This window comes from Miniopterus schreibersii, assembly GCF_964146895.1.
Source record: "Miniopterus schreibersii genome assembly, chromosome: 9".
Lineage (NCBI taxonomy): Eukaryota > Metazoa > Chordata > Mammalia > Chiroptera > Miniopteridae > Miniopterus > Miniopterus schreibersii.
The window spans coordinates 31,705,237-32,607,846 of NC_138118.1; the positions used below are offsets into that span (position 1 = coordinate 31,705,237).

A 902,610-nucleotide genomic window follows, 5' to 3' on the forward strand; every position below is an offset into this window, starting at 1 on the left:
CTGCATCTTTTAATAGGATCATGAATTTGTCTTTCATTTTGTTTATGTGATGTATCATGTTAACTGATTTGCAGATGTTATACCAGCCTTGAATCCCCAGAATAAATGCCACTTGGTTGTGGTGTATGATCTTTTTCATGTATTGCTGGATCTGGTTTGCTAGTATTTTATTGAGGACTTTGGCATTTATGTTCATCAGTGATATTGGCCAGTAATTTTCTTTCTTTGTAGTGTCTTATTCTGGTTTTGGGATTAGGATGATGCTGGCCTCATAAAAACAGTTTGGGAGATTTTCCTCCTCTTGATTTTCTGGAATAGTTTCAATAGGGTAGGTGTTAAATGTTATTTCAATGTTTGGTAGAACTTGCCTGTAAATTTATTTGGTCCAGGACTTTTGTTTGCTGGGAGTTTTTAGATTACTGCTTCAATTTCATTAGTTTTTATCAGCTTATTCAAGTTTTCTGCCTCTTCTTGATTCAGCTTTAAAAGGTTGTATGCTTCTAATAATTTGTCCATTTCACCCATGTTGATCAGTTTGTTGGCACAAAGTTGCTCACAGTATTTTCTTACAATCCTTTGTATTTCCTTGAGTCAGTTGTGATATTGCCTCTTTCATTTCTGATTTTATTTATTTGTGTCCTCTCTCTTTGTGTCTTAGTGAGTCTGGTTAAAGGTGCATCGATCTTATTTACCTTTTCAAAGAACCAGCTCTTGGTTTCATTGGTTTTTTTGTATTGTCTTTGTAGAATTTATGTCATTAATTTTAGCTGTGATCTTTATTATTTCATTCATTCTACTTCCTCGGGGCTTTTCTTGCTGTTCTCATTATAGTTCTTTTAGTTGTGTTAGATGGTTCATTAGATCTTTATCTTATTTCTTGAGATAGGCCTGTAATGCTATGAATTTTCCTCTCAGGACTGCTTTAGCTGTGTCCCATAGGTTTTGGGTTGTTGTGTGTTCATTTTCATTTTTTTCCATGAAGTGTTTGATATCTTCCTTGATCTCATTGGTAACCCATTCATTGATTAATAGCATGCTATTTAGCTTCCATGTGTTTGAATATTTTTGAGTTTTTTTATAGTGGTTTATTTCTAGTTTCATGGCATTTTTATCCAAGACAATGCCTGATATGATTTCAATCTTCTTGTATTTGTAGAGAGTTGCCTTCTGCCCTAACATGTGATCCATTTTTGAGAATGTTCCATGTGTACTTGAGAAGAATGTGTCTTCTACTCCTTTGGAATGAAATGTTCTATAAATGTCAATTAAATCCATTAGTCTAATGAGTCATTTAAGATCTGTGTTTCCCTGTTGATTTCTTGTCTTGATGATCTGTCCAGTGCTGACAGTGGAGTGTTAAAGTCCCCCACTGTGATTGTGTTGCCGTCAATCTCCCCCTTAGTGTCCACAAGTGTTTTTTTTATATATTTAAGTGCTCCTATATTGGGTGCAGAAGTATTTATAAGGGTTATTTCCTCCTGTTTCATTTATCCCTTTAGAATTATATAGTGACCATCTTTGTCTCTTGTTATGGTCTTTATTTTAAAGTATTATGTCAGAGGTAAGAATTGCTATTCCAGCTTTCTTTTCCTTCCATTTGCATGGAATATTTTATTCCATCCCTTCACTTTTAGCCTGTGTGAATCTTTTGCTCTCAGGTAAGTCTCTTTGAGACAGCATATATTTGAGTCCTGTTTTCTTATCCATTCAGCTACCCTATGTCCCTTGATTGGACCGTTTATTCTGTTTACATTTAAGGTTACTATTGATATAAACTTATTTAATGCCATTTTTCCCCTTTATGCTCAGGTACCTTTCTCTCACTATTCTTTCTTTTTCTTAGAGCAGTCTTTTTAGCATTTCTTGCAGTGCTAGTTTGGTGGTATTGAATTCCTTAGGCTTTTTTGTTTGAGAAGATCTTTATTTCACCTTCAATTTTAAATGATAGCCTTGTTGGATAAAGCAATCTTGGTTGCATGTTCTTGCTTTTCATTACTTTGAGAACTTCATGCCACTCCCTTCTGGCCTGAAGAGTTTCTGTTGAGAAATCAGCTGTTAGTCTTATGGGGGTTCCCTTGTAGGTCACTGCTTGTCTCTCTCTTGCAGCCCTTAATATTTTCTCTTTGTCCTTAGCATTTGCCATTTTAATTATGATGTGTCTTGGAGTGGGTCTCTTTGGTTCCCTCTTGTTTGGAACTCTCTGTGCTTCCTGAACTTGTGTGACTTTCTCCCTCGCCAGCATAGGGAAGTTTTCTCTCATTATTTTTTCCACCAAGTTCTCTATCCCTTGCTCTCTTTCCTTCCCCTCTGGCACTCCTATAATGCAAATGTTGTTTCACTTCATGTTGTCCCAAAACTCCCTTAGACTGCCCTCAAGCTTTTTAAGTGTTTTTTCTTTTTGCTGCTCTGATTGAGTGATTTTTTTTCTACCTCGTCTTCTAAGTCACTTATTCTATCCTCTGCTTCACTGAGCCTGGTTTTCATTCCTTCCAGTGCATTCTTGATATCAGATACAGCATTCTTTATCTCTGTCTGAGTTTTGTTTATGTTTTGTATGTCCTTTTCATGTTTTCACTAAGGTCCTCAATCTTATCATCTAGTGTCTTCTTAAGTTCCTTGAACATCTTCATAATCAATACTCTCAACTCTGTTTCTGATAACTTGCTTAAGTCCATCTCATCAAAGTCTTTTTCTGGTGATTTTTCCTTTTCTTTAATTTGGAGGTTGTTTCTTTTTTATTTTGGTAAGTTTTAGTGTTTGTATCTATATATTAGGTATATTTGCTGTCTCCCAGTCTTGTGGGGAGGTATTTTGTATTGTGAGACTAGTGGAGCTCAGAGGTGAGTTTTCCTTATACTTCTCAGCTCTTTGCTCTAGGTGTGTCCCTTTTGTGGATGTCTCTTTTGTTGGTTCTTTGCTTTCTCCTGTTGTGGTTGGGTGTAGAGTGTTTACCAGTCCTTGGGAGGATTCTCCTCTCAGGTTGGCTCACTGTATCTCAGCCCCAACCTCATCGTGTAAGCTGTTGTATGGGTGCTGGCAAGGCAGGACAATGTACAACTATGCTTCCAGGAAACAAAGGGTATCTTACGTAATATCTTGACAGTCACAATGGAGACTACCCAAGTGAAAATAAAACTGGGAGTGTGAAGGGAGAACCCAAGTTCTAGAGAAAAAATAATAGCTTATAAAAAGAGAAAAAAGTTAAGCTTAGAGAGAGAGAGAAGTATATTATTGTTAATAATGACTAAAATTTAGAAAATAATAATAAAAAACTAAAATGTAAAAAATAGAGAAGCTACTGGGAGATAATAGTGGCAGAGAAAAGATTCTGAAAGAAGGGCCAGGAAACAATTAAGGGAGAGAATATGAATGGGATAATAGTTGAAAATGAAAAAATAAAAATAGATTAAAGAGAATAAGAGAAACTAACAACCTAACAAAAAGACAGGAAGACAGAAGGGAGGAAGAGAAAAGTAAGAAGGAAAAGAACAATAAGAAAAGAGAAGAAAGAAAAAAAGTTATGCCAATGGATCAAGAGGCGAGAGTGAGAGATAAAGCCTGGGCTGGGAGGGAGTTTGATAAGAGATTTGGGTGAAACTACAGAGAAAAGCAGTAAACTTGTTGGTTATAATGATAAAGTCCCAGCCTTTAAGCAGGAATATCAAGAAAGTCTTGATATTAGAAGCAAGGATAAAACAAAACAAAGCAAATAAACTAAACAAAACAGAGAAACAAAACAAAAACAAGCTAAGGAAAACAAAATTCTTTAAAAAAAATAAAATAAAATAAGGAAAAGATTAATTAAAAATTTAAAAAATATATTTTTAATTTTATGAAATTTAAAAAGAAAAAAATGATTTTTTCCCCTGTCTCTTCTTCCTAAGGGAAAAAGCGAAGGGAAAAAAAAAAAAAATAAGACAGTCAATCAGGTGGATTTCTTCTGGGCTGCTTGTGTTTTCTTCAGCTTATTGTTTTGTGTGGTGCTTTCCATTCTTCTGGGAGGTACTTGTGCATCAGCCAATGTGAGGAGCTGTCTAGGTTTGGCTCTGGTGTCAATAGGTAGATGGTTGATCTGAGGTTCTCCATGGGCCACTTCCTCTTGTCAGCTATTTTGCAACTTTGTAGTTGCCTGGTGTTACTCGAGGGTCTTATGTAGAGTCTTTAGTGTGCAGGATGGCTAATGTAGCTCACGGTATCACTCCCCTTAGAGGTGTCTCTGTCAGGCGCTCACTCTGCGGGAGTTAGTCTCTGTTCCACAGCCAGCTCCTCAGTCCCTACCCTGTCCTGTGATTCTAGTTCCCCATGCTCTGACCTGCTGCAGTTTCAGATTGATTTCAGCCTGTGTCGTTTTCTATATGGTCTGTTTCAACAGCCTAGGCTCAGTCAGTTCAATTAAGGAATATTCCAGTGAGCTTTTTGCCTGCCCAGCCCCCTGCAGGGGTTTTTGGCATTTCCTCCAGTTCCCAAAGAATAGTCCCTGAGAGTCTTATTCTTGTAATGTCCTCTTGTGAGCTGTTCTCCCTTCCCCCTCAGGACTGTGCCCTGTGGGTGTGTCTGGGGCCTCAGTGAACTGGACCAGCCCATTTCCTTTTGTGGGTGGTGCTCCCAGGCTGCAGGAAAGGCAGGAGAGCTCTGCCCCTCCCTTCCCAGCTCTGATTGGCTGGATGTACCAGGCCTGCCCCTCAAACAGTCTACTGTGCAGACCCCACTCCCAGCTTCCCCTGGTCAGTCGCCCAGTGCATGCCGGGAAGGTGGGAGCCAGTTCTGGGGTCAAAACTCACAAATGCATAAAGCAACACAGAGGCAGAGAGTCCATCCTGCAAGATCCCACTGCCCATGTGCCAAGGCGCCCAGCTGGAGAGGACCCAAAATTAGCTCCAGGAAGCTCCTGGTACCACTGATCTCAGCAAAGCTGTGGCAGCTTCATATGCTACCAATGCAGCCCTCAGGGCTGGTCACAGATCCCCGACTCTCCTCACTGGAAGCTCAGGGCTGGGGGGGGGGGGCTCTCTTCCCCTCCCCCACACCACTCAGATTCAAATGCTTTCTGGGGGTCAACACAATGCCTTACAGGGAGTCAGAGGGTCCCCATGTGCGGCTGCTCAGTACAGTCCTCTGGTTCCTTACTACTCAGGTGCCACACACTTTGGGACAGCCTTTCCTATGGTCAGCACACTAAGCATTAGAGACTGGTCGTGTCCACCACTAGAAGCTTTGTTTCCTAGGAAGGCACCATCTCCTCCTCATGGGCACACTGCTCCCCTAGGTCTCTCTGCCCTCTGTGCAGGGTTCTCCCTCCCCCTCTTGTCCGCTCCGACTGTGAGATCCCCGCTTTTGGGTGCCGGTCCATACTCCCAAGGGGAGGGAGCTTTGTAGCCTCCAAGCCTTGGGGTTTGGAGCCCAGCACAGGCTTCAGCGGGTACTCCCCCTTTCTATGCCCCTCCCTCTTACCGGACTCTATGATGTTTCTTTAGTGCTCCCTACTCGCACTCTGTCCACTCAGGTATGTTTCTCTGGTTTTTCCAAGCTGGCTATGTAGTATTTTAGGAGGAAATCGAGTCTGTGGCTGGGAGCAGGGGCATTCTGTTGCTTCTCACAGTGCCACCATCTTCCCTCTCTTGTCTTTATTGTAGTTTATTTTTTGTTTCATGCCATTGTGATCTGAGAAGATGTTTGATATGATTTTAAACTTTTTGATCTTGTATAGATTTATTTTGTGTCCTAATGTGTTTATCTTTGAGAATGACCTGTGTGCAATTGAGAAGAATGTATATACTGTAGCTTTGGGGTGAAATGTCCTGTAAATGTCAATTAATTCCATTTAATCTTGTGTGTCACTTAGAATCGCTATTTCCTTGTTGACTTTTTGTCTAGAAGTTCCACCAGTGATGTCAGTGGGTGTTAAAGTCACCTACTATGAATGTATTGCTGTCAATCTCTCCCTTAAATTACTCCATAAGGTTTTTTTACATATATTTGTGTGCTCCTATATTGGGTGCATGTATGTTTACCAGGGCTATATCCTCTTATTGTGGCCTCCATAGTTATTATGGTAAATCCAGTAATAATTCTTACTGAGGATCCCTTATATGTGACCAATCACTACTCTCTTCCTTCTTTCTAGATTCCCTTTTTTTGCCTTTTAGAAGTTTGATTGCAATGTGTCTCAGTGTGGCTCTGTTTAAGTTCATCTCACTTGGAATTCATTAAGCTTCTTGGAAACATATTTATGTCTTTCATCAAATTTGGGAAGTCTTCAGCAAGTATTTTTTCATATATTCCCTCTGCTCCTTTGCCTCTCAATTCTTTTACTTGGATTTCCATATTTTATATGTTATTCTGCTTGATAATATCCCACAGTTTCATCAAGCTTTGTGCTTTTCTTCAGTCTGCTTCTTTCAATCAGAAAAAAATCAAGACTTAGATCAATAACATAAAGTGCTTATTACAGTGCCTAGCATATATCAAGCACTTTGTAAGCTTGCTCTATTTTTTGTTATAATTTTTAACTTACAATTGACATTCAATATTACATTAGTTTCAGATATACAGCATAGTTATTAGATACTTATATAATTTATGATGTGATCCCCCAATATTCTAGTACCACTTGGCACCATACACAGTTACAGCAATATTACTGACTGTATCCCGTATGCTGAGCTTTACATCTCATACTAAATAATATCCATTGTTCTATCTTAATATTCACTGATTTTTTTCTTCTGTCTGCTCAAATCTGCTTTTGAATTCCTCTAGTAAAATGTTCATTTCAGTTATTGTACTTGTAAGTTTCACAATTTCTTTTTGATTCTTTTTTAGATTTTATATTTCCACATATTCTTTTAGTCCTTTGAGTATATTTAAAACAGTTTTTTAAAAGATTTGTCCAGTATATCTGCCCCAAGTTCTTTTTCAGGGACAATTTGTGATTATTTTTCCCTTTGAAGGGGCTATACTTTCCTGCTTCTTTGTATGCCTTGTGATTTTTTTGTAGAACACTGATCATTTGAATATAATAATGTAGTAATGCTGGAAATCATATTCTCCTGCTTTTCCTGATTGTTATTGTTTTGGGTTTCTTAGTTTTTTTATTGTGTGTGTGTTGTCTTTGTTGTGAGAATTAGCCTGAGGTGTAAACTTAAGATCTTCTCAAGTCTTCTGTGAGCCTTTCCCTGGGCATGTGTAGTCATTTTCTAATATCCCCCTTATATGCAGGTTTTTAAAAATGTTCTAGTATTTAATGTCTAGTCCTCAAATGGAAAAGAGCAAAAATAGAGTGGGGAATAACCCTTTAAGCCCCCGGAAGTGACTTCAGTTGAAGAGGATATGCTTGCAACAATGAGGGAAGATGCAACAACCGTGGCTGCCCACCTCTTTGACTGTACCTCTGTGATCCTAAGCGGCAATCTGTGATCAGAGCACAGATATTTGGAGGTCAAGGTCCTGGCTCCTTCAAACTGTGTGTAAGCTGCACTATGAACACATGCATAGCTGCCTGCCATATGGCTGGGAATAGGATGAGTAGCTGTTACTGAGCTAAGAGACAAAACTCAGTAAAATTAACCACAATTTACCATCCAGGTCTTCCTCTGGAGGATAAAAGCCTTCAACAGACATCAGAATTCCAAAACAGTTACCTCCTTATGGTTTAATGCTGTTTGAGTGCTATTTGGGATAGATTCTGCCAGTGTAATTGTTGTCAGGGTCAGGGGACATATTTTTGATGCTTCCTATGCTATCATCATCCCAGAATTATGATTCTCATCTGTAAGGTTGACTGGCTTTACACTCAAAAAAGAGTTCTCAGAGATCCAACATAGCAGCAGGCATGACCAGAATGATGGTGTGTGAGTGGGTGAGTGTGAGGGAGAGTGTGCATAGGTGCGAGAGTAGGAAGGTTTTGGCAGGAGCAGGAGCTCCTGGGGCAGTTTGGGTACTCCTGGCAGAGAAGTTGTCAGCCGCTGCGTGCTGCTTGGGTGGGTGCTTCTCTCCACTTGAGATTGGAGATTACACCATTTTGGAGGAGCCACAGAGTTCTCCACAGGAGGAGGATGAGGGAAGCAGCTGCTCCCCAGCGTCCCTAAGCAACAGTCAGGCCTGCACCACACCACAGCTGGGACTCAAAGCACTGGGACACCTGGGACAGACATAGAAACTCCGGACACCTGAACCTTGGGCCTCAGAGGACCAGCACCTGGCTTTGTTGGGTGGTGCATAGGGCCTGTCCTGCCATATTGGTGAGCAGGATTCCTGAACGCTGGCCACACCCACAGCAGAGTGCCCGCCTGCCCTGCCCCCTCTGTGAGCAGAGCTCACTGTCCACCCCGGCCCAGCCAGCAGTGAAGAGCCCAGTCAGCCCTGCCCCATGAGAATGAGCAGAGCTTGCTGTCTGCCCCATACACTCCACCAACGCTAGTCCCTCCATCAACGGGGCCCCCCTACCCCTTCTGGCAGTGGAGCCCCAGAACCGGCCCAGCTCCATGTGGCAGAAGAGCACCAGGCCAACCCATCCTGGCCCAGCCCCTCTGGCACTGGAGCTCCAGGCCCAGCCCAGCACCTCTAACAGCGGATCCCCAGAGGCCCTGCCTCCCAAACCCAACATGTCAGACATGGTGCCCTGAGAAACTGGCCACAGCTTGACTTAAAGTACCCAGGCCTGCCATTGTGACTCAATATTCCCAGAAGCACAGACGAACCACCATGACCCATTGTGCCTGACCTGGCATCCCTGGACAAATGTCCCTGCCATCTGATAACTGCCAGGTAACCATGACCTGATGCCCCAGGACAGAGAGACCTTCTATAGAAACCCAGTATGCCCAATCTGGACCACCAGAAGTTTGAAACCACTGCTGTGACTTGGCATGACCTCTGGACACAGAACTGCCCCTATGAACCCACCCACCTCACCCAGGACCCCAGACTATCAGACTGCTAAAATGGGGAGACAAAGAAACAACCCCCAAAGGAAAGAAAAGGAGGAGCACCAGAAAAGGAACTAAACAAAATGGAGGCAAGCAATTTGTCAGATAAAGAATTCAAAGTAATGGTTATAAGCATGCTCAAACAACTTAGTGAGAACTACAAGAAACTTAATGAGAACTATAAGAAGCTTAGTGAGAACTACACCAGCAGGAAAAAAAGAGATTGAAACAATGAATAAGAATCAATCATAAATGAAGAATGACATAGCTGAAATAAAGAACACACTGGGAGGATTCAATAGTAGACTAGATGAAGCTGAGGACCAAACCAGCAAACTATAAGACAAGGTAGAAAGAAATACCAACTCAGAGCAGCAACTGGAAAAAAAATTAAAAAGCAAGAGTAGCATAAGGGAGCTTTGGGACAACATGAAATGTAACAACATCTGAATCATAGGGGTATCAGAGGGAGAGGAAGCTGAGCAAGGCATAGAGTACTCTTCTGAAGAAAAAATGACAGAAAACTTCCCCAACCTGGTGAAGAAAAAAGTAACACAAGTCCAGGAAACACAGAGTTCCAGTCAAGACGAACACAAAAAGATCTACACCAAGACACATCAAAATTAAAATGGCAAACCTAAAAGACAAAGAATTTTGAAGGAATGCTGCAAGAGAGAGACAGAAAGTGACCTACAAGGGAGCTCCCATTAGATCATCAACTGATTTCTCAATAGAAACACTACAGGCCAGAAGGGAGTGGCATTAAGTATACAAAGTAATGAAAAGCAAGGTCCCTGAAAACAAGACTATCCAGCAAAGCTATCGTTCAGAATTGAAGGTGAAATCAGGAGCTTCACACATTCACACACACACACACACACACACATACACACACACAAATGGCTAAAGGAATTCAGTACCACCAATCAAGTTCTTCAAGAAATGCTGAAGGCACAGTTGAAAGAAGAGGAGATAGAGAGAGAGGGTGGAACATGAAGAATAAAAACAGCAACAAATAAGTCCCTATCAATAATAGCCTTAAATGTAAATGGATTAATTACTCCACTCAAAAGGCACAGGGTGGCTTAATGGATAAGAAAACATGACCCATATATATGCTGTCTACAACAGACCCAACTCAAAATAAAAGACCTACCCAGGATTAAAGGGAAAGGATGGAAAAAAATTTTCCATGGAAATGGAAAAAAGAACTGGGGTAGCAATACTCATATCTGACAAAATAGACTTCAAAATTAAGGCCATAAAAAAAGACAATGAAGGCCACTTTGTAACACTAAAGGGATCAATATAACAAAAGAATAACATATATGCACCCAATTTAGGAGCACCCAAATATATTTAAAAACTTCTGGAGGACTTAAATGAAGAGATAGACAGCAATACAATCATAGTACAGGACTTCAGCACCTCACTGATCTGGCAGGATAGATCTTCTAGACAAAAAATCAACAGGGAAACAGAGACCCAAAATGATACACTAGATCAAAAAGATTGAATTGATATTTAAAGAATATTTCACCCCAAAGCTGTAGAATATACATTCTTCTCAAGGTCACATGAGACATTCTCCAAGATAGACCAAATGTTAGGCTACAAAATAAGTCTCTACAAATAAAAGAGAATTGAAATAATATCAAGCATCTTCTTGGATCACAATGGTATGAAAATAGAGATCAACTACAATAAAAACACCCTAAAACATTCAAACACATGTAGGCTAAATAGCATGTTATTAAACAATGAGTGGGTTATTAATCAAATCAAGGAAGAAATAAAAACCTTCCTGGAAACTAATGAAAATTAACACATGACAAAGCAAAATCTATAGAACACAATGAAAGCACTCCTGAGAGGGAAGTTAATAGAACTACAGGCCTACCTTAAGAAATAAGAAGGATAGTCCAAGATGGCGGTGAATTGAGTGAAATCTACACTGACACACTCCCAGGACCAAACTAGAATTACAACTAAAATATAGAAAAAATGTCCTGAATAATCAACTGAAGACTAGCTGGAGAGAACCCTCATAACCAAGGACCTAAAGCAGAGGCTGCATGGAGAGACTGGTAGGAGGTGTGGAGGTGTGAGAGGGCTGGCAGGGCTCTCAACAGCAGCAGCTCAAGTTCCAGAGGGATCTGTCAGTTGTGAGGGGTTACCACTGAGAACTGTAGGCCCTAAACCCCAAACTGGGCTTCCCAGCCCAGAACACCAGAACAGAGAAAAGTACGCACATAACATCTGACTTTGAAAAGCAGCATGGTTTCTGTCAGCCAAGGAAAGACTGCTGTAAATACAGGTACTCGCTTAAAGGGCCAATGCACAAAGTTTTGTGTGCAGGCACTCACCTTGGGCTCCAGCAGAGGAAGGGCAGAGTGGACTAGAGCCGTATGAGAAGAACCAGGTATTTCAGGCTCTGGAGGTGGAGCTCACAGGGTAGCCATATGGATTCCTATGCTGAATCATTGCCCCATACTGCAGAGGACATCTCAGGCAGACCTTTGCCAAGGAGCTTTTGCTGTGTGTGTGGGGGGGGAGCAATTGCCCCATCCACTGGAAAACCTCTTGCCACAACCTGTGGAGTTTACTCCTTGCTGTGGTCTATAGCCTGAGGCTCATTAAAAGACTAAGATCAATCAGCGTGCAGGCAGAGGAGGACATCTGGGAGCTTTGAGTCTATGCCTGATCTGCTTCTGGACCCTGGCCTTGGAAAATCAGACTCTGGTGTGCACCTTGGTCCTGCCCAAATGAACCCAGCCCTAGCAGAGGGAACACCAAGCTGTGTGTTGTTTATAGATCCAAACACGGTACTCACTCAACACCAGTCACAAACAGCATCTGTAATTGGCCTGCACCAGATACTCCAAAAAGACTGAGAGTCCTAGCAGATCTACCTAATGCATAGAAGCAAACACAAATGGGCAGCCAAAATGGGGAGACAAAAAACACACAAACCAAAAAAACAAGCCCCAAAGGATAGAACCCAAAAAGTGAACAGAAAAAGTGCTAAATGAACTGGAGATAAGCAATCTATCAGGTATAGAGTGCAGAATACTGAATGTAAGGATGCTCAACAGCATGAGAAAAGATATGGGAACTACAAAGGAAGACATAATAGAAATAATACATTGGAAGGAATATACAGCAGATTAAAGAAAGCTGAGGATGGGATCAGTAAATTAGAAGACAGGGTAGAAAAAAATCCCATCAGAAGTCCAAAAAGAAAAAAACAATCAAAAACAGGAAGACAGTTTAAGGGAGCTATGGGACAACATGAAATGTAACAATATTCACATTATATGAGTAGCAGAAGGGGAAGAGAATAAGCAAGTGTTGGAGAATCTGTTTGAAGAAATGATGGCAGAAAAGTTCTCTAACTTGGTGAAGGAAAAGTCACACAATTTCAGGAGGTACAAAGAGTCCCAAGCAAGAAAAATTTGAAGAGGCCCAAGCCCACACACATCATAATTAAAATGCCAAAAATTCAAGACAAAGAGAGAATCTTAAAGGAATCAAGAGAAAGGCAATCTGTTACCTACGAAGGAGCTCCCACAAGGCTCAGCAGATTTCTCATCAGAAACTCTACAGGCCAGAAAGGAATGGCATAAAGTATACAAGGTAATGCAAAACACAAATCTGAAATGAAGATTACTCTATCCAGTAAGGCTATCATTCAAAATAGATGTTGAAATAAAGAGCTTCCCAGACCAAAAAAGGATAAAGGATTTTATCAACACCAAACCAGCATTGCAAGAAATGTTAAAGGTACTGCTGTAATAAGAGAGAAACTTCAGCATAAAGAATTAAAACAACAATAGATAAATACCTATCAATAATCTTAAATGTAAATGGACTAAATGCTCCAATCAAAAGGCATAGTGAACTGAGTGGAAATAAAACATGACCCAAATATATGCTGTTTACAAGAAACCCACGTCAGAACAAAAGACTCACATAGGATAAGAGTAAAGAAAATAGGATAATAGAAAAATATTTTCTATTCAAATGGAAATGAAACAAAAGCTTGGATGGCAATACTCATATCTGACAAAATAGACTTCAAAATGAAGATCAAAATGAAGGACAAGAAAGGGCACTACATAATACTGAAGGGATTGATCCCACAAGAGGATATAACCCTGAAAAAAACATATGGACCCAATATAGGAGCAGCTAAATTTATTTTAAAAATCTGGAGGACTTTAAGGAAGAGATTGACAGCAATATAGTCATTGTAGGACACTTTAACACCCCACTGACTTCCCTGGATAGGCCTTTAAGACAATAAAATCAACAAAGAAACAGTGACCATAAATGATACAATAGATCAAGTGAATTTAATTCACATTTACAAAAATTTCTACACCAAAGCTGCAGAATATACATTCTTCTCAAGTGCACATGAGACATTCTCAAAGACATACCACCTTTTAGGACAAAAAATAAGTCTTTACACGTTCGAGAAGATGGAAATCATATCAAGCATCTTCTCAGACCACAATGGCATGAACTTAGAGATCAACTACTATAAAAATATTTAAAAATATACAAATAGATGGAGGCTAAATAGCATGTTATTAAACAATTAGTGGGTTACCAAAGAGATCAAAGAAAAAATCAAACTTCCTGGAAAAAAAAAAGGAAATGAACACACAACAACCCAAAATATATGGGACAAAATGAAAGTAGTCCTGAGATGGATTTTCATAGCACCAGAGGCCTACCTCAAAAAACAAGAACTTCTAATAAACTTTCTAACCTACAACTTAAAGACCTCGAAAGGAAACAAATACAAAAGCCCAGTGTAAGTAGAAGGAAGGAAATAATAAAGATCAGAGCATAAATGACAAAGAGACTAAAATAAACAATACAAAAGGTCAATGAAACAAATAGCTGGCTCTTGGAAAAGCTACACAAAAGAATGATGAACCTTTAACCAGACTCATCAAGAAGCAAAGAGAGGACCAAATAATCAAAACAAGAAACAAGGGGAAAAGTAACAACTGTCCGAACAGAAAATCAAATTAATGTAAGAAAATACTAAGAACAAATATCCACCAATATGGACAACCTGGACAAAATGAACAAATTCCTAGAAAAATACAACCTTCCAAAACTCAATCAGGAAGAGCCAGAAAGCCTAAATAGGCTAATAAATGCTGATGAAGTTGAAGCAGAAATAAAAATCTCCCAGTACACAAAAGACCTGGTCTGGACAGCTTCACAGGGGAATTTTACCAAGCAGTCAAAAAAGAGTTAACACTTATCCTCCTCAAACTATTTCAAAAAATCCAAGAGGAAGAAAAACTTCCAAACACTTTTTATGAAGCTGGCATTAGCCTAATTCTGAAACCAGATAAAGACACTACAAAAAATGAGAATCACAGGATAATATCCATAATAAACATAAATGATAAAATAGCAAATCAGATCCACCAATCTATTTTTTTAAAAAATATATCTTTATTGATTTCAGAGAGAGGAAGGGAGAGGGAAAGACAGATAGAAACATCCATGATGAGAGAGTCATTGATCGAGCCCGCAACCCGGGCATGGGTCCTGACTGGGAATCAAACCCTGATGGCCTGGATCCTAGGTCAATGCTCAACAGCTGAGCCACGCCCAGCCGGGCCACCAATCTATTAAAAAGATTGTCCAACATGACTAAGTGGGATTTAGTCCAGGGATGCAAGGCTGACAATATTCCCAAATCAATAAATGTGATACATCACATAAACAAATTGAAAGATAAAAATCACATGATTATATCAATAGATGCAGAAAAGCATTTGACAAAATCCAACACCCATTTTTGATTAAAAAAAACCTCTCAGCAAAGTGGGAATACAGGGATCTTACCTCAAGATAATAAGGGCCATATATGACAAACCTACAGCCAACATCATACTCAATGGACAAAAATTAAAAGCATTTCCCTTACGAACCAGAACAAGACAGGGATATCCCTTTCACTACTCTTATTAAACATAGTACTGAAAGTCCAGCCCACAATGATCAGAGGAGAAGAAAGCATAAAAGGCATCCAAAATGGAAAGGAGGAAGTAAACTGTCACTATTCACAGGTGACATGAAATTATTCATAGAAAATCCTAAAGACTCCACCAAAAAACTACTAGATTTAATTAATGAATTTGGCAAGGTAGCAGGATACAAAATTAACACCCAGAAATCAATGGCATTTTTTACACCAATAGTTAACTCTCGGAAAGAGAAATTTAAAAAACAACACCATTTACCATTGCAACAAAAAAATAATGATACTTAGGAATAAACTTAACCAAGGAGGTGAAAGATCTGTATTCAAAAATACAGGCAGTTGCAAAAAGAGATAGAGGAAAATATAAACAAGTGGAAGAATATACCATGCTCATGGATAGGTAGAATTAACATAATTAAAGTGTCCATACAATCTGTAAATTCAATTCAATCCCTGTTCAAATAAAATGCATATTTGACATATTTAGAACAAATATTCCAAAAATTTATATGGAATCAAAAAAGACCCCGAATAGCCACCATGAGCTTGAGAAAAAAGAACAAAGTTGGAGGGATCACTATACAGGATATCAAGTTATACTACAAAGCCACTGTAATCAAAACAGCATAGTACTGGCATAAGAACAGGAATATAGATCATGGGACAGAACAGAGAACTCAGAAATTGACCCAAGCCATTATGCTCAAATAATACTTGACAAAGGAAGCAAGAGCATACAATGGAGTAAAGACAAACTCTTCAATAAATGCTACTGGGAAAATTGGACAGGTACATGCAGCAAAAAAGTGAAATTAGACCCACAACTTACACCATACACAAGAATAAACTCAACTTATATAAGACTTAAATGCAAGCCATGATACCATAAAAATCCTAGAAGAAAACATAGGCAAAAACATCTCAGACATCTCTCATAGGAATATGTTTGCTGATACATCTCCTAGGGCAAGGGAAACAAAGGAGAAAATAAACAAATAGAACTACATCAAAATAAAAAGCTTCTGCACAGCAAAAGAAACCATCAACAAAATGAAAAGGAAGCCCACTGAATGGGAGAACATATTTGCCAATGATACATCTGATAAAGGGTTAATATCCAAAACATATAAGGAACTCATACAATTTAACAAAAGGAAGACAAGCCAATTCAAAAAATGGGCAAAGGACCTAAATAAAACCTCCAAGGTGGACAGACAGATGACCAAGAGACATATGAAAAAATGCTCAGTCACTAATCATCAGAGAAATGCAAATTAAAACCACAATGTGGTATCAATTCACACATGTCAGATTGGCTACCATCAACAAATTAACAAATGACAAGTGCTGGCGAGGATAGGGAGAAAGGGGAAGCCTAGTACACTGCTGATGGGAATGCAGACTGGTACAGCCACTATGATAAACAGTATGCTGTTTTGTCAAAAAATATGGAACTGCCATTTGACCCAGTGATCCAACTTTTAGGACTATATCCTAAGAAACCTGAAACACCAACCATAAAGAACATATGCATCCCTATGTTCATAGCAGCACAATTTACAATAGCTAAGATCTGGAAACAGCCCAAGTGCCCATCAGTAGGTGAGTCAATAAAAAAAGCTGTGGTATATTTACAACATGGAATACTATTCAGCTGTAAAAAAGAAGAATCTATTACCCTTTGAGACAGCATGGATGGACCCAAAGAGTATTATGCTTAGCAAAGTAAGCCAGTCAGAGAAAGACAAGTATCACATGATCTCACTCATATCTGAAATATAATGAAAATAAAGTGATAACCAAAATAGATTCAGAGACATAGAAGCATGGATCAGACTGAGGAATCTCAGAGTGAAGGAGAGCCTGAGGGAGTGGGTTGGGGGAGACAATTAAAGAACTTATATTCATAAATGCATAACCCAAGGACACAGACAGTAGTATGGGGAAGGCCTGGGGAGGTGCAGATGCGTGGTGGAGGGGATCAAAGGGGGGTGTAAGGGGACATCTGTAATAGTTTCAACAAAAAAGATAATTTTTTTAAAAAAGGAAAGAAAAAATATATAATATGGCAATACTTCAAAAAAAACCCACAAAAATTTCTAATAAATTACCTAACCCTATAACCGAAATAATTAGAAAGAGGACAAGGAAAGCCCAAAGTAAAAGGAAGGGAATAATAAAGATCAGAGCAGAAATAATGGCATAGAGACTAAAAAACAAAAGGTCAATGAAACCAACGGCTGATTCTCTGAAAAGATAAACGAGATTGATGAACTTTTAGCCAGAATCACCAAGAAACAGAGGACAGAAATAAATAGAATAAGAAACAAAAGAAATGAAATAACAGACACAACAGAAATACAAGGCATTATAAGTAAATACTATAAGCAGCTATATGCCAACAAGTTGGACATCGTGGATAAAATCAATTAATTCCTGGAAAAATACAAACTTCCAAAACTGAATCAGGAAGAATCAGAAAATGTGAATAGGCTAACGATAAATACAATTAAAGCAGTAATCAAAAACTCCCAGCAAACAAAAGCCCTGGCCCAGATGGCTTCAGTGGAGAGTTTTACCAAACATTCAAAAAAGAACACCTCTTCTCCTCAAATTATTCCAAAAAGTCCAAGAAAAAGGAACACTTCTAAGCTCTTTTTATGAGACCATTTTAATCCTAATTCCAAAACCAGATAAAGACACTACAAAGAAAGAGATTTGTAGCCAGGCCAATATCCCTGATGAATGCATATGGTAAAATCCTCAATAAAATATTAGCAAATGAGATCCAGCAATATATTCAAAAGATCTTACATCATGACCAAGTGAGATCTATTCCAGGGATGCAAAGCTGGTACAATATTTACAAATCTACAAGTGTGATACATCACATTAACAATTTGAAAAACAAAAACCACATGATTATATCAATAGACACTGGAAAAGTTTTTGACAAAATCCAACACCCATTTTTGATAAAAACTCTATGCAAAGTGTGAATAGAAGGATCATACCTAAACACAATTAAGGCCGTATATGACATACCTACCACCAACATCATACTCAATGGGCAAACACTAAAATCATTTCCCCTAAGAACAGGAACAAGACAGGGATATTCCCTTTCCCCATTCTTATTCAACATAGTATTGGAAGTCCTAGTCACAGCAATCATACAAGAAGAAATCATAAAAGGAATCCAAGTTGGAAAGGAGGAAGTAAAACTGTGACTATTCAGTTATGACATGATATTGTACATGGAGAACCCTGAAAACTCCACCAAAAGACTACTAGATTTTATAAATGAATTTGGAAATGTAGTAGGATACAAAATTAATGCCCTGAAATCAATGGCATTTTTATACACCAATAATGAACTCTAAGAAATAGAAAGTAAAAAAACAATCCCATTTACTATTGCAACAAAAATATTAAGATACTTAGAAATAAACTTAAGTTAAAGAACTGTACTCGGAAAACTATATATGCTGAAAAAAGATAGAGGATGATATAAACAAGTGGAAGAATATACCATGCTCATGGATTGGTAGAATCAACATCATTAATATGTCCATACTACCCAAAGCAATCTATAGATTCAATGCAATCCCTATTAAAATACCAATGGCATATTTCACAGATCTAGAACAAATACTCCAAAAATGTATATGAAACCAAAAAAGACCCCAAATAGCCACTGTGAGCATGAGAAACAAGAACAAAGTTGGAAGGATCACAATACCAGATATCAACTTATACTAAAAAGTCACTGTAATCAAAACAGTCTGGTACTGGTACAAGAATGAGCATATAGATCATGGGACAGAACAGAGAACCCAAAGAAATTGACTCAAGACATTATGTTCAATTAATACTTGACAAAGGAAGCAAGAGCATACAATGAAGTAAAGACATTCTCTTCAATAAATGCTATGGGGAAAACTGAACAGGTACATGCAAAAAAATGAATTAGACCCACGACTTATGCTATACAGAAGAATAAACTCAAAATGGATAAAAGACTTAAAATGTAAGTCATGATACCATAAAATCTTAAAACGTAGGTAGCAACATCTCAGACATCTCTCAGGAATGTGTTTTCTTATACATCTCCTAAGGCAAGGGAAACAAAGGAGAAATAAACAAATGGAACTACATCAAAATAAAAAGCTTCCACACAGCAAAAGAAAACAACAAAATGAAAAGGAAGCCCACTGTATGGTAGAACATATTTTCAATGATACACCTGATAAAAGAATATATCCAAAACATATAGGAACTCATACAACTTAACAAAAGAAAGACAAACAATCCAATTCAAAAACAGGCAAAGGACCTAAATAGACACTTCTCTAAGGTGGACATACAGATGGCCAAGAGACATATGAAAAAATGCTCAAAGTCACTAATCATCAGAGAGATGCAAATTTAAATCACAATGAGGTATCAAATCATACCTATCAGAATGGCTACCATCAACAAATTAACAATCAAGAAGTGCTGGCAGCGATGTGGAGAAAAGGAAATACTAGCTGATGGGAACTCTGACTAATGCAGCCTATATGATAAACAGTATGGAGTTTCCTCAAATAATTATAAATGGAACTGCCATTTTATCCAGTGATTCCCACTCCTTGGAATATATCCTAAGAAACCTGAAGCACCAATCAGAAAGAACGTATGTACCCGTGTTCATAGCAGCATAATTTACAAAAGCTACGATCTGGGAACAGCCCAAATGCCCACCAGTACATGAATGGATAAAAAAGCTGTGGTACATTTATACCATGGAATACTATGCAGCTGTGAGAAAAAGGAGTCTCTCGCCCTTTGGGCCAGCACAGATGGACCTGGAGAGTATTATGCTAAACAAATAAGCCAGTCAAGATGATGGCACTCCAACAAGGAGCAGAGTGCCCTTGCTTCCAGTCACACACTGGATTTACAGCTAAAATACTGTGTTGGCAGTTTGGAAAAACTGAAGGACATATTTCAAGTAAGGAGCACTGAAGAAATATCACAGAGTCTGGTAAGGAAGGGGGAGGTGTAGAAATGCAGAGTCCCCCCTGAAGCCTGTGCTTGGCTGCAGGTTCCGAGGGTTAGAGGCTGCTGAGCTCCCTCCACTTAGGAGTGTGGACTAGCATCCAAAAATAGAGCTCTCGAACCCTGAGCTGTGGAGAAGTGAAGGAGAACCCATGCAGGGTGGGCAGAAAGTGGCAGGGGTACAGTATGCCTGCGAGGAGGGGCTGCACCTTCCCAGTGAAACAACATGCCTAATGGTGGCAGCCCAGGCAGGAGATTCAACCCAGGTGCTTATGCAGAAAAGGCTGTTCCACAGTGTGTGACTTCTGAGTAGAAAGGGGCCTGAGGGCTGCACTCAGTAGTGACCCCTCTGATTTCCTGTACAGAGCCCCAGAAAGCATTTGAACTGTGTTGCATGGGGAAGGGGAAGAGAACCTTCCCGCTGCCAGAGAGGGACCAGAGCTGCTGTTGGGGCTGACTGGGACTTCCTCCACCAGAGGGGGGGCCTGGAGGTGCCAGTGGGGCAGAGAGGGACTCCCACCGCCAGAGAGAGATCATACCTGCTGGTGGAGCAGAGACAGGATTTTTGACCGGCTCCATAGAGAGCCGGGATGGCATGCAGAGCTGCCCCAGCTTTGGCGAGATCAGCTTTGCAGGAAACCTGGGTAGGGCTGATTTTGTAACCCCTCCTGCTTGGATCAAAGGTGCAAGGGCACCAGATCCTTGTGATGCATATTTTTGTCTGTTTTTTACTTTATGTTTTTGATTACTGGTCAGCACCACATGACATCCAACTTCCTGGCTTACACTGGGGAGACAGACCACTGAAAGCTGGGTTTTGTGCCTGCATTGTGGAGAGTTTTAACTGAAGGCACTGTGAAATCAACCAACCAGAAATGGGAAAGGAGGGGCAAAGCATAACTACCTCTCCTGCAGGCTAGGAGAACCACTCCCAACAGAAAAGGGGCTGGTTCAGCCCACTGGAGCCCAAGAAACCTCCCACCCCCTCATCCCCACCCCAAGCACAGTTCAGTGGAGGAAGGGAGAACAGCTCACAGGAGGGAAATACATGAGTAAGACTCTCAGGGACTACTATTTAGGAACCAGAGAAAAAGTGTAAAACCCTTCTGGGGCAGGGAAGGCAACATGCACACCAGAGTCTCCTTTGATCATACATATCAAAAACCACCTCTGAAACTGCCCGTACAAAAAAGAGAACAGACTAAATTTAATCTGAACCTGCAGCAGGGTATTTTATAGGGAACTAGAATTGGAGAATACGATAGAAACTGAGGAGTTGGCTTCCAACTTCCCTGCAGTGAGTACCTGACAGTGAAATCTCTAAATGAGGGGCACAATCAACAGTCCTAGCTACACTAGCCAGCCTGCACCCAAAAGACTCTTAGAAAGATGCTGGAGTAAGACCAGACAACCACAAGGGGAGGCGATTTCGCTGACAGGTGGAGGTGGTCCACAGGAAGCCTCAGACCAAACAGCTACATAAGGACACTTGGAGCCAAACCTAGAGAGCTCCTGACATTGGTTGACACAAAAGTACCTCCAAAGGGACCCAAAATCAGCATACAAAATAGTGAGTCTCAACCAACATAATCCGCTCAGACAAGCCTCACTTGGTTCACTTTTTTTTTTTTTTTTTTTAAGAAAAAAGGGGGGTGGTTATAATTTTTTTTTTAATTATTTTTTGGATTTTTTTTTTCTTTCTTTGCTTGTTCCTTTTCTGTTTTGTTTTGTTATTTTGTTGCTGTTCTATTATCAAGGTTTTCTTGATATCCTCTGCTTTATTGCTGGGATATTATTATTATAATCATTAAGTTGATTGCTTTTCTCTATTTTTTCTTCCATAACTCTTAGTGGCCTCCTCCTTTACCCTTGCTTTAACTTTCCCTCTCTTCTTGTTCCATTGGGATAACTATTTTTTATTTTTTCTTCCCCTTTCAATCTCTGTCTTCCTGTCTTTTACTTTTTTCTTTGTCTTTTTCTTTAACCGCTTTCCTATTCCTACTCTCTACCTTTATTTTTTGGCTCACCCTTCTTTCCTTTCAGAATCTTTTCTCTGCCCCTTTTATCTCCCAGTAGCTTCTCTATTTTTTAGCTTTTATTTTATTTATTTACTTCATTTTACTATTAGCAATAATATCCTTTTCTCTCATTCTCTTTGGCCTTAGAATTTGTGTTTCTCACTTAGCTTTCTTATTTCTACTGCCTCTTGGGTTGTTTTCATTGTGATTGTCAGGATATTTTGTAAGTTCCTGTTTGTTTCCTGTCAGGTTGGTGGTGTTTTGTTTTGCCCTGGCAGCACCTGTACAGCAGCTCACTGCAAGGTGGTTTTGGTTGAGCATCTCAGCCAGCTTTAGAGTAGAGTGCTCCCATGAACGAGTCAACAACAATCTAGACCCAATCAAAATAGGAGAACCCAATTAACCCACAAAAGGGACACACCTAGAGCATACAGCTCAGAAGTATAAGGAAAACACCTTTCGGTCCCACTGTACATTCACTACAAAAGCACACTCCCACAAGACTAGGAGAAAGCAAATATTTCTAATATACAGATCCAAACACAAAAAGACACTAAAATGGGGAGACAAAGAAACAACCCTCAAACTAAAGAAAAGAAAAAGTTGTCAGAAAAAGACCTTGATGAGATGGAGGTAACCAAGTTACCAGAAATAGAGTCAGAGTAATGGTTATAAAGATGATCAAGGAATTTAGTGAGAACCAGAAGACAATGGGAACCATTCAGTAATTTAATGGGAATTACAAAGAACTTACTGAAAACTACATCAACATAAAAAAAGACATATATACTCTGAATAAGTACCAGGCAGAAATGAAGAATATTATCTCTGACATCAAGAATGTGCTGGATCGCTCGGCCGGGTGTGGCTCAGCGGTTGAGCATTGACCTAGGATCCAGGCAATCAGGGTTCGATTCCCGGTCAGGGCACATGCCCGGGTTGCGGGCTGCAGTCGATCAATGACTCTCTCATCATTGATGTTTCTAGCTCTCTCTCTCCCTCTCCTTTCCTCTCTCGGAAATCAATAAAGATATATTTAAAAAAAAAAAATGCGCTGGAAGGAATTAAAAGCAGACTCAATGAAGCAGAAGATAGAATAAATGACTTAGAAGATAAGATAGAAAAAAACAATCACAGCAGCAAAAAGAAAAAAATACTTAAAAAGCAGGAGGACAGTTTAAGGGAACTTTGTGAAAACATGAAACAAAACAACATTCACATCATAGAAGTATCAGAGGGGAAGAAAAGTGAGCAAGGGATAGAGAACCTGTTTGAAAAAATAATGAGAGAAAACTTCCCTAAGCTGATGAAGGAGGAAGGCACAAGATTTCAGGAAGCACAGAGAATACTGAACAAGAGGAACACAAAGAGACCCACTCCAAGACACATCATAATTAAAATGGCAAATACCAAGGACAAAGAGAGAATCGTAAGGTCTGCAAGGGAGAAACAATCAGTGACCTACAAGACAGCCCCCATAAGGCTATCAGCAGATTTCTCAACAGAAACACTCCAGGCCAGAAAGGAGTGGCATGAAGTTTATAAAAATGAAAAGCAAGAACCTGAAACCAAGACTGCTCTATCCAGCAAGGCTATCATTAAAAATAGATGGTGAAATGAAGAACTTTCCAGATAAGAGGAGACTAAAAAAGTTCAGTACCACCAAACCAGCATAGCAAGAAATGCTAAAAGGACTACTTTAAGAAAAGGAAGAAATATTGAGAGAAAGGTACATTGGCATAAAGAGAAAAAATGGTATTAAATAAGTATATGTCAATGATAACCTTAAATGTAAACAGAATAAATGCTCCAATCAAGACATAGGGTAGCTGAATGGATAAGAAAACATGACAGATGTATATGCTGTCTACAAGAGACCCACCTCAGAGCAAAAGGTTCACAGAGGCTGAAAGTGAAGGTATGGGAAAAAATATTCCAAGCCAATGGAAATGAAAAAAAAAAAAGAAAAAAAAGCTAGTGTAGCAATACTTATTTCTGACAAAGGAGACTTTAAGATAAAGACCATAGCAAGAGACAAAGAAGTTCACTACATATTACTAAAGGGATCGATCCAACAGGAGGATATAAACTTCATAAACATATATGCACCCAATATAGGAGCACCTGAATATATAAAAATTCCTTGGTGCACCATAGGGGGGAGATTGACAGCAATATAATCATAAGGGGAGATTTTAACACTCCACTGTCATCAATTGCTATATGACCCAGACAAGAAAATCAACAAGAAAAGAGAGACTTTAAATGACAGACTAACTCTAATGGATTTAATTGACACACAACATTTCAACCTAAAGTAGCAGAATATATATTCTTCTCAAGTGCCCATAGAATATCCAAAAATAGACAACATGTTCAGGCACAAAACAAGTCTCTACAAATTCAAGAAGACTGAAATCATGTCAAGCATCTACTCAGACCACAGTGGAATGAAACTAGAAATCAACCACTATAAAAAAATTCAAAAATATTCAAACACATGGAGGCTAAATAGCATGTTATTAAACAATCAATGGGTTACCAATGAGATGAAGGAAGAAATCAAAAACTTCCTGGAAACAAATGAAAATGAACAAACAACAACCCCAAATCTTTGAGACACAATAAAAGCAGTCCTGAGAGGAAAGTTTATAGCATTACAGGCATAACTCAAGAAAAAAGAAAAATCTATAAAACACTATCTAAATTTAAAAGAATTAGAAAGAGAACAATAAGCAAAGCCCCAAGGAAGTAGAAGGAAGGAAATAATAAAGACCAGAGCAGAAATAAAAGTCGTAGAAACTAAAAAAAAAATACAAAAGATCAATGAATCCAAGAGCTGGTTCTCTGAAAAGATAACCACGATTAATGAACCTTTAGCAATACTAAGAAACAAAGCGAGAGGACCCAAATAAATACAATCAGAACTAAAACGGGCAATATAACAACTGACACCACAGAAATACAAAGGATTGTAAGAAAATACAATGAGCAACTATATGCCAACAAACTGGACAACATGGGTGAAATGGACAAATTTCTAGAAACATACAATCTTCTAAAAGTCAATCAGGAAGAATCAGAAACCCTGAATAGGCCAATAACAACTGATGAAGTTGAAGCAGTAATCAAAAAACTCCCAGCAAACAAAAGTCCAGGACTAGATGGATTTTCAGGCAAGTTTTACCAAACATTCAAAAAAGAATTAACATCCTCCTCAAACTATTCCAGAAAATTCAAGAGGAGGAAACACTTCCAAGCTATTTTTTTGAGGCTAATATTATACTAATTCCAAAACCAGATAAAGTCACTACAAAGAAAAGAAAATATCCCTGATGGACATAAATGCTAAAATCTTCAACAAAATATTAGCACATAGGATCCAGCAATAACAAAGATCATACACCATTACCAAGTGGGATTTATTCCAGGGATGCAAGGCTGGTGTAATATTCGCAAATCAATAAATATGATACAACATATAAACAAAATGAAGGACAAAAATCATACATTCATATCAATAGATGCAGAAAATGCATTTGAAGAAATCCAGCACCCATTTTTTATAAGAGCTCTCATAAAAGTGGCATTAGAAAGATCACACCTTGCCTGGCCGGGCGTGGCTCAGTGGTTGAGCGTCGACCTAGGATCCAGGTGATTGGGGTTTGATTCCCAGGCAGGGCACATGCCCGGGTTGCAGGCTAGCCGATCAATGACTCTCTCATCATTGATGTTTCTCTCTCTCTCTCTCCCCCTCTCCTTTCCTCTCTCTGAAATCAATAAAGATATATTTTTTAAAAAAGGAAAGAAAGATCACACCTCAATATAATGAAGGCCATATATGACAAACTTACAGCCAACATCATACTTAATGGGCAAAGACTAAAACCATTACTCTTAAAACAGGAACAAGACAGGGTTGTTCACTTTCACCACTCTCATTCAACGTAGTACTAGAATTCCTTGCCACAGCCATCAGACAAGAAGAAAAAATTAAAGGCATCCAAATTGGAAAGGAGGAAGTAAAACTGTCACTATTCACAGATGACATAATATTATACATGGAGAACCCTAAACACTCCACCAAAAGACTACTAGATTTAATAAATGAATTTGGCAAGGTAGCAGGATATAAAATTAACATCCAAAAATCGATAGCATTTTTATACACCAATAATGAACTCTCTCAGAAAGAGAAACTGAGCCCAGCCGGGCATGGCTCAGCAGTTGAACTAGGAATTAGGAGATCGCGGTTCAATTCCCGGTCAGTGCACATGCCTGGGTTGCAGGCTCAATCCCCAGTTGGGGGCATGCAAGAGGCAGCCCATCAATGATTACCCTCTCATCACTGATGTTTCAACTCTCTCCTTTGCCCTTTTTCTCTCTTAAATTAATAAAGATATATTTTTTTTAAAAAAAGAAAAAAAGAGAAACTGAAAAAACAATACTATTTACCATTGCAACTAAAAAAAAATAAGATACCTAAGAATAAATTCAACCAAAGATGGAAAAAATCTGTACTCGGAAAACTGCAGGACACTGAAAAAAAAAAAAAAAATAGAGAGAGATATAAACAAATGGAAAAATATACTGTTTATGGATTGGAAGAATTAACATCATTAAAATGTCCACACTACCCAAAGCAACCTACAGATTCAATGTAATTCCTATTAAAATACCAACAACATATTTCAAAGAACTAAAACAAATATTCCAAAAGTGTAAATGGAACCAAAAAAGACTCCAAACTGCTGCAGCAATTTTGATAAAGGAGAACACAATTGGAGGGATCATGTTACCAGATATTAAACGATACTACAAAGCCACTGTAATCAAAACAGCCTGGTATTGGTATAACAACAGAAATATCGATCAATGGAACAGAACTGAGACCACAGATATTGACCCACACCATTATGGTAAATTAATTTTTGACAAAGGAGGCAATAGCATACAATGGAGTAAAGACACTCTCTTCAATAAGTGGTGTTGGGAAAATTGGATAGCTACATGCAAAAAAATTAAACTAGATTACCAACTTACTCCATACATAAGAATAAATTCAAAATGGATAGAAGAATTAAATGTAAGTCATAAAACCATAAAAATCCTGGAAGAAAATATAAGTGGTAAAATCATAGATATCTCACATAGTGGAACTGGAATTTTCACTGATATACATCTAGGGCAAGAGAAACAAAGAAAAAATAAACAAATGTGACTACATCAAACTAAAAAGCTTTTGCACAGCAAAAGAAATCAGCCTCAAAATACAAAGGAACCCTACGGTATGGGAGAAAATATTTGCCAAGGATACATCTAATAAGGGGCTAATTTGCAAAATATACAAAGAACTCATACAACTCAACAAGAGGAAGACAAAGAATCCAATTTAAAAAAGGACTAATGACCTGAATAGACACTTCTCCAAAGAGGTCATGCAGATGGTCAGGGGACATATGAAAAAATGCTCATTGTCGCTAATCATCAGAGAGAAGCAAATTAAAACCACAATGAGTTATCACTTCACACCTGTCAGAATCGCTACCATCAACAGACCAACAAATGATAAGTGCTAGTGAGGAAGTGGAGAAAGGAGAACCCTAGTACACTGCTGGTGGGAATGCAGACTGGTGCAGCCACTGTGGAAAACAGTATGGAGGTTCCTCAAAAAATTAAAAATGGAATTGCCTTTTGATCTAGTGATTCTACTCCTAGGAATGTATCCTAAGAATCCTGAAACACTAATCAGAAAGAACTTATTCACCCCTATGTTCATAGCAGCGCAATTTACAATAGCTAAGATCTGGAAACAGCCCAAGAGCCCATCAGTAGATGAGTAGATAAAAAAGCTGTGGGACATTTACGCCATGAAATACTATGCAGCTGTAAAGAAGAAGGATCTCTTACCCTTTGGAACAGCTTGGATGGATCTAGAGAAAATTATGCTAAGCAAAATAAGCCAGGTATAGAAAGAAATATCACATTATATCACTTATATGCGAAATATAAAGAACAAAATAAACTGATGAACAAAATAGATCCACTGACACAGAAGCATGGATCAGAATGAGGGGTTTCAGAGGGAAGGGGTCGGTTCACGGTTGGGGGGAGAAATTAATCAAATAATTTATATGCATCAATGCATAACCTATGGACACAGACAATAGTGTGGTGAAGGCGTGACGTTGGGGGTGGGTGCAGGGTCGGAGGGGTGAGTGTGGAAGAAAAGGGGCTATCTGTACTTCTTTCAACAATAAAGATAAATTTTTTAAAAAAGCAAAGAAAAGAAATAAACCAGTCAGAAAAAGACAAGTATCACATGATCTCACTAATATGGGGAATCTAATATACAAATAAACTGATGAGCAAAACAGATCCAGAGACAGTGAAACATGCAACAGATAGACGTATCTGAGAGGGAAGTGCAGGGGGGCTGGAAGAGATTTATCAAAGAACTTACATGCATATATGCATAGCCCATAGCCCATGGACAAACAATCGTGTAGGGAAGGCCTGTTGTGGGAACAGGAGTGGTATGAAGGGGGCCACCGGGGGTGGAAATAGGGGAACATCTGTAATACTTTCCACAATAAAGATAAAACATTTTTTTTAAAACTGAGATATAATTCACATACCATAAAAAAAATAAAAGAGTTCTCATCCTTTATTTTATGACCTGACAAACCTGCTTAACTAAGTTAAGCTAAGGTAAGTTGAGGTTTTATTTTGTGTGAAGAAAGGAGGCACATCTTTTTATCTTGCCCTTAAATTTTTATCTCTAGTGCATGCTTGTGTCCTGAGGTCAGCTTATTCAGCTTATTCAATACCTTCTTTTTGATATCTAAAATATATCTCAATCTTAGCATGTCAAATTTGTGCCACTGAATTTTTCCCCCAAAATTTACACTTCCTATATTATTACCAACTCCATTTTTATAGTTGTTCAGGCCAAAAACTTTGGTATTATCATTAACATCTTTCTCTCACATCCTAAATTGATAGGTCAGGAAATTCTGCTGACTAGATGTTCCTAGCAAATCCAGAGTCTGATTTGTTCTTACCCATACTTTCTTCCTCTCCCACCTGAGTCATTGAAATGGTCTCCTTCTTTATATTCTTGCAGCTTATCCCCATGCAGCAGCCATATAAGCCATGTAAAAATTAAAGATCATATCCCTTCTCTGAGTAAATCTTCCAATGATTACCCATTTAATCCAGATTAAAAGCCAAAACCCTTAACAAGATTCTACAAGGCCCTACATGATCTGCCTCCTCCATTACTCCTGCTACCTCATTTACTACTACCTTCTGCTGGCTCACTCTGGCTCAGTCACTGTGTCCATCTTGCTATTCCTTAAGTGAGTCAGGCAGGCTCCTGCTTTAGGGCTTTTGCACTGGCAGGTCTCTTTCTGGAATGTATGGCTTATACCAACCCTGCCTTATCTTTGCTTAAATTCCACTTCAATGAGAACTACCCTCACACATTCTATTCAAAATTACCACCTGCATTGCTCTTGACTTCCTTAGTTTGCTTTATTTCTTCTCATAGCACGTGTTATCATATATATATTTAACATATATAATATATAATATATAATATATATAATATCATATATATATAATTTACTTATTTATTTTGCTTATTTTTTATTATCTATTTCATCAACTTACTCCTACTCCTGCCTCTTCGGCCATGATATGCCTTTTTTGAAAAATAACTGTCACTAGAGAAATGCCATAGTTTCACTAGAAAGGCCTAAATCATAAGTCAAACTCTAGAACCTAAATGTAATATCACTTTAAAAAAACTAAAGGGAGAAGTGGTGGTTCCCCAAAATGCTGGAGTCTGTTACTGGGGGAAGAGATGCTGGTTAGGCAGAATTCACAGATGTTTACTTGCTGAGTCAGACTAGCACATCCAGAAGAAATTTAGAAAAACCTGTGAGTTGGGCCACATATGTTCTCAAGTGTACAGTATAAAGATGGGATTGAAAACCCCCTAACTTTCTTGTAATGATGTTATGATTTATCTTAACCATACAACAACGAACTCTCAGAAAAAGGAACTTAAAAACAATACTATTTACTATTGCCAAAAAAAAAAAAGCTACCTAGGAATAAACTTAACCAAGAATGTAAAAGACCTATACTCAGAAAACTGCAGGACGTTGAAAAAAGAAATAGAAGAAGATATAAAGAAGTGGAAGAATATATCATGTTCATGGATTGGAAGAATTAATATCATTGAAATGGCCACACTACCCAAAGCAATCTATAGATTTAATGCAATTCCATTAAAACACCAACAGCATATTTCACAGAGCAAAAACAAATATTCCAAAAATTTGTATAGAACCAAAATGACCCCGAATAGCTTCAGCCATCTTGAGAAAAAAGAGTAGAGTGGGAGAGATCTCTTTACCAGATATCAAAGTGTACCACAAAGCCATTGTAATCAAACAGCCTGGTATTTGTATAACAACAGACATATAGATAAATGGAACAGAAGAGAGACCCCAGAAATAGACCCATGACATTATGGCCAGTTAATATTTGACAAAGGAAGCAAGAGCATATAATGTGTCTTCAATAAATGGTGCTGGGAAAATTGTACAGGTAGATGCAAAAACATTAAACTAGATCTCCAACTTACTCCATACACAAGAATAAACTTAAATGGATAAAAGACTTAAATATAAGTCATGAAACCATAAAAATCCTGAAGAAGTCATAGGCAGTAAAGTCACAGACATCCCATGTAGTGGAATTTTCACTGATACATCTTATAGGGCAAGAGAAACAAACAAACAAAATTAAATAAATGGGACTACATCAAACTAAATGGTTTCTGCACAGCAAAAGTAATCAGCCTCAAAATACAAAGGAACCCCATGGTATGGGAGAAAATATTTGCCAAGGATGCATCTGATAAGGGCCTAATTTCCAAAGTGTACAAAGAACTCATACAACTCAACAAGAGGAAGACCAACAATCAAATTTAAAAATTGTAAAAGGACCTGAATAGACACTTCTTCAAAGAAGACATACAGATGGCCAAGAGACATATGAAAAAATGCTCAAGGTTGCTAATCATCAGAGAGATGCAAATTAAAACCACAATGAGGTATCACTTCACACCTGTAAGAATGGCTACCTTCAACAAATTCAGAAATGACACGTGCTGGCGAGGATGTGGAGAAAGGGGAACCCTGGTACACTACTGGTGGGAATGCAGACTCGTACAGCCACTATGGAAAACAGTATGGAGGTTCCTCAAAAAATTAAAAATGGAACTACCTTTTGACCCTGTGATCCCACTTCTAGGAATATATCCTAAGAATCCTGAAACACTAATCAGAAAGAATATATGCACCCCTATGTTCATAGCAGTGCAATTTATAATAACTTAGATCTGGAAACAACTCAAGTGCCCATCAGTAGCTTAGTGGGTAAAAAAAGCTGTGGAACATTTATACCATAGGATACTATGCAGCTATAAAGAAGAAGGATCTCCTGCCTTTTGGAAGAGTATGGATGGACCTGGAGAATATTTTGCTAAGCGAAATAAGCCAGACAGAGAAATACAAACATCACATCATCTCACTTATATGTGAATCTAAAGAACTTAATAAACTGATGAACAAAATAAATTCAGTGTCATGGAAGCATGGATCATATTGACGAATCTTAGATGGAGTGAGTGGTGGTGGTAGGGGTGGGAGTGATTAAGCAAAGAATTTATATGCATAACCCATGGACACAGACAATGGTGTGGTGAGAGTCTGGGGAAGGGGTTGGGTGCGGGGTAGAAGGGGTCAATGGGGAGAAAAGGGGAAATCTGTAATATTTTGAACAATAAAAAAAAGAGAAGAAAAAAATTAAAGAGAACACAAATAAATAGAAAAAAACAAACTATAAGTTCATATGCCTTTATTGCAACCATAATCTCAAGAATAATATATCATCTTTGCATTTACTGGTTTCCTTACCTGGAATCTATATATGAATCTTTGCCTATAAGTTCAGAGTACCTAAACCAATTTACAATGTTTATTGTGTTTAAATAAGCAAATAAGATGTATATTAACAGTCTTTTATTTTATACTTAATTGCAGATTACATTCAATATTATTTCATATAATTTCAGCTATAGAGCATATTATTAAAAATTTACATATCTTTTACATAAAAAAATAGTCTACCTAGAAAAATGATTCAACTATCTGCCTCATCCTTTACCTTTCCACCCCCTTCAGCTTCCTCCATAATTGTGCTTTTTTAATTGACTTTTTTACTGACCCATATTTTCTTTTCTCTCTGCAAAATGCACTGGCCAATGCTAAATACTTGCAGTTATAGTGTGGCTACCCACTTTTGTTTCCACACCTGTGCAATAAATTTACCAAGCATCAGTGTAGTCAGTGGACTGTTATGGATTGGATTGTGTCCCCCTAATAAAGATCTGCTGAAGTCCAGTACCTCAGAATATGACCTTATTTGGAAATAGAATCTTCACAGAGGTATTCAAGTTAAAATGAGTTCATTATATTATTGGAAAAAAGCACACATGGTCTTTCTCAGTTGCTAGTGGGGGTGGGGTTCCTGGGGTACTGTTGGAATAAGCATTTCCAGAGGCCCCCACAGGAAGATAAGATATGGTAGAAAGCTTTATTTTCACGAAATGACATTCCTGAGTTTCCAAAGTCCCATTTCCCTTCTTCCAGTCATAGAAGTGTAGCTGGGTTTTCAGTAGAGCTAGAAGCAAAGCCAGTGTCCAGAGTTTTCTTTTCCTGTTGAAGCAAGGTCCAGTTCAGCATCAGGCTAGCAGCAGTCTATTAGTCCATTGTGCATGGGGTCCACATGGCCATGGGCCATGTGAGCAAATACAGGAGAGATCACCTGGAGCAATAAGGGTCCCAAGAACATAAGAGGAACTGAGAGTGAACTCCTTTGTTTAGGGGATTAAATATCCCAAATTTCATGCCCTTGCAGTGGCCACACCTATTCTGGCTAATGACCTGTTCCCAGGTGTGGCTGAAAGGCAAGTACCTTCCTGACATCACTCAAACTTTACTGGGCATGCATCTATTCTCCTTCCTGTCCAGTCTCTTCTCCCAGTGATCTGTAGGTAATAGGCTAGTGGCTCCATAGGGAGTGCAAAGCTATAGCTTTCTGGTGAAGCTGCCCAAATGACATGCCTATAACATTTGGTCTTTCCGTTGCTTCTTTCCTTTTATTAATAGCTAGTTTAATTGTAACGGTATCAACTAGAGTAGGCTCTAGTAGGTGTTCTTATGAAAAAAAAAAAAAATTGAACAGATACAGAGAGAAAACAGACATGTAAAGACAGAGAATTAAAGTGCTGCAGCTACAAGACAAGGAACACTGAAGATTTCTGGCAAACCGTATGAAGCTAGGAGGAGACAAGGAAAATACTTCCTCTAAAGTTTTATGGGGAACATGGCCTTGATGATACCTTGATTTTAGACTTCTAGACATAACTGTGAGATAACAAATTTCTGTTTTTCCAAGCCACCCAGTTTGTGGTACTTTGTTATGGCAGCCACACAAAACTAGCAGAGTCTGTGTATGCCAATGCCAATTATATTAGTTTTTGTAATTAATTTAATATACAAACCAAATAATTAATGCAAAAAGCAGTTACTGCTTCTAACATTTAAGATGATTGCTTTGGAAAGACTTGATAGAAGTGAGTCACTGAAAAACTTGCTATTGAATTAAATGTGGGCAAGGAACTGTAAACTATTGAAAGAAAAAAATATTGGGTTCTGCATTCAAATTGCTTTAAAGAAAAAAAACACCCTAAACACTTTTCATGAAGCCTGGCATGGTTTATGCAAGAAAGATGATATGAAACTGTAATCATTAGTCACATATTCAACTTAAACCTACAGAAAAGACTGGCAAATAAACATGTGTGTTTTAAGTTAAAATATGAGATACATGGATATCATTTTAAATTAATTATCCACTTTGACTTTTTTTGTTGATTATTTACATGCAGATTACATAACTAAAAGGACTTTTACTACATTGTTGTGGGGTGTTTGTAACTATATATGACCTTAAAACTTGGTTCAGTGAGCTGTGCATCTTATGCAAGGTATTGAATTTTTCAGTTTTAGTTACCTCATTTAAAAAAAGTGTAATAATACCTATGACACGTGTGTCTTGAAATTAAATGATATAATGTATTTAAAGTGTTTAGCAGTGTTAAGTATTTTTCTGTTGAAAGTGGTAGAAAATTCAATCTACCATGGTTTAAATGAAAAGAACATGTATTGGTTTGTGACATTAACAAAATTCTAAGGGTAGTGTGGCTTCAGGCACAGCTGGACTCAATTCTGCAAGTAAAGTCCCAGAACCTGGTTTCTCTATCTATATATATCAACTACTTCTTGTTGGCTCAATCCTTGAACAGATTATGTTTGATGGCCACAACAGGCATTTTTTCATATCCTCCCAAGTTCAAAACCAGTGGCAAAGAGTACCTGCTTTACACTCAAAGCCTTGTAAAGTCCTTGAATCTGTGTAGATTATGTACCTCTCTCTGGGTTAATCATTATTCCAGAGGAATGCAGTAATTTGATTTGGGAGGACTAGATATAACACATGTAGAATGAGCAGAAGGAGGGATTTCTTTTGAGACAAAATGGTACAATATCAAAAGCAGGAATGAATTTGGGGTAGGTAGAAACACTAAATGTTCATATACAAGCTTTAAGGATGCTTTCTAAACAATCAGTATTAGCTACCACATTTCAGTGTTTTGACCCCCAACCCTTAACACAGACTTCCTTTTTGGCTCTAGTGTGAGTACTGACTTCATTAGGGCAAATGCTCCTGGCTTGCCTCAGCTCTGCTCTTCCTTCTGCTTTCAAATTCTTGGCTGTGACAAAGTATGGCAAAATCTCCCCTGGCCCAGTTCTGCTTTCCAACAGTCTGGAAATGTGCTTAGTCATTAAGACCATTATCAGCCAACCACGCTCACCACTCCAGTTTAGGGCTCTTTCAAGTTTTAAGGTTGCCCTTCAAAGATATTAGGGTGTGGTAAAGTATTGATCTTTCCATAATTTTCATGACTTTGACTTTGACTTGCCAACTCAGATCTTAATTTTTATTTAAGTCACATATGGAAATGTATTCATTTCCTATCACTTGCATTGGAAAACAGGTAATTGTCTACTTTTCCTTTGTAGTGTTTGGAGTAGGTATGTTCAGTCAGTAATCACAATAGGCTATAAACAGAATGCTGAGGTAGGATCAACTAATCAATTCCAATATCCATTCTCCTGCTTTTAGTACCCCAAGTTTTAGCTGGGCACATACTGTCCAGAATAGAGTGCATACCTAGCCATCTTGCCAGCAAGGTGTGGTCATGAGATTAAGTCCAAATTGAAAGTATGTGAAGTGATATGTACAATTTCCAAGTAATGTCCTTAGAGGACAAAGGTGTTCCCTCAACTGCTCATTTTCCCTTCCCTTTTGGCTGAAATGTAGATCCAGTGCACACAGTGACATGCCCCTTTGACTAGGAAGAAAGCAACATCTTTGGTCAGCAGACAACATACTTTTTCTGTAAAGGGCCAGATATTAAATATTTCCAGCTTTATGGGCCGTGTGAGCTCTGTCACAACAGATCAGCTCTATGTTGTAGGGTGAAAGTAACCATTGGAAAAATGTAAATGAATGCATATAGTTATGTTCCAATTAAACTTTTTTTATAAAAACAGATGGTGGGCCAAATTCAGCTACAAGCTCCATTTTGCTTACTTCTGACCTAGAACAAAATGAGGCAACATTAAAAAATTGTCACCAACACTACCAAGGTTTGAGCATAGAGTAGGGTTGACTGGACTTCCACAAAGAGAGCTTTGTTTGGTTTAAGCCATTACATTTTGGGGAATTACTGTTTCAGCAACAATACCTTAATATTTTTCAAAACCACCAAGCCTGCTTCAGTTTATCTTTTTTTATGGTGATGTCTTTGTATTTATTTTTAAAATTTATCTCTATTATTGAAAGTATTATAGATGTTCCCCTTTTTACCCCTATAGACCCCCTACATCCTAATCCTACCCCTCTCTGGGCCTTCACCAAACTGTAGTCTGTCCATGGGTTATGCATAGATGCATATAAGTTCTTTGGTTAATCTCTTTCCTCCACTCCTGTTCACCCCCTCCCTCTGAAAATACATCAGTCTGTTGCATGCATCAATGTCTCTGGATCTATTTTGCTTGTCAGTTTATTTTGCTCATTAGATTCCACATATAAGTGAGATCATGTGAGACTTATCTTTCTCTGACTGCTTTTTTCACTTGGCATAATACTATCCAGGTTCCTCCATGCTGTCTCAAAGGGTACTAGGTTCTTCTTTTTACAGCTGCATAGTATTCCATTGTGTAAATGTACCAGAGGTTTTTAAAATCCATTTATCTACTGATGGGCACTTAGGCTAGTTCCAGATCTTACCTATTGTAAAGAACACTGCTATGAACGTACGGGTGCATATATTCTGTCTCATTTGTGTATCAGACTTCTTAGGATATATTCCCAGGAGCGGGATCACTGGATCAAATGACGGTTCCATTTTTAATTTCTTGAGGAAACTCTATACTGTTTTCCAAGTGGTGGTACCAGTCTGCATTCCCACCAGCGGTATACTAGGATTCCTTTTTCTATACATTCTCAGAACTTGCTTGTTGGTAGCCATTCTGGTAGGTGTGAGGTGGTAACTCTTTGTTATTTTAATTTGCATCTCTCTGATAATTAGGGATGTTGAGCATTTTTTCGTATGTCTCTTGGCCATTTGTATGGTCTCTTTGGACAAGTGTCTATTCAGGTCCTCTGTCCATTGTTTAATTAGATTGTCTTCCTTCTGTTGAGCTGTATGAGTATGTTATATGTTTTGGTTATAAACCACTTATCAGATGTATCATTGGCAAATATGTTCTGGCAATAGTGGGTTCCCTTTTCATTTTGATGCTGGTTGCCTTTGCTGTGCAGAAGCTTTTTAGTTTGATGTAGTACCATTTGTTTATTTTTTCCTTTGTTTCTCTTGCCCTAGGAGATGTATCAGTGAAAATTCTGCTATGTGCTATGCCTGATATTTTACTACGTTCTCCTCTAGGATTTTTATGATTTCATGACTTCTATTTAAGTCTTTTATCCATTTTGAGTTTATTCTGTGTATGGTGTAAGTTGGTGGACTAGTTTCACTTTTTTGCATGTACCTGTCCAATTTGCCCAGCATCATTTATTGAAGAGAAGGTCTTTACTCCATTGCATGCTCTTGCCTCCTTGGTCAAATATTAAATGAGCAGCATGGCTTGGGTCAATTTCTGGGTTCTCTGTTCTGTTCCAATGATCTATATGACAGTTCTTGTGCCAGTGCCAGGCTGTTTTGATTACAGTGGCTTTGTAGTATAATTTGATATCCTGTATTGTGATCCCTCCAACTTTGTTCTTCTTTCTCAAAATTCCTGCAGTTATCGGAGTCTTTTTTGGAATATTTATTCTAGATCTGTGAAATATGCTGTTGGTATTTTAATATGGATTGCATTTAATCTATAGATTTCTTTGGGTATTATGAACATTTTAATGATGTTAATTCTACTAATCCATGAACATGGTATATTCTTCCAGTTGTTTGTACCTTCCTCTATTTCTTTTTTCAGTGTCCTATAGTTTTCCAAGTACAGGTCTTTCACCTCCTTGGTAAATTTATTCCAAGGTACCTTTTTGTTATTGCCTTTCTGAAAGTTCATTATTGGTATATAAAAATGCCATCAATTTCTGGGTGTTAATTTTGTATCTTGCTACATTGCAGAAATTAAACCTAGTAGTTTTTTTGGTGAAATCTTTAGAGTTTTATATGTACAATATCGTGTCATCTGTGAATAATGACAGTTTTACTTCTTCCTTTCCAATTTGAATGCCTTTTACTTTTTCCTCTTGTCTGATCACTGTAGCTAAGACTTCCAGTACTATTGTTAGTGAGAAACCCTTGTTGGGTTTGGGCTGCTGTGTACAATTCAATGGAGGCAGGGCTGAATCACGTTTATTGAGAAGGCCATCTAACCAAGAAGATAGGGAGCATACCAGCATCCAAAACCTGTCTTACAGCATGGTGCAAGGGATGGGATTATAAAGGGGAATAGGGTAAGTTGAGGCTGGGAATGGAATGCAGGTACATGCAGCCCTGGAGGTCTGCAGACATCAGCTATCATTTTTGAACAATATGGTGATGCACAGACAAAACAGTGTCTGAGTCTTGTGGTCAGCACATATCTCTAACTGTTCTGTGCCTCTAGATTTACGACTTTGTTCTTATCACCCTGTAGGTTTACATCCAACTATAAAACAGTCTGCTGAATTCAAAGGGAACACAATGGGTATGGAAAGGAAAAACTTGTAACAATATATCATACATCATACTATGAAATAAGCACAAGTAGTTATACAAACTATAAATTATAATATGTTAACACACCCCATCACTATGTTGAATAAGAACGCTGAAAGTGGACATCCCTATCTTATTCCTGTTCTTAGAGGGGGAATGATTTTAGTTTTGGCCCATTAAGTATAATGTCGGCTGTAGGTTAGTCATATATGACCTTTATTATGTTGAGGAATGATTCCTCTATTCCCACTTTGCTGAGAGTTCTTATAGATGGGTGCTGGATTTTATCAAATGCTTTTTCTGCATCTATTGTTATGATCATATGATTTTTCTTTCAATTTGTTTATTGATGTATCACATTTATCAATTTGCGAATATTATACCAGCCTCATGTCCTGGTAATAAATGCCACTTGGTCATGGTGTATGATCTTTTTAATATATTGATGGATCTGATTTGCTATATTTTGTAGAGGATTTTAGCATTAATGTTGATTAGGGATATTGGCCTATACTTCTCTTTCTTTGTAGTGTCTTTATCTGGTTTTAGGATTAGGATAATGTTGGCATCATAAAAAGAGTTTTGAAGTCTTCATTCCTCTTGGATTTTTTGGAATAGTTTGAGGAGATTAGGTGTTAATTCTTCTTTGAGTGTTTGTTAAAACTCCCCTTTGAAGCCATCTCAGCCAGGGCTTTTGTTTGCAGGGAGTTTTTTGATTACTGTTTCAATTTCATCAGTTGTTACCAGTCTATTCAAAAATTCTGATTGTTCCTGATTGAATTTTGGAAGATTGTATATTTCTAGGAATTTGTTCATTACTTCCCTGTTGTCAAGCTTGTTGGCATATAGTTGTTCATTGTATTTTCTTACAATCCTTTGTATTTCTGTAATGTCAGTTGTCACTTCACCTCTTTCATTTGATTTTATTTGGATCCTCTCTCTGTTTCTTGATGAGTCTGGCTAGTGGTTTATCAATCTTTTCTTTATCTTTTCAAAGAACCAGCTCTTCGTTTCATTGATCTTTTGTATTGCTTTATTTTAGTCTTTATGTCATTTATTTATGCTCTGATCTTTTCCTTCCTTCTGATTACTCTGAGTTTCTTCTTATTCTCTTTCTAATTCTTTTCGTTTTAGTGTTAGATAGTTTATTAGACAATTTTCTTGTATCTTGAGGTAGGCCTGTAATGCTATGAACTTCCCTCTTAGGACTGCTTTTGCTGTGTCCCATTGATTTTGGGTTGTTGTATGTTCATTTTCATTGGTTTCCAGAAAGTTTTTTATTTCCAACTTGATCTCATTGTTTAATAACATGTTATTTAGCCTCTGTGTGTTTGAATGTTTTTGAGTGTTTTTACTGTAGTTGATTTCTAGTTTCATACCATTGTGATCTGAGAAGGTGTTTCATATAATTTCGATCCTTTAGAACTTTTAGAGACTTATTTTGTATCCTAACATGTGGTCTTTCTTTGAGAATGTGCCATGTGCATTTGAGAAGAATGTATATTCTGCCGCTTTAGGTTATAATGTTCCATAAATGTCAATTAAATCCAACTGATCTAGTGTATCCTTAAAGGTCTGTTTCCTCGTTCATTTTTTCTCTGGAAGATCTATCCAGTGATGTCAGTGGGGTGTTAAAGTCCCCTACTATCACGGTATTACTGTTGATCTTTCCTTTAAAGTCCTCCAATAGCTTTTTTATGTATTTGGGTGCTCCTATTTTGAGTGCATATATGTTAACCAGGGTTATATCCTCTTGTTGTACCAATTCCTTTTGTATTATGCAGTAGTGGCCTTCTTTGTCTCTTGTTATAGTCTTTGCCTTGACGTCTGTTTTGTCAGATACAAGTATAGCTACTTCTCCTTTTTTTAAAAATTTCCATTTGCATAGAAAATTCTTTTTCCATCCCTTCAATTTCAGTCTGTGTGAATTGTTTGTTCTGAGGTGGGTCTCTTGTAGACAGCATATATATATATGGATCATGATTTCTTATCCATTCAGCTGCCCAATGTCTTTTGATTGAAGCATTTAATCCATTTACATTTATGGTTAGTATTGAGAGGTACTTATTTACTGCCACTTTTTTCTTTATACCTATGTTCCTCTCTCTCTCAATTTCTTCTTCTTCTTAAAGCACTCCCTCTAACATTTTCTGCAATGCTGTGTTGGTGGCAATGTATTTTTTTAGCCTTTTTTTTTGTCTAAGAAACTCTTTATTTCCCCTTTAATTTTAAATGATAGCCTTGCTGGCTAGAGTAGTCTTGGGTCCTTGCTTTTCATTACTTTGAATACTTCATGCTAATCCTTTCTAGCCTTAAGTGTTTCTGCTGAGAAATCAGCTAACATTCTAATGGTTACTCCCTTGTAGGTAACTTTCTGTCTCTGTCCTGCTGCCTTTAAGATTCTTTCTTTTTCTTTAATGTTTGTGATTTGTATTATGATGTGTCTTGGATTGGGTCTCTTTGGCTTCATCTTGACTGGGACTGTCTGTGCTTCCTGAACTTATGTGACTTTTCCCTTAACCAGGTTAGAGAAGTTTTCTGGCATTATTGCTTTATGCAGGTTCTCATTCCTTGCTCACTTTCTTCTCCTTCTGGTATCCTTGTGATGCAGATGTTGTTACATTTCATGTTGTCCCAGTTTTGTTAAACTATCCTTGTGCTTTTTAATTCTTTTTATTTTTCCATCTGTAATTGGGTGTTTTATTCTACCTTGTCTTCCAAGTGACTGATTTGATTCTGCCTCATTTAATCTAGTTTTGATTCCTGCCAGAATGGATTTCCAACTGATTCTTATTTATGGTTTCTAGTTCTTGTTTCATGCTGATGTATTTCTATGTTTCTTGAAATTATCACTAAGAATCCTTATAACCATTACTTTAACTCTATATCTGATAAATTGCTTACCTCCATTTTGTTTAGCTCTTTTTCTGAAGTTTCCTCCTTTTCTTTTATTTGGGGGTTGTTTCTCTGTCTCCTCATTTTTGCTTTCCCTTTGTATTTGTTTCTATGATCTAAAAATCAAACTGCTATGCCTCCTAGTCTTCATGGGTTGGCCTTGTGTAGTGTTTTTTGGGACCCAGTTTTGCAGACTCTTAGATCTTATGATATTGGTGCTATGGGAATGTCATTTGTGTGAGTTATTTGTGCCCTCCTGTTTTAATTGGGTCTTGAATGTTGTCCAATTTGTGGGTGGAATCTCCTTTCAGGCTGACTGTGAAGCTCACTCCTGACCACATTGCGTGAGCTGTTGTACAGGTGCTGACAGAACAAAATTAAACACAATTAAAAGAAACAAAACAAAAACATACACAAGGCCCCTACAATAAAAACAACAAAAGCAACCACAAATGAAGAGAGAATATGAATACGAAAAGAGAACAATAACACAAGAAAAGAAAAAATATGAGGGGAAGAAAAAGGAATATGAAAGGACAGAGATGAAATAAAGAAAATAAGAATAAAAAATAGGGGAAGGAAAACAGTATAAAAGAGGAAGAAAATAATTATCAAATGGAAAATAGAGGAGAAAGCAGATTGACAAAATTAAGAGAAGGAAAAATGAAGAGGAAGCAGGAGTAAGAAAAAAAAATTGGGTAAGAAAAGGGAAGGGGAAATTAGATATGTGAAAGAAAAAAGAGAGACTGATATAATAACAAATCAATAAAGAAGACAAAGAAAAATAAAGTGGCATTCATCTCTACAGAGTTTAGTGTCTCCTGGGAGCTCCCTTTGGATCCTGCTCTTCTAATGACTGAGGCTTTCTGTTTTGTCTGCCAATTCTGGACTTCCTGGGAGGTACTTAGAGGCTAACCACTGTCAGAAACCGTCCTCCTTTGGCCCTCAGCAATCTTTTTGAAGATTCAAGCGATCCACAGTTTGTATCTTTCTCCACAGGACTTGGCTGTGTGCGGGAGGGGCCAAGTTTCACTCTACAGGTGGTTTATTAGTAGCACGGGGCCCAAGGATGGGTCAGCAAACTTCCCCAGGTTCCCCAGGCTCCACCTCCACCTGTCTTTGCCTGCTAGCTAGCTAGCTCAATATTATCACTCAGTGAGTATTAGGTGTGTTTCTCCATCCCAGAGGTACTCCTATGAGAGTGTCCAAGAATATTTCCCTGTCCTCAGCTGTGCAGAGATCTTCATATGCAGTCCAGTGGGATCAGCTGGAACCCAGAAGTTTCTATCAGCTCTCCTGTGACAGGAAAGCACCAGTCAGGTTCCTGGGATAGTAGGGCAGATGGCCCCACCTGCAAGGCAGTCACTGACACTCCCTGAGACTTAAAATCCATAGGCTTGGTCTGCTGCTAGCTCCTTTGCAAAGGTCATGATGCAGGGTGTGGCTGGCAGGGCTCCAGATGGTGGGGTGCACTGTATCACCTATGGCAGGGTTTTTTTCCTTTTCCTGGGCTGTGGCTTCTGGGAGGGACCAGTGCCTCTCAAGAAAAATGGCTGTTTTGATTTGGGGGGATAAGACCAAATGTAGGTCTTTCAGCCATTGCTTTTCCATGTCTCTCCCCAGTGCTTCCCACCCCAGCCTCCCCTCAGGCTTCTTCAGTCTGAACTACCATCCCTCCACTGAAGCCTTGGGTGAGTGGCAGGAAATGAAAATCCTGTACTCTGGGTTTTTTAAAAAAACACACAAAAAACCCTGAGGCTTTATATCCCACCAAATCTGGTCTTCCTGTCAGCCAAAAGCCCTGCCACCTTTCATGGCTGGATGCCACATGGGTTGCTGGTCTCAGCTCTGATGCTCTAGGCTGTGGAGCCCAGACTGGGTTCCAGGCATTATATTCTCAGGGAAAAACCCCTTTCATAGCCAAGAGGTGCCTCTTCACTCTTGGCCTGCCACCCCTGGAAGGTGGGTCAGCCCCTCTCTCAACCTCACCCTTCCTACCAGTCTCCAGGTGTTTTCTGTCCTTCCTTGATATGTCTCCACCTCAGCTGGACTTCAGTTGGTAATTCCAGGTTGATGTTCACCAATTTAGTTTTATTTCCATTCTGGCCCTGGGAGGAGGTACAAGAAAGGTCTGCCTATTTGGCCACCATCTTCTCCCTCCTCTGTTTATCTTTTAATCCCACAAATGTTCCCTCATTTCTCCTCTTTAATTCTCTCCTCACAGTTCTCTTTCTCTGGTTATAAATTTGCTTGATTCCAATAAATTCTCTTATGAATCCTAGATAACTCTGAGACCACTCTTTTATTTCTTACCAACAATTTTTTTCTTACTTACATGTGTTTTATACTGTACTAAAGTTTGGCTTCTGTTGTCACTGCATATCCCATAACCATTACGGTCTTCTCAGGCTTTACCCTATTGAACCTCTTCACTTTATTACCATCATGATCATCCTCTGCAACTCTTACTCCAAAGTTCTTCCCTTTTTCAAGGTTTCATGAAACTTTTCCCTTGGCTTCTGTACCTCTAAACTACCCTTGTATATTTCTCTTCCTTCACCTCTGACCAATTCAGTTCAGCTGCTTTCACTAGTTATACTTCCTCTGTGTACCCCTTCATGTAAATAATACAGCCAGTTGCACCTGTTGTAGAACCGGAGATGCTCACCTTACGGAATGACCAAGTGGCACTCAGAGGTTTGGGGTTCAGGGGATTTATTTTACCTCGGCGGACCCAGAGGAGTCCAACTCCAAAGTCTGAGCCCCGAGCACAATCGGGCAAGGAGTTATATACCGTACATGCTTCCGTCTACTTGGCAGCTATACCTTGCTTAGGGCAGGGACAAGCTCTTTCTGGTTTGGCGAGCGGGGGAACATAGCAGGACGGCAATAGGGGAAGCCCCGGGGGGGGGGGGGAATGACTGTCAGCCATTTTAGACCTAGTTTTTCCTTATCACACCCTTGGCGCTCTTTTAGTTCATCCTGATTTCTACAAATTCCCAAGGCTTTTTTCATTAGCCACATTTTAATGACTTCCAAACATGTACCTCCTGTCTTGATTTTCTCTGAAATTCCAAACCCTCTATGTCCAACAGTCTATCTTGTTCCAGGTGATTTTCTAAATCTATCAGTCTTCTTGTATTTATTAGTTGGAATTCATCTACTTAGAAGAATTTTCCTTCATCAGCAATTTGGTTACCCTGAAATACAGTATGTATAGAAAAGACAGGTGATGGCTTATTTATTTCTACTCTATTTTCAGAATACTCTATCGGTGTGCTTAACAAGCACCAAAAGTGATCAATTAATTTGTTTTCTAAAGTATCACTATGCACAGCAAAATAAACAATCAATCAATAAAAAGACAACCTATGGAATGAAAGTGTTACTGAGGAGATGGTGAGGGGACATGGGTTCCTGTCTTCTTGAGGGAAAGATTTCAATCAAGAGACAAAGTATAGAAAAGAAAGTATTTATTGGACACAGAAGAAATATACTTAGGAGGGTGAAACAAGGAAGGTGCATAGGAGAAGTAACAGGAGAGCCTAGGCTGGGATGATTTGGCTCAGTGGGAAGTAAGAAAGAGAAAAGGGGACAGGTTCAGGGACCTTGAAGACAGGTCCAGGGATGAGCTGCTGCTGCCCATTGCTCCCCTGGTTGCAAGTCTTGTGGGGTCCCCTAAGAGGGGAGAAGGAAATGGTGCTGGTGTGCTCCTGGCCAGGGCGGGGGGGGGGGGGGGGGGCTGGGATGTTCATTATCAGGGGTTTTAAAGGCTGGGCATTTAGGGGAGGTCTTAGGGGAGGATCAATAGAATAGTCATGTGCTTTATGCTATGTACCAAAATGAGGTTTATTCTCTTAACTTCATTTGTGCTTGGGTGTTATTGGCAAAAGGCACTAATTGGATTTGTTATCTGTCTTCCTGAGTAGGGTGATTTAAGCTATCTACCCTCTGGCTGGGGAGGAGAAATGCAAACCATTTATCCTTAAGTGTCCTTGGTTTAAGGAAGATAGGATTTACTAGATGGCCACAAAACTGCTGTTTATCTCTTAGTTTCCCTCTTCAGCTTGTCCTGGAATTTTCCTAGCTTCATACTATACTATAGCAAAAGAAAATATTTGTAAACCATATATCTGATAAGAGGTTAATATCAAAAATATGCAAGTAACTCATATAACCTAATAGAAAAAAATCAAAAGTTATCGAAAGAGCCTGGCCGGGCGTGGCTCAGCGGTTGAGCATCGACCTAGGATCCAGGTGATCGGGGTTCGATTCCCGGTCAGGGCACATGCCCGGGTTGGGGGCTCAATCAATGACTGTCTCATCATTGATGTTTCTGTCTCTCTCTCCCCCTCTCTGAAATCAATAAAGATACGTTTTTTAAAAAGTTATGGAAAGAAAAAGTTGGGAAGCAAGGTGGCTACAGAATAACTGGAGCCTATGTGCCCTAGCTCCCAGCCAGGGACTGGATTTACAGCTAAAATACTGAGCAATGTACTTGAAAAAACAAGAGAAATATAGCTGATTGGACATATTATATCTAAGGAGCATTGAGGAAACAATGTAGAGACTGGTAAGAGGAGGGGAGATGAAGAAAGGAGTGCCCTCCTGAAGCAGGTGCTCAGCTGAGAGGCCCAGTGATATCAGCTGCAAAGCTCTCTCCCCTTGGGGGTGTGGAAGTCTCAACCCCACACAGGGATCCCAAACCCAGAGCAGCAGAGCCTGGAAGAAGAGCCTGTGTACCATCAGGTAGAGGGAACCAGGAGAATTCTGTCTGCCTGGGAGACTGGGATCGCACCTTCCCAGTGAAAGAGCACTCCTATTGTTAGCAGTTCCAGCCTCAGAAGTTCACTCCGGGTGCTGACTGCAGGAAAGGGGGCACCACGGTGTTTGGGTTCAGCAGAGGGCCTGCAGGCTGCAACCAGCAGTGACCCTGAGGGATCCTCTACTTTCTGGAAAGGCATTGTACAGAGCCACAGTTAATGATACAACTGTTTGCCTTGGGGAAAGAGGAAAGTATTCTCCTACCTTGAGTGCAGGGTGGAACACCTCCCTCCACCTGTGGAGACTTCTAGACTACTCATCCTGTGGGATTAGCTGCATGGAGGAGCAGGGAAGGTCAGTAATTTTTGGCCATCACTGCTGAGAGTTGCAAGCACAAGTGGAGCTGGGAATCTCGCTTACCCCCCCACCCCCCACTTTGCTGAGACCAGTGGGCAGATAGATCTGAGTCCTATATGGGGCTGATTTCATAACCTCTCCTGCTTGGACCTGTGGCATTAGGGTGCCAATTCTGCAGAGAGCTGTAATTTTTGAACTGTATCCCCCTGAAAGGCTTCTATTGGGAAGACAGGTGAATGAAGGCTGGGCTTTGTGACTGCATTGTGTGAAGGCTGATCTGATCTCCCTGTGAATTTAACCAAACAGTCCCAGGAAGGAGTAGAACCTGTCTCCCCTCCTGCAGCCTAGGAACAGCACCCCAAACAGGAGACTGTTTGGTTTAGCTCCATGAAGTCCTGAATAACCCTGCTGAGCACATTTCTGTGGGTAATGGGAGAGTGCTCATAGCAGAACATTCCAAATGTGAGATCCTCAAAGTCTATTGTCTGGGACCAGGAGGGAGTATTTAGCACCCTCTGTGAGCTGAGCAGGCAAAATTCTCAACCAGAGATACTTGATCAATCCCACAGAGCACAGGGCAGCTTAAACTTCTCCTGCAGAGAAGGGTGCAGGCTGGAACCAACCTGAACTTGAAGCAGGCCACCTTAGGAGGAACTGGAGTTGGACACTCTTGTAGAACTGAGTTTGCTTTGAAGCAGAGACTAATTTTCCCTCACTGAGTGCCTCACTGTATGATGTCTAAGCAGGGGCCCACTAGCGCAAGCTAGGCTACCCTGGGGCCACCCTAAAGACTCTTCAGAAGGCACTAGAGGAAGACAAGGCAACCTCAGGGGGAGGCAAAGTAGCTGACAGGTGAAGGTGAACCACAGGGAGCCTCAGACCAACCACATATCTGCCCACAGGTCTAAGCTAAAAGAAGCTGACCCATTTGCACAGATTGGTCTCCCTCCCATGAAAACACAGGTCTAGGAGATGCAGACACAAACAGTGAACAGAGTGGTAATTACACAAGACAGCCCCAGGACACTTACACACAATTCTGACAGTGATCTACATCTGAAACTCACCCAAAAGGACGCAAAATGACCCAGAGCCATCACAAGGGGTGGGCGTGAGACCACATCAGAGCTCAACCAAACTAGACAAGTAAATGGCTTACCCAAAGTTGGATCTCAGTGGGCCTTAGACCCTGCTTGGAACAACCCTGCCTCTGGGGGAAACTGCTGCACAGCATCTCATACATAGTGATAAAGGTTTACCTCTATAGACACTCAGCCTGAAGGGTTAATGAGTGTGCCCCTGAGCCCATCAAGACACCTTGAGACTGCACCTGTACAGAAGATTGCACAACATGGTTGGGGTTAAGCCTCATTGTCAACCAACCTGAGGGTCAATCCCAACCACAACAGGGCCATCAGCAATCCAATTACAACAGGAGGGTCTAAACAACCCACACCAGACACATTCCTAGAGTACTCAGGTCAGGAGATCAAGGAGACTGCACTACTGGGAGCATCAGAAGGTCACCTCACCAAGACTGGTAGTCATAGCAATCTAAAACATAGAAACAAACACAAAGGGACAGCCAAAATGGGGGGACAGAGAAACAGGCCCCAAATGAAATAACAAGAAACTCCAGAAAATGAGCTTAATAAAATGGAGTCAAGCAATTTATCAGATAGAGAATTCAAAGTAATAGTTATAAGTATGCTCAAGGAACTCAGTGAGAGCAACAGCACTATGAAGTATATATAGAAACCATGAAAACTTATCAGGTGGAAAGGAATAATGCCATATCTGAAATATAGAATACACTGAAAGAAATTGCCAGTTGACTGGACGAGGCAGAGGACTGAATCAGTGAGTTAGAACACAAAACAGAAAAAATTAATCATAACCAAAAAAAAGACAAAATAATTAAAAAGCAGGATGGTTTAAGGGAACTTTGGGACAACATGAAACATAACAACATCTGCATCATAGGGGTGTCAGAAAGAGATGAAAGCGAGCAAGGGATAGATAGCCTGTCTGAAAAAATAATGGAAAAAAAAAACAACTTCCATAGCCTGGTAAAGGAAAATGTCACACAAGTTCAGGAAGAACAGAGTTCCAAACAAGATAGACACAAAGAGACCCACACCAAGAAACAATAATTAAAATGGTCAAGATCAGAACCAAAGAGAGAATCTTAAAGGCAGCAAGAGAGAAACAGTCAGTTACCTACATGGGAGTTTTTCATATAAGATTGTCACCTGATCCCTGCACAGAAACACTTCAGGCCAGAAGTGTTTGGCATGAAGTTTTCAAAGTAATGAAAAGCAAGAACCTGCAAATAAAATTGCTCTATCCAGCAAGACTATCATTTAAAATCCAGGGTGAAATAAATAACTTCCCAGACAAAGGAACACGAAATGAGTTTATTACCACCAACCAACATTGCAAGAAATGTTAAAGGCACGGCTTTAAGAAAAAGAGGAGAAAGAGAGAGAGAGAGAGAGAAACACAGAATAAAAATGGCAATAAATAAGTACCTATCAATAATAACCTTCAATATAAATGGATTAAATGTTCAAAACAAAAAAAAACCTAGGGTAGCCAAATGGATAAGAAAACACAATCCATATATATGCTATCTACAAGAGACCCACCTCAGAACAAAACATACACATAGGCTGAAAGTGAAAGGATGGAAAAATTTTTCCATGCAAGACAACCACCAAAGGCTGAGGTAGTAACACTTATATCTGACAAAATAGACTTCAGAACAAAGGCCATAACAAGAGACAAAGAAGGTCACTACATAATAATAAAGGAATCCATCCAACAAAAGGGTATAATCTTTATAAATATATATGCACCCAATATAGGAGCACTTAAATATATGAAACATTTTTGATGGACTTTAAGGAAGACATCAACAGTGATACAGTGATAGTAGGGTACTCTAACATCCCACTGTCATCAATGGGTAGATCTTCCAGACAAAATATCAACAAGGAAACAGTGAACTTAAATGACATACTAGATCACACTAGATTTGATAGATGTCTACAGAACACTGTATCTCAAAGAAGAAGAATATACATTCTCCCCAAGTGCATGTGGAACATTCTCAAAGATGGACCACATGTTAGGACCCGAAAGAAGTCTCAATAAATTTGAGGAAATTGAAATCATAACCAGCATATCTTCTCTGACCACAGAAGCTTGAAACTAGAAATCAACCATGACAAAAATCTCAAAAATATTCAAGCGCATGGAGGCTAAATAACATGTTACTGAGCAATGAACGGAGAGTCAATGAGATCAAGGAAGAAATAAAAAATTACCTGAAAACAAACGAAAATTAAGACACAAACACTCCAAATCTTTGAGACAGAGCAAAAGCAGTCCTGAGAAGGAAGTTCATAGAATTACAGGCCTACCTCAAGGAGAAAAATATCTAGTAAACAATATAACCCTATACTTAAAAGAACTGGATAAAGAACCTCAGGAAAAGTCCAGAGTAAGCAGAAGGAAGAAAATAATAAAGATCAGAGCAGAAATAAATGACATAGAAACTAAAAAATAACATAAAAGATCAATGAACCCAAAAGCTGGTTCTTTGAAAGGATATATAAGATTGATGAACATTTAATGAGATTCATCAAGAAACAAAGAGACTGGACCCAAATAAATATAATCAGAAATGAAAAAGGAGAGGTAACAATAGACATCACAGGAATACAAATGACTGTAAGAAAATATCATGAACAACAATATGTCAATAAAATAGACAAGCTGGGAAAAATGGACAAATTCCTAGAAACTAAAATCTTCCAAAATTGTATCATGAAGAAGCTGAACACCTGAATAGGCTGATAACAACTAATGAAATCTGAAATCTAAGGACTATAAACACCCAGGAAACAAAAACTCTGGACCGAAAAGCTTCATAGGAAAATTTTATCAATATTCAAAGAAGAACTAACACCAATTCTCCTCAAGCTATTTCAAAAAATTCAAGAGGAGGGAAGACTTTGAATCTTTTTTTATGAGGCCAACATTATCCTTATACCAAAACCAGATAAAAATACAACAAAGAAAGAAAATTATAGGCCAATACGTCTGATGAATATAGATCCCTCAAAAAATATTAGCAAATCAGATCCAGCAATACATTAAAAAAATCATACACCATGATCTAGTGGGATTTATTCTGGGGCTGGAAGGTTGGTACAATATCCACAAATCAAGTGTGATATATTACATAAACAAAATAAGAAACAAAAATCACATGATCATATCAATAGATACAGAAAAAGCATTCAATAAAATCTGGCACCCATTTTTGGTAAAAAATCTCAGCAAAGTGGAAATACAGGGATCATACTTCAACATAATAATGGCCATATATGAAAACCTACAGCCAACATCATACTCAGTAGGCAAACACTAAAATTGTTTCCCTTAAGATCAGGAACAAGACAGGGTTGTCCACTTTCACTACTCTTATTCAACATAGTACTGAAAGTCCTAGCCATAGAACTCAGACAAGGAGAAGAAATAAAATTGGAAAGGAGGAAGTAAAACTGTTATTATTTGGATGACAAGATATTGTATATAGAAAACCCTGATGACTCCACCAAAAATCTACTGGATCTAATAAATGAATTCAGCAAAGTTGCAGGACACAAAATCAACATCCAGAAATCAATGGCACTTTTATACACCAATAAATAACTATTAGAAATAGAAACTAAGAAAACAATGCCATTTAATATTGCAACAACAAAATATAAGGTACCTAGGAATAAATTTAACCCAGGGATAAAAGACCTGTACTTGGAGAGCTATATGACACTGGGTGAAAAAAATTAAGAAAGAAACACATAAGGTGAAGCATAGACCACGTTCACGGTTTGGAAGAATTAATATTGTTAAAATGTCCATACTACCTAAAGCAATCAATAGATTCAATGCAATTCTTATTAAAATACCAATGGCATATTTCACAAAATGAGAAAAAATAGTCCAAAAATTTATATGAAATCAAAAAAGATCCTGAGTAGCCTCAACACCTTGAAAAAGAATTACGAATTTGGAGTTATCACAATATGAGATATCAAATAATACTACAAGGTCATTTTAATCAATACAGCCTGGTACTGGCATAAGTACAGGCATAGACCAATTGAACAGAACAAAGAACCTAGAAATCGACCCAATGGTCAATTAATATTTGACAATGGATGCAAAAGCATACAATGGGATAAAGACAGTATCTTCAATGAATGAAGTTACGAAAATTGGACAGGCACATGTAAAAAAAATGAAACGTCCATCAAGTTACACCATACCTAAGAATGAACTCAAAATGGATAAAAGACTTAAATGTAAGTTGCAAAACCATAAAAATCCTAGAAGAAAACATAGGCAGTACAATCTCAGACATCCCTTGCAGCAATATTTTTGCTTATATGTCTCTGAGGTCAAGGGAAACTCAGGCAAAGATAAACAAATGGAACTACATCAAACTAAAAATCTTCTGCACAGCAAAAGAAACCATCAACAAAATGAAAAAAGAACCACTGTATGGGAGAACATATTTGCCAATGATAAGTCTGATAAGGGGTCAATTTCCAAAATATATAAAATAACTTATACAACTCAAGACCAGGAAGAAAACTAATCCAATTAAAAGAAAAATAGATATAGTACCTGAATAGAGACTTCTTGAGACATAGAAGACATACAGCTGGCCAATAGACATATGAGAAAATGCTCACAGTCACTAATCATCAGAGAGATGCAAGTAAAAACTACAATTAGGTATCACCTCAACACCTGTCAGTGATTTATTGCATTACTATATACTAACAATGAAATTTCAGGAAAAATTAAATAACAATTCTATTTTCAATTGTAACAAAAAGAATAAAATACCTAGGAATAAACTTAACAAAGGATCTGAAGAAACTATACACTGAAAACTACAAAGCATTGTTCAGAGACACTAAAAAAGACACACACAAAAAAGAAAAATATTTCATGTTCATAGACTGGAAGAATCAACATAGCTAAAAAGGCCAAATCACACAAAGCAATATGCACATTTTATGCAATCCCCATCAAAATCCGTATGGTTGTTTTTTTTTAAATAAATAGGTCAAAAAAATAATCAGATATGTATGGAACCACAAAGGACCCCAAACAGCCAAAGTAATCCTGAGAAAAATGAACAAAGCCACTGATAACACATTTCGTGACTTTAAATTATACTACAGTCCTAGCTGGGTGGATCAGTTGGTTGGAGCGTCTCCCCATACACCAAAATGTTATGGGTTTGATTCCTGGTCAGAGCACACACCTGAGGTGCTGGTTCAATCCCTGGTTGGGGAGATTAGGGGAAGCAACAGATCAATCGATATTGCTCTCTCACATCAATGCTTCTCTGCTTCTCTCTCTCTCAAATCAATAGAAACATGTCCTTGGGTGGTACTGACACAAGAACAGGCATAGATCAATGGAACAGTACAGAGAACCCAGAAATCGAACCAAGACTTTACACTCAATATTTGACAAAGGAGGCAAGAGCATACAATGGAGTAAAGACAGTCTCTTCAATAAATGGTGTTGGGAAAATTGTACAGGTACATGCAAAAAAAAGAAGCCAGATCACTGCCTCACACCATACACAAGAATAAATTCAAAGATGATAAAAGACTTAAATGTAAATTGTGAAACCGTAAAAATCCTAGAAGAAAACATAGGCAGCAACATCTCAGGCATCTCTCATAGCAATATGTTTGCCAATACACCTCCTAGAGCAAGGGAAACAAAGGAGAAAATAAACAAATGAGATTACATAAAAATAAAAAGGTGTTAATATTGAAACTATATAGAGCCCTGGCCAGGTGACTCAGTTGGAGCATTGCATAAACCAAAAAGGTTGCAGGTTCGATTACTGGTCAGGACACATAACTATGTTGCTGGTTCAATCCCCAGGGGGAGGGCAAACGATGGATGTCTCTCTCTCACACCAATCCCTCTCTCTCTTTTTCTTTCTCCCCCCTTCCTTTCTCTAAAAAATTAATAAACATACCTATCCTTGGTTGATGATAAAAAATATATATATATAAAGAACTCAGACAACTCAACACCAAACAAACAATCCAATTAAAAGTGGGCAGAGGACCTGAACAGTCACTTCTCCCAAGACAACATACAAATGGCCAACAGATACAGGAAAAGATGCTCAACTTTACTAGTTATTAGGGAAATGCAAATCAAGGCTACAATGAGATACCACCTCACACCTGTTAGAATGCTATTATCAACAAGTAATAAGTGCTTTAGAGGTTGTGGAGAAAAAGGAACCCTCATTCATCCACTGCTGGTGGGAATGTAAAATGGTACAGCCAAAATGAAAAACAGTATAGAGGTTTCTCAGAAAATTAAGAATAGAGCTACCATATTACTGAGCAACCCCTATTCCAGATATCTAGCAGAATACAACACACATTTATTTGCAAAGATACATGCACCCCTATTTCTATTATTTATTTATGCTTTTATCTTGATTATTTCCTTTCTTCTACCTTCTTGGACTTTATTTGCTTTATTTTTTTTCTAGCTTCATAAGGTGTAAACTTACATCATGATTTATACCTTTCTTCTTTTTTAATACACACATTTAAAGATCTAAATTACCACCTAAATATCTCCACTCAGGTTTTTTTCCAGATTATTTTTCTGTTATTTATGTCTAATTTAATTCTATTATTTTTAGAGACATATTATGCATAATTTCAATCTTTTAAAATTTATTGAGATTTGTTTCATAGCTTGGTATATGGTCTATCTTGGTGAATAAATCATGTAATCACCATACTGTTGTCTGATACTATTGTCTGTGTCTATGAGGTCTTTTTTTCTTTGCTTAATCTCTTCACCTTTCCATTCAACCCCCCCAGCCCTCCTCCCGTCTGACAGCTGTCAGTCTGTTTTCTGTATCTCTGAGTCTGTTTCTATTTTGTTTGTTAGTTTATTTATTTTATTATTTATTAAAATATATCTTTATTGATTTGAGAGAGAGGAAAGGAGAGGGAGAGAGAGAAACATCAATGATGAGAGAGTCATTGATCGACTGCCTCCTGCACGCCCCCGATTGGGGATTGAGCCGGCAACCCGAGCATGTGCCCTGACCAGGAACTGAACCCTGATCGCCTGGATCCTAGGTCAACGCTCAACTGCTGAGCCATGCCCAGCAGGGCTGTTAGTTTATTTTGTTCATTAGATTCCACATATAAGTGCAATCATATGGTACGTGTCTTTCTCTGACTGGAATATCTTTATCACTTCATTTAGTTGTCCTCAGAAGCCACTTTATTTCCTTGTGGTTGGCAAGATGGTTTCCAGTAGCAGTGTGGGCTAGATGTTTCAATGTCAAGAGGATAATCTGTTAGAAACTTTCTCCTAAGCATGAAATGGAAGTTCCTTTAGACTGACTGAGCCAATTTATATCACTTGCTTATCCCTTGACCAATAATCATTCCTAGATGAATTCTGCATGATGAATGGTTTAGAGATCAGTATTATTTCTGATACTGGGAATAGTGTGTCTAACTGGACAAAAATGGGTTTTGTTAAAAAGGGGTACGAGGGGAATAAATATTGGGTAGATACATTATTCACTATGGAGTATTTTTAAAACCATATTAAAAATTTAGATCAAACTTTAGCAGATTTAAGTCCAGTGATAGAAATGTAAATTATGAGTTATCAAGCAAATGGTCAGAAAAACCTTTTTTATGCTTTCTTATTTACAAAGTAAATATGTTTCTATTTCTGGTATAGTACCAGAGTTAATTGATCTGGGGTTCATTTTCATAAATATTATGTAAAGTACATCTATACAAAACCTCATAGCTTTTTGTTAGTTTATTTATTCTGTAAAATATTAAGTTAGGTGTAAGGCATTGCAATCTTAATCTCTTTCCTTGGAAATTTAAGAAATCAATCATCAATGTTGGATCAATTAAGATTACTCAATGTATGCCTATTTTATTTCTTCATTTCCTCTGATGTAAGACACCATATAGATAGTCCTTATATTAAAGCATCTCAAATATGATTGATTTATATTATTTCTTTGTAAAAGAGCTATTCTGGGGATTCATTATTTAATGATAGGCCCTTGTGATAATGTACTTAGCCATTAGATTCCAAAGTGATGGAATATATGGATGACAACCTATTTGTCGCATGGAAAGAAAATAACAGAACTTCTATTCATAGTTTTATCTCATCTTTTAAAATTTTGATATCTTAGGACAGTTTTATAGTATGTGTAATATATCAATACCATCCAGAGTACATGTATATAACCTAATTTTTTTCCTGGTAGAGATGTGTGATTAACAGTTTGAAGAGTGAACTTGATTAGCCTGGTTTTGGAATAAAATTTAGGTGACTCACCAATCCTGAGACTTGTTGCTTCATGGAGGAAAGGTATTTGGACTTCAAGTTTGACACTAAAAAAGTAAGTAGTGATAATGATGATGACAGTGATGACAACGGAATTGTAACTGGAACCAACATTTGGCTGCCTGCACCAGGAAAACCGAACTTGTGAGACAGATGCTGGTGAAAAAGGAAAGAGGCTTACTCAAGTACTGGTCATCTGAGAAGATGAGGGACTCTTGTTGCATAGCCATTCTTATCATCTCAGTGCAGAAAGGAGTTTTTATAGGGAGGAAGAGGGAAAGTAGAACAAGAGATCAGGAGGAGGGGCTGTGGACATGCAGGCAACGTCCTTGCTGGTCCCAACATGGATCTTTAGTATCAGCATACTGGAACTGGTCAGTGCTAGCCAAATTCCTGCAGTTGGGTGAGTTGTGTCAACTGAAGTCTCGGTCATGGCCCTTTCTTGTACAAGCAGAAACTGGAACTGCTGATGCCTGCAGTATGCTTATAAGGAAACTGTGAGTATGTGAGTTCCTTTTATCAGTTCATTAGTACATTTTATTCTAATTCCATTTCATGATTAGTCAGAGTAGTATAAAGTTTTTATTCCCTGTTACAGAATGATCAAGATGAAAATAATAATACCTAATGTTTACTGAGCTCTTACAAAATGCCAGATACTATTCTAGGTACTTTACATCCTGACAACAAATCTCTGAGGTAAATACTATTACTATTTTACTACTAAACTCCAAGAACAAAGACCATTCTAGTATTTTCTTTTTTTCTAATTTTTCAAAATTTCTTTCTAATTTATTTATTGATTGGGGGAGGGGGGAGGAGAGAAAGATGCATTCATTGGTTAATTTTTGTGCCCTGACTGGAAACCAAACCCACAATCTTGGCATATGGGATAAAGCTCTAACCAACTGAGCCACCCCGCCAGGGCCGTGGTGCATTACCTGGAGCACAGTGGGCATTTAGTACATATTTGGTGAATAAAAGAAATTTTATTGTTGCCAACTTTCTCAGCTGAAAGGAGCACCATGGACTTTAGTGCCAGAGTGCGGGGCTCAGCTGCCAGGCTTTTATGTCCTTGGAGATGAGCCAAGCGCAAGATCCCGGAAAGGAGCAATATGAGCCTGTAGTTCAAATTTCCTAGGCAAGAGCCGCGGGACTGAATGTTTGTTGTGGGCTACCGGGACCCAGAAAACAAAAAGCAGGATTTTGAGGAGGCGAACCCCTACCTGATGTGAGCCCAAACATCTAGAAAGCTGAAGCCAGGCAGCCCGGGAGATATGAATACAGGGTCTGCAGCGGGGTCGCCGCTAAGTCCACACTGGGCAAGCAAATCCCGGATCCCAACGCTCTAGCCTAGCGAGGAGGAGACGCAGGAAGTCTCGACTGCTCCCCCTCCCCCAGGCGTGCCGCCTGCCGGCTTTTTCCGTCCACTCGTCACATCCGACAGGAGCCCTCAAGACTTTTGCTGCGTGGTACTTATATTCTTGAGAAGTTAGATTCACCCCGGGGAGAAATTCCTGGTCTCTTGTAGGCCCAGAAAGGTTTGTTTCAGCTGTCGGGTGGCTGCGTTTCCGTGCGGGGTGGGCTTCCGTAAAGGGAGGCCCCTGCGGGGTCACGGTTGGTTGGCTCCCGCGGCCGGGTCGCTTCCTCCCTCCTCTTCAAGTGGCGCCTGGAAACAGGCGGTAGGCTCCGCGCCTCTGGATGCTATTAGGGGCCCCCTCACCCCCGAGTTGTGAAACCGTGAGTAGCTAACCTTGTCCTTGTCCTTCAGTCCTTGCTAAGATGTCTCAAGATTACATTTATGAAGATTTGGGGTCCTCTGAAGAGGTGTGACTGGGCACTTTGTTGGTGTTCCTAAGTTACTACACTGTGAGAAGCACCCTGTCCAGATGATGGTAGAATTTTCTGGCTCAGTGGTCATAATTCTTTTTGTCCCGACCACACTTGAGCTCCATACTGGGCTGACTGTACAAATGATTTTCCATGTAGGGGATGGTGCACGTATATGTGCATGTATGAGTGTCAGTCTTTTATGTGTGTGTGTGTGTGTGTGTGTGTGTGTGCGCGCGCGCGCACGCTGTATACTGAGTGTAATTATTAAAACCTATTAAGATTCTTATATTTTGATACTTGCTTCTCCTTTGTCTTCCCCTATCTTCTCCCCATTCTCACCTGAGGGGTTTTGCTCTACTTCAAGGTATTCTATTGGTCTATTTCAACTTTGGATAGAAATAGCAACTCTCTATTTAAACCGCACATTTAAAAAGCAGCCTCTGTTCCTCCTCTGCTCAAAATCTACTGGCATTTCCATTGATTCAGGTAAATAAAAGGTCCTTAGCCTGGCCGAAGACCCTTCAAGGTCGTGGTTCTGCTGAATTTCTCAGTCTCATCTCCTTTCACGGAAAACACACGTAAACATACACACAACTTCATGCCAACCTGCAGTAATTTCATCACTTTGGGTATGACAGATTTATAATGGTTTACCCATGCTTTGAAATTTACATTTTCATTTAGTCAAAATTTATTGAATGCCTAATATTGCCAAACACTGTTTTAGGAGGTGAGGATATCATGGGGAGAAAATACAGTTTATACTCCTTTAAAAAAATAAATAACAGCTTAATTGTGATATAGTTCACATACTCTAGAACTAACCCATTTTAAGTGTACATTGATTTTTTTAGTGCATTCACAGGATGTACAGGCATCAACAGTTAACCTAAAAATAAAATGTCCTTCAAAGTGAGAGGCAAGAAGCATTTATTTGTGACCAAAGGGTAGCTAATAGGGAAGCATTTATTCAGGCAGAAGCCCAGAGGTATTTATGAGAAAGGGAAGGGGAACAATTACATCAACAGAAGGAAGGCATTTCTGTTGGAGCAGATAAATTAAGATAGTGATGCTAATTCTAAACAATATTTTTAATTTTCAGTTCAGATGTCATCAATCCAGTAGTCATAATATATGCTTTCTTGTTATCTTTGTAAAGAGTTCTTTGGAGCACAATGTTGTTTTCCATCCATTCTAAAGATTATTTTGCTCTGTTTTACCACTCCAAGATCTGAGGCATAAGACACACAAGGCAGTTCTTCTGGGATGGCAACTCCGGCTGCATTTTAATGGGGCTCCATTTATATATGTACATTTTTTTTACACCATGATCAAATTTAAAACATTTTCATCACCCCCAAAAGAAACCCTGAACCCATTAGCAGTGTCTTCTGATTTCCTCCCCAATCCCACTGTACTCCTAGCCCTAAGGAACTACTGATCTGTCTATATATTTGCCTACTCTGGATAATTTATATAAATGAAATCGTACAGTGTGTAGTCTTTTTTGTCTTCTTTCACTTAACATTCATGTCATCCATGTTGTAGCAGGTATCAGTACTTCATTTTTTTTATTGCTAGGTAATATTTCATTTTATGGATATACCACCACTTATTTATCCATGGGTCAGTTGATGGATGTTAGGATTGTTTTGGCTAATATGAATAATGCTGCTATAAACATTCATGTATAAGTTTTTATGCAAACATCATGTTTTCATTTCTCTTGGGTATATACCTAGGAGTAGAACTGCTGGGTCTTACGGTAACATTATGTTTAACATTTTGAGGAACTGCCAGACTGTTTTCTAGAGCCACTGTACCATTTTATACTCCCATCAGCAGTATATGATGGTTCTGATTTCTCCACATCCTGATCAATATTGTCAATATTTGTCTTTTTTATTCTAGCCATCATAGTGGGTATGAAGTGTGTCTCATGGTTTTGATTTGCATTTTTCTGATGGCTAGTGATGCTCAACATCTTTTCATATGCTTATTGGCCATTTGTATATCTTCTTTAGAGAAATGTCTGTTCATATCCCTTGTTCATTTTTAATCAGGTTATTATTCTTTTCATCATTGAGTTGTAAGAATTCTTTATATATTCTAGATATAAATCCCTTATCAGATATATGAAAGTCTTGTAGATTATGCTATAGTTCCTTTAAATGAAAAACACATGAGGTTAATATTTACTCTCTCTGAAGACCGTGTTTAAGGTCTGCAGGGGTAATTCAGTGAGTAAGTTGAGCAACAAGTGCTGTATGTGGAAGACCAGGCCCAGGAAAAAAAGCTGTAAAGAATGTGTGAACAGCATTTTGAGATTAGAAAAAACGAAGCAGGAAGATATAGTTTATATAATTTGTTCATTCCCTATTGAATTTTGTGTTTTCCTTATTGACTTGTAACAGTTCTCTGAATAGGGATATTATCCTACTGATTGTTGGATTTATGGCAGATATTTTCAGTCTATTTGCCTGCTGAATTTTGTTTTTTATCTTTTACTATAATGATGTTTCACATTTTTTGTATTCAGGGCTGTCAGTGTTTTCCTTTTTTTTAAAATTAAGTTTATTGGGGTGACATTGGTTAATATGATCATATAGGTTTCAGGTGTGGGTTTCTGTGTTACTAGATCTGTATATTGTACTGTGTGCCCACCACCCAAAGTCAAATCTTCTCCCGCCACTATATATTAGGACCTCCTTCACTACCCACCCTTTCCCTCTGTCAACCACCACACTGCTGTTTGTGTCCATGAGTTTGAGTTTTATATCCCACTTAGGAGTGAAATCACATGGTTTTTAGCTTTTTCTGACTGATTATTTCACTTAGCATAATATTCTCAAGGTCCATCCATGTTGTAGCAAATGGCAGTATTTCATCCTTTCTTATGGCTGAGTAGTACCATTGTGTACATGTACCACATCTTCTTTATCCAGTCCTCTATCACAGAGCACTTAGGTTGTTTCCATGTCTTGGCCACTGTGAATAATGCTGCAGTGAACATAGACAACCAAGTGTTTGCTTTTAAAAGGCTTGTGGGTGGTAGTTTGGAATACTGCTGTTAAATTATATGAGTTACAGAAACTGATTTAGGAGTTCCCTGGGTTAGTGTGACAATTGAGTTCCTAGTACATATTTAACTTAGAGTGTTTATTATTTTAGACATTGCCTCCTTATCTCCCTGCCATTGAAGAATATTCTGTAATCTGCTTTAGCTTTATTGTTTCATTTAATTTTTTATTTCAAACAGACTTGTAGAAGTTATTCCTTTATTCTTTCATTCATATTTAATACACTGTATTAAATTTGTAAAAACTATACTGGACAGTTGGTCATCAAATAGTGGTACTTATTTTATGCTAACGGAAGTTTATTTGAGGATTTAATATGTACAGAGCTTGAATGTAACTATGTTGGTTCTATATTGATAGGGACATGTTGGGAATAACAGTTTTATAAAATCTTATTAACATTATTTTGATATTTTTCTCATTTCATGGGTTTAAAGGTCATGGTAATTCAAATATTTTTAAGGCTGCTGAACATTTTGAGAAACTGAGGAAAGCTATATTACCATAGCCCTCTAAAAAAGTTCCATCTCTTTATTTTACATACAATTTCGAGGTTTCATTATCTTCCTATGGCCTGATTTGTTAGGAGGATTTTATTTTTCTTGCTCTGTTGTTTAAGTTGTGGTAAAATATACATAACATGAAGTTTAGCATCTTAACCATTTAAAAAAAAATATATGTCTTTATTGATTTCAGAGAGAGAGAAGGAGAAGGAGAGAGAAAAAAAAAAAATCAATGATGAGTCATTGATTGGCTGCCTCCTGTACGCCCCCTCCTGGGGATTGAGCCCACAACCTGGGCTTGTGCCCTGACTGGTAATCGAACCTCAATCTCCTGGATCAAAAGTCGATGCTCAACCACTGAGCCACTCTGGCCAGGCTTTTAATCATTTTTAGGTATATAATTCAGTAATGTTAAATACATTCATATTGTTGTGCAACTATCCCAGCCATTCTCTCCACATCTTTATCTTCCCAAACTAAAACTCTCTATCCATTCAATAACTCCTCATCTTCTCCCCACCACCCAGCCCCTGGCAACCACCATTCTGCTTTTTGTCTCTATGAGTTTGACTATTCTACGTATCGCGTATAAGGTGCTCTTGGCACCTTATAGCATTTGGCATCTACAATGCACTGGAAAGTTCCCCAGATGGATTTGGGTGCTATAGACCCTTGGAACTTGAACATAGCTTAGATTTTTATGTGACTTGCTTAGTATCCCATAAATACCAAGATTACACAGATGCTAAGCACCCAGCTCAGCCTGTTTATACTCCAGCTTTTTGAGAGAGGCAAAACACAATAAAATAAAAATGCCTTTATAAGACTTCTTTTCCAGTTACCAGAATCTAAGGTAAATACTGATTCCTAGTTTCCAGTAATAGATGGTTACCTGTCATCAGACCTGTCTATGCTAGGGTCAGAGTAAGGTAGTGAGAGCACCATTATTATTGAGATGAGGTGTATCCTGATTATAGTAGTGGTTACACAAATCTGTACATGAGTTAAAGTTCATAGAATTGTAAACCAAAATGCAAAATAGTCAATTTTACTGTGTACTAATTTTTAAAAAGATACAGAATAAGAGGATAAAAAGGAAAATCATAAAACATTAGAACACAAAAGTATTGACAGAAAATTGAACAGTTTTGCCATTTTTAGCCCAAAGGCCTAAAGCCCAAACAAAATTAGACAGGTCCTAATCTGACACAGTATGTTGAAATTTTTAAATATAGATCTAGAAGTGTTTCTTAAAGCTACCAATATGTACTAGAAGTATTTAAATATGTTTCCATATTTCATATTTCAAAAACATATTAAATTGGCAAAACCTGAATTTTCTGGGAATACTTCACATTCTAACCTCTTATGATTTTTCCCTGTTTTAAAAAAATATATGGTACTGTTTTTATTCTTATTCAGTGTATTTTTAAAAATATTATCATAAAGTAAAATTGACAATTTTGCCTTTCGGTTTACAGTTCTATGAATTTTATAGATTTGTGGATACACCTCATTTCAAAATCTCTCATGCTATCTTTTCATGGTTACATCTTTCCCTCGCCCAAGTAACCAAAACCAAAAAGTAAATATCATTGTTTGCTTTTTAATTGTGGAAATCAGTGAAGTTGAATTTTTTTCTTTTCCATTTACTAATGGTTTTATCCAAGTGTAATGGGCAAGAAAGGACAAAATCAACTTAGTTTCTTTCTTTTTAAAAACTTTTTTCAATTGCACCTTATATTCAATATTATTTTATATTAGTTTCAGGTGTACAACATAGTGATTAGACAATCACATATTTTACAAAATGTTCCCTCTGATATTTCCAGTACCCAGCTGGCACTGTGCAGGTACATAGTTATTACAATATTATTGACTATATTCCCTGTGCTGTACTTTATATCCCCATAACTGTTGTGTAACTACCAAGCTGAATCCCTTCACCTTTTTCATCTAGTCCCTTAATCCTCCCCTTCTGCAACCATTAGTCTGCTCTCTTTTTTTCTTTCAGAAACTTAAAACTTGATTAGAAATAAAACCATTTTTCTAGTGATATCTTCCAGCAGGTGGCAGTGTTATGCAATAATAGGACATTAATAAAGATTATGAGGCTTGTCAGCTGAAAAATAATTGCTTTAAGTTTTCACTTCAGAAAACCAGGACAGTTAATTAAAAGTTAACATTTATCTCTTGAATCTATTTACTTGGATTCATTCCAAAATCTGTCCTACTCTTGTAATATTCCTAGCAAAACAAGCTGTGGATAAAAGTACCCTTAATACTTATATATTTATTTTCAAATGGTTTTAAATGTTTGCAGAGTTATTGGTTAACTCTTCACTTAAGGTTAACCTTTGTGGCATGAATAACTCCACTGTTAAGATGAATCTGTGAGTCATAGAACCTTACCAGTGAGACTTACGGTATTTTATGTTCCAGCTTTTTCTGTCACATGTAGGAACCCCATCTATGACATTCCTCACAATTGGTAGCATTAATTAATCAGCAAATGGAGCAGATGCAGAAGAAAAATACAGATTTCGATGGTCAGCATCCTGAGTTTGAAGCTTTAATGGAGATATGCAGTGGGAAATGATGACGTGGAACTTGTGAGACATTCACACTGAGATGACTCATAGGCTTTCAAACGTAACCCACCCAAATAGGGATTCCCTTTTTCCTTACACTTCCAGCAAGTTACATCTGGCAGTATATTACTTCTCTGGAACTGGAACCACCATTTATCCAGATGCTCATGGAAGATGTCTCTGACCATCTTTAAAATCTCTCAACATATTCTTTATTCTACCTCTTAAGAAGAGTTTCTCAAATGTCATTTCATTTCTTCCTCTATAATCCTAGTTCAAACTATTGTCTCTCTGGATACTGCTTCCTAATTGATCTGCTAAAAAGTATTATTACCTCCATTTTATTTTTCATAGAAAAGCTATTTAATTTTTTTCTCTTTATTTTTTTCATCACCATTTATCCCCCATACCCTCTTCCACCTCCACCCACCCCCCTCTACCCTGTGATCACCACACTGTTATCCATGAGTTCTTTCTCTTTTTTTCTAAATCTTTCTACCTCCCCAACATCCCCCACCCCCACCCTCACAACAGAGCTATCTGCCTATTGAGTCCGTCTCTGTTTTGCTTGTTAGTTCAGTTTGTTCATTAAATTCCACATATGAGTGAAATCATATGGTATTTGTCTTTCTCTGACTGGCTTATTTATTTCACTGAGCATAATGTTCTCCAGGTCCATCTTTTTTACAGCCGAGTAGCCCTAGTCCATTGTGTAAATGTACCATAGCTATTAAATTTATCCACTCATCTACTGATGGACACTTGGACTGCTTCCATATCTTGGCTATTGTAAATAACACCACAATGAACATTAGGGGTGCATATATTCTTTCTGATTGGTGTTTCAGGATTCTTAGGATATATTCCCATAAGTGGAATTACTGGGTCATAAGGCAGTTCCATTTTTAATTTTTTTTTAATTACTGTTGTTTTTGTTTTTTAAAAATATATCTTTACTGATTTCAGAGAGAGGAAGGGAGAGGGAGAGAGAGAGTTGAAACATAAAGGATGAGAGAGTTGTCATTGATCAGCTGCCTCCTGCACTCCCCGACTGGGAATCGAGCCCGCAACCTGGGCATGTGCCCTGACTGGGAATCGAACCTCGATCTCCTGGATCTTAGGTTGCTGCTCAACCACTGAGCCACTCCTGGCCAGGCCCATTTTTAATTTTTTGAGGTAACTCCATACTCCTTTCCACAGTGGTTGTACCAATCTGCATTCTCACCAACAGTGCACAAGGGTTCCCTTTTAAAAGCTATTTCAAAAGATATAAAGTCTAATCATGTCAATCTGCTACTTGAAACTCTTATTATTTACCATTATACTTAAAGTAAACCTGAAGTATTTAACTTCACCCAGCACGTTTCTCTCTTCTCCCAACCCTGTGATACGGCTTCTCTGCTTTCTGCTAAAGCCTTATATCATGTCTCTTTTCCCTTGTTCACTGTGTTCCATCCTATCTGGTGTCCTCTTTGTTCCTTGATTGGGGGAGGTGAGGAGAATAGATGCCAGGTGACATGTTTTTAAGCCAACATGCATTTCAGGTAAGGAAAATATGCTTAATAATTAGGTTTATGACTTGGATATTTTAATAGCAATGAGGAACTCATCACTTCATCACTCATAATAAATAAAGGGACAAATGAACATCTGAGTGCAGAGTCTGTGTGGAAAAAAATTACATTCCACCTGACAAAATGATATTTAGGACCAGGCAGTTTTTACCCATAATATTCCTTTATATTTAGTAGTTTCTACTCAGTATGCCTAAAATGACTTTATTTTTATAATTTCATCCTTCTAGCATTTAATTATGTGTTAACTTTATTTTTCATGTGTTAACCTTGCCTAAGCAACCAGTTGGACTGCAAAACTATGTAGGGCTTAGATGCTGTTAGCATCATCCCAAAAATGTGATGGTTGTGCAGCCTGTTCTTGAGTCTGTTTTTTGCCAAGGCAGTTAATTCCTTCCTTCTTGGGATAATTTTGTGTGCTAAGAAATTCTTCTCAATCCTGTACCTAGTCTCTGGCCTGCAGTTTCACATACTGGTTCTAGTTTTCCACAGAGGCATAGAGAACAAGCCTAACTTCTCTTACCCCATTTGCCTTTTAGCTGTTGAAGTAGCTGTTGTAGCTCCTAGAATTTTCTTTTAGATAAACATCTTCAGCTTCTTTTACTATTTCTAGCTGTATTTACTATTCTGGGCACTCCCTAGAGATTATCCTCTAGTTCAGTGTTTGAAGGTGTAATTTTGGGCCTGCTTGCATCTGAATCACTTAAGATACTTGTTTTAACAACTCCTGTGGGATTAAGATGGTAGATTGACTGGGGGAGGGAGGGAATAAATGGTGACGGGAGACTGGGTGGTGAACACACAATACAATTTAGAGATACGGTATTACAGAATTGTACACTTGAAACTTATATAATTTTATTAACTAGTGTCACCCCAATAAATTCAGTAAAAATTGTGATGCTTCTTGTCAGTTGGAAAACAATTGCTTTAAGTTTTCACTTCAGAAAATCAGGACAGTTAATTAAGAGTTAATATTTAACTCTTTTTTTTTTAATATATCCTTATTGATTTCAGAGAGAGGAAAGGAGAGGGAGAGAGAGAGAGATAGAAACATCAATGATGAGAGAGTCATTGATCGAGCCCACAATTCCCAGGCATGGGAATCGAACCCCGATCGCCTGAATCCCAGGTCAACGCTCAACCGCTGAGCCACGCCCGACCGGGCTATTTAACTCTTTAATCTATTTAAAAAGATGATGGATTGAATTTTCAAATCTTACTCCCTATTGAAACCCTCCTAAAGCTACAGTAAAACCCCAAAAGGACAACAGCATCAAGAAAGGAGACAATAGCAATACAATTTAGAAAACTGAATAGCCCAAGAATGAGTGCAAATAAACTTAGATGCCCAGGACTCATAGGCAACCTAAGTTGGCAGAGGGAAAAATCAAAACCAATCATATTTGCCTTGTAAATCCTCAAAAAACTCAAGAACTGCAATACCAGTTATTTCTTGAAATTGGGATACAGGGAGATAAAATAAGGAAGATTGGGTGAATATTGCTGAGAAGTAACTCTCCCAATGGATGCTGTTCACCTTGGGACACGTTTTGAAAGTTCAAAGCAGATAATTTCTGGATAAAGTAGCATTTCCATAAGGGAAGGCATTCCTAGCATTTCTCAGGATATTTGTGTTTATTTGAATCCCAAATCCTGAAGAAAGTCATTTATATAAAGTAAAGAAACAAAAAATAAACTCTACTGGAGTATTAAACCTCAACAGTCAGTATTTTGGGATACCATTCGTTCTAAGAGCTCCACTGACATTCAGGGGAAAGCAAAAGCAAGCCATGCAGACACACTGTGTAGAATGTAAAGGTGTACATTTCTGGGAACTGGGACAGGAGCACCTAGGAAAAAATCATGATCTAAGCATCAGACTTACTTGTAGCTGTTGCTATGTTATATATATATATATATATGTTTATGTGTCCGCCCTGCTGCTAACAGTGAGTTATAAATAGAATAAATATTAGGGTTATATGCATATTATATTTCATATAGATCCTATGAGCAGACATAACAAGTTTGGGAGTTAAGTAAATCTGTAAATTAGGAGTTACAACGCGTTATTCTGTTTAGTACTGTTAATCTTGCTATGAGATTTCAAGTCATTATGTAAATACTACCCAATAATATTTGTTGGTGTTTTTGAGTTCAGAATATTCACTGTAGACTACAGTTTTTTATAAATACTTTACAAAGGAAATGCAAAGAAGGTATGAATGTTTTTGTGAATAATCCCACATTTATGAACTTAATCTAAAAGCTGAATTAGTAAAAGCAATATTAATTTCAAAGGCAAAACCAAAGTCAGTAAGCAGACAAAATAGTTTATCATTAAGTAAAGAAGCTTACGTGAAGCAACTTGTAACATAACACTCAATGTGAAAATGCCTTTTAATGCATTCTGAATTTGACCAATGTCACCACAAAAGGAATGAACTTTTTTCACATCTGGAATATTTGTCAAGAAAGACTATTGAACAGGGCAAGTAATACATGGCATATTTAAAATTTTTATTTTAAGAATGATCACTTCAAAATATTTATAGTATTTTTTGGTTTTTACAAGGATTTTTGACATTTATTTTATATTAATGTTCCTATTAAGATCTTTTGTCAGATTTTTGGAGATATAATTAACATATAACATTGTGTAATATTAAGGTATACAAAATGATGATTTGATACATTTATATATTTTGTAAGAATTACTTATAAGAGGGTTTGTTACTTGTGCTTCTGGTGTCATATTTTTAAAAAACATTGCCAAGACTGCTATCAAGGAGCTTTTTTCCTATGTTATTTGATAGAAGTTTTATGGTTTAAGGCCTTACATTTAAGTCTTTAATCCATTTCTGAGTTAATTTTTATGAGTGGTGTAAGATAGGGTTTTGCTTTCACTCATTTGCATGTAACTATCCAGTTTTCCCAATGACATTTATTGAGTAAACAATTTTTTTTGAAAGATTTATTTAAAACTTTATTTTTACTGTTGACACTGTTACAGAAGTCCCCATTTTACCCCCTTTGTCCACCTTCACCCAGCCCCTGCTAATCCTTTCCCTCTGGCCACCATCTCACTGTTGTCTGTGTCTGTAGGTTATACTTCTATATTCTTTGGCTAATCTCTTCACCTTCTTTCATCCAGTCGCTCCTCCCCCCCCCCCACACACACACACAAACTGCCCTCCACTCTGTCAGTCTGTTCCATGTATCAATGCCTCTGGTTCTATTTTGTCAGTTTCTTTTGTTCATTAGATTTCACATATAAGTGAGATCATACGGTATTTGTCTTTCTCAGACTGGCTTATTTCACTTAGCATAATACTCTCCAGGTCCATTTTTGCTGTTGCAAAAGGTTAAGAGTTCCTACTTTTTTATAGTTGCATGATTTCCATTGTGTAAATGTACCACAGCTTTTGGTTTGTTTCCATGTCTTGGCTATTTAAATAACGCTGCTATGGACATAGGAGGTGCATATATTCTTTCTGAATGGTGTTTCAGGGTTCTTTGGATATATTCCCAAAAGTAGGATCACAGGGTCAAAAGGCAGTTTCATTTTTAATTTTTTGAGGACACTCCATACTGTTTTCCACAGAAACTGCACCAATCTGCATTCCCACCAGCAGTGCACTAGAGTTCCCTTTTCTCCACATCTTCTCCAGCACTTGTGGTTTGTTGATAAATTGATGGTAGCCATTCTGACAGGTATGTGGAAATATCTTATTGTGGTTTTAATTTGCATCTCTCTGTGGTTAGTGACATTTGAGCATTTTTTGATATGTCTATTGGCCATCTTTGGAGAAGTATCTATTTAGGTCCTTTGCCCATTTTTTATATTGGATTGTTTGTCTTCTCAGTTTTGAGTTGTATAAGTTCTTTATATATTTTGGAAATCAAGCTTTTATAAGATGTTCTTCAATCCAGTAAGTTCACTTTTCATTTTGTTGATAGTCTCTTTTGCTGTGCAGAAGCTTTGTTATTTGTTGTTGTCCCATTTGTTTTTTTCCTTTGTCTCCTTTGCCCCAGGAGATATATCAGCAAAAATATTGCTACAAGAGATGTCTGAGATTTTACTGCCTATGTTTTCTTCTAGTATTTTTATGATTTTGTGACTGACATTTAGTACTTCTATCCATTTTGAGTTTATTCTTGTGTATGGTGTAAGTTGGTGATCTAGTTTGGTGATCTAGTTTTTTGTTGTTGCATGAACTTGTACAATTTTTGAAGAGACTGTCTTGCCTCCTTTGTTAAATATTAATTGACCATAAAGATGTTGGTCTATTTCTAGGCTCTCTGTTCTGTTGCATACATATATAAGACTGTTCTTAGGCCAATACCAGGCCGTTTTGATTAAAGAGCCTTGTAGTATAGTTTGATATATGGTATTGCAATCCCTCCAACTTTGTTCTTCTTTCTCAATATTAGTGAGGCTATTTGGGGCCTTTTTTGGTTCCATATAAATTTTTGGAATTTTTGTTCTAGATCTGAAATAAGCCATAGGAATAATGTTGAATCTATAGGTTGTTTTGATAGGTAGTATGGACATTTTAATGATGTTAATTCTTCCAATCCATGAATATGCTTCCACTTATTTGGATCTTCCTCAGTTTTTTCTTCAATGACCTATAGTTTTCCGAATACAGGTCTTTTACCACCTTGATTAAATTTATTCCTAAGTACCTTATTTTATTTGTTGCAATAGTATCTGGGATTGTTTTCTTAGTTTCTCTTTCTGATAATTCATTATTGGTGTATAAAAATGCCATCGATTTTTGGATATTAATTTTGTATCCTGCTGGAGTCTTTAGGGTTTTTTATGTACAATATCATGTCATCTGTGAAGAATGACTGTTTTACTTCCTCTTTTCCAATTTTGATGCCCTTTATTTATTATTCTTGTCTATTTGCTGTGGCTAGGACTTCAACTACTATGTTGAATAAGAATCGTGAAAGCGGACATCCCTGTCTTGTTCCTGATCTTAAGGGAAATGCTTTTAGTTTTTGCCCATTGAGTATGATATTCACGCTAGGTTTTTCATATATGGACTTTATTAGGTTGAGATATCCCTCCATTTCTACTTTGCTGAAAGTTTTTATCATGAATGGGTGCTGGATTTTATTGAATGCTTTTCTGCATCTATTGATATGATCATGTGATTTTTATATTTCATTTTGTTTATGTGAGGTATCACATTTATTAATTTGCAAGTATTATACCAACCTTGCATCCCAGGAATAAATCCCTCTTGATCATGGTGTATACTTTTTTTAATGTATTGCTGAATCCGGTTTGCTAATATTTTTTTGAGGATTTTAGCATTTATGTTCATCAGGGATATTGGTCTATAATTTTCTTTCTTTGTAGTATCTTTATCTGGTTTTGATACTAGGATAATGCTGGCCTCGTAAATAAAACAACTTAGAAGTATTCCCTCCTCTTGATTTTTTTTGTATAGTTTGAGGAGGATAGGTATTAATTCTTCCTTGAATGTTTGGTAAAATTTGCCTGTAAAGCCATCTGGTCCAGGACTTGTTTTCTGGGTGTTTTTGTTGCTGTTGTTTTTTATATTAGTGCTTCAATTTCATTACTTGTTATCAATCTATTCAGGTTTTCTTATTCTTCCTGATTGAGTTTTTGAAGATTGTATGTATGTTTGTCCTAATTTGTCCATTTTGCCCAGATTGTCCAATTTGTTGGCAGATAGTTTTTCATAGTATTTTGTTAAAATCCTTTGTATTTCTGTTATGTCAGTTGTTACTTCTCTTTCATGTCTGAATTTATTTGTTTTGGTCCCCCCCCCCCCCCCCCATGAGTCTCGTTAATCTTGTATATCTGTTCAAAGAATCAGCTCTTGGTTTCATTGATCTGTTTAATTATTTTTTGTGTTTTTTTGTGGGGTTTTTTAGTCTCTGTCATTGATTTCTGCTCTGATCTTTATTATGTCCTTCCTTCTAGTTACTCTGGGCTTGCTTTGTTGATCTTTTTCTAGTTCTTCAGGTGTAGGGTTAGGTTGTTTATTTGAGATATTTCTTGCTTCTTGAGGTAGGTCTGTAATGCTGTGTATGAACTTTCTCTGGACTGCTTTCCTTTGTCCCATAGATTTGGGGTTGTTGTGTGTTCAGTTTCATTTGTTTCCAGGTAATTTTTTATTTTCTTGATTTCATTGGTAACCCATTCATGGCTTAATAACATGTTATTTAGCCTCAATTTATATGAATGTTTTTGGGATTTTTGTTTTTTTTATTGTTGTTTTCTAGTTCCATTCTATTCTGATCTGAGAAGATGCTTGATATGATTTCAATCTTCTTGAATATGTTAAGGTTGATTTTATGTTCTAACATGTTGCCTATTTTTGAGAATGTTCCATCTGCCCTTGAAAAGAATGTGTATAATGCTGCTTTGAAATGAAATGTTTTGTAAATATCAATTTATCTAATATAGTGTGTTATTTAAGGTTGCTGTTTCCTTGTAGATTTTTTTTCTCTGAGAGATCTATCCATTGATGACAGTGAGGTATTAAAATCCCTTGCTCTGACCATATTGCTGTTGATCTCAACCTTAAAGTCCAGAAAGATATTCTTTGTATATTTAGTTGCTCCTATATTGGGTGTATATGTGATTACAAAGGCAATATCCTCTTGTTCTACCAGTCCCTTTAGTAGGGACTCTAAAGTCTCTTTGTCTCTTGTTATGGCCTTTGTTTTGAAGTCTGTTTTGTCATATGTAAGTATTGCTTCCCCAGCTTTTTCTTTTTATTTCCATTTGCATGGAATATTTTTTTTCCATCACTTCTCCTTCATCCTGTGTGAATCTTTTGTTTTGAGCTGGGTCTCTTGTAGACAGCATATATATGGGTCATATTCTCTTATTTGTTCAGCTACCATATGCATTTGGATTGGAGCATTTAATTAAGATACATTTATCTTTATTGATAGGTACTTATTTATTGCCATTTTTTTCTTTTTAACATTTCCTGCAGTACTGTTTTGGTGGTAATGAGTATCTTTAGCGCAGCCCCTCTTTTTTTTCTGACAAAGAAGCTCTTTGCATTGCCTTCAATTTTAAATGATAGCCTTGCTGCATAGAGTAGTGTTGTTTGCAGTTCTTCCTTACTTCATGCCAATCCCTTCTGGCATGAAGTGTTTCTGTTGAGATATCAGCTGACAGCCTTACGGGAACTCCCTTGTAAGTAACTAACTGTCTCTCTTGCACCTTTAAGATTCTCTCTTTGTCTTTAACCTTTGCCATTTTAATTATGATGTGTCTTGGTTTGAATCTCTTTGGGTTCATCTTCATTGGGACTGTCTGTGCATCCTGAACTTAAGTGATTTTTTTCCTTTTACCAGGTTAGGAAAGTTTTCTGCTGTAATTTCTCCAAACAGTTTATCCCTTGCTCACTTTCTTCTCCTCCTGGAACCCCTATCATACAGGTGTTGTTATATTTCATGTTATTCCGAAGTTCCCTTTAACTATCGTCATTCTTTCAAATTCTTTTTTCCTTTTGCTGTTCTAATTGGGTGTGTTTTTACCTTCCTTGTCTTCCAAGTCACTGATTTGATCATTTGCTTCATCCAACTTATTTTTTATTCCTTCTAGTGCATTCTTTTTTTAATCATCAACTAAGGATATTTTTTCCATTGCTTTTCAGAGAGAGAGAGATGTGAGAGAGACACGTTGATTGGTTGCCCCCTGCACGCACCTCAACTGGTGCCAGGGGTCACTAAGTTTCTTGATCACTCTTATAACCATTACTTTGAACTCTATATCTGATAAATTGCTTGCTTCCATTTCTTTTAGGTCTTTTTCTGGAGATTCTTCATGTTCTTTCATTTGGGGCATGTTTCTTTGGCTTTCAGTTTTTGCTGTCTCTTTGTTTGTTTCTATGTAATAGATAGAGCTGCTATGCTTACCAGACTTCATGGGGTGGCTATATGTAGTAGGTGTCCTGTGGGACCCAGTGATGCAATATCCTTGACCTCTGGTCCGGGTGCTCTAGCAGTGTCCCTCTGTGGGTTATGTTGGCCCTCCTGTTTTAATTGGATCTTGATTGCTGTTAGCCTGTACATGGGTCGGATCAACTGTCAGGCTGGCAGACTGTGAGGCTTAACCCCAACCACAGTGTGCAAGCTGCTGTGCTGGTGCAGTCTTGAGGTGTCATGTGGGGCTCAGTGGCACAGTCTTTCAAATAACCTGAGCTCAGTTCTCCAGGAATGTTTCTTGTGGGTTATATGCACCCCCTGTTGTAATCAAGGATTAAATGCTGTTAGCCCCTTCGTGGATGGAGTTAACCCTTCAGGCTGGGTGAGTAAAGGGGTAAATCTGTATCACTATGTATGAAACACTGTGCAGGGGCTGTCCCCGAAACAGGGTTGTTCCCAGTAGGGTCCGGTACCTGCCAGAATCACTCTTTTCATTGTGCCACTTGTGTGGCTAGTTGGGTAGAATTGTTGTGTTCTGATACCCACCTCTGGTTGTGTTAGTTCTGGGTCCACTTGGATAGGCTTTAGAAACGGGTCTCTCTCAGACGTTGTGTGTAACTTGCCTTGGCCTACCTGTCTGTAGTTATCACTCTGTTCCCTGTTTGTGTCTGTATCTACTGGACCTGAGTGTATGTGGGAGGGGCCAGTCTGTGTAAAAGGGTCAGTTTCTTCCAGCTCATAACTGGGGGTAGATCTATGAAAGGACCAAGGCTTCCTGAGGTCTGCCTCCACCTGTCAGCTACTCTGCTTCCCCTGAGGTTACCTGGTCTTCCTACCGAGCCAGAGAGAGACTATTGGGTGAGCCTGGGTAGCCGAGATAAAGCTAGGGGCTCCCCTACTTGGGGATCACAGTCAGGCACTCAATGAGGGGAAGTTAGTTCCTGGTTCAAAGCCAAACCCCTCGGTGTCTGCCAGAGTCTCAAACTGTAGTTCCCCCTAGGGCTCCTCACTGCAGGTTCAGGTTGGGTACATCCAGCCATCTCCTCTGAGGAACAAGCTCAGCATCCCTGGGCTCAGGGGAATAGATCAGAGGAGTCTCCCATTGAGGATGATGCTGGCACAGCCCACAGGAGGGGCTAAGCCCTTTGTCCCATTCCTAAACAATAGCCTCCAAGGGTCTCACTCTGAATGACCTTGCTCTGAGCTGCTCTCCTTTCCCCCCACGGAACTACACCCAGTGGAGTATCAAGGACTTGGCAGGTTGATATAGTCTCCCACTGAGGATGATGCCTGCAACCTGTAGGATGGGGGCAGGCACTTCTTTTCCTTCCTGGGGTACCACAGACTGAACTCACAGGAGAGCCAGAATTTGCCTCCCTGCAATGCAGCCACACAGCCCATATTCACATGTCTGGCTCCTGGACACAAACCTCCCCAGGAGACATAGTCTGAAAATTCTAGCTCTGTACATCTACCCCTCACCCCCTGTACATATACCACTGAGCCAAGCAGGACTGGCTGAAGGTCTGCCATGCATGGCACTCCAATCTCTTCGAGTGGCTTGTCTCTGTAGGGTGGGGCTGTAAAATTCCTGCTCTGCTGGTGCTTTGAACCCTGCAGGATGGGGCCAAAAGTCCAGCTCTCCTGCATGCCAGACCCAGCAGGACAGGGTCGAAATTCCCAGTCCTGTTCAGCTCCCCTACAGTGCCAAACCCAGTAGGACCTTGAGTAAACTGTCTTTTTCCAATGACTATTCTTGGCTCTCTTGTCAAATATTAGTTTACCATATTTGTATGGATTTAGTTCTGGGCTCTTTATTCTGTCTGTTCTATTGGCCTATGTATCTGCTTTTATGCCAATACCATAGTGTTTTGATTATTACTGCTTTATAATATAGTTAGAAATCAGGAAGTGTGATGCCTCCAGGTTAGCTCTTCTTTCTCAGGATTTCTCTGGCTATTCGTGGTCTTTTGTGATCCTATACAAATTTTATGATCTATGCCTGTGAAAAACGCCATTGGAATTTTCATAAGGATTGCATTAAAACTAGAGGTGGCTTTGGGTAGTATGACAATTTTAACAATGTTGAGTCTTCCAGTTCATAAACACGATACATTTTCATTTATTTGTGTCGTCTTCAATTTCTTTCGTCAGTGTCATAGATTTTAGAGTACAGATCTTTTACCTCCTTGGCGAAATTTATTCTTAAGTATTTATTGTTATGGTGCTATTACAAAGGGGATTATTTTCTTTATTTCTTTGTCAGGTATTTCATTGTGAATATATAGAAATACATTGATTTCTTTATGTTGATTTTGTATCTTGTAACTTTGCTGAATTAGTTTTAACTCTGTGTGTGTGTGTGTGTGTGTGTGTGTGTGGTCTTCAGGATTTACTATATGTAAGATCATGTCCTCTGCAAACAGAATTTTCTTCTTGCTTTTTTTATTTGGATACATTTTATTTATTTTTCTTGATTAATTGCTCTAACTAGGACTTCAGTACTGTGTGGAATAGGAATGGTGAGCGTGGGCATCTTTGTCTTATTCCTGCTGTTAGAAGAAAAGCTTTCTGCATTTCACTGTCGAGTATGATATTAGCTGTTGTCTTGTCATATATGCTTTTTCTTATGTTGATGTATGTTCCTTACATACCATATTTGTTGACAAATTTTAATCATGAAAGTATGTGCAATTTTTGTCAATGCTTTTTCTGCAGCTATGGAGGGTGATCATACAACTTTTATTCCTTATTCAGTTAAATCACATTCATTGATTTGTGGATGTTGAACAAGTACTTGTATCCCAGGGATAAATTGCACTTGATTACGGCCTATGACCTTTTAACGGGCTGTTTAGTATTGGGTTTGCTAATATTTTGTTGAAAAATTTTTCATCCATATTCATCAGCTATACTGGCCTATAGTTTTCTTTTCTTATAGTTTCCTTATCTGGGTTTGATATTGGTTAATGCATGCCTCATAAAATAAGTTTATGAGTGCTTCCTCCTCTTCAGTTATTTGCAAAAGTTTAGGAAGGATTGGCATTAATTCTTTGTCAAATGTTTAGTAGAATTAGCCTGGTCCTAGTTTTTTTGTTTGTTTTATTTTGTTTTGTCCCTTAGGGGTTTTTTGATTACTGATTCTATCTTACTTGTTATTGGTCTTCTCAGATTTTCTATATTTTTATGATTCAGTGTTGGTAGGTTGTATGTTCTAGGAATTTGTTTATTTCATCTAGATTATACAATTTGTGGTTTATAGTAGTCTCTTCTGATCCTTTGTATTTTTGTGGTATCAGATGTAATGTTTCCTCTTTCATTTCTGATTTTGAGTCTTCTCTCCTTTTTTTTCAGTCTAAATAAAGTATTGTAAGTTTTGTTTATTTTATTAAAAAAGTCAGCTCTTAGTTTTGTTGACTTATTGTTTTCTGGTACAAATTTTATTTATTCTGTTTTAATTTTTATTTTTTTCCTTCTGCTAACTTTGTGCTTAGTTTGGTCTTTTTAGTTCCTTTAGTCTGGTCTTTAGTTCCAAATTATTGTATTGTATAAGGTTAGGCTGATTTTTGAGATCTTTCTTTTTTCTTTCCTTTTTTTCTTTGTAATCCTCATTTGAGGATTCTTTTTTTATTGATATGAGAGAGAGAGAAAGGGGGAGGGAGAGAGAAACCTAGATATGAGAGGCGAATGTTAATAAGTTGCCTCCTGTATGTGCCCTGACCTGGGATTGAACCCGCAACCTAGGTATGTGCCCTGACTGGGAATCGAACCCACAATGTTTTGTTTTGTTTTGTTTTTTTTAATATATCTTTATTGATTTCAGAAAGAGGAAGGGAGAGGGAGAGAGAGAAAAACATTAATGATGAGAGAGTCATTAATCAGCTGCCTCCTGCACACCCCTGACTGGGGATTGAGCCCACAACCTGGGCATATACCCTGACCGGGAATTGAACCTCGATCTCCTGGATCCTAGGTCGATGCTCAACTGCTGAGCCACACCGGCTGAGCTACAACGTTTTTGGTGTATGGGGCCACACTCCAACCAACTGAGCTACTCAGTCAGGGCGAGATCTTTCTTTTTTCTTAATGTAGGTGTTTATCACTATAAATTTCTCTTTTAAAACTGCTTGTGTTGCATCTATATATTTTGGTTTCCTGTGTTTGTTTTTTCATTTGTTTCAAGATATTTAAAAAATTTTTTTTTGAATTTTTCTTTGACCCTTTGGTCGTTCACAAATGTGTTGTTTAACTTCTATACATTTGTGACCTTTTCCTTTTTCTTCCTGTTACTGATTTCTATAGTTCCATACCGTTTTGGTCAGAAAAAATACCTAGTATAATTTCAGTTTTCTTAAGTTTGTTGAGACTTGTATTTTTTGTTTTGTTTTGTTTTTTAAATTGATTTTAGAGAGAAGGAGGGAGGAAGAGAGAGACAGACACACAGTCAGAGATCTGTTGGTTGCCTCCCACACATGCCTCAACCAGGAATCAAGCCCACAACCTAGGTATGTGCCCTGACCTTGAATTGAAATGTAGTTCCATATGACTGCATTTTGTCATGGTACTACGCTCCAACCTACTGAGCCACACCAGTTAGGGCCCTGAGACTTGTTTTGCAACTGGACATATGATCTATCTTGGAGTATGCTTTGTGTATACTTGATACGAGCGTATATTCTGCTGCTTTTGGATTGAATGTTCTGTATATGTCTGGTAGGTCTATTTGGTTTAATATATACTTAAATATTAATACATTGATTCCTTATTGGTTTGGTTTTTTGTGTCCTCGATCTAATCATTGTTGCAAGTGAAATATTGAAGTCCCCTATTATATTTGTATTTCCTGTTTCTCCCTTTATATCTGTTATTGTTTGTTTAATATATATTGTTTGTTTAATATATTGTTTTAATATATATGTAGGTGCCCCATTTGTTGGGTTCATATATGTGGTTGATATATCCTCTTGATGAATTGACTCCTTTATCATTATATAAAAACTTATTTGTCTCTGTTTCAGCTTTTGACTTAAAAGTCTTTCTTCTCTGAAATAAATGTAGAAACTGCTGCTCTTTTTTTAGTGTTCATATGCATGGAATATTTTTTTCATCCCTTCATTTTGAGCCTCTGTGTATACCTAAAGCAGAAGTTTGTCTTTATGCCTCACATAGTTGTGTTTTGATGTTTACCCACGCAGCCACTCTATGCCTTTTGATTAGAGAATTAACATTTTCACTTAAATCCATTTCATTTAAAACCATTATTGATAAGTAAAAATAGATTAATACCATGTTATTGTTTTCTGGCTGTTATGTAGTTCTTGCTGTTTTCCTTTGTGAATTGATTATCTCCATAGCTTTGATTCTCTACGAATTATCTTTAGTGTACGTACTGCAGGTTTTTGCTTCTTGTTTACTGTTAGACTTACATAAAGCATCTTATAGATACAAGTATTTTACACCAATAACAACTTAAATTTGATTGCATACAAAAACTACCGTTTTATTCCCCCCTTACCTTTTATATTTTCGATGTCACAGTTTGTAAGTCATTTACAAATTATTGTGGCTGTAGTTATTTTTAAACTTTTCTCCTTTAACCTTTATGCTAGAGTTAAGTATTACAGTATTAGAATATTGTGAATTTGACCATGAACAGTCAGGTGCTGCTTAATGACAAGGATACTTTCTGAGAAATGTGTCATTAGGTGATTTTGTCATTGTGCAAGCGTCATAAAGTGTACTTACACAAACCTAGGTGGTATAGCCTACTACACACTTAGGCTATATGGCATAGCCTATTGCTCCTACCATACAAGCCTGTACAGCGTGTATACAAAACAACAGGAGATTAAATCAAGTATAAGGGAAAATGACACAATCCAGAGACACTGTAAACAGATGTATGAGGCTGCTGCTGGAGTAACATGGCATATTGTTTTACAGAAAACTTTTATTTGATAAGTAGAAAGATTACACAAAAATGATGATTAAATGTATAGCATAGTGCCTGACCGGTGTGACTCAGCAGTTGAGCGTTGACCTAAGATCCAGGAGATCGAGGTTCTATTCCTGGTCAGGGCACATACCTGGGTTTCGAGCTCGATCCCCAGTTGGGGGGTGCAGGAGGCAGCTGATTAATGACTACTCTCTCATCATTGATGTTTCTATCTATCTTTCTCTCCCTTTCTCTGAATTCAATAAAGATGTATTTAAATATATATATATATAGTATAGTAAATACATAAACCAGTAACATAGTCATTATCATTATCAAGTATGCACTGCCCATAATTGTATGTGCTATATTTTTTATAAAACTGGCAACTTAGTAGGCTTGTTTACACCATCATCACCACAAATACATGATTATTTATTTGCGCTAGGATCTTCAAATGGCTACAGAGTCACTAGGTGATAGGAATTTTTCAGCTCCATTATAATCTTATGAGACCAGTTGTATATGCAGTCTGTAGTTGACTGAAATGTCATTATGAGACACATGAGTGTATTTACATTTACCAGTGTGTTGTATATGTTTTCATATTAGTAATTAGTGTCCTTTTATTTTAGCTTGTAGAGCTCCTTTCATCATTTCTTATAAGCCACATATGGTGGTTAGAACTCTCAGCTTTTTTTGTTTGGGACTATCATTCTCACTTCTGAAGGACAACTTTGCCAGGTTCTCTGCCCCTTTTTCCTCTCTTCTCCTCTGGGACTACTATCGCTTATTTCTCTACATGGTATTCCATAGTTCACATAGGCATTCTCCCGTCTTTTTCATTCTCTGACTGGATAGTTTCAAAAATCATGTATTCTACTTTACAGATTCTTTCTTCTGCTTGATCCATTATCCTGTTGATATTCCTTATTGCTTTTTTCATTTTATACATTGTATTCTTCACCTCCAGAATTTTTTTGTCCCTTTTTTATGATTTCTATGTTAAATTTCTTTCTTTGTTCTATTTACTTATGCTTCCTCTGCCCCCTTTATTAAAAGCTATTGGAAGATGAGAAACAAAAGATACACAGTAGCCTGCTCTCTCACCTATATTCCTGTTGTACATTGAAAAATGATACTAGCCTAAGCTACCCTACTAGAAGCCCTGATTGTTGTTAACCTATGATTTCTAGGATTCATGTCTTTACCTTCTAACTTTCAGAGAAGAATTTTGTTAACTTTCTGGAAAGCTCAGACTGAACAGTGATGCCAGACTGGAGTTTATCTTTCCCTATCCTTCCTTACCTACCTTCATTTATAAGGGAACACTGCCTTTGTGTTTCTAGGTTGTGATTTCTGTTCAGATTTTCAATTTTAAAAACATTCTTCAGCCGTGGCTGGTGTTGCCCAGTGCTTAGAGCTTTGGCCTGTGCAGTGAAGGGGCACAGCTTCGATTCCCAGTCAAGAGGACCTACCTGGGTTGCAGGTTTGATCCCTGGCCCTGGTCAGGGGGCATGTGGGAGGCAACCAATACATGTGTGTCTCTCATATGGATGTTTTTCTCTCTGCCTCTCTCTCTCTCTCTGCCTCTCTCCCCTTCCCTCATTCCCTCCTTCCCTTCCAGTCTCTTAAAATAAATGGGAAAATAGCCTTAGGTGAGAATTAACAACAACAACAACAAAACCCATATTTTTCAGAGATACATTTATTGTTATGTATTACAGGTAAAACTAATCAGAAAACTAAGGGAATGATTAATACAGAAGTCAGAATAATGATTATCTCAGGAGAGGAAAGGGGTTTGGAATCAGGTCCTTTAAGGGCCTGGTAATGATCTGTGTTTGAAATAGGTAGTGAATATAGGGGATTTTATTGCATTCATTTCTTTTCATATGCACACATAGATATTTTGTATATTCTTATATATGTTGGATACACATGAAAATAAACATAAAAGATATTTTGAGGTATAATTGTCCTATAGCATTATTAGTTTCAAGTGTTAATGTAATGATTTAATATTTATATATATTATGAAATGATCACCACAATAAGTTTAAACATTTGTCACCATAGTTACCGAGATTTACTCTCTTAGAAACTTTCAAATATGCAATACAGTATTACCATAGTCACCAATGCCGTACATTTTATCACCATGACTTATTTATTTTACAACTTGAAACTTGTACTTTTTGACCACCTTTATTCTTTCACCCTGTCAGTATGAGGTGGAATCTCACTGTAGTGTTGATTTGCATTCCTTTAATAGCTAGTGAAGCTGAGTATCTTTTCACGTATCTGTTGGCCATTTGTATGTCTTTTGGGGGGGAAGTGTCTGTTTAGATCCTCTGTCCATTTTTAATTGGATTGTTTGTTTACTGTTGAGTTGTATGAGTTCCTTATACATATTGGATATTAACCCTTTGTCAGAACTGTTGTTTGCAGATATCATCACCCATTCAGTTGCTTGCCTTTTTGTTTCTGTTGTCAGTGTCTTTTGCTGTGCAGAAGGTTTTTAGTTTGATATAGTCCCATTCATTTACATTTGCCTTTACTTCCCTTGCTTTGGGATTAAATTCATAAATGTTCTCTATGACCAAGGTCCATAAGTTTAAGTACCTGTTTTCTTCTGTATAATTTATTGTTTCAGATGTCATGTTTGGGTCTTTGACCCACTTTAAATTAATTTTTGTAGATGGAGACAAACTGTAATCTAGTTTCATTCTTTAGCATGTGCCTTTCAATTTTCCTAGCACCACTTATTGAAGAGGCTTTCTTTTATCGATTGTATGTTTTTGGATCCTTTGTCAAAAATTATTTGCCCATATACATGTAGTTTTTTTTCTGGGTTTTCAGTTCTGTTCCATTGGTCTGTGTTTCTCTTCTTTGCCAATACCATTCTGTTTTGATTACTGTTGCTTTGTGGTATAATTGGAAGCCAGGTAGTGTGATACCTCTGGCTTTGTTCTGTTTTCTCATTGCTTTGGCTGTTCAGCGTCTTTTGTTGTTCTGTACAATCTAATGTTTTGTATTTTTAAAAAAACACATTGTGATTTTGATGAGGATTGCATAAATCTGTGTATTGCTTTGGTTAATATAGCCATTTTAACTATGTTAATTTTATGTTGATTCTTTCAATCCATGAACATGAAATATCTTTCCATTTCATTGTGGCTTTTTCAGTCTCTCTTAATAATCCGTTATAGTTTTCAGTTTATAGGTCTTATTGTAGGGAGAGGAAAAAACGGCCTTTCTTTTTCTTTGCTGTGACCTTCCACAATTTATGAGAAGCCCCTCTTAATTAAACCCCAAGATTGTTGGCTCCTCTGATTCAGTCAGCTCCTCTGTTCAAACTGCAGACAAGATAAGCTACTCTTAAGGCTACATTCTTGCATTCCCCTCCTCCCTGCTGTTTTCACAGCCCAGGGTTAATTCACACTAAGGAGTCTCTCTCTAGTTAGCAGAACATTCCCTTCTCATTCCTCTTCAAACAAGCCTCTTTTGAACTCTTCATAACTTTTGCTCTAAGTATGTTTTATGGGCTTGGGAAAAATACTGATAAGACGCCTCCCTAGGACATCTGCTGGACTGTCTCCTGGAAAGCAAACAAAGTATAACTTTTTATGACAACCTTTGTGGTATCTGCTCAACTTCAAGACAACCCAAACCCTCCCTTCTTTGTCGCCTAGCAACATTCCCTGCCTGAGAGCAGGCTGGCTCTTTCTTGTTTTGTTTTTTTGTTAAGTGTATCTTTATTGATTTCAAAGAGAGGAAGGGAGAGGGAGAGAAACATCAATGATGAGTCATTGATCGGCTGCTTCCTGCATGCCCCCAACTGGGGATCGAACCTCAATCTCCTGGATCCTAGGTTGATGTTCAACCTCTGAGTTACACCCTGCTGGCCAGGCTGGCTCTTTTGTTTCTTGCCCTCGTACTGATTAGCATGCATTGGTCCTTTCCCTTCTGGGGGAACATAAAATAAACTTTCTCTCTGTACCTCTTCTTTTAGTTGTGAAATCTTCTAACTGAAAACCCTAACATACATCCTTTGTTAAGTTTATTCCTAGATATTTTATTCTTTTGGTTGCAATTGCAAAAGGAATTGTTGGGTTTTAATTTTTTTCCATTTCTTTTTCTGAAATATCATTGTTAGTATGCAGGGAAACAGTGTTTTGTACATTGATTTTGTATCTGCAACTTTATTGGTGTATAGTCTCTAAGAGTTTTTTAGTGGGGTTTTTAGTTTTTTTCTGTATACAGAATTATGTCATCTGAAAAAAGAGACACTTTTACTTCTCCATTCCCAATTTGGATGCCTTTTATTTCTTTCTCTTGCCTGATTGCTCTGGTTAGGACTTTCAGAACTATGTTGAATTAGAGTGGTGAGAGGGCATCTTTGTTTTAATCCTGATTTTAGATGAAAAGCTTTCAGTTTTTCACCATCGAGTATGCTTTTAGCTCAGGGTTTGTCATATTGTGATAGCATAACAGCGAGAACGACAAAGAACACCACACTCAGAGTCAAATGTAGGAGCAAAGTTTATTGCGCTAGTGGACAACGGGCACCGCACTCAAATATGCCGTCCCCTACACTAGCAGTATTTAAAGCAAAAATCACTCATATCCTCCTTGGCTGGAGGGGGATGAGCTGTTTTAATGGTCTTGCAAAAGTGGTTGGTACAGAAGCTGAAACAAGCATTAGTCAGTTTATCTTAGGCACCATCTTAAGTTTCCATTCCTGAAACCAGGTGCAATTTCAAAAAACATTCCCTTGTGTAAAGGTCAGAGTTTAATCACAGTTTCAGTTGATTTCTTTTCCCAAGCTTGTGAGTCCAGGTGGGGCCTTGCGCCATAAGCCCAGATTACTATGAGCCCAGATCAATATACGGCCTTTATTATGTTAAGGTACTTTTCCTTCTGTACCCATTTTATTGACTTTTTAAATCATAAATGGGTGTTGTATGTTATCAAATGCACCTATTGATAAGATCATATGATTTTTATCCCTTGTTTTGTTAATGTGGTTTATTACATTGATCAATTTGCATGTGTTGAACCATCCTTGTGTCCCTGGAATTAACCTCAGTTGATGGTGATATATTATTTTTTTAATATATTGTTTTATTTTATTTGCTAGTATTTTATTTAGGATTTTTGTATTTATATCCATCAGAGAGATTGGTCTGTAGGTTTCTTTTTTTGTGTTATCCTTGCCAGGTTTTGGTATTGTGAGGACCCACCAAGACAGAGGCAGGCCCCTAGGCCCCGGGGCAGGACAAAAGGCATACATCAGTGACTCAGTAAACTGTAGAGGGTGGAGGCAGTTCCAGGAATTAACTTAAATCGGTGGGCTTGACAAATACCAGGTGCACTCAAGCTTCAGGCGCCTGTGGTTGAGAAACATCCTGAGCCCACCCTTCCTAAAGAATTACTTGCTCACTATAGCCCTATATAAGTTTGTTGTAAATTTAGATCAGGGTTCGAGTCAGAATTCCACTGCGTTGGATACGACGGAACCCCAGGTAGCTGGAATAAAAGTCCCTTTTGCTGTTACATTATCAGCTCTGGAGTGATTGTCTTTCCGCCGCATAGGGGATCTGATTCCCGGACATAACAGTATCAGGCTTTGGTTGGCCTCATAAAGTGTGTGAGGAAGTATTGCCTGTTTTTCAGTTTTTTTGGAAGAGTTTGAGAAGGATAGCTTTTAAATCTTCTTTGAATGTTTGGTAAAATTCACTAGTGAAGCCATCTAGTACTGGACTTTTTTGCAGGGAGAGATTTTAGATGGTGGTTTCAATTTTCTCACTTTTGATTGGTCTATTTAGATTTCCTTATTCTTGTTTCAGTCTAGGAAGGTTTTATAATTCTAGGAATGTATCCATTTTTTCAAGGTTATTGAATTTGGCAGCATATAGTCTTTCATAGTATTCTAGTATGATACTTTGTGTTTCTGTGGTACCTATTATGCAGTACAACTTTTTTTTAAAGGTAACAGAAATATAATGAAACTCTTATACCACATTTTTTTGTTTCTTTTAATTTTCACTGTAGAAAAGTCTTAATTGTAGTTGAAGCTATCAGTTTTTTTGGTACTTTTTCCTATTTTTCCAAACCTTATTTTTATGCCAAGAGTTATGTGGTTTTATAATAATTTCATATATTTCCTGTTAAATTTGAAACCGACAACAAATGGGTCTGGGCTGCCTGTCACTACTTGAGCCAATTAAGCAGAGACAGGATTAAATCATATATAAGCATTTATTTCCAGTAATGCCAGCAGTAATGGGAGAGCAGCAGGTCATCCAAGTCTGCTCTACACCCCACACCCCATCCCACCCTCCCCATAAGCCAGCTGCTTATATTGGATAGAAGGACAAAGATTATATGGGGAAGTAGGCAAAAGGAATAAGAATGGGTGTAATGGTTACAGGTTACAGGAAATATGGGCTGGGGAGTTTGCAAAAGGGTGGGGCACCTCCAGTACCCCTTTGTTTCAGCAGCAAGGTTGATAATCTTTCCATGATAACAGACAGTTAAGGAGAATGGACTGCTTTCCAGATTCCCTGAGGCGTACAACTCCAGCCAGGTTAGGATGTGCTTTCTCTAATCAGAACAGAACAATCACAATTAACAGAGCATGATTAGTATTTCTGCCCCTAACATTCCCCACTGCTATTTCTATCACCTCATATTTATGAGATTAGTTTTAGGTGAAAAGTTTCATCCTCCCAGACTGCATTTGCTTCTGCCTCGAGAGCAGTTTGTAGGGATGGAATACAGCTAATGCAGGATCTAAAAAGAGGAAGACATTGAATACAGCAGCAAGCAATCAGATTACAAAAAATAAACAGAAAAATTATAAAGAATTCCCACAACCCAGGTAGGTTGGGTAGCCAGGAGGTTAACTTGGATAAGTCAAATCCCAAAAATCTCATTTTACCTTGGAGATGGTTTCCCTAATTTGTTGAATGTTGTTTTCTATCAATTGAGAATTGTCAGAAAGATTAAAACAGCACATTCCTTTGAATTCCTCACAACAGTAGTTATGCCACAACAGCAAATAATCTTCTGCTGCCTGATTCTCCAGAACTGCCTCCTTGACTTGGTTCAGCTCTTGATTTATCCCATGTATAGCCCTGGAAGTGGCATTCAGGGCTTTTGCCACGCTACAAGCCAGCCTGGCCACTTCTACACTAAGGAAGCTTACCATTACCAGCATAACAAAAATGGTTAAAGCAGTATAGTCATCAGGGCTCCACAGGTGAAGATCGTTGTTGCAGTCTGGTGCCACAGGTGTGAGTCTTTTTTGGTTCGGACCTTGTGATATTTCTGGGGCATAAAGATGGTCAGTTGCATCCTAAAGAACAAGGACCCCTCTTGCTATTCGCCAGGATATATGAATAAACAGTTACCCCACATACCAGAAACCAACCAGCCAGCAGCTTAGTATGTCCATTACTATAAGGGAGGGTGAAATTATCAGAACAATTCATATTTAGTTATTAAATACTGAAAGACAATAACTAGAACACCTAGTAAAAGTCAGGCATTCACCACAGGAAGCTACTGCAGCAGCCTTTAGAGAAAACATCCCTGCGTCCTTTTCCCGGATAGTGGGTCCTGTCCGTTTCTCTTCCAGTTGATCATCTGGCAATCCAGTTTTCTCCATTTGAGTAGAATTCTGTCTCCTGATTTGAAGGAATGTAGTGGAACCTGTGACAGAAAAATCCCTGGGGGCAAGGTCCCACCCTATCCTATAATTCTCCCTTGCTAGGCACCTGGGGCTTTCCACCCTGGTGACCTTCCGTACCTCTCCCACTGTCCTTGCTCTGCTCATGTATGTCTAACTGCCTGTTACATTACCCCTCAAGGATCTTGGCTGTGAACTCTTTCAGAGCAAAGGGGTTCAGGGTCTCTTCTGTAGCTGCTTCAGAGACAGGAGATCCTTGCTCTCTGTCAGGACGGTGAGGCCTGGATACAGAGGGAGGTGGTAATGGTACCTATAGGTAGTATTCCCTGAGTATGGGTAAGTATTGTAACTTGGTGAAGACAAACTGTGTTACAAATTTTAGTATTATCGGGGCAAAGCTAGAACAAGAATTATGACAAATGGTCCAGTGGAAGGAAAAGCCATTTCAGTTCTAATAATTTCCTTTTGAAATACAATTTTCCCCCCTAAAATCACCCTCATTTTGTTAAAGAGCCAAATTAAGACCAATTTATTTACTGTATTGTCTAGTTTCAATTTGGCCTGATTGATTGTATGAACATAATAAGAATAGCAATTGATCATATAGGCTTTTTAAAATCTGCTTTGCAGGAATCTCATGATTGAGCTTTGATCAGCTCCTCAGGGCAAAGAAGCTGAGCCACCTAGTTGCCATCAAGTTTGCCTGCAATACCTATAGACCTGGGTGAATTCCTCAAGTTCTTGAGGTCCTCAGTGTCTTGAGGTTCCTTCCTTGCCATTTCCCAGGAAAACAACCTTCATTCCTTACGTGGAAAGACTGCCATGAACCATGTGATCAAACAAGGTACCAGGCTTTCTCTAAGGGGCTCTTATTGGCTTCTGGCTTTCTGGCGACATCCAGAGCTAGGCATCTCTCTCTCTTAGACCTGACATTCCAGTCAAAGTCTTGGTTAATAAAACCACAATTGGAAACTGGTCTTACTAAATTCAAATATGCAAAGAAACGTATTGTCATGACTCACTCATTAAGAATTGCCAAATTCTAGAGGAATCAGATAGGGAGAAAAATATATAATTTATTAAATTTCTTTAAAAATGTTTTCTTATATCTGAAAATCAAAAAGACTAAAAATAAGCAATACTTTTAACAAAAGATTACAAAAACTATAATTATTTTCAGTTTATTCAGTCCCATAGTCAAGTTTTGTTTCTTGTGATTTTTCTTGCCAGTACTTCTATAACTCTAGATACTCTATAGAGTTCTTTCATCCAGTTTGAAGGGGATGATCTGAAATTTTATTCTCAGAGATATGTAATTTAAAATAAGCCAGAGTCCTTTCTGTGGACCCCTTAGAAGATGTAATATTTTTGCAAATGCATTATAACAAAACAGTGACTGCCTCTAAATGACAGGAAGAAATTTAAAATGACACAGTTATAGGTTTGATTATAATGCAATTGACATGGAATCCTGTCCTTTCTGCAAAACACAATTTTCTAGAATAACAATTGGGGTTCTAAATGAAAGAATATCAGAATTTATAGACCCCTGGAGATTTTTATGTAATCTCCAGAACATCTATTTTAATAATATGCATATATAAATAGTACACAGTTATTCTTTATGTGACAAAATTTCTCATGTACCTTAAGTATAAAGTTTTCCTTTATAAGGAGAGAAAACAAAGTCCTAGAGGCATTCCAGGGCATAGTGGCATGACCTAAGCCAATTCTAGGTCAAGAAAAGTTTCTTAAAATTCAAACCCTGGGAAGGTTGTCAGACTTATTTGACCAAAAGATCATATATCATTATTATTACGAAACAGTATTAAATTATTCATTCAAAGTGACAACAAAAGATATTAAACACAAACATAGGCTAGCACAACTTCAGTTCCCATGATTAAGAAGATGGCTTTTTTTTTAAGTAATCAAGTACTTGATTAATATAACGTACTATATAACCATTTCAATAATATGCAGAACCTTTGCTTTCTAGGCAAATACAGGAAAAACTTCTACCCTTTTAACAGACTGAAAAGGACCAAATAAATTCTGTATTAGTTTACTTTAGATCCATTTATCTGATTTAATGTAGTATTCAGTTTACCTATGTGTTTCTTTTTGCTTCTTCCCTCCATATAATTTTTTTCTCTTAACTCATTGAGAAATAAACCAACTTTAGAACCACGTATTTTCAATTTTATATTTCCAAAACCATATAATTTTTCTCCAATTTAATTAGAATTCTTAGTTCTTAGAAACTTTGACCTTTTTGGTGACAGGTAAGTAATTAGCATTCCTCAGATTAGCAATACATTCACATTTTTAAGAGGTATATTTCAAATAAAATTCAAGACATATTCATTAACAGATTAAAATTCATTCTCTAGATCCTCTGTAATAAGAAGCCAAAAGTAGGCAATCTCAGGTTAATTAGGTGAGATGACGGCGATTGCTGAAACTGTGTCTGGGATTCAAAACAGAAAAATTCCTAGCAGCACTGTTATTAAAAGAGTCTAGGCCTCAGCCCTAGGAACCCCCAGGATAGGCAGCAGTGGGACCCCAGTACTCACCCCAGAGGAGTCCCCCACTTGGGTCGCCAGAATATGAAACTGGACAACAAATGGATCTGGGCTGCCTGTGACTACTTGAGCCAATTAAGCAGAGACAGGGTTGAATCATATATGAGCGTTTAGTCCAATAATGTCAGCAATAGGAGAGCAGCACGTCATCCAAGTGTGCTCTCCACTTCCTCCCCACCCATAAGCCAGCTGTTTATATTGGGAAGAAGGACAAAGATTACATGGGGAAGTAGGCAAAAGGAATAAGAATGGGTATAATGGTTACAGATTACAGGAAATGTGGCTGGGGGGGTTGCAGAAGGGTGGGGTGCCTCTAGGACCCCTTTGTTTCAGCAGTAAGGTTGTTAATCATTCCAGGAGAATGGACTGCATTCCAAATGTACAGAGTGTACAACTCTCAGCCAGGTTAGATGTGCTTTCTCTGATCAGAACAGAACAATCATGGTTCACAGAGCATGATTAATATTTCTGCCACTAACAAATTGATAATTTGTAATATATATTTTTAATTGCAAATGGAATAGTTTTGAAATTTATATTTTCTCTTGTGAATATTTATAAGAACATGGTTGATTTTTATGATTATCATTTACACCACACTTGATTAAACTCATTGATTCTATAGTAATAGTTTTCAGTAATAATTTAGTACTGTCTTCCTATACAGTTATATCATTTATATAAACTGATATTAATGAGCATTTTAAAAATATGATTTTCCCTTTTAAAAAAATGTCTTATTGCACACTAATATTCCTAATACTCATAATGAAATGGTGATTGAAGTAATCCTTATTTGGTCCTACTCCCCTTATTTATTTATTTATTTTTTAATTATTTTTTATTTTTAAATATATCTTTATTGATTTCAGAGAGAGGAAAGGAGAGGGGGAGAAAGAGATAGAAACATCAATGATGAGAGAGCCATTGATCGAGCCCACAACCCGGGCATGTGCCCTGACCAGAAATCGAACCCCAATCGCCTGGATCCTAGGTCTACGCTCAACCGCTGAGCCACGCCTGGCCGGGCACTCCCCTTATTTATATAAGTAAACTTTTTCTTTATTTTCTCCAGTAAATTTAAGTGACATTTTTTTCTAGATTATGCATTAACCTCTAGTTACTTAGGAAGTTTTATAGAGTAAGTAAAGAGCTAAACCAGAATGTAAACGGTTTCAAGGCATAAACCAGAAAGGAGAATCACTGAAGATTCTAATATTAGTGCATATATTTTTAGCTTTTGAATCAAAATACTTTAAGCATTAATATAAAAGAAATGTCTTTTAAGTAATATAAAACAATGAAATTTTGTCTCTAATTCATTAGTTACTAAAAGATTTTATAATTTATACTTTAAAAATAATTTAGTGATAAAGAAGTATATTAACTTATGAAAAGGATTCTTCAAATTAATACATTGCTCTTAGTCTACATAATATTTTTGGTTTTGTTTGTAGCTTTTTTTTGGTAGGTATGAAGATAGGTAAAATAGGCAGGATATATTGACATAAACTCATAACTCAGTTGACAAAATGATATGTTAGTCCATATTATACTGTGAGACATGGAACCCATTTTGAGCTTCCAATTGCCAGAGAAGTACTTACTTCCTTACAGAGTACCTAGTAGAGAGGTGTGTGTTCTAGATGCTGAGGCCAGCATTGTTATGCCTTCATTTTCTTAACTCGCTATATTTGTAAACTATAAATGTTAGGCATGACCAGAGCAAGGACAATGGGCCAGATACAGAAACTCACCAGGGCAGAAAGCAAGGGGCAAAACTGGGAAAACAAGAACTTTGTCCCCGGGGTAACCTATGCTCCCCTAGCATATCACTGGTCTTGTGGTTTAAACCCCCCCCCCTCCCGTTTCCTCCCTAAAGATAACATCTAGGCCTCAGCTGTATTTCAGCTTCAGGCCCAGAAAAGCAGCAAAACCGGACAAGTAATTCTGTGGCTGCCTTAGGACCAGCTACATTGACTAATAACCCCTTGCCATGGCACCAACCAATCACTGGAGAGCAGGACCCTGAAAGAGCACACCTGGAAAGCTGATGAAAATTCTATTAAGACACTCACCTGAGACCTCCCCTAAGATTTTTCACTTGCAAGAAAGAGATAAATACCCTTAGGACAAAGGACCCAGCTAGTCTTCCCCATTAGAGGAGCACACCAGCGCCATTTTCTTCCACCTTCTTCCCTCTGAGGAGACCCCATGAGACTTGCAGCCAGGGGAGCAATGGGTAGTGGCAGTGGCAGCTCGTTCTGGGCTAACGCCCTGAAACTGTCTTCAAGGCCCCCTTCTCTCTCTGACTTCTCAGCTAAAGCAACCCAGCCTTGGCACTCCTGTTATTTTTTCTATGCATCTTCCTTGTTTTACCTTCCTAAGTATACTTTTGCTGCCATCATGGACCCAATACCCCTTGACTCAGTGCTGTGTAGCCCTTCCTTTTTGATATCCCCATCCCTCATCCCCTTTTCCTTAAATAAATTCAATTTTTCACCAACTTTTACCTTTCAGTAAAGAAAGAGCATTTGCCATCTCATGGTTTGTATGTTTTTAATGGAACTTTTGTAATGTAGTATGGTCAGTATGAGCATTGAGTATTAAACTATACATTTAAGGTTTCTTTTTCCCCCCTCATGTATATTCTTCATTAAAAAAACAAAAAATAAAAACTGATCAGGGTTTTTCTGCCATTTTTTTCCTATGACGTTACCAGAAATTATATTTGAAATCTGAGGTCAAAAGGATGTAGAATTGTTCTGTGAGACAAATCAGACTGCTTTCAAAAGAGGCTTATTCTTTTTGTTTTCTTATTATGGTGTTGCGGAACCGAAGATGTTCACCTTACGGAAAGACCAAGCGGCACTCAGAGATTCGGGGTTCAGGAAGTTGGTTTATTTCACGCCCGTGGGCCCAGAGGAGTCCAAGTCCAAAGTCTGAGCCCCGAACACAATCGGGCAAGGAGTTATATACCGTACATGCTTCTGCCTATGTTGCGGTAGGAGGGTGGGAAAAAGCCCTTTCTGGTTTGGTATACATGGAAACGTAGCAGGATGACAGTAGGTGAAGCCCCGGGGCGGGGCGGGGGGGGACTTTTGGCCGTATTAGACCGAGTTTTCCCTTATCGTTCCCCCCTTTGATGCCCCAGAGGCAATGAGCCTTAGAGGGCATCATTAAAGTCAAATAGCGGCCAATACCCCTCGTAAAGCTCAGACCTTGGCTTTGGTTAGGCGGGAGACTGAATTTTTAGTGAACCTCATTAGTAGGTTGAGGAGGCAAGGACCTATTGTGACAAGGAGGGCAGTGGTGATAAGTGGCCCTGCGAGGGGGAGTAACCAGGAGGGCCATTGCCCTTGTCCCCACCATCCCCGGAAGTTTCTTGCTCTCTCCGTTGTTTGATTCTCTCCCTGAGTTCCTTTACTTTTGGTAACTACTATTCCTGACTGACTTGTGAAGTAGCAGCATTCCTCTCCTAAGAAAATGCATGATGCCAGGGTACAGTAAATAGTAAACAATACAACTCTAGCAAGCAAAGTCCACTCAGGAGGGGCTGTCACAGCAAGTCCAAGTCCAAGGATCAGGGTAATGAATACAGCTGCAACTAGGAATCAGAGTTCTTCTGTGCTCATCAGGTAGCTGTCCACCTTAGCTGGATCTTGAGGGGGTCACCTGGATCCGGGCTGGCTCTCCAATCATCTCGCTCCTCCTCAGGAATATCGTGGGCTTTCTTGACTCTGGAATGATGGACCCACAGGGTGATACCTGTAACTAAGAGCAGTGGGGGTGGTTAAAACTACAGTGTGGGATCCTGTCCAGCGTGGCCTGAGGGGTTCCTTTTTCCAATTCTTGACCCATACTAAGTCTCCAGCCCGGAATGGATGGACTGGGGTCCCTAGAGGGATGGGGGCCCTTCCAACTGTGTACTGCTGTAGTTCTGACAGGGTAGTTCCCAGGGCCTGGAGTTGTTCTGTCAGGCTCCGGTCCCCTACTTGATGTAGGTCTCCCGGGATGCTTCCTAAACTTTGGAGAGGCCTTCCATACACTAACTTAAAAAAGGAAAAGCCTAACTTTCGAGGGGTGCAACGAGTACGCAGCAGGGCCAAGGGCAGTAGATCTACCCAGGAAAGACTAGTTTCTTGGCTGTATTTGGCTAATGTTTCCTTAGGGGTACTGTTCATGCGCTCTACTTTCCCTGAGCTCTGAGGCCGATATGCCCTGTGGAGTTTCCATGATATGCCGAGGGCCTTCAACAGGGTCTGGATAATTTCAGCTACGAAGGCCGGTCCATTGTCACTGTGGATGCTCAGTGGTAGGCTGAACCTAGGGATGATCTCCCGTAGGAGGACCTTCACGACTTCTCTGCTTCTTTCACTCCTGGTGGGAAATGCTTCGGCTCATTCTGAGTATGTGCAAACTGAAACCAGGAAATACTTGTACCCGCAACTGGGCAGGACCTCTGTGAAATCTATCTCTAGGTCCTCAAAAGGAGTGTTTTCTGGACTCCAGGAGAGGTCCGAGGCATGGAATGCGCGTTTTTCCTGGCACAGGTAGCACACCGTTCCCCTACTGTTCGGCACAGCGCCGGCAGGTGGCTGATGTAATACTGTTTTTTCAGAAGGTTTTCCAGGGCAGTTTTTCGAAGATGAGTGAGCTGATGGCACTCAGATACCAAGTGAGGCCCGAGGGTCGCCGGGACTATAATGTGGCTGTCTGGCATCTGCCACCAGCCCCGTGCCGTGAGGGTGGCTCCTTCCTCTTTGGCCCTTTTAGTCTCTTCAGGGGTGTACTTATGCCGGAGGAATTCTTTTACTGGGGCTAGGACCAGGGTCGGGCCTGGATGGGGCGGCTCCTTCTGGGCAACTGTTTTCGCCGCCTCATCCGCTAAGCGGTTTCTCTTCGCAATGAGATCAATTCCTTTCTGGTGTCCTTTGCAGTGGGGAATGGCTACTTCCTTTGGGAGCCAAAGAGCTTCTAGTAGTTTTAAGATTTCTGCTTTATTCTTAATAGTTTTTCCCACTGTTGTGAGGAGGCCTCTTTCCTTGTAGATGGCCCCATGTATGTGGACCGTGGCAAATGCATAGCAGGAGTCAGTGTAGATGTTAACCTGCCTGCCCTTGCCAAGGGTTAGGGCCTGGATCAGAGCTTGCAGTTCAGCCCTCTGTGCTGACCACCCAGCGGGCAAGGCCTTCTAAGATCTCTTCACATGTGGTTACTGCATACCTGGCCTTGCGGACGCCTTCCTGGAGATAGCTGCTGCCATCACAAAACAGTGTTAGCTCCGGGTTTTGGATGGCCTGGTCCCACAGGTCCAGGAGACGCTCATAGACATCAGTTACCTCCGCGCAGTCATGATCCAGTTCACCTTCCTCTGTGGGGAGGAACGTGGCAGGGTTTAAGATCTCCGGGGTGATGTGGGGGTTCTCGCAGAGTCACCCCTGATATTGAGCTAGGCCAAAGTTTGAGAGTGAAGTATAGCACTCCCATTTCAGCCTTCACAACCGCTACTTTAAGATAAATAAGAGCAACAAAATTTATTATGTAGAAACAATGACCTCTTCTTTCCTGGCACTGTGTAAAAGATTGGAGCCCACAGAATTCCGGAGAATAGCTAACCGGAGAAGGTTGATTAATGCTTATCTTAGCTTCTGTGTGCCGCTTCGCTAGCTCACACCTGCATACCCTCTCCCAACCAAGAATGTGGTTTTTGCCTTTATATTTTCCCTGCAAAGACTGTTTGGGGCTGCGAGTCTGTTTAGGGCAGGAGCCCTCTCATAGCCTCTGGCTAATAAAAAAAACCCTCCAAACCATTCGATCTCTGTGTGAATTAGTCTCGCGTAACCTGGGTATAACAAGAACCAGTGCCCTTGGCTGTTCATGAGTGACACAGTTGAGTGTGGTACCTTGATATTTGATAGGTTTCTGATGTTTTCCTTTATTGGGACACTCATTTTTCCAGTGCCCAGTCTCCTTGCAATAGACATATTAAGTCTGCCGCCAGTGAGGTCCGTTGATTTCTCCTCTTTGGCGGGCGAGTCTTCTTTTGCCCTCTTGATCCCTCCTCTTTGAGGGCCGCTGCTAGGAGGCTTTCTTCTTCATCTTCTTGTCAGCTTCCCACTCGGTGGCAACTTCTCTGTTAGTGGGACTTTGTTGGCTATTTCTATCAATTGAGTGATATTTATGCCGGCGAAACCCTTCTGTTTCTGAAGTTTCCTCTGGATGTCAGGGGTGGCCTGTGCCACGAAGGCAGTGTTGACCATTTGCTGGGTCTCTGGTGCCTCGGGATCAAAGGGCGTGTAGATCCGGTATGCCTTGCTGAGTTTCTCATAATAGTTCCCAGGGGTTTCCCCCAGCTGCTGTGTCACTGAGGAGATTTTGGCCATATTCATTGGCTTTTTCATCCCCCTTCGAATTCCACAGAGGATTGCCTCCTGGTAGTGCTGGATGTGGCCCTAGTTTTCCTCAGTGGTGAAGTCCCAGCTGGGGCACTTCTCGGAGGCCGCCCTTAGGGCCCAGCCTGCTGGATCATTCACCTCTGTGGGGGTGTTATCTTTTAGCCATTGATGGGTCTCCCTGATAATCCAACTCCTCTCCTCTGTGTTGAACAGGGTATGGAGGAGCTGCTGGCAATCTTCCCAGGTTGGCTGGTGTGTCTGGAAAAGGGATTCCATGAGGTCTGTCATGGCCTGCAGCTTCTCGGAATATGGCGGGATATTATGCTTCCAATTGAGGAGGCCAGTGGTGGAGAAGGGCTGGTGGTGCATCATGGAGCGGCCAGGTTGAACTGTACCATCGTCATTCAGCCTCTCAGGTTCTCGAGACTCTCTGACTGGCATCTGGAGGGCTCCTTGGCATTGGCCAAGTCTCCCAGCTGATCTGGGTGTGGGAGGGCCTTCTCCTTCTTGGGATGGAGGTGACACCAACGGTGGTGGAGTATTAACATCTGGCACCAGAGAGGCAATAGGTTCTCCTCTGGGATAGGGGGGTGGCCTGATGGAGGCTCATCTTCTTGGTCTCCCACAAAAACTCAATGGTTCTGTTTTCCTTCAGGCTGAGCAACGGAGACCTTAGCCTCTTCCGGCCTATTGGTACAGAACCGTACCCAAGGGGGGAGAGTCTGTGCTATTTCTAACCAGGAATCTATGTAAGGAAACTGGTCTGGGTGGCCAGGGTTTCCAGTGACAACTTGCCAGATGCGGCATATTGTGGGGACATCCAGGGTCCCCCCCCACCCCCCGGCCAACCGACCGAGAAGGTCTTCCATTCAAGTTTGCACAAAGTGCGAAGAGTGCCAGGAGTAATTTTGATGCCAGAGTCCCCAGAAAAGCCTTCTCGAAATTTTTCAGCATATAGTCTAGGATGGTGGGCTTTTTCTGATCTCCTCCCATGTTCCTGTGTATGGTGTCGAATACAGACAAAGGGTGGGGGAGTCCTTGGAGGGACCTTTCAGATGCCCGTCTGTCTGATGCCTCGTAGCGACTTGAGCCTGCCTTGACTAAGGTGCACTTGTAGAGTCCACGGGCCTGATCAGCCAAAGCTGAGTCACTGGTATGTCGCTACGGCCGACTACAGATACAGATTAGGGCCCACTCAAATCCCATGGCTAGCGCTGTGGGATCACAGACACATTCACTTTCACAGTCATTCTCACAGTCATTCAGAGGTTATTACATTCCCTTCCTGGTTAACCCTACCTGGGGACCACTAGAGGTCCTTGGGGGGTGATCAGGCTCCCCTTCCGCCCATCGGGGCAGGCCTAACTCAATGGGGGCCCCAGGGCCTGACCGTATATGATGCCCTGGTCCTTGTCCTGTCCCACTTCACCTTCTCGAGTCCGGTGGGGACTGCGGTGCGGGGCCTTGTGGAGGCACCCCGATGGGAGACTGCAAAATCATTGCAAAGCGCGCCTTCTCCTCTGCGATTCCTCCTTGTCGTCCGCTGCCCCGCGCTTCCACCCAAACCAGTGGCTGCAGGGGGCCAGTGCAGTTGGGCTTCCCAGTCAGGGAACCAAAATGTTGTGGAACCGGAGATGTTCACTTTACAGAAAGACCAAGCGGCACTCGGAGGCTTGGGGTTCAGGAGGTTTATTTTACGCCAGCGGGCCCAGAGGAGTCCAAGTCCAAAGTCTGAGCCCCGAACACAATCGGGCAAGGAGTTATATACCGTACATGCTTCCGCCCACATGGAGGTAGGACGGCGGGGAAAAGCCCTTTCTGGTTTGGCGTGTGGGAACATAGCAGGATGGTAATAGGGGAAGTGGGCGGGGGGGAAGGGGGGCACTTTTGGCCATTTTAGACTGTTTTCCCTTACCAATGGAAATTTTTATACATGCACAAAATTAAAGAGCATAGGATGACACTCATATATTTATGATTTCAATTCAACAATTACCAAAAGCTTTAATTTGCACTGATATTGGGATGCTATTAGTGATTTGAGGTTTTACTTACTACTTATTGTGGACCACATTTTTTTCTTCAATTGAAAGAATAAATTTGCCACTAGGTGTTGCTAAATATGTAGAGCATAATTTGTACAAAATCTACCAAAAATCATTCAGCATCCTAGATTTATAGTCTTGATTTTTGTTTAGCAGGGGTACACTAATGAGTTAGAAGTTAAGTCTTCGGTTGCCCTTAAAGTACTTACAAAGTGAGTTAACTATATAAATATAATTGCATAGACAGTCATACCTCTGTTCTCAAACATCTCCCATCTCAAACAATTTGGTTCTAGACCAAGTTAGAGAAAAAATGTCTTCATTTTCTAACAGAACTTTAGTTCTAGACCTGACAACCCTTTCATGCTGATATATCAGCATGACAAAAAGCATCTTTTGGGGCCACAAGTGAAGGAGAAACTGCCAGTCAGTTACTGCTCAGGAAATTGTGCTGTGAATGTTTTTCCTTTTTTTGCTTTTGTTGTTGGTGAAATGGACAGTTATCACTATTTTAAAACATAAAGAGGCTATCAAATGTGCTGATATTGCTGGGTGTGAGAGTGCTTACAATACAATCGCAGGCGATTGAAGAGGTAGAAAAACTTGTTGATTTGGATAAACTAAAAGCAGTTAGTTGGTGACAGCATTTTGGAGGCAGCGATATGTGAAAAAGAGAAGATGCTGCATCCCTGGAAAGAGTGTTAAAAGTGATTCATTTAAGGCTAGTAGGGGGTGGTCCAATAAGAAAGGAAGTGTTTGTTTATAGAGTAAACAGTACATTAGACATGTACCGTATATAAGAAAGGTTAAAATGGAATCATTTAGGGGTCTGGAACAAATGAATTCAATTCACATTATCTCTAATGAAAAAATGATTCCGTTTTGAACAAATCACTTCTTGAACAGCCTTCCTGAACAAATTAAGTTTGAGAACCAAGGTTCCACTGTAATTACATACCTAACAGAGATCTCCCTGTGGATGAAAAGGACCACGTGTTAATCTGACTAGCTCAGGAAAGACCTGCATGAAGGCCTTGGAAACTCAGAGACCTAAAGTAACCACAAAGGGTGATCTGAAATGAAAACTTTTTTGACTTAAAGCAGTTTATGGTGGGTAGTCATGTCCTAGGCTGTATCTTCCCTGACAGAGGTCAATCTTTACCTTAACTGAGCCTGTTTATTGTCTTTTTGAATCTATGATAATATAGCATTGAAATGTCAAAGTAAATTTTCTTTTTCCGGACCCCTCAAAGCACAGGCACCACTTTGCAGAGACCACAGATCCCCTCACTGAGTTCATTGTTGACTTAACTATCCTACATCCACCTATATAAAAGAAGTATGTGTTTATCATTTTGCTTTTTATCCAATCCCAGAGGTTTTCCTGCTTTGCTTTCTCCTTTCTCCCTAATCTATCACCAGTGGATTTCATGTAACCCACATAGGTCTCCTCTTTTGATTGTAATATGTAAAATAGGTGCAAAACTGCCATTCTCAGGAAAAAATGATTCAGTTTTGAACAAATCACTTCTTGAACAGCCTTCCAGAATGAATTAAGTTCGAGAACCGAGGTTCCGCTGTAATTACATACCTAACAAAATCCCTTGAGATTTTGCTTCCCAGAAATTGTCAACAGTTTTGACTCAAATAAACTCACAAAAATTGTTCACAGGTTTGAATGTTTCTTATGTTGACATACCAAATGAAAAGTAAAAAGGACAGACTAAAAATGAACCTAAAATACTCCCAGGCCCTAGCTGACTCTAATTGAAACCAGACAACAATGGGTCCAGTCTGCCTGTCACCACTTGAGCCAGTTAAGCAGAGACAGGGTTGAATCATATAAGAACATTTATTCCAATATTACCAGCAAATTGGGAGAGCAGCAGGATTTGTCCACATAAAATCTGCTGTGCCGCCCCGCATAGGCCAGCTGCTTATATTGGGTAGAAGGACAAAGATTACATGGGAAAGTAGGAATTACAGGCATAGGGAAGTAGGCAAGGTGGGCTGGGGGGAATCACAAAGGGCAGGTGCCTCAGGGATTCCATTGTTTCGGGAACAATGTTAATCTTTCCATGATGATAAGAAAAGGAGAATGGATAATTTTCCAAGGATAATTCCCATGCCCCAGGGCATACAACTCCCAGCCAGGTTAGAAAATGCTTTTTCTAATTAGAACAATCACAGTTAACAGAACATGATTAATGTTTCTTATAACTATAACAATCATGGTCAACTGAGCATGATCAACATCTCTGCCCCTAACATATTCATACCCCAAGAATTCTCCACTTCTGGCCTAATGTCTCTCTCACCACATTTCTCAAATGCCTCTGGCCTTAACTTCTAAGATAGCTCTCATTCTGAAATGATAGTGTCTATGGTATGCTAATTAGGTGTTGGGATATTAATAGCATTCCGGTGTGTGTGGACATCAATTAAGCATCTAGGATACATAGAATCAATTAAAACATTATCCAACAGAATTGTTTAAGATTTCTTTTTTGTGCCTATGTGACAGTGGTGCTGTCAAGTGGAAATCTAAGCAGTTGTTGCAGGGAAGTCCCAAAAGTCTAAATTCAGAATTGAGTCCAAATACCTGACTTGTAACCTTATTCAAATTCATAACAGCTTTAATGGGAGAAGCTTACATACCTGGGCAAAGAAACTGCTTGCTCCGAGTGGTGGCTGGCTGAGAAAAAAATCCGTGCCCCTCCCAGGACAGAGTCTCTTTTTATAGGGGGTTAATAGTAAAACCATATGGTGGGTAGTCATGTAGACCACCAGAAAGAACAATGCATTTCTACATTAACAGGTAACACCAGGCAGTCATCCACACTCTGTACATTCATTAACCTCCTCCTGGGGCCTGATGTTTATTTTTGGGTGGCATTCTAGCTAAACCTGAGGCTTACAGAGAATTAAATAGTTACAGAAGATTAAACACAGAGTTCAACATTTCCCTGATACCTTTACTGCTGGAGCCATATTAAATCTCTAAAGTGAATTCCTCTACACTTCACCCTACCTGTAATATGAGTCCTTCCATTCTGCATCCCAGTCTTTTACAAATTCCCTTGGACCCTTTGCACCATCATGGTTTAGAGTTGGAGGGCACAGCAACAGTATACTCGACAGATGCACAGAGTCCCCTTCCAAGGTAGTGATAAAGACTGAAACCAAATGGGCAGAGGATTAATTCCTCTTGTTCCCTTAAAGAGAGAAAAAAGGAGCAGTGGCTGCTTTACAGGACAGAGGGAAATCACTGCAGGTCTTCAGCTAGCAAGCCTGCACACCAGGCAGTAAGGTTGGTGGGATGGATCTTCCATGGGAGTTTGTTGGCTGCAGAAGAGGGAATTTTTCTGCAGACCCTGCAGTTGCTGTTATTTTGGAGTGTTGCCAGGGTATGAGCCCAGGTGGTGAATAAGCTACCCTGAACGCTGTGGCAGGAAAAACAAAGAAGTTACAAGTATAAGCAATGATAAATCATAAGCTTCAGGCAAAATACAGGCTACTTTGTCATCTGTACTAAGAACCATGCCTGGTAGCAGTTTCTGCCCTGGTTTACAATTCTACACCAAATTCCCCGCAGGAGTTGGGGGCACTAACATAAGGGGAGGAATGATAATACTCCAAATCACTGCAAAGGGTGTACCCTTAATCAGTGTTTAGTGTTGTGCTTGTTCTGATGGGTTCTGCACCACCAGCCGAAAACGGGGTGTTAGAAGCCACCAAGGAGATACCTGCAAGTTAAGATTTTGTCCCTCCCCCGAGGTTTCTATAGTTACTGGAAAGAGGAGACCTGACTCTGAACAGGTCTGCCTAGAGCCAGCCAGTATAGGACTTTGTATAGGAATAATTTCACAAAACGAGTCCAAGTGAATTTTAGAGGACATTTATTAAAGCTGGGGACAATAAAACAAGGAAGGGATGGGGAAATGAGCCTGGACTGGTCTGCTTTGGCTCACTAAGAAGTCAGAGAAAAGGGAGCCTTGGGGAAAAGTTCAGGGGATTTGTCTGGGACAAACTGCTACTGCCCATTGCTGCCCTGGTTGCAAGCTTTGTGGGGGTCCCTTGGAGTTTAGGAGATGCATTCCTGTGGGGGAAGAAGAGGGGGAGGCACTGGTGTCCTCCTGGGAAGGAGAGCCTATGCACTGGTTCCTTTGTCCTGAGGCTTTTATCTCTCACAGGCCAGAATATTAGGGGAAGTTTCAGGGGAGGGTTTTGACTGAATATTCATCAATTTTCTAGGTGTGCTCCCTCAGGGTCGTGGTCTTCACTGGTCAGAGTAGGGGTTCGTTAGTCATTGCAGCTGGTCCTGGTGTCACCCGCCTGGTTTTGCTGCTTTTCTGGGTCTGAAGCTGAAATACGATTGAGGCCTAGATGTCATTTCTAGGGAGGTGACCTTCTATATCTGTAGTAAATTGCTCTGTCAGTTTGTTCAGCTATCTGTCTCAGTTTCTGAAAGGTTAACAGTCAGAGGTGGTGCGAGGGCAGGCTAAGTAGCCATCTCAGACAGGTGGATAAAGAAAAATTTATTAAAAGGGGATGGGGATATCCAAAGGAAAGAGCTATACAGCACTGCGCCAAAGGGTAGTGGGCCCATGCTGGCAGCAAAAATATACTTGGGATAGTGAAACAAGAAGGAGGATAGAAGAAGCAGCAGGAGAACCTAGGCTGGGTTACTTTGGCTCACTGAGAATTTGGAGAGCGAGAAGGGGGCCTTGGAGACAGGTTTGGGGGCCTGGAGCTGAAATACAGCTGAGGCCTAGATGTTATCTTAAGGGAGGAATTCTCAAAGGGTCTAAGCCACATGATCAGCGATATGCTAGGGGAGGATAGATTACCCTGGGGACAAGGTTCTTGTTTTCCCAGTTTTTTCCCTTGCTAGGCATTCAGGGCTTCCCACCCTGGTGAATCTCTGTACCCTAGTGTCTGTACCTGTCTCATCTAACAGTTCCCCTATTCTACTTGTCCTGGCTTATTGTCCTGTCTCACAATGAGTGCAGACCATCTGGGGGGAACCTGCCACACCCAAGATACTCGTAAGTGACTGGTCCCTGGCCCTAGGTCTTGTGGAGCCATCAACAATGTGGCATATTGTGGCTCCAACTGTGGAGTCCATTCAGCAGTTGAGGTCTCCAGCTAAATCTTCATTGCTGTCATTGGTCCACTGATTAAGAGATGATATGCACTAGGACGTGCTTTTCTGGCATAGCTGTTGAGTTCCACCTACGTGTCTACCCCTTTAGAGTGGGTTTCTCTTTGCAGAGCCTGTTTCAATAGTCCATTCATCCTCTCAGTCAAACGAGAGGCTTTAGGATTATAAGGTAGATTGATTGTTCTGGTTGGCCTATTCCTTCATCTGGTGACCAGTGAACTGAGTCCCTTGGTCACTGCGGATGTCTATGGGCTGTCCAGTTGCCTATGTCCCTGTAGGTTCATGCTCATCTGTGTGTCAATTTTCCAAAAAGTATGTGCCCCACTGTGTCCAGTTTTTCTATGTAGCCAACAGGCAACTTCTTGGGGGTCACTGCTTTTCTCTATGTATCGGACCTGGGCCAGGTGATCCACCTCCTGATTTCCTGGAAGGGAGGTAACACTGTGGGCTATTACATGTTACACTGTGACCTCCAAGCCTCTTGTCCTTCCCAGATCTCATTCCCCATTTCATCTCCCCAACTTTCCAGGTGTCCTTTTTACATTGTCCTATCCATAAAGTGAGGCCTTTATAGATAGCCCAACTGTCAGTCACCATAGTGATAGGGCTCAGTTTATGCATCAGTGCTATCCAAGCTTCTTGCAGCTCTGCCCATTGACTGCTTTGCTGGCTTCCTCCATCCAGCCATATAGTGTCTGTACTTGGCTATATGGCCACTGCAGTCCAGTGGGGCAGGTTGCCTTTAGCGAACCCATCGGTGTGCCACAGTTTCAGGGATTGGTGCTTAGCCTTCTTTAATACATGACTAACAGTTGGTGTGTCCACAAACCCATGTCAGTGTCCATAGGCATTTCACCAATATATGTGACTGAGCCCAAAATGGCACGCAGCTCAGCACTAACTGGACTAGTCAATAGATCACATTGTTGCAGGTACGCAAACCATTTTTGCAGGGTAGTGGACTAAGCAAATTCCTAGATCCATCCAGCAGTGGGATATTGTGTCCTTAGTGTCACTGGCAAGGCTGTGATGATGCTCTCTACATGCTGTAGACTAAGGTACACTGCCACAGCTGCTTCTCCACAAGACTATACCTCTGTTCAGCTGCCTTCCATAACTGAGGCCAGAAACCTAGGGCCACCTTCCTCCCATCCTGCTTTTGCTATCAGCCCCACCCAAAGCCCTTTGGATAGACGAAACATCTAATTCACAAGTGTTGGTTGCATCCACTACTCCCAATTCCTCAGTTTGTTTTACTGCCACCTTTGCACTTGTAAAGGCATCAGTGTGCTCTTGTCTCCAATCCCAAATTGCTCCTTTCTTTACTAATCTATACAAGGGATGTTAGAGTTGAGCTAAGTGGAAATAAAACACCTCCAATATCTAAGCATTCCCAAGAATGTTTGCAATTGTTTTCACTAATTCTGGCATAGGATAATTTTGAATCTTAACACAGCAGCTTGAGTGACTTTTGTGTAACAACCCCCAAGAATTTGACAAAGGACCCAGGCCCTTGCACCTTGTTGCAGCTTATAACCCATCCCTGTCGTCCTAAATGTTTCAGTATATTCTCCGACGCTATGTAAAATAGCAAGGTCATTACCATTTAGCATAATGTTATCAATAATGATGTAATGCCACCCCCTCCCCACTTTTCCACATAGATATGTCTTTTGCTACTAAACCATGGCAGAGGTGGGGCTATGCAGGTAGCCTTGTGGTAACACCTGAAACATTCTCTGTTCTAGCTGAAGGCAAACTGGTCTTGGCTTTGTGGTTCTGTGGGAATACTGAAGAAGGCATTAGCAAGATACAATACTAAATGATATGTTCCCGGAGACTTAATGACTTCATTCAATAATTGGGTAGTATTAGGAACTGCAGCATGGATTTGGAGAACTACTTACTAAGTTTCCGTCTGGTTTACAGACTGGCCAAACAGAGCTGTTAAAGGGACTGTGGGTGGGATGAATTATGCCCACTTCATATAGCTTTTTCCCACCATATTGGTGATTGCTGCATGCCCCCAGGCAAGTGATAATGTTTTACGGATATAACCGGCCTCAGTGCAGGGAGCTTTACAGGTGTCCATTTCACCTTTCCCCTAAGAATATCTAAGATGGTTGGCATAGAAGAGAGATGGCTTTGCCATCTACGTTAGTTTCTGGGTTAGTTAGTTGCTTAGTTGTCATAACAAAGAACCATAAACAGGATGGCTTAGAACAACAGAAATATATTGTCTTATAGTTCCGGAGGCTAACAAGTCTGAAATCATACTTCCTTTGAAACCTTTTTGGGCTTAATTGCTGGTATCCACAAACGGAACTCTCCTATTGTAGGTATTTGACCTAAACTGCGCTAAGATGTTGATACCCAATATATATATTCAGGTAGGAGTGAAATAAACACCTGATAGGACCTCGGGGGCAACTTACCAATCTGCATACAGAGCAAAACTTGCTTCACCTTTATGGAACTACTCCCATAGCCATCTATAGCAATAACATGGCCCGTAAACTTATGGATATTACCATGATCAGTGTGCATTCTGCTCCAGTGTCTACTAGAGCCGAGACCCACTGTTTATTTTGTGGTGTCCAATGGGTAGTTAGCTCTACATGGGGCCTCTGGTTTCCCTCCACCATCCTTACCGAGGGACATTGGCTCGTTTCCTAGTCCAGCTGTTCTGGCTCCTCCCATAAAGGGAAGTGGAGGGAGGAGTGGAAGGTGCTGCCTGGCTCCTGTCCATGAATGACACCTGTCCATGAATAGCCCCTTCTTAGGTGGCAGCTTCTGAAGTTACTGTTCAGGCTTGAGTTTCTGCCACAGTTGTACCAAAACAGCATTCACCTGTTTGCCAATTCTTTCTAATAGCTTACCTGCTTTCATTAAATCAAACCACAGTTGTTGGCTAGATACCCTGATCAGGCCCTTCTCTCTGCACTTCCCACTCTTCTTGCCTGTTCCTTGAATATTAGCCCGTCTTCTGGCTCTCTCAGTTTCTCCTAAATCTGCAATAGCCTGGGCCACTTGATTTGCCGGCAGTTTAACCATGGGGTTCAGGATCGGCACCAGGGTTCCATACCACTGACTAGGGGAATACTGTTGTGGACAAAAAGAGGCTAACCAGACTAGCTCAGGGAAGGCCTGCATGGAGGCATTGCAAACTCAGAGGAATACTGTTGTGGACAAAAAGAGGCTAACCAGACTAGCTCAGGGAAGGCCTCCATGGAGGCATTGCAAACTCAGAGACATAATATAACCACAAAGGATGGTCTGAAATGAAAACTTTTTTGGCTTAAAGCAGTTTATGGTGGGTAGTCATGTCCTAGGCTGGTATCTTCCCTGACAAAGATCAATCTTTACCTTAACTAAGCTTGTCTATTGTCCTTTGTAATGTCAGGGTAACTTCTCCTTTTTCAGACCCCACTGGGCACAACCAGTGCACCTGGGTGGAGACCATAAATCCTCTCATTGTTTTATCATGTTAATTGTTGACTGTTAACTATCCTGTACCTACCTATGTAAAAGATGTATGTATATGTCTGTCATTTTACTTTTCATCCAATCCCAGAGGTTCCCCCCTCCTTTGCTTTCTCCTAACTCCCTAATCTATCACTAATGGATTTCATGTAACTTACTTGCATCATCCCTTTTGATTGTAATGTATAAAGGTGCAAAACTGCCATTCTCTGGAGCATTATCTCAATCCCTTGAGATTTTGCTTCCCAGTAATTGTCTACAGTTTAGCTCCAGTAAACTCACTGAAATTCTTCACAGGTTTAAATGTTTCTTACCTTGGCACTATAGCCAGAGGTAAAGAACTGATTATTAGGCCCTGGGAAATGCTGCGCATAAATAGCATTTTTCATTCTTAGCTCTCTAATTCTGGAAGTCTTCTGTGGTCTGCGGGGGTGGGGGCGCAGATCGCCCACATTCGGCCAAGCTCCCTGGCATGCCCCCTGTATCAATGCCAGCAAGGAGTCCCACTCTTCATTCACAGCTCCATAAAAGTGCTGTTTGAGTTAGTTGTGTGTTTACGGAGGCTAAGTTCAACATTTCTCCCCATGTCCGGAGGATGCCTTTGGCACGGGAGTCCTACAGATGCAGCATCCAGCCTGCTAAAATTCCTTCCCTTTCTGCCTATACCTGTTTCTTAAAGGTCCTAACTCAGTTGAGATATATTCCCTCATGGAAGCGAACTTATACCTTTCTGGTGCAGGACAATCTGCCACATTCACTCCCTGTAGCCACAGCTGCTCTGTCTTAATCTTTGTGTTCACCACCAATCATGCTTGTAAGTCTGGTATGTCTATCATGCCCCCTCTCTTCCTCCTCTAATGAGGGGAAGGATAGGGATAAATCCTCCATGGGGTCCCAAGTGTTGGGATCCCAGTTTGCCCTAACCATGACTGCCTGGACCTGGTGGTATGGCACTCACCTTTTTCCCCGTTTTGCTACCTGCAGACTTAAGGTTTCCACCTCCTCAGTACTATCCCATAGACGTCGTGAGAGCCTTTCAGTAGTGTCTGCCTGTGCCAGGAAGGATTAGCTTTCTAACTGGAGATCCTCTTCCAAATGTGATTCCTAGGGGCTAGGCTACCATGGCCACTGGGTCCTTCACATCTTCTTTTTCCTTATTTACCTTCATCCTCTCCCATAACTCTGCTACTCCAGAAGGTGTTTTCAGGGTGTCCCCATACTCACGCACCGGTACCCAAGCTTTCAATGCTTGTGCCAACTGGCCCAAAGCATGAGTACTTGGTTACCCTGGGATTTCCTCCTCAGAGCCCACTTTCCCCCTGGCTTTCGTGGGTTCTTCGGAATCCTGCTCACATTGCCAATTGTTGGAGGAAAAACCCCAGAAATCTAAACTTAGGATCGATTCCAAAGAACTGACAGGTAGACTTATTCAAATTCATAAGCGCTTTGCCCGGCCAGTATGGCTCAGTGGTGGTTGAGCATTGACCCATGAAGCAGGAGGTCACTGTTCGATTCCCAGTCAGGTCATATGCCTAGGTTGTGGGCTGGATCTATGTTTCTCTCTCTCTCTCTCTTCCTCTTCCTCTCTCTGAAATTAATAAAAACATATGTTTAAAAAATTCACAATCACTTTAATAGGAGACACTTACTTACATAGGCAGAGCAGCTGCTTGCTCCCAGTGGTGGCTGGCCCAGAAAAAGTCCATGCCCCTCCCAGGACAGGGTCTCTTTTTATAGGGATGTTGTAGTCAATTAGACAGACATGAGCAGAGCAAGAACGATGGACTAGGTATAGAAGGTCATCAGGGTGGAAAGCGCCAGGTGCCTAGCAATTGTAGGGTAGGACCTTGCCCCCAGGGTGGCCTGTCCTCCCCTAGCATATTACTGGTCAAGTCATTTGGATCTCCTGACCTTTCTTCCCTGGAGATAACATCTACACCTCAGTTCTATTTCAGCTCCAGGCCTAGAAAAGCAATAAAACCAACCACAACTGACCTCAGAACCAGCTGCATTGGGTAATCACTCCCTCCCCTGGTGCAGACCAGTCAATCAGTGGAGAATCCATCCTGAAAGGACGTACCTGGGAAGCTGCTGAATATTATAAGATCTTCGTTTGGGACCTCCCCTCAGATCTCCAGCTTAAAACCCATAGGAGGGAGGATCTAGTGCGCTCTCCCTCCTGGGAGCAGGCCTATACCTTTCCCTCTCCCTTTCCCTTCCACATCCCCTCTCCCTCCCCCTCCTCCTCCTCCTCCCTCCCTAGGCAAGTTACCATTAGCTTCCTCACTCCCGAGTTCCAAGGGCCCTTCCTTTGTCTCTATAACTTGTTTCCTCAGCCCATTTCTTCTAGGAATTACTTTTCTGCCTCTGTGATTTTCCAAATAAATGTTCTCATAGTTGGAGTCTTGTGTCCGAATTCTTTCCTAGCCAGAACTCAAGTACGGAGGTTGCTGAACCCAGGTCCTGTCTGACCCCATGAGTCCCACACCTAGCCGGTCCTGCTGCCTACAGCAGGGGGTTAATAGTGAAACCATATGCTGTGTAGCCATGTAGACCACCAGAAAGAACAATGCATTTCTGAGTTAACAGATAACATCAGGCAGTCATCCACACTCTATACATTCATTAACCTCCTATGGGCCTAATGTTTATTTTTGAGTGGCATTCTGGCGTTCTGGGTAGTCAGCTAAACATGAGGCTTACAGAGAGTTAAACAGTCACAGAAAGTTAAACACAGAGAGTTCAACATTTTCCAGATGCCTTTATTGCTGGAGCCATATTAAATCTCTAAAGTGAGTTCCCCTATTGCAGCAGTCTTTCAGGGGGAAAAAGTCTGTCGTCCCCCCCCCCCCCCCAAATAATAAGTTGACTGAAAATCCCATGGTTCATTTTAAATAGACAGTTAACTCCAAAAATAATAAAGTGAATAAGAACTTTTAATGAAATCATAATTGCCTTGTTACAGACAGAAAGCCCCATGGATTTCTCTTCTCACGATGTATAAACTATGTACTTCTCATTGTGCTTCCTGTAAAATTCACCAAATAAGGAGTATATGTGACTTTTTTCAGAATTTTATTCTATTGTGTCAGAGTGCTGGATTCACCTTTAAGGGTGTGTTATTTTATGAGTTTCTCACTTGATGAATTTATCTCCCACTCCTATAACTTGATGAAGGTAGTCAAGATATAATTGTAATTTATCTAATCCGCCCTGTTCTGAGTTTTCCTAAGCACTAGATGTTTCTTCAGTGCTAAAATAAAACCCTGGGGAATTTAAAACATTTTGGTTGACAATTGTAAAAGCGTTTATGCTAATATATGGTGGTGATGGTGAGTGCTTATAACTTTCAAATGTCCAGATGGATCATTTGTGTGGTAGAAAAGTGGGTGCTTGTGTGCCTTCCAAGTAATGTCTAATTGTAAAGTGACTTATTTAATCAGTTAACAACTGATAATAGGCACATTCTAGTTTAGATTAAATGTGCTTGGAAACTAAATACCCAGGATCGTGGGCAAATATGGCAAGCCACTGATGATTCACCCGCAGGACCACTAACACAATTTCTACAAGTCATTATCGTAATAGAATTGTCCTCATGCTAGTTGGCTGTCATCATTTTTGGCCATTGGCTGCCTTGTGCATCAACTCTTTAACTATGGTTATAAAGCAGGTTTTGCTTTGCCTTTTGTCCTGATTCGCAAAGGTTCTGTATAAATATTAGTGGATGGCAAGTATTCAGTATCTTTACAGTGTATTACAACAAGGAAACCACAGTATTGAGAGGTTTTTAATTTATACCAGTCAGCCTCTGCATCTGTGAATAGTGTATCAGTTTTCACGTTTGAGATTTTTAAAAACAATCTTGCTTATAAGAGCAAGTTGGTTGTATTGATGTCACTGAAATTTATCTAAATGTCTGATTTATCTATGAGCTAAACATTCATTTTTGTATGTGAATATTTTCTAGAGATAAATCAGAAGTTTGATTTTGAACAAGTTCTAAATGCCTCCTCAGTATTGAGGTTAAGGTGTTGAGTGTACAGGTAAATACGTAAGTCTGGAATATATAAAGAGATCTGAACTAGATGTACAGATGTCAACCTACACTAGCGGTTTAAAGCCTTCAGATTGGATGAAGAAATGAGTGTAGAGATAGAAAAGAAGTTCAAGAGGAGCCTTGGGCCAATCCAGTGTTTAGAGGTCAGGAGGATGAGGCTTACCAACAAGGGAAACTGAAAAGGAGCGTTCAGTAAGAACCAAGAGTGAGTAAATATCCTAAGTGTAGAAACGGTTTCAAAGGAGGATGGGTCAGTGATATCAAATATGCTCTGATAGATCAAGTAAGATGAGTGCTGAGACTTGACCTTTGATTTTAACAATATGGAAGTCATTAGAGACTTTAAAGGAGCTGTTTCCATGGAGTAGTGAGAAGATAAAGGCTATGTCCTTGTGCCCTCAAGAGAGAATGGGAGGACAGGAATTGGAGAGAGCAAAAATATCTATTTTGAGGAATTTCTTTCCAAAGGGGAGTAGAGAAATGGGAATGTTGCTGGAAGTAGATACAGGATTAAGAGTTTTTTCAAAGATAGGAGCTATTTTAGTGTGTTTGATGCTGATGTGAATAATATAGTAAAGAGGGGGGAATTGATGCATAGGAGAGAGGAGAGAATTGCTGAAATGAGGTTGCGTAAATGAAAGGAGATGGGATCTAGCATGCCATGAAAGGACTGATTTTTTCCACTTTCATCTGTAGTGGCAAAGAGAAGGCAATAGTACTTTGGCACAAATGTAGGTAAACTGATAAATTCTGATTGCTTTTATTTTTCTCAGTTAATTGGGAAGCAAGGCCATCTTCAGCCTGAGGAGAGGGAAGGATTTATAGAAGTGAGAAGAGAGGAAAAGCTGTGACCTAATTATCTAGGAGACTAGAGATATGGTCTGATTATACAAGGCTGCACCAAGGCCCACTCAGAGTCAGTGGTCATAGATGTATAATGAGGTTAGTCAGCAAAGTTTTGTTTTTCTTTTTTTCCTCCAACTAAATTCACCTGTGCAAATAAGGTAGAAAGTAGGATTTATCTAGGATTGAGTTTGCCTGGTGATAATGATAGAGGAAGAGGGGGCAAGATAGTTAAGGAATTGTTCAAAGGAGGGGGGTTATAGTGATGGATGAGCATGGGCTCTAAGCTGGGAAATGACAGGAAAATGTGGTATAATCAATGGATTGTAGAAGCGAGGGTTAAAAATACTGGAACAAAGATATTTGAGGAGGTGATTTGAAAAGATAGGGGGTGGCTGGAGAGTGAGATGCTAGAAATTGAGATTGTGGAGGGGGTCAAGTTATTTGTAATGACAAATTTAGAATATAACTTTGGGGATGAGTGTCATATTCAAGTGAAGGACTGGATTCTGAAAGGAGAGGAGGATGCCAGGATTATCTATGCAGATATTTAAATCATCATGCATTTTGTTTCTAGAAATTTATCCATTTCTTCTTGGTCATCCAATTTGTTAGCATATAATTGCTCATAGGAGTCTCTAATGATCTTTTGTGTTTCTGTGGTATCAGTTGTAATAATTCTTATTTCTGATTTTTATTTGAATCCTCTTTCTCTTGGTTAATCTAGCTAAAGGTTTGTCAATTTTGTGTATATTTTCAAAGGAGCAGCTCTTAGTTTCATTGATTATTTATTTTATTAAAAAAATAAGTTTTATTAAATTTATTGGGGTGACATTGGCTAATAAGATTATATAGGTTTCAGCCCTGACCAGGTAGCTCAGTTGGTTAGAACATTGTCCCAATACGCTGAGGTTGTGTGTTCATTATTATTATTTTTTTTATATATCTTTATTGATTTCAGAGAGAGGAAAGAAGAGTGAGAGAGAGAGATAGAAACATCAATGATGAGAGAGTCATTGATCGAGCCCATAACAGAGCATGTGCCCTGACCGGGAATCGAACCCCGATCACCTGGATCCTAGGTCGACGCTCAACTGCTGAGCCATGCCCGGCCGGGCAAGGTTGTGTGTTCAATATCCAGTCAAGGCACATATGAAAAGCAACAATGAGTGCATAAGTAAGTGGAACAACAAATCGATCCTTCTCTGTCTGTTTCTCTCTCTCAAATCAATAAATAAGAATAAATTATGTAGGTTTCAAGTGTGAAATTCTATATGTCATCTGTATATTGCATTGTGTGTTGATCACCCAAAGTTAAGTCACCATATATTTGATCCCCTTTACTTTTTTCTATCTCCCCCAACCCCCTTTCCCTCCAGTCTATACTGTTGTCTTTGTGAGTTTTTGTTTGTTTATTTGGCTTATTTGTTCATTTGTTTTCACTTTTATATCCCACATATGAGTTAGATGATATGGCTCTTGACTTTTTCCATCTTTTTCCATATGCTAATTCGCTTAGCATATTCTCAAGATCCATTTATGTTGTTGTAAATGGTAATATTTCATCTTTTCTTGTGACTAAGTAGTATTCCATTGTATATATATACCACATCTTTTTTATCCAATGATCTATTGAAGGACACTTTGGTTGTTTCCATTTCTTTGTTCACCATAAATAGTGCTGCGGTGAACACAAGGGTACGTACATCTTTACAAATAAATGTTTACAAATTTTGGGATAGGTACCCAGAAGAGGGATTATTGGGTCATATGGTAACTCTATTCTTAATTTTTTAAGGAACCTCCATACTGATTTCCATAGTAGCTGTGCCAGTTTACATTCTCACCAGCAGTGAATGAGGATTCTTTTTTCTCCATAACCTGTTACTTGTTGATGATAGCCACTGCAACAGATGTGAGGTGGTATTGTTTTCAGTGGGGAGCTTTCAGTGTCCCCACCTGTTGCTAATGGAAATAGGCTTCTTGCAATGTCATGAGAAAAGGAATTTTCTGAGACTTGCATGGGAGAAAGAGTGGCATTTATTTGTGTGGAATTAAAACCCTGAGTTTCCAAGGTCTCCTCTCCTTCCGCCCCACCTTGGAAGAAGTGTAGCTGTGTCCTTAGCAAAGCTAGGATTAAAGCCATTGCCCACAGTTTTCATTCTATGTTGGAGCACAGTCCAGTCCAGTATTAGGCTAGCTTAGTTTGTGTTCCCAGCTATAGTCCATCAATCCATTATGTATGGGGCCATGTACCTCTAGGAACATGGGCAAATGCAAGGAAGCAGGAGCAAAACCAGAGGAACAAGAGAGATCAAGAATTCCTTTGGAAAAAATCCATCCTGATTGTTCAACTGAAGACTAGCTAGAAAGAGCCCTTAAACCCAAGGATGTAAAGTGGAGACTTCATGAAGACTGGTAGGAAGTGAGGAGACACAAGAGGGTAGGCTAGGCTCCCACAGGCAGCCCCTGAAGTTTCGGAGGAATATCTCAGCTGTGAGGGTTCCCACTGAGAACTCTGGGGTCTAAACCCCAAGCTGGGCTCCTCAGCCAACAGCACCAGAACTGAGAAAGGTACCCACATAACAACTAGCTGTGAAAAGCAACAGGGTTTCTGTCTGCCAGGGAGAGACAGCTGGTAATGCAAGCACCCTCTTAAAGGGCTAGTGCACAAAGTTTTGTGTCCAGCCACTCACCTTGGGCTCTGGCAGAGGGAGGGCAAAGTGGACTAGAGCTGTGTGGAGAAGCTAGGGGTGCTGGCTTTGGGGATATAGCTCAGAGGGCGGCCATCTGGATTCCTGCGCTAAGTCATTCCCCCATACTACAGAGGACATATTTCTCAGGCAAACCTTTACCATTCAGGCAGTTTTTGCCTGGATGGGGGAAGCAAGTGCCCCACCCACTGGAAAACTTCTTGCCCCACCCTGTGGAGTTTACTCCTTGCTGTGGTCTATAGCCTGAGGCTCATTAAGAGACTGAGAATTACAGTCAGCCTACAGGCAGAGGCAGAGCTTTCGGTGTTTTGAGTATTTGCCTGATCTGCTTCTGGACCCAGGGCTTGTAAAAGCAGACCTTGGAGTGCATCTTGGTCCTTTCCAAATGCACTCAGCCCCAGCAGAGGAAGGCACAAGCTGTGGATTGCTAATAGTTCCAAACAGCATCTGACATTGGCCTGCATCAGAGATCCTCCAAAAAGACTGGGTGTCCTAGCAGATGTACCTGATACATAGAAACAAACCCAAACAGGGAGCCAAAACGGAAACAAAACAAAACAAAAAATCCTCAAATGAAAGAACAAGAAAATTCTCCAGAAGAAGAGCTAAATGAAATGGAGATAAGCAATCTATCAGATACAGAGTTCAGAATAATAATTTTAAGGATGCTCAACAGCATGAGAAAAGATATGGAAAATATGAAAGGAATTAAGAATGACATCGCAGAAATAAAGAATACATTGGAAGGGATAAATAGCAGATTAGTGGAAGCTGAGGATTGGATCAGTGAATTAGAAGAAAGGATAGAAAAAAGTCCTCAATCAGAGATCCAAAAAGAAAAATCAATTAAAAAATCAGGAGGACATTTAAAGGGAGCTGTGGGACAACATGAAACATAACAATATTCACATCATAGTACCAGAAGGTGAAGAAAGTGACCAAAGGGCAGAGAACTTGTTTGAAGAAATAATGGCAGGAAACTTCTCTAACCTGGTCAAGATAAAAATCATACAAGTTCAGGAGGTACAGAGAGTCCCAAGCAAGAAGAACCCAAAGAGGCCCACACCTAGACACATCATAATTAAAATGCCAAAAATTCAAGACAAGGAGAGAATCTTAAAGGCAGCAAGAGAAAAGCAATCTGTTACCTACAAAGGAGCTCCCATAGGCTGTCAGCTGATTTCTCATCAGAAACTCTATAGGCCAGAAGGGAATGGCATGAAGTATTCAAGGTAATGCAAAACAAGGATCTGAAACCAAGACTACTCTATTCAGCAAGGCTATCATTCAAAATAGATGGTGAAATAAAGAGCTTTCCAGACATAAAAAGGCTAAAGGAGTTTATCTCTACCAAACCCGCATTGCAAGAAATGTTAAAGGGACTGCTGTAGTAAGAAGTATAATTCTTGGTGGAGCTCCCCTGTGGGTCCATCCAGACCAGGGTTTTTGTTTGCTGGGAGTTTTTTGATTGCTGCCTCGATTTCATTGGTTGTTTGTTGTTGGCCTATTCAGGTTTTCTGGTTCTTCCTTATTCAGTTTTACATGATTTCATTCATATTTGAAATCTAATGAACAAAATAAACTGATGAACAAAATAGATCCAGAGACATAGAAACATGGAACAAAGTGACGAATCCCAGAGGGAAGGTAGTGGGGTGGAGAGGTTGTGCATATGTACATAAACCATGGACACAGACAATAGTGTCGTGAAGTTTGGGGGGTGGGGATGCAGGTTGGAAGGGATCAATGGGGAAAGAAGGGGAACTTCAGTAAAACTTTCTTCTGTAATATTTTAAACAATAACCATAAATTAAAAATAAAAGAACTCCTTTGTCTGGGATGTTAACCTTCTAAGATTTTGCAAGCTTTCAGTGGCCCCATGCTCTCTGGCCAATGATCTCTGTTCCAGGTTAGACTGACAGGCATCTTCCCTATGTACCCCCTACTTCACTGCACATGTGCCGATCTCCCCTTTGTTCGACCCCTTCACCCAGTGGTCTGGTAGGAATGGATCAGTGATTCTCTGGGAAGTGTCCTGATGAAGCTGCCCAGGTGGCCATGCTTATAATGTCTGACCTCCCTTTTCTATTATTATTATTACCTAGCTAAATACAACAGTAACAGTATCTCATTTTGAGTTTTGATTGGCCAGTCCCTAATGCTAATGAAGTTGAGCACCTTTTCATAATCTGTTATCCATTTATATGTCTTCTTGGGAGAAGTGTATGTTCAGGCCCTCTGCCCATTTTTTAATTGAATTTTGTTGTTATTGTTTAGTTGTATCACTTCTTTATAGATTTTGGATACTAACCTCTTATTGGAGGTGTTGTTTGCCAATATCTTCTCCCATAAGGTTTGTTGCCCCTTTTTTTCTTATATTTATTTAGAAATTATTTTCTTTTTTTCCTGATTTGTGGCCTTTTTTTTTTTTAATATTTTTTTTTTGTTGACACAGTTACAGATGTTCTTCCCCATTGTTTCTTCTTTTGCCTCCTTCCCCTCCAAATGCCCCCTCCCCCTGACCTTCACCACATTGTTGTCTGTGTCTATGAGCTATGCATATATGTTCTTTGGCTCATGAACAAAATAAACTAACAAACAAAATAGGACCAGAGACATGGATACATGGAACAGACCAACAGATCTGAGTTGTGGGGGGGGGGGCATTGAGGGGACTGGAAGGGATTTGTCTTCGTTGATTGTTTATTTTGCTTTTCAGAAGCTTTTTAGTTTGATATAGTCCATTGATTTATTTTTGCTTTTGCTTCTTTTACCTTTGAGGTCAAGTTAATAAAATCCTCTCTAAGATCCATGTCCATAAGTATGGTACGTATTTTTTCTTTAATGCAATTCATTGTTTCAGGTCTTATATTTAGGTCTTTGAACCATCTTGAGTTAATTTTTATGTAAGGTGACCAATAGCCTAGTTTCATTCTTTTGATCTATTCTATTGTGTTTTTTGTCACAGTTTTATTTATTTCTGCTCTAATCTTTTGTTATTTCCTTTCTTCTAACTTTTGGATTCATTTGTTCTTTTTCTAGTTCCTTGAGGTATAATGTTAACTTGTTTATTTGAGATTTTTCTTGTTTCTAATGTAGGGCATTTATTGTTATGTGCTGCTTTTATAAACTCTTAGAACTGCTTTTACTGCATCCTATAAGTTTTGATGTATTGTACAGTCAAACCTTGGTTTTCAAACAGTTCGGTTCTCAACCAAATTGTTCATGGAAACAAAACTTCGGTTCTCAACCTGACAACCCTGTCATGTTAATATTTGTATGATCAGTCACAGATCTCTCAGGTGACAAACAAAGGAGAGAATGCATGAGTATGAGTCAGTTTACCACTAAACCTCGAATTATTAACATCTCAGGAAATTGTGCTGTGAATATTTATTGAGAGAAAGCATTTATACAAAGAAGTAGCAAAGAGTGCGATAAATTTGTTCAGTGATGGTGCGGTGTTTCACTTCAGGCAAGTGTTAAAACACAGGCAAAAACAAACATCATTGGATAGGTTTTTAGTGAGACAGAGGCCCAGTGAGCCTGAAGCAAGTTCTAGTGGAGCAAAGAGATGAAGAGAAAAAGAATTACAGAAGATCAGCTACCTGATGTCTTATGGAAGGGGACTCCCCTTCTAAACAGGAACATCCCTCCATCCCTCCTCTCCATATTGTGTCAGCAGTAGCTCTCAACGTTAAAGGTAAGCGCTAGCCCAGCCAGACGTGGCTCAGTGGTTGAGCGTCGACCTAGGATACAGGCGATCGTGGTTCGATTCCCGGTCAGGGCACATGCCCAGGTTGCGGGCTCGATCCCCGGTCAGGGGCATGCAGGAGGCAGCCGATCAATGGCTCTGTCATCATTGATGTTTCTCTCTCTCTCCCCCTCTCCTTTCCTCTCTTTGAAATCAATAAAGATATATTTGGAAAAAAAAAAAAAGGTAAGCGCTAATATGTTTGTAAATTTTTTTTACTATACATTTCATTTCCTTTTTGTTAAATTTTCATTTACATTTCATGACTCTTTTTTATTTAAAATGTTTATAGGTTAAACAGTACATTAGACTTGTAATATATATAAAACAGGTTAAAACGGAATCATTTGGGGGTCTGGAATGGATTAATTCAATTTATATTACTTCTAATGAGGAAAGTGATTCCTCATTAGAGGTAAATGGTTTTCGAACAAATCGCTTCTCGAACAGCCTTCCAGAACAAATTAAGCTTGAAAACCAAGGTTCTACTGTATTTGCATTTCATTTGTCTCACTGTATTTTTTTTTATGTATCTTACCATCACACATTTTGATAAGAATATTGTCGGGTTGAGTATCATGGCCAGGAGCTAAAATCTTTAAGGAGTAGGATTGGGATTTGTCAATGACTGCAAGAAGAAATAAGGATGCTGTGGTCTGATAATGTGCAGTTGAAAGCTGGAATTTTAAGGAAGCAGGTAAGACAGTAGTTTGAAAGTAGTGCCTGGCCAGGCGTGGCTCAGCAGTTGAACATCAACCTAGAATCCAGGTAGATTGTGGTTCGATTCCCAGTCAGGGCACATGCCCAGGTTATGGGCTTGATCCCCAGTCTGGGGCATGCAGGAGGCAGCTGATCAATAACAACTCTGTCATCATTGATGTTTCTATCTCGCTCCCCCTCTCTCTTCCTCTCTCTGAAATCAACAAAGACATACTTTTAAAAAAAGAAAAGAAAGTGGTGACAAGAAATAGGAACCGCTACCCCATCTCCAGGCCTAATGAGAAAAAGGGTGTGAGAATGAAGGCTGCTAGTATTGAAGTGGGCTTCGGAAAGAGCCAGGTTTCAGTTAGCATTGGCTTTCAGCTCTGGCTGCACATTAGTCACCAGGGAGGGATTGTAAATATACCATTTTCTGGGTCTCAGCCCCCAGAGATTTGCACTCAGAATATCTGGGGTGAAGCTCAGGCTTAGGTAGTTTTTTTTTTTCAATATATCTTTATTGATTTCAGAGAGAGGAAGGGAGAGGGGGGGAGAGAGAGAAACATCAATGATGAGAGAATCATCGATTGGCTGCTTGCTGCATGCCCCCGACTGGGGATTGACCTGCAACTCGGGCATGTGCCCGATTGCGGAATCGAACCTCAATCTCCTGGATCCTAGGTTGATGTTCAACTGCTGAGCCACACCCGGCTGGGCTAGGTAATTTTTTTTTATTGCAAAGTGATTATATGTGCATCCAAGGTTGTGTCCTACTCTGGAACGTTCTGAGGTACGGTTGAGTAATTGGGAATGATAGACGTGTTTCTGAGGGCATAGAGAAAGAGTTTGAGAGGGGAAGGGCATGTTTTCAAAGTTTATAGGTTCTTTGAATTTTTGTGAAATGGCCTATTCATATCCATCACTTTTTTTTTCTTTTGCTTAGTGTTTGATTTTTGTTTGGGTTTGAGCTTTTTTGTTGAAGTATCATGAATACTGATAAAAAGTACAATACTGCAAATGGCAGTATTTGATCTCAGCCATAAGAAAAGATGAAATACTGCCATTTGCGACGTGAATGTATCTTGAGTATCATACTAAGTAAAATAGGTCAGATGGAAAAAGATAAGAATCATATTATTTCACTCATATGTGGGATATAAAATGGAAAGCACCAAAGGAACGAACAAAACAAACAAAAATTCATTGACACAGACAAGAGTAGGAAAGGAGGTGGAGGAAGGCTGAAGAGGGTAAAAGGGGTCAAATACATGGCGATGGAAGGAAACTAAACTTGGGTGATGAGCACACAATGAAATATACAGATGATGTATTATAATATTGTACACCTAAAACTTATACTATAATCTTATTAACCAATGTCACCCCAATAAACTTTGTTTAAAAACATATTTTAAAAAAAGGAAAAGTACATACCTTCGCATTCAATTTAATGACCACCCAAATCAAGAAGCAGAATGTTTCACATCCAGAAGCTGCACTTGCACCCCTCTTCAATTCACTTAGCTCCTCTACTGGGGAAGATTTGATTTTTTTAAAAGTGGTCTTATGCTGCCTACCTTAAACAACAAGAAATATTTTTATATCAAAATGTACTGGCCTTAGGTTATAGAGTAAACTAAATAGTCCAAGTCATGATGTATTTCTCTCCTGAGGTATGTAAGGATACATAGAAGAAGGCTTGAAAAATCCAAGATAATTTTTTTTAAAATCTGAAAACTGGTCTCCTGGAAGTGCATTGCAGTTGAAGACAGTGATTATGGTCTTTTCTACCTCCTCTATCAGCTCTACCCCTGCCTGACTGGAAATGAGCTGTTTTGGCCAGTGGAAACATGCTCTAAATCACAGGGCCTCGCCCAGTTACCCAGGACAGTTTGGGTTATCCATACCTGCACAGCTACAGGTCAGGTCTGAGTCAGGGAAGAACTCTGAGAAATGGTAACCATGCTTTTCTTAACTGTAAAACATACTGAATAAATTGGCAGATTCTGCTTTTGGCTTTGACAGCTATTAATTTCTAATATTCTGACCACTGCTTGCTTGCTTAAATAAATAAATAAATGTTTGGTTGTTTTTAAATTTATCTTTATTGTTGAAAGTATTACACATGCCCCCTTTTCCCCCCCATTAATCCCCTCCCCCCTTATCCCTCCCCCCAGGCCTTCACCCCACTATTATCTGTGTCCATGGGTTATGCATATATGTATATAAATTCTTATGTTAATCTCTTCCCACCCACACCTACCTTCCCTCTGAGATTTGTCAGTCTGTTCCATGCCTCTGGATCTATTTTGTTCATTAGATTCCACATATGAGTAAGGTCATGTGATACATGTCTTTCTCTGACTGGCTTATTTTGCTTAGCATAATACTCTCCAGATCCCACCATGCTATCACAAAGGGTAAGGGATCCTTCGTTTTTACACCTGCATAGTATTGCATGGTGTAAATGTCTGAGAGGATGCTTGATATGATTTCAGCCTTCTTGAACTTGTAGAGACTTGTTTTGTGTCCTAACATGTTGTCTGTCTTTGAGAATGTCCCATGTGCTATTGAGGGTAATGTATATTCTGCAACTTTGAGGTGGAATGTTCTGTAAATGTCAAGTAAATCCATCTGATCTAGTGTGTCATTTAGAGTCACTGTTTCCTTGTTGATTTTTTGTCTGGGAGATCTATTCAGTAAAGTCAGTGGGGTGTTAAAGTCCTTTCCATGACTGTATTGCTGTCCATCTCTCCTTTAAAGTCCTTCAGAAGTTTTTGTTTGTTTCTTTGTTTTTCCCAGCCTGTGTGAGTCTTTTGTTCTGAGGTGGGTCTCTTGTAGACAGCATATATTTGGGTCTTGTTTTCCTATCCATTCAGATATCCTATGTCTTTTGATTGGACATTTAATCCATTTATGTTTAAGGTTATTATTGATAGATACTTATCTATTGCCATTTTATTTCTTTACGCCTATGTTTTTCATTCTAGTTCAACTTTTTATTACAGTAATCTCTTTAACATTTCTTGCAATGCTGGTTTGTGATTAAATCCTTTAGCCTTTTTTTGCCAGGGAAGCTCTTTATTTCACCATCTATCTTGATTGATAATCTTGCTGGATAGAGTAGTTTTGGTTTCAGATCCTTGTTTTGCATTACCTTGAATACTTCATGCCATTCCCTTCTGGCCTGTAGAGTTTCTGATGAGAAATCAGCTGACAGCCTATGGGAGCTCCTTTGTAAGTAACAGAATGCTTTTCTCTTGCTGCCTTTAAGATTCTCTCCTTGTCTTGAATTTTTGGCATTTTAATTATGATGTATCTGGGTGTGGGCCTCTTTGGGTTCTTGCGTAGGACTCTCTGTGCCTCCTGAACTTGAGTGACTATTTCCTTAACCAGGTGAGGGAGGTTTTCTGCCTTTATTTCTTCAAACAGGTACTCTAACCCTTGCTTACTTTCTACCTCTTCTGTCAGTCCTATGATGTGAATATTGTTATGTTTCATGTTGTCCCACAGCTCCCTTAAACTGTCCTCTTGGGGTTTTTTTGTTTGTTTGTTTTTTAAATATATCTTTATTGACATCAGAGCGAGGAAGGGAGAGGGAGAGAGAGAGATGGAAACATCAGTGATCAGCTGCCTCCTCCACCCCCCCACTGGAGATTGAGCCCTCAACCTGGGCATGTGCCCCAATTAGGAATCAAACCACAATCTTCTGGATCTTAGGTCGATGCTCAACCACTGAGCCATGCCCATCCTGGCTGTCCTCCTGTTTTTAATTGTTTTTTCTTTTTGCTTCTCTGATTAATTTTTTTTTCTGTCTTCTAATTTGCTGATTCAGTCCTGAGCTTCCACTAATCTGCTGTTTATTTCTTTTAAATTTTTTTAATTTCTGCTATGTCATTCTTAATTTCCTTCATAGTGTCTGTATCTTTTTTCATGCTGTTTAGCATCCTTATGATCAGTATTCGGAACTCTATATCTTAGAGATTGCTTATCTCCATTTCATTTAGCTCTCATTCTGGAGAATTCTTTTGTTCTTTCATTTGGGGGTTATTTTTTTGTCTCCCCTTTTTGGCTGCCTGTTTGGATTTGTTTCTTTGTATTAGGTAGAGCTGCTAGGACTCCTAGTCTTTTGGGTGGTCTCTGGTGCAGGCCAATGTCAGACGCTGTTTGTGACTGGCTTTGAGTACCCTGTTTTGTTTTCCACACTCTATAGCTTCTGGTTTCCTCTGCTGGGGCTGGGTGTGTTTGGACAGGACCAAGATGTGCACCAAGGTCGGCTTTTCCAAGCCCTGGGCCCAGAGTCAGATCAGGCAAAGACAAAAGCACCCAGAGGCTGTTATTCATTCTCTTAATGAGCGTCAGGCTGTAGAGATTCCACTGGGTTGGGCAAAAGATTGTTATCAATCTCTTAAGGAGCCTCAGCTGTAGAAACTCCACAGGATGGGGCCAGAGGTTTTCCAGCAAGGTGGGGCAATTGCTTCCTTCCAGGCAAAAGCTGCTTGGAAGGAAAATGTCTGCCTGAGAAAGATGTCCTCTGCTGTAATGGGAAATGACTCAGCACTGTGGTCCAGATGGGTGCCCTCTGAGATCTCTTCCCCCAGCCAGCACCCCTGGATGCTCCTCACACTGTTCAAGTCCACTCTGCCTTCCCTCTGCTGGAGCTAAGATGAGTGGCTGCACACAAAACTTTGTGTGCTGTCTCTTTAAGAGTATGCCTGCATTTCCAGTCACCTCTGCCTGGCAGACAGAAACCCAGTTGCTTTTCACAGCCTGACATTATGTGGGCACCTTTCTCAGTTCTGGTACTCTGGGCTTGGGAGCCCAGCTTGGGGTTAGACGCCATAGTCCTCATTGGGAACCCCCTACAGCTGAGATATCCCTCCATACCTTCAGCTGCTGCCTATGGGAGTCTGGGCAGCCCTCTCGTGCCTCCACACTTTCTAGGAGTCTCTATTCAGTCTCCACTTTTTGTCCTTTGTTATGAGGTTGCTCTCCAGCTAGTCTTCAGTTGCAGTTGATTATTCAGGGTGGGTTTTATATATTTTAGTTGTAATTCCAGTTTGGTCCTGGGAGAGTGTCAGTGTAGCTTCTATTCAATCTGCTTCTATCTTGGATCTCTCCAGTGCTTGTTTTTTTATCTATAGAATAAGCAACACAATGAACTTCATTTATCATTTTTTGACAGAAACCTGGGGAGCAAAAAGTTGGTAAGACATTATGATGAAGACTTTTTATTACTATCAGGAGCAGAAAACACCAGTTTCTTTCATTTTAGCTATACCTTTACCATCTGTTGAAGAATAAAGCTAATTGAAAATAACATCATAAATATTAACGATCATTGGGGAAAGTGGCAATTGCAAAAGTACTGCCTGCTTTCTTTCAGATAGTCACATTGTACCACATTCTCTAAAACCTTCAAAGTTTAGGTGAGTACATTATCATAATAGTGATATAAATAAACACATCAGTAACTTACTAATATTAAATTTCTTAAGTAAAATGTTTTTATCATGTTAGTTTTCTTATACTGAGCAGTGTCATAATAGTGATACAGATCAGGTGCTCTGTGATGTTGTATGACAGTGAATAAAGACAGCTTAGGATTTTGAATGTTCATATAACAAATCTTCCCAACTCTGTGCTGCTTTGTTCTAGGTAAGCCCTTGCCCTTTAAAAAAAAGTAATTTGAGTAAAATGATCAGTTGCTATCAAGGGTTAGCAGAGGGAGGGATGAGTGGAGGGATGAATAGCCATAGCCCAGAGTATTTTTAGGGCAGTAAAACTATTCGGTGGGATACTATAATTATAGATAAATATCATTATAATTTGTCAAAACCCATAGAATGTGTAGCAAAGAGTAAACCCTAATGTAAAGTATGGACTTACGATGATTATTGCTGTATCACTGTAGTTGATTAAGAAATGTCCCACTCTGGTGCAGGATGTTGATAGTGGGAGAGGCTGTGCACCTGAGGGGCAGGGCACATATAGGGATTCTCTACTTTCTGCTTAATTTTTCTGTGAAGCTAAAACTCCTTTAAAAATAAAGTTTACTATTAAACAAAAAATTATTTGCAGGCTCCTTTGATGGTATGTTGCAATATTTAACGGTAATTTCTAACACAAAATTATTCCTTTGTTCATCATAAGGCTTTCATTTGATAATGTATATATACACAACAGTTTATTAATATTTGAATGTGAATGTGAAAAATAAGTCATCCTTTCAATTATTAGAATCTTATTACTTTACTTTAGAGATTGTGGGAACTAGGGCTCAGGTTTCCAAACTTTCAATTGTCACCAGAATCATAACTTTCATTCCATGATCCCTCTGTAAATATTCTATTCATAAATTCAGCTATGAAGTCCTTAAAATGTTGGCTGCATATAGTTTTCTTTTACACATTCACTATTTAGAGCAGGCAATCACTTATAAAGTAACAAAACAAAACCTGTAGCTTTCTTGTTACTGTTTAAATTACCCAGATAAATTTATTTCTGAATTCTTAAAGCCTACCTTACTAATATTTGTATAAATGTTAATTCAGGCCAAAAAGTGGACATCTAGATTATTATTTTAGAGGGAATTTTTTTGTACTTTTAGGTTGACTGTAATTCCTTATAATTTTCAGTGTTCCTCTGGTAAATTTGTGTAGGATGTTAATAATTATAATCAATGTTTTTTTTTCTGGGGGAAAAAAGCTAGGTACTGATTTTAGGGATTTAGTTATATTCAATACCTGGGATTAATTATAATCAGTATGTATTCACTTATCATAGACAGTATTCTTGTGTATTAAGAATTAACTACATAATATATTTAAGTATTTTATCTTTTTAAAATTAGTATATTGAGATCATGTAGACTGGCCGTTCACTTAATTTTTTTTTTAAGGTGTATTCTATACTGTTTATTAATCAGTTGGTTTCCAGTTTCGTAACTCCTAAAAAATTTATCCTGAATGATATTTTCTACTTCCTAGGAACTGATTCCTCCACTTTTCCCAATCCTTCCTCCCTGACACCAAAAATTGGTTAACTTTCTAAAAATCTTTTTCTTTTTCTAATGGTATATTATTATTTTATGTGTTTTAATTGGAATCATCAAAATATATCATCTGTTGGCTTTTTACTTAAACAGATTAAGTTAAATTTCATTGATGAAAATAGAGAGTCAGATTTTTCAATATACTTACTGTTTTCAAGGTATCATTTATTTGGCCTCAAAATAAAAAAGTCTACTTTTTTATTCTCCATTCCCATTGGAAGAAGAAATGCTAAGTCTTGGTTTCAAATTTAAGGAAAGTAAACTTCTGGTATCTTTTTTCTCTCTCCCCTATTACATCACAGCTTTTTTACTTGGAAGAGGCTTTAGAAGATAGAGTAGTTCTCCCTCTTTTTGTGGTTTTGCTTCTTGCCATTTCAGTTACCCACTGTCAAGATTATTAATTGGAAAACTGCAGAAATAAAAAAATTCATGTTTAAAATTATATGCCATTCTGAGTAGCATGACGAAATCTCATGCAGTCCTGCTCTCTCCCACCTGGGATGTGAATCAGCCCTTCATTTATCGTATCCACGCTGTATATATTACCCACCCCTTAGTCACTTAGTAGCCATCTAGGTTATCAAGATCAACAGTTACGGTACTGCAGTGCTTGTATTTAAGTAACCCTTATAGTAGCCTAACTCAGGTCACAATGCCTATGTCGTTCACCTTATTTCATCTCATCACGTAGGCATTATATCATTACAAGAAGGGTGGGTATAGTACAGTAAGATCTTTTGAAAGAGACCACATTCACATAACTTCTATTACAGTATATTGTTATAATTGTTCTATTTGATTGTTTTTCTCTTACTGTGCCTAATTTATAAAATGAACTTTATCATAGGTATGTGAAAGGTTAATGGTCAGTGGTGGTGCACAGGTAGGCTAAATAGCCATCTCAGATGGGTGAATGAAGAAAAATTAAATTTATTAAAAGGGAATGGAGATATCCAAGGGGAAGGGCTACATAGTGCTAAGCCAATCGTTATTGGGTTTATGATTGCAGGAATATATACTTGGGACAGTGAAACAAGAACGAGCTTAGAAGAAGCAACAGGAGATCCTAGGCTGGGCTGCTTTGGCTCACTGAAAAGTCAGAGAGAGAGAAGGAGCCCTTGGAGACAGGTTGCAGGACCTTGGAGACAGATTCAGGGGGTAAGCCTGAGATGAGCTGCTGCTGCCCATTGCTCATCTGCTTGCAAGTCTTGTGAGGTCTCCTTGGAGGGATGGAGATGGCACTGGTATGCTCCCCTGGTGAGGAGTGTGCGCTGGACCCTTTGTCTTGAGCGTATTTATCTCTTTCTTAAAGGCCGGAATCTTAGGGGAGGTCTCAGGAGAGGGTCTTAATAGAATATTCATCAGCATTCCATGTGTGCTCTTTCAGGGACGAGGTCTCCACTGATTGGTGGGTGCCAGGACAGGGAGTCATTAATAAATGTATCTGGTCCTGAGTCAGCCACTGTGCCACTTTTCTGGTTTTGCTGCTTATCTGGGCCTGGAGCTGAAATACAGCTGAGGCCTAAACCACATGACCTGCAATATGCTAGCAGAGAATAGATTACCTTGGGGACAAGGTTCTTGTTTTCCCAGTTTTGCCCCTTGCTAAGCACCCCAGGGCTTCCTTCCCTGGTGAATCTCTGTACCCTAGTTTCTGTACCTGGCCCATATAACAGTATGTATCAGCAAAAGTTTTGCATATGTAGGGTTGGTATTCTCTATGGTTTCAGGCATCCACTGGGGGTCTTGGAACATGTTCTTCATTGATAAGTGGGAACTACTGTAATTTAGATCAACATTTTCATTTTACAGATGAGGAAAGTAAGACACAGAAATTAAATGACTTGCCTTAGTAGGATCATACAGATTTAGTGCCAGATCTTGGACTCTGGTATCAAACCCTGACTATCCCCCCCACCCCCTTGCCTTTTCTGTCTCTTTGTGTTTCTCATAGTTGGCACTAATCTTTCAGCCACTCTATTCTGAGCCAGTCCAGTTTGTTGTACTGTTGATGTTTCTTTGGCAGCCTTTTCTGGACCCCCTCCAAAAGATCATAGACTTGGAACCACAATGGTTACCCATACTTTTTCCCCAATCTGTGCTATCTCTTCGCTGGTTTTCTTTATCCATGCATACCAGTGGAGAATCCCCATGCAAAGCTGTTAGGGGCACTCTGATAAGCAGAATAATGCTTTTGCTGCCCCCATAGATGTTTTCATCCTAATCCTTGGAACCTCTAAATATTAGATTACATGGCAGTGGGGAATTAAGATTGCTAGTCAGCTCATAGTAAAATATAGAGATTATCCTGGATTAACTCAGTGATCCCAGTGTGATCACAGGGTTCCCTAAAAGTGGAAGAGGGAATTTGAAGAGAGAACCAGAGAGACTAGCACAAGAAGGACTTGGCCTGCTGTTGCTAGCTTCGAAGATGGAGGGAAGGGGTCATGAGTCAAGGAAAATGGATGACCACAAGATGGAAAAGGCAAAGAAACAAATTCATAGAGCCCCTGAAAGAATGCTTACTACTGACACCTTGATCTTAGCCCAGTGACATTTATGTTAGACTCCTGATTAACAGAACTGTAAAATAATAAATTTGTGCTGTTTTAAGCTACTGAGTTTGTAGCAATTTGTTACAGTAGCCATAGGAAACTAATACAAATACTTATACTGCTCCTCAGAAAGTCACCCATTTTGGCTTTCTCTTTTCCCTCATCATCTGATTATTTCATTGGCTACCTAATTTTCCTTACATGCTCTGACTCTAATTTTCTCATGTAGATCCTTGAATAATACAACCCACTATAAGACTGTCTACTCTCAGTCAGCTATGACTGCCCATAGGACATACCTTCTTAGTATTTGCTCATTGGCTTTACAGAATACAACCAATGTTAAGAGACTACATAAAATTTTGAAACTCTTCCACTCTTGGCTGACACTGGCCAAGAATTCAAGGGCAGATACTGATACAGTACTCCTAAACACCATGTACTGATTCTCAAGAAATTATTTTTGTCAACTTACGATGTTTATTAAGGAAGCTACCTGCATGGTTTCAAATGCAGCTGCTCATGGCTTTGTTATTTATGAAAGCAACTGGGTAAGACACATATCTTGTTTCTTAGTTGACAGAAGGAAGATGCTAGACCATTCGCTGGTTACCTATTTATTGGGCTGACTTGCTCACAGGCTACAGTGAATGTTTGACAGCCTGACTAGCCAAGATGTGGCCAACACATCTATAATAATGTAATGCTTGACTTGATCCAGTACTAAGTTTTCTCTCATTACCCAGTGGCTGTTGTAGAATTAATTGATATTGTAGAATTAATGATGGGCTCACTTTTCTTTTTTACTTTAAATATTTTTTGATTTTTCAATTACAGTTTACATACAATATTATATTAATTTCAGATGTACAACCCAGTGATATAACTTACTAAGTGATCACCCCAATGAATCTAGTCCCCATTTGATACCATATATAGTTATTAAAATATTATCGACTATATTCCCTATGCTATACTTTACATCCCCATGACTATTCTGTAACTACCAATCTGTACTTCTTAATCCCTTCACCTTTTTCACTGTTACCCCAAAACCCTTCCCATCAGGCAACTGTGAAAATGTTCTCTGTATCTGTGTATCTGTTTCTGATCAACTTATTGGTTTATTTTGTTTTTTAGATTCTACATATAAGTGAAATCATCTGGCATTTGTCTTTCTTTGACTTATTTTACTCAGCACAATATCCTCTAGATTCATCCATGTTGTTAAAGATGGTAAGATTTTATTCTTTTTTATGGCTGAAACATATTCCATTGTATATATATACCACTTCTTTATCCATTCATCTTTTGATGGACACTTAGGTTGCTTCCATATCTTGGCTATTGTAAATAATGCTGCAATGAACATATTATGGCTGTATATGTCTTTTCGATTTAGTATTTTGGGTTTCTTCAGATAAATGCCCACAAGTGGAATTGCTGGGTCATTTTTTGTCTCTTGTTATATAGCTTTATTTTTAAAGTCTATTTTGCCTGGTATAAATATTGCTACCCCAGCTTTTTGTTTGTTTCCATTTTCATAAAAGATCTATTTCCCTCTTTTTACTTTCAGTCTGCATATGTCTTTCAAACTGAAGTACGTCTCTTATAGACAGCATGTGTAAGGGTCTTGTTTTGTTATCCATTCAGCCTACATTTGTCTTTTTTATTGAATTTATTGGGGTGATATTGGTTAATAAAGTCCTACAGGTTTCAATTGTACAACTTCATTACATATCATGTGCATACTACATCATGGGCTCACCACCCAAAGTAAAGTCTCTTTCCATTACCATTGATCCCTCCTTTGCCTTCTTCCACCTCCCCCCACCACCCTTTCCCTGCAGCAATCACCATATTGTTGTCTGTGTCTGTGTGTTTTTTTTACTTAATCCCTTCACCCTTTTTCACCCAGTTCCCAACCCCTCTCCCTTCTGACAGCTGTCAGATTGTTTTATGTATCTATGATTCTATTTAGTTTGTTAGTTTATTTTGTTCATTAAAGTCCACATGTAAGTGAAATCATATGGTATTTGTCTTTATCTGACTGGCTTATTTCACTTAGCATAATAATCTCCAGGTCCATCCATCCTCTCTCAAAAAGGTAAAATTTCCTTTTTTACTGCTGACTAGTATTCCATTGTGTACCATGGCTTTTTATCCACTCATCTGCTGATGGGAACTTGGGCTGATTCCAGATCTTGGCCATTGTAAGTAACGTTGCAATGAACATAAGGGTGCATATGTTTTTTTAATTAGTGTTTTGGGTTCCCTTTTCTCCATATCCTCACCAACACTTGTTTGTTGATTTATGGATGATAGCCATTCTGACAGGTGTGAGGTGATATCTCACTGTAGTTTTAATTTGCATTTTTCTGATGATTAATGATGTTCAGCATCTTTTCATGTCTTTTAATTGGAATATTTAATCCATTTGCATTTAAAGTAATAGTTGAGAGGTATGTATCTATTGCCATTTTGTTGATATTTTTTATCTTTTTTTTTTTTCTTCTTCTTAAAGAAGACCCTTTAACATTTCTTGTAATATTGGTTTGGTGGTGATGAGTTCCTTTAGCTTTTTCTTGTCTGGGAAGCTCTTTATCTGTCCTTCCATTCTAAGTGATAGCTTTGCTGACTAGAGTAATCTTGGTTGTAGGTCCTTGCTTTTCATCACTTTGAATATTTCTTACCAATCCCTTCTGGCCAGCAAAGTTTCTGTTGAGAAGTCAGCTGACAGTCTTATGGGAGATCTCTTGTAAGTCACTGTTTTTCTCTTGTTGCTTTTAAGATTCTCTCTTTGTCTTTAGCCTTTTGCATTTTGATTAAGGTGTTCCTGGTGTGGGTCTCTTTGAGTTCATCGTGTTTGGGCCTCTCTGCATTCCCTGGATTTGTATGTGTATTTCCTTTTCCAGGTTTTCAATTCCTTGCTCTCTCTTCTTCTTCTGTAACACCCATGATGCAAATGTTGGTACTCTTGAAGTTTCCCAGAGGTTTCTTATACTATCCCCATTTTGGAGGATTCTTTTTCCTTTTTGCTGTTCTGATTGGGTGTTTTCTGCTTCCTTATATTTCATATCTCTGATTTGAGCCTTTGCTTCATCTACTCCACTGTTGATTCTATGTAATGTATTTTTCATTTTAGTTAATGTATTCTTCATTTCTGATTGGCTCTTTTTTACATTTTCTGTCTCTGTTTTTATGTTTCTTAACTCTTTTGTGAAGATCTTACTGAGTTCATCTACTCTTCCCTAAGTTCATTGATCATCCTTATAACCAGTGTTTTGAATTCTGCATCTGGTAGATTGCTTGTCTCCATTTTATTTAGGTCTTTTTTGGAGTTTTGTTTTGTTCTTTCATTTGGGACATGTTTCTTTTTCCCCTAATTTGGCTGCCTCCCTGTGTTTGTTTCTATGTATTAGTAGAGCTGCTATGTCTCCCAGGCTTGGTAGAGTGTCCTTATGTATTAGGTATCCTGTAGGATCCAGTGGCAAAATCTCCTCAATCACCCGAGCTGGGCACTGTGGTGGGCTCAATTTTTCTGAAGCCTCAGTAGTTCAGTGAGATACAAATAGTTAGGACAACTGAGTTTTCTAGCCCTTTCAAATTAATGTAATTCTTTATGTGGTTGGGAGGCTTGAATTCACACAAAGTTTCTATCTGCTCAGCAGATTCTGTTAGAACTACCAGAAAGGCAGAATCCATAAATCTGACTTTCTGCATTTACTCATTCCCTGGTAGGGAAATATTTTATTGATGAAAAATCTTGACCCATTATGAAGTGAGGACCTTACTGGGCCCTCTTTCCTGCACTACCCAGTTATTTCCCAGGTAGAGGGAAGAGGATATTCCATATCTTTGTAGAGCTGAGGGACATTAGTCAGTGACATGGACCAATCACTGACTCTTGCTTCTTTTCTTCATTATGATAATCTCTGTTTTTTAATCATAGTGTTCAGACAGTTTACATTTAATCAGCAATATGATGAAGTTTAAATCTACCATTTTTCTTTTTGTTTTCTGTCTCAGCTGTCTTTGTTCTCCATTTTTCATCCTCTCCTGCTTTTTTGGATTAATAGTGTATTTTTGTGATTCCATTTTATCTTTGTTATTGGCTTATTAGCTATACCTTCTGTTTTATTTTTTTAGCAGTTATTCTTCACAGGCCATACAAAATTACCAACTTAAAAATTATCTATGAAAAAAGTCCCTAGATTTATTGAATTTCGAGTTCTGCCTATGGGTTCCTTGGCAGGGCCAGACCAAACAGCCTACGGGCTAGACATTCCCCACCCCTGCTCTGTATGTTATAGTCAGCATGCTGTAGTTAGAGCCTCTAACTTACTCATCTTATAAATGAAAATGTTTGCCCTTTGACCAGTCTTTCCCTGTTTTCATACCTCTGGCCCCTGGCATCCACCATTCTACTCTGTTTCTGTGAGTTTGACTTTCTCCTCCTCCTCCTCCCCCCTCCCCCCACTCCTCTAATTATGTATATAAGTGAGATCATACAGTATTTATATTTCTCTAACTTATTTAACTTAGCATAATATTCTCCAGGTTCATTCATATTGTTGCAAATTGCAGGATTTCTTTGTTTTTTTATGATTCAATAATATTCCATTAGGTATACATATATGTGCATCTCTTTAAACAATTTTATTTGCATATAAAATGTTGAACACATCCATTCTCTGTGGGGCATGGGTTGGGGACACATGCACAGAGAGCTGGCCCACTGGATGGGGAGTATATGTGAATGAGGTATGCAGAGAGTTGGAGGTGCTGATTTGGGGGAATCCCAGGCGAGGCATCCCCAGCAGCTCAAGGGTGGGCTTACTGATGAAGTCTGGGAAATGGTTAATAGGATCCTTATTCCTGTGCTATGTTCCCAACCCTGACTGCTGTTCTTTCAGCCCTTCTCTGTCTATCAATAGTGGGGTTCAACTCAGTATTCTGGATGGGGCAAGAAAGAAGTAGACCTCTTTGGCAGCATCAGCTGGGGAGGGTAGGCGCTCATATACTCTCACTTTCCCTCTTGGGAGAAATTGCTGGCAAGAGGGTCTTATGGCACTGAACTTGGCCATCTTGGGGGAGAGGTGACTGGGGTAAAGTCACCCTCTTAAATGGGCCTACTCTTGGTGGGTTTTTTTTCTTTTGCTCTAGTAGTGTGCTGGTATTTCTGTGCTGGACTCCTGGACTTCCACAGAGGAACTTTCCTCCTCTGTGGAGTACTGGAATTACAGTAAACCCTGGATTTTGCAGACCTCAGTTTAAAAGACAAAATTTCTGGTCCATATGTAATATGTGAAAATTAACACCATGTTAATTTTAAAATGCTTTTAACCAAGATTTGCTTATTAAACTAAAACGTTACTTTTTTGTTATTAATTCACTATTATTTTTAACAAATTTTAGTGAATAGGCCATATGTTGGAAAAACACTGTAGTGATTTCTCTCACATAAACAAATATTACATGTATACAACTATAGTCTACGTATTTAAATCCAAGAGTCACTGCTCATAAGCAGTGTCTGAAGAATGATTCGCACGTGATCACAGGGCATCAAGCTGGATAATTGGTTCTGTTGGGTGTCCTGACTTTCTGCAGCACTTTAACTCATGCCAGCTGCTGTACCAACTGCACTAAGCCACGCCTCAGCCATGCTCATTTGTTTACTGGTGGTGACTGGTGAATGCACACATTTACTAGATCTATTCAGTATAAATTTAAAATTACAGTAATACATAGAGAAAACTTTACTGTGAAGTAAACTTTTCTTACTTAATTTTAATTACATAAACATCTCTACATAAGTAAAAACAGATACTAATTTGTCAATTTTACTTTATAGTTGAATTTTTATTACTTTTATTTTTAATTTTTTTAATTTCTTAAAGGATATTAATATTTATTGCATTAAAACTTATTAATTAATCTCTTCCCACCCATTTCCCACTCCTCACCTTCCCTCTAAGATCTCTCAGTCTGTTCCATGCTTTTGTGTCTCTAGATCCATTTTCTTCATCAGTTTATTTTGTTTATTATATTCCACATATAAGTGCGATCATGTGGTACTTGTCTTTGTCTGGCTTATTTCACTTAGTATAATACTTTCTACTTCCCTCCATCCTATGCCAAAGGATAAAAGATCCTTTTTTACAGCTGCATAGTATTCCATGGTGTAAATGTGCCACAGCTTTTTTATCCACTCATTTGCTGATGGGCACTTGGGCTCTTTCCAGATCTTAGCTATTGTAAATTGCTCTGATACGAACATAGGGGTGCATAAGTTCTTTGTGATTGGTATTTCGGGTTTCTTAGGATATATTCCTAGAAGTGGGATCACTGGGTCAAATGGCAGGTCAATTTTTAATCTTTTGAGGAAATTCCGTACTACTTTCCATAGTGGCTGCACCAGTCTGCATTCTTTGCCAGCAAGAATACGGTGCCCTTTTCTCCACACCCTTGGCAGCACTTGTAGTTCATTGATTTGTTGCTGGTAGCCATTCTGACAGGTGCGAAGTGATACCTCATTGTGGTTTTAATTTGCATCTCTCTGATAATTAGCGATGTTGAACATTTTTTCATATGTCTCTTAGCCATCTGTATGTCCTCTTTGGAGAAGTGTCTATTTAGGTTCTTTGCCCATTTTTTAATTGGATTGTTTGTCTTCCTTTTGTTAAGTTGTATGAGTTCCTTATATGTTCTGGATATTAACCCTTTATCAGATGTGTCATTGGCAAATATGTTATCCCATACAGTTGGTCTCCCTTTTCGTTTTGTTGTTGGTTTCTTTTGCTGTGCACCAGCTTTTTATTTTGATTCAGTCCCATTTGTTTATTTTCTCCGTAGTTTCTCTTGTCCTAGGAGATGTATCAGCAAACATTTTTATGAGAGATGCCTGAGATTTTGCTGCCTATATTTTCCTCTAGGATTTTTATGGTTTCATGTCTTACATTTAAGTCTTTTACCCATTTTGAGTTTACTTTTGTGTATGGTGTAAGTTGGTGGTCTAGTTTCATTTTTTTGCATGTACCTGTCCAATTTTCCCAACACCATTTATCGAAGAGACTGTTTTTACAGGAAATGGTTTTAGTTTTTGCCCATTATTATGATGTTGGCTGTAGGTTTGTCATATAGGGCCTTTATTATGTTGAGGTATGATCTCTCTATTCCCACTTTGCTGAGAGTTTTTGTCAGAAATGGGTGCTGGATTTTACCAAATGCTTTTTCTGCATCTATTGATATGATCCTGTGATCTTTGTCTTTCAGTTGGTTTATGTGATGTATCACATTTGTTGATTTGTGAATATTGTACCAGTTTTGCATCCCTGGAATAAATCCCACTTGGTCATGGTGTATGATCTTTTTCATATATTGCTGGATCCTATTTGCTAATATTTTGTTGAGGATTTTAGCATCTGTATTCATCAGGGATATTGGCCCGTAATTCTCTTTCTTTGTAGTGTCTTTATCTGGTTTTGAAAGTAGGCTAATGCTGGCCTTGTAAAATGAGTTTGGAAGTGTTCCTTCCTCTTGGATTTTTTGAAATAGTTTGGGGAGGATACCTATTAATTCTTCTTTGAAAGTTTGGTAAAACTCCCCTGTGAAGCCATCCGGGCCAGGGCTTTTGTGTGCTGAGAGCTCTTTGATTACTGCTTCAACTTCATCAGCAGTTATTGGCCTATTTAGACTTTCTGACTCTTCCTGATTGAGTTTTGAAGGTTGTATTTTTCTAGGAATTTATCCATTTCATCAAGGTTGTCCAGCTTGGTGGCGTGTAGTTGTTCATAGTATTTTCTTACAGCCCATTGTATTTTTGTTGGGTCAGTTGTTATTTCACCTCTTGTTTCTGATTTTGTTTATTTGGGTCCTCTCTCTCCATTTCTTGAGGAATCTGGCTAAAGGTTCATCAATCTTGTTTATCTTTTCAGATCTTGTTTATGGTTTCATTGATGTTTTGTATTGTATTTTTAGTCTCTATGTCATTTATTTCTGCTCTGATCTTTATCATTTCTTTCCTTCTACTTAGTCTGGGCTTTTCTTGTTCTTCGTGTTAGATAGTTCATTAGAAATTTTTCTGTTTCTTGAGGCAGGCCTGTAATGCTTTGAACTTCTCTCTTAGGACTGCTTTCGCTGTGTCCCATAGATTTTGGGTTGTTGTGTGTTCATTTTCATTTGTTTCCAGGAAGTTTTTGACTTCTTTCTTGATCTCTTTGGTAACCCATTCATTCTTTAAAAACATGCTTTTTAGCCTCCATGCGTTTCAGTGTTTTTTAGTTTTTATTGTAGTTGATTTCTAATTTCATGCCACTGTGGTCGAAGAAGATGCTTGATATGATTTAAATCTTCTTGAACTTGTAGAGACTTGTTTTGTGTCCTAACATGTGGTCTATCTCTGAGAATGTCCCATGTGCACTTGAGAAGCATGTATATTCTGCAGCTTTGGGTTAGAATGTTCTGTAAATGTCAATTAAATCCATCTGATCTACTGTGTCATTTAGGGTCACTGTTTCCTTGTTGATTTTTTGTCTGGAAGACCTATCCATTGAAGTCAGTGGGGGTGTTAAATTCCCCTAGTATGACTGTATTGCTGTCGATCTCTCCCTTAAAGTCCTCTTGAAGTTTTTTTATAAATTTAGGTGCTCCTATACTGGATGCATATATTTTTATCAGGGTTATATTCTCTTGTTGGATTGATCCCTTTCGTAGTATGTAATGACCTTTCTTGTCTCTCATTATGGTCTTCACTTTGAAGTCTGTTTTGTCCGATATGAATATTGCTACCCCAGCTTTTTTTTTTTATTTCCATTTGCATGGAAAATTTTTCCATCTCTTCACTCTCATCCCATGTGAGTCTTTGTCCTGAGGTGGGTGTCTTGTAGACATCATATATATGGGTCATGTTTTCTTATCCATTCAACCACCCTATATCTTTTTATTGGGGCATTTAATCCATTTATATTTAAGGTTATTATTGAAAGATACTTACCTACTGCCATTTTGTTTCTTTATGCCTATGTTTCCATTGTCTTTATTTCTACTTCTAATTATAGCAGTCCCTTTAATGTTTCCTGTAATGCTGGTTTTGTAATGATAAAGTCCTTTAGCTTTTTTTTGTCTGGGAAGCTCTTTATTTTACCATCTCTCTTGATTGATAATCTTGCTGGATAGAGTAGTCTTGGTTTCAGATCCTTGTTTTGCGTTACCTTGAATACTTCATGCCATTCCCTTCTGGCCTGTAGAGTTTCTGATGAGAAGTCAGATGACAGCCTTATGGGGGCTCCTTTGTGGGTAACAGATTGCTTCTCTCTAGCTTCCTTTAAGATTCTCTGCCTTGAATTTTTGGCACTTTAATTATGATGTGTCTGGGCGTGTGCCTCTTTGGATTGTTCTTGCTTGGGACTCTCTGTGCCTCCTGAACTTGTGTGACTTTTTTCTTGACCATGTTAGGGAAGTTTTCTGCCATTATTTCATCAAACAGTTTCTCTAACCCCTCCTTACTTTCCACCTCCTCTGGCACTCCTATAATACGAATATTGTTTTGTTTCAGCTGTCCCACAGCTCCCTTAAACTGTCCTCCTATTTTTTAATTGCTTTTTCTTTTTGGGTCTCTCATTGAGCGATTTTTTTACCCTGTCTTCTAATTCACTGGTGCGATCCTCAGCTTCTTCTAATCTGCTGTTTATTCCTTCCAGTGTATTCTTTATTTCTACTATGTTTTTCTTCATTTCTGACTGGGCATTTTTCATAGTTTTCATATCTTCTTTCATGCTGGTGAGCATCTTTACAATCAATATTCTGTACTCTATATCTGAGAGATTGTTTATCTCCGTTTCATTTAGCTCTTTTTCTGGAGACTTCTCTTGTTTCATTTGGGGCTTGTTTTTTCGTTTCCTCATGTTGGCTACTTTTTTGGTGTTTTTTTTTAAGTATTAGGTAGATATGCTAGGACTGTCAGTCTTTTTGGAGGGTCTCTGGTACAGGCCAACGTCAGGTGCAGTTTGTAACTGGCCCTGAGTACACTGGAGCCATCAACAACCCTAGGCTTGAAGTGTCCTCTGCTGGGGCTGGGTGCGTTTGGATAGGACCAAGGTGCACATCAAAGTCTGCTTTTCTAAGGCCTGGGTCCCGAAGCAGATCAGGCAAAGACTCAAAGCACCCTGAGGACTGCCTTTGCCTGCAGACTGAATAATCTGATTCTCTTAATGAGCCTCAGGCTGTAGAGCACCACCAGGTGGGGCGGCTGATTGTTATCAGTGTCTTAACAAGCCTCAGGCTGTAGAAACTCCTCTGGGCTGGTTGAGAGGCTTTCCAGCAGGGTGGAGCAATTGCTTACCCTCTCAGGCAAAAGCTGAAAGTTCACCACCAGAGAAAGATATCCTCTACAGTCAGGGGAAATGACTGGGCAGAGGAATCCAGGTGGGTGTCCCCTGATCTTACTGTCCAGAACCCACAATCCCAGACTCTCCCCACACAGCTCCAGTCTAATCCACTCCCCCTCCGCTGGAGCCCAAGGTGAGTGGCTGCACACGAAACGTTGTGGGTTGGCTCTTTATGAGGCTGCCTGCAGTTCCAGCTGCTTTTCACAGCCAGATGTTATGTGAGCACCCTTCTCAGTTCTGGTGCTCTTGGCTGGGAAGCCCAGCCTGGGGTTTAGGCCCCAGAATCCTCAGTGGGAGCCCCCCACAGCTGAGATATCCCTCTGGACCTTCAGCTGCTGCCTGTGGGAGCCCAACCAGCCCTCTCGCGTCTGCACTTCCTACCAGTCTCTATGGGGTCTCCACTTTTCCTCTTTGGTTATGAGGGTGCTCTCCAGCTAGTCTTCAGTTGTTTTTCAGGAGGGTGTTCAGGAATTTTTTTCTATGTTTTAGTTGTAAATCCAGATTGGTCTCAGGAGAGTGTCAGTGTAGCTTCCACTCAGTCTGCCGCCATCTTGGATCCAATTTGTCAAATTTTTATCATGCATTCAGGAAACTTACTTTATTTATTACATAACAGACTTTCGGCTTTAACTGATACCCCCTTGCCCGAATTAGTTACATCAAGGGTTTTCGGTATTGTCATAATCAGTGTTCTTTATAGGGAAGGTGATAGAAAATGTCTGTTCTGCCCTCTTGCCGATGTTACTTCAATTAACTTTTAAAGAGGTTAGAAATGAGAAAATATGTCTTTAACATTTGGTCACATGTTTTCCATTGTAGGCTTCTTTATTTTTGTTGTTCCAGATTTTCATTTGCTATTTTCCTTCTGTTGGAAGAACTAACATTTCTTTTGAGATAAGTCAGAAAATGATACATACTGTATGATATTACTTATATGTCGATTATAAAAAAGCCAAACTTACAAAAACATAAAGTGTTGGTTACCAGAGGATAGGACAGATGTTGTTTAAGGGTACAAACTTGCAATGAGTCATAAATAAGTCCTAGAGATCTAATGCACAGTACTGTGAATAGAGATAAATAATATTGTATTATAATCGTCAAACTTGCTAAGAAACTAGAACTTAATTATTCTAAAGAAAATAATGATGATGTAAGTGATAGAGCTGCTAATTATCACTACATTGGCAATCATATTACAATGTATAAGTGTATCAAATTAGTATGTTGTGCATCTTAAACTTACACAATGTTATATGTCAAATATATTTCAGTTAAGAAAAACATTTCTCTGGGCGGGAGCCAGCAAGGTGTGTGTGGGGGTAGGGGGCAGGTAGATGGAGACATCTGTAATAGTGTCAACAATAAAAACAAAGTTAAAAATAAAGAAAAACATTTCCTGTATTGCACGTCTGCTTTTAGTGGATTCTCTCAGCTTTTAGTTGTCTAGAAAAATATTTATTTTGCCTTTATTTATGAAATATATTTGTGGTGAGTACAGAATTCTAGGATGACAATTTTTTTATTCTGGCCCAACATTCTGCCCACTGGGAAGTATTTTCTGACACATAGACTGATTCTCTGCCTTGTGAAGACCATCATCTCTGACCACTAAACTCCAGCAAGATTCCCCACAAACAGGCACAAGATTGCAGTCAGTCTCTCTGCCTTTCCTCTGAGGGCCTTAATACATTTGCATAGAAGAGTGGAGAGTTCCTCCTTTGCCAGGATGGCCTGTATGAGCCTGAAGGAAAAGGCATGGTGCCTCCCACTCAGATGATTCTTTCCATGTTTTTATACCAATAGCTATTGTTTTTAATTTCTGTATCCAAATGGAATAGCTAATTTCTCATGGGTCAAGGAGATAAGTTACAGTCCAAGCAAAGGTGATGATGAGGTGAATTACAACCATGCTTATATTAGCTGAATAATGATAAAAAACTGAGAGGACTTCCATGTGTAGGTAAGAAGGAAGTATCACAGAGCCTGTACTTTGCCAATCCCAGCATCCACATTCTTCCTTTGTATAATAGAAACCTAATTTTTAACTGGACATATTGTTGCTCAGTGAAAATATTATATTTTCAAGTTCTTTTTGTAGCTTAATGTGATTGTATCACTAAATTCAGACTAGTGAGATGAAAGCAGAAGCATTGTATGCAACCTGTAGAAAGTGTTATTAAAAGGATTGAGGCCCTAGCCAGTTTGGCTAAGTGATTAGATGTCAGCCCATGGACTTAAGAATCTTGGGTTCAGTTCCCATCAAGGGCACGTGCCTTGGTTGCAGGCTCAATCCCTGGCCCTGGGTCGGGACCGTGTGGGAGCCAACCAATCATTGTATCTCTCACATTGATGTTTCTCTCCCTCCCCCCCTTCCTTCTCTCCCACTTTTCCTCCCTCCCTCTCTCCCTTCTACTCTCTCTGAAAAGCAAGGAAAAAATATCCTCCAGTGAGCATTAAAAAAAAAAAAAGAATTGAGCCCTGCTTCCCCTCTTTCTTATTGGGTTTTTATTATGTGCATGTGATAGCTGGAGCTCAAACAGCCATCTTGGACCTTGAACGCTCATATTGAAAATGGCACATCATCAAGAGGGAAAGAGCCCCTGACAATATGAACTACTATAAGTTAGACTGACTGCATCTGGGCTTCTTTCGTGTGTGTGAGCATGTAATCAGTTCCTATCTTATGTAAACCATTGGTTGTGTCTGTTTATGTGTTTTTGTTCTTGTTGTATGTGGCTATATGCAGTTTAACCTAATTCTGACTAATGAAAGCAGAGTGAAGAAGATACCCAGATATTTATCTTGAATGAATGAACAAATGGTGATGCATTTGATAAAGAACAGAAAGGTTAAGGGCTACTGGAGGTAGATAATTCTACACTTGATCTTAACTAAAAGACTGAGAACTTTAGGAATTTGATGACTTAGTCTTACATCATAGTGGAGTTATGAAATGAAGTCTTTCTCAGCCTCATTTTCCTGTTTGTGGAGGTACAGATCTTAATCGCATTCTTGAATTGTAAAGAGATTTTTAGGTTTGGGGATTCTCAAAAGATAAATTGAAATAAAATATGGAGAAATGAATGACATGTTGAAACTGTCTATGAAGTGCTATTTTCTTTTTGGATTTGGTCTTTACCCTTAGTTACTAACTATTAAAGAACCTTTATCACATGTTTTGAACTTTCATGTCAAAATTATTATTGAGTACACTTTGGGAAAATTCAGTGTACATTTTTGGCTTTATTATCATAAACTCTTATGACAAATTTGGAGTGTAGATTTCATTTTGCTTTTTTAAAAAAAAAAAAATCTTTATTGATTTCAGAGAGAGGAAAGGAGAGGGAGAGAGAGAGAAACATCAATGATGAGAGAGTCATTGATTGGCTGCCTCCTGCACGCCCCTGACTGGGGATGGAGCCCACAACCTGGGCATGTGCCCTGACTGGGAATTGAACCCCGATCACCTGGATCCCAGGTCAACGCTCAACCGCTGAGCCACATCTGGCGGGCTCATTTTGCTTTTTTATTGTTCAAGCTAGTCAAAGAATTTTTAGGATGCATGTATATTTTTTGTTTCCCCCACCTCCCCATCTTTCTCCCTAGGACAGTGATGGATTTGTCATGGTAGTTTTAAGCTTCAAGCCAGCAAGGAAGCACTTAAAATGTCTGTAGGCAAGCTTGTTTTCCCTGTCTTATTATCTGATAGTGATGAAAGCTAAATGTCTCTTTTTACACCTTTTAAAAAATATATCTTATATAGAAGCTTAAAACAAGTTGGAATTAGAAGGATCTGTGAAATCTTTCATGGCAATGACTATATGTGGGAAAAGGTAACTGGAGGGCAGATTTTGAGCTAGAGTTAATATAATGCATGCCAGGGAAGCAGTACTTGGCACTTAGGTAACTTTGAGCAGGTAATTTAAGAGCAGGAAATATTTGACAGATTTGCATGTATAAAAGAAGAAAATAATGGAAACAGTAAGACCCATTGATAACAAAATACAGGAAGAAGGATTTAGGGTCTCTGGAAAACTAGAGGCCAAAGGGTCCAAAAGCCAACATTGCTTCATTTTTCTTCTGATGTAGCAGTCATTAAAAAATAATAAAGCTCAGGCCAGTATTATCATAGAAACTCACCTATGTTGTATAAATGTTGTTTTTTATACTTGTATTATAGCACAGGGTAGTGTCATATACGCAAAAGGTCTTTTTCTCCAAAACTGTGCATACATTGAAAACAAAGGCAGGCATACTTAGAACTGAGTGGACAGCTTTGTAGCTGTAAAGATAAATATAGCACTTTAAAAAAAAAAAAAATCTTTATTGATTTCAGAGAGAGGAAAGGAGAGGGGAAAAGAGAGATAGAAACATCAATGATGAGAGAGTTATTGATCGGCTGCCTCCTGCACACCCCCAACTGGGGATCAAGCCTGCATCTTGGGCATGTGCCCTGACCGAGAATTGAACCCCGATCACCTGGATCCTAGGTTGATGCTCAACCGCTGAGCCACTCCCAGCCGGGCTAGCACTTTTTTTAGGTATTGTGAATTCATGAGTAATCAGTGAACCAGCAAAGGACAAAAAGTGACATGGCAGCCTGATGTAGATTGTGATTGTTAAAGTCCCCTCTCCACCTTTTTCTTGTCTATAATTTATTGAGAGAAAGAAAGCCATGGTTATGTAGCTAGAACACAGTACCTCTGGAATAATTTACTTAGGCAAAGTGTTAACAGGGGAGTTTATTCATTAAATGTCTCCTCTACTGTTTGGTTGTTTTAATAGTCCAGCCCAAGTTGTTTGTGATAATTGAAATTTTATTCAAAATGAAAATTTAGCTCCGCCAGGCGTGGCTCAGCAGTTGAGCGTCGATTTAGGATTCAGGCCATCGGGGTTTGATTCCCGGTCAGGGCACATGCCCGAGTTGCAGACTCGATCAATGACTCTCTCATCATTGATATCTCTCTCTCTCTCTCTCCCTCTCCTTTCCTCTCTCTGAAATCAATAAAGATATATTTTTTTTAAAAATGAAAATTTAACTTGAATTCTTGAAATAAAGTTAAACTTGTTAAGCAGTTGGGTTTTTTTTATTACTACTGCACTGATATTTCCAAATTAGTAATACTTAACCAGTTATGCTAATTTTGCCAGGATGTTTTTTCTTTTTATATCAACTAACACTTTATTGAAGATGCTGACTTTATTATTAAAAAAACAAACAAACCAGGTTTAATGAAAATTCTTTGGTAATGCCAAGGTTTTTAGAATAGTATTCTGAGGAACTGTTAATGGGAAGGTGTGTGTTTACAACCCAAATAATAACTGTACCAATTTAAAATATTAGTCTTTGTTAGGGTTTTTGGGTGGTAACATGGGGCAGTGAAAGATTTCACAACTGAGAAGAGGGATAGATGCAAAGAGAGAGTTTGTTTAACTTTCCCCACAGAAGGGAAAGGGCGGATGCATGCTGACGAATACTAGGGCAAGAAACAAAGGGCAGCCTGGGGTTTTAAGCAGGTATCATTGCTAGGCGACTAGGAAGGAAGGGTTTGGGTTGTCTTGAAGTTGACCAGATACCAGAGAGGTTATCTTGAAAAGTTTTACGTTGTTTGCTTTCCAGGAGACAGTCCAGCAGATGTCCTAGGGTTTATCAGTATTTTTCCCAAGCCCATAAAACATACTTAGAGCAAAAGTTGTGAGAAGTTCAAAAGAGGCTTGTTTGAAGGGGAGGAGGAAGGGAACTTTGTACTAGAGATTCCTTGGTGTGAGTTATCCCTGAGTTGTGAAAATAGCAGGGAGTGATAAGGAAAAATTGGGTCTAAGACGGCCAACAGTCCTGTCCCATCCACCCCCTCTCCCCTCCCCACCCCCCGTGCCAAACTAGATAGGTTAGCCCAGCCCTCCTACCTCAGCGTAGGCAGAAGCATGTACAGTATATAACTCCTTGCCCGATTGTGTTTGGGGCTCAGGCTTTGGACTTGGACTCCTGGGCCCTCCGGCGTAAAATAAACCTCCTGAACCCCAAGCCTCTGAATGCTGCTTGGTCTTTCCGTGGGTGAACATCTCCGGTTCCACAACAGGAGGAGGGGTATGCAAGAATGTAGCCTTGAGAGTAGCTTATTTTGTCTTGCAGTTTGAACAGAGAAGCTGTTTGAAACAGGAGACAACAGTCTTGAGGTTTAATTACCAGGTGCTTCTCATAAATTGTGGAAGGCCACAGCAAAGAAAAAGAAAGGCCTTTTTCTGTCAGTACAGTCTTCCCTGGCAGCTAATGAAGGGTGAAGTATTTAGTCTAGTCCAGTCAGTTTGCTTCTTGTGTTTGCCTGGCATTGTGCCAAGGACCTGAATCCGAAAGCTTTAATATTGGATAGTGTCTAAATATGTTGAGGAACCGGGGACGTTCACCTTACGGAAAGACCAAGTGGCACTCAGAGGCTCCGGGTTCAGGAGGTTTATTTTACGCTGGCGGGCCCAGAGGAGTCCAACTCCAAAGTCTGAGCCCAGAGCACAGTGGGACAAAGAGTCCTGTACCGTCCATGCTTCCGCCTACATGGTAGCTATACCTTGCTTAGGGCGAGGAAAAGCCCTTTCTGGTTTGGCGCCTGGGAACATAGCAGGATGGCAATAGGGGAAGCCCTGAGGTGGGGGGGCTGTTGGCCATTTTAGACCAAACTTCCCTTATCAAATAGACTGATTCTCCGGTTCTCTCAATTCTGCTTTAGCCTTTCTAAACCCTTTGAAGTTGGCAGAAAAATTTGTAGTAAATTTTGGTTAAATATATTGATTTAAAGAATTACCATTTGCTTTGAATGGCTCCTTCAATTCCTCCACACACCAAAAAAGTTGTTCTTAGAATTCCAGATTCTGATCTGAATATAAAATATTTGGTTATTTATTTATAAATAATGTAGATCTTGTGTTGTGGAGGTTTAATGAGACCTCAGAAATCAAGGTCTGATTTGGTTATGTCTGTAATATTGGGCACCAGATGATGGTGAGCAGACCGAAAGTTAACTCTGAGAAAGTAGGATATCCATGAGGCATCCCATTTGCTCTTTCACAAGCACTTAAAATGATTTCTGTGATGGAATTGGCCACCTCTGGGAGCTACCATGATGGAGAGTGTATAAGAATCCTCTGTCTTCACTGATGACTTCCGGAGGAAGATGAATGTGAAAGAAATATAGCCTAAAGAAGTTTCTTCAGAATTCATTCTCTCCTTGGTCCCTTTGCCCATTCCAGATTCTGAATGGTATTATAGGCTACACTAAAGCTTTTGGATTAGGTGAAGAGCATGGTTGGTAATACTCTGAAGTGTGCCACTTTTTGAGCTAGCGGTCAAGTATGGTAGTTAAGAACATGCACTGTGAACCTCTGCTATAAATGGTGGCATGTTATATTTTCCAAAGATGGTTGTACTTCCAACTTCTTGCTTTCTATAGTCTATGATCATGACATTTTTCCATTGAGTGGAGGAGTCTCTCTGTCTCCTTCTCTTGAATCTGCATAGGCTTGTGATTTGCTTATGACTAATAGTGTGGCAAAAGTGCTGTGTGATGCCAAAGGCTATGTCAGAAAAGGCAGTTCAGTCTCCACCTTGTGTTTTGGGGCACTTGCATTTAGATTCCGGTGCTGCCATGTAAGATGTCTTGCTATTGTGAAGTTGCCATGCTGTGAAGAAAGCCCAGGTCACAAGAAAGGCCACATGTAGGTACTCCATATGACAACTCCCGCTGAGATTATAGCTGATAGCAGCATTAACAGTCATACATTTAAGTGAAGATTTCCCCAGATGACTCCAACCCCCAGCCATTGAGTCATTCCTGGTTGTTGCATCATCTCAGTTGTAACCTCAGATATCATACATAGCCTTTGTGCCTTGTCCAAATTTCCAAATTCTTGACCCATGGAATTTATATATAATAAAATTGTTTTTCAAGCCGCTACATTTTGGTATAACTTTTTTATATATAAAATTTTTTTAATTGATTTCAGAGAGAAGAATGGAGAGGGAGGGATGTTTCTCATCAATAATGAGAGAGTCATTGATCGGCTCCCTCCTGCATGCCCCCTACTAGGGATCAAGCCCGACACCCAAGCATGTGCCCTGACCTGGAATCGAACTGTGACCTGGTTCATAGGTCGATGCTCAACCACTGAGTCACACTGGCTGGGCTTGGTTGGTATAACTTTTTATGCAGTAGTAGTAACTAGAATAAAAGCCTGGGGCAAATTTCTTGGCTTTTGAGTCCTTAGTTTCCTATCTCTATTATTTTTTTTTTTAATTTTATTATTGTTTAAAATATTACAGATGTCCCTTTTTCTCCCCAGTGACCCGTTCCACCCCGTTCCTTCCCCCTCCCCAGTCCCTCTCCCCACCATTGTCCATGGCCTTGGGTTGTGTATATATGCATATAAATTCTTTGGTTACTCTCTCCCCCTCCACCCACCCGCCCTCCTCCATCCCTCTGACATTCATCATTCTCTTCTGTGCTTCCATGTCATTGAATCTATTCTGTTCATCAGTTTATTAAGTTCTTTAGATTCCACGTATAAAGTTCCCTATCTCTAAAATGGTGATAATAATAGTATTCCTTTGGAGAAGTGAATTAATGTAAAGTACTTGGAAAGGTAACTGGCACATTGTAAAGGTTCATTTAATGTTAGCTATTAACTAAAGGAAACTCTCTAGACTACAAAATACTTTTGGGAATATACTCCTGTTAGAAATCGTGAGCTCATCTTGAAATGTTTATTATGATATATAAAAAGAAAAAAGTGATAAAATTTTCCTTAATTTGAAATCTTGGGGGGAGGGGTACATCAGATTCTGGTAATTGTTCTGGTAATTTGAGGGCATGGAATTCTAGTAATTGTTCTCAAGAATATCAGCAAGTGTGGTTAGGACATATACTTAAAGTAACCCTTGCTTTCCTTACTTGTCTATTTAGAACTATCATCTGTAAATTAAACTAATTGTTTTTGAAACTTGTTTCTGTCATTGACTTTGATCACATTCTGGAATAAATTCTCTGTTTACTGAGTAGTGGTTAAGAGTAGAACTTTTAAAAATCATTCTTTCATACTTTTAAGTGGTATGGAAAAGAAATCAGTGTTTATATCATCATGTATAAAATCATTACTATAGGCTTTTTAAAATGTGTACATTCATTATAAGTCTTGGTGTTCATCACTTTGTTGTGAAATAATTGTAATTATTTCACTCTTTCTATTAGTCAGTGCCTGTCACCATAACACTTTAGTCAAGTATCTGTTCAAATATAGAGATTAAAATATATTTATTTTTTTAAAAATATATAATTATTTAAAAATATTTGTTTTAGGTTAAGTATGTGTAATATATCTTCTTCCAGCTTCCCATTAAAATACTCATATAGTCTCAAAACAGCACCACAAAGTAGCAGTCAAACACTTCTCAGTTATAAAGGTATTTCCACTAACTACTTGCTGCACTGAAGTTGGAGTAGACAGAAAGCCTTAGTGGTCTGTTTATACTTTGACTTTGAAATGGGAGAATAAAATTAGATGGGAAGTAGTTAGAAAGAGGCTTTGATCTAGTCCCATTGTTTATTCATACCTCAAGATACAGGTTATAATGAATGACTATTGCAAATGTGTACTATTTCCCTCATATTATGTATTGCATTATATATTACAGTGCTATTAATCTGACTAGATATTCCTGTATCTCCCCTTAGCACTCACCCCCTCCAAACCTACCTTCAACACTATTCTTTATGTATCCATTAAATAGACTAAATTTTTAAATATGCATTAAGGAAGGGAATGAAAGGAAACTGTTAGGATATTGCATTTCATGGATGTGATTCAGCAGTAGAGGTGGTGTTAAGAGGAACCCTGAAAGAGTTATGCTCTGAGAGTTTTAGATTGTCAAAAGACAAAGTATAGCATGTTCCTGATAATATAGGAGTAAATTCATCTCACAGTGTAAGAAGAGGGAATGATAGGCAATCCCAATTCAGTCTAGCATGGTTATATTGCCCACTGAGTACTATAAATTAAGTCATAGCCTGTGTACATCAGTCTGTACACAGAAAACTTGACTAAATTAAGATGTGGGCAAAATTTCACCATCTAGTAGATACTGACAGGAATCAAAGATGATCTGTATTTTCTGCCATTTTAAAACCTGTACAATGTCTTCCTGCAAAGATAATAATCATGGAGACTATGAAAGAAATCTGTAGCATAAAATAAGGGAATCATTTACCTAAAGTTGAGGAGAAAAGACTTTAAAATAACTCTGGAGACTCCAGTCCAGAAGGCAGAGTAGATAAATGCTGTATTCATCTCCTCCCATGACCATATCAGAATTACAACTGAATTATAAAACAGTCACCCTTGAGAACCACCTGAAGACTAGCTAAACAGAACTCCTATAATTAGGATATAAAGAAGAAGCCAAGTAGAGATTGGTCAGAGGAGTGGAGATGGAAAACAGGCTGGTCCCACACCCACCTGTGGCAGTTATGAATCAGGAGGGATATCTTGGCTACAGAGGTCCCTACTAAGGAGCAAGGGGTCCCAGCGTCACATCGGGCTCCCCAGCCCTGAGCACCAATGCCAGGAAAAGGAGTCCTCACAACAGCTGGTCCTGAAAATCAGTAGGGACTCAGTCTGGGTGAGACAGAAGGCTGCTGCTATAGACCGAGACATCCTCTTAAAGGGCCCAACCATAGATTCACTCATTTACAAACATTCATTTTCAGTTTCAGCCAAGGGACAGCAGCACAAAAAGCACTGAGTTGAATTGTCTGGAATCAGGGCAAGGTCTAGAGGGGCACCTCTCTTCAGGACTGAAGTGCTAGCAGGTGCCATTGTTCCTTTGTTTACCCCTTTCCCCATACAGCCTGCAGGTACAAGTGGAGGTTAAATCTGAGTGTCCATTTACCTGGCTAACACCACACTCTCACCCTATCCTGGAGATTCTCTGAGATCCCAACCCAACCAATTTATAGACCTCGCCCAAATCTCTTTCAGAGGCTAATCCACATAGGTGGCCTGTGTCTGCCCATGCTATGGACTAAAATCTCTCAGACGTCCAGAAACACCAAACAAGCAGTTGCTGGCCCAACATGCCCTGTATCTCTTGCTAAGCTGTCCCATGCCTCACACTAGTGGCAGCCAGCCTTGGTTCACAGCATAGCTTCTCCCAGGTGCCTAATATACCCTTCACTTATATAGACCTAGCACCAAAAGCTACCTACCACAGCTCACTTTGTAGCTCCTACCAGCTGACCTTGGCCTTTACTGGAGCTCCACCCAAGAGGTCCCAGAACCAACGCATCCAATGGCTGGCTTCAGACCATACCAGAGCACCACCCAATTAGTGCCACAAATGATACACCCAACAGGTGGACTCAGCAAGCACCAAAGCCCCGCTAAAGCATATCCTGTTTTGTGGGGTCATCTTCCACACAATAGCTTGTCCTCTGTAGTCATGGTCATTCCTCACAGCCAGTCAGCCTCAGAGTCAGTCCCACCTACTGACATGCCAACAGCAATCAAGGCTCAACTATAATAGGAGGGTGCACACAACCCACACAAAGGATACCCCCTGGAGCACCTGGCTCAGGTGTCCAGGGGGACTTTGCAACCGGGGCTCACAAAACACCTACTACATAAGGCCACTTTGTCAAGACAGGGAGACATAGCAAAGTTACCTAATACACAGAAAAAAAACAAACACAAGGAAGCAGCCAAAGTGAGACAAACATGTCCCAAATGAAAGACCAGAACAAAGCTAGAAAAAGCTAAACAAAATGGAGGCGATTGATCTATCAGATACAGAGTTCAAAACACTGGTTATAAAAATGCTCAGTGAACTTAGGGGAAGAGTAGAGGAACTTACAACTTCAACAGAGAGAAAATAAACATTAAAAAGGAGGTGGAGCCCTGGCCGGTGTTGCTTAGTAGTTAGAGCGTCAGACTGTGCACCGAAGGGTTGCGGGTTCTATTCCTTGTCAAGTGCACATACCTGGATTGTGGTTCACTTCCCGCCCCTGGTCAGGCGTGTGTGGGAGGCAACCAGTCGATGAGTCTCTCTCACATCAATGTTTTTCTCTCTCTCTCTTTCTCTCTCTTCCCCTCCCCCCCAACTGTCTCTGAAAAGCAATGGAAAGAATATCCTCTGGTGAAGATTAACAAAAAAAAAGGAGATAGAAAACAAAAAAAAGAACCAGTCAGAAATGAAGAATACAGTAAACTGAAATGAAGGGTATATTAGGTGAAATCAGTAGCAGATTAGATGAAGCAGAAGATCAAGTCAGTGATTTAGAAGACAAAGTGGCAAAAAACACCAAATCAGAACAGCAAAAAGAAAAGAGAATTTTTAAAAATGAGGATATTTTAAGGGACCTTTGGGACAACATCAAGCGTATCCCCAGCCCCGGTCAGCACACGAGCAGGAGACAACCAGTCGATGTGTCTCTCTTACATCGATGTTTCTCTCTCTCTCTTCCCCCTTCTTCCACTCTCTCTGAAAAGCAATGGAAAAAATTTCCTTGGGTAAGGATAAAAAAAAAAGAAAACCTATTTGAAGAAATAAATATATTTATTTATTTAAAAAAAAAAGAAAAGAAATAGTGACTGAAAACTTCTCTAGCTTCCCTAGTGAAGGAAATAGACACACAAGTCCAGGCAGTGCAGACAATCTGAAAGATGAACAAGAAGTCCACAATGCCAAGACACATCATAATTAAAATGCCAAAGGGTAAAGACAAAGAGAGAATCTTAAAAGCAGCAAGAGAAAGGAAGTTAGTTACCTATAAGGGAGCTTCCATAAGATTGTCAGCTGATGTGGCACATATACACAGTGGAATCTTACCTTTTGCAACAACATGGACGGACCTAGACGGTATATGCTAAGTGAAAGAAGTCAAACAGAGAAAGACAAATACCATATGATTTCACTTAAATGTGGAAGCTAAAGAGCAAAATAAACAAAATGGAAACAGACTGATACAGAGAGCAGACTGACAGTTGTCAGAGGGGAAGAGGGTAGGAGGCTTGGTGGAAAAGGTGGAAGGATTAAGAAGTACAAATTGGCCCAGCCGGGCATGGCTTAGTGGTTGAGCATCGACCTAGGATCCAGGAGATCGAGGTTTGATTGCCAGTCAAGGCACATGCCCAGGTTGTAGGCTCGATCCCCAGTACGGGGGGTGCAGGAGGCAGCCGATCAGTGACGACGTTCTCATCATTGATGTTTCTCTCTCTTTCCCCCCTTCCTCTCTGAAATCAATAAAAGATTTTTTTTTTTTTTAAGTACAAATTGGTAGTTAAAGAATAGTCATAGAGATGTGGATTACAGCATAGGGAATATAGCCAATAATATATTACAATAGTTATGTATGGGGCCAGGTGGATGCTTGAAGCATCAGGAGGGACCACTCTGTAAAGTACATGATTTTCTGTCCACTATGCTGTACATATAAAACTAATGTAGAATGAGATTGAATGTAGGTAGACCAATTGAAAAAAATAATTTAGAAATAAAAAAAGATTGTCAGTTGATTTCCCAACAGAAACTTTGCAGGCCAAAAGTGATTGACACAAAATATTCAAAGTGATAAAAAGCAAAGATCTACAACCAAAATTACTCAACAAAGCTACCATTTAGAATAGGAGAGATAGTTTCCCAGAGAAGAAAAAATGGAGTTCATCATCACCAATCCAGTGTTACAAAGAGTATTAAAGGGACTTAAGAAGAAAAAGTAAGAACATTTCACAAAGAAAAAATATTATCACTGACAAAGGCAAACATAATAAAAGCAGTGAATCAACCAACACTAAAGCTCGTACAAAGGTTAAAAGGAAAAAGTAGGAAAATCATGTGTAATTGCAACAATAAGTTAAGGGATACACACACAAAAAAAAGAAGTACAAAATAATGACAAAAACAAACAGCTGGAGTAAAAATGGTAGGTAGTGATTTTAGAATGTGTTTGAACTTAAGTGACCAGCGACTTAAAATAGACTGCTATAAACATAGCTTGGTATATATAAAGCACATGGTAGCCACAAACCAAAAATCTACAAGATATATACAAGAAATAAAGAGAAAGGAATCAAAACAACAATGTAGGGAAGGGAAAAAAACCTATTTGGCAAGCCTTTTCCTTCTACACTTCCCTCTTTGTCCACTAGATGACAGCAGAGCTACTCTACAACCTGGAGCCTCCTCCACCTAGGAACTGGTGACTTTACTCAGCAATACCCACTCAGCTCAGCTCAGCAGGTTTTGTCTTTCCTCAGCATCAGTCAGTTCACAGTCCTCCTCCTTCTCCAAGCTCACCACACTGGATTCTTGTCACCTTCTTCTTCCACCCAGGTGTCTGCCCAGCTGAAGTGTGGTTTCTCTGCTGGCAGCTCTTCCTTTGACACCCTCTGTCCTTCCAGGGTCGAATGTCCACTCATGCTTCAGGTCTTAGGCAAAAAGTCACTTTCTCAGAAGGGCTCTCTGTGGTTCCCCAGACCAGCTTGGACTTCATAGATGCTTTGGGCACACCAGACACTTCCCCTTCATGGTCCTTCTCTCAATTATAATTAACTCCTTAGTTCCATTTTTTTTAAATCTGAAAATGATTTATTGTCATATACAGAAGACATTCCAGGAAAATGTATTTCAGGAAAATGTCAGACTTTATTCTTAGCAAGAGAGCAAATAATGTGACCTCTAAAAAAAGTCATAAGAAAAAGTCTGGAATGAAGACGACTGAAACAAAATAAAACAAAAATACTGAAAATGCCGCAAGATAGAAGTCTTAAATGGCAGTTGTAAATTGCAGAGTTGATATTTCAGAAAACAAAATTAATCCTTTAGAGAGTGTTTGAAGTTGTCCAGAATGAGAAGAAAATTATGAGAGGAAAGGGAAAGTAAGGTGATGTTGGTGAAAATGACAGATACTGAGGACAGAGAGAGGAGAAACTATTTATAAATAATAAGATGTTCCTAAAAGAGAAATCAGAATAAATCTAGTGGAAGCAAAAAATAAAAGCAGAAGAAACCTTTCTTGAGCTGAACATGTTCTAAATCTGTAGGTCTAAGGTGTAGCCTTCATTGTGTTTTAGGCAAAATTAATGTAAATAAATCCCTGTCTAGCTGGTAACACTTATAATTTTTAAAGATAAAGACCCATAGTCATAGATTGAAAAATATAGGTTACTCTAATGGTGTGGCAGTCAGCCTTACTTCAATGCAGATTTCTTTTTATTTATCCTGTAATGTATTCATTGGGCCTCCTAAATCTATGATTTGGTGATTATCATTAGTTCTGGAAAAACTTTAGCCATTATCTCATCAAATGTTTCTTCTATCATTCTGTCATTCTTCAATGTCTTTGCTTCCTTTGAAACTCCAATTAAATAATATATTGAACTTTCTCGCATACTTTTTACATTTCTTACTCTCTCTTCTGCAGTATCATCTTTTTGTTTCCCTGTCCTGAATTCTGTATGGTTACTTCCAGTGATATGCTGGTAAACTGGCTCTCCATGGAGAAAAAGCCCTGATTTGTAACATTTGTTGATTTCCATAGTGTAAATATTGTCAAGGGCAGTTTCAGGCAACAAACATAACTGATGCAGAGTTCGAAGTTGCTGCACATAATTGGCTCTCACAAACTGATTCAAGCCAGCTCTTGCATACCTCTAGGCTTTTCTCATCTTCCCATTTATTAAACATCTCTTAAGCTGTGTCTTATCTTTTTTTAAATCTCTTCATTCAGTTCTTAATTTTTGTAATTATATTTTATTTTTAGTTCTAGATTTCTAATTTTTTTCTTTTTTCAAACCTATGTCACTCTGTATGGTTTTCAGTTCTTTGCTAAAAATTCCAGCTTGTCTTTTATTTATTGTATCACAGAAAACACGGTTGTTTTGTAGTCTGCATCTGATAATTCCAACTCCTAAGGTTATTTTCTGTCTCTTTTATGTCTGTTGTTCCTGCTTATTCTTATTCTTGCTTAGTTTCCCTGTGTACTACGTTATCCTTCACTGGACCCCAGATATTACATTTGAAAAATTATTTAAGAATATTTTTAGGACCACAGGGTAGGTACTTAAACAACTTGCATTTGCTCTGATGATACTTGGAAATATTCCAGTCTGGGACAGATTATAAACCAAGTATAAAGTTTGAGAAAAGCAGTTCGATCCTAGGTTGTAATCTACTTCAGATTATTCTCATCCTAAAAATATAGCCCTTTGGGAGTCCAGCTTATTATCAGGAGGATCTTAGGTTAAGTGCCCTCAGTTTTATTTCTGTATTGATCTCCCTGGGAATCCATTAAAACAAAGGTTCTAATTTTTAAGATCAGCAAAAGACTCTTTAGAGTAAATGTGGCTTCATAACTTGCTTTCCATGCTAAATTTTCATTTTGTCTGCATCAGCACCTCTCCCAGGCCATAACTGCTCAGTGCCAAGTGGAAACTCCCCAGTGGGTTTTTCTAATTGTAGTTGTTTTCTAGTTTCATTCCTTTTTCAAAAAAATTATCTTTATTGAAAGTATTACTAATGTACCCCCCCCTTTTCCCCCCATTGATCCCCTCCACCTGTTGCCCCCCCCCCCCCGCCTTCACTGCACTATTGTCTGTGTCTATGGGCTATGCATATAAATCCTTTGGTTAATCTGTTCCATGCTTCTATGTCTCTGGATCTGTTTTGTTCGCCAGTTTATTTTTTTCATGAGATTCAACATATAATGGAAATCTTGTGATTCTTGTCTTTCTCTGACTGGCTTATTTCTCTTAGCATAATACCGTTTGGGTCAGAGAAAGTGCTTGATATGATTTCAGTCCTCTTGAGTTTGTTAAGACTTATTTTGTGTCCTAACGTGGTATATCTTCAAGGATTTCCTACTTACATTCTTACTCTTTCTAGAGAAATTTTTAAAAGAAAAGCCGGCCAGACTATGTCATCCCTTGTTTGAAACCTTCAGCAGCTTCTCATTATGCTTGGAATAAAAACCATACTCTCTTATATACTCTACTGTGAAGACCCTTCCTACCAGCCCTCCCTCTTTTACCACACTAGCTGCTTTCTGCTTCTGGAATATACCAAGCTGGTGGCTGCCTCAAGGCCTTAGCCTGCTTTACTTTGCTTTCCCCTGGTTTTCAAATTAGTCCTTGAGTCTCAAGTCAGTTGTCACCTTGGCAGAGAGGCCTTTCTTCACTTAACAGCTAAAATTGCTCTTTTACACTTTCTTATTCTTACATATCATATGTATTTATATATATTGCTTTTGTAAGCAACTGCCAAACTGTCTTTCAAAATGGATATACCACTTTGCATTTCCATCAACAGTGCTTTCTCCACTTTCAGCATTTGGTGTTGTCAGTGTTTTGGATTTTAGCAGTTCTAACAGGTCCATAACTGTGCCTCATTGTTGTTCTAATTTACAGTTCCCTAATGACATATGACATTGAGTATCTTTTTATATGCTTATATGCCATCTGTATGTCTTCTTTGGTGAGATGTTTCTTCAGATTTTTTGCCCATTTTTTAATTAGGTTGTTCATTTCCTTATTGATTAGTTTTATGTGTTCTTTGTACATTTTGGATAACAGTCCTTTATCAGATATATCCTTTGCAAGATATATTCTTCTAGTCTGTGGCTTGCTTATTCTCTTTACACTCTATTTATTCCAAAGTATTTTTCACTAAACTAATCTCATTGGTTGGTTGTGTGTGTGTGTGTTTGTGTCCTCCTACTACAATATAAAGTCCATAAACAGCCTGTTTTGTTGTCTGCTGTATTTCCAGCGCATAGCATGGTGCCTAGTATTTTGGACACATTTGACAATAAGTTGTTGATAAATGAATAGATAAAAACCTTTAACATTTTTGGTTTATTTTATTCTTATTGAAAATGATAATAAGCTGATTTAAGTTTTTTCTTCTTATTTAAAACTTAGTTTCAAATTTTAGTCTTCAAAATTAAGGATAATAGTTTGCCATTTGCAATCCTGTGAGATGAATTTCCACTATGGTTCACATGAATTGGTTTAAATACATAATTGCTGATCTACTCTTGCTTTCTCTTCTCAAGAGTTGTACAGATTTATTCTCCAGGAAGTAGTCACAGGACTGGACAATGGGAATAGGAGAACATTTATGTCATTCTCACAAGCCTTATGGGATGAATTCCACCTGCTACATACAGGAATGTCTCAGTAAGTTCAAATATGTATCCACAGATACATACACACACATACATGCATACACATGTTGAACTTTGCAAGGTTAAAAATATATGCAAATTTACTGTTCTTGACTGCTTTTCTTTTAAATTTATCTTTATTGTTGAAAGTATTACAGATGTCCCCTTTTTTTCCCCATTGACCCCTTCTACCTAGCCCTGCCCCCGTCCCAGGCCTTCACCACACTATTGTCTTTGTCTAGGGGGTATACATATATGCATATAAATTCTTTGGTTAATCTCTTCCCACCCACCCCACCACCTACCCCTGCTTTCATTCTGAGATTCTTCAGTCTGTTCCATACTTCTATGTCAGTATTAGATTTGTTAAAGATGGAAAATGACATGTTGGTTCCTACTATTGTTTTTAATTTTTTTTCTTATATCTTTAGTAGTTTTTGGCTTTCTATATTTTAGTGTTATGTTGTTTGCTACTAATGTTTATATCTATTACATTTTTGTCTGTCTTTTTTTAATTAAATGTATTTTGCCTTTAATTCTACTCTTTGAATATTTCCACTCTGCTTTGTTTTTGTTTGAATATCACAGATCTTCTATTTTTATGTCTGTCTTTTCCCCAATTAAATGCATTTTGCCTTAAAGTACATGATAGGAAATGTAGTCAATAATACTGTAATAATAATGAGGGGTCGAATATCAAGGTGAACATTTTGTAAAGTATATTATTGTCTGACCGATATACTGTACAAATGAAACTAATTCAAAATAATATTGAATGTAAAGTGTAATTGAAAAATAAAATTTTTTAAAAGAGTAAAATAAATGCATTTTGCCTTGAATTTTAGTTTTTTAATATTACTCTGCTTTGTTTTTGTTTGAATATGCCAGATCTTCTATTTTGAAGCCTTTCATTGCTTTTTAAATTGTTGCTCTAAAAGTAACATACATTTGAAATAGTTTTTTTAATCCTTTCAAAAGAGCTTTTTAAGATTTTTGGTTTTCTTTTGCTGAATAACAAACCATCTCTATAGTTAGTTGCATCAAACTAGAACCATTTTTAAGAATATGTATTTTTATTGATTTATTTATTGAGAGAGGAAGGGGGAGGGGGAGAGAGAGAAAAACAGCAGTGATGAAAGAGATTCATTGGCCAGCTGCCTCCTGCACGTGCCCTGCTGGGTATTGAGCCCGAAACCCGGGAATGTGCCCTGACTGGGAATTGAACCATAATCTCCTGGACCATAGGTCAATCAATGTTCAACTGCTGAGCCATGCTGGCCAGGCAAACTAGAACCATTTTATTATCTCTCATGATTCATGGTTGGAACAGCTGGGTAGTTCTGCTCCATGAACTCTGCTAATATTGTGGTCATCTGATGGCTCACATAGACTAGAATGTCCATGATAGCTCATTCATGTGGCTTGTAGGGATGGCTGGGCTCAATTGGAATGTTGGGAGAGTGGGGTATCAGTATCTATCTATCTTCTGTCTAGTCTCAGACCAGGTGGCCTCTTCACATGGTATTTGCAATATGTTCTTTCTGACAGGGTAACCATACTTTTTATAGGGCATTTTAGGGCTCACCAGAGTGCTGAAGTGGAAGCTGCAAGCCTCTTTGAAGCTTCCAAGCTTCCTGAAAACTGCCGCAGCGTCAATTCTGCCTCATTGATTGCAATGAGTCACAGAGCAATCCCAGATTCATGTAAGAGGGTTGAAATACCAGGCGGTGTGGTTCACTGAAGGCCATCTTTGGAGCCTACTGTCAGCTAACCATCCTTGGTGCCATTTCAACACCGACAGGAACCCCCAATTTGAGGTGCAGTGAAGAAGGAAACTTTAGTGCAAACAGCTCAGTTGTGATACAGTAGGACTGTAGAACTGCTCAATAGTGTTACAGATCAATTATGAAACAGCAGGACTACTAGTTGGTCCTGGGCAAGGAGGCTCTGGGATGAGGCCTGTCTCCAGCTAGACAGCTCTACTTTGACATTCCTAACATAATATGATTATCTAAACCTTTTACATTTATTATTTTAATTAGTATGATATTGTTCCTATGGCTAAGGCTTGTTTGCTTTAGTGAATTTGCATCATACTATTAATTTTATTAATTTCTCAACATCAAGACAAAAAATACAATATTTTTACCTCAATTACAATGAATAAGGCCTTCAGCATGATTTTACTCACATTTTATATTTAGTTATCTGAAATTTTAGACTATAGCGTAAATGTAAGTACTATATATAATCTTTTTTAAAAAGTACTAGATGTTTTTATTTATTTTGTAACCATACTATCAATAATTACTTAGATCTAACTAATTTAATTGTCCTCAGTTGTCAGTCCTAATATACCATTATTTCTAAGGAATTTGGATGTTTTTTATAAGATGTAATATATCTTCAACTAATGTTTCAGGAAGGCTCTGTAGATTATATAATATCTGAGTTATTTCCAAATGTATAATGCCTTCCTTTTGTCGTCATAGTTTGGTTGGTTATAGAGTTCTTGGATCACACTTTTTACTTCTCAGGAATTTATTGTTATTATTTCATTGTCTCTGGGAGGGAATTCCTATCCTTTATATGTATATTTTTAGGAACTGATTTCTTTCTTTTTTTGCCTGTAATATAAAAATTTTGCCAGTATTGGTGAATAGAACAGGAACGTGGTGCATTGTTGTCTTTTTCAGCTCTGGTTTTTTGTTTTGTTTTGGTTTTTTGTAGTACAATTTTTGTTTTATCTCATTTTTCATTTAACAGTAATTACAATGATTTGTTTGGTTAACTCTTGGTTCTAAAATCTGCATTTGTCATTTTTCTCACTTTGTATTTTCATATATTTGTCCTTTTAATCTACATTATGGGAAAAGTTCTTGAATATAACTTTTCTTCGTTATGAATTCAGCTTTATTGCCATGTTAATTCTGCTTTTCTTCTCCTGTGCTTATGTCAGTTCTGCTGTTGCATTTTCTAGTTTCCTTGAAATCTCTCCTCTGAGTTTCTCCCATTTCCTTCTTGGCATAGCACCTCTTTATTCCCATTCCACTTGGTTATTACAGACAGTCTTTTTGTATACCAATTAAGTGTCCAAATCAATGCTTTTCTCCATATTGTTTTATTTCCTAGAGTAAATTGTTGCCATGGCCAGTCCTGACTCTATTTACTGTGGGGTTGTACTTACTACGATTATAGTCTCAGAATGGATATAGAAAAAGAGCTGCTGGATGGGCAGGGGAGAGTGGCTGTCAGGACTCACCCAGTGTGGGGCTGGCCCACCTGTTTTCTGATAGCAACAAACCCATAAATTTTGGCTTAGGGATAGAGAGAGGTGAAGAGTTTAGCTATCTTCCCACATACTTTCTGGGTGCTGTGCCATTCCCCTTCAAAGGCAAGGGTGCATTTGATCCATTGGTGTGTTTCTCTGTCTCTATCCATGTTTCTCCCAGACTCTAGCAAATTGTTATTGTTCAAATCAGGTTCTACTTTTTTTTCTGTCTTTTCTTGTGTGTGTTTTTATAGGTGTTTTTAATATGTGATTTGTAAATTCATGTCGGGAGGTGGTAGCCTGGTGCCCTCTTAAAGTAGGTGTTGTCTTTTTTATCTTACATTTTATTAGTCCTTAAAAAAATGTTAATCCTTTTCATTGACACTGGAACCCTCTCTCCAGGTAGTCACAGTCTATCTGGAATCACTAACATACTTTTGATAGAAAGAATGTTGGACAGTCTTTTATTAACATTCTCAATTCAGCTTAACTAAAGGGGGAAGGTCACTCATGCCAGGGTGCTTTCTTCGTGATTAGCCTTTTAAAAAGAAAACGTTAATACAAAACTTTTTCTAGAAGCATTCAGTAATTCTAAGACTCCAGGGGCAAAACTAGGGTTGAAAGCTGGCATTTAACATTTGTATGCTTAATTTTTTGAATGTTTAACTTCTTAGTCTTTTAATTTGGGGTGGGTATGGGGTTTAATCAACAGAAATTTATTTTCTTACAGTTCTGAGACTGGAAGTTCAATGTCACGGTATTCACAGGTTTGCTTTCTCTGTGGCCCTTTTCCTTGGCTTGTAGATGGCCTTCCTCTTGCTGCCTCTTCACTTTGATTTCTCTGTGTGTTTGCATTCCTGGTATAGCTTCTTTTTATAAAGACACCAGTCATATTAACGTATCACCTCTTTTTATTTTTTATTGAGATATAATTGGCACATATAATTGTAAAGTGTTGAAAGTGTACATTGTGATTATTTGATATGCTTGTACATTGTGAAAGGATTCTCCCAGTCTGGTTAATTAACAAATCCATCACCTTGCATATTTATCTGTTTATTGTTTTTGTTTCTGGGGGTGAGAACATTTAAGTTCTTTTAATTTTTTAAACTCTTTTATCATATTTGCTTGCATGCTTTTATCTTTTTGTTTTTGGTATTAGCCTTTTTGTCTCCTTTATCTCAAATATTATACATTTCAGTATTTTAAAGTTTATCCTTCTTTTATTTCTGTATTTTGCTAATCATACTTTTTTTCTTAATTTCTAACTTTTTTCTCTAGTTTTGGTCTTTTTGGTTTTATTTGTTTCTTATTCTTTCATACTAATTTTAATTTTTACTCCCTTAATTTTGTCATCTTTACTTTTCTTTTAATTTTAAATTTATCTTTATTATTGAAAATAATAAAAATGTCTCCTTTTTTCCCCATTGATCTCCACCCTGCACCCCTTCTCCCAGGCCTTCACCACACTATTGTGTGTGTCCGTGGGTTATGCATATATGCATATAAGTTCTTAGGTTAATCTCTTCCCAGCCACCCACCCACCCCTGCCTTCCCTCTGAGATTCGTCAGTCCCAAGCTTCTGTGCCTCTGGATCTATTTTGTTCATTAGATTCCACATATGAGTAAGATCATGTGATACATGTCTTTCTCTGACTGGCTTATTTCGCTTAGCATAATACTTGTCCAGGTACCACCATGCTGTCTCAAAGAGTAAGGGATCCTTCGTTTTTACACCTGCATAGTATTGCATGGTGTAAATGTCTGAGAGGATGCTTGATATGATTTCAGTCTTGAACTTGTAGAGACTTGTTTTGTGTTCTAATATGTGGTCTGTCTTTGAGAATGCCCCACGGGCACTTGAGCAAAATGCATATTCTGAATCTTTGAGTGAAATGTTCTGTAAATGTCAATTAAATCCGTCTGATCCAGTGTGTCATTTAGAATCACTGTTTCCTTATTGATTTTTTTGTCTGGAAGATCTATCCAGTGAAGCCCCCTACTGTGACTGTACTGCTATCAATTTCTCCTTTAAAGTCCTCCAAAAGTTGGGTTTTTTTCTTCAGCCTGTGTGAGTCTTTGATTCTGAGGTGGGTCTTTTGTAGACAGCATATATTTGGGTCTTGTTTTCCTATCCATTCAGCTACCTTATGGCCTTTGATTGGAGCATTTAATCCATTTATATTTAAGGTTATTATTGATAGGTACTTATCTATTGTCATTTTATTTCTTTATGCCTATGTGTCTCGTTTTCTCTATTTCAACTTCTATTACAGCAGTCCTTTTAACATTTCTTGCAATGCTGGTTTGGTGGTGATAAACTCCTTTAGCCTTTTATTGTCTGGGAAGCTCTTTATTTCACCATCTATTTTGAATGATAGCCTTACTGGATAGTGTAGTCTTGGTTTCAGATCCTTGTTTTACATTACCTTGAATACTTCATGCCATTCCCTTCTGGCCTATAGAGTTTCTGATGAGAAATCAGCTGACAGCCTATGGGAGGTCCTTTGTAAGTAACAGATTGTTTTTCTCTTGCTGCCTTTAAGATTCTCTCTTTTTCTTGAATTTTTGGCATTTTAACTATGTGTGTGGGCGTGGCTCTGGATTCTTCTTGCTTAGGACTCTGTGCCTCCTGAATTTGTATGACTTTTTCCTTGACCAGGTTAGGGAAATTTCCTGCCATTATTTCTTCAAACAGGTTCTCTAACCCTTGCTTACATTCGACCTCCTCTCGCACTCCTATGATGCGAATATTGTTATGTTTCATGTTGTCCCACAGCTTCTTAAACTGTCCTCCTATTTTTTAATTGTTTTCTCTTTTTGGATCTCTGATTGAGTTATTTTTTTCTACCCTGTCTTATAATTCGTTGATCCAGTCCTCAGCTTCCACTAATCTGCTGCTTATTCCTTCTGATTTTTTTTATTTTTACTATGTCATCCTTTTTTTAATATATATATATCTCTATTGATTTCAGAGAGAGAAAGGAAGAGGGAGGGAGAGGAAGGGAGAGAAAGAGTTAGAAACATCAATGATAAGAGAGTCATTGATCAGCTGCTTCCTGCATTTCCCCTACTGGGGATTGAGCCCACAACCTGGGCATGGGACCTGACTGAGAACTGGGATCTCCTAGATCCTAGGTCTTTGCTCAACTGCCAGGCTCTACTACGTCATTCTTAATTTGCTTCATAGTTTCCATTTCTCATTTCTTTTCTTATGTTGTTGAGCTTCCTTATGATCAGTATTCTGAACTCTATTACCTGATAGGTTGCTTATCTCCATTTCATTTAGCTCTTTTTCTGGAGAATTCTTTTGTTCTTTCATTTGGGGTTTGTGTTTTTTTCCTCCCCTTTTTGGCTGCCTCTTTGGATTTGTTTCTATGGATTAGGTATATCTGCTAGGATTCTCAGTCTTTTTGGAAGGTCTCTGGTGCAGGCCAATGTCAGACACTGTTTGTGACTGGCCTTGAGTACCCTTTTTGAAGTTTTTCACACTCCACAGCTTGTGGTTCCCTCTACTGGGGCTAGGTGTGTTTGGACAGGACCCAGAGGAGAACCAGGTTCAGCTTTCCCAAGCCCTGGGTCCAGAAGCAAATCAGGCAGACTCAAAGCACCCAAAGGCTGTTATTCAGTCTCCTAATGAGACTCAGGCTGTAAAAACTCCACAGGATGGGTGAGAGTTTTCCAGAAGGGTGGGCCAATTGCTCCCCGCCCCCACAAAAGCTGCTTGGAAAGTAAATGTCTGTCTGAGAAAGATGTCCTCTGCCATATGGGGGAATCACTCAGCGTAGGATTCCAGATGGCTGCCTTCTGAGCACTATTTCCCTGCCAGCACCCCTGGATTCTCCCCACACAGCTCTAGTCCACTCTGCCCTCTTTCTGCCAGAGCCCAAGGGGAGTGGTTTGCACATGAAATATTGTGCACTGGCCCTTTAAGAAGGTGCCTGCATTTCCAGCCATCTCTCCCTGGCAGGCAGAAACCCCGTTGCTCCTCACAACCAGATGTTATGTGGGCATCTTTCTCAGTTCTGGTACTGTGGGCTGGGGAGCCCAGCTTGGGGTTTAGATTCCAGAGTCCTCAGTGGAAACCTCCACAGCTGAGATATCCCTCTGGACCTTCAGCTGCTGCTTGTGGGATCCCAGCCAGCCCTCTTGTGCCTCCACACTTCCCAGCAGTCTCTATGCAGTCTCCACTTTAGGTCCTTGGTTATGAGGGTGCTCTCCAGCTCGTCTTCAGTTGCAGTTGATTATTCAGGATGGTTTTTCTATAATTTAGTTGTAATTCCAGTTTGGTTCTGGGAGAGTGTCAGTGTAGCTTCCATGCAGTCCTCTGCCATCTTATAATCTCTCATCTTTGTTTTCTTAAGCATAGTTCCCTCCCCTCCTTTCCCCTTCACAGTTTGTTTTTGTAAAGGCTGGGTGGTGGTAGCAGTGGTCAGTGTCATTCAACAAATAGAAATAGGGAAGATCTGTCTCTCCTTCACCTCCCAGTATGCTCTAAGTAGATCTTATATCTCTTTGTCTTGTCTTGACCCCTAAAATTACAACTTGGGGATACATTGATTAAAACTATTTCAAAGAGTAGTAGTGATTTTCCTCAGATGGAACATGTGAATTTTTGGAGCAGCTTTTGGACAGCACATGCCACGTGTATAAGAAGCTTATTGTTCTAAAATTCATGGTCTGTAACATGGATTTTATCATGCAGTAGAGAGACCATGGCCTCTGGGGTCAGACAGTGCAGTGTAAAAGCTCTGCTTTGGAATACCTACGTGACCATGAGCAAGTTTCAGAACCTTTTTTGAGACTTTTTTCCTATGTCAAAAATATCTGACCTTTCTTAGTTATTATAAAAAATAGTATTAGTGGATATAAAATATCCTGCATTGTGCCTGGCCCAAATTGTCCCTCAGGTGCCGGGGAAGCCAGGCCAGCCATATGTCACCCAAAGAAAATGAAGTTCGTGGGTAGATTATGCCTGGAGTGGGTCTACTTAGCAAAGCCCAGAGTTAGAAAAGAAAGCACCACAGGGTATTAATATATTATAAGCCTGCTGGGAAGGTCATATGGCCTCTGGATTCATGAACAGGCTTGTGGCCTTCCTCCTGTTGGTGGAAGTAGGGTTCTTGTGGTATTGTGAGGAAAAGCATTTCCCGGGACCCACAAGGGAAATGAGGTCTGGCAGTAATATTTATTTGTGATGCAAAATCAAAATGATGCACCTTCAGTGGCCAACCTCCGTCTGCCCTGCCATGGAAAATTAGGGCCAGAAATAGAGTCAATGTTCAGAGATTCTGTGCCATATTAAACCTTAGTCCCATTCCAGCATTTGGTGAGTTTAGCTTGTGTTCCTGGCTGCATCGTTGCTTGGCTGCTGTACCCAGGCCCCTACCTCGAGCCTGCTTGTGGCTCTGCGTGGCCAACAGCCCTGTGGCAAATGCACAGGGTGAGCATGGGTCATAAATAAAAGAATGAGAGCTTTGTTCTCCTGGGTTTTAACCAGGAGCTTTTTCAGAATAACCAAATGACTTCCTAAGATTTGGCATCCATCCTCTAGCCAATGATCTTTTTCCCAGGTTAGACTGACAGACTTCCACGGTCGAGCACCTCACCCTGCACCCTTTTGACTTATTGCTTATCCTTATCTCCCCCTGTTCCTCCCTCCCACACACACAATCTGGTACAGGAGGGGGGAAGGGAGGGGTGTTAAATCCCCTTGGAGGAACAATTTTGTAATTTCTTGGGGTGTGAAGCTGTAGCTTCCCAGTGAAGCAGATAGGCCTCCACTTCCCTGCTGAGTATGCTTAACAATGTCTGACTTCCTTTTTTCCTCTTTCCTTTAATAATTGGCTAACAATGGAAACACTTCTACTTCAACTGTCTATATGCCTGCTTCTAGCATATTAAGATGAACCCTGGTTTTAACAATTTGGGGTGGTAGTGTAGAGAAAAGAATCACTTTGATAGACTCAGCTTGTAAGACATAGCCCAATGCCAGAAATAATACAATGTGAGAAAAAAATGCCTCTTAAAAAATCAAGGATTTTTATCTGTAGTTTGATCCATCTTTCTTAGCTAGATTTGGTGATTGTCTTTCTGAGATAGTCTCTGACCTCACCTCTTAATAAACTCAGGGAGTTTATATCAGGGGCTGAAAAATCTCTACTTGAGGCTCCTACCATTTGACCTGGCCCGTTGGGGTGGTTTGCCTCTAGTCCAGTGTCAGAATCTCTGGGAAGGCGCCTGTTCCATTTATTGCCACAGGCTCTAAATTTTTCAAGATAGGATGAGGGTAAGTGATGTGTGTGGCATAGATAGAAGAATAATTATTTCTGTTCTTTAACTTCCCAGGACCCCTAAGGGATCACCAGACCAGCCTTTGAAACTCAGGCCATTTGCTGACTTTCTGTGCTTTGTTCATATAGACCACTGGTTTCTAAGCGTGGCTTCATATTAGGATCACCTACGGAGGCTAAAAAACACCAATGCCTAATTACTACCCACCTAGATTTTATTTTAATAAGTCTGGAGTGTGGCTTTGATACCAGATACAAGGGGTCCAAGGCCACCTGTCACTATTTGCTCCAAATTAAGCAGAGACAGGGTTGAATCATATGTAAGCGTTTATTTGAATAGTGCCGGCAAAATGGGAGAGCAGTTGGTCACCCTGGATATTCTGCTCTGACTTCCCTTGCTAATTGGCTGATTATATACCAGTGAGGGAGATGATAACTGCATGCTGCGGCGGGCTGCAAGTATAACAGGGAAAGGGGAGAGGAGGGTCTGCAGTCAGTCTTCAGGAGTTCAAAGTCCGATAACCAGCTTTCCTGAGGCAAACTCCTGGAAGGGATCAGGGTCCAGGCACAGCAACCGTATCAAAGTGTATCCTATCCTTGTTCTGTCCTCAAAATGTATTTCTTTTCTGAGTAATAGACCCACTGAGGCATCTTATCTTTTTATAGCCTTGTTTCATCCTCCAGTTTCCCAGGGTCTGTAAGAAAACTTCTTATCTATAGTTAGTAAGGTGAATGATTATTAAACATCTGTGACTCTATTATTACATGCACTTCCCCACTATCAGCCTGAACATTTATTTTTGTTTTTTAAGCTTTTCTGGTGATTCTGATGTGTGGCCGAGGTTGAGATTGCACCACCCACTGCTTCCACCCTGCCTGGTCCAATTGTGCCTGTGGTTCAAACCCTCTGGTTGCTTCTCTTCATCCCCCTAATGATATTTTCTGCAACTCCTTCATCTGGTTAGGGCTCCAGGGAAGACAAATGTGAGAGGCCTCCACCCTGTGCTAGCTTGAGGAGTTGCGCTTGCATCTGTTTGCACATTGGCTCTAGAAAGGGATCTAGTACTTTGAAATGAAATTTTCAACCATTGGCCTTTGGGGGGCCTAAGTTACCCTTTGTGTGTCAGAACAGAGCTGTTTTTTAAAATGGATTGCAATACTTTCCTCTTGGTTAACTGTAAATCAAAAAAATCTTTCCTTAATTGGCTACATAGTTGTACTATAGGAGGAGCTCCAACCCATGGAGCACCACGCTGTTCTTTGCTAGTTCGAATAAAAACATGCAGGGGACCAGAGGGAAGAGATATAGCCTTTATTACTTACATTTATGTTGGGGTGAGTTTCGGGCTTCTGCTTATCTAGCAGAGGGGAGAGGGAGAGGAAGAGAGTTGTGTTGGGAAAGCCTACAAGCAGACCAAGACCAAACAGAGAGTCTGGTGAGGCTTGTTAGCCGTCAAGGACCTGGGAAACACTTGGGTCTGAGCTTCTCTGCTCATCGTGGCTGCTAGCCAAGTGGCCACCATTCCACTAACTGGGCAGGGGAATTGGGCTATATCCTCATTGACCCTCCAGTAGTAGACTAATTGAATATAAGCTTCTTGCAGATTTTGACATCAAATTAAAATTTTTCAATACTTATCAAAAGCTTAGTTCTAAAATGTAGCCTTCCTGGAGATAGTCTAAAAATCTATCTCTAGTTCTCTACTGTACCTTTTTGAATTTTTTTTGATGAGTTTGGGGGCTACTGAAGACTCTTCAAGATTGCTGATGGGGCAAGTAAACTGAAGCAGGTTATAAAAAGGCAGGGGCAGAGCCCCTTTTCTTGCCCCCCTTATCCCAGACCCATCACCCCACTTTTTGACACATGGAACAGTTCCCATGAGACCAGTGGATCATGACTGCCTCATCTCTCCATTGAATCCATTTTTAATAAATAAATAATAAATACAATTTAGAGCTTTCTCTAAGCCTCTACTGTAAAATTCTGTTTATTGTTTTTTTTGGGTTGTATTGTGCCTTTCATTATGGGATGTTATATTAAAAAAAAAAAAAAAGTCATTTGAAAATTGTGAACTTAAAAGAAAATACTGGGGATATTTGCAACACCAGCCACTTCAGAGAATTCTTTTCTAAGCATGCATGAAAAAGATCCTTCTCAGGCTTGGTGTATTGCTAGAAAATGTCATATTCCTCCTCAGCCGCTGATTTGGACACTGTGGACCTCACAGCTATTTCAGTTTTCCCTTTCTGCTGAGCAGGTATGAAGCTCCGTGTAAAATCTATGGCCACCTTGAAGAAATATATAGTGCTTGAGAGTGTTTAATTTTGTATACTAACTTTATTTACCCCAACTGTATTTCTCTTCTTAAAATTATTTTCCATTTGTCTTCTTTTCCTCATCCATTTATTTTTTCTCTTCTAATGCATATGTCCGTGTTAGCCCCATCATTCTTTTTGGAATAAGCTTGTGTGCAAATTAGCAAGTAAATAACCATCCTAAATATTTTAAGGAACTTTCATTTTGATCCACTCTTAATACCTAGGTCTTAGCCCTTGCTAATATGTCACAAAAGTTTCCTAGCTGGTCCTACTGTGTCATTTGCCTTCCTCTCTGAATCCCCTTACCTGCACAGAAGAATCCAGCAGGGTAAATGGCCATTCATAGCAGTGACAACCTCCCTTTGCAGACCCATTTCCTGTGGCTCCCCACCAGCTCTCCATAGTGCTACAGCTGTTGTTTCTGCCGCTCAGCCTTTGCTTGCTGTGTGTACTGATCTGAACCCCTTCTCCTACTCCTTCACTTTTCTCCACTCAGAGTCAGTTTCCATTGCTGATTCCCTCCAGGCAGGGCTGTCCACTTCCTTGGTGTTGCTTCATCTCCTGGTACACTCCTCTGGTCACACTAACCAGGCTGCTGCTTGCCTATAGGCACCTTTGTGCAAATTAGAAAAAGGCACGCACCACTTCTTCAAGATACTTGAGAGGACTTCCAACTGTTAGAAAACCATTTTAATAAATACAGGTGGGGCAAAAGTAGGTTTACAGTTGTTGATATGGGAAATAATACAAGAGTAAACTCCGTGTTTCATTACTCACACCCCATCCTGTATATGAGTCTAAGTTGTTTACCCTGTTGGTGGCATCCTGTTAGGGTTGTGGCATGCACAGTTGCACAGTTGTTCTTGGTGGTCCTATCTGTGTTGTAATTACTGTGATTTATCTGGATTCCCCGCAGTATTTGTTTGACCAGAAACGGCCCTCAACAACCAAAAGCAAAAGAAAGAATTAAGGTACATATACATGCCATGTTCTTGTCTGGAAAAATAGCGGGGAGGGCATACCTGACAAGGCCTTTTGCACTGAATATTACAAATATATTGTAATTCAGAGACACATGATTTGTTGACATTTCAGTATTTCCAAAATCAGTGGGTATTTTAAAGTCAGTATATCATGGTGGTTGAAAGCACAGACCCTGGAGATAGATTGCCTGTGTCTGAATCCCATTTACACGCTTATTTGTGTGATGTGAGGTACGTTACTTAACCTTTCTGTGCCTCACTCATCTGTAAAATGGAGATGATAACAACAGTTCCTACTTCTAGGGTTGTTGTGAGAATTAAATGAAGTATGATATGTACAGTGCTTAGAAAATACCAGGCACCTAATAGTAAGAGATACAAATATTCACTATTATTATCAATATTATTAAAGGCTATGTATGCATTTATTTCTTTTTAACTCCAAAAAGCTGTTTTTAATCCATGGTGTAAAGCTTATATTGATAGTGTCTTGTTTCTGTGGGCTGCTCACTGGGCCTATGATTGTGTGCACTGTGGTCACATACCCACTGCTATTGCAGTGCGCCCTCCTTTGCCCACACCAGTTTTCTGGTTGGGGCAACAAAAGATACATAGTACACAGACAGGAAAACAGCAGGCTTTGCATTTTCCCCCCTAAGGGCAGAAGAGAAGGGGGAAAACTAGCGCCCTTTATAGACAAGGCTTGTTTTTTAGGTTAAACTTAACTTGTTCATGTTCTACAGCTTGGATTGGTAATAAATCTTGGCTCTATAAAATTAAACACCAGAGAGAATTGGGTTCAAAAAAGTGATTTTAATGTAAAATCATTATCTAACTGCAGGACAAATTTCATTTGATGATTTTCAAGAAAGCTGTGCTACAGAGTGTCAAAAGGTAATGAATGTTCCTGTCCAGGTTCCCCATTAGAACCCTCTAGGGTACCCTGAAGTTAAACAATAGGTGAAAGTTGCTGCCTGGATTTCTCCTGATCATTAGTTTTCACTTATGTCTGTAACTATACATGAAGGATGAGGTGGCTGTTCTCTGTTTGTTTCAGTATGTCTTTTATCTCCTGCCTCCTGCTAATTTTAGAAACTGCAATCTTGTGAGAAACTCTGCAGAGCTCTTGCTCCATTATCCCACCCTGTTGAGGGCTCTTTCAAATTAATCAAGATCTAACTAATGCATTCTTTGGAGATGTTCTGACCATTTTCATTATTAGATTAAATGTTTTTTTCCAGATTGCATTATTTTAATTGACTTTATACTCAACTTTGGTAAATATTGTTGCATACTATACTGCACCAGCTGAAACTCTTACAGAAGTTGCAGTACATTTATTTGGGGTTTCAGCTGCCTTTTCTTAGTTGAACAAAACTATAAATAAATAATATGAGGATAAGCTAAAACTTTACCTTGCTTAATTTTATAATTTGATCAAAATTTATTATATGCATAAACCTGGATTCAAGGTTATTTCTGTATGAAATTAGTCAACTTTAGCACTATTTAAGGGTTTGTTTAATTGCCGGTTTCCAGGAAGAATAGCCACATGAACTTTTTCCAACAGACCTTCTTATGGATTCATTTACTTGCACATTTCTGGAAATAATAGGTAGACAGTTGTTATTACTCTTCATGTTCTAGAAGGCAGAGAAGCAGACGGTAAGAATGTGTTTACCTTGACTCACAGATTTAGCATTATACCCAGTTCTACACTGTATTGCCTCACACCCCATTAGGTAACACCAAAGGCTTTGTTTTCTAAAGAAGCTCATAAAATCTAAGGTTAAATGTTCAGGACATAAACACTATGGTCATTTTTTGCTTTACCTAAACTTGGAATTTCCATATCAGCTCAAAAATCTTTTTTTTTTTTTTTTTTTTTGAGAAATGTCAGCAAGGACAGACAGAGAGAAATTTTTCTCACCTAGGATAAGGATATCCTGATGCAGCTTGAGTAGTCACAGCGAACTAGAAGCCTACAGAAAGAATCTGACTCACAGATGTATTTTGTTAGTTTTTGTTTGTTTGTTTGTTTTTAAATTGGTTGTCAAATTTTAGAATTTAGGCAATTTCTCATTAAAGACCTTTTGAAAAATTGGAAGACTCATCCAGACTTGGCCCATATATCTGCTCCCATTTATGTGACTTTTCTAGCCCTGCGGGCTTTTCAATTATAAACCCTGATGTAAGCCAGTATCCTACTGTTTTATGGTTGGGTACTTTACAGCTTTCCAGAAAGACCCAGACCCAGGTTTGAGCATGGGTAAATGTTCTCCAAAAAGAGGATAATTGGCCACATCAAGGCCTACTGGTTGCTCCTAGCTCCACCCAAATCTTCCGGGGACAAGGGTTGGGTGTGTTGTTCTGAATAGGCTGAGCTGGCTCCTCTCTAACTGTTCATTCAGCCTGAAAGTCAAGACCACAGTTCCGTCATCCCAAGCAGCCAGTGATCACTCAGGTCCATTCAAAGGCTCACAAGATCAGCTATTACCACAGAAGGAATAAGCTTCCAGTTTACCAGCCAGCATGACACAAAGTAGCTGTGCTTTTTGGCCATGTAGCACTTGCAGGGCTGCATGTTTGCTCTGTGCTCAGCCACTACCCCCACAGCATGGGTCCCAGATTTAGGCCACCCTCAGAAGGGCACTTCTGCTTTGGCTCCAGAACCAGCCCTGGCATTCTGAAAGGAGGCAAAGAAGGAAAGATGCCTCCTTGCTGACTTCCTCCTTACTCTTCTTTACCTTTGGGGCCCAATCCAGACAAAATCCCTTCATATGAACCTGAATCTAACAATAAATTTTAATCTTTTGTTTAAGTCTCTAGGAAGCAAGATGTCAGTGCCTCTGGGAAAACTGTTCCTTTTTACCAGTGTGATGGCTAGTGGGGGCTGTGCCCTTGTGTATTACCTTATACAAAGTAAGTATTTCGCAAACTGCCTGAGGCATGGCCTCTTCCTAGCTGTCTTATTCCCTATTCCTCCATCATAGGAAATACTTCACATGCTTTCTGCAGATTAGAAAGGAGGAGGGGGCCATTTTTAGAACCAGTACACCATTCCATTCCTGTGGCCTCCTACTTATCCTATAATCCCAGTTTTTCAGGAGCCACAAGTACAACTAAAAGTGTTACCTGTGGAAATGGGTCCTTGCATTGTCACACAAGAAAAGCATTTCCAGGGACCCACATGGGAGGATGAGGTCTGGTGGTAAGATTTATATGGGCCCTGCTGGGCGTGGCTCAGCGGTTGAGCATCAACCTGGGATCTAGGCGATCAGGGTTCGATTCCCAGTCAGGGCACATGCCCGGTTGTGGGCTTGATCAATGACTCTCTCATCATTGATGTTTCTGTCTCTCTCTCCCTCTCCTTTCCTCTCTCTGAAATCAATAAAGATATATTTAAAAAAAAAAAAAAAAAGATTTATTTGGGTGGAAATAGCAGCCCCTGGGTTCCCAGTGTCTCATCTCCATCCTTCCTGCCATGAAAATGTTTAGCCTTGTCTTCATTAAGCCTAGTACATAAGGCCTGTGTCCAAAAGTTCTGCCCCATGCCAAAGCTTAGTACATCTCTATCTTCATCCGGCTAATGTGTTCTGTTCCCACTGCCCTCTGGCTAATCTTACCAGTGCTTGGAGTCTGCACAACTGCTGGCTGCTGCAGAGAGAGAACACCCAACGAATGGGGTGAGCGTATGTGTTACCGAGCAAGAGAGATTTGTTAAATAAGCTTAGGTTATATTATCTTGGGCTTGGGAAGGACAAGTACCCTTTCAAAATAACCAATCAATTTCCCAATCTTTCGCAGGCTTCTGCTGGTTTCATCCTCCTAACCAATCCATTTTCTAGATCCTCTTCCCAGGCTAGACAGGCAGGTCTTTATGGTTGCAATCTTAGTTCCTACTGTGCATGCCTCATAGTAGAAGCATCTCACCCTGTACCATCTTGGCTTCTAGTGGGTGTGCACCCAGCAGAATTTCTCCTTTATTCTTCTGTCCCTCCCCCCTGTAATCTGTGGGGAACAGATCACTTGTTCCCTGGAGAGTGTGTGAAGCTGTAGTTTTCTAGTAAAGCAGGCCCAATATTGGATTCAACTTCCCAGTTTATTTACTTCTTAATGTCTGATTCCCTTTGTTTCCTTCCTTTATTAATATCTTGCTACCTACACTAACATATTTACCCCCTGAAGAACCTTGGGCCTTGTAATCTTAAAAGGGTAAATGGATGGAGGTCTGATCTTCTGTAACTTCCTCTTGCTGTCAAAAAGCATAGACCTGCCTATCCCCAGTCCCAGAGATTCTTTCTATGTGCTAAAAAAGGAGTGAAAAGGAGGAGACTTCAAGGAGGGAAAAAGGGGTTGTTGTAAAGTCCAGGTTAGTCTTGCTGTCCTTGGGAGGTGGCACATGCGATGTCTAGAGGATGGCACTGCTGGATAGGCTGGCATTCTTGTTATATTCTAAAGGTGACAAATTTGACGAAAAGGTTAAAAAGGCTTAGTCCAAAAATGAAGAGAATTATAGCAACTGAAGGTCTGGTGAGAGGTAAGAACCAGGCGATAGAAGAAGGGACTAACTTTTCTATGTTCCAGATTGGAAGATGGGCTTCCCTGGAGGAAGGTGTGTCGCACCTGTTTGAATCCCTCTTGTTTACCATACTTAAATTCAAATTAGGCTAAAGGGAACATTCTGAGATTTCCCTTCTGAAGCAGGCCTTTTCTGTGTGAACCATTTGGGCAGAAAAGGGAAAGCAGTTTCACGTGAATCCAAGAGACCACTTTATACTTCACCAACTCAACCATCTAGTCCTGACAATAAGTCAGTCAGTCCAGTCAAACTGCTGAGTCTCAATTTCGGAGGCAGTGATGCAGATGGGCTTTCAAAACAGAAGAAAGAAAAAAAATACACAGGTTAATGACACTGCAAATCATAAACCAGTTTCTGAGTCTGTAAGACTGTCAGTAGAAAAGACTTCCAGCCCTGGCCACATGGCTCAGTTGGTTGGAGCATCTTCCCATACACCAAAAAGTTGTGGGTTCAATTCCCTGTCAGGGCACATACCTAAGTTGCAGATTTGATCCCCCGTCAAAACACATATGGGAGGCAACCAATCGATGTTTTTCTCTCACATCAGTGTTTCTCTTTCCCTTCCTCTCTCTCTAAAATCAATAAATATATCCTTGGGCGAGGATTAAAGAAAAAGGAAAGACTTCTAGTTGCTAGAATGAAAACGAGCACTGACATTTTGATAGATCCTTCATCTGCAGTTTAAACATCTTTGGTGATGTCATTAGGTGTTTAAGTACATTTTGTGTGGCATACCCAAACACAGCCTTAGAAAAAAAGCTTTTGTTCTCAATAATTCCTATTCAGAGGATAAGAGAAAAAAATAAAATCTTAGTTTGGAGGGTCGAAGATAACTAGAAAATTCAGGAACCGGTTTTTTTCACAAGTGAAAAACAAAACTTTAAAGGCAATTAACGGGGGAGTTTTAAGAAGAGAAATTGAAACACACTTTCTCTTCCTAAAATCACCCTTATTTTTATCAAAGAGAATGAGTTAAGTCTAGTTTTAATTTGGCCTGATTATGTGCATAAACACAAGAATAGCAATTGATCATATAAACTCTTTTAAATCTGGTTTGCTGGAATCATACAAGGAATAAGCAAGGTACCAGGCTATTTCTCCAATGGGCTTTTATTAGCTTTGAATGTCAATCTTAATTCCTTAAGGCTTTCTGGTGACATCCAGAGTCCAGGCATGTCTCTCTCAGACATGACATTCCAGGCAAAGTCTTGGTTAGGTAGAAAAATATAAAGCAAAAGGAAATTCTTGTCCTATTTAACAGAGTGAAAATGACCGAACTTCAACTTTGCATTAGGTAGCTAAAAGGTAAGCTTTGTTTAGATTAGCAAACACATTTCATAACTTCTAGAAACATAGGCTCTTCTATTGGCAAACATACTTTTAAGAGACATACTGCTCTAGAAAGGAACAGCTGAAATAAGTTAAATTGATTTGCTCAGATGACTAAGGTTTTTCTCTTTTGATAAGATTTACCTTCCAGAAATTTGCATTTCAAAAGAGATGGAGCAGATTAGAGTTCTTGGAGACTACATATTTGTATCTAAAAGGTACAGACTTTGGTTTCAAAAAGCCAATTATATATAAGCCCTTTTCTTGAGGGACCCAAAGTTAAATTTCTGCTACTTGGCAAGTACGTGCCCCAAAAGGGGTCTCTTGAGGCACTGTGGATGGAGGCAGTATTGCCAAAAACTTTCTTCCTTGTAAAAGAGAAAGAACTTGAGTAGCTGAGGGGAGCATGAACGTTCTTAGTGCTCTCTAGCCCTGTGTCATAGGACAAAATCCCAGGATGGCATGTGACCCCTTCTTTGCCAGCCTTTTCCTGCCCTTGATGGCTGTGGTGTCGGTCTCACAGCCTGTGCCTCAACCCTCCCCCAGCAGGAGAGGAGACCTCCCTGAAGAAGATTGCAATACAGTTATATCCAGGTATGGAGCCTTACCAAAAGTCAGGCACTGTTAGTTGGGTTATTTAACTCGACATGGGCCATTTTGATGGCCTCTGGCCTTAACTAGCCTTACCGGAGGTCCTCACCTTCATGTCTGTCTGTATGAGGGGTGTCTAGCACCTCTGCTGCCTTGGGTGGAAAATCTTGTGCTATAACTCGGGCCTTTTTTAAGAAAATTATAAATTGCTAGGCATGAGAGGATGCAAAAGTTGTGGGAAAATTAACAGTCAGTCTCCAGATTAGTTTCTTGTGGAGGTTTTTTTTTAATCATTACTTTCCAGTTAGTTTAATATAAACCTTCCCATTTCTGTGAGTGCTTGCATCTCAGGCTTGGGGATTGGGAAGTTTTCAGCCTTGGAGGCAGATTTACCATGTATACTGCATAGCTAAGGGAACTCAGTGTCCTATGGAAGCAGCTGCATTTGCAGCAGGGGCCAGAAGCACTGGGGGTGGGCTACTGCCCTCCCCCCAGTGCTCCTGGGACACAGGCACACTAGGGTGGGGAGAGGAGCAAAAGGGGAAGGTGCAGTTCATTCACGCCCATGTGGCTGCAGTTCGGTTTGGCTTGGTCCCTGGGCTGGTCTCCTGAGCACTTGCAGCTACAGAGGGGGAAGGCACTTAGGGGGCCTCACATGCCAGGAGCAGAAGTCACCACAGCAGTAGGTATGTGCACACTTCCCACATTCTATGTTCCCTGGTGCCCATCAGCCCATTGCCCTGCAGGGAACCCCAGCACCAAATGGAGGGAAGGGAAATACCCAGCCTGTGGGTCTGTGGGGCAGTGCTAAGAACAAAGGGACCTGGGGCTGCCAGAGGGGAAATGGGTCCCACACTCACAGGAGTGCTGTGTTCCTACGGGGGAAGTCTGAGGTGGTTGCATGGCAATGAAGCAAGGCCGCTTGGCCCACACCCACGAAGTTGGGGCAAAGGGTATTCTGGATTTGAATCTGAAATGGCAGTGAGGGAGGAGAAAAGAAACCAGAAAATGCACAGAGGCAGCAGTAGAGGGGGGAGGGGGAGGGGGGGGAAAAGGGAGGAAGGAGATGAGGTAAGTGAAGAAAAGACCTTCCAACATAGGATGTGAGGTCTTAGCTTTCTTACCAAAAGCCAATATTTCTACCAGGCCCCACCTTGCGCACCAGTGGAAATGGGGTCCTTGTGGTATCACAAGTAAAGCATTTCCAGGGACCCACAAGGGAGGATGAGGTCTCGTGGTAAGATTTATTGGGTGGAAATAGAAGACAGCCCCCAGATTCCCAATGTCTCATCTCTGTGTCCCATAGTGGAAAAAGTCCAGCCTTGTGTTCTTCAGGCCCAGTACAAAGGGCAGGTGTCCAAGCTTAGTCCAGTTTGGTCCATGTCTCTTCTCATTCACTAGTGTAGTCTGTTGCAGGCTGCACTCTGGTGCTGCTAGGCCCACATGGCTGTTACCTAGAGAGAGTGCAAATGAACAGGGTGAGCTTATGTCACCTAGTGAGAGACAGCTCAAGAGCTTTGTTAAGGTTGGGTTATATTATTGTTATACCCAGTTTTCACGAAATTAATTCACAGAGACCAAATTGAGCGTTTGGAAGTTTATTAAGCCAGCGGCTACAAGGGGCTCATGCCCTAAACAGACTCGCAGCCCCAGTCTTCACAGGGAGAATTTAAAGGCAAAACTGCATCCTGGTTGGCATGGAGAGGGGGTGGGAACCTAGCAAAACAATATACAGAAGCCGAAACAAGCATTGTTCAACTGTTACAGTTGGCTATTTCCTTGCACTAGCTTGTAACTGTGTGTTCCTAGCTTGTAACTGTTTGTTCAGGGCTATAGAACAGGGTTGACAGATTACAAATGAAGGTTACATGCTTCATGATTGAAAAATGAGGGTTACATACTTCATTATCTTGGGCTTGGGAAGGACCAGGTCCCCTTTCAAAATAACCAATCAACTTCCCAGTCTTTCACAGGCTTCTCCTGGTTCTTCCCACTAACCAGTCCACTTCCTATATTTTGGGGGGCTCTATGTCCTTTATCTAATCCAATCTTTTTTCAGGCTAGACAAGACACATTCCTCATAGTAGACGCACCTCCCCCTGCACCATCTTGGCTTCTACTGGGCTTGCACCCAGCAGAGGAATTTCTCCTTTATTGTTCTATCCCTATACCCAGTTATCTGCCAGGAATGGACCGGTGGTTCCCTGGGGAGTTTGTGTAGCTGTAGCTTTCCAATTAAGCAGGCCCAATATTGAATTCAGCTTCCCAGTTTTTTAGGTTTCTTAATGTCTGATTCCCTTTGCTCTCGTCTCTTATTAATGTCTAGCTACCTGTGCTAACAAAAGGATCAGGATTTGTTTGCAAACGCAAGATGGGCATTCATTTCAGTGCACACACTGGACATCCAAGATTGTTGAGATTATATGAAGAACAGAGGGCCCTGGCCAGTGTGGCTCAGTAGTTAGAGTATCATGTTCAATTCACAGTCAAGGGTAGGTACCTGGGCTTGGAGTTCACTCCCCACCCCCAGCCAGGGCTTGTGCGGAAGGCAAATGGTTGATGTGTGTCTCTCACATCTCTGTTTCTCCCTCTCTCTCCCCTGCCTCCCTCTCTTCCACTCTCTCTGGAAAGCAATGGAAAAAATATCCTCAGGTGAGGATTAACAAACAAAACAAAGAACAGAGGGAAGGGGGAATACCAGATGGTTCACAGGTGGGGAAAATTGGCTCTATTTCTCAAGTATGCTCAGCCTGTTTGTCTGCCATTCTTTAATGTTTAGTGGAGGAGGGGACCTTGAGCAAGGGACTCTCTGGTGAGAGCAGAAAGTAAAAATAGTCCAGATGGCAAAAACCTTGACAGATGTGGCTTCCAGCCCCACTCCATTCAAATTTGAATTTGTAAAGACAAGCCACGGTTGTGAGTAACCAGGACATTTAAGGTCATTTAATTGCTACTGTTGTGAAGCAATAGCATTTGTTTGTTTGTTTTTAAGAAGAATTTTTTTTTTTAATATATCTTTATTGATTTCAGAGAGAGGAAAGGAGAAGGAGAGAGAGAGAAACATCAATGATGAGAGAGTCATTGATAGGCCGCAGCCCGCAACTCAGGCATGTGCCCTGACCGAGAATCAAACCCCAGTCGCCTGGATCCTAGGTCGATGCTCAACCACTGAGCCATGCCCTACCGGGCAAGAATAATTTTTTTTGAAGCTCCTCCATGGCTTCTCAGCTTGGCTTTTCACCCTCACTCAACAGCATTTTCACTTTTTGCCAGGATGTTAGAATCACCAACAGTCAAACAAAGCACGGTGTCCTCTCCACTCATTCTTTCTGACCTTCTTTCAGTTGACCCAGAGGCCTTTGAGTCTGGCAATGACCCAAAATGAGCATTCCCAGGGATAATTCGGACTAGAATAGCTCAGCCTCCTCTCCCTTTTACCAAAGGGATAGAGGCAGAACATGACAGGAATGGATGCATTTTACTGGTTGGGGGACTGATAGCCTTTCCCCCTTAGGAAGCTGGAGTCAGCCAATTAGACAGCCCAGCTGAGCTCTGCCGCCAAGTCATTGAATCCCACCTCCAGCTCTTGACTAGCTGTGTGGCTTCTGAAGGAGTTCATCACCTTCCTGGGCCTCAGTTATCTGTGTGATGAGGGATAATACTAGTACTTATGCATGAGGTTGTAAAAATTAAATCTCATAACCTGTGAGATGGTGAGAATTGTAAGATATATGTAATACTGAGAACAGCATCTAGGCATGGAAATCTACAATAAAGTTTAACTGTCTGGACCTAGCATCTGCTACTGCTTTTCTTGTCATGGCTGGCACCTTGCTCAGTCCCACAGCATCCCCTGTAGTCCCATTCCTGGGAAGCAGGACAGGAGGGGCCTTCTCCTTGGCCTCATCAGGCTCAAGGTGATTCTCCCTTTTATTACTGTGGTCGGGTGTATAGGAGGGAAATATTTTCTGGTTGTCAAACTAAAAACCTTCCTTGGGAAGCCTACCTTTGCTCTCTCCCTAGTACCTTACAATTTTAGGGAGGTACTTCCTGGAGTTCCAAGTATACTTTGGGCCAAGAAGGGTACTAAAGACAGAGCAGGTTATATCTTTTATCCACATGAAATGTCAGCATAAAACTGTTAACTTGAAAAAAATAGCATTTTAATGTCCTATATCTTGGCCTGAGGGTTTTGTTGTTATTGATGTTATGGTCTATTTTATGCTGTTTTATCATCACCTTCATCTTAGTGGAAGAAGCAATGTTTAGAAGTTCACTCATAGATTCCAGCCTCAACTCTGCCTTGAACCAACTGTGTCACTTTGAGCAAATCATGGTATCCTAGGACTTTAGAACCAAAAGGAGCTTTAGAGAAGATCTGATCTAGCCCCTTAGATGAAGAAATGAGGTGTAGTAAATGAGGTGAGGAAATGAAAGGTGGAGAAGTTGAGGCACAGAAAGGTCAAGTACTTTTCCCAGCATCATCTGCAAGATTCCCACAGATCCTGACTTTGTAGACTTTGGTTTTGGAGTCTCAAAAATGGGCAGTTTAGAGTAGATTGTACCTAATTCTTTCATCCATAAATTTCATATTTGTATCTGTTCCATGTTGTACATGAATTGTGTCATTTAACTTTCTAAAGAGTCTCCTTGACCAAATTTGATAAAGAAAATAAAAATGTAACAACTATCTTTCCCACTTAGAAACTTTTTCCAGGGCTTCCTATTACCAGTTGGCACTGGAGCAGCTGCATAGCCACCCCAAGGCCCTGGAAGCTCTGGGCACTCCTCTCAACATTCACTATCTCCAACTCACCGACAAGTACAACTTCGTGGACATTGCTGATGCCCAGGTAACATGCTCCCCCAGCAAACTGTAGGCTAGGTGCCTACTGAAGGAGAGGAAGGGGCTACCCTAATCCCGAGAGAGTCTGAGAGGAAGCTGGAGTAAGGATTTGGGATAGGAAAAGCTACCATGTAAAACTGCCACTGGGGATTACTTGGGACTTTTGTTAAAAATTTGTGGATTAATTTATTCCAAGTATTTTTCTTCTTTTCTGGACAATTGATGTGGCAGGGAATGCGGTGTTTGTGCTCAAGCACCATTTTGAACTGATAGAGAAATGACCAGTGGTAGTTTTAGTTTTGAAACTTACTTATTTACATTGGTTGCGTGTAATGCTAGTCTATTTTTTCCAGCAATATTTTATCTTCTTTCATAGTTTAGCTGTTAAAACTCGGCTGAATGTAAGATGCCTTTTTTCTTCTGTTTAATAAGTATGTGTTGAGTACATTCTGAGACAGAAAAGTGATTCTAAGTTGTGTGGGGAATACAGAAATGCAGAAGGCTTTCAGGGAGTTTATTGTTTAAAACTCCAGAATAAGACAGGATGGAGCAAATTCTATAGTAGAGGCCTTGAATGGAGCGGTTAGTGGACTGGGAGATTGTTTTGAAGAAAAGAAATGCCAGGCTGAGGAACAGCATACCTAGGAAGGTACCTCACTATGTTCCCTGCCAGTGTGACCTCAGTAGAGGTTCGGGTTGCTGAGGGGGGAGTGTGGTTAGATAGGGTGGGCAGGGCAACTAGAGGGCTACAGCCTAATCATGTGAGATGTACACACTTGATTCTGTGGCCAGAGGAAGCTCTGAAGTATTTTGAAAATAAGAGTGTGATGCTTTGACCTAGTTTATTTTTTTGTTGTTATTTTTATTTTTTCATGGAAATAGTTTTGTTTTTCTAATGTCAAAAGCTATTTATGTTCAAGTATTCTGATAAATATTTGATCTGGTTTTGTGTGTGTGTGTGTGTGTGTGTGTGTGTGTGTGTGTGTGTGTGTGTTTTCCTGGTTTAACATTCCTGGTTTTATTAGGTGATAAGGTAAATTAATTCAGATTGGGAATAGCTGGGGACTGGAAGCCTTTAGGAGAACAATGTGGCCACATGGGCATACAGTGGTGAGAGCATAAACCAGAGCTGTGGCCTAGAGAAATGAGAGATGGATATGAAGGCTGTTGTGGTTGCCAGGTGATAGGATTTGGTAACAGTTTTATAGCAGGAGAGGGGTGCGTCAAAGGTGATGCTCTAATGTCCATCATGGAACATTGGAACACTGAGTGGAAAGAGAGTGGTGCCATTCAGTAAGAGGGGGAACCCTGAGGAGAAAAGGGAAGAGAGTGAACATGTATTGAGTGCCTGCTCTGTGCCTAATGGCCTTATTTCCATTGTCTTCAAATCCCTCACTCTGTGTGATGTGGCTCCTCTATGTTTCACCATCTCTGTTCACTTGGCTAGATTTCCATAAGGGTAAGGATTCTGAACAGCCAGGGATTGGGTCTAGCTATTCACAGTGTCTCCCTGCACAGAGTATAGGGCCTGGCAAGCACCTTTGCGGCATCAGTTCTCTCATCCGTTGATCCAGTGACTGGTTGACGCCAAGGTAGTTTTAGTGAGGAACCTCCTCTGGTCAGGCCTAGCTTTTACTTTAGCCCAGTCTTCTAGCACATCTCAGATGCTGCTGAGAGGGCTTCTTCCCCCCTGCAGCCCAGCACCCTCGGTAGCGCTGTGTGACAATGTTGACTGTGGTGCTGGGCACTGGCTTCTGCTACTGCTGAACAGTGTGACAGCACAGTGACAGGAATTCAAGACCTGATGCCCTGGCCTTTTTTGCTCTTCTGATTTGTGAAGTATGTTTGACATTCTGTCAGGGTTCTTCACTTCCTTTACAATCAGCTATTTATAAAGATGCCTCTATATAACAGGCCATCTTATCCCAAAATCCCTATTTGTAGTTCCTTTATTTTGTTCAGAGGTGAGAAGTTTCAGTTTTTCATAAGGTAGTTGTCATAAGGTAGTATTTTTTCCCAAATATATGTGTGAAAATAGTCTCTAACTACCAACACTTTGGTTTACCAAACACTCCTGCTTTACTCTTTGGCAAACCCTGGACAGTGAAGAAACCAGTCTGTAAAGCACCTCATCCACCCATAGAGGCACAACTGCCGGAAGTTCAGACATTGATCCCTCTGTGTCTGCTGTTCCTCAAAATCCTACTTCTGCCCGTTTATCACACACACACCCTTTATGGTTTTCTTTTAGCATGCAGAGATGCTCAATGTATGCTCTGTTGCTTAATTTTTTAATGCCCTGAGAAGAGCTATAGCTTGATTTCAAAAGTAAAACTCTGAAGAATCACTTTAGTGTGACTCGGGGTGTGGAGCCACCATCCCATAGCGTGTGTCTTTAAAGTGTGTTTAAATAGAGAATTTTGGAAAACAAAAGTAGTTCTTTCTCTTGGTGGAAGTTTGCTATGGATAAGATACACCATCTCAGACTAGGAAAGTACCTTTGCCTCTCTCCTGGGGCACTGGAAGGCGCCATGGGCAGTACCTTATGATGAGCTTCCTTGTTACAACATTGTTTCTCTTTCACTTGCCTCAAATTGTCTTTAGTTTTCACTGAGAAACCAAAAATATTGCATTCAGTATTTTTTTAAATAGGAGCATATTAGCAAACACCTATCAGCTCACTCTGAGGTTCCCAGGCTGATTGCCCAGACTCAGGACATGGCAGCATCCAGGCAGCACCTGTCCATGTGGGATGAGCCCAGACTGTGGTGGGTGACTGGTGAGGACGAACTAACCAGGATTCCCTTGTCTTTCTCAAACAAGCCTTTACATATTTAAGGCCTGTTCTTTGTGGTCCAGGTTAAAATGTGTGCCAATTTGCTGGTAATAGTTTCCCTTTTTAAACAGTGGACATTGTCCTTTTTTTTCTTCTAATGTTTTGTGAAAAGTTTTAAACATATAGAAGAAAAAAAAAAGAATGTATGCTCTAGAACACATATAGTAACTACCTGGATTCTACAAATAGTATTTTGCTCTACTTGCTTTATCCCACACCTGTTCATATAGTCATATCTCAGTTTGGTTAGATGAACACATTATTTTCAAACATCCATATATCTTTAAACACATATGCATGTATATCATTAACTAGAGTTTAATATTTGTTTATGGCTCCTTTTTTTGAGCTAAAATTTATGTTCTGTGAAAGGTACAAATCTAAGTGTCTTATTTGATGAATTTTAACAAGTACACTTCAAGCCCTTATCTAGATGTAGACTGTTCCCATCACCCAATAGTTCACTTCATGTTACCAGTTTGTCCCGTCTCACATCCCCCAGCCCCAGCAGAGGCGATCACTTTTCTGATATTTTGCCCCCAGTGTACAGGAAAAGAACCTTCTGAAGGAAACAATCCTGATTCCCATTTTCATTTGTAGTTATATAATTGTGGCAATAAGAATGACTTATTCAAAGCTTGAGAAGTTTCACATCCTGGACAGCAAGCCAGTGCTTTGGCTCTTAGCTTAGTCCAGACATTTTATTCAATACAATCCACCAAATTGTTCACTCTTTATTCTGCTAAATTTGAAGAACTTTACAGTTATAGTGTAGGTCTACAATAATTTTTAGCCTGATATTTTTAGCCTGTTTTAGAACATGGAATCATGCATTATATACTGTTGGGTAAGGCTCTTTCACTCAGCATGTTTTTTATATTCATCCATGTTGTCACATGTATAAGTAGTTTTTTCTATTTTAACTGGATTTTAAGTAATCATTGCAAGTACTCAGAGTATTGAGTTTGGCACATAAGGTCTCCTTGCCAAATAAGAGGGCTGCCTTTGACCTCACCAAACCATCCGAAGAGGGGCAGGACATTTGGAGGGAGCCAGATAGAAAACCAGGTGACTTCTCCAGCTAGACTTAAGTTAGAAAATAGCCAGGTTCTGTAGATAATCACTGGTTTTTATAGGGTTAGCTCTAGAAAGTATCATTTTGTCATCTCTTGAGAGGACAGCAACATATCCAATTATCTATCCCATTTTACACTGCCAGTTGAAGATTCCTGTCTCTGGATCCAAGTCAGCAGGCCATCTCTTTGTCAGCTCATCCAGAGATGCCCCCTTTAACAGGTATTATGGGAAAGTGGGTGGGTATGGAGGAACAGGAAAAGAACCTTCTGAAGGAAACAATCCTGATTCCCATTTTCATTTGTAGTTATATAATTGTGGCAATAAGAATTACTTACTCAAAGCTTGAGAAGTTTCACATTCTGGACAGCAAGCCAGTGCTTTGGCTCTTAGCTTAGTCCAGACATTTTATTCAATACAATCCACCAGATTGTTCACTCTTTATTCTGCTGAATTTGAAGAACTTTACAGTTATAGTGTAGGTCTACAATAATTTTACAAGTGCTAACACTACTGCCTCAATCTTTACAAATAAATAAAGACATGGATTTCTATTCCAGAATTATTCAACGCATTCTTTATGTAATAGGTTTTTCTTGTCTGATTGCCAATAGCTGCATTCACTCATTTCCCCGGGAAAGCTTCTCTCAGAGATGTTTGCTTTTTAGTCAGGATGTGTTTTAATTCCCCAAGAAAAAAGGAGCAGACAGCCCTTAGGTGCCTCCCCCTGGGCTCATTGACTACAAGGCCTGGGATTAGTGGAGGAAATGGCCAGGTTCTAGCCAAGAATTGAAGGCCCTAGTGAATTAGGAAATGGGGAATAAGCTACTCCTCTTTCCTGATGACCCTTCAATTTACCCATCAGTCATTCGTTGTTAAACTTGCCTTGACAATGATGCTGATTAAATAATGAGAGCCCTATAATGAAATGTTAAGCCCTAGCCAGTGTGACTCGGTGGGTTGGGCATCATCCCTTGCGCCAGGAGGTTGCTAGTACGATTTCTAGTCAAGGGCACATGCTCGGGTTGCTGCTCAATCCCCAGGTGTGGGGCATGCAGGAGGCAGCCGATTGATGTGCTCTCAAATAAATGTCTCTCTCTCTCTCTCCCTTCCTCTCTCTTGAAAAATCAATAAACTGTTCTTTTAAAAAATTTTAAAAATAAAAACAAATAATGTGAAAACATTATGTTAACCTACTTATAACATAAAATAGTATTTAAAAAATTTAAGACAATATTCCAGACTGTTTTTTTTCCCTTTTAATTATGTCATTTGCCAATGTTTTCTGGATTACTTTTGGTTTCTGTCAGGTGGTACCTTCAGGAGGTCTGCTTAGAGCTCAAGGATGGTCAGCAGATTCCTGTGTTCAAGCTCAGGCGGGAGAGTGGTGATGAAGTAAAAATGGAATAAAGGTGATCAAAAAGACCCAGCTTTCTCCAAGCATGGCCTTCCCTCATCAACATGTACCCTCTATGTCTTTGAGCCAGTTTTCCAACCACCAGAGGGATGATTGTATGTGCTGGCATATGATAATTCTGGTTTAATTCTGATTTGACCACAATGAATGCTATTCAAGTTTTATTTAATCAGACAGAAATGTTTATTGTAAGTTTATAATTATTTGAAAGTTCTCTGTACAAAGCACAGAATAAAAGGCATCAGTATTAATAAGATGTTTGTTGACTTTTGCTGGTTCTCACCTCTTCTCACCAGCGCTCCTCTTAGTTCAGCTCCATCAATGAAAAGAACTGGAACCGAACAATGAATGGGTCCGGGTGCCTGTTACTACTTGAGCCAATTAAGCAGAGACAGGGTTGAATCATATATGAATTTTTTTATTTTCCAATATTACTAGCAGCATGGGAGAGCAGCAGGTCATCAGAATGCTCAGGAAGAACAGCCTTTTGTTTTGGTCACTCTACCCTAAATTCATATTGTTAAGTAGCTTGTGGACATTCTCATTTTGTAATTTTTTGCTTCATTGTTGTTGTTTTATTTTCTTATTTCTGTTTTAGTTACCAATTGTCTGCCCAATTAAAGATTTGCAAAATAGTTGCTTTATTCCAAATTTTGGAAAGCTTAAAAAATTTGTATGTGCACATAAAGTTAGAACTAACAGGTGCTTATCCTCAGCGTTCCAAACTTAACCACATATTAGAGAACCATATCTTTAGGTTTTTATTAGTTTTATAAGGAGGCCATGTTACAAAGCCAAAGATCTTCCTTCCCTCTGAGCACCAGAGCCTACAAAAAACAGAAATCTGGTAACTTTGTTTTGAAGAACTTACATGGATATTTGCATAACCCATAGACACAGACAATAGTGCAGTGAAGGCCTGGGGAAGTGGCAGGAGTGGGGTTGAGGGAGTGGGGGGAAGGGGACATCTGTAATACTTTCAACAATAAAGATAAATTTTTTTAAAAAGGCCAATTTTATCCTCTTAGTATTACAGGCTTAATGCAATTATAATTGCCTACAATAATGAACATTCTTGAGCTCTTTTCCTACATTATTAATTTTATTGAAGACAAGCATCTTTAAAAAAAATTAAATTTAGCCCGGCCGGGCATGGCTCAGTGGTTGAGCATCCGCCTAGGATCCAGGAGATCATTATTCGATTCCCGGTCAGCGCACATACCCGGGTTGCAGGTTCCATCCCCAGTTGGGGGCATGCAGGAGGCAGCCGATCAGTGACTCTCTCATCATTGATGTTTCTCTCTCTCCCTCTCCTTTCCTCTCTCTGAAATCAATAAAGATATATATATGTATATATATATATATATATATATATATATATATATAAAAGTTTAAACATGCTAGTAGAGTATAAGACTTTTTAATTGTTGAAAATCATTCTATTATGGAGCTTCTTGAAAAATATGTTCTTTGTGTCATGCCTGTATGAATTTCCTATGTGTGTGTATTAGACTTTGATTTTTTTCCTGTTAAAAAATAGATAAAAATATGTTCCTTGAATAGATTACCCAATGAAAATTCTATTTCCCTGAGAGTACTTTTGCTAGTGTTCATTGATAAATATTACAATAGGTACAGTCTTTTAAAATAAACAGAACTCTGTACAGTTTTGTGGCGCTTTATTCTTTTAACAATTGTATACTATTCTATTGTCTATATGTCAGTTTATGTATTGCTTCATGTATGACTGTTCTCTAACAACTTCCACTTCCTTTTAGTGTTTGCTAGTTCTTTTCTTGCTATGGCCAAATCATAGAAAATTATTTGTGTGGACCATCTGTTCTGAAATAAAAGCAGTTGGCAGTTTTGTTTATTTAGAATTTAAATCAAAAGGCTTTCTTAACCCAACTAACAGGAAATAGTATTATGTAGGGGAAAACTCCCTGATTTGTATTTGAAAGCCACCATCTTAGGTATTTTTTCCAGTTAAGTCACTACCATGTATTTACTTATTAATACCTTCATGGGTGATTGTGAACAGGCTGGAACCTGGTCATTGCAATAGACATTGTCTCCCCTCTTCTTTAAGCATAGCATTGATGTGTATTTGCAACTCACTACTTCCTATATATCCAGTAATCACTGTGGGTTCAGCCTTTGACTCCTATTAACTACCTTGAAAACACTTTGGATAATGCACATTGTTATCAGAGGAAGATGGGACTTTTTACCATGAGCAGAATTTGAGCAAATGCCCCCAGCACACCCCATAAAGAGACAGGAGAAACCCAGTGACTGGTAAAAGGACTTTACTAGAATTTTTAAGATTTATAGATTTATAAAGACTGCAGAAGAGAGAGCACAACCAACAAATCAGAGGTCACAGCCAACAAATGGTAGCATGATTCCCATGTGCCATAACTATAAAAAATGCAGCGTGGGCTAATTTATAAGTTGCTTACTAGCCAGTATGCTGAGTGGGTAGAAAGGGTCTGGAGAGTTAGAGTATTATAATACTGTGCCAACAGTTTCACACAGTGGTGCTAAAATGATATAGAAGAAAGATACCAATTAGGAATCCAAGAGACACATGGAAGGAGTGGTGTCCCAGTAGGTCTTAAAGTCTAAGATTCTGATAAGCAGACATCATGCATGGAGAGTGCCTTGCAAGCAGGAAGAACAACATGAAAAAGGCCTCAGCAGGGGGAAATGTGAGCTATACCCCAAAAATAAGATAACCAAGTTTGACCACTGTATAGGTTAGCTGAAGATAACAGTAAAACAAAGCCCTGTTAAGGTAAGTTGGCTGTGGTATGAATGCCAGCATTAGCATTTTGCATGGAGTTTGTAGTCATCATAGATTTGGCAGTAAGTATGATTCTACTGTTAATAAAAGTTTAAGAGACTATGCTGAGTCTGTACTGTTTGGCTTTCATATAAATCACAAATTTTACTGTCACTTGTTCCATTTTTCTATAATTGGCTTCCTCCTGCCATTCATGTGTCCCACCATTCTCCATTCACCAATTCAGGGATTTAATAATACCTGATAAGACAAGGTTTTATTGCTTTCAGTTTTGGTACAGTTGCATACCAGAAAGATGAACTGAAATAAACTTGACAAATAGTGGCCTCTCTCGTGTGGCATAGTGAAAAGTAAGGGAATTGCTCAATAGACAGCAGCTCTAGAGGGTTTTCTGAAGGTAAATAGCCTTAGGCCACTTGACTATTTGGTGTTTTCAATTAGTCCATATGAAAAATATGAGTAAATATTTAGCAGTTGCCTGTCTTACAGGTGAGGTAATGGTTATGCTCTTTGTTGGGACTCCTAGGCAAAAGATGCTATATATACAGGAGGCCTGATGGAGAAGAGAGGGTAGGGGGTGGTGTAAAGAAAGAAGCTAGAAGGTGACAGGAAAACCTCCAGTCTCCACCCACAAGATTATCATTTCCTTAGTAATCTGTTAACATTGTTTGCGGGTAGTTTTTATCGCTCACTCTACTACCAGCCAACGTAAAACGTATAAATATGTTTCCCGCATACAATGTGTTAAGGCTTGAATTCAACAGAGTTGCTCAGCTGAAAGCACTGTCAGGAATGTGTACAGAAAATGCATTTTAACATACAAGGCAGAAAAGGAGATGATAGTATTAAAAACATGCCTCATATACAAGTGCCTTTTGTTAGTATAAAGGCTTCATGTCAGACATTTGTCCCTCCACCACCACATAACACTTATCTTTTAAAGTTAGATAACTACCCTATTAGTGTCAGCCACCTTACAGTAATAAGTAAATTTTTACTTTCAGATTATTTTTATAAGGTGAGAAACTATAGACCAGCCTGCCTCATGAAGGTTGTTGCAAAATTCATAATGTGAGGTATATTGCATTATTTTTCACAATATTTTGATGCATCTCCCCTCTCTATGGAAAGATAATACATCCCTGCCTTGTTGAACTTAGATGTGACCATGTGATTTGTTTTGGCCAATGAGTTGAGTAGAAGTGACATGCAAAACTTCTGAGTAAAAGTTTTAAATGCCAGCCTTTGGTTCACCAAGTCCTCTTTTCTGTCTTCCCTAAGATCAGTAATGTTCAAAATGGTGGTGTAACCAAAATCCAGATTCTGCCTCCTGCCACAATGAAAACCAAACTCGTGAGACCAGTGCTGGTAAAAGGAAAGAGGTTTATTCAAGTGCTAGCATCTCAAGAAGATGGAGGACTTTTCCCAGTCCTCAAAAACCCATATTAAGATCTCAGTGCAGGCGGCGGTTTTTATAAAGAGGGAGAGGGAAAGCAGGACAAAGACCAGGGGGAGGGCTTGTGGACATGCAGACAGTGTCCTTGTTGGTCAGCGTCCTTGAGTTGGCAATCTGTTTTTTTTATCAGTGAATTCCTGTGCCTGGGCCAGAGCCTTGAAGGTCAAGCTGCTCCTTAGGTTCCCACAGGAACTGAAACTGTTGGATTGTGAAGTATACTTAAAAAAAAAAAATCTTTTAACATGTAAGATCTAGTTTTGAGAGAGAAATCAGTAACAATCTGGGTTTAACACTAAATATGGGTAGCTTTATATAAGTATAGCATATTTATTCCCTGTTACAATTCCCCACTGTCAAGTTTTTTCTCCATATCAGTGGAGCTTTTGAATTTTCTGGGGGAATGAATAATTTGAGTCTGTTGTAAAGCAGAATCTCGTGAGTTAAAAGTAGATACATTCCTTAGGGGCACTCATTGGGTGCGGGAACAATAAGCCCTAAAAAGCTTCAAAACAAAGATAAGCATTATAAAGAAAAGAATGTTTAAACTTAAATTAAAATTTCTCTTAATATGGACCTGAGCCCTTGTGGTATTCATAAATATAGACTCACAAACCAATCTCCAGTTCCCTCAAAGAGGGGTGTGGTGGTCTAATGTTTGTTGAAGCCAGATAGCCCATTGCTTGGTTTTGGTGATGTTTGTACCTGAGCTGAGATCTTAATGTAAGTACAGGAGGGAAACACCTCCTTGTTAGGATAGTAAGTAACTTAAAGCAATTTGATTATTTAGAACCTTAGCCAGAGAGTTTAGAGACCTATGGAGATTAACGAGTAAAGTGGCAGTTTCATTGGCTCATGTGATTAAAGTCTTAGATTCCAAAGTACATGCTGATATGTAAGCTACTCTCCACCAGGGTAACAGAGTAATTTAAAGAAATATTTATCACCATCTGGAATTTCTCTAGGGAGATCTTGGACCACTTGGGTGAATATTGACTGCTCACCCTGGGGTCTCATCTGCCCAAACAGTTTTACTTATCTTGCTTATAGATATCAGGAGGGAATACTTCTTTTCCAGGTCCCCCTGAACAGATTAAAAGCATCTGGAGTTGGAGTGTATGTTCTGGTGGAACCTGCAAGTTAAACTCCTGCCTTTCCAAAGAAAAAAATCTCAAGCATGTAATTTGCAAAATACTGTCCCAGTAGGGTCAGTCAGGCACATAAAGAAAGCTGTGTTGTCAGTCTAAGGTCTCCCAGTTGACACTCTTAATGGCTGGAGGAAAGCTTGCAGCTGCAGTTTTTCTGAGACCCCCATCACTGCAACTGAGGCAAAGATTTGCTGAATTAGTTTGGTATTTAATACCAAACAGGTTGCTCCAGTATTAACAAGAAAGCCTTCCAGTTTGTTCCCCACTCTCAGTTGTACCTGGGGCTCCTGTGGGGAGATAACAATGGGCCTCTTTTTATTTATTTTTCCCCTATGCATGCTGTTTAGGCACCCAAGGCTTCCCACCTTGGTGACCTTTTGTACCTGGACTATCCTTGCTCTGGTCTTGTCTAACTGCCTGCTACTATATTTCCTGCTCATAGAACTTGGCTCTGAATCCTTTCAGGCAAAGGGTCTTTTGGTGGGTCTTTGCTGTAACTGCTTCCTGCTGAAGGGGGCTGCATCATTGTCCTTCACCCAAGAGATCCTTGCTCTCTGTTAGAGGGGCAGTGAGGCCTGGACATGGGAGGTGGTTGGTGATAGTGCCTAGAGGTGGTAATTCCTGAGGATTATAACCTGGTGGAAACAAACTGTGTTACAAACCTCAATGTTATTAGGGTAGAAGCTAGAAAAATTCAGGATCTAGTTCTGTTTGTAAGTAAAAAATAAAATTTTGAAGATAATTAAGTGAACTACAGTCTAATGTCCATAACTGTATTGAGTCTATTGAAACACAATTTATCTCCCCTGAAAATTATCCTCATTTTTATTAAGGGACTAAATTAAGACCAATTTATTTATTGTATTAAGTCTAGCTTCAGTTCGGCCTGGTTATTTGCATAAACACAACAGGAACAGCAATTGATTATATAGGGTTTCTTAAATCTGCTTTGCTGGAATTTTACAAGGAATTTCTAGACTGAACTTTAATTAGCCTTTCCAGACAAAGAAGACAAGCCACCCAGTTGCCATCAGGCTTTGCCTATAATACGTATAAATTTAGGTGAGTTCCTCAAGTTACCAAGGTTCATTATTCAGCTTATCTATATAATTGTTTTTCAAAATTTTTTTTCACAAGCCCTCTTAACCAGTTTTAGAGCAAATTATTTTTCTTTTATCTTTCAACAAGTATTTTCATATTTTACACCTTTTATTCCCAAAATATATTATTTTTTTCAAACTTAAAATTCTTAACTCTTAGAAATTTTAATTTTCTTAGTGACCCTTAAAAGTAAGTAATTGACATTCTTTAGATTGATACTTTTGTGAACACATTTCATAACTTAGAAACAGGATTTTTCATTGGTAAACATATTTTCAAGAAATATACTTCAAGTAAAATACAAGATATATTCATTAACAGATTCAAATCCATCCTCCAGCTTCTCTGCAATAAGAAGCAAAAAGTAGGTAAACAGATCAATTAATATTGTAATATCCTGTTTTTTCAAAATATCCAGATATTTAATAATTTTTACTATTTAACCGAACAAAACTCTATAAAGTTCCAAGTCACCAAAGACTGAAAACTGTGTTTAGGTATATATAATTATTATTGAAAAGTTTCATTTTAGTTATGTCTATTTATTAGTTCTTAACATTATGAGATCTTAAAGCCAATTATTACCCAAGCCATTTTCCTGACATTTGTAACAGAGATAAATTACATGAATTTATTCCTGCAAATCCAGGCAAAACAAACATTTTATGTTAATAAACATTTTATGTTATGTTAAGGACATCAATTAAACTTAAATCACCCATTTTGATTCCTGGTGGTTGCATTCCTTTACTGTGTTTAAAGTGAGCTGTTTAACTATCTAGCGTCTTAGGCAACATTTAAGGAGGCTAGAAAAGATGTGGGGGAAGATAACAGGCCTCCTTTTGAACTTAAAAGCACCACTCCTTACACTGAGAGTAGGGGGAAGTGCTCTCCCCTCCCTCCCTCCCCTTGCCTTCAGCTTCTACAGCCTCCCCTCCCTCCCTCCCCTTGCCTTCAGCTTCTACAGCCTGCACAGTGGGTGGTATAAATTCTCATATTGTTTCTGGGACTGCCACAGGTCCAAGAGGATTTATTTCCTAATATTTTTCTTTCTGAGTATTGCTGTCTGTAAGGGGATATTTCAGAGTGCTTTCCCTCTGAATTATTAATTTAGATCCTTTCTGAGTAGAACCTTATGTAGTAACAACAAGCTTGCACATAAGAGATCTTATCCTATTTACCAGACCTTTGACAAAACAATTTTAATTAGTCGTTGACTTAAATGGATCAGTGGACCTAATGGGCTTTATGATAAAACCGAGAACAAGCTGCTTGTTTCAAAACAGAAACATAAAATCTAAGCAAAAACAAGATCAAATCAAATGAGTTACAGAATAGCAATTATCAAAGCAAGTCCCCAGAACATAAAACAAAAAGGTATCCAAATTGGAAAGGAGGAAGTAAAACTGTCATTAGTTGCAGATGACATGATATTTTACATAGAAAACCCTAAAGACTCCATCAAAGTACTACTAGATTTCATAAACGAATTTGGCAAGGTAGCTGGATACAAAATCAACATCCAGAAATCAATGGCATTATTAAACACCAAAAATGAACTTTCAGAGAGAGAAAATAAAAAACAATACCATTTACCACTGCAACTAAAAAAATAAGATACTTAAGCATAAACTTAACCAAGGATGTAAAGACCTGTACCTGGAAAACTACAGGACACTGAAAAAAGAAATAGAGGAAGATATAAACAAGTGGAAGAATATACCATGTTCATGGATTGGAAGAATTAATATCATTAAAATGTCCACACTACCCAAAGCAATTTATAGATTTGATGCAATTCCTATTAAAATACCAACAGCATATTTCACAGACCTAGAACAAACATTTCAAAATTTATATGGAACCAAAAAAGACCCCAAGTAGCTGCAGCCATCTTGAGAAAAAAGAACAGTCAGAATGATTACATTACCAGACTTCAAACTGTACTACAAAGCCATTGTAATCAAAACAACAGACATATAGATTAATGGAACAGAACAGAGTCCACAGAAATAGACCCACGCCATTATGGTCAGTTAATATTTGACAAAGGAGACAAGAGCATACAATGGAGTAAAGACAGTCTCTTCAACAAGTGGTGCTGGGAAAATTGGACAGCTACTAGAAAAAAAAAATGAAACTAGACCACCAACTTTCACCATACACAAAAATAAACTCAAAATGGATAAAAGTCTTAAACATAAGTCATGAAACCATAAAAATCCTGGAAGAAAACATAGGCAGTAAAGCCACAGACATCCCTTGTAGTGGAATTTTCACTGATACATCTCCTAGGGCAAGAGAAACAAAAGAAAAAATAAACATATGGGACTACATCAAACTAAAAGCTCCTGCACGGCAAAAGAAAGCCTCAAAATACAAAGGAACCCCATGGTCTGGGAAAACATCTTTGCCAAGGATGTATCTGATAAGGGGCTAATTTCCAAAGTGTACAAATAATTCATACTACTCAGCAAGAGGAAGACAAACAATCCAATTAAGAAATGAGCAAAGGACCTGAACAGACACTTCTCCAAAGAGGAAATACAGATGGCCAAGAGGCATATGAGAAAGTGCTCAACATCACTAATCACGAGAGAGATGCAAATTAAAACCACAATGAGGTATCACTTCACACCTGTAAGAATGGCTACCATCAACAAATCAACAAACGACTTGTGCTGGCAAGGATGTGGAGACAGAAGAACCCTAGTACACTGCTGGTGGGAATGCAGACTGGTGCAACCGCTATGGAAAACAGTGTGGAGGTTCCTCAAAAAATTAAAAATGAAGCAGCCTTTTGACCCAGTGATCCCACTTCCAGGAATATATCCTAAGAATCCTGAAACACTAATCAGAAAGAATATATGCACCTTTATGTTTATAGCAGCTTAATTTACAATAGCTAAGATCTGGAAACAGCCCAAGTGCCAATCAGTAGATGAGTGGATAAAAAATCGGTGGGACATATACACACATGGAATACTATGCAGCTGTAAAGAAGAAGGATCTTGTACCCTTTGGGACAGTATGGATGGACCTGGAGAAAATTATGCGAAGTGAAATAAACCAGGCAGAGAAAGACAAACATCACATGATCTCACTTGTATATGGAATCTAAAGAACTTAATAAGCTGATGAACAGAATAGATTCAATGACATAGAAGCATAGATCAGGCTGACCAATGTCAGAGGGAGGGAGGAGGGTGGGTGGGTGGAGGGGGAGAAAGTAACCAAAGAATTTATATGTATATATGCACAACTCAAGGACACGAAAAATGGTGGGGAGAGGGACTGAGGAGGGGGATGGGACAGGGTGGAACGGGTCATTGGGGAGAAAAAGGGACATCTGTAATATTTTAAACAAAAAAAATAATAAAAAAAATTAAAAAAATAAAGTAAAATAAAATAAAAAGTAAAGATCTGCCCTAAACAAATTTGGCAGCCCCAAACAGTCTTTGCAGGGAGAATATAAATGCAGGGAGAAGATAAATTGTTACCAGTTTCATTTCAGACAGGGAAGGGCTCTCAGAGAGCACTCAAACAGAACAGAGAGACCAGAGCGCTCAGACAGAAACTGATTCCCTCCTACAGAGGAACTGGGATTCAAGTCAGGGTCCTATCCCCTGCCAAAGTGGTACCACAGATGACTCATTGCTCTGTCCCAGATGGCTAAAAAGCCCAGACAGCAGTGATAGAGGACTCCAAGTATGCACCCTAGTTTGACTTACCCAGTCACACTTGGAGTCCGTGACTCCCCAGAGACCTATTTCCTTTCACCAGCTAAGCATTTCAGGTGGTTGATACCTTGAGAGGGAGAGCAGGGAGAGTCTGTGAGATAAAGAACTTGTTATACCTGGCTGTCGCGAGACTAATTTACACTGAGACCAAATTGACGGTTTGAAGATTTATTAGCCAGCGACTGCGAGTGGGCTTCTGCCCTAAACAAATTCGGCAGCCCCAAACAGACTTTGCAGGGAGAATATACAGGCAAAAACCACATCCTAGTTGGCTAGGGAGAGCAGGTGGGGGACTAGTAAAGCGGTATACAGAAGCTAAGCATTAACTGACCTACGGTTAGCTACTTCCTGGAATGTGTGGGTGGAAATCTTTTACAAAGTGCTAGGAAAGGGGAGGAGGTCACTGTTTCTACATGATAAATTTTGCTCTAGCTTATCTACAGGATGGTGATTGTAAGGGTAGAAAGATGAGAGTGCTATACTTCAATGGATAGAAGGATGGGAGTGCTACACTTCAATGAGTAGAAGGATGGGAGTATTATACTTCAAACTCTCGGCAGTTGCTGGGAAATCTCTGTAGTCTGTCATGGAGTCAGCCTGCCACAAGCAACTGGGACCCCCAGCTGGGGTCCTCCTGGCCTTAAGAGGCCCACGTAGCCCTGGCAGATCACCAAAAATTTTAACTGAAATCCGAATACTGCTGCCTGCGGTAACAAAACACAAACTTGTGAGACTGATGCTGATAAAAAGAAAGAGGTTTATTCAACTGCCAGCATCTTGAGAAGATGGGGCTTTTCCCAGTCCTCAAAATACCCATACTGAGATCTCAGTGCAGGTGAGGGTTTTTATAAGAAGAGGGAAAACAAGACAAAGAGATCAGGGGGAGGGGCTAGGGACAAGAAGGCAGTGTCCCTGCTGGTCCTGATATGGATTTTCATCGTAAGGGTCCTTGAGTCAGCCATCTGGTTTTGTTTGTTTATCAGTGAATCCCTGTGCCTGGGTGGTCAGTGTTAGCCAGAGCCTTGAATGTCAGATTGCTCCTTAGGTTCACACAGGAACTGAAACTCCTGGATTGTGAAGTATACTTAAAAAAACATGTTTAACATGTAAGCTCTAGTTTTGAGAGAAAAATCAGGTTTGAGTAACAAGCTGGGATTAGCATTTACTAACATTAATATGAGCAGCTTTATATAAGTATAGTGTATTTATTCCCCATTATAGTGGCTACTCCAAGGACTGTGGATCTGGAATGAAGATGTATAGCAGAGATATAGTAGACCCATAATGAGACATGTAGTATGAGTGAAAAATTACCCTTATTAGGCCCTAAATTTGAGGGCCATTTGTTACTCCAACTTAAACTAGCCTACTGTGGATGAAAAGGGGCTACATACTAAACCTGACAAGCTCAAGGGAGGCCTGCATGATGGCCTTGCAAGCTCAGAGACATAAAAGTAACCACAAAAGGTGGTCTGAAATTAAAATTTTTTAACTAAAATCAATCTATGGTGGGTAGTCACAACTTAAGGCAGTATTTTCCTTCACAAAGGTTAATTTTCATCTTAACTAAGCCTGTAGTTTGTCTTTTACATCTGAAATAGCATACCTTATTAACATGCCTTTGCAAAACAATTTCCCCTTTTTCCAGACCCTCAATACACTAGGACAGAAACCATGAATCCTCTCATTGTTATTGTAATCTTATTAATTGTTGACTGTTAACTATCCTGTACCTACCTATGTAAAAGAAATGTCTGTCATTTAACTTTTATCCAATCCCAGAGGTTTCCCTGCTTTGCTTTCTCCCACCTCCCTAATCTATCACCAGTAGATTTCATGTAACCCACTTACACTTCCTCCTTTGATTGTAATTTATAAAGCAAGGTGCAAAAACACCATTCTCCAGATCATTATCTCAATCTGTTGAGATTTTGCTTCCTGGAATATGCCAACAGTTTGGCTCAAACTCACAAAAATTCTTCACAGGTTTGAATGTCTCCTATGTTAACACTACCCTATTAAGAGGTACTAAGCAAGGTTTATTTCAGAAATGCAAGGGTGGTTCAATGTTGGGAACTCTATTAATATAATTAATTATAAAGCTAAGGAGTAAAATATGTAATTTTTAAATACTGAAAGGCATTTGGCAAAAATATATTAAGTTCATGTTAAAAACAAAGAGAATGGATAATTTGTAAGGGGTGTGTGTGTGTGTGTGTGCGCGCACGCATGTGTGCACATTTATTCCCAAAGCCAGCATCTTACTTAATTGGGAAACTAGTAGAGGTTTTGCCATTCAAGTGAGAAACAAGATAAGGATGCACTGTAGCCACTATTGTTTTAACATTGTATTCAAAACAATTAGCAAAAAGTAAAAAAGGCAACAGGCCTAACTTAGAAAAGAAGAGTAAAGCAATTACTATTTATGTAGATGCTATGATTGAATAACTGAAAACCACAAAAGAATCTGTTGGAAACTTCAGATAATTTAGTAAAGTAGAGGATACATGAGTAATATGTAGACATTATTCTTCACATGTATAATTAATAACCAGTTAGAAGAAATAATCAAGAGCAGATCTTATTTGTAATAACAAAATCAAAGCAAACAAAAACTACTTAGGAAAACACTTAGCAAGAAATCCGCAAAACTTATGTGAGAAGCGATAAAACACAATACTGAAAGATAAGAAAGTATAAGTGGACAAATGGAGGAAAATAACATGTTCATGGAGAGCAAAAATTTTCATTATAAAGATGTTAGTCTTGGATTGACGGCGGCAGACTGAGTGGAAGCTACACTGAGACTCTCCCGAGACCAATCTGGATTTACAACTAAAACATAGAAAAAACATCCTGAACACCCTCCTGAAAAACAACTGAAGATGAGCTGGAGAGCACCCTCATAACCAAAGAGGAAAAGTGGAGATCCCATAGAGACTGGTAGGAAGTGCAAACATGAGAGGGCTGGCTGGGCTCCCACAGGCAGCAGCTGAAGGTCCAGAGGGAGATCTCAGCTGTGGGGGGCTCCCACTGAGGACTCTGGGGCCTAAACCCCAGGCTGGGCTTCCCAGCTAAGAGCACCAGAACTGAGAAGGGTGCCCACATAACAACTGACTGTGAAGAGAAGCAGGATTTCTGTCTGCCAAGTAGAGAGAGCTGGAAAGGCAGGCACCCTCTTAAAGGGCCAACCCGCAAAGTTTCGCGTGTAGCCACTCACCTTGGACTCCCGCGGAGGGGGTAGTGGAGTGGACTGGCGCTGTGTGGGGAGAGTCTGGGGTTGTGGGCTCTGGAGAGTGAGGTCAGGGCCTGTCTGGATTCCTGTGCTGAGTAATTCCCCCAGACTGTGGGGGACTTCATTCTCTGGCAGAAAATTTTCCGCTTTTGCCTGAAGGGGGAAGCAATTGCCACACCCTGCTGGAAAGCCTCTCATCCTGCCCCAAAGAGTTTCTACAGCCTGAGGCTTGTTAAGAGACTGATAACAATAAGCTGCCCCACCCTGAGGCAGAAGTCAGGGTGCTTTGAGTTTCTGCCTGATCTGTTTTGGGACCCCGGCCTCAGAAAAGCAGACTTTGGTGTCCATCTCAGTCCTGTCCAAATGCATCCAGCCCCAGCAGTGGAGACTTCAAGCCTAGGGTAGTCGATAGCCCCAAACGGGGTACTCAGGGTCAGTTACAAACTGTGTCCTGACATTGGCCTGTACTAGAGACCCACCAAAAAGACTGAGAATCCTAGCAGATCTACCTAACATTTAGCCAAAATGGGAAGACCAAGAAAAAAAGGTCCAAATGAAAGAACAAGAGAAGTCTCCAGAAAAAGAGCCAAATGAAACAGAGATAAGCAACCTCTCAGATATAGAGTTTAGAATACTGATTGTAAGGATGCTCAACAGCATGAAAAAAGATTTGGAAATTATGAAAAATGACCAGTCAGAAATGAAGAATGACATAGCAGAAATAAAGACTACAGTAGAAGGAATAAACAGCAGATTAGAAAAAGCTGAGGATCAGATCGGTGACTTAGAAGACAGGGTAGAAAAATATCACTCAATTAGAGACCCCCAAACAAAAAACAATTAAAAAACAGGAGGAGAGTCTAAGAGAGCTGTGGGACAGCATAAAATGTAACAATATTCATATTATAGGAGTGCCAGAGGAGATTGAAAGTAAGCAGGGGTTAGAGAACCTGTTTGATGAAATAATGGCAGAAAACTTCCCTTAGTCAAGGAAAAAGGCACACAGGTTCTGGAGGCACAGAAAGCCCCAAGCAAGAAGAATCCAAAGAGGCCCACGACCAGACACATCATAATTAAACTCTCAAAAATCCAAGACAAAGAGAGAATCTTAAAGGAAGTTAGAGAAAAGCAAACTGTTACCTACAAAGGAGCTCCCATAAGGCTGTCATCTGACTTCTCATCAGAAACTCTACCAGCCAGAAGGAAATGGCATGAAGTATTCAAGGTAATGCAAAACAAGGGTCTGAAACCAAGACTATTCTATCCAGCAAGATTATCAATCAATCTGGATGGTGAAATAAAGAGCTTCCAAGACAAAAAAAAGGTTAAAAGACTTTATCATTACAAAACCAGCATTACAGGAAATGTTAAAGGGACTACTATAATTAGACGTAGAAATAAAGAGAATGAGAAACAGCTATAAAGAAACAAAATGTCAGTAGATACGTATCCTTTAATTATAACCTTAAATGTAAATGGATTAAATCCCCCAATAAAGAGATGTAGGGTGGTTGAATGGATAAGAAAACATGACCCAACTATAGCTGTCTACAAGAGACCCACCTCAGAACAAAAGAACCATACAGGATGAGAGTGGAGGGATGGAAAAAATTTCCCATGCAAATGGAAATGAAAAAAAAGCTGGGGTAGACAAAATAGACTTCAAAATGAAAACCATAATGAGAGACAAGAAAGGTCATTACATAATACTAAAGAAATCAATCCAGCAAGAAGATATAACCCTGATAAACATATGCACCCAATATAGAAGCTCCTAAATTTATAAAAAAACTTTTAGAGGACTTTAAGGGAGAGATCGACAGCAATACAGTCATACTTGAGGACTTTAACACCCCATTAACTTTACTGGTATGTCTTCCAAACAAAAAAACAACAAGGAAACAGTGACCCTAAGTGACACACTAGATAAGATGGATTTAATTGACATTTACAGAACATTCTACCCCAAAGCTTCAGAACAGGCATTCTTCTCAAATGCACATGGGACAGTCTCAAAGATAGACCACATGCTAGGACAATAAAAGTCTCTATAAGTTCAAGAAGATTTAAATCATATCAAGCATCTTCTCAGACAGATCACGATGGCATTAAATTAGAAATCAACTACAATAAAAACACTAAAAGACATTTAAACACATAGAGACTGAAAAGCATGTTTTTAAACAATGAATGGGTTACCAAAGAGATGAAGAAAGAAATAAAAACTTCCTGGAAACAAATGAAAATGAACATACAACAACTGCAAATCTATGAGACACAATGAAAGAAGTCCTGAGAGGGAAGTTTATAGCACTACAAGCCTACCTCAAAAGATAAGAAAAACTTCTAATAGACTCTTTAACCCTACAACTCAAAAACTTAGAAAGGGAACAACAAGAAAAGCCTATAGTAAGTAGAGGGGAAGAAATAATAAAGATCAGAGCAGAAACAAATGACATAGAGACTTAAAAAACAATACAAAAGATCAATGAAACCAAGAGCTGGTTCTTTGAAAAGATAAAGATTGATGAACCTTTAGGCAGACTCCTCAAGAAACAAAGAGAGAGGACAAAAATAAACAAAATCAGAGATGAAAGAGGTGAAATAACAACTCACCCAACAGAAACACAAAGAATTGTAAGAAAATACTATGAACAACTATATGCCATCAAGCTGGACAACCTGGATGAAATGGATGAATTCTTAGAAAAAGACAACCTTTCAAAACTCAATCAGGAAGAGTCAGAAAGTTTAAATAGGCTGATAACTGCTGATGAAGTTGAAGTAGTAATCCAAGGGCTCCGAGCACACAAAAGCCCTGCCTGAATGGTTTCACAAGAGAGTTTTACCAAACACTCAAAGAAAAATTAACACCTATCCTCCTCAAACTATTTCAAAAAACCCAAGAGGAAGGAACACTTCCAAACTCTTTTTACGAGGCCAGCTTTAACCTAATTCCAAAACCAGATAAAGACACTACAAAGAAAGAGAATTAAGGGCCAGTATCCCTGATGAACATAAATGCTAAAATACTCAACAAAATATTAGCAAATAGGATCCAGCAATATATGAAAAAGATCATACACCATGACCAAGTGGGATTCATTCCAAGGATATAAGGCTGGTACAATATTTGCAAATCAATAAACGTGATACATTACATAAACAAATTGAAAGGTAAAAATCACATGATCTTATCAATAGATGCAGAAAAAGCATTCAATAAAACCCAACACCCATTTCTGATAAAAACTCTTAGCAAAGTGGGAATAGAGGGATTGTACCTCAACACAATAAAGGCCATATATGAAAAAGTTATAGCCAACATCATACTCAATGAGCAAAAGCTAAAAACATTTTCCCTAAGAACAGAAACAATACAGTGGTGTCCACATTCACCACTCTTATTCAACATAGTACTAGAAGTCTTAGCCACAGCAATTAGACAAGAAGAAAACATAAAAGGCATCCAAATTGGAAAGAAGGAAACAAAACTGTCATTCTTTGCAGATGACATGATATTGTACATAGAAAATCCTAAAGATTCTACCAGAAAACTACTAGATTAAATAAATGAATTCAGCAAGGCAACAGGATATAAAATTAACACCCAGAAATTGCTGGCATTTTTATACACCAATAATGAACTCTCAGAAACAGAAACTACAAAAACAATCCAATTTACCATTGCAACTAAAAAAATAAGATACCTAGGAATAAACTTAACCAAAGATGTAAAAGACCTATAGTCAGAAAAGGACAGGTCACTGTAAAAAGAAATAGAGGAAAATATAAACAAATGGAAAGATATACCATGTTCATGGATTGGAAGAATTAACATTAAAATGTACATATTACCCAAAGCAATCTATAAATTCAAAGCAATTCTTATTAAAATACCAACAGCATATTTCACAATTCTAGCAAAAACACTTCAAAAATGTATCTGGAACCAAAAAACACCCTGAATAGCCACGGCAATCTTGAGAAAGAACAAAGTTGGAGGGATCACAGTACCAGATATCAAGTTATACTACAAAGCCACTATAATCAAAACAGCCTGACATTGGCACAAGAACAGACATATTGATCAGTGGAACAGACAGAAAATCCAGAAACTGACCCATGACATTATGGTCAATTAATATTTCACAAAGGAGGCAACAACATACAATGGAGTAAAGACAGTCTTTTTAATAAATGGTGTTGAAAAAATTGGACAGATACATGCAAAAAAAAATGAAACTGAACCACCAACTTATACCATACATAAAAGTAAATTCAAAATGGATAAAAGATTTAAATGTAAGGCATGAAACCATAAAAATCTTAGAGGAAAACATAGGCAGTAAAATCTCAGACATCTCTCATAGCAATATGTTTGCTGATACATCTAGGGCAAGAGAAACTAAGGAGAAAATAAACAAATGGGATCGCATCAAAATAAAAAGCTTCTGCACAGCAAAACAAACCATCAACAAAATGAAAAGGGAGCCCACCATATGAGAGAACATATTTGCCAATGACACATCTGATAAAGAGTTAATATCCAAAATATATAAGAAACTTATACAACTTAATAAAAGGAAGACAAACAATCCAATTAAAAAATGGGCAATGGACCTAAATAGACACTTCTCCAAATCGGACATACAAATGGCTTAGAGACATATAAAAAAATGCTCAATGTTGCTAATCATCAGAGAGATGCAAATTAAAACCACAATGAGGTATCACTTCACACCTGTCAGAATGGCTACCATCAACAAGTCAATGAACTACAAGTACTGGCGAGGTTGTGGAGAAAAGGGCACTCTAGTACACTGCTGGTGGAAATGCAGACTGGTGCAGCCACTATGGAAAGCAGTACGGAGTTTCCTCAAAAGATTAAAAATTGACCTGCCATTTGACCCAGTGATCCCACTTCTAAGAATATATCCTAAGGAACCCTAAACACCAGTCGCAAAGAATTTATGCACCCCTATGTTCACAGCAGTGCAATTCACTTTAACTTAGATTTGGAAACAGCCCAAGTGCCCATCAGTAGATGAGTGGATAAAAAAGCTGTGGCACATTTACACCATGGAGTACTATGTGGCTATGAAGAGGAAGGACCTTTTGGCCTTTGGCACAGCATGTAGGGAACTAGAGAGTATTATGCTAAGTTAAATGAGCCAGTCTGAAAAGGACAAATACCAAATGATCTCGCTTATATGTGGAATATAATAAACAAAATAAACTGATGAACAAAGTAGATCCAGTAACATAGAGGTTTGGAACAAAGTGATGGATCTCAGAGGGAAGGCGGGGAAGGGGGTTTGGGTGGGGAGAGATTAATCATGGCACTTGTATGTTTATGGGCATGGCCCATGGACATGGAGATTGGTGTGGGGAGGGCCTGGGGGTGGGATGGATGTGGGGTGTAGGGGATCAGTAGGGTTAAAAGGGGGGCATCATAATGGTCTCAGCAATAAAGATAAAGTAAAAAAAAAAAAAGATGTCAGTCTAAAGAGATTAAAGATGTCAACAGACTGAGTGGAAGCTACACTGACTCTTCTGGTTCCAAACAAGAATTACAACTAAAATATAGAAAAAACATCCTGAATAATCAACTGCAACTGAAGATGAGCTGGAGACCACCCTCATAACAAAGGACATAAAATGGAGACCACATAGAGACTGGTAGGAAGTGTGGAGGGATGAGAGGGCTGGCTGGGCTCCCACAGGCAGCAGCTGAAGGTCCAGAGGGATATCTCAGCTGTGGGGGATTCCCATTGAGGACTCTGGGGCCTAAACCCCAGGCTGGGCTTTCCAGCCAAGAGCACCAGAACTGAGAAAGTTGCCCACATAATACCTGGTTGTGAAAAGCAGCCAGGTTTCTGTCTGCCCGGGAGAGACTGCTGGAAGTGCAGGCACCCTTTTAAAGAGCCAAAGCATAAAATTTTATGTGAAGGCACTCACCTTGGGTTCCAGCAGAGGGAGAGCAGAGTGGACTGAAACTGTGTGAGGAAAACTTAGGGTTGTGGGCTCTGGAGACACCCATCTGGATTTCTGTGCCAAGTCATTCCCTCATACTGCAGAGGACATCTTTCTCAGGCAGACATTTTTATGCTTTTGCTTGGGGGAGAGCAATTGCCCCACCCTCCTGAAAATACTCTCACAGTACTGAAAGGAGTTTCTACAGCCTGAAGCTCATTAAGAGCCTTTTAACAATCAGCTGCCCCACCCCGTGGCGTTTCTACAGGTTGAGGTTCATTAAAAGAATCAAATTATTCAGCCTTCAGGCAGAGACAGGCCTCAGAGTGCTTTGAGGGTTTTTTTTTGCCTCATTTGCTTCTGGTCCCAGGCCTTGGAAAGCAGACTTTGGTGTGCATCTTGATCCTGTTGAACTGCACCCAGCTGCAGCAGAGGAGACCTCAAGCTGTGAGTTGTCGATAGCTCCAAACAGGGTACTCGAGGCCAGTCACAAAGAGCATCTGTCATTGGCCAGCACCAGAGACCTTCCAAAAAGACTGAGAGTCCTAGCAGACCTACTTAATACATAGAAAGAAACCCAAATAGACAGCCAAAATGGGGAGACAAAAATACAAGCTACAAATAAAAGAATAAGAGAAGTCTCCAGAAAAAGAGCTACATGAAATAGAGTTAAGCAATCTACCAGATACAGAGTACAGAATACTGATTTTAAAGATGCTCACCAGCATGAAAAAAGATATGGAAACTATGAAAGAAGACTATTCAGAAGTGAAAAATGACATAGCAGAAATAAAGAATACATTGAAAGAAATAAACAGCAGATTAGAGGAAGCTGAGGATTAGATCAGCAAATTAGAAGACAGGGTAGAAAAAATCACTCAGTGATCCAAAAAGTAAAAACAATTAGAAAACAGGAGAACAGTCTAAGGGAGCTGTGGGACAACATGAAACATAACAATATTCACATCATAGGAATGCCAGAGGAGGTCGAATGTAAGCAGGGATTAGAGAACTTGTTTGAGGAAATAATGGCAGGAAACTTCCCTAACCTGGTCAAGGAAATAGTCACACAAGTTCAGGAGGCACAAAGAGTCCCAAGCTAGAAGATTCCATAGAGGCCCAAGCCCAGATACATCATAATTAAAATGCCAAAAATTCAAGACAAAAAAAAATATTAAAGGCAGCAAAAGAAAAGCAATCCATTACCTACGAAGGAGCTCCCATAGGCTGTCAGTTGATTTCTCATCAGAAACTCTACAGGCCAGAGGGAATGGCATGAAGTGTTCAAGGTAATGCAAAACAAGGATCTGAAACCAAGACTACTCTATCCAGCAAGCCTATCATTCAAAATAGATGGTGAAATAAAGAGTTTTCCAGACAAAAAAAAAGGCTAAAGGAGTTTATCACCACCAAACCAGCATTGCAGGAAATGTTAAAGGGACTGCTTTAAAAATAAGAAGAAATAGAGAGAGAAACTTAGGCATAAAGAATTAAAATGGCAATAAATAAAGACCTATCAATAATAACCTTAAGGACTTTAAGGGAGAGTTCAGCATCAATACAGTCATAGTCGTGGACTTTAATACCCCACTGACTTCACTGGTTAGATCATCCAGACAAAAAGTCAACACAGAAACAGAGACTCTAAATGGATTTAATTGATATTTACAGAAAATTTCACCCCAAAGCTGCAGAATATACATTCCTCTCAAGTGCACATGGATTGTTCTCAAAGACAGACCCCATGTTAGGACAGAAAACCAGTCTCCACAAGTTCAAGAAGACTGAAATTATATTAAGCATCTCGGATCACAAAGGCATGAAATTAGAAATCAACTACAGTAAAACCTTCAAAAACATTCAACCACATGGAAGCTAAATAGCACGTTACTAATGAATGGGTTACTAATAAGATCAAGAAAGAAATAAAAAACTTCCTGGAAACAAATGAAAATGAACACACAATCACCCCAAATCTATGGGACATAGTGAAAGCAGTCCTAAGAAGGAATTTCATAGCACTACAGGCCTACCTCAAAAATCAAGAAAAATTTTTAGAAAACTATCTAACCCTACAACTTAAAGAGTTAGAAAACTCCCCTGTGAAGCCATCTGGACCAGGGCCTTTGTTTGCTGGGAGGTTTTTTAGTTTTTTTTTGTTTTTTTTTTTTTATTGCTGCTTCGATTTCATCAGTTGTTATTAGCCTATTCAGGTTTCTGAATCTTCCTGATTCAATTTTACACGATCTCACTCATATGGGGAATCTAATAAACAAAATCAACTGAGGAACAAAATAGATCCAGAGACATAGATGCATGGAACAGACTGATTCTCAATGGGAAAGTGGAGGTGGGGGGGTTGGGTGGGGACAGATTAATCAAAGAAGTTATATGCATATATACATAATCCATGAACACAGACAATAGTGTGGTGAAGGCCTAGGGGTGAGGGTGGGGGTGGGGTGGAGAGAATCAATGGGGGGAAAAAAGGGGGTATCTATAATACTTTCAACAATAAAGATAATTTTAAAAAATCTCCCCCCCAAAATAAAAATAGAATTTAAATTAAATTTTTAAAATTAAAATAGAAATTAAAACTTCCCTGACCAAAAAAAAAAGCAAAAGAAGTTCAATAACACCAAACCACTATTACAAGAATTCTTGAAGGGTCTTTATTAAGAAGATCTAAAAGAAGAAGAAAAGGAGGTAGAAGAAGAGGAAGAAGAGGAAGAGGAGGAAGAAGAAGAAAACAAAGGAACATAGTTATAAAAATAAAATTGCAATAAATATTTACCTATCAATAATCTCTTTAAACATAAATGTCTTAAATGTTCCAATCAAAAGACATAGGTTAGCTGAATGGATAAAAAAACAACAAGGCCCATATATATGCAGTCTAGAAGAGACCCACTTCACAATGATAGATATCCACAGACTAAATGTAAAGAGATGGAAAAGATATTTCATGCAAATGGAAATGGGAAAAAAAAGTTGGGGTAACAATAATTATATCTAACAAAATAGACTTTAAAACAAAGGATATAAAAAATATATAAATTCACAAACAAGATAGGACCACAGACACGGACACATGAAAGAGACTTAAAGATCTCAGAGGGAAGGCAGGAAAGAAGGAGGGAAGAGATTAACCGAAGAACTTATAAGCATATATGAACAGCCCATGGACACAGACAATAGACAGGTGAAGGCCTCGAGTAGGGTGGAGGGGGCAAAGGGGGGGAATTGGGGGACATCTATAATACTATCAACAGTAAAATGAATTATAAAACAAAACAAAAAAACAAAGGCTATAATAAAGCAAAATAGAAAAAATGATGAAGCAATGTAACAAGAGGATATAATGCTTTTAAACATTTACACATCCATCATAGGAGCACCTAAATATATAAAGCAAATATTAATAAACATACAGAAAGAGTTTTACAGTAATACAGGCATAGTAAAAGATTTGAATACCCCATTGATATTAATGGATAGATTTTCCAGATAGAAAATCAATGAGGAAACAGTGATCTTAAATGACACACTGAAATAGATTTAATTGATATAGTCAGAGCATTTTATTCCAAAGCAGTAGAATAAACATTCTTTTTGAGTGCACATGGAACATTTTCAAGCATAGACTACAGCTGAGAGATTCCAAGATGGTGACTGATTAAGAGGAAGCTACATTGACACTCTCCCAGGACCAAGCTGGAATTACAACTAAAATATAGAAAATCATCCTGAATAATCAATTGGAGACTACCTGGAGAGAACCCTTATAACCATAACTATAAAGTGGAGACTACAAAGAGACTGGTAGAAAGTGTGGAGGTGGGAGAGGGTTGGCTGGAATCCTATGGGCAGCAGCTGAAGTTCTGGAAGAATATCTCAGCTGCGGTGGGGGGTTTTCCCACTGAGAACTCTGGGGTCTAAACCCTAAGTTAGGCTCCCCAGCCCAGAGCACCAGAACTGAGAAAGATGCACACAGAACATCAGGCTGCAAAAATCAGCAGAGTTTCTGTCTGCCTGGGAGAGTTGGCTAGAAATGCAGGCACCTTCTTAAAGGGTCAACACACAGTTTTATGTGCAGCCACTCACTGTGGGTCCCAGCAGTAGGAGGGTAGAGTGGACTAAAGCTTTTTGAGGGGAATCCAGGTTTGCAGACCCTGGAGATAGAGATTGGAGGGAAGCCATTTGTATTTCTGTGCTGAGTCATTCCCCCATATTGCAGAGGACATCTTTCTCTGGCAGACATTTACTATCCAGGCAGCTTTTGCTTGGGGGGAAAGCAATTTCCCCACCTGTTGAAAACTTCTCACACCACCATGTGGAGTTTACACCATGTGTAGTCTACAGCCTGAGGCTCATTAAGAGTCTGAGAATATCAATCAGCCTTCAGGCATAGGTGGGACATTGACCTTTACTAGACACCATCCAAAAAGATTGGGAGTTATAACAGGTCTACATAATACATAGAAACAAAAACAAAGAGGCAGCCAAAATAGGGAGACAAGAAAGTACCAAATGAAAGAACAAGAGATTTCTCCAGATGAAGAGTTAAGTGAAATGGAGATAAATAATGACGCTGAGAATTAGAAGATAGGGTAGAAAAAAGCCCTCAACCTGAGAACCAAAAAGAAAAACAATGAAAAAAACCCAGAGAACAGTTTAAGGGAGCTGTGGGACAACATGAAATGTAACAATATTCAAATCATAGGAGTGCCACAAGGTGAAGAAAATGACCAAGGGATAGAGAACCTGTTTGAAGAAATAATGGCAGGAAACTTTCCTAACCTGGTCAACGAAAAACTCACACAAGTTCAGGAGGTACAGAGAGTCCCAAGCAAGAAGACTCCAAAGAGGCCCGAACCCAGACACATCATAATTAAAAACCCAAAAATTCAAGACAAAGAAAATCTTAAAGGCAATAATAGAAAAGCAATTTGTTAAGCTACAAAAAAGTTCCCATAGGCTGTCAGTTGATTTCTCATCAGAAACTCTACAGGCCAGAAAGGAGTGGCATGAAGTATTACAGGTAATGTCAGACAAAAATCTGAAACCAAGACTACACTATCCAGGAAGGCTATCATTCAAAATAGATGGTAAAATAAAAAGCTTCCCAGACAAAAAAAGGTTAAAGGTGTTTATCACCATCCAACCAGCATTACCAGAAATGTTAAAAGGACTGCTGTAATAGGAAGTAGGAATATATATAGAGAGAGAAACACAAGATAAAAAAATAAAATATCAATAGATAAGCACCTATCAATAATAACCTTACATATAAATGGATTAAATTTTCCAATCAAAAGACATAGGGTAGCTGAATGAATAAAAATTCATGACCCAAATATATGGTGTCTACAAGAGACTGACCTCAGAACAGAAGACTCACCCAGGAAGAGAGCAAAGAGATGAAAAAAAATTTTTTCCATGCAAATGGAAATAAAAAAAAAGCTGAGGTAGCAATACTCAGATCTGACAAAAACTTCAAAATGAAGCCCTAAAAGGAGACAGCAAAGGTCACAGCATAATACTTAAGGGATCGATACAACAAGAGCATATATTCCTGGTAGACATGTAGACACACAATATAGGAGCAGCTAAATATACGAAAAATCTTCTGGAGGACTTCAAGGGAGATAACAACAGCAATACAGTCACAGTACAGGACTTTAACACTCCACTGACTTTACTGGATAGATATTACAGACAAAAAATATCAACAAAGAAACTGACTCTGAATGACACACTAAATCAGATGGATTTCATTGATATTTACAGAACATTTCACCCCAAAGTTGCAGAACATATATTCTCTCAAGTGCACATGGGACATTCTCAACGATTGACCACATGTTAGGACACAAAACAAGTCTTTACAAGTTCAAAAAGATTGAAATCATATCAAGAATGTTATCGGACATTTACACCATTGAACACTATGCAGCTGTAAAAAAGAATATCTTACCCTTTGAGACAGCACGGTAGTACCTGGAGAATATTATGCTAAACAAAATTAGCCAGTCATGGAAAGACAAGTATCACATGATCTCACTCATATAAGGAATTTAATGGACAAAATAAACCAAGGAACAAAATAGATCCAGAGACAGGAGCATAGAACAGACAGACAAATCTCGGAGTGAAGGAGGGGGTGGGTGGTAGGTGGGGAGAGATTAACATAACTTATATGCATATATACATAACCCATGGAAACAAACAATAGTGTGATGAAAGTCTGGGGTGGGGGTGTACATGGCAAAGGGGATCAATGGGGAAAAATGGGGACATCTGTAATACTTTCAACCATAAACATAAATTAAAACATTGTAAAATAAAATAGACTACATGTTAGGATACAAAACAAGTCTTAACACATTTAAGAAGATTGAAATCTTATCAAGAATCATCTTGGAAACTATAAATCAATCACAAGAAAAAACCTAGGAAACACAAAAGGCATGGAGGCTAAATAACATTTACTAAACAATAAATGGGTTAACAGTGAGATGAAAGAAAAAATTAAAAGATTCGTTGAACCAAATAAAAATGAGAACACAACAACCTAAGATCTATGGGACTCAGGGAAAGCAGTTGGAAGAGGAAATTCATAGCATTACAGGTTTCCTTGAAGAAACAAGAAAAATCTCAAATAAACAATCTGACTTTACACTTAAAGGAACTAGAAAAAGAAAACAAATAAAGCCCAATGTGAGTAGAAGGAAGTAAATATTAAAAATCAGAGCAGAAATTAACAAAATGGAGTCTGAAAAACAATATAAAAAATCAATGACACCTAAAGCTGGTTCTTTGAATAGATAGGCAAAATTGGCAAAACTTTAACCAGACTCATCAAGCAAAAGAGAGAGAAAGAAAAAGCAAATAAATAAAATCAGAAATGAAGAGGGGAATTAACAAGTGACACCACAGAAATACAAAGAAATGTAAGATAATGTTATGAGCAATGATATGCCAACAAATTGGACAATCTGGAAGAAATGGATAAATTCCTGGAAACACACAGTCTTCCAAAACCAAATCAGGAAGAATCAGAGAATCTGAATAGACGGATTACAACTAGTGAAATTAAAGCAATAATCAAACAACTCCCAACAAATAAAAGTCCTAGAGAAGATGGCCTCACAGATGAATTTTACCAAGCATTCAAAAAAGAAATAATACCTATCCTTCTCAAACTATTCAAATAAATTCAAAAGGAGACAAGACTCTCAAGCTCATTTTATGAGGCTAGCATTTTCCTAATCCCAAAAACTGATGACACTTGAAAAAAAGAAAATTATAGGCGAATATCCCCTATGAACATATATGCAAAATCCCTCAACAAAATATTAGCAAACTGGATCCAGCAATATATTACAAAGATCATACCACATGATCAAGTGGAATTTATTCCAGGAATGCAAAGTTGGTACAATATTTGCAAATCAATAAATATGATCCACCACAAAAACAATATGAAAGACAAAAAGCACATGATTTTATCTATAGATGCAGAAAAAGCTTTTGATAAATTACATTCATTTATTATAAAAACTCTCAGAAAAGGAGGAATAAAGGGAACAAACCTCAATGTGATATAGCCATACATGAAATCCTACAGCCAACATATTACTAATGGGCAAAAACTAAAAGCATATTTTTAAGATCAAGAATAAGATAGGGATGTCCAGTTTTGCCACTCCTATTCAATATATTACTGGAATTCCTAGCCAGAGAAATCAGACAAAAAGAAATAAAAAGGCATTTAAATGAAAAAAGAAGAATTAAAACTGTCATTATTTCAGATTACATGATACTGTATATAGAGAACCCTAAAAATTCCAACAAAAAACTACTAGAACTTATAAATAAATTAAGTAAATAAGCAGGATACAAAATAAATATTCAGAAAATAGTTGCATTTTTGTACAGCAATAATGAACTATCAGAAAGGAAAACTAAGAAAATAATCCCATTCACAATTGCTTAAAAAAGAATGAAGCACCTAGAAATAAATTTACCCAAGGATGTATAAGAGTAGTATTCAGAAAATTATGACACTAAAGAAAGAAATTGAAGAAGACACAAATAACTGGAAGCATATACCATGTTCATGGATTAAAAGAATTAACATTATTAAAACATCCTTACACCAAAGCAAGCTATAAAATCAATGAAATTCCTAATACCAATGACATATTTCACAGAACTAGAAAAAGTTTTGCAAAAATGTATATGGAACCACAAAAGATCCTAAATAGCCACAACAACATTGAGAATGAAGAACAAAGTTGGAACAATCACATTACCTGATATCATACTACAGTAATAAAAACAGGCCATAGTAATAAAAACAGCATGGTACTGGCATGAAAACAGACCTATAGATCAATGGAACAAATAGAGAGTCCAGAAATAAATCTATGCTTTTATGGTCAATTAATATTTGACAAAGGAGGCAAAAAAATACAAAAGGTTAAAGATAGTCTACCCAATAAATGGTGTTGAGGAAATGGGATGGTTACATGCAAGAAAATTAAAACTAGACCACCCTTTTACACTATAACAAGAATAAACTCAAATGGACTAAATACTTAAATGTTAGACCTAAAGCCATAAAATCCTAGAAGAAAACACAGACATTTCTCTTAGCGCTGTTTTTTTCTGATATATTTTCTCAGGCAATGGAAACAAGAAAAAAATAAACAAATAGGACTACATCAAACTAAAAAGTATTTGCACAGGAAAGGAAACTATCAACAAAATGAAAAGACAATCCACTGAATGGGAGAATGTATTCGCCAAAGATAAATTGATAAAGAGTTAAGATCAAAAGTTTATAAAGAACTTATAAAACTCAACACCAAATAAACAAACAATCCAATTAAAAAAATGGGCAAAGGACCTGAGTAGATCCTTGTCTAAAGAGGACATACAAATGGCCAATAGACATATGAAAAGAGCTCAATGTCACTAATCATCAAAAAAATGCAAATTGAAACCACAATGAGATATCACTTCATACTTGTCAAAATGGCTATCATCAGTGAATTAACAAATAATAAGTATTACTGAAGATGTGGAGAAAAGAAAACACTCAAACACTGTTGGTGGGAATGAAATTGGTGCAGCCACTGATAACAGTGAACAGACTGACAGCTGTAGAGGGGTGGCAGGTGTGGGGCTGGGTGATGAAGATGAAGGAATTGAATAAAAAATCTCATAGACATAGAAAACAGTATTTTGATTACCAGAGGGAAAGGGAGGTGGGGACAGGAAGAAGAGTGTAAAGGGGGTATAAATGGTGATGGAAGGAGACTTGAATTTGTGTGGTGAACACAATAATATATACATAAGATGTATTATATCATTGTATACTTGAAACATAGATAATTTTATTAACCAATGTCACCCCAATACAGTCAATAAAATAACATTAAAATTAAAAATAAATAAGATACAGAATTTTATAAGATAAAACCATATGTCCATTATGCAATAGAAAGTCACATTTTCATACAAAGAACCAGGAAATTCTCAACTTCAGGGAGAAAAGACAATAAACAAATACCAATATGGAGATGACACACATGCTGGAACTATCTGACAAATTTTAAAGCAGCCGTCATTAAAAAAAAGCTTCAATGAACAATTGTGAACATACTTGAAAAAATAAAAATACAGTCTTAGCAAAGAAATAAAATAATAAAGTATCAAATAGAAATTTTAGGACTAAAAATATTATAAATGAAATAAAAATCTCATGATATAAGCTCACAGCAGTGTGGAGAGGACAAAGTAAAATACCAGCAAGTTGAAGATAAAATAAAAATTACCAACCTGAACACAGAGAAAATAGACCAAAAATAGTCCTTGTGGGTCTGTAACAAAAAGATGTAACACGTATCATCAGAGTCCAGAAAGAGAAGAAACAGGAGGGGTTGAAAAAGTATTTAAAAATAATAATGGCTTAAAGTTTCCAAATTTTGCAAAAGATATAAACCTATATATTCAAGAAGCTGAGTAAACCCCAAAAAGCATAAACCAAAAAAAATTTATACAACAAAATTCTAAAAAGTAAAGACAAAGAAAACAGCTTAAGTGAAGCAAGACATAAAGACCTCACCTATATAAGGGAAAGACCATTCAGCTTATAGATTTCTCACTGAAAACTATGAAGGCCAGAGAAGTGGAACAAAATTTTCTAAGCGCTGAAAGAACTGTGAACTCTGAATTCTATATCTGGTGAGAATATTCATCAGAATTAGGAGATAAAGACATTCTGACATGACGAAAAATTAAAATATTGTTGTTTGAATAAACCTACCCTAAAAGAGTGACTAAGAGATCTTCAGGGGGACAAAGGGAGGAAAATGAGGGTCATCTGTAATATTCTTAACAATAAAATAAAATAAAATAAAATAAAATAAAATAAAATAAAATAAAATAAAATAAAATAAAATAAAATGTTCTTGAAACAGAAGAGATTTTTTCTTTTTATTATTATTATTTTACTTTTCTTTTTATTTTTGTTTAAAATAAACAGATGTCCCCTTTTCTCCCCAATGACCCATTCCACCCTGTCCCATCCCCTTCCTGAGTCCCTTTCCCCACCATTGTTCGTGTCTTTGGGTTGTGCATATATGCATATAAATTCTTTGGTTACTCTCTCCCTTTCCACCCACACACCCTCCTCCATCCCTCTGACATTTGTCAGTCTGATCTATGCTTCCATGTCATTGAATCTATTCTGTTCATCAGTTTATTAAGTTCTTTAGATTCCACATATAAGGAAGATCATGTGATGTTTGTCTTTCACTGCCTGGCTTATTTCACTTAGCAAAATATTCTCCAGGTCCATCCATAACGTCCCAAAGGGTACGAGATCCTTCCTATTTACAGCTGTGTAGTATTTCATGGTGTATATGTCTCAGTTTTTTATCCACTTATCTACTGATGGGCACTAGGGCTGTTTCCAGATCTTAGCTATTATAAATTGTGCTGCTATGAACACAGGGGTGCATATATTCTTTCTAATTAGTGTTCCAAGATTTTTAGGATATATTCCTAGAAGTGGGATCACTGGGTCAAAAGACTGCTCTATTTTTTATTTTTTGAGGAACCTTCATACTGGTTTTCCATAGTGGCTGCACCAGTCTGCATTCCCATCAGCAGTGTACCAGGATTCCTCTTTCTCCACATCCTCCTCAGCACCAGTCATTTGTTGATTTGTTGATGGTAGCTATTCTTACAGGTGTGAAGTGATATCTAACTGTGGTTTTAATTTGCATCTATGATGATTAGCGACTTTGAGCATTTTCTCATATGTCTCTTGACCATCTGTATGTCCTCTTTGGAGAAGTGTCTATTTGGGTCCTTTGGCTATTTTTAAATTAGGTTGTTTGTCTTCCTCTTGCTGAGTAGTATGAGTTCTTTGTACACTTTGGAAATTAGCCCCTTATCAGATACATCCTTGGGAAATATACTTTCCCAGACCTTGGGGTTCCTTTGTATGTTGAGGCTGTTTTCTTTTGCTGTGCAGAAGCTTTTAGTTTGATGTAGTCCCATATGTTTATTTTTTCTTTTGTTTCTCTTGCCCTAGGAGATGTATCAGTGAAAATTCCACTATGAGGAATGTCTGTGACTTTACTGCCTATTTTTTCTTACAGGATTTTTATGGTTTCATGACTTACATTTAAGTCTTTTATCCATTTTGAGTTTATTTTTGTGTATGGTGAAAGTTGGTGGTCTAGTTTCATTTTTTTGCTAGTAGCTGTCCAATTTTTCCAGCACCACTTATTGAAGACACTGTCCTTAATTCATTGTATGCTCTTGCCTCCATTGTCAAATATTAACTGACCATAATGGCGTGGGTCTATTTCTGGGGACTCTGTTCTGTTCCATTAATCTATATGTCTGCTGTTGTACCAATACCAGGCCGTTTTGATTACAATGGCTTTGTAGTACAGTTTGAAGTCTGGTAATGTAATCACTCTGACTGTTCTTTTTTCTCAAGATGGCTGCAGCTATTCGGGGTCTTTTTTGGTTCCATATAAATTTTCGAAATGTTTGTTCTAGGTCTGTGAAATATGCTGTTGGTATTTTAATAGGAATTGCATTGAATTTATAAATTTCTTTGGGTAGTGTGGACATTTTAATGATATTAATTCTTCCAGTCCATGAGCATTGTATATACTTCCACTTGTTTAAATCTTCCTCTATTTCTTTTTTCAGTGTCCTGTAGTTTTCTGAGTACAGGTCTTTTACATCCTTGGTTAAGTTTATGCCTAAGTATCTTATTTTTTTAGTTGCAGTGGTAAATGGTATTGTTTTTTTATTTTCTCTCTCTGAAAGTTCATTGTGGGTGTTTAAGAATGCCATTGATTTCTGGATGTTGATGTTGTATCCAGCTACCTTGCCAAATTCATTTATCAAATCTAGTAGTACTTTGATGGAGTTTTTAGGGTTTTCTATGTACTATACCATCTCATCTTCAAATAATGACAGTTTACTTCCTCCTTTTCAATTTGGATAACTTTCAAATTTTCTTCCTGTCTGATGGCTATCACAAGGACTTTAGTACTTTGTTGAATAAAAGTAATGAAAATGTATATCCCAGTCTTGTTCTTGTTTTTAATGGAAATGGTTTTAGGTTTTGTCCCTTGAGATTAAAGTTGGTGGTAGGTTTGTCATAAATGGCCTTTATTATGTTGAGGTATGATCACTATATTCCCACTTTGCTGAGAGTTTTTATCAGAAATGGGTGCTGGATTTTGTTGAATGCATTTTCTGCGTCTACTGATATGATCATATGATTTTTGTACTTCATTTTGTTTAAATGATATATCACATTTATTGATTAGTGGATGTTGTACCAGTCTTGCATCCCCAGAATAAATCTCACTTGGTAGTGGTGTATGATCTTTTTAATGTATTCCTGGATCCAGTTTGCTAGTATTTTAGTGAGGATTTTAGCATCTATGTTCATTAGGGATATTGGCCTGTAATTTTCTTTCTTGTAGTGCCTTTATCTGATTTTGGGATTAGGACGATGTTGGCCTCATAAAAAGAATTTGGGAGTTTTTCCTCCTCTTGAATTTTCTGGAATAGTTTGAATAGAATAGGTGTTAATTCTTCTTTGAATATTTGGTAAAAATAGCCTATAAATCCATCTGGTCTGGGACTTTTGTGTGTGGAGACTTTTTTGATTACTACTTCAATTTCATTAGTTGTTTTCAGCCTAATTAGGTTTTCTACCTCTTCTTTATTCAGCTCTAAGAGGTTGTATGCTTCTAGAAATTTGTTCATTTCACCTATGTTGTCCAATTTGTTGGCATATATAGTTGCTCATAATATTTTCTTACAGTCTTTCGTATTTCTGCTGCGTCAGTTGTTATATTGCCTCCTTCATTTCTGATTTTATTTATTTTGGTCCTCTCTCTGTTTCTTAGTGAGTCTGCTTAAAGGTGCATCAATCTTATTTATCTTTTCAAAGAACCAGCTCTTGGTTTCATTGATATTTTGTATTTTTTTAAAATCTCTATATCTTTAATTTCTGCTCTGATTTTTATTATTTTCTTTCTTCTACTTCCTGGGGGATTTTCTTGCTGTTCTCGTTTTAGTTCTTGAAGTTGTTGTGTTAGATGGTTCATTAGAACTTTTTCTTGTTTCTTAAGATAGGCAGTAATCCTATGAATTTGCCTCTCAGGACTGTTTTCCCTGTGTCCCTTAGATTTTTGTGTTCTTTTCTGTTTATTTTCATTTCTTTCCATGAAGTGTTTGATTTCTTTCTTGATCTGATTGGTAACCCACTCGTTGTTTAATAGCATGCTATTTAACCTCCACGTGTTAGAATATTTTTGAATTTTTTTATGGTGGTTGATTTCTACTTTCTTGGCATTGTGATCTGAGATGATGCTTGATATAATTTCAATCTTCTTGTATTTGTAGAGACTTCCCTTTTGCCACAACATGTGATCTATTTTTGAAAATGTTCCATGTGCACTTGAGAAGAATGTGTATTCTGCTGCCTTGGGATGAAATTGTCTGTAAATGTCAATTAAATACATTAGGTCTAGTGAGTCATTTAAAGAACATTTTCCCCTGTTGATTTTTTGTCTTGACAATCAATCCAGTGATGACAGTTGGGTGTTAAAGTCCCCCACTATGATTGTATTGCTTTCAACCTCCCCCTTAAAGTCCACCAATAAATTTTTTATATATTTAGCTGCTCCTATATTGGGTGCATAAATGTTTGTAAGGGTTATTTCCTCCTGTTGGATTGATCCCTTTAGTATTATGTAGTGACCAGCTTTGTCTCTTGTTATGGTCTTTATTTTGAAGTCTATTTTGTCAGAAATAAGAATTGCTACTCCAGCTTTCTTTTCCTTTCCATTTGCATGGAATATTTTATTCCATCCTTTCACTTTTTACTGGTGTGAGTCTTTTGCTCTCAGGTGGGTTTCTTGTAACAACATATATTTGGGTCTTGTTTTCTTATCCATTCAGCGACTCTGTGTCTCTTGATTGGACCATTTATTCCGTTTAGATTTAAGGTTGCTATTGATATAAACTTCTTTACTACCATTTTCCCTCTTTATGCTGATGTACCTTTCTCACAGTATCTTTCTTTTTCTTAGAGGAGACCTTTTAGCGTTTTTAGCAATGCTGATTTGGTGGTACTGAACTCCTTTAGGCTTTTTTTGTCTGGGAAGCTTTTCATTTCACCTTCAATTTAAAATAGCCTTGCTGGATAAAGCAATCTTCTTTGCATGTTCTTGTTACTTTGAGAACTTCACAAGACTCCCTTCTGGCCTGAAGAGTTTCAGTGGATAAATCAGCTGTTAGCCTAATGGGGTTTCCCTTGTAGGTCAGTACTTGTCTCTCTCTTGCAGCCCTTAATATTTTCTCTTTGTCCTTGACATTTGCCATTTTAATTATGATGTGTCTTGCAGTGGGTCTCTTTGGGTCCCTCTTGTTTGGAACCCTCTGTGCTTCCTGAACTTGTGTGGTTTTCTCCTTCACCAGAATAGGGAAGTTTTTGGTCATTATTTCTTCCACCAAGTTCTCTATCTTTTGCTCTCTGTCTTCCTCCTCTGTCTCTCTATAATGTGAATGTTTTTCGCTTCATGTTGTCCCAATGCTCTCTTAGACTGTCTTCATGCTTTTTAAGTGTTTTTTCTTTTTGTTGCTCTGATTGATTTTTTTACCTTGTCTTTTAAGACATTTATTCTGTCCTCTGCTTCATTGAGTCTGCTTTTAATTCCTTCCAGTGTATTCTTGATATCTGATACAGCATTCTTTATTTCTCTCTGATTTTTGTTTATGGTATGTATCTCTTTTTCATGTTTTCACTAAGATCCTCGATCTTATCATCTAATGCCTTGTTTTTCTCATGAAATACCTTGAACTTCTTCATAATCAATACTCTTAACTCTGTTTCTGATAGCTTGCTTAACTCCATCTCATCAAAGTCTTTTTCTGGCAATTATTTCTTTTCTTTAATTTTAGGGTTGTTTCCTTGTCTCCCCATTTTGGTAGGTCTTAGTGTTTGTATTTATATATTAGATTATTTGCTGTCTCCCAGTCTTGGGAGTGGGATTTTGTCTTGTGTATCCAGTGGAGCCCAGAGCTGTGTTTTTCTTATACTTCTGAGCTCTTTGCTCAAGGCATGTCCCTTTTGTGGGTGTCACTTTTTTGGGTTCTTTGCATTCTCCTTTTGTGGTTGGGTCTAAATTGTTGTTGACCAGTGCTTGGGAGAACTCTACTCTCAGGTTGGCTTACTGTGTGTCTCAGCCTCAACCTTGTCATGTAAGCTGTTGTACAGGTCCTGGCAAGGTAGGACAATACACAGCTAAACTTCCAGAAAACAAGGGATATCTTACATGATATCTTGACAGTCACAACGAAAACAACCCAAGTGAAAATAGAACTGAGAGAGTGAATGGTGAACAGACACACACACACACACACACACATACACACAAATCTTAAAAGAAGGAAAGAGAGAAAGAAAAGTAATGCTTAGAGAGAAAGAAGTATATTGTTGTTAATAGTGAAGAACATTTAGAAAATAATAATAATAAACTAAAATATAAAAAATAGAGAACTACTGGGAGGTAATAGAGGCAGAGAAAAAATTCTGAAATGGCAGCAAAAATTAAGGGAGAGAATAGGAATAAGATAATAGTTGAAAATGAGAAAATAAAAATACAATAAAGAGAATAAGAGAAACTAACAATCGAACAAAAAGACAGGAAGACAGAAGTGAGGATAACAGAAGAAAGAAAAGCAGAAGAATAAAAAAAAAGTTATGTCAATGGATCGATATGAGAGAGAGATATAAAACCTGGACAGGAAGGGAGTCCAATAAGAGATCTGGAGGAAACAATAGAGGAAAGCAGTAACTTGTTGGTTATAATGATAAAGTCCAAGTAATTCAGCAGGGAATATCAAGAAAGTCTTGATAGTAGGAGCAAGTATAAAAGAAAACAAAGCAAATAAACAAAACAAAACAGAGAAAGAAAACAAAAAACAAGCCAAGCAATACAAAATCTTTTATTAAAAAAAGGAAAAAATTTAGTTAAAAACTTAAAAAAAAAATTATTGTAAAATTTAAAAAGAAGAATAAACAAATATTTTTTCCCTTTCTCTTCTTGCTGAGGGAAAAGAGGAAAAACATACAGACAAACAAACAAACAAACAAACAAAAACAGAAAAAAAATTAAAAAGATAGGTGAGTTTCTTCTGGGAAGCTTATGTTGTTTGCAGCTCACTGTTTTGTATGCTGATTTCCATTCTCCTGGGAGGTACTTGTGTATCAGCCAACGTGAGGAGTTGTCTATGCTTAGCTCTGGTGTCCTTAGGTAAATGGTTGATCTGAGGCTCTTGGTGGTCCACCTCCTCTTTTCAGCTACTTTATAACTTTGTAGTTGCCTGATCTTACTCCATAGCCTTCTGCAGAGTCTTTAGGGTGCCAGATGTCTAGTGTAGCTCAAGGTATCACTCCTATTACTTAGAGGTTTTGCTGTCAGGCACTCAATGTGAGGGTGTTAGTCTCTGCTTCACAGCCAGCTCCTCAGTCTCTACCCTATCCTCTGATTCTAGTTCCCCATGCAATGGCCTGCTTCAGTTTCAGATTGATTTCACCCTGTTGCCTTTTCAGCAGCCTGGGCTCCTTGGGTTTGATTAAATAACATTACAATTATCCCTTTGCTTGCCTAGCACCCAGCAGTGGTTTACAGCTTTTCTTCCAGTTCCCAAACAACAGTCCCTGAGAGTCTTATTCTAGTAATGTCCTCCTGTGAGCTGTTCTCCCTTCCCCCTGAGGACTGTTCCCTGAGGGGTGTCTGGGGCCTCAGTGAGCTGGACCAGCCCCTTTCCTGATGGGGGTGGTTCTCCCAGGCTGCAGGATAGACAGGCATGCTCCACCCCTCCTTTCCTAGGTCTGGTTGGCTGGTCATACCAGGCCTGTCCCTCCAACAGTTTACTTTACAGACACCAATCCCAGCTTCCACTGGTCTGTCTGTCTATTGCATGCCAGGAGGGTGTGAGCCAGTTCAGCAATTGGAACTCAAAAACGCACAAAGCAACACACAAGCAGAGTCCACCCTGCAAGATCTGGCCACCCCTGTGCCAGACACCCAGTGGGAGAGGACCCAAAGTCAGTTCCACACAGCTCCCTGCACTGCTGATCTCAGCAAAGCTTGGGCTACTCCACTCACCACCACGGCGTCCCTCAGGGCTGGTCGCAAATCACACTCTCCTCACCCAGAGATCAGGGTGAAAGGGCTCTCCTCCCCTTACCTGTGCCATACAGATTCAGTGCTTTCTGGGGCTCAACACAATGCCTTACAAGGAGGCAGAGGGTCCCTGTGTGTGGCTGCTCAGTGCAGACCTCTGGTCCCTTACTACTCGGGTGCCACACGTTTTGGGAGAACCTTTCCTATAGTCAGTGTTTCTGAGCATTAGATGCCAGTCGCATCCACCATTAGAAGCTTTGTTTTGCTAGGAAGGCCCCATCCCCTTCTCATGGACTCACTGTTCCTCTGGGTTTCTCTGCTCTGTACTTAGAGCACTCCTTCCCCTCTCCTCCACTCTGGTGTGAGATCCCCACTTTTGGATGCTGGTCCACACTTCCGAGGGGAGGGAACTTTGCAGCCTCCAAGTCCCTGGGTTCAGAGCCCAGCACAGGCTTCAGGGGGAACTCCTTCTTTCTGTGTACCCCCTCTCTTACTAGACTCTATGATGTTTCTTCAGTGCTCCCTGCTTACACTATGTCCACTCAGGTATGTTTCTCTGTTTTTTCCAAGCTGGCTATGAAGTATTTTAGGAGTAAATAGAGTCTGTGGCTGAGAGCGGAGGTGCTCTACTGCTTCTCACAGTGCTGCCATCTTCCCTCCTCAGGATTTTTTTTCCTTCCTTTTTCTGAAGTTTTATTGTTTTTATACAGAAAGGCAATGGAATTTATACATTGATTTTGTACACTGCAACTTTACTATATTTTTAAATAATTTTTAATAGTTTTTCGGTGGATTCTTTAGGGTTTTCTATGTACAGAATCATCATCTGCAAAAAGTCACACTTTTACCTATTCCATCCTGATTTGGATTCCTTTTGTTCTTTCTGTTGCCTTTTTGCTTTGTCTATGACTTCCAGAGATACGTTGATTAAGTGTTGACAGTGAGCATCCTTATATTGTTCCCCATTTTAGAACATAAGCTTTCAGCTTTTCACCATTCAGTATAATATTGGCTGAGGGTTTGTCATATATGGCCTTTATTATGTTGAGTTACTTTCCTTCTATTCCCCTTTTACTGAACATTTTAATCATAAGTGGATGTTGTATCTTATCAAATGCATTCTGCATCTATTGATAAGATCCTATGATTTTTATCCTCTCTTTTGTAAATGTGGTGTATTACATTGATTGATTTACAAATGTGGAAATATCCTTGTGTCCTGGAATGAACTCCACTGATCGTGATGTATTATTTTTTTTATGTACTTCTGTATTTTATTTGCTAGTATTTTGCTTATGACTTTTGCATATGTATTCATCAGAGATATTGGTCTGTAGATTTCTTTTTTTGTGTTATCCTTGCCAGGTTTTGGTATCAGGTTTATATTGGCTTCATAAAATGTCTTAGGAAGTATGATCACTTCTTAAATTTTTTGGAAGAGTTTGAAGAGAATAGGTTTTAACTCTTGTTTCTCTGGTAGAATTCACTGGTGTAGCCCTCTGGTCCTGGACTTTCATTTTTTGATTGTTGTTTCAATTTCCTCCCTGCTGATCGGTCTATTTAGATTTTCCAATTTTTAATGATTTAGTCTAGGAAGGTTATATATTTCTGGGAACATATCCATTTCTTCTAGGTTATTGAATTTGGTGGAATATAGTCTTTCATAATATTCTAGTATGATCCTTTGTATATCTGTAATATCTGTGGTGACTTCTCCTCTCTCATTTCTGATATTGTTTATATGGGTCATTTCCCTTTTTTCCTTAGTAAACCTAGCCAATGGTTTGTCAATTTTATTAATTTTTTCAAGAACCAGCTCTTTGTTTTATTAATTTTTTTGTATAGTATTTTTGTTCTCTATTTCATTCAATTCTTTAATTTTTATGATTTCCTTTCTTCTGCTGATTTTGGGTTGCTTTTGTTCTTTTTCTAGTTCTTTATGGTGTGTTGTTAGCTTGTTTACTTGGGATTTCTTTTGCTTCTTGAGATGGACCTGTAATGATATATATTTTCTTCTTATTACTGCTTTTGCTGTACCCCAGAGGTTTGATATGTTCTATTTTGATTGTGATTTGATCAGATTGTGTTTTGATCTGTTTATCATTCTATGAGTAGTTTCTTTATATATTTTGGTGTTGTCATTCTCATTTGCCTCTATATATCTGTTTTTTTGAGAGATAAAAATTATTTATGTATTTTTAAAAATTTTATTCTTTTCTATTGTTCGAAATATTACAGATGTCCCTTTTTCTTCCCACTGACCCCTTCCACCCCCACCCCCCTCTTTAATCCAGCACCACACCATTGTCTGTGTCCTTGGGTTAAGCATATATGCATATAAATTCTTTGGTTAATCTCTCCCACCCCACCCACCCACACACCCTCCTCCTTCCTTCTGAGATTGGTCAGTCAGATCCATGCTTCCATGTCATTGAATCTATTCTGTCCATCAATTTATGAAGTTGTTTAGATTCCACATATAAGTGAGGTCATGTGATGTTTGTCTTTGTCTGACTTATTTCACTTAGCATAATATTCTCCAGGTCCATCCATAGTGTCCCAAAGGGACACTTCTTTTCCATAATGGCTGCACCAGTCTGCATTTCCACCAGCAGTGTACTAGGATTTTTTTTTCTTCACAACCTAGCCAGTACCTGTCATTAGTTGATTTGTTGATAGTAGCCATTCTGATATGTGTCAAGTGATACCTCATTGCGGTTTTAATTTGCATCTCTCTGATGACTGGTGATTTTGAGCATTTTTTTTCATATATCTCTTAGCCATCTGTATGTCCTATTTGGAGAAGTGTCTATTTAGGTCCTTTGCCCATTTTTATATTGGATTGTTTGTGTCTTTCTTTTGTTAAGTTGTATGAGTTCCTTATATATTTTGGATATTAATCCTTTATCAGATGTGTCATTGGCAAATATGTTCTCCTATACAGTGAGCTCCCTTTTCATTTTGTTGATGGTTTCTTTTGCTGTGCAGAAGCTTTTTATTTTGATGCAGTCCCATTTGCGCATTTTCTCCTTCATTTCTCTTGCCCTAGGGAATGTATCAGCAAACATATTTCTATGAGAGATGTCTGAGATTTTGCTGCCTATGTTTTCCTCTAGGATTTTTATGGTTTCACATCTTACATTTAAGTCTTTTATCCATTTGAGTTTACTTTTGTGTATGTTGTAAGTTGGTGGTCTAGTTTCATTTTTTTTGCATGTACTTGTCCAATTTTCCCAACACCACTTATTGAAGAAACTCTCTTTACTCCGTTGTATGTTCTTGCTTCCTTTGCCAAATATTAATTTACCATAATGGCGTGTGTCAATTTCTGGGTTCTCTGTTCTGTTCCACTGATCTCTCTGTCTGCCCTTGTGCCAGTACAAGGTTGTTTTGATTATAGTGGCTTTGTAGTATAACTTGACATCTGGTATTGTGATCCCTCCAACTTTGTTATTCTTTCTCAAGATTGCCATGGCTATTCAAGGTCTTTTTTGGTTCCATATACATTTTTTCAAAGTGTTTGTTCTAGATCTGTGAAATATGTTGTTGGTATTTTAATAGGGATTGCATCTGAGAAAATGGACAGGGATTTATAGAGGAATAGATTCAAGAGGAAATATAAATATGATCTATAGTGCCAAATTCTACAGTAATCACTTCATAAAAAATAGTGCTGAAAGTCATCCATTGGATTTGGCGTTTTTTTTTTTGTTTTTTTTTTTTTAAATTTTAGTGATGGTAGTGAGAGCAGATTGAGTAGAGGAAGCCAAATTCAGATTACACTGGAATTAGAAGTGATAAGTGTACATGTCTATGTTTTTAAGAAGCTGAGCTTTGACGGAATAGCAGCATTATGGGGAATATTTTTATAAGTGGTTTTGTTATGTTTTCAAGATAGAAGTAGATATATATTAATGTGCTGAGGAGAACCAAGTATAAGATAAATGAATGTATAATTCTGCTGCCTTACACAGAATATACTGCTAAAATATTTGCATAGTAAATGACAATGTAATATTAAAGTCCTCATTATCAATTTCACATGTGAAACACAGGTTTTATGGGCTACATGCCTTTATACTCAGTCATGGTTTTATTAATTTTGAGGAGTTTTATATTTTAGCCTCAGAATATTCTGCTGACAAGTGAATCTTCAGTGGGTGACATTAAGAGAGTTGATTTTTGTCTTTCAAGAATAATGAAGAGCAGTGAAGAGCTCTGAGAAATTATAGGCACACCTGAATATGTAGGTAAGTATTCAGAAGAGTGGGATGCATAATTAATAGTGGGACCAGCTATGTTGAAATTCTACCATCAGAAATTCCTTCCTTCATGTTAAATTAAAAAGTGGGAAACTTTAAAGAGTAAAGTACCAAATTGAAGATCCCTTCCCTGGAAGGGTAAGATAATTGGAAGGGACTGCTTGTAAAAGAAATAAGAGAGTGTTTTTTTAAGTGTAGAATATAGATTTATATGAGGGTGAGAGAATATTTAACAAGTGAGGGCTTTTCTGGAACTTCATGTTGGCAATAAACATTGTTAAATGTAACTGCAAGGCCTGTGAGCCCACATGTGTAAAACAGAGAGGGCATTCTTTTGGATTGATGCAAGGTTGAGAGCTTCTGACAGAAAGAAATAGCTTAAAATGTAAAGATGTGACTGAAGCGTTTGGGTCCTTGTCTCCTGAAATAAAAGCATTTAGACCAGGGACACTGATAAAAGCAAAGGCATATTTATTGAGGCTCTGTGGAATATGAAAACACTGAGATAGTGTCCCAGTTTCTGCACACCAGATGTAGGACTCAGGGGGTTTTATGACTTGTGGACACAGAAGTTGCTGGGGTTGACTAATCAAGGAGTATGTTAGCAGGTTTCTCCTTTTTTGGGACACAGATGTCCAGATATATGTCAGCAAAGCAAAGCATTCTAAGAAGGAACAGCACTTATGAGATGCAGGAAGGGACCTTTTTCTTTTCTTTTTTTTTAAATATATCTTTATTGATTTCAGAGAGAGGAAATGAGAAGGAGAGATAGAAACATATGATGAAAGAGTCATTGATTGGCTACCTCCTGCACCCCTCTGACTGGGGATTGAGCCTGCAACCTGGGCATGCGCCCTGACTGGGAATCGAACCCTATGGCCTGGATCCTAGGTCAATGCTCAACCACTGAGCCATGCCCGGCTGGGCAAGTGACTTTTCCAATGACATATTGAGTTTGTCTGTGTGGCTGGGCTTTAGATCTGAAAAACAAACTTTAAAAAGTCAGGATATTTCTTGGACCATTGTTTTATAGCTACTTATTGATAACTGCCATAGTACTAGCTGGGCTTGACTCAACAGAGTAATTTTGGGGAAATTTTTATTCTACCTGTTTTATATTCCCCCTGAGAGGTTTTATACTCATAATTTTTTAAGGGTTAGTAGACAAAAGTCTCTTCTTCTGGAGCTACTTCTGGCTGTACATTGGCCTTCTTAAGTGAGTAAAAATCTCTCTCCTTATTATCTAAGCTTATATGAGATTCTATTCCTGTGATTAGTCTCCATTCTTGTATTACCATTAATTTGTTTTGTAATTGTTGTAAAATAGGAGAAATGAACTTAACTAGATATTGGTTCTTTCCATTTTTCCTTTAATTGAGCATAAAGCCTGTCTTCTTGCTAATATTTTATTGAAACCTGTTCTCTGGAGTTAATTGAGAGGGGGCTATCCTAACACGGAGTACGGAGATTCTTTTCTCCCCATTCTCTCAGGGCTTGTTTGAATTTTCCTAGATTAATGGTATACTTTTATTGCTGTTGGATATAAAAATCAAACAAAAGATTAGAGGTTAGGAAGGGTTTTTTATATGTCATTTCAAAAGGGCTAATTTGTAGAGAAGACCTAGGTGCAGCCCTAACTTGCATTAAAGCTATAGGTAACAGGTTGAGGTATTTAGAGTTTGATTCTTGGCAAAGTTCAGAAAAAGTTCACTATTCTTTCTGTTTTTCCAGAAGATTGTGGTTGCAAATAGGAACTGAGCTTGTGTTTAATTCTTAGAGAAATAACTAGGTTTTGAGTAATTTGAGCTATAAAAGAAGGCCTGTTGTCACTCTGGAAGGACTTTGGTAGTTTAAATCTAGGGATGACTTCCTTTAGTAAAGTTTTGAAGACCTCAGTAGCTTTTTCAATTTTGGTTGAGTAGGCTTCTACCTATCCAGTAAAACTATTTATAAAAACTAAAAGATATCAGTATCCATGCCAGAGAGGCATGGCTGTAAAATCATTTTCCAATCCTCTCCCAGATATGTTCCCTGGTGTTGCACAGGAGGAATGTGTGGTGGACAGTGATTCTTTTTATTTTATTTTATGGTAATAGGTAACATTTATTGAGAGTTTATTATGTGCTAGGCATTTCATAGCACTTTACAGATATTAACTAACTTAATATGAACTATCACCCTTTGGATAAGTATGTTTTTATACCCAAATTACAGATGAGAAAACTGAGGTGTAGATAATTGTCAGTTTTATAGTATTCCATATCTAGCAAGTGGGGGAACTTGGGTTTGGACCAGATTCTGTGTGACTAAAGACCTCCTCTTCAGCCCTAGATGATGCAGGGATTTTGGTTCTGGTCATTCCCTCGTTTAGTATCTAAACAGGTTCTGAATTTGTGCCATATTTTGGATGTGGACAATGATTCTTGGGGTTGTTTCTAATACAAACTTTGTAGATTCTGATAACTTGCCTTATGGTTAGAAATAATCAGGTTTGTGCCCTGGCTGGTTTGACTCAGTTGGTTGTCCCATGCACCAAAAGGTCTCTGGTTTGATTCTCGGTCAGGTCACATACCCAGAATGCAGGTTTAGTCCCTCCAACTTTGTTCTTCTTTCTCAAGATTACCATGGCTATTCAGGGTCTTTTTTGTTCCATATAAATTTTTGAAATGTTTGTTCTAGATCTGTGAAATGTGCCATTGGTATTTTTTTTTTTTTTAAATATTTTTATTGATTTCAGAGAGAAGAATGGAGAGGGAGAGAGAGAAAAACATCAGTGATAAGAGAGTTGTCATTGATCAGCTGCCTCCTGCACACTCCCAGCTGGGGATTGAGCCCACAACCCAAGCATGTGCCCTGACCATGAATTGAACTGAGATCTCCTGGATTCTAGGTCAATGCTCAACCACTGAGCCACACCCAGCTGGGCACCATTGGTATTTTAATAAGGATTGCATTGAATTTATAGATTATTTTGTGTAATATGGACATTTTAATGGTGTTAATTCCTCCAATCCATGAAAATATTATATTCTTCCACTTATTTATATCTTCCTCTTTCTCTTTTTGCAACATCTTGTAGTTTTCCAAATACATGTCTTTACCTCCCTAGTTAAGTTTATTTCTAAATTTCATAATCTGTTTGTCTCAATGGTAAATGGGAGTGTTTTTTTAGTTTCTCTTCCTGAGAGTATATTACTGGTGTATAAAAACGCCATTGATTTCTAGGTGTTAATTTTGTGTCCTGCTACCTCGCCGAATGAGTTTATTAAATCTAGTAGATTTTTGGTGGAGTCTTTAGAATTTTCTATGTACAATATAATGTCATCAGCAAATAATGACAGTTTTCCTTCTTCCTTTCCAATCTGGATGCCTTTTATGCTTTCTTCTTGTAAGATCACTGTGGCTAGGACTTCCAGTACTATGTTGAATAAGAGTGGTGGGAGTGGACACTCTTGTCTTGTTCTTGTTCTTAGGGGGAATGGTTTTAGTTTTTCCCCTTTAAGTATGATGTTGGCTATAGGTTTGTTATATATGAGCCTTATTATGTTGAGGTATAATCCCTCTATTCCCACTATGCTGAGAGTTTTTATCAAAAAACGGTGTTGGATTTTATCAAATGTTTTTTCTGCATCTATTGATATGCTCATGTGATTTTTGTCTTTCAATTTGTTTATGTGGTGTATCACATTTATTGATTTGGGAATATAAAAATAAATCCCACTTGGTTAGGATGTACGACCTTTTTAATATATATTTCTGGATCTGGTTTACTAATATTTTGTTGAGGATTTTAGCATCTGTGCTCATCAGGGATATTGGCCTGTAATTCTCTTTCTTTTTAGTGTCTTTATCTGATTTTGGAATTAGGCTAATGCTGGCCTCATAAAAGGAGTTTGGAAGTGTTCTTTCCTCTTGGATTTTTTGAAATAGTTTGAGAAATATAGGTGTTAGTTCTTCTTTGAATGTTTGGTAAAATTCCCCTGTGTAGCAGTCCAGACCAGGGCTTTTGTGTGCTGGGAGTTTTTTGATTGCTGCTTCAACTTCATCAGCAGTTATCCACTCATTCAGGTTTTCTGGCTCTTCCTGATTGAGTTTTGGAAGGCTGTATTTTTCTAAGAATTTGTCCATTTCATCCAGTTTGCCCAGCTTGGTGGCGTATAGTTTTTCATAGTATTTTCTTACAATCCTTTGTATTTCTGTTGGGTCAACTGTTGCTTCACCTCTTTCATTTCTGATTTTGTTTGTTTGAGTCCTCTGTTTCCTGATGAGTCTGGCTAACAGTTCATAAATCTTGTTTATCTTTTCAAAGAACCAGCTCTTGGTTTCATTGATCTTTTGTACTGTTTTTTAGTCTCTATGTCATTTACTTATGCTCTGATCCTTATTATTTCCTTACAATCAGTATTCTGAACTTTATATCTGATAGATTGCTTATCTCCATTTCATTTAGGTTTTTTTTCTGGAGATTTCTCTTGTTCTTTCATTTGGGACTTGTTTTTTTGTCTCCCCATTTTGGTTTCCTGTTTGGGTTTGTTTCTATGTATTAGGTAGGCCTACTAGGACTCCCAGTCTTTTTGGAAAGTCTCTGGTGCAGGCCAATATCAGACACTGTTTGTGAGTGGCCTTGAGTACCCTGTTTGGCACTATCAACAACCAATGGCTTGAAGTCCACTCTGTTGAGGCTGGGTGCATTTGGACAGAACTAAGATGCACACCAAAGTCTGCTTTTCTAAGGTCCAGATCCAGAAGCAGATCAGGCAAAGACTTAAGGCACTCTGAAATCTGCCTCTGCCTGCAGGCTGATTAATCTGATTCTCTTAATGAGCCTCAGGCTGTAGAAACTCCTCTGGGTAGGGTGAGAGGTTTTCCAGAAGGGTGGGGCAATTGCTTCCCCCTCGGGCAAAAGCTACTTGGAAGGTAAATGTCTGCCTCTGCAGTATGGGGGAATAGTATAGGAATTCAGAGGGATGCCCTCTGAGCTCTTTCTTCAGAGTAAACAACCCCAGAGTATTCTCACACAGCTCCAGTCCACTCTGCCTGCCCTCTGCTGGAGCCCAAGGTCAGTTTCTGCACATGAAATTTTGTGTGTTGGCTCTTTATGAGGGTGACTGCATTTCCAGCCATCTCTTCCTGGCAGACAGAAACTCTGATGCTTTTCACAGCCTGTTGTTATGTGAGCACCTTTCTCAGTTCTTGTGCTCTTGGCTGGGAAGTGCAGCTTGGGGTTTAGATCCCAGAGTCCTCAGTGGGAATCCCCACAGCTGAGATATCCTTCTGGATATTCAGCTGCTGCCTGTGGGCTCCTGGCCAGCCCTCTCGAGCTTCCACACTTCCCACCAGTCTCTATGCTGCCTTCACTTTATGTCCTTGGTTATGAGAGTGCTCTCCAGCTCGTCTTCAGTTGCAGTTGATTATTCAGGATAGTTTTTCTATAATTTAAGTGTGATTCCAGTTTGGTCCTGGGAGAGTATCAGTGTAGCTTCCACTCAGTCTGCTGCTATTTTGTTCATTGATTTGTTTTCTGAGTGCACTTAATTGCTTGTCTGTATTTTTTTTTTTTCTTGTTGATTTTTTTCAGAACCGCAATCTTGAAATCTCTGTCATTTATATTACATATTTCCATTTATTCCAGCTTGCTTTCTGGGGATTTTTAATTTTTTTTCTGATCATCCTCATTACTGTGTTTTTTCATGGTATTTACTCTTATCCTTTGTCTAGGCATAAATGTCTCCTTCATTTAGGCATAAGTGTTCTTGGAAGAGTTCTTTCTCTTCTTTTCCAGTAGATGGCACTGAATCGCAAGATTTTTTTTTACCTCTATGATTTCCCAGTCTTGACCTCCATGGGCTTCCTTAAGACAGAACAGTCATGCTGCTACAGGTTGGGGTTTATTTTGCCCTCACCAAAATGGTGGCTCTGACCTTCATGGGATCCTAAGCACCAAACCTGGGGATCCCTAACTGAGGTTCCCTAACAGTGGTTACACTGCAGTAGTTCCTCTACTCAACACTGAGTGCAATGGGAGGTGAGTTTTGGGAGTCTAAGTGATGGTAAGACTCTGTGGTTCTGTTTCTTTGTCAGAAACAGCCCTGCTTAACAGTGGATAGCTGCAGGGCAGAACCCTGTACTCTGTCAAGAGTCTGCTGTCTCAGTCACTGTTCTCCCTGCTTACCCTCCTGGACTGGCCCCAGAAGCTCTCTGTTCCTTCCAACCAGCTGAAGGAAGCACCTGATACTGCTGGCTTCCTCCCTTCTCCCCACTAGGCTAAGAGCTCCTGGCTCCAGGGCTGGATCTGTGGGCTGTCTGAACTTTTCTCCCTTCTTGCCTCCCCTCTTATTCCTGGTTGCCCACCTTTAGATGTTTCAGTGTGTGGGTTTCTCAGACATTCCTCCGTGTTCAGTAGGGAATTCTTTGTTGAATTATAGTTGGTTAATTTGTTGAAATTTCAGGGAGAGAGTCCAAGGGTATCTCTCATGTCACCATTGCTCTGACATCACTCTTATCTTTTTTCTTTCTGTTTTTAGAATCAGGGTAATGCTGGCCTTATAAAGTGACCCTGGGAGCCTTCCATTTCCTTCAACCTTTTGGAATAATTTCAGAAGGATAGGTGTTAATTCTTTGAATATTTAGTAAAATTTACCTGTGAAGCCATGAGGTCCAGAACTTTTGTTTTTTAGGAGTTTTTATTTTTATTTTTGTAATATATCTTTATTGATTTCAGAGAGAGGAAGGGAGAGGGAGAGAGAGAGAGACATCAATGATGAGTCATTGATCGGCTGCAGCCCACAACCCGGGCATGTGGCCTTACTGGGAATCAAACCCTGATCTCCTGGATCCTAGGTAAACACTCAACCGCTGAGCCACGCCCGGCTGGGCTAGGAGGTTTTTGATTAGTGATTTTAATTTGTTAGTAGTTATCAGTTAGTTCAGAGTTTCTGTTTCTTCTTGACTCAGTCTTGGAAGATTGTATGTTCCTAGGAATTTATCCATTTCATTCTGATTGTCCAATTTTGTGGGATATAATTGTTCATAGAATTTTCTAAAAATCTGTTGTATTTCTGTGACAGCAGTTGTCACTTTGCTTTTTCCATTTCTGATTTTATTCATTCCTTTCTCTTTTTTCTTGATGAGTATGGTTAAAGGTTTATCAATTTTGTTTACCTTTTCAAAGACTCAACTTTTGGTTTCATGATTTTTTTGTATTGTGGTTTTAGACTCTATTTTGTTTATTTGCACTCTGATCTTACTTTTTCTTTCCTTCTACCCATTTTGGCCTTGTTTGTTGTTGTACTTTTTCTAATTCCTTCAGATGTAAGGTTAGATTGTTTGACATTTTTCATGTTCTTGAATGAGTCCTGTACTGCTATGAATTTCCCTTACAACTGCTTTTACTGTGTCCCATATATTTGGGGTTGTTTTGTGTTCAGTTTCATTTGGCTCAAGGTATCTTTTGATTTCTTCCTTGGTTTTGTTAACCCATCCATTGTTTACTAACATATTATTTAGTCTCCATGTGTTTGTGTGTTTTTCAGTTTTCTTCTAGTAATTGATTTCTAGTTTCATATCATTGTGGTCAAAGAATATACTTAGTATGATTTCTATCTTCTTGAATTCATTGAGGCTTATTTTGATGCCTAATATGTGGTCTATTCTGAAAAATATTCCATAAGCATTTGAAAGAATGTATATTCTGCTGCTATGGTATGAAGTGCTCTAAAAATATCACATGTATGTGGTCTAATGTGTCATTCAAAGCCACTGTTTTCTTGTTGATTTTAGGTCTAAATTATCTATGCGTTGATGTCAATGGGGTGTTAAAATCCCCATACCACTACTGCATTAACTTTTATCTGTACCTTTATGTCCGTGAATATTTGTTTTAAAAATGTATATGTTCCTATGTTGGGGTCATAAATATTTACAAGAGTTAAATGCCCTTGTTAGATTGATCCTTTTACCATTATGTAGTGTCCTTATCTGTCTCTATTATAGCCTTTGTTTTAAAGTTTATTTTGTCTAAGTAGTGCTACCTCAACTTTTTTTGTTTTTATTTCCATGAAATATCTCTTCCCATATCTTTATTTTCAGTTTTTGCATTTCTTTCAATCTAAAATTGATCTCTTTTAGCCTAGATGGCATGGCTCAGGAGTTGAGCATTGACCTATGATCCAGGAGATTGAGGTTTTATTCCTGGTCAGGGCACATGTCCCGGTTTCCGGCTTGATCCCCAGCAGGGGGAGTACAGGAGGCAGCCAATCAGTGACTCTCTCTCATCATTGATGTTTCTATCTCTCTCTCTCCCTCTCCCTTTCTTTCTCTGAAATCAATAAAAATATATTTAAAAAATAAAAATAAATGAAATGACTCTCTTTTAGGCAGCATATATGAGTCTTGTTTTCTTATCCATTCTGTCATACTATGTCTTGTGATTAGAACATTTAATCCACTTATATTTAAAGTGATTATTGATAGGCATACAGTTATTGTAATTTTATTATTTATATTTATGTTCTTTTATTTTCCTTCTTTATGAAGAATCCCTTTACCATTTTTTGTAATACTGTTTGGTGATGATGAAATCATTTAGTGCTTTTTTTTTTTTTTTGGCTTGGAAACTCTTTATCTTGCTTTTGATTTTAAATGATAGCCTTGCTAGGTAAAGTAGTCTTGGTTGTAGGTCTTTGGTTTTCATCATTTTGATTATTTCATGCTAGTTCTTTTTGGCCTGCAAAGTTTCTATTGAGAAATCAGCTGATAATCTTTCAAAAATCTTCCTTGATTTTTGTCTTGCTGCTTTGAGCTAATGGTGGAGGGGGAGTTGAGTGGAACAAGGTTTCAAGGAGTCACCAGGATTGGGTAAGCGGTATTTACTGGGTTAATGCAGTTCAGATTTTGCATCCACCTGAACCTACAGCCTGCGGGGGGGGGGGGGGTGTTAACAAAAGCACAATGACAGCTGTGACTGTATTTCTTACCTGAAGCCACACACTAAGGTTCTCCCTATATGTCTCTGGTGGTTTTTGAGCTGCTGTCCCTTTGCTAGAGCTAGGGTGTGTGTTTGTGAGTGAGTCTGTGGGTGGACCCTTTAAGAGAACTCTTAGATTTTCAGCAGCCCTCTATCTCACTGGGCCAGAATTCCAACTGATTTTCACAACCAGCTGTTGTGGGGACTCTTCTTCCCAGTATTAGAGACATTGGCTAAGGACTTTTGTGTGAGGCTGGGATCCCTAGCTACTTGGGGGAACCTCTACAGCCAAGATATCCCTCCTGATTCTCAACCACCAAATGTGGGTGTGAGACCAGCCCATTTAATATCTCTGCCCCTCTTACCAGTCTCAATGTGGTTTATTCTATATAACCTTAGTTATATAGAACTATATAACTATTCCATTCAGCTAGACTTCCGATGGTTCTCCAGGTTGTTTTACCTATGATTTATTTTTAACTTTGCTGTGGTCATGGGAAGGGTAAGCACAGAATTTACCTATCTCACCACCTTGACTGAAACTCTTTCATTATTTCTTACCTGAACCACTACCTGTCTGTCTCTAATTTTCCCACCTTCAAATGATCTTCTCTTGTACAATAATCTTCTCATAATGGAAGTCTGAGCATTATACTCTCTCTTTGGTTGTATGGTTGTTAATCATCACTAACAGATACACCGTCAAATAGGGGTGGGGGTTAGGTGGGGTGAATGTATATGAAGATGAGCAAGAGCTAGCCCAAACCACCAAATCAAAAAGGTTCATATTCCTGGAGTCATTTTTACCCAATTAAAAATAATCTAACACTAGAATGTAAAATTCAAAAGAATTTTAAAATATAAGATTTGAAAGAAAAGTTTATGTTTCTTCTGAGAGGGTCTGTACTTACTGTCTTCTGCCATTAAGAATATTTCTAAAGATAAATTGAGATTTATTGGTACCAATAAAGTGTAGATACCACACTTGAAGATCTAGAAGTATTTTTTTAAAAAAATATATCTTTATTGATTTCAGAGAGGGAAAAGGAGAGGGAGAGAGAAACAGACAGAAACATCCATGACAAGAGAGTCATTGGGGATTGAGCCCGCAGCCCGGGCATGTGCCCTGAACGGGAATTGAACTTCGATCTCCTGGGTCCTAGGTCAATGCTCAACCACTGAACCATGCCCAGCTGGGCTAGAAGTATTTTATGATGTGACCCCTGACTCATCAAGACTAATCTCCTGTCATTGTTTAGCAGGCAATCTGTGTTCCAAATCAAACAAGATGTAATCCCTAATCAAGACTCCCACATCTCATGTCTTTGCATATGTATTTCCTTTGCTCAGGAAGCCCTCTTGCCTTCTCTGCCTGACAAATTTATTTTTATGATTCACTTCATGCATAACACAGATTCCTGTATAAAATCTATTTAACTTCTTCCTTCTTTCAGGGATGGTTCAATGTGTGCCTGTTCTCTACCCCCCCATAGCATCTTTTACATGACAAATTTATCCCATTGTTTTGCTAATATTTTTCTGTCTTTCCAGTCACACTGTGGTTCTTCAGAGGTTTATAATGAATGCTTACATTTCCTTTCCTCTTATTAGTAGTCAACCAATGCATCTGACTTCTGTCTCCTCATTCCACTACAACAAGCCTCTAAAATCCAAGGATACTTTTCTGTGATCTGAACCACCATCTTAGCAGTGCTTTACATTGTTGACACTCTTTGTGTTTACAAACTCATTTTCTCTTGGCTTTCAGGACAAAACATTGCCCTGGTTTTCCTCTGCAATATTGCAGTTTATGAGAAATATATTTTGGTCGTGAAACCATGTGATTTGCTGGGAGGGGAGAAGGGCAGAAAGTTATTAAACCCAATGGTCAGTAATTTAATACCTATGTAATGAAGAGTCCATAAAAACCCCAAAGGACTGAGTTTGGAGAGCTTCCAGGTTAGTGAACACATGGAAGTGTGGGAAGAGTGACAACTTGGAGAAGGCATAGAAACTCTACACTTGCTCCCACATATCTTGCTCAATGCATCTCTTCCATCTGACTGTTCCTGTTATATCCTTTTATAGTAAACTGATGATCTAGTAAGTAAAATGTTTTTGAATTCTGTGAGTTGCTCTGGCAAATTAATCAAACCCTAGGATGCGGTCCTGGGAACCTCTGATTTATAGCCAGTTGGTGAGAAGTTCAGGTAACAACCTGGACTTGTCACTGGAGTCCAAAATCCAAAAATGGGGGTGCTGGAAACTCTAATCTCTAGTAGGTTGGTCAGAAACATTTAACAGCCTGGGCTTGTGGCTGGATTTGAAGTATATGTGTGGGGGAGGTGGCAGTTTTGTAGAACTGAACTCATAACATGTGGAATCTGATGCTACTTCTGGGTAGACAGTGTCAGAATTAAATTGAAGTTTTAGACACCCTGTTAGTGTCTGAGAATTGTTTGTTGGTTTGGGGAACCATCCCCATGTTTTAAACTGAGTTTCACAACACCAAAAAGATCTTCCTAACCCTTTGGCTGCTGCTTCTGTCTACTTTGTTGTTTCAACTTCTTTTACCTGGCCCATTAAATGATGGATTTCTCACAGCTTGATCTTGAGGCTCTTGCCTCTTGTCTTCTTACTCCACTCTCTTCCCGTGAATAATCTATTTGCACCCAAGGCTTAATTTTCACCTATACTTTATGAGTCATAAATTTTTATCACCTATAACTTATGTGTCATAATTTTTTTTTATCTCTGGCTCTTCTCAAGGCTCTTAGATATCTTTAACCAACTGCTTACCTAATTTCTCCCCTTTGATGTCTCAAAGACAGCTTGAATTCAACATATCCAAACTGGACTCATATTTTTACCATCAAAATCATATTCTCCTTATGCCAATGACAGGCATCTTAATGAATGCTATCGTCATCCAACAGGATAGGGGAGAACACAAAGAATCATCTTTGTGAGTCTTCTCTCCCGCTCTTCCTCCATTTAGCTAATGTGCCACTATAACAGGATTTTAATTTGTAAATTTAAGTATTTCCAGACTTTATGTACTTCTCTCAGAACACTAATTCAATCTACCATCATTTTTTTTTGCTCAAATGCAACAGTTTCAAAATTGTTTGCCAAAATCCGTTCTGCCCATACTGCAGCCAGAAAGATGTTCTGTACTATATAAATCTGATCTGTTATTCTCCTGCTAAAACCCTTAAGTAGTTTCCCATTGGTCTTATGATAATCTCCAAACTGCTTAATGTGATATTCAAAACTGCCATGGTGGAGCTCCAGTGTCATCATATATCTGTTCGTTTGCCTTGGCTTAGTGAAGTTGAGTCTCACTGAATATTGCTCAGTCCCAAATACTTGCCATGTTCTCTTTCACAACAGCGTCTTTGTGTTTGGTAGTCTCTACAACTAGGATGCTTTGTTTCTGTTCTTCTCTGCCTAGTGTCAACTTGGTGAGAAGACCTAAGATGGCAGTGAACCATCTTATAACAATTTTCAACAATGTGAAGGGCTGCACTATGAAAAAAGAAATTATAGATTGTCCCTCTCTTTTAAAAAGGTCTTATTCTTAACCCAACCATCCACCCTACCATTTTCTATTGTGAAAATACTTATAGGTTTACAAAATTTGGATTCAGGAATAGAGAATGGGAAGAATCTAAATTCCATGAGAACAGGAGCCACAGTAGTGGTCACTGTGATATCACCAAGATCAGTGCCTGGCATGCAGTAGGCATACATTATTTGCTGAGTGAATGAAAGGAAGAAATGTAACTTTTTAAAAAAAATGTAAAGGTGACTATTTTGTGTCAGGAACAGGTGGTACTATAAATACAAGTAATAATGAGTCCCTACTGTCAAAAAGTTCATAATCAGAAGAGAAAACAGATGGACCTGTGCTGCGATAGACAAAGTGCTCAGGCAATAAATAAATAAGAGAGAATAATTCTGCTGTGGAATTATTATAGAAAAGATGAGTGAGCAGACTCTAAAGTAGAAAAAAGGATTTCATCATTTATAAAAAATTTGTAATAACTGTCTACTGAGCTATGACTTGGGGAAATAACAAAAAACAAGACATGAGTCCTCTGTTGTTTAGAGCTTTATATTCAAACAAGGATGAAAAGTACAAATAAATTATAATATAATATAATATATTACAGTATAATATATAATATAATCTAACCTCAGGTATTTTTAAAAAATTCTCATCCAAGGATATGTTTTTATTGATTCTAGAGAGACAGGGAGAGAGAGAAAGAAAGAAACATCAATGTGACAAACAATGACCAGTTGCTTTCCATATGCACCCTGACCTTGCAGCCTCGGTATGTGCCCTGAAGGAGAATTAAACCCAGAACCTTTTTGGTATACTGGATGACTCTCCAACCAACTGAGCCACCTGGCTGGAGCTAACTTCAGGTAGTGTTAAGCACTTTGGGGAACTCCAAGTAAGATAATAACATAACAATGCCTGCTGAATATGTGTGCAGGGAGATGCTCTTTTTGGGTTAGTCAGGGAAAGCGTCTCTGAGAAGGCAATATTTGAGAAGAGAACAATGTTAAGAAGGAGCCAGTCATAACAGAATATCTTGGAGGTTAGTTAAGTAGGAGACATTCCAGGCAGAGCAAAGAGCAAGGACATGCTTCCAGTGGAGAAACTGCAAAGTGGAAAGCAGTACAAAGGTGAAAAGAATGGGTGTCATGGTAGGCATGAGACTGGAAAGCAAATGAGGGTGCAGGGTCAGGAATTGAAGGGCTTTGTAGGCCATTCTTGAGTAAATGGCAGCAGGCTGACTTCAGAGGAGGGAAAGAGGACATTCCGGGGAAAGAAGGGGCCATATGCCAGAGAACACAGGTGAGCCAGTTTATAGAATTATGTGTGCAAGTTATTATTGAATATAAGAATGTGGCTAAAAAATATGCCTTAATTCTGTTTTTAAAAGTTGAGAGAGAGAGAGAGAGAGAGACAAAGTGAGGAAGATATGATAAATCATGGAATGGTAAAAAAAAAAAAACAACAACAAAAAAAACAGAAGAAATTTTACTGGTTATAGTGTTGTTGTTGTTGTTTTTAATTATATCTTTATTGATTTCAGAGAGAGGAAAGGAGAGGAAGAAAGAGGGATAGAAACATCAATGATGAGAGAGTCATTGGTCAGCTGCCTCCTGCATGCCCCTGACTGAGGATTGAGCTCACAACCCAGGCATGTGCCCTGACTGGGAACGCGAACCCCGATCGCCTGGATCCTAGGTCGACGCTCACCGCTGAGCCACACCCAGCTGGGCCAGTGTTTCTTTCTTCAATGTCTTATAATGTTCCAAGTACAGGTCTTATACCTTTTTGGTTAAATTTATTCCTGGAAATTTTTTTAGGCAATTGTAAAGGGGATTGTTTTCTTAGTTTCCCTTTCTGATAGTTCATGATTGGTGTATAAAAATGGAACTGATTTCTGAATTTTTATTTTGTATCTTGCAACTTTACTAAATTCATTTATCAGTTATTATAGTTTTTTTGGTGAAATTTTTAGTGTTCTCTACACACAGTATCATGTCATCTGCAAATAATGACAGTTTTACTTCTTTTCCAGTTTGGATGACTTTTATTTCTTCTTCTTGTCTTATCACTATGGCTAGGACTTCTAGTACTATGTTGAATAATAGTGGTGAAAGTAGACATCCCTGTGTTTTTCCTTATCTTAAGAGTAACATTTTTAGTTTTTCTCCATTGGGTATGATGTTAGTTGTGGGTTTGTCATATATGTCCTTTATTACGTTAAGGTTCTTCCCTCTATTCCCACTTTGTTGAGAGTTTTTATCATAAATGGTTGCTGGATTTTGTCAAATGCTTTTTCTGCTTCTATTGGTATGATCACAAAATGCCATTTTGGTTAAATTTATTCCAAACTATGTGGTAGTTTACATTAATTGATTAGCAAATATAGCATCAACTTTGTATCCCAGGAATAAATCCCTCTTGATCATAGTGTATGATCTTTTTAATGTATTGCTGAATTCAGTTTGTCAGTATTTTGTTGAGGATTTTTGCATCTATATTCATCTGGGGTATTGGCCTATAATTTCATTTTTTTTTTTAGTATCTTTTTCTGGGTTTAGAAGTAGGATAATGCTTGCTTTGTAAAATGAAATTAGAAGTCTTCCCTTCTCTTGAATTTTTTTGGATTAATTTTATCAGAATATGTCTTAGTTCTTCTTTGAACATTTGGTAAAATTCACTTGTGAAGCCATCTAGTCCAAGACTTTTGTTTGTTTGGAAATTTCTTAATTTTATTGTTACTGCTTTGATTTTGTTAGTTGTAATCAGTCAGTTCAAATTTTCTGTTTGATCTTAATTCAGTTTTGGAAGATTGTATGTTTCTAGGAATTTATCCATTTCTTCCAGGTTGTCCAATTTATTGGCATATAGTTGTTTCTAGTATTTTTTAATAATCCTTTTTATTTTTGTGCTGTCAGTAGTTACTTCTCCTTTTTCATTTCTGATTTCCTTATTTGAGTCCTCTCTCTTTTTTTCTTGATGAATCTGGTTAGAGGTCTATCAATCTTGTTTATCTTTTCATAGAACCAACTCTTGGTTTCTTTTGAACTTTTGTATTTTTTTTTGGACTCTATTAAATTTATTTCCACTCTGTTTATTATTTTCTTCCTTCTACTCACTTTGGGCTTTGTCTGTTGTTTATTTCTAGTTCTTTTATGTATAATATTAGATAATTTATTTGAGATTTTTCTTGTTTCTTGAGGTAGACCTGTAATACTATGATTTTTTCCCCTTAGGACTGTTTTTGCTGTGTCTCATAGATTTTGGGCTGTTGTGTCTTCATTTTCATTTGTCTTAAGGTGTCTTTTGATTTATTCCTTGATCTCACTGTTCACCTATTCATTGTTTAGTAGTAGCATGTTAAATAGCCTCCATGTGTTTGGGGGGTTTTCCATTTTTTTTCTTGTAATTGATTTCTAGTGGTCAGAGAAGATGCTTGATGTAATTTCAATTTTCTTCAATTTATTAAGACTTGTTTTGTGTTCTGACATGTGGGCTATCCTAGAAAAGGTTTCATGTGCTTTTGAAAAGAATGTGTATTCTGTTGCTTTGGGGTGAAATGTTCTGAAAACATCTATTAAATCCATTTGGTCTGGTGTGTCAGTTAAGGATATAGTTTCCTTGTTGATTTTCCATCTGGAAGACCTATTTATTGATATCAATGAGGTGTTAAAATCCCCTACTATGATTGTATTACTGTCAAGGCCCTCCGATATGTCCACCAATATTTGCTTTATATATTTGGGTACTCCAGTGTTGAGTGCATAAACGATTACAAGAATTATATCCTCTTGTTGGATTGATTCTATTATTATCATGTGATAACCTTCTTTGTCCCTTATTTTAACCTTTGTTTTAAAGTCTGCTTTGTCTGCCTGGCCCATCTGCACACCTGGAGGGAGCTGTCCTCCTGCAGCCCTTCTCCTTAGTGCTTTCTTGGGCCAAGTTTATGCCTGGTCCAATGCCTTCCCTGGAGGGAGGATGAGCACATCCACTGTCTGCTGTAGGATTGGATGATGCTCCAGGGCGTGCCGAGGCTGGCACATTGGGATCCAAAGTCCTCATCCTCCTCTGCTCAGGCCACTCTCTCTCTGAGGGCCCAGGGCAGTGAAAGGAACATGCCCTAGGGTAGCCACAAGATAGAAACCTGGTTCCTTCCCCAGTATTGCCATCAGTGACCGTATTTTGTTAATTCCACTTCGTTGGTGCCTCCCATTTGAGTCTTCGTTCATTTTGTTGTGGTTCAGACCCTGATCCCTGAGATGGTATTCTTTCCTTCCAAATGTTCTCCTGCCCCCTAGATTTACATTCATACAGTTCAGCCACAGCATTGCTGCAGTGCGATCTTCCTAAAACTGTTACCCTGCTGAAAAGCCTCCAGTGACTTCCTGTTCTCTGCTCCATAGCCCAGGAGTCCTGAGGATAACACACAGACTGTGGCCCACCTCATCTCTCACTGCACTCCTCACAGTGTGCTGATTCTCATTCTCCTCTTGTCCTTGGCTTCCCTCAGCCTGAAGTGACTTAGAGAAGCCAGAGGGTTCCCAGCAGCTCCAGCACCACCTGACTAGGGAGCCTCTAATGTGCACCAGTGTTCTCCTTTTGGCTGATACCTTGACCTCCAAATACTTTCTCTCACACACCATTTTCCTACACCTTTATTCATCTATCACACAGTCACTTGTGTGGAGCAGGAACCTTGCATTATTTCCCTTACATTCCTTGCACAGAGCAGAGAAGCTGAAACTCAGTATTCATGTAGTAAATGTCTGTGCAGCTGGACTGAATTAAATCCAGGAAGGAGGAGACCTAGGCAGGTTGGACAATTTGGGAACAGTGCATTGTGGAGGTGGCCCTTGGTCAGAGAACTCAAGAGTTCCTTAGGGTGCCCAGGGTTTGAGGAGCTTGTATTTAATCCTCCTTGTGGGTCTTTGGAGTCAGTGATATGGTACTGTTGGTCAGATCAAGGTAGCACCTCTGTTACCAATAGAGGTTTGAAGAATGATACTTGGGTGACTCACCCCAGATTTAGTCATTTACCCATCCAGTCACAGGCTTCCTGGAATGACTGCAGGTCTCCTATACAGGGTGCAAATGAGCAGAGAAGGGGAGGGAGCTACCAAAAGAAAAAGCTGGTGTGGCAGGGGCAATCTGGGGACTAAATCTGACTTCCCATTTCCACTGACTTCATGACCTCTGCTCAGATGTCACCCCAATGTTTTCCCTTTGCTACGGTGGAAATGTGGAACACCACTCTTTCCCCAGGTTCCCAGATATCGCACATGATTGTGCTCACTTTGAGGCTAAAGAGGTTGCTTTACAACACAGCTCCATCAACAACAGCAAATTTACTGTAAATGGGGGTGGAACCACATCAGCCTGCCGCCATTTTGTACAGCCTGTGAACTAAGAAGGGCTTTTACATTTTTAAAAGGTTGAAGAAATCAAAAGAATAATGTTTCATAGCCACATATGAAAGTTAAATGAAATTCCAATTTCATTGTTCACAAAGTTTTATGGGAATGCACATCACTTATGTCTTGTCCAAGCACCTTTTACTCTGTAAGTGTCTGAGATACTGTAGTCTGCTGAGCCTAAAGTATCCACTATTTGGCTCTTCTCTATGAAATCCTAATTCCTTTACTTCCCAGCCACTGTCTTTGCTTTCCCCAAGGCCTTACCCCGTCCCAGCTCTGTGACCCATTTTCTCTCCTCCTGGCATGTCCATGACCCCTCTTACCTTCCTCTGAAGCCCCTTCATACCTCCACAATTCCCCCCTTACAGCCTATGATAAAATCAGAGTACATTTCTTAATAAAATAAGGAATTCTGCTACCAGCTTTTGATATACCATGTTTCTTCCTTCAGCTTGTAATACCACAGTCCACTCACCTTCCTTCATGCAAACCCCTCCCAAAGATTTCAGGAGTATCCAGTTAATTAGTTACCTCCACAATTTTCAACAAAACAACACAACTTTTTTTTCCTTTGGGCTTTATTTATCTAGAAGTACTTGGAGAACATGAATGACACACACGTCTGATGCCAGGATGAGAAATCAAAATTGAAAGTAAGTAAAAAGCAAATCAAGTGGGAGCGGAATGGGGGTGTAAGGGGCCTAATATTTGGTGATGGAAGATGATTTGACTTTGGGTGGTGGGCATACAGATCTTGTAACATAGAAACCTACACCTGTAACCTATATGATCCCATTAACCAATGTCACCACAATACATTTAATAAAAAAAGAGAAAAAAACTCCAAATCCACTGTCTTACAAGCATAGACAGAGATGGTGATTCTGAAAAAAAAAGAAAAAGAAAAAAAGGCTGATTATAGAGGCTCAGCATCCATGAGTAATACAAAATTTAATTAAAATGGCAAGAAAAATCAAAATGCGTATCACAAGAAAAACAGATAACTCAATTTGAGAAATCATCTAGTTTTTGACTCTGAGGAACACCTTGGAAGCTCAATGACTCCTGGTCTCCTACATGTCTCACTTTTGCTTTTCAACATGTGCTTGCACCTAGGCCAGGTAGCTCCTGTGCTCTTCTCTGCCCCCTGTGGATTATCTGTGCATCAAAAAAGAGGTCGTTTGTGTAGAAGGCGCCCTCATGCTACCTCTCTAGGCTCTCAACCACAGCCATGAGCTCCTCCAGCTGCTCCCTCTGCTCTTCCCTGGTGGCCTGGTTGTTGAAAGCACAGTACCTCCTCCTGCACTCTGACCAGGCTCCGTAGGCTGTGGTTGTCCATGTTGACTACTTACTCACACAAGGACTTGTCTCCTAAGTCCGCCTTGTGGGTAAAGAGGACTACCACGTGTCTCATGGCTCTTGCCCTAAAGACTTCCTTTACCCTCCTCACAGCCACCATGTCCTAGGCAGTGAAGTGCCCCAGCTGTGTCACCAGCAGCAGCACATGGAGCCCTGGGGCCAAGAGTAGGTAGCAGTCCTCAATGTCCTTGTACATCTCTTGGTCCTGGGCCTTTGCAGAGGATGCTGTTCCCAGCAGCACTTTTCCCACAGCCAGGTTTGTCGACCAGGATGAGCCTCAGTGAGAATGATGATGCTAACCAATTATTTTCTGCCTGGAAAAAAAATTATGTCTTACTAAGCTAGTGTTGCTTAAGATTTTTTGATTATGGAGCCTCACGGTATCTCATGAAAGCCATGGACCTCCCTCCCAGGAACCAGTCATATCTGAATACATACAAAAGTGTGCCAATAACTTTAGGAGGTTCTTGGGTTACAGGAAGCCCACTTTGGAGCCATAGGCAAGAGTAAGAACTGCTACACTGAGGAAGATGCTCTAAGCCCTTCATCTAGACCAGGAAAGATACAGTTTTCTGAAAGAAAAGTGGTCCTTGTGTGTTTCCAGTTTTATGCTAAATAAATATGAGATAGAAGGAGGCAGAGGATGAGAAGTTACAAATGGGAAAATATTACCACCTTTTTTTCACCGACAAATTCCCAGGCACACTTGTATAGAAGTGCCCAACATATTCATCTAAACCTTGAGAGGAAAGGAAGTCTCAGCTGTGACCTCCCACCAAAGGCCAGCTGAGGGTCCCTAGGTCTCTGCTCTTTGGGTGGGGAGTTGGATGCTTGAAACTGAGACAACAGAAAGGTCATAGCTAATGTCAAAGGCAAAGTCTGGGAGAAGAGCCTGGATGGTGGCTGAAGAAGACTGGAATAGAAGTACCTGTGTTGGAAAGATCACCTACTTGGCTGATTGAATTACAGGAAGTTAACAAAAGTGGTGTTGTAGAGGGTGACACTGAGCTAAGAGCTAGAATCTTTAAAGGATGAGGGAGGGTGAGAAGCCGAGGTGTTCTAGAGTTCTTATGAGCCCAAATGGATTCCAAGTTCATTGTAGGCTCTTAAAATCTATTTATTTATTTTTTTTACTTCTACTCTGTGTTGGATCTTCCTTTCTGCAGTGTGTTCTGGGATGTTTTGTAGCAAACACAATTACTAAATTTCTCTGGGAATTACTAAATCTCTCCATTTTTTCAGCTCATAGTGGAAAAGGAAAGAGAAAATTTATTCACAATTCAGTTCAAAATCCTCCAACTTCTGACTTGAAGTTTCATTTCCACATTTCCCACACATCATGTGCACAGAGAGCATTGTACTGTGGGGGTTGGGTGTGGTGTGTGATGATGGAAGGGAAGGTAAAGAACAAGTGAACATTGTCTTTTTCTTCTTAATTAGTTTACACTTGCATTTTACAAATTAGCACTGAATTAAAACATGGTTTTCATAGTTAGTTTGATATCCAGGTTGCTTCTGTTATATAGAAATAATGTTTGCACATTTTTCTATTCATTTAGTGAATTTTTTGGCCCTCCTTAGGAAAACCATTTTCACATTATCAGAATTTAAAAGAGAACTTTCTTCCTTCTTTCTTTTTCCTTCCCTCCACTTCCCACCCTCCCTCCTTTCTTTCCTTAAGCCCAAAGAAGAGCATTTCCTCACCACCTTCTCCCATACACTGTCCTGGACTCTGAGAAATTATACTTTGGCTCTGCTAAACTTGCTCAAATTCTCTGACACCTTTTCTATTTTAGATGACCTTTTTTGAGGTTTGGAAACCTCAGACAATATGTTGAAATCAACCTATCAATGTGGTAAAGAAGATAATGACAGTGGTGACAATGTTGATGGTGAACGTCATCGTTGTAATAATCCCCTGTACTTTATAACTTCCTACGTTCTTTCATGTTCATTATTTTAACTGTTCTCTTAAATTAATATAGGTCTTAAATTTTTGATTAAAATATTAGGAAATGAGCAAAAATGACCCGCCCAAGGTCACATAATTGCCATGGAGCTAAGACTGAAAAGCAATTTCTTTTGCCTGTGTATTCTTTTGCCTTGATTCCACAGGAAGAAAGAAGATTATTCTAAATAAGTCCACAGCCTCTTGGACTCCCACATACAATATGGCCATCCCATGGACAGGACATAAACTGAGGCTGACAGGCTGCCCTGAAATGAACACAGACAATTGTATTACAAAATCTTGAGTCCATGTTTTTCCAAGAAAAGATTTTTCAAAGAGAAAACTGCAGGGGACAGAAATTGCTCTGAATTAAAGCATTTCATTGTAAAACAATCTAGTGTTTTACTGATTATCAGTGTGATCCAAATGGAGCAAGGTGCCTGTCACAGAAAGTCAATTAAACACAGGTTACATTGGCTGAGATGCAGTGTGGTACTTCTCCTGGACCACCTTCTGAATGTGTCAGGTAGCAGCAGAAGACAGGTGTCCCACAGAGGAATGGGCTTTTATGCAGATATTAACAAATAACAAGGTGTTCCAGGAGAATCAGAAAGGATATTGATGGAGATGCTAAAAGGAGTCACAGACAAAATAGTAACAAGACTGTAACGCCTAAGAAAAGACCAAGGGAAGCATTGCAGACCTGCAGGAATGTGGTGCATGTCAAAGGTGGTCAGAGTAGGCAAAAGTGGGAGGATTGAGAATGAAGGCAGATTTCTTCTCTAAAAGGAGAATTCTAATCTCCAAAATGGGGCCAGGTATCGCGAGAGAGAGGCAGACAGTGTGCAAGCAGAGATTATAACAGTGTGTGGATGGGGACAGTAAGAGAGTCTTGTTCAGGTAGGGGGTTGAAGGAAACGAACATAATGTACCTTCTGATTTTAAAATTATATGAGCCTGATTTCATCATGATGATACCTTATTATATCAAACCACTAGAAAGCAGTCTCTCTCCTGCTGTTTTAGGAAAATCAAACTATTTCTTGTCTGCCTTGTTCATAAGTGACCCTTTACTCATCTGCCACAGTCCCCATATTTCCTGGTATTAGAGTCCCTTGTTTTGTAGTTTAGTTATTGTGATTTCTGGATAGGTCTCTCACATAAGGTTTAGCAGACAGAAGGATTGTCTTGTGTGCCCTGAACATGAGTCTGTTTGCCATATAGCCAACTCCTACATGTGTCAGAGGAAAGGTGTGGGATATTTTTGGGAGAATGGTGTGGTTTCCAGACGGTCAAGGACATAAGACAATGTGTACTCAGGGGTCTCCTGTGGAACACCTGGCTCACTGGGGGCAGGGTTAAGAAGTTAAGAGGGTAAACTGAGAAGCATTCCCCCACCTAACCTGACACATGGGGAAGTACAGTTTTCTCATATGTTAAGACAGATGAGACTATTCCTACAGCTTCATGAAACTTTGTGAGGCTCCAAGAAGATCCAAAGGGTTTAGCAGTAGGCAATTAGCTGGAAAGTGAGGAGTGCTGTGTAATGTGCTGGGCTGTGAGCACAGGGTGAGTGGTTCCCAAGCCTGTTTCTCCAATTATAAACTTGCTGTAGCCCCTAGCGCCACCATCATAGTCTCGTTTCACTGATGGGTGAGCCCAGAAGCAGAGTAACCTGTGTGACATCACACCTGCAATGAGTGGCTCTGACTAGGCCTTGGGCTCTCAGACACCCAGGCCCCAGGCCCCTCCCCCTCATCCCCTTACCCTGCGAGGCCTTGTGGGTGTGGTGCTCCGTGGTCTGGGGAAGGGGGGGCGGGGCTCTGGAAATATGCCTTCTCTCATGGGCAAGCACTGGAAACCAGGCAGATGTAGTTAAACAGGAGCCACCTGGAGACTGTTGCAGGACAACGCTGACGCTGACAGAGAAGAAAGGGGGATGCCTAGTGAGCCCCGCCCTTTGCAGATTTGGGGACATCCTGGGGGTGGGAGGGAAAACTGCTACAAACAAGACCAGCAGCACCCCAAGACTAGCCAGCACGGGGTGTGTGGTCGGTCCCCTTAAAGATGGTTCCTTTCAGAGCCTGCAAACTACCATGCCCCCTCATCACCATTTCTTTTTTATGACTAGTCAAAATAAGCAATATTTCCAAAAAGAGGCTATTAAGGCATTGATGGACCAGCCCAGGCTCACAAAAAGCCCCTCCCAGGCTTGGAGACCCTGTGTGAACCCAGCAGAGCTGCTGAAGATGTTGAAAGCCCATCTTATGCATGGCTGTTATAAGGATAATGACTTTCTTTAAAGTGTTCAGTCACATTCAGAAATAGAAATAAGGAAATCCTTATTAATTAATTTATTGCTAATGCAACCTAAAGATGTCATCTGGTTTTCTAATGGCCTAGCCTCTAAGAACTTTCGTGGGCTGGCCCATCCCCTATGAAACCTGATGGTAAAGGCCACACCAACCTTACTTCAGTGCTCTGCAGCTTCAGCTTTTTTTCTTTTTTTGGCATAAGAACCCAGATGGAAGACACTACATGTGATTTTCACAAAATCCTACTTTATTTTGGAAAGACATGAGCCATAATGCATGCCAAAACGTTGAAAACTGTGTTACTTTCAATATCGTTTCATTTATCTTTTGGTAGTAAATCATTGTAGTAGTAAATAAACTGATGTATCAGAAGGCAACATTGACATGTATGACCCTGACATCTTTATCATGGAGTATAATAAAAATCTGATACAGAACCCAAGTTGGGATGCCTGCTGCTTTGAAAGTCAATACTCGAGACATAGGGTACTGGTGTAAGGAAAAATGGTTTATTCAAGAGCCGGCAGCCTGAGGTGATGAGGGACTGTCTTCCCAAAGACCATCTTACCAACTGGACATGGGCAGGGGGTTTTGTAAGAAGGGAAAAGGAAGAAAAAAATACAAAACAAAAACAGAACAAAGGAATGAAAAGGAGGGTGTTGAGAGTTCTCCTTTGAGGGGACTAAGTGCAAGCCAACTTAGTCTGTTCAGATATTTGGTTGAAGGTCAGCAAATCTCCAGAAGCTGGACTGTCTGAAGGTCAGAGTCTGCCTCTGAAGTTGGCTCCTAGAATTCTTAACCAAACAGGCTGTTTATCTGCAGTCACGTGCTGGTTAACAGGTCACTATTTACAGAAATAATGTTAAAACAATGGTGGTGGTGTGTGTGTGTGGGGGGGGGTGGGTGGGTTATGAATCTACAAGGATCACAAAGGGAGATAGCTACTCTTTGTGAGAACTAGAGAAGTATTAAGGTGGGTCAGTGTCTGCTGTGGTCTGAATGTTTTTGTCCATCCAGTATTCAAATGATGAAAATTTAATGCCCAAGTGGGTGTTATTAGGAGGTGCACCATTGGGAGCTTCCTCGTGATTGAAATGAGCACCCCTTTAAAAAGGCTCCAGAAAGCTGGCTGGTCCCTTCCACCACTGAGGACACACCCGGAAGTTGTCAGTCTGCAACCTCAGGAGAGCCCTCACCAGATCTTAACTATGTGGCAACCTGATCTTGGACTTCCAACCTCCAGAATGTGAAAAACAAATTTCTGTTGTTTATAAGCCACCTCCTCTGTGGTATTATTTTTAGAAGTTCTAACGGACTAAGACAGTGTCTATTTTTTTTTTTAAATGCTCAAAATAAAAATGGTTGTTTTCCTTTTGCCATGAATCCATTTTCTACTAAAAACTACCAACAGTTTCATTATTTTTCAAGAGAGAAAAGATGCATGGAGACTTCTAAAATGTTTTAAGCATGTTTTAAAGTTACACATGTTTATTTTAAAACTGTACCTATAGTCAAAAGGGAGACTTGAAAACTTAAAAAGTGAATTTTGGGCCTTTGCAAAGCTGATAGCGTTCAGTTTTCTGTCATTAAAACTCTGTCTGAAGGGACAGGTTTCCTGTGGAATGAAGTTTTAGTTTCTGCTCAGCTCCAGGGTTCCTTTCTTGCCAGGTCGCCTGCATTTTTAGACCTGCACAGTGGCCTCAGCAGGAGCCTGGCAAGAAGCAGGCAGAATAGGACCAGGGAGCCCAGCAATTTGGCCCAGGGCAGCCTCCTGGACACCATCCCGTTACCCAGCCGACCCAGCACCCTGGGCCCCAGTTGCCCAATGTTCAACTTGCCAGAATCCTGGCAATCTGGCTCCACACCTCCTGGGTCAGTGCCCACCAGTGCCAGCACCAGCACCTTGCAGTACAGGGGGCCCGCGTGGTGCTGCACCAGGTGCTCCACCAGCGCCAGCAGCTTCTTCACGTGGGCCTCCCTATTGAAGCCTGCAGCCCTGTTGTCCAAGGCTGGCACACAGCCCCCACACTCGGTGACTCGTGCCTTCAGGGGCAGTTGTCCCTGTCCTGCAGGAACTCCTGCAGTGAGCGCCTAACCCCCAGTCCTTCTTGCACATAAACAGTACCATGGTGCATGCCACCACACCATCCTGGTACAGGCACTTGAGCCTGCTCATGGCCTGCTGGTCCTGCTCTGTGAAGTGGCCCAGCTGAGTCACCAGCAGCACCGTGTGGGGCTCAGCACCAACAGCAGGCAGCAGCAGGTGGCTCTTCCCAGCCAGGGTCTGTCTTGGGGACTTGGGAGCTAAAAAACCTTGGGGTGTCTGTGACTTCCACATGCCATCTATCCCACCTGCAGCACTCCACCTCACAGGTTCTGGTCATGGAGGTGGCTTGGAGCCTGGAGAGGAAGTGCCTCTGGCCCAGGATGCTGCTGGCCTAGGTGGAGCTTTTCCTAGGGCCTGTCTTCCCTGCCACGATGAGCCTCAGACTGGGCTCCTGCAGAGCCTGCCTGGCGTCTTCCCAACCTGGAGGACAAGTGATCTGTGAGCCTCCAAACCTTATAGCAATGTATCCTGGCTACCTGGATGCCCGGGGCACTTTGAATAAAGGAGAAAACAGTGCCTCCACTCTGTTTTTTCAACCAAAACCTTACTGAGGCCGTTGGTCAGAGTTTTCTGAACTCCGGGGGATCTTTACCATCTATTCCTGTCATCTCTGGCTTAACCATGTGTACCTGTAGATGCTCAACACCTGGTGGGCATTTCTCTAGAGGATGCCCCTTTATAATTCTAAGCCTGACCTCATCTGGATTATCCCTGATCATCCACAGGGTGCAGAGCTCTCCCTGTTTGGTGTTGTGTATGGCCTCTGCCATACTTCTCCCAAATTCCAGCCCACTGGAAGTACAGCAAGAGGGGGCAGTAGACCTGGTGGTGAAGGGCTGTTTGGAGTCCCAGACATGCTGGGCTTGACTTACAGCCCCACCATTGGTCAGCTCTGCCACCTTGGAAATTGCTTGTCTAAGTGTTAAACCTTTGTGCAAAAATGAGAATAATAGTATAGAGTTGTTTCTCCTGGGGTTGTTGAGAGGATTAGACGAGATCACCTCTTTCCTTCTTCCTTCTCTTCCTCTCTCCCTCTTCTTCCTTCCCCTCTCTTTTAAACCTGCTGCCTACTAATAAGACACCTGTTTAACCCTCTACCCTGGTTCTCTAACATTCCTCCTGGTGAATCACACTCTCTCTTGTGCATGATCTAATAATACCCTCTACATCCTCTTCTGTGGAGATCAGAGGAGGTTTATTATTCTCATTTACACTTTGGTAATGGAGACACAGACTAGTCAAAGAAGTTAATATCTCCCAGGTGGGCAGAGGCAGAGATCCAGCTAAAACGCACATCTCAGGGCTCTTGCTGTTTCACTCCCGACACCTCAGATGCCCCTTTGGGGCTTGTCTGTTCAGTTCAGAGTTCACCCATTCCCCTCATTACCCAGAGCTCATAGCTGTGAGCAAGTGCGCAGTACACATTTTCTTACCATAGGCTATCTTCTGTTCTCCCATGCTTATCTGAAAGAGTCCTAAACACAATTAATTAATTAATTAATCAAATAGGTATAATTACTTATAATTTTCCCAGGTAATTCTACGTGTCAGGTGAAATCCAAAGAGCTGGCGACACCACAGTGACAAAGTCGTGGTTCCTGTTTCCCCTGGACACAGGAAATAAGAGAAGAACTTTAGAAGGTCCTGGACTGGGGTTGGAATGATGTGAGAGGGTTTAGTGAGCTTGGTTTTGTGTTTTCAGGGACTCTGTGTCGGTGAGAAAGCTATAAAAATTAAATTTTCCTAGGTAATTCTATGTCTGTGACCAAAGTTGTAAATATTAAGTTTTCCTAGGATGTTCAGCACCTGGGGTAGACTTTGGAAAACTGTGAGAACTAGGAAATTTGCTCAGTGACTGAGAGAACCACTTCGGGTGGCTGGCCTGGTAGACAAACAAGAAGAGAATTGGAATTTTGGTTTTGGAAATTGGAGAAGAAACATATATCCCAGGTGGTCTGGACTCTCTGACTCTGCTCTCGGGAAGCCAAATCAGGGTCCTGTCTCAGTGTGTCTAAATATGATTGGTGTCCTGGAGAGACTGAGACACTCCCCTCCAACTCCTAATGTCCTGCCCCCAAGTTGAGACTTTTCAAAGGAAAGTGGCTCCAGCCAATCATTCATTATTTAGCACAATCGAACATTCTGTGCTCACTGAGTCCCTGAGTACAGTGCAGTCTGTCCTCAGCCTGCTTCCCCAGACTCGGGACAATGACCCCCTGACTCAGATGCTCCCCAGAGAGCAGATTTTGGGTATTTTACAGCTGCCGTGTGCTCTCAGGCCTGTGACCGTTCAGCCTCCCCGCACTCTGTCTGAATCCTGTCTGCTTCACCATCCATTTCTAATTCCATCTCTTCATGTCATACACCTGGTTACCACAGGTGACTACATTCTCTCCTGTTGGCACTACACAAGGAGAAACCAAGGGAAAGGCAGGCTGAATACCTTGTCTCTAGTCAAAGGACTTAAATGATGGGCTGGCCTGGTCTTCAGCACAAAGGTGCTCATGTTTCTGCAGGACTCCCCCAAAGCCTTCAGTAATGTTCACCCCCACTCCTCCATTATGTGATTAATTGTTTTGTGTGTAGAAATCAACACATTTGCATGACTGACACCAGAGCAGAAATGGAGAGAGAGCCACAGTTGCAGAACAAAGACCAGGAATTTAACCAAAGCAAGGGGAGTACTGGGCAAGTGGAGATGAGAAGGTACAGGGAGCTCACAGTACCAGTGGGTAATCCATTTAGAACTTTCCACAGAGTTTGGAGTGGAATTTAGAGTTCTTGTACAGGTCCAGAGAGCTGAAATCTGGGGTTACACATACATACTGTCACTGAGGAATGGGAAACATGTAGGATCCTATATGTTAAACCTCCAAGGGACTGAGTCTATTCACCTAGTCCAGGGCTTCCTGAACCTCCTGTCTTTGGGAATTGTCTAGGGGATTCTGTAAAATGTATATTTCTTAGAGATTTTAGTTCACATATCTATACTTTTAGAACATAAGCATCCCCGCCCACCTGTGATTCTGATGCACTCAGTTTGCAATCTGAGTTTCTGGATCAGTTTTCTTAGTCCAACCCCTTCATCATGAAGAGGAGGGGAGGGACTTCAGAGGGCTCAGCCATACACACAGTCTTGGACAGCTAGGGTTGGGGAACAGATGTTTAAGGGCACAGGTAGGGCAACGGTTTGAAGACCTTAGTTGTCTCCTGGAAGATGCTTTGTGGACCCCTGGAGGAGAGTAGAATGTTTTAAGTGGTTCAGCCCAGATACACACAGAATTTTCACTTTATAACTTGTTCTGAGGTTAGACTACCTTATATGTCCTCAGAAATCTCTTTGCCTGTGCTGAATATGCACATGGGGAGTGTTTGCTGCCTTCTAAAGTATGTTTTGGCCCCTGCAGACGAGTAAGCAGACACCTTCTTCCCTTGTTAAGAGAGTAGGTTAGGAGAGGGGCTTAGGCTCAAGTAAGAGCTAAGGGTGTGGACATCCAGGCCGGGGGAGATGCGTACCGCTGCTCCTGAACTTACTGTGTGTAAAATTCTGAGCACCCTTAAATACCTGGGAGTGTGGAGTTACTCTTTCTAGATCCTGCTCCCCTTCCTGGTACCTACTAGAATGGAGGTGCTCACTCAGCAAGCTTTTTATAGGCACTGAATTCTTCCTGGTCCTCACAGCTCCTGCTCCCGGGATGGCTCCCTTCACATGCTTAGGCTCACCTTTTCTGCAAAATTGGTGATAGGCTCTGACACTGGCCCCAGAAGTCCCTGACCTACTGTTGCCTTCCAGTTGTGAGTACAGCAAGCTGTTCCTCCCAATACATGGGGGAGAGTCCAGCCTCTCAGACCTCAGAGGGCAGGAAGCCCAGGGAGGGGAGGGCCCCAAGAGTGACAACTTAAAGAGACAGGCTCACCACTGAGGCAGTGGGGATGTGAAGCTTCCACTGCAAAACCTTGCTTTGGAGGACTGTGATGTCCTCAAAAGTTACCCGTGATGCCTACAGCTTGTGCCCCACAGGGCTATAACCTCAGAGGAGAAGAGCATTTTAGGTTTCTGATGCCTATTTTCACTTCTTGCCTCGATCACTAATCTTAAATCCTTTCGCCTTTTAGGTATTTTCCTATAAAATGGACTCTTTAGATCCTCCTTCCCTGGGGCAGTGCCACCAAGGAGGTGACAATGCCAGGACATCACATATAAAGTCTCATTGTTTTCAAAGGAAAGAAAAGCTTTCCCAACTATTAAAAATGGGACAGCAGGGAGAGGATGAAAACTTTCCTTCAGGGTTTACTCTAACCATCTTTGTAGGTATCTCCCACCAGAGGGTCATGAGAAAGGTGATAAAATAGCCAGTTACTATGTGGAGGGAGGGAGGCTACAACAGGATTACGGTGACATAGGGCCTGACCTGGTTAGGTTATTAACAAGAGTGTGACCATGCCTAACTCTCTCATATTCTCTGGAGTTGACTTTGCCCATATGTAGTTAGGGGTTTAACTTAATCTGAAGCTAATTGATTGGGGTCTGATTTTTACCCATTCTTGCCAGCTCATTATCTCTAGTGAAGAACCCAACTCCCATTGAACTCCACCTAGTTTTTTCACCCCCATCAGCTTTATTGAGCTTTAATTGACATGTAACATTGTGTAAGTTTAAAGTATACACTGTGTTGAGCTGGCACATTTATATATTTGAAAAATGATCGCCACCATAAGTAACACCTGCATCACATCCCATAATTACTATATCTTTTCTGTGGTGAGAATATTTAAGATTCACTCTCTTAGCAACTTTCAAATACATAATACAGAATTATTAACTATAATCACTATGCTGTACGTTAGACCCCCAGAACTTATTTATCTCTAACTGAAAGTTTGTACTATTTGACTAACACTCTCAATTTCCCCCATCCACCAGCCCCTGATAACCACCATTCTACTCTCAATTTCTATGATTTTGGATTTTAAAAATTCTACATAAAAAATTGATATCATATAGTTTTTATTATCCCTTGTAAGACTAATTTTACTTAGCAAATGCCCTCAAGGTCCATCTGCAAATGGAAAGATGTCCTAGTTTTCATGGCAGAACACACACACACACACACACACACACACACACACACACACACACACACACGTGGGCAAAAGTAAGTTTACTGTTGAGTACTTGAAACACAGTTTATTCTTGTAATATTATTTATTAATTATTATATTATTTGTTTCATATGCTCACAACTGTAAACCTACTTTTGCCAACCCTGTATATATATCTCACATTATCTTAATCTATTCATCCGTAGACAGACCCTCAGGTTATTTCCATATGTTGGCTATTGTGAATAATGCTGCAATGAACATGGGAGTGCAAATGGCTCTTTGAGATACTGTTTTCATTTCCTTTGGATAGATTTCCATATGGGTCATTTGGTGGTGCTATTTTTGATTTTTTGATGACTGTTTATACTGTTTTCCATAGTGGCTGCATCAATTTACATTCCCACTTACAGTGCACAAGAGTTCCCTTCTTTCCACATCCTCACCAACATTTGTTATATCTTGTCTTTTTGATAATAGGCATTCTAACAGATGTGAGTGAGCTGATATCTCATTGAAGTTTTGATTTTCATCTCCCTGACAATTAGTGATGCTGGGCACCTTTTTTTGTTGACAATTTATATATCTTCTTTGGAAAAATGTCTATCCAATTTCTCTGCCCATTTAAAAAAATTAATTGCTAGTTTGTTTGTTTTTTGCTACTGAGTTATATGAGTTCCCTATATATTTTGGATATTAACCCCTTATCAGATGCATGACTTGCAAATATCTTCTCCCATTGTATAGATTGACCTTTCATTTTGTTGATAGTTTCCTTTGCTGGGTGGAAGCTTTTTAATTTGACATAGTCCCACTTATTTATTTTTGCTTTTGTTTCCTTGCTTTTGTTGTCAAGTTCAAACAATCATTGCCAACATGGATGTCAAGGAGCTTACCCTCTTTGTTTTCTTCTAGGAGTTTTATGGTTTCAGGTCATATATTCAAGTCTTAATCCATTTGGAGTTCATTTTTGTGTATGGTGTCACAATGGAGTCCACTTTTATTCTTTTGCATGTGGTTATCCAGTTTTCTGAACACCAGTTTTGAAGAGACTATCCTTTTCCCATTGTATATTCTTGACTCATTTGTTGTAAATTAATTGACCATTTATTCCTGGGCTCTCTGTTTTGTTCCATTGATCTATGTGTCTGTTTTTATGCCAATACCACACTGTTTTGATTAGTATAGCTTTGTAATATAGTGTGATGCCTCCAACTTTGTTATTTTTTCTTAAGACTGCTTTGGCTGTTCAGGATCTTTTGTATTCCTATAAGAAATTTTGGATGTTTTTTTCCAATTTCTGTGAAAAATGCCATTGCAATTTTGGTAGAAATTGTGTTGAATCTTTAGGCCACTTTGAATAGTATGGACATTTGAAAATAATTAATTTTTCCAATCCATAAGCACAAAATATCTTTCCATTTATTTGTATTTTCTTCCATTTCTTTCATCAGTATCTTATAGTTTTTAATATACATCTCTTTCAACTCTTTGGTTAAATTTACTCCTAGGTATTTTATGTTTTTTGATGTTATTGTAAATGGGATTATTTTCTTTCTTTTTTTTTTTTAAATATATCTTTATTGATTTCAGAGAGAGGAAAGGAGAGGGAGAGAGAGACAGAAACATCAATGATGAGAGAGTCATTGATTGGCTGCCTCCTGCACGCCCCAGACTGGGGATCGAGCCTGCAACTTGGACATGTGCCCTGACTGGGAATCGAACCCGGATTGCCTGGATCCTAGGTTGATGCTCAACAGCTGAGCCACGCCCTGCTGGGTGAGATTATTTTCTTAATTTTTCTTTCTGAGAAATCATTTTTAGTGTATAAAAATGCAACTGTTTTTTTAATATTAATTTTGTGCCCTGCAAATTTACTGAATTTTCTTATTATTTCTCACAGTTTTGGGCTTTTTTGATGGCATCTTTAAGATTTTCTGTATGTAAGATCATGTCATTTGCAAAAAGAGACACATTTTACTTTTTCATTTCTGATATGGATGTCTTTTATTTTTTATTTTTATGACTAATTGCTTTGGCTAGGACTTCTAGTACTATATCGAATAAAAGTGGTAAGAGTGGGCAATCCTTGTATTTTCCTGATCTTAGAGGAAAAGTTTTTAGCTTTTTACTGTTGAGTATAATCTTAGTTGTGGCTTTGTCATATATGGCCTTTATTATGTTGAGGTACATTTCTTTGTACACAGCCAGTTTGTTAAGAGTTTTTATCATGAAAAGGTGCTGGATTTTGTCAAATGCTTTTTCTTTATATATTGACATAATGAAATAATTATTATCTTTTATATTGTTAATGTGGTGCATTACGTGGACCGACTTATGGATGTTGATCCATTCTCGTTTTTGAGCAATGTCTTTTCTTGACTAATTGCCCTAGTTAGAACCTCCTGTACAAAGGTGAATTGAAGTGACAAGAGCTGATAACTTTGTCTTATTCCTGATCTTAGCAGGAAAGCTTTCAGTCTGTCATCATTAAATATGGTACTAGCTGTGGGATTTTCATAGATGCATTTAAGCAGGTTGTGGAAGTTTCTTTCTCTTCCTAGATTGTTGAGTGTTTTTATTATGAAAGGGTGTTCAATTTAGTCAAGTGCTTTTCTAAATCTAGTGAGATTATCATTTATTTTTTTTCTTTATTCTATTGATATGGTTTATTATACCAAGTGATTTCTGAATGTTAAACCAATATTGCATTCCTGGAATAAATTCCACTTGGTCCTGGTGTGTACTCCTTTTTATATATTGCTGGATTCTTTTTCTTACTATTTTGTTGAGGATTTTTGTGTCCGTATTCATAGGAGCTATTGATCTGTAGTTTTATTTTCTTGTGATGTCTTTTTCTGGTTTGGTATGAGGACAAAATTGGCATCATAGAATGAGTTGGAAAGTGTTCTTCCTCTTCCTTTTTTTGGGAAGAGTTTTTGAAGAATTGTTATTAATTCTTCTGAAATGTTTGGTAGACTTCACAAGTGAAGCCATCTGGGCCTGAGTTTTTCATTGTAGGTAATATTTTTATTAGTGATTTAATTTCTTTATGTATTAAATGCTCCATTTTTTTTTCTTGAGTCAATTTTGGTAGTTTATGAATTTTTCCATTTCATCTATGCTATCTAATTCAGAGGACATAAAATTATTTATAATATTTCTTTATAATTGTTTTATTTTCATAAACTCAGTAATAATGTCCCCTCTTTGATTCCTGATTTTAGTAATTCTCCATATGTTTTTGGTCAAACTAGCTAAAAATTTGTCAATTTTTTGATATTTTCAAAGAATCAAGCGTTGGTTTTGTTGGTTTTCTGTATTGTTTTTTTATTCTCTAGTTCATTAATTTCCACTCTACTGTTTATTAGATTTTTATTGTTATTGCTTTAGGTTTAATTTGCTGCCTTAAACACTGACTTAATGTGGAATATTAAATTATTGGTTTGAGATCTTTCTTCTTTGTTTAATATAGCTACGTGTAAATTTCCAGCTATAAATTTTCCTCTAAGCATTGCTTTAGTTACACCCCGTAAGTTTTGTTATGCTGTTTTTTTGTTTTATTCACCTCAAAGTATTTATAATTTTCCTTTTGATATATTTTTGATTCATTGGTTATTTAGAATTGTGTTGTTTAATATTGGATTTCCCCAATTTTTTTCTGTAACTGATTGCTAATTTTACTTCATTTTGGCTGGAGAACATACTCCTTATGATTTCAAGCCTCTTAAATTTATTGAGGCTTATTTTTCACCTCACATATGGTCTATTTAAGAGAATGTTCCTTGTGTACTTGAAAAGAATGTGTATTCTGCTGTTGTTGGGTGGTGTTTTAGTGTTGCACCTAGCTGGTCACATCTTCTCATCTTCGTTGACCTTCTGATTAGTTGCTCTATGTATTATTCAAAGTGGAATGTTGAAATCTATAACAATTATTGTTGAATTGTCTATTTCCCCTTGACTTCTGTTATTTTTGTTGTTGTTATTTGTTGATTCTTTCTTTTGCTGGTTCAAACCTACTGTTGAGTCCTTCTAGTAAAATTTTCATTTAAGTTATACTTTTCAGCTCCAGAATTTCCATTTTATTCTTGAAAGAAAACATCCATCTCTTTATTGACATTCTCTTTTTGATGAGATAATGGCATGATAGCTTCCTTTATTTTTTTAAAGAGTGATTTTCTTCAGTTCTTGAAACATATTTATAATTGCCACTTTGAAGCTCTGTCTTTAAACTACTATCTGGGCCTTCTCACAAATAGTTACTGTTGCCTGAATATTTTTCATTATATGGGTCACACTTTCCTGTTTCTTTGTAAGTTTTGTAGTTTTCATTAAAAGCTGGGTATTTTAAGTAATGCAGTGCAGTAACTCTGGATAGTGATTTACCTTCTGCTTTTCTAGGACTCAATTTGCTGTTGTTTGCATCTTTGTTTAGTGACTTGGCTGGACTCTTCTGGTGAAAGCTACTTCCCTTGCAGTGTAAAACCTCTGATGTTGCTCCTCAGAAGGTATAGCCTTGGAATGTAATCTGGGATGACAATTGTTTTAGCAGTGCTCTCTATGACTGTCTCCCTGTGTGTCTCCATTGGTATTATACCCAGCTATTAGACCTACTAATCACCAGCTGATTGCTCTCTTGTTCTTCACAATGTCTTTGGGCATAAATTACCTTACAGTCTGACATAATTAAATTTGTTTCCCTTTACAGAGGTGATTTTTGTGGCCAGCCTCTCAGGTTTTTTCTGACCCTAGAAGGACCCTTTGTACCTGTTTCTTTTCCTGGTATTCTGGAGTAAAATTGCTGGCCTGTGGTTTCTCTTATAGCTGTTATAGGGCTATTAGTCTCCTCTAAATTACCATTAAAACTGTCACTGTTTTCAAGAGTACCCTTTGAACTTTCCACACTCTGCTTCAAATAGTCATTTCCTTTAAGGAGAGCTTTGGAGTTCTCTGTAATTATAGACTTCTTTTCTTCCTGAACAAAATCTCTGAGCCACAGCTCTGGGACCTGAGCAGAGGATGGTAGCTTCTGGCTTTCTCAACCTGCCTCTTCTAGCATGGAATCTCCATCATACAAGGGAGCTGAAGTGTGGGCAGCTGGGCTCCCAGTATTCTTAGCCTGTTGTGTCCGGGATAGAGTCTCTGCACTGTGAATAGAGAAGAAGTAGGGTGATGTTGGCTACACTTACCAGTTTAGTTCTGCAACTCTGAGTTGGAGACATGAGAAATGATGCCAACTTTTTTCTTTTGGTAAGGTAGCATACTCTTGATGGGTAACCAAGGGAAGAGGGAGCCCCATCATTTTTACCACACCTCCTCAGAATGAGTTTCCTTCAGGCTGAGCTTAAGGTGAGTAGGGAGGGAGGAAGTAATTCATAGCTCAAGTACCACACAGACTCTCACTCTTATTACTAAGATTTAGTAGATTTAAAAAGAAATGAACATTTCTTCATTTTCTATATGACTTTAGGGCAACTTTTAGAGACTTTAATTAAAAAAAAAAAGTTACCAGTTATGGTTGTCCCACCAGTAATAATTTTGGAGGGTTACTCACGATGCTGTCTGGAAATGAAAACTCTGCCAATAGTTTTAGATTAAATGTTGGCTACCATGCTAGCTACCCTCAACTTCCATCCTGCTGAGTGTATGAATTTTGTATAGTTTAGCTTTCCCTTTTTGTTGTTCTTTAGTGGAGTTGAGTGAAATATTGCTACACAGGGGACTAGGTGACAGCTGCCAATGCCTTCTAGGCTGCTATCTTTATCTGGAGTCCTTGACTTTCTACTCAATGCAGATATGCTATACTTGCAGAGGACAGGAGAAATGCTGGTGTCTCCTTATATTTCCAGAGTCACTTATGGTTTTTCACAGCCTTAGAATTCTCCCAGCATTTGTGCATTACCCAATTCCACAACCACTTCCACATTTTAAGTATTTTTTTTTACAGCAGGATCCCACTTCCTGGTACCAATACTCACCCTATGAAGTCAATATTCCATTTTAAAGATTAGAAAAGAGAGGTTACCTTATCCACAGGTGGTAGGCTGCATGATGCCTTCCCCCAAGATAGCCATGTCCTAATCTCCAGAAACCTATAAATGTTACCTTTTTACAGATGTGATGAAGTTAATGATTTTGAAGTAGAGAGATTGTCCTGGATTATCTGAGTGGTCCTACATGTAATCACAAATTCCCTTAGAAGAGGGAGGCAAGAAGATCAAAGGAGGAAGAATGCAACGTGATGATGGCAACAGAGATTAGAGTGTTGAGGTCACAAGCTAAGGAATTCTGGCATTTTCTGGAAGCAGGTACAGGCAAGAGATGGATTCTCTCCTGGAGCCTCCAGAAAGACAAGCCCTGATGATACCTTCATTTTATCTCCATAAGATGAATTTCAGGCTCCTGACCTCCAGAACTCTAAGGTAATTAATTTGTATTGTCTTAGGCCACTAAGTTTTTGGTAATTTGTTATGACAGCAAGAAGCTACTGATATACAAAGGTTAATTGTTCATTTATGGAAGAGACAGGACTGTGTGAGGAACCATTCCTTTCACCTCCTGTTGTTATTTCTGCAATATTGTAATATGTTTAAGCTTTGAATTTATCTAGATCCTAGCAGCAGAAAAAGTCCTGAGCTCCACAAGGCATACTCCAATAAAAGTTAAAGAAATGGTTTTTAATAACCCCCAACCTTTTGAAAAATTCATATATATCCATATTGCCATGTATAGGTATGATGTAAAAAAATAAAAGGAAAATGTGAAAAGGGAAGCCATAGCTTTCTCCACATTCTTCTCTTTGCTTCTGACTATGTGGAAGGAGCAGTGTCTTGGGTGGGGGCAGAGCAACTTCATGGAGTTGCAAGTGGGGACCAGCAGCAGAGAGACTGGTAGCTCACAACAGAGCTGGAAGTGGAAAGAAGTTCCTAATGATTAGGAGCATGGCCAAGTGAACAGTACAGGAGAGCTATGAGGCAATCCTCTTCTTATCACAAATCTTCTAGAGGGGGGTCACTCCTAAGTTAAGGTTTAGGGATGAGCTGTGTTCTAGATGCTCCCCTGTGGCCAATGGCCTCAAGGCTGTTACCATTCAAGACTTGCATCTTATTCCCTGTAGCTTCTATGGATTCTATCTCAACCACTTCCCTCTTCCCTTTAGGGAACTAAACAGTGTACCTGAGCTTAATACCTGAAGAAACAATTAGTTGACCAGGAAAACATCCAAGGCAGCTTCTGGCAGGACAGGTTACATTCAAGGAATATGGAGAATGAAATGAGCCTGGGCAAAGGTGAAGATATTTGAACAGGAGATGTGGTTCTGGCTCTGCTCTCAACTCATATATATGCAGCCTATCAAGGTGAGCTTCCTGGGTGTGTGACCTGTAAGGTTTTCTAGGGCATTGTGCTTAGAGGGACCCTTCATGTGGTTTAATGCTCTGTAATGTTATCTTGAAGTTCTTCATGATTTTTGAACAAAGGGCCTGGTATTTTCCTTTTGTGTCAGATCTTGCAAATTACATAGCTGGTCCTGATCTGTGTCTTTCTTAGAAGTAGAAAAACTGTTACTTGGAGCCCTTCAAGGTGATGCAAGTCATTAACACCAGTAATTGTTCCAATAATATGGAACATGACCGTGACCATCAATTGCAAATCTAGCTGTTTCCCTCCATGGGTGGCTACCCTGTTGTCCACTACTTCCTGCCACATCTGGTCCTCGTAGTACCTACCCTCAAGCTTAAGCATTGAGTAATCCAATTTCTCAATCTAGTGAACCAAAACGTGTATTAAAAAAACTCAGTATTTTTATGATGATGCAACAGACAACTAGAACATCTTGTCAACTGTGAGAGCTTTGACAACCTGCCTTTCACCTGGAAACAATTTCTAGAACCTGTTGAATCCATTCACTGATAAATCTAGGATAAGTTGCCTCTGTCTGTGCCTGGGGTAGGGAAGGTAGGAAGGTTGGGAAGAAAAGTTGCATCTATACCCCAGGTGCATGTTTACTTGTCAGGTAATGCAGAATTTCAAGCTTTCAAGAACCACATATAAAAAACCAGGAAGGTTGTTTGTTCATTGGAAGACTTTTTCCAGGCCTCCACTTCCTCTTTTCCCCTTGGCCCCCCGTGGTTTAGACCTCTTTGGCTTTTTACCTTAATCTTAGATCACCAATAAAAAGAGGATGTCCAGGAGCATTATCAGCAACAAGCAAAATTTTGAAAGGTATGTTATTTCCCCAAATGGTACTCCATTTCACTGGCATAGAAATTCAGAAGAGTATCTTAGAAAAGGAGCTGGGACATACATGACTTCTTATTGCTCCTATAGTACACTGGTAATGTGTGCTTATTAATATGCTTGCAGGCCCTCAGGTTCTCACTGTGCTAGATCACAGAGGGTTTCAATTTGTTGCCTGCAACATTACCCCCAAGGAAGAATGCTATCCTGTCTTTAAAAGCTTTGAAACCTTGCATGGACATGGCTTCCTTATTGATAAAGTTCTTTTTAGGCATCCTTTTCCAAAATATGGGGGTTTCATTGATATTAAATATTTGCTCTGGCAAGTAATTTTCTTCCACAATCAACTTATCTAGAATTTCATATATTATTCAGTTGCTTTCACATCAGCACTCACAGACTCAACCCTTGTTTTCACATTCTTTAATTAATAATTCTTGAATTGTTTAAACTGCCTAGAGCTAGCAGTAAATTCAACATCATAGTTGAGTCCAGACTTTTTTCAACACCAGAAACAAACTTTTTGCTTTAGCCATGATTGTCATAGTATTGAGAGAGCTGCACTACTGTATTTGGTCTTCAATTCAGGTTATTAGAAGTTTCTCCATGTCTGATATAGGGCCTGTCCAAATTTTGGTTAGTCTTGTTGCCTTTAGTGAAGCAGATCCTTAACAGTTTTTGTCACTTTGTTCTTGTTCTTCAAGATTATAGCTATGATAGAATGGGTACATGCCTTACTGGAGAGCAATACCATCATTGATTTTCCACTTTTGTAATCCTTAATCACTTTTAATTTTGTTTCCAGATAATAACTCAATGTGCTCTCTCACTGGTGACATTAGCAGATAATTTTGTATTCTTAGGGGTCATGAAAAACAAAACAACATGATATTAAATCAAGCACAAGAGAAAATGATGCAGTCAGAAGCCACAGTAAACAAGATATATGAAGCTGCTTTTGGCATAACATGGCATGCTGTTTAAAAGCAAAATTTTTAAGTAAATAGTAAGAATACTCTATAAATAGTATGGTATTGTAAATACATAAGCCAGTAACATAATAATTTATTATCATTACCAAGTATTATACACTGTACATAATTGTACATACTATACTTTTATGTGACTGGCAGTGTTATAGATTTGTTTAAACTAGCATAATCAGAAACATATGAGTAATGCATTGCACTACAATGCTAGGGTGGTTACAACAAGGATTTTTCACCTTCATTATAATCTACAAGCCCATTGTTGTATATGTGGTTCTTTGTTGACAAAATATTGTTAGGCAGTGCATGGCTGTATCAACATGGGCTCTGAAAAATAAAATTAACCCAATAATAAACTTTACAATTAGTTTTTACTATTTATAATGCCAAGGTCTGAAAACACAAGACTAAAATGGGTATGCTTACAGAATCATTTCTGATGATTTCCTCTTGGAAAATTGGAAAATGAGAAAATGATAAAGGTCACCCATTTTATATTCTGTAAATACTATAAAGACACTGAAATAATCATCTTGTATTAGACTTTAGTATCCTCACACAAAAATGCCTTTAATTCTTTTGTTTTCCTTTTTATTGAATGATACTGGTTAATAATAACATGAAGGTTTCAGGTGCAAAATTTCACAAAACATCATCTATACACTATATTGTGTGTTCACCACTTCAAGTCAAGTCTTTGTCCATCACCATTTATTGACCTATACCCTTGTCCGTCCTCCCTCACCCCCGACAGTTACCATAGTTTTCCATATATCTATGTTTTCCCTTTCTTTTCCTTTTTTGCTAAATCCCTCCATGCCCCAACCAGGCCCCCAGCCTCAGCCCTGACAACTGTCAGCTGCTCTCTATCTATCTATGAGACTGTTTATTTCTCCTTTAATTTTAAATGACAGCTTAACTTGATAAAGTAGTCTTGCTTGTAGGTCCTTGCTTTTTATCATTTTGATAATTTTATGCCAATTCCTTCTGGCCTGAAATGTTTCTGTTGAGAAATTAGCTGAAAGTCTTATAGGCATTCCCCATGTAGGTAACTTTCTCTTGTGGTTTTTAAGATTCTCTCTTAGTAATTAACCTTCGCTATTTTAATTATGGTGTGTCTTGGTGTGGGCCTCTTTGGGTTTTCTTGTTTAAAACTCTGTGCTTCCTTGACTTGTGTGTCTTTTTCTTTCATCTGGTTAGGAGAGTTTCAGTCATTTTTTCTTCAGATAGGCTCTTGATCCCTTGCTCTCTCTCTCCTCCTTCTGGTACCCATATGATGCAGATGTTGTTACACATCATGTTGTCCCAAAGGTCCCTTAAACTATTTTCATTTAAATAATTTTTTTCTGCTTTGATTTAATGTTTTTTTATACCTAGTATTTCAAATCGCTGAATCAGTCTTCTGCTTCATCCAGCTTACTGTTAATTTCTTCCAGTGTTTCTTCATTTCAAATATTATATTCTTTATTTCTGATTGGTCCTTTTTTATGGTTTCTATGTCCTTTTTTATGCTTTGAGCATCATTATAACCATTACTTTGACTTCTAGTACTGATAAGTTGCTTGTCTCTGTTTCATTTAGCACGTTTTCCGGAGATTTCTCCTGTTATTTCATTTGGGGCCTATTTCTTTGTCTCCCCATTGTGGCTGCCTCTTTATGTGTGTTTCTATGTATTAGATAGATCTGCTATGAGTTCCAGTCTTTTTAGGGTGGCCTTCTGTACTAGGTGTGCTTTAGGGTCCAGTGGTGTAATCTTTTTGATCACTTGAGCTGGGTGCTCCAGAAATGTCCTTTGTGTGGGTTATGTGAGTTCCCCTGTTGTAATTGAGACTTGATTGCTATTGGCCAGTTCATTTATGGTGTTGACCCCCAGTCTGTCTTACTGTGAGGCTCAACCCTGGCCATAGCATGGAAGCTGTTGTGCATGTGCTAACCACATGAAGCAAAATTTGCTTCAGCAGTTAATGCTTTTTGAAATTTCCCTCTGAATATGCCTCTTGTGGAGCTATTTGGACCCTGCTCTGTTGTTGTCTGAAGCTGGCCACTGGAGTTGTTGGTTCTGGGGCCTTTAAGGGTGGGATTCTGGTGCAGGTCAATGTCAGACATCACCTGTGACAGGCTTTTGGTACCCTGTTTGAAGTACAAACTGATCCACAGTTTGTGGCTGCCTCTGCTGTCCTGGTTGTGCATGGGAAGGACCAAGCTGTGCACCAAGGCTGGCTTTTGCCAGCACTGAGTCAAGGGGCAGGTAAGCAAAAGTCTTAAAGCACCCCAAGATCTGCCTCTGACTGCCTCTACTTGCCAGATGCATGTTAGGCTCAGTTATTGAAAGAGCCTCTGACTGTACTTGAGTTCCCTTACGTAGGTTCTCAATGAGTCACCAGGTAGAGGCAAATGGTGTTCACCAGACTGATACAGGTTCAAACTGTGTCAGTGCTGGGTCTGAGGCCACTCCACAAATGTCCCTGGATATACCAAGTCTAGCTGCCACCCCTGGGTGTTCACACATATTTGTTTTATGACAGGGTATCAGGAAATCATCAGAATACACCTAGCAGAGTTTATCAGGCCCAAACAGACCAGGATATGGTCGTGTGGATGGAAAACTCTGTTCCAGTCAGACATGTGAGGAAAAAAATGACCCCTGTTCTTTTGTTTTCTTTTTTTAAAAAATATATCTTTATTGATTTCAGAGAGAGGAAAGGAGAGGGAGAGAGAGATAGAAACATCACTCATGAGAGAGTCATTGATTGACCCACAACCTGGGCATGTGCCCTGACCGGGAATCAAACCCCGATCTCCTGGATCCCAGGTCAACGCTCAACCGCTGAGCCACGTCCAGCTGGGCGGTCCTTGTTCTTGAACCAAACAATTCAGTCTGTCCCAGACTCTTCTGGGAGCAGAGGAGCTCAGCAGAATGTGGCTGCTGAGAGTCAGGAAGACAAGGCTAGTGAATATTCCGTGAAGGGGAAGTACCAGCAAGGCTTTGAAAAAAGTGGGGGGTGTTTCCCCCACCCTAGAGACACACCACTCAGTTTGTGTTGGATTTTGCCCTGATCTCAGAGAGGCAAAGCCACTAAGAATCTGGCAGGTAGGGCCTCTGAAGTGAAGCCAGAGTTGGAGAGTGGGTCTGTCAAAAATCCAGAGTGTTGTTCTAGTGGATCTCTAGTGAGGGGAAAGTGCCAATAAGGTTCACGGAAAATTGGGGGAAATAGGTCCTGCTACAAAACCATTCAGCTGTCATTGACATTCCTAAAATCTGCCCAGACCTCTACACCCTAGCTGAGGCAGCTGACTACAAACAAGGTGTAAGCTTTGCTGGGTGGGATGAGCAGGAGTTCAGAGGGTAGGGCTATTTCTTTCCCCTAGGCTGATGCTGCACAGAGAGTTGTGCTCCACCCAAAAAAGATGGCATCTATGGTACGGGATATGGCATCTGTGGTATGGGATAATGACTCAGCATAGGATTCCTGAAGACTTTCCCTTCAGTTCTCTCCCCAGAGCCACAAACCCCAGACTCTCCTCCCACAACTCCAGAGTGAGTAGCTGCTAGCAGAATTTTGTGCTATAGTTATTTTATTTTAGCTACTACAAATTTATTCCCAAGTAGACAAATATTAAACAAAAAAGTTCTAAATTCCTCCCTAAAATACTGTTTCTTTTTTATCACTAATTTCTTTTGTTTTCCATAGCTACAATTTTGTTTTGTGATGAGAACTTTATAGATCCATTCACAGCAACTTTCAAATATGCAATACAGTATTATTAACTATATTAACCATGCTTTACATTACATCCCCAAACCCTGAAGACTCCATCAAAGTACTACTAGATTTGATAAACAAATTTGGCAAGGTAGCTGGATACAAAAATCAACATCCAGAAATCAATGGCATTCTTATACACCAACAATGAACTTTCAGAGAGAGAAACTAAAAAAGCAATACCATTTACCATTGCAACTAAAAAAATAAGATACCTAGGAATAAACTTAACCAAGGATGTAAAAGACCTGTACTCGGAAAACTACCTGACACTGAAAAAAGAAATAGAGGAAGATTTAAACAAGTGGAAGAATATACCATGCTCATGCATTGGAAGAATTAATATCATTAAAATGTCCATACTACTCAAAGCAATTTATAAATTCAATGCAATTCCTGTTAAAATACCAACAGCATATTTCACAGACCTCCATTATATACCCATGCCTTATTTAAAACAGGATGTTTGTAATTTTTGACCCACTTCATCCATTTTTACAACCCCATCCAAAATACTGTGTGTTATTTTTATTGTTGACACTATTACAGATGACCCCTTTTTCTCCACCTTTGCCCACCTCCACCCAGCTCCCTCCTCCACTCCCTCTGGCCATCACCATACTGTTGCCTGTGTCCATAGGCTATGCATATATGTTCTTTGGCTCATCTCTTCACCTTATTTCATCCAGTCCCCCCCAACCCCAGCCTCTCTGACCTCTGTCAGTCTGTCCCACTTATCCATGCCTGTGGCTCTATTTTGTTTGTCAGCTTATTTTGTTCATTAGATTCCACATAAAAGTGATCTCATATGGTACTTGTCTTTCCCTATCTGGCTTATTTTGCTTAGCATAATAATCTCCAGGTCCATCCATGCTATCACAAAAGGTAAGAGTGCCTTCTTTTTAACAGCTGCTTAGTGTTCCCTTGTGTAAATGTACTATGCTTTTTTATTTACTCATCTACTGGTGGGCACTTGGGCTGTTTCCAGATATAGCTATTGTAAATAATGCTGCTATGAATATAAGAGTGCATATATTCTTTTTGATTGGTGTTTTGAGATTCTTAGGATATATTTCCAGAAGTGGGATTGATGGGTCAAAAGGCAGTTCTATTTTTAATTTTTTGAAGAGACTCCATTCTCTTTTCCACAGTGGCTGCACCAGTCTGTATTCCCATCAACAATGCACAAGGGTTCTCTTCTCTTCACATTCTTGCCAACACTTGCTGTTTGTTGATTTATTGATGATAGCCATTCTGAGAGGTGTGAGGTGATATCTCATTGTGGTTTTAATTTGTATCTCTCTGATGACTGGTGACGTTGAGCATTTTTTCATATGTGTATTGGTCATCTTTATTTCACATTGGAAGAAATGCTTATTCAGGATTTTTCTCATTTTTTTAAATTTATTTATTGGATTGTTTATCTTCCTGGAGTTGAGTTGTATATGTTATTCATATATTTTGAAAATTAACCCCAATCAGATATATCATTGGCAAATATGTTCTTCCACAGAGTGGATTTCCATTTTTGTTGTTGTTGATAGTTTCCTTTCCTGTAAAGAAAGCTTTTTAATTTGATGTAGTCCCATTTGTTTATATTTTCCTTTGTTTTCTGTTTCCCTTGCCTTAGGAGATATCTGATATTTTTCTGCTAATATTTCTTCTAGTATTTTTGTGGTTTCATAACTTATATTTGTCTTTCATTCATTTTGAGTTTACTCTTGTATATTGTGTAAACTGGTGCTCTAATTTCATTTTTTTTTTTTTTTGCATGTACCTGTTCAATTTTCCCATCACCATTTATTGAAGAGACTGTCTTTACTACATCATATGCTCTTGACTCCTTTGTTATATATTAATTGACCATAGAGACATTGGCTGATTCTGGGCTCTCTATTCTGTTCCAATGCTCTATATGCCCATTCTTATGCCAGTACCACACTATTTTGATTACAGTGGCCTTGTAGTATACTTAGATACCAGTTATTGTGATACCTCCAACTTTGTTCTTCTTTCTCAAGATTGATGAAGTTACCTGGGTTCTTTAATGGTTCCATATAAATTTTTGAAATGTTTTTTCTAGATCTGTGAAATATACTAGTGATATTTTAGTAGGAATTGCATTGAATCTATAGATTGCTTTGGGCACTATGGACATTTTAATGATGTTAAGTTTTCCAATCCATGAACATGGCATATACTTCCACTTATTTGATTCTTCTTCAATTTCTTTCTTCAATGTCCTATAGTTTTCCAAGAACAAGTCTTTTGCCATCTTGGTTAACTATTTCTAGCTATACTTTTTAGTTGTTGTTACAATGGTAAATGGGGTTGTTTTTTGTTTTGTTTTGTTTCTCTTTCTGAGAGCTCATTATTGGTGTATAAAAATGCCATCAATTTCTGAATATTTGGTCTTGATACTTTGCCAAATTCATTTATTGAATCTAATAGTTTTTTGGAGAAATCTTTAGGGTTTCCTATGTACAATATCATGCCATCTGTGAATAATGACAGTTTTACTTCCTCCTTTCCAATTTGAATGTGTTTGATTTTTTATTTTTGTCTGATCACTGTCGCTAGGAATTCTAGTACTATGTTGAATGAGTGAGGAAAGCGCACAACCTTGTCTTGTTTCTGACCTTAAGAGAAATGCTTTTGGTTTTTGCCCAATGAGTGTGTTATTGGCTGTAGGTTTATCATATATGGCCTTTACTATGTTGAGGTATGGTCACTCTATTTCCCCTTTGCTGAGAGTTTTTATCAAAAATGGGTGCTGAATTTTGTCAAATGCCTTTTCTGGATCTATTGATATGACCATGTGACTTTTATCCTTTATTTTGTTCATATGATGTATCATATTTATTGATTTGTGAATATTGTAGCAACCTTGCAAATCTGGAATAAGTCCCACTTGGTCACAGATCTATTTAAAGTGTTGCTGGATCCAACTTGCTATTATTTGTTGAGGATTTTAACATCTATGTTCATCAGGGATACTGGCTTGTAATTTTCTTTCTTTGTAGTGTCTTTATCTGGTTTTGGAATTAGGATAAAAACTACAATGAGATACCCCCTTACACCTGTTAAAATGACTATTATCAACAACAAAAAAAAGTAATAACAAATGTTGGAAAAGTCTTGAAGAAAAAGGAACCCTCATTCATGGCAGGTGAGAATGTAAACTGGTACAGCCACTATGGCCAACAAGAAGATGGAAAGGTGGTTCCTCAAGAAACTAAGGATTGAATTACCATATAACCCAGCAACTTCTGTTTTGGGTATCTATGCTTAAAACTTGAAAACATTTATTTGCAAAAATATGTGCACCAATATGTTCTTTGCAGCATTATTCATGGTTTCGAAGATATGAAAATAACCTGGAGTGTCCTTCAAAGGATAATTGGATAAAGAAGATGTGGTGCATATATAGAGTAGAATACTACTCAGCCATAAGAAAAGATAAAATACTGCCATTTGCAACAACATGATGGATCTTGAGAATATCATGTTAAGTAAAATAAATCAGACAGAAAAAGGTAAGAACCATATGATTTCACTCATATAGAGGATATAAAACTTAAACTCATAGACACAGACAGGCAACAGCATGGTGGTTTACCAGAGGAAAAAGGGTGGGGAAGATAATAAAGAGACCAAATATATGGTGATGGAAGATGATTTGACTTTAGGCATGGGCAGACAGTGCAATATACAGACTATGTATCATAGAAATGTACACCTGAAATCTATATGACCCTATAAACAAATATCTCCTCAATAAGTTTAATAAAAAAATAAAAGTAAAACTGATCAAGGCAACGTTTCACTGGTGGTGGCACTGGATCTGGGACTTGAGTGAGCTGCTTATCTCCCTCTAAGTTTCCAGTCATGCCATCAGATACCTTGATGGAAGGCTCTGAGGGAGCTTTGTTGAAGTTCACAGCTCTGAACTGCTCTCCCTTCTCCCACAGAACTGAGCTCAGCAGAATTAGGCCAGCTGAACTTGAGAAAGAGATCAAGGCAGCCCTCCATTAAGGGTGGCATTACCTTGCAGGAGGGGAGCATGCTGCATGCTTCCCCTTAGCTCCACAGCCATGCCACCAGAGACCCCAACAAGGGAGTCTTTCATTGGCACCATGCCTGCTTAACCTGCAGGAGGAGGAAAAGACTGGCCTCCATTCCAATGCCACACAATTCAGTGACTGTCTGCTTTTAGTTTCTCCAGTAAAAGTGCACTGAACAGGCCCTGCTGGGTGAAACCAATAGCCTTTTCTTCCAGACTTGAGCTTGGCAGGGTGGTATCTCCGGTATTTGGAAGACTGAATTAATGTATTCCCCCAGCTGGTGCTGTAAGAAAAGGAGTGCTTGACTCTGGGATGTGGCACCTGAAGGTAGTGTGCGATGTTGATTCAGGATCAGGACCTCAGTAGCCAACACTCCATATCTCTCTCTGGAGCCATGCCTCCCAGATGTTCTCTTTATGGCTTCCACATGCCCTGAGTCACCTTCCTTCTACCAGAACCCTGCGTGAGTGTCCAAGAGAAAGTTCTTCTGTGTTGGCCCGTTAGGAGAGCACCTGGGATTTTAGCAGACTCCCTCCTCTTCTTAGCCTACAGAGTTCTTGCTGATTTTCACTGCCAGATGCTAAGCAGGCTCCTCTTCTTGGCCCTTGTGCTCTAGCTTGGGGATCCTTGCATGGGCTTGAGACTCCATGCTCCTCATGGGAAACTTTTGCAGCCAATATATCCCTCTGTTTCTTTGACACCATACCAGGTTGCAGAGACAAGCTCTCTCTGTATCTTTGTCCTTCTTACCAGTCTCTGTGTATATTCTATAAATCCTTGGATATAATACTCTGGTTTAGCTGTCCTTCAGTTGATCACTCAGGCTGATTGCTCTATAATTTTGCTGTAAATTTGGTTTGGTGCAGGGAAGAGGTGTGTGTAGCTTCTACCTACTCCACAGCCATCTTAAATCCCTCAAAATTGTCACTTTTTGCAGACAAAATAATTCTTTATACAGAGAACCCTAAGGACTCTACCAAAAACCTATTAGAAACAATAAACAAGTACAGTACAGATGCAGAATAACACATCAATGTAAAATATTTATTGTATTTCTGTAAACTAACAGAAACTTCAGGAAAAAAAATAAAAAAGAAACAATTTCTTTTGCAATTGCAACAAAAGAATAAAGTACCTAGGAAAAAAGCTTAACAAAGGATGTGAAGGGCCTATACACTGAAAACTGTAAGACATTATTAAGAGATATTGAAGAAGACACAAAGAAATGAAAATATATTCCATGTTCATGGATTGGAAGATGCTACGTGAAATAAGACATACAGAAAAAGACAAATACCATATGATCTCACTTATATGTGGAATTTAAACTGGCAAACAAAATGGAACTAGAGGTATTGATACATGGAACAGACTGAGAGTTCAGAGGGGAGGGGGATGGGAGGACTAGATGAAAGAAGGTGAAGAGATTAGCAAAAGTATAGATATGTATAGCCCATGGACATAGACAACAGTGTGGGGATGGGGGGCCAAGGGCTGGGTGGAGGTGGGTAAATGGGGTGGTGGGGGATTTTGTAATAGTGGCAACAATAAATAAACATAAATAAAATTGCCATATTACCCAAAGCAATATACATATTTAATGTAATATCAATTAAAATTTCAATGGCATTTTAAAAAGCACTAGAACAAAAAAAAAATCATTAGGTTTGTACAGAGCCACAAAAGACCCTGAATAGCCAAAGCAATCCTGAGAAAAAGATCAAAACTGGAGGTAAAATCCCAGACTTCAAATTATACTACAATAATAAAGAGACACAGTACTGGAAGAAAAAAAGACACACGGACCAATTGGAAAGAATTGAGAGCCCATAAATAAATAAATTAGCAAATAATTTTTTATAAAGGAGCCAAAAATATACAATGGAGAAAAGAAAGCCTCTTTAATAAATGGTGGTAGGAAAATTGGAATGTGACATGTGAAAGAGAGAAACTATACTGCTTTTTATCACCTTACACAAAATTAACTTAAAATGAATCAAAGAACTAAGAAACATAATACCCGAAAAAATAAATTACATAGAATAACACATAGGTACTAAACTTATGGACCCTGGTCTTATAGAGGATTTTGTGAATTTGGCCCCAAAGTCAAAGAAAGTAAAAGTAAAAATAAGTGAATGGAACTACATCAAACTAAAAAGACAAAAAAGTTTTTGCACAGCAAACAAAAACACCAACTGAATGAGAGGGCAACCAACTGAATGAGAGGACATATTTGCAAACAACAACTCCTACAAGGAATTAATATCCAAAATATATAAAGAACTCATACAACTCAAGACAAAACAAACAATCCAATTAAAAAATAAACGACCTGAACAGACACTTCTCCCAAGAAGACAGAAAAATAACCAACAGATATAAGACATGATGCTCAACTTCACATGCTATAAGGGAAATCAGCAAAATTTCCCATGCAAAACTCCCATGCAATACCATCTCAAACTTCTTAAAATGGTTATCATCAACAAGTCAAGAAACAATAAATGTCGGGGAGATTGTGGAGAAAAAGGAACTCTTATTCACTGCTGGTGGGAATATAAACTGGTATAGCCACATAAGGAAAACAGCATGGTGGTTTCTCAAAAAATTAAGAATAAATTTTATTCTTTGTGTAGTGGGCACACAATTCAATATACAGATAATATAATCATAGAATTGTACACTTGAAACCTATATAATTTTATTTTCTAGTATCTTTTTAATAAATTTAACTAAAAAACAAATAAAAAAGTTTAAGAATAGAGTTACCATATGATCCTCCAATTCCTCTTTTTGGTATCTACCCCCCAAATTGAAAGGATTTATTAACAAAAACATATGTACCCCTATGTTCATTGCAGCATTATTTAAGGTGGCCAAGACATGGAAGAAACCTCAGTATTTTTCAAGAGATGAGGATAAAGAAGATGTAGCACATATGTACAATAAAATATTACTCAGCCATAAGAAAAGATGAAATACTGCTGTTTGCAACATTATAGACAGATCTTGAGAATATCATGCTAACCAAAATAATCAGATGGAAAAACTCAAAAACTATAAGATTTGACTCATATTTGGGATATAAAACTGAAAACAACAAATGAACAAACAAGATGAACAAACAAAACTCATAGATACAGACAACAGTATGGTGGTTACCAGAGGGGAAGTGGGGTGGAAGAAAAGTAGCAAAGGGTAAATGGTGTCAAATATATGGTGACAGAAGGAGGTTTGATTTTGGGTGGTAAACACACAATGCAATATACAGATAATGTATTATAGAATTGTACACTGGAGAACTATATAATTTTATTAACCAATGTTACCCCAATAAATTAAAAAAAAAAAAAGAATATTACATCAAACTAAAGTAATGTTGGGCCCAGAAATCAGCAATTCTTTATAAGAGGCTAATCTGCTGACATAACAATGCTAAGTATGATGAGAGTGCAGGAGCATCTCAACTGAATGTGGGACAGATAATTAAGGGAGTTCCCATGACAATTTCTTCAGTAGACTTGGATAATAGTGTCACTGAAGACAGAGTCCTCATGAATGGGGGAAGCCCTTTTGATACTGAATCTAGCTATTGACTAAAATACCATATAGGTTGATGGTAATCACCATGTTTTTGGGCAATCACTCCTAAAGTGCTTCCTTTATCTTCATGTACAAAAAGAAAGAAAGGCAAATCATAGGGTCCACAAAAACTGGAGCTTGAGTTAAACTGGCTTTTAAAGTACTTACAGCTTTTTCACCTTTTGGAATCCATTCAGTTGGGTCAGGTTGATCTGATTTGAGTAAAGCATATAAAGTTTGAGCAATTACGTGAAAAAATTGGTACCAAGTTCTGCAATAAACTTTTAGTTCTAAAAATCCTTTTGTTTCTTTGTTTTTGTAAGAGCAAAAACTAAACTTTTTTTGATTCATGCAGGATTAATTAAAAGTCCATTCTTTGGTATTAAATGTCCAAAATATTTTTCTTTAGGTAGGCAAACTTGGAGTTTCTCTTTACTCACCTTATGCCTCTTTGAGGCCAATTGTTGCTGTAAGTAAACAGTATCTTCTTGAGAGTATGACAGAGTTTCAGAAAGTAGTAGCAGATCATCTACATATTGAGTCAATGTAGACTCTCTTAGAAATTAAGGAAATTTAAGTCCATTTTTAATATTTGAGAAAAGTCTAAGAGACTTTCAGTATACTCCTGGGGCATGACATTCCATGTATATTGGTAATCTTCCCAGGTAAAAGCAAAAATATATTGACTGTCTTTGTCTACTAGAATACTGAAAAAATGTACAACATAAGTGTACTACTGGGAAATAATTACTATTTATTGAGATAGTAAAAAGTAAGGTGTGCAAAATAGGTGCTACCAGATGTCAGAGGACTACAATATTATTTATAGTCCTTAAATCTTGTTACAAATTTTTACCCCTTTCCATTAGACATTTTTACAAGAAGGATAGTACATTGAAGGACTAGTGCAAGGGATTGTTAATCCTTTCTTAAGGTAGTCATGGATAATGGGTCTAATTCCAGTTAATTCTTCTGGTCTTAATGGGGTTTGCTGTATACTAGGCAAATATTTGATCACATCAATAGTTACCTTGATAGGAGAAGTTGTTTTGAGTTTTCCTATATCTGAGTTAAAGAATGCTTGTATTCATCAGCACACTTTGTAATATTTGTTAATTTTCCAGCCTTTTCTTTTCTTTGATTGTTTTATAATCATTGTTCTTTTATTTGTCTGATTTTTAACTCCTTAATTCTAAAAACTTTACCTTTTTTTTGTAAAGAAGAAATACTGGCATCATAAGTTTCCAAAACATTTTCGCTTAGTGTGTGTGCTACAGTACTTTTGACTTAGGAGGGAGAGATGTTCTCTGGTAAGAGTTCCTCATTGGAAAGCGATTGCTTCTGACTTAAAAATTGACATTGGAAATTTGATACCCCTAAAATTTGTACTGTATTTATATGCTGAGGGAGAGGACAGCAAAAAAGTGTATAGAGTTAAGGATAGATAGCCTGGCCCTGGTGTTGATGAGAACCATGGTAGTTTCCTCTTTTATAGTTATTTGTATTTCATCCAAGGCATTAGTAGGAAGAAGGGGAAATGCCCTCTCATGGTCCAGAACACTTGGTGACCACTGTTTACGTGTGTTCACTAGATAAGCCTTTCTTTTTCTTTTTGTTTTTCTTTCTTTTTCTTTTTATCTTTTTAAAATATATTTTTATTGATTTCAGAAAGAGGGAGAGGGAGAAAGAGATAGAAACATCAATGAAGAGAGAGAGTCCTGATTGGCTGCCTCTTGCATGGCCCTGCTGGGGATTAAGCTTGCAACTTGGGCATGTGCCCTTACAGGGAATAGAATTGCAATCTCCTGGATCATAGGTCAATGCTCAACCACTGAGTCATGCCAGTCAGACAAGCTTTTCTTTATTTAAAATGGTCTCCAGGGGATTCCCTATGGGACCTCTTAATATCATGGGAGAGATTCCCTGACACTTCCACTAGGTCCCAGTCATTTGGGAATGCCTGGAAGCTGGAAGATTCAAGTATCTCTTTGGAGATGAACATATAACTTCAGTCTCCCATTGTTATAGGTGTTGTTTAGATGCACACACAATTTTAATTTTCAGACCAAATAAACAGGTAGTGTGTCCCTTTACTCTTGTTTCATCCCTGACTTTATTCCATTGGAGCCACTTTTACCCCTAACTCTAGGGGGGTCTAAAAGGCATAATAAAGATCAGGACCTACAACCAATTTCCAGCACACCTGATGGAAATTTTGCAGCTGGTTCCAAGTGCCAGGCCCAGACAAACTTCAGCTGGTCTGGGTGGGTTAACTCTGGATCCTTCCAACTATGCCAAATAAATGTCAATGAATGTCTAAAAAAAATATGGAAAACAATTTTATTTGGGCCTTGCTCAAGACTAGCCTGAGAGTAGAGCTTCAAGAAGCTTTGAAACAGTGTTTTAATTTCAGGAAATGAAAGGCACTTACATAGGTAGAGTGCTAGGGTCCAGCCCCAGTGGTCCAGGGGTCCCCAAAGGTGGGGACAACATCAGAGAAGAATGACGGAAGGACACAGAGACAGTGTTCAGAGCATCAGGACAATCAGCTTCTCTCTATATTGCCTTGTTACAACTGTATTTATACTATTTGATTTTATCACTGGTTAAACAACATGACATCATGCTTTGTTCCGGTTTCTGTTTTGGCCTTTCACAGTTAATGATTATACCTTCTTATCTGACCTTTGCTAAAGAATTTACATCTGTTTAGGTATGTTAATTTTAGTCTTATCTATTATTTATATTTCTATAGGCTATTCTACAGGTTAATCTCTAGTTTGTTATTTATATTCTGAAGTTACTATTTTATTGCTCTACCATATAGCTAAAAGGAGAATAACTAAGCCAGCTTTTCTTATATAAAGGTTATGCAAGTCCTAAGTAAGGGTGATGTAGCTTGCACGTGATTGTTTTTAGCTGTGGTGATTGACCGCCTGTCTGGCACCTAGCCTTAGTCTCTCCATTTATATTCCCTGCAGCAGTCTGTCCTCATTGTAATATCCTGTGTATGATGAGGGTTCAGGTGTAGATTGAAATAATCTCTTTCCTAGACTGCTCTTTCCTTGTGGGGATTCCCAGAGTTTTCCATTGATATAAACATTCCCCCAGTAATACATTCCTTAGTGGGAAATCACTGGTGAACTCCCTGTGGATTGCCCTGCACTGCTGAGTCAGCAGGGGCCTTAACCCAGCCTCTTCCCTGGTGGGAAGGTCCCTGGGATAGTGGGCCTCACAAATCCTAACTCTTCTGCTGACATTCTGAGTCTAAGTTCCTTATAGGTGCCACACATATCTTTGTAATACTTGGGGCTTTTACCGAATCATTGTCTTTTCCAGTTCTGTCCAACTCCCCTGCTAGGGAAAAGTTTCCAGCTAGGGAAAAACCCTTTTCTGGTGAAGTGACTTGGATAAGGAGACAGAGCATCAAGAGTGTCATTGAATATGTCATAAACCAGAATACAAGAGCAGTTTAAAAGGTCTCACATATTTATTAGGGAACCAACATACTAATGCAGAAAAATATTAACAAAAAGAAAAATCATCTTTCAATAATTTCTCAATAAAACATGCTCAACTGTACAGATAATAGTGATCTTTTCAGTGATATGGTAAGATGCAAGCAAGCTGGAGACAGCATGAATATGTGAGCCATCTCATGTTGGATTTCTTATAGACCCAGCTTGGTTCTTTTCCAATGTCTCTTCCTGAAATTGTATTTGATTTGATTTTATTACCAGTTTTTATCAGAATCCATTGAGGAATGGGCATTTCTGCTTTTGTTTCTTGGCCAGGACCCTCTTGATCCTGAGAGTCTTGTGAGAAGACATGGAAAGAAAGAATCAACTGCATGCGTGGTGCCATTGTGGTAATGGCAGAGAAAAAGAGAGCCTATTTGTCTCATATTATAAGCCTTTGTTTTAAAGTCTACTTTTTCTGATATAAGTATTTCTACCCAGAATTTTTGATTTCCATGTGCATGTAATATCTTTTTACATTTCATGTTTAGTCTGTGTGTGTCTTTTGATCTAAAGTGGATAACTTGTACGAAGAATATGTATGAGTCTTGTTTTCTTATCCATTTATCTACCCTATGTCTTTTGATTAAAATGTTTAAGTCATTTACATTTAATGTAATTTTTTATAAGTATGTAGTTATTACAATTCTATTATTCAGATTTTTCATCGTTTTCTTCTTGAAAAAGTCTCTTTAACAGTTCTTGTAATACTTGTTTGGTGGTGATGAACTCCTTTAGCTTTTTCTGTCTTGGAAATTCTTTGTCTGTTCTTCAATTCTAAATGATAGTTTTGCTAGGTAGAATAATCTTGGTTGTTGGTCCTTGCTTTTCATCATTTTGAATATTCTTGCCATTCCCTTCTGGCCTGTAAAATTTCTGTTGAGAAATCAGCTGACAATCACCTTCAATTTTCAATGATAGCATTGCTGGGCAGAGTAGACTTGGTTGTAGGTCCTTGCTTATTGTCACTTTAAATATTTCATGTCAGTCTCTTCTGGCCTGACATGTTTCTATTGAGAAATTAGCTGACAGTCTTATAGGAGCTCCCATGTAGTAATTGGCATTCTGTTGCTGTTTTTAAGATTTTCTCTTTGTCATTTTAATTATGATGTGTCTTGGTGTGGGACTTTTTGAGTTAATTTTTTCAGGACTCTCTGATCTTCCTAGACATGTATGTCTGTTTCTTTCACCAGGAAAGTTTTCTGTCATTATTTTTTCAAATAGGTTCTTGATCCCTCGCTTTCTCTCTTCTCTTTCTGTTACCCCTATGATGTGGATTTCCTATGCTTCATGTTGTCCCAGATGTCCCTTAGACTATCTTACTTTTAAAAATTTCTTTTTTCTTTTTGCTGCTTTGATTGGGTGTGTTCTGTTACCTTGTCTTCCAAATTGCAGATTTGATTTTCTCCTTCATCTAAGCTGCTGTTGATTCCTTCTAGTGTATTCAATATTTCAGATATTGATTGTTTTATTTGATATTGATTTGTTTGTATGGTTTCTAAGTCCATTGTTATGCTTGCTATTTCTTTGTTGAAGTCCTTACTAAGTTTCTTGAGTGTCCTCAAAACAATTGTTTTAAACTTTTTATCAGGTAGCATGCTTGCTTCCATTTCATTTAGTTCTTTTTGTGGGGATTTCTTCTGTTCTTTCATTTGGTGCATATTTCTTTGTCTACCAATTTTGGCTTCCTCTCTGTATTTATTTTTGTGCATTAGGCAGATCTTTTATGCCTCCCAGTCTTGGTATGGTGGCCCTATGTAGTACTTATCTTGAGTGGCTCAGTGGTGCAGTCTCCCTGATCACCTGAGCCCAGTGTTCAAAGTGTTCAAGGTGTGTCACTTATGTGGATTGTGTGTGTCTTCCTTTTGTAGTTGAGGCTTCATTGCTGTTGGCCTTTTCATGGATGGGGTTGCCCCTCCAGCTGGCTATGAGGATCGACCCCAGGTTTAATGTATGAGCTGCTGTGTGGGGGCTGATCTCACAAAGCAAAATTTGCCCTAACAGTGTCTGGTGCTTTTTGAGATCTTCCTTTGGGTTTGCTGCTTGTGGAACTATTTCAGTCATGTACTTGTGTGGTCTGAAGTCTTCCACAGGGTCGGTTGGTTCTGGGGCCACTTGAGAGGAATTCCAGTGCAGGACAATGTCAGGGACTGCCTGTGAATGGTCCTGGGCTACTGGTTTAGAGCTACCAAGTGATCCACAGTTTGTGGCTGCCTCTCCTGGACCTGGGTGTGCATGAAAGGGGCCAAGCTGAATGCCAAGGCCAGCTTCCACCATCACCAACATTGGGAGGGAGATCAGTAAAATAGTCAAGGCTCCTGAACATCCACTTCTGCCTGCCATCTGCCTGTTAGGCTCAATCACTTGAAAAGCCTTTAGTGGTATGTGAGTTGCATGATGGAAGTTCTCAGTGAGTCACCAGGTAGGTGCAAGTGGTGTTCACCAGATTGATACAGATTCAAACTCAGGACCAGTGCTGGGTTTGAGGCCACTTGACAACAGATTCAGTGTACACCAAGGCCAGCTGCCACCTGCTGGGTGTCCTTAGATCTTTGTGGTGATGCAAAGTCTCAAGGAGTTGTTAGATTGAGGCCAGCAGTGTTCATTAGGCAGATACAGACTAATATTGACCATGTGAATGAGGGCTCTGCACAGGAATGGTGGAACTAGTCAGGTGTTCAAGGAAAAAATGTGCCTCAAAACCCCAAGAGCCACACAACTCAGTTTTCCCCAGCGTCTGACTGGGCATCCTGGTGAATCTTCTGCACTGCTGGACCAGGCTGGCCACAGCCATTTGATGATATTGCAAAGCAATAGCTCAGCAGGGTGGAGCCACCAGGTGTCTGGAAGGTGGAGCTAGTGGTTTTCCTATAGTGTGGTTAGTGAATCTTTGTTGGGGGGGGCAAGGTACAGCTTCTCTGGCCAGAGGAAGACCTCTGCTCAAGTCAGAGAGGAACCACTGCTCTGTCACCCAGGGGGTAAAGTGCCACTGCCTTGGCATGTTGTGGGCAGGGCACTCCTGCTCTGGTTTGCAGAGAACATTGCCCTGCTGCTCTGGTGAGCAGTGGGGTGAGGAGAAATGGCCCTCACCCCATAACCACATAACTCAGTCTGTCACTTCCCCTAAGTTCACCCTCAAGATTACTTCAAGAAAGTCTACACTACAAGCTAAGGCAGAAGATTCCTTAGCAGGGTGTGAGCTCAGTGGGGCAGAGTGTCAGAGAGTTGGGAGGATGGGGCTAGTGTATTTCTCCAGGCTGATGTGGTATGGAAGTTAGTGCTCAACCTAAGAAGGATGACATCTGTAGGTGGTGTGGAAGAGTGACTCAGCACAGAAATACTGGAGGCTTTCTCTTCAGGTCTCTTCCTAGAGCCATACAACCCTGTCTGTCTTAGCACAACTCCAGCTCTCTCCAATCTGCCCTCCTTCTGCTTAATCCTAGAGTGAATGGCTGCAAATGAGATTTTGTGCACTGTTTTTTTAAGAAGACATCAGTGTTTCTAGCAGACTTCTGTCTCTCTTGTCTCACAAAATGCTCACTGATATTCACACACAGAAGTTATGTGGACTCTTCTTTCTGGCTCTGGGGTTCAGGGCTGGGGAACCCAGCATGGGGTGGAAATTCTATATTTTTCAGTAGGGGCCTTTACAGCTAAGATATTTTTCCAAATTTCTAGCCAGTGCATGTGGGCATAGGGCCAGCCTTTTTCATTCCTTTGCCCTTTCTACCAGTCTTTACATGGCTTCTTCTGTAAATCCTTTGTTGTAAGACTTCTGTTCAGTTAGTCTTCAGATAATTATTCAATTTGATAATTCTACAATTTAGTTGTAACTCCAGTTTGGACCTGTTGGACCTGGGAGGAAGTGAATGCATCTTCCACTTATTTCTCCACCACTTTCTTTATTCAAACTAGTCTCATTTTAAAAATTCTATTTTTTCCTTTTTTTTTTTTTTGCAGTTCTGATCGCAAATCTACCTACTTTGCTGTTCTGATTGAAAATCTACATATTCTTCCAGATTGCTAATTTGATTCTTGGCTTCTTCTAATCTACTGTTGATTCCCTCTAATGTATTCTATATTTGTTATTATATTATTCATTTCTGACTGGTTCTTTTATTGTTTTCTGTTTCCATTACTATCTCTTTGTTAAAGTTCTCACTGAGTTCATCTATTCCTTCTTTAAGTTCATTGAGCATTTTTATAACCAGTGGTTTGAACTTCACATCTGGTAGATTGCTTGTCTCTATTTTGTTTAGTTCTTTTTCTGATGGTTTGTTCTGTTATTTTATTTGGGATATGTTTCATTGTTTTCTCATTTTGATTGCCTCTTTGTGTTTGGTTTTTACATATCAGTTAGAGCTGCTACATCTCCCTATCTTGGTAGGGAGTGGCCTAATGTAGTAAGTGTCCTGTGAACCTCAGTGGTACAGGCTCCCTGATCACCTGAGCCCAGTGCTCAAGGTGTGTCACTTACGTGGATTGTGTGTGCCCTCTTGTTGTAGTTGAGTCTTGAGTGCTGTTGGTATGTCAGTGGGTGGGATTGACCCAAAATGCTGACAGGCTGTGAAGACTGGTCATGGATACAGTAAATAAATTGTGCAGGGGCTGATATCACAGAGTGAGATTCTCTTTAGTGGGGTTTTGTAGAGGTAGTTGGGTGGTGCACTGGTGTGGTCTAAAGCTGGTCACCAAGTGTGCTGGTTATGCAGCCTCTTGAGGGGAGCTCTGGTGCAGGCTAATATCATTTGCTTCCTATGCTCTGTACAGGACTACCTGGTATGAGCTACAAGGTTATCTGCAGATAGTTGCCATTTGTGCTGGGCTTGGAGGTTCCTGGGAGAGGCTAAGCTTCAAACCAAGACTGGCTGCCACTAGTGTTGGGCTTGGGGCTACTTAGCAAGATGTACGAAGTACACTGAAGCCAGACACTGTTTGTTTGGCATTTGTGAATCTTTTTGAGAAATTTAAGGAAAGTCTACAGTATGGAAAAGCCATTGGGATGTCTGGCTGGTGTAGCTCAGTGAATTGAGCATCATCCTATGCACCAAGAGGTCATTGGTTCAATTTATGGTCAGAGCACATGTCCAGGTTGCCTGCTTGATCCTCAGTAGGGGATGTGCAGGAGGCAGGCAATCAATGTTTCTCTCTCATAGATGTTTCTATCTCTCTTTCCTTTTCCCTTCCTCTCTTTCTAAAATCAACAAAAAACATATTAAAGAAAAAGAAAAGAAAAAAAAGCCACTGGGAGCATCCTGGCCAGAAAGTTGTGTGGAGCAGGATCTCAGGGAATCACCAGGGCAAGGTAAACAGTGTTAGTCAGGTTGATGGAGGTTTGGAGTTGGTGTCAGTCTATGCTTATAGGCTGGGTGGGAGAGATCTCAACAATGGAATAATGTGTTCTGCCAACACTTCTGTCTGGGAGAAAGCTGTCCCTCCAGCCCTCACTCTGGAGCCAGACAATTCAGTTTTCCCCCTTATATCTCTGGTGCTTAATGCTTCCCCAGCACTGGAGCTCAGACAGAGTGAGTCTGTTATTGAGTACATCTGTGTGTTAGTCATTTAAGAGGAACATCTGACTCTCCCCCAGCCTTCTGTCTCATTCAGCCACAATTTCTGATGGTTTTTACAGCCAAAAATTATGGGGGCTCCCCATAATGGAACCCTGTACTGGAACCCTGAACTTGGGGGTGGTGCTGCTGTGGGTCTGGGATCCCTTGCTCCTCAGAGTGGATCTCCATAGCTGAGATATATGTCCTGAATTTTAACCACACACGTGGGTATGGGACCAGACCATTCTGCACCTTTGCTCTTCCTACCAGTCTTGATGTGGTGTCTTCTTTATATTTTTAGTTGTAAAGCTGTTGTTTAGATAGTCTTCTGATGGTTTTCTGTAGTTTAGTTGTAATTTTGATATGGTCATGGGAGAAGGTGAGCACAACATTTACAGACTCTGCCATCTTGACTGGAAGGCTATTGTTATTTTTTAATGACACTATATTGTACTTAGGAGCCAGAGCAGGGTGAGATAAGGTTGGGGAACACATATTAAAAACAGAGGTCAAATCTCAAATGAATGAGAAGAATGCATTACTATATTGGTAGGCCATGAGCTCCCTAAGTGTAAAGACTGCCATTTCCCCAGAGCCTAGTGCAGGACCCAGAATGTAATAAATATTTAATAAATGGTTAATTGAATAAAGGAGTATATGGTGATGGTTCAGTGATTGGACTCTGGAGCCAGGTTCCCTATTCAAATCTTGGCTATACAACTTACTTTGGGCAAATCAATCAACTTCTTTATGTTCCAGGTTTTATTCTTTCAGATTAAAACGGGGATGAAAAAGTAGCTATTTCAAAGGGTGATATGGGGAAAACATAATTTTTAAGTAGTAAAACAATTATTGTGATTATAGTCATTTTATTAATCCATTAATTAAACAGAAACCACAATATTAATTATTGATTTACTATATTAAACTATTTTAAATGGCAGTGACTTATAGGCCAGGATACCCTTGAGGGAACCCTCTGATGCCTGCTTCACTACCTTCTTGATGTCATCATATTTGGCATCTTTCTCCAGGTGGCATGCCAGATCCACAACCAACACATTGGGGGTAGGGACACAAAAGACCATGCCAGCGATCTTCCCATTTAGCTCAGGGATGAACTTGCCGACAACCTTGGCAGGACCAGTAGAAGTTCTAGGCAGCTCCTCAGCCATAATGCCAGTTTCCCAGAGGGGTCATCCATGGTCTTCTGGGTGGAAGTAATGGCATGGACTGTGATCATGAGTCCCTCCACAATGTCAAAATTGTCATGGATGACTTTGGCTGGCGGGGGGGTGGGGGGCAAGCAGTTGGTGGTGCAAGGAGGCATCGCTGACAATGTTGAGGGAGTTTTCATACTTGTCATAGTTCACACCCATCACAAACATGGGGATATTCACAGAAGGGGAGAGGTGATGACCCTCTTGCTCCACCATTCAAGTGAGCCCCAGTCTTCTCCATAGTAGTGAAGACATCAGTGGATTCCACAACATTCTCAGCACCAACATCATCCCATTTTATCTTGGTGTGATCTCACTCCTGGAAGGTGGAAATGGACTTTCCATTGATGACAAGCTTCCTGTTCTCAGCCTTGACTGTGACTTTGAGCTTGCCATGAGTAGAATCGTGCTGGAACATGTAAACCACGTCATTGAAGTCAATGAAGGGGTCATTGATAGTGACAATGTCCACTTTGCTAGAGGTGAAAATCAGCCCTGGTGACGAGGTGCCCAATAGGACCAAATCTTTTCACTCTGACTTTTACCATCCTGTCTCAGGGTAGCAGCTGACACTGTGCAGGAAGACACAACTGTCTGACAAACAGGAGGAACAGAAAGCCTATATGTTTGTTTTTATGCCACCACCATGCTGTTTTGATTACTATGATTTGATATAAGGTAGCACGATTCCTCAAACTTTGTTCTTTCTCAAGATTGCTGTTGCTATTCAGAGTCTTTTGTAGTTCCATATAAATTTTTGAAACATTTGTTCTAGTTCTGTGAAATATTCCACTGATATCTTGATAGGAATTGCATTGAATATGTAGATTGCTTTGGGTAGTAAGGGCATTTTAACGATGTTAGTTCTTCCTATCCATGAACATGGTATATGCTTCCACTTATTTTATCTTCCTCAATTTCTTTCTTCAGTGTCTTGTAATTTTCTGAGTACAGGTCTTTTACATACTTGGTTAAATTTATTCCTAGGTATTTTATTCTTTTTGAAGCAATTGAGAATGGGATTGTTTTGTTTGTTTGTTTATTTTCCTTTTCTGATAGTTCATTATTGCTGTATAAAAATTCAACTGATTTCTGGGTATTTATTTTGAATCCTGCTACTTTACTGAATTCATTTATCAGTTCACCTTACACTACTCACAAGAATAAACTCAAAATGGATTAAAGAATTAAATGTTAGACTTGAAGCTATAAAAGTCCTAGAAGAAAACAGGTAACAAAACCTCAGACATTTCTTGTAACAATATTTTTTCTGATATATTTTCTTGGGCAAGGGGAACAAAAGAAAAAATAAACAAATGGGAGAGGAAACCATCAACAAAATGAAAAGGCAACCCACTGAAAGGGAGAACATATTCACCAATGATACATCTGATAAGGGGTTAGTATCCACAATTTATAAAGAACTTATAAAACTCTGCAGCAAATAATCCAATTGAAAAATGGGTAAAAGACCTGAGTAGACACTTCTCCAAAGAAGACACTCAGATGGCCAATAAGCCCATGAAAAGATGCTGAACATCACTAATCATCACAGAAATGCAAATTAAAACCACAATGAGACATCACCTCACACCTCTCAAAATGACTATCATCAATAAATCAACAAACAGTTGTTGGAGAGGATGTAGAGAAAAAAGAACCCTTCTGTACTGTTGGTGGGAATGCATACTGGTGCAGCCACTGTGGAAAGCAGTATGGAGTTACCTCAAAAAATTAAAAATGGAACTGCCTTATGATCCAGCTATTCTACTTCTGGGAATTTATCCAAAGGAATTTGAAACACTAATTCGAAAGAACATATGTATCCTTATGTTCATTGCAGTGTTATTTACAATAGTCAAGATTTGGAAGCATCCCAAGTATCCATTAGTAGATGAGTGGATAAAAAAGCCGTGGTACATTTACACAATGGAATACTACTCTGTGGTAAAAAAGGAATAAAATTTTACCCTTTGCAACAGCATGGATGGACCTGTAGAATATTATGCTAAGTGAAGTAAGCTCGTCAGAGAACATCAAGTAACATGTGATTTCACTCATATGTGGAATTTAATGAACAAACTGAACTACCAAACAAAATAGAGACAGACTCATAGATAAAGAGCAGGCAGACAGCTCTGGTGGGGAGGGAGTGTGTTGGGGGTGTGCAAGGATTGAGCAAAAAAGAAAAAAATAGAGAGAACTCATGGACATGAACAAGAGTACGGTGATTGTGTGTGAGGGAAGAGGGTGGGTGGAGGTGAAAGAGGGCATAGAGGGGATAAATGATGATGGAAAAAATAAAATAATATAAAAATTAAATTAAAAATTAAAATAAAATAAAAAATAAAGAGATCTACAAGTCAAGGAATACCAAAGATTGCCAGCAAACCACTGTGAGGTAGTAGAGAGGAATAGAACAAATTCTCTCTCACAGCCCTTGGAAGGAACCAAGTGTACCATCACCTGGATCTTGGTCTTCTAACCTTCTTTGAGTCACCCAGTTTGTGGTCACAACAGATCCAGCAAACTCATACAGAAGGGCTATAGTAGTAAGCAGTCCACATCCTTCTTTGATTAGTACACACTGGCGGTGGATTCATGACATTTCTTGCGATATGCCAAGTCCATCTTGGCCTCCATTTCTTCTACCTTCCTGGAAAATTTCTTAATGGTTATGCCAGGTCCAGGAGCCCAGGATGCTAAAGAATATTTTGTGAGAGGGCACACCTTTGGCACCCAAAGTTAAGCTTAGAGGCTTTGAATAAATCATGTTTACTGGCCTGTGATTCCTCATATGCAAGATAAATTAGTCAGACAAATGTAAGTATCTCTAGCTATAAATGTGATGATTACTGAAGCACTGATAAAAATTAGCCTGACCTTTTATAACTCCCTTCATTTGTAACCATCTTTTGTAAACATATTTAAACCACATCTTGAATATAAGATTTATCTCTCATTTTTAAAAATTTATCTTTATTGCTGAAAGTATTGCATATGTCCTCTTTGTTTCCCATTGACCCCCTCCACCCTGCCCCCACCCCACCCCCAGGCCTTCACTGCACTATGGTCTGTGTTCATGGGTTATGCATATATGCATATAAGTTATATGTCATTTTTTAACAGTATATGACTAATGAGTTGTCAGCACAGTGTATTGGAAAAGTATGGCCATATATATCAGAAAATCTGAAATCTAATCTTGATTTCAGAATAATGCTCAAATTAAAACACAAAGTAATATCATTTATTCCTTTCTGCAAATGATGGTCTAGACTCATTTTTTCCTTATATCCCAAAAGAAGAATTCTCTTCTTTTTTTTTCTTTTCTGTTTTTTTGTTTTTGTTTTTTGTTCTCAAGCAAGAATATGCTTTTGTTGATTTTTAGAGAGAGAGGAAGGGCGAAAGAGAGAAAGAGAAACATTGGTGTGAGAGAGAAATATCGATCAGTTGCCTCCCATATGTGACCTGACTGGGGATCAAACTCACAACCTGGGTATGTGTTCGGATCAGGAATTGAACCCACAACTTTTTGGTGTATGGGATGATGCTACAACCAGCTGAGCCATCTGGCCGGGGCAAGAAAAGAGTTATTTTCAGTTATAATGAGTCTAAAGTAAACCCAGTAGTGTATAAAAATGCATTACCAAGACTTCCCAGGCTTTTCCTTTTTTCAATCCTACCCACAGATTTTTTTCTAATATTTTTTTCCCCAAAAAATAAATCAGCTTCTGACCATGGTGAGAGCCACATAGTTTGCCTTTTCAAGGCTTGGAAGGAAGTAATAACGTTGTAATACTGAAAGTTAGCATATGTGACATTGGACATAACATTTTTGCCTAGTGTTAACCCTTGTCCAAGAGTCACACAGGGTGCTAGGCTGTGGCCTGAAGCCATCTCAACAGGTATAAATTCAAAAATCCATGTATATGTGGCTCAACATAAAGGAAACTCACAAAATGAAACCTGTGTGGTTTATGTGCAGTTCTGATAGGCATACAGAAGTAATTTATTATGAAAGCTGTTCCTTTATTCAAGGATTTGTGAGCACATATTTTTTTTTTGGTAATTTTTCCATTGATTGCTTATAATAGCAACTGGTAGCATTCTGTGTTGTGTTGTTTTATTGCTTATATCCAACAAGAGAATAGGCATAATACAAATTGTTACGCATTATCCGAGACTTCCATTTGCAATAAGGAGCACAGACAATGCCATACTAAAGTGAGTTTATTGACATTCCTTGAAGGTGGTATAAGGGAAGAGAAAGCTTGGCCTGAGTATCATACATTTCTCTTGTCAATGTAAGCAAAATCAGCCCAATAATGTGGACTTCTCTGGCTATTGACTAGAACAAAGACTTAACAAAATTGTTGTAGGTATTTCCTTAGATAATTTGGAAGCTACAGGAAGTAGGCTAATGGACTGACATTTGCTCTCTATATTACCTGTTAGTATCTATATTTTTCTACTGGAACAAAGGGACTAATATGTCACTAATAGGAAAATAATACTTTCTTTTTTTTATCTTATCTGGGCTGGAATATCTATCCTAGATTTTTATGTTATAGAATTGAAGCCGTTTTAGTGAACACTAAAGTAAATAATAATAATAATAATAATGATAATAATAATAAAACAATAAAAATAATAAAGCACCACATTTGTTATGTGAAAGTCTGACTAGTTTCATTTGAAAGTATTTAATTTTGACTTGAGAAACATTTGTGGCAATTTAGAAATTTTCTGAACCCAAAATTTGGACACATGGTTAGACACATGTACTGACAATGTCATAAATGTAACATTTAACTGTCTTGGAAAGCCCAGTTCATTGACTTGCACAAAAATACACTTATTTTTAAAGGACATATAGTTATATATTAAAAGAGAAAACCTTTAGATATTTTTCATATTTAGAGCCTGCCAAAAATATATATTTTTCTTAATTTTTCATTGCCATCCAAGAAATTGTGCTACAATAGTGACAGTTAAATTTTTTTTGTCAACTTATATATACAGGAAGTTACAAAGAACTCAGTTATTTAGAACACTCCTTCTGATCCTACAGAGCCAATTTTTATTTTTAGGATTATTATCTTAATATGACAGAATAAAATGTGATATCCACAAAATTATTAATACTTTATAGCATTTCAAAAGCATTTTTCCAATTCTAACATGTTTTCTCATTTATTGTTCTTGTTTATCCTTCAGTTAAGGATAATACACTCTTACTAAAACTAGCTCTAAAAGATCTTGTTTTAGAGAAATTGTTGCTTATAAGTGATTAATTTTATAATATGTAATGGAGAAAACCCGTACTTTAAATTAAAAACACACACAAGTGGTAACAAATCTGCATTGCCCATTGAATTATATAATTTGGATGGTTTACATCTCTACCTGGTAAAATTAATAGCATAATTTAGTCTTATAGCTGTTTTATTGTATATAATGATGAATTATATATAATTTAAAAGTCAGCTTCATATACGAGGGAATATTAACTAAGGAAATATCTTTCGGAACATAAAAAAAGGAAAAGGATCTTTTTGTAACAACTGTCTATATTCCTTTGCTCTTTGTTTTCCTTCCTTAAGGAGTCTATCAAAGGCTTTAATGGAATCTGGGACGCTATTAAGCAGCTATACATTCTTTCAGCTTACTTTTACACCAGAGTTTCTTTTTGAAACTTTATACTTTCATGAAACACTGTTCCTAAGATGTTTTGTGGTATACGCCTAGAGTCATCCCATCAGGGGCAGAGGTAGGTAAGAAAAATTAGTTGAAAAATCATTTATGACCAAATTATCTATCTATATATAATTTCTAGAATATCTTGTTCCTTCTGCATATGGGTAAAATAGATATTAATTAATCTAGTTGATAGATTAATTATATATTTGCATAAATTATAAAGCAGTTTCCTTTTTTTAACAGCTTTCTTCCTTGTCAATGCCTAGCAAATAATATAAGTACTAAAAAAGAATCAATTGCTTGAATTAATGAGTATTTACATATATGTAACACCAAGTTCTAAAAATAATAGATGCCTCCTATACTAGAAGGTCCAGCTCATTGGTTTGCACAAAAATAATTAACTGTTAAAGGACATATGGTTATGTATTAAAAGAAAATTGCAGCAGTAATTTTATACTGTCACGTATTAAAGAGTTAGAATTGTGAAATGATCTATATAATCTTTATGTTCTGATTTTATCAATAAGTAATAATAGCTTAATCTGAATACACAATTTTTTCAGATATTGAAATATATGCTGAATTTTACAGGTCCCCAAATTCCATATTATGTAACTTACACATTCAATTATATCTTGGTAAATATTCTTTTTAGATGACAACTGAAAGCTAAATTTCTATAACATATATATTCCCCGATTGACAAAATGTGCACTGCAGCAAGGAGTGCTGAGCATTGCAAATAATTCCTACTAAAAGAATGTTTCATATTGAAGTACAAGAAACACAATGCACTGTCCAGACACAGACTGCATATGAAATTAACTTTGTCTTATGTTTCTCACCATTTCTTCTTTGTTTACTATATTAAAAACAAAAATGTGACATTTCAATAGTGGGGCCCTTTTATTTCTTCTTTTTTCAGTGAAGAAAAACACTTTTATTTATGACATATTTCAGACAACATGGATAACATTAGAAAAATAGCAAAGGACCAAAACTTGGGTTTATTCCAAATGTATTTGAGACACTAGAATGTATTTGGAGCTTACAATTGTTTTTCTGAAAACACTAAGTTTTCTGGGAAAGCTCTTTACTGAATGCTAACAAAAGCTAGATTTCTATTTTGACACAAATCAATGTACATTGGAGGTGTTAGGGCTCTGCTCTTGGAGGATTGCTATGAATGAAAAAGTACTATACTGCCCTTGATCCCTAACAAGCACCATCCCTATCTGCAGCTTCTTATTTAGTGTGGTCCCTTTGGACCATCAGATATGAAGGGATTTGAACACCATAATAAAGAAAACAGCATGAAAAATAAATATTCAAGTTAAAATAAAAATTTGTTTGCCATGCAAGTAATTACCTAGCTTTAACAGAAGTCATGAGATTAAACACAATGGGGACAGAAGCCTTGTCATTTATATAAACTACATAACGAGATGTTCTTCTTGGACATGTGCATGAGTTTGTGCTTCTTTTGTGGTGAATGTTCATGAAGGGTGCGTCCCTCTTAGATTTTTCTAAGCTGAAGTTGAGCCACAATCCCCATAACCATTAGGATGTACAACATTGCATCAGCAGAAGGTGTTCATCTTGCTGTTATTATTTGTTGGAAAGTGTAATATTTGCACCATATATTTGGCCTAGTTCCAGCTGATGGGACTGTTGCCCATATAAAGTATGAGTTGAATGTATAAAAATTTTGGGTTTTCTACTGCTGTTTTTGTATGGATAATATGCACAGGGAAAAGTAGAGTGGGAGGGAAAGAGGTGGTCGTCTAGTTCTAGAGTTGGTTGTTAGAAATTATAAAAAAATGGTGGCTCTGCTCAGAAAACATAGGCATATAAAAGCTTGGAATGATTAATACTTATAACTTTTCCTTAAATTATATAAATGGAAGTAAACATTTATTACTTTTTGGTCAAGTGTAGCATAACTAGCATTCATATTTCACTGTTAGTAATGGAGGTATGTGGAGATATAAACAGATCTTGAGACAGCTCTTTTGTTTTGTTTTTTTAATATTGCATACAGGCTAGCAGTTAGTTGAAATAGAGGAGATAGGCCTGAAGGTTATATCTTAGTAGAAGGTGGTTCTTCATGCACAGTTTTTATCAATTCTGATTTGGTTTGAAAATAAAAATAATGAAATAACGAAATGAAAGGAGAGCTGATTCAGGGAAAGAGAAAGGGGGATTTTTTTCCAGAAAGGGTGGTATCACTGTCCAGGAAAATGTCAGACGAGTTTCCATTTCTTTATTCAAGTCCAAAGGTGCTAGTTTCTTCTACTGCTGTTAACAGCTTTTCATACAACATGGAGTACGAGGGATAAGGTGGAAGATCCAATCGATTGAAGCACGTGTGCGCCCTGAATGGGGGAGAAAATATCAGTGAAGGTGTTTGCTTCAATGATACAACTGGTTTGGATATATCTATGGTTAGTCTGAAGCTGTGAAAAGTGAATTAAAAGTTAGCAGAATGATGATTTAAGACCACCATAAAACACTGCAAACTAAGAACCATAGCCTTCTAGACTTGAATAGACCAGTTGAAGTAGTGGAATAGCTAGAAATGGGTGGTTTGCATTTGTAAGCAAATCACATTGAACTAGAACTACACGAGCAAACCAATGATAAACTCTACGGCATCAGCTTTATTTTGCAATTAAGGTGTGAAAATGGAAGTGGTTAGTGAAGGAAGCAGAAATATAATTAGTATTAGAGGGTCATATTCCCAAGCCTCCTTGCCCAGCTCTGACTTCTGAGTCTTAGTAAACCATGTACATAGACTTAGAGATGCCAACAGATGCCTTGAAATTCTGAGATACAATGCTCTGTCAGGGCAGGTGTGCCCTGGAGACAGTCTGGCTCCTCTACAGTTCCCAGTGGTACAGATTTAACCTGAAGCAGATATTCTGCATTTCTAAGAACAGCTGAGCTTGTGATATAGTCCTCCCTGGTTGCCTAGAGCATCCCTGTGCCACCTTTCCTGGTTTCTGCTTTTCTTGTCATGTGCTTTATCTTGCAGCACATGCGGGTCTAGGCAAGAAATGGTTTCCTATGCTATGTGCTGACCCATGAACCAGGACCAGACCCCATGTCACCTTTGCAGGGCTTAGAAGCCCTGAATCCTCCTATGGAACTTCAAATGGGCCTGACTAGCTGTGCCCTGTTAGAGATTCTTTGTTGATGCCACATCCTGTGCCAAAGTAGAGAGAAAGGTAGATGGGTGGAGCTGAAGGTTAATTTAATGTCTTTTCCTCCCTAGAAGGAGTGGTGGTTTGAAATGGTGTTTTGAGAAGCCAACCAGCGCAGAAAAGGACACTATAAAATAAAATAATAACATAAAATAACAATAAAATAAAATAATTTTAAATAATACAAAACAAACATACATATAAATAAAACTAAACAAAATCCTAACTAAAAAATAACATTTTTTTCTTCATTAGAATTTTATTTGGTATATTAAACTCTTCTTTTAAATGACAAACTCCCCAGGGAAGTTGTGTATTATTTATAAGTTTGTTTTCAGAGTCCCAGAGATCAGGTTGATGCAGTGCTCAGGGAATGGGGAAGATTGTTTGGAGGATAGGGAAAATGGGAAGAGGGGAGAGGGAAGGTGGTTTTCCTGAACAAGGAGAATTCAGGGAGAATGCTGTTGTTTTTGCCTCCCAGCATTCATTTTTTCTTTTCTTGATAACAGCTCCTTCATTGTCCTTGAGAAACTCCCCCACCAAGGGTGGGCACCGGATAATAGAGTATATGACCTTAGGACTTAAGGATTTAACTGGGAAGAAACATAAAAATAAGCCAAGATTAGCAGAGGTCTCATATTATTAACTAAGATTCAAATAGGCTTAAATTGACTTCAAAAGAAAATAAAATAATTGAAATATTTTACCTAAGCTTATGTGTCTGAGTAGAAGTGGAAGAGTACTCAGTAAATTGAGTAGGATGACACTTACAGTGGTTCTTCTCTATGTTTACAAAGATTGAAACTAAGACATACTCTGGGCTATGGCTAACTAAATTAAGTGGGGCAGAAACATCCCAAGTGTGCCTTTGGAACTGGCTGAATTAGCCAGGAGCAAGATATGAGCAGACATTATCTTCTTGATTTTCTTTCTCTGATTATTTTAGCTATCACTCATGAGTGAAAATATTACAGACAAAATAAAAAATCTCATATTTACAAAATACATTAATTCTGAAAAACATAATTTCTGGGAGTAAACTGAAAGTAGTAGCCAATGGCATCTCTTCAAGACCTGGTCCGAACACCCAGAATTTCTTCAAGAGTTACTTTTATTGCATTTATCTACAGTCTTGGTTAATTCTCTTAAATAAATTTCAGTTTGTAACCTAAATACCTATGAACAAAATCTGGCCATTTCCTACCTTCAGGTGTTGCTCATGCTGCTGTTTCAGCCTGGAATCCCTTCCACCCATTCATTGCCCCTCAATGCTCACCTAAATGCCAGATTTTTGTGTAGCATTTTCTCCTGTAGACTCAATCAGGGTTAGGTCTTTGTTTTACTTGCTTTTACTTTTCTTTCTTAGTGTTCCTCTAATTCTACCTTGTGTTATAATGTATTACTCTCAGGCTGTTTTCCTCCTTAGACTGTAAGCCCCTCTGGGCAGGTACCTTGTTGTATCTCAGCCCTCCTAAAGGTGCATTATGGGGGTAAGCTATCTACAAATGGTGACTCAATCTCATTTCTCTAAAATCATAGCAGAATGTTTCCAAATTAGTGGATCCTCCAAATCTAATTCTAAAATAGACAAATGAAAATCTTGCCTTTTTAAGCTTATTTTCTTGCCAGACTTAGTTCAGTAGGTTCCGCTGTCAGCAGAACCACACAAATGAACAGTGAAGGTCTGCTGAACTATGTGGGTAAAGCCAGGGCTGGAAACTGCACCAAAGCTTTAAGCTGTTATTAATCAGCTAAGCAAAAACTCTGTTTCCTGTACCTCCTAATACCACAGACATCGTGGAACTGTCTTCAGGACATTCTGGGAATGTCAAGTCTAAGAAAGCTATGAAAATTATAGTTTAGTAAATCCTTCCATAAAAGAAACTCAGCAAAGGTACCTGAGAGGCCATGTAGAAATAAAGCTGAATTTAATGTGAATCTTCTTTTATGATTAGAAAATATCAAAGTACAAGAAAATAATATGAATCAATCCTCTCTCTTCTGTTTGTTTAGCAGTATTTATTACAATAGTACCTATGCAGAAGTATCTTTTTACTGCTTCTTATTTCACTGATCAGGAATATGCTACCTAATGTGGCATAGAAAGGACCCAGGAAGTGTTGGGATTAAAGCTCATGTTAAAATAAATTTGTTCTGTTAAATTACCTGGATCCCTAGAGCTTCCATTTTTGCATTTATCTCACAATAAGTTCCTTAATATCTTTTTAAAATTCTTACCTGAAGATATGTTTTTATTTATTTTAGAGAGAAAGGGAGAGAGAGAAAGAGTTGCCTCCCATAAAAGCCCCTCCTAGGGGTCAAACTTGCAACTTAGGTATATGCCCTGACTGAGAATCAAACCGGCAACCTTTTGGTGTACAGTAAAGTGCTCCAATCATCTTTGAGCTACCTGGCCAGGGCCCTCAATATCTTACTATATAGAAGTCACTGTAGAGACCTGAGACATATGTGGTCTTATCCTCACATGTTTTAAAGCATAATAAAAAAATGCAGCATGTACACATGAATAACTGTCTTACAGAGTATCAAGTAATATGTTGTAGAAGTACAGATACAGAAGTGGGAAGAGTTATTTTGGGCTTCCAACCTCTTCTTCCCTACCCCCCTTGCCAACCAGGTGAAACATTCCTCTCTCTCTCTCTTTTTTAAAAAATGTTTTTATTGATTTTAGAGAGGAAGGGAGAGGGTGAGAGACAGAAACATCAATGGATTGCCTTCTGCACACCTCCTACTGGGGATCTAGCCTGCCAGGGTGAGACATTCCTCTTTAGATTAGATTGGGCTACACACAGATTGAAAAGCTTCCCATGACTGACACATGGACCATCATACTATATAGCCCAAATACCATCAATCATAAAAAAATCACTAAAAATATGGTCTAAATTCACCTTCCAGAGACTTCTTTCCTGCACCTTTCACTAATAATTCATATAACAATACTTAAGTACCAGAAAAAAATTCTATGTCAAAGGATGGTCACCCAAGCTCAAGTAACAAAGTATACTTTGCTCTCTTCAGTGGGTTTCCTGAGGTTGGCAAAAGCTTCATACCTGGGTAGAGATGTAATTTTCCCCCATTTCTCTATGCAGAAACGCCTAAGCCCGTTGCTTCCTCGAAGGGCAGCAAAGCCTTCATAGGGCACACTTGATGTTCCTGTGACAAACTGAAGCAATCTTAATCTCTGCTCATTGTTGAAATGCTCCACTGCAGCCCAGAACCAACGGATCACAAGATGCCCATCATGGTAACCTGAATGGAGCAAGAAGAGAATGAAAGGAAGTAGATAAAAGAGGAAGGAAGGGAGGAAATAGAGAGATGAAATACACATCAGGTGTGATAGGAACTGAACAGCTGCTTTTGATCTGCTAATTCCTCTAATGATGGCCTATAGGTAAGTCTAAACCAATTTGTGTAACTAGGTCAATTTTAAAAACAAAAGCAGATTTAGAAACTACCTATTTTATAAAAAAGGTGATATGTTCTGAGGGATGTTATTAGAGATGTTTGCTCTCTGTTTAAATAATTGGGACTCCAGTAGTCATTTCCTGGCTCATATAAATGTAGACAAGGGATGACTAGGTTTAGTAGAGATCATTTGGATCCTTAAGAGACAAAACCTTCTATGAATACAATATTTTATTTTACTCCCTTTTTTCCTGATGTCATATCTTGGTAACTACATACTGTGGAAGAGTATAGGACTTAAGAAAGGCTGGAGATAAAGGGTGAGCTTGGTGAATGGGAGATGCTGGGCTCTCCAGCAGCCATTGATAGCCCTGGAGTAGCTGTGCTCATGTTAACCTTTGCCTGAGATAAATTGGGCACATGGAAGAAGTATTGGACCCCTCTCACAGTACAGTTGAGAGACCAAGCTTGAATCAGTTACTTAATGTAAATAATTTGCTTCTGACTTCAAATGCGAGAGACATTCAAAGATGGGAGAAATCAATGTGGGATGGGGTAGAAGCAGAAAAAGCTTCATTAAAAAAGTAAGGTGTGAGTTAAACTTAGGAACAGTTTGTATGAATGGAAGGAAAGAAGAGGACATTTCTGTCAGGGGAAATAAAGAAAAAAACAAGAATGAGGAAGAAATACAGAGGAAATAGCAAGCTGGTTAGCATATAGAGGAATCTGATGAGGACCCAAAGGAAACTAGCTGGGGTCCTTAGAGGCCTTTAACAGCCAGACAGAGACATTTTGACTTTATACCTTCGGTCAGTGGTTTCCCTACCAGACTAAGAAGGGCCTAGAGGCCCCACAAAGGCTTCTCATGGCTGAGCGTATTGGGGAGATGAGGTAGCCTGGGATAGCAGTCCCCTTGCTCTCTCTCTCTATTGTATTGATTGGGGTTTCTCTGTAATATGTTACATGAAGAAAGGGTTTTCAGAGTAAAGCTGTCAAAAACCTCTTCTATAAATAATAAGGAGCTTGTTTTGTGGGTAGGGAAGTGGCAGGATGAAAATAATGTTTCAGGAAGACTAGTTTGGCAGTGTGAAAATGAATAGGAGGGATTAGAAATTGTTTTTGGAGAGATGACAGAACTGTGTTGCAGTAAACAAAGACTGAGGTGAAGAGGGTGCCAATTCTTTTTATTTTTTATTTTTAAATACATCTTTATTGATTTCAGAGAGAGGAAAGGAGAGGGAGAGAGAGATAGAAACATCAATGATGAGAGAGTAATTGATTGAGCCCGCAACCCGGGCGTGTGCCCTGACCGGGAATTGAACCCTGATCGCCTGGATCCCAGGTCCACCCTCAACCGCTGAGCCACGCCCGGCTGGGCGAGGGTGCCAACTCTATAGGAAGTAGGACACATTCCCTGCAAGCAAGAAACCCAGCTCAGGAGCTGGCTCATGGATGATGGTGTTCTCTGATGAATCTGCACTTTTAGCCAGAGACTACCACCAGGAATTACTATCTGCTGAAGCAAAGTTCAGGGTGGAAGTTGGAGGAAGGCATATAGAAGAACTTACTTTACACATGTATTAAAGTAAGAGAAAGTTTTTGTAGTCATCAAAAAGTGATTATATATATATTACTTTTATTTATATTATAAATATATATGGGATATATATAAATGGATTATTATTCAACCATAAAAAGAAATGAGGTACTGAAATATATTACAACATGGAAAAACCTTGAAACAGTATGCTAAGTGAAGGGAGCCAGAAAAAAAGACCTATTTACCAAAATGACTATTTATGTGAAATATTCAGAATAGGTAAATCCATAGATATAGACTGCATATTGATGGTCACCAGGGTCAGTGAAGAATGAGGAACAACTGCTTAATGACTAAAGTTTTCTTTTTGGGATAATGAAAATGTTTTGGAACTAGCTAAAGGTGATGGTTGCACAACATTGTGAACATACAAAATGACATTGCATTGCTTACTTTAAAATGGTGAATTTATCATGTCATTTTCACCTCAAAAATTTTTTAAAGCGATGACTTGTGTCTGTGATAGCTATATTATCACAGGCCCTGCCAGCTCACCTCCCCGGTACTCAGTGTTATTCCGCCAGTCGTTGAGGTCAATTTCTGCTGTTCCAGCTATCACCAGCTCCAGTTCTCTGGCATCGAACACGGAGACAAACCTAGAGTCTATGACCTGAAATACAGATTAGTCTTCATCATACAGATCCATCCACACTGAAAGTTCTATTCATTATTATTATTTCTGTGGCTTAAGCTGGGAAACTGACCATCATTTATAACTTTTTTTTTCTTCAATGTGGTATTATTGTGACTTAAACATTTGGAAACACAAAACATTCATGAGTTGGGAATCAAAAATGGTCCCATGCTTTTCACTACCTCTGATAATGCCCCATCCCAATGATGTTATGAATAAACCTGATTTGACTTTCCTAGTCACATTTAAATTTTTTTATTACTATTTTTGTTTGTTTGTTTAAAATATTACAGATGTCCCTTTTTCTCTCCAGTGACCCATTCTACCGCATCATACTCCCCTCCCCAGTCCCTCTCCACACCATTGTTCCTGTCCTTGGGTTGTGCATATGCATATAAGTTCTTTGGTTAATCTCTCCCCCTCCACCCATTCACCCTCCTCTGACCTTCTGAGATTCTGCAGTCTGATCCATGCTTCCATGTCATCGAATCTATTCTGTTCATCATTTTATTAAGTTCTTTAGATTCTATGTATAAGTGAGATGATGTGATGTTTGTCTTTCTCTGCCTGGTTTATTCTGCTTAGCATAATATTCTGTAGGTCCTTCCATGCTGTCTCAAATGGTAAGATATCCTTCTTCTTTACAGCTGTGTAGTATTCCATGGTGTATATGTCCCACAGCTTTTTTATCCACTCATCTACTGATGGACACTTGGGCTGTTTCCAGATCTTAACTATTGTAAAATGTGCTGCTGTGAACATAGGGGTGCATATATTCCTTCGGATTAATGTTTCAGGATTTTTAGGATATATTCCTAGAAGTGGGATCACTGAGTCAAAAGGCAGCTCCATTTCTAATTTTTTGAGGAATCTCCATACTGTTTTCTATAGTGGTTGCACCAGTCTGCATTCCCACCAGCAGTGTACTAGGGTGCCCCTTTCTCCACATCCTCACCAGCACATGTCCTTTGTTGATGGTAGCCATTCTGACAGGTGTGAAGTGATACCACATTGTGGTTTTAATTTGCATCTCTCTGATGATTATCTACTTTGAGCATTTTCTCATCTGTCTCTTGGCCATGTGTATGCTCTCTTTGGAGAAGTGTCTATTCAGGTCCTTTGCCCATTTTTTAATTGAGTAGTTTGTCTTCCTCTTGCTGAGTAGTAAGAGTTCTTTGTACACTTTGGAAATTAGCCCCTTATCAGATTCATCCTTGGCAAATATGTTTTCCCAGACTGTGGGGTTCCTTTGTATTTTGAGGCTGTTTTCTTTTGCTGTGCAGAAGCTTTTTAGTTTGATGTAGTCCCATACGTTTATTTTTTCTTTTGTTTCTCTTGCCCTAGGAGATGTATCAGTGAAAATTCCACTACACGAGATGTCTGTGATTTACTGCCTATGCTTTCTTCAAGGATTTTTATGGTTTCGCAACTTACATTAAAGTCTTTCATCCATTTTGAGTTTATTTTTGTGTATGGTGAAAGTTGGTGGTCTAGTTTCATTTTTTTGAATGTACCTATCCAATTTTCCCAGCACCACTTATTGAAGAGACTGTCTTTACTCCATTGTATGCTCTTGTCTTCTTTGTCAAATATTAATTGACCATAATGGCATGGGACTATTTCTGTGATCTTGGTTCAGTTCCATTGATGGATATGTCTATTGTACCAATACCAGGCCATTTTGATTACAATAACCTTGTAGTACAGTTTGATGTCAGGTAAAGTGATCGCTCCCACTCTGTTCCTTTTTCTCAAGATGACTGGAGCTATTTAGGGGTTTTTTTTGGTTCCATATAAATTTTTGAAATGTTTGTTCTAGATTTGTGAAATATGCTGTTGGTATTTTAATAGGAATTGCATTGAATTTATAAATTGCTTTGTGTAGTATGAGCATTTTAATGATATTAATTTTTCCATTCCATGAGCATGGTATATTCTTCCACTTGTTTATATCTTCCTCTATTCCTTCTTTCAGTATCCTGTAGTTTTCTGAGTAAAGGTCTTTTACATCCTTGGTTAAGTTTATTCTTAGGTACCTTATTTTTTTAGTTGCAATGGTAAATGGTATTGTTTTTTAGTTTCTTTCTCTGAAAGTTCATTGTTGGTGTATAGGAATGGCACTGATTTCTGGATGTTGCTTTTGTATTCAGCTATACTGCCAAATTCATTTATCAAATCTAGCAGTACTTTGATAGAGTCTTTAGGGTTTTCTGTGTAGAATATCATGTAAATAATGACAGTTTTACTTCCTCCTTTCCAATTTGGATACCTTTTATGTTTTCTTCCTGTCTGATGGCTGTGGCAAGGGCTTCCAGAACTATGTTGAATAAGAGTGGCGAAAGTAGCCATCCCTGTCTGGTTTCTGTTTTTAAGGGAAATAGTTTTAGTTTTTGCCCATTGAGTATGATGTTGGCTGTATGTTTGTCATATATGGCCTTTATTATGTTGAGGTATGATCCCTCTATTCCCACTTTGCTTAGAGTTTTTATCAAAAATGGGTGCTGGATTTTGTCAAATGCTTTTGATATTTCAATATATGATCATATGATTTTTGTCCTTCATTTTATTTATTTGATGTATCACATTTATTGATTTGGGTATGTTATACCAGCCTTGCATCCCTGGAATAAATCCCACTTGGTCATGGTGTATGATCTTTTTAATATATTGTTGGATCCAGTTTGCTAGTATTTTAGTGAAGATTTTAGCATCTATGTTCATCAGGGATATTGGCCTGTAATTTTCTTTCTTTGTAGTGTCTTTATCTGTTTTGGGGATTAGGATGATGCTGGCCTCACAAAAAGAGTTTGAGAATTTTCCATCCTCTTGAATTTTCTGGAATAGTTTGGATAGAATAGGTGTTAATTCTACTTTGAATGTTTGGTTAAAATGACCTGTAAATCCATATGGTCCAGGACTTTTGTTTGCTGGGAATTTTTTGATTACTGCTTCAATTTCATTAGTTGTTATCAGCCTATTCAAATTTTCTGCCTCTTCTTAATTCAGCTTTGGAAGATTGTTTCTTTCTAGGAATTTGTCCATTTCCCCTATATTGTCCAATTTGTTGGCATACAGTTGCTCATAATATTTTCTTACAATGCTTTGTATTTCTGTTGGGTCAGTTGTTATATCGCCTCTTTCATTTCTGATTTTATTTATTTGGGTCCTCTCTCTTTGTTTCTTAGTGAGTCTGGCTAAAGGTGCATCAATCTTATGTATCTTTTAAAAGAACCACCTCTTGGTTTCATTGATTTTTTTGTATTATTTTTTTAGTCTCTATGTCACTAATTTCTGCTCTGATCTTTATTATTTCCTTCCTTCTACTTTCTGGGGGCTTCTCTTGCTGTTCTCGTTCTAGTTCTTTTAGTTGTTATGTTAGATGGTTCATTAGATCTTTTTCTTGTTTCTTGAGATAGGCCTGTAATGCTGTGAGTTTTCCTCTCAGGACTGCTTTTGCTGTGTCCTGTGGATTCTGGGTTGTTGTCTGTTCATTTTTGTTTTTTCCACAAAGTGTTTGATTTCTTCCTTGATCACATCGGTAACCCATTCATTGTTTAATAGCATGCTCTTTAGCTTCCATGTGTTTGAATATTTTTGAGTTTTTTTATAGTGGTTGATTTCTCGTTTCATGGCATTATGATCTAAGAAGATGCTTGATATGATTTCCATCTTCTTGAATTTGTAGAGGCTTGCCCTGTGCCCTAACATGTGATCTATTTTTGGGAATGTTCCATGTGCACTTGAAAAGAATGTGTATTCTGCTGCTTTGGAATGAAATGTTCTATAAATGTCAATTAAATCCATTAGGCCTAGTGAGTCATTTAAGGTCTGTGTTTCCCTGTTGATTTTTTGTCTTGAAGATCTATCCAATGCTGACAGTGGAATAATTATTTGTTTAAAACTAAACAAAGCAAATAAACAAAACAAGCTAAGCAAAACAAAATTCTTTAAAATAAAAATTAATTAAAAATTTTAAAAAATTATAAAATTTTAAAAGAAGAAAAAAAAGTTTTCCTCCTCTTTCTCTTCTTTCCAAGGGTAAAAGAGGGAAAACAACAACAACAACTGCAACAAAACAAAACAAAACAAAAGAAAAACAGGAGAAAAAAAAGTCAATCAGCTAAATTTCTTCTGGGCAGCTTATGTGGCTCTCTGTTTTGTATGCTGTTTTCCGTTCTCCTTGCAGGTACTTGTGTATCAGCCAATGTGAGTTGCTGTCTAGATTTGGCTCTGGTGTCCTTAAGTAGTTGGTTATCTGAGGTTCTCTGTGGACCACCTCCTCTTGTCAGCTTGCAACCTTGCAACCTTGTAGTTGCCTGGTCTTACTCCAGAGTCTTCTGTAGAGTCTTTAGTGTGCAAGGTGGCTAGTGTAGCCCAGGGTATCACTCCTTTTACTTAAAAATTTTGCTCTCAGGTACTCACTGGGGGGAAGTTGGTCTTTGCTTCTCAACCAGTTTCTCTTTCTCTACCCTGTCCTCTGATTCTAGTTCCCCATGCACTGACCTGCTGCAGTTTCAGATTGATTTCAATCTGTTGCCTTTTCTTTATGGGCTGTTTCAGCAGCCTGTGCTCAGTGGGTTTGATTAAAAATCCTTCCAGTGAGCCCTTTGACCACCTAGCCCCAGCAGGGCTCTTTAGCTTTTCCTCTTGTTCCCATACAACAGTCCCTTAGTGTCTTATTCTTGTAATGTCCTCCTGTGAGCTTTTCTCCATTCCCCCTGAGGATTGTGCCCTGTAGGGGATATCCTGGGTCTCAGTGAGCAGAACCGGTCCCTTTCCTGTTGGAGGTGGTGCTCATTGGCTGCAGGAAAGACAAGCATGCTCTGCCTTTCCCTTCCCAGATCTGGTTGGCTGGTAGCATCAGACGTGCCCTTCAAACAGTCTACTATGCAGACACCAACCCTAGCGTCTGCTGATCTGTCAGCCCAATGCAAGCCAGGAAGGTGGGAGCCAGTTCAGTGATTGAAAACTCAAAAATACAAAAGCAATACACAAGCACAGAGTCTGCCCTGCAAAGTCTGGCCACCCACCCACCAAGGCACTTGCAGGAGGGAACCCAAAGTCAGCTCCATGCAACTCCGTACACCGCTGATCTCGGTAAAGCTGGGAAGGCTCCATGCTCACCACCATGGCTTCCCTCAGGGCAAATCAAAAATCCCAAAGCCTCCCCACTGGGAGCTCAGGGCCAGAGGGCTTTCTTCCCTTTCCCCCACCACACAGATTAAATGCTTTCTCAGGCTCAACACAATGCTTTACAGGAAGGCAGAGGGTCCCTGTGTGTGGCTGCTCAGTGCAGACCTCTGGTCTCTTAGTTTTCAGGTGCCACACACTTTGGGACAGCCTTTCCTATGGTCAGCATCCTGAGCATTAGATGCAGGTTGAGGCTGCCATTAAAAGCTTTGTTTTTCTAGGAAGGTGCAGTCCCTTTCTGGTGGGCACACCACTCCCTTGAGTCCCTCTGCCCTCTGCACAGGGCACTCCTTCTCTTCTCCTCCACTCAGGGTTTGAGATCCCCGCCTTTGGATACCAGTCTGCACTCCTGAGGGGTGTAACTTTGCAGCCTCAGAGCCTTGGGCCTTGGAGCCCAGCACAAGGGCTTCCGTTTTAATTCCTCCCCCTCACCAGACTCTATGATGTTTCTTCAGTGTTCCCTACTTGCAATATGTACACTCAGGTATGTTTCTCTGTTTTTTCGAAGCTGGTTACATAGTATTTTAGGAGTAAATTGAGTCCATGGCTGGGAGCAGGAGCTCTCTGCTTCTTCTCACAGTGCCGCCATCTTCCCTCCCCCACTTAAATTTTTAAGTAAATTTGCATTTTAAAGACAAAAATGCCTAAATCATTTTGAAATGACTCAATAGTTATTAGTATTACCTTTCCACTTAAAAAGTAACCTCTCCTCCAAGTCAAACTATGACTTATTTCCTAGGAATGAGCATTAAAAGCATTGTATTTTTCTACCCTTTCCCCATCACTTCCTTTCTCCCTTATTTAAAAACCTGGGAGAAACCTGCTTTGTTAGGGTTCTGAGCTCTGGTATTCCATCTCCTTGTTAAATATATCAGGCACAATTGAACACCTGTAGTGGATACCCTCTTTATTTTTTATTTTTTTATTTTTTGCTATGAGAAGGCTTTTTTTTTTTAATTTTATTATTTAAAATATTACAGATGTCCCTTTTTCTCCCCAATGACCCGTTCCACCCTGCTCCTTCCCCCTCCCCAGTCCCTCTCCCCACCATTGTCCATGTCCTTGGGTTGTGTATATATGCACATAAATTCTTTGGTTACTCTCTCACCCTCCACCCACACACCCTCCTCCATCCTTCTGACATTCATCAGTCTCATCTATGCTTCCATGTCATTGAATCTATTCTGTTCATCAGTTTATTAAGTTCTTTAGATTCCACGTATAAGTGAGATCATGTGATATTTGTCTTTCCCTGCCTGGCTTATTTCACTTAGCATAATATTCTCCAGGACCATCCATACTGTCCCAAAGGGCATGAGATTCTTCTTCTTTACAGGTGCGTAGTATTCCATGGTGTAAATGTCCCACAGCTTTTTTATCCACTCATCTACTGATGGACACTTGGGCTGTTTCCAGATCTTAACTATTGTAAACTGTGCTGCTATGAACATAGGGGTGCATATATTCCTTCGGATTAATGTTTCAGGATTTTTAGGATACATTCCTAGGAGTGGAATCACTGGGTCAAACAGCAGCTCCATTTTTAATTTTTTGAGGAACCTCCATACCGTTTTCCGTAGTGGTTGCACCAGTCTGCATTCCCACCAGCAGTGTACTAGGGTGCCCCTTTCTCCACACCCTGGCCAGCACAGGTTGTTTGTTGGTTTGTTGGTGGCAGCCATTCTGGCAGGTGTGAAGTGATACTTCATTGTAGTTTTAATTTGCATCTCTCTGATGATTAGCGACGTCTAGCATTTTCTCATGTGTCCCTTGGCCATCCCTATGTCTTCTTTGGCGAAGTGTCTATTTAAGTCCTTTGCCCACTTCTTAATTGGGTTGTTTGTATTCCTCTTGCTGAGTGCTATGAGTTCTTTGTACACTTTGGAAATTAGCCCCTTATCAGATTCATCCCTGGCAAATATGTTTTCCCAGACCGTGGGGTTCTTTTGTATTTTGAGGCTGTTTTCTTTGCTGTGCAGAAGCTTTTTAGTTTGATGTAGTCCCACATGTTTATTTTTTCCTTTGTTTCTCTTGCCCTAGGAGATGTATCAGTGAAAAGTCCACTACGTGGGATGTCTGTGACTTTACTGCCTATGTTTTCTTCCAGGATTTTTATGGTTTCGTGACTTACATTTAAGTCTTTTATCCATTTTGAGTTTATTTTTTTGTGTATGGTGAAAGTTGGTGGTCTAGTTCCATTCTTTTGCATGTATCTGTCCAATTTTCCCAGCACCACTTATTGAAGAGATTGTCCTTACTCCATTGGATACTCTTGCCTCCTTTGTCAAATATTAACTGACCATAATGGCGTGGGTCTATTTCTGAGGTATCTCTTCTGTTCCATTGATCTATAAGCCTGTTGTTGTACCAATACCAGGCAGTTTTGATTACAGTGGCTTTGTAATATAGTTTGAAGTCTGGTAATGTGATCCCTCCCACTCTGTTCTTTTTTCTCAAGATGGCTGCAGCTATTCGGGGTCTTTTTTGGTTCCATATGAATTTTCAAAATGTTTGTTCTAGGTCTGTGAAATATGCTGTTGGTATTTTCATAGGAATTGCATTAAATTTATAAATTGCTTTGGGTAGTATAGACATTTTAATGATATTAATTCTCCCAATCCATGAGCATGGTATCTTCTTCCACCTGTTTAAATCTTCCTCTATTTCTTTTTTCAGTGTCACATAGTTTTCTGAGTACAGGTCTTTTACATCCTTGGTTAAGTTTATTCCTATGTATCTTATTTTTTTAGTTGCAATGGTAAATGGTATTGCTTTTTTAGTTTCTCTCTCTGAAAGTTCATTGTTGGTGTATAAGAATGCCATTGATTTCCAGATGTTGATTTTTTATCCAGCTACCTTGACAAATTCGTTTATCAAATCTAGTAGTACTGTGATGGAGTCTTTAGGGTTTTCTATGTACAGTATCATGTCATTTGCAAATAATGACAGTTTTACTTCCTCCTTTCCAATTTGGATACCTTTTATGTTTTCCTCCTGTCTGATGGCTATGGCGAGGACTTCCAGTACTATGTTGAATAAGAGTGGTGAAAGTGGACAGCCTCGTCTTGTTTTGGTTTTTAATGGAAATGGTTTTACTTTTTGCCCATTGAGTATGATGTTGGCTGTAGGTCTGTCGTATATGGCCTTTATTATGTTGAGGTATGATCCCTCTATTCCCACTTTGCTGAGAGTTTTGGTCAGAAATCGGTGCTGGATTTTGTCGAATGTTTTTTCTGTGTCTGTTGATATGATCATATGATTTTTGTCCTTCATTTTGTTTATGTGATATATCACATTTATTGATTTGTGGATGTTATACCAGCCTTGCATCCCCAGAATAAATCCCACTTGGTCATGATGTATGATCTTTTTAATGTATTGCTGGCTCTGGTTTGCTAGTATTTTAGTGAGCATTTTAGCATCTATGTTCATCAGGGATATTGGCCTGTAATTTTCTTTCTTTGTAGTATCTTTATCTGGTTTTGGGATTAGGGTGATGCTGGCCTCATAAAAAGAGTTTAGAAATTTTCCCTTCTCTTGAATTTTCTGTAATAGTTTGAATAGAATAGGTGTTAATTCTTCTTTGAATGTTTGGTAAAACTCGCCTGTTAATCCATCAGGTCCAGGACTTTTGTTTGCTGGGAGTTTTTTGATTACTGCTTCAATTTCATTAGTTGTTATCAGCCTATTCAGGTTTTCTGCCTCTTCTTGATTCAGCCTTGGAAGGTTGTATGCGTCTAGGAATTTGTCCATTTCCCCTATGTTGTCCAATTTGTTGGCATACAGTTGCTCATAATATTTTCTTACAATCCTTTGTATTTGTGTTGGATCAGTTGTTATATCACCTCTTTCATTTCTGATTTTATTTATTTGGGTCCTCTCTCTTTGTTTCTTAGTGAGTCTGGCTAAAGGTGCATCAATCTTATTTACCTTTTCAAAGAACCAGCTCTTGGTTTCATTGATTTTTTTGTATTGTTTCTTTAGTCTCTATGTCATTAATCTCTGCTCTGATTATTATTTCCTTCCTTCTACTTCCTCGGGGCTTTTCTTGCTGTTCTCGTTCTAGTTCTTTTAGTTGTTGTGTTAGATGGTTCATTAGATCTTTTTCTTGTTTCTTGAGATAGGCCTGTAACGATATGAATTTTCCTCTCAAGACTGCTTTCGCAGTGTGTCCCATAGGTTTTCGGTTGTTGTCTGTTCATTTTTGTTACTTTCCATGAAGTGTTTGATTTCTTCCTTGATTTCCTTGGTAACCCATTCATTGTTTAATAGCATGCTATTTAGCCTCTATGTGTTTGAATATTTTTGAGTTTTTTTATAGTGGTTGATTTCTAGTTTCATAGCATTGTGATCCAAGAAGATGCCTGATATGATTTCAATCTTCTTATATTTGTAGACACTTGCCTTGTGCCCTAACCTGTGGTTTATTTTTGAGAATGTTCCATGTGCACTTGAGAAGAATGTGTATTCTACTGCTTTGGGGTGAAATGTTCTATAAATGTCAATTAAATCCATTAGGTCTAGTGATTCATTTAAGGTCTGTGTTTCCCTGTTGATTTTTTGTCTTGATGATGTGTTCAATGCTGACAGTGGGGTGTTAAAGTCCCCCACTATGATTGTGTTGCTGTCAATCTCCCCTTTGAAGTCCCACAAGAGATTTTTTATATATTTGGGTGTTCCTGTATTGGGTGCATAAATGTTCATAAGGGTTATTTCCTCCTGTTGGATTGATCCTTTTAGTAATATGTAGTGACCATCTTTGTCTCTCATTATGGTCTTTATTTTGAAGTCTGTTTTGTCAGAAATAAGAATTGCTACTCCAGCTTTCTTTTCCTTTCCATTTGCATGGAATATTTTACTCCATCCCTTCACTTTTAGCCTATGTGAGTCTTTTGCTCTCAGGTGGGGGATACCCTCTTTAATCAAACCAGTGGTGGATGAGCTAGTGACTCATATTATTCTCCACTATGGCAGGGAAAGAAGATCCAAGCCCTGAAAAAACATTTACAGCCTCTTGTTTATGAACTGGAAAAGTTGAATGATGGCAATTTTTGGTGCACAGGAAGGCTAGCAGCTGTCATTGTCCCCTTGATTTACACCCTTGGCATTAATTATGTGGCACAAAGTGACACTGTAACAAAATAAAAATTTAGTAAGAGTGGACAATGCTTTCCAATGACTTCACTTCCTTGAATGAAAAGAAAGGGCAACATGCACATATCTTGACAGGAAATGTTGTATATTTTCATATCTGGCACACCACCAGCACACAATTTTGTGAGAACATTTTTACTCCTGTGGTAACAAGAGATGAGTTTCCCAGAGAACTCTGACCTCTCATTTATCCACCTCAAGTAGGTACTCTGCATTCTGGTGAGTAGAGCTGAGCCCTTTGCCTGCCTTGGTTCTTTGTCTCCCTTTTCCTCCCTCAAAAGATATGTCTGGTGATAAAGGCCTTGGCCAGAAGCATGCTTTCTCCCATCAAGGCTGGGACTTACCTCATAAAAGCCCCGCACCAGGGCATCTGTCTGCTGCACCACACCACGCTCTACTCTCCACTTCACCATCCTCTCAATGTACTCCTTCTTGTTCTTTTCTGTCACCTGGATGTTGGCTCCTCCAGATTTTAACTCCCTTTCTGTTACCTTGTAGGAAAACAGAAAGATTGTGATGCTTGTTAACTAAGTTATCAGTAAGACATATCGATTTTAGGTACATGACCTATATGCAAAAAGTCCTCTTCACATGAGTTCAGCGTTAATACCTCATGACTTCTTTTCTTTTCCTGGAAGTTACTAAAAAGATTCTGGTTGTTCTAAGCAGATATTAAGTACCTGGAAAGAGCTGCCTTTTTTTTTTTTAATTTTGTATTTTTTTTATAATGAGGAAATATTTCCTTAACTCAAGAGGCATAATAGAAAAACAAAATGTCTCTAGTGGTCTTTAAATGGAGCTGAATGTTCCTATACTACTGTCAGATACTTGATTTTCCAAGTTTTAAAGGAAATTCTTAACAGTCACCAGTTTCCCCACCCACAGCAAATCATTGGAAGCAGAACAGGATAGGGTGAGAAGATGGTTTTTAGAGTTGGGTAAAATAGTGATTGAAGAATGACAGCTGGACTTTAAGAAAAGAAACAGAGAATGACATTGACTTAGTATGATGATGCATGTTTGTTAGGACAAGTTTGAGTCATCAAGAAAAGTTACGGGCAGGAGATCCAAGATGGCAGCAGATTAGGTGAATATTACACTCAACTCCTCCCAGGACAAAAATGGAATTACAGCTAAAATATAGAAATATCAAACTGAATAACCAACTGAAGCCTAGCTGAATAGACATCTTATAGCCAAGGATATGCAGAAAAAGTCACATTAAAACTGCTCCAAAGAAAAAAGCGTAGGTCTGGTCATAAGCAGCATTTGACATTAACCTGAACCAGAGTCCCTCCAAGGATGTTCCAGAGCCAACACTCCTAGTGGCCAGCTTTAGACAATATCAAAGCAGGATCCAATTAACTTCACAAGTGGCATATCCAAAGGGAGATCTTGACAAACACTAGAACATTCACTACAACTCTTACACTGAAGATGGGCTCAATCTTCTCAGTAAGCTGAGGGTCGACTACTCACACAAATGGACTGATAGCAATCAAGACAGACTCACTTATAACAGGAGGGTCCACAAAACCCACACAAGGGATATTCCTGGAGTACCCAGTTCAGGTGATCAAGGAGACTATGTCACTGAGTCCCACAAGACACCTACTACATAAGGACACCTTACCAGGAATGTGAGCAATAGCAGATCCACCTAATACATAAAAACAAACACAAAGAGGCAGCCAAAATGGTGAGATCAAGAATCATGCCCCAAATGACAAAACAGGAGAAATCTCCAGAAAAAGAGCTAAATAAAATGGAGGCAAACAATTTACCAAAAAAATGGTTATAAGAATGCTTAAAAAACTTAGTGAGAACTTCAACAAAAGATAGCATGCATAAAATGGGACATAGAAACCATAAAAAAGAGCCAGTCAGAAATGAAGAGTATACTATCTGAAATGAGGAATACACAAGAAAGAATAAATAGTAGGTTGGATAAAACAGAGAATCAAATCAATGTCTTGAAAGACAAGGTAGAATAAACACCTAATCAGAGCAGAAAAATTAAAAAAGAATCCAAAAAATGAGGATAGTTTAAAGGACCTTTAGGACAACATACAGTATAACAACATCTGCATCATAAAGGTAGCAGAGGAGAAGAGAGAGAACAAGGGATTGAAAACATATTTGAGGAAATGATGACTGAAAACTTTCCTAATGGGGTGAATGGAAAAAACAGAAGTCCAGGAAGTGCAGATAATCCCAAACAAAATGAGCCTCAAAAGACTCACGGCAAGAACCAGCAAAATTAAAATAACAGAGGTTAGAGACCAAAAGAGAATCATAAAAGCAGCAAGAGAAAGACAGTTACCTACAAGGGAGCTCCCAAAACACTGTCATCTGATTTTTCAACAGAAACATTTCAGGTTATAAGTGATTGGCATGAAATATCCAAACAGATGAAAAGAAAGGATCTACAACAAAGACTACTTTACCCAACAAGGTTATCATTTAAAATGAAAGAGAATAGAAAGCTTTCCAGACAAAAAAAAGCTAAAGGAGTTTGTTACCACCAAAACAGTATTACAAGAAACATTACAGAATCTTCTTGGAAGAAAACAAAGAAGAAGAAAAGGAAGAGGAGGCAGAGGCAGAAGAGGAAGATAAAACAAAAAGAGAGGAACATAGTTAAAAGAATAAAATAGCAATAAATATGTACCAATTAATAATCACTTTAAATGTAAATGGATAAGAAAACAAGACATATATATGCTGTCTAGAAGAGACTCACCTCAGAATGAAAGATTCACAGAGACCAAAAGTAAAAGAAAATTGGTATTTTATGCAAATGGAAATCAAATATAAAGCTGGGGTAGAAATACTTATATCTGTCAAAATAGACTTTAAAAGAAAGGCTATAGTAAGAGACAAAGAATCACTACATAATGATAAAGAGATTAATTCAACAAGAGGATATAACCCTTGTAAACATTTATCCACCCAACTAAAAAGAACCTAAATATATAAAGCAACTCTTGATGTATATAAAGGGAGAAATTGACAATAATACAATCACAGTAGGTGATTTTAACACCCCATTGACATCAATGGATAGATAGTCAGACAAAAAATCAGCAAGGTAACAGAGGCCTTAAATGACACACTAGATCAGATGGATTTAATTGATATCTTTAGAGCATTTCACCCCAAAGCAGCAGAATATGCATTCTTTCAAGTGCACATAGACCATTTTCTAAGATAGACCACATGTTAGGACACAAAACAAGTTGCAATAAATTTAAGAAGGCTGAAATCATATCAAGAATTTCCTCTAACCTTAATGGTATGAAACTAGAAATCAGTCACAGGAAAATGCCCCCCAAAACACACAAAAACATGTAAGCCAAATAACATGTTACTAAAAAATGAATGAATGGGCTAACAGTGAGATAAAAAAAGAAATCAGGATACCTTGAAGCAAATAAAAATGAAACCAAACAACCCCAAATTTATGGGTCACAGAAAAGACCACCCTAAGAGGGAAAATCATAGCATTACAGGCCTACTCCAAGAGACAAGAAAAATCTCAAATAAACAATCTAACTTTACACTTAAAGGAACTAGAAAAAGAACAACAAACAAAGCCCAAAGAGAGTAAAAGAAAGGGAAAATAAAGATCAGAGCAGAAACAAATGAAATAGAGTCTAAAAACAAAACAAAACAGTACAAAAGATCAATGAAGCCAAGAACTAGTTCTTTGAAAAGATAAACAAGATAGGCAAGACTTTAACCAGACTAATGAAAAAAAAAAAAAAGAGAGAAGGCCCAAATAAATAAGATCAAAAATTAAAGAAAATAAATGTGATAAAAGATGATTTGACCTTGGGTGACCTTGGGCACACATGCAATATACAAATAATTTATCCAAGTAATAATGCACACTTGAAACCTAGGTGATCTTATTAACCAATATCATCTCAATAAATTTAGTAAAAAATAATTAAGAACTGACTCCACAGAAATGCAAGGGATTTAAGAAAATATTATGAACAACCATAGGATAATAAAACAAACTGTACAAAATGGACAAAATGGATAAATTCCTAGAAACATATAATCCTCCAACACTGAATCAGGAAGAATAAAAAAAATCTGAATAAACTGATTACAACTAATGAAATTGAAGCAGTAATAAAAAAAAAATTCCCCAAAAACAAAAGTCTTGGAGAAGATGGTTTCATAAGTGAGTTTCACCAAACATTCAAAGAAGAACTAACACTTATCCTTCTCAAACTATTCTAAAATGTGCAAGAAGAAGGAAGACTCCAAAACTGATTTTATTAGGCTAGCATTATCTTAATTCCAAAAGCAGATAAGGACACTAGAAAAAAAAATTATAGGCCAATATCCCTGACAAACATACATGCTTAAATCCTCAACAAAATATTAGCCAACAGGATCCAGTAGTACATTAAAAAGTTTACACACTATGAGCAAGTGAGCTTTATTCCAGGGATGAAATGTTGGTACAATATCACCAGATTAATAAACATGACACACCATATAAAAAATGAAGGATAAAAATCACATGATCATATAAATAGATGCACAAAAAGCATTTGATAAAATTGAGCACCCATTTATGATAAAAAGTCTCAGCAATGTGGGAATACAGGGATTATTCCTCAATATAATAAAGGCTATATATGACAAACATACAGCAAACATCATACTCAGTGGACAAACCTAAAAGTGTTTTAAAAACAGAAACAGGACAGGGATGTCTGCTTTCACCATGCTTTTATTTTATTGTTGACATTTATAGATGTCCCAAAATTTCCCTACCCTTTTGATACCATCCACCCAGCCCCCAGCCCACCAGGCCTTCTCTACATTATTGTCTGTGTCCATGGGCTATGCAATATATGCACATAAGTTCTTTGGTTAATCTTTTCCAGTCCCTCCATCCCCTCCCCTCTGAGATCTGTCAGTCTGTTCCATGTATCCACACCTCTGGTCCTATTTTGTTCATAAGTTTGTTTTGTTCATTAGATTCCACACTCTTATTCAATATGGTTCTGGAAGTCCTAGCCACAGCAATCAGACAAGAAGAAGAAATAAAAGGCATGCAAATTGGAAAGGAAGAAGTAACACTCATTATTTGCAGATTAAATCATACTGTATATAAAGAACCCTAAAGATTCCACCAAAATACTACTAGAACTGATAAATGAATTCCGTAAACTAACAGGATACAAAATAAATATCCAGAAATCTGTTGCATTTTTATACACCAATGATTAACTATCAGAAAGGGAAACTAAATAAATTAAAAACACACCTTGGAATAAATTTAATCAAAGATGTAAAAGATCTGTACTCAGAAAATTATAAGACAATGAAAAAGAAATTAAAGATGATACAAAAAAGTGGAAGCACATATTGTCCTCATGGATAGAAAAAATTAACATCATTAAAATATCCATACTATCCAAAGCGATGTATAGATTTGATGCAATATTTATAAAGATACCCATGACATATTTCACAGAACTAGAACAAATATTCCAAAAATATATATGGAACCACAAAAGACTCCAAATAGCCACAGAAATCTTAAAAGAAAAATACAAAGTTGGAAGAATCATGCTACCTGATATCAAACTATATTACAATGCCATAGTAATCAAAATAGCATGGTACTGGAATAAAGTGAAACATGTAGATAAATGGGACAGAATAAGAGCCAAGAAATAAACCTACACCTTTGTGGTCAAGTAATATATGATAAAGGAGACAAGAATGTACAATGGGGCAAACACAGTCCAGTGAATGGTGATGGGGAAATTAGATGCATGCAAAAAAGAAAAGTAGACCACCTTCTTACACCACACACAAAAATAAACTGTAAAGGGATTAAATGATTAAAAAACATAAAAATTCCAGAATACACAGGCAGTAAAATCTAAGACATTTCTCATAGTAATATTTTTTTCTGGTATATCCTTTTGGCCAAGAGAGACAGAAGAAAAAATAAATAAATGGGACTACATCAAGCTAAAAAGTTTTTGCACAGCAAAGTAAACCATCAACACAAAGAAAAGACAACCCACTGAATGGGAGAACATATGGGTCAATGATACATTTGATAAGGGTTTAATATCCAAAATTTATAAAGAACTTACACAACTCAATGCCAACAAAATAAACAATCCCTTTTAAAAATATGCAAAAACCTGAATAGACACTCCTCTAAAGAGGACATACAGATGGCCACTAGACATATGAAAATATTCTCAACATCACCAATCATCAAAGAAATGCAAATTAAAAATACAGTGAAATATCACTTTACACTTGTCAGATTAATTATCACCAATAAATTAACAAAAAACAAGTGCTTGAAAGAATCTGGAGAAAAGGGAATTCTAGTACACTGCTGGTGGGAATGCAGACTGGTACAGCCATTATGGAAAAAAGTATGGAGTTTCCTCAAAAAATTAAAAATGAAACTGAGAATCCTTTTAAAGAAACCTGAAATACTAATTCAAAAACATACATGCACCCCTATGTTCACTGAAGCACTATTTACAATATCCAAGATTTGGAAGCAGGCCAACTGCCCATCAGTAGATGAATAGATTAAAAAAGCAGTGGTACATTTACACAGTGGAATACTACTCAGCCATAAAAAAAGGAGAAATCTTACCTTTTGAGACAGCATGGATGAACCTGGAGTGTATTGAGCTAAGTGAAATAAACCAGTCAGATAAAGACAAATGCCACATGATTTTATTTATATGTGGAATATAATAAGCAAAATAAACTAACAAAACAGAAATAGACTCATAGATACATAGAACATATAGCTGTCAGAGGGGAGGGGGTAGGCAGGCTGGGTGGAAACAGTGAAAAGATTAAGCAAAAAAAAAAAAAAAAAAATACACAACTCATAGACACAGACAACAGTATGATGATTACCAGAGGGAAAGGAGTGCTGGGGGTAGGTAGAAGCAGGTTAAAGTGGGTTAGTTGGGGATGGAAGGACTTAACTTTGGGTAGGGAACACACAATACAATATACAGGTGATGTATTATAGAATTATGCACCTGAAACCAATATAATTTTATTAACTGATTTTGCCCTTGTAAATTCAATAAAAATTTTTAAAAAATGAAATAAAATACAAAAGAAAATATATGATCTGTGCTCTATCTTTCAAAGGCAAGAAGGCAGATAGACATTTTTATCAAAAAGTGTTGATGTTTGATGTGGTAAGCTTCAGTCATATTCAATTCATTTGAGGAATTCACCTCACCATTCAATGTTATAAAACAAATGAGACATCACTGTACATATATATATATATATATATATATATATATATATATATATATATACATATATATATATATATGTGTGTGTGTGTGTGTGTGTGTGTACACACACACACACACACACACACACATATATATAGTGGACACAGGTACCTAAACAAAATAGCCCATGGAAGCATGATGGTTACTTTTTCTTCTATTAGTTACTTTGCTGACTAGTACTAAATATAAAATATTGGTCAGTTATGCCATAAGAGTTGTTACCCATTATCTTTGGAACCTCTGATTTTTAGCTGCTCAGTTAAAAAACTATTTCCCAATCTCTCTAGCATCTAGGTGTGCTGTGTAACTAAATTCTGGCCAATAATGTGTAAGCAGAAGTTTTATATGGCACTTTATGGACCTCCTTAAAGTGAGGGGCTGTTGTTCCTTGGCTTCACTACTTCAAACACAGACATGGTTATGGTGCCATATGCAGTTGGGCAATGAGTGTAGGTTCATATAATAGGAACTGCAGCCTTGGGTTGCCTCTTTGTTTACTTCTACCTACAATGCCATTTTCTCTCCACCAACTCCAAAATAGAATACTGCTAAACTTTTTGATTCTTGATATTCTCATAAGGGAAAATGGTATCTCATAATAAATTTAATTTATACTTAAAAAAATGAATGAGATTATTTCTTCATATTTCCTTTTCTGAGAACTAGTTATTTATATTTTTTGATTTTTTTCTATACTGTTGATTATTTCTTATTGGCCTGTGATATCTCTACTTATATGAAAGGAAATACCATTTTGTCTGTGTTACATATTACAATATATTAAATGCTATGCCATTTTTATTTTGCTTATGCTGTGTTTTTGCCATGGAGAATTTAAGACATAATTTTCACTATGCCAATCTTTTATTTTATGATTTGAAAGTCGGCGTCATATCTACAGCAGCATTTCTTATTATAAAATTAAAAATATATTGTTTCCTTTTATTCTTTTTACATTCAGCTTTCTGATCTAGAGTTTATTTTATTTATTTATTTGTTATCATTTTTTAACCTTTCAATTAGTATTGACATGCATTATTATATTAGTTTCAGGTGTACAGCTGGTGATTAGACATTGCATAACTTACTAAGTGATCATCTGAATAAATCTCACACCCATCTGACACCATCCATATATAATTATTATTCACTCTATTCCCTACCTATTCCCATGACTATTCTGTAACAACCAACTTGTACTTCTTAATCCTTTCACCCTTTTCAACCATCCCCCCAAAGCCCCTCTCACCTGGAAATTCTCAAATTGTTCTCTGAGTCTGTTTCTATTATGCTTGTTCATTTATTTTTTTCAGATTCAGTTGTTGATAGATATGTATTTATCGTCATTTTTTAATCCCCACCAGAGGATGTGTTTATTGATTTTAGAGAGATGGGAAGGGAAAGAGAGAGACAGAGAGAGAAGGAAACATCAATATGAGAGAGAAGCATCAATTGGTTGCCTATAAACATGCCCCAACCAGGGACTGAACCCGCAACCCTTTGGTGTATTGGATGATGCTTCAACAAATTGAGCCACCCAGCCAGGGCTATTTATTGCCATTTTAACTATTTATATTTTTTAAATCATTTTTCTTTCTTCTTCTTCTTAAAGAAGACTCTTTAACATTTCATGTAATACTGGTTTGGTCACCACCAAACCACTCTTTTTGCTTTTTCTTCTCTGGGAAACTTTTTATCTGTCCTTAGATTCTAAATTATACCTTTGCTGGCTAGAGTAATCTTGGTTGTAGATTCTCGCCCTTCATTACTTTGAATATTTCTTGACCATCCCTTGTGGCCTGCTAAGTTTCTATTGAGAAATCAGCTGACAGTCATATGGGAGTTCCCTTGTAGGTAACTGTTTTCTTGCTCCTTTTAAGATTTTCTTTGTCTTTAGCCTTTGCCATTTTAATTATGATGTGTTTTGGTGTGCGCCTCTTTGGGTTCAACTTGTTTGGGACCTTCTGCATGTCTATTTTCTTCACCAAATTAGGGAAGTGTTCTGTCATTATTATTTCAAATATATATTTTTAAATTTAGCTTTATTGTTGAAAGTATTACAGGTGTCCCCCTTTTCCCCCATTGATCCCCTCCACCCCTCATCCACCCCACCCACAGACCTTCCCCATACCAATGTCTATGTCCATGGGTTATGCTTATAAACATATAAGTTCTTTGATTAATCTCTCTTCACCTACTCCCCCAACCTGACCGTCCCTCTGAGATCCCTCAGTCTGCTCCATACTTCTGTCTCTGGATCTATTTTGTTCATCAGTTTATTTTGTTTATTACATTCCACATATGAGTGAGATTATGTGGTACTTGTCCTTCTCTGACTGGCTTATTCTGATAAGCATAATACTCCCCAGTAACCTCCATGCTGTCCCATAGGATAAGAGATCCTTCTTTTTTACACCTGCATAGTATTCCATGGTGTAAAGGTACTACAGCTTTTTTATCCACTCATCTACTGATGTGCACTTGAGAAGAATATATATTCTGCAGCTTTTGGGTGGAATGTTTTGTAAATGTCAATTAAATACAACTGATCTAGTGTGTCATTTAGGGTCACTGTTTCCTTGTTGATTCTTTTTCTGGAAGACCCATCCAGTGAAGACAGTGGGGTGTTAAAATCCCTTAGTATGACTGTATTGCTGTTGATCTCTCCCTTAAAGTCCTCTAGAAGTTCTTTTTATAAATTTAGGTGGTTCTATATTGGGTGCATATATGTTTATCAGGGTTATATCCTCTTGTTGGATCCATCCCTTTAGTATTATGTAGTGACCTTTCCTGTCTTTTGTTATGGTCTTCATTTTCAAGTCTATTTTGTCTGATATGAGTATTGCTACCCCAGCATTTTTTCATTTGGATTTGCATGGAAAATACTTTCCTATCCCTTCACTTTCATCCTGTATGAGTTTTGTTCTGAGGTGTGTCTCTTGTAGACAGCATATATTTGGGTCATGTTTTCTTATTCATCCAGCTACCCTATGTCATTTTATTGTAGCATTTTATCCATTTACATTTAAGATTATTATTGATAGATACATATTACCATTTTAATTCTTTATGCCTATGTTTCTCTCTCTATTTCTACTTCTAATCACAGCAGTTCCTTTTACATTTCCTGCAATGCTGGTTTGGTGGTGATAAACTCTTTTTTTTTTTTTTTTGTCTGGGAAGCTCTTTATCTCACCATCTATTTTGAATGATAGCCTTGCTGGATAGAGTAGTCTTGGTTTCAGATCCTTGTTTTGTATTACCTTGAATATTTCATGCCATTCCCTTCTGGCTTATAGAGTTTCTGATGAAAAGTCAGCTGACAGCCTTATGAGAGCTCCTTTGTAGGTAACAGATTGCTTTTCTCTAGCTGCCTTTAATATTCTCTCTTTGTCTTGAATTCTTGGCAGTTTAATTATGATGTATCTGGGCATGGGCCTCTTTGGATTGTTCTTGTTTGGGACTCTCTGTGCCTCCTGAACTTATGTGAATTTTTCCTTGACCCGGTTAGGGAAGTTTTCTGCCATTATTGCTTCAAACAGGTTCTCTAACCCTTGCTTACTTTCAAACTGTACTGGCACTCCTATAATGCGAATACTGTTGCATTTCATGTTGTCCCACAAGTCTCTTAAACTGACTTCCAGTTTTTTAATTGTTTTTTCTTCTAGGATCTCTGATTGAGTGATTTTTTTTCTACCTTGTCTTCTAATTCACAGATCCAGTCCTCAGCTACCTTTAATGTTATTTATTCCTTCCAATGTATTCTTTATTTCTGCTATGTCATTTTTTTTTTATTATATCTTTATTGATTTCAAAGAGAGGAAGGGAGAGGGAGAGAGATAGAAACATCAATGACGAGAAAGAGTCATTGATCAGCTGCCCCCTGCCCACCCCCAACTGGGGATCAAGCCCATAACTCAAGCATATGCCCTGACTGGGAATTGAACTGCAATCTCCTGGATCCTAGGTCAATGCTTAACCTCTGAGCCACGCCCAGCTGGGCTGCTATGTCATTCTTAATTTCCTTGATAGTTTCTAAATATTTTTTTATGCTGTTGAACATCCTTACAATCAGTATTCTGGACTCTATATCTGATAGAATGCTTATTTCCATTTCATTAGCTCTTTCTTTGGAGACTTCTCTAGTTCTTTAATTTGGGGCTTTTTTTTTTGTTTCCCCATTTTGGCTGCCTGTTTTGTTTTGTTTCTATGTATTAGGTAGATCTGCTAGCACTCAGTCTTCTGGTTCATGCCAATGTCAGACACAATTTGTGACTGGCCCTGAGGACCCTGTTTGGAGCTATCGACAACCATCAGCTTAAGGTCTCCTGTGCTGGGGTTTGGTGCAGCTGGACAGGACCAAGATGCACACCAAAGTCTGTTTTTCTAAGACCCAGGTCCAGAAACAGATTAGGCAAAGACTCAAAGCACTCTGAGGTCTGCTTCTGGCTGCAAGCCGATTAACCTGATTCTTTTAATGAGCGTCAAGCTGTAGAAACTCTGCTCAGCAGAGTGAGAGGTTTTCCAGGAGGGTTGGGCAATTGCTCCCCCGACCCTGAGGCAAAAACAGCAAAATGTCTGCCTGAGAAAGATGTCCTCTGCAGTATGGGGGAATGACTGGGCACAAGAATCCAGACAGGTTCCTTCTGATCTCTATCTCCAGAGCACATGGTCCTAGATTCTCCTCACACAGCTCTAGTCCACACTGCCCTCCCTCTGCTGAAGCCCAAGGTGAGTTGCTGCACATGAAACTTTGTGTGTTGGCTCTTTAAGAGGGTGCTGCATTTCCATTTGTCTCTCCCTGGCTGAAAGATATACTACTGCTTTTCACAGCCAGATGTTAGGTGGGGACCTTTTTCAGTTCTGGTGCTCTTGGCTGGAAAGCCCAACCTCAGGTTTAGGCCCCAGGGTCCTCAGTGGGAATCCCCCACAGCTGAAATACCCCTCCAGACCTTCACCTGCTACCTGTGGGAGCCCAGCCAGCCCTCTCAGGGCTCTGCACATCCTACTAGTCTCTATGCAGTCTCCATTTTAGGTTCTTGGTTATGAGGGTGTTCTCCAGCTTGTCTTCAGTTGCAATTGATTATTCAGGATGCTTTTTCTATATTTTAGTTGTAATTCCAGTTTGGTCCCAGGAGAGTGTCAGTGTAGCTTCCATTCAGTCTACTGCCCTCTTTAATGTCTCCTCAAAGAGAATTTCATTTTTTTTGCTCACTCTCTTTTCCTTCCAGCACCCCTATGATGAGAATATTGGTATTCTTGAATTTATTCTAGAAGCTCCATACATTATCCTCACTTTTTGGATTCTCTTTCCTATTCTGACTGGGTGTTTTTTGCTTCCTTACATTGCAAATCATCAATCTTATCCTCAGTTTCATATATTATTCAGCTGATTTTCTGTAAATTACTTTTCATTTCAGTTAGTGTATCATTCATGTCTCCCTGGTTCTTTTTTATGGTTTCTATATCTATTTTTATGCTCTTGAAGTTCTTACTAAATTCATTGAGCATCCTTATAACCAATATTTTGAATTTTGCATCTAATAGATTGCTTGTCTCCATTTTGTTTTGTTCTTTTTCTGGAATTTTGTTCTGTTCTTTCATTTGGGACATTTTCCCTTGCCCTCTCACTTTGGTAGTCTCTCTTTTTTTGTTTCTATGTGTAAAATAGAGCTGGTATGTCTCCTGGGCTTGGAATAGTGAGTTAATATAGTAGGTGTTCCATAAGACCCAGTGTCATAGCCTCTCCAATCACCCAGGATGGGCACTCAAGGTGTACTCCCTGTCTGGGCTCTGTACACCTTCCTGTTGTAGTTGAGCCATGATTGCTGTTGGCACATCAAACAGAGGGAATTATCCCTAGGCTAGTCACCTGGAAGGACTAGATTTAACCACTGATTACCCACTTCTGACCACTATGGAGGATCAGCTGTGCAAAGGCCCATCCACTGAGCAGGACTTACTTCAGCACTGCTCTGGTGCCCACTGAGTATGCCCTTTGAGTGTGTCACTTGTAGATGTGGTTGGGTGGTGGTGCTTAGGTGTAATCTGAAGTTGTCCACTGGATGTGTTGGCTCTGGGTCACCGAGCCAACCACCACCTGTCATCTCCCCAGGGCTGCCCAACATAAGCTACAAGGCAATCTTCAGATGGCTACTTGTGTTGGGCTTAGAGGTGCCCTATGAGGCCAAGCTGTAAACCAAGGCTGACTGCTGCTAGTGCCAGGCCTGGGGCATTTAACAAGAGGTATGGGGCTCACTGAGCCAAGTAATGTTTGAGAGATTTTAGAGAAATCAGGAGCATGAGCCAAGATAGGGAACTTCTCTTTTCAGCACTGGAAGCCTGGGGTGGGGCTGGGACCCCTTGCTCCTCAAGGAAGACCTCCACAACTGAAAGATATTCCTCCTGATGTTTAAACCACCACATGGGTGTAGGACCAGCTCTTTCAACATCTCTACCCCTCTTACCAGTCTCAGTGTGGCTTCTTATTTAATTCCTGAATCATAGAACTTCCATTCAGCTTGATTTCAGGCAGTTCTGAATAATGGTTGTTCTGTAGTTGTAGTTTGATGTGGTTGTGGGAAGAGGCAAGTACTGTGTTTACTTATGCTGGTATCTTGACTGAAGCCCTGTCTGGAGTTTATTTTAGTGTAATGATTTAGGTCAGATTTCTCACTTAAAAAATGTTATTATTGTTACCCAGTTGTCTTAACACAGTTTTCTAAGAAGTTGTGTTTATTTTACAAATTTACCCTCTCTGTAGAGTATAGAGTATATGTAAAGGATGAGCTAAAAGTAATTATAGCACAAGAAACAGCATATTTTACATGTTCATCTAGTACATGGTAGGACAGGTAAGTGAATCACATATTTTTGAACATAGTTAAATATGCTTTTATAGTTGTAGGAAGAAATAATTTTTTCCTTAAATATGTAAATGAGTATTCTTCAGAGGTGTGTTTATACAAATAAACTAAAACAGAATATTGATGTTTTCCAGGACCTGTTCAAGATTCTTGATTGAGATATGGGTTCTGGGTGGTCTGCAAGGTTCAGTGATTAACTCTCACTCATAGACTCAGCACACAGTCCATATTCATTCAAGGCACTTATAAAGTATTGCCACTTAATTCTCAGAACAACCTTATTACAAATTACCACATGCCATGAACTGTTTGGATCTCTTGTAAATGATATTCTGAAAACCTTAATTGTTAAATGTGCTCAGGCTATGGTTAGCCTGATAAAACTGTAGCCCAAAAGATTCAATGTTACATAAATGCTAGTAGAAAACAAATGGGAAGCTTTATCTTATTAAATATTATTAAAATATATAAATTTTGGAGGAGTGAATATCTAGACTCTAGCTATAAAATGAAGTATTATTGTAGTTGCACAAATAACAGAAATATTTTACACATTATTGCACACTTTATAAAAATGTTTTCTTATCCATTATCACACTTGATTCTCAAAAACTCTATAAAGTAGATCCATGTCATAACAACAGAAAGAAAGAAAAAGATATGGGAAGACCTTTCAAGGATGTACTGCTCAAAGAATTAAATTTTGAATAAATGAGATTTCTTGTTTTCTAGTTTAAAAACAAAATCCCATTACTATATAATCCGGCAATCTCACTTCTAGGTATATATCCAAAAGAATTGAAAGCAGGGACTCAAACAGATATTTGTACACCTATGTTCATAGCAGCATTATTCACAGTAGTCAAAAGGTAGTAGCAACAGATCAATTCCGCGTCCATCAACAGATGAATGAATAAACAAAATATAGTGTGTATATATATATATACATACATATATATATATATATATATATATATATATATATATATATATATATATAGTGGAATGTCATCCAGTCCTACAAAAGAAGAAAATACCTTCATACATATAGCTTGGATGAATCTTGAGGACATTATGCCAAGTTAAATGAGCTAGTAACAAAAACGAAAAATACTTTATGATCCCACTTATATGAGTTATCTAGTATAGCCAAATTTAGAGAACGAGAAAGTAGGATGGTGGTTGCAAGGTGCCAGGAAGAAAGAGAAATGGGGAATTGTTGTTTAATAGGTATGATTTCAGGTTTGCAAGATGAAAAAGTTCTGAGGATAATTGTACAACAATATCAATATTCTTAACAATACTGAACTGTGCATGTAAAAGTAGTTAAAATGGTAAGTTTTATGTTATGCTAATTTTTCACAATAAAAAACAAATCTCTTTTCCAAGCCCCACATCTTACAAACCTGTCCAAAAACCTCTTCATTAACAGTGAAAGTGAGATCCAGGATATCTGTGATGTTGTTGTCCTTCATCCATTGTAAGCTTTGGTGGAATTCCTCATCCAAGTATTCCAGGTCACTTAAATCACAGGGTCTGGGTGCATTCAAAGAGAGGAAGGTTAAACAAATGGTTGTCCAGACCTCACTTCAAAATGTCTTTATGTCACTCCTGGCTAAAACAACACAGACTTGTTCTAACAATTTGATACTTTTGAATATATTGATGTATCTCTTATTCTTTTAAAAACAAAAATATTAAAATACCTACAATAATAAACATGAAATAATTATTGACTCATGAACTTTCCACAGCAATTGGAGAAGAGTATCATTTTAAAACATCTAAGTTTTAGACAGATCGATTCTACTTAGTAATTTAATAAAATGTTTGTAATTATTTATGTAAACTATAATTATTCATGTAAACTAATTCATATCCATTATATAATGTTATGCTTGCATAAAATCTCCAAATGCCTTTTTATTGTACTAAAAGGTTTGTGTGATATCTTAAGGACTCAGAACAGTAAACCACCACAAAGCTAATAGGAATGGCTAGGAAAAATATGGACAGAAAGTCCAGAGGTTTCAGAGAGGCCAGCACCTGTTGTCCTGCAAGTGGGGCTGGGTGGACCCTGGCTTGCAATACACTTACAGTCTCAGGAGTGCCTTATAGAAAGGCCTTGTGAAGAAGGCATCAAGAAGGTATTGGTGTATCAGAGCCAGGCCTAGGATACGACCACTAAACCTGAACCTGGAACACAAACAAGGTGGAGATTTAAGGCAGGTAGAAATTTACATTGTTAAGTATATTAATTTGTATTTTTATTGATGTATTTCTTTATAGTACTCATCTTAAACCATGAAAGAAATCTGTCAATTGATGACACACAGGAGGCACCCATCTTCTTTCTCCTTATTCTTTACAATAAACAATGCCTATGTGCTTGGTATGTACTAATGGAACTCTTCTCTCCCCAAGTACCAAAATAGAGTCATTTTGCCAGGATCTTCTCAGACTTGAGAGTATAAGAAGCCAAGAGAAGAAATGTACTGGTGAAGGGAAATTCTGGATAAACAGTCCACATTAACCTTGAAGAAGACCTGAACCCAAAGACATAAAAAGTTTTCTGGACCATGCATCCTTACCTATTAAAGCATTTCATAGAATCCACCTGAAGATTAATGTGTGTCTAATACATATGGCGGTTGAGCTCAAAGTCAGTGGGAAGAATTACATAGAATCACATTGTGGTAAGCAATAGGCTGAGCCTTCATTAATATTAATATATTAATATTGCCAGGCCAGCCACATATAAAGAACAAGGTCTCTTATTGAAAGAATTGGTCATGTAGACCTGGCCACTTCCAGGTGGCCTTTGTTGGGGCCAATAGCTTCCTGGAATTTTTGCTAGTGATCTTAACTGAATGTAGAGGCTCCATGGAGCTTGATCCCATCATTGCTCTACTCCTAAAGAGCTTCTTGTCTACCTGATCTAGTACACTGGTTTTCCCACCATGTCAGCCTTGCCCATCTCTGGCACCTACCCCATAATTGGTATCTCCCTGATCTCTTTCTATATAACTAGATTTTCACCTAAGTTTAGAATTAGGTTGTGACTTTTCTCATATCCTCCCAGTTGGAATTCCCAACTAACCCATCTCCACTACTTTTCAAAAGGCTTTTTTTAGACTCACAAGATTTCCTACTCTATAGCTGCTATAAATTTGTTAAAATGAATAGACTGATCCTTTAGAATAAACATAATTATAAACAATACTTCAAATTTTCATGTTTGAAGTAGTCGATTCTTTTTGCATGAAATAACATGCAAATATTGAGTCTGAAGAGACTAGAGGTAAATAGAACCTCAGTAAATTTGCTATGGGTCACTGTGGATAGGGAGGCTCATAGATTAATCAAATATCTTAGAGCCCTTGAGGCCAGGGTACTCCCTCAGTGCTCTTTACTGACCACCCCAATAACTGATCTCCAACATGGTAATTACAATGTTATGTATAAAAACACAGTTTACATCAATACAGGCTTACCCACTCTAACTGGACTCTAAGGCTTTATAACTGATGCTCCTAACATGTTGGCGTTGCCATACAGGGAGAGATGGCTGAGACCCCCCAAAGAGGGAAGGGAGCAAAGGTCAACACAAATGTGCCTGGCCAACTACTATCCTCACTTAGAGGTGTCCCTGACAGCCCTAGTAAAGATAAATGATAATATCAGCAGGTGATATGTATCCTCAGATATAAAGTAGATAAAAATGTTCCATGATAATACTATTTTCAGATCAACATTAAAAATTTGACTATTTCAATGAATTGTAAATTTTCTAGCAAAATATAAATTATTCTCATCTATTCACCAAGTAGAAAACATGAATAAACAACCACGGTGTAAACAGAAAACTTTGAGGAAAAAGGACTATATTTACAATTGAGACTTGGACTTGAAATACATATATTAAAGAGATCTTCTTTTAAACCTTCAGTAAACAGAAAGCCATTATACTATTCAAATAGTTTCAAAAATTAGAAAGGGTTAGAAAACTTCTTAATCATTATGAGCTACCATAACCATAAAATGGAATCTGGAAAAGAGCAAAATGGAGAAGACTAAAACATATTATTCATACATAAAAAATTATCAATAAAACACAAGATAATCTAACAATTCATTTCCAAACAATGCAAAATGATTAAAGATGCTTGATTACAGGAAACTAAAGACAGTTTAATATTAGGCATCCTATGATTAAGCTCAAAAGACAAAAAATCATATTACATTTTTTTGTTAGAAGCTGAAAAGTTACTTGATAATACCCACCATCAATTCCTGCAGAAAAAAGTGTTTGTAGTAAGCTAGGAATAGAGGAATGTTTTCTTAACATTATCACATAATAAAGAATAGTTATCTCTGCATCATATGTAACAGTAAAAATATAGAAGTATGCTGGTTATGACCACCCTTCACAATATTTCATCAGTTCTAGTCCTTGAAATTAATAAGTAAAAAATTGGAAACATTTGAAATAACTTAGTGAATGCCCACTGAGTAATGCGTATTACTTACATTATTTCACTGATCCTTGCAACAACCCTATTTTATGATTATGGCTATCTTCATTTCACAAATTAAGAAATCAAGAATCAATAATTAGCCCTGGGCAAGTGGTATATCAGAAAACACCAACCCATATTTGCCTGATGCCAAACCAGGCCTTTGCTTCTGTGTCCATTTTGAGAAGCTGAACAGCAGAGAGATTAATCCATTGGTCTAGGAACCAGGCTGTGTGTGTACCTGGTGTGTAACCTTATGCAAGAGGTCTTAGCCACCTATTATCTGTTTCCTTTACTGGGAAACTGCACTCTTTAAATGATATCTATTATTTTAAATTTTATTTTATTAGATCTGTATATTGCATTGTGTGCCCACCACTCAAAATCAAATCAACTTCCGTCACCATATATATGACTCCTTTTACCCTCTACTACCCATTTATGCCCCTTGCCTCTGGTAACTGTCATAATGTGGTAGATGTCTATGACTTTTTGTTTGTTAGTTTTTCTTGTTTATTCATTTATTGTTTTTGGTTTTATATCCCATATATGAGTGAAATCATATGGTTCTAAACTTTTTCTGACTGACTTATTTTGCTTAACATGATATTCTCAAGGTTGATCCATGTTGTCACAAATGGCAGTATTTTTTTAGTTTTTCTTATGGCTGAGTAGTAGTATTCCATTGCATATATGTACCACATATTCTTCATCCAATCATCTATTGAAGGACACTTCAGTTGTTTCCATGTCGTGGCCAATGTGAATAATGTTGCAATGAATATAGGGGGTGCATATATCTTTGCATATAAATGTTCAAATTTTTTGGAGTAGTTACCAGAAGAGGGGTTGCTGGGTCATATGGTAACGCTATTATCAATTTTTTGAGGAACCTTCATGCTATTTCTCATAGTGGCTGTACCAGTTTACATTCCTACCAGCAGTGAATGAAGGTTCCTTTTTCTTCACAACCTCTCCAACACTTGTTATTACCTGTCTTATTGATAATAGTCATTCTAACAAGTGTGAGTTGTATCTCGTTGTAGTTTTGATTTGCCCTTCACTTAGAACTAGTGAAGTTGAGCATATTTTCATATATCTGTTGGCTGTTCATTTGTCCTCTTGGAAGAAGTGTCTGTTCAGGTCCTCTGTCTATTTTTTAACTAGATTGTTTGTTTGGTGTTGAGTTGTATGAGTTCTTTATGTATTTTGAATATTAACTTCTTGTCAGAGCTGTCGTTTGCAAATATGTTCTCCCATTCGGTTGGTTGCCTTTTTGTTTTTTTGGCGATTTCTTTTCTGTGCAGAAGTTTTTTAGTTTGTTTAGTCCCATTCATTTATATTTGCCTTTACTTGCCTTGCCTTTGGGGTCAGATTCATAAAATCTTCTCTAAGCCCAAGGTCCATAAGTTTAATAACTATGTTTTCTTCTATGTAATTTATTGTTTCATGTCTTACATTTAGGTTTTTGATCAATTTTGAGTTAATTTTTGTATATACAAGCAAACTGTAGTCTAGTTTCATTCTTTTGCATGTGGCTTTCCAATTTTCCCAGCACTATTTATTGAAGAGTCTTTCTTTTCTCCATTGCATGTTTTTGGCTCCTTTGTAAAAAATTATTTGCCATATATATTTTATTTCTTGGCTCTCAATTCTGTTCCATTGATCTGTGTGTCTTTTTTTCAAACAATACCATGCTGTTTTGAATAATGTCTCTTTGTAGTATAATTTGAAATCAGGTAGTGTGATACCTATGGTTTTGTTCTTTTTTCTCAGGATTGCTTTGGCTATTCAGGGTCTTTTGTAGTTCCATATAAATTTGATGATTTTTTGTTCTGTTTCTTAAAGATGTGCCAGCAAGATTTTGATGGGAATTGTATTAAATTTGTATATTGCTTTGGGTAATATGGCCATTTTATGGCCATTTTACTCTCTGCTGATTTTTCCAATCCATGAATATGGAATATCTTGCCCTTTCAATGTGACTTTTTAAATCTCTTTTAATGATGCTTCATAGTTTTCATTATAAAGCCTTTCACATCATTTAAGTTTATTCCTAGATATTTTATTGTTTTTGTTGTAATTGCAAAAGGAATTTTTTTTCATTTCTTTTTCTTAAGTTTTATTGCTAGTATATAGAAATGCAGTAGATTTTTGTGCATTGATTTTGTATCCGGTAACTTTACTGTATATGTTTATTATTTCTAACACTTTTTTAGTGGAGTCTTTAGGTTTTTCTATATAAAGAATCATGTCATCTGCAAAAAGTGACACTTTTATGCCTTCATTCCAAATTTAGATGGTTTTATTTCTTTCTCTTGCCTGATTGCTCTGGCTAGGACTTCCAGTACTATGTTGAATAAGAGTAGTGACAGTGCGCATCCTTATCTTGTTTTTGATCTTAGAGAAAAAGCTTTCAGTTTTTCACCATTGAGTATGATATTAGCTGAGGATTTTTCATTTATGGTCTTTATTATGTTCAGGTACTTTCCTTCAATAACCATTAAATTGAATGTTAAATCATAAATAAATAATAAATGTATCTGATCAAATCTTTTCTGCACATATTGATAAGATCATATGATTTTATCTTTTATTTTGTTAATGTGGTGTATTACATTGATCAAATTGCATAAGTTGAACCATCCTTGTGCTCTTGGGGTGAGTCCCACTTGACATTATGTATTATTTTTTTAATGTATTGTTGAATTCAATTTGCCAGTATTTTTAAAGGAATTTTTGCATTTGTATTCATCGGAGATAATGGTCTGTAGTTTGTGTGTATTATCTGATACCATTTTCATTAACCCAGTTATTAATTAATTAACAGGAAAAGAGCAAAAAGAAGGCCAAATAATATAGGCATGCCATTTGTACAGCTTTGCCAGAAAGCTGCAGTTTAACATTCTCCAGGTCTGTTCCCAGCAGATCCTGGGGGAAGGGTCTGGATGAAGAAAGAATAGACACATGCCTAGTAAAGTCTGGATGATGTAGGAAAGGTGATTACTTGTCAGTCACACCTGGGATCAGGTCATTGTCCAGAATGGGCATGGCCACTAGAAGGGTGCAAAATCTGAAATACATAAGGTCCTGAACAAAGGAACCCCCTCTTCTCTCTTGCTGCTTGTGCCTGACTCATGGCTTTTGGGGCTCTCACTTTCTGCATTCACTCACATGGTCCACAGTTGTGTGTACCTCCCACACCATGGACCTATAGACAAAAATTAGTCTGAGGCTGTACCAGACTCAACTCCACCACGGAGTGGAAACTCTGTAGCTCTACTGAAGCCTTAGCTCCACTTTTGCCATGACTGGTTTAAGGGAAAGGGGTTTTAGAAACCAAGGAATATAACCCCATTCGAATAAAGCTTTCTACTACATCTCATCCTCCCATGGGGCCTACAAAAATTCTTACTACAGAACCCCAAGAACCCCATTTCCACTAGCAATGAAGAAATCCCACCTTCCCAATTCCCTGATAACATTATCCTTGCCAGGTTTTGGTATCAGGGTTATGTTGGCCTCCTAATATGTGTTAGTATTTCCTCTTCAATTTTTTGGGAGTTTTGAGAAGAACTGGTATCAAATCTTTTAATGTTTGGTAGAATTCACTAGTGAAACCATCTTGTTATAAACTTTTACTTTTTGGGAGGTTTTTGACAGTTGCTTGAGTTTCCTAACTGTTGATCAGTATATTTAAATTTTCCAGTTCTTCCTGATTCAATCTAGGAAGGTTATATATTTCTAAAACCTTACACATTTCTTATAGGTTATTACATTTGGTAGCATATAGTTTTTCATAGTATTCTAGTATGATCCTTTGTATTTCTGTGGTGTCTGTGGTAACTTCTCTTTCATTTCCTTTTTTTTCTTTTCTAAAATTTTTATCTTTATTATTGAAAGTATTACAGATGTCCCTCCTTTCCACCTGGTTCCCACCCTGACCCAAGATTTCACTACCATATTGTCTGTGTCCATAAGCAATGCATATATGCATATAAGTTCTTTGGATAAGTTCTTCCCACCTCCTCCCCTTCCCTCTGAGATCCCTGTCTGTTCCAAGATTTTTAAAAATTTTTTTTTTGCCTCTGGTTCTATTTTATTCATCAGTTTATTTTGTTCATTAGATGATTCCTAATTTTGTTTATTTGAGTCCTTTCCCATTTTCCTTAGTGAGTGTAGGCAAAGGTTTGTCAATTTTATTAATCTTTTAAAGGAAACAGATCTTTATTGCCTTAATTTTTGTATAGACTTTTTCTCCTCTATTTCATTCAAGTTTTGCTCTAATTTTTATTGCTTTTTTCCTTCTGCTGACTTTGAGTTGCTTTTGTGCTTGTTTTTCTAGTCCTTTCATATGTAGTTAGGTTGTTTACTTGTAACTTTTCTTGTTTTTCTTTTACTGCATTTGCTGCATTCCCAAAGTTTTGAGTCTATATTTGTCTTTGCATCTTAGTGTGTCTCTTGAAGGCAACATATGGTTAGATTATGATTTTGATCTGAACTACTACTCTGTGCATTTTTATTGGTGAATTCATATTTGTTTACATTTAAGGTAATTAATTATTGATGTATGAGAATTTCCTATAGCCATTTTATCTTTTGTTTTCTGGCAGCTCTATGCCCCTGTTTGTTCTTTTCTTTTGTGTTTCTGTCTTTTGTATGTGTTTTTTGGTATTCCATGATTTTTTACCTCTCTTTCCTCTTTTTTAAGTTATGTGTCTCAGTTTTGTTTTTCTATATGTGTGGTTACAATTAGGTTTATGTTAAAAAATGTTTCACATATGCGGTAGTCTTTTTTTAAATGATCTAAGCTCCATCCTGCTCTGCTAATTCAGATCTTTACTCTCTCCCATCTTATGTTTTTGTTGTTACAAATTATGCCTGTCTATGCTGTGAGTTTTTTGGTGATCTTATCATAATTTGTGACCTTTTGTTCTTTGTTTCAGGTAAAATAGCCCCCTTGAGTATTCTCTGTAATGGAAGCCTTCCAGTGGTAAATTTCCTGTTACTGCATGTGTAGAAGTCTTTATTTCTCTTTTATACCTAAAGAATAACTTTGCTTTATATATTATTCTTGGCTGTTAATGTCTTTCATTAGTTTGAGTATTTGTAGTTTGCAGGGTTTCTGCTAAGAAGTCCAATGAAAGTCTAACTGGGATTCCTTTACAGGTTATTTTCTTCTTTTCCCTAGGTACCTTGAGAATTCTTCCTTTGTTATTAATTTTTGACAATTTTAATACAATTTGCCTTGGAGAAGGCCTAATTGGATTGAGGTAATTAAGTTCTCTATATGCTTCTTGTATACTAAGATCCAGCTCTTTCTATAGGTTTGGTAAGTTTTCCTCAACTATTTGTTTAAATAGACTCTCTTTTCCCTTCTGCCTCTCTTCTTCTCCTGGTATGCCTATTACTCTTAATTTTTATACTTTTTTTCTTTTTAATTTATATTGAATTTATAGGGGTTACAGGTGAAAAAACATATAGGTTTAAAGTTTACAATCTATAATATATCATCAGTATATTGAATTGTGTGTTCATCATCCAAATTCAAGTCTCCTTCCATTACCATTTATTTTCCATTTATCTTCTTGTACCTCTGCCCACCTCTATTTCCCTCTGGTAATCACCATAGTGTTGTCTGCCTCTGTAGAATTTTTCTTTTGCTTAATCCCTTTACCTTTTCTACTCAACTAACAACACCCTTCCCATCTGAGAGCTGTCAGTCTGTTTCCTGTATCTATGAGTCTGTTTTCATTTTGTTTCTTAGTTTATTTTGTTCATTAGATTCCACATATAAGTGAAGTCATATGGTATTTATATTTCTCTGACTGTCTTATTTCACTTAGCATAATACACTCCATGTCCATCCATGCTGTCACAAAAGGTAATGTTTTGTTCTTTTTTAAGGCCAAGTAATGAGTCGTATTTCACTGTGTAAATGTAATCAACTACTGATGGGCACTTGGACTACTTCTAAATCTTGGCTATGATAAATAACTGCAATGTACATTTGGACTCATATATTCTTTCAAATTAGTGTTTCAGGTGTCTTTGCATTTATTCCCCAAAGTGGAATCTCTAGGTCAAAAGGCAGGTCCATTTTTAACTTTTTTGAGGAAACTCCATACTCTTTTCCACAGTGGCTACACCAATCTGCAATCTCACACACAGTGAGTGAGGTTTTCCTTTTCTCCACATTCTCATCAGCACTTGTTGTTTGTTGATTTATTGATGATAGCCATTCTGACAGGTGTGAGGTGATGTCTCATTATTTTAAAATTTGCATTTCTCCAATGAATAGTGATATTGAGCACCTTTTTATATATTGGCCATCTGTATGTCCTCTTTGGAGAAGTGTGAATTCTGGTTATTTGTCCTTTTCTTAATTGAATTGTTTGTTTGGGGTTGAGTTGTATAAATGTTTTATGAATTTGGACATTAACACATTATCTGATGTACCATTGGTAAATATGTTCTTCTATTCAGTGGGTTGTCTTTTCATATTCTTGATGGTTTCCTTTGCTGTGCAAAAACTTTTTAGTTTAGTTTGATGTAGTCCCATGTATTTATTTTTTCTTTTGTTTCCCTTGCCCAAGTAAATATACTCCAAAAGATATTGCTAGGAGTGGTAAGTTTTATTCTAGGACATTTACAGTTTTGAGTTTTACATATAATTTTTAATCCATTTTGAGTTTATTCTTATGTATGTTGTAAGAAGGTGGTGTAGTTTTATTTTTTTGCCTGTATCTGTCCTATTTTTCCAACAGTATTTATTGAATAAATTGTCTTCATGATGTTGTATGTTTTTGCCTCTTATGTCAAATATTAAATAAACATAACAGTGTGAGTTTATTTTGGGCTCTCTGTTCTTTTCCATTGATCTATATATATGTTTTTATGCCAGGACCATGCAGTTTTTATTATTATGGCATTGTTGTGTAGTCTATCAGGTAGTGTGATTCCTCCAACTTAGTTCTTCTTTCTCAAGAATGCTGTGGCTATTTAAGGTCTTTTGTAGATCCATATCAATTTTCAGAATATTTGTTCTCGTTCTGTGAATACTCTATTGGTATCTTGATAGAAATTGCATTGAGTCTATAGATTGCTTTGGGTAGTATGGACATTTTAATGATATTAATTTTTATATCCACAAACTATATATACATTCAGTTATTTCTATCTTTTTCAGTTTCTTTCTTCAATGTCTTATAATTTTTCAAGGACTGGTTTACATTCTTGATTAAATTTATTCCAAGGTATTTTATTTAGTTTATTTTTATTGCGGAAGATATTACAAATTTTTTCAACCCCCTCCCACCTCCCTTTGCCTGGCTCCCACCCCATCCTAGGTCTTCACTGCACTATTGTCTTTGTCCATGGGTTATGCATATGTTAATATCTTTCTGACTTCCCCCGCCTTACCTCTGAGATCTGTCAGTCTGTTCCATGCTTCCATGTCTCTGGACGTATTTGTTTGTCAGTTTATTTTGTTCTATAGACTCAACATTTAATGAGATTATGTGATCTTTGTCTCTCTCTGACTGCCTTATTTTCCTTAGCATAATAATCTCCAGATCCATCCATGCTATCTCAAAGGTTAAGAGATCCTTCTTTTTTTACAGCTGCATAGAATTCCATTGTGTAAATATACCACAACCTTTTTATCCAATCATCTACTGATGGGCACTTGGGTTGTTTCCAGATCTTAGCTATTGTAAATTGTGCTGCTATGATCATAGGGATGCATATATTCTTTCAAATTATTATTTCAAGTTTCTTTGGATATATTCCCAGAAGTGGGATTTCTTGGTCAAATGGAAGTTCCATTTTTAATTTTTGAAGAAACTTCCACAACAATTGGACTGTTCCAGTCTGCATTCCCACAGTAGTATACTAGAGTTCCTTTCCCCCCACATCCTCCCCAGCACTTGTCATTTGTCAACTTGTTGATGGTAGCTATTCTGGCAGGTGTGAGGTTATTTTAATTTGCATCTCTGTGATGATTAGTGACATTGAACATTTTTTTATACGTCTCTTGGCCATTCCTATGTCCTTTTTGGAGACTGTCTATTTAGATCCTTTTCCTGTTTTTAATTGGAATGTTTGTCTTCCTTTTGTGGAATTGTATGAGTTCTTTATATATTTTGGAAGTTATTGCCTTATCAGATGTATCATTGGTAAGTATGTTTTCCTATACAGTGGGCTCCCTTTTTAATTTGTGAATGGTTTTCTTTGTTGTGCAGAAACATTTTAGTCCCATTTGTTTATTTTTTCCTTTGTTTTTCTTGCCCTAGGAGGTGCATAAATAAAACTCCTGCTAAATGAGTTTTTACTGCCTATGTTCTCTTCTAGAATTTTTATTGTTTCCCAACTAACATTTAAATCTTTCATCCATTTTTGAGTTTATTTTTGTGTATGGTGTAAGTTGGTGGTATAGTAACATTTTTTCCATGTACCTGTCAAATTTTCCCAGCACCATTTATTGAAGTCACTGTCTTTACTCCATTGTATGCTTTGCCACCTTTGTCAAATATTAATTGACCATAATGGTGTGGGTCAATTTCTGCGGGGTCTGTTCTTTTTCACTGATCTATATGCCTGTTCTTGTGCCATTACCAGGCTGTGTTGATTACAAATGGCTTTGTAGTATAGTTTGATATCCGGTACTGTAATCCATTCAACTTTGCTCTTCTTTCTCAAGATTGCTGGAGCTATTTGGGGTCGTTTTTGGTTCCATATAAACTTTTGGAATATTTGTTGTAGATCTGTGAAATATGCTGATGGTATTTTAATAGGTATTGCATTGAATCTATAGATTGCTTTGAGGAATATGGACATTTTAATGATGTTTACTCTTCTAATCCATGAACAATGTATTTGCTTCCACTTGTTTGTATCTTCCTGTATTTCTTTTTTTCAGTGTCTTCTAATTTTACAAATACAGGTTTATTACCTCCTTGTTAAGTTTATTCATAGGTTTTCTTGTTGTTGCAATGGTAAAAGGTACTGTTTTGATTATTTTTAGTTTCTCTTTCTGAGAGTTCATTATTGGTACATGAAAATGTCATCAATACTGGATGTTAATTTTATATCTTGCGTCTTTGCTGAATTCATTTATTAAATCTAGTAGTTTTTTGGGGGAATCTTTAGGGTGCTCTGTATACAGTATCTTGTCATCTGCAAATAAGGGAGGTTTTACTTCTCCTACTTCAATTTAGGTGTCATTTATTTTTCCTTATTTTCTGATTGCTCTGGCTATGTTCAATAAGAGTGCTGTAGGTGGACTCTCTGTCACTTTGCTGATATCAAGGGAAATGCTTTTAATTGTTGCCCATTGAATATGACGTTGGCTGTGGGTCTGTCATATATGGCCTTTATTACATTGAGGTATGTTTTCTCTATTCCCACTGTGCTGAGAGTGTTTATCATAAATGAGTGCTGGATTTTCTCAAATGTTTTTTCTGCATCTTTATATATGACCATGTAATTTGTTTCTTTCTAGTTGTTTATGTGGTATATCATATTCTTTGATTTGTGAATATTGTACCAACCTGGCATCCTCAGAATAAATCACACTTTGTCATGGTGTGTAATCTTTTTAGTGTATTGCTTGATCCATTTTGCTAATATTTTGTTGAGAATTTTAGCATCTATGTTCATCAGGGATATTGGCTTATGATGTTCTTTCTTTGTGCTGTCTTTATCTGGTTTCACTATTAGGATAATGCTGGTCTCATAAAATGGGTCTTTTCTACTCTTGAAATTTTTGGAGTAGTTTGAGATGGATAGGTGTTAGATGTTCTTTGAATGTTTGGTAAAATTTACCTGTGACATTACAGTCCAAGACATTGTTTGTTGGGAACTTTCTTTCTTTTTATTAAATTTATTGGGGTGACATTGGTTAATAAAATTATAAAGGTTTCAGGTGTACAATTCTATAATACATCATCTGTATATTGTACTGTGTGTTCACCACCAAATATTTTTAAAAGTGTTTTTATTACTGTTTCAATTCTATTAGTTTTAATTGGTCTATTCAGATTTTTCTGATTCTTACTAATTTAGTTATGGAAGATGGTATGTTTCTCAGAATTTACCCATTACATCCAGATTGTCTAAATTTTTGGCATACAGTTGTTTGTATTATTTTCTGACATTCTCTATAGTTCTGTCATTGCAGTTGTTACTTGTTTTTTGTTTTTTTTTTTCATTTCTGATTTAATTTGTTATAGTCCTTTCTCATTTATGCTTGACGAGTCTGGTTTAAGGTTTGTCAATATTTATTTATTTATTTAATCCTCATCAGAGGAGTGGGAATATTTTTTTCACTGATTTTAGAAAGTGTGGAAAGGAGTGAAAATGGGTAGAGAAAAGGGGATGGGGTGAGATAGAAACATTGATGTGACAGAGATACATCCACTGGTTGCCTCCCACATGCACTTCGATTAGGGGCAGGGATTGAACCTGCAACTCAGGTAAATGCCTTTGACTGGGAATCGAACCCATGACCCTTGTTGGAACTGGTGTTCTAACCACTGAACCACGCTGGCCAAAGCAGGTTTGTCAATTTTATTTATCTTTTTAAAAAACCAGCTTTTTGTTTCATTTATCCTCTCTCTTTCTTTTAAAGATTGTATTTACTTTTGCTCTAATCTTTATTCTTTCCTTTCTTTTACTCTCTTTGGACTGTGTTTGTTGTACTATTTCTAATTTCTTTATGTGTAAAGTTAGATTGTTTATATGAGATTTTTCTTGTTTATTGAGAGAGGCCTGTAGTGTTATAAATTGTCCTGTTAGGACTGCTTTCACTGTTTTCTATAGCTTTTGGGTTGTTGTGTTTTCATTTCATTTGATTGAAGGTATCTCTTTACTTATTCATTGATCTAATTTTTTAACCCATTCATTGTTTGGTAACATGTCATTTAATCTCCATGTCTTTGCGTTTTTTTCCGTGTTTGTGTTTTTTTTTGGTGTGTGTGTGATTAATTTCTCATTTCATACCATCATGGTCAGAGAAGATGCTTGATATGATTTCAGTCTTCTCAAATGTATTAAGGCTTGTTTTGTGTCCTAACATGTGGTGTTTCCTAGAAAATGTTCCATATATATTGAAAAGAATGTATATTCTGCTGCTTTGGGGTGGAATGTTCTGAAGATATAATTTAAATCCATATATTCCAGTGTGTCATTTAAGATTGCTCTTTCCTTGTTGATTTTCTGTTTAAAAGATCTATACATTGATGCCAATGGGGTATTAAAATCCCCAAATATGACTGTATTGTTGTCAATCCCTCCCTTCATGTCCTACAAAATTTGCTTTATATATTTAGGTGCTCCTATGTGGGTGCATATATGTTTATAAGGGTTATATCTTCTTGTTGAATTACTCCATTTATCATTATGTAGTGTCCTTCTTTTTCTCTTTCTATAGCCTTTATTCTAAATTATGTTTCCTTTGATATAATTATTATTGTCCTCACTTTTTTCCACTTCCATTAGCATGAAAAAATTTTTTGTCATCCCTTTACCTTTAGTCTGCTTGTATCATGCATTCTGAAGTGGGTCTTTTATAGACAGCAATATATGGGTATTGTTTTCTTATACATTCAGGTGGGCTATGTCTTTTCATTGGAGTATCTAATTCATTTACATTTAAAGTGATTCTGCCTGGCTTATTTCACTTAGCATAATTTTCTCCAGATCCATCCATACTGTCCCAAAGGGTACAAGACCCTTCTTTACAGCTGCATAGCATTCCATGGTGTAAATCTCCCACAGCTTTTTTATCCATTCATCTACTGATGGGCACTTGGACTGTTTCCAGGTCTTAGCTATTATAAATTGAGTTGCTATGAACATAGGGGTACATATATTCTTTCTGATTAGTGTTTCAGGATTCTTAGGATACATTCCTAGAATTGGGATCACTGGGTCAAAAAGCAGCTCTATTTTTAATTTTTTTGAGGAACCTCCATACTGTTTTCCATAGTGGCTGCACCAGTCTGCATTCTCACCAGCAGTTTACTAGGGTTCCCCTTTCTCCACATCCCTGCCAGCACAAGTCGTTTGTCTGTATTGGTGTCTCTCAAGTCTCAATATCTAGTATAGTTTTTGTCTTGTTAATCAGGGCCATAGTTCCAGTTAAACATTACTATATCAAGCTGCATTTATAACAGAAATTGTAAGCTTTGCCTGTCACAGAGTGAATTCCTCATCTTCTCTAAATATCATCTACTCAGCCTAACTCCAGTCACAGTTAATAGCATCAATTGGCCCAATTGTGTGCCCAGAAACCTTGCACTCATTGTATATTTCTCTCCTCCTCTCACCTTAATCAATGAACCAACTAGTTTAATCTCTTCTCCCTCTGAGATTTCCCTTCCTTTCTTGTATACTGCCTCTGCCTTAGCTTTGAACCTTTATTTCTCCCCCTGACTTAGCAACCACTTCAGAACTGGTCTGGCTCTTTCTAGCCCCACCTTCTCAAAATTTTCTTCACAATATGGAAAGATTTGCTTTGCTTTTCTTTTTAATTTTTAAATTTTATTTTTGTTTAAAGTATTACAAATGTCCCTTTTTCTCCCCAGTGACCCATTCCACCCCGTCCCATCTCCTTCCCCAGTCCCTCCCTCCACCATTGTCTGTGTCCTTGGGTTGTGCATATATGCATGTAAATTCTTTGGTTACTCTCTCCCCCTCCACCCAACTGCCCAAGTGCCCATCAGTACATGAGTGGATAAAAAAACTGTGGGACATATACACCATGGAATACTATGCAGCTGTAAAGAAGAAGAATCTCGTACCCTTTGGGACAGTATGGATGGACCTGGAGAAAATTATGCTAAGTGAAATAAGCCAGCCAGAGAAGACAAACATCACATGATCTCGCTTATACATGGAATCTAAAGAACTTAATAAACTGATAAACAGAATAGATTCAATGACATGGAAGCAAAGATTTACTTTTTTGAAAACACAACTTCAATTATAGCATGCTCCACAGAAGATATGACCACCTGCCTATCTTGTCTCTAGCCTCACTTTCTATAACAACGTCTATGGGCATTCTCCACTCTAATTCAACTACACTGCTTGCTGAAGGCTCCATTTCCTCTCATGCCTTTTAATTATTATTTCCAATTTTGGCTCTGTTACATGTCTTAGCTTCCCTTCTCTGCTAAGCCTCCTATACAACTGTTGTCCCTTAAGACCTGGTACAATCATCCTCTCTTTTTATAAGATCTACTGGCTTTATTCCCCATTTTCCTATACTCTCCATTGGGCTGAGTAAGACATTTTTCCTTGTGATTTAACACAATTCTCTATTATGTATCTCAGTTGTGTCTGTGCATGTGCATGTGCGCGCGCGCGCACACACACACACACACACACACACACACACACACAAGTATTATGTTTGTAAAACCTGGCACTTATGATTTTGTATTGTAATTGTTGGTTCACTGATGTATTCTTCTTACTACACCTCTTTCAAAGAAAAGATCTTATATCATCTTTGTATCCTCCCAGCATATAGTATATGCTTAATTTATAATTGCTAAATTAATAAAGGTATCCCCACAACATCTAGCTTAATCTTATATGGTATATTTGATGAAAAAATACTTCCTTTTTTTTCTATTGATTTCAGAGAGAGGAAAGGAGAGGGAGAGAGAGATAGAAACATCAATGATGAGAGAGTCATTGATTGGTTGCCTTCTGCATACCCCTTATTGGGGATCAAACCCAAAACCTGGGCATATGCCCTGACCAGGAATTGAACTGTGACCTCTTGGTTCATAGGTCAATGCTTAACCACTGAGCCATGCAGGCTGGAAGAAAATATTTCTTTTTTGGTTGCAGATTCCAATGTATGGTCTCTATGATGCCATCTTACATTTCATGCTCACAAATTATGAGGTAATTGAGGGGTTATATTAAGTATAATCTGTGTACATATGTATTCTTATATCATGGGTTATAGCACTTTCTAACCCTATCCCAATGTAACCTAAGTAAGAGCTGGCATTCAATTATCAGGGTCATAAGTCCCCCTGGAAAGGTCTTGCTTGCTCTATCTGCCTGTCTTTGTGTTTCTGCCTCATAGGTTTCTTCACCATTTTTTTGATAGTGACAGAAAAAGAAACTATAGAGGAAAAGGACAACTTTTGTTTTATACTTGTGTCAAATGCTTGATGTAGACTCACTCCTGCCTCAGCTCAAGAACTACAGAGCTGAGACTATTTGAAGAGAGCTGGCATGACAACAGCAACATGTCTTAGTAGAGGAGGGTTATCTGATGCTATAAAACAAAAATACAGGTATTTGGCCTGTAAGTCCAGTAGGCCCAGGTATTGCCTCAGAAACTTTCATCAGGAGCAGAGATTGCAAAACATCATAAATGAAGAATGTTTTAACAACCATATTAGCAATTTCCAGGACACATTTCCTTATTGATGGCAGGAACTCCTGCAGTGAGAGCAGGAGTAATTTTTAAATCAGGTGTTGTGGTGACACAGCAAAAAAATGCATGCATACTATATTTCCCATTCATATTTCTGGAGGCTTCTAATACCTGAAGTATCTCACCTACAGAACAGTATGGAATTGACTAATACTTACCTTCTTACACATATCAGTAAGTGGTAATACATGACTCAACAGGAGAAAACCAAAGAGATAACTGGATTTTTGAGTCAGAAAGATACTTAGAGATCATGTGACCCAACAGCTTTATTTAACAATACAATAAGATACAGAAGCTGATGTCCACAGTGCTAAAGCCATTGGTCCAAAAGTGTATAAGTGTCAAAGAATTTCAGACCCATGTATATCTCCAAGGAGCCTCTACTGGGGACTCATAATTTTAGTAGAATTATCAACATTCAGGACCTATCTATACTCACCCTAGTGTCACCTCAGACGGCAATTACTGTTTCTTACATCAGTTTACAATTGACAATAAATTTGCAGTTTCTTTAGTAATTTATTTTGTTTTCTGGGTGAAGACTAATAGAGAGTCTTCTTTCTAATGCTTTGTTATTCACTCTCATCACCCCTCATTCTATATGGCCCACTGGTCTAAACACAATGGCCCTTGAGAAATGCTGTTGCTCTCAGACTAAAAGAACACTAGAACTTTCAAACATAAGAAAGCAAAAATTCTAGATCTTACCATTCTAGATGGTTTTCCACAAATGCAGACATGGGACTGATTTGCACGGTGTAAGTATCATTTGCAGAATATTCAAAGAGTCCATAGTAAGGGTTAAAGAGCTCCTGAGACAAAAGGAAGAAGAACTCTCTCGAAGGACCGCTGTAATCCAGGCTGCAAAGGAAACAGAGGTCTGGGAATCTATTATGAACAGGAGGTAGGGGACCTACCACTATCTGGGTGCTATTGTGCTCTTTCAGAGTCAGTACTGGGGAATGTCAAGAGCAACCTTGGCTCTTTAGAGTGGATCCCAATGGAAGTATTAATTTGCTATAGAAAATGAGGAGTGGTTATTGGCTTGGGGAAGTTTTTATTCAGATTTCCATGAGTGAACACTTATGGCAATGTTCCTTAATTTTTTTTTATCATATAATACCTGTTGGATAAAACACAAAGCTGTCCCATTAAAAACAAGGACTTAGTTGAAAAAGCACAAGAGAATTTCCTGTGGCAGTGTGTGTATGTGAGCATATGTGCATATGTGTGAATTAAAAAGCTTTCCAAGTTCATTCTGATATGCCCTTCTATGGTTGAGATGATTTTCCATGAAATCACTCAAATTATAAAACAAATTTGGTATGCAGTTGTATATGCGCACTTTAGGAGGAAGAGTTTTTTGATCAGATACTCAGAAGTGTACAGTGCCTGAAAAAGTAAAGATCCAGTAGTTTAGAGCAGTATTTTTGGTTTATACTTTGAACATGTACCTTAGACCCTAGGACTTGGCAATAATCTTAGGCTTTTAAAGAACATGAAATCTAAAGCTTGGTAATACCTGGAGAAAGAGCTCCCAAAAAGACACAATTAAAATCACCTTGGGGCAAACGCTTAGAGCTACTCTTCTTTTTGAGAAAAATCACCCAAGATCCAAGGGATTTGGTCCACCACACTGAGATGTTTGCATAAAATTACTGGTGCCTCACCCTTCTTCTCCAACAAAGGTGATGTAGAGCTTGTTTCGCTGGAGCTCCTTCCGGGAATAGGCCATAACCTGATTGAAAGTTCCTTCCAACAAGTGGTCCCGACGAATGATGAGCCTAGGAAGAAATAGAAATCACATGGGTGTTGAGCAGTGGCTTGAAGCTCTGCTGTTGGAGAATGTTCTAGGTGAGTCATGAGTGCACAGATCTTACTTCCTAGACTCTCCATGAATGTTCAGATTGCATTAGTTAAGCAACGGCCTTTTTAAAAACATTGACAGCACAAGGACAATGTGTATGCTTTTATAATTAGATACATTCCATCCTATTGGACTGCTTTTTGGATTTTTTTAATCAATTGCAAAAAGAATCTCTTCATTTGAATTCCTGAGTTTGAGTTTGGCTTTTCAGGAAAAAATAATAAACCCAGAAGGAGAAAAAAACCAAAACTTTTTAGACTCTTATCGAAAAGTTACATGAAAAGGTCTATCATTGAATTTATTATTTATTTATTTATTTATTTATTTATTTATTTATTTATTACTTTTTATTCAAAATGTTACAGATGACCATTTTCCTCCTCATTGACCAATTCCACCCCACCTCACTCCTATCCTCAGTCCCTCACCACACCATTGTATGTGTCCTTGGGTTATGTATATATGCACATAAATTCTTTCGTTTATCTCCCCTCCCCTACTCCCCCTTTCCCTTGGAGATTCATCTGTCTGATCCATGCTTCCATGTCAGTGAATCTATTCTGTTCATCAGTTTATTAAGTTCTTTAGATTCCACATATAAGGGAGATCATATGTTGTCTTTCTCCACCAGGCTTATTTTGCTTAGCATAATATTCTCCAGGTCCATCCATACTGTCCCAGAGGGTATAAGATCCTTCTTCTTTACGACTGCATAGTATTCCATGGTGTAAATGTCCCACAGCTTTTCTATCCACTCATTTACTGATGGGCACTTGGGCTGTTTCCAGATCTTAACTATTGTAAATTGAGTTGTTATGAACATAGGGGTGCATATATTCTTTCTGATTAGTGTTCAGGATTCTTAGGATATATTCCTACAAGTGGGATCACTAGGTCAAAAGGCAGTTTCAGTTTTAATTTTTTGAGAAAACTCCACACTGTTTTCCATAGTGGCTGCATCAGTCTGCATTCCCACCAGCAGTGTACTAAGGTTTCCATTTCTCCACATCCTCCCAAGCACTTGTTGTTTGTTGATTTGTTGATGGTAACCATTCTGACAGGTGTGAGGTGATAACTTATAATCATTTTAATTCACATCTCGATGATGATTAGTGACGTTGAGCATTTTTTCATGTCTCTTGGCCATCTGTATGTCCTCTTTGGAGAAGTGTCTATTCAAGTCTTTCCCATTTTTTAATTGGACTGTTTGTCTTCCTCTTGCTGAATTGTATGGCTTCTTAGTAGACTTTGGAAATTAACCCCTAATCAGATACATCCTTGGAAAATATGTTCTCCCATACGTTAGGGTTCCTTTGTATTTTGAGGCTGATTTCTGTTGCTGTGCAGATTTTTTTTTTTTAATTTGCAAAGATTTTATTTTATTTTAATTATTTATTTTACTTTCTTTTTAAAAATTTTATTTTTGTTTAAAATATTACAGATGTCCCTTTTTCTCCCCAATGCCCCATTCCACCCCGTTTCATCCCTCTCCCCAGTCCCTCTTTCTACCATTGTTGGTGTCCTAAGGTTGTGCATATGTGCATACTAGTGTTCCCATTTCTCCACATCCTTGCCAGCACAAGTCGTTTGTTGATTTGTTGATGGTAGCCGTTTTTACAGGTGTGCAGTGATACCTCATTGTGGTTTTAGCGATGTTGAGCATTTTCTCATATGTCTCTTGGCCATCTGTATGTCCTCTGTGGAGAAGTGTCTATTCAGGTCTTTTGCCCATTTCTTAATTAGGTTGTTTGTCTTCCTCTTGCTGAGTAGTATGAGTTCTTTGTACACTTTGGAAATTATCAGATACATCCTTGGCAAATATGTTTTCCCAGACTGTGGGGTTCCTTTGTATTTTGAGACTGTTTTGAGGTTTTTTTCTTTTGCTGTGCAGAAGCTTTTTAGTTTGATGTAGTCTCATATGTTTATTTTTTCTTTTGTTTCTCTTGTCCTAGGAGATATATCAGTGAAAATTCCACTACTTGGAATGTCTGTGACTTTACTGCCTATGTTTTCTTCCAGGATTTTTATGGTTTCATGACTTACATTTAACTCTTTTATCCATTTTGAGTTTATTTTTGTGTATGGTGAAAATTGGTGGTCTAGTTTCATTTTTTATATGTATCCAATTTTCCCAGCACCACTAATTGAAGAGACTGTCTTTACTCCATTGTATGCTCTTGCCTCCTTTGTCACTTGTCAGATATTAACTGACCATAATGGCGTGGGTGTATTTCTGGGGTATCTCTTCTGTTCCATTGATCTATAAGCCTGTTGTTGTACCAATACCAGGTGGTTTTGATTACAATGGTTTTGTAGTATAGTTTGATGTCTGGCAAAGTGGTCTCTCCCACTCTGTTCTTTTTTCTCAAGATGGCTGCAGCTATTCGGGGTCTTTTTTGGTTCCATGTAAATTTTTGAAATGTTTGTCCTAGATCTGTGAAATATGCTGTTGGCATTTTAATAAAAATTGCATTGAATTTATAAATTGTTTTAGGGTAGTATGGACATTTCAATGATATTAATTCTTCCAATCCATGAACATGATATATTCTTCCACTTGTTTATATCTTCTTCTATTTCTTTTTTCAGTGTCCTGTAGATTTCCAAGTACAGGTCTTTTACATCTTTGGTTAAGTTTATTTCCAGGTATCTTATTTTTTCAGTTACAATGGTAAATGGTATTGTTTTTGTAGTTTCTCTTTCTGAGAGTTCATTGTTTTTCTATAAAAATGCTACCGATTTCCGGATGTTTTTTTGTATCCAGCTACCTTGTGAAATTCATTTATCAAATCTAATAGTACTTGGTGGAGTCTTCAGGGTTTTCTATGTAGAATGTCATGTCATTTGCAAATAATGACAGTTTTACTTCCTCCTTTACAATTTGGATACCTTTTATGTTTTCTTCCTGTCTGATGGCTGTTGTAAGGACTTCAAATACTATGTTGAATAAGAGTGGTGAAAGTGGACATCCCTGTCTTGTTCTTGTTTTTAAAGGAAATGGTTTTAGTTTTTGCCCATAGAGTATGATGTTGGCTGTAGGTTTGTCATATATGTCCTTCATTATATTGAGGTGTGTTCCCGTTATTCTCACTTTGTTGAGGCTTTTTATCAAAAATGGGAACTCACTTTTTCAAATGCTTTTTCTGCATCTATTGGTATGATCTTATGATTTTTGTACTTCACTTTGTTTATGTGACATATCACATTTATTGATTTGCAGATATTATACCAGCCTTGCAGCCCTTCAATAAATCCCAATTGGTCATGGTTTATGATCTTTTTAATGTATTGCTGGATCTGACTTGCTAGTATTTTAGTGAGGATTTTAGCATCTATATTCATCAGGAATACTGGCCAGTAATTTTCTTTCTTTGTAGTGTCTTTATCTGGTTTTGAGATTTGAAGGATGCTTTCCTCATCAAAAAAGTTTGGAAGGTTTCCCTCCTCTTGAATTTTCTGGAATAGTTTGAGAAGATTAAGTGCTAATTTTTCTTTGACTCTTTGGAAAAACTCACCTGTAAGTCCATCTGGTTAAGGACTTTTGTTTGCTGGGAGTTTTTTGATTACTGCTTCAATTTCATTGGTTGTTATTGGCCTATTCAGGTTTTCTTTCTCTTCTTGATTAATTTTGGGAAGACTGTATGCTTCTTGGAATTTGATCATTTCACCCATGTTGTCCAGTTTGTTGGCAAATATTTGCTCATAGTATTTTCTTACAATCCTTTGTATTTCTGCTGGGTCAGTTGTTATATCGCCTCTTTCATTTCTGATTTTATTTATTTGGGTCTTCTCTCTTTGTTTCTCAAGTGAATCTGGATAAATGTTCATCAATCTTATTTATCTTTTCAAAGAACCAGCTCTTGGTTTCATTGAATTTTTGTATATTTTTTAGTCTCTGTGATATTAATTTTTTCCCTGATCTTTATTATTTCTTTCCTTCTATTTCTTCAGGGCTTTTATTGCTGTTCTTGTTCTACTTTTTTAAAAATAATTTTATTTATTTATTTATTTATTTATTTATTTATTTATTTATTTATTTATTTATTTATTTTTAAAATATATCTTTATTGATTTCAGAGAGAGGAAGGGAGAGGGAGAGAAAGAGAGATATAAACATCAATGATGAGAGAGTCATTGATTGGTTGCAGCCCACAACCCAGGTATGTGCCCTGACCCGGAATCGAACCCCGATCGCCTGGATCCTAGGTCGACACTCAATCGCTGAGCCACGCCCGACTGGGCTTGTTCTACTCTTTTTAGTTGTTGTGTTAGATTGTTTAGTAGAACTTTTTCTTGTTTCTTGAGGTATGCTTGTAATGTTAGGAACTTTCCTCTCAGGGCTGCTTTTGCTGTGTTCCATAGATTTTGAGTTGTTGTCTGTTCATTTTCTTTTTTTCCCAGTAATAGTTTGATTTCTTCCTTGAGCTCATTGGTAACCTATTCACTGTTCAATAACATGCTATTTAGCCTTCATATGTTTGAATATTTTTGAGTTTTTTTTATAGTGGTTAATTTCTAGTTTCATGACATTGGGATCTGAAAAGATGCTTGATATGATTTGAAATTTTATCAACTTGTAGAGACTTGCCTTGTGCCCTATCACATGGTTTATTTTTGAGAATATTCCATGTGCACTTGAGAATAATGTGTATTGTGCATCTTTGGGATGAACTATTCTGTAAATGTCAATTGAATCCATTAGGTCTAGTGAATCATTTAAGGTCTTTGTTTCCCTGTTGATTTTTGTCTTGATGATTTGTGCAATGCTGGCAGTGAGGTGCTAAAGTTCCTCACACTATGATTGTGTTGCCATCAATCTCCTCCTTAAAGTCCACCAAGAAATTTTTATATATTTAAGTGCTCCTATATTAGATGCTTATGTATTGATAAGGGTTATATCCTCTTGTTAGATTTATCCCTTTAGAATTATGTAGTGACCATTTTGTTTTTTGTTATGGTCTTTATTTTGAAGTTTATTTCATCAGAAATAAATATTTCTATTCCAGCTTTTTTGTTGTTTGTTTGTTTCCATTTGCATGGAGTATTTTACTTTATCCCATCACTTTTAACCTGTGTGAATCTTTTGCTCTCGGGTGGGTCTCTTGTAGACAGCATATATTTAGGTTCTGTTTTCTTATCCATTCAGCTACCCTATGTCTTTTGATTGGATCATTTATTCCATTTATATTTAAGGTTACTATTGATATATACTTATTTCATGACATTTTCCACTTTATGTTGATGTACCTTTTTCTCAAAATTTTTCTTTTTCTTAGAGCAGTCCTTTTAGCATTTCTTGCAATGCTGGTGCGATGATACTGAACACCTTTAGCTTTCTTTTGTCTGGGAAATTCTTTATTTCACCTTCAGTTTTAAATGATAACCATTCTGGATAGAGTTCTTGGTTGCATGTTCATGCTTTTCATTATTTTGAGAACTTCATGCCACTTCCTTTGGCCTGAAATGTTTCTGTTAAGAAATCTGCTGTCAGCCTTATGGGGGTTCCTTGTAGGTCACTGCTTGTCTCTCTCTTTCAGCCCATAATATTCTCTCTTTGTTCTTGATATGTGTCTTGCAGTGGGTCTCTGTGAGTCCCACTTGTTTCGAACCCTCTGTGCTTCCTGAACTTGTGTGGCTTTCTCCCTCACCAGTGTAGGGAAGTTTTCTGTCTTTATTTCCTCCACCAAGTTCTGTATCACTTTTTCTCTTGCTACCCCATATTATGTGAATGTTGTTTCCTTTTATGTTGTGCCAAAGTTCCCCTTGACTGTCCTCATGCTTTTTAAGTGCTTTTTCTTTTTGCTGCACTGATAGTGTTTTTTTTTTTCTACTTTATCTTCTAAGTCACTTATTCTATCTTTTACTTCATTGAGCCTGCTTTTAATTCCCTCCAGTGTATTCTTGATATCAGAGAGAGTATTATTCATTTCTCCTTGGTTTTTATTTATGATATTTAGCTATCTTTTCATGTTTTCACTAAGTTCCTGGACCTTTCCATTAAGTGTCTTGTTGTTCTTATTAATTTCCTTGAGCATCTTTATAACTATTACTCTGAACTCTATTTTTGATAACTTGCTTAACTTTATCTCATCAAGGGCTTTTTATTGTGATTTTCCATTTTCTTTAGTTTATGGGTTGTTTCTTTGTCTCTTCCCATTTTGGTGGCTCTTACTGTCTGTCTCTGTATATTAGACATATTTGCTGTCTCCTAGTTTTGAGGGGTGGAATTTTGTAGTGTGAGTCCATTGGAGCCCAGAGGTGTGTTTTCCATATAATTCTCAGCTATTTGATCTGGGTTGTGTCTCTTTTTTTGGGTGTCTCTTTTGTGGGTTCTTTGGGCTCTCTTGTTGTGATTGTGTCTTGATTGTTGTTGACCTGTTCTTGAAAAGACTCTCCTCTGAGTTTGAATAACTGTGTGTCTCAGCCCCAACCACATCATGTGAGCTGTTGTACAGGTGTTGGAAAGCCAAGACAATACACAACCAAACTGCCAGAAAACAAGCAGTATTTTACTGAATATCCTGACAATCACAATGGAAATATCCCAAGTGAAAGTAGAATTGGGAGAGTGAAGAACAGAAGTGCTAAAGAAAGATAGAGACAATAAATAGAGGGAGAGAGAAAGAAAGAGAAAAGAATATTATTGCTTATAGTAATGAAAAATTTAAAAAAATTATAAAATAAAATGAAAAGTAAAAAATAGAGAAGCTTCTGGGAGATAAAAGGGGAAGGGAAAGGATTCTGAAAGAAAGGCAAATAAAAAATTAAGGGTAGAGCATAAGAATAGAAAAATACTTGAAAAATAAAAAATAAAAATACAATACAGAGACAAACAGAAACAAAACAAACAAACCAAAAGACAGGAAGATGGAGAATAAAAGAAAAAAAATACAAAAAAGAAAGTAACATGTTATGCCAATGGAACAAGAAGAGAGAGAGAGGGAGAGAGATAAAGCAAGGGCAGGGAAGGTGTTCAATAAGAGGTATAGGGAAAAAAATGGAGAAAAGCAGTAAACTTATTGATTATAATGATAATGTCCCAGCAATTAAGCAGAGAATATTAATAAAATATTGATAATAGAACAAAAAACAAAACAAAGTAAAAGAAAAAAACAACAAATCAACCAAAGCTAAACAAGAATTTTAAGAAATTAATTTAAAAATTAAAAATAATAAAAAAATTAAAATAATTTTTTTCTTTTTTCTAAAAAAAAAAAGTCAATCAGGTGAGTCTCTTTTGGGCAGCTTATGTTGTCTGAGGCTCACTCTTTGTATCTTCATTTCAGTTCTCCTGGGTGGTACTTGTGTATTAGCTAATGTCAGGAGCTGTCTTGGTTTGGCTCTGGTGTCCTCAGTTGGCTGATATGAGCCTCTATGTGGACTATCTCCACTTGTCAGCTATTTTGCCTCCCCCTTGTGGTTGCCTGGTCTTACTCCAGTGTCTTCTGAAGAACCTTTAGGGTGCAGGCTGGCTAGTGTAGCTCAGGATATTGTCAGGAACTCACTGTGTGGAAGTTAGTGTCTGCTTCAAAGCCAACTCCTACGTCTCTATACTATCTTCTAATTCTACTTCCCCATAAACTGGCCTGCTGCAGTTTCAGAATGACTTCAGTCTGTTGCTTTTTCTATATGGGAAGTTTTAGTAGCCTGGGCTCAGTGGGCTTGATTTCAGTGGGAGTGGTGTTCCTAGCCTGCAGGAGAGGTAGGTGTGCTCCATCCCTCCATTTTCAGATCTGGTTGGCTGATCTCACAGGGTGCTCATTTCAAACTCCCTACACAGCAATCACAAACCCCAGCTTTCGCTGGTCTGTCTCCCCAATGGAAGCCAGGAAGGTGGATACCTGTTCAGCAATCAAAAACTCAAAAACACACAAAACAACACACAAAGAGAGAATCTGCCCTGCCAAGTCCTATTGCCCCCACACCTTGGTACCAAGCAGGGTGTGTCACAGAGTCAACCCCATGCAGCTCCCCTGCATAGCTGGTCTCAGTAAAGCTGAGGCAGTTTTTTTGGCACTGTCCCAGCTCCCCTCAGAATGTGTCAAAAATTTCAGGTTCTCCACACTGGCAGCGTTGGTGGCTGGAGCCTCAACCTTCCCCACTGGAAGCTCTGTTGGCTTGAGTCCTGATTCATCCTTCTGGTGGCTCTGGTCCTTCTCTGGCAGCAGGAGTGTTGTCTTCCCCTTCCCCATGCCACTCAGATCAAATGCTTTCTGGGGTTCTACACAATGCCTTACAGGAAGGCAGAGGGTTCTTATATGTAGCTGCTCAGTGCTTTCCTGTGCCCCTTTCTGTTCAGGAGCCACACACTGTGGGACAGCTTTTCTTATGGTTGGCACTTGGTGTGAAAGATGACTATGGGTTCACCATTACAAGCTTTGTTTTACTGGGAAGGCACGGTCCCCTTTTCACAAGCACACTGTTCCCCTGGCTCCCTCTGCCTGCCCTACACAGGTTCTCCTTCCCATATCCTCTGCTCTGGGTTTGAGATCCTAGCTTTTGGATGCCAGTCCACACTCCCAAGGGGAGGGAGCTTTGCAGCCTCCAGCCTTAGGGCCTCAGAGCCCAGCACAGGCTTCAGGGGGGACTCCTCCTTTATACACTCTCCCCTCTTACCAGACTCTATGATGTTTCTTCAGTGCTCCCTACTCAAAAAATGTCCACTCTGGTTTACTTCTCTGTTTTTTTCCAAGCTGGTTATGCAGTAATAAATTGAGTCTGAGGCTGGAAGCATGAGTGTTCTGCTTCTTTTCATAGCAAAGCCATCTTCTTGGAACCTCATTGACTTTCTATGAAATCTTATGTGTTTTCTTTCTGACCATTCTCTTTCCTTCCCTTTCTGCCTCCTCTTCAATTTCTTAACGTTTTTCTTTTTTCTTCTCAACTTCATAACTTTTTTTCTTCCTCTTTACTATGAGCATACCTGTTACCACACCATGGTATCCAATCTCCAAAATAATATTACAAAGGTATAGAGGAGAAAAAGATTTAAAAAGCAATCATCTGAGTTCAGTGCCAAGTACTGGAGCACTCACTTAATTTTCCCTGGACCCTGACCAAATCCTTTGGCTTCCAGTTTTCGGTAGAAATTACGGAGCTTGGCCTCAAAGTCTCTCCGGTAGGGTGAAGGGGCTCTTGCACTGGCTCTCTGTAAACCTGCAGAGAGAAGTACATGAGCTGAAGGTCAACAGTTTATCAAAGAACAAATACACAGAACCATGGTAGATGAAGGACTGACAAGAAGCACATTCCTGTGTCTTCATATTTTTTCTCCAAGAAGTTTCCTTTAATTTCAATGACTCCTTCAGTTATTTTTATAATAAATAGAAATAATATAATAAAGAAAACAATTCTGATGACCATAAATATTTTTTTCCACTACACTTCAAGTCATATTTCTCTTAAAAGATATTTTGAGCATACTTCTTGGCTCAGTTGCACTTAAATAATCTAAAACAACATAAACTAAACTAGACTAAACTTTTCTTGTAAGTCACTGTATTACAAGAAGTGATTATAACTCTAATTAGGCAACTGTAATATATATGTATGTTGTATTTCTCTAAGTATATTGATATTGATGCTAAAATAAACATACCTGTCCACTAAGGATCAAAGTATTTAAGAGTTTATTTTATATTACCTTGTTCTTGTTAAGCAAAATTAATAATAATTCCTTGATTATATATAGAGGAGAGTTTTTCTTTCACCTAGAGTGCTTTGTAAATGCTTTATCTTTGTACACCTTTCAATGAAAAAATTGAATTGAAAAAGTAACATTCTTCTCCAAGTTTTATAATGGCTAGAATCATTGTTTGCCCCTTCAATAACTATTTATTAATTACTATATTTCAGATATTATATTAATAATCTAGAGAAGACTAACACCAAAAAATCATAGAAATTAGAATGTAATTACAAGTTGAGATGATTCCTATCGATGAATGAAAAGAATTCAGTTCCCTGAGATCTCAGAACACTATGGCCAGGTACAGGAAGTCTTCCCTGGAGAAGATCTAAAGAATAATCAAGCATGAATGAGACAGTGTAAGTCAGGAAAGGCTTCCATTTAACTAGAAGAAGGGATAAGTTGGGAGAAAAAGAACAATTTAGGTCTAGTATCAGTATGTGCAAAGATACTGTGGCAGAATGAAAAATGGTACTCCAGTTTACCTGGAGCACAGGTGCAAACACAAGAATGATGTAAAACAAAGCTTGAGACGTTGACAAGAGATAGATGAAGTCGAATAAGTTATACTGTGATAAGCAGTTTTGTTTAATGCTAAGCACAATAGGAAACCATTGCATGGGGTTGACATGTGACTTGAGTTATAAAAACCATCAATCTCTCTATTGAAGTAGAGAGAAAAATTGAAAAGGATTAAAGTGGATTTAGACAGCCAAAATGGACTAGGAATATATAAGTGGAGAAGAGAAGTGGGTAGACTGAAGAAGAAATTAAGTCAGTGAATTATATAGGTAGTGAGGGAAAGGTGGGTTTAAGATTTTATCACTGATATGAGTCACAGCAAAAGCAGTCCTAAGAAGGAAGTTCATAGCATTACAGGCCCACATCAAGAAAGAAGAAAAATTTCTAATAAACTATCTAACACTACAATTTAAAGAATTAGAAAGAGAACAACAAGAAAAGGCCAGAGTAAGTATTTTCTGCTCAGAGCTGAAATAAATGACATAGAGACTTAAAAGAAAATACAAAAGATCAGCGGAACCAAGAGTTGGTTCTTTGAGAAGATAAACAAGATTTATAAACCTTTAGCCAGAATAATCAAGAAACAAAGGGAGAAGACCCCAAAAAATTAAAGATGAAAGAGGTGAAGTAACAACTTACACCACAGAAATACAAATGATTGTAAGAAAATACTATGAGCAACTATATGCCAACAAGCAGAACAACCTGGGAAAAATGGACAAATTCCTAGAAAAATACAATCTTTCAAAACTGAATCAGGAAGAATCAGAAAACCTGAGTAGGCCAATAACAACTAATGAAATTGAAGCAGTAATAAAAAAACAGAAAAACTCCCAGTAAACAAAAGCACTGGTTCCGACAGCTTTATAGGGGAGTTTTACCAAACATTTAAAGAAGAACTGGATTGTGAAGATGATGGCATTCTGACAAAAAGCAGAGGCTCCTAGCTCCCAGCCCAGACCCAATTTATCATGAAAATACTGCATAACCAGCTTGGTAAAACAAGAGAAATATACCTGAGTGGGCATATTTCGAGGAGGTAGCACTGAAAAAAAATCATAGAGTATGGGAAGAGAGGGGTGTTAAAAGGGGGAGTCTCCCCCAAAGTCAGTGTTGGGCTGCAAGGTTTGAGGGTTAGAGGCTGCGAATTGTGTCTGCTGTGTGGAGGGTTTGAAATGAGCACCCTGTGAGATCAGCCAACCAGATCTGGGAAAGGAGGGGCAGGGAACACCTGCCTCTCCTGCAGGCTAAGAACACCAGTTTCAATAAGAAAGGGAATAGTTCAGCTCACTGAAGCTCCAAATATCACCCCCAGGGCACAGTCCTGAGGGAGAAGGGAGAACAGCTCACAGGACTATAATATAAGAATAAAACTCTAAGGGACTGTTGGTTGGGAGCTAAAGGAAAAGCTTAAAGCCACTTCTGGAGGCTGGGCAGTCAAAGGGCTCACTGGAGTATATTTTTTTAATTGGACCCTCTGAGCCCAAGCTGCTTAAACTGCCCATACAGAAAAGGAAACAGACTGAAGTCAATCTGAAAAAGCAGCAGGCCAGTTTATGGGGAAGTAGAATTAGAGGATAGTGTAGAAACTTAGGAGTTGGCTTTGAAGCAGAGACTAACTTCTCCACAGTGAGTGCCTAACAGTGAAACCTCTAAATAAGGAGAGCAATATCCTGAGCTACACTAGCCAGCCTGCACCCTAAAGACTCTTCAAAAGACTCTGGAGAAAGACCAGACAACCACAAGGGGGAGGCAAAATAACTGACAAGTGGAGGTGGTCCACATAGAGCCTCAGATCAGCTAACTACCTAAGGACATCAGAGCCAAACCTAGACAGCTCCAGACATTGGCTGATACACATGTACCTCCTAGGAGACTGGAAATTAGTATAGAAAATAGTGAGCCTCAGACATCATAAGCTGCCCAGATGAAATTCAGTTGAGTTTATTGTTTTTTTTAGGAAAAAAAGAGAAATGTTTTTTTATTTAAAAAATTTTTTTCTTCATGTTTCTCTCTCTTTTTTACTTGTTCAAAATATTACAGATGTCTCTTTTTATGCCCATTGACCCATTCCACCCCCCTCCCAAGGCCCTCACCACACCATTGTCTGTGTCCTTGGGTTGGAGGCTGGCAGGCAAATAATTTTTTAAATTTGTAATTAATTTTTAAATAATTTGTTTTTCTTAGTTTTTTTCTTTTTCTTTTTTTTAAATATACATTTATTGACTTCAGGGAGAGGAAAGGAGAGGGAGAGAGAGATACAAACATCAATGATGAGAGAGTCATTGATCGGCTGCAGCCCACAACCCTGGCATGTGCCCTGACCGGGAATCGAACCCTGATGGCCTGGATCCTAGGCCGACTCTCAACCACTGAGCCACACCCGGCTGGACAGTTTTGTTTTTTTTGTTCTGTTATCAAGATGTTCTTGATATTCTATGCTTAATTACTGGTATATTATCAATATAAACAATAAGTTTACTGCTTTCTCTATTGTTTCCCCCATATCTCTCATTGGACTCCTTCCTTACCCTTGCCTTTTCTCTCTCTCTCTTCTTGTTCTATTGGCCTAATTTCTTTTTTCTTTTCTTTTCTTTCTCTTCTTTTCTTTTCTTTTCTTTTTTTCTTTTCTTTTCTTTTCTTTTCTTTTCTTTTCTTTTCTTTTCTTTTCTTTTCTTTTCTTTTCTTTTCTTTTTTCTTTTATTCTTTTCTTTTCTTTTCTTTCTTTTCTTTTCTTTTTTCTTTTCTTTTTTCTTTTTTCTTCTCTTTTCTTTTTTTCTTCTCTCTTCTTTTCTTTTCCTTTTTTCCCCTTTTATTCTTTGTCTTCCTGTCTTTTGGTTTATTTGTGTATTTCTGTGTGTCTCTTAATTTTATATTTATTTTTCTTTTAAAAATATTTTCCTTTTCCTATGCTCTACCCTTAATTTTTTACTCACCCTTCTTTCAGAATCTTTTCCCTGCCCCTTTTATCTCCCAAAAGCTTCTCTATTTTTTACTTTTAATATTATTATTTTAAAATTTTTCTTTACTATTAGCAATAACATCATTTTCTCTCTTCCTTTTTGTATTTATTTATTTATTTATTTATTATTATTTTTTTGTTTTAACATTTGTGTTCTCCATTCACTCTTCCAATTCTATTTTCTCTTGGTTTGTTTGCACGTGATTGTCAGGATATTTTGTAAGATACTGCTTGTTTCCCAGGCATTTGGTTGTGTTTTGTTTTGCCTTGCCTGCAGCTATACAACAGCTCACATGATGTGACTGGAGCTCAGCCACATTGTCAACTTGAGAGGAGAGTCCTCCCATGAATGGGTCAACAACAATCTAGACCCAATCACCACAAGAGAGCCTAAAGAACCCACAAAAAAGTATCACCCAGAAAGAGAACACACCTAGAGCAAATAGTTCAGAAGTATAAGGAAAACATACTTCTTGGCCCCACTAGACATAAACTATTAAGTCTCCCACAAGACTGGGAGACAGCAAATATATCTAATATACAGATACAAACAGTAAAAGCCACTAAAATGGGGAGACAGAGAAACAACCCCTAAATTAAAGAAAAGAAAAAATCACCATAAAAAGACCTCGATGAGATGTAGTTAAGCAAGTTATCAGAAATAGAGCTCAGAGTAATGGTTATAAAGATGGACAAGCAAATAAGTGAACACAAAACACTTAAAAGAAAGGTAGAGAAACTTAGTGAAAACAGAAAAGGAGCTAAATACCAGAAATAAAAACCAAGCAGAAATGAATAATACTCTGATATCAAGAATACACTGGAAGGAATTAAAAGCAGGCTCAATGAAACAGAGGATAGAATAAGTGACTTAGAAAAAAAGGTAGGAAAAAACCACTCAATCAGAGCAACAAAAAGAAAAAACACTTAAAAAGCATGGGAGAGTTTAAGGGAGCTTTGGGACAACATGAAGGGAAACAACATTTGAATTACAGGGGTAGCAGAAGGGGAGAAAAGTGAGCAAAGGAGAGAGAGTTGGTGAGGGAAATAATGACAGAAATCTTCCCTACGCTGGTGGGGGAGAAAGCCACACAATTTCAGGAAACACAGTGGGTTTCAAGCAAGAGGAACCCAAAGAAACCAACTCCAGACACATTATAATTAAAATGGCAAATGTCAAGGACAAAGAGAGAATATTAAGGGATGCAAGAGAGAGACAAGCACTGGCCTACAAGGAAACCCCAGAAGGCTGACAGCAGAGTTTTAAACAGAAACACTTCAGGCCAGAAGGGAGGGGCATGAAGTTCTCAAAGTAATGAAAAGCAAGAACATGCAACCAAGACTGCTTTATCCAGCAAGGTTATCATTTAAAATTGAAGGTGAAATAAAGAGCTTCCCAGACAAAAGAAGGCTAATGGAGTTCAGTACCACCAAACTAGCATGCAAGAAAAACTAAAAGGATTGCTTTAAGAAGAAATATTGAGAGAAAGGTACACTGGCATAAAGGGGATAAATTGCATTGAATAAGTATTTATCAATAGTAATGTTAAGTGTAAATGGAATAAATGTTCCAAAAAAAAAGACATAAGATAGCTGAATGGCTAAGAAGAGAGGACCAAAATATATGCTGTCTACAAGAGACCTACCTGAGAGCAAAATTCACACAGGTTAAAAGTGGAGGGATGGAATAAAATTTTCTATGCAAATGGAAACAAACAAACAAAAAAGCTTGAGTGGAAATATTTATGACAAAATAAACTTCAAAATAAAGACCATAACAAGAGACAAGATGGTTACTACATAATTCCAAAGGGATCAATTCAACAGGAGGATATAACTCTTGTAAATATATATGCACCTATTATAGGAGTACCTATATATAAAAAAAATTCTTGGTGGATTTTAAGGGGGAATATTGACAGTAACACAATCACAGTGGGGGACTTTAACACCCCACTGTCAGCATTGGAAAGATCATCAAGGCAAAAAACTCAACAGGGAAACAGAGACCTTAAAGAACACACTAGATCTAATGCATTTAATTGACATTTACAGAACATTTCATCTCAAAGCAGCAGAATATACATTCTTCTCAAGTGCCAATGGAACATTCTCAAAGATAGTCTACATGTTAGGGCACAAAGAAAGTCTCTACAAATTCAAGAAGATTGAAATCATATCAAGCATCTTCTCAGATCCCAATGCCATGAAACTAGAAATCAACCACTATAAAAAAACCCTCAAAAGTATTCAAACACATGGAGGCTAAATAGCATGTTATTAAACAATGAATGGGTTATCAGTGAGATCAAGAAAGAAATCAAACACTTCTTGGAAAAAAAGAAAATGAACAGACAACAACTCAAAATCTAAGGGACACAGCAAAAAGAGTCCTTAGAGGAAAGATCATTGCAATACAGGCATACCTCAAGAAACAAGAAAAATCTCTACTAAACTGTCTAACACAACAACTAACAGAACTAGAATGAGAGCAGCAAGAAAGCCCCAAGGAAGGAAATAATAAAGATCAAAGCAGAAGTTAATGATATAGAGATTAAAAATACAATACAAAAAAAAAAGTCAATGAAAACAAGAGCTGAGTCTTTGAAAAGATAAACAAGATGGATGAACCTTTAGCCAGACTCATCAAAAAACAAAGAGGACTGAAATAAATAAAATTAGAAATGAAAGAGGGGACATAACAACTCACCCAGCAGAAATACAAAGGATTGTAAGAAAATACTATGAACAACTATATGTCAACAAATTGGACAACCTGGGTGAAATGGATGAATTCCTAGCAGCACACAATTTCCCAAGCTTAATCAGGAAGAGTCAGAAACCTGAATAGGACAATAACAACTAATGAAATTGAAGCCGCAATCAAGAAACTCCCAGCAAACAAAAGGCGGGATTTACAGGTTACTTTTACCAAATATTCAAAAAAGAATTAACACCTATTCTCATCAAACTATTCCAGAAAATTCAAGAGGAGAGAAAATTACCAAGCTCTTTTTATGAGGCCAAAATCATGCTAATCACAAAACCAGAAAAAGATACTACAAAGAAAGAAAATTACAGGCTAATATCCCTGATGAACATAGATGCCAAAATCTTCAACAAAATACTAGCAAGCAGATCCCCCAATACATTAAAAAATCATACACCATGAACAAGTGGGATTATTTCCAGGGATGTAAAGCTCCTATAATAGTCACAAATCAATAAATGTGATATACCACATAAACAAAGTGAAGGACAAAAATCATATGATCATATCAATAGATACAGAAAAACATTTGAAAAAATTCAGCACCCGTTTCTGATAAAAACTCTCTGCAAAGTGGGAATAGAGGGATCATACATCAACATAATAAGAGCCATATATGACAAACTTACAACCAACATCATACTCAATGGGCAAAAAGTAAAACCATTTCTCTTAAAAACTGGAACAAGACAGGGATGCTCACTTTCACCACTCTTATTCAACATAGTACTGGAAGTCCTTTCCATAGCCATCAGACAGGAAGAAAACATACTCCAAATTGAAAAAGAGGAGGTAAAACTGTTATTATTCACAGATGACATGATATTATACACAGAAAACCTTAAAGACTCCATCAAAGTATTACTAGGTTTGTTAAATGCATTGAGCAAGGTAGCTGAAGACAAAATTAACATCTGGAAATTGATGGCATTTTTATACACCAATAATGAACTCTCAGAAAGAGAAACTAAAAAAACAATACCATTTACCATTGCAACTAAAAAAAAATAGGCTACCTAGGAATAAACTTAACCAAGGATGTAAAAAACCTGTACTCAGAAAACTACAGGATAGTGATAAAAGAAATAGAGGAAGATATAAACAAGTGGAAGAATATACCATGTTCATGGATTGGAAGGATTAATGTCATTAAAGTGTCCATAGTACCCAAAGCAATCTATATGTTCAATGCAATTCCTATTAAAATACCAACACCGTATTTCACAGACCTAGAACAAATATTCCAAAAATTTATGTGGAACTGAAAAAGATCCAGAATAGCTACAGCCATCTTTAGAAAGAAGAACAAAGCAGGAGGAATCACTTTACTGGATATCAAACTGTAATACAAAGCCTTTGTAATCAGCTTTGGTACAGCAACAGACATATAGATCAATGGAACAGAACAGAGACCACAGAAATAGACCCAGGCCATAATGGTCAGTTAATATTTGACAAAAGAGGCAAGAGCATACAATGGAGTAAAGACAGTCTCTTCAACAAATGGTAATGGGAAAATTGGACAGATACATGCAAAAAAAATGAAACTAGATCCCTAACTTACTCCATACACAAGAATAAATTCAAAATGGAAAAAAATTTAAATGTAAGTTGCAAAACCATAAAAATCCTGGAAGAAAGCATAGGCAGTAAAGTCACAGACATCTCACCTAGTGGTATTTTCACTGATACATCTCCTAGGACAAGGGAAACAAAAGAAAAAATAAACAAATGGGATTATGTCAAACTAAAAATCTTCTGCACAGCAGCAAAACTCAGCCTCAAAATACAAAGGAACCCCAATGTATGAGAGAACATATTTGCCAATGATGTATTAGATACAGGGCTAATTTTCGAAGAGTGCAAAGAACTCAAACTCAAGAAATGGAAAACAAACAATTCAATTAAAAAATGGGCAAAGGACCTGAATAGACAGTTCTCTGAAGAGGACATACAGATGGCCAAAAGACATATGAAAAAATGCTCAACATCATTAATCATCATTGAGATGTGAATTAAAATGATTATAAGTTATCACCTCACACCTGTCAGAATGGTTACCATCAACAAATCTACAAACACGTGCTTGCGAGGATGTGGAGAAAGGGGAATCCTAGTACATTGCTGGTGGGAATGCAGACTGGTGCAACCACTATGGAGAACCATATGGAGGTTCCTCAAAAAATTTAAAATGGAGTTGCCTTTTGACCCAGTGATCTCACTTCTATGAATCTATCATAAGAATCCTGAAACACTAATCAGAAAGAATATATGCACCCCTATGTTCATAGCAGCACAATTTACAATAGCTAAGATCTGGAAACAGCCCAAGTGCCCATCAGTAGATGAGTGGATAGAAAAGCTGTGCGACACATACACCATGGAATATTATCCAGCTGTAAAGAACAAGGATCTCATACCTTTTAGGACAGTATGGATGGACCAGGAGAATATTATGCTAAACAAAATAAGCCAAAGACAAATATCACATGATCTCATTTATATGTGGAATCTAAAGAACATAATAATCTGATGAACAAAATTTATTCAGTGACATAGAAGTTGAAACAGACTGACAAATCTCAGAGGGAAGGTGGGGGTGGGTGTTGGTGGGGAGAGATTAACCAAATAATTTATATGCATATATGCATAACCCATGGACACAGACAGTAGTGTATTGGAGGCCTGGGGCCGGTAGTGGGTTTGGGGTGGAAGGTGTCAATGGGGAAAAGAGGGGAAATCTGTAATATTTTGAACAATAAATAAAACCAAAAAAACAATTAACAAAACCACCCCTAAGAGACAGTTCAAAATGACACAAGTTGGAGGAGCCAAAATAAAAAATATTTTGGTTTTAGAGACCTATGCTAGTATTGAGTGATACTGACACACCCCTTTAGTGTATTTTGCTAAATTCTGTTTCTCTTCTGAATTTTTCCACTGGCTTCAGAAGCCAAACTTGGACTTTGCCTCTTGAGTTTGTGAGATAAAAAGTTACCAGATTTTTCAAACTAACATCCTTTCTTTTAAAGTTATCAAAAAAATCGGGTTACTGCTGAGACCTGCAACAATGTGATAATGCTAACCAATCAAATGGGGGGAAAGTCTCCAATATCTGGTTATGTTTGGGGGTATGGGTTTTAGTTAAGTTAATTGTTTTTATCAACCCAGAAAATAGTATCTTTCTTTATCAATAAACAGTTTAATATATATTTCCTCATTTGGAATGAAAAATATCTACAAAGATTTTTTGTATCACGAGTAAATTCATTCTAATACATAAAGAGAACTTCAGGGGAATCATTTCACATCATGTAAGAAAACTCTTTGGCATCTTCCAGGGACATATGGTGGTCCTTACTAACCATATAACCTAGTAACTTCCTCTTTTTTTTTTAAATCCTTACTTGGGGATTTTTTTCCCATTGCTTTTCAGAGAGAGTAGACAGGAGAGAGAGATACATCAATTTGTTGCCTCCCACACTCGTTCCAACCAGGGCCAAGCTTGCAACTAAGATACATGCCCTTGGCTGGATTCAAACCTGGGACCCTTCAGTCTACAGGCCAACACTTTAACCACTGAATCAAACAGGCTAGGGCTAACCTAGTAACTTCTTCACAACTTAAGAAAAGTTGCCAAAATTGATATCCAATAACATTCTGAGTCATAAGAATGAAAGTGTCAGAAAGGACTCTTCCCTTTTAAATTCTTATAGAATTCATTTGGAATGTAATAGAAATGTAGAGCATTGGTCTGGCAGACAGATAGTAAATATTTTAAGCTTTTGGGGCCAAATGGTCTTTGTCACTACTATTCAAATCTGCTGTTGTAGTGTTAGTTGCCATTAAAAATACTTAAACAAGTATGGCTAGGTTCCACTAAAGTTTTAGTTATAGACATTGAAATTTGAATTTCATATAATTTATACATACCATGAAATGCTGGTGTTGTAAAAAAAATCGCACCATTTGAAAATGTAAAATCCATTCAAGTCTTGGGACATTACAAAAACAGGTGGCAGAGAGACAGGGTAAGCATACAATTGCCCTTCTTTCACTTTCATCTGATAGAAACACAGATGGCCACTTACAGGAGATATACTGCCAGATTCTCAAGTTACCTGGGGAGTTCTGAGGTGAGGAACAGGGTGAACAGCGGGGAGAGAAGCTGTACCCAGGGTGGAAGGCAGCTTGCAGGGGGATGTAGGACATAATCTCTTCTTCAAAGAGACTGTGAAGTAAAAAAATAAAGTTTATTCTCTATCCATAAGAGAGTGGTCATGAATTGGGGTAATAGCAGTTACAGTTCTCACAAAGGAACAAAAACACTTAGATTCAGACATCCTACATAGTATTAAAAAGATAAGCACATCCGGCATGCAAATTCTCAGTGTTATTTTTTCTCAGTGTTATTTTAAACCCTAATTAATCTTACAATAAAGCGTCCATCAAGTACTATATTAAGCTCTTGTTACCTGAACTGTAAATTTAAAGAAGACAGTGGATAGCATGTATAAGATGGGGGGCTCTAGTTCAGTCATGGTCACTAGCAACCTCTAGAACAAATGGTGCTTCAGTCTGGGCTGTAATGAAGAGCTGCCCAGGGCAGCTCTTCCAGAAGCTTTTTCAGAATTACTTCAGGCTTAGCCTCTTACCTCAGCAAAATGACTAGATCTGCATCACAGGACAACTTTTCAAGCCCATTATTACCCTCAGTCCGAATGTAATGGATTTTCTCCCTAAAATATTATGGGAAAGAAAATAAGAGTTACACACCAACACAGAAGCTAAGAAATGAATCCTTTTCTGATCCCTTGTTTTCTCTTCCAATGTTGCTGAATATTGATGTCTTAATTAGTGTCAATTGTATTTTTGGTATTTTAAGTTCGTATTGCAGATTCCCAGGATACTCTACAAGGAATCACCTCTCCTCAGACTCACACAGGGACAGAAGCTAAGGAACTCAATGAAGGTAACTCTTTGAATAGCTATGACAGTCAGGAGTGGAACTGGCAAGGAGAGCAGCTGAACTGTTGTGGGCCCATGACTCCTTGGAAATCATGGAAAGAAAGTGAGAGGATGTCTCTTGAGAAGCCTTGTTCCTGACAAAAAATGTATAAGGCATGCTAAGCACAAAGTCTGACCTCCAGAACACTGAGTCTCTCAGTTGGTCTTAGCACAGGCCTAAATTTCTCTGTTTGATTACAGTTTATGCATTCTGACCCTTTTTTACAATCTCCAGCTCCAACCTGGCAAATTATTCCAATAAGTCTATGGATAAATAGCATTTATTTTGATCAAATGAACTTTGTACTTGGCTTTTCTGACATTCAAATATTTAAATATTATTAGCACCATAGCCAAGATTCATTCCATTGCATGTATGCTTCAAATATTTTTAAAAAATTTTCTTGAAGCAATGCAGCATAAATTTGGGAATATTTAGAGATCAGTTTTTAAAAAAATATTTAACTTTTAAATTTCTTTTGCATGTTGGAATCCTAAAGCCCAATCTAACGGTGTTAGGAGGTGGGGCCTTTAGGATGGGATTAGGTCATGAAGGCAGAGCCTTCCTGTATGAGATTAGTGCCCTTGTCTCTTCTTACATGTGAAGATATAAGAAGTCTGTAACTTGAAAGAAGGCCCTCACTCTGATTATGGTAACACCAGTTCTTGGACTTCTAGTCTCCAGGCTGTGAGTAATAAGTTTCTGATGTTTATAAGCCACCCAGTCTGTGGTATTTTGTTACAGCAAGCCCCCCAAAACTAAGACAGACACCATCATTCATTGATCTTCAGAAGTATCACATCTAGCTATCATTCTTTTCCGTTCCTCACCCACCATGTTCAAGCTGTTATCAGCCTTTATTGTTTTTGCATTCACAATATCACCACAAGCTCTTCCCTTCCCTCCATCTATGCTATATTATTATCCATACAAGTAGATAAATACCACAGTCTCCTAGTAACCCCCTCTCCTCTATCTTATGTCCCACCTTCAGTATAGCTATTCACAGAACAACCCAAGTGGTCATTAAAAACACAAATGTACCTATCTTTCTTTCCTGCTGAAAATTCTTTAATCACTTTTTAAATAAAATTTACTTCAAATAAATTCCCAACTCCTTCCCATTGCTGACGAAGCCTCCTCCAATTTCACCATAGTCCCAATCCACCCTTACGTCATACTGGCCTTTTTTCACTTTTCACTTACATCAGGCCTTTTCTTCCTTGGGCCCTTTGCACTCTGATCCCCACCTTGCATCTTAGGGACAGTTTCTTCTCATCCTCCAGGTTTTAGTTTAGTGTCACCTACCTAGAAAAGCCATCCCTGTATTCTGCTTAGGAGTTATGTCCACTTTCTCTGTACCAGTATATTATCCACTGTCACTGAGTTCTGATAACATCCTTCATGACCCGTAACAAATTTTATAGCTATATATTTGGCTTTAAAAAAAAACCCAAACCATACTTGCCTGTCATCTGTCTCCTTTAATAGATTGCAAGTGCCGTGAGCATAAGACCAATGTCTGTTTGCTTGCTACTACACACATAGCCTTAGCACAGTCATGATTCAGAATAGTTGCACAATAAAAGCACTAGTTGAAGGAAAGAATGAATGAATAAGGACTGCTACTGTGACCCTTAAAGTTAACAGATATCATTAACCTCTGGGTTTTCTGGCTCCATCTTCTTCCTCTATGTGTGGCTTCCTTATGATTCACTACTAAAAACAATTTGCTGAGCACTCATTCTCGACTCTCTAACCCAGCAACTGGCTTTGTGGACCCAAGACAGTGAATTCATGGCTCCCTAAAAATAGCAATGGCTGAAGCAGAATAGGGGTCACTGTCTTCACCTGGGTACCACAGAGGAAGCATTAACTTCTTCCTCTGGACAGGATCATGGGGAGAGGTGCTTTTATTTTCAATTCTTGGACCTTTAAAAATAAAATGGGGTTGACTCACACTCACATCACACCCAGGAGCAAAGGCCCAATCATAGTAAGCAGTGCCCACCTACCTAGTTCCCTTACACCTGACCTCCTAAAGAGCAAGTTCTTACTCTTGTCATTCTACCTTTTCAATTTCATCCCCTCTTAGTTTCTGATGTCACTGTAGGTCAACTATTTTTGATGAAATATTTGGATTCTCAATGTGAAGTCCCCAAGCCTTTTAACTATTTGAAATTATATGCAAAGGTTTATGTTTATATGTGGGGGAAAGTCTATAATGTTTCTCATCAGATTCTCAATGAATTCATTACTTTAAAAAAGGGAGCAGGAAGAGATTAACCAAAGAACTTATATGCATATGTGCATAACCTATGGACACAGACAATAGTGTGGTAAAGGCCTGGGGGGGGGGGGTTGAGTGGAGGAGGTCAATGGGGAAAAAAGGGAGACATCTGTAATGCTTTCAACAATAAAGATAAATTGAAAAAATAAAAGGTTATTAGTTTCCGTACTAAATAAGTTCCATGGTTTTTCTGACTCCTAGTCCTCCATGTGTGGAAAATCATAATTGTACAACTCCACATTGCAACAAAACTTTTAATATATTTTTTTAATTTTTTTAATACTGTGATATTACACAGTAAGACCAGAAAGTTTACTTCTCTTTGAAAATATGTTATACTCTTTTACACATGGAGGTTACTTTGTTTTTACTTTCAAATTATTTAAATGGGACTCTAGTGGCTTTGATGAATTAAAATTCCTCTAAAAAGTGAGCAGTGAACTTAGTGGTAGAAGCAGTAACATAAAAAATATTCAAGACCAGAAATGTGTCAGAAACTTTTCAATTAGTACAACTCCTCTGAAAATTCTTTGGAAATTCTCTTAAATTATTGTGTACTGTGAGAAAATAAAGCAGTCCATGAATCAATTACCTATATGACTGAGTATGGCACTGCCTTTTGTGCCACAGTAATGAAATTTGCGCAGAGCTGAATACAAGTGGAAGTGACAATACTCAAGCTAAAATAAAGCTCAACTAGTTATGCTAAAGACCCTTCCTTCACTCTATAAGTAGTGTTTTCTATCTTTAAATTAAAGGACCAGGTTCTGAGGGATCAGAGTGAGTACAAAAACAAGGTCCTTCACTAAAGAGTTTATAGTGTTGTAGGGAGACATAAGTACATGATGGAATAAAAGAGATAAGGGGAAAATATCTTAGAGGTACAAAAAGAATGTTTAAAGCAAGGCAAAAGAAATACTAAATTCTGACTGAATCATGAAATCTTTGCATTTGATTTGAATCTAAAATAGGATGAGATATCCGTAAGAGAGAAACCATTACAGGAAGGGTGAAGGTAGGAGAGAGAGAATAGCTTAGTCGGTGGAGGTGGAAGATACTAGGAGAAAAATACTAGCACAGGATGGAGAATTAGGTTAGGGCCAGACTTTGTAGACCAAAGAAATTGTGCTTAGAAATCTTTATTTCATATGTAATAAGAGCCATGGAAGCTTTTTAGAGGGGCAGGAGTGACATATTTGGTCTGTTCTATAGGAAGATAATTCTGGTTATAGTAGGGTGATAGGGCATATCTTCTAAGAGACCCCAGCCAAATCCAGGAGAAAAATGATGGGAATCCAAATACTATCCATGATAAAGAGAGAGAATAAAAGGGCTGGAAGAGAAAAAGTAAGGAGGTAAATGTTTAGATGCAGAGATGAAGAAAGAAGACAGAATTGAGATAACAGGCAATCTGGAAGATGGTGGTTCTAATTTACAAAGGTAAAAACACAGGGAAAAAGGTGTCAATGAAGGGGGGTGCTGTAGGGACAAGAATATAATTAATATGTTCTGGGAGGATTAATAAGGATTTGAATAACAAAGGGATTATTTTCCAATGTTAGTGATTTATTGAAGAAGTTATACAAAATAGAATTTTACTGTTGTCAGACAGATTCAAAAGACCACCAAATGGGAGGTAAGGGATTAGCTGCGGTAAATGACTGTATTCTCACCCACTTTGTCTAATCTTTTACACACATCCCCGTTTAAGTATTTCAGTAGTGGCTACATTGTGACCCTATTTCAGTGATGAGGAGACTAAAGGTAGATGATTGAATAACATGACTTGATTGTTAGCCCCATGTGAACAAGAATTCAAACTCTAAGGGGACACTCTTAACATCCATGCATCTCCAGCTTTTGAAATTCTGAATAGTACACTGAAGGAGAGAGGTGTTTGAATATCCTGGTGAAAAAGTGAGACTTAACTTCAGAAGATATTTTCAATTTTTATTACTTTGTGTGACTATTCTTTCCAAATGAAATGATTTAGATTTCCAGATACACTTGTTCAAAATGACCCTAATAAACAACAGAACATATATGATACTTTTTAGAAAAATTGAAACATGTATTATACTTTCTGTTTGCTTCTTTTGAATATGGTCATCTTATATATGGTTTATAAACCACCATGAAATAATTTTATTTCAAAAATTTATATGATGCTTTACATAAATAATTTTTAATTAAACTTATTTTGCTCCCTTTCTGTGCTTCCTCCAAATCAATGGAAATCATTTTAGTATCATATGAGTAATATGTAATCTGACAATATGGCTATTGCTGATTGCTACACTTCTGAGAACATTAAAAACTTCTGGCCCCTTCATTTTGATTATTCAAATTATAATTTAAATGCATGGATAAAAAACATCAAAAGCTTCTGCTATGTTTTTCCACAGAGGTGTTGTCCCATCTGGAAAAAGAGCTGAGATCTAGAGTTATAGGGGTGAGGGACAAGCCCGTACCTGAGTGTGTGGTTTCTTGCCAAGCTTGGCTGACGTTCTTGTAGCATTTCAAAAATGTTTGGCTGGCGAAGAAATGCCACAATCTTGTCATTATATGCTGAAACAGACAAAAGTGCAGAGTTGTGGTTGAGTCTGCAGACCACAGATGATTTCTCTGATGATTGGAAGATGGCTACTTGATACCAGAATTAATTTAGAAGTTTGAAGGGCGGGTAGCATACGCATCAAAAAATGTAGGTGTTTGCTGTGATATAATAGCATTAATAATTTTAAACAATCACACCAAAAGTGAACTAGATCTGAGTTAATCATCCTAATAGTCTAGAAACTTAACTAAGTATTAACTCATTACTATGTGAACAAGTAAAAAATAAAGCACTTCTCCCAAGAGGGAAGTCCTACTCTCTTCTTTACAAATTTTCTTGGTCATTTTGCCAGTTATTACAGCACAAGATTCTTTATGAGTTCAAATAAATCTTTTTCTGAGCACTTGACACTTATGGCCTATGGCCATATGTTGATTTCCCAACAGTAATAATAGAATCCCTTTAGACTCTCACCTCATTTACTCTGATAAAAGTGGCATGTGTTTTGAAAAAAGGGAGCTGAGTGTATAAATAAAGACTGTGTCAACTTATTCCCATACACACAAGGAAAGAGAGATTTAAATTAAAAACTGCATTTAACAGCAACAAAATTCATGGTCTCATTAAATTGTGCTCCCCTGGACTTGGCTAAGAAATCAGTGAATGGAGTTAAGAAGAAGGGAAATGTAGGTCTGGAAAACAGTAGAGAAGAGAGAGTTGAGGGATGAGAGAGGACAAAGTGAGGAGGAAGGGGAAAGGGAAAAGAGGCAAAGGGGAGGTAGGATAGGGGCAAAGGATAAAGGAGGAAACTATACCATAAAAGAGGAGGAAAAAGAACTCCACAGAATCCTCAATATTAAAGGATTTAAATAAGAAAAACAAGGTTAATTATTGGGTATCTAGGGGTTCTAAAAGCATGATACATACCCAGTGGCAACGGCTCATGTTGATGCTGGCTTCGAATAGCAGCTACTAGGCTGTGTCCCGCCCGGGCCATTAAAGAGGTTCCTCTGTTTCTAGAGACATCTGAGGCCTAATTCCAAAATAAAATTATTAGTTTTTGCTCACTGAGTATGACGTTAGCTGTGGGTTTGTCATATATGGTCTTTGTTATGTTGAGGTATGTTTCCTCTATTCCCACTTTGCTGAGAAGTTTTTTTTTTTTTTATCACAAAGAGGTGCTGCATTTTACTGAATGTTTTTGTGCATCTATTGATATGATCATATGGTTTTTGTCCTTCATTTTGTTTAAGTGATGTGTCACATTTATTGCTTTGCTGATATTGTACCAACCATGCATCCCAGGAAAAAATTCCACTTGATCATGGTGTATGATTTTTTTAATGTATTGCTGAATCCAGTTCACTAACATTTTATTGAAGATTTTAGCATCTATGTTCATCAGGAATATTGGCATATGATTTACTTTCTTTGTAGTGTCTTTATCTGGTTTTGGAATTAGGATAATGCTGGCCTCTTAAAATAAGCTCAGGAGTTTTCCTTCCTCTTGAATTTTCTGGAATAGTTTGAGAAGAATAGGAGTTCTTCTTTGAATCTTTGGTAAAAATTTATCTGTGAAGCCATCTGGTCCAGGATTTTTGTTTGTTGGGAGTTGTTTTTTTTTTTACTGCTTCAATTTCACTAGTTGTAATCTGTCTATTCATATTTTCCAATTCTTCCTGAGTCAGTTTTAGAAGATTGTTTGTTTCTAGGAATTTATCCATTTTGTCCAGATTGTCCAATCAGTTGGCATATAGTTGTTCATAATATTTTCTTACAATCCATATTATTTATTTGGTGTCAGTTGTTACTTTTACTCTTTCTCATTTTATTTGGGTCTTCTCTCTTTTTCTTTATGAGTCTGGTTAAAAGTTTATCAATTTTGTTTATCTTTTCAAAGAATGAGCTAAAAGTGTTTCCCCTAATATGGAAAGCCAGACAGGGATGTCCACTTTCACAGCTCTTATTGGACATAGTACTGGAAGTCTTAGCCACAGCAATCACTCAAGAAAAAGAAGTAAAAGGTATCCAAATTAAACAGAAAGAAGCAAAGCTTATTATTTGCAAGTGACATGATGCTGTATGTAAAGAACTCTAAAGATTCCACCAAAAATGACTAAAATCTATAAATGAATTCAGTAATGTAGTAGGATACAAAAGAAATATTTAGAAATTAGTTGCATTTTTATACACCAATAATGAACTATCAAAAAGGGAAACTAAGAAAACAATCCTATTCACTTCCCATTCACAGTTGCTTCAAAAAGAATAAAATACCTAGGAATAAATTTAACCAAGAATGTAAAAGACCAGTACTTGGAAAATTATATAAGACAGTGAAGAAAGAAATTGAAGAAGTCACTAATAAGTAGAAGCATATACTGTGTACATGGATAGGAAGAATTAACATCATTAAAATGTTTATACTACTCAAAGTAATCTATAGATTCAATGTAATTACTATCAAGATACCAATGACGTATTTCACAGGACTAGAACAAATATTCCAAAAATTTATATGGAACCAAAAAAGATCCCGAATAGTAACAGCAATCTTGAAAAAGAAGAACAAAGTTGGAGGTATTACAGTACCTGATATCATACTATACTACAAGGCCATAGTAATCAAAACAGAATGATACTGGCATAAAAACAGACATATGAATCAGTGGAACAGAATAGAGAGCCCAGAAATAAACCCATGCTTTTATGGTCAATTAGTATTTAACAAAGGAGGCAAAAACATACAAAGAGATAAAGATAGTCTATTCAATTAATGGTGTTAGGAAATTTGGACAGATACATGCAAAAAAACAAAACTAGATTGCCTTCTTGCACCATGCACAAGACTAAACTCAAAATGGATTAAAGACTTAAAATGTTAGACTAGAAACCATAAAAGTCCTAGAAGAAAACATAGGCAGTAAAATCTTAGACATTTCTCGTAGCAACATTTTTTCTGACATATCTCCTCAGGGAAGGGAAACCAAAGAAAAAATAAACAAAAGGGACTATATTAATCTAAAAAGCTTTTGTACCACAAAGGAAACCATCAACCAAATGAAAAGACAGTCCACTGAATTGGAGAACATATATGCAAATGATATATCTGATAAAGGGTTAATAAACAAAATTTATGATGAACTTATACAACTCAATATACCCCAAAAATCTAATTAAAAAATGGGGAAAATACCTGAATAGATACTTCTCCAAAGAGGACATGCAAATGGCCAATGGCCATTTAAAAAGACGCTCAACATCACTAATCATCAGAGAAATGCAAATTAAAACCACAATGAGATATCATCTAACAACTGTCAGAATGGCCATCAAAAAAATCAACAAAGAACAAGTGCTGGCAAGGATATGGAGAAAAGGAAACCCTAGTTCACTGTGGGTGAATGCTGATTGGTGCAGCCGCCGTGGAAAGCAGTATGGGGTTACCTTAAAAAATGAAAAGTGGAACTGCCTTACGGCCCAGCTATTCCAATTCTGGGAATATATCCAAAGAAACTTGAAGTAAAAATTTGAAAGAATGTATGCACCCTATGTTAATTGCAGCATTATTTACAGTAGCCAAGATCTGGAAGCATCCCAAACGTCCATTAGTACATGAGTGGATAATAAAGCTGTAGTACATTTACATAAGGGATGCCACTCAGTCATGAAAAGGAACTTCTATCCTTTGTGACAGCATGGATGAACCTGGAGAACATATGCTAAGTAAAATTAGTCAGAGAATGACAAGTACTGTATTATCTCGCTCATGTGTGAAATTTAAAAAAATGAACTAACAAGCAAACTAGAGATAGACTCATAGAGGGCAGGTTGGCAGCTGGTGTGTGGTGGTGAGTTGGATGTGGGAGTGGAGGGATTGAGAAAAAAAGGAAAAAAAAAGAAAAAACTCATGGACAGGAACAACAGTGTGATGATTACCAGGGGTAGGTGGGGGAGGTGGAGGAGGGTTTTGGGGAATAAACGGTGATTGACAGACACTTGACTTAGGTGGTGAATAATACAATGTACAGATGATGTGTTGTAAATTTATACACCTGAAACCCATACAATTTTGTTAAGCAGTGTCACCTCTATAAATTAAAAATAATAAATAAATAAATAAATAAATAAATAAATAAATAAATAAAAATTATTAACACTGGAAGTGTCATCAATTTCAGATGGTCTTTTAATACCAATTTTTCAAAAATGGTGGGTAAAAGACCCTGACATCACCTAAGATATAAAACCAGTAAGGGGTGGGGATAAAAAATGGCTGCAGTCTGAGGAACTGCCCTGCACTTGCTCCCAACACCAGACCAGACTATTCCACAGAACATTCAACTTGAAAAATCAGTTGACAAAAGCTGATCAGAAATACTGTGAGTGGGGAGCATGGAGAAAGGACAGAAGAAGATGCAGAGTGGGTGAGCCAAATAGCTGGAGGGAAGGTGCGGCAGCAAAGCTCCTGCCCCCTGGAAGTGTTTTTGGCACCAGAGATTACCAAACAAGAGCAACAGAGAAGGGAAGGGGAGCCCACATAGCATCAGACAGTGGTAATTCAGTGGTAATTCAGTCAAACAGGGGAGTGGGGGAGGACTCAGATCACCTTATCCCACCCAAAAAGCTAGTGCTTGGTTAGGACATCAGCCTGGTAAACTCACCCAGATCGGTGTCTGTGGGAGGGGCCACTCAGCAGAAATCCAGACCAGTGGAGGGGTCTGAACAGACTAACCAGCGGTGAATCTGAGGGGTTATTTTCTGAAAGAACTATTACTGATACCAAAACCAGGCAAGGATAACACACACAAAAATAGAGGATTACAGATCAATATCTTTGATGAACTTGGGGCCAAAATTCTTAAACAAAATGCCATCAAATCAAATACAAAGTACCTTAAATCAAGGAACTTATATTTTCATAAACATAACCCATGGACACAGGCATTGGTATGGGGAAAGCCTGGGGGTGGGATGGATGCGGGATGGAGGGGATCAATTCAATGGGGATAAAAAGGGGACATCTGTAATATTTTCAACAATAAAGATAAAGAACTTAAAAATAAAAGAATAATACATCACAATCAAATAGTGTTCATTCCAGGGATGCAAGGATGGTTCAATATATGCATTGACCAATGTGATACGACACATTAACAAAATAAAATAGAAAGAATTATATAATCATATTAATAGCAGAAAAAGCATTTGACAAGATACAACATCCATTTCTGATTAAAATAATTCCTAAAATGGGTAAAGAAGAAAAGTACCATAGTAAATACCATCTATGCCAAACCCTCAGATGGTATTATATTGAATGATGAAAAATTGAAGGCTTTTTTGCTAAGATAAGGAACAAGACAAAGATACCCACTCTCACCACTGTTATTTAACATAGTACTGGAAGTCCTAGCCAGAGCAATCAGGCAAGAAAAAAAGGCATCCAAATTTGGAATGAAAAAGTAAAGCTGTCCCTATTTGCAGATGATGTGAAATCCATAAAGACTCCACCAAAAGACAATTAGAAGCAATAAACAAATACAGTAAATTTGAAGGATACAAAAGAAATATACAAAAGGTGTTGAGTTTCTAAATACTGACAACAAATTATCAGAAAGAGAAATAAAGAAAACAATCCCATTTACAATTGCAATGAAAAAATAAAATACCTAGGAATAAAGCTAACAAAGGAGGTAAAGCACTTTTACACTAAAAAGTACAAGCCATTGTTGAAAGAAATTAAAGAAGACACAAAGAAATGGAAAGATATTTCATGTTCATGGATTGAAAGGATTTTATTGAGTTGTAAATTTTCATGGTTTTGCAAACCAATGTCACCCCAATAAATTCAATAAAAATGGAAAAATATATAAAATAAAGGCCACACATATATGGCAACTATTTTTCAACAAAGAAGCCAAAAACATACAATGGAAAAATGAGAGTCTTTTCAATAAATGGTATTGGGAAAACTGGAAAGACACATGCAAAAGATTAAATCTAAACTGCTATATGACACCACACACACAAATGAACTCAAAACGTATTAAAGACTTAAATATTTATACTGGAAACAATAAAATACATTGAAGAAAACATAGGCACTAAATCTATGAACCTTGTTTTCAGAGGGTTTTTTATGTGAACTTGATCCTAAAGACAAGGAAAGTAAAATAAAAAGTAAATGAATGGGACTGCATCAAACTAAAATGCTTCTGTATAGCAAAATAAACCATCAACAAAACAAAAATGCAACCAACTAAATGGGAGAACATATTTGCAAATGATACCTCTGACAAGAAGTGAATATCCAAAATAGTATATAAAGAACTCATGTAAGTCAACAACAAGAAGCAAAATTCAAAAGAAATGACCTGAATGGACATTTTGTCAAGGAAGACATACTGATAGCGAACAGATAAAATGATGCTCAACCTCACTACTTATAAGGGAAATGCAAATAAAAACCAGCATAAAATACCATCTCACACCTGTAACAATGGCTACTATCAACAAGAAAAGAAATAACAAGTGTTGAAGAGTTTGTGGAGAAAGAGAAACCCTCATACATTGCTGGTGGGAATGTAGACTGGTGCACCACTGTGGAAAACAGTATGGAGTTTTTTCAAAAAAATTAATAATAGAACTACCCACCATATGACCCAGCAATCCTTCTTTTGGGTATCTACCTGAAAATTTTGAAAACACTAGTTCATAAAGATATATGTATCCTATGTTCATTGCAGTATTATATACAATAGCCAAGACAGAAAAAACCTTAGTGTCCTTTGATAAATGATTGGATGAAGGGTAGTACACACACACACACACACACACACACACACAGTGGAATACTATACTACTCAGCCATAAAAATGATGCAATATTGCCATTTGCAACAACAATGGATAGACCTACGGGGTATTATGCTAAGTTAAATAAGTCAGATGAAAAAGGACAAGAAATGAAATATTATTTCATTCATATGTGGGATATAAAACAAAAAGCAACAAATGCACAGACATAAATATACAAACAAAAAAACCTAATTCATAGATTACAGAGCACAGAATGGTGGTTAGTAGAGGGGAAGTGGGTTCAAATACATGGTAATAGAATAAGACTGGTCTTCTGGAACACAATAGAGAATACAGCTGTCATATTATAAAGTTCTATAACTGAAATATATATGATGTTATTAACCAGTGCTATTCAATAAATTTAATAAAATTTTAAAAAGAAATTGAATCCCTCCTTTCCCATAAAATAATACACTGAATAGATTAAGAAATATGTCTTCATGCCCTAGTCAGTTTTGCTCAGTGGTTAGAGCATCAGCCCATAGACTGAAGGGTCCTGGGTTTGATTCCAGCCAAGGGCATGTACCTCAGTTGCAGACTTGATCCCTGGCCCCCCTAGGGCAAGTGCAGGAGGCAACCAATCAAAGTGTCTCTCTCATAGATGTTTCTCTCTCTACCTCTCTCCATTCCCTCTCTCTAAAAAAGCAATGGAAATAATATCCTTGGGTGAGAATAAAAAACAAATAAACAAAAAAGGAAATATGTCTTCATTAATATGTTAAAGATATATAAATAAATTCTAGGTAAATATTATCAGTAGAGGTAAGTTTATAACCCTCATATTCAAGTGGTAGTATGGAATGTGAAATATACTTGGTCTTTTAAATAGCATTTATTACACTCAACTAGCCTTTCTTTTTTGATGCCTATTATTCTATTTCCTTTTTAAAAAAAAAAAAAAAACTTAAAAAAAACACACTTTTTAAACGTATTTAAAAAATACGTTTGATTTTAGAGAGAGAGGAAGGGAGAGGAATAGAGAGAGAGACATCGATGAGAGAGAAACATCATAGGTCAGTTGCCTCCTGCACACCCCCTACTAGAGATTAAGCCTGCAACTCAAGCATGTGCCCTCATAGGGAATAGAACTGAGGACTTCTTGGTTCATGGGTCAGTGCTCAACCACTGAACCACACCGGCAAGGCTATTCTATTTTCTATGCTGACTGCTCCTCATATGGTATCTCATATACTCACAAAATTCTGCAAGATAAGCATTATTAACCCCAGTTTGCAAACAGGGAATCTGAGGATCAGAGAAAATTAAGTTTTTCCAAAATTTTCAATATAAGAGATAGAACCAAGGTTCTAAGCAATGCTTAACTGTAACACACATAATTACTGCTCCCATACGATTAACCTACATCCAATATTTTGGTTTCAGTTGGGCATTTTGACAAAACTTCATGGAATAAATAACTTTTTTAACTTAAAACTGGTATTTGTGGTGATTAACTTTAAAAAAATATATATATCTTTATTGATTTCAGAGGGAGGAAAGGAGAGGGAGAGAGAGAGAAACATCAATGATGAGTCACTGATCAAGCCCACAACCCCGGCATGTGCCCTGACCGGGAATCGAACCCGGATCGCCTGGATCCTAGGTCGATGCTCAACCACTGAGCCACACCCAGCTGGGCAGTGTTGATTAACTTTAACTCAATTTAAACATTTAATAAATCCTCTAAGTTCTAGAGCATTACAATGAGTTTTCTATCATGATTTCAGATACACCTTTTTCCTTAGGAGCCCTTACAGAGTAAACTATTTAAACTGAGGCACTATAATTTTCCATATTAGAGCACATTCACCAGATATATGAGATTTGGTGTAGAGTATTACTAATTCTATAATTTTTGGTAAAGTATGCCAAATAAGCTTTAAAAGTATTTAAGAATTTTGAAGATGACGTTATACTTATTTAGAGCTCCAGACAAAAAAAAGAGTAAATTCTCTCTTTCACACCATTATATGATTCACTCACACAGAATTCAGGAGAGGTGATCAGATCCTATGCTACAAAGTCCAGAAATTACAAGTAAGTCCCAAAGTGGTGACCAAGACTAAGCCATATGTGATATTATTGCAGATGACCAAATAGAACTGATTACTTAGCACTTCCTAATTAGATACAGTAATTGCTGGTTTTCCTTTGGTCCTATTTCCACACTCCACAGAGACAAAAATAATGTACTTTGCATGCACAGATGTGCTACCAGTTTACTATCTGTATGCAGCAGACTTTGAACTGCTCTTCTGGAAATAGTAGAGATGCAGATCCATCATTTTCCCTCTCCTGGCCATTCTCTTTGCCCATGGCTTACTTGAAGGACAAGAAAATCAATTCTGTGTCACTTTGGTGGACTTCTCACTTTTAGCACTCAGCTGTGTTCAGCTGGTGTAGCCATACACTAAAATTTAGAAACTGGTACTTTTGCAACAGCAATGTCTAGTCTTATAAAATGGTTATAATGCAAAGTGATGAAAGGTTTGCTAATTTTTAATATAAACAATATTGAGTCTCCATATTTCTCTTTTTTCTTCATGAATTATTAAATATTTATAGTCTTTCTGGGACTGAAAAGATATGCTCTTTTCCTTGGAAGAAATTATGTCAGTCTGTATTAATGCATGTATAAAATATTTTTAATGATGTAAAGACAGAATTCTCAAAGATCACTAAATTGAAGGTTATTTAAGTGATACATTTCAAAGAGAAATGGGGAAACAGATAGATCTGGAAGCAGACCTTGAGAAGGCTTGGTTGTGCATTGAACTCAGGTGATGTCTACTGTCACATCACAAGATAAAATGTATAATTGTCCATGGGTTGCCCCCTCCCCAAATAATAGGACTTTTAAACAGGAAGAGGCTCACTTCTATTCCTGGCTGTCACTGGAAATTCTTGTGTTGGAGATACACTTTAGGGAATAATGTTCCTACCCCTTGAGGTTACCTGCTCACTGGCAAAAGTAAGCCAGATTGAAAACATCAGAAACCAGGTGAAGCCCAGCTACCCTGAAGGTAAATGACTTACTGATGAATATGCTTTAGGCTGACTATGAGTAAGATGCAAGAAACAAAACAGAACAGAGGTAGGGTTTGTGGGTTTCTTGAGCCACAGAAACACCTGCCAAGTGTAAAGGAGTTGATTGCAAAGTGGTACTGGATGCTTTACAGTTTAGAGCCAGAAAATGGAGGGTAAGATAGAAATGTCCTCCAAATAGGCCCTGGGTATTTTCAGTAATGGGGACAATGTCAGGCAGAATTAGAGGAGATTCTGAGATTCTAAGATTGACTTGAATTTATTACATACTAGGGTCCTTTCATTGCTGAAGTGGTACTAAATGGCCTATCCTGAGGGACATGTGATATCAACTGAGTGACTGATTTAGATCTCACTGCAAACATGATGCTAACATTTGCTTTCCTAACTACCATAAATGACTAGAAGAATGAATTTTCCATTTAAACCCAGAAATATACTTCTAATTGAATTCCATGGCATTTGACACTTTTTATCTTAAGTTTCTCAGGTGTGTGTGAGAGAGAAAGATAAAAAAGAGAGACAGAGAGAGGAGAGCCCTAGTGACCTGCCCCTCCCCTGGCATACAATGACTATTCTTCCAGAAATGGCTATTAACAGTGCTCATAGCAGGCCATGCACTTAATCAATGTTTGTTGAGAAAAATCACATCACAGGAAGCACAATTAACATTTTCCATGGCCCCTTCTACGTTTTTATTTTTATTTTAGAATAAGATATAGATGTTTTTACACAAAAAATTATCATATTATTCCCCTCAAATTCATTTAATAGACTCAAAAAAGCTCAAACTTTTCCAAGTGAATTTCAAAGCTTTCCAAAAATCAAAACAAAAAACAAGCCTTGCCCTGGCAGGTGGCTCAGTTGGTTGGGTCATCATCCTCGTACACCAAAAGATTGTGGGTTTGATTCAGGGTGTGTACTTGAAGCAACTGTTCGATGTTTCTCTCTCACATTGATGTTTCTCTCTCCCTTCCTCTCTCTCTAAAATCAATTAAAAAACAAACAAACATATCTTTGGGTGAGGAATAAAAAAAGAAAAAAAACAAGTAGTCTCTCTAAAACCCTCTCTCAATCCTCTCTACAGACTTATCTCAATTCTGTCTCTATACCTTTTCTTATGCTGTGCTCTCTGTTGGATTGTCCTTCCTCTTCCTTTGAACCTAGCTAGATTTTATCATTTTTTCTAATTTTAGGCCAAGTACCTTATTTTGAAAGAAACTTTCCTTGGCTTCTTTTGAAGCTCCATGGCACTTGTCCTAACATCTCTCTTGATACTCATTAAAATTCTAGTCTTTGGTAACTCTCTCCCCCTCCACCCACCCGCCGTCCTGCATATATACACAACCCAAGGACATGGACAATGGTGGAGAGAGGGACTGGGGAGGGGGAAGGAACGGGGTGGAACGGGTCATTGGGGAGAAAAAGGGACATCTGTAATATTTTAAACTAATAAAATTAAAAACAAAACCAAACCAAACCAAAAAAACCAAACAATTTTTAAATACCAAAATAAATAAATAAATAAATAAATAAATAAATAAATAAATAAATAAATTCTAGTCTTGCTTGTTACTTAACCCTGTGTGTATTTTTCTGGCTTTAAAAATAGAATACAAACCTCTCCAGTGCAGGAATCATACCTCTTTGCATTTCACATTGCTCATAGTAGGCCATGCACTTAATCAATGTTTGTTGAGTAAAATCACATCACAGCAAACACAATTAACATTTTCCATTGCCCTCTCTATTTTTTTAGAATAGGACACAGTTATTTTTTATTTTTAAAATAATACTTTATATTATTAATGGAAGTTTTACAGACATTATTAGATTAAAATTACTGTTTTGTGTGCAGCCAAGAGGATAATAAACAAAAATATAAATCTTTAAGAATAATAGTTGAATATTATAGCTTTGTGTAGGAGTCCATTGATTATACCAAGGTCCTCCTATTTTTCATTCCTTAGTCTCTGTGCTCTCTTGCAGTAGGAAAAAACAGATATTTGTTTTCATAGAGGCTGGGTCTTTGTTTTCTCTGATGTTCTGCCTCTGGATCAGATATCCTCTGCTTCCCATCTTCTCTCTCTATTGTTTTTCTTTCTTTCCCCTTGTGTCAGTGTAAAGCTACAAGTAGAGAGAGGATGAGCAGAGGGATGGGTGGGATTTAAAAATCTGTTGAGCAGAGTCAGTTGGATTGTGGATAAATGAATAAGAATATAGATGTCTGACGCACTTTTATGCCTTTTCATCTTTATGTGTTAGTCTCTCTTGGTTGATGCAGGTGGAATTTTGTCATTAATGTTGATATTCAATGTAACTGTGCTTGGGCTATTCAATCATACAAATGTTTTGGAACAGGCACTCATAAGCTTAATCTTGTTCTTTCAATAGAAAGGACATATATTTTCAGCTTAATTTCTTATAAGAGATCTATATCATCAAGGGGTTCATTTTACCTTCAGCAATAAATATTTTTATTTTATTGACAGTGAATCTGTCTGCAATACTCAGTTTCTTCTTATTATATGTAGTTACCTTACAATAATACTGAAATTGTCTTAAAATGTTAAAATGCTTGGACATTTTAAATAAATTAAAATGACATATTTCAAGTTGATGCAGAATTTTGAATTTGTACACTATCATCTCAAGACAAGATGCTTAGTACTTTCTGAAGTATTATAAAAGTGCCACCAAACAGGGAGACAATATATGTTGAGCTGGGAAGTTGAGCTTTCTATAGTCTGTGAACTTGTTTCCTGCTGAATGTCTGGTATCTGGAGGGTCTTGACATCCATATAACACTTGCAGATGTGTAATACTTCCTCTCTGCATGGTCTCATATACATTTTATCTATGTTTTCAATAGTATCCTAAAACAATGATACCTAAGATGACCGCATGAAAGAAAAAATCTTTTATCACACTGGCATTAAAATGTGAGTAACTTTGTTTGGAAATAGTTGTGTCTCCCAGAGTACACAGATGATTCCTCTGAAATGTAGTAAAGCAATTTTTTTGCACATTAGGCTTTCATTAAAACAAGTGCTGATACACCAACAACAAGCTCTTTTGAAATTTGTGTTTGCTATCTGTAGGCTTTTAAGTGAATCATTATTTTCCCAGTTTCTCCTGAGGTGTATGTACATTTCGGTTCTCCTTGGAATGACTCTCTGAGGGGGCCAAATAGATATTTCTTTTCTTTCTACTTTTTTTGTCATTTTTTACTCCACTCTTAAATTCAACTTTAAAAGTTGTTTTATATGAAATTTTTCTGTGTCCTCATCTCCTGAGATCCTGGTGATTTTTATAAAAAGATGGAACAGATATTTTGAAAATGTTAGGGCATAAAAATGGATTTTCTCATAATATTCTCAGAAACTGTATGAAAGTAGAAAAGGACTATATTTTGAATTTTGGTTTGAGAAAAGAGGACAGGAAAGAGTATGGGATATAAAGGCAGTATTTCAGAAAGGCAATGAATGTAATCTTAAGAAAGGTGGCAGCCTTTCATGGTTCAGCAGCAGGTAACCATAGGTAATAAAATATATATAAACTAGAGCAGCATGTGGTAGAATGGGAACAGAGTACTCTTTGTGCCTGGTTAAATTTCTCAGTTTTTATTCCATGTATACACTACAGAAATGTTCTACAGGATCTATGGAGAGGCAGAAGTTTACAGCCAATCATATGCTGCAAAGCAGTTCCATCACCTTTTCAGAATTCACATGTGACCAGTATTTTATGAAGCACTACCCCAGCCAAAAGTGTAAAAATCTCCTGGCACTGCCTTTAAACTGGACAGATTTTTGGTAGAGGCGATTGTGTAGGACAAAATGAAAAGCAGAAATAAGTTCTAGGAAGTTAAGTGGGTGTCCTCGAGTCATCATTCATTCTACAGAGAAGTATAGATATGGCTCAGCTCCTTGAAGAACTGGCAGCCCTAGATCTCGGTCACTTAGAAATAGTTCTGGCTCCACACAAAAAAGGCAGAGCCTGGTGGACCTGTGAACTGTGGGTGGGGAAAATGGATGGTGTTACCTCTCCAGCACTGTAACTTCGGAGCCTCTGGAGGTGTTGACGATGCATCAGATGATTAGGAAGACGACCATTCTGAAGAGGGATTCGGGGGTCAATGAAAGTGGTCGCTCGACTGTTGTGGTCCACAAAAAAAGACTGCAGACAACCAGTAAAAAGAGCACTCAGTAAGAATGAGCCAGAATAAAATGAATAATGTAAGGGAATGCTATGGGGCCCAGATATCATGTTTATTTCTGTCTCTCTTTTATATCTACTCAAAATAAGATGGAAAACTGGGGCACTGTGCATCTGTTAGCTCAGTAGTTGAATGAAGCAAGCAGTCATTAACACTTTACACTGTGAAGTTATACAGAACTACTCATAGCATTTTTTTTTCATATGCAAAATAAGATAGAGCCTTTGATGGATAAATAATACTAGTGATAAATCACTTCTACAGCATTTTACTTTTTAAAAAATGCTCTTTTTTATTATAGAATTAGCACAGTCTCACTTAGAAAAAAATTAAAAGGATAAGATAGTAAAAAGAAAATAATGTAAATTATCACAAATTAAAGGCAATCACCAAAATATTTTGGTAATTTTCTCAGGTTTTTTCTTTTCCTATGCAAGTATACAAATGTACAAATATATACATATTTTCCCACATTAAGAAGAATTCTGTTATAAAATATTTTGCCTATTATATTATGAACACTTCCATAAATTATTAAATTTTCTTTTAACACAGAATTTTAATAAGCACATAGTATTCAGATTGATGGAGTCATAATGATTACTTTCAGTACTCTGAAAATATCAATGGCATATTTCACAGAACTAAAACAAGTAATCCAAAAATTTATGTATAACAACAAAAGATCATGAATAGCCACAGCAACCTTGAGAAAGAAGAACGGAGTTGGAGGCATCATGCTACCTGATATTAAACTATACTTCAAGATTATAGAAATAAAAAAACACACATGGTATTGTCATAAAAACAGACACATAAATCAATGGAACATAATATAGACTCCAGAGATAAACCCACAGTTAAACAGTCAATTAATATATGACAAAAGAGGCAAGAATATACAATGAAACAAAGGCAGTTTCTTTAATAAATGGTGTTGAGAAAATTGGTAAGATACATGAAAAAATAAAACTATATTTGTTATACCATATACCATATATAAGAATAAATTAAAAATGAATTAAAGACTTAAATGTGAGACTAATAACCATAGAACTCTTAGATTAAAACATAAGCAGTAAATCTCTGGCATTTGTTTTAGCAATATTTTTTTATATATACCTCCTTGGGTAAGGTAAACAAACAAACAAAAATAAACAAATGGGACTACATCAAACTAAAAGCTTTTGTAAGTGAAGGAAACCATAAACAAAATGAAGAGAAAACCTATTGAATGAGAGAAGATATTCACCAACAATATATCTGATAAAGAGTTAATGTCCAACATTTATAAAGAACTCATACAGCTGAACACTAAAAAATATCCAATAGAATTAAAAATTGACAGAGGACCTTAGTAGATGTTTCTCAAAGAGGACATACAGACATATGAAAAGATGCTCAACATCACTAATCATATGATTAATGGAAAATAAAACTAAAGTAAAATAAAACCACCTCACACAGAATGGCTATTATCAATAAATCCAAAAACAAGTGTTGGCTTGGATGTGGAGAAAAGGGAAGATTCATGCACTGTTGCTGGGAACCCAGACTGGAAAACAGTATGGAGGTGTCTCAAAAATTAAAAATGGAACTGCTAAGATCCAAGATGATGGCAGTACACTCACTCACCCCCAGGACCAAACTGGAATTACAACTAAAACATAGAAATATCAACCAGAATAACCAACTGAATACTAGCTGAACAAAAATCTTATAACTAAGGATTTACAGAAGAAGGCACAAAGAGACTGGTAAGAAGGGCAGAGATGTGAAAAGGACTTGCACCACTCCCATGAGTGGTAGATAAGGTTTTGGAGAAATATCTCAGCTGCAGGGGTTTCCCCTGAGAAGTGTGGGATCTCAACCCCACATTGGCTCCCCAGCTCAGAGAACCAGAGCCTGGAAGAGGTACCTGTATAACATCTGGTTGTGAAAAGCAGTGAGTATTCTGTCTGCCTGGGAGAGACATAGGTGCCCTCTTAAAGGGCCAGTGCAGAACAGTTCATTCACGGCCACCCACCCTAGACTCTGGCAGAGAGGGGGTGGAGTTGACTAGAGTTGTGTGAGGAGAGTCTGGGGTTTGTGGCTCTGGGGAGAGAGTTGAAGGGGCAGCCACCAGGATCCCTGTGCTGAGTCCATCTCCCACACTGCAGACACCATATTTTTTTAGTGGAGCGCTCCCCTTCTTATGGCATCAGTCTAAGGGAAAGCAATAGCTCCACCCTCTGAACTTCATGTTGCTCCTCCCTGCAGAGCTTATGCCTTGCTAAGAAGTCACCTGTCTGATCCAGGGTGAGGAGTTCTGGGCGGACTCAGAGGGTGTCAGTGGCTAAGTTGTGAGGCTTTGGGGTGGTAGACATTCAACCCTCTTTCTTGTGAACCTGACCAATGTTGTATCCCTTGAATGAGAGATACACTAGCCCTACCCTAAGGGCTACCAGCAGCCCCAAACTCCTGACTCCCAGTGGACCTGTCCTGCTGGGCTCTTGCTCCAAGTAGAATCTGAGACATTGAGTTGTGTGGCTCTAAAACAAGGGCCATTTTTCCTCCTTTGCCATACCAGTGCAGAGCCTTTCCTTCTCATGTAAAATCTCAATCTGTTTGGGCCTGACAAACTCTGCTGGCCCCCCCATGACAACTCCGCACCACAAATGTCTGTGGAGACATGGCCAGTAGCAGCTAGACTAGGTATACCCTAAGAAATTTGCTGAGTGGCCTCAGACCCAGCACTGGCACCAAGTTTGAACATGTATCAATCTGGTGAACACTACTTGTCCTGCCTAACAGGCAGCCAGTAGATGGAGGCAGGTAGAGACCGGTCTCAGGGTGTCTTGGGAACAGCCCCCAAGGTTTGCACAAGTGAAAGCTGGCTTTGGTGCAGGGATTTGTTCTTCCCACACATACCCAGACCCAGCAGAGGAAGCCACAAGCTCTAGATCACTTTGCATCTCTAAACAGTTTGATCAAGGCCAGTTACAGGCAGTGTCTGACATTTATCAGAGTCCCTCTCAAGATGCCCCAGAAAAGACATGCCAAATGGCCAGCATCAGACAACATTAGAGCAGGATCCAATTAGCTTCACAAATGGAACATCTAAAGGAACATCTTGGCAGGCACCAGACCCTGCTTAGGCAAAATTTGCTTCGAGTGGTCAGCACATGCATAGCCGCACAAACACTGTGATTGGGATTCATCTTCAAAGCCAGCCAGTCTAAGGTCTTCCTTACACACAAATGGGCCAGTAACAATTAAGTCTCAATTATAAGAGCAGGGCTCACATAACCCACACAAGACACATTCCTGGAGCACCCAGGGCAAATGGTCACTGAGACTGGGTCACTGGAATCCATAGGACACCTACTACATAAAGCCACCCTAAGAAGACTTGGAAAAAGAGCAGATCTACTTAATACATAGCAACAAACACAGAGAGTCAGCCAAATAGAGAGTGTAAGAAACATGACTGAAGTCAAAGTATAAGGGAAATCTCCTAAAAAGAGCTAAATAAAAGAGAGGCTAACAATTTACTAGATATAGAGTTTAAAAAATGGTCATAAAGATGCTCAATTAACTTAGTGATAACTCAATGAACTTAGTGAAAACTTAAACAGCATGAAAAGGGACATAGAAACCCTGAAAATGAAGCAGTCAGAAGTGAAGAATACAATAGAAATAATAAATTATAAGTTGGGTAAAGCAGAGGATTGAATCAGTAATTAGGAAGACACGGTAGCAGAAAACACACAATTACAGAAGCAAAAAGAAAAAAACAATTTTAAAAAATGAAGATAGCTTAAGGGACCTTTGGGACAACATAAAGCATAAGAACATCAGCATCACAGGGGTACCAAAGGAGAAGAGACAGAGAGAGCAAGGGATCAAGAACCAATATAAAGAAATAATAACTGAAAAGTTCCCAAACCTGGTGAAGGAAAAGGAAGTCCAAGAAGCACAGAGTTCTAAACAAGATTAACCCAAAGAAGCCCACACCAAGACACACCATAATTAATATTTCTAAGGTTAAAGACAAAGATAAAATCCTAAAGTGGCAAGATAAAGAGAGTTATTTACAAGGGAGCTCTCATAAGACTGTTGGCTTATTTCTGAACAGAAAAATTCAGGTCATAGGGATTGGCATAAAATATTCAAAGTGATAAAAAGCAAAGACCTACAACTAAGATTACTTTAACCAGCAAGGCTATCAGTTAAATTTGAAAGGAAAATAAACAACTTCTCATACAAGGAAAAGCTAAAGGAGTTCATTTTCACCAAACCAGTATTAAAATAAATGTTAAAGAGACTTCTCTGGAAGAAAAAGAAAAAAATGTGAGAAACATAGTTATAAAGAATATAAAGACAATAAAAGTGTACCTATCAATAATTACTTTAAATGTAAATGGCCTAAATGCTCCAATCAAAAGACAGAGGGGGAAAAAAAAGACATAGGGTAGCCAAATAGATAAGAAAACAAGACTCATATATATGTTGTTTACAAAAGACCCACCTCAGGATAAAAGATACACACAGACTAAAAGTAAAGTGATGGAAAAATATTTTATGCAAATAGAAATAAAAAAATGCTAAGGGTGGAAATGCTTATATCTGACAAAATAGACTTTAAAAAAGGCTATAGTAAGAGACAAAGAATGACACTACATAATAATTAAGATAACTCAACAAGAGGACATAACCCTTGTAAACATTTATGCACCCAACATAAGAGCACCTAAATATATAAAGCAAATCTTGACAGACAAAAAGAGAGAATGACAGTAATATAGTCATAGTAGGGGATTTTAACACCTCATTGACATCAATGTATAGATCTTCCAGACAGATAATCAACCAGGAAACAATGGCCTTAAGTGACATATTAGTCAGATGGATTTAATTGATATCTTCAAAGCATTTTATGGTAAAGCAATAGAATTTACATGAGGATAGTTTAATGACCTCCTGGAACCTCTTAGAGTGTACCAACATTCACATCATGGGGACACCAGAAGGAGAAGAGATAGAGCAAGGAATTAAAATCCTACTGAAAAAAATAATGATGAAAAATTTTTCTTACCTAATGAAAGAAATAAACATAAGAAAAGTCCAGAAAGCACAGAGTCCCAAACAAGATGAATCTAAAGAGGCCCACATAAGACACATCATAATTAAAATACTGAAAATTAAAAACAAAAGGAAAGTCTTAAAAGCAGCAAGTAAAAAGCAATTAGTTACCTACAAGAGAGTTTCCATAATACTGTTAGCTGATTTCTCAACAGAAACTTGCAGGCCAGTAGGAATTGGCAAAGAATATTCAAAGGGATGGAAAGCAAGGAACCTACAACCAAAATTACTGTATCCAGCAAAGCTATCACTTAGAATCCTAGGACAGATAAAGAGCTTCCCAGAGAAGAAAAAACTAAAGGAGTTCATTGCCCCCAAACCAGTATTTTATGAAATGTTAAAGGGTCTCTTCAAGAAGAAAAAGGAAAAAAGAGAAAAAATATGAATAAAAAAATGAAATAATAAATACATATCTATCCACAAGTACTTTAAATATAAATGGATTAAATGCTCCAATCAAAACACATATTGAGGCTGAATGAATAACAAAACAAGATTCTTATATATGTTGTATACAAAAGACTCACTTCAGATGAAAAGACACACACAAACTGAAAGTAAAGGGATGGAAAAATATTTCATGAAAATGAATAAAACAACAAAAACAACAAAAATCAGGGGAAACAATACTTACACCAGGCAAAATGAACTTTAAACCAAAGGCTATAATGAGAGACAACAAAGTACCCAGAAATTTCATTTCTGGGTATTTATCCAAAGAAACCAAAAGACTAAATCAAAAAGACCTATGAATCCATATGTCCATTCCAGCATTATTTACTATAGACAAGATATGGAAGCAACATAAGTGTCTATCAATAGATGAATGAATAAAAAAGAAGTGATGCTTATATACAATAAAATATGACTCAGGCATAAAAAAAGAATGAACTCTTGCCACCTGAAACAACATGAATGGATCTAGAAGGTACTGTGCTGAGTTAAATAGTCAGAGAGAAAAACAAATGCCATATAATTTCACTTATATTTAGAATCTAAAGAACAAAATAAGCCATCAAGCTGACTGGAAACAGTCTCATAGATACAGAGAACATTTAAAGGGTTGCTAAGTGGGAAGGTGTATAGGAGGATAGGTGAAAGAGGTGAAGGGATTAAAAATATTTTATGTCCAGCCGGGTGTGGCTCAGCGGTTGAGCGTCGACCTAGGATCCAGGTGATTGGGGTTTGATTCCCAGTCAGGGCACATGCCTGGGCTGCAGGCTTGATCCCCAGTCGGGGGGGTGCAGGAGGTAGCCGATCAATGACTCTCTCATCATTGATGTTTCTATCTCTCTATCCCTCTCCCTCCCTCTCTCTGAAATCAATAAAGATATGTTTAAAAATAAATAAATAAATAAATAAATAAATAAATAACAATATTTCATCAAAATGGAACTTCCAAATTTGTAGTTACAGAATATTGACTATGAATGGTGTTAGATGGGTACTAGATTTATCAATGATCACTTCATAAGTTATATATATCTAATCACTTGATTGTATACCTGAAACTAATATACTATTGTACACCAAATGTAATTGAAAAATATATATATTTTTAAAAAGAAAAGGTTTCTCAAGCAAACCAAATAATAATAATAATATTGAATGTCAACTGTAATTGAAAAATTAAAATATAGAAAATGAAAAACTCAGTGTTATTTCAAAATATGTACTTGGATAAAATTATAAAAGTAAAATTGGTCAAAAACATAAATAATTTTTGAGTTTTCAATTTTTATTATTTACAATTACCTATCATGTTTGATCACATTGAAAATTTAAAAATAAGCATTTAGAAATACCTATAGGATATATTAAGAGTTCTGAGTCCCAGGAAATTATGTTATTATAAGCATGAAAATTTAATTATTAAAATTTACACAGTATAGAGCTAAAAAAATATTTACCAGGACAGCATCCCACAGAGATTCAAAAAACTAAAAAATATGTATTCACAAAGATATATGCATCCCTATGTTCATTGCCCCATTATTCACAGTGGCCAAGACATGGCAACAACCAGTGTCCTCCGATAGAGGACTGGATAAAGAAGATATGGTACATGTACACAATGGAATACTACTCAGCCATAAGAAAGGATGAAATACTGCCATTTGCAACAACATGGATGGACCTTGAGAATATTATACTTAAGTGAAATAAGCCATTCAGAAAAAGCTAAGAACCATATGATTTTACACATATGTGGGATATAAAACTAAAACTTGTGGACACAAACAGTAGTGTGATGGTTGCCAGAGGGAAGGGGGTGGGGGGTGAAAGGGTCCTAATATATGATGATGGGAGAAGATATGACTTTGGGTGGTGGGTATACAGAGTAATATACAGATCTTGTAACATAGACACCCACACCTGAAATCTTTATGTTCATATTAATCATTGCTATCCCAATAAATTTAATAAAATAAATAAATAAATAAATTTATTTATTAACAAAAATAGAATTGTATGCCCACCAACTTGGATGGAACTGAAGATGGTGTGCCTTGAAAAAGTGTGAAAAATGGCTTAAAAAGTAATGCTTATGATATCAAAAATATGAATAAAGAATCTGAATAAGAGTAAAATGTGAATGGAAAATCATTAATCAACATATTTAAATAAAAGGAAAATTTAAGCACAGAAGTATAAGCTGAATTAATACACACTAAAGTAGACTTTCACTATTCAACTGTATGCCAAGAAGTTTATAAATTAAAGTTTATATGAGTTCCTTATATTTATTATTATTTTAATTTTTGTTCAAATATTACAGATGTCTCTTTTTCTCCCCAATGACTCAATCCACCCCATCCCACTGCCCTCTCCAGTCCTTATCCACACCACTGTCCATGTCCTTGGGTTGTGCATATATGAATATAAATTCTTTGGTTAATCTCTCCCCCTCCACATACCTGCCCTCCTCCATCCCTCTGATATTCATCCATATGTTCCATGCTTTAATGTCACAATCATTTCAGTTCATCAGTTTATTAAGTTCTTTAGATCCCACAAATAAGTGAGATCATATGATGTTTGTTTATCTCAGCCTGGCTTACATCACTTAGCATAGTATTTTACAGGTCCTTCCATACTGTCCCAAATAGTAAGAGATCCTTCCTCTTTACAGCTGTGTAGTATTCCATGGTGTATATGCCCCACAGATTTTTTAATCCACTCATCTACTGATGAGCACTTGGGCTGTTTCTAGATTTTAGCTATTGTAAATTGTGCTGCTAAGAACATAGGGCTGAATATATTCTTTCTAATTAGTGTTTCAGGATTTTTAGGATATATTCTTAGAAGTGGGATCGCTAGGTCAAAAGGCAGCTCCATTTCTAATTTTTTGAGGAACCTCCATACTGGTTTTCCATAGTAGCTGCACCAGTATGCATTCCCACCAGCAGTGCACTAGGATTCCCCTTTCTCCACATCCCCTCCAGCACAAGTCGTTTGTTGATTTGTTGATGGTAGCCATTCTTATAGGTGTGAAGTGATACCTCATTGTGGGTTTAATTTACATCTCTCTAATAATAAGCGACATCGAGCATTTTCTCATATGTCTTTTGACCATCTGTATGTACTCTTTGGAGAAGTGTCTATTCAGATCCTTTGCACATTTTTTTAATTGTGTAGTTTGTCTTCCTCTTGCTGAATAGTATGAGTTCTCTGTAAACTTTGGAAATTAGTCCCTTATCAGATACATCCTTGGCAAATATGTTTTCCCAGACCATGGGGTTCCTTTGTATTTTGAGACTGTTTTCTTTTGCTGTGCAGAAGCTTTTTAGTTTGATGTAGTCCCATATGTTTATTTTTTCTTTTGTTTCTCTTGCCCTAAGTGTTGTATCATTGGAAATTCCACTGGGTGAGATGTCTGTGAGTTTACTGCTTATGTTTTCTTTCAGGATATTTATGGTTTCGCAACTTACATTTAAGTCTTTTATCCATTTTGAGTTTATTTTTGTGTATGGTGAAAGTTGGTGATCTAGTTTCATTTTTTTGCATATTCCTGTCCAATTTTTTAAGCATCATTTATTGAAGAGGCTGCCATTTCTCCATTGTATGCTCTTGCCTCCCTTGTTAAATATTAACTGCCCATAATGGCATAGGTCTATTTCTGGGGTCTCTGTTCTGTTCCATTGATCTATATGTTTGGTGTTGTACAATGGCCTTGTAGTATAGTTTGATATCAAGTAAAGTGATCACTCTCACTCTTCTTTTTCCTCAAGATGGCTGCAGCTATTCAGGGTTATTTTGGGTTCCATATAAATTATTGAAATATTTGTTCTAGATCTGTGAAATATGCTGTTGGTATTTTAATAGGAATTGCATTGAATCTATAAATTGCTTTGAATAGTATGTACATTTTAATGATATTAATTTTTCCAGTCCATGAACATGGTATCTTCTTCCAGTTGTTTATATCTTCCTCTATTTCTTTTTTCAGTGTCCTATAGTGTTCCAATTACAGGTCTTTTACATCCTTGGTTAAGTTTATTCTTAGGTATCTTATTTTTTTAGTTGCAATGGTAAATGGTATTGTTTTTTAGTTTCTGTTTCTGAGAGTTCACTGTTGGTGTATAAGACTGCCATTGATTTCCGGATGTTGATTTTGTATCCAGTTACCTTGCCAAATTTGTTTATCAAATCTAACAGTACTTTGATAGTCTTTAGGGTTTTCTGTGTACAATATCATGTCATCTGCAAGTAATGACAGTTTTATTTCCTCCTTTCCAATTTGGATACCTTTTATGTTTTCTTCCTGTCTGATGGCTGTGGCAAGGACTTCCAGTACTATGTTGAATAAGAGTGGTGAAAGTGGACATCCCTGTCTTGTTCCGGTTTTTATGGACATGGGTTTAGTTTTTAATCATTGAGTGTGTTGTTGGCTGTAGTTGGTCATATGTAGCCTTTATTATGTTGAGGTATGGTCCCTCTATTTCCACTTTGTTGGGAGTTTTTGTCAGAAATGGGTGCTGGATTTTGTCAAATGATTTTTCTGCCTTTATTGATATGATAAGATGATTTTTGTCCTTCATTTTGTTTATGTGTTGTGTCATATTTATTGATTTGGAGATGTTATACCAGCCTTGCATTCTTGGAGTAAATCCGACTTGGTAATGGTATATAATCTTTTTCATGTATTGCTGGATCTGGTTTGTTAGTATTTTTTGAGGATTTTAGGATCTATGTCCATCAGTGATGTCGGCCTGTAATTCTCTTTCTTTTTAGTGTCTTTATGTTTTTGGGATTAGGATGATGCTTGCCTCATAAAAAGAGTTTGGGAGTTTGCTCTCCTCTTGAATTTTCTGGAATAGTTTGAAGAGAATAGGTGTTAATTCTTCTTTGAATGTTTGATAAAACTCGCCTGTAAATCTATCTGGTTAAGGACTCTTGTGTGCTGGGACTTTTTTGATTACTGCTTCAATTTTATTAATTGTTATCGGCTTATTCAGGTTTTATGCCTTTTCTTGATTCAGTTTTAGAAGATTGCATGTTTCTAGGAATTTTTTCATTTCACCCATGTTGTCCAGTGTTTTGGCATATAGTTGTTCATAGTACCTTCTTACAATCCTATGTATTTCGGTTGGTGCTGTTATCTTGGCTCTTTCATTTCTGATTTTATTTATTTGGGTCCTCTCTTTTTGTTTCTTAATGAGTCTGGCTAAAGGTGCATCAATCTTATGTATCTTTTCAAAGAACCAATTCTTGGTTTCATTGATTTTTTTGGTATTTTTTTTAGCTCCTATGTCATTTATTTCTGCTCTAATCTTTATTTTCTTCCTTATCTTCCTCAGGCTTTTCTTGCTGTTCTCATTCTAGTTCTTTTAGTTGTTGTGTTAGATGATTCATTAGTGCTTTTTCTTGGTTTTTTTGAGATAGGCCTGTAATGCTTTAAACTTTCAGGACTGCTTTCTTTGTGTCCCATAGATTTTGGGTTGTTGTCTGTTTATTTTTGTTTTTTTCCAAGAAGTGTTTGATTTCTTCCTTGATCTCATTGGTAACACATTCATTGTTTAATAAGCTGCTATTTAGCTTCCATGTGTTTAAATATTTTTGAATTTTTTTATAGTGGTTGATTTGTAGTTTCATAGTATTGTAATGTGAGACAAAGCTTGATATGATTTCAATCTTCTTGAATTTGTAGAGACTTGCCTTGTGCCCTAACAGGTGGACTATTTATGATAATGTCCCATTGGCATTTGAGAAGAATGTGTATTCTGCTGCTTTGGGACGAAATGTTCTGTAAATGTCAATTAAATCCATTAGGTCTTGTGAGTCATTTAAGGTCTATGTTTCCTTGTTGATTTTTTCTCTTGATGATCTGTCCAATGCTGACAGTGGGGTGTTAAAATCCCCACTATGATTGTGTTGCTGTCAATCTCCCACTTAAAGTCCCCCAAGAAATTTTTTATATATTTAGGTGCTCTTATATTGGGTGCATAAATGTTTATGTGTTATTTCCTCCTGTTGGATTGATCCCTTTAGCATTATGTAATGACCATCTTTGTATTCTGTTATGGTCTTTATTTTGAATTCTATTTTTTCAGAAATAAGTATTGCTACTCCAGCTTTTTTTTTCTTTCCATTTACATGGAGTATTTTATTTCATCCTTTCACTTTGAGCCTGTGTGAATTTTTTTTCTCAGGTTGGTCTCTTGTAGACAGCATATATTTGGGACCTGTTTCCTTATTCATTCAGTTACCCTATGTCTTTTGATTGTAACATTTATTCCACTTACATTTAAGGTTACTATTGATACATCTTTATTTAATGCCACTTTTTCCCTTTATGGTGACGTACTTTTTTTATCATATCTTGCAATGCTGGTTTCATTGTACTGAACTCCTTTAGCCTTTTTTTTTTTTTTTGTCAGGGAAACTATTTCACCTTCAATTTTAACTGATGGCCTTGCTGGATAAAGCAATCTTGTTTGCATATCCTTGCTTTTCATTATTTTGAGAACTTCATGCCACTCCCTCTGGCCTGAAAAGTTTCTGTTGAGAAATCTACTGTCAACCTTATGGGGGTCCTTTTAGGTCACTGATTGTCTTTCTCTTGCAGCTCTTAATATTTTCTCTTTGTCCCTGACATTTGCCAGTTCCCATTTTAATTATGATGTGTCTTAGAGTGTGTCTCTTTGGGTCCATCTTGTTGGAACCCTTTGTGCTTCCTGAACTTGTGTGGCTTTCTCCCTTGCCAGTGTAGGGAAGTTTTCTGTCATTATTTCCTCTACCAAGTTCTCCATCCCTTACTCTTTTTCCTCCCCTTCTGGCACTCCTCTAATGCAAATGTCGTTTCCCACATGTCCCAAATCTCACTTAGAATCTCCCATACTTTTTAAGTATTTTTTTTATTTTGTTGCTCTGATAGAGTGGTTTTTCCTACCTTATCTTCCAAGTTACTTATTCTATCCTCTGCTTCATTGAGCCTGCTTGTAATTTCTTACCAGCATATTCTTGATATCTGATTTAGTATTCTTCATTTCTGTCTGAATCTTGCTTATGATATGTGGTTTTTTTTCATGTTTTCACTAAGTTCCTTGACCTTACCATCAATTGTTGTATTGTTCTCATTAATTTCCTTGAGCATCTTTATAATCATTCCTCTGAACTTTATTTCTGAGAACTTGCTTAGTTGCATCTCATCGAAGTCTTTTTCCTGGAGATTTTTCTATTCTTTAGTTTGGAGGTTGTTTCTTTGTTTCCCCATTTTGGTGGCTCTTAGTGTATGTATGTATTAGATATGTTTGTTGTCTCCCAGATTTATGGGAAGGGATTTTGTAGCATGAGTCTAGTGGATCCCAGAGGTGTGTTTTCCTTATACGTCTGAGCTCTTTGCTCTAGGCATGTCCCTTTTGTGGGTGTCCCTTTTGTGGGTTGTTTTGGCTCTCCTGCTGTGATTGGGTCTAGAATGTTGTTGACCAGTCCTTGGGAGGACTCTCTTCTCAGGTTGGCTAACTGTGTCTCATCCCCAACCATGTCATGTAAGCTGGGTGCTGGCAAGACATAACAATACACAACTAAACTTGCAGGAAACAAGGGGTATCTTAAAAATATCTTGAAAACCACAATGAAAACAACCCAAGTGAAAATAGAACTGGGAGAATGAAGGGAGAACACAAATTCTAAAGCAAAAAAAAAAAAAAAAAAAAAAAGAGGTAAAAAAAGGAGAGAAAGAAAAGTAAAGCTAGAGAGAGAAAAATATATTGTTGTTAATAGTGATGAAAACATTAAAAGTAATAATAATAAACTAAAGTAAAATGTAAAAAATAGAGAAACTACTGGGAGATAAAAGGGGCAGTGAAAAGATTCTGAAAAAAGGGCAAGCAAAAAATTAAGAGAGGGAATAGGAATAGGATAATAGTTGAAAGTGAAAAAATAAAAATATAATAAAGAAAGTAACAGAAACTAACACTCAAAAAAAAAGACAGTAAGACATAGGGAGAAAAAAAAAAAGAAATAAAAGAGGAAAAATAAGTTATGCCAATGGATTGAGAAGAGAGAGAGAGATAAAGCTAGGTCAGGGAGGGAGTCCAATAAGAGATATGGGGGAAACTAGAGAAAAGCAGTAAACTTATTGGTTATAATTATAAAATCCCAGCAATTAAGCAGGGAATATCAAGAAAATCTTGACAGAAGGAAAGATAAAACAAAACATGGCAAATAAACAAAACAAAATAAAAAACATTCCAAGCAAAATTTTTTTTAAAAATTAATAAAATATTTTTAAAACTTTAATATTATAAAATTTAAAAAGAAGGAAAAAAATTTTTTCCTTTCTCTTTTTCCTCAGGAAAAATAAAAATTAAAATAAGTCGATTAGGTGAGTTTCTTCTGGGCAGCTTATGTTTTCTGATGCTCACTGTTTTGTATGCTGATTTCCATCCTCCTGGGAGGTACATGTGTATAAGCCAATGTGAGGAGCTGTCTAGACTTGGCTCTGGTGTCCTTAGGTAGTTGGTTGATCTGAGGCTCTCTGTGGACCACCTCCTCTTGTCAACTATTTTGCAACCTTGTAGTTGCCTGGTCTTACTCCAGAGTCTTCTGTAGATTCTTTACGGTGCAAGATGGCTAGTGTAGTTTGGGATATAGCTCCCCTTACTTAGAGTTTTCACTGTTAAGCACTCACTGTGAGGAAGTTAGTTTCTGCTTTACAGCCAGATCCTCAGTCTCTACCCTATCCTCCAATTCTTGTTCCCCATACACTGCCTGCTGCAGTTTCAGATTGTTTTCAGTCTGTTGCCTTTTCTGTATAAGCAGTTTCAGCAGCCTGAGTTCAGTGGGTTTGATTAAAAAACATTCCAGTGAACACTTTGCCTGCCCAGTGCCAAGAAGGGGTTTTCAGCTTTTCCTCCAGTTCCCAACCAATAGTTCCTGAGACTCTTATTCTTCTAATGTCATCCTATGAGCTGTTCTCCCTTCCCCCTCAGGACTGTGCCCTCTGGGGGGGTATCTGGGGCTTCAGTGAGCTGCACCAGCTCCTTTCCTGTTGGGAGAGGTGCTCCTTGCCTGCAGAAGAGGTAAGTGTGCTCCGCCCCTCCTTGCTCAGATCTGGTTGGCTGGTCACACCAGGCACATATTTCAAACACTCTACTGTGCTGACACAAATCACAGCTTCCGCTGGTCAGATTCTATGATGTTTTTCAGTGCTTCCTACTTGAAATATGTCCATCAGGTATATTTCTCTGGTTTTTCCAAGCTGGTTATGTAGTGTTTTAGGAGTAAGCCAGGTCCATGGCTGGGAGCAGGGGCACTCTGCTTCTTCTCACAGTGCCACCATCTTCCCTCTCCAATTATTATTTTTTCAGTATAATTTATTTAACTTTAATATAAATTTTTGAAGTTAATTTCTGGGTTAAAAGTTAGAAAAATAGTATGTTTTTTAATCCATATTAACAAACTACCTTCACAAGGGCTGTACAGATTTACTATCTTACCAAAATTATTGGAAAAAACTCTTAGAAATGTTGAATGGTAAATAATAAACTGAACATTTTCCTAGAGGTTTATTGGTCATTTCCTTCACTGGAGTATTTTCTTTTTGTTTATTCTTTATTTTGTTTGTTGGTGCTATGTTAAAGTTTTATTACTTATCTGTAAGTATGCTTAGTTACTCATCTGCTTTCAAATTTCAATTTTTGTTCACTTTGTTTTCTAACACAGATTTTTTTTTTTTATATTCCCATGGATTCAAATCTCTCAATTGTTTCTATCTAGAGTTCAGTTAAATGGTTAATTATATTTTTTTAGTTTTAATTTTGGTGAGTTAATTGTTCTAAGACTTGTTTTGGTATGATGTAAAGTTACAACTTGAGTTCTTTTCTAAAAGCCCATTTTTCCAAATCACTCACTTTTCATTGTTTTATTATATATAAATTCTTATAAACACTATTGTCTGATTCAGTAATATTTTATCTGTTTCACTGATCTATGGGATTTTCACAGCTCCAACTATTAATGTTTGTAGGGCAAGTTTCCTTTCATTATTCAAAATTTCCAAAATTTTCTTATGTATTCTCGCCTGCTTATTTTAATTTTTTCAGATGAACTGGTTTTCATTTTATCAAGTTCCATAATAGTTCTGTTGAGATTTTGTTTAAAATCACCTTAAGACTACATATGATTTTAGAATTTTATTCTTTATGATAGACAATGTAAACATTTCACATATCTGAACATAGAATGACTATTTATTCAAGATTATTTTTTTCTCAGTAAAGTTTTGCAGTTTAACACATATCTGAATAACACATATCTCTGGTTAAGATAGTTTATATTTAATATCGTCTGTTGCTATTCTGAGTGCTTCTTTTCCTGTTATGTTGTGTTACCCTTCATTGCGGTATCTAGGAAAGCTATTACTAGTGTATTTAGTTTCTGTCTGCTCATCATATTAAATGCTTGTATCAAATTAGCTATTCTTTTAAGTGTGTCATTGTTGTTTTTAACTTAAAAATAATAATTTTTTCTCCTTCTTTACAATCGCTCTTTTACCTTTAACCTCCTTTCTTGTAATATTAGTGAGAACTTCTAGAACAAAGTTAAATAGATGTGGCAGTTGCAATTTTGATTTTTATAGGAAAACTAGGGTTGAACTGTAAAATAAGAAGTGGTTAATTTGTCCAAGGAGAGTTTATTGTGTCATAAAACGTTTTTACATTCCAAATTTACTGAGGCTTTTTGGTTTTAAAATATAAATATGTATTTAATTTTATCAAGTACTTTTCTAGCATTTGTTAAAATGACCAACTGAATTGTCTCATATAAATTACTGTTTTATATAATAGAGATAATAGGCTTGCTAATAGTAAATGACTTATATCGCTGAGAAAAAATCTATTTAATTGTGGTTCATAATTCTTTTAATATACTAATTCAACTTTATTTTTTAATATGAGGTTTTTGGACTTTAAGTGACTTTTGTTTAAAGTTTTGTTTTGTTTTTTAATTCAGGTTTTCCTTGTTTATTTGTGTATGTGTCTGTATTGAATTTTACACAATTTAATCACATTTGCAGGTTCATGTATACACTACCACAGTCAAGATACAGACTGTTTTATCACCAAAAGAAGCCTTCATGCTGCCCTTTTATAATCACACTTATCTCCCTCCCTTACTCCTTTATGTCAACTCAGCCTTAACCTCTAGTCAGCCACTTATCTGTTCTTCATTTCTATAATTTTGTCATTTCAAGAATCCTATATAAATGGAATCATACAGTATGTAACCTTTGGAATTGACTTTTTTTACTCAGCCTAATTTTCTTGAGAGTCATTTAAATTGTTGCATGTATCAGTTCATTTTATTTATTTATTATGCAGTAATATTTGGTTGTATGGAGGAACCAGACTTTGTGCCAAAAGCTTTTGAATTTTGTCTAGTTTCTTTAGCAAAGTTATGATGCTTCATGGAATGAACTATGCAGTTTCCATTTTCTCCTATGTTCTGGAGTAGATCATAAAAATATGAGAACTGAGCAAATAATTCATTGATGTTTTTCCAATTTATTTCATGATTATCAGTCTATTTAATTTTTTACATTTACAGAACCATTTTTAAAATTGACATATTTTTAAAGTTATACATGTCTTCTAGATTTTCTAACATGGATTTTAGACATTTATATTACTACATATGCATTTTCTTACTTTAAAAAAGTTCCTCTGAATCTGTTATATCTAATTTCTTGGTTTTATTTGCTATTTTTCCTTGATTGATTTCTGTGCTAAAACAGTTCTTACATTTGTTTCTTATATTGTTTTCTTTTAAATTATATTTTTTGGGCTAACACTGGTTAATAAAATTATTTAAGTTTCAAGTGTACAATTCTATGATACATCATCTATATGTTATATTGTGTGCCCACCACACAAAGTCAAATCTTCTGTCACCATATATTTGACTCCCTTTACCCTTTACTGCTCCTGACCTCCCTTCCCTCTGATAACCACCATACTGTTGTCTATGTCTATGAGTTTTGTTTGTTTTTCTCATTTGTTCATTTATCTCTTTCAGTTTTATATTGTTTCCTAATTCCTACATTTTTGAATTTAGATTTATTATTTTCAGGCAATATTTTTTCCTTTTTATTAAATCTATTGGAGTGACGCTTGTTAACTGGTCAACAATTTTAAAATATGCTTTAGTTACTGTTGCTTTTTTATCTTTTCTCTAAGTAATTGATTTGGAAGCTTATATTTTATAGTTATTTTTCTTGTTTGATAATTAAAATATTCAATGCTGCTAAACCTTTGAGTACAGCCTTTTTATATTCCACTTTTTAAGTACTGCTTACATGTACTTTCAATAATTTCTCAATATCTTTATTTTATTTAAAGCCCAATAGTCAACTAGATTATTGTTTTGAATCTCCAATTGGCAAAATTTTGGTTTTATGGTTGTGTTAATCTCATTATTTAACATTTCCTTTTATTGCTGGTGGCCATAGAATGCAGCCTGAGTTTTTTCTGATTTTTTTTTTTTTGGTATTTTTTGTGTTATAGAACTTTAAACCTTTTTTTTTTTAAGTTCCAAAAAATCTTGAAAAGAAATTGTAAGCTTTGTTGTAGCTGTGTGTTTTTTAATGTATTGATTTTTAAAAATTTCTCTTTATTGTTGAAAGTATTATAGATGTTCCCTTTCTTTCCCCATTGACCCTCTTCTCCCTGCACTCACCTCCCATCCCAGGTCTTCACCACACCATTGTCTGTGTCATGGTTATGTATATATTCATATAAATTTTTTGGTTAATCTCTTTCCACCCACCCACCCCTGCCTTCCCTCTGAGATCCTATTTTGTTCATCAGTTTATTTTGTTCTTTAGAGTCCATATATGAATGAGATCATTGATACTTGTCTTTCTCTGACTGGTTTTGTTTTTTATTGTGGTAAAAATACATAATATAAAATTTGGCATTCTAATAATTTTTAAGTGTACAATTTAGTGGCAGTAAGTACATTCTTATTGTTGTGTAATCATTATTACTATACATTGCCCAAACTTTTTCTTTTTCCACGCCCCTGGTAACCTCTATTCTACTTTCTGTCTCTATGAATTTTACTATTTTAGATCCCTCATGTGAGATGTAATATTTGTTTTTTCATGTCTGACTTATTTCAGTTAACATAATGTTTTCAAGTTTATTCCTTGTAGCATTTTTTAAAATTTTATTCCTTTTAAAAGATGAATAATATTCCCTTGTATATGTTATAACACATTTTGTTTATTCACTCATGTGGGATTTACTTTTTACACCTTTATTGAGGTGGAAATTGAAAAATAAAAGTTGTAGATAATTAAGGTCTAGTAGAGCTCTATTTTAAACAAAATTTTCATAACATAAAATTATATTATTCAAATATGACTTATTTTGTCTATTTAATCTGTTAAACTGATGGATATAAAATACCTTTTCTTAATAAAATGGAATTAATTTTCTATTGTATTTTTCTTTTAGTTTTCTTTATATAATATGTTATGAAGATATTTGGCTCCTGTGATATATGATTATTGCATCTTTACTTCTTTTGCTATAATTTTTTAAATCTCTTAAAAAAAAATTTTTCAATTGTAGTTGACATGAAATATTATTTTGTATTAGTTTTAGGTGTACAGCCTAATGGTTAGGTAATCATATGCTTCACAGAGATTTAAACCTCAATATTTATAGTATCCAGCTGGCACCATACATACTTGTTACAATATTATTTTCTTATTCCCTATACTGTACTTTTAATCTCCATGACTATTTTGTAACTGCCAATGTGTACTTCTCAATTCCTTCACCTTTTTCATCTAGTCCCCTAACCTCTCTCACTTCTGGCAACCATTACTTTGTTTGCTGTGTCTGTGAGTCTGTTTCTATTTTGTTTGTTCACTTATTTTGTTCTTTAGATTCCACATATAAGTGAAATCATATGGTATTTGTGTTTCTGTGACTTTAGCATAATTCTCTCAAGTCCATCCATGCTGTTGCAAATGGTAAGAGTGTATTCTTTTTAATGGCTGAGTAATATTCCATTGCATATATGTACCACAACTTTTTTATCCACTGGTCTATTGATGGGCATGTGGGTTGCTTCCATATCTTGGCTATTGAAAATAACACTGCAATGAATTTAAGGGTGCATATATTCTTTCAAATTAGTGTTTTGGGTTTCTTTAGCTATATACCCAGAAGGGGAATTGTTGGGTCATAAGGTAGTTCCATTTTAAATAATTTTTGAGGAACTTTTGTACATTTTTCAATAGAGGCTGTGCCAATATGGATTCCCAGCAACAGTGCATGAGGCTTCCCTTTTCTTCACCTCCTAGCCAAGACTTGATGTTTATGGATTTATTAACAATAGCCATTCTGACTAGAATGAGGTGATATATAATTGTGTTTTAACATTCATTACTCAGATGATTAGTGATGTTGAGCATATTTTAATAGGCGTATTGACCATCTTTATGTCCTCTTTTAGAAATATCTATTCATGTCCTTTGCCAATTTTTAAAATGGATTGTTTGGGCATTTTCTGGTGTTGAGTTGTATGAGTACTTCATACATTTTGGGTATTAAGGCCCTATCAATTATATCACTAACAAATACCTCCTCACATTGTCAGTAGATTTTCTTTTCATTTTGTTTATGGTTTCCTTTGCTGTGTAAAAACTTTTAGTGTGATGTAGTCCAATTTGTTTATTTTTCTTTTGTTCCTCTTGCTTGGCAGCTGGGTGCAAAGGCTAAAGAGATTAAGCAAGGGAACAAAAAGACTTATGGACACAGCCCAGCCAGGCATGGCTCAGTGGTTGAGCATCGACCTGGGATCCAGGCGATCAGGGTTCGATTCCCGATCAGGGCACATGCCCAGGTTGAGGGCTTGATCAATGACTCTCTCATCATTGATGTTTCTATCTCTCTCTCTCCCTCTCCTTTCTTCTCTCTGAAATCAATAAAGATATATTAAAAAAAAAAAAGAATTATGGACACAAACAACAGTATGGTTATTGCCAAAGGAAAGCAGAGGTGCAAGAGAGTAAAGGGGGGATAAATAGTGATGAAAGGAGAATGACTTGGGGTTATGAACATACAATAAAATATACATATGATATATTGTAGAACTGTACACTTCAAAAGATATACCAGAGAAAATATTGTTAAAACAAATGTCAGAGATTTTCCTGCAAATGTTTTAATCTAAGATTTTTATGTTTATGAGTCTCACATTTAAGTCTTTAATGCATTTTGAGTTTATGCTTGTATATGTTGTAATAAGGTGGTCTAGTTTCTTTTTTTTTTTTGCATGTATTTGTCAAATTTTCTGAAATAATATTGAATAGATTGTCTTTACCATATTGTATGTTCTTGCCTCTTTGTCTTATACTAATTGACTGTATAGATATGGGCTCATTTCTGGGCTCTTTATTCTGTTACATTGATCTATGTGCCTGTTTTTATGTCAATACCATGCTGTCCTGATTACTATAATATTGAAGCATAGTTTGATATCAGGTAGTGTGATACCTCCAACTTTATACTTCTTAAGATTGCTGTGGCTATTTGGGATCTTTATGATTCCATACGAATTTTGGTGTTTTGCCATTGGTATTTTGATAGGATTTGATTAAATTTATAGATTGTTTTGGGTAGTATGAATTTTTTAATGATGTCATTTCTTCCTACACTGGGTCAAAAGGCAGTTTTATTTTTAATTTTTTGAGGAAACTCTATGCTATTTTCCACAGTGGCTGTACCAGTCTTCATTTCCACCAACAGTACATGCACAAGAGTTCTAATTTGCATTTTTCTGATGACTCTCTACGTTGAGCATTTTTTCATATGTTTAATGGCCATTTGTATGTCCTCTCTGGAGAAGTGTTTTCTCAGGTCCTTTGCCCATTTTTTAATTAAATTGTTTGTCTCTCTGGTGTTGAGCTGTATAAGTTCTTTATATATTTTGGAGATTAACCCCTTATCAGAAGCATCATTGGCAACTATGTTCTCCTATACAGTGGGCTCCCTTTTCATTTTGTCTTTTGCTGTGCACAACCTTTTTAGTTTGATTTAGCCTCATTTGTTTATTTTTTTCCTTAGATTATTTTGCACTAGAAGATATATCAGCAAAAATAAGCTATGAGAGATGTCTGTGATTTTATTGCTTATGTTTTATTCTAGGATTTTATGGTTTTGTGACTTATATTTAAGTCTTTTATCCATTTTGAGTTTATTCTTGTGTATGGTGTAAGTTTGTGGTATAGTTTAATTTTTTTTTTTTTTTTTGCATGTACCCGTCCAATTTTCCCAACATCATTTATTGAAGAGACTGTCTTTACTCAATTGTATGCTCTTGCTTTCTTTGTCAAAAATTAGTTGACCATAAAGACACAGGTTTATTTCTAGATTCTTTATTCTGTTCTATTGATCTATATTCTTGTTCTCATACCGGTATCACTGTTCTCATTACAATGGCCTTGTACTATAATATGATATCAGTTATTATCAACTTTGTTCTTTCTCAAAGTTGCAGAGGTTATTTGGGATTTTCTTTGGTTCCACATAAATTTGTGGAATATTTGTTCTAGATCTGTGAAATATGCCATTGGTATATTAATAGGAATTACACTGAATCTATAGAATGCTCTGTGTAGTATGGACATTTTAATGGTGTTAATACTTCCAATCCATGAACATGGTATATGCTTCCACTTATTTCTATCTTCCTCAATTTTGTTCTCCCATATCCTATAGTTTTTAGAGTATAGGGCATTTCCTTCCTTGGTTAAATTTATTTTTTTCTGTTGCAGTAGGAAATGGAATTATTTTCTTAGTTTCTCTTTCTGATAGTTCATTATTTGTTCATAAAAATGCCACCAATTTCTGAATATTAATTTTGTATTGTGCTACTTTCCAAATTAATTCATTAGATCTCATAGTTTTTGTGGCATTTTTAGGATTCTCTATGTACAATATCATGTCATCTATGAAGAATGAGAGTTTTACTTCCTCCTTTCCAATTTGAATGCCTTTTATTTCTCTTGTCTAATTGCTGTGGCTATAATTTCCAGTCTATGTTGAATAAGAGTGGTGAAATCAGACATTCCTGTCTTGTTCCTGATCTTCAGGGAAATGTTTTTATTTTCTGTCCATTCAGTATGATATTGGCCGTAAGTTTGTGATATATGGCCTTTATTATGTTGAGGTGTGATTCTTCTATTCTCACTTTGCCAAGAGTTTTTATCATGAATAAGTGCTGGATTTCATCAAATGCTTTTTCATTTCTGATTTTAATCATTTTGATCATCCTCTATTTTTTTCTTAATGAGTCTAGTTAAACATTTATCAATCTTGTTTATCTTTTAAAGAAACAGCTTTTGGTTTTATTGATCTTTTGTTTTGTTTCTTTAGTCTCTGTGTCATTTATTCCCACTTTGATCTTGGTTATTTTCTTTGTTCTACTTAATCTGGACTTTGTTGTTCTTTTTCTAGTTCTTTTAGGTGTAGGCTTAGATTGTCTGAGATTTTCCTTGCTTCTTGAAATAGGCTGTAATGCTATGAACTTCCCTCTCAGGATGCTTTTTCTGTGTCCCATAGATTTTGAGTTGTTGTGTGTTTGTTTTCATTTTTATCCAGGTAATTTTTTATTTTTCTTTGATTTCATTGTTAACCCACTCATTGTTTAATAACATGCTATTTAACCTCCATGTGTTTAAATGCTTTCCATTTTTTTAATTGTATTTGGTTTCTAGTTTCATTCCATTGTGATCTGAGAAGATGCTTGATATAATTTCAATCTTCTTGAATTTGTGAAGACTTGTTTTATGTCCTAACATGTGCTCTATCTTTGAAAATGTTTTATGTGCACTTCTGAAGAATGTATATTCTGCAGCTTTGGGATGAAATGTATTGTAAATATCAATCAAATCCATCTGATCTAGTGTGTCATTTAAGAGTGGTTTTTCTTTGTTGATTTATTGTCTGGTATATCTATACAGTGAGGACAGCTGGGTGTTAAAGTTCCTACTATTGCTGCCATTGTCTTCCTTAATGTCCACCAAGATATTCTTTATGTATTTAAGTGTTTCCAATATTGGGAGTATATATGTTTAGTATTATGTAGTGACCTCTCTCTTTTACGGTCTTTGTTCTTAATTCTATTTTGTCAGATATAAGTATTGCTACCTCAAATTGTTTTTCATTTACATTGGCATGGAATATTCTTTCCATTCTTTCACTTTTCGCCTGTGTAAATCTTTTGTTCTGAGGTGCGTCTCTTGTAGACAACATATATATGAATCATGTTTTCTTATCCATCAGATATTTTATGTCTTTTAAATGGAGCATTTAATCCATTTGTATTTAAGGTTATTATTGATAGGTACTTATTTATTTCCAATTTTTTTTGTAGCCATTTTTTTCTCTATAATATATCTTTTTCTTAAAGCAGTCCCTTTAACATTTCTTTCAATGCTAGTCTGGTGGTAATGAACTCCTTTAGCTTTTTTTTTTTTTTTTTTGTCTTGGAAGCTTTTTATTTCACCTTCAATTTTAACTGATAGCTTTGCTGGATAGACTAGTCCTTGTTTTTTGTCACTTTAAACACTTCATGTGGAGAATCCTTAAGATGGCCACTGAGGATGCAGATGAGTTTGCCCAGGATCGCTTCCAGGAACCACAGACATTCTTTGCACACAAAGACTCTGTGCTTGCGCTGCAAACAGCGCGAGAGAATGTTCTGGAAGAAGCATGATCAGGGGCAATTCTTGCAGCTCTGATAAGGGGCCATCTGCGTAAAAGGAACAGCTAATCTAATTCTAAGTTTGGTAGATACAAAGTTTTTAGAGAACATTTTGGTATGATTAATGGCAGGAAGGGAATGCACAAGCTTTGCTTTGTTAGGAGCTTCAATAAATATGCGGAGAAAAGGAGTCTTGAGGCTCTTGGTCCTGATGGCCTTGAGCCTTCGAGCTCTCAGTTTGAATACATTCCCCGTGTCCGTGTTTTCTTTAAGTCCACAGATTGATCAGCAACAACTTCATGTTAATCTCTTTCATCTGGAAGTGTTTCTGTTTAGCAATCAGTTGACAGCCTATGGTAATTCCCTTGTAGGGACTGTCAACTATCTCTCGCTTGCTGCTTTTAAGATTCTCTCTTTGTATTTAACTTTTGTTATTTTAATTATAATGTGTATTGTTGTGGGTCTCTCTGTGTTCATCTTGATTGGGACTTTCTTTTCTTGTGTGACTTTTTTCTTCATCAGGTTAGGAAAGTTTTCAGCCACTATTTCTTCAAACAATTTCTCTATCCCTTGCTCACTCTCTTCTCCTTGCTTGATGTTGTCTCAGAGGTCCCTTAGACTTTTCTCATTTCTATTCTCTTTCCTTTTTGATATTCTCCTTGAGTGTTTACTATTTTCTAATTTGCTGATTTGATCCTCTGCTTCATCTAACCTGCTGTTGATTCCTTCTAGTGTACTCTTCATTTTACATATTGTATTGTTCATTTCTGACTTTTAAAAATGGTTTCTATGTCATTCTTAATGCTTACTATCTCTTTGTATAAGTTCTCATTGAGATCATCCATTCTTCCCCTGAGGTCCTTGAGCATCCCTATACCTATTGTTTCAAACTCTGAATCTGGTATTTTGGTTGCTTCCATTATATCTATTTCATTTAATTATTTTTCTGGGGATTTCTCTTATTTCTGTTTGGGGCATTTTTTTTTATCTCCCCATTTTTTCTCTGTGCATTAGATAGTTCTGCTATGTCTCCCAAACTTGTTTGGATGACTTTATGATGAAAGTCTTATGATTGGAATCAGTGGCACAATATTTTAGACCACCTGCGCTTCATGCTCCAGGAATGTTTCTTATGGGTTATATGCACCCACTATTGTAGTTGAGTCTTGAATGCTGTTGGCCCTTTTGTGGGTGGAGTTAACCCTTCAGGCTGGGTGACTATAAATGTAAAATTTGATCACTGTGCTTGAGATGTTGTGTAGGGGCTGCCCCCCAAGTGGAGTTACTCCTAGCAGGGTCTGGTGCCTACTGGAATCACCCTTTATGAGTGCCATTTTTGTGGCTAGTTGGGTCAAATTCTGGTGTGGTCTAAAGCCCATCACTGGCTTTGTTCATTTGGGTCCACTAGGGTGGAATTCAGGTACAGGTCACTATCAGACATTGTGTATAACCAGTCTTGGGCTACCTGTTTGTGTCTACCATGCTGTTCAATGTTTGTGCCTGCATCTACTGGACCTGCATGTGCATGGGAGGGGCTAATATATGTAAAGTGTTGGCTTCTTCTAGCTTAGAGCTGAGGGCAGATATGTAAGAGTACCAAGGCTCCCTGAGCTCTGACTCCACCAGTCAGCTTCTCTGCCTTTCTCTGATGTTGCCTGTTCCTTCTCCAGAGCCTTCCAAAGAGAAACTATAGGATGAGCACAAGCTAACAGAGATCCACAGTCCCTTACACAGGTTGAGCGCTCTGTAGGGCGGGTCAATCTGGGTCAGCAGGATAGGGCTAATGGGTCCCCCACTTGGAGATTCTCAGTGAAGGAAAATAACCCTGATTCAAAGCCAAACTGAACCCCTTAGTCTCTGCTAGAGTCTTCAACTCTAGTTCCCCCTTGGAGGGCATGCTGCAGGTTAAGGTTTGGTACAGTCAGCCAGCCCCTCTGCAGGAGCAAGCTTAACCATCCCCAGTTCAGAGGGATAGATCAAAAGAGTCTCCTTTTGGGGATTATGCAAGCCCAGCCTCCAGGAGCAGGCTAAGCACTTCATCCCAGTCCCAGACAATAGCCTTGCAGGGTCTCACACTTTGAATGTCTCCACTCTGAGCCTCTCTCCCTTGCCCCCTTAGAAATGCACCCAGTGGGGGTATTCATGACTTGGCAGGGCTGATCCAAACAGTCTTCCATTGGAGGTGCTGCCCATAAGCCTGTAGGAGAGGGGCATACACTTCATCTTCCCAGGGCTGGATCACACAGTGAGATTGGATTTGCCTCCCCACAATGTAGTTATACAGCCCAGCACTTGCCTGTCTGGCTCCTATAGAAACCTTCTGAAAATCCCATCTCTCCACACCCACCTTTCCCTCAACAGAACAGGGTTGAAAGTCTCAGCTCCTCTCGGCTTTCTTGCGCTGAATCCAGCAGGACAGGGCCATAAGTCCCAGCTCTGCTCAGTCACCAGACTCAGCTTGACAGGACTGGCAAAGTGGTTCAACAGGTTGGGGGAGGAGCATTGGCTGTGCACTTCAGGTGGGAGAGACCAGTCCTCTTTCCCTAGCTACAGTTTAGTCACTGTCTAGGTCTCTGCCAAAAGGCTGCCTGGAAAATAGAGGGCCCCTTAAAGTCACTGCTGAGTGTAGTCAGCAGAACCCTCTGCAGGATCTGAGTACAGCAGCTTGGCCTTGCCAGCAGCTGGAGTCTGGACTGTGAGCTCCCCAGGCTGGTGCTGTAACAATAGAAGCGTTCTTCCTTGGGAGGGTGAGGTCTGAGTCTCACAGGCAGATTGAATCCCCACTGATTCTCACCGCCAGATGCTACTCAGGCTTTTCTACCATCTCTGTTGCTCTGGGTTGGGGATCTCTGCATGGTGTTGAGACCCCATGTTCCTAGCTAGAAAGACTTCTCTAGGCATGACTTGCATAGCACCTGCATGCAGGGCTGTCTATTTCTGAGTCTCCACCTTTCTTACCAGTCTCTGTGTGGTTTCTTTGGTAATCATTGGTTATAATATTTCAGTTTCACTAGCCTTTATTGGTTGTTCAGGTTGATTGCTCTGTAATTTATCTGTAAATCTGGTTTGGGGCCAAGAGGTGGTGTGCAGCCTTTACCTACTCCACAGTCATCTTTGATTTGAAAGTGTTTTTGTTTTGTTTTGTTTTTAATTTTTGGTATATAAGTTTATCCTGTTTCCATCTATTGTCATAACTTTCATACCTGGCTTTACCTTTGTTGTTTTAATTTTTATTAATTCCATTTTCTTTTGTGTGTGTGTATGTGTGTTGCTATGTAAAGAGTATTATGCTTATTTTTGTAGGAATTTAAAAGAGAAAAAATCTTGCTTTAAATCATACAAACAGTTGCCTTTAAGTTAGCTGAATAACTGTATTTAGCCTTTAATTTTCAAATTATCCAAATTGACTTTCTTACATCCAACTAAGAACTTAGCACAACTTTCTTTGTCCTCCTCACCCACCCTTTTCCTGCTTCCTTATCTTTTTCATTTTAAATTGGGGATATCAATTGATCCAGATTGTTCCTATACAAACTATTTTTTTTTATTATACATATTTTCCTATATTTTATTGAGGTTTTTCCAATATATTGTAAAGCATTTTAACAGCAATTATTTTTATTTATATTTATGTATTTGATTTATTTGAATACTCACCTCCAGTTATTTTATACTCGAATTTTCCCGTTATTGATTTCCATTCTGCTATATTTGTGAGTCATCTGACTTTGGTGTTTTCTTAGGGCAGGTAAAAGAGTAAGGCGAGCTCTTAAATTTTGCACATGAGGTTGTTTTCTTAGTGTATTTATACACTTGAATACCAATTTTATTGGATATGAAATGATTAGGCTATATCTTTTTTCATCAATAACCTGTAGTTGCTTTTCTGTGCATTTCTATAGTTTAGTTTTATAAATGGGAAATATAAAGTTTGTTTGATTTTTATTCTTTTTTAGGTAACTGTCATACCATCATGAGTGTATACTGATAAAACTAAAATCTCTAAAGACATTTCAGAGTATGTGGGTATATAGAATTTATTTTAATTAATTTTATTGTAGTTCAGTAAGCCCAATTAATCTGTCCATCTAAACAATTTGTTTTAGATCACAAATTTTTATTTTCAATAATTAATAATTAAATTAATATTAATATTTAATTATTATTGTTATACTTTTTATTCTGGTTTCTGTCTCAGGAATATTTATGTCTGTCATCCAACAGAAATTTATTGAATGTTAACTATGTGGCAGACACTATTTTATGCTCTTGGGTTTTCAGCAACGAGCAAAACAAAGGTCCCTGCTCTTAGGGAGCCTAAATTCTGCTAGGAGAAACAGACAAAACGGGAAACCTAACAAATATGTAAATTATATAATGAGTGCTTGGATTAGGGATCTTGGGGAAACTTGTGGTATTAAATTGAATAGGTAGGGTAGGCCTTCTTGAGCAGGTAAGGTATATATTTTTCTTTTTCAGTTTTTGTATTTTTTAAAACTTTCCTTTCATGGTTTGTGATTCTGTTCCTTCTCTCCACTTTGGGGCCTGTTTCCATGTTCAGATTTTCTATCAGTGATTTAATTTTATATGCCATCAGCTTTGCTCTGTTTTACCCCTATGCTATTACATTTTGTTTTGTTTTGTTTTTTTGCAATCTTGAAATGTTTATTTTTAGCCCACTTAGCTTTTTTCTTTTGTAATTGTAGTAAGAACACTCGACATGAGATCTACTCTCATAACTCAATTTTAAGTGCACAGTGCAGTATTGTTAATTATAGGCACACTATTGTATAGCTTATTCATTTTTTATAACTGAAACTCTATAAACATTAAACAGAATGGTTTAATTTTCTTCTTCCTCCAGACCCTAGCAACCACCATTCTACTTTGTTTCTATGAGGTTATTTCCTATATTCATAGTAGTGGAATCCTACAGTATTTTTCCTTTTGTGACTAGCTAATTTCACTTAACATAATATCTTTGAAATTTATACATGTGTAAGAATTTCTTTTTTTTAATACATGCTACATTTTCTTCATAAATTCATCCATCAATAGACATTTAAGTTATTTCAATATCTTGGCTATTGTAAATAATTCTGCAAAGAACTTGAGGGGGGGGACAGTGCAGATATCTTTTCAAGATTTTGACTTCAATTCTTTTGGATATATACCCAGAAGTGGGATAGCTAGATCATACACTAGTTTTATTTTTTTATATCTGTTTCCTCTCATCTTGTTTTTGTTTTTGACTTCTTCTTGATCAACAGAAGTCATGTATTCCTGTGCTATTTTATGGGTAAGCAAAAATCTTTTAAAAGTTCATTTCTATTTTCTGAAAAAAACTATACCATGAGATCGTGATTCTGTTTCCTTTACATTGTTATAGGTATTTTTAGGCTCTTTCCCTCTCTCTTTTTTTATATCTTTATTGATTTCAGAGAGAGGAAAGGAGAGGGAGAGAGAGAGAGACAGAAACATCAATGACGAGAAAGTCGTTGATCCAGCCCGCAACCCAGGCATGTGCCCTGACCGAGAATCGAACCCGATCGCCTGAATCCTAGGTCGACTCTCAACCGCTGAGCCACGCCCGTCTGGGCTCATTTTGTTATTTTCATTCTTTAGTAAAATTGCCTCCCTCTTATGCCTGTCCTAGTCAGAATACCTCTCATCCCCTGCCCTGGTCCCACATCCTCAGCCTCACCACTTCTCTGGATGATAACCACCTTCCTCGGCTCAGCCCTGTAACCAATTTGAGGCCCACAGTCAATCTCTACCAAAGTCTGATGGGAGGCTATGTCTTCTTTTCCCAGACTTTCAAAATAAAAGATGTGTCAAATGCCATTTTATTCTTTGTTCCAGTATTTTGTGGGGATGACTATGCATGCAAAGACACCAAACAGCTCAGCACCAGCCTGTCTATTACTACTGCCACAGTGCATACTAAAAGTGAAGGTTGTTATCTCTGAATGTGCCAATAAAGGAAGAAGCAGATTCCCACATTAACTTATTTACTTTTACATCTGGTAATAAAATCATGAAGGCAAGGCAGGCATTATTATTGCTACTTTATGATAAGCAAAATGAGACTCAGATTGGTGAAGTGATTTGCCCAGTGTCAAATGCTTAGAATAGGATGAACTCGTCTCAGTACACATGCCCTCCTGCCCTGTTTTTATCCTCTACCCTCTATTGTTCCTCTCTCTCCAATGGATGGTGATAACACATTTCAAATTTAAAGTTTCTTTCCCTCAGCAATTCAGAAATTTTGCCTAGCAACTATGAGTTTGTGTGTATTCAATAAATAAGGAATCAGTGAGCCTTTTGGTGTGTGTCAGTAGTCACACAACTACTTTGTTTTATAACTGAAAGCAGAACACAAGTCTTCCCATTTCAAATTCAGACTTTTTCTTTTTTGTATATGATACCATCTCACTAAACAGAATTAAAGGAAAAATGTCTTGCCAGAAATTCCCTATTATGCATTTCAAAATGACTAAATCTCTAGGTACATGTCTCGGTTGCTGTGCTTTCTGCTGCAGTGATGACTAGGAGGCAGTGTGTATACCATGAAGGACCAGGACTGATTGCATTTGGGGCCTTTCTGCATTCCACTGGGCCCCCTGCTGTTTGTATCCTGGCATGGGAGCTTCATTCTTGAAAATCCAAGATAAGCAAAAGGCTTGCATTAGTGTGTGCCCTTGCATAACAAATACTGTCTTTCTGTTTATTGATTCATAGTGGTGTCTCTTGGCATCTTGGTTAAACAGTAAATGAAAACAGGGCCACCACCCCAGACCACTGATACTAGGCAGGTGCACTCAAGTACTGATCCTTTACTTTTGCTCTGGCTCAGGCTTTATTTCCCACCCTAACACATCCTAGTAAGTCCTCATAGTATATAAATCACTGTCATTCTCCCAGTGGAGGCCACATCCAGTAAATGAGAAGATCCTTGGGAGCAAATTGTAACTTTGGTGGCTTTTCTGCTACACAAGGAATTCCCCACCCCCATTTAATCCCTGACTACAGAGGAGCTGGTCATAGAGTTTCCTTGTACTAATGGACTTGCATTAGTGGACACAGTCTTTTCTCACACAATCTAGAGAATCCAGGTGCTGATGCACACTAAGTGGTTTGTGGGGGAAGGATTGGTAGTTCCCAGGGGACAGTGACACCTCATCAACTCACTTTGGGGAACTGTGGCTTTGCAGGCTCACAATCACAAAGGAAAAAACCCTATGTAATTCAGTTTCCTCTTGAGAGACATATCTGCTGGTGAAGTTGCCAATTCTTTTGACCCTAAAATAGGGAGGAGTTCTCTCTACCAAAGTTCACAAAAGATTACACAGGGACAATTATTTAGTAAACTTTGGCCTGACTTGTAAATACATTGAGATGAGTGATGAAGATTAAGAAAAAACATTCTCACTTTAGGAAACTCAGCTAGGCTTCTAAAACATTACTGGGAAGAACCAGTTTTGCTTAAGGTCACACAAAGGCAATATGCAAGCCAGTTAACATGGCACACACTCAATATGCCCCATCACTGTTAACCAGGCTGTTTTAATGAGAACTGAAGGCTTACTAAGGAAATCACAATGAGTAATCTAATAATGTCACTCCCATTTAACTAATAATTTCATTCCCTGAGAGTTAGCTAAGGAGACAAAACAATAGAAGATCATTGAACAGAATCTGGTTTCAAGTTCCAAACATAAATTTAAAGAGGTGTAGACAGTAGTTCTCAAATGAGGGTGATTTTATCCCCCGGGGGCCATATATTAAGGTCCAAACTTGGTGGGGGTACTCAGTGGGCAGAGGCTAGAGATGCTGCTAAACATCCTACAACACACAGGACAGAAACCCTGCTGTGGATAGTCCTTCCTTCCTTCCTCTTGTTAGCCAATAGTACATCTCAGACACATAGGCTTTCTTCTCCTCAACCTCCCTCCCCACTTTTACACTGTCTTCTCTTTCCAGGTAAGAGACTCTTTGATGAAAGGACCACTCAGCAGTCATACTCACCTTTCCCTGCTGGTCTGTTTTGATCTCCCAGCCCCGAGGCAATTCCAGACATGTGTCTGCAAACATGTTGATGAAATTCACCAAGTCCCGGTTGTGCTGGTAGCGTTCAAAATTGCGTGCATCCCGCCGGACTTTCAGAATCATGTGCTTTAAGCAGGTGCTACTGGTGAATACTCGGTAAGCATTCTGAAATGGGGTCAGAGACAGTTAGGGTAGGGAGTGGAGAATTAGAAAAAACACAGGTAAGTACACTTTGAGAAACTTAATGTGATGTAATGTGATTTCTACACAGCGATTTATTGTGAGCCTTGAAGAGGTGGCCTCAAAAGCAGAAATTTTGCTAAAAAATTAAATGAAGCACCCATAAACACACATGGACCTGTTTGTTATCCTTAATCTACCTTCTGCTCCACAGCCTTGGACACAGTTGACTTCCCTATGCATCTCAAAGGCTCTCCTCCCTTCTCTTTCCTCCCTCTCTCTCAGCAGCTTGGCTCTCTTGAATCTCTCTTTACCTCTTTGAGCATCTGTCCTCTTTCTCCTCCATGGATTCTCTCTGACTACACAGATCTGCTTCTGCTCCTTTCAGCTGTCTACAACAGAGAGTATTAATTTAGGGTTCTTGTGATTTAAGGCAGGACTTCAGAGGTCCACCACTCCTTTGATTCCTCTGTAGAAATATTTGTGCATGGAGGGGTTAGGGGATGAAAAAAACAAAAAAATTTCAAGAATTTGTAATTGTGCAAATGACAATTATATGGCACACAGGGATGATGTGTGCATGTAATAAAAGAAAGGATTTTTTGCAGCTAGAGCAAGCTGGCACAGTAGCTCCTGCTGGCCCAAGACCCCTGGTGCCCAGTGTTGAGAACATCAATATCTGGCATCCTTGTCCACTTTCAGTACTCATGATTGCACCACAGGGCAGCTGCTCTGGGTCTAACCACTAAGGGTCCCAGCTGCTCCTCAAATATAACCTGTTAAAAACTGATCTCCTCCTTCCATGCCACAATTTTTGCCATCTCATCAAATTACTGGACCTGCCTAATGGAGTCATCACCTAACTCAGGTGCTCAAAGCAAAAAGAACTCAGACTTTCCTGAGTCTTCATCTCCCATCCTCCTCCATCACTGTAGTCCCAAACACTGTTATTGATTCCACCCAGAAATATCTCCTGAAATGAGTCATTACTTTCCATGAGGCTAGCCCCTTATTTAGTAGGGCTTCATCATCTCTCACTTGAATGGTTGAATCAGTCTCTAATCTTAGTCCTTCAGTCTCTCTCCCACAATTCTATCAGAAAAAATGCTTCATCAAACACCCTGACCATATAATTCCAATGTCTAAGACTGCTGTTGGTTCCTGTTACCTATTGAAGTAGATTCAGGCGCCTTTTCATGTCTTACATGTTGTTTCCCTACTTTTTCTCCAGCCCTTCTTCCCACTTCTGCCTGTCACCACATTCCAGCCACACCAGACCCAGTACCAGGCCCCTTCACAGTTGCATCCTTTCTCCCTCTGCCTGGAACTTCTCCACCTGCTTTCAACCTTCAAATCTTAATTCAGAAGTTGTTTCCTTAGGAATGCTCCATGATGTTCCATCTCCTGTGTTTGCAGAGCGTTTCATTCCTCACTAAGGTCAGGCTGTCTCCTGTGAGGTTATACCAGCAGCACACATGCCTTTACTTACATTCTGTTGCTCAAGGAAAAAAATTTAAAAAGGGAAGCTCTTGCTGTTTAGGTGTCACCCTAATCTGTCTTTGTGACTCCAGCACCTAGATCTGTGCCTGAACTACAGAAGATATTTGTCAAATGAAAGCATTAGTAAATATAGTAACATCATGTTATTGCTTTCTTGAAAATATACAAATTTAAAAGAATTGAAAAAACTACATATGTAAAAATCTCATCACATTAAACTTAAGCATGATACTTGACAAAGTATGTTAACAGGAGGCTTAGTTATCTAAGAGAAATCTATTTTAAAATTTTAATAACAAAAGTGGTTTTATAAAGTGATTCAAGCTAAAAAGAATCTGTCAACTTCATATCTTGTCCTTTGGAAATTTTAACTATAATAAAAATGTGTATTTCTTTTTAAAGTACTTTCACTGACACTAACACATTTGAGCTTAACAAAAACCAGAAGAGTAAACAGCACTGCCAAATCCAGCTCTTTTCCTTTTGGGGAGACTCACAGAATGAAAAGAATGGACTAAGCTGTTTTCTTTTTTCTTGCCTGGGTTAAAATGCTACCCTCTTTCATGTATCAAACAATTTGGCAAAGTTGTGTTTTGGGCCTTGATGGAAGACAGGCCAGTTTCACTCTGCATTTTTGTAGCACTCACATAATTGGCATGCAGTACAGTGAAGAATTCAGGATTGGTGATAAACTTGACTGCAGGCGACTGTAGCAGCAAGGTGATTTTTTGTGAATTCACTGGAGAAAGTGACCCTTCTCTCTTCAGATCTGGAAAAAGTGAAGCAAAACTACAGAGTGCATTGGAAGAAAGTAATTTTAAACACAGTACTTTTCTCTGCATACCAGCAACACACACACCTTTGCTTACACAGTTGGAGTGGATTGTTTTTAATAGTAATCTGACCAGGAGTTAGTGATATGACCAGGTATCACAGTGATAAGACGAGGTGTCATAGTAATCTGACCAGGAGTCATATCATTGTGTATCTCAGTTAAGAACCATTATTTCCTAGGAGTGTTTCTGTACAACTTCAGTTAGGCTCAAGTCCTTGAATATCTTGTCCCTTTTATGCCAATTACTTTTTCTTAGTTTCTTTACAAATTGCTAATCATAGGTAAGATAGAATGTTTGCAGAAAGGGCCACAATTTTCCTCCTCCCTGAATCCACGCCCATCTGCATGCGACTTTGCAGCTTCTCCCCTTCTTGAATTGAGCTGGCCATGTGTCGGGTTTTAACCAAGAGAATTTAGCAGAGGTTCAGAGCTAGGATTTCAAGAAGTCTGTGTGTCCCCACTCTCACTCTGAACTCAGCAGCTACCAAGAGAACAAATTTGGGTTACCCTGGTACAAGATGATAAGTCACCGGGAGCAGGATTAAGCTGCCCCAGCTGAGGCCCTCTCAGGGCAGACAGATCATGGCTGATTAGACATCTGACCAAGGACTCATAGCTCAGCCCAGTGTCATCTGAAGAACCACCAACTGAGTTCCGCTCAAATTGCCCACTCGCAGGATCATTGGATAAATGCATGGCTGTGAACTTAAGCTACTAAGCTTTAAGATGGTTTGTAACATAGAAAATGCCAACATATATGATACCAAACCCAGAAATAAATTTTCTACTCCTTTTTCCCTCATGTTTCTAATTACTCAACCACTTTATCACATTTCTCTCAGAAGGCTGAACAAAGAAGTTAATAATAGAAAATCCTAGTCAGTTGAGTTAGTATATCTGGTAAAATGAATAAAATTAAGGTAATTAAAACTGTTGGTAGAACTGCGTACATGTATTCAAAAGGGTGCATAAAAATGTCTACTATTTTGCATTGTCATAGAGAGCTGAGACCTGGAAGGACTGGAAACACATACTTGTTTACTCAGACTATTTTCTGAGCCTTCTTTTTGCAAATAAATTTTTTATCACTTAACTCAATTTTAAAAGGTGGATTATTAGTTTGTCACTGTGATCCTCTTATGTCATTACAAGTATAAAAAGTGAAAGCCAGTCTCTTATGCCTTTTGAATATTCTAATTTGAGTTTCTAGAAATGACAACCAGACCCCTGGTGGACACCTACAATATTTGGTAAAACAGGCTCTTGGGTGGTGTGCATAACCATATGCCTGTTGGAAAATGTCTTTATTCCCAGATTTCTCCCTCAAGGGGAACTATATTTTATTCCTAAAGCAAACAAGTAATTATTCCCATTCACAGTGTGGCTATGTGGCTCTTTTGAAGTGGACCATAACTTTTGATTGTGTGTTTCATTCATAAGTGGAACATTCTCAGACTACAACAAATAAATTAACCTAACTAGAAATGATTAAGACACTGAAAAAACTGACTTGATGCACAAGCAAACCTAGCTCTGAGACCCCAGACTTCATCTGTCTCTTGTCTGCAGACCCCAAACCATGGTGCTGGCGTTCTTTTTATGTGAATCCACTTCTCCTTTAGTTCCTGCTGAGAAACTTCTGTCTGCTTTACTTGTTGCGCTTTGCCTTTTTCTCCTCTGTCCTGACCTTCATCCATCCCACTGCCCTCTTTCCCCAAGGGCATGGCACCATGCCACAGGGGCTCACACATTCTGTCATCCAGCCACTGGATGCCATCCCAGAAGTCTAGGGACCCCTCCTCCCATACCTAAGATCAATTGAGAAGATTCAGTGTCTGAGTCACTCTCACCACCTCCACCGCCGCCTCCTGCTTGGACTTGCTCACAACTTTTACTACCAGAATCTTCTTCAGGCCTCTCTGTTGCAATGGTTCGCTGAATATTTTGATACCTTTGCATGAGAAAATGGAAAGACAAGAGTTAACATTTGTTTGTTGGTTTGTTGGGGGCTGGTGCTTTGAATCAAATAACAGGAAATCTGTAAAAAGTTGTCTTGAATGTCAGGAAAAAATTCTTAAAATTCCCACAAGAGAGCCAAAACAATTAGCAAGACAGTGTCTCTGGATGATTTGACTTCTCTTTGTTTTGTGAGATATGGTCACTTCTAAAAAACCAACATAAATAATAATGAATTAAAAATAGCCTATACCTTGAGTTAAACAAAATCTGGCTAAGTCTAAAATAAAGCGATGGGAAGTAACTTAAAATGTTACAAGTAAAAAATCAAATGACCTCTACCTTATTGTAATAAGTCTGCAAACTAGAATAGTAGTTCTACACATTTATTTTTATTTGACAGGAAACTGACATGACCAGCAAGGGTGTGGAAATAAAATCATGCTGGCAGAAAAATAAATATTTTGTCAGACAAATGTTTTCTGCTTATTTGAAGGCTCATTTTATTTTTCTGCCCAAATTGAAAATTTAGTCTGTTGACCAGCCAGTTAGTCACCTTGCCAGGTACCTACTAAATATTTACTAACTCTTCCAATATGCCCAGGCTTTGTGCTGGATTTTCAGATCAAAGAGAAAACTCGAATATGATATCGCACTTTAAACACACACAGTCAGAGTGGATCTCTAAGTAAACCATAACTCTAGCAATGTGAAAAAGCTGTCCTAGATGTGTAAAAAGTGTGTGAACACAGATGAGAAACACATAAAGTATATCAATTTTGAAATCAGAGTATGAACTTGTTAGGGAGCTTTCAGGGAAAAAACATATTGAGAGTAGGGAAAACTGAAGAAACATCATAGAGTCCAGTAGAAGAAAAGGGTCATAGAAAGGGGAAGTCCCCCCTGAAGCCTATGCTGGGCTCCGAACCCCGAGGTTTGGAGGGTGCAAAGCTCCATCCCCTCGGGAATGTGGACTGGCATCCAAAAGTGGGGATCTCACACCCGGAGTGCAGGATAGAAGGAGTGCTCCGCACAGAGGGCAGAGGAACCCAGGGGAGCGGTGTGCCCATGAGAAGAGGACAATGCCTTTCTAGTGAAACAAAGCTTCTAGTGGTGGATGCAAACTGTGTGGCACTCGAGTAGTAAGGAACCAGAGGTTGGGACTAAGCAGCTGTACACTGGAACCATCTGCCTCCCTGTAAGGCACTGGGTTGAGCCCCAGAAAGCATTGAATCTGTCTGGTGCTGGGAAGGGGAGGAGCCCCTCCTGCTTGAGCTCCCAGTGCAGAGAGCATGGGATCTGTGACCAGCCCTGAGGGGCGCTGTGGTGGTGCACATGGAGCCTCCTCAACTTTGCTTAGATCAGTGGTGCTGGGAGTTGCTTAGAGCTGACTTTGGGTCCCCTCCTGCTGGGTGCCTTGGTGAGCCGGAGGCAGGACATTGCAGGGCGAACTCTCTGCCTGTATGTTGCTTTGTGCATTTTTGAGTTCTGATCCTGGAACTGGCTCCCACTTTCCCAGCAGGCACTGGGAAGGCAGACCAGCAGAGGCTGGGATTGGTGTCTGCACAGTAGACTGTTTGAGGGGTGGGCTTGGTGTGACCAGCCAACCAGAGCTGGGAAGGGAGGGGCAGAGCCCACCTGCTTCTCCTGCAGCCTGGGAGGACCACCCCCAACAGGAAAGGGGTTGGTCCAACTCATTGACACTCCAGATACTCCCACAAGACACAGTCTTGAGGGGGAAGGAAGACCAGCTCACAGGAGGACATTACAAGAATAAGACTCTCAGGGACTGGTTGTTTGGGAACTGGAGAAAAAGCTGAAAATCCCTGCTGGAGGCTGAGAAAGCAAAGAGATCACTGGAATGTTTTTTAATTGAACCCACTGAGCCCAGGCTGCTGAAACGGCCCATACAGAAAAGGCAACAGGTTGAAATCAATCTGAAACTGCAACAGGCCAGTGCATGGGGGAACTAGAATCAGAGGACATGGTAGGGTCTGAGGAGCTGCCTGTGGAGCAGAGACTAACTGCCTCACAGCGAGTGCCTGACAGTGAAACCTCTAAGTAAGGGGAGTGATACCCTGAGCTACACTAGCCATCCTACACCCTAAAGACTCTACAGAAGACTCTGGGGTAAGACCAGGCAACTACAAAGTTGGAAAATAGGTGAAAAGAGGTGGTGGTCCACAGAAAGCCTTAGATCAAGCATCTACCTAAGGACACCAGAGCTAAACCTAGACAGCTCCTCACATTGGCTGATACACAAGGACCTCCCAGGAGATCAGAAATCAGCACACAAAACAGTGAGCCACAGGCAACATAAGCTGCCCAGAAGAAACTCACCTGATTGACTATATTTTTCCTCCTCTCTTTCTCTCTTAGAAAGAAGAGAAAAGGAAAAAGTAATTTGTTCTTTCTTCTTTTTAAATTTTATAATAATTAAAAAAATTATTTTTAATTTTTAATTAATTTTTTCTTATTTTATTTTATTTTTTTAAAGAATTTTGTTTTGCTTAGCTTGTTTTTTTTTTTTTTTTTTTTTTTTTTCTGTTTTGTTTTGTTTCTTTGCTTTGTTTTGTTTTATCCTTGCCTCTAATATCAAAATTTTCCTGATATTCCAGCTTAATGGCTTGGACTTTATCATTATGACCAACAAGTTAACTGCTTTTCTCTATAGGTTCCCCAAATCTCTTATTGCACTCCCTCCTTGCTCTAAGAAAAAGAAAGAATAGTGAGAGAAAGGTACATCAGCAAAAAGGGGGAAAATGACATTAAATAAGTTTATATCAATAGTAACCTTAAATGTAAATGGAATAAAAAGTGCAATCAAGAGACACAGCGTAGCTGAATGGATAAGAAAACAGGACTCAAATATATGCTGTCTACAAGAGACCCACCTGAGAGCAAAAGACTCACACAGGCTAAAAGTGAAGGTATGGACTAAAATATCCCATGCAAATGGAAAGGAAAAGAAAGCTAGGGTAGCAATTCTTATTTCTGACAAAACTGACTTCAAAATAAAGACCATAACAAGGGACAAAGATGGTAACTACATAATAGTAAAGGGGTCAATCCAACAGGAAGAAATAACCCTTATAAACATTTATGCACCTGATATAGGAGCACCTAAATATATTAAAAATTTCTTAGTGGACTTTAAGGGGGAGATTGACAGCAACACAATCATAGGGGGAGCAGTTTAACACCCCACTGTCAGCACTGGACAGATCATCAAGGCAAAAAATCAACAGGGAAACACAGACCTTAAATGACTCACAAGACTTAATGGATTTAATTGACATTTACAGAACATTTCATCCCAAAGGAACAGAATACACATTCTTCTCAAGTGAACATGGAACATTCTCAAAAATAGATCACATGTTAGAGCACAATGCAAGTCTCTACAAATACAAGAAGATTGAAATAATATCAAGCATCTTCTAGGATCAAAATGCTATGAAGCTAGAAATCAATCACTATAAAAAAACTCAAAAATAGTCAAACACAAGGAAGCTAAATAGCATGCTATTAAACACTGAATGGGCTAACAATGAGATCAAGGAAGAAATCAAACACTTCATGGGAAAAAATGAAAATGACTAAACAACAACCCAAAATCTGTGGGACACAGCGAAAGCAGTCCTGATAAGAAAATTCATAGCATTACAGGCCGATCTCAAGAAACAACAAAAGGTCTAATGAACCATCTAATACAACAACTAAAAGAACTGGAACGAGAACACAAGGAAAGCCCCGAGGAAGTAGAAGGAAGGAAATGATAAAGATCAGAGCAGAAATTAATGATATAGAGACTAAAAAAACAATACAAAAAAATCAATGAAACCAAGAGCTGGTTCTTTGAAAAGATACATATGATTGAAGCACCTTTAGCCAGACTCACTAAGAAACAAAGAGAGAGGACCCAAATAAGTAAAATCAGAAATGAAAAAGGTGATATAACAACTAACCCAACAGAAATACAAAGGATTGTAAGAAAATACTATGAACAACTATATGCCAACAAACTGGACAACATGGGTGAAATGGACAAATTCTTAGAAGCATACAACCTTCCAGATATTAATCAAGAAGAGGGAGAAAACCTGAATAGGCCGATAACAACTAATGAAATTGAAGCATTAATCAAAAAACTCTGAGCAAACAAAAGTCCTAGACCAGGTGGATTTAGAGGCGAGTTTTACCAAACATTCAAAGAAGAATTAACACCTATTCTCTTCAAACTATTCCAGAGAATTCCAGAGGAGGGCATACTCCCAAACTCTTTTTATGAGGCCAGCATCATCCTAATCCCAAAACCAGATAAGACACTACAAAGAAAGAAAATTACAGGCCAATATCCTTGATGAATATAGATGCTAAAATCCTCACTAAAATACTAGCAAACTGGATCCAGCAATACATTAAAAAGATCATACACCATGACCAAGTGAAATTTATTACCTGGAATGCAAGGCTGGTACAACATCCGCAAATCAATAAATATGATACATCACATAAAAAAAATGAAGGACAAAAATCATATGATCATATCAATATACGCAGAAAAAGCATTTGACAAAATCCTGCACCAATTTCTGATAAAAAAAACTCTCAGCAAAGTGGCACTAGAGGGATCATACTTCAATATAATAAAGGCCGTGTATGACAAACTTACAGCCAACATAATACCCAATGGGCAAAAACTAAAACCATTTCCCTTAAAAACAGGAAGAACACAGGATGCCCACTTTCACCATTCTTATTCAACATAGTACTGGAAGTCCTTGCCACAGCCATCGGACAAGAAGAAAATATAATAGGTATGCAAACTGGAAAGGAGGAAGTAAAGCTGTCACTATTTGCAGATGACATAATATTGTACATAGAAAACCCTAAAGAATCCACCAAATTACTAGTAGATTTGATAAACGAATTTGGCAACATAGCTGGATACAAAATGAACATGTGGAAATCAATGGCATTCTTATACACCAACAATGAACTTTCAGAAAGAGAAACTAAAAAAAAATACCATTTACCACTGCAACTAAAAAAATAAGATACCTAGGAATAAACTTAACCAAGGATGTAAAAGACCTGTACTCAGAAAACTACGTGACACTGAAAAAAGAAATAGAAGAATATATAAACAAGTGGAAGAAGATACCATGCTCACGAACTGGAAGAATTAATATCATTAAAATGTCCATACTACCCAAAGCAATTTATAAATTCAATGCAATTCCTGTTAAAATACCAATAGCATATTTCACAGATCTAGAACAAACATTTTGAAAACTTATATGGAACCAAAATACCCCAAATAGCTGCAGCCATCTTGAGAGAAAAGAACAGAGTGGGAGAGATCGCTTTGTCAGACATCAAATGTACTACAAAGCCATTGTAATCAAAACGTCCTGGTTTTGGTTCAACAACAGGCATATAGATCAATGGAACAGAACAGAGTTTCCAGAAAAGACCCACAACATTATGGTCAGTTAATATTTGACAAAGGAGGCAAGAGCATGCATTGGAGTAAAGACAGTCTCTTCAATAAATGTTGTTAGGAAAATTATATCGGTATATGCAAAAAATGAAACTAGACCATCAAATTTCACCCTACACAAAAATAAACTCAAAATGATAAAAGACTTAAAAGTAAGTCATGAAACCATAAAAATCCTGGAAGAAAACATAGGCAGTAAAGTCACAGACATCCCAGGTAGTGGAATTTTTACTAATACATCTCCTAGGCCAAGAGAAATAAAAGAAAAAATAAATAAATGGGAGTACATCAAACTAAAAACTTCTGCACAGCAAAAAAAAACAGCCTCAAAATACAAAGGAACCCCAAGGTCTGGGAAAACATATTTGCCAAGGATGAATCTGATAAGGGGCTAATTTCCAAAGTGTACAAAGAACACACACTACTCATCAAGAGGAAGACAAACAACCCAATTAAGAAATGGGCAAAGGACCTGAATAGACTCTTCTCCAAAGAGGACATACAGATGGCCAAGAGACATATGAGAAAATGCTCAATGTCGATAATCATCAGAGAGATGCAAATTAAAATCACAATGAGGTATCACTTCACACATGTAAAAATGGCTACCATTAACAAATGAACAAACGACTTGTGCTGTCAAAGATGTGGAGAAAGGGGAACCCTAGTACACTGCTGGTGGGAATGTAGACTGGTGCAACCACCATGAAAAACAGTATGGAGGTTCCTCAAAAAATTAAAAATGGAGCTGCTTTTTGACCTAGTGTTCTCACTTCTAGGAATATTTCCTAAGAATCCTGAAACACTAATCAGAAAGAATATATGCACCTCAATTTACAATAGCTAAGATCTGGAAACAGCCCATGTGCCCATCAGTAGATGAGTGGATAAAAAAGCTGTGGGACATATACACCATGGAATACTACACAGCTGTAAAGAAGAAAGATCTGGTACCCTTTGGGACAGTATGGGTGGATCTGGAGAATATTATGCTAAGTGAAATAAGCCAGGCAGAGAAAGACAAACATCACATGATCTGGCTTATATGTGGAATCTTAAGAACTTAATAAACTGATGAACAGAATAGATTCAATGATATGGAAGTATAGATGGAGGAGGGCGGGTTGGTAGAGGGGGAGAGATTAACCAAAGGATTTATATGCATATATGCACAACCCAAGGACATGAACAATGGTTGGGAGAGTGGCTGTGGAGGGGGATGAAATGGGTTGGAATGGGTCATTGGGGAGAAAAAGGGACATTTGTAATATTTTAAACAAAAATCAAAACAAAAATAAATAAATTGCTAATAAAATAAAATGAAATAAAATAAAATAAAAATAAAATCTCATCCTTTTTAAAAAAAGAAATGATGATGATGATAAATTATTATTGTTTTATGCCATTAACTTTGGCGTGGTTTGTTACTCAGCAATTGATACCTGGAACAGGGCTTAAACAAGTGTTAGTTGTAACCTCTCTTTTCCTCCCCAAAGTACAGTGACTATATATAAGAAAATTTTTATGATAAAAATGTTAGCAATTTCAACACTTGTTTCATATATCCTCAGTTGGACCTTGGTTATTTCACTCTTTATTGCGTCAACAGCCTCAAACTCCAGGTATGAGACCCCACCCACGAACTTTACTGAAGTTCAGGGGCATATTGGGGAAGCATCATATACAGGGTGTGTGAAGGGGTCACTCAGCAAGGGCAAGACTGCAGGTTTAGAGGCTCTTTCTGCCTTATAAAGGAGAGAGGAAGTCAGAAAGTTGCTTCTCTTCTATTTCATCAAGAATTATCTTTTAATGTCCTTCCTCACTTTTTTTTTTTTCAGTTATAAAAACTGGTGAGAAAGTCAGCTGGAATATCAAATTTGTAAACACACACACACAGTAACATATAAACAAAACAAAATAAAGGAGAAAACAAACTTTTCAAAACCAATCCAAACAAAACAAACAAAGCCAAAAGACAGATAATTCTCACATGAGGAGCTACAATTGGTAAAAGAAAAACTCATGGGAATAAAAGTTGAGCCTTTCTTCAAGAAGTGAAATGTAAGAACCACCAAAATGCCATGAGCACCTCTTATGTCAGCAAAACACAGCAAAAGATGAGGTAGTGAAGCTCTTGTTGTTGGCAGAGTGAATCATAGAACCACTTTAGGAAACATTAGGTATTGATATTAAATACCAAAACCAGGTGGATCTCCCCTGGTCTGCTCTTCTGGGCAAAGAACCCCAAGGAAACACTTTATTACAAGAGAATCCTAATATTTAGCAGTCCCATAGGCCTTATCCAAAATAGTGATAAAAAGCAATAAACATCAAACAATAAGGCAAATTAAGTTAACTAAATTACATTCATTTGTTGGAATACTATACAACTATTTAAATGATAATCTTGAGACTATGTAGCAATATGAGAATGTTTATAATGTAGTAAATAAAAAGTAAATATAAACTAACTCGAAATTGTTCTTATAACTATGTAAGGACTATGCATGCATATGGAAATTGAAGATAGATGAAATTTTAAAAAATTAAACTTTGGAGCAGTAGGATTATAGATCATTTTTTCCTATTTAAAACTTTTTCTCAGTAGTACAATGATTTTATCCAAAAAACTAAAAATCCACTTTAGGTAATTATTTAAAATAATACACATTTATATTATCTTTCTCAATAAATATTTGTAAAAGTAGAGTTAATTAATTCAAGATGTTCTAAACGTGTAGGAATTAACTTGGGAAACAAAGGGTCTTGTACAAAATTCTCTTTAACTCCAGGCACTGAAAGGAGGTACACAGAAGAATAAGGTAAAAAGCTAAGGACTATAACAAAAGCAGGCATGATTGATCATGGGTTGTAAAGGAGGTAGTCACAGGTTGTGTGTGGATGGTTCTGGGAAGTTTTCAAGGACATGACATTTAGGTTGGGCCTTTGCAGGATGGAGATATGTTCCAGATGGAAGGCAGGTGATGAGGGACTTCCCTGTGGTGGGAGCATTTTGTAAAGCCTTTAAAAATTTTTTATTTTATAGTCAGAGAGCAGGCAGACAGTTTTGGTGGAGGGGTGGCTGTCGGGGGGATGGAGGGATTGAGCAACAAAGAAACAAAAAAAGAGAAAACTCATCATGGATATAGACAACAGTACGGTCATTTCAGGGGTGTGTGGAAGTGGAAGAGGGCATAGAGGGGATAAATGGTGATGGAAAAAGAAAGTAAAAGCAAAGTCCTTACAGGCTAGGAAGGGTGTGGTGTGTTTGGGGAGTGAGTGAGTTTGAATGTGGTAACCATACACTGCTTTTGTGCACTTTACATTTCTCAGTGTGTGTCTCCTTGAACAAATACATTTGATTTTCAGTCACCCTCTCAGCAGTCAAGGAAAATTCCTTCTTGCAACACTGAAAAATATTCTGTTTTGCTGTGAGACAGTGATCATTGTAAATTTTTCCCAGTAACTGAAGGTTATCAAAAGGTGACCTCTCTGTATGATCACATAGGTGATGGATAAAAGATTGGCAGTATATTTTCTGTGGCTGCCTTTATCACACCAAATCACTGAAAAACTTTAAATACTTGAAAGCAATAGGTTAAGATAAGTATTGAAGGTGGAAGCAGAAAATATAAATTCCTATTCAGTGAAGTCTGGCTGCCTTTCCCACCTGGGTCAGCCACAAAAATTTACATATCAAAGCCTGCAAAACTTCTTTAGAGGCCTGATTCATATTGAATTTGGCCTAATTTTTATATTATAAAACCTGAACACCATGAATTTTCATGGATTTTTATGTCATAGGCCTTATTTCTGCTTCTGATTTATTGTTTGTTTTAGTGTTCAAACTGCACCTCTTATAGATGTAGCCTAATGATGCTCTCCTTATTTCTTAGCCTGGTAAACAATTTCAGCTTATCTGTTCCGACAAGACAGACCTAAAGGGTATGTCTGCCTATGGATTCTCAATAAGGTCTTTATGTAAAATGAGCTTGCTGTGTCCTCTACATTTTTAGTTATAGGAGTTTTGTTACAATCACCATGAAGGGACTCTCCCATGAACTTTTGCTGCATTCATGTCTAATATAACTGGGTTATCACAAGTTCTCCTTTGTAATATGCTTTCTTTTTGTGGGAATGATAGTGGAGAAATAAGCTGCCAATGAAAATCCTTTCTGGGTCTCATTAATGACTTAAACACTTGGATACTGATGGGGAACAATGGAAAGCAAATGTCTTCCAAATGCTCAAGAAATAAAAGAATACTGTGCTTTTCACTTAAAGCATGCTTCTCTGCGTACAACAATAACCAGAATTTTAATTTTTTGTCTCTGTGTATTTTTAATAGGATTAAACTGTCCCCTTTATTTTTTCTGGCAGATATAGCTAAGTTTCAAAGACATTTTATATCAATAGGGGTGTCCCTCAAATCCAGTTCTTTATTCTTTTTAATCCCTCTCAACCTTTTCTTTATTTCTTACTAACAAGATGACATGTGGATACAACTGAAGTTGAGTCTGCATTTTGTATTCCTGGCTCCTAAAAGTACCCCAAAGCCACCATCCTTAAAGAAGAAAGATGTCTGATATCAGGCTCATACTAGATTAAAGCATGACAGAGATGTTTTCAGGTTAAAAACAAAAGTGACATCTTTATAAGTTCATTAGTATGGGTCTAGTTTTTAGCAAAATAATTCTCAAAAAGTATTTTTAAACATTTATTTTTCTAAGATGAAATATTTTTTAAAATTTCTGAGTATATAGCAATTATGGGATCAGAGTAGACATGGATACAGTCATATATGAAACAGTATTTCACCAGGAAGCTTTTAGTAGTATTCTATGGAACCTATCTTTGTAATGTTTTCAACTGTTGAAATTCCAGACCCCTTTGAGAATCTTACAACAGATATGGATCAGTTTGGCAGAAAATGTGCCTCCATGTATAATTTTGCATACAATTTCTAGAGGGTTCATGGAAAACTGATACCTTCAGTGTGTGGAGGACTCCATGATTCTCCTGATTAAGAACACTTGTTTTCAAGCTTGGGCCATCAAGAAGTTCAGAGGATTCCCCACCTTTAAGTGATACTCAGGCTTAGCTCCTCTCTTGCCATCAAATTCTAAATCTGGCTTTCTAAGTACCTACTATCCATGGGTTTCGTAAGATATAAAATTAATCTCCAGCCTCCTCATACAATCTGAGCAGAAAAGTGTAATGGGGTTTTTCTTTAGCTGCCATTCTCCTTTCTCTCTGGTTTATAGGGGCTCTCTGCATGCTGATCACCAACCGCTTGTTGAGTTGCTCCATCTGCTGGATGGACCCTGATCTTCGCATCCCATCAGGGGTGGCTTCAGCTGTTGGACGCTGCCAGGTGGTTGTGCGGTTCACGTGGTCTACATAGAAGACCCGCCCATGGCTGTCAATGCGAGCTTCCCAGTCTAGCATGAAACAGAAAGACAAAAAGAAAAATAAAGGACGAATTATTGATCCACATGAAACAGATACCACCTCCAGGTCTTCTACAGGTAGAACTCACCGTTGGTTAATTGCTGACGGCCAACCCTGCCCACAGAACATGCCATAACTTCTGAGGCATTGCCATGGCATTAACATTTCAGAACAGAGCCTACTGGATTCATATTCACTGCTGGGCCATTTTAAACAGTAACTGTATTTCCTCAAATATGACCTATGTTAAATTTTAATAATTTCTAAAGGGAATGCCTAATGTTTATTTTATTCATTTCTTTAAATTTTTTCCGCCTGTCAGTCTTGTTGGCTACTCAAATGACAGTCAAAAGATTGTAGTTTAACTACAGTTTTTAAATATTGTACATGCAACTTTAGATGATCTCCATCTAATATTTAGCAACTTTAATTGATTGCCATTCTTCTTGAGAAGGATTTTATACCTAGGGTTTCAAACCATCTTTTTGATAAGTTGTAAATTCACAGTGAATACTCAACCCACTTGTGGCTGCCAAATATCTCTCAACCAAAACCAAACCAAACCAAACCAATAACAACTATTTACTAACATCAATCTTTTAAAATATCTGTTGATAAACAACTTTCCCAAACAGTAGGGGGAGCCCAAGGTAAATATAAGTTCATTTACTTCTCAAATTTAAACAGCCAAATTAAAGGTGAAATCATAGATATACACTACATAATAGATGTAGGGGTTGGGTAGGGTGGGGTGGATGAAAAAGTCCTCAAAGTTGAAAGAGCTGGCAATAAATAACATATACACATCTGACCTTAATGTGGAAAAGCAAAGTCTGCTGTACCAAAATGGGAAGAGCTTTTAGAGTCCACATGTAAAAACGGGATGGAAATAACTTCATAATAAAATTATTCTGAAAATTAGACTAAAGAAGAAAAAGCAAAAATAACTGCAAATGAAAGGAAACCATTCGGCCTTTTAAGTGAGAAAAGCCATAGCTTCTGGGAGTAGATCAGATATTAACAATTCTATTGGAAAATTATCATTCAGGTAATGACATAGCAACTCTTAATTTTTTAAATAAGAAACAATATATTTAGTATATTTATGGTTTTACAGGTGCATGGTATATCTGTTTGTGAATATTAAGGCGTATGTCTTACATTTAACTGAGGAATTGCTAAATATGCCCAAAGAAAAACAAATATCAGAAAACAACAAATTTAACTTATAAGACAAAATGAAGGAAAAATATAGTCAGATTGCATAAATAAAGTCTAGGAGGCTTTGATTAAAATTAATTTTTAGATAATCCAGCTTTCACCTGTTAGTTGTAAATATTAGTGAGCTCACTGATAAAATTGTGTGTATGTGTAACTACTAGGTAATTAATCTTGAACCAAAGTTTTTGAAATTTCAGTGATTCCTAAACTAGTAACAATGGTATACTTTCTTTTTTCTTGAACCCAACATGACTATTATCCAACAAAATATGAATATTAATCTTTAAAGTGTATTGTGCTATTCAATTCAATTGAACAGACTCTTCTTAGCATTCAGTATGAACTAGAAACTATGCCACCTCCTGAGGACACATTGCTTAGTAACACACCCCTGCCCTCCAGGCACTCACAGTAAAGAAAGGATTCCTTCAAAGATAAAACTCCAGTCTCATAAATTCTCTAAGGAAAAACACACACTAGAGAATGGTGCAGCAATGATAATTTCTCTCAGCAAGTTTCAATATTTCCAAATCACTAGTAGAAAATAATAAAGGCCAGATATATTAAATATATTAAATATACAGAATGCATAGTGTTAATAATATACTTCTGTAAAGATTCAGAAAATAATAAAGTAGAATTAGAGATTACGAGCATGTTTTATGGATTACTTTGTTGAGAATTAACTTCCACATATTTTATAAACCATATTTTATAAAGAAACAATTTCCAAATGGAACTTCAGGTCTCAGCATGCCCTGATGGACTTGGCAATGTGATGCTTAAACAACTCCTGAAAATGATACCTTAATGATGCTGGGCAAGTTAGAATAATTCATTTCCATCAATTCATTTGTAACTGAAGTATCTTTCATATACTAAATTATATATTTTTCAAGAAGTCTAAGAACAATGTAGAGCCTAATAAAGTATCATCTTTAGTTATTATAGTAACAAAAGTAAAATTGTACTTTTTTTTCACTTTAACAACTTCAATACCATGTCTGTAGTCTCAATTTTTCTCTTGAACTACAGTCACACATTCGATTGCCTTCTTGACATCACTACCTGGATGACATCTCAAATATAACATGATCAAAACCAAGCTTCAGAGTTTTCCCACCCAAACCTGCTCTATCTGCAGCCTTCCCTTTCCATCTCAGTTAAAGGAAACTGTATTCTTCTAGGTAAAAATTATTGAGGACATTTTTGACTTCTGTCTTTCTCTCACACATCACCTCCAATCTTTCAGCAAACCTACACACAAAATAGATGTCCAGAATCTGACCATTTCTCACCAACTCCATGGCTCCCCACTGGCCCAAGCAACCATTATTTCTTACCTAGGTCACTGCAATAAATTTTTGTTGTGTCTCATGCTTCTATCCTTCCTTCTCACAATTTAAGGCCAACACAATAACCACAGAAAACCTTTTAAACCTATGTCAGACAATGCCTCTTCTCTGTTCAAAACCCTACAATGTTCTCCTTTCATCCTGAGTAAAAGCCAAATTGCTTATGTGATCTAAAGGCCCTATGTGATCTGGGTCCCAATATCTCTTTGATATCATCGCCTACTCAAGACACATTGGTCTTCTTGCTGTTCCTCAAACCCACTAGGCAGGCTGTTATCTTTTTTCAGAAAGCTCTTCCTCCCCAATACTTGCAGGGACTACTTTCTTACCTCCTCTAAGTCTAGCATCAAAGATTGTCTTCTCAATGAAGTTTACCTGACCACCCTATTTAAAATGGCAAACCAGCCACCACCACAAACTCCAGATGTCTTTACCCTGCTCTGCTTTTATTTTTTGGTAGGACTTATCATCATCAAACATTGTTTATTATCTGTTTCTGCCAATCTAGACTATAAACTCCATGAGGGCAAGAACCTTTGTCTATTTTATACTGCACAGAGTAAGGATTCCACGAATATTTATTGAATGAATAAAATCATCCATGTACTATTTGACATTATCTAAGTAAATTCAGTTAGGCTTTACTACAAACTTTTCTATTAGTTTTAAGTGTCACATGGTCAGAAAATAAAAACCTATCTGGAGAATTTTGTTTTCATTATTTAAAGCTGCTAATGCAATTATTAAAATTAGACTTATATATTTAATTTTTTATAACATCTGTATGTATAACTAGTAATTACTCTTGCATGGATTGGAAGTCAATTCATGCACACATGCATTGATAGGTTATATGTTGAGGGAAAAGTGTTCCTTCCCTGGAGAAAACATGTTATAGATATTTATCAGATAAGTGTCACTTAGGAAGTATCTATAGTGACAATGAAATTTTACTATTCATTTATGGGATACTCATAAGTCAATGTACAAATAAATAATCAGGTGTCAATAGTTAAAGAATATAATGTTTGGCTTGGCCCACCCCCCCAAATGGTGTTCTTTTAAATGTCTATAGATTAAAGGTATTCATTGTTTTCTGACAGATAAATTACAACTGACTCAGAGAAAAATGGTATACATGAAAAATATATCACATTAGTAAGAATAGATGAATTAGGGGATAAACATTTTTTTCAAAACTGCTACCACTTAATGTAAGCACAAGCAAAAGAATGTAAAGAAATATTGATTGCTAGCATCCTGGAAAGATCTTGCAGTTATAGAATTTATCAAATCTTAAAGGTTACCTTTGCTTGAAAAACAAGCCTAAACCAAAACAGAGATGTTACAGGACTCATGAACATATGTGATGTTAAGTGGGGTGTCAGTTCCTTCTTATACATTTATTATAATGGATAGAATTTATTATAAGGTTAAGGATAGAATTATATCTAAAGACTACCTGGTCCAAATCTAGCATTTAGTAAGTGAGGAAATTAAAACTTTACTTTATAAATAACAAAACTGAGTCTCTGAGAGAGCAAATGATTTTCCCAAGTTCAAGTGACTAGTTGGATAATTATTACTTACACACTACAGTTACCAGGAGAAAATGATATTGAATGCTATCTCTAAAAATGTTGATATTTTTCTGAAAAACCCTAAGAACTACAGAAGAAATTGGAGGCTGTAACATATTGATGCAAGTTATAGTGAGGGAAATGCAAGTTCATGGGTCCTGATGGGTTGAAATATTTTATTATATGGAGATGCTTGTGACATAACAGGTCCAATGGCAAATAATAGGACCATTCTATCTTGAACTGAGAACTTTTAAATATAAAATAGTAAAATTTGGGACTTAAAGGTTATGTACAGTTTGTAAATACTAGTCAAGTCTTATAAAGAAATGCTCCACATTTCAGAAGTTGAGGAGCACTGAAAATACTGTTATCTTTTCGAGATCACATCCTGAAACCACTAGTTAAAAAACCCGAACAATTTTTATAGTAGGTGCCATATTGTTTTTTTATAACAGTGTAAGGTATGAAGTTGAGGAAGAGTTTGAATGTTTACATACAAGTTCATACTGACCTGTTTATATTTGATAGGAAGAGTTAAAACATAGAGTTTAAAAACTAAAGCTTACTTGGTGGAAGAGGCTCATCGATTGTTGGGTAGTGATGATGTTCAGGCCTCAAGGAAGGAAGCTGGTTTACTGGCTGGGAATTATGTAGTATAGGACATTCACCTATGGACAAGATAGTCAAGATATTCAAGTTCACTCATTGCTATGGCAACATGTTCAAAAAAGCATGACTATAAAACAAACGACTACAGAAAAAGTCCCAAAGAGTGAGCAATCTATTTTGGTGTCAGTTTACTACATTCACAGTCACTCATGAGAGAGGGAACAGAGGTAATTACTTCTTCAACTGCCCCTTCTCACCCCAAAATAGCCAAATACTTCATGACTATGATCTATACCACATAGAGCAATATGTAGGGTCAGGGTCTGATTCTGTAACCACCTGAATTATCTTGATGGAAAGGTGGCATCAGAAAAGATACAGAAGAACATTAGCAGAGCCTGACTGTAGCCCAGCAAAAGGCCTGTTTGAGGAAAGCACAGCATTTCTAAGGTCCCAAGAAAGTTTGGTGGGTCTCTGCAAAGTTATTGCTCCTTGTTTGAATAGGTTTCATCAGAGGGCTGCCAAGAGGCTGTTTTTCAGATTTTGTTTTTGGAATGAAACTCTTAGATGGTGCCTTTCCAAGATTGGGTTAAGGAATTGGTGGGTCAAGAAGGTAAATTCCCTTAGTATAGAAGCTAACAGTTGGGGTTGGGGGCCAAAGAGCTATGGAATTTCATGATTACTCCAGATTATTTTGAGGAAGAATCAGACAAGTCAGGATGTTCTGGAAAGAGAAAAGGACAGGAGACAAAAAAAGTAGGTAAAAGGTAGGAAGACTGAGACAAGAAAACTTGAAACTCAGAAGTGAGATAGAAGGAAAAAGAAAAGTGAACTTGGATAAAATTTGGAAATAAATATATCCACAGAATGCATGCCCCAATTGTTATAGACATATCTAATAATATTGTCAGTCAGACTTATAATGAACTCGACAATGATCTAAAATGATGTTCCTATTTCACGATGTCCTCAGGTTCTGGTAACACTCCCATTCGTGTGGATGGGAGGCCTACAGCACAAGCAATTGCAAAAGTAATTGCAATTGATCTTTGGAGAGCTGGAGGGGCCCAGGCCAAGAGACATCTTCCATTCAGACTGGTATCCCCCCCCCTCACATGACCCTGGCTTTATTGCAATAGTCCCTACTGGCTGGAGGACAAAGGTCAGAGCTTTTACTTCTTTTGCCCTTCATGGCTGATGCAAATAGCAAGTGTTCCATTATCCCTTGGTCAAAAAGGAGAGAAACTATAAAAAACAGCAGTTAAGATCTTTGTGGGATCTCAAGTTTCAAATATTTTCCAGAATGTCCATACATGGACAGGATGATTATTTCTTCTAACACTAGATCCACAGAACTAATAAAAAGTAAAATAAATTAATTAGGAAGTTAGATATTTTTAATTTAGCAGTGTAATTCCTAGAGCTAACTGGAAAACAAAAACAGAGAGGTATATTTAAGAACAAAGTGTCCTTTTAAATTTAAATATATTATACAATTTCTTGTGTAAATTCTGTTACTCAAATCCTTGGGGTCCTCGGAGACTTTAAGGAAATCCAAGGAAGGTGCATGCCCCGCACATCAGTGCACAGCTCCTTGTGAACTGATTTCTGTTTCAAAGATGTGCTCTGTTTTTATTGGATACCACATTCATGTCTGTCTTTACATGCTTAATGTCAGAAACCTAAAACAAAAGTATAATTGTTAGGTCATCAGCTTCTGTGTTTTTAATTTGGTTTCTTGAAAAAGAACAAATTTACCTCTTGTAATTAATTCACCCAATCAGATTAATTACTCCTCCAAGCTACTGGAAACATTATCCCTTGCAGGGATTAATGGAGCTGATCACACCTACTTGTGAACCCCAAGCAAACTCAATCACATGACTGACATAGCTCAGCCAACTGAAAGGATGGAGCACACAGAAGACTCAAAAGATTTTGTTCTGCAGAAGGCTGAAGATTCATACAATTGCCCTTGCCTCAAACGCAAAGCAATTGTTCCAAGAGGGAAATATATTCCACTTGAAAAGTTAGTTTCACTGCTTATTTGCCTGGAAGAATCCTCACTCGAGGAGAGGCTGAGGGCTTTACATGTATCCTCATTTAGTCCTTCCAATACCCTTTTGAGTTAGATTCTACATTTACACCCATTTTACAAATAAGTATGGAGCAGTCAAGTAACTTGGCTAAGATATCATGGCTAGGAAGCGGTGGAACTGAATGTAATAAACCCAGTTTCCAGGGCCTGAGATCACAATCACATTATATTGCTCTTTTAATTTGATCTTAAGAAAGTTTTTAAAATCTATTTTATGTTGAGGTTTAAAAAGGAAGTTTTTATAGAAGGGAAATAAGAAAAAAGATAAAGAATATATCTTCCATAAGTTGCTGTAGACTCATCTACCTGGGCATGTGTGCAAGTCAATTTACCTTGGCTAAGGCAGTGAAAGAATTTGCAATCTTAGAAGTCACATAAGGGGGCAATAGTGATTCTAATGGGAGAACAGGACCCACATGCTTATATTAGGTGGGTTGTGTCAAAGCCCTGCTTTCTTTGAGCAAATGCCAGTTAGGGACAGATCTACAACACTGATACCCTTAGCTCAGGACTCACTACTGATGGAGGGAAGTCAAATGCTAACATATGTGCAGCTTTCATGAGATCAACAGTCCCTCTCAGAAACCCTCGAATTGCCCCTGGTAATCACCATAGGGAAATGTGCAGGTGCTTCATAACCTTTTCTGAGGTTAGTCTGCAGAATTCAGGAATTGAGCTAGAAGTTGCACTGCAAAGACTTCTGCTCTGGTTTGGAAGCACCTTTCTGTCCTTTCTGTTAGGTAGAGCTTTTCCCTGATGGATAAGGGCATGGACAGTTTTTCTTTTTTTTTTTTTTAATTTTTGTAAAACATGTTTTTATATAAATTTATACTGAGCTAATTTTCAGTTCACCCTGTGTGGATTGTCTCCCAACAAAGTGGTCAAAATATACCCCATAGGCTGTAATGGTTGCCTTAGTTTTGTATGGCTCTGAGGTAAGAATTATCACATTTTTATCACATTTTTAAATGTAAAAGTGTTAGAAAAATAGCCTTTGGGTGTGAATAGTTGCTTGATTTTGCCTCGACTCATAAAGCCTAAAATATTTACTATCTGGCCCTTTATAGAAAAAGTTTGCGACCACTGGTCCAAAATATCCTTGCCAGCTCCTAGTTGTGTCCTTTTATGCCTGTATCCCCAAATCTCCTTATATTGTAATTATTTTTAATTGTGTTGTAATTATTGAGTACTTTCCATATGCTATCTGATGTCATTCTATTTTCCTGTACCCAGCATATAGCATTGGGCTCAGAACAAAGAGATTCAAAACATCCTTGCTAAAGAAAGAAACTGATCATCTCATTTTCACTGTCATGGGTTCCTTTCATTTTGTATGCCACTGTGGTATACTGTATATCACTATAGTTTTCCTTCCTGTGTTTCTCTTCCTTTACAATTTTTTTTTGTACTTCTTATCATATGTGCCACTTTTCCTCACTCCTTTTTTCTCTGAAATGTAGAATTGGGCATTGTTGACTACTTAAAATTATGTTTTGTGTGCACACTTTAGTTCCTATAAAAATTTGTAGGTGCCAGGCATTTGTTTAGGTGCTGAGAATTCAAACATAATGAAGGTACAATTCTGGTCCTTCATGAGTTACAATCTAGAGACCATACTACCATATTTTGTTTGGAGGCTAATTTAAACAGCAGAACAGTAAAATAGCAGAATCTATATTTTTCTCTTTTAAAACAATGAAATTTTTTCATATTGTTATGTGACCTTTGAATTATTTCCCTTTATGTCACTGTCACTTGACTGGAAGATGGTTCCCAATTCTAGATAAGGAAATGCAAATTAGTTTCATATATGATCTTAAAGCATGACTAAGAAGGACCTTTTTTAGTTAAAATACTGAATATTTTAAAACTAGAGGTGGCATCTTTTGGATTAGAATCTTACTTGAAACAAATTGATTTACCCATTCATACTTTCCTTCCCCCCCAATTAATTTAAATAGCAAAGAAAGAAAGAAAAGAAAAAACAAAACATAGCCCGGCTGGGCGTGGCTCAGCGGTTGAGCGTTGACCTAGGATCCAGGCTATCAGAGTTCAAATCCTGGTGAGGGCACATGCCTGGGTTTCGGGCTGCAGCCAATCAATGACTCTCTCATCATTGATGTTTCTCTCTCTCTCTCTCCCTCTCCTTTCCTCTCTCTGAAATCAATAAAGATATATTTAAAAAACAAACAAATAAACATATAAACACCAACAAAAAAGAAAAACAACAACAATAAACAGAATTGAACATCAGAAATTTAAAAAAATATATGAAATATATGTAGGCTATACCTATCTATATGTATACAGTTTAATTCTAAAACAGAGGTTAAATCAATGTTCCTTAACTTATATTACATTTATTGCTGATCTTTAATAAATTTGGGGGAGTCATTAGATATTTCCACATTATCCACCATTTCTGCTTGTATCATTTGATACTAGCCTTGATGCTCTGGTTGCTGTCAAGACAGGAAGGGTAACATACGCACTAGCCACAGTGGTGAGTTAAAACACAGAATCGCATGTACAAGTGCACACTCACATGTATGCACTGGTAATTCTTGGTGTATATCTGAGAGGTGGTGGGGTGTAAGCTATTTGTAGTCACAAATACTTAAACACAGTACAAGACAAGCATACACATTGGCAGCAACCCCATTTAGGACTGATCCTTTCACTCTTTTTTTAAACCATGTTGGTTAGACCTATGTCCCCTGGTGGTCTTATTCTCACTCTGGTCAGGTTTGAGTTCTAACCTTCTCTCCGATTGCTTGACCCTGCCATGGGAGATTCCAGACCATCAACAGTCCTTGCCACACTCCCTGTCATACTCCCGGTCGGGCCTGCTAGCTGGTCTTGCCATTGCCCAGCAGAGTTCACAGACTCCAGGTCCGCCTCTGGGCTCTGCACCGAGTCCGGCACCGACTCGAACGCACTGTTCTCATCATCATCCTGCGAGGAGAAGACAGTGCTCTCGGATATCTTGGCACTGTCCATGGAGGAGAAGCGGGTGTGGCTGGTGAACCTGTTGCCATTGTAGCAGGAGCCACTGTAGCAGGAGCTGCTATAGCAAGATGTGCTGTAACAGGAGGAGCTGTAGCAGGAGGGGCTGCAACAGGACCTTTCACAGCCTTCAAAGCTCTGGTCTCCGCCTTGCCTGGGGCTGTAGTCACTCTCACTCCCGGTGCTGGGGTGCATGTCGCCATCCAGGACCGAACTGTTGGCCAAGCCAGAGAGGCCAGGGGGCATCGTACCTGGAGTAGCCCCCTCTGGGTCCTCAAAACCTTCTTGCAGAGCAGACAGGTCAGTAGCTACTGTGTCTCCCTCGCTGAACCCATCTTTCTCCATGGTGTCCTTTAGCGTGGGTTCTTCCTCAGCGTCATCATCTTCCATGGGGCTGCCATCCTGGGCCAAGGGCATGCTGTGCAGCAGGGTGTGGATGTGTATGTAGTGTGTTCGCGGGGTTTCTGGGTCTCTGCAGGCCGAGGCGATCACTGTCTCCAGCTCGGACACAGGCAAGGAACAGGGCCTGTTCTTTCTCTTCACCGTGGCCCGCAGCTGCAAGTTGTTCTCCTGCTGTTTCAGAGCAGACATGTTCCCATCCCCCTCTTTCTCCTCCTCTTCCACCTGTTCCTTTTCTTCCTCCTGCCCCCCAGTCCTGCTCTTTTTCACCGCATCCTCTACCACAGGATCCCCAATGTCCTGGGCTTCACTGTCCTCCAGCAGCTCCAGTGGGGATGCCTCCCCTCCCTGGTCCAGCACCTCTGCCAGCTCTTCTGCACTTAAGGCAAGCTCAGTGTCCTCTCGCCCGGGGACCAGAAGCTCTCCAGCCCCATCAGGTCCCATAGAGACTGTTCCATGGTCGTCTTCTGCCTCATTGGTACTGGACACTTCCTCTACCAGCTTGGCAAGCTCCAGGGTAGCACTCCCTGCAGTGACAATGGTGCTGTCCTCCCTTGGTTTCTCTGACTGGGAGCTTCCAGAGGGCTCTGGTGCATCCTGCAGAGGATCCCCACGATTGCTTGCCACCAGGTTGTTCATAGAGCTGTCCTGAATTTCCACTGAATCAGCTTGGCTATTCGGGGAAATCTCTTCATCATCTGTGGGCAAGAGGAAAATGTTATTCTTTCCACAAGAGAGCATTTTGGTGTTAGTGTACTCTGCCAGACATGTATATGTAAGCCATCCTAAGGGAATTTTATTTTAGGATATTGGATGTAGAGGTTGATAAGGGCTTCTCATTGGCCAGTGCTCAGCTGAAACATTCTGTAAGGATATGTTTTCCTTCAAGAAAAACTAATCCTTCAATTTATATGGAACAACAAAAAAACCCCAGATAGCTAAAATAATCTTGAAAAAGAACAAAGTGAGATGTAACATACCCTGATTTCAAATTAAAGTTATAGAAATAAGAACTGTGTGGTAATGGCACAAAAACAGACACATATCAGTGGAATAGAATAGAATAGAGAGCCCAGATGTAAATCCTCACATACATGGCAATGGAGGCAAGAATAGGCAGTCTCTATAGTAAGTGGTGCTGGATAAACAGGACAGGTACATGAACAAAAATTAAAGTGGACCACTTTCTTATACCATATGCAAAAATAAGCTAAAAATGGATTAAAGACCTGGAAACATAAAACTCCTAGAAGAAAATATAGGCAGTAAACTCTTTGACATTGCTCTTAGCAATATCTTTTGGAATATGTCTACTTGAGCAAGGACAACAAAAGCAAAAATAAACATATGGGACTACATCAAACTAAATAGTTTTTAAACAGTAAAGGAAACCATCAACAAAATGGAAAGACAAGCTACTGAATAGCAGAAGATATTTGCTAATGATATATCTGATAAGGGGTTAATATCCAAAATGTATAAAGATCTCATACAACTTAATATAAAAAAGAAACAATGCCATTAAAAAGGAGGCAGAGGACTTGAATAGACATTTCTCCAAAGAGGACATACAGATGGCCAACAGATGTATGAAAAGATGCTCAACATTAGTAATCACCTGAGTAATGGAAAATAAAACCACAATAAAATATCACTTCACACCTGTCAGAATCACTATCATAAAAAAATCAAGAAATAAGTTTTGACAAGTATGTGGGGCAAAGGAAACCCTCATTCACTGTTGGTGGGATTATAAATTGGTGCAGTCACTATGGGAAATGGTATGGATATTTATCAAATAATTAAAAATAGAACAGCAATACCACTTCTGGGCATTTATCTGAGAAAAACAAAAAGACCCTTATGTTCATTACAACATTATTTACAATTGCCAAGATATGGAAGAAATCCAGGTGTCCATTGATAGATGAATGGATAACAATGTATTATATACACACAATGGAATGTTATTCAGCAATAAAAAAATAAAATCTTGGCAATTATGACAACATGGATGGGCCTGGAGGGTATTATGAACTAAGTGAAATAAGTCAGATGGAAAAAGACAAATACAGTATGATTTCATTTATGTGGAATCTAACATTATGAAACAAATTAATAAACAAAACAAAACCCATAGATATGCAGAACAAGCTGGTAGTTGTCAAATGAGAGGAAGGTAGGGAGACAAGTGAAAATAAATAAATAATAAATAAACAAACAAACAAACAAATAAATAAATAAAGGCAAACTACTTTTCCTCCTACATGCTTGATCTTATTTCCTTTATTGTGATCATATAATTTATTGTCCAAACAGAGACACCATTGAGAGAAAGGGGGAGCATTATTAATAATGAAGCCAAGACTACAGGTAAGTGCCAGGACTGTACTTCAAAAACCTGAAGAAGAAAAAAAGAGTTCTTCTTGTGTTAATGACAGTTTACACATTTAGTCATAATATATTTCTGAATTCTGTTTCAAGGGAATTCACTTTTTGGTTAAAATAACTAAAGCATAGTGCTACCTCAATTTTCAACAATGTTTATTATGTGAAAGACTTCAGAGATGGAGGAGGGGTGTTTACATTTCCTTGCTCATTCCAGGCAAGGTTAATTATACTTGCTCAGAGTTTTTCTTATGGCTGGGTCCCTCATGGTGGCAGAATGGGTAAGTTGGGTTGTTGGCAACTAGAGAACAGAAAAGGGCTAGATGATGGCAGCAACCAGTTATTCCGTAGCTCAGACTGAAAGTCTTCCAACATTTGGAAGTTATTGCAGTGGAAGAATAAACAAGGTCTCCACATGAAGTAACTATTCAAGGAGTAGCAACCTGTACCTTCCCCCACTTGCTTGCTTTATTTGATTCCTGCAAAATATGAACTTCTCATTTCAAACATACTAGTGCGATTCACACATTGAAGGAAAACCACCTCTCTGGTGAGCCATAAGGCTGTCTTTACTGCTACACCAAGGAAAGAGACAGTTTTATTCTTAGAATACAGGAAAGGATAATTTGAAAGGGAAAAAAAACACCAGTCAGATATTTTCTTACATTATATTGAACAAAGAAAGTGCAACTGGAATTTAATGAATGGGCAGTGATAAACTCCAGACTCTGAGTTCTCAAAAGCATCATTAGCTTTAACAGCAACTCATAACTGTGGCCTAGGAGGACCAAACAATTCTCAGCATTAGTTGTAGGTGAAGAGAAAAAGTGGAATTATGAGGCATCTCATCATTCTTATTTGGAAATGTGCTTTGCCTCAAAAAACTGAAGGTTGGATGATTCTGAAATTTTCTGTTTATAGTTTTTGTTTTTCCCTGTGATAGTGTAAAAAAAACCATTGTACAATCATTGTTCTTCAACAATAAGACATGTATCACATTAATTCATACTCAAATTCCTTCATTTATTCACTCATGTATGCAATGATTAAACATCTATTGAGCACCTCCTATGTGGGTGCTGGAAGTAAAATGATAAATTAAACATGGCTCCATACCTACATTGGCTTTATTGTTAATCCCCACTCCACCATCTAACCTTATGACATTAAGCTAGGATGAGACATGAAGTTTATGCTGAAAATACCTGGGTGGATGGAGGAAGTGATCTCAAATCGGAATTGAAGCTGTCCACTGACATGATCTGTTGGGAGCCTGCGCCCGAGTGTGTAGCTGACCACCCTATCCCTAGAAGAAAATAAGCACCATCACAGATCTGATGAATACCTCTTCTTCCAAACACCATACCAGCAGATGAGACAGGCATGCCAGGGCAGCCCTCTTATTAGGAGGTGATAATCTATTCCAGTACCTATAAGGTGGTCCTAAGATAAAGATGGGAATGTATATCTGATCAACAACAATGAAAAACCTCAAGAAATCCTTATCAAATATTCTAAAGTAAAACTCAGCAAACTATATAGCCCATTGCTAAATCTGGCCCATCATCTATATTTGTACAGCCATGAGCTTTTTACATTTTTAATGGTTGAAAAAAAGCAAAAGAAGAGTAATATTTTGTAACAAATTAAAATGATATGAAATTCAAATTTCAGTTTCTACTAATGAAAGTTTTATTTGAATACAGGGATGTTTATTGATTTACTTAATGTTTAGGGCTGCTATCATGCTACAATGGCAGAGTTAAGTAGCTGAGACAGAGACCTTATTACCTACAAAGTCAAAAATGTTTACTAATGGGCACTTTACAGAGAGTTTACCAATCTGTGTTCTAAAGAGAAAAAAATAAAGATATAGATATCCGTTGTTTGCTTTCTCTATGCAAGCAAAGGATAATGTCGACATTTTCCAAATACACCTTTAATAATGGACAGTGACAGCAATAGGTGCAGGTCTTGCAGTAAATATATAATGTCTAAGAAGATACTATCATGGTTACTGAAGATGCTATGGAGTGCTTCAGAAAGGGACCTGCTACAGGGCAGAGTGAAGCAAGACTTGTAGGCTGGGTTCTCTGGCTTGTGACTTCCAATTATATCAAATCCAGGGTCCCACATAGACATTCTGAAACTCTGCCCTGGATTCTGGCACCATCCCCTCTGCACACTAAAGGCAATTTTTTAATTACTAAGAAGAAAATTATCCAGGGAAATCAATCTGACACTTTGCTTTTATAGTTCATCAACAATGAAGCTTCAGCAGAATACACTGCCCCCTAACTTGACCTAAATAAAAAGGGTAACTACCTTGGGATATCCATATGAATTAACAAATCTAGTGAACCCAGTAATAACAAGTACATATTTAAAAACCAATTGTTACTCAGATGATTCTGAATTCATTCTATTTAATCACTTGTGACATTCAAATAAGTGTTTTAATGTCTCTTTCTAGAAAACACCAGCACTACGAGACAAACAACATATAGCCCAATGAGCCAATGACTTAGTATTTTTCTTTGGTAAGCCATGGTTTAGTCTTGAACTTCCATGGAAGTCTATTAAATAAAGCATTATATGCAGGAAAAATAGAATGAGCCACAATATATTGTTTATTTAGAAAGAGCATTGGTTAATATTATGAAGTAGGTTTATGACCATGAGAAAGACATCCTGAACCTAAAACAGTTGAAATCAGAGGAAGCCTAAAGACAATTAGACAGTGAGACACAAAGTTAAATTTATTATGCTTTGCATTTGCTTTTCGAGCTTTTCTTTGTTTTTCACCTAGTTCATCAACAAATATTTTTGAGCTTGTGTCAAGTAAAAAGTGTTGCAGTTGGTACAAAGCATTGTGGACGAAAAGGGGCCACATGCTAACCTGACTAGCTCAGGGAAGGCCTGCATGGGAGCCTTGTAAACTCGGAGACCTAAAGTAACCTCAAAGAATGGTCTGAAATTAGAATTTTTAACTAAAAGCAGTTTATGGTAGGTAGTCATATCCTAGGTCAGTATTTTCCCTGACAAAGGTCAATCTTTACGTTAACTGAGCCTGTCTATTGTCTTTTTATATCTATGATAACATATCATTGGAATGTCAAAGTCATTCCCCTTTTTCTGGTCCCCTCAAAGCACAGACACTGCTCTGCAGAGACCACAAATCACCTCATTGTCATTAAATTAGTTACTGATTGTTAACTATTCTGTACCCACTTAAGTAAAAGAAGATTGAGTCTATCATTTTACTTTTTATCCAATCCCAGAGGTTTCCCCACTTTGCTTTCCCCTACCTCCCTAATCTATCACCAATGGATTTCATGTAACCCACTTATGTCTCCTCTTTTGATTGTAATGTATAAAACAAGGTGAAAAACTGCCATTCTCCAGAATATTATCTCAATCTGTTGAGATTCTGCTTCCTGAAATTTGTTGACAGTTTGGCTCAAATAATCTCACAAAAATTCTCCAAAGGTTTAAATGTTTCTTACTTTGACAGCATGTAAAGCATAGCCCCTGGCTTTAAATAGCTTACATCCACTTGGGGGCATAGGGCAGGACTGCTAAATAGTGGTTCAAGGCTGCAGGTGGTATTTCTAACATGAAGTTGATCTGGTTGGGGTTAGCAGACTCAGGGGAGTCAAGGGGCCAGCTGAGGGCTGGACTATTATAGGAAAAGAATCAAGAAAGCGTTGGAAACAAGAGTGCATGTGTGTCAGGAGAAGATACAGTGAGAGGAAAGTGCCTCTAATGTTTTCTGTTGCTTCATATTAAACAGGGTTGAAACTCAATTATACTCTATATTTGCTTCTCCTTTTTCCTGGGTGGCAAGAACACTGTGGGACATTGTTCTGGTAGGGGAGACCCTTTCCCACCTCCATTGCCTGCTTTCACCACCTGGGATGTATCTTTCCACAGTAGAAGTAGGAGTCCAGGGTGGTGGGACAATTAGGTAAAGAAATGAGGCAGCAGCTTTGGTTTATTAAAGGTACTCAACATGGAAGAACAGATGAGTTCTCTCTATGGCTGTAGAGAGCAAGGGGAGGGAAGTCCAGTTTAACAGACACTAACTGAATATCTGATACACACTAGACAGCAGTGTGCTCAGTGCTGGGGTATACAGAATCCTACCTAGACCCTCCTCATGTCCTCCAGTCCACCCTCTGGCAGAGGTGTTAACAGCTGTGAGAGAAGACAGCAGGGCAGAGAGGGAAATGAAAAGTGTGGCCAATGATAAACTTGAGAATCAATCGTAGGAACCTTTTGAGGTGCCTGTTGCAGGGAGGGCACATGTACATTGAAGAGAGGCAGGTGTGGGTTTGAACTTTCATTGTACCTCTGTCACTCACAAGCCTTTTAAGCAATTATTTACCCTATTTAAGCAGATGATTTGTTATAAGAATGAATGGCTATAATGCCTCAGTCCCAGCACCTGAAGAAGACTAAATGTTAAATAACAGCAATCACAAGGAATATCATTCTCTTCTGAGTTCCTACTATGTGCCAGAAACTACTTTACATTGTTTATGTACATGTTTTTTTGCTTGTTTATTTACATTCATAGCCATGAATATAAAGTGCAAACACTGTGTTTGACACATGGCTATAGCTTCATGTAAGCTCCCCTTGGTTTGAGAGTTAATGGCACACAGCTGAACATGTACTATAACTTTCTAATTAAAGGTCCTTCTGATAACCATTAGCGAGTCCAAAGTTCCTCTGAAAATCCAGAGCTTTAAATTAGGACACTTGGAAATTCTGAATAATTTTTCTCATTCTTTTGATATCGTTCTAAGGGTCACATTGTATTGAAGCATACGTTCATGGCCAGAGAGCTATACCTAGTGTTTTCAAATATAGTTGCTATTATCTAAGGAAATATACATTATGCGTAAGGATTTTATCTGCTCTGAGTTCACTTTAATGAGGACCATGAATGGACATGAGTGTAAAAATTATAAAACACAGAAACATATTTTTATATACAACTAAATTTTGCAAGGAACATAATTGCTATTGTTCCACAAGAATTTATGCTTTTAAAATTTCACACATAGCATCTAAAATTTCCAAAAATACTAGCTTTTTCTAAGGTATTCTAGTAACCCAGCATTTCATCTTGTTATGGAACTGTCACAAATGATTAAATCCTACACACAAAACAAGCATACAAATAAAATATTCTTCATAGTAAAACAAATTTTAATTTCTACTTGTACAAAAAAAATTAAGGCCTTCTTTGTCTTAGGATTTTTTAAATCTCTTGCATCAGTAACCAGTGATACACAAACAAGGGGAAAGGGAAGGGCTTGTTTAATTGAATGTTGTGACTCAAGCAACATAATGAGAGAAGCCAAGGAAATTCAACACCATTATTTTAGTTTCAGTGTCTTTGAGACTATATTGTTGCAGTTTGCAGGCCTACAGGCTGAAGCTTAGTGATACTGAGGTTTCAGTCACATGTTTACCCTATGGCGTATCTTTCCAGGAGTCTCTGAACTGGCATTGAAAGCTTTCCCAAGAAGCGCTTGATGATAGGGCGGCTCTTGGCAAACTTGTCCTTCACCTCAATTTCCAGCACGTCAGTGGGCAATGACACAAAGCTGAATTGCTGCAATGAAATAATATGTCATATCAGTTAAGTGAGTGTTGTGAAGGCTGGCCAATCCCCATTCTATCTGCATTAAATAAAGTCATGGTAAAACATCCCAGTGGCAGTATATATACAGGGTGTCCCCCCAGGATGTATATACCCTTTAACAGCTGATAGCTCAATTCTGAAAGGAAATGTACCTTAATAAACACTGTATTTATAATTATTCAAAGTGTGTGAATACTATTTTTTGGACACACTATATATATCAAGGTCTTAGAATGCTCCAAGCCCTGTTTATTCAGTAAATGAATAACATCAACAATGAGGTAAAAGTAGTGTTACTCTCTGAGATTTAAATAATAAAATCAAGTCACCTTAAAAAGAAAGACTGCTACCCAGGGGTCAACATACTTGACTAAAGGTATTAATATGCTTAAAGTAAGAAAAAGCACAAAATCACCTATAATAAAGAAAATGCACTTTAAATCAATAATTCAATTTTTTTTCATGATTAGAATGGCAGAGCTTTTTTTAAAAATTTTAATTTAATTTAATTTTTATTTTTGCTTACTTTTGTTTAATATATTACAGATGTCCCTTTTTCCCCCCCAATGCCCATTCCAGCCTGTCCCATCCCCTTCACCAGTCCCTCTCCACACCATAGTCCTTGTCCTTCAGTTGTGCATATATGTATATAATTTCTTTGGTTAATTTCTCACCTTACACCCACCCATCCTCCTCAATCCCTCTGAAATTCATCAGTCTAATGTATGCTTCCATGTCACTGAATCTATTCTGTTCATCAGTTTATTAAGTTCTTTAGATTCCACATATAAGGGAGATCATGTGATGTTTGTCTTTCTCTGCCTGGCTTATTTCACTTAGCATAATTTTCTCCAGGTCCATCCATATTGTCCCAAAGAGTACAAGATCATTCTTCTTTACAGTTGCATAATATTCAATGGTGAAATGTCCCAGAGCTTTTTTATCCATTCATCTACTGATCGGCACTTGGGCTGTTTCCAGATCTTAGCAATTATAAATTGTGCTTCTATGAACATAGGGGTGCATATATTCTTTCTGATTAGTGTTTCAAGATTCTTAGGAAATATTCCTAGAAGTGGGGTCACTGGGTCAAAAGGCAGATCCATTTTTAATTTTTTGAGGAACCTCCATATTATTTTCCATAGTGGTTGCACCAGTCTGCATTCCCACCAGCAGTGTGCTAGGGTTCCCCTTTCTCCACACCCTCACCAACACAAGTCATTTGTTGATGGTAGCCATTCTTACAGGTGTGAAGAGATACCTCATTGTGATTTTAATTTGCATCTCTCTGATGACTAGCAACATTGAGCATTTTCTCATATGTCTCTTGGCCATCTATATGTCCTCTTTGGAGAAGTGTCTATTCAGGTCCTTTGCCCATTTTTTAATTGGGTTGTTTGTCTTCCTTTTGCTGAGTAGTATGAGTTCTTTGTACACTTTAAAAATTAGCCCCTTATCAGATACATCCTTGGCAAATATGTTTTCCCAGACTGTGGGGTTCCTTTGTATTTTGAGGCTGTTTTCTTTTGCTGTGCAGAAGCTTTTTAGTTTGATGTAGTTCCATATATTTATTTTTTCTTTTGTTTCCCTTGCCCTAGGAAATGTGTCAGTGAAAATTTCACTACTTGGGATGTCTGTGACTTTATTGCCTGTTTTCTTCTAGGGATTTTATGGTTTAATGACTTCTGTTTAAGTCTTTTATCCATTTTCAATTTATTTTTGTGTATGATGAAAATTGGTGGTCTAGTTTCATTTTTTTGGATGTATCTGTCCATTTTTCCCAGCACCACTTATTGAAGAGATTTTCTTTACTCCATTGTATGCTCCTGCCTCCTTTGTCAAATATTAACTGACCATAATGTCGTGGGTCTATTTCTGGGGTCTCTTTTCTGTTCCACTGATCTATATATCTGGTGTTGTACCAATACCAGGCCGTTTTGATTACAGTGGCTTTGTAGTACAGTTTGATGTTTGACAAAGTGATGCCTCCCACTCTGTTCTTTTTTCTCAAGATGGCTGCAACAATTCAGGGTCTTTTTTGGTTCCATATAAATTTTTGAAATATTTGTTCTAGATATGTGAAATATGCTGTTGTTATTTTAATAGGAATTGCACTGAATTTATAAATTGCTTTGGGTACTATAGAGATTTTAATGATATTAATTCTTCCAATCCATGAGCACGGTATATTCTTCCACCTGCTTATATCTTTCTCTATTTCTTTTTTCAGTGTCCCATAGTTTTCCAAGTACAGGTCTTTTACATTCTTGGTTAAGTTTATTCTTAGGTATCTTATTTTTTTAGTTGCAATGGTTAATGGTATTGTAGTTTTTGTAGTTTCTCTCTCTGAAAGTTCATTGTTGGTGTATAATAATACCATTGATTTCCACATGTTGATTTTGTATCCAGCTACCTTGCCAAATTTGTTTAACAAATCTAGTAGTACTTTGATGGATTCTTTAGGGTTTTCTATGTACAATATTATGTCACTTGCAAATAATGACAGTTTTACTTCCTCCTTTCCAATTTGGATACCTCTTATGTTTTCTTCCTGTCTAATGGTTGTGGCAAGGACTTCCAGTACTATGTTGAATAAGAGTGGTGAAAGTGGACATCTCTGTCTTGTTCTTGTTTTTAAGGGAAATGGTTTTAGTTTTTGCCCACTGAGTATGATGTTGGCTGTAGGTTTGTCATATATAGCCTTTATTATGTTGTGGTATGATCTCTCTATGTCCACTTTCCTGAAAGTTTTTATCAGAAATGAGTGCTGGATTTTGTCAAATGCTTTTTCTGTATCTATTGATGTGATCATATGATTTTTGTCCTTCCTTTTGTTTAATGTGATGTACCACATTTATTGATTTGAGGATGTTGTACCAGCTTTGCATGCCCAGAATATATCCCACTTGGTCGTGCTGTATGATCTTTTTAATGTATTGCTGGCTCTGGTTTGCTAGTATTTTAGTGAGGATTTTAGCATCTATGTTCATCAGGGATATTGGCCTGTAATTTTCTTTCTTTGTAGTGTCTTTATCTGGTTTTGGGATTAGGATGATGCTTGCCTCATAAAAAGAGTTTGGGAGTTTTCCCTTCTCTTGAATTTTCTAGAAGAGTTTGAATAGAATAGGTGTTAATTCTTCTTTGAATGTTTGGTAAAACTCGCCTGTCAATTTATCTGGTCCAGGACTTTTGCTTGCTGGGAGTTTTTTGATTACTGCTTCAATTTCATTAGTTGTTATGGGCCTATTCAGGTTTTCTGCCTCTTCCTGATTCAGGTTTGGAAGGTTGCACGGTTCTAGCAATTTGTCCATTTCACCCATGTTGTCCAATTTGTGGACATATAGTTGTCCATAGTATTTCTGTTGGGTAAGTGGTTATATCTCCTCTTTCATTTCTGATTTTATTTATTTGGGTCCTCTCTCTTCATTTCTTAGTGAGTCTGGCTAAAGGTGCATCAAACTTATGTATCTTTTCAAAGAACCAGCTCTTGGTTTCATTGATTTTGATTTTTTTTGTATTGTTTTTTTAGTCTCTATGTCATTAATTTCTGCTCTGATCTTTATTATTCCCTTCCTTCTACTTCCTTGGGGCTTTTTGTGCTGCTCTTGTTGTAGGCCTTTTAGTTATTGTGTTAGATGGTTCATAAGATCTTTTAATTGTTTCTTGAGATAGGCCTGTAATGCTATGAATTTTCCTCTCAGGACTACTTTCACTGTGTCCCATAGATTTTGGTTTGTTATCTGTTAATTTTCATTTTTTTCCATGAGGTGTTTTATTTATTCCTTGATCTCATTGGTAACCCATTCAGTGTTTAATAGCATGCTACTTAGCCTCCATGTGTTTGACTATTTTTCTGTTTTTTTATAGTGGTTGATTTCTCGTTTCATGGCATTGTGATCCAAGAAGATGCTTGATATGATTTCAATCTTCTTATATTTGTAGAGACTTGCCTTGTGCCCTAAAATGTGATCTGTTTTGGAGAATGTTCCATGTGCACTTGAGAAGAATGTGTATTCTGCTGCTTTGGAATAAAATGTTCTGTAAATGTAAATTAAATCCATTAGGTCTAGTGAGTCATTTAAGGTCTGTGTTTCCCTCTTGATTTTTTGTCTTGATGATCTGTCCAGTGCTGACAGTGGGGTGTTAAATTCCCCCACTATGATTGTGTTGCTGTCAATCTCCCCCTTAAAGTCCACCAAGAAATTTTTTATATATTTAGGTGCTCCTATATTAGGTGCATAATACAGGTTATTTCCTCCTGTTGGATTGATCCCTTTAGTATTACATAGTGATCATCTTTGTCTATTGTTTTGGTCTTTATTTTGAAGTTTATTTTGTCGGAAATAAGAATTGCTACTCCAGCTTTCTTTTCCTTTTCATTTGCTTGAAATATTTTATACCATCCCTTCACTTTTAGCCTGTGTGAATCTTTTGCTCTCAGGTGGGTCTCTTGTGGATAGCATATATTTGGGTCCTGTTTTCTTATCCATTCAGCTACTCTGTGTCTCTTGATTGCCCATTTATTCCATTTACATTTAAGGTTACTATTGATATCAACTTATTTCATGCCACTTCCTCCCTTTATGCGGATGTATCTTTCTCTCACTGTTCTTTCTTTTTCTTAAAGCAGTCCTTTTCACATTTCTTGCAATGCTTGTTTGATGGTACTGAGCTCCTATAGCCTTTTTTTTTTTTTTTTTTGTCTGGGAAGCTCTTTATTTCACTTTCAATTTTAAATGATAGCCTTGCTGGATAAAGCAATCTTGGTTGCATGTTCTTGCTTTTCATTACTTGCAGAATTTCATGCCACTCCCTTCTGGCCTGAAGAGTTTCTGCTGAGAAATAAGCTCTTAGCCTTATGGGTGTTCCCTTGTATATCACTGCTTGTCTCTCTCTTGCAGCCCTTAATATTCTCTCTTTGTCCTTGCCACTTGCCATTTTAATTATGATGTGTCTTGGAGTGGGTCTCTTTGGGTCCCTCTTGTTTGGAACCCTCTGTGCTTCCTGAACTTGTGTGACTTTCTCCCTTGCTAGCATTGGGATGTTTTCTGTCAATATTTCCTCCACCAAGTTGTCTATCCCTTGCTCTCTTGCCTCTCCATATGATGGGAATGTTGTTTCGCTTCATGTTGTCCCAAATTTCCCTTAGACTGCCCTCATGCTTTTTAAGTGTTTTTCTTTTTGCTGCTCTGATTGAGTGATTTTTTTCTACCTTCTCTTCTAAGTCACTTATTCTATCCTCTGCTTCATTAAGCCTGGTTTTAACACCCCCAGTGTATTCTTGATATCAAATATATTATTCTTTATCTCTTTCTGATTTTTGTTTATTTTATGTATCTCTTTTTTCATGTTTTCACTAAGGTCCTTGATCTTATCATCTAGTGTCTTCTTAAGTTCCTTGAACATCTTTACAATCAATACTCTGAACTCTATTTCTGATAACTTGCTTAACTCCATCTCATCAAAGTCTTTTTCTGGCAATTTTTTCTTTTTTTTTAAATTTCAGGGTTGTTTCTTTCTCTTCCTATTTTGGTAGGTCTTAGTGTTTGTATCTATTTATTAGGTATATTTGCTGTCTCCCAGTCTTGTGGGGAGGGATTTTGTATTTTGAGACCAGTGGAGTCCAGAGGTGTGTTTTCCTTATACTTCTGAGCTCTTTGCTCTAGGTATGTCTCTTTTGTGGGTTCTTTGGATTCTCCTGTTGTAGTTGGGTCTAGAGTGTTGTTTACCAGTCCTTGGGAGGACTCTCATCTCAGGTTGGCTAACTGTGTGTCTCAGCCTCAACGTCACCATGTAAGCTGTTGTACGGGTCCTGGCAAGGTAGGACAATACCTAACCAAACTTCCAGGAAACAATGGGTATCTTACAAACTATCTTGACAGTCACAGTGAAAACAACCCAGGTGAAAATAGAACTGGGAGAGTGAAGGGAGAACACAAATTCTAAAGAAAAAAAATGCTTTAAAAAAAGAAAGAGAAAGAAAAGTAAAGCTTAGGGAGAGAGAAGTATATTGTTGTTAATGGTTACTAAAATTTAGAACATAATAACAAACTAAAATGTAAAAAATAGAGAAGCTACTGGGAGATAATAGACGCAGAAAAAAGATTCTGAAAGAAGTGCCAGCAAAAAATTAAGGGAGAGAATAGAAATTTGATAATAGTTAAAAATGAAAAACTAAAAATATTTTAAAGAGAATAAGAGAAATTAACTATTGACCAAAAAGACAAGAAAACAGAAGGGAGGAAAACAAAAGAGAGAAAGAAAAGAAGAAAAAAAAAGTTATGCCAATGGATCGAGAGGAGAGAAAGAGAGATAAAGCCGAGGCAGGGAGAGAGTCCAATAAGAGATTTGGGGGAAACTATAGAAAAAAGCAGTAAACTTGTTAGTTACAATGATAAAGTCCCAGCCATTGAGCAGAAATATCAAGGAAGTCGTGATATTAAAAGAAAGACTAAAACAAAACAAAGCAAATAAACAAAACAAAACAGAGAAACAAAACAAAAAACAAGGTAAGCAAAATAAAATTTAAAAAATAAAATAAAATAAGAAAAAAATTAATGAAAAATTAAAAATTTTTTAAAAAATTATTATAAAATTTGAAGAAGAAAGCCCAGCCAGGAGTGGCTCAGTGGTTGAGCATCAACCTAGGATCCAGGAGATCGGGGTTTGATTTCTGGTCAGGGCACATGCCTGGGTTGCAGGAGGGAGCCAATCAATGACTCTCTCATCACTGATGTTTCTATCTCTCTCTCTTCCTCTCCTTTTCTCTCTCTGAAGTCAATAAAAAAATATTTTTAAAAAAAGAAAAGAAAAAAAGAAAAAACAAATAATTTTTTTCCCTTTCTTCCTTCCTAAGGGAAAAAGAGAACAAACAAACAAAACAAAACAAAATGATAGTCAATCAGGTGAGTTTCTTCTGGATAGCTTATGTTGTCTGAGGCTCACTGTTTTGTATGCCGATTCTCTTCTCCTGGGAGGTACTTGTTGTAACACCCAGTGTGAGGAGCTGTCTAAGTTTGGCTCTGGTGTCCTTAGGTAAATGCTTGATCTGAGGCTCTTTGTGGACCACCTCCTCTTTTCACTTATTTTGCAACTTTGTAGTTGCCTGGTCTTACCCCAGAGCCTTCTGTAGTCTTTAGGGTATAGGTTGGCTAGTATAGCTCAGGGTATCACTCCCCTTACTTAGAGGTTTCGCTGTCAGACACTCACTGTAGGGAAGTTAGTCACTGTTTCACAGCCACCTCCTCAGTCTCTACCCTGTCCTCCAATTCTAGTTCCCCATACAAATGTCTGCTGCAAGTTCAGATTGACTTCAGTCTGTTGCCTTTTCTGTATGGGCAGTTTCAGTGGCCTGGGCTCAATGGGTTTGAATAAAAAAAAAAAAAATTCCGGTGAGTACTCTGCCTGCCCAGCCCCCAGCACGGGTTTTCAGCATTTCTTCCAGTTCCCAAACAACCAGTGCCTGAGAGTCTTATTCTTGTAATGTCCTCCTGTGAGCTGTTCTCCCTTACCCCTCAAGACTGTGCCCTGTGGAGAGTATCTGGGGCTCTGGTCAGCTGGACCAGCCCCTTTCCTGTTGGTGGTGGTGCTCCTGGCTGCAGGAGAGGCAGGTGTGCTCTGCTCCTCCCTTCCCAGCTCTGGTTGGCTGGTCTCACCCGGCCTTTCTCTCAAACAGTCTACTATGCTGACACCAATCCCAGCTTCTGCTGATCTGTCAGCCCAATACAAGCCAGGAAGGTGGGAGCCAGTTCAGTGATGGAAAACTCAAAAACGCACAAAGCAACACACAGGCAGAGAGGCCGCCCTGCAAGGTCCCACTGCCCGTGCGCCAAGGTGCCCCACTGGAGGGGACCCAAAGTCAGCTCCACGCAGCTCCCTGTACTGCTGCTCTCAGTAAAGCTGGGACAGTTCCATGGGCCACCATGGCACCCCTCAGGGCTGGTCAAAATTCCAGACTCTCCCCACCGGGAGCTCAGGGCGGGGTGGGGGTTTGGGGGTGGGACTCTCTTCTTTTTCCCCACGCCATGCTGATTCAGTGCTTTCTGGGGCTCAACACAACGCCTTACAGGGAGGCAGAGGGTCCCTGTGTGAGGCTGCTCAGTGCAGACCTCTGGTCACTTATTACTAGGATGCTACACGCTTTGGGACAGCCTTTTCTATGGTCAGCATCCTGAGCATTAGACACTGGTCATGGCCTCCATTAGAAGTTTTGATTTGCTAGGAAGGCATTGTCCCCTCCTCATGGACTCTCTGCTCCCCTAGGTTCCTCTGACCTCCACATGGGGTGCTTCTTCCCCTCTCCTCCACTCCGGGTGTGAGATTACCGCTTTTGGATGCCGGTCCACACTCCAGAGGGGAGGAAGCTTTGCAGCCTCCAAGCCTCGGGGTTCAGAGCCCAGCATAGATTTCAGGGGGGACTCCCCCATTCTATGATCTCCCTCTCTTACTGGATTCTATGATGTTTCTTCAGTTCTCCCTACTCTCAATATGTCCATTCAGGTATGTTTCTATGGTTTTTCCAAGCTGGCTACCTAGTATTTTAGGAGTAAATCTAGTCGGTGGCTGGGAGCGGGGACACTCTGCTGCTTCTCACAGTGCCATCATCTTCCCTCCTCCTTATTTTTAAAAATTTATTTATCATTAATTTATTTTTGTTTACAATATTACAGATGTCTCTCTTTCCACCCCACCCCACCCCCTCCCCAGTCCCTCTCCACACCATTGTCCATGTCCTTAGGTTGTACATATATGAATATAAATTTTTTGGTTAATCTCTCCCCCTCCACCCACCCACTCTTCTCCAACCCTCTGAGATTTGTCAGTCTGATCCATGCTTCCATGTCATTGAATCTATTCTGTTCATCAGTTTATTAAGTTCTTTAGATTCCACATATACATGAGATTATGTAACATTTGTCTTTCTCTTCCTGGCTTATTTCTCTTAGCATAATATTCTCCAGGTCCTTCTATACTGTCCCAAATTGTATAAGATCATTCTTCTTTACAGCTGCATAGTATTCCACAGTGTAAATGTCCCACAGCTTTGTCCATTCATCTACTGATGGGCACTTGGGCTGTTTCCAGATCTTAGCTATTATAAATTGAATTGCTATGAACATAGGGGTGCATATATTCTTTCTGATTAGTGTTTCAGGATTCTTACGATATATTCCTGGAAGTGGGATCACTGGGTCAAAAGGCAGCTCCATTTTTAATTTTTTGAGGAACGTCCATACTGTTTTTCATAGTGGTTGCACCAGTCTGCATTCCCACCAGCAGTGTACTAGGGCTCCCCTTTCTCCACATCCTTGCCAGCACATATCATCTGTTGAATTGTTGATGGTAGGCTAGAATGGCAGAGCTTTTTAAAAGATTGATAATACCCCATGTTTTTAAGAGTGGGAAAAGACAAAAACTCCCACACTGTACTGATGGGAATGTAAGTCGATTCAACCTTTGGGAAGGGAATTGGCAATATTTACTGGCATTTAAACTGCAAATTCCCTTCAAAGCAAAATTCTACTCTAGGAATTTTCCTTCTACATTAATTTGCACAAGCGTGCAAAATATATATTTTCGTGGTGGGGGGAGGAATTCAACAGAGCATTATTAACAATAGCAAAAGACTGGAAAGACCAAACATATAAATAGGAAACCAGCTAAATGAAGTATGATAAATCTTTGAAACAGGGAATTCTCTGTTGTCATTAAAAGAAACAGGGAAATATGCAGTGACATGAAAAAATACTTGACAAACTAAGTGATATAGCAAGGCATTGAAGAATATAAAGAGTGAGATTCAATTTGTACTCTGATTACAAATAAAATGCCTAGAGTGGTGCATTCCAAACTGAACTCTAAGAAGTGGGCTGCCAGGGGAGGGGAGAAAGCATATCTTTTTCATTAAATTTTAAACTGTTCACTTTAAAAACAGCATACTGTATAACTTTTAAAATAAAGACAACAACAATTAAAGTGTAGAAAATGAAAGGGAGGTAAATGTTGACATTGCCCAGCTCAGACTATCTGAGAAGGAGTCTTAATTAACATTAAGCCTTATAGTACCTTAATCAAGGGTTGTGAAACTGCTTAAAAATATAATTTTCTTTTATTCCTATTAATTCCTTACAAAAAATTTTTAATTAGTTGATTTCTATTTACAGAGATTAAATATATTGGGCGTGCTAATATTAGTGTCTCCTGTATACCAGTCTGGATGGGTTAGGTCACTCTGTAGTAACAACCAAATTCCAAATCTCAGTGACTTAATATAGTCGAGTTTTGTTCCTTGCTCACATTGTCATTGTGGTCTGGCAAAGGGCTCTGCTTATTAGTCACTCAGAGAGCAAGGCTGATGGAGCAGACAGACACCCTCTCAAACATTGCCAGCAACAGTGACAAAGGGAAGGAGAACTCCAGAGGGTCTCTTCCTATAAAAAAGTGTTTGCTTGCAAGCCCAATCCATCAGAACTAAACACATGCCCCAGCCAACCACAGAGAGCAGAAAGTAAGATCCAACAGCGTGTCTGGGAGACAGCAGAAATATTTGGCAAACAGCACTTATGACATCCATACCTTCTAATTTTCATTACAAATTAGTTTTAGTTAACTTTTATATAGTTCCTAAGAGCCAATCATTCTTGGTACTGACAAAACTGAATTTATGGACATGCTAAGCTTAGCAATCAAATCCCCTAAGACCTGTCTGAGTGAGGGTCCAGCCCCCTCTAACTGTCTCAGGTCCTCAAAATCTCTATGTTTGGTCCAGTTATTCCATTGTGAAGAGTATTATAATGGCACTCCCAATAGGCTAGGTACATTGTACTATATGCATATGATTTTTAATTTGTAAATTACAATAGCATATTATGACTATACATATATATTTAATTAAAATATAATAAAACATTTAATAAGAGAAAATGCTTCTTTTACAGTGACAAGCGCAGAAAATGTGTAACTCGTGATCACAATAATATGAATGGTATGAATAGAAAAAAGACTGGAGAGTATGTATTACAAGTGTTTTTTTTTCTTTTTTTCCCACCCCCCCGATCTGCATCAAAACTTGCCTCCTTCTCCTCACAGCTAAGCCTTAGCAGCAGGTGAGGTGATGAAGAGAAAGGTCAATCTCATTCCAACACTTTAAATTAGAAGAGGACTCACAATGGTTGCTGGTTTTCACCAGCTTTTATTAGTTAAAAAATTTTTTAGTCATTATGTAAATTTTCACATAGCTTAAGTCAGTTTCCATTTCCTCATCAAAAATATCCTAAATTGACACATTTGTAGATACAGAAACCACATATTTCAGGTTTTCATCATAACTGTCTTCCAAAGAAATTTAATTATTTTTAGGAAAAGCAGTTCATTAAGTGTCAAATCAAATATGACTTTTTCTAAGACAGTTTATTCAAACCTGTAAAACATTGACATTAAGAATGTACCTGAAGTATTTACCACATTTTTGTATTACAGATCTCAAAATAAATTTAACAACCCAATATTCACTCTACTGTTATGTCATAGCCTCCAATTACTAAAGGAATTTGTTTTGTAGCACTAACAAAAAACTAAAAATCTAAAACATATAATTCTGCTATAAATTGACATGCAGCAATAAAGCAGCATTTAGATTAGTTAGCTATCACTTGTAGCATAAAAATTTTCCCCTATTATTAAACATTTATATTTATTTTTATTGTATTCCCATCCTTCTACCCCCACCCCCTTTGGCAACCATCAGTTTGTTCTCTATCTCTATGGGTGTTTTTCTGTTTTGTTTATTTATTGTTTTGTGTGTGTTTTTTAGAGTCTACATATAAGTAAAATCATATGGCAATTATCTGTCTCTGACTTAATTCATTTAGCATAATAACCTGTAAGTTCCATTCATTATCCGTTCATCTACTGATAGGCATCTAAGTTGTTTCCATATCTTAGCTATTAGTAGTAATGCTGCAAAAAACATATATCTTTTCCAATTAGTGGATTTTTTTCTTCAGATAAATACCCAGAAGTGGATTTGCTGCTCTATTTTTAATTTTTTGAGGAATCTCCATACTATTTTCCATAGTGGCTGCACTAATTTACTATCCCACCAACAGTGCATTAGGGTTTCCTTTTCTTCACATCCTTGCCAAAACTTGTTATTTGTTGATTTATTGAAGGTGGCCATTCTGACAGGTTTGAAATGATATTTAATTGTAGTTTTACTTTGTATTTCCCTGATGATAGTGATGTTGAGCATGTTTTCATGTCTGTTGGCCATCTGTATGTCCTCTTTGAAGAAGTGCCTATTTAGGTCTTCTGCCCACTTTTTAATTGGATTGGTTTTTGAATGTTAAGTTGTATGAGTTCCTTATATATTTTAGTATTAACCCCTTATCAGGTGTATCATTTGTGAATATTTTCTCCCATTCAGTAGGTTGTCTTTCCTTTTTGTTAATGGTTTCCTTTGCTGTGCAAAACCTTGTTAGTTTGATGTAGTCCCATTTGTTTATTTTTTGTTTTATTGCCTTTGCTGGAGAGAACACATCCCAAACTTTGTTGTTAGGAACAATTCCAGGAATTACAACTTTTAATAGTAGTTTGACCAAGTAAGAGGATGTGTTTTTCCATTTATTTTTCTGATGAGCATCTATTATTTTCATAATGAAAAATTTAATCACCTTGATTAAAACAAGAGTATTTCTGGCTACAGCAGTCTTATGGGATGATGAAGTCAGCTTATCAAAATGCACTCTGAGCTCTGGCTCAGTTGTTTGTAGTGTCATACTGTATACCATAAAGTGGTGGGTTCAATTTCCAGTTAGGGCACATGCCTAGGTTGTATCCCCCCTGGTCAGGGTGCGTGTGGAAGGCAGCCCATGAATGTTTCTCTCTCTTTCTCTCTCAAATAAATAAACATATCCTTGGGTAAGGATTTAAAAAAAGAACAAGGGAGCAGCTCTAAAAATGTAAAAGTCTATTTATAAGCAAGTTACTTGTACCAGTGAGCCTAAGGCTACTTCACTTTTACTTCAAGTCTCTGAAAACCTGTGGAGTGTGGTGAACTTGGCTTGTATTCTGACCTCCGAATATCCAAGTTCTTGACTCTGTCAGTCACAACCTCTTTGAACCTCAGCATCTTCAAAGGTAGAATGGGAAATAAGGCCATGTTAGATTAAACTCTATTCTTCCCTCTCCATTCTTGTTCTATCCAAATGCTCTACTATCTCCTTCTCATTTTCACTCTCTAATTATAGAACTTCTTCACATTTACTACCTCATTTCAGTTGGTCCTTATTGACCAATAGTTCTATACTGCTGTTTGTAGTAATTCATTGGGACTGTTTCAAATGACTAGTTCACAGACAAAAGCTATAATTTTTCTACTGTAGATAATCACACTGGCTTTCTTTTCAGAGAATTGTCCTGGTCACTGCTCAAATGAGAAATCTGTGAACTATATCTGCAAAAGATTTTTTTAAAAAAAATATGCTATTGCTCTAAGCCCCCTGCTGTTTTGGATTGTTTATCTTCTTGCATCCTAGTTCACCTGTGAAAGAAACCAATGTGCAAATGAAAGAGCCAGTCCCAGATATTCTTAGGGGTCTGAAGTCTGGCCATTTTCCACATCAGCCTCCTCTTTTTGCATATGAGCATCTAAGAACAACTTTAATACGTGCTTGGACCAACCAATAAATAAATGACTCCTTATCTCTGAATAAGGCACAAAACTATCCCAAACAAAGGAACAAAGGTGTCTTGAGGGTGAGAGAGTCAAGTTTCAAAGGTCATTTTCCCCATTAGAGCATTGTACTATGAATTCTCTTTTTTGGCTGCATTTTAGGCACCAAATGTCACAACACTTACAATTGGGCAGCAGTGGCAGGAAGAAAGCTGTATAAGGCCCAGTGCTGGAGTGTGAGTTGGACTGACAGAAACAGTATTCCTACAGTGTCAAGCCTTCTTTCGGTTAAAAGTAAACTTTTGTCTTTTGTTTTTTTTAAATATACCTTCATTGATTTTAGAGAGGGAGAAAGAGAGAGAGATAGACACTTCAATGATGAAAGAGTCATTAATTGGGATTGAGCCCACAACCTAGGCATGTGCCTTGACCCGGAATCGAACCACGATCTCCTGGATCATAGGTTGATGCTCAACTGCTGAGCCACGTCTGGCCAGACTAAACTTTATTTTGTTTAAGCACAGATTGTTGGGACTCCTACTTTTGCTTTAGGCCTTTGAAACAACACTGACTCTCATTAGAATCATTTGGAGAGTTTTCACAAAAATACCCATTTCTGGGTCCCATCCTTGGCTAATCAAATTAGATTTTCATTTGTGTGGAGGTGGACACTTGTAGTGTTTAAAGCTTCCCAGGTTACTCTATTGTTGCCAAGGTGGACCACCACGGTTCTCTAAATAATAATACATTCTAACATTGAATAATCTCCATATTAGAAAAATATTCCTAGATCAAATCTGTATTTTCTTTTGTGGCCTAAATATTTAGTCCAAAGATTCATAACATATTCTTCAGATCCCAGTTTACTGGTTTGTTTGTTTTTTGGTCTTGGTATTCTTATTAATAGCAATGGATGGTAGTGTGCCTCCACCCAATAGATCCCAATAATAACCCCTACCCCAAGTTGTGACAATCCAAAGTGTCTGCAGACATTGCCCAATGTCCTCTGAGGGATAAAATCATCCATGTTGAGGACTAATTATGTAGGCCTACCATCTTCAATTTTCCAGATTGATGTTGTGATATGTGGGGGTATTTATTTATTTTGGTTTATATTGTTACTCAGTAGTCCATTTAGAAAGAAAATGTTCTATTAATTTATTAGATTCCATCTTGCTTCAGAAAAAATATGAAGTAGATCTACAAACAGAACTTCCATAAATTAAAGTTACTGAAATGAAAACAGAGTAGCTAATTAAAGGAAATGCATAACTGGCAATGATGTAAACCGGCTGCATTTCCATAATGGGTATTTGAAGCAGAGATGAGAAGAGTGTCGGTAATAAAGGATTTGATGACTCAGAAGAAAGGGAACATTATATTGTAATTCACATATACTTGTTGAGAACTGATTTTGAGTTGGGTGTTAGTGACACAGCCACCACCCTTAAGTGCTGGAGTGTTTGATCCATAAATCTCTAACTTTAAGAGCTCACAGTCTTATGCTGCAGACAGACAATGACAAAACAGAAAGTGCTATAGTAAGGGCCTCCAAAGGTTCCACCTGATGAGAGGATGGGTGGCAATGATGGTGGGAAGGATCTTGGTGGACAGGTAGATACAACTTTTCAGAGGATGAGATGCCTTAACTGAGTCTTAACAGATAAGTAAGCATCAGCCAGATGAAGAAGGCATGGGAAGAACATCCCAATGAGAGAGAGAGCCATGAGCAAGGAACTGAAGTTCACAGAGTGTCCAGGGTCCCTTTGGAAACTGTGGGTGGCTCACTATATCTGGGTCATATTGGGAATCATGTTGTAAGATAAAACTGGATGGATAAGTAGTATCCAAATTGTGAACAACCTCCTGGCCAGAGTTTGGACTTATTCTAAAGACAACTGGGAGCAATTGAAGGATCTGAATCATGCAAATGAAATACTCAGATTTGCAATTTAGAGAAGTCACTGTAGTACTGCTGAGGAGGTGACCCATAGAAGGGTCAGGCCTAGAAGCAAGCCAATCAGGTGAAACAAGTGAGAAAAGAGAAGAGAACTTGGCAGGCAAGGAAGAAGGGTGACCAATCTGTGGACTGGAATGTCAGTGAGAGCCCAGTATGTGGGAAAGGAGGAGAACACAAGTTACCAAGATTGAGAGCATGTTGAAGGACTGATGGCTAGGAATTAAGAGAGGGACTGAGAGCCCTAGCCAGTTTTGCTCAGTAGTTAGAGCGTTGGTCCTCAGACTGAAGGGTACCGTGTTGGATTCCAGCCAAGAGCACATACCTCGGTAATAGGCTCTATCCCTGGCCCTGGTCGGGGTGCATGTGGGAGGCAACCAGTCGATATACCTCTCTCACATTGATGTTTTTCTCTCTCCCTTCCACTTTTTCTGAAAAGCAATGGAAAAAATATCATTGGGTGAGGATTTAAAAAAAAAAAAAGTGAGAGAGGGACTGAGTGATTGTCCCAAAGTAATCAGAGAGGTGGAAATAGGGGATTGTGTATGGAATGAGAGAGGTGGAGAGTTTGTGACATTTTAACAAGATCTAGGTAAGCTTTGAAATAAATGGCTGCTGATGAATGGAAGTGAAAGTCAATGAGATTTAGGAGGTCAAGGAAATTAGGATGTATGATAGGTCATTCATGTGGACCCTGATCATCCAGGATAACAGTAGGTCTTTACTGGTCATAGCTGAGTAAATAATGAGACCCATTATTGCCTCAATGTACCTAATACAATAAGGACATCAATGTGAGGGTGATACTATAATAAAATGAGGAAATAGTTGGGAAATATTTGAAAGACATATTTAACATGATTTGAAAAGTATTTTCACTTAGGTTATTTAGGAAGAGATGTGAGAAAAAGTAACAGCCTGAGAAAGCAGAATTATAGTAATTCATTTATGCCACTCATAAACTTATGAAAATCAGGAAGGGTTGATAAATGAAAAATGGTAGGGATAGTTAACTTGGTTTGGGTGATGCTGTGTTTGAAGAGACAGGAGAATAGTTAGGAGTACAGCAGAAATATCAACTACAGGCCAGGATTAGATGCCTGGTGACATGAAGTAAGGGTGGTCCTAATTGTTTCGTGAAATAGGTCATGATATGCAGTTGGAGTAAGCATCTAGTTTTGCCTCTCTTTTTTTACAGTCAGATATAAGGCAAAAAACAAAACATCAACTCTGTTCATAAGAGGCTGCCTGGTGCCATTTAGCTGATACCATTATATATTATTAAAGAAAGTTAAATGGACTAGGTTTGATGCTTCCTATACAAAAGTTCTTCAAGAAGGAGGAAAGCAGGAAAGGAGTAAACTGCATCTGCTCTTCCTTAGAACCTTGCAAGGTACATGACTTTCAGTTCAGGTGGCACTTTTCATTAGTTTAAAAATGGCACTCAAAGTAGCATTGCCTAAAATCAAGAATAGCAATGCTGTACACAGAAAAACAACTCCATTAGTAGACCAATGATTGAATATCAGATATTGATGCCACAAAAGTAGAATAAAATTGAAGGTAGTGGGTAACTTATAATATAATCTATGAATATTAGACTGAAACTTCAGTGCCCAAACCACACTAGTTATTGTTCTGGCAGAAAAATCTAAAGATTATATTACAGTAATGAATTTTTCTGAAATTAAGTAAACCTCTTCATTTGGCAGTGGGATGTGGCCACTCACACAGGCTGGCACTGAAGAATAATATATGTAGTAGGGAGAATTCTGAGACACTCTTCAAGATTCCTACCTCCTAGTGACCACATCCATATACTCCCCTCCTGGAGTGTTGGTGGGGTGAATATGATGGATATCTCATTCATGATTAGGTTACTAATCAATGCACTTTGAGTTAATCAAAAGGATGGTGGGCCTGACCTAATCAGGCAAGTACTTTAAAAGAATTTGGAGCCTTTGAGAAGTCAGAGAGATAAAAAGTGTGAGGGAAATTTAACACAGTGAGATTCTCTATCACTGGCTTTGATGATGGAGAGGGCAATGTGGCAAGGACCAGGGGGTAGCAACTAGGATCTGAGAGTGACGTTTAGCCAACAACCAGTAAGGATCTGAATTCTGCCAACAAACTAAATGATCTTGTAAATTATCTAATTGAGAATATAGCTGAGCCAACACCTTGATTTCAGCCTCTGAGACCTTTAGAAGAGAACCCAGGTAGGCTGTGCCCAGGCTCCTGATCTATAGCACTGAGAGATTATAAATGGCTGTTGTTTTAAGTTGCTAAATTTGTGAAAATTTCTTATGCAGCAATAGAACCCTAACACAATTTAAATTAAGGTAAGTAACAGCAGGATGAGGATACCTTGTGAACAGGTATGCAGTCATTTCTTAAAAGTTAGTGTCTAAATCAGTGTACTGTAGCATCTCCCAAACTGATTTCTATATGATGTGGAGAGTTTTAAGAAAAAAAGAGCTCTTGGTTAAACGAGGGGAAACAGACATTTTTATATTTTATTTTATTTATTATTTTATTTTTATCATCAGGTGACACAAAGGCTTTAATTATACAAATGTATATCTTGAATCTGAGAGACAGTATCTCCCTATTTGACTGTAGCACCTTCCCTGGCATGTGTGGATGTGTGTGTGTGTGGTGGGGGGGTATCGTGTTGTAAATTCTTGTTAGTTAACAGTTTGGGAAATTGGTATATTTGTCCAGTTATACTTTAGAGTGCTGAGAAAAATATTTTTAGTTATTTTTTAGTTTTATGCTTACTAAACTCTCATTGAAGAGTGAAGTAAAAAAAAAAAACAAACATTTTCAAATATGCAAAGACTTGGAAATTTACCATCCACAAACATTCAAGGTCTTTTATCAGGCATAACTAAAAAATTATAATTGTAAGCCAAGGCATCAGATTAATAAGAGATATAGGAGAGATGTTAAAAAATCGTGGTCTATCTATTACCTATCTTTCATCAATTGATCAATTGATCCATTCATCCATCTATCTATCATTCATCTCTCCAGGGATACAAGCTCCGCATTTTGTGAATATTTTCATGAAAATCAATAGAAAAATTATATAATCGGTATTTTCTCAAAAAAAGTTAAAATATGCTTTGGCCGGTATTGCTCAGTGTTTAGAGAGTTGGCCCACACACCAAAGGGTTGTGGGTTTGAATCCTGGTCAAGTGCATGTTCCTGGGTTGCAGGTTTGATCCCTGGCTCCAGTTGGAGTGTGTGCAGGAGGCAACCAATCGATATGTCCCTCTTAAATCAGTGCTTCTCTCTCTTGCCTCCATCCCTTCCACTCTCTCTAAAAGTGAATGAAAAAAATATCCTCTGGTGAATATGAACAAAAAAAAATAGTTAAAATCTATTATAAAAATAAAACCCTGGGATTTAATAAAAAAGACCTTTTGAGACAGCATGGATGGACCTGGAAAATATTATGCTAAGCAAAATAAGCCAGTCAGAGAAAGACAAATATCACATGATCTCACATATGTGAACTCTAAGGAACAAAATAAAAAGACATACAAGATAGTACCACAGACATGGAAGCATGAAACAAACTGACAGATTTTAGAGGGAAGGCGGGAGGGAGGGTGGGAAGAAATTAACCAAAGAATTTATAAGCATATATGCATAACTCTTGTACACACAATAGACAGGTGAAGGCCTGGGGTGGGAAATGGGTGGAAGAGGGCAAAGGGGGAAATTGGGGAACATCTGTAATGCTTTCAACAATAAAATGAATTTAAAAATTATCTATATTGTTGGGAGTATTACAGATGTCCCCCTTTTTTTCCCCTCCTTGCCCCCATTCACACAACTCCCTCCCCACCCCAAGCCTTCACTGAATTATTGTCTGTCTCCATAGGCAATGCATATATACATGTAAGTTATTCGGTTAATCTCTTCCTGTTCCCCCTGCCCTCTCTTTCTTCATCCCCTCTGAGATTCATCAGCTTGTTCCATGCTTCCATGACTCTGGATCTACTTAGTTTGTCAGTTTATTTTGTTCATTAAATTCTACATATAAGTGGTTTCATGTGATATTTGTTTTTCTCCAACTGGCTTATTTCACTTAGCATACTAATCTTCAGGTCCATCCATGCTGTCTCAAAAGTAAGGGATCCTTCTTTTTAAAAGCTACATAGTGTTCCATTGTGTAAATTAACACAGCTTTTTTATCCACTCATCTACTGATGGACACTTGGGCTGTTTCCAAAACTTAGCTGTTGTAACTAACACTGCTTTCAACATAGGGGTGCATATATGCTTTCTGATTGGTGTTTGGGATTCTTAGGATATATTCCAAGAAGTGGGATCACTGGGTCGAATGGCAGCTCCATTTTTAATTTTTTGAGGAAACTACACTGTTTTCCACAGTGGCTACGCTAGTCTGCATTCCCACCAGCTGTGTACTAAGGTTCCCTTTTCTCCACATCCTCACCAGACTTGTCGATTTTAGCAGGTACGATGTGATACATAATTGTAGTTTTAATTTTCATCTCTCTGAAGATTTGTGACTTTGAGCATTTTTTCTTATGTCTCTTGGCCTTCTATATGGCTTTGGAGAAGTGCCTTTTTAGGTCCTTCGCCCATTTTTAATTAGATTTTCTTCCTTTTGTTGAGTTGTATGAGTTATATATTTTGGAAATTAACCCTTTATCTGAGGTATTATTGACAAATATGTTCTCGAATACAGTGGGTTCCCTTTACATTTTGATGCTGGTTTCTTTTGCTGCGCAGAAGCTTTTTAGTCTGATATAATCCCATTTGTTTATTTTCTCCATTGTTTGATTGCCCTAGGAGATGTGTCAGCAAACATTTTACTACGAAAGATGTATGAGATTCTGCTGCCTATATTTTTTCTTCTAGGATTTTTACGACTTCATAACTTACATTTAAGTCTTGTATCCATTTTGAGTTTATTTTTGTGTATGGTGTAAGTTGGTGGTCTAGTTTCATTTTTTTGCATGTACCTGTCCAGTTTTCCCAACACCATTTATTGAAGAGACTCTCTTTACTCCACTGTATGCTCTTGCCTCCTTTGTCAAATATTAATTGAGCATAATGGCTTGAGTCTATTTCAGGGTTCTCTGTTCTGTCCCATTGATCTATATGCCTGTTCTTGTGCCAGTACCAGGCTGTTTTGATTACAGTGTCTTTGTAGTATAATTTGATATACAGTATTGTGATCCCTTTTTGTTCTTCTTTCTCACGATTGCTGCAGTAATTCAGGGTCTTTTGGTTCTATATAATTTTTGGAGTATTTGTTCTAGATCTGTGAAATATGCCATTTGTATTTTAGTAGGGATTGGATTGAATCTATAGATAGTTTTGGGTAGTATGGACATTTTAATGATGTTAATTCTACCAATCCATAAACACGGTATATTCTTCCACTCATTTATATCTTCCTCAAACTCTTTTTTTTAATATCCTGTAGTTTTCTAAGTACAGGTCTTTTACCTCGTTGGTGAAGTTTATTCCTAGTTATCTTAATTTTTTTGTTGCAATGGTAAATGGGATTTTTTTTTTTAGCTTCTCTTTCTGAGAGTTCATTATTGGTGTATAAAAATGCCATCTGGATGTTAATTTTGTATCTTGCTACTTTGCTGAATTCATTTATGAAATCTAGTAGTTTTTTGGTAGATTCTTTAGGGTTTTCTAAATACAAGGTTATGTCATCTGCAAATGATGATAGTTTTATTTCTTGTGTTCTAATTTGGATGCCTTTTATTTTTTCTCCTTGTCTGATCACTGTGGCTAGCACTTCCAGTACTATGTTGAATAAAAGTAGTGAAAGCAGACATCCCTGTTTTGTACCTTTTCTTAAGGGAAATACTTAGTTTTTGTCTGTTAAGTATGAAGTTGGCTGTAAGTTTGTCATATATAGCCTTTATTACATTGACATATGATCCCTCTAATCTGACTTTGCTGACATTTTTATAAAAAATAGATGCTGAATTTTGTCAGATGCTTTTTCTAAGTCTATTGATCTGATCATGTGATTTTTATCTTTCATTTTGCTTATGTGACATATTGTATTTATTGATTTGTGAATACTGTACCAACCTTTCATCCCTGGAATAAATCACACTTGGTCATGGTGTATGACCTTTTTGATATATTGCTGGATCCAATTTGCTAATATTTCATTGAGGATTTTAGCATCCATGTTCATCAGGGATAATGGCCTGTAGTCTTCTTTCTTTGTCGTGTCTTACCTAGTTTTTGAATTAAGATAATAATGCTGGCCTTGTTAAAAGAGCTCAGAAGGTTTCCTTCCTCCTGAATTTTTTGGAATAGTTTGAGGAGGATAGGTGTTAGTTCTTTGAATATTTGGTAAAATTTTTTTGTGATCCATCTGATTCAGGACTTTTGTTTGCTGGGAGTTTTTGTGTGTGTTTTTTTTATTACTGCCTCAACTTCTTTAGTTGCTCTTGGTCTGTTCAGGTTTTTTGATTCTTCCTGATTCAGTTTTGGAAGATTGTATTTTTCTAGGAATATGTCCATTTTGCCCAGATTGTCCAGTTTGTAAGCATATAGTTATTTATAGTATTTTCTTACAATCTTTGTATTTCTGTGGTGTCAGTTGTTACTTCACATTTTTCATTCCTGATTTTATTTATTTGGGTCTTCTCTCTGTTTCTTAGTAAGCGTGGCTAAATGTTCATCAAATTTTGTTGTCTTTTCAAAGAACCACCTCTTGGTTTCATTGATTTTTTTTTGTGGGGTTTTTTTTTGGTGTATTTTTTTTAGTCTGTCATTTATTTCTGCTCTGATCTTTATTATCTCTTTCCTTCTACTTATTCTGGGCTTTTTTTTTTCCCTTTCTAATTCTTTTAGTTGTAGCATTAGATAGTTTATTAGAGATTTTTCCTGTTTCTTGAGGTAGACCTGTAACTCTTGGATTTTAAAGGCTAGTGGAGTAGGTAGTACCTCTACTCACTTACTCCTATGATCACATCAAAATTACAAATTAATTATAGAACAGTCAACCTAGTCAACCATCTGAAGACTAGCTGAACAGAGTTTCTATAAGTAAGGATATACAGAAGAAGCCACACAGAGACTGTAATTAGGGTCTGAGACACAAAATGGGCTGGCTTCACACCCATGTGTGGAAGTTGAGAATACAGAGTTGTATCTCAGTTGCAGAGGTTTCCCCTGAGGAGGAAGTGGTCTCAACCCAAGGCCTGGTTCTCTAGCCTAGAGCACCAGTGTCTGGAATTGGAGCCCACATAGCATCAGGCTGTGAAAATCAGCAGGGATTCATCTGCCTCAGTAAGATGGAAGGGGGCTAGAAACTCAGGCATTTTCTTAAAGGGACATCACACAAAATCTTGCTTGCAGGCACTCACCTTAGGCTCCAGTAGGGGGATGGTGGATCGTAGGGTGTGCCACAGTCATATAGATAGAGACCAAGTTGTGTGGCTTCAGGGAAAGACTGAAAGGACAGCTACTAATGTCTCTATATTGTGTCCCTTTCCCACACTGCCCATAGATGTCATCTTTCTTGGGTCAAGCATTAAATCCATATGGTATTAGCCAGGGGAGCTACACTAACCCAACTCTGATGTGATGACTCCAAGATGAAGTGCCCTACCCAAAGCACACATAGTTGTTAGCTCTGCTAGCAGCAGCCCTTATAGGCACACATTTCAGTCTTTCTTAAAAAAATCTCAAAGAATTTTGGCAAGCTCAGGGATGCCAGGGACACACAGGGAGAAACTGAGTTGTGTGGCTTCAGAGTGAGAGCCATTTTCCCCTATGTCTCTGATAGGTGTCATCATTCTTATGCTAAACTCTCTCTACACAGAGCCAAAACTTAATCTGTGTTAACCTGATTAACTCTATTGACTCCACCCTGATGACTCCATGAGACTCTACCCCACCATAAAGGCTTGCAGGCCCCAGGCAAGTGGCAGCTGGTCTTGGTATATCCTGAGACTTTTGCTGAGTGGCCTTATACCCAGCACTGGCCCTCAGTTTGAATTTGTATTAATCTGGTGAACACTTCACAGCTTTTTCTGGCGACTACCTGAAAACCTGCCCCTTGCAACTCACGTACTGTTTGAGGCTCTTTCAGTGGCTGAGCTGAAGGCTGTGGTAGATCTCAGGGTTCCTTGGGCTTTTTGCTAACCTGCCAAATGCCTGATACAGGTGGCAGCCAGCCTCAGTAGGCATACTGGCCATTCCCATGTGCACATAAAACATTTTCCAGAATAGACTGCACATTAAGCCACAAAACAAGTCACAATAAATTTTAGAGCAATAAAATCATATCAATTGTCCTCTGCCACCACAATGGTATTGAAGTAGAAATCTATTACTAGGAAAAAAACAAAAACAAAGAACACACAAACACATGGAGGCTAAATAACATGTAACTAAGCAACAAATGACTTAACAATGAGATCAAGGAAGATATCAAAAGTTACCATGAGACAAATGAAAATGAAAACAAAGCAACCTAAAATCTTTGGAACATAGCAAAAGCAGTCCTAAGAGAGTAATTTATAGCAATACAGGCCTACTTCAAAAAACAAGAAAAATCTCAAACAATCTAACACCCAAGGGAACCAGAAAAAGAATAACAAATTCCAAAGAGAGCAAAAAGAAGAAAATACAACGATCAGAGTGGAAATAAGCAAAATAGAGTCTAAAATACAGTACAAAAGATCAGTGAAACCAAGAGCTAGTTCTTTGAAAGATAAACATGATTGACAAACCTTTTACCAGGCTTATCAAGAAAAAATGAAAGAGGGATTCAAATAAATAAAAAGAGAAAGAGGAGAAGTGAAAACTGACACCACAGAAATACAGAGGATTATAAGAAAGTATTATATTGGACAATCTGGAACAAATAGATGAATTTTTAGAAACATTTTCTTCCAAGACTGAATCAATATGAAACAGAATTTCTGAACAGACCTATTACAACCAACAAAATCAAAGTAGTAATAAAAAAATTCCCAAAAAAAGAAGTCCTGGACTGGAATGCTTCACAGGTGACTTTTACCAAACATTCAGAGAAGAATTAACACCTGTCCTCAAACTATTCCAAAAAATTCAAGAAGAAAGACTCCCAAGTTCATTTTATGAGGTCAGCCATATCCTGATTCCAAAACCAGATAAAGACATTACAGAGAAAGAAAAGCATAGGCCAATATTCCTGATTAATATAGATGGAAAAAAAATCCTCAACAAAATACTAGCAAATTGAAACCAGCTACACATTAAAAATATACACAATGATCAAGTGGGACTCATTTCTGAGATGAAAAGTTGGTTTTATATTTGCAAAACTATTAACATGATATACCACATAAAGAAAATTAAGGATAAAAATTATATGATCATGTCAATAGATATAGAAAAAGCATTTGACTAAATCCAGCATCCATTTATGATTTAAAAAAAAAAACTCTCAGAAAAGTGGGAATAGAGGGAACATATCTCAATATAATAAAACCATCTATGGCAAACTCACACCTAACATAATCCTCAACAGAGAAAAGCTAAAAACCTTTTCCTTAAGATCAGAAACAAGACAGATGTCTACTTTCACCACTCTGATTCAAAATAGTATTGGAAGTCCTAGATACAGCAATCAGACAAGAAGAAATAAAATACATCCAAACTAAAAAGAAAGATGTACAATTATTATTTGAACATGACATGATACTATATAGAGAGAATCCTAAAGATTCCACCAAAGGAAAAAAACACAACTAGATCTAATAAATTAACACAGCAAAGTAGCAGGATACAAAATATTCAAAACGGGGTTGCATTTTTATACACTAATAACAAACTTTCAGAAAGGAAAACTAAAAAAAATTCTTATTTACAATTGCATCCAAAAATACCTAGAAATAAATTTAACCAAGGAGTTAAAAGGCCTGTACTCAGAATATTATAAGACTTTGAAGAAAGAAATTGAAGAAGATACAAATAAATGGAAGCATATACCAATGCTCATAGATAGGAAGAATTAACATCATTGAAATGTACACAGTACTCAAAGCAATCTATAGATTCAACATGATTCCTATTAAAATACCAATGACATTTTTCACAGAACTAGGACAAATAATTCAAAACTTTATATGTAATATCAAAAGACCTCAAATAGCCACAGCAATCTTGAGACAGAATAAAGTTAGGGGCATCATGCTACCTGATATTAAACTATACTACAAGGCTACAGTATTCAAAAGATAATACTAATGATATAAAACCAGACCCATAGATCCATGGAACAGAATAGAGAGCCGGGAAATAAATCCACACTTATATGATTAATTAATATATGACAAAGGTGGCAAAAACATACAATGAAATAAAGATAGTATATTTAATAAATGGTGTTGAAAAAATTGGACAGATACATGTAAAAAAAATTAAAATTGGATCACCTTCTTACACCATGTACAAAAATAAACTCAAAATATATTAGACTTAAATATAAGGCCCAAATCTATAAAATTCCTAGAAAAAAAAAGGCTGTAAACTCTTTTCTTTTACAATATTTTTTTCTGATATATCTCCTTGGGCAAGTGAAAAAAACAAACAAACAAAAAATGCAAACAGGATACATCAAACTGAAAAGCTTTTGCACAGCAAAGGAAACCATCAACAAAACAAAAAAACAATAACCTACTAAATAGAAGACATTTACCATACATCCAGTAAGAGGTAATATACAAAATTTATAAAGAATTCACACAATGCAACACCAAAACAAGAAACAATCTAACCAAAAAAATGGACAGAGGATCTAAATGGACAGTTCTCCAAAAGGACACAAAGATGGCCAATAAACATGAAAGGATGGTCAGTGTCACTAACCATCGGAAAAAGGCAAATTTAAAAGACAATGAGATATCACCTCACACCTGTCAGTATGGCTATCATCAATAAGTCAATAAACAAGTGTTGGCAAGGATGTGGAGAAAAGGAAACCCTTGTGCATTGTTTGTGGGACTGTAAATTTTTCCAGCACTATGAAAAAGAGCACAGAGGTACCTCAAAAATTAAGAATGGAACTGCCTTATGACTAATTCCATTTTTAGTTATATACCCAAAGAAACTTACAACATTAATTTGAAAAGATATATGCAGCCTTACATGCACTGCAGCATTATTTACAATAGCCAAGATATAGAAGCAACACATTGTCCATCAATAGAGGACTGGATGAAAATGTTGTGGTACATATATACAATGGAATATAACTGGGTCATAAAAAACAGAATGAAATGTTACCATTTGCAACAGCATGGATGGAACTAGATTGTATTATGCAAAGTGAAATAAATCACACAGAGAAAGACAAATACCATATCATTTCACTTATATGTGGAATCTAAATAACAAAATAAAGGAACAAACAAAACTGAAACAGATTCATAGATACAAATTGTTGGTTGCTAGACAGGAGGGCAGTTGAGGGTCTGTGTGAAAAGAGTAAAGGGACTGAGAAGTACAAATTGGCAGTTACAAAATAGTCACGATGTAAAGTACAGCATAGTCAATGGTCAATAATATTGTAATAATTTTATATGGTGCCAGGCTAGTAGTTGAAATATTGGGGGGGGGGATTACTTTGTATATTATGATTGTCTAACCACTATGCTGTACACTTGAAACTAACATAAAATAATATTGAATGTCAACTGTAACTGAAAAATAAAATAAATTAAAAAGAAACCCTCAATAAAATAATAACCATTAAAGAATTGAATTGAGAATCAAACATCTTGTCACCATATAACTAAAACTTCTTGGAATTTCTTAGAATCTCTATCTATATAAGCTATTTAGGAAAATAAAAATAAAAATAGCTGCCTAAATCTTTTTCTGAAGCTAAGACATCTTTGATACAAACTGTACTATAAGAAACAATATTAAATATATTTTATTTATTAACATATGTAGTTGCAAACTTATTCTTAATAAAATTAGCTGCCAATCAAAAACAGCCTGTTTATGAAAAATACCAAAATATGTCTTCCAGGCTGAACACTATCTGTGTGACCCTTCCTCTGAGATAGGGAGCCCCTTCCTTCTTGGTCATTCTTAATGTTCTTTTAGAGTGTGAACAAGACTTCACACATTCATTTTATGTACAAACTACTTCATCTTACTTTTTATCTAAGATTTTTATGGTTTTATTTTTCTCACCTATATTTAAATATGTTTTATCTTGCTGTATTATATGCATTCTGCATCTCTTCACAAACAAGTGATGTGTATATTTGAAAGGTATACAGGATGCTGTGTGGCCTCAGTTTTGGCACTTGTGTGCTCGTAAAAAGACTCAAGTCACTAAGTGCCGTTATCTAAAGAGATGGGCCAACAATTGGAGCCAGAAACTTTCCTCTTCCCTTTACCATTAAGTGGTCCATTAAGTTAGAAAATCTCTGCCTCCCCTTTCTCCTCCTAGCTCCCCAACGAGACCATTATGGTTGCAAAGAAAAATGTGAGGTAATCCCCAGGCCCTTACCATGACTCCATTTCACTCAAAGGTGCTGGAAGGGAAAAAAGAACAGAGTCCATCTTTTTTTAACTCCAACACCCTCAAACCATAATCCTGGTCTGTGGTGGATGGGAGGAAAAGAGATTTAAACTGAATATGAAATTAGACTTGATTAGGTTATTTACAACTAAAAGTGACCAGAAAGTTATAGAATGAGCCCAAGACATCATTAAAAGAAAATTGAGTATGGGTGAATGTAGTGACTGAAAGAAATTACAACTGATTATGATATCACTCCACCAAATTGAGGCAGCTCAATTAAGCAGATTATCTATCATCTATCATCTATCATCTCTCTATCTAAATGTGTGTCTCGGTGTCATGGTTTGGTAGGTATATAAAATACCCATTTCTCAAATATTCTGTTTTATCAGCTTATTGCTAACTCCATTATTATGGATTTATCATTTACTCTTCCATGTTATCTATGGGCTGCATCATTTGCTTGCAAGTCACTAGATTTGTGCTGTGTGTTACTTCTGTCTGAATATTTCTCTCACAATTACACTAATATCCGTTAATATCTATCACATATCCATCAATGGTTTCCTTAAATGTAATGTTCCCTTGGCCAAAGATGGATACAGTTAACAGCCTAAATGTTTACCATGAGAATTTTCAAGGTACATAATATTTCCCCTTTAAAATAAAATTCAGAAAATGTGAGATTGGCTAATTAATCATAGGATTACTATGATAATAATTTTGTAATACATGAAATCAATAACCTAAACACAGTAATTCAGTTTTTAAAAAGCTGTAAATTAAAGCCATTGATAATGTGGCAAGAACTCTATTGATTTTCACTGATACTTTAAACTTTTAAAATACTGTTGTTTAACAGACAAAAAACCAGACTCATAGATACAGACAAAGGTATGGTGGTTACGAGAGGGGACGGAAGTGAGAGGAGGACAAAGAGGATAAGAGGGGTCAAATATAAGGTGATGGAACAAGACTAGATTTTGGGTGGTGAGCACACAATAGAGTATACAGATGTCATAAAGTTGTACACCTGAAATTTCTATAATGCGATTATTAATCAATGTTACCTTAATAAGTTTAATAAAAATACTATTGTTTACATTTGCTATTGTTTATATTTATTATTTTTTTCCAGGTTAGTTACTCAAAACACTAAAAATAGCTGAGAAAGCTAAATAGATTATATAGCATGACATAACTTGAGATTTGTCACAGGGACATATAGCCATTACTTCTTGCAAGACAAGTAAGTAAATATAGACAAAGATGGAAATCTGCTACAAGGTCCCCCAAAAGGATGGGATCATAGTTAGAGATGGGCCTTGCTGCAGTGGAATTTTTGCTGATCGAGTCTACAGAATTTGGCCATTTCTATGGTTTGGTCCCGATTGACTATTTCATTTTCATTCTCTAAAATAGCAATTTTGAACTTGAAGACATGTATTCACAAAGATATATGCACCCCTATGTTCACTGCATCATTATTCACAGTGGCCAAGACATGGAAACAACCAAAGTGTCTTTCAATAGAGGACTGGATAAAGAAGATGGGGTACATGTACACAATGGCATACTACTTAGCCATAAGAAAGGATGAAATACTCCTGTTTGCAACATGGATAGACCTTGAGAATATTATACTAAGTGAAATAAGTCAGTTAGAAAAAGCTAAGAACCATATGGTTTCACTCATATGTGGGATATAAAACTGAAACTCATGGACACAAACAGCAGTGTGGTGGTTGCCAGAGGGAAGGCGGGGGGGGGGGGGGGGTGAAGGCCAAAGAGGGTCTCAATATATGGTGATGGGAGAAAATATGACTTTGGGTGGTGGGCACATAAACCAATATACAGATCTTGTAACAAAGAAACACACACCTGAAACCTATATGTTCATATTTACCATTGTCACCTCAATAAATTTAATAAAGTGTTATAAAAAATTAAAAATTATTAAAATAAAATAACCATTCTGTGTAAATAGGCCAAGGACAATTGCATACCACTTTTGAAACTCCGTGGGTCATCTCCCACCTTCCTGCTCCACCTGATTCCTAGATTCTCCTCTTTGGCTCCATCTGTATTTGGTTTTTGTTCTTCTCAAAACTTCACGCTTGGAAATCCACTTAGATTGGTTGTTCCCAACACTAGGCTCACCTGTGATTTTTGGTATCAGTCCTATAGGATGTCATTAGCTTAACCAATTTCAATAAATGAAAGAGGCATTACCTGGTTCTAGCTCTGATTTGTAATGTTTGCGTTTTCTTGGTATAAATACTTCCACCATGGATGACGTCACTAAATTTGGAGTTGGGAAGAGAGATGCACAGTGCTCTTGTGAGACTACATAAAGTGGCTTCAGTAAACCCTGACCCTATAGATAGATGTGCTAAGCCAACTCCTCACCCAGCTTACTCTATTCCTCTATGAGAAAGTAAGAGGCATTAGGTATCACTGCTGGTCTCAAATGTCTACTTCTATCTGATTTCCTCAGAGGTTGCAAAGTGATGCTAACAGACAAGTACAAGGAATACTTTAGCCAGTGGACATCAAATTGTGTGCCTCTGAGTTCCAGGTTCAGTGGATAAGCCTGGGGCATCACCTGGGAACCAGAGGCAGGATCTCTGAAGAAACGCCCTTTATGTTTTTAAGTTGTTGTTCATTCATGAGTTCTTTTCATAAAACGGTTCAGCAACTGGTTTAACCAATAAAAGAACTGATTTGGTGCTTACATGATGATTTTTATATCAGGGAACTTACAAAGTCATTTTTTAAAACTATTTTCCTGGGTCAGGGCTGTTGGTTAGGGCTTTTCACACCCTTACCATCAGTATCGGCTTTGCATTTTGGAGAATGTTTTTCTTTCATAAATGTGATTCTTGTGTTTATAATCTTTTCACATTATTCAGGTCAAAAGTACAATTCAATTTCTGATAAAATTAGTTCTCAATTTCTAATCAATCAGGATTGAGCTTAACAATTTATTTTAAATTAGAGTTTGGTTTAAAACTCATTAGGGCTGGCTGATTCCAGTAATAATTTACTCTAATAATTACAGTAATAATAATTACCTTGCAGAGATCCTGGGCCTTAGCCAGGCACCTCTATTTCTCTCTAAAGGATGGGGCTTTTAGCCTAATCTGGCCTGCTCATTCTGCTCTGTCAATCAATTTTTGGCAATTTTTCTGCCCAATAAGTCTCATTCTTATCTACTCATGATGTTGTTGCAGTGATTAAATGTGACAATTTTGGTAAACAACCTATTATCACTTGGCACCTAGAAGAATAAGTCTGATTCTTGTGTGTTTATGCCCATATTTGACTCTACAAGTTGTCAAGGAAGTGATTTATTGTTTGGTTACTGTAGGGTAATGTTGAAGTATTGATGTCTGACATGGATTTATAACCAGTCCCAACAGTAGAAGCTCTCTTAAGCTACCTGTACTGTTTGAAGTTCCTCTAACATGTCTGTACCTTATTTTAAGTGCACTGTAGCTGGAGGACATTGAGGGGACCCAGTAGACAAAAGTGAGGCATAATGGTTAATTATATCTACATCCACACTTCTCCATGTTCACTGTCATTATTCCAGTCCAAGTTTCATTGTCTTCCACCTAGCTTTTGCAATTGCCTCCTAACTGATGTCTATTCTCCCTATTCCCCTGCCCCATCCACTGCTTCAGCAGAGTGTGAGAATCTTATTTGTTCCACACCTCACCAGGATTAGATTTATTGATCTTCATTTTAGCCATTCTGGTGGATGTGCTCTTTTAATTTTTAGTTTCGCATGAATCACTTAAGTAAAGCCCCTTTTCATGTTTATTGGCACTTGGACATCCTCCTCTGTGAGGTGCCTTTTCAAGTCGTTGGCCCATTTTTCTATTAGTTTCTGTCATTTTCTTTTGAATTTGTTGGGATAATATGTGCATTCTAGATACTAGTTCTTTGCTATCCAGATGTAGCTCAATATCTTTTCCCACTCTGTGGCTTGCTCTTAATGCAGTGTTTTGATGAACAGAGGTTCTTAATTTGATGGTTTTTGTTGCTATTATAAATAGGATATTTAATATTTTATTTTCATATAGAAATATAATTTATATTTACAGGGGTGGATAAAAGTAGGGTTACAATTGTAATACAAATAAATAATACAATAATTAATTAATAATAATATAAGAATGAACTCTGTTTCGTGTACTCATTACTGTAAACTTACTTTTTCCCGTCCCTGTATATATTTATCTTTTATTTACTTACTAACCTTGCTAAATTCACGTATTGTTTGGATTATTTGTTGATTCTTTTATACTGTTTACTTATACAACCTTTTTTGAGAATAAGCACACTCTTCACTTCCAATTCTGATATATTTTATTTATTTATTTTTACCTTATTGCATGGGCTGTATTGTACTGGGATCTCTAGTACAATATTAAATAGAAGTGGTTAATAGGTACATCCTTGTCATGTTCTAGATTTTGAGGAAAAGTACTTCAATATTTTACCAAGTATAATGTTTACCTTAGGTTTTATTTTTATTATTATTTTATTATTTTAAAAAGTTATCTTTATTGTTGAAAGTATTATAGATGTTCCCTCTTCCCCCCCAGGAGAGACCACATGTTAGGCCACAAAGCTAGTCTCAGCAAATTTAAGGAGATAGAACCCATATCAAGCATCTTCTCTCACCACAATGGTATGAAACTAGAAATCAATTACATTAAAAATGCTGAAAAACACACAAACACATAGAGGCTAAATAACGTTACTAAAAAATGAATGGGTTAACAATGAGATCAGAAAGAAACCATTATCTTGAGAAAAATGAAAAAACAAAACCTAAGTGAACCAAAATCTATGGGACGCAATGAAAACGATCCTAAGAAATGAACACATAAATACATGTGTAGCTCAAGAAACAAAATACTCAAATAAACAAACAAACTTTATTATTAGAAAAAAGCAGAAAACAGAGCCCAAAGTGAGTGAAAGAAAGGAAATAATAAAGATGAGAGTGGAAATACATAAAATAAAGTCTAAAAAAGTTACAGAAGAGAAATGAAACTAAGAGCTGGTTCATTGAAAGATAAACAAAATTGATAAACCTTTAGCCAAACTAAAAAATAAAAGAGAGAGGACCCAGATAAACTACATAAATGAGGAAAGAGAAGTGACAACTAATACCACAGAAATGAGGAGGATTATAAGAAAATGCCATAAAAAATTATATGCCCACAAATTGGACAACCTCCAAGAAATGGATAGTCTCCTAGAAACATGCAGTCTTCCAAGGGTGAATCAAGAAGAAACAGAATATCTGAACAGACTAATTACTACCAACAAGTTTTGGTTTGAGAGCTCTTGTTTGTCTCTTCTGTTCTAAGAGCTTTCTGAGAGCTCTCATCTGTCTGAAATGAAACTTTGGTTACAATTGTTCTTTGCTTGCTTTCTTATCTTTGGGAACATGGTTTGCTTTTTGCTGTTTTGTATACACAAGTATTTTTCTGTCCCAGCCTTTTGGGCTTTGTGCTGTTTAGACTTGGTTAGGTCCTTTGAGCTATCAGTTGGTGTGAGATAAGATTCTATGACTAAAGTCCCAGCCCTTCCTTTTGAGACTACTCACTTGTTTGCTTTAGACATTATTTTTGTTCCTGTTTTGAAATGGGATAAGATCTCTTATATGCAAGCTTTCATGTTGTTACATTATAAGGATGCTACACAGAAAGAAGCTAAATTAATAGTTCAGAGGGAAAGTACTCTAAAACCTCCCCTTACACACAGTAAAACTAAGAAAGAAAAATATGAGAAAATAAATCTTTTAAACTCTCTAAAGCTTCCTTCCTGAGGCCAGGAGCTGTTGCAGTCCTGAGAACAGTGGGGGAATCAGTGCCACCCCCAAGCCCTGTGTGGACTGTGGGAGTAGCATGTGAGAAAAAAAAAAAGAAGGCCTTTTTAACACTGAAGTGCTGGAAAGCAGCCCAAGCCTGATATCTTCCCCTGCCTCTTTTCCAGCCTCCCTGAATGTTGCCAAGAACGCTGGATAATTAAACTCACTTTAAAATTATATAGATATGTGTGTGTGTGTGTGTGTGTGTGTGTGTGTGTGAGTGAGTGAGTGTGATCATTGATTGGCTGCTCCCTGCACATCCCCGACTAGGGATGGAGCCTGCAACCCAGGCATATGCGCTGACCGGGAATCAAACCATGGTCTCCTGGATCCTGGATCCTAGGTCAATGCTCAACCACTGAGCCATGCCCAGCCAGACAAAAACTCACTTTTAAACACACCAAACGAATGAAATAATCACCAAGAATTCAAATGAGTAATTTAAGTAATGTCTTTTAGAAGTTATGAACATAAAAACATAGGTTTGTTTTGCCTAAGGTTTGTGGAAATAGTGTTATTTATCTCTGTTACACAATTTGTCAAGAAAATGGCTTGGGTAATAATCGACTTTAAAATCTCATAGAGTTGTTACAAAATAATAAATAGATATAACTAAAATGTGTTTCGATAATGTTTTTCAGTAATAATTATATGTACCTGAACATGGTGTTCCAAAGTCTTTGGTAACTTAAAACTTTGAAGTTTTGCTGAGTTAAATTATAAAAAATTATTGAATATCTAGATATTTTAAAATATCAGAATGCTGAAATGTTTATTGATCTGAGTTTGCTTACTTTTGGCTTCTTATTGCAGAGATCTAGAGGATGGATTTGGATCTGTTAATAAATATATTTTATATTTTATTAAAATTTGTATCTTGAAAATGTGAGTGTATTTGCTAATGAAAGAGCCTGTTTCTGGAAGTTGTAAAATGTATTTGCCAATCTGAGGAATGTTAATTACTCACTTGGACTAAAAAGATCAAGGTTTCTAAGAGTTAAGAATTAAATTGGAAAGAACCTGTATAGTTTTGGTAATATAGAATTGAAAGTAGGTTGTTCTAAAGTTGGTTACTTCTGAATCAATTAAGAAGAAACAAACCGAAAGGAACTAGGAAAATTGCAGAAGGTTTGTACAAGTCGCAGAAAGTTTGTGCAGGTCTCAGAAGGTCTGTGCAAGTAACAGAAGATTCATGCAAGTTGCAGAGGGTCTGTGCAAGATGAAGAAGGATTGTGTAGAGGGAAGAAGCACACAACAAAAAAAGCAGCATATAGGTAAGATGAATAATGAATTTAATCAGGTAAATTAATCTAAATATCAAAAGTAAGCTATTAGAGAATTTGTTTGTTTTTCTCTAGCCTGTTAAAAAGTTTTTCCTGTACCTGCCTAGAGAACGAAGATTTTTTTGTATTATTAAAATAGTTATATTTCATATTGTGTTAATCAAGTACTTGTGATAAGGGAAAACTACGTCTAAAATGGCCAACAGTTCCACCCCTTCACCCCCCACTCCCCTAGCCCCTTGGACTTCCCTTATTGCCATCCTGCTGTGTTCCTGCGCGCCAAACCAGAAAGGGCTTTTCCCTGCCCTAAGCAAAGTATAGCTGCCACATAGGCGGAAGCATGGACGGTATATAACTCCTTGTCCCATTGTGCTCGGGGATAAGACTTTGGACTTGGACTCTTCTGGGCCCGCTGGTGTAAAATAAACCTCCTGAATCCCTGGCCTCCGAGTGCTACTTGGTCTTTCTGTAAGGTGAACACTGCCGGTTCCACAATACTTGATTACTTAAAATCTTCTTAATCCTAAGAACTAAAGTTTTGCTAGCCTGTATTTATATTTGATACATTTTATTGTCACTTTGGATAAGTAAATAATTTAATACTGTTTCATAATGATATATGATCTTTTGGTCAACTATGTTTGACAAAGTTTCCAGGGTTTAAATTTTAAGAGGACTTTTCTTGACCTAGAATTGGCTTTGAGTCATTCCAGTGAGTGGCTGGAATGCCTTGGGAATTTGTTTTTTTCCCTTGTGAATAAGAAATATTGAGCTGATTAGACACATTTGACATGCTTGGAAAGCTTTGTCAAATAAAGAAATTATAACTATATTCAATTTGTGTACACATATTTTTATTGTAGAAGTGGATGTGTTAGAGATTATATAAAAATCTCCAAGAGTCTACAAAGTTCTGATATACTTTCATTTGAACTTCTAATTGTTATCTTAAAATGTTGTTAACAGAAAAGCAAATTCCTTTGTCAACTGCATTATAATCAGATCTTTATCCATGTCATTTTAAGTTTTTATGTCATTTAAAGATAGTCATTGTTTTGCTCTTATAAATGCATTGTTTTGCATTTATAAATATTTTACATCTTCAGAAAGATTCATGGAAAGGACTCTGACTTATTTTAAGCTACATATTTCTGAGAATAAATTTTCAGATCATTTCTTTGAACTGGATGAAGATTACTAAAACTCTATGGAATAACTGGATTTATGGCAAACATTCAGGATAAACAAAAATTGATTATGAGACTGAATGAGCTGAAGATGATTGTAGTTTTTGAAAATTTTTGTAGAAAATATTGCTTTTTGTTTCCAAACATGAGGAAACACGTTTTGTTTTTTTTCTTAAAGTATTTGGTAAGTTATGCTTTCATAAGCAATACTTTCATAAGCAATATATTTTTCTCCCTACCCGATCCCTCCAGACTTAGAAACTATTATTTGGTGAGTATGATTGTTCTCATGGCAATAATTTTTGTTTGCAAAAGTCCAATGAGAATCTGATTTCTTCATAGCAGGACACATAACGCCGGTTTCCAATTGTGGTTTTATTTACTAAGACTTTGGAATGTCATGTCTAAGAGAAACATGCCTTAACTGTAGATGTCACCAGAAAGCTTTAAGGATGAAGACTGACTTTGAAGCCAATAAAAGCCCTTTGGAGAAATGGCATTGTACCTCATTTATTCATATGGTTCATGGCAGTCTTTCCAGGTAAGGACTGAAGGTTGCTTTCTGGGAGATGGCAAGGAAGAACCTCAAGACATTTTTGGGACCTTGAGGACTTGATGAACTCACCCAAAATTAGAGGTATTGCTGGCAAAGCCTGATGACAACTGGATGGCTTGGTTTTTCCACCCTGTGGGGCTAATTAAAACTTGATCTAGAGATTCCTTATAATTTTCCAGCAAAGCACATTTAAGAAAGCTTATATTATCAACTGCTACTCCTGTTGTGTTTATGCGAATAATCAGGCCAATTTGAAACCAGATTTAATGTAGTAAATAGATGGGTATTGATTTGGCTTTTTAATAAAAATGAGGGTGATTTTAGGGGGATAAATTATGTTTTAATAGACTCTATAATACACATTTATGGATATTAGACTCTAGTTCAGATCACTGTCTTCAAAGTTTTATTTTTCACTTAGGAACAGAACTGGGTCCCAAATTTTTCCAGCTTTTGCCCCAATAATATTGAGATTTTTAACACAGTTTGTCTCCATCAGGTTACAATCCCTCCTAATATTCAGGGAATACCACCCTGGACACTATCACCACCTCCTTCAGTGCCCAGGCATCATTGCCCTTCTTACAGGGAACAAGGATCTCTTGACTCTTTAATAAACTATTAATTAGAAACTAAAGAAAAACATATTCCATCTTCAGCAGGAAGCAGCTACAGAAAAGACTCTGTGCCCCCTTTTCCTGAAAGGATTAAGAGTCAAGACCCATGAGGGCAAAATATAGTAAGCAGTTAGACAAGATCAGAGTAAAGAAGATAGATCATGTACAGAAGGTCACAGTGACAAAAAGCCTTGGGTGCCTAGCAATGGGCATGAGAAAAAAAAAGAAATTAATAAAAAGAGGCCCATAGGCAGATGGGAAATAAAAGAATGATGACTCTGATAATGAATGAAGAAGCCTAGGAGCTCTTTTTTATTTTTTTGAGACCAATTGTTATTTTCCCCCGGGAGCCCAGGTACAATTGACAGTGGGAAACAAATTGACAGATTTTTTCAGTTGACACTGGAGCCACTTACTCAATTTTAAATACAAGAATGACTAAAAGAAGTCAGGAAACCATCTAGGTAGTGGGAATTACTGGACAGATGCAACAAGAGGCCTTTTTCCAACCCCTAGAGTGTTAATTAGGAGATTTTAAATTGTACAAAACCTATCTAAAACATTAATAATTATAGTCAATGAAACTGCTACTTTGCTTGTCAATTTGCAAAAACCTTTAGATTATCTAGCTAAAGTTCTCTTAGAAAATCAAATTGCCTAGACTACATGTTGGTAGAACAAGATGTATGACATCAACAGCTCAGCTAAGGTAGAGACGAGCATCACTAAGATCAGACAACAAGCTACCTGGCTTTAATAAACATTAGACCATCACACACACCCTTTGAAGAAACCTGAGATTTGTTTATGAGTCTGTTCTCATGGATATCTCATGGACTCAAGCCCATATAAAAGGAAATTTTAATTTAGGCTTAATCATTATTTTCTTTATAATTGTTGTCTTTATTGTTTCAAACATCTTCATGACTTGTTTTTCACACACCAGAAAAATTGTATCTGCCCAACAGACACCTCAAGAAATATATCTGCTTTTAAGTCAGGAGATTTTGCTTTACAATAGGCTCAAGTTTTTCATTTCCCCAGAAGATTCAGAAGTCATCAACAGTCCCATAGATATAGAGAAAGAATTGATAGTAGGGAATTGTAACATGGAGTAAAAACTTTATACTACGACTAACCATAAAATGAAATTAGAATAAAATGTACTAACAAACTGATAAAAGGAACTCACATACTGACAGTTTCCTTATAAGCATATTGCAGTCATAAGCAGTTCCAGTTCCTGCTGTACAAGAAACAGCCTTGACCATGACTTTGGTTAATGTAGATCACCCAACTGCAGGAATTTGGCTAGCACTGACCAGATCCAGTATGCCGACATTAACGGTCCATATCAGGACCAGCAAGGACACTGCCTGCACATCCACTGGCCCTCCTCCTGATCTCCTTGTTCTGCTCTCCTTCTCCCCCCCTATAAAAACCCAGCCTGCACTGAGATGCTGAAATGGGCTTTGTGATGAGTCCCCATCTTTTCAGGTTATCAGTACTTAAATGAACCTCTTTCCTGTTTCAGCAGCATCTGTGCCATGAGTTTGGTTTTCTTGGCAGCAGGCAGCCAAACTTGGGTTTCAATTACAGAGGGAAGCTGAAGCCATTGCAGACACTAATAACTGGTTTATTCAACACCCATATTTGACTACACCTTCTCTCCTGCCCTCTCTATCATAGAGTTAGGTAAGTGAAACACTAGATTTTTCCCTTCCAGGTAAGGTCCTGTGTCAGATAATAGCGCTTTTGCCAGGAAGGGCTTTTGCAGAATTAAAATGCAAAGCCTTACAAGGCTTTGGTTTTTTGTTTTCTTTATGCCTGAAATTTAGGTTTGAGGTATTAAGACAGGAAGATGAGAGCCATCTGCTAAGGTATATTGAGAAGACTCAGAGAGATTGGGTCCTTGGTGGCTGCACTCAATAGCTCCATTGCCTAAACCATTTCCCTCCAGACTTACTGCTTATGTGAAATATCAGTTTACCAGGCTTTCTCTACCTTAAAGCCAAATGCATCACCAACTGACATGAGTGGTAAGCAATGCTGGGTCATAGAAGGACTTGAATGCTCTGAATAGAAGCTATGACTTCCACATTTGGTACTGGGCACCTTACTATTATTTAGTGGCTGAAAGAAAAGCTTTGTAGCGTGAGAACCTTGGTTAAAGTCACAGCTGGGTCAGTTCTCTCTGTTTAACTTGAGAAGTATTAGCCTCATCAGGGAGATGTGTGATGAAACTTATTTAGAACACTAACTTTAACTGTAGCAAGCTGGACAGAATGGAGGAGGTCAAAAAACATTCTGATGGTGCAGGATTTTACAGTTGTTCTCTGAGACAAAATAACTTTATAACTAAATACCTTAAAACAAATTGCTCTAAAGGTCTTCATAACAGAAAATACTTTTCCTTTTTATTGATTTATTGGAGTGACACTGGTTAACAAAATTATACAGGTTTCAGGTGCATAATTCTACAACACATCATCTGTATACTGTATTCTATGTTTACCATCCCAAGTAAAGTCTCCATCCATCACCACTTATCCCCCCTATACCCTCCTCCACCTCTCCCCATACTCCCCTTTTCCTGGCAATCACCACACTGTTTCCATGTGCATGATCATTTTTCTTATTTTTTCTTTTTTCAACTCCTTTACCCCCCTCTAGTAGCCCCTCCCCTTGAAGAGAAGCTTTTTGATTTCATGTATTATAAATTCCTATGGCATCTTCCATTATCCCCAGGAATTCAGTGAGAAGTCCAGAAAAAATAACTGGTGAGAATAGCCAGAGCTGAAGGGACAAATCATTTAAGATTCATATTTCATGCTAATATCACTATCTGTGTTTTAGAATCTGTTGATAACCAAAGCAGTAGGAAGTTTAACTCCATTTCCCTTATATATGCTTAAAAGCGCTAATGTTATTCTTCTGGGTCAGGGTTAATTAAGCCTAGGAAGTAGGATATAATTTAAAAGACAATGAAAAATCTTTGTTCCCAAATATCTAATTAAGGATGTCTGAGGGTTCTATATCAGAGATGGTTTACTTTGAAGAATTAAAGAAGGAATCCTGTTCAAAGCAAATGTCTTCAGTAGGAGTAGTACATTTCCATCAGTAACAGGCTAATGAAGATAATCTGAGGCTCAGATTGAGGATAACGGATTTCTCAGTTACATAACTAGTAATTGGCCAATCTGGGATTTGAACCAAGGTTTGTGTGTTGGACAGCTACACTTTCACTACATTAGACTGTGGCCAAGCTCATGTCCTAAACCTCCCTGCTCCCTGACCCACTCAGTTTTCAGGTTATACCCTCAAGCTAAAGCAAGTGACCTAGTTGTGATGATTTTCTGCTAGCTCTCAAGGATAGGACTTAGTCACTGTGAGGCTGAGCCTGACATGTGGTTTCATTGAGAAACATTCTAGTTCCTGAATGGTGGAGGAGACACATTTAGGAGTAGAGAAGTAGAGAAGGGCTTTCATTAGACAAAACAAACTATTCAGTAGTTCACAAATTGCCTTACACTGTGCAAACCAGGAAGATGGAATGAATAATTAAGCTTCCTGTCTATTTAAATCAAGCAATATGTAACCCCAGTGTTATTCTAGGCCTATTGATTTACCTGTCCCAAGAACCTGATGGCTTTAGAATCTCTGGCACTAGTCCAGAGGGACATATTTAAAATTTGTCATACTTGTTTCAGGACCACATTCATGAAAAGAGTGTGAGAATTCTCAGATCACAATGCTTATCTTCCTTCTCCCACACAAAGGCAGAGGAAAACGCTGTCCTATTTTCAGGCACAGGTTGGTACCAAGTCAAGTGACTACTATATGGCTCCTGAGTATAGATAAAATGGTTTCCTGGTACTGCCTTGAGGGACTCTATCAAGAACCCTGAGAATTGCAACTCATAGAGAACATGGCTGCCTTCTAAGACCAAGAGAGCCATGAACTTTGCAGCAAAGTTTAGGGCTCCAAGAAAGGAGGTAATAACACATGAGCTGTTTCATGCTCAGTCATTTCACTTGGTCACTTAGGCTTCTTTTCAGGGCCTACGACACTCACCTCAGACTGCCAGATGGGGTTCACAGTGTTGCCTATGATCTTAGATCTCCTCTCTTGCCCATGGTGAGGGAGGGCAGGGAAAATGCTGTGCTTCCCAGGCTGAATGGAAATCTTCAAGTAAGGGTCTGGGTTGAAAAACATCCCTTTCTTCAACCCCATGGCCTGGAAATCTATAAAATAAATGACATTGTGTTTTAGTGAGGTTGAAGATCATACCAGACATTTCATAAGAAGAAATGTCTATCTAAAACACTGAAAATTTTTTCACTCTTTAGACTGTTTCTACTTCATTAAACATATGGATTGATATGTCTAAAGAACCCACTATGTGAAACATTTAATGGCATGTACAGTGGTACCTCAGTTTTTTAATGTAATCCATTCTGGAAGACCGTTCGAGTTCTGAAATGTTCAAAAACTGAGGGATCAACAGCCGACAGCTAGGCCTCAGGATCTTGCACTCCATGGAAGCTGTGTGGCATGTTCGACTTAAGAGGCATGTTCAAAAACCAAAGCATTTACTTCTGGGTTTATGGCATTGATAAACCGAAATGATCGTCAACAGAGATGTTCGAAAACTGAGGTATCACTGTATTAAATTCATTTTGGTGAGAAATCCCTATAACAAATCAATATAACTGGTATTATGGTCACTATGCTTTTTAAGAGGACCATTGGCCCTTACTGGACTGGACTGGACTTAAGAGTTTTTCAGGCAGTTTAAGATAATGGGGTTGGGTGAGTGTCTAAGGGTCACCTCAGAAAACTTGGGTTGACACTGAGAGAGGAAATCCAACCTTGAAATTCTGCAAAGTGGAGACACACAAAAAAACAAAACAAGGGTTGTAGTCAAATAATAAATATGTTCTTCAATATGGCCTTCACTGAATTAGAATTAGAAGAAATAAAGAGAAAGAGGAGGATTAAAAGAGCAAAGAACATGGACAATGGAAAAATGAAAAAAGAAAACATGGCTTCTATGGAGCCAAGTGCATATCAGTGAGGAGAGTTTTGAATAACCATGCTGTCATAAAAGGCAAGACTTTGAAAACAGAATTGTTTCATTTAATTGGAATCGTCTGATCCTGTACAATTCCATGCTGGGGGGGAGGGTGTGTGTGTAGGGGAGAGAACAAAATCATTTGTAATAATGATTTATAAGTATAATTATTCTGAGATCATTTGAAATCATTTTATATTTATTGGAAATATATTTATGATGTCAAAAACAAAAAGTTTTTTCCATGATTGAAGTGTTTCCCCCTCAAAATTATTCCCATCTACCTATAAATGAATGAAACTGAGGTAAAGGTACATTGAATTGATTCCCAACCATACTATAAATTGTGAGGTGTTTGAGTAATCTGTTACTAATAAAAAAGTACAGATGTTTTCATGTAAATTTACTTATTTTGAGTTGATTTGAGGTTATTTTCATAATGAAATTATTCTTACTCTTTTATGTATTGCCATGAAGGAAAAAAGAGAAAGTTCAACAAGCATCACAGAAATTCACGGGTTGAAGCCATAGGAATATGTGCAGAAAAGAGAGAACACAGTAGCATGAGACTTTTCTCCTTAGAAAGGCCTGTTTATAAGGTTGGCTCTTAACTAGTATCTGGGAACTTGGATCTCTGGAGGGTACCCACACCTCAGAACTGATAAGAGTGGCTCACTGTGCCTAAACTCTGTGTGTAAACTATGTGGTTTATGCTAAAAATCTGCTTTCTTTCTGGGAGTCTGGAAGCTTGGTATGTGATAGGCAAAGATGCCTATGTGACTAGATCCCAATGAAAACCTTGACAATGAGTCTGTAATGAGCTTACCTAACATAAAACACTTCATATGTATTGCTACGACTTGTTGCTGGAGGACATAAGTGAATCTGTGTGACTCCACTAGGAGAGAACCCACTGAATTTCAACATTGATTTCCATCAGATTTCACCCCAGGCACTGTTTCCCTTTGGTTATTTTGCTTTATATCTTTTCAGTGTAATAAATCATAGCCATGAGTATGATTACATGCTGAGTTCTAGTGAATCATCAAATCTGGGGTGTTGTGGGGGTCCCTGATGGAAAGTGTGACATATAGATTTATTCATCATAACATAATATGACTACCGTCACCTCCATCACGTCTACCACTACCACCTACCATTTATTGGCTAGTTACTAAATTCAGGGAACTATTCTATGACCTTCAAATACATGATCTGATTTAATTCTAACATAAACTCTATAAGGTAGATATTATATTACTAATTTGAGTAAGAGAAAATAGAGGCTTATAAATTAAATGACTTGATGAAATTGTCAATATAAAAAATAAAACTGGAACTTTGATTCCCAAATCTGTGCATTTAACCAATATGTTATATTACCTTTCAATAAAAATGCCAATATTGGCATAGGTTAAATTCTCAACTATAAATAGGTCTTTTTTTGTGGTATCTAAGCTTTTGACCTTCATTATTTTCCTTCTCTCTGAATAACCTTTTAAAAACACCTATTTTTCTTGTCTCTTTTAAAAATTAAATTTATTGGGGTGACATTGGATAATAAAATTTTACAAGTTTCAGCTGAATAATTCTATGATACATCATCTGTATATTGCATTTTGTGCCCACCTCTCAAAGTCAAATCACCTTCCATCACCATACATTTGACCTCCTCTAACCTTCACTATCCCAGCACCTGCCTTTTCCTCTGGCAACCACTATATTGTTGTCTGTGTCTGTGAGTTTCTGTTTGTTTATTTGCTGCTTTCAGTTTTATATCACACTTATGAGTGAAATTATATGGTTCTTCACTTTTTGTGTCTGACATTTTTCTTAGCATGATATTCTCTGTGTTGTCATAAATGGCAGTATTTCATCTTTTCTTATGACTGAGTTGTATTCCATATGTACCACATCTTTATCCAGTCATCTGCTGAGGGACCATTTAGTTGTTTCCATATCCATGCCACTGTGAATAATGCTTCAATAAACATAAGGGTGCATATATTTTTGCAAATAAATGTTTTCAAATTTTCAGGTAGATACCCAGAAGAGGGGTCACTGGGTCTTATTTTTAATTTTTTGAGGAAACTGTTTTCCATAGTGGCTATACCAGCCTACATTACTACCAGCTGTGAATGAGGATTCCTTCTTCTTCACAACCTCTCCAACACTTACTTGTCTTGTTTATAAGAGCCACTGTAATAGGTGTGATGTGGTATCTCATTGTAGTTTGTTTTTCTATTTTTTTTTAAAAATATATCTTTATTGATTTCAGAGAGAGGAAAAGAGAGGGAGAGAGAGATAGAAACATCAATGATGAGAGAGTCATTGATCGGCTGCAGCCCGCAACCTGGGCATGTGCCTTGACGGGGAATCAAACCTCGATCGCCTGGATCCTAGGTTGATGCTCAACCGCTGAGCCATGCCCACCTGGGCAATTTTATTTCATCTTTATTGTTGAAAGTATTGCAGATGTCCCCTTTTTTCCCATTGACCCCTCCCACCCCACACCCATTTCTCGCCCCAGGCTTTCACCACACTATTGTCTGTGTCCATGGGTTATGCATATATGCATATAAATTCTTTGGTTAATCTCTCCCCATTTACCCATCCACCCCCACCTCCCTCCAAGATTTGTCAGTCTGTTCCATGCTTCTATGATTTTATCAGTTTATTATGTTATTTAGAGTCCACATATAAGTGAGATCCTGTGATATTTGTCTTTCCTTGCCTGGCTTATTTTGCTTAGTATAATATTCTCCAGGTCCATCCATACTGTCCCAAATCAGAAATAATATATGCACACCTATGTTCATTGTAGTTTTTATTTGCATTTCCCTTAGAGCTAGTGAAGTTGAGCATTTTTTCATATATCTCTTAGCCATTTGTCTGTCTTCTTGGGAGAAGTGTCTGTTCAGGTCTTCTGCCCATTTTTAAATTGGATTGTTTGTTTGTTTGGTGCTGAGTTGCCTGAGTTTTTTATATATTTGGGATATTAACCCCTTGTCAGAGCTGTTGTTTGCAAATATGTTCTCCCACTTGACTGGTTACCTTTTAGTTTTGTTGGTGGTTTCTTTTGCTGTACAGAAGTTTTTAATTTTATATAGTCCCATTCACTTATTTTTGCCTTTACTTTTCTTGCCTTTGGGGTCAAATACATAAAATCTTCTCTAAGACCAAGATCCTTAAGTTTAAAACCTATGTCTTCTTCTATGCAATTTATTGTTCCGGGGCTTATTTTAGGTCTTTGATCCATTTTGAGTAAATTTTTATATGTGGGGACAAGCAGCTGACCAGCTTTATTGTTTTGCATGTGACTTTCCAATTTATCCAGCACCATTTATTGATAAGGTTTTCTTTTCTCCACTGTATATTTTTGGCTTCTTTGTTGAAAATTATTTGCCCATATACACATATTTAATTCTGGGCTCTCCATTGGTCTATGTGTCTGTTTTTTCTGCTAATAGCAATCTGCTTTGATTATTGTCACTTTGTAGTATAATTTGAAGTCAGGGAGTGTGATATCTCCAGCTTTGTTCTTTTTTCTCAGGATTGCTTTGACTATTTTGGATCTACTGTGGTTCCATACAAATCTGATGATTTTTTGGTTTTATTTCTTTAAAAATTGCCAGTGGGATTTTAATGGGAATTGCATCAAAACTGTATATTGCTTTGGGTAAAATGGTCATTTTGACTATGTTGATTCTTTTAATCCATGAACACAAAATATCTTTCCACTTCTTTGTGTCATTCTCAATCTCTCTTAATAATGCCACAGTTTTCAGGATACAGGCCCTTCACATCCTTTAAGTTTATTCCTAAGTATTTTATTCTTTTTGTTGTAATTATAAAATAAATTGTTTTTTCATTTCTTTTTCTGAAATTTATTGTTAGTATATAAGAATGCAATGGAGTTTTGTACATTGATACTGTATCTTGCCACTTTGTTTATTTTTTCTAATAGTTTTTTTTTTTTTGGTGGAGTCTTTAGGGTTTTCTATATAAAGACTCATGTCACCTGCAAAAATGAAAATTTTATCTCTTCATTCCCAATTTGGATGCTTTTTATTTCTTTCTCTTGCCCGATTATTATGGCTAGGACTTCCAGTAATATGTTGAATAACATTGGTGAGAGTGGACATCTTTGTCTTGTTCTTGATCTTAGAGGAGAAACTTTGTTTTTCACCATTAAGTATATTAGCTAAGGGTCTGCCATATATGGCCTTTACTGTGTACTCTATTCTGTTTCATCAAACACCTTGTCTATGTCTGCATTAATATGTCTGTATTGATAGTATGTTTGACAGCTGATAAATTTAGTCACCCTTCATCATTCTTGCTTTTTCCAAAAGAAAATATTTTGCTTTACCACTCACACACTTGTATTTCCAAATTAATCTTATTAATCTAATACCCCCCTTACAAAAAAATTAGGACATTTGATTAGAATTGCATTGAATTTACACATTAATTTTGAGAGAATTCGTACCTTTATAATACTTTTCATTCAAGAATATATGCTTTTTTCATTTTTTCAGGTCTTCTTTCATGTCCTTCAGTAAACTTTTTTTCTTCTTTATAAAGGTTTACAGAGTTAAATTCAATTTGGATCTTATTAAAATATATGTTTCATGGAGTAAAAATGTTTGAAAACTGCTGCAACAAGTATTGAAATTAAAAGTGCATTGGTTTGGGAGTCAGGATACCTACATTTAATTCTGGAACACTCATTATTAAACTTTGTAACTTGAGGAAATAGATTTAAGTATTTTAGGTCTCAATTTTTTCAACTAAAAAATTATTAGAATGTCTATAAGAATACAGAAAGTTTTATGATTTTCCAAAAGTAAATGAAACATTAATGGAAGAATACTTTATCTCCTCTTATTTTGGCCTGTACTAGCTTTTTGTTCTGATGATAAACATAATATACACTTACAATAACATTTTTAAGTACAGAAGAAAAAAACAGAATAAGATTATTTAAAAATGCAAACATTACCAGACTTTTTCCTTATTGCCTTGTAGTATTTTTCTTTGCATAGTTGAGACCACTGTGTGTGTGTGTGTGTGTGTGTGTGTGTGTCCTTAGCGCCTGACAGTCCAATTTAAAGATTTAAAATTATCTTCCACTCAAGAAAGTTTCTCCTATTATTGTTTCCATTCAATTTTCTCTGATCTCTTTCTCAAAAGTATCAATTATCTATGTGATGGCACTGTATGTGTCATCCCTCCATTTTCCTCTTATCCTTTGTATTTTGCCCTTCATTTGTGCATTCTGGGAGAGACTCTCAAGTCAGTCTACTAGATTACTGATTCTAATACTTTAGTGGTGATTATGTTTTTTACTGCTTTTTAAAACTCACTTTTAATTGTATGATTATACCTTTTAGAATTAGTCTAAATCTCACCTTGATTATGATAGAAAAATATCTCTCCCCAAAGATAACCACAACCTAATCCCTGGAACCTGTGTATATGTCACCTTACATGGTAAAAGAGACTTTGCAGAAATGATTAAATTAAGAATCTTGATTGACATGAAGAGATTACTCTGGATTACCTGGGTGGGCCCAGTGTAATTATAAGTGTGCTTATAAAATGGAGGCAAGAGGGGCAAAGTGAGGGGAAACAGATATGACAATAAAGTAGTGATTAGAGTGATGCAGCCAAGAGCCAAAAATGAAGACAGAAGCTAGACCTTCAAAGAGAAAAGAACGGATTCTTCTCTGAAGATCCCAGGAAGGAACTAGTTCTGCTGAACATGATTTTAGTCCCTTAAGATTCATTTTGCACTTCTGACTTCCAGAAGTATACAGATATATTTGTATTAAGTTTGTGGTAGTTTGTTACTTCAGCAATAGGAAACGAGTACATTTGGCTTCCCAAGTTTTTATTTATTATCTTTCTTCATCTTAGATTTAGTTAATGGGTCACACACTTTCCTGTATTTTATTGAGAGTACAAGCAGATGAGTGATTAATGCTTTACTTCTCTTCAGTAGATATCTGTCAATAAACTTTTTTCTTTTTTTCTTGATTTATGTCCTTCAACTATTTTATGAGCCAGCATCTTTCTCCACACATTCTTCAAGTCAAAATGTCTGCTATTTATCCATGAATACATTGTATATTCCTGGTATTTGTTCATCCTTAGTTATTTTGGTCATCCAACTGACTACTGTTGGAATCCTCACTTCTGCTTTTACACTTGGAGATGATCAGCATCTAGTCAAGAGTTTTTATACTTTGTGGGCTTGGTTAGATTTGTTGATCTTTTTATCTTGTCTTTCTTTGAGGCATGGATTCATTATGATACCTCAAAGCAGTATTTACTTTTTTCATAGTTAGACATAGCTAGACATAGACATAATGAATTAAAACCTATACATATTCAACTTGATTATTTAGCTGCTTGCTTTACATTTCCAGTTACATTTAATTGCTGGCAATGTTGCCTCGAAATAAGTGTAAGAAAAATGATATATTGGGGGCTATAGGAGATGAACCCATCCTGATCACTTTATAAAGTACCTTTTGAAACCAAGTTGTGTGGAGTGGTTTTCTTTCCTCTGGTGGATTTAAGAACCCATGTCTGCATGACAGAGCCAAAATAGGAACCAATTAATAGAGATTTCATCTCCTTTCCTGGTTCCATGCTGTACACCCTGCATAGCATCACTCTGAGGCTTTAGGATTTTCACAGAGTAAAAAAATTCCTCCTCGTTTCTGTCATGTAATTGAGAAGTTTTCTTGATTTCTTCAGTTTCTGAAGGTTTGTAAGGGGCATTTCAATAGGAACATAAGAATAGCAATCAGGAGTTTTTAGCTTTTTGCCTTACTATACAAAACTATTGAGTTTCTTTCTTCTTCATTTTTTAACCTAGACAGACACATGTGAATGTCAATGGTTTGTTGTTGTTGTTGTTTTGTAAAATGATTTTTTTTTAGAGCAGTTGTAGATTCACAGCAAAGTTAAGAGGAACTACAGAGAATTTCTCTATATGGCCTGGTCCACATATGCTTAACCTCCCCTATTATCAACATTTCCTACCAGAGTGGTGTATTTGTTACAATTGATGAATCTACTTTGAAACATCATAATCACAGATGAGTGATACTTTACTTCTCTTTCCAAAGTCCATAGTTTATATTAGGGTTAACTCTTGGTGTTGTACATTCTATTAGTTTTCACAAGTGTATAATGACATGTGTCCATCATTAAATTATCGTGTATTTTCACTATCCTAAAATTCCTCTGTGGTCTGCATATTCATCTTTCTTCCCCCAGTTCCAAGCAACCACTGATCTTTTGACTGTCTCCAGAGTTTTACCTTTTCCAGAATGTGATATAGTTGGAATCATATGATATGCATGAGTGCTTTTTTTGCAGATTGGCTTTTTTTTTTCCCACTTAGTAATATGCATTCCATGTCTTTTCATGGCTTGATAGCTCATTTCTTTTTAGCTCTGAATGGTATTTCATTATCTGAATGTACAACAGTTTATCCATTCACCTCCTGAAGGACATCTTGATTGCTTTTGGCAATTATGAATAAAGCTGCTATAAATATCTATATGCATGTTTTGTATGAACTTAAGTTTTCAACCCATTTAGGTACATTTCAAGGAGTGTGATCACCAGATCACATGGTAATGATATCATTGTAATTAGCTAGTTATTAATAATAGGAAGAAGGCAAAAGAGAAACCCAGACATTATAAGCATGGCCATTTCTGGCAGCTTCACCAGGAAGCTGCAATTTCACACACCCCAGGGAACCACCAGCCCACTCCCTGCAAAACACTGGGGGGAGGGGTCCAATAAAGGGGAGATGGGTGTATGTGTAGTAAAGTTGGGGTGATATAGGGAAGGAACTTGCCTGCCAATCTTGCCTAGGGAACTACGGATTGGCTAGGGGAGGCAGAGCCAATGTAAGCCCACAAAAATTTGGGAATACATAATCCCCTAGAGAAAGGAATTCTCTCTCTCACCACTTTTGGTTCTCTTCGTTCTCTTGGCTCTTGGTGCTCTTGTCACTTCCTTGTACTCACCCATGTTCCCTCCACAACCAAGTGGACCTGTGGACCCCACACAAGGGAACTGATGAACTGCAGTGGGAAACAAAAACTAGGCTGGCCTGATGCTGGATTGGACTATGCCTTATCATGGAGCAAAAACTCTGGGCAATGGCTTTAATTCTTGCTCTGCTGAAGTCACAGATACACTTCTTCCATGGAAGGAGGAAAGGAAATGGGACCTTGGAAACTCAGGGGTTTAATTTTGCAGAAATAAAGCTTTCTACAATATCTCATCCTTCCATGTGAATCTCAGAAATTTTTTTTTCTTGGGATTTGGCAAGAAACCCAACTCTCACCAGCAATCAGTGGGGATGAGGAAAGCTCCCCATTGATAATAGTAAGAGTATACTTAGTTTTGTGAGAAACTACAACAATTACTTCCAGGGTGTCTGTACTATTTTGTGTTCCCACCAGCAATGAAGGAGAGTTCCTGCTTCTCTATACCTTCCAGCATTTGGAATTTTTAATTTTCTGGACTTTGGCCATTCTAATAAGTGTGTAGTGATATCCCAGTTTTGTTTTAATTTGCATTTCCTTGATGACATATACTGTGGAGTGTTTTTTCATATAATTATCTGCCACCTGTATATCTTCTTTGGTGAAATGCCTTCTAAGGTATTTTTCAAGTGGATTTTTTTTCATGGTGAGTTTTAAGGTTTTTGTTGTTGTATATTTTGGACACCTGTCCTTTTTTGGGGGGGTATTTTAAAGACTTTTTTTCTTAAAAAATAATATAGTTATAAAAAGTGGCAGCAGCCTGTGGCCCAGATCTGGAGGAGAGGAGGTGCTGGTGGCCCCATTGCAGTGGGCAAACACTTTCTCTTTAGTGGGGTTTTGACTTCAGTGCAGAACACTTTGCCTCAAAAGCCAATGTTGGGCCTGGCTTCTTACAGCTCACAGAGCAGTACACATAAGCAGAAGAGCCAGCCTGTCAGTGTTTGGCCTTCACTGGCCACCAGTAAGTGGTCAGATTTTTCATCTTCTTGGCTACCTCCTCCTCAGAGAGGCAGTTGGTTGGCAGGACCTTGGGTGGGTGTCCAGCTAAGAAGCCTTGACTGGTATGGAGGGCTGATGAAGGGAACACTGATAGTCCAGGGGCCCTGCTTGCATCATGCACCACTCTTGACCCCACCATTCCATTAAGCCCCATGTCCAGGGCTGTTTTATTCTTGGCAGAGAGGCTCAGGAAGCCAGTGGGCTCCAATGGGCTCCAGGATGCAGGTCTGCTTGAAAGTCGGGGCCAAGAGATAACTTGTTTTTGAGAAGGGGCCTCCACCTCACCCATCCTTGCCTTTGAATGACTTGCTGGCCTCTGAAGGTGGGAGCTTGCTGAAGGAGGGGCATGTTGGCAGACAGTGGTGAGGTGATGGCCTGGTTCTTGCCCAGTTGGGGAGCCTGCAGGGTAGCTGGAGACAAGGCTGCCCTTGGAGGGGCAGGGTGGAAGCTAGGCAGGCAGATCTGGGGTGCAGGGGAAGCTGCTGGTAGAGGATGGGCTCAAGGGAAAAGATAAGGAGTAGTTGACAAGGTGAGATGAAGGCTCAGCCACCAGAGGGATCTTCTTCCACATATGTAAGCTAAAATGCCTTTCCAGCATGGAGCTTAGTGCCCAGCAGAACTGGTCCAGCCTGCGGCTAAACACATAGCACCTTGGACTCACCAACCAGTTCCCAAAGGTGAAGAATGCCTGTGGTCTGGGGAGTCAGGTTGCATAATGGAGGTGAAGGTCATCAGATGTCCCCTGCTCTTCATTATCTTCACTGGAGGCCTGGGTCCCACCTTGGGCATGGGAAAGGTGAAGGGACCTGGGTCCCTATCACCACCACAGAGGCCTTCCTCTTTAAACTCACTCACAGAAGAGGCCCTGGACCTGGGAAGCACACAGTATGGGTAGATCTGCTTGGTATGAGCAGATAAAGTGCTGCTGGGAGCAGTTACCACTGCCACAACCTAGGCTGAGGAGGAGTGCTCCTGGAATGGGTACTCCAGAGCTGTCTCCTTGTACCCTGGGCTCTTCTCCTTGGGAAACTCCTCTTTTCCAGAGGTGGCCTTCATCTCTGCCACTAGCATATTAAAATCCTTAGCCCACTCCTGGACCTCTGGGTGCTGGTGCACTGAATGAATCTTGCAGGTTAGCAGGTGGGTACAGATCTTTTTGGTCCCTGGATTTATTACCACACACTGCCTGTTGAGGTTGCTCTTCTTCTGGAGCCATTTTTGGTGGACTTGGGGAGGGGGGCAGCCTAGCCCCACCAAGCTCCTTTTCAGGAGACTACCTTCAGCCCAATGACTGGGGGTTATTTTGATGCTCACTCTAAAGGCCAGGGAGGTCTTTAGAAAGGAGCACCATAGGAGATTTTCCAGGGGAGTCCTTAGTAAGGCTGCACGGCTGGCTGAGGAAAGCAGAGGACAGGACCACCCCGATTCTGTGTCCAATGGCGTTCAGGAGACTGGACATCTCCAGATTCACCACAAGCACGAAAAGGCAGAGGTTGTCCTCTGAGTCTTCTCAGGAGGCTATTGGCCATGGCTCCAGGACCCCTGGCCTTTCTCCCTGAAGGAGGTTTTAGTGGAACCTGGGGCTCTACCACCTTGGCTTTGCCCATTCACTACATGGCATTGCTGAGAACTGGCAGGAACTGGCAGGAGCTGGATCAGAGGGCCTCGGCATGAAGCTTGCTGAGGGGCCCACATCTTTCACAGTGCTTTCGGAAAGCTTGAGGCTTCACCACTTGACTGTAGAGATTACGCACAACAAAAAATAAAAGTTTCAAAGGCAGGGAAGTACCAGAAGATGGACATGTCTCCTCTGATGATGGTCATGCATCCAACCTTTTCCTGCTTTTGTTACTCTCCTCCAGCTCAGCCCCATTGTCAGGGGCAGGTTGGCTTATTCTATGGGAACTCCAGCTCTGTCCACAAAGTCTTGGAGGTTGGCCACCTGCTGCTTCAGATGGGCCATTGCTGCTACCTTGTGTTCATGTACTGCCATCACCTCAGTGGCCATGGTAGATGGGCCCTGCCCTGCTCTGGGGGGTGGGGAGCAGAGGGGGTGCCTTCTGCCTGGATAACTGTCCTTTATTAAATGTGTCTTTTGCTAATATCTTCTCCTAGACTGTGGTGTATCTTCTCATTCTCAGCAAAAATTTTTAATTTTAATGAAGTTCATATTATTTCTTTCATATATCAATTATTTCTTTAATGTATCATATATTTGGTGTTGCAACTAAAAAGGCATCACTGGCTCTGGCTAGATGCTCAGTTGGTTGAAATCTCCTCCTATAAAGGTTGTGGGTTTGGTTCCTGATCAGGTCACATACCTAGGCTGTAGGTTCCATCCCCAGTCAGGGCATGATGGGAGGCAACCAATCAATTTTTCTCACATTGATCTCTCTCTCTCCCCCTTCATATCTCTAAAATCAATAAACCTGTCTTCGGGTGAAGATTAAAAATATAAAAATTAAAAAAAATTAAAAAGGCATCATTCTACCCAAGGTCATCTAGACTTTCTACTGTTATGTTCTAGGAGTTTTACAGTTTTGCATTTTTCATTTAAAAGTCTATGATCCATTTTGAGTAATTTTTTGTGTGTAGGGTATAAGGTCTGTGTCTATAATTTTTTTTTTTTTGCATGTGCATGTCCAGTTGTTCCAGCACCATTTGTTGAAGAGACTATTTTTGTTCCATTATATTGCCTTTGCTCATTTGTCAAAGATCAGTTGACTACAGGATGTCTATTTCTGTATTCACTATTTTGTTCCATTGTTCTATTTTTCTATTCTTTCACCAATATCACATTGTCTTAAGTTTTGAAGCTAGGTAGTGTCAGTCCTCCAACTTTGATCTCTTTCAATATTGTGCTGGCTATTCTGGATCTTTTGCCTTTTCATATAAATTTTAGAATCATGTTTTCAATATCCAAAAAATGGCATGCTGTGGTTTTGACTGTAATTGCATTGATTCTATACACTAAGTTGTGAAGAACTGACATATTTACAATACTCTATCTCCCTATCTGTAAACATGAAATACCTCTCCATTTATTTAGTTCTTTGATTTCATGCATCAGAATTTTGTAGTTTTTCTTTATATGGATCTTGTACATATTTTTTAGATGTATACTTAAGTATTTCATTTTGGGGGTGTTAATATAAATGGTATTGTGTTTTTAATTTCAAATTCCACTTGTTCATTGTTGGTGTATATAAAAATGATTGACTTTTTGTTTATTAACCTTGTATCCTGCAACTTTTCTTTAACTGCTTATCAATAAATCTTTAGAGACACATTTCCTTTACGGGGGCTCACTTAAACATGAATAGCTCCAACTGACTGCCTATCTCCCAAGGACAGTGCATGAGTGTGATCTCAGATCTCTGACATTTATGACCTGCAACGTTTGTTAGTTTGACAACAAGTTAAGGCAATAGTTTCTCAAACTACGCACCAGAATTCTAGAGTTTCATGCCACTGTATGCATATCCTCAAAGACCACTTAAGGTGAAATTGAGTGTGTGGGGCTCTGAGTTTTGTAGAGCATTTTAACCAGAGCATCTCAGGTTTTTTTTCTTTTCTTTCTTTTTTTAAATTCTCCTAGAGGATATTTTTTCCATTGCTTTTTCAGAGATAATGGAAGGGAGAGAGAGAAACGTCAATAAGAGAGACACATCAATTGGATGAGCCTGCAACTGAGGTACGTGACCTTGGCCAAAATCGAACCTGGGACCCTTCAGTCCACAGGCAGACACTCTAACCACTGAGCCAAACTGGCTAGTGGTTAGAGAGTATGACAGTTTCATAAGAGCCAACAGTCTTACAAGAGCCAACACTTTTAAAAATCTGTAGAAAGAAGAAAAATGAGAGACAAGCATTGGAATAGATACATTCCAACACAATCATGCTTTATTACAGTTATTTCTTCAGTTTTTATTTGTACTTTTAATCTTGAGATTATTTTAGATTTACAGAAAGTCGCAAAAGTAGAACAATATCCTTTACCCAGTTCCCCATTGTTAACATATTACAGAACTATAGTACATTATTAAAATGAAAAAAATTAAATAAATTACTCTTAACTAAATACTCTTAACTAAATTAAAGACTTTACATAGCTTACACTGTTTTTTCCATGAATGTACTTCTATGAGCAGCTCAATTGGGCTTGAGATTTTTATTTAGTCAAAGGGTCTGTTAGCTCCTTCTCTCCCCAGGCTTTCCCTTGCCTCCACTTTATTAAAAAACTCGCCAAGTCGGGCATGGCTCAACAGTTGAGCATCAACCTAGGATCCAGGCAATCAGGGTTCAATTCCCAGTCAGGGCACATGCCTCAGTTGCAGGCTCGATCCCCAGTTGGGGGAGTACAGGAGGCAGCCGATCAATGACTCTCTCATCATTGACGTTACTATCTCTCTCCCTCTCCTTTCTTCTCTCTGAAATCAATAAAGATATATTTTTAAAAAACCAAAAAGCTCTCAATCACTGCTATTTGGCAATGGAGGAAAGTAGAATAGCAGTTTCTCTTATCATCTCAAAGTGCTGTTGCATCTATTGCTTATTGAATCCTCCATATCCTCATTAGGTCAGGAGGAGGAAGCAGATGTTTTTAATTTTTGTTTTACAGATGGAGAAATTGAAGCACAAAAATGTGGAATAACTTTTAGGTAAGAGTCAAATTAAAGTGGATCTCCTGATGGTTGACATTTTTGTTCTTTCCACAAGGCCTTCATGTAAGCAAAACATACCTGAAAGAGAAAAGCTGATCAGCCTCCGACTTCTTTGCCCCTGGACAGTCTCATAAGAGCCAACATTTTTAAAAATCTGTAGGAAGAAGAAAAATGTGAGACAAGCAAACCAAGCATTGAAATAGATACATTCCAACACAAACAGGACTTATTACAGTTATTTCTTCAGCTACACTCTATGAAGACAGCAGCACTGAGATTTATTAGGGTATTATTGATGAAAACAAGCTTCTAGCAACCTAATGTCTTTTCCCAGTACTAGAGTGGAAAATGCTAGTGGGGATGAGGTGTACTTTCCAGAGAAATGGAAATAAAAAAATTACTGTAATATTAGAGTCCTTTTGTAACTACTTATGTAAACAATGCCTTTTTATATTCAAATTTGCAAAAAAAAAAAAGTGTTTATTAAAGCAGACCCTAAGGGAGTAGAATGACAGTCAACAAATGTTTACTGTTGTAATTATAATGTGTTTTCATTTAACAAAATATAGTGTTCAACTGCTGTATCTCCATTTCTTCTGATCTGTCTTATTATCTGGAAATTTCCTGGAAATTCTATTTATTAGGGAGAAACCTGAGCATGGCATTAAGAAGCAACTCTAAGGTCTCCTATACTGCTGGTGGGAATGCAGACTGGTGCAACCACTATGGAAAACAGTATGGAGGTTCCTCAAAAAATTAAAAATGGAGCTGCCGTTTGAGCCAGTGATTCCACTCCAGGAATGTATCTTAAGAATCCTGAAACATTCATCAGAAAGGATATATGTACCCCGATGTTCATAGAAGCACATTTTACAATAGCCAAGATCTGGAAACAGCCCAAGTGCCCATCAGTAGATGAGTGGATAAAAAACTGTGAGACATTTACACCATGGAATACTATGCAGCTGTAAAGAAGAATAATCTCGTACCCTTTGGGACAGTATGGCTGGACCTGGAGAATATTATGCTAAGTGAAATAAGCCAGGCAGCGAAAGACAAATATCACATGATCTCGCTTATACGTGGAATCTAAAGAACTTAATAAACTGATGAGCAGAATAGATTCAATGACATGGAAGCATAGATGAGACTGATGAATGTCAAAGGGATGCAGGAGGGCGGGTAGGTGGAGGGTAGAGAATAACCAAAGAATTTATATGCATATATACACAACCCAAGGACATGGGCAATGGTGGGGAGAGGGACTGGGGAGGGGGAAGGAATGGGGTGGAGCAGGTCATTGGGGAGAAAAAGGGACATCTGTAATATTTTAAACAATAATAAAATTTAAATATATATATATATATATCCTTCCTGCAAAATTTCAGAACTCAATTGTTACATGGGTAATCTAAAGTAATTTGCAAACCAAGCTAAAATGCTTTCTTTTCCGTCATTACTCAATACATACCTGTTAATGGGTTAATAAAAACAGCTAGAGTCCTGGTTTTCATGTTCTTTTGGGTACTTTTTACTCAGAAATGATTCTTGAATATTTATTCAAAGGCAGTTACTTTTGCATACATTGTATATTTGCAAAAAATAATTTAAAAAATCTGAGTATTAAGCCAATCCACCCAATATCCACTTTTAGAAGATAATTTGTACTTAAGTAAAGTGGAAACTTGATAACTTGTGGCTCAAGGTCTCTTTGTTTATAGGTTGTGTGGACTTGTTCTCTCTCTTTATCCTGCCTCTCATTACCCTTAATGCTGTAAGAGTTGTGATTGGATGTTACCATCAAACTGCCTTATATAAAACTGGGAGTAATGATGGCATCACTAGAGCTCACTATTTCAACCCAAGAAGTGTACAAAGAGATTATTAGAACACACTGTGGAAGCAGTTGCCTCTGATGGGACTATGCACTTGGCTACAGCTTGTGTGAAAACCTCCTCAGTATGTCTACTCTTAGGCCTAAGTGAGAGCTGAATCTTAGGGATGCTGGGCTGCTCAGCAGAAGGAACCAATGTGGGTGACAAATGGAATAGAGTAAGAGATTGTGAAACTCTTTTTTTTTTTTAAATATATCTTTATTGATTTCAGAGAGAAGAAAGGAGAGGGAGAGAGAGAGATAGAAACATCAGTGATGAATCATTGATCAGCTGCAGCCCGCAATCCGGGCATGTGACCCGACTGGGAATTGAACCCCGATGGCCTGGATCCTAAGTAGATGCTCAACCGCTGAGCCATGCCTGGCCGGGCGAGATTGTGAAACTCTTTAATAGCTCTGTGTCTCTAAGAGTCTCATTTGATAATAAAGAAACAGAGGAAGACAGGGCCAGGATTGATGAGTTGGAGGGCTGGTTGGTCTCAGGCATTAGCCCACTTCACATTGGAGAGCTCTCTTCCTAGTCTGTTCTTCACTCCACCTGGCTGACACAGAGCAATACACTTCAACAAATAGGTCAGAGACTGCATTCTCAGGATGGATCACTCTTCTAACTCTCAAAGTGTCCAATATGCACAAGCATAATCAGGGCTCAAACTTTCCTAATGTTGTGGACTTTTCTTTTTTTCAAATCTATACCTAGGCCTTTGGCAGGCTGACCACAACATTTTACAGTGCTGCATCTGCCTAAGTGAAACAATTACAATTGATTGTTTCTAATTCTAGTTTTAAAATATAAACATCTAGCTTGTTCCTTCTCAGAATTTAACTTCCCAGAGGGTATTTAGAAAAAAGTTCTTCATCTTTATTGCATCAAAAAGATAATGTATATGTCAGATGCTACTAAACTCAGAGGGAGACACATTTAAAGCTTCATAAAATTCTACAAACTCGTGGCTTTTTGCTAACATTATTTACAAAGTCATCTCAGCACCAGAATGATGGTATGAAAGTGGAGGCAACCATAGCTGTGGTTAAACATTTTCCAGGAAGTAAAGTTGTTTACCTGGCTCTGGAAGGTATTGTATCCTGACTTCTTGTTTAAGATGATCTCCAAAGGCATGTTTGAGGTTAAGAAATATGCTACAATTGCAGACAAATGCTCTACCATTTATTGACTGTGAAAATGATATGAAGACTCAGCCAAGATAGATTCAACCTGGAACAACCTGAGATGTTGGGGGCACATTAATGAATTGCTCATCTTCTCAGGTCCGCACATTTCATTTGCTGTGAGCAAGGTTGTTTTAGAACCATTGGACTCTGGGTCCTAATAACCTGCTCTCATATGTTGCCCTGGCACTTTCATTGTTGGTTTTGCACACAAATGTTTCCACAACAAAGCCTACTTGCCAAATGGTTTAATAGAGTCAAAACCAGACCTGTTTGGTGGTGTGCAAAAGATTTGTTAGGTTATTGAGAAGGCTCTTGAAGTTGAAATAAGGGCCTGAGGGTTAATTCACATATATCTCTCCTACTCCTATTTTTATTTTCTCTTTAAATCTACTTTTTGAAACATTATTGAGTATGAATCCATATCACTGTTGCATATCATTTAAATGAAACTCAGCAAAAAATAGAACAAAGATTGACCAAAGAACTTATAAGCATAAATGCATAGCCCATGGACACAGACAATAGACAGGTGAAGACCTGGAGGGGTGGTAGATAAGGGGAGGGGAGTAAAGGGGAGAAAATGGGAGACATCTGTAATACTCTCAACAATAAAATAAAATTTTAAAAATAGAACAAAGATAAGATCAGGACTTTTTACCTTTGTAGGGGAATTTATGTTTTAACAGTATGAAGATGCAAGGCTTAGTTGACTAGACTCCCTCTCCCTTAGCTCTTTACCGTGTTATTCGAATTCTACCTTTCCTTTCACAGTAACACTACATGAAGATGAAGCTGTTTTCCCAAAACACACGTCTCCATCACATGGTCATGTGTGCTGACCTATATATGTGTGCTGACCTATATCTTTCATCTTCCATTCTCCGAGGACATCATGGCTTCTTAGACAGGCACACTGTCATTCCCAGAGGCAAACAGGTATAGTGGGGGCAATCAATTTTATTTAAAATTGTGGGAAAAATGATTTGTTTTAAAGAAAATGAAGAAATTTAAAGTTAAATGCAAAATATGCATGCATTTTGATGGTAAAACAGTTTTCAAAGAACCCTTTTGCATGTGAAGGACACTCAGAGTTGCTTCACTGAATGTTCCAGACCTGGGTTTACTTTTTTGGGTTCAAGCTGGAGAAGTTACCTGTAGTACAAAGGACATTTCATTTGACTCTATTATTTCATACAAGGGTGTGGCCACATTATACTCAATTCTGAACTCTATTTACATACTTATGATTATTCTCAAATAATTATAGAATGACTTCTTTCCCCTAAAATTGCAGACAAAGTTTGTGTTTAGTTACAGAACAATTAAATTAAAAATGATGACAGAGATTGAAATTCATGACTTCACTGAGCCAGATAACTTTAATTTTCTTATAAATAAAAATTTATTTATTTATTTTCTTATAAATAAAAATCCAATCATGGCTGTTAATGGAATCTAAAAATCAGGTGCAAAGTAGCACTGCATTATAAATAATAAAATATCCAAGCTGCGGCATACCAGCAGCCAAGAGCAGGAAACTATGGATTCCATTTTAGATCAGAGATCATTGGTTCCTGTAAAGTTCAATATCTTTTGCATCTAAGATAAAGTCTATTAAGTAATCTGATATGCCTCAAACCAATCCAAGGCCTAAGTTCCCTTTCCACCACCAAATCTCTGCAATGTTTAAGCAAGCAAACAGTAAACAAAGAAACACACCTACAAATGTTAACAAAGCAATGTTAAGTATATTCCCCTCATTGAATTCTCATAATATGACTATTAGGTGGGTAGACAGCTCAGTCCAAGTTCTCCAACAGAGGTGCCTGTAAAGTCAAAGTGGAAAGCCATCTTTAGTGGCTGAAAAAATGAAACACAAAACTTCAGTAGTCAACAGCATCACTGGCCTACCAACAATCTCAGGGATACCTGTGATGGGAGACAGAAGGCCCATAAAAGGGGCAAGAAGACAACATGAATGAATGGTAAGTGTGTGCCAAGCACAGAATCAGTTCTTCTAGACACATTATTTTAATGGTTTGCAAATTCAACATCATTCTCTCACCTCCAGTTTACAAACGTGAAAATGAGCTCAGAACAATTCATAGACTTCCAAAAATTTATCTGGAATGAATTAATCTTTGGTCTAGCAGATTTTATTAGCTCCCCCACCACACACACACTCCCACCTAGAATCTGTTAACCCCCTCAAGACATTTCTAGAGTAAGCCTGCCTGCTCACTCTATTTTGCTAATATTTGGTTCATATTCTCTTCATAGTCTCTTCTCTGCTTTCTGATGCTGCTGTCATCTAGCCAGGTTTATGAGTCTTCACTGCTCTGGCTTTCTTTATTGCTTTGAAGGCAAGGCACAAGCTTCCTAATTACAGGGCTGTTTTGCTAAGCACTATGGGGAAAAGGAGAGGGGTTAGGAAATGAAGCATTTCTCCTAGTATTCATTGTGTGAGTTAGACAAAACATGTTAATTAGGGATGATTTTCTTTACTGAGCTGCTTTTGGTGACATAGGATTCAGGTATTAGCACCAGGAGAAAATCTTTTTGGGGCAAAGGACTGTTGTGTTTGAGAGGCTAGGTATTCAGCCACTAAAAAGAAGAATGTGATGAGAATGTGTAAGAAGCACTGTGTGAGTGAGAATGCTAGCTAGAAATAATCAAATACTGGATTTTCCCTGATAATTCTTAGGCTTTCTAGCTATTCTTTTTAAAATAGTATTTTTGTGTACAAAGATTGTCTGACAAATGTGGACATGACAAACTCGACAAAATTCTAAGAAATAATTGAATTGCTTTGTTTGCTCTACAACAGAAGGTTCTCCAACTTTAGCGTGCATCAGGATCACCTGTACAGTTTTATAAAACACAGACTGCAGGCCCCATTCCCCCTAAAGGTCTGATTTTGTAGGTCTGGGGAAGCCTGAGAATATGCATTTCTACCAAATTTTAAATGAGGTTGATGCTGCTGGAAAGACCACACTGGTAGAAGCACCAGTCTCAAGCATCTACCTCTCTTAAGTGGTAACATAAAGATGTCTTAGTTTTGTCTCTATCACAACCCCTCAAAATTGTCTTGATCATGGTTCCAAGCAACAGAAGCAGGTTCTGTTGATAACTTGGCCCATGGAGTCCCCTGACACCAGCGCTTGAGCTTGTGCCTTCCATCAGGGACAAAGATCAGATTCTCTGCAGAACTTACTTCCTTGTGTGAATGACTATTACACACCTGATCCCTAGGTTTATGAAAGGGCCTTTACTCCACTCTGTGGGGCTGATCATTCTCACCTGGGTAAAACCTGTCATAAGACACCAGTGGGCACAGGTGAGGCTGCAGTATGTATGACCCACTGACATATTTTCTTTGGGCCATAGAGTATTCGAGTTTTTCAAAAACAGTTTCTAACATATTTTTTAAAATCAGGGGATTTACTAAAAATGTGCATTTCAGACATTTTTTTATATAGAATTTTTTTTTTATTATAGAAGAAACATTATCTTTCTGAAATTATGTATACACCCAAATTCAAATGCACATAAATCTACTGTTAGTCTTTTGGTTTCAGGATTTTAGAATATCAAAATATTCAGCAATAAGCAGCTCAAGTTTAGAAATACCTGTCTTCTTGAGAAGCACCACACCTTCCCAGGCCTCCTTTCTGGGGCTGCTTTCATCAGTCTTGACACCCATAGATTAACATTTTAATGCTCTGAAATCAGGGTATGGCTGACCACCAATTTGCCTTGTAATTAGTTTTTTCTAGGTTGTACGAAAATGAATAACCAGTCTTAAAATCTGTGGCATCTTAGATTCTATAAAATGAGATACAAACTGAACCCCTTGCAAGCTTTTGAATGTGCAATCCTTGCTCTGGTATGTGTGTATGTATGTATGTATGAATATGTATGTATTTTCCCTTTTTTCTGTTTTATTTAAAATAATTTATGAGATAAAATTTACATAACATCAGATTGACCATTTTTAAACTGAATAATCCAGTGGTATTTAGCACTATTCACATTGTTGCACAATCACTACCTTTGTCTAGTTCCTAAACATTTTAATCACTCCAAAACAAAACTCTATACCTGGTGGACCCAATATGGAGGCAAAGTAGATGGAAAATACACTCACGCACTCACCTCCTCCCAGGACAAAACTGAAATTACAACTAAATTGTAGAACAACGATCTTGAATAACCGACTATAGACTAGCTGAAGAGATGTCTTATAACCAAGGATTTACAGAAGAAGCCATATTGAGATTGTTAGGAAAGAAGGAGATGCACAAAGTACTGGCCCCACTCACAAGGACAGCTGCTGAGGTTCTGGAAGGATATCTCAGCTTGAAGGGGTGTTCCCACTGAGAATCATGGGTCTCAACACTAATTGGGGCTCCCTAGCCCAGAGCACCAGAGCTGGGAAGAGGTGCCCACATAACATCAAGATGTGAAAAGCAACAGTTTCTGTCTGTCAGAAAGAGAAAAGAGTTCACTAGACACACAGGTGCCCTCTTAAATGGTAAATGCACAAAATTTCATTTGCAGTCACTCACCCTGGGCTTCAGCATAAGAAGTGTGGAATGGACTAGACTAGTATGAAGACAGTCTGGGGTTCGTGGCTCTGAGGAGAGAGCTGAAGGGAAAGCTGCCAGGATCCTTGTGCTGTCATTCTCCCATACAATAGATGCCACCTGTTTTGGGTGGACCACTCCCCTCTGTGCAGCATCAGTCTGTGGGAAAGCACTAGACTCCCTCTTTAACCACTCTGTTTAGCTTATACCCTGCTGAGGAGTCTGCTGCCTTGGCCAGGGTGTAAAGTTCTGGGCAGACTCAGGGAGTGTCAGAGACTGAGTATGTGATTTTGGGGCAGAGGCCATTCCTCACACTTTTCCATGAACCTGACTGGTGCTTCAACCTCACAGGAGATCTGCTAGCCCCATCCCCCAGACTACTAGTGGATTTGCCCTGCCAAGGTCTGTGCAAAATCTGGGACAGACTGAGTTGTGTGGTTCTGGAGTGGGGTTCATACCCCACACTTTCCCCAAAGCCTGATAAGCACCTTTCCCTTATGGGAGATCCATTAGCTCCATCCTCCTGACTCCTGGTAGCCCTATTACCATAGGCAGCCATCAGTTGAAGCATGGGACTAGATGGTCACTTAAGAGGGGCGGGACACATTGGGGCAGTGCAGAGGATGTGGGCACTGAGATCCAGGGGTTCCCCAAGGACTCCAACCAGTTCCCCTGGATGTGTGGGTGCTGTGTCCAGTGTCAAGAGGCAGGCTGAGGGCTGCAGCATCTCCAGGCTTCCTGATGGTGGGTCCTACTTTATGTGAATTGAATATCATCAGATGTTCTTTCAGTATCTGAGCCTAACAGGCAGCCATCAGGTAGAGGCAGGCAAAGGTGGGTATACCTTGGGACTTTTGCTGACCTTCACTTGGTCCTCATGCTGGAAAAAGCCAGCCTTGGTGCACAAGATTTGATTCTTAGAAAAATAAATAAGAATGACAATCCTTTAACCAGACTAATCAAGAAAAAAAGAGCAGACCCAATAAATAAAATTAGAAATGAAAGAAGAGAGGTAACAACTGACACCAAAGAAATATAAAAAAATTGCAAGAAAATATTATGAACAACTATATGTATACCAACAAATTGGACAATCAGGATGAAATGAACACATACCTAGAAATATACAACCTCTGAAAACTGAATCAGGAAGAATCAGAAAATCTGAACAAAGAGATTACAACTAGTGAAATCAAAGTAGTAAACAAAAAACTCCCAGCAAACAAAAGTCCTGGACCACATGGCTTCACAGGTGAGTTATACCAAACATTCAAGGAAGAACTCACACCTATTTTTCTCAAGTTATTCCAAAAGATAAAAGAGAAGGAAAGGCTCCCAAGCTCATTTTATGAGGCCAGCATTATCCTAATTCCAAAACCAAATAAAGACACTACAAAGAGAAAATTAAAAACAATGTCCCTGATGAACATAGAAGCTAAAATCCTTCAAAAAATATTAGCAAAACAAATCTAGCATTACACTAAAGAGATCATACAGCACGATAAAGCGGGTTTCATTCTGGAGATGCATGGTTGGTACTATATTTGCAAATCAATTAGTGTGATATATCACATAAACAAAATGAAGGATAAAACCACATAATCATATCAATAGATACAGAAAAAATATTTGATAAAATACAGTAGCCATTAATAATAAAAACTCTCAGCAAAGTGGGAATAGAGAAAACATACCCCAATGTAATAAAGGTAATATATGACAAAACCAGAGTGAACATCATACTCAGTGGGCAAAAAGTGTTTCCCTTAAGTTCAGGAATAAGACAGGATGTCTGCTTTCACCACTCTTATTCAATTTAGCACTGGAAATTCTAGTCACAGGAATCAAACAAGAAGAAATAAAAGCATCCAAATCAGAAAGGAAGAAGTAAAATTGTCATTATTGGCAGATGACATGATACTGTATATAGAGAACCTTAAAGATTCCACCAAAAAACTACCAGAATTGATAAAAATTCAGTAAAGTAACAGGATACAAAAATAAATATAAAAAATACTTAGGAATAAATTTAACCAAGCATATAAAAGGCCTTGAGTCAGAAAATCATAAGACATTAAAGAAATTGAGGAAGATACAAATAAGTGGAAATATCTACCATATTCATGGATAGAAAAAAGTAGCATCATTAAAATGTACATAATACCCAAAACAATCTATAGATTCAATGCAATTCCTTTCAAGATACTAATGGTGTATTTCCTAGAACTAGAACAAATATTCCAAAAATATATATAGAAATACAGAAGACCCTGAATAGTCACAGCAATCATGAGAAAAAAGAACAAAGTTGGAGGAAACATGCTACCTGATATCAGAATATACCTCAAGGCCATAGTAATCAAAACAGTATGGTACTGCCATAAAAATAGACATATAGATCTGTGGAATAAAATCAAAAGCCCAGAAAGAAACCTATGACTTTATGGCCAATTAATATTTGACAAAGGAGGCAAAAAAGTCTATTCAACAAATGGTGTTAAAAAAACATGCAAGAAAATGACACTAGTCCACCTTCTTATACCATAATCAGGAATAACCTCAAAATAGATTAAAGACTGAAATGTTAGACCTGAAATCATAAAAACCCTAAAGGAAAACATAGGCTGTAAAATCTCAGACATTTTCTATTGTTTTTCTGATCTCCATTTCATTTATCTATGTTTGTATCTTTGTTATTTCCTTCTTTCTGCTAACTTTGGGCTTCATTTATTCTTTCTCTAGTTATTTTAGGTGTAAGTTGAATAAATTATTTTTCTTTCTTAGTATAGGCATTTATCACTATGAACTACCCTCTTAAAACTGCTTTTGCCGAATCCTATAAGTTTTGGTACATTGGGCTTCCATTTTTGTTTGTTTCAAGATTTAACAAAATTTTCTTTTGATTTCTTCTTTGACCTATTGATTGTTTAGAAAATGGAAAGATATTTCATGCCCCTGGATTGGAAGAATGAACAATGTTGAAATGTATTTGTGAATTTTCCACTGTTACTGATTTCTAGTTTCATAACATTGTGGTTGGAAGATATACCGCTTTGATTTCAATCTTAAATTTGCTAAGACTTCTTTTATGATATATCATATGATCTATGTTGTTCAATATGAACTTGAGAAATAATGTGTATTTTGCTGCTGATGGATGGAATGTCTTGCATATGTCTTTTAAGTTCATTTGGTCTAAATTATGGTTTAAGTCCAATGCTTTGTTGTTGATTTTCTGTCAGTATGATCTATCCATTGTTAAATTAGCATGTTGATGTCCTCTAGTATTATTGCATTGTTATTTATTACTCCCCTCTGATATGTTAGTATTCTTAACATATGTAGGTTCTCTGATGTTGGGGGTACATATATTTTTTTCATTATTCTATCTTCTTGATGAGTAGACTTTATCATTACATAATAACCTTCTTTATGCCTTTTTACAGTTTTTAGATTAAGTCTTTTTTTTTTTTCCTGATATAAATATAGCTAACTCTGCTCTCTTTTGGCTTCCACTTGCATGGAAAATATTTTTCCATACATTCACTTTCAGCATATGTGTGTCCTTAAAGCTAAGTGAGTTGCTTGTTGGCTGCATATAGCTGGGTCTTGTTTTTTTTAATCCCTCCAGCCACTCTATATCTTTTGACTGGAGAATTCAATACATCTTCTTTTACAGTAATTATTGATAGGTAAGGACTTACTAATACCATCTTATTAACTGTTTCCTCACCATTTTGTAGTTCTTTTCCTTTCTTTCTCTTTGCTGCCTTCCTTTGTGAATTGATGTTTTTCCATAGTGGTATGCTTTAATTTCTTTCTTTTTATCTTTGTGGATCTATTGTGACTTTTTGCTTTGTGGTTACCATGAGGTTTACATAAAACATCTTGTAGATATAACTGTATATTTTATGCTCATAATTTAACTTCAATTGTATATAAAATTCTATATTTTTCTATCCCCAGTTCTCCAACAAATTTATGTTAAGTTGTTGTTGCAACCATTTTGTAAAAAACAATGTGGCCTTAATGAAATAAAGAAAAAATAAAAGTAGCAGTATGGTAAGCTTATGCTAGCTTCTACATCCATCAATTGACCCAAACAAGTGAGCTGATAAATGCTCCTCCCTTACCTTAGCGCTGATCTTAGAGCCCAAGGATCTGGAATGAAGTATCACAGTTTGAGATTAGGGATTACAGGGCTGAAATAGGGAGGGAGATGGAGGTGGGCATAATTTTTGGATGGCTTTCATCAGAAGATTGGAGAAACGTGCAGGGGTTTAGGAGCATCTACCTGATTAATTTGGGATCAGGATAGATTTAGGGCAAGTACTGGGAAGTTCATGAGGGAGAAACTGCTTGAGCCAGGACCCACTGCTTCTTCAGGGCCTATATGCATCCTTGGGTGTGGGCCTGTAAATGATATGGGTAGTTAGGAACACTTGGCTGAGTCTAAATGACTTGGTTCCTTTCTTTCCTCTTCCATATTCAACCTCCAAATAACAGAAAGACTTAAGGGGGCTTTTCAAGCTTTTGTGGCAGGCACAATTCTAAGATGAATCCCCATATATCCTGTCCCTGGTATATGAGCCCTGCATAATCCCAGGGACTGTGAATTACTCCCATGGTTATGTTATATTATTGGTCACAGTTGACTTTGAGAAAGGGAAATATGGATAATCCTAACCTAATGATATGAGCTCTTTAAATTTGGGCCTAGAGGTTGGGGGAAGAGGGGTATCAGAGAAGGATTTGATTGTGCCATTAATGGATTGAAGATATAGAGGCCTATGGGTAAAGGCATGTGGGCAGCCTGTAGAAGCTGAGGAGCCAGTAAAGAAATGGGAACTTCAATCTTACAATCACAAGGAACTGAATTCTTCCAACAAGATTAGGCTTGAAAGGATTTTCCCTAGAACTTCCAGATGAGAACTCAGCCTGACTGACACCTGGATTTCAGGTATTTACTTTCTAATACGCTGGGCAAAGAATCCAGTTGTTCTATGCTGGATTTCTGACCTACAAAACTATGAACTAATATGTGTCATTTCAAGCTTCTAACTTTGTGGTAATCTGTTATGCAACAATAGGAAATAATACAACCTTCTTCACTGTATTTACTTTATGAGCCAGAGCTCATTTTCAACATTATTTTGCCTTGGGATAAATATATACCTGATCATAGGACCAAGAACAGTTATATTTCTTCTAAGCTACTCTGGCCAGTTTTCATTCTTGGAACCATGAACTATAAACTGGCCTTGCTCTTCTTTTGGTAAGGGACACTTGAACACACAGAGATCAGCCCTACCACAGCCCCTGCAAAATGTATGCCCACCATTGTCGCAGGCATACTCATCTGATCCAGGAGCACCACTTTTTTTTTTTTTTTTTTTTTTACATAATCCACTCTTTTTTTTTTTCCCAATGTAAGTTGTACTATTATTTTTTTTATCCCCTCCACCCCACATCCATCCCACCCCCAGGAGCACCACTCTTCATTGGTTAAAAGAACATTTTCATGTATTCTGCAAATAACCTGTACTCCTTTCTGGAGCAAGGAAGGGCACATGTGTGTGCATGTGCACACACACACACACACACACACACACACACAATTTTTCCTGTGTTTCCAGACTTCTAGTACACTTTGCAGGGGCAAGAAATGGGAAGCTTGTGATTAACAATTGGATTAATTGCTTTAAACTTAAAATACCTGGAAAGGTGTTTTGAAGGTAAATTATATTAACTATACTATTTGGAAATATGACTAACCTATTCTCTAAAAATGAATTTATTGCTCTTCAACATTTAAAAAATACATATGTGTGTATAATACACAACATATAGTATATATAATAATTTGTGTTATATAGTATATGTATAAAACTTACCCCTCTAGTCTCCTTGAATGACAACTTCCCTTTAAGTAACACTCCTCTTATGGCTGCATATTTCTTTTGTACTTGCAACCATTTTGTGAGCTTATGTATTGATAGGTCATACTTGTACTAACATCAAACCTACCAGAACATACTCTGAAAGCAAGTGGTGTGGGGGAGAAGTTGGGGAGGGTACCATAAAAGTACATGAAGGGAGAAGGGCAGTTAGAAAGGCAGGGCCAGGGAACTGCTGTGTGTGTCACAGGGGGGAGACTCCCCTACTCTCACCTCTCCTGAACCTGAGAATGTCATAGGGGACTTGCATCTTCAGGAACTGATGTTTGACAGATGGGATAACTGTTTCTTATGCAGTTGGAAGTACAGCTGAGGTTTGCTCTGGAGACTGAAATTCCTGAATTGGGTATCTCTGCATGAGAAGAAATGAGCCAGGGGAAGGACACTGAAAGTGGAAGGAATCATAGCAGATATGAAAACTAGCTTGGTGTTCTGGGAACCACAAACTTTGTCACATCCAGGGCTGGAATATGGAGTGACCACAAGGCTCACAGGGAACAGGAAAAGGTTGGTCTTTCCATGTCTTGGACATTGAAATTTATATATGTATTATTTTTATTTCTTTTTTTGTGTTTATGAATTTGAACTTTACACGAGAGATCCATTAAAGGTGTTTGTTTGTTTGTTTGTTTTGGGGGTAACATTTTAATTTAAATAATAAAATTTAATGTAAAAAGTGACACATGCTCATTGCAGATGATTGGAGATGCTATGGACAGGGAAGTTCAATGCTTAGATTGTGTGCTGAAGCCTTGCTTCCCTAGGGCACTAGGTCTTTCCAGACCAGGCAAGGCAGACTCTCTGGGAGCAGGGTTGGAATCTATATTTTTTAAATCATCCCAGGTGAGTCTGAGGTGCATCCCAGGCTGAGAACCACAAAGTTATAAAGTACACGATGGAGTCAGGGAGACTAATTTGGAGGCAGCTTCAGTGGTCCAGGTGAACCACAATGAGAGTCCCGACAGTATGGTGGGAGGATGGCAAGGAAAGCAGGGCCTTGTAGCATTAAGTGGCAAATAGGTAGAACCTGGTGACTGGTTGGTAAAGAGTATTGACAAAAATAGTAGTCACTTTGACTGAATCTCTTTCTTTATATTCTCTTTGAATTTAGAATCTTTTTCTTACAGATTATGGAGTTCCTCAAAATCATTGTCATTTCAGACCTGGGGTTTGTCCTTTACCACCAGCAAGTCCAAAAAAGGATGCAGAAGTGACAAGAGTTATCTCTTTGCATCTAAGCATATGAGGTTGGAGGAAAAAAATTGCTCAAGTTTAACTTTTTAGAACAGCTATTAATTTACTACAAAACATTTTGGTAAATAATTAGGAAGTGTGTCAGTTGCTATTCCATCTGGGTCAAACAGAGTGTTTAGTGAAATAATAAAACTGCATTTTGCACAGAGTTCTTTGCAGTTACCCATTCCCTGTGATTGAACAAATGCCACCTGCCCCCCTCCCCAAGAGGGATGAGCATGATTCATTCATTTGCATGTATGGTGAAACTGAGACAATATTTACTCTCCATTAAATGAAAGGTGTTCTTGAAAAGGTGCCTACAAAATGATTTTGCTTTCACATAAACCATTTCTCCCTAACTGATTTGCTTTGAAATTTCTAAGAGATACTTCCATATAAAAATATATTTAAAATCTAGGCAAAAAATGTATATTTCTCTCTAGTGCAATGTCTTTTGTCCCATGCCATGCCATAGGGATACTCATCTCCCAAGAAAATCTAGGAAAAGCTCACTAAGGTATAAGGATGGGCGCTCTGCCAACTCAGGGACCCTGTCCTCCTGCAGGAAAAACAGCATTCCCTCCAGATATGTTGTGGGGGCTCCTGCTCCATACAAATTATGAGTGCTCATCTGATGAGTGGGTACCTCCCTTTCTCTCACATATAGCAGGAGAGTTCTTGCTTGTTCATTAAATACTGGTCAGCATCAAGAGCTTTACACCTATCCCCTTCTGCATTTCCAAGGGCTATGTAAAAGCTGAGGCCCACCCTCTGGTTGCCTAAATTGTGATTTTTAAAGACAAATTCCTTAACCAGACTACCATGCTCTAGAAGTAACCCATAGTACTTCCAATCTAGTTCTTCTCAAATATTTGTTAAAATAAAATCTACAGTCCATCCATCCATCCATCCATCCACCCATTTTACAGGTACTATTCTAAGGACAGTGAATTCTTTTAAAGAAAATATCTTGAATGTAAGAATTAGGGTCTTGCTTATAGTTAGTAACTCATTATTTTTGGCACTTTCAAACTTTTTGTATATTGCTGAATATGCATTTAGCTTCTCTATATTATATTAAAATCTATGTGTTTTGCAACTACACACTTGGAGTCATCCCACAGAGAAAGTTATCGATTCAGCTCAGATGACTCATAATAATAATTAAACTTTTACTGTATACCAATTTCTGCTGGGCAAGTGCTGAGAGCATCACAGGTATTATTTTATCTCATCCTAGACAACCTGTCAACAGTCCTGTGAAGTGGGTCTTATTTTTACTACCTATCTAGAACACCATTGAGATTCAGAAATTGAGCCTTAAAGAAGTTAAATAACTTGTTCAAGGCCACCAAGTGGCTGATCCAGGGCTTTGATCTATGCCCATCAGGTATAAAAGTTTTATGAAGTGCCTGCCATGTGCCATGTACTGTTCTACCCAGTTCTGGGAAACCCTGAATGGGGCACATCCTTGAAACTAGAGGCTACATTTTAATAGTAGCAAAAAACATAAACAAATTACAACACAAGCATAAACAAAAACAAGCATGAGAGATAATGGAGAGTGACTGGAGATATGGGAAGAATATTTTATTTTAATTTATTTTTTATTATTTTTTAAAATTTATCTTTATTGTTGAAAGTATTACAAGTGCCCCCTTTTCCTTCCCAATTGACCCCCTCCACTTCACTCCCACCCCCTCGCCAGGCCTTCACCCCATTATTAACTGTGTCCATGGGTTATGCTTACAGGCATATAACTTCTTTGGTTAATCTCTTCCCACCCTCCACCCGCTTTCCTCTTTCCTCTGAAATAGGATCATCTGTTGCATGCGTCAATATCTCTGGATCTATTTAGTTCATCAGATTCTTTTGTTCATTAGCTTCTTCTTAAAGAAGACCCTTCAACTTTTCCTGTAGCGCTGGTTTGGTGGTGATGAACTCCTTTAGCTTTTTCTTATCTGTGAAGCTCTTTATATGACCTTCAGTTCTAAATGATAACTTTGCTGGGTAGAGCAATCTTGGTTGTAGTTCCATGCTTTTCGTCACTTTAAATATTTCTTCCCATTCCCTTCTGGCCTACAAGGTTCCTGTTGAGAAATCAGCTGACAGTCATATGGGTGCTCCCTTGTAGGTAACTAATTGCTTTTATCTTGCTATTTTTAAGATTCTATCTTTGTCTTTAACCTTTGGCTTTTTAATTATGATGTGTCTTGGTGTGGGCCTCTTTGGGTTCCTCTTGTTTGGGACTCTCAGTGCTTCCCAGACTTGTAAGTCTATTACTTTGCCAGGTAGGGGAAGTTTTCTGTAATTATTTTTTCAAATAGGTTTTTAATTTTTTGCTCTCTTTCTTCTCCTTCTGGGACCCCAATAATATGAATGTTGGGCCACTAGAAGTTGTCCCAGAGACTCCTTATACTATCTTCGTATTTTTGGATTCTTTTTTCTTTTTGCTCTTCTGGTTAGGTGTTTTTTGTTTCCTCATGTTCCAGATTGCTAATTTGATTCTCAGCGTCCTCTACTCTACTGTTGATTCCATGTAAATTATTCTTCATTTTAGTTTGTGTAGCCTTTGTTTCAAATTGGTGCTTTATTATGTTATCGATTTTTTCAGTTGTTTTTGTAACAATATGCTTGAGCATCCTTATTAACAAAATTCTGAACTCTGTATCTGTTAGCTTCTTGGATCTATTTCATTTAGTTCCTCTCCTAGAGATTTCTTCTGTTCTTTCCTTTGTGACATGTTTTTTTGCCTCCACATTTTGGCTGCTTCCAGGTGTTTGTTTCTATATATTAGGTAGAGCTGCTATGTTTCCTGGAATTTGTTGAGTGGCTTTGTGTAGTAGGTATCTTGTAGGAAACAGTGGCTCAGCCTCCCCAGTCACCTGAGCTGGGCCTTCTAGGTGCTCCCGTGTGGCGGCTGTTCACACTGTCCTGTTGTAGTTGAGCCTTGGTTGCTGTTGGCATCATTGGGAGAAATTGACCCCCTGGGCAATCAGCTGTGAGGATCAGCTTCAACTACAGCCAAACAACTGCTATGCTGGAAACACTCTTATGGAGCAGGATTTACTTCAGTGGAGCTTTAGTGTTTAAGTGTGCCTCTTGAGTGTGTCACCGTGGATGTGGTAGGGTTATAATCCAGTGTGATCAAGTCTGACCACCAGGTGCACTGACTCTGGGGCATCCCAGGAGGTGCAGAGTCAATCTCTGCCAGTGCCTTGCCCAGAGCCACCCAGCATGTGATACACAGCAAACCGTAGTTGGCTGCTACTTGTGCTGGGCTTGGCATTGTCCAGGAGAGGTCAAGCTATGAACCAGTGCAGGCTGCCACTAGTGCCAGCCCTGGGGCCACTTATCAAGCAGTATGGGGCACACTGCTGCTTGTTTGAGAAATTTTAGGAAAGTGTTATGCATAAGGCTTGAGAGGCCACTTGCACAGAAAAACCACTGAAAATGGCTTGGATGAGCCTGCAGGTAGGGAGGGGTGGGGTCTCCTGAAATTACCAGGGCAGAGCAAAAAGTGTGAGTCAGGTGCTGGAAATTCAAATATGGCGCTTGCCTGATAGCTTTGTGTGGGGAGGGTTCTCCAAAGGAGCAATGGCCTCTGCCAGCTCTTCTGTCTGGGAGAAAGCTGCCCCTCCACCTCTTGCCTCAATTTCAGGCAGGTTAGTTCCTCCTCAAGTGTTCCAGGTTCCTTTCAAGCTGCTGCCCTTCACTGGAGCTCAGAGGGAGCGCATCTCAATGAGTCCATGCATGGGTCCTTCAAGAGGAGCTGTCTGGGACTCTTGCAGCCTCTGAGTCCCTGATATTTTCACAGCCTGAAGTTGTGGGGACTTCTATTTCTGGTACTGGAGCCCTGGACTGAGAGGTCTGATGTGGGGCTGGGATCCCTCACTCCTCCAGGAAACCTTTACCACCGAGGTATCCCTCCTAGGTTTAAACTGTGGCACTGGGTGTAGGCCTGCAGCTGAGTCTCTGTGATCCAGCCCTGATCTATCTGCATCTCTTCCCCTCCTACCAGTCTCGATGCTTCTTCAGTTCCCTGGTTGTAGGGCTTCTGTTCAGCTAGATTTCAGGAGGTTCTGAATGATGGTTGTTCTGTATTTTAGTTATAATTTTGATGTAGTTGTGGGAGGTGGCGGGTACAGTTGTTACCTATGCCACCATCTTGTTTCTGTCTCTGAGAATATTTTAGATAGGGTGGTAATGGAAGGCTGCCCTGAAGGGGTTATATCTGGGGAAAAGCCTAAATGAAAGGAGATGGTAAATCATTTAAATACCTGGAAAAAATGTTTTAAGCAGAGAAACACCACAAGCTTCAAATACCCTCGAGCCAGAACAAGTTTGATGTACTCAAGAGTCAGAAAGACAACCAGTGAGGTGAGAATTAATTGAAAAATGAGGTGGCAGAGGTAGGCAGGAGCAAACCATCTAGGGCTTAACAGCTATGGAATTAATAGTGTGTAGAAAAGGCAGTTTTGAGAAGAAATGTTACATGATGGGATGGAAAAGTTCAAGTAGAGAGGGGAATCAACTACAGGACAGAGACTAATTCTTAGAGGTAGTATATCTTTAGAATGAGAGATACTAATTCTGATCTCAACATTAAAATTTCTTAGAAAGCAAGAAGAGATAGACCCCTGCATGCAAATGGAGAGGTTTACCTGAAAAAGTAATAACAAGAAGGGAAGCATAACATGTGAGTCCATGTGCAAGCATGCTATGAGATTGGATGGCATAAAGGCAAATTGGTTGTGTTCTAATTGCCTCCACTTTCTCAATGAAAGGAGGAATATATCATCAATTGACAGTAGAGAAGGGAAGGGATGCTGTAGGTCTGAGGAAAAAGAGAAAAGTTTGTTCTTCTGGGGAGTGCTAAGGGCTCTTGAGATCTGTGGTCATAAGACTAAAGGAAGACTATTCCACAGCCTAGAAGCAAGTAAAGGGTAGAAAGAATTGGGTTTAACTTGAGTTGAATTTTGCCAGGTGAGACTGACAGAAGGATAATGGGGCAAGCATATATGATAGAATCTTAGCTAAGGAGGGAGGTGAAAACATGAATCAATAGACTGGGGGTGGAGAAGTGAGATGCAAAGGTAGGAGATGATGGTTCAAAAACGGTATACTTGGAACTGATAATTTGAAAGTGGTGCAGTTATTGGTGTTGTGATACCAATGGGAGTCAATGGTTAAGGTAGGTTGGTGGTAGGTACTGAGAAGTTAGAGTATGGGATAGATCATCTCTTTTATATGAATATGCAAACCACCCAAAATCACAAGATTAACTTTTATCTCATATTATAGTACAATTATGGAAAATAAGATCATTGGTCAATAATTTTTGTCCGTGATCATATATGTGATTATACTTGTAGAGGACAGAACTCAGGACCCATAACTCCCACTTCTGGATCCTAACTCTACATGAATAATCCCAATGATCAGGAGTATAAACCAATTTCAGCTTTTTAGCATTCTTGTTTACTATTTGGGAAATATAGGTCATTGAGGTACTTTCTTCAATATCTAGCAACAAAAGCATGAATAAGAAAAGCATTTAATTTGCATAACCCAAGTAAGAAGAAAAATTACAGCAAATGGTATTATCCAGTTCTTTATTTTATCCTTTCTCTTATTATTCAAAAGATGATTTTAAGATGGGAACAAAGTATGTGAAGTACTAAAGGAAAAATGCCCATATAACTGTTGGCATTGGCTATCCTTGGGGCCTGAAAGAGTGCATTTCCTCCCTTCAAATACACACAGCTAGTAAGTTGGAGAGCAGTGATTTGGATCCAGTTCTGTTTGATTTCAGTATGCTCTTACCTTCTTACTCCTAATAATCCAAAAAGGATTTTTGTGAGCACCTGCACACAAACACACACCGTAAGCAATAGTTACCCTCATATCCTAATTCTGGAATGTTTATTTTTGGTTCAAAATGTTTCAACAATGCATATTTGGGACCTCTGAGAGAAGAATGCAGGATCTTCTTAAGGCAGGTTACCTGGGAGAGCTCAACCCACACATTATGCTATTGCATCAGGTTATAATGACCTCTTTGAAAAGTTAGATTTTCTTAAAAAAAAAAAGTTAGATTTTCTTTCTCTTGAGTACAAACACCTCTGGAAAGTCCATGTCTCTCCTCATCCAATAGTCACTGTGCACCCATAAAAGTAAAATCACCTCATATTCATTCTTCAAGTCCTTAAAAAAAAAAAAAAAAAAAAGGCAAACTAAAGAGCCTTAGAAATTTCTAAAATTGAAGGGCCTAGAAAAAATAATGATTTCAAATAGCTGGAATATAGAAAAATCTTAGTTTAGTGTTGACAACTTTAAGCAAGCAATGTTTTTTAAATCTGAAAGTATAATACACACATATTGTATAGTTGGCCAATAATATTAGATAAGCTTCAATTAAATTGAAGGCACTCTTTAAAACAACTTATTAGTGACTGTGCAAATGCACCTATTTGGATGTATGAATAATCATATCTATAAACTGAAGCATTATTGCTAAGGTTCCACTAACCTCCTCTGAAATGCAGTCATCTTTAGGTTCTGACAAAGCAGCCATCTTTTTAAAAAGATGGTTTCAGTCAAGAAAACAGGCAGAGAAATTACCCATAGCCTTGGAGGAGGTATAAGAAAAATCTCAGGACCAGTCTTCTGCTTTTGATCCCTAGGGCTGCCTGGTAATTTTGATTTCCCTTTGGTATAAGTACAGATAAGGGCATTAACTGGAACACTCTGGCAACATGTCTGAGAACTTTATTAATTAAAGGGCTTCTGCCATTTTTGTTAAAAATAACAGAAAAACTCCAAAAGAGGAAAAAAAATATATCTTTGAGCATTAATATGCAAGAATTTGATCCTGAGTTTTTGGGACTCTTTAACAAAACAACACTGGGGAAGATCCACTGGCCTTGGCTCCCCATCAGCTATAGCACCTTAAATTTAGGGGCCATTCATAGCTCAGTTTAGGGGGTTGAAGAAGTTGGGATCTGCCCTGGCTGGTGTGGCTCAGTTGGTTGAGCATGGTCCCATACACTGAAAGGTCACAAATGTTGCAAAGGTCACCAGTTTGATTCTGGTCAGGGCACATACCCAGGTTGCAGGTTTGATCCCCAGTCAGAATGCCTGCAGGAGGCAACAGATTGATGTTTCTCTCACACATAGATATTTCTATCTTTCTCCCTCTCCCTTCCACTCTCTCTAAAATAAATACACACACACACACACACACACACACACACACACACACACACATATATATATATATATTTAAAGTTGGGGTCTAATGATCTGCCAGAGCCCAAGGTTAATTATTGTAAGGAGGTAAGGCAAGGTTGCAGAGTGAACAACAAACTCTTGAGTAAGTGTATTTCCCATCTTGGGTCAGTCTTCTGTCTTTTGAAGCAAGAAAGTTAAGAGCTTAGAGTTAACCCAACTGTTAATGAACCTGAACTTCACCATCCTCATAGAACAGTAAAGGGAAAGGCACTGATGACAGTTCTCTGTACAATACACCTGCAGAAGTAATTGATTTTTAGTTTCATTATGGTAGGAGAAGATACTTTTAATTATTTCAATCTTCTTAAATTTATTGAGGCTTGTTTTATGGCCTAACACATGCTTTATCATGAAAAGTGTTTTATGTGCACTTGAAAAAATGAATATCCTGCAGTTTTAGGGTGTAATGACCTGAAAATATAAATTAAATCCATATGTTCTAATGTGTCATTTAAGGACTATATTTCCCTGTTGATTTTTTGTCTGGAACATCTATCCATTGGTGTCAAGGGGGTATTAAATTCCCCTACTATGCTTGTATTATTGTTGTTCTTTCCCTTTACATCATCAAATTGGTTTTATATATTTAGGTGTTCCTATGCATAAATGTTTACAAGGTTTACTCCATCTTGTTGGATTGATCCCTTTATCAATATGTAATGACCTTCTTTGTCTTTTTTATGGCATTTGTTTTAAGGTCTATTTTGTCAGATATATGTATTGCTACCCCAGTTTCTTTGTTTCCATTTGCATGAAATATCATTTTCCATCCCTTTACTTTCAATATGTATGTGTCATTCATTCTGAGGTAGGTTTCCTGTAAATAGCATCTATATGACTCAGAAAACAACAGGACACTGAAAAAAGAAATAAAGAAAGATAGAAACAAATGGAAAAATATACCATGTTCATGAATTGGAAGAATTAACATCATTAAAATGTCCATACTACACAAAGCAATCTATAAATTCAATGTAATCCCTATTAAAATACCAACAACATATTTCACAGATCTAGAATAAACACTTTGAAAATTTATATGGAACAAAAAAAGACACTGAATAACCAGGCAATATTGAGAAAGAAGAACAAAGTTGTAGGGATCACAATACCAGATATCAAGTTATACTACAAAGCCACTGTAATCAAAATAGCCTGGGCCTGGCACAAGAACAGGCATATAGATCAGTGGAACAGAAGAGAGAACCCAGAAATTGACCCATGCCATTACGATAAATTAATATTTGACAAAGGAGGTAAGAGTATACAATGGAGTAAAGGCAGTCTCTTCAATAAATAGTGTTGGGAAAATTGGTTGAGTACATGCGAAAAAGGAAACTAGACCACCAACTTAAACCATACATAAAAATAAACTCAAAATGGATAGAAGACTTAAACGTAAGACGTGAAACCATAAAAATCCTAGAAGAAAACATAGGCAGCAAAATCTCAGACATCTCTCATAGGAATATGTTTGCTGATACATCTCCTAGGGCAAGAGAAACAAAGGAGAAAATAAACAAATGGGACTACATCAAAATAAAAAGCCTCTGCACAGCAAAAGAAACCATCAACAGAATGAAAAGGGAGCCCACTGTATTGGAGAACATATTTGCCAATGACACATCTGATAAAGGGTTAATATCCAACATATCTAAGGAACTCATACAACTTAACAAAAGGGAGACAAACAATCCAATTTAAAAATGGGCTAAGGACCCAAAAAAGACACTTCTCCAAAGGACATACAGATGGCCAAGAGACATATGAAAAAATGCTCAAAGTCACTAATCATCAGAGACATGGAAATTAAAACCACAATGAGCTATCACTTCACACTTGTCAGAATGGCTACCATCAACAAATCAACAAATGACAAGTGCTGGTGAGGATGTGGAGAAAAGGGAATCCTAGTACACTGCTGGTGGGAATGTAGACTGGGCAGCCACTATGGAAAGCAGTATGGAGTTTTCTCAAAAAATTAAAAATTGACCTGCCATTTGATGCAGTGATTCCACTTCTAGGAATATATCCTAAGAAACCCAAAACACCAATTACAAAGAACTTATGCACCTCTATGTTCATAGAAGCACAATTTACAATAGCTAAGATCTGGAAACAGTCCGAGTGTCCATAGGTATGTGAGTGGGTAAAAGAGCTGTGGTACATTTATACCATGGAATGCAGATGTGAAAAAGAAAGATCTTTAATCTTTTGGGACAGCATGGAGGGAACTGGAGAGTATTATGTTAAGTGAAATAAGCCAGTCAGAGAAAGACAAGCACCACATAATCTCACTTATATGTGGAATATGATGAACAAAATAAACTGATGAACAAAATAGATCTAGAGACATAGAAGCATGGAACAGACTGAGGGACCTCAGAGGGAAGGTAGGATGGTGGAGGTGGTGGGGAGAGATTAATCAAAGAACTAATATGTTTATAAACATAACCCATGGACACAGACATTTGTATGAGGAAGGCTTGGGGGTGGGGTGGATGTGGGGTGGAGGGGATCAATGGGGATGAAAAGGGGACACCTGTAATATTTTCAACAATAAAGATAAAAAAATAATTAAAAATAAATAAATAAATAAATAAATAAATAAATAAATAAATAAATAAAAATAGCATCTATATGGGTCTTGTTTTCTTATCACTTCAACTATCCTATGTTCTTTGACTGGATCATTTAATCCATTTATCCTTAAAGTGATTATTCATAAGTATGTATTTATTGTCATTTATTCTATATAATTATGCTCCTCACTTTTTTCTTTTTCTTCTTATAGTAGTCCTTTTAACATGTGTGGTAATACTGATTTGTTTGTGATCAACTCCTTTAGGTTTTTCTTGTCTGGGAAGCTTTTTACTTCTCCTTCAATTTTAGATGATAGCCTTGCTGGGTAGAATAATCATGGTTGTAAGTCCTTGCTTTGAAATTTGTGCTAATCCTTTCTGGCCTGAAATGTTTCTGCTGAGAAATTAGCTGATAGTTCCCTTGTATGTAACAAGAGAAATGTAGCTGATTGGACATATTTTGTCTAAAAACACTGAAGAAACTGCATAGAGATTAATAAGAGAGGGAGAGTCATGAAAATAGCGAGCCCCTCCTGGAGCTGGTGCTCTGCTGAGAGGCTCAAGTGATAGTGACTACAAAGTTTTCTCCTCTTGGGAGTGCAGCCTGGCATCTCTGTGCAGGGATCTCAAGCCTTAAATGGCACAGACTGGAAGGGAGCCTGTGCAGCATCTGGCAGAGAAATCCAGGGAACTTTGCTTGCTTGGGAGGCTGGGTCTGTACCTTTCCAGTGAAAGAGTTTGCTTAATGTCAGCAGCCCCAGTAGGAGAGATTCATCCTGGGCTCTGATTGCTGGAAAGGCTGTGCGGAGGTTTGTGGCTCCAGACTAGAAAAGGGCCGGTGGGCTGCACCTAGCAGTAACTTAAAGGGACCCTCTTCTTTCCTTAAAGGCATTGTACAGAGCCCCAGAAAGCATCTAAATTGTGTGGCATGGGGAAGCAGAAGAGGACTCTCCAGCTGCCAGAGAGGGATTGGAGCTGGCAGATTGGGGGGTTTTGACCAACACTGAAGAGAGTTGGGATTCTGAGTGAAGCTGGGATTCCTGGTCCCAGCTTTACTGAGATCAACTGTGCAAAGACACAGGAGTCTCATGTGGGGCTGACTTTGTAACCCTTCCTGATTGGAACTGAGGCAGAAAGCCTCTAGGTCCTTACAAAGTAGGTTTTTTTGTTCATTTCTTTGTTTTTATTTTTGATGGCATCCCACAACATCCTCTGGGAAGGCTTATACTGGGGAGACAGACAAGCAAGAGCTGGGATTTGTGACTGCATTGTGGAGAGGCTGATTTGAGTGCCCTGTGAGTTCAGCCAGCCATTACTGGGAAAGAAAGGGTGGAGTATGTCTACCTTTCCTGCAGGCTTGGAGCAACTTCCCCAACAGGAAAGGGCTTGGATCAGCTCTCTGAAACCCCAGATAGCCCCACTGGGTGCAGTTCAGTGGGGGTAAGGAGTTCACAGGAGGATATTCCATGAGTAAGACCCTCAGGGGCTATTGTTTGGGACAAGAAGGAAATGATTAGCCACCCTCCTTGGGGCTTAGCAGGCAATGTGCTCACCAGAGACTCTTTTGATCAATCCCACTGAGCCCAGAGCAGCTGAAACTGCCTGTACAGAAAAGGCAGTAGGCTTATTGAATCTGAACTTGTATCAGGCCATTTTTGGGAGAACCAGAGTTGGAGGATATTATAGAGACTGAGTAGTTTGGCTTAGAAGCAGAGATTAATTTCCCCTTAGTGAGTGCCTAATGGCAAAATCTCTAAAAAAGGGGCCCACTAGCTCTAGCTACACTAGCCTACCTCCACCCTAAAAACTCTCTTCAAAAGACACTGGAGAAAGACAACACAACCTCAGGTGTGGAGGCAGAGTAACTGACAGGTGGAGGTGGTCCTCAGAGAGCCTCAGACCAGCCAGCTACAACAGGACACCAAGGGCCAAAGTTGGCCAGCCCCCACATTGGCTGACACAAAAATATGTCCCAGAAGGCCTGAAATCAGCATACAAAACAGTGAGCCTCAGACAACATAAGCTACCCAGACTAACTTCACTTGGCTGGCTTTTTAAAAAATTATTTTATTTTGTTTTGTTTTGCTTTGCTTAGTTTTATGTTCTTTTTTAAATATTTTCTTTATTATTTCTTTTTTATTGCTTTGATATTATTATTATTAAAATTTGGGTGTTTTTTTTTTCCCTCTTACTTTTTTCATATCTCTAACTGGCCTACTCCCTTTAATTACTCTTTTTTTCTTCCCCTTTTCCCCCCATTCTTCCCTTTGCTTTACCATTCTCTCTCTTCTTGTTACTTTTGCATAACATGTTCTTTTACATTCTCTGTCTTTTTGTGTTTTTGTTTTGTTTACTGTTTTCTATTTTCTACCCTCTACTCATCTTTTTGCTCTCCCTTCTTTTCTTTCAGAATCTTTTTTCTGCCCACTTTATCCTCTTTATTTTTTATATTACTATTAGTAATATTATCATTTTCTCTCTTCCTTTTGTGCCTTAGTATTCATGCAGTCACTTCTCTTTCCTCATTCTCTTTTCTTTTGCATTGTTTTCATTATTGTTGTCAAGATATTATGTATGTTTTTGTTTAGCTCCTGTTTGGTTTTGTTTTATTTTGCCCTGTCAGCATTTGTAAAACAGCTCACATGATGTGGTAGTGGCTAAACCTCCCAGTTAGCCAGCCTGGAGAAGATGCTCCCACGAATGGGACAACAATGCTCAGGGAACAATTACAACAGGAGAGTCCAAATAACCCACAAAAGGGTAACACCTAGAACATACAGCTTAGTAGTATAATGAAACCTCACCACTGGGTCCCACAGGACATTTACTACAAAAACCCACCCAAATAGCCTGGAAGTATAGCAAGCATATCATTCATACAAGCATAATGAGACAGCTGAAATGAATAGATAAAGAAATAACCCCAAAAAATTAGAGAAAAAGAGAAATCTCCAGGAAAAGACCTAGATGAGATGGAGGTAAGCATGTTATAAGACAGAGAGCAGAGTAACGCTTATAAAGATGCTCAAGGAATGTAGTAAGAACTACAAGAAACTTAGTGGGAACTACCAGGAGCTTAGTGGCAACTACAGGAAACTTAGTGGAACCTACATCAGCATGAAAAAAGATATAGAAATTATGTATAAGAACCTGATGAAAATGAAGAACACTATATCTGACATAAAGAATACATTGGAGCCTGGCCGGGTGTGGCTCAGCAGTTGAGCGTCAACCTAGGATCCAGGCGATCTGGGTTTGATTCCCAGTCAGGGCATATGCCCAGGTTGTGGGCTCAATCAATGGCTCTCTCATCTTTGATGTTTCTGTCTCTCTCTCCCTCTCCTTTCCTCTCTCTGAAATCAATAAAAAAAAAAAAAAACAAAAACATTGGAAAGAATTAAAAGCAGGCTTCATGAAGCAGAGGATCAAATAAGTCAATTAGAAGATAAGGTAGAAAAGAATATCAGAGGAGCAAAAAGAAAAATATTTAAAACCATGAGGACAATTTAAGGGAACTTTGGTAAAACATAAAATGGAACAACATCCACATCATAGGAGTAACAGAGGTAGAAGAAAGTGAGCAATAGATAGAGAACCTGTTAAAATAAATGACAGAAAACTTTCCTAAGCTGATGGAGGAAAAAGCCAAACAAGTTCAAAAAGCACAGAGGGTACCAATCAAGATGAACTCAAAGAGCCAGGCCAGGCATGGCTCAGTGGTTGAACATCAACCTATGATCCAGGAGATCATGGTTCAACTCCTAGTAAGGGCACGTGCCTGGATTGTGGACTCAATCCTAGGTAGGGGATGTGCAGGAGGCAGCCAATCAATGACTCTCATCACTGATGTTTCTATATCTTTCCCTCTCCCTTCCTCTCTCTGAAAGCAAAAAAGATATATTAAAAAGAAGGGGGGGGAGGAGATGAACTCAAAGAGACCGACTCCAGTCACATCACAATTAAAATGGCAAACATTAAGGACAAAGAGAGAACCTTAAGTTCTGCAAGAGAGAAACAGTCAGCGACCTATAAGGGAGCTCCCATAAGGCTGTCAGCTGATTTCTCATGAGAAACTCTACAATCCAGAAGAGAACGGCATGAAGTATTCAAGGTAATGCAAAACAAGGATCTGAAACTAAGACTACTCTATCCAGTAAGGCTATCGATGGTGAAAAAAGAGCTTCCCAGAAAAAAAAGTTAAAGGAGTTTATTACTACCAAAATAGCATTGCAAAAAATGTTAAAGGGACTGCTGTAATAATAATAAGAAATAAAGAGCAAGAAACATAAGTATAAAGAATAAAAATGGCAATAAATAAGTACCTATCAATAATAACCTTAAATGTAAATGGATTAAATGCTCCAATCAAAACACATAGGGTAGCTGAATGAATAAAAAAAATGACCCATATATATGCTGTCTATAAGAGACTCACCTCAGAACAAAAGACTCACACAGGATAAAAGTGAAGGGATGAGAAAAAATTTCCATGAAAATGAAAACAGAAAAAAAAGCAGAGGTTGTAATACTTATATCTAAAAAAATATCCTTCAACACAAAGGCCATAACAAGAGATAAACAAGGCCACTACATAATACTAAAAGAATCAATAAAACAAGAGAATATTACCCTGGTAAACATATATGCACTCAATAGAGGAGCACCTAAATATGTTAAAAGGCTCTTGGAGTTCTTTAAGGGAGAGATCAATAGCAATACAGGAGACTTTAACACACCACTGACTTCACTGGTTAGATCTTCCTGACAAAAAAAAATCAGCAAGAAAAGAGAGACACTAAATGTTACACTTGGTCATATAAACTTAATTGACATTTACAGAACATTCCACACTAAAGCTGCAAAATATACATCTTCTCAAGTGCACATCTGACATTTTGAAGGTACACCATGTGTTAGGACAAAAAATGAGTCTCTACAAGTCCACGAAGGTTAAAATTATATCAAGCAAATTCTCAGATCACAATGGCATGAAACTGGTAACCAACTACAATAAAAATATTCAAAATATTTAAACACATGGAGGCTAAATAGCATGTTATTAAACACTGAATGGGTTATCCATAAAGTCAAGAAAGAAAGAAATAAAAAACTTCCTTGAAACAAACAAAAATGAACACACAACAACCCCAAATCTGTGGGACACAGCAAAAGCAGTTCTGAGAGGGAAGTTAATAGCATTATTGGCCTTCCTCAAGAAACAAGAAAAAAACTCTAATAAACTATGTAAAACTACAACTAAAAGAATTAGAAAAAAGCAAAAAACACCCGGAATAAGGAGACGGAAGGAAATAATAAAGATCTGAGCAGAAATAAATGACTTAGAGACTAAAACAATAATACAGGAGAAACAAGATGGTGGCATAGGTAACAGCTGTACCTGCCACCTCTCACAACCACATCAAAATTACAACTAAAATACAGAACAACTATCACTCAGAACCTCCTGAAATCTAACTGAACAGAAGTCCTACAACCAGAGAACTGAAGAAGCATCGAGACTGGAAAAAGGGGTGGAGATGCAGGCAGATTGGGGTTGAATCTTTGAGACTTGGCCATGGGCCCACATGCTGTGCCACAGTTTAAACCCAGGAGGGATATCTTGGCGGTGAAAGTTTCCAAGAGGAGTAAGTTGTCCCAGCCCCACATAGGGCCCCCAGCCCAGAACTCTAGTGCTGGGAAGAGATGTCCCCACAACTTCGGGGTGTAAAAACCAGTGGGGCCTGTCACTGAGGGACACAGAGTCTACGGGAGCCCCAGGCTTTTCTCTTAAAGGGCATGCAAACAGACTCACTCAGATGCACTCCCTCTAAGCCCCAAGTGCAGGGCAGCAGCTCGAAAGGCACCTGGGACATATGGGAAGGAATTCACTTGCCTAAAATTGAGGTAGGAGGTAGAGGGGCAGCTTTCTTCCAGACAGAAGAGCTGGCAGAAGCCATTGCTCCTTTGGCAAGCCTTCCCTCCACAGAGCTGTCAGGCAGGCACCATATTTGAATCTCCAGCATCTGACTCACACCTTTGACCCTGCCCCGGTGATTCTAGGAGACCCCACCCCTCCCTACCTGCAGGCTCATCCAAGCCATTTTCAGTGGCTTTTCTATGCAAGTGGCCTCTCAAACCTTATGATTAGGATTTTGCTAAAATCTCTCAAACAAGCAGGAGCGTGATCCATAAGGATTGATATGTGGCCCCAGGCCCAGTATTAGTGGCAGCCTACATGGGCTGATAGCCTGGCCTCTCAAGAACACCTCCAGGCCCAGCACAAGTAGCAGCCAACTACAGTTTGCTGTGTATCTCATGCTGGGTGGCCCTGGGAAAGGCACTGGCAGAGGTTGACTGTGAACCGCCCAGAGGCCTCAGAGACAGTGCACCTGGTGGTCAGACTTGACCATGCTGGATTACAACCCTACCACATCCAGTAGTGACACATCCAAGGGGCACACTTGATGAATACCAAAGCTACACTGAAGTAAATCCTGCTCCATAGGGGTGTCTCCAGCACAGCAGCTCTTTGGCTGTAGTCCAAGCTGGTCCTTACAGCTGATTGGCCAGGGGGTCAATTATTCCCAGTGATGCCAACAGCAACCAAGCCTCAACTACAATAGGACAGCGTGCACAGCCCACACAGGGGAGCACTTAGAAGGCCCAGCTCAGGTGACTGAGGAGGCTGAGCCACTGTACCCTATAAGACACCTACTACACAAAGTCACTCTACAAATTCCAGGAGACATAGTAGCTCTACCTAACACATAGAAACAAACACCTGGAAGCAGCCAAAATGTGGAGGCAAAGAAACATGTCACAAAGGATAAAAGAGAAGAAATCTCCAGAAAAGGACACTAAATGAAATAGATCCAAGCAAATTAACAGATACAGAGTTCAGAATTTTGGTTATAAGGCTGCTCAAGGATATTAGTAATACTATTATGAAAACAAGTGAGACCATCTATGACCTAATAAAAGACCTATCAGAAATAAGGCTAGGGGAGGGAAGATGGCAGCACTGTGAGAAGGAGCAGAGTGCCCCCACTCCCAAAATCTTATGTAGCCACCTTGAAAAAAACAGAGAAACATACCTGAGTGGACGGAGTGTGAGTGGGGAGCAGTGAAGAAACATCACGGAGTCCATTAAGAGAGAGGGCGTAGGAAGGGGTAGTCCCCCTTGAAGCCTGTGCTGGGCTCTAAATCCGGAGGCTTGGAGGATGCAAAGCTCCCTCCACCTGGGAGTGTGGGTGGCATCCAAAAGCAGGGGTCTCACACCCAGAGCGATGAGAAGGGAAGGAGCGCCCCGCACACAGGGCAGGCAGAGAGGCCCAGGGGAGCAGTGAGCCCCAGAGGGATCGGCGCCTTCCTAGGAAAAAAGACTCTAATGGCAGACAGTACCTTCCTAGAGAAATAAGCCTTCTTGTGGTGGTTGCGACCGACGTCTAGTACTCCGGTGCCAACCATAGGGAAGGCTTTCCCAAGGTCTGTGGCACCTGAGTGGTAAGGGGCCAGAGGACTGCACCGAGCAGCCGCACATGGGGACCCTCTCCCTCCCTGTGGGGCACTGTGTTGAGCCCCAGAAAGCACTGAATCTGTGTGGTGTGGGGGAGGGGAGGAGCCCTCCAACCCTGAGCTCCCAGTGTGGAGAAGCTGGGATCGGTGACCAGCCCTGAGGGGCTCCGTGGTAGTGCGTGAAGCCGTCCCAGCTTTGCTGAGACCAGAGGTGTGGGGAGCTGCATGGAGTTGACTTTGGGTCCCCGCCTGCTGGGTGCCTTGGTGCACAGGCAGTGGGACCTTGCAGAGCAGACTTTCTGCCTGTGTGTTGCTTTGTGTGTTTGCAAGTTTGATTGCAGAACTGGTTCCCACCTTCCCGGCATGCACTGCACGGACAGACCAGTGGAGGCTGGGATTGGGGTATGCACAGTAGACGGTCTGAGGGGCAGGCCTGGTGTGACCAGCCAACCAGAGCTGAGCAGGGAGGGGCGGAGCCTGCCTGCCTCTCCTGAAGACAGGAGCACTGCCCCCAATAGGAAAGGGGCAGGACCAGCTCACTAAATCCCCACACACACCAGCAGGGCACAGTCCTGAGGGGGAAGGAAGACCAGCTCACAGGAGGACATTACAAGAATAAGATTCTCAGGGACTGGTTGTTTGGGAACTTGAGGAAAAGCTGAAAATCCCTGCTGGGGGCAAGGCAGGCAAAGGGCTCACCAGAATGTGTTTTTAATCAAACCCACTGAGCCCAGGCTGCTGAAACGGCCCATACAGAAAAGGCAACAGGCTGAAATCAATCTGAAACTGCAGCTGGCCAGCGCATGGGGAACTAAAATCAGAAGGCAGGGTAGGGACTGAGGGGCTGGCCATGGAGCAGAGACTAACGCTCACAGAGTGAGCGCCTGACAGTGAAACCTCTAAGGGGAGTGATACCCTGAGCTACACTAGCCACCCTGCACCCTAAAGACTCTACAGAGGACTCTGGGGGAAGACCAGGCAACTACAAGATTGCAAAATAGTTGATAAGAGAAGGGGGTCCACAAAGAGCCTCAGATCAACCATCTACCTAAGGACACCAGAGCCAAACCTAGACGGCTCCTCACATTGGCTAATACACAAGTACCTCCCAAGAGAACTGAAATCAGCACACAAAACAGTGACCCTCAGACAACATAAGTTGCCCAGAAGAAACTCACCTGACTGACATTTTTTTCTTCTGTTTTTTTGTTTTGTTCTTTGGTTTTTTTGGTTTTTGGGTTTTTTTGTTTGTTTGTTTTTTGTGGGTTTGTTTATTTTTTCTCTTTTTTCCTTAGGAAGAGGATAAAGGGGAGAAAATTTGTTTTTTCTTCCTTTTGAAATTTTATAATAATTTCTTAAAAATATATTTTTAAACACTTTTTTAACTAAATTTCCTCCCCTTTTTTTATAAAAGAATTTTGTCTTCCTTAGCTTGTTTTTAGTTTTGTTTTGGTTATTTGCTTTGTTTTGTTTTATCCTTGCTTCTAATATCAAGACTTTCTTGATATCCCTGCTTAACGACCGGGACTTTATCATTACAACCAAGTTTACTGTTTTCCTCTATAGTTTCCCCCATATCTCTTACTGGACTCCTTCCCTGCCTGGGCTTTATCTCTCTCTCTCTTCTTTATCCATTGGCATAACTTTTTTTTCTTTGTCTTTTTTCTTTTTCTACTTTGCTTTCATTCTTTCGTTAACCTCCTTTCTGTCTTCCTGTCTTTTTGTTCAATTGTTAGTTTCTCTTATTCTCTTTATTGTATTTTTGTTTTCTCATTTTCAACTATTATCCTATTCTTATTCTCTCCCTTATTTTTTTTGCTGGCCCTTCTTTCAGAATCTTTTCTCTGCTTTTGTTATCTCCCAGTAGCTTTTATATTTTTTGCATTTTATTTTATTATTATTTTCTAAATTTTCACCAGTATTAACAAAAATATACATCTCTCTCTCTCTCTAAGTGTTACTTTTCTTTCTCTTGTTCTTTTTTTAAAGCATTTGTGTGTGTGTGTGTGTGTTCTCCCTTCACTCTCCTAGTTCTATTTCCATGTGGGTTGTTTTCATTGTGACTATCAAGATATTTTGTAAAATACCTCTTGTTTTCTAGAAGTTTAGATGTGTATTGTCCTGTCTTGTCAACACCCTAAAAACAAATTACATGATGAGGTTGGGGCTGAGACACAGTTAGCCAACCTTAGAGAAGGCTCCACCCAAGGACTGATCAATGACAATCTAGACCCAACCACAACAGGAGAACATAAAGAAACCACAAAAGGGATACTCACAAGAGGGACATGCCTAGAGCAAAGAGGGCAGAAGTATAAGGAAAACACACCTCTGGGCTCTGCTTGACCCACAAGACAAAATCCCATCCCACAAGAGTGGGAGACAGCAAATATATCTAATATATAGATATAAACATTAAGCCCTACCAAAATGGCAAGACAAAGAAACAACCCCCAAATTAAAGAAAAGGAAACATTGCCAGAAAAAGACTTTGATGAGATGGAGTTAAGTAAGTTATCAGAAATGGAGTTCAGAGTATGGATGATGAAGATGTTCAAAGAACTTAAGAAGACACTAGATGATAAGATCAAGGACGTTAGTGAAAACATAAAAAAAGAGGTGCATACTGTAAACAAAACTCAGAGATAAAGAATGCTGTATCTGATATCAAGAATGCAGTGGAAGGAATTAAAAGCAGGCTCAATGAAGCAGAGGATAGAATAAGTGACTTAGAAGATAAGGTAGAAAAAAATCACACAATCTGAGCAGCAAAAAGAGAAAACACTTAAAAAGAATGAGGGCAGTCTAAGGGACCTTTGGGACAACATGAAGCAAAATAACATTTGCATTATAGGAGTCCCAGAGGGGGAGGAAAGAGAGCAAGGGATAGAAAACTTGGTGGAGGAAATAATGATAAAAAACTTCCCTAGGCTGGCGAAGGGGAAAGCCACACAAGTTCAGGAAACACAGAGGGTTCCAAACAAGTGGGACCCAAAGAGACCCACTCCAAGACACATCATAATTAAAATGGCAAGTAGCAAGGACAAAGAGAGAATATTAAAGGCTGCAAGAGAGAGACAAGCAGTGATATACAAGGGAACACCCATAAGGCTAAGAGCTTATTTCTCAGCAGAAACTCTTCAGGCCAGAAGGGAGGGGCATGAAGTTCTGCAAGTAATGAAAAGCAAGAACATGCAACCAAGATTGCTTTATCCAGCAAGGCTATCATTTAAAATTGAAAGTGAAATAAAGAGCTTCCCAGACAAAAAAAAAAAAAAGAAAAGAAAAGAGCTATAGGAGCTCAGTACCACCAAACCAGGACTGCAAGAAATGTGAAAAGGACTGCTTTAAAAAAAAGAAAGAATAGTGAGAGAAAGGTACATTAGCATAAAGGGAGGAAATGGCATGAAATAAGTTGATATCAATAGTAACCTTAAATGTAAATGGAATAAATGGGCAATCAAGAGACACAGAGTAGCTGAATGGATAAGAAAACAGGACCCAAATATATGCTGTCCACAAGAGACCCACCTGAGAGCAAAAGATTCACACAGGCTAAAAGTGAAGGGATGGTATAAAATATTTCAAGCAAATGAAAAGGAAAAGAAAGCTGGAGTAGCAATTCTTATTTCCAACAAAATAAACTTCAAAATAAAGACCAAAACAATAGACAAAGATGATCACTATGTAATACTAAAGGGATCAATCCAACAGGAGAAAATAACCTGTATAAACATTTATGCACCTAATATAGGAGCACCTAAATATATAAAAAATTTCTTGGTGGACTTTAAGGGGGAGATTGACAGCAACACAATCATAGTGGGGGAATTTAACACCCCACTGTCAGCACTGGACAGATCATCAAGGCAAAAAATCAAGAGGGAAACACGGACCTTAAATGACTCATTAGGCCTAATGGATTTAATTTACATTTACAGAACATTTTATTCCAAAGCAGCAGAATACACATTCTTCTCAAGTGCACATGGAACATTCTCCAAAACAGATCACATGTTAGGGCACAAAGCAAGTCTCTAGAAATACAAGAAGACTGAAATCATATCAAGCATCTTCTCGGATCACAATGCCATGAAACAAGAAATCAACCACTATAAAAAAAAACAGAAAAATAGTCAAACACATGGAGGCTAAATAGCATGCTATTAAACACTGAATGGGTTACCAATGAGATCAAGGAATAAATAAAACACCTCATGGAAAAAAATGAAAATAAACAGACGACAAACCAAAATCTATGGGACACAGTGAAAGTAGTCCTGAGAGGAAAATTCATAGCATTACAGGCCTATCTCAAGAAACAATTAAAAGATCTTATGAACCATCCAACACAATAACTAAAAGGCTTACAACAAGAGCAGCACGAAAAGTCCCAAGGAAGTAGAAGGAAGGGAATAATAAAGATCAGAGCAGAAATTAATGACATAGAGACTAAAAAAACAATATAAAAAAAATCAATGAAACCAAGAGCTGATTCTTTGAAAAGATACATAAGATTGATGCACCTTTAGCCAGACTCACTAAGAAATGAAGAGAGAAGACCCAAATAAATAAAATCAGAAATAACCACTGAGCCAACAGAAATACAAATGATTGTAAGAAAATACTATGGACAACTATATGTCCACAAATTGGACAACATGGGTGAAATGGACAAATTCCTAGAACCATGCAACTTTCCAAACCTGAATCAGAAAGAGGAAGAAAATCTAAATAGGCTGATAACAACTAATGAAATTGAAGTAGTAATCAAAAAATTCCCAGCAAACAAGAGTACTGGACCAGATGGATTTACAGGCGAGATTTACCAAATATTCAAAAAAGAATTAACACCTATTCTATTCAAATTATTCCAGAAAATTCAAGAGAAGGGAAAATTTCTAAACTCTTTTTATGAGACCAGCATCATCCCAATCCCAAAATCAGATAAAGGCACTACAAAGAAAGAAAATTACAGGCCAATATCCCTGATGAACATAGATGCTAAAATCCTCATTAAAATACTAGAAAACTGGATCCAGCAATACATTAAAAAGATGATACACCACAACCAAATGGGATATATTCTGGGGGTGCAAAGCTGGTACAATATCCGCTAATCAATAAATGTGCTACATCACATAAACAAAATGAAGGACAAAAATCACATGATCACATCAATAGATACAGGAAAAGCATTTGACAAAATCCGGCACCCATTTCTGATAAAAACTCTCAACAAAGTGGGAATAGAGGGATCATACCTCAACCTAATAAAGGCCATATATGACAGACCTACAGCCAACATCATACTCTATGGGCAAAAACTAAAACCATTTCCATTAAAAACAGGAACAAGACAGGGATGTCCACTTTCTCCACTCTTATTCAACACAGTACTGGAAGTCCTCACCATAGCCATCAGACAGGAAAAAAACATAAAAGGTGTCCAAATTGGAAAGGATGAAGTAAAACTGTCATTATTTGCAGATGATATGGTATTGTACATAAAAAACCCTAGAGACGCCATCAAAGTACTACTAGATTTGATAAACAAATTTGGCAAGGTAGCTGGATACAAAACCAACATCCAGAAATCAATGGCATTCTTATACACCAACAATGAACTTTCAGAGAGAGAAACTAAAAAAGTGATACCATTTACCATTGCAACTAAAAAAATAAGATACCTAGCAATAAATTTAACCAAGGATGTAAAAGACCTGTACTCGGAAAACTACATGACACTGAAAAAAGAAATAGAAAAAGATTTAAACAAGTGGAAGAATATACCGTGCTCATGGATTGGAACAATTAATATCATTAAAATGTCCATACTACTTAAAGCAACTTATAAATTCAATGCAATTTCTATTAAAATACCAACAGCATATTTCACAGATGTAGAACAAACATTTTGGAAATTTATATGGAACCAAAAAGACCCCAAATAGCTGCAATCATCTTGAGAAAAAAGAACAGTGTGGGAGGGATCACATTACCGGACTTCAAACTGTATTACAAAGCCACTGTAATCAAAACACCTGGTATTGGTACAACAACAGGCATATAGATCAATGAAAGAGAACAGAGACCCCAGAAATAGACCCACGCCATTATGGTCAGTTAATATTTGACAAAGGATTCAAGAGTATCCAATGGAGTAAAAGTCTCTTCAGTAAGTGGTGCTGAAAAAATTGGACTGATACATGCAAAAAAATGAAACTAGACCACCAACTTTCACCATACACAAAAATAAACTCAAAATGGATAAAAGACTTAAATGTAAGTCATGAAACCATAAAAATCCTGGAAGAAAACATAGGCAGTAAAGTCACAGACATCCCATGTAATGGACTTTTCACTGATATATCTCCTAGGGCTAGAGAAACAAAAGAAAAAATAAACATATGGGACTACATCAAACTAAAAAGCTTCTGTACAGCAAAAGAAATCAGCCTCAAAATACAAAGGAACCCCACAGTCTGGGAAAACATATTTGCCAAGGATGTATCTGATAAGGGGCTAATTTCCAAAGTGTACAACGAACTCATACACTCATCAAGAGGAAGACAAACAACCCAATCAAGGAATGGGCAAAGGACCTAAATAGACACTTCTCCAAAGAGGACATTCAGATGACAAAGAAACACATGAGAAAATGCTCAACATCTCTAATCATTGAAGAGATGCAAATTAAAACCGAAATGAGGTACCACTTCACACCTGTAAGAATGGCTACCATCAACAAATCAACAAAGGGCATGTGCTGCTGAGGATGTGGAGAAAGGGGAACCCTAGTACACTGCTGGTGGGAATGCAGACTGCTGCAACCATTATGGAAAACTGTATGGAGGTTCTTCAAAAAATTAGAAATGGAGCTGCCTTTTGACCCAGTGATTCCACTCCAGGAATGTATCCTAAGAATCCTGAAACATTAATCAGAAAGAATATATGTACCCCGATGTTCATAGCAGCACAGTTTACAATAGCTAAGATCTGGAAACAACCCAAGTGCCCATCAGTAGATGAGTGGATAAAAAAGTTGTAGGACAATTACACCATGAAATACTATGCAGCTGTAAAGAAGAAGAATCTCTTACCCTTTGGGTCAGTATGGATCGACCTGTAGAAAATTATGCTAAGTGAAATAAGCCAGGTAGTGAAAGACAAACATCACATGATCTCGCTTATACATGGAATCTAAAGAAATTAATAAACTGATGAATAGAATAGATTCTATGACATGGAAGCAGAGATGAGACTGACGAATGTCAGAGGGATGGAGGAGGGCATGTGGGTGGAGGGGGAGAGAATAACTAAAGAATTTATATGCATATATGTACAACCGAAGGACATGGACAATGGTGGAGAGAGGGACTGGGGAGAGGGATGGGACGGGGTGGAATGGGTCATTGAGGAGAAAGAGAGACATCGGTAATATTTTAAACAAAAATAAAAATTTTTAAAAAACTAAAAAACAAAGTAATGAAGGCTACACAAATTTAAATGAAGAATAATTTACCGGGAATCAACAGTAGAGTAGGGGACGTTGAGAATCAAATCAGCAATTTGAAATATGAGGAAACAAAAATACCCAACCAGAATGGCAAAAAGGAAAAAGAATCCAGAAATATGAAGATAGTATAAGGTGTCTCTGGGACAACTTCAAGCAGCCCATCATTCATATTATTGGGGTGCCCGAAAGATAAGAAAGAGAGCAAAAAATTGAAAATCTATTCAAAAAAATAATTACAGAAAACTTAGTCTACCTGGGGAAAGAAATTGACTTACAAGTCCAGGAAGCAAAGAGAGTCCCAACGAAGAGGAACCCAAAGAAGCCCACAGCAAGACATATCATAATTCAAATTCCAAAAGTTAAAGACAAAGAGAAAATCTTAAAAAGAGAAGAGAAAAGCAGTTGGTTACCTACAAGGGGGCACCCATATGACTGTCAGCTGATTTCTCAACAGAACACTTGCAGGCCAGAAGGGAGTGGAAAGAAATATTCAAAGTGATGAAAAGCAAGAACCTACAACCAAGATTGCTCTACCCAGCAAAGCTATTATTTAGAATTGAAGGTTAGATAAAGAGCTTCTCAGTCAAGGAAAAGCTAAAGGAGTTCATCACCACCAGGCCAGTGTTATGCGAAATGTTCAAGGGTCTTTTTAAAGAAGGAGCTAATGAACAAAAGAATCTGACAAACTAAGTGGATCCAGCATATTGATGCGTGCAATAGGCAATCATATTTCAGAGAAAAGAGGGAAGGGGGTGAGGGTTGAAGGAGATTGACCAAAGAAGTTATATGAATGTGCGCATAATCCATGAACAAGGACAATGACAGGGTGAAAGCCTGGAGAGGGGGTGGGAGCGAGGTGGAAGCGGTCAATTGGAGGGAAAAAATGGGATGGGACACCTGTAGTGCTGTCAACAATGAAGATAAATTAAACAAACAAACAAACAGATAAGATATAACACAAAATATCAATGAAACCAAGAACTGGTTCTTTTAGAAGATAAACTAGATTCATGAGCTACTAGCAAGAAACATCAGGAAACATAGAGAGAGGACCCAAAGAAATAAAATCAGAAATGAAAGAAGTGAAGTAACAACTGACACCACAGAAATACAAAGGATTGTAAAAAAATACTATGAACAACTGTATGCCAACAAGCCGGACAACTTGGACACAATTGACAAATTTCTAGAAAAATACAATCTTCCAAAACTGATTCAGGAAGAATCAGGAAATCTGTATAGGCCAATAACAATTGATGAAATTGAAGCAGTAATAAAAAGCTCCCAGCAAACAGAAGCCCTGGTCTGGATGGCTTTCCAGGGGAGTTTTACCAAACACTGAAAGAAGAACTATCACCTATCCTCCTCAAACTATTCCAACAAATCCAAGAGGAAGAAAAACTTCAGAGATCTTTTTACAAGGCCAGCATTATTCTAACTCCAAAACCAGGTGAAGACACAACAAAGAGAATTACAGGCTAATATCCCTGATAAACATAGATGCTAAAATCCTCAACAAAATATTAGCAAATAGGACTCAGCAATATATTAAAAAGATCATATACCATGACCAAATGAGATTTACTCCAGGGATGCAAGGCTGGTACAATATTTGCAAATCAATAAATGTGATACATTGCATGAAAAAACTGAGACAAAAATCACATGATCATATCAATAGACACAGAAAAAGCATTCAACATAATCTAACACCATTTTTGATAAAAACTCTCAGGAAAGTGGAAATAGAGGGATTGTACTGTAACATAATAAAGGCCATATATGACAGATCTACATCAACATCATACTCAATAGGAAAAAACTAAAAGTCCCCTAAGAACAAGACAGGGATGTCTGCTTTCACTGCTTTTATTCAACATAATACTGGAATTCCCAGCTACAGTGATCATACGAGAAGAAAAAATAAAAGGCATCCAAATTGGAAAGGAGGAAATAAAACTTTCATTATTTGCAGATGACATGATATTGTACATAGAAAACCAGAAAGACTCCACCAAAAAACTTCTTGATTTAATAAATGAATTTGCCGATGTAGCAGGATACAAAATTAACTCCCAGAAATTGATGGTATTTTTGTATAAGAATAATGAACACTCAGAAAGAGAAGCTAAAACGCAACCCCATTTACCATTGCAACAAAAAAATTAAAATGCTTAATCAAGTAGGTAAAAGGCTTGTATTTGGAAAACTACAGTACATTGAAAAAAGAGATAGATGAAGATATAAATAAGTGGAAGAACATACCGTGTTCATGGATTGGCAGAATTAACATAATTAAAATAGCCATACTACCCAAAGCAATCTATATATTCAATGCAATCCCTAATAAAATACCAATGGCATATTTCACAATTCTAGAACAAATACTCAGATCGACCTAAACCATTATGCTCAATTAATATTTGACAAAGGAGGCCAGAACATACAATGGTGTAAACATAGTCTCCTCAGTAAATGGTGTTGGGAAAAATGGACAGGTACATGCCAGAAAATGAAACTAGGCGACCAACCTTCACCATATACAATAATTAACTTAGAATGGATAAAATACTTTAATATAAGTCATGAAAACAAAAATCCTAGAAGAAAACTTAGGCAGCAAAATCTCAGGCATCTCTCCTGGCCACTGTGGCTCAGTGGTTGAGCACTGACCTATGAACGAGGAGATCATGGTTCAATTCATGATCAGGGCACATGCCTGGGTTGCATGCTCAGTCCCCAGTAGTGGGAGTGCAGAAGGTAGCCGATTGATGACTCTGTATCATCATTGATGTTTCTCTCTCTCCCTCTCCCTTCCTCTCTCTGAAATCAATATTTTAAAAAGTCTCAGATATCTCATGTAGTGGAAATTTTACTGATACATTACCTAGGACAAGAGAAACAAACAAAAAAATAAACAAATGGAATTACATCAAAAAAAGCTTCTTTACAGCAAAAGAAACCAGTCTCAGAATGAAAAAGGAACCCACTGTATGGAAGAACATATTTGCCAATGACACCTCTGATAAGGGGTAAATTTCCCAAATATATAAACTACTCATACAACTAAACAAAAGGAAGGCAAACAATCCAATTAAAAAATGGGCAGAGGATGCCCGGCCAGGCGTGGCCCAGCGGTTGAGTGTTGACCTAAGATCCAGGCGATCGGGGTTCAATTCCCGGTCAGGGCACATGCTGCTGGTCAATGACTAGGCAGCTGGTCAATGACTCATCATTGATGTTTCTATCTCTCTCTCGCTCCCTCTCCTTTCCTCTCTCTGAAATCAATAAAAATATATTTAAAAAAAAAATGGGCAGAGGACATGAATAGACACTTCTCCAAAGAGGACTTACAAATGGCCAAGAGGCACATGAAAAAATGCTCAACATCATTAATCATCAGAGAAATGAAATTTAAAATGACCATGAGGTACCACCTCACATCTGCCAGAATGGCTACCAGCAATAAATCAGTGAACAACAAGTGCTGGTGAGGAGATTGAGAAAAAGAACACTAGTACACTGCTGGCAGGAGTGCAGACTGGAGCAGACATTATGAAAAACAATGTGGAGTTTCCTTAAAAAATTAAAAATGGAAATTTATTATGACCCAATTATCCCACATCTAGGAATATATCCAAGGAATCCTGAAACAGTAATCAGAAAGAATATTTGCACCTTTAAGTTCATTGCAGCATTATTTACAATAGCTAGGATTTGGAAACAGCCCAAGTTCCCATAAGTAGATGAGTGGATAAGAAAGCTGTAGTACATTTAAACCATGGAATACTTTGCAGCTCTAAAAAAGAAGGGTCTATTACCCTTTGTGACAGCATGGAGGGACCTGGAGATTATTATGCTAAATTAAATAAGCCAGTCAGAGAAAGACAAATATCACATGATCTCACTTATATGTGGAATATAATGAACACAATAAACTGATAAATAAAATAGAATCAGAGGCATGGATACATGGAACAGACTGATGAAGCTCAGAGGGAAATGGGAAGAGATTTATCCAAAGAACTTATATGGATATACGCATTGCCCATGAACACAGACAATAGGGGGATGAAGGCCTGGGGTGGGGCAGGAACCAAGTGGTCAGGAGCAAGGGGAAGGAAAGAAAGGAAGGACATCTGTAGTACTCTCAATAATAAAAATATTTTAAAAATATATAAATAAAAATAAAATTTATTTTTTATGGTAGAAGTATTGCTTATTCAACTTTTATAATTTCTTTTCCATTTTCATGAAATATCTTTTTCCATCTCTTTAATTTCATGAAAGATTTTCTAACCCTTTTTATCTGAAGTGAGTCTCCTGTAGATATCATATGTAAGCAACTTGTTTCTTATCCATTCATCCCCCCATCTTTTAACTGGAGCATTTTATCCATTTACATTTATGCAGTTATTGCCATTTATTATTCATATTTTTAAAATATTTTTTCTTTTTCTTATTAAAGAAGTCCCTTTAACATTTCTTGTAATACTTGTTTGGCAATGATGAACTCCTTCAGATTTTTCTTTTCTGGGAAGCTCTGTATCTGTCCTAGGATTTTAAATGATAGCTTTTCCAGGTAATCTTGCTTAAAGCTTCTTGCTTTTCATCACTATAAATATTTCATGCCAATCCCTTCTTCCTTGCAAAACTTATATTGAGAAATCAGCTGGAAGTCTATCAGCTGGAAGTTCCCTGTGGGTAACTAACTCCTTTTTTCTCGGTGCTTTTAGTATTCTCCTTGTCTTTATCCTTTGACATTTTAATTATGATATGTCTTAGTTTGGGCTTTTTTGGGGTTCATCTTGTGTGAGACTCTCTGCATTTCCTAGACTTTTATGTCTATTTCCTTTGCCAAGTTAAGGAAGTTCTCAGTCATTATTACTTCAGATAGGTTGTCAGTCCCTTGTTCTTTCTCTCTTCTTCTGATAACTCTTAATGCAAATGTTGTTACACTTCATGTTGTACAGAAGTCCCTTAAACTACCCTCATTTTTTTCTTTTTGCTGTTCCAATTGCATGTTTTTCACTAACTTGTTTTCTAAATCAGTGATTCAATCTCTGCTTCATCTACTCTGCTGTGGATTCCTTCTAATGTATTCTTGATTTCAGTTATTGTATTCTTTATTTTTGACTAGTTTTTTATGTGTGTGTTTTCTATCTCCATTTTTATGTTTCCTGTCTGATGAAATTCTCACTGAGACCATTGAACATCCTTATAACCAGTATTTCGAACTCTGCATCTGGTACATTGCTTGTCTCCATTTTGTTTAGTTGTTTTTCTGGGCTTTGTTCTTTTCTTTCATTTGGGATGTTTCTTTGTCTCCTCATTTTCACTGCCTCCCTGTGCTTATTCCTATGTATTAGATAGAGGTGTCTCCCGGTCTTTGTAGGGTGGCCTTATGTAGTAGGTAACCTGTAGGGCCCAGTGGCAAGTCTCCCTGGTCACCTTAACCTTGTGCTTCAGGTGTGTCCCTTGTGTGGGTTGTGTTTGCCCTCTTATTGTTGCTGAACCCTGAATGCTATTGGCACATCAATGGGAAATTTTGATCCTTGGGCTGATTGTTTGTGAAGAATGGCCATGAATGCAGTGGAAGAGCTGTTGTAAAGTGTCTGACCCTAGGAGAAAGACTTGCTTTAACAGATCTCTTTTGCCTGCTAAGTCTGACCTTTGGGTATGTTGTTTGTGGAGGTGGTTTGGTAGTGCTGAAGCAGGCCAAAGGGGGTGTTGGATCTTGAGCCTTTTGAGAGCTGCTACAAAGTGATTTGTAGATGGTTTCTACTCTTGCTGGGAGTGTCTGGGAGAGGCTAAGTTGTGAACTGAGGCCCGCTGCCACTAGTGCTTGAGTTGGGGCTTTTTAGCAAGAGGTACAGGGGATGACAAGTTCAGGTGCTTGTTTGGGGTTTATGAACCTTTGAAAGATTTTAGAAAAGTTAGCAGCATGAGCCAAGACATGCTCTTATATTAAAAACACACTAGAAAAAGTATGGGTTTGCCTAAAAGTTGGGTGGTGTTGGGTCACCAGGGCAGGGTCAACAGTGTTGGTCAAGTTTATGAAGACTCTGCACTGCATGGGGAGTGTTGAGCAAAAAAACAGTGGCTTCTTCCAGCACCTCTCTCTGAGAAAGAGCTGCCACTCTAGCCCTCTCTCTGAAGCCAGATAATTCAGTTCTTCTCCATATATCCTTGGTGGCTTTTGATCTGATGCCTGAGCTCATGAGTTCAGCAAGTAAGCCTGTGAGTAAGTTAGTGCATAGGCCCCTTTGAGAGCAGGAGTAGGACTCCAGGAGCCCCCCATCTCCCTAAACTATAATCTTTGCTGATTTTTACAGCCAAAAGTTATGGGGACTTCCCTTGCCAGTTCTGGAACCCTGGGATGCAAGATCTTTTGTGGGGCTGGACCTCCTTGCTCATAGGGAGGAATTCTGCAGCTGAGAGATCCAAACAAATTTTTAACCACCACATGTGGGAGTGGGACCAGCACATTCCACATCTCTGCCCCACCTACTTGTGTCCACCAGGTTCCTTTTATACATGTAATCATAGGACTTTTCCTAAGCTAAATTTCAGGCAGTTCTCAATGGTGGTGGTTCTGTGGTTTAATTGTCTTTTGATGTGGATGTGGGAAAAGGTGAGCACAGATTTACCTACTCTGCCATCTTGACCAAAAGCCTCAAATTTCAGCCTCTTAATTCATTCACCTTTTTCACCCTGCCTCCAAACCCCCCTTCCAACAGCTTGAGTTTGTTCTATGTATCTATGAGCTGTTTTATTTTGTTTGTTCATTTATTTTACCTTTAGATTCCACATATAAGTGAAATTGTACGGCATTTGTCCTTCTCTCCTTGACTTATTTCACTTAGCATAATATCCTCTAGGTCCATCCATGCTGTCACAAAAGGTAAGATTTCATTCTTTTTTATGGCTAAGTAATATTTCATTGTATATATATCTAGCACCACTTTATTCAATTGTCTATCAATTAATACTGAGGTTGCATCCATATCTTGCCTGCTATAAATAATTCTGCAATAAACATAAGGATGCATATATCTTTTTGAATTAATGTTTTGGATTTCTTTGGATTAATAACCAGAAGTGAAATTGCTGGCTCATATTCTGGTCCTATATTTAATTTTTTGAGGAGCTTCCATACTGTTTTCCATAGTGGCTGCACCATTATGCAATTCCACCAGCAATTAGTGTTTGATTTATTGGTGATAGCCATTCTGACAGGTGTGAGGTGATATCTCATTGTGGTTTTAATTTGCATTTCTCTGATTATTAATGACATTGAGTACCTTTTCATATGTCCTCTTGGGAAAACTGTTTAAGCCCTGTGCCTATATTTTTTTTATTAGATTGTATTTTTGGTGTTTGATTTCTTTATAAAATTTGAATATAAACCCCTTATTAGATGCATATGTTCTCCCATTCAGAGGATTGCCTTTTTATTTTGTTGATGGCTTCCTTTGCTGTGCAAAAATCTTTTTAGTTTGATGTAGTTCCACTTGTTTATTTTGTCTTTTGTTTCTCTTCCCTGAGCAGACATATCCAAAAATTATTACTAAGAGCAGTATCAAAAATTTACTGCTTCTGGTTTCCTCTTGGAGAACTATGATTTAGGACCTTACATTTTAGTCTTTAATCCATTTTATGTTTATTCTTGTATATGTTGTGAAAAAGTGGCGTAGTTTCATTTTTTATATATATCTGTCTAGTTTCCCAGCACCATTTACCAAAGAGATTTCATTTACTCTGTTGTATATTCGTGCCTCCTTAGTTATAGACTAATTGACCATATAGGTGTGGGCTTTTTTCTGGGCTCTCTATTCTGTTCCATTGGTCAGTGTGTCTATTTCTATGTAGTATCATGCTCTTTTGATTACAATAGCCTTGCAGTATAGTTTAATATCAGGTAGTATGATACCTCTTTGTTCTTATTTCCCAAGATTGCTTTGGCTTTTTGGAGTATTTTGTGGTCCCATATAAATTGTTGGATGATGGGTTCTATCTAGTTCTGTGAAAAATGCCATTGGTATTTTGACAGGGATTTCATTGAATCTCTAGATTGCTTTGGGTAATATGGACATTTTCACAATGTTATTTCTTCACAAAAATATATGCTTCCATTTATTTGTATCTTCTTCAATATCTTTCTTCAATGTCTTTTATTTGTTTGAGTACACATCTACCAACTTGGTTCAGTTTATTCCTATGTATTTTTGATATAATTGTAAATGGGGTTATTTTCTTAATTTCACTTTCTGAGATTTCATTGTTGGTGTATAAAAATGCAAATAATTTCTGAATATTTACTTTGTATCCTACTACTTTACTGAAATTACTTATCAGTTCTAGTAGTTTTTGGTGGAATCTTTAGAGTTCTCTTCATGTCATCTGCAAATAATGATACTTCTTCTTTTCCAATTTCAATGCATTTTATTTCTTTTTATTTTTTGATTGCTGTAACTAGGACTTTCAATACTATGTTGAGTAAGAGTGGCGAAAGTGGACAGTCTTGCCTTGTTTCTGATTTTAAGAAAAGGCTTTTAACTGTTCTCTGTTAAGTATGTTGTTAGCCATGTGTTTGTGATAGATGGCCTTTATGATGTTTAGGTATTTTCTTTCTATTTGTTGAGAGTTTTTATCATAAATGGATTCTGAATTTTGTCAAATGCTTTTCCTTCATTTATTTATATGATCATAAGATTTTTATGCATCCTGTTGTTTAAGTGATACATTAATTGACTTGTGAACATTGAATCAACCTTGCATTCCAGGAATAAATCATACTAGATCATAGTATATGATCTTTTTCATGTATTGTTGAATTTGGTTTGCTGATATTTTCTTGAGGATTTTTGTAACTATGTTCATCAGGAATACTGGCCTACAATGTTCTTCCTTTTCTTTTTTTATAATGTCTTTGTCTGGTTTTGGAATCAGGGCATTGGTGGACTCATAACATGAGCTCAGGAGCCTTCAGTTTTCTTCAATGTTTAAAAATAATTTGAAATCTAGGTTTTAAATCTTTTTTGAATGATTGGTGAATTTCATTTGTGAATCCATCCAGTTCAGCACTTTTGTTTCTTAAGATTTTAAAATTACTGATTCAATCCTGTTAATAGTTTTTGTGTGTTTCAATTTTCTGTTTAGTCTTAATTCAGTTTTAGAAGATTATATTTATCTAAAAATGTGTCCATTTTTCCAGGTTGTCCAATTTTAGGCATATAATTTTTCATAGAATTTTCTTATATTCCTTTGTATTTCTTTAGTTTCAGTTGTCACTTCTCTTTCTGATTTCATTAATTAAAATCCTCTCTCTTTTTTTTTTCTTCACAAGTGTGGTTAAGGTTTACAAATTTAGTTTATCTTTTCAAGGAACCAACTCTTGTTTTCAACAGCCTTTTGTATATTTTAGACTCCATTTCACATTTTTCTGCTCTGATCTTTATTACTTACCTCCTTCTACTCATTTTGGGCTTTGTTCTTTTTCTAGTTCCTGGAGGTGTAAGGTTAGATTGCTTATTTGAAATTATTCTTGCTACCTAAGGTAGGCCTGCATTGCTATGAATTTTCCTCTTAGAACTTCTTTGGCTGTGTACCATAGATTTTGTTTTTATGTGTGTTTTCATTTTCATTTGTCTCAAGATATATTTTGTTTTTTTCCTTGATCTCATTGGTAACCTATTCATTATTTAGTAGTGTTATATTTAGCCACCATGTGTTTTTGTGTTTTTCAGTTTACTTTTTTTTTGTAATTGATTTCAAGTTTCATACCATTGTGACAGAGATGTTTGATGTAAGTTATAGTCCTCAAATTTGTTGAGACTAATTTTGTGGCCTAACATGTGTTCTATCCTGAAAAATGTTCCATGTGTCCTTGAAAAGAATGTATATTCTGCTGCTTTGGGGTAAAATGCCCTGAAAATAACAATTGAGTCTATTTGGCATAATGTGTCATTTAAAGCAAATATTTCCTTGTTGCTTTTTGTCTCAATAAACTTTCCATTGATAACAATGGGGAATTAAAGTCTCCTAATATAAATGTATTCATCTTGATCTCTCCCTTTATGTCCATCAGTGTTTGCTTTATATATTTAGGTCCTTCTCCATTAGGTACAGAAATGTTTACAAGGGTTATATCCTCTTGTTGAGTGGATCTTTTATCATTATGAAAACTCCTTGTCCCCTATTATAGCCTTTGTTTTGAAGTCTATTTAATCTGATATAAATATTGCTATACTCCTTTTTTATTTTTCATTTGCATTCTTATGAAATATCATTTTCTACCCCTTTACTTCCAGTCTGTATGTGTCTTTTAATCTAATGTGGGTCCTTTGTAGGTAGCATATGTATGGGTCTTGGTTTCTTATCCATCCATCTACCCTATTTCTTTTTATTGAGCATTTAATCCATTTATATTTAAAGTAATTATTGATAGGATTATACTTATTGCTATTTTATTATTCATATTTTAGAAAGTTTGTTTTTTACTTCTTCTTCTTTACAAGGTCCCTTTAACATTACTTTAATACTGGGTTGGTGGTGGTGCACTCCTTTAGCTTTTTCTTTTCTGGAAATATTATCATCTGTCTTTTGATTCTAATTGATAGCCTTCTAGGTGGTGTAATTTTGATTGTAAGTCCTTGTTTTCCATCACATAAATATTTTATGTCCATCTTGTCTGTCCTGAAAAGTTTCTGCTGAGAGCCAACTAAAATTCTTATGGGAGCTACCTTCTAGGTAACTAACTGCCTTTGTTTTCTTGGTTTTAAGATTCTCTCTTTGTTTGTATCTTTGGCATTTTAATTATGATGTTTGCGACTCTTTTGATTCATCTTTTCTAGGATTCTCTGCACTTTCTGGATTTGTATATCTATTTCCTTCACCAGGTGAGGGAAGTTTTCAGTTATTATTTCTCCAAATAAATAGATTTTCAATTGCTTGCTCTGTCTCTTCTTCTTTTACTCTTATGATGTGAATGTTATGCTTTATGTTGTCACAGAGGTCCCTTAAGCAATTCTAAAAATTATTTTCTCCTTTTTTTCTGCTGTGTGGGTATTTTCCTTTACCTTGTCTTAAAAATTACTGATTCAATCCTCTGCTTCATCTAATTTGTTATTTATTTCATTTAATGTATTATTTATTTCAGTTATTATATTCTTCACTTCTGACTGGGTCTTTTCTGTTTCCTAGCTTCATTTTTATGTTTCCTATCTCTTTGTTAAAGTGTCTAGTGAGTTTATCTACTCTCCCCCCTAAGTTCATTGAGCATCCTAGTAACCACTGTTTGAAATTCTGAATCTGGTAGATTGCTTATCTCCATCTTGTTTAGTCCTATTCTTTCATTTGGGATATGTTTCTTTGTCTTTGTATTTGGCTGCCTTCCTGTGTTTGTTTCTATGCATTGGGTAGATCTGTTACATCTCCCCATATTGGCAACTTTGCCTTATGTAATAAGTGATTATGTGGCCTAGGGGCACAGCCTCCCTGACCACCTGAGATGGGTGCTCCAAGGGTGTCTTTTTCATGGGTCGTATGTGTATTCTTGTTGTAGTTTAGCCTTGAGTGCAGTTGGCATATCAGTGGGTAAGACTGACCCAACATGCTGACTGACTGTGAGAACTGACCATGAGCTGTTGGATGAATTGTTGGGTGGGGGCTGGGCCATGGAATATAACTTGCTTTAGGGGGGCACTGGTGCCTGAAGAGTCCACCCTTTGGGTGTGTCATTTGTGGAGCTAATTGTATGGTCCTCTGGTGTGTTCTGAAGCTGGTCACCAGGTGCATTGGTTTGGGGGCCTCTTGGTAGTGGATCTGGCATAAGTCAAGGTCAGCTCCTTCTTGTGCCCAGCCTAGGGCCACTTCATAGGAACTAAATGTGATCTGTGGTTGGTAGCTGCCTTTGTTTGGTTTAGAGGCACCTGGAAGAGGTTATGCTGTGAACCCAGACCAGCTGTCTCTCATTCTGGGTTTGGGGCCACTTAGAAAGAGGAAAGGCTATGTCAAGGGTAGTTGTTGCTTGTTTGGCATTTGCAGACTTTTGAGACATTTTAGAAAATTTTGCCACATGGGCCGAGACTGGCTGTTTGTGAGAAGCAGCCACTGAACAGGTTTGGGCTGGTGTGCAAGTTTGGTTTAGTGGGCCCTCAGGTAATCACTAGAGTAGAGTGGTGATGAATCTTCTTAGCCAAGTTTATGGAGACTCAGATTTGGCACTTGCTTGTGCCTGCAGGCTAGGTGGGGGCATGGCTGAACAAAGTAACAATGGGACCTGCTAGCATCAAGTATATTATTTTAATTAGAAAATATTTTAATTTTGTTTTTCATTGGTTATTACTTTTCTCTATTTTCTTTTTTTTTTTTTTTTAAAAAAACTCTTATTGTCTGTAGATTTTATCTCAAGGGCTTTTAAAATCTATTTTCATCTCCTATTTCCATTGAGTTTGAAGTGAATTTTCTTATTTTTTCTTCTATTTCAGTGAAGCACTAGAAATGGTTTCATTAAAGTTGATCCAAGACAAAGAAGTCAATCTACCACTATTACTTAACATGATTCTAAAAGTACCAGCAGTGGCATTATTGAAAGAAATGGCAGATGTCCTTTTGTATCTATGAAGAGGATGATGAAATTTTCTAATAGATTATTTTGGTAATATTAGCTTTCTGAATATCAATGCAACATTACAGCCTAGGTATAAGGCTCAGGTAGTGAAATTATTTTAATGTACTTTTGAAATATATTTGCCGATATTTAACTTAAGGTTTCTATATTTATATTCATCAATAAGATTTTTCAGTAGATTTTCAATTTAGTGCTATAATACCAGTTCTGTTTTCAGTGTTATGGGGGCTAATAAAAATTATTTTAGAAGTTTTTTTCCCCTCTAAGATGTTCAAATTGTACCAGGTTTATCTATACTCAATCATTTGAAAAAGTTCACCTATGAATACATCTATTTTGCATTGTTTTATAAAAAAACAAACACTTTTCTCATCAGACATCCTACAGGCCAGAAGGGAATGGCATGAAGTATTCAAGGTATTGCAAAACCAAGACTACTCTATCCAGCAAGATTATCAATCAAGCTGGATGGTGAAATAAAGAGCTTCCCAGACAAAAAAAAAAAAAAAAAAAAGGTTAAAAGACTTTATCACTACAAAACCAGCATTACAGGAAATGTTAAAGGGACTGCTATAATTAGAAGTAGAAATAAAGAGAATGAGAAACATAGCTATAAAGAAACAGAATGTCAGTAGATAAGTATCTTTCAATAATAACCTTAAATGTAAATGGATTAAATGCTCCAACAAAAAATATAGGATGGCTGAATGGATAAGAAAACTTGACCCAAATATATGCTGTCTACAAGAGACCCACCTCAGAACAAAAGACTCATACAGGATGAGAGTGAAGGGATGGAAAAAAATTTTTCCATGCAAATGGAAATGAAAAAAAAAAAAGCTGGGGTAGCAATACTTATATCTGACAAAATGGACTTCAAAATGAAGACCATAACAAGAGACAAGAAAGGTCATTAAATGATACTAAAGGGATCAATCCACAAGAGGATATAACCCTGATAAACCTATATGCACCCAATATAGGAGCACTTAAATTTATAAAAAAAACTTCTAGAGGACTTTAAGGGAAAGATCAACAGCAATACAGTCATACTCAGGGACTTGAATATCCCACTGACTTCACTGGATAGGTCTTCCAGACAAAAAATCAACAAGGAAACAGTGACCCTAAATGACACACTAGATCAGATGGATTTAATCGACATTTACAGAACATTCTACCACAAAGCTGCAGAATATACATTATTCTCAAGTGCACACAGGACATTCTCAAAGATAGACCACATGTTAGGATACAAAACAAGTCTCTACAAGTTCAAGAAGATTGAAATCATATCAAGCATCATCTCGGATCAGGATGGCATGAAATTAGAAATCAACTACAATAAAAACACTAAAAGATATTTAAACACATGGAGACTGAAAAGCATGTTTTTAAACAATGAATGGGTTACAAAAGAGATTAAGAAAGAAATAAAATATTTCCTGGAAACAAATGAAAATGAACACACAACAACTCCAAATCTATGGGACACAATGAAAGCAGTCCTCAGAGGGAAGTTCATAGCACTACAAGCCTACCTCAAAAAACAAGAAAAACTTCTAATAGACTCTTTAACTCTACAACTTATAAACTTAGAACAACAAAAAAATCCCAGAGTAAGTAGAAGGAAAGAAATAGTAAAGATTAGAGCATAAACAAATGACATAGAGACTAAAAAACAATACAGAAGATCAATGAAACGAAGAGCTGGTTCTTTGAAAAGATAAACAAGATTGATGTACCTTTAATCCAACTTATCAAGATACAAAGAGAGAGAACCCAAATAAACAAAATCAGAGACTAAAGAGGTGAAATAACAAATGACCCAACAGAAATACAAAGGGTTGTAAGAGAATACTATGAACAATTATATGTCACCAAGCTCGACAACTTGGGTGAAATGGATAAATTCCTAGAAAAATACAATCTTTCAAAACTCAATCAGGAAAAGTCAGAAAGTCTAAATAGGCCTATAACTACTGATGAAGCTGAAGCAGTAATCAAAGGACTCCAAGCACACAAAAGCCCTGGCCCTGATGGCTTCACAGGGGAGTTTTACCAAACATTCAAAGAAGAATTAACACCTATCCTCCTCAAACTATTTAAAAAAATCCAAGAGGAAGGAATACTTCCAAACTCTTTTTATGAGGCCAGCATTAGCCTAACTCCAAAACCAGATAAAGACACTACAAAGAAAGAGTATTATAGGCCAATATCCCTGATGAACATAGATGCTAAAATCCTCAACAAAATATTAGCAAATCAGATCCAGCAATATATGAAAGAGATCATACACCATGACCAAGTGGGGTTTATTCCAGGGATGCAAGGCTGGTACAATATTTGCAAATCAATAAACATGATATATCACATTAACAAATTGAAAAATAAAAATCACATCATCATATCAATAGATGCAGATAACGCATTCGATAAAATCCAACACCCATTTTTGATAAAAACTCTCAGCAAAGTGGGACTAGAGGGATCATACCTCAACATAATAAAAGGACATAAAAGACCTGTATTTGAAAACTACAGTACACTGAAGAAAAAACTTGAGAAAGATACAAGTAAGTAGAAGCATATACTGTGTTCATGGAATAGTAGAATTAACATCATTAAAATGTTCCTACTTATCCAAAGCAATCTATAGATACAGCACAATAGCATATTTCACAGATGTAGAACAAATATTTGAAAAATTTATACAGAACCAAAAAAGACCCCGAATTGCCTCAGCAATCTTGAGAATAAAAAAGTTGGAGGTATCACACTACTTGAAATCAAATTATGCTACAAGGCCATTGTAACTAAAACAGCCTCATACTGGCTTAAGAACAGGCATATTTATCAGTGGAACTGAACAGAGAGCCCAGAATAAATCCATGGTTTTATGTTAAATTAATATTTGACCAAAAGGCAAGTGCATACAATAGAGTAGAGATGGTCTCTTCTATAAGTATTTGGGAAAATTAGACAGGTAGATGCCAAAAAAATGAAAATAGACCACCAACTTACAACATACATAAGAATAAACTCAAAATAGATAAAACACTTACATGTAAGTTGCAAAACCATAAATATCCTAGAGAAAACATTGGCAGTAAAATCTCATACATCTGTCATAGCAAGATTTTTGCCATTGTATCTCTCTAAGGAAAAGGAAAGAAAGGGAAAAATAAACAAATGGAGCTACATCAAACTAAAACTATTTTGCAAAGCAAAACAATCAACAAAATGACAACAGAACCCACTGAATGGGAAAACATACATATATATATGTATATATATATGTATATATATGTATATTGATTTCAGAGAGAGGAAGGGAGAGGGAGAGAGAGAGAGAAACATCAATGATGAGAGAGTCATTGATGGGCTGCCTGCTGTGTGCCCCCCATTGAGGATCGAGCCCACAACCTGGGCATGTGCCCTGACTGGGAATTGAACTGCAATCTCCTGGATCATAGGTCAATGCTCAACAGCTGAGCCATGTCTGGCCGGGAGGGAAAACATATTTACTAATGATACATCTGATAAAGAGTTAATCTCCAAAGTATATGAAAAATTTTTACAGCTCAACACCAAAAAGACAATCTAATTTAAAAATGGACAAAGGACCTGAATAGACACTTCTCCAAAGAGGACATACAGATAGCCAATAGACATATAAAAAATGCTCAACATTACTAATTATCTGAGGGATGCAAATTAAAACCACAATGAGATATCACCTCAAACCTGCCAAAATGGCTATCACAAATAAATCAACAAACAAGTGTTAGTGAGGATGTGGAGAAAAGGGAATCCTCGTGCATTATCAGTGGGAATGCAGACTGGTGCAGCCACTATGGAAAACAGTATAGAGTTTCCTCAGAAGATTAAAAATGAAACTGTCTTTTGACTCAGCAATATCACTTCTGGAATATAATTGAGCAAAGTTGAAACACTAATTTGAAAGAATATATGCACCCCTATGTTCACTGCAGCATTATTTATAATAGCCAAGATCTGGAAACTGCCCAAATGCCATCAGTAAATGAGTGGATAAGAAAGCAGTGGTACATTTACACAATGGAATACTGCTGGACACTATAAAAGAAAAAGAAAAAACTTACCTTTTCTGAGACCATGGATAGACCTGGAGATTATTATGCTAAGTGAAATAAGCCAGTTAGAGGAATAAAAATGCCATATAATCTCACCTATATGTGGAATGTAATGAACCAAATAAAATGATGACAAAATAGAAACAGAGGCACGGATACATGGAACTGACTGACGGCTGTCAGAGGGAAGGGGTATTGGGGGCCTGGATGAAAGAAGGTGAAGTGATTATGGAAGAAAAAATATATATTTTCACATAGACACAGGCAACAGTGTGGTGATATCCAGAGCAAAAGGGTGGTGGGTGGACATTGTGATGGGAAAAGAGGGGATAAATTGGAAGGAAAAGAGACTTTTCTTTGGGTGATGAACTCATGATGCAGTATGCAGATGGTGTTTTGTTGAGTTGTACACTTGAAACCTGTGTGGTTTTGAGAACCAATGCCACCGCAATAAATTCAACAACAAAAAATTAGTCCCATAAGGGCTGAGGAAAAGAAAATGGTTTTAAAAATCAAAACATGTTTAGGAGAGAAAAAAAGCATTACAGAAAGTTACTGGTAGAGTCAACTTATGGATACCTTAAGACTATGCTCATGGCCCTGAAGGAGGCTTTACCATGTAAACTTTCTCTGCCACAGTCTTACCCAGAACAGGAAAGTGTTTTTTCCCTCTTTCTACTCAAGGGAATGTGGCGGTGTTGGTTGATTAGTGAGATGTAGAAGAAGGAGCAGTTTAACTGGAATGAAGACTATTAGGTCCCATCACACTCTGCCTTGAATTTTATTCATCAATGTGCATGCATCATCTCTCCATTGGACTACAAATTATTTAAAGGCAATTATATTCTACTCATCTTTGCATCCTTCCATGTCTAATAGAGTAATCTGCATATAATAGAGACTTAGTAAAATTTGAAGGAGTACTAAATGAATAGAGTTTGAAAACATGGGCTTAATGGCAAAAGAAAATATGGTCCTTCCTGCCAAGAAATATATGCTTTTGCCTAATACAAGAAGGGATATACGTTAAATGTAGAGTCTGTGGTTTCCTAGAGTATAGTCATAATGAAAGTGAAGAGTCTGCAACCTGAAATTTTTAAAGTACATGACCAACTCCAGCAAAGTATAGCTAATGAAAGGATAACATGGGACAATATCATTCATAGAAGGGTGGTGACAATATTTTCATATATTACAAGTGAAATGAAGAAACTAAATAATCTGATGCTAAAAAAGGTTCAGTGTTTTGTTTGATAAAATAAATATCTGTAATTTTTTTAAAGACTAAAATAAGTAAGAGTCCTGGAAAGATGAGGATAGATGACAATCTCCTTTGATAACAGGGACCTCAATAAATATCAGTAGGAAAAAGGATAAGACAGAATGAGGAAATGAGAAAAAGAACTAATACATATTGATAACCTGCTAAGCTCAAATCATTAAAGTACTGGTTATACTAAGGGAGCATTTGATATCTCATCCCCCCTTTTCAAAAATTACAGTTTTAGTATATTGTCACAAACCTACTCAGTGACTTTTGGGACATAATATAATAGCCATAGACAACCAGCTCTTCATAAGACATTACTGTAGCACCAGCAATCCTCAATTTTAAAACAGAGATCAACCAAATAATTTACATGCATATATGCATAATCCATAGACACAGACAATAGTGTGGTGAAGGCCTGGGGTGGGAAGTAGGTGGAAGGGGTCAATGGGGAAAAAGGGGGACATCTGTAATATTTTGAATTAAAAAAAAAGAAATAAAAAATTAAAAAGAAATAAAAGCAGATACTCAAATGTATTGATAAATTAATTTTTGGACACTTGAATAGCATTTTCCCTTAGAAACAGTGTGTTGAAGTCCCAGATCAAACTGCATAGGTTTATTTAACCCAGAAGGTTGCTAGTATATAGCAGTAACTGAACTGAGTTGCAAAAAATATAATCTAGGTTTGGTTTGGTTCCATTGCCTTCTAGCCAAGTGGTCACTTAACCAAATTGACAGTTCCTGCCTGTCTCACAAATGTGCTGTGAATCAATTAGAATAATGCAAGTAAAACTCCTTTGAAAAGTGAACCATGGTTTAGAACAATAAGGACCACTAAAAGTTTACTGTAAAACCCAACTGCACATTAAAATACTTTCTTGCAGGAAAATTCATGTTCCCTTCTACCACAGGACTCTAAGTGCTCATCTCCAGTGAGGAAATGGGATGACTATTCTGTCACCCCTGGCGTCACATGGGCTTTATGAATTAGCTCTCATATGCATGAGGAGTAATAAGAGAAACAAAAGTAGAAATATCACATGATCTCACTTATATGTGGAATCTAAAGAACAAAATTAACTGATGAACAAAATAGATCCAGAGACACAGAAGCATGGAACAGACTGAAGAATCTCAGAGGGAAGGCGAGGGTGGGGAGTGGGTGGGGAGAGATTAACCAAAGAATTTATATGCATAAATGCATAACCCATGGACACAGACAATAGTGTGGTGAAGGCCTGGGGTGGGGGGTGGGTGCAGGATAGAAAGAGTCAATCAGAGGAAAAAGGGGATATCTGTAATTCTTTCAACAATAAAGATAAATTTATTAAAAAGTGGAATGTACATTAAAGTGTCCACTGAAGTGTCTACTGATTTATGTGAGAAAATCATTGTGAAGATGATAATCAGAACAGCAACATGTCAAATTATTTCAAGATGTCTAAGTTTTAAGTATAAGCAATGGCAGTACACATGGGACACAAAAATGGGGTGGGGTGAGTGCTGACACAGAATCAATGCAATCTCCTGAATAATATGATCAAAGCACCTCATATGGTGTTTCCTCTTCTTAGACATAAGCCATTGTTCCAGGCATCAGCAGCCCCATATCACATGACTTACTTCCATGGCAAAAGCCAGCCAAGCTTGCATCTAGAAAACTTTCTCTAAATTGGCTCAACTCCACTTCTAGACTCCTTCCTTCTCTGTCTGCTTTGTGTTCAATGCCTTTTACCTTATCTCTGGTTTAATTCAGCACCATCTCCAGCCTTGCTGCTTCGGTTTAACTGATCCCCATGCTTTCACAATTGGCTACATGTATCAGGACCTCTTAGGCTTTTCCAGGTACCCTCTTTTGAGGATGGCCTATATGAATGAGCCTAGAAGAATGATTCTGGCAAATTCCCACACACGAGTTTTGTCCCAGCCAGTAAAATGACATTACTTTTCAACCTAAATGGCTAGTGTACAGAAAGTGGTACAGCAATCAAAAGTGCACATGGTCCCTCTTGTTATCCCTGACCCCATGCTGTGTGTCTGCTCAAAGTAAGCCCTGATGCTCCTCCCCATCTCCTGCCCCAAGTCAGTGTCCAGTTCTGCTCTACTCAGGATGGAGGCAAATTGGCTTCGGGCTTGAAGCTACTGTCACCAAGGACTCAACTTGCTCACCTTAGGCACATTGAAGAACTGATTTGTAAGAGAGAAAAATGGTATCTTTTCAAGCCAAAGTACTTTCTGATCATTCATATTTCATTTCAAGTACACTCCCCCTCCCCAATAGGGAAAAAAACATCTTTTTTTAACTTATACTAGCATGACATAGTTTTCACTGTTTTTTATTCAGTCTCCCCCATTAACTAATTTTTAATTCATGCAAAAAGGATAGAAATGACATTTCATCTAAGGTAAAAAGCACTAGACTAACTTAGGAAAAGATGCTATTACTATATTACTGATCAAAGCCACAGAATAAGGAACAAAAGACATAGTTTTAAACCCTAATCTGCAATTAGCTAAGTGTGTGTCCTTAAGTACTTAAGCTCTTTGAACAGTTTCCTAATTTATATAAATAAATAAAAAGAACCAGAGATTTTAGTCTTTTCTAGGCCTACCATTTTATAATTCTGACTAAAATCAGTCATTTAATTATAAGCATAAAAAGAAATTAAAGCATATGAAAATGTAAATATTTGAGACCAAGAAATTTAAAAATATGTTCCAAAGAAAGATTTATTATTCACTGTGATTAAGCATGAGATTATTAGAAACATCTGGCTCTCTACCGAAGCTTCTCTAACATTTCTTTAACAAAAAGTGGTATGCATTTTAATACGATTGTCTTCAGATCTCATTCCTCTTTATTATTTTGAGATGCATGTACATACACACACACATACAAATACAATAGCACATGGAAAAGTAAAGAAGCACAGAGTTAGGTCTGACTAAAGAGAAAGGAATGAGACTTACAGGAGCTGCTGAGTTTTTTACTGTGACACTTGGGGTGGTAGCTCTCAAGGCTCCACTCACTCCATGGTAGTATTTGAAGCAAATCTTAGTTTCACCTGAAAGACAAAAATAAAATGGAACTGAGAAGTAAGGTATAATACAGGAAGAAATAGCCAGGGCCAGAGAGGACACCATCAGAAACTGCAACCTAATTCCTCCATATGACTCTAAGAAAGCGGATACCTGCTAACAAGGGGTCCTGGGGGGCCAACTGGCCTCAAGTTGCTAGCATCAATTTCTATACAGGGACCTCTCACAAAAACTACAGTTCAGGGAGAAACCTGCACTAAGATGCCTTCCTTCTGCACTGAACAGCCTTCCTGCACTAGTAGGACTGAGGCTTTCCCCATCCAGTCAGAGCTGCATAGCTATATCCCACTAGCTTCTTCACTGATCAATCAGAGCAGCTCCACTCCAACCAATCAGGACAGTGCTTTTTGGAGCAATTAAACTGTGAGAATTCAGAGTCCTTGTTTGCATAAGGAGAAATGAATCGGGGACCAGGGAGGACTTCCGTTTATATGTCAGTTCCCCTACTCTGAGAGCATTTTCCCTTTCCACCAAAGACTGAAGACTGTGTTTCCTTGGCTGGAGCTGAAACACCAAAGATGTCACCCCAGAGCACAGGGGAGCAGACCAGTGCAGGTCAGAGCAGAGGTCAGAGAGTAGAGCAGAGAAAATCAGTGAGGAGCAGAGTACTGTTTTCCTGTTGGAGCGAAGCATGGCCCCAGGGCTTCCTTACCTCATGGTTTCCTAACAGCAGTGCTCTTTTCACAGCCATGCTATATCATTAAGCTGTTCCACAGCTGTGCTATATCACAATTCAGCTGTTTGCTGTTTCCTTCTTTAATGCACCTCAAACTGGGGATTCCTGTTGGTGGTGAATATAAGCCAATTACTTTGGTGGACACTCCCATAAGCCAGACAGGTCCAAATTGACAATGATAGTCAACAGGTGGCCTCATGAACAGGTCTGGCTTCTTTCTAAAAATGTGTCATATAAAATTGCTTTGGCCTTAGCATTTTTTACCCAAGTAAAATCTGTTATTTAGACTCCTCTATTAGAGGTTATTTCAAGAGGTTATTTCTTTTAAACTCTTAGTTCTAAGGTTTTAGGTAGTTTGATGCCTACCACCAGTCCGTTTCTTATGTAATTTCCTGTTGTGATTAAAAGCTTGGTAATTGAGGAAGACTTTGAGAAGTTATATAAACACATAGATGGGAGGCATATTTTCTAAACTGTGGCACACATTAATGGTAAGCTCTCTGCATCACAATTTTTTTTTCCTTTTAAAGCTCTGAAGATATAAGCAGCAAAAATATGGCCTTGGGAAATCATGCTGCTTGGGTTTGAATTTCAGCTCCATTATTGAAAATGGGCAAGCCAACCTCCCTGTATACCATTCCTTATGTGTAAAATGGACCAACAATAATATATACCTCCTAAGGTTTTGGATGATAAAAGTGCTTAGAGTTCAACTAGGTGCTCAGTAAATGTTAGTGATGATGATGATGATGATGATGATGATGGAGACTATATGATTATGCTATGACTCCATTATTTTCTAATATTTTGTTCTGTAGAGGAAAATAACTGTGGCCAAGCTGAGTTTAGTTCATTTGAAGGTGACGCACTTTACCCAATTCACTGTTGTAGGACTTTTTCTTTAAATTTGAAAATTTTGCCAGGCTATATCTTAATCCCTTATATAAATTTTTTATTGAATTTATTGTGGTCATATTGGCTAATAAAATTATATAGGTTTCATATGTATAATTCCATAATACAGCATCTGTATATTGTACTGTGTGTTCACAACTCAAAGTCAGTCTCCTTCTGTCACCATTTATCCCCCTTTACCTTTTTCTAAATGATGCCACCCCACTTTCCCTTTGGTAATCACCATGCTCTTTTCTGTTTCTATTTTTGCTTAATCACTTCACCTACTTCATCCAGGCCCCAAAACCTCTCTGCACTAACAGCTGTCAGTCTGGTCTCTGTATCTATCATCCTGTTTCTATTTTCTTCATTTGTTTATTTTGTTCATTACATTCCACATATGAGTGAAATCATATGGCATTTACCTTTCTCTCATGGGCTTATTTCTTTTTTTTTTTTTAAGATTTATTTTATTGAAAGTATTACAGATGTCCCCCATTTTCTCCCCTTTATCCCCCTTCCCCCATCTTCCACCCCTCCCCAGTCCTCCTGTCTATTCTCTGTGTCCATGGACTGTACATATATGCTTAAAAGTTCTTTGGTCAATATCTTCTTGTCCTCCTTCCCATCTTCCCACCCTCCTTTCTGCCTTCCCTCTGAGCTCTGTCACTCTGTTTCATGCTTCCATGTCTGTGCTCCTATCTTGTTTGTCAATTTATTTTGTTCCTTAGATTCCACATATAGGTGAGATCGTGTGATATTTATCTTTCTTGGACTGGCTTATTTTGCTTAGCATAATATTCTCCAGGTCCATTCTTTCTGTCCCAAAGGGTGAGAGATCCTTCTTTTTTACAGCTGCATACTGGCTTAATTCACTTAGCATAATGCCTTCTAGGTACATCCATGCTGTCACAAAAGGTAAAATTACCTTATTTTTTATGACCATGCAGTGTTCCCTTGTGTAAATGTACCAAAGACTGTTATCCACTCATCTAATGATAGACACTTGAGCTGCTTCCAAATCTTGGCTATTGTAAATAGCGCAACAATTAATATATAGGTGCCTATATTTTTTAAATCAGAGTTTCTTGTTTCTTCAAATATATTACCAGAAGTGGAATCGCGAATCAAAAGGCAGTTAAAATTTTAATATTTTGAGAAATCTCTATATTCTTTTCTATAGTGGCTGCAATAATCTGCATTCCCACTAACAGCGAACAATAGTTCCTTTTTCTCCACATTTTCACAAACACTTGTTGTTTATTGACTTACTGATGATAGCCATTATGGCAGGTGTGAGGTGATATCTCATTATGGTTTCAATTTGCATTTCGCTGGTGATTAGTGATGTTAAGCATCTTTCCAAATGTCTATTGGCAATCTTCTTGTGAGAAGCATCTAGTCAGGTCCTTTGCCCATTTTTTAATTGGATTGTTTGGTTCTTCATAAATTTTGGATATTAACTTTTTATCAAATGTATCACTGGTGAATACGTTCTCCCATTCAGTGGGTTGTCTTTTTATTTTGTTTGTGATTTCCTTTCCTTAGTCTGATGTAGTCCCATTTGTTCTAATCGGTCTACTCAAATTTTCTGATTCTTCCTGATTCAGTTTTGGAAGATTATATATTTCTAAGAATTTATCCATTTCATCCAGGTTGTCCAATTTTTGGGCAGATAGTAGTTTGTAATATTTTCATACACTCCTTTGTATTTCTGTGGTGTCAGTTATAACTTTCCCACATTTGTTTCTGATTTTATTTTTTGGGTTTTCTCTTTTTTTCCTTTATGAGTCTGATTAAAGGCTGGTCAATCTTGTTTGCCTTTTCAAAGAATCAGCTCTTGGTTTCATTAATCTTATGTATTGTTTTGTTAGTCTCTATGCCATTTATTTTCACTCTATTCTTTATTATTTCTTTCCTTCTACTTTAGGCTTTGTTTGTTGTTCCTATTCTAGTTATTTTAGGTGTAAGTTTAGATTGTTTATTTGAGATTTTCCTTGCTCCTTGAAGTATGCCTGTATTGCTATGAATTTCCATCTCAGAACTGCTTTTGCTGTGTCCCATAGATTTGGGGTTGTTGTGTGTTCATTTTCATTTGTCTCAAGGTAACATTTCATTTCTTCCTTGATGCCATTGTTGATTCATTCATTGTTTAGTAAGATGTTATTTAGTCTCCATGTGTTTGTGTTTCAGATTTTTTTTTTTTTTTTTTTTTTGGTAACTGATTTCTAGTTTCATAATTTGTGGTCCAAGAAGACATTTGATATGTTTTCAAACTTCTTGAATTTATTAAGACTTGTTTTGTATCTTAAAAAGTAGTCTATCTTAGAGAACATTCCATGTGCACTTGAAAAGAATGTATATTCTGCTGCTTTGCGGAGAAATGCTCTGAAAACATAAATTAAACCCACCTGGTCTAGTGTGTCATTTGAGGCCATGGTTTCCTAGTTGATATTTTGTCTGGAAGGTCTGTCCATTGATGTCAACTGGGTGTTAAAATTCCCTATTCTTACTGTATTGCTCTTGATCTCTTCCTTTATGTCTATCAAAATTTCCTTTACATATTTAGGTTTTCCAATGTGGGGTGCATATATGTTTACAAGGGTTATATTCTCCTATTGAACTGATCCCTAGCATTATGTAAGGTCCCTGCTATGGCCTTTGTTTTGAAGCCTATTTTCTTTGACATACGTATTGCTACACCAGCTTGTATTTTGTTTCTGTTTGCATGGAATATTTTTTTTATCCATTCTTCACTTTCAGTCTGTGTGTATCTTTTTTTCTGAGGTGTGCTCTTATAGACTGCATATGGATCATGGTTTTTTATCCATTAAGCTACCCTATGTCTTTTGATTGGAGCATCTAATATGTTTTTACATTTAAATTGTTGATAGATATGTTTTTATTGCTGTTTTATTCTTTATAGCTATGTTCCTCTCTTTCTCTTTATTTTTTATTTTTTTCTCTTAAAGAAGACCCTTTAACATTTCTTGCAATACTGGTTTGGTGTTAATGAACTCCTTTAGCATTTTTTTTTTTTTTTTTTTTGGTCTGGGAATCTCCTTATTTTGCTTTCAATTTTAAACGATAGCCTTACTGGGTAAAGTAGTGTTGGTTGTAGGGCCTTGCTTTTCATTATTTTGACTACTTCATGCCAATCCATTCTGGCTTGAAATGTTTCTGTTGTGAAATCAGCAGACAGCATTATGGTAGCTCCCTTGTAGGTAACTAATTGTCTTTCTCTTGCTGCCTTCAAGATTCTCTCTTTATCTTTAACCTTTGCCATTTTAATTATGGTGTCTCTTGGTGTAGGCCTCTTGGGGTTCATTTTGATTGGGCTCTATGTGTTTCCTGGACAGGTGTGTCATTCTCATTTAAAAGGTTAGATTATTTTTCAGCCATTATTTCTTCAAACAGGTTCCCAATCCCTTGATTTTTCTGATGTCTTTCTGCCACCCCTATGATGCAAATGTTGTTATGCTTGATGTTTTCCCAGAGGTCCCTTAGACTTCTCTCACATAAATTTTTGTTGTTGTTGTTGTTGCTTTGGTTGGGTGTTTTCTGTTATGTTGTCCTCCATAACACTGATTAAATCCTCTACTTCATCTAACTTAATGTTGATTCTTTCTAGTGCATTCTTTATTTCAGATACTGTATTCTTAATTTCTGACTAGTACATTTCTCTTAATCTTTTTATAAATTTATCTTTATTGTTGAAAATATTACAGATGTCCCGCTTTTTTATTTCCCATTGACCCCCTCCACCTGTTACCCGACCCTCTCACCACCACCCAAGCCTTCACCACACTATTATCTGTGTTCAGGGATTACTTTATCATGACACTATTACAGATGTCCTCCATTTACCAACCTTTTGCCCAACTTCACCCAGCCACTGCCCCTACCAATGGTCTTCATCACAGTTTTTTCCATGTTCATGGAATATGCATGTATTTTCTTTGGATAATCTCTTTACCGTTTTTTATCCAGTCGCCACACCACCCCCATCTCTGAGATCTGTTAATCACTTCTATGTATCCATGCCTCTGTTTCTAGTTTGTTCATCTGCTTATTTTTAAAAATATTTTTTAATTGATTTCAGAAAGAGGAATGGAGAGGGAGAGATATAGAAACATCAATGATGAGAGAGAGTCATTAACCAGCTGCCTCCTGCACACCCCCTACTGGGATCAAGCCTGAAACCTGGGCATGTGCCCTTACTGGGAATCGAACTGTGGTCTCCTGGTTCATGGATTGATACTCAGCCACTGAGCCACATTGGCTAGGCTCATCTGCTTATTTTGTTCATTAGATTCTACATATAAGTGAGATCATATGGTATTTGTCTTTCTCTGACTGACTTATTTTACTTACCGTAATAATCTTCAGGTCCATCTATGCAGTTGCAAAAGGTTCCTTCTTTTTTAAAGCCACATAGTATTCTATTGTGTAAACACACCACAGCTGTTTTATCCACTCATCTACTAATGGGCACTTGGGGGCTGTTTCCAAATCTTAACTATTATAAATAATGTTGCTATGAACATAGGGGTGTATATATTCTTTCTGGTTGGTGTTTTGAGATTCTTGGTTTATATTCTCAGAACTGGAATCACTGGGTGAAAAAGCAGTTCCATTATTAATTTTCAGAGGAAACTCCATACTGTTTACCACAGTGGTTGCACCAATCTGCATACCCACCAACAGTGCACTAGGGTTCCCTTTTCTCCACATTCTCATCAGCACTTGTTTTTTGATTTATTGGTGGTAGCTATTCTGGCAGGAATGAAGTGATGCCTCATTGGAGATTTAATTTGCATCTCTCTGATGATTAGTGACATTGAGCATTTTTTCATATGTCTATTGGCCAGTCTATATTCTCTTTGGGGAAATATCTATTTTGGTTCTTTGTCCATTTTTTTATTTGATTATTTGTCTTTCTGGTGTTGAGTTGCATAAGTTCCTTATATTTTGGGAATTAACTCCTTATCAGATAAGTCATTTTTGAGTATAGAAGATCTATCCAGTGATGACAGTGGAGTTTTAAAGTTCCCTTCTATGACTGTATTGCTGTCAATCTCTTTTTTTAAAAAATATATCTTTATTGATTTCAGAGAGAGGAAAGGAGAGGGAGAGAGAGAGATAGAAACATCAATGATGAGAGAGTCATTGATCGGCTGCAGCCCTCAACCCGGGCATGTGCCCTGACCGGGAATCAAACCCTGATCGCCTGGATCCTAGGTCGATGCTCAACCGCTGAACCATGCCCAGCTGGACTGTCAATCTCTTCTTAAAGTCCACCAAGACTATAGGAGTCTATATATATTTAGGTGCTTCTATATTGGGTGCATATATGTTTGCCAGAGTTAAATCCGATTGTTGGATTGATTCCTTTTGTAATATGTAGTGACCCTCTTTGTCTCTTGTTATGGCCTTTGTTTTGAATCCTATATTGTCAGATATAAGTAGTGTTACACCAGCTTTTTATTTTTTTCCCATTTGCATGGAATATTTTTTCCATCCCTTCACTTTCATCCTGTGTGAATCTTTTGTCCTGATGTGGTTCTCTTGTAGACAGCATATATATTGGTCATGCTTTCTTATCCACTCAGCTACCCTATGTCTTGATTGGAGCATTTAAGCCATTTACATTTGAGATTATTATTGATAGGTACTTACTGCTTTTTTTTCCTCCACCTGTTTCCTCCCACTCCCCTCTATATTTCTTTTTAAAGCAGCCTCTTTAACATTATTTGCAATGCTGAGAAAGTCTTTATTTTGCCCTCAATTTTAAATTATAGACTTGCTGCACACACAGTAAGCTTGGGTTCAGGTCCTTGCTTTTCATTATTTTGACTACTTCATGCCAGTCCATTCTGGCTTGAAATGTTTCTGTTGAGAAATCAGCTGACAACCTTATGGGAACTTCTTTGTAAGTAACTAACTATTTCTCTCTTGTTTCATTTAAGAGTCTCTCTTTGTCTTTAACCTTTGCCATTTTTATCATGATGTGTGGATCTCTTTAGGTTCATTGTGATTGGGACTCTCTGTGATTCCTGAACTCATGTGACATTTTTCTTCACCAGGCTAGGGAAGTTTTCTGTCCTTATTTCTTCAAACAGCTTATCTATATCTTGCTTACTTCCTTCTTCTGACTGGTTCTTTTTTATGGTTTTAATGTTCTCTTTGTTTAAGTTGTCACTGAAATCATCCATGTTTTCCTAAGCTCCTTGAGCATCCTTAAACCCATTGTTTTGAACTCTTCAATCTATATTTTGGTTGCTCCCATTTAGTTTAATTTTTTTCTCTGGGGATTTCTAATGTTCTTTTATTTGGGGCATGTTTCTTTGTTTTCCAATTTTGTTTGCCTTTTTGTGTTTGTCTCTCTATAATAGGTAGATCTGCTATGACCCCTAAAAGTGTTAGGGTGGTTTTATGTTAATAGTGTCTTGTGGGGCTCAGTAGCAAAATCTTCCAGCTCACCTGAGTTAGGTGCTCCAGGAATGTCTCTTATGTGGGTTATGCATGTTCTCCTCTTGTAGTTAAGCCTTGAATGCTGCTGGTTATTTGTGCATGGAGTTAATCCCCTGGCTGGCTGACTATAAGAATCAACTTCAATCAAGGTGTATGGGCCACTGTGCTGAGGCTGCCCCCCAAGGAAAAGTTGTTCCCAGCAGGTTTTGGTCCCTGCCTGGAACTCCATTTGGGTGTGCCATTTGTGTGGATATTTAGATCAAGCTCTAGTGTGGTATGAATCCCACTACTGGTTGTGTTGTTTCCCACTTAGGTGGTATTCCAGTGTAGGTTGATGTCAGACACTGCCTGTAACCAGCCTTAGGCTACCTGTCTGAAGCCACCATGTGATTTGTTGATTATGCCTGCCTGTACTGGGTGTGGATGTGCATAGGATAGGTCAAGTTGTGCACAAGGCTTGGCTTTCTCCAGCTCTGAGCCAGGGGAAGATCAGTAAAAGACCCAAGGCATCCTGAGATCCACCTTCACCTGTCGACCACTCCACACCCTCCTGAGGTTGCCTGGTCTTCCTTGAGAGCCTTCCAAAGAAAAACTGTAGAGTGGGCTCAGGCTGTCTGCAATCTGCTGTCTCTTCCACCAGGTGCAAGCTCTATAGGACAGGGCAACCAGTGTTAGGAGGATGGGGCTAGTGGGTCTCCTGCTTGAGGGAAGCATGGTCAGGCAGGCAATAAAGGAAAGTGGTCCCTACTCCAGAGCCATATCACTCATCCTCTGCCTGAGTCTCTCACCCTAACCTCCCCAGAAAAGTGCGTCACAGGTTCAGGTTGGGTGCAGTCAGCTGTCCTCTCTGCAGGAGCAAACTTAGAAAGCGGGGCCACCAGGAGTCAGAAAAACAGGTCAAGTGAGTGCTCCTTGGGCAGAGGTCTGACTATGCACGTGAGGGGGGAAAATGGCTCCTGTTCCAAAACTACACAGCTGAATATCTGTATGAGTCCTCAATAAGAACTTCTCCAGAAAAAGAGGACACCAAATGTTCCTGTTGAGTGCAGCTGGCAGACCTTTCTGTAGGACTCAAGCTCAGCAGGGTGGAGTCACCAGTAGTTGGAGGACTAGTTTAGTGCACTTCCCAGGCTGGTGCTGTAAGAACAAGAGTGTTCGAACCTGGAAGATGGCATCTGGTGGCAGTATGGAATAAGGATTCAGCACTGGGACCTCAGTGGCTTACACTCCATATCTCTCCTCTTCACTTAGATCTTCTCTGTATGACTCTGGTATGACCTGAGTCATCTTCCCTTTACTGTAGCCCCAGGTGATTGGCTGAGAACAAGATCCTTTGTACTGACTTTTCAAGAGAACACCTGGGCTTCTAGCAGATACCTTCTTCTCCCAATCAGACAAAGTCCCCACTGATTTTCACCACCAGATGCTATGCGGGCTCCTCTTTGCAGCTCTGGTGCTATGTAGGCTTCTCTTCCCAGTCCCCATGCTCCTCAAAGGGGACTTTAGCAGCTGAGATATCCTTCTGGATTCTTAATCACTACATGTGGGTGCGGGTCCAGTACTTTCTTCATCTCCACCCTTCTTACCAAAAAATGCAATATCTTCTAAGCAATATCTTTTAAGAACACACATTTTCTATGGCCTAATATTACAAGATTTTGGAATAGATTCAAGTAGATAAAGGTTAAAATGTTGTTCGTTATTATTTCAGATACTTCATCTAAGGAGACCTACAGTAGTTCTATTTTTCTCTGCATTTCTAGTTCAAATGATAATTTTTAAAAATCTCCTCAAAGACTGAATACTAGACATTTCTGTTTTAATAGTTTTATTGTTTATTCATAGTAATTACGTATGTAGTTACAGAAGTTTGAGAAGGCAAAGTGATCTAAAGAAAAAGGAGGAATGTGGAATTGAATAAATATAAGTCCAATTCTTAACTCACCTCATTAAAAAAGCAAGTTACATAGACTTTCTGAATCTTAATGTAGAATGTTGATACCATTGCCAACTTTGTATATATTGTTTCATATATGATTGTTGTACAGAGCAAATGGAACAACATGTGAAGCCTAATATACATGATGTTCAACATATATGAGTTGCACATATGAGTTATTCTGCCTGTAGGTGACAAAGGGATCAGCATTTTAAAAAATATTTTTGGTTTTTGGAGAGAGAGGAAGAGGGAGAGAGAAAGAAACATCAGTGTGAGAGTAACACATCAATCGGCTGCCTCTTGCATGTACCCTACAGGGGATTGAGCTCACGACTCAGGCATGGCCCTGACCAGCAACCTTTTGGTGCATGGGACAATGTTCAATGAACTGAACCACACTGGCCAGAGCAAGACCAGCATTTATGATAATCAGAACTGTTTTGTTCAGTCATGTCTTACATAAACTTGTTCAACCATGGGTGAATAAGGGGTTGAAATCCAGCCCATGCTCCACTCACCAAAGGGTGTAGTTCTTGCCCTTCTAGAGAAAGAGACTTACATCTTAAGCTCTTATATGTTAATGGTGGCCTTAAAATAGAAGTCACTATAACATTTTGGTTACTTGTGTCTGGAACATGGTTTGTTTTCAAATTTTGTCAGCAAAGACCTTCTTATTCACAAAAGGGGTAAAACTAAAGTTTTTACCTCTACAAATATGTGTGTTTGCAACTATAATTTTCATTTCATGATATGTATTCAGAAATATTTATTGTTTCACTTCATTTAAAGTAACATTTGAGACATCAGTATGCAACAATAGTAGTAGACCTGGTGTAAGTATAATGTACAATTAAATTAAAAAGTTATGACAAATTGGTCTTAATAGTTGTTTAGCAATAACATGTAGCAGACCATTTATACTATTTTCTAATTTAACCCTCATGAAATCTCTATGAAGTGCAGGTAATTATTATTAACCATTTTTATAGTGCTTAGCACAATGATTGGCATATAATAAGGCCTCACCAAATGTCATCCATTATTCCTATTTTACATCTAAAGAAAATAAGGCCAAAATGTAAGGACCTTTATACAGGTCACCCATATTCAAGGCATCTAGGATTTACCAAACATGCTAATTTTTTATTTGGTGATTTGTAATGATGTAGTAGATAATTTAGAAAACACCTATAAAAGCTGGAAAAACATGGAGACAAATCTTTTTGAAGTAGGGTTGTCAAATAAAATATAGGACACTCAATTAAATTTAAGCTTCAGATAAATAAGGAATAAGATTTCAATAAAAGAATATGCCAATTATTACATGGGACAAAAACACTAAAAAATTATCTCAAAATCAAATTTAATTAGAGGTCCTATAATTTCTCCCCCTAAAACTGGAAATCCTAGCCTGAAAGGATCATAGACCCAGCGAGTCAGATCCAGTGAGTCAATAAGAAATATTGAGGACAAGATTCAGAAGAAGAATATTCAGAGATAAGCCCAGAGTGTGAGGTTGCTGTGTTGATTCCAAAAAAAATGCAGCAGAGAGCCTGGGAAGGTGAAAAGAAATTTTGACAGATTTGCAGGGCTAAGGGGACAAAACTTAAAGAGTTCATAACCTGCGAAAGAGGAAGACTCTGGTAAATCCTTGATGATTCAACTTGGAACCCTATAAAGCAGAACAAATATGCTGTTGAGAAATACACCAGCACTAGCCCTTCAAATCATTTCAAGTCTTGTAATTCAATTCAGGCTATTCTAGATTGCTAGACACAGTCCAGAAGGAAAGACAAATCCTCTCAAGAAGAGAATATCATGATTCTAAGTCTCAAATTATTTCTACAAGTTTTTATTTACAATGTCCAGTTCCCAGTTAAAATTGACCAGGCACATGCAGAGACAATGTAATGTAAAAAAATACCAATAGAAAAAGCAGGCAAAGAATAACTATCAACATGGAATTCTGCAACCAGTAAAAATATCCCTTAAGAATAAGGTGATTACTCCTATCGCTGTCCAGATATTGCACAGGTTGTCAACATCATGAATATTTAAAGTTCATTGCAAGTTTTTAAATATATGTATGTTACAATGTCTGCAATGCAGAAATGTCCAAATCTTATGAACCAAAGTGTGATCTGAATTGAATTAGACCATATAAACCAACACAGTAGCAAAATGTCTTCCACTGTGAAATCACTTATTTGTACAGAAAGAACCAAATTATCTATGTAGTAACATTATTTAGCAAGGACAATGAACTGAAAGCTACTGATATTTCATTTACAGAACAATGTGAAACAAACATAAACCACATCCTCAAAAACAATATTAACTTAAGGAAAAGCAATTTTAACTCAAGAAGTCATAATCACTGTGAGTCAGACTCAATAATTATATAAGAGTAATATAAAAAAAATACTTTCATGTGCCCAAAAAGATCAAGAAGAAATGTAATAATATGATATAAATTAAATTTTGAGTCTGAAGATTATTTAGCTTTAGTAAGAGGAAATAACAAACTCAGTACTTTCAAAGCAACAATCAACATTAATGGTACAAAAATCTTAGGTCTTCCCAGCCTATCCCACATGGTAATATATTCATTTGTATTTGTTTTTTGTTTTGTTTTGTTTTTAAATATGAATTAAATAAATTGTAAGAAATAAGCAGCTTAGAGAAATGTCATGTTCATTGGCAAAGCATCTAGTATTGAAGATTGTGCTGTATATGTTCAGATTTAACACTGGAAATGTTATTTAAATTTAAAACTGATATTGCCTGTTAAATCTCATTTAATAAGCATTTTATAGTTTCCTATGTATAACGCTCTGGTTTTGGACCAACACCAAAATGAAGACCTTGGCTTTTATACACACTTGTCCTGTTGCATTTAATTTCATCCAATAACTCATTTTAAAAAAAAGAGAGGAAATTATATAAGTTTAAAAGCCATATTAAGTTGCATCAAAGAAACCACACCCTTTGCTTTACTATAAACAGCCTTGAAAAACATGATGGTTTTACTTAATCCTAAGTGATATTTTTGTAGTAAAATTTTCATTGAAGTAATATATGACTCTAAAGGAAAAAATAATTTTATCATATTATGACAATTATAGTGATTTGTCAAAATTTTGTAATTTGGTAAAGATAGGATCTTACTTGGATTGAAACTTCCTGAGTATATTAACTTTATAATTTTAAAATAATTGAAAAAATAAAGTCAGAAATTTTGAATACACAGGGAAGATGTTCACAGCCTTAATTTAAGCATTTTACATTTGCCTCACTTAGAAAAACTGTCTTGTGATAAAGTCGTGTTTTTCTAATAGTTAAATTATTATTTGAATGAAAAAGGTTAATTGGTTAGTTACAACCTTTTTGAAGTAAGAGTGATGACTGATATCTTTTTTTATATGAAAAAACATATATTATTTGACTTATTTCCTATTTAGAACAGCAGCATAAATCTTACATTAACGCTTTCAAATATAGTACCCAGCAAAAGTGGGAGAATAATTAAAATGAAGCATTATGTGAAATGACCCCAGAACTTCAATTTATAGGAAATACTTATTTCAGGTGCTAGAGGGCCAATCCCAAACTCAAAATCAACCTAATAAATGTATTTTGTTTCTTATTTCAGTGCTGGTTATTATCACCCTCTAGAGAGTGTTTCTGATTTCTAGGATCATTGCCTGTGGAGTATTTGCTAAAAGGCAAATAGAGATTTCCTTTTCCTGCTAGGATAGAGTAATTGTAGCAGATTATTGCTTCTGCTTCTAACTAGATAAAATGATTTTAAAACAAAATGTTTAAGTCACTGCAGAGCAAAGGAAGCAACAAGGACTATAAATTCTAGACAGAAAAGACTGGTAGGATGAGCTGATAACCTACAGCCCTTTTTCCCATGTGGAAGAGAGACCAACAGAGTTGCTGATGGACATATGGGGCAAGAATGCAGGACTGGTTTCCCCTCAGACATTTAAATTCTGAAGCTTTCAAGAAAAAGCCTAAAAATCTAATCATGAAAACATCTGAAAGGTAGAGCCTACATATTCTGTCTCTTGGTACTGAGGAGACCTGGCAGGGAGAGAGGAAAGGGAGGGCCTTTGGTGAAAATCCTGTTCTCTTGTAAAAGCCTTGGAAAGAGGTCCCTAGGGCAAGCTGGAGGGAGACTGGCAATTACCAACACTGAACTGCACTCCATTAAACTCATCCTCGTATTGGACCAAGGCCATCAGCACACCCACTGCCTAGATAAGGAAAGGGGAAACCTTTTCTGGGGGAAAATACCAGTGCCAAATATCCAAAATATTTCACACCCAATTACGGGAATTGATAGAAAATTGCCAATATAGTAAGAGACAAAAGCAAATGACCAAAAGCAAGAAATAAAAATGGAAATAGGGTTCTATATTGAAGTCACTAAGAAAAGACTTCAAAAAACCTATGATTTATATATGTAGAATAGAAAAAGTGCAGACTTTGCCAAAAACTTAGAAACTATAGAAAAGAATCAAATAGGGATTTTATTATTGAAAAACAGAAGAGTTGAAATTAAGAACTCAATACATGGGGTCAACAATAGATCAGATTTAGCAGAAAGAGGGTTAGTAAATAAGAAGATGGGTTGATAGAAAAGAAACAGATTGAAGGAAGAGAGAAAAAAGGATGGAATATACACTGAGCAAAATAAGGAGCACATAGGGCACAATGAAATGATCTTATATACACGTAATTGGAGTTCCAGAGAATGAGGCAAAAGCAATTTCTGAGGAGATAACAGTTTATCAAGCTTTAAGACAAAAGCAAAAATCACTCTTAAGCACATCATAGTTAAGCTGCTATCCAAAGACAATGAGAAGTCTTTAAAGCATCAGAGAAAAAACAACAACCACACAACATATTATCTTCAAAGCAATGATGAACAGACTAAGTTGATATTTGATAAGACTAGAAGGTAGAACAATGACACTTGTAAATGCTGAAGAACATAATTGGTTAACCTAGAATTCTATTTATCTTGTGAAAACAGGCCTCAAAAGTAAAAGTGGTATTTTCAGACAAAGAAAAACTGAGAGGATTTATCACCAGTATGCCTGGACTAAAAACAATACTAAAAGGGAGTTCTTCCTTTTTGAAGGAAAATGATGCCAGATAGAAACAGATGTATGAGAAGGAAGGAAAAGAAACAAAATAGGTTAAAATGCGAGTTAAGCTCTGCTTGTTTATTTGAATACTGTGCTTACTTTCTAAAAATTCATAAGCTCTGCATTTATATTTTCACACTTTTCTATGTGTGTGTTGTGATTCAGTTAGAATTTTACCAAAACAAAGCAAAAGCAGCTTAGAAAAATTTTATGGCCTTAAATGCATGCATAGAGAAGAATAGTTAAAAACCAATGAGCTAATAAGCAGCCATCTCAAGAAATTAGAGCAAAAAGCAACAAATTAAACCTAAGGAAAGTAGAAAGAAGGAAATAATAAAAATAAGAGCAGAAACTAATTAAACAGAAAACAAATATAGAAGATCAGGGAAACCAAAAGTTGGTTCTTTGAAAAGACTATTATAGTGAAAAATCCCTGGTGAAAGATAGGGAAGGCATAAGTAACAAGTATCCAATATAAAAATTAAAAAAAAAAAATAAAGCATCACAGCTACTGACACTCTGTGATCCCCCCTTTTAGGTTGAGGTGGCTGAGCCACCTCTAATGTTTGTAATGTATCCAGGGCACTCAGCCCAGAAATAGGATCCCAACAGATCTCTGATGCCACATACAGGAGTAACAGTGACACCACAAAGACTATTTCCAGGGAATCTTGAGAAAAAAATAAGAGAGAGAGAAAATGACACCTACTAAGAAGGTCTCCTGGTGGCTAACTGTGTTCAAATAAAAAAGCAGAGCCTAGCATCCATTTCTGCACAGAGGCTTCTCATGCAAACTGCACTTCAGGGAGAAGCCTGCCTGTGCTGTATTTCTAGGGTCTGATTTAGCCCTTATAAAGGAGTTCCTGGAATCTCATGTCAACCAATAGGACTGCAACTTTGCCAATCAGAACTGTGCAGATCCAACCGATCAGAGCAGCTTTATTCTGACCAATCAAGAGAGTGCCTTCGGACTAATCAAACTGTGAGCATTCAGAGTCAGTTGGCATACTTTCTGTGCCACAAAATTTTGTCCCTAATCCTGCACTTCAGTCCAAGTGAAGGGTTGGGTCTTGACTGGTCAGATTGCAATAGGGTATAAAAAATTTACATTTAATTAACTAACCAAAAAATAAAATACTAACAAAACTTATAGTCTAAAATATTAATAGTTTCATATTTAAGCATGTTACAAGCAGCAGCAGTTCCTTTTCACCAGCCACAATCACAGGAGTGTAGCAGATGCTGATGGGTGGTCAGGCCTGTAACATCTTGTTCCCAGAAATAAAATCTGCTGAGAGAAAAAATTGCCAGATGTTGACACATGAGAGCATCAAAACCAACTGAGAGCTGGAATGTGAAACTGCATGTTGCCAAATTTTTAGTTCCCCATGGTCCTTCTGTAAAAGCTTTTTGCCTACCTGAGATGTTAAAATGGTTATTAAGTCATGAGCTTGCCACCTTGTCGGGTAGTCATATCTGAATAAATCACTTTCCTTCTATTAGCACCTGTGTTGTGTGTTTAGCTTCAGGGTGGCAGGCAAAAGAACCTGAGGCTCATTTGGGCTGCTATAAATTTTGGTGAGTCAGCCAGGAGAATCAAGCAGGAGCCCCCTCAGTAAGTCCCTGGACTTTGGAGGGGGTGCCCCTGACTGCCTGTGGCTAAGCAGCCCCCTGAGAGACCTTGGGAGTCCCTAGAAGCCATTGAGTGATTTTACTCAGCGACTATCCCTTGCTCTCTCCCGGAGCAGGATGCCTGCTACGCCAGGATGAAGGAAGGAAATAAGTTGTTGGTGGACTTGCAAGTCCAAGCTGGGTGGTTTCTAATGTGCATGACCAGGAGCTTGTTTCTTCACCATTTGGAGGACTTTTCCTTTAGTTGAATGGAACCATTTGGGATTCTGTAGGAATCAATGGGCACCATTCAACAGAAGGCAAGGCTTAGTGACCAAGAAAATTCCTAGCACCACAGGTGGGGTTTGGTCTGACTTGCACACTTCTGAATTTGGTTATGGATTTTTGGATATTGTGTGCTTTTATGATTGTCTATGTTCTGTGGAGTATTGCAAAGGTAGCATTTCTTTTTTGGAAATTTGTAGGCTTGAGACATAGGAATCATACTGTTATATAGTTGCTTGCTTCTCATTTGTTTGTTTATATTTTATCCTTGACTTGTAGACATAGGGACTGCAGCATCTATATCTAAGAGAAGCACCTTGAATCATGTTTTGGGTTACATAGGTGTATGCCTGTGAGCCCATGACTAAGATAAAGGTGATTTTCTATTGTAACAAGGCTTGGCCAATGTATGTTGGCCAATGTATGATGGTCTCTGAATGGTTCTTTGAATTATTATACTATTTTACAACTAGAATTGTTCTGTCAGAGATCTGGAAAATAGGATGAGATCCCATATGTACAAGCCTTTATGTCTTTACATATCAGGATGCAGCTAAGAAAGGAAACAAGTTAATGGTTCAGAGACAAGATTCTCTAAAGCCCCCTCTACCTGATAGTAAAACTCAGGAGGAAAAGGATAATGAAGAGGTGGCATTGATTAAGGCTCTGAACCCTGAAACACTGGGGCAGGCACAGGGAATATATCCACCTCTGCCACCGATTCTGATCACTTAGATAAGGGCATTAGAGGGGCCAGTGCCCCTCCTTTACATGAAAGGGATCTCTCCATTCAAGACCTGACAGGGCTCCCAATTCAGACTAGGAACCATCCAAACCAAGTCAGAGCAATATCCTTTAAGACAGTTCCCTGTAGGAGGAATGAGCCAGCAAGGCCAACCTGCAAGATATTATTAAGCACACACTCCATTTTCTACTTAAGATTTACTTAATTGGAAGAACTCTCATACCACTTATCAAGAGGACCCACAGAAAATGACTGATTTAATGGCATCTATCTTTGCCTCTGACACCCAAATTGGGCATACATACAGGACCTTCTTAATACCCTGTTAACTGCTGAAGAGAAGCAAGTGAGGAGGCCCACTGGCATTATACCAGGAGAACCCCAATGGGACCCCAAACCTGGCTAGGGCCATGCCCCTTGTAGAACCAAATTAGGACTCCCAACAATGGGGAAATGCTGCATTTAGGTTACTGCAAAAGATGTATTTTAGAAGGCCTAAAAAGGGGTGTGTCAAAGCAAAAAAGTTTGAACATGGTACAGGCTGTTCAACCAAAGCCTGATGAGGACCCCTCCACCTTTCAGAAGAGGGTCTACCAAGTCTACCTGCAGTACACTGATATTGAGCCCCATGCAGCAGAAAATGTATGAATGGTCAATATGACTTTCATTACCCCAAGGAAAAATCTCCAACAAACTGAAGGAGTAGTGGGGATGAACCCCTCCCAATTAGTAAACATTACATTCAAAGTCTTCTATAAGAGGGAGATGAAGAAACAAAGACAGGTGACAGTCTTTTTTGAGACATCCTGGGGAAGTCAGAAGGGAAACCAGGGCCCAAGATGGAAAAGAAAATGGAAAAAGCAGTCCAAGGTGCTGGGAACCAACCAATGTGCATACTGTAAGAAAGAAGGGCACTGGAAGAGGGAATGCCTTAAGAATAGTGACAAGAATGTTCTCCAAAAGGACAGAGGCTGTGAACCCAGAAAGATGATGATAGGTAAGGGTGAAGACTCCAGTGAGAATTGATGGGGCCCAGGGGTTTGATTAATCATTGCTTGGCCCATTACCATCTCCTCATGGGAGCCCAGGGTGCAATTGACAGTGGGAACAAACACCAATAGACTTTTTTATAGACACAGGAGCAATGTAATGAGTGCTGAATACCAAATTAGTACTGCACAGTTCCACTTCAATAGCGATGGCAGGAGTCTTGGAGAAGCTTCAGAAACAAGCATTCTTCAAGCCTCTGGAATGCCATTTGGGAGATCTGCCCTATCCCACTGCACCGTCCCACTGCCCTATCCCACTACGTGACTTTTTATGTAAACTGCATGCCCTGGTAACTTTTTCTGCAGAGGAGCACCAGCTTCACCTAAAGGTACCTCCAGAAGATGCATTAATGGTACAGATACTCCTCACTGAGACTGGAGGGCCTGTGGAAGAACTTTTTCCACCAGACGTCTATGAACAAGTAAGACCATATGGGCTGATGGGACTCTGGGACAAGCAGTTAATATTGCTCTAATATCCACTGAACTAAAGGAAAAGGTGACTTTGCCTAGGAAAAAACAATACCCTCTAAAGAGAGAAGCTTTGGCCCAGCCGGGCGTGGTTGAGCAGTTGAACGTCGACCTAGGATCCAGGCAATCAGGGTTCTATTCCTGGTCAGGGCACATGCCTGGGTTGAGGGCTGCAGCCGATCAATGACTCTCTCATCATTGATGTTTCTATTTCTCTCTCTTCCTCTCTTTTCCTCTCTCTGAAATCAATAAAGATGTATTTAAAAATAAATTAATTAAAAAAATAAATAAAGAGAGAGGTTTTGGAAAGCATACAATCAGTATTGCAGAAATTTCTGGAATCTGGATTAATCAGATCTTCTATGTCACCCTATAAGACTCTCATCTTACCTGTTAAGAAGCCAAATTCAGATGAATATTGCTTTGTCCAGGACCTATGGACTATTAATGGAATTACTTAGGACATTCATCCAACTGTCCCAAACAGCACTTGGCTTCCCATATTAGATTTGAAGATTTCTTTCTTTTGCATTCTTATTGACTAACAGTCCCAGCTATGGTTTGCCTTTGAATGGCAAGGTCTAACAAATAAGACTACTACTACTACTACTCAGGGAGGGAGGAAGATGGTGGCACTGTGACAAGAAGCAGAGAGCCCTCACTCCCAGCATTAGCTCCATTTAATGCTAAAATACTGCATAACAAGCTTGAAAAAAATGGAGAAATATACTTGAGTGGACATATTTTGAGTAGGGATCACGGAAGAAACATCATAGAGTCTGGTAAGAGGGGAGAATGTAGAAAGGGGGAGGCCCCCCTGAAGCCTATGCTGGGCTACAAGGCCCTAAGGCTAGAGGCTGCAAAGCTCCCTCCTCTTGGGAGTGTGAACTGGCATCCAAAAGCTGGGATCTAAGACAAGGAGCAGAGAAGATGGGAGATGGGAAAGAGAGCCTGTGTAAAGCAGGCAAAGGGACCCAGGGGAATAGTGTGCCTGTGAAGAGGGGACTGTGCCTCCCCAGTGAAACAAAACTGCTAATGGTGACCATATAAGCATCTTTTGCACTGGGTGCCAACCATAGGAAAGGCTGTCTCACAGTGTGTGGCTCCTGAATAGAAAGGGGCCACAGGACTGCACTGAGCAGGCACATCAAGAACCCTCTGCCTTCCTATAAGGCATTATGTAGAACCCCAGATAGCATTTTATCTGTGTGGTACAAGAAGGGGAAGAGAGCACTCCTGCTTCCAAAGATGGTCCAGAGCCACCAGAAGGGCAGATCAGGGCTCCAGATGCCAGAGCTGCTGGTGGGGAGAACCTGGGATTTTTGATGCACCCTGAGGAGAGCCGGTATAGTGCCCAAGGAGCTCCCCCAGCTTTATTGAGACCAGCTATGCAGGGGCATGGTGTGGGGCTGACTTTGTCACCCACCCTGCTTGGTACCAAGGTGTAGGGGTGATGGGACCTTGCAGGGTGGATTCTCTGCCTGTGTGTTGCTTTGTGTTTTTGAGTTTTTGATTGCTGAACAAGTGCCCACCTTCTTGGCTTGAACTGGGGAGGTAGACCAACAAAAGCTGGGATTTCTGTCTGCATAGTGGAAAGTTTGAAATAAGTGTCCCATGTGATCAACCAGCCATATCTGGGAAAGGAGTGGTGGAGCACACCTACATCTCCTGCAGGTTAGAAACACTACCCCTAATAGGAAAGGGGCTGGTTCAGCTCACTGAAGCTCCATATATCACCCCCAGGGCATGGTCCTGAGGGAGAAGGGAGAACAGCTCACAAGACAACAATACAAAAATAAAAGTCTCAGGGACTATTGGTTGGGAGCTGGAGGAAAAGCTTAAAAACCCCTTCTGAATCCTGGGCAGGCAAAGAGCTCACTGGACTGTTCTTTAATGCAATCCTCTGAGCCCAGGCTGCTGAAACTGCCCATGCAGAAAAGGCAACAGACTGAAGTCAATCTGAAAATGCAGCAGGCCACTGTAAGGAAAACTAGAATAGGAGGATAGGGTAGAGACTGAGGAGTTGGCTTTGTAGGAGAGATTAACTTCCCCACAGTGAGTGCCTCACAGTAAAACCTCTAATTAAAGGGAGCAATATCCCGAGCTACACTAGCCAGCCTGCACCCTAAAGACTCTTCAGAAAACTCTGGAGTAACACCAGGCAACCACAGGGGGAAGGCAAAATAGCTGACAAGTGGAAGTGGTCCACATAGAGCCTCAGATCAACCAACTACCTAAGGACATCAGAGCCAAACCTAGACAGCTCCTGACATTGGCTGATACACAAGTACCTCCCAGGAGAACAGATTAGCATACAAAAGAGTGAGCCTCAGATAACATAAGCTGCCTAGATGAAACTCAACTGATTAACTTTTTTCTTTTTTTAGAAAAAAAAATTTCATTTAAAATTATTTTTTAAATTTTTTAAATTTGTTTAACTTTGATTTTTTGGCTTTGTTTTGTCTTTTGTTCTATTATCAAGATTTTATTAATATACTCTGCTTAATTGCTGGGACATTATCATTATAACCAATAAGTTTACTGCTTTTCTTTATTGTTTCCCCATTTCTCTTATTGGACTCCCTCCCTGCCCTTACTTTATCTCTCTCTCTTCTTGTTCCATTGGGATAATTTTTTATTGTCTTTCTTTTCTTTTTCTCCCTTTTTATTCTCTGTCTTCCTGTCTTTTGGGTTGTTTCTGTTTGTCTCTGTATTATATTTTTATTTTTCAACTATTTTCTTATTCCTATGCTCTACCTTTAATTTTTTTTCTTGCCCTTCTTTAAGAATTTTTTCCCTGCCCCTTTTCTCCCAGTAGCTTCTCTATTTTTTACTTTTTATTTAATTTTATTTATTTTTATTTTTTATTACTGTTAGCAATAATATCATTCTCTCTCTCTCACTCTCTCTCTCTCTGTTTATTGTCCCTTTCTTTCTTTTGTTTTTGCCTTAGCATTTGTGTTTTTCACTATCCCAATTCTACTTTCACTTGGAATATTTTCATTGTGATTGTCAGGATATTTTGTAAGATACTGCTTGTACTGGCAGTATGATTGTGTATTGTCTTGCCTTGCCAGCACCTGTACACAGCTCACAAGATGTGGTTGAGGCTGAGACACACAGTTAGCCAAACTCAGAGAAGAGTTCTCCCAAGAATTGGTAAACAAAAATCTAGACACAATCACAACAGGAGAGCCCAAAGAACCCACAAAAGAGGCACCAACAAAACAGACACACCTAGACCAATAGCTAAGAAGTATAAGGAAAACCCAACTCAGGACTCCACTGGACTCAAACTACAAAATACCACCCCATAAAAATGGAAGACTGCAAATATATCTAATATATATTATACATAAACACTAAGAGCCACTAAAATGGGGAGAGAGAAAGAAACAACCCCCAAACTAAAGAAAAGGAAAATATGCCAGAAAAAGACCTTGTTGAGATGGAGTTAAGCAAGTTATCAGAAATAGAGTTCAGAGTAATAGTTATAAAGATGCTCAAGAAAATTAATGGGAACAACAAGACATAAATGGAAAGGTAGAGGAACTTAGTGAAAGCATAAAAAAAGAGCTAAATATAAAAAATAGGAAACAAGCAGAAATGAATAATACTCTATCTGCCATCAAGAATACACTGGAAGGAATCAAAAGTAGGCTCAATGAAGCAGAGGATAGAATAAGTAACTTAGAAGATAAGGTAGAAAGAAAACATTCAAACAGAGCATCCAAAAGAAAAAACACTTAAAGAGCATGAGGACAGTCTCAGGGAGCTTTGGGACAATATGAAGCAAGCAACATTCACATCATAGGGGTGCCAGAGGAAAAGGAAAGAAAGTAAGGGATAGAAAACTAGATGGAAGAAATAATGACAGAAAACTTCCCTACACTGGAGAAGGAGAAAGCCATACAAGTTCAGGAAGCACAGAGGGTTCCAAAAAGAGGGACGCTAAGAGATCCACTGCAAGACACATCATAATTAAACTGGCAAATGTCAAGGACAAAGGGAAAATATTAAGGGCTGCAATGCAGAGACAAACAGTGACCTGCAAGGGAACCCTCATAAGGCTGATATCAAATCTCTCAACAGAAACTCTTCAGGCCAGAAGGGAGGGGCATGAAGTTCTCAAGTGATAAAAAGCAAGAACATGCAACCAAAATTTCTGTATCCAGCAAGGCTATAATGTAAAACTGAAAGTGAAATAAAGAGCTTTTCAGACAAAAGAAGGCTAAAGGAGCTCAGTACCACCAAACCAGCACTGCAAGAAATGCTAAAATGACTGCTTTAAGAAAAAGAAGAAATATTCAGAGAAAGGTACATCAGCATACAGGGGGAAAATGGCATGAAATAAGTATATATCAATAGAAACATTAAATGTAAATGGAATAAATGCTCCAATCAAAAGACATAAGGTAGCTGAATGGATAAGAAAACAGGACCTAAATATATGCTGTCTACAAGAGATCCACCTGAGAGCAAAAGATTCACACAGGCTAAAAGTGAAGGGATGGAATAAAATATTCCATGAAAATGGAAAGGAAAAGAAAGCTGGAGTAGCAATACTTATTTCTGACAAAATAGACTTAAAAATAAAGATCATAACAAGAGACAAAGATTGTCGCTACATAATAATAAAGGGATCAATCCAACAAGAGGAAATAACCCTTATAAATATATAGTCACCAATTTAGGTGCACCTGAATATATAAAAAATTTCTTGATGGACTTTAAGGGGGAGATCAACAGCAACACAATCATAGTAGGGGAAGTTAACACCCCACTGTCATCATTGAACAGATCATCAAAACAAAAAATCACCAGGGAAACACAGACCTTAAATGACACTCTAGCTCTAATGGATTTAATTGATATTTGCAGAACATTTCATCCTAAAGCAACAGAATACACATTCTTCTCAAGTGCATATGGAACATTCTCAAAAATAGACCACATGTTAGGACACCAGGCAAGTCCCTGCAAATTCAAGAAGATTGAAATCATATCAAGCATCTTCTCGGATCACAATGCCATGAAACGAGAAATCAACCACTATAAAAAACAACAACTCAGAAACATTCAAATGCTAAGAAGCATGTTATTAAACAATGAATGGGTTACCAATGAGATCAAGGAATAAATCAAACACTTCCTGGAAAAAAAGGAAAATGAACAGACAGCAACCCAAAATCACAGTGAAAGTAGTCCTGAGAGGAAGGTTCATAGCAGTACAGGCATATCTCAAAAAACAAGAAAAAGCATTTTTAAACCATCTAACACAACAACTTAAGGAACTAGAATGGAAGACAACAGGATGGCGGCCATCCATAGGTAACCATGGTTCCGCTCGCCTCACACAACCACATCAAAATTACAACTAAAATACAGAGCAACCATCATTCAGAACCTCCTGAAATCTAGCTGAACAGAAGTGAATAAGAACTGAATAAGAAACAAGACAGGTGGGGGGTGTGGAGATGCGAATGCATTACGGCTAAATCATGGAGAGGAGGCTATAGTCCCAAACCTAAGTGCCACGGCTTAAAACCATGATGCATATCTTGGCTGCAGAGGTTTCCTGGAGGAGCAGGTGGTCCCACCCCCAAAACAGGCCCCCCAGCCCATGGTTCCAGGGCTGAGTAGTGTCCACAACTTCAGGCTGTGAAAACCAGTGGGGATTGTGGCTGAGTGACAAAGAGGCTGTGGGAGTCCCAGGCAGCTTCTCTTAAAGGCCTGGAGCACAGATTCACTCAGATGTGCTCTCTCTGAGCTCCAGTGCTGATCAACAACTTTAAAGGAACCTGGGACATTTGGGGAGGAACTAACTTGCCTGAAATTGGGGCAAGAGATAGAGGGACAGCTTTCTCCCAGACAGAAGAGCTGGCAGAGGCCATTGCTCTTTTGGTGAGCCTTTTCCACACAGAGCCAGCAGGCAGGCACTATATTTGAATCTCCAGCACCCGACTCACACCTTTCACCCTGCCCTGGTGATTCCTGGAGACTCCGCCCTTTCCTAATTGCAAGTTCATCCAAGCAATTTCCAGAGGCTTTTCTATGCAAGTGGCCTCTCTAGCTTCATGCTTAAGACTTTCCTAAAATCTCTCAAATAAGCAGCAGCTGGCCTCAGCATGCCCCATCCATCTTGATAAGTGGCCCTAGGCCTGGCAGTAGTGGCAGCCTGCATTTGTTCATAGTTTGGCCCCTCCTGGACACCTCCAAGCCCAGCACAAGTAGCAGCCAACTATGGTTTGCTATGTAGCTCATGCTGGATGGCCCTGGGCAAGGCACAGGGAGAGGATGACTTTCACCTACTGAGAAGCCCCAGAGACAGTGTACCTGGTGGTTAGACTCGACCAGGCTAGATTACAACGCTATTACATACATGAGTGACACACATAAGGGGTGCATTGGTGAACACCAGGGCTCCACTGAAGTAAATCTTGCTCCATAGGGGGGGTCTCCAATATAGCAGCTCTTTGGCTATAGTTGCAGCTAGTCCTCAAAGCAGACTGGCCTAGGGGTCGATTCCTCCCAGTGGTGCCAACAGCAACCAAGGCTTGACTACAACATGACAGTGCACACAGCTCACACAGGGGAGTATCTAGAAGCCCCAGCTAAGGTGACTGGGGAGGCTGAGCCACTGGACCCTACAGGACACCTATTACACAAAGCCTCTCTAAAAATTCCAGGAGACACAGAAGCTCTACCTTATACATAGAAACAAACACTTGGAAGAAGTCAAAATGTGGAGGCAAAGAAACATGTCACAAAGAAAAGAAGAGAAAAAATCTCAAGAAAAGGAATCTAATGAAATAGATCCAAGCAAGCCACTAGATACAGACTTCAGAATAATGGCTATAAGGATGCTTAAGGATCTTAGTAAGACTATTAAGGAAACTAGTGAGATCATCAATGACATAATAAAGTACCAATCAGAAATGAAGGCTACACAAACTGAAATGAAGAATAATTTACAAGGAATCAACAGTAGAGTAGAGGACGCTGAGAATCAAATTAGCAATTTGAAATATGAGGAAACAAAAAACACCAATCAGAAAAGCAACAAGAAAAAAGAACCCAGAAATATGAAGATAATGTAAGGGGTCTTTGGGAGAACTTGAAGCAGCCCATCATTCATAATATTGGGATACCAGAAGGAGAAGAAAGAGAGCAAGAAATTGAAAACCTTTTTGAAAAAATAAAAGAAAACTTCCCCTTCCTGGTGAAAGAAATAGACTTACAAGTCCAGGAAGCACAGAGAATCCCAAACAAAAAGAACCCAAAGAGGTCCACACCAAAACACATCATAATTAAAATGCCAAAGGTTAAAGACAAAAAGAATCTTAAAAGCATCGAGGGAAATGCAGTTAGTTACCTACAAGGGAGCACCCATATGACTGTCAGCTGATTTCTCAATAAAAACCTTGCAGGTCAGAAGGGAGTGGCAAGAAATATTCAAAGTGATGAACAGCAAGAACATAGAACCAATATTACTCTGCCCAACAAAGTTATCATTTAGAAATGAAAGGTAAAGATCCAGAAAGAAAAAGCTAAAGGAGTTCATAACCACCAAACCAGTAATACATGAAATGTCAAAGGATAGTCTTTAAAAGGAAGGTAATGAAGAGAAAAATCTGACAAAGTAAATAGATCCAGAGACATGAAAACATGCAACAGACGGTCATATTTCAGAAAGAAGAGAGAAGGGGGTGGAGGGTAGTAAGAGACTAACCAAAGAAGTCATACGCATATATGCATAATACATAGACACAGGCAATAATGGGGTGAAGACCTGGGGAGGGGTGGGAGCAAGGTGGAGGGGGTTGATTGGGGAAAAAAAAGGGACACCTGTAATACTTTCCACAATAAAGATGAATAATAATAATAAAAAGAACTAGAACAAAAACAGCAAGAAGCCCAGCCAGGCGTGGCTCAGTGGTTGGGCGTTGATCTGGGATCCAGGCGATCGGGGTTCGATTCCCAGTCAGGGCACATGCCCGGGTTGTGGGCTCAATCAATGACTCTCTCATCATTGATGTTTCTATCTCTCGCTCTCCCTCTCCTTTCCTTTCTCTGAAATCAATAAAGATACATTTAAAAACAAACAAACAAAAAAAACAGCAAGAAAATCCCCAAGAAAGTAGAAGAAAGGAAATAATAAAGATCAGAATAGAAATTAATTAATGACATAGAGACTAAAAAAAATACAAAAAATCACTGAATCCGAGAGCTGGTTTTTTGAAAAGATAAATAAGATTGATGCACCTTTAGCCAGACTCACCAAGAAACAAAGAGAGAAGACCCAAATAAATAAAATCAGAAATGAAGCAGGCAATATGAAAACTCACCTAGCAGAAATAAAAAGGATTGTAAGAAAATACTATGAGCAACTATATGCCAACAAACTGGACAACATGGGTGAAATGGACAAATACCTAGAAGAATATAATCTTCCAAAGCTGAATCAGGAAAAGGCAGAAAACCTGAATAGGCTGATAACAACTAATGAAATTGAAGCAATAATAAAAAAACTGCCAGCAAACAAAAGTTAAGGACCAGATGGATTTACAGGTGAGTTTTACCAAACATTCAAAGAAGAACTAACACCTATTCTACTCAAACTATTCCCAAAAATTCAAGAGAAGGGAAACCTCACAAACTATTTTTATGAGTCCAGCATCATCCTACTCCCAAAATGAGATAAAGACACTACAAAGAAAGAAAATTACAGGCCAATATCCCTGATGAACATAGATGCTAAAATCCTCAACAAAATACTAGCAATACATGAAAAAGATCAAACAACAAACCGGGTCCAACAATACATGAAAAGATCATACACCACAACCAAGTGGCATTAATACCGGGGATGCAAGGTTGGTATAAGATCTGCAAATCAATAAATGTGATACACCACATAAACAAAATGAAGGACAAAAATCATATGATCATATCAATAGATGCAGAAAAAGCATTCAACAAAATCCAGCACCCATTTCTGATAAAAGCTTTCAGCCAAGTGGGAATAGAGGGAACATATCTCAACATAATAAAGGCCATATACAGCAAACCTACAGCCAACATCATACTCAATGGTCAAAAACTAAAACCATTTCCCTTAAAACAGGAACAAGACAGGGATGTTCACTTTCACCACGCTTATTCAACATAGTATTGGAAGTCCTTGCCACAGCCATCAGGCAAGAAGAACACATAAAAAGTATCAAAATTGTAAAGGAGGAAGCAAAACACTCGTTATTTGCAGATTGCATGACACAGTACATAGGAAACCTTAAAGACTCCATCGAAGTACTACTAGATTTGACAAATGAGTTTGGCAAGGAAGCTGGATGCAAAATTAACACCTGGAAATCAATGGCATTCTTATACACCAACAATGAACTCTCAAAAAGAGAAACTAAAAAGCAATACCATTTACCATTGTAACTAAAAAAATAAGATACCTAGGAATTATCTTAACCTAGCATGTGAAAGACCTGTATTCAGAAAACTACAGGAGCTAGAAAAAAGAAACAGATGAAGATATAAACAAGTGGAAGAGCACACCATGCTCATGGATTGGAAAGATTAATATCATTAAAATGTCCATACCACCCAAAACAAGTTATAGATTCAATGCAATTCCTGTTAAAATACCAATAACATATTTCATAGAGCTAAAACAAATATTTCAAAAATTTATATGGAACCACAAAAGACCCCAAATAGCCACAGCCATCTTGAGAAAGAAAAACAGAGTGGGAGAGATCACTTTAGCAGACTTCAAACTGTATTACAAAGCCATTGTAATCAAAACAGCCTGGTATTGGTACAACAGCAGGCTTATAGATCAATGGAACAGAACAGAGACCCCAGAAATAGACCCACGCCATTATGGTCAGTTAATATTTGACCAAGGAGGCAAGAGTATCCAATGGATTAAAGACAGTCTCTTCAATAAGTGGTTCTGGGAAAATTGGACAGATAGATGCAAAAAAATGAAACCAGACCACCAAGTTTCACCATACACAAAAATAAACTCAAAATGGATAAAAAACTTAAATGTAAGTCACGAAATCATAAAAATCTTGGAAGAAAACATACGCAGTAAATTCAAAGACATCTCATGTAGTGAAATTTTCACTGATACATCATCTAGGGCAAGAGAAACAAAAGAAAAAATAAACAAATGGGAGTACATCAAGTTAAAAAGCTTCTGCACAGCAGAAGAAATCAACCTTAAAATACAAAGGAAACCCATGGTATGGGAGAACGTATTTACCAAGGATGTGTCTAATAAGGAGCTAATTTCGAAAGTGTACAAAGAACTCATATAACTCAACAAGAGGAAGACAAACAATCCAATTAAAAAAATGAGCAAAGGACTCGAACAGACACCTCTTTAAAGAGGACATACAGATGGCCAAGAGACAGATGAGAAAATGCTCAGTGTTGCTAATCAGAGAGATGCAAATTAAAACCACAATGAGGTATCACTTCACACTGCCAGAATGGCTACCAGCAACAAATCAACAAATGACATGTGCTGGTGAGGATGTGGAGAAGGGGAACCCTGGTACACTGCTGGTGGGAATGCAGACTGGTGCAGCCACTATGGAAAACAGTATGGAGGTTCCTCAAAAAATTAAAAATGGAGCTGCTTTTTTACCCAGTGATCCCACTTCTAGTCATATATCCTAAGAATCCTGAAACACTAATCAGAAAGAATATATGCACCCCTACGTTCATAGCAGTGCAATTACAATAGCTAAGATCTGGAAACAGCCCAAGTACCCATCAGTAGGTGAGTGGATAAAAATGCCATGGGACATTTACACTATGGAATACTATGTAGCTGTAAAGAAGAAGGATCTCATGCCCTTTGGGACAGTATGGGTGTTAAGCAAAATAATCCAGGCAGAGAAATAAAAACATCACATGATCTCACTTATATGTGGAATCTAAAGAACTTAATATACTGATGAACAAAATAGATTCAGTGACATTCAGAATCTCAGAGGAAAGGAGGGGTGGGTGGATGGGTGGGAAGAGATCAAGGTAAGAATTTATATGCATATATGCATAACCCTAGGAGACAATGGTGTGGTGAGGGACTGAGGAGGGGATTTGAGAGAGGTGGAAGGGGTCAGTAGGGAGTAAAAGGGACATCTGTAATATTTGAACAGTTAAAAAAGGATACTACTACTCAATATTGTTGGACTTTGTTGCCACAAGGATTTATGATTTCCCCTACAATTTTGGGGAACTCCTAGCTAAAGGCTTAAGAAACTTACAATTGGACTCTGAAATACTTTTACAATGTATAGATGGCCTGCTTATAACTAGCAATGCTTATGAAAGCTGTTTGAAAAATTCTATGCAGGTTTTTTACCATCTTGCATCCTGTGGGTAAAAAGTGCCTCTTCACAAGGCTCAGATTTGCCAGCAGGAGGTGTCCTATTTAGATTTTAACCTAAAACCAGGAGGAAGATGTCTTATTGCAGTCTGGAAGCAAGCTATTGCTGCCATTAAGACCCCAGAGAACCGGAGTCAACCCTGGGGGATTTTAGGAATGGCGGGATTCTGCCAAATTAGAATTCCTAATGTTGGACTAATAGCTAATCCACTCTATGACTCTTTGAAGGGGCTTGATACAGATCCCCTATAACAGAATGCAGGATGCCTGGAGGTTTTTGAAACTCTAAGGGAAAAACTAATTTCAGCCCCTTCATTTGGCTTACCCCACCATCAGAAGCCATTCATATTGTATATACATACAAAACCGGGAATTGAACTTGAGATACTTATTCAGATGTTGGGAAGCTCCCCACAACCCACAGCATACTTCTCTAAGAAATTGAATCATACTACCAAAAGATGTCCTCCTTGTTTCAGAGCAGTGGCAGCAACCTGTGATGTCCTTCAAGAAGCAGAAAAGTTTACCCTAGGACAATCCTTCCTAGTGTTCGTGCCCCACCAGGTGCTAACCCTCCTAGAAAGTAAAGGGGTTAATTGTTAACAGTTGGTCAAATGGGTAAATATTGGACCATTCTATCAGACAATCCAAACATTGTTTTGCAGACAACCACTGAACTAAACCCAGCCACACTGCTTCCAATCACAGAGACAGTCTCAGACCACCAACATAACTGTTTAGAAATTATTGACCAGGTTTATTCCACCCAGCCGGACCTGTCAGATCAGCCATTAGTAGACTTCGACTGGGAGCTGTACACTGATGGTAGCAGCTTCATGGAGAATGGACAACAAACAGCCAGGTATACAGTGGTGACTACTAACAAGGTAATAAAAGCACCTGCCTTTCTTTCTGGTACCTCAGCATAGAAGGCTGAATTAATTGGCTTTACAAAGGCTTTAGAACTATCTCAGAATAGAAAAGTCAACATATGTACAGGCTCTATGTATGCCTTTATCATAGTACATGCTCATGGGGCAATTTGGAAGGAAGGAGGACTGCTGACTTCAGGAAATAAGCATATCAAGTACCCAACAGAGCTTTTGAATCTGCTTGAGGCAGTAAATTACCAGCCCAAGTTGCCATTATACATTGCCACAGGCATCAGAAAGCAGTTCCCAAACAACTAGAGGAGATCAAGAAGCCTATAAGGCATCCCTGCAAGCAGCCTTGGAGGATTTCTTAGTAGAAGCTCTAATATCTCACCTAGATTTATCAGAATTCAAACCCCATTATATGGAAAGGGATTAAGAACAGGCCAATGAATGGGGATTCACTAATACTGATTCTAACTCCTTATGGAAAATCAATACCCATGGCAAGATTCTGCTCCCTAAAGCCCTGGTATACCCAGTCCAGAAACACCTACATAAACTAACACACTATATGCCAGATGCCCTAGCTGATTTAATTCAGCCTTATTTAAAGGGACCACATTGACAGAAGACTATTCAAATAATAATAAAAGGCTGTCAATTATGTACCAGGAATAACCCTAAAATGGATCAAAGCCCAGCCAAGAAGGGGGTACAATACAAAGGAATATGCCCCTTTGAATATTGGTAAGTTGACTTTACCCAGATGCCCAGGACCACTGGGAATTTCATGTTCTTATTGGTTTTTGTAGAAACCTTCTCAGGATGGATTGAGACATACTTAACTAAGACAGAAAAGGCAATTGAGGTAGTCAAGATTTTACTTAAAGAACTTATTTTTACACTTCTTAACAGCATTCAGAGTGATAACGGGCCCTCACTTATATCTGAGGTCACTCAAAAGGTGGGTCAAATGTTATGAATTTGATGGAGACCATGCATCTTGGAGGCTTCAATTTACAAGGAAGACTGAAAAATGAATCATACTTTGAAAAAGACTTTGGCAAAACTATATTCAGAAACACATCTGAAATGGGATCAATTATTTTCTATTGCTCTCCTCTGGATTCGGGGAGCACCTAGGAGTGGGCTCAAATTGAGCCCTTTTGAAATTACATATGGAGTACCTTTCTGAAATTCTATTTTAGGGAGCCCACTCAATGACCTAGAACAGGAGGCAAAAATCAAACAATATTACCACACTTAGGGCAAGTTTTAATAACATTGCATAAGTTTGCTCTTTCCAGGTCTTCTTTCTCCACGGTGGAGCCCCTAAACACTTTTCAAGAGTCTTACTGAAGAACTGGGAGACTCAGGGGCTGGAGGAATAACTCTCTAAGCTGTGGACTGGTCCTTGGGATGTACTACTTGTTACCCACATGTCTGTGAAATTAACTGGAGTCAAACCTTGGGTACATCATACCTGGATCAAGAGGGCTCCATAAGAAGAGGACCCCAAACCCAACCAGGAGCTTTGGATTTGCACCTCTGAAAGAGATCTTCAATGTCTCTTCAAGAAGTGAGACTTGAGATTAAAGATGGCGGCAGACTGAGTGGAAGCTACACTGACACTCTCCCAGGACCAAACTGGAATTACAATTGAAATATAGAAAAACCATCCAGAATAATCAACTGCAACTGAAAATGAGCTAGAGAGCACTCTCATAATCAAGGAGGAAAAGTGGAGACCACACAGAGATGGGTAGAAAGTGTGGAGGTATGAGAGGGCTGGCTGGGCTCCCAAAGGCAGCAGCTGAAGGTCCAGAGGGATATCTCAGCTGTAGGGGGTTCCCACTGAGGACTCTGGGGTCTAAATCCCAGTGCTTAAAGAGGCAATGCACAAAGTTTCATATGCAGCCACTCACCTTGGGCTCCAGGAGAGGGAGGGCAGAGTGGACTGGAGCTGTGTGTGGAGAATATAGGGTTGTGGGCTCTGGAGATAGAGCTCAGAGGGTACTGCTCTGGATTCCTGTGTCATCATTCCCATATAGTGAGGAGACAGACATTTACTTGATAAGCAGCTTTTGTCAAAGGGAGAAGCAATTGCACTACTCTGCTGGAAAACCTCTTGTCCTACTCTGTGGAATTTCTACATCCTGAGGCTCATTAAGATAATCAGATTAATCAGTCTGCAGGCAGAGGCAGACTTCAGAGTGCTTTAAGTCTGCCTGACCTGATTCTGGACCCAGGACTTGGAGAAGCAGACTTTGGTGTGTATCTTGGTCCTGTCCAAATGCACCCACTCACAACGAGGTGACCTCAAGCTGAGGGTTGTTGTAGCTCCAAACAGGGAGCTCATGGACAGTCACAAACAGCATCTGACATTGGCCTGCACCAGAGACCTTCCCAAAATATTGACAGCCCTAGCAGGTCTACCTAATACATAGAAACAAACCCAAAGAGGGAGCCAAAATGGGGAGACAAAACAAAAAAATAAGCCTCAATGAAAGAACAAGAGAAATCTCGAGAAAGAGAGCTAAATGAAATGGAGATAAGTAATCTATCAGATATAGAGTTCAGAATACTGATTGTAAAGATGCTCAACAGCATGAAAAAAGATATGGAAACTATGAAAAATAACCAGTCAGAATTGAAGAATGACATAGAAGAAATAAAGACTACATTGGAAGGATTCGCTCAGTGACTTAGAAGACAGGGTAGAAAATAAATTACTCAGAGATCCAAAAAGAAAAAACAATTAAAAAACAGGAAAACAGTCTAAGGGAGCTGTGGTACAATGTGAAATGTAGCAATACTTGCATCATAAGAGTGCCAGAGGAAGTCGAAAGTAAGCAAGTGTTAGAGAATCTGTTTGAAGAAATAATGGCAGAAAACTTCCCTAATCTGTTCAAGGAAAATGTCACACAAGTTCAGGAGGCACAGAGAGTCCCAAGCAAGAAGAACCCAAAGAAGCTCATGTCCAAACACATTATAATTAAAGTGCCAAAAATTCATGACAAAGAGAGAATATTAAAGGCAGCAAGACAAAAGCAATCTGTTACTTACAAAGAAGTTCCCATAAGGTTGTCAAGAAACTTCTCATCAGAAACTCTACAGGTCAGAAGGGAATGGCATGAAGTATTCAAGGCAATGCAAAACAAGGATCTGAAACCAAGACTTCTCTATCCAGTAAGGCTATCATTCAAAATAGATGGTGAAATAAAGAGCTTCCTAGACCAAAAAAAGGCTAAAGGAGTTTATCACCACCAAACCATCATTGCAAGAAATGTTAAAGGGACTGATGTAATAATAAGAATAGAGAAAGATAGGCATAAAGAATTAAAATGGCAATAAATAAGGACCTATCAATAATAACCTTAAGGACTTTAAGGGTGAGATCAACAACAGTACAGTCATAGTCTTGGACTTTAGTACTCCACAGACTTCACTTGATAGGCCTTCCAGACAAAAAGTCAGTACAGAAACAGAGACTCTAAATGGCACCTTAGATCAGATGGACTTAATTGATATTTACAAAACATTTCACCCCAAAGCTGCAGAATATACATTTCTCTCAAGTGTACATGGTCAATCCTCAAAGATAGACCACATGTTAGGACACAAAACAAGAAGACTGAAATCATATCAAGCATCTCAGATCACAGTGGCATGAAACTAGAAATCAAATAGAGTAATAACACTCAAAAACATCCAAACACATGGAGGCTAAATAGCATTAATAAAAATGAGGGTTACAAATAAGATCAAGAAAGAAATAAAAAACTTCCTGGAAACAAGTGAAAATGAACACATTACAACCCAAAATCTATGAGACACAGTGAAAGCAGTCCTAAGAGGGAAGTTCACAGCACTACAGGCCTACCTCAAAAGCAAGAAAAATTTTTAGTAAACTATCTAATCCTACAACTTAAAAAATTAGAAAGCTCCCATGTGAAGCCGTCTGGACAAGGGCTTATGTTTGCTGGGAGTTTTTTTTATTACAGCTTCAATTTCATCAGTTGTTATTAGCCTACTCAGGTTTTCTGATTCTTCCTGATTTAGTGCTACATGATCTCACTCATATGTGGAATCTAATGAACAAAATAGATTGAATCTCAGTGGGAAAGCAGTTTAAAACCAGGGGGGATATCTTGGCTGTGGAGGTTTCCCAGTGAAGCGAGGAGTCCCAGCCCCACATCAGGCACCCAAGCCCAGAGTTACAGTGGTGGGAAGAGGTGTCCCCAGAACTTTAAGCTGTAAACACCAGCAGGGCATGTGGCTGAGTGACAAGGAGGCTGCTGGCCCCAGGTAGTTCCTCTTAAAGGGCTGGCACCCTGACTTACTTGGACTCATTCCATGAGCTCCAGCACTGGAACAACAACTTAAAAGGAACCTGGGACATTCGGGGAGGAATTAACCTGCGTGGAATCAGGGTGAGGGCTGGTGAGGCAGCTTTCTTTCAGACAGAAGAGCTGGCAGAGGCCATTATTCCTTTGATGAGCCCTATCCTCATAAAGCCTGCAAGAAGATGCCATATCTGAATCTCCAGCAACCTGGCTCACAAGTTCTGCCCCACCCTGGTGATTCTTAGAAACCCTACCACTCCCTACGTGCCCACTCATCCAATCATTTCCAGTGGCTTTCCAATATAAGTGGTTTCTACTACCTCAGGTTTAGGACTTTCCTAAAATCTCTCAAACAAACAGCATCTGACCTCAGTCTGTTCCATACTTCTCAATAAGTGGCCCCAGGCCTGGCACTGGAAGCAGCCTGCCTTGGTTCATAGCTTGGCCTCTCCTGGGCAACTCCAAGCCCAACACAAGGAGCAGCCATCTACAGATTGCTGTGTAGCTCAGGCTGGGTGGTCCTGGGCAGGGCACAAGCAGAGGTTGACTTTGCACCTCTCAGGAGTCCTCAGATACAGTGAACCCAGTGGTCAGTTTTTGACCATGTCAGATTACAACCCTACCACATCCATGAGTGACATACACAAGGGGTGGATTTGGTGAACACCAAAGCCCTACTAAAGTAAATCCTGTTCCATAGGGGTGTCTCCAGCACAGCAGCTCTTTGGCTGTAGTTACAGATGGTCCTCATAGCTGACTGGGCTGGGGGTCAATTACTCCCAGTGATACCAACAGCAACCAAAGCTCAACTACAACAGGACAGTGCACACAGCAGACACAGGGGAGCACCTAGAAGGCTCAACTCTGGTGACTGGGGAGGCTAAATAACATATTATTAAACAATGAATGGGTTACCAATAAGATCAAGAAAGAAACCAAAAACTTCCTGGAAACATGAAAATGAACACACAACAACCCAAACTCTATGGGACATAGTGAAAGCAGTCCTAAGAGGGAAGTTCATAGCACTACAGACCTACTTCAAAAAGCAAGAAAAATCTTTAATCAACTATCTAACCCTACAACTAACAGAATTAGAAAGCTCCCCTGTGAAGCTGTCCAGGCCAGTGCTTTTGTTTGCTGGGAGTTGTTTTTTATTTTATTTTATTTTATTTTATTACTGCTTTGATTTCATCAGTTGTTATTAGCTTATTCAGGTTTTCTGATTTTTCCTGATTCAGTTTTACATGATTTTACTCATATGTGGAATCTAATAAACAAAATAGACTGAGGAACAAAATAGATCCAGAAGCACAGAAGCATGGAACATACTGATGAATCTCATTGGGAAGGTGGGGGGGGGAGTGTATGGTGAGAGATTAATCAAAGAACTTCTATGCATATATGGGTAAGCCATGGACACAGACAATAGTAAAGGCTTGGCGGGAGGGGGGAGGTGATGCAGGATGGACGGGGTCAATGAGGAAAAAAAGGGGGGATATCTGTAAACTTTCAACAATAAAGATAAATTAGAAAAACAAACAAACAAGACTTGACTAAACCTAAGAGACAATGATTTTCTTGCTCATATTCTATTTTACCTTTTCCCTGACTTGACAGGCAGCTGCAGGGAAAGAAAATGCCTTCTTTAGGATTTCTCAATGAATAGTTTCATCTGCTAATCTCACTCAATGTTGGATTTGCCACCTTAAGCCCCAATTGAGGCTAGACCATAATGATCCATTAGTCCTTCCAGTCTGCAACTTTTCTGCTGTTCCTCCTTGCACAGTAAAACACACTGACTTTGGAAGCCCTTATCATGCATACCCAATGAGTTAGCTACAGAGTAAAGATTGCCAAGATTTCCTCTCACTCGCACATTCCCCCTTGTTTCATCATGCCAGTACATACTGAAATTAACTATCATGAAACTCCTGCTAAAGTAATAATTACCATGTCACTGTCTAAGGAAAGAATGTTACCCCCTTGTGATCCTTCTGAAATCCAATTTCCCCAAGGCCTCAATGTTGAACATCATGAGGTTGTAGTAACCCTTAGGAGCACTGGCACATATCCGAAATGATTAGCAGAAACTGCTTTGGCCATAGCAGGAGCTAACTCCCTTATGCAATGTGCTCCTGAAGGATACTGTTCATCTGCAGATCTCAAGGAACACCTTGGGCCTATCATCATCTGTGAAATAAGCAGACTTTGGGCAATGTTTCCTCAGGACACTTGTTATTCCTCTCTGTTCATCCACAAAACGAAACATAACATTGGACTAGTTATCTCAAATTATTTAAATGGACCAAAGAAACCTCCCAGCAGACATACCAGGTGGAGATTAATACTTCATCAGATATTCTCTTTTACCCTGGTGGGGAGTGGCAGCCCACCAACATGTCCTTGGGAACCTCCCTAAAGAATTAATACCTCTTGCTAATATGATGGCTGCTTTGATCGCCAACTTGCAGAAATCCTTAGACTCTAGTTAAAGTAGTCTTAGGCAACCGTTTTGCATTAGATTATATTTTGGCTGAACAAGGAAGTATATGCATGACTATTAACTCTTCCTGCTGTACTTATATCAATACTTCTTTCCAGGTGAAGGCAAGTGTTGCCAAGATTCATCAGCATGCCACTTGGTTACAACAAATCTTAGACCGTCACACTCCACTACTGGAAGGGATGGGTACAGGGATTATAGATTGGTTCTCTTCCTTATTTTCCTGGATACCAAATGGCATTAAACCTATATTAGGAGGGACTCAAAAATTAGGATTGACTATATACTTGTTATTGTTCTTTTATTATATTGTCTAATCAAAATTACCCTTTGTTGTCTCAGCAAATGTCATAAGAATATATCTAAGCCTTTAGAAATGCATTTATTCAATGCTGAGTGCTTTGCTACTACTCAAAACCTTTTATTGCACAGAAAATTAGAATAATCTACCCTCTAATAGGCTCCATAGAAATGTAGCAATGATTGACAGTGGGGATTGTAATAGAGTATTAAAAAACTCATGTGTAATTAACTAACCAAGAATTAAAAATAAGAATATACTCGCAAAAATTACAGTCTAAAATATTAATAGTTTTGTATTTAAGTGTGTTACAGGCAGCAGCAGTTCCAGTTCCCTTTTTCACCAGCCTCAACCACAAGAGTGTAGTAGATGCTGATGGCTGATCTGGCCTGCAACACCCTGTCCCCAGAAATAAAACCTGCTGAGAGAAAAAATTTCCAGAGGTTGACACATGAAAGAGAGCATCAAAACCACCTGAGAGTTGGAATGTAAAACTGCACATTCTCAGAATTCTTTTTTTTATTTTTTATCCTCACTTGAAGATATTTTTCCCATTACTTTTCAGAGAAAATGGAAGAGAGATAGGGAGAGAAACATCGATGTGAGAGAGACACATCAACTAGTTGCCTCCCACACGTGCCCCTACCTACTGGCACCAGAGATCGAACCTGCAACAGAAGTACATGCCCTTGGCTGAAATCAAACCTGGGATCCTTCAGTCCCAGAGCCTATGCTCCAACCACTGAGCCAAACCAGCTAGGGCCCAGAATTCTTTAGTTCCTCCCTTTCCACAACCCCCCTATAAAAGCTTTTTGAGATGTTAAGATGGTTATTAAGCCATGAACTTGCCATCTTGTCAGGTAGTCACACCTGAATAAATCACTTTCCTTCTATCAGCACTGTGTTGTGTGTTGGCTTCATGGCAGCAGACAAAAGAACCTGAGGGTAGTTTGGGCCAGTTTCAAGATGGTGTAAGGCTGAGGTGCCTGAATTAAAATAAGACGTAAAACAGAAAGCCATGGGCTATCATATTGAAGAGCTCCAGAAGGAAGTATGGCTCCCAGTTTGAAGGGAGAAGGGCCAAATGGAGATTCTTCCCTATATCCTATGCTGATTACAAATGTCATGAACCAGTTCTTGATCTGCTAGAGGGTGTTCCAGACTTCTTTCTGGGAAGTATGTACTTGTTTTAGGTATTAGCCAACATTTTCCAGATTAGTGGTGCCAAGGAGTACAAGGGTACCATTAGGGCAAATATGTGAAAGGCAATGATAAAAGTACAGAAATCCACCTTAGTAAAAAAGGCGGTTGTGTCCCTTGGTTTGCATTTTCCTCTTAGGGTGCCTCCCTTGTACTTCTGCCCAAGTTTCCTTTGGATTCTAGGAGATATCATTAAACTTTCTCACAGTTTGATGCTTAGTCAGGACTAACTGCAGATGAGGTTGAATGACCATAGGTTTCTGTGGGGGAGAATATTGAAGTCTAGAAACACTCAGACCTGCAGTTCCAGGCCCAGGGATGCCCACCCACCATTTTGGCTCTTTGGCACATAGGACATAACTCAAAGCACATATTAAAGTGACAGGCGATGTGACATGCTGCATACTAAAATGGCTGCTGCTTTTCCCAGTTGCATTTGATTCTTTATATTGTTATAATAGTTACCTTTCCCTTTGCTAAAAAGTCAGCCAGGCCTTAAAGGTCTAGTTTTCTCTAGAAACTCATGTTCTGTTATAGAAAACTCATGCTATAAAATACGCCACTTTTTTCAGGGATAACTATTACTGGAGAGAGAAGGAGATTAAGAAGTTTTAAATATAAGGAAATAAGTCCCAATGAAAAGGCTTTGAATATATAGGTTCAATTTTCTGGTATTTGTATATTTTGTGTTATTATCTGGTAAAGGGTTCAGTATTTTTGACAGTATTTCCCCCCAAGGATATGGGAGGTATAACGACACAATTCCTCCCTTAAAAAAATGAGTTTTCTGGCTTGGGTTTTAAGCTCATAGGCCTTGAACAACCTGGGAGAGACTGGTGTTCATTCTGGTGAAGCTGAAACAAAGATAATTTTCTCTTTTTCTTTTGTTTTTGTTTGCCTTCTCCTTTAGGTAACACAGCTCGATAGCAGTGTGCGTCTAAATATAGACCAGATCCTGCAAACTATGGGAAACAGGGTTTAGATTAGAAGCTGCTGCAATGGACAAGGCATTGTCTGAATTTTCTAGATTTCACAGATTTTGGTGGGTACCATACAACTCTGGACTTTTGGGAAAGTGGGATACATGAAACACTGATAACTGGATTGACAAGATTTTTCAAGGAGTTTTGTACATTTTTATATTATTTAGACTCTGAACTCTTTCATGGCTGTCCAAAACTGGCATGGATGACTGAGATGACTGGAGACCTGTTGATCTGTCAGAAACTCCTGGGGGTATATCCAAACAGGCCCAGATAGATGTACAGGAGGAGTGACAAGTACCTGGGAAGGTACACATGGTGTGCAGACAGACTTTCCTGACCTCTGTGGGTCTTTGTTCTCACCACAAAAACTGCAGCTGTGCATGACCACAGATTTGACCAAAGACTCAGTGAGTCAAAATTGAAAAGTGCAAGTTGAGAAAGAAATATCTTATCTTCTCACTACTCTTCTAGCATCTACTTCCCAGCAGCAATAAAAGGAAGAGGAGTTACTAAACTCATTGGTCAGAATCTCAGTGTGGATTGGGCCATGTTGGCTAGAGAGCAGAGTCCTCTGCATTTAAAAGGCGGTACCTCTTTACCACCTCCTTATTCCAAGAAGTTAGATAGGTCATTCTTTCTCTATTGTATCCTCTTGCTCTGTGTCTGACCAGGGACCACTTGGATCCCTCCTGCCACCCATATTGCTCTGTTCTTCCTCTAGATGGCTCAGGTGCCATCTGTGGGTTGTTGCCCTTGAGCATAAGACTCATGCTTCCTGAACAAGAGGTTTGAGCATCAGCTTAATTAATTTATTAATTAATTTAATAAATATTTATTAAGTCCATCTAAGGGAAGATGCTACTAGCAATAAAAATATTTTAAAATGGCCCGGCCGGGCGTGGCTCAGCGGTTGAGCTTTGACCTAGGATCCAGGCAATCGGGGTTCGATTCCCAGTCAGGGCACATGCCCGGGTTGCGGGCTCGATCAGTGACTCTCTCATCATTGATGTTTCTGTCTCTTTCTCTCCCTCTCCTTTCCTCTCTCTTAAATCGGTAAAGATATATATATATATATATATTTTTAAATATTTTAAAATGTTATGTAGTTCTGAAATTATGCATGATTTTTACTTTGATTTTTTCCTCAAATTTTCTGTTGGAGATAAGGAATATTTTTAGAACTGCATACACAGATGGGATTCATACACACATAACAAACACATTAAAATGGAGGAGATTCTGCACGTATGTGTTTGAAATATTGGATAACCTCTGTCTTCTAACTTGACTTTCTCTACAGTTTTTTTATGGTGTAGCCTGACCTATCCATTCAGAATTGTCTGGATGGGAGGAAAGCTATATGTGAATCATCTCAAATTTCCTTCCTCTGGTCAAGGATTTACTAGCCCAGTGATGTCTGAGTTCCCACTTTGATTCCCAAATATTTTCCATGACAATCACTCTGGGAGGTGATCACCTATCACTGATTCCAACTTCAGAGTTTTATCCAGGATATTGCCTCATATCCAAACCTCCAATGGACCAGAACTGTGTACTGAACTTCCACCTTGCACTTGTACTTCCAGTGGTGGGGGGCTTCTGGCCTACTTTGATCTTATCAGGGCATCATGGTGGCTAAAAGACCAGGCTCCAAGATCAGACTGCGTAGATTGAAATCCTGGTTCCACCATTTGTTGCTTTCTGTAAATACTGGATCAGCTGTATTATCTTCTGCACCTCAGGTTGCTTATCAACAAAAGGGGAAATAATAACCTTCCACCTATGGCTTTTATGAAGATCAAATGGGGCAATACATGGGAGCTGCTCAGCATGGTGCCTGATATATCAGGAGAGTGCAGATATGCTTAGTTGCTGCTATTACTATTATCTCTCTACTCAGGTGAAGCCTTACCCCAGATGACAACCCATGGGTAAGATCTTGTAACCCATGCACAGATTCCCAGAGAAAAGCAGAGACCACCCTCTTGGGATGACCACAGTCACCTTCATGTCCATTTGCTGTGTCTGTCTGTATAATTGGATATTGTGGTAACTGCACGGCCTCATCCACTTAGCTGTAAGTCCAGACATGGCATCATCTTAGGTCAGTTTCTTTCATCTGACCCACATATTCTCTTCCCAAATTTGGCCTCTCTCTGCCCTCATCTGTCCAAAAAGATATTACTCAGAATGATTTCAGATGGTTTACTTTTCCTGTTTTCTTCTAGGAGTTTTATGGGTTCAACATCTGCAAAACAATGTGATTCATCACATCAAACAAAACAGTATAAAAAATCATACAATTATCTCAATAGGTGCAGAAAAAGCATTTGACAAAATTCAACATCCATTTATGATAAAGCTTATGAATAAAGTGGGTACAGAAGGATCTTATCATAACTTGATAAAGGCTATATATGACAAGCTAACATCATACTCAATAATAAAAAGCTGAAAGTTTTTCTTCTAAGATCAGGAACAAGGCAAGGACTCCTACTTTCACCACTATTTTTCAACACAGCACTCGAAGTCTTAGTCATAGCAATGACAAGAAAAATAAATATAGGAATCCAAATACAAAAAGAAGAAATATAACTGTCACTATTAACAGATGACATCATACTACATGTGGAAACCCTAAAGAAGCCACCAAAAATTTTAATAGAATTAATTTAAAAATTCAGTAAAGTAACAGAATACAAAATTAACATACAGAAACCTGTCACATTCCTATACACTAATAATAAAAAATCAAGAGAGATGAAAAAAAAACCCCATTCACAATTGCATCAAAAAGGATAAAATGTCCAGGAATAAACAACCAAAAGAGATGAAGGACTTGTACTCTGCAAACTATAAGACACTGAAGAAACAAATTAAAGAGGACACAGTTAAGTGGTAGGATATACTGTGCTCATAGATAGAAAGTATTAATATTGTTCAAATCACCATACTATCCAAAGCAATGTACAGATTCAATGCAGTTTCTATCAAAATACCAATTTCCTTCTTCTCAGAACTAGAACAAATACTAAAATTTGTATGAAACCATAAAAGACCCCGAATAGCCAAAGCAATCTTGAGAAAGAAGAACAAAGTTAGAGGTATCACATTCCCTGATCTCAAACTATACTACAAAGCTGTATTAATAAAAACAGTATCATACTGGCGGGAAACAACAACAACAAAACAGACACATAGATCAATGGAACAGAATAGAAAGCCCAGAAATAAACCCTCCCTTACATGCTAAACTAATCTATGACAAAGGAGGTAAAAATATACACTGGAGTAATAACAGTCTCTTTAATAAATGGTGTTGGGAAAACTGGACAGATACATGCAAAACAAAAAAAAGAAACTGGACCACTCTCTTACACTATACACAAAAATAAACTAAAATGGAGTAAAACCTTTAATGTAATGCCTGCAAGTATTATTTCCCTCTTGTTAAGAGAAGGGGCACTGTAGAGTGGTCAGCACAATACATTTCTTCCTTCCATCTCTCCATCCCCATCCTGCCCCACCCACACTTCCAGTCATCCAGTTTATAGCAGGCTTCTTGGAAAGGCTGGAGTCATTAACTATTTTCTGCATCCTGTTCTTTTTGACTCTTTATGGCCTCAAATCATCAAATGTCCTATGTCCCACATCTCCAACATCTGCATAGGGTCTTCCCTCAGGTTGATGAGCATAAGCAAATAAGACTGGGAAAATCCCAGCTCCATTTTCTACCAGGCAAGCTATCACATCTCTCAGAGACTAAGTTTTTTCCTCAAATACAATTGTGATGTCACCCACCTCATGGTTCTCTTCTCAGCATAAAATAAAAGGCTGTAAGAGTCTTGTCAAGAAGTTGAAGACAAGTAAGTACTAAGTAAATGAGAATTCTAATTTTGATGGCTCATTTCATGCAGTCTGTCCACATGTTCAAGCCCATCTTGATCCAGTTTCTCAAGCTGCCAATTCAAAGCTGCTCTCACAGCCTCTCTGCCTCTTTGCCTCTTCTCTGTCAATGCAGATTTACTAGAAGGCCACCACCATTCTACTGTGCCCAGGCCTGAGAGGTTTGCTGGGACTAGAGACTTTCAAAGCCAAAGCCAAGGTCATTCTGAGCCAGCTGCAGTGAGCTGTTCACCCTGCAGTCTTTCTCATCAGCTTGTTGACTTTTATATTTACAAACATCACCATAATCTACATGTGACAAATCTCTAAGGATACATTTCAGATTGTGTCTTCCCTGATACCTCTGTTGGCACTTATCAGGTCATGTAGATGATGTCTCCTTTTATAGTTTTTTCTCCGTGACTCCCATGGCCCTACTCTTTTGGTTTCCCTGATGTTATAGTAACTATTGCTACATAACAATCAGACCAAAATTGAACAGCTTAAACTAGAACTGTATTATTATCTCTCAAAATTATTTTAAGTGACTGGGCTCAACTGGGCAGCCCTCCCTTGGAGTCTTCCATGCTATTATGGTGGATAGCAACTGGGCTAGAGCTCTGCTGTCCCCTGAGTGGGAATGGCTGTGGGCAGCCGGGCTGACTGCGTGCTCTCTCCATGCAGCCTCTCATGTGGGCTTCTCACAGCACAGCACATTTTGGGCTTCTCAGAGCTGCCTCAGGGCTCTAAGATTGTGTATCCAAAGAGATATGAAGTAGAAGCTACCAGTCTCTTAAGGCCTGGGCCTAGAAGCTGGAAAGACATCAATTCAGCATGAAATCAGCACAGGGTCACAGAGTCTACCCAGGCCCAAGGAGGGGACATGGACTCCACCTCTAATGAGAAGAATGTCAAGGAATTTGTCGCCATCCTAAATCCTTCACACTAGATGATCTCCCTTTTTCTTTACCCTTATCAGATTCCATCCTTGACTCTTTGCAACTGCCTCAGACTACCCCTGCCCTCATGCCCTCCTGCCTTTGCAGGTGTTCTTTTCCTAGAATGACCTCTCTACTACCTTGCCCCCAATACCAGTCTTTGCTTCCCACTGGCCAAGTCTCCCTGCTAGCTCCTCTTATCAGTGGATGGTGATCAATTCCATGCCCCCAAGTCAAACTGAGTGCTCCTCTTCATTGACAGATAACACAATAAGAAGTACATGCTTGTCTCCTGTACTGGAAAGTGAGAGCTTTGGCAGACAAGCACTGAACCTTCGTTTTAAGTCTGAGTCCCTGGAGATGAACACCATCCTCAGCAGTTCTCTAGTACTATAGGGTTAAGAGAGGCATGTGCCTGGCTGGCATGACTCAGCAGTTGAGCATCAACCTATGATCCAGGGGATCAAGGTTCAATTCCTGATCAGGGCATGTGCCCTAGTTGTGGGCTGGTTCCCCAGCAGGGGGCATGCAGGTGGCAGCCAATAAACGAATCTCTCTAATCATTGATGTTTTTTTTCTCTCTCTCCCTCTCCCTTCCTCTCTCTGAAATCAGTAAAAAAATTTTTTTTAAAAAAGAGCCCTGGCCTGTTTGGCTCAGTGGTTAGAGTGTTGGCCTGTGGACTGAAGGGTCCTAGGTTTGATTCTGGCCAAGGGTATGTACTTCTGGTTGCAGGTTTGATCCCCGGCCTTCGTTGGCGCATGTGTGGGAGGCAATCAGTTGATGTGTCTCTCTCACGTTGATATTTCTCTCTCTCTCCGCCTTTCACTTTCTCCACAAGGCAATGGAAAAAATATCCTTGGGTGAGGATTAAAAAAAAGAGAGAGAGAGGCATGTAAATCTGTATGTTCTCTTGCTGATGTGGCAACTCAAGATTAATCCAGAAAAGTCTCAATTTAGGTTAAGTGGGCCTTGATCATTTATTTATGTTGCTTAAATGCTTTCATCTTATTGGGAGAATTTGACATCTATCCTACTAGAATACAGAACTATCTTTCTGTATTGCTGCAAATTTGAATTGAATGATTTGATCATATCTTGTCATTCTTTGTGTGATGTGTTATTTAAAAAGAGATTGACACCTCGGTGGACTGCAGATTGATTTTGATGCCCCCAAGATGTAACTGAATATCTGACATGGTAAAAAGTGACTGTATACAACAGTTTGTCTTCTCATGTTGACTGGACTGAGGAAGAGCCTGCTGTGTCTCCTTCCTCCTATATTGTGTCTCTCACACCAATGTTTCTCTCTCTCTCTCTCCCTCCCTCTCTCCCTTCTACTTTCTCTAAAATTCAATGGAAAAAATGTCTTCAGGTGAGGATTAACTGAGAACACAAGCAACACTGAGATCACTTTGTGATTTATTATAGAATTCCATTTTCACCATGATTTCCCATTAAGATAGTATTAAACTGGATGAGCAATGCTGATAGTCATCATTTCTATGGAATTATGTAATAAAAATAAGATGACATAGTAAAATAAATGCAATTTGGCTTGAAGATATTTATATACAGCCATAATTATTTCTAATGTAAAATCTCTAAATCAATATGATTGTCATAGGTTTATTTTTAGACTCCCCAAGTAGATTTTAGACTTCTCAAGTTCTAGAGCTTATGACTCAAATGTTTACTGTAGTACAAATGGAGACACTTCTTCCTTGAAAGAACAAAACAGTAATTGAAAATGGCAACCCACAGTGTCATTCTTTTTTTTTTTTTTTTAATTTCTAAATCTCTCGTTTTTTTTTTTTTTAATATATCTTTATTGATTTCAGAGAGAGGAAAGGAGAGGGAGAGAGAGATAGAAACATCAATGATGAAAGAGTCATTGATCAATTCCACAACCGGGGCATGTGCCCTGACCAGGAATCGAACCCCGATCGCCTAGATCCTAGATCAATGCTCAACCACTGAGCCAGGCCCAGCCAGGCCACAGTGTCATTCTTAGCTAAACTGGTTCCAAAAACACAGTAGTCCTGCTGAAAATATACCCAGATATAAATAAAGTGCTACTACAATACATTGTCTAAACCATCTGGATTGTTGACCTGATGAGATCCCTGTATCTAACCACAGGTCTGGTAGGCTTCTATCTCCCAAAGCTTGTCCTCCATTTTACTGCATGCTGGAGAGAAGAGAAGCATGTGCCAGAAATGCTGAGGGAAGTCAGCTAGTTCTCCTGGAGCCCAGTTTTCCTTCAGTACCTCTGTCTCCAACTTTGGCTACAAAGCATTTCCCACAGAAAATGCTCAGAAAAAGTTATTCGGTTCACAGTTGTCACCAAGACAATAACATGTACATTTCCAGAGGAGAACGGCAAAGCAGAATTCCTGCTCTAACCCCTTTGGAGTAGAGCATCAATCCTTAATTCAAAGCCTTCTACTTACACTGCAGACCTGGCTGTACCAGACACTTCATCATTTGATCTACATGGGATTGTCTTTTGGGGGACATATGTTAACTTCATTTTATAGATTAAGAAACAATCTCAGAGTCCAAGGGGCCACCCTGGAGTAGACTTTGAGCCTACACACCTCTCACTCGGAAGCTACTGGCTGAAGTGTGTAATAAGTAGGTAAACCCTAACACACCCATGTAAATGACACCTCACCAAGTTCAACAAGTGTTCTTAGATTTATTGTTATGTGTAATCAGGACCACTGTGTTAAATTTGGAAAGACATGATGGAAAGGATTTGAAAATAATGTGCTGAATTCCTTTGCAGTGTAAGAACATTTTAGCTTGATACAGTTACATTTGTTTCTTTATTTTTTCTTTGTTTTTCTTTCCCAAAAAGATATATCAGAAAAAACATTACTATGAGAAATGTTTGAGATTTTACCACCTATTTTTTCTTCTAGGATTTTTTTTTTTTTTTTATGTTTTTGAATCTAGCATTTAAGCCTCTAATCCATTTTGAGTTTATTCTTGTGTATGGTGTAAGGAGGTGTTATAGTTTCATTTTTTTACACATATCTGCCAATTTTCCTAACACCATTTATTGAATAAACAACATTTACCTCATTGTGTGCTCTTGCCTCCTTTGTCAAATATTAATTGATCATAAAGATGTGGGTTTATTTTTGAGTTCTGATGTGTTCAATTGATCTACATAGTTATTTTTATTTTATTTTTGTTCAAAATATTACAGATGTCCCTTTTTCTACCCATTCCACCACCCTCCCAACTCCCTCACCAAATCATTGTCTGTGTTCTAAGACTATGCTTATATGCATATAAATTCCTACCTTAATCTCTCCCCACCCACCCATCTGACCCCTACATCCCTCTGAGATTCATCAGTTTGATCTATGCTTCCAGGTCATTGAATCATTTCTGTCCATCAGTTTATTAAGTTTTTTAGATTCCACATTTAAGTGAGATCATGTGATGTTTGTCTTTCTCTGCCTGGATTATTTCGCTTAGCATAATATTCTCCAGGTCCATCCATATTGTCCTTCTTTATAGCTGCATAGTATTCCATGACGCACAGCTTTTTTATCCAGTCATCCACTGATGGACACTTGGGCTGTTTCCAGATCTTAGCTATTGTAAATTGCGCTGCTATGAACATAGGGGTGCATATATTCTTTCTGATTAGTGTTTCAGGATTCTTAATTTATATTCCTAGATGTGGGATCACTGGGTCAAAAGACAGCTCCATTTTAAATTTTTTGAGGAATTTCCATACTGTTTTCCATAGTGGCTGCACCAGTCTGTATTCCCACCAGCAGTGTACCAGGGTTCCCCTTTCCCCACACCCTCCTCAGCACCAGTCATTTGTTGATTTGTTGATGTTAGCCATTCTTACAGGCATAATTTGCATCTCTCTGATGATTAATGACGTTGAGCATTTTTCATATATCTCTTGGCCATCTGTATGTCCTCTTTGGAGAAGTGTCTATTCAGGCCCTTTGCTCAATTTTTAATTGGATTTTTTGTCTTCCTCTTGTTGAGTTGTATGAGCTCTTTGTACACTTTGAAAATTAGCCCCTTATCAAATACATCCCTGGGAAATATATTCTCTGAAGCTGTGGGGTTCCTAAGTATTTTGAGACTGTTTTCTTTTGCTGTGCAGAAGCCTTTTAGTCTAATGTAGTCCCATATGTTTATTTTTTCTTTTGTTTTTCTTGCCCTAGAAGTATCATTGAAAATTCCACTTCGGGAGATGTCTGTGACTTTACTGCCTATGTTTTCTTTGAGGATTTTTATAGTTTCGTGACTTACATTTAAGTCTTTTATCCATTTTGAGTTTACTTTTCTGTATGGTGAAATTTGGTGGTCTAGGTTTTTTTTCCCCATGAGCATGGTATATTATTCCAATTTTCCCAGCACCACTTATTGAAGAGACTGTCTTTAATCCATTGGATACTCTTGCCTCCTTGGTCAAATATTAACTGACCATAATGGCATGGGTTTATTTTTAGGGTTTCTGTTCTGTGCCATCGATCTATATGTCTGTTGTTGTACCAATACCCAGATATTTTGATTATGATGACTTTGCAGTACAATTTGGTATCCAGTAAAGTGATCTTTTCCACTCTGTTCTTCTTTCTAAAGATGCCTGCAGGTATTTGGGATCTTTATTGGTTCTATATAAATTTTTGGAATATTTGTTTTAGCTCTGTGAAATATGCTGTTGGTATTTTAGTAGGAATTGCATTGAATCTGTAAATTGCTTTGGGTGGTATAGACATTTTAATGATATTAATTCTTCCAATCCATGAGCATGGTATATTATTCCACTTATTTATATCTTCCTCTATTTCTTTTTTCAGTGACTTGTAGTTTTCTGAGGACAGGTCTTTTATATCCTTGGTTAAGTTTATTCCTGGGTAGCCTATTTTTTTAGTTGCAATGGTAAACGGTATTTTTTTTTTAGTTTCTCTCTCTGAAAGTTCATTGTTGGTGTATAAGAATGCCATTGATTTCCAGATGTTGATTTTGTATCCAGCTACCTAGCCGAATTCATTTATCAAATCTAGTAGTGCTTTGATGGAGTCTTTAGGGTTTTCTATGTACAATATCATGTCATCTGCAAATAATGACAGGTTAACTTCTTACTTTATAATTTAGATACTTTTTGTTTTCTTCCTATCTGATGGCTGTGGCAAAGACTTCCAATACTCTCTTGAATAAGAGTGGTGAAAGTGGACATCCCTGTCTTGTTCCTGTTTTTAAGGGAAATGGTTTTAGTGTTTGACCATTGAGTATGATACTGGCTTTAGGTTTGTTGTATATGGCCTTTATTATGCTGAGGTATGTTTCCTTTATTCCCACTTTGCTGAGAGTTTTTTATCAAAATTGAGTGCTAAATTAGGTTGAAAGCTTTTTCTGCATCTATTGATATGATTATATGATTTTTGTTCTTCCTTTTGTACATGTGATGTATCACATTTATTCACTTGCAGATGTTATACCAGCCTTACATCCCCAGAATAAATCTCACTTAGTCGTGTTGTATGATCTTTCAAATGTATTGCTGGATCTGGTTTGCTAGTATTTTGTTGAGGATTTTAGCATCTATGTTCATCAGGGATATTGGCTTGTAATTGTCTTTCTTTGTAGTGTCTTATCCAGTTTTGGGATTAGGATGATGCTGGCCTCATAAAAAGAGTTTAGGAGATTTCCCTCCTATTGAATATTCTGGAATAGTTTGAGAAGGATAGGTGTTAATTCTCCTTTGAATGTTTGGTAAAACCCGTCTGTAAATCCATCTCATCCAGGACTTTTGTTTGGTGGAAGTCTTTTTTATTACTGTTTAAATTTCATTTGTTGTTATTGGCCTATTCAGATTTTCAGCCTCTTTCTGATTCATCTTTGGAAGATTGCATATTTCTAGGCATTTGTCCTTTTCACCCATGTTGTCCAATCTGTTGGCATAGAGTTGCTCATAGTATTTTCTTACGACCTTTTGTATTACTGTTGGATCAGTTGTTGTACCGATTCTTTCATTTCTGATTTTATTTATTTGGGTCCTCTCTCTTTGTTTCTTGGTGAGTCTGGCTAATGGTACATCAATCTTATTTATTTTTTTCAAAGAACCACTTCTTGGTTTCATCAGTTTCTGGGGGGTTTTCTGTGTTTTGTTTGTTTGTTTGTTTGTTTTTAGCCTCTATGTCATTAATTTCTGCTCTGATTTTTATTATTTCCTTCCTCTACTTCCTTTGGGGCTTTTCTTGCTGCTCACATTCTAGTTCTTTTAGTTGTTGTGTAAGATGGTTTATCAGAGCTTTTTCTTGTTTCTTGAGGTATGCCAGTATTGCTCTGAACTTTTCTCCCAGGAATGCTTTCACTGTGTCCCATATATTTTGGTTTGTTGTCTGTTCATTTTCATTTTTCTCCAGGAAGTGTTTGATTTCTTCCATGATCTCATTGGTAACCCATTCATTGTTTAATAACATGCTCTTTAGCCTCCATGACTTTGAATATTTTTGAGGCTTTTTTTAGTGGTTGATTTCTAGTTTCATGGCATTGTGATCTCAGAAGATACTTGATATGATTTTAGTCTTCTTGAATTTGTAGAGACTTGCTTTGTCCCTTAAAGTGTGGTCTATTTTTGGAATGTTCCAGCTTCACTTGAGAAAAATGTGTATTGTGCTGCTTTGGGATGAAATGTTCTGTAAATGTCAATTAAATCCATTAGATCTAGTGTTTCATTTAAAGTCTCTGTTTTCCTGTTGATTTTTTGTCTGATGATCTGTCCAGTGATGACAGCGTAGTGTTAATGTCTCCCACTATGATTGTGTTGCAGCTGATCCCCTCCTTAAAGTCCCCAAGAAATTTTTTATATATTTAGGTGCTCCTATATTGAGTGCATGTATATTTAAAAGGGTTATATACTCCTGTTGGATTGAACCCTTTAATATTATGTAGTGACAATTTTTTTCTCTTGTTATGGTCTTTATTTTAAAGTCTGTTTTGTCAGAAATAAATTTGGCACTCCAGTTCTTTTTCACATTTATTTGCATGGAATATTTTTTGCAACCCTTCACTTTTAGCCTGTGTGAATCTTTTGCTCTCAGGTGGGTCTCTTGTAGACAGCATATATTTGGGAACTGTTTTCTTATCCATTCAGCTACCCTATGTCTTTTGATTGGAGCATTTATCCCATTGATATTTAAAGTTACTATTGATATATACTTATTTCATGCCATTTTTCCCCTATATGCTGATGTACCTTTCTCTCAATATTTTTTCTTTTTCTTAAAGCAGTCCTTTTAGCATTTCTTGCAGCACTGGTTTGGTGGTACTGAACTCTGTTAGCCACTTTTTGTCTGGGAAGCTCTTTATTTCACCTTCAATTCTAAATGATAGCCTTGTTGGATAAAGCGATCTTGGTTGCATGTTCTTGCTTTTCATTACTTTGAGAACTTTATGCCACTCCCTTTTGACCTGAAGAATTTCTGTTGAGAGATCTGATGTCAGCCTAATGGGGGTTCCTTTGTAGGTCTCTGCTTGTCCTCTCTTGCAGCCCTAAATATTCTCTCTTTGTTGTTGATGTATGCCATTTTAATTTTTGGGTGTCTTTGGGTCACTCTTGTGTGGAACCTTCTATGATTCCTCAACTTCTGTGGCTTTCTCCCTCTCCAGTGTAGAGAACTTTTCTGTCATTATTTTCTCCACCAAGTTCTCTATCCCTTACTTTTTTTCCTCCCCCTCTGGCACTCCTATGATGCGAATACTGTTTTGCTTCATGTTGTGCTAAAGCTCCCTTAGACTGTCCTCATGCATTTTAAATTTTTTTTCTGTTTGGTGCTCTGATTAAGTGTTTTTTTTACTTCATTTTCTAAGTCACTTATTCTATCATCTGCTTCATTAAGTCTGCTTTTAATTCCTTCCAGCTCATTCTTGATATCAGATATAGTATTCTTTATTTCTGCCTGATTCTTATTTATGATATTTATCTCTTTTTTCATGATTTTACTAAGTTCCTCTACCTTTCTGTTAAGTGTCTTGTTCTCATCAATTTCCTTGAGCATCTTTATAACCATTACTCTGAACTCTATTTATGATAACTTGCATAACTCCATCTCATCAAGGTCTTTTTCTAGCAAGTTTTCCTTTTCTTTAATTTAGGGGTTGTTTCTTTGTCTTCCCATTTTGGTGACTCTTACTGTTTGTACCTATATATTAGATATACTTGCTATCTCTTAGTCTTGTGGGGTGGTGTTTTGTAGTGTGAGTCCAGTGGAACCCAGAGGTGTGTTTTCTTTATACTTCTGAGCTCTTTGCTCTAGGTATATCCCTTTTGTGGCTGTCCTTTTTGTGAGTTCTTTGGGCACTCCTGTTGTGACTGGGTCTAGATTGTCGATGAATTCTTGGGAGAACTCTCCTCTTAGTTTAGCTGTGTGCCTCAGCCCTAACCATGTCATGTGAGCTGTTGTACAGGTGATGGTAAGGCAAGACAATACACAACTAAACTGCTAGGAAACAAGGGATATCTTACAAAATATCTTGACAATCACAGTGAAAACAACCCAAGTGAAAATAGAATTGGGAGAGTGAAGGGAGAACACAAGTGTTAAAGTAGAAAGAAAGAGAGAAAAAAATAAAGGTAGAGAGAGAAAAGAATATTATTGCTAATAGTAATGAAAATTTAAAAGAAAACAAACTAATATAAAAATAGAGAAGCTACTGAATGATAAAATGGGCAGAGAAAAGATTCTGAAAGAAGGGAAAGCAAAAAATTAAGGGTAGAATATTGGAATTGGATAAAAGTTGAAAATGAAAAAATAAAAATACACTAAATAGACAAACAGAAACTAACAATCAAACAAAAAGACAGGAAGACAGAAGGGAGAAAAAGAAAAGAAAGAAAGAAAAAAGTTATGTCAATGGATGGAGAAGAGAGAGAGGTAAAGCAAGTGCAGGGAAAGAGTCCAGTAAGAAAAATGGGGGAAACTATTGAGAAAAGTAGTAAACTTATTGGTTATAATGATAATGATCCAGCAATTAGGCAAAGAATATCAAGAAAATCTTGATAGTAAAATAAAGGATAAAACAAAACAAAGCAAAAAACCAAAACAAAACAAAACAAAAAACAAGCAAAGCAAAACAAAATCCTTTTTTAAAAAATTAATCAAAAAATTTAAACATTTAAAAAATTGGAAAATTTAAAAAGAAATTTTTTTTCTTTTTTCTTTTTTTTAAGGGAAAAAAAATAAGTCGATCAGGTGAGTTGCTTCTGGGCAGCTTATGTTGTCTGAGGCTCACTCTTTTGTATGTTGATATCAGTTCTCCTGGGAGGCACTTGTGTATCAGCCAATGTCAGGAGCTGTCTAGGTTTGGCTCTGGTGTCCTTAGGTATTTGACTGATCTGAGGGTCTCTGTAGACCACCTTCACTTGCCAGCTATTTTGCCTCCCCCTTGTGGTTGCCTGGTCTTCAGAGTCTTCTGAAGAGTCTTTATGGTGCAGCATGGCTAGTATAGCTTGGGATGTCTCTCCCCTTACTTAGGGGCTTTACTATAAGGCACTCACTATGAGGAAGTTTCTGCTTCACAACCCACTCCTCAGTCTCTACCCTACTCTCCAATTCTAGTTCCCCACACAACAGCCTGCTGCAGTATCAGATTGACTTCAGTCTGTTGCCATATCAGTATGGGGAGTTTCAGCAGCCTGGGCTCAATGGGTTTGATTAAAAATAATTCTGATGAGCATTTTTCCTGCTGAGCCCCCAGCAGGGGTTTTAAGCTTTTCCTCCAGTTTCCAACCAATAGTCCTTGTGAGTCTTATTCTTGTAATGTCTTCCTGTGAGCTTTTCTCTCTTCCCCCTCAGGACTGTGCCCTGAGGGGAATATCTGAGCTTTCCTGTTTGAAGTGGTGGTCCTAGCCTGCAAAAGAGGTAGCTCCACCCCTCCTTTCCCAGATTTGGTTGGCTGGGTGCACAGGGGCGCACAAATTTCAAACTCTCCACAGTGCAGACATAAATCACAGCTTTCACTAGTCTGTGTCTGCCCAATGCAAGCCAGGAAGGTGGGAGCCAGTTCAGTGATCAAAAACTCACAAAGCAACACACAAGCAGGGTCCTGCCACCCAAGCACCAAAGCACCAAGCAGGAAAGGTCACAAAATCAGCCTCACAGAGCTCTCCTACAACTCTGACCTCAGTAAACTGGGGTGGCTCCTTGTACACTATCCCAGCACCCCTCAGGGTGGGGCAAAAATTCCAGAGTCGCCCCTCAGGAGCTCAGGTGGCTGGAGGAAAACTCCGCCCCACAGGTAGCTCCAGTTCCTCTCTGTCAGCAGGAAGGTTCTCTTCCCCTTCCCCACACCACACAAGTTAAATATTTTCTGGGGTTCTACCCAATGCCTTACAGGAAGGCAGAGGGCCCCTGTATGTGGCTGCTCAGTGCAGGCCTCTGGTCCCTTTCTATTCTGGGGACATACAATGTGAGACTGCCTTTCTTACTGTCAACACTCTGTGTATAAGATGCCTGTCACAGACACCTTTAGATGCTTTGTATCTTGAGGAATGCGTGATACCATCCTTGCAGGCACACTGTTCCCCTGGGTCCCTCTGCCCTCTGTGTGGGGCACTCCTTTCCTTCTCCTCCACTCGGGGTATGAGATCCCAGCTTTTGAATGTCAGTACACACTCCCAAAGAAAGGGAGCTTTGCAGCCTCTAAACTTTGGGGCTCAGTGCCCAGCAGAGGTTTCAGGGGGTACTCCTTCTTTCTATGCCCCCCTTTCTTACCAGGCTCTTTGATGTTTATTTAGTGCTCCCTACTTGAAATATGCCCACTCAGGTATATTTCTCTAATTTTTCCAAGCTAGTTATGCAGTGTTTTAGTGGTAAATTGAGTCTGTGGCTAGAAGCAAGGGTACTCTGCTTCTTCCCACAATGCTGCCATCTTCCTCCATTGTATATATCTATTTTGAAGCCAATACCATACTGTTTTGATTACTATAGCCTATACTACAGTTTGATATCATGTAACATGATTCCTCCAACTTTCTTCTTTCTCAAGATTGCTGTAGCTCTTTGGAGTCTTTTGTGATTTCATATAATTTTTTGGAATACTTGTTCTAGTTCTGTGAAATATGCCATTAATACCTTGATAAGAATTGCATTGAATCTATAGATTGTTTTTGGTACTGTGGACATTTTTTTTCTGTCTTCACTTGAGGATATGTTTTTATGGGTTTTAGAAAGAGAGGGATGGAGAAGAAGAGAGAAAGAGGAAGAAACATCAATAAGTTGACTCCCCTACATATCCTGACCACGAATTGAACCTGAAACTTGGGTATTTGCCCTGACCAAGAGTTGAACCTGTGACCGTTCCGGTGTATGGCACTGTACCTCCAACCAACTGAGCCACACTGGCCAGGGCAGTAGTATGGACATTTTAATAATGTTAATTCTTTCTATCCATGTACGTGGTATATGCTTCCACTTATGTTTTTCAGTTTCTGTCTTCAATGTCTTATAATTTTCTGAGCACAGGTTTTTACATACTTGGTTAAATTTGTTCCTAGGTATTTTTTGAAGTGATTGTAAATAAGCTTGTATTCTTAGTTTCCTTTTCTAATAGTTCATTAATGGTGTATAAAAATGCAACTGATTTTTGGATATTTATTTTGTATCCTACTACTTTGTCAAAATCATTTCTTAAATCTAGCAATTTTTTTGTGGAATCTTTAAGGTTCTCTTATATACGTTACCATGTCATCTGCAAATAATGGCAGTTTTATATTTTCTTTCCAGTTTAGATGCCTTTTATTTCTTCTTCTGGCCTGAATTGCTGTGGCTAGGACTTCGAGTATTATGTTGAGTAAGACATTCCTGTATTATTCCCAATCTTAAGGGAAATTATTATTTTTTCTTTTTTTTAAGATTGAAAGGGCAGTATTTCTATTCTTTGTAGGGCTCACATACTGGAATTTTGGCATTTCCTTTGGCACAAATAATTGTTGTTGTTGTGTGTTTAATACATTTAATTTCTACAAATATTTATTTACAAGTCTCTGCTATGTACCCAATATTGTTAATCACTGCATATAAGACACTAATGAAGTTCTTTTCTTTCCCTTTTTTTGCCTCTTTAGTCCTCTTTTGTGTGTGTGTGTGTTTGTGTTTAAAATATTACAGATGGCCCTTTTTCTCCTCAATAACCCATTCCACCCCTCCCCACACCCCTCCCCAGTCACTCTCCACGCCATTATTGGTGTCCTTAGATTGTGCATATATGCATATAAGTTCTTTGGCTAATCTCTCCCCCTCCACCCTCCCACCCTCATCCATACCTCTGAGATTTTTCAGTCTGATTCATGCTTCCCTGTCATAGAATCTACTTTTTTATCAGTTTATTAAGTTATTTATATTCCACATATAAGTGAGATCATGTGATGTTTTTCTCTGCCTGGCTTATTTCGCTTAGCATAATATTCTCCAGGTCCATCCATACTGTCCCAGGGTATGAGGTTTTAATTCTTTACAGCTGCATAGTATTCCATGGTGTATATAACCCACAGCATTTTTGTCCACTCATATACTGATGGGCACTTGGGCTGTTTCCAGATCTTAGCTATTGCAAATTGCACTGTTATGAACAAAGAAGTGCATATTTAATTTCTGGTTAGTGTTTCAGGATTCTTAGGATATATTCCTAGAATTGGGATCACTGGGTCAAAGGGAAGATTCATTTTAAGTTTTTTGAGGAACCTCCATACTGTTTTCTGTAGTGGCTGCAACAGTCGGCATTCACACCAGCAGTGTACTAGGTAGGGTTCCCCTTTCTCCACATACTTGCCAGCACATAGTGTGTGTTGATTTGTTGATGTTAGCCATTCTTATAGGTGTGAAGTGACAACTCATTGTGGTTTTAATTTGCATCTTTCTGATGATTAGCAACGTTGAGCATTTTCTCATATGTCTCTTGGCCATCTTTATGTCCTACTTGGAGAAGTGTCTATTCAGGTCCTTTGCCAATTTTTTAATTAGATTTTTTGTCTTCCTCTTTCTGAGTAGTATGAGTTCTTTGTATTTTGGAAATTAGCCCCTTATGAGATACATCCTTGGCAAATACGTTTTCCCAGACAAGGGGATTCCATTGAATTTTGAGGCTGTTTTCTTTTGCTGTGCAGAAGCTTTTTAGTTTGATGTAGTCTCATATGTTTTCTTTTTCTTTTGTTTCTCTTGTCCTAGGAGATGTATCAGTGAAAATTCCACTACGTGGGAGGTCTGTGAATTTACTGCCTATGTTTTCTTCCACAATTTTTATAGTTTCATGATTTGTATTTAAGTCTTTTATCCATTTTGAGTTTAATTTTGTGTATGGTGAAAGTTGGTGGTCTAGTTTCACTTTTTTGCATGTATCTGTCCAATATTCCCAGCACCACTTATTGAAGAGACTGTCCATACACCATTCTATGGTCTTGCCTCCTTTGTTAAATATTAGCTGACCATAATTGTGTGGGTCTCTTTCGGGGGTCTCTGTTCTGTTCCAATGATCTATATGTCTGTTTTTATACAAATAACAGGCTCTTTTAATTACAATCGCTTTGTAGTACAGTTTGAAATCTGGTAAAAGGATCCTTCCCACTCTACTTTTTTCTCAAGATGGCTGCAGCTATTAGGGGTCTTTTTTTTTTCATATATATTTTGAAATGTTTGTTCTAGATCTGTGAAATATATTCTTGGTATTTTAATAGGGATTGCACTGAATTTATAAATTGCTTTGAGTAGTATGGACATTTCAATGATAATAATTATTCCAATCCATGAGCATGGTATATTCTTTGACTTGATTATATCTTCCTCTATTTCTTTTCTAAGTGTCCCATCGTTTTCTGAGTACAGGTCTTTTACATCCTTGGCAAGTTTATTCCTATGTATCTTAACTTTTAGTTGCAATGGTAAATGGTATTTTTTTTTTTTTTTAGTTTCTCTGTCTGAAAGTTCATTGTTGGTATATAAGAATGCAATTGATTTCTGGATGTTGATTTCGTATACTGCTACTTTGACAAATATATTTATCATATCTAGTACAACTTGCTGGAGTCTTTAGACTTTTCTATGTATAATATGATGTCATCTGTAACTAATGACAGTTTTACTTCCTCTTTTCCAATTTGAATACCTTTGATGTTTTCTTCCTGTCTGATGGCTGTGGCAAGGACTTCCAATACTATGTTGAATAAGAGTGGTGAAAGTGGACATCTCTGTCTTGTCCCTGATTTTAAGGGAAATAGTTTTAGTTTATGAATATTGAACATGATTTTGGCTGTAGGTTTGTCATATATAGCCTTCATTATGTTAAAGTTTGACCCCTCTATGCCCACTTGGCTAAGAGTTTTTATCAGAAATGTGTGTTGGATTTCATTGAATGCTTTTTCTTCATCTATTGAAATGATCATATGATTTTTGCCCTTCATTTTGTTTATGTGGTGTATCACATTTATTCATTTGCAGATGTTATACCATCCTTGCATCCTCAGAATAAATCCCACTTTGTCGTGGTGTATGATCTTTTTAAAGTATTGCTGGATCTGGTTTGCTAGTATTTTAGTGAGGATTTTAGCATCTATGTTCATCAGGGATAATGACCTGTAATTTTCTTTCTTTGTAGTGTTTTATCTCCTTTTGGAACTAGGATGATGCTGGCCTCATAAAAAGAGTTTGGGAGATTTCCTTCCTCTTGAATTTTTTGGAATAGTTTGAATAGAATAGGTGTTAATTCTTCTTTGAATGTTTGGTAAAACTAGCCAGTAAATCCACCTGGACCAGAACTTTTGTTTGCTGGGAGTTTTTGTTTGTTTTTATTGCTGTTTCAATTTCATTAGCTGTTTTCATCCTATTAAGGTTTTCTGCCTCTTATTGATTCAGCTTTGGAAGGTTTTATGCTTCTAGGAATTTGTCCATTTCACCCATGTTTTCTAGTTTGTTGGCATATATTTGCTTGTAGCATTTTCTCACAATCCTTTGTATTTTTGTTAGGCCAATTCTTATATTGCCTCTTTCATTTCTGATTTTATTTATTTGGGTCTTCCCTCTTTGTTTTTTAGTGGTTAAAGGTGCATCAATCTTATTTATTTTTTCAAAGAACTAGCTCTTCATTTCATTGATTTTTTTAAGTCTTTATGTCATTTATTTCTGCTCTGATCTCTATTATTTCCTTCCTTCTACTTCCTTGGGGCTTTTCTTGCTGTTCTCATTCTAGTTCTTTTAGCTGTTGTGTTAGATGGTTGATTAGAGCTTTTTCTTGTTTCTTGAGATAGGCCTGTAATGCTATGAATTTTCCTCTCAGCACCGCTTTTGCTGGGTCCCATAGATTTTGAGTTGTTGTCTGTTCATTTTTCTTTTTTTTCCATGAAGTGTTTGATTTTTTCCTTGATCTCATTGGTAATGTATTCACTGTTTAAGAATGCTATTTATCTTTCATGTGTTTGAATATTTTTTTGAGTTTTTTTATAGTGGTTGATTTCTAGTTTCATTCCATTGTGATCTGAGAAGATGCTTGATATGATTTCAATCTTCTTGAATTGTAAAGCCTTGCCCTGTGCCTTAACATGTGATCTGTTTTTGAGAATGTTCCATATGCACTTGAGAAGAATATGTATTATGCCCCTTTGAAATGAAATGTTCTATAAATGCCAATTAAATCCATTAGGTCTAGTGAGTCATTTAAGGCCTGTGTTTCCCTGCTGATTTTTTGACTTGATGATCTGTCCAATGCTGACAGTGGGGCATTAAATGCCCCCATTATGATTGTGTTGCTGTTGATCTCCCCCTTATAGTCCCCAAAGAATTTTTTTCACTATGCTCCTATATTGGTGCATAAATGTTTATAAGTGTTATTTCCTCCTGCTGTTTGATCCCTTTAGTATTACATAGTGACTGTATTTGTCTTTTGTTTTGGTCTTTAGTTTGAAGTCTATTTCATCAGAAATAAGTATTGCTACTTCAGCTTTCTTTTCCTTTTCATTTGCATATATTATTTTATTCCATCCCTTCACTTTTAGCCTGTGTGAATTTTTTGCTCTCAGGTGGCTCTCTTGAAGACAGCATATATTTGGGTACTGTTTTCTTATTTATTCAGCTAATCTATGTCTTTTGATTTCACCATTTATTCCGTTTACACTTAAGGTTACTATTGACATATACTTATTTAATGCCATTTTCCCCTTTTATGCTAATGTGCCTTTCTTTCACTATTCTTTTTCTTAAAGCAGTTTTTTTAGCATTTCTTGCAATGTTGTTTTGGTAGTACTTAACTCCTTTAGCCTTCTTTTGTCTGCAAGCTCTTTATTTCACCTTCAATTTTAAATGATAGCCTTGCTGGATAAAGCACTCTTGGTTGCATGTTCTTGCTTTTCATTACTTTGAGAAATTCATGACACTCCCTTTTGGCCTGAAGAGTTTTATGATGTGTTTTAGAATGGGTCTCTTTGGGTCCCTCTTGTTTGGAACCCTCTGTGATTTCTGAACTTGTATGGCTTTCTCCCTCGCCAGCATAGGGAAGTTTTCTGTCATTATTTCCTCCACTATGTTTTCTATTCCTTGCTCTCTTTCCTCCCCCTCTGGCAATCCTGTAATGCAAATATTGTTTTGCTTCATGTTGTCACAAAGCTCCCTTAGACTGTCCTTATGTTTTTTAACTTTTTTTTTTTTTTTTTGCTGCTTTGATTGAGCGATTTTTTTCTACCTTGTCTTCTAAGTCATTTATTCTATCTTCTGCTTCATTGAGCCTGCTTTTAATTCCTTCCAGTGTATTCTTGATATCAGATACAGCATTCTTTATTTCTGTCTGAATTTGTTTATGTTATGTATCTCTTTTTTCATGTTTTTACTAAGATCCTCATTCTTCTAATGCAGTGCCTGGTTTTTCTCATTAATTTTCTTAACATTTTTATAATCATTATTCTGAACTCTGTTTCTGATAACTTGCTTAACTCCATCTCACCAAAGTCTTTTTCTGGTGATTTTTCCTTCCTTTAATTTGGGTTTTTTTCTTTGTCTCCCATTTTGGTGACACTTAGTGTTTGTATCTATATACTAAATATATTTGTTGTCTCCCGGTTTTACAGGGAGAAATTTTGTATTGTGAGTCAGTGAGTCCCAGAGGCATGTTTTCCTTATACTTCTGAGCTCTCTGCTCTAAGTGTGACCTTTTTGTGGGTTTTGGGGGGGTCTCCTCTTGTAGTTGGGTCTTGATTGCTGTTGACCAGTCCTTGGGAGGACTCTCCTCTCAGAGTTGCTAACTTTGTGTTTCAGCCTCAACCTCTCCATGTAAGCCGTTGTAAAGGTGTTGGCAAGGCAGGCCAATACACAACTAAACTTTCAGGAAAAAAGGGGTAACTTACAAAATATCTTGACAATCACAATGAAAACAGCACAAGTGAAAATAGTACTGGGAGGGTGAAGGGAGAGCACAAATTCTATACAAAAGAAAAGTTAACAAAAGAAAGAAGGAAAAGTAAAGTTGAGAGAGAGAGACGTATATTGTTGTTAATAGTGACAAAATTTAGAAAATAATAATAAACTAAATTAAAATGTAAAAAATAGATAAGCTAATGGGAGATAAAAGAGACAGAGGAGAGATTCTGAAAGAAAGGCCACCAAAAAATTAAGGGAGAGAATAGGATAATAGTTGAAAATGAGAAAATTAAAATACAATAAAGAGATTAAGAGACACTAACAATTGAACAAAAAGACAGGAAGACAGATGGAAAGAAAACAAAAGAAATAAAGAAAAGAAGAAGAAAAAAAAGTTATGACAATGGATTGAGAGGAGAGAGAGAGAGGTAAAGCACTGGTAGAATGAGAGTCCAATAAGGGATTTGGGGGAAACTACAGAGAAAAGCAGTAAACTTGTTGGTTATAATGATAAAGTCTGAACAATTAAGCAGGGAATATCAAGAATGTCTTGATAGTAGAAGTAAGGATAAAACAAAGCAAGGCAAATAAACAAATCAAAGAAAGAAATAAAACAAAAAACAAGCTAAGTGAAGCAAAATTCTTCAAAAAAATTAATTTAAAAAATTTTTAATTGAGAAAATTTATAAAACTTAAAAAGAAGAAAAAACCATTTTTTCCCCCCTTTCTCTTCTTCCTAAGGGAAAAAGAGAAAAAAGAAGAAAAAAAAAGACAAATAGATGAGTTCCTTTTGTGCAGCTTATGTTGCCTGAGGCTCACTGTTCTGTATGCTGATTTCCATTCTCCTGGGAAGTACTTGTGTATCAGCCAATGTGAGGAGCTGTCTAGGTTTGGCTGTGGTATCCTTAGGTAGATGGTTGATCTGAGGCTTTCTGGGGACGATGTCCACCTGTCAACCATTTTGCAAACTTGTAATTGCCTGGTATTACTCCAGAGTCTTCTGTAGAGTTTTTAGGGTGCAGGATGGCTAGTGTAGCTCAGGATATCACTCCCCTTACTTAGAGGTTTTGCCATCGAGCGCTCACTGTGAGGGAGTTAACCTCTGCTCCAAAGCCAGCTCCTCAGTCTCTATCTTATGCTCCCATTTTAATTCCCCATACATTCGCCTGCTGCAGGTTCAGGTTGATTTCAGTCTGTTGCCTTTTCTGTATGGGCCATTTCAGGAGCCTGGGTTCAGTGGGTTTGATTAAAAAGCATTCCAGCAAGCCCTCTGCTTGTCCAGCCCCCAGCATGGATTTTCAGCTTCTCCTCCAGTTCTAAAACTACAGTCCCTTAGAGTCTTATTTTTGTAATGTCCTGTGAGCTGCTCTCCCTTCCCCCTCAGGACAGTGCCTTGCAGGGGTATCTGGGACTTCAGTGAGCTGAACCAGCCCCTTTCCTATTGAGGGTGGTGCTCTCAGGCTGCAGGAGAGGCAAGTGTGCTTAGCTCCTTCCTTCCCAGATCTGGTTGGCTCGTTGAACCAGGCCTGCCCCTCAAATAGTCTTCTTTGCAGGCAGGAATCTCAGCTTCTGCTGGTCTGTCCTCCCAGTGCAAGCCAGGTAGGTGGGAGTCAGTTCAGTGATCAAAATCTCAAAAACGCACAAAGCAAAACACAAGCAGAGAGTCTACCCTGCAAGGTCCTGCCACCCACTCACCAAGGCACCCAGTGGGTGGAGACCCAAAGTCAGCTCTGTGCCACACCCTTGCACCACTGATCTCAGTAAAGCTGGGGCGGCTCAGCGCCCCACCATGGTGCCCCTCAGTACCTGTCCAAAATCCCAGACTCTCCCCACCAGGAGCTTAGGGTGGGAGGGCTTTCCTTCCCTTCTCACCACACAGATTAAATGCTTTCTGGGGCTTGACACAATGCCTTACAGGAAGGGAAATGGTCCCTGTATGTGGCTGCTCAGTGCAGACCTCTGGTCCCTTACTACTCGTGTGTTGCACACTTTGGGACAGCCTTTCCTATGGTCAGCACCCTGAGCATTAGACTCCAGTCGTGGCTGTCATTAGAAGCTTTGTTTCACTGGGAAAGCACAGTCCCCTCCTCACAGGCACACTGCTCACCCAGGTTCCTCTGATCTCTGTGCTGTGAACTTTCCTCTGTTCCAGGTTTGAGATTCCCTCTTTTAAATGGTGGACCACACTCCCAAGGGAAGAGAACTTTGCAGCCTCCAAGCCTCAGGGCTCAGAGCCCAGCACAGGCTTCAGGGGGTACTCCCCCTTTCTACACCCTGCCTCCTCTTACCAGACTCTATAATGTTTCTTCAGTGCCCTCTACTCAAAATATGTCCATTCAGATAGGTTTCTCTGGTTTTTCCAAGCTGGTTACATAGTACTTTAGTAGTAAATTGAGTCCATGGCTGGCAGCGGAGTAGCTCTGCTGCTTCTCACAGTGCTGCCTTCTTACCTCTCCCCAAAAAGGTTTTAATTTTTTCCCATTGAATATGATGTTGGCTGTAGGTTTTTCATTTATGGCTTTTATTTTGTTGAGGTTTTTTACCTTTATTCCCACTTTGCTTAGAGTTTTTATCATAAATGGGTGCTAGATTTTATCAAATGCCTTTTCTACATCTACTGATATAATCATGTGATTTTTATCTTTCATTTTTTTATGTGGTTTATCACATTTATTAATTTGTGGATATTATACCAAGCTTGCATCCCTGGAATTAATCCCACTTTGTCATGCTGTATGATCTTTGTAATATACTGCTGAACCTGGATTGTGAATATTTTGTTGAAAACTTTAGCATGTATGTTCATGAAGAATATTTCCCTATAAATTTCTTTTTTGTAGTACCTTTATCTGGTTTTGGAATTAGGATAATGCTGACTTTGTAAAATGAGATAGGGAGACTTTCCTCCTATTGAATTTTTGGAAAGATAAGTGTTAGTTTTTCTTTAAATATTTGGTAAATTTCACCTGTGAAGTTGTCTAGTCCAGGACTTTTATTTGTTGGGTGTTTTTTTACTACTTCAGTTTCCCTAGTTGTAGTCAGTCTCTTCATATTTACTGAGTATTGGTGATTCAGTTTTGGAAGATTGTATGTTTTTAAGAATGTATCCATTTCTTCCAGATTATCCAATTTGTTGGCTTATAGTTGTTCATTACATATTCTTAAAATCTTTAGTGTTTCTTTGGTGTCAGGTATTACTTCTCCTCTTGCACTTATGATTTTATTTATTTGGGTCTTCCTCTCTCTTTTTTTAGTTCTCACCCAAGGATATATTTTCCATTGATTATTTTAGATAGAGTGTGAGGGAAGGAATAGGAGAAGAGAGAGAGATTGAAACATTGACATGAGAAAGACACATAGATTGGTTGCCTCGCCTAGACTGGGGCTGGGATCAAACCTGCAACCAAGGTACCTTGCTCTTGATGGGGAATTGAACCCACAAGCCTTCAGTCCATGGGTCAACATTCTAACACTGCCAAACTGGCCAGGGCTCTTTTTTCTTGATGAGTCTAGTTAAAAGTTACTGCAAAGGGAACCATCAACTAAATGAAAAGACAGTTCACTGAATGGGAGAACATATTCACCAATACATCTGCTAAAGGCTTAATATCCAAAATATATCAAAAACTTACAAAAATCAATACCAGAAAAAAAACAAAAAACAAACAATCCAATTAAGAAATGGTCAAATAACCTGAATAGATGCTTCTCCAAATAGAACATACATCTGGCCAGCGTAGTTCAGTGGTTGAGCATCACCCCATGAACCAGAAGATCTCAGTTCTATTCTCAGTCAGTGACATTACCAGTTTTTGGGCTTGATTTTTGGTAGGGGATGTGCCTAAGGCAGCTGATCAATGATTCTCTCATCATTGATGTTTCTATCTCTCTCTCCATCTCTCTTTCCCTTCCTCTCCCTGAAATCAATAAAAACATATTAAGCCTGGCTGGTGTGGCTATGTGGTTGAACATCAACCTATGATCCAAAAGATCGTGGTTTGATTCCCAGTCAGGGCACATGCCTGGGTTGTGAGCTTGATCACCAGCAGGGGCAGGCAGGAGGCAGCTGATAAATGACTCATCATTGATGTCTCTATCTCTCCCTCCCTGTCCCTTCTTCTCTCTCTAAAATCAATAAAAGATATTTTAAGAAAAATTTTAAAAATTAAAAAATAAAGCATTTTTTAAAAGAGGACATACAGATGATCAATACACATATGAAAAAATGCTCAACATCATTAATCATCAGATAAATGCAAATTAAAACCACAATGAGATACCACTTCACACCGTCAGAATGGCTACCATCAATAAATGTGGAGGAAGAGGTGGAAAAAAGGGCACTCTCATGCACTGTTGATGGTTGAGCTACTGTGGAAAGCAGTATGGAGTTACCTCAAAAAATTAAAAATAGAACTGCCTTATGACCCAGTGCTTCCATTTCTGGGAATATATCTTAAGAAACCAGAAACACTGATTTCAAAGCATATATGCATCCCCCTATGTTCATTGCAGCACTATTTAGCATTATTTACAATAGTCAATATTTGCAAGCAGCCTAAGTGTCCATCAGTAGGTGGATGGATAAATAAGCTGTGTTATACATGATTCTGTATTTACAGAACATTTTCTGTCTGAATGCACTGTGAGTTACAGTGCCTGACAAGAAGAAGCAGCCCAATAAATATTTATTTTTCATCTATGGGAAGCTGCCAGCAGTGAGAGAGCTGGCCAGACAACTCTGAAACCAAAAGCACTTAAGCTTCCAACCTAAATGGAAAGAAAGATCTACCACCTTTATCACTAATTGGCCCTTTTCAAGAACATGGAGAATTGTGGAAAGAAGAAGAGCTTTTTGGAGGTTGGTTATTATTGGATTTACTGCTATGTAACTCTCTGGACTCAGAGTTCTTTAGTGAGTGAGAATGACAATCTCCAAGGTTAGAAGTGAAGCTTCCAAAGTGATAGCTGAGCCTGACCCAGTCCTCTTTCCCCATTTTATATGGGAAATAACAGGAGTAAAGGGGACAGGAAAAAAAAAAAAAGCTGTGGTGCAATTACACAATGGAATACTACTCGGCCATAAAAAAGATGGAAATCTTACCTTTTGCTACAGTATGGACAAACCTAAGTAAAATAAGCCAGTCAGAGTAATACAAAGACCGTATGATTTCACTTATATGTGGAACCTAATGAACAAAATAAACTAACAGAAAAAGTGGAGACAGACTCATGGATACAGAGAACAGACTAAGAGTTGTTAGAGGGGAGAAATTTGGAGGCTTAGAAGTGTGAAGGAATTGAGAAGAAATAGAAAGAAAATACTCATGGACACAGACAACATATCATGATAGCCAGAAGGAAGGGGTGGTGGAGAGAAATACAATAAATTAAAGAGGGATGTATGGTGATGAAAAGAGACTTGACTTGGGCTGGTAAACACAAAATACAATACACAGATGATGTATTGTAGAACTGTATACCTGAAACCTGGAAAATTTTATTAACCAATGTCACCCCAATAAATCCAATTTAAAAATAAGATGATTTTTTGAAAACATGCTTGAGAAATGTTCTGACAAATGCAGACAGTGATGAATTCAGAGTAGACAGTAATCAGGGGTGACTCAGGAAGCAAGAGCAGAGAGGAGGAAGTGGCTGATTTTGAGGGACTGACCTGGAAGCCAGGGAGGACCTGGTAGTAGGTGATACTGAGGACAGGGCAGGAAAAGAAGACAAGGCAGAGCAATTAAAGAAATGACTGCAAATTTCTAGTATATGCCTGGACAGATGTGAAAAGGCAGTGATCATGACCATGAAAACAACATGACATGATACAAGTGTGGGTGAAAAAAAAGAAGGTCCCATTAGTAGAAACTCTTTTGGCTATAATGAGTGGTTGTTCCAGGCATACTACTCTATTCTTCTACTGATGGGGAGCTTGAATAAGCAGGCAGCTACACTTAGCAGATCTGCACCAGAGATCAAGACAAAGATGACTTCCTTGCAGAGTTACCACCTCTGGCCCTTGTTTCTGAGCAATACAAGCCTCAATTTTGAAGAATTGATAGAAGCACACAATCTACAAGGACTATGGTAACTACTTCTGAAGGCTTGGTACTGGCCAGCTGAGCCTGACTGCGCATAAAAAATAGTCATTGAGGTACTATAATGATACAGCATTATAAAATTTTATCAAGATGGATAAAGCTAAAATTTTAATAGTGATTTTGTCAGTATTAAAATTTGCATCTTTATAGTTCTCATATTACAACAATTACTACTGTAGTCAAATAGCCAGGTGCCCACTAGAGGAAAATTATGCCAGAGAATAGAAAATGATTCAGGCTTTATTTTATTTTTTATTTTATCATGCATGTAACTCCTTGGGGAGTGCAAAAATATTTGTTTTTGAGTGTTCCTAATTTGGTGTAATTTAAAAGTCTGATTTACTCAAACCTTTAAAAAAATCTATAAATCAATAGCAATTACCTAATTCTAAATTAAATTGTAATGGGTTTTAGAACATTGATGGGTTTTAGAACATTATAGACTCCAGGTAATTAATGATATACTTCCACTCTCATAAAAGGAAATAATTAAAGGGAATAAAAAAATGAAAATGAAATGAAAACCTCACTTATTTTAGTATTTTAATTTAGCCCCCATGTAGAAAGAATGACCTCCTGTTGTAACTCAACATGTAAAATCGGGCAATGTTCAAAATTTATAAAATTATTTTTAATTTTAAGAAAGTATGGCTTACCAATTAGATTAACATATTTTCACTACCTGAAGAATACAGTGTCTTATTTTTGATTCATAACCAAAGCTTCTATAACCTGGATAATGGTCTGTATTCTGCATTTTTATTTTAACAAGAGGATTATTAACTGTTTGATGTGTTAATGAAGGATAGCTATATTGAAACATTTTGTACGTTCAATCTCTTTCTGTTTGTTAATTTGGAACTTTTTCAATCATACTTTTTTTTTTTAATGTATATCTTTATTGATTTCAGAGAGAGGAAGAGAGCAGGAGAGACAAAGATAAAAACATCAATGATGAAAGAGTCCTCATTGATCAGCTGTCCCTTGCACACCCCCTACTAGGGATCAAGCCCACAACCTGAGCATGTGCTCTGACTGGAAATCAAACCATGATCTCATAAATCCTAAGTCGATGCTCAACTGCTGAGCCATGCCTGGCTGGGCTCAATCATATGTTTCTGAAAAAGCAAATTATTTCACATTAAAAAATATACACTCGTATAACATTATATATAGTTTTAATACATTCAGACACCTGAAGCTATGAATTATTATAACATTTTAATTTATTTGATTTATATGTGTGTCCCAAGTTAATATTTTAATTATCTGGAAGCTTAATTACAATTTGTGTTGGTAAATTTTTTGACAAATTATATTCATACAGAATAATACATTCTTAGTATACTGATCACTCATTTGATGTATTTGCGAATATAAATATCCACCCTTTTAATTTCACTCTCTTCTATTTTTCTAAAGCACTGGGCTATTGCTAGTCCAACAGGTATATATATTGAAGAGTGGGAACTTCTTGTTTGCACCAGAACATTTAAAAAAATGTCATTTTTCTAAAGTGCTTTTATTTATCTTGACTATGAATTGGCAAGCCATTTGTTTATTGTAGAACATTGCTGCTTAATCAATTTTAAAAAATAATAAGATACGTGATGACAAGTTTATACATTATGAAATGGCAGTAGATCAGGAACCAAGGAACAGGTTGGCTGTAGTAATATATCATCTCCATTTTTAGGAAAAGTGGAATATTCCCAGCATGCTGGAGCCATGAGCAAGGAGTACTTAAGAGCTGGGTCAAGCAAAGCCAAAACTGGATGAGAGGATACAGAAGAGGCAACTATCACAAAGTTGAAAAGCAGCTGGAGAAACCATGGAGCAAAAATTAAGGGATATGAGCCATAAGATCCTGAGTCCAGAGGCTGATGAATGAACATGAACAAAAATGTTCTTTGAAATTAAAGGAGTGGCCCTCTGGGATGTTTTGGATGGCTGTTATCCAATTGTTGTACACTATTCACTATTTTTAAATATCTCATCAACTCTGTGTCTCTCTTTCACATGGCATTTTTCTAAGTGCAGGCAATACAACAGTATAAAGAACAAAGCAGTTGAATTCTGCTTCATCCCAAAAAACAGGAATGGGAAAAGTACTCACGTTCCACAAAGTAAGAGTTGGCATCAATCTTCCAAATGATCTGGCCTCGATGAGAACCATTGACTCCACGGTTCTTATAGTCCAGAAAGTTTTCTGACAGGACCTCATCTATATTGTTAAGAATGAGAGTAGAGAAACATATCAGCCAACAACTTATATGGGGGGAGGGGGAGAGCAACGGATATTAACACCATCTCCAGATGAATGGAGGAAAAAACATTTAGAATCAAAATCAGGGAGCTCACAGAGAATCATAGAATCAGTATCCTAAGGTACTCTGTGGACCAACCCCATTTTAATGCAAGAATCTCTAACCACTCCACAACACTCTTGGCAAATGATCATTTAGCTTGTTCTTGAACAACTCCAAAAACAGAGCTCTAATTGCTTTTATGGCATCTTATTTTACTTTTAAAAACTCTTACATGTATGAAATCTCAGTGTGAAAATCTCCCTCCTATATGGGAAAAAGATGGTGGTAAAGCAGGTGGAAGTTACAATTATCTCCTTCCAGGTTTGAACTGGAATTACAACTAACTTATGGAATAATTAACCTGAATAACTGAAGACTAGCTGAACATAAGTATTGTAACCAAGGATTTACAAAAGCCAACTCAAAATTAGTAGAAATTGTGGAGATGTTAAAGGCCTGGTCTCCTACCCACTTGAGAACTTAGAAGGATATCTCAGCTGCAAATGTCCTCCCCTTAGGGACATGGGGTCTCAAACCCATGCCTGGCTCCCCAGCCTGGAGCACCATAGCCAGAAATAGGCACACACATAACATCTAGCTGTAAAGGTCACAGAGGATTCTCTCTGCTAGAGAGTGAAAGGAGTCTGCTAGAAAACAATGTGCCCTCTTAAAGGGTCAGCACACAAAATCTCCTTTGTAGCTACTCACCCTAGACTTCAGCAGAGGGAGAATGGATCAGAGCCCACTGGATTCATGTGAGGACAGACTAGGTTGTGTGGGTCCAGGGAGAGAGCTGAAAGGACAACTACCAGGGTGCCTGTACTGTGTCCCTCTCCTGCACTGAACACAGATACCATTTTTCTTGGGTTGAGCACTACTCTTTATACTGCATTGGTCTGGGAGACTGCATAGCCCCACCATCCCAACTCCCTGTCACCTTGTCCTGCCAAGCTCACACCCTGCAGAAGAGTCTGTTACCTAAGCCTGTGGTGTAGACTTTCTTGAAGGAATCAGGGTGAACTAAAAGGGAATCAGAGACTGAGTTGTGTGGCTCTGGGGTGGATGCCATTTCCCCTCCCTTCTGCAGCATGCCAGAGCAGTATTGCCCCATGCTGCGCATGCCAGAGAAGTATTGTCCATGCTGTGAATGCCAGGGCAGTGGCTGGGGTTCCCAGTGCACCAGAGCAGTGAAAGTCTGTAAGCCAGAGCTGTGCACCCTGAGAACCAGAGCAGTGGCACCCCACACCCCATAAACCAAAGCAGCAGTTCCTGTGAGTCAGATTAGTGGTGTCCTGTCCCCTAAGGGGAGATCCACTAGCCCCACCATGAGACAACCACTAACTCTACCCTCCCAGATCCTGGTAAACCAGCCCAGTTGAGTTTGCACTCTGCAATACTGTGCAGAGGGTTCCTCAGGAAATTGGGGCAGACTCTGGGAAAAACTGAGTTGTATCTTGGGGGGTGTCATTCTTCCCTTGCAAGCCTGACTGATGCCAAAGTTCCTATACAGAACCCTCCCATTGCATGGCCAAGTCTGTTTGGGCCTGGAAAACCCTGCTAGCCTCACTCTGATAATTCCCTGAGATCCTGCTCCACTACAAATGTCTGCAGGCACCCAGTGGGTAGTGGCTGACCTTGGTATACCCTGATGCTATAAATGAATGGTTTCAGAACCAGCACTACTGTCAAGTTTGTTTCTGCATCAATCTGGTAAACACCACTTGTCCCTTCCTTGTGACTCATTGAGACCCTATCCCATACAACTCATGTACTACATAGGCTCTTTCAGTGACAGAGCCTAAAAGGCAGGAGAAGACAAAGGGATATCTCAGGGAGCCTGGAGATTTTTGATGACTTTCCCTGGAATTGGAGCTGGTGCTGACCACTCCCATGTACACAGGCTCAGCAGAGACAGCCACAAACTATGGATGGCTTTGTAGCTCCAAACAGGTAGCTGAGGCCCAGTCACAGATGGTGCCTGACACTGACTTGCACTGGATTCTCTTGCAAGTGGCCACTGAACCAACACACCCAGCAGTGAGATTCAGACCACATCAGAGCACAACTCAATTAGCTGCAAAAGTGGCATAGCTAAAAAGAGATCTCAGCAAATACCAGACCCTGTAGAGGAAAATTCAACTTTGTGGAGTCAGCCCTCACATACATTGTCATAGCCAGCCAGAGGGATATCAATCATAAATAAGCAAAATCAATCATATTCAATTACAATAGGAGGACTTACAAAACCCACACCAGGGACATCCTGCAGCAACTAGCTCAGGTGACCATGAAGACAGTGCCATTGAGCCCAAAGAGTCAACAGCTAAATAAAATCACCAAATCAAGAATAGGTGGCATAGCAGATCTATATAATACCCAGAAACAACCACAGAGAAGCAGAAAAAATGGGAAGACAAAAAAATGACCCAAATGAGAGAATAGAAGAATTTCCCAGAAAAAGAACTAAATGAATGAAGGCAAGAAAGGTAGCAGATAGAGAACTCAAAACAATGGTTATAAGGATAATCAAGGAACTTAGTAAAAACTTCAACAGAGATAGCAAGCATTAAAAAAAAAGGCATAGGAAGCATTATAAAGTCAGAAATGAAGAATACTATATCTGAAATGAAGAGTAGGCTAAAAGGAATCAACAGCAGGATAAATGAAGCAGATGATTGAATAAGTAATTTGGTAGACAAAGTAGAAAAAACACCCTATCAGAGCAGCAATAAATAAATAAATAAATAATCAGAAAAAAATGAGAATAATCTAAAGAACCTCTAAAAAAAATTAAGAAAGGAGAAGTGAAGTTAGAGCAATGGACCATGAGAGACATACCCTTGGCTTCTCCCCCTGAAATTTCAACAAGTGAACTAATTATAATTCAACAAAGAAATCCCTACTCAACACCAAGGCATGCCCACACACTGAAACATCTATAGGTGGGCAACTGGGAATATGCAGGAAGGTGAGACGAAAGAAAAGTCCAGATGGCCCGCAGATGCAGCTCTGCAGCTAGGAGCTTGGGGCCTGCCTGGGAAAAAAGAGGAAGCCAGCGGTAGCAGGCGCTTCCTTCAGTCAGCCAGGAAGAAAAGAGAGCTGTTTGGGGCAGCCCAACAGGGTAAGCAAAGTGAACAATGACTGAACCAGCAAATACCTGACAGATCCTGGAGTTATGCCTTGTGGTTGTCCCCCTGTTGGATGAGATTATTCCTGACAATAAAAGAGAACCACAGAGCCCTGCTGCACTTGGATTCCCAAACTCGCCCCCCCATTGCCTTCGGTGTCAGGTTAAGGAACATTTATCTGTAAACCAAGAGCTATTACAGTAGAACCACTGTTTCCCTCTGTGACTGATCCTCTGCTTTGGTGCTTGAAGTGGGACTCAACTGAGGTCCAGGCTGCCATTACGGTGAGGGCAAAACAAACCCCACCCCCAAGCATCAGGACTGTACTGTCCTATGAACGCTCTTGAAGGCCAAGTCTGGGAGATCAGAGTTAAAAAAAAGCTTGTGATTCAGTGCCATCGTCTGAGTACATTGCTATAGAAGGGACATTTATGCTTAAACAAAAGAGAGGAGTAAATACCATGAACAACCACAGTAATGAGGACAATAGAAAGAAAATGAAAAATCCCCAGAAAACAAGCTGGAACACATGGAAATATGTGATATAAGTGACAGAGATTTCAAAATTGTAGTATTGCAAATACTCAATGAGATGAAAGAATATACAGACAAGAAATTCAGTGCACTGAGAAAACAAATCAATGAACAAAACAAATACTTTATCAGATATTGAAACTTTGAAAAGGAACCAATCAGAAATCCTGGAAATGAAGCATGCAATTAAGGAGATTAAGAATGAGCTACTGAGCATAGAAAACAGAGCCAACCAGGTGGAGGAAAGAACTAGTGATATTGAAGAAAGGAATCTAGAAATGACACAGAGGGAAGAAGAGAGAGAGACCTGAGCATAAAGAAAAATGAAAGAACTCTACAAGAACTATCTTACTCTATCAGAAAAAACAATACTAGAATTATAGGCATTCCTTAAGAAGAAGAGAGGGCTAAGGGAACAGAGAGTCTATTGAAACAAATAGTGGATGAGAATATCCCAAACCTATGTAAAGAATTGGATCTTAGAATTCAAAGAGCAAACAGAACACCAAATTATTTCAATCCAAGGAGGCCTTCTCCAAAGCACATTGTATTAAAACTGTCAAAAATGAATGACAAAGAAAAAATTCTCAAAGCAGCCAAGGAAGTAAAGAAGTGACCTACAAAGGAAAACAAGTCAAAATTTCATTCCACTTTTCAGCACAAACTCTACAAGATAGAATAGAATGAAACCAAATCGTCAAACATCTGAAAGAGAAAAGTTACCAGCCACTAATAGTATATCCAGCAAAATTATTCTTTAAATATGAAGGAGAAATAAAGACATTCCCAGACATACAAAAGCTGAAAGAATGTATCACCAGAAAACCTCCAATGCAAGAAATACTTAAGGGAATTATTCTACCTGAAACAAAAAACATAAGGTCACAGCACTACAAGTAAGATCGCCAAAAAATTTACAGCATAATTAAGAATAATTTGTGACAACAAAAACATAAAAGGGAAAGAGGTACAGGCCTGAACTGGCAAAGGAGGATGAACATTACATGCATTCAAAATAAAAAAACACTACTGTATATATGCAACTTTATTTTTTATAAACCTAATGGTAACCACACTCAAAACTCCCCAAGCCAGGACACATAGCTTTAAAAAAGACATAGAGGAAAGAAGTATGAAACACCACCAAACAAAAATGACAGACAGAAGTACAAAAGAAAATAAGCAATAGAGGTACAGAGCTACCAGAAAACAAAAGATGAAAGGGCTACAGGAAATCTTCATACATCAATAATTATCCTAAATGTAAATGGTCTGAATTTACCAATGAAGAGGCACAGAGTAGCAGAGTGGATCAAAAAACAAAATCCAACCATATGCTGCCTACAAGAGACACATCTAATCTACCAATGACAAAGGTAGATTCAAAGCAAAAGGGTGGAAAATGATTCTCCAAGCAATTAATATCCACCAAACAACAGGTGTAGCCATATTTATATCTGACAAAATAGAATTCAAGGTAAAGATAACAAGAGACAAACATGGATACTTTATAATGATAAAGGGGACACTACATCTAAAAAACATAACACTTCTTAATATATATGCACGTAACCCGGGAGCACTGAAATATATAAAGCAACTACTCACAAAACAAAAGGGAGAAACAGATCAAAACACAATCATAGCTGGGGACCTTAATACTCCATTAATGACTCTCAACAGACTAAGTAAAATAGAAAATCAATAAAGAAATATTGACCTTAAATGAAATGCTAGACCTAATGTAAATAATTGACATTTACAGAGCCTTTCACCCCAGAACATCAGATTATACATTTTTCTCCAGTGCACATAGAACTTTCGCAAGGATAGACCATATGTTGGGTCACAGAACTAACATCAACAAATTCAAGAAGATTGAAATTATACCAAGTATATTCTCTGACCACAATGCCTTAAAATTGGCAATCAACTGCAAGAAGGAAGTAAAGAAACCCACAAATATATGGAGATTAAACAGCATATTACCCAAAAGTGACTGGGTCAAAGAAGAAATAAAATATGAGGTCAAAAGATACATAGAGGCAAAAGAGAATGACAATACAACATATCAGAACTTCTGGGATGCAGCAAAAGCAATAATAATAGAAAAGTTTATATCATTACAGGCCTATCTCAAGAAACAAGATAAATCCCAAGTAAATAGCCTAAACCCACATCTTAAAGAACTAGAAAAAGAAGAATAAAAGCAACACAAAGTCAGCAGAAGAAAGGAAATCATAAAAAGTAGAGCAGAATTGTGAAATAGAGAACAAAAAGACTGCAAAAAATTAATAAAACAAACAGTTGGTTCTTTGAAAAGATTAAGAAAATTGACAAACCCCTGGTTAGACCCACTAAAGAAAAAAACAAAAAGACCCATATAAATAAAATTTGAAAGGAGAAAGAAGTCACCACAGACATCACAGATATACAAAGTATCATACTAGGATATTATGAAAAACCATATTCCACCAAAACCAATAACCTAGAAGAAATAGAAAAGTTCCTAGAAATGTATAACCTTCCCAGGCTAAATCATGAAGAACTGGAAAATCAAAATAGACCAATCAGCAGTGAGGATATTGAAACAACCATCAAAAACCTACCAAAAAACAAAAGTCCAGGACTCAATGGCTTCAACAGTGAATTCTACCAAATGTTCAAAGAAGAATTAAAAATTATCTTCCTCAAACTCTTCCAAAAAAATTGAAAAAGAAACAATTCTTTGTAACACATTTTATGAGGCCAATATAACCCTGATACCAAAACCTGGCAAGAATAACAAAAAAAGAAAACTACAAACCAATATCTCTGATGAATACAGATGCAAAAATCCTAAAAAGACTACTAGTAAATTGAATACAGCAGTACATTAAAAGATAATACATCACAATCAAATGAGGTTCATTCCAGGAGCACAAGGCTGGTTCAACATATGTAAACCAATCAATGCAATACACCACATTAACACAAGAAAGGATAAAAATCATATAATCTTATCAATAGATGCAGAAAAACATTTGATAAGATACAGCATCCATTTATGATGAAAACACTCAATAAAATAGAAATAGAATGAAACTATCTCAACATAATAAAGGCCATATATGATAAACCTTCAGTCAATATCATACTCAATGGTGAAAAACTGAAAGCTTTTTCTCTAAGATCAGGAATAAGACAAGGATGCCCACTCTCACCATTCTTATACAATGTAGTTCTGGAAGTCTTAGCCAGAAGCAATAAAGCAAGAGAAAGAAATAAAAAACACCCAGCCCAGCCGGGCGTGGCTCAGCAGTTGAGCATCGACCTAGCATCTAGGAGATTGGGGTTTGATTCCCTGTCAAGGCACATGCCCCTGTTGTGGGCTGCAGCTGATCAATGACTCTCTCATCATTGATGTTTCTATCTTTCTCTCTCCCTCTCCCTTCCTCTCTCTGAAATCAATAAAGATTTTTTTTTTTAAAAAAAAGCATCCAAATGCGAAAGAAAGGAGTAAAACTGTCACTTTTTGCAGACAACATGATCTGTATTTAGAAAACCCTAAAGACTCCACCAGAAAAAAAAATATTAGAAACAATAAACAAATACAGTAAAGTTGCAGGATACAAAATCAATGTACAAAAATCCATTGACTTCCTGTGTACTAACAACAAAACTTTATAAAACAAAATGAAAAAAAAAATTTTCTTTTGTAATTGCAACCAAAATAATAAAATACCTATGAATAAACGTAAAGAATGTGAAAGATCTATATACTGAAAATTACAAAGTATTATTAAAAGAGATTGAAAAAGAAACAAAAAAATGGAAAAATACGCCATGTTCATGTATTGGAAGAATCAACAGAGTTAAAATGGCCATATTACCCAAAGCAATATACAGATATAATGCAACCCCATCAGAATCCCAATATTACTTTTTAAAGAAATAGAACAAAAAAAAAATCAGATTTGTATGAAACCACAAAAGAACCCCCAAAGCCAAAGCAATCCTGAGAAAAAAGAACAAAGCTGGAGGTATCACACTATCTGACTTCAAATTATGCTACAGTTACAAATATCAAAACAGTATCGTAATGGCAGAGAAACAGACACACAGATCAGTGGAACAGAATAGAGAGCCCAGATATAAAACCACATATATATGGGCAGATAATTTTTGAGAAAAGAGTCAGAAACACACAAAGGAGTAAAGATAACCTCTTCAATACATGGTTCTGGGAAAACTGGAAAGCCACATGCTAAAGAATGAAACTGGATTACAGTTTGTTCCCATACACAAAAATTAACTCAAAATGGATCAAAGACCTAAATGTGAGACCTGAAACAATAAGTTACATAGAAGAAAACATAGGTACCAAACTTATGATTGTAGAGAACATTTTATGAACTTGACCCCAGAAGCAAGGAAAATAAAGGCAAAAAAAATGAATGGGACTATATCAAACTAAAAAGCTTCTGCACAGCAAAATATACTGACAACATAATAAAGAGGCTGCCAACCAGGTGGGAGATGATATTTGTAAACAGTACTTCTGACAAAGGTTTAGTTTCCAAAATATATAAAGAACTCATAAAACTCAACACCAAACAACCCCAATTAAAAATTGGGCAGTGGACCTAAACATACATCTCTCTCAAGGACACATATGAACAGTCAACAGATATATGAAAAGATGTTCAACCTCACTAGAAATTCAGGAAATGCAAATCAAAACTAAAATGAGATGCCACCTTGCACCTGTTAGAGTGGCTAGTATCAACAAGTCAGGCAATAAGTGTTGGAGAGGTTGTGGAGAAAAGGGAACCCTCATTCACTGCTGGTTGAATATAGACTGGTGCAACCACTATGGAATACATACAGTCTGGTGATTCCTCAAAAAATTAAGTAAAGAGCAATCCCTCTCCTTGGTATATACCTAAAAACTCAAAAACATTTATTAGCAAAGATATATGCACCCCTATGTTCATTGAAGCATTATTTACAGTAACCAAGATGTGGAAACAACCAAAGTTTTCTGTAATAGAGGACTGGATAAAGAAAATGTGTCACATACACACAATGGAATACTACTCAGCCATAAGAAAGGATGAAATACTGCCATTTGTAACAACATGGATGGACATTGAGAATATTATGCTAAGTGAAATAAGTAAGTCAGAAAAAGCTAAGAACCATATGATTTCATTCATATGTGGGATATAAAACTGAAACTTGTGAACACAAACAACAATGTGGTCGTTGCCAGAAGGAAGGAGGTGGGGAGGTTGAGGGTGGAGGGAGTCTTAATATATAGTCACAGGTGAAGATATGACCTTGGGTGGCACACAGAACAATATACAGATCATATAACATAGAAACCCACACCTGAAACCTGTATGTTTATATTAACCATTGTCACCCCAATAAATTTAATGGTGTTATGAAAAATATTAAAAAATTTAAAAACATTAAGCAAAAAAACAACAACCACATCATAGTAGTACCAGAAGGGGAAGAGAAAGAGCAAGGATTCAAAAACTTCCGTAACTGGTGAAGGAAAAAGACACACATGTTCAGTATGTGCAGAGTGTCAAATCAAGATGAAACCAAAGAGGCCCACCACAAGACACATTATAATTAAAATGGCAAAGGTTAAAGACAAGAGAGAATAACAAAGAGAAGGACAGTTTGTTAGTTACAAGGAAGTTCCCATAGATCACTCAGCTCATTTCTCAATAGAAACATTTCAGGCCAAGGGAATTGGCATGAAATATTTAAAGTGATAAAAAAGAAATACCCACAACCAAGATTATTATACCCAGTAAACCTATCATTTAAAATTGAAGGTGAGGAGATTCTAAGATGGTTGTAGATTAAGTGGAAGCTACACTGACCTTCTTCCAGGACCTAACTGGAATTTCAACTAAAATATAGAAAAATTATCCTGAATAAACAACTGAAGTCTAGCTAGAGAAAACCCTTATAACCAACAACGTAAAGAGGCCACATCAAGACTTGTAAGAAGTGTGGAGGCATGGGAGAGCTGGCAGGCCCCACAGGCAGGAGCTAAAGTTCTGGAGTGATATCTCAGCTGTGGGGGTTCCCCCCTGAGAAATCTGGAGTCTAAACCACAAGCTGAGAAAAATGACAGAACCAGTAAAGGTGCCCACATAACATCTGGCTGTGAAGAGCACTGGGGGTTCTGTTCAGATGGAAGAGATGACTGGAGACACAGGATCCCTCTTAAAGGGCCAACACACTAAATTTTATTTATAGCCACTTACCTTGGGTTTCAGCAGAGGGAAGGCAGAGCTTCATGAGGATAGTCTGGGCTTAGTGACTCTGGAGAAAGAGCTGAGATGACATTGGCCAGAAATCCTGTGCTGAGTGATTGCCCCATGCTGCAGAAGCCATCTTTCTCAGGCAGAGCTTTCACATAAATGCAGCTTTAGCCTGGGAAAAAGCAATTGCCTCACCTGTTGTAAACCCTTTTGCCATACCCTGTAGAGTTTTATGCTTTGCTGAGGACTACAGGCTGAAGCTCATTAAGGGACTGAGAGTAACAGTTTGCCTGCAGGCATAGGCATATCTCTGGGTGCTCTGAGTCTTTACCTGACCAGCTCCTGGGCCCAGGACTAATAAAAGCAGACTTTGGTATGCAACTTGGTCCTGTCCACATGCACCCAGCCCCAGCAGATGAGGTTATAAGCTGTGAATTAGTGACAGCTCCAAACAGGGTACTCAGGGCCAGTCACAAAGAGTGTCTGATATTGGCTTGCAACTAGAGACCTTCTGAAGAGGCCCAAAACCAATAAACCCAGTGGACACTCAGAAAACAATAAGGCAGGATACAATAACCTTCACAACCAGTATATACACAGGTAGATATTGTCAGGCTTTAACCCCTGCCAAGGAGAATTCTGCTTCATCTGATAAGCACCTGCACATCAGCCTGCATCTTGTGTTAGGGACTGAGCATCACTGTCAGCCAGCCTGAGGGTTGAGCCCACATATGAGTGAGTCAATAGCAATCAAGATTCAATTACATGTCTGGTGATCAGGGAGACTGCATCACTGGATTCCACAGGTCACTTACTATATAAGGCCACACCACCAACACTAGGAGTCATAGTAGATCTACATAATATATAGAAGCAAACCAAAACAGGCTGCCAAAATTGGGGGAAAAAGAAACAAGTCCCGAATGAAAAACCAAGAGAATTCTCCAGAAGAAGAGCTAAATAAAATGGAGATAAATAATTTAAAGATATAAAGTTCAGAGTAAACATTATAAGGATGCTCAACAGCATTAAAAAATGACTTAGAAACAATGAAAAACAACCAGTCAGAAATAAAGAAATACATAACAGAAAAAAGAATACACAGGAAGGAATAGACAGCATATTAGAGGAAGCCAAGGATTGGATCTATGAATTAGAAGATGAGGAAAAAACACTCAACTTGAAAACCAAAAAGAAAACAACAACTAAAAAACAGGAGGACAGTTTAAGGGAGCTGTGGGACAACATGAAACAACATCTACATCATAGAAATAAAAAAGATTAAGAAAGTGAGCAAGGAATAGAGAATCTGTTTGAAGAAATAATGGCAGAAAATTCTGTAACTGGGTGGAAGAAAAATTCATACAAGTTCAGGAAGCACAGAGAGGCCCATACAAGAACACAAAGGAACCCATGTCCAGACACATCAAAATGAAAATGAAAAATTAAAGACAAAGAGAGAATTTTAAAGGCAGCAAGAGGAAAATAATTTGTTACCCACTAAGGAGATCCCATATGCCTACTACCTTCTCAATAGAAACACTACAAGCAAGAAGACAATGGCATGCAGTATTTGAGGTAATGAAATGCAATGATCTGACACAAAGACTATTTTATCCAGCAAAACTATTGTTCAAAAATTGAGGGGAAATAAAGAGTTTCCCAGAAAAAAAGGCTAAAGGAGTTTATTAACACTAAACCAGTATTGCAAGAAATGTTAAAGGGATTCCTGCAATAATGAGAAGAAATATATAGAGAGAAACATAGACATAATGAATTAAAATTGAAAAAAACAACCTTAAATGTAAATTGATTAAATACCCCAGTTAAAACACATAGTGTAGTTGAATGGATAAGAAAATATGGTTCATATATATACGTTGTCTACAAAAGACACCTCAGAACAAAAAACTCACACAGGATGAAAGTGAAGTATTGAAAAAAGCCTGGCTGGGCATGGCTCAGCGGTTGAGCGCTGACCTGGGATCCAGGCAATCGGGGTTTGATTCCCTGTCTGGGCACATGTCCAAATTGAGGGCTCCATCAGTGACTCTCTCATCATTGATGTTTCTGTCTCTCTCTCTCCCTCTCCTTTCCTCTCTCTGAAATCAATAAAGATATATTTTTTTAAAAAAAAATTTAAAAAGAAAGAAAAAAAAATGTTCCATGCAAATGGGGAAAAAAACAAAAACAGTAGTAGCAATACTTATATTTGACAAAACAGATTTCAAAGCTAAGGCCATAAAAGTCACAAAAAAGGTCACAACATAATATTAAAGGGATTGATCCAACAACAGAATATAACGCAAGTAAAGATATTTGCACCAAATATAGGATCACCTAAATATATATATATATATATAAAGTCTTGGAGGACTTTAAGGAAAAGAAAGAAAGAAATACAGTCATAGTAGGAGACATTAGTACCCCACTGACATCACTAGATAGATCTTCCAGACAAAAAATCAACAAGGAAATATTGACCCTAAATGACACACTACATAAGATGGATTTATTGATATTTGGTGAACATTTCACTGCAAAGCAGCAGGACATACATTCTTCTCAAGTGCACATGGGACATTCTCAAAATTTGATCATGTTAAGACACAAAATAAGTTTCTACAAGTTCAAGAAAATTGAAATCATATCAAACATCTTTTTGGATCACAATGGCATGAAACTAGAAAAAACTACAAGAAAAACATTCAAAAACATGGAGGCTAAATAACATGTTATTAAACAATGAATGGGTTATCAATGAGATCAAGGAACATATTAAAAACTTCCTGGAAACAAATGAAAATGAACATACATCAACCCCAAATCTATGGGACACAGAGAAAACAGTCCTGAGAAGGAAGTTCATAGAAAAACAAGGCTATCTCAAGTAACAAGAAAAATCTCTAATAAGCTGCCTAATGTTACAACTAAAAGAACTAGAAAGGGAACAAGAGGAAAACCCCAGAATAAATAGAAGGAAGGAAATAATAAAAATCATAGTGGAAATAAATGACATAGAGACTACAGAAAACATTGCAAAACATAAATGAAATCAAGAGCTTGTTCTTTGAAATGATAGACAAGATTGATGAACCTCTAGCCAGATGCATCAAGAGACAAAGTGAGGACCCAAGTAAATAAAATCAGAAACAAAGCAAAGTAACAAATAAAACCACAGAAATACAAAAGTTTGTAAGAAAGTATTACAAACAACTATGCCAACAAATTGGACAACCCAGGCAAAGTGAACAGATTCTAGAAACATGCAATCTTCCAAAACTGAATCAGTAGGAATCAGAATCCTGAATAGACCAATAACAAAAAAATTGAAGCAGTAATAAAAAACAACAACAACCCCAGCAAACAAAAGTCCTGTACCAGAGAGCTTCACAGGGCAGTTTTACTAAAGACTCAAAGAACAACTAACACAAATTCTCCTCAAGCTATTCCAAAAAACTCAAGAGGAGGGAAGACTTTCAAGCTCTTTTTATGAGACCAGCATTATCTCTATGCCAAAACCAGAAAAAGACACCACAAAGAAAGAAAATATAGGTCAATATCCCTGATGAACATCATTGCCAAATCCTCAACACAATATTAGGAAATCAGACCCAGGCATGTATTTGAATTATTATACGCCATGAACAAGTGGGATTTATTCCAGGGATGCAAAGCTAGTACGATATTTGCAAATCAATAAATGTGATACATCACATCAACAAAATGAAAGATAAAAACCATATGATCATATAAATAGATACACAAAAAAGCATTTGAGAACATCCAGCACCAATTTTTGATAAAAAGTTTCAGCAAAGTAGGAATAGAGAGATTATACCTCAACATAATAAAGGCCATATATGATAAACCTACAGCCAACATCATTGTCAATGGGCAAAAACTAAAACCATTTTCCTTAAAGAAAAGTAACAAGACAGGGATGTTCACTTTCACTACTCATATTCAGCATAGTACTAGAAGTCTTAGCCACAGCTATCAGATGAATAGAAAAAATAAAAGGGATCCAAAATGGAAAGGAGAAAGTACAAATGTCATTATTCACAGATGACATGATATTGTACATAGAAAACCCTAGACTCCACTAAAACACTACTAGGCTTAACAAATGAATACAGCAAAGTGGCAAGATACAAAATTAGCATCCTGAAACTAATGGCATTTTTATAAATGAATAGCGAACTCTCAGCATGAGAAACTAAAAAAACAAAAAACAATATCATTTACCACTGAAATAGAAAACTTAAGATACCTTGGAATAAAATTAACAAAGGAGGTAAAAGACATGAACTCAGAAAAGCACAGGACAATGAAAAAAGAAATAGAGGAAGATACAAATAAGTAAAAGTGTGTACCATATTCACGGATTGAAAAAATTAACATCATTTAATTTTCCATACTACTCAAAGCAATCTACATATTCAATGTCATCTCTACTAAAAATCAAGAGCATATTTCACATATCTATAACAAACAGTCTAAAAAATATATTGAACCAAAAAAAGATTGTGAATTGCCACAGAAATGCTGAGAAAGAATAACAAAGTAGGAGGGTTCACAATACCAGATATCAAATTATACTACAAAGTCATTGTAATCAAAACAGCCTGGTACTGGCACAAGAAGAGGCTGATACATCTCCTAGGGCAAGAGAACAAAGGAAATATAAACAAAAGGGACTACATCAAAATAAAAAGCTTCTACACAACAAAAGAAACCATCAACAAAATGAAAAGGGAGGCAACTGTATGGGAGAACATATTTGACAATGGTACATCTGATAAGGTGTTAATTTCAAAATTATGTAAGGAACTTATACTACTTAACAAAAGGAAGAAAAACAATCCAATTAAAAGATGGGCTAAGGACCTAAATAGACACTTCTACATAAAGGACATACAAATGTCCAAGAGACATTTGAAAAAAATGCTCAATGTCACTAATCATGCAAATAAAAACTACCTCACACTGTGGGTGCTTTAGGTCTTTGCCTGATCTAATTCTGGACCCAGGGCTTGAAAAAGTACACTTTGGTGCACATTTTGGTCTTTTCCAAATGCACCCAACAAAGAAGAAGGAGCCATAAGCTGTGAATCTCTGATAGATCCAAACAGAGTACCCAAGGCCAGTCACAAACAGTGTCTGACATTGACTTGCACTAGAGACCATCAAAAAAGACTGGGAGTCCTAGCAGATATGGTTAACACATAGAAACAAAACCAGTTAGGCAGCCAAAATTGGGAGACAAAAATACAAGCTCCAAATGAAATAAGAAGAAAGATCTCCAGGACAAGAGCAAGTGAAAAGGAGATAAGCAATCTATCAGATATAGAGTTCAGAATACTGATCATAAGGATGCTCAACAGCATGAGAAAAGATACAGAAAGTATGAAGAAAATTAAGAATGACATAGCAGAAATAAAGAACACATTGGAATGAATTAAAAGCAGATTAGTGGAAGCTGAGGATCAGATCAGCAAACTAGAAGACAGGGTAGAAAAAAAAATCGGTCATTCAGAGACCCCCTTCCCCCAAAATATCAATTAAAAGGGAGAAAGACAGTTTAAGGGAGCTGTGGGACAACATGAAACATAACAATATTTGCATCATAGGGGTGCCAGAAGGTGAAGAAAGTGAGCAAGGGATAGAGGACCTGTTTGAAGAAATAATGGCAGAAAACTTCCCTAACCTGGTGCAGGAAAAAGTTACACAAGTTCACAAGGCACAGAGAGTCCCAAACAAGAAGAACCCAAAGAGGCCCACACCCAGGCATATCATAATTAAAATGCCAAAAATTCAAGACAAAGGGAAAACCTTAAAGGCAGCAATCTGTTACCTACAAAGGATCTCCCATAAGGCTGTCAGATAATTTCTCATCAGAAGCTCTACAGGCCAGAAGGGAATGGCATGAAGTATTCAAGGAAATGAAAAGCAAGGATTTGAAACCTAGACTACGCTTTCCAGCAAGGCTATCATTCAAAATAGATGGTGAAATAAAGAGCTCTCTAGACCAAAAAAAAAGGACAAACCATTCATCACCACCAAACTAGCATTGCAAGAAATGTTAAAGGGCCTGCTGTAATAAGAAGTAGAAAATTTGGTAAATCTCCCCTGTGTAGCCCAGACCAGGGCTTTTTTTTCCTAGGAGTTGTTTGACTACTGCTTAGATTTCATCAGTTCTTGTTGGCCTTTAGAGGTTTTCTGATTTTTTCCTGACTCAGTTTTACATGATCTCACTCATATGTAGAATACAATGAGCAAAATAAACTGATTAACAAAATAGATCCAAAGAGATAGAAGCATGGAACAGACTCATGAATCTCAGAGGGAAAGTGGGAATGGGGTGTGGGTGGAAGAGATTAATCAAAGAACTTATATGCACATGTGTATAACCCATGGACCCAGACAATAGTGTGGTGAAGGCCGGGGGAGGGCGGGGCGCAAGCAGGGAGGAGGGGATCAATGGGGGGAAAGGATGCATCTTTAATATTTTAAGCAATAAAGATAAGAAAAACAAAACAAAAAACAAAACAAAAAAAGCGACCTCACACCTGCCAGAATAGCTACCATCAACAAGTCAGCAACAAACGACAAATGCTGGCGAGGATATGGAGAAAAGTGAACCATAGTACACCACTTGTGGGAATGCAGACTGGGGAAGCCACTATGGAAAACAGTATAGAGGTTCCTCAAAATTTTTTAAAAATTATGCCATTTGATCCAGTGACCACTTACAAGAATATATCCTAAGAATTCTGAAAAACCAATCAGAAAGACTATATGCACTCTATGTTCATAGCAGTGCTATTTACAATAGCTAAGAACTGGAAACAGCCCAAGTGCCCATCAGTAGATGAGTGGATATAAAAAAGCTGTGGCACATTTTTACAATGGCTGTAAAATAGTAAGATCTCTTACACTTTGAGACAGTATGAATTGTCCTGAAGAGTGTTATGCTAAGTGAAATAAGCCATTCAGAAATCAACATGTATCACATGATCTCACTTATATGTTGAATCTAATGAATAAAATAAACTGATGAACAAATAGGTCCAGAGACATGGAAGCATGGAATAGACTCACAAATCTCAAAGGGAAGTGTGGAGCAGAGAGGGTGGGAAGAGATTAACCAAAGAACTTAAATGTGTATACACATAACTCAAGGACACAGACAATAGTATGAGGGCGTGGTGGGAGTAGTAGCACTGTTGGGGGGGGGGTCAGAGGGGGGAAAAGAGGGGACATCTGTAATACTTTCAATAATAAAGATAAATTTAAAAACTAATTTGAAAGTGAAATAAAGAGCTTCCCAGACAAGAAAAAAAACTAAAGAAATTTGTTACTACCAAACAAGAATGTTAAAGTGTTGTTGTTTTTTAATAAGAAAGAGAAATAAAAGGGAACTAGTTATAAAGATTTCAATGCCTTTCATTGGAGGCTAAATAAAATGTTACTAAACAATGAATGGGTTGACAATAAAATCATAGAAGAAATCAAAAGTAACCTAGAGAAAATTTAAAATTAAGACAAAATCTATGGGAGAGTAAAAGCAGTCCTAAGAGGGAAATTTATAGCAACACAGTCTTACTTGAAGAAACAAACAAAAAAATCTCAAATAACCAATCTAATCTTACACTTAATGAAACTATATCCAGCTACCTTGCCAAATTCATTTATCAAATCTAGCAGTACTTTGATGGTGTCTTTAGGGTTTTTTATGTACGGTATCATGTCATCTGCAAATAATGACAGTTTTACTTGCTCCTTTCCAACCTATAAAAAAAAAAAAACAACAATGTCCAAAGTGAGTGCAAGGAGGAAATTAATAAAGATCAGAGCTAAAATAAACAAATAGAGCCTTAAAAATAATACAAAAGTTCAATGAAACCAAGAGCTGAGTCTTTGAAAAGGTTTGCAGACTGACAAACATTTAACCAGCAAGGTTATAATTTAAAATAGATGGTGAAATAAAGAGCTTCCCAGACAAAAAAAAAAAAAAAAGCTAAAGTAGTTTATCACCAGCATTGCAAGAAATGCTAAAGGGACTACTGTAATAACAAGTTGAAATAGAATGAGAAACATAGGCATAAAAGAAAGAAAGTGGCAATAGATAAGTACCTATCAATAATAACCTTAAATATAAATGGATTTAGTGCTCCAATTAAAGGACATAAGGTAGCTGAATAGATAAGAAAACATGACACAAATATATGCTGCCTACAAGAGACCCACCCTAGAAAAAAGACTTACACATCCTGAAAAAACAACAATAAAAACTTCTGGAGGACTTTAAAGGAGAGATTAACAGCAATATACTCACAGTAGGCACTTAACACCCCACTGACTTTACTGGATAGATGTTACAAAGAAAAATCAACAAGGAAATAGTGATTCTAAACAACACACTTGATCTGATGGATTTAATTGAGATTTACAGAACATTTCACCTTAAAGCTGCAGAATATGCATTCTCAAGTGCATATGGGGCATTTTCAAAGATAGACCACATATTAGGACACAAAACAAGTACCTACAAGTTCAAGAAGATTGAAATCATATCAAGCATCTTCTTGGACATTTATACCTTGGAATACCATACAGCTGTAAAAATGAAGGATCCTTTACCCTTTGAGACAGCATGGTAGGACCTGGAGAATATTATGCTAAGCAAACTAAGCCAGTCAGAGAAAGACAAGTATCACAAGATCTTACTCATATGTGGAATCTAATGAATAAAATAAACTGATGAACAAAATAGAGCCAGAGACATAGAAGTATGAAACAGACTGAGGAGACTCAAAAGGAAGGCAGGGGTGGGTGGGGACAGATTAAACTAAGAACTTATATGCATATATGCATAACCCATGGCCACAGAAAATAATGTGGTAAAGGTCTGGGGGGGTACAGGGTGGAGGGTATCAATGGGGGAAAAAGGAGGACAATTGTAATACTTTCAACAATAAAAACAAATTTAAAATAAATAAGTGTATTGATAAAAATTGTGGTACATACATACAGTGGAATGTTACTCATCCATGAAAAGAATTAAATCTTTCTATTTCCAAGAGCATAGACAGTCCTAGAGAATATTATACAAAATGAAATGTCAGTCAGAGAAGGACAAGTATCATATGATTTCACTTATATGTGGAAACTGAAGAATCAAATAAACAAACAAAACTGAAACATTCATAGATGCAGATAGAGGTAGGTGGTTGTCACAGGGGCAGGTGGTAGGGGTGCCAGGTGAAAAAGGTGAAAGGATTAAGAACACTTTGTAAAGTATAAGATTTTCTAACCACTATACTCTACATCTGAAACCAATACAAAATAATAATGAAAATAAACTGTAATTTTTAAAAATAGCTTCCTCCTGCAGCCACTATGGAAAACAGTATGGAGGTTCCTCAAAAAATTAAAAATGGAGCTGCCTTTTGCCCCAGTGATCTTGCTTCTAGGAATATATCCTAAGAATCCTGAAACACCAATCAGAAAGAATATATGCACCCCTATGTTCATAGCAGAGCAATTTACAATAGCTAAGATCTGGAAACAGCCCAAGTGTCCATCAGTAGATGAGTGAATATAAAAAAAGCTATGGGACATTTACACCATGGATTACTATGCAGTTGTAAAGAAGAAGGATTTTGTACCCTTTGAAGCAGCACGGATGGACCTGGAGAACATTATGTTAAGCAAAATAAGTAAGGCAGAGAAAGACAAGTATCACAGGATCTCACTTATATGTGGAATCTAAAGATCATAATGAGCTGATGAACAAAATAGATTCAGTGACATAAAAGTGTGGAACAGACTAGTGAATCTCCAGAGGGAAGGCAGGGGTGGGTGTGTGGGTAAGGAGTGATTAACCAAAGAATTTTATATATATATATACATAACCCATGGAAACATGGATAATAGTGTAGTGTAGTGTAGTGAAAGCCTGGGGTGAGGGGTGGCTGTGAAATAGAAAGGGTCAATGGGGAAATGGGAGGACATCTGTAATACTTTCAACAATAAAGATACATTTTTTAAAAATAGCTTCCTCCTAAAGCTTTCATTAACTGTTTGTGCCTTTATTAGGAAGTACAGCTTCAGCTCTTTTATATTCTAATAGGGTTCCTGATATAAAGGGAAAACTTTAGTTCTTCAAGAGTTGATATCTGTAGGAAGCATTCTGGGAGTTTCTATGTGAAGGTCTCTAACCAGAGCGGCAATTTTAGCTTTTGCACTTTAAATTTTAAGGCTGTGCACTTTAAATTTTTATTAAGGGCAAGGGTGGAGTTTCTGTACTTTATAATATCCCATAACTCTTAGTATGTGGTTTCTGAAAATGGAACACCTGATGGACAAATATTGGGAAATAAGAATGTGTTTCTTGCTCAAGAAAGTATGGGAAATATATAGGAAATGCTGGGTTAAACAAAGTAAAGTTGCATACTTCAGACTTCTCAAACCTCTAATATATATTGTGAGTTTCTAAGAGTGAGGCAATGTAGACTGGGTTTTCCTTCCTTATTTAACCACAGGAATCTTTCCCCATGGAGTGCTAACTGAAATCCACTGAAACTAATCTGTAGAATGAGTGGTATTCATGTGGCTATAATATTCACCCATAATTTCACCCATCCTACTATATTGTGTGAGTTCTGGTGAAAAGTGGATTAGAAAGCTGGAATATATGATTGAGAAGCCCTCCTAGAAAAAAGACAAAAAATATACAAGAAAGGCTAAGGAATATTAAAGATGAAAGAAAATGTGTCCACATCTGGAAAATGAAAAACCTCCTAAAGGTGTATGAAAGTATGTTGGCTAAACTACCAGTCTGTTGTAAGAAGAGATATCGATAAGGTTAAGAAAATCAATGATGACAAATAAATATAATCATGGGCTAGGACAATGTTTCTCAACCTTGGAACTATTCATATTTGGTGCTAGATAACTGTTGTGGTGAGGCTGTTCTGTAAATTGCAGGATATTTAGTGTGGTACCTGGCCTCTACTAGTAGATGCAAGAAGCTCCCCCTACATATGACATCCAAAAATTTCTTTAGACATTACCAAATATCTACTAGGTGTAAAATTGCCTTTGATTGAATCAGTGGTCTATGAGTAAGGACAATCACAATAAGAACAACAAGCAAATGCATAACTTTTAAAACAGCAGATCTATCTAATGAAAAGCAGACAAGGGGGAAAAAACAGAAAATGCAGTAAATAAAGACTATAAAGAAGGTTAGTTGAAGCAGAGGACTGAATCAGCAACTTGGAATACAAGATAGCAGAAAATACTCAATAGAAAAACAAAAAAAAATTTAAAAATGCAAATACTTTAATGGAATCGGGAGAACAATGTGACAACATTCATATCACAAGGAGAAGAGAGAGAGAGCAAGAGAATGAAAACCTGTTTGAAGCAATGATGACTGAATAATTTTCTAACCTGGTGAAGGAAATGATATACAAGTTGAGGAAATACAGAAAGTCACAAAAAAGATGAACCTAAAAAGGCCCACACCAAAACACAATATAATTAAAATGCCAAAGATTGTTATCCTTTATTTTGTTTAAGTGGTAGATCATATTAATTTGCTAATATTGAACCAATCTGTCATAGCAGTAATAAATCCCACTTGATCATGAAGTATGATCTTTTTAATGTATTAATGAACTTAGTTTGCTAATATTTTGCTGCTGATGTTTTGCATCTATTTTCATCAGGAATATTGGCCTATAATTTTCTTTTTTTGTAATGACTTTTGTCTGGTTTTGGAATCAGAGTAATGGTGGCTTTGTAAAAAGAATGTTTGGGAACCTTCCTTCCTCTTGAATTTTTAGAATAGTTTTAGAAAGACAGGTCTTAATTCTTCTTTAAAAGTTTGGTAAAATTCACCTTCAAAACCATCTGGTCCAAGAATTTTGTTTCTGGGGAATTTTTAAAAAAATCTATCTTTATTGTTGAAAGTATTGCAGATGTCCCCTTTTTAGGCCATATTAACCCCCTTCACTCGACTTTCACGCCTTCCCCAGGCCTTCACCACACTATTGTTTGTCCATGGGTTATGCATATATGCATATAAGTTCTGGGGAGTTGTTTTTTGTTTTTTTTTATTAGATTCAATTTCATTAGTAATAATAGCTCTGTTCAGATTTTGTTTTTTCTTGATTCAGTCTTGAGAGATTGTGTATGTTTCTAGGAACTTTTCCATTGCATACAGGTTGTCCAATTTGTTGGCATATAATTGTCTGTAGTATTTTCTGATAATCTTTTCTATTCTTTGGTGCTAGTTGTCCCTTCTCTTTCCTTTTGGATTTTTTTGGGTCCTCTCTTTTTTTTTTTCTTAATGAGTCTGATTAAAAGTTTATCAATTTTGTTTATCTTTTTGAAGAACCAGCTCTTGGTTTCATTGATCTTTTGTATTATTTCTTTAAACTCCATTTGTTTAATTACCATACTGGTCTTTTTCATTTCCTTCTTTCTGCTCACATTGGCTTTTGTTGTTCTTTTTCCAGTTCCTTTAAGTGTATAATTAGATTGTTTAATTGATTTTTTTTGTTTTTGTTTCTTGAGGAAGGACTGCAATACTATGAATTTTCTTCTTAGGACTTCTTTTGCTGTGACCCATAGTTTTGGGGTTTCTGTGTTCTCATTTTCATTTGTTTCAAGGTATCTTTTGATTTCTTCCTTGATCTTATTGTTAACCCATTTATTGTTTAGTAACATGTTATTTAGCTTCCATGTCTGTGTGGTTTTCAGGTTTTTTTCTTGTGATTGACTTCTAGTTTCATATCCTTGTGGCCAGAGAAGATGCTTGATATGATTTCAATATTCTGAAATATATTAAGACTTGTTTTGAGTCCTAACATGTGATCTACCCTAGAAAATGTTTCATGTGCACTTTTTGAAAAGAACGTATATTCTGCTGCTTTGGGATGAAATGCTCTGAAGATATCAATTAAATCCATCTGATCTAGTGTGCAATTTAAGGTTGCTCTTTCTTTGTTAACTTTCTGTCTGGAAAATCTATCCATTGATGTCAACAGGGTGTTAAAATCACCTAATATGACTGTACTAGTGTCAATCTCTCCCTTTATGTCCATCAAGATTTGTTTTGTATATTTAGGTGCTCCTATGTTGGGTGCATAAATGTTTACAAGGGTTATATCCTCTCATTGGATTGTTCCCTTTATCATTATGCAGTGTATTTCTTCTTCTCTAATTATAGCCTTTGTTTTATTTGTCTGATATAAGTATTGCTATTCCAGCTTTCATTCCTTCCCTTTTGCATGAAATATCTTTTTCCATCCTTTTACTTTTTGTCTGTACACATCTTTTGCTCTGAGGTGGGTCTTGTTTTCTTATCCATTAAGCTACCTTATGTATTTGATTGGAGCATATAAGCCACTTACATTAAAAGTGATTATTGATCAGTATTTATTTATTGCCATTTTATTCTTTATAACTGTTTTCCCCTCCTCCTCTTCCTCCTCCTCCTCCCCCTTCTCCTCCCCTTCTTCTTCTTCTTCTTCTTCTTCTTCTTCTTCTTCTTCTTCTTCTTCTTCTTCTTCTTCTTCTTCAAGAAGACCCTTTAACATTTCTTGTAATATTGGTTTGGTGATAATAAACTCCCTTGGCTTTTTCTTATTTGGGAAGCTCCTTATTTCTCTTTAAATCTTAAATGATGGCCTTGCTGGGAAACATAGTTTTGGTTGTAGGTCCTTGTCTTTCATCACTTTAAATATTTGATGCCAATTCTTTTGACTAAATGTTTCTGTTGAAAAATGAGCTGACAGAGAGAGAGGTGTTTATGAGGTGCTGGGAGTGGAGGAGGAGAATTAGTTCAAGTGGAGCGAGTGAGCTGAGTGGTTGTATGGTCGTGTCTTGGAGACCGGTAGCACTTGCAGCATGGCTGACCAACTGACTGAAGAGCAGATTGCAAAATTCAAAGAAGCTTTTTCACTATTTGACAAGGATGGTGATGGAACTAGAACAACAAAGGAATTAGGAACTGTAATGAGGTCTCTTGGGTAGAATCCCACAGAAGCAGAGTTACAGGACATGATTAATGAAGTGGATGCTGATGTCAATGGCACAGTCGACTTCCCAGAATTTCTGACAATGATGGCAAGGAAAATGAAAGACACGGACAGTGAAGAAGAAATTCAAGAAGCATTCCGTGTGTTTGATAAGGATGGCAATGGCTATATTAGTGTAGCAGAGCTTCGCCATGTGATGACAAACCTTGGAAAGAAGTTAACAGATGAAGAGGTTGATGAAATTATCAGGGAAGCAGGCATTGATGGTGATGGTGAGTTTGTACAAATGATGACAGCAAAGTGAAGATATTGTACAGAATGTGTTAAATTTCTTGTACAAAATTGTTTATTTGCCTTTTCTTTGTTTGTAACTTATCTGTAAAAGGTTCCCCTTACTGTCAAAAAAAAAAAAAATTAGGACTTCATTCCTCCATGTTTTCTTCCCTTATCTTACTGTCATTGTCCTGAAACCTTATTTTAGAAAATTGATCAAATAACATGTTGCATGTGGCGTACCCTGGATATATCTAAGGGCTTCTGCACATCTAAACTTAGATGGAGTTGGTAAAATGAGGGAACATCTGGGTTATGCCTTTTTTTAAGTAGTTTTCTTTAGGAATTGTTGGCATGTTGTTGTTGAAGTGTGGAATTGTAACTCTGCATGGACTATGCACAGTCCAACAATATGAACTTAAAAGTTGCACTATTGCAAAACCAGTGTATTATCCAGGTACTCATACACTATTTTTTTGTACTGCTGGTTCTGTACCAGAAACATTGTTTTTATTGTTACTTGCTTTTTTAAACTTTGTTTAACCACTTAAAGAAAATCTGCTTATGGCACAATTTGCCTCAAATCCATTCCAAGTTGTATATTTGTTTTCTAATTTAAAAAAAATGTTACCCCCACCCCCCCCCAAAAAAAGAAAGAAAAATGAGCTGACAGTGTTATGGGAGCTTCCTTGTAGGTAACTAATTGCTTTTTCTAATGCATCTTTTAAGATTCTCTCTTTGACTCTTACCTTTGGCATTTTAATTATGATATATCTTGATGTGGGCCTCTTTTGGTTCATCTTGTGTGGGGCTTTCTGCACTTCCTGGACTTGTGTGCCATTTTCCTTCACCAGGCTAGGGAAATTTTCAGTCATTATTTCTTCAAATAGGTTCTTGATCCCTATCTCTCTCCTCCTTCTGGTACCCCTATGATGTGATTGTTATGCAAATGTTGCCCCAACAGTTCCTTAAATTATCTTCATTTTTAATTATTTTTTCTTTTTGCTGCTCTGATTCGGTGTTTTCTGCTACCTGTATTCCAAATTGCTGATGCAATTCTCTGCTTCATCCAACCACTTATTCCTTCTGGTATATTCTCCAGTTCAGATATTGTACTCCTCATTTCTGTGTTTTTTTGTTTTTATTTTTTATATGGCTCCTATGTCCTTTTTCATGATGTTATAGTTCCCAGTAAGTTTCTTGAGCATCCTTATAACCATTTTAAAAAATCTATATCTGATAAATTGCTTGCCTTCATTTAATTTAACTATTTTTCTAGAGATTTATCCTGTTTTTTCACTTGGGGCATATATCTTTGTACCCTCATGTTGGCTGCCTCTTTGTATTTGTTTCTATGTAGTAGGTAGATCTGCTATGACTCTCAGTCTTGGTAGAGTGCCATATGTAGTAGGTGTTCTGTGGGAGCCAATAACACTGTCTCTTTGATCACCTGAGCTGGGTGCTCCAGGACTGTCCCTTGTGTGGGTTATGTAAGCCCTCTTATTGTAATTGAGTCTTGATTGCTATTGGCCCATTTGTGCATTGAGTAGGCACTCAGGCTGACTGACTGTGAGGATCGACCTGGACCACAGGGTATGAGCTGCTGTGGAGGCACCACACAAAGCAAAGTTTGCCTCAGCAGGGTCTGGTGCCTGCCAAGATATCCCTTTGGATATGCTGTTTGTGAAGTTTCTTGTATCCTCTGATGCTGTCAGAAGCTGACCACTGGGTGTGTTGATTTGGGGGCCTCTTGGGAGATATTCTGGTGCAGGCCCTTGTCAGGTGCTGCCTGTGACTGGCCCTGGGCAACCTGCCTGAGCTGCAAAGTGATCCAGTTTGTGGCTGCCTGTGCCACAAACTGCATGTGAAGAATCAAACTGTGCAGCAAGACTGGCTTTTACCAGCACCAGGTCTGGTGACAGGCCAGCAAAAGTCCCTAAGCACCTGGAATTCCATGTCCACCTACCTCAACCTGTCAGTTGCCTATTAGACTCAGTCACTGAAAGAGCTTCTGGCAGTACTAGAGTTGTATGGGGTTGGTTTTCTGTGAGTCATCAGGTAGGGGTGAGTAGTATTCTCCAGATTGATATAGGTTCAAACTCAGTGTCAGTGCTGGATCAAGGCCACTCAAGAAATATTCTGGGTAGCCCAAGACTAGCTGCCACCTACTGGGTGTTCACACACCTTCATGGTGGAGCACTGTCTTAGGGAGTTGTCAAGATGAGGCCAGCAGAGTTTATCAGACCCAAACAGACCAAGATTAGGCTGTGTGAAGGGAGGGCTGTGCACCACTCAGGCATGCAAGGCCAAAATGGCCTCCATCTTAGATCCACACAACTAAGTTTGTCCAAGATTCTGCCAGGAACCCAATCTCAGCAGGGTGGGGCCACCAGGAGTTAATAGAATGGGGCTAGTGGATTTCCCATGAAGGGGAGGTGCCAGTCAGACTTCAAAGATAGTGGCATCCACCCCAGAGCCACACAACTCAGTCTGTCCTGGATTCTGCCTAGAACTCAGAAGGGAGGAGCCACCCAGGAGTCAGGAGACTGGCAAGGGTGGATCTCCCTTGAGGAAGAGACATCAGTCAGTTTCACAGGAAAGTGGATGGAATTGCCCCACCCCAAAGCCACTCAACTCAGTCACTTATACTCCCTGAGTCTGCTTAGACCTCTACACACTGGCTCAGACAGCTGACTCTTCAGCAGGATGTGAACTTCACAGGGAGTCCAGAAGGTAGGGCTATTATTTTCCCCCAAGCTTATGTCTATATGGAGAGGAGTGCTCCACCCAAAAATATGCTGTCTCTGGTGTGGTAATGAGGCTCACTACAGCTATCATGGCAGCTGTCCCTTCAGTTCTCTCCTTAGAGGCACAAACCTCAGTCTCTCCTCACCGACTCGTCCACTCTGCCTTACCTCCACCAAAGCCCAGGGTGAGTGACTGTGAACAAGATTTTGTTCATTGGCTCTTTAAGAGTGTGCCTGTATATCTAGCAGACTCCTGTCTTTCCCTGGCAGACACAATCCCAGCTGATTTTCACAGCCAGATGGTTGATGAGCATCTCTTCTCAGCTCTTGTGCTCTAGGCTGGGGAGCCTGGCTTGGGTTTGAGACACCATGCTTCTCAGTGGGAACCCTCTCCCATAGCTGGGATATCCTTCTGGAATCTCAGCTGCTTTCTGTGAGATTGGGCCCAGCCCTTTCCCATTCCACCCTTCCTACCAGTCTTGACATGTTTTTTTCTGTATATCTTTGATTATAAGACTTCTCTTCAGCTAGTCTTCAGTTGGTTATTCAAGTTGCATGCTCTATATTTTAGTTGTAATTCCAGTTTGGCCCTGGGAGGAGATGAGTGTGGCATTCCCTATTCCCCTGCCATCTTGGATCCCCCACCTTGTTAAGTCATTTTTTTAATCCTCACCCGAGGATATGTTCATTTATTTTTTAGATAGAAGAAGGGAGATGGAGAGAAAGAGGTGTGTGTGGAGGGGGGGGTGTGGAGAGAAAGAGAAAAACATAGATTGGGTGCCTCTGATATGCACCCCAACCAGGGACTGAACCTGCCACCTAGGTATGTACCCTGACCAAGAATCAAACCCACAACCTTTCAGTGTATGGGATGACGCTACAATCAACTGGGCCACACTGGCCAGGGCATTAAGTCATTTTAATAAGGGCTTAACAGAGTCAAGGCAATGGCTGTTTTTAAAAATTGATTATCCTGAGGTTTTTTAATATATGAAATATTTTCATATTAGAATGTAAAATCTGGCAGATGAGTTACTAAGGACCTAAAATCGTGAACTTTTAAGATTTATAGATAATTTTGGATTGGGAAATTATTTTTGAAATGTTATGCCGCTGAAAGTGTTGTCATTTAGCATTAAATAACTTCACATTATTTTTCGCGTTCATGTGTTATGCATATATGTTCTTTAGCTATTTCCTTCACCTTCGTTATCCAGTCACCCTTACCCCCCTCCCCTAGGGCGCCAGGCAGTCTGTTCCATGTTTTCATGTTTCTGGTTTCAGAGGTTGGCAAAGGAGTGAGAAAGGGGACTCCTGCAATGTCAACATTAAAAAAACTTTAATAAAAAAAATAACTTCACAATTATCTATATACAGCTACTAGGAAAAAGAACAAACTGTCAAATTAAGATTCTAAGATGATGAGCTGTGATTACTTTTGTCCCAGTAAAATTGTCATATTGATGCCAGATCTTATTCATTCACAGTTTCATGACAGATTAACAGTGCTGACCACCATTTCTTCCTCTCCCTTCTTCTACGTGGGTTCCTAATTTTTGTCTCACCTCTCCAACATCCTCCATCTCTATTTTGTTACTCCTTTGGCTTTCTCTTTGACAGGGTTTTCTGGTGTTCTCTTTTTACACACAATCCACAAGTGACTGTATTTACTTTCAGGGTGTCAATTACATCAAGTCTATACTCCTAGAGCTGAGCTCCAAATCCATCCATTCCCCTCAAGGGCCCCCTCATGCTTGCTTCTCTTCTATTTCCTGACTGAGTAATGAATGGTGTTGACATCCACCACTGCAGGAAGGTACAACTATAAAGAGTTGATTTAAAACTAGATCTCAGGCCAAAAATATAACTGGCTTAAAGTTCTAAACAAGTAAGATTCATAATCAAATTAGGGATTGGTAGAAGGGGAACTATGGCAAAATTGAAGGGTATAGGACTGTCTCTATGGGGAATCTAATACTTAACTCCAGCTGCCTAGAACCACGTGGAACTGGCTCAAGCTGCCTAATTGAGGGCTTTTATGAAGGAAGGTTAGAATTTGGATTTCAGTGGGAAATCTCTGCATTTTTTAAGTGGTAATAACTAATCAAATTTAAAACAAAATGGACTAAACAAAATACGTGTTGTAGGCTATTATTTTACAAGATCTGTTCTAGATCAATGGCATTTGAACACTTTTAATCAATAACTATAGGGGCGAGGTGTGGGGTAGAAGGAGTCAATGGGGAAAAAAGGGGGACATCTGTAATATTTTCAACAACAAAGATAATTTTTTAAAAAAAGAACTATTTTTAAAGCAAATTAAATGTTACCTGTTTGGAAGTTCAACTTAGATAGTAACCACTATTTATGTAAAAATCTCAAAAAATATGTTTCTGAATCATAATATTGTGTGTATTGTAAATACACTAAACAAACTGGTAACAAAACCTTCAAGAGAACCAAAAATATTTCTCTGACAGCTAGTCCAGATTATAAAATACTCATAACAATCATTAGTTTCTGTGATATTTGATGATATTAAATCTGGTGTGTCTGAACGTGTAAACGTTTCATTGCTGAGACTGAATGCAAAAGGCCTGGCACCTGTTGAACCTGCTGACTCTTATGGCCCCCATTCACTTGCTGATTTGCAGTGTAAATGTGTCAATCTTCACCACACCTGATTCTATCATATGAAATATATGAAACATATTTTTCATGAAACTTTATTTTCATAATTTCAAATTTGTGACATTTATGTTCTCCAGCACCACAAACCTGTGCAGTCATTTTCCTTTCAGTCATCATGTTGTTCTTTAGCCCGTGGTGTGTTTGTATTCACTGTCTACATTGAAAGCAGTAATACAAAGCAGAGAGAATGTTGAAAACGCAGGTCAAAGAGGCCTATGATTATATTGAAAACAAAAGTGAAATTAACTCTACATAGATGTGCAAATGGTAACAATGTCTGTGTTCAACCACTCCTCACCCTACTATTTCACGATTTTCTTCTATGAAATAGAGATGGCAAAAGAAGCTAGTGTGTGGTCTTCAGTGTGTTAGAATTTGGTGCATAACACATTTGATTGTGAATTGTTAAGTTTAATTAAATTATAGAGATTACTGAAATATTAAAGCCTAAGTAAGGGTGAAATATGAACAATATACTTGTTGAATGCCCAAATCACATTCCAAGACATTATATCTGCAGCCAGTCTGGCTAATTGCTGTTCTACTCACCAATGAGATACATGCCTATCCAGTCTCCAGCGTCAACTTCCTCCTTTATATCCCAGTGGATCACTAGGTCCTGGGAGTGCCCTATGGAGTAGTAGGAGCTGCTGACCATGAGCGTGGAGCGGCTGTCAGATGTAACCAGGTCAGTGTCGCTGGTGGAGCGGGGGATGGTGATGGTGCCATGGGGACCTGTCCTGATGGCCATGCTGTGGAACTGGCTAGGGCTGTAGCTGTGGCAGAGTGGTTCCTTGCACCGGCGCCTGTTCTGGTTGCTTCTAGATGGAGATGCCATGGCAGCCAGGCTTAAAAATCTGTTCTGGTACAGATTCTGTGGGGACAAGCAGACAATCAGCAGGGGCAGAAGATGCCAGCCACAAGGTCACTGTCTTCACAGGAAATGAAGGATATTCTGGGAGAAAGGAGCTGTGAGTGAGCAGCACCCTAGGAAGGTTTGAAACACGAGAGCATTTTCTCAGGGACAAATGCTGTGGCTCTGGGTTCACAGAGAGAAGGCAGGAATGAAAATGTGAAATCATCAAAGAGCTGTGCATTTCCAACTGGCTGGAGCTTACTTCTCCCAGCTCCCTCCAGCCTTCTTGGTATTAGAAGGCCTGCATATGTGCAGAATGGTCCTGAAGATGTAACTTCTCCCAAAGTACCATCTCTTGAGTTTTCCAGCATCAATTCAACTGGATCCAATTTTATCCTTCTTTAGAATAAAAGATGGTTATTATCACTAAACATTTTAATGATTCCTGCAGCATTGAAGACCCTACATGGAGCCTAGAATCAGAGGTGGACCCTGCTAGGTGAGATGGTCATTCCTCCTCCATTTTCACTCTTTCACTCTACAGAATGTCTCCAGACCATCTGAAATTACCAAAAGGATCCTAGATATCCTAGCAATCTTCAAGCACCATCATTTTCATTTTCAATAAAATCCATTCTCAATCCCTCAGAGTCAATGTTATTGTCAAAAACATTGTCTTTGATGAGAAATAAAAAATGCATGTTGTTATTGTTTACAATATCGAGTACTTAAAATGAACTGAGCTTTTGCAGAGCAATATCTTAATTGTTTTGGATACAGATAGCTTTTAAAACATGGGTAAAGGGCATCATAAAACATTTCTGCAATGGATTCGTTTTTGAAACAAGCAAGGTGATTTTAACTTTACTGAAGTATACTAAAATTAGAATTTAGATGCACATTTTGGAAGTTTCTGGCAATTGAAGTACACGCTATTCTACAACTAATAACACTTTTGGTTTCAAGAAAAGAAGATTAAGACCTAATAATGAGTTGAATCATGCAGTTTAGATCCCAGAGACTGTAACTTGTACACATCAATCACATACAAGTTACTGAATTTTTGTTTTACCAGCCATGAGGACCAGACTCCAGTGCCAGTCTATTCTTTAGATTATATAAGTTTATTTGGCAGAAATTTAAGCTTGTACTTTTTCCATCTTTCAAGACCAGAGCACTTGGAAAAAGTCAATTAACCTGATAGAGCCCAGTGCTTTCATTCTTAGTCTTAGTCCTTACTAGCCCTATAGCCTGCTTTTGTGTTCATTATTTGAGTCTCCTATTAGGAATTCCTCTGGCCTCACTGGTGGTAACCATGGGATTTCTATAGACTGAAAAGCCACATTTCAGAAAGCATCTCATCACATTATTGGTACCATACATTTTATTTTTTATAAAAAATGCTGGTCACTGTGACATTATGAAAACAGATATAACATGGTGTTGCCTGGAAACCAGTCATCCTCTCAGGAACACAAGCAAAGCTGTGAGCCCTGGAAATATAAACAGCCCAGCACCCTATAGTCACTCTGGTCTTCTCAGAAGTTTCGGGCAGACCTCAGTAACGTGATCATCCTCCTGGGTGTTTTGTACGCAGACCTTTGTAAAATCTCCAAAAAAAAAAAAAGGCTGCTGCTGGAGCCCTTTTCTTCACTTTGCACATTGTTTACGAGGACTGACAACATCTTAAAATATTATCATGGAGATTAAAAGTTACTTGGAATGATTGACATAGTCATGTATGTAATTATGAATTAGACCAGCAATTTTCAACCAGTGTGCCACCAGAATTTTTAAAACATGCAATACCTGACTATTTAGTCAGGAGTACTGACCTCTTTTCCCTTAGATTGTCAAATAAAAAATTGACAACATCCAACACAACAAGAGCCATTTGGTATTGTTACATGGCAGTAAGGAGCTAGGAAAGTTCCAGGGCAAGTGGAATAGGGAAACTGAGACCAGAAAGTTAAAACAAGGCCAAACATTGTGGTCAGTTTGCAGCCAGCCTGCAAATAACAAGCCATTATTTTCCCCAGAGAAGGACACTTGAAAGGAAATGGTTAAAAGCTTCCCTAATGAGAGAATGCAGGAAAGGAAGGGGATAAGAGGAAAGGAAAAAAGGGCAGTTTTACTCTCTAAGTAGAGAAGTTTCAAGGATTGGCAAGATAAAATTGCCAGGTGCTTCTCATGAGTCTCAAGGATTGGCGAGATAAAATTGCTAGGCCCTTCTGGGAAGCCACAACAAAGTAAAAAGGGACCATGAGAATTAATGTGTACCAAATATTCAGTGGAGGAATTTTGAGACCTATAGACAGAAAAGTATATAATGCCTTGGACCCCCATCCAACTTTCTCTTCAGATTAGCTTAGAGTTGTCTGCACTTCATAAACCAGATATATAGATTTGCTTGCTTTGCTTTTTTAATAAAGGTGCTTGCTTTAATTGCTTTAATAAAATTGGCTTTTCACAACACAATCAGAGTCTCTCATATAAATTCATTTATATGAGAAGGCAGGGATCAAGGATGGGGACAGGTCTTCTCCCACTGACTCGGGGGGCTGTCTGATAACACCTCTCTGGGGTTTCTGGGCTGCTCCTCTAACAATGTGAATGAATGAAAATTATACTTTTTTTGTCAGATCAGCAAAAATATGATACAGTCTTTGGTGTGCTGCAGAATTTTAGTAATTAGTCTATGTATGCCATGAGATGAAAAGGGTTGAAAATCACTGAATTAGATGAAACCATATTCAAACTTGTGCAGCACTAACCAGCTTCCAAGCTGTGACTCTTTAGACCATTTACTTATTCTTTCTAGATCTCAGTTTCTTAATGTGTAAATGGTTATTGTCAGAATTTAATGAGATAAGGTAGGTCAAGCTCTAAGCATTGTGAGTGCTCAATAAATAAAAACCTAAAATACTACTAGTATGGCTTTAGCAAGGAAGCCTCACTGGAACGGAGGTTCCAGGCCATTGGCCAGGCTTACTCACTGGCCAAGGGTCACCTCATATCATCACCAATGCCCTCACACTTAAGTTTATTCTGAGGTAAATTTACAGATAGTTCTTTGGCCCTCCATGTTTGCTTACAAGATGTAAATTTCAAAGGTTATATAGTCTAGTGCATTTGTAATGGTGCCCTATAAAACTTTTTTTTTTTTGCAGGGTGCTCCCTTTATTTGTAAGGTTTGTGCTTGAATAGGAAATGTTTGCACTGATGTTGAGAAGAACAAGATAGATTTTTATCTATGTGGTGTCAGTCAGAGTCTCAAAGAAGATTATACCTGTAGAGTGTTTTTCTTTTATTGAAGATACTTCCGGTGTGGTATTTTTTTTTAAAGTTTCGTTTTACTTATTTATTTTTTAATTTATCTTTACTCTTGAAAGTATTACAGATGTCCCCTTTTTTCTCCCCCTCACCTGAGAATATTTTTTCCATTGCTTTTCAGAGAGAGTGGAAGTGGGAGGAGAGAGAGAGAGGTTAATGTGAGAGAGAAACACTGATTGGTTGTCTCTCACAAGTGCCCCAAACTGGGATCGATCCTGCAACCGAGATACATGCCCTTGGCTGGAATCAAACACGGGACCCTTCAGTCCAAGGGCTGATGCTCTAACCACTGAGCCAAACAAACTAGGGCTGCTGTGGTATATATTTTTTTAACCAGAATTCTCTGGAAACCATTCAACTCTCCTGAAACTGTCAAATTACACCAGTGATCACTGGCCATATGGTGAGAACAAAGGCATAGAAGGAAACATTAGTCAAGAAAGACATTTGTCAGTAACTTACTAGATTGGAATGATGACATTTGCTGGAATAAGAAGGGCAGCCTCAAAACTGTTCCTTGAAGACCGAATTTCCCCAGCACCCCATCCCATCTTTGCCCACATCCTCCCCAATCATATTTGCTGGCAAGATTTGTATTTCGGAATTATGTGCCACCAACTCTGTTGTGACTTCTCCTTGCATCCTTTCCCATTCCCAAAGAATGGGCCTTTCTGCTCTGTGATTCCACAGGAGTCCTATTGCCCTGAAAGGATTTTTATTTTGTTATTGCTAATTGACCTTTCCATGTTCATCACTGTGAAGACCTAGAGGCCAGTGTTCTCTGTTCTTTATATCGCCCTGGACCTGGCATGACTCCTGAAATTATAAAGGCCCTAAAGACTTTTGTGATAGAATTTATTTTATTCAATTATGTCTCCTCTTTTTCCAAAATGGATTTAAAGTGGGTATTAAAATAGATAAAATACAGAAATACTTGATAAATTAGTAGCAGATGGTGCAGAAGGAAAAGAACATAAAGAGATACAAAGTTATGTAGAAAAAAAGTTAACATAAAACTATATTCATCATGTCTTAAACATGCTACTGTTAAAAACTCACAATAGCTGCTTCTTGAATGCAGCAACTGGAGATGTGATTCCCCGCATGCAGTTCCTTAGTGGCCATGTCTCCCCAAGGCTTACATTATAGATTGTTCTAGCTTACATTATAGATTGGTCTGCTGGAGGAAGCAATTTAATCACTATCCCTTCATATCTGAACCATGGGAGATAGATGAGGAACTGCCCTGTTTTTATTTTCTTATATTAATTTTTATGTATTTGTATGTATGTATGTATGTATGTATGTATATATTGGGGTGACATTGGTTAAATAAGTTATATAGGTTTCAGGTGTACCATTCTAAAATACATCATCTGCATATTGTATTGTGTGTTCACCACCCATGGACCTGTCCTGTTTTTAAATAGCACTGAATGAAGAATCACTTTCTTCTTAGACACTGATTCTAATGTTTTCCAACCTCTCAGTTCTCCCTAATCTCTAAGAAAAATCTTTTCTCACAGAGACCACACTTTACTCTTTCCTCTCTCCAAAGAGGAGTGGCTCCCCCATCCTCTGTTCAAGGAATAAGTTAACTGGTATCACTAAATTGCTCCCAGCATATTTTCCATCCCACCAAGTAATACAAGTACCTTTTATCTTCTCTTACATAGATGATAGCCAATATGACACTGACTAAAAACAAGAACAACATTGTAATTTTCCAATAATTGGTTATAATCAAGGGTCCCTAGTTAGGGTTAGATTAAGCATAGATTTTAATTGACCTGTGAAAAAGTGGGTCCAGTGAGTCAGCCACTGAATACATCTGATCACACTGTGTCCTACCTTCTAGGGAGTAAGATGCATTTGTCTTTGTTTCCTATCTACTGTTGAGGATGCAACAATGATTTGTTTTCTTCTTTTTCTTTAAAATTTAACCAGTAATTGTTGAAATGTTCTGAATAGTCATATATTATTGGATTTTTAAAAATCTTAACCAAGGCCTTGTGGGATTAATATTTTTTAAATTTACCTTTATAGTTGAAAGTATTACAAATGTCCCCTCCCCCCCCACACTGATTCCCTCCATTCTGCACCCCTCCCCCCAGGCCTTCACTGCACTATTATCTGTGCCCATGGGTTATGCATATATGCATATAAATTCTTAGGTTAATCTCTCCCCACTCACCCACCCACCCCTACCTTCTCACCAAAATTCCTCAGTCTGTCCTATGCTCTAATGTATCTGGAGTTATTTGGTTCATCATTTAATTTTGTTCATTAGATCCCACATATGAGTAAGATCATGTGACACTTGTATTTTTCTGACTACCTTATTTCACTTTAGCATAATACCCTCCAGGTCCCACCATGCTGTCTCATAAGGTAAGGGATCCTTTTTTTTCACAGTCGCATAGTATTCCATGGTGTAAATGTCTAAGGAGATGCTTGATATGATTTCAGTCTTCTTGAACTTGTGGAGACTTGTTTTGTGTCCTAGTTAATATGTGGCCTTTGAGAATGTCCCATGTGCACTTGAGAAGAATGCATATTTTGCAGCTTTGGGGTGAAATATTCTGAAAATGTCAATTAAATCCATCCGATCTAGTGTGTCATTTAGAGTCAGTTTTCTTGTTGATTTTTTCTCAGGAAGATCTATCAAGTAAGGTCAGTGGGGTGTTAAAGTCCTGTAAAATGACTGTATTACTATCTCTCCTTTAAAGTCCTCCAGAAGTTTCATTTATATATTTTTCAGGCTGTGTTAGTCCTTTGTCCTGAGGAGGTCTCTTGTAGACAGCATATATTTGGGTTATATTTTCAGGTCCAGTCAGCTACCCTATGTCTTTTTATGTCAGCATTTAATCCATTTATATTTAAGGTTATTATTGATAAGTCGTTATCTACTGCAATTTTATTTCTTTATGCCTATGTTTCTGTCTCTTTTTATTTCTATTTCTTATAGCAGCAGTCCCTTTAAAATTTCTTGCAATGCTGGTTTGATGGTGATAAACTCCTTTAGCTTTTTTTTTGTCTGGGAAACTCTTTATTTCGCCATCTATTTTGAATCATAACCTTGCTGGATAGTCTTGGTTTTATATACTTGCTTTTCATTACATTGAATACTTCATGTCATTCCCTTCTTGCCTGTAGAATTTTTGATAAGAAATCAGCTGACACCCTTATGGGAGCTCCTTCGTGTTTCTCCTGCTACCTTTAATATTCTCTCTTTGTCTTGAATTTTTGGCATTTTAATTATTATGTGTCTGGTTGTGGACCTCTTTGGGTGCTTGTTGCTTGGGACTCTCTGTGCCTCCTGAACTTGTGTGATTTTTTTCTTGATCATGTTAGGGAAGTTTTCTGCTATGATTTCTTCAAACAGTTTTTCTAACCTTGATTACTTTCTACATCTTTTGGCACTCCTATGATGCAAATATTGTTGTTTCTTGTCATCCCACAGTTCTCTTAAACTGTTCTCCTGTTTTTTAATTGTTTCTTCTTTTTGCTTCTCTGATTGAGTGATTTTTTCAACCCTGTCTTCTAATTTGCTGATCCAAACCTCAACTTCCCCTAATCTGCTGTTGATTCTTTCCAATTTAAAAAAAAAATTTCTACTATATCCTTCTTAATTTCTTTCATAGTTTCCATTTATTTTCTCATGCTATTGAGCATCCTTATGATCAGTATTCTGACTCTATATCTGATAGATTGCTCATCTTCATTTCATTTAGCTCTTCTCAAGGAGAGTTTTTTTGTTCTTTTCATTGGGGCTTGTTTTTTTGTCTCCCCATTTTGGCTGCCTGTTTAAATTTGTTTTTATGTATTAAGTAAATCTGCCAAGACTCAGCCTTTTGGATGGTCTCTGGTGCAGGCCAGTGTCAGAGGCTGTTTGTATCTGCTGTTGAGTACTTTGTTCAAAGTTTTCCTCACCCCACAAATTGTGGTTTCCTCTGCTGGGACTGGGGTCTGGGTGTGTTTGGATAGGACCAACATTCAAAGCAGTGTCTGCTTTTCAAAGCCCTGGGTCCAGAAGCAAATTAGGCAAAGACTCAAATCACCAGAGGCTGTTATTTATCAGTCTCAGGCTATAGAAACTCCACAGGCTGTGAGATTTTTTAATGGGTGGGGGCAATTGCTACCCCCAGGCAAAAGCTACTTGGATGGCAAATGTCTGCCTGAGAAAGATGTCCTGTGCAGTATGGGGGAATGAATAGCTCCCCTATGAGCTCTATTCCCCAAGCCAGCAGCCCTAGATTCTCCTCACACAGCTCTAGTCCACTCTGCCCTCCCTCTGCTGGAGCGCAAGCTGAGTGGCTGCACAATAAACTTTGTGTGTTGGCCCTTTAAGAAGGTTACTGCATTTTCAGCCTTCTCTCCCTTGCAGACAGAAATCCTGCTGCTTTTCACAGCCAGATGTTATGGGGGCACCTTTCTCAGTTCTGGTGCTCTGGGTGTGGAAGCCCCATTTGGATCAGACACCATAATTCTCAGTGGGAACCCCCCACAGCTGAGATATCCCTCTAACCCTTCAGCTGCTGCCTGTGGGATCTCAGCCAGCCCTTTCATGTCTCCACACTTCCTACCAGTCTCTATGCAGTCTCTACTGTTCCTCCTTGGTTATAAGGGTGCTCTCCAGCCAGACTTCAGTTGCAGTTGATTATTCAGGATGATTTTTCTATATTTTAGTTGTAATTCCAATTTGGCCCTGGAAGACTGTCAGTGTATCTTCTATTCAATTCACCATAAGAGTATCTTTAAAAAATGTTAAACAGACACAGGAAGGTGGCGGCAGATTGAAGAGTCAATGGAGGGAAAAGGAGACATCTGTAATATTTTGAGCAATAAAAAATAAAAGACTCTCAAGTGGAATTAAAGTTTAAATCTAGCTATATGTTGTTTACTAGGGAGACACTATAGAGTGACACTGAAAGGTTGAAAATAAACTCATAAAGAAAGTTATGCTAGGCAACTATCAAACACAAGAAAGTGGAATTGCTAAGAATAGAATAAATTATAACTAAATGTTATAGTGATTATCTCTGTGGGGAATGATAAGTATTTTTTCTTATGTTCTTTATATCTTCCTGTACCTTCCAAAAATTTAAATGAAAATATATTATTTTTAGAATTTGAAAAAAAAAAAAAAAAGATGCTCTTATTCAGCACAGTATGTTAGCAAACCAAAACCTTCTGTAAGGAGATAAAATCCTAAAAACAAAAAGTCACTTTTAGGGAATATAATTTATTATGCATGATTTTTGTTTTGAAGAACACTAGGAGACAAATGATTCTTCTGTGTCATTTTTTGACTGAAAAAGTTATTAATAGCTTTTCTGCTTTAGAATATAAAGTTGTGAGTGAGTAACATCTCAGAAATGAAAAGAAAGCAAACAAAGGCATATCTACAATAGAAAAAAATGATTCTTAAAAAATTGCCTCTACACTAAGAAATCAAAACCTTTGAGGAGGTTTTTGGAATATGGCAGCAGGACAAGTGTGAATGTGAGAATGTGTGTGTGAGAGCATGAATGAAGGCAAGTGTATGTTAGTGTCTGTCCGTGTGGGGACTCAAGAGCAATGGTTCAGGATTGCTGTCACCACCACCACTGCTTAAACTTGGCACTTTTAGCTCTGAAGGTTTGGAGCACAAGCTATTTTTGGATATTGGCAAAATCCTCCTTGGGAGGAGGCCACCAGGTATGGTTGTGACTTGCCCATCCTCACTGCCACTGCCCTCCATGCAGGGCCAGGCCATGCAGCCACACCACCAGAAACTGGGGTAGTAACTGAATGTTTCCTAGGAAGGGGATTTCACCTTGCCCAGGTGCAGCTGGAACCACAGGATGGATGGAGATTGAGTAAGCTGTGACTAAGCCATGGAGCTAGGAGAGCTAGAGGCAGAAAAAGATAGCAAGGTGGCACTGGCTGTGGAGGCCACATTGGGAGCCAGCAGAGAGATTCCAAGGCTGGGACTTGCTGAAGGGAGTAGATGAGTACCCTGCCATCATCCTGCCTGTGAAGTTAGCCCATCTGTGTCTGCAGAAGAGTCCAAGTAGTAGATCTCAGGAGGCCAGCGGAACTGTCTGACAGGAACACCCAGCAGTGAACCTGAGGAACATTTACTTTCTTAATGAGCTTTTGGCAGATAGTAAAACAAGAACTGGACAATGGTTCCTGCTTACCTCAATAACAGAGGAGACCTCCCTACCCAAAGCTTGTTGGTGATGCCAACAAGCTAGGCAGAGCTGAAGCATTGGAAGGAGAGGTAGTGCCCACCACACATCCTACAGCTAGAGGAACCACCCCCAATGCAAGACTGTTTAACCATCATGGCCAAGACCAGTATTCCCCCACAGAGCTCAGTTCCATGGGGGAGAGAAAGCAGCTCAGAACAGGGGCATTCAAGTTGTGAGACCAGGACTAGACCTTTCCTCTGAGCTAAGGAAGCCTTCACTCACCAAACTATTTGGGGCTCAGCCCTGATGTGCTTCAGTCAAGGTGTTCAGAACCAGGCAGGGAAAATGACTCACAATAACCTGCACCAGAGAACCTCTCAGGAGGCCCTAGACTGATACAACAAAAAGCCAAATTCAACATCAGAGCAAAATCAAGGGAGCTCCAAAATTAGCAAATCCAAATGTTGTTGTTTTTTCTTTCATTTCTCTCTTTCCTGTTATTCTATTCTTTTTTTTTTCTCTTTCTCCCTTTTTCTTATTTTTATTTGTAATTTTTTTATTTTACTCTATTTTTTCTTTCCTCTTTTCTTTTCCCATTTTTCTTTTCACATATTACATTTTTATTTATTCATCATTATTACTTCTTACAATTATTATTTATTTTTATTTTTCCTTTTCTTTTTTATTCTTATTCTTTTCTCCTCTTAATTTTCTTCTATATTTTCTTTCTTGTTTATTTTTCCCCCTTCTAATTCTTTTCGTCTCCTGTTTTTTTTGTTCTTCTTTCTTTTTTTTCCTAGCCATTCTTCTTGTTGTTTTATGGGCTTTTCAGTTTGGTCTTGTTTTGTCTGGTTTTATTCTGTCAGCACCTATATAACAGTTAGCTCAACATGGTCAGGGTTGAACCTCACAGTTAGCAAGCTTGAGGGTTAAGTCCACCCATGAATGGGACAAAAGTAATCAAAACACAAATACAACAATAGGGCACATATAACCAAAAAAGAGATATCCTTAGAGGAACAAGCTCAGAAAGTCAAGAGACTAAACCACAGGGTCTCACAAAGAGGCCACCTCATCAGGCCTGGGAGGCATAGTAGTCTAATACAACACAAAAATAAACAAAACACAAAGAAACAGCAAAAAAGGGGAAACAATGAAAAGGGGCCAAAAATGAAAAACAGGAAGAATCAACTGAAAGAGAGTAAAATTAAATGGAAGAAACCAATTTCTCAAAAGTAATGTATAAAGTAATGGTTTTCAGAATGCTCAACAGCATGAAAAGGGCCACAGAAACCATGAAAAACATCCAGGTGGAAATAAATGAAATAGTTAAAATGAAAAAGATATTGGAAAGAATTAAAAGTAGATTAGAAGAAGGAGAGGTTCAAATAATAGAATTAGAAGACAAAGTAAAAAAAAATTACTCAAGAGCAGCAAAAAGAAAAAAAATTCTTAAAAAGCATGAGGACAGTTTAAGGGAAATTTGGGACAACATGAAAAGGAACAACATATGTATCATAAGAGTAAAAGAGGGAAAAGAAAGTGAACAAGGAATAGAGAAAATGAAGAAATAATGACAGAAAACTTCCATAACCTGGTGAAGGAAAAAGTTACACAAGTTCAGGAAGCACAGAGGGTCCTTATCTAGATGAACACAGAGACCCAAGCCAAAACATATCACAATTGAAAGGTTAAACATCAAAGTCAATGAGAGAATCTTAACAGTAGCAACAGAGAGACAATCAGTTACCTACAAGGGTGCTCCAACAAGGTTGTCAGCTAATTTCTCAACAGAAACACCACAGGCCAGAAGGGAATGTCATGAAGTATTGAAAGTAATGGAAACCAAGACTACTCTATACAGCAAGGCTATCATTCAAAATAGATGGTGAAATAAAGAGCTTTTCACACACACACACAAACACACACACAAAAGGCCAAAGGAGTTTATTACCACAAAATCAGAATTGCAAGAAATGTTAAAGGGGCTGCTGTAAGAACTAGAAGAAATGGAGAAAGGAACACAGGCATAAAGAATTAAAATGGCAATACATAAGTACCTATCAATAATAACCTTAAATGTAAATGGATTATATGCTCCAATCAAAAGATATATGTTAGCTGAATGGATACAAAAACATGATACATATACATGTTGCCTGCAAAAGACTCACATCAGAACAAATGACTTACAGAAGATAAAAGAAAGGCTGGAAAATAATTCTCCATGCAAATGGAAACAAAAAGAACGGGGGTTAGCAATACTTATATCTGTCAAAATAGACTTCTAAACAAGGCCATAATGAGTGACAAAGAAGGTCAATATGTAATAGAAAAGGTATCAATATAAAAAGAGAATATGACCCTAGTAAACATATATGTCTGCACTCAATATAGGAATACCTACATACATAAAAAAGCTTGGGTGGATATTGAGGAAGAGATTGAGAGCAGTAGAGTCATACTGACATCACTGGATGGATATTCCAGACAAAAATCAACAAAGAGTCTGTCCAGCATAGCTCAGTGCTTGAGCATCAACCCATGAACCAGGGGATTCTGGTTTGATTCCCGGTCAGGCACATTCCTGGGTTGTGAGCTGGAGCCCCAGTAAGGAGTGTTCAGGAGACAGCTGATCAAAGGATACTGGAATACCTCAAGAAAAAAGAAAAAAAATATATATAAAACGATCTAACACTACAATAAAAATAATTGGAAAGAGAAAAGAAAGTCCCAGAGGAAGTAAAAGGAAGGAAATAATAAAGATCATAGCAGAAATAAGTGGTCAAGTGGTCATAGAAACAAAATAATAAGAAAAATCAGTAAAAAAGATCAATGAAACCAAGAGCTGGTTCTTTAGAAAGATAAATAAGACTGATGAACGTTTAGCCAGACTCACCAAGAGAAAAAGAGAGACAACCCAAATCAATAATATCAGAAATGAAAGAGAAGATAGAACTGTCACTACAGAAATACAAAGAATTATAAGAAAATACTACGAGCAACCATATGTTAACAAACTGTACAACATGGGTGAAATAGACAAATTCCAAGAAACATACAATCTTCCAAAACTCAATCAGGAAGAATCAGAAAGCCAGAAGGCCAATAACAACTGATGAAATTGAAGGAGTAATCATAAAACTCCCAGCAAACAAAAGTCAACTACCAGATGAATTTACGGAGAGGGGTTACAAAATATTCAAAAAAGAATTAACATCAGTCTCCTCAAACTGTTCCAGAAAATTCAAGAGAAGGGAAGACCGCTAAGCTCTTTTTATGAGACGAGCGTTATCCTAACCCCAGAACCAGATAAAGACACTACAAAGAAAGAAAATTACAGTCCAATATCCCTGATGAACATATATGCTAAAATTCTCAAAAACATATATTAGCAAATCAGATCCAGCAGTATATTAAAAAGGTAACACAACATGACCAAGTGAGATTTATTCAAGGGATACAAGGCTGAAATAATATTCATAAATCAATGAATGTGATACATCACATAAACAAAATGAAGGACAAAAATCATATGATCATATCAATAGGTGCAGAAAAAGCATTTGACAAAATCCAGTACCCATTTTTTATAAAAATTCTCAGAAAAGTGGAAATAGAGGGATCATACCTCAACAAAAAAAGGCCATATAAGACAAACATCATACTCAATGGTCAAAAACTAAAACCATTTCCCTTAAAAACAAGAATAAGACAGAGTTGTCCGCATTCTCCACTTTTATTCAACATAGTACTGGAATTCCTTGCCACAGCCATCAGGAAGGAAGAAAACATAAAAGGTACCCAAATTGGAAAAGAGGAAGTAAAATTGTCATTATTTGCAGATGACATGACACTATACATAAAAAACTAAAGACTCCATCAAAGTACTACTAGATTGGATAAAGGAATTTGGCAAGGTAGCTGGATACCAAATTAACATAAAAACCTACTGCACTTTGATACACCAACAATGAACTCTCAGAAAGAGAAATTAAAAAAATATATTTACCATTGCAACTAAAAACAACATAACTAGGAATAAACTTAACCAAGTATGTAAAAGACCTGTACTCAGAAAAATATAAGACACTGAAAAAAGAAATAGAGGAAGATATAAACAAGTGGAAGAATATACCATAGTCACTGATTGGAAGAATTAATATCATTAAAATGTCCATACTCCCCAGAGCAATCTATAAATTCAATGCAATTCTTATTAAAATACCAACAGTATATTTCACAGAGCTAGAACAAATATTCCAAAAATTTATATGGAACCAAAAGAGACCCCAAATAGCCACGGCCATTTGAGAAAGAGGAACAGAGGTGGAGGGATCGCAATACTGGATATCAAACTATAATACAAAGCCACTGCTATCAAAACAGCCTGGTATTTGTACAACTGACATAAAGATCAATGGGAAAAAAAACAGACCCCAGAAGTAGACACAGGCCATTATGGTCAGTTAATATTTGACAAAGGATGCAAGAACATACTATGGAATAAAGACAATCTCTTCAATAAATAGTGCTGAAAAAACTTGACAGCTACATCCTAAAAAAATGAAACTAGATCACCAATTAACTCAATACACAAGAATAAATTCAAAATGGATAAAAAACTTAAATATAAGTTGTGAAACCATAAAAATCCTGGAAGAAAACATAGGCAGTGAAGTCACAGATATCTCACATAGTGAAATTTTTACTGATACATCTCTTAGGGCAAGAGAAACAAAAGAAAAAATAGACAAATGGGACTACTTTAAACTATAATGCTTCTGCACAGCAAAAGAAAACAGACTCTAAATACAGAGGAACACCACTGGGAGAACATATTTGGCAAGGATGTACCTCATAAGGGGCTAATTTTCAAAGTCTAGAAAGAACTCATACAACTTAACAAAAGTTAGACAAACAATCCAACTCAAAAATGGGCAAAGGACCTGAATAGGCAGTTCTCCAAAGAAGCTATACAGATGGACAAGAGACATATGAAAAAATGCTCAAAATCACCAATTATCAGAGAGATGCAAATTAAAACCACAATGAGGTTTTACTTCACACCTTTCAGAATGGCTACCATAAACAAATCAACAAAGGACATGTGCTGGTGAATGTGGAGAAAGGGGAACCCTGCTACACTGCTGGTGGGAATGCAGACTGGTGTAGCCATTATGGAAAAACAGTGTGGAGTGTCCTCAAAAAATTAAAAATGGAACTGCCTTTTGACCCAGTGATCCCACATTTGGGGAATATATCCTAAGAATCCTGAATCACTAATCAGGTAAAATATATGTACTGCTATGCTCATAACAGCACTATTTGCAATAACTAAGATCTGGAAACAGCCCAAATACCCATCAGTAGATGAGTGGGTAAAGAGGTTGTGGTACATTTAAACCATGGAATACTATGCAGCTATAAAAAAGAATGATCTCATACCCTTTGGGACAGTATGGATGGACCTTGAATATATTATACTAAGAGAAATAAGCCAGGCAGAGAAAGACAAACATCACATGATCTCCCTTATATGTGAAATCTAAAGGCCATAATAAACTGATGAACAAAATAGATTCAGTGACATGGAAGCATGGAACACACTGATGAATCTGAGAGGAAAGGTGGGGATGGGTGGGTGGGAGAGATTAACCAAATAATTTATATGCATGTATACATTACCCATGGACACAGACAGTAGTGTGGTGAAGGCCTGGGGAAGGTTGTGGGGGCAGGGTAGAAGGTGTCAATGGGGAAGATGGGGACCTCCGTAATATTTTGAGCAATAAAATATATATATATTTAAAAATAAATAAAGTAACCACATGTTAAGAAGAAAAAACATATGTGGCAAATCATACTTGATGTTGAAAAGATACAAGCTTCTACTCTAAGATCAGGAAAAAAACAAGGAGGCCCACTCTCATCACTTTTATCCAGCAAAGTATTAGAAGTATAAGAAGCAAATGGCACCCAAATTGGAAAGGAAGAAGTAAAACTGTCAATATTTGCAGATGACATTATAGTATACTACATATAGAAAACCGTAAAGATGCCACCAATACTTATTAAAGCTAATACATGATATCAGTAAAGTTGCAGAATTCAAAACTGATATACAGAAACCAATTGCATTTCTATACACTAATAAGAAACTATCAGAAAGTGAAACTAATTCCATCTACACTTACACACACACACACACACACAAAAAAAAAAAAACCAAAAAAAATCTAGGAATGAATTTAACAAACAAGGTGAAAAACTGTACTTTGAAAACTACAACATATTGATTTTTTAAAAATCAAAGATGACACAAATAAATGGAAAGATATACCATTCTCATGGAATGGAAGAATTAATATTGATAAAATGTCAATACTATTCAAAGCAATCTACAAATTTAGTATAATCTTTATCAAACTACCAATAGCATTTCTCACAGAACTAGAACACATAATACTAAAATTTGTATGGAACTACAAATAGCCCTGGATAGTCAAAGGAATTTTGAGAAAGGTGAAAAATGTTGGAGGTATCACACTCCTGGATTTCAAACAATAATACAAAGCTTCAGTAATCAAACAGTGTGAAATATGCATGAAAATAGACAAAACAGAACGGAATGGAAAGCACCGAAATAAACCCACATTTATGTGGTCAGTTCTTCTATGACAAAAAGGCAAGGATATGCAATAGATAAAAGACAGTCTCTTCAATAAATGGTATTGGGAAAACTATATATATACTTGCAAAAATAAATTGAACCATTTTCTTTCACCATATACAAAAATAAACTAAAAATGGATTAAAGACTTCAATGTAAGGCCACAAACCATAAAATTCTTAGAAGAACACATAGGCAGTAAACATTGAGCTAAGAAATATTTTTTTATATATCTCCCATTCAAGAACAACAAAAACAAAAATAAACAAATGAGATTACTTCACAACATTTTTGCACAGTGAAGGAAATTGTCAACAAAATGAAAAGAGAGAAGGTATTTGCAAATGATATATTTGATAAGGAGTTCATATCCAAAATATATAAAAAATATACAACTAAATATAAAAAAACAATCTGATTAAAAAAGTGAAGATGGCCTAAATAGACATTTTTCTAAAGAAGAGATATAGATGATCAACTGACACATGAAAAGATGAGCAACATCAGTAATATTGAGAAATGCAACTAAAAATCACAATGAAATATTACCTCACACTTGTAAGACTGGCTATTATCAAAAAGGCACAAATAGTGTTTGTGAGGATGTGGAGAAAAGGGAACACTTATGCAATCTTGATGGGATAGCAAATTGGTTTGTATTCTCTTTTTTTGTAGTGTCATCTGTTTTTGGAATTAGAGTAATTCCTACAAAGATCTTAGAAGTGTTCCTTCCTCTTGGATTTTTTGGCATTGTTTGAGGATTGGTGTTCTATGAATGTTTGTTGTAACTCCCTTGTGAAGCCATCTGGACCAGGGCTTTTTTTGCTGTGAATTTTTTTGATTATTGCTTCAACTTAATCAGCATTTGTAGGCCTACTCAGGTTTTCTGAATTTTCCTGATTGAGTTTTGGAAGGTTGTATTTTTCCTAGAATTTGCTCATTTTATCAACGTTGTCCAGATTGGTGCATATATTTATTCATAGTATTTTCTCACAATCCTTGTATTTCTGTTGTTTATTTGGTTCCTCTCTTTTTAAGTTTTTTGATGAATCTGGCTAAGTATTCATCAATCTTGTTTAACATTTCAAAAAAACAGCTCTTGGTTTCACTGATCTTTTGAATTGTTGTTTTAGTTGCTATGTCATTTATTTTCCTTCTGATCATTATTATTTCCTTCTTTCTACTTTGGGCTTTTCTTGCTGTTCTCTTTCTAAGTTTTTAATTTGTAAGGTTAGATAGTTTATTAGAAGTTTTTCTTGTTTATTGATGTAAGCCTGTAGTACTGTTAACATCCCTCTCCAGATGGCTTTCATTGTGCCCCATAGATTTTGGTTGTTGAGTGTTCATTTTTGTTTGTTCCAGGAGGTTTTTTATTTATTTCTTGTTTTCATGGGTAACCCATTCATTGTTTAATAACATGCTAATTAGCCTCCATGTGTTTGAATGTTTTTTAGTGTTTTTATTGTAGTTGATTTCTAATTTCATGCCATTGTGATGATAAGATGTTTGATATTATTTCAATCATCTTGAACTTGTAGAGTCTTGTTTTGTGTCCTAACATGTGGTTTGTCTTTGAGAATGTCCCATAAGTAATTGAGAAGAATGTATATTCTACAGCTTTGTGGTGGAATGTTATGTAAATGTCAATTACATCCATCTGATCTAGTGTGTCATTTAGGGTCACTGTTTCTTTGTATTTTTTGTCTGGAAGACCTATCCTATGAAGTCATTGGGGTGTTAAAGTCCCCTACTATGACGGTATTGCTGTTGATTGGTTTTTTGTTTTTTTTTTAAATAAATTTAGGTATTGTTATATTGGGTGTATATGTTTATCAGGGTTATATCCTCTTGTTGGATCAACCCCTGTAATATCATATAGTGACCTTTGTTACCTCTCATTATAGTCTTCATTTTGAAGTCTCTTTTGTCAGATATGAGTATTGTTATCTCATCTTTTTTTTCATATCCATTTGCTTGAAAATTTATTTTTAATTCTTTCACTCTCATCCTGTGTGAGTTTTTTGTTCTGAGGTAGGTCTCCTATAGACAGCATATATTTGAATCATGTTTTCTTATCCACTCAGGTATCCTATGTCTATTAATTGCTGAATTTAATCAATTTACATTTAAGGTTATTATTGGTAGGTATTTATATATTGTAATTTTATTTATGCCTATGTTTCTCATTCTCTCTATTTCTATTTCATATTATAGCAACCCTTTTAACATTTCTTGCAGTGCTGGTTTGGTGGTGATAAACTCCTTTAGCTTTTTTTGTCTGGAAAGCTCTTTATTTCACCATCTATTTTGAATGATAGCCTTGCTAGATAGAGTAGTCTTGGTTTCAGATCCTTGTTTGGCATTACCTTGTATATATTTTATGACATTCCCTTCTGGCCTGTAGAGTTTCTGATGACAAATCATATGAGAGCTTTACGGAAGCTCCTTTGTAGATAACAGATTGTTTTTCTCTTGCTACATTTAAGATTCTCTTTGTCTTGAATTTTTGGCATTTTAATTATGATGTGTCTGGATGTGTGCCTCTTTGGATTCTTCTTGCTTATGACTCTCTGTGCTTCCTGAGCTTGTGTGACTTTTTTCTATACCAGGTTAATGAAATTTTCTGCCATTATTTCTTCAAACAAATTCTCTACCCCTTGCTTATTCTCTTTCCTTTGTGATGCTCCTATGATATGAATATGGTTATGTTTCATGTTGTCTCACAGCTCCCTTAAACTTTCCTTGAGTTTTTTAATTGCATTTTTGTTTTGGATGTCTAAGTGAGTGTTTTTTCTTTCTTGTATTCTAATTCGCTGATCCAATTCTCAACTTCTTTTAATCTGCCATTTATTCCTTTCAATGTATTTTTTATTTCTTCTATGTCATTCTTAATTTTCTTCATAAATTCTCTCTTATTATCCTTACATTCATAATTCTGAACTCTTTATCTGAGAGATTGCTTATCACCATTTCACATAGCTCTTCTTCTGGAGAATTCTTTTGTTCTTTCATTTGAGGCTTTTTTGTCTCCTCATTTTGGCTGTCTATTTAGATTTGTTTCTATGTATTTGATAGATCTGCTAGGACTCTCAGTCTTTTTGGAGTGTCTCTGGTGCAGGCCACTGTCAGACGCTATTTATGACTGGCCTTAAGTACCCTGTTTGGAGCTATCAACCCACAGCTTGTGGTCCCCTTTGCTGGGGCTTATTGTGTTTGGACAAGACCAAGGTGCACACCTAAGTCTGCTTTTCCATGGCCCTGGTCCAGAAGCAGATTAAGCAAAGACTCAAAGATCTCTAATGTCTGCTTCTGACTGCAGGTTGATTAATCTTATTCTCTTAATAAGCCTCAGGTTGTAGACCACAGCAGGGTATAAACTCTCCAGGGTGGGGCTAGAGGTTTTCCAATGGGGGGAGCAATTTCTTCACCCCAAGGCAAATGCTACCTGGCTGTCAAAGGTCTGCCTGAGAAAGATATCCTCTGCATTATGGGAAATGACTCAGCACAGGAATCCAGATGGTTGACCTCTGAGATCTACCTCCAGAACCAGCAACCCTGAATTCTCCTCACACTGCTCTAGTCCACTCTCTGCCTTCCCTTCACTATAGCCCATGGTGGGTGGCTGCACAGAAACTTTGTGCATTGGTCTTTTAAGAGGGTGCTTGCATTTCCAGGCTTCTTGCCCTGACAGGCAGAAATACAGATGCTTTTCACAGGTAGATGTTATGTTGGCACCTTCCTCAGTTCTGGTGCTCTTGGCTGGGGAGCCCAGTTTGAGGTCTAGGCCCCAGAGTTCTCAGCAGGACCCCCCTCCCCTTATAGCTGAGATATCCCTCTGGACCTTTAGCTGCTTCCTGTGGGAGTCCAGCCAGACCTCTCTTACCTCCACACTTACTACCAGTCTTTTTGTGGTCTCTGCTTACGGCCTTGGTTGTGAGGGTGCTCTCAAGCTCATTTTTAGCTGATTATTCAGGATTTTTAAAAAAATATATATCTTTATTGATTTCAGAGAGAGGGAAGGAGAGGGAGAGAGAGAGATAGAAACATCAATGATGAGAGAGTCACTGATCAAGCCCGCAACCTGGGCATGTGCCCTGACCGGGAATCAAACCCTGATCGCCTGGATCCTAGGTCGACGCTCAACCGCTGAGCCATTCCCTGCTGGGCAGGATTTTTTTAAATATTTTAGTTATAATTCCAGTTTGGTCCTGGGAGAGTGTCAGTGTAACCTCCATTCAATCTACCACCATCTTGGAATCTCCTCTAGGCTTTGTTTGTTCTTCTTTTTCTAGTTCTTTTGTGTGTAAAATTTAGATTGCTTATTTGAAATTTTTCTTGTCTTTTGAAATGATCCTGAATTCAGTAAATTTCCCTATTAGGACTGCATTGGTTGAATAGTTGTGTTTACATTTTTACTTTTCTCAAGGTATCTTTTGATTATTTCCTTGATCTCACTTTTATCCCATTCATTGTTTAAGTAGTATGTTATTCAGTGGCAAAATATATGGTTTTTCAGATTTCTTTTTGTAATCAATTTTTAATTTTGTACTTTCATAATAAGAGAAGTTTCTTAATATGATTTTAATCTTGAATTTATTCAGAGTTGTTGTTTTGCCCAACAACATGTGGTCTAGCCTGGAAAATGTTACATCTGCACTTCAAAAGGATGTATATTTTGCTGCTCTTAAATGTTCTTAAAATGTCAATTAAGTCCATATAGTCTAGTGTGTCATTTAAGGCCACCGTTTTCTTGTTGATTTTCTATCTTGGTGTTCTATCCATTGATATCAATGCTGTATTAAAGGCCCCTACCATTATTGTCTTTTTGTCAATCTCTCATTTTACTCCATCAATGGTTGCTTTACATACTAGGTATTCCTTCATAGGGTGCATAGATTTTACAAAGTTATATCTTCTTGTTGGGATGACCCCTTTACCACTATGAAATGCCCTTCTCCAACTTTCATTAGACCCTTTGTTTTAAAGTTTATTTTGTTTGATATAAGTATTGCTACACCACATTTTTAAAAATTTCCATTTTCATAAAATAACTCTTTTCATTCATTTATGTTCATTCTGTGTGTTTTTTAATCTAAAGTGGGTCTCTTGCTGTGTCTTTTCATTGGAGCATTTAATTCATTTACATGCAAAGTAATTATTGATAGGTATGTAGTTATTGCCATTTCATTAATTGTTTTCTGGTTGTTTTTGTTTTTCTTTTCTGTTCCTTTCTTATTTTCTTGCTCCCTTCTCTTGTGTATTCATGACTTTATAAAGTGTTTTTTTGGATTCCTTTTTCTTTATTTCTCATATATTTCTTATAGACTTTTGGTTTGTGGTTACCATATGCTTCATATATACCAAGCTAATTTTATAACAATCTATTTTAAAGTGATGATCTATTAATTTCCAGCACTTTGTATAATCACTATAGTTTTTACTCACCCTCTCAATATTTGTTTTTGGGATCTTTTATACTCCTTCTGTGTGTGTTTGTGTGTATCCCTTAGTTTATTGTTGTTATTGCACAAGATCTTCTTACTTTTGTCTATTTACCTTTGTACTAGCTTCAGGTTGCTGCATTGCTTTTACTTTATGTTTCTGTCAGTGAGTTTTCTTTTACTATATTTTCTTACTCATATTTTTTATCTTTTCATTTTCTTAATGAAGTATCTTGAATATTTCTTGTAATGCTGATTCAGTGGTGATAAAGTCTAGTATTTTCTTTTCTGACAAACAATTTCTCCATTGACTTAAATGATAGTTCTGCTGGGTAGAGTAATTTTGGTTTTAGGTCCTTGCTTTTCATTACTTGGAATATTTCATGCCAATTCCTTCTGACCTGCAAAATTTCTATTGAGAAATCAGCTGACAGCCTTATATGAGATCCCTTGTATATAGATAACTGTTTTTCTCTTGCACCTTTTAAGACTGTCTCAGAGAGGGAAGATGGCAGCACTGTGAGAAGCAGCAGAGCATGCCCGCTCTCAGCCATGGACTCGATTTATTCTTAAAATCCTATGTAGCTAGCTTGGAAAAACCAGAGAAACATACCCGAGTGGACAAAGTGCAAGTAGGGAGAACTGAAGAAACATCACAGAGTCTGGTAAGAGAGGGGGGTGTAGGAAGGGAGAGTCCCCCTGACGCCTGTGCTGCGGTCCAAGCCTTGAGGCTTGGAGGCTGCAAAGCTCCCTCCCCTCAGGAGTGTGGACTGGCATCCAAAAGTGGGGATCTCACACCTGGAGCGGACGAGAGGGGAAGGAGCACCCCATGTGGAAGGCAGAGGGACCCAAGAAAGGGGTGAATCTGTGAGGAGAGGACCATGCCTTTTTAGGAAACAAAACCTCTAATGGTGGACAGTGCCTTCCTAGAGAAACGAAGCTCCTAGTGGCAACTGTGACAGGTGTCTAGTGCTTGGGGTGCTGACCATAGAAAAGACTGTCCCAAAGTGTGTGGCACCCGAGTGTTAAGGGACCAGAAGACTGCGCTGAGAGGCTGCACATGGGGACTCTCTGCATCCCTGTAAGGCATTGTGTTGAGCCCCAGAAGGCACTGACTCTGCGGGGTGCAGAGGAGGAGAGGAGCCTCCCCACCCTGAGCTCCTGGTATGGAGAGGCTGGGATTGGTGACCAGCCCTAAGGGGCTCCGTGGTGGTGTGTAAAGTTGCCCCAGCTTTGCTGAGAGCAGCCGTGTGGGGAGCTGCTTGGAGCTGGCTTTCGGTCCCCTCCCAGTGGGTGCGTTGGTGCGCAGGCAGCAAGACTTTGAAGGGTGTACTTTCTCCCTGTGTGTTGCTGTGCGAGTTTGTAAGTTTGATCACAAAACTAGCTCCCACATTCCTGCCACGCACTGCACAGACAGACCAGTAGAGGCTGGGATTGGGGTCTGTACAGTACACTGTCTGAGGGGCAGGCCTGGTGTGACCAGCCAACCAGAGCTGGGAAGGGAGGGACAGAGCCTGCCTGCCTCTTCTGCAGCCTGTGAGCACTGCCCCAATAGGAACGGGGCTGGTCGAGCTCACTGAGGCCCCAGACACACCAGCAGGACACAGTCCTGAGGGGGAAGGGAGAGCAGCTCACAGGAGGACTCTGCAAGAATAAGACTCTCAGGGCCTGTTGTATGGGAACTGGAAGAAACGCTGAAAACCCCTGCTGGGGACTGGGCAAGCAAAGAACTCACCAGAATGTTTATTTAAGCAAACCCACTGAGCCCAGGCTGCTGAAACAGTCAATACAGAAAAGGCAGCAAGTGGAAATCAATCTGAAACTGCAGCAGGCCAGTGCATGGGGAACTGGATTCAGAGGACAAGGTAGGAACTGAGGAGCTAGCTGTGGAGCAGAGACTAACTCCTGCAGAGTGAGTGCCTGATAGGGAAACCTCTAAGTAAGGGGAGTGATACTCTGGGCTACACTAGCCATTCTGGACCCAAAAGACTCTACAGAAGACTGTTGAGTAAGACCAGGCAACTACAAGGTTGCAAAATAGTTTATAAGAAGAGGTGGTCCACGGAGAACCTCAGATCAATCATCTACCTAAGGACACAAGAGCCAAACCTAGATGGCTCCTCACATTGGCTGATACACAAGTACCTCCCAGGAGAATTGAAATCAGCATACAAAACAGTGACCCGCAGACAACATAAGCTGCACAGAAGGAACCCACCTGATTGACTGTCTTTTTTTCTTCTCTTTTTTTATTTGGTTTTGGTTGTGTGTGTGTGTGTGTGTGTGTGTGTGTGTGTTTTCTCTTTTTTCCTTAGGAAGAAGAGAAAAGGGAGAAAATTAATTTATTTTTTCTTTTTAAAATTTTATAATATTCTTTTATTTTTCTAAAAAAACATTTTTAACTGATTTTTTTTCTATTTTAAAAATGAATTTTGTCTTGCTTAGCTTGTTTTTAGTTTTGTTTTGTTGATTTGATTTGTTTTGTTTTATCCTTGCTTCTACTATCAAGACTTTCTTGATATACCTGCTTAATGATTGGGACTTTATCATTAAAACCCAGTTTACTACTCTCCTCTATATTTTCCACCAAATCTCTTACCAGACTTCCTCCCTGCCTAGGATATATACGTCTCTCTCCTCTCGATCCACTGGCATAACTTTCTTTTTCTTTTTCCTTTTTCTTTTTCTACTTTACTTTCATTATTTTGTTATTGTCCCATCTGTCTTCTTGTCTTTTTGTTTGATTGTTAGTTTCTCTTAGTCTCATTATTGTATTTTTATTTTCTCATTTACAACAATTATCCCATTCTTATTCTCCCCCTTAATTTTTTGCTTGCCCTTCTTTCAGAATCTTTTCTCTGCTTCTGTTATCTCCCAGTAACGTCTCTACCTTTTAAATTTTAGTTTATTATGATTTTCTAAAGTTTCACCAGTATTAACAACAATATACATCTCTCTCTCTAAGCATTACTTTTCTTTCTCTCTTTTTTTCTTTTTTGTGTATGTGTTCTCCATTCACTCTCCCAGTTCTATTTTCACATGCCCTATTTTCACTGTGACTGTCAAGAGATTTTGTAAGATACCTCTTGTTTCCTGGAAGTTTAGTTGTGTATTCTCCTACCTTGCCAGCATCCATACAACAGGTTACACGACGAGGTTGGGGCTGAGACATAGTTAGCCAACATGAGATGAAGATCCTCCCAAGGACTGATTAATGACAATCAAGACCCAACCACAACACAAGAACATAAAGAAACCACAAAACGGACACCCAGGGACACGTCCAGGGCAAAGAGCTCAGAAGTATAAGGAAAATACACCTCTGGGTTCCACTGGACCCACAAGACAAAATCCCATTCCACAAGACTCGGAGACAACAAATATATCTAATATATAGATACAAACACTAAGACCTACAAAAATGGGGAGACAAAGAAACAACCACCAAATTAAAGACAAGGAAACATTGCCAGAAGAAGTCTTTGATGAGATGGAGTTAAGCAAATTATCAGAAACAGAGTTCAGAGTATTGATGATGGAGATGTTCAAGGAACTTAAAGAGAAAAACAAGGCAATAGAGGATAAGATCAAGAAATTTAGAGAAAACATGCAAAAAGAGATACATAACAAAAACAAAAATCAAAAAGAAATAATGCTGTATCCGATATCAAGAATACACTGGAAGGAATTGAAAGCAGGCTCAATGAAGCAGAGGATAAAATAAGTGACTCAGAAGACAAGGTAGAAAAAAATCACTCAATCAGAGCAGCAAAAAGAAAAAACACTTAAAAAGCATGAGGACAGTCTAAGGGAGCTTTGGGACAACATGAAGCAAAACAATATTTGCATTATAGGAGTCCCAGAGGGGGAAGAAAGAGAGCAATGGATAGAAAGCATAGTGGAGGAAATAATGATAAAAAACTTTCCTAGGAGAGTGAAGGAGAAAGCTACACAAGTACAGGAAGCACAGAGGGTTCCAAACAAGAAGGACCCAAAGAGACCCATTCCAAGACACATCATAATTAAAATGGCAAATGGCAAGGACAAAGAGAAAATATTACGGGCTGCAAAAGAGAGACAAGCAGTGACCTACAAGGAAACCCCTATAAGGCTGACAGTTGATTTCTCAACAGAAACTCTTCAGTCCAGAAGGGAGTGGCATGATATTCTTAAAGTAATGAAAAGCAAGAACATGCAACCAAGATTACTTTATCCAGCAAGGCTATCATTTAAAATTGAAGGTGAAATAAAGAGCTTCCCTGATTAAAAAAAAAAAAAAAAAGGCTAAAGGAGTTCAGAACCATGAAAGCAGCATTGCAAGAAATGTTAAAAGAACTTAAAAAAAAAAAAAAAATGAAATAGTGAGAGAAAGGTACATCAGCATAAACGGAGAAAATGGCATTAATTAACTTTATATCAATAGTTACGTTAAATATAAACAGAATAAATGGTCCAATCAAAAGACATAGGGTAGCTGAATGGATAAGAAAACAGGACCCAAATATATGCTATCTACAAGAGACCCACCTGAGAGCAAAAGATTCACACAGGCTAAAAGTGAAGGGATGGAGTAAAATATTCCAAGCAAATGGAAAGGAAAAGAAAGCTAGAGTAGCAATTCTTATTTCTGACAAAATAGACTTCAAAATAAAAACCATAGGAAGAGACAAAGATGGTCACTACATATTACTAAAGGATCAATCCAACAGGAGGAAATAACCCTCATGAACATTTATGCACCCAATATAAGAGCACCTAAATATATAAAAAATTTCTTGGGGGACTTTAAGGGGAAGATTGACAGGAACACAATTATAGTGGGGGACTTTAACACCCCACTATCAGCACTAACAGATCATCAAGACAAAAAATCAACAGGGAAACATAGACATTAAATGACTCAATAGACCTAATGGATTTAATTAACGTTTACAGAACATTTCAACCCAAAGCAGCAGAGTACACATTCTCAAAAACAGACCAAATGTTAGGGCACAAGGCCATTCTCTACAAATATAAGAAGACTGAAATCATATCAAGCATATTCTCAGATCACAATGCCATGTAACTAGAAATCAACCACTATAAAAAAAACTCAAAAATATTCAAACACATGGAGACTAAATAGCATGCTATTAAACAATGAGTGGATTACCAATGAGATCATGAAAGAAATCAAACACTTCATGGAAACAAAAATGAACAAACAACAACCCCAAATCTATAGGACACAGCAAAAGCAGTCCTGAGAGGAGAATTCATAGCATTACAGGCCTATCTCAAGAAACAAGAAAAAGCAATAATAAACCATCTAACACAACAACTAAAGGAACTAGAACACAGCAAGAAAAGCCCCGAGGAAGTAGAAGGAAGGAAATAATAAAAATCAGAGTAGAAATTAATGACATAGAGACTAAAAAAAAAATACAAAAAAATCAATGAAACCAAGAACTGGTTCTTTGAAAAGCGATATAAAATTGATGCACCTTTAGTGAGACTCACTAAGAAACAAAGAAAGGACCCAAATAAATAAAATCAGAAATGAAAGAGGTGATATAACAACTAATACAACAGAAATACAAAGGACTGTAAGAAAATATTATCAGCAACTATATGCGAACAAATTGGACAACATGGGGGAAATGGACAAATTCCTAGAAGCATACAACCTTCAGAAGTGGAATCAAAAAGAGGCAGAAAACCTGAATAGGCTGATAACAACTAATATAATTGAAGCAGTAATCAAAAAACTCCCAGCAAACAAAAGTCCTGAACCAGATAGATTTACAGGTGAGTTTTACCAAACATTCAAAGAAGAATTAACACCTATTCTCTTCAAACTATTCCAGAAAATTCAAGAAGAGGGAAAACTCCCAAACTCTTTTTATGAGGCCAGCATCATCCTAATCCCAAAAACCAGATAAAGACACTACAAAGAGAGAAAATTACAGGCCAATATCCCTGATGAACATATATGCTAAAATACTCATTAAAATAGTAGCAAACCAGATCCAGAAATACACTACAAATATCATACATCATGGCCAAGTGGGATATATTCTGGGGTTGCAAAGCTGGTACAACATCCACTAATCAATAATTGTGATACATCACATAAACAAATTGAAGGACAAAAAATCATATGATCATACTAATAGACACAGAAAAAGCATTGGACAAAATCCAGCACCCATTTCTGATAAAAACTCTCAGGAAAGTGGGAATAGGGGGATCATACCTCAACATAATAAAGGCCATATGTGACAGACCTACAGCCAACATCATATTCAATGGGCAAAAACTAAAACCATTTCCATTAAAAACAGGAACAAGACAGGGATTTCCACTTTCACCAGTCTTATTCAACATAGTCCTGGAAGTCCTTGCCACAGCCATCAGACAGAAAGAAAACATCAAAAGTATCCAGATTGGAAAGGGGGAAGTAGAACTGTCATTATTTGCAGATGACATGATATTGTACATAGAAAAACCCTAAAGACTCCATCAGAGTACTACTAGATTTGATAAATGAATTTAGCAAGGTAGCTGGATACAAAAACCAACATCCAGAAATCAATGGCTTTCTTAGACACCAACAATCAACTTTCAGAGAGAGAGAAACTAAAAAAACAATACCATTTACCATTGCAACTAAAAAAACAAGAAAGCTAGGAATAAACTTAACCAAGGATGTAAAACTACATGACACTGAAAAAAGAAATACAAGAAGATTTAAACAAGTGAAAGAATATACCATGCTCATGGATTGGAACAATCAATATCATTAAAATGTCCATACTACCCAAAGCAATTTATAAATTCAATGCAATTTCTATTAAAATACCAACAACATATTTCACAGACCTAGAACGAACATTTCAAAAATGTTATATGGAACCAAAAAAGACCCTGAATAGCTGCAGAATTCTTGAGAAAAAAAGAACAGAGTGGGAGGGATCACATCACTGGATTTCAAACTGTATTACAAAGCCATTGTAATCAAAACCACCTGGTGTTGGTAACAACAACAGGCATATAGATCAATGGAACAGAACAGAGACCCCAGAAGTAGACCCATGCCATTATGGTCAGTTTAAATTTGACAAAGGAGGCAAGAGCATACAATGAAGTAAAGACAGTCTCTTCAATAAGTGGTGCTGGGAAAATTGGATGGATGCATCCAAAAAAATGAAACTAGACCACCAAGTTTCACCATACACAAAAATAAACTCAAAATGGATAAAAGACTTAAATGTAAGTCACGAAACCATAAAAATCCTGGAAGAAAACATAGGCAGTAAAGTCACAGACATCCCACATAGTGGAATTTTCACTGATACATATCTTGGGGCAAGAGAAACAAAAGAAAAAATAAACATATGGGACTACACCAAAATAAAAAGCAAAAGAAAACAGTCTCAAAATCCAAAGGAACCCCATGGTCCAGGAAAACGTATTTACCAAGGATGTATCTAATACGGGGCTAATTTCCAAAGTGTACAAAGAACTCATACTACTCAGCAAGAGGAAGACAAACTACCCAATTAAACAATGGGCAAAGGACCTGAATAGACACTTCTCCAAAAAGGACATACAGATGGCCAAGGGCCACATGAGAAAATGCTCAATGTTGCTAATCATCAGAGAGATGCAATTTAAAACCACAATGAGGTATCACTTCACACCTGTAAGAATGGCTACCATCAACAAATCAACAAACGACTGGTGTTGGTGAGGATGTGGAGAAAGGGAACCCCAGTACACTGCTGATTAGAATGCAGACCGGTGTAACCACTATGGAAAAGAGTATGGAGGTTGCTCAAAAAATTAAAAATGGAGCTGCCTTTTGACCCAGTGATTCCACTCCTAGGAATGTATCTTAAGAATCCTAAAACACTAATCAGAAAGAATATATGTACCCCTATGTCAGAGCAGCACAGTTTACAATAGCTAAGATCTGGAAATAGCCCAAGTGCCCATCAGTAGATGAGCAGATAAAAAAGCTGTGGGACATTTACACCATGGAATACTATGCAGCTCTGAAGAAGAAGGATCTCGTACCCTTTGGGACAGTATGAATGAACCTGGAGAAAATTATGCTAAGTGAAATAAGCCAGGAAGAGAAAAATAAACATCACATGTTCTCACTTATACGTGGAATCTAAAGAACTTAATAAACTGATGAACAGAATAGATTCAATGACATGGAAGCATAGATGAGACTGACGAATGTCAGAGGGATGGAGGAGGGTGGGTGGGTGGAGAGGGAGAGAATAACCAAAGAATTTATATGCATATATGCACAACCCAAGGACACGGACAATGGTGGAGAGAGGGACTGGGGAGGGGCATGGGATGGAGTGGAAAGGGTCATTGGGGAGAAAATGGGACATCTGTAATATTTTAAACAAAAATAAAATTTAAAAAAAAAGATTATCTCTTTATCTTTAACCTTTGGCACTTTAATTATAATGTCTCTTGGTGTGAGCCTCTATGGGTTCATCTTTATTAAGACTCTGCACTTCCTAGACTCTTAAGTTTTTTTTCATAGTCAGGGTAAGGAAATATTCAGTCATTACTCTTTCAAATAGGTTTTTAACCTTTACTCTTCTCCTTCTGGTGAAGATGTGAATGTTGGCGCACTGGATGTTGCCCCAGAGGTCCTTTAAATAATCTTCATTTTTTTTAAATTATTTTTTCTTGCTGTTCTAATTGGTTATTTTCCACTTCATTGTCTTCCAGATCACTGATTTGATCCTCTGTTTCATCTAATCTGATGTTGATTGTATCTTATGTTTTCTTTATAGCATTTAATGTATTCTTAATTTCTGACTGGTTCTTTTTTGTGTTTTCTATCTCGTTGTTGAAATTCTCACTGAATTTATCTATTCTTCTCCTAAGTTCATTAAGAATCATTATAATCAGTGTTTTTAACTTTGTATCTGTTAGATAGCTTATCTTCATTTCACTTCTTTTTTTGGAGTTTTGTCCTGTTCTTTCATTTGAGACAGTTTCTTTGTCTTTTCATTTTGGCTGAATCCCTGTGTTTGTTTCTCTTTATTAAGTAGGTCTGCTACATCTCATTTTGACAGAGTCACCTAATGTAGAATGTGTCCTACATTAGTGGCCTAATGTAGAATGGGCTCACTCTGCAGTCTTTCTGGTCACCTGATCTCAGTGCTCCAGGGGTGTCATCTCTGTGTCTGTGTGTTCCTTCCCATTATACTTAAGCCTTGATTACTCTTGGCATGACAATGGTTATACTGACACTAAAGCTGACTGGCTTTATGGGCTTGTTGTTACTCTAGCAGATGAGCAGTTATGCAGGTTTTTACCAGACCGAGTGGGAGTCATTTTACTGGGACTGTGGTGCTAGCCAAGTTCTCCCTTTTGGTGTGTCATTTGTGGAGCTAGTTGGGCATTGCTCTGCTGTGATTTGAAGCCAGCCACTAGTTGTGTTAGTTTTGGAGCATCTAAGGAGGTACTTTGGTGAATACCAAGGTCAGCCACTTCTTATGCCAGCTTAGGGCCTCTTAGTAGTGGCTACAAAGTAATCTGCATTTGGTTGCCACTTGTGATGGGCTTAGAGGCACTTGGGGGAGCCTATTTTGTGAGTTAAAGCTGGCTTCCAATTTTGCCAAACTTGAGCCCTTTGGGTGGGCACCAGAATGTGAGCTGAGGCCAGCCATCACTTGTGCTGGACTTGTGGCCTCTTAGTTGAAGCTACATTCCAGGTCCAGACTGGCCATTCCTTATGTCAGGCTGGGGCCACCAGAAGAGAGTTACAATGTAATTTGAGACCAAGCATCACTTGTACTGGGCTTGGGACCACTTAGCAAGAGATGTAAGGCATGCCAGGTCTGGCTGCTGCTTGTTTGGGGTTTTGGACCTTTCAAAGGTTTTTAGAAAATCCACAGCATGGACTGAGGCAGGCTGCTTGCATGGAAAAGCTGCTGGAAAAGGCTCTGACCATGCAGGTGAGTTGAGTGGGGTGGGGTCTTAGCAAATCACCATGGTTGGGGGAGCACAGTGTTCAACAGGTTAATGGAAAGCATAGATTTGGGACCCACCTCTGCCTGCCTGGCTGGGTAGGAGGGGAACTGCACAAAGGAACAATTACACCTACTAGTGCTTCCTTCCCAGAGAGAGTTGCTCTGACCCCTGTCCCTTCAGCCTTCACCCTGAAGTTAGTCAGTTTAACTCTTTCCTGTATGTCCCTGACATTTTTCAAGCTGCTGCCCTTGCCCTGGAAGTTAGAGTGAATGATTTTGTGAGTCTGTGTGTGGGCCCCTTAAGAGGTTCACCTCAACTCCAGTACTCCACTAGTCCCCTGTCTTTCTTGGACACATACCCCCATTGGTTTTAACAGACAAATAATATGGGGACTGTTCTTCACAGTACTGGGGATCTGGTCTTAAGAACCTGGTCTCTTAAATCACTTACTTTTACACACATCATTTAATTCAATATAGATGAATTGTAAAGTTTTGTTCATTTTAATTATTTTCTGTTCTTAGGATATATTCATATTTATTCTTGTAAGAAGTGTGTAGTTTAAAAAACATATAAACTTCATGTTTTTTCTCAGTTTCTACCAAGCAACTAAAATCCTTGGAATTTTCTGATAAGAGTGCCTTTTATTATTCATAATTAGCCCCTTTCAACCATATAAGAATTTATGCTAATTAGGTGACTCCTGGTGGGCTCTTAGCTATTTTCAGGATGGAGGCTGGTCACCAGAAGAACCAAACATATGATTAGAAGCTTGGAATTTTGAGATCACAGTGAGGTGAGAAGGGCTGGTATTGAATTAAACTGCCAATGGCCTATGATCTTACCTACATAATGAAGCCTCCATAAAAACCTCTAAAGGACAAAGGGGCCTCCAAATTGGTGAATACAATCCACCTGCCAGGAGGGTGGGCATCCAATCTTTATGGAGACAGGCCCCTATGCTTGGGAATTTTCAGAACTTCACCCTATATAATTCTGGCTATTCATTTGTATCCCTATGATAAACTGTAATAGTTAAGTATAGTATTTTCATGAGTTCTATAAGTCTTGCTACCAAATTATTAAACTCCATGGGAAGAAGTCATGGGAACCCTCCTCCAAATTTATACTATTTGGCTGAGCAGAATTTATAATTGGACTCCAGAAGAGTATTCTGGGCACCCCATTTGCAGGTGGGACCTAAAGTGGGAGCAGTGTGGTAGAACTGAGTCCTTACGTTGTAGGGTCTACACTAACTTCTAGAGTTAGTGTCAGAATTGAGTTAAATTTCTGGACACCCAGTTGGTATCAAAGAATTGGAAAATTGGATGAAAAAAGCATACATTTAATGTTAGAATGGTGTCGGGGAGGGGGGGAAGATGTTTTAATCTTATAAATGCTAGCCTTATAAAATTGCCATTTTGTAGGTTAAAATAGAATATTAGCAATTATATACATTTCAACATATACTTATTGTTATCTGATATTAGGGTTTCTGTATTTTATGCTTTTTTTCTGTGATAAAAATGTATAGTCTTCTCCAAACATGTCTGCTCTCAGCTGTCCAGGTACATAGTAAGATGACATTTCCTGGTGCCCTTGTGATTAAGAGGACCATGGGACCAATAATGGCCAAAAAGTTATGTGTGTTATGTACATGGTGAAGTGTTTAAATAGCTCTGCAAAACATTTCAGAACTCTCTCTCCCTCTGACATGGCAACTAACAACAATGGAGACAGTAGTTGTTTGCCACTCAGTACCTAGAGTGACTACAAAGTAAGTACCGTGGTCTAGAAAGTACAGTGAGCAAAACATAATCATTTGTTTAAACTACTGAGATTTGGGTGCTTTTGGGGTTTTTTTTGGTGGTTGTTACCAGAGTACATAACCTATTATATCCTGACCTACTTTCTGTCCACTTTGTTTCACCAACTTTTTACTATATGAACAATATATTTTGCTTCCATGTGCTCAAGTTTTCATGGTAAACACAAAGAAATGGGGGGATAAATTTAATGGACCAAATCATTAATACTAATTATCTTCATACATTTTATGAAGGGAAAGTTGACAGTAGATACATTTATTTCTTAACAATAGTTATTTCTTACTGAAGAGAGATGTCTATTTTTTAAAAAGAAAGTAAAGAGAAAAATTTTTAGATATGTGCTTTGTGAATGGTGGTAAATAATGAAAAAGAAATGTAAAGTGTGGGGAAATAGGAACTTAAATTTAAAAATATATAATGTTAGAAAGAATAAAATAGATCACAGAGCCTCCTCTCCCTTTGCTTCTTTAGTCCTTATCTCCCTTCCTTCTTACCTCCCCCCCTACTTTTTTCTCTTTTCTCTAATATTTCTCCCTATGTTTTCATTACTGCTCAAAGTATTTTAGCAATTAGATTGTTTGCTCTAAAGTGCTATTCATGACAAGAATATTTTAAATTTTCTATAATTCTTTGTGTTCACTAATATACTAATGGAAATCCTCACCTATCTGTCTCTTTGAAGAGGCAGAGGTCTCTTGGATGTTTTTAGGTGATTTGGTAAAATTATTACTTCCTCTCTGAGAAAATAAGCATTTTTTTTTCCTTTTCATAATGTGGAAATTAAATTATATATATTTCTTTTTATTACATATATAAGTAGTATCATGAAATAAAGATGAAAAAAATTATTCAAAGTCCTACCACCCATCAATAACCACTCTTGTGATATTTGGTATCTAGTCTATAAATGCACCTTTTATATTTGCATGCATAACCTGCTGTTCTCAACAAACATATAAAGTGACTGTGGAGGTGACTCCCTCTTATCAAAATCAAACCATTTACAAGGGGTTGCATAAGAGTCCATGGAAGTGAATATATGGCAGGAGGAGCTGGAGACAGAGAAGCAAGAAGGTAGATAAACATATGAACTAATGGTTCCACTTATCTTCCAGGCTGGTGACATGTAGTTATACAATATCTTTGCTCTATTTATAGTAGGTGTTCAGAGGAAACAAAGGAGGAAATGGCATTTTTAACTACAAAGTTATTATTTTTAATAGTTTGTTTCCCCCTAATGCTAACCTTATTACTGAATTGAAGACTCTTTAGAGGAGAAAACTACATCTTATATTTTCGTAGCTCACTTTTAGTGATACAACTGCTTACTAATATAGAATATGGAAAAGTGCTATGACTTATCTGAACCTGTTTCCTCATATGTGAACAAATGATATTGATGCCTTGTAGGTTGCTGTGAATGTCAAATCAAATAAATTTAAATAGCTGAGGGACAATATTCAATAACTAACAGCTATTGCTTTCTTTCTGACTTTCTGATAGCTTCAAATATTTATCAATTTCTTTAGATTTGTAGATTTTACTAGCTAATTTGGTTAGGCAAGCAATAGGAAAATAACACTGAAAAATAAAAATCTTCCAGTTGCTGATTTTTTACAAAACAGAGGCACTACTGATAGGTCCCTATGCATTACAATATAGATATAATTGGTATGGACAAAATTCAGGCAACCCTTAAAATATGAGTGTTAATTCTGTCAACAACCATTGGTTTAAAAAAAAAAAATCACTGGCATGGACTAAAACACTTTCTGGCTTGTCTGCCTACTTCTGTGGGTACCCTTCCAGTTTAACTGAAGGTGCATGTAAGTGTGACAACACCTGTACCCTGTACTACATGTTCCAGAAGCCACAGAGCTGCTGTGTCTTGAAGCCCAGCAATGGCCGTCAGTACACTGCCTTGAATGTGGGACAGAACTTCCGAAGGTCACTAGAGGGTGGCACACAGGTGGGGAATCATAAGTGTGGTGACAAAAAGACATTCAAGTATTGCTCCTCAGGTTAAGGGGGTTCTGCCTCACTCAGGAAACATACTTAGGATGCTACACAGTGCACAGCAACAAATCTGGCACTGTAGACACGTTTTTTAAGGATACAGAGAGGATTTCACCTACATCTAAGACTTAATCTACCTTCTCTATGCCAATAACTTTCAAATACTCATCTCTAATCCAAACCAATCTTCTAAGTTCCAGTTCTCCATATACACACAAATATCTTAGTCTCCTGAACTGATTATTTTTATACTTTTACATAGGCAACTTAGTGTACTGGTCAGGAACACAATTCTTGAAGTCAGATGTCACCTATCTCCATCCTCACTCATACCATCCATGTTCAAGCCACAATAATTTCTCACCTGAACTACTCTTATGGCTTCCAGTTCTCTCCTTAGCTACTTCAGTGTCCCTCTACTTTATCCAGAGTTTTAAGAGTTTTTCAAAACACAATCTGTTTAAATGATCCCGGCTGCTTAGAACTCTTAAAAATCTTCCTATTTTTCTTAAAATGAAACAAAATGTGGCACTGTGGCCTGTAATGGCAAATCTGGCTCCTATCTTTCCCTTGATATCTGTGTTCCACTTACCATGGACCTTTCAGGTTTCCATGTTACATGTTTTCTCTTACCACAAGGGCTTTGCACATAGGTGGATCTTCTCTACATTTTGCCTAGGTTACCTTCTCAACTTTCAGATCTTGACTCAGATAATACTTTCTTTAGCCCTCGACTAGGTCATGCCCTCTGATATTTGTCCCCAAAACATGTTGTAGTCTTCCTCCATACAACCTTTCTCAATTTAAGATACCTTTTTATTGACTTCTGATTTTAATTGTTCCTGATAAGGAGTCTGCCATGATTTTTTGTCATTATTTCCCTTTATGTAATGAGTTCTTTTTCTCCTGTGGCTGCTTTTATAAAATTTTCTTTATTTTTTATTTTAGATGTTTGCTTATGATATGCTTAGGTGTGATTTCACTTTGTATTTCTACTACTTGGAATTCACTGAGATCTCTGATTTGCAGATTAATGTTTTCTTATCATATTTGAAAATTTTCAGATGTTATTTTTCGATATATGTTCTGGCCTATTTTCTTTCTCTTTTCATTCTGGGATTCCGCATACATGTATGTTACGATATTTTTGTCTCTGTGCTTTAGTCTGAACAATATCTATTAACCAGTCTTCAAATTCATTGATCCTTTCTTTCACAGGTCCTATTAGTCTGGTAAGCCCATTGCTATAGACTGAATGTTTGTGTCCCCCCCCCCAAATTTACATGTTGGAACCTAGACCCCAATAGGGTTGTATTAGATAGGGTCTTTTGGAGGAGATTAGGTCATAAGGGTGGAGCCCTCATAAAGAGAATTGGTACCTTTATAAAAGAGGCCCCAGAGAGATGGCCATCTATGAACCAGAAAGCTCATGCCTTTATCTTGGACTTCCCAGCCTCCAAAATCATGAGCAATAAATTTCTGTTGTTTCTAAGACACCCGTTCTAAGCCATTGTGTGATAGCAGCCCAAACTGATTGAGACACCCAACTAATGTATTTGTTTACTTAAGGTGTTTTCTTTTTAATCTAGAATTTCTATTTGGTTTTGTTTTATAGTTTCCAATTCTCTACTGAGATTCTTTATCTATTCTTCCATTCTGGCCATCTTTTTCAGAAAATCTTTGAACATATTTACAATAGATGTTTTAAAATCCTTCTCTGTTAGTTCCAATACCTGGTTCATTTGTGAGCCTCTTCCACTGATAGATTTTTTTTCTGCCTATTCACAAGTTCTTGCTTCTGTGTATGTTTTATAATTCTAAAAATTACATATTGAACATGTTTTACATAAGAACAATAGAGTCTAAGGTATACTCTTGTTTTTGTTTTCCTGTTAGAGTGCCAACTCTTTCCTATATCTGAAGGTTAAGATAAGGAAGTGATCATGAGTATTTTACTAAGAGTTTAGTTGGTTTAAAACTGGACCACATAGAGGTAGGGATTTTTATCGTAGCTTTCACACTATAGAAATCACTCTCCCTCTTCAGAAATTTAATTGCTGCCCCGCTTACAAAATTTGCCACTGCTAGTTATAACATATACAGAATGTTTCTTTTTGCCAACCAGTTTTTCCAGTCCCAACAACACCTCTATGAGCACAGGTAATATAACATGTAAATCTGACATTTCAATCCTATTTGACTCCTATTAGATCCAATGGAATGTCTCTAGCTTTTCTACACGTAGAGGGTCTTAGTCTATTCTGGCTCTCTATATTCCCATTCAACTAGGCTAACTTAATCTAGTTTTGGATCCATTCTTGAACAAGATGTGCCTATTTTTAAAAAAAGTCTGTAATTATTCCCAGAATCCAGTATCTGCATGCCTCTGAGCTTCACATTGGAATGCTATACTAGAAAAAAAAACAGGAGGTTTGGAGTTAAACTAACATGAGTTTAAATGCTAGCTCCACTACCTTTTATATGTGTGATCCTGGTACATTATTAAACTTGCTGAGTCCCAATTTTGCTATTCATAAAATAAGAAAGACAATATCTTCCTCATAGGATTGGTTGGATTAATGAGCTTTTAATAAAAATGACAATTTAATGAAATCTTTCCATATGCTAGATATTGTGCTGTTTCACCCATGTTATTTCATATAAACATCACAATGTTCTTTGTAGTGAGTATTATTGCTATTTGCATATGAAAAATTTGTATTTTAGAGAGGTAACTTGCCTCAGGTCATACAAGTCAGCAGAGATAAAATATGGATATTAACCTAAAAAATATGAAGCAAAGCCTATAGTAGTCTTAATTTACTATGATGGAATTCCTGTTATTTACTGATCCTCAACAGTGTTTTTACTATTAATAATTCATATTGTTAAAATTAATAATGCAAATAAAATAAATCCCCATCAAGTTTGCTTGGTCTATATGACTGTGCTTTGTCTTGGTTTTCCACATCCTTGCCACAAGAAGTTTGCTGCTATCACTCTATCAGAGTTAGAACTCTGACCTGAACCCCATGCCTCTTGCTTAGGGCCATAACCTGCCCTGGTAGTACTAATATCCTTCCCCTAAAAGCAGAATTCTGCTCAATTGCTTAGATGAACAATTCCCAGAGCATATGCAAGAAATCATGAATTAATAGATGACACACTAAAAAAAAAGTTATATAAATGCTGCATTTCTAAATCCTCTTGTCACATATTAAACATTCAGAAAGATCCTGCAGCAAAGCTATCAGACTGTTTGTTTAACCTAGTGTTTCCCAAGCTGACTTGACCACAGAACCCTTTTATGAACAATTACTAACATCTCACTTTGGAATGTACATATACTCTATTTCTGTAAACATCTGTTTGTGTCTTTTTCATTTAAGAGGAGCCACAGCTCTTAATATAGTAATCAGTTAAAGCTCACAGAATGAATAAATAATAAAAACAACCAGCAAATACCTGCCAATTAATAATTATTATAACACAAATTGTTAATTTTTGTTTCCTAATTCCTGTATCAATTATATTGAAATGTTTAGATCTCAGGTTGAAATTAAGCATTAAATAGCAGAAGTGGAATCAAGCAAATTATTTGCAATACAATATCTATGTATATTTCTTTCCTTTTTCTGAGGGAGTGTAGGAGGAGGAAAGCCATATGTGAAGAGGAAAGATAAAAAAAGGAAGGCTCTTTTCTAGGGAATGCTGCTTTTAGAGCAGTAGCTTTTACTTAACTAATCACTCCTCTGGTACACATTAGGCTAATGTATTACTTATTAATTATTCCAGTGTTTCACTGTGGTATTAATCAGGAGAAATGATGTGGGTTCATATTTTACTACATTCTTACTTGGTTCAAACTGTAATTCTTCCTTTTACAGTGCTCAGTAGACCTCTTATGTCACACATAGCTTTATAACCAACATACTAACTCTTCATATTTACTATTTGGAATAGTGTGATAAAGCAAATAGCCAGGCATTATTCTATTCCTTAAATACTCTCAAAATATTTATGATGGCCTACCATGGAACTAGAGTGTACAATAACTTAAAAAAAATTGCCCATAGAAAAGAGTGAAAATTTACCTATCTAATAATAAGAAATGGTTTGCAAGGTAATGAGAAGTACACTTCAAAATTTTTTAAATAGCTCTAGAAAAGACCAAGTATTAACTTCTTTTATTTTTTATACCTGTTCATATAAATAATGATTCTTGAAAGCAGATGACTTCAATTTTTGTAATAAGGAAGAGTAATCTTGCTCTCTTAACTATAATTCATATTTCAGTTCCCAAGTAAGCATCCCTTCCTCAAGGACACTTCCTAAGTCCCAGTCTAGGTAAAGCTCCCTCTTTATAGTGTGCTAACAAACTGCATTCTTTTCCTTCTGAATGCTCACATCAGCTTGAGTGACTTTTCTCCACTAGATTGGAAGCTTGGAAATTCAGGTTTCTCTTTACTCACCATTTTATTTCCTGCACCCAGCGAAGCAGCTGACCCAGTGTAGCCACTCCATAAATATTTATGAATAAATAACATATGTTAAGTAGTTGATATTTGTTGAATAAATCTGTAGGCAATGTTGGCTAAAGTTCTTAAAATAAGGTAATGTAAACATCTCAAATAGTACTTGACTTCTCAACTGTTTTTATTTCAAACTCTTTTGCTTAGAAGTAAATGGGTAAGCAACTTGGATCACATTAGGCACACCTATTGAAGTTTTAGATGCTCTAATTCTTAAATAATATAGAATTAGGCTTCTAATTTTTAATTTATTATATTTATTAACTAGAACATTGTGCTTCCCCTTCTGGACTTATCATTACACTTTTTAATACATAAATGCAATAAATAAAAAAGGAGTGGATTACTAGAGTAAGTATACAGAGATGTTATTGGGCAGCCCAGTGAGAAACGACAAAGTGATTCGAGAGAAAATAATTAAATACCATCACTTCTAGTGACACCAAAGAGTCTTAGAGCTCTAAGTGATCAAGGTGGAGACAAGTTTAGATAACATTTACTTGGTTGTGTAGTTTTCAAGTACAGAGTGGCCATTTCTCTGGGAGGTAGGACCAGTGCTGAAAAAGAAGAGGAGAGAGATAATAATTCAGCAGAGGTGGACTTGAGAAGGTTCTGGCTCTTCACACATTTTCATATATGATGTTCCAAAGGAGCTAGAGAGCTGAACCATTTGTTGAATAAAACAATGGTAGAGGAGGTAAGGAGGGTTTTGTTGAGGTTTCTGTGAGTATGGTGTCAGTAGATTGCATATTGGCTTAATGATTGATATGTGTGCTTTCTTGTACCTTCTGCTGAACTTCTTAACATAACTTTCCAGTAAATACTTGTTGAGTATGTGAGTATTTTCAACAAGGCTGGGCAATCAGAAAATTATTTCCTGCCAGTATTTCATAAAACCTGAGGGAATTCATGAAAATTTGCCAATACAAGCATCACAATATAGGTTCGGTAAACCCTATCATATCTTCTAACAATAACCTAAATTATGTTATTTTTCACTTAAATGGACCTTTGTTAATTTTGCTCTCAGTGATCTTTGATTCTCCATTAAAAAAAGGGAAGGATCTTCTGTGTTTGATCTCCTCAGATTTAAAAAGACATGAAGATAAGACTAAATTGTAGCCTTACCCAGGAAACAGAGATATTTCCTAGGCAATTGTTAATATAACCTGTGGAGATTCATTAGCAGTCAATCAAGATTTGCCTGGAAAATTACCTTTAATATGAGTTTTTGGTAAAAAGACATCAGTCTTTCTATACAGAACCAAAATTCCATTCCAGGTTTTTCAGTGGACAGCTTTAAGCAAGTTCCTTTCTGTGTTTCCTCAGTTATCAAATGAGGTTAAGTTCATGTGATGGCTCTGTGCACCCCAGAAGATTGGAGGGAATATCAAAGGAGATGACGTATATTAAAGCACTTGGAGAATTAAAAATACTGAACAAACATAAAATTGCATTATTAAAATGGTAGATTCAAGACTGGTGCAGAACTACAAACAGCCATAATAAAATAATATTTATCCTGATAATTTATGTAATACAGACCCATACATATATAAAGTAAAGCTCATATTTCAGAAACAAGGATGTAGATTTATGCATGACTAATTGGCATGTAAATACAGCCTGCATCATTATCACTACTACCATTATCGTTATCTTCATTATCATCATCACTACTGATGTTGAGCAACAATTATGTGTCAGGCATGTGACCGGATCTTTCCCTCCATGCTACCATTAATTCTCTCAAATATCCAAATGCCTGCTCTATTATCCTTACTTGAGAAAAGTGGAGTTCATGGCTCCATGTGGTTGCCAGTGTTTTCCAAACTGTGTGTCAAAATGACCTGAATAAAATGCAGATGCCTGGGTCTCAACAGAAAGCTAGTGAACTAGCTTGGATATGCAAATGACTGGGCTAAGTAACTTCCCCAAGGTCACATAACTGGGAGCAAAGCTGGGCCCTAATCTAGTTTGAGCATTGGATTCCCATATCAGCTCTTAACCACTTTTCTGTCTTGCCTGTCGAAAACAATCTATTTAATAACTATTTTTTAGTGACTTTAATTGGTTTCCCTACATTCTACATTCACTGTTAAACTATACTGCAAGCTTTTTCCTTAATGAGGATTTAGATGTTTATAATGAGTGACTTAATTCCCAAGGATATTTTATCCAACTGCTAATGATATGGTGGCATTTACCTATGGCTGAATACAATAACTACCAAAGATTCAGATCATAGAATGTATGGGTCTGTATTTAACTGTAGAAACTCATAACCAATGGTCAGAGAATGTCCATTCAGTGTTGAAAGAGTTTTGCACAAGAGGCTGTGAGATGATATGAAAGGGTGTGGGCCCAGGGCCAGTGGTGGAAGCCTGTGCACAGGTTGGACAATAGTAAAAGGCAGTGCTTTTCCTACTTACAGGTCCATATGAATTTCCTGGGAATCTTATTAAAATGCAGGTATTGATTTAACATTTTCCATGTGAGCCTAAGAGTTTGCATCCCCCCACCTTTTCTTTTGCTTTCTTGTTTATTTTTATTTATTTATTTATTTATTTATTTATTTATTTATTTATTTATTTATTTATTGTTGAGAGTATTAGAGATATCCCCCATTTCCCCCCTTGAACTCCTCCACCCATCTCCCACCACAACCCAAGGCCCCCACATATCCATTGTCTGTGTCCATGGGCTGTTTACATATGGTTAATCTCTTCCTGCCCTCCTTCTCTCTGAGATCTGCAAGGTTGTACCATGCTTCCATGTCTGTGGTCTTACCTTGTTCATCAATCTATTCTATTCCTTAGATTCCACATATAAGTGAGATCATGTGATATTTGCTTTCTCTGACTGGCTTATTTCACTTAGTGCAATATTCCTCAGGTCCATCCATGCTGCCCCAAAGGGTAAGAGATCCTTTTTTTTACAGCTGCATAGTTTCCATGGTGCAAATGTACCACAGCTTTTTTTTCTACTCAGTTATTGATGGGCACTTGGGCTGTTTCGAAATCTTAGCTATTGCAAATAGTGCTGCTATGAACACAGGGGTGCATAGATTCATTCTGATTGGGGTTTCAGGTTTCTTCAGATACATCCCTAGAAGTGGGATCACTAGTTCAAAAGGCAGTTCCATTTTTAATTTTTTGAGGGAACTCCATACTGTTTTCCTTAGTGCTGCACCAGTCTGCATTCCCACCAGCCATGTACGAGGGTTCCCTTTTCCCCACATCCTCAGTAGCACATGTCATTTGTTGATTTGTTGATGGTAGCCATTCTGACAGGTGTGAGGTGATATCTTATGGTCCTTTTAATTTGCATCTCTCAGATGATTAGCAACATTGAGCATTTTGTCATATTTCTCTTGGCCACATGAATGGCCTCTCTGGAGAAGTGTCTCTTCAGGTCCTTTGCCTATTTTCTACTTAAATTGTCTTCCTCTTCTTGAGTTGTATGAGCTTTGTGTATAGTTTAGAAATTAAACCCTTATCAGATGCATTCTTGGCAAATATGTTCTCCTATACCGTGGGGTTCCTTTGCATTTTGAGGATGTTTTATTTTGCTGTAAAGGAGCTTTTTAGTTTGACATAGAGCCATTTGTTTATTTTTCCTTTGCTTCCCTTGCCCTAGGAGATGTATTGGTGAAAATTACACTACATAAGATGTCTGTGATTTTACTACTATGCTTTCTTTCAGATTTTTTATGGTTTCATGATTTACATTTAAGTATTCTATCCATTTTAAATTTATTATTCTATATACAGTAAGTAGGTGATTTAGTTTCATATTTTTACATGTACCTGTCCAATTTTCCCAACACCATTTATTGAAGAGACTGTTTTTGCTCCATTGTATGCTCTTTCCTCCTTTGGAAAACATTAATTGACCATAACGGTGTGGGTTGATATCTGGGGTCTCTGTTCTTTTCCATTGAGCTATATGCCAATTGTTGTAACAGTACCAGGAGGTTTTGAGTACAATGAGTTTATAGTTCGATATTCAGTACTGTGATCCCTCCAAAAATGTTCTTCTTTCTTAAGATTGCTGCAGCTATTTGGGGTCCTTTTTAATTCCATATAAATTTTTGGAATATTTGTTCTAGCTCTGTGAAATATGCTGTTGATATTTTAATAGGAATTATGTAGATTCTATAGATTGCTTTGGGTAGTATGGACATTTTAAAGATATTAACTCTTCCAATCCATGAACATGGTATATTCTTCCACTTGTTTGTATCTTCCTATATTTCTTTTTTCAGTGTCCTGTAAATTTCCTAGTACAGGTGTTTTACATCCTTGGTTAAGTTTATTCCTAGGTATCTTATTTTTTTGGTTGCAATGGTAAATGATATTTTGTTTAGTGTCTCTCTGAGAGCTCATTATTGGTGTAAAAAATACAATAGATTTTCAGATCTTAATTTTGTATCCAGCTAATATGCCAAATTCATTTATCAAATCTAGTAGTACTTTGGTGGAGTCTTGAGTATTTTCTATGTATAATATCATGCCATCTGTGAATAATGACAGTTTTACCTCCTCCTTTCCAATTAGGATACCTTCTTCCAATTAAGATACCTTCTTCTTGTCTGATAGCTGTGGTGAGGACTTCCAGTACTAAGTTGAAAAAGAGTGGTGAAAGCAGACAAACCTTTCTGGCTCCTGTTTTTAAAGGAAATGGTTTTAGTTTTTGCCCATTGGGTATGATGTTGGCTGTAGGTTTGTCATATATGGCCTTTATTATTTTGAGGTATGATCCCTGTATTCCCGCTTTGCTGAGAGTTTTTGTCAAAAATGGGTCCTGGATTTTGTCAAATGCTTTTTCTCCACCTATTGAAACGATCACATGATTTTTGTTCTGCATTTTGTTAATGTGATGTATCACGTTTATTGATTTGCAAATATTACACCAGCTTTGCATCACTGGAATAAATTCCACTTGGTCATGGTATATGATCTTTGTAATGTATTGCTGGATCCAATTTGTTAATATTTTGTTGAGAATTTTAGCATACATGTTCATCAAGGATACTGGTCTCTAATTTTCATTCTTTGTAATGTCTTTATCTGGTTTTGGGATTATGATCATGCTGGCCTTAAAAAGACAATGGGAGTCTTCTTTCTTCTTGATTTTTCTAGAATAGTTTGAAGAGAATAGGTGTCAATTCCTTTTTGAATATTTGGTAATATTCTCTTGTAAATCCATCTGGTCCTGGACTTTTGTTTGCTATTTATTCATTCATTCATTCATTCATTCATTCATTCATTCATTTATTCATTTACTTTTAATTACTGCTTGAATTTCATCAGTTGTTATTGGCTTACTTAGGTTTTCTGACTATTCCTGATTGAATTTTAGAAGATTGTATGTTTATAGGAATTTGTCTTTCTCCCAGGTTGTCCAGTTTGTTGGCATATAGTTGCTGGTGGTATTTTCTTACAATTCTTTGTATTTCTTGTGGTGACAGGTGTTATACCACCTTTTTCATTTCTGATTTTATTTATTTGGGTCTTCTCTGTTTGTTTCTTGGTGAGTCTGGCTAAAGGTTCATCAATCTTATTTATCTTTTAAAAAAAACAGCTCTTGGTTTTATTGATCTTTTATATTGTTTTTTTAATTCTCAATGTCATTTATTTCTATTCTGATCATTATTGTTTCTTTCCTTCAACATTCTTGGGCTTTTCTTGATGCTCTCTTTCTAATTATTTTAGCTGTAATGTTAGATCATTTATTAGAGCTTTTATTTCTTTTAGGAATGCCTGCAATGCTATGAACTTTCATCTCAGGACTACTTTTGCTGTGTCCCATAGATTTGGGTTTGTTGTGCGTTCATTTTTGTGTGGTTCAAGGAAGTTTTTTATTTTTCCTTGATCTTGTTCATAACCTATTCATTGTTTAATATCATGCTATGTAGTCTCCATGTGTTTGAATATTTTTGATTTTTTTATAGTGGTTGATTTCAAGTTTCATGGCATTGTGATCTGAGAAGATGCTTGAAATAATTTCAATCTTCCTGAACTCGTATAGGCTTGTTTTGTGCCCTAACATGCGGTTTATTTTTAGAATGCCCATGTGCAGTTGAGAAAAATGTATATTCTGCTGCTTTGGGATGAAGTGTTCTGTAAATGTAAATTAAATCCATTAGGTCTAGTGATTCATTTAAGGTCTCTGTTGATTTTTGCTTTGATGATCTGTCCAATATGACAATGGGGTGTTAAAGTCCCCCACTATGACTGTGTTGCTGTTGATCTCCCTCTTAAATAAATAAGAAATTATTTATTTATTTAGGTGTTCCTATATTGGGTATATATATATGTTATTTCCTCTTGTTGGATTCATCCCTTTGGTATTATGTAGTGGCCTTCTTTTGTCTCTTATGGTCTTTACTTTGAAGTCTATTTTGTCAGAAACAAGTATTGCTACACCATTTTTATTTTTTCATTTCCATTTCCATAGAATTTTTTTTTCAATCCCTTCACTTTCAGCTGTGTGAATGTCTTGCCCTGAAGTGGGTCTCTTGTAAACTGCATATCTATGGTTGATGTTTTCTTATCCATTCAGCTACCGTATGTCTTTTGATTGGAGAATTTCTTCCATATACATTTAAAGTTATTATTGATATATACTTTTTTAATGCAATTTTCCCCTTTATGCTGATGTACCTTTCTCTCAATATTTCTTCTTCATCTTTTTTTTTTTAATTTAAAATATATCTTTATTGATTTCAGAGAAAGGAAAGGAGAGGGAGAGAGGGAGATAGAAACATCAATGATGAGAGAGTCATTGATCAGCTGCAGCCCACATCACGAGCATGTGCCCTGACCGGGAATCGAACCCTGGTCGCCTGGATCCCAGGTCGACGCTCAACCACTGAGCTACGCCCAAATGGGCTCTTCTTCATCTTAAAGCAGTCCTTTTGGCATTTCTTGAAATGCTGGTTTGGTGGTACTCAACTCCTTTAGCCTTCTTTTATCTGGGGAGCTTTTTATTTCACCTTTAATTTAAAATGATAACCTTGCTGGATACAGCAGTCTTAGTTTCAGGTTTTTGCTTTTCATTACTTTGAGAACTTCATGCCAACCCTTTGTGGCCTGAAGTGTTTCTGTTGAGAAATCTGTCAGCCTTATAGGGGCTCCCTTGTAGGTCACTGTTTGTCTCTCTCTTGCAGCCCTTAATATTCTTTCTTTGTCCTTAACATTTGCAATTCTAATTATGAGGTGTCTTGGAGTGGGTCTCTTTGGGTGCCTCTTGTTTGGTACCCTCTGTGTTTCCTGAACTTGTGTGGCTTCCTCCTTCACCAACTTAGGAATCTGTTATTATTTCTGTGATTATTTCTTCAACTGAGTTTTCTATCCCTTGCTCACTCCCCCCCCCCCTTTGGTACCCATATGATGTGAATGTTTCCTTTCATGTTGTCCCAAAGTTGCCTTAAAGTGTTCTTATGCTTTTTAAGTATTTTTCCTTTTTGCTACTCTGAGTGGTTTTTCTACCTTATCATCTAATTCACTTATTCAATCCTTTGCTTCATTGAGCCTGCTTTTAATTACTTCCAGTGTATTTTTGATGTCAGATATAGTATTCTTCATTACTGTCTGGTTCTTATTCATAATATCTATTTCTTTTTTCATGCTGATGTAGTTTTCACTAAGTTCTTTGTATTTTTCACTAAGTTCCTGGAAGTTCCCATTAAGTGTCTTGTAGTTCTCACTAATTTCTTTGAGAATCTTAATAATCATTGCTCTGAACTCTGTTTCTAATAACTTTCTTACCTCCATCTCATCAAGGTCTTTTTCTGGTGATTTTTTTCTTTTCTTTAGTTTGGCGGTTGTTTCTTTTCCTCCCATTTTAGTCATTTCTTTGTGTTTGTATCTGTATATTAGATATATTTGCTGTCTCCCAGTCTTGTGGGGTGGACTTTTGTAGTGAATGTCCTGTGGGACCCAGAGGTGTGTTTTCCTTATACTTATTTTTTAAAAAATTATATTTTTATTGATTTCAGAGAGAGGAAGGGAGAGGGAGACAGAGTTGAAACATCAATAATGAGAGAGCAGTCATTGATCGTTTGCCTCCTGCACACCTCTGACTGGGGATCTAGCCCACAACCTGGGCATGTGCCCTGACTGGGAATAGAACCACAATCTCCTGGATCCTAAATTGATGCTCAACTGCTGAGCCATGCCCAGCCATGCTTCCTTATACTTCTGAGCTGTATGCTCTTGGCATGTCCCTTTTATGAGTTCTTTGGGATCTCCTGTTGTGATTAGGTCTAGATTGTTATTGTTCTGGTTGTGGGTGACTCTCTTCTCAGGCTGGCTAACTGTGGGCTCAGTCACTACCCTGTCATATGAGCTGTTGTACAGTTGCTGACAGGGACAAAAAAACCCCACAAAAACCACCACAACCAAACCAACAGGAAACAAACAGGAACTTACAAAATATCCTGGCAATATTTCAATAACAATGAAAACAAGTCAAGAGAACATAGAATTGCTAAAGCAAAGAGAAAACACAATTACTAAGGCAAAGAAGAAAGAGAAAGAAGAAAGAAAGAAAGAAAGAAAGAAAGAAAGAAAGAAAGAAAGAAAGAAAGAAAGAAAGAAAGAAAGAAAGAAAGAAAGAAAGAAAGAAAGAAAGAAAGAAAGAAAGAAAGAAAGAAAGAGATATTATTGCTAATAGTAAAAGAGTAAAAAATTGAGAAGCTACTTGGAGATAAAAGGGCAGAGAAAAGATTCTGAAATAAAAGAGGAAGAGCAAAAAATAAGGGTAGAGAGTAGGAATAGGAAAATGGTTTTTAAAAAAACAGGAAGACAGGGAAAGAAAGGGATAAAAAAGTTATGCCAAGGGAACAAGATGAGGGAGTAAGGTAAAACAAGGGTAAGGAAGGAAGCCAATAATAGATATGGAAGAAACAATATAGAAAAGCAATAAACAATAATTATAATAATATCTATGCAATAAAGCAGAGAATATCAAGAAAATCTTGAAATCTTGAAAAACAAACAAACAAACAAAAACAAGCAAAGCAAGACAAAAACAAATAAAATAAAAAGCTAGCCAAGTGAAGTTCATCTGGGCAACTTATGTTGTCTGAGGTTCACTGATTTCAGGCCTCCATGGAGGTACTTTTGTGTCAGTCAATGTCAGGAGCTGTCTAGGTTTGGCTCTCAGTGTCCTTATGCAGCTGATTTGTCTGAGGCTCTCTTTGGACCACTTCCACCTGTAAATTATTTTGCCTCCCCCTGTGGTTACCTGGTCTTACTCCAGGATCTTCCTAAGAGAATCTTTAGGGTGCAGGCTGGCTAGTGTAGCTTGGGCTATTGGGCTCCTTACTTAGAGATTTTGCCATCAGGCACTTGCTGTGGGGAAATGAATCTCTGCTTCAGAGCCAACGCCTCAGTTTCTACCATATCCTCCAACTCTAATTCCCTCTAAAATGGCCTGATGCAAGTCAATATTGAATTCAGTCTGTTGCCTTTTCTGTATGTGCAGTTTCAGCTGGCCTGGGCCCTGTGGGGTTGATCAAAAAAGACTCTGGTGCACATGTTGCCTTCCCAGCCCCCAGAAGGGCTTTGGAGCATATCCTCCAGTTCCTAAACAACAGTGATGCCTTCCTTTGAGCTGTTTTCTCTTACCCGACCATACTGTGCCTGGGGGGAGGGGGAATCTGGGGCTTCAGGGAGCTGAACCAGCCACTTTCCTATTGGGGTGATGTTCCTAGCCTACAAGAGATGTAAATGTACTCCACCCTTCCTTTCCAAGTTCTGGTTGGCTGATCTCACAGGGCGCTCATTTCAGAATCTCCACAATGCAGAAACAAAAACCCAGCTTTTGCTGGTCTGTCTACCCGATATGAGCCAGGAAGGAGGATGCTGTGGGCTACCGACCAATAATCAAAAACATATAAAATAACAAACAGGTAGAAAACCTGCTTTGCAAGGATCTGTTGCCCTTCCTCCTCCAATCCAAGCAGGAGGGGTTACAAAGTCAGCCCCAGGCAGGTCTCCCACACAGCTGTACTCATTAAGGATGGGGCTGAGATTCTCAGCTCCAATCACTATCCTGCTATCCTGGCTTTCTTCAAAGCAAGTCCAAAATCTCCACTCTGCCCTGCTGGCCACTCCAGTATCTCTCTAGCCGTGGGAGACCCCAAGTCCATCTGCTGGCAGCTTCACTCTTTCTCTGGTGGCAGGAAGGCTTTCTTCCCCTTTCTCACACCACATAGTTTAAATGCTTTCTGGGACTCAGTATAATGACTTACAGGAAAGCAGAGGGTCCTTTTAGGTCATTGCTGGGTGAAGCCCACAGGCTCCTTTCTATTCTGGAGCTACACATTGCAGCATAGCCTTTCTTGCAGTCAGCACCCAGGGTGAATCTCTCTTCCCAGGGTTGCCACCATTAAGTGTGTTCTTTCACTGGGAAGGTGCAGACCCCACCTCCAAGGTAGACTGTTCCCCTGGCTCCCTCTGCCCGACATGCATGGACTCTCTTTCCCTTTTCCATCACTCAGTGTTTGAGATCCCTGCTTCTGGATGCCAGTCTACACTCCCAAGGGGAGGGAGCTTTGCAGCCGCTAACCCTTGGGCCTCAAAGCTGAGCACAGTTTTCAGGAAGGATTCCTCTTTCCACACCTCTCCTTCTCTCACCAGTCTCTATGATGTTTCTTAAGTGCCCTTTGGTGAAAATATGTCCAATCAGCTATATTTATCTTATTTTTTCAAGCTGTCAATGCAGCATTTTAACTATAAATCCAGTCCATGGCTGGGAACAAAGGCACTCTGCCTCTTGTTAGAGTGCAACCATCTCTGAAGTCAATAGTCTACATTTCTAAGCTGGCAGCTGATGCTAAAGCTGCTTGTTCCTGGATATAGGTAATTGCAACACTAGGGTGCAGACCCCACCTCTGAAGAGATCCACTCTCAGAATAATGAGCACAATCTTGGTGACCACAATGATACCAATTAGGGCAAAAATTATAGGGAACACTATGGGGTAGGCTTCTGACATGAGGAAAGACATATGCAACAGGAAAGAAGGCATTTCCCAGCAAAGAATCTGCTATCTACTATGGAGTAGGAAAAGGTTATTAGGTTAAGTAAAAGTACACTAAAACAATGATAAAGGGCTTGGAAATATAAGGTTATGAAAGTTATATACATTTAGAAATATTCTGTATGAGCCAAAAGACTGAATTCTAGGCCAACACTGGTTGAATGAGCAGAAACAAAGGGAAGGGCATTCTTGGGAGGTGAACCAAGAATCTCACATCATGTGCCTCAAGGAACATAGAGTCTAGCTCAAAGGACAGTGCCTCTTGCAATTGCTCTGGTCACACCTCTGTCAGGTAATAAATAGCATGGTAACCTGAAAAGCCACAAAGAAATGAAATAAATGATAACTGGAACAAAGTAACATGTTTTGGCTAATTGCAGTTTGGGAAAGTCTGGGGAGGATTTGGTGGGTGTAATTATATAAGGGACAAAAGATGAATAAAAACAGACAATGAGCTTCAGTTTAAACTAGGTAGGAGTGTAATGAACTTATAAATCCAAGAGCATCTTATTTATTTAAACCTGCTACTATCATTAAGTGAAAATATAATAGATGTATAATAGGTGTTGTCAATCACATTGAGTCCCTTCTTCTACCAGGCTATGTGAAAGCAGTCTGGGACTTCAAGGCCTTCTTTGATTAGATGGCTTCTCTGACTTAGCATAGGACTGTGATTGCTTGAAACATACCTTGCAGCCCACAAAGAGTCAAACCTACATAAATTGACTGGAAGACAAGGAAGAAAGAGAAAGCTTCATAGTGCCCACCAAGAAAGGAAAGATCCCCTGATACTGATACTGTTGTAATCAACTAGTTTTATTAATAATTGAAAAGGAGCAAAGGGAAAGCCAGACATTATAAGCATGTCATTTGGGCAGCTTCACCAGGAAACAACAACTTTACACTACCCAGAGATTTGACAAAGAGAAGATAGACTCATGTCCAGTAAATTGAGATGACATAAGGCAGACACTTGCCTGTCAATCACACCTGGGGACAGAGATGGTTGGCTATATTGGGAGTGGCCACTGCGAGCTCATGAAGATTTGGGATTCTTAATCCCCTGAACAAAGAATTTCACTCTCTTGGCTCCTCTTGGCATGCTTGGCTTATGGTTTACACTTGGATTCCTGGCATTCTGCCATTTGGTCCATGGCCATGCAGAGCCCCACACACAATGGACTAATGAACTGCAACTAGCTTGATGTTGTACTGGACCTTGCTCCACAGCGGAAATGGAAACTCTGGACACTGCTCTGATTTTAGCTCTACTGAAATTCTAGCTATACTTCTTCTATGACTAGATGAAGAGAAATGGGACTTTGGAAACCCAAGGGTATAATTCCACAGAAATAAAGCTTTCTACTGTATCACATCCTCCCATGCAATTTTCAGGAAATTCCTTTATTTGGGATATCACAAAGATCTTACTCCCAGTAGCTATGGGGGAAGATGAGACATATTTTTCTCTAATTACAATACTAGACACAACACTGCCTTGGGCATTACAGGACTTACATAAAATAGGTTGAAGTAAGGGCTGCCTTAAGAGGCTACCAAGAGGTGAGCTAAGCTAAAACACTGACATTCTGAAGGTCATATCCCTCTGACCTAACAGAGACCTTCTTAGTCAGCTCCTGCCAATAGCTGCCAGGCAGAAGGTGGGTCCAGGACTATAAGAGCTTTTGATATTTTTCAAGAGAAGCTAGTTTCTGATTTTTTATGTAAAATTATCAGTTTTTCAATAAAGTCATTAACAAAATTATAAAAAAAAAAAACAAAAAAAACCCCACTGTCAGCCAGATAAAACAACTTCATTAGGGAGTGTAGAGGTGGTGACCTCTGGATTATATTTTATACAAGTTCAGCAACAGCATGGGTTTTAAGAAATTGTAATGAGAGGTGGTGTGCAACGTTAGAGCAAGAGAACACAGGGTGCTCCAAGCCCTCTTTTGTCCACCTATCCGTACTCTACTCTCTCTTTCCCGTAGCACTTCCAGTTCCCAACATCATGTTATACACTTATTTGTAATTTTTATTTCCTAACAAACCTCGCTCCCCAACTAGAATAAAATTTCCATGAGAGCAGGTACCTGTCTTTTTGTTCACGACTGTGTTACTAACACTTCAACTGTATCTGGCATGTAAATAGGTGTTCAATAAATAAGTGCCAAGTAAATAATGAATGACCTCTCTGCGCCTCCACTTAAAACATTCAAGTCAGGATGAACTTATGTCATTGGGTTTTTATCCCAGGGTCTGATGTCTAATTCTTAGCAATTCATGATGCTGCTTTGGACCAGAACAACCCAAGATAATTTCTATCCAAAAATTTTAAGGTGAATAAAACACTCCCAAATCCTCCTTGTACTTTGTTAAAAAAACAAAAACCTGCATGATAGAAAGGCAAATACATACCTACTTGTGCTATATATTTAGCTGTGATCATGAAAATGCTGACTTAGTGTTTGAAATCATGTAAAAAAGCAAGAACTTTCATTAAGAAAGCATAGCTAAACCCTAGCCGGTGTGGTTCAGTGGTTAGAGCATCATCCATATATCGAAGGATCACCAGTCCAATTCTCAGTCAAAGGCACATACCTAGGTTGTAGGTTTGATTCCTGGCTCCAGTCAGGGCACATGTGGGAAGCAACCAACTGATGTTTCCCTCTCTCTCTCATCTATCTCTCTCTTCCTCTCCCTCCCTCCCTTCCACTCTCTAAAAATCAATAGAAAAATATCCTCAGATAAAGATTAACCAAAAAGGGGAAAAAAAGAAAGAAAGCATAGCTAAGCAAACAGACCCAGAACCCATATATGCTGGCACACAATGCTGTACTGAGACCACAACAGAACATTAGCAATGCCATGTTCTCTAAGAATTCTGCATAATGCAAATGGGCATGAGAAGAAATAATGCTAAGGGACTTCTATTTCTTGCTGAAAAATAAAATTATGACCAAGGAAAAGAGGCATCTTATCTGTGGCTGCATATAGAACTGGCATTCTTTTGATTGAAAAAAAAATCACTTACTATACACTACTCAAGCAAAGCTCAAAACAGATAACTACAGACACTTTTTACCACCTGCTGTCTGAGGAAAATATCTATGCAATGTGCATGCCCTAGTTTAAACTAATCTTTGAATCCCACTCAAAAGCATCCTTCTTGTACCTGTGTTCCTTTCTAGAGCGGAGGCTACAAAAGGACTAAAATTACATTTCCCTCTAAGTGAGAAAAAATGTGTTTAAAAGACATTCTAGACCTTTTATAAAAGCACTTACTTTGAAAGAACATGACAGATTATATATTCAAACAAAACACCTAAAGAGTGCTCCAGAAATAGGTTGAAAGCAAAGGCCTTTATTGGTGCTTGTAGCACTGGTCCTGCTGAGCATGGTTAACAGAAAGATTAGAGCCTCAGTTGCCTGGTCCTCCAGGCTGCTGTGTCAGGATGACAGTCACATAAATTACTGTGTTATCACTTTCAGTATGGAAGACTTTAACAAGAACACAAAAGTTATAAGGCCACAGATTTCCTTTATCATATAGAGTTTGGGGTCAAGGAAAAGGAACTGACTAGGAATATTCTGTTTTAGGAGGGATATGTGCAACCATGAGCTGACAGAAGTTGGGTGGATCCCCTGAGCCCTCCTGTTTCTCCCTGACAGATCTTGAAAGACACACAGCCTCTCAGGCCTCACTTTCTGCATGAGAAGTTTTAAAGATCCCTCAATCCTTAATGTCCTGCCACCTAACACATGCTCTGATAGAGAAAAAAATCTAATGAGCCATGTTTTTCTCCCTATTTCTTCCATTCCCTTGCCTCCATCCACATAAGGCAGTTAATTCTGGCAAAAGACCACTTCTTACTTCACCTCCCTACTCCAGATGCTTTTGATCAGATTCTGAAAAACCCAGAACTGGTTGGCTAAATTCTTTGGAGAATGTAGAAGACATACAGGTAAACTGTTCAGATGCCTTTTAAGGTGTGGTCATGGTTACAGTGCCTTTATCTAGGTGGGCCTGTCTGCTCCTATCTAACACAGTTGTCTCTGAACAGGGAGGTTTGCTCCTGAGGGCCAATTGCACTGGAAGAAACTCTGTTAGGCTGCAGCTCCTGGCAGAATTCTACTTCCTCCATTTTTTATCACAGGTGTTACTTCTCTCTAGTACAACCAGAATCTAAGTCTGAGGACATAGAAATGCTAATCATTCTAACACAAAAGTCCTAATGTTTGTCTGTTTTTCTAAAAAGGATCTTCGACAAGCTTCAGGAAACCCATCTTTGAGCAAAAAAAAAATACTCATCTTCGTAGCAGAACTATCTAGAGTATAGATTTCTTTTCAAGTTTATTATTTCCAGACACTGTGGATGAAAAAGGAGCCACATACTAAACCTGACAAGCTCAGGGGAGGCCTGCATAGTGGCCTTACAAACTCAGAGACCTAAAGTAACCACATAAGATGATCTGAAATTAAAACTTTAACTAAAAGCAGTTCATGGTTGGTAGATATGTCCTAGGGCAGTATTTTTCCTTAACAAAGGTCAATCTTTACCTTAACTGAGCCTGTCTGTTTACATCTAAGATAACACACCTGATAACATTACCTTTGGAATATCAAAGTAATTTCCTTTTTTCCAGACCCCTCAAAGCACAACCTCCACACCAGAGCAGAAGCCACAAATTCCCTCACAGTTATTATTATCGTGTTAATTATTAACTGTTAACTATCCCATACCTACCTATGTAAAAAAGCATGTCTATTCCAATCCCAGAGCTTTCCCCAATTTGCTTTCTCCTGCCTGCCTAATCTATCACCAATAGATTTCATGTAACCCCCTTACACCTTCTTTTCTATTGTAATGTAGAAATAAAGTGCCAGGTTGCCATTCTCTGGAGCATTTTCTCAATCCATTGAAATTTTGCTTCCTTGCAATTGTCATCATTTTGGCTCAAATAAACTCATAAAAATTTTCACAAGTTTGGACATTTCTTACACACATAAAGGCTTAGATCCCATCAGTTTATCCAGTGGTTCTCAACCAGGGGTGCAGATAAGAATCACCACAGAGAATTTTTCAATATGTGAATGCCCAGCTCCACATATAAAGCTATATTTGTTGGTTTGAGATATACCACTGGTTTTAGCATTAAGTTTTCCTAATTTGGGTCTCTTCCAGAGATGAGCATTCATCCTGCTAAGGATCATTCCAGAAGTTGAAAGATAGTATTCTACACTTAATGGTCAAATAAATGATCCCTAGTTTATCTCCAAATATTTTTATAAGTCCAGCTAGTAATGTTGTAGACTCATTTCAGAGCATGGTGAATCTTCTTAGAAAGTATTATAGAAAGGTGAAGAAAACCTTGGGATCAGTTTCAATTTTGAAGATTTAAGCAAAAAACACAAAAGTTATAGGGCTGTAAAATTTCCTTTATCATGCAGAGTTAGGGTCAAGGAGTTTTGCGTTGACTTTTCATGGAAACTGGAAATAAGTTAGCTATGCTGTGTCCCTTCAAGTTTCCAGTGTTATCATTGTGCAAGTGATAATGTAAATAACCTGGTTATTAATAAAGAACAAGGGGAAGCTGCAATTTAGATGCCTGCCTAGTAAAGTCTGGATGAATTGGGAGTAGTACATGTCTGTCAGTCACACCTGGTAATAGGTCATTGCCAGAGTAGGCATGGCCATTGCAAGTGTGGGAAGTTTTGACATACTTAAGCTCCTAAAAAAGAGTTCCCTCTCTTGCATGCTGGGCTCCTGGCTCTCTTGTTGCAGGTGAGGCACTCCCCTGCATTCACCCACATAGCTCATGGCCATATGGACCCCACACAATGGACTGATGGACTGTGAATAGCCTGATGCTCTGCCAGACCCAGCTCCCCATGGAGTGGAAACTTTGGATGCTGACTTTGCTTTTAACTCTGCTTAATCCCCAGCTGCACCTCTTCCAGGACTAGTTTAAGGGAAATGAGACTTTGCAGACTGAAGGATGTAATTCCATGCAAATAAAGCTTTCTACCACATTTCATCCTCCCATGGGGGCCTCCAGAAATGTTTATTCTAATGGTACCCCAAGAATCTCACTTTCAATGGAGAAATACCACCTGTCCATTTCTTTAATAGCACAAGGAGTTGTGGTTATGCTCCGATTTCACAAACTACATCCTTTGAAAGCATCAGTTGCAATCTGTCTTCTCTCTCCCATTAATCTGGAAGAGATCACTCACATAAATTTCCAGGTATAGTTGGTAGTTAGATAAAATCAGAGCGAGAAGCATAGGCCAGGTACAGAAGGTCACCAAGGTGGAAAACTTCAGGGGCCTAGCAATGGGCAAAGCTCTAAAAACAAAAACATCTTCCCAAGGGTAATCTTTCCTCTCTTAGCATATCACTGGTCATGTGGTTTAGACCCCCAGACCTTTCCTTCTTAGAGATGACATCTAGGCCTCAGTTGTGTGTTATCTCCAGGCCCAGAAAAGCAAGAAAACCAGACAAGCAACCCCATGGCTGTCTCAGGACCAGCTGCATTGAACACTAACCCTCTGTCCTGGTGCCAACCAATCAGTGGAGACCATGACCCTGAAAAGGCCCTGAATATTCTTTTGAGATCCTCCCCTGGGATCTCCCCTAAAATTTCCACCCTTAAAAGTCCTTAGGACAAAAGGACACAGCACTCTCTCTGGGGGGGAGGGAGAACACCCACACCTTTCCCTTCCCCCTCTTCTTGCCCCCAGGCATGTTACTTTTATCTTCTTCTTTCCTAAATTCCAAGGACTCTTCTTTTGCATCTGTAACTTGTTTTTTGACCCATTTTTTCTGCCTCTGTGCCTTTCTAAATAAATATTTTCTTATAGTTTGAGTCTTGGCTCTGAATTCTCTCCTAGCTAGAACTCAGGTACCAAGTTTGCTGAAACAAAATTCCAGTCTGACCCCAAGGGTCTAACACCTGGTGCCATTCTCACTGCCACCAACACAGGGAGAGTATTCAGCCATTGCATTTCCTGCATCACTGAATAAACTCCTTCAAGTGATCTGTATGCACATTTAGCTTTGCTGTTAGATCCCAGGAGTCTTATTTGAGGCAAGGGTTGTATATGAAGACAAACATAACTGAGAATCTCTAGGGCAGGGAAGCTCTAGCTTTCTAAGGATACCAGTCCTAGAAAGAGGAGAGGAGGGACATTCTCCTGGAATGTAAATACACCCAAAAAGAAATACTTGGTTGTTTTAAAGACTTTTCACTGTATCTTCAAAGCCAAAGAGAAAATTCAGAAGTCCCAGGGGAATGTAAACAGATGAGAGTACTGTGTTGGGGAAAATGTTCTCTAACAATAGTCAAGCTTTCTCCAAGTAGAGACTGGGGGGGGGGGGGGAATCAAACCTCTGCTGATGGCACAAAAAACTGGAATACTCAATAAGAAAAAAGGCATTTAAAGTTACTGTATTGTGACTGTCACTGGAATTTAGCAGCAAATGATTAAGTACTAATTTAATGCTTCTTGCGTAAAACACATAAAGTGCTCATTCTCCAAGTTACTGTAAACTTATTGATTAAGAAAGCTCCCATCTGGATGAGTTGGAAGCAGTGCCCTGTGGTGGAAGAAAAGACCTGAGCTTGAGGGTTGCTTATCCTCCTCTGAACTGATGAATGCCAAGACCCTCACTGAACATCTCATGGCTTCCTTTTCCTTACCTAGAGTTATACACATGTGGATGTGCTTAGTAAATCTGCAAAGTCTTATGTGGATGTAAACTTTTATTTATTTTTTAAACAAAAGCGTCATTTAAGGATTGGCTGAGTGCATGTTCCCAGGGCAACACTAAGGCCCTATGGACAGGGATTCCAGCTGAGACAGGCAACTTAATTTGAATCCCTGTTCCTCACTTACACACAAGACACTTTGGAACAGTGACTTAGCCCTCTGGCTCAGTTCCCTCATAGGTAAAGTAGGAACAATGGTCATACCTATGACTTTGGATTGTGGTGAATAGAGAGGAACTCACACAGGAAAAACACAAATCATGATTTATAGTGTCCAATAAATGTGGGGCTATCCCCAGTAGTTGTAAAACTTCTGAAATATGGAAAGGAGTAGACTTGGAGGGATGTCTGAAGGAAGCTGGGAAAGCCCTTCCTGGGAGAGCTACTAACTGCAAGAGGCCCCTCTAATGAACTGGCAGCCTCTCCTGTGGCCTACCTGACTCTGAGTCAACATGAGAGATCACTGCTCTTGTGTCCAGGCATATTTCTGTGTGTCCATATCTACTGTAACGTAATTAACCATGGGCCAGCAAAGCTGGTGGCTGGAATTTGGGAAGGAACTTCATAGAATGTGGATTTTTTTCCAGGTATAAATACACTTGTCACAAATGTGCATTCACATCACACAATGGAGTTGGCATGCAAAGAACTTATCTTAAGATGGAGCACAGCTGAATTTGGGGTGGATGAAGGTGATAAGGAAGGGCAAGCAATGGATCTCAAATGTTGAGACTGCACTTGAAAGAATTTCTGGGCTGGGTAATCACAATAAGCTCTGGACTGAGGCACATTCCATTATGAGGTGGAGAGGGTTTATAATGGAATGACATGGATGGGTTCTTATAATCAGAAAAACACACTGACCTTCACACTACACAGGTGCAGCAGCATAATGACCCACCAGGTGTATGCGCATCAACTCCTGGGGAAAGTCGAATGAGGTTAACTCAGTGTGTATCCCAAGCAAACAAAATCAACGACATTACCCACATGAAGAACTAGGTGCCCCCACATCCCACCAAGATACCTGTCTTGGGCAACCAACATGTAAAAAGAAAAATTGCATGAGGATGATATGTATTTTGATAAAATGGACAAAATGTAGCAAGCAACATATTTTGTGTCATGAATATTTTTTTAATCCCCACAGAGGACACGATTAGAGAGAGAAAAGGAGAGAGAGAGAAAGACATTGATGTGAGAAACATCAATGTGAGAGAGAAACATTGATTGACTGTCCTCCATACATGCTCCAACTGGGAACTGAACCCACAACCCAGGTATGTGCCTTGATCAGGAATCAAACTGGCAATCTTTTGGTGTACCAACTGAGCCACTCTGACTGGGCATGAATAATATAATTTAGATTTCAAAATATAACTTTAAGGAGTAAAAACATGGGCCTACATTTTTTTTTTTCTTTTTAGGAAACCAAGATTTGGTATGGTATCTTTGGGGGGGGGGGGGGGGGAGTTCTGTCTTTGAGAAAACTAAAAAAAAATTCTGATATGCTCCACTCATGAGACCTCTTCAACTTCAATGAAAATGGATCTATAGTTAAACTGCTGAAAATATCACTGATTAATCTTGGTGCCTTTCTCACTTAGGAATGTGAAAGACTGAAGGTGGAGCACCATTCCCTTACATGTAGTCTAGCAGAGTATTACATCAAATGGCAATCACTGGTCACATTATCACCATTTTAGTACACAGAAACTATGTCAAAAATTAGGACATGAACAGAAAGATGTCAGGGACAAGAAAATTGGTGAAGGTATTTTACCAGGGTCTACTTAATCCAAGTATCACTTTAGTTTATAAATCTTTATTCTGATTCAGAGTGATAGGGAGGGCAGGGGATGGATCTCAAATGTTAGGACTGCACTTGAAAGAATTTCTGGGCTGGGTAACCACAATAAGTTAAAGTTGCTATAAAAATAATCAACATGGTCTTATTCCAGAATAAAATGATGTATGATATCAGGTTTTCAAAAACCCAATGAAACCTGAAGTTTTGCTGACAAATGAGTTCAGGTAAGAAATGAGTCACAAGCTTGCATTATGGGTGCATAGATTATGGTCCCAACCCTGGTCTGAGCAAATCTGAATAGTAGAGAGAGAAAATTTGACCTCCATGTACTAAGATTATGCTCTGTGCTATCCTCATGCTGGGCACTGTTTGGATTCTCAGTGGTAAGGAAACTCCCTGGTATTCCCTCTTTAAAGCCCCTTTCCCTGTCATGACCACTGTCCTCCTAACAGCTTCTCAGAATGCCAAGCTCTGCTCCATTTGCAGGCTCTTCCATGCTGAAGCTCCTCAGAACTTCATATGTTCACACTAAGGGCCTGTATTCCTGCCCATGACCTCAATTACTATCTGAACATTGATAACTCTCAAATTCCTGTGACAGCTTAAAGCTCTCATCTGATGTCCAAACACAAAACCTACTGGGGATTCTCACAGTCCCCCAAATGCAGTATAAAAGAAGTTCAAGAAATTTAATCACAAATATGAGCCTATCTTCAGAAGCCCATACTCAATAATGGTTCCTCCACCTACCTGGTCTTCCTGTCAGGAACTCAGAAGTCCACTTCAACTCTTTTTTCTTCCCCAGTGAATCTTCTTCATCCAACCAAGCACCCAGTTCATTGGCCCAAATCTTTTAACAGTTCCAGAATCCATTTGCTTCTCACTATTTCTACCTCCTCAAAATGGCACAAACCTCTCTCTCCTACTCAATCTCAATTGATCCACCTTACACTAGTCCTTAATACATTCTCTACAACAGACAGAATATATTTTGTAAAGGGAATATCTTATTGTGGCACTTCCTTCCTTTAGTGGCTTCACACTTCCTTTAGGTTAAAGTTCAAAATACAAGTTTGAGATTTATTTATTTCATGCAAACATAAAAAATGGATCTGGCCCTGCCTCCTTCTGACCACACTGCCTGATTCCCTTCACTCGACCAAGAACACCTCAGCCACAGGGAGCTTTACAGTCTTTAGAAACATTTACTTCTCTCCTTAGAGACTTTACTATATTGTTCCTTCTGTCTGAAACATGCTTCCCTCAGCCCTTCTTTTTCCACAACTTTCAAGCTTCAGTCCCCTTGTGTCTCCCAGGCAGAGAGATGCCCCTGGAAAAGTACCCTGTACTTATTTTGACAGTTTGGAAGCAAATTCTAAAGAATTGTTAATGTAATTTGTTTAATGTCTGTCTTGCAAAGTCACCCAAGTTTCTCTAGTGGCTGGTCTGTCATCCTCAATACTCAGAGCCTGGTATAAGGGAGTTCTTGCTCTATACAATAACAATGGCATGAATTAATTATTCAATGACCAAGGACCATCTGAGTCCTTGAGCAAATCACAGCCTAGGCTTTAAAAGGTATAAATGAAACCATTTGTTGCACCTGCCCTAAGCCAAATTTTGATCCAGTTAATCAACATACAAACACACATTAAGAGAGTAAGCAATATGGAAAAAAAAAAAGACCATTCAAATGAGATATTGTCGATTTAAAATTTAGCACTGAGGATACTGTACTGTACTGTAAATAATTTTCTTATAATTTTCTAACTGTTTAACTGCAAAACATGATGCTGGCAATGAAAAATAAGAGCAAAAGTGGAGACTATTAAAAAATGAACAGCACTGAAAAGGATTCAGCTCTAAGTGATCCAAGATGGCGGCTCAGTAGGTGGAAGCTACATTCACTTCCTCCAAGCACCAAACTGGAATTACAACTAAATTATAGAAGAATCATCCTACCTAACCACCTGAGGACTAACTGAAGAGAAGTCTTATAACCAAGGATTTACAGAAGAAGCCACATCAATACAGGTAGGAAGGGCAGAGGTGCAAAAAGGAGTGGCTTTGCTCCCATGGGTGGTGGCTAGTGTCCTGAAGGATATATCACTTGAAGGGGGTTACCCCTGAGAAATATGGGGTCTGAAGCTCAAGTAAGGCTCCCCATCCCAGAGTATCAGAGCTGGGAACAGGAAGTCATATCTGGCTGTGAAAAGTAGCGGAGTTTTTCTGCCAGGGAGAGATGGAATCCACTAACAACACAGGCAACAGCTTAAAAGGCAAACACAAAATTTAGTCGGCATCCATTCATTGTGGCCGTGGCAGAGGGGAGGCAGAGTGGAATAGAGTCCTGTAAAGAGAGTCTGGGATTTCTGGCTCTTGGGAGGGAGCTAAAGAGCAAGCCACCATGATCTCTGTGCTAAGCTATTCTCCAATAATGTAGACACAACCTTTCTTCAATGGAGCAATCCCCTCTCTGTGGCATCAACCTGGGAGAAAGCAATAGCCCCAATTTCTGGACACCTTTTCACCCCACCCAGTGGAACTTATACCCTGTTGCAGAGAACAGCCAGAGGCTCTTTCAGTCACTGACCCTAAAAGGCAGGCAGCAGGCAAAGCCAGACTGAGGTGGACCTCAAGGTGCCTTGGGGCTTTTGCTGAACTAATACTGGTTTTGGAGATGGTAAAAGCCAGCTTTAGTGCACAGCTTGGTCATTCTTGCATGACCCAGGTGTAGCAGAGGAAGCTACAAACAGTGGATAGCTTGTAGCTCCAAAGAGATTGCCAAGGTCAGTCACAAGAAGCACCTTGTACTGGTCTACACCAGAGTCCCTCCCAATATGCCCAGGACCAACACACCTACTGGTCCACTTCAGACAACATCAGAGCAGGATCCAATATGGTTATCAAGCAACATATCAAAATATATATATATCACAGCAGGCATCAAACACTGCTGAGGCCAGCACCTGCACAGCAGATCACATGCTGTGGTGAGAGTTGAGCCTTATAGTCAGCCATCCTGAGGGTCAATCCCACACACAAACAGGCCAATAACAAACAAAATTCAATTACAGGATACCAAGATGGCAGAGGATTAAGTGGAAGCTACTCTGAAACTCTCCCAGGACCAAACTGGAATTATAAATAAAATGTAAAGAAATTGTCCTGAATAATCAACTGAAAACTAGATAGAGAGTACCCTCATAACCAAGGACCTAAAGTGAGATCACATTAAGACTGGTAGGAAGTGCAGGGGTGAGAGGGCTGGCTGGGCTCCCAGAGGCAGCAGCCAAAGGTCCAGAGGGATATCTCAGGTGTGAGGATTTCATACCAGAGTATCAGAACTGAGAAAGGTGTCCACATACATTTGGCTGTGAAGAGAAGCAGGGCTTCTGTCTGCCAGGGAGAGATGGCTGGAAATGCAGGCACCTTCTTAAAGAGCCAATGCACAAAGTTTTGTGTACAGGCACTCACACTGTGCTCTGGCAGAGGAAGGGCAGAGTGCACTAGAACACTGTGAGGAGAATTCAGGGTTGCAAGTTCTGGAGATTGAGCTCAGAGGGCAACTGCCTGGATTCCTATGCTGAGTCATTCCCCCATACTGCAGAGGATATATTTTTCAGGCATACTTTTGCCAGCCAAGCAGATTTTGCCTGGGGGTGGGGGGGAGTAATTGGCACACTCAAAGGAAAACCTCTAGCTCCACCCTGTGGAGTTTTCTCCTTGCTGTAAATAGCTTGAGGCCCACTAAGAGATTAAAACCAATCAGTCTGCAGGCAGAGAAAAATATCTGGGTGCTTTGAATCTTTGCTTGATCTTCTTGATGCAGGCCTTGGAAAAATAGACTGTGGTGTGCATCTTGGTCCTGACAAAACACACTCAGTCCCAGCAGAGGGAACAACAACCCAGCCCAATGAAGGGAACCACAAGCTGTGGGTTGTTGATAGCCACAAACAGGGTACTAAAGGCAAGTCAAAAAGAGCATCTGACATTGGTCTGTACCAGACACCCCCTAAAAAGACTGAGAATCCTAGCAAGTCTACCTAATAGAAACACACTCAAATAGGCAGCCAAAAGAGGGAGACAAAAAAAACAAGCCCCAAATGAAAGAACAAAAGAAGTCTCCAGAAAAATAGCTAAATGAAATGGAGATAAGCAATCTGTCAGATATACAGTTCAGAATTATGAGTGTAAGGATATTCAACAGCATGAGAAGAGATATAGAAACTATTAAAGAAATTATGAATGACATAGCAGAAATAAAATATACATTTGAAGGAATAAACAGCACATTACATGAAGCTGAGGGTCAGATAAGTGAATTAGAAGACGGGGTAGAAAAAATCATTCAATCAGAGCTTCAAAAAGAAAACAAAAATCAGGAAGACAGTTTAAGGGTGCTGTGGGACAACATGAAACATAATAATATTCACATTATAGGACAGTCAGAAGCAGAAGAGAATAATCAAGGGATAGAGAATTTGTTTGGAGAAATAATGGCAGAAAACTTCCTTAGCCTGGTAAAGAAAAAAGTCACACAAGTTCAGGAGGCAGAAAAAGTCCCAAGAAAGAAGAAGCCAAAGAGGCCCACACCCAGACACATCATAATTAAAATGCCAAATACTCTAGACAAAGAGAAAATATTAAAGGCAGCAAGAGAAAACCAATCTGTTACTTACAAAGGAGCTCCCAAAGGCAGTCAGCTGATTACTCATCAGAAACTACAGGCCAGAAGAAAATAGCATGAAGTAGTCAAGGTAATGTAAAACAAGGATCTGAAACCAAGATTACTTTATCCAGCAAGGCTATCATTCAAAATAGATGATGAAATAAAGATCTTTTCACACACAATAAAAAGACTAAAGGAGTTTATCACCACCAAACCAGCATTGCAGTAATTGTTAAAGGGAGTGCTGTAATATGAACTAGAAATATATATAGAGAAACATAAGCATAAAGGAAATGGCAATAGGTAAGTACCTATCAATAATAATCTTAAATTTAAATGGTTTAAGTGATCCAATTAAAAGGTGTAGGGTAACTGAGTGGGTAAGAAAACTGAGTGACCAAAGTACATACTGTTTAAAAGAGACCCACCTTAGAAAAAAGACTCACACAAGATAGAGTGAAGGGGCGGAAAAATTTTCCATGCAAATTGAAATGGAAAAAAAGCTATCATAGTAATACACTTAAAATAGCCAAATAGACTTAAAAATGAAGACCATTACAAGAGACAAGAATGGTCACTACATAATATTAAATGGATCAACCCAACAAAAGGATATAACCCTGATAAACATATATGCACCCAAACAGCATCTAAATTTACTAAAAAAACAACAAAAAACTTCTGGAGGACTTTATGGGACAGATCAACAGCAATACAGTCATAATAGAGGACTTAAACACCCCACTGACTTCACTAGATAGGTGTTCCAGATAAAAAATCAATAAGGAAACAGTGAACCTTAAGGACATACTAGATCAGATGGATTTAATTGGCATTTACAGAACATTCCACCCCAACGCTACAAATATACATTCCTCTCAAGTGCATATGGGACATTCTCAAAGAGAGACCACATGTTAGGACACAAAACAAGTCTCTACAAGTTCAAGATGATTGAAATAATATCAAGTATCTTATCATAATAGCATGAAAATAGAAATCAACTACAATAAAAACACTAAAAAACATTCAAACACATGGAGGCTAAATAGCATGTTATTAAACAATGAATGCATTACCCATGAAATAAAGAATTAATAAAAAACTTTCTAAAACAAACAAAAATGAACACACAACGACCCAAAATCTATGGGACACAATGAAAGCAGTCCTGAGAGGGAAATTCATAGCACTACAGGCCTATGCCAATAAACAAAAAAATCTAATAAATTATCTAATCTTACAACTTAAAGGCTTAGAAAGAGAACAACAAGAAAAGTCGAGAGTAAGCAGAAGGAAGAAAATAATAAAGATCAGTGCAGGAATAAATGTCATAGAGACTAAAACAATACAAAATATCAATGAAACCCAGAGTTGGCTCTTTGAAAAGATAAACAAGGTGGATGGACATTTAGCCAGACTCATCAAGAAACAAAAAGAGTAACCAAATAAACAAAATCAAAAAGTAACAACTGACCCAACAGAAATACAAGGATTGTAAAAAAATACTATGAATAACTGTATGTCACCAAGCTGGACAATGAAGATGAAATGGGCAAATTCTAAGAAAAATACAACCTTCCAAAACTCAATCAGGAAGAGTCAGGAAACCTGAATAGGCCAATAACTACTGATGAAGTTGAAGCAGTAATCAAAAAAATTCCCAGCACAAAAAAAACCCACACATGGTCCAGATGGATTCACAGGGAAGTTATAACAAATATTCAAAGAAGAACTAACACCTATCCTCCTCAAACTTTTCAAAAAAATCCAAGAGGAAGGAACACTTCCAAGCTTTTTTAAAGAGGCCAGCATTAGCCTAATTCCAAAACCAGATAATGACACTACAAAGAGAGAATTATAGGCCAGTATCACTGATGAAAAAGATGCTAAAATCCTCAACAAAATATTAGTTAGTCAGATTCAGCAACACATTACAAAGATCATACACCATCTCCACATGAGATTTACTCCAGGAATGAAAGGCTGATACAATATTCACAAATCAATAAATGTGATATATCACATAAACAAATTGAAAAACAAAAATCACATGATCATATCAATAGATGTGGAAAAACAGTTGACAAAATATAACATCATTTTTGTTAAAAACTCTCAGCAAAGTCGGAATAGAGGGATCATACCTCAATATAATAAAAGCCATATATGACAAACCTACAACCAACATCATACTCAAAGGGCAAAAACTAAAGGCATTTCCTCTTAGAACAGGAATAAGACAGAGGTGTCTACTTTTACCACTCTTATTCAAAATAGTACTGAAAGTCCTAGACACAGCAATCAGATAAGAAGAAAACATAAAAGGCATGCAAATTGGAAAAGAGGAAGTAAAACTGTCATTATTTGCAGATAACATGATATTGTAATAGAAAATCCAAAAGATCACCAAAAAACTAGTAGATTTAATAGATGAATTTGTCAATGTAGCAGGATACAAAATTAACACCCAGAAATCTATGGCATTTTTATACACCAATAATAAACTCTCAGAAAGAGAAACTAAAAACACAATCCCATTTACCATTGCAACAAAAAGTTAAGATACTTAGGAATAAACTTAACCAAGAAGTTAAAAAACCTGTACTCAGAAAACTACAGGACATTGCAAAAAGTGATAGAGGGAGATATAAACCACTGGAAGAATGTACTGTGTTCATGGATTGGAAGAATTAACATCATTAAAATGTCGATACCACCCAAAGCAATCTATAAATTCAATGCAATGTAAGGAACTCATACAACCTAACAAAAGGAAGACAAACAATTCTATTTAAAAATTGCAAAGGACCTAAACAGACACTTCAAAGAAGACATACAATGGCCAAGAGACACATGGAAAAAATGCTCAAAGTCACTAATCATCAGAGAGATGCAAATTAAAATGACAATGAGTTATCACTTCACACCAGTTAGAATGGCTACCATCAAGAAAACGACAAGTGTTGGAGAAGATGTGGAGAAAAGGGAACTCTAGTACACTGCTGGTGGGAATGGAGACTGGAGCAGCCACTATGAAAAACAGTATGGAGTTTCCTCAAAAATTAAAGATGAAACTGTCATTTGTCCCAGTGATCCCACTTCTAGAAATATATGCTGGGATACTCAAAACACCAATCAGAAAGAATTTATGTACCCCTATGTTCATAGCAGCACAATTTACAATAACTAAGATCTGGAAACAGCTCAAGTGCCCATCAGTAGATGAGTGAATAAAAAAGATGTGGTATATTTATACAATGGAATACTATGCAGCTGTAAAAAAAGATCTCTTACACTGTGGGACAGCATGGATGGAACTGGAGAGTATTTTGCTAAGTGAAATAAGCCAGTTAGAAAAAGACAAGTATCACATGATCTCACTCATATGAGGAATATAGTGAACAAAATAAACACATCAACAAAACAGATCCAGTGACATAAAGGCATGGAACAGACTAAGGAATCTCAAAGGGAAAGCTGGAGTGTAGAGTGGGTGGGGAGAGGTTAATCAAAGAACTTACATGTTAAAATGCATAACCCTTAGATGCAGACAATAGTACCTGGAAGGCCTGGGGGTAGGTTGGATGTTCGGTGTAAGGTATCAATGGGGGAAAAAAGGGAGGGATCTGTAATGCTTTCAACAATAAAGATAAATTTTAAAATTCTTAATTATGACAGAAGGGCTCACATAACCCACACAAGGGACAGTACTGGAGCACCCAGCTCCTTTGATCAAAGAGACTGCACCACTAGACCCTACAAGACACCTACTACTTAAAGCCACACAACCAAGACTGGGAGTCATAAAAGATCTACCAAATACATAGAAACAAACACAAGGGGGCAGCCAAAAAGGGGAGACAAAGAAATATGCCCCAGATGAAAGAACAAAAGGAAATTCCAGAAAAAAGGATAAATTAAATTGAGGCAAGGAATTAATAAGATATGGTGTTCAAAAAATTTGTTATAAGGATGCTCAACAGCATGAAAAATGACATAAAAACCATCATAAAGGACCAATCAGAAATAATGAATACAATATCTAAAATGAAGAACACACTGGAAGAAATAAACAGCAGGTAAAATGAAGCAGAGGATCAAATCAGCAAATTATGAGACAAGGTAAAAAATAACATCTAATCAGAGCAGCAAAAAGAAAATAAATTAAAATTAATGAAGACAATTTAAGAGGCCTTTAGGACAGTATGAAGAGTAAAACAACATCCACAGCATAAGGTTACCAGAAGGAGAAAAGAAAGAGCAAGAGAATGAAAACTCATTTGAAGAAATAATGACAGAAATCTTCCCTCACCTGGTAAATAGAAGAGACCTACTAATCCAGGAAACACAGAGTACCAAACAAGATGAATTCAAAGAGGACCACACCAAGGTACATTATAATTAAAATAGCAAAGGTTAAAGACAAATAGAGAATATTAAAATCTGCAAGAGAAAAACAATTATCTACAAGGAAGCTCCCCTAAGACTGTCAGCTGATTTCTCAGCAGAAACATTTCAGGCCTGAGGGATTGGCATGACATATTCAAGGTAATGAAAAGTAAGGACCTACAACCAAGACTATTTTACCCAGCAAGGTTATCATTTAAAATTGAAGATGAAATAAAGAGCTTCCCAGAGCAGAAAAAGCTAAAGGAGCTTGTTACCACCAAACCAGTATTATAAGAAATGTTAAAGGCCTACTTTATGGGAAAAAAAGGGGGCAGGGGGTGGCACAAGAAAACAGTTAAAAGAATAAATGGCAATAAATACATACCTGTCAATAATCCCTTTAAATGTTAATAGCTTAAATGTTCCAATCAAAAGACATAGTGTAGCTGAATGGATAAGAAAACAAGAACCATATATGTGCAATCTGCAAGAGACCTGCTTCAGAACAAAAGATACACACAGACTAAAATAAAAGGGAGGGAAAAAGTATTTCATGCAAGCAGAAAGGAAAAAAAGCTTGGGTAGCAATACATATATCTGACAAAATGGACTTTAAAACAAAGGCTATAATAAGGGACAAAGAAGGACACTATATAATAATACAGAAAGCAATCCCACAAGAGGATATAACTTTTGTAAACATTTATGCACCCCAAATATGAGCACTAAATATATAAAGCAAATCTTGATAGACATAAAGGGAGAGATTGACAGTAATAAAGTCATAGTAGAAAATTTTAACTCCCCATTGACATCAATGGATAGATCTTTCATACAGAAAATCAACAAGAAACAGCAGCCTGAGGTGTAATGGATTCAGTTGATACAATTAGAGCATTTTACCCCAAAGCATCAGAATATACATTCTTTTCAAGTACACACAGAACATTTTCTAGGATAGACCACATGTTAGAATAAAAAACAAGTCTCAATAAATTTAAGAAGATTAAAATCATATCAAGCATCTTCTCTAACCATAATGGCATAAAACTGGAAATCAATTATAAGAAAAATACTGAAAAGCACACAAACACATGGAGGCTAAGTAAAATGTTACTAAAAAATGAGTGGGTCAACAATGAGATCAAGAAAAAAAATCAAGTTACCTTGAGACAAATTTAAATAAACATAACCACTAAAAAACCTCCGGGACACAGTAAAAGTAGTCCTAAAAGGGAAATTCATAGCAATACAGATCTGCCTATAAAAGCAATAAAAATCTCAAATAAACAATCTAACTTTACACCTAAAGAAACAAGAAAAAAAAAAGAAACAAAGATCAAATTGAGTAGAAAGAAGTAAATAAAAAAGATTAGAATGGATTAAATGACATAGGGACCAAAAGAAACAATACAAATGATCAATGAAACCAAGAGCTGGCTCCTTGAAAAGATAAACAAGATTGAAAAACCTTTAATCAGACCCATTAAGAAAAAAGAGCATACCCAAGTAAATAAAATCAGAAATGAAAGAGGAGAAGTAAAAACTGACACCACAGAAATACAGAGGATTGTAAGAAAATATTATGAACAATGGTATGTCATCAAATTGGACAATCTGGAATGCCAAAATTCCAGGTAATGCTCAATCTTCCAAGACTTAATAACATTACAACCAACCAAATCAAAGCAGTAATCAAAATACTGCCAATAAACAAAAGTCCTGGATCAGATGGCTTCACAGGTGAATTTTACAAAACATTCAAAGAAGAACTAACACATATCCTTCTCAACTATCACCAAAAAAAAAAAAAAAAGAGTAGGGAAGACTCCCAAGCTCATTTTACGAGCATTATCCTAATTTCAAAACCAGATAAAGACAGTAAAAAAAAAAAAATTTATAGGTTAATATCCCTGATGAAAATAGGTGCAAAAATCATCAACAAAATATTAGCAAACTGGACTGAACAAGACATTAAAAATTCATACACCATGATAAAGTGAAATTTATTCCTGGGATGCAAAGTTGTTACAATATCTCCAAATCAATTAATGTGATAAACCACAAACAAAATGAAGAATAAAAATTACATTATTATATCAATAGATGCAGAAAAAGCATTTTATATAATCCAGCACCCATTTATGATAAAGCCTCGCAGCAAAATGGAAATAAAGGGAACATACTTCAACATAAAAAATGCCATATATGACAAACTCACAGCTAACATTTTACTCAATAAAAAAAACTAAAACCATTTTCCTTAAGATAAGGAACAAGATTGGAATGTTCGTTTTCATCATTCTTATTCAAAATAGTAGTGGAAGTCCTAGCCACAGCAATCAGACAAGAAGAAATAAAAGATATCCAAATTGGAGAGGAAGAAGTAAAACTCTCATTATTTGCAGGCGACATGATACTGTATATAGAGAAGCTTGAAGAAACCACCAAAAACTACTAAACTAATAAATGAATTCAGTAAAGAAGCAGAATACAAAATTAATATTCAGAAATTGGTTGCATCTTTATATACCAATAAAGAACTACTAGAGATGGTAACTAAGAAAGTAATCACATTTACAATTGCATCAAAAAAATACCTAGGAATAAACTTAACCAAGGAGGTAAAACCCCTATACTTGGAAAATTATAGGCACTGAAGAAGCAAATTGAGGAAGATAGAAATAAATGGAAGCATATATCGTGTTCATGGATAGAAAAAATAAACATCATTAAAATATTGATGCTACCCAAAGCAGTTTATAGATTCAGTGCAATTCCTGACAGAATAGCAATGGCCTGTTTCACATAACTGGAAAAAATAATCCAAAAATGTATAAGGAACCACACAAAAAAAACACGTAAAAACTGAATAGCTTCAATGATCTTAAAGTAGAGTAAGGTAGGGAGTATCATGCTACCTGATATCAAACTATATTACAAGGCCATAGTAATCAAAACAGTATGGTACTGGCATAAAAGCAGACATGTAGACAAGTGGAACAGAACAGAGAGCCTAGAAATAAACCCACTTCATTATGATCAATTAATATTTGACAAGGAAGAAAGAACAGACAATGGGGTAAAGACAGCCTATTCAATAAGCAGTGCTGAAAAAGTTGGACAGATACATACAAAAAATGAAACTAGAGTGCTTCCTTACAACATATGCAAAAATAAAGTTAAGATGGACTAAAGACTTAAACCATAAAATTGCTAAAAGAAAACAGTCAGAAAGATCTCTGGCATTTCTCTTGGCAATACTTTCCCTCATGCAAGGAAACAAGAGGAAAAAAAACAAAATGGGATTATATCAAACTAAAAAGTTTTTGCACAGCAAACCAAACAATCAAAAAAAAAAAAAAAAAAAAGACAACCTACTGAATCAGAGGACATATTCAGCAATGATGCACCTGATACAAGGATAATATAAAAAAATTATAAATAATTCATACCACTCAAGACCAGATAAACAGACAATCCAATTAAAAAATGGGCAGATGACCTGAATAGACACTTCTCCAAAGAGGACATACAGATAGCCAATAGACATAAGGAAAGTGCTCAATGTCACTAATCATCAGAGAAATGTAAGTTAAAACCATAATGAGATATCACCTCACACCTGTAAGAATGGCTATCATCAATAAATCCACAAATGAAAACTTGCTGGTGAGGACGTGGAGAAAAGGGTACCCTTGTGCACTGTTGGTAGGAATGCAGACTGATGCAGCCAGTACAGAAAACAGTATGGAGTTTCCTCAAAAAATTAAAAATGGATCTGGCTTATGAAGGTTAAGGCACCTGAAAACCAAATGCTTTTCACGTGAGTCAGTCTTCAGGCACCCCTTTGGCCAGCTCTGGTTTTGGCCCTGCTCTTGGCCTGGAGTCTTGCCATGAGATTAACTCCAGGAAGGGAGCATGTATTACCATCAGTGCTGAGAAGCTGGCTGCCCAGTGCTTACTCTACACTGGAGGATGTTGAAGGCTTAAGTTTATCTCCAAAGATGTGTTCTTTTGGAATAACCTGTAACCTGACATCATACTTGTATTATTGTAAGGCAGGAGATTGAATGAATGACTTACTGTTTGGAACCCAGATGTCTGTGATTTGCATTATGGCAGCATCGTACAAGATAGAGGCAGTTTTACTGGACAAATGATATCAGTCAGCCTAGGTTGATGACACACAGTCATTATATTCAGTTCTAGTATTTTCCAGATGTAGACTTATGACTCGATGTGTAGAAAGTTACCTAAAGTGTTGGTTTAAAAAAGAACACTGCTTTTCTTGATTCCACTTCTGGGGATTTATCCAAAGAAATCCAAAACATAAATTCAAAAGGATATAGGCACTCCTATGTTATTTGAAGCATTATTAACAACAGCCAAATTATGGAAGCAATCCAAGTACCCATCAATGAAAGGTTATATAAAGAAGTGGTGGTAAATATATACAATGGAATATCACTCGGCCATAAAAAAGACTGAAATTTAACTACTTGCAAAAGCATGGATAGACCTTGAAGGCATTATGCTCAGTGAAATAAATCAGTCAGAGAAGGACAAATACCATATAATTTCACTTACATGTAGACTCTAAAGAACAACAATGAAAAAAAACAAAATTGAAACAGACTCATAGACACAAAGAGCACACTGGTGATTGCTAGAGGGGAGGGGTGTTGGGGGTCTGGGTGAAAGAGATGAAAGGCCTAAGAATCACAAAATGGTAGTTACAAAATAGTCACAGGGAAGTAAGTAACACATAGAAAATATAGTCAATAATATTGTTATAACTATGTATGGCACTAGTTGGGGTATTGGAAATATCGAGGGAAAGACTAGGTAAAATATGTGATTAACTAACCACTAAGCTGAACACTGGAAACTAATACAAAACAAAACTGAAAGAAAAACCAAAAAAAAAATGTATGTACAATCTTAACAGTTGAGGAAAGATGACTACTAAAATATTATTTTTAGTACACCAAAATATTGACAGTGATCTTCATAGGGTGGCTGCATTATGGATTTTTTCTTTATAATTTTTTTGAATTTTTCAGTTCCTAAAATGAGCATGTATAACTTATAATTAGGAAATTTAATTATAGAGTTTCTTTAAAAAGAATCATCAATGATGCACCATTTGTTAAAGCAGCAGCAGTTATTGACTAAGCCATCAAAACTCCATTTTTATATTGTCATTTTCCATCAGTCCTCCCATTCTTTTACATAATGTGAATTTGCCATATCAGTTCTGCTAAAAAAGACAAGATATGTAAATAAAATGAATGAAACACATAAACCATGTAAAGCATAGATAGTGAGTTTGCAAGTGACTTCTGAGCCATAGGAGAAACTCATAGTATTTACTAAGTACAAATAATGATTAAGCAAGGGGCTTGTGAAGCCTTGGCAGAATTCATAGTATGTACTAATTACTGACAGATGGTGGCAAAGGGAGGTTCTTACACAGAGTGTCCAAAAGCTAGAAATATGAATGAATGGACAGGACCCCCACTGCCAAAAGCTAGAAAAATGAATGGATGGGGCCCCCAGTGACCAAAAGCTAGCAAAATAATTGAATGAGGGGAAAAAAAGCCCTCCCCTCCCTATCCCTATAAGAACTCAAGGCTTGAGCAGAAAGGGGTGATGTTCTTTGAAATGGAAGAGAGATTGATCTTTGAAATGAGAGTCTGCCATTCTCCCAGGTCGTGTGGCTCCCAAATAAAACCTCTTTCTTTTGCACCAACACCTGCCTCATGAGTTTGGCTTTCATTTTGGCAGGCATCTTAACCTGTTTTTTGTTCTGTTAAAGGATCTTAGGCTCCACCCAAGCCCAAAACATCAAAATTTGCCTTTAACACCATCATTTGGTAGTTTGTATGCACATCAAAATTTAAGTAGCAATAATCTAGTTTATATCTATTTCAGTAGCAATTTTCAAAGAGATGGACCCTATCTTTCTGTTCTCATAATATTATTTGGGAATATTTAACTTAATTACATAATTATAAAAGTAAGCATAACTGGCATACACAAGATAAAGAGAACACCCAGTTGACTCTTTGGAAGCATTCAACTCAAGCAGTGAGAATGGAAGCAAATGAGTATGATTACATGAGTGCTCATCATGCTGTGGGCATCACTCAGGGTGTTTGGCAGAGAAAAGACAGAGCTTCTGTTAATCGGGTGAGTAGTTTAAATGTAGGTTGTTTAAAAGCAATGTACTGACTGAGATTAAAGATGGTGTTGGGCCCAGCCGGGCGTGGCTCAGCAGTTGAGCATCGACCTAGGATCCAGGCAATCGGGGTTTGATTCCCAGTCAGGGCACATGCCCGGGTTTGCGGGCTTGATCAATGACTCTCTCATCATTGATGTTTCTGTCTCTCTCTCCCTGTCCTTTCTCTCTCTGAAATCAATAACAATATATTTAAAAAAAAAAAAAAAGATGGTGGTGGAATGAGTGGAAGCTACACTAACACTCTCTCAGGGCCAAACTGGAATTACAACTAAAATATAGAAAAACCATCCTGAATAATCAACTGAAGATGAGTTGGAGAGCATCCTCCTAACCAAGGACCTAAAGCAGAGACCACATAGAGACTGGTAGAAAGTGCAAAAATGTGAGAGGGTTGGTTGGGCTCCTACAGGCAGGAGTTGAAGGTCTGGAGGGATATCTCAGCTGTGGGGTTTCCCATTGAGGACTCCTGGGCCTAAATCCCAAGTTGGGCTTCACAGCCCAGACACCAGAACTGAAAGGGATGCACACATAACATCTGGCTGTGAAAAGCAGCAGTGTTTCTGTCAGCAAGGGAGAGATGGCTGGAAATGCAGGCACCCTCATAAAGAGTCAATGCACAAAGTTCTGTGTGCAGCCATACAACTTGGGCTCTAGCAGAGGGAGGGCAGAGTAGACTGTAGCTGTGTAAGGAGAAACTAGGGTTTTGGGCTCTGGTGATTGAGATCCGAAGGCACCCATCTGGGTTCCTGTGCCCAGTCATTCCCCCATGTTGGAGGGGATATCTTTCTCAGGCAGACAGTTGGCTGCTTTTGCTTTAGGGGGGAAGTAACTGCCCCACCCTGCTAGAAAACCTCTAACCCTACCCAGAGGAGTTTCTACAGCTTGGGGCTCATTAAGAGAATCAGATTAATTAGCCTGCAGGCAGAGGTAGGCCTCAGAGTGCTTTGAGCCTTTGCCTGATCTGCTTCTGGACCTAGGCTTGGAAAATCAGACTTTGGTGTGCATTTTGTTCCTGTCAAAATGCACCCAGCCCCAGCGAGGAAACCTCAAACTGAGGGTTGTTGATAGATCCAAACAAGATACTCAGGGCCAGTCACAAACTGCATCTGACATCAGCCTTCACCAGAGACCCTCCAAAAAGACTGAGAGTCATCACAAATCTACCTAATGCATAGAAACAAGCCCAAATAGGCAGCCAAAATGGGGAGACAAAAAAACAAGCCAAAATGAAAAAGCAAGAGAAGTCTCCAGAAAAAGACCAAATGAAATGGAGATAAGAAATGTATCAGATACAGATTTCAGAATACTGATTGTAAGGATGCTCAACAACATCAAAAAAGATATGGAAACTATGAAGGAAATTAAGAATGATGTAGCAGAAATAAAAAATACATTGGAAGGAATAAACAGCAGATTAGAGGAAGCTGAGGAATGGATCAGTGAGTTAGAAGACACTCAATCAGAGATCCACAAAGAAAAAAAACAATTAAAAAACAGGAGGATAGTCTAAGGGAACTGTGGGACAACATATAATATAATGACATTCACATTATAGAACTGCCAGAGGAGGTCAAAAGTAAGCAAGGATTAGAGAACCTGTTAAAGAAATAACGGCACAAAACTTTCCTAGCCTGGTCAAGAAAAAATTCACACAAGTTTAGGAGGCACAGAGAGTCCCAAGCAAGAAGAATACAAAAAGGTCTAAACCCACACACATCATAATTAAAATGCCAAAAATTCAAGACAAAGAGAGAATATTAAAGGCAGCAAGACAAAAGCAATCTGTTACATACAAAGAAGCCCCCATAAGGCTGTGAGCTGACTTCTCATCATAAGCACTATAGGCCAGAAGGAAATGGCATAAAGTATTCAAGGTAATGCAAATCAAGGATCTGAAACCAAGACTACTCTATCCAGCAAGGCTATCATTCAAAATAGATGGTGAAATAAAGAGCTTCTCGGACAAAAAAAGGCTAAGGAGTTTATCACCACCAAACCAGCATTTCAGGAAATGTTAAAAAGACTGCTGTAATAAGAAGAAATAGAGAGAGAAGTGTAGGCATAGGGAATTAAAATGGCAATAAATAAGGACCTATCAATAATAACCTTAAGGACTTTAAGGAAGAGATCAATAACAATACAGTCATAGTCGTGGACTTTAACACCCCACTAATTTCACGGGATATATCTTCCAGACAGAAAGTCAACACAGAAACAGAGACTCTAAATGGCACACTAGATCAGATGGATTTAACTGATATTTACCCCAAAGCTGCAAAATGTACATTCCTCTCAAGTGCACATGGGTCATTCTCAAAGACAGACCGTATGTTAGGACACAAAACAAGTGTCTACAATTTCAAGAAGATTGAAATCATGTCAAGCATCTCAGATCACAATGGCGTGAATTTAGAAATCAACTACAGTAAAAACACTAAAAACATTCAAACACATGGAGGCTAAATTTCATGTTATTAAACACTGAATGAGTTATCAATAAAATCAATAAAGAGATCAAAAACTTCCTGGAAACAAATGAAAATGAACATATAACAACCCAAAATCTATGGTACACAGTAAAAGCAGTCTTAAGAGGGAAATTCATAGCACTACAGGCCTACCTCAAAAAGCAAGAGAAATTTTTAGTAAACTATCTAACCTTACAACTTAAATAATTAGAAAGCTCCCCTGTGAAGCTGTCCGGATGGGGTTTTTTGTTTGCTGGGAGTTTTTTTTTATTACTGTTTCGATTTCATCAGTTGTTAGCCTATTCAGGTTTTCTGATTCTTCCTAATTCAGTTTTACATGATCTCCCTCAGATGTGGAATCTAATGAACAAAATAGACTGAGGAACAAAATAGATCCAGAGACATAGAAGCATGGAACAGACTGATGAATCTCAGTGGGAAGGTGGGAGTGGGGGAGTGGGTGGGGAGAGATTAATCAAAGAACTTATATGCATATATCCATAACCCATGGACACAAACAATAGTGTGGTGAAGGCCTGGTGGGGGTTGGAAGTGGGGTGGAGGGATCGATGGAGAAAAAAAGGGGGATATCTGTAATACTTTCAACAATAAAGATAAATTAAAATAAATAAATAAATAAATAAATAAATAAATAAATAAATAAATAAAGCACTGTACTGCCATAGCAACTAATACTCACGGATGAATGTTTGTTAATTGTTTTTATCCCTAACAACAGCATCATAGAAGGGCATTTGAAGTGGGCATTATGCATTTGCTAAATAGTACCTCCAGACTTTTTGCTTCCAAGAACCTGCAGGACTTCCCGTTCTGGCCACCTGTGGAAAGGGGCAGGAGGTTCATCACAATAAATTGTGAATGGGAATAGCACATGTCATTTTCAGTGAATTTTTGTGTGAGACCTACCAGAGCACTCTCTTTCCCTTTGGCTCAGAGAACAGCAACATCAAAGGGACTTAGACAACAAAGAAACACCACTGACACTTAAAGCCCCTGAGATTTGAGGAGTTATTGCAACAGAACATAGTTCATTCTTACTAAAACAGTATTCTTAATATGAGTGTATAATTAACTGCAATTTGGCTACTGTGATAATTAACTACATGTGTCAACTTGACTGGACAAAAGGATCCCCAGATCACTGGTAGTGCACTATTTCTGTGTGTTTGTAAAGCTATTTCTGAAGAAAATTAGCATTTGAATCTACAGACTAAGTAAAGACATGTGTCCTCACCAATGTAGGAGGGCATCAGCTGATTCACTGAGGACCTAAATAAAACAAAAAAGGTGGAGGAAGGGAGAATTCTTGCTCTCTCTTCATGAGATGTACCTCTATCTTCTCTTGCTTTTAGACATCAGACCTCCTGGTTCTCAGCCTCTCAGAATCCCAGTGAAGCACACCACTGGTTTTCCTGCATCTCTACCTTGCAGATGGCAGCTTGCAGTACTTCTCAGCCTCCATAACTATGTGAGCCAATTCCTAAAATATACCTCATCTCAAATTTATAACTCTTTATATTTCCTATTGTTTCTGTTTCTCCAGAGAACCTTATTAATACAGCTACATTATAGCTACAAAACATGACAAATAATGAACTTCAATGATTGAAATGAGTGTTCTACAAAAGGAAAATCTTTATTGGATTACAAACTTTTTAATCTGTTGTTCTCTATGGTAAATAAAATAAAATTGGGGGGAGAGGGGTTGGGGGGAATCTCTCTTTAAAGAACTATTAAATTTCTTAAGGCAACTCTAAGGGCTGTTACAGAGATAATAGGGAAAAGGGAAAAAAACTCTCAATTTCTACTATACATAATGTGGACAATGCTCTCCAGGCTCACTACCTGTGATTACAAAAACAATCTCAAAGTAAAACAAAATAAAATGTAGATAGTAAACCCTATATTAAATAACTGTAAATAAGGAAATTTGCAAAGTAAAAAATTAGAGACTAAGAAGTTAAAGGTAGGAAGAATCCACTATACAGAATAAAATGAATAATTAATATGTAAGGTAAAATAAAATTTAAAAAATTAAATGTAAGTGTCAGAAATTAGCTTTAATATATTTCAGTACATGTGGTGTACTTGAGTTTAAACTATAATATAAGATAGTTAATTAACACCTAAAGTTCCTGGACATCAAGTCCCCAATCCCCAATCAACAAGAACAGTTCATAAGCATTGGGAGAGTTGTAACGTAGAGTCCTAAACTCAGAGTATAACTGTCTTGCAAAATTCCCAATCTAAATCTGCATCAGGTATCATAAATTGGTCTATGGAATTTCAAAATATTTTTATATTGACCAAAAGTATTGTTCAGGCACCTCCAACCTGATATAAATGGAGTTAAAGAATCAGAGAAGCCAAGTAAATAAACTCCTTGGAGAGACATTCTAAGTCTAGAACTCCATTCAGTCCTACGCCCCAGCACATTATCTCACCTAATTCCATCATAAGTTTAACTGATTTTGACATCATGGTATTTGTTATGTTTGTGCTAGAATTCATCTTTCCTGCTAGTATATGCTAGAGTGCCAAAAGTGCGGCAGGTCAAGTCTTTATTGATTAAGTTTAGAGACAAGACATATAGCTGTTTTTGCCTTTGTCTCCTTAATAATATACAGGGTGTCCTAAAAAAATGTATACACACTTTAATAGTTGATAGCTCAATTTTGAAAATGAAATATATTTTAATAAACACTGACTATATAATTACTCAGTATGTGTGTACATTTTGGGGGATATCTTATATATTTCCACATGTGGCCAAATTCAGTCTTGAGTCTCGCTTCTGTTGTAGCGTATCATTCTCCAGTGTGGCTGTGGAGATATATAGCTCTTACTCACCTCTAAATGTCAGAGTTTACCCATATAATTATCAGAAGACTTGAAAATCAACAAAAGAAACTGGTCAAAATGTGTCAGTCAGTTTGCAACAGATAAAATATAAAAATTAGAAAGTTCAAGAAGACAGACTAATAGAGGCAAGCAAGGAAAACATTAAGGAGTTAGAAATGAATCTAATTATTTTTTATTTTAGTTAAAATAAAAAAAGCAAATGATAATACAAACAAGAACCCATAATTTAATCATTTATCATCAATAAATGTTTCAGACAAACATTAATTAAGAGTATTAGTGATAACAGTCACAAAACAAGACTTTAGAATTAAAGTTCTAAAGTGTTTATGAGAACACTATTTCTCATAAATAGTGTTTACGAGAAAAAATATAGATAATTTAATAAACCATTAAAAAGTTCAATAAAAATCTTAAATTTTGAGAGCTTAAATTACAATAACAAAATAAGCTAGTTATCTAAAACTATCATATGTGGTGGTTCAAGATATGTCAGAAAATTTTTTGACATTACCTTCAAAAGATAGAGCCTAACTTCCCTCTGCCTGAGTGGCTGAACATAGTGACTGACTCACTTCTAATTAACAGAATAAAGTCAAAGTGATGGTGTATGACTTCTGAGACTAGGTCATGAAAATCTTTATGGTCTCCTACTTGCTCTAGCTTAGATTCCTTATATTCTGGCAGAAGCAGCAGCCATAGTGAAGACACTCAAGCAGCCCAATGGAGAGTTTTGCATAGCAAGGGAAACAACCATGTGATAAATCACCTTAGAAGCTGATCCACCAGGATGAGTCAGGCTTCACATACCATAGTGTTGGCTGACATCTTGACTGCAGCCTTGTGAGAGACTGAGCCAGAACCTCCTATCCAAGCCACTCTCCAACACCTGACTCTCAGAAACTGTGTGAGAAAATAAGTATTTATTATTTTAGTCTACTAAGTTTTAGGTAATTTGTAAAGCAGAGATGAATAATGGACTGTTGGAGTTATTTTAAAAATAAATACATCATATAGAGGCTAGAAAGGAGTCAGATAAGATGTATTCTAAGGGGGCCCTCCCATTTGAGATAAAGGAGATATCAAAGCATGAAATTCCCAGAGAAACTCTGAGGACTGTTTTAATCTTTGAGCAGGTAAGTCCTGGAAACTGTCCCTTATTAAATATCCACCAATTAGAGTAGTCCCATCCTCTCCTACAAACATATCTGAGGACTCTTAAATACATGACTTAATGGATATGCCATCCTGGCTTGCTGGAACCAGCTCATATTGGCTTATGAGAGAAGATTATTAAATTTTCAGTAATTTTGCATGCCAGTTGTTAACTAAAACCATGAAATCATTATTAAAAATTAAGTTATATAAACATAATATTAAATCAATTATATTTTTAAAAAGGTAATAAATACTGAGAACTCACCACATCCTGATTATTGTACCACCCACCATATGCTATTATCTTTGCTTTTGAGGTAATTTATGTGTATTGAATGATGAAAATACTACATGCTGGTCTGATACCTGTATCTCTTTCCAAACACGTGTGTTCAGTGGGGATCACATTGGTAACTAGAAATCAGCCTTGCAGGACATATTGACACACTGGGAATTGGTAAATGCTACAAATCAGGAATGATTTATTGTTTTTTAATTGTTTATGTTTAGAAGTGATAAGAAAATGTTAACAATGCAGATTAAACTTAAAATTGTGTCATTTCTATACTGTTACATTTGAAATAGCACAAAATTTTGAGGAAATGTTCTTCCAGTACTCAAAAATGTTTATCTTATTCATCATGAAGAATAAGTGGCCTTCTAACATATATCTTTTTTTTTTAAGTCTGTTTTTTTAAATTTAATACATTCTAATCAAATAGTAGCAGCAGTAAATAAACACACTTAAAAACTGGCAGGTATGCCCCTATATCTGGAAGAAAATTAAGTCAAAGTTTTCTACATGGTAGAAGGGAGACAACTGCTGATGTCCATAGTGAGACAATTCAAGGACAGCTTGAAAATTTCTAAAGCCATTTCCAAAAAATCCACCATTACAGGTTGGGGAACAGATACTTCAAAGAATAAATGTCTATATCTACATGGTTTTATTAATTGGGATTGGGTTGCACCTATCTAGCATGACACTCTTGTCTTCAGCCTTAAAAAAAAAGACGAAGTCTTTTCTGTTTGCATGAGTTTGAAATATTACAGTACTCATTCACATGAGAGAGTTCATACATGAAGTAAAAAGAAAAATACAGGATTTCATGGTCACTTTTTTTGGTTGAGTTGGTTAATTGCATAAAATGAAGGATAAATACTCACAAGCATATCTAATCAACAAAACCCCTAGGTACATCAGAATGCAAAATATAACATATCCAAAATAGACTCAGATCACCAGGCATATAAAATGGAAGTTAAGCCTGTCTCAGATTCCTTCCCTTTCTTCAGGACTCCCCCCTGGAGTTCGTTCTCTACTACTGGTGCTTGGACCTTCAACCAAACAAAAAAGGGACCTCAGAAAGGCAAGCCATTCTGATAAAAATGTTATTTGAGCCTTTTTTTCCAGAAAAAAATTTGCTTTAAAGCTAATAGGAACATTTACATTTTAACCTTTCTGAATGTTTGAAAATGCTTATAATAAAATATTAGGAAAATAAAATCAGGAAATCAGGAGGATGGACTAACGGAGTACATAGGTAATGTTAGCTGTTTTAGTTCTTAAATTGTGAGGTGGGTCTGTTTTATTAACATGCTTCATCACTTACATATACATGTAACATTTATTTTTTTGTCAAATATTATGTAAGAAAAATTTAAAATAAAACCAAATAAGGTAATTACATAAAATAAGTGTATTCTATTTGAGTTTGGTGGGGGAAGCAGAGCAAATGTTAACCATTTTAAATTATTCTTTGCTTACTGTCCACAGACATCACAGAAAAGACATTTTGATAGCCTTTCCCATGTGCCAATGAGGTAGTTGAAATAAAATCTTTGTGCATCCTGAAAAAGGGAAACAATATTCTCTAAAGGTGCTTTTATTATTGTGAACTGACAAACTTGTTCCATGAGCCAAAAAAGCTATGAAGACTAAGAGCAAACAGAAAAAATAGTGACTTGAGGAGGGTATGAAGTGGTGGCTGGGGAGTTGAACTCTGCTCATTCCAGTGCCTAAGAAGTTAGGACCATGGACCTAGGCTGGGCTGGAAAGTTGGGAGAAGACTGAGGGAACAAAGTAAGAATTGGGGTCATCTCTGAATCACATTAGAGCAGGCAGATGGGAAGATATGATCTGGGAAAGGCAGTTGGGGCTTGGAAGGGATACATGTAAGATGTGACAAACCAAAACTAGACAATGGAGGCAGCAGACCCCTATGTGAAGAGAGAAGATTTAGATTCCCTCCAGGATATGGTCTAACCAGTGGCATAACACCTGGGTGAAGGAACCTTATAGCTTGAAGATATTTTTTTTGAGAAATAAGGGAGGAGGAGACTTACTTATGGGCACTCCAACCTAAGGGTATTAATACCACAAACCCCAACAAACGAGGCACTTGGTTTGGTTCTGGTTGGCTAGGTTGCCCAATCAGACTGTATCTGAGTGCATTCCTTTTCTGCAAATAAATTTTCACCTGCTTTTGTTGCTGTTTGTTGTCTCTTGTTAGAATTTGTTCCTACAAAAAGATAAGAACTGAGGATGCAGAGTACTCTTTCTTGCCAGAGGCTGACATTTTAGTGCCATGGCTCAGATTGTGCAAACCATAAATCCTCTGGCCGTGAGGCTGGATAGAGGGCTATTTTGCTTTTGCTTTTTATCCAGGATCGGGAAGACAAAGCAATAATTGTAATTAATTAGGGAGAAATGGCTGTGAGTGATAAACAAAGGTAACTATGAGTGCCTGGTGATGAACTGGCACTGACGATAAGAGGCACATCTTCCCTCTGGTCTTCATAAGCAAACACTTTCAGGTGACTGAAGTGGAGGTGTTAGAGGGTTTTCCTCATGACGTGTAAGAGACTAATAGGGATTCCAGAACACACTTGTAGCTGAACTTTGACCTGTCTGGGGGATACACATAAGAGCTGGTCATCCAGCACTCTAGGTATTCAGAGTTGTTTTATATGGCTGATGAGAGAAACAGGAGTGGGGATGACCAGCAGTGCCATAGCCTCTGAGGGTCCCCTCCACAAACAGCACACTTTGACTCACCACATTAAACCCCAGGAATTCCACTCGCAGTCATGACTTCCTCGTGCCCACACTCCTGGCACATCATTTTGTCACATATGCATTGTTATGATATAATGTGCCTTGCCTGCCTGACTAAACTTCTTGATCTACATTCTTGCCTTGCTCTCTATAGAAACTATACTTTGGGAAATTGTTGCATATGCCACAGAAATAGGGATAGACACCACATGTTAGAGGAATATAAGATCTAATTCCCTGGGGAAAAGATAGATACTCCCCTTCTCACTTGTATTCTTTGACACTGTCAAGAGAGACATTGGCCTGACATCTTAACAAGCAATTCCTCATTTGCACCTGGACATGGAATAGGCCCCATAACTTAGGAGAGCATGTTGAAGGCCTTATGCTCTATCTGTCAGGCTCCTTCAAGCCGGCCAGTGGAGCCCCCTCGTTTGCATTCCCCAGGTAGGTAATCTCTGGGCTATATGGGGCTTAGGGTTCCTTTACAGCACCCTGATCACACTACTAATCCCTGACTTTCACACCCTTAAGAGCTTCTCCAGATATCTAGAAAAGGCCAAAAGGGATAGTAAGAGATGCTTAGTACTCAGCTATAGGGAAATCTTTGGAGTCACTCCCGGGTCTTAGTCTCCCCACCCTCCTTTTGAGTGAATGTAGCCTCCTTCATTTCTTTAGACACTTAATCTGCATGAGACCACAGAGGCCCAGAGATGAGAGTACAGTGGTACTTCAGTTTTTGAATGTTTCCATTGATGAACATTTCAGTTTACAAACACTGTAAACCCAGAAGTAAATGCTTGGGCTTTCCAAAATGCCTTGGAAGTTGAACATGCCACACAGCTTCCACTGAGTGTAAGATCCTGAGGCCTAGCTGTCACCTGTTGAATCCTGAGTACTCACACAACATGGAGGTGATATTTGGGCTTATTTAGTGACTGTGTGCAATCAATCTGTGCTCATGTCATCTCAGGAGCCCTCTGTCAATCACCCCTTGAGGTGAGAAATGGATAAACACTGCAAATCCAAGAGAATTATTAACAGAAAAACAATAGAGGTGAAGAAGGAAATGATTTCCAAACATGAAAGTGGTGTCCATGTATGTGATCTGGCAACGCAGTTTGGTATGGCCAAATCTACAATTTGTACCATCTTAAAAAATAAAGAAGCCATTAAAGAATCCAATGTTGCAAGAGGTGTTAAAACACAAGACAACTGAAGAAGTGGAAAAATTGCTTTTCATATGGATAAATGAAAAACAGTTGGCCGGTGACAGCATTTCTGAGAGCATGATTTGTGAAAAAGCTTTACATTTGCATGCTGACCTCATCAAAAACACCCCTGGAACAAGTGTTGAGAGTGATATTTTCAAGGCAAGTAGAGGAGAAGTGGCATACACAGTATAGTGAGACATGGTGAAGCTGCCACGGCCAACAAAGAAGACACGGACCAATTTGTTTTGAGATCTAAAGATTATGTAGAAGCAGAGGGTTTTGTTCCCCAACAAGTTTTCACCTGTGATGAGACAGGCCTCTTTTGGAAAAAAATGCCAAAGAGGACCTACATAACAAAGGAAGATAAATCATTGCCAGGACACAAGCCCATGAAAGACAGGCTAACCTTTTTATTTTGTGGAAATGCAAGTGGGGATTTTAAGTTGAAGCCTTTGCTAGTCTACCATTCTAGAAACCCAGGGTATTTAAGAAAAACAATGTCATAAAAAGCAAATTGCATGTGATGTGGTGGTCAAACAGGTAATCAGGCAATTTTTTAATGACTGGGTTCATGAAGTGTTCAGGCCAACTGTAAGAAAATACCTCCAAGACAAAAATCTTCCAATGAAGTGCCTGCTTATTATGGGTAATGCTCCAGCTCACCCTCCAGCCTTGGGGAATGAGATGAGTTAATGGAAGAGTTCAGTTTTATCAATGTAAAGTTTTTGCCCCACAACATGACTCTACTCATCCAGCCCATAGACCAGCAGATCATATCTAATTTTAAGAAGCTTTACATCAAAGCACTGTTCCAAAGGTACTTTGAGGTGACTTCAAACAGAGCTAACCCTCAGAGAGTTCTGGAAGAATAATTTCAATATCCTACATTGCTTCCATCTCATAGACAAAGTATGGAGGGATGCATCTCACAGAACAATGAAGTCAGCATGGAAGAAATTGTGGCCAGAAGCTGTCCCTGAATGTGTATTTAAGGATGTTCAAGAGGATGCTTCTATTGTTGATGATATTGTGTCTCTGGGAAAGTCCATGGGCTTGGAAGGAGTAGTGAAGATATGGAGGATTAGTGAAGGACCATAAGACTGAACTCACCAGAGAAGAACTTCAAAACACTCTGACTGAGCAGCAACAGGTGGCAACTGAGGAATTGTCTTCAGAGGAGGAAAAGGGAAGAGAAAGTGTTTCTAGTGCACTAATCAAAGAAATGTGTACAAAATGGGTTGAAGTGCAAATTTTTGTTAAAAGATATCACCCTGATAAAGCTGCTGTAAGTCATGCCACTAACACTGTCAATGATAATGCTATGTCTCACTTTAGACAAATTTTAAAACATCGAAAAAAGAAAATATCAATTGAAAAATTTTTAGTGAGGAAAAGATCCAGTGAGTCTGAACCAGGTCTCAGTGGTGTAAAAAAAATCAAGGGAAAGAATGGCAGGAGAGGAGTCACCTACAGTGATTATGGAAGAGGGCTACAGAACACCTGAACAACAGCCACTTACTGTGAGTCTGGAAGAGGACCACAGAACACCTGAAGAACAGTTGCCTATTGTGATTATTGAAGGGGAATCCCCCCCATCCAAACTATGGTTATCATCATTGCAGGTATGAAAAAATTACATTTTAATTTTTATCATCTACAGTAATGTTTTTACATTGTGTTTATTTATTATTGCTTTTACAGTATAGTATATTGTGTTTATTGCTTTCATTGTGTATCATTTTATGGATCTATGGTATCATTGGACAGTAAAATTTATGTTAAATTTTTTTAGGGGTTGATTTTAAATGTCTGGGATGGATTAATTCATTTTGCATTACTTTCTATCTGAAACCATGCCTTGGTTTTGGAGCATTTCAGAACTCAAACGGTCTTCTGGAATGGATTACATTAGAAAACCAAGGTACCACTGTACAGGAGAAATAATTCAGGCTAAATGGCAAGTTTATCTTTCCTCCAATGCCCACACCTACTGGGTTAACACTTTTCTCTCCCATTATAAAACCTATTAGGAAGGAAGGTCAATCCCATCCTTAACCCAATTAGCTGGGATAGGCATCCTCCAATTTTTACAAGATAATGGGCTCTTGAAATGTACAGAAATTATGATGGCAGAATCATAAGAGGAATAGAGAAGGCCCGAGTCACAGAAGTTAGGGTAGGAGGTATACTAGTCTGACGTCCAAGACTCACCTTTGGGATGCATTTTGAAGAACTGACATAAATTTGATGCCTGAACTTTATAAAGAAAGAGATTAATCTTTCTACAACACAGCCTGGCCACAATATAAACAAGAGGATCAAGAAACATGGCTCGAAAACAGAGCGTAAGTTACAATACAATTTTACAACTTGATTTATTCTGCCCCCAACAAGGCAAGTGGTCAGAGGACCCCTATGTCCAAGCCTTCATGGTTCTACAAAATGGCACTAGCTTATGTAAGCATTACAAAAGAGACCCTGCCATGCTTGCTGTAATGACCCATGATCCCAAACCCCACTTAAAAAGAAGATAGCCCCACCAGAAGATGCCTTAGGAGGCATCATCCCCTGAACCAACACCACCTTAATCTTCAGGGATCCTAGGCCCCCATACCTGGGAATCTCATCGGAGGGTCTTTTCCCATTACAAGAGGCAACAAGATTTCAGGGAGTAATTACAGTACAAGTTCTTTTTACTATGCAAGATTTAATGACAATTAAGGAGAAGGTAGGAAGCTTCACTGATGACCCTGACATATTTATAAATGGAGAAAACTTATCCCGACCTTTAGTTTAACTTGTAGAGATATTAATTTCCTTCTGCATGAGGCATTAATTGGCTCAGAGGGGGATATAGTCTGCAGAATTGGAAGGGAATATGCTATTGCTTCAAATGCTGAAAATCCAGACTATCTCTTGGGAAATGAGGCTACATCTTAGGAAGATCCAAACTGGGACTCTAATTCTAGTAAAGGAATATGGTCTTGGGAACATATGTTCCATTGTTTACTTCAAGAATTGAAGGGAACAAGGAATAAACCAATTATAATAAATTGGCCACAATTGACCTGGGACCTCAGCAAGGCTGAGAGGCAATTGTTAAATTCACAGGCCTGTGTCCCAGTGACCCCCTGGCAGGGTCCATAGTGCTAAAGAACAAATTTATTACCCAATTCGCTCCAGAGATGAGAAGGAAGTTATGGATGTTGGATGTGCATCCTTCCACTCCACTTACCAATATATAAACTACAGCCAATATGTGTGTGCTTTTTAACAATTGAGACCAAGAGGAGGAGGGGAGGGCCCAGACAAAGGAGGAATGCAAGGAGAAAAGGCTGGGACAATTATTAGCTGCATGACAGGGATACCATCTACAGCAGGGAAAGCTCCGCCAAGGCTCAGGCCAGAGACAAAAAGGTCTTCCCGGTGTTTGTCACCAATGTGGGAAGCCTGGACATTAGAACTCAGAATGCCCACAGAAGGGCTCTACCAGACCTAGCAAGCCCTGCCCCCAATGTCACAAGATCTACCATTGGAAACGGGACTGCTCTGAGGGCCAGAAGTCCTGGGGTTGGGGGGGTTGGATTCTCCTTTATGACCCAGGATTGATGGGGCCCTCAGGCTCCAGTGGCTTCTGCTAAAACCATCAACATTACTGGGATGAAGCCAAGGGTGACCCTAGATGTGGCACATATGCCTGTTAATTTCTTTCTTGATATGGGAGCTGCCTATTCTGTGTTAACTTCCTACTCCAGGAAACTTTCCTCACAAACCAGACAGGTAATGGGAATGGAGGGAAAACTGTCCTCAAAATGTAGCACATCTCCACTGAATTGCCCTTGGGGATGTACCACATTTGTATATTCATTTCTAATAATACCTGAATGTCTCACCCCCTTGTTAGGGAGAGAAATGTTAACCAAAATGAGAATTAGTGTAATATTCTCTGGAGAAACAGTAAATCTCCTAATATTAAAATCAACAAATAAAAAAAGCTATAAGAAAGACCTAGGCTTAGATATAGAACCATAGGTCTGGGCAGCAGGAATACCAAGTTGGGCTAAATATGGGAAACCTGTCTTAATTAGATTGAAAGATCCTACAAAATTTCCTCACAAAAATACAATATATTATTAATTCTAAGACAAGAGAAGGCCTAAAAAAATTATATCAGATTCCTTGAACATGGCCTTTTAATCCCCTGCAGTTCTCCCTATAACACTCCTGTTCTACCTAGAAAGAAGAAAGATGGGAAATACCAACTTGTTCAGGACTTAAGAATAATTAATTAGGCAGTGATTTCTATCCAACCTGTGATTCCAAATCTCTATACTATTCTCAGCAACATACCATTGGGAACACAATGATTTTCAGTACTAGATTTAAAAGAGGCCTTCATCTGTATTCTGTAAGCTCCAGCTTGTCAATTTTTATTTGCCTTTGAATGGACAGACATACAGGGGTTTCAGCAGCAGCTTACTTGGACCATCCAATCTCAAGGCTTCAGAGGTAGCCCCCATCTCTGGGCAAGCCTTAGCGGAGGAATTAAAGAACCTATCACTTGAGGCAAGTGGACAGTTCATACAGTATGTTGATGATCTTCTAATTTGCTCTCCCACCAAAGAATTGGGGAAAAGCTATTTAAAACAGACTTTAAATTTCTTGGCAGAAAGGGGATATAAAGTTTTCAAGCATAAGGCACAACTTGTACAACAAAAAGTAAACTACTTATGTCTACTCTGGAGAAAGAATTATATCCCAAGAAAGAATACAAGCCATCCAAAACATGCCCAGGTCCACCATGGCAAAACAACTAAGGGCCTTTTTAATGATACTGTACACTGTGGATCTTGGAGTATGGAGAAAAGGCCAAGTCCCTATATAATATCCTGTAGGAAGATAGCATAATCTGGGAAAGAGAACAGAAAAAGGCCTTTATCACTGAAAGAAATCATACTGAAGGCACCTGCCCTGGGCATACCTAACCCTGAAAGGCCTTTCCATCTCCATACCACAGAAAGGGAAAGGATAGCAATAGGAGTTCTTACCCAAGCTTTAGGTCCAACTAAGAGACCTGTAGGATACCTATCTAAGCATCTGGGTTCAGTGGCAAAAGGATGGCTGCATTGTTTAAGGGTTATTACAGCAGCAACCATATTAATAAAAGCCCTAAAAATAACCCTAGGCCAGGAAATTATTCTATACACCTCATATTAAATTAACTTTGTACTAAATCTCAAGGGACCTCATTGGCTAACTGACAACAATTTTATTAAAATATCAGATAATACTATTAGAAAACCCACACATAAAAATTAGAGCCTGTTCCATATTAGATCCAGCAAACTTAATGCCAACCCCAGATTTGGAAATGTCACATGATTGCTATGAAATTACAAAATAGACATATGCCACCTGAGAAGACCGTAAAGATGACCTCTTTTAAATCATGATAGTATAAGATAATATATGGTTCTTGGATGGCAGTAGCTATATGAGGGATGGAACCCACTACGTGGGATATACAATTGTTTCTCTTCACCAAACTATAGAAGCTAAGGCTCTACCACCTGGAATCTCAGCACAATTGGCAGAATTGATTGCATTAACCAGGGCTCTGGAATTGGGTAGGAACAAGCGATTAAACATATACACTAACTCCAAATATGCCTTTTTGGTTCTACATGCTCACGCAGCCATCTAGAAAGAAAGAGGGTTCTTAACAGCTAAAGATAGCCTCATAAAATATGGAACACAAATTTTAAAACTACTTGAGGCTGTACATCTCCCTAAAGAAGTAGCAGTGGTTCATTGCAAATGACATCAGAAGGGAAACACTGATACAACTAAGGGCAACAGATTAGCAGATAAGCTTGCAATGAATATAGTTTTAAACAAACAAAATGAACCCTTTATAGGGGCATTAATATCCACAATTACCATAAAAGACCAACAACCCTAATACACTCAAGATGAAATAAATTGAGCTGAGCAGAAAGGCTATAACAAAACTGAAGGAGAATCGTACCACTTAGGAAATCTTATACATCTTCCTAAAATTATTCAATGGAAAGCCCTTAAGGGATTACATGATTCATGTCACTTTGGAAGGGATAACTTAATTCAGATATGCTAAAAATATTTACAGTAAAAGGACTAAATAAAACCATCCAGCCGGTCTGTCAAGGGTGCCACTTTTGCAACATAAACAACCCACAAGGGTCCAGACAGCCCCCACCTTTCCTGGAACCTGTCCAAAGATGGGACACATATCTAGGAGAGGATTGGCAGTTAGATTTTAACCAAATGTCCTCCTGCCTAGGGAATAAATATTTACTGACAATAATAGGCACCTTTACTAGATGGGTAGAGGATTTTCCTACTCAAACAGGAAAGGCCCCCGAGGTTGTTAAAGTAATACTTAAGGAAATAATTTCAAGGTTTGGATTGCCATGTTCCCTACAAAGTGACAATGGTCTGTCATTTGCCTCCCACATAACTCAGGACGTCAACAAAGTTTTAGGTATAAAATGGCACCTACATTCAGCCTGGAAACTGCAGTCTTCTGGAAAAATAGAAAGGGCCAATCAGAATCTAAAAAGTACAATAACAAAACTGTCAGGAAACTCATCAAAACTGGCTTCGTGTACTACTCTGCTGAGAATTCGGACTAGTCTAACACATTATTAAAATTAAGTCCTTTGGAAACTTTATATGGAAAACCTTTTCTGTATTCACATATCATTCTACACATGGAATCTCACAAAATATCTCACATTGTAACTTCCCTGGCCAGCTTTCAAAAGGCCATGCAAGAGTTTAGAGGGAAGGAACCTCCTTCCACCACCAAGTCCTTACATGAATCAGGAACATCAGTCTTAATTAAAACTTGGAAGGATGGACCTCCAGCATCCCAATTAGCCTCCATTTGGAAAAGGCCATATACTGCTGTACTTTCTACTCCAACAGCCATCAAGGTACCAGACATTACCAGTTGGATACATCACACCTGGGTAAAGCCATACTCCAACTCAGACAAGGAACAAACCATAGAATCATCCTCCAAAACCTGGACAACAGAGCCACTTGAAGATTTAAAACTACTTTTCAAGAAGAAGGTTACCTTCCAAGAAAAGTCCTCAAAGGATAAGTAATAATTATATATGGAATGCAACACCTAGATAGGTTTATGTCTCAAATTTTACTATTGTTAGTAAATTTCTTTATGTTCTTTTGGATTGGCTCTTACTCATTTGCTGTCTCAAAAATCCCCTTTTCCCTGTGGAAATTGTGCCTAGAATTGCTTTTCCTTGGAGCACTACTCTCCTATATAACCTTTCTCCTAGTTTACTTATTTAACTGAGCACCACCAGGCACCCCATTTGAGGCTTGTTTTAACATTTCCTATGACCACACATAAAATGAAACGTTCCAATTTCTTTCTTATTCTCACTTTCCTCTATTATATCCCAGTAAATCATAACCAAACACATAACTCCTATAGTATTGCCAACATTCCTGCTCAGTCTATACAACAACCTATTGGAAATGCTTAAATGACAAACAGAAGGCTTCCATCATCCAGGCCACACTCTATGAATGGGCCACCACTCCAGCATTCCTACACACCCATAATGCCTTTCAAATTCAAGCCCACTGGACTTTTGCAACTGCAATAAATAACTAATTTTGACAGCTATATCAGAATTATCTATCAACCACAAACAAATAGGCCTCCCATCCATGGGCCCATTTTTACAGACCCTTCTGCTAAAACCCTCAAATTCCCTTTATGTATTCAAAGCTTCATCGGGAACTACTCATCCCCCTTTTTAGGAAACTTAGCACAGAAGCTTGTGAAATCCTTATCACCATCAGAAGGGACTCTCAAGAAGACCATATGTAACTCACAACCCTGCCCAAGCTGATTTCAGCACATGGACTGGCTTTACTGTCAACTGCTTTGGTGCTGTGCTCCAGTCAGACAAGAACTACTTCTGTTTTCACCAAATAACTAACCTATCCTTCCTCAACACAACCCTGTCTCAAACATCTGAGTTCTGCATAAATCATTCTCAAGGGACCCCCAAGGCATTAAACCCCACTAAAATCCCATGTGAGGCTCTCATACACAATTCCTCTCACTTTAACACCCTCCTAAATTGAAAGTGCCATGGGAAACATGTCCCAGAGATTAAATCTGCCCTTAATTCCAGTCTTTTTGGCTAATATAGCAGCACAACAATTCTTTAGCTAGGGGTATCTCAGAGATTCTGAACTAAGCGTCCTAAAGCAACAGACACAAAACCCAAAGACTACTTTCTACTGTGCTATACTTCCATGGGACTTGGGGCTATAGTACATATGTGGCAATAAAGCTTATATCACTCTTCATCTCAATGGACAGGACAATGTTCCTTGGGATGTGGTTGGCCATATATCTCCATTGCAAATAGACCTACCCCCATTCTGCTGCCCTACACTGTTAATAAAGCAATCCACAAAAGGTCACCCCTACTAATTCCTCTGCTTCATATTCTTAAGCTTTAGCACTGGGGTCTCTGGAACCTCAATAGCACGGCATATTACTCTCCAGGTCAATTAGCTAAAGAAACCTCCCAAATGTTTAAAAACATTGCCAACACCGTAACTAAACTACAAGAATAAATTTATCCCCTAGCAGCTGTGGTCCTCCAAAACAGAAGAGCCTTGTATCTTCTCATAACAGCCCAAGGGGGAACCTTCCTATTCCTCCAGAAAAAATGTTGCTATTATATTAACCAAGCCCTTCAGGTACAAGAGGATACTAGAAGCCTCATTGCAAAGGTCACAGACATAGAAAACAAATACAAAACCCCCTCTTGGTGGAGTCCCCTCATTTCTACCATCCTACAATGGATAACTCCCTTTATCCCAATCCTATTAGAACTCTTAATGACCCTAATTTTTGGACCCTAAATTCTAACACCCATGTATCCTTTGTTTCAAATAGAATACAAGCTATAAAACTTCAAATGATACTGGCTCAAGGATTTCACCCAATCCCAGGTTTGTCTCCGTCCCCCTTGAATAAGCCCATACAACAAAACCCCTTAGATCATGCCGCACAATGCTTCCACTCCACCCTAACCTAGTAACTCCCAGGCAGAGAGCAAGAGATATCAGGCCAACTCAGTTAAACATCCAAACTCATCAGGAAGTTGATCCAGGAGTCAGAGCTACATCCTTCAATTTCCCAAATGAATTTGGCTGATATCATTTGAGAGGGAATGTTAGAGTAGGCAGATAGAAAGATATGAGTTGGGAAAGGCTGTTGGAGCTTGGAGGGAATAACGTGTAAGACATGACAAACCAGAACAAGACAATGGAGGAAACAGACCCCTATGTGAGGAAAGAAGACTTACAGTCCCTCCAGGATGGTCTGACTGGTGTCAACACCTGGGTTAAGGAGACTTATAGCTTGAAGATATATTGATATATTTTTTGAGAAATAAGGGACTTACTTAGGGGCAATCCAGCCTAAAAGTATAAATATCTCAAACTCCAATGAAGTGGGGCACTTGGTTTGTTTCAGCTGGCTGAGTTGCCCACTCTGCAAATAAATTATCACCTGCTTTTGCTGCTATTTGTTATCTCTTGTTTGAATTTGTTCCTACAAGAAGAAAAGAACTGAGTGCACAGATTACTGTCTCTGGCCAGAGACCACCCTGACCCCTGCTGATAACATCAACAACAAACAGGACAAAGACACAGTTAAGAGTAAGGAATAAAACAGTTGCAGAAGCTAACAAAAAAAGAGCATTTGGGAAGCTGGCTTGGAGGGGGGATTACTCTAAAACCTGCTACCCATGACCTGGGTAACCAGGATTGATAAAGATCCAGATTCCACATAAAAGATTTCCATGGATCCTCTAATGGCAAGATGATGCTTCGGATACTGGGGATTTGTCAGGCACTGGAGTATAAGCACCTTCTCTATGCGGTAGAATATTTATTCTACTTACCTGAAATTCCACTTATCAGAATTCATTTAAAATAATAGGTATCTAGGTGGTGGTAGTTATGTTGTGAATCATCTACACGCTGGGTAACTTTATTTCATCACATTGTTTTCCTAACACATGGTTAGGAATGTCCATCCTCTGGAGTTCAAATTATGGTCATTGAGTTTCAAGGGAGAAAAAAATCCATATTAAAATTTCACATTTGACTGTCTTTAAGTAAATCAATTGTTCTTTTCCAGAAACCAGATAGCAAACCTTTCTGTCCTGCATAGATAGGCAAAGTGGCCTTTAAGTGAGACTCTGGCTCTCTTTTAGCCTTTCCTTGATTCAGAGATGAGAGATTATATTAATGTGATCCAATAACCTAACTTCCTCCTGCCTCTGTCCACACCACCCTGTCCCCTGGGAATGGAAAGGCTAGTGTCCTCTACTTGAGTCTCAAGATTTACTGCTCTTTCACTAAATAAGATGCCTCTACTTCCTGCCTCACTTGCCATAGACATGAGAACTGTTCCCAGATAGCCAATGTAAGACTTGAACATTCTTATGATGGTGATTTATATCTGAAAGCTGGGGTTTGCTGTTTTTGTTTATTTTTCCCCAGAGAACCCTAGTTTCAGGTTAAATTTTACACAAATCCAGAATATATAAAATAGAGAATCAGAACACCTTTAGTTGTAAGGTGTGGGAGGTCTTCAGAACTTACCCTTCTCCAGAACCTGAGATTTCTGTGAATACAGTTTGAAAACTACTGGGTTAGGAACCCAAAACAGTGGTTGTTTAAAGGCACAATTAGAAATTTTAAAGGGCATATGAAACAACCCAGGTAGTCTAGTTGTTTGTGTCTGTCCTACTGCTTATCCATTCCATTCTGAGTTTAAAAAGCATCCCTTTCACTCTACACATTGATTTCTACAGAGCCTCTTTATGCAGCATCCAAGGATTGCTTATAATGAAACTGAGGAAATAAGAGTATTTCCCAACACCATGTAATCCTCTGAGACTCTTATAATGAAGTCAGACTTCTAATTGTCACATTATTTCCCTATAAGGATCTGTGCCAATTAAGAGGATTCTGAATTCTGAGGCAGTGGAATAGGGTGGGAAGGGCTGAACCATAAACTTCTCCTGTATCTTTTGATTGTTTAACTCAAACCTAAAGTATGTTTATAAAAGTTGCACTGAAAATTAAATATCACATTATGTTAAAGTGCATATAACAATAGCTTAATTAGTACATAAGTATAATTTAATTCTGTTTGTAAGAGGATATGTATGTGTTTGATGCCAAATCCAGGCATATAACAAAGAACGTATGAAAAAACATCCTAGAAGCCTCTAAAGTTGAATGGTGAAAATACTAAGAATTATAGAGTATTTTTTGTCTTTTTTTTATATAAAGATCATATTTTTACAATTGTAAAAATCTTGAATCTGCTTAAACATTCAACTTATCAGAACTTAAATCTCACAACACACAAGTAACATTAATCTCAAAAGCTCTCAGATGAAATACCCCAAAAGCATTTTACTTCTATTATCTACAAGTACCATCTTACTGAAAAAGATGTCCTGCTGTGCAGTGTATACAGGGAGAAAGGATAAGAATGCCCAACTCTTGAGGAAGATTTTATATTAAATCATTTCAAGCCAGATAGTTTATCATTCACAGAAAATTCTTCAAAATTTCAGGGTTATAAATTTTTCTAGTTTATGAGTTCAAACTCCCTTCTTTTTCCTTCCATTGTTTCTCATATATCTGTTATAATCCATTATACTGAATTATTTTTAATGAGACTGTCATTTCCCACTAGGTTGTTTGCATGGAGTTTATAAGCATCCTCTCCATGAAGCATGGCCAGCACTCAGTGGGTTTACTAAAAATGTGATGTCTAAACTTTTAAATGTTCACTCAAACTTTGAGCAAGACCTAAAGTAATGCCAGACTTATGCAATAAAAAATAATATGTCTTGAAAGATGAAATTTTATAACAACAAAAGACCAGAACTTGTATTTGTGTGTGTGTGTTTTAGTGATTCTGAGCAGCTCAACACTTTGTGGAAATACATTTCCCATCACTCAGAATAGTTTTGGAACTTCTTTATTGTAGAGACATAACCTTCATTCCATACAAGAAAGCCAGGCATTATTTTTAATAAATTCACACACTTATTTTCTTTAGTTTTATTTTAAAATTAAAATTTGAGGAAAGGAAGAATCAAATACAAAATAGGTGTGTTGGACTGGAAAGATGGCGGCACTCTGGCAAGAAGCAGAGTGCCCTTGCTCCCAGCCACAGACTCCATTTATTGTTAAAATACTGTATAACCAGCCTGGGAAAACAAGAGGAATATAACTGAGTGGACATATTTTGAGTAGGGAGCACTGAAGAAACATCATAAAATCTGGTAAGGGGAAGGGTGTAGAAGGGAGGAGTCCCCATGAAACCCGTGCTGGGATCCGAGGGCCCCCAGGGCTAGAGGCTGCAAGCTCCTTCCCCTTGGGAATGTGGACTGGCATCCAAAAGCTGGGATCTCAAACCCAGAGTGGAGAAGGGAAGGAGAGCTCATGCATTGTCAGCAGAGGGAGCCAGGGGAACAATGTGCCTGTGAGGAGGGTACCACACTTTCCCAGTGAAACAATGTATCTAATGGTGACAGCCGGGACAGGAGTTTTTCACCCTGGGTGCTGACCCTGGGAAAGGCTGACCCACAATATGTGACCTCTGAATAGAAAGGGGACAGAGGGCTGCACTGAGCAGCCACATACAGGGACCTTCTGCCTTATTGTAAGGCATTGTTTGTAGAACCCCAGAAAGCATTTGAACTGTGTGGTGTTGGGAAGGAGAAGACAGCCCTCACACCTCCAGAGAGGGACCAGAGCTGCCAGTAGGATGGATAGGGTCTCCAGCCATCAGAGCTGACAGTGGGGCAAATCAGGACTCCAGCCACCTGAGCTGCTGGTGCAGTGAATTAGGGATTTTTGACCCATTGTGAGAGGAGCTGGAATAGTGCTCAAGGAGCTTCCCCAGTTTTATTGAGATCAGCTATTCAGTGGATCTGCATGAGGCTGACTTTGTGATCCCTTCTGCTTGGTTCTGAGGTGCAGGAGCACTGGGAGCTCACTGGGTGGGTTTTCTGCCTGCATGTTGCTTTGTGTGTTTCTGAGATTTTGATTGCTGAATGGGCATCCACCTTACTGGTTTGCATGGGGAGACAGATCAGCAAAAGCAGGGATTTGTACCTGCATTGCCGAGAGACTGAAATGAGTGTCCAGTGAGATTAGCCAACCAGATCTGGGAAAGAAGGGGTGGAACAGACCTATCTTTCCTGCAGACTAGGAGAACCACTCCAACAGTAAAAGGGCTGGTTCACCTCAATGAAGCCCCAGATAGACCCCGCAGGGCAAAGTCCTGAGGGGGAAGGGAGAACAGCTCACAGGATAACAATACAAAAATTAACTCTTAGGACTACTGTTTGGGAATTGGAGGAAAAGCTTAAAACCCCTTCTGGGGATAGGCAAGGAAAGTGTTCACCGGAATTTTTTTTGAAATCAAACCCACTGAGCCCAGGGCACTGAAACTGCCCATACAGAAAAGGCAACAGACTGAATTCAATATGAACCAGAAGCAGGCCATTGTATGGGGAACTAGAATTGGAGAATAGGGTAGAGACTGAGGAGTTGGCTTTGAAGCAGAGACTAACTTCCCCACAGTGAGTGCCTGACAGTGAAACTTCTAAATAAGGGGAGCAATATCCCAAGCTACACTAGCTGGCCTGCAACCTGAACACTCTTCAGAAGACTCTGGAATAAGACCAGGCAACCACAAGGGGGAGGCAAAATAACTGACAAGTAGATGTGGCCCATAGAGAGCCTCAGATCAGCCAACTATCTAAGGACACCAGGGCCAAACCTAGACAACTCCTGACATTGGCTGATACACAAGTACCTCCAAGGAAGACCCAAATCAGCACAAAAAACAGTGATCCACAGACAACATAAGCTGCCCAGATAAAACTCACAAGACTGACTCTTTTTTTAGAAAAAAGAGAGAAAAGAAAAAAAAAATTTTTGAATTTTTTACTTTTAATTTTTTTATTTTTTAATTATTTAAAAATGTGTTTTGTTTACTTTTTTCTTTTGTTTTGTTATGTTTTTTATTCTAATATCAATATTTTCAAGTTGTTCTTTGCTTAATTGCGGGGATAATATCATTATAACCAATAAGTTTACTGCTTTACTCTATTGTTTTCCCCATATCTCTTACTGGACTCCCTCCCTGCCATTGCTTTATCTCTCTCTCTCTCTTCTTGTTCCATTGGGATAACTTTTCTTTTCTTTGTTCTTTTCTTTTCTTTTTTCTTTTCTTTTCTTCCTTTTCTTTTCTTTCTTTTCTTCTTTTTCTTTTTCTCCCCTTTTATTCTCTGTCTTCCTGTCTTTCTGTTTGTCTCTTTAATTTTTATTTTTTATTTTTTAACTATCTTCCTATTCTAACCCTCTACCCTTAATTTTTTGATCCCATTTCTTTCAGAATTTTTTCTCTGCCCATTTTATCTCCCAGTAGCTTCTATATTTTTTACTTTTTATTTTATTTTTATTATCTTTCATTTTTCTTTACTATTAGCAATAATATCCTTTAATTTTCTCTCTCTCTCTCTTTTTTTCTTTTTTCTTTAGCATTTGTGTTCCTGCTTCACTCTCCCAATTCCACTTTCACTTGGGATGTTTTCATTGTGATTGTCAGGATATTTTGCTAGATACTCCTTCTTTGATTGTGTTTTGTTTTGCCTTGCCAGCACCTGTACAACAGCTCACATGACATGGTGGGGGCTGAGACACACAGTTAGCCAAACTGCGAGGAGAGTCTTCCCAAGAATGGGTGAAAAACAATCTGAACCCAATAACAACAAGAGAGCCAAAAGGGCCTACAAAAAGGACACCCACAAAAGGACAACACCTAGAGCAAAGAGCTCAGAAGTGTACAGAAAATGTAGCTTTGGGCTCCACTGGATTCACACTACAAAATTCCACCCCACAAGACTGAGAGACAGTAAATATATCTAATACACAGATACACATACTAAGGACCATAAAATTGGGAGACAAAGAAACAACTCCCAAACTAAAGAAAAGGAAAACTCGCCAGAAAATAACCTTGATGAGATGGAGTTAAGCAAGTTATCAGAAATAGAGTTCAGAGTAATGGTTATAAAGATGCTCAAGGAAATTAATGAGAACAGCAAGACATTCAATGGAAAGGCCCAGGAACTTACTAAAAACATGAAAAACGAGCTAGATATCACAAATGAGAACAAGGCAGAAATGAAGAATACTATATCTGATATCAAGAACACTCTGGAAGGAATTAAAGGCAGGCTCATTGAAGCAGAAGATCCAATAAGTGATTTAGAAAAAAACTGAGAACAGCCAAAAGACTAAGCACTTAAAAAGCATGAGGACAGTCTAAGAGTGCTGTGGGAAAACATAAAGCAAAACAACATTTGCATCACAAGGGTGCAAGAGGGGGAGGACATGAGCAAGGAATAGAGAACCTGGTGGAAGAAATATTGACAGAAAACTTCCCTATGCTGGTGAGGGAGAAAGCCACACAAGTTCAGGAAGCACAGAGGGTTCCAAACAAGAGGAACCCAAGGAGAACCATTCCAAGACATATCAAAATTGAAATGGCAAATGTTAAGGACAAAGAGAGGGTATTAAGGGATGCAAGAGAGACAAGCAGTGACATACAAGGGAACCCCCATAAGATTGACAACACATTTCTCAACAGGAACACTTCAGGTCAGAACAGAGTAGCATGAAGTTCTCAAAGTAATGAAAGGCAAGAATCTCCAACCAAGACAGCTTTATCCAGCAAGGCAATTATTTAAAATTGAAGGTGAAAAAAAGATCTTCCCAGACAAAAGAAGGCTAAAGGAGTTCAGTACCACTAAACCAGCATTGCAAGAAATGCTAAAAAAAAAAAAAACTGCTTTAAGAAAAAGAAGAAATAGCGACAGAAAGGTACATTGGCTTAAAGGGGAGAAATGGCATGAAATAAGTGTATATCAATAGTAACCATAAATGTAAATGGAATCAATGCTCCAATCAAAAGACATAGGTTAGCTTAATGGATAAGAAAACAGGAACCAAATATATTCTGTCAACAGAGACACAACTGAGAGCAAAAGATTCACAGAGGCTGAAAGTAAAGGGATGGGAAAAAATATTCCATGCAACTGGAAATTATAAAAAAGCTGAAGTAGCAATACTTATTTCTGACAAAAGAGACTTCAAAATAAATACCATAACAAGAGACAAAGACGGTCACTACATAATTCTAAAGAGATCAATCCAACAGGAGGAAATAACCCTTATAAACATATATGCACCCAATATAAGAGCACCTAAATATGTAAAAAGTTTCTTGGTGAACTTTAAGGTGGAGATCAACAGCAACACAATAATAGTGGGGGACTTTAACATCCCATTGCCAACACTGGACAGATCATCAAGACAAAATACCAACAGGGAAAGAGAAATCTTAAATGACACACTAGCTTTAATGGATTTAATTGACATTTATAGAACATTTCATCCCAAAGCAGTAGAGTACACATTCTTCTCAAGTGAACATGGAATATTCTCAGAAGTAGACCACATGTTAGGGCACAAAGCAAGTCTCTACAAATTTAAGATTAAAATCACATCAAGCATCATCTCAGATCACAATGCCATGAACCTTGAAATAAACCACTATAAAAAAACTCAAAAATATTCAAACACATGGAGTCTAAATAGCATGTTATTAAAAAATAAATGGGTTACCAATGAGATCAAGGAAGAAGTAAAACACTTAGTGGAAAGAAACAAATAAGAAAAAACAACCCAGCCAGCATGGCTCAGCTGTTGAGCATCAACCTAAGATCCAAGAGATAGAGTTTAGATTCCCAGTCAGGGTACATGCCTGGCTTTTGGGCTCTATCACCAGTAGGGGAATACAGGGGCAGATGATCAATGAGTCTTGCATCACTAATGTTTCTCTCTCTCTCACTCCCTCTGAAATCAATCAAGATACATTTTTTAAGAAGGCCAACAATCCAAAATCTATAAACACAGCCAAAGCAGTGCATAGGAAAAAGTTCATACAATACAAGCATACCTAAAGAAAAAAGAAAAAGCTCTACTAAACCATCTAACACAACTACTAAGAGAACTAGAATGAGAACAGCAAGAAAAGCCCCGAAGAAGTAGAAGGAAGGAAATAATAAAGATGAAAGCAGAAATTAATGACATAGAGACTAACAAACCAATAAAAAATCAATGAAACCAAGAGCTGATTCTTTGAAATGATAGATAAGATTGATGAACCTTTAGCCAGACTCACCAAGAAACAAAGAGAGGACCCAAATAAATAAAATCAGAAATGAAAGAGGTGATATAACAACTGACCCAACAGAAATACAAAGGACTGTAAGAAAATACTATGGGCAGCTATAAGCCAACAAACTAGACAACACGGATGAAACGGAAAAATTCCTAGAAGCCTACAATTTTCCAAAGGTGAATCAGGAAGAATCAGAAAACCTGAATAGGCCAATTACAACTAATTAAATTGAAGCAGTAACCAAAAGACTCTCAGCATGCAAAATTCCTGGACCAGATGGATTTACAGGTGAGCTTTACCAAAAATTCACAGAAGAATTAATACCTATTCTCTTCAAACTATTCCAGAAATTTCAAGAGGAGGAAAATCTCCAAAACTTTTTTTATGAGGCCAGCATCATCCTAAGTCCCAAAAGGAGGTAAAGACACTACAAAGAAAGAAAATTACAGGTCAATATCCCTGATGAACATAGATGCTAAAGTCCTCAACAAAATAATAGCCAACCAGATCCAGCAATACATTAAAAAGATCACACACCAGTACCAAATGGGATTTATTCCAGGGATACAAGGCTGATATAATATTTGCAAATCAATTAGTGTGATACATCACATAAAAAAATACAAGACAAAAATCAAATCATATCAATAGTTGCAGAAAAAGCATTCAACAAAATCCATCAGCCATTTTTCATAAAAACTCTCAGCAAAGGGGTAATAGAGGGAACATACCTGAACATAATAAAGGTCATATATAACAAACCTAGAGCCAACATCATGTTCAATTGTCAAAAACTAATACCATTTCCCTTAAAAACAGGAGCAAGACAGAATGTCCACTTTCACCACTCTTATTTAACATAATACTGGAAGTCCTTGCCACAGCCATCACACAGGAAGAAAACATAAAAGGCATCCAAATTGGAAAGGAGGAAGTAAAACTGTTCTTATTTACTGATTACAGAATATTGTTCATAGAAAACCCTATAGACTCTACCAAAGTACTACTAGATTTGATAAATGAATTAGGCAAGGTAGCTGGATATAAAATTAACATTAGAAAATTGATAGCATTTTTATATACAAGCAATGAAATCTCCAAAAGAGAAACCAAAAAGCAATCCCATTTACCATTGCAACAAAAAAATAAGATACCTAGGAATAAACTTAACCAAGGATGTAAAAGACCTGTACTTTGAAAACTACAGGACCCTGAAAAAAGAAATAGAAGAAGATATAAACAAGTGGAAAAATATACTGTGTTCAAGGATTGGTAGAATTAATATCATTAAAATGTCCATACTACCCAAAGCAATCTATAGATTCAATGTAATTTCTATTAAAATACCAACAGCATATTTCACAGACCTAGAACAAATATTCAAAACTTTACATGGAACCAAAACAGACCTTGAATAGCTACAGCCATCTTGAGAAAGTGTTGGGAGCCGGTGACATGTCTGTACATGGTATTCTCGCCACCATGGCCAGAAGAACACCTAAGGAACTAACAGTAAAGGTAAGAAAAGATCCCTATTGTACAGGGCAAGGCCTGACAAGCTAGCCCAATAATTACCGCTCCCCCTGAAGTCCTTTAGAAAAACAAAACAAACCAGTCACACTCCGGTCAAGTATAACCCCATTACTCATTGTAAGACATTGTGTTTAAATCATCCCTTTTATGTTACTAAGGGTCCCCCCCTTGTTCCATGTTACAAAAGCTGACAACCTAACAAATTATCAAATTATTAGAAGCCCCTTTACCGTAGTTGCCTCTGTAGTTACTGAGTATAAAATGTGGGAAGGACTGAGGGTCGGGGCTGCAGTTCAGCTCTTACATGGGTGAGACGCTGCAACTGTAGCCTCTGGCCAGCTAATAAAGGCTCCAAAATTCAAACACAAACTCTGGTGGTCATCTGTCATGGGTCACACCAGAACAATGGTCCACACCACCTGAGGGTCTGGAGTCAGAGACTCGACCTTCCCCACAATTACCCTTGATGTTGAGAGCCTGCTACGTGTGTGGACATGGTCCACATAGCCTGAGGCCTGGAACCAAGGACTCAACCCTCCCCGCAGGTTCCTGTGGGGAGCCGAAATAAAGATAGTTACCAAGGTCTGGGCTCATGCAAGAGGCAGGATGTTTACTCTGAAAGTGTTTGTGCAGCCTTGAAAGAACTACTTTGTATCACCCTCACCTCATTACCAGTTGTTTGTTATTCACTATATAATAAAGGCGTTGAAGCCATTTGGTGCTGCACCTCATTGGAGGGCAGTCCTCCTGATCCCATAACTTTGCTTGTCTCTTTAATTCCCACCACTCAAACTCAGGTTTGTTCGTCTTTCAGGCTGCTTCCTGACAAGAAAGAAGAAGGGAGTGGGAGGGATCATGTTACCAGATATCAAACTGTACTACAAAGCCACTGTAATCAAAACAGCCTGGTATTGCTACAGCAACAGACATAGAGGTCAATGAAACAGAACAGAGGCCCCAGAAATAGGGCCACACCATTATGGTCAGTTAATGTTTGACAAAGGAGGCAAGAGTATCCGATGGAGTAAAGACAAGCTCTTCAAAAATGGTGCTGGAAAAATTGGACAGTTACATGCAAAATGATGAAACTAGATCAACAACTTATGGAACATGAGAATAAATTGAAAATGGATAAAAGACTTAAATGTAAATCATGAAGCCATAAAATTCCTGGAAGAAAACAGAGATAGTAAAGTCACAGATATCTCATGTAGTGGAATTTTTACTGACATATCTCCTAAGGCAAGAGAAATAAAAGAAAAAATAAATGGGACTACATCAAACCAAAAATCTTCTGCACAACAAAAGAAATCAGCCTCAAGATACAAAGGAACCCCATGGTATTGGAGAACATATCTGCCAAGAATGTATCTGAGAAGGGGCTAATTTTCAAAGTGTACAAAGAACTCATACAACTCAACAAGAGGAAAACAAAAAATCCAATTAAAAAATGGGCAAAGGACCTGATTAGACACTTCTCCAAAGAGAACATACAGATGTCCAAGAGAAATATGAAAAAATACTCAATGTCACTAATCATCAGAGAGCTACAAATTAAAACCACAATGAGGTATCACTTCACACTTGTAAGAATGGCTACCATTAAAAAATCAAGAAATGACATGTGCTGGCAAAGATGTGGAGAAAGGGGAACCCTAGTACACTGCTGGTGGGAATGCAGACTGGTGCTGCACTATGGGAAACAGTATGGAGTTTCCTCAAAAAATTAAAAATGGAACTACCTTTTGACCCGGTGATCTCACTTCTAGGAATATATCCTATGAATTCTAAAACACTAATCAGAAAGAATATATGCACCCTTATGTTCATAACAGCATAGTTTACAATAGCCAAGAACTGGAAACAGCCCAAGTGCCCATCAGTAGGTGAGTGGATAAAAAAAGCTGTGAGACATTTACACCATAGAATACTATGCAGCTGTAAAGAAGAAGGATCTTGTACCCTTTGGGACAGTATGGATGGACCTGGAGCATATTATGCTAAGCAAAATAAGGCAGAGAAAGACAACTATCACATCATCTCATTTATATGTGGTATCTAAAGAACTTAATAAATTGAGGAACAAAATAGATTCAGTGACATGGAAGCATGAATCAGACTGATGAATCTTAGAGGGAAGGTTGGGGGAGTGGAGGGGTGGGGGGGGAGAAATTAACTGAGGGATTTATATGCATATATGCATAACCCAAGGACACAGATAATGGTGTGGTGAGGGACTAGGGAGGAGGGGGTGGGGGGTGGATAGGGTCAGTGGGGAGAAAAGGGGACATTTGTAATGTTTTCAGCCCCCCAAAAAATACATGTTTTTTTCATGCTTACACTCTCCCATCTAGTCCACCATAGTGTTTCAAGTGTCAACCTTTTGTGAGTATGTGAAATCACATACCGAGGCATAATGGTATCACTTTCTCTAAGTTCAAGTATGCTAGTTTCATTAATGTTCCCACTAGCTGCCTAACCTTTCCCAGAAATATTCTTTCCTCACTGTGTTCCAAAAGTAAATAAACAAAAACACTTAGATTACACTTGAGCTGCTCCAACCCTATTTCCAACTGAACATATTATCTGATTTTCTTGGGATTCATGTACTTGCTTTATTCCCACTGGCACCAGAATCAGCTGAGTGACTTTCATCTCTCACTGGCTGCTAGCATCTACTTAAAAGATTCTTCCTAACCTTGCTTTTGTTCATCAACCCAGATTCCAGGCTTGAATGGTCTGTGACTTAACATCTTTTCCTCTTCTTTGAGCAAACAAGGCACATTCCCAAAGCATTATCAAGGTGCTTTAAAATGCAGCCTCTGCTACCAGTCTGACTTTGTTTTCCAGCACTGATCTCTGCATGTGTGTTCTTCCTTCAGAAACTTTTCTCAAAGTGGAATCTATAAAAGTTAATTAACAGAAATATCATTTAAAATTGAGTCAGGAACCTAGAAACAGAACTCTCTTGAATGTGCCACTCAACACACATTGCTGACTCCAACAAGAAAAGACATACCTTGCATTTTTTACAGGAAGTGAGATTTCATTATTATTTCATTAAAAGAAAAAAAGACTTCTTGCATAGTAAAATTTCAGCCAAATGGGAGACTACCATAACTCAGCCAATGAGAAGTCACTGCACTTCAAACTTTCAGCTTCCTCCAATAGACTCTTTCTATACAATAGCCCTCCCACACACTCCAATTCCATAAAAGCACCACTCTCCTTTGTTTCTTTGGACTTGCACAAGGTTTGCTATTAGACTGCATGCTGCAAATTGCAATTCCTCATTAATCCCCAATAAATCCATTTTGCTGGAAAAATAACTCATGGTGACTGACTCATTTCAGTTTAATCTAGTCCTTGTGGGTTTCTGATACAACCAAGAGCACTCCAGTCAAGCATATATTATTAGAAGCCAAGTATGACTACTAGAATTGTTACCAGTGAAAGGTATCAGATGTTACAAGTGAAGTTAGACCTCAGTCCTTGAGTTTGACTAAGAAAAAATTCAGAGCCAAGAACTAAAATATAAGTGAAAGTTAATTTAGAAAGTCACAGAGGTAGAAGTGAACCAGCTGGGCTGCATGGACTCAGGGAACAAGTTAAAGATGCAAAAGAAGGGCCCTTGGAGCTTAGGAGAAAGAAAGCAAAGCCAAGGTATGCACCTTGAAGGAAGAAAGGGAGGAGCGGGAATGCTCAGGAGAGAGAGATAGAGCACACTGGCCCTTTGTCTTAAGGGATTTTATCTGTTTTCCAAAGGTGAGGATTTTAGGAGAGATTTCAGGGGAGGATCTCAATATAATATTAATCAGTTTTCCAGGTGTGTTCTTCCTGGGTCATGGTTTCTACTAATTGGTTGGCTCCAGAGTAGAGGGTCATTAGTCATTGCATCTGGTCCTGATATGAGCTATGGTGTCACTTTGTCTGGTTTTGCTGCTTTTCTGGGCCTGGAGCTGAAACACAATTTAGGCCTAGATGTTACCTCTAGTTTGATAAAACCTGTCTCTGTGGTCAACAGACCTGAGGTTTGTTTTCAAGATCATTTGATGTGGGCCAGAACCTCATTGTCCTGAGGACTTAATGCTCAAGGAAGTGATCATGCTAGGGCTTTTATGGAAGTTGCATTAGGCTATTCTCTGATCCCTTTGTTCCTCTTCTAAGGGGAGAAAAGTTCAGGGAAGGGTCCAAACCCAACGACCAGTGATATGAAAGGTCAGGGGGTCTAAATTGCATGACCAGCAATGTGCTAAGGGAGGGAAAGTCACCCTGGGCGTTAAGGTCCCACCCTGCAGTACTTGTTTTCCCAGTTTTGCCCATTGCCAGGCACCTGGACCTTTCCACTCTGGTGACCTTCTGTACTAAGCCTATTGTTCCTACTCTGTTCCTGTCTTTCTAACTGCCTAATATATCAGAATTATTTGTCCAGAGACTCTAATGGTGTTCAACTGACAAAATATCCACTTTCTGTACTCAAATGGCTCTGAGCTACCCTAGAGGATCAAAATCCACCGAGCTTTGCAGGTACAGAGTGATCCTTACCAGGGCATGGGGAGTGTATCTAAGGTACAAGATTATTATAATAAGCAGTAAAATATAATTTTGTCAAGGAATATATACATTGGTCATTTTAGGAAATAGCAAAGTATCAGTATATAATAAAGTCCATTATTCTTTTCTCTTGTAGAAGTGGAATTGGGCTGAGTTGAGATGCTTAACTTGATTTTCTGGGCTTTTCCTAAACCAGTGGTTCTCAGTGGAAGGGAGGGTACACCTCCCAGGGGATATCTGTCAATGTCTGTTGACATTTTTGTTGCCCCAATTAGGGAGGTAGGTAGAAGCCAGAAATACTGCTGAACATGCTGTATTGTCCAAGACAGTCTTCAACAAAAATGAAGTTCAGAGCCCCAAGTAATAGTGCTTCTCTTGAGAAACTCTGCTCTATATTTTTCCTCTAAACTGGTATTTTGTTTACTGCCAGATTGCATCTCACTAATCATGAAAATGTTGTGGAAAGATAACAGAACTGATAATGCAAGTCCTGAGTCTTTCTTTCTGCTGTGAAAGTAACAATGAATAGCACATCACAGCTCCTTGTAATTACACAGTTATGTAAAATGAGGGGAAGCAATTATTCTTTCTTTATTAATTTTAAGTATACAAGTAATGCATGAAAACATTATCTTAGTAAAACAATTTAAACATTACAGATAAAAGTAAAGTTTCCCTAGCAACCTTCCTCCTCCTTTGCCCTTAGAAAGAGCCATTTCAGTTTATTTTCAGTTTGGTTTGTATTTTTCTGTGGTGAATAGGCAAATTTCCTGCCCTACTTAAACTATTTATTTCACCAATCTGGTGGTAGTAAACTAATACCCCTATTGTTTAATTTGAATTTTGCTAATTAGAGATAAAATTTAGTATTTTTTCATGTATATTAACTATTTTTATTTACCCTGAGAAATGCCTGTTCATTTTTTTTTTGCTCACTTGTGTCAGCATGTGAATGTGTCCTTAATCCCTACTGCTTAGTAGATAAATGCTTTGATAGTTTTATGCATATATATGTTGCAAGTAGCTTCTTTCAACTCCACCTCCTCACTTTTGTTTTATTTTTATGTTATTCTCTTTCAAACAGAAGGTTTCAATATTGATAAGTCAAACTTGCCGAATGTTTCCCTTAAAGGTATTATTTTTATTGTATTATTTAAGAAGGTCTTCTCTGGCTGATTTCCAAAGCTTCCTCCAACTCTAAAATTCATTTTTTCAAAACAGGTCTCCTACTATTTGAACAGCTACTACAATGGACGTGACCTAGGATGCAGGACCTAAAAAATATAACCACCCCTCAGACATCACCCCTCCAGTTTCCCAAACCAATTAATTAAATTCCTCCCACTGAAAGTTGTTCTCCTGAGGCCCACCTGAGAAATCACCTTTGACTACCGCTTTCTCTCATTCTCTCATCTGCTACCAAATTCTTTTAATCTGATTTTCTAATAACCACCATTTCTTATCCCCTCTCTACACCTGGGCTGCCACCCCTGCTTCTCATTGCCCACATTCTCTAAGATACAAAGCCATCTCTTAGCTTACTCACCAGTCTCCAGTCTCATCCCCTGTCATCCACGTTCTGCCAAAATTTGAACTTGATTCTTTGACTCTTTGATTCTTTAAAATCTTTGTTTTTTTCCCTCTGAATAAAGGTGAAACTCCTCAGCACAACAGAAAGGTTCTGATGGCTTTGATGCTGCCCACTACCCAAGCTTATCTCTGATCACCACCCTCCTCTCTCCCCCATCTCCAGCCAAACTGAGCTACATGCAGAACTACAAATAGACCCTGTTTTCTCTGCCTGGAACCTTCCCCAGGCCACCTTACTAATCCCTTGAGAAACAGCTCAGGTCTCAGGCCCAGGAATCTGCCCATCTCTGAACCTACCTTCCAACCATCCACACCCTCCCCTATTCCCCATCTCTCCCCTCTTGCCCCTCTTAAGTGCATCACAAGGCTCTTTTGCTCACCTCTATTTTGGCACAGAAGATACTGTTTAATTATTGGATGTTTCCTTATCTATATCTCACAAACACTGGGCATATAATTGTGATTTAAATTAATAATATTTCTTTATTCAGTGAATACTCATGAATATGATCTTTGTAAAATGCAAGGGGAAAGATACTGGGGGACAGTGAAACAGGTCCAGATTCTACTCTCAAGACATATACACAAATCTATTTATAAAAATAAACTAGTTTGCCTGGCTGGGCATGGCTCAGTAGTTGAGCATCAACCAAGGATCCAGCAGATCATGGTTTGATTCCCAGTTAGGGCACATGCCTGGAGTGTGGCCTCAATACCCAGTTGGGGGTGTGCAGGAGGCAGGTGATCAATGACAACTCTCTCATCATTGATGTTTCTATCTCTCTCTCTCTCTCTCCCTCTCCCTTCCTCTCTCTGGAATTAATATATATTTTTAAAAATAATAAAAATAAAAAATACATACATACATACATACATACATACTAGTTAGAAATTGGAAAAGACCAAAAGAGAAGTACATGGACATGGTATGGGGATTCAAAGAAAGGATAAATAACTTTATATGTGGGGGTGGAGGTGGGGGGCATGTAATGGGTGTGTGATGAATTTGGAGTACACTTATCTGATTCAATCCTAGCTCCAAGATTTCTTTACTCACAAGTCATTTAACCTCTCTAAGACCCAGTTTTTTAATCTTTAAAATGGGATGATAAGGGAAATTAAAGATGGCAGCAGACTGAGTGGAAGCTACACTGACACTCTCTTGGGACCAAACTGGAATGACAACTAAAATTTAGAAGAACCAGCCTGAAAACCAATTGAACATGAACTGGAGAGCAACCTCATAACCAAGGAGGAAACTGGATACTGCATAGAGACTGGTAGGAAGTGCAGAGACGTGAAAGGGCTGGCAGGGCTCCCATAAAGAGCAGCTGAATGTATGGAGGGATATCTCAGCTGTTGGGGGTTCTCACTGAGGACTCTGGGGCCCAAACCCCAGGCTGGGCATTCCAGCCAAGAGCACCAGAACTGAGAAAGGTGCCCAAATAATACCTGGCTGTGAAAAAGAGCAGGGTTTCTGTCTGCCAGGGAGAGATGGCTGGAAATGCAGGCACCATCTTAAAGAGCCAATGCACAAAGTTTCAGGTGCTGCCACTCACCTAGGGCTCCAGCAAACAGAGGGTGGAGTGGCCTGGAGCTGTGTGGAGAGAGTCTGGGGCTGTGGGCTCTGGAGAGTGAGATCAGACGGCACCTGTCTGGATGTCTGCATGAAGTCATTCCCCCAAACTGTGGAGGACATCTTTTTCAGGCAGACAGTTTGCTTCTTTTGCCTGAAGGGGAAAACAATTGCCCCACCCTGCTGAAAAATCACACTCATACTCAGAGGAGTTTCTACAGCCAGAGGCTTGTTAAGAGACTAATAACAACCAGCTGCCGAACCCTGTGGGGTTACTACAGCCTGAGACTCATTAAGAGAATCAGATTAATTAGCCTGCAGGCAGAGGCTGACCTCAGAGTGATTTGAGACTTTGCCTGATCTGCTTCTGGACCTGGGTCTTGGAAAAGCAGACTTTGGTGTGCATCTTGGTCCTGTCCAAATGCACCCAGCCCCAGGAGAGACCTCAAGCCGAGAGTTGTTGATAGCTCCAAACAGGGTATTTAGGGCCAATCACAAACTACGTCTGACATTGCACTGCACCAGAGACCACTGAAAAAGACTGAGAGTCCTAGCAGACCTACCTAATACATAGAAACAAAACCAAATCAGCAGCCAAAATGGGGAGACAAAAAAATAAGCCCCAAATAAAAGAATAAGAGAAGTCTCCAGAAAAAGAGCTAAATGAAATGGAGATAAGCAATGTATCAGATATAAGGTTCAGAATACTGATTGTAAGGATTCTCAACAGCATAAAAAAGGATATGGAAACTATGAAGAAACTTAAAAATGACATAGCAGAAATAAAGAATACATTGGAAGGAATAAACAGCATATTAGAGCAAGCTGAGGATTGGATCAGTGAATCAGAAGACTGGGTAGAAAAAAATCACTCAATCAGAGATCCAAAAAGAAAAAAGCTAAAAAATAAGAGGACAGTCTAAGGGACCTGTGGGACAACATGAAATGTAACAATATTCACATTATAGGACTGCCAGAAGAGGTCAAAAGTAAGCAAGGGTTAGAGAACCTGTTTGAAGAAATAATGGCAGAAAACTTCCCTCACCTGTTCAAGGAAAAAGTCACACAAGTTCTGGGAGGCACAAAAAGTCCCAAGCAAAAAGAATCCAAAGAGATCCACAGCCAGACACATCATAATTAAAATACCAAAAATCAAGACAAAGAGAGAATCTTAAAAGAAGCTAGAGAAAAGCAATCTGTTACATACAAAGAAGCCTCCATAAGTCTGTGAGCTGACTTGTCATCAGAAACACTACAGGCCAGAAGGGAATGGCATAAAGTATTCAAGGTAATGCAAAGCAAGGATCTGAAACCACCCTACTCTATCCAGCAAGATTATCATTCAAGATAGATGGTGAAATAAAGAGCTTCCCAGACAAAAAAAGGGCTAAAGGAGCTTATCACCACCAAACCAGCATTACAGGAAATGTTAAAGTAACTGCTGTAATTAGAAGTAGAAAAAGAGAGAGAAACATAGGTATAAAGAATTAAAATGGCAATAGATAAATATTTATCAATAATAACCTTAAATGTAAATATTTTAAATGCCCCAATAAAAAGATTTAGGGTGGCTGAATGTATAAGAAAACAAGACCCAAATATATGCAGTCTACAAGAGACCCACTTCAGAACAAAAGACTCATACAGGATGAGAGTGAAGGGATAGAAAAAATTTTTCCATGCAAATGGAAGTGAAAAAAAAGCTGGAGTAACAATATTCATATCAAACAAAATTGACTGCAAAATGAGGGCCATAACAAGAGAAAAGGAAAGTCATTACACAATACTAAAGGGATCAATCCAACAAGAGGATATATCCCTAATAAACATATATGCACCCAATATAGAAGCATCTAAATTTATAAAAAGTCTAGAGGACTTTAAGGGAGAGATTGACAGCAATACAGTCATAGTAGAGGAATTTAACATCCCACTGACTTCACTGGATAGGTCTTCCAAACAAAAAGTCAACAAGGAAACATAAATGAAATACTAGTTCAGATGGATTCAAATGACATTTACAGAACATTCCACCCCAAAACTGCAGAATATATATTCTTCTCAAGTGCAAACCGGAAATTCTCAAAGATGGGCCATGCATTAGGACAAAAAACAAGTCTCTACAAGTTCAAAAAGACTGAAATCATATCAAGCATCTTCCTGGACCACAGTGCCATAAATTAGAAATCAACTACAATTAAAACACTAAAACACATTCAAAAGCATGGAGGCTAAATAGCGTGTTTTAAAACAATGAATGGATTACCAAAGAGATCAAGAAAGAAATTAAAAACTTCATGGAAACAAATGAAAATCAACACACAACAACTCCAAATCTATGGGACATGATGAAAGCAGTCCTCAGACGGAAGATCATAGCACTACAAGTCTTCCTCAAAAAACAAGAAAACATCTAATAAGCTCTCTAACCTACAACTTAAAAACTTAGAAAGAGAACAAGAAAAGCCCATACTAAGTAGAAGGAAGGAAATAATAAATATCAGAGCAGAAATTAATGACATAGAGACTAAAAAAACAATACAAAAGATCAATGAAACCAAGAGCTGGTTCTTTGAAAAGATAAACAAGATTGATGAACCTTTAGCAAGACTCATCAAGAAACAAAGAGAGAGGACCCAAATAAACAAAATCAGGAACGAAAGAGATGAAATAACAACTGACCCAACAGAAATACAAAGGACTGTAAGAAAATACTATAAACAACTATATGCCACCAAGTTGCACAACCTGGATGAAATGGACAAATTCCTAGAAAAATACAACTTTCCAAACTTCAGTCAGGAAGGGGCAGAAAACTAGAATACGCCGATAACAGCTGATGAAGTTGAAGCAGTAATAAAAGAGCTCCCAGACACAAAAGCCCTGGCCTGGATGGCTTCACAGGGAAGTTTCAGCAAACATTCAAAGGAGAACAAACACCTTCCCTCCTCAAACTATTTCAAAAGATCCAAGAAGAAGGAACACTTCCAAGCCCTTTTTACAAAGCCATCATTAGCCTAATTCCAAAACCAGATAAAGACACTGCAAAGAAAGAGAATTATAGGCCAGTATCCTTGATGAACATAGATGCTAAAATCCTCAACAAAAGAATAGCAAATAGGATCCAGCAATATATTAAAAAGATCATACACCATGACCAAGTGGGATTTATTCCAGTGATGAAAGGCTGGTACAATATTCACAAATCAACAAATGTGATATATCACATAAACAAACTGAAAGACAAAAACATATGATCATATCAACAGATGCAGAAAAAGCATTCGATAAAATCCAATACCCACTTATGATAAAAACTCTCAGCAAAGTGGGAATAAAGGGATCATATCTCAACATAATAAAGGCCATATATGATAAATCTACAGCCAACATCATACTGAATGTGCAAAAACTAAAACCATTTCCCCTAAGAACAGGAACAAGACAGGGGTGTCCACTTTCACCACTCTTATTCAGTGTAGTATTGGAAGTCCTAGCCACAGACATCAGACAAGAAGAAAACATAAAAGCCATCCAAATTGGAAAGGAGGAAGTAAAAATGTCATTATTTGCAGACGACATGATATTGTACATAGAAAATCCTAAAGACTCCACCAAAAAACTACTAGATTTAATAAATGAATTCAGCAAGGTAGCAGGATACAAAATTAACACCCAGAAATCAATGGCATTTTTGTAAACCAATAACATACTCTCAGAAAGTGAAACTAAAAAAACAATCCCATTTACCATTGCAACTAAAAAAATAAGATACCTTGGAATGAATTTAATGAAGATGTAAAAGACCTGTACTTGGAAAACTACAGGATGCTGAAAAAAGAGATAGAGAAAGATATAAACAAATGGAAAAATATACCATGTTCATGGATTGGAAGAATTAACATTATTAAAATGTCCATACTACCCAAAGCAATGTATAAATTCAATGCAATCTCTATTAAAATACCAACTGCATATTTCACAGATCTAGACCACAAATACTTCGAAGATTTATATGGAACCAAAAAACTCCCCAAATAGCCATGGCAACCTTGAGAAAGAACAACAAAGCTGGAGGGATCATAATACCAGATATCAAGTTATATTACAAAGCCAGTGTAATCAAAACAGCCTGGTACTGGCATAAGAACAGACATATCAATCAGTGGAACAGAACAGAGAACCCAGAAATTGACCCTCACAATTATGGTCAATTAATATGTGACATATGAGACAAGGACATACAATGGAGTAAAGACAGTCTCTTCAATAAATGGTGTTGGAAAAATTGGACAGGTACATTTCAAAAAAGTTAGACCTCCAACTCACACCATACATGAGAATAAACTCAAAATGGATAAAAGACTTAAATCTAAGTCATGAAAATCCTAGAAGAAAGTGTAGGCAGCAGCATCTCAGACATCTGTCATAGCAATATATTTGCCGATATATCTCCTAGGGCAAAGGAAACAAAGGAGAAAATAAACATGTGGGATTACTTCATAATAAAAGCTTCTGCACAGCAAAAGAAACCATCAACAAAACAATAGGGAGCCCATTGTATGGGAGAACATATTTGTCAATGATACATCTGATAAAGGGTTAATTTCCAAAATATATAAGGAACTCACACAACTTAACAAAAAGAAGACAAACAATCCAATTAATAAATGGACAAAGGGCCTAAATAGACACTTCAAAATGGAAATACAGATCGCCAAGAGACATATGAAAAATGCTCAAAGTCACTAATCATCAGAGAGATGCAAATTAAAACCACAATGAGATATCACCTCACACCTGCAAGAATGGCTATCATCAACAAATCATCAAATGACAGGTGCTTGCAAGGATGTGGAGAAAAGGGAACCCTAGTAAACTCCTGGTGGGAATGCAAACTGGCACAGCTACTAAGGAAAACAGTATAGAGTTTCCTCAAAAAATTAAAAATGGAACTGCCATTTGACCCAGTGATCTCTTTTCTATGAATATATCCTAAGAAATTCAAAACATCATTTAGAAGGACTTATGCACCCCTATGTTCATATCAGCACAATTTACAATTCCTAAGATCTAAAAACAATCCAAGTACCCATCAGTAGGTGAGTGGATACAAAATCTGTGGTACATTTACTCCATGGAATAGTAGGCAAACTGTTAAAAAAAAAAAAAAAAAAAGTATCTCTTACCATTTGGGACAGCTTAAAATGACCAGGAGAGAATTATGCTCAGTGAAATAAGGCAGTCAGAGAAAGACAAGTACCACATGATCTCACTCATATGTGGAACCTAATGAACAAAATACACTGATGAACAAGATAGATATAGAGATATAGAATAATGGATCAGTAGGACAAATTTCATAGGGAAGGTCAGGGTGGGGGGTTGGGGGAGGAGTAATCAAGAACTTAGATGAATATATACATGACCTATGGACACAGGATAGTGTGGAGAAAAGCTGAGGAGGGCAGGATGGATGACAGGTGGAGGGGATCAATGGGGGGAAAAAGGGGAACATCAGTAATGCTTTCAACAATAATAAAAAATATTATATTATTAGCCATTATTACAGAAGAGAAAGTTGCATTTGAGCTAGAACTTAAATGATAGAAAACATCTAGATGTGCAGAAAGCAAATTTTGTAATACTGAGTTTTTACTCCATAACTCGTGATTCTCCGTTTTACACTTTTAATCATTCTCCCTAAATACACATTTCCTGTAACCTGCCCTACCACCACACATTTTCCCCATGGACTTATCCCCTCTCTTTCTAGGTCCCTAACTATAAGGTCTTCCCAGGTCCTTCTAGAATCTAACTACATGAACCTCTACAACCTGTCCCTATCTGTAGTAGGTTGAATAGTGTACTTCCAAACTTCATATCCATCAGGAACCTCATAATGTGACCTTATTTGGAAATAAGTTCCTTGCAAATGAATTAACTAACAATATCAAGATGAAATCATTCTGAATTTAGGGTGGGCTCTTAATAAAATCACTGGTGTCCTTATGAAAGAAAAGAGGACACAGAAGTATGAGGGAGAAGGCCACGTGAAGACAGAAGCAAAGATTGGAGTGATGTTGCTATAAACCAAGGAACACTGAGAGCCAGCTAGGTGATGATGATAGAACGGCTAGATGATGATAAGTAAGTATTCTCCCCTAGAGCTTCCTGAGAGAGTATAGCCCTAATCACACCTTGATATGAGACTTCTGGCCTCCAGAAACATGAGAGAATAAATTCCTGTTAAGGCACCAGGAATTTGTTATAGCAGCCCTCGAAAATTAACCCACTATTTCATCAGAATGTAACTCACACAGATCTTTCTGAAACACCCCACTTTGATCATAACTCTTGTCTGCCTAGTATCTTTGCATGGTTTCCCACAACCTCTAAGATAAAGTGCAAACCAGTGGAGCATGGCACACAGAGGGCTTCCTATGGGGACCACTTCTGAGCTCTCCAGGGCCTCTTGTCATCCATTTTGGCCATCCATGCCCTATGCCTTAGCCATCTTTCCTGGCCCCACTACCCAGCCCTGTATCTGGTAACTCCTACTCTTCTCTGAAATGAGGAATTCAAATGAAACTCTTCATTTGATGAACAAAATGATTGGCATGGTCATTCACCTTAATTCCTTATTAATCTCTAATGAACAAAGATTCCTACTATACTTTCTCTCAAGAAATTAATCATCAAAAATAATCTATAAAATATAATCTGCAATTTTATAAATATAGTGAAATAATTATTAGCCTTTTTGGCAATGGATTTTTTTTTTTTAATGAGACTAACCCCCATCTTTTCTGAAAAGATCAATAACGATGAAAGATTTGCCACATGAGTCAGCTGCTCCTGGCAACCTTCCCTCACCCATCTCTGCCCTGAGGTTTGGTTAGGAGTTTCTTCTAGAACTAAATACCGTTATGTTCTGGGCAGCTTCTAGCTTAACACTTACCATATTAATATTATCTGATTCCTTGTCAATCTTTATCAGACTGTAAAACCTTTGACCATGTCTCATTCATCTTTGTGACCCAGTGACTCTAACTGTGCTTGAACCATGTGTGTGTTCATAGCACTGGTTGGATAATTGAATTAACTAAATGGGCAAGGAGTAGGAAGGAGCTCTCCTTTTGGGACCCAGAATTTCAACATATGGCTGAATCTCAACAGTGGCTTATGGCATGGTTTCTTACCCCTGGCATGATTAATTGATAGATAGCCTCTCAAATTTATTTGTCTGAATATTAGACTCATAGCATGCTTTTATAACTGCTGGCATGACTTATTGGTAAGGAAACCATTGACAATAGCAATTAAATGATTACAATGGGTTCACAAGACCTGTCTATGGATAAAAGCCACAAAGAAATGCAAAAACCTCTATGTAGGACATCCATGTTTTTTCAAATGCACAGATAAAAAATAAAAATGCTATAATGTTCTCAAAGTAACTTAAACATCAAAGAAAAAAGAAATGTCTTACACCTTTATGGATAATTTATTGAGTTATTAATAACCTGTGACGAGTGAAAGCAGGTTGAATATCAGAAGATTCTCTCTCTCTAAAATTCAGTTTCCTCCGGGCCAGGCGTGGCTCAGCAGTTGAGCATTGACCTAGGGGTTTGATTCCCAGTCAGGGCACATGCCTGGGTCGTGGGCTCAATCAATGACTCTCTCATCATTGATGTTTCTATCTCTCTCTCTCCCTCTCCTTTCCTCTCTTTGAAATCAATAAAGATATATTTTAAAAAATTAATCTAAAAAATAAATAAATAAAATTCAGTTTCCTTGATATTATTGTCTAATTATATATATATTATATATATATATATATATATATATATGGTCTAACATTTCATACATAGTGCACTAAAATTAGAAATTCAATGTAAGTGGCTACCAACTTTTGGAAATCTCCAACTGTGGACACATGGTCTTTAAAAACATAAAAAGAGCCCAGCTGGGCATGGCTCAGCGGTTGAACGTCGACCTAGGATCCAGGTGATTGGGGTTTGATTCCCTGTCAGGGCACAAGTATGGGTTGTGGGCTCGATCCCCAGTCGGGGGTGTGTAGGAGGCAGCCGATCAATGACTCTCTCATCATTAATGTTTCTATCTCTCCCTCTCCTTTCCTCTCTCTGAAATCAATAAAGATATATTTTTTAAACATAAATAAAAATATATAAAAAGAAAAAGAAATATGCATGTATATGTGTGTGTGTGTGATATAGATATATATCAAGAAATATGGCAAACAGTCCAGCAATTCACAGTAGTTACACTTGAAATACATACTAGTCAAAAATTAAAATCTTTCATTTTTATTATTTTCATTTTTATTATTTTTATTTTTGAGGGACTGATATGCTCTGGACATTAAACCGAACTTCAAACCAGCCTAACTTAGAGCTTTTATTTTATTTTATTTTATTATATTTTATTTTATTTTATTATTTTATTTTATTTTTTGTTTATTTGTTTAATTTTAATTTTTAATTTTTTTTAATTTTATTTTTGTTTAAAATATTACAGATATCCCTTTTTCTCCCCAATGACCCACTCCACCCCATACCACCCCCCTCTCCAGTCCCTTTCCCCACCATTGTCCATGTCCTTGGGTTGTGCATATATGCATATAATTTCTTTGGTTGCTCTCTCCCCCTCCACTCACCCACCCTCCTCCAACCCTCTGACATTCGTCAGTCTGATCTATGCTTCCATGTCATTGAATCTATTCTGTTCATCAGTTTATTAAGTTCATGTGATGTTTGTCTTTCTCTGCCTGGCTTATTTTGCTTAGCATAATATTCTCCAGGTCCATCCATACTGTCACAAAGGGCATTTATTTTAAAAGTAGAAAGATTCTGGAGCAGGCAAATAGTTAAAACTAAAGACCAGCTCAAAAGGGATCGTTGTTGCTAGACCTATGGGAGAGGCCAGGAGCCCTGCACTGGGCAGTGCATCAGGTCAGCTACCACAGCAGGTCCAAGGCATCCTTAGCTCAATTCCTACAAATACACCTCACTATTCAGAAATGTGCTCTCACACTTTGTTGTTCATGTACCTTTTAATTGTTTTTTTAAACAAAAGGCACACATAAATAAATCATAAATTGTCATGAATAACAACGGAGCAGCCCTTCTTTCCCCTGCTTTCACCGCTGCCTCCCTGTCTCAGGTCCACTCAAACCAGATGCCCACTCTGACTGCTCCTCACTCCCCAGACTGCTCCCTTTCAGTCCCATGGCCTCCACTGGTGTTGAGTCACAGACACTCCATTCCCTGTCTGCCCTTTCTCTACTCCTTGCATGAAACCCCCCGGGCCTTACAGCACAATGTGTACCCTCAGCCTGCCATCAAGGCCCAGCTTTCTTTCCTCTGCTTTCTTCTCTTAGACTCAAATTCTAGCACATAAAATCACTTGCTCTTCCAAGAACAGGACAATAGTTCCCTTCTCCACAGTTGTATTCAACTGTTTGCTTCACCTGCATTATCTTCAACTTTCTGGTTGTCCAGATCCTTCCACCAAATCTAAACCTCTTCATGTTTTCTCAAGATGTGATGTTTGCTGCTAGAACCATGTAGCAGGCAAGAAAAGATGAACAAGATTAGTAAAACTCAAACCAGAAGCCTTTTGGGGGAATTCAGTTGGTCAGAGTTTGCAACTGTATTCCAGAGATTCTGGGTTCTTTGTTGGTGAGAAAGAAAACTGGAAGTTTGTGGAAGCCCAGGAGTCAATGGGTGACCCAGGGCAAGTTTCCTGGATGACTGCTAAGGGGCCTAGACCTTCAAATGGATGGTTAGGAGCTTGGTCATGGTGGGTTAGGAGTGAAAACAGAAGCCAAGACTGTCTCTGTCTCCCCACTCTTCATAGCACCTCTATCAAGACATAATAAGGAAGGCAGCAGGGAGGCATCACTCCTGTCAGTGCACACACACACTCACATGCAATGTGGGAAATAATCAACTATGGTCTCCTTCTTATATATGGTTTATGATTTACAATCTTCCCAAAGATAAAATGTATTTGTTATCCCAAAACTAATTACTAATCTGATAGACTCTGCATTCTTTTCTCCAATAGCTTGGCGGTAGAGGGAAAGTTCTGGAAACCTGATGTTTTTAAATTTTTTATTTTTAACCGAGAACATTTTTTCACAGACAAGACATAGCAGGAAGCTTTGAAATTGTTCTCCACATGTCTGTGCCACTGTGTTCTTGGTCAACTCACCTGTCTTTGCCTGGGAAGGTCACAGGGGAATGCCTAATCTGTTAATGAGCTTAACAGTCATGGTTACCAATACAGACCTTGAAGTCTAACAAATGTAGGTGATTTTTCCACCTACTGCTCCTGTGACATTAGGCAAATTCCTTAACTTCTCTAAAACTCATTTTATTCATCTATAAAACAACAATAAACATCTCTCAAAGGCTTATTGAATTAGCTTAGGCGATGCTTGTAAAGTTAGCTAGAACAGTGCACATAACAAGTGTTCCATAAATTATGGCTGCTATTATTATTATATTATTTATTATAGTATTATGGGATCATTGTTTGTAGGGACCACTGACTCAGTATAAAGTGCATCTTCAGGATCTCCAAGGGATATCTTATTGTTTCCTTTACTCCTTACAAGATCACCTGGCTTACTTCCTGTAGTGGCATGAATGGCACCCCCCACCTCCACCCCCATCCCCTGCCCCCACCCCCGCTCAAAAGATATGTCCACATCCTAATTCATGATAACTGTGAATGTTACATTATTTGAAAACAGGGTGCACATGTAAAATTAAGTCAAAGATCTTGTGATAAGAAGATCATCCTGGATTATCCAGGTGACCCCTAAATCCAATGAAAAGTGTCCTTACAAGAGACACATAGAGGAGAGACAAAAAGAGGAGGAGGCAATGTGATCATAGAGACAGACTGGATTGATGCTGCAACTAGCTAAAGAATGCCTGGAGCCACCAGAAGCTAGAAGAGTAAGGGAACTAATTCTCCCGAGTCTTTGGAGGGAGCCTACACCTATAACAGCTTGAGTTTGGAATTCTGGTCTCCAGAACTTTGAGAGAATAAACTTTCATGGTAATTTGTAACAGCAGCCCTTGGAAACTAATAAGTTTTAAAATAAGTTTTAAAATATTATCTTGCATTTATTTTTTAAATTACTTTTATTTATTTTTAACTAGTTTTATTGTTGACACTATTACAGATGTCCCCATTTTCCCTGCCTTTGCCTGTCCCTACCCAGCCCATGTCCCCCCTTCCCTTTGGTCATCACCGCACTGTTGTCTGTGTCCATGGGCTATTCATATATGTTCTTTGGCTAATCCTTTCACTTTCTTCCATCCAGTCCCTCCTCCTGCCTCCCCTCTGACAGCTGTCAGTCTGTTCCATGCACCCAGTTTCTGTTTCTATTTTATTTGTCATTTTATTTTGTCCATTAGATTCCACATATAAGTGAGATCATATTTTTTTTTCTCTTTCTCTAACTGGCTTATTTCACTTAGCATAAAAAAACTCATGGCCCATCTATGCTGTCGCAAAAGGTAAGAGTTCCTTTTCTTATGGTCGCATAGTATACCATTGTGTAAATGTAACACAGCTTTTTTCCCCACACATCTACTGATGGGCACTTGGACTGTTTCCAGATCTTGGCTATTGTAAATTGTGCTGCTATGAACATAGAGGTGCATATATTCTTTTAAATTTGTGTTTTGGGATTCTAAGGATATATTCCCAGAATTGAGATTGCTGGGTCAAAAGGCAGTTCCATTTTTAATTTTTTGAAGAAAACCCATACTATTTACAACAGTGCCTGAACCAGTCTGCATTCTCACCACTAGGGTTCTCATTTCTCCACATCCTCTCCAATATCTGTTGTTTGATTGATTGATGATAGCCATTCTGGCAGGTGTGAGGTGATATCTCATTGTAATTTTAATTTGCATCTCTCTTATGACTAGTGATGTTGAGCACTTTTTCTTATCGATTGGACATCTGTATGTCCTCTTTGGAGAAGCGTCTATTCAAGTCCTTACTGTCAATCTCTCCATTTATGTCCATCAAGATTTGCTTTACATGTTTAGGTGCTTCTATGCTGAATGCACAAATGTATGACAAAGTTATATCCTCTTGTTGAATTGCTTTTTTTATCATTACATGGTGTCTTTCTTTGTCTCTTAAAACAGCCTTTGTTTTAAAGTTTATTTTGTCAGATATAAATATTGCTACCCCAGCTTTTTCCTCCATTTCTATTTGAATAAAATATCTTTTTCCATCCCTTTACTTTTAATCTGTGTGTATCTTTCATTCTGAAGTGTATCTTTTGTAGACACCATACACATGGGTCTTGCTTTTATATTCATTCAGCCACCTTATGTCCTTTGATTGAAGCATTTAAGCCATTGACCTGTAAAGTGATTATTAATAGGTATGTATTTATTGTAATTTTATTCTTTTAACTCTGTTCCTCCTCCTCCTCCCCCTCCTCCTCCCCCTCCTCCTCCTCCTCCTCCTCCTCCTCCTCCTCCTCCTCCTCCTCCTCCTCCTCCTTCTTCTTCTTCTTCTTCTTCTTCTTCTTCTTCTTCTTCTTCTTCTTCTTCTTCTTCTTCTTCTTCTTCTCCCCCTTCTCCTCCTCCTCTTCTTCTTCCTCCTCCTTCTCCTCTTTTTTAAAGCAAGCCATTTAACATTTCTTATAATATTGGCTTGGTTGTAATAAATTCCTTTAGCATTTATTTTTTGTATGGAAAGCTCCTTATTTATCTTTAAATTTTAAAGGATAGCCTTGCTGGATAAAGTAATCTTGGTTCTAGGTCCTTGCTTTTCATCACTTTGCATATTTATGCTAATCCCTCCTGGTCTAAAATGTTTCTGCTGATAAATCAGCTGACAGTCTTATTGGAGCTCCCTTGTAGGTAACTAAATGCTTTTCTCTTGTTGCTTTTAAGATTATCTCTTTGTCTTTAGCCTTTATCATTTTAATTATGATGTGTCTTGGTGTGGGCCCCTTTGGGTTCATTTTGTTTGGGATCCCCTGTGCTTCCTGGAATTGTGTGTCTTTTTCCTTCACTAGATTTGGGATTTTGCAGGTCATTATTTATTCAAATAGGCTCTCTATCCCTTGGTTCCCCTTTCTCCTTCTGGTACTCCTATGATGTGGATGTTGTTATGCTACATGATGTACCAAAGGTACCTTAAACTGTCCTCATTGTTTTTAATTCTTTTTTCTGTTTGTTTCTGTGATTGGGTGTTTTTTTTACCTTCCAACTCACTAATTCAATCCTCAGTTTCATGCAACCTACTTTTTATTTCTTCCAGTGTATTCTTGATGTCAGATATGGTATTCTTCATTTCTAACTGGTTCTTTTTCATGGTTTTTACATCACTTTTCATGTTGTTGTAGTTCTCACTAAGTTTCTTGAGCATCTTTATAATCACTTTTGAACTTTATAGATGATAAATTGCTTGCCTCCATTTCATTGAGTTCTTTTTCTGAAGAGTTCTCCAGTTCTTTCATTTGTGGTCTGTTTCTTTGTCTCCTCATTTTGGCTGCTATGACTCCCAGTCTTCATGGGATGGTCTTATGTATTAGGTGTCCTATGAGACCCAGTGGTGCAGTCTCCTTGATCTCTTGATCTGGGTGCTCTAAAAAATGTCCTTCATGTGGGTTATGTGGGGCATCTTGTTGTTACTGAGTCTTCATTGCTGCTGGCCTGTTAATGCATGGGAACAACCCTCAGGCTGGCTGACTATGAGGTTCAACCCCAACCATGAGATGCAAGCTGCAGTGCAGGCACTGACCAAAAAAAAAAAAAAAGAAGAAGAAGTAGAAGAAAGAAAGAAAAGGAAAAGAGCAGAGTTCATCTTAGCAGAGTTTATTGCCTTCTGCTGTGGTCTCCCTTTTGATATGCTGTTTGTGAAGTTTATTAGATCCTGCTCTGATGTGGGCTGAAGCTGGCCGTTTGGCGTGTTGATTCTGGGCCTCTAGGGAGGCACTCTGGTGCATGCCAATGTCAGACACTGTCATCATTACCTGGTCCTCAACAGCCTGTTTGAAGCTACAAACAGGTAAGGAACACACACAACAGATAAAATAAGAAAACATATAGGATAAAACTATTTGCTGCATGAAAGATCCCCTTGGTCTCTTCAGTTGAAGTTAAAACAATTTGAACAGATATAACTTAACACAGGATTACCCGCTTAATGTACAGGTACACCTGAGAGATCTGAACATTGACTCATATGAAGGTGGATAAGCAGGAACAAACAGGAGGCGAGAAGGCTGAAGGGCTGAGACAAGCCACACAGTCCCACAGCCAGGACCTCACAGCAAGGGTAAGCCAGGACAGGGGAGGAACCCAGTTGTGGCTGATGCTCCTTTCAGCTAGGAGGAGCAGAAGGATTCAGAGGGCATCCCTGCAAGAGTGTGTAGTACAAGCTGTGGTTGAGCCCAGAGACCTGGGCAAGGACACAGCACTGAGTTCTTCCACAGTTGTTGTGCTGTTGGAATTTCAGACAGAGAAACAAAGCCATGGAGCCCTGCCACCCCATAGTCTTCCAGAACCCTTTGTGTTGGGGTGTGGAACACATTATCTACAAACCTAATAACTGGTACTACAGAATCACTACTTTCCCTGAGCAAGGGGTGTGCTCTGTGACTGATCCCAAGTGGTAGCACAGTAGGGATGCTGCCAAGGTCCTAGGTCACCATTACTAGGAAGGCAAACAAATAAGGTTGCAGAGTTCCTCCAGGCCCACCCCACCACAATGCATTATGGTTACACTGACTTCATACAGAGATGCTGCACAGGTCAGCATTGGGATTTCTCAGAGCTAAAAAATTTGTGATTTGGTGCCACATACTGGAAAAAAAATTTTAAGTATTTTTATATTAACCTGTTAGAGAAGAACCACTCACATAGATTCCTAGACAGAGAAGGAATCCATTAAATGCCATGAATAGCCAAGGTATCAATGCAACTCAGAAAGAAAATTTTAAAACCTCCAACAAGCAAACTTAAACACATAGAAATATGTAACAGAAAAGAGAGAATTCAAGATTGTAGTTCTGAAAATACTCAACAAGATGTGAGAAAATACAGATAGGCAATTTAAAGCAATCATTAAATAAATTGACAACAATAAAAGAGTACTTTATCAAAAAAATTAAAACTTTAAAAAAGAACCAAAAAGAAATTCTTAAGATCACAATAAAAGAGATCAAAACTGAGCTAGAGAGCATGAGAAATAGAGTAAACCAGATAGAGAAAATAATTAATGATACTAAAGATAGATATCTAGAAATGATGCATAGAAAAGCAGAGAGAGATTTGATAATAAATAAATAGTAAATAAGTAAATAAATAAATAAATAAGAAAGAACTCTATGAGAACTATCTGACTCCATCAAAGTGAAATATAAGAATAATAAGAATACCAAAAGAAGAAGAAATGGAGAAAAGAATAGCATATTCAAACAAATAATTATGAGAACTTCCCAAACCTATGAAAAGAACTAGATCCTTGAATCCAAGAAGCAAACAGAAAACCAAATTACTTCAATCCAAAGAGACCTTCTCCAAGGCACATTGTATTCAAAATGTCAAAATTAATGACAAACGAAGAATTTTCAAAGCAGCTAGGAAAAAGAAGAAAATAACCTATAAAGGAAAACCTATATTAAAGAACTTATTAGCAGAAATTCTACAAACCAGAGGAGAGTTGAATCAAATATTGAAACTACTGAAAGAAATTACCAGCCAAGAATAATATATCCAGGAAAGTTATCCTTTATTTATTTTTTTAATCTTCATTTGAGGGTGTGTTTTTATTGGTTTCAAAGAGAAAAGAAGGGAGAAAGAGAGAGAAACATTGCTGTGAGACCAAACCCACAACCTAGGTATGTGCCCAAACCAGGAATTGAACCCACAACCTTATTGTGTATGGGATAATGTTCCAACCAACTGAGTCATCCATCCAGAGCCACAGAGTTATCCTTTAAATATGAAGGAGAAATAAAGACTTTTCCAGACTTACAGTAACTGAGGGAATTTATCAGCAGAATACTCCCATTGCAGAAAATACTCAGGGGCGTTATTCTACCTGAAATAAAGAAAAAAAGGTCATAAAACTATGAATAAGATTACAATAAAATGTACAGCATAAACAGGGATAATTTGTCACACACAAAAAGAATAAAATAAAAGGAGAGGGGTAAAGGTCTGAATTTGCTAAGGAAGATGGAGCTCAAATGCATTCAAAAGATAAAGGACTACTGTATGTATGAAACTTTCTTTTTCATAAACCTAATGGTAACCACACACAAAAACAAAATAAAACTGAGACACATAGCTTAAAAAAGAGATAGTAGAGAAAAGATATATAGAATACCACCAAACAAAAACAACAGATGGAAACACAAAAGAAAAGAACCAATGGAAGTACAGAGGTACCGAAAAGCAAAATATAAAATGGCTATAAGAAATTCTCATACATCAATAGTTACCCTAAGTGTAAATGGACTGAATTCACCAATTCAGAGGCACAGAGTAGCAGACTGGATCACAAAACAAACCCAACCATGTACTAATATCAGGAGACACATGTAAGCTGAAAAGACAGACTCAATGTAGCAGGATGGAAAATGACTCTTTAAAAAAATATTAGTATCCAGAGAAAAGCAGGTGCAGCCATACAAAATAAATCTCTAGATTACAAGGGTAACAAGAGACAAAACTGGACATTTTATAATGATAAAAAATATATTACATCAAGAAAAATAACACTTCTCAGTATATATACACTCAATCAGGAAGCACCAAAATATATAAAGCAAATATTAATGGCTAAAATGGAGAAACTGAAAAAACACAATTATAGTTGGGGACATAAATACTCCATTGTCAGCTCTAGACAGTTCATCCAAAACAGAAAATCAAAATTAAGAAATATCAGCATTAAATGACATAGTAGACCAAATAGACATAATTGACATTTACAAAGCCTTTCATCCTAGAACATCAGATTATATATTCTTCTGCAGTGCACATGGAACATTCTCAGGGATAGACCATATGTTGTGTCACAGACCTAGCACCAGCAAATTCAAGAAGATTGAAATTATACCAATATATTCTCTAACCACGATGACTTGAAAATAGAAACCAACTGCAAAAAGGAAGTAAAGAAGCTCACAAGTACATAGAGATTAAACGGCATACTACCAAAAAGTGACTAGGTCACAGAAGAAATAAAAGATATCAAAAGATCAAAAGATGAGATCAATAGAGGCAAATGAGAATGCCAATAAAACATATCAAAACTTCTGGAATACAGGAAAGTAGTAATAAGAGAAAAGTTTATATAATTACAGGCCTAGGAGAGATTAAAGATGGCTGCGGACTAAGCAGAAGCTACATTACACTCTCCCGGGACCAAAATGAAATTACAGCTAACATAGAAAAAGCACCTTGAATAATCAACTGCAACTGAAGGCCAGCTGTAGAGCACCCTTATAACCAAGGAGGAAAAGTGGAGACCAAATAGAGACTGGTAAGAAGTGCAGAGGCATGAGAGGGCTGGCTGGGCTCCTACAGGCAGCAGCTGAAGGGCCAGAGGGATAGCTCAGCTGTGGGGTTCCCACTAATTACAGGCCTATCTCAAGAAATGAGAGAAATTCAAGTAAAAAACCTAACATCACATCTTGAAGAACTAGGAAAAGAAGACCAAAAGCAACCCAAAGTCAGCAGAAGAAAGGACATAATAAAAATTAGAGCAGAATCTATGAAATAGAGAACAAAAAATTAAACAAAAAAAATTAATTAAAAAAGGTAGTTCTTTGAAAAGATTAATAAAATTCACAAACCCTTGGCTAGACTCACTAAGGTAAAATGAGAAACGACTCATATAAAAAAAAATCAAAAATGAAAGAGGAGAAGTTACCACAGACATCACATATATACAAAGGATCATACAGAATACTATGAAAGATTATGTGCCACCAAATTCAATACTAGAAGAGATGGATAAGTTTCTAGAAATATATACAACCTTCCTAGACTGAATCTTAAAGAACTCAAAAATCTAAATAGACTGATCAACAGTGAGGAAATTGAAATAACCATCAAAAACCTAAAAAAATAATAGTCTAAGAACTGATGACCACTAGTGAATTCTTTTTGTTTAAAAAAATTATATTTATTGATGAAAGTATTAGAGATGTCCCCTTTTCCTCTCCACTGATCCCCTCCACACCTCATCCACCCCACCCCCAAACCTTCCCCATATCAATGCCTGTGTCAATGGGTTATACTTATAAACATATAAGTTCTTTGATTAATCTCTCTCCACACAATTCCCCACCCTCACCCTCCCTTTGAGATCCTTCAGTCTGTTCCACAGTTTTATGTCTCTGGATCTATTTTGTTCATCAGTTTCTTTTGTTTATTACATTCCACATATGAGTGAAATCCTGTAGCACTTGTCTTTCTATGACTGGCTTATTTTGCTAAGCATAAAACTCTCCAGTTTCCTCCAAGCTGTCCCAAAGTATAAGTGATCCTTTTTTTTTTTTTTACAGTTGCATAATACTCTGTTTGTGTAAATGTACCACGTCTTTTTTATCCACTCATCTACTGATGTGCACTTCAGAAGAATGTATATATTGCAACTTTGGGGTGGAATGTTCTGTAAATGTCAATTAAATCCATCTGATCTAGTGTGTCATTTAGGGTCACTGTTTCCTTGTTAATATTTTTGTCTGGAAGACCTATCCAGTGAAGTCAGTGGAGTGTTAAAGTCCTCTAGTATGACCGTAATGCTGTCAATCTCTCCCTTAAAGTCCTCTGGAAGTCTTTTTATAGATTTAGGTGCTCCTATACTGGGTTCATATATGTTTGTTAGGGTTATATCCTCTTGGTGGGTATACCCCTTTAGGATTATGTAGTGATCTTTCTTGTCTCTTGTTATGGTCTTCATTTTGAAGTCAATTTTGCCTGAAATGAGTATTGCTACCATCACTTTTTTTTTTCATTTCCATTTGAATGGAAAAATTTTTCCCATCCCTTCACTTTCATTCTGTATGAGTCTTTTGTTTTGAGGTGGCTCTCTTGTAGACAGAATAAATTTGGGTAATGATTTCTTATACATTCAGCCACCCTGTTTTTTTATTGGAGCATTTACTCCATTTAAATTTAAGATTATTATTGATAGATAGTTATCTATTACCATTTTAATTCTTTATGCTTATGTTTCTCTCTCGCTATTTTTATTTCTAATTACAGTATTTCTTTTAACATTTCCTGTAATGATGGTTTTGTAGTGATAAACTCCTTTAGCCTTTTTTTTTTTTTTTTTTTTTTTGAGGGGGAGCTCTTTATTCACCATCTATCTTAAATGATAGTCTTGCTGGATAGAGTAATCTTGGTTTCAGATCCTTGTTTTGCATTACCTTGAATACTTCATGCCATTTCCTTCTAGCTTATAGTGTTTCTGATGAGAAGTCAGTTCACAGCCTATGGGAGCTCCTCTGTAGGTAACAGATTGCTTTTCTCTAGCTGCCTTTAATATTCTCTTTTCCTTGAATTCTTGGCATTTTAATTATGATGTGTCTGGCTGTAGGCCTCTTTAGATTCTTCTTGCTTGGGACACTTTGTGCCTCTTGAAATTGTGTGACTTTTTCCTTGAGCAGATTAGGGAAGTTTGCTGCCCCTTTCTTATTCTCTTCCCCTTCTGGGACTCCTATAATGCAAATTTTGTTACATTTCATGTTGTAGCACAGATCCCTTAACCTATCCTCCTGTTTTTTATTTTTTTGGGGTGGTCTCTGATTGAGTGATTTTTTTCTGCCCTTTCTTCTAATTCATTGAACCAATTCTCAGCTTGCTCTAGTCTGCTATTTATTCCTTCCAATGTATTCTTTATTCTGCTATGTAATTCTTAATTTCCTTCATATTTTCCATATCTTTTTCATGCTGTAGAGAATCCTTACAATCAGTATTCTGAACTGTATATCTGATAGATTGCTTATCTCCATTTCATTTATCTCTTTTTCTGGAGGCTTCATTTTTTCTTTCATTTGGGGCTTGTTTTTTGGTCTCCCCAATTTGGGTGCCTATTTGAGTTTGTTTCTCTGAATTAGGTAGGTCTTCTAGGACTCAGTATTTTTGGAAGGTCTCTGGTGGAGGCCAATGTCAGACACAATTTCTGACTGGCCCCAAATACTCTGGAGCCATCAACAACTCTCAGGTTGAGGTCTCTATTGTTGGTGCTGGGTGTGGTTGAACAGGACCAAGATGCACACCAGTGTGCTTTTCCAAGGCCTGGATCCTGAAGCAGATCAGGCAAAGACTCAAAGCACTCTGAGGTCCTTCTCTGGCTGCAGGCTGACTAATCTGATTCTCCTAATGAGTCTCATTGTGTAGAAGCTCCACAGCTGATTGGTATCAGTCTCTTAATGAGCCTCAGTCTGTAGAAACTCCACAGGGTAAGGCAAGAGGTTTTCCAGAAGGGTGTAGCAATTGCTCCCTCCTCATGCAAAAGGTGCTTGCCAAGTAAATTTCTGCCTCTGCAGTGTGGGGGAATGACTTGGCACAGGAATCCAGAGGGGTGCCCTCTGAGCTCTATCTCCAGAGCCCACAACCCTAGATTCTCACAAACCTCCAGACCACTCTGCCCTCCCTCTGCTGGAGCCCAAGATGAGTGGCTGCACATGAAACTGTGCATTGGCTCTTTAAGAGGATGGCTGCATTTCTAGCCACCTCTCCCTAGTAGACAGAAACCCAGCTGCTTTTTACAACCAGATGTTATGTTGGTATTTTTCTCAATTCTGGTTCTCCTGGCTGGGAATCCCAGCCAGTGTTCAGGCCCCAGAGTCCTCAGTGGGACCCCCCCACAGCTGAGATATCTCTCTGGACCTTCAGCTGCTGCCTATAGAAGCCCAGCCAGGCCTCTCTTGCCTCCTCACTTCTTACTGGTCTCTATATGGTCTCTGATTTTCCTCCTTGGTTATGAGGGTGTTCTCTGGTTCCTCTTCAGTTGCAGTTAATTATTCAGTATGGTTTTTCTATATTTTAGTTGTAATTCCATTTTGGTCCCAAGAGAGTGTCAGTGTACCTTCCACTCAGGTTGCTGCCATCTTTAACTTCCTTCACTACTGAATTCTACCAAACATTCAAAGAAGATTTGAAACCTATCATTCTCAAACTCTTCAAAAAATTGAAGAAGAGGCAGTACTTCCTAACACAATTTATAAGAACAAAATAACCCTGATACCAAAACCTGGCAAGGATAACACAAATAAACTACATATGAACATCTCAGCTGAATCCAGATTCAAAAATCCTAAACAAAATTTTAGCAAATTAAGTATAACAATACATTAAAAAAATAATACATCACAATCAATTGGGGTTCATTTCAGGGGCACAAGGATGATTCAGCATACACAAGTCAATAAATATAATACACCACATTAACAAAAAAAGCATTTAAATTATATGATCCTATCAATAGATGTAGAAAAAGCATTTGATAAGATACAACATCCTCGTATGATTAAAACATTCAATAAGTATAAAAGGAAAATACCTCAACATAAGAAAGGCCATAGGTGACAAAACCTCAGGCAGTATCATACTCAATGGTGAAAAACTAAAAAATTTTCTGCTAAAATTAGAAACAAGACAAGGATGTCCACTCTCACCACTCTTATTCAACATAGTTCTGGAAGTCCTAGCCAGAGCAATCAGGCAAAAGAAAGGAAAAAAAAGCATCCAAATTGGGAATAAACAAGTAAAAGTGTCACTCTGCATATAAGATGATTCTGTCTATAGAAAGCCCTAACAACTCCTACAAAAAACTTTTAGAAACAATAAACAAATACAGCAAGTTGTGGAATACAAAATTAATGTACAAAAATCTGCTGCTTTTCTATATTTTAACAATGAAACTTCAGAAAAAGAAATTTAAAAAAATTTTTTTGTAATAGCCACCAAAAAAATAAAATATGTAGGAATAAACTTAACAAAGGTGGTGATAGACCTATATACTGAAAAGTATGAAGCATTATTAAAAGAGATTGAAAAATACACAATGAAATGGAAAGATAGTCTATTTTAATGGATTGGAAGAATTGACATGGTTAAAATGGCCATATTACCCAAAGGAATATACAGATTTAATGCAATCCCCATCAAAATCCTAATGTCATTTTTTAAAGAAATAAAACAAAAAATCATCAGATTTGTGTAGAACCACAAAAGATCCCAAATAGCAAAAGCAATTCAGAGAAAAAAAGAATAAAGCTGGAGGTATCACACTGCGTGACTTCAAATTATACTACAGAGCTTTGATAACCAAACAGCATGGTATTGGCAGAAAAACAGAACCAGAGATGAATGTAACAGAACTGAAAGCCCAGAAATAAAACTACATGTATGTATATGGGCATATAATTTTTGACAAAGGAGCCAGAAACACACAATGGAAAAAAGAAAGCCTCTTCAAAAAAATGGTGCTGGGAAAATTGTAAAGCCACATACAAAAGGCTGAAATGAGATTACTGTTTGTCCCACTGTATAAAAATTAATTGAAAATCTAACACCTAAATATAAGAACTGAAACAATAAATTACATAGAAGAATACATACAAATTAAACTAATAAGCCTTGGTCACAGATAACATTTTATGAATTTCACCCTGAAGGCAAGGGAAATAAATGCAAAAATAAATAAATTGGACTATATCAAACTAAAAAACTTCTGTACAGCTAAAGAAACCAACAACAAAACAAAAAGGCAACCAACCAAATGGGAGATGATATTTGCAAAAAACACCTCCAACAAGGAGTTAATATCCAAAATATTAAAGAACTCATACACTCAACACCAAACAAAGAATCTAATTTTAAAAATGTCCATAGGACCTGAATCAACATGACTCCCTAGAAGGCATACAAATGAGCAACATATATGAAAAGATATTTAACTAGATATTAGTAAAATGGAAATCAAAACTACAATGAGATACTACCTTATACTGGTTAGATTGGCTATTATCAACAAGACAGGTAATAACAAATGTTGGATAGGTTGTAGAGAAAAAGGAATCCTTATTCACTGCTGATAGAAATGTAAACTGGTACAGTGACTATGAAAAACAATCTGGAAGTTCCTCAAAACATTAAGAATAGAGTTACCTTATCACCCAGCAATCCCTCTTCTAAATATCTACCCTAAAAGCTTGAAAACATAGATAAGTACCATGTGATTTCACTCATAGTGGAACTTAATGAACAAATTGAACTAACAAGCAAAATAGAGATAAACTAATAGATAGAGAGCGGGGGGGGGGTGAGGCTGGTGGGGGGATTGAGCAAAAAAGAAAAAAGAGAGAGAGAACTTATGGACATGGACAACAGTGTGGTGGTTACGAAGGTGGAAGGGGATGGGTGGAGGAGGAAGAGGACATAGAAGGGATAAATGGTGATGAAAAAATAATATTAAAACTTTTAAAATAATAATAAACTCAAAAATATTTATTGGCAAAGATATATGCACTCCTATGTTCATATAAGTATTATTCACAGTGGCCAAGACATGAAGACAACCAAAGTGTACTTTGAGAGAGAATTAAAGAATATATATATATATATGTAATGGAATACTACTTAGCCATAAGAAAAGATAAAATACCGCCACTGCAAGAACATGGATGGACCTTGAGAATATTATGCTATGCAAAATAAGTCAGTCAGAAAAAGATAAGAACAATATGATTTTACTCACATGTGGGATATAAAACTGAAAGTCATAGACACAGACAACAGTAAGGAAGTTACCAGAGGGAAATGGGTAGAGGGTGATGAGGGGTAATGGGGGCTAAATATATTTTGACATAAAAAACATTAAATTTGGGTGGTGTGCACACAATACAAAATGCAGATCATGTATCATAGAAATGTACAGTTGAAATTAATATGATGCAATTAACCAAGCACCCCAATAAATTTAATGATTGAAAATATATAGTATGTAAGGTGATGACAAGAGCATTGGAATAAAATGTAAAGCAGAAAAGGGGAACAAAAAGTGTCTTGGGTGGAGGAGCTACTTTTATTTATTTTATTTTATTATTTTATTTTATTTTACTTTATTCTGCTGTTCAAAATACTACAGATGTCCCTTTTTCTCCCCAATGACAAGTTCTACACCATACCAATCCCCTCCCCAGTCCCTCTCCACCCAATTGTCTGTGTCCTTGGGTTGTGCATATATGCAAATAAGTTCTTTGGTTAACTTCTCACCCTACACACACGTGCCCTCCTCCCTCCTTCTGAGATTCCTCAGTCAGATCCATATTTCCATGTCATTGAATCATTTTTTTTCAACAGTTTATAAAGTTCTTTAGATTCCACAAATAAGTGAGATCATATAATGTTTGTATCTCTCTGCCTGGCATATTTCACTTAGCATAATATTCTACAGGTCCATCCATACTGTCCCAAAAGGTACAAGGTCCTTCTTCTTCACAATTGTGTAGTACTCCATGGTGTAAATGTCCATCAGCTTTTTTATCCATTCATCTAATGATGGGCACTTGGGCTGTTTCCAGATCTTAGCTATTGTAAATTATGCTGCTATGAACATAAGGGTGCATATATTCTCTCTGATTATGGTTTCAGGATTCTTAGGATATATTCCTAGAAGTGGGAACACTGAGTCAAAAGGCAGCTCCATTTTTAATTTTTTAAGGAACCTGCATACTGCTTTCCATAGTGGCTGCACAAGTTTGCATTCCCACCAGCAGTACACTAAGGTTCCCCTTTCTACACATCCTCACCAGCACATATCATTGTTGATTTGTTAATGGTAGCCATTCTGATAGGTGTGAAGTGATATCTCATTGGGGTTTTAATTTGCATCTCTCTGATGATTAGAGAGATTGAGCATTCTCTCATATATCTCTTGGCCCTCTGTATTTCTCTTTGGAGAAGTGTCTATTCAGGACCTTTGCCCATTTTTTAACTGGATTATTTGTCTTCCTCTTGCTGAGAAGTAGGAGTTCTTTGTACACTTTGGAAATTAACCCCTTATCAAATACATTTTTGGCAAATATGTTTTCCCAGGCTGTGGGGTCCTTTTGTATTTTGAGGCTGATTTCTTTTGCTGTGCAAAACCTTTTTAGTTTGATATACTCCCATATGTTTATTTTTTCTTTTGTTTCTCTTGCCCTAGGAGATGTAGCAGTGAAAATTCCACTACATGAGATGTCTGTGACTTTACTGCTTATGTTCTCTTTCAGGATTTTTATAGTTTCATGACTTACATTTAAGTCTTTTATCTATTTTGAGTTTATTTTTGCATATGTAGAATGTTGTTGGTCTAGTTTCATTGTTTTGCATGTAGCTGTCCAATTTTCCCTGCACCATTTATTGAAGAGGCTGTCCTTTCTCCATTGTATGCTCTTGCCTCCTTTGTCAAATATTAACTGACAATAATGGTTTGGGTCTATTTCTGGGGCCTCTGTTCTGTTCCATTTGTTTATATGCCTTGGGTTGTACCAATACAAGGCTGTTTAAGTTATAATGGTTTTATAGTACAGTTTGATATCTGGTAAAGTGATCCATCCCATTCTGTTCTTTTTCCTCAGGATGGCTGGAACTATTTAGGGTCTTTTTTGGTTCCATATAAATTTCTGAAATGTTTATTCTAGATCTGGGAAATATGCCATTGTTATTTTAATAGGAATTGCATTTGATGTATAAATTTCTTGAAATAGTATGGACATTTTAATGATATTAATTCTTCCAATCCATGAGCATAGTATATTCTTCCACTTGTTTATATCTTCCTCTATTTCTTTTTTTCAATGTCCTGTAGTTTTCCAAGTACATGTCTTTTAAATCCTTGGTTAATTTTTTCCTAGGTATCTTAGTTTTTAGTTGCAATGGTAAATGGTATTTTTTTTTTAGTTTCTCTTTCTGAAAGTTCATTGTTGGTGTAAAGAATGCCACCATATTCCAGATGTTGATTTTGTATAGAACTACCTTGCTAAATTCATTTTTCAAATCTAGAAGTACTTTGATGGAGTCTACAGGGTTCTCTATGTACAATATCATGTCATCTGCAAATAATGACAGTTTTACTTTCTCCTTTCCAATTTGGATACCTTATGTTTTCTTCCTGTCTGATAGCTGTGGCAAGGACTTCCAGTAGTATGTTGAATAAGAGTGGTGAAAATGGACATCCATGTCTTGTTCCTGTTTTTAAGGGAAATGGTTTTAGTTTTTGACCTTTGAGCATGATGCTGCCTGTAGGTTTGTCATATATGGCCTTATTATGTTGAGGTATGTTCCTTCTATTCCCACTTTGCTGAGAGTTTTTATCAAAAATGGGTGTTAGATCTTCTTGAATGCTTTTTCTGCATCTATTGATATGATCATATTATTTTTGTCCTGTATTTTGTTTATGTAATGAATCACATTTATTGATTTATGGATATTATACCAGCCTTGTATCCCCAGAATAATTTCCACTTGGTCGTGCTCTATGATCTTTTTCATGTATTGCTGGAACCGGTTTGCTAATATTTTAGCATCTATGTTCATCAGGGATATTGGCCTGTAATTTTCTTTCTTTGTAGTGTCTTTATCTGGTTTTGGTGTTAGGATAATGCTGGCATAATAAAAAGAGTTTGGGAGTTTTCCCCCCTTCTGAATATTCTAGAGTATTTGGAGTAGAATAGATGTCAATTCTTCTTTGAATATTTGATAAAACTCACCTGTAAATCCATCTGGTCCAGGACTTTTGTGTGCTGGGAGTTTTTTGATTACTGCTTCAAATTCATTAGTTGTTATTAGCCAATCAGGTTTTCTGCCTTTTCTAGATTTAGCTTTGGAAGATTGTATGCTTCTAGGAATTTGTCCATTTCCCCCATGTTGTCCAATTAGTTGGCATATAGTTGCTCATAGTATTTTTTTATCACCTTTGGTATTTCTGTTGGGTCAGTTATTATGTAGCTTCTTTCATTTCTGATTTTATTTATTTGGGTCCTCTCTGTTTGTTTCTCAGTGAATCTGGTTAAAGGTATGTAAATCTTATTATCTTTTCAAATAACCAGGTCCTCATTTCATTACTTTTTGTATTTGTTTTCTAGTCTCTATGTCATTAACTTCTGCTCTGATCTTTATTATTTCCTTTCTTCTACTTCGTTGGGGCTTTTCTTGCTGTTCTTGTCCTAGTACTTTTAGTTGTTTTCTTAGATGGTTTATTATTGCTTTTTCTTGTTTCTTGAGATAGGCCTGTAATACTATGAACTTTCCTCTCAGGACTGCTTTTGCTGTGTCCCATAAATTTTGGGTCATTTTCTGTTCTTTTTTTCTTTCCAAGAAGCGTTTGATTTCTTCCTTGATCTCATTGGTAACCTATTCATTGTTTAATAACATGCTATTTAACCTCCATGTGTTTGAATATTTTTTAATGTTTTTATAGTGGTTTATTTCTAGTTTTATGGCATTGTGATCCTAGAAGATGCTTGATATGATTTCAATCTTCTTGAATTTGTAGAGACTTGCCTTGTGCCCTAATCTGTGATCCATTTTTGAGAATGTTCCATGTGCCCTTGAGAAGAATGTACATTCTGATGCTTTGGGAAGGAATGTTCTGTAAATGTCAATTAAATCCATTAGGTCTAGAGAGTCATTTAAGGTCTGTGTTTCTCTGTTGATTTTTTGTCTTGATGATCTGTTCAATGATGACAGTGGGGTTCTAAAGTTCCCCACTATGATGGGGTTGCTGTTGATCTCCACCTTAAGGTCCACCAAGAAATTTTTTACATATTAAGTGCTCCTATATTGGATGGATACATAATTATAACGGTTATTTCCTTCTGTTGGATTGATCCGTTTAGTATTATGTAGTGATCGTCTTTGTCTCTTGTTATGGTCTTTATTTTGAAGTCTATTTTGTCACAAATAAAGATTGCTACTCCAGCTTTCTTTTCCTTTCCATTTGCATGGAAATTTTACTCCATCCCTCACTTTTAGCCTGTGTGTCTTTTGTTCTCAGGTAGGTCTCTTGTAGACAGCATATATTTGGGTCCTGTTTTCCTATCCATTCAGCTACTTTATGTCTCTTGATTGGACAATTTATTCCATTTACATTTAAGGTTACTATTGATATATACTCATTTAATGCATTTTTTTCCCTTTATACTGTTGTTCCTTTCTCTCACTAATCCTTCTTTTTCTTAGAGCAGTCCTTTTAGCATTTCTTGCAATGCTGGTTTTATGGTACTGAACTCCTTTAGCTGTTTGTTGTCTGGGAAGCTCTTTATTTCACCATCAATTTTAAATGACAGCCTTGCTGGATAAAGCAATCTTGGTTGCATGCTCTTGCTTTTCATTACTTTTAGAACTTCATGCCACTCTCTTCTGGCCTGAAGAATTTCTGTTCAGAGATCCAATGTAAGCCTTATAGGGGTTCCCTTGTAGGTCACTGCTTGTCTCTTTCTTGCAGTCCTTAATATTCTTTTTCCTTAACATTTCCCTTCTAATTATGATGTTTCTTGGAGTGGGTCTCTTTCGGTCCCTCTTGTTTTGAACTCTCTCTGCTTCCTGAACTTGTGTGGCTTTCTCCTTTGTCAGCATAGGGAAGTTTTCTATAATTGTTTCCTCCACCAAGTTCTCTGTCCCTTGCTCTCTTTCCTCCCCCTCTGGTATTCCTAAAATATGAATGTTGTTTTGCTTCATGTTGTCCCAAAGCTCTTAGACTGTCATGCTTTTTAAGTGTTTTTTCTCTTTGCTGCTCTGATTGAGTGGTTTTTTCCTACCTTACCTTCTAAGTCACTTATTCTATGCTCTGCTTCATTGAGCCTGCTTTTTATTCTTTCCATTGTATATTTCATATCAGATATAGTGTTCTTTATTTCTGCCTGGTTTTTGTTTATGATATGTATCTCTGTTTTCATGTTTTCACTGAGTTCCTCAAACTTGTCATCAAGTGCCTTATTGTTCTCATTAATTTCCTTGAGCATCTTTATTACCATTACTCTGAACTCTATTTCTGATAACTTGCTTAACTCCATGTCATCAAAGTATTTTTCTGGCAATTTTTCTTTTCTTTAAACTTGGGGGTTGCTTCTTTGTCTCCCCATTTTGGTGGCTCTTAGTGTTTGTATCTATATATTAGATATATTTGCTGTCTCCCAATCTTAGGGGGAAGGATTTTGTATTGTGAGTCCACTAGAGGCCAAAAGTGTGTTTTCCTTATGCTTCTGAGCTCTTTGCTCTAGGTATGTCCCTTTTGGGGGTGTCCTTTTTGTGGGTCCTTTTGGGTCTCTTATTGTGATTTAGTGTAGATTGTTGTTGACCAGCTCTTGAGAGGGCTCTCCTCTCAGTTGGGTTAACTGTGTCTCTCAGCCCCAACCACATCATGTAAACACATTATGTAAGCTGGGTGCTGGCAAGGCAGGACAATTTACAACTAAACTTCTGGGAAACAATGGGTACCTTACAAAATATCTTGACAGTTACAGTGAGAACAACCCAAGTGAAAATCAAACTGGGAGAGTGAAGGGAGAACACAAATTCTAAAGCAAGAAAAAAAAAGTTAAAAGAAAGAGAGAAAGAAAAGTAAAGCTAGAGAGAGAAAAGTATATTACTGTTAATATTGATCAAATTTTAAAAAATAATAATAATAAACTAAACTAAAATGTAAAAAATAGAAAAGCTATTGGGAGATAAAAGTGACAGAGTAAAGATTCTGAAAGAAAGGCAAACAAAAAATTAAGAGAGACAATAGGAATAGGATAATAGTTGAAAATGAAAAAATAAAAATGCAATAACAGGTAAACAGAAACTAACAATCAAACAAAAAGACAGGAAGAAAGAATGGAGCAAAACAAAAGAAAGAAAAGAAGAAAAAAAAGTTATGCCAATGGATCAAGAGAAGAGGCAGAGAGATAAAGCCAGGTCAGGGAAGGAGTCCAATAAGAGATATGGGGGAAGCTATAGAGAAAACAGTAAAGTTATTGGTTATAATGATAAAGTATCAGCAATTGAGCAAGGAATAGAAAGAAAATCTTGGTAGTAGAAGCAAAGATAAAACAAAAGAAAGCAAATAAAACAAAATAAAAAACAAGTTAAGCAAAGCAAAATTCTTTTAAAAAATTAATTTAAAATTTTGAAAAATTAAAGAAAAAATTATAAAATTTAAAAAGAAAAAATAATTCCTTTATATTTTTCCTAAGGGGGGTGGGATAAAGAAAGTCAATCAGGTGAATTTATTCTGGGCAGCTTATGTTGTCTGAGGCTCACTCTTCTGTATACTTATTTCCATTCTCCTGGGAGGTACTTGTGTATCAGTCAATGTCTGGAGCTGTCTAAGTTTGGCTCTGGTGTCCTTAGGTAGTTGGTTGATCTGAGGCTCTCTGTGGACCATCTCCTCTTGTCAGCTATTTTGCAATCTTGTACTTGCCTGGTCTTACTCTAGAGTCCTCTACAGAGTCTTTAGGGTGCAGGATGGCTAGTATAGTTCGGGATATCACTCCCCTTACTTAGAGGTTTTGCTGTCAAGCACTCAATGTGAGGGAGTTAGTCCCTGCTCCACAGCCAGCTTCTCAGTTTCCATCCTATCCTCCAATTCTAGCTCCCCATACACTGGTCTGCTGCAGTTTCAGATTAACTTCAATCTGTTTTCTTTCCTGAATGGGAAGTTTCATCAGTCTGGGCTCAGTGGGTTCAAGTAAAAAGCATTTCAGTGAGCCCATTGCCTGCCCAGTCCCCATCAGGTGTTTTCAGCTTTCCCTCCAATTCCCAAACAATTATCCCTTAGAGTCTTGTTCTTGTAATGTCATCCTGTGAGCTGTTCTCCTTTTCTCCTCAAAACTGTGCCCTATTGGGTCTATCTGGAGCTTCAGTGAGATGAACCATCCCCTTTCCTGTTGGGGGTGGAGAGGTAGGCATGCTTCACCCCTCCTTTCCCAGATCTGCTTGGCTTGTAGTACCAGGCATGTATTTCAAACACTCTACTATGCAGAAACAAATCCCTGCTTTTGCTAGTCTGTTCGCCTAATGCAAGCCAGGAAGGTGGAAGTCAGTTCAGCAATGAAAAACTCAAAAACTCACAAAGCAACACACAAGCAGAGAATCCACCCTGCAAGGTCCCACTGCCCCAGCTACAAGGCACCCAGCAGGAGCAGACGCAAAGTCAGCTCCACACAGCTCCTCTCCACTGCTGATCTCAGTAAAGCTGGGTGGCTCCATGTGCACCACCATGGCATTCCTCAGGGATGGTCAAAATTTCCAGAATCTCCCCACTGGAAGCTCAGAGCCAAAAGGCTCTCTTTGCCTTCCCCATACCACACAAATTAAATGCTTTCTGGGGCTCAACACAATGTCTTACAGGAAGGTAGAATGTCCCTGTATGTGGCTGTTCAGTGCAGACCTCTGGTCCCTACTAAGGTGCCACACACTTTGGGACTGCCTTTCCTATGGCCTGCACCCTGAGCATAAGACACTAGTAGCAGCTGCCATTAGAAATTTTGTTTCACTAGAATGTGCCGTCTCCTCCTCAAGGGGACACTGCCCTCCGCATGGGCAACTCCTTCCCTTCTGCTCTACTCTGGGTTTGAGATCCCTGATTTTGAATGCCAGTCCACATTCTCAAGGGGAGGCAGCTTCGGAACCTCTAAGCCTTGGTGCTCAGAGCCCAGCACAGGCTTCAGAGGGGACTCCCTCTTTCTATGCCCCCCCTCTTACCAGACTCTATGATGTTTCTTCAGTGCTCACTACTCATAATATGTCCACCCAGGGATATTTCTCTGTTTTTTTCAAGATGGTTATGCAGTATTTTAGGAGTAAATAAAGTCCATGGCTGGGAGCAGAGGAGCTCTGCTTCTACTCACAGTGCTGTCTTCTTCCCTCCTCAGAGGGGCTGATTTTAAATAAGACGTGCCTGTCTCAGCAGAATGAATCAGGACGTAATCTCAAAAAAATGAGCCTAACCAACTTCCCCCATCAGCTCTTCCCATTTTCAGGCTAAGTCTAAAATGTAATGAATAAGAATGTCATTAAACAGAATGAGAAAATATCTGTATCAATAGCATTAAAAAAGTAATCTCAAAACTCAATATCATCGAAACAAACTGTAGCAAGAGCCATTTTGAGAAATTCCATTGTCACTATTAATTTCCAGTCAATCAGGACACACAGTTCTACCTGGACAATTAGGCTGCACTATTATCCCTGAACTAGACCCCAAGTTGGGAAGCTAGGTAAAAATGCCCCCACAGAGATATGGCAGTAGAATAAATACCTTAATTGTTTCTTATTCATGAATAATAATCACCCATACTGGTCAATATTTATTTCTTTTTAACTTTAAAAAAATAAGTAAACAATGTGGCTATTAAAAGACAAAATGTAATGGATAATAATAGTAATTAATACCACTTAGTAAACACTTCTTGAGTGACTACTATGAACAAAGCACAGTGCACAAAGTCTTACAAGTTATTCCTGACAGCTGAAATGTTATTAGAAGCTTCAAAGATAAGAACTGTTTTTCTTTCACTGTATAGATAGGAAAAGTAAAGCTTGGATACATGAAGTTACTAACCTAAGATTTTACACCTCATCTGTGCAGAAGCAAAGACTCAGACCAAACTATGGACAAAATATGTGTTCTAGATTTCTTTGGATTTGAGTGCATTTGATTTTGAAAATAACATATCAATTCTATCGTTATAAAAGTAAGCCCTGTAGCAGAGCAATTCACTGCATAATTTCACACAGAAGCTTATTACCTTAAAAGTAGTGTAATGGCTTAACATCAATATGTCAAAATTATTATTTTAATAGTTTATTCAGAGAAAATTTATATATCAAATATGAAAACATTTTTTCTTACTCTTGTCTTATATAATGCACCCAGAAGAATGACTCTGATGATAAAAAAAATTTTCTGAGTGTTTCATAGAAACTACTGAAAAAAATTCGTTTACAACTATTAAATATCTGTAGTTTACTAAAGATGCTTAATTCAGGCCACTGTACCTGAAGCAATACTTCCCATGACTTTTAATGCATCCTATAAATGTTTGACCTTTTGTACTTACAGGCCAAATGGTACTTTCTGCGCATTGCCTCTCTTATTTTAATGTAAACTCATTAAAGTAAAGGTACATATTTTATTAGTACTGGTTTCCACTATGCCTAGCACAATGTCCAGGTTTGTGAACTGTAATGGTCAAGCTAAATTACACTGTGGTAATAAATGAACCACCAAATCTCACTGACTTAATACAACAAAATTTTATTTTTGAATCACACATGTCAAATCAAAGGTGGTAAGGAAGTCTGTTTGTCAGGAACAGACAGTAATGGACACATACTTCCCCAATCACCTCTGTGTGGAAAGAGAACATTCTCATAAATTTCAACCTAGAAGTAATGCACATTACTTTCACTCATATTCCATTTGGCAATGCAAGTCACATGACCATGCCCAACTTTAACGTGAAGGGAAATGCAATCCAACTGTGGCATGGTAGTAGGAAGCTAGGAAAATTTCTGGACAAGTGGAATGGGAAAACTGAGACAAGAGAATTAAACAAGGCCAAACAATTTGGGCAGTTTGCAGCCAGCTTGTAAATCACAAGTCCTTATCTTCCCTAAAGAACACTTGAGAGAAAATACTTTATACCTCTCCTTCCTAACCAGAGAATACATACTTTAAATCACCCTGGCCTGAGAAAATAGAGAACAAAGACTCAATTAATGCCATTTGTGCCAACTAAACACAAGCACAGATGAAGTCTGGAGGACAAATAACAAAAACCTCATTAAAGCCAGACAAACCCAAGATAAAACGTAAAACAAGAAAGCAGACCAGATGATGCATCAGCATATTAAAAAATGCAACTGGAGCGACAACAATTTGGCAGTGTAGGTAAATGCAGTACCCGCTGCCTCTCACAACCACATCAAAATTACAACTAAAATATAGAACTACTATCATTCAGGACCACCTGAAATCTAGCTGAACAGAAGTCCTACAACTAGGAAATTAAAAAAGAAACATATTGAGACAGGGTAGAGACACAGGGTGTATCAGAATGGAATCCTAGAGCTAGGCTGGTCCCACACCTGGGTCGAGCTGTTTAAAACCAGGAGGGATATCTTGGCTGTGGAGGTTTCCCAGTGGAGCAAGTGGTCCCAGCCCAACATCAGGCACCCCAGCCCAGAGTTCCTGTGGTGGGAAGAGGTGTCGCCAGAACTTCAGGTTGTAAAACCCAGCAGGGGATGTGGCTGAGTGACAAGGAGGCTGCTGGTCCCAGGCAGTTCCTCTTAAAGGGCTGGCACACTGACTTACTTGAACTCATTCCCTCTGAGCTCCAGCACCAGAGCAACAACTTGAAAGGAACCTGAAACATTCAGGGAGGAACTAACTTGCCTGGAATCAGGATGAGAACTGGTGAGGCAGCTTTCTCCCAGACAGAAGACCTGGCAGAGGCCATTACTCCTTTGAAAAGCCCTACCCCCACAGAACCTGCAAGATGTTATATCTGAATCTCCAGCAACCTGGCTCACAGGTTCCGCCCCACCCTGGTGATTCCTAAAAGCCCTACCACTCCCTACTTTTTAGCTCATCCAGTCATTTCCAGTGGCTTTTCTATGTAAGTGGTTTCTACTACCTCAGGCTTAGGACTTTCCTAAAATATCTCAAATAAGCAGCATCTGAGCTCAGTGTGCTCCATACCTCTCAACAAGTGGCCCCAGGCTTGGCACTGGAAGCAGCCTGCCTTGGTTCATAGCTTGGCCTCTCCTGGGCAACTCCAAGCCCAACACAAGGAGCAGCCATCTACAGATTGCTGTGTAGCTTAGGCTGGGTGGCCCTGGGCAGGGAACAAGCAGAGGTTGACTTTGCACCTCTCAGGAGGCCTCAGATACAGTGAACCCAATGGTTAGTTTTTGACCATGTCAGATTACAACCCTACCACATCCATGAGTGACATACACAAGGGGTGGACTTGGTGAACACCAAAGCCCCACTGAAGTAAATCTTGCTCCATAAGAGTGTCTCCAGCACAGCAGCTATTTGGCTATAGTTACAGCTGGTCCTCATAGTTTATTGGGCTTGGGGTCAATTACTCCCAGTGATACCAGCTGCAACCAAGGCTCAACTACAACAGGACAGTGTGCATAACCTACACAGGGGAGCACCTAGAAGGCCCAGCTCAGGTGACTGAGGAGGTTGAGCCACTGGACCCTACATGACACCTACTACACAAAGCCACTCTACCAATTCCAGGAGACATAGCAGTTCCACCTAATAAAAAAATAAATTAAAAAAAAACACCCAGAAGCAGGCAAAATGTGGAGGCAACAAAGCATTTTACAAATGAAAGAACAAAAGAAACCTCCAGGAAAAGAACTAAATGAAATGGAAGCAAACAAACTACTAAACACAGAGTTCAAAGAAATGGTTATAAAGATGTTTAAAAAACTTAATGAGAATTTTGAGGACCTTAGTAAGAATTTTAAAGAAAATAGTGAGATAATCAATGACATAAAAAAATAAAAACAACAGTCAGAAATAAAGGCTACGGTAACCGAAATGAATAATTTGTAGGGAATTAACAGTAGAACAGAGGATACTAAGAATCAAAACAGTGATTTGAAATATGAAGAAGCAAAAAATGCCCAATCAGAAGAGCAGAAAGGAAAAAGAATCCAGGGGTAAGATTGAAGATGGCGGTAGACTGACTGGAAACTACACTGACACTCTCCCTGGACCAAACTAGAATTAAAACTGAAGTACAGAAAAACCGTCCTTTATAATCAATTGCAACTGAAGACATGTTGGAAAGCACTCTCATAACCCAGGAGGAAGAGTGGAAACTGCATAGAGACTGGTAGGAAGAGCAGAGGCATGATAGGGCTGGTTGGGCTCCCACAGGCAGCAGGTGAAGGTCGAGAGGGATATTTCACTTGTGGAGGGTTCCAACTGAGGACTTGGGGACTAAACCCCAGGCTATGCTTCTCAGCCAAAAACATCTGAACTGAGAAAGGTGCCCACATAACATCTGGTTGTATAAAGCTCCCAGGTCTCTGTCTGCCAGGGAGTGATGGCTGGAAATGCAGGCACCCTCTTAAAGAGCCAATGCACAAAGTTTCATGTGCAGCCATTCAACTTGGGTTCAACAGAGGGAGGGCAGAGTGGACTGGAGCTGTGTGAAGAGAATCTAGGTTTGTGGGACCTGGAGATACAGATCAGAAGGCACCTGTCTGGTTTCCTGTACTGAGTCATTTCCCCATTATGCAGAGGACATCTTTTATAGGCAGACATTTTCCTGCTTTTACCTGAGGAGGGAAGCAATTGCCCCACCCTGCTGGAAAACCTCTTGCTCTGCCCAGAGGAATTCTACAGCCTGAGGCTCATTAAGAAAATCAGATTAATCAGCCTTCAGCCAGAGAAGAACCTCAGAGTGCTTTGAGTCTTTGCCTGATCTGCTCTGGGCCCAGGTCTTGGAAGAGCAGACTTTGGTGTGCATATTGATCCTCTCCAAAGACTTGCAGCCCCAGCAGGAGAGACCTCAAGCCAAGGGTTGTTGATAGCTCCAAACAGGGTACTCAGGGCCAGTCACAAAACCCGCCTGACATCACCCTGCACAAGAGACCCTCCAAAAGACTGAGAATCCTAACAGATCTACCTAATACATAGAACAAACCCAAACAGGCAGTCAAAATGGAGAGACAAAAAACAAGCTGCCCCCCACCCCCAGCATAGATCATCAGTTGAGCATTGACCTAGAATCCAGAAGTCAAAGGTTAATTCCTGGTCAGGACACAAGCCCAGGTTGCAGTCTCAATCCCCAGTCATGGGCATGCAGGAGGCAGCCGATCAATAATGATGTGATGTATCTACATCTCTCTCTCCCTTTCCCTTCCTGTCTCTGAAATCAATAAAAATATATTTAAAAATAAATAAGTAAATAAGCCCTAAATGAAAGAACAAGAGAAGTCTCCAGAAAAAGAGCCAAATGAAGTGGAGATAAGCAATCTATTAGATATAGATTCAGAATACTGATTTTAAGGATGCTCAACAGCATCAAAAAAGATATGGAGACTATGAAGGAAATTAAGAATGACATACATAGCAGAAAGAAAGAATACATTGAAAGGGAAAACAGCAGATTAGAGCAAGCTGAGGTTCAGATCAATGAATTAGAAGACAGGGTAGAAAAAATCACTCACTCAGAGATCCAAAAAGAAAAAACAATTCAAAACAGGACGATAGTCTAAGGAAGTAGTTGGACAACATGGAACATGAAATATTAGCATGATAGGAGTGCCAGAAGAGATTGAAAGTAAGCAAGGGTTAGAGGACCTGTTTAAAGAAATAATGGCAATAAACTTCCCTAACCTGGTCAACAAAAAGTCACACAAGTTCATGAGGCACAAGGAGCCCCAAGAAAGAAGAATCTAAAGAGGCCTACATCCAGAACATAAAAATTAAAATGTCAAAAATTCAAGACAAAGAGAGAATATTAAAGGCAGCAAAACAAAAGCAATCTGTTACCTACAAAAAAGGTCAGCTGACTTCTCATATAAGGCTGTCAGCTGACTTCTCATCACAAACTCTACAGGCCAGAAGGGAATGGCATAAAGTATTCAAGGTAATGCAAGACAAGGATCTGGAACCAAGACTACTCTTCCGGTAAGGTTATCATTCAAAATAAATGGTGAAATAAAGAGCTTCCCAGACAAAATAAAAGGCTAAAGGATTTTATCACCACCAAACCAGCACTGCAAGAAATGTTAAAGGAACTGCTGTAATTATAAGAAGAAATAGAGAGAAAAACATAGGCATAAAGAATTAAGATGGCAATAAATAAGGACCTATGCATAATAACCTTAAGGACTTTAAGGGAGAGATCAACAGCAATACAGTCATTGTTGTGGACTTTAACACCCCACTGACTTCTCTGAATAGACCTTCCAGACAAAAAGTCAACACAGAGTGATCCTAAATGGCACATTAGATCAGATGAATTTAATTGGTATTTATAGAACTTTGCACCCCAAAGCTTCAGAATATACATTTATCTCAAGTGCACATGGGCCATTCTCAAAGATAGACTACATGTTAGGGCGCAAAACAAGTCTCTACAAGTTCAAGAAGATTGAAATCATATCAAGCATTTCAGATCACAATGGCATGAAATTAGAAATCAGCTACAGTAAAAAACACTCAAAATCATCAAAGCACATGGAAGTTCAATAACATGTTATTAAACAATAAATCGGTTACCAATAAGATCAAGAAAGAAATCAAAAACTTCCTGGAAACAAATGAAAATGAACACACGACAACCCAAATTCTATGGGACACAGTGAAAGCAGTCCTAAGAGGGAAGTTCATAGCACTACAGGCTTACCTCAAAAAGCAAAAAAGTTTTTTAATCAACTATTTTACCCTACAACTAAAAGAATTAGAAAGCTTCCCTTTGAAGCTGCCCAGGCCAGGACTTTTGTTTGCTGGGAGTTTATTTTTTATTACTGCTTTGATTTCATCAGTTGTTATTAACCTCTTCAGGTTTTCTCATTCTTCCTGATTCAGTTTTACGTGATTTTACTCATATGTGGAATCTAATAAACAAAATAGACTGAGGAACAAAATATATCCAGAGACATAGAAGCATGGAACATATTGATGAATCTTTGTGGGAAGGCAGGGGTAGGGGAGTGGGTGGGGAGAGATTAATCAAAGAACTTATATGCATATATACATAAACCATGGACACAGACAATAGTGTGAAGTGTGGTGAAGGCCTGGGGGAGTGTGGATGCAGGGTGGAAGGGATCAAGGGGGAAAAGAGGGGAATATTTGTAATACTTTCAACAATAAAGATAATTTTTAAAAAAAGAATCTAGAAATATGAATACTGCTTAAGGAGTCTCTGGGACAACTTCAGGTAGCCCAACATTCTCATTAGGGGAGTGCCAGAAAGACAAGAAATAAAACAAGAAATTGAGAACCTATTTGAAATAATAATGACAGAAAACTTCCCCTAGCTGGTGAGGGAGATAGACTTACAGTCTCGAAAGCAGAGTGTCCAAAACAAGAGGAAATCAAAGAGGCCCACAGGAAGACTCATCATAATTAAAATGTCAAAGGTTAAAGACAAAGAGATACTCTTAAAAGCAGCAAGAGAAAAGCAATTAGTTACTTACAAGGGAGCACCCATATGACTGTCAGCTGATATCTCAACAGAAACTTTGCAAACCAGAAGGGAGTGGCAAGAAATACTCAAAATGATGAAATGCAAGAACCTACAACCAAGATTTCTCTACTCAGCAAAGCTATCATTAGAACTGAAGGTCAGATTAAGAACTTCACAGATAAGAAAAAGCTAAAGGAGTTCATCACCACCAAACCAGTATTACATGAAATGTTGAAGGGTCTTCTTTAAGAGGAAGCTAATGAACAAAAGAAACTGACAAACAAAATAGACCCAGAGAGACTGAAGCATGCAACAGACTGTAGTACCTCAGAGCGAAGATGGAAGTGGGTGGGGCATGGGGATGGAAAGAGATTAACCAAAGAACATATGCATATATGCATAACCCATGGACACAGACAAAAATAAGGTGAAGGCCTCGGGAGGGCATAGGAGTGGGGTGGAGAAGACCAATGGGCGGGGGAATGGGACACCTGTAATATCTTCAACAATAAAGACAATTTTTTTAAAAGCACCAGAAAGACAAAATAATTAATTTTATAATACACCCGGAAGCTCACTGTGACCTTCATTTCCCAGTGAGCTAACAGCAGCCCCACTTTGGCTCATTTATTTCTTATAACATTTCTAGAGAGCCTAAGTGGACCACCGTCTAGATGCTCTCCTGCTGTTTCTTCTACTCTAACTCCTTTCTATGTTTCACTGTCCCCAGCTTTAATAAAGGTACTCTCACAATCACCTGGACTCATCTTGTGAAATCTTTGCTGCACAAAGTCAAGAACCCACACACTACAGGCTGGCCTGAGGCAGACCCATTCCAGGCTGGACCCTGTCCAGTATCACTACCACATGCCTAGAAGATAGACAGCCAAAAATATGTAATGACAGTATTAAGGGCTGCCACAAAATGTTTCAAGAATAAATCATTAAGTTATTAATTAGTACTTGTTAATATATTTACTCACTGGTGATGGTCTACTGGGTCAGTTAATCTTTTCTGATACTAATTAAACCAAACATAGAAATGATAGCTTTACATAACTTGTTAACTTTACAATTGTGTTACTGCTGAAATATCTATTACTTTTATTTCATTATGTGTCACAAATTCATATTTACTATGTTTTATCTTTCCATAAGTACAAAGGTAAAATAACCATTGATTAATAGTGACCAATAAGAAAAGTGAAAAAAGAAAGAATAGCTTGAGGATACTCCATAATTCATTCATGTACTTCAGTGAGCATTTACTGAGGGCCTGCTCTGCTTCAGATACCTGAGAGACCCTCAGATTATGAGAGTGACTAAGATTCTAGCCTCAGGCTGAAAGAAAGTGCACTAAAATGTTAGAGTATTATAATGAATAATTTTTTAATATGATAGTCTTTCAAGTATTAGGCTTTTATGAAATGCTTCTTTTATAATTTTGTTAAAAAGTAATTTTTTAAAAAGCATTTCTAATCATTTATCCTTTCCACCAGAGTTCAGAATTGGTATAATTCACTTTCCCTAATTAAATGTTCCTAGGTACTCAACTGCAGTTGCTAATTTTCTTCCTGTCTAGCTGTCCTAGTATTCACTCTGAATTATTGTTTTAAACAGTTACACAAGAAAGAGACAAGTGAAATATAGTTTCTTATTAGTAGAAGTGGCTTCATCCATGAATAAAAAATCATACGCCTTTCCTGATCATTCATAAATTCACTAACCATTACACCTGTGAGATTACATTGGGCACATGAGGTTGGCAGGGCCCATCTGAGCATATCAAGCCAGTGAATACAAAGGGTTTTTATGAAGTTCATTTCATAAAATAGGTGCCACTGTATCCCGTGATAAATGCCTGATGGCATTTATCTTGGAGATAATATAATTATCATAGGGAAAGAGGAAAACAATAACTTTATACTCAATGAATGCAGGAATACATATCTAATAACATGCTATCAAATATCATGCTTAAACTGGTCTTCATGTGTTTACTATACAAAGGATTTAAATAATATGTACTTAAAATTCTTTTCCCAAAATACAATTTCTATAAACACTGCATCATAATTTTTAATAAATTCAAATTTATTACCATGTAAATTTTTTTCTGGACAATAATTTCACTCTATGCTTTCCTATGTGTACTCTTATTTTTATGTTATGTTTTATCCAAAAATTGTCTGACAAGCTCCAAACTTTTTTTGTTCCCAAAGTTTCTTTTGTTCTTCCCAGTTCCAATGCCATGGATCCTAACTTTCTTGGCAGTTCTCTGTTTGTTGTTTATTTAAAACAATTTTACTTCCTTGAAGACATTTTAAAGAGTTGTTAAATTTGATAATAGTATATTGCATCTTCATAAGAAAATTTACATTTGTGTGCAGTTTCCTAATTTCTGACAACTTTTTTATGTTATCTCACTGGGTAGAGCAAAGCATGACTGTTCTTAAAGAGATGCATTGATTTGAAAGTGTTAAGGTAAGAAACATTCAAACCTGTGAAGAATTTTGGTGAGTTTATTTGAGCCAAACTATTGACACATGCCAAGAAGTAGAACCTCAAGGGATTGAGATAATGCTCTGGAGAATGGCAGTTTTGCACTTTTTTTATTCATTATAATGAAAAAAGGAGATGTAAGTGGGTTACATAAAGTCCACTGGTGATAGATTAGGGAGGTGGGAGAAAGTAAAGTGGGGAAATCTCTGGGATTGGATAAAAAGTAAAATGATGGACACACATTTTTTTTACTTAGGTGGGCACAGGATAGTTAACAGAAAACAACTCAATAACAATGAGGGGATTTGTGGTCTCTGCAGAGTGGTGCCTGTGCTTTGAGGAGTCTGGAAAAAGGAAAATTACTTAGACATTCCAACAGTATGTTATAGTAAATGCAAAAAGACAATAGACAGGCTCAGATAAGCTAAAAATTGACCTTTGTCAAGTAAAATACCTGCCTAGGACATTACTAGCCACCATAAACTGATTTTAGTTAAAAAGTTTTAATTTCAACCATCCTTTGAGGTTACTTTAGGTCTCCGAGTTTGTAAGGCTACCATGCAGGCCATTCTTGAGCTAGTCAGGTTAGTGTGTGGGCCCTTTTTGTCCAGAAAAGCAAAAGTACTTACTGCAAGAGAGCCTTGGGCTGCAGTCTGTACCCCTTGTAGAAGGTCATGCCAAACACAAACTTCAGTACTGGGGAGGGGCACTCGGGAGGATTAAGCAGTGTTAACATTTTAGTTCTGAGATTACATATCTTATTTGTATATATCAAATGTTACATAATCTTAAAAAGAAAACAGAAAAGTAACCCCTAATATTTCCACAAAACAATGACCTTGTTTCACTATGTAAGAAACATTACTGTGCAAAAATGCATCTTAGAACCTCTGAATGACAGAAGCTCTAATAAAAGCGAGAGACCTCTGGCAAGACTCTGTGATCTGACCTTTGATTGAGCCTCAGTTAAGAAACACTACAGACTGCTTCATGCACTCCAAATATAGAAAGTTCTTAAAATTTCTTCATTATTTGCAAACCCAAGAATTGATTTTAAAAATACTATTAGAATTGATATGGAATTCAACTAACATGTCAAGATTAAAGATACTTCTTCAAAGAAAAAATACTTTACTAAAAATTATCCAAAAACAATTAAAATATCAAAAGTAAAAGTCCCATTTGCTTTAACAACAGAAAACATAAAACACATAAGCATGTAACTGGAAGTATCCCATAGTAATGAAATAGTAAATAAATAAAATTTTTTAATCTCAACTCTACGCTTTACATACACTCTTTATAATTCTCAGAACAACTTTACCATGTGGTTCTTAATATCCCACTTGGGCATGAAGAAATGAGGTTAGGACAATTGAGTAAACTGTCAGCTGACACACAGGTCTTAGCAGTCAGGCCAAGAACCTTTGTCTTTCTTCAAAGCCCCTTCAAAGTCTTTCCACTCCCCACTGTCCCTGATCAGTTCCATACAGAGAAAACTGCCAGATGCTGTGAAGTAAACTTGAATTAAATATATGTTTTAAATTTGAATTAAATTTATGTTTTCAGATGGGAAAACTGGATATTATATAGAACTTAGTATTTTCCTCAAAATAATGTGCAGATTTAGTGTACCTCTAACAAAATCCCAATGGGACTTTTTGAGGAGGGTGGGATTTTTGTGGAAATGTTGCTGTAAAGTTCATTGATATGAATAAACAGTGAATGAATGTATGCTTATCTCTGCTCCCACTTTTCAACCTGACCGAAAGCTGAAAGTCAGTGGTGCACAAGCAGGCTAACTAGCCATCTCAGATGGTGAATAAGAAAAACTGAATTTATTTAAGGAAGAAGGGATGGAGGATGGGGATATCCAAAGGAAAGTGCTACACAGCACTGAGTCAAAGGGTACTGGGTCCATGATGGCAGCAAAAATATACTTAAGATGGTGAAACAATGAAGGTGCATAGAAGAAGAAACAATAGAGCCTAGGCTGGGTTGCCTTGGCTCACTAAAAAGTCAGAGAGAGAAGGGGGCCTTGGAGACAGGTTTAGGGGGTAAGCCCAGGAGGCGCTGCCACTGATGATTGCTTCCTTAGTTGCAAGTATCATAGGGTCCCCTCAGAGAGAAGAAGGGGGAAGGAGATGGTGCTAGTGTGCTCCCTGGTGGGGAGCAAAAGCTGGGTTCTTTGTTCTGAGCATATTTATCTCTTTCTTATGGGTGGAAATCTTAGGGGAGGTCTCAAGGGAATATCTTAATAGAATATTCATCAGTTTTCCAGGCGTGCTCTTTCAGGGTCATGGTCTCCGCTGATTGGTCACTGCCAGGGCAGGCAGAGGTGTCATTAGTCAATGTAGCTGGTCCTGAGGCAGCCACCTTGTCACTTGTCTGGTTTTGCTGTTTTCCTGGCCTGGAGCTGGAATACAACTGAGGCCAAGATATTATCTTTAGGGAGGAAATGTTCAGGGGCTTTCTCAGGGGGTCTAAAACACATGACCAGTAATATGCTAGAGGAGGATAGGTTACCCTAGGGACAAGGTTCTTGTTTTCCCAGTTTTTCCCCTTGCTAGGCATCCAGGACTTCTGCCCTGGTTTTTGTACCAGGCCCACCATCCTTGCTCTGCTCAAGTCTGTCTAACACTGACAGCAATAGAAGACTTTAAAAGCCATAAAGCCATAAGAACAAGAAAATACAAGAGAATGAAAATAGATGAGAGATAATCCACACATTTTTAAACAATGAACAGTATGGAGATAAGTGACAAAAAAAAAAGAAAAAAAAAAAAGAAGCAGAGGCCAAAGAACTAGCCCCAAAAAAGAAGCCAATTCATATCACAAGATTATGGAAGTTCTCGAACAGGAAAGGAGAGAATAGGAGCCAAAATAGAGAAAGTGTATATAGTTAAAATTGGATTTCACATTCTCTTCCCCTCCTCAGCAATCAATAGATAGTTTATTCTCAAAAAAAAAAAAAAAATTAATGAAGTTCCAGATTAGGAGGCATCAGGCACAAAGGAGAATAGAGCCATTACTGAACTGAACAACTCTGACCTCAGATTGTTCCAGCTCCCAGAATTTGGCAATCAAAATCAACCCACAGGAAGGAGTTTAGAGCATTCTTCTCCAGAGACAATAATCATCCCAAAGACATTCACCTACAGATATAAAAATTGGAGGGCTCTTCCAATAAAATGAGGTCTATCAACTGACAGACTGTCTCATTCTTAAACATGACCAGGCAGACAAGGATAACCAAATATTTGAAGAAAGCTTCTAATAGAAAATAGAAAGATAAATAGAAATGAACAGGAAGACTAAAAAAAAAACAAAAAAAAAAAAAAACTAGAAGAAACAGAGCCATCAAGGAGCAGAAACAAACTAACAACAAAAAATTAATACTATACCCTTATATGAGAGATTTCATCCATGAAATAAGAACAGGGGTTTATAAAAATAGAACCAAAAGAGAAACTTAAAGTTTTAAAAACTAAATAAATATTTGCTTCTCCACCATTCAGTTATTTAAAATCAGTTGGGAACTTTAGTTTCAGATTGTTATTATGATGTTAATTCATGCATCTTATTTTTGGATACTTTGTTCATAGTTATCTTAAAATTCCCCCAATACTGATTTCAATGCTTATAACTGTTTCATTTATGCATTTTCTTCCCCTTTTGTTGGTTCTGCATTCTGACGGATTTTAGTGAGTGGAGTACTTCTTAGAACATTTTTTTCCAGAAACAATGCATGGATAGAATATTTCCTAAGTATCAACATGTCACAAAGTGTATTTTTTTGTGGCAGTACAAATAGTAGTTTGCCTACATGAAGTACTGTAAGCTCACAGTGGTGGTGAATCTTATTCCTTTGTCATCGTCAATTAAAGTGGCAAATGAGCTATTTGATAACAGTACTGGTGTCTTCTATCTTTTCTTTTTTAATTTAAATGTTTATAGAATTTTTCTCTGTACACATGAAATTAGAACATATGGTTATAATTTGTATATGTGATTTGTTTTTTCAATGTCCTTTATAGGCTCTGAAGGACTTTTTCATCAGAAACCTCAAAATTTTCCCTAAAGCAGGTAAATTTTCTTTTATATATGTTTAAATATTATGACTTCTCTATCTGCTCCAAGTTAGAGTGGAAGAGGAGATGTTGGATACACAAAATCTGTACTCTCACTCACTTATCTTTTATAATTCCTATTTTTTATATGTCCATTATAGGTTCTGTGAAAATTCCTCAAATTAGTTTCTAAACTTCCAACTCAATTTTCAGCAGTGTTCAACTGGCATTCATTGCCAATATACAGTGGGGATCTTTCAGCTACCAAATTTTCAATCCTTTTTCATAGCAGCCTGTTTGGCACAATATCCCTCTCAACTCTCCTTGAATGTCCTTTTTTTAAAAAAAAAATACTCACCCAAGGATAGCTTATTGATTTTATAGAGGGAAGGGGGGGATGGAAACAGAGAGAGAGAGAGAGAGAGAGAATAAGGAGGAGGAGGAGGAGGAGGAGACAGAGAAGGAGGAGGAGGAGAAGGGGAAGGGGAAGGAGGAAAAGGGAAAAGAGAAGGGGAAGGAGGAGGAGGAGGAGGAGGAGGAGAAGGAGGAGGAGGAGAAAAGATGGGGGTGGGGAACATCAATGTGAGACAGAACAATTTGTTGCCTTCAGTATGTGCCACAATTGGAGATCCAATCCACAACCTAGATATATGCCCTGACCAGGAATCAAACCCACAAACTTTCAGAATACATTACACTCCAACCAACTGAGCCAAAACTGCCAGGGCCCTTCAAGTCTCCTTGAGATTGCCAATTAGGGTATATTTAAATGTTTCTTCTATTTTTTTATTTCAATTATATTTTATTCATTTTCTTTGAACACTCCACATCTTTCTCCTATCAATTTAACCAGTTGTTTCACTTCATCAAATGTCTTCAGTTAAGATTGTTCACTATCTGCCCGGCCGGGCGTGGCTCAGCGGTTGAGCATCGACCTGGGATCCAGGCCATTGGGGTTCGATTCCCGGCCAGGGTACATGCCCAGGTTGCAGGCTCGATCAATGACTCTCTCATCATTGATGTTTCTATCTCTCTCTCCCTCTCCTTTCCTCTCTCTAAAATCAATAAAGATATATTTTTAAAAAAAGAAAAAGATTCTTCATTATTTACCCATATTTATCAAATGAAAGTGTAAATCAATTATTTTTACAAGAACAAGTTTTACTTTTGTGCTAAGCACTGTGACAAACAATATAAACTTTATGTTATGTAAACCCCAAAATATCCTATGAAATAAATGTTATTATCCTCCTTGTCACTTGGAGGTGAAAAGATGTAGATAGCTGTGTTGAGTTAGGAATTCTGTCCAAATTACTGAAGTCTTCCAGTCACTCAACCCCTCTGGATCCTCCAGCCTCTGTTTGAAACAATGGGAACATCTGTGCAATCAGAGCTGTGGGTATCTGGAAGAAGTCCTGGAAGAGCACATGAGTCAATTTTTTTTTTTCTTTTCTCTGTATTTGCTGGGTGGGTACAGAGTCAGTGGATACCTGACTTCCTTCTGCCCAGATAGAAGCCATGTGCAGCCCATGTCCACTGCGCTGAACAAGCCAGACACAAAGTGAAGCCTGGGGGACAGGCCATAGCTATCTGAGGGTGTGTGCAGGTACACATGCAGAGGTCCTTTTTCACCCATGCCAAGCTTTCCCAACCTCAGTGGCCCAGGGCTTGGATTTTGAGGGATCATGAAAGATGCATATCTTCCCTGGATTCCCTGGGTTGCCTGTACTATATTGAGGATCATAAATCACTGATTTCTTGCTCATTATGATCTCATTTTTAAAAAGTTTGTTCAGTTTTGGTACCCTTCCATGTTAAACAAACAAAGAAATAAAACATATCTGAAATCAATTGTTAATAGTATTAAGTAAGCAGTGTTAAGAGTCAGAGTGACTTAGCTCCTAGAGTTAGATAACCTTGATTCAAATCCTGGCTTCACAAATTATGTGAACTTAAGCAAACTATTTTACTTCTCTAAATGTTTGCTTTTATGTAAATTAACAATAATAATAGGGTTATTAGGCCAAATAATGAAATAAGACATTTAAAGCATTTAGCACAGTGCCTGGTTTGCAGTAAACACAATAAATGTTTAGCATTATTTTTTGTTGTAAAACCTCTAGAATCGGCAATGCTATCATGATATCTAAGAGCAACCATAATAATTATGAATTGTTTGAGTTCTAGCTTCTTGGGAGGTGGTGGAGAGCTATAAATAATAGAAAAGGGCAAAATCATCATTATTTGCAAGTGATGTGATATATAAAATCTAGACAACTCTACTGTATGAATGCTTTTATACATAAAATACTTTTTTAACAAAAGTTTTAAAGAATATACCTGTAGATTTGTTTAACATTTTATAACTTAAAAAAAATTAATTTAGACCCAGAGAAATCTCAGAAATAGAATGGAGAGTTCTGGTTTATCTTCCACCAAGCATCCCTTAATGTTAATATCTTACATTACCACAATGCATTAATCAAAACTAAGTATTTGTGCAATACTATAAATTAGATAATTTATTTGCACATTTTACTCTTTATTTTTGTTTTTAAGATTCCCCCATTGTATCTGTCATGTCTCCTTGGCCTCCTCCAATCCGTGACAATTCACCAGTCTTTCCTTGTCTTTTACAACTTAAACACTTAAAGAGTTCTGGTGAATTATGTCAGAATATGCTTTATTCTAGGTCTGCCTATAATTTTCTCACAATTAGATTGAGGTTCTGTGCTTTGTACAACTATACACAGAAGTGATGTGCCCTTCTCAGTGCATCCTCTGGGTAGGTGCATGGTGTCAATATGTCTTATTACTGGTAATATCAACTTTGATCACTTGGATAAGGTGGTGTCTACTGCAAACTTATTGTTCTCCCTATGTAATCAATAAATACTTGGGAAAAGATGCTTTAACACTATGCAAATATTGGGGGGGTAAATTATCTTTATTGTTGCAGGTATTACAGCTGCCCTCTTTTCCCCCCATTGGCTCCCTCCAACCAGCTCCTGCCCCCTCACCAGGTCATCAATGAACTATTGTCAGTGTTCACGGGTTATTTATATATGCATATAAGTTATTTGGTTAATCTCATCCCCTCACCTTCCCTCTGAAATACATCAGTCTGTTCCATGCTTCCATGTCTCTGGTATTATTTTGTTCTTTAGTTTAATTTGTTCATTAGATTCCACATACAAGGAAGATCATGTACTTGTCTTTCTATGACTGGCTTATTTCACTTAGCATAATACTCTCCAGGTCTCCTCATGCTGTCTCAAGGGGTAAGAGATCTTTCTTTTTTACAGCTGCATAGTATTCCATTGTGTAAATGTACAACAGCTGTGTTTTATCTATTCATCTACTGATGGGCACACTGGCTGTTCAAGATCTTAGCTATTGTCAATAATGCTGCTATGAAGATAGAGGTGTATATATTCTTTCAGATTGGTGTTTCTGGCTTTTTGGGACATATTCCTAGAAGTAGGATCACTGGGTCAAATGGAAGTTTCATTTTTAATTTTCTGAGGAAATTCCACGCTGTTTTCCATAGTGGTTGTACCAGTTTGCATTCCCACCAGCAGTGTACTAAGATTCCTTTTATTCCACATCTTTGCCAGCACTTGTTGTTTGTTGATGTATTGATGATAGATATTCTGGCAGGTGTGAGGTAGTACCTCATTGTTTTAATTTGCATCTTTCTGATAATTAGTGCCATTAAGCATTTTTTCCAATGTTTCTTGGACATTCTTATATCCTCTTTGGCGACATGTCTATTCAGGTCTCCTGCACATTATATAATTGGATTGTTTGTCTTCCTTTGGTTGAGTTGTATGAGTACTCTATATATTTTATGAATTAACCACTTATATGATACATCCTTGGCAAATATGTTCTCCCATACAGTGTGTTCCTTTTTCATTCTGATGCTGGTTTCCTTTGCTCTGTAGAAGCTTTTTAGTTTGAAGTAGTCCCATTTGTTTATTTTTTCCTTTGTCTCTCTTGCCCTAGGCAATGTATCTGAAAATTCTGTTCCGTAAGATGTCTAATATTCTGCTGCCTACATTTTCTTCTAGGATTTTTATGTTTCATGACTTACACTTAAATCTTTTATCTATTTTATTCTTGTGTATGGTGTAAGTTGGTGGTCTTGTTTCATTTTTTTGCATGTACCTGTCCAATTTTCCCAGCACCATTTAACTGAAGAGATTGTCTTTTTCCATTGTATGCTCTTGCCTCCATTGCCAAATATTAACTAAGCATAATGGCTTGGGTCCATTTCTGGGTTCTCTGTTCTATTCTACTGATCTGTATGTCTGTTCTTGTGCCAGTACCAGGCTATTTTGATTACAGTGGCTTTGTAGTATAACGTGATATTCAGTTTTGTGATCCCTCCAACTTTGTTTTCTTTCTCAAGATTTTTGTGGCCATTCAGGTCTTTTTGGGTTCCATATAAATTTTTGGAAGGTTTGTTTTTGATATGTGAAATATGCCATTGGTATTTTGCTAGGGACTGCATTGAATTTATAGGTTGCTTTCGGTAGTATGTATATTTTAATGATGTTAATTCTTCTAATCCATGAACACAGTATATTCTTTCAATTGTTTATATCTTTTTCTATCACTTTTTTCAACATCCTGTAGTTTTCTGAATACAGCTCTTTTACCTCCTTGGTTAAGTTTATTCTTAAGTATCTTAATTTTTTTTGTTACAATGGTAAATGGGATTTTTTTGTTGTTTGTTTCTCTTTCTGAGAGATCGTTATTGGTGTATAAAAGTGCCATCAATTTCTGGTTTTACTTTTGTATCCTGCTACATTGCTGAATTCATTTATTAAATCTGGTAGTTTTTTGGTGGCCTTTAGAATTTTCTATGTACAATATCATGTCCTCTGCAAATAATGACCATTTTACTCCCTCCTTTCCAATTTGGATACCTCTTATGTTTTCTTCTCAGCTGTTTATGGTGGATGAGATTTCCAGTACCATGTTGAATAAGAGTGGTGAAAGTGAACACTCCTGTCTTGTTCCTGTTCTTAGAAGGGAGGTCTTTAGTTTGTGCCCATTGAGTGATGTTGGCCATAGGTTTATTCATATATGGTCTTTATTATGTTGAGTTATGTCTCTTCTATTCCCACTTTGCTGAGAGCTTTCATAAAAAATGGCTGCTGGATTTTGTCAAATGTTTTTTGGGGGTTTATTGATATGATCATGTGTTTTTTGTCTTTCAATTTGTTTATGTGATGTGTAAAATTTATTAATTTGTGACTATTGTACCAGTCTTGCATCCTGGGAGAAAATCCCACTTGGTCACGATGTATGATCTTTTTAATATATTGCTGGATCTGATTTTTTAATGTTTTGTTGAGGATTTTATCACCTCTTTTAATCAGGAATACTGGACTGTAATTCTTTTTCTTTTTCATGTATTTATCTGTTTTGGGGATTAGGATAATGCTGGCTTCATAAAAAGAGCTTGGAAATGTTCTTTCCTCTTGTATATTGGAATACTTTGAGGAGAGGTGTTAGTTCTTTGAATATTTGGTAAAGCTCCCCTGTGAAGCTGTCCAGACCAGGGCTTTGCATGCCGAGAGGTGTTTTGTTTTGTTTTTTTATCACTGCTTCAATTTTATCAGTTGTTATTGGCCTATTCAGGTTTTCTGACTCTTCCTGATTGAGTTTTGAAAAGTTAAAACTCCTAGGCTTGACCTCTTCTGGTGTCTCTGCAAAGGTCAAGATGCAGGGTATGGTAGGCAAGGCTCCTGAGGGTGGGGTGGGGTGTATCACCCAAGGGAGGGTTTTTTCCTTTCTTTTTCCTGAGCTGTGGATTCTGGAAGGAGCCAATACCTCTCTGATAAAATGGCAATTTCTGTTTGTGAGGGGTATGTCTAAATGTATGTCTCCCTGCCACTTCTTTTCCATGTCTCCCCTCAATCTTTCTGACCCCAGCCTCTCCTCAGGCACCTTCAGTTCACATCACCCTCCTTCCACTGATGCATTTGGGTGAGTAGCTGCAAATGAAAAACCTGTGCTCTGGGTTTTTAAAAAACAAAAACAAAAAACAAACTCAAACAAAAATCTGCAGCTTTAACTCCAATGGGCTCCAGACTCCCCCGTAGCCAGAAGCTCTGTTGCCTTTCACAGCTACATGGGTTGCTGGTCTCAGCTCTGGTGCTTCAGTCTGTGAAGCCCAACTTGGGTTCCATCTTCTTAGGGAAATAACATTCCTACAGCCGGGAGATTCCTCTTCACTCACTCTTGGCCTGCTGCCTATAAAGCTGGATCAGCCCCTCTCCTGACGTCACCCTTCCTACCAGTCTTCAGGTGTTTTCTATCTTTCCTTGATACACATCTCCTCAGCTGGACCTCAGTTGGTAACTCCAGGTGAATGTTCCCCAATTTAGTTGTATTTCTAGCCTGACCCTGGGAGGAGGCACAAAAAGGTCTGCCTTTAGGCCACCATCTTCTCCCTTCCTATCACAACTATTGTGTTTCTCCTCAAATTTTTACCTTCTAATTTTAGCATCCATCCACAGATCTTACTTGAAACAATTATCACCAGGGTGTTTTAATGATGATTATTTATTTCTTCTATATTTGCTGACTGGAATTTTTCTGTAAAAAAACAGCTGTCCCTACATGTTTGAGAGCCACTGAATTTCAGAGCTTAAGGAGACTTTAGGGTCATCCAAGACCTCAGGTGCCAGCAGCACTGGCGTCATCTGAGAGCTTGTTAGAAATGCAAAATCTGAAGCTCCACCAGGGACCTACTGGATCAGAATCTGCATTTTAACAAAATTCCTGAGTGATTCATGTGCTTCAATGCTCATTTTAGCTCCACATTGATTAAGGGAATTGACAACTGATGTCACAGTGATAGTGGCAGAACCAGCCAACACTCCTTCTTCTGACAGCCAATTCATGATCCTCTTCTTACTTGGTTGAATCATTCCCAAAAGAAATCCAAAGCATACAGGCTTACATCAGAGCTAAGTTTTAATATTTAACACTGTTTATCATATATATATATATATATATATATATATATATATATATATATCCCCTTAGGCAAGCTACTTAACCTCTATGAACTTTAGTTATTGAATCTGTAAACTGAAGGAAATATTAACTAACTTTAAGGATAACAGTGAAGACAAGAGATAATATGTGAAAAGCACCTGGAAGGGTAAGCTGGTATGTGATGACAAAGATGTGAATGTAAATGTGGCCAAGTGTTGGGAGTGCTATTGGCAAATGTCTTCATCTCCTTCAGGGTCAGCCTTAGTGGCAGAGGGCTATCTCACCCAAGGTCATGACCCATACCCAAAAACACGTATATAGAGTTCCAGTCTTTTTGGCTGCACAGAGAACACCCTGACAACAATTTCAGCTCCATAAGCATTCCCTGCAAGACACCCAAACACCCAACTCCATCTCAGCGTTAATTTTTAGGAGAACCCAAACTGCCACATCATACAAAATAGGTTCTTAAGAATTGGGAACAATTGTTATGAATATGATTGTAATGCCTTTTGGGGACAACCTTTACATATTGCCCATATCACTAAATACAAATTGATCCTAATATGTACTGAGTACTTATTATGCATCTAGTACAGTGCTGGTTATAGAAATACAAACTTTAGCAAAACAATGCTTGCTGTCAAGTAGGTAAGACTGAAAACCAAACAAGATTGTACAATTAACCAAAACACCATTTTGGCTACTCAATTCAAATTCTCCTCATATTCACATGCTAATACAGCTTCATCAAGTGCCATCAATTGAGAACCCTGGAGTCTGCAGATGGAGGGTCACCACTCATTTTGTAAGAATAAAAAAATACAACCTGATTTTAAACTAAAAAAAATTCATTGTTTACCAAATAATTCTTTGCTTACCCTCGATACAAAAAGATCTACAGATATATGTCAGCAAATTCTGGGTTTGCACATCACAAAGAATGTGAAATTGAGTTTTAGAGCTCTACTTTTTAATTTTTTAATTTTTATTGAATTTATTGGGATGACATAGGTGAATAAAAGTATATTTTTCAGGTGTACCATTCTATAATACATCATCTGCATATTGTATTTTTTTTTATAATTAATACCAATGCTTTTTTAATGTTTTTATTAAATCTATTGGAGTAACATTGGTTAATAGGATCATATAGGTTTTAGGTGTGGATTTCTATGTTATGAGTTCTTTATATTCCACTGTGTGCCCACAACCCAAAGTCAAATCATTTTATGTACCATAAATTAAGCTCTCTTCACCCTCCCACCCCCATCTCCTTCCCTCTGGCAACCTCCACACTGTTGTTGTGTCCACAAGTTTCAGAACTTCTATACTTTAATTTCAGCTCAATCACAATAACAAAAAGAAAAACTATACTGTGCTGCTTTTGCAATGGAATGTGCCCTAAAATCCAAATGAAATCATGTTTCTTCAAGAAAAGAGCAAAATGCACTCTATGTGGCTATCTCAACGAGCAGAAATAGTGTAAAGCTCAATTATTTACCCCTGTGAAAGATCTCTTAGTCTGAAGTGTTGTTAAAAAAAAAAAACAAATTATAACACATTTTTGCATGATTGAATCTGTATTACCATTACAAAAATCAAAACAAGCACATTAAAATGTTTGCCAGGGTGCTACTTATTATTCTTTAGCTCTGGCTATGAAACCTTAATAAAGGTTTCCTTAGATGCTAGACAACTTGAATGGTCTTTGAAACACAAGAATTTTTTTTTTAAGTACAGAATTTCCATTACCACTGCAGGCCAGAGGCAAGTTTCTTAAGGGGTACATTGTACTAGGACATAAAACAGCCTTATAATAGTCTGTAGAAGCAATACGGCCCCTGAAACTGACAAATAACCCAGTTCTTATGTCCCAATTGTATTATCTCTATGACTCACTCATATTCTGTTTTCATTTTCCCATGTCCACATGTTTTCAATTACATACCATATTCTACCAGGAAGCAGAAGCACTGGAGGAGTGCTGCCTGTGTGGGAAAATGGGACTTTGCCAGTGCCCAGCTACCACTGGCTCTTGATATGCACCACCTGTCTTCCTCATCTGTAAATAAGTAGAGTAGATGGGCCAAAAGAAGACTGGTACGTTACACAGCCTCTATTTCTCTGCTTCAGAAGTTTCTCTCTTTAAGAACATGATACCTAGATTCCAAAATGGTGGCAGATTGAGTGGAACTACACTGACACTCTCCCAGGACCAAATTGGATTTATAACTAAAATATAGAAAATCTGTCCTGAATAATCAACTGCAACTGAAGACTAGCTGGATGAAAAGTGGAGACTGCATAGAAACTGGTAGGAAATGCAGAGATGCAAGAGTGCTGGCTGGGCTCCCACAGGCAGCATCTGAAGGTCGAAAGGAATATGTCAGCTGTGAGGAATTCCCACTGAGTACTCTGGGGTTTAACTCCAAGCTGGGCTTCCCAGCCCAAAGCACCAGAACTGAGAAAGGTTCCCACATAACATCTGGCTATGAAAAGCAGCAGGGTTTCTGTCTGCCAGGGAGAAAAGGCTGGAAATGCAGGCACCCTCTTAAAAGGTCAGCACACAATGTTATGTGTGCAGCCACTTACCTTGGGCTCCAGTGGAAACAGAGTGGACTAGAAATGTGTGAGGAGAATCCAGACATGCTGGCTTGGGGAATAGAGCTCAGAGGGCAGCCATCTGGATTCCTGAGTTGAGGCATTACTCAATACTGCAGAGGACATGTTTCTCAGACAGACATTTACTGTCCAAGTAACTTTTGCTAGGGGGGAAGAAACTGCCTCACTCTGTTGGAAAACTTGTCACACCACCCACCCTGTGGAGTTTCTACAGCCTGAGGATCATTGAGAGACTGAATAACAAGAACCATCAGGATGCTTTGAGTCTTTGCCTGATGTGCTTCTGGACTCAGGGCTTGGAAAAGCAGACCTTGGTGTGGATCTTGGTCCTGTCCAAACACACTGAACCTCTAGCCCCAACAGAGGGCACCACAGTTTTTGTATTAGGAAAAGCTTCAAACAGGGTGCTCAAAGCCAGTCATAAATGATATCAGACATTGGCCTGCATTAGAGAACAATGAAAAGACTGGGAGTCCTAGCAAATCAACCTAATACATAGAAACTAATCCAAACAGGCAGCCAAAATAGGGACACAAAAAAAGCCCCAAATGAAAGAATAAAAGAATTCTCCAGAAGAAGAGATAAATGAAATGAAGATAAGCAATCTATCAGATATAGAGTTCAGAATACTGATTGTAATGATGCTCAACAGCATGGGAAAATATGAAAACTATGAAAAATAACCAGTCAGAAATGAAGAATGACATAGCAGAAATAAAGAATACGTTGGAAGGAATAAAGAGCAGATTAGGGGGAGCTGAGGGTTGGATCAGCAAATTAGAAGACAGGGTAAAAAAGATAACTCAATCAGAGATCGGAAAAGAAAAAACAACTAAAAAACAGGAGGACAGTTTAAGGGAGCTGCAAAACAACATGATGAAATGTAACAATATTTGCACCATAGGAGTGCCAGAAAATGTAGAAAGTAAGCAAGCATTAGAAAACCTGTTGAAGAAATAATGGCAAAAAACTTCCCTATCAAGGAAAAAGTCACACAAGTTCAGGAGACATAGAGAGTCCTAAGCAAAAAGAGTCCAAAGAGGTCCACACCCAGACACATCATAATTAAAAGACCAAAAATGCAAGAAAAAGATTCTTAAAGGTAGCAAGAGAAAAGCAACCTGTCACCTACAAAGGAGCTCCCATAAGGCTGTCAGCTGCCTTTTCATCTGCAACTCTACAGGCCAGAAGGGAATGGCATGAAGTATTCAAGGTACTGCAAAATGAGGATCTGCATCCAAGACTACTCTGTCCAGCAAGGCTAACATTCAAAATATGATGATATAAAGACAAAAAAAAAAAAAAAAAAGGCTAAAGGAGTTTATCACCACTAAACCAGCATTGCAAGAAATGTAAAAGGAACTGCCATAATCAAAAGTTGAAACAGAGAGAATGAGAAACATAGGCATAAAGAAATAAAATTGCAATAGATAAGTACATTTTAATTAATAGTTTAAATATAATTGGATTAAATGACCCAATCAACAGATATAGGGTACCTGAATGGATAAGAAAATATGACCCAGTTATATGCTATCTACAAGAGACCCACCTCAGAACAAGAGACTCATGCAGTCTGAAAAAAACCCCACAAACTTCTGAAGAACTTTGAAGAAGAGATAGACAGCAATACAGTTATAGTACAGGCCTTTAACACCCCACTACCTTTACTGGATAAATCTTCTGGAGTAAAAATCAATAAGGAGACAGTGACTCTAAATGACACACTAGATCAGATAGATTTAACTGACATTAACAGAACATTCACACCAAAGTTGCAGAATATGCATTCTCCTCAAGTGCACATGGAACATTCTCAAAGATAGACCATATGTTAGGACACAAAACAAGCCTCTACAAGTTCAAGAAGACTGAAATCATATCAAGCATCTTCTTGGACAGTTACACCATGGAATGAATACTATGCAGTTGTAAAAATAGAAGGATCCCTAACTCTATGAGACAGCATGGTGGGCTCTGGAGAATATTATACTAAGTGAAATAAGACAGTCAGGGAAAGACAAGTATCACATGATCTTACTCGTATGTGGAATCTAATGAACAAAATAAACTGATGAACAAAATAGATCCAGAGACATAGAACCATGGAACAGACTGATGAATCTCAGAGGAAAGGCAGGGATAGGTAGGTGGGTGAAGAGAGATTAACCTAAGAACTTATATGCATATAAACATAACCCATGGACATAGACGATAGTGTGGTGAAGGCATAAGGGAAGGGGTGCAGAGAGGAGATGATCAGTGAGAGGGGGGGAAGGGGGACAATTGTAATACTTTCAACTATAAAGATAAATATAAATAAAAATAAATACATAAATAAATAAATAAATAAATAAAAAGTAAAATAAAAACATGGTACTTTTCATGGATAAAATCTCACTCTAGAACCACTAGGCGAATGCATTTGCAGAGGTTCAGAACTATTGTAATTAAGACTATAACTTCTAGATTCATATATAAATTATTGACTCCCCATTTTTTCAACTGTTAAGTTTTATTCACTTAATTATTATTAATTTAAAATTTTATACATTGCCTTATAGCCAAAGATATTTTAGTGATGACACAAACAGACATAATCTAGTGGCTCTCAACCAAGTAGTGATTTTTCTTTCCAAAGGCCATTTGGAGATGTCTGGAGAAATTTTTGTTTCTTACAACTGGGTGTGGGTCAGACTTCTATTAGTGAGCAAAAGCACAGGGCCAATCCCTACAAGAAAGAATTATCTGGCCCAGAATGTTAATAGTGCTCAGGTATAGAAACCCTAAATCCAATACCTTAGAAAATTGAATAAAAAAGGAAATAAAGACAAAGCAAAAATACTGGAAGCAAAATGGTATAATTCAGCCAGAGGTAAATATTTGTATGTAAATAGACTACAAATTTGGCTCTGAGCTCCCTATCAGCTAAACCAAAGTGGAAAATACCATATGATAAAGAAACAGTGACCATAGGATAAAAACTAACCACCAACCATCCCGGGGAAGTTTCTGCTGGGCCACAAGTCTGATAAGAATTCTTCCTAAGGCCAGCTGAAAGAGATACAAAGTCATGGAGAGGACCACATCTTCCATTATAAAGGTCCCAAGTTATAAATTTAAGTGTGTTTTCAGTGGTGCTAGTTCTCACAGAAATCCCAGTGCAAGGAAAGGACAAAAACCTGTGACAAGAACAAGTCTACAAAGGACCAAAACTGGTAGACCTTAGTCCACTTTTGCCTTGTTTCCTTTTTCTCTGTTCTGCACTGGGGGTAACCCGCAGAATATACAGGTTGTTAGATAGACCATACATCTTTCAGCAAATGTTTCATGTGCTCTGTTTCTCACAACCACACCCCATAATACTTGGGCAACAAAGAGTTTTAATTTCCTGCCACAATAAACTAGAAAAGATAGATTTTCAATTAAAAGAATTTTACAAGAGTCAACTGAAAGCATTTCCAATGGCTGAAGCAAGAAGCTAGACTTCCACAGCAAGGAGACATGCAACCATTGGATGTACAAACTGTTCATTAAGATATAAGAGAAAAGAAGAGGACAAAACAATTCTGATTTTACCAGTGACACACCATCTCAACTGTAGTAAAGGGCCGTATAGACTAGATTGAATTCATACAATTTAATCCATAACCCAATTAATCCATATCTTGAAATTTAAAGGCCAAGGATAAATTACTTAAAAAGTGTAAAATAAGTCCTGTTATAAGAACTAGTAATTTATTTTGGAAAGATGTAAAATACCTACTTTATACCATGCACCAAAAATATAGCTCATATATTTAAAGATTCAAATGTTAAAAATAAAGCCAAAAATAATTTTTAAAAATATATATATGTGCAGCCTGGATGGCATGGATCAGCTGTTGAGCATTGACCTATGATCCAGGAGATTGCAGTTTGATACCTGGTCAAGCCACAGGCCAGGTTGTGGGCTCGATCCCTGATGGGGACCATGCAGAAGGTGACCAATCAATGACTTTTTCATCATTGATGTTTCTATCTCTCTGTCCCCCCTCTCTTCCTCTCTGAAATCAATAAAGTCATATTTAAAAAATATATATATACATGTAGATTATTTATGTCTAAATTCATGTCGTTTACCATCTACTCTTAGAAAGGAAAAAACATTTTTTTTAACTTTTTTTTTTTGTTTAAAATATTACAGATGTCCCTTTTTCTCCCCAATGACCCATTCCACCCCGTTCCTTCCCCCTTCCCAGTCCCTCTCCCCACCATTGTCCATGTCCTTGGGTTGTGCATATATGCATATAAATTCTTTGGTTACTCTCTCCCCCTCCACCCACCCGCCCTCCTCCATCCCTCTGACATTCATCAGTCTCATCTATGCTTCCATGTCATTGAAACTATTCTACTACGCAGCTGTAAAGAAGAATCTCGTACCCTTTGGGACAGTATGGATGGACCTGGAGAACATTATGCTAAGTGAAATAAGCCAGGCAGCAAAAGACAAATATCACATGATCTCGCTCATACATGGAATCTAAAGAACTTAATAAACTGATGAACAGAATAGATTCAATGACATGGGAAAAGCATTTTAATATTACCCTTCTTGCAAAGTAAGAAAATGTTAAGTAAAAGATGGATAATTTTAATAAGTAAAGTTTAGTTGCATAGGTTTTTCAATATCAAAAATGCCACAAAACCTAAGAGCCAGATTTTAGTATTTAATTTTATTCTCAGATTAAAAAAAAAAAACACCCCACAGAGTTCCTTGGGAAATTATTGATTCCAGCACTGGACTAGGAAATATATAAGATGAGCCTGGGTGACTTTTACAGTGCCACGAAGTAAGAAGGTGCTCAACAAAACAAACAACAAAAAACCCACACAATGATGGATTATGTCAAAAGGATACTGGAGTCAACTGAAAGAGCTCCCAATGGCCACAGCTGGAACAATCTGAGAAGTGAAATAATGCACTGTTGGATTATAAATTGAAATATAAAATAAATACTTATAAGTCTATAGTAACATAAATGATTGAATAAAGCAATAAGAGAAAAGACAATCTTGTAGAGAAAAATTCTAAAGAATTTATGTAAGTACTCTGCCTTCAGGGAGGTGGAACACAGTCCTCACTCCTTAAATGTAAGCTGTACATAGTGACTTTCTCCTGAAGAGTGCTGTGTGGAAAGGGGAAAAAAGAACTTTTTACAGTGGAGAGGCCTGATAATCACCATCTCAGCCAGATAATTAAGATCAACAACAACAGTGATAAGTCATACTTATATTATAGCATGAACCTTGTTTTGATGTGATGAAAATGGTGCTTTACCTCTGTGGTTTCCCTCTGGAAAACACATAACCCTAGGCTATTATTGAGAAAAGGTCATCAAAAACAAGGAAAGCCTGAGAAACTGTCACAGCCAAGAGGAATCTAAGAAGACTTATGACTAAATTTAATTTGGTATCTTGGATGAAATCTCTGTGGAAAAAAGATATGTGATAAAAATTAAATCTAAAAGTATGGAGTTCACTTAACAATAATGTATAAATATTAGACCATTAATTTTAACACGTGTACTAATTTATTTTAGATGTTAACAGAAGAAGAAACTGGGTGTAAGATATATAGGAATTCTCTGTAATACTTTCTCAATATCTCTGTAAACCTGAAACTGTTGTAAAATTAAAAATATATTTAAAAAAATTGCTATAATCCCTCAAAAAGTTAAACAGAGACTTACAATAGGACCCAGGAATTCCACTCCTAGATTTATGCTCCCAAAGATGTAAAAACAAACAAATACATGCTCATAGCAACATTACTTACAATAGCCAAAAGGTGGTAGAAACACCTAAATATTTATCAACTGATAAATGGATAAATAAATTTGGATAGGTACAGACAAGAAAGTATAATTCAGCCATAAAAAGAAATGAAGTACTGATACATGCTAAAACATGGATGAAACTTGAAAACATTATGCTAAGTGAAGAGGTGAGACAAAAAAGTCACATATTTAACAACAGATGGCACAAAGATTTATCTAGATTATTTTATCATTAATAAAACAGTGAAAGTTGGTAAGAATATAAATGCCTAACAAGAAGTTTGGTTAAATAAATTGGAGGGCATCTAGATCTAAGAACCAACAAAATTGTGTCAAAATAATCAGTAATTATTTGGAGATATTATCATAATAAATATAAGAAAAATGAGTTACAAAGTTAAAAAAAAATGCCCTAGATGGATTTGCTCAGTGGTTAGAGCATTGGCCTGGGGACTGAAGGGTCCCAGGTTTGATTCCAGCCAAGGGCACGTACCTCAGTTGTAGGCATAAACCCCAGCCCCAGTCACAATACATGAGGAGGCAACGAATCAATGTGTCTCTCTCACATCGATGTTTCTCTCTCTCTTTCTCCCTTCCACTCTCTCTGGAAAGCAATGGAAAAAAATCCTTGGGTGAGATTTAAAATATACATATATATAAATATATATATATGCATGTTTATTCATAGAGTGATGGAAATAACACTGAGCTTTTTTTCTAAATTTTCTGTAATGAATATAGATACCTATTTACAGAGAAAAATATTATTTAAAAATGACAAAAGGTTTAAACAATGTTGTATTATTTTAACAGATTTTTTTCACTCAGTGATGAAAAGTTTGCCTAAGGCCTTCCTGCTTCTACACTGGTCAAGAAACTGGCTTGAAACTGATTAAGGATTAAGAGGAGAACGCTTTGGGTTTCACAGATGGCAAACCAAGGGCCTGACAAATATGGGAACAAGGGGTTTCCTTTTAAGAAATAAGATAGGTCACACTGAGCATATTGTGCTATGGGACCATGCCTTCTCAGATAATTGAGGATAAATAAACCAACCATCAGAGTGTCCTTGAACACTTCTAATGACTGAAGCTCTTCACTTACTCCTCTATTTACTTTGTAGATTAACTGGGCTAGATAAGGCAAAGTTACTAATACATTCTCTGATTTAAGATGGTTCAATTTATGATTTTTCAACTTTATGATGATGTGAAAGTGATACACATTTAGTAGAAACCATATTTTGAATTTTAAATTTTGATCTTTTCCTGGGCTAGTGATATGTGGTAGGATATTCTCATGATGTTGGACGGCAAGTCAGAGCTCCCAGTCAGCCACCAGATCTCAAGATTAACCAATCTGTACCTATAACCTTACAGTATTCTGTGGTGCCCAAGATGTTTGGATATTGTGTTTTGTGTTTCCACATCTCATTATGTCTAAAAAACATCCATGTATCCTGTTTCTGGTGAGAAGAAGAAGAGTAGGGCAATTAATGTTGAGATAAAATGCAACATAATTGCCCAGCATGAAGCCAGCAAACCATGATTACAAAAATTATATGAGATATTCAACACTTTATTATAAAATATGCTTTGTTTAGATGATTTTGTTCAATTATAGGCTAAGTGTTCAAAGCACATTTAAGGTGAGCTAGGCTAAGCTAAGCCGTTTGGTAGGTTAGATGTATTAAATATTTTTCAACTTAGGGTATTTTCAGTTTATAATGGGTTTATCTAAATAGAACTCCATCACAGGTTGGGAAACATTTGCACCTAATCACAAATGGATGTGAGATCTACAACATTTAAGTGAATAAGTTATCCTTTGATTAGAAAGTTGGTGAAATTTGTTTAAAATCAGAAGAATTTTCCTTGGTTATACACTGACAAATAAAACATTAAGCTGTCAACCAGATCTGAGCATGCTCAGGAGCAACCACTGCTAGTAACCAAACACTGAATCTCCCAAACTTGTTTATTTTGTGTGTGTGTGTGTGCTTTTGTTTATTTTTTTGTTACAATATTTAGTATTTTTTTGTTGTTCAAAATATTACAGATGTCCCTTTTTCTCTCCAATGAGAGAACCCAGTCCCACTCCCTTCCCCAGCTTCTCTCCACACCACTGTCCATGTCCTTGGGTTGTGCATATATGCATATAAATTCTTTGGTTAATCTCTCCCACTCCACCCACCAGCCCTCCTCCATCTCTCTGAGATTCGTCAGTCTGATCCATGTTTCCATGTCCTTGAATCATTTCTGTTCATCAGCTTATTAAGTTCTTTAGATTCCATATATAAATGAGATCATGTGATGTTTGTCTTTGTCTGGCTTATTTTGCTTAGCATAATATTCTCCAGATCCATCCATACTGTCCCAAATGGTATGAGATCCTTCTTTAAAGCTGCATAGTATTCCATGGTGTAAATGTCCCACAGTTTTTTATCCACTCATCTACTGATGAGCACTTGGGCTGTTTCCAGATCTTAGCTATTGTAAATTGTGCTGCTGTGAACATAGGGGTGCATATATTCTTTCTGTGTGTGCTTTTAAGTGATAGGAAGTTCTTAGGGAGGAGACAGAGCAACTCCTGAGGTAACCACACATTTCCTTAGGGGTTCTTCCTGTACTTCCCAGCTGTCTGCACTAAAAGAGCTGAAGCGGAGTGGACAATCCACTCCTCACAAGCCCTATTACTAGCAAAAAAAGGGAGAGGATTTAACAGTGAATGCAAGGAGAACAGCTCCTATGAGATGGCTTTTTCTTGCAGTGCAGCAGACTATAGAGTGCGCTGAGGGCAGGTTGGTTCTGGATAGAAAAGCGGTTAGTCTTCCAGCTTAATGAAGACTGTTACCATACTGAAGGAGTCCATCTGCCTGTGTGCATCAAAGCCCAATAAGATGGAACTGGAATTTACAGCCAAGAAAGTAAGAATTTATTAAGGAGATGACACCATGCCCGGAGTCACAGGTAGCTCATGTTCAAAGACCTGACTCTTAGATGGCTTCCAAGGAATGGATTATAAAGGAAAAAAATCATTAGTCATGGTGACTAATGGAGTTTGGGTGGTTGTCTCTACTGATTGGTTGGTGCTAGGGTAGGGGGTAATTGATTATTGTATCAGTTGTTCTGTCCAATTTCACAAGGATTTGTTTTGTGGAATCATTCCACTATCTTGGGCTTGGAGCTAAGACACAACCAAGATCAAGATATTATGTTTATCTTTGTCTCAGTAGTCAATTGACACAGGACATTGTTCCTAAGACCAGAACCTCACTGTCCTGAGAGCTTAATGATTAAGTAAGGGAGCGGGAGGTGGGTGACTCAGGACACTAGATAAGTCCAGTTTGAGTCAAAGGCAAAAATCAAAATAAAAGGCCACATTAAAGAAAATAAGGTTTCTGCATGGTTTTAAGACCAACAGCCTGAGTCATCAGAAATGGCATTGGATCCTAACAAAAGATTCTTCATTTTTTCCACAAATCAATAAATGTGATACATCACATAAACAAAATACAGGACGAAAATAATATGATCATATCAATAGATGCAGAAAAAGCACTCAACAAAATCTAGCACCCATTTCTGAGAAAAACTATCAACAAAGTGAGAACAGAAGGAACATACCTCAACATAATAAAGGTCATGTATAACAAATCTAGAGCCAACATCATACTCAGTGGTCAAAAACTAAAATCATTTCCCTTAAAAACCGGAACAAGACAGGGATGTCTGCTTTCACAACTCTTATTCAACGTAGTACTGGAAGTTTTATCCACAGCAATCAGACAGGAAGAAAACAAAACATATCCAAATTGTAAAAGAGGAAGTAAAACTGTCATTATTTGCAGATGACATGATATTGTACAAAGAAAACCCTAAAAATTACTAGATTTAATAAACAAATTTAGCAAGATAGCTGGATACAAAATCAACATCCATAAATCAATGGCATTCTTATACACCAACAATGAACTTTGAGAGAGTAACTAACAAAACAATACCATTTACCATTTCAACTAAAAAAATAAGATACCTAGGAATAAACTTAACCAAGGATGTAAAAGACCTGTACTCGGAAAACTACATGACACTGAAAAAAGAAACAGAGAAAGACTTAAACAAGTGGAAGAATATATTATGCTCATGGATTGGAAGAATTATTATCATTAAAATGTCCATACTACTCAAAGCAATTTATAAATTCAATGCAATTCCTATGAAAATACCAACAGCATATTTCACAGACCTAGAACAAACATTTCAAAAATTTATATGGAACCAAAAAACACCCCAAATAGCTGCAGCCATCTTGAAAAAAAAGACCAGACTGGGAGGGGTCACATTACCAGATTTCAAACTGTATTACAAAGCCATTGTAATCAAAATGGCCTGGTATTGGTACAACAACAGGCATATAGATCAATGGAATAAAACAGAGACCCCAGAAATAGACCCAAGCCATTATGGTCAGTTAATATTTGACAAAGTAGGCAAGAGTATACAATGGAGTAAAGACCGTCTCTTTAATAGGTGGTGCTGGGAAAATTGGACAGATACATGCAAAACAATAAAACCAGACCACCAACTTTCACAATACACAAAAATAAACTCAAAATGGATAAAAGAGTTAAATGTAGTCATGAAACCATAAAAATCCTGGAAGAAAACATAGGCAGTAAAGTCACAGACATCCCAAGTAGTGGAATTTTCACTGATCCCTCACCTAGAAAAGAGAAACAAAAGAAAAAATAAACATATGGGACTACATCAAACTAAAAAGCTTCTGCACAGCAAAAGAAAACAGCCTCAAAATACAAAGGAACCCCACAGTCCCGGAAAACATATTTACCAAGGATGTATTTGATAAGGGGCTAATATTCAAAGTGTACAAAAACTCATATTACTCAGCAAGAGGAAGACAAACAACCCAATTAACAAATGCACAAAGGACCTGAGTAGACACTTCTCCAGAGGACATACAGATGGACAAGAGACACATGAGAAAATGCTCGAAGTCGCTAATCATCAGAGAGATGCAAACTAAAACCACAATGAGGTATCACTTCACACCTGTAAGAATGGCTACCATCAACAAATCAACAAACGACATGTGCTAGCAAGGATGTGGAGAAAGGGGAAGTCTAGTACACTGCTGATTAGAATGCAGACTGGTGCAACCACTATGGAAAACAGTATGGAGGTTCCTCAAAAAATTAAAAATGAAGCTGCCTTTTGACCCAGTGATTCCACTCCTGGGAATGTATCCTAAGAATCTTGAAACACTAATCAGAAAAAATATATGTACCTGGATGTTCATAGCAGCACAGTTTACAATAACTAAGATCTGGAAACAGCCCAAGTGTCCATCAGTAGATGAGTGGATAAAAAAGCTGTGGGACATATACACCATGGAATACTACACAGCTGTAAAGAAGAAGAATCTCGTACCCTGTGGGACAGTATGGTTGGACCTGGAGAAAATTATGCTAAGTGAAATAAACCAGGCAGAAGAAGACAAACATCACATGATCTCACTTATATGTGGAATCTAAAGAACTTAATAAACTGATGAACAGAATAGATCCAATGACATGGAAGCATAGATGAGACTGACGAATGTCAGAAGGATGGAGGAGGGCGGGTTGGTGAAGGGGGAGAGAGTAACCAAAGAATTTATATGCATATATGCCCAACCGAAGGACATGGACAATGGTGGGGAGAGGGATTGGGGAGGGGGATGGGACGGGGTGGAACAGGTCATTGGGGAGAAAAAGGGACATCTGTAATATTTTAAACAAAAATGAAATTTAAAGATTTAAAAAAAAAATACTTGTCACATAATAGAAGCTCAAGGAATGTCTTCTGAGTGAATAAGCAATTGAAAAATTATTTGAGAATAAAAAAACAGAACTTAATATATATGATATAATAATATATATGATATATATAAAATGACATATATACATTTATTTATATATATTTATAATATATATATTTACATTTTATATATATTATATATATATTTCTATATATTTGCACTATTCATGACAGAGCAGGAGAGCAGGGAGACGACATGTTCTATGTCTAACTGTGTGATCTCAGGAAAGCCTCTCCAGTCCCTTTAAGGAGAGGTTTTCTCATTAAGGATCTATAACAAGGATATTAGAAATTTAAAATATCATCCAACTATAAACTACATTCAGTTTTAAATAGTTACTGAGTTCTTTTACTGAGCACTGTTCTTAGCACTCAGGAGAATCAACTAACAAAGCAGGTAGAATTTCCTGTCCTTGGTGGAGCTTGCCTCTTCCAACTTTCTATTTACCCTTATGATATGCATTTCATGAATGTATACATTGTGCATAATGCCATTCTAGAAGCAATAAAATACAGACCTTCTCGACTCTTGGGTTTTTCCTTGTGTCACTTATTCATTTAATATTCAGGGAAATACCTATAGTGGCAGATAATGGGACAATTATTTTCAGGATACTAAGATATAAGTGACACAGCCCTTACCCTTGGGGAAGCAGCTCATCATCTAAAGGGAGGATGAAAAGCAGAACAGTTAGTAAGAACATAAAATGATACCTATCACAGGGGAATTCAGTGGGGGCAGAATCATATCCTCTTCTTGGAAAACTTAGTGATGGCTTCTGCTACGAGGTGAGATTTAAGCTAGATCTTTTAAATTAATAAATTACAGATGGGTAGGAGATTGAAGAGTAGAATTTAGAATAAGGAAAAAAGTACATAGTTATAAGTAATCACACAGAGCATGTTTGGAAAAATGAAGAAAAGATTCATTTGTTTGTAGCAAAGGTCAATGGAGCATATTGGGGACATGTCTGCCCATAGCCACACAGGCCTGCTGGGTCAACCTGGATAGTTGGTTCTTTATTGTGTAGACTTTGGTGGCTCCCAGGGGTTTTTAACTTAGGAATGACATGCTCACATTCAGGATGACAAAGTCAATATGGCCCAGAGGAAGCAGAGACAAGAAGGCAGACAACAGTTTTACCAAGTTCTGGCAACAACAAGTAAGTGGTTTAATTCAATAATAACTGAGTGACCAAATGCTACTTGCTGGGTGCTGAAAAGGAAGCAAAGACAAACTCTAACTTTAAGTGTTAGAGAGTGCAGCCAGGATAAATAACAGATTCAGTACCAACAAAATGTCCAAGCAATAATAAAGACTCCCAACCCACACAATGAGAAGTAGGGGAAATTGTTTTTCTTTTCTTCTGGAAAAGAAAAAAAGTATTCTTAGAGGATCCAGAGACCTAAAAATACCATCCAAACTCTAATCTAGCGGATTCTAAAGGTATTTGATCTCATCAAGTGTGTCTGTTGTGTTCCAGGCACTGAGCAAATAAACAGGTCCCCACTCTAGTGTATTTAAAAGTTAGAATGGAAGACAGAAAATATACACATAAGCAAGAAAATATGTAACAACTCAGGTGGTGCTAAGGTGGAGTGAAGAAAAAAGAAATCAGGTAGATGGAAGAGAGCACAGTGTAAATGGGGTATCAGGGAAAGCCTTTACAAAGGTGTGATATTTCATTAGCCAAGTGAGCAAGCTTGCTGGTAGTTAGGAGCTATCCCCCAGATCAAGGGAACAGCATGTGAGATAAAAGAGTGCCGGGCATGTTTTAGGAAGAGAATGGAGATTGAGGACTGGGAGCTGGTGAGCAGGGCATACAGAATGGTGAGACAGGAGCTGGAGGCCCCGTTATGCAGAAACTTGTAGCAAAATGAGTTTGGATTTCATTCTGAGCAGGATGGAAACATAGAAGGATTATGGGCAAAGATATAAAAATATAATAGGTACTGTGACTCTTGTATGTTGTATTTATGCTACATGCTAACACCTAAAATAATGCCTGACATATAGCAGATATTTAGTCAATATTTGTTGAATGAATAAACGGTCTTTGGGGCTTTTGTATAGAGAATAGATTGCAGATGGGCAAAGAATGCAAGAAATTGGATAGAAATCAAATGCAAAATCATGGTGGCTTATTTAGTTGTGGTTTTGCTGGATGGAGGGCGTGAGAGGAAGGGAGAAAGATTTGCTGAAAGCTAGATTTGGGTGAGAGAGAGAAATCAGGAAACACAAAAGCATTTGGCCTGAGAAACTGGAATAACAGAGATGGAGGATACTGGAAGGGAAGCTGGTTTGAGGAGTGAAAGTTGGGGGAAGAAGGGTTTCCACATATAACTTTAAGATTACGTGGCATTCAAAGGAAGATGCTGGCAGTGGCATATTTAATTCTGGTGTTTTGGAAATTAGTCAAAACTGGTGAAATCAACTTGGGATCACCAGTATGAATGCAGTATTATATCAAAGGCAGGGATGTAGGTAAAAAGAGAAGAGATGTGAAAGCCAAGCCCTGCAGAATTCCATATTATAGAGGTCAAAATTCAGTACAGATTAGTAAGGATAAAAACTCAGAAGCCATCAACAGAGCCTGAGGAAGAGGATACAAAGAGGTGGCAGGAAGACCAGGAGAACCTGGTGTCCTAGAAGCCAGGAGATTGAGAAAGAGGGAGCGGTGTGCAATGTGAAGTGCTGCTGAGGATAGAAACTGATCTTGTATTTGACAGGGAAGAGACCACCGGTGACCTTCATGGGAACAGTGGAAGGGACGGGTGGGGACAGGAACCTAAGTGAGGTGCTCTTATGGAGGCAGAAGAAGAGATGAGGCAGGAGCACAAAGGGACCTTAAAAATGAACCAATGTTTTTCTGGTCTCCGGCTACATGGCAGGCCCCCCCCCCAATAATTTACATATATGTTAAACACATTGTTTGTCTAAATCAAACATTACATGATAAAATGTGTCTTTATAGGCTGAGATGGAGAGTGGAAAAAGCTAGTGTAAACAACTTTTCAAGGTGTGTTTCATAAAAGGAAACAGAACATCAGTGTCATGGGGAGTGTAGGGTCAGAGGATCTATAAAGTGTAATAAATTACATTGCATTTGTGTGCCAACAGTTTCCCTCCCATCATCCCTTTTACACACAGGTCCTGTGCCTAATCATGAACAGAGGTGACACTGAGAAGATGGAGAAGGGGAAAATAGCAGGCACAACTCTCTTTTTTTTTTCCAACTTGAAAAGTATTATTTTCACAACTTGTGCTCAAAAAAGAGGGTAAAAAACTTTTTAATTAAGTAGTTTTAAGTTTTGATAGTAAAAGGAATTATGACTAATTGTAAAGAAAAAGAGAAGTCATTTGACTGATAAAAATCTATTGATGTGTCTTGTAGTTGTTTCACCTGGTCAGTGTACTAGTAAGGAAGATAATGAATGGCTAATGGATACCATTAGCTCCCATACTGACAGCAGGTGAGCAAGGTTCTACTGCGCTTAATTCTAGTACTCTCATCTCTTTTTTTCACTTTCTTAACCTGAATCTCTGAATTTCATTAATGTACAGGATTGAGATTTCTGTTTCTCAAACTGCTGTGACTTATATCCTGAAAGCAAAAGCAAGGAACATTTGTGCAAGTTAAATGGGTGTGAATTTAAGAGCAAAGTGATTAAATTACAGTCCCTGGCCATGTATGTGAATTTTGGTCTTTTTTTTCACACACACAATATTTCCCTGACACCTATGCAATACAAACGGATCTAGAAAGCATGAAAAAAAAAAAAAATCTGTTCCACTAAATATATAAAAGGGACCCCAAGAGAAGTCTACATGATAGCATCTTTATCATGGGCACAGATGGCTTCTCTTTCCAGCTCTCCCCACTTCCTTCCACTCCAAAATCAGCTTTAAGCTCCATCCACTGAATTTTCTCCAAAATACTGCAATTCCATAAATGCCTGATAATACCAGAAGAGTCTGTCTGTACACTATACCCTTATTTTTCAGTTTTCTATGTACAAAAGGTTTGGGCCAATAAATCAGGAAAAGTATGGGTTATTGATAATGTGAGCAGCACACCTCACTTGTTGCTATGGAAATCCAGATATTTTTTCCAGTGGCATGGGAGCTTAGTGGTCTTTGTGATATCTTGCCAATAAACAGTGACATCCTATACCTACCACTTATTTCCCTACAGTGACCATGTCACAAACATAACAACAACTTACTAATACCCAAACAACCAAATATTATAGTATGGGATATATAAATCACCTATATGCTTTTTTGTTTCCTAAGTTATTTAAAGAGACATTAAGACACAAATACCTGGTGGTCAGAAGTCCATGAGAGATAAATGTCTACTATAAAAAGAATCATCAGATGAACCAGTCTGCCCCTAATCATCATATCTAAACTTGAGAAGCAATACTCATAGAGTGTAGAAAAGGTTGAGACAAGTAGGAAGGTTATAGGCTCCAACTCCTGCATTTGGTGGGACATGGTGGAGGTGGAGGGTAGCTGGGCAATGATAAAATTGGCATGTATTTTATGAATGTGACAGGAGGTTGATGGAGTTAATGAAGGAAGGGGGAAGAAACAAAATGAGGAAGCAGAAATAAATGGAAAGGGACACTGCTGGATAAATCTCAGGAAACACTTTTGACTGCAAATTATTCAGCTGTGAAACACATTCATGGTGAAAATAAAACTGCTTTACTATAGGTATTAGAACCTTGACTATCAAACCCTAAAGTTCTAAACATTTTATATAGGAGTTGGGGACTGTACACTTTTTAGAACAAGGAATGACATAATCCTTTTTCTTCAACACAGTAAATCTAGTTTTACAAATAAGAAAAAATTACTATATTTTTAAAAATAGCATTAACAGAAGACCCAAAGTGATTTTAGACCCAAGGGCTGACACAGAGAGCTTTAAGTAGTTCTACTACATATATACATATATATATATACATATATATGTATATATATATATACAGTCAAGTTAAATTATCACCAATACTTTTAGCCCTCTAATTAATTAGCTCAATTGAATAAACCAACAAAAATAATCATAGAATCATGGTGGTAGAACTGACTTTTGGGATTACCTGGTTCAACTCCCTACTTTCAAAGAAGAAATTAAATTTCAGAGATGAAAAATGACTTGAAAAAAGCCACACTAAACTTTTCACAGTTTTCTCTAAAAGGCCATACACATCAAACATGCCCTGGGCTAAATTATAGAAAGGGCAAATGAGTACTGAACTTCCTGGTTTTCTAATGGTCACCTGACCTGTTTTTTAAGATGAAAAGGGAGAAGATTCCAAGATGGCAGTGGATTGTGTGGAAGCTACACTGACACTCTCCCAAAACCAAACTGGAATTACAGCTAAAATATAGAAAAACCATCCTGAATAATCAACTGAAGACTAGCTGGAGAAAAGCCTTATAACCAAGGATGGAAAATGGAGACCACATAGAGACTGGTAGGAAGTGTGGAGGCACAAGAGGACTGGCTGGACTCCCACAGGCAGCAACTGAAGGTCTGAAGGGGTATCTCAGCTGTGGGGGGTTCCCACTGAGAACTCTGGGTCTAAACCCTAAGCCGGGCTCCCCAGCCCAGAGCATCAGAACTGAGAAAGATGCCCACATAACAGGCTGTGAAGAGTAGAGAGGTTTATGTCTGCAAGAGAGTGATGGCTGGAAATGCAGGCACCCTCCTAAAGGGCCAATGCACAAAGTTTTGCGTGCAGTCATTCACCTTGAGCTCCGGCAGAGAGAGGGCAGAGTGGACTAGAGCAATGTGATGAGAATCCAAGGTTGTGGGCTCTGGAGATAAAGTTTGAAAGACACCCATCTGGACTCTTGTGCTGAGTCATTCCCCCACACTGCAAAGGACATCTTTCTCAGGCAGACGTTTACTAACCAAGCAGCTTTTGCCTGGAGGTAAGCAATTGCCCCACCCTGTTGGAAAACCTCTCACCCCACTCTGTGGAGTTTCTATAGCCTGAGGTTAATTTAGAGACTGAATAACAATTAGCCTCTAGGTACTTTCAGTCTTTGCATAATTTGCTTCTGGACCCATGGCTTAGAAAAGCAGACCTTGGTCTTTTCCAAATGCACCCAGCTGTGGACTGCAGAAAGCTTCAAACAGGGTACTCAAGGCCAGTCACAAACAGCATCTGGCATTCGCCTGCACTGGAGACCATCTAAAAGACTGAGAGTCATAGCAGGCCTACCTAACACATAGAAATAAACCCAATCAGGCAGCCAAAATGTGGAGGAAAAAAACACACCTCTAAATGAAAGAACAAGAGAATGCTCCAGAAGAAGAGATAAATAAAATGGAGATAAGCAGTCTATAAGATATAGAGTTCAAAAAATGATCATAAGGATGTTCAACAGCATCAAAAAAAGACATGGAAACTATGAAGGAAATTAAGAATGACCTAATAGAAATAAAAAGTACATTGGAAGGAATACAGAGAAGATTAGGGGAAGATGAGGTTTGGGTCAGCAAATTAGAAGACAGGGTAAAAAAAAAAATCACCCAGTCAGACATTGAAAAAGAAAAATCAACTAAAAAACAGGAGGAGCTGTAAGGGAGCTGTAAAACAACATGATGAAATGTAACAATATTTGCATCATAGGAGTGCCCGGAGATGTAGAAAGCAAGCAAGCATTAGAGAACCTGTTTGAAGAAACAATGGCAGAAAACTTCACTATCAAGGAAAAAGTCACACAAGTTCAGGAGGCACAGAGAGTCCCAAGCAAGAAGAATCCAAAGAGGCCCACACCCAGACACATCATCATTAAAATGCCAAGAATTCAAAACAAAGAGAGAATCTTAAACGCAGCAAGAAAAAAGCAATCTGTTACCTACAAAGGAGCTCCCATAAGGCTGTCAGCTGATTTCTCATCAGAAATTCTACAGGCCAGAAGGGAATGGCATGAAGTATTCCAGGTAATGCAAAACAAGGATCTGAAACCAAGACTACTCTATCCAGCAAGGTTATCATTCAAAATAGATGGTAGAGAGGAGAGAGGAAGATGGCGGCCCTGTGAGAAGCAGGAGCGCCCCCGCTCCAGCCATGGACTTGATTTCCTCCTAAAATCCTACGTAACCAGCTTGAAAAAAAACAGAGAAACATACCTGAGTGGACGAAGTGTGAGTGGGAAGCACTGAGAAACCATCACAGAGTCCGGTAAGAGAGGGGGCCCTTGGAAGGGGGAGTCCCCCTGAAGCCTGTGCTGGGCTCCGAGCCTGAAGGCTTGGAGGCTGCAAAGCACCGCGGATGGCATCCAAAAGCGGGGATCCCACACCCAGAGCAGAGAGGGGAAGGAGCGCCCCGCACACAAGGCAGAGGGAGCCAGGGGAGCAGTGAGTCTGGGAGGAGACAGTGCCTTCCTAGGAAACACAGCCTCTAGGGGTGGCTGCGAACAGGTGACTGGTGCTCCGGGTGCCGACCATAGGGAAGGATGTACCAAGGCCTGTGGCACCCAAGTAGTGAGGGACAAGAGGACTGCACTGAGCACATGCACACGGGGACCCTCTGCCTCCCTGTGGGGCACTGTGTTGAGCCCCAGAAAACGCTGAATCTGCATGGCGGGGGGGAGGGGAGGAGCCCTCCCACCCTGAGCTCCCAGGTGCCAAGAGGCTAGGGTCTGTGACCGGCCCTGTGGTGGCGTGTGAAGCCGCTCCAGCTTTGCTCAGACCAGCGGTGTGGAGAGCTGCGTGGAGCTGACTTTGGGTCCCCTCCCGCTGTGTGCCTTGGAGCAAGGGCAGCGGGACCTTGCAGGGAGGACTCTCTGCCTGTGTGTTGCTTTGTGCTTTTGCGAGTTTGATTGCGGAACTGGTTCCCACCTTCCTGGCGTGCACTGCTTGGACAGACCAGCGGAGGCTGCCATTGGGGTCTGTGCAGTAGGTGGTCTGAGGGGCCGGACTGGTGCTACCAGCAAACCAGAGCTGAGCAGGGAGGGGCGGAGCTGGCCAGCCTCTCCTGAAGCCAGGAGCCCCACCCCCAATAGGAAATAGGTGGGTCCCACTCACTGAAGCCCCAGACACACCCAGGCACAGTCCTGAGGGGGAAGGGAGAGCAGTTCACAGGAGGACTCTGCAAGAATAACTCTCCGGGACTATTGTTTGGGAACTGGAGGAAACTCTGAAAACCCCTGCTGGGGACTGGGCAGGCAAAGGGCCCACCAGAATGTGTTCTTAATCTAACCCACTGGGCCCTGGCTGCTGAAACGGCCCATACAGAAAAGCAACAGGCTGAAATAAATCTGAAACTACAGCAGGACAGAGCCTGGGGAGCTAGAATCAGAGGACAGGGTAGGGACTGAGGAGCTGGCGGTGAAGCAGAGACTAACTCCTGCAGAGTGAGCACCCGACACCAACACCTCTAATGGGAGTGATACCCTGGGCTACACTAGCCACCCTGTATACTAAAGACTCTACGGAAGACTCTGGAGCAAGACCAGGCAACTACAAGGTTGCAAAAATAGCTGACAAGAGGAGGTGGCCCACGGAGAGTCTCAGATCAACCATCTACCTAACGACACCAGAGCCAAACCTAGACGGCTCCTCACATCCGGTGATACACAAGTACCTCCCAGGAGAACTGAAATCACAAAAAACAGTGACCCTCAGACAACATAGGTTGCCCAGAAGAACCGCACCTGATTGACTACCTTTTTCTCTGTTTTTTTGTTTGGTTTGGTTTTGGCTTTTTTTTTTTTCTTTTGGCTTTTTTTTTTGGTTTTGGGGGTTTTTTTGTTTTTTGTTTGTGGGTTTGTTTATTTTTTATCTTTTTTCCTTAAGAAGAAGAGAAAGGGGAGAAAATTTGTTTTTTCTTCTGTTTTAAATTTTATAAAAAAAAATTTTTTTTTCTTTTTTAAATTTTTTTTAACATTTTTTTAACTAAATTTTTTTTATATATATGTATATAAAAGAATTTTGTCTTGCTTAGCTTGTTTTTGGTTTTGTTTTTGTTATTTGCTTTCTTTTGTTTTATCCTTGCTGCTACTATCAAGACTTTCTTAATATCCCTGCTTAATGACTGGGACTTTATCATTATAACCAAGTTTACTCCTTTCCTCTATACTTTCCCCCCAATCTCTTACCAGACTCCCTGCCTGCCTGGGCTTTCTCTCTCTCTCCTCTCAATCCATTGGCATAACTTTTTTCTTCTTTTTCTTCTTTCTTTATCTACTTTTCTTTCATTCTTTCATTTTGCCCCCCTCTGTTTTCCTGTCCAATTGTTAGTTTCTCTTATTCTCTTTATTGTATTTTTGTTTTCTCATTTTCAACTATTATCCTATTCTCTCCCTTAATTTTGTGCTGGCCCTTCTTTCAGAATCTTTTCTCTCCTTCTGTTATCTCCCAGTAGCTTCTCTATTTTTTACATTTTAGTTTATTATTATTTTCTAAATTTTCACCAGTATTAACAGCAATATACACCTCTGGGCTCCACTGGACCCACAAGACAAAATCCCACCCCACAAGACTGGGACACAGCAAATATATCTAATATATAGATATAAGCACTAAGACCTACCAAAATAGGGAGACAAAGAAACAACCCCCAAATTAAAGAAAAGGAAACATCCCCAGAAAAAGACGTTGATGAGATGGAGTTGAGCAAGTTATCAGAAACGGAGTTCAGAGTATTGATGATGAAGATGTTCAAGGAACTTAAGAAGACTCTAGATGATAAGATCGAGAACCTTAGTGAAAACATGAAAAAAGAGATACATACCATAAATAAAATTCAGACAGAGATAAAGAATGCTGTATCTGATATCAAGAATGCACTGGAAGGAATTAAAAGCAGGCTCAATGAAGCAGAGGATAGAATAAGTGACTTAGAAGACAAAGTAGAGAAAATCACACAATCAGAGAAGCAAAAAGAAAAAACACTTAAAAAGCATGAGGAGAGTCTAAGGGATCTTTGGGACAACATAAAGTGAAACAACATTCGCATTATAGGAGTGCCAGAAGGGGAGGAAAGAGAGCAAGGGATAGAGAACATGGTGGAAGAAATAATTTTAGAAAACTTCCCTAGGCTGGCGAAGGAGAAAGCCACACAAGTTCAGGAAGCACAGAGGGTTCCAGACAAGAGGGACCCAAAGAGACCCACTCCAAGACACATCATAATTAAAATGGCAAATGTCAAGGACAAAGAGAAAATATTAAGGGCTGCAAGAAAGAGACAAGCAGTGACCTACAAGGGAACCTCCATAAGGTTGACAGCGGATTTCTCAACAGAGACTCTTCAGGCCAGAAGGGAGTGGCATGAAGTTCTGCAAGTAATGAAAAGCAAGAACATGCAACCAAGATTGCTTTATCCAGCAAGGCTATCATTTAAATTTGAAGGTGAAATAAAAAGCTTCCCAGACAAAAAAAAGGCTAAAAGAGTTCAGTACCACCAAACCAGCATTGCAAAAAATGCTAAAAGGACTCCTTTAAGAAAAAGAAGGAATAATGAGAGAAAGGTACATCAGCATAAAGGGTAAAAATGGCATTAAATAAGTTGATATCAATAGTAACCTTAAATGTAAATGGAATAAATGGGCCAATCAAAAGACAAAGGGTAGCTGAATGGATAAGAAAACAGGACCCAAATATATGCTGTCTACAAGAGACCCACCTGAGAGCAAAAGACTCACACAGGCTAAAAGTGAAGGGATGGAGTAAAATATTCCATGCAAATGGAAAGGAAAAGAAAGCTGGAGTAGCAATTCTTATTTCTGACAAAACAGACTTCAAAATAAAGACCGTAACGAGAGACAAAGATGGTCACTACATATTACTAAAGGGATCAATCCAACAAGAGGAAATAACCCTTATGAACATTTATGCACCCAATACAGGAGCACCTAAATATATAAAAAATCTCTTGGGGTGACTTCAAAGGGGAGATTGACAGCAACACAATCATAGTGGGGGACTTTAACGCCCCACTGTCAGCATTGGACAGATCATCAAGAAGAAAAATCAACAGGCAAATGCAGACCTTAAATGAATCACTAGACCTAATGGATTTAATTGACATTTACAGAACATTTCACCCCAAAGCAGCAGAATACACATTCTTCTCAAGTGCACATGGAACATTCTCAAAAATAGACCACATGTTAGGGCACAAGGGAAGTCTCTACAAATATAAGAAGACTGAAATCATATCAAGCATCTTCTCGGATCACAATGCCATGAAACTAGAAATCAATCACTATAAAAAAACTCAAAAATATTCAAACACATGGAGGCTCAATAGCATGTTATTAAACAATGAATGGGTTACCAAGGAGATCAAGGAAGAAATCAAACGCTTCATGGAAAGTAACGAAAATGAACAGACAACAACCCAAAACCTATGGGACACGGCGAAAGCAGTCTTGAGAGGAAAATTCATATCATTATAGGCCTATCTCAAGAAACAAGAAAAAGATCTAATGAACCATCTAACACAACAACTAAAAGAACTAGAACGAGAACAGCAAGAAAAGCCCCGAGGAAGTAGAAGGAAGGAAATAATAAAAATCAGAGCAGAGATTAATGACATAGAGACTAAAGAAACAATACAAAAAATCAATGAAACCAAGAGCTGGTTCTTTGAAAAGGTGAATAAGATTGATGCACCTTTAACCAGACTCACTAAGAAAGAAAGAGAGAGGACCCAAATAAATAAAATCAGAAATGAAAGAGGCGATATAACAACTGATCCAACAGAAATACAAAGGATTGAAAGAAAATATTATGAGCAACTGTATGCCAACAAATTGGACAACATAGGGGAAATGGACAAATTCCTAGAAGCGTACAATCTTCCAAAGTTGAATCAAGAAGAGGCAGAAAACCTGAATAGGCCGATAACAACTAATGAAATTGAAGCAGTAATCAAAAAACTCCCAGCAAACAAAAGTCCTGGACCAGATGGATTTACAGGCGAGTTTTACCAAACATTCAAAGAAGAATTAACACCTATTCTATTCATATTATTCCAGAAAATTTAAGAGGAGGGAAAACTCCCAAATTCTTTTTATGAGGCCAGCATCACCCTAATCCCAAAAACAGATAAAGATACTACAAAGAAAGAAAATTACAGGCCAATATCCCTGAACATAGATGCTAAAATCCTCACTAAAATACTAGCAAACTGGATCCAGCAATACATTAAAAAGATCATTCATCATGACAAAGTGGGATTTATCCCGGGGATGCAAGGCTGGTGCAACATCAGCAAATCAACAAATGTGATACATCACATAAACAAAATGAAGGACAAAAATCATATGACCATATCAATAGACACAGAAAAAGCATTCGACAAAATCCAGCACCCATTTCTGATAAAAACTCTCAGCAAAGTGGGATTAGAGGGATCATACCTCAAGATAATAAAGGTCATATATGACAGACCTACAGCCAACATCATACTAAATGGGCAAAAACTAAAATCATTTCTATTAAAAACCGGAACAAGAAAGGGATGTCCACTTTCACCACTCTTATTCAACATAGTACTGGAAATCCTTGCCACAGCCATCAGACAGGAGGAAAACATAAAAGGTACCCAAATTGGAAAGGAGGAAGTAAAACTCATTATTAGCAGATGACATGATACTGTACATAGAAAACCCTAAAGACTCCATCAAAGTACTACTAGATTTGATAAATGAATTTGGCAGGGTAGCTGGATACAAAATCAACATCTGGAAATCAATGGCATTCTTATACACCAACAATGAACTTTCAGAGAGAGAAACTAAAAAAGCAATACCATTTACCATTGCAACTAAAAAAATAAGATACCTAGGAATAAACTTAACCAAGGATGTAAAAGACCTGTACTCAGAAAACTACATGACACTGAAAAAAGAAATAGAGGAAGACTTAAACAGGTGGAAGAAGATACCATGCTCATGGATTGGAAGAATTAATATCATTAAAATGTCCATACTACCCAAAGCAATTTATAAATTTAATGCAATGCCTATGAAAATACCAACAGCATATTTCACAGACCTAGAACAAACATTTCGAAAATTTATATGGAACCAAAAAAGACCCCGAGTAGCTGCAGCCATCTTGAGAAAAAAGAACGGAGTGGGAGGGATCACATTACTAGACTTCAAACTATATTACAAAGCCACTGTAATCAAAACGGCCTGGTATTGGTACAACAACAGGCATATAGATCAATGGAACAGTACAGAGACCCCAGAAATAGACACATGCCATTATGGTCAGTTAATATTTGACAGAGGAGGCAAGAGTACTCAATGGAGTAAGGACAGTCTCTTCAATAAGTGGTGCTGGGAAAATTGGACAGATACATGCAAAAGAATGAAACTAGACCACCAACTTTCACCATACACAAAAATAAACTCAAAATGGATAAAAGACTTAAATGTAAGTCACAAAACCATAAAAATCCTGGAAGAAAACATAGGCAGTCAAGTCACAGACATCCCACGTAGTGGACTTTTCACTGATACATCACCTAGGGCAAGAGAAACAAAGGAAAAAATAAACATATGGGACTACATCAAACTAAAAAGCTTCTGCACAGCAAAAGAAAACAGCCTCAAAATACAAAGGGACCCCACGATCTCGGAAAGCATATTTGCCAAGGATGAATCTGATAAGGGGCTAATTTCCAAAGTGTACAAAGAACTCATAGCACTCATCAAGAGAAAGACAAACAACCCAATTAAGAAATGGGCAAAGGACTTAAATAGACAGTTCTCCAAAGAGGACATATGGATGGCCAAAAGACACAGGAGAAAATGCTCGACGTCGCTAATCATCAGAGAGATGCAAATTAAAACCACAATGAGGTATCACTTCACACCTGTCAGAATGGCTGCCATCAACAAATAACAAACAACATGTGCTGGCGAGGGTGTGGAGAAAGGGGAACCCTAGTACACTGCTGGTGGGAATGCAGACTGGTGCAGCCACTATGGAAAACAGTATGGAGATTCCTCAAAAAATTAAAAATGGAGCTGCCATTTGACCCAGTGATTCCACTCCTAGGAATGTATCCTAAGAATCCTGAAACATTCATCAGAAAGGATCTATGTACCCCGATGTTCATAGCAGCACAGTTTACAATAGCTAAGATCTCGAAACAGCCCAAGTGTCCATCAGTAGATGAGTGGATAAAAAAGCTGTGGGACATATACACCATGGAATACTACACAGCTGTAAAGAAGAAGAATCTCGTGCCCTTTGGGACAGTATGGATGGACCTGGAGAATATTATGCTGGGTGAGGTGAGCCAGGCAGCGAGGGACAGATATCATGTGATCTCGTTTATATGTGGAATCTAACGAACTTAGTGGACTGATGAACAGAGTGGATTCAATGACATGGAAGCATGGATGAGACTGATGAATGTCGGAGGGATGGAGGAGTGTGGGTGGGTGGGGGGGGAGAGTAACTGGAGAATTTGTGTGCATATGTGCACGGCCCAGGGACATGGACAGTGGTGGGGAGAGGGACTGGGGAGGGGGAAGGAACGGGGTGGAATGGGTCATTGGGGAGAAAGGGGGACATCTGTAATATTTTAAACAATAATAAAATTAAAAAAAAAAAAGATGGTGAAATAAGTAACTTCCCAAAAAAAGGCTAAAGGAGCTTATCACCACCAAACCAGCACTGCAAGAAATGTTAAAGTAGCTGCTGTAATAAGTTGAAATAGAGAGAATGAGAAACATACACATTAAGAAATAAAATTACAGTAGATAAGTACCTATTAATAATAACCTTAAATGTAAATGGATTAAATGTTCCTTTCAATAGACATTAGGTACCTGAATGGATAAGAAAACATGACCCAAATATATGCTGTCCACCAGAGACCCACCTCAGAACAAGAGACTCATGCAGCCTGAAAAAAAACTTCTGGAGGATTTTAAAGGAGAGATTGACAGCCATACATTCATAGTAGGGGACTTTAACACCCCACTGACTTTACTGGATAGATCTTCCAGACAAAAAATCAACAAAGACATAGTGACTCTAAATGACACACTAGATCAGATAGATTTAATTAACATTTACAGAACTTTTCACCCCAAAGCTGCAGAGTATGCATTCTTCTCAAGTGCACATGGGACAGTCTCAAAGATAGACCACATGTTAGGACACAAAACTAGTCTCTACAAGTTCAAGAAGACTGAAATTATATCAAGCATCTTCTTAGACATTTACACCATGGAATACTATGCAGCTGTAAAAAAGAAGGACCCCTACCCTTTGAGACAGCATGATAAGACTTGGAGTATATTTTCCTAAGTAAAATAAAGCAGTCAAGGAAAGACAAGTATCACATGATCTTACTCATATGTGGAATCTAATGAACAAAATAAACTGATGAACAAAATAGATCCAGAGACATAGAAGCATGGAACACACTGAGGAATCTCAGAGGAAAGGCAGGGGTGGGTGAGTGGGTGGGGAGAGATTAGCGTAATAACTTATATGCATATATGCATAACCCAGGGACACAGATGACAGTGTAGCGAAGGCCTGGAAGGGGAATGCAGGGTGGAGGGGATCAATGGGGATAAAATGGGATATCTATAATACTTTCAACAATACAGATAAATTTTTAAAAGAAAGATGGAAAGAAAGAAGGTGATGAGAGGGTAGCAAGGGTTGCTCTGTCTATAAGTAATGCCTGTTAGCCCAGAAATTTTTCTGTTGGTCAACTCCGTTAGGGTGAGCTGACCAGGAATAATGGCTGTCTCTGATGGAACTGCTGGGTTGTTGCAGAAGCATTTGGGGAGGAGGAGGGCAGAATGGCACTCACCTTCTCTGTTTAAGTGCAGGTTAGAAGTCAGTGTTTGGACAGTACAAGTTTCCCTCAAAGGCTACAGCAAGACAGAACAGAGCAGTTACCAGATCAATTTTGTCAGAATGGACAATATAAGTTATTCACGTAAAAAACAAAAGACCCAAACCTGCAACATTTGAACTTGCTCTCTACCTCATTTTCTACTTGGGAGGTGGTGCAGCCTCTCTCAGAAGCATTACAGTGGAAAGCCTAGATTTGAGTCCTAGCTTGCTGGTTCTCCTTAGCATCTTAAATAACCTTTGATTCCCCCATCAGACTCACAAAGGGAATAATTCCCACCTATTTCCTGCTTAAACAAGTAGATGATATATACCATGGACTGAGAACATACCATGGTCTGAGCAAAGTTCAAGGTGCTGGAGAGATGAGAGATAAATTTAACAATTTATCTCTTTTTGTGTACCTTGTCCTCAAGATACACAACGTGTAAGACAAGGAGGCTGTGGCCCATTCATAACTCATGTAACTGCAATATGATAAGTGCTGCCTTAGTGGTATGGACAAGGGTCTTGTGGGAAAATTAGAGGGGGAGTGATTCATTATGCTGACAGGTACTATTATTTTAAGATGTTATTTTTATTGTAACTTTAAAAAAAAACACAAAACACTAACACACTACTGAGGAAAATTGTGTGGATAAGCATAAAACAATGACCAAATATCTCAACTATCCCTAAATTGTACAAATTATTATAAGCACATGAAAATACTTTGCTTGCCTATTTAGAATAATTGTTGCCTCACTCATTTTTATAACAAGCAACAGTGCTAAAAAGTTTTGTGAGCAATATCGAATTCTATCAGGGAAAGTAAGTCAGATTCCATTGCCAAATGCTGTGTAAGATGAAAAAGCTACATAGAGTCTTTCATTGAAAACAAAACAAAAATCATTGGAAATCAACTACAGTCTCAGTTATCCATAAAAGATGGTACTGGAATAGATAACTAATCCACAAATAAAGAGAAAACCTGTTATCCTATTAATTCAAAATTCTTCTCTCTCCCTCAACCCCCACAAAATCTTTTTGCTATTGTGGATTTTTTTTAAAGTGACCTATTTTAGTTGACTAATTTAACTTATGAGAAAAATGCAGATACTGGGGTTAAAAAAACTGCAGGCATAAAAATAAACCATAAATTCTGGAATCAGTCCCTGGTTTGCTTATATAGTTTGGGCTAGAATCACTTGCTTTGCTAAACTGGGTAACTTTTCTTACTCTTCTACCATTATTAAACAGTGTTGGAACTGGAAGGAACCATAGCTAACCAAGCTTACTCACTTTACAGATAAGGGACTAAGGAGGTTTGTCTTCCCAGGATCACATCTGATCTTTCAGCATTTCTTATATTAATAGTCATATCTGGTGTAAGCACCAGAGAAGGTATAGCTTTTAAAACACCAATTTTTGAAACTCAGAGGTGTAAAGGGATAAAATGACATTATGCAAACAGCTCATAGTAGCTGCAGTCCCTCTATACTGATGTATTTACAGACTGTTCTGGCTCAGGATGTGATCTCCCTACCAAGCCAATAATGTACACAATCTGAACAAATTTAAATAATTTGCCTATGTGAAATAACTACTCCAGACAAAAACAAAACAGTCATTTCACAAAGCTGCCAACTGCACTAGACTGGGATTCCAGAATTGGTCAGAATAAGCTTTATTAAATTAAACTCTGAAGTCCTGTAGGTTTAGGAATTAAAATAGTGCTATATTTTTTCAGTGCCACATTCCAGAGGAGGTAGCAAACAGAAAGAAGGGGCACCAGGGAATTCTACCACACGTTAGTTCTCTACCAATCAGATACACACATCATACCAGGGTAGGCATGTGGACTAAACCCTTCTTAGTGAAAAACACACATTTTCAAAATGAATCCCTGATCTAGAGCGAATTGCTGTTAAGAGCCAAAGCCTAGTGAGTCCACTGATGAGAAATGCAGATATGGCTACCTGCTTTGTGCTGTCTTGGACAGTGACACTGCTGAGGTATTTAAAGGCTGGCCTTTTCCAGTAGCGCATCTGCCCTTCTAAATCTCACTTAAATCCTAGGAAAAGAGAAAAGATGTCTCCCTTAGTCTTTGAACTATTCTTATCTTCCTATATCCATTTCTGCTCAAGACAGCCTTGTTATCTTTTCCAAGAGAAAAAATAAAAACAAGGGGAGAATTGCACCACTGCAGATCCCAAGAAAAGTAAGCACAAAAAATAACTACAGAAAGGTCAAATAATATCTTCAGCAGCTAGGAAAATCACCACATGCTATCTGGTATCGGCCCAAAGCAGACTGGGGCAGGCTGTGCCTGGAACCACAGGAAGCCGGAGATCTCTGCAGTCTGAGTCCCTGCCAGCTCCCACCATGCAGGGAAGTTATGGTGTCCAGCCTCCGTATGCAAAACAAACACAGACCACGCATCCACACTCCGAAAATGGGCCAAGTGGCTGGTACATCAAAGACGCAGAGCAATCAGAAGGCACTGGATGAGGGTGGGATGGAGGGGCCACATTGTTTGAGCCCCGAATTTTGCTGCATTGTCATAGACCGAGATGTAGGGATAAAAGGAAGCGCACCTTCAGCCAAAAATGGACCAGACGCGTTTTCCCCAGCGGTTCTTCTCTGCCTGTGTGCAGGTCGAAATACCGTAGGTGGCAAGACCCGCTGCTCCTTCTAAAACTCAGGTAGCAGCCTCCGCTGAGCCGCGCAGCCGGCCGCGGACAAGGAGGTGCTGAAGGAGCCCCCACACCGCGCGTGCCACCACCCAAAGGAGCAAGGACAGGATCTGCCACGTGCCCCGTGAGCGAGCATTCGCGAGCCCCTGCGGGGACTATGGGCGCTGTCTCAGTTAGCCCTGGGCATTTCTTGGAACAAAATTATCTAAAAACGGAGCCAAGGAGAAACTCAGATCTAAAGCTTTGGTACAAAGGGGTAGGTGTAGGCTGGGAAGGGGGATTACGTAGGTCTCTCCGCCCCCTTACCAATACCTTTTCCTCACTGGGAAGGCGCTGGGGGCGGGGGAGCCGCTTCGAACCCACTTGGGGGTTTCTTTGTTTCTCCGGATGCCTCACCTCACCGGAGGGCGGGCGGGCCTCTTGTACCCGAGCTCCGGTCGACACCCGGGAATGCCTTCCGGGCCCTGGAGGCAGCGGGCCCCAGACTGACAATTGAACTTCCCAGGAGAAGCGAGAAGGTGGGAAGGAGGGTGGATCCTGGGATGTGGAGAAGGAGAGCGCTGCCGGGCCCTCGCGAGCAGCGGGGAAGCCGCCCAGAGAAGGGCTGCAAGCAGAGTCCTCGAAAGGCGCCCGCTTACCTTGGCAGTCCCGGCCTGGGCACAGACCATGCTCCCATCAGCGCACAGATTAGAGCCAGTATGGGCACATGTGCCCTGCAGGGCTCCCCGGGGCTCCAGGACCTGCGGGAGGGACCGGGACGCCCACCTGCTTCTCACCGCGCTGCGGCTGCCCAGGGCAAGTGGCTGCAACCACAACCACGGAGGGGCCTTCCGGCTGGGTAAGTGTGCGAGGGGAGGGCTGTCTGGGTCAAAGACGCACGTATTCTGTTCCAACAGCTGGGTCTGATGCACCATAACGCAGAACACTTCAGCCCTTCATCCTCTCACTTGCAGCCCTTCCTGCCTCGCCTGCTCTTCTCTGGGTACCAAATTCCCCAACCTACCGCTAGCGGTGCTGGCCCCGCCCTACAGCCTCAGCCTGAGCACCGCCCCCTCCCCCACCATATGTGCGTATATACAGGGTGTCCGCCCAAAAATGTATACACACTTTAACAGCTGATAACCCTATTTTGAAAATGATCTGTATTTTAATAAACACTGTCTTTATAATTATTCCAAGTGTGTGTATGCGTTTTTGGGAAATATATATATTGTTACCGTGGGGCCCTGTCTTTTCAACACCCAGCACTGGGCATATCCAGCAGCAGCTCTGGCCCATCCGCTCTTTTGTGTATATGCAACCAGTGTGTTGAGAAAGGATGCGGTACAGACACCTCAGTAGGTACCCTATACAGGTGTTCTTGGCCTCTGCTGTACACATTTTACCCACCTAGATAATGTACAGTTATGAACACTCACAGACACATGTCTAGAAGCTGTCTAGTATTTGCACCACAAACAAGAAACAAACATCATAATTACAAATGCAAAGGATGAAATCTCCTCAGAAAATCTATAGTTGGGCAGCCTAGCTTTTAACCCAGGTTTTATATTAAACTGCACATAGTATGAGAATGCTAAAACTGGAAGGAAGCAAATACTAAATCCTCCTTGTATAGCCTATCAAGATGCAAACAGAACTGAAATGTTGGTCCCTGTTGGTTGCTAGATACTCCATATATGTAAATCTAAGTGCACTTGGTCTATACTTGGCCTGTATGTGTTCACATAAGATGCACTGATTTTGAGCACATCCTGTAGCCTGTGATTCCATGACCCAACTGCATTCTTCACTGTCAGGAACCAGCCTGAGAAATGAACAAATCTGAGTTCGAGTGGTGGGAATGAAAGAGACAAAGTTATGGGATCAGGAGGACTGTCTTCCAGCCAGGAGCAGGCCCAAATGGCTTCAATGCCTTTATTATATAGTAACAAACAATTGGTAATGAGGTGAGGGTGATACAAAGTAGTTCCTTCAAGGCTGCATAAACACTCTTTCAGAGTAAATATCCTGCCTCCTGCATGAGCCCAGACCTTGGTAATTTCTTTATCTTGGATAGCAAACCTCCTCAAGGGTAATTGTGGGGAGGGTTGAGTCCTTGAGGCCAGACCCTCAGGCAATCTGCACCATGTCCAGACATGTCACCGACTCCCAAGAAAGGGTAATTGTGGGGACGGTGGAGTCCTTGACTTCAGGCCCTCAGGTGACGTGGACCATGTCCAGACACGTCACTGGCTCCCAACACTTCACAATGCTTATTTATTTCCACTCTCCTGCCCAGCACTCCCTACATAAGACATTTTTTACACCCTGAGAAGTCATTTTTCCGATGCCCCAAATGCAGTACCCCTCTAGAATAAACAAAATGATGGCCCTGACTCCAGACTCCTTATATAAGACGAGAGCACAGACCTCCCAAAACCACATCTCTCTTTCCCTCTTCTACCTCCAAACACTATAAGATGGCTGCTTCTCAGAGGATCTTATTTCTTGGCATCAATTTCTCTCTGACAATCAGAACTTCCCAGAAGTGGAAAGCTTGGAAGATGTGAAAGTAGCTCCACCAGCTATACCCATATTGACTTGTGTATTCCTCACACTCACATTGTTTTGTGTATTCTTCTCAGTCCCTCTGCAGTCTGGGTAGCATCATCGGAAAACCAAGGCTACATAGGGTTGTATAATTTCCTTAAGGTCTCGTTGCCAGCAGAAGACCTCGAATCTAGAGGTAACTGACTTCAGTTTCCCTAACTTAAAATGGGGTGTATTTGCTGGCCAAATGAAAAAGCTTGCCATGAATTTTAAAGCCATCCATGTATGAATCACATTTTTCACTTATAAATACAATAATAACTCATTCCCAATGCTTCTGACAATACTAATCTTATATAATGGCATAAGATGATGAAAGCATTTTGAGAAGCATATACAAATGTTAGGTATTACCATGATGTAGATGGACCATTTGTTTCCACTCTTTGTAATTCAGGATCTGGTGGGGCACAAGGAGGGACTGGCATGCCTGCTCATTTCAGGCAACATGCAGACAAAGACAAAAATGCAGGGCACCATTTGCAAGTGGCACCTACAATGCTGAGAAAGCTCTAACTTGGACCGACCAGGGACTTCACCTTTGGGAAGAGATCTTCAAAGTAGTGTCAGAAGTGAATGACTTATAACTAAGGACCAAACTATTGTAGCTGTGCTCATGGTCTCAAGTCTGACATAGTCTCCCTCATCAGATCAAATTGTAGCCAATGATACAAAATTATCATTTGAGAACACCTAAGGTCCTAAGGCTTAGGATAATAACTCAGAGTCTAGGGTTTCTAACTCTGATCAGCTGGGCAAGTTACCTAAAGAAACCAAGACTTTCTCTAATGAGAGGAAAATGATTTCAATTTTGAAGTGTGAGTATTCATAAAGCAGAGGCTGAGCTTATATGAAGGAACATATGACTTTCCATATGAATTTATTTACTCAATCAACAATTTTTATTGTGCTAATTTCTGGGGATATAAGCTTAAAGAAGACAGAATCTATGACTTCATGAAGATCATAGTTAAGAATACTAAAACCTCTAATTAAATAAGTTAGCAATATATATTTGATGACGAGGTGATAGATGAAAATGGAGGGCCCATCATCATACATTACAGAGGCCACTAATTCAGACCCAGGTGGGAGGAGTGAGAGTGGGGGTTCGAGGGCATGTATTTTGGAATTGATGGTGCCCAAGTTGACTCTTGAAGGATCAGTAGAAGTTGACAGATGAAGGAAGTGAAGGAAGGGCATCTGAGGTTAATGAGGCAGGTCAGAAGATAGGCAGAGAAGTATATAGTATATTCAAGAATATTTCAGTCTCATTTAAGTGCAGACAAATGTGTGTGTGTAGTGGTCTTATTGTGGTTTTAATTTGCATTTTCCTAGTGACTAGTTAGGGTGAGCATCTTCTCATGGGGTATTTTTTGTTTGTTTTTTTAATGAAGTATCTGTTCAAAGCTTTTGTTCATTTTTAAGTGGGTTATTTCCTTTGCTATTGTTGAGTTTTGAGAGTTTTTTTGTATGTTCCCAGTGCAAGTTATTTGTCAGGCATGTGATTTCTAATTATTTCCTCCCAGTCTATGGCTTGTCTTTTCATTCTCTTACTAGTTTCTTTCAGAGATCAAAGTTTTTGAAGTTGATGGGGTTCAATTTTATCAACTTTTTATTTTATGGATCACACTTTTAATATCATATTTAAAAACTACTTGACATGTATGGCTCTTCACTTACATCTTTATCTGTTATCAAAATTTATAATTTTCTTTGTACATGTCTTACACAATAAAAAAGTTTCTTTGAAAAAAAACAAAAAAAGTATTTGACTAACCCAAGGTTATAAAAAGTTTAGCTTTTTTAACAACTTTTGTAGTTTAACATCTCACACTTATTATTTTTTAGCTGTGAGTTAGATTGTAGCTTTTGTTTGTTTTTGCATATAAATATTTAATTATTCTAGCACTATATGTTGAAAAAATGATCGAAGTACCTTGCAACTTTTCAGAAATAAATTGGCCATATGGGTCTTTTTCTGGGTTCCTTATTTTGTGCCAATGATCTGTTTGTCTACCTTTTTGCCAATACTATACTATTTTAATTACATATATTTATATTAAGTCTTTAAAATCAAGTAGAACCCTTCATCTTTATTCTTTTTTTTTCAAAATTATTTTGGCTATTTTCATTTCTTTGCCTTTCCATATAATTTTAAATCAATTAATCAAAATCTACAAAAAGTTTCTGGTAGGGTTTTGATTGCAATTGTGGTAAGCTTATAGATCAATTTTAGAAGAACTGCCATTTTAATCTTTTTATTTCTTACAGTGTTCCAATTCACAAATGTATTATATATTTGCATTTATTTAGGTTTTTTATTTATTTCATCACTATTTGAAGTTTTAGCATACAGATTCTATGCATCTTATTTTAATTTTGAATTTTATATTAAAATGTATCTGGGGTTTATTTTAATCAGTTATAGGCATGCAGATATATGAAACAAAACTGATTTTCATGAAGTAAAAAATTCAGAAATCCCTAGAAAGAAGCATGACATGGCATGCAGGGGCACATGAAGAAGCACCAGTGTCAGTCAGGAGGCAGAAGGGGCAAAGGGAGAAGAACATGGCCCAAAGTCTCTATTTTGTTCTTTGCAGGAAGGAATGAGGGGAGCAGGACAAGCAAGTGAGAACTAATTTAGGATTAGATAGTTTGAATAATTTAGTGAGCTCTGGGCTATAGGGATGGTCTAGAGTTCTGTGTTTGTCCTTGGGTGACTTAGAGGAGGAGAAGTATTGGGTTGGTGTCTGAGAGTTAGATAAAGGAAGTGGTTGGGGATATGGCTTCAGGATTAATTGGCTTGCATATGAAAAGAATGCTCATAAGATAGTTGTTTGCTGTCTTTAGGAATTAGATGGCCCCGAGAGGGGAAATTTCTCTCCATAGAGCAAGGCCTCTAAGGTATCAAAACATCAGAAAATAAAAAACATGATTGATATAAACTTGGTCTCTACTAGAATAGAGAAAAATGAAGATTTCTTTTTACTTGTATCCTGTGATCTTCCTAAACTCATTTATTGATTCTAGAAGCTTTTGTGTTGATTTCTTGGAGTTTTCAATGTGGACATTTGTCTGTTAACAGAGCTTTATTGCTTCCTTTTCAGTCTATTCCTTTTGTTCTCTTTCTGTTGTATTACCTCACTAAGATATATTTATGTATGTTCTAAGATATATTTATGTATGTTCTAATGTTATTAATTAATTCAATAATTTACTTTTTGTTGAGCTTCAGTGTAAAGATTAATAATACTTAAAGAGTATATAAACTGTGGTCAAGTTAAATGTATAAGTACAATATGATATAAGTGTTAAGATGAAGGTGTGTTGCCAGTGTGACAAGAGTGAGTGTGTTAATTATGATTGGGGAAGCCAGAGAGCCTCCACTAATAGGGCTTTAAAGGAAGAACAAGAATCTGTTGAATGACTAAAAGGGGAATGCATCCTAAGAAGAAAGAATAGCATAAATGAAAAGGCAGAAAGACTGAGTGAATAGAATGTGCTCAGGAAGTGAAAAAATCAGTTTCACTGGAGCAAAGTAAGAAGGGCATCAGGGATAAATGGAAAGAAAGGTTTAGGAAAGATTATGATGAGCCAAACATGGTCTGCTCCAGATTTTAGAATTAATTCTGTAAGTAATAAAGAACCAGGAAGTAAAACAACAAGATTTGTCATTTAAATATATAGGAAAGCAAAATTTACAATGTGACTGAAAAGTTATAATAATTTTAGAATATTAAGATAAGTTGATAACAGAAGTATCAGATTAGGATGGCAGCTGGCTATTTTGACCTCACCCACTTTCCATCAAAACACTTGTTTTAGAGGACAGGACAAAGAAAAGAGGCAGACCATTATGAACTATGAATGTTTATCAAAAATTTATCATACTCCAGAATTTTTTGGCTAAACAAAGCCTGATTTAAGCATTGAAACACAGCCAAACAGAAGAAAGAAAAAAAAAACATAAAAAACAAATAGAAACAAATATCACTATGTTCTCTTTCTGCATAAATGCAAAGTTTTCATTTAGGAGAAACGGCAGAGAATAGTGGTGAAGAATAAGAACTCAGGTCAATGAACTGTGTTTAAAAACATGGTTCTACCATTTACTTGTTCTATGTTCTTTTTTTTTTTTTAAAATACATCTTTATTGATTTCAGAGAGGGGAAAGGAGAGGGAGAGAGATAGAAACATCAATGATGAGAGAGTCATTGATTGAGCCCGCAACCCAGCCATGTGCCCTGACCGGGAATCGAACCCTGATAGCTTGGATCTTAGGTCGACGCTCAACCGCTGAGCCACGCCTGGCCGAGCTTCTATGTTCTTAAAAAATTATTTAAATTCAATTTTCTTCTGTACAAAGTTGATTTATTAATATTATTTACATTAAAACTTATTGAGGTTTAAGTGAGATAAGAAATGTAAAGTTTATAGCACTGTTCATGGTAGCAGTCAATATTCCTTAACTTATTCCATTAGTAATGTTCTTTCTATAAATCCACTTGGAGATTCCAACATGCTGTAACATGGGACTAAATTTAAAGATGTTTGGATTCAAGTCAAATATTAAAAATATTAAATAATTATTTAATTTTTGAAAACCAACTTATACAAAAGAAAAGTGGGACAAAGGACACTTAAAATTTGAGGGGTTATTTAAAATCAACATTGAATGCATAATGCATGAAAAACTTTTAAATAGATCTATGAATCGAATAAGTGTAAATTAAAATAAGAAACCATTTTCACTAATTAAGTTACCCCTCCCCTAAAAAAACACATTAAAAACAATTTACTACATAAGGCACAGTGCATTTCTGCTGGTGAGAAAGTAATTCCAACTTATCTTAAGTATAAGGTAAAGAAGCTGCAACCTTAAAAATGCATGTGTTCCTTGGTGGAGGCAGGGGTGGGGCCCAGAGGTGGAGAGGTGACACTTGAACCCAAAAGGGTACAAAATAAAAATAAAAAATATTATACAAGCAATATGGTCACTAATCAAATACCAATTCTTTAAATCTTTTTATTGAAATAGACTATCAGAAAAAATAATGCTAAAATAGCATTGTGTGATGATAAATTAGATTAATAAGGGCAAGAAAACTGATGATTGGATGAGAGGTAATGATACATAATATTCTTTGTTCTGACTTTAATAATTAAAAACTATAAGTAAGGGAGAAAAAAGATGGCAGCACTCTCACAAGAAGCAGAGCACCCTTGCTCCCAGCCACAGACTGGATTTACCTCTAAAATACTGCATAACCAGGTTGGGAAAACAAGATAAATATACCTGAGTGGACGTATTTCAAGTAAGGAGAACTGAAGAAACATCAGTGAGTCTGAAAGAAGGGAGAAAAGAAAAAAATTTTTATAATTTTTAATTGTTTTTATTTTTAATTATTTTTTTTAAAGTTTGTTTTGTCTCGCTTAGCTTGTTTTTTTGCTTTGTTTTGTTTTGTTTTGTTTTTTGTTCAATTATGAGGATTTTCATTATATCCTTTGCTTTATTGCTGGAATATTATCATTAAAAGCAATAAGTTTATTGCTTTTCTGAATTGTTTACCCCATATCTCTTATTGGACTCCTTCCCTGACATTGCTTTACCTCTCTCTCTCTTCTTATTCCATTGGCATAACTCTCTTTTTTTCTTTTCTTTTTCTCCCTTTTTATGCTCTGTCTTTCTGCTTTTTTGTTTATTTCTTTCTGTTTGTCTCTCTATTTAATTTTTTTCTTTTTCAAACATTTTCCTATTCCAAATCTCTACCCTTAATTTTTTGCTCATCCTTCTTTCTTTCAACATCGTTTTGCTGCCCTTTTTATATTCCAGTAGCTTCTCTATTTTTCCTTTTTATATTATTCTATTATTATTATTATGACTATTAGCAATAATATCCTTTTTTTTTTTTTTTTTTTTTTTTACTTTAGCATTTGTGTTCTTGCTTCAATCTCCCAATTCTACTTTCTCTTGGGTTGTTTTCACTGTTATTGTCATGATATTTTGTAAGTTAGTTTGTTTCCTAGTAGTGTGGTTGTGGGTTTTCTTTTGCCCTGTTAGCACCTATACAACAGTTCACATGACGTAGTTTGCGGCTGAGCCTCAAAGGTAGTAAAACTGAGAGGAGGTTCCTCCCATGAATAAGTAAACAACAGTCTAGACCTAATCACAACAGGAAAGTCCAAAGAACCCACAAAATGGAAATGCACAAAAAGGACACGCCTAGAGCATATAGCTAAGAATTATAAGAAAAACACACCTCTGGGCCTCACTGTACGTACACTACCAAATCCCACCCCACAAAACTGGGAGACAGCAAATATATCTAATGTGTGGATACACACACGAAGAGTCACTAAAATGAAGAGACAAAGATACAACCTCCAAACTAAGGAAAAGGAAAAATCTCCAGAAAAAGACCTTGACAAAATGGAGTTAAACAAGTTATCAGAAATAAAGTTCAGAGTAATGGTTATAAAGATGATCAAGGATATTAGTGAGAACCATGAGACATTTAATAGGAAGGACCAGGAACTTAGTGAAACCTTCATCAGCATAAAAAAAAAGATATAGATATGATAAGAACCAGGTAGAAATGAAGAATACCATATCTGATATCAAGAACACGCTGGAAGGAATTAAAAGCATGTTCATTGAAGCACAGGATAAAATAAGTGAATGAGAAGATAAGGTAGAAAAGCCACTCAATCAGAGCAGCAAAAAGAAAAAACACTTAAAAAGCATGAGGATAGTTTTAAAAAACTTTGGGACAACATGAAGCAAACCAACATTTGCATCATACGGGGAAAAAGTCAGCAAAGGATAGAGAACCTGGTGGAAGAAATAATTACAGAAAACTTCACTAACCTGGTGAAGGAGAAAACCACACAAGATCAGGAAGCACAGAGAGCTCCAAAGAAGAGTAACGCAAAGAAATCCACTACAAGACACATCATAATTAAAATGGCAAATGTTAAGAAAAGAGAATATTAAGGATTGCAAGAGAGAGACAAGCAGTGACCTACAGAATAGCAATTCTTATTTCTGACCCCCATAAGGCTGACAGCTAATTTCTCAAAGGAAAGACTTCAGGCCAAAAGGAAGTGGCATGAAGTTCTCAAAGTAATGAAAAGAAAAAAACATGCAACCAAGATTGCTTTATCCAGTAAGACTATCATTAAAAGTGAAGGTGAAATAAAGAGCTTCCCAGACCAAAAAAAAAAAAATAGGCTAAAGGAATTCAGCACCACCAAACCAGCTTTGCAAGAAATGCTAAAAGGACTGCTCTAAGAAAAAGAAAGATACTGAGAGAAAGGTACATCAGCATAAAGGGGAAAAGGGGCATTAAATAAGTTTATACCATTAGTAACCTTAAATGTAAATGGAATAAATAGTCCGATGAAGAGACATAGACTAGCTGAATAGATAAGAAAGAAGAACCCAAATATATGCTGTCTACAAGATACCCACCTGAGAGCAAAACACTCACACAGGCTAAAAGTGAAGGGATGGAGTAAAATATTCCATGCAATGGAAAGGAAAAGAAAGCTGGAGTAGCAATTCTTATTTTTGAAAAAATAGACTTCAAAATAAACACCATAACAAGAGACAAAGGTGAACACTACATAAAACTAAAGGGATCAATCCAACAGGAGAAAATAACCCTTATAAACATTAATGCACCCAATATAGGAGGACCTAAATATATAAAAAATTTCTTGGGGGACTTTAAGGGGGAGATTGACAGCAACACAATCATAGTGGGGGACTTTAACACCCCACTGTCAGCACTGGACAGATCATCAAGGCAAAAAATCAACAACAGGGAAACACAGACTTTAAATGACTCACTAGACCTAATGGATTTAATTGACATTTACAGAACATTTCACCCCAAAGCAGAAGAATACACATTCTTCTCAAGTGCACATGGAACATTCTCCAAAACAGATCACATGTTAGGGCACAAGGCAAGTTTCTACAAATACAAGAAGATTGAAATCATATCAAGCATCTTCTCGGATCACAATGCCATGAAACTAGAAATCAACCACTATAAAAAAACTCAAAAATATTCAAATACATGGAAGCTAAATAATATGCTATTAAACAATGAATGGGTTACCAATGAGATCAAGGAAGAAATCAAACACTTCCTGGAAAAAAATGAAAGTGATCAGCCAACAACCCAAAATCTATGGGACACAGCGAAAGCAGTCCTGAGAGGAAAATCCTTAGCATTACAGGCCTATCTCAAGAAACAAGAAAAAAAATCTAATGAACCGTCTAACATAACAACTAAAAATACTAGAACGAGAACAGCAAGAGAAGCCCCAAGGAAGTAGAAGGAAGGATCAGAGCAGAAATCAATGACATAGAAACTAAAAAAAAATACAAAAAAATCAATGAAACCAAGAGTTAGTTCTTTGAAAAGATAAATAAGATTAATGCACCTTTAGCCAGACTCATCAAGAAACAAAGAGAGAGTACCCAAATAAATAAAATCAGAAATGAAAGAGGCGATGTAGCAACTGACCCAACAGAAATGCATAAGATTGTAAGATAATAGTATGAGCAACTATATGCAATAAACTGGACAACATGGGTGAAATGGACATATTCTTAGAAGCATACAACCTGCCAAAGCTGAATCAAAAAGAGGCCAAAACCTGAATAGACAGATAACAACTAATGAAATTGAAGCATTAATAAAAAAAAAAAAAAAACTCCCAACAAACAAAAGTCCTGGACCACATGGATTTACAGGTGAGTTTTATGAAACATTCAAAGAAGAATTAACATCTATTCTATTAGAAATATTCCAGAAAATTCAAGAAGAGGGAAAACTCCCAAACTCATTTTATGAGGCCAGCATCATCCTAATCCAAAAACAGATAAATACACTACAAAGAAAAATACAGGCAAATATCTCTGATGAACATAGATATTAAAATCCTCAACAAAATACTAGCAAACAAGATCCAGCAATACATTAAAAAGATCATACATCATGACCAAGTGATATTTATTCTGGGGGTTCAAGGCTGGTTCAACATCAGCAAATCAATAAATGTGATACATCACATAAACAAAATGAAGGACAAAAATCATGTGATCATATCAACAGGTGCAGAAAGATCATTCAACAAAATCCAGCATCCATTTCTCATAAAAACTCTCAGCAAAGTAGGAATAGAGGGGTCATACCTCAACATACTAAAGGCCATATATGACAGGCCTACAGCCAACATCATACTCAACAGTCAAAAACTAAAATCATTTCCGTTACAAATAGGAACAAGACAGGGATGTCTACTTTCACCACTCTTATTCAACATAATACTGGAAGTCTTAGCCACAGCAATCAGACAGGAAGAAAACATCCAAAAGATATCCAAATTGGAAAGGAGGAAGTAAAACTGTCATTATGTGCAGAAGACATGATACTGTACATAGAAAACCCTAAAGACTCCATCAAAGTACTACTAGAGTTGATAAACAAATTTGGCAACGTAGCTGGATACAAAAATCAACACCCAGAAATCAATGGCATTGTTATACACCAGCAATGAGCTTTCAGAAAGAGAAACTAAAAAGACAATACCATTTGCCATTGTAACTTAAAAAAATAGGGCACCTACATATAAACTTAACCAAGGATGTAAAAGATCTGTACTCAGAAAACTACGGGACACTGAAAAAAGAAATAGAAGAAGATATAAACAAGTGGAAGAATATACCATACTCACGGATTGGAAGAATTAATATCACTAAAATGTCCATACTACCCAAAACAATTTATAAATTCAATGCAAATTCAATTAAAATGCCAACAGCATATTTCACAGATCTAGAACAAACATTTCAAAAATTTATATGGAACTAAAAATGACCCCAAATAGCTGCAGCCATCTTGAGAAAAAAGAACAGAATGGGAGGAATCACGTTGTCAGACACCAAATTGTACCTCAAAGCCATTATAATCAAAACAGCCTGGTATTGATACAACAACAGTCATATAGATCAATGGAACAAAACAGAAGCCCCAGAAATAAACCCACACCATTATGGTCAGTTAATATTTGACAAAGGAAGCAAGAGCATACATTGGAGTAAAGAGAGTCTCTTCAATAAGTGGTGCTGGGAAAATTGGACAGCTACATGCAAAACAATGAAACTAGAATGCCAACTTTCATCATACACAAAAATAAACTCAAAATGGATAAAAGAATTAAACATAAGTCATGAAACCATAAAAATCCTAGAAGAAAACATAGGCAGTAAAGTCACAGACAGCCCACATAGTGGAATTTTCACTGATACATCTCTTAGGGCAAGAGAAACAAAAGAAATATAAACATATGGGACTACATCAAACTAAAAAGCTTCTGCACAGCAAAAGAAAACAGCCTCAAAATACAAAGGAACCCCACGGTCTGGAAGGACATATTTGCCAAGGATGTATCTGATAAGGGGCTAATTTCCAAAGTGTACAAAGAACTCATTCTACTCAGCAAGTGGGAGACAAACAACCCAATTAAGAAATGGGCAAAGGACCTGAATAGACACTTCTCCAAAGAGGACATCCAGATGGCCAAGAGACACATGAGAAAATGCTCAACATCGCTAATCATCAGAGAGATGCAAATTAAAACCACAATGAAGTATCACTTCACACTTGTAAGAATGGCTACCATCAACAAATGAACAAATGACTTGTGCTGGTGAGGATGTGGAGAAAGAAGAACCCTAGTACACTGCTGGTGGGCATGCAGACTAGTCCAACCACTATGGAAAACAGTATGGAGGTTCCTCAAAAAATTAAAAATGGAGCTGCCTTTTGATCCAGTGATCCCACTTCTAGATGTATATCCTAAGAATCCTGAAACACTAATCAGAAAAAAGATATGTACCCAGATGTTCATAGCAGCACAGTTTTCAATAGCTAAGATCTGGAAACAGCCCAAGTGCCCATCAGTAGATGAGTGGATAAAAAAGCTGTGGGACTATACCCCAAGGAATACTATGCAGCTATAAAGGAGAAGGTTCTTGTACCCTTTGGGACAGTATGGATGGACCTGGGGAAAATTATGCTAAATGAAATAAGCCAGGCAGAGGAAGACAAACATCACATGATCTCACTTATATGTGGAATCTAAAGAACTTAATAAACTGATGAACAGAATAGATTCAACGACATGGAAGCATAGATGAGACTGATGAATGTCAGAGGGAGGGAGGAGGGCATGAGAGTGGAGGGGGAGAGAGTAATCAAAGAATTTATATGCACATATGCACAACCCAAGGACATGGACAATGGTGTGGACAGGGATTGGGGAGGGAGGTGGGACAGGGTGGAATGGGTCATTGAGGAGATAAAGAGACATTTGTAATATTTTAAAAAAAAATCAATATACAATTTAAAAAAGAGAGGAAGTATTAAGGACTGCAAGAGAGATGAGCAGTGACCTACAAGGGAGCTTCCATGAGGCTGTCAGCAAATTTCTCAACAGAAACACTTCAGGCCAGAAGAGTGTGGCATGAAGTTCCCAAATTAATGAAAAGCAAGAAGCTGCAACCAAGATTGCTTTATCCAGCAAGGCTATCATTTAAAATTAAAGGTAATAAAAGATCTTCCCAGACAAAAGAATGCTAAAGGAGTTCAGTACCACCAAACCAGCATTGCTAGAAATGCTAAAAGGACTGCTTTAAGAAAAAGAAGGAATACTGAGAAACAGGTACGTCAGCATAAAGGGGGAAAATGGCATTAAATAAGTACATATCGATAGTAACCTTAAATGTAAATGGATTAAATTCTCCAATCAAAAGACATAAGGTAGCTGGATGGATAAGAAAACATGACCAATATATATACTGTCTAAAATATATACCCACCTGAGAGCAAAAGATTCACAGAGGCTGAAACTGAAGGTATGGGAAAAATTATTCCATGCAAATTGATACCAAAAAAAGCTGCAGTAGCAATACTTATTTCTAACAAAACAGACTTCAAAATAAAGACCAAAACAAGAAACAAAGGTCGCTACATAATACTAAAGGGACCAATCCAACAGGAGGAAAAAACCCTTATAAATATACATATATGTGCACTCAATATGAGAGCAACTAAATATATAAAAATTTCTTGGTGGACTTTGAGGGGGAGATTGTCAGCAACATAATCATAGTGGGGGACATTAACACCCCAAGTCATCAATGGACAGATCATCATGACAAAATATCAACAGGGAAACAGAGAGCTTAAATGACACTGTAGATCTAATGGATTTAATTGACATTTATAGAATATTTCATCCCAAAGCAGCAGAATACACATTGGATTTTTTTTGGTTTTTTGTTTGTTGTTTTTTTTTTGTTTTTTTTTTTCAAATCTACAGTCACTCTCCTCTTTAATTCAATTCACAGAACTGCTGAAAAAGTAGACATTTCTATCTAAATGTAAAAAAAAAGGTTTCTATAGAAAGTATTTCTGTTATACTAGTATATTACACAGCTGGGGCAGTAACAGGTCCAAAAGGCTCTTTTCTCCCACTGATACTTTAAGCCTAGGAGGGAAGAGTCTACCACGTAGGGCCTGGTTCTTGCTTGATCTGAGAGCTTCCATCAGTCTCCTTTATTTCTTCTGTTGCAGGAACTTCTAACTGGTTTGGCTAAGCTGATTCTTGTATCACTGGGCCTTCTGATTCACTCTGATCAACCAACTGGTTATTAAGCACGAGTCCTAGAAATGGTCTAATGACTGAATTTAATGAACTCAGCTGAATCTAGAATTCTCTTTATGGAGCTAATTTCCAGGTAACTGGGAGCTTTGAGTGATACTCCAGTAGGCATGCCATCAACCACTACACAGCCAGGGTTAATTGTGATTTTTCTGTAGGGAACTTTCACAGGGAAACCCATACCAATAGCTTCACCAAATTTATGACTGAAGAGATTGTTAACTTGTTCTCTTAACTATCTAGCTTTTTCCACTTTTGAAAGTCTTTCATTATCATCATCTGGAATTGTCACCTGAATGATGTTAAGATCTTCAACACCAGATGCAGTAGTATTAACATTAGGGGATGAATTTATTTTTTTTGGAGGGCTCTAAGAGGAGGAGGTGCTCTCCTTAATTGCTGTCTCAAACATTTCATGCTTTTTAATAATGAACTTCATTTTCGCTTTGTTCTGAGTATCTTCTCCAGCCTTGGAATGTCAAAAGTAGATGGTTGTCAGAATGGCACACCCTCAAGTAAGCCTTCCACATAAAAGTCTTCTGGGAAAGACTCAAATAATGCAAATAGCACTTTCACAGCTTATTTAAGGCCAAGAGCTTCACCACACTTTTCATTGAAAAGATTTTCAACTTTTTGTTTTAGGTCTGTGATTTTGGCATTCCAAGCCTCAAAAGAAAATTCTCTCTTGAGGCTTAAAGGGAACATTAGAACCATTAGTCTGAGTAAGAGTTCAAACAGCTGAGGTCGGAGAGTTGTTGTTATTAGGGCCTTCCACAGTGACCTCAATTTCAGAAACTTTTGAATTACTCCCAGGGCTTCATGGTCTTTTCCGGGACTGCAAGGCTTTAATGTTTATCTTACTAGCCATCCCAGGAAGCAAGTAGGAAATAACTAGTTCAGGTTTTTAAACAACAAACTTGAATTTATTACTGCCATGAACAATCCTTTTAAGTCATGGAATTCCATACTAGGTAGAGCTTCAGAAGGGAATTCCTTCTGGCAAGCCTTCTACATAAAGGAATTCAGGATTTAACTCAAACACAGGGTATGGTACATTTACTGCCTCTGTCAGTCCAAGAGCTTGAGCAAATTTCAAATTAAAAATCTCTTCCACTTGCTTCCGTAGCTTGGTAATTCATACATTCCAATCTTCTTTGACTGGTGTATTTGTTCTTGGCTGAGTAACTTCAGTAGTACTGTGAGTCAGAAGTTCTGGTCTTATAATAACAAATTTAATTCAATTGCCCACTTGAATAATTTTTTCCAGTGTTGGGATTCCATACCATGAGGGACTTCTAAAAGGAATGTTTTCTGGTAGTCCTTCCACATAGAGATCATTACAATGTGCCTCAAATTTCTGGTAAGGTACAGCCTTGGCTTCAGTGCTCCCCAAGGCTTCAGAAGATTTTTTTACAGAAAAGCTGATCTACCATCTTTTGTAATTTAGTGATTCTGGCATACCTCTCTTCCTTTACTCCTGAAGCTGGTATATCAAGCTGTAAGTCTTCAAGTGTTGAGTTCAGAAGTTCATGTTTCTTAATCACAATACGAATACTTTCCTTTGCAAGTAATATCCTTTCAAGGCAAGGAGTTCCATAAGTATATGGCCTTCTAAAAGGAATTCCTTCAGGAAGTCCTTTTACATAAAGATCTTCAACATGTGACTGGAAAAGAGGGTATGGGTTTGTCACAGGGCCTTTGGCTTTTATAGCTTGAGCATATTTTCTTTCAAACAACTCTTCAACTTGTTTGTGTAGATCAGTAATTCAAGCATTCCATTTCTCAAAGTTGAACTCCCTCACTTTCCGCTTTCTGGTGTTGGCAGGTTCTGCGGCTGATGGCTAGGGTGGTTTGTTGCTCTTTTGTCTCTTAGTAGGTGGAGAATAATCATCATCTTCAATAGTCACCTCAACTTCAGGGTCCTCACTTTTGTTTTTGAAGGGACATGTTGAGTAAGATCTTCTGCTGGTACTTCCATTTCTGCTCCTTTGTTGTCCTCTGAAGAATGATGGTTTCCTTGAATGTTATATTGATAGTAATTGGGATCTTGTGATTCTTCCTTTACCATGACAGCTGCCATTTCCAGGGAAATACCAGAGTCTTCTGTGAGTCCAGTTTGCACTTTGATAGGGCCACAACTTCCACCTGGAGATAGCATTGACCTTTCAGTATCTGTTACCATCACGCGACCACCTAGGTGCTTCTGTGGCTCTAGGGAAAGTCTCTTAATGATAAATGAAATCCCTGCCTTGTTCTCCAAAATCCATTTCAGGGTTGCAAGATCAAAGTTCTCAGGGTGTTTAAAGGTAACTCCTTCTGGAAGCCCCTGCACTACCACAGCTGACTGATCTGGCAGCATCTTCTCATATGGAACAGGCACCACTGTTGATTTTCCTAAAGCTTTCCCATAGCAAAAGAAGATATAGTCCTCAACTGTTTTTCTGAGTGTTATAATCTCTACGGCATCTACACTCATCAGATTTGCTTGAGTTGTAGATTTCATTTTATGCATCTCTGCAGCCTTTTCTTTTTCTTCAACACAGTATTTCATGAAATCTTTCTGAAAATCCTTTCTGGTGTTGACAAAAGCATGTCCTCTCTCAGTTCCAATGACAAACAAGTCTGTTTCATACACTGCAATGCCAGCAACTCCTGCCTTGGATTTGGCAGTTCTTTACACATGGACTAAAGAGCAGACATGAGAAATGTCACTACCATCTTGGCTCTCTGAAGACTCCTCAGCTTCAACTGGCAGGGCAGACATTGCTACTTGGGCCATGATTCCTGAGTGCAGCTGCCTCCAGACAGTGCCCTTGTGTGGGTGTAAAGGGGATGCGAGTGTGGGCCATCTGCCAGCTGCAGCTGTGGAGAAGCAGCCTCGGAATGAGGCGAGCTGACTAGTGGGCTGGAAGTGAGAGGGCAAGGGACCCAGGCTTTTCAACCGAGCTTTGGTGACCACAGCATGGCAGCTCTGGGCAGGGCCTCACTCAGCGCCTAGATCCAAATTGTCAGGGACTGAGAGAGAGGCCGGTAACCACAGCAGTCAGGCAGAAGGGCTACAGAGCGCATGGGCAGGGACAATCACTGGCCCCTTTTCTTTGCTCTCTGAGCTTCTCTCTCCCAGAATACACATTCTTTGCAAGTGCACATGGAACATTGTCAAAAATAGACCACATGTTGGGGCACAAAACAAGTCTTTACAAGTTCAAGAAGATTTAAATCATATCAAGTATATTCTCAGATCAAAATGGCATGAAATAGAAATGAACCACTATGAAAAAACTCAAAAATGTTCAAACACACAGAAACTAGCTAGCATGTTATTAAATAACGAATGGGTTATCAATGAGATCAAGAAAGAAATAACATTTCCTGGAAAAAATGAAAATGAACAGAAACAACCCAAATTCTATGGGACACAGCAAAAGAAGTCCTGAGAGGGAAGTTCATAGCGTTACAAGCATACCTCAAGAAACAAGAAAGACCAGCCTGGTGTGGCTCAGCAGTAGAGCATCGACTGGATTGTGGTTCAAATCCTGGTCAGGGCACATGTCTGGGTTGCAGGCTCAGTCCCCAGTTGGGGTGTGTGGGAGGCAGGCAATCAATAACAACTCTCTCATCATTGATGTTTCAACATTCTCCCTTCCCCTTTCTCTCTCTCTGAAATCAATAAAAAAGACATTTAAAAATAATAAAAATTAAAAATAAAATAATAATAATAAAAAGAAACAATAAAAACCTCTAATAAAATATCTGACACAACAACTAAAAATATTAAGGAACAACAAGAAGAGCTCAAAGGAAGTAGAAGGATGGAAATAATAAAGATCAGAGCAGAAATTAATGACATAGAGACTAAAAAAACAAAAACAAAAATCAATGAAAGCAAAAGCTGGTTTTCTGAAAGGGTTAATAAGATTGGTGAACCTTTATCCAGATTCATTAAGAAACAAAGAGAGAGGACCCAAATAAACAAAATCAGAAATGAAAGAGGCAGTATAACAACTGACCCAACAGAAATACAAAGGATTGTAAAAGAATACTATGATCTACTATATGCCAAAAAACTGGACAACTTGGGTGAAATAGACAAGTTCCTAGAAGCACATAATCTTTGAAAGCTAAGTCAGGAAAACCTGAATAGGCCAATAACCAATGAAATTGAAGCAATAATCAAAAAACTCTTAGCAAACAAAAGTCTGGAAAAAGATGGATTTACAGATGAGTTTTACCAAACATTCAAAGAAGAATTAACACCTATTCTACTCCAACTATTCCAGAAAAGTCAAGAGGAGGGAAAACTCCCAAACTCTTTTTATGAGGCCAGCATCATCGTAATCCCAAAACCAGATAAATACACTACAAAGAAAGAAAATTACAGGCAAATATCCCTGATGAACATAGATGTTAAAACCCTCAACAGAACACTATTAAACGGCATCCAGCAATACATGAAAAAGATCATACACCAAAACCGAGTGGGATTTATTCTGGGGATGCAAGGCTGGTATAATATTCACAAATCAATAAATGTGATACATCACATAAGCAAAATACAGGACGAAAATCATATGATCATATCAATAGATGCAGAAAAACATTCAACAAAATCTAGCACCCATTTTTGATAAAAACTTTCAGCAAAGTGGGAACAGAAGGAACATACCTCAACATAATAAATGTCGTATATAACAAATCTAGAGCCACCATCATAATAGTCAAAAACTAAAATCATTTCCCTTAAAAACTAGAAAAAGACAGGGATGTCTGCTTTCACAACTCTTATTCAACATAGTACTGGAAGTCTTAGCCACAGGAATCAGACAGGAAGAAAACATCAAAGGTATCCAAATTGGAAAAGAGCAAGTAAAACTGTAATTACTTGCTGATGACATAATACGGTACATAGAAAACCCTGAAGACTCTAAGAGAGCACTACTAGATTTGATAAACAAATTTGGCAAGGTAGCTGGATACAAAATTTACATCAGAAAATCGATGGCATTTTTATACACAAACAATGAACTATCAGAAGGAGAAACTACAGAAACAGTACAATTTACAATTGCAACTTGAAGAATAAGATACCTAGGAATAAACTTAACCAAGAATATAAAAGAACTGTACTTGGAAAACTGAAGGACCCTGAAAAAAGAAATAGAGGAAGATATAAACAAGTGGAAGAACGTACCATGTTCATGGATTGGAAGGATTAATATCAGTAAAATTTCCATACTACCGAAAGCAGTTGATAGATTCAATTCAATGCTTATTAAAATACCAACTTCATATTTCACAGAGCTAGAACAAATATTCCAAATATTTACATGAAACCAAAACAGACCCTGAATAGCTGCAGCCATCTTGAGAAAAAAGAACAGAGTGAGAGGGATCACTTTAACAGATATCAAACTGTGCTACAAAGCCATTGTAATTAAAACAGCCTGGTATTTGTGCAACAATAGACATATAGATCAGTGGAACAGTATAGAGACCCCAGAAATAGACCCATGCCATAATGGTCAGTTAATATTTGACAAAGAAGGCGAGCATACAATGGAATAAAGACAGTCTCTTCAACAAATAATACATGGAAAAATGGACAGGTCCATGCAAAAAAAATGAAACTAGACCACCAATTTACTCCATACACAAGAATAAATTAAAAATGGATAAAAGACTTAAATCTAATTAGCAAAATCATAAAAATCCTGGAAGAATACCTAGGCAGTAAAGTCAAAGATATCTCACGTAGTGGAATTTTCACTGATACATCTCCTAGGGCAAGGGAAACAAAAGAAAAAATAAACATATGGGATTACATAAAACTAAAAAGCTTCTGCACAGCAAAAGAAAACAGCCTCAAAATACCAAGGAACTCCACGGTATTGGAGAACATATTTGCCAAGAAAGTATCATATAAGGGGCTAATTTCCAAAGTGTCCAAAGAAGCCATACAACTCAACAAGAGGAAGACAACCCAATTAAGAAATGGGCAAAGGACCTGAATAAACAGTTCTCCAAAGCGGACAACAGATGGCCAAGATACATATGAGAAAATGCTCAACGTCACTAATCATCAGAGAGATTCAAATTAAGACCACAATGAGGTATCACTTCACACCTATCAGAATGGCTACCATCAACAAATCAACAAATGGCAAGTGCTGGCAAGGATGTGAGGAAAGGTAAACCCTGGTACACTACTGGTGGGAATGCATACTGGTGCAACCACTATGGAAAACAGTATGGAGTTTCCTCAAAAAATTAAAAATGGAACTGCCTTTTGACCCAGTGATCCCACTTCTAGGAATTTATCCTATGAATCCTGAAACACCAATCAAAAAGAATATCTGCACCCCTACATTCAGAGCAACACATTTTTTAATAACTAAGATCTAGAAACAGCCCAGGTTCCCATCAATAGATGAGTGGATAAAAAAGCTGTGGGACATTTATACCATGGAATACTATGCAGCTGTAAAGAAAACGGATCTTGTACCCTTTGGGGCAGCATGGATGGACCTGGAGAATATTATGCTAAACAAAATAAGGCAGGCAGAGAAAGAAAAAACATCACATGATATCACTTATATGTGACATGGAAGCATTAATCTGACTGACAAATCTCAGAGGGATGGTGGGGTTTTGGGGGTAGGAAGTGGTTAACAAAAAATTTATATGCATATGTAATAACACAAGAACACAGACAATATGTGGTGAGGGACTGAAAAGGGGTCGGGGGTGGGGTGGAAGGGGTCAATGGGGAAAAAAAAGAACATGTGCAATATTTTGAACAATAAAAAAATAAAATAAAGTAAATATATATATATAGGTTAAATGAATGAATGAGATAAAAAGGCCCATTATATATGCTGTCTACAAGAGAATGAACTCAGGGAGATTCACACAGACTAAAGTGATGAAAAAGATATTTCATGTGAATGGAAATTTAAAAAAAATTCTGACATACCAATACTTATATCTAGCACAATAGACTTTAAAACAAAAGGTTATAGTAAGAGACAAAGAAAAACACTATGTAATGATAAAGGGAGCAATCCAACAAGAGGATATAAAACTTGTAATGAGTTATGAGCCTAACAATGGAGCATCTAACTATATAAAGCAAATCTTGATGAACATAAAAGGAGAGATTTACAGTAATAGAAACCTAAGAGGGTATTTTAACAACCCATGGACATCAATGGATAAATCTTCCAGACAGAAAACCAACAAGGAAACAGAGACCATAAAATACACAATACATCCTTCCTGGTGTCAATCATATTTAGAGCATAAGCCATGCACTGAAGGTCATGGGTTTAATTCATGATAAGGGGCACATACCTGGGTTGCAGGTTCGATTTCCGACCCAAGTTGGAACACATGCAGGAGGTGACCAACTGAAGTGTCTATCTCACATAAATGTCTCTCTTTCCCTTCTTCCTTCCCTCTCTCCGATTCTCTTGAAAAATCAATAGAAAAAATATCTTTGGGTGAAGATTTACAACAACAACAAGCATACAGACTATATCAGATAGATGTAATTGATATCTTCAGAGAATTTAACCACAAAGCAGCAGAATATACAATCTTTCCAAGTGCACATGGAACATTTTCTAAGATAGACCACATGTTAGGACAAAAAACCAATCTCAGTAAATTTAAGAAGATTGAAATCATATGAAGCATCTTCTCAGATCACAGTTGCATGAAACTAAAAATCAATTAAAATAAAAACACCCCCAAACATTCAAATACATGGAAGCTAAATAGCATCTTATTAAAAAATGAATGTGTTACCAATGAGATCAAGGAAGAAATAAAAAACTTTCTGGAAACAAATGAAAATGAACACACAACAACCCAAAATCTATGGGACAAAGAAAAAGCAGTCCTAAGAGGGAAGTTCATAGCTCTATAGGCCTAAATCAAGAAACAAGAAAAACTTCTAATAAACTATCTAACTGCAACAAAAAGAATCAGAAAAAGAATAAGAAAAAAAGCCCAGAATAAGTAGAAGGAAGGAAATAATAAAGATCAGAGCAGAAATAAATGACATAAAGACTAAAACAACAATACAAAAGATAAATGAAACCAAGAGCTCATTCTTTGAAAAGAAAAACAGGATTGATGAACCCTTAGCCAGACTCATCAAGAAACAAAGAGAGAGGGTCCAAATAAATAGATTCAAAAACAAAAGAAGTTAAGTAACACCTGACACCACAGAAACACAAAGGATTGTAAGAAACTACTGTGAACACCTATATGCCAACAAGCTGAACAACTAGACAAAATGGACAAATTCCTAGAAAAATACAATCTTCCAAAATGGAATCATGAAGAATCAGACAACTTGATAGGCCAATAACAACTAAGAAAATTGAAGCAGTAATCAAAAAAGTCCCAGCAAAAAAAGCCCTGGTCCAACAGATTCACAGGGAAGACTACCAAAATTCAAAGAATAACTAACATTCAGTGCAATCCCTACTAAAAAACAACAGCACATTTCAAGATCTAGAACAAATACTTCAAAAATTAATATGGAACCAAAAAAGAATAGCTGCAGCTATCTTGACAAAGAACAAAGTTGGAAAGAACACAATACCAGACAGCAAGTTATATTACAAAGCCACTGTAATCAAAACAGCTTGGTACTGGCATAGTAACAGGCATATATATCTATTAAACAGAACAGAGAACATAGAAACTGACCGAAGCCATTATGCTCAATTAATATTTGACAATGGAGGCAAGAGCATACAGTGGAGTAAAGACAGTCTCTTCAATAAGATGTTCAGAAAATTGGACAGGTACATGCAAACACATGAAGCTAGACCAGCAACTTACACCAGACAGAAGATTAAGCTCAAAATGGATACAAGACTTAAATGTAAGTCATGAAACCATCAAAATTTTAGAAGAAAACATAGGAAGCAAAACATCAGATATCTCACAGAGCATAATTTTCACAAACACATCACCTACAGCAAGAGAAATAAAGGGAAAAATTAACAAATGGGACTACATCAAAATAAAAAGCTTCTGCACAGTGAAAGAAACCATCATCAAAATGGAAAGGGAACCCACTGCATGGGAGAACACATATGCCAATGATACATCTGAAAAGGGCTTAATTTCCAAAATATATATAGTACTTGTACAACTCAACAAAAGGAAGACAAACAACCCAATTAAAAAATGGGCAGAAGACCTGAATGACACTTCTCCAAAGAGGACATACAAATGGCCAAGAGACACTTGAAAAAATGCTCAATGTCACTAATCATCACAGAGATTTAAATTAAAAAGACAATCAGATACAACTTCACACCTGCCAGAATGGCTATTGTCAATAAATCAACAAACTACAAGTGCTGGTGAGGATGTGGAGAAAAAGGAAACCTAGTACCCTGTTGGTGGGAATTTAGACTGGTACAACCACTATGGAAAACAGTGTGGAGTTAAATCAAAAAATTAGAAATGGAAATTCCATTTAACCCAGGGATCCCAATTCTAAGAATATATCCTAAGAAGCCAGAAACACCCATCAGAAAGAATATATGCACCCCATTGTTCATAGCAGTAAAAAAAAAAAAAAAAAAAAGGAAATCCTACCTCTTGTGACAGCATGGGTGGGCCTCAAGAGTATTATGCTATGTGCATTAATCCAGTCAGAGAAAGACAAGTACCCTATGATTTCACTTTTATGTGGAATGTAATGAACAAAATAAACTAACAAAATAAAGACATACTCGTAGACACAAAGAACAGACAGAGGGAAGGGGTTTGAGGTTGCTGGCTGAAATAGTTGAAGGTATTAAGCAAAGAAAAAAAAAACTTCATAGACACAGACAACATTACAGTGATTACCAGAGGGGATGTGATGGGGTGAAGTAGAAGAGGTTAAAGAGGAGATAAATGGTGATGGAAGGAGACTTAACTTGGGGTGGTGAACATGCAATACAATATACAGATGATTAATTATAGAATTGTACACTTGAAATCTATGTAATTTTATTAACCAATGTCATACCAATAGGAATTCTTTTTTAATTAAATAAGATTTAAACTATTTTTTTATTTCAGGAAGATAGAAGCAAACAGTTGCTTTATCATATTCTCAATAACATAAAGCAATGACAGAATTAGGTTTAAACATACCATTTCGAGCTTATAGAGTAGATAGTTTAAAATTTTCTATAAAAATTCCTCAAAGTAGGTTTAAAAATAAAATATGACAAACTAAATCTCACATATAGATTACATATACATATGTCAAGAACCTACAATAAAGAAATAAATAGATTAAAAATGAAAAGTAGTTCAAATAGAATAAGCAAGTGAATGTATTAAAATAACATTTGCAATCCTATTAGCAGACAGAGACTTAAAATATCCACAAAGCAAAAAATCATAATTAATTATTTTATATTATATTATCTATAAAGAAGTTTTAAAAATCAAAATGTATATAATAGCCTTAATCAAAATGTTAACAATTGTTAAGCACAAAGAAATTGTTTCTAATACATTTTTAAGGTGATTTAAGCATATTTCAACTAGATTGCACAGAGTAATTTAATGTACATATAATTAGAATAATATGATGAAAAAGGTTAATTAGTTGACATACATCAAACATTTAAAAAATAAAACAGATGTGTTTTATTTAATCAGCCATGAAACACTAATAAAAATGAAATACAAACAAGGTTACAAAGTAAATTTCCAAAACATTCAAAGTAAGATATTTTATACTTCATGTATTATTATATATTAATAGATTAGAACATCTTTGCAGTTCCTCACATTTTCTTCTGTAGAATAAATATTCTCTAGTTCTTTCTTCCTAGGTCTTAACTGCAAGACCTCAAATCTTGCTAGTACACATTAGGAAGGTCTTAAAATTCTTTTGATGTAAAAATATTTTCCTTCTGGAAGATAGAGAGTAATCACCACTACCAAACCCTAATTTATCTGGGTGGAAATAATGATAGGAGATGAAGAACAAGCATCATTTTTTTGAGGCTCCTGCTTCAGGTAAAATTTTCAAAGTCTCAAGCAAGGGAAGCTCCTCTTCTCTAACAAGGAAGAGAGACGTGCAGGCCTGGGATGTGCTATAGGGACTCAAACAAATACAGCATTCTGATGTTTCAGGTTCTCACTCTTTTACTATTATGGACATAACATTTTCATAGGTGACTTATCAAGGATGTGCATTCAGTTTCCATTGCAGCACTCTCTTACAATAAGATCCTGAGACTGATTTTGAGCAGTGTTTGCCCTGCAGCTGAAAGCTAAGAGTTTTCCAAAACCCTGTCATAGAGACCTCTGATTTTCTTAGTATGCTGTAAGTGGTAGTTTGTTAAAGGATTCCAAAGCAGGAAAGAAAACCCAGCCAGGATAGCATTTCTGTGCATCTAAAAAATAAGATTACAGATTTGTTTTGTTTCAAAATATATGCATCTAGCAAGAATAAATGACAGAGAGACTAAAACAATAAAAAAGGTCAATGAAACCAAGAGCTGTTTTTTTGAAAAGATAAACAAGACTGATAAAAAATTAGCTAGACTCATCAAGAAACAAAGAGAAAGGGCCCTAACAAATATAATTAAAAATGAAAGAGGTGAGGTAACTGACACCACAGAAATACAAAGGATAGTAAGAAAATACTATGCAAACAACCCGAACCTGGAAAAATGGACAAATTCCTAGAAAAATATAACCTTTCAAAACTGAATCAGGAAGAATCAGAAAACCTGAATAGGCCAGTAACAACAAAGGAAATTGAAGCAATAATCAAAAACTACCCAGCAAAAAAAGCCCTGGTCTGGTGGCTTCACAGGGGAGTTTTACCAAACATTCAAAGAAGAACTAACACCTATCCTCTTAAAACTATTTCAAGAAATCCAAGAAAAAGGAGCACTCCCAAGCTCTTTTTACAAGACCAGGATTATCCTAATTCTTAAAGCAATTAAAGATACTACAGAGAAAGAGAATTACAGGCCAATATCCTTGGGCATAGATGCTAAAATCCTCAGCAAAATATTAGCAAATCAAATCCAGCCATATATTTAAAAGATCATACATCATAAACAAGTGGAATTTATTCCAGGGATGCAAGGCTGGTTCACTATTCACAAATCAATAAATGTGATAAATCACATAAACAAATTGAAAGATGAAAACTACATGATCATATCAATAGAAGCAGAAAAAGCATTTGACAAAATACAACACCCATGTTGAATAAAAACTCTCAGCAACCTGGGAACAGAAGTATCATACCTCATCATAATAAAGGCCATATATGAAAAACCTAGAGCCAACATCATACTCAATGGGCAAAAACTAAAAGCATTTCCCTTAAAAACAGGAAAAAGACAGAGTTTCTACTTTCACCACTCTTATTCAACATTAACATATTACTGGAAATCCTAGCCATAGCAATCAGACAAGAAGAAATAATAAGGGGTCAATGGGATAAAAAGGAGGACATCTGTAATTCTTTCAACAATAATTTTTTTTAAAAAAAGACATCCCAATTGTAAATGAGGAATTAAAATAGTCATTATTTGCAGATGATATGATATTGCACATAAAAAACCATAAAGACTCCACCAAAAAACTGCTAGATATAATGAATGAATTAAGCTAGGTAGCAGGATACAAAATTAACACCCAGATATTGATGGCATTTTTATATACCAATGATAATCTCTCAGAAAGAGAAACTAAAAGGCCAACGTCTTTTACCATTGCAACAAAAAATTTAAGATACTTAGGAATAAACCTAACCAAGGAGGTAAAAGACCTGTAGTCAGAAAACTACAAGATCTTAAAAAAGGATATAGAAAAAGATATAAACAAGTGGAAAAACATACTATGTCCATGGATTGACAGAATTAACATAAT

At 38.0% G+C, this 902,610-nt stretch overlaps 3 protein-coding genes, 1 long non-coding RNA gene and 4 pseudogenes across 23 annotated transcripts; 2 read left to right on the plus strand and 6 right to left on the minus strand.

The window, feature by feature from the left end:
- Positions 1 to 53,073: 53,073 nt before the first annotated feature.
- On the minus strand, positions 53,074 to 57,224 carry LOC308561438. The gene is made up of 3 exons (XR_013999483.1): positions 57,144 to 57,224; positions 55,909 to 55,964; positions 53,074 to 53,252 (listed from the first exon to the last, which is right to left on the minus strand). It is a non-coding gene; the product is annotated as an uncharacterized lncRNA (long non-coding RNA).
- Positions 57,225 to 57,321: 97 nt separating this feature from the next.
- Positions 57,322 to 187,855, plus strand: COA1 (cytochrome c oxidase assembly factor 1). 11 transcript variants are annotated; one of them, XM_081146543.1, is made up of 10 exons: positions 57,358 to 57,458; positions 58,237 to 58,379; positions 87,692 to 87,905; positions 129,556 to 129,651; positions 156,922 to 157,022; positions 170,717 to 170,769; positions 172,698 to 172,797; positions 181,082 to 181,230; positions 185,279 to 185,355; positions 186,444 to 187,855. In XM_081146543.1, exons 5-10 carry the CDS (start codon positions 156,944 to 156,946, stop codon positions 186,541 to 186,543), a joined length of 558 nt encoding a protein of 185 aa, XP_081002669.1. In that variant the 5' UTR covers positions 57,358 to 57,458; positions 58,237 to 58,379; positions 87,692 to 87,905; positions 129,556 to 129,651; positions 156,922 to 156,943; the 3' UTR covers positions 186,544 to 187,855. The 11 variants fall into 11 exon arrangements, with proteins under 11 accessions (XP_081002667.1, XP_081002666.1, XP_081002675.1 ...); XM_081146544.1 differs by lacking the exon at positions 58,237 to 58,379 and adding an exon at positions 69,106 to 69,215; XM_081146545.1 differs by lacking the exon at positions 57,358 to 57,458 and adding an exon at positions 57,465 to 57,657.
- A 59,042-nt stretch (positions 187,856 to 246,897) lies between these two features.
- Positions 246,898 to 253,934, minus strand: LOC308562072 (GTPase IMAP family member 5 pseudogene; annotated as a pseudogene). Its single transcript has 3 exons — positions 253,722 to 253,934; positions 253,403 to 253,639; positions 246,898 to 247,644 (listed from the first exon to the last, which is right to left on the minus strand). The product of its transcript is annotated as a GTPase IMAP family member 5 pseudogene (transcript).
- Positions 253,935 to 289,439: 35,505 nt separating this feature from the next.
- Positions 289,440 to 290,168, minus strand: LOC308562073 (glyceraldehyde-3-phosphate dehydrogenase pseudogene; annotated as a pseudogene). Its single transcript has 2 exons — positions 290,130 to 290,168; positions 289,440 to 290,037 (listed from the first exon to the last, which is right to left on the minus strand). The product of its transcript is annotated as a glyceraldehyde-3-phosphate dehydrogenase pseudogene (transcript).
- A 6,162-nt stretch (positions 290,169 to 296,330) lies between these two features.
- On the minus strand, positions 296,331 to 880,884 carry HECW1 (HECT, C2 and WW domain containing E3 ubiquitin protein ligase 1). 6 transcript variants are annotated; one of them, XM_081147955.1, is made up of 33 exons: positions 875,230 to 875,392; positions 871,632 to 871,692; positions 849,009 to 849,052; positions 844,079 to 844,169; positions 804,704 to 804,769; positions 734,974 to 735,031; positions 674,979 to 675,303; positions 644,538 to 644,645; positions 573,045 to 573,139; positions 512,376 to 512,451; positions 497,554 to 497,723; positions 455,595 to 455,737; positions 451,317 to 451,417; positions 447,078 to 448,421; positions 442,178 to 442,279; positions 437,292 to 437,442; positions 426,348 to 426,490; positions 424,352 to 424,473; positions 422,004 to 422,189; positions 389,450 to 389,584; positions 376,425 to 376,530; positions 375,412 to 375,508; positions 370,298 to 370,381; positions 369,764 to 369,873; positions 358,736 to 358,856; positions 349,504 to 349,617; positions 348,542 to 348,694; positions 330,947 to 331,045; positions 330,256 to 330,385; positions 314,997 to 315,143; positions 304,170 to 304,284; positions 301,720 to 301,918; positions 296,331 to 297,817 (listed from the first exon to the last, which is right to left on the minus strand). In XM_081147955.1, exons 6-33 carry the CDS (start codon positions 734,998 to 735,000, stop codon positions 297,706 to 297,708), a joined length of 4,815 nt encoding a protein of 1,604 aa, XP_081004081.1. In that variant the 5' UTR covers positions 735,001 to 735,031; positions 804,704 to 804,769; positions 844,079 to 844,169; positions 849,009 to 849,052; positions 871,632 to 871,692; positions 875,230 to 875,392; the 3' UTR covers positions 296,331 to 297,705. The 6 variants fall into 6 exon arrangements, with proteins under 6 accessions (XP_081004081.1, XP_081004079.1, XP_081004080.1 ...); XM_081147953.1 differs by lacking the exons at positions 844,079 to 844,169; positions 849,009 to 849,052; positions 871,632 to 871,692 and having other exon boundaries at positions 874,989 to 880,884; XM_081147954.1 differs by lacking the exons at positions 844,079 to 844,169; positions 849,009 to 849,052; positions 871,632 to 871,692; positions 875,230 to 875,392 and adding an exon at positions 874,252 to 874,566.
- LOC308561996 (ataxin-7-like protein 2 pseudogene) lies at positions 507,461 to 509,641 on the minus strand (annotated as a pseudogene). The gene is made up of 2 exons: positions 509,606 to 509,641; positions 507,461 to 509,546 (listed from the first exon to the last, which is right to left on the minus strand). The product of its transcript is annotated as an ataxin-7-like protein 2 pseudogene (transcript).
- Positions 668,537 to 669,104, plus strand: LOC308561647 (calmodulin-like). The gene is given in 2 exon segments (XM_081147001.1): positions 668,537 to 668,710; positions 668,714 to 669,104. Coding segments are annotated over 2 exon segments (432 nt in total). The 5' UTR covers positions 668,537 to 668,587; the 3' UTR covers positions 669,023 to 669,104.
- A 10,400-nt stretch (positions 880,885 to 891,284) lies between the features above and the next one.
- LOC308561639 (general transcription factor II-I pseudogene) lies at positions 891,285 to 892,468 on the minus strand (annotated as a pseudogene). Its single transcript has one exon. The product of its transcript is annotated as a general transcription factor II-I pseudogene (transcript).
- Positions 892,469 to 902,610: the final 10,142 nt, after the last annotated feature.

Coding starts and splice junctions, on each gene's coding strand:
- COA1 (XM_081146541.1), top strand. CDS start 156,944: ATGGGAATAGGAGAACATTTATGTCATTCTCACAAGCCTTATGGGATG. Junction 157,023..170,716: donor CTACATACAGGAATGTCTCA/GTAAGTTCAAAT, acceptor ATCTAACTGCAG/GACAAATTTCATTTGATGAT. Junction 185,356..186,443: donor AGAGATGCCCCCTTTAACAG/GTATTATGGGAA, acceptor GGTTTCTGTCAG/GTGGTACCTTCAGGAGGTCT.
- HECW1 (XM_081147953.1), bottom strand. CDS start 735,000: ATGCTGCTGCACCTGTGTAGTGTGAAG. Junction 451,418..455,594: donor CTGGAAAGATACGCCATAGG/GTAAACATGTGA, acceptor ATTTTCTTCTAG/GGATAGGGTGGTCAGCTACA. Junction 348,695..349,503: donor ACCTTTGTTGGAGAAGAAGG/GTGAGGCACCAG, acceptor TTTCCTTTGCAG/CCTGGATTACAGCGGTCCTT.